Genomic DNA, 1,153,433 nt, shown 5'->3' with positions numbered 1-1,153,433 from the left:
GGGGCGGCAATTATTATAAACAAATCCCTCAAAAGTATAGAGAGGGAAAGTCCCTAAGTGTGAACACCTACTGTTTGTTTGTCTTTGTCACTTGATTTTCGATGCCTTAGCGCGGTGGCACTAATAATGCAAAGCATAATAAGTGGCCTAACTATAAACAAGGCAGCCCTCTTAGATGAATTAAATAATTAAATGGGCTAAAACAGAGCAGGCTAAGTAGGTTAAAAGTCACTAGGTGACGGGGGTACGAGTCTGCAAGCAAAAGGCTAAGCTAACTCCTGTTATCCCATTAAAACAAACTAGGATTCACTTCACCCTCCCCATTGCAGTAACAGGTATGACGAAGGTATAGGAACCCAAACGCTAAAATTGCTCTGAACTAAAAAGCTAAAAGCATAAAAAATAGCAAAAAAAACTCTTTAAAATGCATTAAAAAGGGAGTAAAAACAGTTCAGCTAAAATACATACAGAGATGTTAATGTCAACCATGACAAGCAAAGCTTGCCAAAGCAAAGTCAATTTGAATGCATAATTTTAATCAGGAAATGGCAAGCCAATTAATCAAATTATTTGCTGTAATCATGATCTCCAAGAGTGTCATCGAAGTCACCAACCAAGGACCTAAAAAATGAGTCCACATCATCTGATGTTAAATCGAGCGCTGGGCGGACAAACGGATCCACAGAGCAGAAGTGAGCAGTAGTCTCTAGTGTAAAGTCATCCGCTGCAGTGCCGTCGTCCATGGTAGACATTAGAACCTAAGGCTCATAGGTGGCCTCGCGGAGCAGCCTTAGTCTCAAGGGGCATGACCGTGTATGAACCCTCATCGGGGACATCAGCAGTTTGTGGTCCACAGGAGATGGTGGTGCAACAGCAAGACAGACCATGGGCAGGTGTTCGAAGAGGCACCACACGCAGCGGAAAACTGGTCGTACACACCAGAGAAGTGGGCGAAAAGACAACGATCAATCATGCTCCAATTCCACCAGCAAGGGTGCTTCGAAAATCTGAACCATGCATTCACGGCACAGTGGAGTTGGCGGGAGCAGCTCCATTGCTCTGCGTAGCTGGAAAGAAACAACCACTGCGAATCAGAAGAAATAGCAGCAGTAGTCCGCCAATCAAAGCCAAAATGATCAGAAAGCCACCAAACACACTAGGAAAGAGCGAATGGATGGCTGATGGGATGACTTCGAAGACAGTCTGGAAGATGGACACGAAACCAGAACCAACAGCCTTAAAGAAATGGACAATCCCAGTAGTGCTTGAAGCATTGACTATTCTGGATACCAGTTCTCCAAAGTGCTTGGGGAAGTTGATATTTAATAGGGACTGTATCTCAGCTGATGATCTCGCTATCTGGAGAGCATACATCTCTCTAGCGGATGTCAAGGCGGCCTGTTTTTGAAACAATAGCGCCTTTAGCCTGCTCAGCTTGTCATAGTTCACATTAATAGTATCTATGTGGGGCCACGTGTCAGATATTTTTATCTCTCGTGTGGGGGGCAATAAAACATGTCCGCAATACGTAACGACCTTCGAGACCGAGATTGCATAGGCAATTCCTGGTCTCATGCCGCAACAACTTTGATCGTTCAGTACCACATAACTTCCATTGGAAAGTACATGAAATACCGGTTGAATCAAACGGACAGAAGTACCCTTCAGAAAACAGGCCAAGTTCGCGACCCCCGCTTTGCAAAGCCCATGAAGGGACACCTGCTTACATATCATTGAATGACTAACAGTAGTCTCACGTTTGCTTCTGCTAAGAAAGACCTCTATTTCCCCGTTCAGACATTTATAATCAAAGGGCAACTCCCACTCTTCCTTAATAAAGCTATCTCCTAGTTGCTTGTACCTTCCTACTGCAAGATGTTTCAGGCAGCATGAGAAAAGAAAGGTCGAAATGGGTAAATTAATTATGCCATGTAAGAGCCAAATAGTTGAAGGACTCTCCGCTACCGTGAAGGGCAACTTGTCTAACTTCTCTACATGAAGCATGGTGAAACTAGCTTCCCTTTTAGCCATTGTCTGTTGTTCCACAGAAAGGTTAAAAGCAGTGAATAATTTACTCCCGTTAATGTATTTCCATGGAATGCAGCCATTTTTCAGCATCTGTAGCGTCCAACCCAGCTGCATGATGGAACGTAGCTGTGTTTGTCCATGATATAACCGGGACAAGTCTGTCTGAGTGATATCAGTAGCAGATGACACTATATTTGACAGTGAATAAATCCTGTTGAACAAAGTGTTCATGCCGTTGTCGACAACTGCTAAAGCCTTCTCTAAGTTTTCCTTATCTAAGTGCCTCAAACGTGCAGCAGCTTCTATCTGTGAAAGTTTCCAGATCTCATCATACATAGCAGATAAGAACCTTTTCGAGCACTGTTTCCCAGGACCTAGCAGAAAGTCCTGCAAGTCTACATCCTCAGAAAGAGTGTTCAGATGTTTCTTAACTGCGGCTAACGTGTTAGTCTGTACCCATTGTTGGCACAGTTTACCCACACTGTATGATGTAATCATACCTGTATGTTGACCCAATACAAAGCGAGGGTCTGGTCTGTTAATTGAAAAAAAACCTGAAGAGCTAAAAAAACACGCTTGACACTCATTAGTGTCAGTTGGGCATATTAACGACCGCCGGGACTGGAAAGTGAAGAATTATAGGTACCACCCTTAACCATTGCATCTAGTCTTTCCCTGGTGATATTAAGGAAATATTGGCAATCTTTAAATCTTGCCGGAGTGGGGATACTGGGCGTGTTCATGTCTTTAATTTTTGCTAACCCCAGACAGGATGTCTGCTGAATAGTGTCATTTAAGAAAATTATTTGCACAGGAATCAGGCATGCTCGAAATAAAGCCTCCCTACCCTGTATCTGCCAATCTTGTGTTCCCCATACACTTTTCAAATCAATAGTGCTTGTAACCTTCAACTGCGAGCCGGGAAACAAAGGGATCTGAATAGATCAGCTTTGTGTTTGTTAGCAAAATTTTCCTAATTTGTGCTGAAGGTAATTCAAAATAATACGACTGTGCATTTTTCGTGTCATGCCCAGAGAAATACGTAAATGTATCTGTATAGTGTTTTGGGCTTCCCACTAGTGGTGTTGAACAGTGTTCCCACTGTGTATGGTTTAGTACTGGCCTGTGTCTAGTGGCACGGTGTAGGTAGTAATGGCCCTAATCGTTGTAACAGAACATTTCCCCATAATTCATTGTATGTTCATATACATCATCACTTTCAAATACGGAATAGTCCTTCATTTTAGTTAGCATAGAGTCAACTGTTTGGACATCCCAGTCATCAGATACAACATCAGGTGTAATTACATCTTGATTTTGAACACGTATGGTATTTGAATAACCTCTGTAGGTCCGTATATATCAAAGGCAACATTGTCCCACACAATCCCCTCAGAAATCGGTATTGCTGTAATATTTACAAGGGCCAAGTCTCTTCGGAACTTATGCGAGGAATGATATGGAGTTAAGACTTCATCCACAAGCTCAACAGAGGTGCATTCAGGAATATAGTGACCACTTATGAGCAAAAAGAAAACAGTCACAAAACCAACCCAAAAAATAATGCTGAAAATGTCAAACAGAACCATAAATAGTTCCATGGGTAGATTAAATAATTATTTTTAAGCCATTGATACAGCTTACTTCTTGTTGAAACATTGTCAATCACAGTAGTGGATGAGTCTGAAGAAAAGTCATCAATGTCTATGAAATAGCCAGAGGCAGTCTCTGCAAAAACTGGAGCCGGTGCATTACTTGTACTTTGGTCCACTTCGCGTGGAGGCTCTTGGTGAACAGTGTCATCAGTCTGTGAAGTGTTTGCGTAAAAAACAGCCAAATCTTGGACAGGAGTTGTCATTGAAGTGGTGACTGGAACTAGCAAAAGTTCGTTTTCCGCCCTCCCCATGGTCGAACCGTCAGTTTTAGACTACCAGTGTTCTTATACATTAATGTTTAAACATCTTAAGGGACCATTGTGGAGTAATTGGCTGTAATGAAGATGGAAGGAGGAATATTTCAGTAATTCCTGATGTGACGTGAGGTGTTTTCTTGGAAGAAGATTGTGACAATGGAATTACAATTAGTAGCCCTATCGCTTTAGTCCTGATGAAGACCCTTATGTGAGCCCGGATGGAGCACGAGAACTGGATGGGTCGAAACGTCGACGATAGTGTATTGAGCCTGGATGTAGTTTTTCTTTTATTATGAATGGAGGACTTGAATGAGGATTTATCAGCTCTGATTTTATCTGAATGATTCAATGAGTAAAAAGTTGAAACAGCAGGCTCCTCTCCTGTGAATTTATGTGTTTACTGGATGGACTTCTCTGTCCTTTTCTTTCAGAATCACGTGCACTTTACTTCTGAGCACTTTCTTCTGTCCTCTGTATTTTAAGGTTGTGATAGGGGGGTTTTGTAGTTTTGTATGTCATTTAATATTTTGTATATTAATAAATGATGTGTTTTCTAGTTTGATTTTATTATGCTGCATATTTACAATAGGATATATGTTCCTGAGTGGGCATTGTAGTCTTTTGCTAATTTCTACCCAGACCCTCCTGTGTGTATAGGGTTACCCTCTGTGGTTTTGTAATATAGCCACCATACCAAAGGCATCAAGATCTGGGACATACATAGGTATCCCAAAGAGAACCTCATAAGGAGTGCGTCCTCCCAAGGACCGTCTTGGCAGATTATTCAGTACTCTCTGGACCCCGTATAGGTTATGAAGCCAACTGCGGTCTGAACCTAATACCTGAGCTGTTGAGGACTGCTTTAGATCACGGTTCCGCCTCTCCACGACCGAATGTCCCTCGGGATGGTATGGTGAGGAGTAATGGAGCTCAACACCCATCGTCCCCATGGTGTCCCTGAATACCTTAGAGGCAAATGCAGGGCCCTGGTCCGAATGGAATGCTGCAACTGCATATATACCGATAAAGATCAGCAAGTCTTTTATAACTGTTCGAGCGTCAGCCGACTGCTGCGGCCATACCCACAGGAATCTAGAACAAGAATCTACAGCGATTAGAATACATTTGCATATACCATCAGGCTGTAGTGGACTACAACGGTCCAGGTGCACACACTGTAGTGGCTTGCTGGACACTAAGAGGGATGTCTGCGGTGGGCGTTTGATATTAGAACCCTTTATCTGCTGGCAAATGTCACAGTAAAGGACATGTTTCTTTGTCCGTCTGCATAGACCAGGCCACCAGAAGCATTTCTGTAAAAGTGGTATTGTGGCCGATATACCAGCATGTGAAGAAGCGACACCCTCATGCGCTGCTTTTACTAGATCTAATCTCTGGTCTTCGTTGGGGATCACTCGATCACCAACCCCAGGAATTGTTGCGTAGGCAACATTCTGTGCACTGATATAGTAAGCATAGTTTGTAGGGTATCCCTTTGGAAGGGGCTTGCCTTCATCCGAAGCTTTCACGGCAGTCACTATTTCATTATCCAATCTCGTTTGTGAACGAGTCACTGCAGCCACAGAAGCCGTAGCTACGGCAGATTTGGCTGCTTCATCAGCCAAGGTGTTGCCAGTAACGTGTACTCCTACACGTTGATGGCCCAATGTATGTACTACATGGACACACGGTAGCTTATCCTTAAGATCAGCCACCCTCCCCCACAATGTCTTGTGTTTAATGGTGTTCCCTTTTGAATCTCTAAACCCGTTCAGCTTCCAATGATTAAGGTAATCATTGTATGACTGGACGCAGTAGTATGAGTCGCAGACTATTAAAGTCAGGCTTCCTGGCTCTGTGTGTTCTAGCGCTAGTCTAAGAGCTTTTTATTTATTTATTTGAGTTCATTCGGTCTAGAAATCTAGACCATTTGAGGTAATAATAACAATCATACATAAAAGAAAAGAGTGATAAAAACATGGTAACAATGTAAAACCAATAGTCGTCAAAACATTCTAGCAATAAGAACAACAGGACAGAGCATTTGATCAAATATATAAATACAATAAAATAGGACATAACTAGATGTAGTAAAAAAGGGGACAGAGCTAAAAATTAAGGTATAAACTTTTTGTCTGGGGGACCAGTGTGCACGGCCAGAAGACAAAAAGACAGAGATAGTCTGATTAGATTAAAAAATAAAAAATAGAATAAAAAACATTATCAGAATACCAATCAAAAAACAGCAGTAAAAGCTATATGGGAAGGCTATATAGGCTTGTGCAGTCTCAGGAAATCATGAAGAAGGCAACAACTTCCTAATGGAAATTTCCTGCTAAAAACAATACAAGAAGATAAAAAGAGCAGATTAAAATCCTTCTAAAGACTAATATAGAAATGACTCAGGAGCTTTTAGATGCAATGAATTTGCGACGGATGTACCAGGCCTCCAATAAGTATTTGGTAACTGGAATGGCTACCCTGGGAGAGAAATCATGCGTGCAGATTCTAATGGCAGTCGCTCTATCCTGAAATTACATATTTTTACAGAGGGGAATAATCCACCTCTTTCTTGGTATCTTATACAGAGGGCAGAAGAATAATACATGCTCTGATGATTCTTTACAATGTTGGCAGAAAATACACCTATCATTTGTAGCGATGTTAGATGGCCAATGGGCCGTGAACCCATTGATAGGCAATGTACCATATCTTAACTGCAGGTAAAGAGCGCGGGCATACGGAGGGATAGGGAGGTTCAGGAAATTCTCAGCCCAGGGTTCATGCTTAATTTGAAGAAAATCCATTGTTAACCTACCCGCCCCCTTTTGGTGCAAGGAATCTTCGTTAACTTTCTCCCAATATCTGCTTGTAACAAATCTCCTAGCCTTATCAGGGATTTGATCCGGGTGGTTCCAATAATGGGGAAGACCCATTTTATCCCAGGCGATTTTCATCTCTTTCAGCCAAGGGATTCTCTCCAATGCCTTGGGGGCAGCTATCAACTCTCTTATAGCCAGCCTATATGGTTCAAGTTCAGCAGATTCCCATAGACGAATCCAGTAGGAAAGGGGTCTTAAGGCCGCTATGGTTTTAATGCCATTTAAACCAAGGTCAAGCCTTAGAGGGGTCATTGGTGTACCTGTACCTAGCCTGGACACCTGCCTAAGGAAAATGTTTTCCTTGGTTTGCAGAATGTCCAGGTATTTGTTGGACCCCCACAGTTCCGCTCCATATAAGGCCGCTGCTCTAATTTGAACATTATAAATCTCCGCGAGAATGTTCAGAAGGGGGCTCGGAGCCTTTCTAGATCTAAGAGCTTTAAGTTCAGCCATTTTAGCTGTGCAGTCCCCTAGGGTCTGCATGTAGGTATTGTGAGGGTGGAAGACTCCATCTTCCATCACTCTGCTCACGGCTAGGCAAGCGGCTGAGTATTGATGTTTAGTACCTACAGCCGGTTGTGCTAAACCATCAGTGTATATGACAGTATGGTATCTGTCTAATGACAAGATATTTAGAGGAGTGGGTACTCTTGTTTGTACTGGAGAAACTCTTGTGTCTGAAGTTTTGGATCAAAAATGTAATCAACATCAGTGGCGGTCAGAGACGTTGCCCATTGTATCCACCGTGGATGTAATGCATTAGCGTTAGGAACACTTGCTTTGGTGATGGCCTCTAAGGCCGGCACCAGGATAATGACAATAATGTGTTTCCCCCTGGGCAAGTGGTCTCTCTTTTATGACAGCCATCTGAACTGCCGTCAGTATCTTTTCTGTAGGTGCAAAATGCTGTTCTGCATTAGAGTATAAATATGATGTATATGCAATGGGTACCGTGTCACCTTAGTTGAAGGTGACACAAGTAAATCCAATGGCACCAGCAATAATTCTGATGACCAAAGTTGTTTTATTGTCGTGTGTGTGCAAGTGTTTAGCTTTTAGCATGTCCTGTTGCATTTCCCTAAGGATGCGTGTGTGTTCAACTGTCCAGTGTCTGCTAGAAAAATTGGGCTGAACAAGTCATAAAGTGGCTTGATACGTTGTGCATAGTCTGGAATTTATGTTCTGCCAAAGTTAAAGAAACCCAGTAGTGATTGCATTTTCTTAAGCGTGTTAGGAGGGTGCAGTTAAGCACATTTCTCTAGAAAGTGTGGGCCAGGCTCTTCCCCTCGTTTGATAGTTCATATCCCAGGAACAGTACACTGAGAAAGGCAATCTTACTTTTCTCAAAGTTGAATTTGTTACAGAGGTCTGCAAATCCCAAAATGATCCGATCAACCCTTATAAGATGAATGTTGAGGTCATCGTCTGTGAGATATATGTCATCGATGTAGGATAACGCCTCAGAATCAATATCATGTAATATTGATGTTACACGGGCTGAAAATAGCCCGGGCTGTTTTTATAGCCTTGGGGTAAATAACAAAAGCGTTTCTGAGAGCCAAATGAGAATGCACTCAGGTCCTGACTTTCATGTGCTAAGTTCTGGCAGAAAAAAACATTAGAAATATCTAATGTTGTTTTATATTTTTTCACACTATGTTGTTTATTAGTGCAGTGCTAAGTGAGTTTTGTATTTCATATGTGCGTGTGTGACTATTTAAATGTCTATAATCAATGACTATTCTGTAGGAATGGTCTGGCTTTGCAACTGGGAATAACGGGTTATTCATTGCAGATGTACAGGACTCAATTACTCCCTGGTACTCAAGCTGGGTGAGATCTCCCTCACCGGGGCTTTTGCTTCATGTTTAACAGGATATGTGGGCTGCGGTTGGGGTGTAGACCTAACGGGCATAACATGACAAGGAGACTCCTTGTCTCAACCTACATGATTGCGGTATAATGCAGGTGCCTGAGCTAAAGCCCATTCATCAGCATAGGCTTCTTTTTCTACTTCCGGAACAAGATCAGATAAAGAAGGCAAAATAACATCTTCCCCATGCGGGAGCTTACGGATGTGTTCAGGCGGCCAGTCTCTTTCGGCCAATAGGATGTCTCTAGTAAGCTCATCCCAAAATTTCACACCAATGGTGCACTCCATGTCTCCCTCTATCTGAATTTTTAAATCATAAACCCTCTTGGGTGGGAGAAAGCGGCCGTCCGCAGTTTCAACTGCAATAAAATCGCAAGTTGCTGTCGCATCCAGATGATCTTTCAGACTCTGGCGACATATCGTGATCTCTGCTGCGCTGTCTAACAGAGTGACTGCCCACGTCTTGTTCCTCAGCAATGTTCTCAGGTGTACTGGCATTTTTAGCTGTCAGTGCTGCCACCTTTTTTAAACTGTGGCTTTTGCTGAGGAGTCTTTTCTTCTTTTTTAATTGTAGACTGTGGCGAGTCTTTCTTTTGTTTCACGTATTCAGGACATCAATCAGGACGGCCCCCTCTCTCGCTAGGTCTATCTGGTGCATCCTGAAAGGAACGAGAGGGACGTGAATCAGTATATCTGTCTGGACTTTTAATATTCTCCCTATTTCTGAGATTGTATCTCCTTTCGGAGTTCTACGGGTGTGGAGAATCAGCTCTATTATTTCTTCTATCTTTAAACTCTTTTTGTTTTTCCCAGTGCTTTTTAGAACACTCTTGTGCCTGCTTTGTACCTTCCTCAAGGGTGGTACCTTGTAACTCCAATTTCTTTGGTTTGGCTCCCAAACTATCTCACCCTATACTAGTATAGGTGTCGGAAATTATTTTTGGTAGCTGTCTGTAGTGCTACCACTTCCCCTTTAATATTACTGAGTATTACTGAGGAAACTGCGTCAAAATTCCGCTTTAATTTCATCCCCAAATCCAAGGCTGATACAGCCCGTGCTCATTCTGTATTTGTTTTAACACCTCCGGTAAATTGGCAAGTGTCGGGTACCATGTGTGGTAGTGTAAATAGCAGCGAAGACTGTACCCCATGTGGCGCAGTCATCCACCGAGGGAACCATCCCAAAGGGCAAGCAAATAGTGAGCAGTCTATGTTTTTCCTGTGGTCCAGTATGGGGAAACACAGGTTCCAGCTGATTAGTTTTCTGGGCAATTCAGAACGGTATTTTTTCTCATTCTGTGGGTACTTTACCCATAATAGTATGTATTGTTTGTGGATTAATCCCAGTAGCTAATTGGTATCCACCAGGTGCTGGCGGTGCTGGACGCACTGGTGTAGTGTTCAAAGTTCGCATTTCTAACTGAACTAGTCGTCTGTATAATGTCACTAATTCATTATATAAATCTTGCAGATCTGCTATTGGCATATTTAGAATGCCTGGGTGAGGTGTGTATGGAGCAAACATAGGCCACGTTGGTCCGTCATTACTTAAAGGACCTAGCCTCACTCTTTGTAATACATGTGGTAGGGCGCCTTCAAACCAGTTCTGATGCTCTTGGTATGTGAGCGATATTTCATTATACTGGTATGCTCGGTACCGTTGAGGTACCTTCGCAATTTCATATGTGTGGAATGTATGTGTTCTTTGGTCCACCTCAGGAAAGGAGACCCAAAAATAAAATGTTTCTGTTTGGTATGCTTCATTAGCTTCTATTATAAGAGTAACATCCCTGCCATCCTCTGTAAGGCCATGCGCTAATAAATGTTGTGTTAGTGCTTGTCTAGCGTTTTCAGGAATGTCAATGGCGTTATCCATATTTGTTTAGAAAAATGGAACACCAAATGGGGAGCAAAGTCCTTTTATGAGTTCGAGCTCGAACAACCTACAGCTTAATCAGGTGTTACCTTTTCAGCTGAGGAGGAATTTCCCAAAGACCACGGACGTCTCCGTTTGATGGTACTTAGGGTACCTGTTGTCTGTGAGACAGTGATAGTCAGGGTATCCGTAAATTAGTGCCTAAACTCCATCGTTGGTGGCACCATGTCGTAGTTTGGACTCTTGCTCTGGGCAAGACTGCTGGTTTAAGGATGACAGTACTTTGTAGGCGACTGTGCCTATCCTACAACAAGTCGCAACTGTCGTCCCAACCCTTTCCGGCTCACTAGCAGCACCTCACCAAAAACACAAATAGTAAAAGGTGATTTGTGGCAGCCTTTACGCATGGACTCGAGAATAAGACATCTCAGGGAGTGTCATGGTTAAACAGAGATTATCCCTTTCTCACAGATACATCATGTCTCAACCAAACACAGGTAATAACGAAGATGCAGTAAAGTTTCAATCGTTTTTATTTAACACAACTGCAATCTGCGATATGTTGAATGGGCTGCAATGATTAGGATAATGAACAGTGCAAGAAACAGAATTGTGAAGACAAGAGTTATCATTACAAAGACCCCCACCATCTTGCAATAGCATATAAAAGACATAAAGGGGGTCATTCTGACCCCGGCGGTCATGGACCGCCGGGGCCAGGGTTGGCGGGAGCACCGCCAACAGGCTGGCGGTGCCCCGCAGGGCATTATGACCGCGGCGGTTTTGCCGCGGTCAGATGCGGAAAACCGGCGGTCTCCTGCCGTTTTTCCGCTGCCCTTCAGAATCCTCCATGGCGGCGCAGCTCGCTGCGCCGCCATGGGGATTCTGACAGCCCATACCGCCATCCTGTTCCTGGCGGTTCTCCCGCCAGGAACAGGATGGCGGTATGGGTTGCCGTGGGGCCCCTGGGGGCCCCTGCAGTGCCCATGCCAATGGCATGGGCACTGCAGGGGCCCCCGTAAGAGGGCCCCACTTTGTATTTCAGTGTCTGCTTTGCAGACACTGAAATACGCGACGGGTGCCACTGCACCCGTCGCACCTTCCCACTCCGCCGGCTCAATTCTGAGCCGCCGTCCTCGTGGGAAGGCTCTTTTGCACTGGGCTGGCCGCCTGCCAGCCCAGTGCAAAAGCCAGAATACCCTCCGCGGTCTCACGACCGCGGAGCGGTATTTTGGAGGGGGGAACTCTGGCGGGCGGCCTCCGCCGCCCGCCAGGGTGAGAATCACCCCCAAAATGTGTAATATGTCCTAATACCCTAATATGATAGGCCTAACCTCCTACCTAAAGAAGAGCTGGGTTTGTTAAACCTAATCTGCCAATGCCATGTCCATGAGAGGAGCCCCCAACCCTTGTTACCTTGGAATGAGGTCTCTATCTCAGGCACCGCAGGGACACGAAGACTGGGTCAGTGTCAAGATGACGTGCAGCATCGATATCAGCGATGGTGGCGATGCCCCCTGGTCGGAATCCTTCTGATTATTTGTCTAAAGTGTGATGAATTTATATAGATCTACCAGGACCCCTGAAGTAGGTGTGTTCCCAAACAATAGATAACAGACATGCGTGGGGTGGCAATTATTATAAACAAATCCCTCGAAAGTATAGAGAGGGAAAGTCCCTAAGTGTGAACACCTACTGTTTGTCTTTGTCACTTGATCTTCGATCGCTTAGTGCGTGGCACTGATAATGCAAAGCATAACAAGTGGCCTAACTATAAACAAGGCAGCCATCTTAGATGAATTAAATAATTAAATGGGCTAAGACAGAGCAGGCTAAGTAGGTTAAAAGTCACTAGGTGACGGGGGCACGAGTCTGCAAGCCAAAGGCTAAGCTAACTCCTGTTACCCCATTAAAACAAACTAGGATTCACTACAGGCTCTTGTGTATCCACCTGCTGCAGACCGAAAACATGAACAACAGCCATGCTCCCCACCCTCCTCCTTGGGTAAACACTAACAAACTCAAATTGTTTCTCCCCACCCATACTAGATCCACCCCTGCCCTAAACCTACTGACTCAGGTGTGTGCTACTGGCACAATAGGAAGTGAGGGAATGCCTTGACCAGACACTTAAACTCTATTGAAGGGCAAGTCACGCCTCTGGGCCCATCTAACCGATTAGCCAGTGGACACTCCGACCCCAAACAAGGTCCCTAGTACACCTGTTCCTATAGCACTTTTCAAACACACACCCAGCCAACAACCACTCCACCCAACCACACGCGCTGCGCGCACCCAACACTCCAAAATAACAATTAGGTAAAAGGTACAAAGACAAAGAAGAAGAGCAAGACAGAAAGAAGAGAGAGAAATTAAATAAAATGAGAGAGAGAGTGAGAGAAGATCTCTGTAGCCCTTCACATTGTACCACAATGATGTCTGTCTTGCAATCTAGTTGCAAACCAACAGTTCTACATGGTTTCTGGGTTGCTTGACATTAGAAACAGTGTTACCCCCAGCCTGGGCAAAGCATCCAGCTGCAGCCACTCGGTCACCTCTTCAGCAGCTCTCAGACAGGAATTCCCAGGAGTTGCCCCCCGCCCCAACATTAGAGGCTGCAGACAAAGGGTCCATGGAGTCCCTGGCTCTACTGCCCAGACAGGTCCAGCGTTTCCTTGACAGCCTCTGAGCCACTGTCTGCAGAGGTCAACAATGTGACTGCCTCGACCAGTGCTCTTGCTTCCTCTTTCTCCAAATGTTGCCACTCCAGGTCCAGATCCAGCTGTCCTGCCTGACCTCCACTCAGGAATTTGAGCAAAAGTCCCCCCATTGTCCACCACAATGTTTTCAAATGACTCGATTTTGACAGGCACCAGCCAAACCCCCTGAGGCTCCACTAGCCCCAAGGGCCAGGATGCAGACACCTCTCCAAATATCCAGCCAGTCCCACACGTCCTCTGGTGAGACAAAGAAATGCACCCAACCCTAGTGGATGACCTTCAGTTTTTCAGGTAACAACTGTACTTCTATCCCGTGGTTCTCAGTTTCTGTTTTATTTATCTGAATGTTTCCCTCATCTGCTGCACATGTTGATTATAGTCAGGGAAAATCCGAATGTTGCAGTTTTTAAAAGAGGACTCACCTTGACAGCAGATTGTCTGCAGTATAACATTGCAGTCTCTGTAACTAAGGATTGTGACAATGTTGTTTCTTGGGTGGCTCCCCAGTGGGATGGCAATGGCACCAGGGTGCTGTGTATGTGTGTGTTCTCCACCATGAAGACCAATGAAAAGTTGGCCCCCACAAGTGTTGATTAGAGACACTGTTCGAGAAAGAGTTTTGGGGTCGTTCCTTCCGCACCCTCAGGGAAGCCCACAAACCATAAATTGCATTGTCAGGAGCGCCTTTCCACATCCTCTGCTCACATCTCGAGGCACTGCACCTGGGACATCAGAGTAGCCACCATGGATTTAAGGGCTTTAACTTCCTCCTAAGGTTTTGTGACATGTTGTTCCATCTCCAGCGACCTCTCAGCCACCTTTTGCAGGTCAACATGCAGCAAATTCACATCCATGGGAACCAAGCCATCCTCTTCAAAACTACTTTATTCAGTTACCATAACCATCAAAGCACACAATATAAAAATCCCAAAAAGACAAAATAAAACATGACAGAATCAATCATGTGTATGAGGCTGGCCTGGTTTGTAGTGGGTACCAAAGGAATTTATACCTTATACTAGGTCCAGTGAAAATGGCTGTGAAAGGGTGCATGCACCATTTCACGCAGGCTGCAATATCAATCCTGCAGAAGACTTTGCATAGGCTCCCTGTGGGTTGCAAAAGTAATGCTGCAGCCCATTGGGATCCCCTGGATCCCTAATACCCTGGGTACCTAAGTATTATATACTAGGGATCTTTAAGGGGTGAACAGTATGCCAATTTGGGATGAAATACTGGGTTACCAGTTTGTAGTGACAAACTTGAGAGGAGAGAGAGCATACGCACCAGGATTCCAGGGACACAGTCAAACACACTGACGTCAGGTAGAAATTTGGGGTATCATGCCAAAAAGAGGGTACTTTCCTACATCATGTACACGTATATACTAGCAATATTAAAAGGACATTTGGTTGTTAATACATGTTTTATCTCATAAAACTTCAAGAACAAAATAATTTTTAGATTATGGTACATAAAAATTAAGTGCAAAATCAAGCATTTATCAATTGATTGACAAATAAACTAGCATAGGAGTATCAGAGGTTCATGGATCCCTTTCAATCCAATTTAAATGAACAATACAAAGTCAAGAGTTCAGAGGGTATTATAAGTAAGTAGTGCCTAGTGTCTAAAATCTTTTAAAGCCTATTCACATCTCTAGAACATCCATATGATGCAAAGTAGATAGCAAAGAGCACAGTACAAACAATCATTTCAGATTATTCTTAAGATGTCTCTATGCAGTTGAATAGCAGAGTAGCAAAACATCCCCTGTAATTAGGCCACGAAGGGGCAGAAGGCCAAAGAGTATCAAAATAGACGGACAGCATAGCTGCAGCGGCCAAGTCACTCCCAGTGCTGTACTGCAGCAGCTACGACTTCTTTTATGAGGTTAAATCAGAAACTTTGCATGCTTAAACCAGACACCAAGCAAGAAGCAGCTAACCGCAAATCCTATTGGGCCTGAGGTGTGATTTTTCAAAATTCTCTGAGAAACTAAATAGCGAGTTGTCCCCAGATTCAAGCACACACAGTGTGACCGTTTTTCGTGGGGACCAAGCTAATCAGTACAAAAGAACAGAATATGCTCATCAGTCTTGGCTGCCATAGCACAAGCTGGACAAATGTCGGAAGTTTAATCTTTCTTCCATTTGGAGCTGAATGCATTGACTGGTAAGCTACCCAGACTTAACCGCACAAATAAGCTTTTAGCTAAGAGTGGAGTAATGGTGTCCTGAAAAACCTCAAAGTAAGAATTTGGCTTGAATTAAAGGAACTATCTGTTTAAATGTCTATGAGACCCTCTTGTAACTTCTTGGTTATAGTCAAAGACCCAGTAGGCTGATTTCAAAACAGCTGTCTCTGTCTTACGAATGTTACCAGGGTCTTCCCAGAATCTAAGTAAGCCTAGCTCCCTAAACCAGCTGAAGACAAGCTGCAGCCAAGGGACTTTTGCAGCATTACCCACTTTCATCAAGTCCCCTAGGGAATCTCTGTACACTTTTAATTCTGGCGTAACCCAAATATGGATCCTATAGATGAATATCTTCACTTACACCAGATCTGGAATTTGTTTAACATCAAAGTCATAAAAAAGCGGTACAAGGGGCGTGCTGACCAGAAACAATAAAAGTGATCTTATAAGTGTATTCTCAGCAATGGCCAGCTTCTAAGTATCATCACACCACTGTACTTCAGCACCTGAAAGGGCTCCGCCTTGAGCCTTCACATGATAAGCCTCAAGAGCAGTCGAAATTGTAGGAGTCAGTTGTCCTGTGTAACCTCAGAATGGATTTGGTTCTGTGCTCTATTATCAGGGAACTTTTATTGAATTGTATTTCGTTTTGTCTACTTTCAACTCTAAACCTCTAGTTATGCAGAATTTCACAAACTTGTCAATCAGGGTTTAGAGACCAATAGGGATCTTTGAGATAAGAATTGAATCATCTGCGAAAAGGAATATTGGGACCTTTTTGCCATTCAGAGCAGGGTAATCATTCTTGCAGGCCATAAGTTCCACCACCATGTCGTTGATGTGCAGAGTAAACAAGTTGAGGGCAAGAACACACTCCTGCCGTACTCCACGGTAAATAGGAATGAGGTTAGTCAGTTCACCCCTGCTTCCCCAGTGGACCTGTGCATAGTTTTTATCATGTAGCTTAGCCATAAGAAAAGTTTGAATGTCAGGATCCCCCATTTCAGCTAACACTCTCCAGAGATTCTCTTGCGGGTCAAGATCAAATGCTGCTCACATATCTAAAAAAGCTATATATAGGTTTTGCCTTCTGAGCAAGACGTACTTCCAGCATAAGGGTTCAAATCTGAAAATCTGATCAGACGTGCTTATTTTTGCACAATAACCTGCTTAAAGGGGGATAGAATTTGCTCACAGACAATCCAGCTTTGCACCTTATTTGGATTTGCAAAAGGTTGCCGGCATCACCATTCTTAAAAATGAGAACTATTTCCACCTGCTCCAAGTATCAGAAATTTGTCCCCTGGATACAATCGAATTTGACAAAAGTTGACATAACTGACCCATTTTTGAGGTCCAGATTTGTACAAGTCACCCGGTATTCTATCTGGTACAGGGACTTTTTTCTAACTTTAATCGGCATATAGGAGAGTAAGGGGAATATTTATACTCTGTTTGTGCCGATTTTGCATAATTTTTTTACGCAACTCTGGCGCAAAATTAACTCCATATTTATATTTTGGCGCAAGATATGTCTAGCGCCAAAATATTGGAGTTAACGTCATTTTTTCCCTGCGGAAAACTACCTTGGGTCAATGAGATGCAAGGTAGGCTTTCCTGGCAAAAAATGACTCAAAGGCCCAAGCACCTTGTTTATCCTCCTGTGCAAAAATCACACATGGGAGGAGGAGGGCCTTAAATGGCGCTAAGCCTGCATAGCGCTATTATTTAAAGCCTGGGTATGGGCAGGAGTTAGGGGACCTGTAGGCAGACCTCCATGGTCAGAGACCATGAAAATTGCCCAAAGATGCCCTACCCTGTCCCCAGGGACACCCCCACAAACCTCTACCCACACCAGGAGGTCACCTACAGATAGGTGAGTATATTTATTTTTGTCCAACGCTGCTTGGCGGCCCTGACTTGGGGCCCCCTGCACGGTGCTGGCCCCAGTTGCCATGCCCAGGGGACATTCGTCCCCTGGGCTTGGCCATTGGGGTGGTGGGCATGGCTCCTGTCTTTACTAAAGCAGGAGCCATGTCCATGGGGCTTGTGCACCAGAAAATGGTGCAACACTGCCTAGAGGCAATTTTTTACCTCTAAACAGTGTAGCGCCATAATTTGGCACACAAGCCCCGGTTCGCCCTACGCCTCCCTGGCCCTGTTAGCGTCCTTTCCAAGGACGCTAACAGGGCCTTAGCGCCATTCCATAAATATGGCGCCAGGCCGGCATCTAGGAATGGTGCAAGCAGGCGCTATACTTTTTGGCGCAAACCTGCGTTAGCGCAGGTTTGCGCAAAAAGCTATAAATATGGGCATAGGTATCTTCTAAGCTAAAAAGGGTCTCATTGGGCCTCTGGGGAACTCGTCCTAATGTATCCTCATTAGAAGCACTAAGGGGCATATTTATACTTTTTGGCGCAAAACTGTTCTAACGCAGTTTTGCATTAAAATTTTTGGCACCGGCTTGCACCTTTCTTGAGCGCCAGGTGGGCACTGTATTTATGGAATGATGTAAGCTGGTACAAAGGGTAGGCTAGCGTAAAAAATAAATCTGTTAGCCGGGTAGGGGTGGCAATATGGGAGAAGAGGGTTCTGCACCCAAAAATTACGTTAGGCAGGGTAGAGTAAAAAAATAAAGACTCTAATCAGCCTACTGTCATTTTCTGATTCAAAACCATCCATACCACATGACCTCTGTCTTAGAAAAGACAGGAGTCATGCCCACCTCCCCATTGGCCAGCATAGGGGACCTGGGTCCCCTGGGCATGGCCATTGCACCCAGTGCCATGTAGGGGGCCCATTTCAGGGCCACCAATGGCACTTAAAAAAATACTTACATGTAATTACCTACACTTACCTGGGATGGGGTCCCTCATCCTCCGCTGTCCCTCTGGTGTTAGTGGGGGGTATCCCTGGGGACTGGGGAGGGCACCTGTGGTCTTATTCCATGGTGTTCCACAATGGGAATAGGCCCCCAGGTCCCCTAATGCCTGCCCTAACCCAGACGTTAAATAATGGTGCAAAGCAAGCTTTGCATCATTATTTGACCCCTCCTCCCCCGGATAAATATGGCGCTAAGGCCATAGAGTCATTTTTTGCATGGGAATGCCTACCTTGCATCTCATTGATGCAAGCTAGGTTTCCACGTCCAAAAAATGACTTTAACTTCATAACGTTGGTGCTAGAAGGGTCTAGCGCCAAATAATAAGTATGGAGTAAGTTTTGCACCGAATTTGCGTAAATAAATGGTGAAAATTCAGCGCAAAACAAGTATAAATATGCCCCTTAATCTCTCTTTGGCAGGGTGAGTGTTAGGTGTCTTTAGGTCACATAGCAGATAGAAGTAGTCAACCTATTTCTCAGGCTGTATGTGGTGGTGATAGGTATTCACACTGTCTGTGCTCCCATGGGAGATTATGCGCCAAAATGATCTGCTATCATTTGATTTGTCTGCAACAGAACCTGCCACATCTTAACTTCCCAATCACGTTTGGCTTTAGCAAGTACAGCTTTTCACATAGACTTGGCTTTTACTATTTCAGAGCGCATACTTCCATTAACAGCCAAACTTTTTTTTTTTTTCGTTAATTTGCACTCTGGATGAAACCATTCCAGTTTGCTCACATTGGGTGTAAGATTATATATACTTTTACTGTAAAAGATACTCTGTAATTTATTAAAAAGCTGTTCGTGCAGGATTGAGCCGGTGGACCCTACCCCCGCCCCCGAGAACCTAGAGCAGTTTGCGGCTAATGTGCCACTGTAGCGCTTGACACTTGAAGTTTGAGACTCCTTAGAAGTGGAGGTTACTTGCGAGGAGTTAAAGACGATGCTGGGCCTGGTCCACGCAGGTTTAATGCCGGGACCCAATGGATTTCTGGCCGACGTTTGCCTCCTGCTCTGGTCCACTGCTGGTCCCCAATTGCTGAGCATTTTCAATAAGTATGTGGACCACAGGGAACTACCAAGGGACTTGAGAGCAGCAGAGATGGGCGTAATACCAAAGCCCAGCCTCTCATCACCAAATGTGAAGAGTACAGACCAATATCCCTTGTGTACACTGAAGTAAAGATCTGTGCTAAAATGCTAGCTAACCGGGCTGCTTGGGGGTTCTCTAATTAATTCACCGTAACAAATCTGTATTTATGCCCAATCAAGCTAACAGGCATAACATATGGAGGGTATACAATGCTTTGGAGTTGAGCAGGGAACTACCGGGCCAAAGACAGTCCTTATTGTCAACGTCCAAAAAGGATTCAACAGTTAGTTGGGACTATCATTTTGCCCTGCTTCACCGTTATGGGTTTGGCCTGTGCTTCACTAGCTATGTTCATCTGCTGTATACCAACCTAATAGAGTGGGTGCGGATCAGGGAAACTCTCCCCACCTGGTTCAACATCCGATAGGGTACTCGCCAAGGCTGTCCCCATCCTATTTGTGCTTGCCATCAAGCCATTTGTGGCCTGGGTGCTCGTGGATGCTCTATTCTGGGCATTTCAGTGATGTGTTTTTTTGGTTTTGGTTTTAGGATGAAAAAAGGACTCTATTGGGGATTCAATACTCCTTTAATTATACTGGAAGATTCAATATGCCAAAAGTTGAACCAACAGGCTGCCCTATATATTTAGATTTTACTGATTAGATGTGAAATTGATTTCTCTTTTTTCTTGAACACGAGCACTTATTCTTTTTGACACTTCTTTTTTCTGTCCTTCTTTAACAATTTGTGATATGGGTATTTGGATGTGTATATATCATTTCATTTTGTATGTAAATAAAATACGTTTTTTAAATATTATTTAATGATGCTGCATGTATATGTTATGCTAGAGTTGGTCCAAGAGTGGGCAATGTAGTCAATGGACATTTATTCCTACCCATCCCCTCTTGGGTTTGCAGGGTTACCCTCTGTGGTTTATATTATACATGGTTACTTGGGCCTTTTGAAGGGGAGTGGAAGTAAACTTTCCAGCCTTGTACAGTATCAGTGTGGAATATTGTATCCTTGCCATGTCTTAATGTCTAAGATTTACATTGCTTAATTTGTATCTCATGTGGGATAATCAAAATGATATGGAAATCAATTAAAAAAAGCTTTTAAAAAAGCCATTTGTGGGTGCCAAGGACAGACATCGTATTAACCAGTGCATCTTCATATTCAAACATAAAAAACACATTCCAGTGATAGATTTCAGAGTGCAATTTAGGATTAAACTTTGCCACAGGCCAGGAAGCTCTACTGTGAATATTAGCTAAAACGGCTCCCATGCTAAAGTGGTGATTACAGGATTATGATCACTATCAATATAGGTGGTCACTTTCATGTCAGTAAGCAGTGGCCAGAGTCTAACATCAAGAAGAACATAGTCAAAGACAACTGTATAGGTTCCCCTTTTGAATGTAAATTATCTTCTTGGATCAGAGTGAGTTTGCTCATAGCATGCCCTAAGACCCTGACCATCCGCAATAGTCGGTAATTGAAAAGCAGCAATAGAGGAATGAAACTGAAGTTTACCAGTAAGACAGGAAATGCCCATTTGTTCACCCTCCAGCTCAACTAAGTCATTGGTGTATGGCAAAGGCTGAAAGGATAAGTTTGAATTTCCTTCAACAAATATTGTTGCTTGCTGCTTGTATAAGTCATTTAGTTTATCTAGCAAAACCTGAACTAGTGCATCAATATTGACAGGAACAGAACTAACATAAATAACAAACTATACCCTAAAGGGAATTGTAACAAGACCCCCATTAGATAGGAGAGTCTATTTTCAAAAGTGTATGTGAGCAAGCAATATTATTTTTGCCAAGATTAGCAGCCCCCCAGCCACTCTTCCAAATTTCCTTGGTGGAGATGCTTCTAAGCTATATGAGACATAACCATTTATCTGCACTGCCCAATGTCTCTTGCAATAAGTTATATCTCATATTTTCCAATAGGAGAAGTCTATTCAGAGACAGTGAGTTTAGATTTAATTTCTGCCAGATTCCATGAAATCAGGGCAAGACCATCTTGCAGGGCCAGCAGTGCTTGGTAGATGGATTCTATGTTCACACAAGCCTGTGACAACATTGGAGGTAAATAGGTCTTTTGTAATTTGTTCCATGTGAGGTCCATGCCCGTTTGTACCAGCTACATTCGAGGCAGTTGCAATACATGATCCAGATTGGGTAGCCTTTGAGTTAGATTTACCTTTTCGCCTCAGTCAATCAATTGTATTTAGGGTAGAGGCAACTTCTCCCACTGCAGAGCAAGGAACATGGGTTCTTGAAGGAGGGGGATGGGCAAGCTGAAAAGGAAGAGACTCAGAGTTCTTATGTCCATTTTGTGGTGATGGCGGCGACAACTTTATTGTAATGGCTGAGCTGGAATATCCTGCAAGATGGCAGGTTCGGAGTTCTAAATTGATAAGACCTTGGACTGGTTGTTCTTTTTTTAATGACAGCAGGATATAGTCAAAGTCAGATGAGTTAGTGGTGCATCGTTCAGCATGCTCAATGTTAGATCCGATTATAGAAAGACAGTTGTGGTTTGATCTAAACCTATATATAGCCTTCTTTATCAATTAATCAGTGTCCTCAAAACCATCCACTCTCAAGTTGGGTATTGATGTTAAATACATTTGTTTCCTATAGTTATACCAAGGGAAATTAGCTGAGGCCCATTAGGGCATATAGTGACAAATGACTCTCTCACATCTGGAGTATGAAAATTGGTAGTCAGTTTGACACATGATGGGAGAGGAGAGGAAAGTCGTAGGTTAGACTGATGGTCAATAAATGTACTGATGGACAAGGAGGAACTGTGTCCTGACTCAGACTGCCACAGGGGCAGAGCACCTTCACAATTATCTTTATTCTGGGTAAGATTAGTGCCCACAGGAGCATCCGACTTCCTGGGGTACATCTTACATTCTAATGAGAAGGAAGTTGGTTGGAATTTCGCAAACCAGCATACTCCCCAGCAGTGAGGTTTGAAAAAGCGGTAGGCTCAAGTAGGTGGCCTCTGCTCCCCAGCCTGCAAGGGCAGCTATAGGAGCAAATGTTGCCTTAATTATTTTTCTCGCTTGTAGTTTGCTCTAGTAAAATGGTGACTAGGTGTCTTAGATCATCCAGATTATGGTGCAGTGAGAGGAGATCAATTGGGTCAGCAGATGCAGCAGAAACTATATGAATTAAGTCTAGAAATAGTGTTAGAAAAAGGTATGCGAAGATCTGAGGGCTGGCCTGAAGGAACGGCTGGAAATTGGCTAGAAGGCTCATTGAGAGAATTCAAATTGGAGTACGGCACACTAGGGGCAATAGTGATTTGGGGAGATAGTGGGAATCTGGTTAAGGGGAACACTGGGTCTCTAGATGAAGACTCTCCAACTACTAGTACTGTGCCATTATTTCCTGATAAAGTTTCAGACGCACTTTTTCTGAGCATTTCTGGGACGATTCTAGGATTCATTTTGCCCCTGTTGTTGATTGTTTCAGCATTGAGAATTGACTCAAAGTCCTTAAAGTGATCTATATTATCCACGGTACAGTTTTTCCGAGCAGCAGTACTAAGGCGAGTCCCACCTGCAGCAGGTTTTCTTTTTGTATAATTTTAGGCAGTTCAGATGCCTTACACTTCCCCATTATGAGACTAGGCATATACTAGCAGCAGCTTCTGGTATAATCCACAAAGACAGAGGCACAAGAACCAGCAAGGAGCCAGCAAAGGTGGAGGATATTGATACACTTACAGAGTCTACGGAACAATGTCAGCAAAGCTTCTTTGAAAGAGGGTGGGCCTGGCCTCTACTGGGCAATGACGAGTGAATAGGGGCCAAGTATTGGCCAGGTCTGTGCCCGGGCACATGCCCAGGCATGTCCCCTGCTCATCCTGTGCTGCAAGAAGCTGCAAGCACTTTCAAGCGCAGTGGAGCGTTCTTGGCCGCGTCTTGTCCCAAGTATAGCTGGGGGACTTAGTTCCACCCGAGCCAAAATGACGAACCTCACAGAGCAGTGATAGTGGGCAGGATAACTGCTGTAGGTGAAGACCCTCCCTTCACCAGGTTGCACACTCACTGGGTTCCCAGAGCGATGTCGATCCCTGAATTGTCACTATAATGAGAATGACACTGCACCGTGCTGGATCTGCCGTGTGGCGTATGTCATGGCAGGATTCCTCGGCTAAGTATGCCGGACTAGGAGGTCAGAACTAACGCTGCTAGCTGTCTATCTTGCCAGCCACGCCCCTCTATCTGGTCATCATTTAATATCATTACAATGGCATACATGTGACCCTTGAACTTCAAGCTCAGGCAGCGGGCTAAATAGACAAAATTATCACAGCTGTGTGGAGGGCAAGCAATTTTTGTGGAAGCACACAACATCTGCCCAAACTAAACATGTACTCCGGGCTCTCAACATGTGGGCGAAGCTAAAGCCGCTCTCCTGGTGATTTTAAAATAATTGTCTGTTGACAGCTGTGCTGGCAAGACAGACCATAAAAAGACACTAATAAATCAAAGACAAAATTATTTGAACTCTGCATTGATTACAGAGGTGTCACTCTGTACTTCAGGGTGGCGATATGGTGGTAGAAAGGTGGTGGGCTGTGCCTCAGGATTGGTGTACGAGAAACCTCTATTTGTTCAATGTGAAGTGTAAAATAAGTGAACAGAACTCAATACTTTTTGTATTCACTTTTAAACGATAGGCCCAATCCATTCTACAGACATTGCAAGTGTGCAAGTTACACAGATCTTCACTCAACCCTCTGAGCTACTTACCAGACTACAGATGATTAGCTTTTGGCATGGGGCATGAAAGAAGTGAAAGGGGGACCATGAGGAAAAATGCTTTTCATGTGGTGCAGTAGAAATGGTGGGTAACCATTTTTTATAACTTTATGGAGCATCCATATTAGTAATAATAGCAATAATTATTAGAACATTGGCATTTTTACCAGTCTACTGAAGACAATGAAGTGGCACAGGAAGAATAATGGCTGGCATAACCTTCTGCCCTACAATTCCCATTCTTGTCTTTCTGTTTCTTTCTATTTATTTTAGAACATGTTACCCACATTGGGTGAAAGCATTTTACCCTCAATTGGTGAATTGTTTGAATATTATTATGGTCTTTCTACTTCAGGCTATACTGTTGCTGATGGCCCTCGGTTCTTGCTGCAAGAGGGCTTTTAACAGCCAGTGTAGCCCTTAGAAGTTGGATAAAATACTATAATTTTACATCCAATGGAAATCAAAAAACATTATCCAGGAGAATTTGAGCCTTTTTGTTTGTGCCCTGCTGTCTGTTCCATCTGCTTAGAACTTCCACCAGTTTCCAACTGTTCCACCAGTTTCCCTACTTAATTTTCCACACTTAAACTTCCATCCAGGTCAGAGTCTACAAGCTCAGTCTCGACATTGTGAATTCACATGTATATTGAGAAAAGTGTATAAAGAAAGTTTTGATATTCATTACTTCTTTCTATCTGCAGTATAGCGCCACTGGGTCAAAGGTGTCAAAATTACTGGTGTGATCCTTCTGAATGTGAATGTGAATGAGACCTGGCTAGCCCCCACGTGTAATCATGTCACAGAGAAAAGTTGATTAAACATTTTAATAATTACATTTCTCTCTTGCCTCCACTAATTGGGCACATGCAGGTTGTTTGTCAAAACAGATATATGTATATATATATATATATTCGTAACCAAGTCCCGGAATGCAGGTGCTCCACACAGCGGTCCTGGATGGGTTCCGAGAGACCCTAATATAACCTTAAACACTCCTTCAAATATCAGGAGAACCAGGACACCTCCAATATGAAAATTCAATTTATTTCAGCACAAAATCCAACGCGTTTCGGCAACAGCCTTACTCATGGATACCACATAAATAAAGTGCTTCACATATATAACCCAAATTGGTCATAAAAATAAAAGACAGACAAATCCTAATACACCCACTAGAGAACACGTATTTGTGGTGGCCATCTTAAAGTGCACATTCAGTCTTAATACACTGTAATAAGTATTGAATAGTTTTTAAAATCACATCAATATCCCCCATAAGATTTTCAATATCAAAAGACTTATTCGGAATTATTTCTCATGATGTTACTCTCCAAACAATTAATAAAAAATATAATAGATGAATATTTGATACAAATTACAAATTTGTAAAATGACTCAATTGTTAAATAATTCGATTGTTAAATAATTCATTTCCTGACGTTTGAGTAAAATATCTATATATATTATCAGGTTAAAATCCAATATGTTTCATATGAATATTTCATATAAATATTTAATGCTCAAACCCATGTCTCAATTACTGCCATTGCATCTTGTACTGCCCAATTGTGGGCGTATATATTTGCAAGTAACTGCCCTGGAGGATATCATATCATTTCCGATGTTGTGCATAAATGACCTCGTTCTACTAGTGCATCATGACTTCTTAACCCAAGTGAGTGGACACACAAACTTCATTCATAATAAAGACTTAATAAAACCCAGCACCTAATTTCATATCTTAATAAACATTAAAATATCACCAACACTCCAAAATGCTATTGTAGTAAAAATCACCACATACCCCCACCATAATTAAAAATATGTCAATTACTCTAGATGGATACTCAGCTCTTCACTCGAATTCAGCCCTACAGGTTCCAGTGTCTCAAACTCAATTATATATTTAGACTCCAAAATACGTAGCATCCTTACTCTATTGCCGCCCCTTTTGTTAACCTTCACTTCATCAATGACCACAAATTTCAACAAATTCTCATTGCCAAAATGTTGCTTAAAGAGATGCCTCGCTACCGGGTAGTTTTTGTCATAGTTCTTGATAGCTCGTCTGTGTTCGAGAACTCTTTTCTTTGCACTGTGTATCGTGCTCCCCACATACAATTTGTCACATGGACATATCAGACAATAAACACAATAAGTTGTGTTGCAATTAAAGTTACCTCTAATTGTGAAACTGTCTGTCATCCCTGGAACATTTAATGTTCTGCAGTTATTGCTGGTTTTGCAAGCTTTGCATTTCATACAACAAGCAAAACCTGCCACTCTAGTATTATCCCTTCAATGTTACATCATTGCGACATAAATTGTCCTTCAAAGATCTATTTCTCCTGAAGGTTATTTGAGGATTATCACCGATCCAGTTGTTTATAATGGAGTCAGTCTGTAAAATATGCCAGCTTTTGCTGAGAATGGAACGTATTCTGTGAGACTGATTGCTGTATGTCGTAATGAATCTGATTAAGTCATTATCCTTCACCCGACTCTCATTCGTCCTATACAGAACATCATCTCTATTCAAAGACTCTACTTTCCGTCTAGCTTGGTTGATAACTTTAACCCCATAACCTCTACTTCTAAATCTTTCACACATTACTTCACATTCCTGTTGGAAATCTGCTGTCTCACTACAATTCCTCCGGGCTCTCAGCAATTCACCATATGGAATACTGCGTATCAAGGTCCCCGGGTGTGCACTATAGGCACAAAGCAAGCTGTTACCAGCTGTCACTTTCCTAAACAATTTGGTCACCAATCTGTTGTCTCTTACACAAACTTCTACATCAAGGAACTCAATGCAATTTGGATTCAAATGTTCAGTAAATCTCTAATTGTAATCATTATTGTTCAGATCTCGCACAAATTGCCTAGCTCCTTTCTCATCACCCCTCCAGATTACAAAAATGTTGTCAATAAAACGGCACCATAGGACCACATTAGCATCGAATTGAGTGATCACTTCAGACACCTGTTCCTCCCACCAGCCCATAAACAAATTAGAGTAGCTGGGGGTGAAACAGGTGCCCATAGCTGTCCCTTGCAACTGTTTGTACAGATGATCATCAAAGATAAATAGATTGTTCTTGAGACAGAACTCAATCATAGTGCATAACATTTCTGAGTGAAAAAAGAAAGACAAAGATCTCGCTCTAAGAAAATGTCTAATAGCTTTTACCCCTAAATCATGATCTATACTTGTATACAAGCTAGTCACATCTAGGGTCAATAGTAAAAAATCATCTTCCCATTGGATGTCCTCGATGATTTTTAAAAAGTGTGTAGTGTCTCTCACATAGGAGGGTATTGACTCAACAAAGGGGCGTAAAAAATAGTCGATATATTTCGATGTATTTTCCAAAAGAGAATCCATAGCCGAAACTATGGCTCTCCCCGGTGGGTTAACCATATCTTTGTGAATCTTCGGAAGGAGATATAACACTGGAATCTTTGGATGATCACACTTGACAAACAGGAACTGATCCCATTCTATCATACCCTGATCTTTCCAGTCTATAAGCATGGCATGATATTTCTCATTCATTACTTTCACATCACCCCAGCTCACTTCCTCATAACATTGGACATTACTGAGCTGTCTTACTCCCTCTGCCACATATTTAATGGTGTCCTGAATAACCACATTGCCCCCCTTGTCAGATTGTCTAATGACAATAGTGTGATCTTTTTTCAATTTTTGGAGAGCTTGCCACTGCTCACCCGATAAATTGCTGTTTTTCACATTCAATACACCATATCTCAACTTTTTCAGTTGTTTAGTCATTTCCCTTCCAAAAACATCAAGAGCATCACAATGAATGGCAGGTAGAAAGGTCGATTTCGGTTTAAACTTGCTAGGACATGTACTGTCTAAGGCGATATCTAATCCCATCAAGTTTAAAATAGGATCCTCATGAACATCCACCCCCCTCACATAAATCCATTGCTGTGTGAAGCACATCAATATCCGAAATGCATAAATTGCTCACATTATCTCTTACCACCACTTTCTCATCACTTCTAACTTTAGTGTGGTACCACTTTTTTAATTTTAATTTCCTAATGAATTTGAAGGTGTCAATCCTAGTTTGAGTGTAGCTAAAACAGCCAGTTGGGCAAAAGGATAAACCAAGAGAAAGGAGATCCTCTTCAACAGCAGACAACACTCTGCTGGAGAGATTTACAACATTCATAGTTTTTACTTGCGTGCACGAGTTACCACTCCTTGGCTTGGAGAGGGGGCGCAGGAGAAGACACAAGGCCCTTGGGAGTGGTAACTCGTGCACGCAAGTAAAAACTATGAATGTTGTAAATCTCTCCAGCAGAGTGTTGTCTGCTGTTGAAGAGGATCTCCTTTCTCTTGGTTTATCCTTTTGCCCAACTGGCTGTTTTAGCTACACTCAAACTAGGATTGACACCTTCAAATTCATTAGGAAATTAAAATTAAAAAAGTGGTACCACACTAAAGTTAGAAGTGATGAGAAAGTGGTGGTAAGAGATAATGTGAGCAATTTATGCATTTCGGATATTGATTGATGTAGACATTTTCTTAGAGCGAGATCTTTGTCTTTCTTTTTTCACTCAGAAATGTTATGCACTATGATTGAGTTCTGTCTCAAGAACAATCTATTTATCTTTGATGATCATCTGTACAAACAGTTGCAAGGAACAGCTATGGGCACCTGTTTCGCCCCCAGCTACGCTAATTTGTTTATGGGCTGGTGGGAGGAACAGGTGTCTGAAGTGATCACTCAATTCGATGCTAATGTGGTCCTATGGTGCCGTTTTATTGACGAAATTTTTGTAATCTGGAGGGGTGATGAGAAAGGAGCTAGGCAATTTGTGCGAGATCTAAACAATAATGATTACAATTTGAGATTTACTGAACATTTGAATCCAAATTGCATTGAGTTCCTTGATGTAGAAGTTTGTGTAAGAGACAACAGATTGGCGACCAAATTGTTTAGGAAAGTGACAGCTGGTAACAGCTTGCTTTGTGCCTATAGTGCACACCCGGGGACCTTGATACGCAGTATTCCATATGGTGAATTGCTGAGAGCCCGGAGGAATTGTAGTGAGACAGCAGATTTCCAACAGGAATGTGAAGTAATGTGTGAAAGATTTAGAAGTAGAGGTTATGGGGTTAAAGTTATCAACCAAGCTAGACGGAAAGTAGAGTCTTTGAATAGAGATGATGTTCTGTATAGGACGAATGAGAGTCGGGTGAAGGATAATGACTTAATCAGATTCATTACGACATACAGCAATCAGTCTCACAGAATACGTTCCATTCTCAGCAAAAACTGGCATATTTTACAGACTGACTCCATTATAAACAACTGGATCGGTGATAATCCTCAAATAACCTTCAGGAGAAATAGATCTTTGAAGGACAATTTATGTCGCAATGATGTAACATTGAAGGGATATATGGAAAATACTAGAGTGGCAGATTTTGCTTGATGTATGAAATGCAAAGCTTGCAAAACCAGCAATAACTGCAGAACATTAAGTGTTCCAGGGATGACAGACAGTTTCACAATTAGAGGTAACTTTAATTGCAACACAACTTATTGTGTTTATTGTCTGATATGTCCATGTGACAAATTGTATGTGGGGAGCACGATACACAGTGCAAAGAAAAGAGTTCTGGAACACAGACGAGCTATCAAGAACTATGACAAAAACTACCCGGTAGCGAGGCATTTCTTTAAGCAACATTTTGGCAATGAGAATTTGTTGAAATTTGTGGTCATTGATCAAGTGAAGGTTAACAAAAGGGGCGGCAATAGAGTAAGGATGCTACGTATTTTGGAGTCTAAATATATAATTGAGTTTGAGACACTGGAACCTGTAGGGCTGAATTCGAGTGAAGAGCTGAGTATCCATCTAGAGTAATTGACATATTTTTAATTATGGTGGGGGTATGTGGTGATTTTTACTATAATAGCATTTTGGAGTGTTGGTGATATTTTAATGTTTATTAAGATATGAAATTAGGTGCTGGGTTTTATTAAGTCTTTATTATGAATGAAGTTTGTGTGTCCACTCACTTGGGTTAAGAAGTCATGATGCACTAGTAGAACGAGGTCATTTATGCACAACATCGGAAATGATATGATATCCTCCAGGGCAGTTACTTGCAAATATATACGGCCACTTGGGCAGTACAAGATGCAATGGCAGTAATTGAGACATGGGTTTGAGCATTAAATATTTATATGAAATATTCGTATGAAACATATTGGATTTTAACCTGATAATATATATAGATATTTTACTCAAACGTCAGGAAATGAATTATTTAACAATCGAATTATTTAACAATTGAGTCATTTTACAAATTTGTAATTTTGTATCAAATATTCATCTATTATATTTTGTATTAATTGTTTGGAGAGTAACATCATGAGAAATAATTCCGAATAAGTCTTTTGATATTGAAAATCTTATGGGGGATATTGATGTGATTTTAAAAACTATTCAATACTTATTACAGTGTATTAAGACTGAATGTGCACTTTAAGATGGCCACCACAAATACGTGTTCTCTAGTGGGTGTATTAGGATTTGTCTGTCTTTTATTTTTATGACCAATTTGGGTTATATATGTGAAGCACTTTATTTATGTGGTATCCATGAGTAAGGCTGTTGCCGAAACGCGTTGGATTTTGTGCTGAAATAAATTGAATTTTCATATTGGAGGTGTCCTGGTTCTCCTGATATTTGAAGGAGTGTTTAAGGTTTTATATATATATATATATATATATATATACATATATATATATATATATATATATATATATATATATATTTAGACAGTTAAGAGCTAAAAGAGCTAATTCCGTAAGACAAAGCGTTTTTTGTTTTGCTAATAACTTTGGCTCCATTTGGCAAATCTTCCAGACATTTTCACAAGTAGTGTACTAGTCACTTCAGCTGCTGTGTGGAAAGGTTTGGGTTGATTCGTTAAGCGGGGGCAAGGAAAAAAGGGGAGCCCCAAAACATGTTTTCCACATGTGGTTTCCCACAGAAATTTTAGACAAGACTACAGCCCGAACCACTGGACAGAATTACACCAAATTTGGCAGAAAGCTAGCTCTTCATCCAGAAAAAAACTTTTTTATTATTTGGTGTAAATCTGTTTAGTAGTTCTCGAGTTATTAAAGGAAAAAGAAATATAGATATCTAGGGATGCAGACTCTTTGTGGATCTGGAGGACAAGCAAGCCTCTGATTGCCTGAACGCAACTTGAGAGGAAAGTTGCAGCTGCCATTTTCTTCTCTTATCAGGCTGGGGGAAGGCAGAATGACAAATCGACATAAGGGGTCAGTATACATGTATTCTGACCCCATTGGAGAAATGAAGGGGTCTCTGGGAGACCCCTCATGGTAAATAGTTGCCCAAGTATATTTTTTTTTATCATTCCACAGATCTACTGTGACCCCTCAGTGTAAAATGGTGAAGGATCCGCAGATCCAATAAACAGTGTAAAAAATACACCCACTCAGACACCCCAACCTGCTGTGCTCTGGCAAAGGCATGGCATGGCTTGGGTGCATGTGGGGGAGTTGCCCGCTACAGGCCAGGCCCTGCAGCCAATCCCCACTGCACATGGCGAAAAGCCGTGTGCAGCGGTGGTTGTATTAACGTATGGTAATTACATAGTACTTTACGTTAAAAAAAAATGCCAATTCTCTGAAAATAACAAAGATTACAGAGAAATTATAGTTAGTTGATGTTTTAGCGATAGAAAACCATAGAAATTCAGCAGTTATCGTTAGATATATATTTAGAAATTTGTTTGCAAGTAACTGCTCATGGACTTTAAATGTCAGTGAAACGGCGAGTGCCATGTTACAAGCCACTTCGAGCAAATTAACATTTGACCTCTCAGATCGCCTGCTACAGATCACCATCTTTTTTTCTGATTGTATTGACAAACTAAAGCTCACTGCTGCAGATGTCTTGTGCCTTTCACAAGACCAACCATTTGACATAGGTCCAAGGGCAAAGAAGGTAGGAGAAAAGAACAAGTGTTTCCCTTTCAACCACAGAAAGGGTTTACTTTTCGATTTTTCTGGCTATTGGGCTTCGTGGATAATCATCTGGAATTCAGTCCATATCCCCCTAAGTTTAAAAAATAGAAAATGGGGTCATAACCATCCCACATACCACACAACAAACACGTGAAGTTTTTTACAACTCCAAGAAAGAAGGTTTGAAGTGTAGACAAAGCATTTTACCTTAAGCCAAGGTCTTCTATAGAGGCAATAGTTGCGTTGCTATTCCAAGAAGATTTTTTAAAAAATGTTGGTTCTTCTCTATTGAAGCCGTTTTGATTTTGTTGACTTTCTCTTGAGCACCATTAGAAGACGTTTGTGGTGATAGTTGTCCTCAATGGACCAGCTTTAGGAACTGTTGACCTGATTTACAAAGCATTTATTTTAGTAGTTGGGTTCCTGAATTAGGTGTGTCTTATTCCTGGATATCAGGAGTAAGGCACATTCATGGAAAAAATCTTTTTTATTTACACCCACAGTGACCCATCTACTGGTGCTCCAAATTGTGTTTTTCACAGTGGGCTGGTGCCCTCACTTAGAAGATACACTATCTTAAATGACACAAGGAGGAACATGAAACATATGCTGAGTGCCTAAACATACATGGCCTGAGCATGAACCATAAGCTACACATCTGTGCCACGTTTAAGGACTGAGATGCAAAGGGGCAAATTTATACTCTGTTTGTGCCGAATTTGCGTCACAAATTTTGACACAATTCAGCACAAACCTAACACCATATTTATACAATGACGCCCGTCCCCGCGAATATCAAAATTCCTCTGTGTGCATAATTTTCTGGATGCCGGAAACCGCCTTGCGTTAATGACATGCAAAGTAGGCGTTCCCATCCAAAAAATGATTTTAAGGCCTGTGCGCCTTGTTATACTCCTGTGTCATTTTGACGCACAGTAGGGGGCGGGCCTTAAAAAATGGCACCCAGCCTAATGTGTGCCGTTTTTTAACGCCTGGGTGAGGGCAGGCGTTAAGGGACCTGTGGGCTCACTCCCATGGTCTCTGACCATGGAAGCAGTCCACAGGTGCCCTTCCCTGCCCCCAGGGACACCCCCTGCCACCCTCGCCAACCCCTGGAGGGCACCCATGGATGGGCGGACCCATCCCAGGTAAGTACAGGTAAGTTGAGGTAAGTATAATTTTTTTATTTTTTTAAAGTGGTATAGGGGGCCTAACTTGAGCCCCCCTACATGCCACTGTGCCCAATGGGAAGTCCATTGGGCAAGGGGACATGACACTTGTCTTTGCTAAGACAAGAGTCATTTCAAAGGGGGTTGTGCGTAAAAAAATGGCGCAAGTCGGGTTAGAGCCATGATTTTTTACTCTAACCTGACTTGCACCATTTTTTGACGCACAACCCCCATTTCTCCCTATGCTGGCGCTGCCTGGGTAGAGTCTTTTTATTTACTCTGACCAGCCCGCAGCGCCTGCTAACATCCATCCATAAATAAGGCACCCACCTGGTGCGTTGGAATGGCGTTATCCGGCGGTGGTTTGTGTCAAAAAGTATAATTATGGGCCAAAGTCTTTTAAGGAGTATCAAACCTATAGGAGGACCCACGAGAGTTTGACACCACTGTGTGGAATAAACAAAGATATTGGCTCATGTAAAATGTTTTCACTGTGAAAACACAATTTTGATGTTAATTTTCATATCTAGATCTGAGAGGCAGGAATCACTGATAGCTGATTTAATAATGTTTTACACTGGCTTCGTGCCATTTTTGTGATGCATAGCCAGCTCAAACTGTTGTGACGGGATTTTCTAGCCAGTGCAAACTAGGATTTGCATTGGAAGGTATACCAAAATAACACAAAGTTGTGATATGTCCTACTAATTTGCATCATGGGGGCATTCCATGGGTGTACATGGGTGTTCCCATGCAACACCCATAGGTTCTGACAAAAGTCCCTGTCTATTAACATTCGTAGACAGGGATAGGCACCGAAGCTTTAGGCCTCCAGTAGGCAGGCGTAACATGGTGAAAAAATGTTTTCATTTCTCCTTATTTTTCAAACTTTGTATCTGTGCTACATTATACAGCTCACATAGCAATTGGGAACATTATTCACAGATAGTTTTTGCAATGGAATGGTCCCCTTCCATTACCAACTCTGTGCTTCAGAGAACACACAGACCTTGCACTATACGGCAAAGATGTTTGCATTGGCAAACGGCAGCCAAAAGTGCATCAGTGCAGGGAGAGAGAAAAAACGTGCCATATTTTAGTATATTTTTTCTCTCTCCCTTTGACGCAAGGCAATGCAGCAATTTGGTTGCAGCGCTGCCTTGCATCAAACATTTGTAAATCTGAGCCAGAAACCAGACATGTTTCCCCACACACTGTTGGCCAGGCTGCATCCCCTGTGTCAGTCAGACAAGACAGTAGCATAGATGAAAAGGGCTTTTCAGTCCTGGTCTTTGTGACTGAGGTTGGCAACCAGGATGTCATTCAGTGACAACTGACAGTGTGCTCTTTTTAATTGTGGTGCGTTTGTACGGTAACAGGAGACGAGAGTGAGACATGAATGTCCATTGACAAATATTCTGATTGTAATATACTTTCAAAGTAAAGGCCTTCAATAACATTCAACCTTACTGCCTCTAGCTTAAAGTCTAAAACTAGCCTAGTCTTCAGAGTATTCCGAGGTGCTTTCGTGGTCAGATTCTAGTACCCTTTTTATTTTTGACAAATGCATATACAAATGCCAAGAGCCTTTGAAAGATAGCCCTTAAACACAAACATTCATTCAAAAGACTTGGGATCATCTTGAAGCCTGTTTAGCATATTATAATCTTTGAAACCTACCCTGATGGACAAACATGAAAGGGTCCCCTGTTATTCAGAGTAAACAGATCCTGTGGTTCTATTGATTGCTGTAGGATGCAGCCACAGACGAGATTGTATCATGAAAGAATAGCCAATGTAACCTTCATGAACTTTTGTTCCTCCTGCTATCCTTTCACTTCAGGAGCCTTTGAGTCTGCTTCGTCCTGTGTTTTGTCTCGCCACACAAGCAGGAGCAATGCTCCGGACAATTCAGATTCCTTAAGCTTAGAAGAAAGAGACAATTTATGAACCTTACTTACTTATAAAAGGATCCGAAGCTGAGGCAATCCCAGTCTGATCTTTGCTATAGTCGCCCCAACACTGTGTCAGGAAGGCTAGTGACATGGGCAGACTGCTCTAATACTCACAAAGGTGGCTCACGGAGTTAGAAGTGTTGTGGAGCCTAGAATTACTTTTTGTGTTTCTGTTCCACAGGAGGCATCAAAGCAGAAATCTATTTTAATTTAAATCCAGCACAGTGGGTTCAGATTAAAGTGCCACAAAGTTTGATTGCCGTTTGAGTTGCAATGGAAAAGGGAGGTAGTTACATATAATTACCATCTTCAACTTGCATGTGTGTATGTGTGCATGCATAAAGGAGTAGATGTGTATGTGCATATTTCCATGTGTATGTCTTTCCATATGCTACCTCTACAGAGTGTGTAACAACCGAAAAATTACACCTGCTTATTTCTGCACCTATGCCGTTTACCTTTTAATGTACATTGAATTTCAAAAGCTGTGCTATTTGCTTACATATGTTGTCACAAACCCAGACACATACCTCACCTGAATGTTTGCATATCATATCCCACGACTTTGAGTGTATGAAGGCAGTGGTGAAGTGACGTTGGTGGAAACTGAGGGGCTTATTTACAAGAATCCTGCGCCACAGGAGCGTCACTATTTTGGATGGTCCTGTGGCACAGGCCTCTCAGTCATATCTATGAGGTGGCCCAAAGCCACCCTGCATGGCTTTGCATGGCCTTATATATATGGAGTAAGGAAAGGCAGTGCAAAGCGCTGTGTTGCCTCACTCTGTGTCAAGACTTTGTTCCATAGGCATTGTGGTGGGTGTTCCCATGCAACACCCATGGATATTGACCCTGCCCCAGTTTTACAACAGCCTGCAAACCTGAAGCAGTGCCAAAACCTTACACCTCCCCAGAACAGATGTACCAAGGAAAAATGTTTTAGGTGAAGCACACAATCATTTTTCGACCTGTTGTAAATATTCTGTGGTCTTTTAACCATGCCCATCTCAAGCCCATCACTTTCATTCATTTGTGGGCTTGCCTTTCAAAAATTCCTTGATGTCATTGGTAAATGCTTTATGTTTGTCCCCCCTAGGGCTAGTTTTGTTACCACCTTGCAGACTGACCCTGTTGCATGGGTTATTGCACGATTGCCGATATACTTCAGTGTGGGGGAACTCTTTTTTTCTTTTGTCTCTCCCCTTGGTGGTCATGGCGCTGACAGCATGAACAGCGTGAATTCTGGCGGTATTGAAGCGATGGTCTCTCTGTTCACACTGTTACCTAATTAGAGTCAATTTGTTTGGCTGTCCCATTCACTCTCCATAGCTTTCGCAAAAACACTTGCAATTGACAAATGCTTGACATAAAAAACACAGAAATCCTTAAAATGACTCTCTCAACAGCGGGAGAGCCGATACTACAATATCCACTGCACTCTGGAAACTTGCCCATAATGCTTTGCAGGCCATTACTTTAAAAAAATGTTTTGCTCATTACTCAGCCTGTGGTGGTCCTAGGACAATGGAACCACCTTCAAAACATTCACCACGACGTGCTCTTACTGTATACATCATCTCTGGGTCTCCACACTAGGTTAGTGGTGACCCCAAAATAATAACTCCTCCCATCCTTCAGTGTCTTCTTAAGCACTCTCATGGTTGTAACTTGTGATTTACAATTGGGAGTAGTTTGTGTTTTAAAGGCTTTGATTGTAGTTTAATGACAGTAGGCCTGCTAGTCCTAAAAGTGTGTAAGGCACTATGGTCTCCAGGGGCTAAATATATGGTTATGGTGCTTTGCTTTCTGGCATTTGTATCTAGTGTGGTTATGCCCTCCTAGGGGCTAACTATATGGTTACATGACGTTTCTTACAAATACTTTTTTAATTGTGGTATTCTCTAAGGGCTGTTCTGAGCATTACAGTCTAATGCCAATGCTAATGTTAAAGGTTTTTATTGGCCTTAAATGATAATTGTATATGTTTTATTAATCTCTCCTTATTGCAATTATGATCATGATTGAGGCCAACTTAACATTCTTATTAAACTATGACTGTTTGAACACTATTGATATATTTGGGTGACCCTTCTAGTTTATTTCTCTCTTTACTCCTCCGTGACTGTCTTCAGTCTTTTTTTCTTTTTTTATTGTGTTAGCCAGCCAGCAACTTTGATGGTGGAGTGGTGAAAGTGGAATTCTATTGGACTTAGCATGGCATTAGTATGCTAAATGGCAACATTTTCATTTTTGGGTGCTGTTAGACTTTTCATCCTTGGTGTGGTCTCCCTTAACTTTTTGCCCCTGTTTCCCAGGTTGTTGATGTGTGCTGGACTCTGTTTTTGCTGATTCTGTTACTCTGGGTACTTTACCACTGCTAACCAGTGCTAAAGTGCAAGTGCTCCTTTCAAAATATGTATGTAATTGGCTCAACTTTGATTGGCATATTTTATTTACTAGTAAGTCTCTAGTAAAGTGCACTAGATGTGCCCACTAGATGTGCCCAGGGTCTATAAATCAAGTGCCACTAGTGGGCCTGCAGCACTGGTTGTGCCACCCACATAAGTAGCTCTGTAATCATGTCTCTGACCTGCCACTGCAGTGTCTGTGTGTGCAGTTTTAAGATGTACATTTGACTTGGCAAGTGTACCCACTTGCCAGACCTAAACCTTCCCTTTTCATACATGTAAGGCACCGCTACGGTGGGCCCTAGGTAGCCCCAAGGGAAGGGTGCAGTGTATGGTTACGGTAGGACATATAGGTGGTCACCGCCAACAGACAGGCGGAGGACAATGGTACCGCCCACAGAATTACAACCCACCAATCTGCCACCTTTTCCGGGGCGGATTCACTGCGAACAAAAACACGGCAGAAACAGGACTTTGAAGGGAAAACGCTCACCTCTACACACCCCACGAGGAACCAGGACGCCATGGAACCAGAGCTCCAGATTTTTCCAGTTTTTATCTTCCTGTTCCTCTACCAGGAGCACCAACGCCGGCGGAGAAGACCACGGTGAGTACTGCACCTACGACACAGGGGACGGGGAGGGACAAAAGAGTGACACATACACGCAACACCCCCACCCTCACCCACTACAACACACACGCTAATACATCATGACACATCACAGTTACACCCCCAAACCCCCCTGGAAGAATGCAAGGACAAAAGGAAATTAGTCGAATTATTGTGATATATTCAAAAAAATGATTCGAAAATATTTACAAATATATACATTTATACTATATACAATTAAATACACCAAGAACAGAAGTCCAAGGTATTCCACCATCATAGTCTGTGGATCACTGGGCCCAAAAGGCATGGGCGAGGCCCACACAAGATACCCGAACAAGATGGAGAGAACACTGCAGGGGCATCAGATAGAAACAAAACAGGCACCTCAGGGAGAAGGGAAGGGGGCACCTCAGCCGGTTGAGTGCACAATGCAAAATCCACGAGGGGGCCCCATGCCCACTGTTCAATCCTGGGGAGTGCAAAGCCACAGTCTCTCAAGTCTCTACAGTGGGTGGTTTGCCCACTGTTCAATCCTGGGGAGTGCAAAGCCACAGTCTCTCAAGTCTCTACAGTGGGTGGTTTGCCCACTGTTCAATCCTGGGGAGTGCAAGCCACAGTCTCTCAAGTCTCTACAGTGGGTGGTTTGCCCACTGTTCAATCCTGGGGAGTGCAAAGCCACAGTCTCTCAAGTCTCTACAGTGGGTGGTTTGCCCACTGTTCAATCCTGGGGAGTGCAAAGCCACAGTCTCTCAAGTGGATAACAGTCTCCACTGGTTCTGGAGGGGGCTTTGTGCCCAGAGTGCTTCATCCTGCTCGTGCCGGCCTCAGTAGCGTCAGAGCTTTTGGCGCTCATGGGCCTGCGGTACTTGTGGCGGCGGTGTCCTTGGCAGCGGTGCTTGTGGCGGCAGTGTCCTTGGCAGCGGTGTTTGTGGCGGCGGTGTTCTTGGCAGCGGTGCTTGTGGCGGCAGAGTCTTTGGCAGCGAGGCTTGTGGCGGCGGTGTCTTTGGTAGCAGTGCTTGTGGCAGGGGAGTCTTTGGCAGTGGTGCTTGTGGCTGGCGGTCCTGTCTGTGGCAGCTGGGCTGCTGGCGGTTGCCTCCTGGGCAGCAGTTCAGCTGCTGGCGGTCCTGTCTGGGGCAGCGAGGCTGCTGGCGGTCGCCTCCTGGGCAGCGGGGCTGCTGCTGGCGGTCCTGTCTGGGGCAGCGGGGCTGCTGGCGCTCCCCTCCTGGGCAGCGGGGCTGCTTCTGGTGGTCCTGTCTGGGGCAGCGGGCTGCTGGAGGTCATCTGGTCCTGTCTGGGGCAGAGGGGCTGCTGGCGGTCACCTCCTGGGCAGCGGGGCTGCTGCTGGCGGTCCTGTCTGGGGCAGCAGGGCTGCTGGCGGTTGCATCCTGGGCAGCGGGGCTGATGGTGGTCTTCTCCGCCATGCCAATCTTCCCAGACTTGCCGATTTTCTTGTGCCCCTTCCCCACCTTGGAAGGTGTCGCAGCTGACTCCACAATCCCAACTGTACCCCTGGGAGCGGCTTTGGTGGCTGGTGTCTTACCCCTCTCCCGCCGGGCACTGGCCAACTTTTGATGCTTGACAGGTGGGGGACTGTCCATGCTGTGGCTCCTTGCCCCCTGGCTGCCCTGCTGCGTGGTGCACTCCAGAATCCGGTGACTACTGGCACCACTGGTCCCGCCGATATTGTGGCTGAGGTGCTAGGTTGGGACCTGGAGAGTCGGGCCCTAGGAGACTGACGGGGTGGGGGAGGTGAGGGAAAGAGGTCAAGGGTGGCCAGGAAAAGTTTCTTAGGAACACTGGGATGGGTAGATGGAGGGGGTTTAGGAGTGGAGGAAGAGGTAGTGGTCGTAGGAGGTGTACGTTTGGTGACTTTGAGTGAAGGTGCATGGGCTGGAGGCTGTCGTGAGGTGGATGGCTGTTGGGTGGGTGTGTGGCTGCATTTGTGTACCTTGGGCGGTGGGCTCACAGACACACTGGGAGAGGACACAGGGGATGTGTGAATGGTAGTGGGGGTGGTGAATGCACGTGAGCGGGGTGTGGTGGTGGATGTGCTGGTGAGGGACGTAGTGGCTGAAGATGTAGTGCATGCAGGTGTGAGTGGAGACGAGACTGGGAGGGAGGAGGGAGTCGAGGAGGAGGGGGACACAGTGGAGGCAGTGGATGTTGCTATGTCTGCATGTGTCTGATGCTTGCGTGAGTGCCTGTGGGATGTGTGGTGATTATGTTTGCCTGATTTTCTTTTTTGTGGTGAGGTGTGTGCATGCTGGTCTGATGGTGTGCTTGGGATAGGCTGAGGTACAGGGGTGTGGGTCTGGGTGGAGGAAGTTTGAGGGGGGAGGCTAGAGCCAGGGACAATGGCTGCCATCAGTGCTGAGGCCAGAGTCTAAAAAGCTCGCGGAAAGGCTGCTTGACCAGAATGAATGCCCTCCAGGAATGCATTGGTTTGTTGCAACTGCCTCTCTACACCCTGGATGGCATTCAAAATGGTAGACTGGCCAACAGTGAGGGACCTGAGGAGGTCAATGGCCTCCTCACTAAGGGCAGCAGGGGTGACAGGGGCAGGGCCTGAGGTGCCTGGGGCGAAGGTGATGCCCACCCTCCTAGGTGAGCGGGCACGGGGCAAAGGCTGAGGGGCTGCTGGGAGGGCAGTGCTGGAGGGGGGGTTGGCGGCTGTACCTGTAGATGCGGGGGGTACAGATGGGCCCGCCACCACAAGGGAGCCCCCATCAGAGGAGGAGTCCGTATCGCTGGTGTCAGCTCCTGTCCCCGCCGTGGAGCTCCCCTCGCCCTCCGTCCCACTGGTGAATTCGGAGTCCGAAGTCTCGCCCTCCAGGGCCATGTGGGATGCAGCTCCCTCCTGCTTCGGTGGCACTGCTCCTCTGCCTAATGATGCTAATCCACACAAGTACAGGGAGACCACAAAAAGGGGGGGAAGACAGAAGAAAGAAATGTTGAGTGCATGCAATACTGCTACCGTTGGCGAACACGACAGACAGAGAAGCCCCCTGCACTACGCCGCGCACTTGGGGTCCACTAGTCAATCCCTGGGACATGGCTTACAAGGCTATGGCCGATTTCTGCACACATGGATGTTACAGGAGCCTGACTAGGTGTAGTTGGCACTGTACCCAGGTGGGGTGGGGTGACACAGGGTCTGCCTGAAAAAGGGGACTTCACTAGCAAACTCACCCTGGCCTAGGGGAACCCACAGCCCACCTCCCCCACCCAGACACCTACATTGTGCGCTGAATCAGCTGAATGAGAGTGTACTCACCCCTTTGTTGCTGCTGTACTGCCATCAAGCGCCCATCCAACTCCGGGTACACCACCGCCAGGATCCTGAACATCAGGGGGGTCATGGCACGACGGGCACCCCTCCCACATTGGGAGGCCATCCCCAGCTGGGCCTCCGCCGTCTTCTTGCTCCAGCGGCGAATGTCCTCCCATCTTTTCCGGCAGTGGGTGCTCCATCTGTGGTAGACCCCCACGGTCCGGATGTCCTTGGCGATGGCACACCAAATATCCTTCTTCTGGTGGGCACTGACCTACAGGAATTGTACAGGGGAAAAAGAGAAGTTATTACCAACTGCATCATCAGTCATTGGCCCGCATCCCTACCCTTGCCATGTGGCCCATGCACTCTCCGTTGTTTCATGCACGCCTCATTCTCCCCCCCCTATCTTTCATCCACCCCACTCCACACAGGCATTGCCCATAAAGCATGCTCCCAGTGTACTTACCTGCTTGTCTGGAGGACCGTAGAGTAGCGTGTACTGGGGGAGGACCCCATCCACAAGTTTCTCCAACTCCTCCGTGCTGAAGGCAGGGGCCCTTTCCCTAGACGCATGAGCCATTGTCTCTTCCAGACTGAGGTCCAGCAGCACTTGCAGTGTAGGTCCTCTCCTGTCGAAGATCAGGTATTGAGTGATTGAACAATTGAACAGATAGAAAATGGTGGTCAATTACGCGGCGGTGCGTACCGTCACCACCGGGGTACGTTGTCATTGGCTCCTGGGACCCACAGGGTCCAGTGTTAACCAATGCAGAATTGCGCCACGGTCTTCAACCGCCTACTGCGAAGGTGTATAACGCCAGCGCAGTTACCTCATATCCCATTTTCCCAATTTACAGGTCAAGCAACCGCCATTTCAGGGGCCCATATGGCTTTATTTTTTACTGCGTCACACATACCTAGGCCTTGGCTCAACACTCATACAGGCAAATTTTGGGTTATGTATAGTTTTCTGAGTAAGCTGTGTGTACGTATCTCAGAGTTGGTTGACTCTGTGCTGGCTGTTCTCCTCCATAGGCACCGTCCGCTGGGGCATGTGAGGAGATGGCGGCATCCTCCGGTGTACAGACCACTGGTGGACCTGTCGACAATGGAGGAAAGACATGTGATCATCACCTACAGGCTTGATCGTGCCACAATCCTGGAACTGTGTGCCCAGTTGGAGCCAGACCTGATGTCAGCCATCCGCCATCCCACGGGAATCCTCCCTCAAGTGCAGGTGCTGTCAGTACTCCATTTCCTTGCAAGTGGGTCATTTCAAACAACAGTGGCCATAGCATCAGGGATGTCCCAGCCTATGTTTTCCAACGTGTTGTCCAGAGTGTTGTCTGCCCTGCTGAAACACATGCGGAGCTACATCGTTTTCCCTCAGGTGGAGGATTTGCCTACAGTGAAAGGTAGCTTCTATGCCCTGGGACATGTCCCCAACATCATAGCTGCCATTGATGGGACCCATGTGGCCTTGGTCCCCCCGTAGGAGTGAACAGGTGTATAGAAACCAGAAGAGTTATCATTCGATGAATGTGCAGATGGTGTGTTTGGCAGACCAGTACATCTCCCATGTTAATGCCATGTTCCTTGGCTCAGTGAATGACGATTAGATCCTGCGGAATAGCAGCATCCCTTATGTGATGGGGCAACTCCAGAGGCACTGTGTGTGGCTATTAGGTGAGCACCTGGAACCAAATCAGTGGGAATAGTTGTCTGGGTCTGGGGATATCCCTAAGAGTTAGTGTGTGCCTAACAGTTGTCACTCGCCATTTGCAGGTGACTCTGGTTACCCCAACCTGTCAAGGCTCCTGACCCCAGTGAGGAATCCCAGGACAAGGGCAGAGGAACGCTACAATGAGGCCCGTGGGCGAACTAGGAGGATTATAGAGCGGACCTTCGGCCTCCTGAAGGCCAGGTTCCGGTGCCTCCATATGACAGGTGGTTCCCTATTCTACTCACCAAAGAAGGTGTGCCAGATCATCGTGGCCTGCTGTATGCTTCACAACTTGGCTTTGCGATGACGGGTGCCTTTTCTACAGGAGGATGGTCCAGATGGAGGTGTTGTGGCAGCTGTGGAGCCTGTGGACAGTGAAGACGAAGAAGCAGAAGAACAGGACATCGACAACAGGAACTCGGTGATCCTGCAATACTTCCATTGAGACACAGGTAAGAAGACAAACCTGCCTGCTACATGTACTTTAACACTACTACCACTCTACTGTCTGTCCTTTTCACCCAGAGTATGGTCACTGAGTTGTCACTTTCCCTTACCATTTCACAGATGTGGGTCCCACTGTGTGACATCTGCTTTGTTTCCTCATGGACTAGAGCTGTGTGACATAGGTATGTTGACATTACATTTGAAAGAGCAGTTTGTCACTGTAATGACTAATACACTAATTCGAAATCAGACAGACTCCAGATAGTTTTGTGCTTTAAGGGTGTTTATTTTAGTGCTCAATATTGGAGGGGGTTGTAAAATGGTGAGGGGTGATGGTGGAGGAATGCTCATGGCAGAGTCCAGTCTATTAGTCTCACAGGTGCATTGTCCAAAGGGGCATAGGAAGTGGAGCTGGGGCAGTTTGAGGATGGACAGAGTGACAAGGTGGGACAAAAGGATGACAATCAGGGGGGTCTAATTTCTTGGTGGGGGTCTTGGCATCGTTCTCTGTCTTTGTCCTGGATCTCAGGGACCGTTTGCGGTGTGGTTCTCCATCTGCAGGGGGTGGGGTGCTGGTGTGGTGGTCCTGTGGCGGTGCCTCCTGTCCACTAGCGCCGGCGGAGGTGGTGGGCAGTTCATCATCCAGGCTAGTGTCAGGGGCCCATTGTTGTACCACAGTGTCCCTCCTGGTGTTGAGGACTTCCTTCAGCACCCCTACAATGGTGCCCAGGGTGGAAATGATGGATTTGAGTTCCTCCCTGAACCCCAAATACTGTTCCTCCTGCAGCCGATGGGTCTCCTGAAACTTGGCCAGTACCGTTGCCATCGTATCCTGGGAATTATGATAGGCTCCCATTATGTTGAAGAGGGCCTCATGGAGAGTGGGTTCCCTGGGCCTGTCCTCCCCCTGTCGCACAGCAGCCCTCCCAGTTCCCCTGTTTCCCTGGGCCTCTGTCCCCTGAACCGTGTGCCCACTGCCACTCCCCCCAGGTCCCTGTTGTTGTTGGGGTGGTGGGTTCGCCTGGGTTCCCTGTAGTGGTGGACACACTGCTGATTGACGTGTTCCGGGGACAGAGGTACGGGCCCACTGGGTGGGTGCTGTGCTGGTGTTTCCAGAGGGGGCAAGCTCTGTGGTGGCCTGTGCCAGTGTGAGGGGAACCGGCTGTCCCGAGTTCCCAGATGGGCCGGGCTGGTCATCTAGATCCAGTTGGACAGAGCTGCTGTCATCACTGTGGGCCTCTTCTGTTGGTTGTGTGGACATGGCTGGATCCTACTGTCCGGTGACTTTGGGTAGGGGTCCTGCATGGATGTAAAAGCATGATTAATGCATCTGAGTGTGCCATGGTGTGCAATGGGTGGGTGACTGTGTACCCCAGTGCTTGTATTCCTGTGTGGGACCTTGTGTGATGATGGTTTAGGGGTGTGTATGGGTATGTGCAGTGGCCATGCTTTGGTGATGAGTGTCCATGCTTTGTTGTTGCATGCAGGGCTTGGTGTTGGGATGGGTGGTTTGTGATATTGGGACATTTGTGAGGAGTTGGAGTGATGGGGGTGAGGGTGAGGGTGGGGGTATGTGATAGCATGCAGGTAGGGTGGGGGACGTAATAGTTAAGATTTGACTTACCAGAGTCCATTCCTCTAGCTACTCCTGCGAGGCCCTCAGGATGCAGAATAGCCAAGACTTGCTCCTCCCATGTTGTTAGTTGTGGGGGAGGAGGTAGGGGTCCGCTGACAGTCCTCTGATCCGCAAGGTGGCGTCTTGAGACCACGGAACGCACCTTCCCCCGTAGGTCATTCCACCTCTTCCTGATGTCATCCCTATTTCTTGGGTGTTGTCCCACTGCGTTGACCCTGTCCGCTATTCTTCGCCATAGCTCCATCTTCCTAGCTATGGAGGTGTGCTGCACCTGTGATCCGAATAGCTGTGGCTCTACCTGGATGATTTCCTCCACCATGACCCTGAGCTCCTCCTCAGAGAACCTGGGGTGTCTTTGCCGTGCCATGGGGTGGTGTGGGTGATGTGTGGGTTGGTGTGTGTTGTGATATGTCGGGTGATATTTAGTGGTGTGTTGTGTGAGGTGCGTGGATGTTGTGTGAGTGATGGTGTTGAGTGCTTGTGGATGCTTGTTATTAGATTGTGGTGTCTGTCTCTGGCCTTCTTTCGGAATTTCTGGTAGTAGGGGTTTGTGGGTGATGTGAGTGTGTGTTTTATATTGTATTGGGTGTGTGGGAGTGGTGTGTGTATGTGTATCAGGTGTGTGTATTTGGAATTGTCCAATGTGGTAGTGTTTTGTAAATGTGTGTGTATTTTGAGCGCGGCGGTGTGTACCGCCAATGGAATACAGCGGTTGAAAGACCGCTGCGTGGATTCGTGGGTCGTGATAGTGTGGGCATATTCCTGTTGGCGTGACGGTGGAGGTTTTGTTATCGCCAGTTTCTCACTGACCTTTGGTGTGGCGGACTTGTGTGGGTGTCTAAATTTTGGCGGATTCCGAGCTGTGGGTCATAATGACTGTGGTGGAATTCCGCGGCCGCGGCGGTGTGTTGGCGGTCTTCTGCACGGCAGTAAGCGGCTTTTATCGGCAATGTTGTAATGACCTCCATAGTAATGTGTTTTATATGTCCTGACTGTGAAATATTGCTAAGTTCGTTTTTCACTGTTGTAAGGCCTGTTCCTCTCACACGTTAACATGGGGGCTACCTTTAAATATGAATAAAGTGTAGATTCCCTTTGGGAGCGGATGGACATGTGGAGTTTGGGGTCTCTGAGCTCACAATTTAAAAATACATCTTTTAGTAAAGTTGATTTTAAGATTGTGTGTTTGAAAATGCCACTTTTATAAAGTGAGCATTTTCTTGCTTAAACCATTTCTGTGACTCTGCCTGTTTGTGGATTCTCTGTCTGGGTCCGTTTGACAGTTGAGCTGGTTGCACCTCTCACTAGACAGTGACACAAAGGGAGCTGGGGTGTAGCCTGCATTTCCTGATGAGCCATCTGTGATAGGAGGAAGGGGAGGAGTGGTCACTCACACCTGAAAGGGTTGTGCCTGCCCTCATACAATGCAGTCTCCAACACCCTGGTGAGTGTCTGGGGCCTGGCCTGGGCAAGGCAGGATTTCACAATCAGGAGAGACTTTGCTTTGAAGTAGGCCTACTTCAAAGGAGAAAATGGGTATAAGAAGGGCACCCAAAACCACAGACTTTAGAACACTTCTGGAAACCAAGGGGAACCTCTGCCTCGAGAAGAGCTGAAGAGCTGAGGAAGAAGAGCTACCCTGCCTGTGACTGTGCTTTGTGGAGCTATCCTGCAGTTGCTGCTTCTGCCTGTGCTAGAGGACTAAGACTGGTCTTTGTGTTGCCTTCCTTCTTGTGAAGATCTCCAAGGGCTTGATTTAGAGCTTGCCTCCTGTTACTTGAAGTCTCAAGGACAACAAAAACTTCTCTCTGACAGCACCTGGAGTCTCTGTAAAGACTCCTACCCTGCCAAGTGGTGCCCATCCAGTTCCTGGAACCCTGAAAGGAGAAGCTGGCAGCCCAAGAGTAAGAAATCCACGCACAGAACGCTGTGCGGGGAAAATATCAATGAGACGCCATTCTGCGGCTGAAAAATCAACGCGCCGACAGATTCGTGGCTGAAAATCGACGCTCGCCTGCAACGCGACCCGAAGACCGATGCCTGGGGCTGGAGAAACTATGCACAGCATCGCTGACGGAGGCTGGGGAGATCACAACCCGTGCTGTGTGGCTTTGGGATCATTGTTCGGTTGGATTTCCGATGCAAACTGGGTGTGTAAAAACGATGCAAGGCCTGCCTGGATCCAAGAGTGCTGACCGGATCAATGCATTGCTCTCCTGCTGAGAGAAGAAACGATGCACGCGACCCAACTAAAGGAGGAACGAGGCAAAGTCTCGCTCGTGAGTGATATTGACGCATCGCAAGCCCTTTTTGACGCACACCCATCCGTAGGTTATTTTTGACGCACCCATGGTACATTTTCACGCTAACAGTGTTAGTGTGTGTTTAATATTACATGAAGACTCTTTTTGTATTTTTAGTGATAACTTGACTTGTGGATTGTGGATTTTTTTCATTTTGGTCTTGTTTTGAGTAGATAAATATTTTCTATTTTTCTAAACCAGTGTTGTGCCATTTTGTAGTGTTTCCATTAAGTTACTGTGTATGTCGGTACAAATACTTTACACCTAGCACTCTGAAGTTAAGCCTACTGCTTGTGCCAAGCTACCAAGGGGGTAAGCAGGGGTTAGCTGAGGGTGATTCTCTTTTACCCTGACTAGAGTGAGTGTCCTTTCTTGGACAGGGGGTAACCTGACTGCCAACCAAAGACCCCATTTCTAACAGCTTCACATAGGTAAATGGAAGCGCTTTAGTTATATGCAAGACCACTGAAATTATGTGGCAGGAAAAGACCAAATTATGAGGCATGGCTGACCAATTTATGTGGCAGGAAGAGTCCAGTTATGAACTTACAGCATCAATAGCTCTAACACAAGCAAATGCAAGACCTATTGCATTATAAATGCTTGTTTCCTATTTCCATGTGTGCTGCATTCTGCAGCACACATGGAACGAGGAAAACCCCTCCATGGGTTGTTTTTATGCAGGAAGGTGTCCTTCCTGCACAAAAACAATCCTGTCAACAATGCAGACACTATTACACCATGGTGGAAGAGTGCATGGGTTGGTGCTAGGCACCAAATTGTGCACCAGTGTTGGCTGTAAGGACAGAAATGCACTGTATCTCCTAGGTACAATGTATTTCTTTTCTTTCAATTTGGCATAGGGCAGCGCAACAAGAATACTTGCAGTGCTGCCCTATGCCAAAATCGTTGAAAATTAGACTGAATTATTTGGGATTGTCACTTTGCTTGAGTGATAGATTTTATTGTTCACAGAGTGATGATGTAGAAGAATAATGTCGGTGGGTTGTTGTGTGCATTCTTCTGATGTGGGCCTTGTAATTATGGCAGAAAGGGAAATGGAAAGATTGTTGAAAATGGTAAGCCTTTGCTGGGTAAATATACAGAATGTGGTTAGTACATTTATAATGACAGAGGCTTTGGCTAGAAAAAATTTAAGTCTTTTAAGTAATTTCTTTTGTAGATTAAAAAAGGGGGTCACTGTCTGCTCCCTGAGGAGTGCTTCTAAGCTCTTTCTGCCTTTATTACCATTTCTTTCAAGTCTCTGAAGTGAGTGGACAATCAAGAGGAATTACCCCATGCATCTTCTCCAAGAACACCAGGGCCCATATTTATACTGTTTGACGCAAACCAGCGCTGGCGCTGGTTTGCGTAAAAAAATGTACCTCCGGCTAATGCCATTCCAATGCGCCAGGAGGGAGCCTTATTTATGGATTGACCTTAGCCGCTGCTGCGGGCTAGTCAGAGTAAAATGGGGGTTGTGTGTCAAGTCAGGTTAGAGTCAAATAACATGGCTCTAACCGGACTTGCGCCATTTTTTGACACACAACCCCCATTGAAATGACTCCTGTCTTAGCAAAGACAGGAGTCATGCCCCCCTGCCCAAAGGCCATGCCCAGGGGACCTCTGTCCCCTGGGCATGGCCATTGGCACAGTGGCATGTAGGGGGGCCCAAGTTAGGCCCCCCCATGCCATTATTTTTTTTTTACAAAAATACTTACCTCAACTTACCTGTACTTGCCTGGGATGGGTCCCCCCGTCCATGGGTGTCCTCCAGGGGTGGGTTGGGGTGGCAGGGGGTGTCCCTAGGGGCAGGGAAGGGCACCTGTGGACTGCTTCTATGGTCAGAGACCATGGAAATGAGCCCACAGGTCCCTTAACGCCTGCCCTCACCCAGGCATTAAAAAACAGCGCACATCAGGCTGGGCAACGGTTTTTAAGGCCCGCCCCCTCCTGTGCGTCAAAATGACACAGGAGTATAAATAAGGCGCACAGGCCTTAAAGTCATTTTTTGGACAGGAACGCCTAACTTGCATGTCATTAACGCAAGGCGGTTTCCCGCATCTGGAAAATGAGGCACACAGAGGAATTTTGATGTTCACGGGGTCGGGCGTCATAGTAGAAATATGGTGTTAGGTTTGCAGTGAATTTGCGTCAACATGTTTGACGCAAATTCGGCGTGAACAGAGTATAAATATGCCCACAGCAGTCTTAGTTGAGGGAAAAGTAAGGGTGCTGGACTCAACTTGTATTTCTGAGGTGCCAGATCAGAAGAGCTGCATACTGGAAGTATGGCTGAACAGTCCCTATGTCTGCTTCTCAGGGGAGTTAGACCAGAGTATTAAATCTGACAAAAGAATCGAGTAATGAGGAGGTCAACGAATATGGGAGTTTTCTAGGGAGATACATGGATGTTTCACTGATGGTGCCACCACAGAGTGGGTGGGTGTAGTGATAACGCGTCCCAATCTAGATCATTTATTCACCCTGGGACTCGTTTTAGGCCGATGAATCTTTTGACCCTGATTGAAGTCTCCTTAAGGCGAGATAACTAGTCAACATGTCAATCAATAAATCAATAACCTCATTAATATTCACAATAGCAAATCAATCAAAGTAATCAGTAACGTCAATAAAATTGAAACACACCATGACCTTTCAGTCATGAATAACCACACAGAAATTAGTACGTTTTATGATATTTATTCCCTATTGATTACAATTCTACTAGCAAGTTTATTAGTCTCAAAACAAGAAAACACATCAACAATTTCATAATATGGCAACTCAAATAAGATTTCAGCAAAGCAAAGATCATGAACATTAGATCATAGCACGACGTCAACATAGATTAATCTTAGCAGAGAATCATTAGCGCATTATTCAACAAAGCATAGATTCAGTCATTTGTCTATTTGCGTCCGTTTAGTGAATTCCTGAACTAACCTCGAATTAGCATTGGCATGTTGGGCTTCATGCAAAACAATTTAGCAACACAAATTTATAATACATCTAAGTATGGTCTCTATCAAAAGAAGCAGCTGGTACCTAGAAAGAAAAGGCAAACAGACAATTACAATTTCATCATCATATAGTTACCCTCCGCAATGAGTCAGCATACAGAGTCAGTCTTCGTCCTCAGGACATCAGTTGATTCGCCATCAGCCAGGAAACACAGCAAAGTTCAGCAAGACAGGGCAACAAGGAATACCTCCCTCATAAGGAGGAAGAGTATAGAACGAGGCAAGAGTGAGGATGGTTTTAAGAGTCAAACAGCAAAGTCTTTAAGCCGAGTAACAGAGTGGCGGGGTAATAGCATAAGGCACGCAGTGGCTAAGGCAAAGGAATGGTGTATAATGGCTCGGAATGGCTTATAATGGCTGATTTCTCCTCGGGTCATGCGGTTATATTAAAATTGTCGCACAAGTCTCTAATTTCCGATTGGTCAATATTTGGTGCAACATTATCTCTATCCAATAGTTTATTTGTCGCCTCATTAAGATTGTCACCCCATAACAGTTCTCACGTAGTTTATTGGTTCCTTGGTTGACGCCTCCAACGGGTAGAATTTCAGGTGAGGACTAAGTGACATTTGTTACTCAAGTCAGTAGTCCCATTGTCTTTCCTAGTCTATATGACCTTGTACCTGTTGCGAATTACACTGTTGCGCTCCACAAGAATGTCTCCTTGAGCAAGTCGAGTTCTCATGAGATTTACTATGGTTGCACACACATCTCGGTTCTGCTTTCCTGCTCTTATCTCATAACCGAGCTTACAGAACTTCTCTGGAATGCACTTCTGAGTTTAAAGAAGACATTTATTTTTATTATGACTTCACCGCAAGGTTCTTGAGAGACAAAATGAGTAGACTGGAAGCACACGTTCAAAAGTAGTCGCAGCAATGAAAGCAAAATATATCAAAGTACTTCTCAGTTGTAATGTACACAGCAAATATATGTGATTATATTATAGCATAACTTCAAAGCAAAGCATAAAAGTCCAAATTCATCACCGTAGGGCCTATAGCTCAGCTTCATCTTTCTGGGGTCTGCAAGTTGATGATTCCGGTCAACTGCGAGAAAGAGATTTTCTACCCAAACGGAGACAGACAACTGACGTCTCCGTTCCTGTCTGAAGTCAAGCAGATTCAATCTACCACTGGGCAGCTAGGCCCGACTCATGCTAAGGCCTAGTGATTAATTAACAAAACCTTAACATATAACTCTTAATACTAATACAAATCATACATTAGTACATTAATATTTCATTATTAGTCAGTTTCATTAATCATCAAATACAATGGTGGCCACTTCCCATGGGCACATTTCATACACATGCGTTAACGTTTACATTTTCTATGCTATTTAACTAAGCATTATATTGCAAGCTTCTCATGTTAATTATTAAATTTTAATCACACTCCATCAATCCCTCCTCTGATGACACTTGTCATCACACAAATCCTTTCCCTTCACAACATTTCACTTTCTTAGTTCCTTCATTTCAATTTCTTCCCCCATTTTGGACTTTTCGCATTTTGCTTTGAATATTTTCTCCCTTTTCTTTTCTTCCCTCCTCATACTGCGTTTTGCCAATTTTCCTCTAATTCTTTTACTAATTTTACATGATAACCATAGACAGAATAAACAAGCTAAACAATTAATATTCCCTGTATTATTTTTGCAAATATCCCATGCCAAATATTACTAAACCAACTTCCCACGTTAGCAAGTCCCTTTCCAACCTTTTCCCAAACTCCAGGTTCTTTCAGTTCCTTCAAATCTGTACTATCTCTTGTTAAGTTGGTAAGCATACTTCTAATCGTATTACTATCATCGGGGATATTGACACAACAATGCCTCTCATTAAGCATCCTACAGACTTCGCCACTTTTCGCTAAAAGAATGTATAAAGCAAGCCTATTTTGAAGAGTCATAGCCCTCTCCGCAGCAAGTTCAGTATCTACCAGGAGTATAGCCCCTGTGAAGTTTGTCAGCATGTTATCCACAATAGTAGACAACTTTCTAATCTTTATGGAGTTTAAGATAACTCCCACTGAAGGAATTATTGCTCCAAATATATCACCCACGACAGCAGCCGCTGTCTCTCTTCTCTGTCTAGTATGATGTAACTCAGACAATTTTGGAAACTTCCTTAAGTCATCAAATTGGTGAATCTTTGGAAAAACTATTCCCAAATAACATGTCTCATACCATCCCTTTGGAAGACGGTAATAAGCATTAAGTCCACATATGTAATAGATCCCTGGGATCGCTGGATCCTGTCCAATTAACATGAACGCCCACTTACTCTGAAACAAAAACACATTTCTGCACTCACTCGTTCCCACAAATAAAGTGTCATGGTCAGATTTTGACCTATATGTACAAAGCTTTCCTACGTGTAATGGTTAGATTATTGCGATGTGCATAAGCTGTACCAAATGTCAATGTAGGCTCAAAGAAACCCCTAACTATTTTTATACTATGATCTCTAGCTACCTTACTCAAATATTCATTTATAGGTACAAAAGAAAACACTACATCTAGATTAGAATAGAAGTATTGAATATATTCTTGATCATAAAGCCTTGTTAAAAACAGACTACAACTTATCCAGTACGTTAGAGGCAAACTATGATAGGTAACCCCTTCTTGTACTGATGAAGGAATTTTCGTGCACACATAACAATTCTTCGCATCCATTGTTTCTCATACTCATTCAACAAGCGATAGAAGACATTAGTAGAGAGTTCCCCTTTTTTATTAGTTCCCTCATGTAAATATTTTGTATCCTGTTCAAATTACTCCCATGGTGTTCATGTAGCAGTCTCAGGAATTTGAAGCATTGTTAGTCTCACTCTTATCCACCAATGGCACTCCCACAATCACAGCTATGATTACTATCGCAAACACAACACCCAAAATAATACTCAACCATCTACAAATCCTACTCTCTTATTATTATGTCTAGTATTAATCATGATCTGTAAAGAATCAGAAAGCAGAACAATATAAAGGCAAACAATCAACTGAGGAAGGTCTAAAAACTCTCTATTTTTTTTTTTTTAAGCAAAGTCTTTCTTTAGCAAGTATTTACAGCGTTTCACTCACTCCCAGGATCCTTGTCAAATCAGGTTAGCAGTTTGTCAAAATCGGTTTCTCAAGTCAATTCAGGTTAACAGTGTCACATCCGGTAATTTATCAGTCTCTTTTTCTCTCAGCTTTTTAGCTTTACTTCAAATTTAGCACAATCTCTCTTTTCTGTGGTCAAAATTCAGGTGCTGTAGTATTGACCTGGAATCTCTTGATCAAAACAGAATGCCAAGAATTCTTGTTGCCACTCAGCTGATGTTGCATAAGCCCATTCAGGACCTGCATATCTTCTGTTTGCAACTCGCTTTCTTTTTAGCTTACGGTCACCCGGCAGTTCTTCTTCACTCAGATCTTCCATCCGTGTGGTATCGACCTCTTCCTCTATTGTTTCGCTGATGACTACTTTCCCTTTTTCAGTTTGCGATTCTGGCCACTTATCTCCCTTTAGCACCTTTCCGACTTTTCGTCTTTCTTGTGGCTGTTCTCCGCCCTCCTCTTGTGCTATGGTGTCTTCTCTTCATGGACCTGCAATTTGCTCAGGAGGAGTCTGCCCGCTTTGCTTCTCTCCTGACTCTTACCCTTCGCCTTCTGGGTCTGTCACGGGCTCTACTTCAAACCCGTATCCGTCTGCTTCTGGGAGAACCTCTCTTTGCGTCGGTTCCCCTGGTGCCTCAGTTGAGATAGGCTCACTGTCACCCCTCTGGGTTTCATTTACTGGTTGAGTGACCAGGCCGTCCTCAACGGGCTCTCCTTCTGTCTCAGTTCCCCTTTGATTACTCACCGCCCCTGAGACTTCCTTTTCCGTAGCTGTTATTTTCGACAACCCAAGTTCCTCATCAGTTGGGCTTGTCACCTTCTTTGTGTGACTGGCATGGTTCCAGTTTGGAATCCCCTCACATTTCACGGCAGTAGCAGCTGTCAGTATTACTTGATACGGCCTTTCCACCTTGGCTCCAAACACGACTTCCTCACGTGTTTCTTGACAACAACCCAGTCACCGGCTTTCAGATTGTGACCTGGATCAGTTATTGGTGGCAGTGTGGTGGCTTCCACCTGGTGAGAGAAAAAGCGGACCACGTCAGCCAGACCCTTGCAGTAGTCCAACACCATATCATCCGTGATATTCACAAGAGCATTTGCAGGCACTGCGGGCAATCTCATAGCTCGGCCCATGAGAATTTCATGAGGAGACAGTCCTGTTTTCTTGTTAGGTGTATTTCTCATTGACATCAGCACTAAGGGCAATGCATCAGGCCATTTCAAGTTTGTAGCTGCACACATCTTTGCCATTCTCGACTTCAAGGTACCATTCATCTGTTCCACTAGTCCTGAGGCTTCTGGGCGGTAGCTACAATGCAACTTCTGTTCAATGTTTAGTGCGGCACACAAGAGCTTAACCACCTCATTGTTGAAGTGAATTCCCCTATCTGATTCTAAAGAGATCGGAAACCCGAAACGTGGTATCAATTCCCTAAGCAGCAACTTCGCTACTGTGAGACTGTCATTCCTACGTGTAGGGTAAGCTTCAATCCAATGACTAAAGATGCACACAATCACCAACACATACCTCAGACCTCCACACACAGGCATCTCAATAAAATCCATCTGCATCCTGCTAAATGGACCTCCTGCTCTCCCAATGTGGCTCAAATTCACCACAGTCCCTCTCCCCGCATTCATCTGTTGACAGATGATACACCTGTGACAAATCACTTCTGCGGCTTGTCTGAACTTCGGATTAAACCAGTCAATATTGAACAACCTAATCATGGCATCTCTCCCAATATGTGCTCGTCCATGGTAAAACCTTGCAAACTGTGACAAAAGGCTGTTTGGCAAAACCATTTTCCCCTCATCTGAAACCCACAAGTCATCTGGTCTTTGTACACATTGCATTTTAACCCAAGCGCGTTTCTCATCTTTGCTGGCACGTCCCTGCAAAAATGTTAACTCTTCCATTGTATCAACTACCCTCAATGCATAACCTGTGCATGTCTCATTTTCAGTTTCCAGTAACAATTCCCACTGATCTTTGAACGATATACAGTTCAATGCTCAAAACCTTGCAACTTGATCTGCATATCCGTTTCCCATTGACACAAAGTCTTGTGACTCCACATGAGCATTGCATTTCACCACGGCAATTTCAAGAGGTAACTGAATTGCGTGCAACAATTCCTTAATCTTTTCACCATTTTTCACTGGAGAACCAGAAGAGGTCAGAAAAACCCTCTGGGATTATAGCTGGCCAAAATCATGGACAATTCCGAATCCGTATCTGCTGTCAGTATAGATAGTCACTTTTAGGTTCTCAGCGGCATGGCATGCCCTAGTAAGAGCAATTAATTCAGCCACTTGAGCAGAATACACTCTCTTGAGCCAAGATGCTTCCAGGATACCGGTGATTGTACACACAGAGTATCCGGCTCTTAGTACTCCCACTGAGTCTCTTAGACACGAGCCATCAACAAAGATAATGTAATAATTTTCCTCCAATTGGGTATCTTTAATATCAGGTCTTGGTTTGGTGCACAGTTTGGTTACCTCAAGACAATCATGTTCTACTTCCTCAGCATCATCAATATCTGTATTCTCATTGGGAAGCAAAGTTGCCGGGTTCAACACAGTACATCGTTTTAGTGATACATTAGGTGACCCCAATATAATCGTTTCATACTTGGTCAGGCGGGCATTTGTCATATGCTGCGTCTTGGTTCGGGTGAGTAGTATTTCAACTGAGTGTGGGACCATTACTGTTAAAGGGTGTCCCATCACTATGCCTTCACACTGAGTAAGGCTCTGACCAACTGCTGCAACTGCACGCAAACAACCCGGTAAGGCTGCTGCGACTGAGTCCAAAGTAGCTGAAAAATATATTCTACTGGGCGGTTTGTGCCTCCATGGACCTGTGTCAGGACAGACAAAGAACAAGCATCACATTCATGACAAAACAATACTAAAGGCTTTGTGTAGTCAGTCATAACTAAAGCTCAGTTCAATGAATGCCTTCATTTCTTGCTCGGACATAGTTAGGGCACCCGGGCCATCCTTAATCTCCTTGACAGTCAACCTCACCAAAGGTTCAGAGATAATCGAGAAGTTGGGAATCCACTGGCGACCGTAGCCCACCATTCCCAAGAACATCCTCACGTCTCTCTTGGATGTCGGGGGACTCATCTGTAATATGGCTGTCACTCTTTCTTTGGATATTCTCCTTGACCCCTTTTCAATCAGGTGACCTAAGTACTTCACCTCTTTCTGACAGTACTCGAGCTTCTGAAAACCCTTGAGGAATCCGACACCAACTTTAAACCTTGTCCAAGACTTTAAAACTGAAGAGAAATTGGCTGTCCTCATGAAGAGGCACCGAAAAGAACGCTTGAGACAAGTCCACAACCGTGAACCACTCTGCATCACATGGAACTTGGAACATGATCACGGCTGGATTCGGCACTATGGGGCAACATTTTACCATTATCTCATTAATTTTTCTCAGGTCTTGGACAATTCGAACTTTCCCACAAGGCTTCCTCAGTCCCATTATTGGTGAATTACATGGGCTGCTCATAACTTCTTTTAGGACCCCTTGCTTCACAAAGTCTGCAATTATCTGTGCCACGTGTATGAGGACATCTTGTGCCATGTGGTACTGCGGTACCTGGGAAAACACAGCATTTGGCTTCACCTCTGCTTTGACTGGTTGTACTCCTTTGATCAGTCCTTCCCTGTCAAGTCCCACACTTTCTTTGTCACTGTTCCCTGTAATTCTGTTGGCAAATCGGTCACTGTGAACATCGGGAAGAAGCTTATCAAAGGGTACTCCTCATCTGTGGTCTCCGTCTCTGGCTCTGAGATCTGGCCATTGTCCCCTTCATCATCACTGTTTGTCTGCACCTCAATTCTTCATTGGAACAGGTGATCGAACACCTCGTCTTTAACAGTAAGTCTCTTCCCAGTAGGGATGCTTGAATCACAGACTACAAACCTGTGCGATCCCTGAAAGGTACCAATCTCAACTTGAACCGGATCTGTAATCGGATTAGTCAAGAGCTGATTTGCTACTCCTACCACCTTTATAGTATGCCCTGAAAGTGGCAATTTCGGAACCTCTGCACTTCTCACTGTGGAGCGTGGAGCTCCTGTGTCAACCAGGAACGAAACCTTGTGACCCATCATCTTCCCTTGCACATAAGGTCCCCTCTGATCTACTTCTAGGGATGCTGCAAGCCTGCACTCCTCACTGTCTGAACAATCATCCGACCATTCATCGTTTATTCCATTCTCACCACGCAATGGGAACTGTTGTACTGTATTACTTTGACTCATTGTTTGGCCTGTGACCTGTTGAGCAAGCATCACCTGTTGCTGTCCCATCGGAGCTAAAGGCAACTCCATTTGCTGTCTAGGTACCATGGGAACCTGCTGTTGTATTTGCTGCAACTGTGCTTGCTGGACGCGTGGCATTTGCACTTGTTGCATAGGCTGGAGACCCTGCATCTGAACCATGTTATTCTGGAAGTTCGTATTTGGACCCCTCACTCTTGGACCCCTCACATTTTGAAAGGTACCGACATCATTTGCTTTGTTGAACAACACCCTCCTGCACCATCATTGGGCACTCCCGCTTCCAGTGTCCCACGCCCCCGCACGCATGGCATGGCAACATCTTTTTCATCCCCTGCACGTCATTTTGAACCACAACAGTATTCTAGTCTTGACCACGATTCACAAAACCTCCCCGACCTCTGCCTCTTGATTGCGGCTGGAACATTCCGTTCCCTTGAGGCTGTTGCTGTACCATCTGCTGTACTCCATTTCTCTGTATTCCTGCCTGAGCTGCCTTAATTTGCATCACCATCACCTTCTCTTTCAGCTTTTTCTGTTTTAACTCAATCTACAGTATTTCGCATACTGCAACACTTCATCAATCGGTTTCGCTTGCCAACAGATCAAATGATTCTTAATCATCTGGCTAATCTCTGGCCTCAATCCCTCAACGAACCTGAACACAAGATGATTCATGTCTTTCGGTTCTATGACCTCCGTGCCACTGTAATGTTTGAACGCCTTTAACAACCTCTCATAGTAAGCATGTATCGACTCTTTGCCTTCTTGTGCCGTTCGATCAATTTTCTGCCAATTAGTGACTTTCGGCGACACCTTTTGTTTTAAAAACTCAGTCACCCTATGGTAATACCGCATCACGTCAGGAGACGGTGCTCCAGTAATCTTAACCCTTGCCGGTTCCTCTGTCGGCCAAGCCACACCCCTCTTGCACTCAAGCCACAAATCAGCTGGAACTACAATCTATAACATGGTATTCAAGTGTTCCCAAAGGCACTTCGCGAGCTTCACAAACCTGTCCGTCTGATGGTACCACTCTATCGGCTTTTCCCTCAACCTCGGATAATCGTTAGTAAATGACAAAATGTCACCTCTAGACCACGGTACATGAACTAGAACCCTTCCAGCTGTCTCTCTCATTGGTAACATCTTTATTGTTCCCGTGTCTGGTGCAGCTTTTGTCTGCTGCGGTTCCAGGCAGTCACTTTTACTCTTATCTCTCTTCTTTGCCCATCTGCCTTCCCCCTTCTCTAATGCTCCCCAAACCTGGGCACTCTGTAGTATCTCTTTGAGGTGTGCCTTCAATCCAGTGGTTCTCATTTGCTCAAAGTCTTTAGGTTCGAAGACTAACCTATAACTCCTCTTCAGATACTTAGTATTGTCTAAGTCTATACCGTATTTGTCTGCTACGTTCGCTAACCTCTGGTGCACCTTACTCACTTCTTTGGTTATTTTCGAGCACAGGTACTTCAGTTCTGCCTCAGTGTATGATTCCAACCTGTTCACTCCCATAGTTCCGTCAACTAGCTCCGCTGCTTCCACACCCAACCTCACAAAATGCAGGTATTCCTCTCTTTCTGACCGCTCTGCTAGCGCAGAAGTAGTCTGCGGAGTGTTAAGTTTGTCCAACCATTCATTCAGTTGTTGCGCAGTCAAGCCCGGCAACAAGATATTTCCAGCCTGCACCATCGGTGTCTGTGACGTATTTGCACTCAATACCTGTGGTGTCAGTAGACCCAACCCTGCTTGTCTCATTGTCTCTAGAGGGACTCCAATCGGACTGAAGTCCAACAAAGATCTAGATCTTTCGACTGTCTGTTCTCCCAGTGTCAGCCCTTGGGAGCTTCCTGTGAACCATCCTCTTATTACGTCTTGAGTCATTACTCCTTGATCGCATACACTAGATTTCGCCTGCGCATATAGCGGAACTGGCGGACCAACAGTAACAAGTCTCTAATTTCCGATTGATCAATATTTGGTGCATCATTATCTCCATCCAATATTTTACTTGTCGCCTCATTAAGATTGTCACCCCATAACAGTTCTCACGTAGTTTATTGGTTCCTTGGTTGACGCCTCCAACGGGTAGAATGTCAGGTGAGGACTAAGTGACATTTGTTACTCAAGTTAGTAGTCCCATTGTCTTCCCTAGTCTAAAGGACCTTGTACCTGTTGCGAATTACACTGTTGCGCTCCACAAGAATGTCTCCTTGGGCAAGTCGAGTTCTCATGAGAAGATTTACTACGGTTACACACACATCTCTAACTTCTGGAAAAGCACAGCTTCATGTCCTGCAGCAAGTCAGCACATTGCACGTTAGAAAAACACATTTAATATGAAACCGACTCATGCTAACTAAGGCCTAGTGATTAATTAACAAAACCTTAACATATAACTCTTAATACTAATACAAATCATACATTAGTACATTAATATTTCATTATTAGTCAATTTCATTAGTCATCGAATACAATGGTGGCCACTCCCCGTGGGCACATTTCATACACATGCGTTAACGTTTACACTTTCTATGCGATTTCACAAAGCATTATATTGCAAGCTTCTCATGTTAATTATAAGATTTTAATCACACTCCATCAGTAGAATGGCGTTCTAGAATAAAAATGGAGAACCCTAGTCTCTAGTGATGTCTTTTAGTTACACTATCTACTTAATATGTAAATATGGCAGGTGTGTGCTTCAGGTGACAACACGTATAACTTTGTTTCTCTAAACATAATCGGATCTACTTGTCCAGTACAATAAGTGGTCACTACGTGTAGCCTGTGTTCTTAGGATGGTGACTTTGAGACCATGCACGCCAGGATTTGCACATTGCTCCCTAATGCATCTCTCAGCGCTCTTTGCTGCAGCTTGGTTAGCACACCATCTGTAATCAGGGTACAGATCTGTAGCATATCGCATAACCCACTCTCTCACTTGACATGATCAATGCAACCCCGATGTAAAGCACAAATGGAGGACATCTTAAGGAAGCGTGTACATAGCATCTTGTGAGTGGCAAGCTTGCCAATTTTATTTTCTAGTGCTCTGAATCAAGGGCCAGATGTATCAAAGGGTTTTTCTCATTCTGTGTCAATGGGACAATGTGTTCGTACATATGCCCCCAAGTCTCTTCTAGCTGAACATAAATATATGAGCTGAAAGTCTGATGGAGTAAATATTGACTTTAAGAAATTTTAAAGTTTTCTATTTAGGCATCTTTTTTCCTGGAGGTCACAAATCCCCTCAGCCACGTTTATCCTTGTCCAATCAAATAGTTTTCTTACCCTCTGTGGCAGAGACGTGATATGGAGTTATTTCGTTTGGACTTCTCTTCGTAGGCCGTAATTGTTGTATAAATATGACATTATTTTGTGAAGAGGTTGGGCGACAGACAATGAATGAGCCGCAAGCTGCTGCAGATTTTTAAAGTACGGAACAACCCTAAAATCTTCAGGGTAGTGTTGACTGCTGAACTGAACTGGATGAAATAATTTTCAAACGTTATCGTGTTCCAGTCTTCGATACGGCAGCTTTCCAATAACAGCATTTCTTGTCGCGCTTTGACTTTATTTCACCCCTTTAATTGAAATGCTGCAGGCAAACACAGTTATCCTTCCTTCTCATAATCAGGCAGGGACATGCTTGGAATTGAAAGCCAATTGATAAATAAAGGCGCGGAAGATAATACAGTTAATACATGACCCCAACACCAGATTTTTCTGAAAAAAAAACTTTACTTATGCTCAAAGAACGAAACATGTCCTGGCTCCCTGCGCTTCGACGTTGTGTGCCAAGCAAACGTTTTGAGGATGAATTATGCATACTGTAAGTGCTGGACTAGCTCCCATTGGAAGTGAACTGGGCCTTGTCCCGAGAAATGAGGCTATTTAGACGTATTATAAGGCGTGAACCGGAGGAGAGCGGTCCACGGCACACCCAAGGGTGCGCTGACTTCACTGATTAGGGCCGCCTGTGTGCACATGCGTCGTCTCAAGCTGTCAGCTCAACACAGCTGGACGCGCTGAGGCAAAGATGCTGAAAACTCACCAAAAGTGTGATTTTGAAACAAAGAATTCTCTGGAAATGTTCTTTTCAAATCAGAGGGCGTTTAAGGCCCCGACAGGAGGCTTTAATTCTCACGGCGTGTGCAGGTACCCTTTAGGACTAACTTCCAGGAAGGGCGTGAGGATTTTCAGCATTCCGGCAAAAATGCTATTGTATCTCCCCAGTGATCCCTGTAGACATGAACGTCCTTTAGGAGTTGCCAGGGGTCGCAACTGTGACCCCTGCCATGCCCCTTGCGACCCCTTGTGGTCCCTTTGCGACCCCTGGCCTCAGAGGTGGCATAATCAGTACCAGGGGCACAGAGGCAGCTCCTCGTTGCAGACGTTGGTGGGAGCTCCATGTTCCTTATTTTCTGTCAGTGTTTTGTTACACTAATAGTGAATAACCTAATAATCACTATTAGTGTAATAAAGAACGGAGCACTGTTTAGTTGTAATATGGGCCGCACTGGCAGTTGAGGTAAGTAAACATACTTTCAAAAGTACGGTGTGTGCGTGCTTGCGGGTGATAGTTTGTGCATCTGATAGTGCGTGTGTGTGTGAACGTGTGTGTGTGTAAGTTGTGTCTGAATAAAAGTACAGGTCAAATGGTTTAAGATGTCATTTCCCAAACCCCAAAACTTTTTCTGTTATGTAGTACCCTCGCTCTGAAGTGCCTTATGGCTGCTGTGTTACCTTGTCTTACGGAAATATCATATCCGGTAGATAGGCAGCACTGGCGTCTATATGTTTCTGCAATTAATTTACAAATCTCTCTACTGATCTTTTGAAAGTAACTGTGCCTTATTATTTTTAATTTCTGTAACACTTGGTATTATTTTTGTTTCAGTAACACTTCTCACCCACACGTACAAGGCCATACACAACGCAGGACCAGCCTACCTGAACCACTGCGTCTCCTTCCACACCCCTGCCAGATCCCTCCGCTCTGCCCAGATGGCCCAGACTACCGTCCCTCGTATCCGCAAAACCACTGCCACAGGACAATCTTTTACCTACACTGCAGCGAAGAGCTGGAACAACCTCCCCCTGCACCTCAAACAAAGCCTGTCGCTCACCATCTTCAGGAAGAACCTCAAGACGTGGCTCTTCGGATGAGGCCCCTCCCCCCAGCGCCTTGAGACCCTCACTGGTGAGTAGCCATGTTTTACAAATACTGATTGATTGATTGACTCAGTTAGGGATAGTTTTAAAACACAAATAAGAGGCACACGTTGTATACACATTCATATCTCAGAATGTACATGAGACGTCCATTGTAGTCACTATGATTATCCTTGGAAAAATAAGAAGTACACCAAACTGTGAGCCCTTAGAACAGTGTAAAATACTATAATAGACATATAACGAGGCAAAGCAGTGTCCATTTAGTTCCTCTTCGGTTTAATAATAATGTCCAATTCCAATTCAGTCCTCAAATCAGTATTGCTGAATCACAATCTTTATATCGGATGTTGTTTCATTCAAACCCCACAGCCATGTTTTACAGCTTCTAAGCTTTTCTGGCGAAAAACTGAGAAGAGAAGGGGGGATGACATGGAATACACTTAATGTTGCAAATATTTCTCCAGGTCAAATACTAACATTTCTGAAGTTTTGTTTAATGTTTTTGAGTATTAATTACCCTTCCTAACATTCTACTTCTATCGCAATGAACATCTAGTCAGTGGCAGAGTATGCACCTTAAGATAACTGTTGATTAATATGTTGTAATTTAGTAAAACAAGTGTGACCATTAAACAAAATGGACGTCTCATGTACATTCTGATATGTGAATGTGTATACAACGTGTGCATCTTATTTGTGTATATTAGTTATCTGTTTTGGCTCACCATGCAGTGGGGGATCAGGGGTGTGGTCCTCTAAGAGTGCACCGTGTGATACTTTATGCTACAACCCACAGATACCACTTAAGCCTTGAGCGCCAGTCTTTCCCTAAATCAACACCCTTTCTTATCAGGCATAGTTTTAAAACACTTACTATATTGTTCTGCAACTTCAAGTTTAAAAAAAGTTTTTATTTGAACAATGTACCATGATCTGTGTTTTGAGTATAATGCTCCGTGGCAAAACTTTCTACTATTTCATCAAGCAGAGTAGAATGGGAATTCAAAGAGTGTGATGTAATTTATGCTGCCCCTGAGAATTTGGCAAAATAGCTCATGGCAGCTGTCTGACAATATAGTCTCCCTTTATGCAGACACTTAATGGAACACAGGGTGAGCTGGAACCTCCTGAACCAATTCGGTTTACAGATCAGCTTTGGAGGTTCAGCATAGCAGATGTCCATTATGGGTTTTCAAACCCCCCAATGACATGGTGACATCCTCAGGAGCATTTGTCTTTTGGGGGGGGTAAATAGAAGTGGCTCAGCAGAACATGACGCATATCCCCAGCTCCTCTTCATGGGGCTGTCCTGTCCTCTCTTAAGCTTCTCTAGGGCTGATTAGGCAAAAAAAGTGGATCGTGCCACTCTGTAGAAATTTGTGACCAGAAAATACATAGAGGCTTTAAAATAACTGCAAACCGATACAAGCATAGTGGTATTTGGTTTAGCCAAATACCTAATAGCCCTGTGGTTAAGACACACTAAGTGCCAGATTTAAGAAAAGTGGCACTGCACCCAGTGCAATGCCACTTTTCCTGCGCCACTTAGTGCCCCCCTAATGCCACGTGTGCACCATATCCAGGATATGGTGCACCTTGGTGGTAGTTAGGGAACTAGCGTCAAAAGTTTTGATGCTAGTTCGGAGCTTTGCAGGATTAGTGTAAGAAAAATTGATTCTAATCCTGCAAAGCCCATTGAGGCCTATTGTAAACAATGGTGTGCCTCCTTCTAACACCTGCTCTGAGCAGATGTTAAAAGTGCAGAAAAAAGTTATGGAAAAAAACTCTTAGATTACTTTGCGCCATTTTTTTCATCCCCCCCTAACAGGGGAACGCCCCCTTTGCATGCATTATGCCTGGTGTAGGCATAATGTCGCGCAAGGTTTACAAAGTGGTGCAATGCATGCATTGCACCGCTTTGCGAATTTGGCACATTGATTTTGACCTTGTTGGGCCACAGTAGCGTAACAAAATGATGGTAATGTGGCGCAAGTAGACGCATAGGGCTCTTAAATCTGCCCCTAAGTGTATTCAAGGCATTTACTGCTCTGATAGCTTACCAGTGGATACTGGATTCTATTACTGTTGTAGATTGATCAATAAGATTGGTTTGATGTATGGAGGAGGAACCTTTAGAAGGCATTTTACAAATGCATCATCCACCTTAACCTGGAACTAAGTGGATTTCCATTACCAAAGTATTGCTTTTCACTGTTGAGTGGTCCATGCTTGTGAACTGTAACGCAAGTAGTCACTTAGATGTTTTTTGGTATATTAATGCATTGGTCATCTTAGAATTTCATAGTTGAATGTAAGACTACTGTAATGGCTGATAGAGTCCATTACTGTACTGCTAATTTTTCTAGGACTCCCTGGTTTTATTTCTGCTATGTTTTTGCATCTGCTCCAAGGTCCGTTTGTCTAGAATTTAAAATTGATCAGGAGTTCTTTTGCGTACTAGCTTTATTGTCTTTATTACGGCGTGTTGATATTGCATCACAACTTTTTATGCAGATTTTCATTGATGTATTAATGTATTTTAATTTATTTGAAATGTTCTATGTGTTGCCTGTGATGTACTTTTATGATCCTAGTGATCGAAATAAAGGGCCGAATTTAAGAAAAGTGACACTGCATCCAATGCAGCACCACTTTTCTTGCACCCCCTTGAGCACCCCTAACACTTCCATGTGTGCGCCGTATTTATGATGTATTAGGAACAATAGCATCAACATTTTTGATGTTATTGTGGCGCTTTGTACCAATAGAGTAAAAAATTGTCACACTAGCCGAGCAAAGTGCAAGCAGGCCCATTGATTACAATGGATGTGTCCTTTTAACGCCTGCTTTGAGCATGCATAATGTGGCGCAAAGGGTCACAAAGTGGTGCAGTGCATGCATTGCTCCACTTCGTAAATATGGCACGGGCAAAAGGTCACCTTAGCGTAAAACAATGACACTAATGAGGTGCTAAAGTGGCGCAAGGGGCTCTTAAATCTGCCTCAAAGTGTTTGATGATGATGAGTAGGCAGTAACATGTTCTCCCACAAGGCCCTCCTCCTCTTTCACATGATGAAAAGCTTTTAGAAGCTGCAAATCTGCTGCTATTATAAAGGTAATGTAACATGGCATAAATTGTCTCAGGGTTCATAAAGCAGGCAAACAGTTTAGGGTTTGAAGAAGTTTTGGGCACAGGTTAGAGTCATGACAGGAAATAAAACATGTGCTTACCAGCACCTGTAAACGTGTGTGTGTCTTTGTGGTCCTTGCGCTTTAGACTGACAGAATGCTTCTTTTGGAATCAGTTTTACTAGATATCCTGGACTGAAATCAGGAGAATTCTGCATCTGTAACATAGATTAAATGCCCCCATGTGTCCACTGGATTACTGGTTTGTAAGCCATGCTGGTCGGAGATTGAACAGTGTCAATATATCCCTCTTCAACCCTGCCCCCTCAAAGGTATTTCTGTAAGCCCAGATACTCCTGTCCTCTTCAAAGAAATGAACAAGCAGCTGTTGTCCCACCCTCTGGTGACTCTCTGGGTAACTCTGCTCTGCAGGCAAATGTCTTAATTAGTGAGAGAGAGCAGGAAGGCCCCCCGGTCAGTACTCTGGAAAGATAGCATCACTTGAAGAGGGATTAAAGAGCGAAATATAAGTTGTAACAAACAAAAGATCTATGCCTTGCTCAGTTAACTGATCCATTGGTTGAAGTGTATCAAAGCTGTCCTTTTAGTACCACAGACAGCTGAGCTACCTCTCACTTACAACAGAGAGCAGAGCTATCTTCCACTTACCACAGCTGTTACTGCTCCACTGCCGTACGTCTGGTGCAGTGCATTCCTGTCTATTTACATATCTATCAATCTGTTCTATCAGTTTTGTCTGTCTACATCAGTCCATCCCATGGATCCGTGGGACAGAAATTCTCAAAACAGAGGTTCTTAAGGACAGGAAACAAATAAAGGGAGTTTGAACAAATGCAATCCCTGAAACAATCGAATCACTTGTGACACCAAAAACCTGGAGGTATGAAGAAATGGGCAAAGGCTGGATGGGGATAGAGCACATCTCAAACAAAGTGACGCTGGGCAAGGAGATGCCTAAAACAAGAACACTGGGCAGTAGGGCAATACATTTGAGAGCATCAGAAATAGGTCAAGTAGATGGCCATGAAATTGGTGAATGCTGTGCTATACAAAACCTTTGTGAAATAGCATAATATACCTTGTCTATTTTACCAAGTTCCATGGGAATTTGGACACGGCTGTTTCAGCAAACATTAATTGGTTTCAGTTACCTAGCAGCAGGACACCCTTGTAGCATAACTCTTGTGCTTTATTAAAGGGATAACATACCTCCTGCTGTATATTATGACGATATTGCAAATCACAGAGGAGTTCCTTTACAAGGTTGGTGGAACTCCGAGGTGACTTGCAATATCTTTATCATGTACACCACTGGGTACTTTATCCCATATAATACATGGTCACACTATCTCCTTTCCCACAAACCACTTAAAACCTTGATATGTTGTTCTTTCATATGAAAGAGCAAGCATGTTTGCAAACATGAAGAATATAAATAAAACCTCTAATGCAAAACTAAGCATATCAAACGCCTATTAGATATCTGTTGCAAACATTTAAGAGGCACTTCAGTACAAGTCAGTTTCAACAAATAAAGCTGCAGTAGCTCGGAAGGTAAAGAAACATGCAGAAAGATTCTAGTTCTCTCTGCCTAAGGAGTGCAAAAATATACATATTTTCTCTGCTTGTCATTTAACGCTATTAAAATGGAGTAGAAGAAAGAAAAGCAATTTTCAGTTTTCGTTGCTTTAAACAACTGCTTCAATTATGCTTTGTTCTCTGACCTGCCTTTCACCTGTGTTGCTGGTACTCTGGCATCAGAAAGTGTGACGTTAGAACTTGACTGTAATAACTTATAATTGAATTCTCACGTCTTTTCTTTATAGTCAGTGACTGAGTGTGTCACTAGTCGCTGATAAAAATAAATAAAAATAAGAGCAATGCATTTATACAGTATTGCAGAACGCCATGTATTATAAGTATGTATCATCATCATCTCATCATCATCATGGATCCTTTTATAAAATCAGTACAGACTCAAGGGTACTCCATAATAATTCTCTTTCTCCCAGTGCCTTCTTGTATTTAGCAATGGAAGCCAGAGCCAAACACACAAGAAGAACTTCTGGTTGGGTGGAGGTGCAGTAGTTTTTTCAAACGTGTAGGGGTAATGCAGGAGATGCTTGATATGTCCTCTATGGGTAAGTTGCTTAGCAGAGGATAAACTGAGCTGATTCCTCATCAGATGGAAAAAAGAGAAAAGGTTCTGTAGTGAAATGAGAACAGCCAAAGTAGGGAGGTTGGGTCAACAGTATTGGTAGTTGCAGAAGCAGGGAGAAAAAACAGTGTCATAAAACCTTACAAGTAACCCCCATATTTATACTTTTTGACGCAAAACTGCGCAAATGCAGTTCTGCGTCAAAAAGTATAGTGCTGGCTTGCGTCATTCCAGAGCGCCAGCCGGGCACCAAATTTATGAAATCCCGCAAGCCGGCGCAAAGGGTGGGCTAGCGTCATGGAAAATGACGTTAGCTGGGTGGGCATGGCGGTATGGCGGAAGGGTGTTTTACACCAAAAAATGACGCGAGGCTGGTTAAAGGCACAAAATGCCTTTATCCCGCCTAGCGTCATTTCCTGACGCAAAACCATCCATGTCACATGACTCCTGTCTAATAAAAAACAGGAGTTATGCCAACCACCCCAATGGCCAGTACAGAGGACAAGGGTTCCCTGGGCGTGGCCATTGCACCCAGTGCCATGTAGGGGGGAGCATTCCAGGGCCCCCAATGGCACTTTAATAAACAAATTTAAGATACATCTTCTTACCCTACTTACCTGGGATGGGGTACCCCCCATCCTCTGGTGTCCCTCGGGTGTGGTTGGGGGTGTTCATGGGGTGGGCACCTGTGGGCTTTTTCCATGGTGTTTGACCATGGAAATGGGTCCACAGGTCTCCTAATGCCTGCTCTGACCCAGGCATTAAATGATGGTGTTAAGCAGGCTTAGCGGCATTATTTAGGCCCGCACCATTTTTGTACGGTAGGATAAATAAGACGCTAGGAGCTTTTAGTCATTTTTTGGATGGGAACACCTCCTTGCATCTCATTGATGTAAGGAGGTTTCACATATCCCAAAAATGACTTTAACTCCAATATTTTAATGCTAGACGGGTCCAGCATCAAAATATCAATATGAAGTTAAGTTTGCATTGAATTAGCATTAAAAAATGTACGGTAATTCAGTGCAACAAAAGTATAAATATGCCCCTAAGGGGCATATTTATACTCCGTCTGCGCAGAATGTTGACGCACATTCAGCGCAAACCTTGCCCCGTATTTAAACTTTGACACCTGAGCCCGCAGACGACAAAATTCCGCCGTGTGCGTCATTTTTTGGATGCGGCAACCCGCCTTGCGTTAATGATATGCAAGGTAGTTGTTTCCGTCCAAAAAATGACTTAAACGGCAGTGCGTCGTATTTATGCTTTCGGGCAAAAATGACGCACGCCGGGAGGCGGAGCCGGAAAATGACGCACAGCCCAATTTGCATCAAAAATTAATGCCTGGGTCAGGACAGGCATTAAATTGGGGGCAAACACACCTGTATTTAATCAGAACACACAGATGCAACAGCAGAGCAGCAAAAGGGAGACATGGAGGTGATTCTTATCCAGCGTGCACGCAGACGCAGAGCCCAGCAGCTACAACAACAGCTACCACAACACCTGCAGGGACCCCAAGAGGCAGCGCAGAAGGCAGGAGAGGATATTCCACCCCAGAACAACCCTTCATTGCCTCAGGGAACAAAACATCATCCAGAGGTACAGGTTGAACTGGCAGGCCATTCAGCAGCTGCTGCGCAACCTTGAGCCGCAGTTGGCACCCACTTTGCTGACACCCCACACCATCCCAACAGAAACCAAGCTGCTTGCCGTACTTCACATGCTGGCAAGTGGCTCTTTTCAAACAACTGGTGCCCTGGTTGCCGGAATATCACAGCCATCATTCTCTGCCTTTTTTCCCAAAGTACCGGATGCCATCATTGGACTTACACCCCGCCATATCTGCTTCCCTAACACACTGCAGAAGCAGCAGGAAACAAAACAGGGGTTTCACCTCATTAGTGGCTTCCCACACGTCCTTGGTGCAATCGACTGCACACATGTACTCCTGTTGCCACCTGCTGCAACTGAACACCTCTACCGCAACAGGAAGCACACACATTCCATCAATGTGCAGGTCATTGTCGATCACCAGGGATTGATCACCAACATCGTGGCTAAATATCTTGGGAGTGTCCATGACTCATTCATCTTCTGTCACAGCACCATCAATGAATACTTCCAGGATGGACGGTATGGCAATGGACTACTTGTTGGTAAGTACAGAAACCTACTTATATACACACTGCACAGCAACCCTCTAGGACACACAACACATTCACCACAACAGCAACATGTCGACAGGAACACACTGAGGTTGTGACACCGCTAGCCATGTTTCTTAGGTCACCATTGAACCTGTCACACATCAGAAATTACTGTACAGTCTAATGTTAAGATGTCAAAGATCACAACGTTCGGAGTGGGTTGCCTAAATGTCACCTTGCAAATTGTAAGTGTCTCAATGATGTTTACATTAATCCATTGCATAAGTCTAAAGGTATGGGATGTCCAGGGTACAGTGATATGAACGTGTTAACAACACTGTCAATCTTAACCTGAGTATGGAACTATCATCTCACCCCCAGTGAAGACACAGGGACACCTGTAACACAAGTCACAATGCTAGGGAGGGCACACTGTACTGCAAATCCCAAAACATACTGCTGACAACCGGTTAGCAGCCAAACACTCGTTCAACCAAGGAAACAACACAATGCAGATGGTACATCCTACAAGCCTAGGAAGCGACATAATAACACAAAAGAGTCACAGACAACACAAGACAACTACTGCCATGAAAGGTGATTTCAATAGGGCTAGCTACATCAACATGATCCCATTCATTTTCTCTTGCAGCTGATCAGGGGTATGGCATACAGCCATGGATAATGACACCATTTGGCAACCCGAGTACTACAGCAGAGCGTGCCTACAATGACGCACATAGGAGGACACGTACCATAGTCGAGAGGACCTTCGGCATCCTCAAATCAAGGTTCCGGTGCCTCGACATCACTGGTGGTAGCCTCCTATATTCCCCGGAGATGGTCTGTAAGATCATCCTAACATGTGCTATTCTGCACAACATTTGCATAAAAAGGAACATTCCCCTCCTGGAACCCGAGCCACACATGCCTGAAGAGGAGGAAGAGGAGTATGGTGGCTTGCAACATAAGGGGGAACTACAGAACACGGGCGCTGGTTTACGCAGGCGGCAACATATCGTGAACAATTTCTTTGAAATATAATCACCATCACCACTTTATGAACTAATTTAAATAAACACCTAAAAAAATCACCATATCATCGTTTGGATATTCATTTTTGCACACCTTCATCTCTAACTATCAGAATAAGAGTGTTGCCTCATGGAACATTGCTGATATACCGATTAGGACACTGAAAATCCCAGAGCAAATGTGATGCGTATCATACAATGGTCACATACACACACACTGTAAATTACATATATCCTGTACATTTCACCTTTAAAGGGCAATAGCAGAGGACCACTCCTATTTCACACATACATGCTGAAATCATGGTTCATCGCAACATATGGCTCACAATTAAGACACCATCACTCAATAAGGGGAAAACAAGCCTCACACATGAGGCAGTGGATGTGATTTTGCATCAGTAACAGGAATGTATGAGCAGACCCTTGACAGCAGTAAGTCCAACTGCATCCAATATTTGCAAGGACTATCTGTGACCAGAGTTCCATAGAAGCAGTACATAGACAGCACAAATGCCAAACATATGAGCAGCATTGCGCATATGACATTTCATGTACATGTCAGCCCATTTCCTAACTCCTAACACACAACCCAACGACCTGGTCACAACCCACCTGTCTAAAGAGGTCCCTGGAATAGTAAGATGTGTACCCTGATATTCCCTCCTCTACACACACAGCTTGTCAATAGCAATCCAGTGTGCTACACCCTTTCCTATGGTATACCACTGTCATAGAACATCTGACTACATGGATGCCAGGTCAATTAATACACTGGCTTCTAGTTTCCAAGCCCTGTTAGCACCTGTAGATTGCTTCCTGTGTGAAAATGTCTGTTGGCCATTAGAATGCAAATCTCACCTACAGGACTTTTGAGAAACTGATGCAGCCCACACCTGTGATCACCTCCATGCACACCACCCATTTCAACAAGCAATGCCCCTGCTGATGCCTGGAACAGCATAGGAGTTGCCATTTTGTCAAATACACCGTTAAGCATTGATACTATTGGGTTCATTTGTCACCTTCAAAAACACAGGAGATACACAGTTTGACATGTCAACTGTCTAGTTCGTCCTCCAAACAGTCTTAGTCAGACCACTGATTATATAACTTGTCAAATTGCTGGATCCTGATTCACCCTGCATCCTGTCAGCCTGACTGGCATCTGTCTGTGCGTCACCCTAAAGTATCCCTGTGGCTACATATGTACCACACTTGCGTTAGCAAACCTCTCATTCATCAGAGGGTATTTGGGCATGTGCTTCTTCAATGCATACCCAAATACATTGTATAGCATCATCTGCCTTTTAACTCTACCATATGAGTTCAATCCTCTGTGAAAACCAAAATTCATGGCCCATCCCTTGTCTGGGTCTCATTTATGCATGAATGACAAAGTGTGACAGTGTCCCAGGGCCGTATGCAGGATTTGGGTACGGGGCCTTCAGCAGAACCAGCAACCTCTGATAATGTCCATGAAAAATCCACACGTCAGGACCCTCACAGTTCACACACAGAATTACATTGCTCACAAAATTTTGATGGGCCGTGTGTGGTGAATAGCTGCAAGAATAATCAGCACAGAGGCTATGATGTTCCCAAATGCAGTGGGAATTGCAGAGGCTAAGCTGTGTACAAATGTTGTAATGACACCTGTCAGAACATGACGCCTGAGACATTATCTCACTCAGCACACCAAGGTTGCCCTGTTGACTGTCTCATTACACGTCTTTAGTGACAGGGTGGGACCGTCCCCATGTAGGTTCTTATGTCCACATCCACTTTACTCACATTGATCCACAAAGGATACTCAATAGATACAGGAATAGCTGCCACTGACTCATGATGAGTCCTGGACCTAACTGTGACAAATTACACCGCAAAAAATATACAGGCTCAACATTTGACCACACACATGAACAAGACACCTATGTGCAATTGATCACTGGAAATATGTGCACACGTGCTGCCTCGTCTGCTGGACCACCATAGCCACTTGAGAGTTGTGGCTCAGTTATATGACCTCAACTGTGGCGTAATCATACATTTGTGGTCTATCTGGGCAAACAACATGGTACCCACTTCCTCAATGCATGTGTATGACTCACTGTGGGATTCACCAACAAGTGCCTAGGAAGCTGTTACCAAAAATCTAGGACATAGGATGTTGAAAATGTGGACCATTGACATGAACAAGCGTCTGCCATCTATCTGGTGCATGCTTTGTCATATGTGGTGTCTAGGTTACCGTAAATCTTGGAAGTGCACATAAAGGATGTTGCTACATGTATGACTAACACATGTCCTCTCTCAGTTCCACAATGACTTGCATCTAAGGTTAGGACACATGGACTTTACATTCATACAAGCATATGTTCAATAATGCATCATGTGATGCACACACACACTTGGTCAACAAATACATTAGTTGCCACAGCACAAACATTGAGCCAAAGGCATTTCGGTATTGTACATATGTGCGTCACATTGCTATCCTCTCCTGATGCCAAACATGCCCAATTTGTGCAATACATATATGTAGGCCACACATATGGCCATCTAGTGCGTCAGCCAACCGTAAAAATACTGTGAAGGAAGTAGCGGGTCATGGTCCGCTGCAGTATGATGTCACACATGTGAACATACACCATCAACTCCATAGTGGGTGCCATCAGCCTATCTCTGATGTGTCCCAAATGTAACATAACATAAAAACAGAAAAAATGCCCAAAACCAGTTCATGCACTGAAATTTTGACGTTGCTAGTGTTATGCGTAATTTTTTGCACACCAATACAGAATTTGCGTAATTTGTTTTGATGCACAGGAGTGAAAATTAGGCCGCATCCAGATAATTGTACAGATTACTATTATTTGGATGCGGGCTCATTTTCACTCCTGTGCGTCGAAAATTATGACGCACAAACTGTATGCGTAAAAAAATATGACGCATAACGCGAAAAAGGGTGGACATTTTATTCACAAAGTGATGTAATAGGATATCCTGTTTACAGATCATGTACAGTAGGTGTACTTTCACTTTCACTTTGCAGTCTGTGATTCTTCTAGACTGTGTGGCTATGTTGAGAGTGATTTCTATTAATTGTGTGCTTTTGCGTCCTGTGTGCTGTCTCTATTGTCAATTTGTGAAATTAATATTGTTGGTGTTTACTGTCCTACTGTGTTTTGTGTACATTTGTCCAGTTTTCTAGTGTTTTTGTTGTTTGTGGGAGTCTGTTGTGGGTAGTGCTAGTTTGGGGATAGTTGGGCTCTTTTAGTGGTTAAGTTTACTTTTCTTCTTTTTTTGTACCCCTACTTTCACCCTTTTCCCCTTTCTATTTCTTTAACCCCTATTCCCTTTCTCATTTGTACAATGTCTGGCAGGCCACGTCTTGGCAGGATGGGTGAAGAGGAGTTGGGGGGCTTCACATGGCTTGTGTGCCATTTCTTGCCACTGATGATCGAGGCAGGGGGCAGGGTGATACAGGGGTTTCACACGGAGGCGCGCAGAATCCGGTGGGGAAAGGTGCTGCTTCACCTGCAGCGTGTGTATGCCAGCTAGAGGAGTGACCACCAGCTGAAGCACCGGTGGGCTGACCTCATCACCAGGGAGCAGGATCTATTGGACCACCTGGGGATCGTGATTGGTGGCCCTGTTGGTGAGTACTAATCATGTAAATGTGCACGATTAAATGCTCTGTAGTGACATCAGATGATTTGTACAATATCTGCCATCTAACTTGCTGACTGTGTGTAATGTTGGGGAAACATACAGGGTAATTGATGCACTATGGGAAGGATCACAATTGCTAGCTGTCAGGTAGCACGTGCTATGAAACCTTACAGGATACTTTTCCTTTAAGTAAATTGGTGCTGCCTTTGTGTCAGACAACCAAACAAAATAGGAGCCTATCATGTCTACATGGGCCACATTTGCCAGAGAAGTAAAGATGTACTAACATATTGGCTAACTTTGTTGACGCAATAGCTAGACTGACTTTAGATTCACTACATGATGCAGAAAATGAGTGCTGGCTTAACGTCAATTGATGATAGCAAAGTGGCCCAGACAAATGTCTCATGTGAGTCTGGTGAGTGTGGAAGGAAAGCGTTCACGGAAGTTCTATGAATGTTAGGGATTATTGTGGTCTTTCATCTTTTTGGATACATGTCAGATCTGTATTTGAAAACATTGTGAAAAGGTGTAAGGTGTCATAAGCTAACATCTTAGAATGGTTTTTGGAGTTAGTTGTGCCACATTCCAATTAGGGATGGCAGTCCAAAGGTATGCACATGGGTTCACATCTCTATGGTTGGTGCAAATCACCATAGCTGGCCCACATCAAATGAAGAAACTGTAACAACATGAGGGCTTACAAAAGTCCTTGTCCCTCTGTACATTGTACCTATGTGTAATAAATGTGTCATGGCCACATAGGCTGTTTGACTGGTAATGCAGTCCTCAAGTAACCAGGCTTTGGATGTCTCGCTTTGATGCACATGATGAAACAATTACACTCCATATTTTTTTCTGGTCACTAATGACGGGGCATGTCTGCCACCACATGATAGTTAGGGCCACTGCATGTGTGCAGATATGTGTGTAACTGTCACAGGAGACTCATGCTATGTACAAGTTGGCCGTGATATATCAGATGCAGTATCATCATGTCTGAATGGCTGCCATTTCCTTATTCAGCCTACACATTGTATATGTCTTTGAAATTGTTGGTCAGTGCACAGATTTTGAGCACATTTCTTCCTTCCATGCCTTACAGGTGGACTGGCACCCTACACTGTGGGAGAGGTGGCTACATTTGAGGACCCCGAACACTCCAGTAAGTGTTGATATGTCTGTTATGTGTTGTGTTTGCTGGTTAGGTGTGATGGACTCCTGTGTGTTGAACGCATAGCAAGGTGGGATGCGTTGGCCAATCATTTGTCTTGTTCCATGAGTGGGATTTCAGTTTCTCAAATGTTTTGAGTTGGCCAATGCGTATCCTATTGTATTAGCTAGGGATTGTAGGCCATTCCTGTAGGCACCACAGTGAGTACTGGGGTGAGTCATGTGGATGACACTTGTATCAACAAGAGTCGCACTGGAAGTCAGCTCAGATTTAGTAAGCCTGTCAGACCCCACATTCTCCCAGATTGGTACAGCAAATTGCTTTCCAACAAACTTCTGCTTCCCTTTTTACCAAGGTACTTATTCAACTGTAGGTAGAACTTCCTAGCAGCATGTACTTCCACATGTAGTGCTACAAGTATGTGGAACTTGAATGCAATGGCCTAGGTGTGCATGCTAATCATGATCATGTGTGTTCTTGCAACTCTGTGTCTGATGTAAGTCATGCCTTACTGGAAGTATATGTTGTGTACCAAGCTCTGCATTTCCTGACTTGTGGCGCTATGATTGGTCTAGGGTTTGCAGACTCCTAATTGTTGATAGACCTTACCTGTGGTGTGTGTAGAGCCAAACACGTGTGGAGTTTTCTATACACTCCTCGGTGTCCATGTTGTTTGGAATTCTTAGTTCTTTATCCACCCCCCCTCAAACACAGGCATGGGTTTGTGAATAGGGTACCTAGGACTGATGCTACCAGTATGTTACACATACATGTGAATAAATGACTGTTTGGTCGGAACCTAGTATACACACTCAGGTATGGCACATGGGTAATATACTGGCAAGTCCTGTTACAACTTGCAGAACATGTGGCTTTAGTTTGCATTCCGTACACTGACATTTGTAGCCCAGGTATTGGCGGAGGATATGCAGCATGATTGTTAGCTGATAACTGACAGAACTCAGATGGCAAGTCAATGCCAGTTGTTACCCATCTTGTAGGTTTTGGATGTGCTATGTGAGATGTGACCTTTGTAGGCTGGCCTGCCATGTTCTTACTCAGGGACATTCAATGATCTGTATTGTGATATGAGCTGTTACAAGTACTGTAGATGTATTGTCTGATTGACTTATTGTGCCATTTCACACAATGCAGTTCCTAATGTAGATTATTTTCATTTGTCTTCACAGCTGCAAACATGACTCCAGACCAGGTCCGTGAGTTCCAGCGGCGGGCCATGAGATACCAGCACATCCTGCTGGTAGAGTCGGGGTTCAGGAGGGTGGCCCGTTGATACCGTCATGAACGGGCCTCTGGGGCATGGAGGCCTTCCCACAGGGTGGCCCTACTTTGCCCACCACAGCCACCACCAGCACAACCACCACTTCAAGCCAGGTGGCCCCACCCACAGCTGGGACTGTTGTCCCTACATCTGCCAGACTTCCAGGCCCCAGCATTGCTACAGGTGCAGGACAGCCCACTGGCCTTGCCTCCACACACACACAGACCTCCTCCACCGGTACCCAGACTGCCCAGCTCCATCAGTTGACCCTGCAGCATTCCACAACATGGAACGGAAGATGGACGTGTGTTGCGAAAGTTAAGCCATCTGTGCCGGGATGTTCGCCACATAAACAGGCGTGTGAAGTCCATCAAGAGGACCCTCCGGAGGGCCAACCTCTAGACTTTTGGATATGGACATGATTCCTTCCCCTCCCTCCTCTTTCCTTGTTCTCATACTTAGTGGGCTTAGGGGGTCATTACAACATTGGCGGTAAAAGCCGCTTACCGCCGTGCAGAAGACCGCCAATACACCGCTGCGGAATTCCGCCACAGCTATTTTGACACACATCTCGGAATCCGCCGAAATTCAGACACCCACACAAGTCCGCCACACCAAAGGTCAGTGATAAACTGGCGAAAAAAAATCCTCCACCGTCACGCTAACAGAAACACGCCCATGCTATCACGACCCACGAATCCACGCAGCGGTCTTTCAACAGGATTTCCATTGGCGGTACACACCGCTGCGCTCAAAATACACACACATCTCCAAAACACCGCCACATTGGACAATTTAAAATACACACACCTGATACACATACAAACAACACTCCCACACACCCTACACAATATAAAACACACACCCACATCACCCACAAACCCCTACAACCAGAAATTTTGAGGAAGCCGAGAGACAGAGAGCACAGCAATTGAGAACCCCACCACACAGAGGCACACAACACCATCACCCATACAACATTCCACGCACAAAACACCACACACCACTACACATCACCACACACATCAACACATACACCACCCCACACATCACCCACACCACCCCATGTCACGCCAAAGACACCCCAGGTTTTCCGAGGAGGAGCTCAGGGTCATGGTGGAGGAAATCCTCCGGGTAGAGCCACAGCTATTTGGCTCACAGGTGCAGCACACCTCCATAGCCAGGAAGACGGAGCTATGGCGCAGAATCGTGGACAGGGTCAACGCTGTGGGACAGCATCCAAGAAATCGGGAGGACATCAGGAAGAGGTGGAACGACCTACGGGGGAAGGTGCGTTCTGTGGTCTCCAGGCACAACATCGCGGTACAGCGGACTGGCGGTGGACCCCCACCTCCTCCCACACAACTAACAACATGGGAGAAGCAAGTCTTGACCATCATGCATCCAGAGGGCCTCGGAGGAGTCGGTGGAGTAATGGACACTGGTAAGTCAAATCTTAACTATCATATCCCCCACCCTACCTGCATGCTATCACACACCCCCACCCTCACCCCCTCCCCTATCACTCCAACTCCTCACTAATGTACTAATAACACAAACCACCCATCCCAACACCAAGCCCTGCATGACACAACTAAGCATGGTCACCCCTCACTAAAGCATGCTCACTGCACATGCCCATAAAAAACCCCTAACCATCATCACACAAACCCCCACACAGGAATGCTTGCACTGGGGTACACGCACACCCACCCATTGCACACCATGACACACACACATGCAATAATCATGCTCTTATACCCCTGCAGGACCACTACGGAACGTCACCACACAGGAGGGTCCAGACATCTCCACTCCACCCACAGAAGAGGCCCACAGTGATGACAGCAGCTGTGGCCAACTGGATCCAGATGACCAGCCCGGACCATCGTGGGCCTTGGGACAGTCGGTTCCCCTTGCACAGGCACAGCCCAACACTGACCTTCCACCCTCTGGTAACACCAGCACAGCACCCACCCAGCGGGCCCATACCTCCGTACCCAGGACACGTCAATCAGCGGTGTGTCCACCACTACAGGGAACCCAGGCTAACCCACCACCCCAACAACAACAGGGACCTGGGGGCAGTGGTAGTGGGCACACGGTCCAGGGGACGGAGGCACAGGCACACAGGGGAACTGGGAGGGCTGCTGTGCGACAGGGGGCGGACAGGCCAAGGGAACCCACTCTCCACGAGGCCCTCTCCTCCATCATGGGAGCATACCACCACTCCCAGGAAACGATGGCAACAGTCCTGGCCAAGTTTCAGGAGACCCAGCGCCTGCAGGAGGAGCAGTATTTGGGGTTCAGGGAGTAGCTCAGAACCATCCGCTCCGCCCTGTGCACCATCGTAGGGGTGCTGAAGGACATACAAAAGACCATGAGGGACACCGTGGTTCTCCAAGGGGCCCCTGACACTAGCATGGACAATGAACTGCCCACCACCTCCGCCGGTGCTAGTGGACAGGACGCCCCGCCACAGGACCACCACACCAGCACCCCACCCCCTGCAGACAGAGAACCACCCCGCAAGCAGTCCCTGAGATCCAGGAACAGGACAGAGCAAGATGGCAAGACCCCGCCAGGAAATGAGACCACCCTGATTGTCCTCCTACTGTCCCACTTTGTTACCCTGTCCAGATTGGAACTGCCCCAGCTCCACTTCCTATGTCAATATGGGCAAAGCACCTGTGAGACGAATAGACTGGACTCTGCCATGGACATTCCTCCACCATCCCTCATTCCCATTTGAAAACCCCCCTCCATTTTTGAGCACTTAAATAAACACCCTTGAAGCACAAAACAATCTGGAGTCAGTCTGCGATTTGGTAAATTTGTATTATCAATGACAGTGTCAAAATGCGTTTTCAATTGTAATGCCAACATACCTATGTCACACATCACAAGTCCATGAAGGATGCAAGCAGATGACACACGTTGGTAACCACACCTGTGAAACCGTAATGGAAAGGTACAACTCAGTTACCAAATACTGCTACTAAATGACAGACAGGATAGAGGTAGAAGTGTGAAAGAGAATGTAATGGTAAAAAAAAATGTTCTCACCTGTGTGTCACTGGAAATATTGCTGTATGACTGACTCCCTGTTGTCTATGTCTTCTTCCTCAGCTTCCTCCTCATCACTTTCCACAGGCTCCACAGGCTCCACAGCTGCCACAACACCGCCATCTGGACCATCCTCCTGCAGAAAAGGCGTCGCAAAGCAAGATTGTGAAGCATCGAGCAGGCGATGATGATCTGGCACACCTTCTTTGGTGAGTAGAATAGGGAACCACCTGTCATATGGAGGCACCTGAACCTGGCCTTCAGGAGGCCGAAGGTGCGTTCGATCACCCTCCTAGTCCGCCCATGGGCCTCATTGTAGCGTTCCTCTGCCCTGGTCCTGGGATTCCTCACTGGGGTCAATAGCCATGACAGGTTGGGGTAACCAGAGTCCCCTAATAGCCACACCCGGTGCCTCTGGAGTTGACCCATCACATACGGGATACTGCTATTCCGCAGGATGTAGGCGTCATGCACATAGCCAGGGAACATAGCATTTACCTGGGAGATGTACTGGTCTGCCAAACATACCATCTGTACATTCATGGAATGATAACTCTTCCGGTTCCTGTACACCTGTTCACTCCTGTGGGGGGGGACCAGATGAGACGCACCGCCGCGGACGTGACCGCTATTTTCTATCTGTTCAATCACTCGATACCTGATCTTCGACAGGAGAGGACCTACACTGCAAGTGCTGCTGTGACCTCGGTCTGGAAGAGACAATGGCTGCTGTGTCTGGGGAAAGGGCCCCTGCCTTCACTGCTCAGGAGTTGGAGAAGCTCGTGGACGGGGTCCTCCCCCAGTACATGCTACTCTACGGTCCTCCAGACCAACAGGTAAGTACACAGGGAGCACGTTGTATGGGCTATGCCTGGGTGGAGAGGGCTGGATGTCAGTAGGAAGGGGGCAGAGTTCAGGGAACATGAAGGACTGTGAATGCATGTGCCACATGGCAAGGGTAGGGATGAGGGCCACCCACTTCGACGGTGCTGTTGTTAATGACTTCTCTTCTTCCCCTGTTCATGTCATGTAGGTCAGCGCCCACCAGAAGAAGGACATTTGGCGTGCCATCGCCAAGGACGTCCGGACCCTGGGGGTCCACCAGAGACGGGGCACCCACTGCCGGAAAAGATGGGAGGACATTCGCCGCTGGAGCAAGAAGACGGCGGAGGCTCAGCTGGGGATGGCCTCCCAACGTGGGAGGGGTGTCCGTCGAACCATGACCCCCCCTGATGTTCAGGATCCTGGCGGTGGCCTATCCGGAGTTGGATGGGCGCTTGAGGGCATCACAGCAGACACAAGGGGGTGAGTACACTCTCATTCTGCGGACTTGGCGCGCAGTGGAGGGGTCTGGGTTTCCCTAGGCCAGGGCGAGTTCCGTCGACTAGGCCCCTCCGTAATGCAGGCCATGTGGCACTCCACCCCACCTCTGTAGAGTGCCAAGTACAGGTATACATGCCCCTGTGTCATCTATGTGTGCAGATGACCACCATAGCCATGTAGGGCAGATCCCAGGAATTGCATCTGTAGAGGCCAAAAGCACGGCGTAGTGCAGGGGGCTGCTGTGTCTGTATTGTCCGCCAACGGTAGCGGTAAGCCATGCACTCAACCTGTCTTTCTTCTTTCGTCCCCCCCTTTTTGTGCTCTTCCTGTTCTTGTGTGCATCAGCATCATCAGGTGGAGGTACAGTGGCACCGGAGCACGAGGGAGCTGCAACCCACATGGCCATGGAGGGCCACACCACAGACTCTGAATACACCAGTGGGACGGAGGGCGAGGGGAGCTTCACGTCGGTCACCGGATCACAAAACAGCGACACAGACTCGTCCGCCGATGGGAGCTCCCTTGTGGTGGCGGCACCATCTGTGCCCCCCACTTCTACAGGTACAGCCGCCACCTCCCCTACCAGCACCGCCTCCCAGCAGCCCCTCAGCTTTCGCCCCGTGCCCGCTCACCCAGGAGGGTGGGCATCACCTTCGCTCCAGGCACCTCAGCCCCTGCCCCTGTCACCCCTGCTGCCCTCAGTGAGGAGGCCATTGACCTCCTCAGGTCACTCACTGTTGGGCAGTCTACCATTGTGAATGCCATCCAGGGTGTAGAAGGGGAGTTGCAACACGGTAATGCATTCCTGGAGGGCATTCATTCTGGTCAGGCTGCCCTTCATCGAACCCTGCAATCTCTGGCCTCAGCACGGATGGCAGCCATTGTCCCTGTGTCTAGCCTCCCCCCTCCAACTTCCTCCACCCAGACCCAGTCCCCTGTACACCAGCCTATCCCAAGCACACCATCAGACAAGCATGCATACACCTCAACACACAAAAGTAGCTCAGGCAAACATAAGCACCACACAACCCACAAGCACTCAAACAAGCATCACCTACATACAGACACAACAACATCCACTGCCTCCACTGTGTCCCCCTCCTCGTCGTCTCCCTCCTCCCTCCTAGTGTCGTCTACACTCTCACCTGCATGCACTACATCTACAGGCACTAGGACTCGCACCAGAACACCCAGCACTACACCCCGCTCACCTGCACTCACCACCCCCACTACCATTTACACATCCCCTGTGTCCACTCCCAGTGTGTCTGTGACGCCCCCTCCCAAAGTACACAAACGCAGGCACCCACACACCCAACATCCATCCACCTCACGACAGCCTCCAGTACCTGCACCTGCACCCAAATCACCTAAAGTTACACCTCATACAACCACCTCCTCTTCCTCCACTCCCAGACCCCCTCCAGCTACCCATCCCAGTCTTTGTCAGCAACTCTTCCTCAGCAACGTTGACCTCTTTGCCACCACCCCCACCCCTCCAATTCATAGGTCCCGTAGTAGCATCTCAGCCAAAAAATGTCCAGTACCAGTGGTAGGTGTTAAAGGTGTGTGGAGTGCACGGGCCACCAGGGCAGCCAGTGTGACACGGAGCCAAAGCACTGCCAGTCCACCCCCTGTAAAGCACCTTAAGTTGGAAAGTGGCCGACGGGACAGGGTGAAGACTCCTGGCAGTAAAACTGCTCACAAGGGTCCCAGGGGGAGTGCCGAGTCAGCTGTGACTCCTCCAAAGGTGGTGAAGGGCCAGAAGAAGTCTGCACAGTCTGGGAAGAGCAGCACGGCGGAGAAGGGCGCCATCCTCCCCGGCGGCCGGGACGCCACCACCAGCACTGTCGTCACTGGTCCAGAGACCACCGCCAGAGTCATTGCCTAGGAGGGCAGCACAATCGTCACTGGTCAGGAGACCACCGCCAGAGTCATTGCCCAGGAGGGCAGCACAATCGTCACTGGTCCGGACACCACCACCAGAGTCAGGGCCCAGGAGGGCAGCACAATCGTCACTGGTCAAGAGACCACCGCCAGAGTCGGTGCCCAGGAGGGCACCATAATCGTCACTGGTCAGGAGACCACCGCCAGAGTCATTGCTCAGGAGGGCAGCACAATCGTCACTGGTCCGGAGACCACCGCCAGAGTCAGTGCCCAGGAGGGCAGCACAATCGTCACTGGTCAGGAGACCACCGCCAGAGTCATTGCCCAGGAGGGCAGCACAATCGTCACTGGTCTGGAGACCACCGCCAGAGTCAGTGCCCAGGAGGGCAGCACAATCGTCACTGGTCAGGAGACCACCGCCAGAGTCATTGCCCAGGAGGGCAGCACTGTAGTCACAATTCCGGAGAGCACCGCCAGCGTCAGTGCCCTGGAGGGCCCCGGCAGCCACAGCCCGCTGGGCAATGAGGGACCGTCATGCCACACACCAATGTACAGGTCAGGCAGCAAAGGCAAGCACCGCTGAACAGGTCAGAGATCGCCATGGAGAAGACCACTGAACAGGGCAAAGCACCGCTGAACAGGTCAGAAACTGCAAAGTCAAGCACCGCTGAACAGGGAAAAGACCGCCATGGTGAAGACCGCTGAACAGGGCAAATCACCGCTGAACAGTGCAAAGACCGACATGGCAAAGCACTGCTGAACAGGGAAAAGACCGCCATGGTGAAGACCGCTGAACAGGGCAAAGCACCGCTGAACAGGTCAGAAACTGCAAAGTCAAGCACCCCAGAACAGGGCACAGACCGTCATGGCAATGCACCGCTGAACAGGGAAAAGACTGCCATGGTGAAGAGCGCTGAACAGGGCAAAGCACCGCTGAACAGGGCAAAGACCGACATGGCAAAGCACCGCTGGACAGGGAAAAGACCGCCAAATCAAGCATCGTTAGCCCATGTGCTGCTGGGACAGTGACAGAACAGGAACCGTCACGGGGAGCCTGATGCAGTCTGGGCACCAGTCCTCCTCCAGAACCAGTGGAAACTGTTATCCACTTGAGAGACTGTGGCTTTGCACTCCCCAGGATGGTACAGTGGGCAACCCACCCACTGTAGAGACTTGAGAGACTGTGGCTTTGCACTCTCCAGGATAAAGCAGTGGGCAACCCACCCACTGTAGAGACTTGAGAGACTGTGGCTTTGCACTCCCCAGGATGGTACAGTGGGCAACCCACCCACTGTAGAGACTTGAGAGACTGTGGCTTTGCACTCCCCAGGATAATGCAGTGGGCAACCCACCCACTGTAGAGACTTGAGAGACTGTGGCTTTGCACTCCCCAGGATAAAGCAGTGGGCAACCCACCCACTGTAGAGACTTGAGAGACTGTGGCTTTGCACTCCCCAGGATAATGCAGTGGGCAACCCACCCACTGTAGAGACTTGAGAGACTGTGGCTTTGCACTCACCAGGATACATCAATGGGCATGGAGCCCGGTTGTGGATCTGGCGTGGTGCTGTAATCCGGCTGAGGTGCCCCCCCTTCCCTTCCCCCTGAGGTGCCTGTTGTATTTCTATCTGATGCCCCTGCAGTGTTCTCTCCGTTTGTGGACAGGTATCTAGTGTGGGCCTCGTCCATGCATTTTGGGCCCAGTGGTGCACGGACATTGATATGTGCATACCTGCACTACTAATCGTAATGTATCAATTCTGGAATGTGTATATATATATGTATATATTAGCTTACTGTATTTTGATACATTACAATGTTTGAACTGATTTCCTTTTGTCTTTGCATTCTTCCGGAGGGGGGGTTGTTACTGTGCTGTTTGGACATGCATTGGTGTGTGTGTTGTAGTGGGTGAGGGTCGGGTGGGGGTGGGGGTGTTGCGTTTGTGTCCCCCTGACTTTTGCCTCCCCCCTCCCCTATGTCATGGGTGCAGTACTCACCGTTGTCTTCGGCGCCTACATAGATGGTGATCGTAGAGGAGCAGAAAGACAAGTGCAGGGAGTATTTGTAGTTCGGGCTCCATGGTGGCCTCCTTCCTCGTGGAGTGTGTTAAGGTGAGCGTTTTCCCATTGCAAAAGCTGTTTCCGCTGTTTTTTTATCCATGGTGAATCCACCCCGGAAAAGGTGGTGGATTGGCAGGTTGTGATACTGTGGGCGGTACATTGTCTTCCGCCTGTCTGTTGGCGGTGACCGCCGCGCTGCTTGTCTGTACCGCCGTGGCAGTAGCCAATGGCAGTAACGTCCCCATGGATCATACAAACCTAAATTAGAGGGTTTAGGATGACAACGTAAACATTCCCCTGAAACAAGACAAATGTTCCATTCCTGTCAAATGTTAATGCCCATAGTTGCTGCAAACATCAGCCAATGTCATCAACATTAGGAGCAACACAGCACTAAGGTCACACCCATGCTGCATATGTCAGGGTCCATCCTGTGCCTGGGTCACAATGCAACATCCCAAATGTCATACTGCTCAGACAACAGCATTGAGGGGGAGGACACATGTAACTGGTCACTGAAATACACCTGCACAGTCAGAGGAGGAAATAGGACATTGCTACGACTATCAGGGCAATCCAATGAACCACACATTCCCCTACATCAGCTATACACATTACCAATGCTGACATCCATATCGTGCCATAACAATGCTATGCACAGTATACGCTACATTTCAACTATATATAAGTGGATGTGAAAGATCAGACACTGGGACAGGTCCAGATTGTTAAGTGTGCTGCCAGTGCCATCAGCCAGTGAAATGTCTCACCATGAGAATGGAAGTAGGGGGAGGGTTGAGTAGGACAAGAAGGTGGCAAATCACTATTTGGCCAAAACCAACACCTAGCGGAGATGATGCCGACAAGTCTAATAACTTACCACAATACTTGTGACATGCAGGTGGGGCATAGTCCTAGGAGAATGCCCATCTGAAAGACTGGATCAATGAACAGGAACCAAGATCACAATGTGAAATCATCACAAGGCAGGCATGTCACATCACTAATGCCACAACAAAGACATCTTAATTGTACCCTATTTCATTGCAGAGGATGATGGATCTCCTGCGGATATGCCTGTCCAGGACTACCCTTATGACATGGATGACGAGCTGACAAACATCAGCCACCAGACCCTACAAGAGGTCCTTGGAACCCTCCAGACCCCACCTTCAGTCACAAGGAGGAGCACAGAACAAGCAGCCATCACAGAGGACCCACCCACAACCCCAATTGTCAGACCTGCCAGATCCAATACAGCTGAGAACTCAGACGACACAGGCACCAGCTTTGAGAGAACTGTCGTCGGAGTACAGCGGGAGCTGGCCAGGGAGGTGCAGGTGGGGATGCAAAATATGGCAGCCAGCCTTGAGGGGATGCGTTCGTACATGATGTCATCTGCAGATCAGGCAGCAGCCATGCAAGCGCTAACATCCATCCTGCAAGGACTATAACAAACTGTAAAGGAATTCACCACTGCAGTAAGGGAGTTGCCACAACACCTCCCACCCCAAACCTTCCACTGCATGCACGAATACAATCATGACCCCCTCAGTGACGACCTGGCTGCCTACCATCGTGATGTGGCTGTTATTCTCAAGAACCAGCAGATCCTCCTTGCAGCAGTACTGCCCTAAAACCCCCACAGGTAGCAGCTACCGGGATGTCTGAGTCCACGTCTTCAAACACTGAGGTGTGTGTTGCCCCTTCACAACCACCACCACCAAGGACAAAGGAGGCAACACACACATCAGAAGATGAAGACATGGAACAGATCACCTTCACACGTAAAAGTACCCGGAAGCACTAGTCCCTGCCACATGGCCACCTATTACCAAGGTCCTGCGCTTCGTAGCATGCCAGTCTTGCAACAACTGTACTCAAGCACTGTTCTGCAAACCACTGTCTATCTTGTCAGCCTGCCTTGTGATTGTCTCTCAATAACTCATAGGCAAATCCTGTCCCTCTGCACTGTCTGACACATCACCCCAGCATGTACAATGAATTGTCCTTTAGAACTTGTGTAGGATCACAATGGAAGATGTCACTGTAATGGACTCACATTCATGGACAATGTACATATAGCACTACAGCACTTTTCAATCAATAGCACTTACACAACCACTTTGTCTCTGTGTAATGTGACACATCAACAGTGCAGTAGACCACTGAATTTTGCCTCCTGTCAAATTACATAGCTTGTCAATACAACTGTCCTGAAATAATGTAGGCTGATAACTATGCACAGTGGCCTGGATTCTACCCATACTCTGCCCTTCCTGAGGGTAATATCCGATGAACAGAGAAACTGTACACCATAATGCTGTGTTCGACAGAATAATGCTTCCTCAAGGGATATCTAAGCCATAAAATAGTGCCTTCAAAATGTTGCCTCCATGCAAAACTAACACATATAACATTGCCCACAAATCTAAGCAAACAGTCACCAAACTGCATGAATGGAGGTGTCTGAGTTTACATCCAAATAAGTAACCATGCTGAGCAGTGTAACAAATGATCTATGTGAGTCATGAACACTATACTACAAGAGTGCTTACTACCACTCACCGTATATGGGTTTCCTTGAACATCAGACTGCAGTCAGACAAAACACAGTGTCCCCAATACTAAATCTGGAAGCACTGTATGTGACATTGAAAACAAACTTATTGAAAAAAACACGTTGGGATCCATAGTCACTGTGATTGGTGGTTGCAATGAATGGTCTAATCTTTGCAAGGTAGCTTTGTGGTAGCTGCCAATGTTACAGCTTATTTGGGATTTGTTTGTAGTATAGGACACACATTGTAATACAAAAGAAATCATGTACACTCATGCCAAGGCCCTGATCTACAAGCATGTCACACATACCTGTTTGTGCCGGTATCTGAGGGTCATTCTTCGGTACCCATACTCTACCTGAAGTATATGCTGATACCTCATTGCCCGCCTTTGGAATTCCCGGACCAGGATGGGTGTCATATTTGCAGCTGTGAAGACAAATCAAAAAAATAACATTAGGAACTGCATTGTGTGAAATGGCACAAGAAGTAAATCAGACAATACATCTACTGTACTTGTAACAGCTCAGATCATCATACAGATCATTGATTGTCCCTGAGGAAGTAAATGGCAGGCCAGCCTACAAAGGTTCTATCACACATAGCACATCCAAACCCTACAAGATGGGTAACAACTGGCATGTTTTGGCATCATAGTTCTGCCAGTTGTCAGCTAACAATCATGCAGCACATCCTCCGCCAATGCCAGGGCTACAATTGTCATTATATGGGATGGAAATCTAGGGCCACATGATCTGCAAGTTGTAAATGGACTTGCTAGTATAGTGCTCATGTCGGAAAAATGGTTGTGTATACTAGGATCAGACAAAAGATTCACTGATTTTCATGTCTATTTACCAAACTTGTATCATCAGTCCTAGGTACACTATTCACAAACCCATGCCTGTGTTTGAGGGTGGGGGGGTGGAGTAACAACTATCAATTTCAAACAACATGGACACTTTGGAAGCTCAGGAAAGCTGGACATGTGTTTGGCTCTACACACACACCACAGGTAAGGTGTATCTACAAATAGGAGACAGCAAACCCTTGACCAATCCCAGTGCCACACATGTCTGGAAATACAGACCTTTGTCCACATCATATACTTCCAGTAAGCCATGAATTACAACAAACACAGAGATGCAAGAACACCCCTGGCCATGAGTTGCATGCACACCTAGGCCATTGCACTCAAGTGCCACATACTCGTAGCACTACATGTGGAGCTACATGCTGCTAGGAAGTTCAACCTGCAGTTTAATAAGTACATTAGTGAATAGGGAAGCAGGGAGAATGTGGGTCTGGCAGGCTGACTAAATCACAGATTAGGTCCAGTTTGACTCTTGTTGATACAAGGGTTATCCACATGACCCTTCCCCATTCACACTGCGGGGCCTACTGGACTGACCTAGAATCCCTAAATAAGACAATAGGAAAAGGATTGGACAACTAAAAAATGGTGATGGAATGAAATCCGACTCATGGAATAAGACAAATGATTGGCCAGCGCATCACACCTTGCTATGTGTTCAACACACAGCAGTCCATCACACATCACCAGCAAACACAACACATAACAAACATATCAACACTTACTGGAGTTGCGGGGTCCTCGAATGTAGCCACCTCGCCCACAGTGTAGGGTGCGGGTCCACCTGTAAGGCATGGAAGGGAGAAATGTGCTCAAATTCTGTGCACTGTCCAACAATTCCAGAGACAAATACTATGTGTAAGATTACATAAGTAAGTAAAGCCACTCAGACATGATGATACTGCATCCGATATAGCACGGCTAACATGTATATACCATGGGTCTCCTGTGAATTTTACACACATATCTGCCCACATGCAGTGGCCCTAACTATCATATGGTGGGAAACATGCTCCTTCATTAGTGAGCAGACATAATAATGGAGTGTATTCGTCTCATCATGTGTATCCAAGAGAGACATCCAAAGCTACTTTCCGTGAGGACTGCATTACCAGTCAGCCAGCCATTGTGGCCATGACAAATTTACGCCACACAGGTACAATGTACAGAGGGGCAGGGACAGTTGTTAGCCCTCATTTTGTTACATTTTCTTCATTTGATGTGGCCCAGCTATGATGCGTTGCACCAACCATTGAGACATTAACCCATGTGCATACCTTTGGCCAGCCATCCCTAAATGAAAGGTGGAACAACAAACACCAAATACCAGTCTAAGATGTTAGCTGAGGGCAGCTTGAACTTTTTCCCTATGTCTCCAAATCCAGATCTGACATGTATCCGAAATGACGGAGGGCCACAATAATCCCTAAGATTTCTTGATTTCCGTAATCGCTTTCCTTACACACTCACCAGACACACGAGACATATGTGTGGCCACATTGCTATTATCAATTGACGTGAAGCCTGCACTCATTTTCAGCCTCATGTAGTGTTTCAAAAGTCAGTCTAGCTGTTGCATCAACAAATGTAGGTAATGAATTGGAAATTTCAATACCTCACAGGCAAATGTGACCTGTATCTAAACATAATTGGCTCCTGATTTGTGTTGCTGTTTGACACAAAGGCGGCATCAACTTACATTAAGCAAAAGTATTCAATAAGTTTGCAAAGTACTTGCTTCCTCACAGCTAGCAATTGTGGTCCTTAACATAGTACATAAATGACCCTGTATGTTTCCAAAGCATTCCACACACTCAACAACATTGCTGGCAGATATTGTACAAATCATCTGATGTCACTACAGAGCATTTAATCTTGCACATTTACATGATTTGTACTCACCAACAGGGCCACCAATCACAATTCCCAGGTGGTCCAGCAGATCTTGCTCCCTGGAGATGAGGTCAGCCCAGCGGTGCTTCAGCTGGTGGTCATTCCTTGGTGTTCGATATATGCGTTGCAGGTGATGCAAGACCTTGCCCCACCGGAGCCTCCGTGCCTCAGTGTGATACCCCTGTATCACCCGCCCACCTGCCTCAATCATAAGGGGGAGGAAAAGGCACACCAGCCCTATAATACCACCAAGCTCCTCCTCACCCATCTTGCCCAGACGAGGCCTACCCAACATCTGAGCAGAAAAAGGGAAATAGGGGATACAGGGGAACAAAGGAGAATAGGGGGAAAGTAGAATATGAACAACTTAAACTAAACAACTAAAACAGCCCAACTAGACCCAAACAATCACTACCCACAACAGACTACCAAAAACAACAAAGACAATATAATACAAGACAATTGTACACAATAAACACTCAGACAGGATCCAACATCAATATTTTATTCACAAAATGACAAGAAATGGACCACACAGGAGACAAAATCACAATTTAACCAGACACAACTCTCAACACAGCCACACAGTCTAGAAGAATCACAGACTGCAAAGTGCAAGTGAAAGTCATCCCACTGTACATAATCTGTAAACAGGATATCCTATTACATCACTTCCTGCCTAAAATGGCGGCCGTTTTTATCGTTATGTGTCAAAAAAAATTGGCGCATACAGTCTGGGCGTCATCTTTTTTGACGCACAGGATTAGAAATGAGCCTGCATCCATATATCTGGAAATAGTCTTACATTTAAACAATTTTCTGAGGTACAGTGTGGAAGAGTCAATGGTGTTTTCAGGGTATTATGCATCGTTTTTCAAGCATAAGCCTTATTTTTTGACGCTTGTGTGTCATTTTTTGACGCGTATGCGTCAAAATTTCAGGGTATTAACTGGGTTTGGGTAATTTTACCATTTTCATGTTATGTAACATTTGTTACACAACTGAGATAGGCTGATTGCACCCACTTTGGTCTTGACGGTGTATGGACACATGTGAGACATAATACTACTGCGGACCATGATCCGCTACTTCATTAACAGGATTTTCACTCTTAGCTGACGCACTAGATGGCCATATGTGTGGCCTACATATATGTATTGCACAATTTGGGCATGCTTGGCATCAGGAGAGCATAGCAATGTGACGCACATAAGTACAATACCTCAATGACTATGGCTCAATGTGTGTCCATTGGCTACTAATGTAGTTGTTGACCCAGTGTGTGTGCATCACAAGATGCATTATTGCAAACATGCTTCTATGAATGTGAAGTCAATGTGTCCAAACCTTAGATGAAAGTCAGTGTGGAAATGAGAGAGGAAATGTGTTAGTCATACATGTAGCAACATCTGTTGCGTGCACTTCCAATATGTTGGGTAAGGTAGACACCACAAATGACAAAGCATGCACCGGATAGATGGCAGACGCTTGTTCATGTCAATGGTCCAAAAGTTGCCCATCACATGTCCTGGAAATTTGGATACTGCTTCCTCGGCACTTGTTGGTGAACCCACCATGAGTCAGGCACATGTACAGACTAAGTGGGTACCATGTTGTGGACACGGAAAGCCAAAGGTGACCCACAAATGTAATATGACGCCACAGTTGTGGTCATATGACTGAGCCACAACTCTTCTGTGGCAGTGGTGGACCAGCAGACGAAGCAGCATGTGGCCACATATTTCCAGTGATCAATTGCACAGAGGTGTCTGGTTCATGTGTGTGGTCCAATGTTGATCCTATATATTTTTAGGGGTGTATGTTGTCACAGTTACGTTCAGTGGCGGCTATTCCTGTATCTACTGAGTATCCTTCGGAGATCAATGGAAGTGAAGCCAATGAGGACATGAGAACCTACATGGGGATGCTCCCACCCTGTCACTGCAGACGTGTTATGAGACTGTCAACAGGTCAACCTTGGTGTGCTGAGTGGGATCATATCTCAGGAGTCATGTTCCGGCAGGTGTCATTACAACATTTGTACACAGGTTGGCCTGTAAAGTTCCCACTGCATCTGGGAACATAATAGCCTCTGTGTTGATCAATCTTGCAGCTATTCAGCATGCACAGGCCATCAATATGTTGTGAGCAATCTGATTCTGCGTGTGAACTGTCAGGGTCCTAACGTGTGGAATTTTCATGCACATTATCAGAGGTTGCTGGTTCTGCTGGAGGCACCATACCCAATCCCTGCATACGGCCCTGGTACACTGTCACACTTTGTCGCTCATGCATACATGAGACCCAGACAAGGGATAGGCCATGATTTGGGTATTTGGAGACAAGATTACAATTATGGTACAATATAAAAGCAGATTATGCTATACAATGTATTTGAGTATGCATTGAGGAAGCACCTGACAAAATACCCCCGGAGGTTTGTGAGGGTTGGGAAAGCAAGTATGCTACATATGTAGCCACAAGGAACCTTTAGGGTAACACACAGACAGGTGCCAGTCAGGCTGACAGGATGCAGGGTCAATCAGGATTCAGCAATTTCACGAGGTACATACTCAGTGGTCTGACTAAGACTGGTCGGAGGAAGAACAAGACCGTTGACATGGAAGACTGTGTTTGTCCTGTGTTTTTTTTCTCTAGCAATGCATAACAGTGTAATCGACAAAATGGCAGCTTCTATGCTGTTCCAAGCATCTGCAAGGGCAGTGCATGTTCAAATGGGTGGTCTGCATGGAGGTGCTCACAGGTGTGTGCTGCATCAGTTTCTCACAAGTCCTGTAGGTGAGATTTGAGTTCAAATGGCCAACAGTTCTTTTCACAATGGAAGCAATCTACAGGTGATAACAGGGCTTAGAAACTACAAGCCAGGGCATTAATTGACCTGACGTCGATGCAGTCAGATGTACAATGACTATAGCATACCATACGAAAGGGTGAAGCACACTAGATTACTATTGTTAGTCTGTGTGTGTGTAAAGGGGGGAATATCTGGGCACACATATTACCATTCCAGGGACCTTTTAAGACAGGCGGGGTGAGACCAGGAGCATGGGTGTGTCAGGAGTTAGGACATGGGCTGACATGTACATGGAATGTCATGTGCGCAATGCTTGTCATAGGTGTGGCCCTTGTGCTGTCTATGTTCTGCTTATATGGAACTCTAGTCACAGATAGTCCTTGCAAAGATAAGTGCTGTACGACTTACTGCTGTCAAGGGTCTGGTCATACATTCCTGTTATCAATGCAATAGCACATCCACTGCCTCATGTATGAGGCATTTTTTTCCCATATTGACTGATGGTGCCTTAGTTGTGTGCCATATGCTGCGATGAACCATGTTGCCAACATGTATGTGTGAAATAGGTGTGGTTCTCTGCTATTGCCCTTCAAAGGTGAAACATACAGGATATATGTCATTTACAGTGTCTGTGTATGTGACTGTTGTATAATACGCATCAGAATTGCTTTGGAATTTTCTGTGTCCTGATCGGTATGTCAGCAATGCTCCCTGAGGCTACACTCTTATTCTGATATTTAGAGATAAAGGTGAGCAAAAATGATTATCCAGACCATGATATGGTGATTATTATCAGTGTTTATTTACATATGTTGATACAGTGGTGATGGTGAGTTGTTTCAAAAGAAATTGTTCACAATATGTTGGCACCTACGCAATCCAGCAGCTGTGTTTTGTTGTTCCCTCTCATGTTGCAGGCCAGCATCCTCCTCTTCCTCCTCCTTTTGTGGCTCTGGTTCTAATAGGGGAATGTTCGTTCGTATACAAATGTTGTGCAGGATGGCACATGTTAAAATGATCTTACAGACCATTTCTGGTGAATATAGGAGGCTGCCACCAGTGATTTCAAGGCACCTGAATCTCGACTTGAGGATGCCATAGGTCCTCTCAACAATGGCGCGTTTCCTCCTATGTGCCTCATTGTAGGCACGCTCTGCTGCAGTGCTTGGGTTGCCAAATGGTGTCATAATCCATGGCTGGATCCCATACCCCTGATCAGCTGAAAGAGAAAATGATTGGGATCATGTTGACATAGCTTGCCCCATTCATATCACCTTGCATGGCAGTAGTTGTCTTGTGTTGCCTGTGGCTCTTTTGTGTTATTGTGTTGATTCCTAGGCTTCTAGGATTCACCATCTGCATTGGGTTGTTTCCTTGGCTTAGTGTTTGCCTGCTAACCGGTTGTCAGCAGTATGTTTTGGGATTTGCAGTACAGTGTGCACTCCCTAGCATTGCGACTTGTGATACAGGTGTCCGTGTGTCTTCACTGGGGTGAGATGATAGTTCCATACACAGATTCAAATTGACAGTGGTGTTAACAGGTTAACATCTATGTACCCTGGACATCCCATACCTTTAGACATATGCAATGGATTAATTTTAACATCAGTGAGATGCTTACATTTTGCAAGGTGACAATTAGCCAAACCTCTCCATACATTGTGATCATTGACCTATAGACATTAGACTGTACACTAATTTCAGATGTGTGACACATTCACTGCAGACCTATCAAACATGGCTAGCGGTGTCACAACCTCAGTGTACCCCTGTCCACATGCTGATGTCGTGGTTTATGTGTTGTGTGTCCTACAGGGTTGCTGTGCAGTGTGTATATAAGTAGGTTTCTGTACTTACCAACAAGTAGTCCATTGCCATATCGTCCATCCTGGAAGTGTTGATTGATGATACAGTGACGGAAGATGAATGAGTCATGGACACTTCCAGGATACTTTGCCACAATATTGGTGATCAATCCTTGGTGATCCACAATGGCCTGCACATTGATGGAGTGTGTGTGCTTCCTGTTGCGGTATAGGTGTTCAGTTGCAGCAGGTGGCACAAGGCGTACATGTGTGCATTCAGTGGCACCAAGGACGTGTGGGAATCCATTAATGAGGTAAAACCCCTGTTTTGTCTCCTGCTGCTTCTGCTGTGTGTTTGGGAAGCAGATGTGGAGGGGTGTGAGTCCGATGATGGCATCCAGTACTTTGGGCAAGAAGGCGGAGAATGATGGCTGTGATATCCCAGCAACCAGGGTGCCAGTGGTTTGAAAGGAGCCACTTGCCAACATGTGTAGTACAGCTAGCAGTTTGGTTTCTGTTGGGATGGTGCGTGGTGTCAGCAAGGTGGGTGCCAACTGTGGCTCAATGTTGCGCAGCAGCTGCTGAATGGCTTGCCAGTTCAACCTGTACCTCTGGAAGATGTCATGTTCCCTGAGGCCATGAAGGGTTGTCCTGGTGCGGAATATCCTCTCCTGCCTTCTGCATTGCCTTTGGGGTCCCTGCTGGTATTGTGGTACCTGCTGTTGTCGTTGTTGTGCTCTGCGTAAGCGTGCACGCTGGATGAGAAGCACCTCCATGTCTCACTTTTGCTGCTCTGCTGTTGCTTCTGTGTGTTCTGATTAAATACAGGTGTGTTTGCCCCATTTTAATGCCTGCATTAATTTTTAACGCAAATCGGGTTATGCGTCATTTTCCGACTCCGCCTCGCGGCCGTGCGGGATTTTTGCCCGAAAGCATAAATAAAAACGCATGGGTGTTTAAGTCATTTTTGGGACGGGAACGCCTACCTTGCATATGATTAACGCAAGGCGGTTTCCCGCATCCAGAAAATGATGCACACGGTGGGATTTTGACGTCCGCGGGCTCAGGCGCAGATGTAATATAAATATGCCCCTTAGACATCCAGGCAGGAAACAACACAGAGGTTGGTTTCCATCCCCTTAACAGTTCAAATGGTGAAACCTTGGTAACGGGGTAAGGAGTGGTCTGATAAAATCACAAAACAGAACACATTGCATCCTCCACAATACATCCATTGTTCTTTACCTACTCAATGCAATGTGTCACAACCCTAGTCATCTTGTCTACAAGTCCATTTGGGGGTGATACAACAAGCTCTTCAACTGCAACCCAGAGTCAGCCAAGAAATCTTTCACATCCACCCCAACAAACTGTACACCTTTGTCTGAAATCAGATACTCTGGAAATCTTTGCTGCTACATTGTCTTGGCAAATACTAACACATCATCTTGGTTCACAACCACTCATGGAATGTCACCCACAAGCTGGAAGATGTTTCTTTGAAAAACTGATGGGGCTGACACAAGCCTGATCGGCATGTGACAATACTGAAATGTATCTATATGGGAGTTAAATGCAGCAAAATGTTGCAATGAGTCTTTTAATTCTACTTGGTGATAAGTGGCTGCCAAGCATCTCTTAGAAAAACACTCAGCACCTTCACGTCTTTCTAATAGCTCACTGATTTTTGGAAGGAGTATGAATCATCCCATGTCTTTCTGTTTAAAATGCGCAAATCCACAAATACTCTCATATCCCCATCCACTTGCGAGCTACCACCAACAAAGACAACCACATAGAGGATGTAATCTTGTCCAGGACATCTTTAAACACTTTGGGAAATTCTAATGGCAGATTGTTCTTTAACCACCAAAACCTCTATTTTCCCTCCTGGTCTCAGCACCAAACTAAATAATCCTTTTTGAAACCACCCCAGAATTTGAGGCTTTTCCTGGCCATGTAAATCTTTCCTGAATTCTATGTCCTCTAAAGTTGAGAATGTCCTTTATGTATCCTTCTAAAATTATCCTCCTGCGTTCTTATTAAACAGGGGATCTGTCTTGAGTAAAAGGTTTTCTGTCACCCCACTTTTTATAAAGGAGATTCCACATAATCATTATGATCCTTGCACATGTTTCAACTGACAAATGTAGTGTTTTCTCACCAACCCCACTGTCCACGAATGGGACAAAACATTCAAAAGGATCATTTTTTATCATCTCACCTGAAACTACCAAGACAATATCCTCAAAGTGCTAGACAAAATGCTCTAATGACAGCGCTTTGATTTCTTCAATACAAGCTACTCTAGAAGATGGATGCCAACTTTTCTAGCACAGTTTTGCAAACTGGCCTGCCTTAGAACATATTCTACATGTTACATTTCTAGTGGGACACAATCTATCACCATTTGTGTGAGGTAAGTTACAACATCTAAAACAAATGTTCTGTAATTTTAGAAGCCCTTTGTAATTTGATTTAACATCTTTCTTACCAGAACCCTTAATACTAACAGCTCCTACTACCACCTGTTGGTCATAATTTAATTCATTTAAGGAGATTTGCAACAGCTCTATGCTCATGGCAGCTTTAATAATTTCATCCAAAGAAGGATTACCCATAGTGAGTAGTTTCTGTTAAATATGTCCCTCAGGACAATGACCAATAAATTGCTCTCTAATTAATTCGTCATTAAAAGTTTTTAAATTGACATTGAGAACTGAGTCATTGTATTTCACTCACATATGTATCCACATTCTCACTTTGTGTCTGTGCCCTCTTAAACAATTTGTGACACACCACCACCAAACTAGGCTGAACGTCAAATCTTCATTCCAATTTCTTAACTATTTCTTGATACTCATCCAATTCTTCTCCATCTACCCCTTTGTAATCTGGCAAGTGTTTGGACACTTCTCTGCCTTCAAATCCAAGTGAATGTAGCAGTAAGAGTTCCTTTCTTTCTGGATGAAAATGAAATGTACCAATAGCCCCCAAATGCATTTTGAAGGCATCAAACCACTGCATTCACTGTATCTGGGGTGTTCCATGGCTTTCAGAAAATGGTGGTAGTAAATTCAACGATTGTATGTTGAGAATGAGGATACATAAAGTGACCAACCTGTGTATGAGTCTTAATAAACTATAAAAATAGTGCTTCCTTGCTGCTCACAGTGTGCACTTCTTTCAAAGTCCTATCTTTAAATTGTTTTGGTGTGCCTGTGACCACAAACACTGATGAAAGTGATGATGACACTAAAATTAAAAAATAAATTTAAGATGTATTTTGCTAAATAACAACTCCCTGTAGAGAAGGTGTGCCTGTTGCCGCAAGCACTGATGAATGTGATTTTGCTGTATAACTTTACTTTCAATAATAGAGAATGTCAGGTTGGCCCGTCTCCTAAAATGGCCACCATAGCACTAAGAGACTTGTTCTCTGAAGAAGATTAGGTCTGTTTTGCTGCATAAAATAGTATCCTGATGTGATCCCAGTCAAGGAAACTGCACCCTTGTGAATATCACGAGAAGATCAGGCTCACAGGGGTGGGCCAAACACCAATAATCACCCTTCTCGAATATGACTCCTCCTAATCTTCACGTCGAGGAGGCACAACTATGAGGGTGTGAATCACACATGTCTGGGACTATAGTAGAATAGGCTCAATGAGGGGGTGGGTCTAACACCAGCAACTACAGGAGTGTGTGCCAAGAAGGTGGTAGGGTGGCTGGATTCAAATTTTCATTTGGCTGATGAGAGCTTTTCTTCGCCTCACGAGGCATGTGAAGAAAGCACAATCAGGTGGACGCGCAGAAATCTTCAAGCAGGATATTTAATCTGCCGAACTTGAATAGATCTAACAATCACCCTAGACCAGAGGTCTCCAAACTCTTTAATGCTGGGCCACCCCAGTTGAAGAATAAAAATCATTGCCCCCCCCCTCTGAATTTTTCACAATTATTTGTTTAAGCTGATAATATTTAAATACGTCTAGACCAATTTGAACATTGCAGTTAATTACTGTTACCTTTTCAAAAATGCAAATACATGTTTCTTCTTACAATAAAGCTCTGTTATCTCTACAATGCTTATTTTTGGTCAGAGCTTGGCGCTCCCCCTGGGATCACTTGAGGTCCCACTAGGGGAGCCCGTCCCCCAGTTTGAAGACCCCTGCCCTAGACTGTCAGTGCAGCGTGATTCAAAGGCGCGGTTACTGCGGTTAACGCTGTATTTTTACTAATGAACATTCAGATATTCTGAGTGTTTGAATTTGCATAGAAAATTAGTTAACGTAGAGAAATAATGTGTGCATTTGAAATTGCGCCTACTTGAGTGGCCGACAATGTTCACGAAGTGTACTTATTAATAGCTTATTAATGTAAAATGTTGAGCTTTTGTTTGGATTAATGTAGTGGTATGTCATATTAAAGGATATATATTATGTATTTGCTTTCTTAATCGTAGGCCTTAATTGAGTGAGGTCTTGGGCCTGGTTGCATGGCCTCATGTCAAGCTGCAGTTCTTAAGCAAATTATAAAATGGCTACTTAGAGAATTAAATTGTGATTTTTCCACTGTGTTGACCAAATACGAGTAACTGAAATTCTTTCTCATGAGAACTACTTGCTAGAATATGCTGTACTAGCTAGGGATACATTGTATAACATAGTGTGTGTAAAAATGACCTTCCCAGGAGCAGACAATGGATGCACTGACTGGAGTATAAGCTGATACAATATTGATACCTAACAAGCCCAATGATGGGAACAGGAGAAAAGGAGCCAATCATCATGTGAACCGTGTACTAGTAAATTCATAGATTTAGGGTTCTATTTTCATTGGACTAAATGTAAACATACGATTCTTTGACCAATGGCAATGTGAGAAGTAGTTTTAGGAAATCTAACTTAGCCAGACTGCACCGAGAGGAGATATGCCACTATTTTCTAGACTGTTCCGAGAGGAGACTTGCTTAACTTTCCTTAACTTTGTTGTTGTTCAGAATCAACATTCTGAATGTCTATTCTTGAGATATTTCTATTCTGAACTTTAATACTGAATTCCGATGCCTTGCTGACCGAACTGATGTCCAATTGACGAAGACTGTCACAACTTGCCGAACCATACTGAGGCAAGGTATAAGACGATGTTACCGATTGTTATCTCTATTTGCTTTTGTCCCTAGGTACCAATTGCTAATTTTGATAGAGCCATAGTTAGGTGTTTTTCCAAATTTCTGTTAACTAAATTGATTTGCATGAAGTCCAAACATGCTATTCTAATCTGAAGGTTAGTTCGGATACTCACTGATGATGCTCGCTAGATGTAAATAACAGTCAATGTCTTTTCTTTGATGAATTTAAATGTAGGTCATTTAGTTTGCGCAGTTATTTTTGCTATTGATTTGTACTGTAACCTTAGAATGTGTAGTGGTCAAAACTTTGATTAAATTGCGATTCTTTCGGCGATTTGGGCAGCAAGTACTGTTTCTGTATGCTTGCCATTTGATTTTAAGACTAAGGCCCTGATTATGAACACGGCTGTCAAAACCGCTCCGCTGGCGGTTGCGGTAAAAACCGCCAACAGAGGAGCGGTCCGGACTGCCAAATAATGAACCAACTGAAACACAGGCATCCTGAAAACCACCCTCAGCTAGTACAGGAGTGCCAACAACGGCGGCAGAGGCCGCCCACAGGCCGAAGGAAAGGCCCCACCCGCCCATAATGAACCACTAGACCGCCGTCAGTTGCGGGGTGGGTACCACCACCACGCAAAGCCAATACAAGGAAACACTCACCGGAAGCACTCACAACACGCCGAAGCAGACATGGATAGAGAGCTGCAGATCATGCCAGCCCTGCTCCTTGTCATATACCTCCATGACTGAGACGACTGACGAAGAAGACAACAGTAAGTAACGCAACCTACAAGACAAGGGAGGAAAGGGTACAGTTACATACCCACCCACTCCACCCACCCTGCAACGCTCCCCCAATCCTTCACAGCAGCACAAGCCATACACCCCACAGCAAGAGGTACTTACCTGAGCAAAGGCAAATCCAACCTGACCATAGTACACATAAATGCCCCACACTCACAAACAATGAAACAAGAGACTAGGGTTCAAGAGTGTCCCGCCAAAACACAGGCCACACATAAAATGTTAATGCAGCTCACAGAGCTAACTATTCACATTACGGCCAATGGCCAGTCCATAGTGCCAGACGTTTTTGGGCTACAATGGCCCCAACCTGACTCCCAAAAGTGCTATGGTACTCCACCTTACGGGGCAACAATAGGGCATCCAGGCACCTCAGGGAACAGGGGCAGGGGGTAGTGGGGATTTGCGATGGGGGTGGGGCTTGGACTTGCGTTCGAAGGTGGAGGGGGTTTGGGTTTGGCCTTGGAAGGTGGGGGTGTGTGCTTTGACCGGGTAGAGCCAGATGGAATTGACTCTGCACGGGGCTTCTTCCTCTCTGGGGAAGGGGATTGGGAATGTGAAGTAGAAGGAGTGGAAAGGGCAAGGAAGTGCAAACATTAAGGGGCAAGACATGGTGGACCAGTGGATTGGAAGAGGTCAGCACGGGAGTGGAAAAGTTTTTGGGGAGCAATAGGGTTGGGCCTGGAGGAGGGCGTGGGAGTGGAGGCAGAGGGTGTGGAATTAAGTGGTGTATGGGAGCGTGTTCTGGGTGCAGGTGACTAGACAGTTTGCTGAGGTGTGGTGGATGTGTGATGGGTGGGTGTCTTGGTGTGTTTGTGTGTTTTTTGAGGATGGGGTGGACACAGTGGGAGAAGACAGGCTGCCAGTGTGGATGTATGCTGTGTGGGTGTCTGCAAGTCTGGTGAGTGTGCTGCATGTGTCAACTACAGGAGTTGTGGTGAGTGCAGGTGTGGTGTCTGGGGTACATGTATGGATGTCTGCTATTGTGGTGAGTGCAGGAATAGGCTTAGCAACAGTGACTGAAGGTGAAGTGCCTGCGGGGGTGAATGTAGAGGGGACAGACAGGGAAGCAGAAAAGTTGGGCACACTAGGGGAAATGGATGTTGCTGTGTGTGCATGTGTATGTTGGCTGTGTGAATGCTTGTGTGGGAGGTGTGGTGCTTGTGTTTAGAAGTGTGCTTCTTGTGTGTTGATGTGCTTGACTGCGTGTCAGATTGTGTGCTTTGGACGGGTAAAAGGAGTGGGGTGCTGGAAGGGATAGAGGAGGTTGGAGGGGGACGTAATGACCAGGGAAACTGGCTGCTGTCAAAGAGGAGACCAGAGCCTGAAAAGATCTCTGTAGGCCAGACACAGCACCGTGAATGCCATCCAGATAGGCATTGGTCTGCTGCATCTCTGATGCTAGCCCCTGGATGGCATTGACAATGATTGTCTGCCATACAGAGATGGTTCTCAGGAGGTCAATAACCTCCTCCGTGAGGGCAGCAGGGCTTACTGGGGCAGGGGAGGAGGTGTCTGGGGCAAAGGAGACACCCACCCTTCTGGGTGAGCAGGCACGAACACTCGGTGGGGAGTAAATGGGAGGGCGGTGATGGCATGGGGGTGGAGGAAGATGATACTGTAGGGTGTGCCCACTAGGGTTTGGCACCACAAGGGTGCCCCAATTGGAGGAGGTATTGGAGTCACTATCTCCAGTGGTAGTTGCCTCCCCCGTGGTACACCCCTCGCCCTCCAACCCACTGGTCCCCTTGGCGTCGGATGACTCTGCTTCCGAGGATCCATGGGCCGCTGCATCCCCACTCGCCAGTGCCTCAGCTCCCTCGCCAGATAATGCTGATGTACAACACAAGAAAACAGGGATGGGGAGACAAAACAGGAGAGACACTTGTAAATAGCTGAAAGGAGTGAACATAGTGGCCATACATACACCCATCCACTATGCCCATGGCCATGCCCCTGACTAATGACCAGAACCGTGATCTACACCCATCCCCTTAACTAAGGACCCAACGTTTAGGAGACCTGACCCAAACACACCTACACCCTACGGGGGCCATCATGTAGATGGACATTAGTCAGAGTCCCAGCAACTAAGCAGCATAAATCTTAATGCACACACAGACATCCATCAAGGATTAAGATTGTGATATGTGTACTCACCCCCTTGTGACTTCTGTGCAGCCTTTAAGCGCCCATCCAGGTCTGGGTAAGCCACCGCCAGGATGCATAGCATGAGGGGGTCAGTGCCCGACAGGCCCCCCTTCCACGTTGGGAGGACTTCCCCAGCTGGGCCTCACAGATTTTTCGCTCCCAGCGCCTCAGGTCCTCCTACCTCTTCCTACAGTGGGTGCTCTGCCGGTTGTAGCCCCCCAGGGTCCACACCTCCTTGGTGATGGCATGCCAAAGTGCCCTCTTCTGGTGGGTGCTAACCTAAAAGGGACACACAGAAATATAATACAGAGGTCAGGAAAATATGTACAGCTGGCTACACGTCCACTATGGGACAGACAGTACTAACAGACTTACAGTACATACACACGCAGCATGTCATGAACCATGGCCCATGCAGGGTCAGAGATGCACACATATGTACTTCCAACACCATACATTACACACAACCATGGCCCCCAACCCCCCGACTCATCTGTACCTCTAGCCGTCCGTAGAGCTTGGCGTACAGGGGCAGGACCCCGTCCACTAGCCTCTCCAATTCCTCCTGGGTGAAAGCCGGAGCCCTTTCCCCTGCAACACAAGCCACTTCCATGACCAGAGGCAGGACACAGCAGCACGCTCAGCGGAGTACCTGCTTGCACGAGATCAGGGAGTCAAGTGAAGTTGGGGTGACGAATTTGTGCACCGTCACCGCCAGCGGCGATCATGATACGCCAGGATTCCCCACTGGCATCGATGTTAACCAATGACTGTACGAACTGCAGTAAACACCGCCTTACACTATTACGTCAACCGCTAGCGGTATGAGGTCACTTCCACCACAACAGTTCTGGATTACAGGGGGCAGACATTTTGGCCTTAACTATGCATTAATTAAAATGATATCTACACAATGCAGGCCCTATTGTTCACCTAACACACCTATGCATGTGAACATTCACAATACCACACATGACAAACCCTGTTCTATCATTATGGTCTAGATTAAATTATGTAAAAAACATTTAGCTTTTGAGTCCCTACAATCAAGTCAGCAGTGTTCAATGAATGACAATGTGTGCCTATGTGTGTGTTGTTCCTCACACGTTTCAAATCACTCCTAGGTACTGACACTTGTGGCGATGAAGGGCCCCATCACTGTACAGACCACTTGTTGATTTGCGGACCATGGTGGAGCGTCACATCATAATCAATTACAGACTCACCCGTGCAACTATTCTCAAACTTTGTGCATTACTGGATCCTGCACTTACTCCGGCAAATCGTAATCAGAATGCCATCCCTACTGAAGTGCAGGTGCTCTCTGCACTCCAGTTCCTGGCCACGGGCTCATTTCAAGTGACACTGGGCATGGGTGCAGGATTTTCACAGCCAATGTTCAGCAGGATACTGACTAGATTTCTAAATTCATTTGTACGACACCACCAGTCCTATGTGAGGATTCCCCAAAGTACTTACCTCCCTGCCATCAAGTCTGACTTCTATGCGTTTTCAAGCATACCCCATGTGATAGGTGCCGTTGATGGCACCCACATACCTATCATACCCCCAAGAGTCAGTGAACAGGTGTACAGAAACAGAAAGAACTTTCACTCCATGAACATCCAATTGGTATGCACTGCAGACCAGTACATCTCACATGTGAATGCCATGTTCCCTGGTTCAGTCCATGATTCCTTTGTGCTGAGGAACAGTAGTGTGCCATGCAAGATGGAACAAATACAAGAGGACAGAGGGTGGATCATAGGTAGGTGTTTTTTGTCACTAATTGCCACCTAGCAGACAGACAGGCTGTCTGACTCAGAGGCTTGACAATGACTGCTCTGTTTTGCACCTTTTTCTAGGTGATTCTGGCTATCCCAACTTGTGTTGGCTCCGCACACCACTGAGGAATCCTGGGACAGATGCAGAGAGGAATTACAATGAGGCCCATGGGTGTACTAGGAGGGCGATAGAGCGCACAATAGGTCTCCTGAAGGCTAGATTTAGTTGTCTACATAGCTCTGGGGGTTCCCTGGCCTATGGGCCTGCAAAGGTGTGTAGAATAGTGGTTGCCTGCTGTATGCTGCACAACGTGGCAGTGAGAAATTCTGTCCCCCTCTTGGAGGTGGATGGTCCTGTATATCCTGACCAGCTTCCTCAGAGAGGGGACGAGAGTGATGGTGATGATGACGAAGGGGAAGATGTCAATTCCAGGACCCAACTGATACAACTCTACTTCCAGTAACTATGTGGAACTAAGGGCTGACATTGGTGTTTGTGAAACAAACTGTCAGTGTGCTTTGTCATCTAGGGGGGGGTTGAATCTACTATTTCCAACTGGGTCCAGGTCTGCATGGGATATAATACAATTTAGTGGTCCTTTTTGTTACAACATTTAGGCACAACAACATTTCAGGTGAGTGTGAACTTTCATGCTACGCATTACAAATAATGTGGTTATTAGCCAGTTGCACCCATACTTCACTTTGTCCACACATTAGGACAGGGGACAGTGTTACAGGTGTGATATGTGTTTTATTTGGGACAGGGATTGAATAGTGCAAATGACAGTGATGGCAGTTGCTCATGGGTGGTTGTCCTTAATGCCAACATGGTGGAAGCCTTGTTGTAAGTATTGATGGGTCGATCAATGCTTACATGAGTTCGTATTGATTGTTATCACTGTTTGTTGGTTGATTGTGTCAGATGGTTGGTGGGCAGATTGTTGCAGAGTCACCTCTTTGAGGGAGCCTTGTTTTTGGTGGGGGGTTCCAGTCCCATATCTTGGCCAGAGGGTCCTTTTGTGCGCCTGCTGTTGACCTAGAGGGGATGACATGGTTGTTCCTTGTGTTTCATTTGAGGGTAGTTCGTGGGATGTTGCTGTTGATGCTGTCATTGTCCGGTCTGTCTCATGTGCTGTAGTGGGGGCCTCCTGTCCTGTGTGGGTCTCAGACTGGATTTGTACAAGCTTCAGCAGTGCTCCTGCTATGCTGGCCATTGTGGCATTGTGCAGTTTCCACAGCTCCATGGCCTCTTGGTGGTGTTCCTGCTGCATCCTCTGACTCTTCTCCAGGGTGGATACTATCTGGGCCAATTTGTTATGGGTATGCTGGTAGGCCCCCAGGACCTCAGCGATCACGTCCTGGGCTGCAGCATCGATCCTCTGGCCTCCACCCTGGGCCACTGAGGCCCTCCCACTGGGCCTAGCCCCCTGTGCCTGTGTCCACTTGTACTGGTGCCATTGTCTTCCTGCCTGTTGGTAGGGGGTGACTGTGGCCTCTGTACCTGTGTTCCACCAGTCTGTGGCCTGGATACACAGGTGTGGGGACAGTTGCCCTGGGCTGATGTTCCTGCCTGGGTGGTAGGGGTGTCAGTGGTGTCCTGGGTGGGGCTGCTGGATGGTGACAGTCCAGGACTGTGTGAGGGGCCAGCCTGCTCATCAGCGTCCAGGGTTCTATCCCCAGTGTCCTGTGAGGTGCCTCTGTCTCTCTGGGGAGCACTGGCACTCCTTGTCCTGTCTGTCAGGGTGGCATGGGTGAGGGTGCCTGTTGGGGGCAATGGACATGTCTGTTACAAATGCATGATCGGATGGGGTGCACAGGGCTGGGCTGTTTTGTACAGGTGTTAACCTTTGGGGCCATGCAGGGTGCCTTTGTGAGGTTTGCACAGCATTTTGCTTTGGATGTGGAGTTGCATTGTGGGTGGTGTAGTACCATTGTGAATCCTTGCAGGGGTAGGTGGCTGTGCACAGGGGGAGGGATGTGTGCCTGTTAGTGGGTTTGTGGGCATGCAGGGTGACTGGATGTTGTCAATGTAGGCTGGGTGGGGTAATTGTCCTGGTGGGTGCATGCATTCCAGGTGTGATGGATATGGTATAATTGTAGACGACTTACCCGAGTCCATTCCTCCAGTGAGTCCAGTGAGTCCCTCGTGGTGCATGATGGGCAGTACCTTTTCCTCACAGTCAGTGTATTCGGGTGGTGGTCCTCCCCCAGTCTTCTGGACTGCAATGTGGTGCCTGGATGCCATGTCCCTGATCTTCCCCCGCAGATCATTCCATCTCTTGCAGATGTCGTCCCTGGTGCGTGGATGGTGTCCCACTGCATTGACCTTGTTGACAATGGTCTGCCATAGCTCTATCTTCCTGGCCATGAGTGTGTGCTGCACCTGAGCCCCGAATTGTTGTGGCTCCACCTTTAGGATCTCGCCCACCATGGTCCTTAGCTCCCTTTCTGTGAAGCGTGGGTGTTTGGTGAGTATGGTGAATGGTGTTGTGGGTGGAATCGCGGTGAGGGTGCTTTTCTGTGGTTCGGTGTGAGTCTTGTGTATAGTGGCGTTCGGTGTCTGCTTCTGGCGATCTCTGTCTTCGTTGGCCTACTTTCTTTGCAAAGGATTATGGGGTGTGTCTGTGAGTGTTTTATGGTGTTGTGCATGTGTGTCAGGTATGTGGGTTTCTAGCTAATCCAATGTGTGCACTTCTTGCTGTTGAGTCCACTTGCCGCCCGTGGCGGTCTGCACCGCCAATGGTCGTTCGGCTTCCACTGACCGCCAATGTGATAGATTGTGCATCATTATTTGGAGGGTGGGATGTGGGTGTGCTCGGCGGTGGCGGGGTGGGAGGTCCAGCATTTTGGTCGACCGGGTCCTGGCGGTTTCTGGTGTACTGGTGATTTATGGCAAATTTGGGATTTTAGTTCATTATATGGTGGTTTTCTTTTCATCGCCAACGGCGGTCTTCTGTTCACCGTTGCCATGGCAGTCAGCGGTGTTTACCGGCGTGTTCATAATGACCGCCTAAGTTACGCGACATTAGCATTGTTAATATAGGGAAATAAACATTCTAATTTTTTACATAAAGGTGTGGTTATTCCTGGCCGAGAGGTAATCGTGAGTGGAAATTACTGACTCCTATTGATTATTGATGTTATTTATTGTTACTGCTATGGATTTGTATTGGTACTGGGTTACATGGTGGGAACTCCTCGAAGCCCATTCAAAAGGTCCATCGGCCTACAAACGCATCCCTTTATAAATTACCCAAATAAGGTCAGATGCGCTAACACCTCCTCCAAGTCATCGCCAATTTGTGTCATATAAGGAGACTTCTTCAAGGAGGTGAGTTTATTTACAAGTTACAATCATAGAGTCACCATCAGACAGGAGACACACCTCTTCCATCAGTGCTTCATCCTAAATGCCATCTTGTAAACAGTACCCTTGGCAACAGAACCCTCCTCTCTCACCCCCCTACTAACATCAGGACATAACACATGGAAGGCTCTCAACAGGTGCAAATTCTCCACTGCCCTGGGGCCTGGGAGGCTATGAGCTGCAGCAGCAGAACGGTCCCCTTCTGTACCAAGGGCCACTGACACAACGTATCATTTTTAACTGTTTAATAATAGAGCTTCACACTTTTTTCTCAGACTTTGCAATTTCACAATCCCTTGGTTCTGTTCTGTTGCACAGTTTTCATTTAGTCTATCATATGTTGTAATAAGTTACTCACATTTTTATAGTTCTAACTACCACTGTCAAGACATTGTGGTGCATTTTCTATCTATATGACCTGTCTTGCAAATCTGGGAAGCCCTTCCAAAAATGTTCTTTGTTGTTTGATGGTATTTAGTTATGTGAGGTTCCTAGATGGATTGTAAGCTATTTAGTTTAGATGCACTTTGTATGGATGCGTGTGAGTATGCTATTCTCAATACCTCACGGTGTTACTGGATGTCTTGGGTGCCTAGTAAAATGTTAACCCAATAGTTGGTGCTCCTATGAGGTGCCAGTCTTGCTTCCCTCACTGTCAGAGCATCCGCTGACAAATGTTCCCCCAAATGGCCCACTGTGTCTCTGCCTCAATGTACTCCTGCTTCCAATTAACCATGCATTTTCCAGTCCTAGTGGCTCTCTACATAGTGAGCAATATCATGAAGTCATATCGCAATCCACACAGGTGTGTTTCTGTGTCTATTGTAGATCTTTGCCCCTGTCATATTTAGAGATCCACAGCTGTCTGGCATGGAACGAGGGCCCATATTTATACTCTGCTTGTGACGGATTTGCATCATTTTTTTTTTTATGCAAAATGGACGGAAAACAAAGTCCATATTTATACTTTGACGTTAGACCCCGCTATCGTCAAAATATTTCAGTGTTCGTCATTTTCTGGATGCGTGAAATCGCCTTGCGTTAATGACATGCAAGGTAGGCGTTCCTGTCCAAGAAATGACTTAAATACCTGTGCACCATATTTATCCAAACGGGCAAAAATAAAGAATGGCTGGGAGGCAGAGCCAGAAAATGACGTAAATCCCGATTTGCGTCAAAAATTAACACCTGGGTCAGGGCAGGCGTTAAGGGACCTGTGGGCTCTTTTCCATGGTGGGAGACCATGGAAGCAGTCTACAGGTGCCCTTCCCTGCACCCAGGGACACCCCCTGCCACCCTAGCCCACCCCTGCAGGCCACCCATGGATGGGGGGACCAATCTATGGTGAGTGGAGGTAAGTGCAGGTAAGTTTTTAAAAACAATTATTTTGAGTGGCATAGGGGGGCCTAACTTGGGCCCCCCTACATGCCACTGTGCCCAATGGCCAAGCCCAGGGGACTTGGGCAGGGGGGCATAACTCCTGTCTTTGCTAAGGCAGGAGTCATTTCCATGGGGGTTGTGCGTCAAAAAATGACGCTCGTTAGGTTAGAGTAATTTTTTTACTCTAACCTGGCTTGCACCATTCTTTGACGCACAACCCCCAGTCTTCCCTACGCCTCCGCTGCCCGGTTAGAGTCATTCATTTTGACGCTAACCAGGCCGCAGCGCTGGCTACTGTCATTCCTTAAATATGGCGCCCGGCTGGCACATTGGAATGGCGGTAGCCGGCGTTAAACTTTTTGATGCAAGGTTTGCGTCAAAAAGTATAAATATGGGCCTAGGTGCTTAAAGTGCATTCAACAGTAAGGCGGATGCACTGGAGGCACAATTGAATAAGAGTGCATGTCTAGTTATTTTACACTCTCTGCATTCCTTTCTGTTATTTTCTTGAACTAACTTAAAGAGAGAGAGCTAGTTTGAAAAAAACTAAATAGCAATGGTTACAGGGCACAGGGAGATTTCTCCCTGCACATGACAGCTATATGCTGTTTTGTTTCCCTGCCCAGGTCAGGCATTGTGAATCTGGCAGGGAATATCAAAAGTGGTGGCCCTGCCCCAAAAAGAGCGAAGCTACTGCCTTTGTGGATGATGGTTGCAGTGTCAAGGACTTCGATATGCTGAGACTCTGTTGCTTGGTTCCCCCAATTCTAAACGCGATGATTGAACTTTGACAGCAGAGATATGGTTGAGGCGTTCCAGAGGATCTAGGGACAGAAATGGGTCAGATTTAAATAAGAAATAGGCTCTGAGGGCATTTTTGATACCCTGAGGAATATCCATTATAAGCTGTATAAATCGAATTTGTTAAGACAGTGCTTAGTGAATAGAGTGAAGGTATTATACATTGATAAAAGATTATGGGTTGATCTAAAATTTAGTGGGCAATCAGACTACTGAGTTGTCGGAGGATTTTGACTTAGTCCGTTGCGCTCTAGCAACAGACCACATGCCATATTCTACCTTCCAGTGGTATTTTTGTTCCTCCCAGTGTTTATGCTAGGGAGACAGAAGCATCATTTTCTTTGGTTGGTGCACTCAGTATTCTTTGTTTTTCTCCACAACTTTCACAGAACAATGCCCCTGTTGTGAAAGGGGTTTTCTTTCTGAACATCAGGGTGATTGTTTTCCTTGTTGGGGTCAAATATGCGTTTGATGGTGTTTCAAGCAAGGTCATCAGTGGCAGTAGCCCTGACCTTGCCACGTGATCTGATGGCCCTCAGCTCAATGGTTTCCGGGCAGAGGAGTCAACTGAGACTTCACCGATCGAAACCCCTGGGCTAGGAAAGTGTGAAATAAGCAGGGGAAGAGCACTGCAAGGCTATGGCTGTGCCAGCGCTTTACCACACTCCAAATGACCGCCATGGTCTGTTGTGGAGATGCGTTTTGCTGTCTGCACAGTTTTTAGAGTCTGTTAGCACAAAAGAGTCGTTAGTGGTGTCAGTTAGTTTGCTGGAATAATGTGTGTTTCCTACCCATGTGTCAAAGCATACCCTCCGTTTTGATAGTAAAAGAGTATTCTGTCTGTCAATTACTCTTTGTTCAGATCCAGTGTGCTTCTTAGACAGCATACATTATGGAGCGAGATTCATAAACACAGAACATTTAGGGCCTCATTACGACCCTGGCGGGCGGCGGAGGCCGCCCGCCAGGATGCCGCCCTCCATAATACCGCTCCGCGGTCAGAAGACCGCGGAGGGTATTATGAGTTTCTCCCTGGGCTGGCGGGCGGTCTCCAAAAGACCGCCCGCCAGCCCAAGGAAAAACTCCCTTCCCACGAGGATGCCGGCTCGTAATCGAGCCGGCGGAGTGGGAAGGTGCGACGGGTGCTACTGCACCCGTCGCGTATTTCACTGTCTGCTACGCAGACAGTGAAATACTAGCGGGGCCCTCTTACGGGGGCCCCTGCAGTGCCCATGCCATTGGCATGGGCACTGCAGGGGCCCCCAGGGGCCCCACGACAATCCTTACCGCCATCCTGTTCCTGGCGGGCGAGCCGCCAGGAACAGGATGGCGGTAAGGATTGTCAGAATCCCCTCGGCGGCGCAGCGAGCTGCGCCGCCTTGGAGGATTCTTAGGGGCAGTGGAAAACCGGCGGGAGACCGCCGGTTTTCCCTTTCTGACCGCGGCCAAAGCGCCGCGGTCAGAATGCCCAAGGGAGCACCGCCGGCCTGTCGGCGGTGCTCCCGCCCCCGTTGGCCCTGGCGGTTCTCTACCGCCAGGGTCATAATGAGGCCCTTAGTCCGGAAAATAGGCTGATGCCAAGTACAAAGTCAAAAACGTTTTCAAAATACTGGTTTTAACCATTCATTGTTCTTGAGTCCAGTGTCAGTGGTTCAAGAACCAAAATCGTATGCCAATTCGAGAGGGTTCATGACTTCAATAGTCGGTTCACAAGCTACTGCTCTCATCACAGCGATCACAATTATTTATTCGTGAGCTACTTGACTTGGTTTGCAATCTTTTTTTAAAATGTACAGAATATATGCATACGAATTGCAAAATTCTAATAAAAGCTCAAAACCACTCAAGTTGATTATTTATAGTCATCTGCACTTTTGAGCCATACACCGTGTAGCAGTCACTCTAGAATTAAAAGACACTGTAAGAAAATGGGTTTCTGTTTGAGGGGGGTGAAACCCTGCTCAAACAGCAACTAAAATACTCATCAGGGTGAAATCATAACTAACCGCCAAGTATTTATGCAGCACTTTGGACAGTAATAAAAGGAAAATACTCCATAAAAACCATCCCACACCAAATTTGAAAACGAAAGTAGATTTTAATAAAGAAAACAAGAACAAAATGACAAAATATTCAATCAGTAGATCCGGAGATAGGCAGTTTTAAAAGATTTAAGTGAAAATAGCTCCAAAAAGTCTGAAGCACCACTCCTAGCTATCTGATCATGCGAGATCAGGGGAAATTCACACGTTCAGGCCAACCGTGATGGAGCATGGGTAAGTTCCATTGACCAGGTGAATCCCCTTGAAAAGTTACCGTCTCAGTCCAGCGCAAAGAGATCCGGTTTGCGGTGGATGGGGACATGAGGTGCACAGAAGCGTTGTGGACTGTCGTCGATGTCGTGAGTAGACCAGACCTGGTGTTGCGAGGTCAGGCATCGCTATAGAGAAGATTCTGTTGTTGTCACAAATGGTTGGGCTGGTGCTTCACAATGGCTCTCCTTGCAAGCAGACAATGCTGTAGCACGAAAGGTCGGGCTCACGGAACTTCACATTGCGGGCTGTGTGAGTGACAAGGTTTAGACACCAACCAGCCTGTTCATGGTTGCAAAGAGCCCAAAAACTTAAATTCAGCCACTCTGAAACCACACAAATTGTCCAGGACCTGAGGGGCTTCACTAGGGGATGAGGGCATTGCTCCAGTTGGATCTCGGTGTGCTGGTTGTCAAGCACTGACCTGTTCCAACCACAGAGGATATGCTGGACCTACTATCCCCCAAAGGGCAGCCCACGATCAAGGAACCCTAAACTCTTGAATCATACACTGCCCTCAAGGGGAAGGAGGGTTGATAAACTAAGGAAAGATAGACTTATGGCCCCGGTCCTGCTATGCTGCCTTATAACTTTGCTTAAGAGGTTCTGTACTTCCTGGACCTTTTGTGTTGGTGTGGATGTAGTGCACTGGAAATAACAAGAAGAATAGTATTGACCTGTTTTCATTATGCAGGGTCATTCCCAGTCTTTTTGCCTCCTGCCTCCTATTTTTTCTGACCTGTCGCTGTTGGCTCTAGGACTCTGAGCACTTTATCACAGCTGACCAGTGCTAACGTGCAGGTGCTCTCCCTTCTAAAGTTGGCATGATTGGCTTATACCTAATTGGCATATTTAATTTACCTGTAAGTCTTTTGTACAGTGGTATCTCTATACCCAGGGGTTGTAAATTAAATACTACTAGTGTGCCTTCAGCGCTGCTTGCGCCATCCACTGAAGTAGACTTTCAAACCTGTCTCAGGCCTGCTAGCGCAGGGCCTGGGTGCAAAGTTTTCTGCCACAGGAACCTGGCATCCAAATTTACTTGCCAGGCCCAGAACTCCCCTTCTACACATGTAAGTCACCCCTAAGGTATGCCCTAGCTAGCCCTATGTACAGGGTGCCATGTATGTAGAAGGCAGGACATGTGCCAGGTTGCGTGGCCTGTCCTGGTAGTGACAAACAGCCTAACTTGGTGTCTCACTGCTATGAGTGCTGCCTTCTCATAGGATTGCATTAGAAATGCCCTGCCTTATGTGTAAGGGGTATTGTCTGATTTATGAGGGGTAGCGTAGGTGTGTTTGGTATGGTTGTGATGGTGATAATAAATGCTGCTTACTGGTGTAGGTGTGTTTTTTATTACTGTTACAGAAATGCCACTTCTAGAAAGTGCGCATTTCTCTCTGCTTATGACTCTGGTGTTTTGCGGCTTGACTCCAATGCACGTCTGGGCAGAGTGACAGTAGGGGCTTTGTGCATACTTTTCAGACAGCCTGTACACAGGGAGGGTGGAGGTGTCACAGAGGTGCATCTGCATACTGAATAGTCTTCCTGGGCTGAGAAAAGGGAGAGGCGGGGCACACCTACATTTGTAAAGGCTGTGCCCTGGCCTCACACAAAAGGGTTGTGTACCCCCCACTGATGTGTGGAGCCTGTGCTGGAGGAGAGAGGGGGCACTCCCAGAACCAGTTGTAATTGGTTGGAACCTCCTCTCTCTACCATTGTAAAACACTGTAAGGACTGAATATAAGTACAGGGGAGTTTTCCCCACAATTGGGAGACTCTTGGAATCATCTGGGAACTGGACACAAAGGACTGGAGGACTCACCAGGAACCGCCGAGGACTACTGCTGCTGTGCTGACCTGTGACCTCTTTGTTCACTGTTAAGGACTTGCCACCTGCTTGCATCCTCTGGGCTGGCCTGTTGCTGGACCCCTCCCCTTGTGGGCCTTTTTCTAGAACTCTTGTCCCCCATCGGCAGGGTGCTGTGGCCCCTGACCCCTGCAACGATCTTCCGACACGAGGAGTGCTTCAACAAATAGCTGTGATTAGCACTGTGGAAAGAGCTACTGCTGTGATGTTGCTAGCACTTGAAAAGCGCTTTTCCAGATTGTGGCCCGAAATTCACCTCTGCGACCCGGGCTTAATTTAATGCCCCAACGCTTTGAAAAGCACGCTGTGGTGCCTGGAATCACCGACGCAGCCTGGGGAGGCTGTGCGACCCAAGCGTGAGTGAAGCGCGCTTCGCAGTGCCCCGGGGGCACGTAGGAAATCCTTTGGTTAAAGACCGGAGCAAGCGTGCTCCTATTGGTGCCCCTGGGGCGAGGTCCGCTCCGTAGATCACCCCCGGAGCACCAGAAGGCCCTAATTCGGGCCTGAAACCTCCCCGAAAGGCAGGAAGGAGAGGAGGAAGCCTCTCCTTAGCCTGCTGAGCCCAGGAGGGTTTTTTGTCAATCTGCGGGCGGGGTGGCAGCCTCACCGGAGGCTCGCCCGCGCCGCAGGCCCCTTGTTAGCCCCTCTTGGGCCAGTGCCAGTTCTGTGCCCCCCCCCAACTTGAAGGGGCAGTGCAGGCCCAGGGAGAGGACCCACAGAGATCACGGGCCCCAGGAGGGGCTGTTACCAATCAAAGGGGGAGCGTGACGCCCCCTCCCCTCTAATTACTTGGAGGACTTTGGCCCCCCCTCGTGAGGGCCGGTTGAGGCCCGGGGGGCCCCCAGTGATCATGGGCCCCTGGAGGTGCCTGTCAATAGCACAGAGGAGGCGCTCAGAGTAGCAGAGGCCCCCGTTTGGCACAGAGGACCAACGGGGCCCCCCACGGTTTCGTTCTCCAGGCACTGGAAGTGCCTTCATCGTCAAACCAGGTATTCTTTCCAAAGGACAATATATATATCTGCAGACTTTGTTGATGCATATATTGCCTACCTGTTTTTGATATTTTTATATATTTATGCAAATGTTCCTATTATGGGCATACCATACTAATATGTTTCTATGACATGCCATATGTTTTATAATGTTCCTACTATGGGCGTTTATGATATTCTTATGACAAGTGCTTTAGTATAATAACGTGTTTCCTGACTACTGCTTATGTTGCAGAATACTGAGAAACCTGTGTGTTATATGTGACTACTGCTAGTTTGCAGAGTAACTAATGTGTAGCGTTCTGACAACTGCTAAGGTAGCAGGATACTACTGATATGTGATGTTTGGTTTAGTAATTGCGCTGTGTACAATACAGTATATTTTCATATAACTTGGTGTTGTGTTTCCTTTGTGGTGGGGATAGTGTGTCACATGTATTGTGTGTGTTGTGAAAACGCTTTACACATTGCCTCTGGGATAGGCCTGACTGCTCGTGCCAAGCTACCAAGGGGGTGAGCAGGGGTTATCTTGGATGTGTAACTCCCTTGCCCTGACTAGAGTGGGTGGGTTCTGTCTGGCTGAGGTGCATACACTAGCCAACCAGAAACCCCATTTCTAACAAATAGTTTTCCAACAGTTCACAGCATACAAAGATTATACAGTAATTCACAATATTGTACACTTACAGGCTTAACCGCAAGTACTGCATGAGAGCAAATACAAATCAAGATGTAAGACTGGAGTTTCTGGCACTCCCAAGAAAATCTTTTTACATTCAGGCCCATATTTATACTTTTTTAGCGCCGCATTTGAGCTGCTTTTTGACGCAAAAGTGGCGCAACCTTACAAAATACAGTTGTATTTTGTAAGTTTGCGCCGCTTTTGTGTCAAAAAATGACGCAATTGCGGCGCAGAAAAAGTATAAATATGGGCCTCAGTTCTTTGTACAAGTATGTGTACATAAATAGTACACTCTAATAAGTCCTCTCTCATTCTTATTACAACTTGTCAAGAATTACTGGTGGGCTGATCTCAGTTCTGACATAATTCAAGTCTGGAGTGCCCAATCTGTAAAGGAATTTTAAAGCGCTAAAGCTATTGAAACAAAGCAGTATCTGATTTTCAGAAAGCAAGTTTTCTCAATTCAGAACTCAGTCTTATAGATAGTCTTAGGCTTAATCTAAGGATTAGTGCATAGTATCTTGTGATCAAGTACTTAGGGGCAGATTTAAGGAAAGTGGCACTGCACCCAGTGTAGTGCCACTTTCCTGCTCCCCTTAGCGCCCCCTACCGCCACCATATGTGCGCCGTATTTAAAATACGGCGCACCATGGCGCAAGGTGGGGGCAATGGTGTCATTTTTTTACGCTATTGATGTACTCTGCAGGACTAGTGCCAACATTTTGGCGCTACTCCTGCAGAGTACATAGGGGCCCATTATAAATAAATGTGTGCCCCCTTTTAATGAGTGCCAGAAAAAATGGTTCAAGGAAATCTATAAAATTTCCTTGCGCCATGTTTTTAGCCTCCCTAACGGGGGAACGTCCCGTTACATACATTATGCCTGGCACTGGCATAATGTGGTGCAAGGGTTTATAAAGTGGCACAATGCATGCATTTCGTCACTTTGTAAATATGGCGCAGGGAAAATGCCACTTTAGTGCCACCTTAGCGTAAACAAAATTACGCTATGACGGTCCTAAGGTGGTGCTAGGGGCTCTTAAATATGCCCCTTAGTCTTGTCTCACCTACTTAAAAGTGGAATTCAGAGGTAGTCTTTGTAGCTGTAGCATAGGGAGCTGAAAAGGGAAGAGGAATTGCCACACTGGAAGCAAACAGGACAGAAGCGTTGTCAGCATCATGATCACAGTAGCTGCAGGGAAGCTTGGGCTGAGGAAGACTCGAGTGTTGGAGGAATCCTATCAACTCAGGAGGTGAGTGAAGGGATGATGCTTGCTCAGGACAGGAATGAGGCCAAGCACCGACTCGAGTTTCCGGTGCAACTTAAATACTCTATGGGTGACCCCTGAAAGGCATGTGGCTCACGTAGGAGTCAGGAAGGTTCCAATGAGCCCTGGGAGAGAACATCTGTCAGCCTAATGGTTTTAACCTTTAATGCAAGCAGGTGCAATCAATTAACATTGGCAGGTGGAGTCAATAGGTCATGGCAGTTGGAACCAATAAACAGAAGCAGGTGGAATCAATTAACCTTAGCAGGTGGGGTCAATAGGTCATGGCAGTTGGAAGCAAAAAACAGAAGCATATGGAATCAATTAACATTAGCAGGTGCAGTCAATAGGTCATAACGGTTGGAACCACTAAACAGAAGCAGGTGGTATTTATCCTGGTATCGCAGGAGGCCATGAAGTCCCACAGGGGAATGCAACATGAACCCTGTCCTCCAGGCGCACTGTACAGAGGGCACATGAGGGGGCCTTGACAGTTCCCTCCCCCTGCAAGAAATGACTTGGGGGACATGGTTTGTCTGGGTGATGAGCATGGAAGGAAAAGACTAGACAAGGGGCATGAACATCCGTTCAGTTTTCTCATCAGTTTGTGGGTAATAAGCATACCAGAGTCTCTCATCACTGTCCAAGGATGTGCAAAGGCTGTGCCTAAACTGGGAAATGAATTGTGGGGCTCTGTCCGAAATGATCATGTAGGGAAGACTATGTAACCGCATGATGTGTTGGACAAATAACATGGAGAGCGTCTTGGCAGTGAGTATCTGTTTAAGGGTGATAACGTGTGTCATTTTGGAAAAGAGATCTACTACCCAAATAGTATTATGGCAATTGGAGTTGGGTAAGTCTGTCATAAAGTCCATACTAATACTGTAGTATGCCAGGGGTGTGGGGGCACAGGCAAGATTAGTAAGTGACCCAGAGGGGTAAAATGAAATGCCTTGTTTTGTGAACTTATAGGGCAGGCCAGGACATAGTCATGCACATCTTTGGACAGTGTTGGCCACCAAAACCATTGTTGACAGCTAGAGTTTTGTGAATTCAATGGTGTCTAGCTAGTGGGGTATCATGACACCAGGTTAATGCTTCATATCTCAATTCTTCTGTGGGGACATATAGGGTGGTTCCATGGCAGGGAAGATCGTTATGTGCATGATTATACTTTCTGTCCACCCACTAAGCCATGCCTTCCTGGCTTATGCTCTGTCTAACTCTGTTTAGGAATTATTCTTGTTCACAAAGTCCTACAATAAGTTCTGGGGCTATGATGTTCTGTGGTATCTGTTTCTGAGAGTCCTGACTTGCGTAACACCACCTAGATAGCATATCAGCCTTGGTCTTTTGTGTGCTTGATTGATAGGTCATAATGAAATTGTATTCACTGAAAAACAGTAACCACCTTATTTGTCTAGGGTTAATGCTTTTAATGACCTAAGGAATTGAAGATTCTTATGATCAGTGCATGTAGTAATGATGTGATGCCACTCTTGGAAGCATAATTTGATTGCCAATAATTCTAATTCGGCAACTGTATAGTTCTGCTCGAATGGCAATCATTTTTGGGAAAAAATGAAACTGGGTGCATGTGCCTAAGTTGTGATGTTGCATTGCGACAGAATGCCACCAACTGCTACCTGAGACGTGTCTGCCTCCACAAAGTAAGGCTGCTTTGGATCTGGATGTCTGAGTATCGGTGCATGATAAATCTTTCCTTAAGTAGATTGAAGGCATCATTGGCTTTCTGGGACCACACAAAGGGTATCTTATTTCTTAAAATCCTATTAACTGGACATACAATGTCAGGAAAATGGGTGATAAATTGTCTGCAAAAGTTTGAAAAACCCATGAAACTTTACACCTCCTTAACTCTGGTTGTGCTGGCCAGTCTAAATTTGTCAATACCTTCTTTCGTTCCATGGTTACCCTTTCTGGAGACAAGATATATCACAGGAATTCAACAGATTGAGTATGAAATGCATATTTTAGCAACTTAGCAAAAAGGGCATGTTCTCAGGGACTTTGTAGTACTTCCCTGACATGACCTATGTGTTGTGTCATGTTTTGTGAACAAATGACGATGTGGTCAAAGTATACAACCACGCAAATACCAGTAGATCTTGCAGAACTTCATTTATAAGGTACTGGAACACTGCAGGAGATTACACAACCCGAATGGCATGACTGTGTATTCGAGTAGTCCGGACTTGGGTCAGAAGGCTGTTTTCTACTTGTCACCTTCTTTTATGCAAATAAGATGGTATGCATTACGCAGGTCTAATTTATTGTACACAGTAGACCTCCGCACCCAGTCAAGTAAGAGTGGGATTAGAGGCAATGGATACCTATTCTTCTCATTCACTTTATTTCATGCTCCATAGTCGATGCATGTCCGCAACTTGCCATCTTTCTTTGGGAGGAAGAAGAGCGACAAAGATAGAGGGGAGGTGGAGTGAGGAATTAAACCCTAGGCTAACACCTCATCTAGGTATTTCTTTAGTTGTTTTGTGACAGGTTCAGAGAGTGCATAGACACAACTACAAGTGAGTCCTGTGCCCGGAATTAAGTCAATGCAGCAATCATATTCCCTTTGGGGAAGTAATTGGGTCGCATTTTGCTTATCAAAGATGTCTCAAAAGTCCTGGCATTCTACAGGAAGTTGCATCATAGTTTCTTGTTTTAAGGCCACATAAGTCAGAGAGAATAGAACTTCCTGTGTCTCCTTATAACAATGGGTTTGACAGTAGTGAGAACCCAGGGTGACCAGGCGGAGGGCCCAGTCATTGTTGGGATTGTCAAGTTGAAGCCAGGGGACCCCTAATATTGTGCCAAAGGTGGGTGTATCAATGAGATTAAAGGTCAAGGTCTCAGTATGCCCATTCTCCCAAAAAAGAGTCAGTGGTGCAGTTTGATCTGTGATCGTCCCAGAAAAGAGCTCGGAGCCATCCACAGCTCTAACCTGTTCAGGTCTGCTTTCCTTAACATGTGGAATATGTAAAGAACTGGCCAAGGCTAGGTCTAAGAAGATTCCAGTAGCCGCAGAGTCTAGGAGTATAGGTAAAACCTTCCACTGTTGAGACAAAAATATAAGGGTGACTAGTATTGAAAAATGTTATGGATTCTTATGTGAGGTGTTTACCAAATAAGGTGGGGTCTGTTCTATGACCGCACCTGACTGGTTGATCCCTGTGTCACCCGGGCTCCCCTGATTTCTTGGGGAGCCCGGGCAATCATGGCAATATTTGTATTCTTTCAAATTAATTTTGGTTTGACAGTACACTCTAGACCAAAGTGCCCTCCCTTACCACAATAGAAACACAAAATGAACTTTTTTTCTTTGTTTCTTCTTGTTACCGGTCAGAGGGCCACGCAAGACCCCTATCAGCGTAGGCTCTATTTTATCCTGACGCTTGGACGCTGCCTCTTTTTGCTCAGGTCTACAACTAATAATTTGGGCTCCCTCATGAGATGTTCTCCCTTTCGTTCGATTAAGCTATGATTCACCATACAACTGAGTTTAGATCAGTCTTACGGGGGATCCATTATGTGTGCCAAGGGATCTTTTAAGTCATCTCTGAGCCCTCTTAAGAAGAGGGATGTTCTCTTCTCTTCTGGCCATTGAGTTTCTGTAACCAGCCTACAAAAGGTTGTAATGTAAGTCAGGAGATCCTTGTTTCCTTGATGTAAGTTTAATAACTCATCATCACTAGCTAAACAAAGGTGTGTTACGCAAAGAAATGGCATATTATCTCTTTAAACCTTCAAAAATCATGTAACACCGGGTCATTATTTTCAGTGAGGAGATTAGCCCAATTAGCAGCTGTGCCCCTGAGATAGGATATGATAAAGGCAATTTTATTTGTGTCCGAAGGAAAGGCACTTGGTTTTAAAAGAAATGACATTTTGCACTGACTCCAGAATGCATCAAACATATTACTATCCCCAAAAAACCTTTTGTGATGGAGCCAGGGGCACTGGGACTATAGTGGTTAAAGTTACATTACCCGGATTTAGAGTCCCAGTGGGGGAGGTACACATTTAATTCCCTACATTTCTTCAACTTGAGGGTTGAAAAACGGGCAAGTATCTTTAGGAATCACTCCAGCACCAGCATCAGACAACCAGGGCGAATGGCGGGGGCAATATCGAACTAGTTCGTCTTTGAACAACAGATTTTCCTGTCACAAGGACAGAACTTCACATTGTTCTGCTTTGCTTCAGACTGAGAGGGAACAGAGCTAAAGAATGCAAGGAATGCAGCACTCTTGGGGGCATATTTATGCTCTGTTTGTGCTGGATTTGAGTCTTTTTTTTAACGCAAATCCAGCGCAAACTTAACTCCATATTTATATTTTGATGCTAGACCCGTCCAGCATCAAAATATTGGAGTTAACATAACATTTTGCCTGCGGAAAACTGCCTTGCATCAATGAGATGCAAGGTATGCATTCCCAGGCAAAAACTGACTCTAAGGCCTTTGCGCCTTATTTATCCTCCCACGCAAAAATCACGCACGGGAAGAGGAGGGCCTTAAATAATGGGGCTAAGCCTGCTTAGCGCCATTATTTAATGCCTGGGTCAGGGCAGGCATTAGGGGACCTGTGGGCCATTTTCCATGGTCAGAGGCCATGAAACAGCCCACAGGTCAGGTGCCCTTCCCTGCACTCAGGGACACCCCACCCACTCATACCCACACCTGGAGGACACCTGAAGATGGGGGGATCCATCCCAGGTAAGTCCAGGTACGTTTTTGGATTTTTTATTCCAAAGTGCCTTAGGGAGGCCTAACTTGGGCCCCCCCTACATGGCACTGTGCCCAGTGGCCATGCCCAGGGGACATAATGGGGGTTGTGTGCAAAAGAATGACGCTAGTCAGGTTAGAGTCATTTTCCTGACTCTAACCTGACTAGCGCCATTCTTTGACGCACAACCTCCTGTTTCCCCTATGCCTCCCCCACCCGGTTAACATCAATAATTTTGACGCTAACAGGGCCTTACCGCCGGTTAGCGTCATTCCTTAAATAGATGCCTGGCTGGTGTCCAGGAATGGTGCTAGCTGGCGGTACACATTTTGACGCAAACCTGCACAAACGCAGGTTTGCGTCAAAAAGTATAAATCAGGGCCTTGGTCTGAGTAATGAATTTATAAAGGCAATTCCCAGGTTTCATAGATATAAAGAGAATAAACTGAGCACTTAATGTGAATGGAGCCACACCTGCAACTCTTAAAATAATCACAGCAGTGGAATAATAATAATCAAAGAAAATTCAATACATCAACAATGAATGTAAATATATATATATTCTCAAACAAAAGTGGTCTGAAAGTTGCTGGGCGGCGCACTCCACTGCCGGTGCCCAGTGACGGAGAGGACCAGTCTCGAAAAATACAAATAACCAAAAGTATTCACTGCACTCCACGAAGTCTCAATAGTGCATATTTATTTCAAAATAACAACCACCAACGCGTTTCACCATGTTCACAAGACTCCATGGGGAGTTGAAACGCGTTGGTGGTTGTTATTTTGAAATAAATATGCTCTATTGAGACTTCGTGGAGTGCAGTGAATACTTTTGGTTATTTATATATATATATATATGCAGTGACTACGTATTTATGCATGCACACAGCAAAGCTAGATATTAAGAATTAAAAATACATGACCATGAGGCTCGAATCCAACATCATCCTTTGTCTGCCAACATCAAGACATGGAACCCATGACAGCTGAGACAGAAGAGAACAACCCCAATAGGATTACTCTGAGCAATGCATCCACCCTCAGAGATGAGTTCCTTCTATCTCAGTGTCAAGTTGTCCCACCTTATATATTTTAAACAAACTTAAGAGGAAGGTTCTAGAAACCTCCCTCCCGTCGAATAAGTTGTGAAATGCAAGCGCTGGCCGTACCAGGTCAGTGTTGAGAAAACACACCAGAGACTGGCCAGATCCCTAGGTGTAATTCCAAGACCAAGCTGTACCCTTCTCTACATTAAACATTCTTAGCCTTGTACAGTTTTATCAAGGTTTCTTCCCCCACATTATGTTCCTTTCCCTGGTGACAAAAGCGAAAACATGTTAACAAGCTGTGCATGGAAAAATACCTGCACCGCCAATGTGATGGCATTTGAAGCTAAGCTAAGCACAAAATGGAGTCAGTGGTCAAGATGGAGTCGGTGGTTAAATACAGATAGCATTACACTCCACCCTTTGACCAGTAGCTCTCATAACATACTGGCCTAAAATTAACTCTTTTTTGGTTTAAACATTGTAAATAGGTTGGGCATGCATTGTACACAGCAGCATAGCATTATTATAATACAAATCACTACGAGTAGCCCACCTAAAATATTGTTCAATTGCCCAAAATCGGGCAACAAACTTAATAACCAGCCCATCACTCTTTGTTCACATCTTGTTTTACTCCTTTTAGCAACTCATGTAAGTTGACAGTATGAGACTGAATAGATTTAGAGTGGTCTGATAGGTTAAAACAGCACAGGCATTCAGATTCTGAGCAACCATGATTGGTTAACAGTAAATAGTCAATGGCTGCCCTGTTTTGCAATGCATCTTTTCAAGTACTTTATATATCTAGCAATAGTTCCACTAAAGCGATGGAGGTACGAGATGGAGGTACGATTGATGTTCTTAACCATTAAACATGCTTACTTGTTAATAACTCAAGTATTATAAACAGCTAATCCTGGAAGTCCTACTATAGAAAGGCTTAAACTCATATATTGTGATTTAGATAATAGTTGAATTTCAGTCACAGACTTTGCCTAATTGAACTGTTTCCCTTGAATAACAAGTATGTACAGAGTAAATTGGAAACATCATGTGTTCTAATCGCATAAAGGTACATGGTCTACCAGTTATATTAGCAGGAATGTATGTAAAAGTGGTATTTCCACTAGTTTGACATGCGTGATGTGAGTAGTAGCAGTCACAGTGTGGAGACAAGACATGCTGTTGTTCATATTTTTTACTATGTTTATCACTTCTAAGGTCACACAGTGTTCATTGTTCCCACAGGATTACTTGAGGAGACCGCACTGTTGCCTTCAAGTGCATTTGAGCAAATTTTTTCCGATTTTGCGAGAATCATAAGTACAGCAGACATCACCAGTGTTAATATTGTAAGTAATCACCTGGGTAAAATTATCCAATTTTTCCTCCTTTACCTCTTGGCAAAATCTACAATATTCTTAGGGACTAAAATGGAATAACATATCACTTTCTTGAATGGCTCCATCTTTGTTGATGGCATTAAAAATGTGTAATAAAACTTTTGCAGGAGTAGGAATTGCCACCAAACAGGTGGAGATGACATCCACCGTACTTTGGATTGGGGCCATGCAAAAGTCTAACCTGTTGAGTATGACTTGTGCCAGATAAGTCCAAACATTTTCGGTCAAGTACAATAAAGGTGTTGATTGGCGTGGTCGGTCAATCATTTCGGAACTGGGGGTTTTGGTCCCTCCTGACCTCACACGCACACGCCCAAAGAGAGACCATGTAGCACAGATAGCACACAAACACCTCATAGTATGATCTGCAAAAGAGACAAGTGTGATCATTGTCACAAATAACATTTATCAACTGGTATGTATTCCCATCTCTCCTTCTCTGATTTATGATTAACAAAACATTATCATTGCCCTTTGCTAATATGTCTGATGCTTCTGGAGGATGATTTGGGGATTCTACCCACACTTTAGCACCAGGGTTTTTGTCAGTTGAGCCAAAACCTCCCTCCCCACACACTGTAAGAAGGGCTGGGGCAGTCCCTTTTTTCACTAGTCCTTCATACACTGGGATAATTACAATCTGCACAATTCTATCTACAGATTGTATTATCAAGTTAGTGGCTCCACTATTCAGGAGAATGGTTTTGATTTCTCCTTGGTAGTCTGCTTCAATCACTCCCCCCAAGCCCTGCACACCTTTGAGTACCAACCCAGATCTGGGAGCAATCAATCCAAAATGCTGTGGGGGAATCTGTATTCCAACACTTGTTTCACAGAGTGTCATGTCTCTTGGTTTCAATGTGTAGGCCTTTAAGGCATGTAGATCAAGACCTGCAGATTCTGGTGTGGCTCGGTAAGGAGCTAAGGCATGTGGTTTTTATTTCCCAATTCATGATGGTGTTAGCCGCCACATGGGGTTATATCTGTAATGCTGGGGTTAGCATTCGCATTAAGGGAGTCTCTGCATTTGTCAATGGTGTGTTATTCAAAATGTGGATGGCTTCATTTAAATGATCTCCCCAGTTTTTCAAAGTTTTCTCTGATAGTTTTCGTAGTTGGGCTTTAGCAAGCCGGTCATTCTCTCAATCAGTCCTGCAGCTTGTGGATAATATGGAATGTGATAAACCCGTTCAAGATTGTATTGTGAACAAGAATCTTGTAGCAATTTTCATTTGAAATGTAACTCGTTGTCACTCTGGACTTGGAGTGGGACTCTTTAATATAACATTCACAAGTTCAGAGACTTGATGGTGTTGTATTGGGTGGCACATTTGCAAGGGATAGCAATCAGGTAACCAGAATGAGTTTCATGTACTGTGCAAGCATATTTAAACCAGCGACTAGTCAGTAGTGGCCCAATGTAATCAATTTGCTATATCTGTCCCAGCAACTTCCTTCTCCCCATCTGACCTTTGACTGTTTGAAGGTGTTAGAAATGGGGTCATTGGTTGACTGTCAGGTTACCGCCTGTTCAAGCAAGGACCCTCACTCTAGTCAGGGTAAAAGAGAATCACCCTCAGCTAACCCCTGCTTACGCCCTTGGTAGCTTGGCAGAGCAGTAGGTTTAACTTCAGAGTGCTAGGTGTAAAGTATTTATACCAACACACACACAGTAACTTAATGAAAACACTACAAAATGACACAACACAGGTTTAGAAAAATAGAAAATATTTATCTGAACAAAACAAGACCAAAACAACAAAAATCCACAATAAACAAGCCAAGTTATCAATTAAAAAGCAAAAAGAGTATTTATGTAGTTTGAAACACAAACTAACACTGTTAGCGTGAAAATGTACCTTGGGTGCGTCAAAAATAACCCTGCACGGGCGAGTGTGCGTCAAAAAGGGCTTGCGATGCGTCAAAATCACTCACGAGCGAGACATTGCGTTGTTTCTCCTTTCATCGGTTTGGGCGCGCCGTTTCTTCTCTCTGCAGGAGAGCGATGCATCGATCCAGTCAGCACTCTCGGGTCCGGGCAGGCCTTGCATTGTTTTTACACGCCCAGCGGTGTTTGCGTCGGAAAATCCAGCTGCACGATGATCTGAAAACCACACAGCTTGGGTTGCGATCTTCCAGCCACCGTCAGCGATGCTGCACGTCGTTTCTTCAGCTCCGTGCGTCAATTCTTCAATTGCGTTTCTGGCGAGCATCGATTTTCAGCCATGGAGCCGGCGGTGCGTCGTTTCTTCAGCCGCAGATCGAAGTTGCGTAGATCTTTTCCCGCACAGCGCTCTGTGCGTGGATTTCAGGCCCAAGACACTCACCAGGGGGTTGGCGACTGCATTGTGTGAGGACAGGCACAGCCCTTTCAGGTGTAAGTGACCACTCCTCCCCTCCCTCCTAGCACAGATGGCTCATCAGGAAATGCAGACTACTCCCCAGCTCCCTTTGTGTCACTGTCTAGTGTGAGGTGCAACCAGCCCAATTGTCAAACTGACCCAGACAGGGAATCCACAAACAGGCACAGAAATGGTATAAGCAAGAAGATGCTCACTTTCTAAAAGTGGCATTTTCAAACACAAAATCTCAAAATCAACTTTACTAAAAGATGTATTTTTAAATTTTGAGCTCAGAGACCCCAAACTCCACATGTCCATCTGCTCCCAAAGGGAATCTACACTTTAATCAGATTTAAAGGTAGCCCCATGTAAACCTATGAGAGGGACAGGCCTTGCATCAGTGAAAAAAGAATTTAGTACTATTTCACTGTCAGGACATATAAAACACATTACTATATGTCCTACCTTAACCATACACTGCACCCTGCCCTTGGGGCTACCTAAGGCTTACCTTAGGGGTGTCTGACATCTAAGAAAAGGGAAGGCTTAGGCCTGGCAAGTGGGTACACTTGCCAAGTCGAATTTACAATTAAAACTATACACAAAGACACTGCAGTGGCAGGTCTGAGACATGATTACAGAGCTACGTATGTGGGAGGCACAACCAGTTCTGCAGGCCCTCTAGTAGCATTTGATTTACAGGCCCTGGCACCTCCCGTGCACTTTACTAGGGACTTACTAGTAAATCAAATATGCCAATCATGGATAAGCCAATTACATACACATTTTGTAAAGGAACACTTGCACTTTAGCACTGGTTAGCAGTAGTAAAGTGCCCAGAGTAACAAAAACAGTAAAATCAGAGTTCAGCACACATCAACAACCTGGGGAACAGAGGCAACATGTTAAGGGAGACTATGACAAGGATGAAAAGTCTAACAGGGGGACAGATCTCTGTTGTGTGTGTTGACAAATAGAACACTGCATGATCATGGCTTTTATCACATCTAAGGGAATGTGCATCCCTCTACTCTCTGCCCACTTGTAATTGACCTTCTCTCCCAGATGTCCAAATTTTTGGTTCGCCCACTTTGCCATCCCCACTATGTCAGAATCCTTTGTCGCCACTTCTGCCTCTGAGATTTTGGCTTTGTCATCTGCAAGGGTATTGAGCCATCGTTCTAGTGAATCAGTGGGACAGTGGGCATCTACATGATACACAGCAACGTTATTTTGCTCTAGCATTTCCCATATTTCTTGCCACAACTCTTTGCCCCACACCTCCTTAGAATGTATTTGGCAGTTATGTCCATGCCATGTGGGAAGCCAGGTGGCTAACCCATTGGCGGAAGACCAGGAATCAGTATAAATATGACAAGTCCCAGGCATTTCTTGTTTCAGTGTCTGATACACAGCATACAATTCTGCATATTGACTATGTTTTCCTTCTCCTGTTATATATAACAACTTCTTTATGACTGGGTTATATGGCAGTGCCTTCCAATGTCTTTTGGCCCCCTCATACTTGGCTGAACCATCGCAAAACCATACATGCTTCCTATCCTAAGGGAACAAGGATTCGAATGGCTCACCCCATCTCACTGGTGACTCTTTTATCTTTGGTACCTTCTGCGCCCTCTCATCATCCTGCACATGGGCTTGTAATACCTGTTCGTGTAGAGCTGCTGTCTCTGCTGGTCCCACTCGGGCCCTGTCCTGTATGTACCATTTCCACCTGATAATTCTGGCCTCCTGTGCATATCCTATGTGGTGAGTTTTAGGTGAACTCGTCACCCACTGCATTATTGGAATTTCAGGTCTTAAAATCATATTATGACCGAGGGGCATTTGCTCAGTATCCACTAGAGTCCCATAACAAGCAAGTAGCTCTTTCTCAAAGGGAGTATATCACTCTCCAGCATCAGGAAGCTTTTTAGTCCAGAAACCCACGGGCACCCTCATTCTTCTCTGTTTTTGCCACATGCTCCAATTTGCCTATCGCCTCTGAAGAGTTACAAGCAACTCAATGTCTCCTTCCTGTACTGGGCGTAAGTCTAAAGCCTGTTGAATTGCCTCCTTTGCCAAGTCAAACGCACACTGCTACTGTTCTCCCCATTCAAACTCATGTTTCCTCTTGTCACTTTGTACCAAGGGGGCAAAATTTGCCTCAAGGGAGCGATATGCTGTCTCCAAAAACAAAACAATCCAATGAATCGCTGAGTTTCCTGCTTATTGTGGGGAGTGACAGATTCTAAGAGCCAGATGAAGCAAAGGTTTTTACCCATTCTGTGTCTATGGGAAAAAGTGTTCGTACATATGGCCCCAAGTTCCTTTGTTTTGCCTGCGGCAGCAACCTTTCTATGTCCCTGATTCCACTGAATTCCTAGAAACTTCACATTTTGAGTGCTGTAACCGTGCGGGTGTGGATGAATCACTCTAGACCACGTGATAGTCTTGGAAGAAAGGAATTTTATTGATGATTTTGGAGGTGGTATGAAGCAGGTGAGTATACTTCAGCCATTGGTTGCTGGGTATAGGTTGGTGGGATGTTCTTGAGGTTTGATCATCACTCTTCTCTTTCTGTCTCCCTTGTTCACAGGTCGTTCCCCGGGACGCGCATGTGGAGAGAAGAGAATGAGAGCAGTAAGTGAACATGATACTAGTATCTATTTTTGTTTCCTTACGCTTTCTTTGTTGTCCCTGTCTCACTGTTCTTGCACAATTAGTCTCTCAAACTGGTTCAGGTTAGTATGTGCTTTCTTCCATCTGTTTTTTAGTGGTCTAACTCCTATCCTTTCTGTCTTCTTATTTTCTTTCAGCACTTAATCGTTCCTGTGTGCGAGTCTTGGCTGGTCTATTTAGTGGCGGTGCTCAAAGGTGCCCGGTGGTAGGTTATTTATCTCTCCCTGTTGGTCCTCTCCCTTGTCTGTGGCTGTTTCCCTTTTCTCCCCCCCTCCTTCTCCCAGTGCTCGTGTGTTTGTTTCCCGGTGTCATCCTTCCCCGTCCCCCCCTTTCTCTCACTTCGCTACTTTTCTCTCAATCACTCGTTCAGGGACGTGGTCCCATGCACCTGAATGGCCACGCTTCTCCTGAAGCGTGGCGGGATGCTGCACTCCGTCCTCCCGGTTGCCTGGAACAGGATCTCCCGTCACTCGCCTTCAGCCTTCTCCTCCGGTACTCGGACGGTACCGCTGTCTCTGGATCTCGAGGGGGCTCCGATCCTTGTTCTCCTCGTTCGTCTCTCTCTTGTTGGGTTTCTCCCCCTCCAACGGCTGGTTCACGGTTGTCTTCTGCCCTCCCGTTTTCTCCTCCCAACCTCTGAACGTTGAAAGTGCTGGCAGCGGCTCTTTTGACCTCCCAGCGTCCCGCCACTGCGGGTCGTCCCGCCAATCACGGGCAGAGAGACTATGAAGTCTCGGAGTAACAGGGGCAGCGTCAGTACAAGTGAGAGTCATGTGCGGGCGAACTGGTTCCAGCCCGTCACAAGCGGGTCCCAGTGTCTTATCTGGATTAATCATCCACCCTTTGCACTGCAAGAGTAACACAACCTGGTCCAACTTAGTCTGCACCTGTTCCGGTGTCTCTCCCTGAATCATCACATCATCAATGTAGTGAGTCAATTGCACCCCTGGAATGAAAGATACTTCATCCAGGTGTTCTACCACCAGCCGGTGACAGATGGTGGGACTATGTATATACCCTTGGGAGAGCCGTAGCATCCGGAATTGTCTGCCACCATGAGAGAAAGCAAATTGCTCCTGATTCTTAGGTGACAATGGTATAGAAAAGAAAGTATTAGCAATATCAATGGTTGCATACCAGGCCCCTTTATGTTTTTGTATTCTTTCAATCAGAGTGATGGTGTCAGAGACCGCAGCAGTCATAGGGGGTGTATATTAATTTAATTCATGGTAATCAACAGTCATTCTATAGCGCCCATCAGGTTGGCGCACAGGCCACATAGGATTATTCCATTCAGTGATGACTGGAGCCACCACAGCAGCCTCAATCAACTTCTGCATAGTCTCACTTATTTCCTCATGCTCTCCTGGGATTCGTTATTGCTTCAAACAAACCACCTTGGTTGCTTGGGGCACCTTCACTGGGGGTATCTTCAGATGACCCACCCTCATTGCTGCTACCGAAATGTATCTCTTTGATCCAAATTGATAACATCATCTTTCAAGTACAAAGTCATCTGTTTTAGAATGTCAATTCCCAGTATATATACTAGGAAGGGGCACAATTAAAACAGTGTATTCTCTTTTTGGTGTTCTTCCTATTGTCATTCGAATAGTAGTCTGCACCGCAGGGGTTTGTTTTCCACCCAGCCCTGTGATGGTGTAGTGCTGACCAGAAAACTTTTTGGGATTTCCATAAATCAAAAAGGGCCTCTGCTCTGGTGTCAAGTAATGACCGGACCCTTTGAACATTTTGTGCTTCCAGTGTATTTCTAAATCAATATGGGGTCTGTTATCTTCACAAGCCCATGCCTGTACTAGAGCTTGGCCTGTTCGCTAATCTGATTTAAACCTGTCAACTTTTGTCCAAGTCAGGTCTGGATATATGTTTTCACATCTGCAAGCAGATTCCTCTCCTTCCCTGTTCTCAGCAGTTAACCACTCACTGTTCAATTCTTCCACCTCTTTCCCTTGCAAAGAAACATTTTTCTCTCTCTCTTTTCCGTCCTCCTGCATCTGTGGCTGGCCATGATTCACTTGTTTATTATCTTGCTCGTTAACTTTCCTTCTGCCTTATTTCTGTCCAGCCCCCTCTTACAGTACATTTCCCACAAGCTTTTGGTATCTATCCCATCAATCTCCTCTTTGTTGAAACCATCTTTTCGTAATACCACAAACATGTCTATCCTAGATATTCTGTTATTATCTGTGCAATCCACACACCTCGAGGCTTTCTCAGGTTTTTTTCCAGTCTCCAAGCGATCCTAACTCGCAAACTGCCTCCATCACATCTTTCAATTCCTGCCCTGTCTGATTAATTAGGAGAGCATTACCTGCTTGTAAACTGGGGGATTAAGGCAAATAATTTTATTTTGTAATGAAATTGTCAATGGAGCATATAACAAATTGTGAGCTTCATCCAAGAGAATAGCAGTTTTCATGCTTTCTTCTTTAATTCTTTGCATAGAATCTCTCAATATGTCCCAAGGCTTATCATTTGGCAGCCAGTCTGATTCAGTATGATATTTCTGACTATTTTCCACACCAGCCAATTGCAACAAGTTAAGTCTTTCACTTTTCAACCTACCACCTCGCACTGCTGACTACGCCAATTTGTCCTGCTTTGCTTCAGACTGAGAGGGAACGGAGCATCATCACATGTGCAACTCTTAAAATAATCACAGTAGTGGAATAATAGAATGCAATACATCAACAATGTGTATATATATGTATATATATATATATATATTTATATATATATATATATATATATATATATATATATATATATATATATATATATATATATACACACATATATTTACATATCTATGTAGATAGATTTATTAAAGCAGTGACTACATATTTATGCATGAACACAGCAAAGCCAGATATTGAGAATAAAAAATGCATCACCATGGGGCTCGAATCCAACATCATCCTTTGTCTGCCAACTTCAAGCTGTGGAACCTTTAATAGCTGAGAAAGAAGAGAACAACCCCAATAGGATTACTCTAAGCAATACTTCCACCCTCAGAGATAAGTTCCTTCTCTCTCAGTGTCAAGCTTCCCCACCTTTTATACTTTAAACAAACTTAAGAGGAATGTTCTAGAAACCCCCCTCCCGTCGAGTAAGTTCTGGAATTCAAGTGCTTGCCGTACCAGGTCAGTGTTGAAAAAACACGCCAGAGACTGGCCAGATCCCAAGGTGTATTTCCAAGACCGAGCTGTACCCTTCTCTACCATAAACATTCTCAGCCTTGTACAGTTTTATCAAAGTTTCATCCCCCACATTATGTTCCCTTCCCTGGTGAGAAAAGTGAAAACACGTTAACAAGCTGTGAGTGGAAAAATACCTGTGCCACCAATGTGATGGCGTTTGAAGCTAAGCACAAAATGGAGTCAGTGGTCAAGATGGAGTTGGTGGTTAAATACAGATAGCGTTACATTCATGGCAGTTGGAACCAATAAACAAAAGCATGTGGAATCAATTTCTAGTAGCAGGTGGAGTCAGTAGATCATGGCAGTTGGAGCCCATAAACAGGTAACACATGTCTATTCTTTGCAAGTGTGTAATCTGAAAAAATAATTGAAAAACAGTACCAGAATGTTCTAATGAAGGGGTTAAATGTAGTGGGACCATGGGGCCTGAGGGGTGTTTATCCTGGTGTCACAGGAGGCCAGGAAGTGCCACAGGGGAAATACAACATAAGCCCTGTGCACCAGACCCACTGTACAGAGGGCACAAGAGGTGGTTGTGACACTGGTTTAGGTGGTAGTGAGCCTGTTATGTCCCGGTGGCTCTGAACAGGAGGCCAGCAGACTAGCCTTGGAGTCACTCTGGGAGTCTTGGGTTCAGATGCAGGTCCAAACCCAGGAAGGGGCAGGGCAGCAGGTCTGCAGCAATGCAGCAAGGCAGTAGACCAGCAGGGCAGCAGTCTGGCAGAGTGGGAGTCCTTTCAACAGCATAGCAGTCCTTCTTCATGGCAGAGTCTCCACATGTACAGAAGTGTACTGAAAAGTTGGTTTCCGAGGTCCAATATGTTTACCAGTTGCCTCCTTTGAAGTGGAGCTTCTAAATGTTATCTTTTGAAGTGTACAGGTTTCCTGCTTCCCCTGCCCTGGCTCCAGACTAACTACAGAGGGTATGAAAACCTTTGGGTGAAGGCAGGACACAGCCTATTAAAGTGTAAGTATGGCTGTGCCCAGCTCTGTTCTCCTGTCCTGCCAGTGATTGCCCATCCAGGCACACCTAAACTTTCTATTGTGTCATGCTAGCTAGGAGAAATACAAAAATCCAAACGTGCAGCTACACCCAGTCCTGTCAGCCAGAGACAGGCTGCAAGCTCCAAATGGCTAAGGCATGAAAATGCCAACTTTCTAACAGTGTCATTTTCAAAATTGTAATTTAAAACCTGACTTTACCATAGGAGAGGATTTCCAATACCATTCCAAAGACACCAAACATGAACTGCTTACTTGTTTCCATTTGGAAGTAAGAGCTTATACGAGAAGCAAGCTTTCCAGTAGTGAAAAATGAATTTAATAGTTTTTCACTACTAGGACAAGTAAAACTTCAAAATTGCATGTCCTACTTTTTAAATACATTGTACCCTGCCATGCAAGCCTTGTAAGGCCTTCTCTAGGAGTGACGTATCTGTATTATAAAGGAAGCTTTGGGCCCTGAAAAAGCCATGTTGAAATGGCAGACCTGAGACATGCTTACAGGGCTCCTTAAGTAGGTGGCACCATAAGTGCTGCAGGTCCACTAGTAGCATTTCATTTACAGGCCCTGAGTTCATGTAGTACCAGATTGCTAGGGCCTTATAAGTAAACTAAATATGCCAATCGGGGATAAGTCAATGTTATCATGGTTTAAGAAGTGAACATATGCAATTTGCAAAATGGTTATAAGCAGTTAAGTGCACAGGCCAGCGAAAACGAGATCAGCAAAAATTAAGGAGGAAAGCAAAGTCATTATTTGTGACATTTTGATGGTCTTTCATTACTTATGTGTGACAGTTGATTGAATTATGTGTGACACTTTGAAAAACCAAAGGTTACAGGGACATCATAGTTAGGTTCACATTCTACTCGCACAAAACCATAGAATGCATTGCTTTGGGTTTCTGTATAGTTTATTAATGACATGAGAGGGCTAAGAAAAACTGTCAGAATTGTGTGATAATGTGATGGCAGTGCGGGAATGCAAGAAAGACTAACCATCAGTGTTAGTCCAAACGGTGATGCATGGCACTTGGCATGGCTGGGGGGAAGACCGCTCTAAGGTTGACTAGTCTAACAAAACCTCACTTGAGGTGTGTTAGGCTGGCCTTTTGCCTTGCATGGTCCATGTTATCATTCCCCAACCCAAGTGGGGGGCAATGGCACACCCTCGGGCAATGATATTTGCTTCCAAGCACCCTAAAAATGTTTAAATACTCATGCTGTTCCTATGAAATAATAGTCCTTCTCCTGCAATTTCTGCAAAACTAATAAGAAATGTATGCACATTATTTTCCCCTACTTTGTTACTTAGGCAAAAAGGAAAAAATGGCCCGGTGAACCAACTCATGAGTAGGAACTCTCTCCTCAGCCAGTTGTTTGAAATCAGAAGTCTCTTGGGATCAGAACCCACTCCTCTCCCACCATTTGGTTTGGGAGTTGTTTAAAGTATCAACCAATACTTTCCTCTCCTTAGCTTCCTCCAGATCATGGTAGGTTTAATTACATGCTCCATGGCCTTGGCCAGTGGCTGGAAGATTACATTCATGCAAACACTCCTACTTATTTTCCTTTTTTTGTTCACATGCCTTGCCCAAGAACCAAGAATATGGCTCCTATTGTATGAGTAACCCCAAAACTGTGCCAGACAAACTATGGTGGCAGAAGAGAGACTGGGACACAGAAATGGAAAAAGGTTAGATGTGTTACCATGAGCTCACTAGGCCTGACTGGCAGCCTTAGACTTCTTACTCTAAATCACGGAACAGGAAGAACAAGATAGTCAGATGCCATTCCAAGGGCGCACAGTTTCCCGGGCATTGCTGAATTCTGTGTGTGGTATCTAGGGTTATCTGATTTAGCACTCTAGTTTTTCTTTATAACCAACACATGTCCTGTTTTGGGGTGAATGTCTTGGGGAATTCCATATGCAACTTAAAGCTTGGAGGTATTTGTAGAAAAGTGGCTATAACTTCTATCTTCACAGTAAATACTTTCAGTAACGAGGCTCAAACTAGGAAATCTTTATACCATTTCAACACTACAGGCATGAGTCACAAAGGTAAGTTACACTTTATAGTAACTTTACTACTTTCACTATTCACAAAGTCAGAGTGTAAACTTATTACAAAAGTGTAAATTGCACGTCTCCATCCCCAGAGTAATGCAATTGGCTTACTCTTTTGTGGGTGGGTGATGACCCTACCTAAACCCCTACCAGAGTCTCAATTAACCCCTCGTACTACTCCCTAATCCCATACCATTTATTTGCAAGGCTGCCCTTTTTCCCACCCATTCCCCTGTGTCCTTCCCACATTTTTCCTGGATAACCTCATGGGTGATAAGCAGCATTCTATAAATCCACCTTACATTACATTACACAATCTATACTCACATTTGCTGACACTCCGCAATCAAGCTAGAGAACTCCACACATATTAGTAAAACAAAAATACACTTTATAGTATTTTTGTAGTACATTTTATAGTGCTACAAAATGTAATGCAATTTGTGAATCAGGCCCATTATGTGCTCTGTGAGCACTGGGTGTATTAGGAGGTCGAAATCGTCTTTGCGTTCTGAATTTTGTTGGGCAGAACAAAGGTCTGTGGGAAGGAGACCTTGTTAAATGGTGTTAGAAATGGGGTCTCTGGTTGGCAGTCATTTTGTTCTCTGTCCAAGCAGGGACCCTCCCTCTAGTCAGGCTAAAGGAGAAACTCACTTGGATATCCCCTGCTCACCCCCTTGGTAGCTTGGCAAAGCAGTCAGGCCTATCCCAAAGGCAATATGCAAAGTATTTGTACCAACACACACAGTAACACAGTGAACTCACTTAAAAATGGACACCACACAGGTTAAAAAAAAATAGTAAATATTTATCTAAATAAATAAAACAAGACCAATAAGATAAAACTCTGACATACACAAGTAAAGATCTGAATTTTGCAAGATTAAACACAAAAATAGTGCCTACAAACACAAATGCTGCAAGTTGCTGTTATCACCACGTCATGACAGAGTTGTTTCCCACAATGCAACGCCACTGGCGCCGGTCACGGAGTCACACGGACCACCAGGTACAGTACCTTAGCAAAAGTGAAGCAACAAGCCATTGCACGGAGTCGGGCGTGAGGTGTCGCTGGATCCAATGCATCGCCGGTTCTGGTGCTGCAGAGCGCAGGAGCTGAGGTGTCGGTGAGAGGTGTTGGGTCCTTGCTGCGGAGCAGTGGAGGTTAAACGGCATTGTGCATGGTGTAGGTTCCTTACACCTCCGCCAGGGTTGATGTCCGGCAGAGTCAAGACGCTGTGGGACGACCTCACGGGGTCGCGATCACGCCACAGGGTCACGATCGCTGTGACAGATTTGGGTGTCACAAATGTCGGTGCAACAACACTACAATCTAACAAGTTCTTGGGACGGCAGTGGCTGTAGCGACTCTAGGCCTGCTATGGCGGTGGGGTCGTCACGCTTCAGTGAGGTCTCGGCTTTAGGTGCAGGCGGCGTTGTGGGTTTCATGCAGCGGCATACTTGCGAAGTCACACAGATCGTCTGAAGTTGTTACACAAGGAATTTCACCAGATTTCACCTTCAGGGGTCCTGGAACTGGAATGGCACCACCTGGCTGGCAAGCCAAAGTCTAAAGCAAGTGAACTCAGAGACTGGTTGGTGAAGTCTTTGCTGTCCCTGAGACTTCAAAACAGGAGGCAAGCTCAGTCCAAACCATTGGAGGCGCCTCTCAAGCAACACTATACCACAAAGTCCAGTCTTTGTCCTCTTTCAGGCAGATCAGCAACTGCAAGCCAACCCAGCAAAGCACAGTCACAGGCAAAGGGGCAGTACTCCTCTTCTTCAGCTCTTGGCAGAGGTTCCTCTTGAATCTTGAAGTAATCTAAAAGTCTTCGATCCACTACTCATACCCCTTTCTGCCTTTGAAGTTGACAAACTTCAAAGTAAAGTCTGTTGTTGACAAGATCCTGCCTTGCCCAGGCCTGGCTCCAGACTCACACCAGGGGGTTGGAGACTGCATTGTGTGTGGGCAGGCACGGCCTTTTCAGTTGTAAGTGACCACTCCCCCCTCCAACCTAGCCCAGATGGCCCTTCAGGATCCACAGGTTACTCCCCAGCACCCTTTATATCACTCTCAAGTGGAGATTCACAAAGAGCCCAACTGTCAGTCTGACCCAGCTGACAAGGAATACACAAACAGGCAGAGGCACAAAATGGCTTAAGCAAGAAAATGCCCACTTTCTAAAAGTGGCATTTTTTAAAATTGTGAGCTCAGAGACCCCAAACTCCAGAGCTCTATCTGCCCCCAAAGGGAAACTGCACTTAAAAGATATTCAAAGGCAGCCCCCATGTTAACCTGTGACAGAGTTAGGGCTTGCAATAGTGAAAAAGAAATTTGGCAGTATTTCACTGTTAGGAAATGTAAAAACACACCATTACATGTCCTACCTTTAACATACACTGCACCCTGCCCATGGGGCTACCTAGGGCCTACCTAGGGGTGCCTTACATGTATAAAAAAGGTAAGGTTTGGGCTTAGCAAGTGGGTGCACTTGCCAGGTCGAACGGCAATTTACAACTGCATACACAGACCCTGCAGTGGCAGATCTGAGCCATTCTTACAGGGAACAAGCAGTTCTGCAGGCCCACTAGTAGCATTTGATTTACAGGCCCTTGGCATCTCAAGTGTACTTTACCAGGGACTTACTAGCAAATCAAATATGCCAATCAGGGAAAAGCCAATTACATATATAATTTACACAGGGAGCACTTGCACCTTAGCAATGGTCAGCAGTGGTAAGGTTCCCAGAGCAACAAAACCAGCAAAACCAAAGTCCAGCATGCAGTCAAAACATGGGAAGCAGAGGCAAAAGAAGACAAGGGGGGACTACGCCAAGTATGCCAGGTCTACCACATGGCATAGACAAAGGCTACATACTCTATCCAGAATCTGCAAGGCATGATTGATTTCTGAGCCCATGAGGCATTGGAGACAAGAAGACAGGCCATGACCAAAGGCCATGCCATGCATCCAGAGCTTTCCGGGCATGGCTAGTGGACGTGCCCATTAATCTTTGCGTGGAAATATTGGAGTCGGATTACCAATGCACAGTGCATGGTTGAGAGCTAGGCTATATGCCCAAAGACTGGTGAGCATGCACCATTAACTCGCCCAGCATGATATGGCGTGCAGGAAATTGGGTACAGGGTACTGCCAAGTTTAGCCTTGTCCCCAGAGCTCACTGGCCATAGCCAAATGTCATGGTCAAGTGCTTAAGCTTAGAAAGTTTCAAAAGGGAATGCCTTGTGGTTAGACCATGCCCATTGGACTCTGGGGCGAGGAGAGCAGGCAACGTGTGGCCAATGGTTGTATTGCACTACCAGACCTTGTGGGCCTTTTTTTATTGTTGTGCCTTGTGAGCTTTACAGAGAGGGACATTGAGCATAGGCACTCAGGGCCATGTCTAATGGGTCGAAAGCAATGCCCCAATCAGCTCTTTGCTAGGGGGCTGGTAACAGGGCATTACTGGATTACCTGCAAAACTCTCAGAGACTGATGGCTATGACCAGTCAACTCTGAGGCAGAGGGAGCTGTGCATAGTGCAAACTTGGGGGCATATTTAATAATCTTTGAAGCAATGCACGGCAGCAAGCAAAGTTGCTGCACTGCTTTGTGTGAAACAGAGAGAGCAGAAATGTGCTATATCTACTAATATATGGCACACTTCTATTCCCTCCTTGCACTAGCACAGTTACAGCTGCCTAGTGCCAATGCAGGTACCTACGTGCTTTGCTGCAAGGGCACCTGCATTGAGTAGGATTGTTTTGTGCAAGGGTACCTTCCTACACAAAAACAATAATTAAAGGTATTTTCCTTTTTCTGTGTGTGATGGGAAATTCATCACACATAGAAAAAGGAAGGAACAAGGAGAAATAGAGATATTTCTCTTTGTTGTACTTGGGTCTGGGAAGCATGTCATTATCATTTTGGTGCCAATCCAGGTTTACTGACCTTAGTAAATATGGGATCCGTTCAAAATCCATTAGTGGATGCACGGGAACGCTCATGCTACATCCATGGAATGCCGCCCTGGTGCAAAGTAATGCAAGGCAGCGCATTTTGCTTCCTTGTGTTACTTTGGGCCTGATTTAGATATGGCGAACGTGATATTCCCTCAGCCATATTAAAATTCCGATAGGATGTAATGGGATCATAATATGGTGGACAGGATATATGTCACATTTGTGACAGAGTAAATCCATCCGCCATACTCCAAATTAGGCCCTCTGTATTTAAATGAGTTTAAACTAAAGTGTTCTAAAGCATTGTTACTGGCTGGTTCATATACAGACATTGTTTTATGTATGATAGCAACCCTCTTTAGAGAATATTTGAAGACAACCAATTAACACTGTGGACATTTATCACTTACAATGCACCTGGGTAAACCGTCCTCCAGAAGTATCACTACGGCCCTCTTTGGCCATTTCTCAAAATGATCCATTATTACAATCAAAAACCTGTGGATGCAGTCAACTTCAAAAGGATCCATAATATCTATTCCAATCCTTTCCCGTGCATTTCAGGACTTCTCATGGAACACAAAAGCTATCTGAAGGTAAATGGTGACTTATCCTAGTCTTCGCAAAACACACAGGGCCTTATTAATAAACATTTGGCATAGGGCAGTACTTCAAGCCTTTCAGCTTCGCTGCCTTATGCCAAATGGAAAGTACAGGAATGCACCACATCTATAAGAATGAAGGAATTGCAGTGAAGCGCCAGAGCAGGCAACCCTTCACCATGGTGCAAAGGTGTCTGTGTTACTGCCACCATTGGCATAAAAAACAATCACTAATCACAAGAGGCATTTTCCTCGTTCTATGTGTGCTGCGGAAAAAAGCACACATGGAAAGAGGAAAGAATTCGGAGAAATGGCAACACTTCTCCTCGTTACACCTGCTCTGGGGAGGCACGCATTTTAGGACATACCCCAGATCTACGCTATATTGTAAACCTGGGGCAGTGTCAAAAACCATGGGTGCTGAGCGGCAATACACACAGAAACACCCATGGCACACCTCCTGATGCAGTGTGAGTCATCACAGCAAATTGCGCTGCGTTGCCTTACACCATATCTACAAGACCATGTTATGCCAGGCAGGGTGGTGTTGCATAGCCTTGTAGATGTGGTTCTGCACTGTGCACCACCTGAGCATCAAAAAAAGTGACGCTCTGGTGGCGCAGGGGGCTTGTAAATACGCCCCACAATCTCTCACCTTCCTTCCAACCGTAGGGTCCGTGCCTGGCCCACACTACCATACTTTCATTCTATTTTTAGTTTTAACCGTAACCAGATGGCCTTCATGACAAATATCCATTAATTTCTGTTTGACTCTAACCTTTAGTACAATTTTACTAATCTTCATAACTTTCCCTTGTTCAACAGACAATTCCTTCAATAACTCCCAGAAAGCTCACCAATCTTTTTCTATATGCTTTTCATTTGGCCAAGCTTCCCTGATCAATTTTTCAAACTCCAGTAAAATCTTATCATCTTTGCAAGCATTCTCCCAATACTCCAGAGAAATACCTGGCATGTGCACTTCAACATTTATCACACAGTACGTGTCAACATTGTAACTGTAATTGGATCTATAGAGCTTACTATCCTTGATGAGGCATTAAAACAGTTTACAGTGAGTAACATACTACTCCCAAACCCAAGGTTAGTGGTTAATCTAGTGTGTATTTTTGGTTATTGCGATTAGTCATGTGACAGTGCATGCATTTACTCCAGTTAGTTTGTGATAGGTTAATACCAGGTAAGTGTGATCATTAGAGGGGCTATGTGGTTTCAGGAGAATACTTGCTGAGGTAGATAGGTTAGCAGAGATTCGGTAATGTAAGATTACATCAATAGGGTTTTAAAGAGGAGAAACTACGATATTTGAATTGAGGTATCAGGCAATTGCTGAATTAAATAAGGACTGAGGCAGGCAGGGATGAGACAAAGATGAGGCTATATTCAGAAACAGAAAGCATGCAGAGGATGAAAAGCAGCACGAGGTTCACACTGAAGAAAGAACGTACATCAAGGTCAATTTTTCATACAGGGTTTTAGAAGTACAGTGTGAGAAGCCTTTCTAAGGTAACAAGCAATCAATTAATGTAAGCTTTAGAAAAAAACACTGTTATATGTAGGGGCATAGTTACAAGTCCCATGCACTGCCGGTACATCACTTTTTGTGATGCACCAGTGGCACATAGTGCAGACCCATATCTACAAGACCACACAAAGCCACTTTGTGTAGTTTTTCATGGCCTTGTAGGTTTGGTGTAAGGCAATGCAGCGTAAGTCTCTTTGTTGCCTTACACTGCATCAGGGAGGTGTTCCATGGGCATTGCGGTGGGTTTTCTCACTCAACACCCTTGGAGTTTGATGCATTCCCAGATTTACAAGAATCTGTCAACCTGGGAATACCTCAAAACTTTACTCCTCCCCATAGGAGGCGCAACAAGGAGAAATATATTTGTTTGTCCTAGTTGTTACCTTTTTCAATATGTGCTGTATTATGCAGCACACATACAAAGAGTAAAATGCCTCCCAGGATTGTTTTTGTTTAGGAAGGTGCCTCTTCTTGCACAAAACAATCCTGACAGAAACGCAGACACCCTTGCACCATGGAGCAACGGTGCCTGCATTGGTGCTAGCCAGCAATTTGTGCACAGGGGGAAGACAGAAATGCACTGTATCTTGAAACTATGGTGGATTTCTGTCCTTTTAGATTGGTGTAGGGCAGTGCAACAGAAAGGCTTGCTGTACTGCCCTATTCCAAATCCTTGCAAACATTCCCCCTAGTGCTCCATATCTGGGGCAGACAGCTTACAATTTTTATTCCGAGTATACACATTATTTAAACATTAAGGCACATATTTATACTTTTTGACGCAAATCAGCGCTAGGGCAGATTTGTGTCAAAATGTTTACTGCCGGCTAACGCCATTCCAACGCGCCAGCCGGGTGCCTTATTTATGGAATGACGTTAGCCGGTGCTGCGGCCTGGTTAGCGTCAAAATAAATGACTCTAACCGGGCAGCGGAGGCGAAGGGAAGACTGGGGGTTGTGTGCCAAAGAATGGTGCAAGTCAGGTTAGAGTCAAATACATTGGCTTTTTTGATGCGCAACCACCATGGAAATGACTCCTGTCATAGCAAAGACAGGAGTCATGCCCCCCTGCCCAAAAGCCATGCCCAGGGGACTTCTGTCCCCTGGAAATGGCCGTTGGGCTCAGTGGCATGTAGGGGGGCCCAAGTTAGGCCCCCCTATGCCACTTTAAAAACAACAAAATTATACTTACCTGCACTTATCTGCAGTCACCATGGATGTGTCCCCCCATCCATGGGTGTCCTCCAGGGCTGGGCGAGGGTGGCAGGGGGTGTCCCTGGGTGCAGGCAAGGGCACCTGTGGACTGCTTCCATGGTTTCCCACCATGGAAATGAGCCCACAGGTCCCTTATTGCCTGCCCTGACCAAGGCATTAAAAAACTGTGCAAATCCGGCTGGGCGCCATGTTTTAAGACCCGCCTCCTCCTGTGCGTCATTTTGACGCCGGAGGATAAATAAGGGGCCCATGCCTTAGAGTCATTTTTTACACGGGAAAGCCTACCTTGCATGTTATTAGCGCAAGGTAGGTTTTCATGTACAAAAAATGACTCAAACTCCATAACTTTGGCGCGGGACGGGTCTAGCACCAAAGTATAAATATGGAGTTAATTTTGCACCAAATATGCGTTAAAAAAAATTCGCTAATCCAGCGCAAACAGAGTATAAATATGGGCCTAAGTGCCTTAGCCTGTTGTGTGCCAAGCTTCGGACAACTCCTTCTGTAAATAAAAGGTATTTTAACTCACTCAAAATGAGTTATTAAGCACTGCCTGAGAGTGTCTCACCAGTATGTCTTCAGATTTGTGTCCTGTTTTCTCACCTAATCCTATCCAAGTATATGTTGTTTGTGTTTGTTTATGTGGCTATTGTAGTATTTGCATTTTATTTATAAGCAAGCCTTTGGGCTCTATTTTGAATGTCTCAAGCCTGATCCTGTGCATAAGCTGGGAGTGATGTAGTTTTCCAAGACAGTTGAATTGTATCAGGATGCAGGAGGGAGGGAATCTAGACAGAGAAGTGAGGACAAAGGAGACAAGGTTCCTATAGAAATTCGATTAGGTGCTTCCTGTAGCACAGTCAATAGGGTAGTTAGTGGGGGTGATGGGGAATATGTTTTTCAGGTTGAGAAGGGTCTTTTATGTCTCTTTCCTGATCACTGTCTTTGTGGCTGTTCATAGCCAGGTGTATATCATTCACAACTCCATGTGCCTCTGTGTGGGTGCTCCAGGCTGAAGACTACCCTATTGTGAAGAGCATCACACTGTCACAACTCCATCTCATGGGTTATGTGCTGTGGGTTTTACTCATTACGCTCATGTAGCCCTCCCCCTGTGGCACCTCCCTGTCCCAAGCACTCCAAGTCATCCTTGCCTCATGGCACCTCCAGCCTCAAGCTCTCCATGATTTCCCTCCCAGGAAGCCTGACCCATCGACCCTCCTGTTCTGTTGCTACGCAAGCTTAGGCTGTTTTGCACCTGCAGATTATCACGTCTTTTTAAGATGAGTATACTTCCTCCTTGGTGACCCACTGAACTGTACTATCATGCACTCTGGTTCCATTATATTTGGTAATTGTTTCCAATTACTGTGTGCACCTGCCATCTGCAAGGCCACATATCAATTGTATGTAACATGAGATTTTCCCTAGTTTATTGGAAGTTTCCATGTTGCCATGTGGGACATGTGCCTTCTAGAACACTCTTTCCTTTCTGTATTCAAACCCCGTCTGAACCTTCATCGAGCCTTGGCCCCGTTCCAGTCCTGCACAAGCATTGTCTCTGCACTCACCTCATGAGTTGCCCAGAACTTCCAGCGCTCTAGTCTTCCAAGCCTTCCTGATGAGTCAGTGAGACTGGCTTCTACAATGCTTCCACTACCTTACTTCATGGGCTACGATTCAGCCTCATCTTGAGCTTTCTGCGCTGAGCCCCTATAGTCTTCGATTCAAGTTAAAGAACTAGACTAAGTACTTTCCCTCAGGTATGGGCACACTAATATCTAGTTTAGCATCTAATTCAAAGACTGATTTCTATGAAGGCATGAGCATGTTTTTGGACATTGAGCATTGGTTTGAGTAATATCCCTCATAAGGCCTAGTGTGATGTACTCTTGCACTGCAGTGCTCTGGACTCTTGCATTGCCTAAACTGAAAGTTTACCACTACGTTCTGGACTAGCTGCATCTAGAATTTTGGTATAATCTCCTAGAGCTTGAAGTTGTATTTGAGTTTGAGTCTGAACCTCATATGTTTTGGAGTGCTAGAAAATCTCCAGTTTATTCACAAGATGTTTTCTGCTCTTTCTCATACAATATTTATGATGATGTCTGTAAGTGTACATATAGTGTAAACAATTGATAGATCATTTGAAGTTGAGAACCCATGGGTCTTTGTCTCTTGCTGGTTTTAGTGTTCCACACCTGCATAAGGATAACGATGTCCAGGTAGTCCCGATCCTACTAGGCAGTGCACAAGACAGCAGAGCAGCCCTCTCAGTGGTGCAAGTTCATGTTTTCTTGTCCCATCCCCTTTCCCCTCTGTGAGCAGTTGATGGAACTAGACTGTTGTTACTTGTTTCATTAGCTGCCACATCTAGAATTGGGGGTCTAACATTGTCTCCGTAGTTGGAATTAGGTGAATGAGTGACATGCACTACACAAAGGCTGTTTCTATAGAACCATGTAGAGAGGTACTTGAAAAGGAAGCCACACCAAACCAGTTTCCTGCCTGCATAATTCTGAAACAAAAACACTTCCCGGACTTCAGAGGTTTGATTGAAAGCAGAGGGAGGCACATTTTTATGTGTTTCAATGATGACACCTTAGTCAATCCTGGCTTTTCAGAAAACAACATCATTCATAGGTGTACTATTCATGAGTAGTGGATTTTGACTTAGGAAATCAGCCACTCTATTGTTCACACCCGGAGTGTACTAAACATCATAAATATAATCCAGCAAACTCACAGACATTCCGGACAACCTCAGAGATGCATAATGCAAACTCTTTGCGGTAATTATCTTAGTCAAAGGTTTTTGATCAGTGCATAACTTTAAATGTGTGCCCCAAAGAAATTGCCTAAAAATGTATTCAACTTGCTCACTTGTTTCAAAGCTGCACCAATGCATTTAGCTCTTGCATAAGTAGTGACAACACTTTGCAACTTAGGATCAAACGCCTGCAATGGTGAGGATAAACAACATTTTATTACCCTCACCAGATACTTCACAATATGTCACAATCTATTTAGAAAACTTTGCTACACTCGGCAGACAACCCCTTTTTATCCAAAATGTCTAACACCTGTGCCAGGTTGGTATTATGTTCTGCTCAGTTCTATCCCTTAACCAATGTATCATCCTTAGAAAAACTTTAAGCTCCTCAATCTTTTGAACAATTCATACATTAATCGCTAAAACATACTGGCTGCAGATGCGAACCGCAAAAGCACACTAAGAAACCAATAACACCTAAATAGCTTTATAAAAATGGTTAAATGCTTGCTTTCTGAATGCGAGAGTACCTGATGGCTTGCTGCTGTAAGATCAGTTGTAATAAACCACTTAATTCCTTTCATGAGAGCTAGCATTTCATTGATTTTAGGAAATGGAAACTGATCCACAAGAATATCTTCTTGAGCTCTCTTAAAACAATGCACAATCTCAACTTCCCATTGGTTCTCCCTGCTACGACCAAACGTGAAACCCACTCTGATGATTTCACTGGCTCTATAACTGACAACAGAAATTTTTCCAATTCCCTTTAAACTTCATCTTTATTAGTCAAAGGAATAATTCTCACCTTGTGCACACATCGTACTGATTTCTGTTGTAAAAGTAACCCCCCTAACTTACCGATTTTCACAAAACAAATTGGGTTGAGATAATAACATGTCCTGCACATATTCTTCCTCAGTTTATAATATAAGACAGGTTCTAAACTGTTCGTGTCCAGCATCATAAAAAGTTCATCCAAGTCTTTTCACCCTAAAACGGAGGGCCCTGTGACTTAAATGTATAATTTGAATTTAACCTCTCTGCCTTTATACTTAAAATTACGTTTCCTCTATCTTATCATTTAAATGATCTCCCTGGAAAACCTTAAGTGAAAATGTGTAAAGGTGATAACTCTTCTCTGAGGTGTGGAATAAACACATTGTGCCAAACCTCGTATTGGCTGTTATGTTTGGTGACCCTGAATCTGCTGCGATTTTTATATCTACACCACCTATGGTCATGTCACACATAGGTTTTTCTGCACAGTCACTACATTTGCAACTTCATTATCACTAGTCAGGACACAAAAGTTGCCACTATCATCCTCAGAACAATCCAAATCAGAGGAAGATTTTCCATCTAGGATTTTCAGTGTTTTTTCTTTTCTTTAATGGCACACTTTAAAGAAATGTCCAATTACACCACATCCAGAATACTTTTGTTCATGTGCAGGGCAGTTTTTATTCATTGGTTAGCTGACTAAAATTGCTGCACCTATAGCATGCACTGTTAAATGACTTAGAATTGCTTTATTCTTTCCTACTCTGTCAGTAGTCCAAATTCTTACAGGCACAGAATTGTATGTTCTTGTTAGACTCAATTTTAGCCACTTTTTCTTGATCATCCTTTTGTTTTTTCTCAGTTAGCATGTCCTTTGCACTAGGTCGGTCGGAGTTCACGGAGTCTGACTTCGTTGAATAAAACCTCTGTGCAATTCTGTAGAGGTGGAGTTCCCTGACCCGCAGAGTCCTGAATGCGCCTGATTGCCGGGCCCAACCTTGCTTGGCTCTTTTCGCATCTGGTGCATTCAGGAGGGCTGTAGGCAGTGAAAGCTGCCATTTCAGGCCTCTTGTGCACCAGTGTGTCCTGTGTGCAGCATACATGGGGCAGGATGGTGCACAAGAGGCCTGAAATGGCAGCTTTCTTTTGCTGCCTCTGCCGTGGCCTGAATCAGGCCACGGACCTAGGCAGCGAAAGCTTCCAGGCCTGTTGTGCACAGGATTGCCCCATGTACAGTGCACACTGGACAGACCGGTGCACAAGAGGCCTGAAACAGCAGCTTACACTGCCTACGGCCCTGGCATAAATTCAGGCCAGCGCCATAGGCAGCCAAAACTGCTGTTTCAGCATTTGTTTGTGCACCAGTGTGCACAAACAATGACAAAACAAAGAAAGAGATGAGGACTTAAATGGGTCTTCCAGGGGGTCCTCCTCTCCTCATCTCGCCTCCCTCTGGCTTCTGCTCCCGTGCTCCAGTGCACACTGCAGCCAAGTTATGGGCTTCGCAGCACAAGCACAGACTGTCTGCGTTGTCACTGTGCAGCCCATGGCTGGGCTGCAGAACTCTGCTCCGCTAGAGGGGCTAGAAGAGTTTTTAACTAACTCTGCGCTCCAAGCGGAGCACAGAGTTCCAGAAATGCCATTAGCTCTGGCAGCGGAGCGGAGCTGCTCGCACACCCCTACTTTGCACACCTTCCAGTTAATTCTGCTCTTTTTACAATGTTAATAATACCCTGTAACGGGCCTCTCCTTATGTCCAAATATTGTCCTGGATACTTGAGTTAGCATCATACGTAAATATCTCCCCTCTCATGAACTTGTCATGCAAGTATCCAAACCTACAAATCAAAACCAGGTTTTTTAAGACAGCAACATATTTCTCTATGGATTCTGTTTTGTCTTGTTTCCTGTGGTAAAATGTGAACCTGTCAATAGCTACACAAACTGTTGGTGTAAAATAAGAATCCAAGTGCTCCATAGCATTTTAAAATACATCACCCTGGACTTAAAGCCTTCTATTTTTCAATGGCATTATATTTTGTTAGTCCGCCTGGAGCAAACGCAGTGAAATAAAATTATTTACCTCTTTTCTGGTGTAAGGTCATGCTCATCCAATGTAGAAATGTAGTTTAAAAAATATTCCTTTCATTCCTCACATGACATTGAGGAATCACCGGAAGTTGGCTTGAATATTTGAGGAGGAGTGAGACTGAACATTTTACTTGTGGCCATATTGGCAATTTGAACATGCCCTAGAGTTTTAATAAATAACAGAACATCTAATGAGAAACACACCTTAAATCCAATTGTGCCAGACCCCTTGTATGATTGATCAGAACCATGGTGTACCACAATGCACCTTGAATCCAAAAGTGTAGGTGTCCGTGTGTACTTGCTCACGATTGCATGATGTACCGCTCTGCTGATGCAAAGACCGCAAGTGGACTCAGAACACCATCCAAGAAACTAATCCAAAATGGCAGGAGCCACGTGACAAGGGAGTCACAATGTGGTTGCAGTGAACAGTGTAGGGTGCGCTTCTCAGTGGCGCACAATCACCCTCACAGGCAGAGCTGCAGTCATGCAGAAAAGCCAAGGTTGGCTCCTGCACATGAACAATTATGCAAAGCTGTGTCAGTTGGCACTATTTGGAAATCGTATCCACTGGTAAGTGCAAATATCCAGTAAATTTTGTTTTAGACAATTGAACTCATTTGGTTCACTTGAAAAACCTCCTAAAAATGTCTTCCGTGGGACTACTGCCCTACAATTGGCTGATTGTGGAATGTCAACTAGTAGTACGAAGTCCACCTGCACACTGTGTTCTTGTAACAGGGTAGATCCATGCCCAATTTAGATTAGCTTTACAAGCCAAATAGAGGTAAATAGTCTATTAGTAAATACCCTGGCACAATGTGATGGATATCAGGAGCCAACCGCTTCTCTCAGCTCCTGTCCCAATTGAAGCCACAATATGTAATGGCAATCCAGAAGTCACATAGGACCAATACAATCACAACACAACACATATGGCTCATCTGCACTGAACTGGATGTACATGGTATGTTCTAGCTAAAATATTACATTGTATGTTGCTCTAATCTGTGCAGGGCAGTGCACGCATTATGGTATGGTAACAGAATCCCTTCTATTTGATTACAACAAACACCAACTAATACCATTTCATATACTTTCAGTCACTTCATATGAGCAAGATCAAGTCTCTGCATGGTTTGTGACCTACAATTGTCTTGGACACCTGGGTTAGTATAAAGGTATGTTTTAGTCACCACTAGTAAGGGCAGAAACTGTCAAGATCCTGACTTGCGTGAGGCAAAGCAGCTACCTCCACAGCAAGGAGACTGGCGAGGCCATGGGGAAAGTGGTATGGTTAGTTACTGAAAAAGCACCTTGTGAAAACCAGGGAAATTTGTCAACTATTCCTATTATGAAGTGGGGCTCCTACTTTTCATATATTGCCCTTATGTCCTATGTAGAATATGCTGCAGTATAACTAGTGAGCTAAATGTTCCTATTCGAGCAAATTTCAAATGATTTAAGGGCCTCGTTACAAGTTCGGCGGTACTAAGTCTGCCATGTTGGAGGTCCAACCACAGCGGTCTTGGCGGTCCTGTCTGCTGTATTACGAGATTGCCGGGACATGGTACTTTAACTAGTGGGAAGACCTCCTGCACCGCCAGTCCAGCCGCAACCACCGTGTTGGCGGTCAGTGGAAAGGAGTCACAGTAGAGCAACACAGGCACTTTAACCGCTGATCACATTACTAATTACACTACTGCCATGCCCATCGTGGTGTGCAGACTGCCAGCTTTTAATTGGCTAAATTGAGGCAAATGGGGAGCTAGCTCCCTCATTTCCTTCTTTTTCCTACAGTTCTCTGCATGGACCTCCTTGGTACAACCCTCCTCCCCCTCATAGATGTCTCCTCACCCCCAGGGAAAATACCCAAATGCAGGTAAGTACCTGTCGCATTGTACCCACATTGACTCGACTAAGCAGACAAAGTCCAGCAATTGGACAGTACATGTACAGATGTTTTTTTCCACATGTATCCATGCACATGTGCACATTTCATACATATGCATGGACATGTGTAAAAAAAAAAAGGCATTGTATACCCTCCTGCAGTCATTACTGCCCACCATCTACAGCTAGACTCCTGTCAACATGGCTGTCCACTCGTAATTCTGCTGGTGGGAGTCAGTCTGATCAGCAGTACTACTAGGACCTCCAACATGTGGTCTCAGACTGCTGTCCACCAAACTCGTAATTAGGCCCAAAGTCTTTTATCATTTAGTGTGAAACTCAAAGCCACTCTTTTTGTGCTTTTCACGCTTACATAGGTAGTGTCATGTGACTGCCAGCAAGCGCAACTGGGTACAATAGTACAATTTGTGTAAGTGCTTAATCTCCTTTACTTACTGAGTCACTTAGACCTTGGGTGGTGACTGTTTTGCCCTATATGTTAGCCTAGGATGTGAACTAGGGTCCACTGCCAGAAGACCATCTGCTGTATTTAGAGATTTCCACCTATCATGCGTGGTCCACTGCCAGAAGGCCATCTGCTGTATTTAGAGATTTCCACCTGCTTGGTGTAGATCACTATGCCTGTAGTGGAACTGCAGGAGCTCCATTAAAGTTACTGAAGATTTGCTGAATGGGTGCTGTGTTTGGTGCGTCCACTCAGCAGTTTCTTTTTTTAAACAAACTCCCAGAGCAAGTGTTAGTTTAAGATAACAAAAATTGATGCCCCCCATAGGCAGGGCGATTTTTCCCTGCATATGGGGACGCTGTTGGTTTATCTACCTGGGACTGCCCTACCTTGCAAGGTGGTCAAGTAGGGAAAAGGAATGACGGTCACCTAAATAGGCAGCAGAAACCATCACTTTTACCTGAGAGCCCTGTGACTGATGAACTATCAGGTCATAGGTTTACTCTACCTGATCCAACAAAGGCCCAGTCGGCAAAACCCAGCACTTGATGGTAAATAGAGTGGGGAATCACAAGTATGGCACACCGATGTACACCATTGCTTCCGCTGTTCCAAACTCTAAATGGCGCTCTTAGTTAGTTAATATTCTTACTGGCAAGTGTCTATTTTTAATTCTTTTTTGTCTTTCTTTTCAGTTAATATTTTGTTATAGCTTATCATTCCATTCCTGCTTCTCTATATAGATTAGCTGTTTTTCTGAATGTGTGTGTGTTCTACAGCGCCCTAGGAGCACTTTCAGAAAGTGAAAATAAAATTCAAATGTGTCAGGTTCAATTTTCCAGTTTAGTAGCCCCTAGCTCAAACAAATATCCTAAATGAGTACTAAATTCCACACCCTTATTGCTAGCACTCACTCACCAACACACGAATACCCAGTGATACTCAGGCCTATATCTGTAGGCTTTGTGGCACAGGGCAACGCATCAAGTCAACTTGCTGCGCTACTCTGCGTGACAGAGAAAGGGCAGGAATGTGTTGTGTGTATCCACTACCATGCATTCCTGTCCTTTATCCCTGGCTGGTGCCATTTTGGATGCCTAGTTGCATGCAGCATTGTTTTTGTGCAGGAAAGGTTACTTTCCTGCACAAAAACTAACCCTTGAGGGGTTTCCTCTTTCTATGTGTACTGCAAACTGCAGCACACATAGAAAGAGGAATAAATGAGGAGAAATAAATATATTTCGACTCGTTACACCTCACCTGGGGGGAGGAGAGTGGGGAGGATTTTGACACATTCCCATATTTACCAGGATTAGTACATCTGAGAATGTGTCAAAAACCATAGGAGTTGCGTGGGAACACCCTCGCAGCGCCCATGAAATGCCTCCCTGCCGCAGAGTAAGACAATGCAGCGATTTGCGCTGCATTGCCCTACTCCATAATTTTGAAGCCATTCAAAGTCAAGCTAAGTGGCTCTCCATGGTTTCAAATATATTACTTATTGTGCGTCACGCATGTACCATGTTGCGAGGTTTCTGTATGGCGCAAATCCTCGCAATATGGTTAGCATTTTGTCCTCCACCTTTATTTATCCTCCTTCTCAGCAGTTCCTGACCAACAAGAAGAGAGTCATGTACAATTAATATTGGGCTCACACTCTGCCATCTTTCCCACAGTGTGAAACTGCAGCAGTGTAAAGGAGAGTAGAGGGAATTCTGCTTTGCATGTGATTTCCAGATTAGCTCCGCAATTACCTAATAAACCTACGCTGTTAAGGATTTATACCCATCACAGTTTAGGACTTCTCAGATGATCAAATTTGTTGATTTGGAATCTGTGGACACCCATACTCGTTAAACCTTATTCATACGTGGCTGCATGTGTACAAACTAGGGTATAGTAACATAAAAACAAAAAGGGAAATCCTTATTTGAGGGTGAACTAAGATTTACTTCCACAGGTTTCCTATTGGAAAGTATATCATATACTCCTTTTTGGTCTCTCTGAACTTTATCCTGTATTGTTCAGTGGTTAAGCCATAACCATCCCGTCGCTGCTTCCAAATGTAGGAGGCTGGACTGGCTTGTAGTGAGTACCTAGGGCTACTTGCACCTTGCACCAGGCCCAGTTATCCCTTATTAGTGTATAGGGTGTCTAGCAGCATAGGCTGATAGATAATGGTAGCTTAGCAGAGCAGCTTAGGCTGAACTAGGAGACGAGTGAAGCTCCTACAGTACCACTTAGTGTCATATGCACAATATCATAAGAAAACACAATACACAGTTATACTAAAAATAAAGGTACTTTATTTTTATGACAATATGCCAAAGTAGAGGATAGCAAATATACACAAGATATATATACACAATACCAGAAATATGCAGTATAGTCTTAGAAAACAGTGCAAACAATGTATAGTTACAATAGGATGCAATGGGGACACATAGGGATAGGGGCAGCACAAACCATATACTCCAAAAGTGGAATGCGAACCACGAATGGACCCCAAACCTATGTGACCTTGTAGAGGGTCGCTGGGACTATTAGAAAATAGTAAGGGTTAGAAAAATAGCCCACCCCAAGACCCTGAAAAGTGAGTGCAAAAGAAGTTGTGATAGGGGAATAATGCAGGAAAGACACAAACCAACAATGCAACAACAATGGATTTCCAATCTAGGGTACCTGTGGAACAAGGGGACCAAGCCCAAAAGTCACAAGCAAGTCGGAGATGGGCAGATGCCCAGGAAATGCCAGCTGCGGGTGCAAAGAAGCTTCTACTGGACAGAAGAAGCTGCGGTTTCTGCAGGAACGCAAAGGGCTAGAGACTTCCCCTTTGGAGGACGGATCCCTCTTGCCTTGTAGAGTCGTGCAGAAGTGTTTTCCCGCCAAAAGAACGCCAACAAGCCTTGCTAGCTGCAAATTGTGCGGTTAGCGTTTTTGGATGCTGCTGTAGCCCAGGAGGGACCAGGAGGTCGCAAATTAGACCAGGAGGTAGAGGAGACGTCGAGCAAGAAAAGGAGCCCTCTTAGCAGCAGGTAGCACCCGGAGAAGTGCCAGAAACAGGCACTACAAGGATGCGTGAAACGGTGCTCACCCGAAGTTACACAAAGAAGTCCCACGTCGCCGGAGACCAACTTAGAAAGTCGTCCAATGCAGGTTAGAGTGCCGTGGACCCAGGCTTGGCTGTGCACAAAGGATTTCCACCGGAAGTGCACAGGGGCCGGAGTAGCTGCAAAAGTTGCGGTTCCCAGCAATGCAGTCTAGCGAGGTGAGGCAAGGACTTACCTCCACCAAACTTGGACTGAAGAGTCACTGGACTGTGGGGGTCACTTGGACACAGTTGCTGGATTCGAGGGACCTCGCTCGTCGTGCTGAGAGGAGACCCAAGGGACCGGTAATGCAGCTTTTTGGTGCCTGCGGTTGCAGGGGGACGATTCCGTCGACCCACGGGAGATTTCTTCGGAGCTTCTAGTGCAGAGAGGAGGCAGACTACCCCCACAGCATGCACCACCAGGAAAACAGTCGAGAAGGCGGCAGGATCAGCGTTACAGAGTTGCAGTAGTCGTCTTTGCTACTATGTTGCAGTTTTGCAGGCTTCCAGCGCGGTCAGCAGTCGATTCCTTGGCAGAAGGTGAAGAGAGAGATGCAGAGGAACTCGGATGAGCTCTTGCATTCGTTATCTAAGGACTCCCAAGAGACAGAGACCCTAAATAGCCAGAAAAGAGGGTTTGGCTACCTAGGAGAGAGGCTAGGCTAGCAACACCTGAAGGAGCCTATCACAAGGAGTCTCTGACGTCACCTGGTGGCACTGGCCACTCAGAGCAGTCCAGTGTGCCAGCAGCACCTCTGTTTCCAAGATGGCAGAGGTCTGGAGCACACTGGAGGAGCTCTGGACACCTCCCAGGGAAGGTGCAGGTCAGGGGAGTGGTCACTCCCCTTTCCTTTGTCCAGTTTCGCGCCAGAGCAGGGCTAAGGGGTCCCCTGAACCGGTGTAGACTGGCTTATGCAGAATTGGGCACATCTGTGCCCAAGAAAGCATTTCCAGAGGCTGGGGGAGGCTACTCCTCCCCTGCCTTCACACCATTTTCCAAAGGGAGAGGGTGTAACACCCTCTCTCAGAGGAAGTCCTTTGTTCTGCCATCCTGGGCCAGGCCTGGCTGGACCCCAGGAGGGCAGATGCCTGTCTGAGGGGTTGGCAGCAGCAGCAGCTGCAGTGAAACCCCGGGAAAGGCAGTATGGCAGTACTAGGGTCTGTGCTACAGACCACTGGGATCATGGGATTGTGCCAACTATGCCAGGATGGTATAGAGGGGGCAATTCCATGATCATAGACATATTACATGGCCATATTCGGAGTTACCATTGTGAAGCTACATATAGGTAGTGACCTATATGTAGTGCACGCGTGTAATGGTGTCCCTGCACTCACAAAGTCCGGGGAATTGGCCCTGAACAATGTGGGGGCACCTTGGCTAGTGCCAGGGTGCCCACACACTAAGTAACTTAGCACCCAACCTTTACTAGGTAAAGGTTAGACATATAGGTGACTTATAAGTTACTTAAGTGCAGTGAAAAATGGCTGTGAAATAACGTGGACGTTATTTCACTCAGGCTGCAGTGGCAGGCCTGTGTAAGATTTGTCAGAGCTCCCTATGGGTGGCAAAAGAAATGCTGCAGCCCATAGGGATCTCCTGGAACCCCAATACCCTGTGTACCTCAGTACCATATACTAGGGAATTATAAGGGTGTTCCAGTAAGCCAATGTAAATTGGTAAAATTGGTCACTAGCCTGTCAGTGACAATTTGAAAGAAATGAGAGAGCATAACCACTGAGGTTCTGATTAGCAGAGCCTCAGTGAGACAGTTAGTCACTACACAGGTAACACATTCAGGCACACTTATGAGCACTGGGGCCCTGGCGAACAGGGTCCCAGTGACACACACAACTAAAACAACATATATACAGTGAAAAATGGGGGTAACATGCCAGGCAAGATGGTACTTTCCTACAATATGGCATTGAACTAAGCACCACCTCCACAGGTTTCCTACTGGAAAGTGTAAAACATACAGGTGCACAGGGGTCTGAGTATAGAATGCATCCGCGACTCTCTTCCGTCCCCTCCATGAGAGATTCTAGGCACATTTGTTTCTCATTCCCTGAGTCAGTGTGGAGCAGATTGAAGGACTGATCGTGTCATTTTAAGCTGAAACAGAGGAAACGCCCTTAACTCCAACGCCTTTCCTTGTCAATAGTGTCCCATCCCCTAGAGCTAAGTGTTGACACCATACGTGAATAATTAACTGTTTCTCCTTGCACCTCTACCTTATTTAAAAAATATATATCAATTCTCGATAATAGATTAACAGTATATAGAAGCCCCGGGTCTTAGGCCCATATTTATACTTATTTAGCGCCGCATTTGCGTCATTTTTTGACAAAATACAATTGTGGGCCAGATTTATACTTTCTGATACAAAACTGCACCGACGCAGGTTTGCGTCAAAAGGTTTACCGCCAGCTAATGCCATTTCTTTGCGCCGCTCGGGTGTCAAATTTATACTTTGACGCATGGTGGCGCAAACCACTGGTGTGAGTCATTTTTTTTTACTCAAACCAATGCGTCACGTCGTAAAGAAAAACGACGTTAACGTGGCGAAAATGACAGTGAGACAGTTTACGATGTTGCAAACCAAATACGTGCCGTTTTTTGATGCAATAGTGTCAAAAAGCGGCGCATACACTGCAAAATGTGCTAAGGAGAGCCAAAATGGATCCCAGATGCTTCAACAGACCCCAGGAAGATGACAACAGACCAGGAACCAGCCAGGAGGACCCACAGAAGACCCAGAACAGGGAGAAGAAGAAAAGAAAGTGTGCTTCAGTGCAGAGGAGCAGGAAATTCTGGTGAAAGAGGTGACGGAACACCAGCACCAACTTTTTGTCACCTCAAAGTTGCCAATCAGTAGGAGAGAGGTAATATGGCAACAAATTGTTGACAAGATAAACAGTGTGGCAGAAGTATGGAGAACAGTCATTGAGTGCAAGAAACGCTGGCATGACTGCAAGCGCAGGACCAAGGAAAAGATGGCCAGGAACAGGAAGGCAGCACTGCAGACTAGAGGTGGGAGTCCAGCACCGCAGGAGGCCCTGGACCACATGGAGGAGATGGTGGCAGCCATCATCCCTCAGGAGATCATCACAGGGATTCAAGGACAGGACAGCGCAGACTACCAGGAGACAACACAGATGCAGGGTAAGTCGCATGGGGAATTAAAATGCACAAATGTTAGCTGTAAGCAGGGGGGGACATACCTTTTACACAATGCATGTAAGTCATGATATTCAGGGAGTGGCATGGGTAAAGGGGCACGGCACGGGGTCATGGCCCGTTCAGAGGAAACTTGGGGCACAGTACTACACTACACCAACAACCTTTGCATGGGGGTATACTGCCATGCCAAGGATGTTGGAAAGGTAAAGCCAGTCCAGGAGGGCAGGGAACAACGTTAAACTGGCCTGCTGTCACACGTCAGCTGGTATTCTCCCTACATGAACTAGGGCTCAACATTCTCAGGGCATATCTGCAAGTAGAATTTAACACTGACAACAGTTGCCACTACCACCTCTGCTGTGTGTGAGGGTCAAGTAGCTAATGGCAGTTACATAGCCATGGATTGAACACACCCAAAATAGAGGGTTCAGGATGACAACATTATCAATCCCCTGTAATAAACAAAAATGCGCTAATCCTGTCAAATGCCCATGTCCATAGGTGCAACAAACATCAGGTATTGTATTTAACATTATGAAGTACACAGCAGTAATGTCATAACCATGCTGCACATGTCAGGGTATACCCTGTGCCTGGGTCACAATAGCTCTAATGCCACCATGAAACATCTCAAGTGTCATAGTGCAAATACTACTGCATTGAGGGGTAGGACATATGTATGTAGGAAGGCGAACACACCCGCACACTCATAAGAAGAAATGGAACACTGCTAGGACCATCAATGCAATCCAATGTAGCACACATTTCCAACATCAGCAGTACACACTACTAATGCTGACACCCGTATCGTGCTATGCCAATGCCATACATAGTATATGCTAGGTCTCAGCAACATATAGGTGGATGTGAAATATCAGAGACTGGGTCAGTTCCAGATTGTTAAGTGTGGTGCAAGTGCCATCCGAACAACCACAGCCAGTGCAAGGCCTCACCATGAGAATGGAAGTAGACGGAGGGTTGAGTAGGACAAGAAGGTGGCACTTCACAATTTGGCCAGAACCAACACCTAGAGGATGTGATGCTGACAAGTCCCCAAACTGACCACAATGCATGTGACATGCAGGTGGGTCATAGGCCATGGAAGAATGCTAATATGAAAGACAGGAGTAATGAACAGGAACCAAGATCACAATGTGCAAACAATAGGAAGGTAGGCACGTCACATTACAAATCCCACAACACAGACACACTAATTGTACCATATCTCATTGCACAGGACGATGACTCTCCTGGGAATATGCCTGTTCTGGACTTTGCTGATGACATGGATGACGAGTTGACAAACATCAGCCAGCAGACACTCCAAGATGTCCTTGGGACCCTACAGACCCCACCTTCAGTCACAAGGAGGAGCACAGATACAGCAGCCATCACAGAGGACCCACCCACCACCCCAATTGTACGCCCTGCCAGCTCCAACCCAGCTGAGGACTCTGACGACACCGGCACCGGCTTTGAGAGAACTGTAGTTGGAGTACAGCGGGAGCTGGCCAAGGAGGTGTGGGTGGGGATGGAAAATATGGCAGTCAGCCTAGAGGGGGTGCTTTCGTGCATGATGTCAACTGCAGAAGAGGCAGCAGCCATGCAAGGGCGAACAACAATCTTACAGGAACTAGAAAAAAGGTTGAAGGAAATCAGCAGAGCTGTAAGAGAGTTGACACAACACCTACAACAACAATCCTGTCAACGCATGCACGAATGCAATATTGAACCCCTCAGGGCCGACCTGGCTGCCTACCACAGTGATGTGGCTGCTATTCTTAAGAACCAGCAGCTCCTCCTTGCTGCAGTACTGCCCTTAATAGCCCCACAGTTGGCAGCTACCGGGATGTCTGACTCCACATCTTCAAACACTGAGGTGTGTGTTGCCCCTCACAACCACCACCACCAAGGGCAGAGGAGACAACACACACATCAGAAGATGAAGACGTGGAACAGATCACCTTCACCCGTAAGAGTACCCGGTAGCACAAGTCCCTGCCACATGGCCACCTATTGCCAAGGTCTTGTGCTTTGTAGCATACCAGTCTTGCAAAAACTGTACTTAGGCACTGTTCTTCAGCCCACTGTTTATCTTGTGATTGCCCTGTGATTGTCTCTCACTAACTCATTGGCAAATCCTGTCCCTCTGCACTGCCTGACACTTCACCCCAGCATGTCCAATGACGTCCTTTTGCACTTGTGTAGGATCACAATGGAAGGTGTCACACTAATGGACTCACAATCATGGACAATGTACATATAGCACTACAGCACTTTAAAATAAATAGCACTTACACAACAACTTTGTCTCTGTGTAATGTGACACATCAACCATGAGGTAGATCTGTGATGTTTAACTCAGGTCAATATAGATTGTCAATACACCTGACCTGAAAGAATGTTGGCTAATATGTATGCACAGTGGTCTGGATTTTACCATCATCTGCCCTTCCTGAGGGTTATTTCTGAGGAAAATAGAAACTATACACCATAATGCTGTGTTGGACAGAATAACGCTTCCTCAAGGGATGTCTAAGCCAAAAATTATTGGATTCTAATTTTTCTTCAAGCCAAAACTAACGTATGTGACATTTGACCCAAATTTTACCTAACACACGCCATACTGCATGAATGGATGTCTATGAGTTTACATACAAATATGTAACCGGGCTGAACATTGTAACAAATGATAAGTGTGAGTTATGTATACCATACTACATGAGAGCATACTACCACTCACCTTAGAAGGATTCGCTTGGACATCAGGCTGCAGGCAGACTTAACACAGTGTCCTCAATGCCAAATCTGGTAGCAAAGTATGTGACATTAAAAACATACATAAAAAATTAACAACACTTTGAGATCCATAGTAACCGGGGGTGGTATGTGCAATGGATGGCACAATCTTAGCAAAGTAGCTTTGGTGTAGCTGCCAATGTAACAGCTCAGTTGGGATTTGGTTGCAGCATGGGACAGAAAAGATAATACAAAAGAGACACTGTTCACTCATGCCAAGGTCCTGACCCCCAAGCATGTGACACATACTGTAAAGGGTTACTTAAATATTTATTAAACAGTAAAAACAGAAGCTAAAAGCAGGGGAAACACCTTACCTAACCTAACCTATCCTAACTGCACATTACCCACAACTGGCCCTAACTAACCTAAGCTAAACTTATTTATCACATTTAATGGAATGATCTAAACATCAACCCCAAACCACCCTTATAAGACAGGACACATTGAGGACAACATATACTAACCTAAACATACACTATCTTATACTAAACAAATATATATTTTTTGTATTTTTATTTTTATCTTTTTTTTTTAAACACCAAAACACCAACATCATCCCCCAACCACCCACCCACACATAATAAAAAACAGATATTAAAAGTATCATACCCCCCACCCACTACTACTAACTAAACTAACAACCTATACTAACCTACACTAAGCCCCCTAAACCCACTAATTAAAAGAACCAGGAAAGAGGAGAGAGGGGAGGGAATCATGGCTGAAGGTATATTGTCTACAAGTTTGCCCTTTTTTTATGGCACGCACCCTCCGATTTACTTGTGCCACCTCCTGCTGCAGCCTGGTCATTTTCCGCAACATACGTTCCAAGTTCCGTTGCATCTGTTGAAAAGCTGCTGGGTCAATGACTGCAGCAGGGGTGGTCTGGGTGCCAGTTGAGGAAGTATGTCCCCTTGTAGGGGCCATGCCTGTAGGAGGAGGTGCAGGTGGTGCTGTGACAGGTCCTGCAGCAGTGGAGGTTGATGGTCCAGCAAAGGTGCCTGATAAGGTTGGTGCCACCTGGGTGGTAGTGGTGGTGCTGGTGGTGGTGGCTGTGGTGAACACGGAAGGGCCCCTTTGGGCAAATGCCCTCCAAACTCTGGAGGCTCTTTCATGGCGATAACGCCTTGCCATGTTGCGAAACCCGAACTCCACATCCAGAGTGTGGTGGTAACGCATCGCACTGCGCTGAAACTCCTGAATCCGAATGGGATTCATAATGCCAGCTGTTAAAACAAATAGAAAACCAAACATTAGGTACTTCGTTGTGTTATATGGCTCCAAAAGTAAATCAGACAATACATCTAATGTACCAGAAAAAGGCCATATCATCATACAGATCACTGATTGTCCCTGAGGAAATACATGCCAATGCAGCCTACACATGTCCTATCAAACAGCACAGCACTACTCTAAAAGATGGGTAACAACTTGAATGACTTATGCATTATTGTTCAGCCATTTGTCATGTAAAAAAAATGCTGCAAGTCCTCCACCACTGACAGGCCAACTAATGACTATCTTCTTGATGTCAATCAAGGGCCTCACGATCTGCGAGTTGTAAATGGAATTGCCAGGATAGAATGCAGTTGCTAATCATGAGTGGGTATCCTAGGTTTGGACAAGCCACTTACAGATTTACATGTCTGTGTACTAAACTTGGATCATCAGTCCTAGGTATACTTTTCACAACCCTACGCCTGTGCCTGAGGGGGGGGGGGGCAGTCAACAAATACTTTCAAACAACAAGGACACCCAGGAAGCTTTGGACAGCTGCACATGTGTTTGGGCAGCCCACCACAGGTAAGGAGGAAGTCCAACTAGGATACAGCCAAACCTTGGACAATCCCATCCACACTTATGTTTGGAAATGCAGACAATTGTCAACATCATTTCCTATCAGTAACACATGACTTACAACAAGCAGATAGATGCAAGCACACATCTGGCCATGAGCTGCATGGACACCTAGGCCATTTTACTCAAGTGCCTCATACTCGTAGCACAACATGTGGAGCTACATGCTGCTAGGAAGTCAAACATACAGTCAAACATGTTCATTAGTGAATAGGGAAGCTGAAGTCTGTGCGTAAGACCAATTACAAACACACAGGTACAATGTACAGTGGGCCAGGGACAGTTTTTAGCCCTCAATTTGTATAATTTGCTTCATTTTATGTGCCACAGCTATGGTAAGTTGCACCAACCATAGAGATATGAACCCATGTGTATAACTTTTGGCATCCATCCCTAATTTAATTGTGGCACTACAAAGTCCAAATATCAGTCTAAGTGGTTACCTGAGGTCAGCTATAACTTGTTACGTATGTGTCAGAATCCAGTTCAGACATGTATCAGAAAAAATAGAGGGACACAATATTTCTTGAAAATATCTGGATTTAAAACATGTGTTTCCTGGTACACTCACAGGCCATGCATGAAACATATGTTAGAGCCACATTTGCATCATCTATTGATGTGAAGGCAGCAATAATTCACAGGCTCCAGTTGTGTTTTGCAAGTTAGTGTAGCTGTTGCGTCAACAAATGACGGTAATGTGAAGGAATTATTGTATATCTCACAGGCAACTGTATGTTTAACTTGCTTTCCACATGTCCAAAAACATTGCCTGCAGCATATGAACAAATCTGCTACTGTCACTACAGAGCATTTAAATGTGCACATTACTCTGAATTGTACTCACCAACAGGGCCACCAATCACAATCCCCAGGTGGTCCAGCAGGTCTTGCTCCCGGGCAACTAGGTCAGCCCAAGAGTGTTTCAGCTGGTGGTCGTTGCGCGGTGTGTTGTATATTCGCTTTAGATGATACAGGACCTTTGCCCACCGGAGCCTCCTTGCCTTTGTGTGATACCCCTGTATCACCCGCCCACCTGCTTCAATCATTAAGGGTAGGAAGTGGCACAAAAGCCAAATAAAGCCACCCAGCTCCTCCTCTCCCATCCTGCCAAGATTAGGCCTACCCAACATGCTTGCACAAAAAAAGGGAATAAAGGGGTACAGAGGAGAATGGAGGGAAAGTAGGAGAGGGAAATGCAAAAAAATTAACATAACACAGCCCAACTATCCCCAAACTAACACTACCCACAACAGACTCCCAACAGTACAAAGGCAAATATAGACACCAGAAATGACCAAAGAAACACTTACACAGGATACCACAGACACTTAGGAAACACAAAAAGACAATTTAAAGAGCACACAGGGGACAAATTCACAAAATTCACAGAGAGACAGGTCAAAACACAGCCACACAGTCAGGAAATATCACAGACTGCAAAGTGAAAGTGAAAGTACACCCACTGTACCAATTCTGTAAACAGGATATCCTATTACATCACTTCCTGCCTCAAATGCGGTGCGTTTTTAATCTTATGTGTCAAAATATTATAACGCTTACAGTCTGTGCGTCATTTGTTTTTTACGCACATGGTTAGAAATAACCCTGCATCCATATTTTGAAATATCTTTCATACTTAACCAATTTCAGGGGGTACAGTGTGGGAATTACCGCTCAGGGCCAATGGATGTTTCATGGCAATGAGCATCATTTTTCGACGCATATGCATAATTTTTTGATGCATGTGCGTCTTTTTTTACGCGTATGTGTCAAAATTTCTGTCTTTGACTGGGTTTGGGTAATTTCTCATTTGTAATAGTACATGACAGGTGAGACAATACAGAGATAGGCTGATTGCAGCAACATTGTGCATCACGGTGTATGGGCACATGTGACAGATCATACTACTGCGGACCATGATCCTCTACTTGTTGTACCGGATTTGCACTCTTCACTGACGCAATAGATGGCCAAACATGTGGAATACAATTAGGTATTAACCAGTTTGGGCATGTTTTGCGCCAAGAGAGGATAGCAAGGCTACGCAACTCAATACAGTAACTCAATGCCTATGTGTCAATGTGAGTGATTTGGCTCTTACTATTGTAGTTGTCCCACTGTGTGAACATCACAAGACGCAGTTTCGCAAATCTGCTTGTATGCATGTGGAGTCAATGTGTCCAACCATCAGATGCTATTCAGTGTGGAAATGAGAGAGGAAATGTGTTTGTCATACACGTAGCAACAAATGTTGTGTGCACTTCCTAAGTTTTTTGGAACATAAGCACCACCAAGGACAAAGCATGCACAGGATTGATAGCAGACGGTTGATCATGGCAGTGTTCCAAAACTAAGCCATCACATGTCCTGGAATGTTGGATACTACTTCCTAGGCACTTGTTTGTTTACTACTCATGAGTCAGGCATGGGATAATGCTATGTGGGTACGGTGTTTGTGACACCGAGTCCCAAATGCAATCCACAAATGTCATGTCACGCCACACTTGGAGTCATATAAATGAGCCATGTCTTTCCTGTGGAAGTGGAGGACCAGCAGACCAAGCAGCACGTGTTCACATATTTCCAGTGGTAAAATGCACAAAGGTGTCCCGTTCAAGTGTGTGGGCCAATGTTTAGCCTGTATCATTATTGGGGTACATGTTGTCAGTTACGTGCAGGTCTAGTCATGAGTCTGTGGAGCCTTTTCCTGCATCTTCAAAGTATCCTTCACAGCTGAATTGAAGGAAAGCCAATGAGGAATTGAGAATACACATGGGGATAGTCCAGCTATGGCACTGCAGACGTGTTATGAGACTGACAACAGGGCAACCTTGGTGTGCTGACATAGTTAATGGATAAGGAAATTTAAACTGGCAGGTTTCCTCACAACATTTGGACACAGGTTGGCCTCTAAAATTCCCACTGCATCCAGGGAACATCAGTGCCTCTGTGCTGATTAATCTCACAGTTATTCACCACGCAAGCCCCATCAATATGTTGGGGGCAATGTGAATCAGCATGTGGACTGTCAGGGTCCTAACATGTGTTGACATTTCATGCACATTATCTGACGTTGTTTGTTGTGCTGGAGGCACCATACTCAATCCATGCATACAGCCATGGTACACTGACACTATTTGTCACTCATGCATACATGAAACCCAGACAAGGGATGGGCCATGATTAGGCTATTTGGAGACAAGTTCCACACCATGGTACAATAAGTAAACTGATTATGCTATACAAAGTATTTGAGTATTCATTGTAGACCCACCTGACACAATACTCCAGGAGGAAAGTGAGGGCTGGGAAAGCAACTATGATACAAATGTAGCCACAGGGAACCTTTATGGTAACACAAAGACGGGAACCAGTCAGGCTAACAGGATGAAGGGTCAATCAGGATCAAAAATTTAACAAGACAAATACACAATGAGCAGACTGAGACTGTTCAAAGGTGAAACAACACTGTGAAAAATGAAAACTGTGTTTGTCTTGTGTGTTGGAACAAAACACAATAACCCAAGGCCTGTGTTACACAAGTGATTTATACGGCAATGCATAACAGTGTTATACTTAAAATGGCAGCTTCTATGTTGTTCCAGGCAGCGGCAAGGGCAGTGCGTGTTCAAATGGCTGGTCTGCATGGAGGTGCTCACAGGTGTGTGCAGCTTCAGTCTCTCACAAGTCCTGTAGGTGAGAATCAAGTTCAAAGGGCCAACAGTATCTTTCACATGGGAAGCAATGTACAGGTGATTACAGGTCCTACAGACTACAAGGCAGTGCATTATGCAACCAGAAGTCCATGCAGACAGAAGTACAATGACTATGGCATACCATACTAAAAAGGGAAGCACACTGGATTCAGAATGTGATTCTGGGTGTGTGTAGAGGAGGGATTATCTGGGTACACATATTCCCTTTCCATGGACCTCTGAAGAAGGGTTGGGTGAGACAGGGAACTTGGGCGTGGCAGGACTTAAGACCTGGGCTGCCATGTGCAGGGTATGTCTTGTGAGTAATGCTAGTCATATCTGGGGAACTTGTGCTATCCATTTGCTGCTTATATGGAATTCTTGTCACACATAGTTCTTGTAAAGATAGCTGATGTAACACTTACTAATGTCAAGGGTCTGGTCATACCTTCTTGTCACCAATGCAATAGCACATCCACTGCCTCATGTGTGAGGCATTTTTACCCTTATTGACTGATGGTGTCTTAGTTGTGTGCCATATGCTGCAATGAACTATGTTGACAACATGTATGTGTGAAATAGATGTGGTCCTCTGCTATTGCCATTCAAATGTGAAATGTACAGGATATAAGTCATTTACAGTGTGTGTGAATTTGGCTGTACATTCATGCGCATCAAATTTGATGTGGATTTTTCTGTATCCTAATCTGTAATTCTGCAATGCTCCATAAGGCTACACTCTGATTCTGATAGTTAGAGATAATGTTATGCAAAAATGATTATCCAGATCATGATATAGTGATTAGAATAGGCGTTTATTGACATATGGTAAGACAGTGGTGATGGATGAGTAGAGTTAAAAGAAATTTTGGACAATATGTTGTCTCCGACGCAATCCTGCAGCTGTGTTTGGATGGTCACCCTCATGTTGATAGTCAGCATCCTCCTCTTCCTCCTCTTCAGGCATTTATGGGTCGGGTTCATATAGGGGAATGTTCCTTCTTACACATATGTTGAGCAGGATGGCGCAGGTCAAAATTATTTTGCACACCATTTCAGGTGAGTATCGGAGGCTGCCTCTGGTGATGTCGAGGCACCTGAATCTTGACTTCAGGATGCCAAAGGTCCTCTCGACTATACTGCATGTCCTCCGATGTGCCTCATTATAGGCAGGCTCTGCTGCAGTGTTTGGATTTGCAAATGGGGTCATGATCCATTGCTGGATCCCATACCCCTGATCAGCTGAAAGAGAAAATTAGTGAGAACATGTTGATGTAGCTTGTACCATGGTTATCACCTAGCATGGCAGTTGTTCTCTTGTATTGTCTGTGACTCATCTGTGTTTGTGTTATTGTGTTGATTCCTAGTCTTCTAGGATGTACCATCAGCATTGGGTTGTTTCCTTATCTGAATGGGTGTTTGGCTGATTAACCGGATGTCAGCAGTTTTTTTGTAGAGTTGCAGTACATTGTGTACTCCCTTGCATTATGTACTGTGAAAGAGGTGTCCATGTGTCTTCACTGGGGGTGAACATGATACTTCCATACACAGAATCAACTCCACAGTGTTGATAACACAGTTGCATCTATATACCCTGGACATCCCATCCAATTTCACATATTCAGTAGAATTATTTAAACATCAGTGAGACCCTTAGATTTGGCAAGGTGACAATGTACAACACATCTCTGTACGTTGTCAGCACTGACGTGTTGACATTTGACTAGGCACACAATTCACATGTGTGACAAATTCTCTGCAGACCTATTTCTCTGCCCTTGCCAAGACTACTCAGGTTGTAACGTGTACCTATACTACTGAACATGTTCTAGTTCAGCTGGCTAACTTGGTTGTGCGGTTGTAATTTTGAGTGTCAGTAGGTCCGGATGCCTGTACATATGGAATGTGCGTTTTCAATATTGTCACATCAATATGTGTTCTTAGCACTGTCCACTTGCTTATTGGTAGTGGGCAATGTGAGAGCAGGAGTTATGTGAGATATTGGTACCGCCTCAATGATTCCAAGTCACCTTCATTGTTGTCATCATCATGCTATGTGTGTCATGGTGTTTGACCTGCAGCATAACACATTACACACCCCTTACACAGTACGTATTGGTTGGAAGGGTGTTTGATTGAGTGTTATTGATGTGTTATTGATGTGTTATTGAAAGATTAATCTTCCAAGTTGTACTGCCAGTTGAGGCCATGTCATTGTCTTTGTGTTGTTTTAAATTGTTCCCTTGTGTCTGTGGAGTGGCATCTGTTGTTATTTGGTTCTGTCATTTGTCTATAGGTGTATATCCAAATGGGTCAGGATATCACACATGCCTAGCAGTGTCACAACCTCATTCTCTTCCTGACCATGTGTCGATGTTGTGGTGTATGTGTTGTGTGTCCTATAGAGTTATTGTGCTGTGTGTGTATAAGTAGGTTTCTGTACTTACCAACAAGTAGGCCATTTCCACATCGTCCATCCTGGAAGTGTTGATTGATGGTGCAGTAACGGAAGATGAATGAATCATGTACACTCCCAGGATACTTTGCCACGATGTTGGTGATCAAACCCCAGTGATCGGCAATGGCCTGCACATTGATGGAGTGTGTGTGCTTCCTGTTGCGGTATAGGTGTTCGGTTGCAGCAGGTGGCACAATGCATACATGTGTGAAGTTAATGGCACCAAGGACGTGTGGGAAGCCGTTGATTTGGTAGAAGCCCTGTTTTGCCTCCTGCTGCTTCTGCTGTGTGTTGGGGAAGCTGATGTGGCGGGGTGTGAGGGAGATGATGGCATCCAGTACCTTAGGTAGGAAGACAGAGAATGAGGGCTGTGAGATCCCGGCAACCGGGGCAGCAGTGGTTTGAAAGGAGCTACTTGCCAACATGTGGAGTACAGCTAGCAGCTTGGTTTCTGCTGGAATGGTGTGGGGTGTCTGCAAGCTGGGTGCCAACTGTGGCTCAATGTTGCACAGCAGCTGCTGAATGGCTTGCCAGTTGAGCCTGTACCTCTGGATGATGTCTTGTTGCCGGAGTCCCAGAAGGGTTGTCCTGGTGCGGAATATCCTCTCCTGCCTTCTGTGTTGCCTTTGGGGTCCCAGCTGGTGCTGCAGAAGCTGCTGTTGTTGGTCCTGTGCTCTGCGTCTGCGTGCATGCTGGGTGAAAAGCACCTCCATGTCTTCCTTTTGCAGCTCTGCTGTTGCTTCTGTGTGTTTTCATTAAGTACTGGTGTGTTTGCCCCATTTTAACGCCTGTCCTGACCCAGGTGTTATTTTTTATGCAAATCGGGCTGTGCATCATTTTCCGCCTCCGCCTACCGACCGTGCAGGATTTTTGCTCGATTGGATAAATAAGGCACACAGGCGTTTAAGTCATTTTTTGGATGGGAACGCCTACCTTGCATGTCATTAACCCAAGGTGGTTTCCCACATCCAGAAAATGACACACATGGCGGAATTTTTGCATTCGCGGGCTCGGGCGTCAAAATTTAAATATGGTGCATGGTTTGCGCCGAATGTGCGTCAAAATTTTTTACGCACATTCGGAACAAACAGTATATAAATATGCCCCTTTAATACGGCAGTCGGATGGCCACCAACATGGTAGTCTTTTGGCGTCCGCCACTGCAGCAGTCTTCCCAGATGACCGCCAATTTTGTAATGAGGCCATTAGTGTGTCTATCCCGGCACGTGGGAGCAATAGTGGTCCCCTGTTTGTTGATGTGTCAAATGAGTGCCGCTGTGATGATAGATGCAAGATCTGTAGAAAGAACAGTTGTGTTGCCTCATTGATGGGTACACAACAGCCTCCATTATTAGGGGCTGAGGAACAAAGAGTCTGAAAATGAGAATTTGAAAAAATCACACGCAGGACTCTTAGCAGGGTAGTTTTTTTCAAATGCTGTGGCAAATATTTTCTTTTAATATATTCACTTTTGGAGCACTGACAGAGAAGTAGCATTACTAAATTTGTACCTAAGATATATTCCAAAAGCACTTCCAAATACGAAGGGCCTGAATCATAAACTGCACTTTATAGTGCATTTTGTCCATTGAGCAGGCTCCAGGCCAATCTATACCCGGGTTGCTGCATTGTTCTTGCCCTTGTCTTCTCCTTACTTTTTCGCCCACTTTTTTTAATGCTTTCTGCTTGCTTTTGCCTTATTCTCACTACTTTCTCCTCGCTTTTCCCCCCCATTTTTTGTGTGCCTTCTCCTTGCTTTTCCCTTGTCTTCACTACTTTCTCGGAGACCTGCAGGCACCTCGAAACCCTGTTGGGTGATTAGCTGCGCTCTACAAATCCAAATTAATTTGACGATTTGTAATACTCTAAAATGTACTACAAAATACAAATCACAAACTAAGAGATTTATGACTCAGCACTCCCTTTACTTATGTGAGTGGGGCTCTCCACCCCAACTGCGGAGTGTCCAGGTGGGGAGAATTCTGCACACATAAGTATAAGGAGTGTTATGTTGTAAAACTCCACATGTAGTTTGTGAATTTCAAGAAAGTAGTAAACCTATTACCAAGTATAGTAATATTCCACTGTGCACCTGCAAAAAATATTTTTTCTTTCTGTGAAGCAAATCTTTAGTGTAGTCTCTACCAGTATTTGAAAGATGTGAAAGATGCATGGTATTTGAGAACAAGCTATGACAGTAGGAGGTGCCAGTGAAAATGTAAGTAAATATGGGCCAATCGGACACATTTCCTCATGCAAGACAGCAAGTAAAACTATAACAGCAAACCCAATCCATTTGATAACGCAAGCAATGTTCTCAAAATAGCTCTAAAGTTTCTGAAATGTAGTGTAAAACAAAAAATCTAATACTATTTGAAGAAAATACCACATATGTCAAAACCAATAACTTCAACCTTACAATCACTGTTTCGTTACATGATTTCCATTGATAAATGAAAGGAAAACAAAGTAACCATGTTTAATGTAAAATATTAAAGTCCTTTGTACTTTTAAAGGTTGGTAGTGCAGATTTTAGGTCACTGAAGGAAGCGTGTACAGCAGAAATAAAGATGTATATTGCTTAAAGTACACACTTTATTTGGCTTATTCAAGACCACTATGGAGAAGATCTCCCTTTGAGAAAGTGTAGGGAAAAACATTAAAATGAATTGTAAAGTTTATTATTCTTCAAATAATAGAAATTTAGAACATGTTAACTCATTGCATTTAATGTGCATTAGAAAGCAATTAAAACATATTTATGCAATTTAAACATATTTTTAAAGAATAATTCAAAATAAAACACCCTAACCATAGTAAATTTTGTATTCAATATGTATTACATTTTGTTGAATATTATTTTTAGAATTAATATAAATTACTTTTATTTTTTTAAACAATTTTTTTAATTTTTAATTTAATTGTATTTTTAAAATAGGTATATTGCATTATACAATAATGGATTTGTCACTTAATATTTACAATATCTAAGTTTAAACAAAAAAAGTAGACATATTTTAATTTGAAGTAACTTGCAGTTCCTGTGAGTAACCGTGTGTTGTGCTTGACGTGCTCCAAGGCTGGGCTAGAGTATCTTTAAAAGTGTTTATGGCTGTATTATCTTTAGAAGTATAGTTTGTGATTAGCAGCGGTCTACTCTTTCATGGTATGGTGCTTCTTACATTCCTCCTTAAACCCTTCTTTATATTTCTCTAAACCTCTCCCATTTTGAAGTATTCACGGTTTTCCAGGACCTGCCCTTGTCCCTAACACATTTACTCCTAAACGTACGTTTGTTGAGATTTCCCCAAAGAGAAAATATTAAGGCCCATATTTATACTTTTTCAGCACTGCATTTGCGTCATTTTTGACGTAAACGTGGCACAAACTTTCAAAATACAATTGTATTTTGTAAGTTTGCCCCGCTTTTGCATCAAAAAGCGGCACAAATGCAGCACTAAAAAAGTATAAATATGGGCCTCAATGTAAAGCAGGAGCTCTCCACCTATTGCCCTAGAAACTGCACAGTTTAAGTAAATAACTAGCACCACTGTAGTACTACCTTACATATTACAAAATGAAGTTAGTAAATAGGGTCCAGTTTGTTACATTTTGTGGCATTGCCAAGAGCAGTTTTGGGCATTATTTTTTATTATATAAATTGCAACATTTTAGAAACTGGGAGGAATATGTTTTAACGTTTTGATAAACCCTGACTAGGAATGTGATGTAACGAGTTTGTATTTTGTATTTGTATTTTAGTATTTATAAAGTGCATTCCGGCCATGGCACCGAAGAGCTGAGTATGAGAAGAGTAAGTGTCAAAAGAAAAACAAAACAGAGCTGAGAGGGAAGAAGCGGCTACTGGGGAAAGAGCCAGGTTTTTACTAGCCTCCTGAAAGTCATAACGTTTTTTTCCATCCTTATAATCAGGGGGAGTGAATTCCAATACTTGGCCGCTGCTACAGTGAATGCTTTATCCCCCCATCTAGCCCTGCGAGTTCGAAGAACATGGACCAAATAGGCTCCTGTTGATCTGAGTTGCTGGCTCGGCGGATGCCAACATTGCCTTGAGGACAAATATTCAGATCCACATCCATGCACAGACTTATAAGTTAGGCATACAGTTTTAATGTAATATGCTTTGCGACCGGTAGCCAATGCAGTTGTTTCAGGCTACTGATAGCTGATGCTGAGCGGGGAAGAGCTAGTATGAAGCAGGCAGCAGTATTTTGAATCAGCTGGATCTTCCTAAGTGAGGAATTGTCAAGATTGAGCAACAAGGCATTACAGTAATCTAATCTGGAAATTACTAGTTCCAGGATGACTGTGATTCTCAGCTCCTTTAGCAAATAGGGAAAGATTTTTGTTCAGCATTTTAAAAATCCAGAAGCTAGATTTAGTAATGGAGTTCACTTGGGGCTTAAAAGAAAGACAGTTGTCAAAAATAACTCCCACGTTTCTGGTGCCGGTAATAGGGGAAGAAAGTTTGCCACACTTTGATGGCCACCAGCGTGAATTCCACAATTCCTTGCTGGAGCCGAAGAACAAAATCTCAGTTTTGTCACCATTCAGCTTTAACCAATTCAAGCCCATCCAACTGTTGACTTCCTGCATACAGCTGTGAAAATGATCTGCCACTTCCTACCAATTTTTAGGGACTGGAATGATCAATTGAGTATCATCAGCATAAGAGGTGGGCATGAAGCCAGACGAATGAATCAGTCTGGCTTGAGGAGTGACATACAGATTAAATAAGGTGGGGCTGAGTGAGGAGCCCTGTGGCACACCACATGGCAGATAATAAGCCAGTGCCCTGAAGTCTCCACAACTCACCGTAACAGGTCTTTCTCCCGAAAAGGATTCCAAGATCTTCAATGCTGTATCTCTAAGCCCTGCTTGATAGAGACGGGATGCCATGATCTGAGGTGAGATAGTATCAAAAGCAGCAGATAAATCCAATAGGACTTGTATGGCTCCTTGCCCCTAATCAACCAATCTACGAATAGTGTCTGAAGTGGTGATAAGAGCAGATTCAGTGCTATGGGCGTTCCTGAAACCATGTTGAGAGGAATCTAAGCCTCCCAAATTATGGAGAAAATTGGCTAGTTCTATATTAATATGTTTTCAAAGATCTTAGCCTGAACAGGGAGTAAAGAAATAGGCAGCAGATTTCTTAAATCGTGTGTCGCTTCTTTACAAGATGGAGGAAAAACTCCTGTGGTTATGACCTCCTGGAAAACCGGAGCAAGGGCTGTGGAAACTAGGGCAGGGACCTGTTGTAAGATATAAGAGGGGCATGGATCACTGGGGGAACCTGACTTAATTCCCAACATAATCTCTTTAATATTTTCTGTTGGTAATAGCTGAAAATTAGTTAGCAAAGGGCTATCTTTGTCCAAAATGCTATTTCAGAAATCAAGAGGACAGGATATCCCTTCAAAGTGAATAAAGCTCGATTGAATTTGTAGGACTTTATTTTCAAAGAACATCGCCACCTTCTTGAAGAATTCTTGTGAGTTCTCCAGCTTAGGGGGTGTAGGGGGAACCATCAGGGAACGTACTACTTTAAAAAGTTCTCTATGGGCATTTGATGCCTCCTTAATCTTTCGAGTAAAGTAGTCGGATTTAGCTTTAGTACTTGCGTCTTTGTAAGCCCTAAGGACAACTCTAAGCTTCTCTTTATCAACCGAATTTGGATCTAACTTCCATCTCCGTTCTTGTTAGCGATGTTTTCTTTGTAATTGCTTGAGGTCCTTAGTGAACCAGGGGTATCTGGCTTTTTTATTTTCTAAAGACTCGAGGGTCTTACGTAGCACAAGTTGATTGATTGCGATATTAATTTCATAGTTAAAACTATCCGTTGCTGACAGAGGGAGGCTTCTAGCAGCTTCCCAACCTGAGACCAGAGCTGGGCCTAGCTGTTGCTTTTTAATCCGGTTCCAGTGTCTGACTAGTTTCAAATTAGGGCTAATATGTTGAGAGGAATAGACCTTCGTGAGACTGAAAGTTAAAAGATGATGATCAGTCCAATCAAGCAGCCTATTTGTCAGCATCACCCAATCCTTGGGAGGGGCACTATCCCGTCTAAAAAATGGCCTGCTGTATGTGTAGCTGTTGTAACTTTTAATTCCCAGTCGAAATCCGCCCTAAGACTTAAAAAGTCCTTAATATGTGGGTTCTGGCTATCGTCAAAGTGAAAATTGAAATCCCCTAATATAATACATTTAGTGGACATAGTTAGAAGTTCAATTAAATTTGGCCAATGCTGCAAGAAGTTGGAGTAAGGGCCTGGAGGCTGATAGACCAAGAGTCCTTCGAATAGTACAGAATTTTCTTTGACAAATTTTAAAACTCATTCCCTCACAAATCTCTGATGTTGGATTAACAGTGTCCCACTGGACAGAGAGATAGGACTTGCAGATAATAGCTAAGCCTCCTCCCCTGCCAGTGGTTCTGTCCAATCTATAGAATGTGTATCCCGGAGGCGTAACGACTATAAAATCTGGGTTGGAATCAGCTTTTCCCCAAGTTTTGGTAATAAAAGGACAGTCTAAATTTTGATGACTAATTAAATCTTCAATTTCCATCTTATGTTTATTTAAAGAGCATGCATTAATTAAAGCGCAAATCAAAGGGTTGGTTGTTGAAGCCACTCCCTTTTTGGACCTCTTGCATCCCTCCTATGTAAAAGTGCCAGGAGCAGTAGTGTCACATTAAATCCAGGGCGACCAACTGCAGTGTTAGCAGCTCCACCCTTTCAATTTGTCTGGGGAAGTCTTGGGTATGTGCTTGCAAATCTGGACTTCCGCTATAGAGTGGAGGGTTTGAGAAGAATAAGAGGTATGAACTGGAATTGCCTGGGACGGAGCAGAATCTCTGGCCCCGGTCGGGACGTGGATGGGTGCAGACGGCGTGGCCGCATGGGGTCTAAAATAGGAGCTCCGGCTCTCCGACCCATGAGCTCAAGTTGCCGGCCACAGCTGGACTGCTGAACTGAGTTCTAGAAATAGTGAAAAGCGAAATGAAGGGGAGGGCTCTAACAGGCCTCCTCACCTTCCAAAGTTAAAACCGGCCTCTAAAGCCGAAAAGCCTGTAAATTAAAATAGCCTGTAATTTAAAAGAAAATATCCCAATCTGCCCCCAACCAAAGTTAGTTTAGAGTAAACACTTACGCTACTGATTATTATTTACCAGCAGATTTAACTCTAAAGTGTACAGCTGCTGCTTTAGTGCCATTGCAACCCTAAGTAACCAAGGCCCGATTGTTGATTAGTACACATAGGTCATCCAGAGTAGCAGGAATAGATAAGTGAAAAGGCACAAGAGGATGTTCAATTTAAATCCCAAGCCCTTCCAGGTAGTAGGGCTCCGCTAAAATGTCAGTCTAGTTCATTCCCACAAGCTTTGGCATCTTGGCTGCTGTTCTTTCATCTTTTTTATATCACAAAGGGAACAGCCGAGCTGGCCAGGCTGGCAGATAGTACACAAAGCTGTTCTGCAGAAGCAGAGCTTGCGTGGGATGCTTTAGCTCCGTTGTCATGGCATTTTGTATTATTTCCATAACAGAGAGTTCCCACGTTATCGGCATAACTAGTTCATCTCGCTTGTTCAAGAACCTTACCCAAGGCTCCTTCGGAGATATGTGAAACTATAAACAAGGCAGATCTAAATAATATAGAGAAAGAAAAAATCCAAAACTCAAACACTTGAAATGCAAAGTTGACAGACTTTAAGCTCGAATTAGATTCAGTTAAAAACCAGAGGATGAGTTGCTCTTTATTTATTGCTGAAAGGTAAATCAACGGCCAGCGTTGGGTTTCGTTTAAGGGTCTCTCGTTCAAGGCAAGAGATAGGGTTAATTTAAGGGTTAACATTAGTGTTATGGTCAGGGTTAGTCTTATGCACCGGGTTCACCACTGACTTAGGTGCGGAGTGGATGGTCGCATATTTTTCATTATGAAAGTGCAAAATGAGAAAATGTTGGACTATAGCTAAGAGGTGGATTATCCTGATTTTGCTACAACTAACCTGATTTACTAAAAGAGTAGTCTCACCTCCTGATTCACAAATTCCTGCTCTAGGGTGTATCTGAGAGAACAGACTGTTCAAAATACTGAGGACATGAACGTTTCCACGATGCCAGAGGAGGATATTAGTGCCCAGGTGCATTTTTGTTGTTTTTTTGCCTTTGACTAGATTGGAGATCAATAAATTCTGTGGTTGAGTGATTTCATAATGCGCATATCTTAACGTGAGAAATGTTGGACCTTTCTGAATCTAAGGCCCATATTTATACTTTTTGACGCAAACCAGCGCTGGCGCTGGTTTGCGTCAAAACATTTACCACCTGCAAACGCCATTCCTACGAGCCAGGCGGGTGCCTTATTTAAGGATTGACGTTAGCCGGCGCTGCGGGCTGGTCAGAGTAAAAAAAATGCCTCTAACCAGGCAGCGCCGGCGTAGGGAAAAATGGTGCAAGTCAGGTTAGAGTAAAAAATCATGGCTCTAACCGGACTTGCGCCATTTTCTGACGCACAACCCCCATTGAAATTACTCCTGTCTTAGCAAAGACAGGAGTCATGCCCCCCCTTGCCCAATGACCATGTCCAGGGGACCACTGTCCCCTGGGCATAGTCATTGGGCACAGTGGCATGTAGGGGGGCCCAAGTTAGGCCCCCATATGCCACTTTAAAAAAATAAAAAGATTATACTTACCTCAACTTACCTGTACTTACCTGGGATGGGTCCCCCCATCCATGGGTGTCCTCCAGGGGTGGGCGAGGGTGGCAGGGGGTGTCTCTGGGTGCAGGGAAGGGCACCTGTGGACTGCTTCCATGGTCAGAGATCATGGAAGTGAGCCCACAGGTCCCTTAACGTCTGCCCTCACCCAGGCATTAAAAAACGGCGCACATCAGGCTGTGTGCCATTTTTTAAGGCCTGCCCCCTCCTGTGTATCAAAATGACGTGGGAGTATAAATAAGGCGCACAGGCCTTAAAGTCATTTTTTGGATGGGAACGCCTACCTTGCATGTAATTAACACATGACGGTTTCCCGCATCCAGAAAATGACGCACACGGAGGAATTTTGACGTTCACGGAGTCGGGCGTCATTGTATAAATATGGTGTTAAGTTTGCGCCGAATTTGCGTCAAAATTTTTGACGCAAATTCGGCACAAACAGAGTATAAATATGCCCCTAAGTGCTTGCAGATATTCATATTCAGATCTCTGATTGGTCAATCATAAATCTGATCAGGCAAATGATTCCAAGCTGTTCTGATCTTTATTCCAAGTTGACTCTGAAAGATCTCATTTCCATTCTAAGATCCGCTCATGTTTACCGAAACTTCAGTCTTCAGCAATCTGTAAATCAGGCACACTCCGAATAGAACCACTATTACCCTGTCAAATCACATGAGAGCTGGGTGGGCAGTTTTACCATATTGGTCATCTCATTCTCTTTCCACTCTTTGGGTCACATGTACTATTGTACTGGTCTCAAAAAGTGGTCTCAAACTCAGCACTGATTTTTTGTGACTTACTAGGCTGGTGAGCAAAATAAGGAATCCTAAAGAGTCGTAGAATGATATGCGTAATTTGTATTCATTTGGAAAATCGCAAATTGTTAACTCACAACCACCTTAACAGGTGGGATGCCAATATGTGGCCACCATCCATTAATTTGTCATTTGCACCAGAAGAAGTCATGCAAATGTTGGTGCTTTGTTACATCCCTAATGATCTTTAGTACAAGTAGTTGCTTTCTCTTTTTAAGTTTGTCTCATGGAATACTGACAATTAATGTTTATCTTCAGGTTAATATTGAGACTGGAAAATCTGTCTAATTAAGGCTGCCACAAAAAGCATATAGTGTCAACAGACTGCATAATTCATAATTATCATCATAATAATTTGCCATTAGTCGTTGAACATTCCCTTTATCTCCTCTGGACAATAGTATGCCTTGTGATTGCATGTACCATGCATTGTACACAAATCTGGATAGCCTCCAATATTTTCCACCAGTAATTTCTCAGAGAGTTCTAATTATTGGAATGTAATTTCTGTTATTGATCACCGAGACAGGAAAAGGTGAGTTAAGTGGTAATTTCAGAATAAGAAAAGTAGTGTGGTTGGTATCTCGCCTTAATTTGAGGCACTTTGAGTTATGACCATGTCTATGGAGTAGTCTCTTCCACGCTTTCGTCTATCGTTTGTGCTGTGTAATGATTTGAAATTGCAAATAGCAGTTTTGTTGGGGTGCCCAACGTCACTTCCCAGCTTATCATTTCTTTAGTTAGACCAGACTGCTGTGGAATTCTTGTTTAGGGACCTTGTACCTCACTTCCCACAAGATTATGAAGGCAATTTAATGTGTGGCTCTCTGGGGTATCCTCGAAAGGTGCATTAGGGAATTCACTGTGACACAATTTCCACTCCAGTGCCACTTATCTCTGACATAGTACTATAATTTGTTCTGCAACATCAAATATTTTCAAACTGTTTTAATGTTATAACTGTTCCTCTCTAAAGCTCGCTTTTACATGTTGGTGTCTAGTCCACTCTGTATAAAGTGCAAATAAATGAAATATTTTTCTAGTTGCAATTTAGGGGGTGTCAGACATGTCAGTCTTAGGGTGGCTTTCTTCCCTCCTGTTTTTCTGAATTCGTGTTTTTCTACCTTAGGACTCTGCGCACTTTACCACTGCAAACCAGTGCTAATGTTCATGCCCTCATCCCCTAAAACATAGTAAAATTGGATAAAATCTGCATAGGTGTATTTAATTCACTTATATGTCCCTAGTAAAGTGGGATATCATACATCCAGGGCTGGTAAATTAAATGCCACTAGTGGGTTTGCAGCTCTCTTTGTCCCACCCACTTAAGTTGCCCCTTAATATGTCTCAGGCCTGACAATGCAGCCTCCATGCAATTTTAAACTGACAATTCCACTGGACGAAATAAACCTCTGGCCAGGATTAGTAGCCCGTAAGCTGTAAAAACCTGCCCCTGCAAAAAAAAGTACCCCCACCCCCTAAAACTCTGGGCCTTAAAAAAAAAAAAAAACTACCCAAAACCAACCTAAGCCATAAAACCTTTCCCCACACTTAAAATGAAATAACACAGCACCTCACCTGTCCTATTCCCTTAATCATTCCCCCACCCCAAAAATCTTCAGTCCCCCAAAACTTGGCCCTAGACCCCCCGCCCTGAGACCTAAATCCTTCCCCCACTCCTAAAATCTAAAGTACCCCAACCTCCCTCCACCTTCCCTGAGGCTTAAAACTTCCCCTAAAACTGCTCCTCCCCCCACCCTCCAACTCCACCCAGCCCTAAAAACTACATCAGCCTCTCCTCACTCTGACCCCAGCCCCACTTATCCAGCCACTGTGTTCCTCTCCCTGCTGTGTGCCTGAACCAAGCATATGCATGGTGCCTTAACCATGCATTTGCATGGTTCAGGCACATGCGTAGTTCAGAGCAAGCGTGGTAATGCTTGCGTGGTAATGGTCTGCATGGCTCCAGCCACGTAGTTAAGGCTGTTTCCCATGGTTTTGTGCATTTAAATTCAGAACCTAACTATAATATTTCACTAACCTTTTGTTTTTTTTAGTGAATTTCTTTGTTTTTTAAATTCTATTTCCTAACAATATTGTCCCTGTAACCTTTGTTTTTTTCATTGAATTTCTGTTTCTTTAACGTAAAGTGATATCAATTACTATATGTTAATCCAACAACTGCTGCATGAGGCCTTCAGCTATGCATGGCGGGTGTTGGCCCCAAGCCCTGTGTCTCTGGGTATGAGAATAGGTTTGAGAGGGTGTCTCTGGGTCTGAGTGGGCATGACAGTGTCTGTCTGGGTGTGAGAGTAGGTGTGAGAGGTTCTATGTGGTTATGTAAGTGGGTGTGAGAGTGTCTCTTAGAGTGTCTGAGTGTCTGTGTGGGTCTGTGAGTGGGTGTGTGAGAGTCTGAGTGGGTCTGTGGGTGGGTGTGTGAATGTCTGAGTGAGTCTGTGAGTGAGTGCATGAGTGTCTAAGTGGGTTTGTGAGTGCGTGCATGAGGGTGCGGGGACAAGCAGACAGAGTTTCTAGGTAATTTGCACTTTGAATACCTGTGGCAATCTAAAGGGAGATCTATGGACTCTGCTTTCACCAGGAGAGGACAAAAAAGAACCCACTCATCACAGACACATATCAGCAATGCATTCACTTTCATGAAGGATTTCAGATTTTAATAGGGGAGGGAGGCCACACGGCACCCCCTCCTGAGCTGATCTCAGCCCCGGGGACACCGTTCCCTGGGACCTAGCCGTGATTCAATTGGGGAAGGGGACTCTGTGGCTCCCCTCCCTGGGACGATTTGCGGTCCTGGGGCCCCATACCCAGGCCTAGCCATGTCTTCTGGGTGTCTCCCAGGGCACCCAGTCAGCACGTTGGGAGCCTGAATGCCACACAGTCCCAGCTGGCTCCACGCCTCCTGTGCAAGCCAGCCTTGCTCTCACACACAGGGAGCTGTTATACAGGCAGCTGTCTCTGTGGGAGAGCAATTTTTTCATCTGTTTTCCTGCCTGCATGCCGGCAGGCAGGTAAACAAATAAAAACTCAACTTCCAGCAAGCGAGAGCTGTTTGATGGCTTTCGCTTCCTGGTAGCAGTATTCATATTTGTTCTCACTTGGTGGGAGCTGTCAAAGTTCTTGCCAAGTCAGAGCAATAGGTATATCTCAAAGGTGGGCTCCCTGGGACATAGCAGGAGTCAGCCCTGGGTGGTAGCGGTCCCCAGGGTCATAATTGTCTCCAGGAGGGAGCCCACCTCCCTGATTTGAAACAAAGTCTTGGGGAGGTGGTGGTCCCTGGGGCTTCTTAGATACCCAGGAGGGGGTTTGCATGGTCTCCCTCCTTCTCTGAGCCCGGGCCGACAGCGGGGAGCTGGTGGTCCATTGACTGTGCAGCCCCCTCCCTGATTATAAAACAAAGCCACAGGGAGGTGGTGGTCCCCAGAGCTACTTAGAAGCCCAGGAGGGGGATCTGCGTGGCCCTCTCTCCATTATTAAAATCAATCCCCGGGAAGGTGGCGGTCTAGGGGCTCAATCGGAATTAGGAGGGGGAACTTTTGCTCCCCTCTTTTTTTCAAAATATGCCCAGCTGGGCGCTCTATTCAAAACAGCGCCAGAGCCCATGCTTGCTTTCTTTTTTTGCTGGATCTGCAGCTATTTTTGGTGAAACTTTTTTAAATGCTTTTTTTCCTGGTGGGGTAACACTGGGACCCCCAGACCAGAACTAAGGGTCATATATCCAGATAGGTGCAATAAATGGAAGCTGTTTTCAGCATACAGCAACACCTTGATCTCACTATCACCCAGACAAATGGCCTTTACCTATGATGCTTGATGAACGGCAATAGAGAGAGGTTCAAGAGCTAGTAGGAAGAGCAGCAGAAAGAGGACATCCCTGTTGAGTGCTCCGGTTTATTGTAAAGGTAAGCAACAGAAAGCCTCCATTGATTGACCACTGCGAGTGTCACAAGAAGCCTACCAATACCTATGATGTCCGCACCCAGTCACCTCTGATACAGAACCCAAAACAGATAAGGCCACTCCACCCAGTCGAAAGCCTTCTTAGCATCCAGTGAAAGTGCTGGCTTGTGTTCAATGTCATCTCTTGTGTGCAACAGTAGGTATGCCAGCATCCTGTTATGATTGCATGAACATCTACATGGGAAAAAGCCCACCTCTGATTTATAGATGATCTGCGGAATAACCTAACGCAATCAGTTCACAAGTATTTTGGCCATGATCTTCAGCTTTACATTAATCAGCAAAGTAGGACTATAGCGAGCAATTACTAAAGGTTTTTTTCCTAAGGACAATGGTGAACTTCAAGGATCCACTCACAGTTGCTTCTTGGTATACCCTATCAAAGGCAGCATCAGCAGGGGCTTACTAGCTATGTAAACTCTGCCTGGAAAACCATATTCTCCAAGGGATTTGCAAGCTGACAGAGCTGATATTGCTTCGACCACCACCTCCTTCATGAAGTCTCCCTAAGGAGACCCTTGCCCCTCATCATTGAGGGCAGGGTGACATAAATATTCAAGGAAGGCATCATTTTGGTCTGATATGGCCTGAAACATCAATGAATAAAGAGAGGATAGGAAGGAGGTAAAGCGACAAGCACTACCAAGGATCAGTATTGCACTGGAAGCCTCACTGATTACCAGAATATGTATTTGGGATACATGTTGTGGCGGCTGCGAAGCCAGCAAGTGACCGGCTTTTTCTCCATGGTCATACCTCCTCCACTGCAGCTTAACTAGTGCCTCTTCTGCTGCCACTGTGAAATTGGTATTAAGACGCAGCTTGGCCAGTTCCAATTCCCCCAATAGCACTAAAATGGGGGGTCTTTAGGTATCTATCATGGAGATCAGTAATCTGCATTTCAAAAAGATGCACCACTGACCAAGCATTGCACTTCGCAACAGCGGAGTCACACTGCATTATGTTGAACAATGACACCTTCCCAGAGGCCCACCAGGTCCTATGCAATCCCACAAATCCCCAATTCTCTGCAATATAGAAGTTGATGTGGTGTCTGTGCTATGTATTTTGTTCAAGGTGCCTGCAAGCAAATGCTCTCATGCCCCATGAAATGGGCAAGGGAGGCATCAACCATACATCTAGTACCTGGCTTCCAGTATATCAAATCCCACCATATCTGGGTGCACTTACCTCTGAAGCAGGAAACAAACAGTGCAAGACTACATCCAATGTGAGCATGAGAAAATAGCATAGTCTTTGGCCGTAGGGTGCAGCAATTGCCAAGTGTCCACAAAGGCATGGTCTTCTAAAATATCATAATTAAGGGTCTGTCCACTCTTTGGTGACCATCAAGGTAGCCAGTACAGACCAAGACAGGGTCTTGGGGTAGATTCCAGTCCCTGCCAGGATCAGAGGTGCACATCCCGTGTGTGGCAGGACTTGGGAGAGGCGAGCTAGGAAAGGTGCCTTCGTTGCGTTTGGTTACAAATAAGCGAGGTAACTCAATATTCCCACAGAACTGGGGAATCTAAACTGTAAAGCACACAATGTTCATGGAGGAATCATTTGCATACAAATATTTCAGCGATATTAAATACTATTAATGTTGTAATTAACCATAGATCAAATTCCATAAATGAATAAATCTTCAAACAGAGTGTAATTTGTTTCTGGGAAAATGAAGAACTTTCATATAGTCACTAATAACATATCCTTCAATATAGCAATGCAACAAAGAGATTTATTTGTGTTTTTATACAAATGCACTGGTGACCCCTCTAGTCCACAATTCCTTTACATTCAAAGGACAGACGCAGAACACCTGACTCTCCAATCACTAAAGGTTTGAGTCCTATATGCAGTCTTTCAAACAATCACAAGTCACTCCTAAGGGACTCCAGCAGCTCATGCGAAGAATTGCTTCATGGAGAGTTTAAGGTTGACGTTTCAGTTTTTCAAGGCTCAACCCGTCCATGAAACCATCCTCAGGATAGTGTGTCAAAGTTGATTTAATCACAATAATTGTTGCTCTACAACACAATAAATAAAAAACACTAAACAACACTAAAAGGTATCAGAATACCAAACCACACTGTGCGTGCAAGTGAATCGCCCACTTAAAAGGCACCCCCAAAAACAGCCTAAATAAACCTTGTTGGACCTGGCCCTTGTGGCAGGTTCATCCCCTGACTTATTGCCTAATTCCTCCTATTTTTTCTGAACTCTCAATATTGGCTCTAGAACTCTGAACACCTTATCACTGCTGATCAGTGCTAAAGTGCAGGTGTTCTCCCATCTAAAGTTGGTATGATTCGCTTATACCTAATTGGCATATTTAATTTACCTATAATTCCCTTGTACAGTGGTATCTCTATACCCAGGGCCTGTAAATTAAATGCTACTAGTGGGCCTGCAGCGCTGCTTGCGCCACCCACTGAAGTAGCCTTTCAAAACTGTCTCAGGCCTGCTAGCGCAGGGTATGTGTGTGCAGTTTTCTGCCACAGGGACCTGGCATTTAAATTTACTTGCCAGGCCCAGAACTCCCCTTTTACTATATGTAAGTCAGCCCTAAGGTAGACCCTAGCTAGCTCTATGGGCAGGGTGCCATGTATGTAGAAGGCAGGACATGTGCAGGGTTGCATGGCCTGTCCTGGTAGTGACAAACAGCATAACTTAGTGTCTCACTGCTATCAGTTCTCTGCCTTGTCATAGGATTGCATTAGAAATGCCCTGTTTTATGTGTAGGGGGTATTGCCTGATTCACGAGGGATAGCATAGGCATGTTTGGTATGGTTGTAATAGTGGTAAGAAATGCTGCTTACTGGTGTAGATGTGTTTGTTATTACTCTTACAGAAATGCCACTTCTAGAAAGTGAACATTTCTCTGTGCTTATGACGATGGTGTATTGCAGCTTGACTCCAATCCACATCTGGGCAAAGTGACAGTTGGGCTTTGTGCATACTTTTCAGACAGCCTGTACACAGGGAGGGTGGAGGTGTCACAGAGGTGCATCTGCATGCTGAATAGTCCTCCTGGGCTGAGAGAAGGGACAGGCGGGGCACACCTGCATTTGTAAAGGCTGTGCCCTTGCCTCACACAATAGGGTCATTTACCCCCAGCTGATGTTTGGAGCCTGTGCTAGAGGAGAGAGGGGACACTCCCAGATCCAGTTGTAACTGATTAGAACCTCCTCTCTCTCCTTCCATTGTATAACACTGTAAAAACTGAGTATAAGTACAAGAGATTTTTTCCCCACAATTTGAAGACATTTTGGAACTTACCTGGAACTGGACACATGCTGCTGGAGGGACTCACAAGGAACCGCCATGGACTGCTGCTGTTGTGCTGCCCTGGGACCTGCTGGTTACTAGTCAAGACTGCAATCTGCTTGCATCCCCCATGCGCTGGCCTGCTGGTGGGCCCTACACTCTGTGCTCCTTCTTCTTGGGCTCTTTGTCCCCCAGGGGCAGGGTGCTATGGCCCTTGACCCCTGCAACCACGTAAAGCACAAGGAATGATTCATTTTTACCTTATAGCACGTGGAAGGCGCTTCACTAAAGTTGTGCTGTGCACTGGGAGGAGTGCTCTGCTTTACATACTTTCAAGCACCTTGAGAGCGCTTTGTGTCGTGCTGGGAGGGTGCGCTTTGGGAAGCGCTTGTTCTGTAGGAGAATCATGGCAGCGACCTGGGCTGTTTTTTTGCAGAGCGCCGGACCCGCGCTGTTCCCCGTGCCCCCGGGGCACCACTGTAGGAATGAAAAGGAGCGAGTGTACTCCTACTTTGGTGCATGCCTTCAGCTGCAGCCCGGGCGGACTGCAGCATACAGATTGAAGCCGGGCGGGGGAAGGAAGCCTCATCGGAGGTTCCCTCCCGCCCCAACAAAGCCGTTCTGTGTGTTGCAGGTGGAGTGGAAGCCTCGCCGGAGGCCCTCCATGCTGCTGGTCTCATTTTGTGGCCCCTTGTGGGCTAGTGCCATTGTGTTGTGCTTCCCCCGTGTGGAAGGGCCAGTGGAGGCCCGGGGGGGGCCCTAGCAATCGTGGGCTCCAGGAGGGGCCCATTACAAACTAGAGGGGGTGCGTGACGCCCCCCTCCTCCCTAATTGTTTTTCTCAACTTTGGCCGCCTTGTGAGGTGTGATGGAGGCCCAGGGGCCCCCCAGAGATTACAGGCCCCAGGAGGGGCCCATCCTAAAACCCAGAGGGGGTGCATGCCACCACCCTCAACCCCAGAAGTCATGGGAGGCCCCCGTTTGGCGCAGAGGACCGCTGGGGGGCCATTCTGCTGGCACAGGAGGTGCCTTCATTGCAAACAGGTACTACTAAAAGACAATGGGGGTCATTCTGACCCCGGCGGGCGGCGGTTGCCGCCCGCCTGGCGGGAACCGCCATTTGGCCACACCGCGGTCAAAAGACCACTGGTGCCATTTCAACTTTCCCGCCGGCCCAGCAGGAAAGAGGCCTGCAACACTGAAGCCGGCTCCGAATGGAGCCGGCGGTGTTGCAGGCGTGCGACGGGTGCAGTTGCACCCGTTGCTCTTTTCACTGTCTGCTAGGCAGACAGTGAAAAGCATGCTGGGGCCCTGTTAGGGGGCCCCTAGACACCCGTTACCGCCAGCCTCTTCCTGGCGGTGACAACCGTCAGAAACAGGCTGGCGGTAAGGGGGTCAGAATCCAGCAGCGCCGCCATGGCGGATTCGCCCAGCCGGGGGTAAACCGGCGGGAAACCGCCGGCCCCGGTTTTCTGACCGCGGCTTTACCGCCGTGGTCAGAATGGGCAAGGAAGCACCGCCAGCCTGTTGGCCTGTGCTTCCGTCATTCGCGGCCCTGGCGGTCTTTGACCGCCAGGGTCGGAATGACCCCCAATATATTGGGCATAAGTTATTTTTAGAGACTTTATTGGTTTATATGTTGCCTACCTGTTTTATGATATTTCATATATGTATGATAATGTTCTTTGTGTGGGCATAACATGCTAATATGTTTTTCTGACTTGCCATATGTTTTATAATATTCCTAATATGGGTGTTTATGATATTTATATGACAAGTGCTTTGGTGTAGTAACGTGTTTCCTGACTACTGCTTATGTTGCAGAATACTAAGTAACCTATGTGTTATATGTGACTACTGCTAGGTTTGCAGAGTAACTAATGTGTAACGTTCTGACAACTGCTAAGGTAGCAGGATATTACTGATATGTGGTGTTTGCTCTAGTAATTGTGTTATGTACAATACAGTATATTTTCATTTAACTTGGTGTTGTGTTTCCTTTGTGGTGGGGATAGTGCATCACTTGTGTTGGGTGTGTTGTGCAAACGCTTTACGCATTGCCTCTGGGATAGACCTGACTGCTCGGGCCAAGCTTCCAAGGGGGTGAGCAGGGGTTATCTTGGACGTGTAACTCCCTTGCCATGACTAGCGTGGGTGGGTTCTGCCTGGCTTAGGTGCATACCCTAGCCAACCAGAAACCCCATTTCTAACAAACCTCAATGTAAAACATGTATTTTTCTATTTTTCACATTGTCATAAAATGCAACACTACATTTATATACATATATATTCAGATACACATATATGTGTATATATATATATATATATATATATATGTATAAACATATATATATATATATATATATATATATATATATATACATGCAAACATACATACACACATACATATGAAGGCACGATTTTGCTGCCTGGAAATATTTGGAGGAAGCACCCTCTACTCACCCAGCAAGGTATGTCAAATAATTGTTGCCTGCTGCATGGTTCACACCCTTGCCCTAGGATGTCAGATACCATTCATACCAGATGAGGGGGAGGCGGCAGAACTTGTGGGTAGAAATGCAGATTTGCCAAGTGATGATGAGCCAGAAGAAGTGGAAGCTGGAGACTCCATGGTAGACCTCATCAATCAGTACTTCAACTGACTCAAGGTATGTGATGTTTTCTTAATGGTTTTGTATCCTAGAATTGATGGCTGGTATGTCGCCTCATATTTACCATCATCCATGAGGTCATAGGTTGCTCCAATGCCAATGAATCAGTTGCGAATGCAGTTTGTAATTTGGTATTCTGTACAGAACATAGTGGTATACAGTGTCCTGAATTGTTACTGCACATGCAAAGTCACACTTGTGAAAATGACTTGTCAGAATTGATGTATGTTTACAGCTATATCCTATCCATCATCTCTGTCAGTCACGGATTTGCTAAGGTTCTGTTTTGCTCTTCATCATTGACAAGACATAGACAGTGTCAGGGGCAGGTAGGAATTGCAGGCAGACATGATAAGTGGACAAGGATGAAACCATGAGTATGTGGAGTGTAACTAATATGGACTGACTGTCAGGACTCTGGGGTGGAAGTGTGTTTTCCTGTCAAGAAGACCTTTTTGGTACTGGACGTGGTCAAATGGTGTCACCTGGTTGTCCGTATGTGTCTGGCACATGTGAAAATGTTTAACCAGAGCCTCTATCATCATGAAGGTTTCTGTTGTATGTGACCTACCTGTAACATAGCTGTCAGTGTGTTCCTACTTTGCAGACCAATATGCATCTATCTGTAGACTGACATAGGTGAGTGGCAAGCCTACAGGTACGTGATCAATGTAAGTGAAGGGTCCCTGGACTGGGGGTTATCAGTACTGAGCTCTTTCTGTATCATGAGGTATGATTATTAGGAAGCTATGGTATGGGTATGTGGTAGGGCTTTACATAGTGTTACACATGACTAATCTGTATGCCTCCTGGCTTGTAGGAAAACTGACATGTCCCTAACTTCTCTATCCTGTGGGTTAGTAGTGTATGATACCTAAGGTGACAATCATAAGTCACTAGCAGTACTATTCCATCTGCTATTTGCTGATCTAACAATAAATGTGTGGAGATGTAGAATACAGCTGTATTGGCTTCTGTCTGTGTTACAGTCCCAATGTAATAAGTCTCCTGGTGATAGAATACACGTGTGATGTCCATAACAAAGGTTGTACAATACAGAGGGACATATTGATACTATTGTTTGCATAGATGACAGTTGTACATGGTTGATGAATGACACTTACACAGGACCTGTGTTAAAGTGTTATTTACTGGGGAGGGCACAACTATGTGTGAATAGTAACCAAAAAAACACAAAGTAAACAGCGAAGGGTTCATTCATGGAATTCATCAGGGAAGCTGCTACACCATTAGGAAACACAAGCCCAGTGTTCTTCCACCATAGGAAAATGGAGTTAGATATCAGTCAACAGAGTGCATATGTGGCACACATGGGGAGCCAGTCAAGAGAGGTTCACTTCCAGGCAGTTGGTTTGATCTAGCATCCGCTTATCCTGAATGTCTGGGTGGGCGTCCATGTTTGTGGGGGGGTTCCTCTGCTGCAGAGGATGGGGTGTCTGAGGCATGTCCTTCATCTGGCAGTGCCTCCATTCCACTAGCAGCAGCAGATGTTGAAAGGTCTGAAGAGTCATTGTTAGTGGAAGAGGCCTTATGTTGTGTGCCAGACCTACACAGGGTAGTATAATGTCTTTCAGCACCCCAGCAATGTAAGCCAGGATGGCATTTTGTGCTTGCCCCAGCTACATGACTTCCTGGTCCCTCTGCAGCAGTTGATACAACAGGGCTGGGAGGGCTCTCTGTGGGCAGGGTGAGGCTGACAGTTGTTGATTAACCAGGTGTCCCTAATGGGCCAGCTATGTCCTCAGTGTCCACACATCCAGGGGTGCTGTCCTCACTGGGGCCTTTATCCAGAGGGCTAGTCACAGTCTCTGGTATGCAGAGTTGCAGTAAGTGATACAACAAGTGATGTTTCATTTAGAGTATTAGTGATGTTGTGTGAGATGTACACAGTGCCTTAACATGATCCCCATAAATGACCATGACAGCTGCAGCAAAATCTTATTTAGTACAAAATGAGACTTTGTAGTTTCAGTACCATACACCATGCTTAAATATGTTAAACTATGTTGGTAGTCATTAGACTGCATTATGATGTCTGACTATTGACTTGGGCGTTCACCTTTGTTGCCTAGTGAACTGTCTGGCATGATAAATGGCACAGAAAAACTGGCCACTGCACAATAGTGTCAGAGTAGGGACACAGTAGAGGAGTAAGCAATAGACATTGACCTCTATCTGGATGTACTGCATGTGCATCCACTTTGGCATCTGGATTTCCAGCCCAGGTGAATATATTTCAGTCTTGGGTATATTTGTTCTAAGGGCAGTTTGATGGGGTACTCAGCTGTAGTTATGTTTTGCTTATAATAATAGTGGGAGTGGTCCTTTGCATTGCTGTCATTGCCATAAACTGTTTCACAGTTGGACATTCATGATGGGTTAGATTGGTAGTTAGTTTCACATGGATGACAACTCACTTTTGGTGCACTGTTCCGGTTTCATAATGATGGGAAATTGCCTTCTGGGAGGTGTAGTGCTATCAGTTCCTAGTCTCTCTCATGCCATTCCAAAGGGCTGTGGTGCCAGATGAACTTAGATTTAGGACATTTGGACAGAGGGGTGGTTTGTTAATTGAGGTGGGGTAAGGTGGGGAGGGAGCATGCAGGACAAAACAGTTGGGTGACATGAATGTTGTAGGGACTTGCCAGACTCCACTCCCCGAGGTATTCCTGTCAGACCCCCAGGGTGCAGTATGTCCAAGACCACCTCCTCCCAAGATGTGAAAGTAGGGGAGGAGGTGGGGGCCAACTGCCTGTCTTCAGTACCGCCAGCTGGTGCCTGGATGCACCTTCCCCCGGAGCTTGTTCCAGCTCTTCCTGATGTCCTCCTTGTGCATGGATAGGTGCCTACAGCATTGATCCTGTCGACTATTCTTTGCCACAACTCCATTCCATTGTCCTGGCTATTGATGTTTGCTGGACCTGTGCTCCGAACAGGTGTGGCTCTACCCTGACAATTTCAACCACCATGACCCTCAACTCATTATCAGTGAAACATGGGTGTTTTTGTGGGCACATGGTAGTGGTGGTAAAGGCGGTGAGGTAGTGTTAAAGGAAAAAGGATGGAAAAAAAAGTGACGAGGTGTAGGTGATGTGAGTGGGTGATGGTTGTTGTGTATTGTTTGTGATTGTAAATTGTGTGTTGTGTACATTGTGTAGGTGTGGGTTGTATGCAGGGTGAAATTCGTATGGGTGTCAAAAGTATTTATCGATAAATCTGTGATAGTTGTTCCTCCTCTGTGGCTGTGAGTGGTGTTCTGTTTGCAAAGGATTGTGGATTGTTGTAGGGGTGTGTTATATATTGCCGCGTGTAGGGGTGTCGAGTGTGTGGATGTGTGTCAGCATTCAAATTATCCAATATGGTGTTGTGTTCAGTGTGATGTTAGTAGAGACCGCCACGGTTTGCACCGCCAGTGGTTTTCCGCCTTGGAAGTACCACTGTTGTGATATGTGGATCGTAATCTGATGGGAGTGTTTTGTCTTCCAGTGTCCTGGCGGTTTAAAAAAATTGGCTGTTATTTGGCGGACTTTACTGTATAACTCTTAATAAGGCGATCGGATTACTTCCAACATGGCGGTCTTTTGGCAGCCACCACTGTGGCGGTCTTCCCAAAAGACCACCAAGCTCGTAATGACCATCCTAGTTTCTATAGAAAAAGCATTTTTTTGTTTTGTTAATAACTTTAGCGCCTTTTGATAAATCTTCACAAAATTTTCCAAGAAAATACAACACTCAGTTCAGCGTCTGTCTGGAAAGTGTCCGGGTGATCCGTCAAGCGGAGGCCGAGGAAAAAGGCAGGGTCCCAAAACACTTATTCCCCCCATTCATTTTTCCATAGGGATTTTGAACAGCACTAACACTTGAACCACTGGACGGAATTACACCAAATTTGGCAGAATGGTAGCTTTTGGTCGAGAAAGCGACCTTTTTTTTTGTTAGATTTTTTTTTTTTGAGAAATTAAAGAAAATCCAAATTTCTATCTATGATGAAGGATTAGCGATCCCTCCCGATCTTGTGCTGATTTCTAATTGGCTGCCAACACTTCAACAAGGAAGTGTTGGCAGCCATGTTGAGCCCCTCTCCCCCAGGGACTGCCACCTCCCCAGGGCTATAATAGAAGAGGGAAGGGATCACCATCTCCCTGGGACTATGTTCGTTGGAAGGGGGGCCCCCCTGAAGGAACCACTGATGGCCCTGGGGACTCCACCCCCGGGACATAGCTGTTTGCTTTTGCTTGGTGGGAGTTGACAGCTCCCACCAAGCAAAAGCAAACAACGTCCAGTTTTTTAGCAAGAGAGAGCTGTGAAATAGCTCTCACTTGCTGAAAGCAGAGTTTTCATCTGTTTTCCCTGCATGCAAATATGCGTGCAGGGAAGACAGATGAAAACATTGCTCCCACAGGCAGGGAGCTGTTATTGAAAAGCGGCTGCCTGCTTGTGGGAACAATGCCGGCTCCCACAGAATGTTAGAGAGCTAGCTAGGACCGCGGGGGCCTTGAGGCTTAACGTGCGGTCCTCTCACACTCTCTCTCTCTCTCCTCCATCCCATAATGGGATGGAGGAGAGAGAGAGAGAGTGATAGTCATTGAAGTGGTCTTTTAATGCCAATTGACAAATATATTTTTCTTTTCAATTTGTCCAGAAATATTTTATTCTAAGTATATCATTCACCAAAGCCTAAAAAAATGTCTATCTTACTCCCTCTCACTCATTCTTTCTCTCTCTCAATTTCTCTTTTTCAATTTTTCGCACACTCAGATCCTTATGCACCCACTCAGACTCTCACACACCCAGTTACAGACCCACTGAAACCCTCACGCTCTCACTCACAAACTCACAGAGACTAACGCACCCACTAAGGCCCTGATACACCCACTCTGACACCCTGACATACACTGTCAGCACCACTCTCACCCACAGATAGGCCCTCTCACATCTATTCTCACACCTAGAGAGACAGGCCACAGCCAAAGGGCCATGTGCAGCATGGGGTTGGATGGTTAGGGAGGTTGGCCCCAGGGTCCAACCGTAGGCCAGGCCCTGCGGGCAACCACTGCTGTGCACGGCCAAATGCTGTGCACAGAGGTGATTGGATTAACGTAGACTAATGAGCATTTCTTTACGTTAACAAAACCATAGACATTTACTGAAAAAAACACTGGTTACAGGGACGTTATAGTTAGGAAATAGAATTAAAAAAACAACCCAGAAATTAATTCATAAAAACAAAGGTTACAGAGACGTTATAGTTGGGCTCACATTTTAAACGTACCAAACGAGAAATTAACCTGTTATAGTTAGAGCTACCTCAATTAACTATAACTCGTGCCCTAAGGTAACTATAACTAGCACCCTCACCATGCACTGCTAATTAGCCCACAAATTACGGCACTCATGACACCTTTGATAATGTAATTGATAATATCAATGTAATATGTGCAGTAAAATATTTGACAAAAAAACTGTGGGTCGTGCGCTGCACAAGGTTGGGTGGTTTTGGGGATTAGCCATAGTGAGATCTTAAGTTCTTAATCAAGCACTGTTACTGAGAAAAATAATTTCTACCAAGTCCTGTTTTCCAAGCCCAGTTCACAATTTTCATTCATCATTCTCCAGATGAAAGATCACAACCTTCCATAGTTAATTTTGCTTTATAGTCATAGGACTGCTCTCTACTTTCTGCACAACTATACAGTTCTCCACAGTGTAATGGCAGATATAATGGTAGAAAGTTTCTTAAGATCCGCAACTTGAGTACGATCAGAAAGTCCAAAACTTGATAATTTTGTATGAGATGTTAAATCCTATAGAATTGCTAAAAGTGCCTTGTAACCAGTAGATGAGTTGGTTTGCCACATATTGTTGATTGTACAAGAGCAGCCCTGCTCTTGACTGGCCATGTCTACCAGAATGGAATTGGCCTCCTTGTACGTTTTCACAGAGCAAGTTTATTACTCTTGGAGAACTTTGGGTGAAAAGGGAACTTCCATTGGTGTGTAATATTCTCTTGTCTGGAAAAATTCTGGGGCTCCTCCTGTTGCCCTTCTAGTTGTCAGGGTAGTTTCTAAAGCATCTTGGATTAGGGTTATCCTTTCTTCTTTGTGTTGGCTGTCGACCAGTTTTCTGGCTGCTGCAATGATACCCTGTCTAATCCGGTAGAAATTTACTCTTGTCAGCGCATTTGTAGTTAGTTTCTTCTTGATGTGATAGTCTGTTGATTCTGTGGCGGGAAACTTCTCTGTTCTGAGACTCCAGAAGGATGTGCTTGAAAAGGACCTGTAGATAAATTTAGCAGGCCTTGAGAAATCTAAGTGCCCACTCGCTATGGCAAGTCAGATTTTATACAGGAAACCTATTTTTAGGACAGCTCCCACCAAGCAAGGTAAGGATAAATGGGTGTACAGCCTGCTGTGATTTGTACAGCAATGCTTAGTAATAACATGTGCAAACTTAACTTATTTATGTTGCCCAAGGATGCTGCAAGAAACACCAGAAGATATGGGGTAAATGGTGGGCATACCGTGGACTGTGCACTACGACCATGGGCTTCTAAGGGGGTGGGATGCGTTAGGGGTGGGTGAGTACAAATACAACTACTGGGACCCCCTTGCACAGGGCGACACTTCGATATTGGGACCAGCTTCTTATTGGCAAGTAGGGCTATTAAAGGCTAGGACTCAGGGCGTCTCAGCAAAGGCGGAGAGGACAAGGGCAGCTGCCTGTTTGAGCCTGGTCGGGAATGGTAGGGACTAGGGCCAGAAATGCTGCCCAATTCTCAATGGACCAGGAATGGTTCCAGCCCCTTCACATCCCTCAACACGCAAACACATTTTCTACAAAGACATCCAACTCATGCATCACAAACTGACCACAGACAGATTGCATTGTCCCATCACCCAACACAATACCCTTTATACAACACATATACACATATCGCCGACAACTACAACAGTCAAACACCTGCATTCTCACAGCAAACACTACTCTGTCCACTCCCACTAACACAACCTGCCATCGCCCATACAATACAAAACTACAGTATACATTTCTCTCAGTCTCAGCCTTCCATATACACACACTCTGCTCATACTAACCAACAACACTATCCGCTGTTTGCTCCACACAGACCAACTGTCATCATAACAATGCCCAAACCCTGCCTTCAATCACACCATCTACAAACACTCTTCCCCTCTCTTCACAAATTACACACTACCATACAATCCCCACATTTCACTCCGCCACACATATTACCTCTTCCAGTCATGGCAACTAACACTAACTCCCCTGACACACATCCATCACTTCTTACATACCTCGTACATTAATCTCCAAAACACATCAACACCCCATCTGACACTCAATTTCCACCCACCAGCACTAACTCACATACAAATCCCTCACCAAAAACAACTACACTAATATCCCCTCACATTATTTCACAAAAACAATACAAACCACAAACATCAGCACATCAAAGCAACACAAACTTACATTACACTTATCGTCATACCCACTCCCACCCTCAGGACTACACAAAGAATACAAATTCCATCCTATCTCCATTCCTACTTTCGTACTCTTCACAAACACCTACCACAAGCACCCCAACCCAGCAACTTTCATTCACTCGCCTCTCCTCCATTGCACAATTTAGAGCCTTACATCATTATCCACATGCTCCTCCACCACCCCTAACCCATACTCTATCCACACTAAACAAACGCAAAAAAAAAAAAAAACATGCCACTCATAGCAACCTCGCATCCCCTTGTCTATTACATAATAAGACTACCCTACAAAAAACAGTACACTCTTCATGGCTCTCTCAGCCACCAAGTCCAACACCCACACACATGCAGACCCAACAAAATGCCTCCTTAACCTGCTGGAAGAGGAACACTATATTGAAAAGCAAGACTATTGTGAGCCTCAAACAGTTATCACAACTAGCAACACTCCTGCTTCAAGCTCACATTATACTACTTACCCTTCTCCTAAACAAAACAACACTACCACTAACACACCTTTTCTAAACTGCCAGCTCATAAATGCTCGATCACTCTCAAAAAACAAGCACCACATCTACGACCTGCTCACAGACACACAACCTGACTTACTATTCATAACTGAATCCTGGTTGGGAGATGACATGGCCCCAGTGCTGCACGAAGCCGTTCCTCCAGGCTATCAAACCATCACACAAAACCGTATAGGCAAGAGAGGAGGTGGACTAGCTATTATATTCAAACAGGCATTGAACCTCAGTAAAACAGACAACATCTCCATACAAGGTTTTGAAGCCCTCCTTACCAGATGCCACCCTATTCCAACTTCCTCCTGTAACTCTCTCCTCCTTTACAGACCTCCACCTAACAACTCCACATTCCCAGATGCTTTTCTAGACACAGTCTCAAACCTTATTACACTATACTCCAACTTATGCATTCTTGGGGATCTAAACATTTGGTTTGACAAACCCAATAAGCCCCATCCAGAAGCTATCACCACTGGCCTAGTCGCATTGAACCTACATCAGATTGTACACAATCCCAGACAGATCGCTGGACACATCCTAGATGTTATTTTTGCTAAGCCTGAACTAGTTACTATTCATAGCATAACGCCAATCACTTGGTCAGACCACCATTTGATAACTTTCTGACATACAACTCCACAAATCAACACACCCCACAACTACTTCCATGCATACTCCTATCGACCATGGAGCAAACTCAATTTGGATGACTTAGAAACACAACTAACAGCCAACACAGATCTAGATACAATGAATTCTGTGCCAAAACTTTGATTGGCTACAGGAAGCTTTTGATATCCTAATGCCAGTCAGAACAACTAAACACGACAAAAGAAAACCAACACCTTGGAGAAACACAGAATTTAAAAAGATGAAGCAACAAATCAGAAAGTTGCAGCGGACCTGGCTCAAAACAAACAACAGTCAAGACAAACTGCAGCTACACAAACTTAACAGAATATAGAAATCCTCAATCAAAAAAGCTAAAAATAAAATAAAAAAAAGGTACTACTCAGGCAGAATTCAAAATGCTCAATCTACAACCAAGGAATTTTATAAAATTCTCAATTAATTTCGAAAACCTACATGCATGGAAGGAAGTCATCCCACTACTCAAGATTTCACAAACAAATTGGCAACTCACTACACAACCAAGGCAGACACATTGGACTCTTATTTAAAACAGAAGAAAAACATCAGCACCAACCCCTTTCCTAAAGTACCCTCAAAGAATAAACCAACCCAACCTCTACAGTCCTTCAAACAAATATCCCAGGGGGAATTTATGGATTTGGTCAAAGCAAGCAGACCTTCCAGTTGCCCTTCTGACCCTTGCCCACCACAAATCTTCAAGAACATTCTTCTATCTACTTCTGCTGCCACACCTGTAAGAAGAATCATCAACAACTCTTTAACTTCAGGAACTTTTCCTGTAGTCCTGAAAAAGGCATACATATGACCGTTATTAAAGAAAACAAACCTAGACCCGCAAGACCCCAACAACTACAGACCAATCACAAATGGACCTTTCCTGGGCAAATTGATAGAAAGAGCAGCATTCGCCCAGATGTCACAATTCATTGAAGACAATTCTATACTTTCAGACTTCAAACTGGATTCCGCCCAAGAAGAAGCGCTGAATCGGCACTCATAGCAATCTGGGATGATCTTAAAAACACAGTCGACCGAAATGGAGTTGCTGCACTACTTCTCTTGGACCTCTCAGCTGCCTTTGATATGGTTGACCATGACACACTAATTCAAAGACTCCACAAAGCCGGCATACAAGGGATTGCTCTCGACTGGATTACTTCCTATCTTCAAAAAAGATCTAATATCATCCACTCGCCCCCCTTCTCGTCCGAACCCTACCTCACAAAAGCAGGGGTCCCCCAAGGATCAATCACCTCACCTTTTGCTTTTCAACATCTACATGATATCTTTACCAGAACTGATCAATGATTTCCATCTCACATGCTACAACTATGCAGATGACACACAAATACTACTTAAATTAGAATGCCCCAAAAACATTGAAAACTCACAAATCTTCAGTTGCCTCAGAGCCGTTGATCAGTGGATGACCTGGAGCCATCTCAAACTAAATACCTCCAAAACAGAAATACTCGTATGTGGTGACTGGAAAAATGATGACCCTCTGTGCGTCTGGCCTGACGATCTCGGACCACCTCCTCAATTATCCAAGGAAGTTAAAAACCTAGGAATCACCATGGATTCCAAGTTAACTATGAATGCCCAAGTGGACAAATTAGCACGAACAAGCTTCATCACCTTGAAGACTTTAGGACGCATCTTCCCCCACCTCAGATTTCCACACAAGGTGCAAGCTACTATCTCGCTTGTACTATCCAAACTGGATTATGCCAATGGCCTCTACTATGGATCATCTCTATCTATTATGAAAAAACTACAACGTATCCAGAATTCCGCAGCCAGGCTACTATTACATGTAAAGCCGCAAGCCCACATCTCATCTGCCTTGAGAGCACTACACTGGTTACCCGTTGCCAGAAGATGCACTTTCAAGCTGCTTTGTATCACCCACAAAGCTATACATGGAACAGGACCAAAATAACCAAATACATCCAACGAAGAAACCTCCGCTCAAGATTGGCACCCCGCCTTAGAACACCACTATACAAGAAAAAGACTATAGGTGGTACATCCTTCTCCGTTCAAGCAGCCAAACTATGGAATTCATTACCCCCAACTATAAGAGCCACAGATAACTTTCTTGTCTTCAGAAAACTACTCAAGAGTTGTCTCTTTCCTTCATAACAAACATATTCAAACAACTATGGACTGCATATGCCTATGTTGATAAATATTTTTTTCTGATTATGTGTATATTTCTAGTTATGTATAGTTCTTTAGAAAATATGTATCGCTACTATTTCATAACAATAAAATACACACACACTCTTTAAACCTGTTTGACTAAGTATATTTTACCCATGGTTCTAATTATGTATTGTATTTGCATATGTGTGTGTATTCATGTGTGTGTGTACGTATATATATATATATATATATATATATATATATATATATATATATATATATATATATATATATGAAAATATGTTGTTTCTGTGCTTGGCATGTTTGTGGGTCATTGCATGGCTCCTGGGTGGGTTGTTATACTAGATATCTATGAATTCCTGCTCTCATCTTATCACGCTTATCTACCCATCATCATATGTCATGTCTCTATCAAATTATCCTCCATTCTCACTCTGACTCATCCCAAATCCTTTCTACTACTTTCATCTCCTAAATAACTCTGCCTAAGCTCTTCCCTCCGCTTCCACATCTAACTCACCATACCTCACTCTACTACCGTGACCTCCCACACAACCCTACTAAATTATCCCGCATTTATCTCACCCTGCTACTATGCTCTCCCTAACCCTGCCACATACTCTTCTCTCCTCCATCCCCCCTTACTTATCCTAAGCCTTTGGGTTGAGTAAATGAAAGATATTTAACACTGCTGGACTTCTTTCCTCCTCCACCCCTCCATTACTACAGTCAGTCTAACTAACAAACTCTCATATCCGCGGCTCAAATTAACTCATAATAATACTAAAACTGTACTATTATTTCCCGATACTAATACATCACTAATTCTTGTTGGGTTCCAGAGTAGCGTGCTACTCACCGAAAAGCGCTTCGACGCCTCGTCAGGGGTAGTAAGCGCTATATAAATACGATTACAATACAATACAATACATATACACACACATAAACTAAAATAAAATCACCCACCAGTGCTTCTCAAACAACTGACAAAAGTTAAATGCCTCCAAGCATAGTGAACCAACTAATACCTAAAACCAATTCCAAAAATAAAGCAACAAAGCATACTAATACTTGCTTCAACATCAACTTCCTAGAACAGCACTGCTTAATCCTTTTCATCTAAACAAAAAACATACCAAGTCAAGAGTAAAGTTCTAATATCCGGTCTACAGTAGCAGGACTCCCACAGGACCATGTTTACCGCTAGTCAGTTACTCCAGTATAAAGAAAGGACGATGTAATCTACATGAAGACAAAATAAATGAACATCCATTAACCAGATTCCCACAAGCACACTCAACTTCAAGTCGCTAAAGAACAAATATTACTTACTTTACCACAGATACGTAAACTCTCACTGGGCTCGAATCAATCATAAATCTCAGGCACGCGAACAAACAGTCCCCTTTAACCAAACGCTTGGAGGGCATAGCCCTTTTGAAATCACATGACCTATCCACACAATATTGGGGACCATCTTGGAATAGAATATCTTTCATCAAACGGAATGTATTCCTGATCAGTCCTAGCATTCCATACAAAAAATGGGCAACAACATGGGGCATACAAACATCAAACTGAATCCAGATCTTATTAAACACAGGTATACTGTCATAACTACCATGGTGGTCAAATAGTCCCTCTTAACCCAACGCTTGGAAGGCCTTACCCCTTAAAAATCACATGACCAGTCCACAAAACTGTGACGGCCATCTTGGAACTGAGGCCCATATTTATACTCTGTTTGAGCTGGATTTGCGTAATTTTTTTTATCGCAAATTCTGAGTCCATAGGTGCCCTTCCCTGCACCCAGGGACACCCCCTGCCACCCTAGCCCACCCCTGGAAGACACCCATGGAAGGGGGAACCCATCCACTGTGAGTGCAGGTAAGTATATATTTTTTAATTTTTTTAAGTGGCATGGGGGGCCTAACTTGGGCCCCCCTACATGCCACTGTGCCTTATGACCATGCCCAGGGGACAGAAGTCTCGTGGGCATGGCCATTGGGCAGGGGGACATGACTCCTGTCTTTGCTAAGACAGGAGTCATTTCCATGGGGGATGTGCATCAAACAATGGCGCAAGTCAGGTTAGAGCCAATATTTTTTACTCTAAACTGACTTGCAGCATTCTTTGGCGCACAACCTCTAGTCTTCCCTTCGCCTCCGCTGCCCGGTTAGAGTCATTTATTTTGATGCTAACCAGGCCGCAGCACTGGCTAGTGTCATTCCGTAAATAAGGCGCCCAGCTGGCGCGTTGGAATTGCATTAGCCAGCGGTAAACTTTTTGACGCAAATCTGCCCTGGCTCTGATTTGCGTCAAAGAGTATAAATATGGGCCTGACTATCTTTCATCAGATCTAATCAGGATAGACTATCCGACAAATTTCTAATCAGTGCAAAACATCCCATACAATAAATGGCCAAAAATATGAAAAACAAATTAAGCCTGTATCAGCCAAAGGCCTCTCAAACATCAAAGTAAATGCAGATCCTATTACAAACAGCTATGCAGTCATACCTACCTCTGTGGTGAAATAGTCCAAGTCCTATTACTGAGACCTTTGTATGGGACCCCGTAAAGGATCACATACCCGGGGCACATAAATAATGGATCTCACTCAAGAAAGCAAACTACCGGTAAGTGAACTACCAGTAATTAAAGCCAGAGTCGCCACACTTAACCTATGCAACCCTCATAGCCCCACAGCCAAAAGGTATCCAACCAAGGAAGAAGAAGAATTTCAGCACATCCCTACAATTATATTCCATCAAGATACCAGTCAAACACTATAAAGTTACCAACACCTGCCATTCCATATGTTGATTTAATCCTTCCTTCACGGTATTGGCCATCCAAATCCATCTATTTTCATGCATTGTAAGCAGGCAATTGACATTATGTCTGCGCTTAGTGCATTTCACAACACAACTTCTAACATAAACCATTTCATTGCATTCAGTTCGTGAGACATTTTCAAATAGAGTTCAACAAGGAGAGTATTGTGTACTTTGCATCGAATGTGCGACTGATGTTTTGTAAAACATTTCCTTACCTCCTAGGTATTATACATGGGCATTCAATACAATACACCAAATTTTTAGAACCACAATTAGAATGGTGTTTGATAGTCCAGTTAACATCATTAATCTTAAATATTTTCACTGTTTCAGTTGTGCCACGTGCATTGCAATTACCACATGGGTAATACCCAATAACAGTTCCAAACCCCATAATTGTTGAAATGAAACTGGTTCAGGATCATTGTAGGCTCGGACCAGTCGATCTCTTAAATTCTTGCCTCTTTTAAAAGCAAATAAGGATCTGTACTGATAAATCTGACCTGTACTCAACAAGTGCCAATTTTTGAGGATAATTTGTTTGATCGTATTAGACTCTGTGCCAAAGGTTGTTACGCATGTGAGCTTAGACTGAACTTGTTTATCCTTCACCTGTAATAGGGCCTCACGGTCATAATACCATGCTCTTTTCAATGATCTTTTATCCAGTTGGTAGGGAGACCACCCTCTATTGACCAATTTACAACACAATACTTTTGCTTCATTGAAATAATCATCTTTTTTGGTACTGTTGTAATTTAGCAGTGATTAGATTAAACATTAGCAGAAGACATCTTGTATTTAGTAACTATTGTGAACATTTTGCGGAATCCATTTTGTATTCATGGCAGCCATTTTCTCTGCTACATGCTGCCATGTGCTCACCATGTGCTCTGTCCTACCTTTCTGTTAACTGCTCTTGAAATCTGCCTAGTGACAAGTTATATTTAGCATCTCTTACTTTCGCACATGCTCAGTAAGGTCTGCAGCTGTTAGTCCTTGGAAACTGTTAGCTCCTCCTACCTATCGACTGTGCATTTTCCACATGACCTTACATGTATACAAGTCTTGTATCCATAATGGTACCATCTCCTTTTAGCCCCGGTGTGGGTATAAAAGGACCATGCTCTCTCAGTTCAGTGTGCTACTTCAGACATTACCCAAGGGTGCTGTCTGAACTGTAGTACCACCTCATGAGGTTAATAAACTTTTGTCTTTTATTCCAGTTTCTGTGCCAACTCCTTCCTACATGGTCTGAGGACTTTGTGCAGAGAAAGGTGAACCCCTTGCACTAGTAGGCCTTGCTGAGGCTTACTTCAACAGTACAGTTACATCTAATAGGCAAAAACTGCCCAAATGGGAGATTATCTCTCAGATTACAAGGGTGGTCCCTAGTGTACTTGAGAAGAGTATTCCGTGAAGTTGGTTTTGTATATAAACTCACAAACAAATGATCATCTTCATGAAAGATTTTCAAGTCAAGAAAATTAATAGGACAATGATTGTATGCTATTGTAAAATGAAGATTAGTGTTCTGTACATTAAGCCACTTATAGAATTCAAAAAAATGGGTCATAGAGTCATACCATATTAATAAAATATCATCTATGTATCTTAGCCAATGTTTCATGTTTTTCAAATAAGGATTGGTTCCACTTTATATAACCTTTTCTTCAAATTCGGCTACTGACAGGTTTGCAATATCTGGGGCAAAAATAGCTCCCATAGCCACACCCTTAATCTGGCCCAAAAATTCCCCATTAAACATAAAAGTAATTATGCTCTAAGGCGATCCTGGCTCAATTTTTGATAAAGTCAGGAGGCACATTGTAGTGATATGGTCTCATATCTAATGTCGTAGCAATGACTGCTGAAGCCTTTGTTTGTCAAATGTTGTTATAAAGACTTTCATTGTCCATAGTAACCAAAACATAATTCAAAGAGTCAAGCTCCAGTCCCTCTACTTTTGTAATCACTGCCAAACTATATCGTGTATAAGATCCTGTAGATGTGGCAAATGGTTTTACTGAAAAATCCACATATTCAGCTGGAGGTTATAGAACAGATAAGTCTTCCAGGGGGCTTTTTCTCATCTTTATGAATCTTAGGGAGTGTATAAAAAGCTGGTATAGTATAATCACCACTTTTCAAATAGCCAAATTCTTTCTGACTCAACCACTGTCAATGTAACCCTGTCAAAGTCAGTGTCAATATTTATTTTTGATAGATGGAGTAGGATTCCCAGCTAATCTCTTATAATGACTAAGGTTCAGTAGTTGTCTCATTATTTCTGAATCATAACCCGTTTTATCTTGTACAATAATCCTACCCCCTTTGTCTGCTGGCTTTATTACGATATCTTTTCGGCAAGCCAACGAGTCCAAGGCAGCTTGCTGTATTTTTGAAAAATTGTATTTCACATATCAGTTTTGTTTCAAAACCTGTTCCACTTCAGCCAAAACTACATTTTCAAAGGTTATCAGTTCTTTAGGCATGAGGTTTGTTGGTGGATAAAAAGCCGAAAGACAATGCAAACCTGTAATATCTTGATGTTCATTAATCGGTGTAGATTGAAAAAAATATTTATACAATTCAATTTGTGTCGTAAAAGGATCATTCCATCTGGCGGAGCTTTCTTGGTCACAATATGGCCACGCTGTTGCGGAGCTCCGCTGGCCACCTAGCAATTTGAACACAATCCTTTGCTAACAAACGTTTTCCAAACTCAGCAAAACACAGGTGCTGCTGACGACAACACCCCAGGGATGCAGGGTTGACTCCAACCAACTTCAAATCTGTGGAACGAGACGGAGAGTGCCGTGGCCCACCTGGGTCGTGTAGAGGAGGAAGCCGGGGGCGGAGCCTGCCTGGCCTGTCTGCTGCGTGCCCTGGAGGCCTGCATCGGGCCCGGCGGCGAGGGGGCTTTGCCGCAGTGGAGCAGGGGCCCAGAGTGCTGGAGGTCGTGAGGAGAGCGCACTGGGGGCTGAGTGCAACTACACGGCGGGAGAGCCCCGGGGCAGCCTGCTGACACTGGAGTGGCCTGGCGGCGGGCAGACATTCAGGAAGGCAGCTAGTGGTTGACTTGGCCCTGGAGGAAGACAGTGGCGCGAAGCGGGCCTGGTGTGGCAGCGATGCTGGAGTGTGCCCCTGTGGGTCCATCACAACTGTCTTGCTGGTGAGACTCAGGGCTGTTGGTTTGGGAACAGGACGTGCTAACCAGGTGGCTCTGGGGTGCGCATGGCTGGGACGCGACCAGAGGCTTTGAGATTCTACTGCTTGCTGGTAAAAGCTGGCCCCCCCCGGTGCTCTGGTTGCTTGTGCTGGGCGGGTCCGGGTCTGAGAAGCGATAATGCCCTGATACTGGATGCGTGGCCCAACTGCACCCCTCAAGGATTTGGACTATATCATGAACCCGGCTGGAGGCCTGGGTTGCTCGGTTGGGGCAGTTCGATCGGAGGGACGTGGGGTGCCTAGAAGCGGAGGTGCACTTGTCCATCAAGGGGCGACATTGTTTGTGGTCAGCGATTGCTATAGTGGTGGTGACGGGGAGGGTGTCTTGCGCCCCAGCACTCTTGGATTGGTGTGTGTGACGTATGTCCTCCAGGGTGCGCAAAATGGGTAAGACAGACAAGAACCAAGCTAAGTTATAGTTAGACCACCGCAAGTGTAACAGCCCCACGGGCGACGGAATGGAGCTTGGGTCAGAAAGGGGACCTGATATGCCCTCCGGTGAGGAACAAGATCTGCGTCAAATTTTGGTGGCAATGCAGCACAGCTTAGCCCAGAATGATGGCAAAATAGACTCCCTCTCCTACCGTAGGGATAGAATGACTGAACGTTTGATTAAGCATGCGGAGCGTCTTGATCAATCGGAGAGGTGAGTGTCGGAAGTGGAGGATGGACAGACGCAGCTCGCCACAAGCCATGTTAAGCTGAACAAAGAGGTACACTATTTACGCCTGAAGGTGGATGACTTAGAGGCCAGGTCCCGGAGGAACAACCTACGTATAGTGCGAGTCGCAGAGTCTACCGCGATCAACAATATGGAGTGCTTCATAGAACGTTCACTTGTGCAGTTGCTGGGGCGCACTACCGTCTCTGATCTTTTTGTTGTGGAAAGGGCCCATTGATGCTTGGCGACCCGCCCGCTTCCGGGTGCACCTCCTCGCCCTATCATAGCGAGACTGTTAACTATAGGGATCACAATGCAGCCTACCCCCTCGCCAGGGAACTAAAAACTTTGCAGTATGAAGGTATGACAGTCTCACTGTATCCGGACTTCATGTTGCAGGTGCAAGAGGCGAGCAGACAGTTTATAGCTGGGAAGAAACAGTTGAGAGACCTGCACTTGGAATATAGAATGCTATACCCTGCTAAATTGAGAGATGAAGTGGACAAGAGCTCGCTTTTTTTTACAGATCACAAGAAACTAGATAAATTTGTAAAACGCAGGGTGGCAGGTAAAGGAGGTGGGGGTGCGGATGATACAGACCCCTAGTCAGATGGGGGTGGACTCTACGTGTAAGCACTGCTGGAGGTCTATTTAGCCCACTAGCATTGCAGAGATTTGGCGGCTCTGGTCTTCCTGGGGGCTCTGCGCTGCCACTGGGTCCCAGATTTAGTAAGTTACAGGTGAAAGCTGAAGCGTAGATTATTATATTTTATAAGACGGCTTGGAAGGAAGCAGTAGGAGATCTGTGTGGTCTTTATTGGCCGTATATGCAATGCAAGTGATTGGAATAGTTTGTTAGCAGCAATGTATACGTGGCTGGCACACAAATGGAATACGAAGTGACTGGGCAACATCCATCTCTTTGTGTATACCACTTCTAATTATTATCGAGGTAGATTAAGTTGGGAGGGGGTGGGAGGATGTTTTGAGAAGTAGTAGTGTTGAGGTATTGCCTACTGTGGGTGGAGGATGGAATTGGGGGGATGTTGTGGGTTTATTATTTGTATTGTGTTTTTTGCTTGATGCAGTGTGTTTGCAGAATCATGAACGAGGTGTGGCGGGCACGAATTGGGGGTCCTACTATGATGGATGACACATAACTACCTAAGCCCGGTGGGACATAGAGGCTCTCGTGAGATACAGCTGGTCACGTGGAATGTACAGAGTCTCAATGATGCACGGAAGGTACGCAAGACAGTAGTATACCTGCACAGACACAATGTAGATATTGCCATATTACAGGAGACACACTTGGCACCGGGCAGCCCTGTGCTCACCCCTAGGAGGTGGTAGGGCAGTTCCTGGCGGCTGGTTTCACCTCACATGGTGTACTGATATGGACCTCAAAGAGTTCTGGCATCAGCCTTAGGAGGGTGGCAGTTGACGTAGGAGGGGGATATATTGTAGCACAATGTGGAGGGAGTACTGTGCCCTTTTCACTGGTGGGCATATATGGTCCGAATTACGACGATCCCCAATTCTATTGTGACCTGGCTGGTAAGGCGAGCTCCTGGGAGGGTCTTCCACAACTCTGGTGTTGGGTCTTTAACTGCACACTGAACCCTGCACTTGACAGATCAGGAGGTGGGAACCACAGACCAGCAACCGCCACTAGAGCGGTGATGGAATTGGCTTCTGAGCTGGGGTTGGTGGACATTTGGCGAGCTAGGCACCCAGAGAGAAGTGGATATACGCATTATTCAGCTGCACAGAACTTGTACACATGCATAGGTCTGTGGCTGGTTGCCAGAAGCTTGCTGGGCAGCTTGCACCCGGAGGCTCCCTGGCCGAGGACCTATTCTGACCATTCTCCGGTCCCATTGATGATGACCTTGGATGCAGCATTTATTCCACCATTCTCGTGGAGGTTCCCCACATACACTTTGCTAGACTCTGTCTTCCGAGATCAATTGGCCACAGCGATTAATGACTTATTTCAGATCAATAAGGGTTCGGTGGTGAGTGTAGGCGTAGTATGGGAGGCATTCAAGGTCTATATCAAGGGGATTACTATAGCTAAGCTTGCTGGAGTTCTGAAAACAATTAGAGGCCGCTTTCAGCTGTTGGAGCAGGACCTGGCACAACTAGAGCAGGACCATCAGAATGCGGCAGCCAACCAAACACTAGGGCAGATACATGCTAGGTTACTGGAATTTCAGGATACGCCCTTGCGGAAGTTCAGCATTTGGGGAAATATGCTAATGGAAGAAAGTATGGGGAAGGGGAAAGACCTAGCTGAGTACTGGCTAATCTAATATGTCCCAATCGAGAGCAAAATGTGATCATAGCCATGCAGGCAGTGGATGGCAGTGAGATTAGAGACCCGGAACATATATTAGCTAGATTTCGTGAATATTATCAATCTCTGTATACCTCCAGGGTCACTCCAGATCATGAGGCGCTATTGGACTATCTCACACTCATTAATATGCCACGTTTAACAGATGAGGATAGGGACATCCTCATGTCCCCTTTGACACTGGAGGAGATGGATGGAGCATTGAGGGGAATGGCGGAGGGTAAGGCCCTGGGCCCTGATGGGCTAACTGTGCATTTTTACAAAGCTTACAAAAACCTGCTGCTACCACACTTAAAGGTTGTTTATGAGGAAATAGTGGCGGGGGGGCTTATGCCCTCATCGATGCGGGAAGCAATGCTGATTGCATTGCTTAAGCCGGGGAAGCCACCAGAGCAGTGCTCATCCTACCGCCTGCTGTCACTACTTAATGTAGATGTTAAGATCTATGCTAAAATTGTGGCGGATTGCCTGGCCAGGGTGCTACCGCGGATGATCCAGCCATAACAAGTGGGTTTCGTTCTGGGCCGCAGCCTGACTATGAATATCCGTACGCTGTTTGGTACAATGCAAAATATTAATCCAAAGTTGACAGCAGTGGCGTTTCTTTTGGACACCGAGCAGGTGTTCGATTCAGTGGAGTGGCATTTCATGAGTGCTGTCCTGCAGCAGTTTGGGGTGGGGGACATCTTTTCACGCCATGTGTCCACATTATATGGGGAGCCATCAGCAAGGCTCCACATCAATGGAGGGGTGACGGAGGCTTTTCGGATCACTAGGGGCACCAGACAGGGGTGCCCGCTTTCGCACCCCTGCTGTATGCGCTGGTGGTGGAGCCACTGGCATGCGCGCTTCGGGAGTACCATGGACACCGTGGCTTGCGCTTTCAGGATTATACCCTTGTGCTTTCGACCTACGTGGATGACACACTTTTATATGTTAAAGATCCGGAGCGCAATGTTGCCCCAATCCTCTGTGAGATTACAAGATACAGCGCGCTCTCTGGCCTTCAGAACAACTGGAGCAAATCTGTTATGTTTCCCCTGACAGCAGAGACAACACAGGTGGATGTGGGATTCCCTCTCATATGGGAAGTAGAGTCAGTAAGATATTTGGGCATCAAAATCCACACAGTCCCGAAGACAGTAGTGGTCGATAATTTTGAGGCTTCCGTTGTCCTTGGTGGGTTGCATTGCACTAGTGAAAATGGTGGTGCTTCCTCGGTTTCTATTCCTTTTCAGAACATCCCGATGTTGTTACCAAAAACCTATTTTAAGGCACTGAGGGTGTTGCTCACTAGATTGGCCTGTGCTGGTAAGCAGCCCGAGTGAGTTGGCGCACTCTGACTCTCCCGTACGAATTGGGGGTCTATGGGCTCCGGACCTGGAGTCCTATGGGGTGGCTGCGCGTGCCGCGGTGGCCCATGCCTGGTTCCATGGAGCTGGGGACACCCCATATTTAAAAATAAAGCGTGAATTGGCCTCCCTGGTCCTGCTACAGAGCAAAATATTCCATACTCCAAGCAGACGCTATGGAGAGTTTGCATCATTAAACTCAGTTGCACGAGCCTGGCACAAAATCCTGCGCAGACAGGGATTGGCCTTATTGTACTCCCAACATGTACTGTTGGAGTGGTGCGCTTGGTTCGACCTGTGGCGTGATAAAAAATTGATACAGGCCATGAACACCTTGGGTATTGGTAGTATCGGGGAACTGTTCGTGGAGTGCATCTTGAAAAAATGGGACTCGATAGAGAATGAAACAACCAGGCCTACTGCGCTGCTTCGATATCAGCACCACAGGGTACATGCTATGGCTGCACTGTTGGGTGATGATATGCGCGAACCCCCGGATGTACAGGCTCTCTCTGTGGTAGTATTGAATGACCAACCTCGGCGATTGGTCTCCCGTTTATATATACAAATACAGAAGGCACGCGCTCATGAGCTGGCAGCGGTGCGACTGGAGTAGCAAAGAGAACTAGAGGTACAGATAACAGATGATCAATGGCGCTACTGCTGCTCAGTAACACGTACGATCTCTCTGAATGGCAGACATCCCCTCATTCATATTAAATTCTTAAATAGAGTATACTACACCCCCCTTAGACTCCATAGATATGGATTACGGGCGGATGCAAGCTGTCCTAGGTGCGGTGAGGAACGGGCTGGCTTCTTGCATATGTCCTGGGCCTGCGAAGGGTTCCAGCGCTTCTGGAGAGCAGTGTTTAGTGAGCTGGGAACAATAGTCAGACAGCGACTGGACCCTGAACCAATTATAGCACTTCTGGGATGGGATAGACAGTTACCGAAGACATTCAGAAAGCTGTTGGCGATCGGGTTGCTGCTGGCCATGAGACGCATCACTATGCAATGGGACCGTGGTCCGGTACCAACAGTGGCAGACTGGCATAGAGACATGGTATACTGTAATACACAAACAGATCATTATAGTGAACTGCTCCCCTCAACAAACAGGCCTGCGAAACATTGGGATATCTATAAGCAGGATTTGATTGGCAAAGAAACGGGTGAGCCGGATGCGAGAGACCCTGTGTGATAGGAGGCTAAAGAGCTGGGAGTTGTGTTAGTGTAGCCAGGTCTCTTGAAGTCTCATGTGGGTGGAGGGCTCTGGGCCGGATCATGACGACCAGTGTCTGTGTTTCATGATTTTGTACTGTCTGTTAATATATACTGTACATGACTGTGATTGCATATCTGTAAGTGGAACCATTCAAAGCATATCTAAAAGTAAAAAAAAAAAAAAAGGATCATTCGGTCTGGTAGGAACAAAGGATAAGCCCAAACTTAAAACCTCAATTTCAGTACAACTAAGATCATGTGGTGATAAATTGAAAATGGGGACTGTATCAGAATCCTTGATAGAAAACAGAGCCTCTACCATTTCAGAATCCTTAGGAAAGACAGGAGTCATGCCCCCCTGCCCAATGGGCCTGGTCATTGGGCACAGTGCATGTAGGGGGGCCCAAGTTAGGCACCCCTATGGCACGTAAAAATAAATAAATTACTTACCTCTACTTACCTGGGATGGGTCCCCCCATCCAAGGATGTCCTCCAGGGGTGGGTGAGAGTGGCAGGGTGTGTCCCTGCGGGCACTTGTGGACTGCTTCCATGGTCAGAGACCATGGAAATGATCCCACAGGTCCCTTAACGCCTGCCCTCACCCAGGTGTTAAAAAACGGCACACATCAGGCTGTGTGCCATTTTTTAAGGCCCGCCCCCTCCTGTGCGTCAAAATGACGTGGGAGTATAAATAAGGCGCACATGCCTTTAAGTCTTTTTTTGGACAGGAACGCCTACCTTGCATGTCATTAACGCAAGGCGGTTTCACCCATCCAGAAAATGACGCATACTGCTGAATTTGCATCAAAAATGTTTACACAAATTTGGCGCAAACAGAGTATAAATATGCCCCTCAGTTTGGTAAAAAAAATCTATCCTCATTGCCCATCAGGCCTTTCGAACTTGGCAGTAGAGGTTCTGTGTTATAAGGATGGCCACGCCACATTTCTTGGAGGAGTTACAAGATAGGGACAAGTCAGCACTAGCTGAAAACTGTCTGTAACGGCTCACTACAGTACCCATCCTGTCCCATTTAAGCTTTAGGGACTCAGTTTGACACAAGTGGATTTTTTGAAGCAGAATGATATCTGCATGTTTCGTGTATAGATAATGTAATACCTTCTTTTCTTTCAATAGCGGGACAAACCATTAACATTCCACGACAATATCAACAGGGGCTTGGACAGGTGCCAGCAGAGGCTGAACACTGCATTCCCTAGAGATGGCAAATCCACATAAGCTGGGAGGATATGATGCGGGGATGGAGAGAGGGAGAGAGGTCCTATTTGCACCCCAGCAGACTAGGAGGGTATCCCAGAGTTGGCCACGTGCTCTTCATAAGTTCAGAGGACATAGTATAATCAAGTACGAACACCTCTGGTGAGAAAGAGTGAGAGGTTGAGGAGAGAATCAGAGGGGAACAGAAAAGGGAAAAAACTGAAACCAAGAGATTTTCAGTCACAAGCTAGCTCCCGTTCCACCCAGGTCCACTAACCAGTACCTCTGCCCAAGCACAAAAGGGGTGCCTAACCCCAATCACAGGGCGGGTTCTGTACTACAGTTGCTTGGAAGTTATTCATGGTATAGCCTCAGCTGTGGTCCACACTAATCAAAACGATCAGTGTATGGGGAACAGAAACAGAGCTAACGTTTACCTGTGTCTGTAAGTAAAATGAGGAGACATGTTCCTGCCACATCTCCAGCATAGATGGGCCAACAGGAACCCCGACCAGCAATCCCCTGTCGCTGAAGTCCCGCACATGAGTTTCTCTTGTTTCTGTCTCCTGACATTGTATCTGATGATGCAGGGTTGAGGGCCAATCAAGACTTGTTCCTGCCTTCATTTTTCGCAGCAAATCCCCCTCCTGCTAAAGAACTCATGATCTGATTCTCTGCACAGACCAAGCGAAGACCTTTGAGGGGTCTGATGGTGGTGAGGTGACTGCAGAGGTGCCTTCGACCTGGTAATCAATGGGAGGCTGATGCACCCTGGGTGACACATGTATCCAGGATACCATATTGGGCATCCCATTGTTGGGGCTGAGGTCTGAGAAACTTTCTTGGCTTTTTTTTTTTAAATCTCTTTATTATGTAAAATACAACAACTTGTTCCATTGACAACCGAGTCATACCTTGCAGTGAGGGAAACAAGCAAGAGAAAAGTCACTGACGGGAGGGGGAGAAATGACACATAGGTATATGTATTACAGCAATATTGATGTTTTCAGACTGCACTAAGCTCCCATCTGCCCATGGTGAGCATACTAAAATGGAATCACATGAGCATAGTGTGGGACAGGTGGACCCATATATTACCATTGTGCATGATGCACTTGCTGAATTAAATCTGTGTAGGGGGTAGTCGTAACGCAAGTTGTGTCTGCTGCCACCAGATAGTAGTTCAGTCTGTTACGGGTTGACATGAGGCACAGTATGAGTGACGGTCACCCTCATCCTAGCTAGTCTTTTACTATGGGCCTCCTCTTCAGCTCTGGGATGGAGGTAATGTCCTCCTATACTAACTCCCGGGTGCCGTGTTGTGTAAGTTCTCGGCGATTAGGGTACTGTGTTCTGATTTACTAGTCACGCATGCATTCTGTGTTTAATCGCCGAATGGACCGTGTCGCTAATACGTAAGCCCCACCCGCCTGGTGTCCTCCTTTGTGGGCTCAGAGGGGGGTATCATCTTTGGCCTCGATTGAGAATATACATTTATCCCATATTTCTACTCCTTTTATCTGTTCCCCCCTGTCTAGGAGTGAGTGTCAAAGCTGTACTTCCGCCCTTGCCCATCTAAACAAGTCACTCAGCCAACGTTGCATGTCTGGTGTGTTCGGTGCCTTCCATTGCATTGCCAAAAGACGTTTAAACAGTACAAGTGCCATGTCTATGCACCTATGTAACTGCTTTCTCTTTGCCGACCTGGTTCTAACACCCCAGTAGGCAGGACTCTGGCATAGGGAATAGTGGATATTCCACCAGCTCAGCTGTCAAGGAGGTAATAGTGTGCCAGGACCGTAGAACTGGTAGGCAGTCCCATGTCATGTGATAAAATGTAGCATCGGGCTCTCCGCACTTAGGGCATTAGTGATTATTGTGAGGGAACATACGCTGAAGTCGGAGGGGGGATAAGTAAGTTTGGTGTAAGTAGTTAAATTGAGTGTAGCAGAATCACAGATTATGCGATGCCGCTTTGATCATGCTGTGCGCCATGTTCCATGCCGTTTGCGATAATGGCATTGGGAGATCCCGGTCCTATCTAGCCCTGGCTTTAATATGAGCATCCACAGAACTCTCCAGCAGTGCACCACACAACTGGGAAATGCTACAGTGAGGTCCCACTCCCGCTAGCAATTATGTAGTAGGGGAGAAATTGTAGGCTCATTGTCCCCATTTTGCCATACCCTGCATATGAGTTGTTGTAATGCACAATAGATTATGAAACGTCCTGGCCCGACATCATGTGCAGCTGCGAGTTCAGAGTATGTCATCAATCTACCCACCTTGAAAATATCCCCTATCGTTTGTATGCCTAGTGCTGGCCATGTCTCAAGAGCATGATGTGCATTTAATTTCTGCACCCCCTGAATGCCCGACAATGGAATACTGGAAGAGTAGGGTGGGACCGAACCCCCATTCAGTACGTAACGGTGCCAGCACTTGCGAGCCGCTATCATCAGAATATTTGTGTTCCGCGGAGGACTTGTGTGGTCATGTAACCATCCCAGTACATTAGAGTGCCCCAGGTTGTCATGCACCAATGCTATCTCTATGCAAGGAAGGTTTTGTATCCAGTGTAGGGGTCATTTTAGCTGTGCTGCTGCATAATACAATTCGTAGTTCGGTGTGTTCAGTCCCCCTTGTGTGAGTGGTGTATGTGTTATGGCTAGAGCTACTCGGCGGCGGCCGCTGCCCCATACTGACTCACTCAGAAATCTCTTCAGCATTTTAAAGAAGGAACAGGGATAATTATTGGAAGTGCTGTGAAGCAGTATAGCAATCTGGGGAGTATTATCATTTTCGCAATCGCTACTCTTCCAAATGGTGATAGTGGTAATGAGTTCCAGAAAGTTAGGGAGCCCTTGATTGATCTGACCACGCATCCTAAGTTGCCTTCCCTTTAATCAGCTATATTGTGGTACATCTGAATACCAAGGTATTTGAATGTGGAGTAACACCATGGCAGTTTGGGAGTTGGGAAATCAGATTGGGAACAAACAAGATTTTGACCAATTCACCTGTAAATCAGATATGTCTCCAAAGTGCTCCAGTAGTTGTAGTAGGTCTGGAAGCGTAAATGTGCATTTATGTAGATATATTAGCGTGTCATTCGCGTAAAGGGATACTATCTGATGTCTGTCGCCTTCCGGAATACCCCACTGTTGTGCCCATAATCTGAGCTGGGCTGCTAGGGATTCTATCGCTAGTGTAAACAGCAGCGGTGATAGGGGCAATCCTTGCCTAGTTCCACGGCTGATAGTGAAGCTTTCAGAGATAACCCTGCCCGTTCTGACCCTAGCTGTGGGGTTTGAATACAAGGTATCTATCCAACCCATGAATACTGAGTCAACTCCATACTCTTCAGGGCTGCTCTTAAAAAAGGCCAACCAAGGGTATCAAAAGCCTTCTTTATATCCAAGAACACTGCAACCCTACCATGATCCAATTCCAGAGCAGCTGACATGAGCCGCAACAGGCTTCTAACGTGTAGGTAGGTGTTCCGACCGGAAATGAACCCTGATTGGTCTTCGTGGACCAAATGTGACATGAACCCGAGCAGTCGATTTGTGAGTATCTTGCCCAATATTTTACAATCTAGGTTCAACAAAGTTAAAGGCCTATATGACAGTACATCCAGGGGATCCCGGCCTGGTTTGTGCAGGACTACTATTAGTCCTTCACGCTGAGAGACTGAAAGTTGCCTCTTTATTTGTGCTTCATGAAGCATCTCTAAGTACGGTTTGAGTATCTGTGAAATGAAAGTGTTACAGTATTCCACCGGTACACCATCACCAACAGTGCCTTACTGGGGGCTAATTGTCGCAGCGCTGACTTTATTTCTTCCTCATCTATGGGCCTTTCTAGCTCCAACTGTTGTAGTGGAGAAAGCTGTGCTAGAGGGAGTGAGTAAAGAAGTCTGCTATCCTTGTGTCGCCTCATATAGTTTACTGTTGTATTGCTGAAAGGCATCATTGATGCCTGCCTGAGTATTAACTAACGTGCTGGTGTCGAGCCAAATGGCTCCAATAGGAGTGCGCGGTAGCTCACCCCAGATTAACCAGCTAGTAATCTGCTTGAGCGATCACCCTCCGAGTGTGTCCTTGCAATTTAATGTCGATAGTAAAATTTCCGCAGGCGCATGTTCACCTCATTCCCACGTGTGCATGGTTCGAGGAGGGCATCAGGATTGAGCTTGCCCTGTGCCACTGCGCATTCTACACCCCGTAGATCTGTTTCTAGTTGTATCAACTCACGCGACAACGTGCGTCGTAATCCACCCGCTGCAAATAGGCAATAGCCTCTCACCACAACTTTATGGGCATCCCATTCTATTGCATGCAATGTGGCCGTTCCCCCATTTAGGTCAAAATATTTAGAGATGTGCTCAGCCATTTCCTGGTGAAACGGAGGGTCCAACAGCATGTCAGACTGCAGCCGCCATGTGGCTATGCGAGCACGTGGTCTATCCGATTTGTTATGGAGGCTACTAAGGGACAATGGTTTGATAATGTCTTAGCCAAGTAGGATACCTCCTTGAAAGCACTAGCCAGTCCAATAGACCTGAACAGTAGGTCTATGCGAGTGTGTAAACAATGGACCGGTGAATAGAAGGAGTATTCCCTGTCTAGGGGGTGGGTAAGCCACCACACGTCACACAGTCCCATGTCGGATATCCATGTCATAAGTGCCTTAGATATTTGTCTGATAGGGGTGCCGACTAATGGTGGATGTGACCTATCCATATCAATGTCTCGTACACAGTTTAGATCACCTCCCCATATAATACTGGATGTTGGGTCCCTAAATAGCGTAGGTATTAGCGATAGGGGGAATTCACCTTGTTTCGTGTTGGGGGCGTATATCCCCGCTATGGATAGTGGTTTGCCATCCAGTGACCCTTCAAGTAAATCATATCGACCATTAGTGTCTGCCGTGTAATGCCCCACCACATATGGAACCTCTGGAGCCACCCAAACCAGCACCCCTCTGGCGTATGCTAATGTTGTATCAAATAATTGTCCTCGCCACTTGGTGTCGAGAACAGGTAGTACTGCTGGTGTGAGGTGCATTTCTTGAAATATTGCTATGTGTATCTTGTACCTTTTCAGGTAAGTGCAAATCCTGGTTCGCATAATGAGAGTAACCATCCCTCTCACATTCCAGGTTGATACATTATAAACGTCGGCGCTCATATGGTTTCGATGTTGTGGAGTAATGTATGATCGAAACTTTTCCACTCGTGTGTTCATCCCCCCTCCCTGTTGAAGTTGGATCAGTGTCAAAGAGTATGTGTTAGCATGATAACAATATACAAGGTGCCAACTTACTGGGCAACACCCAGCATGTGATGTGTAAGCACAACAGGTGCAACATACAACAATAGTGTTAACAGTGTCTCTACGGAAACCCATAGGGTGTGGAGAGGCGTAGGTGAAGAAAATAGATGTGGTGTGGGCCTACGGCCCAATTGCCTAGTTTGCTCGCCCGTTCTTTCTTATCTGCGTAGTCTTTTGTTGCGGCTGTGGTTCAGATACAGGCCCCAGAGGGATCACCAGGTGAGCCGATGTGCAATCACGAAAAGAAGGAGATTGCTTCGTCCCCTCAGATCTTCTATTGGTTACCTTGCCTTTCATGTATTGCGTCGTATGCGCAGCCATGAGTTAGTAGCCCGAGCCTTGAAGCCAGGGTGAGGCCCCCATAGCCACGCACGTTGGACAAGTTTAGAGGTCATCTGCTATGTGCGGGGTGAGTTCAGGGCCAAATGCTGATGGGGACGTGGAAGCACTTGAGTGGCCCTGCGATGAGTTAGAGTCCATGCTTTTGTCCTCGCGGAGGGAAGCATATTGGTTAGATGAGAGCTGATTGGCTTCCATCAGGGCTTGTGCTTGACTTTCGCCCGCTTGCGCCCTGGATGGGCACACTGTGATTCTGGGTTTTTTCTTGCACCGAGTTTTGGGTGTTACCCTGTCTTCTGTTTTGGTTGCATCACTTTGAGATGAAACCAGACCTTTGGCACGCAACCAAGTCCATGTGTCCTCCGGGGAAGGGAAGATGTGAGTTTTCTCTCCGTCTACCAGCAGGAGGCTTGCCGGGAACAGTAGAGAGTAGGTGATGTTACACTCCGGCAAGAGCCGTTTAACCTTCGCGAAGGGCGCTCGCTTACGTTGTACTTCCTTGGTATAGTCGGGGTATGCAGTAATGATAGTATTGTCGAACTGCCAGGGGCCCTGCAATCTGAAATTCTGAAGAATTTGGTCCTGACTGCGTAAGGTAAGGAGCCGTGCTATCAAGGGATGGGCCAGAGCCCCTAGTTGTGGCGACCTGCCCAGGACTCGGTGAGCACTTCGACCACAAAGGAAAGAGACATATTATTCGCCAGCACCGTATCCCTTAACCACTGTTCCAGGAATGCCTCAGCATTGGGCAGCTTGGCTCGCTCCGGGAACCCCCACAAAGCAAATGTTGTTTCTCCGTGATCTGCCCTCTGCGTCCTCTGCTCTGTGTTTCACTATTGATACCTTTGTTTCCAAACTCTGCAGCTGATTCTGTACTGCCTTAATTTCAGGTTGAACTGTTAGGAGTGAGGTTCCATTTGCAGATACTCCGTCTGCTAATTTACGTTGATCCACTCTCAGTAGATTCACCTCAAGTGCCACTGAGTCCATTTTACCTTATAGGGTCACTTTGATGTCCAGAACGGCTTGTAGTAATTTGGCAAATTGAGAAGAGTGGGTCCGTAATGTCTCATTCATTTGCTGAAGGGACACAGCCTGTTCACTTGCAGAATTTTTGGGGAGTAGCATCTCATCTCCAGTGGACGAAGGCAGTCGTATCTGCTTTGGTTTGACCATAATTGTGGGTGACTGTATCCCTGGTCACATGGTCGCACAAATTTTTTAAGGCTTCAATTAACTACACCCGTCCGCTACCCCCTGGTGGCGCGTATAGTTCTGTGCACAATGTAATAGTCTCAGGTGCTTGGGGATCCCACCTCCACACCCCACATGAAGCAAATGACTCACCCAGGTCGTGGCCAGAGCATTCTCCCTTGAGCCTGTTGGGGCGGCCTGTAGGAATCAACGACGCTCACTCTAAGTTAAGTATGCATGCGACACACATCCATCCTGTTTTATGTGGCCGGTCCTGCTCTGAAACCACTCACCGGCAAGAGCCTGACTCCCCGCGGGGAGAGGATCCGAGTTCCAAGATGGTCTGCACCCCATTGCTGTTCCGGTGCCAGCAGGCCATCAGTCCATGCGGTGTCTCTCGCAGGACTCTCTCTGTGTCTGCCCTGGGCCCTTCCGATGTAGCATACAGATCGTCTGACACCGGGGCAACCCGCAGTTGTGCCACGTCGTCGCCACCCCTATGCGCGCAGGCTTGTGGGGTCTCTGCCACCAGGGTCCAGGTCACCGACGCGATCCCCCTCTGTATCCTTCTCCCGAGGGCCGTGACCTCCAACTCCGGCTGACGATTCACTCCGCCAGGCCACACGGCTCTGCCCCGTCAGCTCCGGCGGCTTACAGAGCGCATCTGCATCGGCTCCCATCCAAGCCCCCCGGGGCCGTCACAAACACATTGGGAGGCACCAGGGACGTCCGGGTGGGATGTAAAGTAGGATTATTTTTGGGCCGAGAGCTGAGCTCAATATTTAGCGTCTGCTCCAGTCACCATCTTGGCCACGCCCCCAAGCTTTCTTGGCTTGGTGATAGTAGTTGAGGAACAGTCAGCAAAGAAGGAAAGGGGACATAACCCAAATATCAGTGAGTCCTTGGATTTCTGTGCCACTTGGAGGATGGCTCTGACATGCTGGTGGCATAGGGGGTAAGCAGTAATTGGCTGTGGAGACAATCAATACTGGGGGTTCTGAGCTTGATGGGCCCTTTAAAATGCCAGCGGTCTCTAGAACTGCAGATAAAGGAATTTCAGTAGTAGATCTTGCAGGAAGGAGGCCCCATCCCCATTCTCTTCCTCCTCTTGTATATTGTATATGCAAAAGTTACTGTTCCATGATCTATCCTCCAGATCAGTAATCTTGTGTCAGAAAAGTCAGTCTTTGCCCGAGTCGGGCAAAGCGTCAAAGCATAATATTCTGGCAGAGAGAAACCAGTGTCTTACCCAGTCGGCCAACGCTTCAAAGTGTCATCTTCTCTAAAAAATATAAATAATTTTTAAAAGACATTACAATAAGAATAGTGACAGTCAATTAAAAGTAAACATTAGCATCTTATAAATGAGAAAACATATATGACAATTATTTTTTAAAAGTAAAAATGATATTAGAATGAATTTTAATTAAGTATGTCAAAAATATACATATTATAGTTACCATTTAAAACCTTGAAAACAATATTTTATTTTTTTAAATGATACATTAAAAAGAATACCACTAACTTCAAATTAAAATGAGAAAACATATATCAAAAAGCTAAAAAAAATGAAAGGAATTAATTTAAAGAACAAAAATTACATTTAAATAAAAGATTCAAGTCTTTTGTCTAAGTTATATAAACAGTAGAAAAGAACAACAATCAAAAATAAACACTACTAGCAAAAGTTTTGGACACCATGTAAGCAAACATAAGGAAAGTGTTGGACTTTGGGGTGGCTATATTTACTATTCCCATTCCAACCTATGCAACAGTAGGATAAGTGATGACTTTGGAGGAGTTAGATTTGCTACTCTAACTCCAATGTAAGGAAAATCAGTGAATGTACAAAACTTTGGAAGGGTTAAGTTTAAAATTCCAACTGCAATCTAAGGACTAGTAGGGGAAGTGTGGGACTTCGAAGGGGATAGATTTATAATTCTCATTCCAATGTAAGTGACAGTATGGAAAATGTTGGTCATTGGCAGGGTTACATTTACCATTCCCACTACAGGATAAGCAAAATCAAGCAACGTGTTGGACTTTGGAGAGTTAGATTTATAATTCCTGCTACAATATACGCAACAGTTGGGAAAGTGTTGGACGTTCGTGGGGGAAGGGCGGTAGATGTAATATTCTATCTCTAATCTAAGCATCAGTATGGAAAGTGTAGGACTTCAAAGGAGTTAGACTTACTATTCTCATTAAAACATAAGGAACACTAGGGAGCAATTTTGGACTTTTTAAGTGTTACATTTAGTATTCCCACTCCAACATGAGCAAAATCAAGGAAAGTGTTAGATTTGGAAGGACTGATTTAATATTCCTACTCCATTGTAAGCATTTGTAGGGAAATGTTAAACTTTGATGGGTTTACATTTGATATTCCCACTCTAATCTAAGTGACAGTAGCAAAAGTGTTGGACTTCCCCTAGAGATTCTTTCCCTAAAACCTTAAAAAAATACACCAGCAAACAATTAGATAAATATAAATAAAATATTAATAACATTAACATAGACATGAAACAGAACAAGTAAAATGTAAATAAATTATAAATAAAAAAATAAGACATTTAAGAATTACTATGCTAATCAACAAATTAAAAATTAATTAAAATTCAACAAATAATTGCCTTGACAATAAATTAATTGAATAATTTATACAATTGTCAAGTAACAAATTGACTCAAAAAACTTATTACAAAGAAAAAACAATAATTTGATATTGTCAGTATGTTCCTACCATAAGTCCTACAAACCCAAGAAGCCACTACTAAATTAGTAATTAAAAAATAGAAAAATAAATTACACAACAGAATTCACAAAATACACTCAAATAATTGAAATGACAATTAACCAATTAACATAATTATATATTTGATTACTAATTAAATATTTAATAAACATAAATTAATTTGAAATAAACAATATTTTATTACTTACATATCTTCACACCTCATTCCCCCACAAATCTAACAATCTGCTTGTAAATTATAAATCACAAATTGAATGTGAAACCGTTTTAACTACATATTAAACTAACAAACTGTACTAAAACAATTATAACACTACTAATACATAAAATAAAATAGTAAATAATGTTTATTAAATTAATTAACAGGGATATTTAATACAACTATATTAAAGTAAACAATATTGTACACAGTAATTTTTTTTTTAAAAACATTATTGTGTAGGAAAACAATATGTGTACCTTCTATATTCTATCCCTCAGCACAATATTATTGCACCATGACATTTTCTCAACAATAGGCCCTTCCCCTCATTCATACATATCACTGCAATCTGGAGGGATATCTGTTTCTAAGTGCTCTGGAAGGACAGCAGAACAAGGTGGATCCTTTGGTGGTAGGGTGACTCTTTATAGTTTATCAGGACCAGCTTGAAGATACACCAACCTGCAGTACATCAGCAGAAGAGTCCTAGAAAACCTACAAATTACTGAGCTTTTGTATAGATATGTGGGTGTCCTGTTGGAAGTGCCAGAAAGATTCTGCTTGTCCTTACATAACCTAATATTTAGAGGGAAGAGGAAGGTGGGAATTGTTCATTCCTTAACACACCAGATAGGTATTTACTCTTCTGACTGGAAGAGGTACCAAGCACGAAAGAGAGAGAGTGAAATTTTTTTTTGCTACAGATCATGGAAAGAGGTTTGAGCTTGGATAAAACAAATTAGACCTTCTGTGTGATAGTATTGGACTCAGCTCCATGTGGAGCCAAGCCCAATGCCACCGCACCTTTTCCACTCTGCTGAATTTTGGAAACCTTGTTTCTGCCAGTCAGCCCAGCAGAAAACTTGTAATGGCGCCGGTGCGGAGACCGCTTCAGATCAGGTTCCTCACTACTGATCTGATGGTCGGGTTTTTGACCATAGTTCCGGGATCTCGCAGGACATGTAGGTTCACCGCAGGAGGCCGATCTACTTAGAAACCTGAGTGGATTTCTCAAACCTGATGATTCCCCGATGAGGCCCTACCTTTCTGAATTGGAGGGTTTCTGATTTCCCTAGTATGGGTTCTAACTACTCAAAGGATTAGGTATGTGACAAGGTCCTGACGAATCGCATAAGATCATTTATTGACAAAACAGCGAGAAACATGTTGACCTATCAGATAGAGTAACACAGGAGATCCTGTGTTTACCTTTACTATTCTCCACTGTGGGATTTAGTGATTATATATTTTTTCTTGCCACCTGGGGAGTGTAGACATTATTTTACCATATCCCCTTTTGCCGTTTTTAACCATGTCAGAGGTATTAGTACCATAATAAATAGCCTTCTTTACCTCTAGTCATTTTTAAACACCCTAATACCAATCCTCATATCACTCTTGACCGGCTGTGCATTATTTTCAAAAGATCTCCGGCAAATAGCCCCTTCGTGGGGCCCGTCAGGCATTGCAGCACCGGCCAGACGAGGAGCATAGCCCTATGATGAAGCATGTCACCGGAAGGTGAGTGAGGGCTCTTGCTTCAAATATATGAATTTTCATTTTATTCAGAACCATTATCTTGAAAGAAACCCCCTTGTATTTTGGAACTGTGTGTATACTGTATTTTTTGACGGGTTTTTGACCACCAGACTCATAATCAAGCCCTAAATGCCACAAATGCAAAAAGAACAGATGATGGACGGAATGCTGAACAACGCAGACATTCACCCCCAGTCACAAAGATCTGGTTTAATCCTTCTTTCCATCTTCCAGGGAAGACCTTGCCTGGCAGTTCGGGATGGACTGTTCCCATGGGGAACAGGGTCAAGACTGGTTTGCATATGGCTGTGTCCATACTGGAATGGCATGGCAAGCAAAAAAACTGAGGATTAAAACCAGATCTGTGACTGGGGGAGAATGTTTGATTTGCTCTTCTTTCCATTCATCATCTGTTGTGTTTGCTAAATGCCACAAAGGCAGCTGGCCATGGGCCAACACAAATGCGAGATATTAACTGTGACAATAAGACCTTAGTTTTAGGGGCCTACATTAGGCCTTGTCTTTCCATACCCTCCTCTTCTATTACCCTACCATCCGAAGCATGTCCACACGTGGCCATTTTGAACAATGTACTGCTATTGCCGCCCAAGCAAATGAACCTAATATCCAACTAAAGAACAAGGTCTGTCATTGTTTTTCCCTGCAAACAAACTTCTATATTGTGCATTACGATAACATACTTTTCATAAAGGTGGTTTGGGCTAGTCCTGTCTGAAAGACATTTTAGAGGACTTGCGTGTTAATAACCTTTTAACAGCCTCTGCTGGTTACATGTGGTATTCTTCGGAATTTTCCTACCCAATCTCAACTGAAATGTATTGGGATCCTACCACAGGATTTTGTCTATGCTGCTTGAAGTCAGCTAGGCACCTGCGGCATAATATTCAAGAATTATAGCCACCTCTTGTATTAGCAGAGCCCTTCCCTTTGCAAATGTGCTTTCAGCCTTTGTTAGATTTGAACTAAACCGATCGACATGAAAGCCAAGAAGGACAATTAAAACCAGTAATAGAAGCTGAATGGGCACTTTGTTCTTTCGCCCCATGAGCCAACCTCGTCCTTAAAGAACAAGCTAAAAGGGGTCGCCCTCAACTATGCATAAACATTATTACCTGGAAAATACCAGGTATTATTACTAAAATAAGAGACGAGGACTGGTTTATTTTTATTTGACATTCTCATGTTACAAAAGGCATGTGCTTTGAATGCCATAACTTTGGATGAGTCCTGTTATTGCGTTCCCACCTCTCTCTCCTCTTCTGATTGACCTATGGGAAGCCTGATGACATTATGCAAGGTCGCCCTGAGCATTAGGGTAATCGCAATATCATTTATTTATTTGAGGGATCCAAATATTTTGGATTATATGCTCTAGCCATTTGAATTTTTTTCTTATTACATTTTACAATGTCTGTAATCGGAAAAATGTATGCAACATAGGAACCTTGTTGTCTGCTGTTGAGGCTCCTAGGAATAGATGTAATTATGTCTCAGAATTTAAATCTATTTTAGTAGGAGATTTTAATATGAAAGCTGGTGGCAGTCCCTGACCCAATCCTAAATTAGACAATTGGACAGTTCCACACAAAAATAAATACACGAGGGGCAATGCTTTACAACGTCTTGCTAGATTGAAACCTGAGTGGCACTTGGAATTTTGGAAGAGCTTGATAAATAAATTGGGCCTTTACTGTTTGGAGCAGAGGAACTGTGTTATTATGGCAATAACTTTACCGGGAATAACCAAAACACATCCAAAAAGGGTACTACAGATATTGCAGTTAAGGACAAGGGCTTGGGGCTACGGTGGAAGAGTGTTGACATTCTAGATCATTTTGTGACCACTATTAGTAAACTTCCAGCATTATTAAATTAGTTAATTTGAGTCAAACTCTTTATTGATGAGCATGTTACCTTGGATCACTTAATCAGAAATATGCTCCTGTCTCCAGTAAAACTTGTCCATCTGAGTCTGCAGGGATGCCACCAATGCTTATGTACAGCTTTGAACAAGAACCATAGAGATAGGGAGGACATGTGTAGGTTTGTATACAAAACCATCCTACAAAATTGAAAATGAACCCCAAGGGAGGAGACTTGGAAAAACCTGGTTTTATCCTGCCATAAGAATGATGCCAAGACCTTTTGAGTAATAGTTAATAAGGAAACTCCTTATAATGCCCAGTTGCTGGGTCCTGCGGCGAATGAATTGATGGGACATTTTAGTTCAATTTACCATTTTCAGACATGAGGAAAGCAGCACCCAGGGACGATAGAGGCCCATCAGGCTTTCTTTCTTTGAAATATCGCCTTAAGACTAATTGGAAGTGCAGTTGTTAAGTTTAATTTTCTGCCAAGCCATCTGCAGACATTACGTTTAGGAACAATAACAGTTAAGTGCCATATAGAAATTGTGTTGTATACTATAGCAAATTATAGAATTATATTTTAAAGCTTATTCTTTTATTCATGAACACATGAATTTGGTGCATCAACGATGAAGATGAGTCAAATATTTCTGATCTAACATTCAAGCAGGTATTTTAGTTTAAAATATAATATTAATTATTTAGTGGTTTGTTGCACATCCCTAGATAAACAGAATTGTAGAACATTATACATAAATGCAATAGGAATTTGTATGGGAAGCATGGGAAAGAGAAAATTCTGCACAGCATTGTCATACAGTAAAAATAAGTCTTGCATACCTATGAGATCTGACTTACCTCCAAGGTTTCAAATTACACCAATCAAATTAAGGTAAGTCTTCATTGTACTTGGCCAAACAAACCTAGCCCAAAATTACATCTTGTTACAGGTGAGTAGCAACTCGGTCTTTAAAGGGTTCAGGTTGAGGCATTTTTGTTTACCCATAACCAAACAGGAACGAAATCCAGTTGGTGGTCTTTATTAAAGGATCTAGCACCCTCACTCACACATTCAATGATAGCTGGGTATTATTTGCATATCTGAGAAAAAATATTACCTGTTGCAGGAAATTTGGAGGTGCCAAGGAGAGGTTGAAAAGCAACAATGGGTGGGAGAAGCCCCATGGAACATTCCCATTGGACTACTCTAAAAGAAGAGGAGAGAGTTGTCACTCAACAAACAATGTATCCACTATAGAATGGTTCTGCTTACATAAATATCACAAAGCAGTTACAGAAATCTGAAGGTCAGTGGTGTCAAAGGTAATTGACTAATATGATAAACCAGTGCTCCGACATGGCCACCATCAATAACCATACAGCTATGGCTATGATAACCAAATTTGTTCTCAAACATAGCTGGAATCGTGTGAGGTAAGTGTCTATGAAACTATTTGATTCAGCATGTTCTTGAAGTTGTTCACCCATAACTTATTCAATATTTTGGATGGACATGAGAATGACTTGAGCTGACCAGTGGCTTTTGCACCTGTCCCACAAGAGAAGCACACATTATCACAAAGGCTAAACAACAAATAACCTTTAAAACAAAGGCTTTATAATGAAAATGCTTTTACAACAAAAGGCTTTTGGAAAAAAATGTTATGCCTTTACAATAGATGTGTTTTACAATGAAAGTCGTGGGAAATTTAAGAGGCAGCTTAAATATCCCCTTGCTCCTCCTTGCGTCACATTAGCATCATTTTTTTACGCTAATGTGGCCCAACAAGGCCAAAATCATCACGCCAAATTTACAAAGTGGTGCAATGCATGTACTGCGTGACTTTGTAACCCTTTGCGTTACATTATGGCTGCGCCAGGCATAATGCATGAAAAGAGGGCATTCCCCCCGCAAAAGAGGTTTTTTCCATGTATGAATCTCATTGTAAGAGTCCGTAAGATTTTACTGACACATAATATGGAATTGGAAATTGTTTCCAATTTGGAATTTGGAAGGGGCATGGTGTTGGTGTCCCTTCCAATTTGATGTGTTAATGGTTTGTAACCAAAATTCCAGATCCAGAGCTTTTAAAGGTTACAGACTCCAAAGATCGGGTAGTAACACATTTGTCAGAGGTAAGGGCCCCCCTTTAGATCTCTTCCCTTATGGGAGTTGTGAAAAAGGTTTGAGGGGAGTATGAAGTGGTCAAGGAAAAATGTCTTTTAAAAATAAAACTTTTTTAAAAGCAGCCTCATTTCCTTTAAGGAAATGTGATGCTTTAAAAATACTTTATTTAAAACTAATCACAAACATAGTGTTTTGCTAAGCCTTGCAAGCCAGCATCCCTGTGGCGATGGTCAATCGGACTGATTCACAATTTGTTGCCTAGCTAATGAATATTAATTAGGTAGGTCATATTGCCACTCAAATCAAATCTGAGTTTTGCAAACCAACCTAGTAATACATAGGTTGGATCGAAACATTTCATACTTGTTACAAAAATACAGGCCACAAATTCTGCCCAGTTTTTGCAACAAATCTAATAGTACATCTGGCTCATTATTTTGTTTTCACTGTTAGGAAATCATAGAGTTGGCAGCTACCTCAGATTGTGGGTAATGTAGTGATTATTATGTGGCATATAATGTGTCATAGTACAATCAGTTATGATCTTGCTGATTATGGTGTAAAGGTATTCTTTTTGTAGATGTCCACCCCTCCACAGTGCAGGCTAAGAGCGACAGGAGCATCAGGTGAGGTGAAGATATCTGGAATCTCTGTTTCTCTTTTTTATCCCATTTCCATCATTCTACTGCTTACTAGCACACAAATCCCACTTAGTGGATGCAGGAAAGTGTGGAGATTAGCATTGTTCCTCTTGGATCTAAACTACCAGGTTAGTGCAACCTTTGCACGTGGATGGACAATGATATGCAGATCCCAATTCTTCCACCTGTGGTAGAGTGGGGTTTGAATGTTGTAATATCCAATTTTGAATTTGAGAGGGAAGAGCTCCTATTTAGTGTTTCAAGAATATTTTATTCTGCTATTGCACAGGTGGCACATTTCAACTGTGGTTCACCACATCCTAGGTCCAACAGTATAACTGACAGTGCATGTCCTGGGTTTCAACCATACGCTCCACAATAGGCATGGAAAGGTTCCTTCGTTCCTGCCCTTTTTCCCTACTATAGCTGCATTAATGGAGGCATAATCGGTAGTCTCATCAGGGTTAGCAGTTTCATTGACCTGTTGGACTTCACCCCAGTGAGTCAGAGAGCAATGTAGTGGGCCCATCTTTCTGGGACTTTTCTGCGTGAGACTTTTGCAGAACCACTAAGGGGATGTTTAGATGGACTCTGGCAGCCGCAATAGCATTGGTTAGATGTTTTATTACCTCCTGGTACTTCCCATAAACACTGATCTGACAGGTGCTTCGTAGTTGTATAATCTGTGGAAAGATCTCTCTGTCCATCTGGGCTTTTATTACGTTATCTGAACTTCTTGGTTTAATTGCTGTTGTTTTTTGTCAATTTCTCAAGGAAATGCATTGTGGATACAATTTTGACAGCAAATATATATATATAAAAATGGATTACATCGGAAAGAAGCGATTGTCAGAAATCAATGTGAGGCAGACGGAAAGTAACATCGAAACACAGGGTTAAAGAGATTGCAACACACTGTATACACAAGCAGAAAAGGACGTTAAGGCAATGAAGGCACAAATCAGTATCCTTGAATGAAAAAGATGGCAAACAAGCCTATGGAGACTGGGAGGTCAGAGTAGTAGGGGGAGTTCTGAGTCAGAAGCAATTGTAAGACCAATGGGAGATTAAGAAGAGCTAGTTGGTCACTTTCAGGATAGTTTAAGAAGCAGTAGCATAAATGATAAGTAATCTTGTAACTTTATTAGTTGTAGGACTGTACATAACTGCTGCGTTTTTGACCATTGATAATTTCCCATATCTTTACTGTGTTTCATTTCCTCTTCCCCCTTAATTCTTTCCCCTAATTAATACTTTGTTTGCAATCAAAACTTTGTTACCTCTCATTATTCCTGTCTGCATCTGGTTTGGTGTTATGCATGAGTGTGACTACTGCTCCTTTCAGTTCTAGGAAAGGTTCATGGAACTCTCCGGGTCATCAGTTGCCCTGGTCACTTGAGCATCAGGTAGGCAGATATTAGGAGTCTTATGATATTAGTATTTTATGGTGGTGCTAAATTATAGCATTTTATTCTTTAAGAGTTTACATAATGTGAGGAGCCTGGACCCATTCGAGACCATGATAGAAATGACTGCTGTGTTGTGATGCCCATGTTAAGAGTTATCAATGTTTCTCTCTCTTTTTCTATCTTTCTCTCTCTCTGTTTCTCTTTCTCTCTCTCTCCAGTTCTCATTTTTTCTCTCTTTCAAACCATATTTTCCCCCCAATGCGAGAGTCAATTCAGGATGATTCAGGGCACAAGATGGGGGTATACGCGGGTGGACGATGTCCTTCCACTATTTTCACAAGGTGGACGCTGTCCACCCTGCCAAGAAGTCAGGCCCCAGTACAATAGGATGGAATTGTCCTCATATAATTTGCCAGCACTCGGGCACACTTCAACTCCAGCACGTTGTCTGTTTTGCCTACACAGCAGCAATGTGCAGGTGGCGAGGTGGCTGCTTTCATGTTTAGGATTCCAGATGGTCCCGAAACGAAGACAGAATTTAATGGACCATCAGCTGTCTCAGTATTCTGGTGGTACTGATTCAGGGAGAACTATCTTTCAGTTGGACTGGTGAATGTGAGGTTAGTTTCGATATAGGTATGCCAAGAATAAGAACATGAGAGATATCTGCTACTAAAAACCTTTTAAGGGCAGTGTGTGTGCCTAGCAATGTCACGCGCCATGATGACACTTGTATATTGCATTAGTTGGTCAGTCCCGCACTTCTATTTTTAGGACTTCTGCCCTGGAATGAATCTTCATACCGTCTTCCTTCACATAGGAGATTGATGGGTTAATGTTGAAAGTTTTTGTCACTATAATGATCATGAGTAGTGTAGACTCAGTGAAACAGGGGTAAGGCAAGCAGAGAGAACATCATTGGCCCAGTAGCTCAGTCTATTATGTCAGAGGCACACAGCTTCCTGTAAGGGAAGAAATTCATTAATACCGCAATAAGCACTTAATATATTCAAAGTAACCTAAAACCAGGTAGTCTCTTCTGCCATTAGTCCTGAGAGTGACATGGACTGGATGGAAGCTGGAGCTCTGGCTCCTGCTGTAAGGCTGCATGAAAAACTTTATTGAGGCATAGAGAAACCTAAGAGGGTGCGCAAAACAAAAAAAGGTAAATGCAACAGGAGTAATCTGCAGACCCAGATAAGTCCTTGGTAAAGTAATATATCATACAGCAATGTCTTATCCGTATCAAAAGCAAGATGTATAGAAAACTTAGGACCAGATGTAGCAAATGATTGCGAGTCGCAAACGGCTCGCAGCGCTATTTGCGACCCCGCAAAATGAAATCTGGGATGTTCAAATCCCATTTCGGTGTACCAAATAGCAATGCGACCCATTACTGACTCGCAAAAATTGCGACCTGATTTGCGACCCGCAATTAGGAAGTCGCAAATTGCGAGTTCCAAACCGTATACAAAAGCCAGTCGCAAATTGCGACCAGTCGCAAAAAGCCCATTTTGCACACCCAGATTACCACTGATTCAGAGCAGGTGGTAACCAGAACCAAAGTATAAAAGGAGACCCAGAAGGCATCTGGGCTACTCAAAATGGCTGCACTATACATGATTGCATGGAGGAGGAGAGTCCAGGCTGCCCAGCAGAGGAGAAGGAGGCAGACATGAGAGGATATATCAAACCAGGCAGACACTATTTCAACAAACTGAGGAGGAGATATATGATAAATACAGACTGAACAGCGCTGTTATCTTAGAGATAATTGAACTGCTTAAACCTCAGCTTGAATGACAGACAATGCGCGGCAGCGCCATCCCCACACATGTGCAAGTGCTATGCTCACTGCACCTCTTGGCCTCGGGTAGCTATGAGGGGGTAATTGCTGTGGCAGGTGGGGTATCCCAAAGTGCACTCTCACAATTCTTCAGATGTTTCCTAGATGCCATACTCGCACACATGTCCAGATATATATACCGTTCCAGAAATGAGGCAGAAATGAACAGCACCAAGTTGGACTTCTACAGAATTGCCAACTTTCCCCATGTAATAGGGTGTGTGGATGGAACACATATACCAATTTGCCCACCAGCAAATCTGGAATATGTGTTCCGCAATAGGAAATGTACTCACTCACTAAACATCCAGGTGGTATGTGACGCCCATAATGTCATTACTGACATCATGGCTAAATATCCAGGGAGGACACATGATGCATACATATTCAGGCACAGTGAGATACACCAACGCCTAGAACGTGGGGAGTTTGGAGAAGTATATTAGGTATTGGCGAGTAACCTCTGAAGGCTTACATACAGGTCACTGTGTAACCCTGTGATGCCCTGCTAAATTTGCCTCTTTTGTCAAACAGGTGACAGTGCATATGCCCTGAGACCATGGATACTCACCTCATACCTAACACCTGGCAATCAGAATGAGAGGCGATTCAACATTGCACATCAGTGGACCAGAACTGTAGTCGAGAGGACGTTTGGCTTGTTGAAGTCAAGATTCTGATGCCTCCACAAAAGTGGAGGAGCACTTCAGTATGCCCCAGGGACAGCATGCAAGATAGTTGCCACCTGTGCCATCCTGCACAACATTGCCACCAGACGTGGGCTATACCTCACCCCTGAAGACACAGATACGGTGGATGAGGAGCAACAGCTACCACACCGACAGCCTGGGGATAGAAGCATCGCAATGGAGGGCAGACAGAGACGGAACCACATTACAACCCACTACTTTGACAGGTACGTGGCAACTGTGACAACACTCACTAATGTAAGACAAACATATCCCAGTTGTGTAGTCAAACAAACTAACCCTTTTATTGCAGGACCATAATGTTGAAATCATTGTGAACTATGCTACAGTTTGGAAAAAAAAAGTCAAATCTGACACATTATGTCCATGTGCCTCTGTAACAGTACGTGCCAGTAGCTCACAGCCTCCTACGACTGCGGCCACCATGGCTCACTCCAGCTTGGTCCCCTGAGCCCTGCCGTGCACTGCTACTCCGCAACACACATGCATCAGTTGCAGACACACTACTCACAGTGGAGCACTCCTCACTGTCCTGCGGGGTATCCCCAATGCCCCTTGCAGCCTGTCTGGTCTCCAGCAGATCCACCACATGGCTGATGCGGCCAAGTCCACGTGCCACATCTCATGCAAAATGCCCCAGTTCCACTTGCAGGCTGACAGTGCGCCTTGACAGGCAGGTTGTGTTGTTTGCCAGGTGCCCTATGGGCGCACCAAGCCTGTCTAAACGGGCAGCAGTGTTGCGCTCCCTGTGCCGTGCCTGTGCCCTGTCAACCACCAGTTCCCTGACCAAATTGTCCATGGAGGTAGTCAGGTTACTCAAATGTGTGTTCATTGTTGTGAACTGGTTGTCCACATTTGCCAGCCCATGTGTGATAGTGGTCTGCAGTCTTGAGAGGTTACAGTTCATTAACCTCATTTGTCTATTTTGCAGGCGCTGACTCTGCAATAAGGATGCCTCAATTCCCACAAAATCTACATCTGACACATCCTCACTGCGCACAGACTGCATTGTGCGTCATCTACGCACTGCGCCTGATGATCCATGTGCTTGCTTTTCCATAGGCATTGGCCCTGGTGTTCCAATGGCTGCCTCCATACCCAGCGCAGGATCGTCCATGGTCTCCTGTGCCAATTCCACAGGTGGTGTTGTCCTGCACTCCCCTGCGGTGTCTGCGGCAGCCTCCTCCTGTGTGTCTGTGCCATGTTCCTCTCCCTACACAGTGGCACTGATGGGGGGGCCTTGTGGGAGGCCTGTCGGACATAGGGGATACACTGTCAGTTTCGCACATATGTTTGATGCCTCAAAATAAACATTTGCCTATATTTTGACTACTGTACTACATTGCCCATAATGCACTATTCTATAGGTTGCTAAACTGTGAATGGAGCTAGTCTGGAGGTGCCTGCTGATGTGTACTGGGATTGTGTGCATAGTGCATATGCGGGTGTGAATGCATATATTTTGGTACTAACTTTTTGATGTTCCTGGTGCAGAACTGTCTACGTCTCCAATGCCTAGTACAGCCTCCGGCTCCAGAGTTGTCTCCACCATGCTTTCGAGTGCTGTAGATGGCCCTCCTCCAGTGCCATGTATCTCCCTCATGCGCTCCGCCACCCTCTCCTTGCCCCTGAAGCGAAGGTCATACCACCTTTTGCCTATTTCATCCAGGGTGCGGTGGCTTACACCAATGACATTTATCTTGTTCTGGATGTCCTGCCAGATCTAATTTTTTTGGGTGTCAGGGACACTCATTGCTGCCTTGCCAAATAATTATTCATGGTGCAGGCAGCACTCCTCGGTCAGCACCTCCAACTCCTTGTCAGAAAACTTGATTTTGTGTTTTCTGCCTCCACTGGGTGTCTCCTTGTCCTGTGTAGCCATTGTTGCTGCAGCTCCTCTCACCTGGGTGTGGCGCTGCAGTTTGGGCTGGGTGGCTTCCTCCCTCCTCCCTGTTCCATGTGGTTACCTTCTGGTTCTGATGTCATCACTCAGAACCAGGAAGTGGGTATTTCCAAAGTTTAATTCCACCTGCATGCAATTTGCGACACCGGACCACACCCTTCGTGCAATTTGCGACCTCTCTTTTTTGCGAGGTCGCAAATTGCGAGGTCGCAAATTGCTAAAAGCGAGGTCGCACAATGCGGTGCGACTCCGTTGCGACTCGCTATTTGGAATAGCGTTTTTTACTGGAATATCGTTTTGCGAGTCGGAAATAGTGATTCGCATGGAGTTGCTATTTCCGACTCGCACATTTTTTCCTTCCTACATCTGGCTCGTCGGGGCATATTTATACTCCGTCTGCGCCGAAGGTGCGTCAAATATTTTGACGCACATACGGCGCAAACTTTACCCCATATTTAAACATTGACGCCCGAGCCCGCGGACGTACAAATCCCGCCGTGTGCGTCATTTTCTGGATGTGGGAAACCTCCTTGCATTAATGATATGCAAGGTAGGCGTTCCCGTCCCAAAAATTACACAAACACCAGTGCGTCGTATTTATGCTACCCCGCAAAAATCCTGCACGGCCGGGAGGCGGAGTCGGAAAATGACGCACAGCCCGATTTACGTCAAAAATTAACGCCTGCTTCAGGGCAGGTGTTAAAATGGGGCAAGCACACCTGTATTTAATCAAAACAGACAGAAGCAATAGCAGAGCAGCAAAAGGATGACATGGAGGTGCTTTTTATCCAGCGTGCACGCAGACGCAGAGCCCAGCAACAACAACAGCAGCTTCCACAACACCAGCAGGGACCCAAAAGGCAACGCAGAAGGCAGGAGAGGATATTCCGCACCAGGACAACCCTTCATGGCCTCAGGGAACATGACATCATCCAGAGGTACAGGTTGAACTGGCAAGCCATTCAGCAGCTGCTGCACAACATTGAGCCACAGTTGGCACCCAGCTTGCAGGCACCCCGCACCATCCCACCAGAAACCAAGCTGCTAGCTGTACTACACATGTTGGAAAGTGGCTCCTTTCAAACCACTGGCGCCCTGGTTGCTGGGATCTCACAGCCATCATTCTCCGCCTTCCTGCCCAAGGTACTGGATGCCATCATCAGACTCACACCCCACCACATCTGCTTCCCAAACACACAGCAGAAGCAGCAGGAGACAAAACAGGGGTTTTAACTCATTAATGGATTGCCACACGTCCTTGGTGCCATTGACTGCACACATGTACGCCTTGTGCCACCTGCTGCAACTGAACATCTATACCGCAACAGGAAGCACACACACTCCATCAATGTGCAGGCCATTGTGGATCACCAGTGATTGATCACCAACATAGTGGCAAAGTATCCTGGGAGTGTACATGATTCATTCATCTTACGTCACTGTACCATCAATCAACACTTCCAGGATGGACGATATGGAAATGGACTACTTGTTGGTAAGTACAGAAACCTACCCATATACACACTGCACAGCAACCCTCTAGGACAAACAACACATACACCACGACAGCGACATGTGAACAGGAACACACTGAGGTTGTGACACCGCTAGGCATGTTTGATAGGTCTACAGTGAACCTGTCACACATGTGAAATTAGTGTACAGTCAAATGTTAAGACGTCAATGATCACAACGTATGGAGAGGTTTGGCTAATTGTCACTTTGCAAAATATAAGCGTCTCACTGATGTTTAAATTAATACATTGCATATGTCTAAAGGTATGGGATGTCCAGGGTACATAGATGCTAACATGTTACCACCACTGTCAAATTGAATCTGTGGATGGAACTATCATCTCACCCCCAGTGAAGACACAGGAACACCTGTATCACAAGTCACAATGCTAGGGAGTACACACTGTACTGCAACTCCCAAAACATACTGCTGACAACCGGTCAGCAGGCAAACACTTGTTCGGCCAAGGAAACAACCCAATGCTGATGGTACATCCTAGAAGCCAAGGAATCAACACAATAACACCAAAGAGTCACAAGACAACTACTGCCATGTAAGGTGATATTAATGGGGCAAGCTACATCAACATGATCTCAATCATTTTCTCTTTCAGCTGATCAGGGGTATGGGATCCAGCCATGGATTATGACACCATTTGGCAACCCAAGCACTGCAGCAGAGCGTGCCTACAATGAGGCATATAGGAGGACACGCACCATAGTCGAGAGGACCTTTGACATCCTGAAGTTGAGATTCAGGTGCCTCAACATCACTGGTGGCAGCCTCCTATACTCACCATAAATGGTCTGCACAATCATTTTAACATGTGCCATCCTGCACAACATTTGTGTACAAAGGAACATTCCCCTATTAGAACCAGAGCCACAAATGCCTGAAGAGGAGGATGCTGGCCTACAACATGAGGGGGACCAACCAAACACAGCTGCTGGATTGCGTAGGCGCCAACATATTGTCAACAATTTCTTTTGAAACAACTCACCATCACCACTGTATCAACATATGTAAATAAACACCTGTAATAATCACCATATCATGGTCTGGGTAATCATTTTTGCTCACCTTTATCCCTAACTATCAGAATAAGAGTGTAGCCTCATGGAGCATTGCTGATATACCGATCAGGACACAGAAATTTCCAAAGGAGTTGTGATGCGTATAATTCAACAGTCACATTCACACACACTGTAAATGACATATATCCTGTACATTTCACCTTTGAAGGGCAATAGCAGAGGACCACACCTATTTCACACATACATGTTGGCAACATGGTTCATTGCAGCATATGGCACACAACTAGGACACCATCAGTCAATAAGGAAAAACAATGCCTCATACACGAGGCAGTGGATGTGCTATTGCATTGGTAACAGGAATGTATGACCAGACCCTTGACAGCAGTAAGTCGTACAGCACCTATCTTTGCAAGGACTATCTGTGACTAGAATTCCATATAAGCAGAACATAGAGAGCACAAGTGCCACACCTATGACAAGCATTGCGCACATGACATGTTCCTGGTCTCACCCCACCTGTCCTAAGAGGTCCCTAGAATGGTAATATGTGTACCCAGATATTCCCTCCTCTACACACACACAGACTAACAATATTAATCCAGTGTGCTTCACCCTTTAGTATGGTATGCCCTAGTCATTGTACATTTGTCTGCATGGACGTCAGGTTAAATAATGCACTGGCTTGTAGTCTCTAAGCCCTGTTATCACCTGTAGTTTGCTTCCCATGTGAAAGGTACTGTTGGCCATTTGAACTCAAATCTCACCTACAGGACTTGTGAGAAACTGATGCAGCACACACCTGTGAACAACTCCATGCAGACCAGCCATTTGAACATGCGCTGCCCTTGCAGATGCTTGGAACAGCATAGATGCTGCCATTTTGTCGATTACACTGTTAGGCATTGCTAGAAAAATAAGCTGTGTAACACAGCCCTTGGGTTTATGTGTCGCCTTCCAAAACACAGGACAAACACAGTTTTCCATGTCAACTGTGTTGTTCTTACTCCGACCAGTCTTAGTCAGACCACTGAGTATGTACCTTGTGAAATTGCTGGATCCTGATTTACCCTGCATCCTGTCAGCCTGACTGGCACCTGTCTGGTTCCTTGTGGCTACATATGTATCATACTTGCTTTCCCAACCCTCACATTCCTCCGGGGGTATTTTGTCAGGTGGTTCTTCAATGCATACTCAAATAAGTTACTTAGCATAATCTGCTTATTTATCTACCATAATTGGGAACTTGTCTCCAAATACCCAAATCATGGCCTATCCCTTGTCCTGGTCTCATGTATGCATGAGCGACAAAGTGTGACAGTGTACCATGGCTGTATGCAGGGATTGGGTATGGTGCCTCCAGCAGAACCATCAACGTCAGATAATGTGCATGAAAAGTCCACATATGTTAGGACCCTGACAGTTCACACGCTGAATCACATTGCTCAAAACATATTGATGGGATGTGCGTGGTGAATAGCTGCAATATTAATCAACACAGAGGCTATGATGTTCCCAGATGCAGTGGGAACTTTAGAGGCCAACCTGTGTACAAATGTTGTAATGACACCTGCCGGTACAAGACTCCTGAGATATGATCTCACTCAGCACACCAAGGTTGCCCTGTTGACAGTCTCATAACACGTCTGCAGTGACAGGGTGGGACCATCCCCATGTAGGTGATTATATCCTCATTGGCTTTACTTCCATTGATCTCAGAAGGATACTCAGTAGATACAGGAATAGCCGCCACTGACTCATGACTAGACCTGGACGTAACTGTGACAAAATAGACCCCTAAAAATATACAGGATCAACATTGGACCACACACATGAACAAGACACCTCTGTGCAATTGATCACTGGAAATGTGTGGCCACGTGCTGCTTGGTCTGCTGGTCCACCACTGCCACAGGAGAGTTGTGGCTCAGTCATATGACCACAACTGTGGCGTGATATTACAGTTGTGGTTCACCTTTGGCTTTCCGTGTCAATAACACGGTACCCACTTAGTCTGTACATGTGCCTGACTCATGGTAGGTTCACCAACAAGTGCCTAGGAAGCATTATCCAAATTTCCAGGACATGTGATGGACAAGTTTTGGACCATTGACATGAACAAGCGTCTGCTATCTATCCGGTGCATGCTTTGTCATTTGTGGTGTTTACGTTACCCAAAAACTAGAAAGTGCACACAGCAGATGTTGCTACATGTATGACTAACACATGTCCTCTCTCATTTCCACACTGACTTGCATCTGAGGGTTGGACACATTGACTCCACATTCATATAAGCAAATTTGCAATGATGCATCTTGTGATGCTCACACAGTGGGTCAACAACAATATTAGTAGCCAATGCACACAAATTGAGCTATAGGCATTGAGGTATTGTACTTATGTGCGTCACCTTGCTATCCTCTCCTGACGCCAAACATGCCCAGTTTGTGCAATACAGATATGTAGGCCACACGTTTGGCCATCTAGTGCGTCAGTCACGAGTGAAAATCCTGTACATGAAGTAGCGGATCATGGTCCGCAGTAGTATGATGTGTCACATGTACCCATACACCGTCACGACCAAAGTGGGTGCAATCAGCCTATCTCAGTATTGTCAAAACTGTAATATAACATTAAAATGGTAAAATGACCCAAACCCAGTTAATGCCTGAAATTTTGCCGCATACGTGTCAAAAAATGACGCTTATGGCCGAAAAACGACACGTAATGCCCTGAAATAACCATTTCCCCTGAGCTGTATCTTCCACACTGTACCTCAGAAAATTGATTACGTGTAAAACTATTTCCAAAAATATGGATGCGGGCTCAAATCTACTCCTGTGCATCGGAAAAAATGACGCGAAGACAGTATGCGTCAAAATATTTTGTGATGTAATAGGATATCCTGTTTACAGATTATGTACAGTGGGTGTACTTTCACTTTCACTTTGCAGTCTGTGATATTTCCTGACTGTGTGGCTGTGTTCAGAGTTTTGTCTGTTCAAATTGTGCTTTTGTCTCCTGTGTGGTCTTTTTATTGTCTTTTTGTGAATAAAAACTTGTTGTAGTATCCTGTCTGAGTGTTTTTTGTGCTCATTTGTGTTGTAAAGTATTGTCTTTGTTTTGTTGGGAGTCTGTTGTGGGTAGTGTTAGTTTGGGTATAGTTGGGCTGTTTTAGTTGTTTATTTGAAGTTTTTCCTGTTCTACTTTGCCCCTATTCACCTTTGTTCCCCTTTATCCCCTATTTCTCTGTTGCTGCAAAGATGTTGGGTAGGCCTCGTCTTGGCAAGATAGGAGAGGAGGAGCTGGGTGGATTTATATGGCTGGTGTGCCATTTCCTACCCCTAATGATTGAGGCAGGTGGGCGGGTTATACAGGGGTATCACACTGAGGCACGGAGGCTCAGGTGGGCAAAGGTGTTGCATCATCTGCAACGGATTTATAGGACACCAAGAAACGACCACCAGCTGGGGTGACCTTATCTCCAGGGAGCATGATCTGCTGGACCACCTGGGGATTGTGATTGGTGGCCCTGTTGGTGAGACCAAATCATGTAAATATGCACGTTTAAATGCTCTGTAGTGACATCAGCTGATTTTTACAATATCTGCTGGCAATGTTGTTGAGTGTGTGGAATGCCACTGAAACATACAGGGTCATATAGCTACTTTGTTAAGGACCACAATTGCTAGCTGTTAGGAAGCAAGAGCTCCGCAAACTTACTGAATACATTTGCATTATGTAAGTTAGTGCCGCCTTTGTGTCAAACAGCAACACAAATCAGGAGCCAATAATGTTTAGCTATAGGCCACAGTTGCCTGTGAGGTATGGACATTTCCAAACAACTACCATCATTTGTTGACGCAACAGCTAGACTGAATTTTGAAACACTAAATGAGGCTGAAAATGAGTGCGGGCTTCACGTCAATTGATGATAGCAATGTGGCCCAAACATATGTCTCATGTGTGTCTGGTGAGTGTGTAAGGAAACCGATCATGGAAATTCCAAAATTCTTAGGGATTATTGTGTCCCTCCTTCATTTCGGACACATGTCTGATCTGGATTTGAACACATAGGGAACAAGTTCTAGCTGCGCTCAGCTGACATCTTAGACTGGTATTTGGAGTTTTTTGTGCCACATTTCGATTAGGGATGGCTGGCCAAAGGTATGCACATGGGTTCATAGCTCTATGGTTGGTGCAACTAATCATAGCTGTGCCACATCAAATGAAGAAACTGTAACAACATGAGGGCTAACAACTGTCCCTGCCCCTCTGTACATTGTACCTGTGTGACATAAATTTGTCATGGTCACAATGGCTGGTTGACTGGTAATGCAGTCCTCACAGAAAGTGGCTTTGGATGTCTCTCTTGGATACACATGATGAGACAAATACACTCCATTATTATTGTCTGCTCAATAATGAAGGAGCATGTTTGTCACCACAGGATAGTTAGGACCACTGCATGTGTGCATCACTCACTGGAGACCCATGGTATGTACATGTTAGCCGTGCTATATAGGATGCAGTATCATCATGTCTGAGAGGCTTTACTTCTGATGTAATCTTACACATAGTATTTGTCTTTGGAATTGTTGTAGAGTGCACAGACATTGAGCACATTTCTCCCTTCCATGCCTTACAGGTGGACCGGCACCCTACACTGTTGGCGAGGTGGCTCTATTCGAGGACCCAGACAACTCCAGTAAGTGTTGATGTGTGTGTTATGTGTTGTGTTTGCTGGTGATGTGTGATGGACTTCTGTGTGTTGGACACATAGCAAGGTGTGATGCGCTGGCCAATCATTTGTTTTGTTCCATGAGTGGAATATCATTTTATCACCATCTTTGAGTTGGCCAATCCTTATCTATTGTCTTATTTAGGTATTCTGGGTCAGTCCTGAAGGCACTGTAATGTGAATAGGGATGAGTCATGTGGATAAAACTTGAATCAGAAAGAGTCGCACTGGACCAAATTTGTGATTTAGTCAGCCAGTCAGACCCAAATTTTCCCAGAATGGGGCTGCCAAATGCTTACCCACAGACTTCTGCTTCCCAATTCACTAATGTACTTATTAAACTGTAGGTTAAACTTCCTAGCAGCATGTAGCTCCACATGTAGTGCTCCGAGTATGTGCCACTTGAGTGCCAAGGCCTAGGTGTGCATGCCACTCATGGCCAGGGGTGTTCTTGCATCTCTGTGTTTGTTGTAAGTCATGGCTTACTGGTAGTAAATGATGTGGACAAAGGTCTGCATTTCCAAACATGAGTGACTCTGGGATTGGTCAAGGGTTTGCTGTCTCCTATTTGGAGATCCTCCTTACCTGTGGTGTGTGTGCTGAGCCAAAAACATGCCCAGCTTTCCTAAGCTTCCTGGGTGTCCTTGTTGTTAGAAATTATTAGTTGTTAGTCCACCCCCCCACCGTGAAACACAGGTATAGGTTTGTGAATAGTGTACCTAGACTGATGATACAAGTTTGGTACACAGATATGTAAATCAGTGAATCTTTTGTCTGAACCTAGTATACACACTCATGTTTCGCACATGAGTACTATACTGGCAAGTCCATTTACAACTTGCAGATCATGTGGCCCTAGATTTCCATCCCGTACAATGACATTTGTAGCCCTGGCAGGATGTTCAGCATGATTGTTGGCTGACAACTGGCAGAACATAGATGCCAAAATCATGGCTGTTGTTACCCATCTTGTAGGGTTTGGATGTGCTATGTGTGATAGGACCTTTGTAGGCTGGCTTGCCATGTACTTCCTCAGGGACAATCAATGATCTGTATGATGATATGAGCTGTTACAAGTACAATAGATGTATTGTCTGATTTTCTTCTTGTGCCATTTCACACAATGCAGTACCTAATGTTAGATTTTCTATTTGTCTTAACAGCTGCAAATATGAGACCCATCCAGGTCAGGGAGTTTCAACAGCGGGCAATGAGGTACCAACACATACTTCAAGTCGAGTCTGGGTACCGAAAAATGGCCCGCAGATATCGGCATGAACGGAGGGCATTTCCACAAGGCGGACCTTCTTTGCTCACCACAACCACCACCAGCACCACCACCACTGCCACCCAGGTGGCAGCACCAGCAGCTGGGACCGTTGCAGGAACATCCACAGCAACTGCTCCAGGCCCAAGCACAGCACCACCTGCAGGGCAACCCACAGCCATGGACACTACACGGCCCCACACTTCCTCGGCTGGCACCCAGACCACCCCAGCTGCAGCCATTGACCCTGCTGCTTTTGGACAAATGCAGCGAAAATTGGACCATGTCCTTCGGAAGATGAGTCGACTGCGGCAGGAGGTGCAACAGGTCAACCGGCAGATGCGTTCGATCAAGAGGACCCTCCAGAGGGCCAACCTGTAGATGAATAGACGGACATGATTCCCTCCCCTCCCTCCTCTTTCCTGGTTCTTATACTTTGTGGGTTTAGGGGGCTTAGTGTTAGGACAGTATAGGATGTTAGTTTAGTTAGTGTTAGTGGGTGGGGGGTCCTGAATATTTCTACTGTTTATTTTTAAGTGTGTGGGTGGGTGGGGGGCAATGTTGGGGTTCTTGTGTGTTTACAAAAAGAAAAAGAAAATTATATTTGTTTAGTATAGGATAGTATGTGTTTAGGTTAGTATCTGTTGTCCTCCATGTGTCCCGTCTCATAAGGGGGGTAAGGGGTTGATGTTTAGAACGTTTCGTTAAATGTGATAAGTAAGTTTAGCTTAGGTTAGTTAGGGACAGTTGTGGGTAATGAGTAGTTAGAGTAGATAAGGCTTTTCCCCGAGTTTTCACTTCAGTTTTTACTGTTTAATAAATATGTAGGTAACTCTTTAGAGTATGTGTGACATGCTTGTAGATCAGGGCCTTGGCATGAGTGTACAGTGTTTCTTTTGTATTACATTTTGTGTCCTATGCTGCTAACAAATCGCAACTGAGCTGTAACATTGGCTGCTACCCCAAAGCTACCTTGCAAAGATTCGGCCATTCATTGCAACCACCAATCACAGTTACTATGGATCCCAAAGTGTTTTTTTTCATAGTGTATGTTTTCAATGTCACATACAGTGCCTCCAGATTTAGGATTGGGGACACTGTGTTATGTCTGACTGCAGTCTCATGTCCAAGGAAACCCTTATAAGGTGAGTGGTAGTAAGCTCTCCTGTAGTATAGTGTACATAACTCACATAGATCATTTGTTACACTGTTCAGCATGATTACTTATTTGGATGTATACTCATACACCCCCATTCATGCAGTTTAGTGAGTGTTCGCTTATATTTGTGGGCAATGTTACATATGTTAGTTTTGAATTGAAGCAACATTTTGAAGGCACTATTTTATGGTTTAGATATCCCTTGAGGAAGCGTTGATCTGTCCAACACAGCATTATGTTGTATAGTTTCTCTTTTCCTCAGATATTACCCTCCGGAAGGGCAGAGTATGGTAGAATCCAGGCCACTGTGCATAGTTATCAGCCCACATTATTTCAGGGCAGTTGTATTGACAATATATGATATTTGACAGGAGGTAAAATTTAGTGATCTACTGCACGGTTGATGTGTCACATTACACAGAGACAAAGTGGTTGTGTAAGTGCTATTTGTTGAAAAGTGCTGTAGTGCTATATGTACATTGTCCATGATTGTGAGTCCATTATAGTGACATCTTCCATTGTGATCCTACACAAGTGCAAAAGGACATGTCATTGGACATGCTGGGGTGAAGTGTCGGACAGTGCAGAGGGACAGGACTTGCCAATGAGTTAGTGCAAGACAATCACTGGGCAAGCTGACAAGTTAGACAGTGGTTTGCAGAACAGTGCTTGAGTACAGTTGTTGCAAGACTGGCATGTTACAAAGCGCAGGACCTTGGTAATAGGTGGCCATGTGGCAGGGACTAGTGCTTCCGGGTACTTTTACGTGTGAAGGTGATCTGTTCCTGGTCTTCTCACCCACCCGCACAAAGCACTACACGACGCCGGTCCCGCCTACCTGAACAACAGACTCAACTTCTACGTCCCCTCCCGCCAACTCCGCTCTGCCAACCTCTCCCTCGCCATCGTCCCCCGAATTCAACGCAAGACCTCCGGAGGCAGATCCTTCTCCTACCTCGCCGCCAAGACCTGGAATTCTCTCCCGACTTCCCTGCGCCAGACCCAGGACCTCCTCACCTTCAGGAGACTCCTCAAGACATGGCTCTTCGACCGATAGCAGCTGCCCCCCCCCCTCAGCGCCTTGAAACCCTAACGGGTACATAGTGCGCTTTATAAGTATAATGATGATTGATTCATCTTCTGATGTGTGTGTTGCCTCCTCTGCCCTTGGTGGTGGTGGTTGTGAAGGGGCAACACACACCTCAGTGTGTGTAGATGTAGAGTCAGACATCCCGGTGTCTGCTACCTGTGGGGGTCTTAAGGGCAGTACTGCTGCAAGGAGGATCTGCTGGTTCTTAAGAATAGCATCCACATCACAATGGTAGGCAGCCAGGTTGGCCCTGAGGGGTTCAATGTTGCATTCGTGCACGCGTTGACAGGATTGCTGTTGTAGGTGTTGGATCAACTGTATTACAGCTGTGCTGATTTCCTTCAGCCTTTTTTCTACTTCCTGCAAGATAGTTGTTCGCCCTTGCATAGCTGCTGCTTTTCTTCAGTTGACATCATACACGAACGCACCCCCTCTAGGCTGGCTGCCATAGTTTGCATCCCCACCTGCACCTCCTTGGCCAGCTCCCGCCGTACTCCGACTACAGTTCTCCCAAAGCTGGTGCCAGTGTCGTCAGAGTCCTCAGCTGTATTGGAGCTGGCAGGTTGTACAATTGAGGGGGGTGGGTGGATCCTCTGCGATGGCTGCTTGTTCTGTGCTCCTCCTTGTGACTGAAGGTGGGGTCTGGAGGGTTCCAAGGACCTCTTGGAGGGTCTGGTGGCTGATGTTTCTCAGCTCGTCATCCATGTCATCAGGGTAGTCCTGGGCAGGCATATCCGCAGGAGATCCATCATCCTCTGCAATGAAATACGGTACAATTAGTGTGTCTGTGTTGTAGCATTTGTGATGTGACATGCCTGCCTTGTGATGATTTTCACATTGTGATCCACCAGGATCCATCCTGTTCATTGATCCAGTCTTTCAGATGGGCATTCTCCCAGGCCTATGCCCCACCTGCATGTCACATGTATTGTGGTCAGTTAGTGGACTTGTCAGCATCATCTCCTCTAGGTCTTGGTTTTGGCCAAATTGTGAATTGCCACCTTCTTGTCCTACTCAACCCTCTACCTACTTCCATTCTCATGGTGAGACCTTTCACTGGCTGTGGATGGTCTGATGGCACTAGCAGCACACTTAACAATCTGGACCTTCCCCAGTCTCTGATCTTTCACATCCACCTATATGTAGTTGAAATATAGCGTATACTATGCATAGCATTGTTATGGCACGACATGGATGTCAGCATTGGTAATGTGTACAGCTAATGTTGGGGAATGTGTGGTACATTGGATTGCCCTGATAGTCGTAGCAGTGTCCTATTTCCTCCTCTGACTGTGCAGGTGTATTTCAGTGACCAGTTACATGTGTCCTCCCCCTCAATGCTGTTGTCTGAGCAGTATGACATTTGGGATGTTGTATTGTGACCCAGGCACAGGATGAACCCTGACATATGCAGCATGGGTGTGACCTTAGTGCTGTGTACCTCCTAATGTTGATGACATTGGCTGATGTTTACGGCAACTATGGGCATTCACATTTGACAGGACTGGAACATTTGTCTTGTTTCAGGGGATTGTTAACGTTGTCATCCTAAATCCTCTAATTTGGGTGTGTATGATCCATGCAGCGGAGGTGGTAGTGACAACTGTTGTCAATGTTACATTCCAGTTGTCGGTATGGCTAGAGGTTTTTAATTGGGCCCTAGTTAATGTAGGGAGTATAGTGGCTGACGTGTGACGGGATGTCAGTTTGACGTTGTGCCCTTCCCTCCTGGCGTGGCTTTACCTTTGCTACATCGTTGGCATGGCAGCATACCCCCATGGAAAGGTTGTTGGTGTTGTGTAATGGTGTGCCCCAGGTTTTCTCTGAACAGGCCATGCCCCCGTGCCGTGCCCCTTTACCGATGCCACTCCATGTATATGATGACTTACATGCATTGTGTAGTTGGTACCCCCCCCGGTTGCAGTTAACATTAGTGCATTTTAATTCCCCATGCGACTTACCCTGCATGTGCATTGTCTCCTGGTAGTCTGCTCTGTCCTGTCCTTGAATCCCTGTGATGACCTCCTCAGGGATGACGGCTGCGACCATCTACTCCATGTGGTCCAGGGCCTCCTGCGGTGCTGGACTCCCACCTCCAGTCTGCAGTGCTGCCTTCCTGTTCCTGGCCATCTTTTCCTTGGTCCTGCGCTTGCAGTCATGTCAGCGTTTCTTGCACTCGATGACTGTTCTGCGCACTTCTGCCACACTGTTAATCTTGTCAACAATTTGTTGCCATATTGCCTCTCTCCTACTGATTGGCAACTTTGAGGTGACAAACAGTTGGTGCTGGTGTTCCGTCACCTCCTTAACCAGAATTTCCGGCTCCTCTGCACTCAAGCGACACTTTCTTTTATTCTTCTCTCTGTCCTGGGTCTTGTGTGGGTCCTCCTGGTTGGTTCCTGGTCTGTTGTCATCTTCCAGGGGTCTGCACAGGCATCTGGGATCCATTTTGGCTATCCTCTGCTGAAATGGCTGTGTTTGCGTGCGTTTTGACTATTGTGTCCAAAAACGCTGCATATCCGGTTTGCGGTAAATCGGCTCACAGTCATTCCCGCCGCGTTAACGTCGTTTTACTTTACAACGTGATGCTGCGGTGTGCGTCAAAGAAAATGACTCACACCTGTGGTTCGCGCCGCCGTGCGTCAAAGTATAAATTTGACGCCCGCACGGCGCACAGAAATGGCGTTAGCCGGCGGTAATATTTTTGACGCAAAACTGCATTTGCGCAGTTTTGCATGAAAAAGTATAAATATGGACCTTAATTTCTTACAATCAAAGACAATTTGGCATCAAGACATTACAAATAAGTATATTCTGCAATGTATAAACAATGTTATCAAAAAGCAGCATTGAACAAAAATCTTGATCATATATTATGCCCAAAGTGAACACATGGTGCTTGTGAAAAGACAGAAATGGTATAAAGTGAACCAGTTAGATAGATAGATAGCTAGATAGATAGATAGATAGATAGATAGATAGATAGATAGATAGATAGATAGATAGATAGATAGATAGATAGATAGATAGATAGATAGATAGATAAGTAAGCCAACCAGTTTGGGTATGATCATAGTTAAACAATTCTTGAAGATCAAAAGTGACGACGATCCACTTTCAAAGATCTTCCGTGAGGAGCACATTGTGTGCCAGCCGGTCACACAAGCCCCAGATAAATTGTATCTGTAGGGAACAATCCTCTTTTGGTCACCATGCTCGGTCCAAGATGTCAACAGAATGTAAAAAAGGTCACACAAAGGAAGGGGTCAGCAGATTAACTTGGCAGCAGTGAAGGAACCAGCCAAATATAGGAATTGACAGCTATTGACTAGAAAACATCTATAGTTTATATATTGTCAAAGGCCTGTAAAACTTGAAAGAAGGATCATCAACCTGGATGTCAATACCGGCAATCTTGGCTTGGGACATTAGCTATTAAAAAAACAGAGGTTATAAAGAGATAGTGACCATTTTGAATCAGGCAGGCAGTGACAATGATCACAATGTGTAGTCTCCACCGCTGTCCTGGTGACCATGGTTGGAATCCCCCAAAACTATCAAGTGTCAACTCCTATTGCCCTGCGGTGAATATGGCCCTAGATCTCACCTCATGGTAAAATGTGATGCCCAAATTCTACTGTGACATAGATCTCAATAATAATTACAAATATGAAACGGTCCAAGCCATCACAAAAGTCAGGGGGGATCCAGAGCTGGCTTGACACTTGTGCTATTTTCAATTAAATAAGATAACAGAATTGCAGAACAATGGAGAGACACCTAACACAGGAAATACAGGAATGATTCCTACTGCCACAGTGGCCTCCTCTAATATAAGTGTAAACATGCTAAGTAACATTAACGTACCACTATGGTTAAGGAAATGGCGCTAGTGGAAAGGTATATAGGAGATCCACATCAATTTTCCATCTTTTATGGCACAATCTTGCTTACATTTCTTAAATCATCCACAGGCTTTTCCAAATGATGCTAATAAGATAGAGGGAGATGATTTTGATTTATTAAAAATGTGTGTCTAACATTATAAACATTTTGCAAAACAGTATTTTCCTGTGCGAGACTGAAATAGACCGACTAGGCCTAAACTTCATCTTGGATTGTAACACGGCCATGATGTGCATTTTTATTTCTTCACACATACCAAAATGTGCTCTTATGAAATGTTCTTTGTTGTCATGTTGCTCTCAAAGTACTCCTGAGGAAGCCTTTTATAACATTCAAGGTTCCTCCTGCCTGTGCTACTGTAGGCCTATTCATAAATGAGACTAACATTGTTTTAAGGGTAACCAGATTTGTACTGATACATCCAATGACATTAGGTCAAAGTTGTTGCATTAATATTCAGTTAGGGGATGGAAATGGATGATTTTAGGTGATGTTGTATTAATTACATTTTGTAATCTGATTCATCAAACTGCTAAATTAATTATGATCGCCTTACACTGACAATGTGACTTTCACTGTGTGTTTTACTATGAAAAGCCCTGCGTTTAGAGGTGAGGCAGTCTGGTTTGCTTGACTCGCTGCATCTGAATGAGCCATATGCTAATTCCTATATCAGTGATTTTCAAACTTTTTAGTCACCCCTCCCCACTGGAAAAACATAATCGTGCCCCCCCTCAGAATATTACACAATTATTCTATTAAGCTGACAGTGTTTACATATGTCTAAACTTATTTAAACATTGCAATTAAGTTATGTCACCTTTTTAAAAAGGCAATATTTTTTCTGCCTACACCAAAGCACTGTAATCTGCATAATGGTTCTTTTGCCACAGCCTGGCACCCCTCTGGGATCACTTGAGGACCCCCTATCTCCCCCAGTTTGAAGACCCCTGCCCTATACTGATTTAACATGCATTTTCACTGAACTGTGCCATTTGATAACTTTCAATCAAGATAGTTTTATTCTCCTCTTGATGAAAATGAGATTGCCGAGCTCATCGGAGGAGTACCGTTGGCAGTAGGCAGGGCCAGGGGTCCAGACAATGGTCTTGGTCCTGGCACTGGGCGTGGTCCAGGCGCATATGGGTGCAGATGGGCTTGCCTTTGGCAATGCCAAAATCAGACAACGGCAGCAAGGCAGCTAAAATGGCTCAAAAAAGTCTCAACAGCAGGAGATGACAGATGCAGGAAAACAGAGGAACAGAAGAGATGTGAGGAAATGGCCGATGCAGAAAAAACAGAGAGACAGATGTCCAGAAGCAGGGGATGAGAAATGGACACAAGCATGCGGCAAGGAGGCAGAATGCAGGAATAGTCTGAAGAGAGGAGACAGAAGGCAGCTCAGGGTGGGTTAGGCCGAGGCACTGGAGGGAAGCAAAGGGCAGCAGGGGGGCTAAGAGGCTTTGAGGCAGCAGTGAGGGCTGGTGCAAAAAAAGCTCTCCACCGGAGACACCATCACTAGCATGGCTTCAATCCACTCTGGTTCCCCTGTGGACCCCTGCCCACACCACCTCTGTCCCCAATGCCTGGAAACATGCTGAAGTCAAACCCCTTCTGAAGAAGCCTTTGACGGACCCCAACGAGCTCAAGAACTATCGCCCCATCTCTTTACTCCCATTTCCACCCTAAGTCCTGGAAAAGGCCATCAACCGCCAGCTCACGGACCACCTCGAAAACAACCACATGCACTACTCTTCCCAATCCGGATTCAAACCAAACCATAGCACTGAGACCTCTCTGATAACTGCTACCGATGACATCTGATGCCTACTAGACCTTGGTGGATCAGTGGCCCTCATCATCCTCAACTTTTCTGCAGCTTTCAACACCATCTCCCACCACATCCTCATCACCAGACTACACATCATTTGTAGAGAAGGCTCTCAACTGGATCTCCTTCTTCCTCACCAGATGAACACAGAGGATCCGCCTCTCTCCCTATGTCTCCACCCCAAAGACATTATCTGTGGCATTCCCTAGGGCTCCTCCCTCAACTCCTTCTCTCATCAATACCTACATGACCCTCTTGGCCAACTTTGCATGGGCTCACTGACTCAACATCATCTGATATGCTGATGACACGCAGCTTGTTCTATTCCTCACTGATGATGTCGCCTCCACACGCTCCTACTTCCAAAATGCCATGATCAGCATCGTCACCTGGATGAAGACCAACTGCCTCAAGCTGAACTCAGACGAAATAGAAATCCTCATCTTCAGAAATAAGCCATCACCTTGGGACAACTCATCGTGGCCTCCTGCCCCCTTCAACCACGCAGCACACAACCTAAGATTAATCCTAGACATCCAACTCACCATGAAACAACAGGTTAGCGCCATCTCCTCAGCTTGTTTCCACACACTCCGCATGCTCCAAAGGATCTTCCACTAGATACCCATCATCTCCAGGAAAACAGTCCCCCAGGCCCTCATCTCAAGCCACCTAGACTACGGCAATGCACTCTACCCAGGAACCACGAAGCAAATCACCAACCACCTCCAGAGCGTCCACAACACTGCAGCAAGACTTGTCCTAAATCTCCCCCAAAGACCCAGGATCCCTCCTCACCTAAAGGCCCTCCACTGGCTCTCCATACAGCACAGATACCTCTTGAAGCTCCTCACTCACACCCTCAAGGCCCTTCACAATGCTGGACCCCTCTACCTCCACAGCAGCCTCTCCTTCCACCAACCAAACAGAGAGCTCCGTTCAGCTACCCTCGCCCTGACCCATGTCCCCGCATTGGCTGTAAACGGTGGTAGAGCCTTCTCTTACCTCACCACCAACTCTTGAAATGACCTCCGCTTTCACCAGCACACATTCTCCTTGCTGGAGGACTTCAAGAGGCAGCTCAAGACCTGGCTCTTCGACTGCTATCTTCCGCTGGCCCAGACTCACAGCACAGCCTCTGCACTTAGAGACCCTCTAAGGTGACTAGCTCGCGCTATATAAGAACCTACTGATTGATTGAACGATTGATGAAAATTAATCCTTTTAGTCAATACATTCATGCCTTCAAATAGCACAGTACTTTCTCAACAGTACACTTTGTCAGAAAGTTTTAACATTTTTTCAGACTCAAGTTATGAGGTGTCATAGGACAGTTGACAAGCATCAAAACTCTTACCTACTCAATTTTCCTGGGCCAATGCACTTCTTCAAATTGATCTTGACTAAAATGTGCAGTGATAGAGGCAAAATAAGCTATAATAGATTCAAAAAATTCCCTCAACTTCAATGGATCTCCAGAAACATGTGTGGCACTTAAGGGACTACTTGCATGTCTATTGATGAAGGTTTGCTTCAACAACAAATTCTCTAGGCCAATTTATGTAACACCTGAACTAGGTCCTGGGAAGGATTTAAAGCTTTACGAACCCTAATCAATCATTGGCATCATCATTTGTCAAGGACTTGATACTTAGAAGGTCTGTTGTGTCCCTTCTTGATTGTGGGAGGAAAAGCTAACACATTCCAGTAGCATGGTGCCATACGTCATAGAATACCATAAGTGAAGGTGTCTAGTGTCTCCTTAAAAGTGTCACAGGAAAAACAACAAATAATAAACAACTGCTTGGCAGTGGTATAGCTCTTGATTGACAGATGAAAATAACTAATGACGTGATTAGCAAGGCATCAAACTCCCCCTGACATTATGGAAGAGAATAGAGTGAGACATCATACCCAGACGTAGAATCTATTTGATGTTTCAACCAATAAAAGCAAAACTCAGGGACAAAGGTTGTACCAAAAGGGGGCAAAGAACTCAACAAAACATCAGGAAATAAATATGCTGTTGCAGGGATTTTTCAGTTACTGTCTCAGTTTACTGCTATCATGGAAAACCCCCGCTGCATACTCTCCTCAGGTTGGCATTGATGGATATTAATCAGGAGGTGTAAATCACATTAAGTTATCATAAACATTTCCAAAGAAAGTTTGGAATGAGTCAAATTCTTTTAATATTCACATATTTTTAACAGTCCATCTTCATTAATAGCATCATACAAAGTTTATCAATCTCAATTATTAGAATTTTAGTTAGATATCAATAATCAAATACGTATTTCAATAAAATCAACATAAAAATGTATTTAAGCATTTTCCCTTAAGGAAACATTCCCTATTCTATGAAAGAGAAGGGAGAAGTGTCAGAGACCGATAAAGAGTTCGGATTTTAGAGAAATCATAAAGCATAAAGCTTCAGCATCAATAGATTAGCCCAATAATGCAATAATCAATCAAAGTAGAACTTCTCATGAAGAGAGGTTCAAGAAAATCAGTAGTCTCCAGCATGTATGGGTAAACTATTTCTTCTAATTTCTCATGATATGGCTTCCCATTACTACATCCCCATGTGTGAACTTTCGTGTGTGAACTTCCATATCAAACTTTCTAAATAACAAGTCTATTCATTAGCTAACATTAGTATTTAAGAGAAGAGTAGCAAGATTTGTATAAATGAGAAGCAAACATTTTGCTCAACAACCACTCATTGTGAAAAACAAATCTTTCAAAAGGGCAAGACCAAACCTTGTGCTGATGCTACAATTATTTCAGTTTAGTTCACTGTACTATGGCAGTATCTGAATGTTTCAGGCCTAGAATGTTTAAGTATGATTGCCTACTACAATTTTGTATGTAACACAAGTTTTAACATCATTAGCTTTGCATGTTATTTTAGCATTATTTTTCAACATTTTAATATGCATTCTCAATTTCCCCCCTCTACTGGTAATCTACAATCACATATTTTTTGCAATTTAAACTCTAGTTCACTCTTATCCTCAGTTGAATCTTTTCTTCTTCCTTGCAAAGCCTCCGATCCTTTCAATCTCTCGTATTCTTTATTTTTATCTTCTCCTAATTTTAATTATTTTAGAACCTGTTTCTTTCTCTCTCTGTTGTTTTTCTTATCAAAATAACATCCACAACATTTATATAAATCAAACTTAGCTAATACGCAAAATCTAATTATTAGCACTGACACAAATATAACACTGAAAATTAAATTCCTTCTCCAGTTGTAGTAAATCAGTTGCCAATTGCAGAATCACCTTTACCTAAATTCTCTAAAGCTCTAGTAGTTTCTAATGACTCTAACTCAGATTTTAAGTCAGTAATGTTCTTTGAGAGTTCTAACATTTTCTTAGTGTCATCAAGAATGTATGAACAGCAATGCTGAGCTTTGAATATCTTGCAGACACCACATTTCTCTGTGAGCAAAATATCTAAAGCTAATCGATCTTGTAAAACCATTGAACTAATAACCACCAAATCTGTGTTAAAAACCAGTTAAGCCTCAAAGGTACTGGTTGCCAACCATCCACTACTGTTAAAGACTAATTTTCTCATCATTTAAAACAACTCTTGCTGGTGGTATGATTGCTCCCAAAATGTTTCCTACTAATTGAGTTCCATCATTTATACCACATGTACGTGTATGTGTTGGTGTAATTGTCAAAGCACATATAATATTTACACAATACATTTTAGGAAAAAACACAGCTAAATAGCAAATATCCTCCCAAACAGCAGCTAACTGAAAATAAGCATCCTGCCCAAAAATCAAACAGATTCCTGGAATGACTGCCTCTTCTCCTTGTAAAATATTTGCCATGAACCTCCCAAAATTTAAAATGTGTGTTCACAACTATTAATTACTGTGGCCCTCATTATGACATTGATGGTAAATCCTGCTTACTGCCGCAGTGATGGCCACCAACATACCATCGCGGAGGTGAACATCTTTTCGCCATATTATGACACACACTAATCTGACAGAATACTGCCAAAAAACACATATCCGCCAGACCAAAGGTTAGTGGTAAAGTGTTGGTACCAACACCCATACCGTTACGCCAAAAAAACAACACCCATCACATTATGACTCACAAATCACCACAGCAGACATTCAAAGGCGGTAAACCATTGGGGGCACACACCAGCACGGTCAGAATGGCCACCCAAATACAAAACAACACAATATTGGCCAAAACTAAAACACCTGACACTGAAACAAACACCACAAACACCCACCCACCCACAGCACTATAAAACACACACTCACATTACCCACAACTGTGGCCTTTCATTCACCTCCTTGGGCGAGGAGCCCCCTCCAGAATCAGTGATCAGGTTACCCACTTCAGCTGAGGTGCAACCCCCACCTCCATTCCCCCTGAGGTGCCTTCCCACTTCCAACATGTTGTCCCTGAACAGTGGAGTCCAGATGATGTCAGGAGTCAAGTTGGGCCTTGACTGTGCCCTGTGGCCATGTGGGCCTTTTGTACTTTGGACTGGCCATTGGCCCAATCTGGACATTGACGCCTGCATTTACATTTAATTTTACACTATGGTGGCTTTTGACAGCAAATTACAGTGTTCGTACATTCTAATTGTTGTCCTTGCATTAATTTAATGTGGGTCCTGTGACAGACGTTTTACTCTGCAGCTAGTTCTGTGTATGGTGTCTGTGCGAATGGTGTGTGTTGTGCGCGTGTGTGTCACTCTCCTTTTCCTCCCTCCCTTCCTTGTGTGCTAGGGGGCTGTACTCACCGTTGTTATCTTTGTCGGCTTTTATGATCCAGAATGACCATGGCGTGGTAGAGCATCGAGAAGATTTGGAGTTCCGGTTCCATGGAGGCTGCGGAATCCTCTGTGTCCCTGATGATGAGTCTTTCGTTTTCTTCGAAATGTTTCCGCCAGGCTTTTGATGGCGTTGGTACCACCCTGGAAATCTTGGTGGTTTGCTAAGTCATATTATGGTGGGCGGTACCTTGACTACCGCCTGGCTGTTGATGGCTACCGCTGTGGTCAGTAGTGTTTACACCCTGGGTATCGTCTGCGTAGGAGATGATGTTGAGGCTGTGGGATCTGACAATGTTGACGAGCGGAGCCATGTAGAGGTTGAAGACAGTAGGGCTGAGAGACGATCCTTGGGGAACGCCGCAGATGGTCATGGTGGCTTCAGACAGGAACGAAGGGAGGCAAACTTTCTGGGATCCGCCGGAGAGGAAGGAAGTAATCCAGTCCAGGGCCTTTTGGAGGATCCCAGTGTCGTAGAGGCGTGTGCGCAGGGTGTGGTGACAGACGGTGTTGAAGGCTGCCGAGAGATCTAGGAGGATGAGGGCAGCGGTTTTGCCTTTGTCGAGCATGGTCCTGATGTCGTCGGTTGCGGCGATGAGTGCGGTCTCAGTACTGTGGTTCCTGTGGAATCCGGATTGGGAGATGTCTAGCGCGTTGTTGTCCTCCAAGAAGCGGGTCAGTTGGCCGTTGACGATCTTCTTGATGACATTCGCAGGGAAGGGGAGGAGGGAGTTAGGAAACACATGTTTGTCTACAGTCAGATTGTTAAATGAAATGTAGCAGTAACTAAAATCAATAGTCCACTTTTAAACTTTTACACAAAGCAGCTTCTTTGGATTTTCTTTTGCAGTTAGTGCTTTTTGCTTTATTTACAGCAATCTTCATATAGTGATTCCTAACCCTACTCTGCCTTCTTCTAAATGTGTTATTCTTACTCTTCTACTGCAGCCTTGGTCTTGGGGAAATCTTAATCATGTTTATTCATTTAAACTCTCAGTTTTATTATCAGTCTTTATTTCAGCCTTTTACACTATTCACTTAATAGTATCTGTCAACGTTTTCCTTTTTCTTTCTTTCAGAAATCTATTGGTACAGCTTTTATTTTCCAATTTTGTTTTAATGTGACACAATGAAGTATTTCGCATCTCAAGTCAATCAAATCCAGCACTGATGAATTGTGTACTTGATTTGTGTAGTAGGTCCATTCAGGTACAGAATACCTTTGATAGGGTACACTAGCTCTTTTTGACCTTCTTGTTGACTGTTGATCTACTTCTGTGTCGCTTACACTGCTTGATTCTATCTCCTCTGTAATAGCTGGCACCATTTGTTCAACAGACACACTTGATCTCAATTTCTTCAGACCACAGATTTGTAGCCATTCAGCATCATGTATGAGCTTTCTTAATCTGTACTTGTCCCTTCACCTGGATCCTCTAATTATTCTGGTGATGACTTAATTGCTGTCTCTTGTTGAGATCTTGTTTCTTCTTCTTCTGGAATTTCCCCTCCACTCTATCATATTACAGAAACCTGGACTTGTGCGACAGTCTGAGATTCTTCACCCCTCTCTTCTCTTTGCAGTTGTACATTTTGTGATGGTGCTGTCACAAGTGCTCTTGGTTCCAGTTCACAGAACACTATTTCTTCATAGAGACGCCTTACTCTTTGAGTATGTGGTGCATGCACCCAATTCGATATCCCAACACATTTAACAGCAGTGTTTGTTAGGAAGATGAATGGGAAGGGGCCTATCCATCTTGGTTCTAAACAAGACTTTCACACATTTCTTTGCCAACAGCCAGTCACCAAGACTGGGTATCAGTTCTCGCAAAAGTAATTTAGCAACACTGAAAGTGTCATTTCTCTGTGTTGGGTAGGCTTCCATTGTCGAGAGAAAATGCACACTATAACCAGGACCCATTTCCACCCATTGGAAACAGACCTCTTGAAGAAGTCCTTTTACACTCTGGTGAAATTACCTCCTGATCTTCTCACGTGACTTAATGTTACTGATGTTCTTTTCCCTACATTCATCTGTTAGCATGTGACACGTTGATGGCACAATTGTTCTGCAAGCATCCTAAACCTCGTATGAAAGCCATTGTGTCTGAATAATCTCACCACTACTTCTCTTTCAAGGTGTGTCAGACCATGAAAGTGTTGTGTCAAGGGAAACAGTAAACTGTCTGACAACACTGGTCTTCAATCTGCTGAAATCCAAATGTCATCTGCATTTTACCTCATCCTCCTCTGATCCAATTCTGCAGTTCTGCTTTGGAAACCTCTTCCTGCATTTAAAAACATTGTTTTTTTAGATTCATTTGTACTTACTCTGTTAAATGTGCAGGCCACAGCCGCACAATATAACTTTTTTTAGCAAATCTGTTTTCAACTGTGACATAGTCATTCCCTTTTTGGTGAGCAGCACATTTAAAAACAACAGCAGTCTTTTTACCTGTGTGCCATTTTTGATAGGCAAGCCGGATGACTTCATGAAACCTCTCCGTGACCATAACATTCTACAGTCATGGATCACACCAAAGTTATACTGATTATCTGTAAATATAGCACTCTCAATTGTGCTGATAGGCTATAAGCTCGTATCAGGACACTCAATTCTACCACTTATGCTGAGGTAACACCTCAAATCCATGAAGCTTCCACAACTTCTTGAATTGCACAGACAACATATGCTGCTCTCAAAGTACCTTCATTGTTTCTCAGACATGAGCCATCCACAAAAATTACTTAATCAGGCTCTTCCAAAAGGTCATCTTTATGTCTGACTATGACTTGGTGCTTAAATCAGTGACATTTAGAAAATCATGTTCAACTTCATCATCAACTGCATTTCTCACAATGGCAAAATGTTTGCCGGATTTAACATGCGCCAATTCTGCAATTCAATATTTTTAGCAGCAATAAATTGTTGTTCATACTGAGTTCTTCGCATGATTGAGCAGTATTTCAATGGAGTGTCGGGCCATAGCAGTTGAAGAATATCTCATCATTATGTTCTCACATCTCTCGATACTGCCGCAAAATGATGCAACCGCGTGAAGGCAGACAGGAAATCCTTTAGTGTCAGGGTCCAGGATAATCAAAAATATGCCACAGATCTTCACGAATCTCCATGCATCTGAGTAAGCAATGAGGGAGCACAGCCCTCCCTCTCACTGCAAAACAATGTGAACACGCATTCCTAGTGCTAGGGATAGAGACTTTCTCTCAGCTCCAGGGAAGCTGTCAAGCAGTCGTTGTTCCATGGACGCAGCTCAGACACATCTTTGTGTGTCAGCCTCAGTAATGGCATGGCCACTAGGGAAAAGCTTGGCATCCACTGTCTACAGTAGTGAACCCTTCCCAGAAACATCCTGACTTCTTTCTGTGTTCTTTGTGGATTTATCTTAAGGGTAGCCTCCACTATTTCTTGTCACACCTTTCTCGTTCCCTTCTAAATGATATGTCCCAAGTATTGAACTTTTTTTACAGTATTGCAGTTTACTCTAAAACAGCTTATGTCAATTCTCAGCTAGATGATTTAACAAGGCAAGGGTACCCTGTCTGTAAGCTTCTTGTGTTTTTGATGCCACAAGCATGTTATCAACATATTGCATGAGAACTGATCTGCAAGGCATCTGTAGAGACTCAAGGTCCTTTTTCAATATCTGATTAAAGATTGTCAGACTCTCTGTATGCTCTTGTGGAACTTAGCATCACACTAAAGCTCTATTACTGAACATGAATGAGAACAAGAACTGGCAGATCCACAATAGTAAACCATTCTGCAGTGAACAGAATTTGAAAGAGTATTTTATCTGGATTCTGTACCATGGGACAACATGGAAAAACAATGTTGTTAATCTTTCAGATATCTTGCACAGTCTGACATTTACTATTTGGCTCCTGTAAGCCCATTATCAGAGAGTTAGAAGGGCTCCCAAGAATCTCTTTAAAAATCCCTTTCCTCAATATGTCTTGAATTACTGGTGTTTTTCCTACCACTGTCTCTGGGGTCAAATTATATGGTGGTGTTCTTGTATATACAGCATTAAGTTTCACTGTAATTTGGACTGTTTCTACACCTTTGATAAGTCTGATATCTTTTCCCTTAAAATCCCACTCTTCTAGGTTAACAGTCTGTTTTAAACCAGGAGGTAAATACTGCTCTCCTGTTCATTGTTGGCCATTTTAAATTCAACCTCTTCATCATGTGTTTAAAACTTGACACCATATAGTGTTCAGTAAATTGTGCAACTTTACTTGAACTTCAGGTCTCTACCTAAAACATTTACAGGACTTGAACTGAAAACATCAAATTGATAATTTTCTTCGAATCAACCTATTTTTACAGGGACCTTCTTTGAAACCGGGTTTGTTTGTTGTCTGTTTATTTATAACTCCTACAACTTGGATCTTCTTTCTTAAGAGAGGTGAGCTTGGGAATTCCGCTGTTGCATCAATGGACCTGGTAGTTCCAGTATCAGCTAGAAATGACACTTGATGGACATTAACTTTTCCTCCAACAAATGGTCCACTGTGGTCTGGCTCTAAGACTGAGCTGCGTATCAATCAATCAAAAAAATGTATAGAGCGCGCTACTCACCCGTGAGGGTCTCAAGGCGCTGGAGGAGGGGTGGGTGGAGTAGGGAGGGGGGAGTGGAGGCTGATTACTGTTCGAAAAGCCACATCTTGAGGTTTTTTCTGTAGAGCAGGAGGTTCTGAGGTTATGCAATCTTCCTGCCTCCTTCGGCATCATCATTGGAAATTGCCAGAACTAAAAGTATAACTGTCCAGCATGGGGAACTGATGAAACAGGTTCTGGTTCTGATTTTTAAATGTAGTCAAATTTGCTCTTGGTATCTGATTAATATTAAATCTAGAGGCTCCCATATTCTGTGGGTCCATCAGAGCTTGCCGGACCTGCATCATTTGACCCTGTGACTGCATTGGAACTTGCATTTGCTGAACGGGTACATTTTGCATCTGCACTTGCATTTGACCAGCTCCACTGAATGTATTTGGATTCTGCCTACACTACCTCTTCCAATGTCCAATTTTGATTCAGAATCGACAAGGGGTTGATTTCTTCAATATCGCAACATTTACACCAGAGCTTAGATCGATCGGAACACCTCTACCCTGTGAAACACCAACTCCTCCTTGAACACCTTGAACTCCAGCTTGTAAACCAACACCTTGCATTGCATTTGGGTTTCCTGCAAACAGCTGATTCTGAAAACCCTTCTGTGCCAACTTAATTTCTGCATGCATAACTTTCTCTTTAAGTCTTTTGTAACTCATCTCTTGTTCATCACTATAGTATTTTGCATATCTCAGGATCTCATCTACAGGTTTTGTCTTACTGCAAATCACACCCATGTCATATGAGCATACTATTCTCTGGTCTCAAACCAAGAACAAACTGAGACACAAAAAAACACATATGACTGTTTTTTCTAGTCCATGGTGTTATTTAAACACCTATAACAATGGCTCGTATTAGGCACGTCCCTACTCTTTTGTACCTTGTGTAGTCCGATTCATCTTCAACCAATCAATATCTTTCACTGGAACTTTGCCATTCAGGAAAATATTCATCTTGTCACACTTGGCATTACTATTGGAGACAATGCCATGCTATGCGCATCTCTCGGAGGCTCAGAATTTGGCCACCTGTTTTACACTCAGCCCACAAATCACTCTGTATCACAACATCAAAAAGGTATCCAGATCAGTCCACCGCACTTTTGAAATTTTCAGAAATCTGTCAACTTATGTATACAACTGGCTAGGTTTCTTCCTCAACTTCGGAAAGTTGTTCATAAAAGTTGCAAGATCACCTCTACTCCATTGTAAATTAACATACTGGCATCTAGGCATCTCTGCCATCCGAAATGTCAAAGCTTCTTCTTCTTCGGAGGGTCTGGTGGTGACTTACAATTTACCTCAGCTGCATCTGATTGTGTCTTTTTCCTTTAATGTTTCTTTGTCCATTTGTTCTCTAATTTCTCAAAACCACTCTGTTTACAGGAGCATCTTAGCAATTCAGTAATGTGTAATCGCAATCCTGAAAAAAGCATTATTTCTACAGAGTCATCATCTCACTATGCTTTGAAAAGTCTTTGCAATGTGACACTCTTTGAAAGATCAACCTCATAATTTCTCGCCAGTTCAGTTACTCTGTTGGGAATAACAGCTGCACACCTTGTAATTTCTTTAATTGGATAGATGAGTTCATTTTCTTGATATATGTCCAATATCTGAACATCCCCTGATTACTTCTTATAACTCAACCTTTAAATTTGAAACATTTAGTGATATCTTTCTTTCAGTTTCTGGAGTAGCAGCTCGATGTTCTGCATTTCTATTTTTATTCTCTATTATTTCTTTAAACCATGGTGTAAAAATCTCATTTTTAAATAAATTTGTCTCTCCCTTTGCTATTGGTGTTGTGAAGACAATTCTTCTCCTTTCTCTCAATTATTGAACAGTTTGCTGTGGATTCCTGGCTGCAATTGGTGATTTCTGCAATGTCTGGATGTGCTTTCACTGTGTACTGCACTCACACAGCAGACAATCACCACAGGGAAGCCTTTAAAGTAGATAATCACTAGAGGGCGCTCCCTTCCCCCCCACAAGAACATGAGAGAAACTGGGAAGTATGTTGGCTTTTGCTGCACAGCGTGCACTAGAAATGAGTTAGTAAACCAAAGGCCTTTGAGTCTCCTGAAAGAGAGCTCCCAAAGTAGTCTAATGCTACATGTGTCAAGTAGAAACAAAGAATGCGCAAAAGACTAATACCTCTTTCACAGTGGAAGCAGTATTTGACAATGTTCCTACGTTATTTTGCTTGTGCCAGCTATTATTTCATTAAAATCATTATGTCAAAAAATAAAATACGAGCAGTGGTATGAGTGCAGCAAATCCATATAATTTTTTAGCAATCCGATTGAAATGCATGTCCACCACCATAATATCCAACTGTACTTCCAATATATGTGTGTGGTCCCTAAACAAAGATGAACACACCAAAACAGCTCACAATGATTTACAACATAGGTGCTAAGAGATCCAATTAACTACAATGTAAATGTAAATGTAATTCGAGATTTATAAAGCGCGTTCCTACTCAAAGATCATCGAAGCGCTGGGAAGAAAGCACGTAGTAAAAAATAGACAGAGGATAAGAAAAATAACAGAAATAATGAAGATAGAAAGACATCCAATAGAAAAAACTGAAACAAACTGAATCAAAGGCCCTGATCTTGATGTACCAAGAAATTAACGAGGAAAGAGCCAAGTTTTCACCATTTTCCTAAATTTCATATAACCTGATTCTTGCCTAATATTCTGTGGGAGAGAGTTCCATCCTCTGGCTGCAGCTACTGTAAAAGCTTTGTCTCCCCATTTGGCTTTATGTATGCGAGGGACCTGAATCAAGTGAGCTTGGGAAGACCTCAAGCTTCTTTTAGGTACATGCAGGAGGAGTCTGGAAGTCAGGTACCGTGGTCCTATTCCATGAACTGCCTTAAAAGTAAGACAGAGCGACTTCAACTGGATACGCTGCGCCACTGGGAAACAATGTAATTTCCTGAGACTCTCTCTAACTGATATACATTGTGGGAGATTAAGAACCGCTCTGACAGCGGAATTCTGAACTAATTGGAGTCTTTTTATCAGCCCCTTATCCAGATTAAGGAACAGTGCATTACAGTAGTCCATCTTGGACATTACCAATGCCAGGATAGCAGATACTCTCCATTCATGTAACAGATAGGGGAAGATTTTTCTGAGCATTTTAATTGACCATAAACTGATGTTTACCACATGATTAAACTGTTTTTTAAAAGACAGATGTTCGTCGAACAAGATGCCTAGGTTTCTAGTAACAGTAGTGGGCACAGGGCAGTTACCACATTCAGAGGGACACCACCGTGAGTTCCATAAATTCTTTCCAGGTCCAAAACATAAAACTTCAGTTTTGGTGGCATTCATTTTTAGCCAATTGGTCTTCATCCATTTATTCACTTCCACCATACAATTACTAAACCGATATGCAACCTCCTCCCATGGCTGATTAATAGGAATAATAAGCTGGGAGTCATCAGCATAGGAAGATGGAATGAAACCAAAAGTACGAATTAGACTGGCCAAAGGCGCTACATACACATTAAACAATGTGGGGCTGAGGGAAGATCCCTGCGGAATCCCACATGGCAGAAGATAAGGTCTAGATTTGAAATCACCACAGCTAACTGTGGTCCATCTATTTGTAAGAAAAGACTTCAAAAGTTTAAGCACCTTGTCCCTCAAACCCACATGATGCAAACGGGACATTAATAGTGTGGGAGAGATAGTGTCGAAGGCAGCGGATAAATCTAAAAGAACCAAAACGGCCCCCTTGCCTTCATCAACCATCCTTCGAATAGTATCAGAGGATGAGATTAGGGCAGTTTCAGTACTATGCCCTTTTCTGAACCCGTATTGAGAGATATCAAGAGCAAGAGTTCAAAATGTTTTCTAGAATCTTTGCCAAAAACGGGAGACGTGCTATTGGCCGCAAATTACTTATGTCCTGATTATCCCCCTCTGTTTTTTTCTTGAGGGGTACTACTATAGTTTCTTTCCAGATAGATGGGTACTCCCCAGACATAGCTACCTCTTGGTAAATGGGGACCAACATCCGTGCCATTAAATCCAGAACCAAGTGAAAAATGGAAGGAGGACACGGATCCAGAGGGGAGCCCGATTTAATTTCAAGAATCTTCTTTTTAGCCAATTGGTCTTGCGCTCATGCCAATGTAAGTTGACAATTTTCAACATACCACATATCTATTTTCAGAGGTGCAGTATTATCTTGCTCAAATATTGTGTGTTTTGCCTTAGGATTCAGACTGGTGCTCTATGACTCAAACTGAAACCTTTTTTATTGCCTCTGCTGGAAACAGGTGAGTCCTACTTCAGTCTCCTGGTCAGGAGGAGCCACACATAACTGCACAGAGGATCATCTTTTGGTGAAGTGCAGGCACATACAGATAGATAGAGCTTTAACCACCAAAGAAGGAAGGTATGAAGGTCTGTTACCTCATGTAGTTATACACACAAAAGAAGGGAGAGAGGTGATATGGAAGTAGTTCTTCCTTGCCTATAGATTCAGAGCCCCTTGCTGGTTATTAAAAGTGCCCTCACCCACTGATTAGTGGCATGCTTCATCATAGGGCTGCTACAACACTCTGGTTCAGACCAACACTTCAGAGTGGAGCAAAAGTATGGATGGTGAGGGTGATTGCTCAAATTTATGAAGTGATCCTCTGTGAAGCTTCTTTAAAACTGTCTAAGCGGGTCCCCACCTACTCGTTATTATAGGCCCCCCTTGGCAGGATTAAAACACTCAAATTTAGGATATGCTTGTTGAGTTCCCTTGTCGCGTGGGCTCTCATTATCCTAAATGAGACTACTGGATTTCTAGGCAGCAGGATCGATAACGGTGTGGGGGACTGAGTCTGACCCACGTGTAAGGAACTCTGTCACCCTAAATCCGGTTGTTGCTCCGGCTAACTAGCAGTGCCTCATTTCTCCCACGGGGAAGAAATGATTGGGCAGCCGAGCGCATGACATCTTTGGAACTTCTCAGGGAAGTCGTGGTCACTCAGATCCAAACCAACTCTCTCATTCACTATATGGTCTCATATACAAATGACAAAGACAGTATAAGTTTTATATAATGTTTTAATAAAACGACTGTATTTTAGATATTAAGGCGTGAGCCGCAATAACCAGAACAATACAACATAGTAGGATTGATATAGTAACCAGGAGAGTAAAACATAGAAATAAAGCTATCATAATTCCTAACCGTTTCTACTCTCCCTCTGCTTGTTCTATTTAGAGCACAGCATGTTAAGCTTTCAGCTTGCCTTTCTGTATCACTAGGGAGACGGACACACTCATACCTGAGCAAAGGCCTGTGATCTGGTTCAGCATCTGCAACGAGGCAGTCAGCGTCTAGTTGTGGTTCCCTGGTCGGAATCTCCCTCTTGATGTATTGGGACAAGGAAGTGATTTTATAACTAACATGTCATCGTGATCACAAAATGTTCCTGCGCAGGAATGGCAAGTCTAGACTCCTACCACGTCTATCGGCAATGTACCAGACTGTATCCTTGACTAAAGCACAGAGTGAATATGTTATGAAGAACTCCAGTGCTGAAGTAGGCAAAACAGTGTGATATGAATAAAAAACAACACCGTAGAACTGGCTATTCTGTAAAATAACAGTACGAAGCCTAATAGAAAGCATTTAGAGTAAAGTGCACAGAGGCTCTAAGCTGTTAGCAAATGAATAAAATATATTTAGGGCAAAGTGCACAGAGGCCTAAGGCCTGAAGCTAATGCGCAAAATATACGTAAAACTGACCACACTACACCCTCCCCTTGTCGGTAGCAAGTGGTTCTAACAACATAAAAAAAAAAAACATGACCTAAATTTAAACCCAACATTTCGACAAGATGAGAAGACAGCAAAGTCATAAATTTAGGAAACATGTGACGAGAGAGCGAATTGCAATATAGTGTCAATTTAGTCGGGAGAGAGAGAAAAAAAAATCCAATTGTCAGACAGAAGCAATAGAACGTAGAAGCTCCTCCACTTCGAGATATGTCAATATCGGAAGATCCACGCCACAAAGTACCATGGAGCAGGTGTGTTCCAAAGCCCCAAAACCATTCAGGGCGGCACCCCGTGTAGTGCCAAGGAAAGAGACAAAACCATCTTCCTCCAGGAAGGGAATCTCATAATCCGCTTCACGAAGCAAACGCAACCGTAGTGAACAAGTCTGGGAATGAGCCCTAATCGGGAACATCAACAGATCAAGATCAACCACTGGAGAGCGCTGCAGTGAGAGACAGAAAGCCAGTGCATGTTCAAACGAGCACCAAAGGCATCGAAACACGGGTTGCACACAATCCAAAACCGGTCGGAACGACAAAGACCAGTCACACTCCAAATGAGCCAGGAGTGTTGCTCCAAAACACTGCATCATGCGTTCACGACACAGCTGCGCTGACGGGAGCAGCAATACAGGATCTCGTTGCGGCGGGACAGCCATTGCGAAAAAATAGCAACAATAGCAAAACTCCAGCCAATAAAGCCAAAGTAATTGGGAAACCCCAAAAAATGCTTCAGAAAATAGAGTGTATAGCCGAAGGTATCAAACCGAATATGGAAGAGAAGGTGTGAACGAAACCAACACCAACGGCTTTGAAAAAATGAGCAATACCAGCAGTGCTGGATGCATTAAATATACGTCCCACAAGTTCACCGAAGTGACTCGGAAAGTTAGTATTCAAAAGGGACTGTATCTCCGCCGATGACCTTGCCACTTGAAGTGCGTAGGTCTCGCTAGCAGGTGTAAGGGCCACATGCTTTTGAAACAATAAAGCTTTCAGCCGACTCAACTTGTCGAAATCAACCTTGGAAGTAGCAATATGAGGCCAGATGTCCGCTACCTCCCTAAATTCAGTAGGGGGGAACAACACATTCCCGCAGCACGTAACGGCCTTGTTGACAACGACGATGTAAACTATTCCGGCACGCATGCCACAGCAGCGTTCGCTGTTAAGAACAATGTAACTGCTGTTAGAAAGCACCTGGAAAGTGTTTTTAATCACCGGAACTCCCTTCAGATAACAAGCTAAGTTAGCAATCGAAGCATTACACGCTCCGTGCAAGGACAGCTGTTTACAAACCATGGAATGGCTAACAGAAGTTTCGCAGTCGCTACCGCTAAGAAAAACTTCCTGCAAACCATTAACACATCTGTACTGAAAAGGAAGCTCCCACACCTCGTGTATGTAACTGTCACCCAATAGTTCATATCTTCCCACCGGAATGTGCTTCAAACAAGCAGTAAATTGCAGAGTATTTTCTCGATCAATCTGTCTTAACCTGGCTGCAGCCTCCTGCTGGGAAAGTTTCCAAAACTCATTATACACTTCGTATAAGAACCTTTTTCTCCGGGGCACCTTGGGACCTGACAAGAAATCTTGTAAATCAGTACCATTAGACAGTAACTTGAGGTGTGACTTGACTGCACCCAGCGTGGAGTACTTCAACCATTGTTGACAAAGTTTCCCCACACTGTATGTAGTTATTATATCTGCATGTTCTGGTGAAATGTAACGAGGGTCTGCCCTACTAGTCCTGAACCCCCCAGAAGAGGTAACAAAACGTTGATGACACTGATTAGTGTCTACAGGCCACAATAACCACCCGCCCGGATGTAACGATGAAGCGTTAAGCGTACCATTCTGGACCCAATGCGTAAATTCACTAAAAGTAGCATTCACATAGTGCTGCCAGTTATTTAATTTAGAAGGGACAGGTATGCTAGGCAAAGTCAATTCTCTAATCGATGCCAAGCCCAAACAACTAGTCTGTTGTACTGTGTCATTGAGGAAAATCATTTGCACAGGGATAATGCATGCTCGAAATAATGTATCTGTGCCTTGCATCTGCCAATTTTTCGTACCCCAAACACTTTTCAAGTCAACAGTCTTCAACCAGTATTCATATCCTTCGACCGAAAGTTTAGATACAAACGAATTAGAATACAGTAATTTAGTATCGGTCAACAAAATCTGCTTATTAGAATACGGTGTCACTTTAAAATAGTAAGACTTAGCGCTTCGCTGATCATGCCCAGAAAAATATGCAAATTTATCATTATACGTTTTCGAACTCCCTTGTGGAGGAGTCGAGCAATGTTCCCATTGTACATAATTAAAGATGGGCTTAGGGCTACTCGCTTTGTGAATAAAGTGGTGTCCATAATAGGTGTAGCAAAACATATCACCATGATTATCTTTAAACTGGTAAGCATCTTCATCGTCATAGACAGTATAATATTGCAAATCTTTTAGCATAGCATCTACTGTCTTCACATCCCAATCATCAGAAACAATGCCTGGAATAACAATATCATTCATTGATAACTTAAGAACATACGGTATTTGAATCAATTCAGTGGGACCATATATTTCAAACATTACTTTATCCCACACAATTCCATCCGGAATTGGTATTGCAGAAATGTTCACATTGGTTAAGTCTCTTCGAACCATATGAGATGAAAAATGTGGTCTCAACACAGTCTCCACGTGCTCAATGTCTGATCGATCAGGAAGAAAATGACCATGTATTACCAGAAAAAAGGTAACCACAAATCCCAACCATAAAAAAATAGTCAGTACAGCCATAAAAAGCCACAAATAGTTCCAAGGAACAACAAAATATGTACGTTTAAGCCAACTTAGTAGCTTACGTGGACCTCGGATTGAAGACAGCGAAGACGAAGAGCTGGATACAGCTGCATCCGCGTCGTTGAAGCAGCCAGAGGCAGTTCTCGCAAAAGGTGCAACAGTGAACAAGGAAGCTGATGGAGGTTCTCTCCTAGGCACGCTATAAATCACATGTTCAGAAACATCAGTAGAACGTACAGCAACTTGAGAAAAAGAATCGATATCAATCGTTGACTGTGGAACAATCGCAAGATCATCTTCCACCCTCCCCAAGCTCGGAGAGGAAACATGGTCGGTGCTAATCACCTGCAGCGGGACTTCTTCCCCAGTAGTGAGAGGGATGCCGGAACTACTGGGTGTCCCTCTTGGTCTGCTGTGCAGAATCGGCCACATGTTGTAACTTGACATTATCAATGGAAACAAAACGATTTCCTTTGGCCCCTTGCAGCGGCGGCAAAATCACAGTTCTCGTGCCGCTCACCCCCAACACCGGGACAGGTGCTCGATAAGAAGGACCAAATTCTTTCTTTACTGCGACCTTTTCACGCACTAGATCCCCAATCCTGGGTATCCAACCAGTAGGTGTTACTGGCTCATCCTTAATTCCAGAGGAGGCAGCACTTGCAGAAGAGTTATCTTCACGGAATTGTTGTAAATCCTGCAAAACAGTGACACGATCATTTATGTCAAAGGGCGTTTCTGCCGCCTCCATACCAGGACCATCTAGATCAGGAACATACATTCGTGTTCCGAACAGGCACTCATATGAAGTACGACCCCCCAGTGACCTTCTAGGCAAGTTATTAAGTGCTCTCTGTACTCCATACAGGTGGGCTAGCCAACTACGACCCGTACCTATAACCCTGGCTGTTAAGGATTGCTTTAAATCACGATTTAAACGCTCCACGACAGAATTTCCCTCGGGATGAAATGGAGACGAGAATTGGAGTTGGACCCCCAACGAAGCCATGGTGTCCCTGAATGCCTTAGAGGCAAAAGCAGGGCCCTGGTCCGAATGAAAAGCCGCAACTGCAAATGTATCGACAAAGATACGCAAATCTTTAATAACAGTCCGAGCGTCAGCCGAGCGCTGTGGCCAGACCCACACAAATCTGGAGCACGAATCTACAGCAACCAATATGTATTTGTATGCACTATCTGGTGTCAGTGGACCACAATGGTCCAAGTACACACACTGTAATGGTCTATTTGATATCAGAAGAGGAGTCTGCTGCGGGCGTCTAGCCGACGATGCTTTAATTTGTTGACAGACGTCACAACAAAGGACATACTGCTTTGTCTCCTTATAGAGACCAGGCCACCAATAACGGGCCTGTAAAAGCGAAATCGTGGCAGCCACACCAGCATGCGCAGATGCCACCCCTTCATGCGCTGCAGAAATTAATCGAGGTCTCTCAATCATATTCGGTAACTCACGTACACCAACGCCTGGAATATTAACAACAGCATTTAGTGCACCACTCAAGCAGTAACTATATTTAGAAGGGAATCCTTTAGGAAATGGCGTGCCATCAGCCGTAGCTTTTATGGCAGCCGAAATCTCTATGTCTGGTTTTGAACTCGAACGAGTTACCGCGGCTACAGTGGCGATAGTCACTGCCGCCTTTGCAGCCTCATCAGCCAAAGTATTCCCAGCAACGTGCATTCCAACGCGCTGGTGTCCAAGTGTATGTACAACATGGACTTTAGGAAGCGTCTCTTTCAGACCCGCAACCTTACCCCACAACAATTTATGTTTAATGGTGTTGCCTTTAGAATCTCTGAACCCATTCATTTTCCAATAATGCAGATATTCATTGAAGGATTGCACACAGTAGTAGGAGTCACAGACCAGCAAGGTCAATATCGCCGGCTCTGCATGCTCCAACGCTAACAAAAGAGCTTTGAGCTCAGCCAGCTGCGCCGTGCAATCTCCCAATGTTTTAGTATAAGTATGTCGGGGGCAGAAAACTCCCCCCTCCATAGTCTCGCTCACCACCGCACAAGCAGCAGAATACTGTTGTTTAGTCCCAACCGCCGGTTGCGCAGAGCCATCGGTATACATGACCACTTCATATTGGTCAATAGGTAATGTGCCAGCAGGAACCGGGTACTCTATTTCATATTGAAGAAATTCTTGAGTCTGCAGCTTAGGGTCAAATATGTAATCCACATCAGTGGCCGTCAAAGACGTAGCCCATTGTATCCACCGCGGGTGTAAAGCTTTCGAATTAGGAACACTCGCTTTTGTAACAGCCTCCAAGGCCGGAATTGGGGAAACGACAATAATGCGTTGGCCCTGGGCTAGCGGTCTTTCTTTGATCACAGCCATCTGTACTGCAGTGAGAATTTTCTCAGTCTGTGCAAAACGTTGTTCTGCAGCAGAATACAAGTGGGACTTGTATGCTATCTGGACTGTCTCCCCTTCATTAAAGGAGACATACGTAAATCCAACAGCCCCAGGAATCACCCTGATGACCAAATGAGTTTTATTGTCCCGCGTGTGTAAATGTTTAACTGCTAAGAGATCATTCTGCAGCTCTCGTAGTATGTGTGTATGCTCAATCGTCCAAAATCTACTTGAAAAATTCGGGCGAATCAGTTCATATAAGGGTTTTATACGTGTAGCATAATCAGGAATGTAAGTTCTGCCAAAATTCAGAAACCCCAACAAAGACTGGAGCTTCCGAACCGTATTAGGAGGCTGCAGTAAAGCACATTTCTCCAAAAAATGTGGCGCCAGGCTCTTGCCCTCACTCGATAACTCATATCCCAGGAAAATAACACTGAGGAAGGCAATCTTCGATTTCTTAAAATTAAACTTATAACCAATATCAGCAAAACCCACAACAATGCGCGATACGCGACTGAGTTGTTGTAGAATCTCATCGTCCGTCAAATAAATGTCATCAACATATGATAACGCCTCAGGGTCCAACTCGTGCAGAAGTTCAGTCACACGAGCCGAGAACAGTCCTGGGCTATTCTTATACCCCTGAGGTAAACGACAAAACTTTTTCTGAGAGTCAAACGCACTGAAACCGGTATAGTCCCGACTTTCGGGTGCTATATTCTGGCAGAAAAATCCATTTGAGATATCCAAGGTTGTTTTGTATTTTTTACGCACTATATTATTCATAAGCGCAGCGCTATGTGAATTCTGTATAGCATATGTGCGTGTATGACTATTCAAATGTCTGTAATCCACCACTATCCTATAGGAATGTTCCGGTTTAGCAACCGGAAATAAGGGATTATTCATCGGCAAGACACAAGGCTCAATCACACCTTGGTACTCCAATTGTGTAAGAATTTTCCGAACCGATGCCCTTGCTTCAAATTTAATAGGATATTGGCTGAGGTTCTCCTTTAATGGGAATTACATGATAAGGTGATTGTTTATCCCACCCCACATTATTTCTATATAGGGCGGGGGCTTGTGCTAGAGCCCATGATTTACCATATGACTCCGCTAGTTCTCTCGGAACAAGTGGTGAAAAGGAAGGCGCAATAACCTCCTCCCCAACTGGACAGTTGCGAACAAAGTCAGGTGGCCAATCTTGTTCGGCCAACAGGACATCATATGATTTCACCATATGGTCCCAAAAGATGGCGTGTACAACGCGGTCAATGTCCCCTTCTAATCGTAGAGTCACAAGATATACTTGATCAGGATCAGAGACTCGCATATCCGCCGTCTCGACTTGTATGAAGTCATCAGTTGCTTTCACCTCCAGATGCTCTAGAAGACTCCGGCGAACTATTGTGACCTCTGCCGCGCTGTCTAACAGCGCTAACGCCCATGTCTTGTTCGTCAAGAGAACTCTCTTCTTGAGCGGCATGTCTAACTGAGACTGCTGCCACTTTCTTCTTTTTAAACTGCTGTTTTTGTTGCAGCGGTTTCTCTTCTTGTTTAATAGAAACCTCCGCTGAGCGTTGTGAATCCTGTCTCGGTTTCACGTACTCCGTCCTCCGCTCTGACCGCCCACCTCTCTCACTTCTTTTCTCCGAGGAGTCCTGAAAGGAACGAGATTGGCACGTATCAGTATATTGATATCTATCAGGCGTCTTCAAAGTATCCCTATTCCTGAGATTATACTTATTTTGTGGGGTCTCCGGTTGCGGAGACTGCCCACCATCTTTCTTAGGTGTTTGCTGTTTCTTATCCCAGCGCTTTTTCGCACCCTCAGGTTGCTGTTGCTTAGAATTATCCTTATTATTTTTACCCTGCAATTGTGGTTCTCTGAGATTCAAAAACAGACACAGTTCATCCCCTCTTGAGAACTCTGCTTTTATCCCTTAGACCCAGCTCACTCACCTTTTTCCAAGGAGGTGGTAAAATGGGTGTAGGTTTGGGTCCAGTATTTGACCCCCTGGAGATAAAAGTGGAAAACGTATGAATTTGGAACCAGACGTGGGAGCAAACAAGGTTTTTGCCCGCATGTTATTCACCCTTCAGCGAGGAATAACTTCTGATCACTGAATTTAGGGGAGATTCTGCCCTCCACCAACCTACCCAACGTCCCCGAACCTAAGACCGGGCCTTAAATGGACTGCTAAGATCTTATTGAGCCCATCACTAATGGTCACATGTAAAGGATCATTGCCATTTCAGTAGTTAAGGAAATCATGTCCTAAAATGTAGTACGTGCTAGTTCTTTTCTGGTCTGTGGATTAAGGCCAACTATTAAAGACGTTCTTGGTTGCAAAGAATATTTACTGTATTAGGAATCATCTAACTGTAATATAAACACTCTTTTGGATTGGAAGCATCAGAGCTGCTAATGACTATAAACACGTACCCCATGTATGAATAACAAGGCAATGTCAGTATTACAAACAAAGTTCAAAGTGAAGGCATTGTGGCGGCCAAAAGACTGTGGCTTGAAGCAGGATCGAGCTTCTTTGATAATGCTAGTGTTTACAGTGGTATATTTTCGACAAAGAATGGACAACTGAGATACGAGCTTGTTTTTGAAAAAGTGTCTAATGTCATTGCTCTTTTCCAAAACATTTTTTTAGTTCTGAGCTACAGTTGCCAAAGGCGGGGTCGTGACCCATCTGGGAAGGCTATTTCAGACTTGATAATTCTACAGCACAAATAATTCATAGGAACTGCAAGGAAAGGGGGTATTTATACAAGCTAGCCATGACAGGCGTGTATCCAGCACCCACTGACAAGGAGGTAAGCAGATAGGACAGACTTAGCAATGATGCTTGAAGCAATCAGTAAATGTCTCCTAACGGCTGCGACAAGTCAATAATATGAAACAAACTCTAGTATCATTTTCACCACCATGGCAGTGTGTACACTTAAGCCGAACTAAAGCAAACAAACATGCTGGGACTCAGTTATGCGCTGGGAGTATAACTAACTGATCAGCTAAGAAGAAAAGTGAAAAATCAAAAGACATGCTGATTGATGCAAGAAAAAGGTCCAAAGTGCAACCAAAGAAAATCACGAGCAGAATGGAGCTATACCTACTGCGGTTAAATATTATTTGTTTAAAAAACTTCACATCAAATTGTGGATTCAATACGTTGATCATTTTGAATGAATGGCCAAATGTGTTACAACATCTTGGCGGTAGGAAAGGCACATTCTCTTTGGACATACTCTACACTTTGAATGAAATATGATAAGCGGTTTTTCCTTTACGATTTTTTACAGTTTTTTCAGATGTTCTTAAATATTTTTTGGCCGAATATTGACTCGCTGATTATGCCAGAGTAATCAGCGTAATTTCAGTAAGTACTCCGGTGATGCAAAGTTACATGATTATGCCAGCCTGAGTAATTTGGGGCAAGGCGTCTATCACATGAGCACGGGCACAGTGATCTAAGAGTCAATGAGTGTCTGCTGCTAGTGATGTTCATGTCCTGTAGCATTTTTGCGGTTTTCTTAGTACAACATGCAACCTCAGGGCCATTTTGGATGCCAGGGTGCATTTTTCACTAAGAAAATAGCGCTAAATGCTGGATTATGCTTCTCACGTAATTATGCATAATTATGAGTAATTTTGTAGTAATTACACCAGACAGAATTACACCAGTTAGGCCCTATTCTTAACATATGGTTTCATTGTTGACAGTATACAAACAAGACGTTATTTTTCAACTGGACTGATTTGCAAATATATATTAGGTCCTTTGAACACTAAATTGGATTCATTTTTGTGTATATATACTTCTATAGTATTTCCAAAATGCATTACACACTTACCTCTGATGTTAATATTCACCTGCACTGAGGACTACATCACCCGTACACGTATTTCACGCTTTGCACATATATTATATAATACATGGACTGTCTGCATTTCTATTATACTGTCAAAGTATGTGTCAAAGTGTGTCCCTTTTTCAATGAATGTATAATACCCTTTGAGGAGGAATCATTTGTTACATTTTCTATTTTGTATACCCAGGTTCCACTTGTTTGAGTTTTGCCCTGTTTGTTATTACACTAATTGCATACAATATACACGCAAATTGATCTAACAAGTAGTTATGCCCATAAGAATTCAGTAAATAGGCGAGAAGGTAAAATAATAGAAGAGCTGAGATGGAGAACATCTCAGCAATTAGATTAAGTTCCTGCTGAGTTGGCAGCAGTGCTTAATGTGTAAATAAAAATGTGCCGGTGCTCCTAAACAGGCGGCTGCTGCAATGAAATGTGGGAGCACAGAGTACTTAGGCACCGTAATCCTGAAGCCATCTCGGGCCTCTTTCATCCATTTAAAGCCACTTCCTGCCCCTTCAGCTCACTCTTGCAATTTTATGCTTTCTTCTGTTGTTACGGTTTTTCGTTTTTTTCTTCCTCCGTCTTTTCATATCTGTCTTTTGCTCGCAGAAAATGCTTGCAGCAGAAAAATGAGCACCGGCCCTCAAAAATAATTGCCGTGCTCAGCACTGGAAACAACAAGCACAAATTAAGCACTGGTTGGCAGAAGGAAACAGATGTTAAAAGCAGTAATTAATATTAAAGGAATAAGAGGAGAGGTATTTGAAAAGGAGGCTGCAGGAAAATGGAAAGTAGTATGAAGAACATCAAGGTTGCTGGTGAGCAGGAATCATTTCTGTTTTAGCTCATGCTGGTGAGGTTACTAATCAGTCTAATATCTTTGGGGAGACCCTTCTAGCTTTGTTCCTGCTGCTTTCAGTGATCTTGTTCCAAACCTTTTGGAATGATCAATTTGCAGTTGGTGCTACAGCATAGGAAAGTGGCAGTTTTGTGGAACTGGAAGAGGCCTGATAGGTAACTGGGAGTTCATTGCCAAACTAGGCAGAGGACTTGGGAGTTGCATCTAGTGCTCCATGGCTAGATCGTAAAGTTGGAATATGAAGGTCAATACTAGGCCTGGACAGAGTTCGTGGAGTTCTGCTATGCGGAATGCCATGTAGTGGCAAAAAAATTGCTGTGCTAATCAGAGTCCCACAAGCAGCGGAGTTTGGGTATGTTGCGCTGTTCGTGCTAATTTTCAGCACCAGGAGTTTCTCCCACACTCTAAAATCAGCACAAACGGCATCATGCAGCACCAGAGGGCCTAATTTCTTAAAAGAAACTCTGCTCTGCATCACTTCGTGGAGTTTTTTGGAACTCCACACTCTAGGCAGAGCGCGGATAGGTCAAAACTCAGTGAACTCTGCCGGCAGAGCAGAATTCTTCATCCACCCCTAGTCAATACCTGATCAATCTTTCTCAATCAAGAGGTGGTGCAGATGCCTCTGGTTTGATCCTGCTGACATTTCTGGATACCTTATCTTGGTAGGTTTAGGAGGCAAGTAGGCATACAATATTGAATTATGAAAATTTAAGTGCTTTTGCTAAGATACAACAATATTGGGATGTTAGCAGAGGGCATGGACCAGTCTTTGATAAGGAATGCAGGTGAACGTTGTCTCATTTGAAAGTAGCATGAGGAACGATCAAGTTTGCTGGAAAGCAGGTTTAATTTCCGTTTTTGCATATGCTGGTGAGGTTACTAAGCAGTCTTATATCCTTGAGAGGACCGTTCTAGCTTTGTCCCTACTTCTTTCAGTGACGTTGTTCCAAATCTTTTGGAATTAGCAATTTGTGGATGGAGCTAGAGCACAGGAAAGTGGCAGGCTTGTGGAATTGGAAAAGGCCCGATAGGTAGTTGGGATTTATTTTCCAAACGAGGCTAAGGACTTTGCAGTTGCATCTGGTGCTCTAGGGCTAGATAGGAAAATTGGAATATGAAGGTCAATACCTGATCAATCTTTCTCAATCCAGAGATGGTGCAGATGCCTTTGGTTTGATCCTGGAGGAGTTTCTGGATAACGTAGCTTGGTAGGTTTAGGTAAGAAGGCATACAGTACAGAAGTGTGAAATTATGAGTGCTTTGGCTACAACACAGCATTTGTGGTCTGTTAGCAAAGGGCATGGGCCGGTCTTTGATATGGGATGTAGGTGAAAGTTGGCTAATTTGATAGTAGTTTGAATCTGTGCATTGACTGTGGCAATTGAGACGGCCAGTAAGTGTCAATAGGAATGTTTGCGTCATTATTTATAAATAGAATCTCAGCTTTATCACTGTTTACACTGAGCCACTGATAATCATGCAGTGATTGGTTGCCAGTGTGTTGTGTTGAAGCTCCTATTTAGGTATAATTGGAAGTGGGAGCTATCTGCATATATCTGTTAGTAAAAGTCCTTCTCATTGATAAGGTGAGCTAGGGAAGCTATGTGTAGGTTAAGGAGGTTAGTTGAGTACAAATGCTTACTTCCCTCTTGATATTTCGGTTTCAATATTTTGTGCTTGATATATCAATATCACTATATTCTGTCTTTGATAGTCCGGGGGCACGTCCTTCCAGAGAAATGGGACAAAAGGACATATGTTTTAGAGAATGGTCTGAAACGCAACTAAAAATCAGTTCCAATACTTCACAATCAGCAAAGCATCACACTCCCTATCTACGTTTGTGCCAATGGGGTATTCCTTTTTCAAGAAAAGTTTTCGATGTTGTTGGAAATTGCATTTTACAGTGAAATCCCATAAGTAAACTGTCTAAACATGTGAGGCTTCAAATAAATTAGATAATTTCATGGAGCGTATATGGCATCTTTAATCATGTTTACCTTCCATTTTCTTTCATTTTCCAATTCCACCCTTTCCAATGAGATGATTGTTTTGCATTGCAGTGTGAAGAAACCCCCCAGCCCCTTCCTTACCTGAGATCTCCATAGAATTCACCAATAGATGCCCTCTGATCGTCTATCATGGGACACCTCTGAAAACGAGTATAACCCATCAAACTAATGTAGGGGAGGAGGCTCACAAGGATACAACAAAACTAACAAAGTACTTTCGTTTTCAGGAAAGTCAAACTCAGAACACACCCACAGGAAGTGAACTCCCATTGGAGGAAAGGGGATTATAGCAAAGGTCATGAGAAGGAAGGACAGAGAGAACAAGGAAGCATGCCGTCGTCGGTTGATGGGGATAAGACTCACGGGGGCCAAGAGGCGAGGGATTACATGAAGAGGGCTCCACCGGTGGAGCCAGAAGATGGTGCTGACATCCATCGTGGGATGAAAAGAGGATGCAATCACGAGGCAGTATAAGACGCAGACCTAGATGCCGAAGAGGAGACTTGGTCAGAGGAGTGGTGAAGCCCAAGAACACCGGATAATGTGCCAATGCACACCAAAACCCAAGGAAAGGTGTGGCAACTGCGGTGAGGTGCTGGTGTGCAATATTTTTGGATTCTGCGGAAAAGAGAGAAAACAAAGAGAATATTACCATCCTGCATATGCCCATAAACTCCAAGCGAAGAATAATACCAGAATATAAGATGTGACTGGAAGACGGAAGAGCTTTGTAGATATAATTTTTCTTTTGACAATGTCTGCTGGTCATGAGTGTGTCTCCTTAATTAACACCAAGATTCACCTATGAAACAAGTCTCCTAAGCCATATGTCCTCCCCTCCCTCCAACGAGTGGCATCAGAAGTGGGATTTGAGGAATTAGAGGCTGTGGTGAATAAGATGGGGGAGGCACAGAATAAATTGGAAAAGATTATGGAGAAGTTCCTGACTGCAGCGGCCTGAAGATATAGGGGCATATTTACACTCTGTTTGCACCGAATGTGCGTCAAAAAGTTTGACGCACATTCAGTACAAACCTTGCACCATATTTATACTATGACGCCCGACCCCACGAACATCAAAATTCTTCTGTGTGCATCATTTTCTGGATGCAGGAAACTGGCTTCCATTAATGACATGCAAGGTAGGCGTTCCCATCCAAAAAATGACTTAAACACCTGTGCGCCACATTTATCCTACCGCGCAAAAATGCTGCATGGTCGGGAGGCGGAGTTGGAAAATGACGCACAGCCCGATTTGCGTTAAAAAAACGCCTGGGACAGGGCAGGCGTTAAAATGGGGCAAACACACAGAAACAACAGCAGAGCTCCAAAAGGAAGACATGGAGGTGCTATTCATCCAGCATGCATGAAGACAGAGCACAGGACCAACACCGGCAGCTTCCACCCCACCAGCAGGGACCCCAAAGGCAACGCAGAAGGCAGGAGAGGATATTCCGGACCAGGACAACCCTTCAGGGACTCAGGCAACAAGACATCATCCAGAGGTACAGACTCAAATGGCAAGCCATTCAGCAGCTTCTGCGCAACATTGAGCCACAGTTGGCACCCAGCTTGCAGAAACCTCACATCATTCCACTAGAGACCAAGCTGCTAGTTGTCCTCCACATGTTGGCAAGTGGCTTGTTTCAAACCTCTGGTGCCCTGGTTGCCGGGATCTCACAGCCCTCATTCTCTTCCTTCCTACCCAAGGTATTGGATGCCATCATCTCCCTCACACCCGCCACATCAGCTTCCCCAACACACAGCAGAAGCAGCAGGAGACCAAACAGGGCTTCTACCAAATCAACGGTTTCCCACATGTGCTTGGTGCCATTGACACGAAGCACACACACTCCATCAATGTGCAGGCCATTGTCGACCACCGGGGATTGATCACCAACATCGTGGCAAAGTATCCTGGGAGTGTACATGATTCATTCATCTTCCGCCACTGCACCATTAATCAACACTTCCAGGATGGACGATATGGCAATGGCCTACTTGTTGGTAAGTACAGAAACCTACTTATATACACACAGCACAGCAACCCTGTAGGACATACAACACATACACCACTACATTGAAATGTGGCCAGGAAGACAATGAGGTTGTGACACAGCTAGGCATGTTTGATATCCTCACCCAATTGGATACACACCTAGGGACAAATGACAGATGCAAATAACAACAGATGCCAGGCTCCAGACACAATGGACCAATTTAAAACCACACAGTGACAATGAAATGGCCTTAACTGCCAGTACAACTTAGTAGATTAATTTTACAATATCACATCAATAACACTCAATCACACACCCTTCAAAATAAGATGTACAGTGCAAGGGGTTTGCAATGTGTTTCACTGCAGGCATAAGACCATGACACACATAGCATGATGATGATGACTCAAATGAATGTGACATGGAATCATTGAGGCTGTACCAATATCTCACATCACTCCTGCTCTGACATTGCCCACAACCAATAAGCAAGTGGAATGTGCTAAGAACACATTTTGATGTGACAATATTGAAAGTGCACATTCCTACACATACGGTTTGAGACAATTACACATATACACAACAGATGTACAGGCATATGGACTTTCTGACACTCGAACCTCACAACTAAGTTAGCCAGCTGAACTGGACCAGGTTCAGTAGTGTAGGTACACGTTTGAACATGAGTCAACTCGGTAAGGGCAGATAAATGGGTCTGCAGAGAACTTGTCACACATGGGATATTTGTGCATTGTCAATTGTCAACACGTCAGTGATGCAAACTTATGGAGATGTGTTGTACAATGTCACCTAGCCAAATCAAAGGGCCTCACTGATGTTTAACAAATTCTATTGCATATGTTAAATTGGATGGGATGTCCAGGCCATATAGATGCAACCGTGTTACCACCACTGTGGGATTGATTCTGTGTATGGAAGTATCATGTCACCCCCAGCTAAGACACATGGACACCTATTTCACATGGCATAATGCATGGGAGTACACAATGTACTGCAAGTCTACAAAACTGCGGCTGACATCCGGTCAATCAGCCAAACACCAGTTCAGATAATGAAACATCCCAGTGTCGATGGTACATCCTAGAACCCTAGGATTCCACATGATAACACAAACACAGATGAGTCACTGACAACACAAGAGAACAACTGCCATACAAAGTGATAATCATGGTGCAAGCAACATCAACATTTTCTCACTGATTTTCTCTTTCAGCTGATCAGGGGTATGGATCCAGCCATGGATCATGACCCCATTTGCAAACCCAAGCACAGCATCAGAGCGTGCCTATATTGATGCACATCGCAGGACACGCACCATAGTCAAGAGAACCTTTGGCATCCTGAAGTCAAGATTCAGGTTCCTCGACATCACCTGAGGCAGCCTCCTATACTCACCTGAAATGGTCTGCAAGATCATTTTGACCTGTGCTACCCTGCACAACATATGTGTAAGGAGGAACATTCCCCTCTATGAACCAGACCCACAAATGGCTGAAGAGGAGGGAGAGGAGGATGCTGTCTATCAACATGAGAGGGACCATCCAGACACTGGAGCAGGATTGCGTCGGAGGGAACACATTGTCCAAAACATCTTTTAACTATAGTCACAATCACCACTGTCTTACCATATGTCATTAAACACCTATTCGAATCACTATATCATGGTCTGGGTAATCATTTATGCATCACATTATCCCTAAGATTCATAATCAGAGTTTAGCCTCATGGAGCATTGCAGATATACAGATTAGGATACTGAAAAATCCATATCACATTTGATGGGTATGAATGTATACCCAATTTCACACACAATGTAAATGGCATATATCCTGTCCATTTCACATTTGAAGGGCAATATCAGAGGACCACAGCTATAGCACACATACATGTTGGCAACATGGTTTATTGCAGCATATGGCACACAACTAAGACACCGTCATTCATAAGGTAATAAAATGCCTCATACATGAGGCAGTAGATGTGCTATTGCATTGGTAACAGGAATGTATGACCAGACCCTTGACAGCAGTAAGTGTGACATCAGCTATCTCTGCAAGGAATATGTGTGACAAGAAGTCCATGTAAGCTGCAAATAGAAAGCACAAGTGCCCCAGGTATGAGTAGCATTGCTCACAAGACATCCCCTGCACATGCCGTCCCTGGTCATGAGTCCTGCCACTATCATGTTTTCAGTCTCTCCCCACCCTTCTCTAGGGGGCCCTGGAAATGGACTATTTGTACCCAGATAATCCTTCATCTACACACACCCAGACTCACATTCTGACTCCAGTGTGCTTCCCTCTTTAGTATGGCATGCCATAGTCATAGTTAATCGGTCAGCATGGACTTCTGGTCAGATAATGCACTGCCCTGTAGTCTGTAGGACCTGTAATCACCTGTCCATTGCTTCCCATGTGAAAGGCACTGTTGGCCCTTTGAACTTGATTCTCACCTACAGGACTTGTGAGAGACTGAAGCTGCACACACATGTGAGCACTTCCATGCAGACCAGCCATTTGAACCTGCACTGCCCTTGCTGCTGTCTGGAACGGCATAGAAACTGCCATTATATGTAGATCCCTGTTATGCATTGCCGTATAAATCACTTATGTAACACAGGCCTGGGGTTATTGTGTAACGTTGCAGCACACAGGACAAATACAGTTTTCATTTTCCACAGTGTTGTTCCAGCTTTGACCAGTCTCAGTCTGTTCACTGTGTATTTGCCTTGTTCATGTTAGTTCCTTACAGAGCCTCCAACCTGTTAGCCTGATTGGTCCCTGTCTTTCTGTTACCATAAAGGTTCCAAACGGCTACTTTTAACTCATAGTTGCTTTCCATGCCCTCACTTTCATCCTGTGGTATTTTGTCAGGTAGGGCTACAATGAATACTCAAATACATTGTATAGCGTAATCAGTTTACTTATCGTATCGTGGGGTGGAACATGTTTTCAAATAGCCTAATCACGGCCCATCCCTTGTTTGGGTTTCATGCATGCATGAGTGACAAATAGTGGGAGTGTACCATGGCTGTATGCATGGATTGAGTATGGTGCCTCCAGCACAACAAACAAAGTTTGATAATGTGCATGAAATATCAAAACATGTTTGTACCCTGATGGTCCACACACTGATTCACATCGGCCCCAACCTATTGATGGGGTTTGCATGGTGAATAGCTGTGAGATTAATCAACACAGAGGCACCGATGTTCCCGCCTGCAGTGGGAATTTTAGAGGCCACCCTGTATACAAATGTTGTGAGGAAACCTTCCGGTTTTAAATTACTGATCCATTAACTTTGTGAGCACACCAAGGTTGCCCTGTTGTCAGTTTCATAAAACATCTGCAGTGCCGTAGCTGGACTATCCCCATGTGTACTCTCAATTCCTGGTTTTGTTCAATTCAGCTGTGAAGGATACTTTGTTAATGCAAGGAATAGCTCCACAGACTCATGACTAGACCTGCACGTAACTGTGACAACATGGACCCCAATAATAACACAGGGTACACATGGACACACACTTGAACTGGACACCTCTGTGCAATTAACCACTGGAAATATTTGAACACATGCCGATTGGTCTGCTGGTCCTCTACTGCCACAAGAGAAACATAGGTCATTTATATGACTCAAACTGTGGAGTGACATTACATTTGTGGATTGGTTTTGGGACTTGGTGTCACAAACACTGTACAGACATAGCATTTTCAAATGCCTGACTCATGGGTAGTATACAAACAAATGACCAGGAAGTGGTATCCAACATTCCAGTACATGTGATGGCTTAGTCTTGTAACATTGCCATGATCAACCGTCCTCTATCTATCCTGTGCATGGTTTGTCATGGGAGATGCTTTTGTCCCAAATTCAGGGAAGTTCACACAGCATTTATTACTACCTGTATGACAAACACATTTCCTTACTCATATCCACACTGAATAGCATCTGATGGTTATCCACATTGACAACACATGCATACAAGCACATTTATGAAAACACGTCTTGTGATGTTCACACAGTGGGACAACTAAAATTGAAATAGCCAATTCACAGACATTGACACACAGGCAATGAGTTACTGTATGAAGTTGCAGAGCCTTGCTATCCTCTATTGATGCACAACCTGTTCAAACTGGGGAATACCAATTTGTATTCCAAAAGTTTGTGTATCTATTGCGTCAGTGACGAGTACAAATCCGGTACAACAACTAGAGGACCATGGTCTGCAGTAGTGGGATCTGCCACATGTGCCCAAACACTGGAATGCCAAATGTAGATGCAAATAGCCTATCTCTGTATAGTTACAGCTGTCATGTTCTATAAAAATGTGAGAAATGACCCAAACCTAGTAAAAGACACAAATTTTGACGAATATGTGTAAAAAAAGACGTATATTCATCAAAAAACGCAGCCTATGCGTAGAAAATGACGCTCACAGCCATGCTACATCTATTGGCCCTGAGCAGTAATTCCCACGCCGTACCCCTTGAAATCGGTTACCAATGAAAAATATTTGGAAATATGGATGCGGGATAATTTCTAAGCATGTGCGTAAAAAATGAGGCACAGACTGTAAGCGTTTTAATATTTTGGCGCATCATAATAAAAACGCACCTCATTTGAGGCAGGAAGTGATGTAATAGGATATCCTGTTTACAGAATTGGTACAGTGGGTGTGCTTTCACTTTGCAGTCTGTGATTTTTCTTGACTGTTTGGCTGTGTTTGGACTTGTCTCTCTGTGAAAATTGTGAACTTGTCTCCTTTGTGCTCTTTATATTGGCTTTTGGTGTTTTGTAAGTGTCTGTGGTAATCCGTGTAATTGTAGTTTTATCATTTCTGGTGTCTAATGTTGTCTTTGTACTGTTGGGAGTCTGTTGTGGGTATTGTTAGTTTGGGGATAGTTGAGCTGTTTTAGGGTTATTTACATTTCATTTCCCTCTCCTCCTTTCCCTTCATTGTCCTCTGTACCCCTTAATTCCCTTATTATTTCAGTCATGTTGGATAGGTCACATCTGGGTAGAATGGGTGAGGAGGAGCTGTGGGGATTGATTTGGCTGGTGTGCCACTTCCTCCCATTGATGATCGAAGCAGGTGGCAGGGTGATACAGGGGTATCACACAGAGGCGAGGAGGCTCCGGTGGTCAAAGGTCCTGTACCATCTGCAACACGTCTACAACACACCGCGCAACGACCACCAACTAAAGCACCGCTGGGCTGACCTTGTTGCCAGGCAGCAAGACCTGCTGGACCACCTGGGTATTGTGATTGATGGTCCTGTTGGTGAGTACAATTCAGAGAATGTGCACATTTAAATGCTCTGTAGTGACAGTAGCAGATTTGTTGACATGCTGCAGGCAATGTATTTGGACATGCGGAATACAAGTTAAACATACAGTGGCCCTAAGTTATACAATAATTGCTACACATTACCATCATTTGTTGATGCAACAGCTGCACTAAGTTACTAAACACAACTGGAGCCGGTAAATTAGTGCTGCCTTCACATCAATAGATGATGCAAATGTGGCTCTAACATATGTTTTAGCCATGGTCTGTGAGTGTACCAGGAAAGACATGTTTTTCAACAGATAATTTCAAGAATTACTGTGTTCCCCAATTACTTCTCATACATGTCTGAACTGTATTCTGGCCCATACGTACCAAGTTCTTTCTAACCTCAGGTAATATCTTAGGCTGATAGTTTGACTCGGTTGTGCCGCAATTAAATTAGGAATGGATGCCAAAGTAATGCACACGGGTTCATATCTAAATGTTTGGTGCTACTTTCCATAGCTGTAGCATATAAAATGAAGCAAATGTTACAAACTGAAGGATAACAACTATCCATGGCCCTCTGTTCATTGTAGCTGTGTGTTTTACATTGGTCTTGGGAACAATAGCTGGAACAGAGCTAATGCATTTGCCATGTGTGTTACTCTATAGCCATGCACTTCTCATAAGTTATGGAATCATCATGGGATACCTGACGTTGGGGAATGCATGGTCACAATGTATTACGTGCATGTTGTGCAAGGGACCCCTGACCAATTACATCATACATATAAAGTTCCCTAATACTTTGCTAGTTTTGTTTGGTACACCCCTGCTGATCTAGTGCAGCATATGTTCAATAACTAACCTCCCAGTATGGAGGCTCTTTACTGACATGGGTGTATGCTAAGATCAGAAGACCAGCATTCCAGTGACTGCTGCCATTCCAAAGGTACATACAAAGTGAAACCTACCTCATCATGGTTGACACAGTGGTACATTTGCTAAACCAATTGTTAATAATATGACAGTGTCAGTTTGCTGTATACCCGCTGATCTACCAACTTGGCAAATGTAAGATGATGAATGTGGCTCACTGTGATTTCCAAAACCCATAATGGGTACACAGGGCAAGGAGTGACACATTTCAGGTGCAATGACTACACCTGTGCCCATGCAGTCTATCATGGATTACTACAATATACACTGTCAGCATATATCGCCTTGTTGTATCAAAATATTAAAACTGGTCAATCCGAGGCTTGACTCAAATTGTCACCAATTAACGCACAGGATCCCTGCCATTATGGTGTCATAGGGGGCATTATTGGCTCAGGGCACACTGTTAATTTAGCATATGTAACCTACAAACAACACAGGCCCTACGTGTAAGGGGCCATAGAAAGCATGATAAATCATTACCTTAAATCAACCCACAGGTGCATCACACAGTAAATGATTGTCCCTTGATGCACAAGCCACAATACCTGAGTGACTGGTATTGCAGTGCTCCAGGAAAGTGGCTTAGCATGTCTCTCATTACTACAGATGATGAGAGAAGTACACTCCATAAATGAGTCTGCAACCAATTGATGGAGCATGTTTGTCAGCACATGATAGTTAGGGCCACTGCATGTGTGCAGATATGTGTGTATCACTCACTGGAGTGACCAGGTCTGTACATGTTTGCAGTGGTATGCATGTTGGAGTATCATCATGCCTGAGAGGCTGGACTTTCAGATTGAATGTTACACACAGTAATTTTATTTGAAAGTGTAGTACAGTGCACAGACATTGAGCACATTACTCCCTTCCATGCTTTACAGGTGGACCTGCCCCCTACTCAATCGGAGAAGTGGCTCAATTTGCGGACCCAGACATATCCAGTAAGTGTTGATATTTCTGTTCTGTGTTGTGTTTGCAGCTGTTGTGTGATTGACTCCTGTGTGTTGGACAAATAGCAAGGTATGATGTGCGGGAAAATGATCTGATATGTTACTTGACTGGAGTTTCACTTTTTTCCATCACTCGGTTGGACAATCAGTAGCGTATAGTCATATTTTGGGATTGTAGTGCAGCCTTGTAGGCATGGCCATGTGAAGAGGGTGACATTTGTTTTTGACATTTTTATAAAGAGAAATTAGCAGAGGTTCATATTCATGATTTAGTCAGCAAGTCAGACCCTGAATCTCACAGAATAGGGATGCCAAAGTCTTACCCACAGACTTGACCCTCCCTGTTCACTAATGAACATGTTTGACTGTATGTTTGACTTCCTAGCAGCCTCTAGCTCCACATGTTGTGCTACGTGAATGTGGCATTAGAGTACAATGTCATAGGTGTGCATGCAGCTCATGGCCAGATGTGTGCTTGCATCTATCTGCTTGTTGTAAGACAGGTATTAGTGGTATTAAATGATGTTGACAATTGTCTGCATTTGCAAACATAAATGTGGATGGGTTTTCCAAGGTGTGGGTCTATCCTAGTTGGACATCCTGGTTATCTGTGGTGGACTGCCCAAACCCATGTACAGCTGTCCAAAGCTTCCTGGGTGTCCGAAGCACAGGCTTAGGGTTATGAAATGTGTACCTAGGTGTGATGATCCAAGTTTAGTACACAGACGTGTAAATCTGTAAATCACTTGTCCAAACCTAGGATACCCACTCATGATTAGCAACTGCATTCCATCCTGGCAATTCCATTTACAAATCACAGATCTTGTGGCCCTTGATTGTCATCCAGAAGATAATCATTAGTTGGCCTGTCACATGTGGATGGCTTGCAGCATTTGTTACGTGACTAATGGCTGAACAATGATGCATAGGTCATTTAAGTTTGTACACATCTTTTAGAGCATTGCTGTGCTGTTAGATAGGACATGTGTAGGCTGCGTTGGCATGTATTTCCTCAGGGAGAATCTGTGATCTGTATGTTGATTTGGCCTGTTTCAGCTACATTATATGTATTGTCTGATTCTCATCAGTAGCTATATCACACAATGAAGTACCTGGGCCCAAACCACAGGCAGCGCAAACCACAGGTGTAAGTCTTTTTTTTTTTTACGCACACCGCAGTGTCAAGTCGTAAAGTAAAACGACGTTAACACGGCGGAAATGACTGTGGGTCAATTTACGACACCGCAAACAGGATATGCGTCGTTTTTTGACGCAATAGCGTCAAAATTCCCCTCAAACACAGCCATTTCAGCAGAGGAGAGCCAAAATGGATCCCAGATGCCTGTACAGACCCCAGGAAGATGACAACAGACCAGGAACCAGCCAGGGGGACCCACACAAGACCCAGGACAGGGAGAAGAAGAAAATAAAGTGTTGCTTCAGTGCAGAGGAAATTCTGGTGAAAGAGGTGACGGAACACCAGCACCAACTGTTTGCCACCTCAAAGTTGCCAATCAGTAGGAGAGAGGCAATATGGCAACAAATTGTTGACAAGATTAACAGTGTGGCAGAAGTACGCAGAACAGTCATCGAGTGCAAGAAACGCTGGCATGACTGCAAGCGCAGGACCAAGGAAAAGATGGGCAGGAACAGGAAGGCAGCACTGCAGACTGGAGGTGGGAGTCCAGCACCGCAGGAGGCCCTGGACCAAATGGAGGAGATGGTCGCAGCCGTCATCCCTGAGGAGATCATCACAGGGATTCAAGGACAGGATAGCGCAGACTACCAGGACACATGCAGGGTAAGTCACATGGGGAATTAAAATGCGCTAATGTCAACTACAACCGGGGGGGGGGGAGGATACTGACCACAAAATGCATGGACGTCATGATATACATGGAGTGGCATGGGTAAAGAGGTATGGCATGGGGGCATGGCCTGTACAGACAGAAGCTGGGGCACACCATAACAAAACACCAACAGCAGTTCCATGGGGGTACGCTGCCATGCCAACAATGGAGCAAAGGTAAACCTACCCCAGGAGGGAAGGGCACAACTTCAAACTGACATCACACAGCAGCCACTATACCCCTTACATTAACTAGGGCCAATTAACAACCTCTAGCCATACCGCCAACTGGAATGTAACAGTGACAACAGTTGCCACTACCACCTCCGCTGTGTGTGCTGGTCAAGTAGCCAATGGCAGTAACGTCCCCATGGATCATACACACCTAAATTAGTGGGTTGAGGATGACAACTTTAACAATCCCCTGAAACAAGACAAATGTGCCAGTCCTGTCAATTGTGAATGCCCATAGTTCCCGCAAACATCAGCCAATGTCACCAACAGTAGGAGCTACACAGCACTAAGGTCACACCCATGCTGCATATGCCAGGGTCCATCCTGTGCCTGTGTCACAATGCAACATCCCAAATGTCATACTGCTCAGGCAACAGCATTGAGGGGGAGGACACATGTAACTGGTCACTGAAATACACCTGCACAGTCAGTGGAGGAAATATGACACTGCTACGACTATCAGGGCAATCCAATTTCCACACATTCCCCAACATCAGCTGTACACATTACCAATGCTAACATCCATATTGTGCCATAACAATGCAATGCATAGGATACGCTACATTTCAACTACATATAAGTGGATGTGAATATCAGAGACTGGGGCAGGTCCAGATTGTTAAGTGTGCTGCTAGTGCCATCAGAGCACCCACAGCCAGTGACAGGCCTCACCATGAGAATGGATGTAGATGGAGGGTTGAGTAGGACAAGAAGGTGGCACATCACTATTTGGCCTAAACCAACACCTAGAGGAGATGATGCTGACAAGTCCAATAACTTACCACAATACATGGGTTGTGCAGGTGGGGCATAGGCCTGGGAGAATGCCCCTCTGAAAGACTGGAGCAATGAACAGGAAACAAGATCACAATGTGAAATCATCACAAGGTAGGTATGTCACATCACCAATGCCACAACACAGATACACTAATTGTACCCTATTTCATTGCAGAGGACGATGGATCTCCTGTGGATATGCCTGTCCAGGACTACCCAGATGATATGGATGACGAGCTGACAAACATCAGCCACCAGACCCTCCAAGAAGTCCTTGTAACCCTACAGACCCCACCTTCTGTCACAAGGAGGAGCACAGAACAAGCAGCCATCGCAGAGGACCCACCCACAACCCCAATTATAAGACCTGCCAGCTCCAATACATCTGAGGACTCAGATGACACAGGCACCAGCTTTGAGAGAACTGTAGTTGGAGTACAGCGGGAGCTGGCCAAGGAGGTGGGGATGCAAACTATGACAGCCAGCCTAGAGCGGGTGCGTTTGTGCATGATGTCAACTGAAGAACAGGCAGCAGCTATGCAAGGGCGAACAACCATCTTGTAGGAAGTAGATAAAAGGCTGAAGGAAATCACCACAGCTGTAATACAGTTGACCCAACGCCTACAACAGCAATCCTGTCAACACGTGCACAAATGCAACATTGAACCCCCCAGAGCCGACCTGGCTGCCTACCATCATGATGTGGCTGTTATTCTCAAGAACCAGCAGATCCTCCTTGCAGCAGTGTTGCCCTTAAGACCTTCACAAGTAGCAGCGACCGGGATGTCTGACTCCACGTCTTCAAACACTGAGGTGTGTGTTGCCCCTTCATAACCACCACCACCAAGGACAGAGGAGGCAACACACACATCAGAAGAAGAAGACATGGAACAGATCACCTTCACACGTAAAAGTACCCGGAAGCACTTGTCCCTGCCATATGGCCACCTATTACCAAGGTCCAGCGCTTTGTAACATGCCAGTCTTGCAACAACTGTACTCAATGACTGTTCTGCCAACCACTGCATATCTTGTCAGCCTGCCCAGTACTTGTCTCTCACTTACTCATTGACAAAATCCTGTCCCTCTGCACTGTCTGACACATCACCCCAGCATGTCAAATGCATTTTCCTTTAGCACTTGTGTAGGATCACAATGGAAGATGTCACTATGATGGACTCACAATCATGGACAATGTACATATAGCACTACAGCACTTTTCCAATAAATTGCACTTCCACAACCACTTTGTCTCTGTGTAATGTGACACATCAACCGTGCAGTAGATCACTGAATTTTGCCTCCTGTCAAATTACACAGCTTGTCAATACAACTGTCCTGAAATAATGTAGTCTGCTAACTATGCACAGTGGCCTGGTTTGCACCATACTCTGCCCTTCCTGAGGGTAATATCTGATGAAAAGAGAAACCATACACCATAATGCTGTGTTGGACAGAATAATGCTTCCTCAAGGGCTATCTAAGCCATTAAATGGTGGCAGCAAAATGTTGCCACCATGCAATACTAAAACATATAACATTGCCCACAAATCTAAGCAAACAGTCAACAAACTGCATGAATGAAGGTGTCTGAGTGTACATCCAAATAAGTAATCATGCTGAACAGTGTCACAAATCATCTATGTGAGTCATGAACACCATACTACAAGAGTGCCTACTACCACTCAGCTAATAAGGGTTTCCTTGAACATCACACTGCAGTCAGACATAACACAGTGTCCCCAGTACCAAATCTGGAAGCACAGTATGTGCCATTGAAAACATACTTAATGAAAAAAACATGTTGGGATCCATAGTAACTGTGATTGGTGGTTGCAATGAATGGTCAAATCTTAGAGAGGTAGCTCTGGGGTAGCTGCCAATGTTATAGCTCAGTTGGGATTTGTTTGTAGCATAGGACACAAATGTAATACAACAGAATTCATGTACACTTATGCCAAGGCCCTGATCTACAAGCATTTCACACATACTGTAAAGGGTTCACTAGAAATTTATTATACGGTACTAACAGAAGACAAAACTCGGGGAAAAGCCTTACCTTCCCTAATGTACCCTAACTACTCATTACCCACAACTGTCCCTAACTAACCTAAGCTAAACTTAGTTATCACATGTAACGAAACGTTCTAAACATCAAACCCCCCCCCTTATGAGACGGGATACAAAGTATAAGAATAAGGGAAGAGGAGGGAGGGGAGGGAATCATGTCTATCAAAAATGTCTAGAGGTTGGCCATCCGGAGGGTCCGCTTAATGGACCGCACCCGCCGGTTGATATTGCAAACATCCTGCCGCAGGCGACTATTTTTTCTGAGGACACGGTCCATTTTGCGCTGCATGTCCACAAAAGCAGCAGGGTCAATTGTTGCAGCTGGGGTGGTCTGTGTGCCAGCTGAGGAAGTGTGGGGCCGTGTATGGTCAATGCCTGTGGGCTGCCCTGAAGGTGGTCCAGTGCTAGGGCCTAGAGCACTTCCTGATGTTGTTGCCACAACGGTCACAGCTGTTGCCACCTGGGTGGTGGTGGTGGTGGTGCTGGCTGTGGTGGGCAAAGAAGGGCCACCCTGTGGGAATGCCCTCCAGGCTCAGTTCATTCCTGTATCTGCGGGCCATCCTTCCGTACCCCGACTCTACCTGCAGTATATGCTGGTACACCATTGCCCGCCTCTGGAATTCATGCACCTGGATGGGTGTCATATTAGCAGCTGTGAAGACAAATGAAAAAATGACATTAGGAACTGCATTGTGTGAAATGGCACAAGAAGTAAATCGGACAATACATCTACCGTACTTGTAACAGCTCATGTCATCATACAGATCATTGAATGTCCCTGAGGAAGTACATGGCAGGCCAGCCTACAAAGGTCGTATCACACATAGCTCATCCAAACCCTACAAGATGGGTAACAACTGGCATGTTTTGGCATCAGAGTTCTGCCAGTTGTCAGCTAACAATCATGCAGCACATCCTCCGCCAATGCCAGGGCTACAAATGTCAGTGTGCGGGATGGAAATCTAGGGCCACATGATCTGCAAGTTGTAAATGGACTTGCTAGTATAGTACTCATGTGCTAAACCTGAGTGTGTATACTACGTTCAGACCAAAGATTCACTGATTTACATGTCTGTTTAACAAACTTGTATCATCAGTCCTAGGTACACTATTCACAAACCCATGCCTGTGTTTGAGGGTGGGGGGGTGGGGAAACAACTAACAATTTCAAACAACATGTACACCCAGGAAGCTTATGAAAGCTGGACATGTGTTTGGCTCAACACACACACCACAGGTAAGGTGTATTTACAAATAGGAGACAGCAAACCATTGACCAATCCCAGCGCCACACATGTCTGGCAATGCAGACCTTTGTCCACATCATATACTTCCAGTAAGCCATGATTTACAACTAACACAGAGATGCAAGAATACCCCTGGCCATGATTTGCATGCACACCTAGGATATTGCACTCAAGTGCCACATACTCGTAGCACTACATGTGGAGCTACATGCTGCTAGGAAGTTCAACCGACAGTTTAATCAGTACATTAGTGAATAGGGAAGCAGAAGTCTGTGGGTAAGCATTTTGCAGCCCCATTCTGGGAGAATGTGGGTTTGAGAGGCTGACTAAATCACAGATTAGGTCCAGTGCGACTCTTACTGATACAAGTGTTATCCACATGACTCATACCCATTCACATTGCGGGGCCTACAGGACTGACCTAGAATCCCTAAATAAGACAATAGGATAAGCATTGGCCAACTCTAAAGTGGTGAGAAAATGAAATCCCACTCATGGAACAAGACAAATGATGGGCCAGCGCATCATAACTTGCTATTTGTTCAACACATAGGAGTCCATCACATATCACCAGCAAACACAACACATAACAGACATATCAACATTTACTGGAGTTGTCGGGGTCCTCGAATGAAGACACCGAGCCTACAGTGTAGGGTGCGGGTCCACCTGTAAGGCATGGAAGGGAGAAATGTGCTCAAATTCTGTGCACTGGCCAACAATTCCAAAGACAAATACTATGTGTAAGATTACATAAGTAAGTAAATCCACTCAGACATGATGATACTGCATCCGATATAGCACGGCTAACTTTTAAATACCATGGGTCTCCAGTGCAATTTACACACATATCTGCACACATGCAGTGGCCCTAAGTATCATGTGGTGGCAAACATGCTCCTTCATTAGTGAGCAGACATAATAAAGGAGTGTATTCGTCTCATCATGTGTATCCAAGAGAGACATCCAAAGCCAGTTTCTTTGAGAAGTGCATTTCCATTCAAGCAGCCATTGTGGCCATGACAAATGTATGACATATAGGTACAATGGACAGAGGGGCAGGGACATTTGTAAGTCCTCATGTTGTTACAGTCTCTTCATTTGATGTGGCCCAGCTATGATGAGTTTCACCAACCATAGAGATACGAACCCATGTGCATACCTTTGGCCTGCCATCCCCAAACGAAAGGTGGAACAACAAGCACCAAATACCAGTGTAAGATTTTAGCTGAGGGCACCTTGCACTTTTTCCCTATGTCTCCAAATCCAGATCTGACATGTTTCCGAAATGATGAAGGACCACAATAATCCCTAACATTTATAGAACTTCCGTGATCGCTTTCCTTACACACTCACCAGACACACATGAGACATATGTCTGGGCCACATTGCTATCATCAATTGACGTGAAGCCAGCACTCATTTTCTTCATCATGTAGTGTTTCGAAAGTCAGTCTAGCTGTTGCGTCAACAAAGGTCGGTAATGTTTTGGAAAATCTATACCTCAATGGCAAATGTGACCTATATATACATAATTGGCTCCTGATTTGTGTTGCTGTCTGACACAAAGGCAGCACCAACTTACATTAAGCAAAAGTATTCAGTAAGTTTTCAGAGCACTTGCTTCCTGACAGCTAGCAATTGTGGCCCTTAACATAGTCCATCAATGTCCCTGTATGTTTCCAAAGCATTCCACACACTCAACAACATAGCCGGCAGATATTGTACAAATCATCAGATGTCACTACAGAGCATTTAATCGTGCACAGTTACATGATTTGTACTCACCAACAGGGCCACCAATCACAATTCCCAGGTGGTCCAGCAGATCTTGCTCCCTGGAAATGAGGTCAGCCCAGCGGTGCTTCAGCTGGTGGTCATTCCTCTGGCTCCTATATACACGTTGCAACTGATGCAGAACCTTTCCCCACCGGATTCTCCGTGCCTCGGTGTGATACCCCTGTATCACCCACCCACCTGCCTCAATCATAAGGGGGAGGAAATGGCACACCAGCCATATGAAGCCCCCAAGCTCCTCCTCACCCATCTTGCGAAGACGTTGCCTACCCAACATCTTAGCACAAAAAAAAGGGGGATAAAGAAGAGCAAAGAAGAATATGGGGAAAGTAGAATAAGAAAAAAGTTAACTAAACAACTAAAAGAGCCCAACTATCCCCAAACTATCACTACCCACAACAGACTCCCACAAACAACAAAGACAATACAATACTGGACAATAGTACACAATATACCCTCAGACAGGCTACAACAACAATATTTAATTCACAAACTAACAAGTAATGGACCACACAGGACACACAAGCACAATTTGATTAGACAAAACTCAGAACACATCCACACAGTCTAGAAGAATCACAGACTACAAAGTGAAAGTGAAAGTATACCTATTGTATATAATCCTTAAACAGGATATCCTATTACATCACTTCCTGCATAAAATGGCTGCCGTTTTCATCGTTATGCGTCAAAACAATTTGACGCATACAATATGTGTGTCATTTGTTTTGACGCACAGGAGTAAAAATGAGGCCGCACCCATATATTTGGAAATAGTCTAACACTTAACCAATTTTCAGGGCATAATGCGTTGTTTTTTGGACATAAGCGTCATTTTTTTACGCAAATGCGTCAACATTTCAGGGCATTAACTGGGTTTGGGTCATTTTGCCATTTTAATGTAATGTTACATTTGTGACACAACTGAGATAGGCTGATTGCACCCACTTTGGTGTTGACGGTGTATGGGCACATGTGAGACATCATACTACTGCGGACCATGATCCGCTACTTCCTTAACAGGATTTTCACTCTTGGCTGATGCACTAGATGGCCATATATGTGGCCTACATATATGTATTGCACAAATTGGGCATGTTTGGCATCAGGAGAGGAGAGCAAGGTGTCTCACATATGTACAATACCTCAATGCCTATGGCTCAATGTGTGTGCATTGGCTACTAATGTAGTTGTTGACCCAGTGTGTGTGCATCACAAGATGCTTTATTGAAAATATGGTTGTATGAATGTGAAGTCAATGTGTCCAAACCTTAGATGCAAGTCAGTGTAGAAATGAGAGAGGACATGTGTTAGTCATACATGTAGCAACATCTGTTGTGTGCACTTCCAAGATTTTGGATAACGTACACACCACAAATGGCAAAGCATGCACCGGATAGATGGCAGACGCTTGTTCATGTCAATGGTCCAAAAGTTGCCCATCCCATGTCCTGGAAATTTGGAAACTGCTTCCTAGGCACTTGTTGGTGAACCCACCGTGCGTCAGGAATATGTACAGACTAAGTGGGTACCATGTTTTTGGCACAGACAGCCAAAGGTGACCCACAACTGAAATATCACGCCACAGTTGTGATCATATGACTGAGCCACAACTCTCCTGTGGCAGTGGTGGACCAGCAGACGAGGCAGCACGTGGCCACATATTTCCAGTGATCAATTGCACAGAGGTGTCTGGTTTATGTGTGTGGTCCAATGTTGATCCTGTATATTTTTAGGGGTCTATGTTGTCACAGTTACGTCCAGGTCTCATCATGAGTCAGTGGCGGCTATTCCTGTATCTACTAAGTATCCTTCTGAGATCAATGGAAGTAAAGTCGATGAGGACATGAAAACCTGCATGGGGATGGTCCCACCCTGTCACTGCAGACGTGTTATGAGACTGTCAACTGGGCAACCTTGGTGTTCTGAGTGAGATCATATCTCAGGAGTCATGTTCCAACAGGTGTCATTACGACATTTGTACACAGGTTGGCCTGTAAAGTTCCCACTGCATCTCGGAACATCATAGCCTCTGTGTTGATTAATCTTGCAGCTATTCAGCATGCACAGGCCGTCAATATGTTGTGAGCAATCTGATTCAGCGTGTGAACTGTCAGGGTCCTAACGTGTGGACTTTTCATGCACATTATCAGAGGTAGCTGGTTCTGCTGGAGGCACCATACCCAATCCCTGCATACGGCCCTGGTACACTGTCACACTTTGTTGTTCATGCATACATGAGACCCAGACAAGGGAGAGGCCATGATTTTGGTATTCCAAGACAATTTTACAAATATTGTACAATTAAAAAGCAGATGATGCTACACAATGTATTTGGGTATGGATTGAGGAAGCACCTGACAAAATACCCCCTGAGGAAAGTGAGGTTTGGTAATGCAAGTGTGGTACATATGTAGCCACAAGGAACCTTTAGGGTAACGCACAGACAGGCGCCAGTCAGGCTGACAGGATGCAGGGTCAATCAGGATCCAGCAATTTCACAAGGTACATACTCAGTGGTCTGACTTACACTGGTCAGAGGAAGAACAAGACAGTTGACATGGGAAACTGTGTTTGTCCTGTGTTTTGGAAGGTGACACATAAACCCAAGGGCTGTGTTACACGACTTAATTACTAGCAATGCATAACAGTGTATTTGACAAAATGGCAACTTCTATGCTGTTCCAAGCATCTGCAGGGGCAGTGCATGTTCAAATGGGTGGTCTGCATGGAGGTGATCACAGTGTGTGCTGCATCAGTTTATCACAAGTCCTGTAGGTGAGATTCCAATTCAAATGGCCAACAGTACCTTTCACACGGGAAGCAATCTACAGTTGATAACAGGGCTTAGAAACTTCAAGCCAGTGTATTAATTGACCTGACGTCCATGCAGTCAGATGTACTATGACAATGGCATACCATAGGAAAGGGTGTAGCACACTAGATTACTATTGTTAGTCTGTGTGTGTAGAGGAGGGAATATCGGGGTACACATATTACCATTCCAGGGACCTCTTCAGACAGGTGGGTTGAGACCAGGAGCATGGGTGTGTCAGGAGTTAGGAAATGGGCTGACATGTACATGGAATGTCATGTGTGCAATGCTTGTCATAGGTGTGGCACTTGTGCTGTCTATGTTCTGCTTATATGGAACTCTAGTCACAGATAGTCCTTGCAAAGTTAGGTGCTGTTCGACTTACTGCTGTCAAGGGTCTGGTCATACATGCCTGTTACCAATGCAATAGCAAATTCACTGCCTCATGTATGAGGCATTTCTTCCCCTTATAGACTGATGGTGTCTTAGTTGTGTGCCATATGCAGCATATGAACCATGTTGCCAACATGTATGTGTGAAATAGGTGTGGTCTTCTGCTATTGCTCTTCAAAGGTGAAATGTACAGGATATATCTCATTTACAGTGTGTGTGTATGTGACTGTTGTATAATACGCATCACAATTGCTTTGGAAATTTCTGTGTCCTGATCGGTATATCAGCAATGCTCCATGAGGCTACACTGTTATTCTGATAGTTAGAGATAAAGGTGAGCAAAAATGATTACCCAGACCATGATATGGTGATTAATATCAGTGTTCATTTACACATGTTAACACAGTGGTGATGGTTAGTTGTTTTAAAATAAATTGTTCACAATATGTTGTCTCCTACGCAATCCAGCAGCTGTGTTTTGTTGTTCCCCCTCATGTTGCAGGCCAGCATCCTCCTCTTCCTCTTCTTCAGGCACTTGTGGCTCTGGTTTTAAGAGGGGAATGTTCCTTCGGATGCAAATGTTGTGCAGGATGGCACATGTTAAAATGATCTTAGAGACCATTTCTGGTGACTATAGGAGGCTGCCACCAGTAATGTTGAGGCACCTGAATCTCGACTTGAGGATGCCGAAGGTCCTCTCCACTATGGTGCTTTTCCTCCTATGTGCCTCATTGTAGGCACGCTCTGCTGCAGTGCTTGGGTTGCCAAATGGTGTCATAATCCATGGCTGGATCCCATACCCCTGATCAGCTGAAAAAGAAAATGATTGGGATCATGTTGATTTAGCTTGCCCTATTAATATCATCTTTGTTAGAAATGGGGTCTTTGGTTGACAGTCAGGTTACCCCCTGTTCAAGCAAGGACCCTCACTCTAGTCAGGGTAAAAGAGAATCACCCTCAGCTAACCCCTGCTTACCCCCTTGGTAGCTTGGCAGAGCAGTAGGCTTAACTTCAGAGCGCTAGGTGTAAAGTATTTGTACCAACACACACAGTAACTTAATGAAAACACTACAAAATGACACAAGACCGGTTCAGAAAAATAGGAAATATTTATCTAAACACAACAAGACCAAAACAACAAAAATCCGACATACACAAGTCAAGTTATGAATTTTTAGAGATTAAACTCAAAAATAGCGTTTAGAAACAAAAAAGAAATGCTTCGATGAGATGTTAACACGCCGTCGTGACAGAGTCGTTCCCAACTAGCCGACACCAGCGGCGCCGGACACGGAGTCGTGTAGACCCCCAAGTACAGTACCTTTGGTGAAGAGTGAAAACAAGCCGATCCGCGAAGTCGTGGATCGTGGCGTCTGTGCGAAACGTTGAATCTGTGTACTTCGAGCGGCGTCGGTCACGACGTGGTGCGGCGACTTCCACGGAGTCGCGGACTTCAGCGGGGCTGCTGCGGCATCGGGCCTGCGAAGAGCGTCGCGTTCCAGCGAAGGTCACGGCGGCGGGTGTATGCGGCGTTACCGTATTCAGCAGCGGCGTCGGTCCGGAGTCGTCCGAAGTCGATTTCCTTGGATTTCCACCAGATTTCCTTTCAAGGGCCCAGGGACTGGATAGGGCACCACTTGTCAGAGCAGGAGTCTCTCCAGAGACTCCAGGTCCTGGCAGAGAGAAGTCTTTGCTGTCCCTGAGACTTCAAACAACAGGAGGCAAGCTCTAACTCAAGCCCTTGGAGATTTCTTCACAAGATGGAAGGCACACAAAGTCCAGTCTTTGCCCTCTTACTCTGGCAGAAGCAGCACTGCAGGAAAGCTCCACAAAGCACAGTCACAGGCAGGGCAGCACTTCTTCCTCAACTATCAGCTCTTCTCCAGGCAGAGGTTCCTCTGGGTTCCAGAAGTGTTTCTAAAGTCTGTAGATTTGGGTGCCCTTCTTATACCCATTTTAGTATTTGAAGTCACCTTTCTTCAAAGGGGGCTCACACCTACTTGTGAAATCCTGCCTTGCCCAGGCAAGGCCTCAGACACACACCAGGGGGTTGGAGTCTGCATTGTGAGAGGCAGGCACAGTCCTTTCAGATGAGAGTGACCACTCCACCCATCCCTCCTAGCAGAGATGGCTAATCAGGAAATGCAGGTTACACCCCGGCTCCTTTTGTGTCACTGTCTGGTGTGAGGTGAAAAACAACCCAACTGTCAAACTGACCCAGACAGGGAATCCACAAACGCGGCAGAGTCACAGAATGGTTTAAGGAAGAAAATGCTCACTTTCTAAAAGTGGCATTCTCAAACGCACAATCTTAAAATCAACTTTACTAAAAGATGTATTTTTAAATTGTGAGTTCAGGGACCCCAAACTCTACATGTCCATCTACTCTCTAGGGGAATCTACACTTTAATCATATTTAAAGGTAGCCCCCATATTATCCTATGAGAAAGACAGGCCTTGCAACAGTGATAAACGAAGTTGGCAGTATTTCACTGTCAGGACATATAAACCACATTACTATATGTCCTACCTTATCCATACACTGCACCCTGCCCTTGGGGCTACCTAGCGCCTACCTTAGGGGTGCCTTACATGTAAGAAAAGGGAAGGTTTAGGCCCGGCAAGTGGGTACACTTGCCAAGTCGAATTTACAGTGTAAAAATACACACACAGACACTGCAGTGGAAGGTCTGAGACATGATTACAGGGTTACTTGTGTGGGTGGCACAATCAGTGCTGCAGGCCCACTAGTAACATTTGATTTACAGGCCCTGGGCACCTCTAGTGCACTTTACTAGGGACTTAACAGTAAAACAAATATGCCAATCATGGAGAACCAATTACGTACACATTTTAAACAGGAGCACTTGCACTTTAGCACTGGTTAGCAGCGGTAAAGTGCCCAGAGTAACAAAAACAGTAAAATCAGAGTCCAGCACACATCAACAACCTGGGGAAAAGAGGCAAAAAGTTAAGGGAGACCACGCCAAGGATGAAAAGTCTAACAGTCTTGCATGGCAATAGTTGTCTGGTGTTGTCTGTGACTCTTGTGTTGCTTTCCAGGCTTGCAGGATTTACCATCTGCAGTGGGTTGTTTCCTTGGCTGAACGAGTGTTTGCCTGCTGACCGGTTGTCAGCAGTATGTTTGGGTATTTGCAGTACAGTGTGCACTCCCTAGCATTGTGACTTGTGATACAGGTGTCCCTGTGTCTTCACTGGGGGTGAGATGATAGTTCCATACACAGATTCAAATTGACAGTGGTGGTAACACGTTAGCATCTATGTACCCTGGACATCCCATACCTTTAGACATATGCAATGGATTCATTTTAACATCAGTGAGACGCTAACATTTTGCAAGGTGACAATTAGCCAAACCTCTCCATACATTGTGCTCATTGAAGTCTTAACATTTGACTTACACTAATTTCAGATGTGTGACAGGTTCACTGCAGACCTATCAAACATGGCTAGCGATGTCACGACCTCAGTGTGTTCCTGTCCACATGTTGCTGTTGTGTGTCCTAGAGGGTTGCTGTGCAGTGTGTATGTAAGTAGGTTTTTGTACTTACCAACAAGTAGTCCATTGCCATATCGTCCATCCTCGAAGTGTTGATTGATGGTACATTGACGGAAGATGAATGAGTAATGGACACTTCCAGGATACTTTGCCACGATGTTGGTGAACAATCCTTGGTGATCCACAATGGCCTGCACATTGATGGAGTGTGTGTGCTTCCTGTTGCGGTAGAGGTGTTCAGTTGCAGTAGGTGGTACAAGGCGTACATGTGTGCAGTCGATGGCACCAAGGACGTGTGGGAATCCATTAATGAGGTAAAATCCCTGTTTTGTCTCCTGCTGCTTCTGCAGTGTGTTTGGGAAGCAGATGTGGCGGGTGTGCATCCAATGATAGCATCCAGTACTTTGGGCAAGAAGGCAGAGAATGATGGCTGTGATATTCCGGCAACCAGGGTGCCAGTGGTTTGAAAGAAGCCACTTGCCAACATGTGAAGTACAGCTAGCAGCTTGGTTTCTGTTGGGATGGTGCGGGGTATCAGCAAGGTGGGTGCCAACTGTGGCTCTATGTTGCGCAGCAGCTGCTGAATGGCCTGCCAGTTCAGCCGGTACCTCTGGATGATGTCATGTTCCCTGAGGCCAAGAAGGGTTGTTCTGGTGTGGAATATCCTCTCCTGCCTTCTGCGCTGCCTTTGGGGTCCCTGCTGGTGTTGTGGTTGCTGCTGTTGTTGTTGTTGTCCTCTGCGTCTGCGTGCACGCTGGATGAGAAGTACCTCCATGTCTCCCTTTTGCTGCTCTGCTGTTGCTTCTGTGTGTTCTGATTAAGTACAGGTGTGTTTGCCCCATTTTAACTCCTGCCCTGACGCAGGCGTTGACTTTTGACGCTAATCAGGCTGTGCGTTATTTTCGGACTCCGCCTGCCGGCCGTGCAAATTTTTTGCCCGGAAGCATAAATACGACGCATGGCTGTTTATCATTTTTTGGACGGGAACGCCTACCTTGCACATGATTAACGCACGGCGGTTTCCCACATCCAGAAAATGACGCACATGGTGAGATTTTGGCATCCGTGGGCTTGGGCGTCAAAGTTTAAATATGGGGCAAGGTTTGCGCAGAATGTGCCTCAAAATTTTTGACGCGCAGACGGAGTATAAATATTCCCCCTAATGTTTGGCTTTATCTTTTTTAACAGCAGCCAACATGGATGCCAGCCATATTTGTGAGTTTCAGTGCCAGGCGATGCATTACCACCACATTCTGGATGTGGAGTCTGGGTTCTGCCACATGGCACGGCATTATCACCATGAAAGAGCCTCAGGAGTGTGGAGGACATTTGCCCAAGGTGGCCCTTCGGTGTCCACAACAGCCGCCACCACCAGCACCACCACTACCACTCAGGTGGCACCAAGGATATCAGCCACCACTGCAGGATCATCGACTTCCACTGCTCCAGGACCACTCGGTGCAACAAATGCAAAAACAACAGATGAAGGACGGAATGCAGAGCAAATCAAACATTCACCCCCAATCACAGATCTGGGTTTAGACCCATCAGTTTTTTTGCCTGCCATGCCATTCCAGTTTGGACCCATCCATATGCAAATCAGTCTTGACCCTGTTCCCCATGGGAACAGCCCAGCCCGAACTGCCAGGACAGGTCCTTCCTGGACCAGAAACAAGCATCCTGGGACCGGTTTCAGGGTATCACCCTTCATCAGCCAGGCTAGCTTGAATCTGGTGGCATGGTATACATGACTCACACCTATCATGTGTTACATTGTACAGCCAGGTTACTTATTTGTACGTACACTCATACACATCCATTCCTGCTGTATGGTGTGTGTGGAAAGAATTGTGACAAATGTCACATACCTAAAGATTGTCTAGGTCAATAATTTGAAGGCAGTATTTTTTGGCTTAGACATCCAGTGAAGAAGACTTATTCTGTCCAACATAGCCTTTTCCTGTATGGTTTTGAGTTACCTCAGAATTAACCTTCGTGAATGGTAGATGATGGTACAATCCAGACCACAGTGCATAGTTATCAGCCCACATTCTTTCAGGGCAGTTGTATTGACATTCTATGGGCATTGACATGAGGCAAACATCACTAATCTCCCTCATAGTTGATGTGTCACATTACACAGAGACAAAGTGGTTGTTGAAGTGCTATTTATTTTAAAGTGCTGTTGTGCTATGTTTACATTGTCCATGATTTCACAGGGCATTGTGACAAGGTAAACAGTGGGCTGGAGAACAGTGGTTGAGAGCAGCTGTTGCAAGACTGGCAGGTTACAAAGCACAGGACCTTTTTTATAAGTGGCCAGGTGGCATGGACTAGTGCTACCGGGTACTCTTAAGGGTGAAGGTGATCTGTTCCACGTCTCCATCTTCTGATGTGTGTGTTGTCTCCTCTGCCCTTGGTGGTGGTGGGTGTGAAGGGGCAACACACACCTCAGTGTTTGAAGACGTGGAGTCAGACATCCTGGTAGCTGCCAACTGTGGGGCTATCAAGGGCAATACTGAAGCAAGGAGGAGCTGCTAGTTCTTAAGAATAGCAGCGGCATCACTGTGGTAGGTAGCCAGGTCGGCCCTGAAGGGGTCAATATTGCATTTGTGCACGCGTTGAAAGGTTTGTTGTTGGAGGTGTTGTGTCAACTCTCTTACAGCTGTGTTGATTTCCTTCACACTTTTTTCAAGTTCTTGCAAGATTGATGTTCACCCTTGAATGGGTGCTTCCTGTTCTGCAGTTGACATCATGCACGAATGCGCCCCTTCAAGGCTGGCTGCCATATTTTCCTTCCCCACCCGCACCTCCTTGGCCAGCTCTCACTGTACTCCAACTACAGTACTCTCAAAGCTGGTGCCGGTGTCGTCAGAGTCCTCAGCTGGGTTGGAGCTGGCAGGTCGTACAGTTGGTGTGGTGGGTGGGTCCTCTGTGATGGCTGCTGTATCTGTGCTCCTCTTTGTGACTGAAGGTGGGGTCTGGAGGGTCCCAAGGACATCTTGGAGGGTCTGCTGGCTGATGTTTGTCAGCTCGTCATCCATGTCATCAGGGAAGTCCAGGACAGGCATATCCCCAGGAGAGTCATCGTCCTCTGCAATGAGATATGGTACAATTAGTGTGTCTGTGTTGTGGGATTTGTAATGTGACGTGCCTGCCTTCCTATTTGTTGCACATTGTGATCTTGGTTCCTGTTCATTACCTGTTCATTACTCCTGGCTTTCATATTAGCATTCTTCCATGGCCTATGCCCCACCTGCATGTCACATATATTGTGGTCAGTTTGGGGACTTGTCAGCATTACATCCTCTAGGTTTTGGTTCTGGACAAATTGTGAAGTGCCACCTTCTTGTCCTACTCAACCCTCCGTCTACTTCCATTCTCATGCTGAGGCCTTGCACTGGCTGTGGTTGTTCGGATGGCACTTGCACCACACTTAACAATCTGGAACGGACCCAGTCTCTGATATTTCACATCCAGCTATATGTTGCTGAGACCTAGCATAACTATGTATAGCATTGGCATGGCACACTACATATGTCAGCATTGGTAGTGCGTAATGTTGATGGGTGGGAATGTGTGCTACATTGGATTGCACTGATGGTCCTAGCAGTGTTCCATGTTCTCTTCTGACTGTGCGGGTGTATTTCACAAGCCGGTGACATATGTCCTCCCCCTCAATGATGTTGTCTGAGCAGTATAACATTTGGGATGTTGCATGGTGTCATTGGAGCTATTGTGACCCAGGAACAGGGTGGACCCTGACATATGCAGCATGGGTTTGACATTAGTTCTGTGTATCTCATAGTGTTTATAACAATGGCTGATGTTTGTAGCAACTATGGGCATTCACATTTGACAGGATTAGCACATTTGTATTGATTTCACCGGATTGATAACATTGTCATCCTGAACCCTCTAATTTGGGTGTGTTTGATCCATGGGCACATAACTACCATTAGCTACATGACCTGCACACACCGCAGAGGTGGTAGTGGCAACTGTTGTCAATATTACATTCCACTTGCAGATATGGCCTGAGACTGTTAATTGAGTTCATGTAGGGAGAATACCAGATGTCGTGTGACAGCAGGCCAGTTTTACGTTGTACCCTACCCTCCTGGACTGGCTTTACCTTTCCAACATCCTTGGCATGGCAGCATACCCCCATACAAAGGTTGTTGGTGTAGTGTAGTACTGTTCCCCAGGTTTCCTCTGAACAGCCCATGCCCCCGTGCCGTGCCCCTTTACCCATTCCACTCCCTGAATATCATGACTTACATGCATTGTGTAGTAGGTATGTCCAAACCCCCTGCTTACAGTTAACATTTGTGCATTTTAATTCCCCATGCGCCTTATCCTGCATCTGTGTTGTATCCCGGTAGTCTGCGCTGTCCTGTCCTTGAATCCCTGTGACGATCTCCTCAGGGATGACGGCTGCCACCATCTCCTCCATGTGGTCCAGGGCCTCCTGTGGTGCTGGACTCCCACCTCCAGTCTGCAGTGCTGCCTTCCTATTCCTGACCATCTTTTCCTTTGTCCTTTGCAGCCATGCCAGCGTTTCTTGCACTCGATGACTGTTCTCCGTACTTCTGCCGCACTGTTTATCTTGTCAACAATGTGTTGCCATATTGCCTCTTTCCTACTAATTGGCAATTTAGAGGTGCCAAAAAGTTGGTGCTGGTGTTCCGTCACCTCTTTCACCAGAATTTCCTGCTCCTCTGCACTGAACCAACACTTTATTTCCTTCTTCTCCCTCTCCTGGGTCTTGTGTGGGCCTGCTAGCTGGTCCCTGGTCTGTTGTCATCTTCCTGGGGTCTGTCCAAGCATCTGGGATTCATTTTGGCTCTCCTTAGCACATTTTGCAGTGTTTGTGCCGCTTTTTGATGCTATTGCGTCAAAAAAAGGCGCGTATCCGGTTTGCAACGTCCTAAACCGGCTCACAGTCATTTTTGCCGCGTTAACGTAATTTTTCTTTATGATGTAACGCATTGGTTTGAGTAAAAAAAAAATGACTCACCTGTGGTTTGCGCCGCTGTGCATCAAAGTATCTTTGACGCCCGAGCGGTGCAAAGAAATGGCGTTAGCCGACGGTAAATATTTAGACGCGAAACTGCGTTGGTGCAGTTTTGTGTCAAAAATTATAAATATGGCCCATAGAGTCTATGCAGAAAGCAATATCGGGACAAGCAGAAAAGCTGGATAAGGTAGCTCAGTCACAAGAAACCACCATTGGGAAATCAGTGGATATTCTTAGCCAATAATGGGGGCATACTGCTTTGCCTTCTGTGGTCATACAGAAATATTCAGAAGGAGAAGACCCAGACTATTTCTTTAACAACTTTGAGAATATGGCTCAGGCAGCCGGCTGGCCAGCTAATTTATGGGGACAATATTTAGGACCGCTCTTAACTGGGGAACTACAGACAGACTATCAAGCCGCAAATCCATGAGGGACCACTCCATAAGCGGACATCAGAAAAAGCATCTTGGAAAGACTGGAAGTGGATAGTGAGACCTACCAAGTCATGCTCTGACAGATTAAAGAGGGACCACAAGAGATGCCTTGGGCCCTCTACTATTGAGTCAGAGACATGACAGATAGATGGCTCAACCTTGAAGCCACCTCAAAAAATGAAATCATGGGAAATATCTATTTAGAGCAATACCTTAATCCCTTACATCCGCCCATCGAGAGATGGGTACGGCAGCATAGCCAACTGACCCTAGACTCTGCTGTAGAAATAGCCAGTGCATATAGCAGGGCCCAGGAATCCTACAGAGGAAAAGAGGACATGGGTGGAGATAAACCACCAACAATACTAAAAACTAAAAATCTACAAACCCTAAGAAAACAGATATCATATCGTTACCACCAAGCCTTGGCCCCAAGAGCCCACAGACCAGCCCAATCTGTTTCCATTGTGGGAAAATGGGACATGTTGCCCGACTATGCCCACAGAAGGAAGAACCAATGGAGATCAGGGTGGCTAATTCTTCCTACTGCACTGGTACTGGGAATAAATCACCCTATTGCTGCCTCGTGAAGGTCAATGGTATAATTATCCCCGCTCTTTTAGAGACTGGGTGCCACCAGAGCCTTGTAAGACCCCAATATATGCCCAGTGGGGTCACTGCAACTATGGTGCAGGTGGCCATAGAGTGTGTTCATGGGGATAAGAAGAAGTAACCCCTGGCTGAAGTTGATCTCCAGAAGGGAGGTGGCCCAGTTGTTCCCCTCCATGTGGGACTAGTGCCTTGACTTCCGATATCCCTAATCCTGGGGGCTGACTACCCAGAGTTAGAGAACCTGGTCCAAGAATCCTGAAAAGACAGCACATGATGGTTGGAGCTGGGCCCTTTCGCCCATGTAGGGGAAGCGGAGTGTCCCATACCGAAAATACAAAAGCAGAAACCAACGACAGAGGGAGAAACAGATTATGTCAAAAACCTTTCCGGTCAGGAGAGAAGAGTATGTCTGGGAGTCAGATAGAAGCTTCTGGGCAGTCCAGAGGGAAGAAACCCAGTTTCAAGAGGCGTGAAAGGGGGCTAAGGGCAAGGAAGACCCCCAGACTGTAGGCCCCTACTTCTCTTGTCAACAAGGATTTTTATACAGAAAAGGTGGTAAAGATCTCCCAAGACAGTGGTTAGTTCCTACCCCTTTCAGAGAGAAAGTGCTCTGCCTGGCCCACGGCCATCTTCCAGGTGGGCAATTTGGTCCAGAAAAAAAACAAAAAATGATCTTGGAGCATTTCAACTGGCCCAGCCTCTATAGTCAGGTAAAGAAGTACTTTTAGGAGCTTCCCATTTGTAAGAAAAACAGTTTAAGAACCCCAAAGAAAGCACCCCTGAGACCCCTGCCAATCATAGAGGACTCATTTTCCAGCATAGGCATGATTATAATAGGCCCTTTACTCCCTACAAAAAGCGGGCATCAGTATGTACTAGTGGGTGTTGACTGCGCCGACAGATACCTGCTGTAAAACCCTCACGTCAGCCTACCACTACCCTCATAGCTAAGGCTATGACAAACATCTTTTCTAGAGTTGGCTTCCCTTGAGAAATTTTCACAGATCAGGGCACCCCCTTTACTTCCAAACTTATGAGACAAGTAAGTAAACAGTAAGTAAACAGTTGGGCATCAAACAGATCTGAACTACTGCTTACCATTCCCAAACAGATGACCTGGTAGAATGTTTTAATGCCGCTATCAAATCAATGTTGAAAAAACTACTAGATTTGGAAGCAAGAAAATGGGACCAAATGTTTCCCCTGGCTCTTTCACTATCAGATACAAAGAGCAAAGCAGTATGTGTTTTTCTCCTTTTGAGTTGGTCTTTGCACACAAACCCCGTTCTCTGCTAGATATGGCCCGAGAATCCTGGGAAGAATAGGAGGAGGCAAGCCATTGTTAAACTATGTTGTGGAACTGAAAATCCACCTAAGCAGGTGCAAGAAATTACCCAGGCGGAACTTGGAAAGTACACAGCAGTCCCAAAAGGCCCAGTATGACAAAAAGACGTTTGTGAGACAGTTTACTTTTGGTGACCTGGTTCTGTTAATGCTACCCTCCTCTGCAAACAAGATGTTCTGCCAGTGGCAGGGGCCTCATAAGATAGTAGAGAGAGTGACCCCAGTGACATACAGACTTGAAATAAACAAAGAAAGAAGAAACCCACATTTATAATTTTAACCTTCTAAAAAAATAGGAAAGGCCAGCCCCCGTCCTCCATAAAACCCGTAGAAGAAAATGAGCAGATATCCAACTGTATATCAGTGACCCTGGAGGAAGGCTTGAAAAAAGAACTTCTCCGCCATCTGTGTCCCTATTGCTTTCTATTTTTTACTATCCTAGGGAGGACCAATGTTATAACTCATTCAATACATACTCCTCTTGGGATGAAAGTTCGACTAAAACCCTATAGGATACTCGAAGCTAGAAGACAGGCCATTAAGAAAGACGTACGAACAATGTTGGAAATGAGGATTATTAAGCCCTCTGTGAGCGAGTGAGTGGAACTCTCCCATTGTGCTGGTCGCCAAACCAGATGGGTCCATATGCTTCTGCATCGACTTCCATGAAGTGAACAAAATCTCTAAGTATGACTCCTTACTTGAGTAGATGAAATGACTGAGAAATTAGGAAACGCTACATCTGTACCTTAGGTCTGTATATGGGGTATTGGCAGGTTCCACTAAATTCAGAGGATAAAGAAAAGAAAAAACATCTTTTGTACCTCAGAAGACCTATTCCAAATCACTATTCTGCCTTTTGGTCTCCATGGGGCACCCACCATGTTTCAGATAATGATGAATACTATTTTAGCACCCTATCAAACATTTGCAGCTGCTTATATAGACAGTATAACTATCTTCAGTCCCACTTGGGGAGACCATTTGCAACACTTGGAGAAGACCGCTACAGATTTCAGGTTCCATGGGATTGAAAGTCAATCCCAAGAAAAGTCACCTAACCACCACCAAGATGAATTATCTTCTGGTAGAGGGACTGATACGGCCCCAAGCAGAAAAAGTATTGGTGATCCAACAACTCCCATTCCCCCAAACTAAAAGAGACTTAAGAGCCTTTCTCAGACTGGTCAGATATTATAGAAAAATTTTTCCCTGTTTTCCCAGACCATCACACCTCTAACTGGCTTATTAAGAAAAGGCAGAGTAACCGAGTTAGAATAAAAAAAAACTCTCACTCCACATTGGAGGCCTTTGAGGAATTGAAAAATGCACTTATAGCTGAGCCAGTCCTCTGTAGCTTTGATTACAACAGACCATTCTTTCTACAAACAGATGCTACCAGGGTGGGTTTGGGGATTGTTCTCTCCCAAAAAGACAAAGAAGGGGCTGAGAAACCTGTCCTGTTCATAAGCTGAAAGTAGTTCCCTCAAGAACAAAAATATGCCACAACAGGAAAGGAAGCGCTAGCCAATAAGTGGGCCGTAGAGCCTCTCTGACATTATTTAGACGGGCGGGAATTCACCCTCTATACCGATCATGCACCCCTGGAATGGATGTCCCCCAACAAAAGTAACAATACTCATATTTTCCGGTGGTTCCTAGCCTTACAATCTTTTAGTCAGTATCTAGCACCAAAAGGGAAAGAGATCAGGGTAATGTTGATTTCATCTCCATTTACCTAGTCAATTTGTTTCTTCCAATGAAGAAAGTGGGGGTGAAGGTCTGTGAAGAAACCGTCTCCCTAGTCCACTCCTTACCTAAGTCATAGAAACTGCCACTAGACGCCCTCTGATCATTTGTCATGGGACACATCTGAAAAAGAGTATGACCCGTCAAACTAATGTCAGGGAGGAGACTCACAAGGATGCTTGGACTTTCGCTTTCAAATAAGTCGACCTGGAACAAACCCACAGGAAGTGAACTCCCATTGAAGGAAAGGGGATTATAGCAAAGGTCACGAGAAGGAGAGACAGAGAGAACCAGGAAGCATGCCATCGTCGATTGACAGGGAAAAGACTCATGGAGGTTAGGAGGCGAGGGACTACACGAAAAGGGCTCCACCGGTGGAGCCAGAAGATGGGGTCAACATCCATCATGGGATGAGAACGCGATCACGAGGCTGTAGAAGACACCTACCAAGATGCAGAGGAGGAGACTTGGTCGGAGGAGTGGTGAAGCCCAACAACGCCAGATACTGCACCAACGCATGCCAAAACCCAAGGAAAGTTGTGGCAACTGTGGTAAGGAGCTGGTGTGCAATATTTTGGGATTCTGTGGAAAAGGTAGAAAACAGAGAGAAAATATTACCATCCTGCACATGCCCAAAAACCCCAAGAAAAGAATAATACCAGAATATAAGATGTGACTGGAAGACCGAAGAGCTCTGTAGATATAATTTTTCTTTTGACAATTTCTGCTGTACATGAGTGTGTCTCCTTAATTAACACCAGGATTCACCTATGAAACAAGTCTCCTAAGCCATATTTCCATCCCTCCCTACGACATGCAACATTTTTACCCAAGTAGGCCTTGAAGTGCTTCCTAAGTTATTTGGTAAGCAGCTACTTTGGGCCAGATTTAACAGGATTTGACACAGTACAACATATGGTGCATTCCTGCTCTCTCTCTCTGCGCTGGTGCACTTGTGGCTGCCAAGCACCACTGCAGGCACCCTTGCACTATGGTGCAAGGGTTTCTGCACTACAAGCAGGTTTGCTTTTGTGCAGGAAGGAATACCTTCAAAAAAGGAGAAATATAGGTCCTCTTACAACCCTGGCGGTCGGTGATAAAGTGGCGGTAATATCGCCAACAGGCCGGCGGTAAATACTGCCAAATTATGACCATGGCGGAAAGAGCTCAGATAGACAGCCACTTAACTACACCGACCGCCAGGGCGGAAACAACAGGCACCATAGCGGTAGCCGCCTACAGCCAGGCAGAAATCAATGTTCCACCCACCGTATTAAGACCCTGTAATCTGCCACCTTTTCCAGGGCCGTACCAACGACATCAAAAGTGTGGTGAAAACATTGCACAGAAGGGAAACAACTCCCCTTTGGAGACACAAGGAACAACCACGCCGCCATGGAGACCGAGCTGCAGATCTTCCCAATGATCTTCTATGTCCTGCTCCACCACGAACACCAAAGACGGCGAAGACGACCACGGTGAGTACAGCCTTCTAGCACACAGGGAAGGCGGAAAGGAAAAAGAGAGTGACAAGCACATGCACAACACACACACCCCCACCCCCAACACCATACACACAATCAGATGCACAAGAAAACATTTTTACCTCGTACCCCTCAGGAATAATGCAGGGATAACACGAATAGATGAAAGTGAGTGTAATAATATAAACACATCAAAAACACATACATCAAATCTAAAATTATATGCATATGTACAAATCAAGGGGCACAGCCCAGTCCTTAACGTGCGTGGGCCACAGGGCCACATAACAAAGTCAAAGGCCCCACTTGTCTCCTGCAACAACACGGAGAGAACACTGCAGGGGCATCAGTTCGAAAATAGCCAGGCACCTCCAGGGGACAGGGAATGGGGGGGCACCTCAGCCGGCAGATGGAATAACACCACTGGTCCTGGAGGGGGCAACATGCCCATTGCTCTTTGTCCTGGGGAATGCAAGGCTACAGTCTCTCAAGTGAGTGACTTGCCCACATTCGCTGGAGGGGGCAACATGCCCTGTGCTTGGTCCTGGGGAGTGCAAGGCCACAGACTCTCATGTGGGTGACTTGCCCACATACTCTGGAGGGGGCAACATGCCCATGCTTGGTCCTGGGGAGTGCAATGCCACAGACTCTCGAGTGGGTGACATGCCCACTGGTTCTGGAGGGGGCATTGTGCCCTGTGATCTTTATCCTGGGGAGGATGGGGTGAGTGGGTGGCTTCCCCAGTGGTTCTGGAGGGGGTCTCCTGCCCTGTGATCTTCATCCTGGTGAGGATGGGGTGAGTGGGTGCCATACCCACTGGTTCTGGAGGGGGCATCATGCCCTGTGCTTCTGATCCTGGGGAATGCAAGGTCACAGTCTCTCAGCTGGGTGTCATACCCACAGGATTTGCAGGGGGCAGGCCGCACAACAGCCCATGGATGCAGGTCTAAAGAATGTCCGCTGGCGGTGACGGCTGCTCAGTGGTGGCAGTGGTGCTGCTGGTGCTGCTGGTGGTGGTTGTGGGGGGAAGCTCCAGCCCATTCCCTGCAGCCTCGGATGGCTGCCCACTGCTGGTGGTGGTGCTGCTGCTGCTGCTGGTGGTGGTTGTGGGGGGAAGCTCCAGCCCATCCCCTGCAGCCTCGGACAGCTGCACAACCATGGTTGGTGGGGGGGGCTCCAACTGAGTCCCTGCACCAGGCCCCTTCTCCTTCCTGCCTGCTGGTGCAGGACCCTTGCCCTTCATGGAAGCAGCTGGGGATGGCTCCTTGCCCTTCCTGGCAGCAGCTGGGGATGGCTCCTTGCCCTTCCTGGCAGCACTTGCGGCAGGCACCCTTTCCGTGAGGCTGCCTGGTGGCCTGCATCTGTTACCACCACAAGTTGCTGTGGACACTACTGGGCCCGTGGACTGGGTGGCTGAGGTGCTTGCCTGGGTTTTACCCACCCAGGCCAGACTTGAAGGACGGGGAGGGGAAGGGAAGAGGCAATGTTGGAGAGGTAAAACTTCTTAGGGACATTGGGGCAGGAAGAGGGAGAAGTTTTGGGAGTGGAGGAAGAGGGAGTGGTTGTGGGAAGTGTCTGCTGTGTCTGGGTGCAGATGCATGGGCTGGATGCTGTTGTGAGGTGGATGGTTGTAGGTTGTCTAAGTGCTTGCGTTTGTGTACCTTGGGAGGGGGGGCACAGACACAGTGGGCGAGGACACAGGGGATGTGTGCATGGCTGTTGGGGTGGTGTCTGCCAGTGAGGTGTGTGTTATGCTAGGTGTGGTGGTTATGGCGGTAATGGCTGAGGATGTAGTGCATCCAGGTGTGCGTGTAGATGGAACTGGGAGGGAGGTGGAGGAGGAGGAGGAGGGGGACACAGTGGAGGCAGTGGATGTTGGTATGTCTGCATGAGGATGCTGTTTGTGTGAGTGCCTGTAGGATGAAGTGTGGTGCTTGTGTTTGCCTGAACCACTCTTGTGTGTTGTCTTGTGTGCATGTCTGTCTGTCTGTGTGCTTGGGATAGGTTGGGGTTGAGGGGAGTGGGATTGGGTAGAGGAAGTTGAGGGGGGAGAGTGGAAACAGGGATAACGGCTGCCATCAGAGAGCAGGCCAGAGCCTGGATTGGTCTCTTTTGGGCCGCCAAGCCAATGTGAATGCCCTCCAGAAATGCATTGATTTGTTGCATTTGGGCTGCCAGCCCCTGGATGGCATTCACAGTGGTTGACTGCCAAACAGAGATGGATCTCAGGAGATCAATAGCCTCCTTACTCAGGGCAGCAGGGCTCACTGGGGCAGGGGCTGAGGTGCCTGGGGTGAAGGAGATGCCCACCCTCCTGGGTGAGCGGGCATGGGCATGAGCAACTCGCGAGGGGCTGTAAGGAGGGGGGTGCTGGTACAGAGGGTGGCGGCTGTACCTGTAGCTGGGTTGAGCACAGAGGTGTCTGCCACCACCAGGGAGGTATCTCTGTCCGAACTTTCCCCTTCGGTCTCTGCCGGGGTGCTCCCCTCACCCTCTGCCCCATTGGTACCCTCACCGTCGGTGGACTCTGCCTCCTGGGTCCTGTGGGATACAGCTCCCTCATGTGCCTCTACTCCTCTGCCAGATGATGCTAATGCACATAAGGACAGGGTGACAAAACAAAAAGGGGGGAAAGACACAAAGGAAACACTTGGTCAATGGCTGCACCAACACCACTGTTGGCGTACACAGCAACCTCACACACAGTGAACAGCCCTACGCAATATGCCAATGCACTACCAGAGAAATAGTTGGCGGTCAAGGCATGGGGAGGGGCACACACCGCCAAATGCAATACACCTGGGACCCACGTTTCCCTGACCAGTAGTGGATGCCTACGAACCAGGTTGCAAGATTTTCCTTTCTGAACCCTAGCCACCAGGGGACCTACGCTGCAATGTCAGGCCTGGCTTGGGGCACCCACTGACACACATCCCCCACCCGGATACCACCTACCATGCGTAAGTTATAATGATGGGCACTGTACTCACCCTCTTGTGGCTGCTGTGATGCCCTCAAGTGCCCGCCCAGCTCAGGATAGGCCACCGCCAGTATGCAGGCCATCAGAAAAGGCACACGGCGTCTCAAGTCAAGGTTATGCAACATGCAGCATGCAACAATTATCTGGTAGCCCCTCATTGAGTTGACCATGCCCGCTCACCCAGGAGGGTGGGCATCTCCTTCGACCCAGGAACCTCAGGTCCTGCCCCAGTCAGCCCTGCTGCCCTGAATAAGGAGGCTATTGAGCTCCTGAGATCCATCTCTGCAGGGAAGTCAACCATTGTGAATGCCATCCAGAGGCTGGCAGCCCAGATACAACAATCTAATGCATTCCTGGAGGGCATTCACACTGGATTGGTGGCCCAACAGAGATCGATTCACGCACTGACCTCCTCTCTGATGGCAACCATTGTCCCTGTTCCTACCGCCCCCCTCCAACTTCCACTGCCCAGTCCCATTCCCCTCAACCTCAACCCATTACAATCACACATACAGATGAGCATGCACACAAGACAACACCCAAGAGTGTCACAGGCAAACACAAGCACCAGACTTCATCCCACAGTCACTCACACAAACACCATCCAGTTGCAGACACAACAACATCCACTATTTCCACTGTCTACCCCTCCTTCTCCTCCTCCACCTCCCACCCATTTTCGTCCACACTCACCCCTGCATGCACTACATCATCATCCACTACCAGCATCACCACACGAAGCAGAACACACACCTCACTGGCAGACACCTCCACAACTGCTATGCACACGTCCCCTGTGTCCTCTCCCACTGTATCTGTGCCCCCCTAAAAAACACAAACGAAGCACTCAGACACCCAACAGCCATCCACCTCACAACAGCATACAGCCCGTGCACCTGCACCCAAAAGCAGCAGACAGATACCTCCAACGACCACTCCCTCAGCCTCCACTCCTATTCCTTCTCCCTCTTCCTGCCCCAAAGTCCCTAAAAAACTGTTCCTATCCACCTTTGACCTCTTCCCTACCCCCCAACCTGCACGTATGCCCAGGGTAGGAAGAAACCAGCCAAGTACCTCAGCCACACAGTCCATGGGCCCAGTCGTCACCACACCCACACAGTCAGAAAGACCAAGGAGCCTGCACCAGCAGACAGGAATACCAAGGACCCTGCCCCAGCAGGCAAGAAAGGAAAGGAGCCTGCCCCAGCAGGCAAGAAGGGAAAGGAGCCTGGCCCAGCAGGAAGGAAGAACAAGGGGCCTAGGCCAGGAACTGTGACGGATCCCCCACCAACAGCCATGGTTGTGCAGCTGTCCGATGTTGCAGGGGATGGGCAAGAGCCTCCCCCACCAGCAGCACCACCACTGTGCAGCTGTCTGAGGTTGCAGGGGATGGGCTGGAGCCTCCCCCCACCTGCAGCACCACCACTGAGCAGCCGTCCAAGGTTGCAGGGGATGGACAGGAGCCTCCCCCCACCAGCAGCACCACCACTGTACAGCCCTCCAAGGTTGCAGGGGATAGGCAGGAGCCTCCCCCCACAAACAGCACCACCACTGTGCAGACGTCACCGCTGGCAGACGGTATGTAATCCTGCCTCCATGGGCTGCTGTGCGGCCTGCCCCCTCCAAAACCAGTGGGCAAGACACCCACCTGAGAGGATGTGGCCTTGCACTCCCCAAGATCAAGCACAGGCAAGGTTGCCCCCTCCAGAACCAGTGGGTATGACACCCACCTGAGAGACGGCGGCCCATCACTTCCCAGGATCAAGCATAGTGCATGTTGCCCCCTCCAGAACCAGTGGGTTTGACACCCACTCAAAAGACTGTGGCCCATCACTCCCCAGGATCAAACACAGGGCAGGTTGCCCCCTCCAGAATCAGTGGGTATGACACCCACCTGAAAGACTGTGGCCCATCACTCCCCAGGATCAAGCACAGGGCAAGTTGCTCCCTCCAGAACCAGTGGGTATGATACCCACCTGAGAGACTGTGACCTTGCACTCCACAGGACCAAGCACAGGGCATGTTGCCCACTCCAGATCCAGTGGTCTTATTACATCTCCCAGCTGAGGTGCCCTCCCCCATCCTCCATCCCCCTGAGGTGCCTGCCCATTTACCAACTGATGCCCCTGAAGTGTCCTCTCCATGTTGAAACACGTGACATGTGTGGCCATGGACTTTGGCCTGTGGCCATGTGGCCTAAGCAAATTGTGGACTGGGCTGTGTCCCTTTTCCTGTACATATGTATATGTATATTATCTTGCCTAACTTATTTTTCATACTGTGTTGATCTCATTACATCCACTTTTGCAAAATCGTTTTGTCCTTGCATTATTTAGCCGAGTTAAGGGGTAAAATTGTTTTTGTAATGGAGCTGGTTGTGTGTATGGTGTGTGTGTGTGGGGTGTGTTGTGCGTGTGTGTGTGTCACTCTCTTTTTCCTCCCCCCTCCCTTGTGTGCTAGGCAGGTGTACTCACCGTCGTCGTCTTCGCCGGCATTGGTGTTCATGGTGGAGCAGAACATAGAAGATCATCGGAAAGAAATGCAGTTCAGGTTCCATGGCGGTGTGGTTCTTCTCTGTGTCTCCAATAATGAGTCCTTTCCCTTCTGAGCTCAATTTTCACCAGGCTTTTGATGTCGTTGGTACCGCCCCAAAAAAGGTGGTGGTTTCCAGGGTCTTAATATGGTGGGCCGAAGATTGACTTCCGCCCGGTTGTAGGCGGCTACCACCGTGGTGGCTGTTGTTTCCGCCCTTGGGTCGTTGTGGTACATTGGCTGTCTATCGGAGATCTTTCCGCCATGGTCATAATTCGGCAGTAGTTACTGCCGGCCTATTGGCGGTATTACCTCCACTTTATCACCGACCGCCAGGGTCGTAATGAAGGCCTATGCCTTCTCTTTTTATCACCACAGGGAAGTCTAAACTTCATTGTTGTCTGCTTCCACAATGCCAGCAAGAGAAGGAGAAAAAAACAAGAAGCTTCTATTAGGTAAGTGTTTTCTTTCCTTATTAGCTTCTGTTTGCTTCACAACTGTGTCAACAGTGCTGTTACAAATTCTATTGACTATAGTATGAGGGGGTTAATAAGTGAGTCACTCCCTTTGATTTTGTGTGTCTTTTATAGAAAAATAGTGCTCCCCAAAGATAGACACATTCCACTATGCTTTCTCCTCTAGATTATCGCCTATTAAATAGAAGTAAAGAAGGAAAGAAATTAAAACCACCAGTGGTCATCAGCAAAGCGTGTTTTAACTTTGCCCTCTGTAACTTTAGTGGTGTTGCTCCAGTCCACCCCTTTTGTCCTCCCCGCTCCTCACCAGCCTTCCAGAGTAAGTCTGAGAATGAACTGCATAAGCGGTTCCGTACCTGCGAGAGCCACGTCCCTCTGGGGACGTGGCTCTCTCTTCCTCTCTTCCCCTCCTCTGCGACTGGTTCTCGGTTCCTCACTACTCCTCCACAATCATCGATCGCCAGCTTCTCCCTCTTGTGGTTCTCCGGTCCAGACCTCTTCCATCAGTGTCTCTTTCCTTACAGATCTTCCTCCTCTCTGTCTTCCTTCTCTACATCTCTCTTCTCTCCGTCTTCCTTCTCTTCCAATCCCTTGACGCCAGGACTCCCGCTGACGTCACCGTGCTCCGTCGAGCTTCCTGAAAGTATCCTCCTGAGTCCCCCTGGGGGATTTGGGGAGTGGCTCAAGCCGAAGCGTTTTCTGTGTCCTGTCACACAGCCCTTCTATATGTATCCCCTCAATTATCTCTAATTATTTAATCTATCAAAGTCCATAAGCTCAATACAAAAAGTATGAATTTAAAATTCTTTAACATACATTGAGGCAACAACAAGTATTATTAGTGCCAATAGGTCTGCCTTATAATGGTAGTGCCTCTTCATTCACTTGTATGTTTAGACAATCGGTTAATCATCATACATACAACTTGTTACTCATCCATACACTCATGCATCCATTCATCCACTCACTTACTCATTATTGAACTCCTCAATCACCCATCCACAATAAACAACACTCAAATTCACAAAAACATAAATTAAATTAACACAAGTAGAAAAAACATTCAGGTACTTAAAAATCAAAAAATAAAATCAAACAGAGCAATGGGGCGGACGCCTTCCCTAAATATTGTCAGTTTTTTAGAATTGTTTCAATGATTGCTGCCAAGTTTAGAAGCAATGTATTGACCATCTTGGAACTGTAAAACAATGGTAGACTATGCAAAATACAATAATAAAATTTCCAATGAGCAAACATCACACTGGCAGCTATCTTGGAATGGTATTGTGCTCTGGTTCCCAACCTGTGATCTGTTGACCCCTGGGGTTCCACAAAAGCTCACAGGGGGTCCGTGACTGCTTAGAAAATGAAATAATATTAACATATTAGTAAAGCGTATATAAGGTAGCTAAGTGTACAAGTGAAAATTTTAAAATGTACTGTAAATGTCAAGGAATTTGAAATTGGAGGCTAAAAATTAAATTAGCATCCTCAGATTGATTTGTAGGAGCAATGTAGATGCATTAAACAGAAAACAGTATGGGTGATGTGTGGCATCAATTACATTCAGAAAAGCTTCAACCTGCCTATTAAAATGAAAACAAATATATTTTTTATATATATTTGTTTGCAAATTAAATAAAATGTGTTATCATTTGTGTATACCTTTGTCTGGAATGTTTGTGTATGTGAAGAAGGTGGGGTCCCAGACTTCCAGTCTTGACTCAGTTGAGGGATCCCCGGATTCCAATGATGATTCATTGGGGGTCCTCTTGTCCCAGTAATGATAAAGTGAGGTTCCACAGAAGTGAAAAGGTTGGTAACCACTGGTATTATATATAGTATACCATTGCTGTGCCAATACGAGATAGGCAATAATATACATCTAAACATGTTGACCATCTTAGAACAGTAAAAGAGTGATACACTATGGCGGGTACTATACCAAGATGGCTGTCTAATTTAAAGTAGAGAATAACAAAAGACACAGTGCAATGCAGAAACCAGTAAGACTGTGACAAAAATAAACAAAGGAAAGGAATAAAAGGTGACTTACAAAAGAAGTGAATGGGAAAAAAGGACTAGCCCATCAGTGCATTCGTTTTCAGGTGAGTGGATGAATGTGATCTGCCAAAAATGGCCAGGTGGGTCCCATGCTCACTATGCCACCAGATTCAAACTAGCCAGGCTGAAGAGGGATGATACCCCGAAACCGGTCATAGGATGCTTGTTTCTGGTTCTGGGAGGACCTGATCTGGCAGTTCGGGCTGGACTGTTCTCATGGGGAACAGGGTCAAGACTGATTTGCATATGGCTGGGTCCAAACTGGAATGGCATGGTGAGCAAAAAATCTGATGGATTAAACCCAGATATGTGACTGAGGTGAATGTTTGATTGGTTCTGCATTCCGTCCATCAACTGTTCTTTTTCCCATTGTCCTGTAAGCAGCGCTCAAGGAGACTCACCTCCAGCTCCAAAGGACTCCATTGTACACAGCTCATGGAGCTCCAACTCGCCCTGCATCCACCCGCCCTGCACCCTGCAATGATGAACCAGCTGTGTTCCATGGGACCCCGACCCCTTGCGATCTCAACACCCCAAGGGGACCCTAAGGCACCATCTTCAAATCTGCAAACCAGCTCCTTTTCCAAGTGGCCCCTCCAGGTGGCCCTGTGTCTGTGCCAAGAGACTTTCCAACGCTGCTCCTGCTGGAACCGGGAGCCGCCTGATGCTCTCCAGCTGGCACGAGGTGCCCACCGACTGCTGCGACCATCCTACAAAAGAAGAGACGGGTAACTCAAATGTACGATTTTCAATGCATTTTTAAAAGTGACTGCTGATTGATTCCATTGGTGCATAATTACACACAGAAAGACTAACTTTAACAAAACTTTGAAAACTAATTTCTCAAAAAGTACTTAACATATCTTGGTCTTGAGATACTTATTGAGTGTCTGTGGCGCATGATTGAATTTGTGAGTACAGTAAATACTTAGCATATCTCCCAGATTAGCATAACTGCTCGACCAGCAATCTTAAAAATTGGAGCATTAGGGGGTCTAATTTCTTTACCTCTGGAAACCAACATGCGGTTGCCTGGACCCCATGCATAGTGTGCCTAGTTTTGCACACTACATAGAGGGCCAGCCTCCTACATTTACGGTTGGTGAAATATTACTCAACACTTGTGAAAAGGGCCTAACATGAATTTTCTTATTGCAAATCTTCAGCAGATCAGTTAACCAACATCACAACCCTTGACTACTGTGGGTATCTGTGAGATTCCATGTAGCAAAATACCTACCTGCACCCCTTGGTGTAATAAACATCCACCCTTCAAGACATATTGGTTTTAATATACACTCTTCACAATAAATAAATTAGGCCCACTGCCTCTTTTCATAACTCTTCTTAATAAACAGATCAGACCTGGTGCCTTGGTCATTGGCTTGTAACCATACCTGAGTCAGTCCTGGTATACTGAAGATAAGGTTTCTCACAAGGCAAAAAGTGTTTAGGAGCACTTTTTTCAGTTGAAGTACACAACCTCTGTATCATCAAATGCTTTCCTCAAGAGAATCAAGTGTGAGTGGAGCAAAGCTACTCTCTCAGTTCTGCTTCTTAAAGTTTGTTTTTCCTTCTGCCAGGCCTAGAGCGCTGCACTCTCATCTGCCTCATTTGTCCACCAGTGTAGCGCTTTATGGACTATGGCTCATGGTGTTTTGGGGTTCATATCCAAATTCCGATGTTTTGTTTTCATTCTAGTGTTTTGAACTTAAAACAAATATGTGTAGAATGTTTTTCTTTAAATCAGCTTTTTAAGAATAATGCCACTGTCCCGTGAAACAACATGCAATGTGCATGAATCGTTGCCTAATGTGCACATGATCTCGTTGTGTTTAAACATTCTATTTTGAAAGCGAATACGAGACAAGTGTATTTTGCTTTGGTTCTACTGTGGGCGAAGGACAACTGTGCTTTGAAGTTTGATACGTGTTTTGCACTGAGGTGTAAACTCGGGACTGATTCGAACAGTTTACCTCCATTTCGTTTGCTAAAAGCGACACTCAGTCGCTGCGGGTGAGAGAGCACATTGGGTTGGATGCACGCCCGCTCTAAAATTTATTTGCAACCTGAAAATTACAGGTTTGAACCAAGTGATAATTTTAGAATAACAACCTTCTAAGGTTGATAAAATGTCTGCCATTGACTTGGATATAAGAAACTGCTCAGTTTGTACTGCTCGACAAGTGAATGAACGGATTTCATTTTAGTTTTAACTACAGTCTGCACTCATTCCATGTTTTCTCAGCTGCTCTTTGCTTCAGAATAGCTTACCCAGACTCTGGAGGTTGCGTTGGGGACGACCCACGCCAGCAGTACTGAGCCCAGGTCATGGTTCATTGCCAGAAGTCACATGACATGTACAACCAATAAAGCAATGGTTAATATTTAGCCTGGGCAAAACAACCCTCACTCAATCAGCCTTCTGAGGGTAAGTATGCCAAGAACATGTAGAAACACAGGCCCAGAATCCTTTTACTGAAGTGTCCCACGATATTCTCAAACGTGTGCGTGGCAGTTCAAGTCGCAGGCTACAACCATAGGGACTGCAAGTAGACACGAAAAATAAAACATTTTTTAAAAGTACTAGGGTGCCAGCCCATGACTTTAAAAACTAATCTGAAGGACAGTAGAAAACATGACCAGGCTCACATTTTTAAACGTTCCTTTGCTAATAAATAATTCCTTGTATTCAATGGAAGCCAGATCATTGCTTCCTATTTTTCATCCAGTGCAGGTCGCCCTTTCGAAAAGATAGGTATCAGTTTCCCAAACTACCTTAGTATAAAAAATACTTGACAAAATCAATAGGTCTGGCTTTTAATTTGTATACAGAGGGGTGCATGTAAAGCAATTCAGTTTAGAAGGAGGCAGCATGAATGGTATGTTGCATATTGACATTGAAACACTTGAAGTATTAGTTTGTAGAAGTAGTGAAATATATTTTCACAAACTTGCAAAACAAACTGTAGAATTAACAAACAGGAGGAGTGGCCAGCGTTTTAAACTATCTTGTGCTGAAGCAGAAATTGTACGTGTTGTACAGCGCAACGGAAGAAATACGTTTGATGGCTGGTCCTACTGGTGTTGTATGCTACTGAAGCTTGGTACACACTTTCCGCTATGCAAAACTTAAAACGACAATCACCCGGGGGAATGCAATGTGCAATGGTTATCGGGACATACATACGTGACACTCTTGTTGATGTAAAAGGTCATTTTATTAGAACAGGATTTAAAACACAACATTACTTCAAAACATTTAACTATATATCTTTTAAAGCAGACTTTAACTTTTACAACTCCCTTGCCTTCATTTTCTCCTCAAATGTCTCCCTTCAATTTTCCTGCCGTATATGCTCCCCTATTCCGCCCATGCCTTCCCTGCCTGTAGCCTACCCCTCCCCGCTCTGATGCTTCACCTCCTTGTGTTTCCCCCTGGAAGGGTGGACAAGCCCGCACCTGGCTCTCCACCCTCCCCCATCTCCTGCTACCTCTCTCAATTCACCTGTCCTAAATGACTGTTAACCCTCCCTACCTGCCCTAACTACCCTGCCTAACTAAAACCCCTCCTCCGCCTGTCTTCCTAAGCTGGGTGGGTGGGTGGTCACTTCAATTAAACAACCCTCCCTCACCTAAGTCGGCGCGAAAAAGGGCCGACCCCACCCTCCACCCCCCTTATAAACCCTGTCCTAATCCCCACCCCAACTTACCTTCTACCCAATCAGGCGCCTTGCGCGCCACTTCCCCCATCCCGAATCCACCCGCGGAGAGACTAGACTGCGTCTCTCTCTCCGCGGGTCCCTTCAGAGCAGAGGGTGGCATGGGGCGCGCCAGCGATAAGGCAGTGCAGACTTTCCCATGCCACATGGGAGGCAGCAACAGCGCATGCTTGCCCCACACACACACAGCACAGGTACCATATTAGAGTCAGAAGTACAAGTTTCCCTCAGAAACACACTTAGAGGTGTGTACTGTTGGCATCTTTGCGTGCCTTTATAGCATGTGATGGCCTGTGCGAGCACTTGAAAGATCACAGTCTTCATATATCTGCATGTTTTTATGAATGCATGTTTCTATGTATTTGAATATGGTTTTATTAGTACGTATCAAGACATGGCTGCAGAGAAGGGTTGGCATTCCATCTACATTATATCCCCCCTCCTGGCTTATCAGAGGTGAATCTGATATGTGACCGATTTTTCTCTAAAACTACAATCATAATATTTATAAAGCACGCTATGTACCCGTCAGGGTTTCGAGGCGCTAGGGGAGGGGGGGGGGTGGGTAGCTGCTATCGTTCGAAGAGCCATGTCTTGAGGAGTCTCCTGAAGGTGAGGAGGTCCTGGGTCTGGCGTAGCGAGGTCGGGAGTGAGTTCCAGGTCTTGGCGGCGAGGTAGGAGAAGGATCTGCCGCCAGAGGTCTTGCGCTGGATTCGGGGGACGATGGCGAAGGCGAGGTTGGCAGAGCGTAGTTGGTGTGAGGGAACGTAGAAGTTGAGTCTGGTGTTCAGGTAGGTGGGTCCGGTGTTGTGTAGTGCCTTGTGTGCGTGGGTGAGGAGTTTAAAGGTGATCCTCTTGTCTACGTGGAGCCAGTGGAGGTCCTTCAGGTGGTGGGAGATGTGACATCGGCGGGGTATATCGAGGATCAGGCGGGCGGATGCGTTCTGGATGCGTTGGAGTCGTTGGGTGTCTTTAGTTGGGATGCCTGTGTAGAGTGCGTTGCCGTAGTCGAGTCTGCTACTGACGAGGGCTTGGGTCACCGTCTTTCTGGTTCCTGTTGGAATCCACTTGAAGATTCTGCGGAGCATGCGGAGGGTGTTGAAGCAGGAGGAGGAGACTGCGTTGACCTGTTTGGACATGGTGAGAGGTGAGTCGAGGATGACCCCGAGGTTTCGTGCGTGGCTGGCTGGGGTGGGTGGGGGGCCCAGGGCGGTGTGCCACCAAGAGTCGTTCCAGGCCGATGGGGAGTGGCCGAGGATGAGGACTTCCGTCTTGTCAGAGTTTAGTTTCAGGGGGCTGTTGCTCATCCACTCGGCGATGGATTTCAGTCCCTCGTGGAGGTTGGCTTTGGCGGTGTGAGGATCTTTGGTCAGGGAGAGGACGAGCTGGGTGTCGTCGGCGTAGGAGAGGATGCTGAGGTTGTGCTGACGGGCCAGTTGTGCGAGGGGGGCCATGTAGACGTTGAACAGCGTTGGGCTTAGCGAGGAGCCTTGGGGGACGCCGCAGAGGAGGTTGGTGGCTTCAGAGCGGAAGGGTGAGAGTCGGACTCTCTGGGTTCTGCCGGAGAGAAAAGAGGAGATCCAGTTGAGGGCTTTGTCTTGGATACCGGCTTCGTGGAGGCGATTTAGTAGGGTGCGGTGGCAGACCGTGTCGAAGGCAGCGGAGAGGTCCAGGAGGATGAGGGCTGAAGTTTTGCCGTTGTCCATTTGTTGTCTGATGTCATCTGTGGCTGCGAGGAGTGCAGTCTCTGTGCTGTGGTTGCGTCTGAAACCGGATTGGGAAGGGTCTAGCTTAAGCACGTAGTACTTCTCCGATGTTACCTATCAGGACATAACTCCCCATGCACATGTGTAGCTAGAACAGGCTTTATGTATTTGACAACCAATTGTGTCGCTTCTGATTGGAATGTGCCCACAAACAGAAATTCTGGTGCTCCGTAGGGAATATGTTGGTATACCGTTGGTATACCCTTAGATGGGAATGTCTTCCATTGGTCTTCCTACCTTGGAATCTGAATTGGACAGTCCTTCTTGACTTAATTTTTGCACTTTGCCGGTAGCAGCATTTATTAGTTTACGTGGTGTGGTACAGTACATGTACCCAGGGGTGATGTCGTCGGACCTCCGCATGTAATTTAAGGCCAGTGACCTGGAGCAGATTCCCTCCTCCAGAGGATCCGGCGGCAGCACTATTTTGTGCCTGACTGAAAATGTTTTTAAACATTATGCCCTGGTTTTGCGCTAATAATTATGAAAATTTGAACACAAGTCCAAGGATTTTCTTTGCAAAACTTCGTGATCTGCCTGTCACTAGACTACCCTTAGCCAATCACAAACATCTTTATATTTGTGAGAATGGTATTGGTGTTGTATATTTAGGCCATGAGAGAAGCGCCACAGAGGTAATTCTCTCGAGTAAGTGCAGATTTTGACACTCTTCCCTGTACTTTTCAGATGCACCTGAAGCATTCCGGATAGGTGCATATGACAAGTCACTGCTCTTCGTGACATTTCCCTGTGCTGCCTGATTGTCAGATTGGATTGGCTGGCAGCAAACTCCCCACAGGTGCAATCTCAAAACTGGGAATCTTAACTTGAGGCTGCAGCATTCCCAGCCTTTGTCTAACTTGACCATTACTTGGAGTATAGAGATGGGGTCTTGGGCAATGTTAGAAATTGGGTTTCTAGATTGGCCTAGGTATTTACCCTGTCCAAAAAGAGACTGTAGGAGGCTGTACTGGCTTGTAGTGAGTACCAAGGGGTACTTACACCTTGCACCAGGCCCAGGTATCCCTTATTAGTGTATAGGGTGTCTAGCAGCTTAGGCTGATAGATAATGGTAGCTTAGCAGAGCAGCTTAGGCTGAACTAGGAGACGAGTGAAGCTCCTACAGTACCACTAGTGTCATATGCACAATATCATAAGAAAACACAATACACAGATATACTAAAAATAAAGGTACTTTATTTTTATGACAATATGCCAAAAGTATCTCAGTGAGTATCCTCAGTATGAGGATAGCAAATATACACAAGATATATGTACACAATACCAAAAATATGCAGTATAGCAATAGAAAACAGTGCAAACAATGTATAGTTACAATAGGATGCAATGGGGACACATAGGGATAGGGGCAACACAAACCATATGCTCCAAAAGTGGAATGCGAACCACGAATGGATCCCAAACCTATGTGACCTTGTAGAGGGTCGCTGGGACTGTAAGAAAACAGTGAGGGTTAGAGAAATAGCCCACCCCAAGACCCTGAAAAGTGAGTGCAAAGTGCACTAAAGTTCCCCAAAGAGCACAGAAGTCGTGATAGGGGAATTCTGCAGGAAAGACCAACACCAGCAATGCAACAACGATGGATTTCCAGACTAGAGTACCTGTGGAACAAAGGGACCAAGTCCAAAAGTCACAATCAAGTCAAGAGTGGGCAGATGCCCAGGAAATGCCAGCTGTGGGTGCAAAGAAGCTGCTACTAGGAAGTAGAAGCTGAGGATTCTGCAGGAACGACAAGGGCTAGAAACTTTCCCTTTGGAGGATGGATGTCCCACGTCGTGAAGAGTTGTGCAGAAGTGTTTTCCCGCCGAAAGATCGCAAACAAGCCTTGCTAGCTGCAAGCTTGCAGTTTAGGATTTTTGGATGCTGCTGTGGCCCAGGAGGGACCAGGATGTCGCAAATTGCGTGAGGGGACAGAGGGGGCGTCCAGCAAGACAAGGAGCCCTCTCAGAAGCAAGCAGCACCCAGAGAAGTGCCGGAACAGGCACTACAAAGTGGAGTGAAACAGTGCTCACCTGAAGTTGCACAAGAGAGTCCCACGCCGCCGGAGAACAACTCAGGAGGTTGTGCAATGCAGGTTAGAGTGCCGTGGACCCAGGCTTGGCTGTGCACAAAGGATTCCCTCGGAAAGTGCACAGGAGCCGGAGTAGCTGCAAAAGACGCGGTTCCCAGCAATGCAGTCTGGCGTGGGGAGGCAAGGGCTTACCTCCACCAAACTTGGACTGAAGAGTTACTGGACTGTGCGAGTCACTTGGACAGATTTGCTGGATTCAAGGGACCTCGCTCGTCATGCTGAGAGGAGACCCCAGGGGACTGGTGATGCAGTTCCTTGGTGCCTGCGGTTGCAGGGGGAAGATTCCGTCGACCCACGGGAGATTTCTTCGGAGCTTCTAGTACAGAGAGGAGGCAGACTACCCCCACAGCATGCACCACCAGGAAAACAGTTGAGAAGGCGGCAGGATCAGCGTTACAGAGTTGCAGTAGTCGTCTTCGCTACTTTGTTGCAGTTTTGCAGGCTTCCAGCGCGGTCAGCAGTCGATTCCTTGGCAGAAGGTGAAGAGAGAGATGCAGAGGAACTCTGATGAGCTCTTGCATTCGTTATCTAAGGAATTCCCCAAAGCAGAGACCCTAAATAGCCAGAAAAGGAGGTTTGGCTACCTAGAAGAGAGGATAGGCTAGCACCACCTGAAGGAGCCTATCAGAAGGAGTCTCTGACGTCACCTGCTGGCCCTGGCCACTCAGAGCAGTCCAGTGTGCCAGCAGCACCTCTGTTTCCAAGATGGCAGAGGTCTGGAGCACACTGGAGGAGCTCTGGGCACCTCCCAGGGGAGGTGCAGGTCAGGGGAGTGGTCACTCCCCTTTCCTTTGTCCAGTTTCGCGCCAGAGCAGGGCTGAGGGATCCCTGAACCGGTGTAGACTGGCTTATGCAGAAATGGGCACCATGAAAGCATTTCCAGAGGCTGGGGGAGGCTACTCCTCCCCAGCCCTGACACCTTTTTCCAAAGGGAGAGGGTGTAACACCCTCTCTCTGAAGAAGTCCTTTGTTCTGCCTTCCTGGGCCAAGCCTGGTAGTGACCTATATGTAGTGCACGAGTGTAATGGTGTCCCCGCACTCACAACGTCCAGGGAATTGGCCCTGAACAATGTGGGGGCACCTTGGCTAGTGCCAGGGTGCCCACACACTAAGTAACTTAGCACCCAACCTTTACCAGGTAAAGGTTAGACATATAGGTGACTTATAAGTTACTTAAGTGCAGTGGTAAATGGCTGTGAAATAACGTGGACGTTATTTCACTCAGGCTGCAGTGGCAGGCCTGTGTAAGAATCGTCAGAGCTCCCTATGGGTGGCAAAAAAAATGCTGCAGCCCATAGGGAGCTCCTGGAACCCCAATACCCTGGGTACCTCAGTATCATATACTAGGGAATTATAAGGGTGTTCCAGTATGCCAATGTAAATTGGTAACATTGGTCACTAGCCTGTTAGTGACAATTTGTAAAGAGAGAGCATAACCACTGAGGTTCTGGTTAGCAGAGCCTCAGTGAGACAGTTAGGCATCACACAGGGAACACATACATATAGGCCACAACCTTATGAGCACTGGGGTCCTGGCTAGCAGGGTCCCAGTGACACATAACAAACATACTGAAAACATAGGGTTTTCACTAAGAGCACTGGGCCCTGGCTAGCAGGATCTCAGTGAGACAGTGAAAACACCTGATATACACTCACAAACAGGCCAAAAGTGGGGGTAACAAGGCTAGAAAGAGGCTACATTCTCACACAACCCCTCCCCCCTCAAACGAAGGACAATAAGGCTAACCTTGGCCAGTTGAGACTTTATTGTCTAAGTGGTGATAAGTAGAGAGTAGCTCTGCAATAGACTGGTTACTCCCTTTATCATCCACTATATGGATACTTCCCTGTGGGGATGTAAACCACCCTGTTTGAAGTTGTTTAGCCAAGCAACAATGTGAAGATGTATTTTCAGAGTTTCTATCAGTAAGTTTTAGTTTAGAGCAGTGGGAATTGTCCACTGAACCTATTTGTAGTGATGAAAATGCCAGACAGGGATGCTGTCTCAGTAAAGCCATAGCTGGGCAAAAACTTTGTCCATATGGCTGGAAGAGAGAACAGTGATGCTGTTTCTCTTGATTTGGAGCAGGGCAGGGATGCTGTCTTATGAGCTCCACACTAGGGCAGGGCTGCTGTCCTAAGTGTTGTGAGGCAGTGCAGGGTTTCTGCACTAAAGTTTCTCTGGGAGGGTTGGAGGGATGCTCCATGTTAACTAAAATGGTGCTCTTTTTCTCACCAATGTTAGTTATCCCACAGAGAGGTACTTCCACCTCAGGGAGTACAGCTATGCCAGCTGATGATTCCCTTGGAACAGGTGCCACCCCAGGAGAGGTTTCTCCCACCACAGGACTGGTATCCTGAATGGCAGAGTGGTTAGGGGATACTGTGATACCCTTTTTACCTGTTGATGGAGAGGGATTCTGAGTTTTCAGGCCTTCTCTCCTTTGCTTTTTCATTTCAGTAGAAATGAGAGGGAACAATTCCTCTGGGATGCACAGCATGGCTGCATGGGCATAAAACTCTACATCAGCCAAACCTGAGGCCTCTAGGTCATTACCTAAGAGACAGTCTACAGGTAAGCTAGGTGATACCACCACCTGCTTAGGGCCAGTAACTCCACCCCAACTAAACTGAATTATATCTAAGGGAAGAAACTTAGTGGAGTTATGGACATCAATAATCTTATACTGTTGTCCAATGATGTGTTGTTCAGGAGCCACTAGGTTTTCATTCACCAAAGTGATACTGGCACCTGTGTCCCTGTAGGCCAAGGCCTCAACACCATTTATTGAAACTGTCTGGCTGTACTTATCCATTGTAAGGGGACAAGCAGCCAGTGTGGCAAGGCCAATGCCACTAGGTGTGACAGAAACTGTCTTGGGACTGACTACCCCAGTTTCTATGATGGACCCATAAGTGAACCCAACTACACCCTTTGCTTGACTGTTGCCAGCAGGCCCACCACTAGTACCACTACTGCTAGGGGCACTAGAGCTTGATGTATTAGTGGTGGTAGGCTCAGGGGGTTTACCTGGACAGGACTTATCCCCTGGCCTATGGCCTCTGTTTTTACACACAAAGCACCAAGGCTTTTTAATGTGTGCAGGTTGTGAAGAAGAGGAAGAATGTGGTTTATCCCCACCCCCTGAAGAGTGTTTAAGATTTGAAGTGGGATCTTTGGTTTTACCCTTGTCCCCATGCTTATCTTGAGATTTCTCACCATCTTTCTTCTTGCCATCTTTGTCACCCCCTGTATGAACTTTTCTGTTCACCCTTGTTCTGACCCATTAGTCTGCCTTCTTTCCCAATTCTTGGGGAGAGGTCAGATCAGAGTCCACCAGGTACTGGTGCAACAAATCAGACATACAATTATTAAGAATATGCTCTCTCAGGATTAAGTTATACAGGCTTTAATAATCAGTAACTTTACTGGCATGTAACCACCCCTCCAGGGCCTTCACTGAATGGTCCACAAAGTCTACCCAGTCTTGTGAAGACTCCTTTTTGGTTTCTCTGAACTTCATCCTGTACTATTCAGTGGTTAAGCCATAACCATCTAGGAGTGCATTCTTAAGAACTTTGAAATCATTGGCTTCACTTTCTTTCACAGTAAGGAGCCTATCCCTACCCTTTCCACTAAATGATAGCCATAGGATAGCAGCCCACTGCCTTTGAGTGACATCCTCTACAACACAGGCCCTCTCAAGTGCAGCAAACCACTTGTTAATGTCATCCCCCTCCTTATAAGGGGGAACTATCTTGTGCAGATTCCTAGAATCATGCTCTTTTGCAGGATGACTATTGGGAATACTGCTGCTGCCACCATGGGTTTCTAAACCCAATTTCTGTCTTTCTCTTTCTATTTCTAAGGACTGCCTATCTAAATCCAGCTGTTGCTTCTTGAGCTTCAGCCTGGATTGTTCCACTCTCAATCTATTGAGCTCCCTTTCTAACACTCTGTCATAAGGGTGGGTGGGTGAGGCATGTCTAGAGACAGAAGTATGCTGAGATTGAACAGAAGGAGACCTGGCCCTAATAGATGACACTCTAACATTCTGGCCTATAGAAGTAATACTTTTACTGTGATGAGAAACAACACTATTACTGTGATGTGAATTCACATCAGAACCAGCTATGCTAGGTGGCTTGCTAGGGGGCAGGCTGGAAAGCTTCCCTCCCACATCTTTTGCTAGGGGTGCCCCAGAATCAGAGTGGGAACCATCAGCTAATTTCTCACCAGAAGTGCCACCTAAGGTCTTATCTTGTTCAATGAGCATATTAACCAACAGTTGTCTTGAGGGATTCTTCCCTACCCCTAAACCTCTATCTATACAGAGACTCCTTGCTTCCTTCCAGCTAAGGTTGTCATAAGTTATGTTGGACAGATCAAGAGTTTGGCCTGTACCAGACATTTTAGACAGTGTTTAAGGGATAGAAAAAGTGAGAAAAAAGTTTTTCAGAACTTTTGGAAAGACAGAGAAAAAACTTTTTTAACTTTTTAAGAACTTTTTAGAAAGTTTAGAGGTACTTTTCAGCACTTAGAAAAGAAGTGAAAGGAGAAAAGCAAAACTTTTTGGTTAGGTGTACATACACTGAACTTGTTTTGTATATTTTTCTCTTATGAAAAGTACAATGACAAAAGTGGTAAGTAGTTGCAAAGTACTTATCCCACCGCTGCACAACCAATGTAGGAGGCTGTACTGGCTTGTAGTGAGTATCAAGGGGTACTTACACCTTGCACCAGGCCCAGGTATCCCTTATTAGTGTATAGGGTGTCTAGCAGCTTAGGCTGATAGATAATGGTAGCTTAGCAGAGCAGCTTAGGCTGAACTAGGAGACGAGTGAAGCTCCTACAGTACCACTAGTGTCATATGCACAATATCATGAGAAAACAAAATACACAGATATACTAAAAATAAAGGTACTTTATTTTTATGACAATATGCCAAAAGTATCTCAGTGAGTACCCTCAGTATGAGGATAGCAAATATACACAAGATATATGTACACAATACCAAAAATATGCAGTATAGCAATAGAAAACAGTGCAAACAATGTATAGTTACAATAGGATGCAATGGGGACACCTAGGGATAGGGGCAACACAAACCATATACTCCAAAAGTGGAATGCGAACCACAAATGGACCCCAAACCTATGTGACCTTGTAGAGGGTCGCTAGGACTGTAACAAAACAGTGAGGGTTAGAGAAATAGCCCACCCCAAGACCCTGAAAAGTGAGTGCAAAGTGCACTAAAGTTCCCCAAAGAGCACAGAAGTCGTGATAGGGGAATTCTGCAGGAAAGACCAACACCAGCAATGCAACAACGGTGGATTTCCAGACTAGAGTACCTGTGGAACAAGGGGACCAAGTCCAAAAGTCACGATCAAGTCGAGAGTGGGCAGATGCCCAGGAAATGCCAGCTGTGGGTGCAAAGAAGCTGCTACTAGGAAGTAGAAGCTGAGGATTCTGCAGGAACGACAAGGGCTAGAAACTTCTTCTTTAGAGGATAGATGTCACACGTCGTGAAGAGTCGTGCAAAAGTGTTTTCCCGCCGAAAGACCACAAACAAGCCTTGCTAGCTGCAAGCTTGCGGTTTAAGGTTTTTGGATGCTGCTGTGGCCCAGGAGGGACCAGAATGTCGCAAATTGCTTGAGAGGACAGAGGTGGCGCCCAGCAAGACAAGGAGACCTCTCAAAAGCAAGCAGCACCCAGAGAAGTGCCGGAACAGGCACTACAAAGTGGAGTGAAACGGTGCTCACCCAAAGTTGCACAAGAGAGACCCACGCCGCCGGAGGACAACTCAGGAGGTCGTGCAATGCAGGTTAGAGTGCCGTGGACCCAGGCTTGGCTGTGCACAAAGGATTTCCTCGGAAAGTGCACAGGAGCCGGAGTAGCTGCAAAAGACGCGGTTCCCAGCAATGCAGTCTGGCGTGGGGAGGCAAGGACTTACCTCCACCAAACTTGGACTGAAGAGTCACTGGACTGTGGGAGTCACTTGGACAGAGTTGCTGGATTAAAGGGACCTCGCTCGTTGTGCTGAGAGGAGACCCAGGGGACCGGTGATGCAGTTCTTTGGTGCCTGCGGCTGCAGGGGGAAGATTCCGTCGACCCACGGGATATTTCTTCGGAGCTTCTAGTGCAGAGAGGAGGCAGACTACCCCCACAGCATGCACCACCAGGAAAACAGTCGAGAAGGCGGCAGGATCAGCGTTACAGAGTTGCAGTAGTCGTCTCCGCTACTTTGTTGCAGTTTTGTAGGCTTCCAGCGCGGTCAGCAGTCGATTCCTTGGCAGAAGGTGAAGAGAGAGATGCAGAGGAACTCTGATGAGCTCTTGCATTCGTTATCTAAGGAATTCCCCAAAGCAGAGACCCTAAATAGCCAGAAAAGGCGGTTTGGCTACCTAGGAGAGAGGATAGGCTAGCAACACCTGAAGGAGCCTATCAGAAGGAGTCTCTGACGTCACCTGCTGGCCCTGGCCACTCAGAGCAGTCCAGTGTGCCAGCAGCACCTCTGTTTCCAAGATGGCAGAGGTCTGGAGCACACTGGAGGAGCTCTGGGCACCTCCCAGGGGAGGTGCAGGTCAGGTGAGTGGTCACTCCCCTTTCCTTTGTCCAGTTTCGCGCCAGAGCAGGGCTGAGGGATCCCTGAACCGGTGTAGACTGGCTTATGCAGAAATGGGCACCATCTGTGCCCATGAAAGCATTTCCAGAGGCTGGGGGAGGCTACTCCGCCCCAGCCCTGACACCTTTTTCCAAAGGGAGAGGGTGTAACACCCTCTCTCTGAGGAAGTCCTTTGTTCTGCCTTCCTGGGCCAAGCCTGGCTGGACCCCAGGAGGGCAGAAACCTGTCTGAGGGGTTGGCAGCAGCAGCAGCTGCAGTGAAACCCCTGAAAAGGCAGTTTGGCAGTACCCGGGTCTGTGCTAGAGACCCGTGGGATCATGGGATTGTGCCAACAATGCCAGGATGGCATTGAGGGGGCAATTCCATGATCATAGGCATGTTACATGGCCTTATTCGGAGTTACCATTGTGAAGCTACACATAGGTAGTGACCTATATGTAGTGCACACGTGTAATGGTGTCCCCGCACTCACAACGTCCGGGGAATTGGCCCTGAACAATGTGGGGGCACCTTGGCTAGTGCCAGGGTGCCCACACACTAAGTAACTTAGCACCCAACCTTTACCAGGTAAAGGTTAGACATATAGGTGACTCATAAGTTACTTAAGTGCAGTGTAAAATGGCTGTGAAATAACATGGACGATATTTCACTCAGGCTGCAGTGGCAGGCCTGTGTAAGAATCGTCAGAGCTCCCTATGGGTGGCAAAAGAAATGCTGCAGCCCATAGGGATCTCCTGGAACCCCAATACCCTGGGTACCTCAGTACCATATACTAGGGAATTATAAGGGTGTTCCAGTATGCCAAAGTAAATTGGTAAAATTGGTCACTAGCCTGTTAGTGACAATTTGTAAAGCGAGAGCATAACCACTGAGGTTCTGGTTAGCAGAGCCTCAGTGAGACAGTTAGGCATAACACAGGGAACACATACATATAGGCCACAACCTTATGAGCACTGGGGTCCTGGCTAGCAGGGTCCCAGTGACACATAACAAACATACTGAAAACATAGGGTTTTCACTATGAGCACTGGGCTCTGGCTAGCAGGATCTCAGTGAGACAGTGAAAACACCTGACATACACTCACAAACAGGCTAAAAGTGGGGGTAACAAGGCTAGAAAGAGGCTACTTTCTCACAGGGACCACAATCCTTGTCAAGTTAAGTATTAACACAACTTTAATAATCCTGTGCTTATCCTTTGGTAACATGACACATAGCAGGCATGCTTAACTTAGAAGGCAATCAATCAATCAATCAATCAGTGAATTCTAAAGTGCTTCTAATCACCAGTAGTGTCTCGAGGCGCTGTTTGTGGGAATGCTTCTGAATCGAAGAACCAGGTCTTGAGGTCCTTCCTGAACTGCTTCAGTGATGCGGTCTGCCTGAGCTTGAGAGGCAGTGTGTTCCATGTTCAGGCTGCAAGGTAGGAGAAGGATCTTCCTCCTTTTGTGCTTTTCTGGATCGTGGAAACAGCTGTGAGGGCGAGCTGTGAAGAACGGAGATGTCTGTTGGGTACGTAGAAGGAGAGGCAGTGGTTGAGGTATGGCGGTCCTATGTTGTGTAGTGCCTTGTAGGTGCAGATCAGGAGTTTGTATGTGATGCGCTTGTTGCCTGGGAGCCAGTGAAGGTCTCTGAGGTGGGAGGAGATGTGACTGTGTCGGGGGATGTCTAGGATGTGTCTGCCTGCTGCATTCTGGCAATGTGTAAAGTATTTGTTCAATAACTCATAGAGTAAGACAGTGAAAACTCTACAAAAGGCTCCACACAAGGTTAGAAAAATTTAGAATATTTGTCTGAGTGAAATAAGACCAATACTTAAAAAAAGCCATCCAGTGGAAGTTGACATGTGAACTTTTAAAGTTTAAATGCAAAAACTGTGCTTAAAAGTCACTAGCGGTCAAAAGGTTACTTGAGTTCACAACAGACTGGTGCAAATCTCAGATCGTGGGCAGTGAGCCTCTCAGGCAGCCAATGCCTCACTGTCAGGGAGCGATGCGCTGTTTTTTCTCCCACACTGGAGACATGTGTCACTTTTTGCAGAAAGCAGCTGCAGAACCCACTTCTGAGGCTCAGATGCCTCACCTCAAGCAAGGGTGAGACTCACAGAGAACAAAGTCCAGCAGACCCAGGAGAGTTGTGGGCAGCCTTTGATGTCCCTGAGACTGTAAGAGAATAGGGGCAAGTTAGCGAGCCCTTCGAGAGCACTCTGTTGGTAAGGCAGAATCCTTTCAGCAGGGTCAGAGAGCAACAGGCAGCAGGGCAACAAGCAGAAAAGAAGTCCTTCTTGAAAAACAGTCCAGTTGAGTCCTTTGAGAAAGCATAGTAGTTCGTCTGACAGAGGTTTAGTTCCAGGTCCAGAAGTGTCTGTTTTTAGGGAGTCAAAGACCCAGTACTTATACCAAAAAGTGCCTTTGTAATAGGGGTGACTTCAAAGAGTGGCTTTGAAGTGCACAACTTTCCTTTTAGCCCAGTCCTGTCTGGCAGGCTATTTGTGGGGGGTAATCAGTCCTTTTTGTGGAGTCAGGCCACTACACTTTGAAGTGTAAGTGTGAGCCCCTCCCATCCTCCATCAGTATGCAGATGAATGCAGATGCATTTGAGTGTCTAGTGTTTTTGGATGCCTGGTTGGGATGCACAAATGTAGCTGTCACCCAGTCCAGATGTGTATTGGAGACAGGCTGCACGGCACACAGAGCAGTAAGAACAGAGAAATGCCTACTTTCTAAAAGTGGCATTTCTAAAATAATATTGTTAAATCCGACTTTATCAGTAAAGAGGATTTATCATTACCATTCCAAAGATATGAAACATGACGTAGCTCCTCTTTTCTGATCAGGAATAGCAGCTTAAAAATATAATAAGTAATTCCAAATGCTGGCATATGCGAGGTGCAGGCCTCACAATAGTGAAAAATGACTTTGGAAAATGTTCACGACCAGGACATGTAAAACTGAAAAGTACATGTCCTCCCTTTTAAATATACTGCACCCTTCCTTGTGGGTCACACAGAGTCTACCTTAGGTGTGATTTATATCTAATAAAAGGGGAGATGAAGGCTTGGTAAGGGTTTTGAAGTGCCAATGCAAGGTGGCAGTGAAACTCTATGCACAGGCCTTGCAATGATAGACCTGAGACATGCTTACGAGGCCACCTATGTGGGTGGCACAATCAGTGCTGCAGGCTCACTAGTAGCATGTAATTTACAGGCCCTAGGCACATGTAGTGCACTTTACTACGGACTCATAAGTAAATTGAAAATGCCAATCAGATAGAAGACGATATTACTACTGTATATTTAGGGGAGAGATCACAAGCTCTTCAGCACTGGGCAGCAGTGGTAAAGTGTGCAGAGTCCTTAAAACAGGATAAAACAGATCAGAGAAGTGGAGGAAGGCAGAGGTTGGACTAAGACCACCCTAAGGCTGTCAGGTCTAACAAGAAGGTTGTACCCCTCAGGATTCATGGACCTGCCCTCAGACCTCCACAATCTAAAGAACTACAATTGCATCTGCTGGAAGAGCCATGTGACTGTCAGAAAGTCTCAGCTGGGTGGGTATTCTCAATGTGTAATGCAATGCTCTCTTTATTAGCACAATATCTATTTTAGTTTACCTCTTTCCCGACTTTTAGGAGACAGTTTCTGACTTCCCATGGCAGTGATTAAAATCTGTAACCATTTTCTTGCTTCTGAATGCATGGATTGAAATATGTAACCTTTGGTCTTGCACGTTTGCATTGATCTTTTTTATGCCTACTTTTTGTCACAAACATAAATCGTTTTTCTGATTTTCTTTTTCTGCTTCCCCAATGAATGGAAGATTAAAGCTAATTACCTATTTATAGTTGCTGCAGTCTCACCAAAGCAGGATTAATTAACATGCAACATTAGGATGCTTCATTATGAAAATACAGCACGCTTACGCTATTTCTGACTCATCCATGTTAATAAAACATACAATTATATTAATTTTAAATTCATATTATTTCTAATTATAATTATTTATCATTTTAAACTCACTCCTAGAGTGTATAATATATCCTGGTCTTGTTATGCCTTACTCCCCTAGCCTCATTCCTATCCAAAGCGTGAGTAAAGGTCTATTGCTCCCTTCCTTAGGGAGCTCAGTCTAGATAGCTCAGGTAATCCTTTGAAAACGAGAGGGGGCAAAGGTCAGGCAACAAGATGGGCAATGGCTAGAAGAAGTACTTTAACTTCTCACAAAAATCAATAAAAAAGTATATATACATTTATCTTTGTTTGCACCATGCACTTTGGCGGTTAAAATATTATAATAAAAGATTGAATAAGCAATTAACAAGTCTGTTGAGCAGTATCGGCTTGTGCTGTATTTTTCCTGATAGAGCCTGCGAGGATTGTAGGGACGGATGTGAACTCAGCCTCTTTATCTGAGGAACTGAATATATTCACCACACTCCAAAGAATCCCAAAGTTGCGTTTTTATTAGAAACAACCAGTAACCACCAACACGTTTCAGCTCCTCTCGAGTCTTGCTCACGGGATATATAAATGTATATATATATCTCAAAAAGAGTTGTCCTGAACGAAAGCGCACTCAGCACTCACAACAGGGCATTATGGAATGTAGCAAAGTCAGTAACTTACAGAGAATTCTTTGGCATTTTCATTATTTCAGCCCTTATGTTTTCAAGCATCTCTGGACACGTGTTTCTGGGTTCATGCCTTCATCATCAGAGAACAAACATTTCCTTCCTTTTTCAAAGGTCAACTGCCTGGCTACTCACCAGATTTAATTGCAGGCACCTGATATCAGTTGAATACCAGTTCTGCTCCAGTGGACCGCAAATGAGCTGCAAAGTGCATCCTGGTAAGGGTAGTCCTGTACATTTTAAAATTATATCCAAAGTGGGTTGCTGAAGCCACACAAAATAATAAAATACAGTTCATTACCCCAGTGAGCAAATTCAAAGAAAGAAAATTGTTTTTGCTGCCAGTGTTTCAACCTGCTGCTCTGAAAGTGACCATCCATACATTTTCACATGGATCTGCTCCTTTATGCAGTGGTGCCGCCTTCATGGCTGGACAGGCCATTTAACTTGTACCAAAAAGAGTTGTCTTGAATGAAAGTGCACTCACAACAGGTAATTATGGAATGTAGCAAAGTCAGCAACTTACAGAGAATTCTTTGGCATTTTCATTATTTCAGGCCTTATGTTTTCTATCATCTCTGGACACGTGTTTCTGGGTTCATCACTTCATCAGCAGGGAACAAACATGTCCTTCCTAAAGGTCAACTGTCTGGCTGCTCAGCAGATTTAATTGCAGGTCCCTGAAATCAGTTGAATACCAGTTCTGTCCAAGTGGACCTCCAGTGAGCTGCAAAGTGCATTCTGGTAAGGGTAGTCCTTCACATTTCAAATTTATATCCCAAGTGAATTTGCCCACTGGGGTAATGAACTGTGTTTTATTATTTTGTTTGGCTTCAGCAATCCACTTGGGATTTAATTTTAAAATGTGCAGGACTTTCTTCACCAGGATGCACTTTGCAGCTCACTTGAGGTTCACTGTGACAGAACTGGTATTCAACTGAATGATCAGGTACCCGCAAGTAAATCTGCTGACCAGCCAGGCAGTTGGCCTTTGAAAAAGGAAGGAAATTATTGAAATGGTTGTTCAAAAGGACTGTTTAAAATATTGAAATGCCAGTTTGAGAAAGTATTCTACTATGGAACAAAACACACGTGCAAGGCATTAACATTACGGAGCTCAGCTTCAACTTCAATTGATAAAGGCTGCTTTCACAGCCGAAACGCGTTCTGAAATGCTAAGGTTAAGGCTGATGGAGGGAATTAAAAAAACGAATATATATATGTATATATATATATATATATATATATATATATATATATTAGTTTTTTTGATAATTTGCTTTTAGAAATTTTAAATACATTTTTATATTCATTATATGACTACTACTACTAATATATATATATATATATATATATATATATATATATATATATATATATATATATATATATATATATATGCACACATAAAATTAAACATCAATAACGAACTGTATAGATCAAATTTAACCAAAATTAGTGGAACATTTGGTGTTCAGAGGGATTCAGTTTAATATTCCCACTCAGTCTAAGCAACAGTAGGGAAAGTGAAGGACTCGAGTAGGGTGAAATGTGCTATTCCTACACAAGTCTAAGCAACAGTGGGGGAAGTGATGGACTTTAGAGGGGATAGATTTACTATTCCCACTTCAGTTTAAGCAACAATAGGGGAAGTGTTGGACTTTGGAGGGATTCACTACACAGACTCCAGTGGAAGCAACAGTAGGGAAAGTTGGACTTCGGAAGAGCCTAAACAACAGTAAAGGAAGTGTTGGACTTCAAAAGGATTAGGCTTGCTGTTCCCACTTCAGTCTAAATACCAGTAGGGAAAATGTTGAAGTTCAGAGGGGTTAGATTTACTCTTCCAATTCCAGTCAAAGCAATAGCAGAGGAAAGTGTTGGACGTCAGAGGAATTACATTTACATCTCCCACTCCAATGCAGCAAAATTGAAAGTATTAAACTTTGTAAGGATTACACATACCATTCCAAATCATTTTCTTTAATAGACTACATTACAATAGCTAACAACAGTGCATTTCCATATAAAACCTGTATAAAATAGAAAGTAAAATAAACAAAACAAAAAAACACAAAATAATAAAATAAGTAAAACTAAATTCATTTCCCTCCCTTGGAAACAACAAACCCAACAATACTCGCAAATAAAATAAATAGATCAATAAATATTAAAATCAAAATATCACTTAAATAAAACAAACAGAATAATTCTTTTACAAATGTTAATATTACAACATGTAGAAATAAATGAATAAAGAAATCAAATAGAACAAATCATTTAAATAATACATACAAATAAAAATACTGTGTAGTTAATTATCAATTAAACATTCACCAAGAGTAAAAATTAATTAAAAAAAATACAATTTCAATAACCTCCCACCCTATTCCGGTAGACAGGAAGTTAGAGTCTGCTTCCAGATGCTTCTCAAGCATTGGAACCTGGGTCTACAAGTCCCTGCTGAAGATCATTTCCAGTTTGTTCTTCTAGAGAGGGGAATCAAAAGGAAGTACAGTCTGTGACAGGTAATGTCATGGGAAGTAAAGATTTGCATGAGGATCATGAGAACAGGTATGATTTTCAGGCCAGGGTGCTTTGAATGTTAATTTTTCTGCTTGCATTATGGCCTTGATGATGCTATAATTTTCAGGTGTTCCTTAAAAATCCCCTCCCTCATAACTGTCTTTTATTTATTTCTGAGGAATAGCTTTAAGGAAATGTGAAGTCATCAATGATGTGATTTAACATGTCATGAGTGATGTAAAATTTGAGACCATAAGCAGTGCTTGACAATGCCACAAGTTATAGTTAACGTAGAAACTCTGACTGGTGAGCCTCAGGATTTTTTTTTTTTAACATTAGTGGTTAACTTATTTCACCACTTAACTATAATGTCACTTTACGCTTTGTTTATTAAGTGAATATAGATATGTTTATCAAATTAGTGGTGATTTTTGGGGAAAGATGATAGATATATATTGATATGCTCAATATATATTGTTATGCTCATTCCTTTTATATATTTTTATGTTGCAGAAGGCCATGTGTGGCGTAGGGTTGACTATTTTCAGGCAAGAACCTGCAGCCAACCTCACGCCATGCACAGGGGACTGGCAGCCAGCAGGGAGCTGGCCATAGGTCATGCCCTGCAGCCAACCTTCTGTTTTGGTTGTGCATAGCAGGGGATGCTGGCTAACTGCTGGGATTAGATGCAGAGCCTGGCCACAGTCTAAGCCCTTCAGCCAAACCCCTGTCATGCACACTTGAAGGCTGTGTGCACCGGGTGTAGGCTTTATGTATGGTTATAAAATATTACTTTATGTTAAAAAACCCTAGAAATTCACTGAAAAAACTAATTTTAAAGTGACGTTATAGTTTAAACAAAATTAAATAAAATTAAACAAAGTGCAACTTGTTTTCAAAAGCTGTAAGATCATTACGTTTGCTGTTGCATTTCAATACTTTTTTGCAGAGGTATTTTTTGTCAGTTGACTTTATGAACAGCATTTACATCTGCTTTTGTGTTTAAAGTTAATGACCAGCAAGCTATGCATTCACTGTTTGTTTAAGTTTCAAAGCTCAGTTCTTCCAGCCAATCATTAACCTAAGCAAAACAATATTCTGCATAAATATGTCTTCTTTGATATCCCTATGAAAATTATCCTCTCAGAATTAGGGAGTCTGTATAAACCCTGTATCATTTTTATTTTGTTCTCTATGTCAATTAATTGTATTAGTCAAGCAAAATAATAATTACACTTGAGTACAACATTTTAGAATCACTTTTAAGTCACAATATATATAGCAAATACCATCATCAAACCTGAGTACGTTTGTGAATTTTAAGTACTTACCCCGGATAGAGTTCAGCAGTAACCTGAAACCAGGTTTACTAACATTAATACTTTTAAAATTGTCAGAGCTGTGCAAACTGAGGGCCTGATTTAGATATTGGCAAACGAGTTACTCCATCACAACACGTCTGTTTAGTCGCCAGTTTTCTGAATTAACACAACTTATATATCAAACTCGTACACATGTCTGTCCTTTCTCTCTGTTCTAATGGGTTTAGGATTGGAATATCGAGTTGTAAGTATTGTTTGGCCACAATATTGAGACATAAATACTGAGAACAAAACTATCATCAGATAAGCATATATATGGGTAAGTATAAGTGTGCTGTAGTTGAATTCCACAGCTACGCTCCTTGGTTACATATGAAATTATATTTACCAGTGGACCACGGACTATAAACTTTATAGTTATGGTGGTCCTCCCAAGGTGAGCTATAGATAATTCTACCGACTTCCTATCCTGAAAGCATTTGCCAGTAGTAGGTAGAAATCCCCACTTCACAAGTACCACATACATGACATTTTCAGACATGTAGAAGGCTATGCTAACCCTTGCTTACAAAGTAGTGCACTTGGCAAATATCACTAGACAAAATAAAAGTCTACAGCGACAAAGGAAATGTTGCAGCGAGCAGAACACAGTAGTTCTGTTGGAATGGATTTGAGTACTCGGTGGCCTATTCAGAAAGGCATTATAATGAATGTTAAGAAGTGCTCCCATAACCCGTTTTCAATATATTTTCCAATGCCTTAACTCCAAAATACATCAAATGGGAATACTCAATGAATACTCGTGTACATTTAGCATACAAAGAGAAAGAATGGCGCACTATTTGCACATCTACCAATTGGGAGGTATGTAAAAGTATATTAAAAAGTACTCCTGAAGTACTACTCCCCATGCTCATAATTGCTCTTGTGAATGGCTCCTCTGTGTTTTAGTGGAACGCAAGGTACAATGTTTTCAGAATTAGATCTCAAACTGTTTTTGTTTAATATACTTTTCCTCTTCTAAGTTCTTCAAAGGCACAGTGGTGTAAACCTTTGATGTAATCTTTCTGCGATCTAATGCAGAGTAATGAAAGACAATTAGATTCCAATTATCCAATTGGATGAACTGGTGAGCGTAAACCACTTCTGAAACCTGACGCTGCGGAAAGTAACTTTTAATCTCATATTTCACTGCAACTTTTTTTTTTATTTCAGCATTAGCTAAACTTCAAGCAGCTGTAAACGGTTGAAACAAATTCCAGGACTCTTGCATAGGAACTTGGGGCCAGATGCAGGAAGAAAGCAAATTGCGACTTGCAATTTGCGAGTCCGTGCGACTCGCAAATTGCAAGTCGCAATTTGCTATGCAGAAAGGTGTCTCAGACACCTTCTGCAACTCGCAATGGGGTCGCAAAGACCCACCTCATAAATATTTATGAGGTGGGTCGCAGTTTGCGACCCCATTGCGAGTATGGGCACTCACGGGGATGGTGGCCTGCTGGAGGCAGCAGACCACCATGTCCGTGACTGCTTTTTAATAAAGCAGTTTTTTTTTTTCTATCTGCAGCCCGTTTTCCTTAAAGGAAAACGAGCTACACTTAGAAAAAAAAACGAAACCTTTTGTTTCGGTATTTTTCAGAGCAGGCAGTGGTCCATAGGACTACCTGCTCTGAAAAATTGTTTTTGTGATCATTCACAAAGGGGAAGGGGTCCCATGGGGACCCCTTCCCGTTTGCGAATGGGTTACCATCCACTTCAAGTGGATGGTAACAGCGATTTCATTTGCGACCGCTTTCGCGGGCGCAAATGAAATTGCATAGCATTGCGAGTCGCAAATAGGAAGGGAACACCCCTTCCTATTTGCGAGTCGGAAATGCATTTTGCGAGTCGGATCCGACTCGCAAAATGCATTTCTGCATAGCAGAGAGGCTTTTGCGCCTCGCAAACGGCGTTTTTTGCCGTTTGTGAGGCACAAACCCTTTGCTACATCTGGCCCTTGGTCTCAAGTTTCAACACCTTTCTTTTTTAATTGGCGTTGGACTTCATTATCTCTTGTTTGTGCCCTCTGGTCCCAGCCCCTGTCTGGAAATCTCACTTGCTAAAGAAAATCGCACCTTTTAATCTCTGAAGGAGACCACTGTAAGGTCTGAGCATTCAAATAATTTCCCCACAAGGTGGACACAAGGTGAGAAGACTTATCTAGACTACAGAGGATTTAGTTGCTTTGACTGTTTGCTTCGGAATCGGCATGTACATATGTATATGGTATTTGATAGCTGAAACCCAGCCAAAAAGTCAGCGGAGCAAGGGTCGAAGGAAAGCATGCGGTCAACAAGTGATAAGAGAGGTAGCTGGTTATTCGATTGTCACTACATTTTGGTTAAGAATTGTTTAAAGAGATGGGTCTTTAACCCTCTCCTGTACTGGAGCAGTGTTGTAGCGGCCCTCGATACAGGGAAGCTGTCCAGATCCTGGGTACATGGTTGGAAAAGGCCTGTTGACTTGAAGGATCCTGAGACTGCGATGCCTCTATTCAGACAGCCCTCACACCTGTGTTCAGGCATCCTTGTGATCTTTAGCTTTCTAATGTCCTTAGCCTCATGTCTACCGGGTATTTACATGTGTGATCACCCTTCCCCTTGAGTCACCTCCAGTAACCCCCCTACCTGTACACCTCGTGGGATTCCTTTCCATTGTCATTTTATGTTTTTTGTTACTTTTCTGTCTGCATTAGCCCCCGCCATTCTTAAGGTTTGATCTTATAGCTTATATGTGTTTTTTTCCCACTGAATTTAGCCTCTTTCAACCATGTATTGTTAATTATATTTTCTTGCGATTTATAACTAAGGGCCTGATTACATGTTTGGCAGTCAGATGAGCCTACTGCTAAACCTCCGGAGAGGATGCCACTATATACCAGTGGGGTGCCCCCCAAATGCATTACAATGCTCTTGCTGGGATGACCTATGAGAACAGCGTATCATGCTTTACCACCGGGCTGACCTGTGGGAACAGTGCTACGATATTGATCTGGATTTCCACTAGCCTTTGCCATGGAAGGCTGGATGGAAATCTGAGTTGTAATCAGCCTGGTGGGGCTGAATTTCGCGCCACCGTGGCTGAGTACAACTCACACCACCGTCAGCCTGTCGGGAACCATGTTCCTGGTGGGGATGGCCGTTCCCTTGGCAGTCCGACACCAGGGTCATAATGTGGCAGATGAACCAACTGGCGTACTCAGACCGCTACACTTGTAATCAGGCCCAAAGTCCTCTCTGATGACCTGCTTTACAGCACACTAGCACTAGCATGTGTTGGCAGCTGTGGCAATGTGTGTGTTCTCTATTGCAAAGGAAACACATGCCAGAAGAGAAACAATTTATTTTAGAATGTATAGTATTTTCTATGTGGCACTGTTGTTTTATAACCATAGGAGTGAAAGCCGTAATTTGCACCTGCAAAGGACCTGTCTCCCTGCTCTTCTTTTCTAATGTGTTTAGAATCTGTAGTGGAAACACCCATTGTCTGCATTGGTGAGAGGGCCCATGCAGTCCTTAGCTTCTTTGATGAGTGTGGTATTTTCGATATGGGAGCTGGCTGGATGCCACCAGCCGGATTTCACATAACCCTGGATGTTTCAATGTTTTAATTTATATATTTTATATTAGTTTTATATGGTAATATCTAGCACATGAGTGAGAAGTGTCACCTTATTGTATGGGACTCTGCATTACCATTGTACCTCTTTTACTTCTGAAATGTGCCTTACTCTTTCCCACGGTGCTTGCTGTTATGGAGGTAGTGATATAGCATCCTGCCCTATGTGAGAGCGGGCAGCCTTTTCTCTCCATCACTTAAAAAGCCATGCTAAATATTATAGTGCACTCACAACGTGAAAGTCTCTGTACCCTAGGCCCCACCCCTCTAAGGAACCAAGTAAATGATCGAGGAAAAGAGAGGCAAATTCCTCGCCATGCAACACTTTTAATGCTTCAACTTTGACACCCTTTGATGATGTCACTCTATCACTGCAAGAGTGATATCAACTCTCAGCCACATCCCCATGACTCCTGCCTGTGGTGCGACTAATGGTGCCTCTCTGCTACTGGCAGGGTGCGCCTGACCAAGCTCTAAGCACTAATAGTTGGCCAGTGCCTCGACGGAGCAGTCGAAAAATACACCAATAATTCAGAAATAAATAACCTTTAAATGGAGCATTTGGCGTGACAACTGCTCATTATTTTGCTGGCAATAATTATCAATACACATTTTTCTATCTTTGATAACAGCATTTTCTCTCTCGACAATGTGTAAATGGATCTTATTGTTTGCGAGCCCTCAATGTGCCACTTAAAATATACATTTATTTCCTACATTGAGTGTCTTAGGGTTAACATTTCACCCTGGTGTCCCTTCAGAGAGCCCCTTCATGTAGAAAACCTGACTAGATGTTGAAGTCCATCGGAGTACAGCTGAAGTGACCCTTTTGCACTGCTGTTTGTATGTGAAGCAAACACAAGTTAGTCAAATAAATGTGTCATCATGTCACACTCTGTCTATTTAGTCCCAGAACCACGACAAGCAGAGAGCAGAAAGGGCCCTGGCAAAGCCTGAGACTGAGGAGGGACTGGGCATGCAGTGTGTAGCAGAGGGCCTACTTGCACTATTAGGACTCACACTGCTACGGCATCCTGAGTCATACAGGGCTCCTGAGAATACCAGAGCCTGCCAAGGTGTTAAGTCAGGTTGGGTGTATTGATTAGTTTTATGATGTTCATCTAATGTTAATGGGCTGGACTGTCGGGTCACCAGCTGTGTGAGTGATCCTACTAATCTTCTAAGATCAGTCAGACCAATGGGGGTCATGACCTGTTCAACACCCTCAAAACCTGACACTTCTGTGACTGTTGGTGAAAAACGGTTAATGGCCCACCACCTTTATGAGTGATCCCTCAGTTCCTACAGGAGGGTCACAAACACACCCATTAACAAAACTCATACCACCCTTCACTCATGCTAGTTTTCCACTTATAACTCTCCCAAGTCTTCCATGTCAGAGCACACGTCTGAAATGACGTTCCTCATGTCTTCCAAAGCCAATTGACTCATTGTGCCCAAATAGGACTCTGCTTTCTTATGGCCAGCTTTTAATAAAGACTGAGGGGCATATTTATACTCTGTCTGCGCCAAATGTGCATCAACATTTTTGACGCACATTCGGCGCAAACCGTGCAACATATTCAAATGCAAAATTCCGCTGTGTGCATCATTTTCTGGATGTAGGAAACCTTGCGTTGATGACATGCAAGGTAGGCGTTCCCTCCAAAAAATGACTTAAACACCTGCGTGCCTAATTTATCCGATCGGGCAAAAATCCCGCACGGCCGGGAGGCGGAGTCTAAAAATGACGCACAGCCCAATTTGCGTTAAAAAATAATGCCTGGGTCAGGGCAGGCGTTAAAATGGGGAAAACACACCAGTACTTAAGGAAAAAATACACAAGCAACAGCAGAGCTCCAAAAGGAAGACATGGAGGTGCTTTTCATTAAGCATGCACGCAGACGCAGAGTACAGGACCAACAACAGCAGCTTCCACAACACCAGCAGGGACCCCAAAGGCAACGCAGAAGGCAGGAGAGGATATTCCGCACCAGGACAACCCTTCTGGGACTCCGCCAACAAGACATCATCCAGAGGTACAGGCTCAACTGGCAAGCTATTCAGCAGCTACTGTGCAACATTGAGCCACAGTTGGAACCCAGCTTGCAGACACCCCGCACCATTCCACCAGAAACCAAGCTGCTAGCTGTATTCCACATGTTGGCAAGTGGCTCCTTTCAAACCACTGGTGCCCTGGTTGCCGGGATCTCACAGCCCTCATCCGCTGCCTTCCTACCTAAGGTACTGGATGCCATCATCTCCCTCACACCCCGCCACATCTACTTCCCCAACACAGCTGAAGCAGCAGGAGACAAAACAGGGATGCTACCAAATCAACGGCTTCCCACATGTCCTTGGTGCCATTGACTGCACACATGTACGCATTGTGCCACCTGCTGCACCGAACGTCTATACCGCAACAGGAAGCACACACACTCCATCAATGTGCACACCATTGTCGATCACTGGGGTTTGATCACCAACATCGTGGCAAAGTATCCTGGGAGTGTTCATGATTCATTCATCTTCCGCCACTGCACCATCAATCAAGACTTCCAGGATGGACGATATGGAAATGGCCTACTTGTTGGTAAGTACAGAAACATACTTAAAAATACACACTGCACAGCAACCCTCTAGGACACACAACACATACACCACTACATCGACACGTGGCCAGGAAGAGAATGAGGTTGTGACACTGCTAGGCTTGTTTGATATCCTGACCCATTTGGATATAAACCTATGGATAAATGACAGAACCAAATAATAACAGATGCCACTCCACAGACACAAGGGAACAATTTAACACAACACAATGACAATGACATAGCCTCAACTGGAAGTACAACTTGGAAGATTAATCTTCCAATATCACATCAATAACACTCAAACACCCTTCCAACCAATACGTACTGTGTAAGGGGTGTGTAATGTGTTTTGCTGCAGGTCAAACACCATGACACACATAGCATGATGATGACTACAATGAAGGTGACATGGAATCATTGAGGCTGTACCAATATCTCACATCACTCCTGCTCTCATATTGCCCCCTACCAATAAGCAAGTGGACTGTGCGAAGAACACATATTGATGTGACAATATTGAAAGTGCACATTCCTACACATACGGATTCGGCCATTTTCACACACACAACAGATGTACATGCATATGGACCTTCTGACACTCAAAATTACAACCTCACAACCAAGTTAGCCAGCTGAACTAGAACATGTTCAGTAGTATAGGTACACGTTACAAACTGAGTCGACTTGGCAAGGGCAGAGAAATAGGTCTGCAGAGAATTAGTCACACATGTGAAATTTGAGCCTAGTCAAATGTCAACACGTCAGTGCTGACAACCTATGGAGATGTGTTGTACATTGTCACCTTGCCAAATTTAAGGGTCTTACTGATGTTTAAATAATTCTATTGCATATGTGAATTCGGATGGGATGTCCAGGGTATGTAGATGCAACGTGTCCTCACCACTGTGGAATTGATTCTGTGTATGGAAGTATCATGTCACCCCCAGTTAAGACACATGGACATCTCTTTCACCTGACATAGTGCAAGGGAGAACACAATGTATTAAACTCTACAAAAAAACTGCTGACATCCGGTCAATCAGCCAAACACCCGTTCAGATAAGGAAACAACCCAATGCTGATGGTACATCCTCGAAACCTAGGATTCCATACAGTAACACAAACACAGATGAGTCACAGACAACACAAGAGAACAACTCCCATGCTAAGTGATAATCATGGTGCAAGCTACATCAACATGTTCTCACTCATTTTCTCTTTCAGCTGATCAGGGGTATGGGATCCAGCCATGGATCAAGACCCCATTTTCAAACCCAAGCACTGCAGCAGAGTGTGCCTATAATGAGGCACAGCGGAGGACACGCACCATAGTCGAGAGGACCTTTGGCATCCTGAAGTCAAGATTCAGGTGCCTCGACATCACTGGAGGCAGCCTCCTATACTCACCTGAAATGGTGTGCAAAATCATTTTGACCTGTGCCATCCTGCACAACTTATGTGTAAGAAGGAACATTCCCCTATATGAATCCAACCCACAAATGCCTGAAGAGTAGGAAGAGGAGGATGCTGTCCATCAACATGAGGGGGACCATCCAAACACAGCTGCAGGATTGCGTCGGAGACAACATTTTGTCCAAAATTTTTTTTAGCTCTACTCATCCATCACCACTGTCTTACCATATGTCAATAAACACCTATTCTAATCACAGTATCACGGTCTGGATAATCATTTTTGCATAACATTATCCCTAACTATCAGAATCAGAGTGTAGCCTCATGGAGCATTGCAGAAATACAGATTAGGATTCAGAAAAATCCACATCAAATTTGATGCGTATGAATGCACAGCCAAATTTGCACACACTGTAAATGACATATATCCTGTACATTTCACATTTGAAGGGCAATAGCAGAGGACCGCAGCTATTTCACACAAGCCTTAAACATGAGGCAATGGATGTGCTATTGCATTGGTGACAAGAAGGTAGGACCAGACCCTTGACATCAGTAAGTGTTAAATCAGCTACCTTTGCAAGGACTATGTGTGACAAGATTTCCATATAAGCAGCAAATAGATAGCACGAGTGCCCCAGGTATGACTAGCATTGCTCACAAGACATCCCCTGCACATGCCGGGCCCAGGTCTTAAGTCCTGCCACACCCATGTTCCCTGTCTCACCCCACCCTTCTTCAGAGGTCCCTGGAAAGGGAATATGTGTACCCAGATAATCCCTCCTCTACACACACCCAGACTCACAATCTGAATCCAGTGTGCTTCCCTCTTTAGTATGGTATGCCATAGTCATTGTAGTTCTGTCTGCATGGAATTCTGGTTGAATAATGCACTGCCTTGTATTCTGTAGGACCTGTAATCACCTGTACATTGCTTCCCATGTGAAAGATACTGTTGGATCTTTGAACCTGATTCTCACCTACAGGACTTGTGAGAGACTGAAGCTGCACACACCTGTGAGCACCTCCATGCAGACCAGCCGTTTGAACATGCACTGCCCTTGAGGCTGCCTGGAACGGCATAGGAGCTGCCATTTTATGTATAACACTGTTGTGCATTGCTGTATAAATCACTTGTGTAACACAGGCCTTGGGTTATTATGTTACGTTCCAACACACAGGCAAACACAGTTTTCATTTTCCACAGTGTTGTTCCACCTTTGACCAGTCTCAGTCTGCTCACTGTGTGTTTGCCTTGTTAATTTTTTTTGATCCTGATTGACCCTGCATCCTGTTAGCCTGACTGGTTCCTGTCTTTGCATTACCATAAAGGCTCCCTGTGGCTACATTTGTATCATAGTTGCTTTCCTCCTGGGGTATTGTGTCAGGTGAGTCTACAATGAATACCCAAATACATTGTATAGCATAATCAGTTTACTTATCGTACCATGGGGTGGAATGCACATTAAACATACAGTTGCCTGTGAGATGTACAATAATTCCTACACATTGCCGTCATTTGTTGATGCAACAGCTGCACTAACTAACAAAACACAACAGGAGCCTGTAAATTAGTGCTGCCTTCATGTCAATAAATGATGCAAATGTGGCTCTAACATATGTTTCATGCATGGTCTGTGAGTGTACCAGGAAACACATGTTTTAAATCCAGATATTTTCAAGAAATATTGTGTCCCTCAATTTTTTCGGATACATGTCTGAACTGGATTCTGACACATACGTAACAAGTTATAGCTGACCTCAGGTAACATCTTAGACTGATATTTGGACTTTGTAGTGCCACAATTAAATTAGGGATGGAAGCCAAAAGTTATGCACATGGGTTCATATCTCTATGGTTGGTGCAACTTACCATAGCTGTGGCACATAAAATGAAGCAAATGATACAAATTGAGGGCTAGCACCTGTCCTTTGACCTCTGTACATAGTACCTGTGTGGTTTAAATTGGTCTTAGTCACAATAGCTGGGTGACTGGTATTGCAGTCCTCCAGGAAAGTGGCTTTGCATGTCTCTCATGGATACACATGCTGAGAGGAATACACTCCATGAATTAGTCTGCTAACTGATGATGGAGCATGTTTGCCACCACATGATAGTTAGGGCCACTGTATGTGTGCAGATATGTGTGTATCACTCACTGGAGTCCCCAGGTCTGTACATGTTTGCAGTGGTATGTCGGATACAATATCATCATGTCTGAGAGGTTTGATTTTCTGATTTAATATTACACATAGTATTTGTATTTGGAAGTGTTGTACAGCGCACAGACATTGAGCACATTTCTCCCTTCCATGCCTTACAGGTGGACCTGCCCCCTACACTATCGGAGAGGTAGCTCGATTTGCAGATCCAGACATCTCCAGTAAGTGTTGATATTTCTGTTCTGTGTTGTGTCTGCTGCTGTTGTGTGATTGACTCCTGTGACTTGGACACATAGCAAGGTGTGATGCGATGGTCAATGATTGGATATGTTCCTTGAGTGGAGTGTCATTTTTTGCCATCCTTGAGCTGGCCAGTCATTAGCGTATAGTCATATTTTGAGATTGTAGGTCAGTCCTGTAGGCACGGCAATGTGAATAGGCATGACATTTGTGGATAAAAGTTAAATTCAGAAAATGTAGCAGAGGACCATAATTGTGATTTAGTCAGCAAGTCAGACCCTGATTCTCACAGAATAGGGATGCAGAAGTCCTACCAACAGACTTCAGCTTCCCTATTCCCTAATGAACATGTTTGACTGTATGTTTGACTTCCTAGCAGGATGTAGCTCAACAAGTTGTGCTACAAGTATGAGGCACTTGAGTACAATGGCCTAGGTGTGCATGCAGCTCATGGCCAGATGTGTGCTTGCATCTATCTGCTTGTTGTAAGTCATGTGTTACTGGTAGGAAATGATGTTGACAATTGTCTGCATTTCCAAACATAGGTGTGGATGGGATTGTCCAAGGTTTGGCTGTATCCTAGTTGGACTTCCTTCTCACCTGTGGTGGGCTGCCCAAACCCATGTACACCTGTCCAAAGCTTCCTGGGTGTCCTTGTTGTTTGAAAGTATTTGTTGTCTGCCCCCTCCCAGGCACAGGCATAGGGTTGTGAAAAGTGTAACTCGGACTGATGATCCAAGTTTAGTACACAGACATGTAAATCTGTAAGTCACTTGTCCAAACCTAGGATACCCACTCATTATTAGCAACTGCATTCTATCCTGGCAATTCCATTTACAACTCACAGATCTTGTGGCCCTTGATTGTCATCAAGAAGATAGTCATTAGTTGGCCTGTCAGTGGTGGAGGACTTGCAGCATTTTTTTTTCCCTGACAAATGGCTGAACGAAGATGCATAAGTCATTCAAGTTGTTACCCATCTTTTAGAGTATTGCTGTGCTGTTTGATAGGACATGTGTAGGCTGCATTGGCATGTACTTCCTCCGGGAAAATCAGTGATCTGTATGATGATATGGCCTGTTTCTGGTACATTAGATAAATTGTCTGATTTACTTCTGGAGCCATATCACACAATGAAGTACCAAATGTTTGGTTTTCTATTTGTTTTAACAGCTGCCAATATGAATCTCATCTAGATTCAGGAGTTTCAGCGCAGGGCGATGCGTTTACCACCACATTCTGAATGTGGAGCCGGGAGTCTGCAACATGGCAAGGCGTTATCGCCATGAAAGAGCCTCCGGAGTGTGGAGGGCATTTGCCCAAGGGGGCCCTTCTGTGTCTACCACAGCCACCACCACCAGCACCACCACTACCACCTGTGGCAACAACCTTAGCAGGCACCTTTGCAGGACCGTCAACCTCCACTGCTGCAGGACCTGTCACAGCACCACCTGCACCTCCTCCCACAGGCATGGCACCGACAAGGGGACATACTTCTTCAACTGGCACCCAGACCACCCCTGCAGCAGTCATTGACCCAGCAGCTTTTCAACAGATGCAACGGAACTTGGACCGTATGTTGCAGAAAATGACCAGGCTGCAGCAGAAGGTGGCACAAGTAAATTGGAGTGTGCATGCCATAAAAAAGACCCTCCGGAGGGCTAACTTGTAGACAATATACCCTCAGCCATGATTCCCTCCCCTCCCTCCTCTTTCCTGGTTCTTTTAATTAGTGGGTTTAGGGGGCTTAGTGTTAGGTTAGTATAGTTAGTAGTAGTGGGTGGGGGTATGATAATTTTTATATCTGTTTTATATTATGTGTGTTGTACGATGATGTTGGGGTTTAAAAAAAATATATATATAAAAATTAAAATACAAAAACATATCTATTTGTTTAGTATAAAATAGTATATGTTTAGGTTAGTATATGTTGTCCTCCATGTGTGTCCCTGGAGGGGTTGGTGTTTAGATTGTTTCGTTAAATGTGAAAAGTAAGTTTAGCTTAGGTTAGTTAGGGACAGTTGTGGGTCATGTGTAGTTAGGATAGGGTAGGTTAGGTAAGGTGTTTCCCCTGCTTTTAGCTTCTGTTTTTACTGTTTAATAAATGTTTAGGTCGCCCTTTACGGTATGTGTCACATGCTTGGGGATCAGGGCCTTGGCATGAGTGTACAGTGTCTCTTTAGTAAAAGCTTTTGTGTCCATCCTGCAACCAAATCACAACTGAGCTGTTACATTGGCAGATACACCAAAGCTACTTTGCTAAGATTCTGCCATCCATTGCACCCGGCACTCAAGGTTACTATGTATCCCAAAGTATTGTTAATTTTTGATGTATGTTTTCAAAGTCACATACTCTGCTACCATAATTGGATTTGAAGACACGATGTTAAGTCTGCCTGCAGTCAGATGTCCAGGTGAATCCTTATAGTGAGAGTAGTAGTATGCTCTCATGAAGTATGGTAGACATAACTCACACCTATCATTTATTACAATGTTCAGCCCGGTTACATATTTGTACGTAAACGCATACACATCCATTCATGCAGTATGGTGTGTGTTAGCTAAAATTTGGGGCAAATGTCACCTATGTAAGTTTTGGCTTGAAGAAAAAGTTGAAGGCAATAATTTGTGGCTTAGATATCCCTTGAGGAAGTGTTATTCTGTCCAACACAGCATTATGGTGTGCAGTTTATATTTTCCTCAGAATTAACCCTCAGGAAGGGCAGGTGATGGTACGACCCAGATCACTGTGCATAGTTATCAGCCAACATTCTTTCAGGTCAGGTGTATTGACAATCTATACTCATTGACCTGAGGTAAACATCACTGATCTCCCTCACGGTTGATGTGTCACATTAGACAGAGACAAAGTTGTTGTGTAAGTGCTATTTATTTGAAAGTGCTGTAGTGCAATATTTACATTGTCCATGATTGTGAGTCCATTAGTGTAACGCCTTCCATTGTGATCCTACACAAGTGCAAAAGGACATGTCATTGGACATGCTGGGGTGAAGTGTCAGACAGTGCAGATGGACAGGATTTGCCAATGAGTTAGTGAGAGACAATCACAGGGCAGGGTGACAAGATAAACAGTGGCCTGAAGAACAGTGCTTGAGTACAGTTGTTGCAGGACTGGCATGTTACAAAGCACAGGACCTTGGTTATAGGTGGCCATGTGGCAGGGACTGGTGCTACCGGGTGCTCTTACGGGTGAAGGTGATCTGTTCCACATCTTCATCTTCTGATGTGTGTGTTGTCTCCTCTACCCTTGGTGGTGGTGGTTGTGAAGGGGCAACACACACCTCAGTGTCTGAAGACGTGGAGTCAAACATCCCGGTAGCTGCCAACTGTGGGGCTATGAAGGGTAGTACTGCAGCAAGGAGGAGCTGCTGGTTCTTAAGTATAGCAGCCAGATCACTGTGGTAGGCAGCCAGGTCGGCCCTGAGGGGTTCAATATTACGTTCCTGCACACGTTGACAGGATTGTTGTTGTAGGTGTTGTGTCAACTCTCTTACAGCTGTGCTGATTTCCTTCAACCTTCTTTCAAGTTCCTGCAAGATTGATGTTCGCCCTTGCATAGCTGCTGCCTGTTCTGCAGTTGACATCATGCACGAACACACCCCCTCTAGGCTGGCTGCCATATTTTCCATCCCCACCGCACCTCCTTGGCCAGCTCCCGCTGTTTTCCAACTACAGTTCTCTCAAAGCTGGTGCAAGTGTCGTCAGAGTCCTCAGCTGGGTTGGAGCTGGCAGGTCGTACAATTGGGGTGGTGGGTGGGTCCTCTGTGATGGCTGCTAGTTCTGGGCTCCTCCTTTTGACTGAAGGAGGGTCTGGAGGGTCCCAAGGACATCTTGGAGGGTCTGGATCAAGGCTGTGCGCGGTCCAGGTCCCAACCGAAGGTCCGCAGCACGGATTTGCGGCTAGTTATGCGCACCACTGGTCATCCCCGCTTGGTTCCAAGAATGGCCAGCAGCATTGTTTGCCCTGTGGTAAATCTCACATAGCTGCAGGTTCAGGCCATTGGTGATCAAGATGCACTTATCAGTGCTATTCTATGAAGGGACTACATTTTCCATGTTTTAGAGGCAGCAGCCATCTTGGGGTGTGGCTGGCCTATAAAGCCCAGCCACACCCAAGCTCGTGGCTCACTATTTTGAAGACTTCGATGCAGTCAGACTTCAAGGGACCTTCCTCTGGAGAAAAGCAGAATTGCTTGAAAGGCAGCTTGGCAGAAACTTGAAGGTTCCTGTTGTTCCATTTGGAATTCAGACATGAGTAGGACGTACTCGTGGGCCGTAAGGTCATGAAGAGCCCAAGTCAGAAGGGAGTTGTTTCTTCTTAACTTCCAGCATTCCCCTATCCTAACGAGCATGGCGTTTTAGGCCAATTGAGTTTAGCGCTTCAGTGCACAGCATCATCGCGCTCAGTAAAGTGCTTTAGTTCACGGCAGCAACGCGCTCAGTAAAGCGCTTCAGTTCACGACAGCAACGCGCTCAGTAAAGCGCTTCAGTTCAAGGCAGCAAAGCGCTCAGTAGAGCGCTTCAGTTCACGGCAGCAATGCGCTCAGTAAAGTGCTTCAGTTCACGGCAGCAACGCGCTATTGATAAAGCGCTTCAGTCAAAAGGAATAAACGCGCATTAACATAGCGCTTCAGTTTCAGAGGATAAAAAGGCATTTTGGCCCCAATATTTGAAAGCACTTCAGTTCACAGAAAGTAAAGCGCCCTTGGCTCAATACTGAAAGCGCTTTTCATGTACAGGAGAACATTTATCGAAAACGGGTTTCAAAGATAAAGAAATCACAGTTTCATTGTTTTAGGATGCATGATATGTGAGATACATATTAAGGTGGTTTATATTATTTGAAAAGACCTCTTTAAGTGTTTACGAGTCTTCTAAACTGTGATCTATTGTTTTAGAGTTTTATCAATGCATAAGTGGTTCTATGATTGATATTTAAGAGAGTGTCCATGGTCTAAAACTCTGGTCTTCTTGGGACTCTGAGGTTTCAGTTCATTCTGGTGTTGTGATTTATAGAAGGGGCTATTGCCCAATCACAAAGAGTTTCAATCTGGTATTATGGAGATGCATGTACGCAAAGGCTCTAATGGTGAATTAGATTGCCATTAATGAGTATATGTATGCTTGTTCTAACCTTTTCCTTTTCAAATCTCTCTCCCAGCTGTTCCCTACCCTAATTCCCTTCCCCCGCCAGGCTTCATCATAACTCTGTGCTATTAAAGCTTTCTGAGTTGATGACGCCGGGAGGTGGGCCTTCTTGTTCAGCAGCGTGCAGAGCCCAAGGAAAATACATTGTGACAGCTTGTCATCCATGTCATCAGGGCAATCTTGGATAGGCAAATCCGCAGGTGAGCCATCGTCCTCTGCAATGAGATATGGTACAATTAGTGTGTCTGTTTTGTGGGATTTGTAATGTGACATGCCTGCCTTCCTATTAGTTTCACATTGTGATCTTGGTTCCTGTTCACTGTTCCAGTCTTTCTTTATAGCATTCTCCCAGGCCTATGCCCCACCTGCATGTCACATGTAGTGTGGGCAGTTTGGGGACTTGTCAGCATCACATCCTCTAGGTGTTGGATTCTGGCCTATTTACGAAGTTCCACCTTCTTGTCCTACTCAACCCTCCGTCTACTTCCATTCTCATGGTGAGGCCTTGCACTGGCTGTGGGTGTTCTGATGGCACTTGCACCACACTTCACAATTTGGAACTGCCCCAGTCTCTGATATTTCACATCCAGCTATATGTTGCTGAGACCCAGCATAACTATGTATAGCATTGTCATGGCACACTACATATGTTGCATTAGTAGTGTGTAATGTTGATGTTGCGGAATGTGTGCTACATTGGATTGCAATGATGGTCCTAGCAGTGTTCCATTTCCTCCTCTGACTGTGCTGGTGCATTTCTGTAGCCAGTTACATATGTCCTCCCCCTCAATGCTGTTGTCTGAGCAGTATGACAGTTGGGATGTTGCATGGTGGCATTGGAGCTATTGTGACCCTGGCCTAGGGTGGACCCTGACATATGCAGCATGGGTATGACATTGGTGCTGTGTACCTCATAATGTTTATGACAATGGCTGATGTTTGTAGCAACTATGGATAATCACATTCGACAGGATTAGCACATTTGTATTGATTTCAGGGGATTGATAACGTCATCCTGAACCCTCTAATTTGGGTGTGTTTGATCCATGGGGATGTTACTGCCATTAGCTACTTGACCTGCACGCACAGCAGTGGTGGTAGTGGCAACTGTTGTCAATGTTAAATTCCACTTGCAGATATGGCCTGAGATTGTTAATTGGGCCCTAGTTCATGTAGGGAGAATACTGGCTGACGTGTGACAGCATGCCAATTTAACGTTGTACCATACCCTCCTGGCCTGGCATTACCTTTCCAACATCCTTGGTATGGCAGCATACCCCCCACGCAAAGGTTGTTGGTGTAGTGTAGTACTGTGCCCCAGGTTTCCTCTCAACGGGCCATGCCCCGTACCATGCCCCTTTACCCATGCCACTCCCTGAATATAATGACTTCCATGCATTGTGTAGTAGGTATGTCCCCCCACCTCGGTTGCAGTTAACAATTAGGCATTTTAGTTCCCCATGCGACTTACCCTGCATCTGTGTTGTCTCGTGGCAGTCTGCCCTGTCATGTCCTTGAATCCCTATGACGATCTTCTCAGGGATGACGGCTGCCACCATCTCCTCCATGTGGTCCAGGGCCTTCTGCGGTGCTGGACTCCCACCTCCAGTCTGCAGTGCTGCCTTCCTGTTCCTGGCCATCTTTTCCTTGGTCCTGCACTTGCAGTCATGCCAGCGTTTCTTGCACTCGATGACTGTTCTCCGTACTTCTGCCACACTGTTTATCTTGTCAACAATTTGTTGCCATATTGCCTCTCTCCTACTGATTGGCAACTTTGAGGTGACAAACAGTTGGTGCTGGTGTTCCATCACCTCTTTCACCAGAATTTCCTGCTCCTCTGCACTGAAGCTACACTTTCTTTTCTTCTTCTCCCTGTCTTGGGTCTTGTGTGGGTCCTCCTGGCTGGTTCCTGGTCTGTTGTCATCTTCCTGGGGTCTGTGCAGACATCTGGGATCCATTTTGGCTCTCCTTAGCACATTTTGCTGTCTTTGCGCTGTTTTTTTACGCTGTTGCGTAAAAAAAACAGCGCGTTTCCGGTTTGCGATGTCATAAACTGGCTCACAGTAATTTTCGCTGCGTTTTTCTTTACGACGTGATGCATTGGTTTGAGTAAAAAAACAATGACTCACACCTGTGGTTTGCGCCTCCATGCGTCAAAGTATAAATTTGACCCCTGCACAGTGCAAAGAAATATGGCCCTGAGTTCAAATGGGAAGGTGCAGTGACCTTTAAATAAGGCACATGCCTTTGCAGTCCTCGCCTAGAGTAGCAATGTAGAGAACTCTAGGGCAGCTCAGATTACGGGTTTTAACTATAAACAAATTGTTCCTCTTCAGACTGATTCCTAGAGTTTCTCTCTGCCATCACGCTTTCAGCCAATCAAAACAGTCATGCTTCAGTCCGCACACATACCCACAACACATGATGATGTAGTTTGGAAACCTTGTCATTCTCAGACAGAATGCTCTGTATAATTGCTATGTCCAAGACAGAACACCTTCAGAGAAATGACCTATACCTTGCTGATCATCACCAATTTCTATGCAAATGCACCAACATCTAAATAACAGGGCTGTTTAACCTGGATGTCAAGTGACACCTTGTGATGTTTGAGCCCGTCAGCCCATGTTTTTTCAGCCAACTCAGATTTATATTCTGAGACTTGTGATTACGCTTTTTTTGTTGAATAACCATGGCCACACAAGCGTCAGCATTCTGACTCCTGATCTTCGTCTAAAGCTAGCACATGGTAGCTACAGCTGTGGGTGGAATGATATAGTGTAAGCAGCCCAGACCATGAGGCATGATGTGACCGGGATAAATAAGCATGAGTGTGCTGAAGCTGGAGGTCAGTCCCAGCACACTCGTAATTGATGTGTTTAGGGTGGCGGTTCCTGGTTGAAATTAAGTTTTTTTTTTCACCACTGCCCTTCAGGTCTCTTCACGATATTAGCAGGTTGATTTGTTCTTGCTATGGGGAACAGTAGATTCCAGAGGCAGTGGCAGCACACATGGAGAAGAGATTCCTATTGATAGCAGTTGCGTGCTGGAGTGACTAAAGGACTGGGGAGCTAGTTCAGGCTACCCCTAGCATGCTATATGGTAAAAACTTCTTGGCTGAGGTTAGGTTATTGTTAGAAATGGGGACTCTAGTTGGCAGGTAGTTTACTCCTGGTCCAAGTAGGAACCCCTACTTACCCCTCAGGGTAAGGGTGTCACAAACCTAAGATAACCCTTGCTCACCCCCTTGGTAGCTTGGCACAAGCAGTCAGCCTTCTCTCAGAGGCAATGTGTAAAGTATTTGTACACACACACACACACACACAGTGCGACAGTGAAAACACCGCAAAAGTACTCAACACCAGTTTAGAACAGTAGATAATATTTATCTGAGTAAAACAAGACCAAAACAACAAAAATCCAAGAAACACAAATGAAGTTATCACTTTTTTAAGATTTAAAAGTCTTAGGTGGTCATTCTAACCCTGGCGGTAAAAACCGCCAGGGCGAATGACCACGGGAGCACCGCCAACAGCCTGGCGGTGCCCCTTAGGGCATTCTGACCGCGGCGCTTTGGCCGCGGTCAGTGCAGGAAAACCGGCGGTCTCCCGCCGGTTTTCCGCTGCCCGTCAGAATCCTCCAAGGCGGCGCAGCATGCTGCGCCGCCTTGGGGATTCTGACACCCCCTACCGCCATCCTGTTCCTGGCAGTTCGCCCGCCAGGAACAGGATGGCGGTAGGGGGTGTCGCGGGGCCCTTGGGGGCCCCTGCAGTGCCCATGCCAATGGCATGGGCACTGCAGGGGCCCCCGTAAGAGGGCCCCGCTTGTATTTCACTGTCTGCATAGCAGACAGTGAAATACGCGACGGGTGCAGTAGCACCCGTCGCACCTTCCCACTCCGCCGGCTCGATTACGAGCCGGCTTCATGGTGGGAATGTCGTTTTCCCCTGGGCTGGCGGGCGGCCTTTCGGCGGCCGCCCGCCAGCCCAGGGGAAAACTCAAAATACCCGCCGCGGTCTTCCGACCGCGGTACGGTATTTTGGCGGCTCCCGCCGGGCGCGCGGTGACCGCGTCCGGCGGGAGTCAGAATGACCCCCTTAATCCTGAAAAATCAGTGATTGTATCCTAATAACACACGGTACCTTGGATGCGTAAAAAATAAAGATGATGCGGGACGCACAGAAGGTGATGCGTTGGAAAAGCAAGTGATGCGTCAAATATTTTCATGCTGGACAGGTGATGAACAGGTTTTTTTCCCGCCTGGCTGGCGAGGCTTGGATTCTTTCCCCTCCCGGCTGGAGATGCTTGGATTCTTTTCCCGCCACACTAGCGATGTGTCGATTCCTGGTTGCGGAGCAATGTCGATGAAAAAAAAATTATGCTCAGAGTTGATGTGTGGAAAATCCAGACGCATGGCAATGATTAATCCACGCTGAAGCAGGAGATGCGTTGATTATGCAGCCGGGAGACAGGTGCTGCATGGATTTTTCATCTGGGATGCAGGCGCTGTGTCAATTTTTCTACTGCAACGGTGCATGGATTTTCACTCAGGTTACCAGCTTTCACTTCTAAGGGCCCAGGGACTGGATTTGACACCACTTAGCAAGTCAGGACTCTCAGCAGAAGAGCCCAGGCACTGGCAGATGAAGTCTTTGATGTCCCTGAGACTACACAACAGGAGGCAAGCTCAGTACAAGCCCTTGGAGAAACTTGAAAAGTAGGATGGAGAAAGCAAAGTCCAGTCCTTTCACTCCCAGGACAGAAACAGCAAGCAGCAGGCCAGCACAGCAAAACAACAGGCAGACTGGCAGTTCCTTCTACAGAGTGCAGCTCTTCTCCCAGGCAGAATGTCCTCAGTATAGAGAAGCTCTGAAGTTGTGGGGTCATCAGTCCAATACTTATACTCAGTACTGCCCTTGAAGTAGTCAAACTTCAAAGGGAAGTCTTTGTAGTGCACAGGGGCCTGCCTCTCCCTATCCTGGCCCCAGACACACTGTAGGGGGTTGGAGACTGCTGTGTGTAAGGACAGGCACAGCCCTATTCAGGTGCAAATGTCAGCTCCTCCATCCACTCTAGCCCAGGGGGACTCATCAGGATATGCAGGACACATCTCTGCTCCCTTTGTGTGACTGTCTAGAATGAATTCACAAACAGTCCAACTATCAATCTGATCCAGATGTGTATTCCACAGCCAGGAAGGGTCACAGAATGGTTAAGCAAGAAAATGCCAACTTTCCGAAAGTAGCAATCTAAAAACCAACTTTACCAAAGGATGTATTTTTAAATTGTGAGAGACCCCAAACTCCACATCTCTATCTGCCCCCAATAGGAAACTGCACTTAAAAGACATCTCAAGGCAATCCCCATGTAATCCTTTGGGAGAGCTAGGCCTTGCAATAGTGAAAACTGAATTTAGCAGTATTTCACTATCAGGACATGTAAAACACACTAGTACATGCCCTACCTTTTAAATGCAATGCACCCTGCCCATGGGTCTGTTTTGGGCCTACCTTAGGGGTGACTTATGTGTAGTAAAAGTGAAGGTTGGGGCATGACAGAACTACACACACATACACTGCAGTAGCAGATCTGAGACATGTTTGCAGGGCTACTCATCTGGGTGGCACAATCAGTGCTGCAGGCCCACTGGTAGCATTTTATTTACAGGCCTTGGGCGCACACTATGGACTTAATAGTAAATCAAAGGTGTCAATAATGGAGAAACCAATCACCAATACAATTTAGACAGACAGCACATACACTTTATAACTAGTCAGCCGTAGGAAAGTGCCCAGGGTCCTAAAGCCAACAAAAACAGGTCAGAAAAAAAGAGTAAGAAGAAGGCAAAGAGTTAGGAGATAGCCCTGCAAAAAGGGTCATTTTCCACAGGGATGGCCGATCCATTTCAAGAAAAAGCAAATCACTCATCTTTTCTGATGATTCCTAAATGCTGTGAAGAAGGGCCTCATTACAAGTTTGGCAGTCCGTGGACCTCCATGGCAGCAGTAGCGGTATGACCACTGCTGGGTTGCCTGTTGGACCGCTGTATTACAAATCATGCATGCCTATGGAGCAAAGACTCACGCAGTTCTACTGGCACCACCAGGCAGCGAATACCACTGCAGTCATGAGGCAGGATAAACAGGCTGGCAGAGCCAGTGTTTCCACTGGACTCATTATTAGGTTTCACATCGCCAATGTGACCATGGCGGTCCAACCACCACATCTCAGCAGGTGGAAGCGGACAATACAAAGGGAGACACTCACCTACAGGCAGCCTCACACATCCTGTACTGCCCATCACACACACCCCCTGTCGCTGCTGATAATAGAAGGTGTGCAAAATCCATGTCACTGTGGACTCAAAGACCGTAAGTACGCACACACCTACCTGTGTCATTATGCTCAACAACAGATCATTGTGCCATCATCCACATGATGTGGGGGGTCAAGCATCAAGTACACGTCATTGTGTCTTGGTTCAGGATCATTCAAAAAGAAGGACATATTCACAGTCACAAAATTCCCAGTTTAGGCAGGTCACTCACTCTGCACCGCAGCACTACACAAAAACACACGTCTGCTCATCTCAGGCACAGGGACAGTGAAGTGTACACTACATTGTGTCATTCAACACCACCAACACAGCAACATCACATCTACAAATACAACTCACACACTCACATTGCATACATGCCATGGACTGCCATCACATTCAACGCACATGTGTATGAATGTGCCATGGAACACAAACACTTCTCCCATGATTCAGCACTGCTTTAGACCCACACATCACCCACAATGCAACACAATGGAAGGACAATGCGATGCACAATAGTCAGAGAGACAAATATCCCAAGCTCAATATGTAAACAATGCCTGCACAATAGGGATGGGGGCATTAGGAGCTCTCAGGAAAGGATGGTGCACTGGGACACATTTCACTTTGCACACGCTCCTAAAACAATATTTGCACACAAACTGGCACTACATGGATTTCAGGGACAAATAATACTAAAGTCAAGTGACATGCCAATCTGCAACAATGTGGAAGTGCAAGTCAACAAAGCAAATACAACCCTGACTGCATGGGACATACATCTCCCTGAAGTAGCTGCAAGGCACGCACAGCTAAATGGACACATGCACAGTCAAATGCAAACAAAGTTAGCACAATTGAACACCCTCCATGTCTGCACTAAGGAAAATCAAGCTGTCACACATTAGATGTATCTCTAATCCATATCAGGGGGACAAGTCTAACACCATACATGCTTACATTGAACAACAAAAGATGAAATACTTACCATATCAAACGGAACAAAATGCTGTGACACCACAATTGCATTTACACTCACTGTCCATACAGCCAACATCTACCTTTGTCTCGGATGACACTAGCACTATCCACAAAGTCAGATATTGCAAGCAACAGCAAATGGATCAGCAGGCAGGATGAAACACACACAACAGTGAGTAAACAACACACGTTACTCGGGAAAAACATAAAGGTAGAAAAGGAATTGCAGAACAAATGTGTACCCAACAAAACAACTGTTTGTGAATTTACAGGAAAATCCTTAGAATTAAGGCCATTGACCAGTCCATATTTATTTGTCCATGCACATCACTGTTCTCTCACTTGACTCCTTTACAGCCAGGGAACCTCCACAGGAAGGGGCAACAGTTGGGCAGACAGGCACCTCAGGAATCATCCTTGGGAAGGGATCAGATTTGTGATGGGTAGGTTTGGGTTTGGGAGAAGTAGACTGCTTCTTTGGAGGGGTGGGCTTCTTCTTGGAGGGTATGGGTACTTTCAGGGGGGGCAGGTGTGAGAACGAAGAACTTGGAGATGAAAGGGATGGGTTGGAATGTGGGTCGGGACTCTTGGGTTTGGGAACAGGGGAAAGTGCAAGCTCAAACAAAAAATCTTCTTTAGGAACACAGGGACGGTCAGCAGAAGTGGGTGGGGATTTAGAGTTTGAGGGTGTGGCTGTCTGCTGTGTCAGTGTGGATGTCTTAGATGTGTGCGTGTGTGAGGTATGCTTCTGTTTGGGTGGTGTCTGTTGCATGTGTGAGTGTGGGCATTTGTGTTTCTTGGGGACTGGGAGGTGAAGGTGCTGGGTGATGGAGTGGTGGATCTCTTTTGGGGTGGTATGTGCAGGTATGCTTGTAGTGGTGGATGTGTGTGTGTCTGTTGGGGAGGTGCCTGCAGCTATGGTGGATGTGGTAGATGTCTGTCTGTTGGGGTGGTTTCTGCAGGTATGGTGGGTGTGGAGGGTGTGTCACCGTCTGTGGGTAGGCTTGATGTGGTGTGTGGGCTGGTGGTAGTGGTGGGGGTGTCTGGGGAAGTGGTGGATGATGTTGTGTGTGGGTGTCTGTTGAGTGCTTGCATGACAGTGTGTCTTGTGGTGTTTGTGTTTATGTGTGCTGCTTTTGTGTGTTGAGGTTGGCGCATGCAGATCTGTCTGTGTGCTTGGGGTAGGGAGGGAAATAGGGGATTTGGATTGGGAAGAGGGAGGTGGAGGGGGACAGAAGGTAGGGGGTGACTGGCTGCCATCAGTGAGGAGGTCAGAGCCTGAATGGATCTCCATGGGCTGGACAATGCACTATGAATGCCTTCCAGGAATGCGTTTGTCTGCTGCAGTTGGGTGGACAACCTCTGAATGGCATTCACAATGGCAGTCTGACCCACAGAGATACGCCTCAGGGGGTAAATAGACTCCTCACTCAGGACAGCAGGGGTGAAAGGGGCTAGGAGGAGGTGCACAGCCAACTGGGTGGGGAGCAACAGGGAGGGTGGTGATAGAACTGGGGATGGCAGACAAAGATGGTACATGAGTACATTTTGATGGGTCCTCCACCTCTAGGGAGTGGCCGCTGGAGAAAGAATCCAGTGATAACAAGGATGTCAAACCATGAGGAAACAGCCGACACGTGTTTCGTCAAAAGTGACTTTTTCAAGGCTCCTAGTATATAGAAGTTTTGGATGTATTGAAAGGCTCCAATTCTCAAGGAAGTTAGAGAGTATATAAATTTAGGCATATATGATAGGAGAGTCCAAAGACCATGATAAGTCTGCACCAGGTCTGGCATCTAAGCCGTATGTGTGTGCGCCTAAATTTATATACTCTCTAACTTCCTTGAGAATTGGAGTCTTTCAATACATCCAAAACTTCTATATACTAGGAGCCTTGAAAAAGTCAATTTTGACGAAAAACGTGTCGGCTGTTTCCTCACAATCATGAGAACTGTTTTGGCTTTCAAACAACTTACCTAGTGTGTTTCTTTGGATCAGGGGACTTGTTTCCTGAGACATCACCAAGGAATAAATGGATTTCACTACAATCCTGCGATGTGCCGTGGTTTTTCTTCTTTGTATACATGGACTGTGACCTTTCTCAGGTGACAGCTTATACACCCTGTAGCTGGGTGTACAACCACTGGAGCACTCCCTTCCTCAAATCAGACTTTCTCTTCATGAACTGTGTACATTGAAAGTAGCGGAAATTTTGGAAGTGCGCACCATTTACACACAGCCACAATTGTTGATGTCACTGTTGTTTGAATAGTGGACTTATGTCGCCAGTCAGATCCAGATCTGATGCCAGCTATTAGTTATTCTACTAGCATACCACCCATTGTACAAGTTATGTCAGTATTACACTTCCTTGCCACAGGGTCCTTCCAACATACAGTGGCACTATCTGCTGGTACATCCCAACCTTTGTTCAGTCTGGTGTTGAAGGATGTCCTCTCAGCAATGTTGAAAAACCATGACAGCTATATTAGGTTTCCCCGACGTGAGGATTTAGCGAATGTGAAAGCTGTTTTTTATGGCTTGCCCGCCTCATGCATGTGGTGGGGGCCATTGATGGCTCACTTGTTAGCTTGGTACCAACGCATGCCAATAAACAAGTTTATCATAACAGAAATAACTTCCATTCCATCAATGTGCAAGTTGTCTATTTGGCCGATATCTCCATTTCACATGTCTGTGCACATTATACTGGTTCAGCTCATGATTCCTTCATAATGCAGAACAGCACCATACCCCAGCAGATGACACAACTGTACCCAGAGAGGGCCTGGCTGGGAGGTAAATCACATCTGTCTTGATTGTGTGTGTGTGTGTAATGTCAGGTGCTACAATCAGTAGGTGAGTGACTCATTGTTGCACATATGTCCCATTTCTTAACAGGAGACTCCACATATCTAAACCGTCCTTGGTTTTTGAAGCCACTGAGGAATCCAACTACACCAGGGGAAGTCCACTTGAATGAGGCCCATGGAAGAACCGGACCGGACTGGTGGGGCCCTCCTCTACTCACCCAGGAAAGTGTGTCAGATCTCTGTGGCATGCTGCATGCTCCACAACATTGCCCTGTGGAGCAATATCCCATACATCACAGAGGAGGTGGAGTCTGCAGTGCTACCAGAAAAGACTCCTGAAATGCCAAGTGAGGATGACAATGAACTGTAGTTATGAGAATGTGTGGAGGTTATTTTTTTAGAAATAGCTAGGAAGCTGATACTCTTCAGTATTCAGCCAAAGGCTGCTTGAGGAGATAGCTTTTGTCACATCCCCACCTAGATGATGTTGCTTTGTTTGTGTCTCTTTCATTGCAATGTAATTTGTTTTCCAGATACTTGCTATGTGATTTGTGTCATATGTTTTCAAACCAATGCTACTTGTTTTGTCTTTGTACAGATATCTTCACCATGACATCCTCATGTGGACATTTCAGAGTTGTGACATTGGCAGGTATTGAATGCTGTTCTGACAAACAAAGTGGTCATGGATTGCTCCAGGTAATGTAGGTCCCAGAGTTTGGGCGTATGAGACCTGTGACAAGACAGCTTGCACAGTGTTTGGGGGGAAGTTTAGAAGTGCACATTGGAGTTGTTTTGTGTGCTGTGGTAGGCTGATTGCATCATGTGTGTCATTAGGTGAGCATGAAATATGTAGTCATATATTGCAACCAAGTCATTTTACCTTCAGAATGTCTAAACACTATTTGTGTGGCTAGTATGTAGCTGTAGATGTGTAGATTGCAGGCTATAGTGCTTGTGCTACAACACTAACGTATATTTCTGTCATACCACCAGATGCGTGGGAATTGGATTATGATGGGCCGTGATCAGAGACTGTTGTACTGCCATCTGTCTATATTTTGTATTATGTGATGCTGGATTACTTTGGTGTGGTATGTGATAAGGGTAAAGCTGGTGACATCATCCACATTAATGTTTGCCTATTTTACAGGATAATATCTTACAAATCCCTTCCTTCCATGGTCTGGGAGATGTGCCTTGGAATATGTACTTCTACTAAGAATGAGTCACACATTCTTGTTTCTAAAAGTCCAGACATATAGACAGCTTATGTGCTGTACCCTGGAAACAAATGTTTGGTTTGACCAGCCACTTGAACTAATATGTTTGTGTGTAATGGTTGAGATCCTGAGCAGGACAAAGTGGGACACATTTACAAGCCCCTTGTGCCCCCTTAGCACTGCTGTAGCCTCATTTTTTTACCCTAAGGCGGCGCTAGGTGGCTTTTCTGCTGTGCCATATTTACAAAGTGTTGCAATGCTTGCATTGGGCCACTTCGCGACCCCTTGCATCACATTATGCCTGCATCAGGCATAATGTATGCAAGGGAGGTGTTCCGGCACAGGGAGACCAGAAAAATGTCACAGTGAAATTTACAGTGTGTCACTGCGCCATTTTTTCTGTCATTTATAATGCCTGCTCACAGCAGGTGTGTTAGACCTGACAGCCTTAGGGTGGTCACCCCTAATTTTTTGCCTGCCTCCCTCTACTTTTTGGAAACAGTTTTTGCTGGTTTTAGGACTCTGTGCACTTTACCAGTGCTAAAGTGCATATACTCTCTCCCTTAAAACATGGTGACATTGGTTCATACTCAATTGACTTATTTAACCTACTTGTAAGTCCCCAGTAAAGTGGACTACACGTGCCCAGAGCCTGTAGATTAAATGCTACTTGTGGGCCTGCAGCGCTGAATATGGGTGCCACCCACAGAAGTAGCCCCTTAACCATGCAGGCCTGCCATTGCAAGGCCTGTGTGTGCAGTTTCACTGCCACTTTGAATTGGTATTTAAAACTACTTGCCAAGCCTTAAACCTCCCCTTTTCTACATATAAGTTACCCCTAAGGTAGGCCCTAGATTACCCATGGGGCAGGGTGCTATATAGGTAAAATGCAGGACATGTACCTGTGTAGTTTATATGTACTGGTACTGTAAAACTCCTAAATTCGTTTTTACACTGCTGTGAGGCCTGCTCCTTTCATAGGCTAACATTAGGACTACCCTCATATACTCTTTGAATGGTAGATTCTGATCTGAAAGGAATAACAAGGCCATATTTAGTATGGCTAGAATGGTAATACAGAATCCTGATGACTGGTGAAATTGGATTTATTATTACTATTTTAGAAATGCTAATTTAGAAATTGAGCCTTTCTCTGCACTTAAATCTTTCTGTGCCTTACAACCCACGTCTGGATGTGTTAGTTGACAGCTCCCTTGTGTATTTCAGTCAGACAACCTCAGACACCTTCTGCGAGTCGCTATGGGGTCGCAAAGACCCACCTCATTAATATTAATGAGGTGGGTCGCAATTTGCGACCCCATAGCGATTCAGGGCACTCGCGGGGATGGTGGCCTGCTGGGAACAGCAGACCACCATGTCCGTGACTGCTTTTAAATAAAGCAGTTTTTTATTTTTCAAAGTGCAACCCGTTTTCCTTAAAGGAAAACGAGCTGCACTTTGAAAATTAAACCGAAACCTTTTGTTTCGGTATTTTTCAGGGCAGGTAGTGGTCCATTGGACCACTGCCTGCTCTGAAAAATTATTTTTTGTGCCAGACACAAAGGGGAAGGGGTCCCATGGGGACCCCTTCCCGTTTGCGCCTGGGTTACCATCCACTTCAAGTGGATGGTAACTGCGCTTTCATTTGCGACCGCAATCGCGGTCGCAAATGAAAATGCATACCATTGCGACTCGCAAATAGGAAGGGAACACCCCTTCCGATTTGCGACTCGGAAATGCATTTTGCGAGTCGGTTCCGACTCGCAAAATGCATTTCAACATAGCAAAGTGGCTTTAGCGACTCGCAAACGGCGATTTTCACCGTTTGCGACTCGCTAAAGCTTTGCTACATCTGGCCCTTAATCTCTGCAAAGAACTCCTTGTGCAGCGAAATTTAGACACACAGCCTGTCAGAAACAACGCACAGCCTGCATCGCAACGAGAAAATCAGCGCACGCCAAACCGGAACGACGCAGCACGGCTCCCCAAGTGGATATCAATGCAGCGCCAGCGTTGTGACCGGAACTTCAACGCACGGCCCACTGGATCGACGCATTGCTGAGTCAGAATGATGCAGCCCGACTTCCAGTGAGAAGAATCGATGCAGCGCCTGCTGTGCGACAGAAATTTCCCTGCATCGCCCACCGGATCAAAACAGCTCCTGTGACTTTGCCCTGGACACCCAGGATTTCTCTACATCGTCCCTGGGACGTCCAAATACCCCGCAGCCCGAAGAGGATCCAAGTCTGCGTACCGGAAATCGATGCAAGGCCCTGGCTGCGTGAAAAATATCGATGCATCGTCTGTGTGGGCCAGAGAAACTGACGCACACCTCCCTGTTTTCCACGTAGTTCCTCCTTTGCCATCCCTTGCGGAAAGTTTTGACGTAAATCAGGTGCTTTGTGCTTGCAAGAGACACATTGCTTTTAAGAACTTAAGACTCTTTTTTCTCATTTTCTAAAGTAATATTTCAACGGGTACTTATCAAATTTTGATTTTTTTGACAATATTTTGTCCAGCTAAATATTTTATATTTTTCTAAGCCTGTGTGGTGTATTTTTCTAGTGTTTATACTGTTATTGCATGATTTATTGCACAAATACTTAACACATTGCCTTCAGTGTTAAGCCTGACTGCTTAGTGGCAATCTACCAGAGAGTGGGCACAGGATAAATTGGATAGTGTGTGACTTACTTGACTAGAAAGAGGGTCCTTGCTTGGACAGGGGGTACCCTGACTGCCAACCAAAGACCGCATTTCTAACAAGGTGTCAAAATGATGCACCCATTATTTTCAATGGGCTTCCCTGTGCTTTGCTGCACTAGCATCAACATTTTTTAAGCTAGTGTAGCAAAGCACCACAATCGCATCCAAAATGTTGACGCAGTTATGCTAATGACTGCCATTGTGCGCCATTTTGTTAATACGGCACAACCATGGCATCATTAGGTGCAGAGGTGTGCAAAAGAAGTGGTGAATCATCTATGATCTATGATGATCGATGATGTGCTTGTAAATATGCCCCTGTGTACTTGTACCATATCCTTGATTGCAGAAGTAGCTTGTGTCTTCATCATATGGTTCACATGGTCTTACATCTCTACATACCAAAATGTCGAAATTAATCAAGCGGACAATGTGTTTGTGACGGGTGAATTTATTACAATTTTACAGCAGAAAATACATTTTGGCCAGCAAGGAACAAAAAAGTTAAGTGAAGGGGTCTGCCATGGTGAATGAAATCACTGGAGAAGATGCCACATCACTGGAGTCCAAAGTCCAGAGTATTTCTCCCATTGGAACTGGTAGGAGGCTAAGGATCAGTCAACAGAGTGAAAGTGTGGCTCACAAAGGAGGTCCTTTAGGTAGAGGTCACTTCCTGGCAGTAGTGGGTGTCTTGCCATCTTCACCTCCTGGATTCATTGTTGGACATCCCCACTTTAATGGGGATCAGCTGCTACAGAGGCGGGGTGTCTGAGGCGTGTTCTTCTGCTTTCATGTCCCTCCTTGCACAAGCAGCTTTTGTCTTCATCATATGGTTCACATGGTCTTACAGCTATACATTACAAAATGTGGAAATTAAGCAAACGGACAATGAGTTTGTGATGGGTGAATTTATTACAATGCTAAAGCAGAAAACAAATTTTGGACAGAAAGGAACAAAAAAGTAAAGTGAAGGGGTCTCCCATGGTGAATTTAATAATTGGAGTAGATGCCACACCACTGGGAGTCAAAACTCCAGAGTTGTCCTCCCAATAGAACCGGTAGGAGGCTGAGGATCAGTCAACAGAGTGAAAGTGTGGCCCACAAAGGAGGTCCTTTAGGAAGAGGTCTCTTGCTGGCAGTAGTGGGCGTCTTGCCATCTTCACCTCCTGCATTAATTGTTGGGCATATCCACTTGCATGGGGGGATCTGCTACTACAGAGACAGGGGTGCCTAGGGCAGGTTTTTTCACTGACAGGGTCTCTCTTCCAGTGGCTGGCACCAAAGCAGATGTGCCTGCTGTTGATGAGCCACAGGAAGTTGAAGATTGGCTTGAAAAGGCCTGCTCAGGTCCTTGTGAATGTCCCACAGCACCCCTGTTAGGGAGGCCATGTTGTTATTGGTGGCCCCCATCTGTTCTTTCATATTCCTAACCCTCTGTAGTTGCTTGATTTCCTGCAGTTCTGTCAAGACCTGGCCCATCACTCCTTGGGACTCCCGATAGATCCCCAAGTTGTGGCTGATGGTGTCACAGCAAAGAGCAGTCCCAGTGGTCTCAACCCGCTGGCCCATCCCTCCCACGCACCCTACCCCCACCTGCCTGTGCCTTTGCCACAAGGTGCCCTCTTCAAATGGGTCCTGGAACCTCATTGTCCAAAGTGTTGCACTGTGACTCAGGATCCAAGACTGGGGCATATGAGATGGTAGACACTGTGCTTGGTACACAGGTTGGGGGGGGGGGGGGGGTGGGTGTATGGCTGCCTATGATGTTGAGGCAACCAGGTTGGGAGGTGTTGATGTGGCCACAGTGAGACTCCCTGTTGGTGTCTGACCAGGTTGCACAGATGGGTCAGAACTGTCCTCCATGTCCATACGTCCATGAGTGTCTTCTTCATAGAGGGCTTCATCTAGGGGGTGAGGGGTAGAGGCAGTCTCTTCTGTGGCCTCTGTGTGCCCAGTGGCAGCTCGACCTGTGGATGTGAAACAAACAATGTTACTGGTTGTGCTGTGGCATCTACCTCTACCAGTTTAGTATTACAGTAAGCATAGAATTTGTACAAAGTTAAGTTGCAGTTAATCCAATTGTGGCAAGTACCCATGGTATTGGTTATATTGACTTGATTTTTGTATAGCATGCCAGGTCTTTTTGATGAAGCAACTGCTGAAATGTGCAGATCATTAGCACTTGGGAGGACGGGATGTGAATTACATCTTGCCACCAATGCAGGCAAAACAGTGACTAGGCAACATATGGATTTGACCATATGGAGGCCTAGTTGAGTGTCATGTAGGCATCCAGGACTTTGCTGGAGTCATAAGGTGCATAATGCAGTGTGAATGTGTCTGCTGTCAATACCAATCTGGCGATGCACCTTGAGGCCTTAGGATTTCTTGTTGTACACAATGGGTAAGGTGTAATTCCTATTCTCAATAGTTTCATTTTGGGTTACCAGGTCAAGAATGGTGCTAGTAGCAGACACATCTCAAAATTGGGCATGATCGTTACATGAGTAAACTTCAATTGAGAGTTCGCAGCAAGGGTCTTTGGGCAAGTGAACATTGGTCTGGTATTTGAAGTTGAATAGTGCTTCTGGGCATTGCAGTAATGTCACTTTCTATACTACACACACTTGACAACTGTTATCCTCCCACGTGAGTAAACTTCATTTTAGAGTTCATCAATAGATGGATTTGGGCAAGTGAACACTGGGCTCATGGTTGGAGTTAGAGAAATAGGGCCTATTGGGTTTTGCATTCAGGTAACTACCTCTTCTTCCCACCATTATACAAATAGTATCCTCCCAGGTGAGCAAACTTCATTTGAGATTTAACAAACATGGGTATTTGTGCAAGTGAACACTGGACTTGTGTTTGGAGTTACTGAAACAGAGCCTCCTGGCCTTAGCAGTCATGTTACTTCCTGTACTACACGCATTTTACAAATGGTATCCCCCCAGGTGAATATACTTAATTTCGGAATTGACAAACAGGGGTATATGGGCAGGTGACTACTGTAGGAGGCTGGCCCTCTACGTAGTGTGCAAACCTAGGCACGCTTTGCAGGGGGTCCAGGCAACCACACGTTGGTTTACAGAGGTAAGCACTTGACCACCTAATGCTCTAATTTTAATGGTAGATTGTTTGAGCAGTTAGGCTAATCTTGTAGAAGTGCAAAGCACTTGTTGTACTCACAGTATCAATAAATGAGACCACACACTCAAAAAAATAACTCAAGACCAATTTACAAAAATACATCAGATTAACATTTTTACTACCAAGATCATCAAAATCAGGTTAGGTACATTTTAAATTATGAATTTTTTAAGTTTTAATAAAAGCAGTCTTTCTGCGCAATCACACAACATAGAAATTAATGGAGAAAATAATTTGTAAATTCACATAAAATCAGGCAATGAGTTTACCAATGTCTTCTTTTGCATGTATGTCAAGGTCATCGGTGGGCACTATGGACCAACTTGAGAAGTTTGGGCAGCTACCGGTTTCAGTGGGAGCAGCTGCAGAAAGTCAGTGGAGCTGGTGCCAGGCCACTGCAGGGGACCACTTGGAAAAACACTGCACAGGTGGACTTCAAGGTAAGTCCGGTGGATCTCCTTGGAGTGTTGAGGTCACAATGGGTGGGGAACTTCGGTGCAGAGCACAAGGTGGCAGGGTGCACAGCAAATAGGTGAGCCCAGAGCTCTGCACAAAGGTGCCCTTGGAAGCAGGGAAGATTTTTGAGAGTCACTTGCAGGTCAGCAGGGGCAATCTGGTGGGAGGTCCAGGTGGGTCCCGAAGTCTCTTGACTGGATCTTCCTCCTGGTCCTTTTTCAGTCCAGACTGTCCTTCTGGGTGTCTGACGTGAGTGACCAGTACCTGGGGATATTGCACGGTCTGGCCCCTCGAGGGCACAGTTCCACCAAACTTGGCACACTGGCACCATTTGTCCTCACAGTCTGATGGGGGGAGTTTGGTCTGGCTGCGGCATCTGGTTCCTTGGTCAGCTGCTGATCAGTAAAGTGGCCTTCACTGGGCCTTTGGTTCCTTGTTGTTGTAGAGTGATGCCTTCACTCTAGAGGAAGATCTTTGGATGACTTCCGAAGAGTGGAGGTCCTCTGGGGGTTTGTAGAGTCTGTCCAATGTCCAAGCAAACCCTCAGCGGTGATTGTCGAGTTCTGGGTGCAGCAGGCAGAGTTTGGTGTTTTTTCTTGGTGCAGTAGGACTTCAGTTCTCAAGCCTTGGGTCTTCTTTGTTGCTGTTCTTCTTGTGACCTTGGAATCTGATTTCTTGGTCTAGATATGTCCACTAAATACTGTATTTAGTAGGTGTTTTAGGGGTTCCTGGTAGTGACCAATTGGTCATCTGCCTTAGAGTGGCTACACCCACTAAGTGACCACTTCCTGTGGGCAGAGGTTGCTTCTTACACCTGATAGGCTATTTTCCTTCCATGCAAGATGGAGGAAAATGAAATGGAGACGTCACCTCACATGCAAGACCTTAGGGCTGGTGCAAGCAGGGATGATCACTCCTCCTATCCTTTCCCGCCATTGCTCCTGCCAAAAGTGGGGCTTTGCAACATGGGTACCCATCTGCTGCTAGCAGCAGGCCTGGTGATCAAGTTTCAAGGGAGGTAAGCCCTTTGAAGCGCGCTATCAGGGTAGTGCACATTCCTGAGGGAGGGGGTGTTAGCACCTCCACCCAGGAAGGGCTTTGTTTGGAGTCCCAGAGAGCAGGATCTCTCATCCCAGAGGCTCAAAATCCTGTCTGGTGGTTGTAGGATGGTTGTAACTGGCCAGCATCCATGCCAGGTGTCTTATCCAGGTGACTGGTTGACACCTGTTCCGTATAAGTCAATAAGGACGCTCAATGAAGGACCACAAGCCAATTATAAATACAATTTAGCTTTACTAAAATTTCAGGTAAATGTAGGCATTTAGCACATTAACAATAGTGGAATAAGAATAGCAATGAAAAGCATCTATTTATATATAAGTACACTACGAAGAGCATCTATGCATATATATAAGCAAAGAGTTCATTGACAGATATAAGTTTTGATTAACTGTATACCAAATGCATCACACTACGATGTTCAGGAAGCAAAATATAAATGAGTTGAATACTTCAGATAAGCTTTGATTTACTGCACACCAAAATGCATGTTTCAGTTACTGCAGCAGGCTCACACTACGATGTTTAGAAAGCAAAATATAAACGAGCTGAATACTTCAGGTTATAAACACAGTGCAAGCATAAATAATCAATCATAATAATAGAGCAGAGAAACAAAGGCCTTTCTTCCCTGTGTGGAACTTAACTTAGTCCACGAAATGCTGGGAAGCCCTCCACCGCCTGCTTGGACCTCTCTCCCCCTCAAGCATCACGGTCAGCAAAACAGGGAGGCAGCACTGGGCCATGGCAGCTTTCACAACTCCATCTGCAAGCTGAAATAACTTGCTTAAATAACTTGAAGCTTGGATTCTATCTCTTTCTGGCATTTTCTAGCTATGTTATCAGCACTTGGCTGCTCTGCCCTTCCCCAGCCTTTGTTTTTGTTCCATCTTCTCCCGGTACTCTCATTCTCAAGGTTGAGACGGAGACTTCTACACAAACAAGCTTGAAAATAATATCATGAACTTTTCCATGTTGTTTGGGGGGTTTCAGCAGGCATCACGCTCATCTACACTGCTCAAGCTAATTAACCCTTCGTGTCACAATGTCTTCCGCACCTTTCCCTATACTGATCACCAGGGTAGTTAGCTTTTGCAGGGGGCACCACTAAGGTGACCCCTTGGTACGTTTTGTAATAAATCCAATACTGGTATCAGTTTTGGTCCATCATTCTGAGTTGTTTCAAACCAAACAACCCAGGATTCAGAGTAGCCATCATGTAGCTATGAATCTCAGACTGACCAGTGTCCAGTACATGTATGAAAATGGCTGCTCTGTTCACTTACTATTGTATGTGCCCACACATACATGGAGTGTGTAGTGGACAGGGCACATAGGCTGTGAGCCATGTCGCGTTTGCAATAGCAGTGATGGATGCTTCTGGATGCATTTCCCTTGAGGGTGGCACAATCTGTGCTGCTTCCCACAGGGGCCTACACTTACCCCATGCCCTGGGTACCAAAGTACCATTTTATAGGGACTTATAGTGGCAGCTAAAGATGTTGCCAATTGTGCCAATGAATCACATCAGTTTTAGGGAAAGAGATCTGGCCCAGGGAACCTTATTAGCAGGGGGCCTGGGCACTAACAACTTGGAGACCAGGGCAAAAAGTAGGGGACTAACCATGACAAAAGAGGCCTTTTCTCACAACCAATGGGCTAGTGTTTGGACTTACAGATACAGGGCTTGCTGGGAGTTGCAGTCAGATCACTCCCTCTACTTCCCAACACTTGACAAATAGGCCCTCATTCTGACCTTGGCGGTCGGCGGAGAGGCGGCGGTCGGACCGCGAACAGACCGGCGGTATTAAAAATGGCATTCTGACCCTGGCGGGAACCGCCAACACAGCCCGCCAACTTAACACTCCGACCGCCACAGCGGTACAAACAAACAGCGCGGCGGTTCCCGCCAACAGCCCGGCGGCAGACAAAGTACCGCCCACCCTATTACGACCCACCAATCTGCCACCTTTTCCGGGGCGGGAGCACCGCCGATAAGAACACGGCGGAAACAGACTACGAACGGGAAAACGCTCACCTCTACGCACTCCACGCGAGATTCCGGCAGTATGGAGCCAGAGTTACAGGTCATCCCCGCACTCCTATTCCTCCTCATATACCAGGAGCACGCCCGGCGGCGCGGAAGACATCGGTGAGTACTGCACCTACGACACAGGGTAGGGAAAAGATTACCGGCACACACCCACCCACCCACACCCACTACAACACACACATCAATGCATTCCCACAGATCACTGTCACAACCCACAAACCACCCCCCTCCGAAATAATGCAAAGACCAAAAGAAGAGATCATAAACGGGCAGATATATTGAAATATGTACGCCATTAATCCCAAAAAATAAATAAACTATGTACAAAATATATACAGCTACTAAATGTAGTCCAACCACTGTCCGTGGATCACAGGGGTCCTGTGCAAAGGGGCAAGGCCCAGTCCCACGACAAGAACTCTACGGAGAGAACACTGCAGGGGCATCAGAAAGAAAATAGGACAGGCACCTCAGGGGGAAGGGAAGGGGGGGCACCTCAGCCACTTGAGTACACGACGCCAGATCCACGAGGGGACTCCATGACCACTGGCCCATCCTGGGGAGAGCAAAGCCACAGTCCAAACAGTCCATACAGTGGGTGGCCTGCCCACTGGGCCATCCTGGGGAGAGCAAAGCCACAGTCCATACAGTCCATACAGTGGGTGGCCTGCCCACTGGGCCATCCTGGGGAGAGCAAAGCCACAGTCCATACAGTCCATACAGTGGGTGGCCTGCCCACTGGGCCATCCTGGGGAGAGCAAAGCCACAGTCCAAACAGTCCATACAGTGGGTGGCCTGCCCACTGGGCCATCCTGGGGAGAGCAAAGCCACAGTCCAAACAGTCCATACAGTGGGTGGCCTGCCCACTGGGCCATCCTGGGGAGAGCAAAGCCACAGTCCATACAGTCCATACAGTGGGTGGCCTGCCAACTGGGCCATCCTGGGGAGAGCAAAGCCACAGTCCATACAGTCCATACAGTGGGTGGCCTGCCCACTGGGCCATCCTGGGGAGAGCAAAGCCACAGTCCATACAGTCCATACAGTGGGTGGCCTGCCCACTGGGCCATCCTGGGGAGAGCAAAGCCACAGTCCATACAGTCCATAACAGACCCCACTGCCACTGGAGGAGGCAAGTTGGCCAGAGGACATCCTGCAGCCCTGCCCGAGATAGATCCTGCCCTGGCACGTCTGCCAAAGGGCCAGCGGTTCTTGCCCTGAAGGGCCCAGTTCAGCGGTTCTTGCCTTGAAGGGCCCAGTTCAGCGGTTCTTGCCTTGAAGGGCCCAGTTCAGCGGTTCTTGAGACGGCGGGGCCCAGTTCAGCGGTTCTTGCCCTGAAGGGCCCAGTTCTGCGGTTCTTGCCCTGAAGGGCCCAGTTCAGCGGTTCTTGAGACGGCGGGGCCCAGTTCAGCGGTTCTTGCCTTGAAGGGCCCAGTTCAGCGGTTCTTGCCTTGAAGGGCCCAGTTCAGCGGTTCTTGAGACGGCGGGGCCCAGTTCAGCGGTTCTTGCCTTGAAGGGCCCAGTTCAGCGGTTCTTGCCTTGAAGGGCCCAGTTCAGCGGTTCTTGCCTTGAAGGGCCCAGTTCAGCGGTTCTTGAGACGGCGGGGCCCAGTTCAGCGGTTCTTGCCCTGAAGGGCCCAGTTCTGCGGTTCTTGCCCTGAAGGGCCCAGTTCAGCGGTTCTTGAGACGGCGGGGCCCAGTTCAGCGGTTCTTGCCTTGAAGGGCCCAGTTCAGCGGTTCTTGCCTTGAAGGGCCCAGTTCAGCGGTTCTTGAGACGGCGGGGCCCAGTTCAGCGGTTCTTGCCTTGAAGGGCCCAGTTCAGCGGTTCTTGCCTTGAAGGGCCCAGTTCAGCGGTTCTTGAGACGGCGGGGCCCAGTTCAGCGGTTCTTGCCTTGAAGGGCCCAGTTCAGCGGTTCTTGAGACGGCGGGGCCCAGTTCAGCGGTTCTTGCCTTGAAGGGCCCAGTTCAGTGGTTCTTGCCTTGAAGGGCCCAGTTCAGCGGTTCTTGAGACGGCGGACGGTCTATGGCCAACTGCTAAATGCCTGGTGGTGCCCTCCTGGGCAGCGGGGATGGTGCTCCTTCACTGCCCACCTGGGCTGTGGGTGGTGGGGCCCTCCTGGCCAGCTGGGCTGGGTCCTCCCTGGGCAGCGGCTATGGGGCTGGTGGGCTCTCCCGGGGCAGCTGTGCCGGTTCCTCCCGGGGCAGCGGCTATGGGGGTTGTGGGCTCCTCCTGGGCAGCAGGCCTGCTGCCTGACCTCTCCAACTTGCTGCCCTTGCCCTCCTTAGTCGTCGACCTGTGGCCCTTTCCTCCCTTTGGAGCTGTGGCTGGTGACTGTCTCTGGGTGGTGTCCGGGGGGGATGTAGAAGGCGGGCTCCTGCGGCGCCCCTTCCGCCTTCTGCTCCTCTTCCCAGGGGGTGGGCTGGCTGTCCCCTTGCTGCTGGGCGAAGATCCAGACATGCGGGCTGGCGGGCTCCAATACCCCTGCACCCTTGTCAAGGGGGCTGCAGGGCTGGTGGTGGCTGAGGTGCTCTTCTTACCCCGACGAGAAGGAGGGGGGGGCTCAGGGTCAGGAAAGAAGTTAGTAGTGGCGAGGAAGAGCTTCTTGGGACAATGGAGAGTGGTAGGTACAGTGGGAATGGGAGTGGAGGGAGAGGATGTGGTTGTAGGTGAGTCACGTTTGCTGTCTTTGGGTGCAGGTGCAGGAGGGATAGGCTGTCGTGAGGTGGATGGCTGTTGGGTGGGTGGGTGGCTGCGTTTGTGTGGTGTGGAAGAGGGGGTGACAGACACAGTGGGAGAGGACACAGGGGACGTGTAAATGGCAGTGGGGGTGGTGACTGCACGTGTGCGGACTGGAGTGGAGGGTGTGCTGGTGATGGAAACACTGGCTGATGGTGAGGTGAATGGAGGTGTGAGTGTAGACGTCACAGGGAGGGAGGAGGGAGACGAGGAGGTGGGGGTCACAGAGGTGGTAGTGACTGTTGGCATGTCTGCATCGGAATGTTGCGTGTGTGAATGTCTGCGTGATCTGTGGTGCTTATGTTTGGATGAGCTTCTCTTGGGTGTTGAGGTGTGTGCAGGCTGGTCTGATGGTGTGGGTGGGACAGGCAGAGGAACAGGAGACTGGGAGGAGGGAGTTAGTAGAGGCAGGCAGGAGACAGGGACAATGGCTGCCGTCAGTGCTGAGGCCAGAGCCTGGAACGATCGCTGATGGGCAGCCTGACCCGAATGAATGCCCTCCAGGTACGCATTGCTGCGATGAACCTCCCTCTCCACCCCCTGGATGGCATTCAAAAGGGTAGTCTGCCCAACAATGAGCGTTCGGAGGAGGTCAATGACCTCCTCACTGAGGGCAGCGGGGGTAACAGGGGCAGGGCCTGAGGTGCCTGGGGCGAAGGAGATGCCCGGCTTCCTGGCAGAGCGGGCACGGGGCGAACGCGGAGGGGCTGCTGGGAGGGCGGAGATGGTGCGCTGGGTGGCGGCTGTACCTGTAATGGCGGGGGGCACGGATGGTGCCACCCCCGCAAGGGAGCCCCCTTCCGAGGACGTGTCCGTGTCGCTGCAGGCTCCAGTCGTCCCCGTCGTGGAGCTCCCCTCGCCCTCCGTCTCACTGGTCCAGTCTGACTCTGTGGCATGGCCCTCCTGGGCCATGTGAGATGCAGCTCCCTCCTGCCCCGATGCCACTTCTCCTCCGCCTGATGATGCTGATGCACACAAGCACAGAAAGACAAACAAAAAGGGGGGGGGAGAGAGAAATAAAGGGATATTGATTACATGGATCTCCGGTACAGTTAGCGGACATGACAGACACAGATGCCCCCTGCACTAAGTTGCGCACTTGGGGTCCGCTACGCATTCCGTGGAACATGCCCTACACGCCTAGAGTTGTCAACTGCACCCATGGATGACACGGCCCAGGGATGGCTGTACTGACACACTACTGAGGGTGGTGGCTGGGGACACAGGGGCTTACGGGGGTGCCCAGCCTACAGATATCGCCCTGGCCTAGGGGGACCCACAGCCCTCCTCCCCCACCCAGACACCTCCACTGCGCAACAACAGAGTAGATAATGCTTGGACTCACCCCCTTGTGTCTGCTGTGCTGCCCTCACGCGCCCATCCAAATCAGGGTAGGCCACCGCCAGGATCCGGAACATCAGGGGGCTCAGTTGACGGCAGGCACCCCGCCTACGTTGGGAGGTCATCCCCAGCAGAGACTCGGCGGTCTTCTTGGTCCCGCGGCGGATGTCCTCCCACCTCTTGCGGCAGTGGGTGCCCCGTCGATGGTGGACCCCCAGGGCCCGGACTTCCTTGGCGATGGCACGCCAAATCCCGATCTTCTCATGGGCGCGGACCTATGTGACACGTACAGGGAGGGAGAAATACCACGTTCAAGTTACTCAGCATTTTCCTTTCCAGTGGCCCAACGCCCCCCATCCCCGCCAGGCCCCCCGCCAGGCCCAACATGCCCCCCATCCCCGCCAGGCCCCCCGCCAGGCCCCCCGCCATGCCCAACATGCCCCCCATCCCCGCCAGGCCCCCCGCCATGCCCAACATGCCCCCCATCCCCGCCAGGCCCCCCGCCAGGCCCAACATGGCCCCCATCCCCGCCAGGCCCCCCGCCAGGCCCCCCGCCAGCCCCAACATGCCCCCCATCCCCGCCAGGCCCCCCGCCAGGCCCCCCGCCATGCCCAACATGCCCCCCATCCCCGCCAGGCCCCCCGCCAGGCCCAACATGGCCCCCATCCCCGCCAGGCCCCCCGCCAGGCCCCCCGCCAGCCCCAACATGCCCCCCATCCCCGCCAGGCCCCCCGCCAGGCCCCCCGCCATGCCCAACATGCCCCCCATCCCCGCCAGGCCCCCCGCCAGGCCCAAAATGCCCCCCATCCCCGCCAGGCCCCCAAGCCAGCCAGTGGCCCCAAATCCAGATAGAATTAAACTCACTTGTTGGTCTGGAGGACCGTAGAGTAGCGCATACTGGGGGAGGACCCCATCCACAAGTTTCTCCAACTCCTCTCCAGTGAAGGCAGGGGCCCTTTCCCCAGTCGCAGCAGCCATTGTCCCTTCCAGACCGAGGTCACAGCAACACTTGCAGTATAGGTCCTCTCCTGTGAAAGTTCAAGTCGCAAGTGGATAAGTAGATAGAAAATGGCGGTCACGTCCGCGGCGGTGCGTACCGCGGCGGTGCCTCCCGCCACCGCCGGCGCCCTTCGCCATTGGCTCCTGAAACCCATAGGCTTCAATGTTAACCAATGCGGCTTCGCGCCGCGGTCTTCGGCCGCCGCCCGCCGCGGTGTGCCACGCCAGCGCATTGACCTCACATCCCATTGTCACACTTCACAGGTCAGGCAGCCGCCATTTCCAGGGCCCACATGGCTCAATTTCAACTGCGTCACACAGGCCTAGGCCTTGCATAGCCACTCAGACACGCCATTCACTGCATAGAGAATCGTATACTGTGCTAGCTGTGAGTACGTACCTGTGGGTTGCCTGACTGTGTGCTCCATGTTGTCCTTCCTAGGCACCGTCCGCTGGGTTGGGCGAGGAGACGGATGAATCCTCCCGTGTACCGACCGCTGGTGGACCTGGCGACAATGGAAGAACGCCACATTATCCTGACCTACCGTCTTAACCGTGCCACTATCCATGAACTGTGTGCCCGGCTGGAGCCCGATCTGATGTCCCCCATCCGCCAACCCACAGGGATTCCCCCTCTGGTGCAGGTCATGTCAGTACTCCATTTCTTGGCAAGTGGGTCATTTCAGACAACCGTGGGAATTGCTTCTGGGATGTCTCAGCCCATGTTTTCAAAGGTGTTATCCAGAGTGTTGTCTGCCCTGATGAAATCCGTGAGGAACTACATCATTTTCCCTGAGGTGGGCGAACTGGCTACAGTGAAGGGTGATTTCTACGCCCTTGGACATATTCCCAACGTAATTGGTGCCATTGATGGCACCCATGTGGCTTTGGTTCCCCCAAGAGACAGGGAGCAGGTGTACAGGAACAGAAAAAGTTACCATTCAATGAACATCCAGGTGGTGTGTTTGGCTGACCAGTACATCTCGCATGTAAATGCCAAATTCCCAGGGTCAGTGCATGACGCCTACATCCTGAGGAATAGCAGCATCCCTTACGTGATGGAACAGCTACAGAGACACCGTGTATGGCTAGTGGGGGACTCTGGGTACCCCAACCTGTCGTGGCTACTGACCCCAGTAAGGAATCCCCGGACCAGGGCAGAGGAACGGTACAATGAGGCCCATGGGCGTACTAGGAGGGTGATCGAACGCACCTTTGGCCTCCTAAAGGCCAGGTTTCGCTGCCTGCATATGACCGGCGGATCCCTAATGTACTCACCTAAGAAGGTGTGTCACATCATCGTGGCCTGCTGCATGCTTCACAACCTGGCTTTGCGCCGCCAGGTGCCTTTCCTGCAGGAGGATGGTCGAGACGGTGGTGTTGTGGCAGCGGTGGAACCTGAGGAGAGTGACGAGGAGGAAGACGACGGGGCTGAAACAGACAACAGGGACAGAATCATTGAACAGTACTTCCAATAGGACACAGGTAACATTTCAAAGATAATTTAGTAAATGTTAACTACTCTGCAGCATCTCTGCTGCCTGTCTATTTGCCCCAGTGTATGATGACTGAGTTTTGGCTTTTCCCTCCCTATTTCAGATCTGGGGTCCCCACTACGAGTCCTGTGCTTCGTTTCCCCATGGACTACAGCTTTGTGGCAGCTGTTTGTTGACTTCACCATGTACAAGGACATATTTGCACTGTCATGTCAATTACAATATATTGAAATCACAGCCAGACTCCAGATAGTTTTGTGCAAAATAGGTGTTTATTGAAGTGCTCAAAATGGGATGGGTGGTTTCAAGTGGGTGGGGGCTATGGTGAAGGAATGTCCATGGCAGAGTCCAGAGTAACAGTCACACAGGTGCATTGTCCAGAGGCCTGTGGAGAGATGGAGCATGGGCAGTTCGAGGATGGACAGGGTGACAATGTGGGACAGTGGGATGACATCAGGTGGTATCCATTGCTGGCGGGGGTCTTGACATCCTACTCTGTCTTGCGAGATCTCAGGGCCCTCTTGCGGGGTGGTTCTTCTCCTGCAGGAGGTGGGGGTCTGGTGGGCTGCTGTTGTGCGGGGGCCTCCTGTCCACTAGCGCCGGCGGAGGTGGATGGCTGTTCTTGGTCCCGGCTAGTGGCAGGGGCCCTTGGGTGTTGTTCAGTGTCCGCCCTGCTGTTTACGAGGTCCTGCAGCAGCCCTACCATGGTAACCAGGGTGGTGTTGATGGCTCGGATGTCCTCCCTGTACCCCCGATAGTGTTCCTCCTGCAGCACCTGGATCTCCTGGAACCGGGCCAGTACCGTCGCCATCGTCTCCTGGGAGCGGTTGTATGCTCCCATGATGGTGGTGAGGACCTCGTGGAGAGTGGGTTCCCTGGGCCTCTCCTCCCCCCCCTGTCGCACAGCTGCCCGCCGAGTTGCCCTGTTTCCCTGGGCCTCTGCCCCCTGGCCGGTGTGCCCACTACCACTGCCCCCAGGTCCCTGTTGTTGTTGGGGTGGTGGGTTATCCTGGGTGCCCTGTAGTGGTAGACACACCGCAGATTGACGCGCCCTGGAGACAGAGGCATGGGCCCGCTGGGTGGGAGCTGTGCTGGTGTTCCCAGAGGGGTTAGGGTCTATAGTGGCCTGTGCCTGTGTGAGGGGAACCGACTGTCCAGAGGTCCCCGATGGTCCGGGCTGGTCATCGGTGTCCAGATCGACAGAGCTGCTGTCATCGCTGACGGCCTCTTGGGTGGGGGGTGTGGATAATTCTGGCCCCTCCGCCGCGGTGTGTTGACGGTCGGGTCCTGCAGGGGTATAGAGGTATGGTTATAGTTTCAATGTGTCGCATATGGGTGTATCTGTGGGTTCTCGTGTCCCCAAGTGCTGGCATTCGTGTGTGGGGGCTTTGGTGAGGGTGGCTTGTGGGGGGGATGTGTATATGCATTGGGCATGCTTTGGTGATGGGTGTCCATGCTTAGTGGACGCATGCAGGCCTAGGTTTTGGGATGAGTGGGTTGTGATGGTGAGACATTGGCGGGGAATAGGTGTGGTGGGGGTGGGGGTGAGGATGGTGTTGGGGGTGAGGATGGTGGTGGGGGTGAGGATGGTGGTGGGGGTGAGGGTGGGGGTGAGGATGGGGTTCGAGGATGGGGGTGAGGGTTGGGGTCTGATTTGGCATGCAGGTGGGGGGGAAGCAGTATTGAAGCTTCAACTTACCAGTATCCATTCCTCCGCCGACTCCTGCGAGGCCGTCAGGATGCAGGATGTTCAAGACTTCCTCCTCCCATGATGTGAATTGTGGGGGTTGAGGTGGGGGTCCTCCGCCAGTCTTCTGCACGGCGATGTTGTGCCTGGATACCATGGAACGCACCTTCCCCCGTAGGTCGTTCCATCGCTTCCTGATGTCTTCCCGATTTCTGGGGTGCTGTCCCACTGCGTTCACCCTGTCGACAATCCTCTGCCATAGCTCCGTCCTCCGGGCAATGCTGGTGTATTGTATCTGTGTGCCGAACAGCTGGGGCTCTACACGAACGATTTCCTCCACCATAACCCTGAGTTCTTCGTCTGTGAAGCGGGGTTGTCTTAGGGGTGCCATGGGGTGGTGTGTATGATGTGTGGCGTGGAGTATGTGTATTTAAGTGAGTTGAGTGTGGTGGTGTGTGTTGTTTTGTGTGTGGATAGTGTGTGGGTGATGGTGTTGAGTGGCTGTGGCTGTTATGTTTTGGATGCTGGTGTCTCGCTCTTGCCTTCTTTACGATTTTGTAAGCGTAGGGGTTTGTGGGTGATGTGGGTGGGTGTTTTATATTGTATTGTGTGTGTGGGAGTGGTGTGTGTATGTGTATCAGGTGTGTGGGATTCAAATCGTCCAATGTGGGTGAGTTTTGTTCGTTGGTGTGTATTCTGACCGCGCCGGTGTGTCCCGCCAATGGAATACCGCGTTTGAATGACCGCCGCGTGGATTCGTGGGTCGTAATGGGATGGGCGTATTTCTGTTGGCGTGGCGGTGGAGGTTTGGTCACCTCCACCTTTCCGCCGACCGCTGGTCTGGCGGTCTGTTGTGGCGGTCGGATTTTCGGAGGTTTGCCTTCTGCGGGTCAGAATGACCGTGGCGGGTTTCCGCGACCGCGGCGGGATTATGGAGGATTTCTGACCGGCGGTAGGCGCCTTTTACCGCCGAGGTCAGAATGACCACCATAGTGTACTCCTTGGTGAGTGAAGAGCATTGGAGAGATTACAAAAAGGTGTATTTGGGCAAGTGAACCCTGTGCTGATGTTTGGAGTTACAGACACAAGGCCTACTGGGATTTGCAGTCATGTCACTATCTCTAGTACACACACTATACAAATGATATCCTCCCAGGTGAGTACACTTCAATTGAGAGTTAACAAACAATGGTATTTGGACAAGAGAACACTGGGCTGGTGGTTGGTTTTACAGTCACAGGACCTTCCTGGCCTTAATAGTCATGCCACTACTGCTACTTCCCACATTTGACAAATGGTATCCTTCCAGCTGAGTAAACTTACATTAAGAGTTGCTGAACGGGGGTCTTTAGGCAACTGGACACTGGTCTGGTATTTGGAGTCAGAGAAACTGTGCCTCCTGTAAGTTGCAGTCAGGTTATTCCATCTACTTCACGCACTTGACCAATGTTAACCTCCCAGGTGAGCAAACTTCATTTGGGAGTTGACAAACCTTAGGCAAGATAACACTGGGCTAGTTGTTGGAGTTCGTGAAACAGTGTCTCCTGGGAGTTGAAGTCAATGTCTATACTACACATCCTATCGAAATGTTATCCCCCCAAGGTGAGTCCACCTCAATTGATCATTATGAAACAGATGTATTGGGACATGTGACCACTGTGATGGTAATTGGAGTTACTGTAACAGGGCCTCCTGTTAGTTGCAGTCAGGTCACTCTTTCTACTACACATATTCGACCAATGTTCTTCCCCCAGGTGAGCACACTTCAATTGAGAGTTCACTAACAGATGTATTGTAGCATGTGACCACCATGCTAGTGTTTGTAGTTACAGGAGTAGTGCCTCCTGAGAGTTGTAGTCATGCCAGTCCTTATACTACACACACTTGACAAATGTTATCTCCTCAGGTGTGTACCCATAAATTGTTAGATATCCAACAGGGTTATTTGGACAACTGAACACTGGTCTGGTGTTTGGAGTTTTAGAAACAGTACCTGGTCGGAGTTACAGTCACGTCAGTCCCTGCGCTACACACACTTCACAAATGTAATCTCCCCAGGAGAGTACACTTCAATTGAGAGTTGCCAAATAGAGGTCTTTGAAAAGGTGAACATTGGGCTGGTGAGTGGAGTAACAGTAAATGAGGCAAAAAGTGAGCTATGAGCATGCCTGACATAGCATTTTGGTGACAATTTTGTGTTGTGACTTACCAGACTCCACTCCCCCAGGTATTCCTGTCAAGCTCTCAGGATAGCCAAGACCATCTCCTCCCAGGGAAAGAGATGTAATGGGGCACTAAGAGGGCCACTGCTAGTCTTCGTGGCCTGCAGCTAATGACTGGAGACTAGGGAATGGACCTTGCCCCTGAGGACTTTCCACCTCTTCCTGATGTCCTCCTTTGTGCGCAGGGTGGTGCCTACAGCACTCACTCTTTCAACGATCCTGTCCCATATTTCCTTCTTCCTACTGAGAGCAGTATGATGGACTTGGTGTCCAAACAATTGTGGTTCTACTCTTGTGATTTCATCCACCATGACTCTTAATTAATCTTCCAAAAACTGGGGATTTTTGGAACGTGACATGGTGGAACAAAAACGGATGAAAGTGACTTACTAAACAGGAAAAGTGCAAAAGGGTTTGAATGAACAAAAGTGTGTGCAGTGTGTTCAATGGGATGGTGAAAAAAGGCATGCCTAGTATATGGACTCTCTGGACAAAAAAGCGTTTTGGCTTCTGTGTTTTGTGTTGAAAATGCAAAAGATTGTGGTCTGTGAAGGGGTGTGTTTTATAGTGTCCTATGCAGGTGTGTCCAGTGTGGCATGTGTTTCAGCTGTGTTGTTTTCAAATTCATCCAATGGGTAGTTGTCTATTACTTTGCTGACCGTGAACAGCTGTGGTTCAAAACGCCATGAGGGACCGCCAAATCAACTATGTGCTTGTAATAAGGTCAGTGTTTGGTTGCTGTGCTGTAGGCCCTGGAGGTTGGACCGCCTATTTACAGACTGCCACGCCGCTAGCAGTCTGCCATTTTTGGTTGGCAGTCGGCTGTCCTGCCTGTATAACTCATAATAGGGTGGACTGAAAGACCGCCAACATGGCTGTCTTTTCAGGACTGTCAACAAGGCAGTCTGACCACCACATTCATAAGGAAGCCCTAATTCTTTTAGGGGATACAGGCCCCGATTACAACTTTGGTGGTCTGACCATCGGACTGCCAATATGGTGGTCGGAAGGATGCTGCCAAGCCGACAGCCTACCGACCGCGATAATATGATGTTCCCGTGGGGCTGGCGACATAAACAGTGCAGCGGCATTGGCTTCAGCTATAAGGGAGAGCCAAGACCAATGCCAGTATGCCCCGACCAGCACAGTCAGAATGTGTACTGTTGCCATTTCAGACAGTGTGCATTCTGACTGTGGCCACTGCACTGCCCCCGACACGGGCATGGGCAGTGCAGGGGCCCCCCTGTGGCCCCTTCTCTGTCTTTCAACAGACCTTTTCATGACGGTGTCCCAGCCATGAAAAGTTCATCGGAAAGACAAGTCATGATTAGCACGGCAGTGCCAGCATTGGCACCAGAGTGATTGGCCATGGTTTTCCCTACTACCACAACTGCAGGATGTGAGAGCTTGGTGGTTGCGGCGGTCTTCTGGCTGTCCGACCGCTGTACTCATAATCAGGCCCTTAGTTTTCAGTGTGGGCTGCAGGCAAATGGGTTAGTGTTGTACTTTGTTTGAATGTTCTTCACAGGCATGTTCTCCTGACAGTAATGACGTGTATACAAATTTTTTTTTTTGGCTGTTTGTGAGAGAGGAAGTAGTTGGGACGAAAAAATAGCTTTTTTTAATTAGGATGCCCTGCAAGTGAGAACAGGCCCAAGCAAGGTAATGCACATCCTGAGCTTTCACAACTCCATCAGCGAGCTTCCAGTCCCTCACCCACATTTCAGTGCTTAAATAACTCGAAGCTTGGATTCTATCTCTTTCTGGCATTTTCTAGCTATGTTATCAGCACTTGGCTGCTCTGCCCTTCACCAGCCTTTGTTTTCATTCCATCTTCTCCCTGTACTCTCGTTCTCAAGGTTGAAACGGAGTCTTCTACACAAACAAGCTTGAAAATAATATCATGAACTTTTCCACGTTCTTCGGGGTGTTTCAGCAGGCATCATGCTCATCTACACTGCTCAAGCTAATTAACCCTTCGTGTCACAATGTCTTCCGCACCTTTCCCTATACTGATCACCAGGGTAGTTAGCTTTTGCAGGGGGCACCACTAAGGTGACCCCTTGGTACGTTTTGTAATAAATCCAATACTGGTATCAGTTTTGGTCCACCATTCTGAGTTGTTTCAAACCAAACAACCCAGGATTCAGAGTAGCCATCATGTAGCTATGAATCTCAGACTGACCAGTGTCCAGTACATGTATGAAAATGGCTGCTCTGTTCACTTACTATTGTATGTGCCCACATATACATGGAGTGTGTAGTGGACAGGGCACATAGGCTGTGAGCCATGTCGCGTTTGCAATAGCAGTGATGGATGCTTCTGGATGCATTTCCCTTGAGGGTGGCACAATCTGTGCTGCTTCCCACAGGGGCCTACACTTACCCCATGCCCTGGGTACCAAAGTACCATTTTATAGGGACTTATAGTGGCAGCTAAAGATGTTGCCAATTGTGCCAATGAATCACATCAGTTTTAGGGAAAGAGATCTGGCCCAGGGAACCTTATTAGCAGGGGGCCTGGGCACTAACAACTTGGAGACCAGGGCAAAAAGTAGGGGACTAACCATGACAAAAGAGGCCTTTTCTCACAACCAATGGGCTAGTGTTTGGACTTACAGATACAGGGCTTGCTGGGAGTTGCAGTCAGATCACTCCCTCTACTTCCCAACACTTGACAAATAGTGTACTCCTTGGTGAGTGAAGAGCATTGGAGAGATTACAAAAAGGTGTATTTGGGCAAGTGTACCCTGTGCTGATGTTTGGAGTTACAGACACAAGGCCTACTGGGATTTGCAGTCATGTCACTATCTCTAGTACACACACTATACAAATGATATCCTCCCAGGTGAGTACACTTCAATTGAGAGTTACCAAACAATGGTATTTGGACAAGAGAACACTGGGCTGGTGGTTGGTTTTACAGTCACAGGACCTTCCTGGCCTTAATAGTCATGCCACTACTGCTACTTCCCACATTTGACAAATGGTATCCTTCCAGCTGAGTAAACTTACATTAAGAGTTGCTGAACGGGGGTCTTTAGGCAACTGGACACTGGTCTGGTATTTGGAGTCAGAGAAACTGTGCCTCCTGTAAGTTGCAGTCAGGTTATTCCATCTACTTCACGCACTTGACCAATGTTAACCTCCCAGTTGAGCAAACTTCATTTGGGAGTTGACAAACCTTAGGCAAGATAACACTGGGCTAGTTGTTGGAGTTCGTGAAACAGTGTCTCCTGGGAGTTGAAGTCAATGTCTATACTACACATCCTATCGAAATGTTATCCCCCCAAGGTGAGTCCACCTCAATTGATCATTATGAAACAGATGTATTGGGACATGTGACCACTGTGATGGTAATTGGAGTTACTGTAACAGGGCCTCCTGTGAGTTGCAGTCAGGTCACTCTTTCTACTACACATATTCGACCAATGTTCTTCCCCCAGGTGAGCACACTTCAATTGAGAGTTCACTAACAGATGTATTGTAGCATGTGACCACCATGCTAGTGTTTGTAGTTACAGGAGTAGTGCCTCCTGAGAGTTGTAGTCATGCCAGTCCTTATACTACACACACTTGACAAATGTTATCTCCTCAGGTGTGTACCCATAAATTGTTAGATATCCAACAGGGTTATTTGGACAACTGAACACTGATCTGGTGTTTGGAGTTTTAGAAACAGTACCTGGTCGGAGTTACAGTCACGTCAGTCCCTGCGCTACACACACTTCACAAATGTAATCTCCCCAGGAGAGTACACTTCAATTGAGAGTTGCCAAATAGAGGTCTTTGAAAAGGTGAACATTGGGCTGGTGAGTGGAGTAACAGTAAATGAGGCAAAAAGTGAGCTATGAGCATGCCTGACATAGCATTTTGGTGACAATTTTGTGTTGTGACTTACCAGACTCCACTCCCCCAGGTATTCCTGTCAAGCTCTCAGGATAGCCAAGACCTTCTCCTCCCAGGGAAAGAGATGTAATGGGGCACTAAGAGGGCCACTGCTAGTCTTCGTGGCCTGCAGCTAATGACTGGAGACTAGGGAATGGACCTTGCCCCTGAGGACTTTCCACCTCTTCCTGATGTCCTCCTTTGTGCGCAGGGTGGTGCCTACAGCACTCACTCTTTCAACGATCCTGTCCCATATTTCCTTCTTCCTACTGAGAGCAGTATGATGGACTTGGTGTCCAAACAATTGTGGTTCTACTCTTGTGATTTCATCCACCATGACTCTTAATTAATCTTCCAAAAACTGGGGATTTTTGGAACGTGACATGGTGGAACAAAAACGGATGAAAGTGACTTACTAAACAGGAAAAGTGCAAAAGGGTTTGAATGAACAAAAGTGTGTGCAGTGTGTTCAATGGGATGGTGAAAAAAGGCATGCCTAGTATATGGACTCTCTGGACAAAAAGCGTTTTGGCTTCTGTGTTTTGTGTTGAAAATGCAAAAGATTGTGGTCTGTGAAGGGGTGTGTTTTATAGTGTCCTATGCAGGTGTGTCCAGTGTGGCATGTGTTTCAGCTGTGTTGTTTTCAAATTCATCCAATGGGTAGTTGTCTATTACTTTGCTGACCGTGAACAGCTGTGGTTCAAAACGCCATGAGGGACCGCCAAATCAACTATGTGCTTATAATAAGGTCAGTGTTTGGTTGCTGTGCTGTAGGCCCTGGAGGTTGGACCGCCTATTTACAGACTGCCACGCCGCTAGCAGTCTGCCATTTTTGGTTGGCAGTCGGCTGTCCTGCCTGTATAACTCATAATAGGGTGGACTGAAAGACCGCCAACATGGCTGTCTTTTCAGGACTGTCAACATGGCAGTCTGACCACCAAATTCATAAGGAAGCCCTAATTCTTTTAGGGGATACAGGCCCCGATTACAACTTTGGTGGTCTGACCATCGGACTGCCAATATGGTGGTCGGAAGGATGCTGCCAAGCCGACAGCCTACCGACCGCGATAATATGAAGTTCCCGTGGGGCTGGCGACATAAACAGTGCAGCGGCATTGGCTTCAGCTATAAGGGAGAGCCAAGACCAATGCCAGTATGCCCCGACCAGCACAGTCAGAATGTGTACTGTTGCCATTTCAGACAGTGTGCATTCTGACTGTGGCCACTGCACTGCCCCCGACACGGGCATGGGCAGTGCAGGGGCCCCCCTGTGGCCCCTTCTCTGTCTTTCAACAGACCTTTTCATGACGGTGTCCCAGCCATGAAAAGTTCATCGGAAAGACAAGTCATGATTAGCACGGCAGTGCCAGCATTGGCACCAGAGTGATTGGCCATGGTTTTCCCTACTACCACAACTGCAGGATGTGAGAGCTTGGTGGTTGCGGCGGTCTTCTGGCTGTCCGACCGCTGTACTCATAATCAGGCCCTTAGTTTTCAGTGTGGGCTGCAGGCAAATGGGTTAGTGTTGTACTTTGTTTGAATGTTCTTCACAGGCATGTTCTCCTGACAGTAATGACGTGTATACAAATTTTTTTTTTGGGCTGTTTGTGAGAGGAAGTAGTTGGGACGAAAAAATAGCTTTTTTTAATTAGGATGCCCTGCAAGTGAGAACAGGCCCAAGCAAGGTAATGCACATCCTGATTTTTTTTTAATGGTGCTCATTCTTTAAATATACAAGAACAGCTTTTAGTCTATTCTGCTATGGTAATAATGTTAAAGATATTTGTGCTTCCATATTTTTATGCATTATTACTAACGTGCAGAATATAGTTTTACTCCCTATTACACATGTACATATTGATATTGTGCTATTATTAACAAATTTCCTATGATATGTAGAGATGTGTCTTCCAGACCCTTGTTAATAGGCCTCAATTTAGGCCTGGCAACCATGCTTTCCAAAATGAATGTCTTCCCTCTTGCGCAGTCTGCACCACACTGTCAAGCCAAGCCACGTTTGTTTTATTTCCACTGTTTCTTGCTGTTCTTGATGAACCTCCTCAGCTTGGTCACATAACTGTAACTATTTCTATGGTCCTTTCGTTAGCTCACTCTGCTCTATCAATTCATAATTGTTTGCTGTTGTTCATGTGTCTAGTTTGTTTTACCATCTACAGATGACATTAGCACTGAGTGGGCAGAATTAAAATTCATGTAGTCGGACTGTGCTTAAGTGCCAAGGCAAAATTCCATTTAATAACTGTTTTATGATTTGCTGAGAAAGTAATATTTCTGATCATACCAGGATAATTTAGCAGTTTTAGTGATTTAATATGCAAAAATAGTGTACATAAACCTGCAATTTTAGGGATCAGCTGGAGGTTTTCTGAATTCTACTACGGATGCTGACCTTTTCTTTTTTGATTTCGCTGCCCACTCATGGCTTAGAAATTTTTTGATTTTGCACTTCTCTGTAATGATTTATTTGCTAACAGCCTTCCTGGCAATTAACCTGTACAGCATTTTTACCTTTTGCAATAAAACCCTTAAATGTATTCCACTGATATAGTATTTGATTATTGAGTGGGTCCTTTACTTCAGTGACAGTTTTCAGATAATATGATGTTTTGGGAAGGGGCTTTGCCTGAGAACACATTGCCTCATGAAACTGAGGTTTAAGACCATCTCCATTTCATCAATCAATGGGCATTCTTCTGGGGCAAAGGCCTCGTTAAGAGTTTTACCATCACCATGGTGTCCCCTCTGCTCTATTACAATGTTCTCACCAGTCAAACCAGCAGGAACATTGCAATAAAGTGTTCCTGCCAGTCAGACCAGCAGGAACAGTGCTATGAGATAGCACTCCGCTCCCTTAACGTAGTCGAGTACTATCTCACAGCACAGAGGGGGTCAACCAGCACTGGTCATGCAGCACACCCTCACTGTCAGCCATTCCATGGCGGTCACACCACCATGGAAAGGTTGTCGGTGAGGGGAGTTATAATCAGCCAAGCGGTACTGAGTTCAGAGCTTCCCTGGCTGAGTACCACTCATGCTGTTCCCGGTGGGGAAGGCGGTCCTCCGGCGGATCCGCCCACCAGGGTTGTATTTGGGCAGTCGGACCGCCTGGAGTTTGGTAATCCATCCGTCAATACATATTTGAGGTGCAAGAATTGCAAGAGAACTCCACACCCACAATAGTCAGCATTCGCACATGGGCACACATTTGTGCTTCTGTGCTCATCCGTAACATTGTCCCTCTGCTCTGTTTACAAAATAATTGTACAGCAAGTGCAAGCCTGCACATTTTTTAAAGTAGTGTTTGTTCTATGAGACAAAAGCTGGTTATTAAAGCTTTTGAAAATTTGGATCTTCCTTTCAAAAAGACACCCTCTGAGGTATTTGCGTCATCTGTACATTTAAAATCAAATCAAATCAAATATAAACTCTTCACCACATAGTATTCACCAGCAATTGTTCAGACATAGCTGCTACCACAGATTCTTCAGCTGTGGATTGCATTGATGAAACTTCATGTTCTAAAGGCATAGACCCAGTGGTCTCATTTATTCCAACACCATACCATGAGGTACTGGGTTTTTCAGAACCAGTACTGATCCGGTAACCCAGCGGTGCCAGGGTACACCCAAAGACCTCGGGTACTTTCCTGATTCAGACCACAGAAACTCAGAGTCTTCTAGGTGAAGTCAAAGATCGAATTTATTGGCTGCAGCCAAGTAACAAGCGTCCTAGAAGTACAACAGCACGGTTTGTATGTTCTCAGGAGACTGTGTTTCAATGCAAAGTCAGGTTTCCTTATATACAGTTTTTTAAGCTTCAGGCAAACATTCTTGACATTTTGGTTGGTCATTCACATGTTTTCACTAAAAAGGAAAAAACAGTGTTATGATGAACCTCATATTTCATGTCATCCAACCCATAATAAATTACCTGGCAAGGCCTATTATTTTACATCAGATAAGTGTGGACCCCCAATAAAAACGGGCACCTCTCCCTCGTAAAGTAAGAAGAAGAAAAGAGCAGGTGCAGGTGTGAGCAAGATTAGGCAGGGTGTGTGAGCGATAATAAGGGTTTTATGGCATGGTGTGCCTTGATGCTATCTGATTCGGCCACTGGGAGAGGGACTGACCAAACAGGTTTGGCCTGAGGCAATGGTTCCAGCTTGCCCAGGTCAGAGAAAAGTCAATCAAGGTGTACGTGTCCTTGGAATCAAATCTGACTGTATTATAAGCCTATGTGAGGGCAACTTTTAAAAATGGCTGCCGTGTATAAAATGGGAGCTACGAGTGCAGGACGAAAATGGTGATTTCGAGGTGAAAACGCTGCTGGAATTGAGCGAAAATGCTTATGCTAAGTGTACTAGTCATTATCGGTCTTTTGATACTAAAATCGTACTGCTGTGGCAAAGTAAATTACATGGGTCCAGAATTTTTAGAACCACAAACCCTCCTTTTGCCCTTACATAGGCAATAAACCTATTCTCATGCTAATCTGAGTCCAGGTCTATGTTTCTAAAGTCGTTGAGATGTTGCTGTAACATCATCCTAGTATTTAGCTTGTCTCTTGGTGCAGGTTTCCTTATGCATGATGTAACACAGAGGCCACATATTGCAGGACAAAGTAAGGAATACCTCTATCAGCAGTAGGTGGCATAAGATCACACACCCAACAATTAGTGATGTTCACTACTAGCTAGTGTTGATGCAGAAGCTGTACAAAAGAATTGCTTACGAATTCTGATCCTCTAACCTGCTCATGTTCAGGAAAAGGGTGAAAAGAGTGCAAAGAAACAATAGTAGGAAAAGACATAGGTTGGGAAGTGGGTGCAGAAGTCAATTGAGTAGAGAAAAACAATCCCACCCATAAATGACAACGTCATGTTTAAAAGACACTAGAAAACACGTTATTAAGAACATATAGACAACGGGAGAAAGTAGTGACCACTATTACAAATGAAATAATAATTTTTCACAACCCTAACCAAAAAGGAAATCCTAAAATTATCTAGTAACATTTTTAGGGCTCCTCTGCATTTCAGTAATTTTTGTATGTTCAGGTGGAACAGTGGTGACTCTCATCAATGCTCTAAGGTGAAAAGGGGGTACTCTTTCCACAGAAAATGGACTTTATTCTGCTTTTACTAAACAGAATAGTACTTTAAAACAATGCCAGCAAAACAATCAGTCTCCTAACACCTAGTCTATACAATCAAACGGAAACCTCTTGTGAAACCAACTATGCCCAGAGTCCGTTCAAAAAGCCTCTCTGGCAGGCTTCTATTGTCCATCAAATTTTCTTTTGTTGTTTTCTTTCGCATGGGCCTCTCAATTCAGGCCTCTTCGTGAGAAAAGTACTGCTTAGTTGGAATGCCCTCCTGGCAAACACCCACAGCTCACTCGAAAGTCTCAATGTCTTAAAGCAATGCACCAGTGTCTCTCCTCTGTGGCAGACACTACAAACAATGTGCTCTTCATTGATCAAGGGCACAAATCATCTCGTGCAGACCCAAGCACCATTAATTGGGAAATAGCTCAAACTCAGCAGCACTTTCAGACTCCAACACTCATTATTTAGTGTCAGAGGACGCTCAAGCTGCTCTTTCATGGGCACCACAATATAGTGCCTTTTTCCAAACTTGAAATCTCCGGTGCACTGCCCTTCTTCCATTGGAGCAAAGAAAAGGGTGTGTGTGGCCAAAACTCAGGCCAAGGGGCTCAAGGGATTGCACACTGTCAGAGGTTACCAGCACATGACAGGTAGAGAAATGAAACCTCAAAACAGCTCTGCCATCAACAACAGGAATCCTTCTCTTTAGCTCTTTTACACTGAAACTTTGGTTTTGTGATGTCCAACGCCGTCTGATGGAGCAAGTACGATACCATGCGCTGGCGATCGCTGTCCAGCTTTGCTACTTTCTGGGTGCTGAGACTGTAGGGCCAAGACGTCCGTCTTTCATCTGTAGCTGTCACTGATGGGAATTAGGCTTAAATCAATGTCCTGCAGGTTAATATGACTTGATACCCGCAGAATCTAGTGACGTAGGAAATGTGCCACAGTTGTTAGTTTTCTTCAATTTAGTACAAAAACAGTTCATGGTTTTTAACAAGGGGACTGCAAGCAGGTGGTCTGCAATCTTCAAAGGAGTAGCCATACACCATGGGCATAAAATACAAAGACAAAGGCAGAAGGGCAAAACAGGGTCTCTAGCATCTTTAATTGGGTTTTTTCCATTATTCTCTGCCATCTATAGCTACATGAGAATTCTATCTGAATGGATTTCCTCACATAGTGGCATTGTCTAATGGGGTAAACACATATTTCGCTCAATGATTAAGTCTAGGTGTTCCTCCTTATCTTAGAACATCTCAATAGAGAAATCACATGATACCGATTATCAGGGACATGTAGAAACCTTCCTTTAAAAACTGTGCATCAGGTGCACTATGCAATACACAGGCTAATAGTCAAATGTGCAAACAAAAAGACAAGAACTAGAGGGTCCTGACATTTGCATGATTAGGACACATCTGATCCCACCAAAAATTAAAGTAACAGGAACAGAAGGGAACCGAAAACCAAATTAAAATAGACATTGAAAATTCGTCATGTTCAAAAAGGTAAACATAAGATATCTCCTATTGAAATGGAAAACTTGTCTTACTATAATATTGAGTCAGTTAACCAGTCTATCGCTACCCTGACAGTCAGGCTGGAAAACATTGAAGCAGGTCTAAGGCAAATTCTTGAAAACCAGTCTGGTCATACCAAAGGGAATTATACATAACATGGGGGTCCCTGGTACATCACTGCAGTCTGGAAATGTGAACCTGAACAATACATCAATAATAATAAAAGGGCTGACTGGTGAAAGGAATTTGAAAAAGAGAAATGAGACTAGGACATAGCTAAAATCTCAATAACTAAGCATGATGCGACATTGGTCAGGGGAAGTAACAAAAGAAAAAATCTATAGGAAGAACAAAAAAAATTATTTGGGTGATAGTCAGGCATGTGACACAACACCAAGAGTACGGGTGATACACAAAGGCCAAAGTTACACAAATTTTAACTCTACCGTTGGCGACTACACCATATACGGTACTCCTAGCTAATGTTTCAGTTCCTTCTTCAGTAAAAAATGAAAACCTGGTTTTCTTTTAAGGAACGAAAGCCATATGCTACTTAGGAAACAGAACATCATTAACTAATGTAATATAGAAATAAGGCCACCTTGAGTCACAGATCTATAATTTCATCCTTAGGTCCAATCAAGGCTACATAAATGTAGGGCTGCCTGTTCCTTTAAGGGAAGGGGCAGTAATGTGACTAACTGCAGGTGACACACTTTGATCCTGTATATCTCTTTTTATTTTCCTTCAATACCATTATAGCCAAATTGACATGCACTGGTGAATTGTTGTCTCTTATGTTCACAGCATGAAATATCATTATCTGTGGAATTTAGTAACCAGAACAAGTTCAACCAACTGTTGCGTAGCGATGGGCATCGTCATGACCATCCCCTCACAACACAGGGGAGCTTGTAATAGTATCAAAAGCAGCAACAAACATGCAAAAAACAAATAAAAATAATAAAAACGCACAAAACGTCAAGCCATCAGATATACTTGCTGTGTATTAAGCACAAAAAGCATAGACAAAACAATAGCATGTGTGAATAAGCGGTGACACACAACACCATGTCATGTACTTTATGCACTGTAAACCTGCAGCCCAAAACCCAATATTTGGGCCTGTTTAATTTGTCAGGTTTAAAATCCTTACCCTCCTTTTGACAGTAGATCACCAGGCAATGGAAATCTGCTGTCAAATATAACTTTACTGTTTCTCTTCTAACATACAGGACCAGCAAGAACAATTCATGATAGGACCAAATACATGAAAATAAATTTCCATTACTTAACTGTTACCTTCTTGTCAGTTACTTCGCAACATCAAGCCACCTTAGTTTTACCTTTCTAAAAGTAAAAATTGTTACACTGACACTCCATATTAATTTGGCACCTACAATTTCCACTGTGAAAAATAAGTCTTAATTTGGCAAATCGTTCTCATTAAGGCATGTAGCCTTCAAAATTTTAGAAAAGGGCTGCATCTTATTTTCTGTCTAAGACTTAATGCAACACTTCGTTTTCTGTCAAATAAAAGTAACTAGCAGGCATCATTTTATTTTTTTAGAGCGGAGACACAAATGTATCAGTCCTGCAGAGCATTTAACATGATGTTGGGACTTTCGAAGAAAGCCCTTTTTTTTTATATTTTCCCTTTGGAATTAAGGGCCAGATGCAGGAAACTATTTGCGAGTCGCAAACGGCAAAAAATGCCGTTTGCGAGTCGCAAATTCCAGTTTCCAATGCAGAAATGCATATTGTGAGTCGGGACCGACTCGCAATATGCATTTCAGAATCGCAAATAGGAAGGGGTGTTCCCTTCCTATTTGCGATTCGGAGTGGTATGCAATACCATTTGCGACCGCATATGCGGTCGCAAAGGGTGTCGCAGTTACCATCCACTTCAAGTGGATGGTAACCCACTCGCAAATTGAAAGGGGTCCCCATGGGACCCCTTCCACTTTGTGAATGGACCCAAAACTATTTTTTCAGGGCAGGTAGTGGTCCAAGGGACCACTACCTGCCCTGAAAAAATACCGAAACTAAAGGTTTCGTTTTTTTTTTTAAGTGCAGCTCGTTTTCCTGTAAGGAAAACGAGCTGCACTTAAAAAAACTAAAAACTGCTTTATTTAAAAGCAGTCACGAACATGGAGGTCTGCTGACTACAGCAGGCCTCCATGTTTGCGAGTGCCTAGACTCGCTATGGGGCCGCAATTTGCGACCCACCTCATTAATATTAATGAGGTGGGTCATTGCGACCCCATAGCGACTCGCAGACGGTGTCTGAGACACCGTTCTGCATACCAATTTGCGAGTTGCAAATTGCGAGTCGCAGGGACTCGCAATTTGCAAGTCGCAAATTGGCTTTTTGCTACATCTGGCCCTAAGTTCTTTAATTGTATTGATGTTCTTCTGGAGAAACCAGAAATCCCACTTTTAGAGGCCCGTAGGGTCATTCTGCATTTCACAGAGACAAGGCCCTAATTTAAAAGGTCACAAGTGTCAACATGACAGCCTCCTCCATTGTTTATAGGAAAACTAAAGATAGCATCTCAGCAGCGTGACTTGAGCCAGCCTCTGTAGCTCTCCTAGCTTCTGCCACTCTGAATCTGTCAAAGACAGTAGGCCTTCCTGTTTTCCTTCTAACCTGCAATAATTCACTCTATTTAAAAAAATAATTTTTCCTTTTTAGGCGCTAAAAAAAATAATCTCTATTTCCAGATTATTAAACTACATTTACTGTGAATAATTCACAAACCTTAATAACACACATACCAGTTGTTAGAATAAATGCTTGTTGCAATCCCATGCAATGGTACATATTTCATCAACCTCGAATGAATGAACGTCTCAGTAGGCCCAGCTGAAGTTAGAACCTTCAACCTTGATATTAAAACAAGCCTTTGTACTGGCACATTGACTCATTGAATCATAAGAAGGCACAACCTGCAAATATATATCAAACCTAAATGTATGCATTTACTGAAGCCTGAGACACTTTAAAAAGTACTCTGAATGAAAGAAAATGCAGTTTAAACAGTGCTTTTGCCCAAAATCGACTTTGATATTTTAGGCATTAAAAAATCAATATCCTACAATTTTCTTGCATAATATGCATTACCAGAATGTCTATTACACAATCCATGAGTCAGCCATTGAAAATATTAACTTATACTTTATAGAAATGAGCTTGTTTGCTCCTGCGCCAAGGGAAAATTGCACATACAAATGTCATTTTAGCAGTGCAACATAACTTAAATTAAATTTTAATGTTAGGAGGTCATAGTATAGGTATTAAGCTTTATAAATATTAAAAAACGATTTTGAAAGGCACTTATTTTTTAAATAATTTTTCCATAATTAACAATTTTCTTTTTTTTTTTTTTTTTTTTAAAACCCAATTATTCTTTTTTTTGTGATAATTCCACATATAAAAGCAAGCTGCATCCCTTGCCTATTATTTGGGATACATTAACTCACAAGCCTAAGCGCATAAGCCTAACTTGAAATGCGTCACATTTTTGCGCCACTTTCATTTAAAAGGAAGGTTATGCAAAATTCCACCCGTGTTTAACTGGGAAAGTGCTGGCTGAATTGAACATTCCTATCAAATATACTGCAGCTGAAAAGTTTGCCTGTGAACATCTAATACAATGCATCTAAGAAAAATGCTGTAAATTTATTTATTTTTTTGCAAAAATAGATAATGTAGTTTTTTTTTTGGGGCCCTATTTATATCTATTGAATGTGTTTTCTAATTTATTAAGCATTTAACGGCAGTTTTGTATATGTACACAATTGCTCATTCTATAAATTAAAGAGCAACATATAGCTATGTTAGCACATCACATGGTTCATTTCTGGATTTTTTCTAAGTTTCTACTTAATATTAATTAACCAACATTTTACTTAACAAACTGAAAACATCAAGAACACCCACAAACACACATTGAGCTAATTTCAGATATAAACAGAAAACACTCAGGACACACAATACAGCGCGCTTTAGCCATTTTTCATAAATAGCGCCGTCACAATTTACTTACAGAACCGTTTGCAGATCCTAGTTGTAAGTCATATTTACAAGAGAAAAGAAAACTTTTCTCAATAGTGTTCCAAAAATCTGCAAAAACAGCCTCACAGACATTTATTTCCAAGAATAGCGGACCCATACTTTATTAAACGTGATGGGGCCCACTCCGTGCTTCACATATAGTTCATAGGTTGGAGTTCCAATCGGAGGAACCGAACATGAGTCCTCCAACCGGGAGTCCCTTTTACAACCAAGACAAAACAAATTTCCAAGTCTGCTAAGACCAGGCATCTTCGCTCACTAGTCTAGCTTCAAACTTCAAAGGATTATCGTTTACGATAGTCTCGTGAATACACGAGTCCTTCGGCTTTGGTACTTGCAAGTTCCAAATCAAAGTGATCCCGAAGGGATACCAAACCAAATGTCCAACTAAGGACCAAACCAAGTGTCCAACTAAGGACTGGGAGACGCTCCACTTATACTTAACTGAAAATATCGATGACGTCACCAGAAGACTCGTCTTATCGTTTCGCTCTACCAAACATCAAGGGTCCAAACCAGGGCGATAGCCAGGGCAGCAGTCCTTCGTAGCCGTCGGGAAGCGGGGAACCTCGCAGCAAAGACTTTCGGACCACGTCGACATGCCGGGGTCGATGAAGTGGCAGCCTTCCTCCAGAATTTTCACACGAAGCTCCCCACAGACCTCAGGCTTGGACCGGTACCGCTGGTATCGCCCCACGTTGGGCGCCAACTGAGGTACTGGGTTTTTCAGAAACGGTTCTGATCCGGTAACCCAGCGGTGCCAGGGTACACCCAAAGACCTCGGGTACTTTCCTGATTCAGACCACAGAAACTCAGAGTCTTCTAGGTGAAGTCAAAGATCGAATTTATTGGCTGCAGCCAAGTAACAAGCGTCCTAGAAGTACAACAGCACGGTTTGTATGTTCTCAGGAGACTGTGTTTCAATGCAAAGTCAGGTTTCCTTATATACAGTTTTTTAAGCTTCAGGCAAACATTCTTGACATTTTGGTTGGTCATTCACATGTTTTCACTACAAAGGAAAAAACTGTGTCATGATGAACCTCATATTTCATGTCATCCAACCCATAATAAATTACCTGGCAAGGCCTAGTATTTTACATCAGATAAGTGTGGACCCCCAATAAAAACGGGCACCTCCCCCTCGTAAAGTAAGAAGAAGAAAAGAGCAGGTGCATGTGTGAGCAAGATTAGGCAGGGTGTGTGAGCGATAATAAGGGTTTTATGGCATGGTGTGCCTTGATGCTATCTGATTCGGCCACTGGGAGAGGGACTGGCCAAACAGGTTTGGCCTGAGGCAATGGTTCCAGCTTGCCCAGGTCAGAGAAAAGTCAATCAAGGTGTACGTGTCCTTGGAATCAAATCTGACTGTATTATAAGCCTATGTGAGGGCAACTTTTAAAAATGGCTGCCGTGTATAAAATGGAAGCCACGAGTGCAGGACGAAAATGGTGATTTTGAGGTGAAAACGCTGCTGGAATTGAGCGAAAATGCTCATGCTTAGTGTACTAGTCATTATCGGTCTTTTGATACTAAAATCGTACTGCTGTGGCAAAGTAAATTACATGGGTCCAGAATTTTTAGAACCACAACCAGGTGCTCAACAGGTATCTTAGAATAATGCTGTGCTGCATGCAAACCTGAAAAAATCCCATGTGGTTGCACTACATCAGTGGGTTTGATTTGACTAGATGTGCTTTCAGAAACATTTGCCCTTGTGTCCCCTTAATATTAATAGTTATACCTTGGATTCTGCCGCAGTTACAGCAGCCACCTCAGGCAGAGTGAAAGGGGGCCTACTTACCTTAGTACCATTTCATTCAGTGGGGAGGTTATATGGTCATCTTTTGATTCACCCCTTTTCCAACTACTGTGGCTTGAGGGCAAACAACAAAACTTTTTGCTAATTCATTTCTATAATACAAATGTCAACCCTCTCACAAGACTGCATGGCCATTTGACCTTTATAAGCATGGGGGCACCTTCTTAGGAGAGTCTTTGCACCTGTGATCAAGGCCATTTGGAGGCCAAAACACAGCAGGAAAGGAAGTGCTGCCTGGCTGTTATTCTGAATAAATCTCTGGCATTCACCTCAGTCTGGCTTCGGCATTCTTTTCTTGTGTTTTACATTCATTATATATAAAATTAACAACTGTAACAAATAAACTGGAAAAAAATACAAAACATATCAATTTAATTACACATAAAACGTGAACAATATAAAAAATACATTTTATTAAAGATACGTTACAAACATCACTAATTAGAAAAGAAAATATAATTTAAAATACACAGTAATATAATAATAATAATATATTTCACACAATATAAACAAAACTAAACATTTCTAGAAATAATATATATAATATTCCCACTCCTTTCTGTGCAACAGAAGGGAAAGCATTGGACTTAGGAGGGGGAAATGTATTATTCCCAGTCTAGTCTTTGCAACAGTAGGAAAAGCATTGGACTCGGGAGAGATCAAATATAATATTCCAACTCCAGTCTGCGCAACAGTAGGGAAAGTGTTTGACTCAAGAGGGGTAAAATTTACTAATCCTACTCCAGTCGGTTCAACAGTATTGAAAGTGTTGGATTTAGGATGGGTAAAATATACTATTTCCGTTCCAGTCTGTGCAACAGTAGGGAACGCGTTGGTCTCAGTAGAGGTAGAATTTACTATTCCCACTCCAATCTCCAACAGAAGGGAAAATACTATACTTCAAACACATACCTTATTTTAATAAAATATTAATTTCATAAAATTATAAAACTAATAAAATAAAATTGAATATATTCATTAAAACAATGAAAGAATTAAAATAACTTTTTTTTAAATAATTATTATACGAAAACAGTTATTTAATAATTATTTCAGTAAATTTACACACTATAGTAGCACATTGAACATATACCTCAATGTAAAAATTACACAATTTAGATAATTAATTAACAAATAATTAATCATAAATAAATAAATTATAATTATCATTTAATTAACTTCCCACCTTATACCCCCACAGCCAACAACACGCACCTAAAATGTAAATTAAAATATCATAATAGTTACACAACTTACATAATTATAAAAAATGAATTAACTAATACTTTATAAATAATTAATAATGTATTATTTATTATTTAATTAGCTTGCTACACTCTACCCCTACAAACCCAACAACCTGCACCTAAAATATAACTTTAAAAAAATTATTTACACAATTTACATATGTATTACTCAAATAAATGAGTAACATTCATTATGTATATACATATATATAAATTTATTATACTTAATTAACTTCCCACCCTGTACCCCCATAAACCTCACATCCTTCCATGACACTATAAATTACTATTTTACAATTAAATTAAAAATATAAATAACTTAAAATTACAAACTATATATGGAAACATTAGCAACAATTATACAAACAATATAAAATATAAACAATTCAAATATTATTTAAACAATTAAACAAACTTAAAAAAATATATTTTTACAAACTATATACGGAAACATTAGCTACAATTATACAAACAATATAAAATATAGACAATTAAAATATTATTTAAACACTCAAAGAAACTTAAAAAAAAAAAATTATTCCCTTAAAACATCAATATTTTTGTCAATAGTCTTTTTTTTTCACGATATTTCTGTGTCCGGATAATTAAAACTTGATATTTCTGCAACTTGATATTTGTAAAACAATATTTCGTCTGAACACCCTGAGGACCTGACACATTACTCCCACTCTCCCTGTTGAAATTCACAAAATTGTTTAGTAGCAAAGTATACCATTCAGTTTCCCTCAGATATGTGCACTAATTCAATTGTTCAGAAACCAACTTTCTTTGGGAGAGGTTGTAATAGTACCATTGATTTTTTTTTAGATGATCTTTCTGATTATATTTCAGAATACATGGTGCAAGAAATCATATTTAGAGATCACAATTTTCTTTTGATTCAGTTAAGTCAGGCTCACTCTTTGGCTCCACCAACCATTCCAGTCTCTCTGGCAACTGGCAAAAAATAAAGGAATTGCAATAAAATGAGACCATGTAGACAAAATCACAATTTTAGTTAAACTTGTCTCTAATAATAATGATATAATTATGTCATGTCTGGATTGTGACGCTGAGCCCCAGTGAGTTGCTAGTGCCTATGTTTCTTTGTGTGGGGTAATTAAGGATCTCTTGTCCTCCCCGGTTGGTCCTACAAAGGAAAGAGTTGTCAGTTTGATTCTAATTGTTCACCTGCCCATCGTCAACTTATGACAGTGTTAAAATCAGTACCCAGCAATGCAGAGGTTATCTGTCATTATAGCACAGTTCATAAGAAGACTCTTGAGGAAAGGAAATATGGAGGCTGCATGGGATACTCTGTTAGAAGTCAGTACACAGAGGGACAGCACTGCAGGGCATATTTATACTCTGTTTGCGCCGAATGTGCGTCAAAAATTTTGATGCACATTCGGCGCAAACCGTGCACCATATTTAAACTTTAACGCCTGAGTCCGCGGATGTCAAAATTCCTCCGTGTGAGTAATTTTTTGGATGCAGGAAACTGCCTTGCGTTAATGACATGCAAGGTAGGCGTTCCCACCCAAAAAATGACTTTAAGGCCTGTGCGCCGTTTTTTAACGCCTGGGTCAGGGCAGGCATTAAGGGACCTGTGGGCTTACTTCCATGGTCTCTGACCATGGAAGGAGTCCAGAGGTGCCCTTCCCTGCCCCCAGGGACACCCCCTGCCACCTTCGCCCACCCCTGGAGGACACCCATGGATGGGGGACCCATCCCAGGTAAGTACAGGTAAGTTGAGGTAAGTATTTTTTTTTTTTTTAAAGTGGCTTAGGAGGGCCTAATTTGGGCCCCCCTACATGCCACGGTCCCCAATGACTATGACCAGGGGACAGAAGTCCCCTGGGCATGGCCATTGGGCAAGGGGGCATGACTCCTGTCTTTCCTAGGACAGGAGTCATTTCAATGGGGGTTGTGCGTCATAAAATGGCGCAAGTCTGGTTTGAGGCAAGATTTTTGCCTCAAACCTGACTTGCACCATTTTTTGACGCACAACCCCCATTTTCTCCTACGCCGGCGCTGCCTGGTTTGAGTCATTTTGTTTTACTCTGACCAGTCTGCAGCGCCAGCTAACGTCAATCCTTAAATAAGGCGCCCGCATGGCGTATAGGAATGGCGTTAGCCGGCTGTAAACTTTTTGACGCAAACGAGCGCCGGCGCTGGTTTGCGTCAAAAAGTATAAATATTGGCCTGAGTTTTAGCAGGTTGTGAATCTTTCTTTTTAATTATTTGTCCTTTGATCCTCTGATGCAGTGACCCCTCATTTCAAATTGGTGGAACATGTTACTGAAGTATATATATGTTTACCTTGCAACTTTGAATCAAACCTCCTGTATACCCAGCTGTTAACTTAGATTTTCAGCTCCCTGAGGTGGTGGCAGCTGTTAATAGATGTCCAACTGGCAAGGCTTCTGGATAAAATTGTCGTACCAACTGATGTATTTAATAGTAATTTATCACTAAGGGCCCCACCTCTGACTAACAGGTTCAAAAGTACTGTAATATGTGGCCCACCCAGGGCCTGGTCCCATTCAATCATTGTACATATCTTTAAGAAGGGTTATAAATGTGAACCTAGGTGTTACAGCTCCTTTTCATTCATAGATCCAACTGCAAAGATTGCAGGTAGAATTCTCTTGGATCAGCTTCAGCATGTTTTTTCTGATCTCTCAATATGTATTTTTGATAGCAATTGCCAAGCTTGGAATTCTTTACTTGGCTTTTAGGAACCTCAGTTCAGCTTATGATCTTGCCAAATGATGAAAAGTGTGGAATGTTATGAATGATTTGGTGGCAGATGAGAGCATCATGGGCTTTGTAAAATATTTTCTCTCAGATGTTACTACTAGTTATGTTATGTTATGTTATGTTATATTATGTTATGTTATGTTTAAGGAAATGCTTCTTTTTGCTTGAGTAGCCCCCAAGGTTTTGGACTAATGCTGCTGTTTTTTTTACCCTGAGATTGCACTGATACCTGCTGAAAAGGCTGCAGTGCTAGTGCTCTGACCCTTAATATATGTGTGTCTAATTGGCTCACTCACAATTGGCATAAGGTAACTTACTTATAAGTCCCTAGTGTATGACAATAGGAATACTGAATACCAGTAAGTTAAAGAGTCTCTCGTGGACTGCAGCACATATGGTCCCACCACAAGTGTGACAAAGCAAAGCAAGACTCCGAGCCTGTAAATGCTGGCTGGCTGAAAGGTTTTATAATGTCTTATTCAACCTTGCCAATGAAACTGATGCCAGTGTCTACAACCTTCTTTTTAGTATGCATGTGACCCCCAAGACAGGCCCATCGGGTCCTAAGGCAGGGTGCTATATATAAAAAAAGCTGGAAATGTGTTTTCACAGGTCTTAACAGTATAAACCCCAAATTGTTGTTTTTGTACTAGAAAGGCTGGTAGCTTCATTGACAAATATAGAGTTACATTCTAACAACTCAAGGACTACTAAAGTTGCTAGTTAAAGGTATCAAAAGAACTGTTACATTAAACCTCTTGATGGCCAAGTCAAATTTAATGTGACTTTTAAGTAAATTGCAACATTACAAAGTTGCTACACTGTTGCCCAAGTCCTCTAGTGACTGTTTATGGCTGATGGCCACAAGGCAGCCTTCTGCCCTCCTGGGGGAGTGTGAAAGACTCTCAGGAGCCAACACAAAGGGACTGCCTTTGGAAAGGTGTTATATCTTCCTGGCAGGAAGGCCAAGTGGAGTGTGAGTCCAAATGGTGAGCTTCAAAGAGGAAGCCGGCTTTGAAATGCAATTGTTGGACACACTCAAGAGGGGCTGCTCTTTTGTTCTGGTAGACAGGTTAGCATTGGGGACATAGGAGGAAACAGTTGCCAAACTAACTTTTCTGCAAGTGTGTAGCCCTTAGGTAGCCACACACTAGGGTGGGCTACCGAGCTTCACACACTGAGAAAGGGGTTCTGCCATCTTATGAATAGGCAGAATATTGCATTTTGGGACAGCTAGATGCCACACTTTACAGTGAGTTGTCATCAGGCAGGAGGGGACCTGGTAGTCCATTAGCTAGCAGTCACTGCTTGGTATTCATGTTTTGCTGCATTTTCAACTATTTCTTATTGCAGAATGCATTGTTGCATCCATTTTAGACGCGAGGGTGGATTTTGTGGTAAGAAAATACTGCTGAATGCCGTAAGTAAGTTGGGGGAAAATCTTACCCTGAGCACATTTAGCATGAGAGAATGCTATTTGTATTCTGTTGCATTTAGAGCTATTTCTTAGGGCAAAGTGCATCTTTGTATCCATTTTGGATGCTGGGGCTATTTCGTGCTAAAAAAGAGCACCACACATAGAATTACTCTTCTTGTGTATTTTTGCAAAATCTCACAGAATTCTTAGGTAATCCCATGTGATTATGCTACACAGACTACTCGAGTTCCACCCACACCTCATTAGTATCACTCCGTCTATGTCTATCACAGATCCACCATACAGCCTGGAAATAGACTGGAGACTGCTTTGACTGCAAGATAAATGTCCTGCCAAGCTTCATTAGATCTTGTGACCCACTCTCTGCTGAAGTTGGTCACCCAGTGTGGGGCAGTAGGCATTTACAAATTTTCTAAAGTTTTCCAAGTAACCGACAACCGCAATACTGTCCAATGTTTGTTTGCATTTTGACTTAAAACAGTGAACCCTTTGGTGAATTTTGTTCATTTTGGTGTCTAAAAATTCATAAAACTAAGTGCTATTTTTATTAATTGATGTCTGATTTTCTTTGTGTTGTGTTTCTCTCTTATTCAACTGTTTTGGAACTTTTAAATGTTTTGACCTTGTTCCTTAGAAAAAGCAGACTGCTCGAAGTCACAGCTAATGAGGGCTGAGCTAAAGTTTTGAAAAATGAGTTTACTGGAAACAACACAGGTTTGTTAGTTTATTACTTCGTGACTTCACACAACACTATGTAATAAACCGCTTTCTTCACATTATTGTAATCAATTTGTAGAGCACAACAAATACCCAAAAGGGTGTCCTGGTGTTATCAAGGAACAGAATCCATACATCAAAACCCGTAATCAGCAATAAAAAAGGATACCAGAAATGCTGTAGAGAAATCAAAGAACACTAATTCTTGACAACCAACATCTTGAGCGACTCTAAAACAGAGCAAAAAATGAGTTTGCTATGGGGTAACAGGAAGTTCATTCCAAAGTGTTACTGCTTTGCTTCCTGGGTGACTATGCTTGATTTTAGCTGAATCCACGATTGAGCCTTTGAAGAGCATAAGCAGCATGTTGGAATATATTGATGGAATCTTTTTGATAAGTAGGCAGGGCCAATGCCATGATGCTTTAAAAACATGACAGAGGGATTTAAATACTACGCTTTTTTCCATCAGGAGCCAGTGCAAGATTTTTAACGCATCTGACAAAGAGCAAAAACGGGGAAGGCCAAAAGACATTCTGGCAGCTGCATAATATATTCTTTGCAGTTTCCCCATTTGACCTCTATTCATCCCAAGATAGAGGGAACTTCAGAAGTCCAGGTAATAAGGGCCCGATTACAACATTAGCAGTCCTAGGACCGCCAATGCTGTGCTGGTGATCGGACCGCCGCACTCCAGGTGGTCGGAGTGCCACATTACGACCCTGGAGGTCAGACAACCAGGGGACCGCAGTGCCCACCAGGAACATGGTTCTCAATGGGCTGACGGCAGTCAGAGTCATGCTCAGCCATGGCAGCTCTGATTTCAGTGCTGCTATGCTGATCAGGAGTCCAGTTGCCTCCAGCCCTTTCATGACCCTGTCATGAAAAGGTAGGTGACAAAACAGTGCAGCAGGCCACAGGGGGGCCCCAGCACTGTCCATGCTTATTGCATGGGCAGTGCAGGCCCCCCCTGCCCAGAACCCTCGGAATGCACACTGTCTGCTTTGCTGGGATGCAGTGGCGGTTGGTGAAGTTTGAGAGTGGTGGGGCTGGGATTGGCCCTGGGTGGGGGGAGGAAGAGGTTCACATTGTGGGGGGGTGAGGAGCATGGCAATTTTTGGGATGCTAGTCACTGTTTCAGTGTTTTCAATTTGGCACCAACCCATTTTTCTAAGTACAATCCATGTTATTTCCGCATTATTGTGGGCTACTTAACACTAATCAGCGGATGGGGGCTAGTGAAGAATCAGCTTTCCTTTGCAATATTACGTGATTACTTTAGTACACCCACTACATGTTATCCTATAGAGTATTATGTGCACTACATTGGTTAGCATGGTTTTAAATCACATATATCATGTTAATTGTACTGTCTGTTTTTACACCAACACTAAGATGGTGTCTGGAGAGAATCTGTCTCCCTGGCCACACAACATGTTTGCACTAATGGATGAATCCATCACTGCCCCCTAAACATGTTAATGGGCAGTTTCAACATATACCATGTTTGGCATGTTTTTTCGGCCACAACTGTGCGCACACTTGGCACCTTGCCGTGCAGGAGTTTTAATGGGTTTGCATGCCCTTTGGGGACTTCTGGCCCAGCGTTCACTATATCTGCTCTGTGGCTGGTTCAAGGGAGAAGCCAGAAAATTGAAACACCACACACTTCGAACAAAAGCTCTTACTATATGGCACCAACCAAACAAAGCAAGTCATCACATCCCTTCCCAAAAGAGCGCTCCTGTTTTAATTGTATCCATTCCCCATTTCCTCCTTCCATTCGCCTGCTGATATCCACCATTTCATTCTGTCATTCATTCATTCTTTCATCCATCATTCAGTCTTTCACCATTCTGTCCGAACACCCATACATTTCCAGTCTATCCATTCATCTCAATATGTAGCCATCAAACCTATCCATCCATGCACCTATCATTCATCCATCCTTTCACACATCCATCTTTTCAGTCACTCACTCATTCATCCATCCACCCTTTCATCAATCCATCAACCCTACCTTTCACTCATCCATCCGTTATTTCCCTCATCCATCTATCCACCCTTTAATCCATTTATCAATCCACCTTCCCTTTCACTCATCCATCCATACTTTCACTCAGCCATCCTTTCACTCATCCATCCATCATTTTATCTCTCATAATCTTTCCATCCATCCATCCATTATCCACCTATCCATCCACTTTTCACTCACCCAACAATTCACTCTTTAATCCATCTATCTACCCTCCCTTTCACTCATCTATCCATTTTTTCACTCATCCACCCATCCACCCTTTAATCTATGCATCAACCCACTTTCACTCATCAATTCCTTCTTCTACTCATCCATCCTTTCACTCATCTGTGCATTCCTTCGTTCATCCATCTATCCACACTTTCACTCCATCCATCCATACCATCACTCAACCATCCATACCTTCTCTCATCATCCATCCACCCTTTCACTCATCCACCCATCCATATATTTATCCTTTCACCCTCTCTTTCATTCATCCATCCATTTTTTCATGTATTCATCCATCCACCATTTTATCCATCCATCCACCCATCCACCCTCTCTTTCACTCATCCATCCTTTCTTTACTCACCAATCCATTCTTTTACTCACCCATCCTACATCCATCCTTTCACTCATATACCCACCCACCCTTTTACTCACCCATCCATCCACCCTTTCATTCATACATCCATCCATCCTCCCTTTCACTCACACATCCATCCATCTGACTTTTCACTCAACCATCCATACTTTCACTCACTCAAGCATCCATAATTTCTCTCATCATCAATCCACACTTTCACTCATCCATCCTCCTACCCTTTCACCCTCTCTTTCATTCATCCATCCATCATCCATTCTTGAACTTAATCATCCATTCGCCCTTTTACCCATCCATCCATACTCTCTTTCACTCATCCATCCATTCTTTTACTCATCCATCCTACATCCATCCTTTCACTTTTACCCTCCAACTGTTTACTCACCCATCTATCCACCCTTTCACTCATACATCCATCCACCCACCCTTTCACTCACACATCCATCCATCAGCCTCCATCCATTCACTCACACATACACCCATTCACCCTTTCACATTATTTATGACCCCCAGCTGACATTTCTGTTGCCTCACCTGGTGACATGGAGGGAAGCTTCAAACCAGGCGAGTCGGGACTGACTAGTTAAAATAAACACATGCACATGCAATGTGCAACACCTTGCTCTTTGCTTCACTGTCCCCACGAGTCTGCTTGCTGGCAGTAAATCTAAGGCATACCGGAGCTCAAAAGGCATCCAGCATAAACTGCAGCGTGGGAAGCAGCACCTCGAGTCTGCGCAGTGTGTCTTCAAAAGTCCAGCTCACACACTGCGCACACTCAATTTCGTGGCTTCCTGCTTGTAGTCTCTACCCCACTCGTCACAGGGTCTGGTACCACCCCACCCTTTGACGAGTTGGAAAAGGGTGTGGTGACAATGGTCTCCTCTCACTGATTGACGTGGAGGCCGAGAGCTCGAGGGCTTGAATCTGAAACGCCCAGAGCTAACTCTACCTCCACGTCATCAGGGGGTGGAGACTGAACCTTGATGTAGTGTCTTTGACGAGTTGTGACCTCACAGGCCTCAGGGATGTGAGATTGTCAGCCCAGCAAAATTCTCTAGACTTTGTGCCTGCCCAGGAAAGCGTCACTCCACTGTCATCACTGCAAGGAGTACAGTTCGTAGTGTAGAGCAGCCTTAGAAAGATAATTTAACATGTATATACACTGTGTTCACGAATTGTTTTAAGGAAGCAGTTTCAGCTTTGCTTCCATGCATTATTTTTCACCGAGAATGTAAAGGGGGCGGAGCCCCGACGCCCTTGAAGAGAAACCGCCACTGCTGGGATGCCATAGTGCTATAGGAAGCAGAGACCAATACCATAGCACTGTTCCCGCTGGGCTGACCAGCAGATATGTTCTAATATGATGTTCCTGCCAGTCAGCCCAGTGGGAATATAGTGCTACAATGGCAGGCTCAGGCAGCCAGGTTGATGGCCGCCTCATCCCCGCAAGTTGTTTTTGGTCGGCTCGTCCGACTACCAAACTTGTAACAAACCCCTAAATATGGTCAATTGGATCACTACTCGATGCACATTCTTCGGAAGGAAAGGCAAAATTTTCTTGAGCATCTTCAGCAGAAAGTTGAGACCACATACTTGACCTGTTTATCAAAGTAATAGTATGATTCCAAATAAACCCTCAGATATTTAATTACCTTGACCGTAGTAGGATGGACAGTGGGAGGTATGGCTTAGATGATGCATAGGGGGGTACAACAGGGATGTGAGCCTTTCTTGTTCCCATTATATATAACTGGTCTTGAGAAGTACTTTTTAGATTCGGATATTGATTTCCCCCAGGTTGGGTCAAGTAAGGTACCAGCCTTACATAATGCCAACAATGTGTTGCTGACAGCCGGAACACCTACCCTTCTTTTTTAATGCGGTTAGATCTAACCATTAAACAAAGTAAAACCTACAGTATGGCCCTTCACATGCAAAAAGGAGGTTTTACACAATTAACAATTTAAGGATTGGGTCAGTTTCTTCTTTTCCTTACCTAGGGGTTTTGTTTGATGACCGTCTAAGTTGGAAATGTCTGGGAATGGTCAAAAATGCAGAATTTTGCCAGGAGTATTACATTTATTTTCCAATTTTTCGTCTAAACAGGGGGTCAAATCCCCTTAAAGAAATGGTTACTAATTATAGGTTCAAATCAGAGCTAGTTACATATGGAGCAGGCCTCTAAGAGAACTCTGACCAACATGGCATTCAGAGAAAGGATAATGCATGTCTCAGGAGGTTGTTGGCAGTTCCCCCAGTACATCCATTTATATGTCATGCTCAACTGGGTTTAAATCACATCTTGGATAATATTGAATTTTGCCCCTTGCTGCTTTGGATAGCAGTTTGGATCAAACCAGAAAGTAATTTTCATCAGTTGGTTTTAGAAGATTATTTGAAATTTGTCAAAGCAGTTTAAAATCACATGGTGTATCTAGATCAAATGTCTATGCTCTATCCTGGGATTATCTGATTTGTACAGTAACTCTTGAAGTATGATTAAATCTTTCATGGTTACTGGTAAAGCCTGCTTACTTGGAAAGTGTCACAATGGAGAGAGAGCGCTCGGAATCTCTCAAAAAGATTGCCCGGGCTTATTTTTCCATTATGACCACTCTAGTAATTCAGTCCTATTGAATCTGGGTCAGGAACTCGAAACACAAGTTTTTCCTGACAGGGTTTAGGCTTAATTCTGCACATTTTCTAGTTGTATGTCCTGTGTGAAGTTCCCAAAAGGTTATTGCATGAAACTGTTGTTGCAACTTTAGGTTACCTCAGACTATCTTGCATTTTATGTTTTTGTGATTTTTGAATTGCAATTAGAAAATGCTCTTAGAAACCCATTTTGAATTCCACCAGTACTATACAATGTAGGACAGAATTAGTATATTTGCAAATGGTTTCCTCCACATATATTCTTTGGGGTGTAGCTAACTGCATCAAGAAAGCTGTTAAGTTTAGGATTATACTGTGATAAGATTAGCGAGATGCTACCGGCCGTTTTCCAAATTTACTCTAACCTGGTGGACACTAAAGGGTCATTTGTCCTGTTGTTGTATGTATATGTTAGATATGCTTTTCTGTTTTCAATGGTGTTCATATTTTGAAATGTTTATGCTTCGATATACACTTGTTTCTAGATTTTATTATTCTTACATTATGTTCTTTTATACATTTTATTTTAAACTTTTATAATTACTGCAACCAAATAAAGTATTATGATGTTCATTCTTGCTATGATGCATGGAAACCCATTTTATTAAAGTTACCTTTTCTAACTCCCAGTGAAAAAAATATTGCACAAAACACCTATAGAATTGTACACAGAAGAAAACAACCTACATAAACATGTCTTGTAATAAAAGGTGCATTTCTTTTATTCTGCATTCCAAGTTATGTTTTGAATTCTGTCTTCCATTGAAAGGAATAATTGTTAGGCTCTAGAAGCACCTCTTTTTGAAAACATGTGTTATGTTAGTGCCTCACTAGTAGCCACTTTAAGATTCAGTGTGATAGATATATTTCTGATTTATAAATAGCTATATTTTCCTGCGCTCTGCCAAACAAGACTTTAATATTCGAGCTCCTCTTCCACAATCATTGGTGAAAGGGCACAAAATCAAGGGGCCTATTCAGTTCTCTAAATCAAGTCCTATACACATTGGGAAAGTAAAAAAAAAAAAAAAATGACTATCATTACTCCGGCCCCAAAAATATTAGGAAAAATGCATAAACTTGGTGGGTGGGGTGGTAATTTACTACTGTCAATCCATTTCCAATCCCATAAATAATGGAGGATGACTACAACAAATTTTGCTGGGGAGCATATTTTATATTCCAACTCCAGTCCCACAAACCTTGGAGAAAGTGAATAAATTCAGAGGGAAGATTTACTGTTCTAACTCCGAATTCAGAAACCTAGACGAAAGTACATATATTTAGAGTGGTGTGTGAAGTAGGTTACTTAACTGTTGTAACTCCAATCCATATCCATTAGGGAACTTGCATGCATTCAAGAGAAGGGATTTCGTTTCTTAACTATTCTAAATCCAATCTAAATCCAATTGGGTAAGTGCATAAATTCTAAGCAGACTACAAACTGTTTTTTAGGATCTTAAGTACAAGCACAGACTTCTGGATAAGGAATGTTAAAACACAAGTTAACATAAAATGTAATTACAGAAACATATTGCCTACTGCTATAAATATGTGTACCCCAAAAATTAAGATACACCAAAATAACAATCAATTTTTCCTTATTAGACCACTACAAAATGTAAACACTTAAGTGCTGCCCTAATGTGTAAGACACAAGCTAAGTGTACACAGTAGCCAAACCATTGTTTGTACTAGTACAAAGAGGTGAGGGATTGCTCGGCTCCTATTGGTATGGTTATCAGTTCACGGGCTCTTTCAGAGCAGAAAAAGAACATTAGCTACTGTCAATTACGTGATAAAGTTAATTGCGTCTCCAGGTCTACAAGGAAGGCATAGCAATTAAAACAGGGGTTATTAAGTGAAATTAATCTAACTAATTAAAGGAAGTAATATTCAAGGACAAGGAAAGAGGTTGACATGATACTGTCTGCTCATTTGTCATTTGTTTCAATGTAGTCAGGATATGCATGTCCTAAGTCATGTGAAAAAAGGAATTCTCATGAATAGATTAAATGAATTGCTGTCATGGTGCCCTCAGAGTGTGCATTCAGTATATGTGCTTCTGGGGTAAAACTAGGGTGGTCACAATCTGGTCCTTAGTATGAGTGCTATGTTCAGTCCCCCTGAGAATGGGAAATAAAGCCTGTGTAAATATTTTTGTAGAGTCACTGACTCTTTTTTATTCAAAAGGGGCATTTAGTTGAAATAATATACTTGTAAAGTCTTGTTGAATAAATGCCCTTCTAACGTGAAACGAACATCAAGGCCCAGATTTACTATTCTTTGACCGCAGACAATGTTGTACCAAAGTTGCTGTTCTGCCTTGACCCAAAGGGAGTAATAAATATGTGGAATAACTACTAAGATATGGTGTATTTTTTTTCTCCCACAGCATTTGCCCACTTTTGGAAGCCATGCACCAGCACACACACAGCCTTGCGCCAGAGTGTAAGTGTTTGTGTGCTATCTAAAACATAGATTTTGACAGGAGAGTGCCCCTTCCAGTATAAAAACTATGCTTTCAGACTTTTCCCACATTATATGTGTGCAGGTCAAAGCAGCACACATGCATAGTTGGAAAAATGAGAAGAAATGAAAACATTTCTCCTTGTTATGTCTGTCTGAAGGAGAAGTCAGATTATGGTACAAATCTGTCTATCAATGTTTGTAGATAGGAGATAGGGATTTGCATAAAAACCTATGGGTGGTTGCATGCGAATGCGAATGCGCCACCCATGGAACGCCCCCTTGTATCACTTTTGTATCACATCTTACTTGGACATTATACTCTTTTGATAATCAAATTTAGGTGCATTTTTGCACACAGTACTTAGATGATTCGCACTTGTTTCTATGGGGATCATGTTACAAGGGCTGTAGGGCCTGTAAGAGCCCGGGGCAGTTTTTGGCAGCCATATTAGTGTGCCACTGCAATAGGGAGGGGCGGACCTGCTTGTTTTGGACACACACCCCTCTTGCCTCATGTGCCGGACACCCGGATATAATCCGGTTGGGGCGCGGATGCACAACAGGCTTGCCGCTGGCGCACCAAAGGCACACCTAAGGCAAGCCCGTCTGCACCCATCAGTGCCCGACTGGGACCAGGGGCCATGGACACTGTTAGTTTTCACCTAGGTGATCGGAGTGTACACTACTCAAGGGAACAGTTTTTGAGTATAGCACCCGAGGTATATTGCATGGGTGGGAGGTGACTTCCTTACCTCCAGAGCAAGGATGGAAATGCAGAAAATGTGCATGGACTGATAATTACTCCTTGCTGGAGGGGCAATTATCCACCCCACTGGATTAATCTTCGAAAGGAGTGGCAGGAGGAAGAAGGAAGCCAATACGAGATAGTCTGAGGTGTGTGTCGATAAATGTCCAATCCTTGGTTAAACGTAGCCTGGAAATAAGGGAGATCATTTGGGAGCTGAAGCTGGATTGTCTGTTTTTGACTGAAACCTGGACCAAAGAAGACTCTGGCCCAGACATAGGGCCTCTTTACGAGTCTGACGTCACTAGACAGCCAGACTCGCAGGTGATGGTCGGTCCGCCGCCAATCTGGTGGTCGGGCTGCCAGGGAACCACCAGCTCCACCAGGATTGGAGATCCCAGTGGTCTGGAGGTGGCGATGGTCCTAATCTGCCAAGGCTGCCTTAGGGATTACGAAATGCTTCTCCACCAGCAGTTTCATGGCAGTACCACCATTCTCTGCTGGCAGAGAACGGGTGCAGGGGGCCCCAGTGGGGCACCTGCACTTGGCTTTGCAGGCAGTGAACCTTGCGAGGGTGCTGGTGCACCCTGAGCTCTACAGCATTGCCGCCAGCTCGATTAGGAGCCAGGGACAATGCTATAGGCTGTTTCCTGCTAGGCCAGCAGGAGGAAACTCAGGTTTCCACCCACTGTCCTTGCGGGAAACTCTTAATTAGGTTGGCGCGGAGATAGCCTGTATGGTGGCAACCTCCCCGTCAGAAGTTCAGCAGACGGTGTAAACGGTCCGCCAAACTCATACTCAGCCCCATAGTCTTAGCCAGGATTGGATGTGAAGGCGAGGCTTAGGGAAGGAAGGGTTAAATACAAATTAGCTATCAGGGATGTGAAAACAAGGTATTACACACAGATAATTAGGGGTCCCTAAAGAGCTGTCTATAGTAGTAAGATCCCTTACGATCTCCCAGGAGATTGAGAGCTGACAAACTTTTAGTGATAAGGTTGTGAGGTTCTTCAGAAACAAAATTCTGAAAATTCATGCCGATTTTCCCATTCTGCCCATAGAGTATGCCAAGCTAGAAGCAGTGCCAGAGGGTGCGGAGGATAGGGGGACGCTTTAGGCAAAGTTTCATCCTCTGCTTATGGAGATGATCAAGACCCTTATTACAGGAATCAGCTCAGGATCACCAGATGATCCTTGTCCACCAAAGGGTACTACACATTGTGATGGAACCCGTTGCAGACTTACTGGATATGGTGCATAGAGAGGTGCTGGAATCAGGGGTGTTTTCACCAGTATGGAAACAGACAATTGTCAAGCCCCTGAAAAAGAAACCGGGAGGGGACCCTTGTGACCTTACAAATGTACTCCATATTTCCCTCGTCCTTGCCCCAGCCAAGGTGCTAGAGAAACACATTTATCAAGAGCTTACCAGTTATATGCTTCTCCGTGGTTGCCTAGATCCCTCTCAACATGGGTTTAGGAAGACTCATAGTGTGGAATCTGCTTTGATTGCCATCACAGATATCATCTGCAGGCAGGTAGAGTGAGGGGGCGCCATTGTAGTGTTACTGGACCTATCGGCGGCCTTTGAAACTATCTCACCCCAGCTCATGGTACAACAACTCTATCAGGCAGGTGTGAGGGGATCAGCCCTGAGGATAATGCACTGTTCTTAATATAAATCAATCATCACTGAATACATTAAAGTTGATTCAGAATGCAGCTGCCCGGTTGGTACTAGGTTTGCCAAGGTATTCTTCTGTCAAAGGGGGGCTTAAGAAGCTACACTGGTTGTCTGTAAGGAAACATATCTCCTTTAAGGCATTTTGCCTTACATTCCAGTGGTTCAGGATATTTGCGAGAAGTTCTCAAGTGGTACCATCCACAACGTCCGCCAAGGTCTGCAGACCTTAGACTTGCCCTAGTGCCCCATTGTAATAAAGCTAAATGGGGAGATCGGGCCTTTTCTATGGCCGTGGTTAAACTTTGGAACACCTAGAGTAGGGCATAAAATTAGGCAAAGACATACAATGTGGATACCAGAGTTATCAGGTAAATATGAGGTAGCAAATCAAAAGAGAAATTATTTTGCGGAGACATTTTGTGAAAACAGGAGAGTAACATTTTGAAAGTGGACATGGACCAATGTCATTGTATAGTCAGCACCTAAACTTTTTGTGAATAAAGTTATGTCTTACAATTAATACATACATGTGAGAAATTGGGGGTATTTGTTGAGGGGGCTGAGTACTGACCTCAAATAATAACCACAATCCTTGTCAGGTTTAACCACAAGGCACTAAATTAACCTGAGCTTAACTTTCCTGTGGCTGTGGCACAGACCAGACAAGCTTAGTTTAGAGGCAATCCATAAAATATTTACGCAGTATTCAAACAGTAATAAAGTCAAAACACAACACAAGAACGATCCCAAACTTTTATGGGATTTTAATAAATAAAACAACTCCAAAATGAAAAAAATCCAATCAGTAGAACCGGCATTATAAACTAGAAGGCCAACTGCGATGGAGCATGGGCCAGATACACGGACCAGATTTGTCCCAGTGAAAAATTTGGGAGAAAGTTTCTAAGTCTCAGGTTTTACGTTTTGTTAGGAGTACACTGTTGAACCTGGCAGGGGTCCAGGACCTTGAAGAGAGCATGTGTTGGTCAAAACTCACTCCAAAGGAGGCTAGCAGCAGGGTCCAGTTCACTGCAAACTGGTCAACTGTGAATTCAAGGAAAAAGGCCTCTGGAAGCTTATTGTGTCCCTGTAGCTATAAACAAGAGGTCTGCCTTATGATCTTTGCAATCTGCTTGTTTGTCCTGGGTACAGGAGGGAGAGCAGGTTCAGTCTTCAGGGATCTTTCAGCTCACAGACAGCAGGCCCAGTCCTCTTTTGTTCTTAAACAGGTCCAGAAAGTGTTCTGAGGTGGGTACTGGGGATGCCACAATTATGCCCAGTAAAAGCCTGTGGGTTATAGTAACTACTGGCCATTCCCTAACCAATTAGGTAAAGGTTGCCAGGGGTTACCGTATGCACTTCCGCAGCACCTCCTGTGTGGTTTACTGCAAACAATTCCACAGTGTTCCTTTCTGCCAAAAACCAACATGGCAGAACATTTATTTTGCCGTGCAGAGCTTCTGTGCTCCCCCAGAGGTGAGGCCAGGGAAATGAGTAGCCTATCCCCTGTGGTCACTTTAAATCAGTTCCTTTCCCATTGGTCCCGGTGCCTGACTGGCTAGGAGGTAAAGGAAGTGGGCAGGCCCAGTTGTTAGCTACATTTGCCTGTGACAGAGTAGGCCCCATTTAAGTAATTAAGTTCTTAGGCACAGCCCAAAAGATCAGCCTGACAGGGAAACAGAACATCTCCCTACACCCCAGGTCTTTGTCTCAGTTCTGGGAGCAAGTTCACACCTCATCAAGGGGGTTTTTCAGCTTCTGAATGACAGTTGGAAACTCGTGCAAACAGGCTTCTAGAGGTTGTAGGCAGGTAAAAGGCATAGTTTTAAAAGTACTTGTTCTAAAATATTCATTATGCATTCAATGTTATCAATGAATTGGATTTGTAATACATATTTTAAAAAGTTACATATTTAACTCTGTAGCTGTTTCCTAAGTGGAGATAGCAATATTAAATTACATATTAAATCCCAGTGGTTTCCTATGGAACAGCTAACCCTGCTACATTAATAATTGCCTTTTGGGCCTATTTCATTATGAGGACATGTTTAATATTAAACGTTTTTGTCTACTCTTCAATACCATGCACTCTGCCTTAATGGCCTGCAAGGCCTAGTTATGGGTGGAATATTATTATTTAAAAGGAGGGTTTTGATGCTTTGTTTTTACAGGTCGAATTTGCTGCTAAAACCTGTACTACTGTGCTGCTTAGGACAGGCCTGGAGTCAAGTTTGTGCTGTCTCTGCTTTGGGTGTCATATGTACTGCAGTATACTGGTGAAATTTAACTTACAGGTCCTGGGCACATGTTAGGTACCATATACTAGGGACTTATAGATAAGTTAAATATACCAATTATGGGTATTCCAATTTAATCATGTTTAAAGGGGGAGCACAGGCAATGTACAGCTGGTAAGTGGGGTAAAGTGCACAAAGTCCTACAGAGAGTAAAACCGATCAAGGCAAAAATCTGGAACTACAACACACAAAAGACAGTTGTTTCCACTAATACATTTCTCACTTGGTAAATGCTGATAACTAGTCAAGGAAGAACATCCTCTAACCTGATGTCATAGAAAGGTTACATAAAAAATGTGTCTACATATCAACATACACTCATCATATGAAATCAAGTTATAAAAGCCAATGATGAATTTCAGAGTTTTTTAATCGATATTTTGTTGTGTCTAGCTAAATTAATGTTACATCTGTGCCAAGAACTTAGCAGACATTACACACATTCAGAAGATGGAGCTCTCCTTATGCAGTCTGGCAACATATTGCTGGCCACCGCACTCAGCATATAGTTAAACATACTCACCACCTAGACTGCACTGGCATAGCTGCATTTACGGTCCACTGACAGGGCGTTCTGCTAGGTGCATTGAATATCAGGTATGAAGCGCAATGGTAAGACTGCAGAATTCAGCACTGGGCATAAGATGCCAAACCTGAGATTATTCTTAGTGTACCAAACTGGCACTGTGAGGTTTGGAAAAGGCGTGTGGACAAGCCTATAAATTGCCCTACCCAAGAAGGTGGTCTGTCCATAAGATGCAATTTAAGTTTCCTAATCGCACATCTTTTCTGTGATATCAATTTCTTTTTGAATCTTACATGAGGAGGCTTTTCTAAGTGATGGATACATTACAATGTCTTTGTTCCCTTATTTGTCATTGCAGTCTTCACCTAGTTGCTACTGTTTCTGTCCCTAACACTTGGTGTTTAGGCTATGTTCTTTCCTCTTCGCTGATGTCAACGGATTTTGTTGCCTTGCTAATAACTTCAGCTGTACTCTTCAGCATCATTCAAGAAGATTTCCAAGAAGGTTTTATGCCCTTTGAGTTGTGACCATTTTAAGAAAACCCATCACATTTTTCACATGTACTATTCAGTGCAGGGCAGCACCATGGCTACTGGGAGGAATTACCCTTTCCTTGACCATTATAAATGAATTATCTTGTTTCCAGTCAGTTTGGACTCTGTCCAAGCAGAGACCCTCACTCTAGTCAAGGCAAAGGAAATACACACTTAAGATAACCCCTGCTCACCCCCTTGGTAGCTTGGCACAAGCAGTCAGGCTTATCTCAAAGGCAATGTGTAAAGTATGTGTCCCATTGCACACAGTAATACAGTGAAAACCCAACAAAATGGACACTACACCAGTTTAGAAAAATAGGCAATATTTATCTAAATCAAACAAGACCAAAACAACAAAAGTCCAACATACACAAGTCAAGATATGAAGTTTCAAAATAATAAGAGTCTTACTCCATAGAAAACAATGGAAACTTTGTTGTTACACAAAGTACCTGATCTGCATAAAAAATAAAGGCGCACAGGCAAGTGTGCGTCGGAAAAGTCAGTGATACGTCGATTCCTTACTCACAAGCAAGGCCATGCGTTGTTTCTTCTCCAGTTGGGTAGGCGAGATTAAGGCAAACAGGTTTTGCTCAGCAAGAAGAGGCATACAGAAGATGGTAGGGAAGGTAAGGAAAGAAAAAATGGAAAGATTAACAATATAAGAAAATGTATGAGTAACAGGTGACAACATTGAAAATGTTGGAGTGGATGTCTCCTGATGTTCAACATTCAGCTTGGCGCATAGTATTATTTACAATAGCAGAGAGATACATATGGATGTGTTTTTTTTATTGGCATTGCACAGGGTGGAGGGTGGGGACAGCTTTCCCAGATAGCAGAAGTGAATTGCTTGCTTTTCTGTTGCTGGAGGGTGGAGTTCCAGACACTGAGGTGATCAGTATGGTGAATGGCTCTGTTCATAAATTTGATGAAGACTTTGATTTGAAGCAGGTCAGCTGATCATACTACCTGAAGCACTGCCCTGTGTAGGTGGTAGAGGTGATTGCGGAATTGAAGGTTCTTTTGTGAAAGCTGAAGAGGCTCTTTAGGTGAGGCCCGGTCTTTTGTCTCCTGTAATCACACTTTCAGTTGGGCTGATGACAGGAACCCCACACCTCTTTGGGCCTCTGTTGTGAACAGGGGCATCATGAACCCCCTGCTTTATCAGCCACAGCAGAAGTGGAGTTCGTGGTGGTCCTCTTCTGTCTGCAACTCGGCAGGCAGAGGCTCATAAATATTGTGAAATGTGGGGTGACTGAGTCAGTGAGAGAAAGGATGGACAGATGAGTGAGTGAGTGAAAATGGGGATGGATGGGTCAGTGAAAGGGTTAATGAGTAGATGGTTAAACAAATGAGTGAAAGGAAGTATGTGAGGATGGATGAGTGAAAAGGAGGATGATGGATGGATGGCTGAGTGAAGCAGTGGATGGATGATGAGTGGAGTGAAAAAGTAGATGGATGGACAGATTGAAAGGGTGGATAGATAAATGAGTGAAATGATGGATGGATGAGTGAAAGGATGTATGTTGGGATGTTGTGAGCCCACAAGTTAAGCCAAAGCTGGGTTGGAGTTCCTGATGGACCTCATTTGTTTGCAGCTTGACAGGCAAGGGTGAGTGAGTGAGTGAAAAGATGAATGGATGGATGGATGAGTTAAAAGAAAGGATGTGCGAGTGAAAGGATAGGTGTTGCGATAGATGGATGAATGAGTGAAAGGATGGGTGAGAGAAAGTTAGGGTGGATAGATGAAATTATGGATGGATGGATGGTCGGGTAAAAGAATGGCTAAATGAGTGTAAGGGAGAGTGGATGAATGGATGGATGGCTGAGTGAAAGGGTGGATGGGATGAGTAAAAGGGAGAATGTACAGATGATTTCAGTGAAAGGATGGAAGAATTGAGTGAAATGGTGAAAGGGTGAGTGGATGGATGGACCGAAGTTAAGGTGTATGGATGCAAGGGTGGATGGATAAGTAAAAGAATGAGGATGAGTGTAAGGGAGAGTGGATGGGTGGATGGATAGGTAAAAGGATGGATGAGTTAGTGAAAAGATGGATGGATGGGATGAGTGAAAGGGAAAATGTATGGATGAATGCAGTGAAAGGATGGATACATGAAGTGAAAAAGTGACAGGGTGGGTGGATGGATGGATGGAGTGAAAGAGTGGATGGATGAGCAAAGGGATGGATGCCTAGTTGGATGGATGAATGAAAGAATGGATGACTGAATAGATGGATGAGTGAAAGAATGGCTGGATGAGTGAAAGGTAGGCTGAGTGGATGGATGAATGGGAGGGATGGATGAGGGCAAGAATGGATGGATGAGTGAAAGGAGGGTTCATGGATGAATCAGTGAGTGAAAGTGTGGATGCATGAGAGAATGACAGTATGGGTGACTGAAAGGGTAAATAGATGGGTGGATCAGTGGATTGATGAGTGAAAGGATGGATTGCTGAGTAAAGAGTGGATGGATGGATGAGTGAAAGGGATTATGGATGGATGGAGTGAAAGGGTGCATGGCTGGATAAATGAAAGGATGGATGGATGGTGAGTGAAAAGGTGGATGGAGAGATGGATGAGGGAATGAGTGAAAGGATAGTTTTTGGAGATAGATGTATAGGTTTGACTATGGATGGGCAGACAGACAGAATGGTGAAAGACTGAATGCTGGATGAAAAATGAATGGAGGACAGAAAGTAAAGGTGAAATGGTGATAGCAACAGGTGGATGGAATTATGATGGAAGCGACAAGAGAGCTCTTTTGGGGAGGGTCATGGTGCCTTGCTTGGTTTGCTTGGTGTCATAAGAGTTTTGGTTCTAAGTGGGCGGTATTTTTATTTTTCTGGCTACTCCCTTTCTTGTGGATGCTCCAGACTGGAGACAACCCTGCTGTGAGAGCTGTGTCTGGAAGAGCAGCCTGAAAAGGACATTTGAAAGGAGGACTATCCCATACCTGTTCCAAAGCACTTAGCATGCAAGTCAAGTATAAACTTTTTATTATCAGCCACTGAAAGTTATTCCTTGTTTTCACCTTGCTGTCCAGTTTCCAACTAGCAGGTAGCAAACAGATTTCTGCAGCATGTGCATTACCTCACTGAGGTTTACCACATGGTAAATTTAAAATGTACAAAGGCAAAAGCTTGCCATTCCGTATAGTGTAGCTGCTTTAAAGAACGCTGACACTGAGTAAGACAGAGACGGTGGCCAGGGGACTCACATAGAGTTAAAACCACCCGATAAAAATTACCAGATTAAAAGCGGACAATGTTATTTCCTCAATATATTTGTTGTTGCAAATTCACGGGCCCAGTGAGGCTTTCAATCACTTGAACAATCACTTGACAATCACTTGAGCAACTTCCATAAAAGAAGCAGTGGCAACAAAGCAGAGGCATTCTGGAACCTGGTTGTAAAAAATGCATTTGTTAATTTGGTTTGGAGTGAAAGGAGATAAGAAAAGCTCTGCAAGAAGATTAATGGGGTGAACAACAGGACATAACAAGTCAAGAAATGAAGAAAACGTGCATCTCTTTAAGTAAAAAGGTCGGATTTCCGTATTAAGGGAAAAACCTGAGAAAAATGTTTATTTTATTTGTTTAATTCGAGAAGAACCATTGCTTTCCTAGCATGTCGGATCTTCTAGGAGTTACTTTCTCAAAGTGGGCACCCCAGAAATATATTTAGATGCTGCTCAGAGGTGAGTGTATATTTTTGTTTTGAGGGCGCACCCCAAACTCCGAAGGCTTCTGGCCCTTCTGGAGATATTTAGGAAAGCACGGAGGTACGTTTGTTCTATTAGGCACTTTGAAAGCAAGGCAAGTGTAAACTTGATTCTCACTTCCAGAGAGAGCCAGGGAAAGTTCCTCAGTGACATAGATATGTGGTTAAAATTATTGAAGCCAGGACTCAGTCTTACAACTTTTGTGAGAGCAAATCCTCGTTTGGAAACTCTGATTAGAAAGGTGCTTCAGTAATTTATTTTAGCTAAGACATTGGGCCTCATTACAACTTCGGCAGTCCTTTCACGGGACCGCCGAAGCGGCTGCAGGCAAAAGAACCACCAGTAATGGAGGTCTTTTGCCCGCTATATTAGGAGTGTTCTGCTGGACCAGCGGGCGAAAACAGTGTTTTCGCCCGCTGGCCCAGGGGAACACTCACCACAACATTCACACCGGCTTGTAATTGAGTCGGTGGCAATGTTGTGGTGGGTCGGATGCAACAGCATCGGTCGGGCATTTCACTGTCAGTAAATCGGACAGTGAAATGCACAATGGGCTGTGCATGGGGGCCCCTGCACTGGCCAATGCAGATCATGGGCAGTGCAGGAGCCCCAGGGGTCCCTCAAAACCCCCAGTCCACGAGGCTTTCCATGGCGGTGTTTAACGTCATGGAAAGGCTGGCAGAGGGGAGCTCGTAATCCCCATGGCAGCGCTGCTTGTAGCGTTCCCCTGGCGGATAACAACTGCACTGGCTGCAGCCTGGAGGTGTCAGTGGTTGGACCATGGTGTCTCCGCCTTGGTCATAATGGGGCGGTCAGACTGCCCTGTCTGCGGCGGTCCGACCGCCATTGCGAGGCTTGCCGTCTTAAGACTGCCAGCCTCGTAATGAGGCCCAGTATCTTGAATTACTGCACAGAGGTTTTAGTCATTTTAGTGTAAACAATGCTAGCCTGGCTGGGAATTAAATATGCACTTTCATGGTGTGGTTCAGGCCAATTCAAAACCCGAGAAATTTTAATTCATGTACCATTCTGGGCAAGAAAAGTCTATATTCTGTTCCTCAATACAGTTTGTGTTAAATAGTGATTGGTGCCCTAACAAGAAATAATGAATTCAGTAATTTTAAGATTAAACTGAGTGATTTTCATGGCATCTATCTTAGAACATTTAAGTAGTTTCTGAGTGAGAGGAAGTTTTGATTTATCAGCTGTGTACAGTCACACTTAATCTGTCCATTTCTGATTCTGACTAGTTGTTTGTGGTTGCTGAGGTATGAAAGGAACCAGCGCATAAATCCAGGAATTTGATGCTTACCAATTGTGCCAAAGGCTGCCTGAAGGTCAAGAATTTGTATGGATGCTATTTCAGTAGTGCATCCCTGGAGAAAAAGTCTGAAAGCTTTAGTAAAGTAGACTATTATGTGGTGTGGTTGGGCACATGTTAACATCTCAGTCTCTAGCAGGTGCCGGTAGGTTTCCTTAATTAGACCATTGGCTCAGAACCGGGTAGCTGTGGCTAACTACAGTCAGGCTTGGTCAGAGCAACATGTGTAAAGTATATAGAAGTACACAAATAGTTAAGTAAGAAACACAACAATTCAAATTCAGACACCAATTTTAAAAAATAGTGTATCTTTATCTTCAAATAGACACCAAAAGGACAAAAATATACCAAGGGATATCCTAGATATAATTTCTTTTTAAATGTGAGTAAGTTATTTTTTAAATATTCAATAAATAGTACATTTACTTCTCTTAGCTTGCATACAATGGGATAGAGGCCTATTGCAGGAAGACCCACTTAGGTTTACGGTGACAGTCACCTGGCACTTCCAGCGTACACAGGGTCCTCAATGTCTTTTTCTCCTTTAACCGATACTGCCAAGAAGTGATCCTGAGGCTGGGGAAGCAGGATGTGCTGGAGGTTGAGATACTGACAACATACAAGAGATATGGTAAGTTTTCCTGGGACCACCAGCTCTGGGGTCGTCTCTGTCCTGAAGACTCAATCTTCGAAGGAAATCCATATCCAATGTTCCCAGGGGCCCATGTTCACTGAGTAGGCTCCAATGCATCTATTGGACACTAAGAACTCCTGTAATACCACATGAAGGACACAGAAGGGAAGAGACTATAGTCCATCCCATACATCAGTGCTACACTTGAGTTCTATAGGTGCACAGTATCACACAGACCAAATATGAAAACATCAAAGAATTGTTATGGATGGCAAAACAGCTACCCCCAATCAACAAAGAAAAAATAATGTTTGACCTGGGATCTTTGAGATGATCTTACCTCAGACTTTTTGCCTTTTACCTCCTTTTTTGTTGCTGTATCTTTTTGTTGCCCTTAGTACTTTGAGTACTTTACTACTGCTAACCAGTGCTAATGTGTATGTGTGTCTCCTCTAGACATGGTAACACTGGTGTATCCACAATTGACATATTTAATTTACTTGTAAGTCCCTTGTATAATGCTATACCGTATACCCAGGGCCTGTAAATTAAATGCTAGTAGTGGGTCTGCAGCACTGCTTGTGCCACCCACTTAAGTAGCCCTGTAAACATGTCTCAGGAATGCCACTTCAGAGCCTGTGTGTGCAGTTCACTGCAACTTCGACTTGGCATTTAAAATCTCTTGCCAAGCCTTAACTCCCATTTTATTACATATAAGTCATCCCAAAGTCATTTTTCATTACTGTGAGGCCTGCTTCTCTTATAGGCCAGCACAGGGAGTTCTTTAAAATGCTTTAAAGCTGTAATTACTAATCACAAAGGAGTGGTAAAATCATGTTTGATATCATTAGAGTGGTAATGATAAATCCTCTTTACTGGTAAAGTCAGATTTATTACTACTGTTTTAGATCTGCTACTTTTAGAAAGTGGGCATTTCTCTGCCCTCACTGCCCTGTGGGCCTGAAAGTCATCTCCAACACACATGTGGCCTGGGCTGGGTGACAGCTACATTTGTGCATTCCTTTCGACACCCACAACACATGATTCTCAACTGCATCTGCATTCGTCAGCATACTGATGGGTCTTGCTGGGGAAGAGGTTGGGAAGGACTCACTCTTATACTTCAAATAGATGTGGCCTGGGCCCACACAAAGAGGCTGATTGCCCCCACTGATAGTCTGTAGCCATGGCTGGGCTGAATGGGAGACTTGTGCACTTCAGAAAGGTCCTTAGAAGTAATCCCCCACATCACAGGCACTTTTGGGTATAAGTACTGGGTCTCTGATCCCCTGGAATCAGCACACTTCTGGACCTGGAAGAATCTATGCTGGAGAAAAGGCTGCAGTACTGAAGGATTGCCTCCTTGTTGTGCCTGACTGTTCTGAGGAACTGCTTCTCTTCTGGACTGAGCTGCCCTGCTGCCTGCTGACCTCTGCCCTGCTAGAAGACTGAATATCTACCACCAAATCCAGAGTGACTCCAAGGGTTTGTTGCCCTGCCATCTGTTCGTTAAGAGATCCCAGGGACCCCGTGGTGCAGAGCACTCCTGTGAAGCAAGTACTTCATTCCTAGAATTTGTTGGACCGCTTTATGCTGTTAAGGAGCGAGAATGGCATTTACTCATAACTCGGCAGCCCCCTGAAGTGGAAAAACACCTTTCCTGGTTGCTTTCCCCTGCCAGCAAGGCAAACACTACACGCCCATCCCGTAGCACCTTTCATCTGGAAGCTGCCCTCTCATCCGAGAGTCTCCTCCGTGCCACACACCAGGAGAACCACGTTCCTCGATATGGAGCCCAGAGAAGAGTAGCATGAGTGACCCACCTCCCCCTCAGCAACAATAATCATCGTAGCAGTTACAGTGGGCTCAAGGAACGTACTGCTTCCCTGAGACAGCAGCTCCTGCATCGTGTATGGCATCTCTCCCCACCACACTTTGAGATTACAATGGAACTTGAAGTAACTCACTGTTCTTCCACAACTGCCGCTCTTGTATTCTGTGCGGCATCTCTCCTCGCCGCACTTGGGTTTCATGGAGCCTCAGGATAACTTAACGCTTCCCCGCAGCCTGAGCGGCATTTCTCCCCACCGCACCGGGGGAGTTGACAAAACCACAACACCCTGCCACTCTACAGAGAAGAGCGCAGCTGGTGATATTACTGTAACTGTTACTATAACTGTTCTAACAGAAGCACATTATCCTTTCAGATTACCTGCACTGTTTTGACACATGCCTACTGGATTTTTGTTATTTCGATCTTGATCTAATCAGATAGGTAGTAACTATTTTCCTAAACCTGTGTGGAGTCTTTTTGTGGTGTTTTCATTGAGGTACTGTATTTTAAGTGTGCTGCACAAATACTTTACACATTGCCTCCTAGGTCAAGCCTGACTGCTTTGTGCCAAGCTACCAGAGGATGTGCCCAGGTTACTTTAGGGAGTGTAACTTTCTTGCCCTGACTAAGACTGTGGCCCCTACTTGGACAGGGTACAAACCTCTGCCAACTTGAGACCCAATTTCTAGCAAATATGTGAACAGCATACCTAATTTTATATAGTGTATGATAATACTCTTACTCATATCGAATGTGTGTTTCTAGGCAGACAAAGAAAGGTAACATAAAGGAAATAACAAGACTAGCTTATAAGAAAGACTAAAATGAGAACAAATCCTTGGATGCAACATATAGCAAAGATAGATGTTTGAAACCTGAACAAACCTAAGAACCCCAAATTCTGTGTCACCAGCGCATGCAGTAATGGCTGGCTGTGAAGGCATCTCCAACTAGTACCTCTATTCTTTATAACACAAATAACTTGACCCTTACCATCATTTGGTGTGCACTAGGAGAGGGCAGTCTGTATGTCTCTGTAGCTAATAGACTATATAATGAAAATAATGGTTTAAAAAATCTATGTAAGCACTTTCCATTTTCCTTACCAGAAACACGTTCAAAGGTTACTTGCTTGTTTTTAATACGGAAGAAGAAACTTATTTGCTTTGCAACTTCTTTCTCGAGCAACACCATGGGTTAGACGGAACCGGCTCAGGCCCTTTCCTTACCTCTCACCCCATTGAGACAGAATGCATCACAAGGACTATTTTCCCTGCCTTCAGCAGCTTTCACAAATAAATTTGGTATAAGTTCGTTGTCATCTCTTATCAAGACCAGGGACTTCCTCCAGGCCGATCTCCTTAATGAATACTGACAAAGCAATAGCTGGCTCAGAGGTGGGTTTCTCAGGACATTGCCTGGGAAATGTGCATAATATGAATTTTTTCGGCAAAAGGTGTCAATCTCTATATATTGATACAACTTATATGTCAAACACGAAAGCAGCACAATGGGGGTTACAATGGAGCCAGGTATGGACATTCATAGATGAACAAAAATAACTTACCTTAGCAATTCATCCTGAATAAGTCTCATAGCACATTTGCCAACATGTTTATCCTATTCCAGATACCAAATTTGGACATCCTGGAATTAGACATTAGAATCGCATATGCAAGATTAATTTTGAATGACTGGCAAATTATAGCATGTTAACCTTAAATCAATTTCACAAACTACGAATTGGGTGAATACATTAGTTAACATGGTTACTTTCCCATGGTTTTTCCGAAGAACACTTTGCTTATTGTTGCGATTTTTCCTATCCCTTTTTCAGATTCCCCAAGCCGTATTGGCTATGCAATTCTAAAATGCCAAGGAGTATAAGAAAATATCGACACCACTTTTCCAAAAGCTAGCTTTGTGTGGCCACAGGTGTATTTACATCTTAAACTCTGTGCTTATTAGGTGTTTTCTTAGACATAGTAAAACAAAACATAATTAGGTAATGCTTTATCACATTCAAGGACCCCTCTTATTCAAGCAACCCCCTAAATGGAATGCTAAGCAATCTTCATCGATATAATATACAAGAATATACCTTTATGAGGTGGTTATAATCACCATTCTTTGCTGTGATCACAACATACAATGTCATATTTGTGCAAAAAGCAGCTGTAATGAGACAGGTCTGATAAAATACACTATCCCAGGCAATGCTTTAAAGGCAAAGACAGAATTCCTCACCAGGGCATAAAACAACTAACATGTAATCAGCCTAAAGTAGCCTTCTGACCTATTACTCCTTTCAAGTGCGACCAATCCCACTTACAAACCTCTGTTGAACTAATTATCCATAGCCTCTTTCCCCCCATCTCTTAGTTCATCCTAGTTATTGTCCTATCAGAGCATCACAGCTCAGTGGTACACCCCACCACTTCCACCATGATCTGGGATGTCTGTTACGGGTTCAATTTAATCCTCTTGTATCTCCTCAAACATTCTCTGATCACAGCATACCGAAAAAGCCATTCCTTAAGGAATTTCAGGTACTCATTGACTTCAGCCCTCCTCATGACTCTTTTCATACTTTCTTTATTGTGGAACTACACCTCTCACTTTCCCAGGACAATCCCTCCAAAGTGCCCCTCTTCCCCAAACCTTAATACAATCCATCCTCTCCAAACCTTTAAAACAGCCCATCGTGCTACTCTCTGGACCCATAAATCATGTAAAAGGGTGTCCAGTATTCTAGTGACTCCTTACTTTGCTGCACCAGTAGCAGAGATCATTAGCGCCCCCCACCCATCTCAGTGCTAACCTGATCAACTCTACCCCTGTACTGTTCAACTGACTTCCCCTTCCTAAATGGATTCTTTATCATTTACTTCAGTATTTTGACCTAGTGTTATTTGTCTTAAATCATTTCACCCATATAAATTATCCACCAGTCATTAAAAGTGTTCTCCTTATGTAGCTTAGTAAGTGTGGACAGATATTCTCCCTAATGTACCGCTTTAATCCTCAGATATCATCCATACTCATTCCATGCTACTCATTCCTATTGTCTACAGAAGATTTAGGGGGTCATTCTGACCTCCGCGGGTGGCGGTAGCCGCCCGCCTGGCGGGAACCGCCAGAAGACCGTACCGCGGTCGAAAGACCGCGGCGGTCATTCTGAGTTTCCCGCTGGGCTGGCGGGCGACCGCCAGAAGGCCGCCCGCCAGCCCAGCGGGAAACCCCCTTCCATGAGGATGCCGGCTCCGAATGGAGCCGGCGGAGTGGAAGGGGTGCGACGGGTGCAGTTGCAGCCGTCGCGATTTTCAGTGTCTGCTTGGCAGACACTGAAAATCTTGGTGGGGCCCTATTAGGGGGCCCCACGACACCCGTTACCGCCAGCCAGGTTCTGGCGGTCAAAACCGCCAGAGCCAGGCTGGCGGTAAGGGGGTCGGAATCCCAGCGCCGCCATGGAGGATTCCCCAGGGCAGCGGGAAACCGGCGGGGCACCGCCGGTTTCCCGTTTCTGACCGCGACTGTACCGCCGCGGTCAGAATGCCCATGGGAGCACCGCCAGCCTGTTGGCGGTGCTCCCGCGGTCATTGGCCCTGGCGGTCCATGACCGCCAGGGTCAGAATGACCCCCTTATTTTTATCTTTAAAAAATGTTTTTATTGACATTTCATGACGATCACAATAACAAGGCAACAGCCTTCAAGGGGGAGTGGAAAATGGACTAGGGAAAGAGGGCAAATGCAAAGCACAGTAGTGAATGTTTAAAACAGCAGTGAATTCATTATAGTACATAATAAATCATGGTTTGTCCCCCACATCAGAGAGATGTCTAAGGTAAATAGGCATGGGTCTACTATCCACTCCATGGTGCAGGGCTTCAGTTGAGTGGGCAGTCAAGGGCCGGTCTGCCTGGGTCACTGCCAGCATCATTGAACAAAGTAGTGATACCTGCATTTGGCAAATCTCCCTCTGTGTCCTGTGAGGGAGGTGAGTCTTTCTGTCTTAGTTAGGCCAACAGTGGTTCCCTAATTTCCTTTCGGTGAGATCTCTGTGGCATGAGTTCCCAGTAGTTGGAACGCTGCTGCTGGCAGTAAACTGCATTCTGTAGCCAGGTCGCAGCCTTCGGTGCAAGCCGCCTGCCCCAGGGCACAGTGACCCGTCGTTCGGCTAAAAGCAAGAGATGCTTTAGTAGATTTGAGAAATTAAAGATTACAATGATCTGTGTACACTGTTATTTGAGACGTTGCCCAAAAAGGTAGTGCCTCTATTTTTTAAAAGCCACTCCAATAGCTAGGAGTTCCTTCTGAAATATTGTACAACTTATCTCCACTGGTGTTAAGTTTTTTGAATAATAGGCCACATGATGAAGACGACCATTGCGTGCATGGCGCTTTAACAAAATTGCTACAATGGAAGCAACAACAATCAGCATCAGCAAAATATGGTTGCTTTGAATCAGGATGGAACATCAGTGCCATTGTAGAGTATCTTTTAAATGTTGGAAAGGTTTTACCCACATTAATGAACCATTTGCATTGAATTATTTTCTTCAATAACTGAGTTATAGGCGTTATGATTTTGTAGAAAGAAAGGATGAATTGACCATAGAAATTGACAAATCACAGGAATCACTGACTGTCACACTCAGTTTGAAAAGCTGGCCACTCCAAGATGGTCTTGATTTTTTTTATTTCTGGAGCTCAAGTGATGATATAACAAAACCTAAAAACTCCACAGTGGTATACAGTGAAGCAAAACCTTTCTCAACCTTATAGCCAATTTTCTCTCAGTTTTTGTAAAACCAGCCAGATATGTTTATTGTGATCTTGTTCATAGTTACAGAATAATGAGGATGTTATCAATGTATACAATTACGAAATATTGATGTACTCATTAGACATTTAATCAACACAATATTGAAATGCAGCTGGTGCATTACTTATTTAATTATGCCTACTGTCCCTCCTAGGATATAGGCCATAAACCAGGACTCTCTAGCCATCTCTGTCCTGGCCCTTTCTTTCAACCTGATTCCAGGTGTTACCCATCTCTTTGCAGTCATTCTCAAGGCCTTGGCACCAGGTGTTTCTTGGCCTTCCTCTTTTCCTTTCCATTGATGGCTCCAGGTCAGGGCTTGCCTGGTGGTGTCTGATGTGGGCTTTCAGAGGATGTGACCCCCTCCAGGCCCAGCACCTTTTCAGTATTTTTTTCATGAGCAGGAAGTTGGAGAATCTACTGCCATAGGTAGTTGTTACTAATGGCATTTGGCCAGTGGATTTGGGGGATGTTCCTCAGACAGGTATTGATGAAGGTCTGGACTTTGTTGGTGGTGGTCACTGTTGTCCTCCACATTTCTGCTCCATACAGAAGGACTGATTTTACATTGGTGTTAAAAAGCCTGATGCTAGGTTTGGAGTGTTAGATCTTCTTTAGGTGAATGAAGGCAGCCATTGCTTTGCCAATTCTTGCCTTGACACTGTCCAGAAAGGTAAAGGCCTCAATCTCTTCTAGTGGATCACCTGCAAGAGTGACTGCAGTTTTGCTGGCCTTGTTAACCTTAAGGATGTTGTTTTTTCCCTTTTTGTTGTTGAGACAGGTTGTGCTGATGTCGCTGCAATATTGTTGGTCTTCTCTTGCATCTGCAAATAGGTATGGGAGAGTTGGGACAGACTTTGAGCAAAGTCCAGGTCATTAAGCTTCATCCAAGGTGTCCACTGGATCTCATTTCTTCTCCTTTCTGTGGGTGTCTTCATGATCCAGTCCAAGGTCAGCAGGAAGAGAAAAGGTGAGAACAAATAATCCTGATGGACTGGTGGACTCCGATCCGGTCCTCACATGAAAGGCTGGACAACTCCATCTTGCAGGTCATCCCCTCGTATGAGTTCCTCATGATTCTTCCACATTTATCTGGCACACCATAGTTGTGGAGGAGTTTCCAAAGGGTTTCTCTGTCCATGCAGTTGAACCCCTTCTCATAGTCAATGCAGTTGACGTAGATGGTTGAATTCTATTCCATCAACTGCTCAATGATGATGTGCAGTGTTGCAATCTGGTATGTGCAGGATCTTTGTGTAAGCCAGCTTGCTGATCTTGCAACTGAGCATCAACGTGTTCATTCATTCTGTTCAGGATGACTCTGTTTAACACTTTGCCTGGGGTTGATGAAAGAGTTATCACTCTGTAGTTTATACAGATATTCTGATAACCTTTCTTGGGCATCTTGACGAGATTCCCCTCCTTCCAGTATGATGGCACCTTTTCCTCTTCCCAGAGCCTTCCAAGCATGTGGTAGAGAATGTCGACTGATGTTTTAATGTCTGCCATTACTGCCTCTGCAGGAATGTTGTCAGGTCCGACTGTCTTATAATTTCTCAGATATATGATGGCTTGCTATATTTCTTCCTTGGATGGTCTGCTGCAGCTGGCTGTATGTCTGGTGGAGACTACAGCACAAGCGGATTCAGCAACTCTTCAAAGTGTACCACCCATCTTTGTTATTGCCCATTGTGATTGTCTTCCTAGCTTTGTCTTTAACAGGTCTTTCTGACTTGCTGTATTTGCCAGAGAGTTTCCTTGTTATTTTGTAGAATTCTTTCAAAATTTTATTGGCTTGTCACTTTCTGTGTTTCTGTGGCAACACCATTGATTAATCTTCACTTGTCTGCTCTTCAGCTTGTCTTAGCTTCCTTGGTTGTTTTGGTGTTTTTGCCTTGATCTTTCACTTGTTTCTGCGTTTGTTTGGCTGGGGTAGATTGCACCTTTCTTTTCTTTATTTGTTTGGATTTTGTGGAGCGTCTTAGTGGAGATCCATTTATTATGCATGTGTTTCTTGGGACCAGTACCACCTGGCAGGGAGAAGTCACTTTTTTTTTTATCTTCTCCCATTCACTTTCTACTGGGTTTCTGCCATCCTCTAGTTCTTGCACATCTTGAAACTTGTTACTGAGTATTCACTTTGTTTCTGTACATGTTAGGAAGGTGGTGTTCTATCGCTGGCATTGGTCTGTCAGTTCCATTCATGCTTCCTCCAGCTTTAGCTTTAGCCTGGCCATGACCAGGTGATTGTCTGATGTCTCGTCTGCTCCTCTCATCACACTCACATCCATCAGGGACCTCGGGAACTTCTGGCAATGCAGACATGGTGGATCTGATTCTCTGTTAAATGGTCTATTGATACCCAAGTTGTCATGTGTATTCTTTTGTGTGGGAATGCACTACTGTTTATCATCAGACTGTTCAGTGTACAGAGATCTGCAAGCCTTTCCCATTCTCAATCATGTTGTCAAGGCCATGGTGCCCATGGCTTCTTCATACCCAGTGTAGTTGCTTCTAATATTTGCATTGAGTTGTCCTGTCAGTAGGGTGATGTCTCTTTCAAGGTATTTCTCCAGGATGGACTGGAGTCTGTTGAAAATGTGTTCTTTTTCCTCTCCTTTGCTGTCATTTGTAGGTGCATAGCACTGAATTATAGGCATGTTGATCCTCTTTTTCTTTGTATGGAAGGTTGGTGTGATGATTCTGAGAATGTGGGTTTCCCGTCCAACAGAGCTCTGTTGGCTGCTTCTGTTACGATCAATGCTACTCCATGAGTATATGGGCCACTCTCTTCCTCATGTCCATAATACAGCAGCATTCCACCTAGAGCCAGTCTTTTCTGTCCAGACTGCGTCCATTTGGTCTTGCTGATGTCAAGCAGGGCAAGTTTGCATTTTTTGATCTCTATTGCAATTGGGCTGTTTTGCTGTCTCGTACATGGTCCTCACATTCCATGTCCTGATGGTGTCAGTACTAGTTCTAAACAGGTGCTTTGGGTTTGTGGCTTCCAGGGTTCTCTGGCTTTCCCCATAAGGCATCATAGCTCTCTGTGAAGGAGATTCCTTTCTTCCCACAGTCAGGATGTCTTTTGGTTTCTGTAGCTAGGATTGTTTTACATGCTGGGATAGCTAGCCCCACGCACAAGACTCCTCCTTTCACAGCTGAGTTTGGGACTGGCCATAGTGGAGGTAGCTGATGTGTTGCACAATCTGAATGGCATGACCTGGTATTTGAATAGCCCAAATATTGTACAGGAGACTGTCCTCCATTTGCGCCTTCATTTCTTTGAATGAGATGATATGCGCTATGCAAATAAATCTTACTGAAGATATTGACTTTTTTTGATTTGATGAAGCAGGACAGGTACTGAGGGCAATGTGTTTGATTCTTGAGGGAGATGCATGATAATCTATGTGGACATGTAGTTCAACTTATTTCTTAGACACTACGAATTAAGGGGACACTATGGAAAAATGACATGGTCTAAGAACACTTTGCCAAATATTGCTCCAAATATTTACAATGATGTTCCACTTCTTTTTCACTTTGTATATAGATTCAACTACTTGATAATGGCACCTGATTCTAAACCAGTGAAAAATCAGTGAGTGTGTAGTGCTTCCAACTTTTATTTGTATTAAATATTTGTTAATTGGCCCAGTAGCCTGAGGTCATGGTTGTAAATACTGTAGGCATTAGGGACTCAATGATATTCTTGGAAGTCATTGCGAGGACCAAACACTTCTCCAGTGCTGCTAGGTCTTCCTCAATATTTCTGCGGTAGTACCCTTCGGTATAAAAATTATCTCCAAAAATACCATACTGTAGCCTTCAGTAGCTCCTCTTATCCTACCATCCTATCATGTTACACACCAGTCTGTAGTGCTCAATATCAGTAGAGAAAACAATTGATAGAAAATATATTATCACTGCAAAATCCATTTATGAAAGAACATGTATTTATTTATATTCACATCATGTGTAAGAAAACATGTCAATAAAAAGATTTTCCCTGATTTTGAGAAGCCATGTTTACTGGTGTGGCCGTTGCATATCCAGACATGAATTACAGATGTCCTTTAGAGTCCTTGGTTACAGTTGAGATCCAGATCTGTTATCCAATCAAAGTTAAATTGAAGGACCAAAAGCTGACACGTGTTTTGTCTTAAAGTTAAAGGCTTCTTCAGGGTTGTAAAGGCACACCAAACAATACGTATATATCAAAATAAATCCCCTCACACACATGTAAATGTCTCATGCTAGTAAAAGCAGAAAAGAAGAAAAACAGAAAAACCGTGAAGAAGCACAGGATACTATTTAACAAGCCAAAAAATCAGAACAACTGTGGAGTGAATAAGAGTCACACCCAAAAGTAATAAGTGTAACTGACAAACACAGCCATGAACAAAGAAGTGTGAATAGCGGTCACAGAATACCATAAAGAAACAGACCAAAACGAACACCCTTAGAAGAGAGAAACCCTTCCCATTTGGAAAAAGAGAAACATTTTTTGGAAGTGAAATTTTGAAATACTAGCAAGTGCACCCCATAGATCAGAAGACAATCCCAAAACAACAACAAAATTCTACTGAAAACACATGTGATCCAATCGCCCGACAGTCATCAGGGATAGCACCACCTAAAGACTTCACAGTCAATAGTATCACCTACAATCGTCCTGGATGGTTTTAATCCAAAACAAGGAAATAGAAACACAACCCTCAAAATACTGTAAAATGAACCAAGCACATAAGAAAAACAATTAAAAACCCAATAAAAATATATGATGATGATACTAAGGCCTACTGAAGGACCAAAATTCAAGTCTACTCATGTGCATGCGCCAATATCATAGGACAATTTGTATATTTTGAATCCAATATCGATCAAATACAACATCAGCAGCAATAATCAAACAATATTTCCAAAGAAAAACCCTTGATAAGTGTATGAATTTCTGAAAGCACAAAAACACAAGAGAATATATATATATATATATATATATATATATATATATATATATATATATATATATATTTAAGTAATATAAAACATTTCTCTCACCAGCTTAGCAACATACGGTACGTCTTGCACTATTTCTAAAATGCCTCTGAACATTACCAGTGGGAAAGGTAATAACTATTAAAAGCTATTCGGTTACTAAGGCACAGCTCACAAAATAAGGAAACTGGCCAGGAATATTATGCAAATTGCCAGAATCAATCCGTATATCACCTACAAGGAATGAGGTTTTGTTTTTGATAATTGTATCTTCATAAAAATATATTTGATCAAACTGTGCGAATCCCCACACCATCTACCTCCCTCATTAGTGATTCCACGAACGTGAGGTTACTGGGCGTGGCTCGCAAAGTACGGAAAATGACCAAAAATGTAATGCGCATTGCTAGAAAAAGTCTGTATATTTCAACCTAAAAAAGTTGTATTGTATAAGATACGTGTATCATCATAAAATGCAGTACAGCTTGTACTGTCCCAATAATGCCTCTGAACACTGACAGTGGGAATGGTCGTATCTAGTAAAAGCTACCAGGTGACTAAGGCACAACTCACAAAATACGAAAGCTGGACAGGAATGTAATGTGCACTGCCAGAAACAATCTCTATATTTCAGACTAAAAAAGAGGCTTCATGTAAGTTACTTGTATCATCGTAAAAATGGCATTTAAACAAACCGTACGAATCCCGTCACCACCTACCTCCATCGCGAGTAATTCACAAACACGGGGGGCCATGTATTCAAGCGTAAGTGTAAAGCTTCAAACTGTGGCGGGTGCCCCATTAATATAATGAAAACATGAGACATGAACAAAAAAATCCTAAGTAAATATACGTAAAACTGGCGACATCAACAAACTTATTTTGTTGACCCTACTAATTCTAAATCAATGCCTCTCCAACTCTCAGTTCATAAACCACAAAAACAGGCTATAACATGTGCACATAGAGTATCTTACTCATTAAATGACAAGTACTTAATCACAAGTTAATATAAGATTGCAAGATCCAATACGCTGAGAAGACCCACATGAACAAAAAGACCCAACGATCCCCAAGAAGTAGAAAGAGAGACGATTGTGAAAAAAAGTAAATGAACAGAGGGAAGCCCATGAAAATTCAAAGGACACAAGCAGTTGCAATGCAATGGGTCTCGCATTTGCTTGCGTTAGAGCTATTAGCATTGTCAATTCCTAACTGGACTTTTCTTGGCACATAAAATGAAAAGTAATTCACGCGTGAAAGTTATCAGCTCCCTGCTTGAATGTATAGAAAGGATCACGGCTGGAATGAAAGGCAAACTGAAACCGGAGGAGGGGCCATCACACGCTGACAGGAGGAAGCGTGATGTAGTGTGATGGCCAACAAAAATGTTCACTTAGTGAAATCGCCTGAGAGGGAAAACAGCACACAAAGGAGGGACATTTCACAAAAGGCATCAATAAAAAAGGAAGCATTTAAGACAAGCACAACAAAGAATGAATAGCAGTAGTGGGTGTGGTTAAAAGCTCACAGAGAGATTACAACAGGCCAGAGCACTTGCATGCTCTACCCTAAAAAACATGAGTTTCCGTCTGTTCAATGAAGTAAGCAACAACTGAACATGAGTAACAAAACTCATTCTGGGAGGCCCTTCAGACCCAGTAAATGAGATTCTCAGAAATAAACAATTCATAACAACCTCACCATTGCAGCATAGATGGAAATAGTATTATGATATCTAAAGTAAAGAAGCAATCTACACAGTAATTCTACCCTTTTATTGTCAAAAGATAGAAACCCCATTGCCGCTGTCTCCTCATTACGAAAAGGAACATATTAATATATATCAACAGTGCCATGGACACATTGTTATGTTACTGATATATATCTAAACAATCTGCCCTAGATATATGATGGACAAAAAAATAATAGACACATCCGAATGCAGAAAACAAATCAATGTTCATCCAGGAAGTAGTGCAGTTCTCTATCACTATTTATACCATGTTCCACCACCCTTAGTCTGATTATCCATTTAGCCTCCTCCTTGCATAATCTTGTGATTCTATGATCACCACGATGTAAGGGTGTATCATTTCCAGCGCGTGGCATTTCATCTTGATCTCATCACCATGGGTCCTATTATAGTGTGGAGCCAGAGGATATTTGCTATCCCGATTTCGAACAGCCCCTAGATGCTCTTGTATTCTCTCTTTAAAACATCTGGCAGCGCTACCTATGTATATGCGTGAACACTGGCAGGGAATGGCATACTCTATAACTGTAACTATAACTGTGAATCACGTATTTGAAAATGTGCACTGTTATCATGCCGGAAACAAGTAATTTTGTCCACAGTGAATGGACAGATGTTACATTTACTACATTTAAAGAAAACAAGCGGTTTGGAGGGAAGCCATGTGTTAGAACTCGAGGAGGGTAGTGGAGTTAGAAAACTACGAACGAAGTAGTCACATAGATTCCTGCCCTTTCTGGATACAATACCAGGTTTATCAGAGATGATGGTTTTAATATCATTGTCGGTGGTTAAAATATGCCAATGGTTATGTAGGACATTGTAAATGTCATGAACATTCCTATTATGGGTAGTTATAAATGCTGCAGATTTTCTGTTTTGTCTACGTTTGCCCTGAGTAACAAGTAATGTAGAAATATTAACTTTACTGATGCGTTTTTAGCTCGCAAAACAAATTCAGAGCTATAGCCCGTTAGACCTGACAGCCTTAGGGTGGTCACTCCTAACTTTTTGCCTACCTCCCTCCACTTTTTGGACACTGTTTTTTGCTGGTTTTTAGACTCTGCACACTTTACCACTGCTAACCACTGCTTAAGTGCATATGCTCTCTCCCTTTAAACATGGTAACATTGGATCATACCCAATTGGACTATTTAATTTACTTATAAGTCCCTAGTAGAAGGCACTATATGTGCCCAGGGCTTGTAGATTAAATGCTACTAGTGGACCTGCAGCACTGATTCCGCCACCCACTTAAGTAGCCCCTTAACCTTGTCTCAAGCCTGCCATTGCAAGGACTGTGTATGCAGTTTCACTGCCAATTCGACTTGGCATTTAAAAGTATTTGCCAAGATTAAAACTCCCCTTTTTCTACATATAAGTCACCCCTAAGGTGTGCCCTAGGTAACCCCTGGGGCAGGGTGCTGTGTGGGTAAAAGGCAGGACATGTACCTGTGTAGTTTACATGTCCTGGTAGTGTAAAACTCCTAAATTCGTTTTTACACTACTGTGAGGTCTGCTCCCTTTATAGGCTAACATTGGGGCTGCCCGCATACATTGTTGGAGTGGTAGCTGCTGATCTGAAAGGAGTAGGAAGGTCATATTTAGTATGGCCAGAATGGTACTACAAAGTCCTGCTGACTGGTGAAGTTGGATTTAATATTACTATTTTAGAAATGCCACTTTTAGAAAATGAGCATTTCTCTGCACTTAAATCTTTCTGTGCCTTACAATCCACGTCTGGCTGGGTTTAGTTGACAGCTCCTTGTGCATTCACTCAGACATACCCCAAACACAGGATACTCAGCCTCACTTGCATACATCTGCATTTTGAATGGGTCTTCCTGGGTTGGGAGGGTGGAGGGCCTGCTCTCACACAAAGGACTGCCACACCCCCTACTGGGACCCTGGCACACAGGATTGAACTGAAAGGGGACCTGGTGCACTTCTAAGCCCCTCTTTGAAGTCTCCCCCACTTCAAAGGCACATTTGGGTATAAAAACAGGGCCTCTGCCCTACCACCCCAGACACTTCCTGGAGAAGAAACTTGTAACAAGAACCTTCATCCTGCCAAGAAGAACTGCCTGGCTGCCCAAAGGACTCACCTGACTGCTTTCTGTGAAGGACTGCTGCCTTGCTGTTGGCCTGCTGCCTTGCTGCTCCCTGGCTGTGGTGAAGAAGTGCTCTCCAAGGGCTTGGATAGAGCTTGCCTCCTGTTCCCTGAAGTCTCAGGACCAAAAAGACTTCTCTCTTGCAACTGGTCTCCTAGTGCGGCGAAAATTCGACACACAGCTTGCTAAAACTGATGCACAGCCTGTCCTGCGGTGAGAAATTCACTGCACGCCGAACCGGAACGACGCAGCTCAACTTCGCAAGGAAAAGATCAACGCGGCGCCTGCGTTGCGACCGGAACTTCGACACACAGCCCACCGGATCGACGCATAGCCGACCTGGGACGAGGACGCCTGACTTCCAAAGGGGAAATCGATGCAGCGCCTGCCATGCGGGAGAAATTTCCCCGCAACGCCCACCGGAACGACGCAGAGCTTGTCACAAGCCCAGGATTCCACGCACAGACCCCTGGATATCTGAAAACCCTGCAACCCGAAGAGGATCCACGACCGAGCGCCGGAAATCGACGCACAGCCGTTCCTGCGTGGAAACTAAACAACACATTGACCGTGTGCGGCCTGAGAAATCGACGCACACCCCTTTGTTTCCACGCTTCTCCTCCTCTGCGGCCCTTTGCGGAGATTTTTTACGCGAACCAGCTACTTTGTGCTTGAAAGAGACTTTGTTTGCTTTTAAAAGACTTAAGACACTTGATATCACTTTTCAGTGATATCTCTACATTTACTTATTGCATCTTTGATCGTTTTGACCTGCAAATATCCAGATAAATAAAATATATATTTTTCTAAACACTGTGTGGTGTATTTTTGTGGTGCTATACTGTGTTATTGTATGATTTATTGCACAAATACTTTACACATTGCCTTCTAAGTTAAGCCTGACTGCTCAGTGCCAAGCTGCCAGAGGGTGGGCACTGGATAATTTGGATTGTGTGTGACTTACCCTGACTAGAGTGAGGGTCCTTGCTTGGACAGGGGGTAACCTGACTGCCAACCAAAGACCCCATTTCTAACAGCCCCCTTTTGCGAAACCTCTTTTCTACTGCCTGGATTTCTCTATGACAACTATCATTGTCACTGCAATTATGTCAAATGCGTGCCATTTCTCCACACAGAATCGCCTGAATTTGATGTTTGGGATGTGCGCTGGTGGCGTGCACTACCGCATTGCAGATGTAGGTTTTCTATACAATTTTGAAGAGATTATGAAGTTCCCCTAATAGACTATAACATCAAGGAATTCGACAGACATTTTATTGAGATTGGAAGTAAAGTTGAGTTTGTAATCTTTATTATTTAGCTGGTTCACAAAATCTAGGAGAGAGGGTTCTACCATCCTATCATATCACCATCCCAAAAAAACTAACCTCATCATCTATAACCTTACAAAAAACCTTTAACAACTAAACCTCAACAATGCTGCCTCCAGTGATGCCTGACCATCATCTCCTGACCATTCTTCATTACCTTAGCAAAATCCTGAGGATCTGTCCCTGTCACCTGGCATATTGGGCACCATATCCTTTCCTAGTTCTACTTGCCTCATCCTAACCTGACTCAGACTAATCATCAACCTTCCACCCAATCTCCACACATTCACGAACCATAATCCTTCCCAACCTCAGTTCCGCAACTCAATGACTTCTTCCTTTGCTGTCCCATTACAAATGTCTCAAAATCGCAGCTTGTTCCTCCAGTCTGCTAATACTGTATGGTATATACATGGTCCACTCCAAACAATATTTATTTTTTATAAAACATTTAATTGAGTTTTCTAACAGACATTGCAAAAACAAGTTGCAGACGCAGAAACAAATGATGACAATAAGTTAAAAGTCGTCTGGGGAGCCAAAGCCATGTTCCCCACCTCACCCCACCTTCCTGTTCCAGAACTGGAAGGTCAATGATGTAATAGATCTTGTTTGAAAATCAGTCTATCATTATTTTACTATATTCTCTCCAATTCCCCCACAGCTTGGAGTACTTTTATTGGCACACCCTAGCCTCATAGACCTATAACTGCACATTTATACAGTGGCCAATCTCTTTCCCCAGGCCTCCAGAGGTGGGGGCTCCTCCGCCCTCCAACATTTGATGATTTTACACTTCCCCCAAACAATCTTGAGACTGTTTGTGAAAAATTTAAAGTGTTCTTGGGAATGGGTGGGAGTGAGATAAGCACAAATGATTTAAAATAGCCAGTGCTTTTGGGTGTCGTTTCCTAGTGCCTGCAAACCTCATAGTGCAAATGTTAAATCTAATATTTTGGCTGTATTGTTATCCACCAGGGCCATAAAATTCGAAGTTTCAGAAGTGGTCCTCATGAACTAAATGCAGATAAGAAGGAGTAAATCGATCCATGATGTGATTACTAGTCCAGCATTCATAATGATCTGTGTCATTTTGCATCCTCCCCATGTTCATTTTTCAGCACACCAGAGGACCTGGAGAGCGTTCAGAATGAGAAAGAAGAATAATAAACCCACATGACATTTTGATTTCTTGCAGTATTGGGATCTTTGGTCATGTATTATAGTGAACTTCAGTGTACAAAATGATTTTACGGTCACAAGGATAAAATTTGACACTTTGTGACCACAAAATGGCCTTTTTTATATGTACAAAACCCAAATTGAGATTCAAAAGTACATTTCCGAATCACAATTTGAGTTTCAGACAAAATATAGAATAAGTACTTTGAAGTGGCGTGTAAAGAGTTCCCCTCCAAATACCGATTTCTCATCATCTGTATTAATATTTTGTGACTGAAATCTGGGTGCAAAACATTCATATTTTATCACCAAATTGGGTTAATCATTCTCAAACGAGACCCCTTCTCCTTTGTCAAAATCCACAAAGACATGTTTTGGCAGGCAGTGGCCCATGCTCCTAAAAATGTTTGTAAAATGATTCATTTTCGTTTTAGGAAAATGAACTTCATAAAAAAAAGATTGCTTTATTTAAAAGCAATCACAGACATGGTGGTCTGCTGACCCCAGCAGGCCACCATGCATGTGATTCTAACTAATAGTGGGTCTCAATTGGGAACCTACCTTGTGCATAATTACTATTAATTATTACTAATACTGGTGGGCGGTGAGCTCCGCTCTGCTGGTGAAGTTAACAGAGTTTTTAGCACTTACTGGCATGCGCACTGCAGCCCAGTTTTGGGCCACACAGCACAAGTGCAGTCTGCACTTGCCCTGTTGGGCCAATAACTGGGCTGCACTTTACACTCAGCCCAAATCAAAGACAATATTTGTCCTGCGACAGGCAAAGAGACCTGCTTTGTGCTTTCTGCCGGTCCGCGGCCTGGAGCTGCTGCATGCTGCTGCTGAGGGGCTGCACCAGTGCCAGTTCCAGATCCCAGCCTCCCTTCTTTCACTGAGCAACGGGGACCCTGGACTCAGCATTCAGGTCAGAGGCTTGTTTCACTTCCTCTTCTATGTGAACACAGGTCCGGCAGTGGGCATGAACAGTATTTGCATAAGAGGGGGGTGGGTGCTTGGAAATAAAGAAACTTGTAGTCAGAGCTCCACTTGAAAAGAACCTGCCACCCCAGAGTCCCAGGGAAAGGAAGTGGTGTTATGGCTCAGGGTACGGTGCTGAGGCCAGGAGGGAGAGCTGAAGACCGGGTGTTCTTCTTTGCTTCAAACTAAGAGGGAATGAGGCTAAAGAATGCAAAGAATGCAGCACTTTTAGTCTGAGTAATGAATTTATTAAGGCACTTCCCAGGGTTCAAACATAAGTGTACAAAAATAGTAACGTGAATCTTTAACTTGAATGCAGTAACACACGTTCAGCTACTAAAATAATCACAGCAGTTGAATAATAATAATCAGAAAAATGCAATATATAGCAACAATGAATATGTATGCAATATATATATATATAAATATATATATGCAAAAAAACAAAGGAGAACTCTGGGAAGTTCCCAATTTTAGGTGGAGAGCTGCTCCAGTAAGGAGCACTCTGCAACACCAGCGACACTCTAGATTTGCTCACCTCAAATGTCTGCTTATCTAGCAAAGTCTTTAAGCATAGGATTAGCACAGTGCCATCCTCGCCGAGCTAGATATATATATATATATATATATATGATTCCAAAACAAGAAAAACCACTGCACTCCCTTTCTCCCAAAAATTAACAGTGTTTAATACACGCCAACAAACACCTACGCGTTTCAGCTCTGAAGAGTCTTGTTCACTGGTGGTGAGTCCTTCAACAAGCATTAAATACTAGTTCACAGTCAGCTCATAATGAAGCATTCTGGGACACGTAATTTGATTTAAGAAAAGTAAAAATGGAGATTCAAAAAAGGTAAAATTCAATACCACAGTGAATTATCCATATCTAGAAGGTGAAAACATGTAAAATTTCGATGGCAGAGTCTTTTGTACTATGCAATCTAATTAAACAAAAGCACAATACAATGTCGGATCAAAAGAAGGAAGGTTTGCATTATCCATCAAAACATGAATAAGCCACTTATTTGTGTTTTGTATATATCATTCACATCATCTAAGCATCCTTTTCTACAACCATAAGAGTGAAAGGTAAATTATGGCTAAGTGCCATCTTACCTTCTTAATTCCATTGATCCCATTGCCCAATTGTTAGGATTATAAGCATAAATACACTAATATAATCACCTACTAATTGTTCATGGTAGCAGACATATATTTATTATTTATGAACATGAAGTTCCTCATCAGTATTGAGTCCTTCCGGGGTCTTGGTACTTAATCTAATGATGTGCCTACTTTCCAGTCTATGCAGTAGTAGAGTCCGATCCCCACCTCGTTCCTTTAAAGGTACATGTGCCAAGCTGCAATATTGAAGGGATTGCCAATCTCCACATTGTGATACAGTTAAATGTTTGGCAACAGCATAGCTTCATCTCTATGTTCCACTGCCCGTGTATGTTCCAATATACGTTTTTTTACTGGACAGGTTGTACTTCCAATGTATTTCAGGTCACATTTGCATTCGATGACCTAGACCACATGAGTAGTACCGCATGTAATCCTCAGTTCTATAGTTATCTATTTCCCCTTGGTATTATAGACATATTTGACCTTTTTTCCAATCCTCCATGCTTTACAGTTGAGGCACTTGACAAATCCTTTATTTTGTGTCTCTAAACATGTGGCAGATTCTTTGTCCACAAAGTGACTTCTAACCAGTTTATCTTTAAGTGAGGGAGCCTTTCTATATGTAATTTGTGGTCTAGGTCCTAACATCTCTGAGATATCTCCATCAATCAACAGGATATGCCAATGTCTTTGGAAAATCTGTTTAATGTCATTGCTTTCCTCACTGTAAGTAAGTATCATCCTTACTACATCTGAGTTATCCGACGTCAATGGTGATTTATCCATCAAAATATCTGTATGTGATAAACTGTTGGCTCTGGTTGCACCCTGCTCAATAAATCTTGCTGGATATCCTTGCCTAAAGAATCTTTTTTTAACCTATTCAAACTGAAGATCTGCATCAGTTGCCAAAGAGCAATTCCTTTTGGTATGAATTAATTCACCATATGGAAATGCCTAATTAAAGCTCTAGGGTGAAAGCTTACTTTAAAGTAAGACACTATTTGTAGCTGTTGGCTTTCTATATAGTGTTTTTTCAAGTTTGTTGTTATGTACGAGCACATGAAAGGCCAAAAAGTCAATTTGTTGCTTGTTAATATTATATGTATATTTAAAACCACAATCATTCGTGTTGATCTCTTCAATATATGCCACAAACGGATCTTGTGTACCCTTCCAAATTAGGAATAAGTCGTCAATGTACCTCAACCAAATGATGATGTTGGACAGATACTCATTGTATTTTTCTTGCCAAGCCACTTCCCTCTCCCACCAGCCCATTGTCAGATTAGTGTAGCTGGGACTTATGACCATCTGTTTATATATATATATACATATATATATATATATATATATATATATATATATATATATATATATATATATATATATATATATATATATATATATATATATATATATATATATGTATATATATATATATATATGAATATATATGTATTTATATATTTATGCATGCACACAGTAAAGATAGATAATTAAGAATGAAAATGGGGATCGAATCCAACATCATCCTTCTCTTTGCCAACGTCAAGCTGTACAACCCTTGTCAGCTGAGATAGGAGAAATTCTCCCCAATGGGTTTGTTTTGAGTAATGCGTCCACCCTCAGAAATGTGTTCCTTCTGCTGCAGCACCAAGCTTCCCCACCATATGTATTTTAAACAAACATAAGAGGAAGGTTCTGGTAACTCCCCTCCCTTCGAGTAAATTGAGAAATTCAAGCGTTGGCTGTACTGGGTCAGTGTTGAAAAACACAGAAAGGATTGGCCAGACACCAGGGTGTATTTCCAAGACAGAGCAGTACCCATCTATGCTATAAACATTCTCATCCTTGTACACTGTTATCAGCATTGCATCCCCCATGTCAGGTTCCCTTTCTTGGTGAGAAAAGCGAAAACACGTTAACAAGCTGTGTGTAGAAAAATACCTGCACCACTGATATGACGGTATCTGAAGCTAAGCTAAGCTAAGCACAAAATGGAGTAAGTGGTCAAGATGGAATTGGTGGTTAAATACCGATAGCATTACACTGGGGGAGCATCAGCTGCTGAGTGGTAGTCCGACAGCCCCCGCCAGATAGAGATGTATGTGGCCTGGGAGAGTGCCTTAGAGCCCAGAGGCAACCAAGGCTAGGAACTTTGTGAAAATACCAGGCTGCTGGTGGTGAGCTGGTTTGCTGCTCCTAGTGCTGAGCCCTAAAGAAAGAGCAGTCTGAGGCTGTGTGTAAGTGCAGAGGAAGCAATGGGTGTGCTAGGCCCTCCAGAGCAAGTTTGTAAAGGAGGGCAGTGTTTGAAGGGAAGTGTGCAGGTGTGGTTGAGAGCAGCAGGTTCCAATCTGGTAGGCTGTGTCAGCACAAAAGGCCTGAAGCTGCAGCTTTCGTTGCCTATGGCATACCACCACTCTGGCGTGAATGCATCCGATCTGAGAAGCACTAAGCAGGGTCAGGACTGGTTAGTACTACTAACCAGTCCTGACCCTGCTTAGCGTTTCAAAGATTGAGTGCATTCAGGCCATGGTGGTAGGGCAGGCGGTATTCTGCCGCACATGTAACTCTGTGTAATTTCACAGAGTTTTTAGCTAACTCCACGGAATTCCGTGGACTAGAACTCTGTGAGCTCCACCTACACCTAATTAATATATAGGTTGTGTGAGAACTTGGGGTTAATGGTTGAGGGGTGTATTAGTCCTTCTCAGGCAACAGTCACAATCCTTGTCAGGGTGAAAGTATTTATGCTGCACTCAAGTAATAATAAAGAGTAAACACAACACAATGAAAAAGTCGATCATCAGTTTAGAAAAATAGACTAAATGTAATGAATAAAATGTCATCAAAACAACAAAAATCCAATCAATTAAACCAAAAATATTGAATTTCAAAGATTTAGGAGGCGATAGTGCATTGAAGCAAATATAACTAATTATGGTTATCTAGTCCTGCTGGACTGGGCCTAAGGCACAAGCTCAGGTCACTGAGGCCAGGAAAAGGACCGAATTTGGTCCAATGATATAGTACCTTGTGTCCTTGAAATCAAGGTGTAAAGTCTGCGTCGGCCTGCTTTGCGTTACATCAAGGAGCCATCAAACATGAGCTGAAATGTGTGGTCCTGTAATGTGCTGGGTTACTGCTGCCAAAGCCACTGATAAGAGTGTGTGAGGCAGGTGTCGAGGTGTGATGCGCTGCATCAGGTCATAAAGCCACTGGGGCTGTGGTGCAGAGATTTGCGTTGAAATGTGCTGCACTGGGTCAGTGCTGGTAAAGCCACTGATTGGAAGCTGTGATGCGAAGTCTGGCTTCAAGGTATAAGGTGAAACATTGGTTCTGATGAAGCCCCAGGCCTGGAACTGGTGATTCAAGGACTTGCTTTGAGATGCATCACCCTACATCATTTCTGATGAAGCTGCTTGGCTGGAACTGGCGATACATAGACTTGCATCAGGATGCATCACACTGTGCCAGTTTCAATGAAGCCACCAGTCAGGAGCCTGTTGTTTCTATGTAGTTCAGAATAGGAGGCCAGCTAACTAACCCTTGGAGACACTCTGGCAGTGCTGGGTTCAAGCAGTAAGGCAGACCACAAGCAGCTGGGCAGTCCTCAAGCAGCAAGGCAGGCATCAGGCAGCAGGGCGGTCCTCAGGCAGCTGGGCAGTCCTGCTTCTGTAGAGTTCACAGGCCCAGGAGTGTTCTGAAGAGCTGGTCTGAGGGTCCAATATTTATACGTGGTGCCAGCTTTGAAGTTGAAAAAATGTCAAGGCTTTTGTCAGGGTTGTACCTTTTCCGAGGGAGTGAAATGGGCATGGCGTAGTTCCCAGCTTCTCTGCGAAAGAAACTGACCCCTAAAAGAAGTCGCTCCTGTCCCACTTGGACGATGGACGAACCTTTATCAGGTCCAAACCAGGCTTCCACTAGGTAATGTTGGGTGTCTTTTTATAGAAACACAAGAAAACCAACTTTTAGTATTTTGGAATTTACAATTCATTTCTTTCTGTTTTATATAATCCAAGTTTGGTTACCTTATGTCCCTTACCTTATTCTTTTTGAGGGCTGGTTCCTGAGGACTGTGTATGGCTCATGTAATTTTTCTAGAAGACAAAACTCACAAGGATTTCATTCACAGGTGAAGTTGACAAACATATATAAATGCTTAATAGGTAGTACTACACCTACCTAAGTACTTAACCGTATCAGTCTAGATGAGCCACACAAGTCCTTTACAATGTAAAGGTTCAAATAATGTTTTCAGCTGTTCATCCCCCGAAATAACAATTAAATAATATGGTTTCATTCAGGCTATTAATCACTGTGCAATAAGTCAGTCAAGAATTGCATTAGACTACTACCTCAATATGAGTCTTTGTTATACCGTAGACCAGTGGTGTAGGAAAGTACCATCTTGCCTGGCATGGTACCCCCATTTTTACATGTATGTAAGTTTGTCTTTGCCTGTCTCACTAGGATCCTGCTAGCCAGAACCCCAGTGCTCATAGTTTGTGGCCTGAATGTGTGTACCTGTGTAGTGACTAACTGTGTCACTGAGGTTCTGCTACCCAGAACCTCAGTGCTTATGCTCTCTCTGCCTTTAAAATTGTCACTATAGGCTAGTGACCATTTTTACCAATTCTAATTGGCACACTGGAACACCCTTATAATCCCCTAGTATATGGTACCTAGGTACCCAGTTTATTGGGGTTCCAGGAGATCCCTATGGGCTGTAGCATTTCTTTTGCCACCTATAGGGAGCTCAGACAAATCTTACACAGGACTGCCACTGCAGCCTGAGTGAAATAACGCACACGTTATTTCCCAGCCATTTTTCACTGCACTTAAGTAACTTATAAGTCACCTCTATGTCTACCCTTTACTTTCTGAAAGTTAGGTGCAAAGTTACTAAGTGTGAGGGCACCCTTGCACTAGCAAAGGTGCCCCCACATAGTTCAGGGCCATTTCCCCAGACTTTGTGAGTGCGGAGATGACAATACACACGTGCACTACATATAGGTCAATACCTATATGAAGCTTCACAATGGTAACTCTGAATATGGCCATGTAACATGTCTAAGATCATGGAATTGTTCCCCATGCCAAATCTGGTATTGGGGTGCCAATCCCATGCATCCCAGGTGCTCCACTATGGACCCCCGGTACTGCCAAACCAGCTCTCAGGGGCTTTCTCTGCAGCTACTGCTGCTGCCACCCCACAGACAGGGTTCTGCCCTCCTGGGGTCAGTCCCAGGAAGGCAGAACAAAGAATTTCCTCTGAGAGAGGGTGTTACACCCTCTCCCTTTGGAAATAGGTGTTAAGGGCTGGGTAGGGGTAGCCTCTCCCAGCCTCTGGAAATGCTTTGAAGGGCACAGATGGTGCCCTCCTTGCATAAGCCAGTCTACACCGGTTCAGGGAACCCCCAGTCCCTGCTCTGGCGTGAAACTGGACAAAGGAAAGTGTCCATCACTACCCAGGGGTGATGCCCAGATCCCCTCCAGTGTGTCCCAGACCTCTGCCATCTTGGATCCAGAGGTGTGAGGGCACTCTGGAGGCCTCTGAGTGGCCAGTGCCAGCAGGTGATGTCAGAGACCCCTCCTGATAGGTGCTTACCAGACTAAGTGGCCAATCCTCCTCTGAGGGCTATTTAGGGTCTCTCCAATGGGCTTTTCCTCAGATAACGACTTGCAAAAATTCACCAGAGTTCCTCTGCACCTCTCTCTTCAACTTCTGCCAAGGATCGACCGCTGGCTGCTCCAGCACGCCTGCAAAACTGTAACAAATTAGCAAGAAGACTACCAGCGACATTGTAGCGCCTAATCCTGCCGGCTTTCTCAACTGTTTCCTGGTGGTGCATGCTTTGGGGGCTGCCTGCCTTCATCCTGCACTGGAAGCCACAAAGAAATCTCCTGGGGGTTGACGGAATCTTCCCCCGGCTTCAGCAGGCACCAAACTTCAGCGTCACTGGTACTCTGGGACCCCTCTCATCCTGACGAGCATGGCCCCTGGAACACAGGTGGTGGACCCAGGTGACCCAGACGGTCCAGTGGTCCAACTGTCCAAATTTGGAGGAGGTAAGTCCTTGCCTCCCCTCTCCAGACAGTAACCCTGTGCACCACGTGAACTGCAGCTGCTAGGACTTCTGTGCATCTTTCCAAGGAATCCTTCATGCACAGCAAAGCCCAGGTCCCCAGCACTCCGTCCTGCATTGCTCAACTCCCTGAGTTGACCTCCGGCTTCGTGGGACCCTCTTTTGTAGTGTTGAGACGACCGCTGTGCTCAGTCTTCTTGAACCTGTGTTCAAGGACTTCTGTGGGTGCTACCTTCTTGTGCATGGGCTCTCTACATTGCTGAGGGCCCCCTCTGTCTTCTCTCCAAAGTGGCGACATCCTGGTCCTTCCTGGGCCCGGGCAGCATCCTTTTTCTTCAACCACAAATCTTGCAGCTAGCAAGGCTTGTTTGTGGTCTTTTGCCAAAAAAAAACTCTGCATCCTCTAGCACTCCGTGGGAAATCTTCTGCATGAAGGAGAAGTTCCTAGCATCTTTCATTGTTGCATAATCTTCAGCTTCTTCCATCCGGAGGCAGCCATTTTGCACCTTCATCCTGGGTTTAGTGGGCTCCTGCCCCCCCTGGACACTTTCATAACTCTTGGACTTGGTCCCCTTCCTTTACAGGTCCTCAGGTCCAGGAATCCATCTTCAGTGCGTTGCAGTCTGTTGTGGTCTTTGCAAAATTCTCTATCATGAGTTTAGTGTGTTTCTGGGGAAATAGTAGTACTTTACTCCTATTTTCCAGGGTCTTGGGGGGTATCTTGGACACCCTTAGTGTTTTATTACACTCCCAGCGACCCGCTACACACTACACTAGCCTAGGGGTCTATTTATGGTTCGCATTCCACTTTCAGAGTATGTGGTTTGTGTTGCCCCTAGGTCTATTGCATCCTATTGTATTCTACAGTGTTTGCACTATTTTTTTAACTGTTTACTTGCCTGATTTTGGTTTGTGTGTATATTTTGTGTATTTTACTTACCTCCTAAGGGAGCATATCCTCTGAGATATTTTTGCCACATTGTCACTAAAATAAAGTACCTTTATTTTTAGTAACCCTGAGTATTGTGTTTCTTCTGATATAGTACCTATATGATATAAGTGGTATAGAAAGAGTTTTGCATGTCTCCTAGTTCAGCCTAAGCTGATCTTCTATAGCTACCTCTATCAGCCTAGAACGCTGCTAATCAACTAATAAGGGATAACTGGACCTGGCACAAGGTGTAAGTACCATCAGGTACCCACTATAAGCCAGGACAGCCTCCAAGTGGTCTCCAAACTTTTTAATGCCACACCCCCCTAGTTGAAAAGTGGAAATCATTGCCACTTAGAATCTTTCACAATTATGTTATAAGGATGGCAATGTTTAAATATGGCTAGACCTATTTAAATATTGCAGTTAAGTACTGTTACCTTTCTAAAAATGCAATAACATGCTTCTGCTTAAAACAAAGCCCCGATATCTGTATAATGCTTCCTTTGGCCAGAGCCTGGGTCCTCCCTGGTATCACTAGAGGCCCCCCGGTTGAAGACCTCTGCCGTAGACAAATGCTTCTTAAATGCAATAATAAATGTCTTGCTTTCTTTTTAGATGAAAAAATGCACAACGACATGGTTATCTTCACCAGACTTTGCCACAAAGTTCCATCAGATAAGTAATCCGCTTTGTTTATAAGAAGGTCATAAATGTTGTGAAATTGTCCTGTTGCCACTTTTATAATGTCTTTCTTTGTCTTTCCCAGGTAATCAAGGGAACTGCAGAAACCAGAAACAAGGAACTGGTATCACGACAGAGAGAAAAAACTCATCAGAAGACAGAATGCCGAACGCTCAGAGGACAAGAGGCGAGGACGCTGAGTCAAGCACAGGTGAGGGCAGGGGAAGGAAACTAACAACGAGCAGTCATCACTGTGCAGCACGTAGCCTTAAAGGGTATGCTCCCTACCTTAAAGGGGCCACTGTGCTAGGTGTGCGGTGCCTAACAGTACACCCCCCCACAACGCCACCCATTGGTTTGGATTTGTCAGGATACCGTTGATGAAAAAGGCACAGAAGACAGGGTGCACGCACATCACACACAGGTTCCCAGGTGTGCTCTTCAGGCCTGTATCCTTTCCAATTAATCAAATAATACAATCTGTGTCGTACATGCATGGAATCCAGAATTACCTTTACCTCAAATTCTGGTTCGTCATCTATCAACACCGCTGGGGTTTTGTAGGAAGTGCGGTTCCAGGGAAAACAGGTTTCAACAAGGACACACGGAAGGCAGGATGCAAACGGAACTGTGATGGTAATTCAACTTCATGGCAACATCATGAACAAGTTTGAGAATTGGATAATGTATTGTGTCTGGAATTTCTGTGGCCCCTTTAACCTGAGATGTTTTGTGGATAACCATACTTGATCTCCTACTTGATATTCAGCACTTGCTCTGGAATGTGCATCAGCGTTCAATTTATATGTCAACTTGGCATGATGCAAATTAGCATGTGCTGTTCACTGGATATTTCATATTTGATCCATATACTCCCGAACAGCTGGAACATCAGTACTTGATGTGGAAGGCATTGACAGGAAATGTGGATACAGACCATAGTTACATTTGAACGGATTTACTTTGGTAGAGCTGTGTTGTGCATTATTGTAAGCAAAGTCCACCACCCAAAGATCAGAACTCCATTCCGCAGAGTCACTCAAAACTAAGCACCTAATATATTGCTCCAGACATTGATTTACCCTTTCTGTTTGACCATCTGACTTTAGGTGATAACCGCTTGACAAATGGATTTCTAGCTGCAACACCTTGCGCAAGACCCTCCAAAACTGACCGACAAATTGAGGGCCTGATCAGACACAACAATAGAAGGCAAGCCATGTAAATGTACAATTGGCTACAAAAAGATATCTGCGAGTACTTTAGATATGGGTACATGTATCCCAAGGGTGCGGAAGAGTGAGTAAAGGATGTAACAATCCAGCAGGAGCCTGATGGAGGTTTTTATTCTGAACACAAACTGCACACATTTGTACAAACTGTTTTGTGTCTGTTACCAATGTGGGCCCCCACAAATACCATCTAACCAACTCTAAGGTCTTCCTTTCTCCTGGGTGACCTGCCATTATTTGATTATGACACCAGTACAAAGCTTGAGGCTGCAAAACTGAATGAGGAATAAATACTATGTACTATTCAGTACATAATGCAAATTATTTACTACCTTATTCTCTTATCCTTGTAGGATTTCTTGTGCCACCTGGGAAGCATCAGCCTCTACTATAAATCAGGATGATGTAGAATTGAGCCTTCATAAACATCTCTTTCAACTGCTGAAAAGCCTGTTCTGTAGCATCAGTCCAATGAAATACTACCCCTTTCTTGAGAAATTGAGTAATGGGGGAAGCCAAGGTGGGAAAAATGAAGTATACATTTCTGTAAAAAATTAGCAAATCTGAAAAATCTCTGAACCTCTTTCACCACATTTTTAGGGGATTTCCATTGCACTATAGCCTCTACCTTCCATGGGTCCATTCTAATTCCCTGTGAAGAGAGGACTTAGTTCAAAAATGTGACTTCCGTAGCATGAAACACACATTTTTCCAATTTGACAAAGAGCCTATTTGCTCGTAGTTGTTGCAATACAGCACTGACATGCTCCTCATGTTCAGTCATAGTTGAGAAATATATCAATATATCATCTAAACAGACCACCACACACATGTCAAAAAAAGTCTCCAAAACCTCCTTTATAAAAAAAACTGGAAGGCAGCAGGGGTGATGCATAACAGAAAAAGGCATGTGATGCTCATACAATCCGAAATTAGTACAAAATGCAGATTTTCCACTCATCTCCTTTCTCACTTTTACCAGATGATTAGCGCCCCTCAGGTCTAATTTAGTAAACACACAGGCATTTTTACTTGGTCTATGAGACTGGAAATTAGAAGCAAAGGATAGCATATTTTTCCTGAAGTTTCGCAACCAAGTCTATGAGATCACTATAATTCTCAGGGGGATCAACCTCTTCAGACACTAAGGCGGTGATTCTAACCGCGGCGGGCGGCGGTCGCCGCCCGCCATGCGGTAACCGCCAAATGACCGCACCGCGGTCACAAGACCGCGGCGGCCATTTTGGCTTTCCTGCTGTGCTGGCGGGCGACCGCCAAAAAGCCGCCCGCCAGCACAGCGGGAAAGACCCAGCAACGATGAAGCCGGCAGTAGCACCCGTCGCGAATTTCAGTGTCTGCTAGGCAGACACTGAAATTATTTTTGGGGCCCTCTTACGGGGGCCCCTGCAGTGCCCATGCCGTTGGCATGGGCACTGCAGGGGCCCCGCGGCACCCCCTATCGCCATCCTGTTCCTGGCGGGAGACCCGCCAGGAACAGGATGGCGGTAGGGGGTGTCAGAATCACCATGGCGGCGGAGCGCGCTCCGCCGCCATGGAGGATTCTCAAGGGCAGCGGAAAGTCGGCGGTGCACCGCCGACTTTCCGTTTCTGGCCGCGGCTGAACCACCGCGGTCAGAATGCCCAGCGGTGCACCGCCAGCCTGTTGGCGGTGCTACCGCGGTCATTCGCCCTGGCGGTTTTTACCGCCAGGGTTAGAATGACCCCCTAAGTCTTTCAACTCATCACGCAACCCTTTATAAAATAAAGAACTTTGTTTGCTCACTGACCACCCTAATTCTGCTACCAGGCAATTTAATGTAGTAATGTAGGTTGATAAACCTTTACTAACTAGTTTTAAGTTCAATAATTCTGTGTCTACTGATTGGACGAAGGTATGGCGGTCAAACAATTTCTTTATCTCAGATTTAAATACAGAATAATTATATAATTTGGGGTCATCTCTTTCTACAATGGGGATTGACCATGTACCAGATGGGACAGGATAAAGGCTACTTTGGATTGATCGTTAGGGAAACAAGCCGGTTTAGAAATAAAATGTAGCTGACACTGGTTAATGAAAGTGGCAAACTTTGAGGGTTCCCCAGAAAATTGCTTAGGAGCCAAAGGTATACCAGGTGGTGTGGCAACGTGCATTACAGGTGTACCTGCTCTATTACTGGGTCCAGCCCACCATACTGTGGAAAAACCCTTCTGCAGAGCCATGCTCATGCTATGTGCCTGAAACAGCTGCAGTACCCTGCAAAGCATCCACTCTTTGTGTTAGTGCCTACGTCTCCTTTTGTAAATTGGCAATCATATTAGCTAAATCAGTCAGTGTAACCTCTTGTTTTTCTATTTCACTCAGGTAGAAACTCAACTTAGGCTTCTCGTACTGTCAGGGTGTTACCTTTTCTGTGGAAGTGAAATGGACACAAAGTAGTTCCCAGTTTCCCCTTGAAACAACTTGACCCCTAAAAGAAGTCACATCTGTCCCACCGGAATAAAGGGACGAACCTTGATCAGGACCAGACCAGGCTTCCACTAAGTAATGTTGGTTGTCTTTTTATAGAAAGACACAAAAAAACTTTTAGTATTTTTGAATTTACATTTAATTTCTTTCAATGTGATATAATCCATGTTTGAGTACCTTATGTCCCTTATCCATTTCTTTCTATGTAATTCTTCTAGAAGAAAAAACTCACAAGGATTACATTCACAAGTAAAGTTGAAAAACATGTATAAATGCTTGACAAGTAGTATTACACCTACCTAAGTGTATAAATGTATCAATCTAGATAATCAACACATGTCTTTTACAGTGTGAAGGTTTAAATAATGTTTTCAGCTGTTCATCCCCTGAAATCACAATTATATAATATGGTTTCATTCAGGTTATTATTCACTGTGCAATACGTTAGTCAGGAACTGCATTGGACTACTGCCTCAATATGAGTCTTTGTTTTACTGTAGACGAAGGCTGCTTAAATGAAATATTAAATGTCTTGTTTTCTTTTCAGATGAAAAAGTACACAAAGAAATGGTTAACTTCACCAGACTTTGCCTCACAGTTCCATCAGTTAAGTAATCCTCTTTGCTGGATTATTCCTCTCATTTTCATCTGTGCTCTTATTTCCTTGGATCCTTTCCTAGTAGACTAAGAGTGCTAGACATGACCAAGGAGGAAGATAAGTAGCACTTAGAAAAATTTGGAAATTGGTCATTTTTCAAACTCCTAAAGACCTGCACAGACGATGAGTACCCAGAGAAAGGCACAACCTTAGTGGACAATAATTCATACCTTGTCCTACTGTGAGATTTTTGCTGCAAAGAACAATGCGGAAGCTGGACCACACAGAGAAGTTATCCGGACTCATTATGCTCCACCTGAAATTGCACTTGGGCCCCGGTTAACTGCAACTGTAAATGCTTTGCCTTTTTTGTTGCTTTTTTAATGTAATTTCAACACCTTTGAAAATTATCACATTCTCCATTAATCTGATATTGACAATTTGGAGTAATTTTTCTTATTATATTTTTGAAGTGCATATTCACAAAGGTATTTTGTCCTTGTGAATTCGCCCCAAAACCTCTAAAATGGTAATATAATCAGAAGATAATGAGAATACTCATATGCAATTAGTACACATATAAAGAACTGTCACTGCTTGCACTTTTACTTACAAGGAGTGGACGTTTCGGATCATGGTCAAAGACGTGAGTATGTTAACGAGTACTCCTGTAGTATCACTTTCATACTCATAAATCTTTTTTTGAGTCAAACCCATAATCTTTAACCAAATTAGTTTGGGAATTTTATTGGTTTCTTACTTGACTATTATGTTGGTTCTGGTTGCCTTCTAAAATTCTTTGTATGCATTTCTAATGAGGAAGCTATGACCATCTCAATGTGTCAATGCATTTTTTTCACAAAGAGCATTAGTGGAGCCACGTCATCCTCACCCTTTTCTTAATCACACATAAATATGGATTTTAGACTCCATCTTAAACAATTTTGCACATTTCTCAGACTCGCTCGTTCAGTAATTCCAGGGCTGACACCACTTGCCAGCACCTCCGGTCTGAAATGTCTGCCAGCTCCTCTGGACAAAACTAGAATCAACCATTGACAAATCGCTACAGTTAAAGTTAGTGTTTTCTCATCATGGGAGATTATTATTATTATTATATTATTAAAGAAAATCTTGAATTGCAAAGCTTACAAAACTTTGGTTTATAAAATGCATACTTGGGCATTACCTTCCATAGGAGTAACCTCGAATATGGAATAATGATAAGGTGAAAGAGCAATATACATGTGCCAATTTTCATCTCTTTATTTGTTCTCTTAAGTCGTGGGTTCAATTGATGTTTTTTTATTTATTGTCACTTTGGTTTATATTTTACAAACTAAAAAATATGCATTTCCGCCTTTTCAGTCGACCAAATTACACAACATATATTCTTCAAAAATCCCAGAGCAATTTTAAGTGTCGGCTAAATATAGCCGCCCTTATGCCTAAAGCACACTTCAAAGTTAAAGATGGAAAAAATCCCTGTAGCCACTTCTTCAACTTAAAGTAAGCAGGGGAGTTATAAGGGAATACTTGACTCAAGAGCGACAATTTAGAAAAATAGATGAAAAAAATAATAGTTTATGCAGTGTGCAAACAATATTTATCCATTTTTGTAAACTCCCAATCAAACCGTATATAAAGTCTGTATTACATAAAGTGCTGGAATGAATGTATTGCATTAAACACATCAATGACTTACAACACCTTTCCTAGATCTACGTTACTTAGAGAATGCAGAGGCTACATAACAAATTGGGTTTAGAAAAAATAAACATCCTTACTATTTTAATTTAAATTATTGTTTACTTCAATATTATTATTATTCTACACATAGCTTCCCTGTCAACACACATTTTGGGACTAATGCAATGATTGGTCTGCTTTTCTGTTTTCTACACCAAGGCCCATATTTACTAAGGGCCTGATTTAGATCTCAGCAGAGGGAATACTCTGTGCCAGTAGACTACAAACATTTGTATTTCTTAATGAGGATTTTTTTCTCATGAAAACCCTCTTCCTTATCCTCCTACCGGTTTAGGTGATTTTGGGCCAGATTTATAGTTTGGTGGAGGCGGTTACTCGGTCACAAGTGTGACTGATATCCTATCCACCGTATTACGATCCCATAGGATTCAATTGGATTGTAATATGGTGGGTGGGATATCTTTCATGTTTGTGATGGAGTATTCCCCTCTGCCAAGATCTAAATCAGGTCCTAAGTCTTTGCATCACCTTTGTATCACCCTTGTGTCTCGCAAGGTGACACAGGGCAATGCAAAGTCTTATTTGAGGCATACAAAGCCACACAAGGTTTGGTTTGCGTGGCCTTGTGTGGCTTTGTAAAGAAATGTAAAGCAATACAGTACATACCCTTGTGGTGTGTTGTGTTACATTTCTTAGTGGTCGGCGTTCCACGGCTGCAGCATGGGCATTCCTGTGGATAACTCGCAATTCCAAATTTACTAAGGTTTGTAAAGCTGGAAATCCTGGAGTGTGGTAATGAGGAGAAATATGTTTAATTCTCCTTATTACTTTCTCTTTCTATGTATAATACATTCTGCCGCATGCACAGCAAGAGTAAAATGCCTCTAAGGATTTGTAGGAATTTGGGTGATTAGGTGTGTGACCTTCACAGTAATAGGTCCACAATTCTCCCAACTGGGAACCAACCACCCCCTTGTGGTGCCTGACTCTCTCAGGGTAGCAAGGCAGAGAAGTCCAAGGTCTAGGGGAGGTGGTGTGGGCTAGTAGTCACTATTCACTGGCACACAATGATAACATGCAATGAATGATTGTTTAGTTAGTACTTTTTCTTTAGAAAAAGGAGAAGTGCATTTATTACACAGACACTACTAAATACTATGCAGTCATTTACAAATATATAAATTGGCAGATGGAAAATACCTTATATGAAATTGCATAATCACCTTTGACCCCTAAAGGGCTATACAAACGTATAGGGTATGTTTGTTGGCTTGGTCTAAGGTTCAAGATACACAAATCACATGTAAACAACATCACTTTGTGTGTAAACACAGTTAACAATAATAATAATCAGGTGTAAAAACACTTATTACTGTGATTTAAACATATAGACTGTGAGTAATAGTCAATGTCAACATTATGAAAGCAATCAAGGATTTAAAATGTGAACCAAATGGAGCATTTACATTACAGTGTTTGTGTATGTTTTTGTAAACTTCCAACTATAAAACTACAGTAATAAAAGCAGCTCCTAGAGAGCCTAATATTTCCCCTACACAGTGTGCAACCATAGGCTTGAATCCTACAGGACACTTCAAGACCTCTACCTTTCTTAAACATACTCAGGCCACGATACCAGTAACCATACAATCAGCCCCTAGAGGGCACAGCACTCCCAGGTGTAGAGCAAAAGCTTCAGCTTTGAAAGTGCTTGAAAACTTAACAAAATCCTGGAGAGGTCCTGAATTATATGACCCTGCAAACATAGGGTCAGTACTTTAGTAAAATTTATTTGGGGGGAGCTGCTACACTCCGGCAGTGCTCCAGGCCTCCCTTGTAACGTTGGTGGTGCCCCTTGCCATTTTGGGGACACCACATGCAGAAATTATATAAACAACGAAACCCCCCAGGGCATTCTGGGGTGCTCCTCTGGGAGCAGTAAATATTTGAGTAGCAGCTCTCCTTCTGCACCAAGGAGAGACACAATAGTTTTCTTTTGCATTTTTGAGGGTGGTGCTTGGTCCCACCCAAGCATCCTCAGGTGTTTCCATGGAGGGGGACACGGATCTCCTTTAGAGTGGCTGCCTGCAGCCCCCCGACACGGGCATGGGGAGTGGAGCAGGCCCACTGCTAATGGAGGGGGCACAACGGCACTCCGCCTGATATCCTCTGCCTTCAATAAGAATGGCTCAGGGAATAGGGTTCTTGGGCCAGGAGTCTGGGGACCAGCCCCACTCATGTCTCCTCCTGGCACAAATCAAATGTTGAATCCTGAGCCGAACCCCAGGCCCTGACCAACCCCAGGAGTAGGTCTTCACCACCGAACAAAAGGTCAAAGTCTGCCCAACTTTAAAATGCCATAGCATTGGCTCTGTGGGGCTGATTTTTGTGATTTTGGACTCATTCAATCCTGGTGGTGAGGTCTTGCCACCGGGGTAGTTGCAGCAGAACTCCACACCTCCAAAGTGATGTAGTCCTCAGGGAGCTGGTTCTCCTGGTCCCCTGCACCAGCATTCTTCCCGGTCTTTGGGCCCCATTACTAGTTTGGTGGTCTGACAGTAAGATTGCTGCGGTGGCGACTGCCTAAAGACTGCCATGTTGGCAGTCATACAGACCACAATATTATGAGTTACACAGCCAAGCCAGCGAAAAGACAGACAAAATTCTGAAACTGGCAGGACACTGGAGGGTGGGATAGCGGCGGTCCCACCGCCAGAACCGCCAGCCTGTCAAAAAACCTCAGATCCTACTACGACCCACAAATCATGATAGCGGTTCTTCCATGGTTGAACACCAATGGTGATGCAAACCACAGCGGTCTGCGGTCACATCAGTAATACACCACACCACACCACACTGGATAGTTTAAAACCCCACACCAGACACTCATCCACACACCTGACACACGTACACACTGCACTATAAAACACACCCCTTCAAACCCCACAATCCTTTGCAACAAGAACGCCATACACAGCGAGATGGAGGCAGCACAAAAATATTTATCAACCATTGAATAGGCACCCCTACAAACTTCACATAGTACTCATCCCACACCTACACAACACACCCAACACATAAACTAATACCCCACACATTCAACACCACCGGTCACCAACTCACATCACAGCACTCACACCTCATCACCACCAATTTACTTAATTATTCTTCCTCACCATCTCATCCAACACTACCATGTCCCCACAAAAACATCCCTGTTTCACAGATGATGAATTGAGGGACATGGTGGGTGATATCATCAGAGTAGAGCCACAATTATTTGGAGCACAAGTCCAGCAAACATCTATAGCCAGGAAAATGGAGCTGTGGCAAAGAATAGTTGACAAGGTCAATTCTGTAGGCAGCTACCCACGCAGAAGGGAGGACATCATGAAGAGGTGGGATGACCTCAGGGGGAAGGTATGTTCCATGGCCGCCAGGCATCAGCTGGCAGTCCTCAAGATTGGCAGTGGACCCTTACCTCCTCCCCCACAATTCACATCATGGGAGGAGAAGGTCTTGGACATCCTGCATCGTGAGGGCTTGACAGAAATACCTGAGGGAGTGGAGACGGGTAAGTCACAATACAGCAACTGTCACCAAACTGCAATGTCCTGCATACTCACTGATCACCTTTGGCCACCGTAACAGCCAACCCGCTTACCACTCCTGTGTCCAAATGTCCAAATACCCCTCTCTGGCATACCACATGTCAACTAAACTCACCGGGGGACACACTGTCTGTGTATGGCATGGGTAGTACAGGGCCTGCAGCATCCCCTGTACTACCATTAAGGGAACCAGAACTTTGTACTACAAGTTAAATAGCCTTGCACGTGAAACTAACAATCAAATAAACCCTCCTGTCTCCTCCACGATTGTACAGTCCATGACAATGACAGCAATGCTATGGCCATCTGCCAGTACTGCTAAGAAAACACACAGCTACTGCTGTGTTCCCTACTAAACTGGCCTTTAAATCAACATCCAAACAATGTCATTTACTCACCTAGGGGGACACCAATACAGGAAGCTGGAGCTACTTGGAGTACACCCATACAGAGGCCCAGGAATAATGGTTACACCTATACTTAGGGCCAGCTCAGTTACCATAGTACATTGTGCAGCTGTTAGTTGACTCAGTGATGCTATACACCTAACTTGGAGATCACTTTAAAATATCAAGTTGTCAATACGACAAGTTATGAGTCAATGAACAGTCATCTACTCACCAGGATACTCCTATATCCTGTAGCAAGGTGTATGCAATTGGAAATATCTGTGTCCCATATAGGCCCAACCCAGATGTGGAAGCAGGTGCCATTGTCATATCAGGGGATCAAATAAAGGCCTTGTGTGCATGTCACATAGCATGTCTTGTGGTCAACCTGTGATAACTCTTGTTTTATTACCTACAGCAACTGTGTGATCTACTTCTCCAACAGGTAATCTATCCAATGTCACAATGGAAAGGACACCCAAGACTGCCACTACTCCTCTGGATGAAGCCTTCAGTGAGGAAAACACCCTTGGATGTGTGGACATTGAGGACGAAGCTGGCCCATCTAGGACACCTAGTCAGTCATCAACTGTGAGCATCACCCTGCCTACATGGACTCCTCTCAGCCCTGCTTCTTCAACATCACAGGCAACCAATTGCTCCCAAACCTGTTTTCCAATGACAGTGTCTATCATCTTCTGCCCCCCAGTACAGGTACCTGAGTCTCCTATCATTAACCCAGATAATGATGGACCTGGCATCAGTGGGAGTGGAAAAACTGTCCCTGGGGCACAGGCACTTAGGGGTAGTGTGCATGGAGGGTTGGGGGGGCAAAGGATGGAGGCTCCTAGGGATACAACTGGCCAGGGCACCATCTCCCTAGTCCTAGGAGCTTACCAACATTCCCAAGGCATGATGGGCTAGGTACTTATCATGATGGGGAGATAATGCAGCTTCAGAGGAAAAACAAGGAAGTCATGCAGCAGTGGCCGACCCAAAATGCCCACTTGGCTTCCTTTGCAGGGGTACTGAGAGACATGAATACCACACTGAGTAGGTTTTGTACTCGCCAGCTGGTCCCTTCCACTAGCAATGGGACAACAGACCCTTCTACATCTGTTGCTGCTAGTGGAATGGAGGCCCTGCCAGGGGAAGGACATGCATCAGACACCCCCCTGCCTCTGTAGCTGAAGAACCTCCCACTCCGCAAACAAGGACGTTCCCTCAAACATCCAAGAGGAGCAGATGCCAAGACCAAAACCACTGCCAGGAAGCGAACGTCTACTGTTGGTATCCCTTGTGTGGCACAGATACACCCTATTGACATTTGTGAAACATATCTCCATTTTCCTATGTACAAGAACCCTGGACTTGTGTCTCCAAATGTTGTAGTGGCTACCCTGATGATTTCATCCACCATGACAGAATCCTTCACTGTTTCCCTTTTGTTATTTTTGATCCAATTCACTAATTTGTTTGTGCACTCTCCAATAAATATTACGGAACCACAGATGATGTGTGAGACTCATTTATCATATTTAACTGTCATCTATAACACCTCCTGCACTAAGAGGTTTATCTCAAATGTAATGCTGCTCACTTCAGTGTATCAGCATAGGTGTCATACACTACCACCCCACAGACCACTGAAGTTACGGACTTGTCAGTCTTTCGATATCCCAGTAGGCAAACACATTGCTTCAATGTAACATCAGCTAAAGCCTTATCACATACCCATACCATAGCACCCAATTGACCATACCCCATACAGAGGTCAGTACTAATGCCCCCAGTCATGGAACCTTCCACTTACTAAGGTCAGGTATCAGTAGGCATGCCACTCACCTATGTTAGTCTTCATACACATACACTGTGGCCTGCACTGAGGAAACACAGTGACAGCTACATACAAGTTACTTATTACCAATACAAACTATTCTGATGGTTGAGGGTATGGATAGCACAGGATGATGTGTGTGAGAGACAAATGAACACACACATGGCACCATTGAACAAACCTCCAATTCCAAACAGGTCCTTTGAGTGGAATAGGACAGTACCATCCCACTGTCCTGACAGCCTGGGCATGGAACTCACACACCACAAATCTCATGCCTGACAGTACCTGGTACAGTCCATGTTCACTTCACTTTTCAGTCCGCAAATTCCACATGCCTTTGATACTGTCAGATATTTCCAAAAGAGGATGAGCTTGTGAGCTAATCTGCAAATTATAAATGTCAAAAATAGGTATAGGCTGCATTGAAACTAAAACATCATACAGCCAATTTCCTCATACGATGGTGACTCAGACTGTGCATTGTGAGAAAATAAGACTATGATGTTAAAAAAACTGCACACTACTCAATGTAACATTCTGCATGCACATAAGAGTTATGTGTTTTGAAGCTATTTATGACCAGTCTGATGGTTATACTAAGACCCTTATAAAGCATACCCAACCCCACCAATACCCCACCGAGTAACTCAAATTACATAACATCACATACCTAAAGTCAGGTGAAGTACTGATTGATGAGATCTGCCCTGATGTCTCCAGCTTCATCCTCATTATTCTCATCCTCACTTGGCACATTTGCATTCTCACCCACTGAAACTTCTGGCTCCCCTTCATCTGGTATAAATCGGATTTGACGTCTCAGAGTGAGGTTGCAGAGCATGCAGCCGGCAACAATAATTTGACATACTTTGGTGGGTGAGTAGAGGAGGTCTCCACCAGACTTATTGATGCTACGGAATCTTGCCTTGAGGAGCCCAAAAGTCTGACCATGACACTCCTTGTCCTTCCATGGGCCTCATTGAAACGGACTTACCCTGGAGTGGTTGGGTACCTCACTGGTGTCAACAACCAGGGACAGTTTGGGTAACCAGAGTCCCCTGTCAAGAAGTTTAGAACAGCAAACATAAGTAACGTACATCCGCACACTTGTTAGCAGATAAAAGTTACAGACACACATGACATATGTGACTTACCAACCAGACAGATCCTCTCTGTGTATTGTCGTGTCATCATCAGTGGGATCTTGCTGTTCCGCATGATGAAGGAATCATGGACTGACCGTAGGTACCTTGCACAAACTTGTGCAATGTAGAGGTCAGCCAAACAGACCACTTGGACATTGATGGAATGGACGTTTTTCCTGTTCCTTTACACCTGTTCATTGCTTTTGGGGGAACCAAGGCTACATGGGTGCTATCTTTGGCTCTAACCACATGTGGATTGTGTCCCAAAGCATAAAAAGTAGCCTTTACATGGGCAAAATCTTCATGTTGTGGAAAGCTAATGTACCTGTCCAGGTATTTCAACAATGCAGACAGTACAGCCTTCAAGACCAGACTGAACTTACGCTGAGACATCCCTGCAGTTAGGGCCACTATATTTTGAAAGGAGCCTGTAGCCAGGAAGTGCAGCACTGACATAAATTGTACCATGGGTGGTATTCTATTAGGATTACAAATAGCAGGCATCAGATCTGGCACCAACGGACAACAGAGATCCTTGATTGTATGCCTATCCAGGCTGTAGATCTGAATAACATATCGCTCCTGCATTGTCTGCAGGTTTGCTAGTGGACGGTAAACTGGAGGTTCTTCCACTCTTCTCATGTCAGGATAACTATATGAGAGAAAACCAGAATTTATGTGTATCACTCATTCTGTACATCATAAGTATGATCATACCTGTGTCACATATTATGCTCTAAAATGCCACATGAAACTGTTGAAACATTGTACACTGAACATACCTAGCCAAATTATGGCTTATTACTGCATTCACATCCATTTCCTCTATCATACGTTAGAAATGGGAAAGCATGTCACTGACAATCTGTGTAACATCAACATTATTAACATGTAGCACATATATGGGACACATATACCATATGTCAGATTGTAATTGCTCTGCTGACTATGCTACTGCAGTTACAATTCTTAAAACACATCAATTTGACATCCTGTACATAATTCCTGCACATTGATACGTGTTTTCTCAAAGCCAGCAGTGAACCCAAGGTCGTAGATATGTTTCACAGCTCGTGACGCAACATTAAAATATTATTTTTCTTTTGTATATGAGCCTTAAACTGGCAGCTGTCTGACCCACTGTACTGGACATTAGGAAGTGACCTAAGTTTGTTGGTGGAAGTCATGACAGTAGGCGAATTCAACCGCTGTGGACATTGCCATTGGAACACATTTATGCCTTTGCCGGTCTTCGGCCAATGGAGATGCTCTTTTACGTGCCAGACGTGACCACCATCTCATACTTCATTTCTCACTTGACTCCTGACACTGCTGCCAGCAAAACCTCCGCAACCTGAGCTGCTGTGTACTGCCTCTGGGAGCAATCGTGCCATGTCCTACAGGTGATAGGGCTCCTGCCTTCTCCCCTGAGGAGCTTAAAAAGCTTGCAAAGGTGGTCCTACCCCTTTATGAACAGCTTTATAGTGCATCATGGGAACAGGTAATTGCAATGTAAGTGCAATGTTTTAAGGGTTGAGTGTTTGATGATGTCTGGGGAATGTGGTGGAAAGAACTATTGTGGTACAATGTGTGGGTAGATGGGCATCTGCATATGTGTACAAATAGATTTTGAGTCCTGCGACATAGTAGAGTGTGTGGGATATATGTACCCTGACCCAACTGCAGACCGTAATACATTATCAGTGAATGTGGTGTGAAAAATATTTGGAAAAATATACAATATTTAGAGCATGGCCTGACTGCAGATGGTCATCCCTCATTGAAGGCAGTCTGTATATGGCTAGTTTCACTAACTTATATTTTCACCCCTGCTTGTTATGGTATTGTGGATGTGGACATGACATTCTCTTCTTGTCTGCGCCATCAGAAAAAGGGGATTTGGTGTGCCATCGCCAAGAAAGTGTGGACTCTGGGAGTCCACAGTCGGTGGAGCACCCAATGTAGAAAGACATGGGAGCACCTGAGATGCTGGGCCTGGAACACTGCAGAGGCCCAGCTGGGGATATCCTCCCAACAAGAATGGGGTGCCCCTCGGACCTTGACCCCCCCTAATCGCACGCATATTGGTCAAGTTGGGGAACCATATAGTGCCTTTGGCACACAGGATTGTTTTTATTATGGACTTGCTAATAGCCTTGAGCTTTCCTATTTATTGTATGTTAAATACATATAGACACCAACAAGTTGTTGTTTTTCTGGTTACATCTTTGTCCTGTCTTTCTTTTCCTAGGTTAGAGTTATTCCTGGCTGACATTGGTTGTGTGTGAGTATTTGTGTATGTGTGGTGCTTGTGCTTCCTGTATTGTTTGGGTAGTATGTGAGGGTGTGTGCAGTGCTTTTGTCCCCCAGGGATAGGGTGTGTGTTGTGTGATGGGCATGTGCATGGTGCAGACATATTGTTGTCATGGTATTGTGTAGTGTTTGTGTTGATAAATGATTGTTGTTGTGGTGTGTGGCTTTGTGTGCTTGACTGTGTGAGTGTGTGTGTACTGTGCATGGTATGATAGGTATGATGTGCTGTGTGTGTGTGTGTGTGTGTGATGTGTGTGTCGATGGCTAAGTTGTATGATTGTGTAATTGTGTTTGTTTGTTCCCTGTTATTTGTACATTGTGTTGTATATGTGATGAGTCCTTGGCCAGTGTTGGTTATGAGTGCTTGACAATGTGTTTTTGATCGTGAGGTTGAGGTGTTGTAGTGACATGTTGATATGTTGTATGGGATTGTGCAAGACTGGGCCTATGCTGTATTGCTGTGCGTAAGTGTGTATTCTTCACATGTGGTGTGTGTGTGCTGGCTGCAGTGTGTGTGCTGTGTATGTGTGGGTGTCTTTATTGTACGTGAGTGTGCGTGTCAGCGTACTGTTACGTATGGGTGTTGCCCTTGCAGCCACCTCCCTATTGTATGTTATATAATAGTACAAAATGTCACAATATGTAACTGTAACAGGTGAGTGTGTGTACTTATGGTTGGTGTTGTCATCATTGGGGAAGATTCTGTTGTCTTTCTGTAAGCAGGAGCAGCGGGATGACATCTAGTAGTGGTTCCATGACGGCTCCGGACGTGTATGGCTTCCTGGAGGTGAGTGTCTCCTTTTATCCAGTTCATTTCTGCCTGCGTTTACGTGGTGGTCTGATGGCGCCAATGTTGGCGGTGTGCAACCTTGTAATAAGTTAAATGGAAACATGGTCACTGCCGGCCTGCTGGTGACTTTATTCATCTGTGGCGGTCTGTCTGCAATGGCGGTGCCATCAGTGTTTTGGCGGGATTCTGTATGCATCACGGCCATAGTCATAATTTGTCGATCCTTTCCGCCAGCCAGTTGACGGTCTGATCGCCACCACCAACATGACGGTTCTCATACCACCAAAGTCGTAATGAGACCCTTTATTTCTGTGTGTAGATTTCCAAGACTTTCCCCCAACTGGTCCTCAGAGGGTGTAAGGGGTCCAGCCTTATGGGCCGCTGCGGAGACCCACTTTACTGGGTTCAACTAGGCAGAGTCCTTAGTCCTTTCTGGGCATCAGAGGGTTCCTCCTTCCAGTTCTCCATGGCGGTCCCTGGGTCCAGCAGCAAAGTGCAGAGAAATCACCAGGCAGAGAAAGTCTTTTCCTTGTGCAAGCAATTTTAAAGGTGAGAGGTATCCCTGGTGGATGAGGGTTTTCTTAGGAAACACATCAGTTTGGCGAGTTAGTTTTGCATTGATCTGGGCCTGGCTCCTGTTAGGTTTATGTATATGATCTTGTGGGAGGATGAGCCTTGGTCCTTACTGTTCCTCTTTAGAAGTATAAGTAAATTCTATGCAACAGACTACTACTCCTCAGTGTTACAGGCCAAAGGTAAGGAAGGGATGGATCATTGTCCTCAGCCATGTGTCTGGTTAAATGAGTATATTGACTTCTGCCACCAGAGGCTAGTTGTCTTAAGCATATGACAGGTGCTGGTGCCTCACTATGGTCTGTAATGGGAAGATGCCCATCATACATGTAACAGAGCATACATTGTACTTTGGGTGCAGCTACAGATCAATACTTTCCCTTGGTAAGTTGGGAATTTCCATTGACATGATTTATGTGCCATCACTGCTGCCAATATTCGTTGTGCCTACATGTCAACATGTGTCCCTTTCTCTTCAGCAAAACATTTGTAAGCGAATACTTTATGCATGGTCTACCTGTCTTGATGGGATGATGTCTGTATTCCATCTGTATATGTGCATGGTAACCTGTGTGTGGAAAAAGACAGTTACAATGGGGGTATATTTCATGCTGACAGATTCCCTCATGCATCATGGCATGCCCTTTGGCATGTACAACTGAAGTAACAATGAGGGACATGACTGGTAGGCCTAGAGTTTTGAGCCACAATGTGCATTTCTATGCCATTGATGTGGCAGCATGCAGCAAAGTGCACTGCACTTGTGAAATGGGTAATGTTTGTAACCTGACTGTTGGCATGCATCATGGAGTGACTTGCAGTTATGTTGAAATCACAAGTGTCTGGGTACAAGCATTCTTCCACAGACAGACATGTGGGTCTATATGACCTTAATGGAGACAATGATGTAGCTTCCAATTGGGCAACATGCTAAGGACCTTCAACAAGTACTTGGAAATCTCTGGCCCTCTCCAACATCCAAGGGCCAAATGGTGTTGAATGATGCATTCAGAGTATGTCATTGTAATGGGTGCCAGACATTAGTGGTAATTACCTTGGGGATCTGATTCATTGTGCTATGGATTTTGTGGACATCTTGTCCTGACATATTGCACATGATGTCTACGGTGTCCATTTCCATGCCACGTGCGTGGCCTATCTGAGCAACATTAATACTACCTCCATGACTCCATTGGGACAAATATCACTTGGTGAAGTGTGCATTGTGGAGCAGCATCCAGTGTGACATGAGTATTTCTATGTCATCTTCTCCAGCCTATTGTACTTTTGTCAGCAACATGGCAGGATTTTGGAGCATCATTTCATATTGTTGGGTCATTATGTATGTGACAAATAGATGTGTGCATGACCTTGTGTGGGATCTGTAGGAATGGAGCTGGCATTGGCCTACTATTGTATGACAACAGGTAGCTGGGGTCTGCTCTATGGGGCAAAGCTTTGAGGGTGATGAGGTCACCTACAAGTTTAATGGTTACTTTGATTGCACGACTTCAGCCATGCAATTGTAGTTGTCTGAGATCATGATTTTTCTGTGGGCAACTGTTTATAGTTCACGTGGTATTCATGCATATGGCATGCCACACATGTATGGGCCACTTAGCTGGAGTTTGTTGCTGGGGCCTACTTAATATCATGGTAATGGTAATGTTTGTTAATCAGAGCTGTTGTTCAATTGTGATCATGGACATCTGATGGCCAAGGGACGTGAAGGAAACAGGGGAGAGCCTACTGGGGTTGCAACTGGCAACGGAACCTCGTGTCAAGACACAGAGGGACCCAGTAGCCAGAGGTTGAGGGGAGTGCCGCAGAGGAGAGTAGAACATCCTCTTCATCAGTGGAAACCTCCTCCAGTGGACACTCCATGTCCACAACCCCCATTCTATCATCACCCTCCCTGTTGTTCCTGACCCAGTTAGCCATTCCTACTCACCCAAAAGGGTGGGCATCTCCTTTTCTACAGGCACGTCTGACCCATCCCCTGTTACCCCTGTTACCCCTGCTGCCTCAGTGAGGTGATTTTTGACCTCCTGAAAAGTACATCTGTGGGTCAGACAGCTATTGTGAATGCCATCCAGAGATTGGAAACCCAACTCCAGTAGATTAATTAATTCCTGAAAGGCATTCATGGTGCAATGTCTGGCCTACAGATATCTTTTCAGGCTCTGGCCTCCACACTGACGGCAGCCAGTCATCCTCCATCTTCCGTCCCCCTCCACCTCCCTCTTGCCAATCCAAATTCCCCATGCCCCTACCTACCCCAAGCACACAGACTGATTCGCACACACACACCTCAACACACAAGAACAGCACACACAGACACAAGCACCACAAAACACACCAGCACCCAAGCAAACAGCTGACACCCACAGACACAACATCAGTCACCACTTCACCAGACAGTCCACCACTCCCACTGGCAAAAACACCACATCCAGCATACCCACAGGAACCACCACAACAGTCAGTGACACACCCACCACACCCAGCATGCCCACAGAGACCACCCCAACAGACACACAGACATCCATCCATACTGCAGACACCACCCAAAAAGACTCACAGTCATCCACCACATCCAGCATACCCGTAGACACCTCCCCAACTGACACACACACATCCACTATTCCAACTCCCAGCACCTCCACCTCCTGACCCCCAAGACACACAAACACTCACCCACGCAACAAACACCACCCAAACACAAGCATACCTCTCACACATACAACATCCACACCGACACAACTGACAACCACTCCCTCGACCTCCAAATCCCCATCCCTTCTGCTGACTGTCCCCATGTACCTAAGAAAGTGTTTTGTTTGATCTTGACCTTTCCTCTGTTCTCTTCACCCTGTCCCAAACCCAAGAGGCCCTGACCCACCTACCAGCCCCACCCTTCCACCTCCAAATCATCCCCTGTCACACCCAACCCCACATCAAGCACCCATACCCCTACCCAAAGAAGAAGCCCACCCCTTCAAAGAAGCAGTCTACCCCACGCAAACCCAAGCCCATCCCTCCAAAATCCGACCCATCTCCACCCCCAAAGATGATCCCTGAGGTACTTGTCTTCCCACTTGATGTCTCTTCCTGTGTAGGTTCCTTGACAGTTAGGAGTCACATGACAACACAGTGATGTGCAGGCCAATGGCCTTGGACTTTAAAAGTTTACATTTAATAAACCCAAAAAGTTGTGGTTTTTGGGTATAAATTTGTCCTGCTATTCCTTTTCTACCATTATGTTGTTCCTGAGTGACTTGTGTTGTCTGCATACATTTGTGTGCATTTCAGCCTGCTTGCTAATCCATTTGCAGGTGTTTGCAGTATCTGACTTTGTGGGCAGTGCTGGTATCCCACAAGAAAAGGGTATTTGTTGACTTTAAGGATATGTGGGTGTAAATGCAACAATGGTGTCATGGCAGAGTGTACTGTTTGGTATGGTAAGTATTTCATCTTGTGTTGTCCAATGTGAGCATGTATGGTGTTAGACTTGTCTCCCTGATATGGATTATGGATTCATCTAATGTATGGCACCTTGAGCTTTGTTTGTGCAGCCATGGAGTGTGTTCAATTGCACTACCTTTGCTTGCATTTGACTGTGCATGTGTCCATGTAGCTGTGTGAACATTGCAGCCAGTTCATATAGATGCAGTTGTATGTGCTTTGTTGACTTGCACTTCCACGTTGTGCAGGTAGACATGTCATTTGGGTCTAGTTTTGTTTGTCCCAGAGATACATGTAGGGCCAGTTCCTGTGCAAATTTTGTTTAAGGGGCATATGCAAAGTGATATGTGTCCCAGGGCACCCTCCTTCCCTAAGTGGTCCTGATTCCCCTCATCCCTATAGTGGCCTTTGGATATTTGTCTTTCTGTCTATTGTTCTTCGCACTGTCCTTCCATTGTGTTGCAATGTGGGTGATGTGCGTGTCCATTGCAGGGCTGTATATTGGGAGTGGTGTTTGTGTTCTAGGCAACATCCATATATATGTGATGAGAGCCTATGGCTAGTGAGGAATGTGAGTGTGTCAGTAGTATTTGTAAATGTGATGTGAGTGTGTTGTTGGTGTTGTGTGATACAATATTGTATACACTTCACTGTCACTGTGCCTCAGATGAGCAGACGTGTGTTTTTGTGTAGTGCTGCAGTGAAGTGTTACTGAACTGCCCAAAGGGGGAGTATTGTGACTGAGAATGTGTCCTTCTTTGTGTCTGATTCCGAGGCGGGACACAGTCACAAGTGTAAGTGGTGCCCGTAGCGTGAGCCTCACATGATGTGGCTAGCGGCACGACGATCTATTGTTCAGCTTAATGCACAGGTTGGTGTATGTGTCTACAGTTGGCGGCATGGATTTTGGCCTTCATCAATGATCATCAGCTAAGGATGTGTGTGATGGCCTCCACGGCTGCTCCGGACATGTAAGGCTGCATGGCGGTCAGTATCTCCCTTTTCAATCCCTGTTTCCACCTGCTGAGACGTGGTGGTTGGCAGTGTGCAACCTCATAATGTGTCCAATGGCAACACAGGCTCTGCCGGCTTGTTTGTGCTGCCTCATGACCGCTTCCTGTGCTGTCTGGCGGTGCTGGCGGAACCGCAGAGGTCTTTGCTCCATAGGCCCGCATGACTCTTAATACGTCGGTCCAACTGCCAATCCGACGGCGGTCTGATTGCCAATGCCACCTTGGTGGTCCACAGACTACAAAACTTGTAATGAGGACCTTAATGCCGATTGTTGGAGGTGTCTACATATACTTCCATTGAAATGGTAGTAATAACCTTGCATGGCTGTAGGGGGTAAACTTTTCAAATAGTGTGAATCGTGGCTTTTGTAATGCCTATGATTATCTCCTGGGGGTATAAGTTATTTATTTTATGTTTAATGTGGTTTAAGAAGTTTGTTGTAAGATTTATTTTGTTTTTTTAGTAGTAGGACATATATTAAAGGGATATTTGTGTTTTAATATTTACCATGTATGGTGTATATCTAAATGAATGGTTTGGGACACATTTTGAAGGTCCCATCCATCATCAGGGTTTGAAGATGGCTTAGTTTTAGTACCTTATCTGCTGTAGAAAATATTACTTCATTAGTTTAAAAGGAAGGGTACCTCATTATGTGTTATTTTTAAATGTATTTCTATATTTTTGTATCTTCTTGGGGCAGAAGAAGTATTAGTATTTTAGATGAAGCAAATAAATATTCTAAAGGGAGTTTAGGTGGTAATTGGCCTATGTTGTGTTCAGGGAGTTAAAGGAGTATATATTTTAGGTTTTTGGTTGTGGGTTCCTTGGAGCTAGTACTTGTCTCTCTCCTGCAGTACCTCCCTTATTTCTATTTCTGTAACATTTGGGGGCTGATTGTGTTCCCTTACATTAATTATGAAATCATCTTGTGTAGTGGCTCTCCCACAGCAGGCATTAGTGTATTATTTCGTACATTTCCAATTCACATTTTCCATCAATGTACTTTCCTGGTGTTAGAACTGACAGCCTTAGGTTGGTTATCCCCCTAATTTTGCCTGTCTCACTCCACTTTTCTGACACTGTTTTTGCTGGTTTTAGCACTTTGTGCTCTTTACCACTGCTAACCAGTGCGAAAGAGCATATGCTCCCTTCCTTAGTCAACATGCTTCTGGTGACAGATGAGGGTGTAGGAGATGAGACTGAACTTCTCCCCGACCTCCTCTCTCCTCAGGAAGGTGATGGGTCAGTGGAGGGTGACAATATATCTGACTCCCTGACCCTGGACCAGCGAAGGGACTGCTACCAGCTACTGAAGCAGTACTCTTTCCTGTTTTCCCTACCCCCTGAACTCATACAGTTGTGTGTTCATGGCGTTGACACGGGAGACAGTACCCCTGTAAAGAATAAAATGTACAGGTTGTCAGACAGGGTGAAGGACAGAATCAAGGATGAAGTTGCGAAGATACTGACTCTAGGGGTGATTGAGAAATTCAGCAGTCCCTGGTCCATCCCTCTGGTATTGGTACCCAAGGCTGCCACACCAGGTGCCAAGCCAGAACTTAGGTTTTGCATGGACTACTGGGGGTCTCAATTCTGTCACTGAAACTGACGCTAACCCCATCCCATCCCTCGAGCTAATAAGCTCATAGACAGGCTAGGCGCTGCCAAATTCCTCAGTACTTTTGATTTCACATCAGGGTACTGGCAGATCACCTTGACTGAGGGGGCCAAAGAGAGATCCTCTTTTTCACCTCCTAAGGGCCATTACCAGTTCTGAGTGATGCCCTTTGGTTTGAAAAATGATCCTGCTACTTTCCAGTGGTTGATTAATGGGGTCCTGGCTGGTAAGGATGCGTTCAGCGCAGCCTATCTAGACGACATTGCCATCTACAGTTCCAGCTTGGTGGAACACCTGTTCCACCTCCAAGAGGTGCTCCAGGCCCTGCAACAGGCAGGCCTGACAATCAAGGCCAGTAAGTGCCAGATTGGGCTGGGTTCTGTGGTGTACTTGGGACACCAAGTAGGTGGTGGCAAGGTGCAGCCTATCCAGGCCAAGATAGAGACAATCACGGCCTGGCAACCGCCTATAACCCAAACAGAAGTGAGTGCCTTTCTAAGCCTCACTGGATACGACCGCAGGTTTGTTGAGGGTTATGACACCATAGTGGCCCCTTAACAGAACTAACTTCCAAAAAGTACCCTAGGTTGGTGAAATGGATAGAGGTTTGTCAGCAAGCCCTCGACTCCTTAAAGGAAGGCATGTGCACAGCACCCATGCTCAGGGCCCCTGACTACTCCAAGGAGTTCATCGTGCAAACAGATGCTTCAGAGCATGGCATAGGGACGGTTCTAGTGCAGCCAAATGAGGAGGGCCTACACCAACCAGTAGCCTTTATTAGCAGAAGGCTAATACCACAGGAACAGAGGTGGAGTGCCATTGAAAGAGAAGCCTTTGCTGTGGTCTAGGCACTGAAAAAGTTGAGAACATACCTGTTTGGGACTCATTTCCGGGTTCAGGCGGACCACAGGTCCCTCAAATGGCTCATGCAGATGAGGGGTGAAAATCCTAAACTCTTGAGGTGGTCTATTTCCCACCTGCAGATGGACTTCATGGTGGAGCATCAGCCGGGGACTGACCACGCCAATGCTGATATGGTCTCGCCAGATTTTCCACCTTAGTGATGAGAGCTCCCAGGGGGTTGGTTAGCTCTCCCCACTTTCACCTGTGGGGGAAACATGTTAGACCTGACAGTATTAGGGTGGTCATCCCCCAACTGTTTGAGTGCCTCTCTCCACTTTTCTGACATTGTTTTTTTCTGGTTTTATGACTCTGCGCACTTTACCACTTCTAACCAGTGCTAAAATGCATATGCTCTCTCCCTTAAACATAGTAACATTGGTTCATAACCAATTGGCATATTTAATTTACTTATAAGGCCATAATAAAGTACACTACATGTGCCCGGAGCCTGTGAATTAAATGCTACTAGTGGGCCTGCAGCACTGATTGTGCCACACACCTAGGTAGCCCCTTAACCATGACCAAGGCCTGCCCTTGCAAGGCCTATATGTGCAGTTTCTCTGCCACTTCGCCCTGGCATTTAAAAGTACTTGCCAAGCGTTAAACTCCACTTTTTCTACATATAAGTCACCCCTAAGGTAGGCCCTAGGTAACCCATAGGGCAGGGTGCCATGTAGGTAAAAGGCAGGACATTTACAGATGTGTTTTATATGTACTGGTAGTGGAAAACTCCTACATTTGTTTTCCTCTAGTGTAAGGCCTGCTCCTTTCATAGACTAGCATTACGACTGCCCTCATAAACGTTTTGAGTGGTAGATTCTGATCAGAAAGGGGTATCCAGGTCATATTTAGTATGGCCACAATGGTAATAGAAAATCCTGCTTATTGGTGAGGATGGATTTTATATTACCATTTTAGAAATTCCACTTTTAGAAAATGAGCATTTCTCTGCACTTAAAAACATCTGTGCCTTACAGCCTGCCTCCAATCAACGTCTGGGCTGGGCTGGTTGACAGCTCCCTGTGCATTTCACTCTGACAACCACGAACACAGGACACCCAGTCACACTTGCACTCATCTGCATATTAAATGGGTCTTCCTGGGATGGAAGGGTGGAGGGCCTGACACTTACATTTCAAAGACTAGTGGGCTTCCCTCACACAGAGGACTGCTAAAACTCCTACTGGGAGCCTGGCAGACAGGGTTGCACTGAAAGGTGAACTTGTGCACTTCAAAACCATTCGATGAAGTCTCCCACCACTTCAAACGCATTTTTGATTAACATAAACAGGGTCTCTGACCCCACCAACTTAGACACTTTTGGACCTACATCTGCACCCTGTCAAGAGGAACTGCTTGGCTGCCCAAAGGACTCTTCTAGACTTCTTTGCTGAGGACTGCTGCCCTGCTGTTGGTATGCTGCCCTGCCGGCCTCTGACTGTGCTGAGAAGGACTCTGTCTTCCCCAAATGTGCTCTCCAATGGCTTGGATTGAGCTTGCCTCCTGTTTTCTGAAGTCTCAGGGCCAAAAAGACTTCATCTCTTCAGGAAACTCCTTGTGCATTGAAAATCGACGCAGCGCCTTCCGGAATCGACTCAAAGCCTGCATTGCGACTTAGAAATTGGCGCACAGCCAACTGAAACAACGCAGCCCCAACTTCCTGACCAAAAATTTGACGCAGCTCCTGCCTTGCAATGGAAAATTTGACACATCACCTACCGGATCAACGCAGCACCCGTGTCTCTTTTGAGTGCGTCATGGATTTTCCCTGCATGTGTCCCTGAGTGTCAAAAGATCCCCACATCGCAGTGAGGAACCAAGACTGCGCGCCAAAAAACAACGCAAACCCCTTGCAGCATGGAAAGAAATGACGCATCGTCTGTGCTGCATCAGAAAATCTGATGCAACATCCTATTTTACCACACATCTCCGCCTTTGTGGTCTCCGGGCGTGATATTTTTGACACATACCAGGTACTGCGTGTAACAAAGAGACAACTGCTCATTTCCAAGGATTAAGAATCTTTTAACCTTTAAAAAGTGAAATTTCAAATTTTGATTATTGGATCTTTGTCATTTTGACCTTAGTTTATTCAGATAAATATTATCTATTTTTCTAAACCTGTGTGTTGTATTTTTTTGGTGTTTTCACTGTGTTACTGTATGAATTATTGCACAAACACTTTACAGCCTGACTGCTTAGTGCCAAGCTACCAAAGGATGTGCACAGGATAATTTGGATTGTGTGTGATTTACCCTGACTAGGATCATGCTTCCTACTTGGACAAGGGTGTATACCTCTGCCAACTAGAGACCCCATTTCTAACACCTGGTTATAGGCATACCCCATGTGACTTAGTAATATGTATTCTTTATGGGATGTTCAATTTTTTTTCTCTCTGTCATTGTGTCTGAAAGTAGTGTAGTAGTGAAAATAATATAATTTTACAAGTTTATAAGTTTGCTATTTGCACATAAAATTATGCCACTACGTTTTTATTTATACTTGCATGCATGTTCTTTGTAGATGTTTCACACTGTTTCCAGCTTTACGCTTGAAGGTGCTGTAATGTGGAGTAGGTGCTTTCTTTTCTGTTACAAGAAAAAAGAGCATCTGTTTCATTTTGAATGTGTATTTGTTGGTAAAGAGATAGAAGTTGGAGAGTGCTTTTTCAAACTATTTGCTATTTTACATGTATTATTTTAATTACAAATCAGTTTTAATTTAAATGTAAGTTCTACTTACTTGACCAGGTGTAGTTGTCAATATGTATATTTCTTTTTTAAGGGCCTGGTCAATGAAGCAGGCAGAGTTTCCTCACCTTGCAGCGTTTGTCGTTTTTGAAGCTATTTAGTTGATTACATTTGTGTGCCTTTTATAATCTTGATTTAATTGTTTGCCTGATTTTATTGGTTAAGACTGTTTGCAGTTTGATTTTATTGGTTAAATTTATTTAAAGTTAGATTTTTTTCTCAGCTACGTCTTTCGTTTAGATTTTATTTATACTGTTTGAGATATATCTCACAAGAAAATCTCGGAATGCAGGGACTCTACACAGCGGTCCTGGATGGGCTCCGAGAGGCCCTAATACAGCTTCCAACACTCCTTCACGTAACAGGAGACCCAGGACACCTCCAAAGTGCAATTCAATTTATTACAGCACAAACATCCAACGCGTTTCGGCAACAGCCTTATTCATGGGTACAACATTGTTGCAGTGCTCCAAGCTAAAAACCCAGATAATAGTAAACATAAAAAACAGACAAATCTCAATTCCCCCACCAAAAAGCACATACTGTGGCGGCCATCTTAAAGTGCATCTATAAGTGAATTCCACAGTAGTTTGTACCATAATCTTTACAAATACAGCTCTAATTTTTGTTCAAATCCATCAGAATCTTAAAATTTACACGATATCACTCTCCAAAGAATAAATAGAGTAAAATCCAATTGCAAAAATACAAAACTACAAAACTGCATATAGAATAATTCATTACACTATAAAGGTATAGTAAATAAATATTATCAAAATTTAAAATTCAATATATCACTTATAAATCTTGTATATTAATACCTATGCTTGAATTACTCACATCTGGTCCCATAACACCCAAATAGATATGTACACTTGCAAAAGATTTTCTATGGAAGATCTCATATTAATATAGTGATAATCACGACCTTTCTCATATAATGGAGCTTATCAACCCAAGTGGGTAGACGTACACATTATTCTACTATGAAACCTCATAGAATCCAACACCTTTACCCTTAAATAAATAAAACAATAAGAATCAAAAAGATCACCCCTACTCAAAGTGTTCTTCTAAACGGCAGCCTCTTTTCCAAAAATATTGATTACCCTAAATGGATGCTCAGTTCCTCACTCGAGTTCAGCCCTACAGGTTCCAATGTTTCAAAGTCTATTATATATTTAGACTCTAAAATGCGTAACAACCTCTCTCTATCGCCTCCCCTTCTACTAGTCCTCACTTGGTCAATAACCACAAACTTCAGCAGATTCTCATTGCCAAAATGTTGGCTAAAAAAATGCCTAGCTACTGGGTAGTTTTTATCCTGATTCTTAATGGCTCGTCTATGCTCTAAAATTATTTTCTTAGCATTGTGTATTGTACTGCCCACGTACAACTTCTCACATGGGCATATCAAACAATACACGCAATAAGACGTGTTGCAATCGTAGTTACCTCTAATTACAAAGTTATCTAACCTTCCTGGAACACTTAATGTCCTGCGACTATTGCTGATTCTGCAGGCTTTACATTTCATACAACAGAAGAAACCTTCCATTCTCGCATTTCGCATATATCCTTTCGATGTTACCTCACTACGACACAAATTGTCCTTGAGAGATCTATTCCTTCTAAAGGTTATTTGGGGATTATCACTGATCCAGTTAACCAGAACAGGGTCAGTCTGCAAGATATGCCAGCTCTTCCTAAGTAATGAACGTATTTTGTACGACTGATTACTGTAAGTTGTAATGAATCTAATGGACTCACTCTCCTCCTCTTGCCTCTTGTTAGTTCCATACAAGACATCATCTCTATTCAACGTCACCACTTTCTGTTTGGCTTGATCGATCACTTTAGCCCCATAGCCTCTATTTCTGAATCTCTCACACATCACTTTACACTCTTGGTGAAAATCGGCTTCCTCACTACAGTTTCTCCGGGCTCTCAACAATTCTCCAAATGGAATACTCCGTATTAGGGTCCCCGGATGTGCACTGTGAGCACTTAACAGACTATTCCCGGCCGTTGCCTTCCTATACAGTTTGGACACTAATCTGCTACCCCTCACAGAAATTTCTACATCGAGGAATTCTATACACCTCGAATCCAGATGTTCAGTAAATCTTAGGTTGCAATTGTTGGTGTTCAAATCTCGCACAAATTGCATGGCTGCCTCTTCATCACCCCTCCAGATTACAAAGATATTGTCAATGAAACGACACCACAAGACCACATTGGTATCAAATTGGGTGATCTCTTCTGTCACCTGTTCCTCCCACCAGCCCATAAACAAATTTGCATAGCTGGGGGCAAAACAGGTGCCCATAGCTGTCCCTTGCAACTGCTTGTACAGATGACCATCAAAGATGAACACATTGTTCTTAAGACAAAACTCAATCATGGTGCACAGCATTTCCGAATGGAAGAAGAAGGATAATGACCTTGCTCTAAGAAAGTGTCTAATAGCTTTCACCCCCAGGCCATGATCTATGCTTGTATAAAGGCTAGTCACATCTAAGGTTAACAGTAAAAAGTCATCTTCCCATTCAATACCCTCAATGATTTTTAAAAAATGTCTGGTATCTCTAACATAGGAGGGTATTGACTCAACAAAAGGACGTAAGAAAAAATCAATATATTTCGATGTATTCTCCAAGAGCGACTCCATAGCCGAAACTATAGGCCTCCCTGGTGGATTAACTGCATCCTTGTGAATTTTGGGGAGAAGGTATAAAACTGGAATCTTCGGATGATCACACTTAAGAAACAGGAATTCATCCCATTCTAACATCCCTTGATCTCTCCAATCGATGAGCATATCAATATATTGCTCATTCATTGACTTAACATCTCCCCAACTCACTTCTTCATAGCACAGGGTATTACTTAGCTGTTTCATTCCCTCTATCACATATTTGGTGGTATCCTGAATGACTACATTGCCCCCCTTGTCGGATTGCCTGATCACAATGGTATGGTCTTCTTTCAACTTCCGAAGAGCTTGCCACTGTTCGCCTGATAAATTACTGTTCTTCACATTCATCACACCATACCTCAACTTCTTCAATTGTTTGGTCATTTCCCGCTCAAAGACCTCAAGGGCATCACAACGAATGGCAGGTAAAAAGGTAGATTTCGGTTTAAAATTACTCGGGCAGTTACTGTTTAAAGCAATACCAGTTCCCATCAAATTCAGGATAGGATCTTCATGAGCATCCACCTCCTCACATAAATCCATTGCTGTATGTAATACATCAATGTCAGAGATGCATAAATTACTCACATTTACCTCCACCCCCACTTTCTCATCCTTTTTAACCTTAGTGTGGTACCACTTTTTTAATTTCAGTTTCCTAATGAACTTAAAGGTGTCAATCCTAGTTTGAGTGTAGTTAAATCAACTCGTTGGGCAGAATGACAGGCCCAGAGATAAGAGATCCTCTTCAACAGCAGACAAAACTCTGCTGGAGAGGTTTACAATATTCATAGTTTTCACTTGCGTGCTCAGGTTACCACTCCCAGGGGTCTTGCATCGTCTCCTCCACCCCCTCTTTTTGGCCTGTCTGTTCCTCTCCCTCTTCCTCTGACTCCTCGTCCTCTGCCTCTCTGGGGGTGAGCTCCTTTGTGTTGATCCATCCTTCCCTGGTTCAACAGTCTGTTTGCAGTTTGATTTTATTGGTTAAATTTATTTAAAGTTAGATTTTTTTCTCAGCTACGTCTTTCGTTTAGATTTTATTTATACTGTTTGAGATATATATATACATATATATATATATATATATATATATGTATATATATATATATATAGTTAGGTTAGGTTATAACTAGGTTCTAATTTACATGGCATAAACCATACAAAAATAGAGATTCACCTCCTAAAGTTATTTCAAGTAACTAACACGTGTCCCCTAAGGTAACTATAACTCACGCCGTTGCAGTGCACAGTTTTCTAATCAACATTTATATTGCAAATGTTACAGTGATATTATCATTGATGTTATAGAAGATGTCATGAGTGATGTAATATCTGGGGTAATTAGCAGTGTATGGCAGCCTCCCCCTGGAGGCGCACAACCACACACCACGCATGGCCGAAGGGATTGGCCACAAGTAAATGTACAAAATGATAATGTAGTTATTTTGGTGATATCACTGTAGTCAATACAGTGCAAATCAATATTTTGATGGATTTTATGTTTATTTGAAGGTGGTGATAGTTTTGTTGACAATATTTGTATTTTCGAGTAAAAATCTATATTTTTAACAGCAATATTTGTGATCTATTTGTTTTTATTAGTTAAGAATGGGAAGCTAATATTTTTGTTAATAATATTTTTTTATAATTCTTTTGTGTGTTGCTGTTGTATGCATCGATGTTATGTCAGTGACCACTTAACAAAACACATCTTGAATAACTGGAATCCTTGAATCAAGAAACGGGTGCCCTGGCAGCTAAAAAAGCTTCATGTTCCTTCATCAGATCTGCGGTCTTCTGTTCTGTATGCCACAGCGCACATTGAATGCACATTGACACTGCGGCACCACTTATATCCAAGTGCTCTGTAGGTATTGAGCTTCACTGGCCCACAGTGAAGAGGTGCATCAGTATTGAGTCACAAGTGGCCCACTTTCTGGGACTAGCAGGCAGGACTGGAACCATTTCATAGCCCCCGACTCCTAATGCTTACTGCGTTTAGTAAATGTACAAAGTTCTGCTCAAATCGTCTGATCCACATTTACATTGGATGAACTTGACCACTTCCATGGAATTCTCCAGGGCACCGATACTTTTACGTTTATTAGGGTTTTAGAAGTACATAATATAGCACGCAATGTGCTTGGAGAACACGTTTTATGCTACATTGTGATTTTGTGTACACATTAAGAAGGTGCGTATGGCTTTTTCGAGGTATAGGTTTAACTTGGGCCTGAAAAGCCCGAAGAAGTTGGGCCATAATCATCCTTATATAAGCATCTTCAGAACCAGAGCTTAATTTATAACTAAAAATGTGCCGGTGCCCAAACCTCTCCTATGAAACTCGCGGCCCCTGCAATTAAATGTGAAAGCACTGAATATTGAGGCAGTGTAAGCATGGAGCCATCTCTGGCCTCCTTAATCCGTTTACAGCCACTCCCTGCCACATCAGCTCACTCTTGCAGCTTTCTACTTTCTCCATTTGTGACGCTTTTTCGCTTTTCTCTTCCTCCGTCTTTCCATATGTGTCTTGCTCGCAGTAAATGCTTGAGGCAGAAAAATAAGTGCGGGCCCTCACAAATAAACGCCCGTGCTCAGCACTGGTCAGAACCTGTCAAAGCATTGCTGTCTGAAGCACAAGAACTAACTCAGAGAAATGTTGAATAAGATGTATGCGCATTATACAGTGAAATTACAAAAAAGTCTGTCCTGCGCAGAGCAGCTGTGCATGAGACGTCCCCAGTTCTTTCTGGAAGGGGCTGTCAGGGGCTTCAGGAACACTGTTCTTTTTATGTTTCATAGACCCATTGCACACAAATTGCCACTATGCCCGGGTTTTGTATGGAAAAGACGTTATCTTTCCAGGAAAAAGCAGTTTTAAGAAAGGAATTAGGAAAATCTAATTGAATTTAGCTAGCACTATTTCGCAATTTCAAAACATGGTCGAGGTAGATGCCATTTCTCCATTAGAGGCGTTTCAAGATTTGTATATGCCACACTGCCAATGGTAAGATGTCGGTGCAGAAGTCCACAAGTCAACTCGTTTTAAGGAGAGAATGACAATCACAAAAAAAATCAAGAGAGATTTTTAGCTATTGGTCAAATTTGTGCCCAACTCACAACCTTCGCTGAAAACCTAAAAGCGTGAAAAAAACATTTTAATTCACACTATTTCACCTTTTTCTACCACTCTTTCTTTTAGTATGTACTTTTGCCCTATTCCTTCAGATGCTCTTTTCAATTGCCCAGCAATTTAATGACAGCGCTCTGTAAATAAAAAAAGAAAGAGAATAAAGCAATTTTCTTTCCAATTTCCATAATCTAAAAGCATTATGGGAGCATTGAACTGCATTGAGATTAACTGAAGATTCTACAAGGGTTTGCATGATCAACATAAAAATAACGTTCAGAAGTTCTAGTGAGAGAGGAATTTATGGTCCACCAACATTTAGGGGCATATTTATGTGTGTCACCTTTCTGTGCTGCGTGACAGTAAAAGGGCAGGAATACGCTGTATTTAGGTCAATATGGCACATTCCTGCCATTTCTTCTGCACTGGTACCCTTTAGGCAGCCTAGCGCCATTACAGGTACCCTTGCACCATGATGCAAGGGTGCCTCCGTTGCATGCAGGATTATTTTTGTGCAGGAAACAGCACTTTCCTGCACAAAAACAATCCCCTGAGGATTTTTCCTCTGTCTATGTCTGCTGCAAAACGAAAGAAGAAAAAGAAGGAGAAATATGAATATTTCTCCTTGATATGCCTCACATGGGGAGGTGTAGGTTTTTGGCCCATTCCCAAATCTACTACTTCTGGTAAATCTGGTAATGCATCAAAATCCATGTGTGTTGCGTGGGAACACCCACACAACACCAATAGAAACGTCTTCCTGGTCCAGAGTTATGCAACACTGTGATTTGCACTGCATTGCTTTACTCGAGATTTATGAAGCCACTCAGGGCTTCACAAGGTGGTCTTGCATGGCTTCATAAATCGCATTTTTCAGTTGTGTCACTCTCGCACCACTTTGCACGCACGGTGTCGTGAGTATAGCATTTGATTGGGCAAAATATGTGTGTTTCCAATTAAAAAGAGTACCTGTACTGTACTTTTTGCCTTGCGAGAAAGCTTATACTCAAACTACTAGAATTGTGTTGGTTATGATTGCAAGCCAATTATGAAATCTATAAGCCTGACTGATTTATTGCAAAAAAGTTACAACCAAGGCAGTCTGGTGTATTTATAGTCAATAGGCATTACTAGCCTGCAGAGAAATATTTTATTGCATGGAATCTTACAGATTACAAAAGCAGACAAGGCAAACTTTATTTGCAGCAGTGAATGATTCATGAACGAGGCAATACATGCCAAAATGCATATTGCTGGTGGCTGTCACTAAAACATTTCCACCTTGAGAAAAAAAATCTACTGAGTGTGGGCACCGCCTTCCCTGCTGTTGCTGGGATCAGGATAGCTAGTTGATTTTGTATGGTGCAAATGTGGCATGTGCTTTGCTTGCACAGACCTACTTGATGAGCATGTCTGCAGGCCACAAGTTCGCTATGGACTGATAGGGATACACATTTATACGCATAGAAGGACTTTGGGTCAGCCCTTTGGCCTCTGCATGAGGGTCATTTACACTGTGCTTTCATCCATGACAGCATACATCATGGAGCAATGAGTCAGCCCTGTTGGAACTGACCATCTTGGATGGTGCTCCCCCAGATTTGTTGCTGACTCTAACTAAACCAGTTTTTGTTGGACATAGGACTCTGCACACTTTCCCTTGCTAATCAAAGGTAAAGTCAAGTGTTTGTGCTCTCCCTTTTAAACATGGTAACATTTTCATACCACTAATCAGCACAATTATTTACTTATAGGTCCCTAGTATAGCATACTAAATGTCCCCGGGCCCCTGTAAATTTAATGCTTCAAGTGGGATGCAGCACTCATTGGGCTACCTCCTACAATAGCCCTGCCAAACATGGCTCCAGTCATCCACTTGCAGCTTCTGTGTGCTGTTGCTATTTTTATCTGACAAAATAACCTTTTCCCAGGACTAAATCTTCCTTTTTAATGCTTGTAATTCACCACAAAGGTAGGCCCTAATTTTCCACAAGTCAGGGACATCGTATTAAAAAAGTAGCACATGTTTGGTTAAAGTTTACATGTCCTAGTAGTAAAAAACCTCCAAGTTGTTACTCACTGTGACAAGGCTGTCTCTCCCATAGAAAACACTGGGATACATTATAACAATTTATAAAGCTTAATTCAGTTTGGAAGCAGCTAGAAACATGATTCATGGACTTCCCGGACTCATGTGAATAGTAATTTAAATCCCACTTAATGATGTTAGATTGTATATTACTATTTTTTAAATGGCACTTTTATAAACTTATCATTTTCCTGCCTAAGTCAAATGTGCCTTCTGCCAGTGTGACCAGACCCTTGGTGTCTCCCCTGGAGAGATATTTGTATTGCTCCCAGAGAGTGGACTGAGGTCCTTGTGTGTATGGAATCCCTCTCTTGAGCAGGACAGCCTCTGGCTGTGTACAGCCCCTGCTTGAGCTTCAAACGATGGCCTGGGGGCTGTCCTCAGACTCTTCCTGACTTCAAAGGAGTTCTGCCACTGGCAGAGGCAGCTGACATCTAGGCCAGACTTTCCTTTGTCTCTTTAGTCAGGCTGGCACCAAACCAATAGTGGTAGATAAACTGGCTATAACTGGGGAAAGGGGTGGACAAAGACTTGCCCTTCATCCACAGGCTAACATTTGGTATAAAAGTGGTTCCACAGTCCTCCTCTCAGAATAATACTGGACCTCTGTGGGTCAGAAGAAAAATACCCTGCTGTGTCAAGAACCTGAAGGAAGACAGGATCTGCTTGTGTTGAATCTAGGACCTCTGAAGTGTCTGCAAGGGTCAGTTAACTACAGGGACACAAGAAGCTTAGAGAGAGACCTCTTTCGCTGCAACTGCCCAGCTGAACAGTCCAGCTGGATGTAACCTGGACCATGCTGTTGGCCTCTGCTGCAGTGAGCCCTAAACCACAAGTGGTGCCTCTTGGGCCCTGGGCACAGGGCTGGTGTTAAGGAGTACTCCTTCTGTCCACCCTGCAAAATCTGGTACTTGGAAACTTTTTGCTAACTTTTAGCAGAGAACTGGTGAGAGCCTGAGACCTTTATGAAGCCGTTGACTTTGGATTTCCAGTCAAATTCAACTTGCTGACTTGCCCCAATGAAGGCAATCTGATTTCCAGAAAACTGTTTAAGTCCGAAGGTAAGGGGCTTCATTGAGATGCAGAGCGAGAACCTGTGTACAACAAAGCCTTCCTGGGCACAGGCGTCATACTTCGCCCTCTTGGAGCGTTCCTGCCTTTGTTGATGACCTCTTCAGATCCAGCTTGCTTCCTACCCTGCTGACGACTCATCAATGACCACTTTGTTCCATAAAAAGTCAGAAGGGAGACTTTACACCGGTCCAAGCCTGGTCTCTGTATCCGACCCGCACTCCATCCAAACTTTTGACTTTAACTCAGTCTACAGTGACCAGATAACTGTGGGTGGTGATCTGTGCTTTTTGCTCTATTTAAAAAAAAAAAATTAATTTAAATTTAAATTTCATTTAAAATTTTAAATTTCATATCTCCTGTTCTACTTATTGGATTTTTGTTATTTTTTATATCAATGTATCTACTGCAATATTCTCAATTTTTCTAAACTGGTTTAGATTTTTCTTGTATTGTGTTTTTACAATATTACTGTTTGAGTGCTGCATAAATAATTTACACATTACCTCCAAGTTAAACCTAATTGTTTTGGACCAAGCTACTGGAGGTTAAACACTGGTTTAATTAGTGACTTTAGTGGATCACCCTTTCAAGGATTGTGATAATTCTTTAGGGTGGGCTCTCACATCCTTCTACAAATAACCTAATTTATTACAATTCCACTTCTCCCACTGGCTGTCTTACCATGTGAGTGATGGTATTTTTCTGATCACATGTGCACATCTACCTGAAAAGCGCACTTCAGTGCCAAGGCTGGTGGGCAATCTTTTGGTTTCCCATTTTCTCCTTGCACAGGTCCCCTTCCATTTCTTTCCTTCTTCTCTTTTTATTTTCAATTTTTAGAGCATACAACAGCTCTTCAGACAATGATAGTTGGCTATTTGCTTGCTGCTTGTTTAATCTGCCGTGCACCACACTCCCCGTGACCACTGCTCCTAAACCAGGGGGCCATTATAAAATGGTTTTGTCTATAATGTATCATTTCTTTACCATTCCTAGATGATCCACACTTCAGTTCTAAATGTGGTGATCTTGCTTACACTTTTCAGCCATGATACACTGTGTACAGTACCATTGCAAGAGGGCCAGCGGTGCTATGTTTATTTTTTATTCTAAACATATGCTTCCTATACTTAGGAGGCAGCATTTTGTCTTTTTTCTACTCTATTTTCATGTATCTTGAAGATGTTATTGAGTTTGTGTGTGTTTTACTGTGGTTGTGTAAGTGGTTGAATGAAAGAACGAGTGAGTGCATAATGGAATAGATGGACGAATGCAAAAATGATTGATAGTGCAGACCTGTTGGCTTGGGAACTACATGTTAAAGATTAAATTGAGGCTGTGACGCTCTTTAGAGACTGCCAAATCTTTCTCCAAGCTCGTTCCCTGGAAGGACAGGGTCTATGTCTGAGTTTATCTGTCGGTGCATGTTGTTTGGTCCTCTCCATGACAGACAGGAAATATCTAACATGATAAGCCAGAGTAATGATGTTGTAACTCAGTTTTCATGGAATATTGCTTTAACTTTCAGGGTGCTGCTGAGAAGAAGCAAGCGTTCTGCAAAGGAGCAGCAATGTATCTATGAGTCATTGTTTCTTGGCAACAGTGCTCTCAACATCTGCCTCTGCCTCTTGTCTGTTGCCTAAGTGGGAAGGAAAGCTTTCAAGTCTAATCCCTGTTCTAATTGACCACTTCAGAATGACTGCAATTCATATTAAGCTCAGATGGATCTGTAATTAATAACGCGTGAGCAGAGGTGGTGCACAGGGAGTCATGAACCTACAGGCTCAAACAGTGCTCCGCGCCTGCCTCCATTCTCCACAGATGCGTCATTCAACACTGAAGCTCCCGCTACAGTCCTTACTCTCGTGCAACTCATCTTCCCACATCATCTCCATGACATCGCCATATGAGAAGCACTACGTAACGCTCCCACCACACCTGTCGGAGGGTTCTTCTATCTTCCATTCCACACACACACCGTTAGCCTCTCCCCTAATATTTATAAATCTACACGGTAACAGCGATAGAAATACTAAACAGTATAGATAATGCGACTATAATTACTACTACTACCACTAATAATAATTATTATTATACTAACGCATCCTAGACTGGTTTCCACGATTGGACAAAATACAGCAGCATAAATCTAATCTCTCTACAAATTTGCTGTAAGGTGATTGGCAGGGACTCCTGATAGATTCGTCACTGTAGTCGGAAGCAGCTGCTTCACATGTCCCCTGTCAGTCTACGTCAAAATGTCCCAGGCTCGCTGTCTGTGTGTTTCTTTAGCTCACTTTTTAATCGGTGAGCGTTCCTGTTTAAGACACACGTACAGTTTTGGGTTCAGCGCTCCTCATGTAGATTCCCTTTTCACCTTCTAACGTTTTCCCTGTTTTTAGTTCTATGAAAATGACCGCTTCCCACACTCACAACCTAGACGTCATTGTTGACATCCTCAAACGTGTAGCTGTCAATGGTGCAGCATGTGCGGTAGAACTGGGGCCCAGGAGCCTAAGGGTTTCCTGATCTCTGATACTGATACATTTTACTACCCATACAGAAGTCAGCTTGTTTATTCGCCTTGCTTTCTCGCAGGCTCATTGCACCTTTGTTATTCTTCTGTGTGCTCCTCATTTCTTTTCTGTCTCATCATATACTAGTGACTTTTAATGACCTACAAATTCCCAGAGTATCTCAGTACTGTCCCCTCACGCTAATAAGAGTCTCATACAAGCCTCTCTTCTTGAGCCAGCATTTCACCGAACTAGGGCCCATATTTATGCTTTTTGATGCAAACCAGCGCCGGCGCAGGTTTGCGTCAAAAAATGTACCGCCGGCTAACGCCATTCCTACGCGCCAGGTAGGCGCCTTATTTAAGGATTGGCGTTAGTTGGCGCTGCAGGCTGGTCAGAGTTAAACAAAAAATACTCAAACCAGGCAGTGCCGGCGTAGGGGAAAATGGGGGTTGTGCATCAAAAAATTGTGCAAGTCAGGTTTGAGTAAAAAATCATGGCTCAAACCGGACTTGCTCCATTTTTTGATGCACAACCCCCATTGAAATGACTCCTGTCTTAGCAAAGACAGGAGTCATGCCCCCTTGCCCGATGGCGATGCCCAGGGATCTTCTGTCCCCTGGGCATGGCCATTAGGCACAGTGGCATGTAGGGGGCTCAAATTAGGCCCCCCTATGCCACTTAAAAAAATTAAAAAATAATACTTACCTCAACTTACCTGTACTTACCTGGGATGGGTCCCCACATCCATGGGTGTCCTTCTGGGGTGGGCGAGGGTGACAGGGGGTGTCCCTGGGGGCAGGGAAGGGCACCTCTGGACTGCTTCCATGGTCTGAGACCATTGAAGTGAGCCCACAGGTCCCTTAACGCCTGCCCTCACTCAGGCGTTAAAAAACGGCGCACAGCAGGCTGTACACCTTTTTTTTAAGGCCCGCTCCCTCCTGTGCGTCAAAATGATGCAGGAGTATAAATAAGGCGCACAGGCCTTAAAGACATTTTTTGGACGGGAACGCCTACCTTGCATGTCATTAACGCAAGGCGGTTTCCCGCATCCAAAAAATGACGCCCGCTGAGATTTTTTGACGTCCGCGGGGTCGGGCATCATAGTTTAAATATGGGGCAAGGTTTGCACCGAATGTGCGTCAAAATTTGTGACGCACATTCGGCGCAGACAGAGTATAAATATGCCCCTAGAGTTCTTCCTCATCACATTGTCTACCGTCGCTTCCTGTTACAGTACAGCATTTCTCTAGTTAGCACCATCACCAGGGTCGGATTAGGACAGAAAATAAGCCCGGGCACCAAAGTAAAAGAGACTCTTGTTAGTTAATAAGAGAACTAAACAAGCATTGGCATAGCCAATAGGTCTTGCCTTTTTGCCCTTATAAATGTTTAGACATGCAGCATTTATCCAGAGCACAGCAGCTTCTTTTTTTAGATGTGATGATGGTGTCTCTTGCTTAATTTCTAACTTACATTGCCACTGAAAGTGCAGCTTAAGCTATAAAATATAATATTGAAGTAGAAAACACATACCTCGTAATGGATGCTGGTAAGCACAATGAAACATGAGACACGAAATATGGATAATGAATGGCTTTAGTGGGGTTACACATCCACCTAAGTAGAAAGGAAAGGCACTGATATAGAAGCCAAGTGCTGGATAATTGACACATGATACCAACTAGCCATATGTGGTTCCAGGAAACCACACACTCTGGACATCCTAGTTAGTTACAAGAGGGATGAAATGAAAATAGAACAGAAAGAGCAAGCAGCATAAGTAAGGGGAAGTAAAACGTTAGAGGGACCATAGATAGATATCAGATTGATAGGTAGATAACAGATAGATAGCTTACAGATAGATAGATTGATAGATAGATAACAGTTAGATAAACAAACAGATAGATAGATAGAGAGATAACTGATAGATGGATAGACAGATAGATGACAGATGGATAGACATAGATAGTTAACAGATAGATAACAGATAGATAGCAGACAGACAGGTAGATAGACAGATAGATAATTGATGGACAGATAACAGATGGATAACAGATCGATAAAAAGATAGAGAGATAGAGAGATAACAGATAGGCAGATGGATAGATAGATAACATAGATAAACGAGAGATAAACAGATAGATAGATAGCAGATAAACAGATAGATAGGCAGATAGATAGACAGATAGATAGTGGATTGATAGATAACAGATAGATCAACAGATAGATAACAGAAATAGATAGATAACAGATAGATAGATAGATACCAGATAGATAGATGATAGATAGATAACAGATAGACAACAGATAGATAGCTAGACAAATAGATCACAGATAGATAGATAGATAGATAAATAACAGATAGATAGATGGATAGACAGATAGACAGATAGATAGATAACGGATAGAGAACATAAACAGATATCTAGATAATAGGTAAATAGACAGATAGAAAGGTAATAGACAGGTAGATAGATACATAGATAGTAACAGTTATATAGATAGGTAGATATACAGAGCGGTAACAGATAGATAGAAAACAGATAACAGATAGACAGATCGAAAGATAAACAAATAGATAGCAGATAGATAAACAGATAGATAGATGCATAGATAAACAGATAGGTAACAGATGGGTAGATATGTAACATATATATAAATAAACAGATAACATATAGATAGATAATAGATAGATAGATAGATAGATAGATAGATAGATAGATAGATAGATAGATAGATAGATAGAGAATAGATAGATAGATAACAGATGTATAGGTAACAGACAGATATCACATAGATAGATTGATAGATAGATAACAGATAGATAAACAGATAGCTAAGCAGATAGATAACAGATAGACAGATACACAGATAGCAGATGGATAGATAACAGATAGATCGAAAGATAGATAGATAACAGATGGCTAGATAATGGATTGGTAGACATTGATAACAGATAGATAGATAGATAACAGATCGATAGAGAGATAGATAAATAACAGCTACATAGTTAGATAGATAACAGATAACAGATAGATGGATGGATAGATAGATAACATAGATAAACGAGAGATAAACAGATAGATAGATAGCATATAAACAGATAGATAGGCAGATAGATAGACAGATAGATAGTGGATTGATAGATAACAGATAGATCAACAGATAGATAACAGAAATAGATAGATAACAGATAGATAGATAGATAGATAGATAGATAGATACCAGATAGATAGATGATAGATAGATAACAGATAGACAACAGATAGATAGCTAGACAAAAAGATCACAGATAGATAGATAGATAGATAGATAGATAGATAGATAGATAGATAGATAGATAACAGATAGATAGATGGATAGATAGATAGACAGATAGATAGATAACTGATAGAGAACATAAACAGATATCTAGATAATAGGTAAATAGACAGATAGAAAGGTAATAGACAGGTAGATAGATACATAGATAGTAACAGTTATATAGATAGGTAGATAGATAGACAGAGCGGTAACAGATAGATAGAAAACAGATAACAGATAGACAGATCGATAACAGATCGAAAGATAAACAAATAGATTGCAGGTAGATAAACAGATAGACACATACATAGATAAACAGATAGGTAACAGATGGGTAGATATGTAACAGATATATAAATAAACAGATAACATATAGATAGATAATAGATAGATACATAGATAGATAGGTAGATAGGTAGATAGAGAATAGATAGATAGATAACAGATGTATAGGTAACAGACAGATATCACATAGATAGATTGATAGATAGATAACAGATAGATAAACAGATAGCTAAGCAGATAGATAACAGATAGACAGATACACAGATAGCAGATGGATAGATAACAGATAGATCGAAAGATAGATAGATAACAGATGGCTAGATAATGGATTGGTAGACATCGATAACAGATAGATAGATAGATAACAGATCGATAGAGAGATAGATAAATAACAGATAGATAGATAGATAACAGATAACAGATAGATGGATAGATAACAGATAGATAGACAGCCGATAGACAGATAGATAGATAGATAGATAGATAGATAGATAGATAGATAGATAGATAGATAGACAGATAGTATTAGAAATGGGGTCTCTGGTTGGCAGTCAGTTTGCACTCTGTCCAAACAGGGACCCTCACTATAGTCAGGGTAAGGGAGTTACACTCCTAAGACAATCCCTGCTCACCCCCTTGGTAGCCTGGCACAATCAGTCAGGCTTATCTCAAAGGCAAAGTGTAAAGTATTTGTACCAACACACACAGTAATACAGTGAAAACACTACAAAATGGACACCACACCAGCTTAGAAAAATAGGCAATATTTATCTAAATCAAACAAGACCAGAACAACAAAAATCCATCATTCACAAGTAAAGTTATGAATTTTTGAAATAATAGAATCTTACTACATAGAAAACAATGGAAATGTGGTTGTTACTCAAAGTACCTGGTTTGCGTCAAAAATAAAGCTGCACAGGCGAGAGTGCGCAGGAAAAGGCAGCAAGGCATTGATTCCTTACTAAGAAGTGAGGCCATGCGCTGTTTTTTCTATGGTCTGGTAGGCGATGTGTTGTTTTCTCTCCCGCAAGAGAGTGATGCGTCTAGTTCCAGACGGGGCACCTCTGAACTGCGCAGGTTCAAGTTGATTTTGATGTCCAGCAGTGATGCTTGTGAAATCCGTCCGCACGGTGATGGAAAACTGCACTGCGTGGGGTTTGCATCGATTTTAGCAGCTGCAAGTGGGTGTTGCATCTTTTCTCCAGCTGCGATGCAGGTGATGCGTCGATATTTCAGCCGCGATGCAGGTGGCGCATCTATTTCAGCCTTGAAGCGTATGCCCGGCCGAGGAACCTTCCAAAGTCCTCAAAACTATTATCCAAGAGGGAGAGGAGGTTGGTATAACGACCAGGCGGACTCCACTTTCTACCCCACTCGCAATAGAGGAGGCCGCCCCAGATTTCGAAGAGGACCCCGCAGGGAGCAATCCAGGAACACAGTTATTCAGGTGAGCATTATTCAATATTCTCAAGTGCGTCTTGGGGGCAGAGTGAGTTTGTTTCTGGAAAACTGGAAAAAGATTTCAGGGGACCGCTGGATTCTTCAAACAGTTTTGGGATTTCATCTGGAGTTCATCGGGACTCCGACTCAACTAACCCCTCCAATTCAAATGTCTTTTTCCCTCACAGATCAGACCTTTATAGACATAGAGGTTCAGGCTTTGTTACACAAAGGGGCAGTGAGTTTTTCGTCTCCTCATCCTTCCGGATTCCTCAGCCCCATATTTGTCGTAGACAAAAAAGGTGGGGGTCATCGTCTGGTATTGAATCTAAAGGATTTCAACTACTGGATATTATACAGACATTTCAAGATGGAAGGAATCCACATGTTACGAGATATCCTATTAGAGGGAGATTGGATGGTCCGTCTAGATTTGAAGGATGCTTATCTTTCGGTCCCCATTTACCCCCTCACAGGAGGTTCCTACAGTTCCTATGGAATGGACACTGCCTAGAATTCAATGCGCTTCCTTTTGGCCTCTCGTCAGCCCCCTGGTGTTTCACAAAACTGTTGAGACCAGCGATGGAATGGCTGAGGACCAACGGAGTCCGATTAATAATCTATCTGGACGACATCTTGTTGATGGCTCAGAACCCTCAAACACTCAGGTCTTATCTGGAATGGACCATCAGTATTCTGCAGGATCTGGGTTTCCTTATCAATGTGCAGAAGTCATTATTGGAACCAACCCAGGTGATAGAATTCCTGGGGTTCAAGATAGATTCAATCCGTTCGCAACTGATTCTCCCGTCTCAGAAAATTCGAAGTATCAAGAGAGAATTGAGATCTGCTTTATCCAATGCAATGATATCTTTGAGGACCATTGCCAGGATAGTGGGCCTTTTGGCCTCTTCGATTCAGGCAATTTTCCCAGCCCCCCTGCATTATTGGGCTTTACAGAGACTCAAGATCAGATGTTTGCAACAGGGCCTGAGTTATTCGGAGATGATTCCCCTGACCAACGAAGTAAAGTCAGAGATTCGTTGGTGGCTCCAACACATGGAAGCTTGGAACGGCAGAGCGATATTCGGTTCCCTTTCGGAAATAGTGATCGAATCCGACGCCAGCCGTTGGGGGTGGGGAGCTCGCTGCGGCTCCTTAGCAACCGGAGGTCGATGGTCGACATGGGAACAGACTCCGCATTTCAATTGTCTAGAGCTTCTAGCGGGCTCGTTTGCCATTAGGAGCCTTTCTCCTCAGAAGACGGACTGCTGCATCCTGTTGCGGATGGACAACATCTCGGCAGTGAAGTACGTCAACAAATTAGGGGGGGGGGGGCGAAATCCAGAATCCTGGCGGAGATAGCCAAGGAGTTCTGGCATTATTGTCTCAGTCATCACCTGATTGTCCTAGCAGAATATCTCCCAGGCGATCAGAACACAATAGCGGACTGGATCTCCAGGTATCTAACGGATCTCAGTGTCTGGAGACTAGATCCGGTAATTTTCCTGTTGATAATCAAGGTGTGGGGCCCATGCGAAGTGGATCTATTTGCCTCTCGGCTCAATACCCAGATTCCGAAATTCTTCAGCTGGCGCCCGGATCCTCTGGCGCTGGCGACAGATGCCTTCCTTCAGGATTGGTCAAGGTTTCAGGGATATGCATTCCCTCCATTTCTAATGATCTCCAGAGTCCTCTCTCAGATAAGACGACAGAAAGAAGAGATCATATGAGTGACTCCTTTTTGGAGAGCTCAACCTTGGTTCCCACTTGCTCTGCAGTTAGCTTGTGCTCTTCTGCTTCTCATTCCTCCACGTCCGGATCTTCTCTTGAATCCGGAGAACCATCAACATCCAATGATCATTTCAGGAAAACTAACATTGATGGCTTGGAGGGTTTCAGGGCAAGATGGAATTCCCCAGGAATTTCGCAACAGGCTGCTGATTTCATCAAGCAAGCTTGGGCGTCAGGCACTCATAAAAGATATGTCTCTGCATGGCGCAGATGGAATGGTTAATGTGATAGACGGGGTATTAATCCGGTGGAATCAGGCGTTGAAATGATAGTAAACTTTCTGGCAGAATTGGCAGGTTCAGGTTTAGCTTATAGAACCATCAATAATTTTAGATCGCCCATTTGAGCGGGTCATGTTCATATTGAGGGCAAACCTGTTGGTGAACATCCTCTTATCTGTAAGTTAATTAGAGGTATTCGCTTATCTAATCCTCCTCAAACCAGGTATTCAGTATTGTGGGATGTGAACATTATATTGAGATTTTTAGATTCCTGGCCAACCAATAGACATATATATGTCTCGTAAGCAGATTTCAGCTAAATTGACAATGTTATTATGCCTGGTTTCTTGTAAGAGAGTATCGGATGTCAAAGCCTTGGACTTGGCTGGTAGGGTTTACACTCGTGAAGGTGTTAAGTTTACAATTACCAGACGGACAAAAACAAATTGCAGGTCAGTAACATACCCAATGTTTCTGGATAATTTGAAACTCTGTGTAGTTCAATGTTTAAAGGACTATGAGGTGGTTACAGATGAGTTTAGACAAGATGCTAATGGTCAGTTGCTTATATCTTTACAAAAAGCTTTCAAACCAGTCTTGTCAGCCACATTATCTCAATGGATTAAATGGTTAATGAATGAAGCAGGGTTAGATACCAACCAATTTGGAGCCCATTCAGTTAGAGGAGCTATGACCTCCAAGACGTATGCATTAGGTTCACGTCTGGAGGACATTATGAAGGCAGCTGATCGGTCTTCTGAATCTACATTTCACAAATTGTATCATAAACCTGTGGTAGATGTTGCTTCTGTAGTTATTAGTCAGCTTTAAACAAGCACAATCAGAGCCTCCGGTCCTGGAATAGAATTAAAAAAAAATCTACCTGACGCATCAAGAATTTTTAATTCTATTAAGGACACGGAGGCAAGGATTATCCCTCCCATTAAAATAATACTATTTTGAGTAAAATGTTTTCATAATATCTTGGATATATATCAATGTTATATTTACCCACCCTGAGATATATGTATGGACTTAAAGTATTATTGATATATTAAATTACATGATAGTACCTTTGGTTATTTTATATTTCCTAGGCTCTGATCAGAAGACTACATGAAGTATTCGTGGTATTCCTTTGATGACATCGTTATTCGGAGCTGTTTCCGGTACAGTTTGAAAGACTTGGTTCTGGTTGAGCTCGGGTTGTGTTACACTTATGAGTCTGAAGAACGATGACTCTTCGACTATGTAAGAAGTTCCATTTCAGAAGTTTAAAATTGTCGGATTTGGACAAAGAAAGAGGTAGTGACATTGGGGGTCAAAGCATTTATGGACAGAGGGCACAGGAGGTGATTGGTACATGTGATAGCAAGACTGAGCATCATTGGATGTGTAGTTAATGTTAATCTGTGTTTTAATTGGCTGCTGTATTTGGGTCAGTAAAGAAGGAGATAGCATAATCCTTGCCTCCTTGTCCTTAATAGAATTGAAAATTCTTGACGTGTAAGCTAGAACGTTTTTTATTTCCAAAGAAATACAGTGGTCATTTTGACATAGTCAGAAACTATATAATATGTTGCAAAAATTATCAATTCCAGAAAAAAACATGGGCAAAGGCACATTTTTTGTATGAATGAAACCTATTTACTTCAATTGAGAAGCATGAGGAAAACAATACATTTATCAAAGGTTTGAGAATATAATTTTAATGGCACTCGGCAACGCTCACATTTTATTTTTATAAACTGCACAACATTGCCACGGAAACAATGAACATGTTTTGCCATTAATATGAGTCATTTTGTCACCTCTCCATAGGCAAGGATCTTCCTAGGAAAAACAAATTCTCTAATTTAAAAATGTTCGCTAAGAATTACAAAACTGACAGAGACAGGAATCATTGTAAACCAGTGCTTTTCATAATCATACCTAAGCAGACCCCCGGGATATTAGGTAGACAGTAAGTGTGCTCAGGGAAACAAAAGGACACCAAAACACTAAAAGATGCCAATTGTTTTAATAAGAGGATTTGGCATAACATCAAGAGCTGCCGATTTTGGAACTGGGGAACCGGGTTCGAGTCTTGGTGTTGGCTCTCCATGTACCTACAAAAATACCAAGTTGGGAGCATCTCTGTCACCATTCTAAACCTGAAAATGAGCCACACCAAACCAAACCAAAAAAATAGTTTGCCCCAAACACACACATTAAGAACAGATTAAGCATACATGTAACGGACAGAATCCATGGGAGGAAAACAAGCAACTAAGTGACCAGCAAAAAATATGCATTTACGAGAGGCAATACAAACAACCAATTAAAGGCAATGGGCAGCAATGGGTGTGCACTTAGCAAACAGAGTAGATAACAACACGTTTCGAAGAGACAGCGCATGCGCTGCTTAGATGATACCTATAAAGTGGCCCATGTTTTCAAATTGGAGCATTTTTAAACTTGTAAAGATAAGGTGTATAGGTGTTTTGCAAGTTTTGGAAGTCTACATGGAGTAGAGCCTGCTGCAAGCAAGGTTTGTTTTAACATCAAGGAAGTCAACAGTAATCCCTACCCAGCAGACCATAAAAAAGGCCCACAAATGGCCACAAAACTGGCCCACACACTACCCTGTTAGACCAGCTCATTGGGAACTGTTTGATTACCCTAAGGCCAATCTGACCCTGACCCCTACGCAATGTTTCATCCGTGGTCTCCTACTGCACTGCTCTCTGTCTCATGCTCTACTTTTCTTTAGCATGATTTGTTATCTCCACTTCACCTTCACCTTCCTGCACAAAAACAATCCCCTGAGGCATTTTCCTCTTTTCTGTGTGTTTTGCAGAATGCAGCACAACATAGCAAGAGGAAGTAACATGAAGAAATAAAGATATTTCTCCTCATTATGCCTCAGCTGGGAAGGCGTAGCATGTTGGCACATTCCCAGGCCTACCACTTCTGGTAAGTCTGGGGATGCATCAAAATCGATGGAAGTTGCATGGGAACAACCACTGAACACATCGCAGGGACAAATTAATGCAATGCAGAGCTTTGCTCTGCATTGCTTTACTCCAGACTTAAGAAGCCACTCAGGGCCACAGAAGGTGGCCTTGCATAAATTCATAAATCATATTTTGGGCTTGCGTTGCACATGCAACACTTTGTGTGGTGAAAGAGCGACACAACCCACTATAAATATGCCCCGAGTTTGTAAGAGATGAATGTTAACTACCCTTAGAAACTCTGCACATACTTTGAGATGATAAAACCCCATTGAAGTGATTGATGTGATAACTGTAACTGTGTTACTAAGGGATGGGTGAATTTTATGCTTCTCCTGCGTAATCAGGCACAGTTGGAAAACTTAGCATCCTCTAAGGCAGGTGAAGTCTCCTGACTTATAGAAGAGTTATAGTCTGCCAGTCCTGCTACAGGTTGAGCTTCCTGGCACAGGATGTTCCATGTGGAGGTCAACCAGCGCCAAGAAGTCCTAAGGTGACCATCAGTAACACCGCCTCATGCTGGCACAATGCTTCTGAAGGGAGGAGGGTGTGGCTAGCCTAGGTACCAGGGTGCTGTGGTAACATGGGACAGTGTGGGTGGCAAAAGAGGGGTTTGAGTGGGGCACATAAGGACAGTGCATCGGCATCACTCCAGACTTTGAGAAGAGTGGATATGTGGAAAGGTGATTGGGGACTGGGGTATAGTAAGCAGTGACAGGCTATACTTTGCATCATGTGGCAATTCGCTGCTAAGGTAACAGTTTCCTGCAACAGTGAAAATATACATACATTTTGCTAAATGTGAAAAAGTATGTATAAATTATTATTTTATTTTGAAATATTTTAATGTTCTTTTAATTTAAAAATAAATGGAACTTTCATTTAAAAAACTATAGACATTAATTTAAATGAACTGTATACATAACTTCTAACACGGTTTAATACATAATAAACAAATATAAACATTGTACTGTAGGTGGGACATTTTCCTAAATAACTCTTTAAATAAATAATTTTAATTTATTTGAATATATTCCATTGATGTGAATTTTCAACCAAAATTACGTTAATAGTGTTGTGCATGTTTATATTTTGTTCTACGTATACAATAAAAAAAATGATATTTAAGTTAGTATTTAGTATGTGAACCAAAAAAACAGAAGAATTGGAATTTATCAGTCACCAAAAAAGACACAAAAACTATGGGCCTGATTCACAAAGTTAAACTTAGACGTTCGGTGTAAACTCAGGCCAAACGATTATGGAAATTCACAAAGGGCATTTGCGAGTACTATCTTTAGGTCTACACTCAAGGCAGATCTAGGTTTACCTTTGTGAATAGGGCCCGTAGTCTTTAGCAGGAGCCCACTTTGACTCAGCACCTAAAAACTGTAAATCACATGAAAAACACATATATTGGACTAGCCGCAAAAAAACACCCACTAAGCAATTTTCACCGGAAAAGAGAGAAAATAAAAATTTATCTATTAGAAACAGAACTTCAACAATATATGGCATAAATGACAAATACAAAACAGGAGTTCAATGCATCTCTAAATGGTTACATATGAAATTTCACAATTGGTAAGGTATACTGGATGCTTGTATATGCAGGTCTCCTAAAAATAACCAAACACACCCAAAATGTTGAAATCAACTGAGATATGTGGACTGTGCCAATGATGAAAACTCTGAGTAAAGCTCATGCACCTTAAGATGAAATTCCAAGTGGCAAACATACTCATGTGAGAAATGAGAAGATGGTTAGACCTTCAGAAATGAAGGTTCATGAAAAATGCAAATCTTCCAAACTAGAGGGAATGGAAATGTCTACAGAAACTCAAGCCCACCCAAGACCTCATAACTAAGCTGCTGTACATCATGAAACCCACATCACCCTAGTAAAAAACTTACCACATGTAGTGTCACTTAATTTGAAGGTGCTGTGTGTACTATAATGATATACCAACAAGCAATTTATGAGTCAACGGTCACACTACTAATATCATGCTATCAAGGCCATTGATTGCGTATACCTCACCACTTCCAAGGGCCTTGGCTTTATTCTGCCAATCTGGAAGCCAGAGGTTCTTATGAACACAAAGATCCGGATACAAACACAGTACCTTTCTAGGTAAGGTGCACGCAGCCCTAACAACAGATTAACTCTACCTGTGACTTTAACCATTCACGGCTTCCACTTTTCCCCATTGGTGACATTTTAAAGTCCTGATTGATGAATCAGTACCACAGCCCAACCACTGATAAACAAAGAATGTACAAAAGGGCAGTTGCCCTCAAGAGTGATACCATCAAGCTAGCTATTAGTGTGCCCAAATGCATATGCCCATTGCTCCCAAACTATGGGAATCAAGTCCATCCACTGAAGGAAGGGAACCTGATGCAGGTGAACCCATGATTTCCATCATGGCTGTCAAAAGATATCTACCTCTCCTATATACTGAGAGACAAACCCTGAAAGTAGCAATGCCACAAATAGTTTACCACGGGGTAGTCAACCAATCACTGCCAAACCAGTGCCTGGGGACAGACACTGATCAAAAGAGGATAATTCTAGACTGGATTATCTATATTATAGATGCTTATACAGATAAATATGTTTAGGATGTTTCACTGGAGAGTAGGTACACTATGTTTTTTTTATTACTATCTTATGGATACTGTGATAGCAACTCTCCTCACAGACTTAATTAGACTCCGCAAGCACCTCAACCTGCCTACCCACCCACAATCATTGCAACATGTTTATGCATAGCAGGGAAGTCAGTGGTATTTGTGGGACATATCCACTGCTTAGACTAATAGGAACAGCCAATGCGTATATGCCTAGTGAGTGGGGTTGTGCCAGCAGCCATTGAAGCCTGCACTTTGTGTGCAGGCACATTGTTAGAAAGGCTTACTGTAAGATCCTCAATGGATGGCATGATGGCATCAACATCAGACTACCTAGTACAAGAGACTACTGTCACTAGCAAAGGAGACACCTGTACTCACCTCTACCCCCTGAGGCATGGACCCAACATACTGCTGCCACCGAGCATCATGCATTACCTTCAACAATGGCAAACCTTCACATTTCTTTGCCAAACATATAGTCAGCATTTTCCTTTTGTCACTCACAGAGGGCATACTGTCTTTCACTTCTTTGTGTTATGTGCATTTCCTTGTCTATTATCAATGAGACCTACCCATATCTGTTCTTTCCTGATGAGTTTGGTTTCTTGTAGACTTGTGTCTATGCAGTTGGACATGTTGGCAGCATGAAAAAACTCAACATCCTCTGTAGTTTGATAGCACAGTTGATCTTCGGCTGGCACCACCCACTCTCCTCCACAGGTGTGAATGGCTGCCATCACGGTCTTATTCTCATTTGTTTTCTGCTCTGCTCCATCTTCTCCTCTACAGTCAGTTGTCTCTGTGAATTGAAACTCTAAACTGTCATGAAACCATCACTTCCATTGGTTCCATTGTTAGTGTCTTCCACACTGCTCTCCTAAAACAGAAACCAATACCAGCCTGACTTTTTCATCCGCTGACTCAGTATTAGTATTCTTTATCTCCCTTGTACTCTGTGACCTTCATTCCTCCAGCCATGTCAATGTTGTGACTAGTGATAAAATAGACCCAGGCTACCAAGGTGAGCAGTAAGGACAAACTGATTTGCATGCAGATTTTCTTGTCTAGAATTGGCACAGTTGACAAATCATGAAGTGGAAAGCAGCCAGTAGCTGAGATTTATTCAAGCATTCCTTACATCAATCTTTTACGCCTGGTGCTCTAAGTGCTACTGTAATGCCTAGGTGTCACTGATGAGGCCCAGGTAAACTGACACTAACGTGGGAGTCTGGTACAGCAGCTTTGGCTGAAGTGTTTTTTAGAGGCAGAGGACCAAACCAGATTTGCATATGTCTAGTCTCTTTCCAGAGTGGCACAGTGGGTGAAAAACACGACTGGAATGTGGCCTTGAGTGATCACCAGTGGCTGAGAATAATTCACACATTTTTTCCATTACAATGTTGTTTGTTGCGGAAGATGTCCCAAGTGCAATGGGTATGCCCTGATATGGGTCCCATGCCTACTGTGCCACAGGGCTCAAGCTATATCTTGCTGATGAAGCTGAAGTAGGCAAAAATGTGCTTGAGTTCCAGTATGGCAGGCCTGTTACTTTAGCATCAAGATCACAGATTATTTGCAGAAGGCTCAACTCTGTCTAAAGTGGCACAGTGCATAAAAAATGATGGACTAGAAAGCAGCCCGAGCAAACACCAGTGGCAGACATTAATTCAAGCAATTGTCCCAACAGTGGCACACTCTTTGTGGAGCACAGTCAATGCGCCTCCTAATTGCTCCTTTGACTTTGTGTCAGGCTGGGAAGCAAAGTGTTCACTCAGTTCTACTGGGCCATGCCTACATGCAAACAAGAGAACACCCCTTTGAGATTGTGCAGGCATAATCTATGTTACAGAAATATCGTAGAAAATCGGCATACACACCCGTCACACTCCTCTACCAATTTTTGTAATACATCCCCTAGTAAATACTGCACGTGGCAGTGTTGATATGTGCCAGGATTGTAGAACCACAGCCTTAGATTAGATGTTTCATTAGTAACACAATGGTGTGTTTCATTACAGGATAATCACAATTTCTCTGGGGGTAAGAACGATTTGGGATAATTTAGGTGTCAGGTGAGTTTAAACAGCATATTATAAAAGATTTAAATTCCTGAACTGTGAAGTAGGTCCCAAGATGTATCATGAGTCAAGACTAGCTGACAGAATGGGTTATTGGTTGAAAAGTAGGCTATAAGTACAAATGTGTTCACTCCGCTGTTATATAATGTAAGAACCTCAATATGCGTGACAAACTGAGGTCCCTGTAATGAAATGTTGCCTATAAGGAAGAATGAATAAACTATGGGGGTCATTATGACACCGGCCATCGGTGTTAAAGTGGAGGTATTATCGCCAACAGGCTGGCGGTACATACCTCCACTATTATGACATTGGTGGGTTTGGCCAAAGCCAAACCGGCAACTTAACACACCGACTGCCACGGCGGTAACAACCGCTGGCCTGGAGACTACAGTATCCAGCCCGGCGGCCGCCCATGGAATTTTGACCTCGCACACCACCATGGTTTCCATGGGTTCTGTACTGCCACGGAAACCATGGCGGTAGGTACTATCAATGCCAGGGAATTTCCTCCCCCTCCCCAGAGTCCTCTCCCACCCTCCCCCTTCTGGCCCCCGACATATACACACATACACGCACACACACACCCATACACACATGCATACACACATTCACCCACGCATGCATACATTCATCCACACTTGCAGCAACACTCACAAACATACATCCAGGCACACACGCAATCACATGATACAACATGCACGTACACAAATACTCACTCATGCACACACGCATTACACATGCATGGATGCTTTCAAACACAGACACCCCCACCCCCACACATGCACACAACACCCACCACACCCTCTCTTGTCAGAGAACCCGACTTACCTGCTTGCAGAGGGTCCTCTGGCAGGAGACAGGATGCAGTGCGGCTGCCAGCAGCAGCGTCCACCAGCAAAACACTGCCAGGCCACATCATGGAACATGATACAGTAGGCGGTGTTTTGTTGGTGTGGCGCTGCTGCTGTCAGCAGCGCCACCGTACCGCCATCTGCCGCCATGACCGTAGCCGGAATTCCGCAACCCTGCTGGTGCAATTCCAGCTACGGTCATAATGCCATAGAAGGTCGGTAGCCACAGTGACGGTATCTTGGCGGCCGTCGCCGTGATGATAGGCGGCATTTGCAGCCAATCTCATAATGAGGGCATATATGTTGAAACTTTATGAAGCATTCACACAGAATCCTAGGCCCACCTTTGTCGCAATGCTAGACATTCTTTAAAATCCCAAGTAAATACCACCCTTGTCAAAATTAAGTTCTGTGAAGGATCCTTTAATTTGTGAAATTCCCTTATTCTGGAGACCTAATACTATAGAGTGGCAGTCAGATGGCTTGCAAGAACTCTCCACGTTTATTCAGTTTCATAATATGGTATTTCAAAAATGAATGTGGTTGTGTTTCATGTCCAAAAGAGATTAGAAGAGAATTTAAGGCTTGTCTCAGTGTTTACAGAGAGGTATGACTTCATGTTCTGTGCATTCTCCTTTGAGATTGTGCAGCAACACTAGCAATGAATCTTTGCAAATTGTACTATTAACAAGGACGAAGACTCGAAAATTTATTGGAATATAAGACTGCCACACTCATAATCAGGCCCTTAATCTCCCTAGATGTTTTGGTCAGCCAATGATTTTCATGTATTTTAAAATTTAGTTTTGTGCACCATATATGTTACATTGATTTAGGGATTATAATAAAGCTTTGGATCTTTATTCCGTTTGAAGTTTGAGTTAGTGTTTACATTGGTCATGGTGTCTAGAATTGTTTATTGTTTTTATGTTATTGGTTTGTGTTCAATGAATCTGATTACCACACTCCTCACTGAGTCCAAAGATACAGTTGACTTCTAATGGTAGGATAAGGTGTAGTCTCTCACCAGAGCACTTGTGGCTTCTGAACCTGAGGTGGGAAGCCCTCTGCGGGCGTTCCAGCAGTTTTGGTAGCAGAGTTATGGTTTTGCCCCACGAGGAGGAATATCAGAATTTTCCCACATTGAAAGTTGTTCTTGGTGAAGTGTAGGGGTTGATGAAATTCCAGATTTGTGTTACAACCGTGCAGTACGTCTTTTGATTAGGGTTTGCACTTGCAATGCTTTTGGCTAAATTGTGATGTATAAAGTGAGTATACTCCAAGTAAATGAAAGGGAGTTTGCATACTCCAAGTAAGAGAGTGGGGAGTTGATGTACTCCAAATGAATGTTGTGCTTTGTGCTAAAAAGTTGCCCACATGGTTTTTGTTGTTTACGGGTCCTGCGTGGCCTAAGATTCCGGAGTACCACACAAGTGTATGAAAACACTTGGTTAATTTATTGTGTGCAATGAAGTGTTGGTCGATTGGGCGCTGTCAACAATACTAGTAGATTCCACGAGTGTGTGAGTTGTTTGTTGGAATTAGGTGAATCCTGACTGCACAGGGAGAATCCGTGTCAACCGGAGCGAGATTTGTGGGTCAAGTCTTACTTGCACATGTGAAAAAGACACAGTCGGAAGTGTAGCCTTGCAGCTTTCAAAGCAATTGAGTCCTACCCGTAGTGAGCAGTAAGGTTTGGTTTTGTGCTTGCAATATTTGCATTTAGGTATATGCGTGAGAGGTGTGTGAGATGACCTGAAGTGAGTTGCAGCTGTAGAGTGAAGTGAGTGTGACATCATTTGGTCCGCGCTGGAATTGGCCAGTTAGTGAGTAAAGCTGCGCACTAATTGGTGGACAACACTGCTCTGCTGTTGGTTGAGAACAGCTTGTGAAGAGGATTGTGGGACTGAAAATTACTTCCTGGTTACATAGAATTTGTGTTCGTGAATCAAAGCTTTAAGTAGCGCGCTGAGAGGAGATGCTTTTATTCCAGCTAGAGAGAGTGAGCCTACTCCACCAGAGGGTACGCCAGCATTTGAAATATTGGAGGAAAGAGGAGTTTTAGCTTGTCTTTGGGTAAATGAGTGGTGCAAAATAATTGAGAAGGAAGGTATCTTAGATTTTCCCTGTTATGGAACTTTTAATTTAATGATATTAGATAATCTGAGCACGGGGTTGTAAGAGTCAGAGCCCCTTCCTCGACCTGCATAAGTTGCAAGGCAGAAAGAGACTCAGACGTTCGAGAGGAGAATGAGGAAAGCAGAAAAGACATTGGCAGAAGTTAGATGGTATGAGAAACAGAGAATGTGGAGAGCAGATACATTACAAGCAGTGAAGTTATTCCTGACGAAGGTGATGGAAGTGTTAGATCTAAAGTCAAAAAGAAATCTGAAGAAGATCCAGAACAGAAGTTATATGAAAACAAAAGGGTAGCAGACACCGAAAGTGATTCAGAGGATGAATTTATCACTCATCTTTTGCAGAATCGCCCTCACCGTATAATGCAGTTGAATCAGTAAATCAGAATGTAGTCCCAAGTATTGCCACAGCTCAGGTTATGCAAAGCCAGGTTCAGATAGCTACAAATGTGTCTACTGCTGCTGTAGCATAGATACCAATGGTTTATCCGAGAATTTCAATTTTTAATACAGCTCAGAATGTCACTGTTCTAGTTACCCCACAGCCAATTCAGAAAATAGGAATGACTCAATTTGAGTCAATGCCTAATGTAAATACACCTGCACAAATTGTTAAACTGAGACAGACAATGCCTATGTATTCCCCAGTAACGACACCACAGAATGTTGCCCCAAATCAGTCAAGTCAGGCTTGTGGTAAATGACTAATGGTCCCACAAAGTGAAGTGAATTTGTCAGGACCAGATGCATTGACAGTTCCTGTGACAATAGATCTAGTTGTCCCATTGTATGCCCAGGGTAATAACGAGAGTGGGCCACAGATTCCATAGCCGGTATCAGTGATGAATTCTCCTTTTGGAACTAATGCAGAAATGGAGAGACTGAGCACTAATATGCCAGCCATGGCCACTATTAATTCTTTTGGTTTTAACCAGACATGTGATAGGGTAGGTTCACTGATTGACATAACATGTCCCCCATGTTCTACAGGCTCATCTGTCCCATCGCAGGAGCAAGCTATGAGAGCATTCTGTACTTATCCACAGCCCATATCTCAAAGCAATAACATTAGTTTGCAAGGATTATCAGCACAACAATTAACTGAATGGTTAGACAGTCTAAGTGAATGGTCAGGTTTGAAAAACACACGAGATGGGAAAGAGACATTGAATATGGCTGGACTAAAATTGTAATTGAAAGAAATGATTGAGGGAACACTTGAATTCGACAGATTGGATTCTTACAATGAAAACGAGCTGTGCTTTATGTGTAAGGACGTTACTCTTCGTGCAGGACAGATTTATGAGAAATTAGCTGATTTAGCAAGAAATATGAAATTTAAATGAATAAATGCAAACAGCGAAAGAGAAGTTACAGATTAGAATTAAATTCGAGAGGCATTGCAAACATGAGATCACCTGGAATGAAAATTCATATTAAGGAATTAGTTCAGAGCATCCAAACATGGGGAGCATTAGATAAATGGGAAGGCAGATGGGTAAAAAAAGAGAACAAAAGAGAAAGCCAACTGCATCCTCTCATGATGTAGAAGAGGCTGAGGGAGCTGTAAAAATTATGCCAATGAGAGAAATTCTGGCAGGGAATTTTGTTCATGTCCCATGGAGCAGAAGTGACATACCATCATTTACTAATGACTACCCAAAGTTGAGGGAGAAGCCAGTGGAGTGGTACCAACAAAGGGAGAGGTTTGTTAGGCTTGCATAGTGTTTGCAGGAAGATTTAAACACTTTCTTTGAGATTGTGGCTCCAGCAGATTAGTGGGTAAATGTAGTGTTGATTGGCCAAAAAATGAGCATCAAGGGATGCAGTGACAGGTGCGCCGTCTTTAGAGTTGATGAAAAGGTATTATAAGGTGCTTACAAATATGAAAACTAGAGTCTCCCCCAAAGATGTTGATTGGCAAAGAATTGACAGGACAGCTCAAGAGACAAAGGAGTCTGTCCATGCTTATTATTGAGAGAGATTGTTGCAAGCATTCGAACAATACAGTGGCACAGAGATTATTGAACCCAGAGATATGATACATTTTGTGTTCAGATTTGTTCAAGGATTGAAGCCTGAACCTAGCAATATGATTCAGAATCATATGATTTTCTGTCAAGGAAAACTGATTGATGAAGTATTGCATTACGCACAATACTGTAGTGACGAAATTGAAACTCCGCTTCAAGGTATGTATAAGCTGAAAATCTATGTGGCCAGCATTCCCTTCAAGACAATCTTTATGTATGTGACATCTGACTATAAACTTTCATCACACACACACATCATACAGCAGGAATGGATGTGTATGAGTGTATGGACAAATATGTAACCTGGGAGTACATTGTAAGAAATGATAGGTGTGATTTATGTATATAATACTACATAAGAACATCACTCACCTTATCAGGGTTCACATGAATATCAGGCTGCAGGCAGACGTACCACAGTGTCCATGATTCCAATTCAGGTCTCAAACGATGACAGATTTAAAAACACATCCAAACTTCACAAACACATTGGGAACCATAGTAACCTTGAGTGATGGGTTCAATGGATGGCAGATGAATAGAGAAGTAGCTTTGGTGTAGCTGCCAATGTGACTGCACATTAGGAATTATGAATAACCACGTCAATAATGGGATTCGGATGCAGGATGGAACACAAATGCAAATACTAAATTGACACTGTTCACCCATGCCAAGGCCTTTATCCCCAAGCATATGACACATACTGTAAAGGAGTACCTAAAAATGTATTTAACAGTAATAAAGGATACTAAAACTAGGGGAAACACCTTAACTAACCTAAACTATCCTAACTACACATTACCCACAACTGGACCTAACTACCCTAAGCTAAACTTACCTATCAAAATCAACTAAACACTCTAAACATCAACCCCCCACCCCCCTTATATGACGGGACACATTTAGGACTACATATAATAACCTAAACACATACTATCTTATCCTAAACAAATATATATATGTTTTGAAATTTGTGGCATATTTTTATGAACATTTTTTTTTTTACACATAAACCCAAACATCATCCCCCGACCACTCACCTACAAAAAAACCCATGTAATAATATAACTCCCCTCCACCCCAACCCACTTATACTAACTAAACTAAAAGCCTACTCTAACCTAACACTAAGCCCCCTAAACCCACTAAAGATAAGAACCAGGAAAGAGGAGGGAGGGGAGGGAATCATGCCTGAGGGTCCAAAAGTCACATATTTTCCCTCTGCAGGATCTTCTTTATACCCTGCAGTCTCCTGCTATTGCGGGACACCTCCTGCTGCAGCCTGTCCATCCTGCGCAAAATCCGTTGCATGTCACGTCTCATAGCCTGAAATTCTGCATTGTCTATCACTACAGCTTGGGTTGTCTGTGTTGTTGGCACTGCTGGTGCCAGTGCCTTGCTTGGAGGCGGAGATGCAGGAGCTGCTGTCTGTGGGCCTGGAGCAGATGAGGTTGACGGACCTGCAACAGTGGCTGTCATCCTTTGGGCGACTGTGGTCTGAGCTGTTGTGCTGGTGGTGGTGGCTGTTGTGGGCAAGGATGATCCCCCTTGGGCAAATGCCCTCCAGACCCCAGTGGCTCTCTCATGGCGATAACATTGTGCCATATTGCGGAACCCAGACTCCACATCTAGTATGTGGCGGTAACGCATTGCCCGCCTCTGGAATTCCCTGATCTCATGGGCTTTCATGTTAGCAGCTCTAAAAATAGAGAAAGGCAAACATTAGTGACATCATTGTGTGATACATCTACAGATGATATTTTAACACTTCCTCAAAAATAGCTGAAACAGTCCAAATCACAGTACAGATCATAGAATGTCCCTGAGGAATGAAAGGGCAATGCAGCCTACACATCTACTATATAACAGCACAGCAATGCTCAGAAAGGTGTGTACCTACTTAAATGATCTGTGCATCATTGTACTGCTATTAGTCACATATCAAATGCTGCAAGTACTCCATATGTGACAGGCCAACTAATTACTATCTTCTGGATGACAATCAAGGCCCACAAGATCTGTGATTTGTAAATGGAATTGCCTGGAGGGTATGCATTTGCTAATCATGAGAGGGTATCCTAGGTTGGAATAAATGAATGTTGGAATTACATGTCTGTCTTCTACACTGGGATCCTCACACCTAGGTGCACATATTTCAGAACCCTAACCCTGTGACTCAGGGGGTGATGGACATGCAAAACATACTTTCAAACATCAAGGACAACCAGGAAGCTTTGGGCAGCTGTCCATGGGTTTAGTCAGTCCACCACAGGTAAGGAGAGCTGCCAACTAGGATTTACTCTAATACTGGATAATCACATCCACATTTATGTTCGTCATTGCGGACAATTGTCAACATCATTTGATCTCACTAATACCTTTCCAAAAACAAGAACCTAGATGCAAGCACCCATCTGGGCTTGAGCTGCATGCACACCTATGACATTCTACTCAAGTGCCACATAAACGGAGCACAACATGTGGAGCCAGATGCTGCTAGGAAGTCAAACATACAGTCCTACATGTTCATTAGTTAACAGGGATGCTCAAGTCCGTGGGTAATACTTCGGCATCACTGGTCTGTGTGAATCAGGGTATGACTTGCTGACTAAATCATGAAAATGGCCACCTCCAAATTAATAATTGGCATACATGTAGCAACAAATATCACCCTGTTCACCTGCCCACGCCTATAGCGCAGCACTAGAATCCCAAAATATGACTCTCCGCCACTGATTGTCCAACTCAAACATAGAACAAAATGTCAAACTCCAGGCAAGTCTCATATCAGATCATGTACCAGCACATCATACCTTAAAATGTGTCCAACACACAAGAGTCAATCACACAACAGCTGCAAACACAACACAGGACTAACATATCAACACTTACTGGATATGTCTGGAACGCAAATCGAGCCACTTCTCCAATTGTGTAGGGGGCTGATCCACCTGTAAAACATGGAAGGGTGAAATCTGCTGAATGTCTGCTCACTGTACAAAACTTGGAACAACACATCACTGTGTGTGACATTTGATATGATATAGCAGAACCTCTGGCATGTAGACACCCCAACAGACATACTACTAGAAACATGCATTGACCGTGTCACTCCAGTGAGGGATAGACACACATATGCACACATGTACTGGCCCTAACAATCATGTGGTGCCAAACATGATTACTCAATTTTGTGCAGAGTTATATCTAGAGGGTACTCCATTTCATCATTTGTTGTTATGAGAGACATGCAAAGCCACATTCCTGGTGCACTGCAATACCAGTCACTCAGGTAGTGTGGCTTGTGCATCAAGGGACAATGCGTTACTGTGTGATGCTCATGTGGGTTGAGTTTAGTTCTGGAATTTGTGTGCTTTCTATGGTCCATTATATGTGTGCTTGTGTTGCATGTAGGTTACATATGCCACATTGGCAGTGTACCCAGAGCCATATATGCCCAGTATCACACCATGATGGCAGGGATCCTGTGTGTTACTTGACGACAATGTTATGCTAAACATGGATTGGCCATTTTTCTAAATCAAAACAACAAAGAAATATATGCTGATAGTGTCTAATTTGATCATCCGTGACAGAATGCATGGGCACAGGTGTAGTCAATGCACCTGAAATGTGTTACTCAGGGCCCTGTGTACCTATATCAGGTATTGTAGATCACAGTTAGCCACGTTTATTATCTTACATTTGACAAGTTGGGTGATCTGTGGTTATACAACTGAACTGACACTGTCCCCTAATTGAAACATGGTTTAGCAAATGTCCTACTTCGGCAATCTTGATGACGTAGGTCTCTATTTGTATGCACCTTGGGAATGGCGGCACTCACAGGAATGCTGGCCTGCTGATCTTAGCATACACCCATGTCTGTGATAGCTGTCATACTGAGAAGTTAACAATTGTACATATGCTGTACTAGATCAGCAGGGGTGTACCAAACGTAGACTACCAAACTATTTTGGTACTTTGAATGTATGATGGAAGCAGTCAGGGGTCCCTAGCACAACATCATGCAAATAAATAATTTGTGATCATGCATTCACAAAGTTTAGGGATCCCATGATGATCCATTAACTTTAGAAAATTCTTTGGCTATAAAGTGACACAGATGGCAAATGCACCAGCTCTCTACCAGCAATTGTGCTCAAGGCAAAATAAAACACACAGGAACAATTAACTTAGGGACAGATGTTCTTTTTTTATGTGTAGCATTTGCTTCATTTGTTTACGCTACAGCTATGGAAAGGAGCACAAAATATTTAGATATTATCAAGTGTGCATTATTTTGACATACATAATTAATTTAAATGCTGCACAAACCAAGTCGAAATATCAGCCTAAGATATTACCAGAGGTTAGGAAGATCTTTGTACGTATGGCCATGAATACTGTTCAGACATGTATTCAAATAATTGGGGACTGCATTGGTTACTTGCATTAGCATGTGAAATACATCTCATTCCTGGTACACTCAAAGGCCCTGAATAATACTTTAGTTTGTGCCACATTACCATCATCTATTGACGTCAAAGCAGCACTAATTTACAAGATAAAGTTGTCTTTTGTAAGTTTGTGCAGCTTTTGCATCAACACATGATGGTAATGAGTAGAATAAATTGTATACATCCGGGCCACTGTATGTTCAACTTGCATTCCACATGTCCACAAACATTGCATGCAGCATGTCACAAAATCTGCTACTGTCACTACAGAGCATTTCACTGTACACATTAGTCTAATTTGTACTCACCAACAAGGCCACCAATCACCACACTCAGGTGGTCCAGCAGGTCTTGCTCTCTGGCCACAAGGTCACCTCAGCGATGTTTAAGTTGGTGGTCGTTGCGCTGGCTGTTAAACACTCTCTTTAGGTGGAACAGCACCTTGGACAACCTGAGCCTCCTTGCCTCGGTGTGATACCCCTGTATCACCCTGCCACCAGCCTCTAACATCAGGGGGAGGAAGTGTCACACCAGCCAAATAAAAGACCCAAGCTCCTCCTCACGCATTCTCCCCAGAAGTGGCCTTCCCAACATCTCAAAAATAATAGGGATAGGAAAGGGAAAAGAGGGAAATACAGGGAAAGGAGGTATGGAAATGAAACTTAAAGAACCCGCAAACAGCCCAACAATACCCCAACTAACAATACCCACTACACACTCCCAACAGTACAAAGACAAATTTAAGCAGAAAAAATGACAAAAACACACACTGATTTACACAGACACTTACAAAAACAACAGATGACAATGGAAATGGCACACAGGAGACAAAAGCACAATATTGACAGACACAACTCTCTACACAGCCACAAAGTCTAGAAGAATCATAGACTGCAAAGTGAAAGTGAAACTACACCCACTGTACCATTTCTGTAAACAGGATATCCTATTACCTCACTTCCTGTCTCAAATGCGGTGCGTTTTCATTATGATGTGTGGAATTTTATGACGCTTACGGGCTTTGCGTCAATATTTTTTGACGCATATGCTTACAAATTCACCTGCATTCAAGGATCAATTTTCTTTTATGGATAACTGATTTCATGGGGTGCAGTGTTGGAATTAACGCTAGGGACCAATTGAGGTATAATGGGTGTGAGCGTCATTTTTCAACGCATATGTGTCATATCTTGACGCATATGCATTTTTTTTAACACTTTTGCTGCAAAATATGTCTATAACTGTGTTTGTGCCATTTTTCGCTTTTTTAACATACATGAAGGCTATAACTATTCAAAGATAGGCTGTTAGGGCCTTCTGTGTTTGTTCTAGTGTTTGGGCACATGTGGCAGACCACACTACTGCGGACCATAATACTCATGTTGTTGGGCTGGATTAGCACTCTTAACTGACGCAACAGAACCACAAACTTTTGGAATTAAAAATGTTTTTTCCTAGTTTGAGCAGGTGTTGCATCAATAGAGGATAGCAAGGCTACGCAACTTAAACAATTTACTCATAGCCTGTGTGTTTATGTCTGTGAATTGGCTATTTCAATTGTTGTTGGGCCTCTGTGTGAACGTCATAAGACATGTTTTGCATAATGTGCTTATATGCATGTGTTGTAATTGTGGATAACCATCAGATGCCATTCATTGAGGTACATCATTCATGATATGTGTTTGTCATATCTGTTGCGTCTTATGCTGTGTGAACTTCCATGACTTTGGGTACAAAACATCTCCCATGACAAACTATACACAGGATAGATAGAGGACTGTTGATAATGGCAATGTAAAAATTGTAAGCCATCACATGTAATGGAATGTTGGATACCACTTCATGGTCACTTGTGTGTATACTACCCATGAGTCAGGCATTTGTACATGCTAGGTAGGTACAGTGTTTGTGACACACGGTCCCAATTCCAATCCAAAAAAGTTTTGGTACACCACAGTTTGAATCATGTAAATGACCTATGTATCACCTGTGGCTGTGGAAGATCAGCAGACCATTCTGCATGTGTTCAAATATTTCCAGTGGTTCATTGCACAAAGGTGTCCAGTTCAAGTGTGTGCCCATGTGTACCCTGTGTCAGTATTGGCCTCCATGTTGTCATAGTTATGTGCAGGGCTAGTCATGAGACTGTGGAGCCATTCCCTCAATTAACAGAGTATCCTTCAAAGCAGATTTGCCCTAAAACCAAAGATAAACTAGCAACACACATCGTGATAGCCCAGCTATGGCACAGCAGAACTTTTAGAAGGCTGACGACAAAGCAACCTTCGTGTGCTCAAATACGTTATGGGTCAGTAATATGAAACAAGCAGGTTTCTTCACCACATTTGTACACAGGGTGGGCTCTACAATTCCCACTGCAACAGGGAACATCAGTGCCTCTGTGCTGATTAATCTCACAGCTAGTCACCACGCAAGCCCCACCAGAAGGTGGCGGCAGAAATGAATCTGTGTCTGGACCGTCAGGGCACACACATGTTCTGTCGTTACATTCACATTAGCAACCCTTGTTTGTTGTGCTGTAGGCACCGTACTGAATCCATGCATACAACCATAGCACACTGTCACTGTTTGGCACCAATGAATAAATGCAAAACCAGACAAGGGATGGGGGCTGGAGTAGGCCATTTGAATACATGTCCCAGAACAGAATACGATAAGTAAAATGATTAAACTATACTGTACATTTGAGGATGCATTGTAGACCTACCAGACACAATACCCCAGGAGGAAACAGAGGGCATGGAAAACAACTATGAGACAAATGTAGCCACATTTAACCTCTATGGTTAATGCAAAGACTGGAACCAGTCTGGCTAACAGGATGCAGGCTCTGTCAGGAACAAAAAAGAACAAGGCAAATATACAGTGAGCAGACTCTGACTGGGATAAGCAGGAACAACACTTTGGGAACAAAAACAGTTTCTGCTGTGGTCTGCCCTGTTACACAATCCCCCAAGGGCTCTGGTACACAAGTGTTTTTTACGCTAATGCACAACAAGGAGATTTAGAAAATGGCAGTTTCTAAGAAGTTCCAGGCAGCAGCAAGGGCAGGGTAGAGTCAATTGCCTGGTCTGCATGGTAGTGCTCACAGGTGTGTGCAGCTTCAGTCTCTCACAAGTTGTGGTGTTGAGAATCAAGTTTAAAGGGCCAAGTAGACCTTTCACATGGGAAGCAATGTACAGCTGATTACAGGTCTTACCGACTACCAGGCAGTGCATTATTTGACCTGAAGTCCATGCAGACTGATGAACTATGACTATGGCATGCCATCCTGAAGTGGGAAGCACACAGGAGTCAGAATGGGAGTCTGGGTTTCTATAGCTGAGGAATTTCAGGCTACAGATAGTCCATTTAGAGGGCCCCCTAGAAAAGCGTGGGGAGAGACTTAAAACATGGCAATGGCATGACTTATTACCTGGGATGGACTGCGCAGGGCATGTTTTGTGAGCAATGCTTGTCATACTTAGGGCGCTCGTGCTATCCATTTTCAGCCTAGATGGACTTCTTGTCACACATGTTCCCTGCAAAGATAGCTGATGTCACACTTACTGCTGTCAAGGGTCTGGTCATACATTCCTGTTACCAGTGCAATAGCACATCCACTGCCTCACGTATGAGAAACTTTTTTACTTATGATTGATGGTGTCTTAGTTGTGTGTCATGTGCTGCAATGGACCATGTTGGCAACATGGATGTGTCTCATAGCTGTGGTCCTCTGATATTGCCCTTCACATGTGAAATGGGCTGGATATATGTCATTTACACCGTCTGTGATGTTGGGTGTACATTCATACCCATCTAATGTGATGTGGCTTTTTCAGTTTCCTAATCTGTATTTCTGCAATGCTCCATGAGGCTAAAGTCTGATTATTATTCCTAGGGATGATGTGATGCATAAAAATTACCCAGAGCATGATTGAGTGATGAAGGTAGGTGTTTAATGACATATGATAACAAAGTAGTGATGGTGACTATAGTTAGAAGACGTTTGTACAATGTGTTGTCTCCGACGCAATCCTGCTGCAGTGTTTGGTTGGTCCCCCTCATTTTCACGGACAGCATCCTCCTCTTCTTCCTCTTCAGGCATTTGTGGGTCTGGTTCATAGAGGAGAATGTTTCTCCTTACACAAATGTTGTGCAAGATGGCACAGGTCAAAATGATCTTGCAGACCATTTCAGGTGAATAAAGGAGGCTGCCTCCGGTGATGTCGAGACACCTGAATCTGGACTTCAGGATGCCAAATGTCCATTCCACTATGGTGCGTGTCCTCCGATGTGCTTCATTATAGACACGCTCTGGTGCTGTGCTTGGGTTGGCAAATGGGGTCATGATCCAGGGCTGGATCCCGTAACCCTGATCAGCTGAAAGAGAAAATGAGTGTAAATATTTGGAACTTGGTTGCACCTTGATTATCACTTTGCATGGCAATTGTTATCTTGTGTCGTCTGTGACTCATCTGTGTTTGTGTTATTGTGTGGGATCCTAGGCTTCTAGGATGTTCCTTCAGGATTGGGTTGTTTAATTATCAAATCTGGTGTTTGGCTGATTGACCTGATATCAGAGGTATATTTGTAAACTTGCAGTTCATTGTGTATCTCCCATGCATTATGTCATGTGAAAGAAGTGTCCATGTGCCTTCACTGGAGGTGACATGATACTTCCACACACACAATTGATTCCACTGTGGTGGTAACACGGTTGGACTATATGGCCTGAACATCCCATCCAATTCAACATATGTAATAGTGTGTGAAATACAACAGTGAGGTCCAATGATTTTGCTAGGTGACAATGTACAACACACCTCCATAAGTTGGCAGCACTGAAGTGTTCACAATTGACAATGCACAAATATCCCATGTGTGATAAGTTCTATGCAAAGCTATTTTTGTGCCCCCACTGAGTTGTCTCATGTGCAAACGTGCACCTACTGAACCTCCTCCAAGTAAGCTGGCTAACTTGGTTGTGGGGGTGAAGGTTTAAGTGTCAGAATGTCCATGTGCCTGTACATCTGTTATGTATATGGGGAACTGTCTCAATCCGTATGTGTAGCAGTGTGCAGTTTGCATTAGTGTCACATCAATATGTGTTCATGGCACAGTCCACTTCCTTATTGATAGCGGGCAATGTCACCCCAGGAGTGATGTGAGATGTTGGTACTGCCTCAATGATTTCATGTGACCTTCATGGTGTTTGACCTGCAGTGAAACACATCACACACCTCTTACACAGTATGTATTGTTTGGAAGGGTGTGTGATTGAGTGTTATTGATGTGACATTAGAAGATTCATCTTCAAAGTTGTACTGACAGTTAAGGCCATGTCATTGTTACTGTGGGGTTTTAAATTGGTCCCTTGTGGCTCTGGAGTGGCATCTGTTGTTATTTGCATCCGTCATTTGTCCATAGGTGTGTATCCCATTGGGTCAGGATATCAAAAATGACTAGCAGTGTCACAACCTCAGTGTCTTCCTGACCACGTGTCAATGTAGTGGTGCATGTGTTGTGTGTCCTACGGGATTGCTGTGCTGTGTGTATATAACTAGGTTTCTGTACTTACCAACAAGTAGGCCATTGCCATATCGTTCATCCTGGAAGTGCTGATTGATGGTGCTGTGGCGGAAGATGAATGAATCATGTACACTCCTAGGATACTTTGCCACGATGTTGGTGATCAGTCCCCGGTGATCCACAATGGCCTGCACATTGATGGAGTGTGTGTGCTTCCTGTTGCGGTACAGATGCTCGGTTGCAGCCGGCAACAATGTGCATGTGTGCAGTCAATGGCACCAAGCACGCGTGGGAAGCCATTGAATTGATAGAACCCCTGTTTGGTCTCCTGCTGCTTCTGCTGTGTGTTGGGGAAGCTGATGTGGCGGGTGTGAGGGAGATGATGGTATCCAATACCTTGGGAAGGAAGGCAGAGAATGAGGGCTGTGAGATCCCGGCAACCAGGGCACCAGTGGTTTGAAAAGAGCCACTTGCCAACATGTGGACGACAGCTAGCAGCTTGGTCTCTGGTGGAATGATGTGGGATGTCTGCAAGCTGGGTGCCAACTGTGGCTCAAAGTGGCACAGCAGCTGCTGTATGGCTTGCCAGCTTAGTCTGTACCTCTGGATGATGTCATGTTCCCTGAGGCCCTGAAGTGTTGTCCTGGTCCGGAATACCCTCTCCTGTCTTCGGCGTTGCCTTTGGGGTCCCTGTTGGTGTGGTGGATGCTGCTGCTGTTTCTCCTGTGCTCTGCGTCTTCGTGCATGCTGGATGAATAGCACCTCCATGTCTTCCTTTTGGAGCTCTAATGTTGCTTCTGTGTGTTTTCCTTCAGTACTGGTGTGTTTGCCCCATTTTAACGCCTACCCTGACCCATGCGTTAATTTTTGGCGCAGATCGGGATTAGCGTAATTTTCTGGCTCCGCCTCCCAGCCGTGCAGCATTTTCGCATGGTTGGATAAATATGGGGCACGGGTGTTTAAGATATTTTTGGGACGAGAACGCCCACCTTGCATCTCATTAACGCAAGGCGGTTTCACGCTTCCAGAAAATGACGCATACTGAGATATTTTGACGTTAGGCGGGTCTAGCGTCAAAGTATAAATATGGTGTTAGCTTTGCGCCAAATTTGCGTAAAAACAAATGATGCAAATCCGGCGCAAGCAGAGTATAAATATGCCCCTAAGGGAGAAGGTGGTGGTGGTGCAAATCACAACTCTCCAAGCAGCAGGATGCAGGGATCACAAGGAATAGTGAATGCAGGAGGTATGCAGGGAGAACAGCAGTAGGGAAATATGGTGCCTCAGTTCAGAGGTAGAGGTTGTCGAATTCGAGTATATTCAAATGTTAATGTGACTGATGTTCAAAATATGAAGAAAATGCTTCCTTGTCATGTGGGGCAATGTCAGACACTGGAAACATGAGTGTCCAAATAATAGTGTAAATAATTTGGTGCAGGGTGGTGGTGTTGTACAGATGCTTGATAACAGTCAGTTTAAAAATCAAAGAGTTCAAAGGCACCAAAGTCAAAACATGAATGTTCCTACTGGAGCAGTTCAAATGCAAGTCCCCCAGTAGGCAGTTGATTGCTTGTTAGGGAAATGAACAATTATCATCCTGATTGTGGCACATGTTCAATACAGATCGCACAGTGAAGAGCACGTGTTTTGGCAGTTACAGCTGGAGCAGGTGGAATACAATGTGCATAATCAACAAGCATTGATTATAATAAATTAGATATTTAACAAGCATTGGTTATTGCAAACTTGATATTCAAGGATGTAATGAATATACCCAAATAAGTCTGAATGTTGCAAGCAACATCATCTTACTGTAATTGAGCTCTTGGATGTGCTAGTGTACCTACGAAAGTTCTCCTCCTGAAAGGCTGACGTGCTGGACATGGTTTCATAGGATTTAACAGATTAAATTGTCGCTCCAAACAAGGGGCATGAGCAAAAGATGTGGGTTCCCACGAATGTTCTGATTGGTCCTATCCTTTCCAGTCTATCAGATACTGCAACTTACCATGGATTGGCTTTGCGTCACAAATGCAACATACCTCATATTCCTCATGCCGATTGACAATGACTGGAGGCGGTGGTGACTCGGGTCTAGTGTTAAGGTGGTAGGAGTTTAACAGAGATACATGAAATACTGGGTGTATCGTATATTCAGGAGGTAGTTACAGCTTCATCATAACTGGTCCTAAGACTTGTGCGATCTTGTATGATCTTAGATAACGTGGTTGCAGTTTTTTGGGACCTGCTAGGGTAATGTTACGAGTAGAGAGCCATACTAAATCTCCAATTTGGTACGTGGGTTCAGGACTTTTGTGTTTGTCAGCTTATAATTTCATTTGGGTCTTGTTTTTTACTTTCCATTGGATGTCCTGTAAAATATTTAATCGTTCACTGATGGAGAGGCCTGAAGGGTTTAAGTCTGGAAGGGTTACCAGGAGATTACAGGGATGGGTGCCGGTGAGAAAATAAAATGGTGAGCATCCTAACCCTGAGTGGATTGAGTTATTACATGTGAATTCTTCCAATGGTAGGGCTTGGTCCCAAGTCCCTGATAGTGAGGACAGGAGGTCCCTGAGTGTTTTTCTAATGTCTGGTTAACTTTCTCCATTCCACTTTCCATTTGATGGTGGTAAGCAGTGGATAGGGCTATTTCTATGCCAAGTGAAGAAGAAGAGGTCTTCCAGAATCTTGATGTGAATTGACTGCCACGATCAGAGATAATTTTCGTGGGCAAGCCATGGAGTTTGACTATATGGTGTAGGAACAGAGTGCTATGCTCAGCAGTGGTTGGTAATTTCTTGAGTGGCATAAAATGTGCCATTTTCGACAAGAGGTCTACCAAAACTAACACAGTAGTATGTTTGTTAGATTTTGGTAAGACTGCAATAAAGACCATGCTGACTGTGTGCCATGGTTTAGGGGTAATTGACAAGGGCTGGAGAAGACCAGCCGGAGTGAGGTGTGAGGATTTATTCCGAGCAGAGGTTGGGCATGAAATAAGACGGTCATAAACATCTTGACACATGGTTTTCAACCACATTTTTCATGAACAGTTTTCTAAAGTCTTTTTATATATCTGTCCAGCCACAGCAGAATCATGACTCCAGACTAGTACTTTGATGGTTCAATTCCTGCGCTGGAATGTACAATTTTCCTGCATGTAAGTAATAGTCCTGTTCTGATCATATTCTATGGTTTTTCTGAGCCACTGTTAATGGGGAGGTCTTGAGATGCCGTCTTGACATTATCCATGATGGTATTTATTGTGGTTAGAGCTAGCACTTTGTCTGCAGGTATTATACTGGGAGGGTTACAAGAACTAGCATCCTCTGGGTGCCCTGGACATGACAAGAGATCTGACTGACGTTGTTTGGTTCCTTGTCTGTACGTGATCATAAAATCAAAATTGCTGAAGAAGGGAAGCCAGCGCATTTGTCTAGGGGTCAAAGCCTTAATTGAACTAAAGAAATGCAAATTCTTATGGTCGGTGTAGATGGTGACAATGTGCTTTGCTCTCAACAAATGATGTCGCCACTCAGTAAATGCTGTTTTAATACCTAATAGTTCTCTTTCAGTAATGGTATAATTTTGTTAAGCTGGAAGGAGTTTTTTAGAATAAAAGGCTACAAGATGGAGATGACCTGTTTGTGGATCTTTTTGCGATAACACACCTCCCAGAGAGAATTGAGAAGCATCAGCTTCAACATAAAGGGCCAGATGTAGCAACAAAGCAAATTGCGACTTGCAATTTGTGAGTCCGTGTGACTCGCAAATTGCAAGTCGCAATTTGCTATGCAGAAAGGTGTCTCAGACACCTTCTGCAAATCGCAATGGGGTCGCAAAGACCCACCTCATTAATGTTAATGAGGTGGGTCGCAGTTTGCGACCCCATTGCGAGTATGGGCACTCACGGGGATGGTGGCCTGCTGGAGTCAGCAGACCACCATGTCCGTGACTGCTTTTTAATAAAGCAGTTTTTTTTTTCATCTGCAGCCCGTTTTCCTTAAAGGAAAACGAGCTGCATTTGGAAAAAAAACACGAAACCTTTAGTTTCGTTTTTTTTCAGGGCAGGCAGTGGTCCATTGGACCACTGCCTGCTCTAAAAAAATATTTTTTTTTCCAGTCACAAAGGGGAAGGAGTCCCATGGGGACCCCTTCCCGTTTGCGACTGGGTTACCATCCACTTCAAGTGGATGGTAACTGCGATTTCATTTGCAACCGCTTTCCCTGTCACAAATGAAATTGAATAGCATTGCGAGTCGCAAATAGGAAGGGAACACCCCTTCCTATTTGCGAGTCGGAAATGCATTTTGCGAGTCGGATCTGACTCGCAAAATGCATTTCTGCATATCAAAGAGGCTTTTGCGCCTCGCAAACGGCGTTTTTTCGCTGTTTGCGAGGCGCAAACACTTTACTACATCTGGCCCAAAATGGCTGCTCAGGATCTGAGTGGCATAGAATGGGAGCAAAGGTGAAACTTCTTTTGAGAGTTGTGAAGGCCTGTTCCGCTGCTTGAGACCAGATAAATGGTTGCCCATTCTTTAATAAGGTGGTTATGCGGACTACTATTTGTGAGAATTGTGGGATGAAGCACCTATAAAAATTAGCGGAACGAAGAATCTTTTGGAAATCCTTAACAGATGTAGGGGTTGGCCATAAAATAATATTGTTTACGTTTTTGGGATACATGGTAATGCCGTTGAGTGATAAGTGATATCCAAGGACCTATACTGAGTCAGTGTTAAAGGTAAATTTTTATAATTTGGCATACAGTTAAAGGTACAATTTTCTAATTTGGCAGACAGGGAGTGTTCATGTAGATGTTGCAGAATGGCCCTAACGTGCTGAGTGTGTTCATGCTTATTTTTAGAGAATATCAAGATGTCATCTATATACAGTAGACAACAGTGCAGACATCTAGGAACTCATGTAATACATCATTGATAAAGTACTGGAATGCAGCTGGGGCGTTGCAAAGTCCAAAGGCCATCACGGTGTCTTCGAACAAGCCAAACTTTCTCTGAAAGGTAGTCTTCCATTCATCTCCTTCCTCGACACAGATCAGGTGATATGCACCACGCAAGTCTAGCTTGATATAAATGGTGGTCCCCCGGTCTTGGTCCAACAGGACCGGTATCAGAGGCAAGGGAGTAACGATTTTTGTTGGTTGCTTTATTAACCATTCTGTAATCAATACAAGCCTGCAAATCTCCAGGTTGTTTTGCCATGAAGAAAAGAGGGAAAGACAAAATGGGAGAAGCGGAATGTCTTTTAAACCCCAAATCCAACAACTCATCCAAATACTTGGGCAGATATCAAATTCCTTAGTTCTGTTAATGCATATATTCTACTGCAAGGAAGGACTTCTCAAGGAATTAGGTCTATCTGACTATCATAAACCCTATGGGGTGGCAACTGAGTTACTTGGACTGGGTCAAAGATGTCTTGGAAATCCCAGTATTCTTCTGGTAGAATAGTGGGAGAAGGGTCATCGGTTGCAGCACAATGTAGGGGGTGTCACAGGAACTGGTGGCAACTGAGTTACTTGGACTGGGTCAAAGATGTCTTGGAAATCCCAGTATTCTTCTGGTAGAATAGTGGGAGAAGGGTCATGCAGCACAATGTAGGGGGTGTCACAGGACATTGGGCTTCTTGATAGCATGTGGCCATGCAAATAGGGGAGTCCAAGGTGACGTAGAAATCCAATCAATTTTAGGATTATGGCATTCCAGCCAGGGAATACCAAAAATAACGCCAACAGTGGGGGTATCAATTAAGTCAAAGGTTGTATCTTCTGTATGACCATTGTCACAGACTATGGTTAACGGATTAGTGCGAAGCCGAATCAGGCCAGAGGACAAGGTGGATCCAACAACTGTCCTAATTGGTTCGGGTACTGCCTTGGTAACACGCAACACTCTCAGCTTGGCCAATAGGGCCAGATCAAGGAAGTTATCCCTAGCACCTGAGTCTATGAACATTGACATACTTTGTGTATTCTCAGGGGATAGGTACACAGTTTAGGACATTAGTCAAGTATTGGGGGATCCCGTGAAGGGACACTTTTGGAGAAGCGATCTCAGTTCTCTCCTAGAGCATTAGTTTCCCTGCTGCAGTTTGGAAACACTCAAACTAGCAACAGCTTTTCTTTTTAGGTTTAACTGTGCAGTCTCATGCAAAGTGGCTGGATTTACCACAATATAGGCACAGATTGGCTTTATGGCACTGTTCCTTCCCTTCAATAGATAAAGGACCTCTAACTCCCCCAAGTTGCATGGGTTCTGGTTCCTGTGTTTTTTATTTGATTTCTTTTTTATCTGTTTTTGAAACAACTACCTTGGGGTCACTCTGAGGATGTTCAGATTTCCTTTCTCCTAACTGATGATCTAGTCTTGCTACTAAGTTAATAAATTCAGCGCAATCTTCTGGTGATTTAACAATATTGGATAAACTATCTTTTGAATTATCCTTCAGGTCTCTGTAAAAAAGTGAGGTAAATTTTTCATCAGGCCATCTAGTCTCAGTAAATAACCGGTTGAAAGTAATAATTTAAGTGAGGCGGCCCTAGGACCCTTGTTGTAAATTTAATAATTTATCACAAGACTGGATAAAAACATGTTTTGCAAACAATCGCGTCAGGGCTGCCTTAAAGACAGTAAAATTATATAGGATGGGGTCATTGTTTTCAATAAGTGGAATAGACCAGTTGGCTGCAACACCACCAAGATAGGAAACTACAAAAGCTACCTTAGCAGAATCAGATGTAAATATTTGAGGTTTACACAAAAAAATACAATTGGCAATAGCTCACAAAAGCAGAAAAGTAAGAACTATCCCCAGTACATTTTTCAGGGTTGTCCAATGGCACAGATGTCGGAGTGGTCACTGTTACATGTAGATTGTGGTCAGAGGGAGTAGCAGGAGTGGAAGGGAAGGGTTGAGTACCATATTTTGAGGGATCAATAATGGGCCTTGGACCTGAGGGATCCCTTCATTGCGTGAAGGATGTGGAATGTGTTATGGTCTCCCTAAGCTCTTGATTCTCGGTTAATAATTTCAGGACTTGTTCCTGTAAATGTTGTACTAGAACTGCCAACTGATCAGTAAATGTTAAATGATCTGAATCATTTACAGACTTGTGATCCATGATGACTTCACCCCAAGGGAACTTTAATGTTGTGGCTTGGCTTTCTGTTCTGTGTGAGCCACTCAGCTGAATTCCAGGTGCTTTGATGAGGCGTGGACGATTCCCCAAACCTGGTGAAGACTAACATGCCCGCGATGAAAAGTACATTGTCCTCTCGCAAGTACTCAAAAGGGAAGGAGATTTGTGAAGAGAAAAAGACAAAATACCATCTTGTGCTTCGTGGACTGCAGGATAGGGCTCCTGGACCCTGGACTGCATGTTGTGTTGGGCGTCAGGACTTCTGATTTCTCAAAATACTGGGTTGTTTTGTTTTTTTAGGATTCTGGGCTACAAAAGAATTACTTCACTAATACATTAAACTTGCATAAACTATTGTCCATTTCATAACATCAGTTATTGTTGACACATTGGCATTCATTTTTTATGAGGCAGAACAAGTCTCTTCCTCTTTTTACAATATTTTCAGAATGTCTGAAGAAATATCCAAACTCAAAAACAATCAACTTAACTAAAGGGCTTGTTTCTGTTCTGGCACAATCTCTTGCCAATAATAGTTCTGATAAACTTGCTCTATTTCCAATTTCCTAATTCTCAGGGGAGTGCTTGTTACTGGAAATACATCCTTCCTTAATGACTGTTTAGCTGTATCTTGGATTCCCACCCAAACATTAAATTATACTAGTTCTTATTGTCATAAATTATCTAAAAGACAGAGCTCTGTTTTGTTTCATTTAAGCAATTAATCTTTCTTTATCTTGAAATGAAGTTACTTGCTTGAACATTTCAGAAGAACTCAAACTGGGCTTTTTCACCTTTCTTATTTTCTCTCTTTTACAGGAAATATGGGATTGATAGCAGAAGATGGAGGAGGAGAGCCAGGATTCCGCAGGAAGCCGACCGGAGTGCGAGGATCACCGGAACTCGACTGGAGGCTCTCTGGAGCACGAGAAATGCTGGAACTTGACTGGACGCTGGTCGGAGAACGAAGAACACTGGAACTTGATGGGAGGCATGCTGGAGAACAAGGAACTTGACTTGTACTGGAACTCGACTGGACCTAGGCTGGAGGACAAGGAATTTGACTTGACTGGAAACAGGTGAGCAGAGCAATAGGTACAAAGCCAAGCAAGGCCTCAGACTTACAAGCATCCTTAAATAATAAAATATGCACTTGTGACTTTTGGCAGTTGATTGCTTATAAAGAAATGAGCAATTATCCTCCTGATTGTGACACATGTTCAATACAGATTACATTGTGAAGAACACATGTTTTGGCAGTTACAGTTAGAGCAGGTGGAATACAATGTGCGTAATCAACAAAGATTGGTTATAATAAATTAGTCATTTAACAAGAACTGGTTATTGCAAACTTGATATTCAAGGATGTCATGAATATACCCAAATAAGTCTTAATGTTGCAGGCAACAGCATCTTACTGTCATCAAGCTCTTGGATGTGCTAGTGCACCCACAACAGGTACTCTGAGAGCTGGTAATGCAGTTTGCACCCTCTCAGGAGTAGTTGAAGCTTCATGGCCTCAAGGAGTCGTTTCTGCCGAAGTAGCTGAAGTAGTTGCCCTTACAAGAGCATGCTGCGTATCTGAGCAGATCAAAGTGACAATATTCACTAATAGTCAATATGGATTTGGTGTTGTCCATGACTTTTGGCGGTTATGGAACCAGCAAGCTTTTATGACCTATTCAGCATCACCCATTCCAAATGCTGAGAGAATTCACAGTTTATTAAACGCTATGCAGTTACCTGAAATAATTGCGGTTGTAAAGTGTACAGCCCACCACAGATCAAATGATTATGTCTCGTTGGGCAATGCCTATGCTAACCAAATTGACAGGTAGTGTGCACTCCATTGCATCACCTTCAATGAAGAGTGGGGTGGTGAAAGTGACACCTGTGAGACAAATCAAACTCTCCTTATATCACTTGTTGATACCTGGGATGAAATTAAGAGATTGCAGTAAGAGGCAACAGAGGAAGAACACAGAGGTTGTGCTAGATCAAGTTGTGTCCAGGGAGAGGAAGATGATGTCTGAATTTCAAATGAAAGGAAAGTTGTGTTGTCAGATTGTTTGTTGTATGCCTAAATATTACCATGGTCAAGTTCATCTTGGCAGAGATGCAATAATTTGCACATTCTAACAGACCGGGTACAACCCCAGATTTAGGTTAATTGCAGAAGCGGTATGTCACAAATGTATAACATGTCAATAAATGAATGTAGGGAAACGCACAGTGGTTAATTTGAGCCACATAGGCAGATCAGGAGGTCCATTTAACTTTAAAAGAATGCAGCTTGATTTTGTTGCGATGCCTGTTTGTAATGGATTGAAGTATGTGCTGGTTATTGAGTGCGTGTTTTCCCACTGAATAGAAGCCTACCAAACACGTAGGATTGACAGACTTACTGTAGCCAAGCTGCTGCTCAGGGAACTAATACCAAGGTTTGACTTTCCGTCTTCTTTACAATCAGATTGAGAAACTATTTTTAATAATGAGATCATAAAATAGTTGTGTGCTGCAATGAAAATTGAGCAAAATGGCACTGCAAATACAGACCAGAGGCATCTGGATTGGTGGAACAAAATAATAGAACAATGAAAGCTCGATTGGCAAAGGTTTGTGCTTCTACAACATTGAAATGGCCTGATGCATTGCCACTTGTTCTAATGAGCATGCATAGCACCCCTGACAGGAAGATAGGACTGTCACCCCCTGAATATTCCTTATGAGACATGCAATGAGGTTACCAGCAATACCTGCAAATGCACTTGTGAGCATAACAGATGACTTAGTGCTGGATTAGTGCAAAGGTCTGGCTGATGTGGTTCGCTCTTTGTCTCATCAGGTTGAAGCAGAAATGGTTCAAATAGCTCAAGAACAGTGCCACTGCTTGAAGGCTAGTGAGTAAGTTGCATGTGAAGAAGACATGCCTAGAACCAAGGTGAAAAGGACCGTATCAAGTTATCTTGGTGACAACAAAAGCTGAAAAGTGTGCTGGTCTTCCGAACTGGATTCATGCAAGCCACACACTCAAAGTTCCGTGTCCTCTTGAAAACACACAATCTGATTAAGAGTGAATGCAGAAGAAGGAGGGGTTAAGATTAATCAAGCTGTGAGGACTGAACAAGTGGCTGAAACGGAACTCATGCAAGATGGTGAAAATGCAAGCATTCCAAATGCAGACAAAGATGCAGGAGAGCAAAGTCAAAGCCAACTGAATTCTGCCAACACAGCAAGTGTTGTGAATCCAATTTCACCCAAAAAGAGAACTATAAAACGAAAGCAATGGCCTGCAACCACACATGATTTGGTTGCTGCTAAACTCCCAACTATAACAGAAGCAGTTAAAGAGTCTAATCAAAGTGAAGACGAAGTTGGGGCTGTGAGGAGAACAAAAAGGAAAAGAGTGCCAAGCCGCAAATACTCTTCACCTGAATGGATATATCTTGTTACAAATGATAGGGAGAATCAGTTTATGGCCTTTAGTTTTGACCATGAGAATACAGTTAAACATTCTCAAACCTGAAATCGCATTTGAATTGAATTTTTAAATAATCTTGCCAATTTATCAACAAAGACATTATACACTGGAAGTGACGATAAGTGATCATCAGACTGTGTTCTGTGAAAAAAAGAACATTTGAACTATCTTTTAGAACTTATTTTTTAGTTGAAACTTGATGAACTTTCTTGAAGATCAAGAACTGATGTAAATAGTACAGAAATACTTTTGAAAAGCCACTTTGGATTTGATTTTTGTTCGCTTTTTGCTTTCCTTTCTTCTTTGATTCTACAGAAGTCATGAACCCAGGACAGGGTAAACAGAGTAAATGTAAATATGGGTGCATTGGTTTAGTTATATGATTGTGTGCACTTTATTGAATGCAAGAATGAGTGTTTCAATGAAAGGAGATATGCAAAACACAGTAACTCCAGTACAGGGAATAACACCATCTAAGCAGGATATGTTTTATAAGGATGAGGGACTGCTTCATTTAGATGACACTTTGTGTTCCAACGTTTATTATAGCTTGCTGTATGAGTATGTGGATACAATGAATGTGTGTGACTGTTGTGTGTGTACAGAAATTCCTTCTTCAGTGCAAGAAGGGATCACCTATCACAGCTCACCACTGACTTATGGCATTAGTTACAGCTTATTGTTAACATGTTTGTACAATCAAGAGTATATTCAAGTATTTTTATTCTAACTTTGATTTAGTTTTCTCTTTTGTTCCCATTAATCAGTATTTGAGCAGCATTACAAAGGCTAAGAACATAGATATATTAGGTGGGTTCTTTGAACCTACACTAACGTTTGTCACAGCATATGCACACCGGAATATTTTAGCATGTCTTCTCACACAGGTAGAAAAAGAGTTCATTATTCAAGTTGATGACAGAAGGAAAGCAATGAAAGAAAGGATAGATAAGGGTATATCAATTCAAAACACACCTGATGCACAAGGACGCTCAGCATTAGATTGGCAACATGTAGGGAAACTTTGTATATATAGGCTGAAATCAAAAACCGACAATAAGTTTGTAGGAATGAGTGACTGTAGAAATGTGTTTTTATTTAAGAATGTATGGGATTTTATGCTAAATGGACAAGACCCCCCTGTGCCTGGTGTATATTATATTTGCGGAAAGAATGCTCACTACAAGTTACCAAAAGGTTGGTATGGCACATGTTATTTAGGGGTTATTTTCTGAAAATATACCAAGTAGACATTGACAATCCAGTAGGGATTGAGAAACTTAAAATTAAATTTTAAAGAGGAGCGAGTAGTTCAGATATTTTTGAGCCTTTATTCCATATGTGGGTGTGATCTTGAATGACATAAAGATAAGAAAGTTATCAATGATTTCAGATAAGATGTCAACTGATTTTTCACGTAGAATGCCCCTAGTGGATACAGAAATGGCTGTGGTAAGAGCACTGGTTTTGCAGAATCGTCTTGTGTTAGACATCCTTTTAGCATAAGAATGCAGAGTCTGTCACGTTTAAAGACGCTACATTGTTGCACCTACATTCCTGACAACAAGAAAGAGATTAAGAAATACCTTTCTACTTTGGCGAGTCTGAAAAATGACTTGAATGACCTGCAAAATACAAATATTTGGGAACAATAGGAGAGGGATTCCCAAAGGTACGATCTTGGATTGGAGATCTGGGAAATGTGAGAATGATCTTGAAACCTTTATTGATTGTGACAGTGTGTATAATTTGTGCACTTAAATTTTACAAGGCTTACAGTTTCTAGAAGAGACAAAGAGTACAGAATGAACAGAGAAGGGAATAGATTGAGATGGAGAATATGATAAACAGATCTTACCAGAACATGAAGAGAATTGACAACTATCGCAGTCCTAGATCTATGCGGTATCAGACTACAAGATTTTGATTTGTCTCATTGTAAATGAGAATGTTCTTTTGTGACAGCATAAATTGCCATCAGAGAAGGGACTGATAGATATCAAATTTTACTAATACATTAGTGGCATAGAAGTTTGCATGTGGCAATTTACAAACCTTCATTTACAAGCCTAACAGAGAAATTAGTATGAAAACGTAAAATATGCAAGTTTGAATTATGATGGACAATGAGCCTCCATTCGTATTGGACATCACCTTTTAACATGAAACATGTTGTGCATACATAATTGAGTGAATAACTGACAAGAATTAATATTAAAAGCATTATTTTTAGAGAAACACTAAAAATGAAGCATATTATGAGTACTAAAGAACATGAATTAATCGTACTTATATTGAGTTAAATAGATTTTATGAACACAGGTTACATGTGTGCAGAAAAATAAATGCATGTTTAAATTGTGTTCTAATATGTCATGAATAGTGTTTGCAATTAAATAATTTGCTTTGCATATTTGATTCAAATTGTAAGGTGTGCAATAGGATTTATGTGTGTTAACTGTTTTAATGTGTATTTGGGCTTTCTTATCTAGACTAGGCCTGAAGATTAATTTTTGCAGCAGTAGTGGAAAATTATTTGTTCATTCTGTTATCTCTGACCTGAACTACTTCCTAAGTTGTTGACATATTAGTGAATGTTCTATTATATTAAAGACTAAGAGTATGGTTGGATGTTAACAAAGTAACAATGTTTGTTCTCGCTGTTGAACAAGACAGGAAGCTTTATAAATTTCATGTGAGAATTGCTCAACTCATCCTGTGTGTTGTGAGAAAGGATCCCAACAGTTGCAATCAACTAGAAAATGTAATATTTTGGCAGAACTGTATGCATTCATCAAGATGACCAGGCATGTTCTCTGAGAAAATCAGAAATAGTTGTAAACTTGAATGTGTCAGTGTCTACCACTGGATGCTGATTCTTGTGCGTAAAAGGAGTCTACCTGGAGGACCAATCGTAAATCTGTGGACATTTCTAGTTAGGGAGAGACTTTTACATTTTTTTGCTAGTGTGGTGCAGTCTGCTGCTGTCTGCAGAAGCCTGAGAGTTCTTCACATGCTGTAACAACCGGTCCCTCTCCAAGTCTTCTGCCATATTTAGCCTTTATGTTCTGAGTTTTCTTTTAGTCCTATTGTGATCCATTTTCTTATGCTGTTCAGTACTAATATTCGCAAATAATTCTGAACTGCTAACTTTTCCTATGTGCAGCACGTTTTCTGCGCTGTCCTGATGCTGCTGTCTACTGTTGTTGTGAAAGGGTGAATTCTCTGCTTGATGAAACTTTCCTGTCTGCGTGATTTCTTGTTTCCTTTTCAGGTTAGATGATTACAGTAATGTATGTTTATAGTGAGTTACCCTAGTGAGATTATTTTCCCAAATTATTTTTGTCTCTTCATTTGCCCGAATTTGTTATTCCATTCTCACACATGCAAGTCTAAATTCATGTTAGTGATAAGAAAGGTCCAGCTCTGAAAACTGATTGTTAATTTGAATTTGATGATTTACTGGTGTCACCATCATCTGCTTTGAAAACTGAAATTTCTGTGCATATTATAGTTTGGCTAATGTGCTTTATTCTTTTAAAGTGTTTAATAGTATTGATGTTTGGTAGACTGAATCTCTTTAGATGTTTTGGTCAGCCACTTATTTTCATGTATGTTTAGAATTTAGCTTTACACACCATACATGTTACATTGATTTTAGGATTGTAATAAAGCTATGAAACTTTATTCAGTTTGATGTTTAATTTAATGTTTAAATTGGTCATGGTGTCTAGAATTGTTTATGGTTTTTATGCTATTGATTTATGTTGAATGAATCTGATTACTGCACTCCTCACTGATCCCAAAGATCCAGTCAACTTCTAGTGGTGGGATAAGGTATGGTGTCTCACCAAAGTGCTTGTGGTTTCTGAACCTGAGGCGGGAAGAAGACCTCCGCGGGTACTCCAGCAAGGCACTACCCAATTTAAGACAGAGGCAGCAAGTCTTATGGTCTGATGAAATGACTACTGGTTGGACGATGATTAAGATGGGAAGCAGGCAGCCTCATTGTTACCTGGCCTACCCATCCTCACCCCACCAAACACTAGCCAATTACAGGTTTAGAATTGCTCAGTGGTGATTGCTGATCACCAAATCTCACCAAACATGAGGAGAATGAGGCTGGGATAGAGGCTTTGCTCTTTTTGATGAAGCAATTTATTGGTGTTTTCATTTAACAAACAAGACTGCTTGAAATATAATAATGTGACAGTTCTTCATAGTACATATATAACTGAAAATATTCTTACTGAACAACCTCAAGCACGACTTGCCCCAAGCAGAGGGGTCACAAATTGAGTCTAGTTTTGTGCACTGTATAGGCAATAACATCACTATCCAAGGCCCAGGGCCACTTGATGCAGGACTCCAGAATGATACCCATATACTGGCATCAATCCTTCCAAATCTTGTAATGTTTTTATGGGCACCCCCTGGCAGTGTATATGGGCTTCTCTAGACTCATACAGCAGCCAAGACCCCTCAATCATCCCTCCAATACCAGAGGTTCTATGTCCTTCTATGATTGGACAATGTCTCCCTTTGCCACCAGGAGACCCAACCACAGCAAGGCCATCTTGTATCTATTACTGTCCAACTCAATGGTAATGTGTAGTAGGGTTACTTTGGGATCCTGGGGGGAGCCTCCAACCCAGTATCCCACCCAGGAAGGAGAGCACCCCTCCTCACCCAGAAGGAAGCTATCTTTTGACAGCTCCAAATAGTGTGGATCAAGTCACCCCGTTGAAATATACAACGCAAACAGAGTGATGAACCTGCCACCCCCATTTTCCACAGTCTGACCAGTGTGAAGTAGGCACTATGCAATAATTTCAATTGTATAGATCTAAACTGTGAGGCAACCACAGCCTCTCAGGGGGAATGCAAGTGCTTCCATCCAATAATCCTCCAGTAGGGAATCCAAGTCCTTCTCCCATTCGTCCTGAAGATGGTCAAAGGAATTGGGAGTGTTGACCACCAACGTATGGTAAATCTCAAATATTTATGGTCTGACAGTTTTTACAACAGTACCTTAGCCTCAGCCAGACTGTGGGCCAGATGTATCAAGTTTCCCAATAGCGTTTACCACATTGCGTTTTTTTGCGAATCGCAATTAAGTAATCGCTATTGGACTGTGTGAAACTCCAGGAGTTTCATATAGCGATTCTCAAGGGCTCACAAATGGACCTATCTCATTATTATTCATGAGGTAGGTCGCTGTCAGAAATGGGGTCTTTGGTTGGCAGTCAGGTTACCCCTTGTCCAAGCAAGGACCCTCACTCTAATCAGGGTAAGTCACACACAATCCAAATTATCCTGTGCCCACCCTCTGGTAGCTTGGCACTGAGCAGTCAGGCTTAACTTAGAAGGCAATGTGTAAAGTATTTGTGCAATAAATCATACAATAACACAATAGAGCACCACAAAAATATACCACACAGTGTTTAGAAAAATATATAATATTGATCTGGATATTGTTCAGTCAAAACGATCAAAGATGCAATACGTAAATGTACAGATATCACTGAAAAGTGATATAAAGGGTCTTAAGTCTTTTAAAAGCAAACAAAGTTTCTTTTTAGCACAAAGTACCTGGTTCGCGTGAAAAATCTCTGCAATGGGCCGCAGAGGAGGAGAAGCGTGGAAACAAAGGGGGTGTCATCGATTTCTCAGGCTGCACACAGTGATGCGTTGTTTAGTTACCACGCAGGGATGGCTGTGCGTCGATTTCCGGCGCTCGGTCGTGGATCCTCTTCGGGTTGCGGGGTTTTCAGATGCCCCGGGGTCTGTGCGTGGAATCCTGGGCTTGTGGAGCGGAGTCACAAGCGCTGCGTCATTCCGGTGGGCGTTGCGAGGACATTTCTTCCACACAGCAGGTGCTGCGTCGATTTCCCCTCTGGAAGTCGGGCTGCGTCGTCCCAGGTCAGCTGTGCGTCGATCCTGTGGGCCGTGCGTCGAACTTCCGGTCGCAACGCATGCGCCGCATCGATCTTCTCCTTGCGAAGTCGGGCTGTGTCGTTCTGGTTTGGCGTGCAGTGAATTTCGCACCGCGGGGCAGGCTGTGCACCGTTTTTAGCAAGCTGTGTGGCCAATTTTCACCGCACAAGGAGTCCAGTTGCAAGAGAGAAGTCTTTTTGGTCCTGAAACTTCAGGGAACAGGAGGCAAGCTCTATCCAAGCCCTTGGAGAGCACGTCTTCACCACAGCCACGGAGCAGCAAGGCAGTAGGTCAACAGCAAGGCAGCAGTCTTTCACAGAAAGCAGTCAGGTGAGTCCTTTGGGCAGCTAGGCAGTTCTTCTTGGCAGGATGCAGGTTCTGGTTACAAGTTTCTTCTCCAATAAGTGTCTGAGGTGGTAGGGCAGAGGCCCTGATTTTATAACCAAATGTGCCTTTGAAGTGGGGGAGACTTCAAAGAGTTACAGTCCTTTGTGTGAGAGCAGGCCATCCACCCTCCCAGCCCAGGAAGACCCATTCAAAATGCAGATGTATGCAAGTGAGGCTGAGTGTCCTGTGGTTGGGGTGTATCTGAGTGAATGCACAAGGAGCTGTCAACTAAACCCAGCCAGACGTGGATTGTAAGGCACAGAAAGATTTAAGTGCAGAGAAATGCTCACTTTCTAAAAGTGGCATTTCTAAAATAGGAATATTAAATCTAACTTCACCAGTCAGCAGGATTTTGTATTACCATTCTGGCCATACTAAATATGGCCTTCCTACTCCTTTCAGATCAGCAGTTACCACTCAAAACAATGTATGAGGGCAGCCCCAATGTTAGCCTATGAAGGTAGCAGGCCTCACAGTAGTGTAAAAACGAATTTAGGAGTTTTACATTACCAGGACATGTAAACTACACAGGTACATGTCCTGCCTTTTACCCACACAGCACCCTGCCCTAGGGGTTACCTAGGGCACACCTTAGGGTTGACTTATATGTAGAAAAAGGGGAGTTTTAGGCTTGGCAAGTACTTTTAAAAGCCAAGTCGAATTGGCAGTGAAACTGCACACACAGGCCTTGCAATGGCAGGCCTGAGACAAGGTAAGGGGCTACTTAAGTGGGTGGCACAATCAGTGCTGCAGGCCCACTAGTAGTATTTAATCTACAAGCCCTGGGCACATATAGTGCCTTCTACTAGTGACTACTAAGTAAATTAAATAGTCCAATTGGGTATGATCCAATGTTACCATGTTTAAAGGGAGAGAGCATATGCACTTTAGCACTGGTTAGCAGTGGTAAAGTGCGCAGAGTCTAAAAACGAGCAAAAACAGTGTCCAAAAAGTGGAGGGAGGCAGGTAAAACGTTAGGGGTGACCACCCTAAGGCTGTCAGGTCTAACATTCGCAATTTGCAACCCATTACGAATGGCTACAATCACAGGTATGGTGGCCTGCTGGGCTCAACAGACCACCATGTCTGTGATTGCTTTTCAATAAAGCAATCTTTTTCATTTTAAAAGCATCCCATTTTTCTTAAAGGAAAACGGGATGCATTTAAAAAAGAAAATTGAAAAGTTTTCTTTTCATTTTTTTAGAGTAGGCAGTGGCCTTGGGACCACTGCCTGCTCTTAAAAAATGTTTTTGCATGCATTCACAAAGGGGAAGGGGTCCCTTGGGTAACAAGTTACCGAATCGCAAATTGAATTTGATACATACCAAAATGCAGTTTTTGCAATCGCAAACAGCCCTTTGGGCCGTTTGCGATCGCAAAACACTTTGACACATCTGGCCCTATATTCTGTAAGCTCCACTAGGCAGTGCTGTACGGTGTGAGTGTGTCGAGCTGCTGGTAACAAAAAAATGGCTATGGTGCAGGTTCAGATTCTTTTGAAGGTTAGTGAATGATTTAATCACTGCCTCGAACATGACATCCCTCAGCCTGAAGAAGCCATTAGTGTCCCACTGTCTAAATCCTTGTAATTTGGAGACCTGCCAGATTCAGCATCAAATCCACAGTGGAATTCCCCTTGTCAGTCACTATTTCCACATAAGGGGCTTGATTCTTTCCTCCCAAACTCGCAATACCAGCCTTGTGGCCAATGGGAGAGGGGAAAATGTGAGCCGCCATATAGTAGATGTGAGCTGTGCATCTCCTGCATCGACCATCTTTCGGAGGCAAAAGTTAGGCCTCTGAGATTGTCAAACCACCATTCATTAAATATAACCTGGTGTGATGCTTTGTAAAACATAGGAATGTCAGTGGCTGCAATAACCCTTCAAAGGTGAACTTAAAACATTTCAACAGCACAATCCTAGGAGTGTGCGATTATACAGCAAACCCCTCAAGAGTGCATTGTTTCGAGTGAAGAAGGCATGTGGATCACCGTGTGGGTAATCATGCCACTGGTAAAACAGGTGGGAGAAAGCCACCTTCTTGAAAATCGTGGAGGTACCAGGAAAGACAGGGAAACCACTGACCAGAACCTAGTATCCCTGATCAGTCTGTCCACCTGTTGCTGAATGATCTTCTCCCATATTCTGTTAACACTCTCTGTCTAATAAAGACCAAGATATTAAAATTGGGCCTTCCTCATTAAGCATCTGAAAGTTCCCAGGCCAGGTCACTGCCTGAAAGGAGTATCCGATGGGATACACTGACAACTTGGGCTTATTAATAGGAAGCCCTGAAAATTTCCCAAAAATGTTCAGGATTTGCAAGACCCAGGATCCAGATCATGTGGACTCATTCAAGAATATTAAAACATTGTGAGCATACAATGCTACCCTGTTAGTGACCCCCGTAGCCCAGTCAAAGCCCTTCACCAATGCATCAGCCCTCAACATTTCAGCCTGATGTTCAATTGCTGTGGTGAACAGTAGGGGGGGGCAGCGGGCAGATCTGCTGTATACCTCACTGTACCAGAAAGGTGTTGGAAACCATTCACCCTGGCTTCACCCAAGCAATCAAGTCTGTGTACACCAATAGTACGTAACCAATGAAATTTGGACCAATGTTATTTTTAGTTATCAGAGAGAACAAGTAATCCCAACCACAGACTTCGAAAAGATCTCCCAAAGTTACCCCTCCAGTTGTGACATAGAGATTTAAAAGAATTCTATTGGGAATGTGTGAGATTGTAATTGGCTTAAGACCTTGCTGAGTCTATTGCCAGTAAGGTTCACCTCCAGGATCTCTCTCTCCTCCACTATCCCTTCACCTGAAGAAATGTTGTTCATGAAGTCCATCAACACAGCCTTCTCGGGTTGACCAATCCCTAAATAAAATGTGGTGTGATATGTTGCAAATGTCTGTGCTATAGTGTAGTCACCCCAGACACTTTACTCCCCACCCCATCTTTTATATGGGCTATTGCGTCCCATCTGGCCATGAAAAGTGAAGAGAGGTAGAGTCTTACGGGATTTGGTGCTCCATTAAATATATCCAGCTTTCCATTACCAGTCAGCCCTTGCTTCTTTCAAATGAGTCTTGAAGGGCGGCCTGTGTGTGCAGAGACTTTAAGCACTGATGGCAATGGTGATTAAAGGTATTACCACTCTAGGTCTAGTATGTGGGCCTCAAGCTCAGCGACCTCAAATTGCCACCATCTCTGTCTACCAACTTGGCAATTGATAATGCCCCCTCCACCCACTGCCCCCATGTTGGCTTTTAATGCCCCCAAGAGGACAATTGGTGAGTCAACTGAGACCTTATGTTAGACCTGACATCCTTGGCATGGTTTTCCCTAAAAAAGTTTGCCCTTCTGTTTTTCTGAATTCATTTTTGTTTGCCTTAGGACTCTTTGCACTTTACCACTGCTAATAAGTGGTAAAGTGCTTATACTCACGCCCCTAAAACATGGTAAAATTGGCTTACACCTGATTGGCACATTTAATTTACTAGTAAAATGGGATACAATATACCCAGTAAACTAAATGCTATTAGTGGGCCTGCAGCACTTATTTTGCCACCCACTTTAAAGCACGACTCAGGCCTGCCACCATAACCATTGTGCAGAGTGTAGTTTTAAACTGCCAATTTTACTAGCCAATTCAACGTGGCAAAATAAACCCTTTTTGGTACATAAGTCACCCCTATGGTATGCCCTAAAAAGCTCACAAGCCTGGATGCCTTGTATTTAAAAAGTTGGACTTGTACTCTTGAGATTTGCATGTCCTGGTACTGAAAAACTCACAAATTCGTTTTTCAGTACTATGCAGCTTACCTCTCCCATAGGATAACTTAGGGTCATCTTATTACATTTAAAAAGTGATAAGTTTTATTCACCCTTTGTTCCCTTTTCCCATACTTTGAAAACTAGAAATATCTGTTGTGGGATAAACTAGGAACGTTTCCAGTGCTGTCAAGTCCAGTTGCAGCACACATAGAAAGAGGAAAAAATGAGGAGAAATAATGTTATTTCTCCTCGTTGTGCCTCCCTTACACCTTCCCTGGGAAGGAGGAGGCTTTTGACACAATCCCAGGTTTACAAAACCTTGTAAATCTGGGAATGTGTCAAATGCCATGGGTGTTACGTGTGAACACACACCGTAACTCCCATGGAGCACCTCCCTGTCACAGACTGAGGCAACGCAGTGACTTGTGCTGCGTTGCCTCAGTCCTTACGCAAGGTGGCTTTACATGGCCTTGTAAATATGGCCCTGCAGTGTGCGCCACCAGACGAACATTAAAAGTGACGTTTCGGCGGCGCAATGGGCCTTATAAATGTGGCCCTAAATTTGGTACCATGGTCACATATGACTGAAATTCACTTATTAAAAATGTTATACATACATTCCCTAAACTGTAGCTTTAACAAAGTATATCAGATATGCTTTTTGGGAAAACAACATAGTTAATTGAAATGGGTACATGCACTTCTGAAATACACAAACAATACATCCAAGTTATACCAACCTAAACTATTCATCCGGAGGAAAACCTTTGGGACCTCGGTTACAATGAGTTGGGGAAACTGATCCTACAGATTGTTACTGCTGCTCAGCTGCATGGCCCTTTACATTTACTACAGCTATATCTCCTTTCTGCTTTTTCTACATGTGGTCTTTTCTCGGTTGGTCTTTTTTCCAAGGTCAATAAACTGAAGTTCATATCTGTGCAATCTTTTCTTTCCCACATACTTCACCAGGTGGTGTTTGAGTGATCTCTGGACAACCATGAATAGTATGTCTAAACCCCTGTCTAGGGGGTACAAATATAGTTATGACATTTTGTCAGCTTGCACAATATTCAGATCCTACAAAAAGAAAAAAGAAAATTGATTCACATTATTTCACTGTAACCAAAGTCATTAGCACGACCTGGCCACTCAATTATGAACTTACATATCCCAGCATACAAAGCCCTGGACTGAATACAGCCTCACAGGGCAGCTAACAAGCATGATGGTCTCCTGCCTAGAATATGTACAAACAGGTTATTTATGGCCTTTCTTTGCCCAATTCAAGTTCACATAGTTAAACCTAGTAGAGGAAGGCTTTATCGGACTGCAGCTGTTTCATATTAAAATGGCCTGCCTGTTCCGGATGCATTGTCTGTGTTTCTTGGCAACATGATAAAGACTCATGCACCAAGAAACACTGTTTGCATTTTCCAAGGAGAAGCTGAAAGGAAATGTTCAATTACAGAATCTGTTCTCTTATTTTTTAAACAGAAATTAGTCTGCGTTATAAACTGAAAACTAAGGGCCTGATTTAGAGTTTGGCGAAGGGTGCTACTCATTCACAAATCTGACGGATATCCCATCTGCCTTATTACGATGCAACTATAGCCTATGGAGATTGTCATACGGCAGATGGGATATTTGTCACATTTGAGATGGAGTAGCGCATTCGCTAAAGACCAACTCAGGCCCTAAGTTTTAAAAGTGTACTGAGACATTGTGAGATTAATCATTCTTCTAGATCTGCTGTCTTTTCTGAGTTGTGATCATGAGCTCGCCGTATTTACATGGAAATCCTGATGTTAGATCAAGAGGTTTCCTATCTCCGCCTTCGAAGGCCTTAGGAAGAATCTGTGATATTCAGCATATTACTCTCCTCCGACTCCACCTGCCTCCCATTCCGAACTTGTTAGGTATGCTTTTGTTCACAGGATATCATTGGTAAGTTGCCCGCTAGGTATGCACTATTTGAACAGTTACCCAAGACGACACTGATGCAGTTGGCTACCACTTAGATACCACATTTTCCTATCCAACACCTTTGTCTGTTGAACACAAAGTAGGCCGAGCTGCCTGAGAAATTACTCACTCATTCACTCACTAACTCACTCAACCTTTACTGAATCTTTCAGACACAGCATGTTTCAGTATAGAACTAGGTCTATTGGAAAACTCATTTAAAGTGCCTATGTAGACATTGGTTCATTCTCCCATCCACTTTTATCCTAACATGACAGCTGCAGGGATGGCCTATAAAGTAGAGAAGCAAATAACCATTAACAAGTTTAACACTGACCTGAAATGAACAACTCTTTATCTATCTTCATACACTCAAATTAAAAACAAAACTACCCGCATTCAATAAAGAACTGAAAACACACCTCTTCAAACTATATTTCACAAACAAAGAACTCCTTCCAACCTCTCCTTCAATACTGCTTCACTGTTTATCATCCTGTAATTTGTTGTATTTTCCTATTCTGCATAAAGCTCTAACAGCTTTATATTAGAAGCAAATGACCTCAGACCATGCTCCCAACCTCAGCATCTTCTTGGACAGCAAGTTATCTATGCAGAAGCAGGTAAATGCAGTTTTATCCGCCTGTTCCCACACCCTTCGCATGCTCCAAAGGATTTTCAGGTGGCTACAAATGAATATCAGTAGGACCGTCACTCAGGCCGTCCTTACCAGCAGGCTAGACTACGGGAACGTTTTCTACATAGGAATCACCTCACACCTCCTGAATAGACTACAGGAAATGCAAAACTCAGCAGCAAGACTCATCCTTGACCTCCCCAGATGGACTCACATCACTTTGCACCTCAAGAAGCTACACTGGCTCCCGATCCAAAAGAGATGCCAGTTCAAGATGTTGACCCATGCACACAAAGCCCTGTGCAACGAAGGACCAGCATGCAGCAACAAATGAATGACTTCCACCAACCGACCAGACTCCTGCGATCCAGCTCCCTCTTCCTCTCAGACACCCCCTGGATCTTCGAGCCAACAGCAGAGGTTGCTCCTTTTCTCACCTCGTGTCCAAGTCCAGGTACAACCTTCCCCTGCACCTCAGGATCGCCTCATTACTCCAAGACATCAGGAAAGGACTCAAGACCTGGCAGTTCGAATGAACAGATCACTGAGTCACAACTACAACACCAGCACCTCAAGATGCTGACGGGTGATTTGCAGTGCTAAATAAATCCTGATTGATTGTGGTCATAGAACTTATAAGAGACCACCCACGTTTGAGAGTGTCTTTAGATTCACCCAGATAACCTCTACATGGCCTGGTCCAGAATGTACATATGTGGGTTTTCGAAGCCAGAATCTATGAAGGATTGTCTTTTCTTTTGGATAGCCAGCACGCTACCCCTATTCACTTTTGAATTTTCAAAAAGACACACATCTCTTGGAAAGCCCGAGTAATGACTCAAGTGAGTTTGATCTGATCTGGAGATTTGTTAAGCACACGCAGTCTTTATTAAACTCGAGTACTATTGAAACCAGAAACTGCAGAGAAACTGAGGAAACTGCCAAATGGAGGGAGACTTAAAGAGAAACAACCTAGTAAAGTTGCTGTAAATGATAAGTTTTAAAACCATTCCTAAGCTGTATCGCAATGTAGGCTTTTTTTAGGAGAAATTAGTAGCAAACTTCAGTACATGTGATATGAGCAGCTTGATAGTAAGAAAATGCCACGTTTATACGTGTTGGTTATGCAAGCAGCTTAATCTGCGTCCAGGAATCCATAGTTTGTTCTGATAGAGAATTATGGACAGAGCCAGCACTCTTAAACTGACCAGAAATGACCCCCTTCCACTCAGCAGAGGTACTAGATAGCAACAATTGGTGGGCACTTGCTTGCTCGACCAGACCCTTTACTAGTCCATTCAGCACTAATGTTTTAGAGCTCTGAAATAGATGTAAAGGTGACATAAGTGTGCTCTACAAACATCCCAAATAAATAGCGTGCTGAAAGCACCAGGGGTGCGGTTTAGTTCTGTATCAGGCATTAAAGAAGAGTTAACTTAATGAGTATGTTCACTCTTGTAACTTTCATCCTTCTGTGCAATAATAAAATAGTGAATTAAGGAAAGCATACCATATATTGAACTATATTTTTCATCATGCTAGAGCACGATGGTCAGTCCAAAAACTACTGGTAAATCGGACTCTGTGGGCCTTATTTATACTTTTTGGTGCAAAACTGCACTAACGCAGTTTTGCACCAAAAAGTTTTGCACCGGCTTTTACCATTTATTAGCACCAGCTGGGCACCATATTTATGGAATGGTGCAAGCTGGTGCAAAGCGTAGGCTAGCGTAAAAAGAAATGATGCTAGGCATGTTAGAGTCAAAATAAATGACTCTAACCAGATTAGCGTCATTTGTTTACGCTAAGGGGCATATTTATACTCTGTTTGCCCTGAATTAGCGTCATTTTTTTTAACACTAATTTTGTGAAAAAGTAACTCCATATTTATACTTTGGTGCTAGACCCGTCTAGCGCCAATTGTATGGAGTTAAAGTAATTTTTTGGAAGTGGAAACCTACCTTGCCTTAATGAGATGCAAGGTAGGCGTTCCAGTGCAAAAAATGACTCTATTAAAAAAAATAAACTGTAAAATATCACTTAGAAAGAAAGGGCTTGATTTAAGAGTCCCTAGCGCCACTTTAGCGCCACCATAGCTACATTTCTTTGATGCTAAGGTGGGGCTAAAGTGACTTTTTACATGCACCATATTTACAAAGTGATGCAATGTATGCATTACGCCACTTTGTAAACCCTGGTGCCACATTGTTCCTGCGCCAGGCATAATATATGCAAGGGGGGCATTCCCCATTAGAGGGGGTGAAAAAATGGTGCAAAGAAATCTTTAACGCCTGCTCAGAGTAGGAGTGAAAAGGGGGCATGCCATTGAATACAATGGGTCCCTATATAGTCTGCTGGAGTAGCGCCAAAATGTTGACACCACTCCTGCAGAGTGCATCAATAGTGCCAGGAATTCTGATGCTATTGCCTACTACTCGCACACATGATGGTGGTAGGGGGGGTGCTAAAGGGTGCAAGGAAACTGTAGCTTCACTGGGGCATCACCACTTTTCTTAAATCAGCCCCCAAAAGCACCAATCTGGGGCATCTGGTTGTGCCGGACTGTGACAAAGTCAAAAGTTCAGGCCGACAGTGATGCAGGGACCCCATTGTGCCCTCTGAACCAAAGTACCTTAATCCTTGTTGTGCCATGTCGAAGATGAGGGAAGCAAGGTGAATGGATGCATCGGTGTCAATCCCCGCAGCGATGGCAATGCATCTATCTTTCCTGTAGCGAACATGTGTTGAGGTTCTCCATGCTATAGCAGCGATGCATCTGGTAAAAAATGCGGGTCTGAAGGCGATGCAATAAAGTCAATCTGTGCTCTAAAGGTGAAACATCAACTCTGATGCAATGGGGCCATGTGCCGGTTCTGATCCACGCAACAGGGGCGATGTGCCAGTTCCGATCTGCGGAACAGCGGCATTGCATTGCTTCAGCTGCATCAAACACCTTAAACCCACTTCCAAAGGTCCAGGAGTGGGGTTGTACCACTTGGCAGGGCAAACTCACAGAGGGCAAAGTCCAGGTGTACATGTAGGTTGGTTGGACATCTTTTATGTTCCTGAGATTTCAATCAGTAGACAGGCAGCTGGTCCTTGGAGTCACTATTGGGTTCTTAATTGTAGAGATGTGAGTTCAGTCCTTCTCATTCCCAAGAAAGAGGGCAGAAGGTCAGCATAACTAAGAAAGAGTCCAGAGTCTAGCAGAGGGGCAGTCTTTGTAGCAGCATAGCAGCTCTTCTTCCTATCCAGAAGTGCACTGAGTTGGCAGTGTCAGAGGTCCAGTACTTATACCCAATTGTGAAGTGGGGAGACTTCAAAAAGATGCCTTTAAAGTGCACAGAGTCCCTGCTCTTTCTGCTCTGGCTCCAGACTCACTACCCGGGGTATGCCGTCCTTTGTGTGCAGACAGGACACAGCATATTAAGGTGTAAGTGTGAGGCCATGTAGAGCTCCTCCCTCCAATTCTGGCCAGAATGGCCCATCAAGTCACACCTAAGTTCCCATTGAGTGTGGCTGTCTACACAAAGCCCAGCTGTCACCCACCCCGGACATATAATTAAAGACAAGCAGTAGGCACCAAATGGCTAGGGCAAGAAAATGCCAACACTCTAGAAGTGGAATTATTGGAACTGCAATTTAAAATGCAACTTCACTATAAGTTGTGATTTTAAACTGTGATCCCAGAGACACCAAACTTGAAAAGTTTATCTCCTTCAGATTGTGCATTAACTCATAAAATGTAATAAGGTAACTCCAATGTTAACCCATGGGCCTTGCAGTAGTGAAAAATAATTTAAGAGTTTTTCACTAGCAGGACATGTAAAATTTAAACGTTTATGTCCAACTTTTTTCTTTTTTTTAAACACTGCACCCTGCCCCTCTGGCTGCCTAGGGCTAGCTTTTATGTATTAAAAAGGAAGGTCTGGGTCTGGCAAAGGGGATCTTTTGCTGGTTCGAAATGGTATTTAAACTGCACAAAGGCTCTGCAGTGGCTGGTCTGAGACATGTTTGAAGGGCTATCTAACTAGGTGATAAAATCAGTGCTGCAGACCAACTAGCAACATTTAATTTACAGGCCCAGGGTTCAGTTAGTGACTTTATTAGGGACTTATAAGTAAATTGAATATGCCAGTTGTGTAGATGCCAATGTTACCATGGTTTAGGGAAAGATCACAAGCACTTTAGCATTTAACAGTGATAAAGTGTGCAGGTTCCTTTTTCAAAAATTATTTGTATTAGTTTAAAATATTGGAACATCAGCAACTTCAGGCAGTGCATCTTTGTATCATATGTAAGGGTGCACTCACAATTGTGAATGCATATGAGAAAAGCATCACCATAGGAAGTATAACAAGAATAGAAAATACGTTTGTAATATCCACATTTATATTATAGATCAGATTATGGATATTGCCTTTGTAACAAGTTTCAAACATAACTGGTATCAACAAAAGCTGCATATCTGAGGCATGTTAACTCCCGTCTCCAAGGGTGGATGTGAAGGGGAGAGGAAGGGAAGAGAAGGAGGGGAGGGGGGTGACATGTAACTGACTTTTGAAGGCAGTCCGGCAAGGGTGTCTCCACTGGTGGCTGCCACCAATCGAAAGTGGTGTGGTCTTAGGGGAATAATAAATGCTTTAAAAAAGTACCTGTCTCTCCTGATCTCGCTGCCGGCTGCCTCCATTGCTCCTCTCTTCACAGCAGTCACTGGGGCACAGGCTCCCAACCCAGATGCTGCTCTCATGCTATACCAAGCATGAGAGCAGTGCTGGGATTAGCCTGAGCTGGCTGGTCTGACACTCGCTCCTGTACAGGGAGCCTGTTTCATTTCTCCATCTGGCCGTGTAACACAGGTGGGTTGGAGAAATGTAAGTGCGCATATCGGTTTGACTGATCTAAGTTGACCGGCCAAACTGACATACACACTTTACAGTGCACACCACTCCTCCTCCTTGCCATGGCCTGGGCCCGCCTCTCCCTAGACTCATATGGCTCAGTCTGAAATGAAAAACATAATAATAATAAAATTGTTTTATTACCATTTTATTTTTCATTTGGTGGTGCTGAGACGTGGGGTGATGCTCCTCCGCTAGTATGGAGAGCCGCCTCTGGATGTCTTCCGCACAGTGCACAGTTAGTACAGGTATGAGAACATGGTGGCATCCTACCTAATTTATGCGAGGGTGCTGGTTTTAAGCTGTGCACTTCCGAGTCAGGTGCAACATGGTGGGTGCTCAGGGTGGCCTGCCATCTGATTTGGCCTCTACCTTCTCCAAGTATGTGTGGCAGTCAGGAGGGTTAGTCAGTGCTGAGCACCTGCCCCCTCTGATATTTAATGCCTGGTATTCTGCCAGTATACCTGAACATAAGTCTGCCAACCACCACCAAATGGGGGGAGGGTGGGCTGTTTTCCAGCACATGGCAATCCTACGTTTAGCCAGTACCAACGCCAAGTCAATGAATTCATTAATAGGTTTACATGCTGCTGAACGGGAAGTGACACCCAATAAGCAGTGGAGACTATCCCTCTGGAGCGGGGAGCCCGTAGCCTCTGAAAGGAACTCTAGCACATTGTCCCAATATGTCAATAAGGGGGCATGTCCAGACACTCTGTAACAAATTAGCAAGGGAGGTATGGCAGCGAGGGCAGGAGTCAGGTACCCCTGGATCTATACATGTGAGTCTCTCTGTGCTAAGGGATTTCTGATGAAGATAATTGTATTGGATATATTTTAGTCTAGCATTTGTGGAAATAAGCTGTGTCCATTGTTTGTCTGTGATAGTGTGCGGGCGTCCTATTATTCACATAGTGAGATTACGCCCTTACCCATGTGTTAATCAAGCCTGCAGGAACAGTTAAGTCACAGGTTTGTCATGTGCTTTTCACCAGATCTTGTGCAATTGCTGTGTGAGCATGGTGTAATTAAGGAAGGAACCCAATGGTATGCCGTAGTCGTCAAACAAGTTTTCAAATGTACTAAGGATTTTGTCTGTGAAAAGATCTCTCCATGTGTTGCGGCCTGCCTCTGACTATGCGCAGTGTCTGGCCACAACCGAAAGTGGGAGCAGTCTGGGAGGGCCCATAGCGGCAGCTCCGGTACATATGGAGGGTAAGGAAGGTGTTTGGGTGTGTATGTGACCCAGCAAATTTTTTCTGTGCACATTGATATGTTCCCACCACCTTTAGGGACCTTTTTGTGTGAGCCCCATAGGCTTTGTGGGACTGAGTCCGGTGAGTAGTTACCCAGCCAGTGCCCCAGTTCGGTCTAATTCTGTCTGGCCAGTCATCTGGTAGGCTATTGCAACTGGGCTGCCGCATAATAATATTCTTAATTTAGTGGCACCTAAACCTCCTTTGTCCAGCAGAGTATATAATTTCGTAAGGGACACTGGTCTTCATATCTCTGAGAACATGAGGCACCGGAACGGGGATGGTGGAAAAAAAATATAACAAACAGGGCAGTACCAACTTCTTAGAAATAGCTATCTTGACTGTCTGTCAGAGCGGTAGAGGTGACCAAAATGGGAGGGAGGCTCTCACCCCAGACAGAGCCCTGACTACATTGCCATTCACTAGGTCTTTATCGGGAAGATAAAACGTATCCCTAGGTACTTTATGGAGGTGTAAGACCAGGGAAGAGGTGCGCGTAGCAAAGCTTGCTTTTGCTCCTCAGTCAGGGATGTTAGGGGAAATAATTGGGATTTGTCCCAATTCACCCGAAGCCCTGATACGTCTCCAAACTGTCACAAGAGCTCCAAGAGATCAGGTAATACTGTGGTGTCATCCCTGAGACACATCAAAACACCGTCCATGTAGAAGGAAATTATGTGTGCCAGCTGTGATCTGCCTGTACCCACCAGTCGGCAGCCCCCATCCAGAGCACGCATGCAAGAGGTTCCATGGCCAGTGTAAAGAGTATTGGGGATAACGGGCAGCCTTGATGAGTCCCTCGTTCAATGTTAAAGTAGCCTGATATTATTTGTCCGATTTTGACCCTGGTGGTGGGGCTATCCTTTGGAGAAATTTGTGTCTGGTCCTTAATCTTACAAGAACCTCTTTAAGGTAGCCCCACTCTAGTATGTCAAACGCCTTTTCTATGTCGAGTGATGTGACCCTGAGGTCCACCCCTGTGAGTGTGCACAGTCCATCAACATAATTAATCTACGTATGTTCAAGCACATGTTCTTGCCAGGCATGAACCTGTTCTGGTCAGGATGCACCAATTGCTGAGCTATAGGTATCAACCGGTTGGCCAACACCTTACCAAGGATTTTATCATCTGAATTTAAAGGGAAGAGAGGGTGATATGAATCCAGCTGTAGGGCAACTCTGTCTGGTTTTGGCAGGACCACCAACACCGGCTCTCGTAAAGAGGAAGAAAGAATATCCACATCATAGGCCATGTTGAAAGCTTTTAACAATCACAGAGCGAGTTGGGACTGAAAGGCAGAGTAGAACTCAATCAGCCATCAATGCATCTATCCATCCACTCTCCCTTACACTCATTCATCCATTCTTTTGCTCATCCATCCACCCTTTCATTCATCCGTCCAGCCTAAATTTCATTCATCCACACATCCTTTCTCTCATCCATCCTTTCACTTATTCATCCATCCATCTTAACATCCATCCTTTCACTCAAACATCCTTTCATCTTTTCACTCACACATCCATCCAGTCACTCATGCTCCCCCTTTGCCTGCCATGCTGCAAACAGAAGAGGCCCATCAACAACTCCACCCCTGTTTTAGCTTAACCTGCAAGCTCACAACATCCCAGCATACATTCTTTTACTCATCCATCCATCTATCCATTCGCTCATTTATCTATCCACCTTCTCACCGTGTCCAACCTTCCTTTCACTCCACCCTTCAGACATCTATCATTTCATCCAACCATCTTATCACTCATCCATCCTTACATACTTCCTTTCTCTCATTCATTTATCCATCTACCCACCACCCTTTCATTCACTCATCCATCCATCCTCTCACTCACTCACTCATCTATCCATCCTTTCACTCGCTTACCCACCCTTTCACATTATTTATGAGTCTTTGCCTGCTGAATTGCAGGCAGAATAGGCCAATCAAGAACTCCAGCTCCACTGTAGCTGATTAAGCAGGGGGGATTAATGACGCCACTGCCCACAACAGAGGCATAACAAGGTGTGAGGTTCCTGTCATCAGCCCAACTGAAAGTGTAATTACAGAAGACAAAAGAATGTGCCTCACCTAAAGGGCCTCTTCAGCTTGCACAATAGAACCTGCAATTCCACCCTCACCCCTACCACTTACCAAGAGCAGTGCTTCAGGTAGAATCATCAGCTGACCTGCTTCCTATCAAATTCTTCATTAAATTTCTAACGAGAGCCCATTCACAATGCTGATCACCTCAGTGTCTGGAACGCCACCTTCCAGCCACAGAAAAGCAAGCAATACATTTCTGCTATCTGGGGAAGCTGTCCCCAACCCCCATCTTGTGCAATGGCAATCAAAAACACATCCACAGAATTCTCTCTTTGTTTTTGTAAATAATGCAGTGCGCCAAGCTGAAGGTTGAATATCAGGAAAAATCCACTCCAACATTTTCAATGTTGTGATCTGGTACACATACATTTTCTTACATTGCTAATCTTTCCTTTTTTTCTTTTCATTCCATCCCTACCATCCTCTGTATGCCTCCTCTTGCTGAGCACAACATGTTTGCCCTCTTCTCTATTATTGTATTTCTGCAAACTGCCCACAAGTCATTTACAACAACCCCAGGGCAGGGCTGGAAGGGGAATTGCTTCCTCTTCCACTTCCACCCCTACCCCCCGACCTCCCAGAGACATCTGTTGACAACAGCAAGTGATTGCATGCTGACCTCATCAGAAGTCATGGCCCATCGTGTTGGAAGCATGCTTCCAGCGCGATGCGGAAGAGAAATGCTCAGCATTTCTCTTCCACTCGGGAGGAGGGGGCAGGTAGAGGCATGAAAGGAAAGACCTTGCCTTTCCTTTTAGGTCTCTGCAAGCATTTCTGCTGCCCGATCGCGATAATACCAACCAGTATGGGCATGGTTATGCCCCCAACCCAACTGAAGTGGGTAACAGTCTTTCAGCTCTCCCCCCACACACTAACACATCTTATTCCACGGCAAACAAGAAGACATTTGATTATTTCGGGTTTTGGTTTTACATTTGGGCCATGAGAGCTTGGCTTACTCTCAAAATCATCCCACTTGGAATGGTGAGGGCTGCACTTTTTGGACTTTGGGACACTGCCATGTAGAAAAATCCACAAGACCTAGACACATCTGAAAACTAAACATCTGGGTGAGTTCAGGGTGGTGTGCTTCACATGCACCCTGCACCATTTTCTTACCCACAATGCCTTGCAAACCTCCAACTTTTCTGGAAATCACACATTGTTTCCACATTTTTGTGATGGAACCTTCCGGAATCTGCAGGAATCCACAAAATTCCTACCACCCAGCATTGTCTCATCTATACCGATAAAAATGTTGCCGCACTTGGCAGCCTAAAATGTTTTTTTTCAAACTGCCCTTTTGGACCCGCTTTGGTTCCCCCTCAATTTCGACATGTTTTTGGCTCTTCCCGGTCACAGGCACTTGGCCCACCTACACAGGTGAGGTATCATTTTTACCGGGAGACTGAGGGGAACGTAGGGTGGTAGGAAATTTGTCCCGGTGCAGTGATCCTACACAGAAATGTGATTTCTTAGCTAAATTGAGGTTTGCTGAGGATTCTGGGTAAGAAAACTTTGGGGGATCCACGCAAGTCACACCTCCCTGGATTCCCTTAGGTGTCTAGTTTTCAGAAATGTTTGGATTTGGTAGGTTTCCCTATATAGCTGCTGAGCCAGGACCAAAAATGCAGGTCCCTCCTCCCCGCAAAAACAGGTAGTTTGGTATTTGATAATTTTGATGTGTTCACACAGTGTTTTGGGGTATTGCCTTTCGCGGGCACTAGGCCTACCCGCACAAGTGAGGTATCGTTATTATAGGGAGACTTGGGAGAATGCTGGGTGGAAGGAAATTTGTGGCTCCTCTCAGATTCCAGAACTTTCTGTCATCGAAATGTGAGGAAAAAGTGTTTTTTGGGCCAAATATTGAGTTTCTCAAAGAATTCTGAGTAACAGAACCTGGTGAGAGCCCCACAAGTAACCCTATCTTGGATTCCCCTAGGTGTCTAGTTTTTGAAAATGCCCAGGTTTGCTAGGTTTCCCCAGGTGCCGGCTGAGCTAGAGGCCAAAATCCACAGCTAGGCACTTTACAAAAAACAGGTCTCTTTTCTTTGGGAAAATGTGATGTGTCCACATTGTGTTTTGGGACAATTCCTGTCACGGGTGCTAGGCCTAAACACACAAGTGAGGTATCATTTTTATCGGGAGATTTGGGGGAAGGCTAGATGGAAGGACATTTGTGGCTCCTTTCAGATTCCAGAACTTTCTATCACCAAAATGTGAGGAAAAAGTGTTTTTTATCCAAATTTTGAGGTTTGCAAAGGATTCTGGGTGACCAAACCTGGTGAGATCCCCACAAGCAACCCCATCTGGATTCCTCTATGTGTCTAGTTTTAAAAAATGTGCAGGTTTGGTAGGTTACCCTAGGTGCCGGCTGAGCTAGAGGCCAAAATCCACAGCTAGACACTGCAAAAAACAGGTCTCTTTTCTTTGGGAAAATGTGATGTGTCCACGTTGTGTTTTGGGACCTTTCCTGTCACGGGCGCTAGGCCTACCCACACAAGTGAGGTACCATTTTTATCAGGAGATTTTGGGGAAGGCTGGATGGAAGGACATTTGTGGCTCTTTTCAGATTCCAGAACTTTCTGTCACCAAAATGTGAGGAAAAGGTGTTTTTTAGCCACATTTTGAGGTTTGCAAAGGATTCTGGGTAACAGAACCTGTTGAGAGCCCCACAAGTCACCCCATCTTTGATTCCCCTAGGTGTCTAGTTTAAAAAAATTGCACAGGTTTGGTAGGTTTCTTTAGGTGCCGGCTGAGCTAGCGGCCAAAATCTACAGCTAGGCACTTTGCAAAAAACACGTCAGATTTCAATGTAAAAATGTCAAGTGTCCATGTTGCGTTTCCTGTCGCGAGCATTAGGCCTACCCACGCAAGTGAGGTACCATTTTTATTGGGAGACTTGGGGGAACACAGAATAGCAAAACAAGTGTTATTGCCCTTTGTCTTTCTCTACATTTTGTCCTTCCAAATGTAAGACAGTGTGTAAAAAATCCATCTATTTGAGAAATGACCTGTTATTCACATGCTAGCATGGACACCCTGGAATTCAGAGATGTGCAAATAACCACTGCTTATCAACACCTCATCTTGTGCCCATTTTGGAAATACAAAGGTTTTCTTGCTACCTATTTTTCACTCTTTATATTTCAGCAAATGAATTGCTGCATACCCATATAGAATGAAAACCTATTGCAAGGTGCAGCTCATTTATTGGCTCTGGGTACCCAGGGTTCTTGATGAACCTACAAGTCCTTTATATCCCCCCAACCAAAAGGATCTACACAAATTACCCCTTGCTGAATCCAGAATTTTGTCTAGTTTTCTGAAATATTTAACTTTCTGGGATCCAGCTTTGGTTTCACACCCATTTCTGTCACTAACAGGAAGGAGGCTAAAAGCACAACAAATAGTGAAAATGTGGTATGTCATAGTAAAATGCCAAAATTGTGTTGAAAAATTGGGTTTTCTGATTCAAGTCTGTCTGTTCCTGAAAGCTGGGAAGATGGTGATTTTAGCACTGCAAACCCTTTGTTGATACTGTTTTTAGGGAAACACCACAAGCCTTCTTCTGCAGCCCTTTTTTCCCCTTTTTTTGAAAAAAAACTACATTGTTGCATTATTTTGGCTAATTTCTTGCTCTCCTTCAGGGGAACCCACAAAGTCTGGGTACCCGTAGAATCCCTGCAATGTCCGAAAAAAAGGATGCATATTTGGTGCAGGTAGTTTATGTGGACAAGAGGTTATGAGGGCCTAAGCACGAACTGCCCCAAACAGCCAAAAAAGGCTTGGCACCTGAGGGGGAAAAGGCCTGGCAGTGAAGGGGTTATCAGGAAATCTGCTTGTATCTTTACATTCATACATGAGGAACTTTGAGGAATAATTATTTTAGTAGTTGAATTCGGGGGTTGTTTCAAGAGTCTAGAGAGCACAAAAAAGCCCCTTGGAGGAAAATCCTGCTCACTTATGGAAGAAAAAGCTCAAGTGTTGTAAATTTAGAACAGGTCAAGTGGTCGAAAAAGCAGTATAACAATCTTATTAGAAATAAGAGTGAGATGTTTTATAGTAAAAAAAAATTGAATGAAATGCTGGACGTTATACAGTTGTGCACACAGAAAAAGGTCTGGGGACTGTCAAACAATGTTTTCAACACTCATCCTTTAGTGCCTTCCTATATAATAACAAAAAAGGACTGGACCCACCATGTAGAGAATTAATGGTCTTCCCTCACTAAATGTACAAGAGAATGGACATGTAGCTGATATAGATAAAACTGAATCATTCTCAGTGAATGGAATTTAAGAAATTATGGCCCTCATTACGACCCTGGCGGTTGGCGGAGAAGTGGCGGTCTTACCCCCAACACGCTGGCGGTAAAAAAATTGGAATTATGACCATGGCGGTTACCGCCATGGTCATCTGCCACTTCTCTGATCCGACCGCCAGGGCGGAGACGACCGCTGGGCTGGAGATTTGGGTCTCCAGCCCAGGGGCCGTGACAAGACCGCCGGCAGTCTCACGACCCGGGTGACCGCCATGGATTTCATGGGGTTGGGAACCGCCATGAAATCCATGGCGGTAAGCACTATCAGTGCCAAGGAATTCCTTCCCTGGCACTGATAGGGGTATCCCCCACCCCCCACCACCAACCCCGCTTCTTCCCCCCACACCCCTCACCCCCCTGCTACCCCCCAAAGGTGGCAGAACCCCCCTCCCCACCCCTACCCCCAACATCGCAACCCAGACACACACCATACACGCATGCATACACCACCAACACTCATACCCGCACACAGATCACCAAACATGCCTACAGACACACACGCTCACCCACATACAGACATACACGCACACATCCATTCAGACATACAGACAGACAGACATGCACACATTTCCAAACACAACATCCCCCCATGCATACACGCACTCACAAACCCCCTCTACATACTCACAAGCACACCTCCATTCACGCACACAACACACAACACCCCCGTACCCCCTCCCCTAACGGACGATCAACTTACCTGGTCCGTTGATTCTCCGGGAGGGGACGGGATCCATGGGGGCTGCTCCGCCGCCAGCACCCCGTCAACAGAACACCGCCACGCTGAATCACGGAACGTGATTCGGTGGGTGGTGTTCTGTTGACGGGGCGGTGGAGGTGGAGCAACCTCCACTTCCCCGCCGACCACCAGTATGGCTGCTTGCGGCTCTCCGTCCGGAAAAGGACGGAGGGCTGCCAGCAGTCAAATTAGCCGAGCGGAAAACCGCCTGCACTAGCGGTCTTCAGCACGGCGGTCCCTCGGCGGTCTTCAAAAGACCGCCGAGGTTGGAATGACCACCTATATCTGCATTTAAAATGAGTAAGCCTGCTGGCTCCAATAATATTCCAGCTATCATTATAAAAACTAAAATTGTATTCCTGTCTTTTCTTCTTCACTGGCGCACAATGGGCTCCCATGTGTCAATACAGGCACACTTGCACCATGGCATAAGGGTGTCTGCGTTGTGGAGATGAAACAGTGTGCGCCACCAGAGGATTACTAAAAGTGACATTATAGAGGCACAATGGGGCTTTCAAATATGGCCCTAAATTTGGTATCATGGTCACATATGGCTGAAATTCACTTATTAAAATTTCTAAACATACGTTCCCTAAACTGTAGCTTACCCAAACTATTTCAGATATGCTTGTTTGGAGAACAACGTGGTTAGTTGAAATAGGTGCATGCAATTCTGAAATACACAAGCAATACATCCAAGTTATACCAACCTAAACTATTGAGCCGGAGGAAAAACCCACGGCCCCCCGGTTACAATGAGTTGGGGGAAATTATCCTACAAATTGTTACTCCTGCTCAGCTACATTGTTCCTTTACATTTTCAAATACATTTACTACAGCTGTATCTCTTATCTGCTTTTTCTACATGTGACCTTTTCTTGGTTGCTCTTTTTTCCAAGGTCAATAAACTGAAGTTCATTTCTGTGCAATCTTTTCCCATCTATTTCACCTGGTGGTGTTTGAGTGATCTTTGGACAACCATGGCTAATATATCTAAACCCCTGTAAAGAGGGTTTAAATAAATGTATGGCATTTTGACAGCTTGAACATTATACAGATCCTACAAAAAGAAAAAGGTACATTGATTTACAGTATTTCACTCTTATCAAAGTCATTAGCATGACTTGGCCACTCAATTATGAACTTACATATTCCAGCATGCAAAGCCCTGGACTGAATACAGCCTCACAAGGCAGCTAGCAAGCATGATGGTCACCTTCCTAGAATATGTACAAACAGGTCATTTAGGGCCATTCTTCTTCCAATTCAAGTTCACATAGTTAAACATAGTAGAGGAAGGCTTTACGGACTGCAGCTGTTTCATATTAAAATGGCTTGCCTGTTCCGGATGCATTGTTTGTGTTTCTTGGCAACATGATAAATAGACTCATGCACCAAGAAACAATGTTTGCATCTTCAAAGGAGAAGCTGAAAAGAAATGTTCAATTACAGAATCTGTTCTCTTATTTGTAAAACAGAAATTAGACTGCATTATAAACTGAAAACTATGGGCCTGATTTAGAGTTTGGTGGAGGATGTTGCTCCGTCACAACCGTGATGGATATCCCATCAGCCATATTGCAATCCAACTATAGCCTATGGAGATTGTCATATAGTGGCCGGGATATCTGTCACGATTGGGACAGAGTAACCCATTCGCCAAATACCAACTCAGGCCCTATGTTTTTTAAAGTGTAGACGTCGTGAGATGAATAAGTCTTCAAGATCTGCTGTCTTTTTTGAGTTGTGATCTTGATCTCACCATATTTACACAAAAATCCTGATGTTACTTCAAGAACAAGAGGTCTCCTACCTCCCTCTTCAAAGGTCTTGGCAACAAGCTGTGATATTCAACATACTACTCTCCTCCGACTCGACCTGCCTCACACTCCGAGCATGTTAATTATGCTTTTGTCCATAGGATATCATTGGTAAGTTCCCCGCTAGGTATGCACTATATGAACAGTTACGGAGGCAGCTGGCTACCACTTAGATTCCATATTTTCCTATCCAACACCTTTGTCTGTTGAACACACAAGTAGACAAAGCTGCCTGAGAAATTACTCACTCACTCACTCTACCTTTCCTTAATCTTTTAGACACAGCATGTACCAGTATGGAAACAGGTCTATTGGGAAATTCATTTAAAGCCCTGTGTAGACTTTGGCTCATTCTCCTACCCACTTTTACCCTAAAATGACAGCTGCAGGGATGACCTATAAAGTAGATAACCATAAAACAGTTTAACACTGACCTGAAATGAACTCTGGGTCCCATGACTCTTTATCCATCTTCATAAGCTCAAACTAAACCCCAAACTAGTTGCATTTGATAAATAACTGAAAACACACCTCTTCAAACTATATTTCACAGATGAAGAACTCCTTTGGACCACTCCTTCAATACTGCTTCATTGTTTATCACCCCCTGATTTGTTGTATTTTACTACTTCTGCATACAGCTCTAATATTTTATATTAGAAACAAATGACACAGGCCATGCTCACAACCTCATCATCATCTTGAACTGCAAGTTATCTATTCAGAAACAGGTAAATGCAGTTTCACCCGCCTACTCCCACACCCTTCGCATGCTCCAATAGATTTTCAGGTGGCTCCCCATCCATACCAGTAGGACTATCTCTCAGGCCCTCCTCACCAGCAGGCTGGACTGCGGGAACATTCTCTACAGAGAACTCACCCCACACCTCCTGAAGAGACTACAGACATTGCAAAACTCAGCTGCAAGACTCTTCCTTGACCTCCCCAGATGGACCTACATCACTCCGCACCTCAAGAAGCTATACTGGCTCCCAATCCAAAAGAGATACCAGTTCAAGATGTTGACCCATGAAAATAAAGCCCTGCACAATGAAAGACCAGTATGCATCAACAAATGAATGGCTTCGACCAACCGACCAGACACCTGCGATCCACCTCTCTCTTCCTCTCAGACACCGTGGATCCCCGAGCCAACAGCAAAGGTTGCACCTTCTCTCACCTGGTGGCCAAAGCCTGGAACCATCTTTCCCTGCACCTTAGGACTGCCAAATCACTCCAGGACTCCAGGAAAGGATTCAAGACCTGGCTGTTCAAATAGGCATAGCACTGAGTCACAGCTAGCATCAGCAGTACCTCATGATGCTAATAGGTGATTTGCAGCGCTTTATAAATCATGATTGATTGACTGATTGATTGATGGTCATAGAACTTATACAATGAGACCACTCATGTTTGAGAGTGTCAGTGTATTCACCTAGATAACCTCTATAGAACCTGGTCCAGAATGGACATATCTGGGGTTTCAAAGCCAGAAAGTATGAAGGATTGTCTTTTCTTTTGGACAGCCAGCACGCTACCAAAATTCACTTTTCAATTTTCAAAAAGATACACATTTCTTGGAAAGCCTGAGTGATGTTTCAAGTGAGTTTGATCTAATCTGGATATTTGTGAAACACACACAAACTCAGTCTTTATTAAACTCCAGCACTAAACAAACCAGAGGATCAATGAAACTCAGGAAACTGCCAAATGGAGGGAGACTTAAAGACAAACAACCTAGGAAAGTTGCTGTATATGATAAGTCTTAAAACCATTCCTAAGCTGTTTCGCAATGTAAGATTTTTAAAGAAAGATTAGTAGTAAAACTTGAATACATGAGATCTAAGCCACATTAAAGTAACAAAATGCCAAGTTTCTAAGTGTTCGTTATGCAGGCAGTTTAATCGTTTCCAGGAATCCGTAGTTTGTTCTGATAGAGAATTATGGACAGCGCCTGCTCTCTGAAGCTGACCAGAAATGAGCCCCTTTCACTCAGCAGAGGGACTGGATAACAACAATTGGTGGGCACACACTTGCTCAGCCAGACCTGTCACCAGGCTATTGATCACAAGTGCTTTAGAGCTCTGAAATGGATGTAAATGTGACATATGTGTGCTCTACAAACAAGCAAAATAAATAAGTAATTCTCAGTAGCTTGCTGAAAGCACCAGGGGTCAGGTTTTAGTTCTGTCTCAGACATTAAAGAAGAGTTACCTTAATGACTATGTTAACTCTTGCAACTTTCGTCCTTCAGTGCAGTAACTAAATAGTGAATTAAAGAAAGAATACCATTCATTGAACTATAGTTTTCATCAAGCTAGAGCAAGATTGTCAGTCCAAAGACTGAAATGTTAAAACTACTGGTAGATCAGACTCTGTGTTTCTATCCACCAGTTATTAATTTAATAAGCAGCAATGCATTTAGTAAGAATCATGCCTACTGTTTGGGCTGCTGGAAGCATTTCACTTTGTGGTGTGTGCTGTAGTAGCCAGTATCACTATTTCTTATGCACACAAAGGCCCTGATTTATATTTTTTGGCGCAAACCTGCATTATCGCAGATTTGCATCAAAAAGTATACTGCTTGCTAGTGCCATTTCTGGATGCCAGTCGGCGTCATATTTAAGGAATGACGCTAGCCGGTGGTAAGGCCCGATTAGCGTCAAAATAAATGACGCTAACTGGGTGGGAGAGGCGTAGGGGAAACAGGCGGTTGTGCGTCAACGAATGGCGCTAGTCAGGTTAGGGTCAGAAAAATTACTCTAACCTGACTAATGTCATTTTCTTTTTGACACGCAACCCCCATGGACTTGACTCCTGTCTGAGTAAAGACAGGAGTGATGCCCCCCATCCCAATGGCCATGGCCAGGGGACTTATTTCTCCTGGGTATGGCCATTGGGCACAGTGCCATGTAGGGGGGCCCAAGTTAGCCCCCCCCCCCCCATGGCACTTTTTAAAAAAAATAAAAAAACTTACCTGGATTTACCTGGGTTGGTCCCCCAATCCTTAGGTGTCCTCCAGGTGTGGGTAGGGGTGGTTGGGGGTGTCCCTGGGTGCAGGGAAGTGCACCTGTGGGCTGTTTCCATGGTCCGACAGGTCCCCTAATGCCTGCCCTTACCCAGGCGTTAAATAATGGCACTAAGCAGGCTTAGCACCATTATTTAAGGCCCGCCTCCTCCCTTGCGTGACTTTTGTGCGGGAGGATAAATAAGGCGCAAGGGCCTTAGAGTCATTTTTTGCCCAGGAACACCTACCTTGCATCTCATTGACGCTAGGTAGTTTTCCGCAGTCAAAAAATTACGTTTACTCCAATATTTTGGTGCTAGATGGGTCTTAAGTCAAAATATAAATATGGAGTTAAGTTTGCGCCGGATTTGTGTAAAAATAAATGATGCAAATCTGGCGCAAACAGAGTATAAATATGGGCCAAAGTGTATAAGATGATTGATAAGATGTTTTCAAGAATGTGTCACCTGAATTCAACTAATCAAGCTGATACAAGTGAATGGATATTCATTTGTAAGGCATTACTACAATATCATTCATTGCTAGAATGTACTGTTTTTCTCACTTTTGGAATTCTCCTTGGCCCACTGGTGATGGGCTGAGCCTTTAAGTTGAATATGTACATGTGTCAGCCCCCAAAGTTATGCCACATATTACCATTAACAGAGTTTTAAAAAAACTCTGCAATATATTATTAGCAAGATCTTCAAAAGTCATAAAGTTTTGAAGGTGTGTACATTTTATCATGCCCTGTAACAGAACATGGACACAGTGTCCTAATATTTTTCACTACAGAGGTCACAAACTTCACACTATTGCCAAACCCATGATATGCACTGTTGGGTTACTGGTTGACTGGAGTGTGAGTCCTGCTCAAGCTGCAACCAAAATCCTAGTCAGGGTAAGTCACAAAACACTCTAAATTAACCTATGCTCACTCTCTGGTGGGTTAGCAAAGAGCAGTCAGACTTAAATTAAAAGGCAATGCGTCTATCTTTCCTTTAGCGAAGATGTGTTGATTTTATCCATGCTATAGTAGTGATGCATCTAGTCCAAACCGCAGCAGTTCTGAAGGTGATGCAATAACGTCAATCTGTGCTGTAAAGGTGATGCATCAACTCTGATCCAAGCAATGGGGCAATGGCCCAGTTCTGAGCCACACAACAGGGGCAGTGTGCCAGTTCCGATCCACAGAGCAGCGGCAATGCATTGCTTCAGCTGCAGCAAACACCTAAAACCCACTTCCAAGGGTCCAGGACTGGGGTTGCACCACTTGGCAGAGCAGACTCACAGAGGGCAGTGTCCAGTTGAAGATGTAAGTTGGTTGGAAATCTTTTATGTCCCTGCGATTTCAATCAGGAGACAGACAGCTGGCCCTTGGAATCACTCTGGGTTCTGAGTTGTAAAGGTAAAAGTTCAGCCCTTCTCATTCCCAGGAAAGAGGGCTTCAGGTCAGCACAGTTAAGAAAGAATCCAGCAGAGGGCAGTCCTTATAGTAGCTCTTCTTAAGATAAGCCTTGCAGTAGTGAAAAACAACAAAAATAGTTTTTCACTACCAGGACATGTAAACCTAAAAGTACGTGTCAAACTTTTAAAAATCACTGCACCCTGCCCTTCGGGCTGCCTAGGGCTGACGTTTATGTATTAAAAAGGAAGGTTTGGGTCTGGCAAAAGTTTTTTTTTGCTAGGTTGGCATGGCAGTTTAAACTGAACACACACAGGGGGTCATTCCGACCCTGGCGGTAAAAAACGCCAGGGCCGTGACCGACGGAAAGCACCGCCAACAGGCTGGCGGTGCTTTCCTGCCCATTCTGACCGCGGCGGTAAAGCCGCGGTCAGAAAAGGGGATTCGGCGGTTTCCCGCCGGATTACCCCTGGCTGGGCTGAATCTCCAAGCGGCTGCTTGCTTGCAGCGCCGCCATGGAGATTCTGACCCCCTTCCCGCCATCCTGTTTCTGGCGGTTTTTACCGCCAGGAACAGGATGGCGGGAACGGGTGTCGTGGGGCCCCCTAACAGGGCCCCAGCATGATTTTCACTGTCTGCTTAGCAGACAGTGAAAATCGCGACGGGTGCATTCGGAGCCGGCTCCTGTGTTGCAGGGCCTTTCCCGCTGGGCCGGCGGGCGCTCAATTGGCGGGCGCCCGCCGGCCCAGCGGGAAAGTCGAAATGGCCCCCGCGGTCTTCTGACGGGGGAAGTTTGGCGGGCGGCAACCGCCGACTGCCAAACTTGGAATGACCCCCACAGTCTTGAGTGGCTGGTCTGAGACATGTTTGAAGGGCTACTTAAATGGGTGGTACAACCAGTGCTGCAGACCCACTAATAGCATTTAATTCACATGCCTGGGTGCAGGTAGTGACTTTACTAGGGACTTATAAGTAAATTAAATATGTTACCATGTTTTAGGGAAAGATCACAAGCACTTTAGCATTGGTTTGCAGTGGTAAAGAATGCAGAATCTTTTTTTTTAATTAGTTCTATTAGTTTAAAATATTTGAACATCAGCAACTTCAGGCAGTGCATCTTTGTATCATATGTAAGGGTGCACTCACAGTTGCCAATACATAGGAGAATGAACATCACAATCTGCAGTATAGCAAGAAAAAGAAAATACATTTTCAATATCCACATTTATGTTATAGATCACATTTTGCCTATTGCCTTCGTAGCAAGTATCAAACATAACTGGTATCAACAAAAGCAACATATTGGAGGCATGTTAACTTCCAGCTCTAAGGGGGGAGGTGGAGGGAAGAGGGAGGCATCAGAAGAAGGTGAGGGGGGGTGACATATAACCAACTTTTGAGGGCAGTCCGATAAGGGTTTCTCCAGTGGTGGCTTCTGCCAATCTAGAGTGGTGGGGTGGGGGATGGACTGTTTGGGGAATAATAAATTCTTATTTTTGTAAACGTACCTGCCACTCCTGATCCCACTGCTGGACGCCTCTCTCACTCCTCTCTCCCCAGCAGTACCTGGGACACAGGCTCCCAATCCAGATGTTGCTCTTGTGCTATACCAAGCATGAGAGCAATGCTGGAATTGGCCTGAGCGGGCTGGTCTGGCACTCGCTCCTGCAAAGGGAGCCTGTGCCGTTTCTTCACCCAGCTGTGTAGCACAGCTGGGTTGGAGAAATGTCAGTGTGCATGTCGATTTGGAGCTCCTTTTCCTCTCTTCCATGGCCCGGCCCAGCCCTGCAATAGACTCACATGGCACAGTCAAACAATTATTTTATTAGCATTTTATTTTGCATTTGCTGGTGCTGAGCAGGGAGACAACGCTGCTCTATTATTATGGATGAACTGCCCCTAGGTGTCTCCTGCACAGTGCACAGTTAGTGCAGGTATGATGGACATGGTGACATCCTACCCAATTTATGTGAGGGTGCAGGTTTTAAGCCTGTACTCTTCTGAGTCGGGTGCCACATGGTGGGTGATCAGGGGGGCCTGTCATCTGATTTGACCTCTACCGTCTCCTAGTTTGTGTGGCATCCAAAAGGTTGAGTCAGTGCCGAGCACCTGCCCCCTCCGCTATTTAACACCTGTTGTTCTGCCATTATACCTGAACTTAAGTCTTCCAACCACTGCTAAATGGGGGGAGGTTGAGCTGCTTTCAAGCACATGGCAATCCTACGTTTAGCCAGTACCAATACCAAGTTAATTTATTTATTAATAGGTTTACATGCTTCTGTACAGGAAGTGACATCCAATAAGCAGTAGAGACTATTCCTTTGGAGTGGGGAGCCAATAGCCTCCAAAAGCACCTCGTCCCAATATGTCACAAAGGGGTGGAATGTTCAGACATTCTGCAAAAAATTAGCAGTTAATCTCTCTGGGGTAAGGGATGTATCATGAAGATAATTGAATTAGATCTATTTTAGTCTAGCATTTGTGGAAATAAAATTGGGGCCCTCTAGGCACTGTGTCCATTTTTTGTCTGTGAGCGTGATAGTGAGTGCGGAATCCAAATATTCACAGTCAGTGGAGTGGTGACATTGTATTAGTGCGCAGGGAGCTATAGAGATATGTGACAGCCCAACTCCTTTCCCATGTGTTAATCGTGCCTGGAGAAAGAGTCAAGTCACAGGTTTATCATGTGTTTTGCACCAGGTCATGTGCAATTGCTGTGTGAGCACAATGTAAATAAGGAAAGAATCCAGTTCTATACCGTAGTCATCAACCAAGCTTTCCAATGTGCTAAGGATTTTGTCTGTGAAGAGATCACCCCGTGTATCGTGGTCTGCCTCTGTCTACACGGCAGCATCGAGCCACATCCGAACGTGGGAGCAGTGGGACCTTCTTTTGTGAGCCCAGTAGGCTTTGTAGCACTGAGTCCGGTGTGCAGTTTCCCAGCCAGTGCCCCAGTTCGGTCTTATTCTGTCCTGCCAGACATCTGGTAGGCTATTGCAACTGGATTGCAGCATAATAATATTAATAATTTAGGGCACCTAAAACTCCTTTGTCCATTGGAGTATATAATTTCGTACGGGCCACTCGTTTTCCGTAGCTCTGAGAACAGTTTATGAGGCACCGGAATGGGGATGGCAGAAAAAAATATAACAAACAGGGCAGTACCAGCATCTTAGAAATCGCTATCTGGCCTGTCGGTGAGAGCAGCAGAGGTGACTAAAATGAGAGGAATGCTCTGATCCCAGCCAGAGCCCTGCCTACGTTGCCGTCCACCAGGTCTTTATCTGGATGATAAAACGTATCCCTAGGTACTTTATGTATGTGCAGGACCAGGGGAGAGGGGTGCGTAACAAAGCTTGCTGTTGCTCCCCGGTTAGGGATGTCAGGGGAAATAATTGAGATTTGTTCCGATTCACCGGAAGCCCTGATACATCTCCCAACTGTCCCAAGAGTTCCATACGATCAGGGAGTACTGTTGTGTTGTCCCTGAGGCATAGCAAAGCATTTTCCACATAGAAGGAAATTATGTGCCAGCTGAGATCTGATTGTATGCCCCAGTCAGCAGACCGCATCTGGAGTGTGCATGCAAGGGGTTCCATGGCCGGCGTAAAGAGTATTGGGGATAACGGGCTTCCTTGATGAGTCCCTCATTCAATGTTAAAGGAGCTCGATATTATTCGTCCAGGTTTGACTCTGGCGGTGCTATATAATGTGGCTATCCTTTGGAGAAATTTATGTCAGATTCTGAATCTCAGAAGAACCTCTTTAAGGTAGCCCCACCCCAGTGTGTCAAATGCCTTTTCTATGTTGAGCGATTCCACCCAGGGTTCTATCATAATAACTAATCTACCTATGTTCATGAACATGTTCCTGCCAGGCATGAACCTGTTCCGGTCAGGGTGTACCACTTGCTGAGCTATTGGTATCAACCGACCAACACTTTACCAAAGATATTATAATCTGAATTTATTAGGAAGAGAGGGCGATATGAACCCAGCTGCAGGCCATCTCTGTCTAGTTTTGGAAGGACTACCAACACCTCCACTCGTAAAGAGGAAGGAAGAATACCCACATCATAGGTCAAGTTGAAAACTTTTAACAATCACAGAGTGAGTTGTGACTGAAAGGCAGTGTGGAACTCAATCAGCCATCCATCTGCACCTGGGGTTTGAACCCATGCCATCTGTTTAATTGCTTCATTAATTTTGGCTTCCGATATGGGTACCTCCAGTTCAGCCAGCTAGGAGGCCTGTAACCGAGAAATAAGTATTCCATCTAAGAATGATCCGATCAGTGCTGGGTCTGCCAGCTGTGGGGAGGCAGAGAGCTTGGCATAGTAAGAAAGGAAGGTGACGTGATGGACTCTTGAGTATTTTGTAAGAGATCCATCTCATCATAAATGGCTGTTATAGGGACCTCTCTGGGAGGTTGAGTGAAGGAGCTAGGCCAATAGCCTTCCCGCTTTATTGCCTTCTAAATGTTTTCTCAAAATATATTCCTTATAATGTAGTGTGTCTAGCACCTCTAAGGTCACCTGGTGTTTGAGGCTTGATTGTGCAAGTGAAGCAGCGGCAGCAAGGGCTGTAGGAGGCAACCGCCTGTACTCTTGAATGTCAGTTTATAATTTGGTAAGTTTGTTGTGCAGCGCTACTTTGGAGCCATACACTGATTTAAGTGCATGCCCGCTGAGAAGTTTTATATGAGTCCCATTCAATGAAAGCACTTGATGCCGTATCTTCATTGCCTTCAAAATATGAGCTAATGTGATCTGAAATGGTAGCACGAAGCACTGAGGCCCTCATTATGAGTGTGGTAGTCTCAAGACCGCCACAGTCGCGATGGCGGTCGGACTACTGCAGACAGGGCCGTCTGACCGCTAGCACCGCCACGTTGCCATCTGTGGACAGCCTGGTGGTCTCGGAGTCCCCTTTCCGCCAGTGGTGGTGAGACCGCCGTGCAAAGGCTGGCGGAAAGGGGCGTTGCGGATCCCATATGGGCCCCTGCACTACCCATGCACTGCCCCATGGACAGCCCTGTTGCGCATTTCACTATCCAAATTTCGGGCAGTGAAATGTGAGACAGGTGTTGTCGCACCCAACGCACCACGTCATTGCTGTTGCCTCAATTACAAGGTGGCGTCAATGTTGTGGTGAGTTTTCCGCTGTGCAACTGGGCGGGAACACTGTTTTCGCCTGCTGGCCCAGCGGAAAACTCCTAATAGTGCGGCCAACATACCGCCAGCACTTGCAGCCGTAATGAGGGCCTGAGTCATGTAAAAGCTTCTGCAGGAAGTCACCATGTGGGAATACTGGGACAAGCACACCCCTACATCAGTTGGATTTGTAAGGGATTGTGATCGGATATGGTGCAACCCAGGTATTCAGCTCTGGAAACCTTCAATAGTGCTTCCTGAATGCAATAGAAGATTTAAATTCTTGTGTGGAGGTCGTATAGACTGGAGTGAAAGGAATATTCCCTGTCAGTGTGGTGGAAGCAGCATCATGCATCTTCTACTTTTATATTGGAGGCCCACCTGAGTAAGTGATGTGCAAGAATTATGGATTGCACTCCCGGTATCGGTGGGTAGTGCAATCCAAATTAAGGTCAGGACGCAGTTAAAATCTCTCCCCCAGTAACTAAGGGCCAAAGCATTGTGTAACAGTGCAGGTATGAGGGATCATAAAAACAAAGCCTGGTTGGCATTGGGGACAGAAAGAAAATGAAGGCTACGGGGAGCCCATCCAGTGTGCCCTCTAGGATGGCATATTGCCCTTCAGGGTCCATCTTAGTCTGAAGCACCACAAGTGCTACCCAGATAAGTGCGCCTCTGGTGCATTGGGAGTATCTGGTCCCCATCAGTGTACCTCGTCAGTGCTTCTGTATACCCTCCAAGTCTCAGGCAGTAAGGTGAATCTCCTGTAGAAACGCCATCTATATCTCATTCCTGCGCATATTGGTATAATCTATATATCGCTTAACGTAACTAGCCAGTCCCCTGACATTCCAGGTAAGGTTCAAGTATTGTGGACCAGTCTTGACACCTGGAATTGGGGATGAAAAGAGGGCAAAGGGCAGGTCTTACCAGCCTCCCCGCATCACACTCCCAATGTATAGCTATTTTAGTCATATTTTAGATACGTTATTTTAGCAATTGTGCACTTTAGCCCAGTCACATTTAATTCAGCAGCGCTTTGTTTTTTCTAGCAATAGCCACTTTTGCGGTGTTGTTTTATTTCTCTCTATCTAATTGTTCTTTCACCTAGGAAAGCAATATGTTCTCAGTAGGACATTCATTTCACGTTGTGCTTTCTTCAAGGCTACAGTCAGATAGGTTGCCGGCAATGTGGTACGCTGTGTCTCTAACATTCACAGAAACATACACACTAATATGTGGGGACCATTTCTTAGAATGTCAACTGTTTTATTATGAAAACACTCCTTAGTCCCACACATGTTAGAGGGAGATTCCAGTCAGATGACCACGACTGCATGCTGATTGCCTCATACAACTGCTTGCCTAGACTGCCGAACGCTTGACATACATGGGGACAGTGTGTTCCTAGACTACAGGCTTCCTTGCTTCTTTGCTCAGGTCTGAGCGATGATGCTTTCCCAGGGGGAAACCTGAAGGGTGGATTAGGCTTATTATGCTGTGCTCAAACATAGCGTAGGTAGGGGAACTACATAACACTCCTAGTGACAGTATGGTGGGACTGTTTTTGTGTTTCACTCTTCTTGTCACCCTCTTGCTTTATTGTGTTTTATCATCCTAGTTATTGCAATACATGCCATTTTATCTAAGATGCAGTTATTTCAATAAACCCTTATTGAACTATATTCTGCCTCTGTTGTCTTTGCCTGTGTGAGACTAATGTAACAGAGAAGGGATGAGATCCGATCAACCACAATTCCCCCGAGGAGTCTTCCTTGTCATGCTCCCGGTTGCCACAATCATCCCTGCTCTTGGGTGGAGATGAGGCACTGATAGTTAGCTGGAAAACCCGGATTAGTTTGACAGACATCATATGGTGTGGAAATGTACTTAGTACACCACAATCTATGCAACTCTGCCGCCCGAATCCAGTAGCCTCATTAGCATAATGAGAACCTACCTGACATGGCATTGCCAACGTTTGGTCAAGCACAAATTTTCAAATCCTCCCAAATATCTCTGTCTCACTAAAGGCTAAAGACACCTCAATACTATATATGCAGACGTCCGTGGTGTTGAGGATTTCATCCTCAGCTAAATAAGTAGGAATTATCTAAAGCTGTAGGTTGTTCAAGCATGAGCTTTAAAAGGGTTGATTCCCAGTTGGTGTCCTTATGTCTGAACTGTACTTAGTACCCCACAATCTATGCGACTCTGCCGCCCGAATCCAGTAGTCTTATTAGCATAATAAGAACCTACACAACACCACCTCCCTCCCCACAGTGCCCCCCACTCTACCCTGTCATATGCCTCTGTAAACGATAATAAAAAATGAACTCAGAAAGCTAAACCAAATAATAGTAATTCCCATAATTCCCAAACACCCTCTCACAGGTGTCCAGCCAGTAGCATTCTGATGCAATATGGAACAGAATTAGGTAACAGTCAATCACGGAATCACTAATGATGTGTGGGTTAGTTCCTGTGGGTGTATAACTGCACTCTTAGGGGAGGGTGCTAACAACTCTCTGCAGGCATATCAGTATCATGCCCCTCAGCCTTCCCATATATAAAGAGTACTCATGGTGGCCCAGTCTGGGGCAAGAGTGTCCTTTGATGAGGTAGGCAGTTATATTATGTCATCCGCAGTCTGGGGGACACTGTTGGGCCTCCTCCCAGCAGTGTGTCCATTAGTGCCAGGTCCAAATTTCATGGTTCTGTACTGAGCTGCTTCATCCCTGAGCCATGTGGGGAAGTGGCTTGCCCCGCATTGTTCCACGTCAGCGACTGCCTGAGCCTTTTTTCTGGCCGCCGGTTTCTTTGTTGGGCCCAGTACCCGGTTCTTGCCAACGGGCTTGTGGCAACACTGTGTCTGCCATTCAAAGGGTTGGTCCACCACCTCTCCTGTTGCGGTAGCTATTCCTTTTCATTCTCTCCATGACCATGCTTCATTGGGGGATGTGCATAGTGTTGAGGACTTTTAGTGCATTATTTGGATCGTGGTCAGAAAATGCAACATGTATTTGATGTTGTGCTCTCTTAGACACCTCTTCACAGGCAGAAAGGATGACCTGTGATGTTGCACTTCCACCATGTAGTCAAGGAAGATGTGAACTTGGGAGTTCACAAATGTCCATAGGCCTCTAGCTTTAGTGACCTGAAGAATATGGTCCCTGTCACTGTAGTTGAAAAGGCGCTCCGCTGCTGGGGTAAGGCGAGCACAGGGAAGTGGGGGCCTGCCAGGGACTCTTTGTGTGTGCTCCTCTGAAAAGAAAGTAGAGTGCTTTCCCTGCATGATAGTGGTCGCACCCCACTCCTTGAGGTAAAGTTTCATGCTGGGGCCCTCTGTGCATTTTGGAATGTCCACTATTCTCATATTATTATGCCTGGATCTGCCTTTCTGGTCTTTTGCCTGCCTTCTGAGGTAGGTTACCTCTTCCTGTAGGGCCTTAAGCCATGTGTCTGACATAGTTAGTCTGAAGGCGGCCAGAGTGGATTCCGCATACTCTACTCTTTCCTTCAGCTTTTTGTGGTCTTCGCACACGAGGCCCATGTCAGTCCTAAGAGCATCGATTTTTGGTTCCAGTGAAGTTTTAATGCATAGGACTGTGGATAGGATTTGAGAATGGGTGGCCAGTGTGATTTCAAACCCTCCTTCAGCTAGGCATGATGTTGCCCCCTCCATTCCGAACCCACAGGTAGCAGGGGCTTCCGTCACTGCTCTGTCTTGTTTCGTGCGCACCATGGTGGTAGTACATCAGTGTGCATGCATCTGTTGCAGGAGAACAGATGGTCCCCCCTCATGATGGGAGGTGGGGAATGTGTGCCAGTCTGCCCCGAGTTACAGTGGGAGTTCCTGAGATAGGAAAAGAATAAGGAGGGGGGGCTGCTGCAGTGGTCTTGCCCATAGGAGGCCCCTCTGAAGGTTCACACACCGCCCCACTTCAGCACTTGCTGGCTCTGCTGCCCTGTGGCTCTGGGTACCAGGGCAAACTTAAGCTGCTTAGCTGGGAGGGGCTGTCCTTCTGTCAATCAATCAATCAATCAGTATTTGTAAAGTGCGGCTACTCACCAGTGAGGGTCTCAAGGCGCTGGGGGCAAAACGAGGGGCCTCATCCGAAGAGCCACGTCTTGAGGTTCTTCCTGAAGATGGTGAGCGACGGGCTTTGTCTGAGGTGCAGGGGTATGTTGTTCCAGCTCTTTGCTGCAGTGTGGATGAAAGATCGTCCTCCAGTGGTGGTTTTGAGGATGCGAGGGACAGTGGCCAGGGCCATCTGGACGGAGCGTAGGGATCTGGCAGGGGTGGAAGGAGACACAGTGGTTCAGGTAGGTTGGGCCTCAATCAATCTATCATTCATAGCATTGTAAAGCGCACTACTCACCCGTGAGGGTCTCAAGGCACTGGGGGGGGTGCTGCAACTGCTCGAACAGCCATGTCTTGAGGTGTCTCCTGAAGATTAGAAGGTCCTGTGTCTGTCACAGGTGTATAGGAAGAGTGTTCATCTTCTTGGCGGCGAGGTAGGAGAACAATCTGCCACCGGGGGTCATTCTGCGGATGTGTGGAACGGTGGCGAGGGAAAGGTCAGCGGAGTGAAGCTGTCAGGTCGGGTGTAGAACTCTCTACTGTTGAGGTATTCTGGTCTGGTGCTGTGCAGTGCTTTGTGAGCATGGGTGAGAAGCTTGAACATGATTCTCTTGTTGATGGGGAGCCAGTGCAGGTCTCTCAGGTGGGCTGTGATGTGGCTGTGGTGGGGGATGTCCAGGATGAGGCGTGCAGAGACATTCTGTATGCAATGCAGTCTTTTCTGGAGCTTGGCCCTGGTTCCTGTGTAGAGGGCGTTGCCGTAGTCCAGTCTGCTGCTTACAAGGGCTTAGGTGATCGTCCTTCTGGTTCTGGTGGGGATCCATTTGTAGATCTTCTGAAGCATGCAGAGGGTGTTGAAGCAGGAGGAAGAGACGACGTTTACTTACTGGGTCATTGATAGTAATTAGTCCAGGATGAACCCCAGGTTGCGTGCATGGTCGGTGGGTGCCGGTGCGGTCCCCAGTGTGGAGCCAACTGCCTGGTACGCTGATCTCACGGCTGTTGCTGTAGCCATGATTCCCCTACAATGCACCCAGCTACCATGATTTGGGTACATGTACCTTATTCCCATGCAGTTTGCGTTCTCCGTCTCGTGGGGGGGGATCAACAGAGCCAGATGCTCATGGCTCCTGGGGAGCCTCAGGAAGTTGGATGCCCTGTGGGTTGTGCATCCGGGCAGCCCTTCTTCACTTCTAGATATGCGGTCTTGTACAGGGATTCTGCTGCTGCGTGGTGTGTAAGCCGTGGCTGAAAGTGATGTGAGCAGTTGCGGTCTCTGAAGTCCGTTCAGGGTGTGCCAAGTCTCTCCCGACACGCTGCCAGCTGCATTGTCCGTCCCACGTTATCAGCAGTGGCGGAGAACCCTTGTTTTGCCTCAGGATGGATGAATTTAGGCAGAGGGATGTGAATCTAAGATTCAAGCGACTCACTCAGCCACCATCTTGGCCATGCCCCCCAAGTGCGCAGAATCCTTAAGCCATCAAAAACAAGGTCACTAAAAACAAGAGGTTTGAGGGCAAAAAGTCAAGGGAAACCATGCCATGTGTTATATTGGAATTTTATTATGTCAAAGCTGGGATGTGGTGCTTAGCAACATTGTGCTTCCATTTCAGTAATCCCGTGTGGGAATTGGCAGAAGATGAGAGCAGACGCCTGCTAAAGATTCCTGGTCAGGAGGCAGTTTTAACAGATTCCTTGTTGGTGAAACTGAAGGAAGCTTTCCCAAAGACCAGAAATTGGAAGTGTTTAAAAACGTGTGGGAAGAGTTATCTGATGTGCATGGCATTGTGAGAAGAGGGGATAGACAGATTGTTGAAATTACTGCATGAAGGACACAGGGGGATGATAGCAATGAAAAGGAAGGTATGTGTCGATTTTTGGTGGCAAAGAATAGATATAGAGATAGAAAGTTTTGTCCGAGAATGTATTCTGTGCATGTATAGGGACAAATCCCATGTGCTACAAGAATCAACTAAATGTCTTGGAGAACTACCTAAACGTGCATGGGAAAGAATTGCCATAGACATGTGTGGGCCATTTGATTGTTTGCGTGTGAGTGAAAGATGCAGTGGTGATAATGGATTATTTTTCAAAATGGCCAGAAGTTTAGTTCACAAAAGAAGTGAAAGCAAAATATTCAGTTACTTTTTGTGAAGAGATATTTCGCAGAGAGGATTGCTCTACTGAGATATTATTGAACAATGGCCCTCCATCGACTTGACAAATTGTTCACCTGGGAACCCTGGTCAATGGTATCATTTGCAGAGATAGGTTAAGTATTAAAGAAATGGGGAATTAAACATTCCAAGATCCCAGTATATCATCCTAGGGTTAATGGTTTAATTGAAAACTTTAACTAGGTGTTTGGAGAAAGTATACATTTGGCCATGTCAAGTAATCTACGATAATGAAACCAGATCAGAGATATGTTACGGAGTTACAGAAATACACCCCACTCTGCCACTGAAAAGACATCATTTCATTTATTGAGACGAAGACTACCTTGCGCAGTAGCTGTACCTGCACGGATGGCTAGGTCTGGTCGTCAGGTTGTGGAGTATGAGAAGTTGAAATTGAAGGTAGGAAAATACCAAGCAGCATTCAAAACATTGGCACAATGAAAGAGTGAAAAGAAGCAACAAGATGTCTGAGGAAGGAATGATGGTGAGAGTGTACACAGGAAACACTGTGAGGGAGGGTGTCTCAAAGTTATCTAAACCAACAGAAGTATTAGAAGTAAAAGGGAACACGTTAAGATTGTCAGATGGAAAGTGGTGGAATATAAGTAGAATGATAATGTGTAAGGAAGTGGTGGCAAAAATGGAGGAGAATTGAGGTCTGAGATAAACAGGGTGAGTAGAATTCCTAAAGAGACAGACAAAGAATATGAAGACAAAGATGTAAAGGAAAGGATTTCTAGTTCTCATGTGAGAATGAAACCTAAGAGACTACAAGATTATATATGTACTTAATTAATACAATGTTAATGTGTAAATAGGACGTTGTAGTAATGTTAGATCCTATAAACAACAAACGTTTTAGTAAGAAAAGTGGATGCATTATGTTGCAATGTTCTTATGTCAGAGCTGGGATGTGCTTTTTAGCAATGGTGTGCTTCTACTTTTTGAATCCCATGTGTGGATTGGCAGAAGCTGAGAGTATACGGTTGCTGAGGATCCTTAGTCAGGGGTTGTTGGATTGCGCTCAATAAACCACTTTAAGAAAGCATGGAGGTAGTGTCTTTCATCCCAAAACCACGGATACCGGTTCTAACATGCACCAGCTCACTCGCCCATCTCTCATTCACTGAATCAACACCAGAAATACCCCTCCAGTCAACCAACAGGGATCAACATTGAACCTAGTGAGATAAACTACCAGCACCCAATCGTTCATATGTCTCAGGTAATGCAAGGATTGAGTTGAACAATGTCCCAGAACTGTTAATTTCTTTCTCTTTCATACATGTCCTTAGCTCAGCCGCCATACAGACAACTCAGTAATAGGACCTGTGTCCAGTGCCCTCAAAATATTGATGATAAATCTCAACCTTAAAAACCCTTCTCTCTACAGAGTAGATAGTTTCAACTAAAGATCCAACACTGGTCTCATATACTAATTGAAGGATTTAGGTGAAGATTATACTACACGTGGGCACATTCTGGAAATTAGAGGTAGGGATGAGATCTGGCTGATTTAATTTTAGCAGACTGTGATCTCCTCTACAGGAAAAAGGATGATCAATCCAGAACAGTGCCATCAATCACCATCTGCATTGACAAATTGTTCAGCTGGGAACCATGGTCAACGGTATCAAATGGAGAGATAGGTTAATGACTATTAGCACCCTCACCATAGATATGTGGAGCATCATTAATTTCAAGGAAGGCACTGTCTCAATGATGCAATGACTATCTAACTAAAATCACATAACTCAATTGAAAAGGGTCTAGGAGAGAATGTTTTCAATTATTTTCCCTTAGAATAGAAGTTTGGTGAATGGCCTGTAGGTTATAAACCCCATATGGTCTCAAATAGCTTTATTCAGTGGATGTGCTACTTGTTAAGGTTTTCAGAAAGTCATTAAGATGTATTGCACATGAAAAGCATAGACAATGCTAAGAAAGACTGGGAATACTCTGGAGATACAAACCTTAATACATTTTGCACCATGGAGGAATGTCAGTGAATGCGGAGTAATTAAATTAAGTGTGTAGCAGCATGTGTGAATAAGGTTCGATTTAGACACAGCATTACAATGTGAGGACGTTATGAGGCTGTATTAGAGTTGAATTTCTCAGTGGGGCAATGGTGAGTGAGTCTGTGTGGAAAAAGCAGAAACAATGGATTGTATTTTAAGTACGTTCCCAGGAAGGATGGAAGAAACGTTGACAACTATCTGAGGAAATTGTGAAATATGATAACATTTAATGAGTCACGCTATGTTTGCCCTAGAATTTGTTGTTTTAATACTGGGGCTAGAATTTTTACTTGATTCTAAATTAACTGTGTTGTCTTCTGTTAGACTTTAGTTTCTCCACACTATGAATTTTTCACCAGTACTCTTCTATTTTTCCAGAAAATGTTTTGCTTTTTCTTCACACTAGTAGGTATCATCGAACATGTGGTCAAATGTTCATGTTTCAGAGTTTCAAATTAGTAATATTAGCCATAGTATTACGTTTTAGCCTGCATATCTGTGGAGTGATGCCACCTCTGATGGCGGAGCAGTCCCTTCTGACACCCTTTTCCAGAGATACAGTAAGTATTTAATAACGAGATGTTTTATACAAATGCTGGCAATGTTATCCTCACTGGCCTCCCGACTAATACATTACTTCCCTTAAATCTACGTGATGCGAGTGTTGACGCTCCAATGGGCTGAGTCAATTTGTGGGAAAGGGATACTCCACCAAAACTGTTTCTATTCATAATGAATTACTTTGCAAAGACTTTTAAAGAAATTGTGCATAACCGGGCTTCTTCAGTAACCATTTTTTGATTTTTTCAAATATCAAGTTATCATCACAGAAAGCAAATGTTAGTTAGAATCAACTAATTCATAAAACGTGAAAAAATGCCAAGTGGCATCATCAAGAAATGAATTCGCCACGGCACATTTACAAATAATGAATTAATAATAATAACACCTAAATGTAAAAGGACCACACGTGCAAGAAATGAAAAATCAAGAGAAATGTTTAATGCAAAAAAGAAACAAAATGAGCAATGCCTTCCTAAAATAACAAGGATAAACTTAAATGTGCAACGCTGCAATGCAAAAATTTACACAATCTCTAAATAACGATAGTACGACTTATCTCGGAATGTCCAAGGCAAAACCCAAAACATAATGTTTGCTGATGTTTTATAAAGTTTTAAACAAAAAAGCACACAGTTTCGTGGCATGACATTTTGTAAAAAGGTGGCACTAAAACGTTAGCTGATCAGCAAGAATCAGACTATTTTCCAACACATTTAATTGCGAATGATTTTGGTTTTACAGAAACATGAGAAATGCAACTTAATACAATGGACACTTCTGCACATTCATAACGAACATGCAAAAAAGGTTTAGCACATTAACATTCAAACTGTTTCAAATATATTCTCTTGGCTATGTAAGCTAGAAAACTGATACTTTTGCACATACAGAGACAGACCATGGCAACTGTTGAACTCCGATGATTTTCTGAAAAGAAAATTTTAATAAATATTTGTGCACAATAGTTGCCTAGTGAGGTTTGGTTATGCTCACTGAACCAACTCCATATTGAGGTTATTTTTCTAATACAAAAGTCATTTTCCAGATGGGAACTAATTAACACATTAACAATACCACAAATTACATCATATTACCTACAAAACAGATCAAAAAGCCATATGTCTGTCTTTTATTGTGCTCTTTCACCCCAAAATATTGCCACTCTCACTGTTAATTTTCTTTACGCTTGTTGATCAGAATAGTTTTGTGAAAACAGCATTCAGAAGTCAGGGTTTCTACCGCTTTATGCCAAGGGTTTCACAACCATTAACAGAACTAAGGGGCATATTTACAAGAAACTGGTGCATCAGTGCTGATGTGCCAGTTTTCTTGTGTCAGCCCTGCCCCACCTAACGACACCATGGGTGTGCCGTATTTACAATACGGTGCATCATGGAGGTCGTTAGGACAATAGCGTCAGAATTTTTAACACTACTGTGGCGCTTTGCTGCACTAGCATCAAAAAATTTGACGCTAGTGCAGCAAAGTGCAAGGAGGCCCATAGGTTTCTAAGGGTGCGTCATTTTAATGCCTGCTTTGAGCAGGCATTAAAAATGACTCAAAAAATGGCACAGTGCAATCTTGCAGATTTCACTGTGCCATTTTTGCAGACCTCCTAGCAACGGAACGCACCACTTGCATACATTATGCCTGACGCAGGCAAAATGTGGCACAAGGGGGTGCAAAGTGGCGCAATGCAAGCATTGCACGACTTAATAAATACAGCGCAGCAAAAAAGCCTTCCTTACGCCACATTAGCATAAAAATAAATGATGCTCATGTGATGCAAGAAACTTGTAAATATGCCCCTAGGTGTTATAATATTTTTGTTGATCCTGACTGATCTGTGTGTCTCACTGGACAGCAGACTTAACTGCACTAATCATCATGAAGGTGGCCAACCTTCAATGTCTATTATAGATGCAAACAAGAGTCTGTATTTTGTTACCAAATATTATAGGTGTTTTAGCAATTACTACCACATAAATATCTAAGAGAAAGTCTCCCCAACTAGCCCAGAGCTGCCAAGATACACAGCGAAATCTATCTGTGAAAGAATTTAGAGGCAGATTTAAGAGCCCCTAGCACCACCTTGATTCACATTAGCGTTATTTTATTTGACATTTATGTAGCCCAACAAGGCCAAAATTGCCGCTCCAAATTAACGAAGTGGTGCAATGCTTGCATTGAGACACTTTGTAACACTTTGAACTACATTATGCCTGAGGCACACATAATGTATGCAAAGGGGTCGTTCCCCCGTTAGGGGGGGCTGAAAAATGGTGCAAAGAAATCTGTGAGATTTCTTTGCACCATTTTTTTGGGCATACTTAACGCTTGCTCAGACCAGGCATTCAGAGGAGGCTTTCATTGGTTTCAGTGGGCCTCTGAGTGCTTTGCAGGATTAGCGTCAGAATTGTTTACGATAATCTTGCAAAGCGCCGAACTAGCGTAAAAAAGTCTGATGCTAATTCCCTAACTACTGCCATAGTGCACCGTATATTAAATATGGTGCACACATGATGGTATTAAAGAGGCGCTGAGGGGCACTAGAAAAGTGGTGCTGCACTATGCGCAGTGCCACTTTTCAGAAATGTGCCCCTCGATGTCACATTTTTCCAGATTCCAAGACTGAATGAGACTTTGTCAAAATTCCTTGCACCTGACTTCCCATAAGCCACATTCAAAGAGAGCAGGCAAGTGCAGGGTACTTACTCAATTAATTAGTCTAATTTGAGCCAGAAAAAAGGATAACTGATTACCTAAGTTCCCAGTAAAGTTGAAGGGATGCTGGTCATTGCCTCCTCTTGGTCAAATTTATACTCTTAATCCTAGAGGGAAATTGGGATTCTCTATGCGTCTCATATAAAGCATTACTGGAGCATAGTGCAAATGATCAGTTTGAGATATAGATTTTTTTTTTCTGTAGCTTATAGATAAACCATATGATCAATTTAATAGCATGTCTGCATAACATGTAAATTTTCTACATATTTCCGTACTCAGGGCCTGATTCGCAAAGAGCCCTGCAGTCGTGGGGGAGTCTCCACACTCGGGTCAGAATCTCTGCAATGAGAATACTCATTGTGGAGATTCCGCACCACTGCAGGGACTCCCTCAGTACTGCAAGGTCTCCCCCATGAGTGCGAAGGACCTTTGTGAATCAGGCCATCAGTATTTCGCTTTATAATTTATTCGTGGCACTGTTTAAACGGCTCACCTGTAGGTTTTGAAGAGTGGGTATTACAAGCTCTGTTCCCCGAAAATACCCCCTTTAGGGATCCATCTGACCCATGCATCCAGAAGGGTCGTGTATCACACACCCCTGAGGCCAGGTTGGCTGAGGGGTTAAATGACGGAGCAGTGAGCAGTTCGAGCACACTGAGGGGCATATTTATACTCTGTTTGCGCCGAATGTGCATCAAAAGTTTTGATGCACATTCGGCGCACACCATGCACCATATTTATACTTTGACGCCCTAGCCCGCGAATGCTAAAATTCCACCGTGTGCGTCATTTTCTGGATGCGGGAAACCGCCTTGCGTTAATGACATTCAAGGTAGGCGTTCCCGTCCAAAAAATGACTTAAACACCCGTGCGCCATATTTATGTTATATTTATGTGCACAAATCCCGCACAGCCGGGAGGCGGAGGCGGAAATTGGTGCACAGCCCGATTTGCGTAAAAAAATAATGTCTGGGTCAGGGCAGGCATTAAAATGGGGCAAACACTCCAGTACTTATGGAAAACACACAGAAGCAACAGCAGAGCTCCAAAAAGAAGACATGGAGGTGCTATTCATCCAGCATGCGCGCCGACGCAGAGCACAGGTCCAACAACAGCAGCTTCTACAACACCAGCAGGGACCCCAAAGGCAACGCAGAAGGCAGGAGAGGATATTCCGCACCAGGACAACCCTTCTGGGACTCAGGCAACAAGACATCACCCAGAGGTACAGACTCAACTGGCAAGCCATTCAGCAGCTGCTGCGCAACATTGAGCCATAGTTGGCACCCAGCTTGCAGACATCCCACACCATTCCACCAGAAACCAAGCTGCCAGCTGGACTCCACATGTTGGCAAGTGGCTGCTTTCAAACTACTGGTTCCCTGGTTGCCGGGATCAAACAGTCCTCATTCTCTGCCTTCCTACCCAATGTATTGGATGCCATCATCTCCCTCACACCCCGTCACATCAGCTTCCCCAACACACAGCAGAAGCAGCAGGAGACCAAACAGGGCTTCCACCAAATCAACAGCTTCCCACACATGCTTGGTGCCATTGACTGCACATATGTACGCCTTGTGCCACCTGCTGCAACCGAACATCTATACTGCGACAGAAAGCACACACACACTCCATCAATGTGCAGGCCATTGTCGGTCACCAGGGATTGATCACCAACATCGGGGATTGATCACCAACATCGTTGCAAAGTATCCTGGTAGTGTACATGATTCATTCATCTTCCGCCACTGCACCATCAATCAACACTTCCAGGATGGACGATATGGAAATGGCCTACTTGTTGGTAAGTACAGACACCTACTTATCTACACACTGCACAACAACCCTCTAGGACAAACAACACATACACCACTACATTGACATGTGGTCAGGAACACACTGGGTTTGTGACCCCGCTAGGCATGTTTGATATCCTCACCCAGTGGGATACACACCTAGGGACAAATGACAGTTCCAAATAACAACAGATGCCACTCCACAGACACAAGGGAACAATTTAAAACAACACAATGACAAAGCCATGGCCTCAACTGGCAGTACAATTTGGAAGATTAATCTTTCAATATCCCATCAAGATCACACACCCTTCCAAGAAATAAGTACTGTGTAAGGGGTGTGTTATGTGTTTTGCTGCAGCTCAAACACCATGACACACAAAGCATGATGATGACTACAATGAAGGTGACATGGAATCATTGAGGCTGTACCAATATCTAACATCACTCCTGCTGTCACATTGCCCACTACCAATAAGCAAGTGAACTGTGCTAAGAACAAATATTGATGTGACAACATTGAAAAGTGCACATTCCTACACATACGGATTGAGACAATTACACATATACACAACAGATGTACAAGCATATGGACCTTCTGACACTGTAAATGACAACCTCACAACCAAGTTAGCCAGCTGAACTAGAACATGTTCAGTAGTATAGGTACACGTTTGAACCTGAGTTGACTTGGCAAGGGCAGAAAAATAGGTCTACAGATAACTTGTCACACATGAGATATTTGTGCATAGTCAATTGTCAAAATGTCAGTGCTGACAACTTATGGAGATGTGTTGTACATTGTCACCTCGCCAAATCTAAGGGCCTCACTGATGTTTAACTAATTCTATTGCATATGTTAAATTGGATGGGATGTCCAGGCCATATAGATGCAACCGTGTTACTACCACTGCGGAATTGATTCTGTGTACGGAAGAATCATGTCTCCCCCAGTTAAGCTACATGGACACCTTGACATCAGTAAGTGTTACATCAGCTATCTTTGCAAGGAGTATGTGTGAGAAGAATTCCATGTAAGCAGCAAATGGATGGCACGAGTGCCCCAAGTATGACTAGCATTGCCCACAAGACATCCCCTGCACACGCCATCCAAGGTCATAAGTTCTGTCACTGCCATGTTCCCTGTCTCACCCCACCCTTCTTCAGAGTGCCCTGGAAATTGAATAGTTATACCCAGATAATCCCTCATCTACACACACCCAGACTCACATTCTGAATCCAGTGTGCTTCCCTCTTTAGTATGGTATGCCATCATCATTGTTCTTCTTTTTGCATGGACTTCTGGTTGAATAATGCACTGCCTTGTAGTCTGTAGGACCTGTAATCACCTGTACATTACTTCCCATGTGAAAGGTACTGTTGGGCCTTTGAACTTGATTCTCACCCACAGGACTTGTGAGAGACTGAAGTTGTACACACCTGTGAGCACCTCCATGCAGACCAGCCATTTGAACATGCACTGCCCGTGCAGCTGCCTGGAACGGCATAGAAACTGCCATTATATATATATAACACTGTTATGCATTTCCGTATAAATAACTTGTGTAACACAGGCCTTGGGTCATTGTGTTATGTTCCAACACACAGGACACATACAGTTTTCATTTTCCACAGTGTTGTTCCACCTTTGACAAGTCTCAGTCTGCTCACTGCGTATTTGACTTGTTCATTTTTGTTCCTGATTGACCCTGCATCCTGTTAGCCTGACTGGTTCCTGTCTTTGCGTCACCATAAAGGTTCCCTGTGGCTACATTTGTCTTATAGTTGCTTTCCATGCCCTCACTTTCCTCCTGGGGTATTGTGTCATGTAGGTCTACAATGATTACTCAAATACATTGTATAGTGTAATCAGTTTACATATCATATCACGGGGTGGAACTTGTCTTGAAATAACCTAAGCATGGCCCATCCCTTGTCTGGGTTTCATGTATGCATGAGTGACAAATAGTGACAGTGTACCATGGCTGTATGCATGGATTGGGTATGGTGCCTCTAGCACAACAAACAACGTCAGATAATGTGCATGAAATGTCAACACGTTTGTACCCTGACAGTCCACACACTGATTCACATTGCCCCCAACATTTTGATGGGGCTTGCGTAGTGAATAGCTATGAGATTAATCAGCACAGAGGCACTGATGTTCCCGGCTGCAGTGGGAATTTTAGAGGCCACCCTGTGTACAAATGTTGTGAGGAAACCTGCTGGTTTAAAATTCCTGATCCATTTACTTTGTCAGCACACCAAGGTTTCCCTGTTGTCAGTCTCATAACACGTCTGCAGTGCAATTGCTGGACTACCCCCATGTGTGTTCTCAATTCCTCTTCGGCTTTCCTTCAAATCAGCTGTGAAGGATACTTTGCAAATGCTGGAAATGGCTCCACAGACTCATGCAACTGTGACAACATGGACCTCAATAATGACTCAGGCTACACATGGCCCCACACACTTGAACTGGACACCTTTGTGCAATTATCCACTAGAAATATGTGCACACGTGCTGCTTGGTCTGCTGGTCCTCCACTGCCACAGGAGAAACATGGCTCATTTATATGACTCAAACTGTGGCGTGACATGATATTTGTGGATTGTTTTTGGGAGCCGGTGTCACACACACCGTACCCACATAGCATATTCCTATGCCTGACTCATGGGTAGTATACAAACAAGTGCCCAGGAAGTGGTATCCAACATTCCAGGACATGTGATGGCCTAGGCTTGGAACTTTGCCATGATCAACCATCTTCTATCTATCCTGTGCATGCTTTTTCATGGGTGATGCTTATGTCCCAAAAAACTTGGGATGTTCACACAGCATTTGTTGCTACGTGTATAACAAACACATTTCCTTTCTCATTCCCACACTGAATAGCCTCTGATGGTTGGACACATTGAAAACACATGCATACAAGCAGATTAGATAAAATGTGTCTTGTGATGTTCACACAGTGGAACAACTACATTAGTAAGAGCCAATTCACACACATTGACACACAGGCATTGAGTTACTGTATTGAGTTGCGTAGCCTTGCTATCCTCTATTGAAGCAAAACATGCCCAAACTGGGTAATACCTATTTGCATTCCACATGTTTGGCCATCTATTGCATCAGTAAAGAATGCAAATCCGGTACAACAACTAGAGGATCATGGTCCGCAGTAGTATGATTTGTCACATGTGCCCAAACACCGGAATGCACAATGTAGGTGCAATCAGCCTATCTCTGTTTTGTCACACCTGTCATGTACTATTAAAAATGAGAAATGACCCAAACCCAGTCAAAGATATATATTTTGACGCACATGCATCAAAAAATGCCGCACATGAGTGGAGAAATGACGCACACTGCGATGATACATCCATTGGCACTGAGCGGTAATTCCCACACTGCACCCGATGAAATTGGTTAAGTATGAAAAATAACTGAAAATATGGATGTGGGGTAATTTCTAAGCATGTGCGTAAAAAAAATGACGCACAGACTGTAAGTGTTATAATATTTTGACGCATAAGAATAAAAATGCACCGCATTTGAGGCAGGAAGTGATGTAATAGGATATCCTGTTTACAGAATTGGTACAGTGGGTGCACTTTCACTTTCACTTTGCAGTCTGTGATATTTCCTGACTGTGTGGCTGTGTTTTGACTTGTCTCTCTGTGCATTTTGTGAATTTGTCTCCTGTGTGGTCTTTAAATTGTCTTTTGGTGTTTCCTAAGTGTCTGTGGTATTCTGTGTAAGTGTTTTATTGTCATTTCTGGTGTCTAAATTTGTATTTGTACTGTTGGGAGTCTATTGTGGGTAGTGTTAGTTTGGGGATAGTTGGGCTGTTTTAGTGTTAATTTTTTTTCATTTCCCTCTCCTACTTTCCCTTCATTCTCCTCTGTACCCCTTTATTTCATTTCTTTTTTTCAAGAATGTTGGGTAGGCCTTGTCTTGGTAGGATGGGAGAGGAGGAGCTGAGGGGATTTATTTCGCTGGTGTGCCACATCCTACCGTTAATGATTGAAGCAGGTGGCCGTGTGATACAGGGGTATCACACAGAGGCAAGGAGGTTCTGGTGGGCAAAGGTCCTGTACCATCTTCAAAGAATCTACAACACACCGCGCAATGACCACCAGCTGAAACACCGTTGGGCTGACCTGGTTGCCAGGGAGCAAGACCTGCTAGACCACCTGGGGATTGTGATTGGTGGCCCTGCTGGTGAGTACAATTCAGAGTAATGTGCATATTTAAATACTCTGTAGTGACAGTAGCAGATTTGTTCATATGCTGCAGGCAATGTTTTTGGACATGTGGAATGCAAGTTAAACATACAGTTGCCATGAGTTATACAATAATTCCTATACGTTACCATCATTTGTTGACGCAACAGCTGCACTAACTTACAAAACACAACAGGAGCCTGTAAATTAGTGCTGCCTTCACGTCAATAGATGATGCAAATGTGGCTCTAACATATGTTTTATGCATGGTCTGTGAGTGTACCAGGAAAGATATGTTTTTAATCCAGATATTTTCAAGAAATAATGTGCCCCTCAATTATTTCTAATACATATCTGAACTGGATTCTGACACATACGTAACAAGTTATAGCTGACCTCAGGTAACATCTTAGACTTATATTTGGACTTTGTTGTGCCACAATTAAATTAGGGATGGATGCCAAAAGTAATGCATATTCTCTCATTATCCTAATGAGACTACTGGATTTTGAGCGCCAAGATTGTTTGCAGTGTGGGGGACTAAGTCAGACCCACGGTAAAGGACTCTTGTCACTCTAAATCCGGGTTTTGCTCCGGCTAACTAGCAGTGCCTCATCTCTCCCAAAGGGAAGAGACATTTGGGCAGCCGAGTGCATGACATCTTAGCACTTCCCAGGGAAGTCATGGTCACTCAGGTCACAACCGGTTCTCTCATACACAGTACGGTCCCATATAGAAATGACAAAGGCAGTTTAAGTTTTAAAGATTGGTTTAATAAAACAACTGCATTTTAGATAGCAAAGCGTGAGCTGCAATAACCAGAACTACACAACACAATAGGATTGATATAGTAACGATGAGAGTGAAGCACAAGAATAAGGCTATCATAGTGCCACTAGATTATGTTCTGTCTAAGTTATACTCTGAGCACAGCATGTGAAGCGCTAAGCCTGCCCTTCAGGTTCCCCCGGGAGGACATCAACCCTCATACCTTACCAAAGGCCTATAATCTGCATCAGCATCTGCAATGGGGCAGTCAGCATCTAGTTGTAGGTTCATGGCCTGAAACTCCCTCTGACATGTACTAGAACTAGGAAGTGTTTTTATAACTAACACGCAGATGTTCTAAGAAAATGTCCCTACGTAAGGATGTGTATTTTCTACAAATACTGGAGACTAAACTTCTACCACGTTTACCGGCAATGTACCAGACTGTAGCCTTGACTGAAGCACAGGGCGATCAAGAATGCATTATTTGAGAACACAGTGCTGAACTAAGCTAAACAGTGTGATAGGAGGAAATTAAAACAAGGCCGTAAAACTGGTTATTGTAATATACCAGTGCGAGGCTGAATAAAATGTATCTAGGACAAAGTGCACAGCGGCCTAGTATGTTAAACTAACGTGCATAAAGCTATATTAAAAATGGCTACACTACACCCTCTCCTTGTCGGTAGAAAGTGGTTTAAGCCGAAGCTAAAATGCCCTAAGCTAAAATATATTTAAAACCCTATTCAATTTTAACAAGTTAAGACGACACACAAGCATACTAATTAGCAATTTTAAAATGAGCATGCAGCCAAATGCCGAATTCAAAGAAAAATGTCAATTTAGAATAGATCTAAATCAAGCATCAATCATGGAAAGCAGGAGTTTCTCCACCTCGGCAGATGACAAAACCAGTAAACCCACGCCTAAAACTACCAAGGAGCAGGTGTGTTCCAGAACCCCAGTGTCAACCAAAGCGGCATCCCGTGCAGTGCCTACGAACTAGTTAATATCAACTTCCTCCAGGGAGGGTAGCTCGTAATCAGCCTCTCTAAGCAAACGCAGCTGCAGCGCGCATGTCTGGTAATGAACCCTCATCGAGAACATCAACACTGGGGGGCGTTGCTGTGAGAGACAAACGTCCAGTGCATGTTCAAAAGAGCACCAATGGCACCGAAACACGGGCTGCACACAATCCAAATCCAGTCTGAATGACAGAGACCAGTCACACTCCAAATGTTCCAGGAGTGTTGCTCCAAACTGCTGCATCATGCATTCATGACACAGCTGCGCTGATGGGAGCGCCCACATTCGTCCTTGTTGCGGCGGGACAGCCATTGCGGAAAAATAACAGCAACAGCAAAATGCCGGCTAATAAAGCCAAAGTTATCGGAAATCCCCCAAAAATGCTTCCGAAAACTGAATGAATAGCCGAAGGTATGAAACCAAATGTGGAGGAAAAGGTGTGAACGAAACCAATACCAACAGCTTTGAAAAAATTTGCTAATCCAGCCGTGCTGGATGCATTAAATATATGTCCCACGAGTTCACCAAAGTGTCTCGGAAAGTTTGTATTTAACAGGGACTGTATTTCCGCCGATGACCTTGCCACCTGAAGTGCATAGGTTTTGCGTGCAGATGTAAGGGCCACATGCTTCTGAAACAATAAAGCCTTCAGTCTACTTAGCTTGTCAAAATTCACCTCGGAAGTAGCAATGTGAGGCCAAATATCCGCTACCTCCCTAATTTTAGTGGGGGGAAACAACACGTTCCCGCAGCAAGTAACAACCTTAGTGACCGAAACAACGTAAACTCTTCCGGCCAGCATGCCACAACAGTCTTCACTATTGAGGAGGACGTAGCTGCCGTTTGAAAGCACTTGGAACGTGCGTTTAATCAAGGGGACTGGAACTCCCTTCAGATAGCAAGCCAAGTTCGCAACCAAGGCATTACACGCCCCATGCAAGGACAGCTCCTGACAAATCATTGAATGGCTGATTGAAGTCTTGCATTCACTACCGCTAAGAAAGACCTCTTTCATGCCTTTGAGGCATTTGTACGAAAAGGGAAGCTCCCACACCTCATGGATGTAACTATCTCCCAACTTTTCATATCTGCCTACCGGAACATGTTTCAAACAAGAAGTGAATTGTAATGTAGAAATAGGCAGATTAATAACCCAGTGTATCAACCACTCTACTGAGGGAATCTCGGCCACAGTAAAAGGCAATCTTTCTAACTTTTCAATGTTGAGCATGACATAAGTCACCTCCTTCTTAGCCATTAGTTGTTGTTGCCGCGTCAAATTAAAGGAAAAAAATATTTCCCTGGCACTGATGTGCCTCCACGGAACGCGACCCGCCTTCAATGTCTGAAGCGTCCAACCCAACTGCATAATGAACCTGGTCTGACTCTGTCCATGATATAAAGAAGACATATCAGATCGTATAATGTCTATAGCAGAAGAAACAATGTTGTTAATTGTATATATCCGGTTGGACAAGGTGTGAATTCCATTATCCACAACAGCTAATGCTTTTTTCAGATTTTCCTGATCTATCTGCCTTAACCGGGCTGCAGCCTTTTGTTGGGAAAGTTTCCATATTTCATTGTATACCTCATACAAGAAACGCTTCCTACGTGGTATCTTAGGGCCTGACAAAAAATCTTGTCAGTCAGTGTTATTAGACAGGAGAGTGAGATGTGTCTTAACTGCATCTAGCAAGGATGATTTTAGCCATTGCTGGCACAATTTTCCCACACTATATGTTGTAATTTTTCAGCATGTTCTGGTGATACATAGCGAGGGTCTGACCTACTCGTTCGGAAACCCCCCGGGGAGGTGAAAAAGCATTGATGACACCCGTTGGTATCTATTGGCCACAATAACCACCCGCCTGGACGTGTCAGTGAAGTGTTAAGTGTACCATTCTGGACCCATTCATTAAGCTCACTAAAAATTGCGTTTGTGTATTTTTGCCAGTTATTAAATTTTGCAGGTTCAGGTATGCTGGGCATGTTTAATTCTCTGATTGTAGCTAAGCCTAAGCAACTGGTCTGTTGTACTGTTCCATTTAAAAAAATCATTTGAACGGGGATGAGACATGCCCTAAACAATGTTTCTCTACCCTTGGTTTGCCAATTTTTTGTTCCCCAAACATTTTTCAAATCAACATTTTTTTATCAATATTCATAACCTTCAATTGATAACCAGGAAACAAAGGAGTCCGAATATATACATTTTGTATTGGTCAACAACATTTGTTTATCCCTAGTCGGTGTTATCTTAAAATAATATGACTCAGCATTCTTTTGATGATACCCAGAAAAATACTTACATTTTTCAAAATAAGTTTTTGAACTCCCTTGCGGGGGAGTTGGGCAATGTTCCCATTGCGTATAGTCAAATATCGTTTTTGGACTGCTAGCTTTATGTATGAAGTGGTGCCCATAATAATTATAGCAAAACATGTCACCATAATTGTCTTTAAACTGGTAAACATCCTCATTTTCATAGACAGTATAATATTGCAATTCTGTCATCATTGAGTCAACTGTTTTCACATCCCAATCATCAGATACAATGCCTGGTATGACTATATCATTCATGGATAACTTTAGCACATACGGTATTTGAATTATTTCAGTGGGACCGTATATATCAAACATTACTTTATCCCACACAATCTCATCTGGAATTGGCACTGCAGAAATGTTCACAAAGGACAAGTCTCTTCGAACCTTATGTGATGAAAAATGTGGTTTCAATACCTCCTCCACCTGTTCAACCGCTGATCTCTCGGGAAGAAAATGACTATGTATTAACAGAAAAAAGGTAATGACAAACACAATCCAAAGAAAAAATGCTAGGACAGTCAATAAAAGCCACAGATCCATGGAAAAATAAAATATGTATCCTTAAGCCAATGTATCAGCTTACGTGGACCTGACAGGTCAGCAGTCGAAGAGGCAAACGAGTCCGATAGACCATCGTTGTTATCGGCAAAGTAACCAGAGGCAGTTCGTGCAAAAGGCGTTGCCGTAGTCAATGAAGGAGTTGGTGTTTCCCGTGGTGGTACATTGTAGACAGCACCATCCATCACGTTTGTAGTCATGGTGACTTGATCAAATGTTTCTAAGTTGCTCGTTGTTAGTGGAACTAATGCGAGATCTTCATCCATCCTCCCCAAGCTCGGAGATGCAACAGTGTTGGTATAGACAACTTGAAGGGGAACTTCTCCAGTAGTGAGAGGGATTCAGGAACTACTGGACGTTCCTCTTGGTCGGCTGTGTAGAATCGGCCACATGTTGTAACTTGACATTGTCAATAGAAACAAAGCGATTTTCTTTGGCACCTGGCAACGGGGGTAGAATAACAGTTCTGGTTCCGTGTATCCCCAACACAGGGACTGGTGCACGATAAGAAGGGCCAAATTATTTTTTCACTGCGACCTTTTCACGCACAAGATCCCCAACCCTGGGAATCCAGCCGGTAGGTGTTACTGGCACATCCTTAATTCCTGTGGAGGCAGCACTTTTAGAAGAGTTATCTTCACGGAACTCCTGTAATTCCTGTAAAACAGTGACACGATAATTTATGTCAAAAGGTGTTTCCGCTGCCTCCACACCAGGGCCACCAAGATCCGGAACAAACATTTGTGTTCCGAAGAGGAACTCATATGAAGTACGACCCCCCAGGGACCTTATAGGCAGGTTATTTAGTGCTCTCTGAACTCCATGCAGGTGGGTTAGCCAACTACGACCCATACCTAGCACTCTGGCTGTTAATGATTGCTTATAATCGCGGTTTAATCGCTCCACAACAGAATTTCCCTCAGGATGAAATGGAGACGAGTACTGGAGCTGGACCCCCAATGAAGCCATGGTGTCCCTGAATGCCCTTGAGGCAAAAGCAGGGCCCTGGTCCGCATGGAATGCCGCAACTGCATATGTACCGACAAAGACTCGCAAATCTTTAATAACAGTTCGAGCGTCAGCCGAGCGTTGTGGCCACACCCACACACATCTGGAGCAAGAATCAACAGTGACTAGTATATATTTGTATGCACTATCCTGTGTTAATGGACCGCAATGATCCAGGCACACACATTGCAATGGTCTATTTGAGATTAAGAGGGGCGTCTACGGCTGGCGCTTAGCTGTGGAAACTTTAATTTGTTGACAGATGTCACAACAAAGGACATACTGCTTAGTCACTTTATAGAGACCAGGCCACCAATAACGGGCCTTCAAGAGTGAAATTGTCGCAGCCACGCCAGCATGTGCAGATGCCACCCCTTCATGCGCTACTTTAATCAATTGTAGTCTTACATCTTTATTGGGGATGTCACGTACGCCTACGCCTGGAATTTTAACTTCAGCGTTCAGCATACTTCCCATCAAGTATTGATATTTATTAGGAAATACTTTAGGATAAGGCGTACCATCAACCGTAGCTTTTATGGCAGCCATAATGTCTGTATCTGGTTTGGAACTCGAACGAGTCACTGCAGCTACAGTGGCAACTGCCACTGCCGACTTAGCGGCTTCATCAGCCAAAGTGTTTCCAGCAACGTGTATTCCAACACGCTGGTGTCCAAGTGTATGCACAACATGGACTTTGGGTAGCGTCTCTTTCAGGTCTGCTACCGTCCCCCACAGTAGTCTGTGTTTTATGGTGTTGCCTTTCGAATCTCTGAACCCATTCAAGGGCCAGTAATGAAGGTATTCATTAAAAGACTGGCCGCAATAATAAAAATCACAAACAATCAGTGTGAACTGTGTCGGATCTGTATGTTCTAATGCCATTAGTAGAGCTTTTAGCTCAGCCAATTGTGTTATACAATCCCCTAAGGTCTGTGTATAGGTATGTTGGGGACAGAATTTGTCCCCCTTCATATAGCCGCTCACAACCGCACATGCAGCATAATATTGATGTTTTGTTCCAATCGCTGGTTGCGCAGAGCCATCGGTGTACATGACTACTTGATATTGATCAATAGGCAATGTATCAGCGGGAACTGGAAATTCAACTTCATATTGTAGAAATTCCTGAGTTTGCAACTTTGGGTCAAAAATGTAGTCTACATCAGTGGCTGTTCAAGGCGTAGCCTATTGTATCCATTGTGGGTGAAGTGCTTTTGCGTTCGGGACGCTAGCTTTTGTAACAGCCTCAAGGGCCAGAAAGGAGAAACTAAAATAATGCGTTTTCCTTGGGCAAGAGGTCTTTCTTTAATAACAGCCATCTCTACAGCAGTGAGAATTTACTCGGTGGGTGCAAAGTGTTGTTCAGCAGCTGAATACAAGTGTGACTTGCATGCAATCAGGACTGTCTCACCTTCATTAAATGTGACATAAGTAAACCCAATGGCGCCAGCTATCACCCTGATGACCAAATGTGTCTTATTGTCCCGTGTGTGTAAATGTTTTGCTGCTAACATATATGCCTATAACTCTCGAAGAGTATGTGTATGTTCAATTGTCCAGAATTTGCTTGAAAAATCCAGACGTATTAATTCATATAAAGGTTTTATGCGCGTAGCATAATCAGGAATGTGTGTTCTGCCAAAATGTAGAAAGCCCAACAATGATTGTAGTTTTTTAATCGTATTTGTTGGTTGCAATTGTGCACACTTTTCGAAAAATTGTGGCGCTAGGCTCTTCCCTTCATTCGACAGCTCATATCCCAGGAACAGGACGCTGAGGAAGGCAATTTTTGATTTTTTGAAGTTACATTTGTAGCCGAGGTCGGCAAACCCTACAACAATGCGGACTACCCGTCTTAAATGTTGTAGCAACTCGTCATCCATGAGATATATATCGTCCACATATGACAACGCTTCAGGGTCTATCTCGTGTAAGATAGCAGTCACACGAGCTGCAAACAGTCCTGGGCTGTTTTTATACCCTTGAGGCAAATGACATATTTTTTTCTGGGAGCCTAGTGCTCTAAAGCTTGTTAAATCTCTGCTTTCAAGTGCTATTTTCTGGCAGAAGAATCCATTCAAGATATCCAAAGTTGTTTTATATTTTTTCCGCACAATGTTGCTCATTAGTGCAGTGCTATGCACATTTTGTATGCCATATGTACGTGTATGTCCGTTTAAATGTCTGTAGTCTAAGACTATTCTATATGAATGGTCCGGTTTAGCTACAGGGAATAAGGGATTATTCATCGGCGAGACACAGGGTTCAATCACTCCCTGGTATTCTAATTGCGTAAGTATTTCTCTCACCGGTGCCCTTGCTTCATGTTTTATGGGATACTGCGGTTGTGGCTGCGGTTCAACTTTAATGGGAATGACATGGTATGGAGAATCCCTGTCCCACCCTACGTGATTTCTATATAACGCAGGTGCTTGTGCAAGAGCCCATTCTATAGAATAGGACTCAGTGAGTTCCTCTGGAACAAGGGGCGAAAAGGAAGGTTTAATAACCTCCTCCCCAGCAGGGCAGGTGCAGACAAATTCAGGCGGCCAATCTTGTTCGGCCAGCAAAATGTCATATATTTTAACTACACGATCCCAGAAGATTGCGTGTATTGTGCGTTCAATGTCTCCTTCCAATTGTAGAGTTACTCTATTCATCCTATCGGGTTCGTAGACCCGCATATCTGCTGTTCCTACTTGTATGAAGTCATCAGTTGCTTTCACCTCCAGATGCTCTAGAAGATTCCGGCGAACTATTGTGACCTCTGACGAGCTGTCTAGCAGTGCTAGAGCCCAGTAAAGAGAACCCTTTTCCTGAGTGGCATGTCTAACTGAGACTGCTGCCACTTTTTTCTTTTTAAACTGTTGTTTTTGTTGTACCGGTTTCTCTTCCTTCTTAACAGAAAACTCCAAAGAGCGTTATGATTCCTGTCTCGGTTTCACGTACTCTGTTCTCCGCTCTGATCGCCCACCTCTCTCATTTCTCTTTTCGGATGAGTCCTGAAAGGAACGAGATTGGCGTGTATCAGTATATTGATATCTATCAGGTGTTTCTATATTCTCTCTATTTCTGAGATCATACCTATTCTGTGGGGTCTCCGTGCGTGGAGATTCTCCCCTTTCTTTTTTAGGTGTTTGTTGTTTTTTCTCCCAGCGCTTCTTAGTACCCTCAGGTTGTTGTTTAGTATTGTCTTTATTAATTTTACCCTGAAATTGAGGTTTTTGTGGTCTAGCACCAAGGCTATCTCGACCGATACTGGAATATGTTTCCGCTATTATTTTAGGCAGTTCCTGCTCCTGATCTTGTTGCGGAACGTCATGAAGATGAATGCGCACTGCAAGTGCAACTGCTTCCCCTTTAAGATTACTTAGGATAATTGAAGAAACCGTGGCAAAGTTGCCCATCAGTTGCATTCCTAAATCTAAGGCCGAGGCAGCACCGTATGTGCCTTGAATTTGTTTAAGCTCTTCCAGTAGGTTAGTAGGCTAGTGTCGGTGTACCGTGTGCCGTTGTATAGAGCGCGGCAAATACCGTGCCCCATGTATTACAATGTTCAACTGTGGGAACCATCCCAAAGGGCAAGCACATAGTTAATATTCTATGTTTATCCTGAAGTCCTGTAAGGGGAAATATACCGCCTCCAGCGCATTAATTTTTTGTGCCAGCCAAAACTGAGTCTCCTCTCGTTTTGCTGGGACTTTACCCATAATAGAGTGTACAGTCGCCGGATTTATACCTGGTGTCACTGCATGTGGTTGAGCTGGAGCAGCACGCGCTGGGTTTGTATTTAGTGTCTGCATCACAAATTGAACTAATTGTCTATATATTGCTGTTAATTCAGTATATAAGCGTCGAACCTCAGCCACCGCCATGTTCGCAACCGCAGGATGAGGTGTATATGTGGCCAAAAAAGGCCAGGTATGACCTTCGTTACTTAGTGGACCTAACCTTACTGGTAATATTGTATGGGGTAGGGCGCCATGAAGCCAATTATTATGTTCATGATAAGATAGAGGTATCTCTAAGTATGCGTACGCCCTGTACTGCCCAGGCGCGTTCACAACTGTATATGTATGGAATGCATTTGTGTTCCCATCAACTGCTGGAAATGTGACCCAAGAATAGAACAGTTCTGTTCTATAAGCTGCGTGAGCGTCCACCACAAATGTGACTGGACCTCCCTGTGCTGTAGTCCATGTGCTAATGAATGTGTCGTAAGTGGTTGTCTCATATTGAGAGCTATTTGTACAGCCTGGGGATTTGCCATTATAAAAGCACTAAAGGTTCAGAGAAGGCACACCAAGACAGGGTCTTTTTTCCTTTTAAGGTTCAAGCTTGAACAACCACCCGCTGTAAAATAGGGTTACCCTTTACAGCGGTGGTGGAAATCCTCAGTACCACGGACATCTCCGTACACGGAACTGAGTGGTCATTATATTATATGAGACCGAGATATACCGGTGGAGCCGAAAATTAGAGCCTGACCAAACGTTGGCGGCGCCATGTCGCGCAGGCTCTCATTATCCTAATGAGACTACTGGATTTTGAGCGCCAAGATTGTTCGCAGTGTGGGGGACTAAGTCTGACCCACGGTGAAGGACCCTTGTCACTCTAAATCCGGGATTTGCTCCAGCTAACTAGCAGTGCCTCATCTCTCTCAAAGGGAAGAGACAATTGGGCAGCTGAGCGCATGACATCTTAGCACTTCCCAGGGAAGTCGTGGTCACTCAGGTCACAACCGGTTCTCTCATACACAGTACGGTCCCATATAGAAATGACAAAGGCAGTTTAAGTTTTAAAGATTGGTTTAATAAAACAACTGCATTTTTAGATAGCAAAGCGTGAGCTGCAATAACCAGAAGTACACAACACAATTGAAATAGTAGAGATGAGAGTGAAGCACAAGAATAAGGCTATCATAGTGGCACTAGATTATGTTCTCTCTAAGTTATATTCTGAGCACAGCATGTGAAGCTCTAAGCCTGCCCTTCAGGTTCCCCTGGGAGGACATCAACCCTCATACCTGAGCAAAGGCCTGTAATCTGCATCAGCATCTGCAACGGGGCAGTCAGCATCTAGTTGTAGGTTCCTGGCCTGAATCTCCCTCTGACGTGTACTAGAACTAGGAAGTGTTTTTATAACTAACACGCAGATGTTCTAAGAAAATGTCCCTACGTAAGGATGTGTTTTTTCTACGAATGCTGGAGACTAAACTTCTACCATGTTTACCGGCAATGTACCAGACTGTAGCCATGACTGAAGCACAGGGCGATCAAGAGTGCATTATTTGAGAACACAGTGCTGAACTAAGCTAAACAGTGTGATAGAAGGAAATTAAAACACGACCGTAAAACTGGTTATTGTAAAATAACAGTGCGAGGCTGAATAAAATGTATCTAGGGCAAAGTGCACAGCGGCCTAGTATGTTAAACTAACGTGCATGAAGCTATATTAAAAATGGCTACACTACAACAGGTTCATATAAAAAAGTTTGGTGCAACTTACCATAGCTGTGTCACATAAAATGAAGCAAATTATACTAATTGAGGGGTAACAACTATCCCTGGCCCTCTGTACATCGTACCTGTGTGTTTTATATTGGTCTTAGTCACAATAGCTGGCCCGAGCTAATGCATTTGCCATCTGTGTTAGTCTATTGCCATGTACTTCTCATAAGTTATGGGATCATCATGGGATACGTGACGTTAGGGAATAAATGATCACAATGGATTAAGTGCATGATGTCATGCAAGGGACCACTGACCAATTCCATCATACATATAAAGTTGACTAATACATAGCTAGTTAAGTTTGGCACACCCATGCTGATCAAGTGCAGCATATGTTTAAGAAATAACTTCCCAGTATGGAGGCTATCACTGACATGGGTGTATGCTAAGATCAGTAGACCAGCATTCCTGTGACTGCTCTCATTCCGAAGGTACCTACAAATTTAAAACTACATCATCATGATTGACACACTGGTACATTTGCTAAACCATGTATTAATAATATCACAGTGTCAGTTTGCTATAGATCCGCTGATCAACCAAATTGGCAAATGTAAGATGAGGAATGTGGCTCATCTGTGATTTCCGAAACCCATATTGGGTAAACAGTGCAATGAGAGACACATTTCAGGTGCAATGACTATACCTGTGCCCATGCAGTCTGTCATGGATGAACACAATTTACGCTGTCAACCTGTATCTCCTTGTTGTATCCAAATATGAAAACTGGTCAACCCATGGCTAGCCTCAAACTGTCACCAAATAATGCACAGGATCCCTGCCATTATGGTGTCATAGGGGGCATATGTGGCTCAGGGTACACTGTTAATGTAGCATATGTAACCTACACACAACACAGGCCCTACATGTAAGGGACCATAGAAAGCATGATAAATCATGCCCTTTATCCAACCCACAGGTGCGTAACACAGTAAATGATTGTCCTTTGATTCCCAAGCCACAATACCTGAGTGACTGGTATTGCAGTCCTCCAGGAAAGTGGCTTTGCATGTCTATCATGGATACACATGATGAGAGGAATACACCCCATAAATGAGTCTGCAAACAAATGATGGAGCATGTTTGCCACCACATGATAGTTAGGGCCACTGCATGTGTGCAGATATGTGTGTGTCACTCACTGGAGTGCCCGGGTCTGTACATGTTTGCAGTGGTATGTCGGATGCAGTATCATCATGCCTGAGAGGCTTGACTTTCTGATTTAATCTTACACACAGTAATTGTATTTGGAAGTGTTGGACATTGAGCACATTTCTCCCTTCAATGCTTTACAGGTGGACCTGCCCCCTACACTATCGGAAAGGTGGCTCGATTTGCGGGCCCAGACATCTCCAAAAAGTGTTGACATTTCTGTTCTGTGTTGTGTTTGCTGCTTTTGTGTGATTGACTCCTGTGTTGGACACATAGCAAGGTATGATGCGCTGGTCAATGATCAGATATGTTACTTGAGTGGAGTTTCACTTTTTTCCATCTTTGAGTTGGACAATCAGTAGCGTATAGTCATATTTTGGGATTGTAGTGCAGACCTGTAGGCATGGCCATGGGAAGAGGGTGACATTTTTTTTTGAAAGATTAATAAATAAAAATTTGCAGAGGCCCATATTCATGATTTAGTCGGCAAGTCAGACCCTGAATCTCACAGAATAGGGATGCCAAAGTCTTACCCACAGACTTGAGCCTCCCTGTTCACTAATGAACATGCTCGACTGTATGTTTGACTTCCTAGCAGCATGTAGCTCCACATGTTGTGCTACGTGTATGTGGCACTTGAGTACAATGTCAGAGGTGTGCATGCAGCTCATGGCCAGATGTGTGCTTGCATCTATCTGCTTGTTGTAAGACATGTATTAGTGGTATTAAATGATGTTGACAATTGTCTACATTTACAAACATAAATGTGGATGGGATTGTCCAAGGTTTGGGTGTATCCTAGTTGGACATCCTCCTTACCTGTGGTGGACTGCCCAACCCCATGTACAGCTGTCCACAGCTTCCTGGGTGTCCTTGATGTTTGAAAGTATTTGTTGCTTGTCCATCCCCCCTCTCAGGCACAGGCGTAAGGTTATGAACTGTGTACCTAGGACTGATGATCCAAGTTTAGTGCACAGACATGTAAATCTGTAAGTCACTTGTCCGAAACTAGGATACCCACTCATGTTGGGAAATGTGTGCTACATTGGATTGCAGTGATGGTTCTAATAGCGTTCCACTTCCTCCTCTGACTGTGCGGGTGTATTTCACGAGCCAGTTACATATGTCCTCCCCCTCAATGCTGTTGTCTGAGCAGTATGACATTTGGGATGTTGCATGGTGTCATTGGAGCTATTGTGACCCAGGCACAAGGTGGACCCTGACATATGCAGCATGGGTATGACATTAGTGCTGTGTACCTCATAATGTTTATGACAATGGCTGATGTTTGTAGCAACTATGGACAATCACATTCGACAGGATTGGAACATTTGTATTGATTTCAGGGGATTGATAACATTGTCATGCTGAACCCTCTAATTTGGGTGTGTTTGATCCATGGGGACATTACTGCCATTAGCTACTTGACCTACACACACAGCAGAGGTGGTAGTCACAACTGTTGTCAATGTTAAATTCCACTTGCAGATATGGCCTGAGACTGTTAATTGAGCCCTAGTTCATGTAGGGATAATACCAGCTGACTTGTGACAGCAGGCCAGTTTAACGTTGTACCCTACTCTCCTGACGTGGCTTTACCTTTCCAACATCCTTGGCATGGCAGCATACCCCCCATGCAAAGGTTGTTGGTGTAGTGTAGTACTGTGCCCCAGGTTTCCTCTGAACGGGCCATGCCCCCGTGCCGTGCCCCTTTACACATGCCAGTCCCTGAATATCATGACTTATATGCATTGTGTAGTAGGTATGTCCCCCCCTGCTTACAGCTAACATTTATGCATTTTAATTCCCCCATGCGACTTACCCTGCATCTGTGTTGTCTCCTAGTAGTCTGCGCTGTCCTGCCCTTGAATCCCTGTGACGATCGCCTCAGGGATGACAGTTGCCACACTCTCCTCCATGTGGTCCAGGGCCTCCTACGGGCTGGACTCCCACCTCCAGTCTGCAGTGCTGCCTTCCTGTTCCTGGACATCTTACACTTGCGCCAGCGTTTCTTGCACTCGATGACTGTTCTCCGTACTTCTGCCACACTGTTTATCTTGTCAACAATTTGTTGCCATATTGCCTCTCTCCTACTGATTGGCAACTTTGAGGTGACAAACAGTTGGTGCTGGTGTTCGTCACCTCCTTCACCAGAATTTCCTACTCCTCTGCACTGAAGCAACACTTTATTTTCTTCTCCTCCCTGTCCTGGGTCTTCTGTGGGTCCTCCTGGCTGGTTCCTGGTCTGTTGTCATCTTCCTAGGGTCTTTGCAAGCATCTGGGATCCATTTTGGCTCTCCTTAGCACATTTTTCTGTGTTTGCGCCGCTTTTTGAAACTATTGCGTCAAAAAACTGCGCGTATCCAGTTTGCGATGTCGTAAACCGGCTCACAGTCTTTTTCGCTGCGTTAACGTCGTTTTTCTTTACAACGTGATGCATTGGTTTGAGTTTAAAAAAATGACTCTCACCAGTGGTTTGCGCCGCCGTGCGTCAAAGTATAAATTTGACACCCGAGCGGTGCAAAGAAATGGCATTAGCCGGCGGTAAAGTTTTTAACGCAAAACTGCGTCGGCGCAGTTTTATGTCAAAAAGTATAAATATGGCCCTGAGTAGCCATGTCATCATTGCAGAGCTCATATTAAGGACCTAAACTGTGCCACCAAATTGGAGATATAGACGGCTCCGAGGCCCACCACGGTGCTAGTGGCTGACACGCAGACCTCTGAGGAGATTGCGTGTATCAACATAAACTTGTCACTCACCAAGCCACATACCTGTTTTGGCAACGTGTTCTTCTATTTATGACCCAGAAACAGGCCCTCGGGTAACGCAGAAGCGGAGGTGGTTTTCCACATGATCAGTGGAGAGAAGCATGAAAGATCGACAAAGGAAAATACAGCAACTGTGTGCACGGTGCCCTTAAGCCCACTACTGGTCATAGTGGGAGACCTGCGTGTGGCTGCTCAAGGCGAGTCAAGCCTCGTGCAGCCTTAAAAATAAGGGCGACCAATGCCTACCAGGCACCCCCTCAAATAAGCAGAGGAAAAAGATTTCCCAACATTTATTTGCACATTTAATGCACACTTGGACTGTTCTAGTGTAATGGCTGGAGTAAACATAGAAAGTGCAACATGTCAGGGTGGAGGTAGGAAGGGGAGAAGTTAAAGAAAAATAGACTTTCCGTGCATTAGAAAAAAGCTAATGGAAAAAAAAATCACAATCTCTTCAAATGCAAACTATTTGTAAGGCTAGAATTGGGATGACATGAAAAAGACAGCATTTATGTGAATCTAATGCACTTAAATTATGTGTTAATTACCCATGTGCATATTTGAAATGTCTGTAAATTAACCAAATAATCATTAATTATGGCCATGCATAGTCAGGAACTACACATCTTGATATTTTAGAAATGCTTTTTGCAAATTAGTGCATGAAACTATTGTGTATTATTTCAACATTAAGCTTCAGTCATCCGAATTTGTCCTCAAACTGTTTTTTATTATTTATTGTTTCTATACTATTGCTAATGACAACCAAGGCTACTTTACCTAAAAAGAACATTTTGGATTACAAAATAATAGGCTCTAGGGAGTAAACTCTTTAGTGCACGATAAGTTAGACCTACTGTTCAAATCACAGTTACAGGCATGCACAGTATATCGATGGAGTGGGTGAAAATAGAAACTGCATCCCTGTGCAGGAACTTCCTGAGACGCATGTTTGACATTTTCCTGTGTTTGTAGTCTGTGAGTTGGTGAAAGGGAAGGTTAATTTCAAAGAGAAAATAGGGGTAAAAAGTAAACTTCCACCAGGAGGAGAAATGAGGGAAAAATAAATCGGAATAAATTTGGATACCCCTTGCTAGTCAGAAAAGGATGAAATATGTTGAAGAATGTCTGAAGATGATGTAGGTAACTCTCAAGGCCTCGTGCAAGTACAATTAGGCGATCTCTCAACACATAAAAAGTAGACAGGCCCAGGTGATGGAGACCTCCCAGGCCACGTGGGCATTTGTGAATCACATTAAGTTTTTACCGTATTACATCTAATACCGTGGCCTCTCATCCAGGCGCCAACCAGTTCACATACAAATGAACCTTCCCCCTAAAGTGGTGCGCTGTGGCAGGGTGAGTAATCTTTAGTTACCACTGAGTTAGGCAGCTTTTCCTTACAAGTATACAGCTGATCAAACATGGCCATTTCTTTAATGCTAGACTTTAATTTAAATACATACTTGATACCATGTACTAGTTTGATAAAAAAGCACCATCATTTAACCACAGGAATATTGTTCACAAGCAGAACTTCAAGATAAATAATCTCAAAGGAGCTGAGCATGAACCAGCCCGGCATTTTAACACAGTTTTATCGTTTTTTGTCATGCTGATACTTTTTGATGACTGGTGTAGCCAAAGTAACTATTGCCTTGTAAATTCTAAGTTTGTATAACCTACTAAATATTATTCAAAATAAAGAAAATAAGCATGTGTAACAATATAACACTCCATCCCGGGAAAACGTGGGAACACTCCTCAACTCTTAACCTTATTGCAGAAAGACCAACCTTGAGGAAAACATACGTTTTAGAGGGTCTTCTGTTCCAACCAAATGCTCCAGCGCCCGAGAATAATCCACCAGTCACAAAAACTATTGCAGTGTGGATCACGATTACATTTTATATGGGGGAAGTGCACTGGGCAGAAGAGATGTCACGCCAGGGAGATTTTTCACCGTCTGCAGCAAGGCTCTGAAAAATGAGGTGAGTGGAAACGTACTTTACAGTTTGCAAAACACAGTTGCAGTCCAGAGTAACAGCGGTTGTAAGCAGTATTCCGTGCTGTTTGTATCATATGAGTCGAAGACAGAAGCAGACCACTATATAGTCGAAATGTTCAGAATATACGCAAATGATTGAATATGCAATCATGTTCCCCAAGCACCTTATTGAACTTTAAGGACTTCTGACTACTAAAAATTACTGAAGTATAAAGGACTGGCGATGCCTTTTGGCTAGTCAAACTTTAGCTGCCAGTGAGGGAAGATACCACGGTCCTGCACAAACAAGAACCTCAAACCATTACTCTGAGTCCTAGTGCTCCCTGTCCTAGTACTGGACACTAGAGGTGCCACTCTCCCAGGCAGACTCTTTCTCTTAACTTTCATAAAAAGAAGAAAGACACTCAACAATCTTTATACTATACACATACCATGCAACACTCAAGAACGGGAGATTTTTGAGCGTTGTGTGGCATGGGTACAGTAGAAAGACTGTTGGTGTCTTTTTTAGGTTGAGCGGAAGCTTATGACCTCTTGTATACTTTTAATTATACTTCTTCTGTAGGCTTCCAGCTATTTCATTTGTTAGTTTCAGTGTGATTTAAAAATCCTTGCTTGCTAGTGGCCAGTCATGCCTTTTTGGCCCTCCGTCTTCTGAGTGGGAGCAGGGACCAACTGTTGTATAATTACACTTTGTCCTGTTTATCTGGTCTGTAGGAGACTTTTTTTTAAACTTTCTTTCTTGCTCCTCTCCAGGGAAGCTTCCCTTTTCATTTGCAGAGCATCCTTCCTCTGAGCTCAGATGTAAACAATGCTATAAATCAGGCTTTTATCTTGGTCACATTTGGTCTTTGTGGGCTCTCTGCACCCTCTCTCAGCTGCCTGGCTCCCGCCCTTCTTTGGCTTGGATTTTCTTTACCAAGTGTGCCTGCCTGTGTGCTGAGAGCAAGGGCGGAGGATCGCTTGTAATTGGTTATATCCTAGGCACCCAGCTCTACCAGGGCTCCACAATCCATAGAAACAGTGTCCACTTCTGCTCCATACTGGGATCCCACTCGCAGCTCCATCAGTGCACCACAGTTCACACACTCCAATCCCTCAGCCGTGCAAGTGCCAGAAACATCCCCCAAACACTGCCTGCCGAGTACCTCAGTTCTTGCAGACAGTACACTGTGCTGCTCCAGTACTGGGACCACGGGCGCAGCTCCATCAGTGCACTGAGGTTCACACATTCCAAGCCCTCATCCGTGCCAGTGTCAGGAACACCACACATGCTGTCAGCCAGAGCACCTCAGTTCTCACAGTCAGTACACTCTGCTGCTCCAGTACTGGGACGTCGGGCACTGCTCCATCAGTGCACCACAATTCACACACTCCAAGACCTCAGCCGTGCCAGTGCCAGGAACCCCACACACACTGTCTGCCAGAGCCCCTCAGTTTTCATAGTCAGTACACACTGCTGCTCCAGGACTGGGACCTCGGGCGCAGCTCCATCAATATACATCAGTTCACACACTCCAAGCACCTCAGTCGTGCCCATGCCAGAATCCCACACACGTCATCTGCCAGCGCACCTTAGTTCTTACAGTCAGTACACTCTGCTGTTCCAGAAGTAGTGTTAGAAATGGGGTCTTTGGTTGGCAGTCAGGTTACCCCCTGTCCAAGCAAGGACCCCCCTGCTTACCCCCTTGGCAGCTTGGCACGAGCAGTAGGCTTAACGTCAGAGTGCTAGGTGTAAAGAATTTGTACCAACACACACAGTAACTTAATGAAAACACTACAAAATGACAGAACACAGGTTTAGAAAAATAGGAAATATTTATCTAAACACAACAAGACCAAAACGACAAAAATCCACAATACACAAGTCAAGTTATCAATTAAAAAGCAAAAAGAGTCTTTATGTAGTTTAAAACACACACTAACACTGTTAGCGTGAAAATGTACCTTCGGTACGTCAAAAATGACCCCCCACGTGCGAGTGTGCGTCAAAAAGGGCTTGCGATGCGGCGATTTCACTCACGAGCGAGACCTGTTGTCGTTTCTCCTTTCATCGGGTCGGGCGCATCGTTTCTTCTCTCCGCAGGAGAGCGATGCGTCGATCCGGTCGGCACTCTCGGGTCCGGGCAGGCCTTGAGTTGTTTTTACATGCCCAGCAGTACTTGAGTCGAAAATCCAGCCGCACGATGATCCGAAAAGCATGCAGCGGGGGTTGCGATCTCCCAGCCTCCGTCAGCAATGCTGCACTTCATTTCTCCAACTCTGTGCGTCGATTCTTCAGTCGCGTTACAGGCGAGCGTTGATTATCAGCTGCAAAGCGGGCGGCGCATTGTTTCTTCAGCCGCAGATCGCAGTTGCATCAATCTTTTCCCCGCACGGCGCTCTGTGCGTGGATTTCTTCCTCTTAGGCTGCCAGCTTCTCCTTTCAGGGTCCCAGGAACTGGATGGGCACCACAGGGCAGAGTAGGGGTCTCTCCAGAGACTCCAGGTGCTGGCAGAGAGAAGTCTTTGCTGTCCCCGAGACGACAGGGGGCAAGCTCTAAATCAAGCCCTTGGAGATCTTCACAAGATGGAAGGCACACAAAGTCCAGTCTTTGCCCTCTTACTCTGGCAGAAGCAGCAACTGCAGGATAGCTCCACAAAGCACAGTCGCAGGCAGGGCAGCTCTTCTCCAGGCAGAAGTTCGTTTTGGTTTCCACAAGTGTTCTAAAATCTGTGGTTTTGGGTGCCCTTCTTATACCCAATTTCTCCTTTGAATTAGGCCTACTTCAAAGTAAAGTCTCTTTTGAATGTGAAATCCTGCCTTGCCCATGCCAGGTCCCAGACACTCACCAGGGAGTTGGAGACTGCATTGTGTGAGGACAGGCACAGCCCTTTAAGGTGTGAGTGACCACTCCTCCCCTCCCTCCTAGCACAGATGGCTCATCAGGAAATGCAGACTACACCCCAGGTCCCTTTGTGTCACTGTCTAGAGTGAGGTGCAACCAGCCCAACTGTCAAACTGACCCAGACAGGGAATTCATAAACAGGCAGAGTCACGGAAATGGTATAAGCAAGAAAATGCTCACTTTCTAAAAGTGGCATTTTCAAACACACAATCTTAAAATCAACTTTACTAAAATATGTATTTTTAAATTGTGAGCTCAGAGACCCCAAACTCCACATGTCCATCCGCTCCCAAAGGGAATCTACACTATAATCGGATTTAAAGGTAGCTCCCAGTGAAAAACGAATTTAGCAATATTTCACTGTCAGGACATATAAAACACATTACCATATGTCCCACATTATCCATACACTGCACCCTGCCCTTGGGGCTACCTAGGGCCTACCTTAGGAGTGTCTGACATGTAAGAAAAGGGAAGGTTTAGGCATGGCAAGTGGCTACACTTGCCAAGTTGAATTTACAGTTAAAACTGCACACACAGACACTGCAATACAGGTCTGAGACATGATTACACAGCTACTTGTGTGGTTGGCACAACCAGTGCTGCAGGCTCACTAGTAGAATTTGATTTACATGCCCTGACACTCTACTAGCGACTTACTAGTAAAGCAAATATGCCAATCATGGATAAGCCAATTACATACACATTTTGTAAAGGAGCACTTGCCCTTTAACACTGGTTAGCAGTGGTAAAGTGCCCAGAGTAACAAAAACAGCAAAATCAGAGTCCAGCACATATCAACAACCTGGGGAACAAAGGCAAAAAGTTAAGGAGACCACGCCAAAGATGAAAAGTCTAACAAGTAGTAACTTGGGCGCAGCTTCACCAGTGCACCTCAGTTATACTCCGGCGAGGTCAATTCCTTTCCTATACTGGAGCCCGCTCACATACAGTTCCATTACAGCAGATCAATTCTAATATTTAGTCCCACTGTCAAGCCAATACTGAACACAGCTCAGTCAGTACACCTCAAGTCTAACATCCAACACCACTGTTGATGGGAACCACCACAGCTCCGCCAGAATCTATCAATTCTAACATTCAGTGCACATTTCTTTTCAGTACTGAGGCTCACACACATGCCCTTCAGGACTCCTTGCTTCTGCGGTTCAGAGGCAATGCCACTCCCATACCGGGGCCCCACTCGCGGCTTCACCAGGGAACCTCTAGGCTCTACGCTCGGCAAAACTGGCAAGCCAATACTAGGTTCCACTCATGTCTCCATTAACATACCTCACTTCTGATCTTGTATGCCAGTGACTTTTCCAGTACTGCAGCCCACATACAACTCTGTCAGTTCATATCAACCCTAACCTGCAGCCCCTCATTATTCGAATCCTGGAATTACACAGTGCTCTGTTTCTCATTTCTCACCCACTGCCTTTCTGTTATTCCAGCACTGGGCCGGGACACAGCTATGTCTATACCCCCAATCCTGATCTGAAGTGCCCCAATATTGCTGTATAGGGGTTCACATACAACTCTGCTAATGCACCTCCTGCTGTTCTGCAGTGTCCCCTGCTGTTCTACACTCTAACTTCTGTTTGAGGACGTGGGGGGGGGGGGCAATTAAATATATTCTTAGCTGCAATCTTTATTTGGGAGGGTCTGTTTGACCTATCTCACTCCGTTCTTTCCTTTACTCTGTTTACTCTCAATGTTTTCTTTCTCCCTCACTTTCTCTTTCCCGCTCTTAAAATCCACACGTTAACAGTTTTGCTTTTTCTTTCAAATAATTATTTCTACTCCTCTTTCTTCTTTTTTTTATTTCCCTCTTCCTCTTGCTACCTCCTCTTTCAAACTCGCAAAAACTTGGTTATTTCTTTCCTTGTTTTGTTCCTCTCTTTTTTCTTCAACAGGTGTTCTTCCTTTCATAATTTTTTTCTCTTCCCTTCATTCTTTCTTTGCCTTTTTTATTTGCTCTTTCCTTTGACTTGGTATGCATCCATAAACTTTTTTTTTATCTTTCTTCCTTCCTTTTTCTGGTGTTTTTCTTATCTGTATCTGTCAATTAACGTTTTAATTTAAATCCTTCTTTTTCCCGCCTGTATGTGAAAGCCACAAGTTACTTGTCAGACCTGAACTGTTAAAGTGGTTTTCTCATTCTGTGTCTGTGGGAAATGTGTCAGTAAATACATGCCCTGGTTCTTTCACTGCTTGTTTCTCTCACCATCTCTTTTTTCTCTAATGTGAATTTTTCTCTTTTTTTTCACACTTCTTTCAATATTTTTTCCTCTTTATCTTTAGTTTCCTAGCTTCTTTCCCTTTTTTCTTGTGTCTCACACGTTTGCTATAGTTCTTCTCTTAGTTGTGTTTTCATTTTCTCGTTCTTTCTCTCCTTTCTTTCTTTTATTTCTTTGTAACCCCTTCTCTTTCTTCCTTTTGTCTGTTGTATTCCTTTCGCTTCTATTTTTCTGCCACATCTGCTTTCCCTCCTGAGGCCTAATTATCAATGGGGCAACAGGTGCAGTTGCCCCAGGACCAGAGGCCTATGGACCTCACTCAACTCTAATTACTGCTGTATTTTTCTACCGAAATTGCAGTCAACCATTTTCCTTTCATACTGCAGGGCCCATGACACTGTTGCTATGCCACTTGTCCTCTCAATCTTTACTCCCGACTCCCTATTTACTTTCACCCTCCAATCCATCCCCAATGGTATTTTTGATATGGAGTTTTGAGCATTGCACTTTAATGCCAAAAGTTTATTTCTGGTAAAGGTTTTTATGTTAATTGTATATGTTTTAAGATAGAGGAAGAAGGTAAATAGAAGTGCTTTAGTTAAATGCTGGGCCACTTGAATTATATGGCAGGAAAAGACGAAATTATGAGGTAGGGTTGACCAATTTATGTGGCAAGAAAAGTCAAGTAATGAATTTACGATGCTAATAGTTCTAACTCAAGAAAATGTGAGACCTATTGCATTGCAAATGCTTGTTTAAGAAAGCTTAGAGGAAGTGGCTGTCTGGGAATGGGGCACCTCAAGTATTCAGGATGGGGAGCACAGACGGAGGCATAACACACGATTCTTCCTTTGAGAGTGTGACGCTCCAATTTCAAATTATTTTGAGTATCCCAGTGAGCCCCACCATCAAAGAAGTTTGTGATGAGCTAGAGATGAAACCATCAAAATGATGCCCTCTTACTGCAAAAAGCTGAAAGTTTTTCGAAGTCCTTCCCCCAAAAGTAAACCTGTGCTGGTTCTTGTGGATGTCATCTATAAGGATAAAGCAAACTGTTTTGAAAGAAAAGTCAAACTCCCCAGTACTCCAGTGGCTCTTCCTCAACATGACAGGCATTTTTCCACTGCTCTGAAGCCGGTTGATGCTAGTTTTGAAGACTAGGCTCCAGTGATTAATTTGTAAATAAAAACATGCCCAAAGCTCTCCTGTGAAACACGTGGCTATTGCAATTAAATGTGTGAGCACGGAATACGAGGCAGGGTAATCCTAAAGCCATCTCCGGCCTCTTTAATCCATTTACAGCCACTCTTTGCCCCTTCAGCTCACTCTTGCAGCTTTCTGATTTGTCCCTTTGTAACGGTTTCCCGTTTTTCTCTTCCTCTGTCTTTCCCATATGTGCCTTTGCTCGCAGTAAATACCTGATGCAAAAATAAAAAACTACCGGCCCCCCAAAATAAGTGCCATTGCACCCCACCGGGAACCATTGGCTCAAATTAAGCACTGCCATGCTCTCTCCTTGCGGCTCTATTACTTTTCCTGGCTTCCCAAGTTTACATGCAGCAGGAGCAGGGAGGCTTCAAAAGAGAGAACGAAAGAGAGGGACGGGGAGTTAGAGAGAAAGCGATCCAGAAAGGGGTGAGAAAGAGAATGGACGGATGAATGGGGAGAGGAGAGAGAGATTGGATGGATGGAAAGGGAAAGAGGGAGAAAGCTGCAGAGACCAAGGGAGCAGGGCTGGTTTGAGCAGAGTTGCCAGGGCTGCTTTAGGGCAGTATGGCATTGCCTGCTTCCACCAACTCAACGGAGACCACCACCCCCAATATTTAATCGTTAATGTCCATAACATGCTGGAAATTTTAACGAGCTTGTGGAAGGCATTTTGGTTTCTTTTTGGCCTGCGCCAAGCTGGGTAGATAAAATCAATGTGAGAAACCATAGGCCACCGCAACGGTTACTAAAGGTGAAAACACAGATGCTATCTCACCTGTATATGAGTCTGGGGAATCGAAAGACTGATGGATGGGAGATCTGCCTAATATTTCTCGGATGCCTTGTATAAACTGTTGTTGTTTTTTCACTTTCAGATCGAGTGTGAAATATGGGCCCCGCGGAGAGCTGGATGCAGTCCAGTCTTTCTGCTGGAGCTCTCGGGCCGGATGTAGACGGCCAAGGTAGGGATAGGCTGGGGTTGGGAGGGCGGCAGCGCGTCCACCCCCTCTCCTGTTTTCACCAATGGGGGGCCACAGAGGGAGACTAGTGGAGGTAGGGAACCAGAAGGGGAGGACCTGGGAAAAGGGAGGCCCCTGGGGGATGACACAGGCCCACTGGCTCAGGGCTTGGAGCAAGGTGAACCTGCTGGCATGGCAGAACAAGACATGGAGGATTTTCTGAGGCTGGGGCAGCCCTTAGATCTCACGCTGGCTGGGGCCCAAGCCAGGGAAATCCGAGTAGTTAAGAGGAGGGGGCAGGAGTGTAGCAAAGGGAGGTGGAAAAAGGTTGGTGCCAGGGTGAGGGGCCCTGGGGGGGGCTGTGCTTGATAAGGGGAGAGTAGATGCCCAAGGGGAGGGGGTGCAGTTGGAGGAGAGCAGCAGGGCGAAGGGGATGTCTGAGGCACAACACACCCTCACTACTGACTGGGCGTCAGTTGACATAGGGGCTACGATTCAAAAGCAGAGGAAATTGGTGGCGGAGACAGAACTAAGGTGGGCCAAGCTATGTAAGGAGAGGGGGGAGGTTGAGGGAAAGTTCAGGAAGGCAAAGAGGAAGTCAGTGGTGGTTAGTGGGGGCCAGGGCGAAGGACATGGGGTGGAGAAGAGTAGTTGGGTGTGGATCCCACATGAGGAGCAGGGGGTAGCGCAGGAAGCTGGTGCGGCTAGTGGTTTAGGCAGCGTGATGGCAGCACCTGGGGCACACAGCCAAGGACAGCGCGGAGAGACAATGCCAGCATCAGAGGCTTGCAGAAAGGTGGTGAAGCCAACGGGGCGCAACACGGCCTCAGGACGTTGGTTGGAAGAACAAGAGGGGTCTTCGGCAGCCTTCTCTTCATCGTGGGATCGTGGAAGTACATGCCTGGTTCACGCCAGAAGAGTTTCAGGGTGGCTGAAGAATACGAGATGGTGGATGCAGCTGGCACTTATAACAGAATGGGTGTGGATGAGGAGGAAATGCTTGATCTGGATCATGAAGAGGACATTGATGAGTGGGAAGAGGGGGAGATCCACAAAAAGGAGGTGAGCGCAGGACAAGGGAAGGGGCTGGGACACAGGAGCGGTGCAACACCCTCTTCTGCTAATGTTTTACAGCTTTCAACGTCTACCTCTCATGGGTTTGAGGTCTCTCGCAAGGATGGAGGCAGGCGCAGACCAAGGCTGGACTTCGCATCGACTGGTCGTGGGATCCAAGGTAAAGGGGAATGGTGGGCACCATCTACTGGTGTGGGCGAGGATTCGATACACTCGCAGCCTGATACTGGTGCAGCAGATGCAGGTGCTAAGGCAAAGGGGGGAGCCGAGGTGCTGTTGGCACAAAGCAACGAAGGTGAGGTACCGGCAAGCGGGGAGAAAGCTGATGAGGACAAAGGGGGCGGGGCGGGAAATAAGAAGAGGCTCCCGTACATGGGACTCGCTATGCCATTGGGGTCACATGTGGCAGACAAGGCAAGAGCGAGGATTTGGAAACATGAGTGTGTAGATGTTTTCAAACTCTTACACAGATATATTCAGGCGAAGGAAGGTTCTAAGGAGGAAGAGTGGAAGCTGGCACAGAGGCCTCGTGTTCAATCACTATGGACAATTGGACCTCTGCCTTCTTGATTTATGCTAGCATATACTGCGAGAAATATCTTGACAGGGCCATCGCCATGTTTAAGTACATTGATATTACCCGGAAAGAGCAACTACATTTTGGGGGGGTTTGCTTGGCTAAATTACGATGAGGAATTCAGAGCCAGAGTTAGCATAAACCCTGAGAAGCCCTGGGGGGATGTGGACTCAGAATTATGGATGCAATGAATGGCATCTTTGCACTCAGCGGCCTCCACACATACTTCTTCCAGTTGTATATAAGCCATTTCATCAGTGTCCCACCCAGGGAGGGGCGGGTATGCCTCAGTGGGCACAGGTATCTACCTCAGGTGCATGTTGGAACTTGAACAATAAGTTTTGCTCCAGGCACCCCTGTAAATTTAAGCACGAATGTTCAAAATGTGGGGGTAAACACCCAGTAAAGCAATGTTTTTCACTCACCAGCCCAGCTGAGCAGTGGAGATCTACCAGGGGCAGGGGGGACAAGGGGCTTCTGGGCCAAAGGGCGCCTACTCCAATTAAGTTGGAGAGGTTACTGTATTGGTTGCGCGTGTACCCGGATATGGACACAGCGCTAAAGTTGGAATGGGGTTTCAGGGACGGTTTTAGGGTAGGTTATCAGGGGCCAAGGAGTCGTAGATGGGCAGAAAACTTGCAGTCACCTAAGGCTATGCCGGAAGTGGTGGTGGCAAAACTGAACAACGAAGTGGCAGAGGGCAGGATTTTGGGCCCCTTTCATGAATGGCCCCTGGAGAACTTGATGATTTCACCGCTAGGGGTAGTACCAAAAAAGAGCAGTAGGGATTTTAGGCTGATACATCATTTGTCATGGCCTGAGGGGGCATCAGTAAATGACTTCATTGTGCCAGAAGATACAAGGGTGGCATATGCCACAGTGGATGATGCTATACGGCTCATCTTGGGGTGTGGGAAAGGTGCTGAGTTGACCAAATGTGATATCAAGGCAGCTTTTCGGCTGCTCCCCATTCACACGGATGATTCTTCTTTGCTAGGAATGCAGTTGGGAGGTGTAATATATGTGCACAGAGTTCTTCCCATGGGCTGCGCGATTTCTTGTGCATTGTTTGAGGCTTTTAGTACTTTCCTGCAGTAGGTTTTTGTTCAAGTGAGTAGACATCGGACGGTGTCACACTATTTAGATGATTTTCTATTCATAGGAACAGCGCAGTCAGACTCTTGTGGCAGGGCACTGCGGCAGTTTGAACTGTTGGCACAAGACTTTGGGGTACCGTTAGCCCCTGAAAAAACTGAAGGCCCAAGTTGTGTTTTGACTTTTTTGGGCATTGAACTGGACATGAGAGAGTTTATGGTGCACCTACCGGGCGTAAAAGTGGATGAGATTCTGTTGTTCTTGAGGGGGATCAGACTGAAGCAAAAAATTGATCTGCATATGGCTCAGCAGCTACTTGGTCTTCTGACTTTTACGTGTAGAGTAGTCCTGGGGGGAGGACTTTCTGCAGGTGCATGGGTTTGACAATGTCAGGTGCATCCCTCCCTCATCACAGGATTAGGCTGACCATAGGTCTGCGAGAAGACATTAGAGTATGGGACATGTTTTTGACACAGTTTAGTGGGGTCCCTCCTTTCCGGGAGGAAGACACTGTTTGCCAGGTGCACATTTTTGAGACGCAGCAGGTGCAGCTGGTTTTGGGCTATTTTGGGATGGTCGTTGGTGCGTGGAGACATGGCCTGAACAATGGTAGAGTGAAGGGAGGAGCATTGCCTTTTTGGAATTCTTTCCTCTGCTGGTGGCATTGTCGGTCTGGGGAGAAGAGTTAGCAAACAGGTCAGTGATGTTTCACATGGACAACTTGACGGTGGTTGAGTTGGTGAATAGACAGAGAGCTAAGGATCTTAGGGTGCTACAGTTGCTCAGGAGGTTTATGTTTCATTGCTTAACTTTAAATATAATTTTTAAAGCTGCACATATTCCTGGGGTGAACAATTCCATTGCAGATTCCCTGTCTCGTTCGCAGTGGCAGCGTTTCCGACAGTTGGCACCCGGCACGGAGAAGCTCAAGACAGCGGTCCCGGCAGACATTTGGGAGTGGGGCGCGTGATTGTCATGAGACTGGTGGAGAGGTCGCTAGCAGAATCAACCTTCAGGAGTTACCGCCTGGCATGGTTGGAATTTCAGGATTTTGAAGCCTACAGGGGGCAGTGTTGGTTACAGGAACAAAGAATGTTGGAATCTAGGGTGTTGCATTTTGTTGTTTTCTTGATTCAGAAGGATTTATCGCCAGCCACGATTGGGGGCAAGTTAGCAGGTGTTTCTTTTTACGGGAAGTTGTTTTTCGTTTGGGACCCGGCGATGAATGATATTCTGGGGAAAATGTTGAAAGGTTGGGGGAGAATCCGTACAGGGTCAGTTTTTGTTCATGAGGCCATTACATTTGAGCTACAATTGCAGATCTTTCATGTGTTATTTAAATGCCAGTGAGGTGGCCCTCTTTCGTTTATGTATGATATGGATGTTTTTTGGGGCTTTTCGTGTGTCTGAGTTGTTGGGGTGGGGAGAGCTGGGGGCTTAAAAGCCAGTGAGGTGCAGCGTCAAGGTGAGAGGCTTGGGATTTGGTTGCTGCGTTCAAAGACGGATCAGTTGGGTAAGGGCAAGTGCATATGGTTGGAGAAAGGTGGAGTGGCGGAAGCGATGGGACTCTTTTAAGCTGAGCAGGTTGAGCAGGTTGAGCCTGAGGGAATGTGTGTTTATTCATGAGAATGGCAAGAAGGTCACAGCTTTCCAGCTGTTGTCTGTTTTGAGAATGGGTTTGAGGCGCCTGGGTAGACAGGTGGGTAATTTTGGTACTCACTCTTTTAGGATCGGCGCTGTGACTGCAGCTGCCAGGTTGGGGTGGGATTGGGATAGGATGAGGCGTATTGGATGATGGTGATCAAAATGCTGTGAGCAATATGAAAGGGCTTAATGGGCTATGGGAGCAGGTACGGTCAGGTTTTGTGAGTAGGGAGCGCTTGGCAGGAGTTTGGTATCGCACACGGCAGGAGGTTGGGGGGCTTGTGATTTTCATTCTGACTCTTGTTTCTTTTTCAGGTTGCGTGAGTGGTCCAGAGAATCAGAAACCAATCATGTGGGTGGTGAGGCACTCTTTTATTCACTGGGTGGCGAAATTCGCAGAGAGGCAGGTCTATGGACGATCTTTGGGACTCCCAAGTAGCAGGCACGAGGTGCTATGGTGGGGAAAGAACGGCATGAGGTGGGGCAATTTGCTTCCTTTTATTACATCATCGATGCCGACATGGGGATGTCCGGATGTATTGGTGTCACACCTGGGAGAGAACGACCTGGTCTGTCTCTCTGGACTCACCCTACTGCAACACATGCAACGTGACTTGGTACTGGTGAAACGCAACATGCATGGGACTTGCCTGGTATGGACAGAACTGGTGCCAAGAAGGAAATGGCGTGGAACACAAAAACATGGGGCTCTTGAGGGCTTGGAGGAAGGTCAATAGGGCTATGTGGGTTTTCTGCTGGGCAAAGGATATCAAGGTTCTGACACATGAAGGGTTAAAAGAGGAGGAGCAGGTGCTTTTCCGGGATGACGGTGTGCACCTCTCGGAAATGGGGAATGCGCACTATATACTGGAGTTGTGTTTCTTGCTGACTAACCTGTGGGGAGAAAGATTTTGGCATGGTGAGACGGATGGCATGTCATGAGGTGTTGCAGTGGGCTCTCTGGTGGGGCAGCAAAACCCCAATTGGGTTTGTGCTGGGTGGCAGTAGATGGGGGAGGGTGGAGAGTCAGATGCAGGCTTGTCCACCCTTCCAGGGGGAAAATGAAGCAGGTGAAGGATGACAGACTGGGGGAGGCCCGAGTCAGGCAGGGGATACAAAGAAAAGGGGGATGTGTGGGAATGGAAGTGGAAATTGTGTGAGCGAAGGATAAGTGGTGGATTGAAGTGAGGATGTAGGTAGGGGAGTTACAAGGTTAAAGCTAAAGTTGACCTTCAAGTTATGGTTACTTTGACGTGTTATTATGATAAGCAAGCCTGTCCTAATAAATGGCCTTTTACGCTAAACAAGGGTGTCGGAATCTATGTCCCGAACTGCAATTAGATGAAAAGCTGTGACTGGATAATGTCACGCCTGCTGACATGGGTTCAGTTTGCAATGCAGAGCCCCTCATGCCCGCCCACTGTCATCACAATGTGTCCCTCCACACTGGCACGACCCAAGAATGCATTTGTGCTTCCTTTTCGAGGAAGATTGTTATCTGATCCTAGAATGAAATCATCATTCATTCCTGGATATTCGCTGTACTTTGAGAGCTGATGCGAATGGACAATCAGCTCTGACCCAGTCCAGATCTCAGAGGAAGCTAGCCCTCATTTTCTCTAAATGGTTTTCAGGTCTGCCAGGGACTGAGCTCCCACAGTGCCGCGTATCGGCACTTTGCATGTCGGTGACATTCATTTCTTTAAATCAAATATCTAGGCACCCCCCACTACCACTGGAGGGGCACCCTTAATTGCACCACATGTTGGCACCCTCCCCAATCGCAGGACCAACCGCGGTGGCGGCGGGAACAACGAAGAGGCTGCATTGGACCAGAAGCACGTCATCAGGAGACGTCGGGGGACCCACTGCAAGGCGATATAGGGGATGCAGCTCTGGCCTCACCCTCCTTGCCCCCGATCTCCGGAGGTGTCCGTCGTCGCACCTCCAGAAATGGATCCCAGAAATGGCATGGGATCAAAGGGAGCTCAACTTAAAGCACTCTGAATTCACCATGTCCCCCTATGGGTTGAAAGCTGGGCAGCCCTTTCAGTCTGCTAAAAGTTCTGGGGGAAAAAAACTTGCCTGCTGGCAATATGATAAAAAGTAATGCAGTAGGGGGCCCATCTGCAAGTATAAACACATCTGCTTATTCTGTGGGTCTCAAGGGCACCCCGAAAGCAAGTGCTTCAAGAAGCACAGAAAACCAAAGGAGTCACAGCCCCCCAAAAGCAGGCAGTAGCAAACATGCCAGCAAGCTTCCCACACCCATACGTCTCCATGTTCTGGCTCATCTTCTAGGTAGGTACAAGAATTCAAAAGTTGTCCATGTCCTATACCACGGTTTTAAACATGGATTCTGCAAAGCTTCTAGTGCCCCTCCCACCCCGGTCCCTCCTTTAAATCACCTGTCAGTCCTGCGGCAACCGAAGATAGCATATGAAAAAATCATAAAGGAGGTGCAGGCAAGGAGGTCAAAGGGCCCCTTTCCGTCTCCCCCTTATGAGGACTTGGTCTATTCACTGCGAAGTCTGGTCCCGAAGAGAGAGGCAGGTACATTTTGCCTAATCCACAATCTTTCCTTCCAAGAAGGCGCATCGGTCACTGTTCGGTACACCACTTTAAATGAGGCCCTGGGCAAATTGCAGAAGCTAGGCAGAGGGGCCTTGATGGCCATAGCCAACATCAAATCAGCTTTCAGTCTCCTGCCAGTGCATCCAGTCGACATTCGTCTGCTGGGGTTTACGTTTGAGTGGCAGTATTTCCTAGATTTTTGCATGCCCATCCATTGCATGCTCGGTTTTTAGATGTTTAGCAGGTTCCTAGAATGGGCAGTGAAGGATGTGATGGCCACAGATGGGGTAGTGCACTATCTGGATGACTTCCTGGTTATTGGTCCCTCAGGCTCCACAGACTGCGAGAAGGCCCTGCTGGGCTTCCAGCAGTTGGCCTGAGTCTTGGGGGCGATGTTAGCTGCTGACAAGATGGAGGGCCCCTCTACACAGATAACATTTCTGGGCATCAAAATTGATTCAGTGGCTGCCGTGTGCAGGCTGTCGACAGATGAGGTCATGACGTTCAAGGCATCCATTGATACTTGTCTGGTGGGCAGGAAGGTCACTTTGAGTCAGTTGCAAGTGTTGGTTGGGCAGTTGAATTTTGCATTACGGGTGATTTCTACGGGGAGGGCCTTTTTGAAGAATATCGCCAGGGCTATGGACAGCCTTCAGGTTAAGCATCAACACACCAGACTGTCCTCTGAGGTCAGGCAGGACTTGAGGACCTGGAAGGGTTTTCTGGATAACTTCAATGGCACCCTCGTATGGCAACAGCTGCCCTGAGCTGGCTCTGTTCATTGATGCAGCAGGCAGTGTGGGTTTCAGGGCAATCTGTGGCACAAGATGGTGCATCCAGCATTGGCCAAATGAATGGGTGGCCTCTGGGCTCACCCGAAACATTACCTTCTTAGAGATTTTCCCCATTATTGTAGCGCGGCAGATCTGGGGAGACACCTTGGCCAACTGCAGAATAGTATTCTAGTCAGATAGCATGTTGGCAGTCAAGGCAATAAACAACCAGAGTGTGAAGTGCCCATTTGTGTTACGCTTGCTTAAGGCCCTTATCTGCAGTTGCTTGACGCACAACGTGTTCTTCTCAGCAAAGCATGTCCCGGGGGTTGATAACGCAGTGGCTGACACCTTGTCTCGTTCCAAATTGACAGAGCTCAGAGCACTGTGGCCTCAAATGGAAAAAGACAATGTCAGTCTTCTCTCAGGGGATATAGAAGCTTGGTGCCCCTTTGCCTCGGACCTGATCGCCACCTCCTTGGCGCCTAAGACCAAACGTATGTTTGAGTCGGCATGGCAAATATACAATGCCTCCGATTCGCCTGTTGCAGTAGAGCGTTTTCTCCCCAAGGCGTCCTAAAGTTCCTGGTGAAGCAAAGAGAGGGTGGCAAGCCTCTGCACCTAGTACAGAGGCAGCTGTCGGCAATTGCCTTCTTCGTTGGGCTAAAAGGGGTGACGGACCCGACCAAAGATCCTGGGGTGAGGAGGGCTATCACGGGTTGGCAAAGTATAACCCCCTCCAAGGAATACGCCAGGAGGCTCATCGATGCAGCGAGGCTAGCGCACATTGTGGGGGTATTGTGATGGATATTCCAATCTCCCTAAGAACTTAGGGAGTGATTCTAACCTTGGCGGGCGGCTACTGCCGCCCGCCAGGCGGCCGCAATAACACGGCCCCCATTCCAACATTCCCGCTGGGCCGGCGGGCGCTATCCATGTTAGCTCCCGCCGGCCCAGCGGGATTGAGGCCGCAACACAGGAGCCGGCTCCTAATGGAGCCGGCGGTGTTGCGGCCATGCGACGGATGCAGTTGCACCCGTCGCGCTTTTCACTGTCAGTGAAAAGCAGGCCGGGGCCCTGTTAGGGGGCCCCTGCACTGCCCATGCCAGTGGCATGGGCAGTGCAGGGGCCCCCAGGGGCCCCAGGACACCCCTTACCGCCAGCCTCTTCCTGGCGGTGAAAACCACCAGAAACAGGCTGGCGGTAAGGGGGTCATAATCCCCAGGGCACCGCTGCTTGCAGCGCTGCCCTGGCGGATTATCACCACCGGGGGAAAATCGGCGGGAAACCGCCGGCCCCGGCTGTGCGACCGCGGCTTTACCGCCGCGGTCGGAATAGGGAATGAAGCACCGCCAGCCTGTTGGCGGTGCTTCCGTCATTCTTGCCCTGGCGGTCCAAGACCGCCAGGGTCAGAATGACCCCCTTAGTCTGTTCCACTTCGCCTATTTTCGAACCTTCTTTGGGGCATTCAGGGTCTCTGAGCTAGTAGTACTGTCAGAGTCACCAGATCCTCGGGGTCTGTGCACGTTCCCAACACTTCCACCACAAGACAGCTCCAATACTCTGACTAGATTTGTCACAGAGTCTAAGAGAGTCCAAGTGGGGAAAAGGGGATTAGGAAGAGAACAGCTGGGAAGGAGACCTGTAGGAAGCAAAAGGTTAAAACACACAACATCAAAATTACATCTCACGAAATCAGTACTAGGCTATGACTTTAAGCATCGTCATTCTGAAAACATGAACAACCTAAGAATAGACTGAAAATGACTAGGTTTCAAGATGTCTGAATACCTGTGAGGGAATCAAGAGAGGTTAAATGAAACTTTCAAATTCAAGTACTTTCCTTTGCATGAGAATCAGGAAACAATCTGAATAAGTTCTGAACCATCATATGAATCTTTTTTGAGAATACATATTAGGAACACACAACATTATATCTAGAACTCTGGCCTTTTTGTTCTCTCAAAATGTTGGAACATGAATTGCGCACATTGCAGATTTTCACCTAGGTAGTAAACACCATAGAAGGATTGTGCACCATGAATAACACAACGTAGATTCAAGGAATAAATCACGTGACTTGTCAACTCGAGTACTACCAAGTAAATGCCTTAGAATGGTAGCGCACAATGAATAACATGAATTAAGCACGAGGAAAGAATTGTTCGTCTTGCCGATTCGAATGCCACCATGTAACTGCCAAGGAATGGTAGCGCACAATGAATAACATGAATTAAGCACGAGGAAAGAATCGTGCGCCTTGCAGATTCGAATGCCACCATGTAACTGCCAAGGAATGGTAGCGTACAATGAATATCAAGGGTTAAATCACAAGAAAACGAATCGCGCGTCTTGCCAATTCGAAGGCCATCATGTAACTGTCAAGGAATGGTAGCGCACAATTAATATCAAGGGTTAAATCACAAGAAAACGAATCGCGCGTCTTGCCGATTCGAAGGCCACCATGTAACTGTCAAGGAATGGTAGCGCACAATGAATACCATGAATTAAACACGGAGAAAGAATTGCGCATCTTGCCGATTCTAGTAACAGCATGCAAATGCCACGAAACGTCCAAGCGCACACACACGCACAAGAGTAAATTGTTTATCATGCAAGAATTAGGCCCAAGAATTCGACCGTCCTCAATAACGGGGTCGGGGGCCCAGCCCAACCTCCGTCTTACCGACCTGATTAAGGATCACCAATGTAGAATGAAGGGCAGAGGCCTGGAAGATCAAAGTAGGCCACCGGAACAGGAGCTCAGGAAGTTGCTGCTGCTCTGCACTGGGACCTCTGAATAGTTAGCACGTGGAGCTGGGCTGGCTCCCTTATACAGAGTCTTGGCCCAGCCCACAAACCACACCCAGGCATGCTGCAGGGAAAGCTTCTAGAAGGCCCTGGAAGGGGACCACACCCTGACACAGTCTGGAAACCTGCAGCAGTACCTAGCATCTAAACAGTATTTATACACATGCTGAACATAAGTCTTTAAGATTAAACTCTGTAATGCAAAAGGTTAAACAACATCATATCATCACAATGCATAAATTATGTTAGCTTGAAACTGTTGGGTTTTTGCATTCTTGTCGCCCTTAGAGCGTGCACTGGCCTAATGTTGACAGTACTCCCCTCTCCCAGACGCGCTCTAGGATTGTTTAGGATAGGTTTGTCTGGATTAAGACGATGAAAATGCCTCACAAGTACTGGAGCATGTATATCAGATGCGGAAACCCATGAGTTACTTTCAGGGCTATAACCTTTCCATGAGATTAAGGCCCTCATTCTGACCTTGGCGGGCGGCGGAGGCCGCCCGCCAAAGTCCCGCCGTCAGGTTACCGTTCCGCGGTCGAAAGACCGCGGCGGTAATTCTGACTTTCCCGCTGGGCTGGCGGGCGGTCGCCTTCAGACCGCCCGTCAGCCCAGCGGGAAAGAGGCTTCCACGATGAAGCCGGCTCGGAATCGAGCCGGCGGAGTGGAAGCTGTGCGACGGGTGCAGTTGCACCCGTCGCGTATTTCACTGTCTGCGCAGCAGACAGTGAAATACATGTAGGGGCCCTCTTACGGGGGCCCCTGCAATGCCCATGCCAGTGGCATGGGCACTGCAGGGGCCCCCAGGGGCCCCGCGACCCCCCCTACCGCCATCCGGATCCCGGCGGTGGCGGTAGGGGGGGTCGGAATCCCCTCGGCGGCGCAGCAAGCTGCGCCGCCTTGGAGGATTCAATGGGGCGGCGGTACACTGGCGGGAGCCCGCCAGTGGTGCCGGTCCGACCGCGGCTTTACCGCCGCGGTCGGAATCCCCATTGGAGCACCGCCGGCCTGTCGGCGGTGCTCCCGCGGTCCTCCGCCCTGGCGGTCTTTGACCGCCAGGGTCAGAATGACCGCCTAAGTGCCATAGGTTACGCCCTATCAGTTTTGAATCCAACACTTTCTTGACTTCGTATTCTTCTTCTCCATGTACGAGAACTGGAGCTGGATGAGGGCGGACCTTCTGGACTGCTTTTTAAAAGAAGGAAGTATGGAATACTGGATGAATCCATAGTGATCTTGGCAATTGCAGTTTATAGGTAACAGGATTGATTTGCTGAAGGACAGTGTAAGGACCTATGATTTTGGGGTTGAACATGTGCTTCTTTTTGAAGTCTATATGTTTTGTGGAAAGCCACACTTTGTCACCTGGTTGATACTGCGGTCCCTCACAATGTTTCTTGTCATAATGCCTTTTGTATTTTTGTTTGGTCTTTTCTAAATGCTGTTGAATCAATTTCTGGGTTTGATGCAAATGTTGAATGGTTTCCGACACAGCTGGAGTAAGAGAACTTTTTTGAGGGATTGTGATAGGCAAGGTGTCAGGATGATAGCCAAACAAACCAAAAAAAGGTGTAACGCCAGTAGAGGTGTGGAAAGAGTTATTGTAGTCTAACTCGGCTAACCAGAGGATTGATGTCCACGAATGAAGTGCTTTTTCAGCGCAAGCACATAGGTATTGCTTCAAAGTCTGATTTAGTCTCTCCGTTTGACCATCTGTTTGACGATGGTGGTTAGTAGATAGTGTAGATGTCACTTGGAGTGTTTTACACCATGTCTTCCAGAAATTGGAGGCAAATTGCGACCCCCGATCGGAGAGGATCATTTTTGGCAGTCCATGATAACGAACCACTCTATTCAGTAAAAGAGTTGCCGTTCACTGGAGGTGGGCAATTTCTTACAGGCAATGAAATGTCCATATTTCGTGAGACTATCTACTACCACCAGAATTACTGAATGCTGTTGAACCACTGGCAGACCGGTAATAAAGTCTAAAGAAATGTGCTCCCACATACGACTTGGGGTTGGGAGTGGGTGTAACAACCCTTTCGGTTTTGAATGACTTGTTTTAGTGCGAGCACAGACTTTGCAGTTGTTTACCATTGTTTTTACATCTTTTGTTAGGGTAGGCCTCCAAAAATAGCGTTGGATTAATTCAAGAGTTTTAGGTGTACCTGGATGACCTGCCGTAGGTATAACATGCAACCAATGAAACACTATCTTGCGAAGTTTGGTAGTGGGCATGAACAAACGAGCGTTATGAAAAGGTAGTCCTTGCTTGATTGACCTTTTGGATCTTCTTGGGCCCATGTCTGCCATTTCTCAACACTGAAAGAATTGCGGATGTCTTCAAAGAAATCTTCAGTTTTTATGATACAGAGGACTTTGTCAGGAGCAATGATAGCTCTGGAGGTTTGAACTGCAGGCAACGTGGTAGACTCTTGGCAGGACAAGGCGTCAGCTTTGCGATTATCTTTTCCAGGCCGGAAGGTTACCACAAAATCAAATTCGGCAAAAAACAGCATCCAGTGTAATTGCCGAGGAGTCAAAAGTCTGGCGGAACTCATGAAGGGAAGATTACGATGATCAGTGTATACCATGACAGAGTATTTGGCACCCAACAAATGATGTCTCCATTCTTTAAAGGCGTCACGAATTGCCAGAAGCTCTTTTTCTGCAATGACATAGTTCTGTTCGGCTTCATTCAACTTCCGAGACATGTAAGCTACAGGATGAAGTTGACCAGTGCCCTTGTTTTGTTGCGACAAGACTGCTCCTATTGCCACATCTGAAGCATCAGCTTCCACTATGAATGGTCGATCTGCGTCAGGATGAGTCAAGACTGGGGCAGTGGAGAAAGCTTCTTTCAAAGTTGAAAAGGCTTGGTCAGCTTCTGGGGACCATACACATTTCTCCTTCTTTCTTAATAACTTAGTGATTGGAGCCACTGTCTGGGAGAAATGATTTATGAATCTCTGGTAAAAATTTGCAAACCCCAGGAAACATTGTACATCACGAACAGTTTCTGGGGTGGGCCAATCAGATACGGCCTTTACTTTCTTTTCAGCCATCACCATCCCTTGAGGGGTAAGGATAACCCCCAAAAACTCAACTGTGGTAACATGAAACTCGCACTTGGTTAGTTTGCAATATAAATGGCGCTTTTGAAGGGCTGCTAGAATTTTCTTGACATGTTGGACATGTTCATTTTCATTGTTTGAGTAGATCAAAATGTCATCGATGTAGACTATGGAAAATATGTCGAGGTACTCTCTAAGAATGTCATTCAAGAAAAATTGAAATTCTGCCGGAGCATTACACAGACCAAAAGGCATGACGGTGTATTAAAAAAGGCCATATCTTGTCTTGAATGCTGTTTTCCACTCGTCACCTTCTCTCATTCTGACCAAATGATAAGCACTTCGAAGATTAAGCTTCGTGTAGATTTTTGCTTTCTTTACTTGCTCAAGTAAGACTGGAATTAGGGGCAAAGGATATTTATTCTTGATGGTGACTTTGTTCAATCCCCTATAGTCGATACAAGTTCGAAGTTCTCCATTCGCCTTCGGAACAAAAAACAAAGGAGAAGCTGCGGGAGACTTAGAAGGGTGAATGAAACCATTCTCCAAGAATTGATCTAGGTATTTCCGTAAATGTTGATTTTCATGTTCTGACAGGGCATACACACGACAGTTGGGAAGTATCGCACCTGGGACTAGATCTATTTGACAGTCATAAGATCTATGAGGAGGTAAGTTCTCTGCTTCTTTCTCATCAAATATATCTTCGTAAGATGAATACTGTTTGGGCAACTGAACTTCTTTCTCCACGGCAGTAGCTATGTAAGTGTTGCAAACTTTTGATACTTGAACCTTTTGGAGACATTGGGGGTCATTCTGACCCTGGCGGTCATGGACCGCCAGGGCCAACGACCGGGGAAGCACCGCCAACAGGCTGGCGGTGCTTCCATGGGCATTCTGACCGCGGTGGTACAGCCGCGGTCAGAAACGGGAAACCGGCGGTGTCCCACCGGTTTCCCGCTGCCCCTGGGAATCCTCCACGGCGGCGCTGCAAGCAGCGCCGCCATGGGGATTCCGACCCCCTTCCCGCCAGCCTGGCTCTGGCGGTTTCTACTGCCAGAACCTGGCTGGCGGTAACGGGTGTCGTGGGGCCCCTGGGGGCCCCTGCAGTGCCCATGCCATTAGCACTGCATTGGGCATTGGGCACTGCAGGGGCCCCCTAACAGGGCCCCATTCAGATTTTCAGTGTCTGCGTGGCAGACACTGAAAATCGCGACGGGTGCAACTGCACCCGTCGCACACCATCCACTCTGCCGGCTCCATTCGGAGCCGGCATCCTCGTGGAAGGGGGTTTCCCGCTGGGCGGGCGGGTGGCCTTCTGGCGGTCGCCCGCCAGCCCAGCGGGAAACTCAGAATGACCGCCGCGGTCTTTCGACCGCGGTACGGTCTTCTGGCGGTTCCCGCCAGGCCGGCGGCATCCGCCGCCGGCGGGGGTCAGAATGACCCCCATTGTTCTTTACAGAGCACAGATGAGAAAACGACCTTTCGTTCTGCCCAATTAATTTCTGGATTGTGATGAGTTAACCATGGCAAGCCAAGGATAATCCCATACTGGGGAGGATGGATCACGTCAAGAATGAGTTTCTCTTTATGGTTCTTTCTTTGATTTTTAGCTTCACAAATCACTGACAAGGGGACAGTCTGAAGAGTTACCGGACCTCAAGTCAAGAGATTTCCATTGACTGCCTGGATGATTTCTGGGGTCTTCTTTTCAATACATGGGATCCCCATGCACAAACCAATTGGGCGTCAACAAAGTAGCCCCAGAATCGACTAGAGCCTTCTTGAGATAGGTCTTTTTCTTAACCTGAACTCTTATTCCCAGTTTGAGATGTCTAGATTGTGAAGGGTCCACGATGACACCCAAGAGCAACCCTTCTCTGCATCTTGGGAGCTTTCGTTTTCCGACTCGACTTGTGCATTGGTTGCAACCTTCTGAACTGGACCTCGTTTGCTCTTTGGTTTGATTGGACAATCTTTGGCAAAATGACCCTTCCGCCCACAATAGAGACATTGTCCATTCTTTCTACGTAGGTCCTTTTCATCTTTGGTCAAAGGTCTCCTGATGGTTCCAATTTCCTTCGGTTCTGACGTTCTTTCTTTCTGAGTTCTTGTTATTGTGAACACGGCAGGAATATTTTTCAGTTTTCGTTCTGTTACACGATGATCAAGCCTCAAGACAAGGTTTATTAATTATTGACAGTCTGTAGGTTGCGGGTCAATTTGCGCTAAGATATCTTTTAGCTCCTCTTTGAGTCCCTTGTAAAACAAGGCGGCTTGTTTTTCTTCAGGCCAGGATGTCTCAGCGACCAGCCGATTAAAGTTGGCTAAATATGACACTAAGGGGGTCATTCTGACCTCGGCGGTAAAAGGCGCTTACCGCCGGTCAGAAGACCGCCATAACACCGCCGCGGCCGCGGAAAGCCGCCACGGTCATTCTGACCCACAACGGCCAAACCTCCAAAAATCCGACCTCCACTGCAGGCCGCCACATCAGCGGGCAGCGATAAACTGGAGATGACCAAACCTCCACCGTCACGCCAACAGAAATACGCCCATGGCATTTCGACCCACGAATCAACGCGGCGGGCTTTCCAACGCGGTATTCCATTGGCGGTACACACCGCCGCGGTCAAAATACACACACAGCACCAAAACACAGGCACATTGGACAATTACAAATACACACACCTGATACACATACACAACCCACTCCCACACAATCAATCAACTATAAAACACACCCCCACATCACCCACAAACCCCTACGACCACAATTACTGAGAGAAGGAGAGAGAGACACAGCAGTCAATCCATAGCAATACACACTGAGGCACACTACACCATCACACACACCACATAGTAGCACAAAGGACCACACACCAACATACTCATCATCACATACACCACCCCACACCTCACCCACACCACCCCATGGCACCCCAAAGGCACCCACGCTTTTTGGACCAAGAACTCCGGGTCATGGTGGAGGAAATCCTAAGAGTGGAACTCCAGCTCTTCGGCTCACAGGTGCAGCACACCAGTATAGCTAGGAAGGCGGAGCTATGGCAGCGGATCGTGGACAGGGTCAACGCGGTGGGACAGCATCCCAGGAATAGGGAGGACATCCGCAAACGATGGAACGACCTACGGGGGAAGGTCCGATCGATGGTCTCCAGGCACAACATCGCGGTCCAGAAGACTGGCAGCGGACCCCCACCCACCCCTCCCGAATTTACATCATGGGAGCAAGAGGTCTTCAACATCCTGCATCCTCAGGGCCTCGCAGGAGTAGCCAGAGGAATGGACTCTGGTAAGTCCAATCTCAACTACTATATCCCCCCCACCCCACCAGCATGCCAACCCACACCCCCACCCTCACCCCCAACCCCCCAGCACACATCCTCCCTGACAATGTCTCACCAGCACAACCCACCCATCCCAACACCAACTCCTGCATGCCAACACAATCCATGGACACCCATCACCCAAGCATGACCACTGCACTTACCCCCCCCCCCACTAACTACCCTCACAACACCTCCCTCAAGGGAATGCCTGCACTGGGGGACGAGGGCACCCATAACACGCACGCCATTGCACACACAGAAACAATAACCAAACTCTCTTACCCCATGCAGGACCCGAACGCCAACACACCAGCCAGGAGGGTCCAGAAATGTCCATCCCACCCCCGGAACAGGCCCACAGTGAGGACAGCAGCTCTGTCGACACTGAACCTGATGACCAACCCGGACCATCGGGGACCTCTGAGCAGTCGGTTCCCCTCAGGCAGCCACAGGCCACACCAGACCCGACACCCCCTCTGCCAACACCAGCACAGCTCCCACCCAGCGGGCCCATGCCTCTGTCTCTAGGACACGTCAATCAGCGGTGTGTCTGCCACTACAGGGCACCCAGGCTAACCCAACACCCCAACAACAACAGGGACCTGGGGGCAGTGGGAGCGGGCACACCGTCCAGGAGACAGAGGCCGGGGGAAACCGGGCAGCTCGGAGGGCTGCTGTGCGACAGGGGGGGGAGGAGAGGCCCAGGGAACCCACTCTCCAAGAGGCCCTCACCACCATCATGGGGGCCTACCACCACTCCCAAGAGACGATGGCGACGGTACTGTCCAGGTTCACGGAGATCCAGGCACAGCAGGAGGAACGCTACATGGGGTTCAGGGAGGAGCTGAGAATCATCAGGACCGCAATGGGGACCATCGTCCTGGCCCTCAACAGGATAGAAGACGCCTTGCGGGACCATGTGGCACCACACAGGGCCCCTGTCACTAGCCCGGACCAGGAACAGCCTACCACCTCCGCCGGCGCTAGTGGACAGGAGGCCCCAACACCACGACCGGCCACCAGAACCCCACCTCCTGCTGAAGAACAACCAACCCGTAAGAGGAGCCTGAGATCAAAAAAAAAGACAGAGTAGGATGTCAAGACCCCCGCCAGCAGGACATACCCCCTGAACTCTTCCCACTGTCCCACATTGCCACCCTGTCCAACCATGAACTGCCTCTGCTCCATCCTTCCACAGGCAAAAGGACAATGCACCTGTGAGACTGAGAACTGGACTCTGCCATGGACATTACTCCACCCCCACCCATCACCCTTATAATCACATGTACCAATATCTAGCACTGTAAATAAATCACATATTGCACACAAATCAGTTTGGAGTCATGCTGTATTATTAGCAAATGTATTACATATTACTGTTCAATATCTGTTCTGTCAATTAGTGATGACAACATACCAATGTCAATACGCTGTAGTTCATGGGCAAACCAAGCAGAAGTCAGGCACTGAGTCATACAGCACTGAGAAGGGAAGGGAAAAACAAAAATTACCCAACTAGATCTGGTGGGAACTACAGAAAGTACAGATGCAGGAGGCTATAAGCAATTGTGAAATGGCGTGGGTGATTCTTACCTGGGTGTTACTGGAAATACTGTTGTATCACTCTGTCCCTATTGTCTGTGTCGTCCTCTGAGTCTTCCTCCTCTTCACTCTCCACAGGCTCCACGGCTTCTACAACACCACCATCTGGACCATCCTCCTGCAGGAAAGGCACCTGGCGTCGCAAAGCCAGGTTGTGAAGCATACAGCACGCCACGATGATATGGCACACCTTCTTTGGTGAGTACATTAGGGATCCACCAGTCATATGCAGGCACCTAAACCTGGCCTTCAGGAGGCCAAAGGTTTGCTCAATCACCCTCCTAGTACGCCCATGGGCCTCATTGTAGCGTTCCTCTGCCCTTGTCCGGGGATTCCTCACTGGGGTCAGTAGCCACGGCAGGTTGGGGTAACCAGAGTCACCTATTAGCCACACACGTTGTCTCTGTAGCTGCTCCATCACATAGGGGATGCTGCTATTTCGCATCACATACGCGTCATGCACTGACCCTGGGAACTTGGCATTTACATGGGAGATGTACTGGTCAGCCAAACAGACCACCTGGACATTCATCGAATGATAACTTTTTCTGTTTCGGTACACCTGCTCATCGTCTTTTGGGGGTACCAAAGCCACATGGGTCCCATCTATGGCACCAATGATGTTGGGGATATGTCCAAGGGCATAGAAATCACCCTTTACTGTAGGCAAGTCACCCTCCTCTGGGAAAATGATGTAGCTCCGCATGAGTTTCATCAGGGCAGACAACACTCTGCTCAAAATCTTAGAAAACATAGGCTGAGACATTCCAGATGACATGGCCACTGTGGTCTGGAATGACCCACTTGCCAAAAAATGGAGGACTGACAAAACCTGCACCAGAGGGGGAATCCCTGTGGGTTGGCGGATGGGGGACATCAGGGCTGGCTCCAGCTGGGCACACAGTTCATGGATAGTGGCACCGTCAAGTCTGTATCGAAGTATTATATGGCGTTCTTCCATTGTCGACAGGTCCACCAGCGGTCGGTACACGCGAGGATTCCTCCTTCTCATCGCAAGTCCCAGCGGACGGTGCCTAGGAAGGACAACATGGAGCACAGAGTCAGCCAAACCACAGGTACGTACAGACAGCTTGCACAGTTAAAGAATGGCAATGGGTTGAAAGGCGTGTATGTGTGGCAATGCAAGGCCTAGGCCTGTGTGTCGCAGTCAAAATTAAGCCATGTAGGCCCTTGAAATGGCGGCTGCCTGACCTGTGAAGTGGGACAATGGGATGTGAGGTCAATGCGCTGGCGGGGCACACCGTGGCGGTAGGCGGTCGAAGACCGCGGCGCAAAGCCGCATTGGTTAACATTGAAGCCTATGGGTTTCAGGAGCCAATGACGAAGTGCGCCGGCGGTCGCGGTACGCACCGCCGCGGTACGCACCACCGCGGGCGTGACCGCCATTTTCTATCTGCTTAATCACTCGAGACCTGATCATCCACAGGAGAGGACCTATACTGCAAGTGCTGCTGTGACCTCGGTCTGGAAGATACAATGGCTGCTGCGACTGGGGAAAGGGCCCCTGCCTTCACGTCTGAAGAGTTGGAGAAGCTCGTGGATGGGGTCCTCCCCCAGTATGCGCTACTCTACGGTCCTCCAGACCAACAAGTGAGTACACCGGGTGCACATGGAATGGGCTATGCCTGTGTGGATTGGGGTGGATGTAAGTTGGTGGGGTGGGGGGCGAATGAGGAGTGCAACGCCCGACAGATGAGAGCATGTGCCATATGGCAAAGTTGGTGTGTGGGGCCAATTACATCTAACATGCAGGTCATTGATGATTTCCTCCTTTCCACCCTGTACATGTCAAATAGGTCAGCGCCCATCAGAAGATCGAGATTTGGCGTGCCATCGCCAAGGAAGTCCGGAACTTGGGGGTCCACAACAGACGGGGGACCCACTGCCGCAAGAGGTGGGAGGACATCCGCCGCGGAACAAGGAAGACCGCAGAAACACTGCTGGGGATGGCCTCCCAACCTAGGAGGGGTGCCAGTCGCACCATGACCCCCTGATGTCCCGGATCCTGGCGGTGGCCTACCCTGAATTGGATGGGCGCTTTAAGACATCACAGCAGACACAAGGGGGTGAGTATCAGCACATTCTCCTATCTTTCTGCGCAGTGGAGGCGTATGGGTGGGGGAGGGGGGCTGTGGGTGACATTAGGCCAGGGCGCTTTCTGTAGTGTAGTCCTCTCCCTTAGGCATGGCCCTGTGCCCCCGGCCCCCACCTCGGTAGGGTGACAAGTACAGCCATTGAAGGTCCAGCATCTCCCATGTGCGCGTTTGACGTCTCTTGGCCTGTTGTCTTAGTCAGTAGTACTGAGTAGTGTACCCCGAATGCGCGGCTTAGTGCATTAGGCACCTGTGTCTGTCCTCTCCGCCAACGGTGTTGACATTGCATGCACTCAACCTGGTCTTCTTTTTTCTCCCCCCACCCTTTCTCTTCATCTTCTTGTGCATGTGTGCATTAGCATCATCAGGCGGAGGAGATTTGGCATCGGAGCACGAGGGAGCTGCAGGACACAAGGCCCCGGTGGGCCCAGGAACAGACACCGAGGGCACCAGTGATCCGGAGGGCGAGTGGAGCACCACGACGGGGACCGCTGGTGAGAGCAGCGAAAGCGACACCTCCTCGGATGGGAGCTCCCTAGGGGTGGCGGCAACATCCGTGCCCCCCGCCTCTACAGGTACAGCCGCCACCCAGCGCACCAGCCCCGCCATCCCAGCAGCCCCTCAGTCTTCGCTCCGTGCCCGTTCGCCCAGGAAGGCGCACGTCTCCTTCGCCCCAGGCACCTCAGCCCCTGCCCCTGTTGCCCCTGCTGCCCTCAGTGCGGAGCTCATTGACCTGGTAAGGACGCTCATTGTTGGGCAGACGACCCTTTTGAATGCCATCCAGGGTGTGCAAAGGGAGGTGCAACAGAGCAATGCGTACCTGGAGGGCATTCATTCGGGTCAGGCTGCCCATCAACGAGCGTTCACTGCTCTGGCCTCAGCACTGACGGCAGCCATTGTCCCTGTTTCCAGCCTCCCTCTTCTTACTGCCTCCAGCCTTTCTCTGTCTCCTGTTCCTCAGCCTATCCCATCCACACCATCAGACCAGCCTGCACACACCTCAACACCCAAGAGCAGCTCATCCAAACAAAAGCACCACAGATCCCACAAACACTCACCCAAGCAACACCCAGATGCAGACATGCCAACAGCCACTGCCACCCCTGTGTCCCCCTCCTCCTCGTCTCCCTCCTCCCTCCCTGTGACGTCTACACTCACACCTGCATGCACCCCAACATCAGCCAGTGCTTCCATCACCACCTCACCCTCCAGGACAGTCCACACTCGTGCAGTCACCACCCCCACTGCCATTTACACGTCCCCTGTGTCCTCTCCCACTGTGTCTGTCACCCCCTCTTCCAAGACACACAAACGCAGGCAGCCACCCACCCAACAGCCATCCACCTCACGACAGCCTACAGCACCAGCACCTTCACCCAATGACAGCACACCTGACTCTCCTACAACCACCTCCTCTTCCATCTCCACTTCTCCTACCCTTTACCTTGGACCTAAAAAACTTTTCATGGCTAACCTTGACCTCTTTCCCCCCGATGAGCTCCCCCATCCATCTTCAAAGAGTCCCAAGAGCACCGCAGCCACCACCAGCCCAGCTTCGGGTGTCACTGTTGTGCATGGGTACTGGAGCCCACCCTTTGCCAGCAGTGACACATCAATCAGCAGCAAGGACACGTCCAGCCCCCCCCCCCGGCAAGAGGACCCGCAAAAACAAGGGCCGCCGTGCGAGGACCGACAGGGCTGCCCCCAAGGAGCTATGTGCGGCCACTTCACCACCCACACCATCTAGGGGAGGCAAGGGCCCGAGAGCCCCATCAAAGGAGCGGAAGGGCAGCAGGAGCGCGGAGAAGGTGGACCCCACATGCCACATCCCAGCTGGGAAGGAGGACACTAAGGAGGCCAGGAGGCCGTCCCCGAAGGGTCCGGGAAACGTCACGGTCCGAGGGCGACTGAGCAGGGAGTCCAGGGCAGGTCTGGCTCCCTTGACCTGCTGGATGAGCACCGCTGAACAGGGCCCGCCGTGGAGAAGAGCACCGCTGAACAGAGCCCGCCGTGGAGAAGAGCACCGCTGAACAGGGCCCGCCGTGCAGAAGAGCACCGCTGAACAGGGCCCGCCGTGGAGAAGAGCACCGCTGAACAGGGCCCGCCGTGGAGAAGAGCACCGCTGAACAGGGCCTGCCGTGCAGAAGAGCACCGCTGAACAGGGCCCGCCGGGCAGAAGAGCACCGCTGAACAGGGCCCGCTGTGGAGAAGAGCACCGCTGAACATGGCCCGCCGTGGAGAAGAGCACCACTGAACAGGGCCCGCGGTGAAGAAGAGCACCGCTGAACAGGGCCCGCCGTGCAGAAGAGCACCGCTGAACAGGGCCCGCAGTGAAGATAGGCACCGCTCCGCTGGGCCCCGCCGTCTCAAGCACCGCTCCGCTGGGCCCTTCATCTCAAGCACCGCTCCGCTGGGCCCCGCCGTCTCAAGCACCGCTCCGCTGGGCCCTTCATCTCAAGCACCGCTCCGCTGGGCCCTTCCTGTCAAGCACCGCTCTGCTGGGCCCTTCTTCTCAAGCACCGCTCCACTGGGCCCCGCCGTCTCAAGCACCGCTCCGCTGGGCCCTTCTTCTCAAGCACCGCTCCGCTGGGCCCCGCCGTCTCAAGCACCGCTCCGCTGGGCCCCACCGTCTCAAGCACCGCTCCGCTGGGCCCTTCTTCTCAAGCACCGCTCCGCTGGGCCCCGCCGTCTCAAGCACCGCTCCGCTGGGCCCCGCCATCTCAAGCACCGCTCCGCTGGGCCCTTCATCTCAAGCACCGCTCCGCTGGGCCCCGCCGTCTCAAGCACCGCTCCGCTGGGCCCTTCATCTCAAGCACCGCTCCGATGGGCCCTTCCTGTCAAGCACCGCTCCGCTGGGCCCTTCTTCTCAAGCACCGCTCCGCTGGACCCTTCTTCTAAAGCACCGCTCCGCTGGGCCCTTCTTCTCAAGCACCGCTCCGCTGGGCCCCGCCGTCTCAAGCACCGCTCCGCTGGGCCCCGCCGTCTCAAGCACCGCTCCGCTGGGCCCTTCATCTCAAGCACCGCTCCGCTGGGCCCCGCCGTCTCAAGCACCGCTCCACTGGGCCCTTCATCTCAAGCACCGCTCCGCTGGGCCCTTCCTGTCAAGCACCGCTCCGCTGGGCCCTTCTTCTCAAGCACCGCTCCGCTGGACCCTTCTTCTAAAGCACCTCTCCGCTGGGCCCTTCTTCTCAAGCACCGCTCCGCTGGACCCTTCTTCTCAAGCACCGCTCCGCTGGGCCCTTCTTCTCAAGCACCGCTCCGCTGGACCCCGCTGTCTCTCCACCTCTCCGCTGGGCCCTTCCTGTCAAGCACCGCTCCGCTGGGCCCTTCTTCTCAAGCACCGCTCCGCTGGGCCCCGCCGTCTCAAGCACCGCTCCGCTGGGCCCCGCCGTCTCAAGCACCGCTCCGCTGGGCCCTTCATCTCAAGCACCGCTCCGCTGGGCCCCGCCGTCTCAAGCACCGCTCCGCTGGGCCCTTCATCTCAAGCACCGCTCCGCTGGGACCTTCTTCTCAAGCACCACTCCGCTGGGCCCCGCCGTCTCAAGCACCGCTCCGCTGGGCCCTTCATCTCAAGCACCGCTCCGCTGGGCCCTTCTTCTCAAGCACCGCTCCGCTGGGCACCGCCGTCTCAATCACTGTTTATGGTTCACTGTGCCCACCATGCCTCCTCCTTGACCAGTGGAGACTGTCATCCACCTGATGGACTGTGGCTTTGCACTCCCCAGGATGGTCCAGTGGGCAGCCCACCCACTGTAGAGACATTGAGAGACTGTGGCTTTGCACTCCCCAGGATGGTCCAGTGGGCAGCCCACCCACTGTAGAGACATTGAGGGACTGTGGCTTTGCACTCCCCAGGATGGTCCAGTGGGCATGGTGGCTCCTCGTGGATCTGGCGTCGTGGACTCATGTGGCTGTGGTGCCCCCCCCCTTCCCTTCCCCCTGAGGTGCCTGTAGTTTTTACATCTGATGCCCCTGCAGCATTCTCTCCAAAGGACTCAGGTCTCCTGTGTGGGCTTTGCCCTTGTTTCTCAAAACTTTGGCCCACAGACATGATGAATTCGTAGGATGTACAGAACTTGTTACTTCAGTTATACACTGATGTGTATGTCATTTGTTTTCTTGTGAATATCTTTCATGGTTGTACGATATTTTTCAGGAGCTTTTTGGTACATAAATATTTATTCCAAATTTGATTATGTCCTAGCATTTTTCTGGGGTGTTTGGGTGGTGTCACTGTGACTTGTTGCTCTGCATTGGTGTGTACATAGTTGGGGAGGTCGCATATGTGTGTGCCCGTAACCTTTCGTCCTCCCCCCTCCCGTGTGTCGTAGGTGCAGTACTCACCGTTGTCGTCTGCGCCGGACTTCGTACTCGTGGTAGATGAGAAGGTAGACGAGAGCAGGTAGGATGTTTAATTTGGGTTCCATGCTGTCCTCCTTCCTCCTGGAGTGCGTAGTGGTGAGCGTTTTCCCGTTCGTAGTCTGTTTCCGCCGTGTTTTTATCGGCGGTGCTCCCGCCCCGGAAAAGGTGGCGGATTGGTGAGTTGTGATAGTGTGGGCGGTACATTGTCTGCCGCCTGGCTGTTGGCGGTGACCGCCGCGCTGTTTGTTTGTACCGCCGTGGCGGGCGGAGTGTTAAAGTGGCTGTTTGTGTTGGCGGTTCCCGCCAGGGTCAGAATTCCATATTTTTTACCGCCAGCCTGTTGGCGGGTTGGCCGCCGCTTTAACACCGACCGCCAGGGTTAGAATCACCCCCTAAATCCTGATTATCTTGGCGTAAGTCTAATAATTCACGATCTGCTGACAGTGTTACAGTTCTACGATCAAAAACTCGCTCAAACTCACAAACAAAATTTCTCCAGTTGTACAACAGGGGTCTATCTTTACGCACAAGAGGAATAACCCAGGTAGCTGCATCTCCAGACATATGATAACAAGAAAGCTACTTTGGACTGGGCATCGGGGAAAGTGTGTGGTCTGCAGGTGAAGTATAATTCCACTTGAACCAGGAAAGATTGCTCTTCAAAGGGGTCACCTGAGAAATGTTCTGGGAGAGATAAAGGAATGGCTGAAGGAACATTGAGGGAAATGTTTGTCGGATTACCTCCAGAAGTCTGAGTACCTGGCCAAGACACACCTGTGGGACTTTGTTCCTTCTTCCCTACCTTATCCTGTAACTGACTCACTCTCTCAGCTAGGCTAGTTGCCAAATCTTTTGATGATACCACCTCTGCCTGGAGCTGGGTGATAGCCTTGACTAGCTCGTCCAGTGTGGCCATGCTGAGAACATACACAAACCAGGAGGATAATCATTTGTGGGCTCACTATTCTGTCAGAGACACCAGATCCTCAGGGTCTGTACACGTTCCCAACACTTCCACCACAAGACAGCTCCAATACTATGATTAGATTTTTCACAGAGTCTAAGAGAGTCCAAGTGGGGAAAAGGGGATTAGGAAGGGAACAGCTGGGAAGGTTGACCTTTAGGAAGCAAAAGGTTAAAACACACAACATCAAAATTACATTTCATGAAATCAGTACTAGGCTATGACTATAAGCATCGTCATTCTGAAAACATGAACAACCTAAGAATAGACTGAAAATGACTAGGCTTCAAGATGACTGAATACCTGTGAGGGAATCAAGAGAGGTTAAATGAAACTTTCAAATTCAAGTACTTTCCTTTGCATGAGAATCAGGAAACAATCTGAATAAGTTCTGAACCATCATATGAATCTTTTTTGAGAATACATATTAGGAACACAAAACATTACATCTAGAACTCTGGCTTTTTGTTCTCTCAAAATGTTGGAACATGAATTGCGCACATTGCAGATTTTCACATAGGTAATAAACCCCATAGAAGGATTGTGCACCATGAATAACACAACGTAGATTCAAGGAATAAATCATGCGACTTGTCAACTTGAGTACTACCAAGTAAATGCCTTAGAATGGTAGCGCACAATGAATAACATGAATTAAGCACAAGGAAAGAATTGCGCGTCTTGCCGATTCGAATGCCACCATGTAACTGCCAAGGAATGGTAGCGCACAATAAATAACATGAATTAAGCACGAGGAAAGAATCGCGCGTCTTGACGATTTGAATGCCACCATGTAACTGCCAAGGAATGGTAGCACACAATGAATAACATGAATTAAGCATGAGGAAAGAATCGCGCATCTTGCCGATTCGAAGGCCACATGTAACTGCCAAGGAATGGTAGCTTACAATGAATATTAAGGGTTAAATCCCAAGAAAACGAATCGCGCGTCTTGCCAATTCAAAGGCCACCATGTAACTGTTGAGGAATGGTAGCGCACAATGAATATCAAAGGTTAAATCACAAGAAAACGAATCAAGCGTCTTGCCGATTCGAAGGCCACCATGTAACTGTCAAGGAATGGTAGCATACAAGGAATATCAAGGGTTAAATCACAAGCAAATGAATTGCGTGTCTTGCCGATTCGAAGGCCACCATGTAACTGTCAAGGAATGGTAGCGTACAATGAATATCAAGGGTTAAATCACAAGAAAACGAATTGCGCGTCTTGCCTATTCGAAAGCCACCATGTAACTGTCAAGGAATGGTAGCGCACAATGAATATCATCAATTAAACACGGAGAAAGAATCGCACGTCTTGCTGATTCTAGTAACAGCATGCAAATGCCACGAAATGTCCAAGCACACATTCATGCGCTCAAGAGTAAATTGTTTATCATGCAAGAATTAGGCCCAAGAATTCGAGCGTCCTCGATAACGGGGTCGGGGGCCCAGCCCAACCTCCGTCTTACCGCCCTGATTACGGATCACCAATGTAGAATGAAGGGCAGAGGCCTGGAAGATCAAAGTAGGCCACCGGAACAGGAGCTCAGGAAGTTGCTGCTGCTCTGCACGGGGACCTCTGAATAGTGAGCACGTGGAGCTGGGCTGGCTCCTTTATATAGAGTCTTGGCCCAGCCCACAAACCACACCCAGGCATGCTGCGGGGAAAGCTTCTAGAAGGCCATGGAAGGGGACCACACCCTGACACAGTCTGGAAACCTGCAGCAGTACCTAGCATCTGAACAGTATTTATATGCATGCTGAACATAAGTCTTTAAGATTAAACTCTGCAATACAAAAGGTTAAACAACATCATATCATCACAATGCATAAATTATGTTAGCTTGAAACTGTTGGGTTTTTGCATTCTTGTCGCCCGTAGAGCGCGCACTGCCCTGATATTGACAAGCACCCTCCAAGGCTGGGCAGGGATCTGGGGTCGAGCTGGCCGACATTATCCTTATCGATAGTTGTCTTCGGTGAAGGTCCGGAGAGCTAAGATGGACCCATGGAGTAATGCCACTTGGGTGTGTCTAAGTCTGGCCCTGGGGGCGCCCTACTGTCCAGTGACTCTGGCCGGGGAGTTCCTCTAGGTGCGACCTGTGGGGAGTTGTTCCAAGTTGTTGGTACACATGGATGGGTCTCTGCTCATCCGTTTCCAGTTTACACAGGTATGTAAACGTGCCATGGCTGTTATGGGTGAGGAGGCTTCAGGGTTTAGTTCTCACTCCTTCGGCATTGGCGCAGTTCTGGGCCTATCAGGAGATACCATCAAGAGTCTTGGCAGGTGGAAATTGAAAGGCTACAAATGCTTTTTGCACTCACCCATTTGGTTCAGGCTTCTCTATGACCTAGATTTTTCCCCCTGTTCCAGTCGTGGCGCAGTACAATTCATGTGTGTTGGTGTCGACACTACTTCTTTCGAAGAGCGGCTCAATATTTCACTGACTCTGGCCTGGAGAGGGCCCAGCGGGAGGTAGGTTTCCACCATCATTGGGTGGGTATTGGAGGCCTCAAGCTAGGAGGTTTATTTCACCATCTTGCTGAGGCCTTGGACTAATGCGTGATCCCCTCCCTGACATCATCATCATCCATGCAGGGGGTAACAACATGGTGTCTCTAAGTAGACAAGGTGCTAGGGAGTCTCTCTTCTCCAACCTGTCAAGAGTGCGGAATCAGCTACCAACAACAGCCATGCTGTGGTCAGAGATTATCCCACGATTGGGGTGGTCATAAGGGGTGTCCACCGGAGCAATCAATGATTCTGTGAGGAAGTTCAATCGTTTGATAGAAAGAATCATGGCTGGTTCATTGTTGGGCATGGTGTGCAACAACTTCGTCCAGGTAGCCATTAATCTAGACAATTTTGGGGGCCATACTCTGTCTTGCCCAGTGCCATTGGGGGAGGGGGAGTTTGCATCGAAAGGCTGATGGATGGGAGATCTGCTTATTTTTTATCAGATACCTTGTACAAACTGTTGTTGTATTTTAACTTTTAGATCGAGCGTGAAAACTGAAATTAGATGAAAAGCTGTGACTGGATAATGTCACGCCTGATGACATGGGTTCAGTTTGCAATGCAAAGCCCCTCGTGCCCACCCACTGTCATCACAATGTGTCCCGGATATACACCTCCACACTGGCACGACCCAGGAATGCATTTGTGCTTTCTTTTTGAGGGACATGGTTATCTGCTCCTAGACTGAAAAGGATCCAACATTACTGAATTCGCTGCACTTTGAGGGCTCATGCGAATGGACAATCAGCTCTGAGTCAGTCCAGATCTCACAGGAAGCTGGCTCTCATTTTATCTAAAAGGTTATCAAGTTTGTCAAGTACTGAGCTCCAGCAGTGCCTCGCATCTGCACTTTGTATGCCGGTTTCTTTCATTTCTTTAACCCCTTCGCAGCCAGGCCTTTTTCCCCTTAGGTGCCAAGGCATTTTTTGGGGTAGTTCACGCTTAGGCCCTCATAATGTTTTGTCCACATAAGATACCCATTCCAAATTTGCGTCTTTTTTTCCAACATCCTAGGGATTCTAGAGGCACCCAGAGTTTGTGGGTTCCCCTGGAGGAAACCAAGAAATTAGGCAAAATACAGCTAATTTATATTTTTTTAATGAGACAAAAGTGCTGCAGAAGAAAGCATGTGTTTTCTCCCTGAAAAATGGCATCAACAAAAGGTTTGGGGTGTTAAAATCACCATCCTCCCAGCTTTCAGGATCAGGAAGACTTGAATCACAAAACCACATTTTTTAACACAAGTTTGGCATTTTACTGGGACATTCCCCATTTTTAAAATTTGTTGTTCTTTCAGCCTCCTTCCAGTTACTGACAGAAATTAGTGTGAAACCAAAGCTGGATCCTGACAGCTAAACATTTCTGTAAAGAAGACAAAATTCTGAATTCAGCAAGGGGTCCTTTGTGTAGATCCTTGAACATTTTCCTACAGAAAGTAACAGCTAAATCAGAAAACAATATTGAAATTGGGGTAAAAAAAGAGCTTTTTCTGTCCACGTTTTCTTCGATAACTTTTTCCAGCTACTGCAGATTTCTTAAAGCAATATACCATTACATCTGCTGGACTCGTCTGGTTGCGGGGATATATAGGGCTTGTAGGTTCATTAAGAACCCTAGGTACCCAGAGCCAATAAATGGGCTGCACCTTGTAATAGGTTTTCATTGTACAGCAATTCATTTGGTGAAATATAAAGAGTGAAAAATAGGTATCAAGGAAACCTTTGCAATTCCGAAATGGGCACAAGATAAGGTGTTGAGAAGCAGTGGTTATTTGCACATCTCTGAATTCCATGGTCCCCATACTAGCATGTGAATTACAGGGCATTTCTCAAATTGACTTCTTTTTCAAACACTGTCTTACATTTGGGAGGACAAAATGTAGAGAAAGACAAGGGACAATAACATTTGTTCTATTCTGTTTTCCCCCCAAGTCTCCCGATCAAAATGGGAATTCACTTGTGTGGGTAGGCCTAGTGCCACGACAGGAAACGCAACATGAACACATCACATTTTTACATTGAAAACTGACGTGTTTTTAGGAAAGTGACTAGCTGTTGATTTTGGCCTTTAGCTCAGCCAGCACCTAGAGAAACCTACCAAACCTGTAAATTTGTGAAAACTAGACACCTCAGGGAATCCAGGATGGGGTGACTTGTGGGGCTCTCACTAGGTTCTGTTACCCAGAATCCTTAGCAAACCTCAAATTTAGCTAAAAAAACACATTTTCCCCACATTTCTATGTGGGTTCACTGCTCCGGCACAAATTACCTACCACCCAACATTCCCTTCAGTCTCCCAATAAAAATGATACCTTACTTGTGTAGGTGGGCCAAGTGCCTGTGGCAGGAAAGAGCGAAAAACAGGTCGAAATTGAGGGGGAACCAAAGCCGGTCCAAAAGGGCAGTTTGAAAGAAAACGTGTTTAGGCTGATAAGTGGGGCAGAATTTTAATCGCTATAGATGTGACAGTGCTGCGTGGTAGGAATTTTGTGAATTCCTGCAGATTCCGGAAGGTTCCATCACAAAAATATGTGGATAATGTGTGATTTCAAACAAAGTTGGAGGTTTGGAGGGCATTGTGGGTAAATAAATGGTGCAGGTGCATGTGAAGCACACCATCGTGGATTCACCCAGGTGTTTAGATTTCAGATGTGTCTAGGTCTTGTAGATTTTTCTAGATGGCAGCGTCCCAAAGTCCATAAAGTGCAGCCCTCACCATTCCAAAAGGGACGATTTTGAGATTTAGCCAAGCTCTCATGGCCCAAATGTAAAACCAAAACCCAAAATAATCAAATGTCCTCTTGCTTGCTGTTGGGATTGGATCTTTTAGTGTGCTGGGGAGAGCTGAAAGACTGTTACCCCCTTCAGTTGGGGTGGGGGCATAACCATACCCATACTGGTTGGTTGCCACCATCCCACTATTTTTTTTTTAATTCCCTGGCAGCTAGTAGGCTTTCTGCCCCCCCCCCCGTAGGAGGCTGGACTGGCTTGTAGTGAGTACCAAGGGGTACTTACACCTTGCACCAGGCCCAGGTATCCCTTATTAGTGTATAGGGTGTCTAGCAGCTTAGGCTGATAGATAATGGTAGCTTAGCAGAGCAGCTTAGGCTGAACTAGGAGACGAGTGAAGCTCCTACAGTACCACTAGTGTCATATGCACAATATCATAAGAAAACACAATACACAGATATACTAAAAATAAAGGCACTTTATTTTTATGACAATATGCCAAAGTATCTCAGTGAGTACCCTCAGTATGAGGATAGCAAATATACACAAGATATATGTACACAATACCAAAAATATGCAGTATAGTAATAGAAAACAGTGCAAACAATGTATAGTTACAATAGGATGCAATGGGGACACATAGGGATAGGGGCAACACAAACCATATACTCCAAAAGTGGAATGCGAACCACGAATGGACCCCAAACCTATGTGACCTTGTAGAGGGTCGCTGGGACTGTAAGAAAACAGTGAGGGTTAGAAAAATGGCCCACCCCAAAACCCTGAAAAGTGAGTGCAAAATGCACTAAAGTTCCCCAAAGAGCACAGAAGTCGTGATAGGGGAATTCTGCAGGAAAGACCAAAACCAGCAATGCAACAACGATGGATTTCCAGACGAGGGTACCTGTGGAACAAGGGGATCAAGTCGGGAGTGGGCAGATGCCCAGGAAATGCCCGCTGTGGGTGCAAAGAAGCTGCTACTGGACAGTAGAAGCTGAGGATTCTGCAAGAACGACAAGGGCTAGAAACTTCCCCTTTAAAGGATGGATGTCCCACGCCGTGGAGAGTTGTGCAGAAGTGTTTTCCTGCAGAAAGATCGTAAACAAGCCTTGCTAGCTGCAAAGATTGTGGTTAGGGTGTTTGGGTGCTGCTGTGGCCCAAGAGGGACCAGGATGTCGCCAATTGCGTCAGGGGACAGAGGGGGCGCCCAGCAAGAAAAGGAGCCTCTCAGAAGCAGGCACTACAAAGTGGAGTGAAACGGTGCTCACCCGAAGTTGCACAAGAGAGTCCCACGCTGCCGGAGGACAACTCAGGAGGTCGTGCAATGCAGGTTAGAGTGCCGTGGACCCAGGCTTGGCTGTGCACAAAGGATTCCCTCGGAAAGTACACAGGAGCCGGAGTAGCTGCAAAACACGCAGTTCCCAGCAATGCAGTCTGGCGTGGGGAGGCAAGGACTTACCTCCACCAAACTTGGACTGAAGAGTCACTGGACTGTGGGAGTCACTTGGACAGAGTTGCTGGATTCAAGGGACCTCGCTCGTCATGCTGAGAGGAGACCCAGAGGACCGGTGATGCAGTTCTTTGGTGCCTGCGGTTGCAGGGGGACGATTCCGTCGACCCACGGGAGATTTCTTTGGAGCTTCCAGTGCAGAGAGGAGGCAGACTACCCCACAGCATGCACCACCAGGAAAACAGTCGAGAAGGCGGCAGGATCAGCGTTACAGAGTTGCAGTAGTTGTCTTCGCTACTTTGTAGCAGTGTTGCAGGCTTCCAGCGCGGTCAGCAGTCGATTCCTTGACAGAAGGTGAAGAGAGAGATGCAGAGGAACTCGGATGAGCTCTTGCATTCGTTATCTAAGGAAATCCCCAAAGCAGAGACCCTAAATAGCCAGAAAAGAGGGTTTGGCTACTTAGGAGAGAGGATAGGCTAGCAACACCTGAAGGAGCCTATCAGAAGGAGTCTCTGACGTCACCTGCTGGCCCTGGCCACTCAGAGCAGTCCAGTGTGCCAGCAGCACCTCTGTTTCCAAGATGGCAGAGCTCTGGAGCACACTGGAGGAGCTCTGGGCACCTCCCAGGGGAGGTGCAGGTCAGGGGAGTGGTCACTCCCCTTTCCTTTGTCCAGTTTTGCGCCAGAGCAGGGCTGAGGGGTCCCTGAACCGGTGTAGACTGGCTTATGCAGAAATGGGCACCATCTGTGCCCATGAAAGCATTTCCAGGGGCTGGGGGAGGCTACTCCTCCCCTGCCTTAACACCTTTTTCCAAAGGGAGAGGGTGTAACACCCTCTCTCTGAGGAAGTCCTTTGTTCTGCCTTCCTGGGCCAAGCCTGGCTGGACCCCAGGAGGGCAGAAACCTGTCTGAGGGGTTGGCAGCAGCTGCAGTGAAACCCCTGAAAAGGCAGTTTGGCAGTACCCGGGTCTGTGCTAAAGACCCGTGGGATCATGGGATTGTGCCAACAATGCCAGGATGGCATAGAGGGGGCAATTCCATGATCATAGACATGTTACATGGCCATATTCGGAGTTACCATTGTGAAGCTACACATAGGTAGTGACCTATGTGTAGTGCACGCGTGTAATGGTGTCCCCGCACTCACAAAGTCCGGGGAATTTGCCCTGAACAATGTGGGGGCACCTTGGCTAGTGCCAGGGTGCCCACACACTAAGTAACTTTGCACCTAACCTTTACCAGGTAAAGGTTAGACATATAGGTGACTTATAAGTTACTTACGTGCAGTGGTAAATGGCTGTGAAATAACGTGGACGTTATTTCACTCAGGCTGCAGTGGCAGGCCTGTGTAAGAATTGTCAGAGCTCCCTATGGGTGGCAAAAGAAATGCTGCAGCCCATCTCCTGGAACCCCAACACCCTGGGTACCTCAGTACCATATACTAGGAAATTATAAGGGTGTTCCAGTATGCCAATGTAAATTGGTGAAATTGGTCACTAGCCTGTTAGTGACAATTTGGAAAGAAATGAGAGAGCATAACCACTGAGGTTCTGGTTAGCAGAGCCTCGGTGAGACAGTTAGGCATCACACAGGGAACACATACATATAGGTCACAAACTTATAGGCACTGGGGTCCTGGCTAGCAGGGTCCCAGTGACACATAACAAACATACTGAAAACATAGGGTTTTCACTATGAGCACTGGGCCCTGGCTAGCAGGATCCCAGTGAGACAATGAAAACACCCTGACATACACTCACAAACCTGCCAAAAGTGGGGGTAACAAGGCTAGAAAGAGGCTACTTTCTCACACACCCCCAGGAGTGGATCGGGGGGATTGCCTCATCTGCCCACCGGTAGAACAACTTTGTCCCCATTGATGGCCACACCCAATCCTCCTTTCTTAAAAAAAAAAATCTTCCCTGGTGTTGTTGGGGGCAGATGGGCCTTACACAAAATAGGTGCACACCTGGCCAACAGTAATGTGCCCCCATGGGCCTACCCCCCCAAACAAAACACACACACCAATCCCTGGTGCCGGAGTGGTTTCCACCCCCCTTAGGGGAAGATGGGCCTAATAGAAACAATAGAAATAGGCCGATCTGCTCCCAAGGGAGGCAGAAATGGGCTAAAATAAATTTGTCCCCCAGGTGATCCACCCTTGCCTAAGGGGTCACTCCCCTTGCGTGAAATTGGAGTAAAAGAAATCCCTGGTGGCCAGTGGTGTTTGCCCCCCTTGGGGACCGATTGTCCTAATAAAAATAGGTCGATTTGCCCCCAAGGTGAGCAGAAATGACCTAAATTTATTTGCCCCCCAGGGGAGCAACCCTTGCCTAAGGGGTCGCTCCCCCACAGTTAAAAAGAATTTAAAAAAATAATCCCTGGTACCTAGAGGTTAGAGGAGCAGAATTAATATAGGCCGAACTGCCCCCAAGGGGGCCAGATATGGCGTAATAAAAAAATGCCCCCCCTGGTGACTGGCCCTTGCCCAAGGAGCCGCTTCCCTTATGTGTTTACTAAATGTAAACACTAATCCTTGGTGTCTAGTGGCTTTCCTGCAGCACAATGGCTATGCAATCGCGCTACAGGAATGCTCAGAGAGACATGAAAAGGAAAGGAAAAACCTTTCCTTTCCTTTTCATGCCTCCTTGACCTCCACTGCCCCTGTACCGTCTACTTGGATCACGCTGGAAGCATGGAGGTGACCTCTCCCGCGCTGACGTCATCAAACGTCATGGGGGGTTCAAGGGAGGTGGGAGGCCCACGGGGGGAACGGGCCTGGTCCAGGATGTCGCGGCTATGTCCTTGGCACCCGAGCGGTGCAGCCGATGAGGTAACCGTTACGTCTTCTGCACCCAAGGGGTTAATAGAAACCTCATTCTTATTGTGCTCTGAGGAACACCGGATTGTGAAAAGCATTGCAGGTTTAAGAAGATAGATTTATCTTGAAGAAATATTGTCATATTTAGCCATTGTGATGGAAAATACATTCATAGACAATGAATGGGCTCTTTGAAATCAAGGGTGTGCTGTGAAACATGCTGCTGACAGATTAAAATGATGGCAGGTGACTGAAATGTAGAGTTTGGCAACTCTTGGGGACAGATTTATCAATGGCTGGTGTTGTCCTTGCATCAAGCAAAACAAGATGACACATGGCCTATCGCAAGCCCTTAAGTGAGATTTGCTATGCCACTTAGAGCCACCTTGCGTGGCATAGTAAATCTGGAGTATCGCTCGCAAGGCAGCAGAAGTTACTGCCTTGTGTCACTCTGTCATGGGAAGGCCTTCCAATGTTGGAACATGGGTGTTCCCAGGCATCCACCCATTGTTTTTAGTAAATTCAGAGATTTACTAACTCTTGTAAATCTGGGAATGTCTCTAAATGCTACACTTAACCAGGGGAGGAGTAACAAGGAGAAATATGTTTATTTCTTCTTGTTTTTTTCCTATTTCTCCGTGTGCTGCATTCTGCACCACACCTAGAAAGAGGAAAAAAGCCTCAGAGGAATGTTTTTCTGCATGAGGGTGTCTCTTCCTGCATGTGTCCCTTCCTGCACAAAACAGTCCTGCCTGCAACACCATGGTGCAAGTGTGCCTGCAGTGGCGTCTGGCAGCCAGTAGTGCACTAGCCCAGTGAGAGCACGTATGAGCCATATCTAAGTAGATATGGCGCATTCCTGCCCTCTCTATTTGATGCAGTGCAGCAAATGGTCTTGCTGCGCTGGGTCAAATGTTAGAGAGTCTCCCCCAAGTGACTTAGGTTTATAAAGTATTTATGATATTTAAAGAGCACCAAAGTTGTTCTGATATTTCAGATTCTGTTCAGTGCCAATAGCCTCACCCAGTTACACCACTTCATTTACCTTATACAGCGCTGGAACTGGAACAAAGGACGTAGAATACAGCAATCTACCACAGGGACTGGCTTATTGTTAATTCATTTTTATACCTGCTTAAAGCACTAGCATAGCCTTTGCATTGTTGCAGATTAACACACATTTTAAATATGCTACCATTTCGCATTCCGAACATAATATTTTTGCTGCTTGATTGATTTTGTCACTAAACATGGATTAGACTTCAGTGGACTTCTCACAGTGTTATTTTTCTTCCATACCATGAAGGTATTTTTTGGCTGTTCACCAGAAACCATAACATGAAATGCAGCCAGCATAAGTCAGACATAGGCCCTCATTATGAACTTGGCGGCAATCAACGCCGATCTCCGTGGGGACGGTGAACAGAAGACCGCCAGTGGCGGTAGACTGCACACTGCCGAATTATGATGCCAAAAAGCGAAACCTTCAAAAATCCTGCAACCTCCACCCACCGCCAGGGTCCACAACAGCGGAAAGGCAGCACACCCCACCTCACCACCACCAAGCAGACAAAACCTCCGCCCACCAAATAATGATGCACGAATCAGCGTGGCAGATAGTGGATACCGAATGGCCATTGACGGTATGGACCGCCAGGGCCAGCAATGGGACCCACCAACAACAAATGCACACATTGGCTACCTGGAAGCCCACACACCTGGAACACATCCACAACACTATAAAACACTCACATACACACCCCACAATCCTTTGAAATGCCAATAGCACGACTGAGACTGGCAACACAACACGCATACACTGAACACAACAGAACACGTCACATACACAAATACCACCAAAACACATACAAACCCCAAACCCCAAACCCCAAACCCCTTCATCAGCCACACACACAACCACACAACAACACCCTCTCCAATACCCCCACAACACACCAACCACAACACACACCATGGCAAACAGATAGGGAGCTAAGGACCATGGTGGATGAAATACTTAAGGTCGAGCTACAACTATTCGGGGCACAGTTGCAGCAGACACCCGTGGCCAGGAAGATGGAGCTATGGCAGATGATTGTCAACAAGATCAACGCAGTGGGAAACCATCCACGCACTAGGGAGGACATCCGGAAGAGATGTAATGACCTGCGGGGGAAGGTTAGGTCAATGGCATCCAGGCACAACATTGCCATACAGAAGACTGGTGGCGGTCTCCAACCTACACCCCCCTAATACACCAACTGGGAGGAGAAGGTCCTGGCTATCCTGCACCCAGAGGGCCTCACTGGTCTCACTGGAGGACTGAACTTGGGTAAGTCAACTACAATACCTTAACAATCACCCCACCTATCATGCATGTATCACCCCACCCCTCACACTACCACTAGGACCCCATCCCCAGCATGTCCTCATCACCCACATCCAACTACCCTGCATGCTGACTATCCCCCAAACAGACATCCATCCTGCCCCCTGTGCACAGTCACCTACCCCTGCATGAAATCCTAGTGGCACTACAGCACCCACAATGCAAGTCCACTCCCAACATGAAATTCAAAGAAAGTACACGAAGGGACCTTGCATGCCACGACGGGGGAATATAAGCACAAAATAAGGCAAAGCAGTGCATCAATTGCCCAAAAAGTACCTGTCACCCACGTGTCCATTCCCCCCCCCAAGCACCACAACCCATGCCACCCGGACGGAAACACCAAGGAGTGCCAGCGCCCCACACGAAGACAGAGGCCCCACTCAGGAAAGTGCTGAGGGACATATGGAATTTGAGGAATACGGAGGCCCATCACACAGTTCTGGACTGTCACCCTCCAGCTGCCCCACCCAGGATACCACTGACACCCATACCACTCAACCACCATCATCAGTTCTGGCCAAACAACCCCACACCAGTGTCTTCCGGCCACAGATTGGCGGACCACATGTACAGAGGCCAGAGTCTCCACCCACCAACAGGCAGGATGATGAAGGGCCCAGTGCAAGTGGGACTGCAAGACCTGTGCAGGGGGCACGGGCACAGGGGGCTAGGCCCAGTGGAAGGACATCACAAGGTGATTTCTGAGGTCCTAGGAGCATACCACCATACCCAGGACAGGATGGGCCAGATCCTGGCCACCTTGGAGCAAAATCAGAGGCTGCAGGTAGCACACCACCAGGATGCCATGGAGCAATGGAATCAGCTCAATGCCACCACGGCCACCATTGCAAGGGTGCTGCAGCACCAGTACCACAGCCAGTCTGAGACCTCCACCCACCTACAAGCCCATACCATAAACCAGGACACTGTCCTGCCCTCTACATCTGCAGCAGCTACTAGACTGGTGGCACTGCCAGGGGACACACAGGAAACCAGCTCCCCTACCCCTGTAGCCAAGCTCCAGCCACGCAAACATGCCCTCAGATCCAGGAATGCCACAGAAACACCAGCCAAGACCAAGACCACCACTATGAAGTGACTGTGCCCTGAACTGACTCACGTGTGTGCCACTGTGCTCCCTTGTTGACTTGTCACTGCCATCACAACATCTACCAATGGCCACATGGAACTAAAGCCTGTGCTACCAACCCCGGAGCAGATGTACCTGCGCTTGTTCATTCACCATGTGCCCACTCCGTTTCACTGTCCCAACACTTATATATATTTTGCCACACAATAAATACATCTATGCACTTAAATCGTATGTCTATCATCATTATTAAGATTTGAGAGTGTGTATGCATTAGCCAGTACATTTCATAATCATGCCTTTATTGCAGGAAGGGATCCAATGTACTGTACTGTCTGAAGTATGTCACACTGTACATAATATTGGATTAGCTGGCACATGCCACTGCAGACATCAGTTAACAGTGTCACTGACTATAGACACCACATTACCAATTACATTAGTCAGTTCAAAATATGCAGTGAAAACATCAGCATCATTGAACAGTACCTTATAGTTACTAGAAGTATAGGAGGATCAGATGGTTCCTGGAGGTTACATCTTCCCCCTCTTCTTCCTCACCATCGCTCACATCCCTTCTCTGAGGTTGCTGGGCTGGTTGGACAGCACCCTCCTCTTCTAGAAAGGGGATAGCTTCCCTCACAGCCAAGTTGTGCAGCATACAGCAGGCCACCACAGTCTTATACACCTTGTCAGGGACATAGCACAGGGATCTTCCAGAGAGATGGAGGCAACAGAATCTAGCCTTCAGGAGACATATAGGGGGTTATTACAACTTTGGAGGAGGTGTTAATCCGTCCCAAAAGTGACGGTAAAGTGACGGATATACCACCAGCCGTATTACGAGTCCATTATATCCTATGGAACTCATAATACAGCTAGTGGTATATCCGTCACTTTACGTCACTTTTGGGACGTATTAACACCTCCTCCAAAGTTGTAATAACCCCCATAGTGAGCTCTATCACCCTTCTAGTACGTCCATGGGCCTCATCATAATTCCTCTCTGCATCTGTCCTGGGATTCCTCACAGGTGTCAGGAGCCGTTGCACATTGGGGTAGCCGTAATCACATGCAAAAGTAGGCGAAAGAGGGCTTGAACAAACTGACATCACATGCACATTGGCTGACTGTCAGCTATGTACTGATCCACTGTCATACACACTCACCTATGAACCATCCTCTGTCCCCTTGTAGTTGTTAAGTGGTACACTGCTGTTTCTCAGGACAAAGGAATCATGGACTGAGCCTGGGAACCTGGCATTGACATGTGATATGTACTGGTCAGCAGTACACACCAATTGTTTATTCATGGAGTGATAGTTCTTCTGATTCCTGTACACCTCTTCATTCACTCTTGGGGGTATGAGTGCAATATGGGTACCATCAATGACATCAATCACATGGGGGATGTTGGCAAAGGCATAAAATCCATATTTCATGGCTGGAAGTCAGCCCTTTGTGGAAACTGGACGAATGTTTGCAGGTGTTGGACAAATGCATCCAAGAATTTTGACAGGATGAGGCTGAACATTGGCTGTGAGACCCCTGCACCCATGCCCACTGTCACCTGAAATGAGCCTGTATCCAAAGAATGGAGTACAGATAGCACTTGCACAGTTGTAAGGATGGCATGCTGATTCCGATTAAACGGTTTCAGTACAGGATCCAACAACATACAGAGGTCATGGATAGTGGCTCTATTGAGTCTGTAGGAGACAATGATGTGACATTCCTGCATAGTTTCCAAATCAACCAGGGTCTGTAAACCGATGGGGCCTTCCTCGCCACATGGGTCTGTACCTATGGGGTAGGAAAAGACACATATTGAGTGTGAACATGCACATGCATCACCTGATGTAACTGTATTTCTGTGAAAAAGACATGTAGGTAATACACAAATATGCAAATTCTGAATGACACCGTCAGGCATATGTGTGCTGAGTGAAATCTGTCATAATGGCATCCCAGTAAGGACACAATTCCAAAGATAGGTGCCTGTCAGGATCCTAGACTAATGTCAGCAGGCGACTAAGGTCATGGATTTTGAGGCCCTGGATGAGACCCCTGGCCAGGTTATGGTGACGTGGTGCTCACAAAATGGCAGCCTCTTGCCAGCCAGGGATGGTGTTGTGGAAGTGACTTCATTCCCCTGGCATTAGTCGTCATGGCGGAAGGCGGTGTTCACCGCCGTGCACCCGATCATTGGTTTCCACAGATGGTAATGGGGTACCTGGGCCAATCATGCTTGCCACCAGCGGTGACGGAGCACACCGCCTCGATACCAACACCATGTTGTCAGACCCTTGACACTTGACTCCTAGTTCCCATGCAGGCTAGTACTCCACGTGTGCTGACTCTGGTCCCTGAGATGACGCAGGTCACAGAGGAACGGGCCCTGGCCTTCACCTCAGAGGAGCTGAAGAAGTTGGTGGACGGGGTCCTACCCCTGTTTGCCAAGCTGTGTGGGTGACTAGAGGAGCAGATGAGTTGCTATGTGTCCTCCTTACATGAGTGTGAATGTGGCGGATGCCTGTATGCGTTTCTTTTTGCTGTGTGACTGCTCACCTGTAGCCTGTCTAGCAGTGTATGTCTTTAAAAATGTCCATTTGTATGTCTCAATGGGCCATGTCAGGTTGAACGGGCATGGCATTTGTTTATGGGACACCAACATTGACATCTGTTTCTTTACTCTGTGTGTCCCATGCAGGTCAGCGCCCAGGGAAATGTGGCAAGCCGTCCCCAAGGAAGTGCGGACCCTGGGGGTCTACAACCGGCAGAGCACCCACTGCAGGAAGCGGTGGGAGGACCTGAGGCACTGGGCTAGGAAGACCGGAGAGGCCCAGCTGGGGAAGGCCTCCCAACGAGGGAGGGGTGCCCGTCAGACCTTGACCCCCCTAAGGCCCGCATTCTGGCGGTGGCCTATCCGGATTTAGATGGGCGCTTGAAGGCAGCACAGTAGCCACAATGGGGTGTGTAGAAACACTGTTGTGATACCACTTTGATGGATGGATGTTGGTGATATGGTATATCTGCATTCTATTGCCAGGCACATGGACTTGGGTGCTCCTGCAGTACTACCCCCTCAAAGTCCCTGGAATGGTGTGAGGACTAGCTTGGGCAGGCACCTTAGGCACATGGGGGGCCACCTTTTTGTCATCTGGTATGCTTTGTGCCCTCATGGACTTGTAAGTGCATTGGCTGGGCATGGTCTCTCAGGGGTGTACTCCACACAGTGTCTCAGGTCCGTGTTCTTTCTGTGGGTAATGTGCTCTGTTATAGGGTAATGTCACTAGTCAGGGACACAGTCATGACTAATGTTGTCGGTGCTGCGTGTAGTTGTGCGACCTGGGTAGGAGTGTGTGTGGGACGGCGATGTACATATATTCATTTTTTTTACCAAGTTGTCCCTTTTTTTGTCTCTCTACCCCTGTGCTCTTGTGTCCTTTGTGTACATCAGCATCATCTGGCGAGGGAGCAGTGGCACTGGCAAGTGGGTATGCAGCAGCCCACGGTTCCAAGGAGGCAGAGTCGAGCTATGCCAAGGGGACCAGTGGGATGGAGGGAGAGGTGAGTACCACGGGGGAGGCAACTACCACTGGAGGTAGTGACTCTGATACTTCCTCCGATGGGAAATCCCTGGTGGTGGCGGGCCCTACTAGGCACACCCATTCTATACCATCTTCCCCCACCCCATGCCATCACTGCCCTCCAAGTTGCTCCCCACCCAGGTGCCCGTGCCTGCTCACCCACAAGGGTGAGCGTCTCCTTCGCCCCAGGCACCTCATCCTCTGCCCAAGTCAGCCCTGCTGCCCTCACGGAGGAGGCAATTGACCTCCTGAGGACCATCTCTGTAGGGCAGATAACCATTGTGAATGCCATCCAGGGGCTAGCATCCCAGTTGCAGCAATGCAATGCATTCCTGGAAGGCATTCACTGTGCCATGTCTGGCCTACAGAGATCCTTTCAGGCCCTGGCCTCCTCTTTGACGGCAGCCAGTGTCCCTGGTCTTTCCGTCCCCCCTCCCACCACCACTCCCCCTTCCAACACCCTACTCCCTTCACCCATCCAAAGCTCACGTACAGACAGCCATGCACACAGATCAACACACAAGAAGCACACAGAGAAACACAAGTACCACACTTCCCACCAGAAGCATGCACACAACCCACATAGCAATGCACCCACAATAACATCCACTTCCCCCAGTGTGTCATCCTCCCCGGCCACCCTGTCTGTCACTTCACCATGCACTCCCACACTCACTGCACCCTCAGTCACTGCTGCTGCCCCCATTCATGCAGTGATCACAATTTCTGACACCCAGACATGCACCCCAGACACCACACCTGCACTCACCACAACTCCATTCACAGGCACTTGCAGCACACTCACCAGACCTGCAGACACCCAGGCCACATCCATGTACACAGGCAACCTGTCTTGTCCCACTGTGTCCACCCCCCCTTATCCCAAAACACTCAAACATTCACAGACATCTACACCACACACATCTACCACATATCAGCATACATTTCAGGCACCTGCATCCATGTCCAGCACATCTACACCTCATACAAGCACTCCCTCAACCTCCACTCCCAGACCTGGCTCAAAATCCCCTCCAACTGCCCTAAGAAGCTTTTCCTTTCCCGTATTGACCTGTTCGAACCCAGTGGCCCACCCCATCTAATCCCTAAATGATCCCATCTCCTTGCCCAGTCCACTCCTTCCACGTCCAAGTCCACCCCAGTCTGCCCTTCCCAATCCCGTGCCCCTTCCCCAGGGAGGAAGAAGCCCTGTGTTGCCCCAGGTCACTCTGCCCCCTCCTTCCAAGGGAAGGCCAAAACCCCTCCACCTCCCAAACCTAAGCTTAAGCCCCCCCCTTCCAGACGTAAGTCCCCACCTGCCACCCCCTGACTCTGTTCCCTGAGGTGCCCCATTGATGCCCCCTTCAAGTGGAGTACCTTTTGCACATGCAGGAGTCAAGTTCGGGCTATTTTGGCCCTTCAGGGTCTTTCACATGGACTGGCCAATGGACTTATTCGGACATTACTTTTCTCCAGTTAATAAATTTACAGTGCCCATTTGTGCTGTTGGCACATTACTGTGACGTTGTTTCACCGTTTCACTGGGGGGGGGGGGTGGTGTGCACATATGTGTACTTTGGTGCAGGTCTTTGTTGGCTTGTGTCTGGTAAGTACATCTTGTTATGGTATGAATGGCTTGGGATGTGGGAGGGTTTAGGAGTGTGTTGCAGGGTGGGTGGGGTGGGTGTGTAACTGTGCCCTTTCTTCCCATGTGTACTAGGCTGCGGTACTTACTGTCGTCGTCTTCATCATCGGTCATGGTCGTGGAGGTAAATGGCAAAGAGCAGCACTGGCAATATTTCCAACTCTCTCTCCATGTCTGCGTCGCCGTGTTCTGTGTACCTCCGGTGAGTGTTTTCTTTTAGATTGTTCGTTTCCACCACACTTTGCGCAGTGGTGGTTCCCGCCCCGGAACTGCTAGCGGTCTGGTAGTTCATTGTTTGGTGGCTGGGTAGGACCTTTCCGCCGGTCTGTAGGCAACCTCCTCTCTCCTCGTCTGGACTACAAAGATGGCGGTGTGTGAATGGACCGCTACTTGTTTCTCATTTGCTTCATTATTTGGCGGACCGGCCCGCCAACCTGTTGGCGGTAGTTACCACCACCGCCGGCGGGCAGTGTTTACCGCCATGTTCATAATGACCACCATAGTGAGCAGGAATAGCCTTTCTGTTTCTGACTTGCTCAATTCCATGTTGTATGTATGAACTTTAGATACGTCAAAAAACAGGCACGTAGCAGTGCACTGAGCCTGCACAGTGCTTCATGATACATATCAACTGTCAAATTAAGTCTATCACTTTGAAATCTTTTCCTAGTATGGCACAAGTATATCTATTGGTGTGGTGATAATAATTAGCATTTGTTTCACACACAATGTGCCATTCATGCAGTTGAAGATAAGCAGTGCTTGATTTGTAAATAAAAATGTGCCAGTGCCCAAAGCCATCCTCTTAAACATGAGCTGATGCATTTAAATGTGCGAGCACAGAATACTGAGCCAGTGTAATCCTGAAGCCATCTCGGGCCTCTTCAATCCATTTATAGCCACTCCCTGTCAAGTCACTGCTCGCAGGTCGCCGAAGGGGCAGGGTGCTGCGCACGTGTCCGGTGGGTAGGAGGAAGGGTAAACACACATAACATTAAAAAATATAGATCTAAAAAAAACTTCCCTCCGCTCCCGCGATGCGCCGCTCCGTTCCTCTGCTCTTCCCTCGGTCCCTCCAGGCACATGCTCCCAGTCTGCCCTGTAGCCAATCCTGAGGCTGCTCAGAGCAGCATCAGGATTGGCTGGGAGCGCCCAGCCAGGGTGCTCCCAGGCAGACTGGGAGCCTGTGCAGGCTCTCTCCAGCTCAGCAACTGGGAAGACCCTTCTGTGCATGTGTGTTTGGCCGGCCCGAGACAGCCGGCCAAACATACATGTGCAATGTAAAAAAAAAAAGGTAGGTGTCCCCTGGGGAGGCGTGATCGCGCCACACCCCAGGGGCTAATTATTTTTATTTTTTTTAATAAATAAAAGAAAAACAATGCAACAATGCCGAAACGCGTCAGGAAAGTGATCTCTGCTGCCAGTATTATTGAGAAATAAACGTGTGGCTTACATGGAATCGGGGCTCCTGCACTTTGTTTGTTTTTTGGATCAATTTCACGGGATTCTCCGTTCCCGTGTTGTGGAGCCGCCCTGCAGAGTTGGAGGCCCCCTTTAACGGACTTTGCAGTGTGGAATATATATATATATATATATATATATATATATATATATATATAGAGAGAGAGAGAGAGAGAGAGATCTATCTATAGATATATCTATGTAGATAGATATATATAGAGATATATATATATATATATATATATATATATATATATATATATATAGATCACTTTTGTCAATACATGTGTGGTTTCCCTGGGGGCTGCGATCGGCCCCCAGGAAAACCCGACCCACATATAAAAGTGATCTATATATATAACAAAACACTTTGACCACGGCGTTTTCCTTTCGGCACCTAACCGTCAACGGTGCTAATCCAGATACACGCGCCACCGCGTATTTATGTCAAACACTTTTCTCCCCTGTGCAAAGGAAATGGCAGCACTCCACGAACGTAACAAGTTCAAACACTGCCTTTCAATTAAGAATATTGCTACAACTTCTTCCTACTTCAAAACAAATGTATATACATCTCTTCACTACTATTTAACCCGTTTGGTTCCTTTGTGTCGAATGTCAATATATATTTGGATTCCAATTTTCTTAAATGTTTTTCTCTATCACCTCCCCGAATGTCTTTTTTAATTCCATCTATGACACTGTATGTTATGTCCTCTATTTTGCCTCCATGTACATCATGCACATGTCTGGCAACTGGATATGAATCGTCTTTATTCGAAATCGCCCTCAGATGTTGTAAAATCCTTTTATGTACTTGCAATTTTGTACTGCCTACATACATTTTGGGAAAGCTACACTTCAAAATGTACACTACAAAATAACTTTTACAATTATATCTCCCTTTGATCGAGTGTACAACTTTGTCTCCTTTCTTAATGTGACTAATATTTTCTCAATTTTTACAAGCTTTACATTTGAAGCATCTGAAAAAACCATCTTGTGATTTAAGCCAACGTTTGTTAGATACTGTGTGTCTCACGTCACTCTTTACCAAAATATCTTTCATTGATGTTCCTTTCCTATATGTGATTAAGGGTTTAGTCAGAACCTGCTCCCCTATTACAGAGTCACTTCTGAGCATATGCCAATGTTTTAGGAGCAGTTTTCTCAACTTTAAATGTGCTGTATTAAAAGTTGTTATGAACCTCACTGAACCTGTGGCTTTACTTGATTTTTGTCCTGTTTTCGGACCTTACTTTGTTTTTTTGGCTCCCCTGTGAGGAAAATAAAAGTGTGTCTCTTGCACGTGATTTTACTTTTGTCTTGGCTCTGTCTAATATGGTTTTGGAATATCCTCTGTTATATAGTCTGTCTATCATTTCTTCCTGTACCTCTAGAAAACTTTTTTCTGTGCTGCAAATTCTTTTGGCCCTTAGTAACTCCCCAAACGGAATGTTGTCAATTAGTGGTTGAGGATGATAACTAGTGGCATGCAAAATGCTATTACCCGCTGTTGGTTTTCTAAACAATGTGGTTTCCATTTTATTATTGACAATCATTACTTTCACATCTAGGAATTCTATCTCCTTTTGATGAACCTTCCCTGTAAATCGTAGATTGCAATCATTTACATTAATCTCTTCAATAATCTGAGTGGCACTATCTAAGTCCCCTTTCCAAATTACGAAGACATCATCCATATATCTTAACCACATCATTATGTTGTCATTCCATTTATCAAGTGGGGGATTGTTTAGTACAAATTCTTCCCACCAGCCCATGTATAGGTTGGCATAACTTGGGGCAAAGCACGTTCCCATCGCGGTACCACGTTGTTGCTCACAAATCTCATGATTAAAAAAGAACGTGTTATACTTAAGGCAACATTGTATCATTTCTACTAACATTTTGCTATGCTGATAAAATTTAATAGATCTTGCACGTAAAAAATGTTCTACAGCCTTTACCCCTAAGTCATGTGGTATGCTTGTATACAATGACGTGACATCTAACGTTAACAACAAAAAATCGTTTTCCCATGTAACATCAAAGATCTTTCTCAGAAAGTCAGTGCTGTCCTTCAGGTATGAGGCTAAGTTCATTACTAAAGGATGTAGGAAGGAATCAATATACTGGGACACAAATTTGAAAAGACTCCCTCTAATTGATACTATTGGTCTGCCAGGTGGCTTCAAAGCATCCTTATGAATCTTAGGTATCAAATAAAATACCGGGAGTTTCGGGAAATCAACCTTCAAAAATCTGTATTCTTGGTCATTAATTAATCCTCCATTTTTCCATTGTTCCAGTTTCTGGTCAAACCTTACTTTTACATCCTCAACGTACTTCATATCAATCCTTCTGTAACATGTTACATCGTTTAGCTGTTTATATGCTTCTTCCATATAATCTTTGATGGACCATATCACAATATTTCCCCCTTTATCAGAACTTCTGATTACAATTTGTGGATTATTTGATAGTTTTTTTAGGGTCTTAAGATATCCACCTCTATTTATTTTCGTCTTACTCATTGTTTGATTTCTGAGAGCTTTTAGTTCTTTAATTATAATATCTGAGAACTGATCAATCAAATCAAATCAAATTGCGGCCCCATAGCGAGTATGGGCACTCGCTAACATGGAGGCCTGCTGACGTCAGCAGACCTCCATGTTCGCGACCTGCTTTTAAATAAAGCAGTTTTTTTTTTTGAAGTGTAGCCCGTTTTCCTGACAGGAAAACGAGCTGCACTGCAAAAAAAAACGAAACCTTTTGTTTCAGTATTTTTTCAGGGCAGGGAGTGGTCCCTTGGACCACTCCCTGCCCTGAAAAAATATTTTGGGATCCAGTCACAAACTGGAAGGGGTCCCATGGGGACCCCTTCCAATTTGCGAGTGGGTTAATGGTATTGCATCCCACAGCGACTCGCAAATAGGAAGGGAACACCCCTTCCTATTTGCGAGTCGGAAATGCATATTGCGAGTCGGTAACGACTCGCAATATGCATTTCTGCATGCCAAACCCACGTTTGCGACTCGCAAACGGCGATTTTTGCCGTTTGCGACTCGCAAACGGGTTGCTACATCTGGCCCCAAGAATACAGATTTTTGAAGGTTGATTTCCCGAAACTCCTGGTATTTTATTTGATATCTAAGATTCATAAGGATGCTCTGAAGCCACCTGGCAGACCAATAGTATCAATTAGAGGGAGTCTTTTCAAATTTGTGTCCCAGTATATTGATTCCTTCCTACATCCTTTAGTAATGAACTTAGCCTCATACCTGAAGGACAGCACTGACTTTCTGAGAAAGATCTTTGATGTTACATGGGAAAACGAATTTTTGTTGTTAACGTTAGATGTCACGTCATTGTATACAAGCATACCACATGACTTAGGGGTAAAGGCTGTAGAACATTTTTTACGTGCAAGATCTATTAAATTTTATCAGCATAGCAAAATGTTAGTAGAAATTATACAATGTTGCCTTATGTATAACATGTTCTTTTTTAATCACGAGATTTTTGAGCAACAACGTGGTACCGCGATGGGAACGTGCTTTGCCCCAAGTTATGCCAACCTATACATGGGCTGGTGGGAAGAATTTGTACTAAACAATCCCCCACTTGATAAATGGAATGACAACATAATGATGTGGTTAAGATATATGGATGATGTCTTCGTAATTTGGAAAGGGGACTTAGATAGTGCCACTCAGTTTATTGAAGAGATTAATGTAAATGATTGCAATCTACGATTTACAGGGAAGGTTCATCAAAAGGAGATAGAATTCCTAGATGTGAAAGTAATGATTGTCAATAATAAAATGGAAACCACATTGTTTAGAAAACCAACAGCGGGTAATAGCATTTTGCATGCTACTAATTATCATCCTCAACCACTAATTGACAACATTCCGTTTGGGGAGTTACTAAGGGCCAAAAGAATTTGCAGCACAGAAAAAAGTTTTCTAGAGGTACAGGAAGAAATGATAGACAGACTATATAACAGAGGATATTTCAAAACCATATTAGACAGAGCCAAGACAAAAGTAAAATCACGTGCAAGAGACACACTTTTATTTTCCTCACAGGGGAGCCAAACAACCAAGGTATGTCCGAAAACAGGACAAAAATCAAGTAAAGCCACAGGTTCAGTGAGGTTCATAACAACTTTTAATACAGCACATTTAAAGTTGAGAAAACTGCTGCTAAAACATTGGCATATGCTCAGAAGTGACTCTGTAATAGGGGAGCAGGTACTGACTAAACCCTTAATCACATATAGGAAAGGAACATCAATGAAAGATATTTTGTTAAAGAGTGACGTGAGACACACAGTATCTAACAAAAGTTGGCTTAAATCACAAGATGTTTTTTTCAGATGGTTCAAATGTAAAGCTTGTAAAAATGGAGAAAATATTAGTCACATTAAGAAAGGAGACAAAGTTGTACACTCGATCAAAGGGAGATATAATTGTAAAAGTGATTTTGTAGTGTACATTTTGAAGTGTAGCTGTCCCAAAATGTATGTAGCAGTACAAAATTGCAAGTACATAAAAGGATTTTACAACATTTGAGGGCGATTTCGAATAAAGACAATTCATATCCAGTTGCCAGACATGTGCATGATGTACATGGAGGCAAAATAGAGGACATAACATACAGTGTCATAGATGGAATTAAAAAAGGCATTCAGGGAGGTGACTGAGGAAAACATTTAAGAAAATTGGAATCCAAATATATATTGACATTCGACACCAAAGAACCAAACTGGTTAAATAGTAGTGAAGAGATGTATATACATTTGTATTGAAGTAGGAAGAAGTTGTAGCAATATTCTTAATTGAAACGTACATATACATGTAACAAATATTGTCTGTTAAATGAGAATGAGCTATGGTGAAATTAGTAACTATAAGAAAACCTGTAATGATTTTTAACATTGAGAAAATGCATAGTAAAAAATTAGTTATATATGAGTCAATACATGAAGATTAATTGGATAAGTATTGTACAACTTATTGGTGTTGTTTTAGGTCTAAGATTTTGAATTACTACTAAAAAAACCTGTAATGAATTATAACATTGAGAAAATACATAGTGAAAAATAAGTTATATATGAGTTAACACATGATGACTGATTGGATAAGTATAGCACAACCTATTGGTGTCTTTTTAGGTCAAAGATCTTGAATTACTAAAAGTGAGGAGATAATGTTTACAAATAAATTTAAATTATTATGATGGGAGTTAATATTCACTGGGGTCACAAACTTGTATAGTATATGGAAGATTAATGTGTAATATAAATTGGGGTTTCTTTTGTATCACATGATAATGGAGCACATTTTGATTGGTGTATATAAAGTGAGCCAAAATGGCGATCTGCAGGTCGATGAAGGCGGCAACGCCGAAACGCGTCCCTGTAGGCGAATAAATATTGTTTGAACTCGTTACGTTCGTGGAGTGCTGCCATTTCCTTTGCACAGGGGAGAAAAGTGTTTGATATATATATATATATATATATATATATATATATATATATATATATATATATATATTTGCCACCATCTTCAAAGCAATGCACATACTTCAACTGACGCATTTCAACTGTAGCTTTTAGGCCGCAATAAAAAAGTCAAGTAAGTCTTGTGATTATGTTTCTGCTACAAAAGGATCAGACTTTTGTCTAGTGGCAGTTTTAGTGCCATAAAGAAGCACAAAAGGTTTATATGCCTACTGCAAAGAGCAAATCTGTATTTTATGTAAATAGCTGAGTACATTTGGAAAGTCAGCCATTACCTGCGCTATAATACAAATGAAATGTATGTGCAGGGTGGAGGGCGGCTATGGAGAGTTGAGGGGCACTTTTGCCGGGTGGTAATGAGGGGATCCGAGGAGGAGGGAGTGGGAGCACCAATAATGATTGTTGGACTGGGCGCAGGAGGTGCTAAAGACTGTGACGAATGGTATGTGACAAGGTGTTTTTTGAGTGTCTTAAAAGAACGCGCTGATTGAGGGAAGAAGCGCAGGTAAGGTGGCCTCTACTGTTGCACATATCTCACACACATCATCGATTTTGTGACTGTCTACATAGGCTAGTGTTTTAGAGCAACAGTTTAGCCAATAGCAGAGATGGCATCTTGATGGATGACTGCTGCCGTCACTCGGGTTCTAGAGGACAGCTCTGACATAGGATCAGAGACTGAGACATCAGATACTGAGACAGCATCTGAGGGATAGGACAATGGCGCAGACTCTGCGAGTGATTTTTCAGTCGGAGGAGTCCCATTCGATAACTCCTCTTCCAGTAAATTATGAGGGAGGTGATGAGGACAGTCCTGCTGTCCCTTCGCAAGCACAGTCTGTGCAACGGGGTAATAATGGGTTAGCCCAACCCAGAGACCAGGTGAATGCGGCGGCAAGCAGAGAGAGAGATAGTGCTCTCTTGGGAGCTCCCCAGTTTAGTTCAGCCCCAAATTCCACCACCCAAATCGTATTGTGGAGACATCAAAATTATCTATCACAAAACAAGCTGGTTTTGTAAGGCAGGCACCTGTGTTTTTGGTCCTGGGTTTGGCGGCCACATAGAGAAACATACTAAACCCAAACATTTCTGGAAACTAGACATTCGGGGGAGTCCACAGAGGTGTGACTTGTGTGGATTCCCCAAAGTTTTCTTACCCAGAATACCCTGCAAAGTTGAAATGTTGAATAAAAACTCTATTTTTCTCGCATTTCTGTCACACAAACTACAGGAATATGCTGGGATCCACAAAATTCCTACCACCCAGTGATTCCTCACCTGTCCTGATAAAAACACTACCCCACTTGAGTGCCTATACCTAGTGCCTGCATCAGGAATGGATCACCCCAGGGTCAACAGCCGCCTCATGTAATGACCAACATTAACCGTTGTGTGATCTATTCCTGTCGTGGGCACCAGGCCTACCCACACAAGTGAGATACCATTTTTATCAGGAGACTTAAGGGAACACAGAATAGCAAAACAAGTGTTATTGCCCCTTGTCTTTCTCTACTTTTTTTCCTTCTAAATGTAAGACAGTGGGTAAAATAGACATCTATTTGAGAAATGCCCTGTAATTCAAATGCTAGTAGGGCCACCCCATAATTCAGAGATGTGCAAATAACCACTGCTTCTCAACACCTTATCTTGTGCCCATTTTGGAAATACAAAGGTTTTCTTGATACCAATTTTTCACTCTTTATATTTCAGCAAATGAATTGCTGGATACCCGGTATAGAATGAAACCCCATTGCAAGGTGCACCTCATTTATTGGCTCTGGGTACCTAGGGATCTCGATGAACCTACAAGCCCTATATATCCTCCCAACCGGAAGAGTCCAGCACACGTAACGTATATTGCTTTAAAAAATCTGACATTGCAGGAAAAAGTTACAGAGTAAAACATGGAGAAAAATGGCTGTTTTTTTCAGCTCACTTTCAATATTTATTTATTTCAGCTGTTATTTTCTGTAGGTAAACCTTGTAGGATCTACACAAATGACCCCTTGCTGAATTCAGAATTTTGTCTACTTTTCAGAAATGTTTAGCTTTCCAGGATCCAGCATTGGTTTCACACCCATTCCTGTCACTAACTGGAAGGAGGCTGAAAGCACCAAAAATAGTAAAAATGGGGTATGTCCCAGTAAAATGCCAAAATTGGGTTGAAAAATGTGGTTTTCTGATTCAAGTCTGCCCGTTGCTGAAAGGTAGGAAGATGGTGATTTTAGGACCAGAAACCCTTTGTTGATGCCATTTTCAGGGGAAAAAACACAAGCCTTCTTTGCCAGCCCTTTTTCCCCATTTTTTTGAAAAAAACTAAATTTTCACTGTATTTTGGCAACTTTATTGGTCTCCTCCAGGGGAAACTACAAACTCTGGGTACCATTAAAAGCCCTAGAATGTTGGAAAAAAAGGACGCAAATTTGGCGTGGATAGCTTATGTGGACAAAAAGTTATGAAGACCTAAGCGCGAACTGCCCCAAATAGCCAAAAAAGGGCTCAGCACTGGGGGAGGAAAGGCCCAGCAGCTAAGAGGTTAAATTAGTTGCGATAGCACAACACTGAGTGGTTAGTTCAGTAGTCAGGTTGAGAAATATGCCTGTGTGAGATGACTATTCTTTGGTCGTTGAGTTAGTGTAATGGTGAAAGGAAGGAGAGAAGAGGTGGAGTATGAAAGTGGAATGAAATTGCCTCAACATTGCTATAAGCCTCTGCCCCCAAATCACACAAAATCAAGACCTAAGCATAATCTTCTGTTGATTGATGGATGCACATCTGAACATCTGATGCAACGTTCAAACTCGCCTATCAGTAAACAAGTATACAATGACCCAACAGAGAACCAAATGTTTTTTTTAGCAGCATGGGGCCAGATGTAGGTAAGTATGGTTTTGCGAGTTGCAATTTGCGAGTCATAGAGACTCGCAAATTGCAACTCGCAAAACCACATGCAGAAAGGTGTCTCAGACACCTTCTGCGAGTCGGTATGGGGTCGCAATGACCCACCTCATTAATATTAATGAGGTGGGTCGCAAATTGCGGCCCCATACCGACTATGGGCACTCGCAAACATGGAGGCCTGCTGTCGTCAGCAGACCTCCATGTTTGCGACTGCTTTTCAATAAAGCAGGTTTTTTTTTTCAAAGTGCAACCCGTTTTCCTTAAAGGAAAACGAGCTGCACTTTGAAAAATAAACCGAAACCTTTTGTTTCGGTATTTTTCAGGGCAGGTAGTGGTCCATTGGACCACTGTCTGCTCTGAAAAATTATTTTTGTGATCATTCACAAAGGGGAAGGGGTCCCATGGGGACCCCTTCCCGTTTGCGAATGAGTTACCATCCACTTCAAGTGGATGGTAACTGCGAGTTGATTTGTGACCGCTTTTGCGGTCACAAATCAACTTACATCGCGGTGCGAGTTGCAAATAGGAAGGGAACACCCCTTCCCATTTGCAAGTCGGAAACACATTTTGCGAGTCGGTTCCGACTCGCAAAATGTGTTTCTGCATCGCGCACAGGCATTAGCGCCTCGCAAACGGCGTTTTTCGCCGTTTGCGAGGCGCTAATGCCTTGCTACATCTGGCCCATGGTCCTTCTAAGCATAGTCATGCAAATTTAGAAAGCTTTTCTCTCTCAAGCTTTACATAATTCATGCAAATAATAAATCGATTATGACCCTTAGTAAAAATGATTTCTGCACATGGGTTTTCATATTAAAATTGCAACTTTTGTGTCCTTTTTTAGGTTGAGCATAGCAGCGCATAAGCACTGCTTTTTCAACGTGTTGGTATCTATGTGGGCTTTTAACGACGCCCATCACTTCCATTCATTTGCAGGCTTGGCTTTTAAAATCCTCTTAATTTCATTTGCGAAAGGCATGCCAACGTCATGCCTTTTTGGTTTTTTTCCCCTCCTCAAGCGCACTGGCCAACTACTGAAAACATACGCAGCTCCATGTTTTCAGCATGGCTTCTGGATTACTTTTTCTTTTTATCCCCTACACAGCACGATCGCGCTCAGCAGTATTGGAGCTATTTGCATGCTGACCAGTTCCAGTTTACTTCCATTGTTTATTCTTGGTTTTTGTTGTTTCTGTCACAGACAAATGTAAATGCATTTTTAAAAGCATATGATTGCTCGTGTGTATTCGGTCTTGTTTGTTGTTGTTTTTACATTGTTTATAGTTAGTGTTTGGTTTTTTTGTTCATGTCACAGTTGTTTGTTTATGTCGCAGTTGTGTGTAAATGCATTTCAAAAAAATAACTTTTTGTGTGTTTATATGGTAAAAGGAGCTGCATAGTTACAAAATAAGCAGGTAAACACACAAAAGGTTGCTTTTAAAAACACATTTACACGGAACTAGACATCAAACAAAATATAATGTTATAATGTAGCAACTGTATTAAAGCGCTATAATGTAGCAACTATTTCTTTTGTGATTGCCTTTGTACACAAAAGAAAGCTCTGCTACATTATAGTACTTTATGCACTTTTCACTTGTGCTACCACCTGGAATAAAACCACTGTTTTTATCCAACAACATAAGTTCACACCATAGATGAGTACATGTCCCAAAGACAATCTCGAAAGAAAGTGCTGCTATCTTATAGCACTTTATTACAGTTGCAAACCATAAAATTATAATATAACATATAACAACTGTAATAAAGTGCTATAATGTAGCAGCACTTTCTTTTAAGGCTACTTTGAAACGTGTACTTGTCCTTGTTTTGCACTAACATTGCTGAATATAAACACGGTTTTGTCCAGGTAGCAGTAATAAAACGCTACATGTCGCTGTGGTTTTTAAATACATTTTAAACATCACATTTTTGTGGGTTTATAAGGTAATTGGAGCTGTGTGGTGACAAAATAAGCAGATAAACACTTAAAAGGTTGCTTTTAAAAATACCTTTACGCAGAAAATGACATAAAACAACATATATAATGTTATTTTGTAGCAACCGTAATAAATCGATATAATGTAGTAGTGCTTTCTTTTGAGATTGGTTTTGTCTGCACAAGAAACTGCTGCTACATTATAGTGCTTTACGGTCTATTGGGCTGGCATTTTGTGGCAGCCTAGTTAGTTCTTCAGTTGGTGGATAATTTTGTGATAGTGGTATGGTATAACTTGTTTTAACAGCGATCTTTGAATAAATACATTTACGCAAAATAAATCTAATTAATTCAGGTCTAGTTAAAAAATCTCAGCTGTGTTGATTGATTAAATTTTATTGTAATTCAAATTATTACCATTATTTGTAGGATTTGCTTTTTTTAATCTTACTTAGTGTCCATAATATGTGACAGTAGAACTTAATTTGTAAATATTCACATGCTGGTGCCTAAAGCTTTCCTTTGCAATGTACAGCTGTTGCAGTTCAATGTGAATACTGAGGCACCATTATTCTAAAGCCATCTCTGGCATGTTAAATATATATGTAGAGCCACTTTTAACCTCCTTAGTGGAGTGCTTAATTTGTAAATAATAATGTGCCGGTGCCTAAAGCTTTCTTTTCGTTTGCCATGTGCGGCTTTTTCAGTTCAATGTGAATACTGAGGCACCAATATGCTTAAGCCATCTTGGACATTTTTAATATATGTACAGCCACTTCTAACCCCTTTAGCTCGGAGTGCTTAATTCTTAAACAGTCATGTGCCGGTGCCTAAAGCTTTTCTTTACAACATGTGGCTGTTGTAGTTCAATGTTAATACTTAAGGCACCATTATTCTAAATCCATCTTGGGTCACTTTTAGCCCCTTTAGAGCAGTGCTTAATCTGTAAATAACCATGTGCAGGTGCCTAAAGCTTTCCTTTGCAACATGCAGCTGTTGCAGCTCAATGTGAATACTGAGGCACCATTATTCTAATTCCATCTCTTGCATTTTAATTAAATATGTACTGCAACCTTTAACCTCTTTAGCGGAGTGCTTAATTTGTAAATAATCACATGCCTGTGCCTAAAGCTTTCCTTTCCTTTACAATGTGTGGCTTTTGCAGTTCAATGTGAATAGTGAGGAACCATGATTCTAAAACCATCTCGGGAATTTTTAATATATGTACAGCCACTTTTAACCCCTTTAGTTTGGAGTGCTTAATTCGTAAACAATCATGTGCCGGTGCCTAAAGCTTTCCTTTGCAACATGTGGCTGTTGCAGTTCAATGTGAATACTTAGGCACTGTGATTCTAAAGCCATCTCAGGCATTTTTCATATATGTACGACCACTTTTAACCCCTTCAAAGCAGTGCTTAATTTGTAAATGATCAAGTGGCAGTGCCTAAAGCTTTCCTTTCCAATGTGCGACTGTTGCAGTTCAATATGAAGTGAGGCACCATGACTTAAAGCCATCTCAGCCATTTTTAATATATGTTCAGCCACTTTTAACCCCTTTAGCTCATTCTTGCAGTGCTTAATGTGTAAATAATCACGTGCTGGTGGCTAAAGCTTTTCTTTGCAATGAGCGTCTGTTGCAGTTCAATGTGGATACTAAAGCACCATTATTCTAAAGCCACCTCTGGGATTTTTTATGTCTGTACAGCCACTTTTAATGCCTTTAGCTCACTCAGAGCTTAATTTGTAAATAATCATGTGCAGGTTCCTAAAGCGTCCCTTTCAAACACGCAGCTGTTGCAGTTCAATGTGAATACTGAGACACCATTATTCTAAAGCCATCTCAGGCATATTTAATATATGCACAATCACTTTTAACCCCTTTAGCTTGCAGTGCTTAATTTATAATTGCAGTATAATGCCAAAAGTTTATTTATTAAAAAGGTTTTTGTTGGGTTTATATGATAATTGTATATGTTTTATTAATCTCTCCTTATTGCAGCTATGACCATGATTCAGGCCAACTTAATATCCTTAGCACACTCTGACTGAACACTCTTGATGTGTTTTGGCGACCTTTTTAGTTTATTTCTCTTGTTACTCCTCAGTGGGTGTTTTGTGTTTTTGTGGGGGGGGGAGTTGTTTCAGCCAGCCAGCACCTCAGATGGTCGGGTGGTGAAAGTGGTATTCTATTTGAATAAGCAAGGCAGATTTAAATTAGGATGCAAAATGGCAACATTTTCATTTTTTGCTGCAGATAGAGGAAGAAGGTAAATGGAAGAGCTTTAGCTGTATGCAGGGCCACTGGAATTATGTGGCAGAAAAAGCCCAAATTATGTGGCAGGGTTAACCAATTTGTGTGGCAAGAAATGTCCAGTTATTAACTTACAACGCCAATAGCTCTAACTCAAGCAAATGCGAGACCTATTGCATTGCATATGCTTGTTAAGTTTAAGCAGGCCACCAAGTTCCATCCACTTTCAAGGTCATGAAGAAAATGTTTTAATGTTAAAGCATGAGAAAATGTCACATCTATTGTAGGTGCCATCTATCAATCTTATGGCATTATCATGAACATTGCGGTGCACTGCCGCAGAAGGGATCTGTGCATGTCTTTTCCCCATATTTTGCAGGTATATTAACTCGAAACATCTCTGAGTTAACCCCTGGGCTGCTGCCAGCAGAGCTCAGAAACTCGGGGAAATAGTTGCCTCGTTGTATCTCTGCTGTTTGCAGCACATGCACAAGCTGGGAGATTTGTTGTGTATATAAAAAAAGAAACCTGCAGATCCCTTCTGCGTCGGCGCAGCACAAAGAATGGGAAAATGACAGTCCCTGGTCATGCGTTTCACAGTGAATGTACTAAATTAGGGAGTGAGCATGATAGAGCACACACAGAAGGCAGCAGGGTTTCTTTAAATTAAGGAGCAGTAGCCCTATCATGATCTCATTCTATGCGCTGCACTTATGTGTTTACAGTCGGTGCGTTTCTTTTTCCCGTCTTCGGCGCCTACATTAAACCTAAAAATCTCATAGTTATTCCATGTGCCACAGGCGGTAGAGCTCGGAAACACAGGCAGTGCATGCCTCTTCACGCTTCCCACCTCTGCTGGCCGCAGCACTTGCACTAACTCAGAGATTGTTTGCGTTTGTGTTGCGCTGTAAATGGAAAAAGAAAAGGGCAGACGTTTCTGCATCAGCACAGCGGATGGGATCACGACTCAGTCCTTGATGAAGTATTGCTATTCTGCAGTGAAAAACTATGCATGAATGTAAGCAGGAAAAAATGGAAACTCCATAAATTTGTGATGAGCTGGGTAGGACCGGACTGCCCATAGCGGGCATCGTGCATTTCCCCGGGGCCTGGAAGGATGGGAGCCTGTTCTAGAGCAGTGGGTGCCGGTTTTCTTACTGGGGGGGGGCAGTTTTGCAGCTGTGTTGCAATATCGGCCCCCAGTAACAAAAGCAGCAGTTCTTCACTCTTGCACAGCCCCCCCGGCCCCCCATTTTCACCCGCCAGCTCACACACCCGAATCCTTCCCAGGGGGATGGTCTGACAAGGTTGCCATTGCTGCTTTGTTCCCAGCCTGGACCTGCTGCTAGGGACTTCCCTTGCTTCATAAAACTTTGCAACCCTGTACTTCTAAAGTTCTGAATGATGCGTTAATCCTCTACAGCTACGATAGTGCAAAGGTCGCTGGCTTTAGCAGGACATATTTGAACCCCTTTACCGTACGTGAACACCCTCGGCAGTGAGATGCTAACAGTTCACCTGATTTTTCCCAACCTCATTTGTATTTTTATCAAGTGTGTTCTCTGTTCTCCAGTCTCCACATGATGGTATTTCTGCACAAGAATTGAACGGAGATGTAAAAACACCCAGGACCCCGGGCCCGTGCTTTTATGCTAGGATGGAATGACACCAAATAGGCCTGAGGCCTGATGATTTTACCTTGCAAGGTCGGCTCATGTGTCCCAACAAATGATTATTTTGACATTGACATTGACAATGATTTCCTGACCACAAAGTCTAGCTATTCGTTGGTACTGAAAAGGAGTATCTTTTTCTGTGGAACAAACTCAGTAAAACCGAGACCTTTAGGGCTTAGATATTTTAAATAGTATCGTATTTTAACTTTATTCTTTTTCAGGTCGGAAAACATCGAAATAGTGACATTAGTCGAGTTGTGTGGGAGGCTAGGAGAAAGGGGAAGGTGCAGGATTTCATTACCCTGTTTAGCTTCAGTAGGGTGACCACCTGGCACTGAGGCAAATTCTGGACAGGACTGTAAAAAATTCAGGACAAAGGGTCAAAATTCAGGACAAAATTTCAGGACAAAGGGTCAAAATTCAGGACAAAAATTCAAGAACAAACGTCAGTTTTACTGACACACGCAAGAGAGGCCATGCCATGCCTGACTATGTTGTCAGTGCATTTATTTACTCTTTTTTAACATACCACTATTTATTCACTGTGGACCTTTTGTGATTGCCTCCTGGTGTGCTACATTCAGGTGTCACATTATGTCCTTGTTCAGTAGTAAATGAATGCCCTTCACGGCAAGGCCATCACCCCTACCCAAATGTACCCCTGGCAAACAGTTTGGGAAACATTAAGGTAATTAACCTTATGCTAGTTTAAACAAATTGAACAAAAACATCTGGCTTACCCCAACCGCACATGGACTTTCAACCTACTTTTTTTTTAAAGAGGCAGGGCAGGTGGTGTGGGTGACAGTCTCACACCTAATGACAGGATGTGATGTACCCATAACTTGTCTGTTGTCTCACTGCACTAGAGTGTATGTTTGGGACTCTACATTTATCTCAGAAATGGGAGCCCGGACTACCAATCAAAGATAATAAAAGAGTAGGATGAAATCGAGATCAAATGGGAGATTCACTGCAAGTAATTCAAAGGATTGTTGCTAACAACTGGATAAATAAAGAAGAGAAGAACAAGGTAGGACAATTCCTAAAATCAGACAAGATGGGTCCACCAAGACTATTTGAAGGTATTGGGTACCTGGGGAGTTGTCTGCACACAGGAGCGAAACAGAAGGGGCACTGTCAAGTGGTTGAACAATCAACACCCATCCACCTTGGCAAACTCTTCTGGTGCAATGGTTCGCTGTTAGTGCTTGTGAAGGGTGAGCAGGGGCCAGACCCCTTGCAAGGTTGTGCAAGGCAATTGCCCGCTTAGTCCATGTCTTTATATGGTTTTGAAATTGAGCAAAAGCCAAACTAGAGATCTGGGTTATCCCTAAGTGTCAAGTACACATAGAATCTTCAAAATATTTGGGATGTAAATTGCACAAACAAAATAAAAAAAATAAAAAATGTAATTAGTGTTTCTTTAACATATCGCCTTCATACACAATTAGATCTCAGATTGAACTGGGAACCAGTTACCTTTTGATACCTAGTGATTAATATCTACCATTCTTACACTGATTTCCAGGATGAAAATCTCGGCAGAGCAAACGTTCCTCCAAGCCCAGTTTGTTTTTTGGTCTTCTCTTCTGCTTTCTGTAGAGGCCATGTGGCACTAGCAAAGATGGTGTGCTACCCCAATGATAGTATTATTTTGCATACCTTCCCCTGCTCGTCCTTCATTCCTTCTTCAGACAGGCCACACATCTGATTTGGTCGCTGCGGTGCCATCGGGAGCTCTTTCCACTCTAAAGCTAACTGTGACTGCGGGTGGATTAGATCTTCTGGACTTAGAATGCTTTTATTCAGCTGCTGCAGATGTCCAATGGATGGCTCACTGGCTTTCTGCCCACCTCCCTGCATGAGATGGGGTATACCAGTAAAGACTTTTAAGGAAGGCTTAATGCACTGCTCATCGTTTCCTACTGACCATTCTATGGATCACCATCCGGGGTTATCATGCATGGCTGTCTCTTGCCTTGCCAGAACCTGTAAACTCACTGACACAAAGAAACCCTATGCTCCTGCACTACCTTTGCTAAGCCTTCCCACTCGCACAGGATGGCTGTGCTCAGAGCAACTCCATCAGTGGCATGTTGCAGGTGTCTTAAAATTGGGGACTTTGTTTCTGAACAGTGAGCTACTAAATTTCCAAACCCTTGTGGCAGACTACCATCTTCACCCCGGTCAACTCCTTACTTACAACCACCTTAAATAATCATTAAATGCCCTATTTCATGTCTGCTACCTAGCACTAACCCTACAAGAGGTGTGCCAGAAGCTCTGTACCATAGGAAATGGTGGCAAACTGATGGAATGGGTGTACAGACCTATCCTGCAACATGGAACCCACTCCAGGTCTTCTAGTCATACTACCTGGGTGATTGATGTAGCCAAACCTCTGCAAGATATGGACTAAAATACTGGACTTTCCCCACAAAGTATCCCACAGCTGTCACTTTAAGTAAATTCATAGTGCTTCCTTGTGAATGCATTCTGCCCGTTGCTTGCCATTGGCCTTGTGGTTTGTAACTCACAATTTGTTGATTTCAATTTGCTGGCTTTATTTGTTTTAGGCTATGCAGCTTGAATTCGTCCCTTCCCTTGCCAAAAACTTATTTACAGTATCCTGCCGAGTGCTCCCTTTCTGTAAACAGGCCTGTAAATCTTGTTCTTATCTTATCATATTTGCTGTGCATTCAAAGAACAAAGTCAAATGTCAGGCTCTGTCTTCGGTGGGAACTTAGTGTTTACTTTCCTTTCTCTGACTTCAAAGTGAGAGGATTTATGCGACAATCTTGCTGGATACTGGGGTTAGGAAAGAGTTTTTTCTATCACATGACAACATTTAAATAGACTTCAGAATATATCAGAATTAGAAGTACAAATCAAGCACATTTTTGTTAATTCTGAACTGTGCTGGAAACAAATACCTTTTCATTATTAAAACAAATCATTGCATTGGGTGATGCAATTTCCACACATCATCGTCTGTGCACAATATAGTTTGATTTGAAAAACTGTATATCTGTGCAAATGTAATGGTCATTTCAATCAAAAATGTGTTGTCTGTAATGGCAGTGTGTTACCACACCATGCATGCTCCACTCCACTCTGCTCTGCACCTCTGCACCCCACTCTGTATCACTCCACTTTACGCCACTCCATGCACTGCACTCTTCTCCATTCGGAACCACTCCACATTATGCCACTGCTCTCTATGCTACTTCACACTATGCCTCTCCACTCTACTCTGTACTACTCTACTCTAAGCCACTGCACTTTACGCCTCTCTACACCACTGCGCTCTGCTCGTCTGCACGCCATACCACTCCAGTCTAGGCAACACCAATCTAATCCGCACAACTCCACTCTCTGCCACTCTGCAACGCTGCACTGTACGCCACTGCACTCTAAGCTAATACACTCTATGCTAATGCACTTTACTCTGTAACACTCAACTCTATGCCCCTGCACTCTACATCAATACACTGTACATCATTCTAATCTACTCTGCACCTCTGCACTCTACACTACTTTACTCTATGCCATCACACTCTATGCCACTTTATGTAACTCCACTCTAACCTGCACTTCTCCACTCTAAGCCACCTCACTCTACTGTGAAATAATCTACTTTATGCCACTGCACTCTGTGTCACTGCACTCTATGCCACTGCACTCTACCCTGCACCTCTCCACTCTATGCAACTGCACTCTACTCTGAAACAATCTATTCTACGCCACTGTACTCTATACCACTCTGACCACTGCACTCTAGTTCAATGCACTCTACACCACTGCAAGCTGACACTCTGCAACACTGCTCTGGACGCCACTGTACTCTACACCACTCTGCTCTGTACTACTGCATTTTGCACCAATATACTCTATTCCACTGCATTCTATGCCACTCTACTCTGCCCAATGCCACTCTATGCAACTGCACTCTATACCAGTGCACTCTAAACAACAGCACTGTCCTTTACTCTGCACCACTGTACTCTATGCCACTGTTCTCTGTACCACTCTACACCACTGCACTGACACTCTACTCTGCAACTCTGCACTCTACACCACTCTACTCTATGCCACTGCACTCTAGGCACTATACTCTACTCTACACCACTCTACAATACTCCACTCTGCACCACTCTACACCACTAAACTCTATGCCACAGGAGTCTACTCTGCACTCTATGACAGTGCACCACTATGCATTACTGCACTCTCTGCTACTCTATTGTATGCCACTCTACTCCACTGCACTCTATGTAACTCTACCCCATGCCACTCTATGCCACTGCACTCTGCGCCCATGCACTCTAAACAACTGCATTGTACGCCACTGCCCTCTACTCTGTACCACTGTACTCTACGCCACTCCTCTGTGCCACTCTACTCATCGCTGCACTGACACTCTACTCTGCAGTGTTGCACTCTCCACCACCGTACTATACACCAATGAACTATGTACTACTGCATTCTATGCCACTGCACTCTGTGCCACTCTACTCTGCATCACTCCACTCTACAGCACTTTGCCCTACTCTGCACCACTCTACACTACACCACTGCACTCCCTGCAACGTGAGTCTACTCTGCAATCTATGCCACTGCACCACTCTACACTACTGTTCTCTCTGCCACTCTATTGTATGCCACTCTAGTCCACTGCACTCTATGCCACTCTACTCTGTCCCATGCCACTCCATGCTACTGCACTCTAAACCACTGCACTCTACGCTAACGCACTCTAAACAACTGCACTGTACCCCACTGCACTGTACTTTGCACCACTGGGCTCTACGCCACTGCTCCTATGTTACTCTACTCCACTCCACACCACTATGGTGGTCATTCTGACCTCGGCGGTAAAAGGCGCCTACCGCCTGTCAGAAATCCTCCATAATCCCGCCGCGGTCGCGGAAACCCGCCACGGTCATTCTGACCCGCAGCAGCCAAACCTCCGAAAATCCGACAGCCACAACAGACCGCCAGACCAGCGGTCGGCGGAAAAGTGGAGGTGACAAAACCTCCACCGTCACGCCAACAGAAATACGCCCATGCCATTACGACCCACGAATCCACGCGGCGGTCTTTCAAACGCGGTATTCCATTGGCGGGACACACCGCCGCGGTCAGAATACACACAAACGAACAAAACTCAGCCACATTGGCCGATTTGAATTCCACACACCTGATACACATACACACACCACTCCCACACACACAATACAATATAAAACACACACCCACATCACCCACAAACCCCTACGACCAAAAATTCAGAAAGAAGGCCAGAGCGAGACACCACCATCCACAAACTAGCAGCCACAGCCACTCAACACCATCACCCACACAATATCCACACACAAAACAACACACACCACCACACTCAACACACTTAACTACACATACTCCACCCCACACATCATACACACCACCCCATGGCACCCCAAAGACACCCCCGCTTCTCAGACGAAGAACTCAGGGTCATGGTGGAGGAAATCGTTCGGGTAGAGCCCCAGCTGTTCGGCACACAGATCCAATACACCAGCATTGCCCGGAGGACGGAGCTATGGCAGAGGATTGTTGACAGGGTCAACGCTGTGGGACAGCACCCCAGAAATCGGGAAGACATCAGGAAGCGATGGAACGACCTACGGGGGAAGGTGTGTTCCATGGTATCCAGGCACAACATCGCCGTGCAGAAGACTGGCGGAGGACCCCCACCTCAACCCCCACAATTTACAACATGGGAGGAGGAAGTCTTGAACATCCTGCATCCTGACGGCCTCGCAGGAGTCGGCGGAGGAATGGATACTGGTAAGTTGAAGCTTCACTACTGCTTCCCCCCCACCTGCATGCCAAATCATACCCCAACCCTCACCCCCATCCTCGAACCCCACCCTCACCCCCACCCCCATCCTCACCCCCACCCTCACCCCCACCACCATCCTCACCCCCACCACCATCCTCACCCCCACCCCCAGCACACCTATTCCCTGCCAATGTCTCACCATCACAACCCACACATCCAAAAACCTAGGCCTGCAAGCGTCCACTAAGCATGGACACCCATCACCAAAGCATGCCCAATGCATATACACATCCCCCCCACAAGCCACCCTCACCAAAGCCCCCACACACGAATGCCAGCACTTGGGGACACGGGAACCCACAGATACACCCATATGCCACACATTGAAACTATAACCATACCTCTATACCCCTGCAGGACCCGACCGTCAACACACCGCCGCGGAGGGCCCAGAATTCTCCACACCCCCCACCCAAGAGGCCGTCAGCGATGACAGCAGCTCTGTCGACCTGGACACCGATGACCAGCCCGGACCATCGGGGACCTCTGGACAGTCGGTTCCCCTCACACAGGCCCAGGCCACTACAGACCCAAACCCCTCTGGGAACACCAGCACAGCTCCCACCCAGCGGGCCCATGCCTCTGTCTCCAGGGCGCGTCAATCTGCGGTGTGTCTACCACTACAGGGCACCCAGGATAACCCACCAACCCAACAACAACAGGGACCTGGGGGCAGTGGTAGTGGGCACACCGGCCAGGGGGCAGAGGCCCAGGGAAACAGGGCAACTCGGAGGGCAGCTGTGCGACAGGGGGGGACGGGCCCAGGGAACCCACTCTCCACGAGGCCCTCACCACCATCATGGGAGCATACAACCGCTCCCAGGAGACGATGGCGACGGTACTGGCCCGGTTCCAGGAGATCCAGGTACTGCAGGAGGAACACTATCGGGGGTACAGGGAGGACATCAGAGCCCTCACCTCCACCCTGGTTACCATGGTAGGGCTGCTGCAGGACCTCATCAACACCAGGACGGACACTCAACAACACCAAAGGGCCCCTGCCACTAGCCTGGACCAAGAACAGCCAACCACCTCCGCCGGCGCTAGTGGACAGGAGGCCCCCGCACAGCAGCAGCCCACCAGACCCCCACCTCCTGCAGGAGAAGAACCACCCCGCAAGAGGGCCCTGAGATCTCGCAAGAAGACAGAGTAGGATGTCAAGACCCCCGCCAGCAAAGGATACCACCTGATGTCATCCCACTGTCCCACATTGTCACCCTGTCCATCCTTGAACTGCCCATGCTCCATCTCTCCACAGGCCTCTGGACAATGCACCTGTGTGACTGTTACTCTGGACTCTGCCATGGACATTCCTTCACCATAGCCCCCACCCACTTGAAACCACCCATCCCATTTTGAGCACTTAAATAAACACCTATTTTGCACAAAACTATCTGGAGTCTGGCTGTGATTTCAAAATATTGTAATTGACATGACAGTGCAAATATGTCCTTGTACATAGTGAAGTCAACAAACAGCTGCCACAAAGCTGTAGTCCATGGGGAAACGAAGCACAGGACTCGTAGTGGGGACCCCAGATCTGAAATAGGGAGGGAAAAGCCACAACTCAGTCATCCAACACTGGGGCAAATAGACAGGCAGCAGAGATGCAGGAGAGTAGTTCAGATTTACTAAATTATCTTTGAATTGTTACCTGTGTCCTATTGGAAGTACTGTTCAATGATTCTGTCCCTGTTGTCTGTTTCAGCCCCGTCGTCTTCCTCCTCGTCACTCTCCACAGGTTCCACCGCTGCCACAACACCACCGTCTCGACCATCCTCCTGCAGGAAAGGCACCTGGCGGCGCAAAGCCAGGTTGTGAAGCATGCAGCAGGCCACGATGATGTGACACACCTTCTTAGGTGAGTACATTAGGGATCCACCGGTCATATGCAGGCACCTAAACCTGGCCTTTAGGAGGCCAAAGGTGCGTTCGATCACCCTCCTAGTACGCCCATGGGCCTCATTGTACCGTTCCTCTGCCCTGGTCCGGGGATTCCTTACTGGGGTCAGTAGCCACGACAGGTTGGGGTACCCAGAGTCCCCCAATAGCCATACACGGTGTCTCTCTAGCTGTTCCATCACGTAAGGGATGCTGCTATTCCTCAGGATGTAGGCGTCATGCACTGACCCTGGGAATTTGGCATTTACATGCGAGATGTACTGGTCAGCCAAACACACCACCTGGATGTTCATGGAATGATAACTTTTTCTGTTCCTGTACACCTGCTCCCTGTCTCTTGGGGGAACCAAAGCCACATGGGTCCCATCAATGGCACCAATGACGTTGGGAATATGTCCAAGGGCATAGAAATCACCCTTCACTGCAGCCAATTCGCCCACCTCAGGGAAAATGATGTAGCTCCTCACGTATTTCATCAGGGCAGACAACACTCTGGATAACACCTTCGAAAACATGGGCTGAGACATCCCAGAAGCAATTCCCACTGTTGTCTGAAATGACCCACTTGCCAAGAAATGGAGTACTGACAGGACCTGCACCAGAGGGGGAATCCCTGTGGGTTGGCGGATGGGGGACATCAGGTCGGGCTCCAGCTGGGCACACAGTTCATGTATAGTGGCACGGTTAAGACGGTAGGTCAGGATAATGTGGCGTTCTTCCATTGTCGACAGGTCCACCAGCGGTCGGTACACGGGAGGATTCATCCGTCTCCTCGCCAAACCCAGCGGACGGTGCCTAGGAAGGACAACATGGAGCACACAGTCAAGCAACCCACAGGTACGTACTCACAGCTAGCACAGTAAACGATTCTCTATGCAGTGAATGGCGTGTCTGAGTGGCTATGCAAGGCCTAGGCCTGTGTGACGCAGTTGAAATTGAGCCATGTGGACCCTCGAAATGGCGGCTGCCTGACCTGTGAAGTGTGACAATGGGATGTGAGGTCAATGCGCTGGCGTGGCACACCGCGGCGGGCGGCGGGCGAAGACCGCGGCGCGAAGCCGCATTGGTTAACATTGAAGCCTATGGGTTTCAGGAGCCAATGGCGAAGGGCGCCGGCGGTGGCGGTACGCACCGCCGCGGACGTGACCGCCATTTTCTATCTACTTATCCACTTGCGACTTGAACTTTCACAGGAGAGGACCTATACTGCAAGTGTTGCTGTGACCTCGGTCTGGAAGGGACAATGGCTGCTGCGCCTGGGGAAAGGGCCCCTGCCTTCACTGGAGAGGAGTTGGAGAAACTTGTGGATGGGGTCCTCCCCCAGTATGCGCTACTCTACGGTCCTCCAGACCAACAAGTGAGTTTAATTCAATCTGGATTTAGGGCCACTGGCTGGCTTGGGGGCCTGGCGGGGGGCATGGCGGGGATGGGGGGCATGTTGGGCCTGGCGGGGGGCCTGGCGGGGATGGGGGGCATGTTGGGGCTGGCGGGGGGCCTGGCGGGGCTGGGGGGCATGTTGGGGCTGGCGGGGGGCCTGGCGGGGGGCCTGGCGGGGGGCCTGGCGGGGATGGGGGGCATGTTGGGGCTGGCGGGGGGCCTGGCGGGGGGCCTGGCGGGGATGGGGGGCATGTTGGGGCTGGCGGGGGGCCTGGCGGGGATGGGGGGCATGTTGGGGCTGGCGGGGGGCCTGGCGGGGGGCCTGACGGGGATGGGGGGCGTTGGCCCACTGGCAACGAAAATGCAGACAAACTTGAACGTGGTATTTCTCCCTCCCTGTACGTGTCACATAGGTCCGCGCCCATGAGAAGATCGGGATTTGGCGTGCCATCGCCAAGGAAGTCCGGACCCTGGGGGTCCACCATCGACGGGGCACCCACTGCCGCAAGAGGTGGGAGGACATCCGCCGCGGGACCAAGAAGACCGCTGAGTCTCTGCTGGGGATGGCCTCCCAACGTAGGCGGGGTGCCTGCCGTCAACTGACCCCCCTGATGTTCCGGATCCTGGCGGTGGCCTACCCTGATTTGGATGGGCGCGTGAGGGCAGCACAGCAGACACAAGGGGGTGAGTCCAAGCATTATCTACTCTGTTGTCGCGCAGTGGAGGTGTCTGGGTGGGGGAGGAGGGCTGTGGGTCCCCCTAGGCCAGGGCGATATCTGTAGGCTGGGCACCCCCGTAAGCCCCTGTGTCCCCAGCCAACACCCTCAGTAGTGTGTCAGTCCAGCCATCCCTGGTCCGTGTCATCCATGGGTGCAGTTGTCAACTCTAGGCGTGTAGGGCATGTTCCACGGAATGCGTAGCGGACCCCAAGTGCGCAACTTAGTGCAGGGGGCATCTGTGTCTGTCATGTCCGATAACTGTACCGGAGATCCATGTACTCAATATCCCTTTATTTCTCTCTCCCCCCCCCCTTTTTGTTTGTCTTTCTGTGCTTGTGTGCATCAGCATCATCAGGCGGAGGAGAAGTGGCATCGGGGCAGGAGGGAGCTGCATCTCACATGGCCCAGGAGGGCCATGCCACAGAGTCTGACTGGACCAGTGAGACGGAGGGCGAGGGGAGCTCCACAACGGGGACGACTGGACCCTGCAGCGACACGGACACGTCCTCGGAAGGGAGCTCCCTTGCGGGGGTGGCACCATCCGTGCCCCCGCCATTACAGGTACAGCCGCCACCCAGCGCACCATCACCGCCCTCCCAGCAGCCCCTCAGCGTTCGCCCCGTGCCCGCTCTGCCAGGAAGCCGGGCATCTCCTTCGCCCCAGGCACCTCAGGCCCTGCCCCTGTTACCCCCGCTGCCCTCAGTGAGGAGGTCATTGACCTCCTCCGAACGCTCATTGTTGGGCAGACTACCCTTTTGAATGCCATCCAGGGGGTGGAGAGGGAGGTTCATCGCAGCAATGCGTACCTGGAGGGCATTCATTCGGGTCAGGCTGCCCATCAGCGATCGTTCCAGGCTCTGGCCTCAGCACTGACGGCAGCCATTGTCCCTGTCTCCTGCCTCCCTCTACTAACTCCCTCCTCCCAGTCTCCTGTTCCTCTGCCTGTCCCACCCACACCATCAGACCAGCCTGCACACACCTCAACACCCAAGAGAAGCTCATCCAAACATAAGCACCACAGATCACGCAGACATTCACACACGCAACATTCCGATGCAGACATGCCAACAGTCACTACCACCTCTGTGACCCCCACCTCCTCGTCTCCCTCCTCCCTCCCTGTGACGTCTACACTCACACCTCCATTCACCTCACCATCAGCCAGTGTTTCCATCACCAGCACACCCTCCACTCCAGTCCGCACACGTGCAGTCACCACCCCCACTGCCATTTACACGTCCCCTGTGTCCTCTCCCACTGTGTCTGTCACCCCCTCTTCCACACCACACAAACGCAGCCACCCACCCACCCAACAGCCATCCACCTCACGACAGCCTATCCCTCCTGCACCTGCACCCAAAGACAGCAAACGTGACTCACCTACAACCACATCCTCTCCCTCCACTCCCATTCCCACTGTACCTACCACTCTCCATTGTCCCAAGAAACTCTTCCTCGCCACTGCTAACTTCTTTCCTGACCCTGAGCCCCCCCCTCCTTCTCGTCGGGGTAAGAAGAGCACCTCAGCCACCACCAGCCCTGCAGCCCCCTTGACAAGGGTGCAGGGGTATTGGAGCCCACCAGCCCGCATGTCTGGATCTTCGCCCAGCAGCAAGGGGACAGCCAGCCCACCCCCTGGGAAGAGGAGCAGAAGGCGGAAGGGGCGCCGCAGGAGCCCGGCTTCTACATCCCCCCCGGACACCACCCAGACACAGTCACCAGCCACAGCTCCAAAGGGAGGAAAGGGCCACAGACTCCCGACTAAGGAGGGCAAGGGCAGCAAGTCGGAGAGGTCAGGCTGCAGGCCTGCTGCCCAGGAGGAGCCCACCACCCCCATAGCCGCTGGCCAGGGAGGACCCAGCCCAGCTGGCCAGGAGGGCCCCACCACCCACAGCCCAGGTGGGCATTGAAGGAGCACCATCCCCGCTGCCCAGGAGGGCACCACCAGGCAATGAGCAGTTGGCCATAGACCGGCCGCCGTCTCAAGAACCGCTGAACTGGGCCCGCCATCTCCAGCACTGCTGAACTGGGCCCGCCGTCTCAAGAACCGCTGAACTGGGCCCCGCCGTCTCAAGAACCGCTGAACTGGGCCCCGCCGTCTCAAGAACCGCTGAACTGGGCCCCGCCGTCTCAAGAACCGCTGAACTGGGCCCCGCCGTCTCAAGAACCGCTGAACTGGGCCCCGCCGTCTCAAGCACCGCTGAACTGGGCCCCGCCGTCTCAAGAACCGCTGAACTGGGCCCCGCCGTCTCCAGCACCGCTCCGCTGGGGACCGCCATCTCAAGAACCGCTGAACTGGGCCCCGCCGTCTCAAGAACCGCTGAACTGGGCCCCGCCGTCTCAAGAACCGCTGAACTGGGCCCCGCCGTCTCCAGCACCGCTGAACTGGGCCCCGCCGTCTCAAGCACCGCTGAACTGGGCCCCGCCGTCTCAAGAACCGCTGAACTGGGCCCGCCGTCTCCAGCACCGCTCCGCTGGGGACCGCCGTCTCAAGAACCGCTGAACTGGGCCCCGCCGTCTCAAGAACCGCTGAACTGGGCCCGCCGTCTCAAGAACCGCTGAACTGGGCCCCGCCGTCTCAAGAACCGCTGAACTGGGCCCCGCCGTCTCAAGCACCGCTGAACTGGGCCCCGCCGTCTCAAGAACCGCTGAACTGGGCCCCGCCGTCTCCAGCACCGCTCCGCTGGGGACCGCCGTCTCAAGAACCGCTGAACTGGGCCCCGCCGTCTCAAGAACCGCTGAACTGGGCCCCGCCGTCTCAAGAACCGCTGAACTGGGCCCCGCCGTCTCCAGCACCGCTGAACTGGGCCCCGCCGTCTCAAGCACCGCTGAACTGGGCCCCGCCGTCTCAAGAACCGCTGAACTGGGCCCCGCCGTCTCCAGCACCGCTCCGCTGGGGACCGCCGTCTCAAGAACCGCTGAACTGGGCCCCGCCGTCTCAAGAACCGCTGAACTGGGCCCCGCCGTCTCAAGCACCGCTGAACTGGGCCCCGCCATCTCAAGAACCGCTGAACTGGGCCCGCCATCTCCAGCACCGCTCTGCTGGGGACCGCCGTCTCAAGAACCGCTGAACTGGGCCCGCCGTCTCAAGAACCGCTGAACTGGGCCCCGCCGTCTCAAGAACCGCTGAACTGGGCCCCGCCGTCTCAAGCACCGCTGAACTGGGCCCCGCCATCTCAAGAACCGCTGAACTGGGCCCCGCCGTCTCCAGCACCGCTCCGCTGGGGACCGCCGTCTCAAGAACCGCTGAACTGGGCCCCGCCGTCTCAAGAACCGCTGAACTGGGCCCCGCCGTCTCAAGAACCGCTGAACTGGGCCCCGCCGTCTCAAGCACCGCTCTGCTGGGGACCGCCGTCTCAAGAACCGCTGAACTGGGCCCTTCAAGGCAAGACCCGCTGAACTGGGCCCTTCAAGACAAGAACCGCTGAACTGGGCCCTTCAAGGCAAGACCCGCTGAACTGGGCCCTTCAAGGCAAGAAGCGCTGAACTGGGCCCTTCAAGGCAAGAAGCGCTGAACTGGGCCCTTCAAGGCAAGAAGCGCTGAACTGGGCCCTTCCAGGCAAGAACCGCTGGCCCTTTGGCAGACGTGGCAGGGCAAGATCTGTCTCGGGCAGGGCTGCAGGATGTCCTCTGGCCAACATGCCTCCTCCAGTGGCAGTGGAGTCTGTTATGGACTGTTTGGACTGTGGCTTTGCTCTCCCCAGGATGGCCCAGTGGGCAGGCCACCCACTGTATGGACTGTATGGACTGTGGCTTTGCTCTCCCCAGGATGGCCCAGTGGGCAGGAGACCCACTGTATGGACTGTATGGACTGTGGCTTTGCTCTCCCCAGGATGGCCCAGTGGGCAGGCCACCCACTGTATGGACTGTATGGACTGTGGCTTTGCTCTCCCCAGGATGGCCCAGTGGGCAGGCCACCCACTGTATGGACTGTATGGACTGTGGCTTTGCTCTCCCCAGGATGGGCCAGTGGTCATGGAGTCCCCTCGTGGATCTGGCGTCGTGTACTCAAGTGGCTGAGGTGCCCCCCCTTCCCTTCCCCCTGAGGTGCCTGTCCTATTTTCTTTCTGATGCCCCTGCAGTGTTCTCTCCGTGGAGTTCTTGTCGTGGGACTGGGCCTTGCCCCTTTGCACAGGACCCCTGTGGTCCACGGACAGTGGTTGGACTACATTTAGTAGCTGTATATATTTTGTACATAGTTTATTTATTTATTGGGATTACTGCTGTCCATATTTCAATATATCTGCCCGTTTATGATCTCTTCTTTTGGTCTTTGCATTATTTCGGAGGGGGGGGTTTGTGGGTTGTGACAGTGATCTGTGGGAATGCATTGATGTGTGTGTTGTAGTGGGTGTGGGTGGGTGGGTGTGTGCCGGTAATCTTTTCCCTCCCCTGTGTCGTAGGTGCAGTACTCACCGATGTCTTCCGCGCCGCCGGGCGTGCTCCTGGTACAGGAGCAGGTATAGGAGTGCGGGGATGACCTGCAACTCGGGTTCCATACTGCCGGAATCTCGCGTGGAGTGCGTAGAGGTGAGCGTTTTCCCGTTCGTAGTCTGTTTCCGCCGTGTTTTTATCGGCGGTGCTCCCGCCCCGGAAAAGGTGGCGGATTGGTGGGTCGTGGTAGGGTGGGCGGTACATTGTCTGCCGCCTGGCTGTTGGCGGGGACCGCCGCGCTGTTTGTTTGTTCCGCCGTGGCGGGCGGAGTGTTAATGCGGCGGGCTGTGTTGGCGGTTCCCGCCAGGGTCAGAATTGCATATTTTGGACCGCCGGCCTGTTGGCGGCTTGGCCGCCGCATTATCACCGACCGCCAGGGTCAGAATGAGGGCCTATGTCACTAGCTTTAAGCCATGCTGAACAGCAGCTACTCTGGTGTATAACATGGCTAATGGCTAAAACACATTAGCAAAGCCAATAACTCTTTCGTAGATGAGACCTATTGCTTTGCCAATGTTTGTTAGTACTATGAGGTACCGAAGTACCTGAAAGAACTGTAAAAAATACAATTACATCATAATAAAGGCTGCTACAAAATGCGCAAATACATTTCGGTTAAATAAAAAAAAAGTGCTTCTCAAATACAGATTTGAATAATATACAGTTCATACCTAGTGCTAAAAAAATGTATAACACTACATTAAAACCACACACTCCACAGCTCACCTTAAAACACCATTACAATACCTCTCTGAAAGAAATATCTTTGCCACCAGAAAACTTCAAGTGACTCCTTTTAGTAAAGTCCATGCAGCTTTTCAAGCCCCTTTGTATTTGCAGATTTACCAGTTGCCCACATTTGCATGTCTTTAGGGAAGGAGACCCCCTGGCAAGAAGGCCTTTTCTTATCTGTCCCCTCCCTCCCTCAGAGCACAGGAGACCCCCTGCCTTCCAGCCCAGCTGGGGAAACACCTCTGCCCGCCCTGCCTCCCTTGCCCTTTAGGTGAAAGGCTAAAATTATGGACAAATGCCGTCCGTTAAAGCTTTCATCATGGACAATGGACAGAAGGGCAAAATTACGGACAGTCCGTGAAATTTACGGACGGGTGGTCACCCTAAGCTTCACACGTGGATTCTCTGATTTGGCAGATAACTCTTCACAGAAGATTTTAACACTTCGGGCCACCCAGTGAGTCTTGTAAGCGGCAAAATCAGTGTCACAGGAGAGCAATGTTTAACTATGCTCTATGTTGTCGGCCCCTTGAAGGGACATAAATTGCAATAAAACTACTTTATATTCGCATAGTTAAATACTGATCTCTTTTGGCACTGATTTAATTGCAAACGCACTAGGTGACCACAAGTGCTACATTGTTTTATGATGATCGAGTTCTCTGCCAAACGCTATGATCAGTGGCATAACGAAACTTGAGGGGTCCTCAGAGAAAGTACATGGAGGCCCACCCTACCCAGTAAGGAGCTCTCAGGCCAGGCACAATGCCAGCCATTGCACGGTGAGTGACTGTGTTCTGCTGAGGGGGGCCTCTGGAGCTCGGGCCCCCGCACTCCATGGGGGGAAGGAGGGCTATTGTTACTCCACTGGCTATGATCCATGAAAAAACAACAGTGTTAAAAATAAAAAAAAAGAGGCGTTGTTGAGATGCAGGACATGAAGCCTAAAACTGGTCTGGAGCTGTTTGAGCTCCCTTTTAGTGGGGATTCTGGACTGGCCTGAGCACACTAAAAGCAGGGCAAAGGTTAATTTGCATAGGACCGTTTCCAATCAGAGGTGTCATAGTGGGTAAAAAACGACAGACTAGACAGCTACCCAGAGTAACTAGCTGTGCGCAAGATTAATTCAAGCAATTCACCCATCACTCTTTAATCAAAGTCTTACTGCTTGTGGTATGTCCAGATGTCGGTCCCATTATCCCTGTGCTATAGCACTAAAGCTTCTGCTTATTGAGGAGGTAAAAAAAAGGCTAAATCCAGTCTGGTGTTACTTGTGTTTGTTGCTCAAATGTGAATTTAACTTGAAAAAACAAAAGACAAGAGTCGTTTGGCAAAACAGGAACTGTTGGTGTAATTAAACACTATGGCCTGAAGAACAGTTACAGAAATGGGGTCTGAGGGTTGTCTCAAAGTGCAATCCATCTGAGCGGTGTTTTATACATTTCTCTGGACACCATAAAAACATTTCAGCATTCCTTTTTAGGTAAAGAATGTCTTGGAGTCAAAAATAAGGTCCCTGATCCACGTTTGGTGGGGACCTGGTCTGGTTGTCCATACTGGACTGTTGTTACTGAAGTAGAATCAAGGCTGATTTACATACAGCTAGTTGCCAGCTGAGGTGGCATAGTGGACAAAAACATGGACTTTATTGCACTCCATAGTAATTACTAGTAGCTGAGTTTAAATCAAGCAATTCATCCATCATTGTTTTCCTCAGCTTTCTGTTATCGTGACATTTGGGGATGAAAACCTCCTAAGAGGCTTATTATAAACCCCAAAACACTATAGGTCCTCTTATTTGAAAAGCATAACACTCATTCAATGGATGAAGTTTTAAACTTTGTCTAGGTATAATATTATGTACTGGAAGAGTAAACTTCAAGTACAAAACCTGTGCTAGATGTCATACGCACACCTTTCCACTTTGGTACAAAGGTGTGTGTGTGTGGGTCTTGGCAGCCTAATTGTGCACCAGAGCTAAGACAGTGTGGCAATGCCCTATGCGGTCCCTCCCAGCTCAATGCAACACAGCAGTGTTGGTTTCTGCACTACGTTGCACTAAAACTTAGTAAAGGTGCCCCTCAGTGTTCATACTAATCCATTTGTGAAGACTGTCAACTAATCAGAGAGTATATTAATTGGTCCAATACATTGAACACGAAACTAAATGTTTTCAAAGGCCTGTGTTGATGGACCTAATCAACCCTTTCCATGTAATTTCTGCATTTTCACCACAGTGGCAGGTCATAGGCCTTTAAGGTACAGCATATGGGGAAATAAAAGCATGCAGGAGCTGCTTTATTTAAAAATGTTATAGGCTATGAGTACAATTTGTATGATGTGTTGCGCATGGAATTTGAAAACATTGAATTAAATCTAATGAAAATCTTTAGTCCAACTGCTGAAAAAGGTGTATATCATAGGAAATCACTGATTGACTTTTGTGTGGACATGAAATCCATACTAATCCAGGTACATACATTTTCTATGACATGTGGTCCACTAACATTATGCATTTTTGTGGGACGCACCAAGCTGAAGAATCATCTTCCTTGACGGTGCCTTGATTGTGCTTTGGCTGGACAGAAGATTAATCCTAGAACCTGGTTCGACCAGCTCTTTCATGCCTTCAACCAGAACAATATGGGCCTTTTACTGGTCATTGAAGCCCTGGGTTTGCCTTCCCCTGAGACCTAGGTGGTCATTATGAACATGGCGATAAACACTGCACCGCCGGCGGTGGCGAGAACAACCGCCAACAGGCTGGCGGTCTGGACCGCCAAATAATGAAGCACATGAGAAGCAGGCAGCGGGCCATCCACCCACCGCCATTTTGGTAGTCCCACCCACAACGGGGGGAGGCCACCCTCAGCCCGGCGGAAAGGCCCTACCTGCCCATCAAATTATAAAAAAACACACCACCATCAATTCCAGGGCGGGTTCCACCGCCACGCAAACCGTGGCAGAAACGACCCATATAAAGGGAAACACTCACCAGAGGCATACAGAACACACCAACGCAGACATGGAGCGAGAGTTGGAAATAATCCCAGTGCTTCTCCTTGACATATTTCTCCAGGACAGTGACCGACGACGAAGACAACAACGGTAAGTACCGCAGCCTAGTACACATGGAAGGAAAGGGTACAGTTACACAAACCCACCCACCCCACCCACACCGCAACGCCCTCCCAACCCCTCTCACCAACCCAAGCCATACATACCATAACAAGATGTACTTACCAGACACAAGCCAACAAATATCTGCACCAATGCACACACCTGTGCTCACCACAGCCCCACAGTGAAACGCTGCACAACGGGTCAATATTGTGCCAACAGGACTGCTGGGCACTAAAATTTATTTCAACAGCATTAAAATCAAATGTACAAACAAGGCCATAGGCCAGTCCACATGTACAAGTCCCGGAAGGGAAAATATAGGCTACACTTGACTCCTACGGTGACAAAGAAAACTCCACTGAGAAGGGGCATCTATGGGGCAGCCAGGCACCTCAGAGATCAGGGGCAGGGGGCGGTGGGGGTGGTGAGTCACATTTTGAAGGGGGTGTCTTGGGCTTAGGTTTAGGAGGTGGAGATGGAGGTGAAGGTGGAGAGGGTTTGGGCTTGCCCTTGGAAGGAGGGGGAGTGGGCCTGGACTGGGGGTGGCGGAGGGACCTGGGGCAACACAGGGCTTCTTCCTCCCTGGGGAAGGGGCACGGGAATGGGAAGGGCAGACTGCTGAGGACTTTGAAGAGGAAGGAGTGGACTGGGCTAGGGCATGGTAACATTTAGGGACAAGATGGGGTGGGCCAGTGGGTTCAAACAGATCAACACAGGAGAGGAAAAGCTTCTTAGGTGCAGTTGGAGGGGATTTGGAGCCAGGTCTGGGAGTGGAGGTTGAGGGAGTGGTGGTACGAGGTGTAGGTGTGTTGGACGTGGATACAGGTGCCTGTTTAGTCTGCTTATGTATGCTGTATGTGTGTGGTGTGGATAATTGTGAGCATTCGAGTGTTTTGGGAAGGGGTGGAAACAGTGGAAGAAGACATGCTGCCAGTGTATATGGATGTTGTGTGGGTGTCTGCAAGTCTGGAGAGTGTGCTGCAAGTGTCTGTGAATGGAGTTGTGGTGAGTGCAGGTGTGGTGTCAGGGGTGCATGACTGGATGTTAGCTATTGTGGTGACTGCAAGAATGGGGGCATCAGCAGTGACTAAGGGTGCAGTGCATGTGGGTGTGCATGGTGAGGTGACAGACAGGGAGGCAGGGGAGGTTGACACAGTGGGGGTGGTGGATGTTGTGTGTGCTTTGGTATGTTGGGTGTGTGCCTGCCTGTGGTTGGAAGTGTGGTGCTTATGTTTCTCTGTGTGCTTCTAGTGTTTTGATCTGTGTGCATGGCTGTCTGTATGTGTGCTTGTGATGGGTGAAGGGAGTGGGGTGCTGGAAGGGACAGAGGTGGTGGGAGGGGGGACGGAAAGACCAGGGACACTGGCTGCCGTCAAAGAGGAGGTCAGAGACTGAAAAGATCTCTGTAGGCCAGACATGGCACTGTGAATGCCTTCCAGGTATGCATTGCATTCCTGCATCTGGGATTCTATCTTCTGGATGGCATTCACAATGGTTGTCTGCCCTACAGAGATGGTTCTCAGTAGGTCAATAGCCTCCCCGTGAGGGCAGGAGGGCTGACTGGGGCAGGGGATGAGGAGCCTGGGGTGAAGGAGATGCCTATCCTCATGGGTGAGCGGGCACGGGCAGCTCAGTGGGGAGCTACTGGGAAGGCGGTGATGGTATGGGGATGGCGGAAGATGGCAAATAATGGGTGGGCCCAGTAAGGTCTGCCACCACCAGGGAGCTGCCATCGGAGGAGGTGTCGGAGTCACTACCTCCAGTGGTAGTTGCCTCCCCTGTGGTACTCCCTTCGCCCTCCAACCGACTGGTCCCCTTGGCGTCAGTGGACTCTGCCACATGGGTCCTGTGGGCTGCAGTATCCCCACTCGCTGGTGCCTTAGCTCCCTCACCAGATGATTCTAATGTACACAGGGACACAGGAGCACGGGGGAAAAAACAAGAAAGAAGTATGTCAATTCCAGGAAATATGCACAAGTTGGGACTCAAATACTCCTACCCAGCTCATGCACTAACCCTCAGAAGACACAACAAATGTTATGAATGTACCCCTGACTGGTAGGCATGACCCCACAGTACACAACATTCCCATTCTGCTCCACTACTCTGATACACTTTTTAAAGTGAACCAATGAGAGACGATGCCAAGCCAACACATCTCCAAGTCCATGAGGCTACATTGAATACAATGGCCCAAACAGGGGACCCCTCACAGGCCTACAGACCCAGCTAAAACTACCTATGACACTATCCCACGGACGTAGAGGGGGGCGGGACTGCAGGGATAAACCTGTTTATGTGCCTGGCACTACTATGCATGCACCCCTTAGCACCTAACTACACTCATCATAGTGGCATCACAACAGTGTCAGTACTCACCCCCTTGTGGCTGCTGTGCTGCCTTCAAGCACCCATCTAAATCTGGATAGGCCACTGCCAGAATGCAGGCCTTAGGGGGTCAGGGTCTGCCGGGCACCCCTCCCTCGTTGGGAGGCCTTCCCCAGCTGGGCCTCTCCGGTCTTCCTAGCCCAGCGCCTCAGGTCCTCCCACTGCTTCCTGCAGTGGGTGCTCCACGGTTGTAGACCCCCATGGTCTGCACTTCCTTGGCGATGGCTTACCACAGTCCCCTCTTCTGATGGGCGCTGACCTGCATGGGACACACAGAGTAAAGAAACAGACGTCTGTGTGGGTGCCCCATACACAAATACCATGCCCGTTCAAACTGACATGGCCCCGGAGATATACATATGGACAGTTTTCAAGCCAAAAACTGCCAGACACACTACGGGTGAGCATTAACACAGCAAACAAAAATGCATACAGGCATCAGCCACATTCACACACATCTAAGGAGGACAAATAGCAACTCACCTGCTCCTCTGGTCGCCCATACAGCTTCGCATACAGCGGTAAGACCCCGTCTACCAGCTCCTCCAGCTCCTCTGCAGTGAAGTCTGGGGACTGTTCCCCTGTGACACGTGCCATCTCAGGGACCAGAGTCAGGACACAGCAGCTCACGCAGTGGAGTTCTTCACTTCTCGTAGTGCAGGAGTCAAGTGTCAAGGGCCTGTCAAAATGGCAGTATATACCGCGACGGTGTACACCATCACTGCCGGCGGAGATCATGATTGGCCCAGTTTTCACATTGACAACCATGCTCACCAATGATCAGGTGCACGGCGGTGAACACTGCCTACCACCATGATGAGTTACGACAGCGGAATTAAGTCACTTCCACACTACACTACCTGTATGGCAGGAGGCTGCCAATGTGCATCCACCATGCCTCCATAGCCTGACTGGGGGCCTCATCCATGGCTCCATTCCTTCTCCCCTTTGTTGAGTAATGACATGAGTACTGGTCCCCCACATGTAATCATGGTGGGAAGTGTGTCTACACTGTGATGCCATTATGACTGAGACATCTCACCACACATTAGCCTGATAGGATTACCTCCTTCTTTGTGTTTGTGTGTGGTACATTTGTGTCACATGTAAAACCTGAATTCTGTCACATTGTGATGCAAGTGTATATCCCAACTCAGTGTGTCTTCATTCTTCCCCCATAGCTACAGACCCATGCTGCGAGGGAGAGCCCCACCTGTTTACAGACCCCTGGTAGATCTGGCCACCATGGAGGAAAGTCACATCATCATAACTTAACAACTGAATCGAGCTACAATCCTTGACCTCTGTGCAGAAACGGAGCCTGTTCTGAAGCCGGATAATAGGAATCACCTTGCCATACCTACAACTGTGCAGGTACTATCTGAGCTCCATTTTTTGGCCACAGGCTCATTCGAAGTGACAGTGGGCATGGCTGCAGGGGTATCTCAGCCAATGTTCAGCCACATCCTGTCCACTTTCCTGAATGCATTCGTACAACACCTGCAAAGTTATGTCCAGTTTCCCCAAAGGGCTGATCTCACCGCCATCAAATCAGGATTCTATGCCTTTGCAAATATCTCCCATGGGATAGGTGCCATTGATGGTACCCACATTGCCCTCATACCCCCAAGAGTAAATGAACAGGTGTTTCGGAATCGTAAAAACTGTCATTCCATGAATGTCCAATTGGTGTGTACTGCTGATCAGTATATTTCACATGTCAATGCAAGGTTCCCATGATCAGTCCATGATTCATTTGTCCTGAAAAACAGCAGTGTGCCACACACGATTGGACAACTACAGGGAGATAGGGTGATTCTGCTCCAATGTGGCCAGAATCTGGCCCACCCTGTCCTGGGAATGATGGTATACTCCCAGGACCCCAGCAACGACCTCCTGGGCAGCAGTATCCCTCCTATGGCCACCACCCTGGGCCCCTGATACCCTCCCACTGGCGCTACCCCCCTGTACCTGTGTCCCCTGCACAGATCTGGCAGTCACACTTGCAGTGGGACCTTCATCATCCTGCCTGGTGGTGGGTGGAGACTCGGGCCTCTGTACATGTGGGCAGCCAGTCCGAGGCCTGGAGACACTGGTTTGGGGTCGTTTGGCCAGAGATGATGGTGGTTGCTGAGTGGTAGGGGTGTCAGTGGTGTACTGGGTGGGGCTTCTAGAAGGTGACTTTCCAGGGGTGTGGAATGGGCCAGGGTTTTCCTCTGTGTCCAGACATCCCTTTGCACTCTCCTGAGTGGGGCCTTCCTTTTCAGGTGGAGGACTTGCACTCCTTGACGTCTCCGTCCGGGTGGCATGGGTGGTGGTGCCTTTGCGTGAGAGAATATAGATGTGGGTGTCCTGCACATTCTTGTCAATTGCAGCACTGGTCAGCAGTAACTGGTGGTTGAATTCCCATGTAGTGTCATGCAGGGTCCCTTCATGTTCATTTTGATGCATTTATTGAGGGGGTGGTGGTGCACTGTGGGTGTTGTAGTGCGCCTGAAATTACATGCATGGGTTGGTGACTGTGCATAGGGGGCAGGATGATAATATGTATGGGGGATTGTGGGCATGCAGGTGACTTGGATATGGGTTTTGTGGACTGGGTAGGGGATGAAGGCATGGCGGTAGTGAGAAGGATGGGTGATACATGCATTACAGGTGTGGTGACTGTTAAGGTATTGTAGTTCACTTACCCGAGTCTAGTCCTCCAGTGAGGCCCTCCGGGTGCAGGATAGCCAGGACCTTCTCCTCCCAGTAGGTGTAATTGGGGGAGGAGGCAGGGGACCACCACCAGTCTTCTGTACGGCGATGTTGTGCCTGGATGTCATGGAATGCACCTTCCGGCGCAGGTCATTCCATCTCTTCCTGATGTCATCCCCTGTGCGTGGATGGTTTTCCACGGCATTGACCTTGTTGACTGTCCTCTGCCATAGCTCTATCTTCCTGGCCAAGGGTGTCTGCTGCACCTGTGCCCCGAATGGGTGTGGCTCGACCCTGAGTATTTCGTCCACCATGGCCCTTAGCTCCCTGTCTGTGAAGTGGGTTGATTAGGGGGTGCCCTGGTGTATGTTGTGGGTGGTGTGTTGTAGGTGTATTGGTGAGGGTGCTGTTGTGTGATTGGGTGTGTGGCTTGTGATGGTGGGTGTGCAATATATGAGTTTTGGTGATGTTTTTGTGACTTGTGTGATGATTAGTTCAGAGTATGCGTGTTGTGGTGTCAATATCTGTCATGCTATTGCAAAGGATTGTGAGGTGTGTATGTATGTGTTTAGAGTGTTGTGAATGTGTGTCAGGTGTGTGCTTTTCGAACTTGCCAATGTGTGCATTTGTTGTTAGCGGGTCCCATTGCTGGGCTTGGCGGTCCATACTGCCAATGGTCGTTCGACATTCACTGTCCGCTGAGCTGACTTGTGCATCATTGTTTGGTGGGTGGGGGATTTGTCTGCATGGCGGGGTGAGGTGTACTGCCTTTCCCCCGTCATTGGCCCTGGTGGTGGGTGGAGGTTGTAAGATTTTTGGAGGTTTGCCTTTTTGGCATCATTATATGGCGGTATGCAATTCACAGCAACTGGCGGTCTTTTGTTCACCGTCAGCACGGCAGTCGGGGGTGATTGCCACCAAGTTCATAATGAGGGCCCTAGTCTCTAGAACCTGTAAATAAACTAGGTTTGAATGCGATGGTCCCCATCCCTTTAAATTCATGAACACAACTTCAAAGTTACTGAGTCTTCAGTAGGCCAGTTGAAGGGCTTAAGGAAACCCATTACTGTTGCCTTGAAGCTCTGTGTCCAGGACAAAATAGAAATTGGGACACAATGCACTAGACCAATGGCACACTTTATGCAAAGGCTTTGCTACTTTGACTGTGCAACTGTCTACAAAACTAAGTCCAACAATATGGAAAATAACCTCTAGTGTCAGAAAAACATACACTCTGCTGAAAGAAACCTCTGCAATTGTGAGCACCTGAGTGTGCTTATTACAAAGGTAGCAAACCTCAATTTCCTGCCAACCTAATAAAAGGTAATAAAAATGTCTCATTTGCTCTACTTAACCTCTTCCTTCATCTTGCCCCTGTTTCAATGAGAGCAACCTTTGAGAGGATCAGGAACAGTGGATTCCTCACTTGAGTAATCAGTGCTTCAAGAAAGCTTCTATATACAAAAGCTAATCCTCAAGTTAAACCTCAACCAACACACTGACTGAGTTTGTCCATAAACTGGTGTGTACATTAATCCTACTCTGGCTAAAAGCGGCCATGGAAAAAGTTTAACATTTTCTGAACTCTGTTCATTCTTCCATGAGGCCTTTTATCATAAAATGGTCACTTTTTCCTTTCCATTTCTTGTTAGCCACCTCTCATTGGTGATATCTTTACAAATGTTATTGTTTTCATAGCATCCTGTATTTGATACAAAGTACCCAGGACCTTTTTCCGAATACCCTGGTATATTGTGAATACAACACTCATTACCAACACTACATGGTGCGTTTTAGACCTCATAGCCTTAGGCTGTCAGTCTCAAATGGTTTGCCTGCTTGCCTCATATTTTGCTGATTTATTTTTGTTAGACTTAGGACTCTGATCACTTTACCACATCGGACTATTGCTAAAGTGCGTGTGTTCTCTATCCTGAAGATGCTTCGATTGGTACATCTGCAATTGGCACACTTAATTTAATTATGAGTCTCTAGTAAAGTGCACAACATCTGCCCAGGGCAGGCAAATTAAGTGCTACTAGTGGGAGTGTATCACTGCTTGTCCCACCCACTCAAGTAGCCCTTAAACATGTCTCAGGGCTCCCATTGAGGAACCTGTAAGTGCAGATACACTGCAAGTCGACTTGGCATTTAAAACTTCTTGCCAAGTCTTACACTCAACTTTTATTACAAATAGTCACCCTAAGGTAGGCCCTCAGTAGCCCAGATGGTAGGGTGTTATGTAATTAAAAGGCAGCACATATACTTTTAAGTTTTACATTTTCTGGTAGTGAAAAAAACCCAATTTAATTTTTCACTATTGTGAGGCCTACCCCTCTCGTGGGTTAACATTGGGGATTTCTTATTACATTTAATAAGCTGTATTTCCTAATTAAGAAGGTAATTAGAAGGAGTAGATATGTCCTTTTTAGTATACTACTGGGCCTGTGAAGAACTCTGCCAGGAAGAAGGACTGCTGTGTTGCTACAAGGACTGCTACTCTGGACTTGGACACACGCAGGGCGTATTTGTGCTGCCTTGCTGCTGCCTGCTGCCCTGTTGATGGACCCATTCCACTTAAAATCAGAGTGACTCCAAGGGCATGTTGGCTTGCCTCCTGCTCTAAGTCTCAGGGACATCAAAGACTTCTCATCATCCTGTGACAGCACCTGGACTTTGCTTGCTGCAAGTCTTGCCCTGCCAATCCAGTCCTGGGCCCTTGGAAGTGTGTATAAAGTGCTGCAACTACCAGAACCTACGCTTTGATGCCATTGTGTGATTGGAATCGGCGCATCTCCCTCAATGCTGATGCATTGTTGCTGCAGCGAGGATTGTGGACATCGCATTGCCAACTGCGTGCCACATATGCTCTAGTTACCTGTGCATCTTTGAGTTTGGGGGGCTTGGAACCAATGCATCACCTACATCTGAAGGAGTGACAATGACGCATCGCTTCCACTGCTCCCACATATTGGGTTTAAAGTCGACGTATCCAAGAACTAAGGTACTTTTTCAGCAGCCAAGGCTGGTCCCTGTATCCAGCCCATGCTCCATTGCAGTTGGCCTGAACTTTTGGATTTACTCTGGCCTAGTGTGACTGGTTGAAGCTTTTAGGCACTACAATTTACTTTAGTCTTTATAAATTATTAGATTTTTTTCATTTTGGTCTTTTTTTGTTCATAAAAATGTAATCTATTTTTGTAAAATGATGTTGAGTCTTTTGGTGGCGTTTTCACTGTGTTACTGTTTGTAGTGTTACACAAATACTTTACGCATTGTCTCTTCAGCCTGCTCTGTGCCAAGCTAGCAGAGGGTGAGCATAGGTTAATTTAGAATGTGTTTCTGATGCACCCTGACTAGGATTGCAGTTCCTGCTTGGACAGGGTGCATACCTCCACCGATCAGAAACCCGATTTCTAACAGTGCAGTAGCTGCCACATATTTTCCATCCATTCTCAGTTCCACAGGTCCGCATGAGAAATCACATGTAATATTGGAGTTTGCACATATGAAAGCTACAAATTTTCATTCTTTGTGACAATTTTTCAACTCACTAAATTTAGCCAGGTTTTTCTTTGTACGAAGAAATGTGTCCAGGGAATCCTGGATGCACAGCTCTGACTTAGAACTCGGATCCTAATTAGACCCACTTTGGGATTTCCACGAGGCTGAATGAGAAACTTTGTGTGGACTGCACTACATTGTGTTTCTTAGTTCCTTTGCCTGGCATAAGGGCAAAACAAGCATACTGCAATAATGCTTTGTGTAGGACAAGACTAGGGTGATATAGAAACTCAGCTAAAGGTTCTAAGCTCATAGCCACTCCCTCTCTTCTTTCCTGTAAGTGCATTCCTCAAATAATTAAAATAAAAACATTTTAGCTGAATTCGTGAGATCAGTGCTCAACGAGAGGGTCTTTGACTTGTTTTCTTTTGTGGAAAAACAGCTGTGTTTTTATAAGCTACCATCCACCTAGACATCGAAAAGATAAATAGATTAAGTTGGATTTTCTTTTCAGCGGATATGGATAACGCAATTCGATTGCATGTTTTTTTTAACTTGCATTAGAGCTAAGGCATGAAGGGTGCTTTCGGTGCGGAATCTCTGCTTCAGCTGGAGAAAGTGAGGGGAATACCAGAGACACAGCAGCCAGTTAAGATATGGTGGGAAATCCTTAAATAGTGTAAAGAAATTGTTTGATGCTCATAGAACCTATTTAGATGTACAAATGTTGTATAGGCTACAGGAGAATGAGCCATGGGGATCAGCAATTCCAATGTATATCCTGTGGCTTAACACAACGATCAGAACTTCAACATAAATTCCAAATATTCCTTCCTATCTCCATGCCTGTGAAGTACATCTATCTATCTTCCTTTCTTCCTTCCTTTCTTCCTCCCTCTGCCTCCTCTCCATCCTTCCCCCTTCTCATTCAATTTTGTGTTAATTAACTAGCAATACAATATTAGAATTGTGTGTTTTAAGGCTTCTTGCAATATTTTATTCCAAGTTATGGCGTTTTAACAAAAGGTGTTGGTTTTGGATTATAAACTTAGCACTTTTCCCAATAGTAGTTGGGTTTGAGTTTGCATAGCAAACCTGACCACTCCTAAATCATACACTTTACCAAGTGGTAAGTGAGTTGGAGTTAGAAGAGCAAATCTGCTCTCCTCAAAATTAAACACGTTCTCCTATGGCATCTGGGTTGGAATTCGAATGGTAAATCTGAATGCCCACTCCTACTACCACTGGGGAAAGTGATTAATGATTTATGTGTGTGAAAAAATATTTTAAGCATCACTGATTGCTCAAAATATATAAATGTTTTTTGTGTGTAGTAGTGACTGTCTTTCTCTCTTAAGATTACTTTAATTCCTGATATGTGACGTGCTGCCTATGTGGTAATAGTGCAGCATATTAGTGTGTTGGTGTGGTCCGTGGATTGTGTATTTATGGTTGTTGGAAATTGGGTTGCTCATTAGCAGAGGTATGCGCATTGTCAAAGTAGGGACCACAATTCTAGTCATGGTAAATTATATACACATTTTAAATTAACCTGTGCTCACCCTCTGGTAGCTTGGCACAGAGCAGTCAGGCGTAACCTAAGAGAGAATGTGTAAAGTATTTGTGCAACACTTAATTACAGTAACACAGTGAAAGACACCACAAAAACACTCCACATCAGTATAGAAAAGTCTAAAAAATTTATCCGAATAAAACAAGGCCAGAATTAGAAAAATTGAATAAGTAGAAGTCAAGATATGATTTTTTAAAGATTACATGTGAAAACAGTGCTTAGAAGTTACTAGCCATCAAAAGTCTACTTGAGGTTGCAAGGGACTGGTGCAAATCCAAAGTTCAGGCTGACCACAATGGTGTGTAGGCCATCTACAGAATCTACGCAGGGTCTGCTGAAACAGTTCCTTTGATGGAGCAATGCATCGACATTGAGTGCGCGATTTTCCCGTTTGTGCAGAAATCAGCTGCGGAACCCACTTCTGAGGCCTAGGATTGGCAGGGACACCTCGGACAAAGGTAGGGCACACAGATAGCAGAGTCCAGCAGCACCAGGAAAGTTGCAGGCCGTCTTTGATGCCCGGAGACTGCAGAGAACAGGGGGCAAGCCAACAAACCCTTGGAGAGTCCTGAGTTCAAGGATGCAGAGATCAGATCAAATCCTCCTCACTCCAGGCAAAAAGCAGCAGGCCAACATAGCAAAGCAAGTAGCAAAGTGGCAGCTCTTCCTACTGCACAGCACAAAGCAAGCAGTAGGCCAACACAACAGTGCAATTGCAGAGTGACAGTCCCTTCTGGTAGCACAACAATCATCCTACCTGGCAGAATGTCCTTTGTTCCAAAAGAGTTCTGATTTAGTGTAGTTTTGGGTACAGTACCTATACCCAATGTACTTTTGAAGTGGGGAAACTTCAAAGAGGCTTTTGAAGATCACAAGGTCCATGCCCTTCCTTCTCTGGCTCCAGACACTCTACAGGGGGTTATGCAGCCCACTGTGTGGGGAGAAGCACAGCACTATTCAGGTGTAAGTGCAGCAGTGCTAAACTCCGCTCCACCATCAAGCCAGTAAATGGCCCATTAAGGCCCATTAAGTCACACCTAAGCTCCTATTGTGTGACTGTCTAGAGGGATTGCACAAAGCCCAGCTGTCACCAAACCCAGACGTGTATTCAGAGACAGGCAGAGACACAGAATGGTTAAAGTAAAAAAATGATAACTTTCTCAAAGTGGCATTTTCAGGCTTACAATTTAAAATCCAACTTCACCATAAGTTGTGATTTTACCCTTCAAGGTAACCCCAATGTTAACCTTTGGGAAAGATAGGCCTTGCAGTAGTGAAACACAAATTTAATGTTTTTTCACTAGCAGGACAAATTAAACTTAAAAGTACATGTCTTACTTTTTAAATTGTCTGCACCCTGCTCTTGGTGCTAACCAGGGCCTACCTTAGGGGTGACCTATATGTAATAAAAAAGGAAGGTTTGGGCCTGGCAAGTGGGTGCACTTGCCTAGTCAAAATGTCAGTTAAGAAATGCATACACGTACTCTGCAGTAGCAGGCCTTAGATGTGTTTGAAAGGCTACTGTAGAGGGTGGCACAATCAGTGCTGCAGGCTCACTAGTCACATTTATTTCACAGGCCCTGGGCACACACAGTGCACTTTACTAGGGACTTACAAGTAAATTAAATATGCCTATCAGTAGAAGTCAAGGTTACCATGTTTGTAGTACAGAACACCTGCACGTGGCACTGTTCAGCAATGATAAAGTGCCCAGAACAATAAAACAAAAAAAAAGGAATTCAGTAAAAAGTGTGGGGAATAGGCAAAAAGTCTGTGTCGGACCCTGCAGAAAAGACCAGGTACAACAACAGGTAAAAATTGCTAAATAAGATTTAAAAGGGCTCTTCATTAACCATGTGGTGCATTGTGGGAGGTTAGAATAGTAGTATGTTCAATGCAGAAAACAATAATTATTTTTATTGTCTCAATGTTATAGAGGATGGAGTTCTCTTTTGTGTGAGGTATTGTTAGGTGGTCGGTGTCTTTCAATATTCTTGGGGCTCTTGTGTCTTATCTTACAGTTCTTCTGGTTCTAGTACTTGTCCTTTTTACATTTGGTATTAAGGGTAGCTGTCCCATTAGTTCCTCAGGAACATATGGAATAAATTATTTTAATATTGTTCCTGTTGGTGCTTAAGAGCTAGTGCTGGGTTCTTCTAAGTCTTACATTATATTATGTATATCCTGAGATTGAATCATAACTCATCATTAGTAAAACCACTGCATATAAATGTACTTGATGTATAATTAGTGATGATTCTCTCTCCTACTTTTTCATTTTAATGATACTCTTCTTACACTCCACCCTCTGCCTTAGTGCCTCTGAGTTTACCTTACTATATCACATCTGCCTTTCTTGCTCTCTACAATATTTCAGTAAATTAACCATATACCGTCATACAAATAATACACTTTCCTCATAAGAAACCATTGTTGGAATGCTAACCTTTCTAGACTACCTATTGTAAATTAAAGGGTGCTGGTGCTCAAAGCCCTCCTCTTAAACACGTGGCTGCTGCAATTAAACGTACGAACACGGAATACTGAGGCAGCATAATCCTGATGCCATCTCGGGCCTCTTCAATCCATATAAAGACACTCCCTGCCCCTTCAGCTCACTCTAGCAGCTTTCTGCTTTCTCTCATCGTGACACTTTTTCGTTTTTCTCTTCCTCAGTCTTTCCCAAATGTGTCTTTTGCTTGTAGTAAATGCTTGAGGCAGAAGACCAAATGTCGGCCCTCAAAAATAAGTGCCGGTGCTCAGCACCGGAAACAACAAGCACAAATTAAGCACTGTATTCATTCCATTCTCATAAATCACAAATAAATTCTCCTCTTTAATCTCACACTATCTAATATCATCCACCCTATTTACTTACACATTTTTTCCACTTTCCTGACCTCATTCTGTTAACCACATCGACCTCCAATTTATTTAATCCCCCACTGGAAACTGAAGGAAGTTCTTTAAAACATTCCCTTAAAGCACAAGACCATCCCTATAACCAACACATTTACAGTAATAAATTATGATTACTGGCCGAACCACTCATTTTGGGTTACAGAGTAGCATGCTATCTGCCATAAGGTGCCCCAAAACCTTGCCTGGGTTGGTGATACATGTGATTGCAATGCATGTAAATACAACACAATCACTCCATTTCTATCATTTCCCTTTACTTTTAAAGACTGCCACTAACAACTATATCAACTATATCACCTGCTTCCAGAGCAATGCTATTCTGTGGCACTAAATCAATGGCACTGTCCTGAGGAATGATTGCATCATATTGTCACATTCCTAGGTTCTTTGGATTTGAATGGTTAATAATGACTTCACTGCTACATCATGACACTATTGGAATAATAGGAGAGTATATGCCCAGTGGCAGGGATGAGAGGTGAAATTCTCATCCTGCACCAAGGTCCTCAATCGAATAGTAATAATGTGCTGTCTTAAAAAAGTGATGTGAGAAGTAAATGTAAGTAGTATTGTTTGGAGTTTGAATTTGGATTGGATGAGTTGATAATGCATTTGAAATACACACTCTTGGCCTGATTCACATGAGTAAGTTTACAGTTTTCGGTAATTTTACTACTTTCCGTATTCACAAACTCCGAGTGTAAATGTATTAATAAAGTGAAAGTTCCGTGTATCAACCCCCAGATTAATGCAGCTGGTTTACTCTTACTCCTCCCTAATCCCATCCTCTTTAGCAGTAAGTTTACCCCTTCTTCACCCACACCCCTGTGACATTTATTACTACTACCAATATTTACATGTGCAGAGTCTCCATACATTTAAGCATAGGCAAACCTTATATTTTGTAGGACATTTTGCAGTACCACAAAATGTATTGCAAAGTGCAGTCTGAGAATCAGACCTTGAATCGTCTGCTGTACTGCTGTATTCAGGAAGTTCAACTGTGGCATTGCTGATTCAGTGCAGGACTTAATTGCATATCCTTCTGTCATTTAATCAACTTCTCTGCAATTAGTTTTTATGTATAATTTTCCCCAGTCCCATTCCTGGTGAGTCCCGCCCACCAACCATCCTAAAGACCTTTTCTTCAGGGGCCTGATTATGAGTCCAGCAGGGCAGTATCTGCAGGTGTGATATTGCTGAACCTGATCACAAGATGCCCGGTATTTCCTCACCTGGATTTCGCAGGTGCAGTTCGCCAGGTTTGATTTAACTGACCCGAGATCTGACATGTTAATGCACCTGCAGAATAGACAGGGACTCAGTGCAGACATATAGCCCAGCCCTCATCCAGTTCTCTCCTATGCCGCATAGGTGCATGCTCCCCTTTGCTAGCAGACTGGCTGCCTGTCTACAGATATCCTCCCTGCCCCCACCTCAGATACGCCCTCAGAACCCCAAATGAGCCATTTGATACTTGTCCAGTTCCCAATGTAACATACCTACATGAGCTAAGTATGCCTATATTTAAAGGTACCACCAGTATCTCACGACAGGTATCTCACAACATTTACATGTTGCTGCACTTGTCTTTTTTACCAGACCGTGGACATGGTCTACTGAGGGAGAGCACAGTAGTTAAACATGCAAAGAAGTGGGACCTCTAGCTGCAGCTTTTTTCAATGACTTCTCTATTTCAGCATAGTGGGCTTCCAGTAGCCCATACATCATATCAATGGCACCACTGTTTTCCAAGGCAGGGAAACTAGTGTCAAGTGTGGACTCTTTCTGATCTCTCGCTGGTTCCACGCCCTGACCCGGGCACAGTGCGAAGGGCGACTGATGCTGACATTACGTCATCTGACCCACCACCCTCTCACAGTGGGGTACAGTCCTGTGTGACTCACGACAACAAGGCTCTTCTTCATTTTAGTCCCGTACTTTAAAACAAAGCATAATTCCCAGCAGTTCCCATGACGATTTTGAACCAAAGCCGAAAATCTTTTTTGTTCCCATAAAGAAGCTGGGACTCCTCATTGATTAGTTTTTTTTAATGCCTTTGAATGTAAAGTGTGGCCTGTTAATAATTACTGAAATCGTGGTGGAGAAGGAGCCTGCACCAGTAACTGAATGGGGCGTATAAAATCGTGACACAAGGGAGCTTTGATAGCACTGTCGTCTGCCCGTATCCACAACAAAGTCACATCAAAGTAACATCAAGTTCTGAAAGTGCGCAGGGAATGCATAAAGGGGAGGGGAGGTTTTAATTAACCAGCCTAAGGGTACAAGTAAAATTGTGCCCTTTATTTGCTAATTCTAGTCACCTTGTGTGCGCCTTTTTGTAATATTCATTCCGTAGGTATACATTTTACGCCCATGCAGTTCCAAGAGGCGTTTCCTTTATTTCCATGGGGTCGTAGCCACATGCAAATGAGCGAATGTTAAGTTACTTACAGGTAATCTTCATTACTCCTGGTGCGGTAGTCCTCTTCCCATTCATTACACAATGGAGAGAAATCTCTCCATGACAGAAAAAGAACACGAGGAACGCTGCGTACGTACCCCGCCCCCACCGGGCAGTACATAATCATGCACTTACCCAGCATTCCTCCTAAACTACCAAGCCCCCGGCTCGAAAGCCAGCCGTCCAGGAGGGAGGGTGGGCGTAATGAATGGAACGAGGACTACCGCACCAGGAGTAATGAAGATTACCGGTAAGTAACTTAACATTACCCCCAGGTCCTACCGCCCTCGTCCACTTCATTACGTAATGGAGACTACCCAAGCCGAAAAACCGCCCTGAGAGACAGACTATCGAAGAACCACAAAGGCAAACCACAGGTACATGCCAAAAGGTGATTTAACGAAAAAACACCAAGTTAGGAGCAAACTGCCTGAAGAACCCCTAATCCAAAATTAAGGTCATCCCCCAGCACATTCTGAAGACGATAGTGGGAAACAAAAGTATTAGCAACAGCACAAGTTGCTGCCCAACAAATCTCAGAGATGGAGACCCCTTGATTTCTGCCCAAGAGGCGGCCACACCTCTGGTCGATCAACCCTGCACACCACCCGGAGGGTGGGGGCATCCCAGCTAAAGAATAGGCTAACTCAATAACCTTGTTCAGCCATCTACCGATTGAAAGAGAGGACGCCTGTTCTCCCAAATAAGAGGAGCCAAAGGAAAGAAAAAGAGAATCAGACTTACGAAAAGGGCGAGTCCTGTCAAGATAAACCAGAAGAGCCCGACGAACATCCAGCAAAGACCAATCCAGATCCCCCGCCCCGGGAGACTCTACCGGTAAGGAAGGGAGAACAATCTCCTGGGAACGATGGAATTGAGAAGCCACTTTGGGAACAAAGGTCGAATCCTGGAGGAAAACCACGCCATCCTCGGAAAAAGACAAAAAGGGTTCCAGAGCCATCAAAGCACCCAACTCCCCAATACGCCTAGCTGAGGTGATAGCAACCAAAAACACCACTTTGAAAGTTAAAAATGTAATATCAGTGGTTTCCAGAGGCTCAAAAGGGGAGGACACCAATGAGCAAAGCACAAGAGGCAAATCCCATAACGGAAAAAGAGGTTTTACCAAAGGACAGGAAATCAATCAAGAGATTTATAAAGTGTACTACTCACCCGTCAGGGTCTCAAGGCGCTGGGGGGATAGCTACTGGTCGAAGAGCCATGTCTTGAGGCATTTCCTGAATGTCAGGAGGTCCTGAGTCTGGCGTAGGTGGAGCAGTAGGGAGTTCCTGGTCTTGGCAGCGAGGTGAGAAAAGGATCTTCCTCCGGCAGTGGTGCAAGGGCAACGCTGGCGGAGCGGAGATGTTGAGCGGGAGTGTGGAGGGTTAATCTGTCATTGAGGTAAGCTGGACCTGTGTTGTGGAGGGCTTTGTGTGCGTGGGTGAGGAGCATGAAGTTGATCCTCTTCGAAACGGGTAGCCAGTGTAGGTCTTTGAGGTGGGGTGAGATGTGGTTGCGGAGTGGAACATCGAGAATGAGGCGGGCGGATGCGTTCTGGCTTCTTTGTGGCTTTGTTTGGAGTTTGGCTGTTGTTCCTGCGTACAGTGCATTACCGTAGTCCAGTCGGTTGCTGACCAGGGCGTGGGTGACAGTTTTCCTGGTTTAGACGGGGATCCACTTGAAGATCTTGAGGAGCATGCGAAGAGTGTTATAGCAGGAAGAAGAGATTGCGTTGACCTGCTGAGTGATGCTGAGAGTAGAGTCGAGGATGAATCCTAAGTTGCGTGCGTGGGTGGTGGGCGACGGTGCGGTTCCTAGGGAGGTGGGCCATCAGTAGTCATTCCATGCTGAGGGGTTGGCGCCAAAGATGAGGATCTCTGTCTTGTCTGTGTTTAACTTGAGGCAGCATGATTCCATCCAGCCGACGATGGCATGAAGTCCATTGTGGAGGTTGTTTTTTGCGGTTGTAGGGTCTTTCGTGAGGGAGAGGATCAGCTGGGTGTCGTCTGCGTAGGATACTATGTTGATGTGATGGGTTCGTGCGATGTTGGCAAGTGGGGCCATGTAAACGTTGAAAAGCGTTGGGCTGAGGGAGGATCCTTGGGGGATGCCACAGATGATCTTCGAGGCTTCAGACAGGAACGGCGGGAGGCGGATACTATGGTTTCTGCCGGTGAGGAATGATGAGATCCAGTTGAGATCCAGTCGGGAAAGGGAAAAGCCTTTCAACAGCCGAGAAACCAAATCATCCAAATCTGCTAGATTACCCCACGAAGCCCAAAAAGCTTTAATAGCAGCCCACTGAGACGTAAAGGGGCTTTTCAAATCCTTCCCACAAAAACTGAAGAACCTTAGGCAAGGAACACTCCAATGGAGATAATTCAAGAGGAGAACACCATTTCTGAAAATGACCCCAATGCCGAGCATAGGGCTTAAAAGTACAGGGCCTACGGGACTGTTGAGTGGCCACCGCTAAATGCCTAGGTATGCCCTTGTGCTGCAATCCTTGCCTTTCAACTTCCAGACTGAAAGCCGAAGCTTCCAGAGAGGAAGAGGCGGAACAGACCGTAGAGGGAAGGGTAACAGAGGAAGAAACCAAGGACCCTGAACAGCCCGCAACTGGATCACTGGAAACCAGGACCTCCGAGGCCAAAACGGAACCACCAAAATCACACACCTGTCCTCTCGTAACAGATGGGCCAGAAACCGGGGAATGAGGGAAATAGGCGGGAACGCATACAACAGCCTGTCTGGCCAAGGAACCGTCAAGGCATCCACTCCCCACACACCTGACTGTGGAATATGGGAGCAAAAAAGAGGAACCTGAGCATTGAGCTGGGAAGCAAAGAGGTCGAGGTGAGGTACACCAAACCTCTCACACACCCTGAGAAATGCATCCGTGGAAAGAGAAATGTCCTCTAAGGGGGGAAAACATCTGCTGAGAGAGTCCACCACACCGTTGTCCACCCCCCTTACATGACAGCAACCATGGATTGAAGGGAGCGTTCGCCCCAATGAAACAAACGCTGCGCCACCTGATTGAGAGACTGGGACCGAATTTCACCCTAGTTGTTGATGTAGGCTACTGTTACCATGTTGTCGGAACAAATCACCAAGTGATGACCCAGAGGAGCAGGCCGAAACCCCATAAGACAGCCATGAGTTCCCTCCAATTGGATGAACGCCTCCCCTCCAGAGGAGACCAGCGGGCCTGCAGGTATCTGTTGCCCAAGGTTGCCCTCCACCCCAAAGAGCTGGCATCCGTAGTCAACACCACAAGAGGAGAGGGAGAGGAGAGGGTTGTAACGGAACTCCTTTCTCCAGATTGGAGCCCACAGTCCACCAATCCAGATCCCGGTGAACCCTCGAGGAAGCAGGAACTTCCAGGTCATACAGTTGCACTTGAGGATCCCAGGAAAGCAGATGAATCCACAAAGGACGGAGATTAAATCGAGCCCAAGGAACAGTAAAAACTGCAGCAGCCATGAGACCCGACAACCGAAGCCACACCCGTACTTGGGCAGCCTCTCGTGACAAGAACTCCAGAGCAAGAGATTGCAAGACATGTATCCAAGGGACAGGAAGAAACACTCGGTTGGGATCTGTGTGGAAGTGAGCCCCAATAAATGTCAGATCTTGAGATGGAAAAAGTTGGCATTTAGCCCCAGTTGAGGAGAAACCCATGACTCTGTAGAGTGGAATACACCAACTGACTGTCTTGTATCAGCCAGGCAGGAGAGCGAGTGTGAATCAACCAATCGTCGAGATACGGGTACAAATGGACACCATGGAGATGCAAGGAGGCCACCAGGGGAGCCACGACCTTGGTGAACACACTGGGAGCAGACTGGAGTCCAAATGGAAGGACCGTGAACTGAAAATGACACCCCTGGAGACAGACCCAGAGATACTGTTGAGATGATGGATGAATTGGAATATGGTAGTAAGCATCCTGAAGATCCAGGGTGCAAATAAAATGACCGCAAAGGATCAACAGAATGATTCTCTGTAAAGTCTCCATCTTGAAGGGGACATGTCGGACAAACCAATTCAGAGCCTTCAAATCCAAAACCAGCCTAAAGCCCCCTGTATGTTTTGGAACCAGGAAAAGAATGCCAAAAAACCGAGACCCTGCTCTGCCTGCAGGACTGGCTCCACCGCCGTCTTCTGCAGCAATAAACAAATGCCCAGCAGAAGAGCCTCGCACCTGCTTGGGACGGAAGGCCAAGAAGTAGGACGCACCCCTGATGGAAGTGGAACAGTTAGAAACTTGATCCGATAACCATGGCGGACAATGTCCAGAACCCATAGATCCGAGGAGGTGAGATCCCATGGTGGGAGAAAATGTTGCAAACGGCTGCCAACCTCAGACTCTGCAACCGTCATATAGTCAGGAACGAGACTTAGAAGGAGGGGGGATTTGTGCTTCTTGTCCCTACCCCTACCCATAGGAAAGTAGCCTTACAACCTCACAAACTGACGCCTGGAGGGAGCCGGAACTGGAGACCTCCTACGAAACAATCGTCGATCACCCAAGGAGGACCGGAAAGAAGAAGAATGCTTCTTCTCCTTAAAGAGTTTATGCAATTTCTCCTCCAATTCAGCCCCAAACAATACATTGCCTTGGAAAGGAAGCCACAAAGCAGAGTCCCACTGCGCAGCATCTGTCTTCCAATCCCTCAGGACATGATTCTGGCGAGCAGATACACAAGTCCCTTCCGCCGGGGCTGATGCCCGCACCACATCAAAGGAAATATCTGACAGGAATTCCACCTAACGTTCAAAAAGGGACATGAGCTCAGAGCAGTCCGAGGACCCATCCAGTGCATTATTCAGGGCTTTGAGATCAGACAAGAGAGATTGAGCAACATAAGTCCCATAAATGCCAGCCCACAATGTCAGGTGTGTCCCAGCATAAGATTTCTTCAGGGACACATTCACCTTCTTGTCTACTGAATCCCTAATCACAGCATCCTCAGCCAAGGACGTACGGCCAACCAAACTGGTGACAAAAGAGTCAATAGGAACAGAGTCTGGCAACACCTGGGCCATATCCTGCAAAGGGTACAACTTGGCCATAAACCGGGGAAGAATAATTTTGTCAGGATCTTTCCACTCCCTCTTAATCACCTCCTGAATACAAGGATGAATAGGGACATCGACAGGCACAGTACTCTGAAATTGGCGCAAAAGAGAGCCAGACGAAGTCTCAGGAACATGAACCTCAGGAAAGTCCATGTTCAACTTCACATGCTTCATCAAAGGAGGCAACAACTCTTTGGAAACATATTTGCCCTTCTGTTCCTCTGAAGAAGGACCCTCTAACTCAGAACTGGAGGAGGGAGACACAGCCACCCCAAACGGAACCACCAAAGGAGGAGCCACTTGAAACTCCAACAATGTCTCTCTAATAAGTTTGCGCAGGTGGGCATCATCTCTCTTTCTGCTCCTCCGAGCATGCCCATGGGAAGAGGAGGAGGACGAGGAAGAAGAAGAAGAGGAGGAGGAAGAAACCTCCACATGCTTCCTTTTAGCTGTGTGCTTCCCCGCAACTGACCAGGAACCAGAAGGAAGGAGTGTTAAAAAAAAGAAGAATCCCCCTCCCCCAAAAAAGAGGGGGGGAAACGACATGTAGCAGAAGCCCCACCCCTAACAGAGGAAAAGGGCTCCACAAAAGATCCATAAATTCACCACAGAAAATGCCTCGTCTCAAAATCAAAGCATAACCGGTAAAGTAAAGTGAACAAAATACCTGATTTCCATCGAAATATGTGCGGCGACTTCCTCATCTCAACCGCAACGTCAACAGATGGAAGCAGGACCTGGAAGCAGAGGATGCGCTGCCTGCATACTCAGCCGCTCCAGACACAAAGAGCCGATCAAAGGACCCGCCCAGCGGCCCATCGGCAGGATAGAGGAAAAACAGAACTGCAATGAGGCCAAGCACTCTTGCAGAAACCCAGCGCCAACAAGCTTCCCCACCGCCCAGCCGGAGGAAGCAAGGACAACACACATCCTGAGGAACAGCAAAGTCTTCGTAACCATTGCCACAGACAGAAAAAAGGACAGGAGGAGTGCTGGGTAAGTACATGATCATGTACATCCCGGTGGGGGCGGGGTATGTACGCAACATTCCTCGCGTTCTTTTTCTGTCATGGAGAGATTTCTCTCTATTACGTAATGAATGGGACAAGGACGGTAGGACCTGGGGGTAATGCCTCTGTTCTTCTGCCTGTGTCATATTCAAAACAATGACGCAGGGCAGAAAGCAGGTGTCAGAAGGCACAAACATTGCGCGCATAAAGGAAGTGGAGTACAGCCATTGCTTTCATACTGCTGCTGTCTACAAAGGGATCCCTGCCCCTGCATCAAAATGAGGCCGGTTACGCCTACCATAGTAGGAGCAAGCAGTTAGAATTGATCAGTGCTTAATTTGTAAATAAAAATTTGCCGGTGCCCACAGCCCTCCTCTTAAACACGCGGCTGCTGCAATTAAATCTGCAAGCATGTTTTACTGAGGCAGTGTAATCCTGAAGCCATCTCGGGTTTCCTTAATCAAATTACAGCCACTCCCTGCCCCTTCAGCTCACTCGTGCAGCTTTCTGCTTTCTCCCATTGTGACGGTTTTTCGTTTTTCTCTTCCTTCCGTCTTTCCCATATGTGTCTTTTGCTCGAGTAAATGCTTAAGGCAGAAAAATAAGCGCCGGCCCTCAAAAATAAGTGCCGGTGCTCAGCACCGGAAATAGCAAGCACAGATTAAGCGCTGGAACTGATGCCTGCTCAGAGGAGCGTAAATATTTTTCTGTAATTGGCAACATTGTCCCAAACTGACTAGGCAGTCAGTTAAGGGTGTGTTGTGACACAACGTGAGGCATTGCAACCAATAGGCAATATAATCAATGCAAACCAATTAGGAGTGTCTTAATAAAATATTGAAAATAATAATAATAATAATAATATTAAAATAATAATACAATAAAGGACAGAACAAATAATAATGAATAAAAGAAGAAAAACATGCCTTTACATATGACAATGATAACAAATGAGACGCAATTTATGGAGATTTGCTTTTAATTTGCAGAGCATTAGGAAGCTACTGAGGCTCACAGCACCACTAGTTGATGGAACCACCAACGAAGAGGATAATTTAAAGGCAGGATGGACTGATGGGATATTCTGTCCCCTCTCGCTCAGTCTTTCACAAATGTTTTTTATGTGCTTTTCCGTCAGTATAAGGCCCTGTCAGAGGGATGCAGGAGAAAGCAAACAGGAAAAGTAGCAATACCTACAAAAGAGCTGCATAACCCCTGCTCTACTAGGCCGGCACAACAGAGCACAGACTTACGTCAAACATATTTGGGGAGGTCAACTGTCTCTCTACTCACAGTGTGCTGAATTGATCTAAAGAGTCTGAGGGACTTTAGAGGGAGGAATGTCAAACAACTCTGAGAAAGGAGGCCTAATTCAAGACTTGAGAAGAACATATACATACCCACAAGCCCTTAGATGCAAAAGGATATTTGCTATGGTACTTGAATAGGAAGTGTCTATGGTTGAATACCACCAAACTGATGATGCAGTAGAACGACACTCATGTTAAACTCACATGAAACATGGTGGGCACTCAGCCAACATTTAATGCCTTCAGAGGATCTGCTGTGGCATTGGCTCCTCTGAAGACAAAGAGATCTCAATCATTATGGTAGAGATATCTAAATTCGGTGCATGCCTGTCCATCAGGCTAGTTATTCCCTCTACTCCCTTTGCAGACAGCAGGCCATAAGCCTGGCTCTAAATTGAGCCTAAAGACTCCAAGGGGAATATGTACAAGCCCCTTGCACCCCATTAGTGTCATTTTTTATGTTAATATGGTATTAAGGAGGCATTTTTCAGCATGCCATATTTACATAGTGGTGCAGTGCAAGCATTGCGTCACTTTGTAACCCCTTGTGCCACATTATGCCTGCGCCAGACATAATGTATGTAAGGACGGCGTTCTCTCATTAGGAGGCCCAGAAAAATGACGCAGTGAAATCTGCAAGATTTCACTGCACCATTTTTTGCGTTATTTTTAAAGCCTGCCTTAGACAGGCATTTAAATTGATGCTCCCATTGTATTCAATGGGCCTTACTTGACTTTGGTGGATTAGGGCCATCATTTTTGGCAGTAATCCACCAAAGTGCCACAGCAGCATCAACATTTTTTACGTTATTAGCCTAACGTGCACCAGGGTGCACTGTGTTGTAAATACGGCGCACACATAGTGTTATTGGGGCGGGAGGGTGCAAGAAAAGTAGCACCTCATCTATGATGCACCACTTTCTTGTGAACATGCCCCTAAGAGAGTAGAGACTCAGAACTTCATAAAAAGTATATATCAATACTCCCAAAGTCTTTCAAAGATTGTTTTATATTTGAAAGTTAATAATATACCTTCTTATGTTCACCCAGTGTACACAAATATTCGTTTAACGTGATCTGGTGCATAGATTGGATTTAAGACTGTAAAACAAGTCTTTCTTACTTGCAAGCACAGAAACGTAAATATGAGTAGAGTACACGAGCTGCAGATGTACAACCGAAAATACACCTTTATTTTATTGTTTTTTAAAGAATTTTGCACTATGTTCACAAAGATTCCTAATGTAGCATGTACAGTGTGTTTGCTTCAGTATTTCAGAATTTATGCTTCAACTATTCAGCATGACAGGGATGCAGGATATTTTAACCAATTTGATGGTAAAGCATTGCCGCATTACAACTTAAACCTTATGCATTTGATTACTCCACCCTTCCTCAAGAGACCCCATTCTCTTCAAGGGATGAGCTACCCGGCTATACATGATGCCAAACTCGCGGCCTTCTCGTTGAACTCACACCCTCTTATTGTCTGACACCCCAGTCAGTAATAAATGATGTGCATTGGCCAAGCATGAAGAAGCAGAATTATTTGAGAACAAAAAAAGAGGACATGGAATAAAGGAGACACGCTGAGTATAGTGGAATGAGAACACAAATGCTGCCAGAGATGATGTAACTCTATATACAGGCCATTCACTTCCATGCAGGTGATCTACCAAACCCCATCATTGTCAGTGTTAATGGAGGAGCTCATAACTAGATATCGTAACTCACTAAAGGAGGCCTCCACCTCGATTCTTTACACACTTAAGAAGGACATCTACTTACCTTAATGGATTATTTCGGAACAAGTGTCTTAGGCTAACAGGATCTAACTATGTGTGATCTCTCAGTGTTTCTCATTCACGAGGTAACTGAGCCTCTCCAGGTCATATTTCTCCAGGATTCATGGAGCCAATCCCTCTCGAAGGTGTGCTATCTCATGCCAGTTTGATAATATGCACAGCCTGGCTGTGAGAAGCAAACTTGCACCAATTTAATATCTTTCATTTCCCCGTTTCTTCAAGTTGAAGGGCAAATACAAGAGCAATCGATCTATTGGTATTTTTATGCTAATTTTTTAATCATAATCTTCCTATGTGATTGTATCTGCAAACATGTGTCTGCACATCTAGCATCTGTAAATTGTCTCGCTGTATATTTTTGAAAGCCAGTGTCAGTTTATGAGTTCTTTTTAGAGGGACAAGGTCGATCGAAGTTACGGGGACCATGTTCTCTGAAGGCTTCCAGCACTTGCCTTTGCATTCGCCTCTTGCAGGTACCTAGGCATTCGTCTCTCTGAGATGATGATGAAAGAACCACTGGGTCACTTTAATTTTTAAACTGGTGACAATGTTCTGATATGTACAGAAATGTGTATGGGAAGCTACCGTCTACCTTTGTGTTCAGAGGGCAAATGAGGAAGAGTCAGATACCACCAGGCTGGTTGGAGTCACAGAATATATTGGATCACTGACAAAATATTGATGCATACAATATTAAAAACACAAAAATATCGGAAATTAAATATTGATAAAAATATCAAAGTCTTATACTTAACTAGTAAAAGCACAAATGTCAAGAAAACGAATGTTAAAAATATTGATTTTAACCTATGTAATAAACAAAAATATCAGAACCAAAAATATTGTTATCCTAAAAAAAATATTTGTCCAAAATAGTGATTCATGCAATATCAACTAAAAAATGACTACCAAAGTATTCAAATAATAATTAATAAATATAAAAATATAAAAAACACTTTTTACATAAACGTTATTTTAAATAAAAAATTAAATATAAATATATTGCATCAACAATACACACACACACACACACACATATATATCTATATCTATATATATATATATACATATATATATATATATATATATATATATATATATAGATACATATATATATATATATATTTGCATACATACAAATACATATATAAATACATATGTGTATTTTAGAAATGGGGTCTTTGGTTGGCAGTCAGGTTACCCCCTGTCCAAGCAAGGACCCTCACTCTAGTCAGGGTAAGTCACACACAATCCAAATTATCCTGTGCCCACCCTCTGGTAGCTTGGCACTGAGCAGTCAGGCTTAACTTAGAAGGCAATGTGTGAAGTATTTGTGCAATAAATCATGCAATAACACAATATAGCTCCACAAAAATACACCACACAGTGTTTAGAAAAATATATAATATTTATCTGGATAAATACAGGTCAAAATGGTCAAAGATGCAATAAGTAAATGTAGCGAGATCACTGAAAAGTGATATAAAGTGTCTTAAGTCTTTTAAAAGCAAACAAAGTCTCTTTCAAGCACAAAGTACCTGGTTCGTGTGAAAAATCTCAACAAAGGGCCGCAGAGGAGGAGATGCGTGAAAACAAAAGGATGTGTGTTGATTTCTCGGGCTGCACACAGCGTTGCGTCATTTAGTTTTCACGCAGGGAGAGTTGTGCGTCGATTTCTGGCGCTTGGTCGTGGATCCTCTTCTGGTTGGGGGGTTTTCAGACACCCCAGGGATGATGCATGAATTTCCAGCCCTGCTAGGACGAAGTCACAGGAGCTGCGTTGATCCGGCAGGCATTTTGTCACCCAGTCCAGGAAGACCCATTCAAAATGCAGATGTATGCAAGTGAGGCTGAGTATCCTGTGTGTGGGGTGTGTCTGAGTGAATGCACAAGGGAGCTGTCAACTAAGCACAGCCAGACATGGATTGTAAGGCACAGAAAAATGTAAGTGCAGAGAAATGGTCACTTTCTAAAAGTGGCATTTCTAAAATAGTAATATTAAATCCAACTTCACCAGTCAGCAGGATTTTGTACTACCATTCTGGCCATACTAAATATGACCTTCCTACTCCTTTCAGATCAGCCGCTACCACTCAAACAATGTAAGAGGGCAGCCCCAATGTTAGCCTATGAAGGGAGCAGGCCTCACAACAGTGTAAACACGAATTTAGGAGTTTTACACTACCAGGACATGTAAACTACATAGGTACATGTCCTGCCTTTTGCCCACACAGCACCCTGCCCTAGGGCTTATCCAGGGCACACCTTAGGGTGACTTATATGTAGAAAAAGGGGAGTTTTAGGCTTGACAAGTACTTTTAAATGCCAAGTCGAATATGCAGTGAAACTGCACACACAGGCCTTGCAATGGCAGGCCTGAGACAAGGTTAAGGGGCTTCTGAAGTGGGTGGCACAAACAGTGCTGTAGGCCCACAAGTAGCATTTAATCTTCAGGCCCTGGGCCCATATAGTGCACTCTACTAGGGACTTATAAGCAAATCAAATAATCCAATTGGGTATGATCCAATGTTACCATGTTTAAAGGGATAGAGCATATGCACTTTAGCAGGGGTTAGCAGTGGTAAAGTGTGCAGAGTCTAAAAACCAGCAAAAACTGTATCTCAAAAGTGGAGGGAGGAAGGCAAAAAGTTAGCGGTGACCACCCTAAGGCTGTCAGGTCTAACAGTATATATACTCTTACAAGACGGAGAAAAAAAAGGAAAAAAAAGAGGGGGTCAGCGGCAAAAGGATTTCTTTGAATGGAAATCCTATGGACAGGCAAGTGAAAATCTTAAAATAATCTCAATTGATTATATTTATAAGCATTCAGGAAGTTTGAATAATATAAGAGTGAAAGCAGAGTGATTTCAAATGGCAGCTATGAAAGAAAATAGAAGGATGGAAGCAGCACAAAAACTGTTTGTCGGCCTGAGTCATAAACAGTCACTGGAAAGTACTAATGGATATAAAGAGGAGCAAGCAATAAAACACTTAGACAATCTATGGAAAATCTCGAAAAAGGAACAAGCAAAATGGTGGGAAGCCATCACGCTTCAGAAATATGTTGAATATAATCGGATCCCTAGAGGGTTGAGAATTTTTACTGTACCCAATACAACAAATCCTGATCCGGAGATGATTGAGGAATGGATGACAAATAATCATAATTGTTCTTTGGGAATGTTGACAATATTGATTACGCCCGCAAAGAAGTGGAGACATTAGCGATACAGATTGATACAAATATGCAGACATTGAAAGAGACGTGTACTCCTGAAGTATTTGAGCAAGAAACATCTAGATTAAATGAACGCCTCACTAAATTGGAAGAGGAAATAATGGTTAAGAAACAACAGAAATTTCTAAGAGATGAGGCAGATTATGAACAGGGTCGGATCTTGACGTTTGGACGCAGGTTCGACCATCTAAGGGGCAGCAGTATGCTACAAGGAGTGAGACAGCAACCGAAGAGACAACAAAGTATTACTACAGGAATTGTACAGGCACCAACGGTTGGAAGTGAAATGCAAAGCAGTGAAAGTGATACAGGGGAAAGCGATGTATCAAATCAATCTGAAGTCGAATCTGTAAAATCCAACATTTTAAAGGAGTTCAACCTCATGGCACAAGGAAGATTGAATACACAGAGAGGTCGAGGTGCACAAGGGTACAGAGGTCGAGGAAGAGGAAACAAAAATCAAAGAGGTGGTACAAAACAAGGAGAGATTACGAAGTTCATGGGAATACGCACGAGAGGACAGCAAGCATCCAACCAAGGAACAAACTGACAGTTGTCAATTTATCAGATATAACTCTTACGAAAAATCAAGAAGAGGTCTTGGCACTGGGTTTGTCATTTTGTCCTACGTCGAACTTTGATTATGTTCAAAGTAGAATTGATTTATTTCAATTTATAATAAAGTTGAAACTTAGATATTGGTATGCCACCAAGTCACCCAGTGAATTGGAACGTGAGAATGGGGAACCGTCCAACTTACTTATAAGTGATTTGGAGGTCTTACAAACAATGGGAGAACTGGAGGGTGACCTGGGGTGAAGCAATGATCCTCAAAATAGTCTTTATAAGGAAGGTTTGAGATACAATTGTTAAATTTCAACCTAAATCCAAATTTGTCCACAGGTGTCACAAGGATCGATAGAATCATTTGAAAAATGTATGGTACTGGAGTTTGAGAGAATTGACAAAAAGAGAAATGTGGGTCATAGAAATCTCAGTAATGAGCAGTTAAAAGCTATTAAGGAGTTGAGTGATATGAAAGATATTGTTATTAAACAATCTGATAAAGGGGGCAACGTAGTAATCTGGCCACTAGATATGTACTTAGCGGAAGGTTTAAGACAATTGAGAAGAAGTGATCAATATGAAGTGACTACTAGACACCATTACACACAAACCTTGAATAGTTATCGAGAGAGATTGGGTGAATGGAAAGAGAAGACATTAATTACTAATGAAGAATAATATTTTTAAAAATTTGATTTTCCGAAACTACCTGTGTTGTATCTATTAACTATTAACTAAGTTACATAAGGATTCTAAAAACCCTCCAGGTAGACCAATAGTGTCCTCGAAGGGTAGTGCCCTTGAGAACACTTCCAGATATGTTGACTATTTTCTACGACCATTTGTGCAGTCGTTATCTTCATATATCAGAGATACGAGTGATTTTCTAACTAGAATTGAAGGCATAACTTGGGAAAAACAATATTTATTAGTAAGCCTGGATGTTGAAAGTCTGTATACGTCCATTCCACACAAGTTAGGAATTCAAGCCAGTCAACATTTCTTGAGAGCTAGATCACTGTCATATTTGCAGCACACAGAAATGTTACTAGATATGATGAAGGTGTGTTTGATGAATAATTTTTTCATTTTTGATAACCAGATTTATAGACAAACCCAAGGAACAGCAATGGGAACTTGTTTCGCTCCCAGTTACGCAGGTTTATCTCTGGGCTGGTGGGAGGAACAGGTAGTATATAATAGTCATCTGTTCGAGGAACATATAGTCATGTGGGTATGTTTTATTGACAACATATTTTGTATCTGGAAGGGAAGCAAAGGGCAGGCTGTGACATTTGTAGATGAGTTGAATCATAATCATTTGAATTTACGGTTTACAGCACAAATCCATGCCACCCAAATTTAATTTTTATATCTTAAGTCAGAAGTGAGAGGATCTAAGTTGATGACCTTGTTGTTTCGTAAGAAGACAGCAGGTAACAGTTTATTGCATGCAAGAAGTTGTCATCCTAAGAAGCTAATAAAAAGTATACCTTATGGAGAGTTATTAAGAGCAAGGAGAAACTGCAGTGAAAAGGAAGATTTTTTGGAGGAAATGAAGGTCATGAGGAGTAGATTTTCAGAAAGGGGCTATTCTATTAAAACTATAGAAAGTGCATGTGACAAGGTTCTGTTAACGAATCGAGAGGAAGCACTAATTCCACATACTAAGAAAGGTTTGGATTCACAACACTCAGTTACATTTATTACGGATTTCCATAATCAATCATGGGAATTAAGGAATAGTTTGAACAAATATTGGAATATATTAAGGGCAGATGAAGCAGTTAGGAAATTTGTGGATGATAAAGCTCAAATAACTTTTAGAAGAAGCCCGTCACTTAAAGATCAGCTGTGCAGAAATTTAATTAAATCTCGAAAAGATTGTCAAAGACCTATACATGGCTTCTATACTTGTGGAACTTGCAAAGCTTGCAGATTTAGCCCGAATTGTCGAGAAATAATATTAAACAAAGAAATGAAACCATTTGTAATAAGGAAACATCTAACTTGTAATACTGAATATTCAATTTATGCGTTATACTGCCCGTGTGATTTAGTTTACATAGGCAGTACAAACCATAAAGTAAAGAAAGGGATATTGGAACATTTTAGGGCGGTCAAGAATGAAGATAAACAATATCCAGTGGCCAGACATTGTGCTAGATATCATGATAAGAATACGAATTTGTTGAAATTCTGTGTTTTGGATAGTATTCCTGTGAATAGCAGAGGGGGGAATAGAGAACAAGAATTGCGCAGACTGGAATTAAAACTTATCATTAAGTACAGGACACTGCATCATAAAGGACTAAACATGGATGAAGAATTGGCAGTCCATTTAGGTTAAGAATATTGGGAAGTGATGGTAGGATTACCATAAATATACAGTTTAAGGGAAGTATATAGAGTTGTCTATGATATAGATGAGGAGAGACGAATTTCATCATATATAGAATACTAAATTTATTCAATTTCTATATTTTATTCACAGAGTGATTCGAGTTGGCAGCCCTGTATGATGGAAGCAGGAGAGCTATTATATCTCTTTTCTGTATCCCGTACTCCTTGAAGGTTACAAGGAAAAAAACACAGTCTTTGACGTATTTTAGTTGCAGTATATTTAGAATTTTACACATATATATAATTTCTGTGGAAAGTATGCGAAGGTATTTATTTACATGTTTATCTTCATGTGTATTTCCTGATTTATATTATGATTCCATTAGAGTAGATGAATAATCTCAGAATGAATCCATTGAGTAGTGAAAAACAAGTTGCAAGCACAATGTTCCAAGATGGCCGACAGATTTCGTTGAGGAGTGTATTTGGTTTGGTAATGTAGTCCTTTTACTATTGTTATGTAGGGGTTTGTTATGGAAGTAGTAGAAATAGGACTACAGTTAATAGTTATGTTTTGTTGAACTCGTGAACAAGGAGCAGGAGCTCCGAAACGTGTTGAGTTTTTTCTGCCATTATCACTAATAAATTATACACTTGCCAAACTAAAGGAGTTTCTGAACGCTGTCTACTTATCCAATATCCAGGAGGAGTAGGCGTCATGTTTTTGCTGGTTATATATATATATATATATATATATATATATTACCTGTCTGAGTGCGTTTTCGCTTCGAGGGCAAAATCTGAAAGGATATATATATATATATATACAAATATATATATATATATATATATACACACAAACACACACACACACAAACCAACTGGAAGAGCCTTGGTTACGCAATCCACTGCCAGTGGTGCTAGTGATGAGGGAGACGTCAATATAATAAAAAATGGTTCACCGCACTCCAGAAGTCCAAAATCGTTGTCTTTATTTAAACCTCAGCAACAACCAACGTGTTTCAACTCTTACGAGTCTTGTTAACGGTTCATGAGTCCTTCTACCTTTCTCATTAAATTCAGCCAATCCGTCCTTCAGACCATAAGGCATTCTGGACCCTGTGGTTCACCTAATAACAATACTTTAATCTACCACCATACAAACATAATCTGATGCTTTAGCCATATATTATGCTTTAACATATGCAGCCGGGCAATAGGAGATTAGCTCTGATCCTGATTTTGTATAGCTCCAATGTACTCAAATATTCTTTTCTTTAAGGGGCAAGTGGTACTGCCTGTATACCACAGGCCACATTCACATTCAATTAGGTAGAGAACATATTGGCTGTTGCACATGATTCTTTGTGTGATATTGATCTCTGTAGTCCCTGAATGTTTTGAGATTTTTTGCCACTTTTCATGCTTTACAATTGTTACATTCGTAGAACCCCATATTCTCTTTGACTAGCCAGCTCCGGACTGATGGTGCCGTATAATGGCTCTTAAAAATCATGTCCATCAAGGAACATGATTTTCTTTAGGTCACCGGAACTGGCTGGTCAAAGAGAATATGGGGCTCTACAAATGTAACAATTGTAAAGCATGTAAGGTGGCAAAAAACGTCAAAGCATGCAGAGACTACAGCAGTAGAGATATCAATATCACGCTTAAAATCATGCACGACAGCCAATATGTTGTCTCTTTAATTGAATGTGAATGTGTCCTGTGGTATATGTGCAGTGCCACTTGCTCCTTAAAGAAAAAAATATTCAACTATAAAAACTAGCAAACTAAATATAATACACCAAAAATAAAACCTAAATTAGCATTTACCATAGAAGGACTCAACTGATAAAAAAAAATCAAACCAAATCTAAACTGCCCCAAAAAATAAAACTATAAAGAACTGTATCCAAAAAAATCAAGCAAACATTAAAATGAACAATATAAAAGGCACAATAATCTACATAACTAAATACTTCAAAAATGACAAATGCTGCAAGACGAGGAAACTCTTCCAGATTCTCTCACCAGATCATTACAGAAGAAATATATACATCTCAACAACTACCCAACCAAGTAAATAAAATTATATTTAAATTGAAACTCAGTTGTTAATAAAATTAAAAACATAAATTAGCAAATAAATAAGAAACTTCTATTTATCACTCTCCAACTTCTATCTTTCAATGTAGATTTCCTAAATGAAAAAACTACAGGCCTGATTATGCGTTTGGTGGTTGGACCTCCAGACAAAGACTGCTGCGCAGGCGGTCTCTAGACTGCCAGTTTACAATATGTGCAGCCTGAATCGCTGACCACCAAAACAAATGACTGCCCGCCAGCTGCGCAGCAGCCTACAATCTTGGCAGTTCGCATTCAGTCACCATCAAGGGCGCGTGGAATCACAAATTCTATTACAAAAAACACAGTCAACGTGGCAGTCTCCTTGTGGCGGTCAGCTGGCGACGCTTGGCCGCTGCGGTACACATTCAGCAAAGCAACAGACAAGTACCCATTGAAAGGATAAAAACATTGGCCCAGTGGTCACACCTGCATAGCACACTATAAAACACACCCCTTCTCAGGTCATGATCCTTTGCTTCTTCACTGCAAGAAAGAGACCAGGCCCACTGATATTCACAACATTGATAGATAAGACACCCCTTTTTTCACAATCCCATTTAATCCCTTTTACGCATTTTTGTCCCCTTACTCCCTGTACCACTTTTTTTATGAAGTTAGTCTCTGTCACCCACTTTAATTGCATCCATCTCCCCATTTTTCTGAAGATGAGTTGAGAGTCAAGGTGGATGAAATCATAAGAGTAGAGCCACAATTGTTTAGAGCACAAGTCCAGCATACTCCTCTTAGTAGGAAAATGGAAATGTGGCAAAGGATAGTTGACAGAGTAATGCTGTAAGCTCCACTCTGCAAACAAAGGAGGCTTCCACACAACAACTGGAGTCCCTGAATGCAGGTGTTGGTCCTCCCACTACCCAATTACAACTCTTCTCAGGGGAGGAGAAGGTCTTGTCCATCCTGCATCCTGAGGGCTTGACCGATATAGCTATGTGAGTGGAGTCTGGTACGTTTCAACACAAAATTGTCACAAATCTTCAATGTCTGGAATGCTCACGTCTCACCTTTTGCCACTGTGTTGTTCATCTGCTTTCCCAACATGCAATACCCAGAGTTGCAGAGATGTAAGCTTGTCAATGTGCATCGTCGTACATAGCATCACATGTATCAATCCCCTATGTTGGAATGGAGTCTGTAAGTGTTTCAATATCAAAAGATCATCCCAGTACCCATGGTAGGTGTCAACATGTATATAGTTTAGTTTAGTTTTCAGAATTTGTAAAGCGCATGGCGGCCCGGAGGCATCCCAGCGCTAAAAGTAGCAAAACACAAGAAGGAGAGAGAGCCGGTATTAGTTACAGAATAAAAAGGTTTTAAGCTTTTTCCTAAAGAGGTGCTCGGAGGGTTCCAAATGGAGCTCCGTAGGAAGGGTGTTCCAAAGGTGGGAGGCTCTAGTAGAGAAGGAGTTATTACCCCAGGCTCTCTTGAAGCGAGAAACATGTGCATACCTAAGAGAAGAGGAGCGAAGGCTCCTGGAAGGGATATGCAGGAAAATATGTTTCCTCAGAGATATGGAACCTTTGTCCTGTAAGGCCCTATGAACAATGCAGAGAGATTTGAACTGGATCCTTTCTCTGACAGGAAGCCAGTGGAGAGTGGAGATAGCCAGTTTAGCGGAGGCGAATTTTGAAGAGTGGGTAAGAAGCCTGGCCGCTGCATTTTGTACTCTTTGCAGCTTCTTTAAAACATAGAGAGGGGAACTAAGGAACAGAGAGTTTCCGTAGTCCAAGCGAGAGAGAATTAGGGATTGAATGAGGATTCTTCTTGCTGTGGGAGGAAGAAGGGTAAGGATCTTTCTAAACATCCGCAAGAGGCCAAAACAGGTAGAAGAGATTTTACTGGCTTGAGAATCCATGGTAAGCCGGGGATCAAGTATCACACCTAAAGTCTTAACTTGGAGTTTAGGAGGAGGAAGAGATTTAAAGGCATCTGAAAGAGATGGAAGAGGGAGAGCGAGGGGGCCGTTACCAAGGATCATAACTTCCGATTTCCCATCGTTAAACTTGAGTTTGGACTTGGTCATCCAGTTGGCAATATCACTCATGCAGCAAGAGAAGTTAGTCACTGAAGAGTCCCCGGAACTGGAAAGAGACACCACTAGCTGGGTGTCATCTGCATAGGTCACCAGAGTCAAATTGTATGGGGCAATTACTCTGGCTAAAGGTGACAGATAGACATTAAAAAGAGTGGGGCTAAGAGATGAGCCCTGGGGAACTCCGGATGCCAGCGGTTAGAGACCGCAAAAACAAGTACGGTCCAAAACTTGAAATGATCTGTCTTTGAGGAAGGAGGAGAGCCAGGAAAGTGCAGAGCCTCCTACTCCTATATCTGATAATCTCGAACCGAGAAGATCGTGGTCAACAGTATCAAATGCTGCGCTTAAATCAAGCAGTATGATAGCTACGTGCGTACGTACGTGAGTACGTACGTGCTCGGTCTAAGAGCTGGCGGGCTGACTCAGTTACTGTAAGAAGAGCTGACTCGGTGTTGTGCAAGGTTCTAAATCCCATTTGTGTAGGATGAAGAACTTCATTGCTTTCAAGATAACAGGTGAGTTCAGTGTTGACATGTTTCTCAAGGATTTTTGAGGAAATAGGAAGAAGAGCAACAGGTCTAAAGTTTTCTAGTAAAGTAGGGTCCAGTTTGGGTTTTTTCAAAAGGGGTTTAACAATAGCGTGTTTAAATGACAGGGGAACCGATCCCAAGGAAAGTGAGTTGTTAAGAATTTTGATGAGAGGAGGGACAATAACATCTGCTACCTGCACGAGAGCAGAGGGAGGAGCGGGGTCTAAGGGAGAGCCAGATTTAATTTTAGACATAAGATTGGTGGTCATCTCCTCAGTGAGGGGAGGGAAGGAGATAAGGGACGCTCCTATAGGTAAGGAGTTTGTAGGATTATCAATGGGGGAGTGATTCATATATGGAGGAAAACCCGAGTAAATGCTGATGACTTTGTCCTGAAAAAAGGATGCCAGTCGATCACTGTAGGACACAGAGGCCTCCATCATCGGGGTAGATCTAGAAGGGGTAGTGAGATCTTTAAAGATTTGAAAGATTTCTTTCTGGGGACATAACGAGCGTTCTATTTTTTCACCATAAAAAGTGGACTGGGCCATTTTAATGTTATGGTGGTAAGTTCTAACGGATTGCTTGTATGTCTCTCTGCTGGAGGGACTGTAGCTTTTACGACACAGTCTCTCAAGTCTTTTACAGTCCTTTTTGAGTTCAAGCAGGTGGGGGGAAAACCAAGGTTTGGGTTTATTAGTTAAGAGGGATACTCTGGTTCTAATGGGTAGCACAGCATCCAGAGAGGATGAGATCCATTTATGAAAGGAGTCTGCAGTTCCTGAGGTAGAGGGGTGATAAATTAAATCAGAGGCTAGAAGAGTTTTGCGCCACTCTATATGTATACTACATATACATATGTATGAGACAACCTAACTGGAATGTGGCAACAGATATGTAAGACCTAACATTTGTCAAGTGTTGGGAAGTACAGAGAGTGACATGACTATAACTACCAGGAGGCCCTGTTTCTATACCCCAAAACAACAGGCCTTTCTGCATATGTCCAAATACACCTGTGTGCCATCTCTCAAATGATGCTGACTCACATGGGAGTGAGCAATCTACATATCATGCTCAACTCAGAGTCTTGTCTCTCTGCCTAGCTTCCTTATGTCCTGGTAACCCAAAATAAAACTATTGATGACAAGAATGACACCTTACCAAGTTTGTACATCAAGTATTCTTAAAGCATTAAGCTACTTCATCAGATTGGTAGGCTCATTTAACACATTGGCCCTCATTATGACCTTGGCAGTCAGGTGATCCCCACGCCGGCGATGGAGGTAGTACCGTCACCAGGCCGGCGGTATTGACCACCAAATAATGACCATGGCAGTGATCCATCCCATAGACAGCCAATGTACCACACAAACTATCAGTGCGGTACGAACACTGAACATGGCGGTAGCAATCTCCAGGCAGGCGGAAGACAAGGATCCACCCTCCATATTATAACATAGCATACCACCAGGATTTCCATGGCGGTACCAACGCCACCAAAAGCCTGACGGTAACACATCATATAAAAGGAGACACTCACCTCCAGGGAAACAAAGGAGTCAGCGGCCGCCATGGAACCTGAACTGCAAGTCTTCCTGATGCTGTACCACCCATGGCCGTCCTGGAGCACCAATGCCGATGAAGACAACAATGGTGAGTACAGCCGCCTAGCACACGAGGGAGGTGGGGGGGAGTGACACACATATGCACAACACACACAATAGGCACACACCACACACCCAGAACCAGCTGCAGAATAAATCAACAGAAACAGAACCCAGGAGCAAAGAAAGTCAGAACACATACCTCTGTTCCAACCACTGTAATCCAGTTGGATGTAGAGCCCAAATCCAAAAAACACAGAATTGCGTATTTACATGCAGGCCCAATGGCCAGTTCAAAGACTGTAGTGCCCACAGGGCAAAGTCCAAGCCCCAACTTGACTCCTGACAGCATCGGGACTCCTCTGTGCAGGAGCATCATGTTGGAAATAGGCAGGCACTTCAGGGGGCACGGGGTGGTGGGGCTTCTCATTGGGAGGGGGCTCCTTGGCTTCTGGTTTGGGAGGGGTCTCCTCGGCTTTTTTGTTTGGGAGGGGTCTCCTTGGCTTTTTGTTTGGGAGGGGTCTCCTTGGCTTTTGGTTTGGGAGGTGTCTCCTTGGCATTTGGTTTGGGAAGGGTCTCCTTTGTGTTGGCTTTGGGAGGTGTCTCCTTGGTTTTTGGTTTTGTTTTGGGAGGGGGTTGCACTTTAGCCTTCCATTTTGGGACTTTGGGGTGGGGGGCCAGAGTCACACTCATGTGCCCCTTAGTGGCAGCTGTCTTTGGGGATGGAACAGGGTCAGACTGGGTGCTGAAGGCACTGGGTGGAGGGATGGGACCTTTCTCTTACGGGCAGGACAGTGGGGGGAGGGGGAGGGAAGAGGTCAAGGCGGTAAAGGAAAACCTTCTTAGGGCCAATGGGGTGGGATGTGGGAGGAGGGATGAGAGTAGAGGCAAAGGGAGTGGTTGTAGGAGGGGGAGGTGTGCTGCACTTGGGTGGAGGTGCATGGACAGTGTGCGGGTTTGAGGTGGATGGCTGTTGGGGGTCTGAGTGCAAGTGTTTGTGTGTCTTTGGAGGGGGCAGATAGGGTGGAGGAGGCCAAACAGGATGTGTGCATGGATGTTGTGGTGGTGTCTGCAAGTGAGGTGGGTGTGCTGCATGAGGTGTGATGGTGGTGGAGGTGACTGCGCATGTGGTGTGTAGGGTGCATGTCTACGGGTCTGCTGTTGTGGTGACTGTGGGCAAGGCTGTGCAGGTGGCAGGTTCAGGGACTGCTGATACAGTGCATGCAGGTGTGAGTGCGGATGTCACTGTGAGGGAGGAGGAGGGGAGACAGTGGAGGCAGTGGATGATGTTGTGTGCATCTGTGTGTTGGCTGTGTGAGTGCTTGTGGGCTGAAGTGTGGTACCTGTGTTTGTCTGTGCAGTCTTGTCTGTTGTTTTGTGTGCATGCTTGTCAGAATGTGTGCGTGGGATGGGTTTGGGGTGAGGAGACTGGAACTGGAAAGTGGTAGTTGGAGGGGGGACGGAAGAAACAGGGACACTGGCTGCCATCAGGGAGGAGGCCAGAGCCTGAAACAATCTCTGTAGGGCCGGCCAAGCCACCATGAATGCCCTTCAGGAAGGCATTGCATTGCTGCATCTGGGATGCCAGCCCATGGATGGCTTTCACTATGGTTGACTGCGCTTCTGAGATGGATCTCAGGATGTCAAAAGCCTCCTAACTGAGGGCAGCAGGGCTGAGTGGGGCATGGTCTGAGGTGCCTGTGGCGAAGGAGACACCCACCCTTGTGGGTGAGTGGGCACGGGCAACTCGGTGGGGGGCTACTGGGGTGTTGGATTCTGAGGGGGGAGGCTCTGTAGTGGACTGTGTGTGGGATGGGGTAGCCGACTGACCAGTGGTCTCTGATGGCCCACGGAGCTCATCCAGATCCAGAGCTCCTGAGTTGCTTTCATCACTGGGTGCATCTTCTGGTGGGGGACTGGGTAGCCGTGGCACCTCTTTGATGCTGACATTGGCTGAGGCACCAGTGGGGATGTAAGTGTAAGCGTTATTATGCTACGTCTGTGACATATTCTGCATCACTAGCTTCCCCAATGTTATTACTGTTGCCCTGCCACCTTTGGTTGTGTATGGTGATGGACTGTGAGTTCTCCATGCTGTGCATGCATTGGAGGTGGGTGTACATGCAGGGCTGGAAGGGATGTGCATGCAGTGGGTATAGCATGCAGGGCTTGGCATTTCATTTTGGTAATTGTGGTGGTGCAGTGTGTGGGATGGAGTGGGTGATGGGTGTCAGGGTGCAGGGTTGTAGTGGCATGCAGGTATGGAGGGTGATAGGTAGTAAATGTTGACTCACCAGTGTCCAGTCCTCCGGCTATTCCAGTGAGTCTCTCAGGATGCAGGATTGCCAAGACTTGCTCCTCCTATGCTGTCAGTTGTGGGGGAGTAGGTGGGGGTCCACCACCAGTCCTCCTGATGGTGAGCTGGTGCCTTGCTGCAATGGAACGCATCTTCCCCCGTAGGTCATTCCACCTTTTCCTTATATCATCCCTTGTGCATGGATGTAGTCCCATGGTGTTCACCCTTTCCACGATCCTCCGCCATAGCTCCATCTTCCTAGCAATGGAAATCTGTTGGACCTGTGCTCCAAACAGCTGTGGTTCTACCCTGACTATTTCGTCAACCATGACCCACAACTCCTCATTGGTGAAACAGGGGTCCCTTTGTGGGGACATGGGTGTTGTGATGTGTGTGTACGCTGTGCAGAGGGTGGGGTGTGTGGTGTGTGGTGCATGTCGGATGAACAGGTAGTTGTGATATGTGTGTGCAATTATCTTTAGGATTGGCATAGCAAAGTGTATCCATCTTCTCTTGTTTGCAAAGGATTGTGAGTGTGTGTTTTATAGTGCTGTTGGTTGGTGTGTGGGGTGTGTGTATTTTTTTCAGGAGTGGGTTTTTTGTTCTGGCCAGTGTTGTCTTGTTTTGTATTTGGGTGGCCATTTCTGCCGCGGCGGTGTTCACTGCCAATGGTTTACCACCATTGAATGTCCGCTGTGGTGATTAGTGGGTCATTATTTGGAGGGCATAGTATTTGTGGCGTAACGGTATGGGTGGTAGTACCTACAGTTTATCACATTGAGTGGGTCTGGCCGATTTGTGGTTGTGGCTGTTTTCTGTCAGTTTTGTATGTATGTGTCATAATCTGGCAGACAGATGTCCGCCTCCGTGGTGGTATACTGGCAGCAGTCAGCGTGGCGGTAATCGGTTTTTACTGCCAATGTCATAATGAGGGCCATTGTCATGTCATGTACATTTCCTCATTGAATGTGCAGCTGATCAGCACATCCAATGCGCTGCTAGAGTCTCATATTGTCTGCAAGCTTCACACATGTCATGTCAACAACTCCAAATCTAAGATAACATAGCATAATCAGCAAACATACCAATCAAGATTTTTCAAGGTCTCCATGTACAGTGAAACAAAACCTTTGGATGTAGATCACCCACTTTAGCCAATAACAATATGCTCTATTTCTCAACAGGTCGGGTTGGCAAAGCAACTGGCCAGACATTGTCCATTGACCAGACTCCCAGCCCACCTCTGGAAGACGCCCCTCCTGGACATCTGGGCGTGGACAACAATTCTGTCCCATCTGGGCAGCCTGGTCAGATAGCAATAGTGAGTCTCACTGTGCCCACGACAACACCTCCCAACCTAGTTGCTTCAACTTTGCAGACAACAACTTGCCATCCAACCTGTGTACCTAGGACATCTTTTGCCCCCAAGTCCTGGATCCTTAGGGGCAAATCAACAATCCTGACACTGAGGGTTCATGACCCAGTTGGAGAGGGCACCATGTGCCAAGGGCACAGGCTCGCGGGGTTAGGGTCTGTGGGAGGGATGCTGTGGCCGGAAGAGTGAGGCCACTGGGGCCTCTCACAACCAGGATAACATCAGCCAAGTCTTGGGGGTCTATCAGGAGTCCCAAGGAGTGATGGGCTAGGTGCTGACAGAACTTCAGGAAATGAAGCAGCTGCAGAGAGACATGAACCAACATATGGAGGACCATCATTTCAACATGGCCACTCTAATAGGGGTGCTGAGGGACATCCATACAACCTGAGCAGGGCTTTTCCCACAACATCTACCCTGCCTATGGGGCAACTACATCAAGCCCAAGTACATCAGCCATAGATACAGAAAGGGAGGCCCTGCAAAAGTACCTACACCCTCAGACATTCCTGCCTCTGCAGCAGCTGAACCTCCCACCCTCACAAGTGGGGACTCCATGTAACAATCCAGGAGGTGCACATGGCAAGGCACCTACCACTGCCAGCAAGAAACCTCATCCTTAATGTCCTAATTTGTGTATCACACATTCACACTGTGGACTGATCAAAAATCCCATTCCATTTCTGATGGGAGGAGTACTCTGGCCTTTGAACTTCCAATGGTGCAGCATCTACTCCTATGATTTTAATAACCACAACTGACCCCTTCACTTTTTATTTAAGATACTTTCTCCCACAGGCTTTTTTCACCCTTAACACTGTATTAAATTCATCAGTCAAAAACTCCTTGTCTGCTGTCTTAAATTTCACATTTAGCAATGTAGATATGTACGAACATGTGAACCGTACAATGAAAAAGCAAGCTACTTGTGGAAGCAGTGATATGTTGCATGTTCACAGTGGTCAGCACATACAAGTGCTGTGTCAAAGAAAGAAAGAAGAAATTGTATTACATTGTTCAGCTTACAGGCTGTCAATATGTCTAAAACGTAGCAAATCATACATGATTGAATCATAGTGAGTACATTATCAAATTTACAGGTACAGACCTCCGGACCATGGAAGGAAGGGGTATATCAGAGATTGTCCTGTAATATAGGCATCCTTGAAATTGGTTGATGTCATCAGCTGGAACCATATCATCTAACTCACAAAAGGAATCCAACATCATATGATGCAAGACTCAGACAGATAGCAGTCAATAGTTTCTTATCACAGGGTCATTACAATACAATGCTTTTGCATCTGGTGGTATGACACAAACAAACGTCAGTGATGTGACTCAGGCACTTTGGCCTACAATGATGAAACACATCAACAGCTACAAATAGGTCATACAAAAAGAATGTTTAGCCAATGTGAAGGAAATCTAATATAAGTGTGGCTTAGGACTACATATTTTCTGACCACATGATACATCAGGGCCACCACACGACAAGGAACAAATCCATTTTGTATCTTCAACCTTCCATCCTATCACTGTTCAAGCTGTCTTTTACACCCAAAGTCTGTGACCTACATTCCAAGGAGCAATCTATGTCCACTTTGTATGTCCGAACAGCATCATATACTTGCCAATGTCACAACTCAGAAATGTTGGAATAAAGATGTCATGGTGAAGGTACCCGAACAAATGCAAAAACAAGGAGTATAGCTATGAAACCAAACATATGACACAATTCACAAAGCAAACTTCTGGAGAACGCAGTCCAGTAACAAATCTCACACAGACAAAGTAACATCTCAAAAATGTGATTGTGTCAAAAGCTTCCTCATCAGACACACTTTCCAGTATTTGCCAGAGCTTCAGCTTCCAAACTTTTCCAACAAGTATACTCCTCATATCAGAGCAGAGCACCAACACCAGCTCTTCGTCACCTCCAAATTGCCAGTCGGTAGGAGAAATGCCATATGGCAGGCAATAGTAGACAAGGTCAACAGCATGGCAGAGGTGAGGAGGACTGTCACCGATTGCAAGAAGCGCTGGCACAATTGCAAGCGCAGGACTAAGAAGGAACTGTCCAGGAACCGAAAGGCAGCACTGCAGACTGAAAGTGGAAGTTCTGCACCACAGAAGGACCTGGATGAGCTAGAGGAGATGGTTACAGTGGTCACCCTGGAGGAGCTGGTCAATGGAATCGCAGGACAGCGCAGACTACCAAGAACTACCACAAATGCAGGGTAAGTTGCGGGGGGAACATCTGGAATCTCACAAATGGCAGAAGGTGAAGGCACATAGGACACACTCAAAGCATGCTAAAGGGTTGCATTGGGACAAATAGGCCCTGAATCAAAACGCCCCATTGCCACCCAAGCTGCACTTGTACTGACGCTCTGGTTGCGCAATGCACTCCGATATATGCACAACGTGAACATAAGCCACTCACTATGGCTATACTCTACAATGTAAATATGCAGCACATTGCCTGGAAGGGACATGCAATTAGTGTAACTGTGCCACAACAGCATCCATTGCATATTGCCATGGCCCCTGATCCAACACAACTTGCACATCGGAGACTGGGACTGAAGTCAATGCCACTCCATGAGTGGTGTCAGGATGGTGTAACAGGGCAAATTGCTTCCCTTCCTCCTTGTGTCATTGCCCTTCTCATGTGTGCTGCATCCTACACATAGAAATGCCACCTTGCAAAAATAGCTTGTACATATGCAGGAAGGGACACCTCGCTGCACATAAACAATCTATTCCCTCAATGCAGGCACCCTTTCATCATGCTGCAACAATGCCTGCGTTGGTGCAGGGAGAAACAATTTGCATAGGAACAGGGGGAATTGCAGTGGTGTACTGTATTCCAGTAAACATGGCACATTCCTTTATTATTAAATTGGTGCAGCATTGTGCAGCACATATTGCTGCTGCACTGAGCTGTGCCACTCGAGCAAAAATCTGACCTAAAATGTGCAACCTGTGGAACGCAAACCACACAGGGTGAATCAATAACAATTCTCACACAACTCCATGCGCTATTTGAGAGTGGAACAAAATTCAACACATATAACACATAGGGCATGACTGTGAACATCATGTGTGCAGCTGTACCAGTAGATGCAATCTCACCATCTGACAAGATAAAGTATTCGTGTGAATGGTTGGTGTACTGCTTAATGGTACAATCAACATGCCGAAGAACTGCCACAAGTGGCATCAATGTAGCACTACCGGCACAATGTAACTAGCCCGTAATCCAACTGTATCATCATTCAAATAGTAGCCCATGTGTAACCAAGCTGCATATTCCCTTTGTGCCACATCAACAAAGTCACAAAATGCATGCCTTGATCCACATTCAACATCATTCAATCAACACATGCCTGTTGCTGATATGCTGTGTGCAAAGAAATGTTCCAAATTTGGGGGAACAGGAGGGACAATCTAACATAGAACATAGAAAAGTTAAAAAAATGAGGAGAAAAGATGGCATTTAACTTTGTTGCTCCATTCCAACGCCACCCCTGGGTGGCATTATATTTTAGCAATTATTCTGGTTTACGAAAACTCGTAAATCTGAGGCACTGTCAAAATGCAATGGGTGTTGCTGTGGCACGCCCACATCAACACCCATTGCACGCCCCTACCACGCAATGTGCTGTGTGTGAAGAGGGCCTTTTTATAAAGTGGCTTTAAACCACAAAACGTCAATAGTGCCACCTTGAAAATCCGGCACAGGGCACTGCGCTACCGGGCATCACAAAAAGATAATTAAATCCTAAATATGCCCCAAAATACCTTGCCTCATGTGTGATGCACAATGCTACACATAATAGACATCTACAACTTTGGGTCTATAACATGTCACTGAGCCTCCAGTAGCAAGTAAATTATGTGCCATGTCAACTGCCACCACAATCCAAGGCTGACATTTCACTATCTCATTGCAGAGGATGATTCTTTACCTTCTGCTGAACTGCCTGTCCTGGATTTTACAGATGAAATGGATGACCAGCTACCAACCTTCAATGAAGAGACTCTCCAGGATGTCCTAGGTTCCCTACAGACACCACCTCCAGTCGGAGGGAGAACACACAGCGTTGCGGGATCTCCACATGAACAACCCAGCTACCAACACACAGCAGCAGCCAGTTATGAGACAGCCCTGGACTCCGAGGACCCAGACATCACCTTCTAGAAGACAGTGGTAGGAGTCCAGTGGGAGCCGGCCAAGCAGGTGGGGATGGAGACCATGGCAGGCATCCTAGAGGGACTGTAGAGGTGCTTCATTCCAATTAAGGACAACTCAGCTACCATCAAAGGCACCCACTCCCCACTACGTGGACTCCAGCAGACCCTGGCCAACATAGCCGCTGTCATGAGGCACAGGCTTCAACAACTGCCCTCCCAAAGTGGCAGCAACATGATAGACAACAGGCTGGGGGCTATACAGCATACCCTGGAGTCCATACAGCAGGAAGTGGCCTCCCTGTCAGAGTCACCAGATCCTCGGGGTCTGTGCACGTTCCCAACACGTCCACCTCTGAACAGCTCCAAGACTCTGATAGATAAATCACAGAGACTGAGAGAGTTTAAGAGGGGAAGAGGGGATTAGGAAGGGAACAGCTGGGAAGGAGACCTGTAGTAAGAAAAAGGTTAGAACACTCGATATGAAAATTATATCTCCTGAAATCAATACTAGACTATGATTCTAAGCCTAGTCACTCTGAAAACATTAACGAGTTAAGTTTAAAATGACTAAGTTTCAAGATGGCCGGATACCTGTAGGGGAATCAAGATGAAATAAATGAAAACTTTCTTATTCTAGTACTTTCCTTTACACGAGAACCAGAAAAACATTCTGACTACATTTTAAACCAGTCATATAAATCCTGTTTTGAGAATGGATACTAGGACCATACAATATTGCATCTAGAAACTCTGGCCTTCTGTGTACTCTTAAAATGTTTCAACACAAATTGCGCATATTGCAGATATATATATATATATATACATATATATATATATATATATATATATATATATATATATATATATAGTAAACACCATAAAAGGATTGTGCACCATGAATAACACAATATGGATTCAGGAAACAAATCACATAACTTGTCAACTCGAATAGTACATAATAAATATCTTAGAATAGTGGCATACAATAAACAACATGAAATAAACTCGAGGAGAGAATCGTGCGTCTTGCCGATTCAAGTGTCACCATGTAAAATACCAAGAAGTGGTAGCACGCACTGAATATCAAAGTCAAATCATCATTAATCGAATCGCGTGTCTTGCTGATTCATAAAACACAATGTAAATGTCAAGAAATAACAGCTCACAATAAATAACAAGATCAAAGTACAATGATGGTAGCGCGCAATGAACAACAAAGTTAAATCCTCATGAAATGGGTTTGCGCGTCTTGTCAATTCGTAAAACATCATGTAAATGTCAAGAAATAGTAGCGCACAATGGACAACAATGTTTAAAAACCATAAAACGAATTGCGTGTCTTGCCGATTCTTAAGCCACCATGCCAATGTCAAAAAATGGTAGCACGCAATAAATAACAAAGTCAAACCTTTATGAAACAAATTGCGTGTCTTGCCTATTTGCAAACTACCATATAAATGTCAAGAAATGGTAGCGTGCAAGTAATCTGTTACTCATTTAAGAATTAAACCAAGAATATGAAAATTCTCAATAACGGTGTCGGGACAGTCCAACCACCGTCTTACCGCCTGGAACAATGATCACCAATGAAGGATGAAGGGCAGAAGACTGGAAGATCCAGATAGGCTGCCGGGACAGGAGCTCAGGAAGAAGCTGCTGCTCTGCACCGGGACCTCTGAATAGTGAGCACTGGGAGTTGGTCTGGCTCTCTTTTATAGAGTCTTGGCCCAGCCCAGAACCACGCCCAGGCATGTTGCAGGGAAAGTCTCTGGAATGCCCTGGAAAGGGGCCACACCCTAACACACTCTGAAAACCTGCAGCAATACATTGCAAAGGAACAGTATTTGTAAGCAGATTAAAAATAAGTTTTCAGGATTGAACTCTTCAATGCAAAAGGTTAAACCACAACATATCAGCACAATGCATAAATGACATTGTTTTGAGAGTGCTGGGTTTTTGCATTTTTGTCGCCAATAGAGCGCGTACTGCTCTAGTGTTGACACTCCCTCAGGGAAAACATGGCTGCCCACCAAAGTGATGTTGCTGCAGTGCTGAGGAATCAGCAGTTCCTCCTTGCTGCAGTGATGTCTTATGTGTTCCCACAAATGGCAGCTGCCAGGACCTTTGACTCCACATCTCTATCCCCTGATCTGTGTGTGGCCCCCTCAACCTCAACAATATCACCACCCATGGCACAGGAGGCCCCACACACATCAGGGGATGAAGATGTGGAAAGAACAACCTTCACAAGGAAATCTACCTGGTAGCACCAGTCTGTGCCACATGGACAGTATCTCCTTAGTTCTGTGCTTAAGATCATGCTGGTGTTGTGATAGCAGGAAATGTGCCCTCTTCTCTCAACCACTGTTGACTTGTCTGCCATGTACTGTCATTGTTTCAAATCTTACCTATTGGCAAGTTGGACACCTCCACACTAATGCACACTTCTCCTAACCATGTCTCATTATATGTCTCTCACCCCTGGACTCTAAATGTATAACAAATGGCTACGGTTCTGTCATGGGGTCTGGGAACTGGACGTTGTATAGCATTGGAAAATACACATGCTCCTCTAAATAAAGCACCTTGTTCACATGTAACATTTCTACATTTACTGTGATCCATCAACTCAGCTAAATTAATGCATTGTGTAAAGCCATGTCAATGAGTACAGTACATTATTACATGAGTGCATTACTGTCAGGCACAAAGCCACACACTGGGATCCTAACATGAAAAAGCTGAATGATGGTGTTGTTGTCTACAACCAAATTACAGAATCTTCAATACATGTATTGAACAGAAATTCTTGGAAGTTGGCATATGGCATGTATAGGTCAGAACAAAGTCAATGGTAATTTACCCAGATGGGAGCACCAGTACAACTAATATGTGTGGTACAGAAGAGGCTAATCTAATCAGTGATGGGCAGCTGTAATTGTTGCAGGATACAGTCCCAAACTTGGCTATTGTCATATGTGCCACACTTTCCAACAATGATACTGCCAGACCCCACCAAAGACAATTGACGTTCCATACTTACCTGTCCAAGATAACATATACATACACAATGTGAATGAGTGGAACAGTGGATGACAAATGTATTGACTAGTTGATAGTATTCAGCAGCCAATCTGACAGCTCCTTGGTCATAGGGAATGCACATGGTAATCCATGGAAATAAAGATAGGTAGCATACCCTAAGCCATTCCTCCTACTTGGCCAGTGCACACATGAAAACACCCTGACACTCAATCTACATAGAGAAAAATAATCTAATACAAACAGGATTTATTTAAAATTGTTCAAAATGTCATACCGAAACCTATCCTAAAAACTACCATACACAAAACTAACCTAAATTAACTTAATTTAAGTTAACTTAAGTTACACCTACACTTATCTAACATAATCTAAAGTAATCTTACACATGTAATGCCACACTCTAAACATTGTTCCCCCACTCTCCTTAAGAGACAAGATACAAGTAGGACAACATAAACGAAGGTTACACATGTACTAACGTAACCTATGTCCTAAACAAATATATATATATTTGTTTATTTTTTTATACATATACACCTCAAAATAACCCCTCACCCAACCCCTCCAAAATAACAAATGTACTAAAACCCAACCCCCAACTATACTTACTCTAACATATGCTTACCCTACACTATTTCACTAACCTAACACCACCCATCTAAAACCCAATATAAATATCTAATAACTGTAAAAGGGAGAGGGAAGGAATCTGGGAGGTTCTGGCACTGACACCACATTTTTTCAATTTCGTTTTACAGAACTTTAGTAACTTATAGATTTTGGCACTCTCCTTCTCCAAACGTTCCAATCTGGCCATCATGGCAGCCATGTCCCATCTAATTTCCAAATCAAAGTTTGATGATGTGGCTGGACGGGTGCCTGGCTTAAAACAGCTGCAGCTGATTTGGAGGGGGTCAGACACGCAGATGCCCCCTGGACCCCAGATGTTTCCCCCCAATTTGGCCTGCTTTGTTTGTGGCTGCTGCAAAGGTCCCCATGTGGGAATACATGCCATGCCCCTCTGACCTTTTCCTTCCAAAACCTCTTCTCCATCCTTTAGTACCCAGCATTCACCTCCAATATGTGCCTGTACCTGTCTGCCCGCTTGTGGAAATCATGTTGTTCGGCTGGGGTCATATTGGCAGCTGGTAAATGAGGAGAATGAAACATTAAATCCAGCATTGGATGGAGGTAGAACAGACATGCAATGAACACAGCAGCCGCAACAATGACTGACTCCAAATCTATGACTATTTCCTACCATCCATCTACAGTATCATGTTAATTATCACTGGGATAATGGCTATCCATTGTTGACCATCAGGGCCCAGAGGTGAGTGGACTACTGTGTCCTTGCTCAACGTTTGTGTGACCAAACTAATGAGGATCAAATGTCCCAACAAGTCTAGATTCCCTGTCCCATGTCAATATGTGGACCTTTGTATGCAATCCACCACTTTAACACCCCTGGTGCTACATCAAACCTTATCCAGGCATCATGGATGCAAGGTGGCGGGTCATTTAATAGGGGGGCTGGAAACTTACTACACACTATTCTAAGGTGTGGTAAAGCGTCATTTATGTGCCCTGTTTTAAGACCTGGTCTGAGCATATGTTACAAGGGGCACACCATTGCTCATGATGTGCCCACATTTACAAATAATGTAAATTTACCATATAGTTTGGGCAAAGCCTGAACAGCACATCAGAGTTGTTTACAGATTTCATAACTATTTCCCCCTACCCTGTGCCATGTTGTGTAAAATGTGTAATGCGGCATACACATGGTGGCTACATGGGTGCCCTTAGCCCTACACTAAGATTGGTACTGCACTGGGAGCTGCTACAGTATTACTATCTATTGAACAACATGTGCACATGCATGGCAGACATCACCTAAGTACCAGCTACACACTCAGCATTCACATTATATGCACATGTGATGTGTCCAACTTCACTCACAAATGTAATGATGGCTAGACTATGTTGGTAAATCTGCTGAGATCTAGCTTGCTACAATCCATAGACGTTTCCCAGGACAATCTGGAGCTGAGTTATATACCAACTGTGTACTCTGCTGCCTTTTCCACAGCACAATATAGCTCCTTGCACGACTGCAGCCTCAATTTAAATTAGTACTGAGGCACCAAGTGTCTCCTACATAAGCCCCCTAGAGACCTCTATACATTTCCTACATCTGTACCATTTTTTGGATAACTGTAAGCTACGTGTGGCACAAAGTGCTGTCAAAAGTCCTGTGACAAAGTTGTTGGCTACAGGTATGCTAATCACATAAACAGCAGCTCTGACACCTACCGTGTTTGACATCAATGTATATGTACTGCTGCTGTTGCTCCTGTGCTCTGCGTCTTCGTGCATGCTGGATGAATAGCACCTCCATGTCTTTCTTTTTGAGCTCTGATGTTGCTTGTGTGAGTTTTCCTTAAGTACTGCTGTGCTTGCCCCATTTTAACACCTGCCTTGACCCAGGCGTTAAATTTTGGAGCAAATCGAGATTTGCGTCTTTTTCCGGCGCCACATCCCAGCCGTGCTGCATTTTTGCGCGGTAGGATAATTATGGCGCACGGGTGTTTAAGTCATTTTTTAGATGGGAAAGCGTACCTTGCATCTCATTGATGCAAGGCGGTTTCACGCATCCAAAAAAGGACACACACTGGTATATTTTGATGTAAGACGGGTCTAGCGTCAAAGTATAAATGTGGTGTTAGCTTTGCGCTGAATTTGCGTCAAAATAAATGACGCTAATTCGGCACAAGGAGAGTATAAATATGGGCCTTAGTGGGGTCCATTATAAAACATGTTGAGCCAAACAGCATGCTGATTGGAACGGGGTGGGTCAGATGTGGGCTTGCTTGCTGCATGAAAACATAGATAGGAAGCCTGTATGTGCTATTAGGATGTAGGGGGTGAGGGGCCATGGCTAGGACACCACCTAAGATGGCTGCCTAGATGCAGAGCTCTGCGCTTCACCTGAACTTCAGGAGGTTTCTGCAGCATTGCTCCGTTCTGCAACATCGCTTCATTGACTGTTTATTACAGAGGAAAGTGCCTGGAGAGGATTATGATAAAATGTCAATCTTTTTAAGTTACTTGTAAGCATAAATACTACAAATCTGCTGACGGGATTATTGCGACCGCATTTTCTTTTTTTCATTGCGCGGCTTTTTCTTCTCTCAGCGCCTTGTGGAATTGTATTTTGCTCATATAAATCAGTCATTTTGATTCTCCTCCCAAATTTTTTGATGTTTCTATATTAGCAATGACATTTGAAGGTTGGTTATTTATTTGTTACATTCTTCTTAATTTAAAATTTTAATTCTTTGAAGAATCATTATTTTCTGTGAACTTCAGTCATTTTCTTTCAAAACTGAGTTTGGAGTCTTGTTGGCTTGTTTCACACACCACTTTATTCAGATTTTTCCTAAAATTTGGTATATATGGGAAAAAGAAAGAAACTTTTACAGTCTACTAAAGTTCTTTGAATATTATCTCAGATTCTGGTCAGTCTTTTATGATTCCTTTGATGAAAGCTTCAATTTCTTCTTTTGACATGGCTCAAACTAGTTCCTCTCGCCAATTACTTCTATGCTTCCATTCTTGTAGCTGCCATTATCATCCTCAGCAAATAAAAAACATAAACAGGACTCTACTTCTCCTCAGAAATCTACATCTCCTATATCTCTGGATACTGTAAAAGAGGAGATTAGAGCCTTGAGACCATTTATTGAAGAAACTAACACTTGTATTCAAAATCTTGATGATAAATGGTCCTCCATGGAATCTAGAATGGCTTTGGTTGAACAAAGTGTTAGTAACATACAAGAGTCTTCCCCTAAAATTGCAGCTTTGGAGAAGGATGTTTTAATGCTGAAAAAACAAGCAAAAGTGCTTGAAAATAGAAATATGCACAATAACCTGCATTTAAAAATGTCTTCCAGATGTCATTGAGGGTGGAGATCCAGTTTCATTCTTTACTTCTTTTCTACCAAAATTGTTGTATTTGCCTTCAACCTTAACTTAAATATTCAACGAGCCCATATATTGGGACCCGAATTGCATCATCATCTGCTCCAACAAGACCCCGTGGTGTGATTTTTTTTATTTCTGGTGTTCACAGATCATCTGCAAGTTTTAAATGCAGCCAAAACCAAAAAACAACTTATATGATCTGGTGCCAAACTGTTCTTGACACAAGATGTTTCTACAGCTACTGTTAAATGAAGAAAGGACTTCCTTGAGCTTCGTTCTGCATTTCGTTCTCTAGGATCAAGATATGGTTTATTTCATTCATGCACATCCAAAGTTTCATTCCAGAGCAGCGCATCTTCTTTTGATGATCCTACAGATCTCAGAAAATGTATCCAATCTCATTTGACGGATTCGATGGACATTGCCGGCCCTTCCTATTCAGGATGAATTAAGTGTTGTGTTCAAATGTCTTTACTTTTGTTGATTCATCATAGATTAGTAATTATTGAATGTTTATTGCTGGTTTAACCCACATCTCTTTAATCTTTTTACAGACCATCGTAATCTCTCATGTACCCGTTTCCCATTTGTTCCCATTTGGAGTTCTGGTGTGGCACATTCCTTCCCTCATTGCTGTGCTATCGACTGTGTGTTTCCATTCCCTGTTTCTTCCTTGTTCCCAATTAAGGTACGTTGATCAGTCGTCGTTTGACATGTACTATCATCTCTTATTGTATTTGATTCCTAGTCTTTTTTATCTTTCCTCTTCTTTTCTTTTTGTCATGTTTCTTCTATTTTTCTTTTTTCTTTCCATTCTTTATCTGTTTGTCCTCTTGTTTTTACTTTCAATGTTTGCATTATTGTTGATCGTGTAGTTTTATATTTATTTATTGCTGATTGCATTGAGGGTAATATCTTTGAATGTGAAAGGTTTTGTTAACCCTGTCAAAAGCCAGAAAATATTATTTCATTATGCCTCTTATAATCCAGATTTAGTATTCGTAGAGACTTAGAGACTCATTTTGCAGAAACAGAGATATTAACATTTAAACAAAATTGGGTGGGATCAGTTTTTGTTTCCCCTACCTCTACTATGAAAAATTGAGTAGTTGTTCTTTGTCATGAAAAGGTGAATTGTATTGTTGTATGTCAAGAAAATGATTCGGAAGGTAAATGTTGACTGTAAAGTTACTTATGTTCTGTTAACTGTTTTTAATGTGTAGGGTTCGAGTCAACCAGAGTTTTTATTCTGGCCTAAAATTACTAAGAAATGTCTTCAATATAAGGATGAGTTCTTTATTTTAGGTGGTTACTGTAATCAGATTATGGAACCTTTTATTGACCAAAAGTCTCAAATTCATTTTTCTCCACGTAAATCTCACAAGCAATTCCACTCTACTATCTCCCAAAATTCTCTAGTTGGTTCATGGAGATTATGTAATCCCAATGTTAAAAAATATTCTTTCTATTCCCTACCACATGGTTCACTCTCTCGTTTAGATCATATTTTTCTCAGTAAATCGTTCCCACAAACCTGTATTTCTTCCACTATTGAGCCCATTGCTAAATCTGATCATGCCCAATTGTTGTAGATCTGGACCCGGTCCTATCGCATCCCAAATCAGCTAAATGGAGATTTATTCATGCTCTTTTATTGGACCCAAATTTCTCCACCTCCTTTACCTCTTTTGTTAATGAATTCTTCCTGTTCAATACTACTTCAGATATAACCGCCCAAATGTCATGGGACACTATTAAGGCTTCAAAATAGATTTTGTTTCTAAAAAGAAGATATATTTTGCTTATCAGAAGAAACTCTTGTTATCTAAAATCAAACGTTTAGAACATAAATGTTATTCCTCCTCTTTGGACTGTTCTCTACATGAACTTGTTCAAGCAAAATTAAATTCGAACAAAAAAAAACGGATCAAGCCACCTCGATATTATTACATAGCAGTGCTCGTTACTATGGTGGCGGTAATAAATCAGGGAAACTCTTAGGCAATTATTTTATTGAATCCATTCATTCATCTGACGGAAAACATTTATTTAAAGATGGTGATATTTTAGATGAATTCACAAACTTTTACATACTCTGGATCATCCAATTCACTTTAGTCTTATCGAGACACACCTTAATACTATTACACTCCCTGTCCATAATTCATTAGATTTCAATCCTCTTCTATGTAATTTAATGATTAAAGAGCTAACCAAAGCTCTTAATACACTTAAAAAAGCAAAGTCACCAGGCCCAGATGGTTTTACAGTAGAATTTTAGTTACATTTCGTCAATATTTTACTTCCTAAACTCATGAAACTCTTTCAGTTTTTTTTTCTTACTCGCAAAGCTGGAGGTACTTTTCAAGAAGCTACTATTTGTCTGATTCATAAAGGTGGCCGGGATCCTACACGTCCCATATCCCTTGTAAATGTAGATTATAAAATCTTTGCCAAATTACTTGCTCTAAGACTCAAACTACTTTTACCCAAATTAATAGGTAAAGAGCAGTGTGCATTTTTGAAAGGTAGACTGACCTCAGATAATTTTAGACTATTTTTAATGTACTAAATAAAGCTTCTTTTCTTTCTTATCCCCTAGTAGCTATTTCCATAGATGCTGAATAAGCCTGTGATAGAGTGAGCTGGTCTTTTTTGTTCAAAGCGTTGAACTGGTATGGTTTTGGCCATAAAATTATTTCACCCATATCTCTATTGTATACAGAACCACAAGCTACTGTATTAGTTAATGGTCGATAACCCACTATTTTTCCCTGCAACGTGATGTTCGTCAAGGTTGTCCTTTATCCCCTCCTTTATTCGGTGTAGCTCTTGAACCCTTCCTTTCTCGTATTCGTAAAAATAATCTTATGTCTGGCTTTCAATATGGTGATAATCATTTAAATTATCTGCCTGTGCAGACAATATTCTTCTTTTTCTCTCCAATCCTGATACCTCAATCCCTGTTGTACTCAAAGAGATTACAGACTTTTTGTCAGTTTCTAGTTATAAAATCAATTGAGAGAAAACAGAAATTTTGTTTCTTACTAGATTTGAGATGTGATTGGACTATTCTTTTCTGGAACAAAATATGGTCTAGAATATTTAAGATTTCAAGAACAGCCTCCACAACTCAATCTATGTTTTTCTTTATCATAGATTGTATCATACACCTGCATCCTTGGCCAAATTTTGGAATACGACCAGTCCTCCTTGTTGGTTATGTGGATGCCCACATGGAGATTTACCTCATGTTCTCTTTTCATGTCCCCCTACTGCTGCTTTTTGGCAAAAAATGTGGTCCCAACTTACAACAATTTTTTACTTAAATTGTCCGATATTGGTAGTTTTTAAGGTAGCTTTTCAGATACTATCACATTTAAAACACATGTTGGCTTTAGTTTTTCACAAAGTTACAATTAATTGGAACTCTTCCTCTAACATATCCTTTACAGCTTGGTGGAATAATGTATGCCATTATCATTGATTAGATACTTCCTTTGCTTCTTCATGAAGATCCCATGTTACTAGAGATTTATATTGGTCTCCATTAACGATTTTTTTTAAATAACAATACTAAAATATGTGTTCAATCCACAAGTTCTGAAAATGTTAAACCACCGTAATTTGTAAATTTCTCTGTTCTTTTTTCAAATACATGAGTGTGTTTTTTATCTATGATAATTATGTATTACTGTATCTTTCTACCCAATGTCCAAATGTAGATTTCCATCTCTTCCCCCTTTTCTTTTTGTTTATTTCTTTTTATACTTCCTTTCTTTTCCCATTTGCATCATAAAATTGTGAACAACATTTATTTTGTATGATTGTTAACAGTTCTATATTTCTATTGCTTATATTTCTTATATTTATTAATGCTTACATCATATATATTCTACAATAAAGCTGATTAAACTTAAAAAAGAACAGAGGGAATGGCATTCTTCAAACACAATAAAACCTCAATACCCTGCTCGCCTTTTATTAATATTCACTTTATTCCCAACCCTAGGCAATTAGTACTACTGCCATGGCTTAATTTCTGCAGCATATCTCTACCCACACTGAACACAGTACAGAGAGGTGATTTGTGTAAACTCCTCTGAGTTAGTGAAATTATGGCAGCTATTAACGTAGCTGCTAAGAACAAGGCTCTGTGAACAGATGAACTGTCAACGGAATTTTATCCCGCCTATAGGCTACAATGGTGCCATGGCTATTACAATTTCAAAATGACTTTCTGAGACTACAGGGAAAGCTTCAATAGTTTGCTTAAGTCAGGGTGGGGACTTCTAGACATTTGCTCCTACAGATCCCTCTCCCTGCTCTGAGTATAAGATACTGGGAGGGATTTGACAATCATTTTGTGTCTCTGGTTTTCATTCTATACCGGGTATACGGCAATTCATTTGCTGAAATATAAAGAGTGAAAAATAGGTATCAAGAAAACCTTTGTATTTCCAAAATGGGCACAAGATAAGGTGTTGAGAAGCAGTGGTTATTTGCACATCTCTGAATTCTGGGGTGCCCCTACTGCATTTGAATTACAGGGCATTTCTCAAATAGATGTCTTTTTTACCCACTGTCTTACATTTAGAAGGAAAACATTTAGAGAAAGACAAGGGGCAATACCACTTGTTTGCTATTCTGTGTTCCCTCAAGTCTCCCGATAAAAATGGTATCTCACTTGCGTGGTTAGGCCTAATGCTCGCGACAGGAAATGCAACATGGACACATTACATTTTTACATTGAAATCTGACGTGTTTTTTGCAAAGTGCCTTGCTGTAGATTTTGGCCTCTAGCTCAGCCGGCACCTAGGGAAACCTACCAAACCTGTGCATTTTCAAAAGCTAGACACTTAGGGCAATCCAAGATGGGATGACTTGTGGGGCTCTCACTAGGTTCTGTTATCCAGAATCCTTTGTAAACCTCAAACTTTGGCTTAAAAAAAAAAATAACTTTTTCCTACCATTTCAGTGACAGAAAGTTCTGGAATCTTAGAGGAGCCACAAATTTCCTTCCACCCAGCCTTCCCCCAAGTCTCCCGATAAAAATGGTACCTCACTTGTGTGGGTAGGCCTAACGTCCGCAACAGGAAATGCCTCAAAACACAACGTGAACACATCCCATTTTCCCAAAGAAAATAGAGCTTTTTTTGCAAAGTGCCTAGCTGTGGATTTTGGCCTCTAGCTCAGCCTGCACCTAGGTAGGGAAACCTACCAAATCTGAGTATTTTTGAAAACTAGACACCTAGGGGAATCCAAGATGGGGTGAGTTGTGGGGCTCTCACCGGGTTCTGTTACCCAGAATCCTTTGCAAACCTCAAAAGTTGGCCAAAAAAAACACTTTTTCCTCTCATTTTGGTGGCAGAAAGTTTTGGAATCTGGGAGGAGCCACAAACTTCCTTCACCCAGCATTCCTTCAAATCTCCCAATAAAAATGGTACCTCATTTGTGTGGGTAGACCTAGCGCCCGTGACAGGAAATGCTCCAAAAAAACAACCTGGACACATCACATTTTCCCAAAGAGAAGGTGCAGAAATGGCCTACAAATAATATGGCCCCCTGGGCAATGGCCCTTGCCGAAGGGACAGCTCCCCTTATACATAAATATAAATAAGTAAAAAAATCCCTTGTGTCTCGTGGTTTCTGCCCCCCTTGAGGGCAGATTAGCCTAATAAAAATAGGCTGATCTGCCCCCAAGGGGTGCAGAAATGGCCTAAAAATAATTTCCCCCAGGGGAGCGACCATTGCCCAAGGGGTCACTCCCCTCCTGCAAAAAAAATTATAATAATACATAATCCTTGGTGTCTAGAGGTTTCTGCCAGATCAGCCTAACAACAATAGGCCGATCTGCCTCCAGGGGGGCAGAAAAGGTCTTAAAAATAGTTGCCCCCCTAGGGAGTGACCCTTGCCCAAGGGGCCACTCCCCTTATTGAAATATATAAATAAAACAAAATCCTTGGTGTCTAGTGGGCCTTTCTGCTGCCCGATCGCATTGTGATCGGGCAGCAGAAATGCTGAGAGAGACATGAAAGGAAAGGAAAGGTCTTTCCTTTCCTTACATGCCTCTCCCACCCCACCTCACGATCGGAAGAGAAATGGTTTTGCATGTCTCTTCCTGGATCATGCTGGAAGCATGCTTCCAGCGCGACCAGAGGTGACCTCTGATGAGGTCAGGGCACGATTTGCACGCTGACATCATCAGATGTTGCTGGGGTGGAGGGACTCGAGATGGAAGGGGAATTGATTCCCCTTCCATCCCTGCTGGGGGGGTGTGGGTGGGAGGTCTATGGTGGGAGCGATAGCGCTCCCCCTGTGGGCCCAGTGCAGGACGAACTGGTCTCGTCCTTGGCACAAGGGAACCGTGTGCAAGGACAAGACCAGCTCGTACAAGGCACCCTGGGAGTTAACACATCACAACTAACTCTCAAGGCATTGACATATCAATTGAATAAAATGGATGTCCAGATAGATCTATTGAACATAATGGCAACCTCAATATCAAGTATTGTTCAGAAACTTGCAGCTCTAAATAATCTGATTACTCGAGCACAAACCCTGGCAGCAACAGCAAATATTGAATGTGCATGCGCCCCAGTAGTGGACAAATTGAAACAAATCCCTGAAGTGTTAAGTACTATTATAGAAAATGTAAAAACGAATAATCCTGTAGTGCATGGGGAAAAAAGAGGAGGAATGGAATAAGGGCTGTAATCAGATGAGGAATATTATTAAATAAAAAGGGAAGCTAATGAAGTAACAAGAGAAGACAAAGAAGATGTTTCCAAACATCTCAATATGGGATCTAACCATAACGATATGGGAACCAGTGAGATCAATATGTGTAATGTCAAACTAGAAATTCAGGAAAAACCCAATGTACCTGAGGTGCAAGTAAAAGACAGTGCAAGAGTACGGGGAATGACAAAAAAAAGAAAAAAAATGCATAAAGCCAGAAAAAAGTAGCAACTAAGTTCAGCAAAGTCAGAACCCCTAAATGTGAGGCAAAAGATAGAACAAACTGGTGAGATGACACCGGAAAAGGTGTTACCGGAAACCAAACAAATAAAACTCTTTCCAATATTTCAAAAGCAGGAGAGGAACAATGAGGATAATACTGGAAAGACCGAAGATGTAAAATTAACTAAAGGAACACGTTTTGTAAAAACTACAATGAAGGCAGATCAGTCTCCTATCACAATGCCCCCAAGCGATGGAGATAACATAGTCTGTAAACAGAGGCCCCGGGATCAAAGACAGCAAGTCAAAGCTCCTAATAGTGTGGGAGCCACAGGAATTCTTGAATCAACTATCAACACCAGTAGATAAACAGTGAGGTGAATAACAAGAGAAGGAAATTGCAACTCCTGGATATAAATGATTATGTCTCACAGGTACAGAGTGTAATTGGAAAAGATATGATGTGCCAAGTATTGGACTATGATGACGAAGGAAATAGGAAAAAGATTAAAGGAACTGGGAGTAACGGTCAGGTGAGAAAATCAACAGAAAGGGAAGACAGAAACTTTATCACCAAAAGCCCGAATGTATCAAACAAGATAATCTTTACACCCATGTATAAGTCTAGAGGGTCACATGACATTTTGAACAGGGGTAATATAGTCAATTTATTACATGCAATCCCATCACTGTCAAAATTAACATCGAATAATATTGTTTCAATTGATTTTCTGGGTCTTACCGATGGGAGGGTGCAAGAAGCCACCATGGCTTTTTTTCAAAATAATTTACTGGCACAATCAGTAATGAGAGAAAAAGCTATCTTGGCAGCCTGCGGGATACAATTATCTTTACCCCCACAAGAAATGTATCCAGAACCGTTTGTGCTAGTAAAACCCAAAAATGTGACCCCGCAAGATGAGGGAGATCAATTATACTCAGTTCTCAGATCCGGTAGAGGAAGGATAGAAAAGCCTGAGGAGATTCATCATCCCCTATGCCCAGAGCAAAAGGAAAGGGCTATACAAGTAAATGTAGGTTGGATAACTGAGGCACTACATGGGAAATATAGGACATGACCTAATGGGTATAATGCGGCAAATAGACGGTATAACGGTATGACGTCACAAACTAAGTCGTAGAAGAAAGATTTTGCCGTGTTGCTAAAAGGAGGTCAAATAATATGCCTCCAGGAAACATGGGCGATTGAAGCTTTTGATATAGTAGAGTATGCTGGTCATTACAGACAGGCAATTAAAACAAAAAATCAGGGCCGACCAAAAGGAGGCTTAGCAGTCTTCACTGAAATAGCTCTAAAAATTGAAGCAGTCCTGGTACCCATAGAAAATAATAACATTCTGGTAATAAAACTGAATAACTTAGAAGATACAAACACTCCATTATATATAATGAATGTGTATATTCCCCCAAATGCAAAAATAAAGTGTTCAATAGTATCTGAGCTATGTGATGTGATAATGGGAGTTTCACAGGAACCAGATCTACCAGATATAATACTAATGGGGGATTTTAATATGGATTTGATGCACTGTTTTGAGGGTGAAGAACAGGTAATCCAGCAAGATTACGTATGGTCAGTCCCCCCCCCCCAAATGAACAGGGACCCCATGAGAAGAACATACATAAAAGAGAGAACTTCTTAATAAAGGACCTGGAGTCCCCAGGTATAAGAATCCTAAATGGGAGGTTTCAATCAGAAAGCTCACTGGAGTGGATTTATTACTCGGCTACGGCATGCTTCATAATAGATTACACCATGGTAAAGCTAACTCTCTTGGATAGGAAAAAATTATTTAGTATAAATAAAACATCAAGTAGCGACCACGGACAACAAAGAATCGCGCTTTCAGCACAAGAACAGTATCACCAACTGTTAACCTTGTGGTTTGGGGAAGATACTACAATAAACTATTGAAGGCTAATATGGTCTAGAAAATTGAGCACCCAAATAAAGCAGTTAACTGAAAGATTAGTAAATGAAAGTGTAGTAAGCGGATATGGTAATAATGTCGAACAGTGGGGGAACTTTCTTAATAGAATAATGGAAAAAGGAGCCGCAAAGAGGCCCCATGAGTGCCCTCGAGAAAGATTAGTGCAGGGAATCGGGGTAGAATAAAACTATCCATTTCTGCTAAGAAGCTACAGAAAAAACCTGAAAAAAATGCAAAAGAATATTTGGAAAAATCCACGAAATAGAGATCTATGTTGTACCTTCCTTAAATTAAATAAGAGCTTGCAAAGACTGGTTCTGGAAAGTTGTAAATGGAATAAACCACCCACAAAGACCAGTAGTTAATTCCAATATAGCAGAACAGACACAGGTAAAGTTTTGAAAATAATTATTTAAATCATAATCAATTGGAATGCGAGAAGAAAAACCTATAATTGAGAACATCAGAAAGGGGGGGTTAGCAACCAAATACTCTGTTATAGATAGCTTCCCAGACAATCAAATAAAGAAAATAGTATTAAGTTCCAGGAAAGATGGTGCCCCAGGACCAAATGGGCTTCTTCAAGCCTTGTACTCATCAAATATAGATCTATGGATACCAGTACTAGCTATAGTTTATAACTATGTGCTACGGCAGCAAATAGTGCCAGATTCATGGTGGGGATCTATGATAAACGCATTAAATGAGAAAGGTAACAGGGATGTGCCTGAAAACTACCAGTTGATAACGCTCCAAGATATAGAAGCAAAGTATTTTGCTTATTACTGAGTGAATTGCGTGAACGGGCAATAGATAGAAAGATTGTCCCACTACACCAAACTGGATTTACACAGGGAGTAGGAACAGAAATTTATATTTTAGCATTGTCATTGTTAATGCACACACAAATCCTTAAGAAGCTACCAATATACGTCTGTTTTGTCGAATTTAAATCAACTTTTGACTCAGTGAATAGAAATTTACTCTGGCGAAAACTTACAGCATTGGGTATTCCATCTGGTCTTCTCCAGGCTATTCAGCTCCTGCATACTGACACTTGGGTGAGGATACGGATTGGGGAAGGGTCTGTCTTGTCACAAAAAATATATACCTTTCAGGGACTAAACCAAGGCTGTGTTCTGGCACCCTATCTTATTAATTTGTTTCTAGCAGACCTCTCACAAGAACTAAAAGTAGTAAACTCACACACACCAAGACTAGGCCCGATGTCTATATTTAATCTGCCATATGCAGACAATGTTGTTCTCATAAGCCAAACACAGATCGGGCTACAAAGATTAGTGGGAAGGTTATCAGATTGCTTGAAGGAAAACTGGCTTACAGTAAATTAAAAAAAGACCAAGGTAATGGAATGTAGTCGGAGGATACATAAAAAGCATAGATGGTTCCTGAATGGAGAACAGATGAAGCTAGTCCAATCCAATTGCTATTTGGGAGTACTGTGATGAATGGGGATGCTTCATCCAACACAGGGAGGAGTTAAAAGGAAAGGTTTAACACTGCGCATAGCACTTTCAACCCTAAAAAGAACCTTGCATGGCCTTAGCTTTCCACCACTATTAAAGGTGATATCTGCCAAATTGCCACCTAGCTTAATGTATGACAGTGTTGCACTGCATGGGCGCGATGCAGTATGTCTGAATACAAGTTTAATAAGAACATATAGGCAGCTATTTGGCGTACCACCAAACGCATCACCGGCACAAATACTCTTGGAGTTCGGGTTAGTAAACCAGACAATAGCCAGAAAAGGGGTCTATACTAAAATCTGGTACAGAATAAAAACAAACAAGAGGAATGATCTGTGCCAGGTTTTGTGGCAAGATCTTCAAAGAAATAGCGGGCATCCCGCTGCGGTCTACTTGGATGTAGCAATAAAGGACTTGGGTTTGCATGAAAGTTGGGAAAGTGACCTATCAGTAGCATGTTTTAAAAGAGTAGTAAATAGTAATATGAAGAGGCTATCTTTACTGAAAGATAAAGAAATATTATCAAAAATATCACATGCATGGTGGGTATTAAATGATCATAAGCTCCTTCAATATCAGTTTTATTTTGAAGTGTGCTAGTCCCCTGTCCTAATAATTAAATTTTTGCATTTTCGATTAGGGAAGCTACCAGGTGATAACAACGATTACCCAAGAGGGAGGGTGCGCTCAAATGAGAGTTGTAGGTTATGCAAAAATGGGAAGGGGAATTTCATTCACCTTTTATGGCTGTGCCCAGCCTTAGTGCAAGAAAGAAAATGCTTGCTAAAATTGCTTTTTTAATCAACGTGGTATAAGGACATGCAGACAATCAGTAATAGCATGCCTAAAGCCAGGCGATCCAATCTTGAATTCCCGTATGGTGACATTTTTTAAGGGAGCAGAGAAGACACTTCTAGTAAATGTGTGAATAGAATCTATGCTACCGGGGGGACAATACGATATCGTGAAATGTGAACTAATCGCTGCACGCGATTCAATAAAGATTGATGTCAGGTGTAAAATCTGCCTTTTAAACTGTATTTTCTTTTTAGAGTTGTAATATTTATGCATTTTATATGGCAAAATTGTGATTTTATATTGGTAACATACGGCATATCACCCAAAAATGTTGAATATGTTAATGTTTCCAGCCACAAACTGATAAAAAACAAACATTTATTGAATACATCATTTTTATACTATTCAGCAAATGATGATACCTATATGTTATCTGGCTCAACATAGTAAACAAATGATAAAATCATTTTTAATTCAACATAAGGTCCCTACATTAATCAACATAACAGTACGCAGGATAATGAAACTCCCCCCCCCCCCAAAGAAACACTCCCTTCAGATTCAAACACCATTCACACCACTCATAAACATACTACATTCATTCTATTCCCAAAACATACTCCAATAAAACTCAACTTTTGTTGAAGATTAGGAGTGACAGACTCCTCACCCACAAACAACGTCTTCTCAGTGTGTCGAACAATTCAGATCTACATAGGGGGCTTCATTCTGCTCTCATACACCCTGGTCAAAATGGATTCATTTCGGATAGAAGGCTCTTTCATATTCTATACTAAGCTATTGGTGGTCACTTATCACCCAGGGTGGTGTCACTTGGCATTCAAAAGACTTTGCACTCTCTCATCTGGCCATATTTAGTTATATAAGTTTTGCATAAAATGGGGCTGGGGAAGGCTTCATAAAACTGTTACATTTACTACATGTTGCCCCTATTGAGTGGAATAGGCTCATTGTTTTAAACCCAGTTGTCAATTTATGGAGGAATCAGACAGGACAGTCCACTTTCCCCATTACTGTTTGCTCTGGCCATGGGACAACTGGACTGTTTGTTTCATGAGAGAGCAGATGAATGGGGCATTTGGCTGTTACACACATTGCACGTAATTTTATTTGATCCGTACGATGTTCTACTCTATCAGGCAGACACTTGCACTGTTCATAAGGGTGAAATGGAGCTTTTAGCAAGCTTCTGGGATGTATTGGGCATGTGGACTAAGTGGGTTACGACCTACCTCTTCCCGATACATGCCACAGGTACAGTCCCCCCCCCAATAGTCATGCCCCCAGCATCTACACCTAACACTTTTAAGCATCTAGATGTAAGTCTCTTTTGGTCAGATGAACAACTGAGGTAACCTGGATAGAGCAGTAAACAGCGTCCACCCCTCTATTCACTTTTGGAAGGGCCTCCAATTGTCTCCAATGGTCAGGGTGGCAATTTCGAAGATGCTAAACTTCCTGAGACTGCTCTATTATTTTTAAGTGTTACTGGTGTGTTTACAGCAATTATTTTGCAAAGACTAGAACATTTTTTTCTATGGGCAGTCAAACAGAAAAGGATTTCAGTGGCTAGATTAATATTACAGTTGTCGCGGAAGTGGTCCCCGAACTTGAGGCTTACTACTTGTCTGCTCTAGCCAATGAGATGACTTGTTAACCCAGTGGACCACAACACATTGGAGGTTGGAGCTTCTCTGGGCAAAACTGTTTTGATTGCTTTCATGACAGGGGGTAGGGGGGATTGTCTTGCCTGGTCCATGCCTCATGCACTCACAGTGGCTAGATACTGTAGCAAAGGTACACATGAGCCAATGGAGGAGCTGTTCTATGTTCCCTGAAAATTCCTCTCTGGAGTCTCACTAGGTCTAGTGCATAATTGGGAAATGTAGACTGAAAGTAGTGAAAGTTGTGAACAGAAGCTGCCATGTGATGGACCAGGGCTGTGGTGCAGGACGGTGCTTAGTGTACCTCACGAGCAGTGTCTTCAGGCCACGGTGCAGGTAGAGGCGTCGGTGTCAGCATGGAGCAGCGTTGTCGGGGATGACAAGGCTGCGGTATGAGCAAGGCGATGCAGAGTGCGGGCCCACAGGTCACAGTGTAAGCAGCAGCTCAGTAACTGCATCGGGGTCGGTGAGACCAGGGTTGCGTTGTGATGTGGGGCACAGCTACATGTGGCGTTGTCAGGTCACAGTGCAGTCAGCGGCATTGTTGACAGCATCACAGTGTTTTTTCTTCTGTTGCAACACAACACACAAAGTTCCCAGGCAGATGAAGCTAAAGACTTTGACATCACTGATACTTCCAAAAGGAGGCAAGCTCTACTCCAAGCCCTTGGAGAAACTTCACAAGCAGGATACATAGCAAAGTCAAGTCTTTGCCCTATGTAAGGCAAAAGGAGCAACCGCAGGACAACCCAGCAAAGCACTCACAGCAAAGGTGCCATACTTCTCCTCCAGCTCTTCAGAGGTTCCTCTTGATCCAGAAGTGTTCTAAAAGTCTGGGTTTTGGGGTCCACTACTTATACTCACGTCTGCCTTTGAAGTAGGCAAACTTCAAAGGAAAGTCTCTTTCCAGGATCCTCCTTTGCTCAGGCCTGGCCCCAGACACACTCCAGGGGGTCGGAGACTGCATTGTGTGAGGACAGGCACAGCCCTTTCAGTTGTGTCAGCTCCTCCCTCCCCACTCTAGCCCTGGAGACTCATCAGGATATGCAGGCCACACCCTAGCTTCCTTTGTGGCACCGTCTAGAGGGAATTCACTCTGACCCACACACACGTGGAATGCACAAGCAGGCAGAGGCACAAAATGGTTTAAGCAAGAAAATGCCCATTAAAAGTAGCATTTTCAAACAATCTAAAAATGAACGCTACCAAAAGATGTATTTTTAAATTGAGAGTTCAGAGACCACAAACTCCATATTTCTTTCTGTTCCCAATGGGAAACTGCCCTTAAAAGATATTTAAAGGCAGACCCCATGTTAACCTATGGAAGAGATAGGCCTTGCAATAGTGAAAAACAGATTTGGCAGTATTTCACTATAAGGACATGTAAAACACAACAGTGCATGTCCTACCTTTTAAATACACTGCACCCTTAGGGGTGACTTACAAATGGTAAAAGGGAAAGTTGGGGCCTGGCACGTGGGTGCACTTTACCAGGTATCTACTAGTAAATCAAATATGCCAATCATGGTTCAACCACAATCACCAATACAATTTACACAGGGAGCACGTTAGCACTGGTTAGCAGTGGTAAAGTGCTCAGAGTCAACAAACCAGCAAAACAGATCTAAAATAAATACGCGGAAGAAAGCAAAATGTCTGTGGATAATCCTGCAAAAAGGGACATTTCCAACATTTTTCAACAGACCACTAGAATGCTAGAGCTCACACTCACCTCCTTTAGACAAGTAACCCCTCCCCACTCATATCTGACAATTACCATGGGATTAAACGTCACCTCATTGTCAGTGTTGACTACTCTGTGAAGAATATTCAGGATAATCTGCTCTTAGGAAATCAGCTGATCCACCACTGTGGTCATGCTGGCTCCATCACAAGCTCTATCTTGGTCCAGTTGATGACTGGCCATTTCCTGTACTTTACCCTACTTGGAGGTAAGGCGTTCAGGGATTCAACATCCACCTACACCCACAAAGACTAAGGCAGCTTCAGTCCAACCCTTGGTTTCCCCTTGGCAAACTTCCCTCTTTCACACCTCATTCGGCCAAGTACACGTTGGACTGTTGATGGAAGGCTAATGCAAATTAGAACAATGGAACGTTGGCAGCTCCATTGAAAACAATGGAGTGCTCCGGGCTTTAATGGCTGGTAAAAGCCCGCAGCGCCAACATTCCAATGTTCTCTTTGTTCACAGCAAGAGCTGTGAACAAAGCCTCACGGAGCCCGAGGTGATATTAATCCCCTCGGGCTCCGTGAGGAATTTGTTTTATTTAATAGAACATTCTGCCCTGAGTAGCAGAATGTTCTAATATCCTTAGAACCCGCTGTAGCAGGCTCTACCGGCTATTAAAGGCCCTCTCCATTTAACGCAGGAGCGGGCGTTTAATAGCCGGTAGAGCCCGCTACGGCGGGTTCTAAGGCTATATTAGCCTCCAACATCTTCAAGCAGTATAAGAGTAACTTTCTGAAAGTTACACTCCCAATATATTTAATAAAAAATTGACTTCATCATTGGAGTCGACTTTTATTAAATATAAAAATAAGTATTTGAATTGAGTCTGTAGCTGGAATGTGTTAAAAATTATAGATTAAAGTGTGTGATTTATACTTTGTCTTTTCCTAAGTGCCATTTGCAGACTGGTCAGTGACAATATCATTTTAGACCTTGCCACTAGAGGAGCATTCCATTTCTAATGTCACTCATGTTCTACTCCTAAATAGTATGCACACTACCAAGGTCTGCTTAAGGGAGACTTATTTAATATTTAAAATCAGGGTTTTCTTCCAGTCAAAAGGTGGTTTTGACAAGTCTGTTTACCAAGGTTCAAGCTGCTGCTATCAGGATGCCATGTTTTCTCTGCTGGTGTAGTGGTTTGCACAATAGGTACTGCAGTTTGCTGGTGGCATTTAACTTTCAATGACAGGGGTGTACTTCTGCATCGTATATTATGACCTTTTAGGAAAGTTAATTGTACCAGCCATGTCTAAGCCAATGTGTCTATGTTTTAAAGAGGGACACAGACAATTTACTCTTGCTCAGTAGGGGTAAAATGCACATATTCTGAAGACAACAAACATTTGGTCCAGAAACGAGGCCTGGGAGCAGAAACCAACATAGCAACCGATAGACTAGGTATGGTTGAAAACACGTCTTTATTGGGAAAAATGTGGCAGACTGGTTAGACTGACAATCTGGCATACTGTAACAGTTAATTTTCCTCAGCATCAATCTACTTAAAGAAAGCTCAAAAGTACGTGAATATATTTCGAAATTAAAAACCTTTGTAAAGGACTGAAAACCTCCACATGTTGGGCGTGGTTGCACAATTTTTGTAATGCCGGTTTCGATCAAGATCACATTGTTGTCCCAATCAGTCGCGGCCTAAACACGAACCTTTACCTTTTGGCTGTAGTTCGTTTCTTTACTGTTAATGGCCCTGAGGAGACTCTTTATTTGAAAGATAGCATCTCTCTCAGGCCTTACGCATAGGGTGTGATTACATTTCCTGGAACGCGGCGCTTTGCCGGCCCTTTCTAGGACACCCTTAGCTTTGTTAAAGATGCCGTGAATATAATCAGATGATGCCGAATTCTTGAGCTGCGAGATCATCTGTTTAACCAAACCCTGTTAAGACCTGTATATATTAAATTCAGCTGTGTGGTGAAACAACGCATGCTCTCATAAACATCTGTAGCACGATAGTCGATAGATCCCAGAGCACAAACGTTTACGCACCAGCAAGCACAATGATACCCGTTGTAAAGAGACGGTGATATCTTAAGCGCTCTGCTTACACCTGTCTGGTGGGGTCCTCCGAACATGGCCAAATCAGTTCCAATTTCCAATTAGACAAGTGAAGGGTCAGCACAACTGACTCAAAATATTGTTTCCTGTACTGATCATGGATGGGGGGGACTTTGTGTCGTGATCACAGTTAGGGGGATCTGCAGAGCTTGAGAGGAGCAAGGATAGGTGGGACCTCTGAAAGTGACAGACCCATGAGGCACTTATGACCTAGTCGCTCATGGTAGCAGAACTTGTCACAGAAAATGCTCCAAGATTGAATCCAGACAGATTTAGCCCATCTTAGTGAAGTCTATGCTCATCAGCAGGGATAACCTTGCTCGGACCTGCCTGTCAACACTTTCAGACAGAGGAGAAGTGTCAGCTCACTGAGATAGACAAGCAGAGTCACTCACCCGGCACAGAGTGTCTGGTCCCACAACATTGTAGACCATAAACTGACAAAATGCAGGGAGGGAGAAATGCTTTCTCTGCTGCTCACGGCCAATAAACAACCGACAAGAGCTACCCTTAGCAATCACATGAAAAGGCTTCCCACAACCCCTTTCAGAGTCACCCCACTTTCACATTACCTATAGAGTACACTACCACCTCTATCTGACTGTTTGTGAGCACCTTCAAGTGGTCTAGTTCACCATAAACATAGATCATTAGAGGTCCATTAAAGGAATTAGAGCAGGCAGTGGATATCAGTTCGTTGCAACCATTAAGAAGGTGGGCAAAATATTGCTTGAAATGATAGCTGGACTGCAGGTGCATGTCCCCATCTCAAAGTAAATACATTTAGAGCATCTTACTCCTGTCCAATCAATTATGATACAATCCCATTTGAATAACTTTTAGATGTATTTTATAGGATCCATGCTGGACCTCAGGGGTCTCTCACTGTCCCGTATGATTGGACTGTCAACTACATTAATGTAGCATGCTTCACCATTGGATCCATCCCTAGCCTGGACTGTGGTTTCACTCTCAAAGAATGGACTACCAAGGGACTTTGGGAAAAGTTGTTGGCCTTAATGTCTTGAACAAAGTGCTCTCATAGCTCCACCACCTTTGCCATCACGCCTACCATGCTAGTTCACTTGAAGGCTGGATTTGCATGACGTATAATCAGCCTGTTTTGCTTCCACCACGGTTTAATTCAGAACACTCGTTCTGCAACGCATATCTAACTCAATCAGCAACTTCCTGCCATACGTTCATTTTTGTTTTTTAAATGCCATGACTGTAGCTTTCTTCTATTGGCATTTGAGTGCTGGTATACCTCTATGTAGAATGGGTCCTAAGGTAATTGCACTTTGCCCAGCATTCCCTGCTCCTGAGTAATACGTATTCAAAGCACTGATCTGACATTGCAAAGAACATTTTATTTCTAATGTTTCAATATCTAACCCATTTCATTTTTAATGTCCAAAATCACAGATTATCAAAGACTGGGATAATTTCAGCTTTCTGCACCAGCTTTGGATGAAGTCACACATGTTTCTTTCCCTATCCTTCTCAATCACTTGTTATCACACTTTCTTTGCCAACCATTTTGTCATCCCATCTACTTGACTAAAAGTCTTCTTCCTTCCAAAAACTAACATGTCCTGCCATTAAAAAAAGTATTTTGGCTCCCAGATTCCTCTCCATGATAGTATTCTGTATGGCCTGACATCGACTGTCAACAGCTCAGCATGCTCTCCTGTTACTTGACCACTTTAAGCTCTGTCTTTGACCATGTGCAGAGCTTTGCTGCCTCTTAGCTGGGTCTGCGGTATAGAAATACCATATACATACCTGGAAGAGCCCCTAATTTGGTACATCACATACATTCTCTGTGTTGGCAGAAAACATATGCACTGTCTCCCCAGTTTATGCAAACCCTCAAGTCTCTTCCTATTCCAACACTTTGGTTCAATTCTAACTACACTTTATGTCTCCTACCAAAGAACATGGCCCTGTCATGAACACTTTGACAAGTCACATTTAGGCTTCTTCTATTTTCATTATGTACCTACTTGCAGATTCTTTCAGTAGAAAGTGGCAAGTTTGGACATGCACTGAAATGTTAGTATCTTGTCTACTTCCTATCTAGGCGGACATATTTCATTGTTTTTTTGGTGTGGACAATGTTATAGCGTAATGGACGCTTATAGTATAAGTTGACATTGTTTTACTGTTTTTAGTTACAGGTAGGGACACTGAAATTATGCGATTCTGAGGTTGCATTGTTTTTTGCATAATTATGGATTTTCCACATAATCCATCATCTGCAGCAGAATCTTCAGATTTTAAGAAGAAAACTTTTGTTTCGAGCTCAAATGGATCAAAGATTGCTGAAAATGCTGTACTGCAGAAGGCACTTTGCAAAGGTTAACTGTTCACCTTTCAGTTGCATATTACTGTATTTGGGTGTTAACTTAGTGTTCATAAAGTGAAACCTTTGTCTACATAGTGTTAACGTGTAAAAATGACAAAATAATGAACTGATACTATCACAAAATTTGCTGTATTATGCAGCATAATTTGCATTTTCTTGTTGCATAATTTAATATAGCCAGTTACAAAATGTGGTACTCTCTCGCCTCATAATTCTAGGGGCCCTGGATAAAGGGGCATGTTATCTACATAAGAATCGAGATGGCACATTTATCACCATTTTGTTCAGTCTTGTTGATGCATTAGTGTCTGCAAGTATTCTATAAAACTTGTATTTATTTTTATGAATACAAAATACAATTGGCAATCGGATACTTTAAAAAAAAGCATGTATTTGACAATAAGTTGGAGGAACATCGCTCTAGTACTATCATGCCAGAGGTCATGCCAGTTTGCAACAACAACCAGCCTCAGTTTGAGAAAGCCCTGGGAGCGATACAGAGAAGTGACCTTCACTGTTGCACTACTTGTCAGTCCCAGGCAAAGCCTGTAGTAGAGAATAGATAAACAACGATTTATGGAGAGAGGTGGTAAAGGTATGCTTTGAGACCCATCTTAGGAAACTCAATTCATAGGCTTGGTATTTATTGCTTCTGTTAAAATTAACATAGTGCATAGAAGTAGATTTAGAATGTTGGAATGCTACGAACCTGCTAACCATGTTAGGAATGTTCAGACTGTTTTTACTGGCCATGTCATGGATTGCTGATTTCATTTTCTCATTCTGTGTGGCTAACATTCACATGTTATACACTAGACTTGGATTTTAGAAACAAACACAAGTATATCCTCTCTTTGTTAGTGCTATTGTGAGTGTGTGATTCATCAGCAGGAATAAGGTTTGGAGGTCCAGTGTCTCGAAACCTATCTAGTGGGACTGATCGTGACAATAAAACACTTCTTGCCCAGTATTGCTCAGTGGTGTGTGGATGGGCTGCAGTCCACTAGATTTCCATTTTCCTATACGTGCATTAGCCTAAGTCCTTGCATCAGGGGGTCAGAAATCTGACACCTGTGGCTTAGAAATCTGACACCTGTGGCTCTGGTGCGGGTTGCTCAAATCATGGCAGCCCCAAGTGCAGACATTCACTTCCTGTCATGGACATTTGGCAATAATTTACACTATACTCCAGCAAGGTGTCACACTTTATATGGAAGGAGAGAGACAGACTGAAAACAGGACACCTGCCATAGGAATATGACCATTAGCTTTGTCTTTGACCATCTGATGTTCTACACACGACCCATGGTGACTCCATCCAGACCAAACCCTTTGCAAACTCAGGAACTAAATCAGATCTTCCATGGAAAGGAGATGGCTTTACTGGTGATCACCCAGCTTGCAGTTATCTGAACCTTTCTTGCAGTCCTTAATTCTTTCAGTTCCGAAAAGATAACCAAGCAACATGAACCTAGATTATGAACTTTTGAGTCTTAGGTTAATTATGCAATACATCCTCCTTCCAGAACAAGTGAATGCACACCCCTAACACATTCAGTTTATATTGAAATATTGCTACAAACCCTGCTTTGTCTTTCATAGCATGTGTTTGTGACAAAAGGATGATTTCTGAAAACTGCAGCCAAATTACTTTTAATTGCCTCAAATCAGATGTAAACTTATACCTTCTAGTGTCGAAACACTGATACCCCATTCACCTTAAATGGCACATATTGCCCCCTAAACTCTGTCATCAATTCGAGGTCTGCCTGTCTGATTAATCCACTGAAATTAATTGGCACTCTCCTAGCATTAAGCTTAAAATGCTTTATATGACTGAATGGGACTGTGTGCTGCCTCTGAGTGCATCTATGACATGAGGCATCCGACCAAGAACCCTGACTGTAAGGCACATACAGCAACATTCAGAACAGAGAACAAGGGCCTCGGTCTTCTTCATCATTTGTAGGCATGAGAATTGTTATTAGGAAAGTGCACGAGGTGAGAGTAATGATGAAATGAAACACCAGTCATTCAATCAGTTAACATTTTTTTGCAAAACATAATTCTCTGTAAATATGTGAGGAATAAAAGACATGCTCTTCAACTATGAGCATCAATTTTGATTATAAAATAGTTGTATTTACTTTTGCTATAAAAGCACCAGTGTTGCGTTCAACACAATTGCACCAACAACACGTCATCAGAGTTCTCTGTTGAGAACTTGCAACACAAAATTAAAAATATGCAAATGTGTTTGTGTATAGAGAAATGTTTGTTTGCATCAAAAAACCACAATTAAGTCCTGCATAGCAATTGCAATGTGGTAGCTAAACTACTGTAGGACGTAGCCTTAAAGTGAATTCATCATCCCAGAGTCAGTTCCTGTGTCGAAAGGATGAGACACAAGATAATCTTGGTAAGTCCCATCGATGAGTTTAGCTGCATTGTTCTTTGCAAACCAGCAGTCCACTTGCTGTTGACCATTGAAAATCTTCCTTTGCTTCCACACGACAGGAACGATGCGATTTCGCACCTTCAGTAGGGCAGTGGAGCTTGGGGTTGCAGTCAAGTTCTGGACCCCGTTGGTGATATTCTTTTCAGCAGGATTTGAGCCAGCATTGAGAGAAACCTCTGTTACCTTAACTTCGCTGTATAGGAACTGGCCTGCATGTGAAAACATAAAAGAAGAAATATCAGATACTCTAGTAGTTGGTCAAGTCAATATCTGAGCAAATCAGAGATGGATAACTCAACAATTGCACAAACGTATTCAATCCATAAGGTTTTTTTTTACCCTACCTAAGTACAATTAATTAACTCATCATATGACTCTCTTAAGACAGATTTCTTTAGTCTACCTCAACTGTTTTATTGTTGTATTGTACACACTCTGTAATGCCAGTTTCCTAATATCTACCCCGCTGAAATACGTCTGCATCCTGTTGATTCAATGGTTCGGAAACCGCTTGCTCTTCTTATGACTTCCCTATCATCCATATCTAATTAAACAAACATCCTTGTCTGAGGAGAGGATTTCTCCTTTGTCTTTTGCGAGCATGCAAGAGGGACATGCAGGGAAATATATGGTTGGAAATTAATTTTCCTAATAACTTACATTGGGGTGGTGAACCTTTTAACCCTCTCCCACCTAGGTATTGTTGAAATATATGACGTTGCTGAAACTCCCACATCAATACCAGTTACTTCGATATAAATGCAAAGGCAAATTGCACTATTTTTTGACAACTTGACAACATTTCTCAAGTTTTTGTCTTGCATCAGAACAACCTACAACGAAGACTAATGAGTGTTGTCATGCTAGCTATGCTTAGGGTTTGCTTCCGGTTCGTGATCTTAAATTGTGTTGTATTTACTGTAATACCAACCTATAAGGAGCATCTATTCTTAGAGAAAAAACACTACCGGAGGGAGTGTGACCACATCAAAACAACATATTTTGTATTGTGAATAACTTAAGGATTCCATAGTTGGGCTTCTAACCATATTCAGTCTTACCTCTCCTAATTTAGTGACTAAGCTGCGTTTCTGAAAACAGGGATCTGCATTAAAATAACGTGTACCACAAAGGTTTGTCATCATATGCCCCGACTATGAGCGCTCCAGAATAACGCACATTATACCGCAAACACCATTGCCCTGGAATTCTGTATTTACAGTACGCGGTCCATTACTTCATTTTCAAGTAGTCTCCTGAAAAATAGGGTTTGGCATTGGGATCAGAATTTTGCCCCATGTTCAGAACCAGGGCCAATGTCTCACATAGGTAGCTTGTGATTATGACTGGGAACCTAATATCAATGTCCCTGGGTCTTCAGAGCCTTTTTTGTACTTACAAATACTGTCAATGAAGTTGATGTTTCTTGGGACTAATTTCTTGAAGCCATGAGAATTCCATAAACTGTGCTAGGCCTCCTAAATATATCGACGTTAGTATATCAAGGTATAAAAATATCAAGGATAAAATGTCGAACCCAAAATATCAAAAGTTTAGTAAGTGTATGTTTTTCATTACCTAACTCCACATATAAGTATCTTGACAATATATTAATCTTCAAGGTACCTAGGTGCGGAGTTAGGAATAGCAAATTTATACTTCCTCTATTTGCTATTACTTTTCAATATTTTGGTCTTGCTATTTTGTCCACTATATTCTTGTATCTCAATATTCTTAGCCTCGATATTTATTAGTACAATCTAAACTGTTACAGGCGTTTCCTAAGCAGTGTTTTGGAGAGAACTGTTCTGATAAAATGGATAAACATGAGCATTGTTATGCTGCTTACCTCACATGGACACATTGAGGAAGATGAGTTTGGAAAAGAGTCTAAAATACCACACTTTTATAGTGTTGATTAGTAGTTATAGTTATAATAGGCACAAAGAAGAATTTTAATATATATTATATTTTCATTATAGAGCCAGTATGGTTCCACCTCTCTTTTGTGAAGCACAGAATGTAACCATGAAACTGAACATAATGCAGTTTCTGACCTTACATATGTAAGGGATTGCCCTTACATATTTATGGACTCCCACCTTCTAGCACATGGTGTGCTGAGTCTCCCTGCTGGGCCCTGTTATCACTATCAGCTGGCAGGTTCTAGTGCAACCTTAATAGCCATGCACTGACAGAGCAGGACCGGGCAGCACACAATTGTATTCTCTTGCCTAGAGAGAACAGGCCGGAGGCCCTCCCTATCACTTCTGTGGAGCTTGGCTGGATGGTGTCCTCCCAGCCAGCTGTGGCATGCACTGGTTAGGAGGGTTGGTGCAATCAGCCTATGCCTCTGCAGACTACATATGAAGAAGGCACAGTGATAATACCTTTGTAGGCATACTCAGCTGTAGGGACTCGGGTATGATCAGACCCATCCACACCCTGCTGGGACACATAGGCCCTCAGTATGTCAATGGCGGTAATGACCACCTACCGCCACGGCGACGGCGGCAAACACCACCTGCTATAATATGACCGTAGCCGGAATTCCACCAGAAGGCTGGCGGAATTCCGGCTGCGGCCATGGTGGCAGACGACAATAAGGTGGCGCTGCTGCCAGCAGTTGCGCCATGCCAGTAGACCGACGCAGACCATATCATGACCCATGATATGGCCTGGCGGTGTTCTGCTGGTGGACGCTTCTGCTTGCAGCAGCGCCACATCCCGTCTGCAAGCAGGTAAGTCAGGTGCTGCAACAGGGGAGGGGGTGTTGTGTGTGTGTGTGGGTGTATGTTTCTGTGTGCGTGCATGCAGGTGTGTGGCGTGTGGAATGCATGTGTGCATGAATGGGTGTGGGTATATGTTGTCTTGTGTGAATGCGTGTGTGCTCGTATGTATGTCAGTGGGTGTGGATGTGTGTGTGAATGGATGTATGCATGTGTGGGTGAATGTGGGTATGAGTGTGTGTATGCATGTGTATGTTGGTGGGTAAATGTGTGTGTATGTCGTGGGGGGGTCGGGATTGGGAGGGGGAGGGTGGGGTAGGACTCTGGGGAGGAGGTGGGGGGTGGGAGAGACCCCTATCAGTGAGAGAGAAGGAATTCCCTGGCACTGATAGTGCCTCCCGCCATGGTTTTCATAGCGGTAAGGAAGCCACGAAAACCATGGTGGTAGGTGGGGTTATAATCCCGCGGGTGGGACAGTGACGGCTGCCTGGCTGGAGACTGAAGTCTCCAGCCCGGCGGCTGTTACTGCCCTGGAGGACAGAGTGGTACATTGGCGGTTTGGCTTCAGCCAAACCGCCAATGTCATATTTTGGGGAAGAGTACTGCCAGCCTGTTGGCAATACTTTTCTCCAAAATACAGCCATCCGCCAGGGTCATAATGAGGGCCATAATGTCACTCCTACAGCAACATCTCAGGTCAAGTAGGCCAATGTATGTAAGGAGAACAGAGTATTGAGGGCAGATCATATTTGATATCAGTAGGTGCCTTCTAGGTGATTTCCCAGACAAGGACATGCTGAAGAGGGTGAAACGAGCTTTGTGGCACGAGGGCGAAAGGGGACCTCCTCCACTAACTTGAGTAGGTACCTGGGCAGGCTTTCATACCCATTTAGTTACTGGCTCAAGGCATGCATGTTGCTGGTGCAGGTCTCAGATCGACCATGTTTCATAAGATGACAGATCTGAAATGGGTATGTGAAAGGACCAGTTCTAAACCTCCATTTGGTCACTGGGATAAATGGTATGGGCGACATCACATCGACATTACAAGGGGGTGTGGCATCAACTGATGAGAAGTGTTTTTCCTCCTGATGCAATTTGTATGCACACCTAACAGTCACTGTAGGGAAATCAGGGAATATATGAGCTCCCTGACAGGACTCTAATTGTTCTCTGATCGGCACTTCAGAGCAATGGACCATGCTGCTGGAATTGTACTTTTAGGCTTGGGTTTCTCTCAGGTGGCTGCCGCATTGACAGAACTGCTTCTCCACCTACGATGTGACACATGTATTTGTGCTCCCATTCAGTTGTGAGACCACTAACTAGTCTGTCACCTGATCCTGCCTGCATTTACCCAGATACACTACACTGTAAGGTTGTTCAACCATTCTCCATTTTCGTTTGATTGGGAGATCCAGTGGGTAGGAAGATACAAGGGATGAGGTTCCTTGTCAGCTAGCAGTCTTCCAAATGAGATCCAGGTACAGCTTCTGGCCCAATTCAACTGTTTTGACCAACTCAGCATATTCTTATAAAGTTGCTACTTGTATTAAAAAAAACTGTGCACCTAACGGCCATATTAAAATATTTCCTATACGTTCTGAGTGAGGTTTAAATTTCGATGAGATTGGTAATGGCAATACTTGTAGAGTGTTACCGCATGTTACTGCGTGATACCGATATTGCGGTTGCCGAATTTGCACCTGCTAGTACAGTGCAACTGGTAACCAAGGTCTGGGTGTCTGTTTTTTTCACTTGGTATTTGGATATGTTTATGCATGCTGTATTATCTCTGACTACTGATCGATGTATTATTTATCTTTCCTATTTTCTGTTTCTTTTTTTACATACCCTAATTTATCTTTTAAATTTTCATGCATTGCATGGCTGTAAATGATTCTCTGACATTGAGAAGAAGAGAGAAATATATTGGAAATCTGATGCTATGGGCCATTAAAGTGATCAGCGAGTTGTAGAATAAAACACCAGGGGAGAGCTAAAATAGTTGTTGTTTGTCACAAATCACTTATGGTGGTTTCTATATGGGGTGTTAAAGTGTCGCCCCACTGTATTTGCTGCCCCAGCCCCCATATTAAAACATTTAAACCATTACGTTAAAATTAAGTAAAAGGTTTCTTCCTGGTCCTGGCAGTGCTTTTAGTTCAGCCGAGACCCTTGAGGCGGTGTGTGCACACTGTAGGTGGATGCCTGGGCTGTCAATCATGAGTGGGTGGGGACAGTGGATAAATATTAGCAGCAGGCAGAGTAGATCAATGTGTACTTAAGTGAAGTCTTGGTGTGCATGTCGAGTTGGACAGATGTCTTTCTATGACCAACCCGACATGCGCACTTGTGGCTTCTCTTACCAGTGCAACATTAGTGAACTGGGAATGGCAGCCGCAGCCTCCCCTGGTCTACTAAGGAGCACTGGTTTAGCCTGCTCCAATCAATCCTAGTGCTGCTTCTATGCAGTTTGCTAATATAAACAGCAAGCAAGCAGCGTCTGGATTGGCTTAAGAGATGCAAAGAGCCTAGTCTAGAAGGCAGGTTGGGGGTGGGAGGTTTGGGTTTACAGAAGATCATGGCCAATCATTGAATGGCTTAATTATGAAGCCATGCCATGATTGGACATTTTCTGTCCCTTGCAACCTTGCCTTGCAGTCTCTACTGTTTCCTCGTCGTCATGCCCAGTGCACAGCGTACAAGGCGATGGAGTGGAAAAGACGAAGTTGAGGCAGCCGCCTGATAGTAATTTAAAATTGTTTCTCTCCACTCTACATCCTGCGGTCCTGATCACAAGAGACCTAAATGCATTAGTTAGAAAGTAATTTAGTTGAAGTTCATCTCATTTAGAGAATGTTACTTTTTTGTAAACTTTCTATGCACTTGAGTTACAATTACAAAGAAAACTGAATTTGTGCAGCACTGAATGATAGCTTGGTTAATGATAGTGCAGCGTGTAGTAGAAAAAATACTTCCCCTTCTTGGTGCACATAGCTACTTTCATTATGCGTTACATATCACAATGAGGTCTCTCGACTTATCACTCTCAACTGGGTAAATTAATTGCTGAATGAAATTAAAGCACCCACACCTAGAGCCTGTGGCATGACAGGAAATTCATTCTAGTATGTGGCTTTCTAAACTTACAGACATATAAATTAAATCTGGCTTCAGTCTGATTATTGATCCCTGGTTGGCGCGCCATGTGCCTCTGTGTTACTCATCACCGATGCATCAATGAGAGGCATGACTCTATAGGATCAGAGGGAGCTCTAATATAATTCAGTCTGCGAGCTCTGCTCTATTGGAGTCAATCAGAGGCCGCAACAGGTCGTAGCAAGATGTATTTTTCTAATGTATTGGATGGATCTTGATGACCAAGTTAGTGCCTTGGATTTTAACCACGGATTTTACAGGGTCGAGTTGTGGCAATGACGATGGAGGCCAGTTGTATGGTATTAAACACCTCGGGGCTAGTAATTAAAGAAAATCTAAACCTGTCATATCTCCCCTTATTAACACTTTCCTATGAATTAAGAAAGTGTGCAGACCTTGTGGAGTCGAGGAAGAAGAATGCATATTCGCAAGATGGAAAGCCATTGGGAAATCAACTTAGCGCCCCTATAGCTTTTCAGGGATCCTATGCCAATCATAGCAAGGATGAGTGCGGTCCAGTGCTGCGCTCTGCAAATGTGAGAGCAGCTGCACTGCTGGTTGTGGGTATTGATTAAAGCACCAAATAAAGCGCATCACACCATCAACAATAATAAATAAAAAAGAATGATGGCAACATCATGTAAGTACTGTGAAAGTTAACTGGATTTAATAGGTCCGTCGTACCACCTTAATTTGAAGTTGTCTAAAATTCGCTGTGCTCAGAAAACATGCATTTCATTTCCATCCTGAGATGCTGTTCAGTCGCAGAGCTGCTGAGCTGTGAAAGGCCTCTGCCCAGTGGGGGTTTCTCCTAGTCAAGGCAGGGTATATGGATGCCATGCATGGAAGTAGGGACAAGGAACTTGCAGAATCGTCTTAACTTAAACAACAAGGCAAAGCAATTTGTTTTTTGCATTGTAAAGAGCAATGCTTAATTTGTAAAACAAATGCGCCGGTGCCCAAAGCCCTCCTCTTAAACGCGTCTGGTGCAATTAAAATTCCGAACACGGAATACTGAGGCGGCGCAATCCTGAAGCCATCACGGGCCACTTCAATCCATATAAAGCCACTTTGTGATGCTTTTTCGTTTTTACCTTCCTCCGTCCTTCCCATATGTGTCTTTTGCTCGCAGCAAATGCTTGAGGCAGAAGAATAAGCCCCGGCCCCGAAAAATAAGTGCCGGTGCTCAGCACCGGAAACAACAAGCACAAATTAAGCACTGGTAAAGAGAAGTAAAGAGTGGGCCAGAGATGTCTTAGTTTCATAGGGCGGGTGGTGTGAATGATTGAATGATGATGACATATGGGCTCGGGCTGTAAACTTTGGGGGAAAAAATATCAGCTTGCCTTCCTTTAGATGCTGCTCTTGTGACCATTGTATTTAGAAGATGTCCTGCACTCCATGTAGTTAGTTTGGTGGCAGGCAAAGGTGGTTGGTAAGTGACAGTCTGCCGACAGTGTACCAACCACAACTCAACAGAAAAACACAGAAGCACAGCGCGACTGTACAGAGTGTGCACACTCTTTTGTCTTCATACAGACAGAGCAGAGTGGAAGAACAGTGAAAATGAATTTTTACACACTACACTAAGGGGGTTATTACAACTTTGGAGGAGGTGTTAATCCGTCCCAAAAGTGACGGTAAAGTGACGGATATACCACCAGCCGTATTACGAGTTCCATAGGATATAATGGACTTGTAATACGGCTGGTGGTATATCCGTCACTTTACCGTCACTTTTGGGACGGATTACCACCTCCTCCAAAGTTGTAATAACCCCCTAAGTGTTGAACATATTTAATGCAGCAAGGCATGGAACTGTTTTTAATATATTTAAATATTTCAAGAGAATTTGTTCACAAAAGCTTTAGAAACCTTTTGCCTTTCTCAGATTTTGTTTAAAATGCACCATTTGCTACTCCTTTATTCAATTTTCTTGGGTGGAGAACCATCCCAAACACCCTTTGTGTTCATCAGACCTGCTTGCTTTGCTTGTTCACTGCATAACGCTCAAACACAACTTTTATGCCCCACCATTTTCAAATGGCACCAGTTGCCCCTGCAGGTCACTATATTTTAATATTATGAGCAATATATCATAAGCAACCTAGCAAATAAAGGACTTTGTTACAACTAGCACGCAAATCCAGATTTGGACACACATTTTCATTTATGCTCAAATTAGGATCATAACTGTTGTGATTATAATAGTACACCCTGCAGTTTTTTTTTTCCGCATCTCTTTTGCAAGGTAAGACCTGGCACAAATGGTGACGATAATGCCTGACTATTCCGATTTTGCTCACCTTGTAAAGTCACAAAAACATGCTCAATTAATCTGTTATCTCCCAGTGAAATATCTGAAACTCAAAATAATGTTTAAACTGAACAGCAAATTAATACCACACCTGTGATAACATTACTTATCCAGTGCACAATTCAAACAATGGTTTGCGCGCCTGTTGATCCCTAATGTTTTTCCTGGCTCAAAATGCAGTACTATGTGACTCTTTTTTTCATGCAGGCATAGTGGACTTACCAAGAAGCCCATGGGACTTCGGAGAAAGTCCCTTGGAGTTAGAGATGTAGAATCCAAGATGGTTCTTCTGGAAAGGAGCTGGGTTTTTGTATTGGTGGACGAGTATGACAAAACTGATGGTGCCCTGGATCGTTATTGTGACATTAGAATTGGCAGATACAGACACACGCAAACCCTCACTCTCCACTGTAGCACTTTTCTGACAGGAAAGGATGAGCCTGTCTTTGCTGTCCAGGATAACCTTGGCTGGCGTAATCTCAACATAGGATCGGAATGGCTTGTTGATGATAATTGTGATGCTGCTGAAATAGGTCCGATGTTTTTTATGGCCATTTGGAGGTGCTGGGGCTCCTATTAACTTCCCATTCACAGTTACACCTAAGAATCAAAAGGTGAAAAATGTTAACAAATCGAATTAGTTAAAGGAGATGACAGTCTGGACACAATTTGACTAACTTCATCACTAACACAGGCCCTGATGTCCCTACCACTGATGATCAAGTGAGTATGCAAGAATAAATGTAAACATTTTATGTGTCAATCAAGACTGATTTTAAGCCAGATTCTCAACACTTCCAACCTTTGCATTGGGTAGAACTGAGAAATAGGTGCATTAGGTAGTTTTCCCCAAATTAACTCTATGTGGTGAAGCTGGCAAACCATAATTAAAGAATGTATCCTGCTTCTTTGGTCCACCACAATATCCTCTCCACAGAGATCCATGAGAGTCAGGTAGGTTAAGAGACGGAAAATTAAGTGTAAAAGGTTATTTTTAATCTGCAGAGGCCGAAATTTAGAGGGCAAAAGCATCTTTGTAAAGTTATTCTGGATGCTTCTCTGTGGAGATGCAAAAATCATGTAACTTGAATACCAATTCAGAGATTAGGCCAATTAGGTGGATAACCCATGGCATGATGTCCTTAGATGGATCTAAGCAAAAGATGAAAGTGATACACAGAAAGTAACCTAGAACAGATAAGTCTTTTCAGCCCTATTGTACTTTGCCCTACTGAAACGGGAAACAGAGAAGAGCTAATTGTGAGAGTCAGAGGCTTTTCAATGGTTTGACAATGGGGTCATGTCCTCAGGAAGTAAAACCATAATCTCAGATGCCTGATACCCATCACTCCTCTGTCTTCCATAAGTTGTATACATGAATAGACAGACAGCACAAAGGGACAGAAGACTAGCTGGAAAGAAATGGTTTTTGTAAGCATAATCAAAGCTTTGAGGGAGAGGTGGTAGGATGAAAGCATCGATGTGAATGAGTGGTTGCAGTGACCAATTATTGAAGAACGCTTGATCAATAAGCAAACATGACAAGGAAAAGGTAGACAAAATGAAGTACAGTTTGATTTCATCATATTGAGAATGATTGGAGAGATAAGGAGGGAATAATGTAGGATCAGACGGATGGATTGAGGATGTAAAGCAGTCAGAAGGGTGAAAAAGGAGCAAGAAAGTGTGGATTCATGAAAGAATGAGTGTATGGATGGCTGAAATAGCTCCATTGGATTGATGGGACTATTGACTAAAACATTCCCATAAATAAAAATAATTCACTTCATATTATTAAGGAATTTAAAGTGAACTCAGTTTAACAGCGATGTGCACTTTGAAGAGCAAAATGCGTATTACATTCTCCCTGTATTGATGACTTAAAAGTAACGCGTATATTTTAGTGGAAATGTATAGAGTCAGTAAGCCTCTTTTCTCTCTCAACATACGTTTGTGCTTCATGTCCTGCATCCTGCAGAATAAAAGGAGTCGAAGTCAGTATCCTGAAAGTAACAGATAACTTACCAGAGTCCCTGTAATCGGATACAAGCCTGAGAATATCTCCAGGTTCCCCATCTATGTTAAAGCACACCGCGATCTTGCTCAATGGGAAGTCAACAACAAAGTGAGGATCTCCGTCAGCTGGTAAAAAAAAAAATAGGAAGGCATTAGGACAAGAAGTGCACATGTGTCAGGGCACAATCATATTAATTTTGCAATGCCTTGAGAAGACCATGAACCTTTGGAACTCTGCAGCTACCAAAATACACAAAATACACAACTGACAAACCATCCATCATCTGCTGCTCTTTAAGAGGTCAAAACTATTTGACTTAAAAGGTTTAAAGTTGCAGAAATGACCTTGTCATCTTGTAACATCTAGTTATTTTCAACTATATCCAAAAATAAAGAGTGGAGTGCAGCATTGATAAGACAAAGTAACCTGAACATGTTTTGGACTGTCCCCATGTTGACTGCTTTTGTCCTCCTATTTGTGAAAACTTTTACAACCCCATCTCATGCAGAATTTTTTTTGGCTCACACAAACCGATTAATAACTGAAGGAGAGGAAGAGGACAGTTTCCAAATGCTGGTCTTCCTTACTTGTATTGCATTATAACATTGCCTGGTGTCTTGTGAATACATATCCTAAAAGTGCTCACTGTGTGGAAGTTATTCCACAACTGAATTATATATGTGCACCAATAGTAGTTACTCTACAATTGAATTCACATATGTATATTAACACGAAGCTATTGCAATTGAGACAAAAGTGTTCCGTTGCATTTTAACATGCTCTTTTGGCTTGGGCTAAACGAGGCCTCAGTCAGGCTTCCACTTCATAGTTATAACTTGGCTACTGTATCACGGGGTTCATTGTGTCTTTATGTTTCTCCTTTGAAACCACATGCAGCAAGATGTGCACTGTTTATTTTTATGATGTTCTATCCTCAAAGAACATGCTGGGGCAAGTCTTTTTGCTACTTTCCAAGGCTTTCCCTGTTAGGATACTTCATTTCTTTCATTCAGGATTGTTCTCTGTAGTTTGTTTTAGCACCTGGCAGTAGGTCAGAAGGGATACATCAATGTTCATGTAGTGGGTTAGTGCTAAGAGGGTAGGGATATATTAAGTTTTAAAATAGCATGATTTGTTGAAATATGATACTTTTGCACACACCATGCTGACTGCAGTTTCTATCATTTTCTATGGTAACACTTATTACAAAATACACCTTTATTTGGAGGTGAGTCACATTGTTTTCATCTCTACTTGGAATACTGCTCAATTTTGTGTAAAATTGCTGCCCATTTGGGACTTAGCCCTTTTTCTGGTTTTGTTGATTAATGCATTTGCTTCGATCAAGAAAAGCCTTTGTGGCAATTGGTTCCTTATGTCAGATTATTTATTTATGGTACTGATTGAGTCTAGTGTTGCCTTTTCTATCGCAGTTTTAATGATTATAACCTTTCATGGTTTTCCTAAATTACTGGTCTCGAACTCCCTTTTGAGTCTATCCTTTCCTATTGATAGGTATTTTAGAAATGCTGCCTGAAAGTTACCTCCAGGGACATGCTTCCTCAGAGTGCTGGAGGTGAACACTGCCCAACCCCGCAAACTAGGCACCCCCATCATACAGATTATCTAAGTGATAGCGAATCCACAACTGCTTGCATGGTATTTAACTTACACTTATTGCTGTGAAATATTTATTTTTCATAATAGGACAAAGTTGAAGTGAGTAATAGTAGTAATAATAAGTATATTAGGGCACATGTCCATAAAACATAAATAGCAGAATCGTTAAAATATTTAACAGTCACATAAACCATCATCTTTATGTAACATTATTAACACTAACTCTTGATGTTTAATAAACATTAAAATAACGTGCAATACCGACAGCAACTTCAAAAAATGCATATTGGCCAAAAATGCAGTTGCCTCAGATCTTGACCAAATCTGATATTTTAAAAGAACTTTTTTTAAGTTGTGAGTAAATAATAAAGATGATTAATAAGAACATGTCAAATAGAACGTTTCATTAAAAAAACAAAAAACATTTACACATTCCATTATTATCCCTTAGCCCTTTGTACCACTCAGATCGAAAAAAAAGAATTAGAGCCAAGTGCATTTTGGAATTTGGAAGATATGTCAGGTAGAGGAAAACCTCTACCTGAGACTCTACCTGAGCAAGAGAAAATGGAACCTATGTACTTATTGTACCAAACGTATTATGAATAGTTTTAATATCATTAACTCTTTTATTAAGTCCCCTGACTCATTTCGTTTCACTTACAAGAATCACTTTCCACCATAATTTTGAGATTTTTGATTTCTCTTCATTAGAGCACAACTTATGAAGGAAGCTTAAAAGACTCCAGCCTGCCATTATATACCAAGGAGTGAAAATAAATTCTCGCCATATACCTTGAACAATGGTACTATTACGCTAGCCCAAATTATGTTTTAACACTAATCTCTCTACAGCCTCCCAAATATTCCTTGTTTTTAACAGTAAAACCTCTGCTCCATACAATGCCAAAGGAGGGATTTTACTTGCAAAGCCTTCCATAAGAGGGGATAGAGAAAATCCCCTGTAAGTATTGTTAAATTTTAGTAAACACCCTGAGGAATATTTAAAAACCCTTGCACCGCTGGTGCAAAAATGTCTTCTGACACTCTGTCAGCGAAGAGTGCAGACTTATATCTACGAGGCCACACAAAACCACTTTGCATGGCTTTTCATGACCTCTTAGATTAGGTGTAAGTCAACGCAATGCAATTTGCTGCGCTGTCTTTCACTGTGTCAGGGGGGCATTCCATGGGTGTTGCTGTGAGTTTTCCCATGCGACACCCATGGGTTTTGATGCATTCCCAGATTTACAAGGATCTGTAAACTTGGGAATGCGTCAAAATGGTATGCCTCCCCAGAGCAGGTGAAACGAGAGAAAATATCTTTATTTCTCCTTGTTTTATCCTCTTTCTATGTGTGCTGCATTCTGAAGCACATATAGAAAGAGGAAAAAGCCTCCATGGATTGGATTGATCCTTCCTACACAAAAACTATCCTGTCAGCAAATACAGACACCCTTGCACCATGGTGCAAGGGTGCCTTCATTGGCGCTAATCACCAAATTGTGCATGGGGGCAGGCTGAAAGGACAGGAATGCACCATATCTCATAAATATGGTGCATTCCTGCCCTTTCGAATTGGCGTAGGACAGCACAGCAAAAAAGACTTGTGGTGCTGCCCTACGCCAATTCATTGTAAATATGCACCCCTGTTTGTAACAGAGCTCCTGCTCTTGTTATTCGCATGTGGTCACCCCATTTCAGGTTTTTTTAACACAACAACCCTAGGTATTTATGTGAATTGACCACCTCAATTCGCTTTTCATCCAAGAACCAATTTGTTTGATTACCTTTCTCCTAAAGATCATTATCTTTGTCTTTCCAGGGCTTATTTTTAAAACATTTTCCATACAAAAGAGTGTTAAGGTGTTAAGTTTCCACTGCAGGTCTACCACTATATAATCCCATAAAATTAAATTGTCAGCATAGAGGAGACAAAGGATATGCTGGGACCCGGCATTTGATGAAAAGGACTGGGTAGCTTTTAAAACTCCTGGCAAATCAGACTCATAAAAAATAAAAAGAGAAGGTGCTAATACACATCCTTGACGCAGGCTATTCATTATACTCATTCTACTAGCTAACCACCCTAAAGTGTTCCATTCTAACTAGGCAATGACTGTATGAAAAAATAGAAGATCGCTGGGGATATTCCAGTCAATTAGCTTCTCCCAGAGCCACCCTCTTTCTACCGTATCAAAGGCTGTGTGGAAGTCCAAATAACAACTACTCAGCCTCTCATTCACTTCTATAGATTTCTTGATAATAGCCTAAGGGCAAAGCAGTGATTGGTGGTGGAATTCCCTTCCTGAAAACCTTCCTGTTTAATCAACTGAATGTTGTTTGACAACACCCATTCTTTCACTTTAGATAGTAAGGTTGTTGGGAAAACATTTTCAGAAATATCGAGAACACTAATCAATCTGTATTTAGAGGGTAGGCTTCCATCACCTTTCTTCAATATTGCTTTGACTAAACAGCCTTTACAAGAATGAGCGAACAGACCATATTCAACAATCCAATGAAACAAATGCAAGATAAACCTGCCCACCATTCCCTGTTAATTTTGATAATAACTGCAGCAACATTGTCTGGGCCTGCAGCTCTGCTCAATTTAAAGGATAAGATTGTAGACAAAAAATGTTGTCTTCGGAGGCACTGCAGCAGAGACGGGCCTGCTGCATCGGTCACGGTCATTGCAGTCTGCGGGGACCACGGCTCCTGGTGCAGGCAGTGGTACGGAGTCAGACAGCAGTGCCGGTTCCGAAGTCGCTCAGGAGTTGATGCACTAGGTTTCTTCTAGGTTTCAGTAGAACTCACTTCCAAAAGCCCAGGGACTGAGTTTGGAACCACTTGGCAAATCAGGACTCTCAGCAGGAAAGTTCAGGTGCTGTCAGATTAAGTTTTTGGTGTCCCTGAGACTTCTAACAGCAGGCAAGCTCAGTTCAACCCCTTGGAGAACCTTTAAAAGCAGGCTGTAGAAAGCAAAGTCTGCTCCTTTCACTCCCAGGACAGAAACAGCAACGGTACAAAGCAACAGGCAGAGTGGCAGTCCCTCCCATGGCATTTAGCTCACCTTCCTGGCAGAGTTGTCCTCAGTCCAGAAGTGTTCTGAAGTTGTGGTCTCAGAGGCCCAGTACATATACTCAATTCTGCCTTTGAAGTGGGCAAATTTAAAAGGAAAGTCTTTGTAGTGCACAAGACCACGCCGTTTCTGCCCTTGTCCCAAACACACCCCAAAGGGTTGGAGACTCTTTTGTGTAAGGACAGGCACATCCCTATTCAGGTGCAAGTGTCAGCTTCTCCCACCACTCTAGCCCAGGAAGACCCTTCTGTAGATGCAGTGCACACCTCAGCTTCCTTTGTGTGACTGTCTAGAGTGCATTCACAAACAGCCCAACTGTCAACCTGACCGAGACCTGTATTTCATAGCCAGGCAGAGGCATAGAATGGTGAAGCAAGAAAATGCCCACTTTCTAAAAGTGGGATTTTCAAACTTACAATTTAAAAACCAACTTCAGCAAAATATGTATTTTTAAATTGTGAATTCAGAGACCCCAAACTCCATATCGCTATCCGCCCCCAATGGAAAGTTATGCTTGAAAGCCATTTAAAGGCAATCCCCATGTTACCCAATGGGAGAGATATGCCTTGCAATAGTGAAAGTTGAATTTAAGCAGTATTTCACTATCATGACATGTAAAGCCCAGCAGTACATATCCTACCTGTAAAATACATTGCATCCTGCCCATGGGGCTGCCTTGGGCCTACCTCAAGCGTGACTTACATATAGTAAAAGAGAAGGTTTGGGCCTGGAAAGTGGGTACACTTGCCACATCAAACTGGCAGTTCCCATCTGTCCACACATACACTGCAGTGGAGAGGTCTGAGACATGTTTACAGGGCTACTCATGTGGTTGACACAATCAGTTCTACAGGCCCACTAGTAGCATTTGATTTACAGGCCTTGGGCACACACTGTTCACTGTACTAAGGACTTACTAGTAAATCAAATATGGCAATCATAGATAAACCAATTACCAATACACTTTAGACAAGAGAGTGCTTATAATTTAGCACTGGTCAGCAGTGGTAACGTGCCCAGAGTCATAAAGCCAGCAAAAACAAAGTTCAGCACAGGATTAAAAAACAGGAGGTCAGAGGCAAAAGGTCGGGGGAAACCCTGCAGAACGGGCCATTTCCAACAATCATGATTTACATTCATTTGAATATAATCAAGTACATTTCTTACATGATTCATGCACAAGGTCATTTTATCCTCGGTCAGTTCATCACCAATATTCATACATTCAGTAACCTAGTAGGTGGCAAGATGATCAAAATTCAAAGGGTCAAGATGGGTAGTGAGCCTTCACGGAAAGTTCATAACCAAAGAAAGCACTTTCTCAGATGCTGATGTTTCCATAAAACACAAACTTGCTTCAATTGCACAATGATCACTACCTTTGGTGTCCAATACTTTAAAATCTTTCAAACAACCAAACTGCAAAAAAATACTTAATGTAGTCTATAGGACAACCATGGAGAACTGATTGAAAGGTTTGTACAGTTGGAATAACATCATGAAAGTGGCCATTTAAACAGATCTGGCCATTTTTACTAACCAATTACCCAACACCATACACTCATTTGATTCAACACCCACTCAGAAGGATGCCACAGGTACCCTATAAACGTCAAATGGATCTTGCAACAGATCATCAGAAGTCGAAGTTCCAGGAAACAATTCTGCATTAAAATCACCTGCTATAACTGAAATGGCCTTTGAATATCTATAAAAAAACATCGAGGACTACAGGATCAAAGTCATCCAGCCATTTCCCAATACATAAAAATCCCTCTTTATGGATGTGAATATTTATTAATTCAAACTTGGTTTCATTATTATTTACACCCAATTCCATTATTGTTATTTGTAGTCCGCTTGCATTCAGGAACCTTTCCACAATTTTCCTAAATATTATGGTGGATAATACAGTCAACAAACCCACTGAAAATCTTCCTCATCCATGTTTGATCCCCAGGCTAATGTTGGCGACAACGCCATTTATACTTGTGTCCTCTCGTAACCAGATTTCCTGAAGAAAAACAAGATTTACATCCTTCAATAATACATCTAGGTAACACTCTTTGTTTTTATTCTGACATACGCATAAATGTTTCAACTTACTATGTTTAGTTTACATGAGAACACAGGATTCAATTGATCAAAAACTCAGCCATCCCACTCCTCTTCATCCTGCAGACCAGTGAGAGGAGATCACCTATTACATTCTTCATATCTGGAGGTTGGCCTCTCGTTATTTGTTTTATTTGGAATAACAATCCCCAAGTTATCATTTCTCTTCGGACTGGTTCTGCACTGGTGATGCAGAGGGATAGTTGTATTTCCTGAGTCAAATGAAATATATTCTCTCTGTTTCTCAATCAGCCCCTCATGATAGACCAAGGTGTGATTTATAATGCTCTGCTTACTTTCTATATCTGGAGGGGTATTGATACTCAATCCTAATGATAAAAGTTTCTCTTTGGCACACAATGCTATACTTGCAACCAAGTGAAAGATGAAATCTACTTTTGTTAGTGCTCCACTCTCATCTCCAGTCGGAAAACGTTACCGGTCCAAATCATCAGATGAGATTTCAGCTAACATAAGAAGTTGTTTAAAAGGAGAAAATAGCTTTCATTTAATTAGGGGGCGCAATTTCTTAGACTTTTCCCTTTTTCCAAATGTAAACCACAACTCTTGTCCAGGGGACTTTCTATACAAAGGGGTATTGGTGTGAATAATTATTCACTGGTTTCCTGACACTCCTGGAACAATATTATCTGGAGTTGAGTATTACCTGGAGTTGCGGAGCACTTATTCATTGCTTCTTTTAGTTGTGACTGCTTAAGCAAATTGTCAGGACCCAAGCCTTTTCTCGCTTTTTTGGGACCTTTCAATTGATGGTTTATAAATCGTGCCTTTTTTAGGGCAAGTAAACTGCTAAACCTGTTTTTTACTGGGCCCAGCTGATCTAACAGTATTGGATGATTGAGAGCTCAGTGTTCTCGTTTCTGTTCAATTCTTTTTTGTACCTGCTCCGAAGTTTCTCTCGTAGGCTTTCGTAGCCTCTTCTTTTTGGATAATAGTTTTCTATTTCTCGTATCAACTGCTAGATTATAGTGTGAAGAGGATTTTAAGCAACCATAGCTTAAATATTTTTTCTTTTACCAACACCAGTATCAGGGAGATATACGCTATGCTAGTAGAATTAATAGGGCATGGAGAAGGACTTTGGATCCTACCACACTGATCCACAGTTTCATTACTTGGGGAGTAAGTTAAAACTGAATTTTCCTCCACCAGCCTATTTAACATTGATAAATAAGGGGGATATCCACAAGGAGCTTGCGCCACAGTTGCGCCATTTTGTTTGACGCCTCAGCTGCACATTATCTGCTCCAAGTTGCCCCACATTCACAAAACAAGGCATTGGGCCCAATGCATCAGTTTTTAATGGTCTGCGTCAAGAAATACCTGCACTGGAACTGGCTACGCCACGCAGTTTATAATGTATGCAGGGTAGGTGTTACTTTTTAAAAACTCACTTAGGGCTGACGCAGTGATATTTACAAGTTTTCCACTGTCTGATGCATCTTTGAGATGCATCACTTTTAGCCTGGAATGCGTCAGAAGCCTCTTTAACCCAGCCATAGGAAATGGCGTAGTGGCTTTTTTATAGGAATCTGACCGGCTGAATTCACTTTACACAATGGAATATATCTGTATTTTACTTCCCCTCTACTAGTAGTAGGTCTACACATGTGACACTCATGTTGTAGGACCACGTGACCAAGCTGGGACCATGACACCTATGATTTCATCATCCACTGCAGCAAATCAATGTGACATTGTGTACTTTTTGTAAGGGACAGGCCAGGATTGTCACTTCTCCAAAGTGGAAGTGGTCCCCAAGTCCAGGCCTGCGTATTGCAAAGGACAACAGGTAACTACACACATAAAGTAGGTAAAACTTCACTGCCACTTCACATTCCAACATATACTTGTATTCACTTACAGTAGACTGTCACTCACTATGTTGCACATACCCAGGTCTGCACATACACAGTAGAATATGTCCACTGTAATGTGACACATAGCCATTCTTCATATGTTACCTCTTACACCCAAGGCCAATGTAAAAAGTAAAAGGCAATTTTCCACCATTTTACAGTTTTTTCCATTGTCCTCACACATTAAGCTCCTTGTGTCAATCTATACTGACACATTGCCTCAGATTTTTGACGCATTGCCAAAGTTACCTCACATCTGACACCAACTTCAGCAATGCATCAGTTTTTGAGTGGATGCGTTGCGGCATCCTTCCCTCACATGCGTCTGAATTTCTGACGTATCCTGGGAACCTAAGCCATGGTGTGCTGTATTGTAAATGTGATACATCTATGGGATAGTATTCTGTCGGACTGAAGTGCAAGGTTTTCTGAATGCAGCGATGCGTCATTTCTTTCTAAATATGCTCGTAAGTGTTCCCCAATTTTGCAGAGATTTACTTGGGAAGACCAGTGCAATTTTGTTGAATAGTATTTACTACAACCAAGGCATCTAAGATACTCTGTAGTGTTTTTGCATTAAAAGGACAACCTCTAATAAAGATGAAGTAGGTGTAGAGTAGACATTCATCAAATGATGATATGGAGTGTGAAACAAACCCATTCTGCTCTAAATATGGTTCATGTTGGGAATGCCTAGTTTGAGAAGTAAGAGTCAGGTTTTGGGATGAATGATTACTTCTTAAATCAAGGTCATATGAATCACTATTAAACTATTAAAGACTGGCATATTTAAGCACAGGAAAGAAGATAATCTAGGGCCTTTTTCAGGAACCAAATCAGATATGGATATGGAGGAGACATCATCCGATTAATCTGAAGCTCCATTACATGGAATACGTTTATTGACTTCGTGGCCCTCTGAAAACACACCCATATCTTTCCCCTGAGATGCATTGGAAGTTGCATCACAGTGGTTAGTAATAAACATCAGAATAGAGTAAGAAGGGGAGATTTATAAGCCTCTTGTTCCTTTCTCCCACAGACAGCAATGGGCATCCCTTGTGAAATATACCATTGATTTTACCGGCTTTATTCAATCCCTTACTCTTATTGGATTTTTGCATGAGTTGTACATGTTTGTTTTCAGCATAGCATCAGAGGGGAGTAAGTAGGCTGGCTCTCTATTCAGACTTCCTTTGTAGGGTAGATTAAAATGTGTTAAATCCAAACATATATCAGTACATCAGAGACTTGCCTCCTCCCCCTGGACCCTAGACCCTAGTGATTGCCCTAGTAGTTGCTGAGCATCCACCTACAGGCAGAGAATGTTACATACAGATGTCCTCTTGCAAACCAAGTGACTATGGCATTCACTGTTAACCAAACGTCAGTGACCACAAACACGACACCACTGTAGTCGCCTTGCTGAATGCCAAACCCTCTCAGATCCCCAAATGTGTTGTGCTCAGTGGCTTCGAAAGGGCAGTAGAAGGGAAAATGCCACAAACCTAAGAGACAGCGAGTGGAAAAGAGCTGGCCCTCCGCTATGGCACCATCTCACTCCAACCATTGCTGCCACAGCCCCCACAGGGCAAAAGGAGAACTGGGGCACAGCAACCGGTTAGCCAGAAAGCTGAAAGGGCACATTAGTCCCTTTATTATTTAAATTTTCATCACTACAATGGGCCTCTGTGTTTTGATTCTATCCCTGGGCTCCTACTCTTTGAGTGCTCAGTGTTCAGTAGTCCACCCTGACCTGTGGGCAGGCAGAAGCACAGTGATGGGGAAGAAGAAGAATCCAGCAGGAACAGTGCTTACTGTTTTGGATACCTTAAGGCCAATAATGTATTTGTGTTGAACTGGCTTCCTTAACAGGCACTAATTGGGTCCTTCAGACTAAAGCCCATTCAGAGAGTAGTAAATTATAGATGATACAAAGAAAAGGCACTCTCAAATGTAAGCTGCATAAAACTGTGGTTGAGCATTAAACTGAGGTTACACTCCTCCTTTAAATGGTGACCACTACCCTGCCCTACCCTAAACCAAGACCCAGCTACAATATCCCCTCCACACAATCTACAAACAGCAAGAATATCAAAAACTATAAGCAATGGAGTAAGGGTCAGTTTGCTACACAGATTCTCAAGCACCTGAACTGGCCGCACGACTCAACATCCCTTACACCCTTCTTTGGGACTGGACACGTTTCAGGATGGGTGTCAGAGAGGCATGGTGGGCTGGTCACGGCTGGTACACAATCCGCCAGCTGCACCACTAAGAGCGAGAGGTGGATAGGGTGCTGGCACAAGCATGAACAGCCACTTCTGCAGCACCTCCATCTCTGTTAATGTCTGGGCACCATGTCAGTGACCTGATAACAATGTGGAATTAAAGATATTCACCAAAGGAGACTTTTGAAATGACTGATCCTGCAAGATGCAATCCCTCCAAACATCAAACAAATCTCTACAATGCACACTGTGTAGAAAAATGAGAGAAAGATGTATTTGTTACAGAATGTGACAGACCAATGTGATATTGATGAACTCTAGCAAATGTATTGGCCATTAATAACAAAGTTAAGCTAGCCAAGACTTGGCTATTAATGGTCACTACATTTGCTGAAATTTGTTGATAACATGTTGGTTTTTCACATATACACTGTGAAGCGATCAGGGTCCCTGACCCTTTGTGAACAAAACTAACAAACATTAAACAGTGTGCCTTGGAACAGTGGTTCCTCTGATAAAGATCCTAGAGGTTAATAAGTACAGACAGGTGACTTAATGCACTTTAGGCAATTCATTTTAATGATCATTTATTAAGGGAACCTCACATCATTTTAGTTGTATAAATGGAAAAAACTGTACATAAAATGTATATAAAGTACATGAGGGATGAGTCTGTGCCCTGGTAGAGGATCTCAGTGCTGTGAACAGAGCAGCTGCTACGGCTCCGTTCATAGCACTAAATATTCGCTGAGCAGGAGCCATGTTTAGAGAACCCACTCTGCAAACTTTTGGTAGTTTGATTTCTCTGAAGAAAAAATAAATCACCCTGATGCACAGAAAGTTTTCTTCCTGTGCATAGGAGCTACTTTGTATTGTCCTTGACCATATCCTCCATGGATTGCATGGCGGGCAAGAGCATGGGCTCCATCTTCAATAGGGCAGGAGACAATCACTTTCACTTGGGGGCACCTTCACATACGCACAGTCAAGACAAAAGTTTACACTGGCAAAGCAAGCAGGGTTTCTGCTATTGTGAACCTGATGCTTCTTTGGAATCCAAACAGAGCAAGAGAAACAAGAGTTTGGTGTGGCAGGACAACCAGCAACTTAAAGTGGTGCTCCATTCCACCAAACTCTAAATACACTCTCTTTATTGACTCTGTGCTGATCCTGGGCTAATAAAAGAAAGGTGAACAACAGGCAAGAAGCATTAAGGGTGTCACCTTCCTCTGTTGTCTGCCTTGCACAAGCACAAATCCCTCTCCTTTGCTTTTAGCCTGTGGCTCACCTTACACATTTTACAGTGCCACCTGCAGAATCTGCAGGCTCTTTGACCTCACTCCAATCCCCACCCTCCACTGCACTTTGCACACTTGTTTCCCTCCCCTGCTCACCTCCATATGATGCCCTTTGTCTTCTGTCACCCCCTCGCCTCTCTCCATGTTTCCTCTGCACTTCACCTCACACGCCCTCTGCTACTCTCTGACTCCTTTGTTACCTCTTGTCTACTGTGCCTCCTCCTCCCATGACTCATCTGGCTTTCTCACAATCCCTCAGAGACTTATACCCTCTAACCCTGCTCATGAGCCCCACCCCATTCACAGAACCACTGCCGTCCTGTGCACTGCAGAGATTTGATATTGCAATTTGTCCTCTGCAGCACCAGGCATCCCCCATTATTTAGGCACTACTGCTGGAGACTGTGAGGTTACAGGTTGTAACACAGTACAGTGTCCAGCTGTACGACTTTCACCCTGCACCTCCAAATCCAACAACATCATCTGCAACATGCCCCAAAGGATCAACCCTCAGCCCCATGCTGTTCAACACCCACATGACCCTCCTTGCGGACATCATCAGATCACATGATCTCAACATAATTTCCAATGCAGACAAGACATAACTCATCCTATCACTCATCGAAGACCCCCACCACCAGCACAAACTTTTGCGCTGCCATGACCAACATAGCCAACTGGATGAGGGACAATTGCCTTAAATTCAACTCCAATAAGACAGAAGCATTGATCTTCAGGAGAAACAAATCCATATGGAACCACTGCTGGTGGCTAGCTGAACTCGTACCCACACCAACAGACCATGCATCCAACCTCATCATCATCCTTGACAGCAAACTGACCATGAAGCAGCAGATCAATGCAATCGCCTCTTCCTGCTTTCACACCCTCTGAATTTTCTGCAGAATCTTCAGATAGATCCCAGTCAGCATCAGGAAGACTGTCACCCAGGCCCTAGTCACCAGCTGCCTCGACTATTACAATGCACTCTAGTCCGGCATCTCCACCCAACTCCTCAACAGACTTCAGACCTTACAGAACGTGGCAGCTAGACTCATCCTGGACCTTCCCAGATGGACCCACATCACCCCCACCTCAGAAATCTTCACTGGCTCCCCACCCAGAGGAGATGCCATTTCAAGATACTCAAACATGCCTACAAAATCATACATGATCAAGGACTGGCTTACATCAAACACCAACTGAACTTCCATCAACTGACCAGACACCTGCGTGCCTCCTCCACAAACCATCACACATGGCGCAGCCACTGTGGCAGCCGTTCTTTCTCCTACATTGCCACCAAGACCTGGAACCACCTGCCCCTCCACCTTTGCGGACTTCAGAAGGAATCTCAAGACCTGGCTCTTTGACGGAAACATCACACCCCTGAGCCCAGATACTCCCAGGGTGACAGTGCTGCCCCATACAAATACCGATTGATCAATTGGTTGAAAAGATACTGATGTCGAGAGGGGCCTCTGACACCAGGAGAAGGCAACAGACTGTAGGGAGACAAAAACTTTGAGATATTTTCCCTGGACAAGGGAGTTCCGAATATCGGACAAGGCCAGCTATAGAGAAGCATGGACAGGGATATAAGAAGACATTGACATTATAGGAAATGGACAATTGGACAGTAACAAGTAGACGTGGGCAGGGAGATTGAGGTAGAATAACACAGGCAATGAGACAGGGTAACATGGACACACTGGTACTGGGAGACATCAACATCAGGACAGAGAGACATATACTCTATGACAGGCAGATATGGACACTGAGTTATGGAGAAGCAGACACCAGGGCTGTGAGGGACTGGCTCACACATAGGAAGTTGAGGACTATGGGAAGCAGGGGTGGCTCCTCTGCAATGGTGGAGAAGCGACGCCCCACTGGCCAAGAGTCAGGAGATGAAAAATAAAACAATAGTTTGCTTTCTTTTTATCTTTCATCAGCTGGTTCAGGTCTCAGTGCAGGGAGGGGCGGGCTGGGCCACGGGAGGTGGGAGGGGTGAGGAGAAGAAAGTGCACCTAAGTGCGCATGTGTGTTTGGCCAGCCGTCTCAGGCCACATGCGCACTTAGGTTTCTCCAGCCCGGTTATGTTGAACAGCCGGGCTGGAGAAACTGCACAGACCCCCAGGACAGTGTCTTAGCAAGTAGCCAAGCCACTCAGACCAATCCTGGCGCAGCTTTAATGCTAGCTTTAGCATGAAAGCTGCACCAGGATTGATGGGGACCCTGTGCTGGTGTCCCAGTGAATGCTGGGACACCAACCATCAGGAGGAGAGGAGCAACACGTCAAGAGGCATCTGGAACAGTGGAAAGGGTACTTTTTTTTTTTGTTTGTTTTTGTTTCCCCAGTCCCTGTTGCCCCTGCCCTTCCTCTTGACATTTGCGGTGGCTGAAGCTGATGGGAAGACGAGATACAAATACTGAAGTAGGGAGTCACAGACAGTGGAACAGAGAAAAGCAGGGTCTTGAAAATGGAACATAGATACTGCCACTAAAACAGAAAGATACAGGCATTGGGAAATAGGGAAACAGGTGAAAAACTGGAAGAGAGAGACAAACAAAGACAAGGTAATTAGAACAGAGGACAACAGCCACTTGGACTAGGACATGGTGATACACAAATCAGGAAGACACAGATGCTATGACCAGGAGACAAAGTCACTCCAAAGGTAAGATATACGCACAGGAACAGTAGCCAGAAACAACAGGACTGTAACAGAGAGACAAAGACAATAGAACAAGGAGACATAGGCACTGGTATGAGGAGACCCCGACATGGACACTAGGGCTAGAAGATATGGACAAGAACACCAAGAAAGGAGACTGGTATAGCAAGGCTGTTACAGCCAAAGAAACACAGAAGCACAGAGAAAAAAACTTGGAGACAGACCACTCATCAAACTAACACCAAATTACAAGCTGATCGCACAGCCTGTCAGCCACACCCTTAAGGCTACAAATCAGCTTGTATCTAATCAAAGAAGACTTACTTTCAAAATTGTATAGATGATTAATCAAATTCAAACATAAAACTATGGTTCTGCAGAGCTTGCCATCCACAGGCCAATTCCCTTGTTAGAACTTTGTGACAATCTCTTGTCCTTCTTCATCAACAAATTTGACACCTCCAGGCTTATATCATCACTGCCATAATACTGGGAGGGGCAATGGCCGCCATTCTCCTTAATCCATCTGTCCTTGCGGACTCTGTGAGTTATCATAACTCTCTTTGAATTGATATTAGCAATGCTAAAAAAAAAATCCTCCATTGCTCTGCATATGGATATCTGCAATGCCATAGGCTTCACAGCCTAGTTAATTCCACCTTCCCATTGGGTCATCCCTCATGCCCTGAAGCAGACACTACTCACCGTAATCCCAAAGAGCCCCATGGGGACTCTAATAACCTTTTCAGAAACAGACCAATCTCTGGGCTTTATAATTTAGAAAAAGGAACCTGAAACTGTCACACCCACCTATTGTAAATCCACCTCATGAATGAGGTCTGTTCGAAACGTTAAGGAAGAATTAGCTAATACTTGTGACCAGGATCATCCTGAGCATTTATCATATTTGACCTCTCAACAAAATTGACCATCAGATGATATACATTGCATTGGGTTGATCATAATGAACAGTGTTTCCCCAGGGATTATTTAGTCTGTGATATAATACATTATCCAAATGGCCAAAGATATTCAACAAAATTATACCAGTGATCAATATTCTGTATTAATAACAGTTACAATTATACAAAATCAAAACAATGTAGGTGCTGTAAGTGACGGTGCAGTAAAAGTGCAAGTATGTGAGACAAACATCTATTACATTGACGATATTTCCAATATTACAAAAAGATTCCATTCATCAGACAAGAAAATTTTTTGAAACTCAACAATATAGACTTTTGGGTTTGTGCAGTCTGACACTCAATCATATGGGGAGAACCGAATAAGTCAATGTTTCGACCCCTTAAAGTAAATCAGTTGATGTCTTCATCGGGCCAGCAAAAGATGATAGCAACCTGACCAGTTTCACATGGTCTGTTCCTATTATTTTTCCACGTATCCTGGACACACATCTGATACAGACTAGGAATGAAGAATTACGGGCTCACTGAAAACATGCTGGCTCGCGATGCTAGAGTCTTGAGTTATTACCCTTGCTCCTTGGAGTACTGGGTGCCCTGTTTTTTGAGGGGTTGCTTTGTTTTGAGTAATTTCTTCCACAATACTCCCACTAAATTAAACTGAGTCAGTTCTTATCAAAAATAGCTAACATTAAATATTCCCCAGTGCTCTCCCTTGTCACCAACGTAACTTACTATCTGCATGGCCCACCTCACTGTCATCTTGGGCACATTCAAGACACTTTATACAGATTACATACTGTTTCACTTTAATTTTGACTATGAATCTGCCAACCTCAACAAACAGTCTCCCTGCTTTACACAGGTCCTCCACTGGATGCAGAATGACTATTTCTGCCTTAATTACTATAAAACTGAAATGCTGCTCTTCAGCCCTGACAATTTTGCCTACTTCTCTTTATCGTATGCTAAGTAATAAGACTCTCCTACAATCCCAATGAAAAAAGCTTGAAACTTGGACGTTCTCTTGGATACAGAGGTATAGTTTACCGAAACTATTTGCAGTCTCTATAACTACATTACATCTCCTTTATTCGGTAAAAGGTTGTTTGCTGTGGTCCACTGTTCTCAGAAAATCTTGATAATCATCGTCCTGATCTTGTTCTGCTTAGATTACTGTGACAGCAGAGCTTTCAAAATCACACAGCACACCAGATGCTTTGTTTGAAATGACAGAATCCACGTGAGTCTGGCCCTAAAATCTCTCTGTTGGCATCCTGTACAAGATAATACAAACTTCAAAATTCTCTGCCAAGTACACAAGGTGGTCCATGGTCCATCTTTGAACTACTTCACAACAGTGTATGCTCCTCACCCAAAGAAAGGAAGCCTCAGGTCCACCAACAGATGTCTTTTGTCTGTTTGACGCAGTAGACACTAGACATTTGGTGGCTGAACTCTTCATGTTCTGGGCTCTTCCTTATGGAATTTCCTACAGCTACATCTAAGGCTTCAGGATGAGTTTGATAAATTCAGAAAATCCGTGTAGACTTACATATTCTCCCTACCGTTTAGATCAGTGATACTCAAAGTACGGCCAGGGGGCCGCATGCGGCCCTTTCTGACATTTACATGCGGCTCCCAGGTCAACAGCAGCACTGTGCTGCTGTTTAATCGACTTGGCACCAGCCCTAAAAACTGGTAAATAAACGGGCAAGTACTTAATTGAAGGCTAATTGAAAAGGGAATAACTAGGGTGTCCTGCATTATTAAAGACATCATGCAGCAAAAACATAAAAGTATGAACTGTTTGAAATTCAAAAAGTGCATTTCATTGACCTGCAGAACCGTTTCACCTTAGTGCACACAATTATATCACTGCATTGTGAAGTATTTTTAGAGTGATAGTTTTCAAACATAAATTTAGAAACTTTCATCCCCCTTCCCCTCAAACCCTGACAACAACGTGAACTGTGAACTAAGAGGCAGGCCAGTTGTTATGTGAACTCTTTGGGGGAGGGGGGCTGGGTTTCTATTATACATGAACAACATATTTTATTAAATCAGACACAGGAGGTATAATGTAGCATACATCCTGAAGACATATTTTAAGGTTCTTATATGTGATGATGAAGAAAAACTAAAAAAGGGAGGTAAAGTGAAGTCAAACATTTGCCTAGGATCACACAGTTTGGTTAAGTGGAGAAGCCGGGATTTATACCCAAGTTTCTGGTTTCACATTGCGGAATTCAGACACTAGATGTATACGCTTCACTTACCCTAAAACCACTATACCACTACCCCATCCCCAGCCCTCCGACCGCCGCCCTACTGGCATCAATGAGGCCCTCGGTCACATCACAACCAAACAGAGCGGCCCCTGGGAAAATGTTTGTAAGTACCCATGGTTTAGATGCTCCTTTCCTTTCAAGTCATCCCCCTCAGTTTGTTTCTTGTAGTTTTGGCTAGTCAGACAACTAGGACTGTGCTTTTTCCACCATCGACATTCTGGGCTCTCTCTTCTGAGGCTCTGTCATATGTTGTGCCATATATGAGCAGAGCACTAAGCCCCAGCCTTTCCAGAGGAACAATATGGTTCATTGGATTGCACAATGCACTTTCTTTCGACAAGCATTTCATAATATGTATAACCACCTACAGATGGTTAGTAGTGCTTTGCAAAGCCACAACTAAATAAATAGGCACAGAGTCCGGAGGCTAAACCATTACCAGACATAGGGGGTGATTCTCACCCTGGCGGGCGGCGGAGGCCGCCTGCCAGAGTTCCCCCCTCCAAAATACGGCTCCGCGGTCGAAAGACCGCTGAGGGTATTTTGGGTTTTGCACTGGGCTGGCGGGCGACCGCCAAAAGGCCGCCCGCCAGCCCAGTGCAAAACACCCTTCCCACGAGGACGCCGGCTCAGAATTGAGCCGGCGGAGTGGGAAGGTGCGACAGGTGCAGTGGCACCCGTCGCGTATTTCAGTGTCTGCAAAGCAGACACTGAAATACAAAGTGGGGCCCTCTTACGGGGGCCCCTGCAGTGCCCATGCCATTGGCATGGGCACTGCAGGGGCCCCCAGGGGCCCCACGACACCCCATACCGCCATCCTGTTCCTGGCGGGCGAACCGCCAGGAACAGGATGGCGGTATGGGGTGTCAGAATCCTCCATGGCGGCGCAGTGAGCTGCGCCGCCGTGGAGGATTCATTTGGGCAGCGGAAAACCGGCGGGAGACCGCCGGTTTTCCGCATCTGACCGCGGCCAAACCGCCGCGGTCAGAATGCCCTGCGGGGCACCGCCAGCCTGTTGGCGGTGCTCCCGCCAACCCTGGCCCCGGCGGTCCATGACCGCCGGGGTCAGAATTACCCCCATAATGCTTTAAAAGCACAGTCAACAATAACAACATTGTACAATGAGTTTGTACATTTTGAGGTGCGTAGACATGTTTTTAAAATTCTTATACCTGTAAAAGTAACAGATTAACTAGGCATTGATCTTTAGGTGTGCGCTTCTTTAAGGTGTGCCAAGCGCTTAGTGTATTGTAGTCTATTAATTGAACAGAAGCATTACATATTGAATGACTAGACATTGTTCTAGCCTTCTCCATGTTCGTCTTTAAACCAAACGAAATAACGTTGCCTCAAATGTGTTGCAGGTGGTAGTGGGCGGGTGGGGTCTGACAGGAAAAAGATCCTTTTCATGGATAATTAGCTATTATTTGTTTTATACATTGCAGTAGGAGGAGAGACAGGCTCATACCTGATGTTTTCGAGACGATAGTTCTTTCTTTGTCTTGTTTTTTGTAGGCAGAACCTGTATGGGGGAAGAGAAGGGAAGGTTCAAAGGAATGAAATTGCATAGTCCGGAATAAGAAACAAAACTTGGTGCCTTTGGGCATATAAGAGATATTGGTAAATTAACAATACAGGGAAACATTCATATATTGAACGGGTCTCTCTTTCAGCAAAAATTACCCATTACTGCAAGAAATGCAAATCCATAATTTTGCACTATGCTTTAGAGCAAAATGAGCCCTAGTGTCAATATACGATGCAAGAGAACATTTGGCAGTAAATAAAGTGCATAAAAACAAATGCGATCAAACAACAACATCTCGTGTGTAGTTATTCGTTTCAGTGAATGGCACATTTGTGGTACATTTTTTCCGCGAACTGTGCGTAACCGTGCAAAGTGGCATAATGGAGTAATTTCCGAATTTAGGGGGTTATTCTAACTTTGGAGGAGTGTTAATCCGTCCCAAAAGTGACGGTAAAGTGACGGTAAAGTGACGGATATACCACCAGCCGTATTACGAGTTCCATAGGATATAATGGAGTCGTAATACGGCTGGTGGTAAATCCGTCACTTTTCCGTCACTTTTGGGACGGATTAACACCTCCTCCAAAGTTAGAATAACCCCCTTAGTGTAACAAGCATAACACAAAATCACACGCGAACAACATCAGTGTAATTTAAATTTCGCCCAAGCCTAATAAAAACAACTCTCTAATGAACCACTCTACACACCTTATCTGGAGCGAAGAAAATGTAAACAAAGCAACAGATGCTGTCCCATTTAACATGGGTACAAAATGTGAGGCTCAGTGAATCTATTGGGAATATAAACGCCATCAGGAAACCTGCAGCAAAAGAGGCGATAAATCCCAAATGTTTTTGCTCAGATTGTTTCTGGGAGAGATGAGCTCAGAACGAGACTACAAACTCTTACTCTACTTTCATTGAGTATGTCAATAATCACAATCCTGCCTCTGTTTGAAATACTCGGGTATGCATGTTTGTGTATCTTTTGTTGGGTCTGGGATAACTGATCCAAGGACATAAAACCCCGTGTATTCCGCCAAATCTTGGCCTATTGACCCAAGGCCTAAAAATGTCATTTAGGAATAGCTGGGGGTAGCAGTTGCCCTGCCTGGCTTGCCATTTGCTTTGGTCTAAGGTTCGTGAAAGCATCTGCAAGAAGAAATGGTAAACTTGGTATAATCTCTGTGGTTTTTACTCTTTGTGCTTTTCCTAGCCTCTCGCCAGAAAATAAGAGGCTGTTGAGGGGCTAAGGACAGGGCGATGGCCAACACTGTGATGTCATGCTGGGTCAAAGATTTATGACGTTACTTCTGCTTTCCTTGGGATTCTGGCAAACGTATTTGTAAACCAAGCTTTTGATTGCACTCTTCTATAGTGGATCCTTCAATGCGTCCAGTCCTTCGTACTATGAGGACTACTTTGCGATAAAACTAATATAGAATGCTACCGTGAGGAGTTAAAACCCTTTACATCTATATATGTTTGGTTACTAGCATTAGACTTCATAGGTCTTGGCATTATCTCTGGCTAGAATCTTGATGTCGTTTTCCTTTTTTTGTTTTTTATTCATTTCTTTATTTGTTTGCAGTTATGGTCTAACACAGTATTCCCTCTACAATCTGTGAATTCATGCCACGTTACTGCATAGCTGGCCCTCAATCACCAGCAGCCAGTTAAAACCTTCCTCTTTAGCCAGATTCTTACATGATGACATATAAACGCAGTCCTCCCAAAAGGGAAAGTACAGAGGAACAAAAGTCCTGACGGAGTCTTCACTGGTACCCTCCCCACGCTGTGCATGCTTTCCTCTGCAGTCCGGGAAACTTTCCATGGCGCTGACTCCCAGCCCTCCACCCCCAGCTGCAGCTGCCGGCAGACGCTCCCACTCACTCCTCCTCTGGATACAGTCCAATAGAGAGTTATTCTGCTGTTTACAGTGTATCTGTGTTGGAATTTTGACATCATTGCTGTGAAGTTTAGCTAGGAGAAGGGCTCACAATGATTTGCAAAAGTCTATAACAAGAAGCCATTGTTCTCCATCTCTGGTTTCCTCTCTTGGAGCAAGCGACTATCGCATTAAGTGAAGGAAAGGGGAGACTCCACCTAAGAAAGTATATACTGACCCCGACATTCAGAATCAATTCTAAAATGTAAAACTGTCTTGAAAGCACAATGGGAAAGGCCTTCCTATCTCCTGAGCAGAGAAATGTCAGGGCCTCTTGTGCTTTTGAGGTTACACGTGCAGCTAAGTAAATTATAAATAATTACGTTTGTCAAGATGCAGGTATCTTGGTAACTTCCCTGAAGATAGAAGCCATCAGGTTTGGAGGGATTTTCACAATGTTCGCCTGTTTTTTCTTTTGGGTAAAGTACTGTATTGGTTTTTAGACAACAGGAACTTGTTACAGTCATAAACCACACCAATCTTCCTAGGAGTTGAGACAAAGGTGCAAAGATGGCTGCCAAGTGGCTGTAGTCCACCCGCACTCCTTGACTGCAGTGGAAATGTTTAACCACAACTGTTAAGAACCACTAAAAAGGCTCTTTTTCATCAAGCTGTCAACATTTGAGAAAATATTTGTGAAGGTGCAAGTGTTGACCCTCCCAGTTCTTTCTAAACAACACTGACCTCAGCACAGCAATCTACTGTTTTAGCTTTTGATCCTTCATAATCACCAATGAAAATAAACCATCCTCACCTTTGTCTCTCGCATCACATATTTTAAAGTGCAGGTGTCCAACTGCCAGGTCACTGTTTTGCAGTAGATGGCGCTTTGTAATGCTAACGTTTTCTAAAACTAAAATCGTATAAGCCTTTACACCCAGAGTTCCCTAACAACTGTGGTCCCATGTGCCAGGGCTAACTATACAAACTGTAATGAGCTATGAAGCATCCACTATGTTCCAGTGCTTTGCCCTTTTCCTTCTGAAAATCAACAACAATGCTTTCTATGATGACTGCCGGTTAAAGTGCTTAAGAACTGCTCAATGGATATCCTACATACAACACCTCATTTTGAAAAAACCTGAGGATTTAAGGCCAGATTTATCATTTTTTTCATGTAAAGTGGCAAAACAACTTGCACTGTGCAGTGTGAAAGAGAGAGAGAGAGTAAGAGTGTGCCATATTTAGCAAGCAATGACATATTCCTGTTTTCTGCCTGTACTGGTGCCCAATCTGCTGCCTAATGCCAATGCAGGCACCCTTGTGCAATGGTACAAGGGTGCCTGCATTGCAGGCAGGATCGTTTTTGTGCAGAAAGGGACACCTTCCTCCTCTGAGGCATTTTTCTCTCTCTAAATGTGCTACAGAATGCAGCACACTTAGAAAGAGGAAAGAACAAGGAGGAATAAAGTCATTTCTCCTTGTTGCACCACCCAGGGGAAGGCATAGCATTTTGACACATTCCCAAGTTTACTAGTATTCGCAAATCTGGGAATGCACCAAAATCCATGGGTGGATATGTGGGAGCACCCACACTCCACTCATGGAATGCCTTACCAGGGCAGAGTAACACAAGGCAACCACTTGTGCTACCTTGCGTTATTCTAGATTTATCAAGCAAAGCAGGGCCATGCAAGGTGTACCCCACATCCTCATCCTTGATTGACTTTACCTTAAATAATTATCACATACCTGTTTTTGTCTTCTGTCCTTGCAGATCCATTAGTCTTTCTCCAATCCCTTCAGTGGAAAGACTAGCAGAGTCATTCCTAGGATTATCTGCCTGGTAATCAATGTCCTTCACCTTCAGCTGAGTGAACGGAGTCACAAAGTTAAATCTCAGTGCCAGTTTTCTAGCTTTTTCCATCAAATCTTCTTTCTCCTTAACATCATTGCTCTTCAACCAAGATGAGAGCAACTCCTTGAGGGTTAAATATCCCCATATTCTTTTCACATGCCCACTGTCTTCATTGTGACTGTCAGCATCAAGGGCATCTTTTGTCATGCCCTTCTCTGGCTGCCTAATAGGCACATCTGTTTCAAGAATGACATACTTATTGCTGTTACTGGCTGTGATTCCAACATGCAAGCTTTCTCTGGACTTGTTGACAAGTTTCCCAGCAACAACTATTTCAGATCCATTAAAATAGTTTGGAAAGAGATTCTGAGTGACATCCTCCACAGCAGCCTCAGGATACTCAATGCGGATATCTGACAACAGCGGTGTTCCAATTTCATCATAGAACCTGCAAAAAAGTGAGAATTGAAGTGTCAGATCACAGACACAGAATCTAGTCCTCCTTAGTGTGTCTCAAACCATTGTAGAAATAAAATGTACATAGAGGTCTTTCACCCTTTAATGTGTTCTAGGGTGGTTATGTAACTGCTTTATAAATTGTTTCCTTCTTGTATTAACACCATGGATCAATCTTGTGTTATTTCCATTCTTTCTTTACTGGGAGTTTCAAGGATCACTGTTCTTAGCTTTGAAATGTGCATTTCCTGTACTTTTGAAACTTTATGATCTCAAGGTTCATTGCTCTACTTTGGTGTTTCATGAGACTTTGGTCCTTGATTCCTTTTTCTAATCAACTCTCTCATAATTTGACATTTCTACTTATTTTATGTAAACCATTGTCAAGATTTCCTGTCTCTCTTTTTGTTGAGCTTGCTCCTTCAAAAACCCCATTTCACATTATCCCAGCATCATCAAAACGTGTAACCTCTATTACTCTGTTCATCAAATCCTTTTCTAAGCCTGGGTTCCTCTTTAGTCTGACCCTTCAAAATCTCACCAGCCCACTCCCTCAGACACTGAAATCCGTGTTATCCTTGTTCTATCTCTGTCTGTAATATTCATGTTTATTTTAACCTTTCAAACTTCTGTAAAGCATGTATTACATATTTTGAAAATCTTTATAATGAGCTCTATATATCATTTTCTTCCATCACACATTTAATTCAAACTTTGATTTAAGACTTTAATCCTATCTCAGATTCTATCTCAAATCAGTTATAAATTCTCTGGTTTTGCCACCTTTCCTATTCAGGATACTTATTAAAACGGAAACGTTAAAAAGATGTTTTGCCTAAATTTACAATTGTTATCCCCTTAGATGTATGCAGGTAGATAGTCCTCTACTCATTCCACTGGAATGTGCCACCCCATTGTTGAATTCTACTATTTGACATTCATTAATACCTGTCTAGTATCAAGTTGCCATTATCATAAGACAAGAACAAGTACCATTCAAACAGCTAAATAAATATGCTCAATTTTCTTCTGCAGATGAATGTTAGTTATTCTTTGTCTTGCCTCCTATTCACCTTTCTTTCACTTAAAAGCGTTTACATTGGATATCATTTTTGTACTAAATTTGTCTTCATGTTAAGTTTAATCATTTATACATGGTTTCTGCCCACTGTCTCTCTTCTCTTTTCAATTCTTATTTTCCAACTCACAGTTTTTCTAAACCTCACACAGGTATATTGCTGCCCTCATTCTTCTTCTTGTGTTGAATGTCACTTAAATCTTAACTGTTCCAATGATTGAACACTTGTGTCCCAAGAATAACACTGACTTACTTGTTGGAATTCAATACACTGTGCTAAAACACAATCTGCTGACCTTGGGTTTTTCTGACAGAGTTATTTCTCAGTCTTTTTTAATTCACATATAAAGGTTCTATCACGTCTTGATTTTATTTTTCCCTGGTTTAATAGCTGTCTTTGAGCTTGTTGAAGCTTTTTCCAATGAAAATAATTATCTGAAAAAAAATATGGCCTGATACTTAACAAAGAAGAATAGGATTTAGGACATAAAAACACTTTCTAATCTTTCCCCACAGCATGATTTCTCTGTGCAGGAGACCATTAAGAGACAACATTTCTCACTTAAACAACGTATTAACTATTTTTACACAGCTAAAGAGTCATCTTTTCCCCAACACCCTCCCTCGTTTGCTGTATAATCCGCAGATTATAACAAAAATGTGTCTATCTCGAATGCACCAAAAGTTACTAAAGACTCAGTTGTCATGTTGCGGCCCAGTTAAGGGCCCTTTGCAAAGGTTATCTGGTCACATTTCTGTTGCTTTGTACTATCTTCACATTATAAACTGGTACCAATGAGATTAAATCTATGCCCAGAAAGTCTTGATAAGTGTATAAATGAAGAAAATAAGGAAGTTATACTATCCCAAAATCTTCTGCATTACACAGCATAATTTGTCTTTTCTTGCCACATAATTTAATGAAGCCTGCCACACAGTTGTAGTGGCCTTGAATATGACTTTAGATACTGATAGAGATCTGGATTTTTCTAATAAATTAGTGATGTTGAAGTTAGCATATGGAGACTTACAAATCTTTATTTAAAAGCCTAACAGAGAAATTCTGCCCTCCATTTGTTTGGACATCGCGTTTTGCCATGGCAAGATGTTGTGCATTTATATTCTAGTGAACTACTGACATGAATTAATGTTAAAGGTATTATTTTTAGAGATACAGTAGAGCTGAAAAATATATCATGAGTATTAAATGAATATGAATTAACCATACGTATACTGAAGTAAATGGATTTTATGAATTTAGAGTTGTGCGCAGAGAAATAACTATATGTTTCAATTATTTTAGCGTAATACACTAATGATGTCTGCAAATAAAATGAATTCTGTTTGCATATGTTAATTAAATGGTATGCATTAGCAGAAGTGTTTAGCAATTAGAAACATGTATTTAGGCTTATTTATCTGGACTAGGCCTGAAGAATTATTTTTGCTGCAATAGTACAAAGTGCTAACTCATCATGTTTCCTTTGACCAGAATTATTTTCTAAGTTTGCTTATGTGTTGGAAAATGTCTTATTGTAATGCGAGATTGCAGTTGTGGTTCTGTTGTCCTTGAAATGTAACAATATTTATTCTAGCTAACGGATGCACGACAAGTATTATTAAATTCCCATGAGAATTGTGGGATCTTCCTTTGGTACATGGGATGAAGACTCCCTGTTTCAATTTTATACAAATTGTCATTTTTCAATGGAACTGTATGAATTCATCGAGATGACTTTGCACCTTCCCTGAGAAAATCCGTAATAGTTGCAAACCTGATAGGTGTCTATAATTTTCATTGGATATTGACCCATTCGCACAAGATGGGTCCACGCTGAGAACCAATAAGAATTCTATGGATATTTCTAGTTAGGGAGAGACTTATGAAACTGAGGAGTCTTCTTGCTTGAGTGTTTGAGCTGTCACCTTCTGTTTCTTTCCAAGTCTTCTACCATTTCTAGTCTTTCATGTTATGAGTTTCTCTTAAGTCCTTTATGCTCCATTTACATATGCTGTTCAATATTAATATGCCCAACAAATTCTGATCTGCTGTCCTGTCCCATGTGCAGCTCATGTTCTGCACTGTCCCTGGTGCTGCTGTCTACTGATGCTGAAAAGCTGTGAGCGCACTGGACTGATGACTCTTTCCTGTCTGCTGTCCCTTGAGGAGAGGTGTATAATCTTCAATGTGGTTCTTCTTGTTTCCTTTTCAGCTTAGATGATTACACCAGTGTATTTCTATAGTGAGTTACCCTAGTTAGATGATTTTCCAAGTTATTTTTGCCTCTTCTTTTGTTTATTTGCATGTATTAGTCTGCCCTCACGCATGCAAGTCCAAATTCGTATTAGGGATAAGGATGGCTTAGCCTGAAAACTGATTGTTACTAATTGAATTTTGATGATTTACTGATGTCACCGTCATCCGTTTTTGATGTGTATATTATAGTTCTGTTAATTTGTGTTATTCTTCTAGAGTGTTTAATCTTATTGATGCTTAGTAGGCTTCATCTCTTTAGACATTTTGGTCAACCTGTAGTTTTCATGTATGTTTATAACTTAGTTTTGTGTACCATTTACATTACATTAGCTCTGTGGCTGTAATAAAGCTTTGAAACTTAACTCAGTTTGGAGTCTTCTTTCAAATTGGTCATAGTGTTTAAATTGTCTAGATTTCTCATGCTATTGATTTGTGATAATAAATCTGATTACCCACTCTTCACTGAGTCCAAAGATCCCATTGATCTCTAGTGTAGGTGGGATGAGTTGTGGCATCTCACCAGTGCAGTTTCTAAATCTGAGTTGGGAGGAAGACACCCTCTGGGCGCTACTACAATACCAACTAAAATGATGCTGATTTTCCTGCTTGCACTTCCAAAACATAGACATCTCTCTTGTGGCCCAGTGAATGTTGTTTACTTTGAACTTTGCATCATGGCTATTAGAAGTCCAAACCATACTAATTATTGGTAATGACCCTTTCATTTCCACTGCCAGATGTTTTCAAGCTCTTTGAAGCACTCACTGTGCTGGTTCCATGGGAAGGTCATTCTAACTCTTCAGCCCAGAGACATGTATTGCATATTTTCTCAACTGTTGGGATCATCCACTCTTCCAAGTATTGAGTTAGTACATGTGTGGGTGTTTTTATTTTCAGGGTGTTATTAATAGCGCTAAACACATTACTTTGTGGCCACTGGACTGTTCTGTTTTAGACCAGCTGACTGAAGGATGGGTGTTTTCTTAATGTAAGAGGGGTAAACATGCACATGACAGGCACATGTAATGACATCAGATGGCTCCAAATTGGAGACAATGCCATCAAGGACAATAAATGCTGGAAGAAATAATATTAATGGCCACCACCGAGAGAAGAATTTTGAGTGAGATAATGTAATGAAGCTCAGTAATTGGATTTGGGTTGGTTTATTTTATTTATGAGGATATTAATATCAAATTCATTACTTGTAACAGAAAATATGTATTCTCAATACTTTTGAAAATGTAGACAATATCCAGTCTTTCGTGCGCATGCCAGGGATGCCCTCTCTCTCTCTCTAACCCACCTCCGTGCCTGTCCCCTAGAAGGTGTGAATACTCACATTTTCATCGGGAAACCCTCCTTTTTTGATGACAGTTTTAATCCCCAAAGCTTCTTTTGGTACTACTTCATGTACTGATTGTAAGGGGAAAATATTTGATACTGGGCAGATGCTTTTCAGGTAACCCGAACATTTTATTTGCTACATTTCTTGGAGGATAAAGGGAACAGTCAAATGTCATCCTCATGAAATGATAACAGTCCCAGCCTCAACCTGCAAACGGGAGAACCTTTTATAACCCGATAACCTGCAGCAAGTCAATGTAGTCCCTGCTTTGGAGAACGAAGGAGATTTGATTGGGTCTAATCAGATGTAAATACCCAGTAACAACAACGATCTTCAACTAGAAGATGGGAAAGGGTATCCATGGACTGTTAATGCTCGAGTTGTTACTTTATACCAGATAAAGGATGTACAGCAGAGACTATTTAGAAGGAAGGTGCGTCCATGGGATGAATCTGAGGCACTATAACCTTGATTTTACTGCTAATTTGGTAAAGTCACTTCTCTTGAATCTGAGATTGGATCTGAACTAGCCACTCTCTAACAGCAGGATCCAGTCACAAAGCTTTCCATTAAGCAAGGCATGAGCATCAGTCTCGTAATATTGCTAATGAAACTTAAGGCTGTCGATTAACTGAGGCAACACAAAAGAATGATGGACGGAATGCTGACAATGCAAACACTCACACCCAGTCACAGATCTGGGTTTAATCCATCGTTTTTTTGCTGCCCATGCCATTCCTGTTTGGACCCAGCCATATGCAAATCAGTCTTGACCCTGTTCCCCATGGGAACAGTCCAGCCCGAACTGCCAGGCCAGGTCTTCTCTGGACTGGAAACAAGCATCCTGGGACCGGTTTTGGGGTATCACCCCTCATCAGCCAGGCTAGCTTGAATCCAGTGGCATGGGAAGCACAGGACCCACGTCTGGGCATACCCTTTCCACTTAGGGCGACATTAGCAACACAAAAGAATGATGGACGGAGTGCTGACAATGCAAACACTCACACCCAGTCACAGATCTGGGTTTAATCCATCGTTTTTTTTGCTGCCCATGCCATTCCAGTTTGGACCCAGCCAAATGCAAATCAGTCTTGACCCTGTTCCCCATGGGAACAGTCCAGCCCGAACTGCCAGGCCATGTCTTCTCTGGACTGGAAACAAGCATCCTGGGACCGGTTTCGGGGTATCACCCCTCATCAGCCAGGCTATCTTGAATCCAGTGGCATGGGAAGCACGGGACCCACGTCTGGGCATACCCTTCCCACTTAGGGCGACATTAGCAACACAAAAGAATGATGGACGGAGTGCTGACAATGCAAACACTCACACCCAGTCACAGATCTGGGTTTAATCCATCGTTTTTTTGCTGCCCATGTCATTCCAGTTTGGACCCAGCCATATGCAAATCAGTCTTGACCCTGTTCCCCATGGGAACAGTCCAGCCCGAACTGCCAGGCCAGGTCTTCTCTGGACTGGAAACAAGCATCCTGGGACCGGTTTCGGGGTATCACCCCTCATCAGCCAGGCTAGCTTGAATCCAGTGGCATGCGAAGCACGGGACCCACGTCTGGGCATACCCTTCCCACTTAGGGCGACATTAGCAACACAAAAGAATCATGGACGGAGTGCTGACAATGCAAACACTCACACCCAGTCACAGATCTGGGTTTAATCCATCGTTTTTTGCTGCCCATGCCATTCCAGTTTGGACCCAGCCATATGCATATCAGTCTTGACCCTGTTCCCCATGGGAACAGTCCAGCCTGAACTGCCAGGCCAGGTCTTCTCTGGACTGGAAACAAGCATCCTGGGACCGGTTTCGGGGTATCACCCCTCATCAGCCAGGCTAGCTTAAATCCAGTGGCATGGGAAGCACGGGACCCACGTCTGGGCATACCCTTCCCACTTAGGGCGACATTAGCAACACAAAAGAATGATGGACGGAGTGCTGACAATGCAAACACTCACACCCAGTCACAGATCTGGGTTTAATCCATCGTTTTTTTGCTGCCCATGCCATTCCAGTTTGGACCCAGCCATATGCAAATCAGTCTTGACCCTGTTTCCCATGGGAACAGTCCAGCCCGAACTGCCAGGGCAGGTCTTCTCTTGCTAAAGTTGTTGATTAACTGAACCAGGGACATGTGTATATGTTTGCCTGGAGGGAAGCAGGCAATAGTCCCTGGGCAACTGTGCACTTCACTATTGTCTTTGATGTAAATGTTTGCATTATCACTTCTCACTGGGCACGGAGTACTAAAGGAACCTGTATATGGATTAGCACCCTATGGATGGATACAGAACACTAAAGGAGATTGTATATGGACGTATATTATACAGAAGGATACTAAACACTAAAGTACACAGTACATAGACTGGCATGCTACTGATGGGCTCTGAACACTGAATGACATCATATATAGATTAGCATGCCACCGGTCAGCACTGAACACTGAAGAACACTGTGTATGGATTATCACAATGCTGATGAGCCTTACCAAATATTGCTGAAAATTCTCACTTTCAGTTTTTTTGTGTCACTTTTAGCTTTTTTAAGTTTATTTTACCCCACAAAGTTTAGTGCAAGTAGGCTAACCCTGAGAAACCATTTGAAGCAGCTGTCAGCAGCCAGGTCTAGTGTTATGTGGCGCTATCCTGCCGGTGGAAGTTGGCTGTTGTGTGAACTCTAATCCTGACATGGAACGGAGTTCATATGTAACATTGGTGCTTCCGAGGTGTTAGGCGTTTACATGCTTTTACTTCAGACGGGGAGCATGCAGGGTCACAAACTGGCACACTACTGATGCACACTGAACACCGAACAACATCGTATGAGGATTGTCAAGTCACTGGTGGGCCCTGAACCCTGAAGAACACTGAGCATGGATAGGCAATTAGTGAGTAGCACTGAACCCAAAACATTGATGGGTGCACAGTAGTAATAGCAATGTATATAGGTGGGGATTGGATACTAAAGGAATTGAATATTGATGTGCATTATTTTCTATTTACTACTTGGCACTGTACTCTTGGTCATTCAGCTCTATTGAACAACGACTACAGGTGGGAAATAAATAATGATGGGTAAGGTAGCTGATGGGCCCTAAGTGCGCATACACAGTGAATGCAGATGGTTACTGAGCACAGCAGGGCATCAAATATGCATAGGTACTTAATATTGGTGTATACTGAAGACAGCTGTGCACAAATATTCTGCGTTCACTAATTAGTTAATGACTGATATGAATACTGATGGACTAGAAACTGCTTGGAAAAAGTTAAATTCTGCAATATATTTATTTCCAAAAATATCCTAATGTTCAAAGGTCATAAAACACGTTTGCCACTGATCCAATGGTGATGTAACGAATGCTACTGTTCATTTTGGACCTTGGTTTATTCTTCTGCATTACTCTTTAGGTTTGTACATCATAAGCCGTGCAAAACTTGCAAAAGATGCAGTCTTTATCTACACTTGTGAATCTACAAGGAGACCCGATTTCTAAGCTAGCTCACCCACTTGTCTACGTCGTGGGGTCCTGAAAAAAGTGCTTCATTTCCGTAGGACTCGTTTATATTTTCTACCAAACCTGGTCATAAATGTTTCTTTTGAGTGCTACATACAATGGGCATCTGCAAAGAGCTGCGTATGTGTGATAACAATTAAAAAGCAAGCACACTCAGCGGAGAGTGACTGCTTTGCCCCCAACATTCTGAAGTGACTATAGCATTACGGGGGCAAAGGTTAAGTGAATCGTTGTCGTATTAGCCCCCCTCTTCCGTACCAACCCTTTCAGCTGTGCTGCAGCATCTTCCTCCACCTGGATCCTCCGCATCATGCCGCAGTTTTCCAGTGACATCTTTTCGAGAAGCTTGTAGTCCACGTCGAACCCAATGCCAATGCTGAACAGACAGAACTTGTTGTGGATGGCGTTCTTTGTACTGCCCAGAATGCTGGACGTCTGTGTGACGCCAACCGTGGGCCGCCCATCCGTCAGAAAGATGATCAGTGACACACTGCGCTCGTGCCGGCCATGCTGAGTTATGTAGTCACTGAGCAACTTCGCACCCGTCTGGATTGCACCATTGATATTAGTGCCTGTGAAGAGATTAAAGGAAAACAAAAGTAGTGTTTTGATTTTTTATTGCCAAAGTAATGGAATTTAGAGTCAATTATGCATTAATCAGTCTTAAGAGGAAAGTATCAAGGAACGGGCTAGCACAGTTTAGAATTGGGCTGTCACTTTGAATAGAGCAATAGGGGCAGAAACGATTCAGTCATTGCATGCATAAAACTGAGGAAGTCATTTAGAGTTCTGTGGGGTAGAGACATCACTGTAAATCATGGGTACTCACAAACATTTTCCCAGGGGCCACAAAGTTTGGTCGGTGGTGTGACCAAGGGCCGCACTGATGCTAGCAATGTGGAGATCGAAGGGAGGAGTGAGCTCTGGATGGGGAGGTGTTGTGGCATTATGGTGGGTATAGGGGGCAGCAAAGCATATAGATCTAGTGGCTGAATCGCTCAATGTGAAACCAGAAAATGTGGCATTAATCCCAACTTCCCCACTTTACCAAATTGTGTGATCCTAGGCAATTGTTTTATTTCACGTTCCCTTCATTTTCTTCATTGTTATATGTAGGATGACTTCACAATGCATGACTTCAGTATGTGCACTGTGTGAACCCTTCTCCTGTGTTTGATTTAATAAACTATGAAGTTGTTCATGTATAATAGCAAATGAGGCCAATCAAAGAGTGCAGATAAATGACTTGCCTCTCAATTCACTATTGGCATTGTTATCAAGGTGTGGGTAACAATTAATGTTTCTGAACTTATGTTTGAAATCTATTGTTCTTGAAAAAATACTTCTCCATGCACTGATATCATCTGATGTAGTAAAATGAAATGTTCCTGCATGTAAATGAAATACACTTTTTGAATTTTTAAGAACCCATTTCATAGTTGCAGACATTTGCTGCAAGGTTTACTAAAAAAATGAAAGTGTTCCTGCAGTTAAGCGGTTCAGGACAAATTCCTTACTTCTTTATCTTCAATAGTGTTTAAATAAAGTATTGCCTGTTAAGTCCAGTAAACAGCAACCTAGTGCTACTGCTGCCCTGGGGGCCGCATGCAAAGGTCAAAAGGACGGCATGCGGCCCCCGGGCTGTACTTTGAGTATCACTGCTGTAGATCGTGATTGATCCTGCCTCCACAAACTTCCAGCTCACCCATGCAATTTAGAGATCGGTGAACCTCTGGCTTTCTGTCAGCACAGCCGCATGTTGCCCTTAACAATTTACTCATCTGCCACTGAGTGGCCTTTGCCCACCCCTATTTATGGAAGAGTGGCCATGACTGACTTCCCTGTCCCACGGCATGATGCAATGAATGGTGATCACAGAAAAGGAAATCGGCCAATGGCCCTTTCACACAGGGAGAACGCTCTCTGTACAACAGGGCCATTATTTTTGTGTTTTTCCAGCAATAATCCCCGTTTCGGAAGTCTGTTTCTGAAAAACAAAAGGTTTTGTCGAGAAGGCACAACATACATGGCACCTGCTTGGCAAAGTTTGCAGTTTCAGTATTCAGAACAACATCCAATCTCACATACATCAGAAATAATTAATAGGGCCAGGCAAAAGTCCAATAAGATAGTCAAAGAGGACTGGGTCAACCAGGAGACAGCAATAGAGGCTATGGCTGAAGGGAGTTGGTGCACCAATGATTGGTAATGGGCAGGGCTGCAGGTGTTGAGACTAAGGAACTTTCGGGCCAAAGTTACTGTAGGGAAAGGAAGACTCCAGGTAAGGATAAAGAGTCAGTCTAAGAAGATATGTCTCCAGAATACCTGAGCCTGGCAAGATCAGTTGGGTTTATCATAAGCAATGAACTCCCAATCCACCCTCCCAACACGTCCCATAAATCATACATCGTCACAAGTATACAGGTATATATTCATATCAAGCCATTGGCTGTATACATCTGTGTGGTAAACAGTGTAATAATGTTAGCTATTCCTCTAGGAACTAGTCATGATGTCAGAGTGCATTATAAATTATAACCTATACCTCATAGTATAATGTTGCTACACCATAGGGTGTTGTGGAGGCATTTCCCTCTTGACTCAAGTCAGTGCTGACACGTTATTAAGAATATGAACTAGGATAGAAAAGGATCTTTGCAAGCCAGGTTAAACCTCAACAGACTCCTGGGCAGCAAAGGCCTCGAGTAATGCATCCCATTCCATGGCGATTGGTATCTTCTGTAAGCCCCTATATTCCTCTGTGCGCAAGGCACCATTCTCCACCGATCCCCATCACATCACCTCATCACACCATTCTGGAATAAGGGATGCTGTCTGAGATTTCCAGCGTCTCCTAAGGAGACGCTTTGCAACTAGGAGTACCAGATCAACAAAGCGTGTTAAGACTTTATGACCCCTGGGCCTGGGGTATGGCCCAAGAATGCAGCGTTCTGCTCTGTGCCAATAATTAAGCTCAGAAAACTCAGATAAAGCTTCGCTGATATATGCCCAGTAAGAGGATATGGAGGGACAGGCCCATTGCATATGCAAGAGATTCGTGTCTTGATTACAATGGGGGCAGACAGAGGATGTATTTAGGATCATAGGGGGTGATTCTAACCCTGGCGGTCGGCGATAAAGCGGCGGCCAACCCGCCAACAGGCCGGCGGTCGAAAAAATGGAATTCTGACCCTGGCGGGAACCGCCAACACAACCCGCCACGTTAACACTCCGACCGCCGCGGCGGTGCAGACAAACAGCGTGGCGGTCACCGCCAACAGGCAGGCGGCAGACAATGTACCGCCCACACTATCACAACTCACCAATCCGCCACCTTTTCCGGGGCGGGAGCCCCGCCGATAAAAACACGGCGGAAACAGACTACGAACGGGAAAACGCGCACCAAAACACACTCCACGAGGAAGGAGGACAGCATGGAACCCGAATTAAACATCCTACCTGCTCTCGTCTACCTTCTCATCTACCACGAGTACGAACTCCGGCGCAGACGACAATGGTGAGTACTGCACCTACGACACACGGGAGGGGGGAGGAAGGAAGCTTACGGCACACACATATGCGACCCCCCCCAAACTATGTACACACTAATGCAGAGCAACAATGCACAGTGACACCACCCAAACCCCCCTTAAGAATGCAAAGCCAGAAATTATTTGGGACAAATTTTTTTATAAAAAATAGACTCTGATATGGAGCGATCAACTATGCAAAATATCCATAACAAAATGATACTATGTACACTGCCATGGAGAACCGAGGCAATTAGTCCTGTACATGAAAGTTAAATGGAACAGTCCGTGGGCTACAGTGTAGCGACACAAGGGAAAAGCCCACACAGGAGACCTGAGTCCTTTGGAGAGAGCACTGCAGGGGCATCTGATGAAAAAAATTACAGGCACCTCAGGGGGAAGGGAAGGGGGAGGCACCACAGCCACATGAGTCCACGAAGCCAGATCCACGAAGGGGCTACCATGCCCACTGCTTCATCCTGGGGAGTGCAAAGCCACAGTCTCTCAAGTCTCTACAGTGGGTGGGTTGCCCACTTTACCATCCTGGGGAGTGCAAAGCCACAGTCTCTCAAGTCTCTACAGTGGGTGGCTTGCCCACTTCACCATCCTGGGGAGTGCAAAGCCACAGTCCATCTGGTGGATGACAGTGTCCACTGCTCAAGGAGGAGGCATGGTGGGCACAGTGAACCATAAACAGTGCTTGAGAGGAAGGGCCCAGCGGAGCGGTGCTTGAGACGGCGGGGCCCAGCGGAGCGGTGCTTGAGACATCGGGGCCCAGCGGAGCGGTGCTTGAGACATCGGGGCCCAGCGGAGCGGTGCTTGACAGGAAGGGCCCAGCGGAGCGGTGCTTGAGACGGCGGGGCCCAGCGGAGCGGTGCTTGAGACGGCGTGGCCCAGCGGAGCGGTGCTTGACAGGAAGGGCCCAGCGGAGCGGTGCTTGAGACGGCGGGGCCCAGCGGAGCGGTGCTTGAGACGGCGGGGCCCAGCGGAGCGGTGCTTGACAGGAAGGGCCCAGCGGAGCAGTGCTTGACAGGAAGGGCCCAGCGGAGCGGTGCTTGAGACGGTGGGGCCCAGTGGAGCGGTGCTTGAGACGGTGGGGCCCAGCGGAGCGGTGCTTGACAGGAAGGGCCCAGCGGAGCGGTGCTTGAGAGGAAGGGCCCAGCGGAGCGGTGCTTGAGACGGCAGGGCCCAGCGTAGCGGTGCTTGAGACGGCGGGGCCCAGCGGAGCGGTGCTTGAGACGGCGGGGCCCAGCGGAGCGGTGCTTGAGAGGAAGGGCCCAGCGGAGCGGTGCTTGAGACGGCGGGGCCCAGCGGAGCGGTGCTCTTCTGCACGGCGGGGCCCTGTTCAGCGGTGCTCTTCTCCACGGCGAGCCCTGTTCAGCGGTGCTCTTCTCCACGGCGGGCCCTGTTCAGCGGTGCTCTTCTGCATGGCGGGCCCCTGTTCAGCGGTGCTCTTCTCCACGGCGGGGCCCTGTTCAGCGGTGCTCTTCTGCACGGCGGGCCCCTGTTCAGCGGTGCTCTTCTGCACGGCGGGGCCCTGTTCAGCGGTGCTCTTCTCCGCGACGGGCCCTGTTCAGCGGTGCCTATCTTCACGGCGGGGCCCTGTTCAGCGGTGCTCTTCTCCACGGCGGGGCCCTGTTCAGCGGTGCTCTTCTGCACGGCGGGCCCCTGTTCAGCGGTGCTCTTCTGCACGGCGGGGCCCTGTTCAGCGGTGCTCTTCTGCACGGCGGGGCCCTGTTCAGCGGTGCTCTTCTCCACGGCGGGCCCTGTTCAGCGGTGCCTATCTTCACGGCAGGGCCCTGTTCAGCAGTGCTCTTCTGCACGGCGGGGCCCTGTTCAGCAGTGCTCTTCTTCACGGCGGGCCCCTGTTCAGCGGTGCTCTTCTCCACGGCGGGCCCTGTTCAGCGGTGCTCTTCTGCACGGCGGGGCCCTGTTCAGCGGTGCCTATCTTCACGGTGGGGCCCTGTTCAGCGGTGCTCTTCTCCACGGCGGGGCCCTGTTCTGCGGTGCCTATCTTCACGGCGGGCCCTGTTCAGCGGTGCTCTTCTCCACGGCGGGCCCTGTTCAGTGGTGCACATCCAGTAGGTCAAGGGAGCCAGACCTGGCCTGGACTCCCTGCTCAGTCGCCCTCCGACCGTGATGCTTCTGGACCCTTCGGGGACGGAGTCCTGGGCCCTTTGGTGTCCTCCTTTCCAGCTGGGATGTGGCATGTGGGGCCCACCTGCTCCGCGCTCCTGCTGCCTGAGTTCTCCGCCCTGCTGCCCTTACGCTCCTTAGATGGGGCTCTCGGGCCCTTGCCTCCCCTAGATGATGTGGCTGGTGAAGTGGGCGAAGTTTGCTCCTTGGGGGCAGCCGTGTCAGTCCTCGCACGGCGGCCCTTGTGTTTCCTGGTCCTCTTGCCGGGGGGGGGCTGGATGTGTCCTTGCTGCTGATTGAGGTGTCACTGCTGGCAAAGGGTGGACTCCAGAACCCATGCACAACAGTGACACCCGAAGCTGGGCTGGTGGTGGCTGTGGTGCTCTTGGGACTCTTTGCAGATGGAGGGGGTAGGTCATCGGAGGGAAAGAGGTCAAGATTAGCCATGAAAAGTTTTTTAGGGCCAAGGTAAAGGGTAGGAGAAGTGGTGATGGGAGTGGAGGAAGAGGATGTGGTTGTAGGAGAATCAGGTGTGCTGTCATTGGGTAAAGGTGCTGGTGCTGTAGGCTGTCGTAAGGTGGATGGCTGTTGGGTGGGTGGCTGCCTGCGTTTGTGTGTCTTGGAAGAGGGGGTGACAGACACAGTGGGAGAGGACACAGGGGACGTGTAAATGGCAGTGGGGGTGGTGACTGCACACGTGCGGGCTGTACAGGAGGGTGTGGTGGTGATGGAAGCACTGGCTGATGTTGGTGTGCATGCAGGTGTGAGTGTAGATGTCACAGGGAGGGAGGAGGGAGACGAGGAGGAGGGGGACACAGGGGTGGCAGTGACTGTTGGAATGTCTGCATCTGGGTGTTGCTTGGGTGAGTGTTTGTGGGATCTGTGGTGCTTGTGTCTGGATGAGCTGCACTTGGGTGTTGAGGTGTGTGCAGGCTGGTCAGATGGTGTGGATGGGATAGGCTGAGGAACAGGAGACAGAGACAGGCTGGAGGCAGTCAGAAGAGGGAGGCTGGAAACAGGGACAATGGCTGCCGTCAGTGCTGAGGCCAGAGCAGTGAACGATCGTTGATGGGCAGCCTGACCCGAATGAATGCCCTCCAGGTAGGCATTGCTCCGATGCACCTCCCTTTCTACCCCCTGGATGGCATTCAAAAGGGTAGTCTGCCCAACAATGAGCGTCCTCACAAGGTCAATGAGCTCCGCACTGAGGGCAGCAGGGGTGACAGGGGCAGGGGCTGAGGTGCCTGGGGCGAAGGAGACACACGCCTTCCTGGGCGAGTGGGCACGGAGCGTAGGCTGAGGGGCTGCAGGGAGGGCGGGGCTGGTGCGCTGGGTGGCGGCTGTACCTGTAGAGGCGGGGGTCCCGGATGTTTCCGACACCGCTAGGGAGCACCCATCCGAGGACGTGTCTGTGTCGCTGCTCTCACCACCGGTCCCCGTTGTGGTGCTCCCCTCGCCCTCCGGATCACTGGTGCCCTCGGTGTCTGTTCCTGGGCCCACCGGGGCCTTGTGACTTGCAGCTCCCTCGCGCTCCGATGCCAAATCTCCTCCGCCTGATGATGCTAATGCACACATGCACAAGAAGATGAAGAAGAAGGGTGGGGGGAGAAAAAAGAAGACCAGGTTGAGTGCATGCAATGTCAACACCGTTGGCGGAGAGGACAGACACAGGAGCCTCATGCACTAAGCCGCGCATTCGGGGTACACTACTCAGTACTTCTGACTAAGACAACAGGTCAAGAGAGGACAAACGCGCAGATGTGTGAGGCTGGACCATCAATAGCTGTACTTGTCACCCTACAGAGGTGGGGGCCGGGAGCACAGGGCCATGCCTAAGGGAGAGGACTACACTGCAGAAAGCGCCCTGGCCTAATGTCACCCACAACCCTCCTCCCCCACCCAGACGCCTCCACTGCGCAGAAAGATAGCAGAATGTGCTGATACTCACCCCCTTGTGTCTGCTGTGATGCTCTCAAGCGCCCATCCAAATCAGGGTAGGCCACCGCCAGGATCCGGGACATCAGGGGGGTCAGGGTACGACTGGCACCCCTCCTAGGTTGGGAGGCCATCCCCAGCAGTGACTCGGCGGTCTTCCTGGTTCCGTGGCGGATGTCCTCCCACCTCTTGCGGCAGTGGGTGCCCCGTCTGACGTGGACCCCCAGGGCCCGGACTTCCTTGGCGATGGCACGCCAAATCTCGACTTTCTGATGGGCGCTGACCTATGTGACATGTACAGGGTGGGAAGGAAACATTCATCAACTTACTGCATGTTAGATGTGATTGGCCCCCCCTCCCCAACCTTGCCATATGGCACATGCTCTCATCTGTCGTGCGTTGCACTCCTCATTCGCCCCCCACCCCACCAACTTACATCCACCCCACTCCACACAGGCATCGCCCATTCCATGTGCACCCGGTGTACTTTCCTGTTGGTCTGGAGGACCGTAGAGTAACGCATACTGGGGGAGGACCCCATCCACGGTGCTTCTCCAACTCTTCAGACGTGAAGGCAGGGGCCCTTTCCCCAGTCGCAGCAGCCATTGTCACTTCCAGACCGAGGTCACAGCAGCACTTGCAGTATAGGTCCTCTCCTGTGGATGATCACGTCTCGAGTGATTAGGCAGATAGAAAATGGCGGTCACGCCCGCGGCGGTGCGTACTGCTACCGCCGGCGCACCTCGTCATTGGCTCCTGAAACCCATAGGCTTCAATGTTAACCAATGCGGCTCCATGTAGCGGTCTTCGACCGCCTACCGCCACGGTGTGCTCCGCCAGCGCATTGACCTCACATCCCATTGTCCCACTTCACAGGTCAGGCAGCCGCCATTTCAAGGGCCCACATGGCATAATTTCTACTGCGACACACAGGCCTAGGCCTTGCATTGCCACACATACACGCCTTTCAAAACATAGATAACCGTGTGCTATGCAAGCTGTGGTGAACGTACCAGTGATTGGCTTGACTCTGTGCTCCATGTCGTCATTCCTAGGCACCGTCCGCTGGGACTTGTGAGGAGAAGGATGAATCCTCGCGTGTACCGACCGCTGGTGGACCTGTCGACAATGGAAGAACGCCACATCATACTACGATACCGACTTGACCGTGCCACTATCCATGAACTGTGTGCCCAGCTGGAGCCAGCCCTGATGTCCCCCATCCGCCAACCCACAGGAATTCCCCCTCTGGTGCAGGTTCTGTCAGTCCTCCATTTTCTTGCAAGTGGCTCATTCCAGACAACAGTGGCCATGTCATCTGGAATGTCTCAGCCTATGTTTTCCAAAGTTTTGTCTAGAGTGTTGTCTGCCCTGACGAAACACATGCGGAGTTACATTATATTCCCTGAGGAGGTTGATTTGGCCACTGTGAAGGGTGATTTTTATGCCCTTGGACATATTCCCAACATCATTGGTGCCATTGATGGGACCCATGTAGCCTTAGTCCCCCCAAAAGACAATGAGCAGGTGTACAGAAACAGGAAAAGTTACCATTCTATGAACGTCCAGGTTGTCTGTTTGGCTGACCAGTACATCTCCCATGTGAATGCCATGTTCCCTGGGTCAGTGCATGACGTGTATGTGATGCGTAATAGCAGCATCCCTTATGTGATGGAACAGCTACAGAGACACCGTGTGTGGCTAATAGGTGACTCTGGTTACCCCAACCTGCCTTGGCTATTGACCCCAGTGAGGAATCCCCGGACCAGGGCTGAGGAACGGTATAATGAGGCCCATGGGCGAACTAGGAGGATCATAGAAAGGACCTTTGGGCTCCTGAAGGCCAGATTTAGGTGCCTGCATATGACAGGGGGATCCCTGATGTACTCACCAAAGAAGGTGTGCCAGATCACCGTGGCCTGCTGTATGCTTCACAATCTGGCATTGCGACGTCAGGTGCCTTTCCTGCAGGAGGATGGTCCAGATGGTGGTGTTGAAGCAGCTGTGGAGCCTGCGGAGAGTGAAGAGGAGGAAGACTCAGAGGACGACACAGACAACAGGGACAGAGTTATCCAACAGTATTTTCAGTAGCACACAGGTAAGAATCGCCCACGCCATTTTACTTTTCCTGCAAGCCTCCTGCTTCTCAACTTTGTCTATGACCCCCCCAGTTCTTTTAAACTGATGTTTGATTTTCCCTTCCCTTTTCAGTGCTGTATGACCCACTCCGTGATTACTGCTTGGTTAGCCCATGGACTAATGCTTATTGATCTCGGTATGTGTTCAGCACAAAGTTAACAGAACATAATTGATCGGTAATGTGTTATACATTTGTAAAAAATACAGCCTGACTCCTGTTTGATTTCAGTGCATTGAGTGATTTATTTTTTGTGCTAGATAATGGTACATGATATAAACACGGTGATGGGTGGGGGTGGAGTAATGGCCATGGCAGAGTCCAGTTGTCAGTCTCACAGGTGCATTGTCCATATGCCTGTGGAAGGATGGAGCAGGGGCAGTTCAAGGTTGGACAGGGTGGCAATGTGGGACAGTGGGATGACTTCAGGGGGTGTCTCATGCTGGCGGGGGTCTTGACATCCTACTCTGTCGATTTTCTTGATCTCAGGCTCCTCTTGCGGGGTGGTTGTTCTTCAGCAGGAGGTGGGGTTCTGGTGGCCTGTCGTTGTGGTGGGGCCTCCTGTCCACTAGCGCCGGCGGAGGTGGTAGGCTGTTCCTGGCTAGTGACAGGGGCCCTGTGTGGTGCCACATGGTCCCGCAACGTGTCTTCTATCCGGTTGAGGGCCTGGACTATGCTCCCCATAGCGGTAGAGATGTTGGTGAGTTGATTGGTGAACCCCATGTAGCGTTCCTCCTGCTGTGCCTGGATCTCCTGGAACCTGGCCAGTACCGTCGCCATCGTCTCTTGGGAGTGGTGGTAGGCTTCCATGATGGTGGTGAGGGCCTCTTGGAGAGTGGGTTCCCTGGGCCTCTCCTCCCCCCCCTGTCGCACAGCAGCCCTCCGAGTTGCCCTATTTCCCTGGGCCTCTGTCCCCTGGACGGTGTGCCCACTACCACTGCCCCCAGGTCCCTGTTGTTGTTGGGGTGGTGGGTTAGCCTGGGTGCCCTGTAGTGGCAGACACACCGCTGATTGACCTGTCCTAGAGACAGAGGCATGGGCCCGCTGGGTGGGAGCTGTGCTGTTGGTCCCAGAGGGGGTTGGGTCTGCTGTGGCCTGTGTGTGGGGAACCGACTGTCCAGAGGTCCCCGATGGTCCGGGCTGGTCATCAGGTTCCAGGTCGACAGAGCTGCTGTCATCACTGGGGGCCTCTTCCGGGGGGGGGGATGGACATTTCTGGACCCTCCTGGCCGGTGTGTTGGCGTTCGGGTCCTGCATGGGGTAATGGTTATTGTTTCTGTGTGTGCTATTGCGTCCCATTGATTGGTGCCCTTGTCCCCCAGTGCTGCCATTCCCTTGGGGGAGGTGTTGTGGGGGTGTTTTTGGGGGGGGGTATGTGCAGTGGTCATGCTTGGGTGATGGGTGTCCATAGTTTGTGGTGGCATGCAAGGGTTGGTGTTGGGTGGGTTGTGCTGGAGAGACATTCTCAGGGAGGATGTGTGATGGGGGGTTGGGGGTGAGGGTGGTGGTGGGGGTTAGCATGCTGGGGGGGGTGAAGTAGTTGAGATTGTACTTACCAGAGTCCATTCCTCCGTGTACTCCAGCGAGGCCATCAGGATGCAGGATGTTTAGTACCTCTTGCTCCCATGCTGTGAATTCGGGTGGAGTGGGTGGGGGTCCCCCGCCAGTCTTCTGCACTGCGATGTTGTGTCGCGAGACCATCGAGCGCACCTTTCCCCTTAAGTCGTTCCAGCGTTTGCGGATGTCGTCTCGATTTCTGGGATGCTGTCCCACCGCGTTGACCCTGTCCACGATCCGCTGCCATAGCTCCGCCTTCCTGGCTATATTGGTGTGCTGCACCTGTGAGCCGAAGAGCTGGGGTTCAACTCTTATGATTTCCTCCACCTTGACCCGGAGTTCTTGGTCCGAAAAGCGTGGGTGCCTTTGGGGTGCCATGGGGTGGTGTGGATGAGGTGTGGGGTGGTGTATATGGTGATGAGTGTGTTGGTGTGCGGTGTGTGTGATGGTGTAGTGTGCCTCTGTGTGATGTAGCTCTCTATTCTGTGATGTGTCTCTCTCTCCTTCGTCTCTGATCTTCGGTCGTAGGGGTTTGTGGGTGATGTGGGTGTGTGTTTTATAGTTGTATGGATGTGTGGGAGTGTTGTTGGTATGTGTATCAGGTGTGTGTATTTCAAATTGCACAATGTGGCAGTGTTTTGTATGTGTGTGTGTATTTTGAGCGCGGCGGTGTGTACCGCCAATGGAATACCGCGGTTGAAAGACCGCCGCGTGGATTGGTGGGTCAGAATGGCATGGGCGTGTTTGTGTTGGCGTGGCGGTGGAGGTTTGGTCATCTCCAGTTTTCCGCGGCCCGCTGATGAGGCGGCCTTCCTTGGATGTCGGGTTTTTGGCGGATTCACAGTTGGTGGTCAGAATGACCGTAGCGGTTTGCCGCGGCGGTAGTATGGCAGAGTTCTGACCAGCGGTATCGGCCTTTTACCGCCAAGGTCAGAATGACCCCCATAGTGTGAAGTTTGTGAGTGTGAGATAAGCTCGATGTAGGATAGAGAACTGTATGAATTTGAAGCTAGAATTGCATGGGATCTGCCTCAGGTATGTTAGGCCCATTCCTTGTCAAAGAGGTCTTCCTCCCACTTTGCACATAGGGGAGTTAGGGAGACTGGTCAGTGCGCAAGTAGAACCGAGATACAACCAACGGGTGAGGTGGTGGCGTCTCACATGGCCTGTATTAAATCATGTGCATTCAGTTCAAAATTGTCCAGAGCCCAATGCTGCGAAAATATCACGTTATATTAGCACAGGTTAGAAACACCGTTTGTGGTAGGCCATGTGTATGTGCAAAATGTGTGCGACATGAGAGTGCCGCTCTCAAACAATGCTCCCACTGTCATCACTCCCTCTAGTTCCCAAGAAGCAAGCCTCTTCGAGGTTAGGATGCCTGTGGGTGTAGCAAGGCCTCTTAGGGGAATATTCAGGGCATAAGGCACACAGTGGGCAGTATAACAAAGGGCCACTTTCAAGTATGCCAGAGCTGTGCATAAGAGCATAGGGCAGGGTGAAGGTAACGCTGAGCCAGGATAGAGTACATTTTTCAGTTTTCCGCTATTGAGCATGGTGACTCTGACAGATTATGTCCAGCTAACCAGTAGGATAGTCACTGCAGCTGCCCCACCAAGCAATGTGACTTAAAATCTGGAGCACTGAGCCCACCTTTATCTGGGGGCAGTTGGAACTTGGTCAAGTTAACTCTGCACCATCCATTTCCACATGTCAGTGCAGTCAGTAGTGAGTTAAGCGTTCTGTATATCTGTGCTGGCACCAGTATTGACAAATTTACAACGTGATATAATAATCGGGAAAGCATGACCATCTTCCGGCCACCGATAATGGTAACAGGATCCAGAAACAAATTTGTGATTTGAGGAGCACTATAGTTTCTGAGAGATTCCCCATCTGATAAATCTTATGCTTCACGGCCCATTTTAATGCCTTATTAACAGGAAGTACGGGATGCGAGTTGAAGGTGGGAATTGCCAAAGGGTAAGGTAGGCCTAGTATATATGTCAGCAAATGAAATGGCATATGATTTAGCATAATTGACACAGAGACCAGGAAGTTGCCAAATATGAGCAGTAATTATGAGATCTGTGACAAATCCGCACAGAGATCCTCTACATACAACACCATGTTATCAGCATATACCAAGATAGCATGTAACAAAGGGACCCTGGGGGATCTCCCAGTCTTGTGCATCTTGTTGAATCTGCTGTGCTCAGAGTTTCAGTGGCAAAACAAAAAGCAATGGGGAACTTGCACACCCCTGCCTAATGCCATGGTGCACTAGATATGGTGAGGAAATGTGTGAGCCCCCCTTAGCTCGTGCAGAGGGATTAGGTATATTGTTGTTAAACCCAGCATATATATGTAGGGAGGATACCAAAATCTGTCAAGGCAGCAAAAATGTAGTCCCAGCACAGAGGTCCAATGAAAGACAAACGGGCTATCGGGTATTGAGACAGGTAAAGAGGGGAAAGAGTCCCATAATTCTGTTGGAGTTGGCATCCGATATACTGGCAGGTGATTAACTAGACCTAGTGCATGGTTGCGGATCCCTTAAGGAGGTGGCCAAAGCAAGGGTGACCCTCTGGCCTTCCAGGGCCTGTTGTGGTGATGGAGCTGTCCCAGTTGGGAGTCTGGCACCCTGTGGCTGTTGAGCCGAAGGGACCGACGTCTCTGGGGCACCAGGATTCTGGGAGTTGGAATATTGCCGTTCCAACCAATACCAACCTGCCTCAAAGAACATGAATCATTGGTTGTGGATCACTTTAGGTTTAGCTGGAAAAAGAAGGATGTAAGTCAGTCCTCCTTGGCATAGTTGTTGTTTGAGCACCTGGTAAGATGTACACTGATGTTGGACTGTCAACCTATAGTCAGGGAATAAGGAGATTCTTACATTGTCCATTGTAATGTGTGCATTCTCTCTGGTGCAGCAGAGGATTGCATTCCGGTAGTTGAAGTTCAGTATGTGGGCCACGAGTGGGCACGAGGGTGCACGAGGAGATGGTCTGTGTGTTGGTGCACAATGGCCCTCGCAATTGTAAACAGCTTAGACAGGTCTGATGACACCACAGCGCTCCACAAGCAGTCCTCTACAAACTGTGTTGTGTTGAGACCTTCGGCTCACTCCAGCATTCCAACAATACTGACATTGTTCCGGCATGCATTCCCCTCGGCATCCTCTCTATGCTCCTGAAGTACAGCTACCTGTTTACAGAGCTGTGCAACCATATTGGTTTGTTTGGTCTGCCAGGGTAGAAGCGAGGAGAGGGCCATTTAATTGGATCAGACTCTGTCAGTTTTCTGTGGCCATCTTAACTTCTTCCTCGCCATGGAAGGACGTAGCGTTCCCCTCAGTCTCCCAAGTAAAATATTACCTATCTTGTGTGGGTCCCCAAAGCAGAGTCACCCTAAAACTGTATAAATAAAAATTGTGCTTATCAAGTTGAGGTTTGCAGAGGAGTCTGGGTAAGAAAATGTTGGGGGATCCATGCAAGCTACAGCTCCCTGAACTCCTCTGGGTGTTTAGTTTTAAAAAATGTATGGGTTTGCTGGTTTCCGTACATGACCGCTGCACCTGGGACCAAAAGGCAGGTGCCCCCCCCTGCAAAAACAGGTAGTTTTGTAATAGATCATTTTGATGTGTCCACTTTGTGTTGTGGGGCATTTCCTGTCACGGGCACTAGGCCTACCCACACAAGTGAGGTACCATTTTTATCAGGGAAGTTTGTGGCTCCCCTCAGATTCCAGAACTTTCCATCACCGAAATGTGAGGAAAAAGTGGGGTTTTTGGCCAACTTTTGAAGTTTGGAAAGGATCCTGGATAATAGAACCTGGTGAGAGCCCCACAAGTCACCCCATCTTGGATTCCCCTACTTGTCTAGTTTTAAATAATGAACAGGTTTGGTAGGTTTCCCTAGGTGCCGGCTGAGCTAGAGGCCAAAATCCACAGCTAGGCACTTTCCAAAAAACATGTAAGATTTCAATGTAAAGATGTGATATGTCACGGGCACTAGGCCTACCCACACAAGTGAGGTATGTTTTTTATCGGGAGACTTGGGGGAGCGCTGGGTGGAAGGAAATTTGTGGATCCTCTCAGAATCCTAAACCTTCCATCACCGAAATGTGAGGAAAAAGTGTTTTCTTTGACAAATTTTTAAGTTTGTAAAGGATTCTGTGTAACTGAGCCTGGTGAGAGCCCCACAAGTCACCCCGTCCTGGATTCCCCTATGTGTCTATTTTTCAAAAATGCAAAGTTTTGGTAGGTTTCCCTAGGTACCGGCTGAGCTAGAGGCCAAAATCAACAGCTAGGCACTTTTAAAAAAACAAGTCAGTTTTTGTTTGGAAAATGTGATGTGTCCACATTGTATTTTGGGGCATTTCCTGTTGCGGGGACCAGGCCTACCCACACAAGTGAGGTACCATTTGTATCAGGAGACTTAGGGGAACGCTGGGTAGAAGGACGTTTATGGCTCCCCTCAAATCCAGAACTTTCCATCACCGAAATGTGTGGAAAAAGTGTTTTTTTCTCCAAATTTTGAGGATTGCAAAGGATTCTGGGTAATAGAACCTGGTGAGAGCCCCACAAGGCACCCCATCCTGGATTCCTCTATGTGTGTAATTTAAAAAAATGCACAGGTTTGGTAGGGTTTCCCTAGGTGCTGGCTGAGCTAGAGGCCAAAGTCCACAGCAAGGCACTTTTCAAAAAACGTCAGTTTTCTTTAGGAAAATGTGATGTGTCCACGTTGTGTTTTTTGGGGCATTTCCTGTTGCGGGCACTAGGACTACCCACACAAGTGAGGTACTATTTTTATAATTTGTGAAATTTGTGGCTCCCCTCAGATTCCTGAAATTTCCATTCCCGAAATTTGCGGAAAATTTGTTTTTTTGCCAAATTTTGTGTTTTGCAAAGGATTCTGGACCTCAGAAACTGGTGAGAGCCCCACAAGTCACCCCATCATGGATTCCTCTTGGTGTCTATTTTAAAAAAATGCACAGGTTTGATATGTTTCCCTAGGTGTCGGCTGGACTAGAAGCCAAAATTTACAGCTAGGCACTTTCCCAAAAAAACACGACAGATTTCAATGTAAAAATGTGATGTGTCACGGGCACTAGGCCTACCCACACAAGTGAGGTACCATTTTAATCGGGAGACTTGGGGGAATGCTGGGTGAAAGGATATTTGTGGCTCCTCTCAGATTCCTGATATTTCCATCACTGAAACTTGAGGAAAAAGTGGTTTTTTTCCATTTTGGGGGGTTTGCAAAGGATTCTGTGTAACAGTACATGGTGAGAGCCCCACAAGTCACTCCGTCCTAGATTCCCCTGTGTTTCTATTTTTCAAAAATGCAAAGGTTTGGTAGGTTTCCCTAGGGGGCGGCTGAGCTAAAAGCCAAAATTCACAGCTAGGCTCTTTTCAGAAAACAAGTCAGTTTTCTTTGGGAAAATGTGATGTGTGCCTGTTGTGTTTTGGTGCATTTCCTGTTGCGGGCACTAGGCCTACCGACACAAGTGAGGTACCATTTTTATCAGGAGACTTGGGGAAACGCTGCATAGAAGGAAGTTTGTGGCTCCTTCAAATTCCAGAACTTTCCATCACCGAAATGTGAGGAAAAAGTGTTTTTTTGGCCAAATTTTGAGGTTTGTAAAGGATTCTGGGTAATGGAACCTGGTGAGAGCCCCACAAGTCACCCCATCATGGATTCCCCGAGGTGTCTAAATTGAAAAATGCACAGGTTTTGGTAGGTTTCCCTAGGTGCCGGCTGAGCTGGAGACCAAAATCCGGAGCTAGGCACTTTACAAAAAACTTGTCCGTTTTCTTTGGTAAAATTTGATGTGTCCACGTTGTGTTTTGTGGCATTTCCTGTCACGGGCACTAGGCCTACCCACACAAGTGAGGTACCATTTTTATTGGGAGACTTGGGGGAATGCTGGGTGGAAGGAAATGTGTAGCTCTTCTAAGATTCCTGAACTTTCTACCACCGAAATGTGAGGAAAAAGTGTGTTTTTTCCAAATTGTGAGGTTTGCACAGGATTCTGGGTAACAGAACCTGGTGAGAGCCCCACAAGTCACCCCATCCTGGATTTCCTGGGTGACTATTTTTCCAAAATGCACAAGTTTGGTAGGTTCCCCTAGGTGCCGGCTGTGACCGAGGCCAAAATCCACAGCTAGGCACTTCCCAAAAAACACGTCAGATTTCAATGTAAAAATGTAATGTGTCCATGTTGCGTTTCCTGTCCCTGGCATTAGGCCTACCCACACAAGTGAGGTACCATTTTTATCGGGAGACTTGGGGGAGCACAGAATAGAAGAACAAGTGTTATTTCCCCTTGTCTTTCACTCTACATTTTTCTTTCCAAATGTAAGGCAGTGTGTAAAAAAGACATCTGTTTGAGAAATGCACTGTAATTCACATGCTAGTATGGCGACCCCAGAATTCAAGGATGTGCAAACATCCACTGTTTCTCAACACCTTATCTTGTGCCCATTTTGGAAATACAAAGATTTTGTTGATACCTATTTTTGACTCTTTATATTTTACTAAATAAATTGCTGCATACTCGGTATACGATGAAAACCCATTGCAAGGTGCAGCTCATTTCTTGGTTCTGGGTACCTAGACTTCTTGATGAACCTACAAGCCCTATATATGTCTGAAACCAGAAGAGTCCAGCAGATGTAACGGAATATTGCTTTTAGAAATCTGATATCACAGGAAAAGGTTATAGAATAAAACATGGAGAGAAATGGCTGTTTTTTTAACCTCAATTTCAGTATTTTTTTATTTCAGCTATTACTTTCTGTAGGAAAACCTTGAAGGATCTACACAAATGAACCCTTGCTGAATTCAGACTTTTGTTTACTTTTCATAAATGTTTAGCTGTCTGGGATCCAGCACTAGTTTCATACCCATTTCTGGCACTAAGTGGAAGGAGGCTAAAAGTACACAAAATAGTAAAAACGGGGGATGTCCAGTAAAATGCCAAAATTGTGTTGAAAAATGTAGTTTTCTGATTCAAGTCTGCCTGTTCCTGGAAGCTGGGAAGATGGTTATTTTAGCACTGTAAACCATTTGTTGATACAATTTTCAGGGGGAAAAAAACACAAGCTTTGTTCTGCAGCCCTGTTTTCCCAACTTAAAAAAAAAAAAGTTTAGCTGTATTTTGGCTAATTTCTTGGTCTCCTCCAGGGGAACCCACAAACTCTGGGTATCTGTAGAATCCCTAGGATGTTGGAAAAAAAGGACACAACTTTGGTGTGGGTAGCTTATGTGGACAACAATTTATGAGGGCATAAGTGCAAACTCCCCCAAATAGCCAAAAAAAAGGCCTGGCACCTGAGGGGGAAAAGGCCTGGCAGCGAAGGGGTTGAAGGAGACTGAGGTCCTTCATTATGGCACCCTGTCTTTGTTCTATTATCACTCTGGACTCCTGCATCTCTTTTAAAAAGACATCTAATGTATCTGTGGGCGGGTCAGCCAATGTAGGGAGTATGCAGTCTTCGATAGCCAACGTGGAGGAGCACTCTGACAGGATGGATTGAAAGCGAGTAGTATCACAAAGTTCCACAATTGTAGCTCTGGTACGTCCCATAATAAGATCTGTGTAGTGTCTGTCTTTAGGAGTGAAAAGGAGCTAAGTAGGATGAAGGAACCCCCCATGCAGCACCAACTGTTACTCAACTTGGTTGATTAATGCTCTTGCAATGGGCTGCACACCAGTATTGCACCTCGGAAACAATGTCAAAGGAGGGAGGCAATCAGAACATTAGAGAATTATTGTCCTGCAAGAGAGGGGGTCGGAAGGTGCATAAGGTGCCAGTTCAGCATGTCCAGAAATCTCATGAATGAAGGGGGGGATGGGCAGTTTATAGTAATTAGTGTTTGAGACCAGTTGGAATATGGGTGGTGGGCCCTCTCTAGGGCACTAGGGGAGGAGAGCTGAACAGCCAGCTCCACCCAGCAGGAGTGGTCAGGTATCACATTTGCAGGGTGGCAGGAGAGTTTGGATGCCTCTTTGTGTAAGGGTGATGCTGACGGCATCAACGGTCCAGGGCTCCAGAGGCGCCAGTGGCTCATGCATGTCAAAAAACCACGTTCATACACCGAGTTCAGTAGTTAGTCTCCAGTTAGCCTCACTTGCATGCTCCACTCTACAGCTTTGCACAGTTGCTTGAGTCTGCAGGTTAACACCCCTGGACACAGACTAGCAGATCTCCCCTTCAGGCCTACTCATTTCCCACATGCATGTAGATCCTCATGCACTTCACCGCTGGTCCTGCCCAGGTGTATAGTGTCCTCCCTGTACAGGTCGACTGGTAAGTGTGCCCCAATGGAAGGGCAGCCCCGTGCTGCCAAACTTACTGCAGGTTCCGTTCAGGGTAACTCTTAGCATTTCCAGCAATTCGGAGATCCCATGGTCTCCATGCTGCAGCACTCCTCCACAATCTTCATAAAGGGAATGGTGTGTCAGCTAACAGCACCAATCTTGGTAGGGGGGCACAAGGGAGCAACTAACGACCAAATCTTCTCTCTGCCTGCCAACTGGCCCTTGTATGCACGGTGGTCGTCCTGGCTTCAAGATGCAGGTCCATTTCTTCACTTAGGCAGCAGGTCACAGAGCAGCAGAGCAGCACAGCACAGTAGCGGTTCTTCTTGCAGAGCAGCATAGCAGCCCTTCTGAGTCTTCCACAGGTCCAGAGCTGTACTGAAGAGTTAGGTCTGAGGGTTCAATATTTATACATGGAGCCTATTTTGAAGTAGGAGAAGGTAGTGGAGGACCAACTGCCATCTACACCTAGTTGTGTGACCCAGGATACAGGCAGCAAACACCAAATGGTTGGGTCAAGAAAATGCCATCTTTTTTAAAGTGGCATTTTCACAATTGTGATTTAAAATCACACCTTACCACAAATGAGAGCTTTGAATTATAATTCTTTAAACACCAAACTTGATATTCCAACTTGCTCCCAATTGAAAGTCCTCACCTATTAAATGTAATAGGTTAACCCATCGTTATTGGAGCTGCGTAATTTTGACTCCACCCTTGCATGTCACTAATGCACAATATATATGTGCACTTAGCACTACATACTTTGTGTGTTCTTACATTATTAATGTAAAATGTTGCACTTGAACACAGTTCTGAAGTGCATTCACTGTAGAACAAGAAATTCATATACTCTGTGTGTCTTAAACGCATTAAATTAACTGTAGTATTTAAGAATTGAAAAGATTATCCATACACTATTGAAATGTATTTACTTCAGAAACATGAAGGTTTTTTGTAAATATGTGCACTAATGTTTTCATAGTTGATTTAATAATGCAGTTCTATATACTCATTTATTTAAAGTTGCATTGCATTTACCTGAAAATTGCAACCTGAATTTAATTTGAAATTATGTACTGACAGTCTCATTAAATTGTAGTTATATATACACAAAAGATGCATATTAAATATGCACCATTGAATTAAACATTTAAACTTGACATGTCTAGGCCTGAATTTCTTTCAGCATGAAATATTGTTTTCCATTTCTGCTTGCATGCCTTTTTCTTTGCATGAGAGTTCACATGGATTGTTATCTTGAGAATAGAAGTAACACTGTATTATTGATAGAGAGCATGAGAATAGGATCTTGACAAAGAACATGTAAAACAGAGCGTTAACTGACAGTCCATATTCAGTAATGCATTAAGGAGTTGCAGGTATCCAAGGTCAACATCGTTCTTCGGACTGGCCTGGGAGAATCTGTAAATGTTGCAGCTCACAATGTGAGAATGGAAAGGCCAGTGGAACCCCTGAAGGCGTGAACAAGGGGTGTTGCTTAGAAGAATCATGTTGTATTAATTAGTGTTCTTAGAGGTTGATGAGGGTCACTCTTCGTTTGGACTTTGAGAGGTGCAGATCTCTATGCTTTACTCCTTTTCTGCCCCATTTGATGAGTGTGCTGTAGGCTAACCCTTATTTCTCTGAATCTAGAAGACTCTTGATCGAGCTTCTGACATTCAGACACCTTCCCTTCCCTTTTTGATAAATCCGTAAATCTAGATCCTAAGTTAGATGACTTTAGGCAGTACTCATTTTTAGAAGAGAGGATCGGAGACTCTTCTCTGATCACCAAATGTTACTGCTAATTTTCTGTGTTGCTGTAACTGAACTTCTGGTTTGTTCAATGCTGATTTGCCTAACCTTCTTCAGGAGGTTTGGTTATCCTTTAGTTATCTTGTATCTTTACAGCATTGTATTGAGATGATTTACATTAACCTGACTGTTAACTTGTAATAACTCCTTAACTTTATTCCTGATTTTTGCTCCTCATTGTGTAGCCAAATGAGTTGCACTGTAAATTGGAATTGTTTGACTGATACTACCTCCCTTCACCTCTTGAGTCAAGAAAGAAAAGCTCCATCAAGTAATCAATTCTAAAAGATTGGCCTAGTGCTCCATCATTATCCTACGGGAGACCTAGGCCTTGCAGTAGTAAAAAAATGAATTTAAGAGCTTTTGTCACTAACAGAACATGTAACATTTAAAAGTATATCTCCAACTTTTTAAATAGACTGTACCCTGCCCTATGGGCTGTTTAAAGTCTACCCTATGAGTGAGATATGTAAGAAAATGGAGGGCTTATGCCTGGCAAAAGGTTAATTTTGCAAGGTCAAAATGGCAGTTTAAAACTGCACCTACAGTCTGCAATGACAGGCCTGAGACATGTCCAAAAGCGTGCATAAGTGAGTGGGGCAATCAGTGCTGTAGGTCCATAGTAGCATTTAATTTACAGGTCCTGGGTATGTGTAATACAGCTCTACTGGGGACATAGAAGTAAATTAAATATACCAATTAAGTGTAAGGCAATTCTGCCATATTTAAAGGAGGGAGCACACGCAATGCAGCACTGGTTAGCCAAGGTAAAGTGCACAAAGTCCTAAGGCCAACAAAAGAAGGATAAGCAAAAATGGGGAACGAATGCAAAATGTTTGGGGGAGGAGTGCTCTAAGGCTGTCAGGTCTAACAAGAACCAGAATACTTTGCACAAAAAACACTTGAGAACTAAAAGCAGGGGGATTTTGAGTGAACAGTAGGTGAATTCTATTTCTTCCATTGCTACACGCAGTATTACAGAGTTTTGGTTTTGTTAGGGAAAATGGCAAGTAATTGTAACGTTCTTAATCAAGTGGCAATAAAGTTAAAAGTGTCATATTTTCAAATATCATGTTCTCCCTTCCATCTGAAAACCCATATTAAAGAGAAGCGTTTTCAATATACAAGACCCCTTTCTCAGAAAGCACTCACCTGAAAAATATGATCTCTAGTGAAAAAGAGTGAGGATTTGACTAATAAGAAGGTGGAAGTTGACAAGAGGAACCATTTCCCATATTAGTACTAATAAAAATGTATTTTAAATCATGGCACCCTTCATTAAGATGATGAGAATACTATGTATGGCAAAGTAGACTTCCAGTTTCAAATGGTTGCATGATGAGCAAGGGGATGCCAATATCCTATTGAAAGAATTTTTTGATTCCTTGTAGGGCCAGAGAGATTAATGAAGTGACCTATGTCAACTCAATTGAGCTGTCTTACCAGAGGTGACATCAACAGTGTGAGGCTAAACATGTGCATAGTGCTGCATGAGATTCCAGGCTATGGCTACATGCTTTCTGTTTTGCAAGGGCAGAGCAATCTTGCCATCTTCTGGCCTCTATTTCAATTATGTTAGACACAGAAAAATATGCACTACAAAGTAGCTATGCTGCTCCTTCCCACTTTGAAAAGAGGCACAACACAGTGGCCTCGGATTCCCCCCTCATGTCATTTCTCTGACCGAGGTGTCTCTCTCCCAACCGCTTACACAACCCTCAATCCATGTCTTTTTTCTTAAAAACAATTGTATTTTGTAAGTTTGCGCCAAATTTGAGTCAAAAAGCGACACAAATGTGGCACTAAAAAAGTATAAATATGGGCCTTGTGAAGCAGTCCAGGTAGGGATTCTACTATAAGCTATTTACAGCAGCAGACCAGTTTGCTACTTTCTACTACGGATAACATGTCAGTCATTTGTGCCTTTGCCCTTTTAGCGTACCATTGTCTGGCTTTCAAATAGCATTTTTATGTCTGCCCGGGGCGAAGGATTAGTTGGGTTCTCTGTCTGTCAGCAGGGTCATCCTACAAGGACACAGTAGAGTAGTAGTACCAGGTGCTGTATACACACACACACTTACCAAACCGTAATTGAGTATAAAGACTGCACTGCAGGCTCCCCACCTCCCAGGTCTCTCCCCAATATAAAGTATTTCAAGTTGTGTATTTCAGTCAAGAATGGGGACAACAACCCTTTTGTGAGCTTCATCCTTGGCATCTATACCACAACTTACCATCCGCAGACAAGGCATGTTTAATTATTCATATCAGCACTTCAGTGCACTAGAGCAAGGAAGACTACTCTTTGTTACTTACACACACATTTGGTGGGTTCCTATGAACAGATCTGCTCTATTGTTGTGTGTTTGGGTGAATGCATTATCAAATGTGTGTGTGTGTGTGTGTGTGTGAAGGGCTGACATAAAAGAGTGGTTTAATATTATTCATTTTAACGTGGGAGATGACTCTACAACCCATATTCACCTCCTTTTTTGGACCTAATGTAGGGAAACATCTAACACTAAAAACAAACGTTAGAGGTTTTCCTACCATCATTGCATTGAACCGCAACCAGGGCAGTGCATCTTATTGTGCTGCACACCACCTCCCCTCTGCATCCACGTTGCTCCACCAATCCACTCACTCACAGAAACATTCCTCCACCTGTGTCTTACTTTGCAAGAGTCAGTGGCGGTAAAGGGTGTCTTTGAATCCCTCCTATCACCTAATTGCTCATTCTGTCTTGATCGTGGCGGCAGTGAGCCCATTACAGTTGCCCATACATATACACCAATCAGATGGAAAATGATCCCCTCTTCAAGTTATCTCTATGTTTAAATAAAACCCCTGTAGTGCTGGAAGACCACAAATGGCTAATCCATACAACGAGATACGTACATGTAGCCCAACATGCATGTAGACAACTGCTATTCCAAGAATCACTCATTGAGGTTAATAGGGAAAGCCAGCAGTAGATCTTCAGTATTCAGGTTCCATTGATGATAGCCTAAAGTACTAGATGGCAATGTGTGAGCACAATATCAGGTTTTGAGGGCTACTGACTGGAAAATAAAGTCATATATAACCTGTCCTTGGAAATTAGATATTTTATGCAGTTCTGCCATGTTTCTGAGGTCCATGCATTACTTGTTGTTCCAGTAGAAGTTTTTTTCTTTAAATTCTAGAGCTTATAATTTTCTTTATTGGAGTGTAAAATCAGGACTTCAAGTACAGAATTTAAAGAAAAACATGTACTGGGGCAGCTCATCAAACATAGACCTGTAAAACGTGTCAGTTGTGACTGTGACTTCCTTTTAGGTTCAGCCCATGAGACACGACAAGAGCCTACCATAAACTTACAGTGGGCTTAAAGCCTACCCATTGCTTACCATTGATTGAACTTAGCACTTAGCACTTTCATTTGCTGGCTTCTTGACAACCTCCTTATCTCTCTCTTGTCCATGTGCTTTTCTAGTTTGTGTGCTTCCCCTCTGCCCCCAGCACTACTCTCTTGGTTTCTCGTCTTTCTGCTTAAGCACTCAGCAAGTGCATGTTTTTGTCCAGTTTTCTTCCTTTTGTGCTTTTCTCCCCCTCCTGATCTGTGTTGCTCTCTCTTATCTGTATGCTTCTCTCCCCAAAGCTGTCTCATCTGTGCTTCTCTCCCCACACTCCATGTTGCTCTCTCTTACCCATGTCTTTCTCTGGTGTTCTCACCCTCATATATTTCTCCTCCACACCCACTGTGTGTCCTTTTCTCCCCATCCCATCTGCTCTTCTGGTACTCTCCTGATGTTCTTCTAAAAAACGCACTGTCTTTTTATTTTAATTAGCACGTTCATGCCAAAAACATTTCATTTTTTATTCATTGATCCATCTTGAGTACCATCTTTGATTGGTAAATGAAAAATAAAAGCAAATGCCGCCTACATCATTCCAATGGGACACACATGCCTTCTGGAACATCTGCACATCAGTGGAATGGCATGACCCGATAATGTCTTTTTTTATTTTCATTTAGTTGACAGAACTTTGAAACAATTATTAACCCCCTTATTAACAAAGCCATGAGTGAAAAAAGTGAACCAATTGTCTAGTGTCCCCGATATGCTGGCCAATATTTTTTTTTGACTGGAACATTAAAGACCATGAATGGGATTTTTGTACAGGATCCATCTTGAACTGAGTTGTCTGAAAAGGCTCTCAAATTAAGACTTAAATTTGACTTAAATCGCACATTTCAGTCATGTCTGTGAGTCGGGATTTGAACCCAGGTTTCCTGTCCACACATAGTGTATTTAAGCAACTTACTATATTACTTTCTTTTTCTCAATCTCCTTTAGCAACAGAGGACAGTGGCTTTGTACAATTCTGTCAGATGAATAGTAAACTGTGTTAAGTAAATACAGATCATGGGTTAATTTGACAAAATATCAAAAAAGATACAAAGTGAAGGTGAGGGACTACTGGAAACCATATGCTAACATCGCTGGCTTTCCCACACTTTACAAAGCTCGTCAATGCAGACGTCAAAGAGCATTAAAAAAGCAGTGTGAAAACTTTGCTCTTGAGTGTAATTGGGACGAGGTCAGTGAGTGTGGAGGCAGAATCATAGGTATAGTCGAAAAAAAACAAGAGTTATATGACCATGTGGTTAATCTTTCACCATGAGGTAATTGCATATAACATAATTCACACCTTAAATGAAAAATAAATGAAAGTTAAACTAATCAGTCGGAAATATATTATTTTATGTTATGAAACCTCTGCTGAATAATGTGATGACTGCAGATGTATGTGTGGGCAACCAAAGGCACATGGAATTGAATTTTGTTTGGTTAGCAAGGCATAATTTCATGTATATATGTAGTGCTAAGAGCAGGGCCACTGGAATTATGCAGCAAGACAGGGCTAAATTACGCAGCAGAGTTAATGAAATTATGCAGTGGGAAAAGGCAAATTAAGTGGCATAATACATCTCGTTTTGAACCGTTTGAGCTAGAATAGTTTTCTGTTAAAATCTGCAGAAGATGGATTACATGGCAAATGTGGAAAATCTAGAATTATGTGAAAATGGCCGCTGCCACACAATCGCATAATTATGGGAGCTCTGGCTAAGAATCTTCACAGAAAGCTCTGTGAATGAGTAAGTCACTATTTTAAATTTGCATTACACACAGTATAAATTTGACTGCCATAAAATGCGGAAATAAATTTAGGTTAAAGACAAAGAAGTATAGATTTTAGTAATATGCAGATTGTGCCTAGCTGTCAATTAAAAGCACACACTTCACAGCTCAGCTTACAACACTCTAACAATACTTCTCAAAAAGAAAAAATCTTTCACTTCAGGCAGCTTAAAGTGAACTCTATCAATTAACACCTATACAGCATTCAAGCAGCCTTTATTTGTGCAGATTAACCAGTTGCACACATTTAAATATCTTCGCAGCAGCGGGAACCCTGGCAAGAAGGCTGGTTTCTAGTTCAGCTGTCTGTCCTGACCCCTCCCTCTAGATAACTGCAGGGGAGCCACTCCATTGTGCTGCTTCAGCTGAGCCATCCCAACTATTTGTCCTTGGCGCAAAGGTTAATTAGATAGACTAAAATTACAGACAAATGCCATCTGTGAAAACTTCCTTTACTGAAAACGGTCATTGAAGTAAATTCACAGACAGTCCGTGAAAATTACAGATAGGTGATCACCCTAATCACATCTGATGTGGTCACTATTACAACTCTATTAATATTAGTAGCCAGGGACGATTTTCATTAAACATAAGCAACTGTTATAGAAAATGTTGGAGACCTCTGTACAAGGATTATGCAGCATGGAGGGCTAAATTATGCAGCATTTTTATCTAATTTATGCAGCAAGACACGAATGATGCACATTTTGTTCAATCAAGGCATTTATAGAGCGCGCTACTCACCCGTGAGGGTCTCAAGGCGCTGGAGGGGGTACTGCTGCTCAAAGAGCCAAGTCTTGAGGCTCCTCCTGAAGGCGAGGTGGTCCTGGGTGGTTCTTAGGTGAACGGGGAGGGAGTTCCATGTCTTGGCTGCCAGGTAGGAGAAGGATTTACCTCCGGCGGTGGATCTGCGGATACGAGGGATGGTGGCGAGGGCGAGGCTGGCTGAGCGAAGTTGACGGGTGGGCGTGTAGAACGAGAGGCGTCTGTTGAGATATCCAGGGCCCTTTTTGTGGAGGGCTTTGTGTGCGTGGGTGAGGAGCCTGAAGGTGATCCTTTTGTTGACGGGGAGCCAGTGCAGGTGTTTCAGGTGGGTGGATATGTGGCAGTGGCACGGTATGTCGAGGATGAGGCGAGCGGAGGCGTTTTGCATGCGCTGAAGACGATTCTGTAGCTTAGCGGTGGTTCCTGCGTATAGGGTGTTTCCGTAGTCCAGGCGGCTTGTGACGAGGGTAACGGTTTTTCTAGTTTCGGCAGGGATCCAGCGGAAGATTTTCCAGAGCATGCGAAGGGTGTGGAAGCAAGAGGACGAGACAGCGTTGACTTGCTTGGTCATGGTGAGGAGGGGATCCAGGATGAATCCGAGGTTGCGTGCGTGGACTGAAGGGGTTGGTGCGGTGCCCAGGGCCGTGGGCCACCAAGAGTCGTTCCAGGCGGATGGGGAGTGTCCGAGGATGAGGACCTCCGTCTTGTCCGAGTTCAGCTTTAGGCGGCTGAGCTTCATCCATTCTGCGACGTCTTTCATTTCATTTTGCAGGTTGGCTTTGGCGATGGCTGGGTCTTTGGTGAGGGAGAGTATCAGCTGGGTGTCGTTGGCGTAGGAGATGATGTTGATGTTGTGTTTGCAAGTGATGTTGGCGAGGGGGGCTCACTTAGATATTGAAGAGGGTGGGGCTGAGCGAAGAGCCTTGAGGAACGCCGCAGATGATCTCGGTGGGTTCTGAGCGGAAGGGCGGGAGGTAGACTCTTTGGGTTCGGTCAGAGAGGAACAAGATGATCCAGTTCAGGGCCTGTCCTTGGATTCCAGTGGAGTGGAGGTGGCTTATTAGGGTGCGGTGGCACACGGTGTCGAAGGCAGCCGAGAGGTCCAGGAGGATGAGGGCGGTTGTTTCTCCGTTGTCCATCAGGGTTCTGATGTCGTCGGTGACTGCGATGAGGGCGGTTTCTGTGCTGTGGTTGGCCCGAAAGCCTGATTGGGAGGGGTCGAACAGGTTGTTCAAGGAAGGTGGTCAGTTGTTTGTTGGCGGCCTTCTCGATGACCTTGGCCGGGAAGGGGAGATGAGATATGGGGCGGAAGTTCTTCAGGTCGTTGGGGTCAGCCGTGGGTTTTTTCAGGAGAGCGTTGACTTCTGCGTGTTTCAGTTCTCGGGGAAGGTGGCCGATGCGAACGAGCTGTTGATGATGCTCTGGAGATAGGGGGCGATGATGGCGTCGGCTTTGTTGAAGATGTGGTGGGGGCACGGGTCCAAGGGGGAGCCGGAGTGGATGGTGTTCATGGTGATGCTGGTCTCTTCGGAGCTGATAGGGGTCCAGGCGTTGTGGGTAGCGGCTGGTGCGGTAGGTTCAGTGGTGGGCGGCGGTGTTTGGGCTCCGAAGCTGTTGTGTAGGTCGGTGATCTTTCGATGGAAGAAAGTGGTCAGGGAGTTGCAGAGTTCTTATGAGGGCGTGATGGTGTTGGAGTTGGCGTTGGGGTTGGAGAGCTCTTTGACGATGTTAAAGAGTTCTTTGCTGTTGTGGGTGTTGTTGTCAAGTCTCTCTTTGAAAGATGCCCTTTTGGTGGAGCGGATCAGCTGGTGGTGTTTACGGGTGGCGATCTTGAGGGCTGACATGTTTTCTGCAGTGTGTTCTTTGCGCCAGGTTTTTTCGAGGGTACGGCAGGATTTCTTGGATTCTTTGAGGGCGTCCGTGAACCACAGGGGTCTCCTGATGTTGGTCTCTCTTGGGTGGCTTCTGAGAGGGGCGAGGTTGTCGGCACTGTTGGTGATCCACTGTGTGAGGCTGAGGGCAGCGTTGTTGGCGTCGGTGGTGATGGCTGGTTGGTTATGGATTAGGGTTGAGAGTAACTGATCTGTGGAGATTTTGTTCAGGGGCTGCGGGGGATTTGTTGTGTGCGAAGGTGGAAAAATATAGTATATAGTATAAAAATACATATCAGGTTGCATATATGATCCCATATTTGCATTGTGGTGTTTGGTGACATTTACAAACCTGCCTACCTTTGGCCTCAGGATTATAATGTCACTCGAATCCCTCAATGGCAATATTGAATTATGTTAAACAGTTATCCCCTCTCTCTCTTTCTTTCTCTATCTCCGTATATATGTATGTATATGCAAATATATATATATATATATATATATATATATATATACATATATATATATATATATATAAATATAAATATATATATATAGATCTTTAAAACAAAAGAGAGTAGAGGTTATGTGCACGCTCCTGGGGAACATGATGCTCCCCAGTGGCTCTGTCACAGCGCACTGATGATTCTGCTCAAGGGGAATGTGGACTGAAGATGTTTGACTCTCAGCTGCATTGTCCAATGCACTCAGTCTTCACTGAACCCCGCTGTTAGCAAGAAAGAGACCACTTAAGGTTGTTGATTCCTTTTCTCTTCCACTGAGACCTCTACGGGTCCCTGCAACTATGCCTACACTTGAACTTAGAGCTATGGCATGTCATACACCCCAGGACTAAGGACATTTTCAAGTTCCCTTTGCTTCTTCGGTTGTAAGTCTATTGTATGGTTCGAGTCCACATTTAGGTGTTGGTTTTCTAGGTTTTTTGCAAGATCGGAGCAGCACTGAGTTTCTTGATTATTTATCAGCTTCATGGGAATCTAGGACAAACAGCAGACATAAATAACCTATGATACTGTGTAAAATCCATTAACTGGTTTGCACTTCGAATGCCAGAGTGTTGTCCCCTGCATTTCACTGCATAGATGCGTCCCCTTACACTATATTTATATATTTTCTAAGTAGTATGGTACATTTTGAGTCATATCTTGGTTCCAGAAAAAGCTCGGGCTTTCTGTTTTTCCAGTGATTTGTCTATTTCCAGCTGCCTTTCCACACATAGAAAACTACCTAGTCGTTATCAAATAATAATTCTGAATTGATATTAATTTAGTTTATTGATTGATTCATCACAGAGTTTATGATGTGCTTCGGAGCGCAGGAGGCGGCAGTGTTACTACCGTGTTTTAGTGCGTCTGAGTTCAAGCCACCCCCGCCTTATGAAGCCGTCCATGAGTGCCTGGACAGACAACAATGGAAGAGTCTGGAAGAGCCTGCGTATGAGCCTATAGGGCAATCATACGTGAAGCCCTGAGCCTTCTGTGGTACAAGAGAAAGTCCAGTAACCGCTGACTATGCAAGGGTCCCTAGGGAGGGGTAAACATAGAAATATGGTCACGGCATAAACCTGCTCTGCACCAAACATTCACTAGTTTCTGGTAAAGTTAGGGTAGCTCTTGAATGGGTCCAGTATTTCACAGATTTAAAGTTAGAGTAGGTATAGGTGCTGGAATGGGATTGGCGTAATGGTTAGTATTAGCATAAGGTTGAGAACGAGGTGATAGTGAGGTTTGAAGTTAGTATTGGGTTTTGAGTGGTCATTTTGAAGAATATGTCAAACCCTTTGTAACCTTTTAGGGGTTATCCTAGAATTACGATCTTGCAGGGTTTGTTTTTTTTTTTAGAGGAAATTATCACTGTACTCCACGCTTGCAAGTCGGAATGGGTTTTATCGCATTGGAAAACTGCACATTTTCCCCATTACAAAATGCAAATCTTGGAATCCTGTTTTTCTTTGCAAAAATTGTGCAGGGAGAAACCGGTGGGTCTGTGGCAAATGTGTGCCCCAATCGAACCCCGAATTCCTGGTTCAATATTAATGGGGATTTAGGCAGCACTTACAATAGGGTTTATTGTCTCGAAAACCTTCTGAACTTGCCAGACACTATTATGGCTGAGGCTGCACATCTCCTGTGCATGTATAACTAGACCCTCTCTCACGGAGGTATCCGAAGCAACATGTTTATGTTTTTTATTGCTTTCTTGTGAGCTACGAAGAACATGACTCGTGCTTTCACAAATATTTTTTATGATATTTAATTGTATTATTATATATATATATTTTAATGCAAACGCATTCTCACAGTACAGCTGCCTTTTCATGCGGTGCTCGTACACTGAGCGGTATGCAAGGTGCTTGCACTGCCCCGCTTGCATAAATCATCTGTAAACAGCCTTTCATTGAAGTGTGCATATGGCGTGGCTGCTTGCAGGTTGCTGCCTCTTTAAAAAGCGCTCTTATTCATGGTGATGGCTTTGCACAGTGCAGCAGCAGAGTACACTTAAATTCACTTGAACAGATTTTCCTGGGCTGTGATCATCCGAATTGTTTACAGCTAATTTATCACGCTCCAGACAAAGTTCACTGTTTACCCTTCAGAGTCCCACCTTCAGCATTACTTAAAAGGACAGGCCACCCCACTGTTCCCTGCAGCCATAAATCTGTGGGTCATGCTCAGGACAGCCCCTTGAAGCTATCCATTCAAAGTACGAATGACTTCCATGGGTGGTCCACAATGGAGTACTCCGCACACCTCTGTTTGACTTTCAAACACCGCATTTGAAGAACATTTTTGGATAAGACCTGCTTAGATAATGCTGTGGGAGCTGAGAAATCCCCATTCCCAGTGGTGAAGTAAAGCTGATCTCCAGCAGAATAGTTACCCTTGCTACATCCTTGCTTTCTGGCTACCACGAGGCGAGCCCTGGAGACAGTTTAAAGAAAGAAAATTCACAGAAAATCACAGCAGAGGCCCAGGCGCTTTTTTTATGATCTTCGCAACATGTGCTGGAATATTACAGCTGCGAAAGAGGAGTGTTTGAAATTAACTACTAAATTATGAAGAAGTTGTGGTCTCTCCTTCATTCTTTTTCCTGTAAAACCTCAGTTGCTGACACACTCCTTTGCAGTCTTTTCTTCGAGGCCCAGAAATAAAAGCATGAGATCTGAGGGGGTATCCAATTGGCCTGTTTAATTTACTTATAAGTCCCTAGTAAAGTGATACCACATGTGGCCAGGGCCTGTAAATTAAATGCTACTGGTGGGCAGCCCTGTGTGTGTCCTCATCCCTGGTGGTCTAGTGGTCATCACAAGTGGGTATTTTCTCTCTGTCACTGTTTCACTCTTGCTTTTTCTGCCTTTTCTGCCTTTTCTCACGCGTGTTTCATTTGCTTTTCCATCTCTCCTCCTTTCCTCTGCCCCCCTCCCATACCACTCTGCAGCCCTGCCCCTCTCCCCCCCATGAAGCATTTTTCCCACCCTCCCGCCTGCCAGCTGACTGCTCCCCCCACTCCACTCCCCTTCTTAATGGCAGGCGCAGCATAGCCGTGCAGCGGACCTGCTGCTGGCGCGCCAAAGTTGCCCCAAAGGCAGGCCCTTCTGCTCCCAGACCGCATCGAGCGCCAGGAACCCTGGATCTCCGTCAAACCACCCCCTGGCCTGCCTCCGTTACGACGCAGAGACCCTCCTCCATCTCAACACCGGACGTCTCAACAACTGCTGCTTCATCTCCCCCAAGGACACCCACAAACTTTTCACCTGCAGGAACTCCAACTTCAGTGCCAGCATCAACAAGCTGAAGGTACTCTCCACACACAGAGATACCAACAACCTCCACAAGCCCATCAACTGCCTGCTACTGAACATCCACGTCCTCCACAAAGACCCCACCGACCAGACATCGCCTTCCTTACCAAGACCTGGACCAACCCCACCTCGGGACCAGACATTGCCATCGCTATTCCCGACGGATACAGCATCATAAGGAGGGACCGGCGCTCCTGCCCAGGTGGAGGACTTGCCATTGTCCACAAGTCCTCACTACGTGTCAAGGCTGTCCCAGAAAAAACAATGCACCACCATGGAACACCTTCACTTCCTGGTCCACACCAACCACACCCAGGTGTACAGTCCACTCAGCCCCTGCCCAACTTCCATAGTTGGGCGGGGACTGGCGTCAGACCAGGCCCTGGAGTCAGATGACTACCTCCTCCTCGGCAACCTGAATTTCCACCTCAAGGACTGCGCTGATCCAAACACCACCGCTCTACTCAACAACCTCGCCACCCTCGACCTCAGACAGCTGGTCTCTGCACCCACACACATCTCAGGACACACAGTGGACCCCATCTTCACCTCAAGCAACTTGATCACAATGGTGACCATCTCCACCCTAGACTGGACTGACCACTGCTGCATATTCTTCACAATCACTGCACCCAGCAGCCGCACCCCCACGAACACCCACAGGAAATGGAACAAAATCACCAATGAGCAACTCACCTCATCTCTCGCAAAATCTCTCCCTCCTCCCACCGATGACACCAACACAACAGCGTGCAATCTCAACAGATGGATCACCGAATGTGCAGACACTCTAGCCCTAGGCTGACATCGGCCAAACGTGTACCTAAGAAAGCCAGCTGGTTTACCACCGAAGTCCAAGAATCAAAACATACCCACAGACATTTAGAGAAAAAATTGATTAACACTAAAACCAGCAAAGACCTCGCCTTCTTCAGAGCCACAACCGCCACCCACCGCTGAAAAATCAAGAACGCAAGGAAGGACACACTCCGGGAACGCATCAACTCCTCCACACACACAACTCTAAGGAACTCTTCTCAGTCATCAACAAGTTCACAGATCCCCCTCTAAAGCCACCAGCATCCCCCCGTCCCAGGACCTCTGCGACAAACTTGCCACCTTTTCCCGCCGCAAGATCCAGGACATCTGTGAGAGCTTCCTCCTGGAAAATCCTGGTACTGGAACCTGTGACTGAACCACCCCACCAGAACTCACCCAGGCCATCTGCAGCTGGTTCACGCTCACCACAGAGCAAACAGGCAGCATTATGACCAGCATCCACTCTGGAGCCCCCGCGGACCCCTGCCCAAATCACATATACATCAGAGCCAGCGCATCCACGCCTCTGAGCTCCAGAACACAATGAACTGCTACATCAGCACTGGCAGCTTCCACAAGGACTGGAAACACACAAAATAGTCCTCTTCTGAAGAAACCTTTGGCCTACCCATCAGAACTAAAGAATTTCCGGCCCATCATGTGCTACCCTACCCCGCCAAAGTACTGGAGAAAGCAATCAACGCACAACTACGAAATGTCATCAAGGCCAACAAATCCCTGGACAGCTCCCAGTCTGGCTTCCACAGCAACCACAGCACGGAGACAGCCCTCCTGGCAGCCACCAACGACATCCAATTACTCCTAGACCGCGGCCACACTACAGCATGCATACTTCTCGACCTCTCAGCAGCCTTCAACAAGGTCTCCCACAGTACTCTAAGCACCAGGCTCCATGGCATAGGAATCCACAGAAGAGCCCTTGAATGGATCCACTCCTTCCTCTCCGGGAGGACGCAGAGGGTCAGACTCACAGGAGTCAACTGCAGAGTCCCCCAAGGATCCACACTGAGTCCCATACTGTTCAAAGTGTACATGGCCCCTCTCACAGCCATTGCCAAAAGCCACGGTATGAACATCGTGTCATATGCCGATGACACACAACTCATCATTTCCCTCACTGAAGATCCGGACAAAGCCAAAAGGAACTTCCCCCCAGGAATGGAAGCCATCACCACATGGATGAGAGAAAGCTGCCTCAAGCTCAACTCCGACAAGACAGAGCTCATCATCTTCGGAAACGCCACCTCAGCTTGGGATGACTCCTGGTGATCTACATCCCTTAGCGCCCACCCTGCACCGACTGAGCCCACCCGCAACCTAGGCATCATCCTCGACTCCTCCCTATCCTTGACCCACCAGGTAAACTCAGTTGCCTCCCTTTGATGGTACACACTCCACAAAGTTCGGAAAATCTTCAGATGGATCCTAGCAGACTGTCGCAGGGCAGTCACTCACGCCTTAGTCACAAGCCGGCTCGACTATGGCAACGCCCTCTATGCAAGCCCCTCTACTAACAACATAAAAACACTACAACTCATCCAAAATGCCGCCGCTAGACTCATCCTGGACCTCCCACTCTGAGAACACATCTCGCAACACCTGAGGACCCTCCACTGGCTCCTGGTCGAGAAATGAATCACCTTCAAGCTACTCACCCACATGTACCATGCCATACACAACGCAGGACCAGCCTACCTGAACCACTGCATCTCCTTCCACACCCTGCCAGACCCTCCACTCTGCCTAGACGCCCCTGGCCACTATCCCCTGCATCTGCAAAACCACTGTCTGAGGACGATCCTTCACCTACACTTCAGCAAAGAGCTGGAACAACCTTCCCCTGCACCTCAGACAAAGCCCGTCGCTCACCATCTTCAGGAAGAACCTTAAGGCGTGGCTCTTTGGATGAGGCCCCTCTCGCCCAGCACCTTGAGACTCTCACAGGTAAGTAACTGCGCTATACATAAAATGATTGATTGACTGACCCACTTAAGTAGCCCTTTAAACATGTCTCAGGACTGCCATTGCAGCCTATGTCTGTAGTTTTGAAACTGCCATTACAACCTGGCAAAATAAACCTTTTGTGAGATCCAACACTTCCTTTTTAATACATATGAGTCACCCTAGAGTAGGCACAGAGCAGCCCAGAGGACAGGGTGCAGTGTATTTAAAAAGTGGGACAAGTACTTTTAAGGTTTACATATCATTGTTGTGAAAAACTCTTAAATTTCTTTTTCACTACTGTTAGAACTGCCTCTCCCATCGGATAACATTGGGGTAACATTATTATACTTAGTAAGCTGTAACTTCCAATTGGGAGCAGATAGACAGGTTGAGTTGAGTTTGGTGCCTACAGAATTCTTATTACAAGCTTTCTTCAATGGTAAAGTCAGATTTTTATTCACAATTCTGGAAATGCAGGAAGGTTGCATTTTATTGTTCTAACCATTTGGTGACTGCAGCCTAGTTCTGGGTCAATTGACTAGGTGTAGATGGCAGGTGGTCTTTGTGTATTGCTTACAGACAGTGAGACAAAGGGAATATAGATGTTGGCAGGATAGGTCACTCTGATTTATGGGGGGGAGGAGCACTTGCACACCACAGAGGCTCTACTTGAGCACTATCACATAGGATTTGACACTGGTCATTTGTGACCTCAGACAAACTGGGGCCAGGACAGGATGGAAGGGAATACCTCACACCTCAGGGGGGTGAAAACACTTAGAAGCTTCCTCTACTTCAAAGCTTACACTTTTATTACATAAAGGGCACTGGGGGTGCAACGGGTGTTTGTTCCCCCTTTGCACACCCCTGGGGCACACTGTCACAGACACCTGTGCTGCCCCTTCTGTAAAACCAATTGGCCTGGTGCGCATATAGCACCAGTCTATCATCAGAGGGCATCCCCTCATTTGCATGGGGCCATTGTCCCATGCAAATGAAGGAATCTCTTTGCCTCTGTTGCATTTTATAGATATGGCCACAAATTTAAAGAAGACATCAAGAGGCACACTGAAAGTGTGCCACAAAAAGGTGGCGCACTGTCAGTGCGCACTCTGATGCAGCCCTCTGGAGGGTGTGTGAAATGGGACCAATGGACTCCCGGACACACCCTGCAGGGCAGATGGGTTGGCACCTGCTTAGTGAAATGAAGCAGCTGCTTTAAAGCTGCTCTGTATTTCACTTGAATGGGCTACCCCCAGGACAGCACCAGATTCACAGCTGCCTTGGAAGCAACCAGTTCAAAATATTATGTTGCATTCTCCTTGTTTGCGACAGGTGCACCTTTTGGAAGGTGAGCCCGGTGCAAACAAGGAGAATGTGGCACATTATAAAATACAGACCCAGGTATAAATGTTGGACCTCACTTTGTGAGTTTGTCCCAGTTCCACGCAACCATATAACCAGTTTGTGCTTAGTGATTTCCGCTTTGTGGCAACATTTTCACTTAAATCTTTAAAATTATATTTCTCTAGTTCTACTGATTGGATTTTTGTTGTTTTAGTCTTGATTTATTTATTAAAATGTATTTTTCTAAATTGGTGTGCGATTATCCTTGTGTCATGTTTTACATTTTTTACTGTTGAAAGTGTATTAACACATTGCCTCTAAGACCTGACGCTCTGTGCCAAGCTAGTAGAGAGCTGACCACTGGGTAATGTGGGATTTGATTGTGACTTCAGTCTGACAAGGATTGAGGTTTCTGCTTGAGTAGGGTTTCATACCCCTCTCAACCGGTAACCTAATTTCTAACATGTTCCATCATAGTGGCAAAGCAATTAAAACATGAAAAGCACTTGATTTCCAGGGTCTATATAACTCCTTACTGTTAGATCTAAGGCTAGAATAAGGTATTTGCTTATTTTTATATTTAGGGTGAGACTAAAGATACATTTATAAATTAGGATTAAGCTTAAGGTTAGCAGACTTATCCTTGCATTTAGCTAATTTATTAATGTGGTATTCTCTGTAGTGATATCCTTAGAATTAGTATTCCATATAGTGGTTTCAATGCAATAGAATATCAGTGTAGCTGTACACCTGAAGTAGCACACACCAATCTGAAATTCCTACTCCTCAAAGTGGCATAAGTGCTTTTGTGGTTTTGTCAGTGATTCCCATCCAACTGGTGAATGTGTTGGCCTCTCATCTTCTGATGACTCACTTCCAAGTACCCAAAAGTGGGGCATCATCTTCAGAGTGTAAAATACGGATAGGAGCATCACTCCCATCCCACAAGAAACAGCAAGGGACTGTCAGTCAGGCGCCCACTAGCCTGGAAATTGATGACAGCAGCGTCATTTAGGGGTGACCCCCACTGACATGCTCCCTAAGTGGCCCCCCATGGATGGTTGTCTTTTATCTGTTTCTGTAATGTTTTGTTGTTTATTCTTTTTAGTGTTAGGAAATTGTTATCTACGTTCTGTGATTTCTTCATAGTCAAAGGCTGTTTGAAGGCTCTTTTGTGTGTTACTTTGAGGTTATGTGATGTAATTTCCTGTGAGCTTATCCTGGGTGAATTGGAATGTGGCATCGTTTAATTACATCAGATTTCTGAGAAATGATATACATGTAGCCTGTACATTTTGATGTAGACTAATAGGTGGTGTAATAAATTGAATAGGTAGTGGAGTACTTCAGACTTCAACGTTTTCATTTCAGTTCAAATTGCATGCACTGAATTAAAATCCACAAGGGCAGAATACACTGTGCAGGAAAACTCACACACTCAATTACTTAATAATAATTACTTTTTTGTTATACGTGCCTTTTATTAAAAATCATCTAAATGACAAGCATAACTTCAGCTTTTGGCTACAGCAGTGGTTCCCAAACTGTTGACATCTGTGGACCATCACTTTTCCATTACTGGAACCATGGCCCCCCACTGAATCATTATTGGAATCCGGGGACCCCCACTGAGTCATTACTGGAATAATAATAATAATTCTAATAAGAAGGTTGGAGCTTTTCTAAATTCAATTGAAGCCGTGCCTCATCCATACCATATTATGTGTGATGCACCTGCACTGCTCTTGAAAAAATAAATCTGAGGATCCTAATTTAATGTTCAGCCTCTAATTTCAAATTCCTTGACTTTTTGAAGTATGTTTTAACATTTCTAATTGTACGTGTAGCCACTTTATTTATATACACTTTATTAATCTGTTAATATTATTTATTTTTCTAAGCAGTCGCAGAACCATCAGGAGGCTTCACAAACCCCCAGGGGGCCCTGGAGCACAGTTTGGGAGCCAGTGGGCTAGAGAAAGGAATGCCCAGGCACTGAGGAGAGGGAGAGGACAAGTAGCTCTGGGTAATGCAGCATGGAAAAAGGATGCAGATTAGACATGTACCAGTTCCTTATGACATGGTATTAAGAGGTAGAGATTGGCAGCAGATAGAGAGATCAGATAGACTAGGTATAAACTGAGGGGAAGTCAAGGATAGTTGGAGAAATTATCAGATGTTCTTCTTGTGACAATGAGAGGTTTTTTAAAATACAGGAGCCAGCGAAGGCCCTCAGGTTATCCTTAAGGACTGCCAAGGGCCAGTTACAAACATTAACAAATGCATTGTCTTATTAAGCTCTTGTACCCATTTTTAATATTAACGAAAGGAAAGGTAATTGCATATCAGAGTGCTGATTTCAATTCAACGCACACACGCCATATCTATTTAAAAAAATCATCATTAGACCATGTTTTGCACAATTTCAAGATATCGATTTATCTTTGAGAATACAATGGTATTACCTCCATTAGGTGACAGGGTATAAATAAACTTCTTTGCATCCCTTATGTTGTTAGGAGTGACTTGCACCAGACGGTTGTGTTGCCAAATTCTAATTCGATTTGAAAATCCAATTATGTTGAAGTGATCATCAGGTCGCAAGTCTTGAAGGATTGTGAAAAGGGCATCTTTTGTCTGGAAAAATTGGCAAATGTATATGATTCAGAGTTGTTCAATGTAAATTATTCCTACTGTTACAAAATACAAATGTGGAGCACTAAACTTAAAAATTGATTGCACATGCATTATCTTAGTGATCATGGTCAGTCAGCAATACAGTCAAAAACATTTTTCACTTAGTGTTAAACTCTATTTTTTAACTTAGTGTTGATCCCTCATACGTCCTTACATCTAAATCATCTCTCCAGTGCTCTTTGCTGTCTCATCTTCAGGAGCGAAAGATTGAAATACCCCTGATTGACTGAAATGTATTGCAGAAATGGCAGCTGTTGTTTCGTTTTGGGGATAACACAGAAGGCTTGCATGTCAGTGAATAAGTGTAAGGAATCTACCCCAGATTTTCGCAGAAGTAACACAATGCAGTACAGCAAGTAAAGTTGCTGCACTGAGTTGAGTGAAAGTGATAGAGAAGAACATCACTACATATCTACTAGGATGTGGGCTGTTCTGCTCTCTAATGCTGATGCACTTTTGGCTGTCATATGCCAAAGCAGACAACTTGGTGCCATAGTACACGTCTGTCTGCATTGTGGGAAGCATAGGTTTTGTGCTGGAAGGGATCCCTTCCAATACAAAATTATGCTTTATGGAGTTTCCCCACTTGGTATGTGAGCTGTACAATACAGCACATATTCAAAGTGGGAAAAAGGTGGAGAAATAAAAACATTTCTCTATGAGGAGTTGCAGAATTTTGGCACAAATCCCTCTCTTCAATTCTTTGTAGATAGGGATTTGCATCAAAAGGCATAGGCGGTTGTATGGAAATGCCCATGCACCACCCATGGAATGTTATATTATGTTATGGGTATTTATGGAGCACATGGCTACCCGAAGGCCTCCCAGCGCTAGATGCAGACCTCTACAGATTAGTGCAAGGGTTATACTCTGAATAGTCAGGTTTTGAGTAGTCAATGAAAGGAGAGCTCGTGACTGGTCAAGCGAAGATCGAGAGGAAGGACGTTCTATAATTTGGCTCCTAGATAGGCCATAGAACTGCCAGCCCATCTGGCTCTTTTTACTATAGGAAGTCTGGCTAATGCAGCCAATGAAGGTCTAAGCTGCCTGGAAGGCATATAGAAGTAAGCCAGTGACCTTAACAGAGAAGGACCTCTGTTATGTAAAGCCCTGTGGACACAGCATAGTGCTTTGAACTTTATTCACTGTTTTATGGGGAGCCAATGAAGAGAGGAGATAGCCGCTTTGGTGGATAGGTGTCTAGGTATGTTAAAGAGAAGCCACACAGAGGAATTCTGAACCATCTGCAATCTTCTGATCACGTACTTAGGGGAACTAAAATACAGTACCATAGTCAAGGCGAGAAATAATAAGGGCCTGGACTATGAGTCTTTTGGCTGCAATTGGAAGAACTTTAAAGACTTTCCTCAGGAGTCTAAGCAGACTGAAGCAACTTGCAAAGATCTTTTTTTTTTTGTGATCCATGGTGAGCCGAGGGTCCAGCCAGACTCTTAGGCTCTTAATATTTTCTTTTGGGGAGGCAGATTCCTTAAGGAGTCTGGGATAGAAGGTTGGAGTCCTAAGCGGGGGTGGTAGCCAAATAGCATTACTTCTGTTTTGTCTTCATTTAGCCTGAGTTTGCACTTTAACATCCATCTGGTCACTGCCTGCAGACAAGGGGTAAGTGATAAGCGATCAGTGCAATGCACCCTTTCAAAAAAGTAACTCTGGGCAGCGCATTGAGCAGTTTTGTGTAACAGTGGGTTACAATCTAACTCAAGTCGCAAAATTGTGTTAGATTGTAAATCCCACCATAACACATTGTGTCAGGTTTGCGTTAAAAAAGTAACACAAACCTCGGGTTTGCTTTAAAAAAGTAACACAAACCTGTTGCAAAGTGTTTGTAAATCTGGGCCTAGAGTGACGGGTCCAGTGCTTATTGAGTAAGGAAGCAGAGACTATAGTAGTTGGGAATTAGTAACATATTATGCGAGTGTTACCAGTGTCATAACACTTACATCAAAAGAGGTTAAACAAGTTGAAGGACATGGGGTAAATTGATATGCTTATACACAGTTAATATAATAAGGACATCTATGGATATGAACAAATAGATGGAATGACAAGTAGGTTAAAAGAAGCAAGCTACCTCAATTGCGTCTGTCTTTCAAAATGAATGTATTTTAATATAGATGTGTTCATGAACAAGGCTATCATTTGCATGTCAGATCAAATTTAGCACCGATAATTCTCTGCCTTCTTTGCTTTGCTCTCATAACGGCCAGGTAATATTTCAGTTTGAATGATGTCTATGAGGAACAAGCTTCTGTGGATCCCTAGCGCAACTTCTTTGCCACGGCTGAAAATGGGGTGCAGAACCCAAATACCATAGCACATGACAGCCACATCCATTGCAAACTTTTGTTTGTAATCTAAGTTATGCTAAATTCCAAAATATTGCAACTTTGTGTGCACAATTTGTCCACTTTTCACAACTTAGTTAACCCTTGTGCAGTGCTCAATCTACCAATAATAAGCAAAGTCAGAGCCTGTGTATCAGATCTACTTTATGGTTGACCTCCACAATTTACTGTAAGCGTTTAACAATATGTAATGGTTTTAGAGACTAAATTGTATCCACCCTATCAGACACTGAACATTTGATGCCTGAAATCCTTGTACTTCCCTCACATCTCTCAAATAGCAACATGAGAGACCACCACTGTATCACAAGAGCTTACCTATCCAATATCTTCCAATCTTTACCCTGAATATGAAAGACTAAAAAACACCACAATAAATTAAAACCCAGAAAGTTACATTAGTATTTGTCCATATAATCCTTATTTGTAAAATTACCAAGACTGAGCTTTATTTCAAGGACAGGGACATTCCAGTCTGATATCACCCTCAACAAGATCTCAGAAATCTAAGGTGGCCACAGACTCAATGGTATCATTTCATGTGGCACCTTCAGGAAAATCATCATTAATACTTATAGCAGCAGAACTGTTATCATTTGAGTCAAAGATAGGTATCTGCTGACATTAAAAATGTTCACCCTAAGCCTACTGTATAAACACAAAATGCACCACTTTTGGTACTTCTGAACCCATTTTACCCTTTGCCACACCCCACTACACTCGGTAGCTTTCCTCGTACTTCACTGTAACTAATGCTCAAACTGATGTTGCACAGTTCAACAAATTCAGTAGGGCACAATCTAGACTTTTTCACATAGAAACTCGATACAGCACACTTAACTGTGCATCAACAGAATACACTTAATAAACCATATCAACCTGGCAAGCCAAACAAACTAACCACTGAAGTAAAAATGATTCTTCTCTAACTACCCCAGACAGTACACAGGTGTTTAAATCTTCCTACACTGTAGCCAAAAGCATTCAACCCACAACAAATGATTCCAATGTTCTTCTCAAAGCGTTTAACTCAATGTAGACATTTCTGCTTTGAAGTAGCTCTCACTAAACTCAGAAAGTCCAAGAGGGAGACTCGAAGCCATCAACTTGCAGGGCTGAATAGTATCAAGTTGACCTTAGAATAATAAGGGAGTAAATCTCAGTCTGAAGAAGACAAAGGCCACCATAAGAGATGCAGGAGGCTTTACCAAAGGCCATCAAAAGAGCCAAAAACAATTAGACATTATTATACCAAATAAATGTAGGAGGTACCCAACCAAACCTAAGAAATCTTTAACACATATCAAGAACTTTCTAACCCTGAAACCTTAAAAGCAATCTAAGTATATTGCAGCAGCAGCACACAAACTTTTAAGAATCTGTGATTCAACCACAAATACCCCTCATGTGTCTTGTTACCCCCAACCAGGTCCTTCACACCTGGAATCCATGTTTGTTCTGTTTAAACTCTTGGAATATATTGTGGTCCTAAACCTGGCTCTCAAAACCAAAACATCTTTGGGCTCCCTGATCCATGCTTGGCAATATGTCTCAGGGAACTCCTCCCATCTCTGGCAATCAAAAAATCGATCTGATGAATGTCAACTGTCTCCAGCCCTCTGTAATATGCCCTCATCACGTCTCTCCTAAAAAAAAGAAGTGGTCCAAAACTATCCACTACGGCTGTAATTCCAACCACTCTTCCTCAGCAGAATCATTGAAAGGGAAGGATCAAGACAAATTCAGGGGAACTTAACCACCATCTCTATTACTACAATGTGGATTGTGACTGAAAAGAGACATTGAAACTGCATTAGCCATTATGAAGGAACAGCGTCTCATCTCTCTGGGTGAGGATAAAAAGCATCCTGATTCATCTTGATCTGCCTGCGGCCTATGACACTCCTGATCACTTAACAGATCTGAAAATGTTTCAGTTTGGGGGAGGTAACTTTGGACATGCTTTACAATAGCCTCAATCCTTTCTCACAGGTGACAGTCGAAAATGACAGAACTTGTTTAACTGAATCCACCACACCCAGTAGTGTGAGGAATTTCGCAAGTGAATTCCTTCTTTTCAATATCAAAGTTTGCCCCTTAGCAGAAACCCATGAGCTGTACCACAGGCCATTCCGAACGTACGCCAAGGATATCCAAATCCACTTCTACATGGAAAATGGAGCAGACCATCTAAATCATGTCCTCCACTGGATGAAGAAGAGGTTCCTGTGCAGGAATAATACCAAGTCAGAAACCCTAGTGAATATTATAAGCCAAATAATCAGTCAATCAATCACATACACCACCTTTTTCCCTCATACAATACTTGATACACTTACCATAATTCTATAATACAGAGATGTAATGCTGTTAAAAATACCTAGCAGAGAACCAACTCATTTTTGCCAGGCTCGTAGCCCACATTAGTAAATGTCTTTATCAATGCGAGGAGAAGCCCTATAATGAAGCATATCGAAGAAGGAAGAGATTGGATTTAAGTAGTTAATAAACCATGCAACACCAAAAGTACATCCATTTACCTACATGCAGCCTTAAGAAAAAAGCCTACATAGGCCATCAAAGAGACTGGTGAAGTCTGAGGCAGGTTCTTAATACAATAGACTGGAGCCACTCAGGCAGGAAGTATGTTATTTATTTCATGTTAGACTCTTAGGTTACAGCAATTACAGATGGGTCCAGAAAGAGCTCAGTCCTTCCTCAAACTGTCCCTATCTTCTCAGTAAGACTCCACACCGCATGCCAACATTCTATTACATCATGAACTCTCAGCATTCCAAACACTCACTCTGTACTCCCAAAACAACATATATGTGGATAATTTAAACTTCCAATCTGTCTTGCTTTACTAAGCATTCAGCACACCACTAACATTGACGTAATCTGTAATTCCCAAACAACAGATGTCAGTTTACTAGCACAATATGCATTACCAATATTATGTGTATGGCACATGTCAATATACAAGAATCATCAGTTGTTTCCTAACCCTATTAACTTCAATTAGTAGTAAAGAAGGTACGTTTCTTAACAGACGCATGTAGAATAATACAAAGCCCTTGAATGCCCAAGAACTCTGCTGATTAATTAACTGAGTGTCATATTTTAACATCACAACTGAACTAATGCCAGGCAGACGGTGTTTCATCTTCCCATGATTTCAGGCTACATTATACCCCTGAATAAAACTCTCTCATTTCTGCCTCCAGTGTTCTTGGAGATAGACCCATTTCTCTTTCTAAATTAACCAGGAGGTCTAGGTTAGTGTTTTTTCAACATCTTCAGACCTGACCCAATCAAACATCAGCTTGCTACCTTCTTTCATGACATCAAATTCTACATAGCCAGTGCCTCCACTCCAACACCCAGGACTGGAATCCAAGACACTGGGGAGGCTCTCTTACGAGCAAATTTCTACTGCTATGCCCCCAAACACCACACCCTCTTCTTACAGCACTGACTCACATCAGAGAGAGAAGTTCCCATTTATCTGGTGCTGCAAATTGTCACTGGACTTCTGCCCATTGTCTTGATCATAGTGAGAACAAGTGCTGCTCTGTTTCTTCTGGTCACTTTGTGCTGGGTACCATAAAATAAGCAGATCACCTTTACCCTGTGCCTTTACCTTTAACTAGCGCTCTTAGTGACTGCACACTACCTTCCTCAAAGTCCTCAGGCCTTATGTGTCACACAGAGCACGGCCCTCTAGTGTTGCAGACAGAGCATTTGCCTCTAAATAGAACAGTGACCATCTCATAAGTGAGATATGAGTACACAACACATGATACTTGATTTCAAATATAGTGGCGTGCAACCATTGCAGCACACTAACACCAACCGGGGATACAGGACCATCTTGAGGCATGGAACAAACTGCGCTCCAGTCACCTTCATTGAGAAACCATACTGCGCACTCATTAACACTCCTTCTTATGTCACTGTTACTTCTAAATGTATACCTGCCTAAAGCTCTATGGGTCATTTTAAAGTAATGCTTTCTTTAAAGAGATGTCCTGCCCCTTCTCACTGTTTCCGCCATACTGTCTCCACAGGGCTGTCTGGTAGCATTGTTTCCATAGGACTGACCGTAGCTTGGGGCTATGCACTGGGACATATTATCTCAGTTCATAACTCCCGTCAGCTGGCTCCCTGTCCTTGCCAGACCTTGCCTACCCTCCTCCGTGGGCTACTGCTACCCATCAACTTGTGCTGACACCATTTGCCGGTGGATTTTATTGCGGACTACCCCATTCTGGGACTCCATTGTCACAGACCATGTTACTTCTCACGACGGAAATGACTCCCATTGACCCCTAGAGTCTTTCTGCTTTTTTCAGGCAGGTCCTCAACAACTCCTCATTATAATGTTGAAGTTGGAGGGCAGGGTTTCCATACAAGAATCTTGAGTCATTGAGGTGGGAAGTATGTTCTTTATTTTGTGATAAGCCCTTAGGCCACAGTAATCCCAGGTAGGTCCTGTCAGGGCTCCAGCATCCCTCCAACTACCTCTATTTCCTAACTTTCAATGCACACCACGGCCCGACATTCTAATACCTCATCATTCACTCTCAGCTTTCCAGCACCAGCTTAGACATAAAGGGGATGGGGGGGGACACAGGACATAACACAGGCCTGTACAGAGCTCGGAATAACGGATGCCTCTCCACGCGTCTGATGGTTAGGGAAGTGTTTGTTCTTTGCGTTAGTCTATTGTGAACTGTGAGCATGTTAGCCAGCAAAATCACTTTCTATGAAAAAGCACTGAACGTTATATTTGAGGGTCCAGAAGAAACGGCCACAACTTGTTGCAAAAAGAGCCATAAGTTTAAGCCTCTGCATATTTCATACAATACATTGGGATGGCAAAAACACATATTGAGAAATTAAAGTAGATCGGCTAAGTTGAACACTGAATCACTGAGCTCATTATTTCAGCTCAGATTCAGCGAATGAACCTAAGGCCTAGGTGAGTTTCAGAATATTAGGAAATTAATTTTGGAATTGTATGACTGGAGCTAATAAATAATTTTAACTAGTGATTCGCGCAAGTGGTCTGTCTATGAATGTGTTTCCCAACTAAGAGTAATGCTTATGTAGTCTTCTTTTATAGTGGGCTTGTGTACAAGTTTAATTTTGTAACAATTTTAAATCGCGGGCATTTCTTCACTCATGTTATTTGTGACATTTCTTGGCACGTGACAAGAATGGGAGGCTGGTGCCAAGCAAGGAATGGGGATTTCTATTAGTGAGAAGTGCATGCCAAAATGTGTTGAAAATTAATAAAACGCTATTTTTCTTTATTATTACAATATATTCGTTATTTTCCCTAGTTGTTTTAAACATTACATTAGTTAATTTCGAAACACGTTAGTTGTCTGCCGGGCACTCGAACTTCTGATGCCCACTGTAAGCATCTTATTTCACTATCCAGCTATGTGTTGCTACAACAGATGAGCACATCACAAAGCATGAAGTCCTCATATTGGCAAGAGAGCTGGAAAGTGCTGGTGCTTTCTGCCTCAGGGCAGATAAACGTCGGTGCTTACGTCACCATGCCTTGCCAGCTGGGCTGGCGGGGCACAGTTATGGAAAGAAAGCCCGGCATTTATGATGTTTTGATCGGAGGGTTGGAATGGGCAACAGAGGAAATTATGATTTCATATGTGGAAGAAGTATTTCAGTTGTACAGCAAGGACACTGTTCGGTTGTTGGATATTCCCTTCGTCGAGCCTAATTCACTCAGTAAGATAAAGGTTTGGGGTCACTTCGTTTTCGAAGAAATCTTGCCAGCGCTTGTCAACTGGATTTTGGAGTACTGATATAAATGTATTTGTGGGTTTGGTTCACCCACGATCTCATTACCTCAGTCCACATACATGTATAGTGTGATAAAACGAAGCATCTCCAGTTCCAGGTTACTCGGTACTACCTGACTTGATCGTTTTACCGCACCAGATACCGAATAAGCCTTCGTGATTATCTGACAATTTATCAAATTTAAATTTTAATGCTAAAATGTCTGTGGGTGGATACAATGTCCATAATACAGATGTACTTTTACTTTAGGATTTGTGCCTGCTCGTCTTCCTCATTTAAATTTTGGGTTGAAGGGAATAAGTCCACACAGTTTTCACTTCTGATAAATGCCACAAAAGTTGTATTATTTCTGCTACCAGTCCAAAAACATACATTGTTTAAAAACGTCAGTCTTCTTGAATAATAAAACTCAGAAAAGTGGCCTTTGTACCATGGACATCAAGCCACCAAAATACCAGAGGCAGCCGAAGTGCCATCACACACCATTTGATGTCAACGACATCAGAAGAAGTTATTTCTTATGACAGTTGACGCCTATTCCTAGGAAGTGTTTCCTTTAACTGATACCACAATAACTGGCATCTTTAAGGCTTAGTGTATAACCCAAAGACAAAATGAGTAATACATCACAAGGAGACGCACAAAAAAAGAAGCACAAAAAATAGTGGTCATGTCCAACTCTGTTGATCCATATGGATCATGTACTGAATATTATAATGTCATTAGCTTGAAATACTCTGTATGTGTGGTTTCTTGTAAGGCACTATCACTCAATCACAGAGGTGAAGGTTTTTGTTCAAACACATCATTTATTGTATACTCTAAGGAAACAGAGAAATAAGTTGAACATGCAAATGTTTTTTTACTATGTATTTAATTATATGATGTATTCCATATAATGTGCATTGAACTATTGAATGTAAAAATCGAAGGTAAATAATACAATGTAAAAACGAAATATTACCTGTGTCTCTTAGTACTCCTTTGCCACCTCTGATGCCAGGGCTCGCAAGGGCCATGCAAGGGGTCACAAGCAGAAAGCCAGGAGTAGCAGGTGCTACCGATGGCGACCACTTAAGGACATCCCTGCATTGTATGGATGCACTGTGCAGTGTTCAATTTTTTATACAATTCTACCTGCTCTGAAAGTTGTCTGCCTTTCCCTGTAGCCTATGTTTGGTTCTGAGCCCTCTGTCACCTTACAGGCCCTAGCTCAACAAAATCATAAAAATAATAATTTAGTACTGTGGCTAATTATCCTTAGTTGGCTACATTTTTTCTCTCCTATTGACCTCTAATTGTTTATCCTGAGCTTGAATGTTATGATCAATTCATAGTAATTAATCTTCTCTTTCTCTTGTTGGCTGATATGTCACGTGTTCATCATACTTATATTGAATTCACTACTATTACTGTAGTGTTATTGTCTCCTACTTATGGATTTATCTTGCACTTTTTGTAGCAGCATACAATGTCTAGGTCTCTTCAGAGCAGTGTGCGGGCAATATACACAGGATAATTGATAGACAGTGAGTCACAAGTGGTAAGCTCCTGCCGAATGCATGGATCGGTCATGGATCAGCATTCTTCATTCACTTCTATTTGTGTAATTGGTGTTTTTAGTGCCAACTGAATAACACTTTCTTAAGAGTTTCCTGAAATGAAATTAGATAGATTCAGACTGGAACTAAGGGCTAAGGATTTTCCAAACTCTCAGTGCCTGGAACACCAAAGATCTTCCAACATACACGAGCCTCTTGAAGGAGAGTTGTGGGCTCAGATGATATCCTTAAAGAACAATACTTAAATACCAATATACCCCAACACATGCCATTGGATTACGAGCTTATCAGTCCCTCTTGGGGGGGAGTATGGGATCTTCTATTCATCTACATTAGTTTTCCAGTGTCCGAGAATTTCAATCACTACTGTATGGGGAGCTGTCTTCATTTTATTAGTCAACTGGGATTAAATGGCCGCAAAATGATTTGCAAAAGAAACGGACTAAGTTGCCTTTGCAGCAGACCTCAAATAAAAAATACATCTTTCTGCTTTTAATACTCAGCTAGTGGATGGGAGCCTGCTTAGTAGGAGTGATTGACTAGGGTAACCCAGTTCATATTTTATCTAAGCTGCGTGAGCAGTCACACAGAATTGGAACTTATTGAGGACCTTTTGAATGCCCCAGCTCATCTTGTCTTCACAGGAAATAGATCACAATAGTGATTTTCCATTATTGTTTACAATTTACTGTTTGGGGTTCATTTTTTGTTGTATCTGCTAAAGTAGACAAACAAAGTGGGTGTTTTGAGATAAGGAATGGTGCTCACTAATATCACACCCAATTTTCATATGACATCCAAATATTCAACGATGCTCCTGGAAGGGAAGAACACCACCTCACTTCCCCAAGATTCCAAAAGGAAAAGCTTAAATAAAAATGTCCAAGGCACTCGTATACAGACCAATCCTCGCTTTTACTTCATCAAGGCAATTCTGTTGATTACAGCCTTCATGAAGTCAAAGCGAGGATTGGTCGCATGACGAAACACGTGCTGGCTGGGCTGATTTGTGATGACACTGAAGAAGAACTATGCAATAAATACAAGAAAATATGTTACTTATGAAACTATGGACATGAACTTCATTCTGTATACGAGTGCCATGGACATTTTTATTGTATCTGCTAAAGTCATTTTGAGGCAGCCTTGTAAGAGAAGGACAAGTGTGTTTACACAGTAAGCAGAGTAAAATTTCCTGCCGTCAATTCTTTGAAAGTCTAAACTTTATTATTTTCATTTTTAGGTACAACTGCCTCTTGTAAGCTGTGTCAGTGGTTAGAAGCATGAGGATGAAATATGAAGCTCCTTTGCAGAAGAGGCAGGTCCTGGATTTCTTTACAGGGGATGAGATCCAAGAAAATGAAGGTTGTCTTGGCTTAGCCTTTTTCTTTACATGTTATCGCAGGTATTTGGGAATACTAGTGCAGAAATCTCAACAAGTCATAATTTCGGTAAAGGCCAGTATGGGGAAAGGGTGATCATTAATTTAATGGTGAATTTCAAACACTTGTTTCGGGGTGGAATCTGCATTTAGAAGAGACTTGTAAAAGCATGGTTTACAGGAGAAGCATTAACCTGAGCTTTTGGGATAGTGGAATATCATAGCTCAGTCTGGTACACATGGCCATGGTTGGATTTGCAGTTGTTGCGTGTGTTGATGCTCAAGAATGACATCTCAACATGGTATAGAATGTAGACTCTGGAGTTCTGATCAGGAAGCTGATGGGAAAGGTGGGTTTGACGTAGAGTGACCAGATGTCATGAATTCGCTGGAGTAGTCATAAATCTTGAACAGCTGTCCGACCATCGCAACACTTTTCACCAGATCAAACGCATGATCGAGTTGTGAGATAGATTATCAGGTCCACTGAGCATCATAGTGATAATTTTCTTCACACCCACGTGCTGTATCCTGTCTCTCAACTCAATGGTACTCAATTTATCAACCTTGTGAGAGCGAGAGGCTGAGTGGTCCCACTAGCATTCACAGCTATGAACATGAGGTCAGACAAAAACTCCCACAGTAGATGTTTAGTCAAGTGTCATATTCTTAGAAAAAATATGTAGGTGCTTGTAGCAAATCAGATTGGATGGCTGTACTGTCTTGGCATATTTCTCAGTCAACCTGTTGCCAGATGCCATTGCCAAAATATTCAATTTTCAAATGATTGTAACTTTTTCATTTCATTTTCCTTGTGTGATTACCACAAAAGTGTCTGTAAAGTATTTTCATTTTACCGATTGGGTATCTCAATGTTAGGTTTCAATGTGAGGTTTATATCCCCCGTTAAAGGGAACTCAAGATTATCACTATTTTTTATAATTGTGGTGATATTCCCATAGTTGCTGCAAAAGTATAGTCCTACTTCTTTGCCCGTTGCCTGTCCCACTTTTAGCTTTCGAAAATAGGGTCCTTTTAATCCGTAGGCCAGATCCAAAGTAGGAGAGCCTGGGATGTAGAAGTTTATCTCTGTCTTGTCTACCCCCTTACTATGAAGGACAGTAATAATCATGTGTTACACATGCATCTGGGTGCAGGATGAGGAACTGAAAGTAGTTCTACATGTCTTTTTCGGTCGAGCGTGCAAGTGCTTTGACCTGTTGCAAGTCTTGTGGGCTTTTAACCACGCCCACCGCACGCCCATCACTTTCACTTGTTCGTGGGCTTGCCTTTAAAAAATCCTTTGCTATCATTGGTAAATGCATTACATTTGTCCCTCCTTGGAGTGATTTTATTACCGCCTTGGACACCGAGATACCAACCTGTTACATGGATAATTGCACATTTGGAGATCCGTTTGACTCTGAACTAACTTCTTTTTCCTTTTGTGTCTCTCTTTCGCACTCATGGCGGCCGTGGCACTTTGGAACAGCTCGCTTATGTCAACTGTTTTACTTTTCATTTTCAATTTATGTGACAAGAAACGTCCAGTTAGGAATTTACAACGCCAATAGCTCTAACTCGAGCAAATGCGCGACCCATTACACTGCAAATGCTTGTTTCATAATTCTGCTATATCTCTTTTTATGCTCCAGGGTTCTGCACCTCTTTTCCCCATTGCCACGAACCATAAACCTTTTCAGAATCTTTCAGAGCATGGGAACAGAGAAAGACTTCGCATCTCGAGGTGGAATACTTCAGAAGACCTTGTATGCCCCACACAGAAACGTGTTTAAATCAGCATCGCCAAGAATAACAGAGCGGAGTTAATACTACCTTAATTATACCGTTGCTTCTTCGTTTCATGTACATTAACAGTTTTTGGAGAAAATCTTACTTGGTTACAGCAAATGCATCACCAGGTCCTGGAAAAGTACTTGGAAAATGAGAACTTTCAATATATTCTGGCAGCAACTTCCTGTTCCGTTTTTAGCCTAAAGTTTTTGTTCATGTAATCAGTAAAGGAATGTAGACCACTTAAGTGCATGAATGCGGAGCGCAGGAAAAAAAGGCATGAATCAAGGTTAGCACTTCAGATAATCTAAATGTAAATCCGGAAGCTGGGCTGCTTCCCAACAAATTCCCCCACTAGATAAACGGTACTATTAAGAGTTATCCGAAGGGCATGGATACTAAAACTACAGGAAGGCACGTATTACAGTCTTTCCTTGAGGGGCAGTAAAGAAAAAAGTGCTCAATCAGTATAATAAAGTCGTATTTAACTTAAAGCAGCTAAAATGCATTAAGGGAATGATAAAAAAATAATTTCCAATTGTACCTTATATGCGTTCTTATGTGAGGCCATTTCAATGGGTCCTGAGCAACTAATAGCCACTAGGCATATCTGTGGAAGGTACTGTCAATTATTTTTGGTATTTTAGGGCTTCATGTTCTATTTGCCCAGGGCTGGATACAATAGTGCTCAGCTGTTTCCTGCACTTAGCTTGCCTGAAGTAAAGGTGATGCCTTCCTGAAGCCACATTGCTAGAACACCAGAATATTCACACATGAAGGGCCAGTGTCTGCAAGAATGGCCAAAATTCTTGAGAAAAAAGCAACAGTCATAAGCAAGCATTGGCAAAACCAATAAATTTCGCATTTGCAAGATCTATTGGCTTTGCCAAAGTGTTTTAACCAAGTTGTTCACCAGTGTGGCTACTGTTCAGTGTGTGGCTAAAAGTTAGTGTCATAGAGGAAAGTGGCATGGAGTGGAGTGAAGTGGCATAGAGTGGAGAGAAATAGAATATCATAGAATGGAGTACAGTATCATGTAGTGGTGTGGGGCAGAGTGGAGAGTCCGAGGAAAGTGTCGTAGAGTGGAATGGGCTCTCATAGAATGTCGTGGAGTGTCGTGAAGAGTTGTAGAGTGAAGGATCATAGATTGGTGGGTCATAGAGTGGAGTGTCATAAAATGGAGCGTTGTGGAGTACAGAAGATTGTCATAGAGTGGAGTAAAGTGGAAGGGGGTAGAATGGATGGGCATAGAGTGGAAGAGCGGAGGGACGAAGAGTGTTGTGGTGGAGTCAAGTGGAGTGTCATAGAGTCAAGTTGAGTGTCAATGAGTGGAGTGCCATAGAGTGTTATAGAGTGGAGTGATGTGGAGTGGTGTAGAGTGTTGTAGCTTAGAGTGGAGTAAAATGTCAGAGTGGAGTAGAGTGGGGGAGCGTAGAGTACAGTTGCCTATGGTGGAGTGGAATAGAGTGGCATAGAGTGGTGCAGAGTGGAGTAAAGTGTCATTGAGTTGAGTGGAGACGAGTGTTGTTGAGAGGAGTACAGTGGAAAGGATTGGAGTGTTATACATCGGAGTGGCGTAGAGTGGAAGTACAGTGGCCTATAGTGAAGTGGAGTTGAGTGGCACAGAGTGGCATAGAGAGTCACAGAGTGGAGTAGAGTGCCGTATAGTGGATTAGAGTGTTGTAGAGTGGAGTAGAGTGGTATGGAGTAGAGTAGAGTAGAGTAGAGTGAAGTGTTGATAGTGGAGTAAAGTGGCCTCGAGTGAAGTGGCATACATTGACATAGAGTGGCATAGACTGGAGTGGCATAGAGTTGAGTAGAGAGTCGTAGAGTGGAGCAGAGAGTAGTAGACTGGAGGAGAGTGGAGTGATAGATGGAGTGGTGTAGAGCGGGGTGGATTGGAGTAGGGTGGCATAGAGTAGAGTAGGGCAGAGTGTTGTAGAGTGGAGAAGAGTGGAATGGAGCAGAGTGTCATACAGTGGAATGGCATAGAGTGGCAGAGAGTGTTGTAGAGTGGCACAGAGTGTCAGAGTGAAGTGTCATAGAGTGGAGTGGCGCAAAGTGGAGTACATTTGCCTATAGTGAAATGACTTAAAATGGCACAGAGTGGTGCAGAAGGAAGTAGAGTGCCTTTGACTGGAGCAGAGTAGAGTGTTGGAGAGTGGAGTGGAGTAGAATGTAGTAGAGTGTCATACAGTGGAGTGGCGTAGAGTGGAAGTACAGTGGTCTGTAGTGAAGTGGCGTTGAGTAGCATAAAGTGTCACAGATTGGAGTAGAGTGCCATACAGTGGAGTGAAGTAGAGTGTTGTAGAGTGGTATGGTGTAAAGTGTAATGGACTAGAGTGGAGTGTTGTAGAGTGAAGTAAAGAAGCCTCGATTGAAGTAGCATAGAGTGGAGTAGAGAGTCATAGACTGAAGTAGAGTGGAGTGTCAGAGTGGAGTGGCATAGAGTGGAGTGTCATCATGTGTAGTGGAGTAGAGTGTAGTAGAGTGTAATGGAGTAGAATGTCATACAGTGGAGTGGTGTAGAGTGGAGTACAGTGGCTTATAGTGAAGTGGCACTGAGTGGCATAGAATGGCATAGTGTCACAGAGTGGAGTAGAGTTCCATAGAGTCTAGTGGATTAGAGTGTTGTAGAGTGGAGTAGAGTGTTATGGAGTAGAGTGTAAAGGAGTGGAGCGTCATAGAGTGGTGTAAAGTGTCCTCAAGTGAAGTGTCCTCAGGTGGCATAGAGTGGTACAGACAGGAGTGGCATAGAGTGGAGTAGAGAGACATAAATGGAGTAGAGTGGAATGCCAGGGTGGACTGGTGAAAGGAAATGCCTCCTTGGCATGGTTACCCCCTGACTTTTTGCCTTTGTTGATGCCAGTTATGATTGAAAGTGTGCTGGGACCCTGCTAACCAGGACCCAGCACCAGTGTTCTTTCCCTAAACTGTACCTTTGTTCCCACAATTTGCACAGCCCTGGCACACAGGGCCTTGTAAATGGTACCCCTGGTACCAAGGGCCCTGATGCCAGGGAAGGTCTCTAAGGGCTGCAGCATCTTATGCCACCCTGGGGACCCCTCACTCAGCACATGCACACTGCCTCACAGCTTGTGTGTGCTAGTGGGGAGAAAATGACTAAGTTGACATGACACTCCCCTCAGAGTGCCATGCCCACCTCACACTGCCTGTAACATAAGTAAGTCGCCCCTCTAGCAGGCCTTACATCCCTAAGACAGGGTGCACTATACCACAGGTGAGGGCATATGTGCATGAGCACTATGCCCCTACAGTGTCTAAGCAAAACCTTAGACATTGTAAGTGCAGGGTAGCCATAAAGAGTATATGGTCTGGGAGTTTGTCAGACACAAACTCCACAGTTCTATAATGGCTACACTGAAATCTGGGAAGTTTGATATCAAACTTCTCAGCACAATAAATGCACACTGGTGCCAGTGTGGAATTTATTGTAATATGCACCCAGAGGGTATCTTAGAGATGCCCCCTGAATACCAGTCCGACTTCTAGTGCTAGGCTGATCAGTTTCTGCCAGCCTCCCACAACCAGATGAGTTTCTAGCCACATGGGGAGAGTGCCTTTGTCACTCTGTGGCCAGGAACAAAGCCTGTAGTGGGTGGAGGTGCTTCTCACCTCCCCCTGCAGGAACTGTAACACCTGGCGGTGAGCCTCAAAGGCTCATGGCTTTTGTTACAACACCCCAGGGCATCCCAGCTAGTGGAGATGCCCACCCCTCCCGCCACTACCCCACTGTTAGAAATGGGGTCTTTGGTTGACAGTCAGGTTACCCCCTGTTCAAGCAAGGACCCTCACTCTAGTTAGGATAAAAGAGAATCACCCTCAGCTAACCCCTGCTTACCCCCTTGGTAGCTTGGCAGAGCAGTAGGCTTAACCTCAGAGTGCTGGGCGTAAAGTATTTGTACCAACACACACAGTAACTTAATGAAAACACTACAAAATGACACAACACCAGTTTAGAAAAATAGGAAATATTTATCTAGACAAAACAAGACCAAAACGACAAAAATCCAACATACACAAGTCAAGTTATGATTTTTTTAAAGGTTTAAAATAAAAAGAGTCTTTAGGTAGTTGTAACAACACACTAGCGCTGCTAGCGTGTAAATGTACCTGGTTTGCGTCAAAAATAACCCCGCACGGGCGGTGTGCGTCGAAAATAACCCTGCACGGTTATATGCGTCGAAAACAACTCGGCACGGCGATGCGCGTCGAAAAAGCCAGCCACGCGACGGTCCGAAAGTCCCGCGGCGCAGGTTGCGATCTCTCAGCCTTCGTCAGCGATGCTGCGCGTCGTTTCTCCTGCTCCGGGCGTCGATTCTCCGGTCGCGTTTCCTGCGGCGTCGTTTCTCAGCTGCGGAGCCGGCGTCGCGTCGTTTTCTCAGCCGCGATCGGATTCGCGTCGATCTTTTCTCCGCACGGCGCTCGGTGCGTGTATTTTTGTCCTTAGGCTGCCAGCCTCTCCTTTCAGGGTCCCAGGAACTGGAAGGGCACCACAGAGCAGAGTAAGGGTCTCTCCAGAGACTCCAGGTGCTGGCAGGAAGAAGTCTTTGCTATCCCTGAGACTTCAATAACAGGAGGCAAGCTCTACATCAAGCCCTTGGAGATTTCTTCTTCAAGATGGAAGGCACACAAAGTCCAGTCTTTGCCCTCTTACTCTGGCAGAAGCAGCACTGCAGGAAAGCTCCACAAAGCACAGTCACAGGCAGGGCAGCACTTGTTCCTCAGCGATCAGCTCTTCTCCAGGCAGAGGTTCCTCTTGATTCCAGAAGTGTTTCTAAAGTTTGTAAGTTTGGGTGCCCTTCTTATACCCATTTTAGTCTTTGAAGTCACCTTTCTTCAAAGGGGACTCACACCTTCTTGTGAAATCCTGCCTTGCCCAGGCAAGGCCTCAGACACACACCAGGGGGCTGGAGACAGCATTGTCAGAGGCAGGCACAGTCCTTTCAGATGAGAGTGACCACTCCACCCCTCCCTCCTAGCAGAGATGGCTAATCAGGAAATGCAGATCACACCCCAGCTCCCTTTGTGTCACTGTCTGGTGTGAGGTGAAAAACAACCCAACTGTCAAACTGACCCAGACAGGGAACCCACAAACCAGGCAGAGTCACAGAATGGTTTAAGCAAGAAAATGCTCACTTTCTAAAAGTGGCATTTCCAAACGCACAATCTTAAAATCAACTTTACTAAAAGATGTATTTTTAAATTGTGAGTTCAGGGATCCCAAACTCCACATGTCCATCTACTCTCTAGGGGAATCTACACTTTAATCATATTTAAAGGTAGCCCCCATATTATCCTATGAGAGAGAGACAGACCTAGCAACAGTGAAAACGAAATTGGCAGTATTTCACTGTCAGGACATATAAACCACATTACTATATGTCCTACCTTATCCATACACTGCACCCTGCCCTTGGGGCTACCTAGGGCCTACCTTAGGGGTGCCTTACATGTAAGAAAAGGGAAGGTTTAGGCCTGGCAAGTGGGTACACTTGCCAAGTCGAATTTACAGTGTAAGAATACACACACAGACACTGCAGTAGCAGGTCTGAGACATGATTACAGAGCTACTTATGTGGGTGGCACAACCAGTGCTGCAGGCCCACTAGTAGCATTTGATTTACAGGCCCTGGCACCTCTAGTGCACCTTACTAGGGACTTACTAGTAAATCAAATATGCCAATCATGGATAAACCACTTACATACAATTTAAACCGGAGAGCATATGCACTTTAGCACTGGTTAGCAGTGGTAAAGTGCTCAGAGTTGAAAAGCCAACAGCAACATGTCAGAAAAAAATAGGAGGCAGGAGGCAAAAAATACTGGGGATGACCCTGCATAAGCAAAAGTCCAACACGACCCCCTACCAGCCTAAAGCCAGGGGAGAACAATCAATACCTTGATGTACTTCCCTGATTGGGGCGATAGAACAGGGACCCAGGCCCACAACAGCAGGGGCATGTTCCAGTTCTACGCCTTCCTGACTCCAGTTGGATCCCTCTGTCCATACTCTCAGGGCCCATTAAGCTAACCCATGGGGAATCCTTCTCCACATCTACAGACACCATCTGTGCAACACCTAACTTTACTTTGCTCACAGATGTATTGCAATGGGCAGATAGTACCACCAGGGCCAACACAGTGGTGTTGCCCACTCCACCCCCGGGGTGTGACTCTCGTCCTCCCCCCCCCAGGGGCAACTCTGTCCACCAGGACAGCAAGCCACAGTGGCCCCAGACAACTGTCAGGGATGAGAGCCCGACCTCAGGCCTCTCTAACCACTGTGACTGTGGAGAGTGGGGGGTGGTAGCCCCAGGTGCCTGGCACCCTTTGACCACTCTCTCTTCCACCAGGTCAGGGATGACAACCTGACCCTGGTCCTCCCCTCTGGGGCTCTGTACCCTCCCTGCAGAAGCGGCACCCCCAGAGTCAAAAACTGTCAGGGTGCTTGTAGAAGCAGCCCTGCACAATTCTTCCATCAGTGCAGGGATGTTAACCTGCAACTGATCCTCCAACCTGGGGTCTGTACCTTCAGGTTGGACCAGGGCCAGGGGTGAGGCTTCCCTCCCCTGCCCTCTCTTCTGGGGTCCTGAACCACCCAACTAGGAGTGGCCCCCCCAGAAGACAACATGGTAGGGGCACTGTTAGCAGTAGCCCCTTCCTCCAGGTCAGGGGAGACACCCTTAACCTGGCCTCCCAATCCAGGGTCTGTACCCACAGACTGGATCACTGCCTGGCAACCCAGGACTTCCTGGGGGGCATACCTACCCCCTACCAGGTCAGAGTTTACCCTCTGAACCTGGTCATCCAACCTAGGGTCACCACCCTGCGGTTGAACCACTGCCTGGCACACCAGGACTTCCTTGGGAGCACACTTACCCCCCATCAGGTCAGAGTTTACCCCCTGAACCTGATTATTCAACCCAGAGTCACCACCCTGCGGTTGAACCATTGCCTGGCACACCAGGACTTCTTTGGGAGCACACTTACCCCCCATCAGGTCAGAGTTTACCCCCTGAACCTGATCATTCAACCCAGAGTCACCACCCTGCGGTTGAACCATTGCCTGGCACACCAGGACTTCCAGGGGGGCACACTTACCCCCCTCAAGGGACACACTGTCCCGAAGGGCCACACAAGAGTCTGGCTGGCGCAGGTCTCCTGACCTCTGCCCATCTGACAGAGTCTGGATTCCCCCCAGCCCAGAAATGGTCTCACCAAGGTCATTCATGGGGGGCTCTGCTCTCAGAGCTGACCCCTGACCCTCCAGGTTCTCCACTGGGGTCCGCAACCCCCTCTCAACCCTCTGTCTGGACTTCTGCACCCCCTCACTAGGAGTGGTACTGCCAGACACCAGAACTGGTGGGACGCTGGCTACAGCCGCCCCCCCAAGTTCTCCTGACACTGTGGGGTCTCCCTCAACAGATGGCCCTATGGTACAGGCTAGGCTCCCCTCCTGGTGTTCCCGCAGGGAACCCTCCAGGACCTGGGACCGGATCTCGGGCACCTTGGGCCTCAACCCATCCCCATTCCCTCTCCTCTGAGACTGGACATGGGGTCCCTCACCCATCCCACTACACTGGGACCTACCTGGGACACTACAATCCTTCCCTACCTCACCTGGTTGGGAACTACCTAGACCACTCCTCTCAGGAGCACCCCCAAATGCCTCTTCAGACTCTCTGGTACTCACCCAGAAGTCTGCCTCCATTGTAAGCTCCCTGGGGTCAGAGAACTCACACTCCACCTGGTGTTGGCATAGCTCTGGAAAATAAGGACTAGACATATGCTCTCCAGCAATTACATCACTCAGCCCCTCACATGAATTAACCAAAGTACCCTTCACCCAACCATCCAGTGACTCTGCCTTGAAAAAGCACCCCACATCACCCTCCTGAGACTGGTGAGACAGTACCTGACTGTCCCTGACACTCAACCCACACTCTTCTGGGATGTCTTCACACTCCATAACCAGGACTTCTACCTGGGGGGAACCCCTCTCCCTGTCACTCTCACCTAGAGTCAGTAGAGTGTCCCTCCCACCAGTAGGAATATGACTCCCCATGCCAGTTCCCCAATCCACCTCAGGGACCCTGTGCATCACTGGAGCTACCTCATACCCCTGAACCTCCTGGCGTGTGTTAACTCCCTCCTTCAAGTAGGGCACCACCTCTCTGGGCATGTGCACTTCTGCAGCATCACTGGATATACAATTGTTGCTGCCACCATTCCAGCTGGACTCAGCCCTCATGACTTCCAGCTCTTTCAATTTAAGCTCGTAAGCATAAATCATTTTTTTAATCTCTAAGTCCCTCCTCCTTTCTTCCAGGACTAAGGCTCTCTTCTCCTCAGCCCTCTTAAGCTCTGCATCTAGCTCTTCCAGACTCCGGATTCGAGCTAGGAGCCTATCATCTCTTTCTGTTCCCTCCTCAGGGCCACTGCCCTCCTCTTTGGAGTAGTCCTCCTCCTCAGAGTAGTTATCCTCCTCAGACTCATTTGGTGGTGTTGCCTGACAACGTTTCAATTCATCCTGAAACAGGGCTGACTCAAGATCCTCCCTTCTGGATTCCTTGTTCACAGCCAGTCCCCTTTCCATGCAGAATGCTTTAAGCTGCCACTTTTTATACATAAATAGGTGCCAGAAATTGACTTCCATTCTGCAAAGGCTTCACAACCAAAAAACAAAGTCCAAAAATATTATCAATACTTCCAGGAGGACATCAGAGAACAAAAAGCAGAATCACAAGACAAGTAGTATGTGGTCACGTAGTGGTCTGAGATCAAAACAGTAGTGTACACTTAATCACTGTATGTCAAGTACAAATACAAGTCCAATCCCGACCGCTGGTCACCAATGTTAGAAATGGGGTCTTTGTTTGACAGTCAGGTTACCCCCTGTTCAAGCAAGGACCCTCACTCTAGTTAGGATAAAAGAGAATCACCCTCAGCTAACCCCTGCTTACCCCCTTGGTAGCTTGGCAGAGCAGTAGGCTTAACCTCAGAGTGCTGGGCGTAAAGTATTTGTACCAACACACACAGTAACTTAATGAAAACACTACAAAATGACACAACACCAGTTTAGAAAAATAGGAAATATTTATCTAGACAAAACAAGACCAAAACGACAAAAATCCAACATACACAAGTCAAGTTATGATTTTTTTAAAGGTTTAAAATAAAAAGAGTCTTTAGGTAGTTGTAACAACACACTAGCGCTGCTAGCGTGTAAATGTACCTGGTTTGCGTCAAAAATAACCCCGCACGGGCGGTGTGCGTCGAAAATAACCCTGCACGGTTATATGCGTCGAAAACAACTCGGCACGGCGATGCGCGTCGAAAAAGCCAGCCACGCGACGGTCCGAAAGTCCCGCGGCGCAGGTTGCGATCTCTCAGCCTTCGTCAGCGATGCTGCGCGTCGTTTCTCCTGCTCCGGGCGTCGATTCTCCGGTCGCGTTTCCTGCGGCGTCGTTTCTCAGCTGCGGAGCCGGCGTCGCGTCGTTTTCTCAGCCGCGATCGGATTCGCGTCGATCTTTTCTCCGCACGGCGCTCGGTGCGTGTATTTTTGTCCTTAGGCTGCCAGCCTCTCCTTTCAGGGTCCCAGGAACTGGAAGGGCACCACAGAGCAGAGTAGGGGTCTCTCCAGAGACTCCAGGTGCTGGCAGGAAGAAGTCTTTGCTATCCCTGAGACTTCAATAACAGGAGGCAAGCTCTACATCAAGCCCTTGGAGATTTCTTCTTCAAGATGGAAGGCACACAAAGTCCAGTCTTTGCCCTCTTACTCTGGCAGAAGCAGCACTGCAGGAAAGCTCCACAAAGCACAGTCACAGGCAGGGCAGCACTTGTTCCTCAGCGATCAGCTCTTCTCCAGGCAGAGGTTCCTCTTGATTCCAGAAGTGTTTCTAAAGTTTGTAAGTTTGGGTGCCCTTCTTATACCCATTTTAGTCTTTGAAGTCACCTTTCTTCAAAGGGGACTCACACCTTCTTGTGAAATCCTGCCTTGCCCAGGCAAGGCCTCAGACACACACCAGGGGGCTGGAGACAGCATTGTCAGAGGCAGGCACAGTCCTTTCAGATGAGAGTGACCACTCCACCCCTCCCTCCTAGCAGAGATGGCTAATCAGGAAATGCAGATCACACCCCAGCTCCCTTTGTGTCACTGTCTGGTGTGAGGTGAAAAACAACCCAACTGTCAAACTGACCCAGACAGGGAACCCACAAACCAGGCAGAGTCACAGAATGGTTTAAGCAAGAAAATGCTCACTTTCTAAAAGTGGCATTTCCAAACGCACAATCTTAAAATCAACTTTACTAAAAGATGTATTTTTAAATTGTGAGTTCAGGGATCCCAAACTCCACATGTCCATCTACTCTCTAGGGGAATCTACACTTTAATCATATTTAAAGGTAGCCCCCATATTATCCTATGAGAGAGAGACAGACCTAGCAACAGTGAAAACGAAATTGGCAGTATTTCACTGTCAGGACATATAAACCACATTACTATATGTCCTACCTTATCCATACACTGCACCCTGCCCTTGGGGCTACCTAGGGCCTACCTTAGGGGTGCCTTACATGTAAGAAAAGGGAAGGTTTAGGCCTGGCAAGTGGGTACACTTGCCAAGTCGAATTTACAGTGTAAGAATACACACACAGACACTGCAGTAGCAGGTCTGAGACATGATTACAGAGCTACTTATGTGGGTGGCACAACCAGTGCTGCAGGCCCACTAGTAGCATTTGATTTACAGGCCCTGGCACCTCTAGTGCACCTTACTAGGGACTTACTAGTAAATCAAATATGCCAATCATGGATAAACCACTTACATACAATTTAAACCGGAGAGCATATGCACTTTAGCACTGGTTAGCAGTGGTAAAGTGCTCAGAGTTGAAAAGCCAACAGCAACATGTCAGAAAAAAATAGGAGGCAGGAGGCAAAAAATACTGGGGATGACCCTGCATAAGCAAAAGTCCAACACCCACGTTTCGCGGCAAGAGTGGAGGAGATAATGAGAAAAACAAGGAGGAGTCGCCCACCAGCCAGGACTGCCCCTAAGGAGCCCTGAGCTGAGGTGACCCCTGCCTTTAGAAATCCTCCATCTTGAGATTGGAGGATTCCCCCAATAGGATTAGGGATGTGTCCCCCTCCCCTCAGGGAGGAGGCACAAAGAGGGTGTAGCCACCCTCCAGGTAAGTAGCCATTGGCTCTTGCCCTTCTGACCTAAACACACCCCTAAATTTAGTATTTAGGGGCGACCCAGAACCCAGGAAATCAGATTCCTGCAACCTACACAAAGAAGAAGGACTTCTGACCTGAAAGCCCTGCAGAGACGACAGAGATGACAACTGACTTGGCCCCAGCCCTACCGGCCTGTTTCCAGACTCAAAGGACCTGCACAGCGACGCATCCGACAGGGACCAGTGACCTCTGAAGCCTCAGAGGACTGCCAAGAACTGAAGGACCAGGAAACTCCCAAGAACAACTGCACTGTTCACCTACAACAACATTTCTGCAACAAAGAAGCAACTTTCAAAGAACTTATTCTTCCCGCCGGAAGCGTGAAACTTCGCCCTCTGCACCCGACGCCCCCGGCTCGAGCTCCTGAGAACCAACGCGACAGAGAGGACTCACAGGCGACTGTGACCTTGTGAGTAACCTGAGATGACCCCCCCTGCACTCTCATAGCGATGCCTGCAGAGAGGATCCAGAGGCTCCCCCTGACCATGACTGCCTGGAACAAAGAACCCGATGCCTGGACCAAGCACTGCACCCGCAGCCCCCAGGATCGAAAGGAACCAAACTCCAGTGCAGGAGTCACCCTCAGGGGACCCTCTGCCTAGCCCAGTCTTTGGCTGGCCTGAGAAACCCCCTGAGCCCTGCTGCATCGCTAGAGTGACCCCCGGGTCCCTCCATTGATTTCTACAGAAAACCTGATGCCTATTAAGCCCACTGCACCCGGCCACCCCGGTGCCGTTGAGGGTGTGTTTTGTGTGCCTGTTTGTGTCCCCCCCCAGTGCTCTTCAAAACCCCTGTGGTCTGCCCTCCGAAGCCGCAGGTACTTACCTGTTGGCAGACTGGAACCCTGGCACCCCTGTTCTCCATAGGGGCCTATGTGTTTTGGGCCCTCATTTGACCTCTGCACCTGACCGGCCCTGTGTTGCTTGTGAGGTGACTTTGGGGTTGGCTTGAACCCCCAATGGTGGGCTGCCTATGCCCAGGAAACTGAACTTGTAAGTGCTTTACTTACCTCAGAAACTTAACCTTACTTACCTCCCCCAGGAACTGTTGATTTTTGCAGTGTCCACTTTTAAAATAGCTTATTGCCATTTTAACCTATAATGTGTATGTTACTGCTCTAATTCAAAGTTCCTTACTTACCTGTGTGGAGTACCTTGCATTTAATGTATTTACTTCAAATCTTGAATCCTATATTTTTGTATATAAAAACTATTGGCCTGGAGTTAAGTCTTTGAGTGTGAGTTCCTCATTTATTGCCTGTGTGTGTACAACAAATGCTTAACACTACCCTCTGATAAGCCTACTGCTCGACCACACTACCACAAAATAGAGCATTAGAATTATCTAATTTTGCCACTATCAGCCTCTAAGGGGAACCCTTGGACTCTGTGCACACTATCTCTCACTTTGAGATAGTATATGCAGAGCCAACTTCTTACAAGTGGCATAGAGTAGAGTGGGGTAGAGTAGAGCAGAGTGGAGTAGCATAGAGTGGAGTAAAGTGGCACAGAGTGAAGTAGAGTAGAGTGGAGTAGAGTAGTCTGCCATGTAATGGAGTCAAGAGTTTTAGAGTGGTGATGAGGGGCATAGAGTGAAGTTGCATAGAGTAGAGGGGAGTAGAGTATCTTAGAGTGTCATGGAGTAAAGGGTGTGGTGGCGCACTGGCATTAGAGATAACACATTTCAATTGAAGTGACCATTACATTTGCACAGACATACAGTTTTACTGATAAAACTCTACAGCACACAAACGCACACAGCACACAAACGATAATGTGTGGAAATGGCATCACCATATGTATTGATTTGTTTTGATTATAATACAATACATGTTTCTATCAGCCTTCAGAGTTAGAAAACAATTTCTTCATTGGTGATTTCCTAATTCTGAAATATTGGTGCAGTTTATTTACAAACATTTACATTGTGTTGTGTGCTGGAAAAAAATAACATTGTAAAGCATTCCTCCCGCATACCCCAGTACCGAGCATGATTGTCACATAAATCCTCTCACTTTGAAGTCAGAGAAAGAAAAGTAAACACTAAGCTCCCTCGAAGAGAGAGCACGACATTTGAGAGCTACCTTTGAATGCACAGCAAATGTGAAAAAGATAAGAGCAAAGTTTTTAGGCCTGTTTACAGAAAGCAAGCACTCATGGAAGAATAAAGTAAATGGGCTATGCTCCACAGAAAGGACAAAGACATACTGGAGAGCCTAGAACAAATAAAGACAACAAATAGAAAGCAAGACACTGGTGAGTTACTAAAACACAAGGCCAATGTTAAGCAATGGTTGGAATGCATGCCCAGGGAAGCGTTCTGAATGGCACCAATAAGTCTTTGCAGCTCCACTGTCTGGTAGGCTTCGACCAAAAAAATCTCTGGAAGGTGGGAAGTATTCACCAGGCAGGGAGTTTAGGAAGAATCATCAAAAAGAAGAGGCTACTGACCTGCTAGTACTAAACATCGCTAAATAGAGACTCAACAGAAGAGTACTTATAAGACAGGAGCAGGACATTGGAAGATCCTAAAGCAGCATCGCAAAGCAGCTTTGCCTTATACAGGAAAGCCATTAGACAGGAGGTCACAAGATGTCCTTTAACTGGGAGCTGTATAGGATTTCTACTCCACTAATTACTGATCAAAAGCAGCCTGTTATAATTGTGGATAAAATGGTGATATAGCATGTACAGCAGAGTTTTAGTTTACTGCAGATCACACCGCGTGGAGAGAACTCCCAGCAGTATAGATAGAAACCTTCATCAAATGCAAAGGTAATTACCAGGGAAACTCGGAAGTACAGAAGCCCAAACCAAACAGGGTATGCAGTCAGAGCCAGATGGCTGACTTGGAAGCAAATATCACAAAGAAGCCCAAGGAGATGGGCTTCACCTGTGGCAAGAAAACCCTTAGAAAAAAGACTTCCTTGGGTGGAACTCAATTCCTACTCCGCAGTTTACCAACCTGGATTTTCACATACATGAGGGCACACAAGTGTCCCTGTTGAAGGACTGATGGTGTCCTAGAATGTCTAGGAGGCAGATACCACGATTCTCCCAATGATTCAGTACAATTGCCACTTCCTAGTAGGGTGAGTGTGAATCTTTGAGCTCAAGGACTTGCAACGCTACATAATTGTTTTAAACAATCGGAAGCTTTGTAATGTGCATGACTTCACATAGTTTAACAAGTAGAAGCAAACCTAATCCGTCTTACATTGGTTGCCGATTTTTTGGCTTTGCCAATGCTCATTTTGTTTGTGACACACAAAATGGGACGGGTAGCAGTGTTGGCAAGCTGCTGGCCCCTTTCCTACATAAAATAAGCATTGTTCAACTGCTGAAATGTGCACAATTTTTGTACACGCTGCACCAGTAGTCTCTGCACTGCAAAGAAACTAATTAATTTGCAGATGTGCACATTGTTCAGGAGCAGAATTCCATCACCCTCAGTCAGCAAAGCCAATGACTGTTAAGGCTGACCCTATCACCAGTGCTGTATGCTGCGATGGGCAAAAGCAAAATGTGAATGGCACTATCAGCAATAGATTAAAATGGCTGGCCTGAAAGCCCCTGTAAGTATGTATAGTATACTAATTGCTAATAAAAACAAAATGTGTTAGTTAATGTCAGACCTAGAAATTGAGGGGCACTTTGCAGTATTCCAGCTGACCTAAGGGGCAATTCAGGGAGACAGGTAGATTTAACCTGCTCAGAAGCATACACCCCATCTCTTGCTCTGATGACTCCACCCCCTCCACAAAAGACCTAACAGATTCAGCTAACCTGCACCCCAGCCACGTACAACTTGTCCAGTTATACACATGCTGTGGATGTCCCCTTTCCCCACACTGTCCACATATGCAGTCCTCTCCAGCTCCTCTTGATGATTGTGGGATGATACAGCTTTCACATCCACTATTTTCTAAATCCAGCAGTTCCTGCCCAAAGACATTCAGAAATTGGTTATTGGGAGTCTGGGCTGTAGCTTTTACTATATCTTGTGTAGCCCCCGAAATGAAAAACAAATTTCAAAAGATACCTGTAGGTCAACATTTTCTGATTAAGATCAGCTGTGCAATTGTAATAAAAACTGCACATATTTCTATGGTGACATCAAATTATGAAATCCTGACAATACCACAAGGTGGGGGTTGTAGATCAGACAGTGTAGGAAATAAATGTTTCGTCACCCCAATGCCAAGGTACAGCTACTGGTCAGAAAGCTGTCTGAAATGGTCAAGGTGGGAGTGAGGATTCATTGCCTTTTCTAGAAAAAATCAGAGTTTTGTGGAGGCGGCTTTGGCTCTGACGCATTCCCATACTGCCAACCCGGGACAGACTCAGAGGAGAAGACACTTTAGACAGGGATGGGAAGGTGGGAGGGGGTCTTTGTTTTGGATTGGTTGGCCATCGAAGACAACATAGTGTCTACAAGATATTCAGTAAAGTTTAGCCAGCCCTCTCCTAATAACTGCTCAAGTAAGTGACTGAACCAGACAGGCGGACGAGGGTGGGGAGTTAGGCAGCTGCCAGTTGTGGCCTCTTTGATAAGTTATGTTTTTTTTTTTTAGGATGTACTTATTATACTCGGCATGTCCAGTCTAGCTCAGGTCCCTCTCTGGGTGCAAACTCTGCAATTCCAGCTGGGGTGGCCGCTGACTTAGTCTCAAGGCCCCTGGATGGGCACAAAGTAGTCACATAGAATATGAATGGGTTCAATGACTCAATCAAGCCGGGATGGTTCATTTATACAAAAAAGAGGCACCACTAAGCGAGGCTCCAAAAATAGGAGCAGGTGTGGTCACTCAGTAGTGTCTACATCCCCAACCCCATCTTATAGACTCATAAAGGCAGAGGTATCGCAACTGCTAACCTCCACCGCACATGGCTTCATTGTAATAGGGAGAGTTTTCAATGGTGGGATGGACCCATGATACGACACAGACTCCGCTGCATGGGCCTCCAGATCCATGTGCCTTTGGACATGGGCTGATGTGCTTGGTCTGGTAGATGTCTGGCAAGTACACCAAGGGGGGGTATGGCATCATACAAATTAGTCCCCTACCCATGGTACCTCACCCTGCTTAGACTACTTTCTGGTCCCCTCATCTGACCATGGACCCATTACACAGACATGGATCCCCCCACATGCACTCTCAGACTACGCCCCGGTGCTGGGAATGGTGGGCCAGTGGGGGACCGTGGGCTGGGGTGGCTGAATGCATGGTGGTTCCTAGATGGCAAATGCTCAGAACTGCTCCACACCATGATCTCAGATTACTTCAGACTCAATGCAGGGGCATCCTCCTCAACAACTAGACTATGGGAGGCCTTTAAAACAGTCCAGTCTTTAAAACTATCCTCAAAAGACAGTCTTTCTCGTATGTTTGTGGGATGACTAAGTGTAGGGAAACAGATTTGCTCCAAATCGAGAATGAAGTCGCACAGCTTGAATGGGTGCTTAAGGATTTTCCTGTACTGGATTTGCAGCGCAGACTTGATCAGGCCCGATTTGCTCTTAGGTAGAAGCTCAATGATATGGCCCATCTTAGTGAGCTTCAGTCCTAGGGTAGGACGTATGAGTGGAGAGACAAAGTGGGCAAATTGCTCTATTGGCTCACAGCCTGTAGCTGCCCCTGCAGCTTAGTGACTGAGCTATGAACCCAGACAGGGATGACAATCCAAGGGGCGGACCTCCTGTGTACAACGAACAGAGCTGTGCACTCGGTGGGGACCACCTCCTTTTGAACAAGACAACCCCGTCATTAGGGATCGGCCCCTGAATTACCTCTCGGTGGCTGAGAGCAGAGCTCTGGATCTCCCTGTTATGGGGGAAGAAATCCAGTTAGCAAACCCATCCATGACCTCTGGGAAGACGTGAGGCCCAAATAGGTTACCCCTTGAGTTCTATAAGAGCTACTCCTCCCTCTTAATTCCACACCTCCTGAAATTGTATGACACATTTGAGAAGAGCACCTTGCCCCGAGATCTGCCCAGGGCCACCATCACAGTACAGTACAAGCTTCAGGAGGAGTGCAACTCTTACCATTCTATATACTTCATCAAACTTGAAGTTAAAATAATGGCTAAGGTGCTGGCCACCCATCTTAGCAAGGTGGTGTGCTCTGTGGTCCACGCAGATCAGAACGGCTTTATATCCCACAAGAGCGTTAGATACTTTCTCCACATCTGTATATAGCCCTGGCTTGGGCAGACAAATTATCAGAGGAGGCCGCACTTCTCTTAGTTGACATAGCATATGCATTTGACGAAGTGCACTGTCCTTATCTGCAGGCAGTCCTCCACAAGATGAAATTTGGACCCTGTTTCAGGCAGTAGGTGTCTCTTTTATACATGGAGCTCTGAACCCAGGTCCATATGAAAAAAGTCCTGTTGCCGACCTTCCCTATAGAGAGGAGCACCCAACAGGACCTTCCACTCTCTACCTTGTTATTCACACTTGTAATGGAGCCCCTTGTGGAGCTCCTCCGGATAGACGCTCATCTCCGTGGTCTTAGCACGGACGGGGAATTCGAGGATCGGGTCTCCCTTTACACAGGTTTCATGCAGAGACTGTGAGACTCAGTCCCGCACCTCATAGAAACCTGAAGTTGTACAAGGACACATCAGGACTCAAAGTTAATTGAGGGAAATCCACTCTAGTACCAATATGAGGAGACCTGGACTGGGAGGCGATAAATCCTAGGCTGTGGGTGGCAGAGGACAGTTTCCGCTACTTGGGCATGATGGTGGCCCCAATGCAACAGAGGTATTGAGAGTAAAATATCTCTGCACTGCTGGCTAAGATACAAAGAGATGTGACGGAGTGGTCTGCACTCCCCTTATCTATGGAAGACAGGGGCACTATTCTAGATGGTGGCCCTCCCCGGTTTCCTTTATGTCTTACAACATTACCCATATCCACTCCTGCCCATCTTTTTCACAGAACTGCAGATACAGATCACTAACTTTCTTCGGGCTTGGAAAATGCACAGATTCTCCTTTGTAAAATAACAGATTACTTGGGGTGGGGAGGTATCTCACAGCTATACAAATCGCCGGTCACAAACACCCGGGCCCCCTGCCAATCTTGAGGATGAGGTGGGAGTTGGTTGTAGGGTGGAAGTGAAGATGGTGTCCAGACTATTGGTATTCTACATCTGCTTTTGTGCAATTCAAGTACTTCTACTGAATGTATTTCTCTCCCGCTCACCTGTGGCGCATGGGGATAGCCCAAGGCCCTCAGTGCCTCAGGTGTGCCATAGGCCTGGGCTCCTTCTGTCACGTGATCTGGAGTGCAGAGTGGCAAAGGCATACTAGGGAGAGGTCAATAAACGTGTTGAGAAGGTGACAGGGAGGCAATTAGTCCTTCACCTCAAGCTCAAATTGTTAGTTATTATTATGTATATATATATTTCTTTAAAAAGGGAGCTCTTGTGTTTTTTGTTGCTATATATCAGAATTTTGAGCAGCACGAAAAAACTGTGCCTCAAAACTATTGTACCCACAAAAGTGAAAACCAAAATAAAATGAAGGTAAGTATACATAGGTTAGTAAAGATTAACTATTCTTAACTTTCCATCTGCATACCTTGAATATGTATATATGTTTCGGTACAGGTATGCGGATATAGGATTGAAGCAGTTCTGGTTTGTATCCTGTCTGAATGGGAATGTTCTGCGCATGATGTTCATGAATGATCCAAGTCTTGGGTGCCTGAATAGTGGAATGCTGGAAAACAGTAGTCCAAACCACCATTTCAACTAGAATGGACTACCACAATATCCAGTTTATGGGTTGCCAGAGTAACAACTAGCCAAATTGCAGATCATTCAAATAGAGATAGTTGAGCCAACAGATTAACAGGGAAAGCCGAGCAAGAGCCTAGCCCAGGGTGCGACTGAGCTCTAAGAGCCCATGCACAAGCAAGCAAGCCCAGAAATTATTTGGCATATAAATCATACAACAAACATCATGTAAAAAATACAATAAAGTTACTATAAAATTCCAAAATGTGTCATTCTTAAACATGTTTTTATTGGGAAACCAATTGGGTTCATGGACCGTCCCTTCTCCCCTACTCCATGTAAAAGCTGCTATCTCTTGAACATAATTAGGAATACAGGATTCCTTTTCATTCCTATGACCCTCCCCACTATCATTTGTTTCCATGATTTTCTTTTCAATGTCCCAATATCTAGGCCATATATGCTTTCATCCCCTCCAGGCGACACCATCGTACTCTCCTATTTCTTGTTTTATTCAACACCTGTGATATACTCCCTCCAAACTGCAATCACGAGGCGTGAATGAATCCCCCCATTAATTTTCATTATCCCCTGGGGAATAAATACTTTACTCCACATGACTTGTGTAATTTTGTTTTGTAATTGGGCTGTCTGTTTTTAGTTTTTGGTTATAAATCTTTTTGGAAGAAACATTTGCCCCCACAATAACCCTGTAAAAATGATCTGCAAAGTTCACCCCTGGCTGCTACACATTGCTTTTTTTAACCTTCCCATGTCATAGCGCTTTTTAAAATGCTTATGGTGCTTTTTCATTTCTTTTAGCCATGTTACACAGCAGCCATGCTGCTCTACAACATGGCTAAAATACATTAGCAAAGCCAATATCTTTCACGTAGGTGAAACCTGTTGGTTTTGCCAAAGTTTATTTAACATTTCTGCCCTATCCTTCAGGTCCAGAAAACAATGTCATTGTTGAACTAAGGGGCAAGTCATTTCTCAAGTGTACACGATAATATGCGGCCTTTATTTCTTACATGGAGAATCATTTTAATCTGTTAAATCAAACACAACGTTTTCGTACAGAACACATCCTAAGCTTGCATGTTTGATCATTAAAAAAGAGGCTCATTAAAATAAAATAAAATATTTATCAAGCATCACCCAATTTTATAAAGCAGGGAAGTCGCGATTGAGCCCAGATTTTCTGCTTCTTCTTTGTACAGCTACAAGATGAGTATAGTTTTCTCCAGCCCATCTTACATTAATGGTTACTGCTTTGCTTATAATTCCTAGCTCATGAGTGTAGAGCATGAGTGGCAAACTGAAGCCACATGAAAGCTCGGCTCTCTTTGGACTCATGTGTACAAGAGGACCTTGAGCCGAGCCAGGGCCTAGCATAAGGCTCGAGCCTGGCTCGAGCTTTTATTGCCTCGCCCACCTCAACATTCAAAGTCTTGCAACTTGTGTTATGTTGTCTCCCCTCAGATGGGCACTCACTTCTCTCGCTTTGAGCGACCTTTATTAGCTCCCTGAATCCTGTTTAAAAGTGTATGCACTGTCCAGTGTGCTTTGCAACTGAGTGGCCCCTTGTGACTGCCACCAAAAATTGGCCAGTATTTTCCTATTAGGTCCCTTTGCTGCGCTGTAGCTCCGATGGCTACAGAAGGTTTAAAGAAGGTGGCTGTTCTACTCACCTGGCTTTTAGAAAAGGGCTGAAGTGTAGGCAATTCACCAAATGTTAAGTTTCCAATGATTTCCTTACATGACGCTTAGGGAGTATTAAAGTCTGAACTCGAGTATCTAGGCCCAGAACGCCTGCAAGTAACAGGGACCTTGGGAAATCTATTACCATAACAAACATATTAACAAATATATACTTACGTATAAAAAATATTTACATTTACAATATTTGGTAGTTGTTACTCTGGCTACAACAGTTTTTACCTCAATATTTCAAACTTGTTTTTCTAGTACTATAATATTTTTTACTATAATTGTAGCTTGTTTGGCTACTGTACAGATGCGAACCAAAAATCATCCCCTGATATAGAGGAATGAAAATGAGATGCCAAGTGTTTTTAAAAGGAAATTAATCAACTCAAGGCACATAATGGGTCATTTCAGAGAAGTTATACAATCATCTGCACCTACCATACACTGCATAATTAATGGATCTACTTTAATTACAGATTTTGGGACTTTTGTGATTTTTGAATTTCAATTTTTATGAATTAATATTATTTTGTGTTTCATTGATTGCTAGGGCTTGTATTGTGGTTTTGTGGTGACCAGCATCTTTTTTGATAAACCCAAATTGAAAACATGTTTTCATTAGGTCGGATTATATGATTCAGAAGCACCTCGGCTAAAGTATTTGTGTAATCAGACGTTAACAGTTTAGAATGCTCAAAGGGCCGGCTCAGGCTTTTATCATACTAAGCTAGTTAACAGTTATAACGGGAGCCATGATGCACAATATTTGCACTTGTGTCCTCCAATTTTGCACAAACATATGGACTGCCATCTAGAGCATAAAAACCTTTGCACCGACTGGTGTTAAAACAATGTTTTGACGCCAGTCGATAGGCACAAATGTTGCTCTTTCACAGGTGTTATTACAAATGTTGTTGCAAAATTATAGTACAGAAGCACAGTTTTATGTCATTTGTCCCACATTATATGCCAAGTTAAAAAAGGAGTAATTGTGGCTAGCGAGAGCTAGCCACTCAGAATAAAGTATTAATATATGGCATATTTGTTTGATGAACAGAACACACTTTGGTGCATTGGTCCCATGCATAGTCTTCTTACTTTGAATCTCTTGAACAAACCCATCTTCAAGAGTAGAAGAGGATGGCATGATGCACAGTGAGTGAGTGCCATTTGGACAAAGGTTTTGCATCTCAGAAGGATGTGCTACTCTAAACACGAGAGAAAACAAGAAATACATGGTCCATGGTGCCATATAACTCTCATGAGACTTAAAAATGGTGAAGGTCATCTTGAATGCGTAAAGTATGAATTTCAATTAGCCAACAGCATCCTTGGTAGGCAATCATGAAATATAGTTGCTGCCGCTGTACTTCTACTTTCAGAAGTTTGATAACCTTGCAATCGGCTAATCTTGGAAGTCGACGAAAGACTGATCAGGAGTTAGAAAACTATACTAGCACAACACTTGTTTTACAGGATATAGACTTTGCACTTGAACATTATTTTTGGACTCATTCATTCAACAATGCGAAATCTTACTTTGCACTTGATTGTTTTCACAAGAAGTCAACCATTATGATTACAAACTATATTGCAATCCTTTGATACTACAAGAAGAGCAATAGAAAACTCATATGACAAAGGCTGTCAAAACTGTGTTAGAGATTTATGGTAATAAGGAATTTCTTTAAGAGAACACATGGTTGTTGCTTGCTAAGATGATCTATATGATCAATCAAGCAGAGAGTAGATAGGCAACAAAGGCACCCAACTTTGTGTATCAAAATAATTTGAAATAGTATCCCATATGACATGGTGTTCTAGGAGGAATGAAGGCCACCTAAGAAACCACAAGGTTCCACAATTACAATATGCCCCCGGGCACTCACAGTTATTGCAAACAGATCAAACATCAAATCCAATATTATTGATGAATTTATATTCCAGTCTCTCTATTGAATCCATAGGTTTCTTGCAGTCGTTAAGCCCATGTTTCTTGACATCAATACAAGCCACATTTCTTGACATTCACAGAGCCAGCATGTGTTTCGTCGCTACAGCATATTTGCCTCTGACGGACACACATGTGGTGAGGATGAAGTACTCTCCTGCCGAATGTTGATTATGTACTGTTGGGACACTTTTCCACTACAATATGTGAAAAGAGAATTAATAATTTACTGATAATTAGATTAGATGCAACATAGCTACAGGAATAGCATTACCAACGATTAACACCCTGATGGAGTCAGAGCAAAATATACCATAGCGACAAAATGCATGTTGGTTGTGGTGATGTCAAGAAACGTGGCTTAACGAATGCAAGAAGTCTGTATATTCAATAAAGAGAATTGAATAAAAAGTCATAAATCATACTGGATTTGATTGTTGATCTGTTTGTAATAATTGTTGGGGCTGGGGCGCATTTTGTAAATGATCTACATGATGTTCTAGAGCAGCTCTCATGTTGCAGTTTAAGAACCAGTTATGTTGAAAGTCACCTGAATTACAGAATGTTATCACATAACTCTGAAAGTAGTTCTCTTTAGCAAACAGCACATAATAGCTCACGGTATTGTTAGCATGTTGCATATATTCTAAATAAGTTTCAGTTTCAGGCAAACATTAAGTTTAACTTATCTACAGAGAGCTGGAAATATAAAGATGTTCTAAGGTTTATGGTAGACAATATCAGATGTTGGAGTCAGTGTACAGACAGTAATAAAGTTATTCTCTTGTCTATTGATATCAACACTCCAGAAGTGCAAATCAAGCCTATCTGTGTAGCCAGACAGTGTGAGGATATCTGGTATCTTTCTTTCTCTGTCTTGTCCCATTCCCCTTTCCTCTGGTCTACTTCTAACCTACATGCTGTATTGGCAGTGAAATATTGAAGCACACACGGCTGCCTGTGGATCTGGAATGCGAAGGTGGTGCTCCTTGGCACATATTCTTGACACATATAGGCCAAACAAAATTTCAGAACAATTTGAAGATGCAAAATAGTACTCTTTGTTTTCTTCTTCGAAAGCATGGTGATATCTGGCTTCCAGTAAACTATTTTAAACGTTAGCATTTGTTCTTGACATTTTGCTTCTAATTAAGATCTCTACTTTCCATGTTTATTAATTTTCACACACACATAACCATATGTACATAGGAACCGTAAAACAATCACCTGTCCTGTGTCTGTTTTGAAAATGTTAACTACATTAAAGTGTCTTCCTCTTGTGTATGGCTACACTGTTATAGCGAACATTTCTGGGTGGGCTTTGTCTAGATGGCCGATGCTCCGCCACTGAGACTTTGAAGCATGAGTAAAACACCCTCAGCAGTCCTCCACGGTAGTCCAGACACTTCAGAGCTCAGAGCGGCTGCGCACACAACCAGTGGTATTGTGCTGGGGTCAGCCCTTCTCAACAGGGCACGCGGGATCTCGGAGATGCCAACTAATAGCTTGTTTTCCTCAAAGAGATAAGTGCGGAGTGACAAGCCCCCTCGGTGGCTTTCGGACGCCTGGCGATGCCATTAAGATTAGTGCTCAATCACGGGCGGATTTGCAGTGAATTTGCGGCTCTCACAGTAGCTCGCTTGGAGGGCGGCCTTTCTGTGGATAAGCAGCGCCCGGGACCAGTGCCAGCTATTTAGCAATGCGGAGGAATGCATCTTTGTGTGGGATACACTGGGAGCGCGAACACGATTCTTAATCTGCATATTTCGAGTCTTTGTTTGCCGATTGCCGGCATCTTTGCTACAGCCTGGCATGAAGAGGAAACAGATAGCGCGAGCACAGCCAGGGACCCCTGCCACCAGGACTCCACGTTTACACACACAGCCTTTTTACAAGCCAGCTGAATGCACTCCTACCGCCTTTCTTGATTCATAATGAAATCAAGTAACGAAATGTAGCACATTATACAAAGAAGGCTCTAGGCTGAAGGAAAAGCCTCACGCTGATACAATGCCACTTGTTTCCCTAAAACCAACTTATTTTAAAATAACTACCCCTGAGAATGAAGTACAAATACCCTTTAATCACTTGGAGTAAAGAAGACAGAAAATAAAAAAATATGGCCCAGATTTAAGAAGCACTAGTGCCACATTAGAATCATTTTTTTATGCTAATGTGGCGTTCGGCTTCAAAAATCGATGCATCATATTTACAAAGTGGCGCAATGCTTGCATTTCACCACTTTGTAACCCTTTGCGCCACATTATGCATGTGTCATCCATAACGTATGCAAAGGGGGCGTTCCCCAGTTAGGGGACCATAAAAATGGTGCAGTGGAATCTCTGCATCACTTTTTGTGGCTTGTTTTAATGCCTGCTGTAAGCAGGCATTAAAAGGGGCACACAGTTGGTTACAATGGTCCCCTATGTACTGTTCAGGATTAATGCCAACAGTAAGTCAATAGCATAAAAAATGTTGACGCTACTGCCCCCTACCCTGCACCATATTTTACATGCTCGCAATGCAAGCTGAAGGACATGTCCGTGGTGACCAAAGGGCAGAGAAGATCAAACTTAGCCCAACAATGCCAGCCCACTCTGGAGCTTTAAGTACCCACACCAAGATAGGCAACCAAAGCCCAGCAGCAGTGAAGACAACTGCAGTTCCAAAATGTTTGTTTCAAACCAATCACCATGTGGGAAGAAGAATCCAGTGCTCCAAACAGCAGAAGCCTAACGGCACACTAGCCATACCACTGCCCGGTCATATCATATGGGGATAAGAAGGCAAAGGTAACTGCAGGAGCAATGGGAACCTACCGTCTTAAAAATAATCTAAAAAAAAAACATGCTATAGCAGGCACGCAGGTGCTACAACCAGAGCTCGTCAGCTCACTGGCTCAAGGGAGCCTTTTCAAATAGGGCCAAAGTCTCTTTACAAAAATGTAAGGAGACCCTCACCTGCTAGTTTCTATCAGTGGTGTATATGATCTCCACTGATGTTGCAGATGGTTTAATATTCAGGCCTTGCCTCCAACAGAAGGAAGAGTTTCTTGGTATAGAAATTTGGTGGGATCTGCAGGGGTAAAATAAAATTGCCTATCCTGCACAAAGACAAAAAGGATAAAAAAACAGCCCAGAAATTCCCCTTATTATGTTGAGAACATATCCTAAAAGCATTCACTTATAAAAGAAAAAGCAAGGGGCACTTATAATGGGTATGATCAGCTTCTAGTTGCTGCACTGACCAGAATCACTGAGAATGGAAAACATATTCTTGCTTCTCAATCGTGGTGTGCACAGACATCACATCACCTCTAATGCACACTGAATAGAACAATGCAGCCAGAACAAGGAGGAAGCACCACCTACATTGAGCTATCCAGAATGAGTGAGCCTTTTCCCCAGACAGCAACAAATGGGAGCAGAACCCATCAACTAATGGTTTCCACCACAAGGAGTGTCAGATAGAACCAATGGGCACAAAGTTCATCCTCCAATTCATTGTAACAAAGCTCATTTGTGTAGTATACAGATGCAAAAACAAGCCCATTCCCAACATATGCCCAGCAAACAAGACAAAGGTCTGATGTTCCCTAAAAAAATATCCAGCATAGTGCCCCAAAGTACCCCCAAGCCTGGTAGGGAGGGGAAGGTAGGGAAAGAGGCCACAAATCCTAGACTTCTGTGTTGCCAACACAGGCAGGAAAAAACAGGAGGATGCTGGAAATGTTGACCTTTTTATCACAGACAATGTGGTGGGCAAAGCCTACATTCTCGGTGTTTACAAATCAGAATTTCTGTTTCATTGGTGGAGACATCTTATAAATAAGAACTGGGATGAGGAAGAGGAACATTTAGGTAGGTAATAATGAGAGTGTTCAAATCCCTGTCATCTCTCCAGGAAACACTTCCAAAAGGAGGTGTAGTGTCCGACTTACTAAAAAAAGTGTATAAATTAATTGCTACTGGGTAGCACAATGTTTTAGTTATTTAAAAGATCTTCCTTCATTGCTTCTTGCCTGACTATTCCTCAAGCTTCATTCACATTTGTTCTGGAGTGTAACTTAAGATTTTCAACCACACAGGTCACTTGAATTTGATAAAGTGACTAATACGTTAAAGAGAAGATCTTAGATCTTTGTATTTTACATGCTCATGCACTGTCTTGACTAATGTAAGGCAAAAGAGGATGGATTGACATTACAACAACCAGAGTATGAGGCATAAAGATATTGACTTTTGCCATTATCTGGTGTGCGTCAAAGATTTGTAGAAGCCTGATAACAGTGCAAATCTGAAAGAAACAAGGATGAGACACTTTCCCGACCTGAGATATTAGGGACAGATCAAAATCATCTTTAACTCCTAGGTCCAAAATTGCTTATAATTGAACTGCACAGCCCTAGGTGAAAGGAACCTTTTGATGTACCAGGGATTTGAGTTGGTTGACACAGAAAATTGTATTCAGATGTTCGAAATGTTTTCACATATCTGTCAAACAGGAAGCAAGAGCTGGTAGCGTCGTAGGATGACAAGTGGTTTTCCACTGGAATATTTCTAGTCTCCAGGAAGGAATTACAAATTCATTCCCCCCCAGAGCCCTTGAACGTTGCCACTTTTGTAGTGTTGCTGATTTGTGCCACTGAGTATATGAGGTAACCCTATTCCCAAAAGCAGCTGAAAATAGTGAGACACACATACTGAACCGCCTACAAAAAATGTTTCTCTAAGATGTCAACGGAGGACTTCACTGCTTTTCCCTTTAAAGGGGAATGTTACTGCAGTTTCCATAGCACACTTATTCTTGCTTACTTTTCTCAGCTCATGGAGTTGAGAGCTGGTATTTGGCCGCAATTACTAACCTGAATGCCAAAATAATTGATACAATTTCATGCTGAGGCAGGCTGTATTTTTTACCAGAAAGTTTAGTTCTGGTTGAACAAAACATGCTTGAGTGTTTTTATGTACACTGCAAGGCATTGTCGTCTTCTAGGTGCTCCTGCAGGTCTTTCCAAAAATGCAATTATTGACTTGTATCTGCCCTCGAAACTCTCAGAAAGAGCACAACTGTCAATATTTGGCTAATTTTGCCCTTGGATCGATCCCTGTCACAAGCTATGTTACCACATTTAATTTACTTCTAAGATGTTAAAACTGAGGATATCTTAACCAGTGTGTGTGCCCAGTGCAGATTCTGGAAATGCCAGATTTGTGCTTCATTTTCAGGATATCCACAGAAGACAGGGTACAAGGTGTATCTGCTCCAGAGAGAATACATGGGAGAGTAAGAGATAACTGAATTTTAGTAGTGCACAGCCAGAGGCCTATCTAATAATATTGTTTCGAACTAACATCAAGGCGACACTTCCCTGAAACCCATCAGTGCACATTCTGCTAGGGAGCACCTTAGGATCTTGATTGGAGTAGCAGACTTAATTTGCATAGTTAGTGGTTAGCCTGAGAATTTGGAATGGATCCAGTACTCCGGGGCCTATGTTGGCCATTTTAGTCAATAGTTAAAAAATTGAGCGTTCCTATACACTTCTGCAGGACAACTATGTTGGTCTGTTGGAACTATGCTTCGTATGGAGCAGCCCTGAAGTAACCTCTAAGGTTAGTGTCAGGTTATATCACACTTCCCTATGACTCTGAAAAGAATGAAGGAAACATTGATAAGGTTCAGCATTGGTTTTGCTGTATACCACATTGCTTTTGACTCCTGCCCTCTAGTAGTGTATTAGAGTCCGTGTAAGCAGTATTCTGTGCCCAGGGAAAGGTTACTGTGCAGATTCTTTAAATATCCTGTTTCATTTGAACGGCGATGGGTTAGAAATCTGAATTATGGAGGCTAGCCCAGAAATGAGGTTGCGTGTCCAAACCATTGCAGCTGGACCTATGAAGCCAACGCATTCACAGAGGAGGCATCAACACAGAAGCAGCTAGTTACAACACTAACAGATCAGTCCAGAAATACTTCTCTGCCCCGTAAATTATTTTGCTGAAACCTCACAGACTAATATCACAAAACTGACCACCGTCCTGCCGCTCAAAAGACAAAAAGTGATTGATTCCCTTGAGAAACTCCCACGGCGCCTGGGGCCCGGTAGGGTGTTAGTTGCAAGAAAGGAGGGGGCGGGGTACTAACAGCGTCTTTGATTCAAGGTCCATGCAAATACAGTACTCTCTCATCACCTCTAACCAAATGGATGGTCTATTCCATGTGCACGCGCTCTGTAGTTTTTATGATCGCTCGGCTGGCCTCTTAATGACAGCGCAACATACTTCATAAGCCATTTTAAAAACAGGCGCTTTTTGTCGGCAGGTCTCCCAGTGGAATGCTTCTCTCTCACGCTGCGGCTGCACCCACAGTCTGTTATTTTGTTTCATGAGTTGTTCAGAGCAGTGCTGAAAAGATCCTGTCAATCACAGGAGAGCCGCCCCTTATTACAAGTGAAACGGTGTTTCCTGCAACATCAGGTTAGCACATCAGGCCGGTGGAACTGGTGCGGCGCAAAAGGAGGAGAACTCATTCAAATGCTACGTTGACAGGACCCAGGTCAGGAAGAGGCAAAGGGCATGCCCCTGAAATAAGTTCAAGTGAGAGGTGTAATTCCTTCGAAGAAGTTCTATGTTAGAAAACTTCTCGGTCTCCAAATATGTATTTCGTTGATTTTCAAAAGAAACACATTATGGGCATTACGAACTTCAAAAAACCAATACTATCAACCCATTTGAGCATGGCGGTTTATTTTACTAACCCCTACATAAACAAGATATTTTAATGCATTTTGTGCCACCATGATCCGTTCCTAAAAGCTTTCAGTGTATGCAGATATGGAAACCGAAGAAAACCATATACATTATGCTGTTTGCCAGGATCACACAGTATGGTGTTGCGTGTAGGTAAATATTAGTACTCAGGTTAACCAATAGCTTAAAAGCTAGCCACGTGAACGTCATTTCACCAATATGGTAGGGGTAGCAGAAGTGACATCACATGCCATTTCACCTTTGCTTTCACTCACACATGTGCGCGCTTACACATACACACACATTCACACATACACTCGCTTTTCCATTAACACACTCTCACCTACAAGCACACACACAACATACATTCAAAAGCATTTTTTACTTACCTCAGCTGCCAGGGAGCACCATATTCCAGTTAATTATACACCATTCCTTATTACTCTAATAGTGAATAATAAAACATTGTTCACTATTAGTGTGACAAAAAAAATGACAGAAAACAAGGAAAGGGGAGTCTTAAACTGCCTCCACAAGGATGAGCAGCCCTTGTGTTTCTGGCACTTATTCTGTCACCTTTGAGTTCAGGGGTCGGAAAGGCAGTGCTAGGGGTCACAGGGGGCAAGCCAGGGGTCGCATATGCACCCTCTGGCGACCTCTAAATGACATCCATGGCTAGGCTACATCCCCAAACCTGTGGCAGCATAGGTGAAAACAGGTTTTAGTGGAAGGAAAATATGGAAATATTTAACATTAATAGCAGTGAGCTGCCTTCAGGGTCAGGCAGTTGAGTCTGAAGGATGCCTGACTCATGGCTATTGAGATCACTCTACAGGAAGGAATTGAAACAAAGCACAACAATATCAAAGCCTGCAAGGCGCCATCTTGTCTCCCTAGAATTCCCCCAGGCCTAATGAATATGATCAGATGGGAACTGACCCATATGGGCAGTGGGAGTGTTCTCAATGGACTACTGTTAATGAAAGACATTCCAGGCACGGACTTTGCCTAAGACTGTCCTTGCCCCACCCCTGCAGGCTTTATACCAGCCACTGCCTTGTCTGGATAAATAACACTAGGCTCATCAAGCCTGGTTATTGCTCTCCCTATTGTATCATCTCAAGACTCTACTTAATCTAAGGTGTTATGCTGTTCTCTTTTTATGCGGTCATTAAAATACAATTAAATATCCAGAAAGAGGCGTAGAGTAACACCCCCTGGCTACTCACGACAGACTATGCTGCTATAAATAGCATCCAAGAGACTTTACCTAGCCAGACGTATCCTCAACAGGACCGGCAGAAGTGCGGCAACAACAGGCGTGTCTGCCTTGCAATTTAGACATAGTTTCTTACTCTTACATCACGTTCTGTGGGCATCGACAACCTGAATAACGAGTATGAGAAATTATATTGAATACTACTTACATATAAGCCCTGAAGAAGTCTTTTGTTAAGGACGAAACGCGTTGGCTGATGTTTTTTATGTGCAAGGAAAGCAAAATAAAATGAAGATGATTATGTGAAGACATGGAATAACTGGACTTTATTGATTTACTTTAAGTAGTGTACTATCAAAATATCTATTATCTATAACTCCCTTGAGATAGCACCTTGGTGGCAGGTGCTGTGATTTGTTTACACATGGAGTCATAAACACTTGTTTCTTGTTTCTTTACCGTTCATATATTTCAGTAGGTGATAGGGGTAGGTGCATTTTCATTCTAAACCCGACGCCAATTCTATCAGTAGTGTCCTAGCCAGGGAATCCCTTAAGTAAGGCCATGTCAATGGCAAAGTCCGTACCATATAATATAGCTGTAAAAATAATACAAGATAATATAACATTAAGGCTGAGTGGTGTGTTTCATCCTGTCAACTTTCACTTGAGCCAATAACTCCGTGACTTGGAACCAACTTCCTCTTTCTGTGAGATCTGCTTCTTCATTGTCATGGTTTTAACATTCTGCTGAAAGAAAAATGCATTGTCTACTTGTTATGGGGCTTAGCCAGACTGATCAGAATTATTTTCTTTGCAGTGATTCTGTGTTAGGGTTTGTAAGTTTAAGTGGTTCATATAAAAGTGCAATGTTAAATCAATCAATCAGGTTTCTTATAGAGTACGACTAATCACCCGTACAGGTCTCATGGCGCTGGGGGGAGGAGGTGTACTGCAACTCAGCCCAGGCACTGGGTGGCTGATTCAGTTGAAGAGCCAGGTCTTGCGGTCCGTCCTGAATTGAGGCAGAGAGGGAGATTGCCTGAGATGAAGAGGAAGAGAGTTCCAGGTCTTAGTGGCAAGGTAGGAGAAGGATCTTCCTCTAGGTGAGGTCTTGTGGATCCGCAGGATGATGAATAACTAACTAATAAAGAAGACTTCACAGCTTTCGTAAATGAACATCACTGTACTCCTGAATATATGCAGAGCTGATGCTTGTAAAGCAGATACAAAAGAAGTAAGACAAAGAAAGGCAGAATGTTTGTAGCGACTTCAGCCTGTTGTGTTTTCAGGAAAATTACTTTGAGTCTCCTGAAAATATGTCAATTAAATACGGCTAATCAGACTCTTAGCAGAAATGTGGAGCTCTGCTTTTATGGATGGCCTGCCACTTGCTCTTTTTTCAGGGCGGTGCTGGACGGTGTAAACTTAAAATCTATTATAAGTATAAAAACGGTGTCTTTATTTCTCTTTTTTCTAAGCAACTTTTTTGTAAATCTTAGTGTATGTCCAGATCTTAAGGTTATTTTCTTCTTTTTGGCTATGTAGAAAATAGGTTTGCAGTAGTAAGTGTTTCCCATCGTGTGCTGGACAGTTGAGTGTGTCTGCTTCTTGCACATGACCCAGGTTCTTTTGAAACTTGAAAGATAAGAACAGCCTTTTCGTTTTGTTACAATAACTCAAAGAGAAGGGATTGTTTTGTTACAAGTATAAACATATACTACTGTAGAATCATAGAACAGAAGGACCACAGATCACAGGACAGGGCTACACAACACATTTTTAAATACTATGATATATATTTCCTGAACCCTAAGGAGGTTGGTTGTGCACACACGTTGAATTTAAATGACCTCTTAGTGGAAAAAATGATAAATGTTTTTCAGTGGCGTAAAGCAAAATGATGGGGCTTCCCTGCAGAATGTGACCCCGAGTCTCCCATATCTCACAGATACTTATTAGCGATGACCTGAATGGGGCCCCTTTGGACGCTGGGATCCCAGGGTGTGTTGGGCCCCTCTTACACCACAGGGTCTGCAGAGGGTTTGTGTAATGCCTCTAGTGCCTTTCATTCACCCAAAAGCGTAAAAGGGAAAAAAAATTGCCGTCAGCATTTGTCAAGTTGGTGACTTTTGTCAAATTGACAATTGGATGTATTGGATTTTTTGTGGATGTCTGCGTGTCTTTCCTTGCTCCTGAGGGCAAAATGTTGTGTTGAAAACTGTCGAGTACATTTTCTCAGACTTTGTGGCATGTCTACCAAGAATGCTGCTTTAGGAAAGGTGTCTATTAGATAGTGTTGATTGGTTTTATGAAGACACTTAAATTATTTACTTTTTCTTTATAAAAATAATAAATGGCTCATATTCTTTTCAGGATGTTACATCCAAATCAGATACAAACAAGTCAGGAGATATAGTTCTGCTCTTTCCACAAAAGCCGTCTCTGTGTTCTGTACTGTATTACGCGGGACTGTGTGTTCACTAATGTGATGATTCCACCTACCTGTTTCATCTTTGTCCCCACCATTGAGGCACTGGTATCAATCACAAATACAACATTCTTTGGCAGCGGCGGGAGATCCTTGGGTGCGAAGAAATGCACAAAGAATCCATTCAACACCTATTTAGGAAAGAGAACACCTCCATGAAATTCATCGTCTTAACTCATTTTATTTTATTTATGTTTCTTTTTATCAGGTTAAAAGTGTTAGTTTACACCAAAGGATTCAGCTGCCCTGGAAGATGATAAATGAAAAGGGAGTAAACAAAATTCATTTAACTTTTTAAAAAATCTTTCTCTGGTTTGACTCGGACTTTACATTCCGCAAGCACTCTGTGATGGATGAGTGTGGCATTGAGAAACTATGTGCTTGGACATGGTTAGATGTAAGCATTGCAAATGTTAAAATAAGTACACTGGAAGTTTCCTTAAAGACAAAGTGAATTGCTGTCAAGATCTTTATGGCAAAGAACCATTACAAAGATGTATTCCAGATTGTAAAGCACACATGGTTACATTTTGATCCAAGCAAAAAAAATTCTAAAGCTTTGTGGCAGGTTTATGAGGGGGGCAGGATCATAACAGACACTTGTTGTGATTAATTGTAAGCCTCTAGGCTTGTTAAAACCAAGAAAACCATGTTTGGTGTTCGTGTCTACAGAGTCAGTCGTGGCCTACCGAAGAAGTTTCACAGTGTGAGACCAACCACTCATAGAGACACCCACGCACCTCCTAGCTTGGAATCATTTCAAAGAAGGACTCTAGCTATTAGAGCAGAACCAAGACTGATTTCTTTGCAACTGATCTCTTGTTAGGGATGCATATTGGGGGAACTGGTGGACTGTAATACAGCCCGAATAATTTACCAGTGGTTGAGACCAGGGTCAAACTGGCCCATAAGGCAATCTGGCTGTGCCCGACCGGCTGATCTGACAGGTTGATGTGTGGGCTGTTTTTTGTCTCTTTGCGGGTTAGTTTTATTATATGGTGGGCCATTTTTAAGTTGTAGCCTACCAGACAGTGTGGTTGTCAGGTTTGCTAAAGAAATCTTAGGGACTTTCAGAAAGTTGACCTAGGAATGCATTCCACTTGCTGACTACCATTTTCTTTGTGGTTTATAACTCACACTTCCCCGCTTTCCATTTGCTGGCTTTATTTGCTTTAGGCTCTCCAGTTTCAGTTTGTCCCTCCCAGTGCCTAAATCACGATTTTTGTATCCTTCCATTAACTCCCTTTCTGTTAACAGGCCTTCAAATCTTGTTCTTATCTCGTCACGTCTGCTGTGCATTCGAGGACTGAGGTCAAATGCCAAATACTGTCTTCAAAGGGCACTTGATGACTTTTCTTTCATTGACCTCAAAGTGAGAGCTTTTATGTGAGAATCTTGCTGGATACATATTTAAATAAATTGTGTAAGTATTTCAGAATATATAAGAATTATGAACACACAATTGAAGAGCATTTTTGTTACTTCTGAAGTGTGCTGCAAACAAGTATGAACAAGCATGATCAAAACAAATAATTAAACTAGTTGATGCAATTTCCACACATTTTCATCTGTGCACTGTATAGTTGTATTGGTAAAACTGTATGTCTGTGCAAATGTAATGGTCATTTCAATTGACATTTTTTTTTGTCAGTAATGGCAGTGTGCTACCACACCAACTCTATGCAACTCCACTCTATTCTGCAGCACTTCACACCACGGCACTCTACCCTGCACCACTCCAATTTACACCATGCCACTGCACCACTCCTTCTCCAACTGTGGAGAAGTGTGGCTCAATGGTTAGAGCGGCAGACCCTGAAGCAGAGATCTGGCTCAAGACCAGGGTTCAAGTCCCGCTTCGGCAGGTCTTGGGCTCAATTCCCCTTGACCAGATAATTCTCGCCTCGGTGCCTAATCTAATTAATGGGTCCCACTCTGCAACTCTGGGCAATAGCTTGTTTATTCTCCACAACGGCCCCAACAGCGCTTGGATGCCTGGCTTCATCCTGGGGGTGCTCAGGAGTGGGCGCCTCACAGGGAAAAGCCAGGAGGGGTTCCATAGCGGTATGAGTACAGCGCCTTGAGACCCTAACGGGTGAGTAGTGCGCTATAAAAGTGCTAATTTACATTTACACTCTATGCCCCTGCACTCTATGCCACTTCATGCTAAGCCTCTCTACTCTAACTTGTCGCACTCGCCTCTATGCCAATGACCTCTTCACCACTGTAATCACACCACTGCACTCTATACCATTCTAGTCTACGCCACACCGATCTACTCTGCACAACTCCACTCTGCAACACTGCACTCTAAACCATTGCACTCTATGCCACGACACTCTACACCAGTGCACTTTAATCTGTAACACTCAACTCTATGCCCCTGCGCTCTATGCCAATACACTGTATGCCACCCTAATCTACTCTGCACCACTGCACTCTATGCCACTGCACTCTACACCACTTTACACCACTCTACACAACTGCACTCTACCCTGCACCACTCTACTTTATGCCACTTCCCTCTGCTCTGAAGCAATCTACTCTACACAACTGCACTCTACGTCACTGGGTCTATACCACTGCACCCTACTCTGCATTACTGTGTCTATGCCACTGCTCTCTATGCCACTCTACTCCACTCCATACCAATGCATTCTGACACTCTACTATGCAACACTGCACTCTCCGCCACTAAACTCTATGCCACTCTAATCTACACTACTCCACTCACCCCCAGTGCACTCCATGTCACTGCACTCTATGGCAATATACTCTACTCTGCACCACTCTAAACTACTATGCTCTGCACCACTTTATGCCACTGCACTCTGTGCCAATCTACTCTACTCTTCAATCTATGCCACTGCACCCTATGCCACTCAATTCTTCACTCCACACCAATGCACTCTATGCCACTCAACTTTACACTGCAGCCCTGCATTACTCAACTCTACACCACTCCACTCTACTCTGTGCCACTGCACTCAACACCACTGCACTCTACTCTGCATCACTCTACTCTGTGCCACTCCACTCTGCACCACTCCACTATACCATGCACCACTCTATTCTATGCCACTGCATTCCACAACAGAGCATTGTGACTGAATTCAATGTCATTGCACTCTACACCACTATACTCCGCAACACTCTATGACAATGCACTCTACACCAGTTCACTCTACTCTATGCCACTCCAGTGTATGCCACTCTACACAACTGCACAATGTGCCACTAAAATACACAACACTCTCTGCCACTACCCTCTACAACACTCTACTCCGCTCTTCACAATTCCACTCTACTACACTCCACACCAATCTACTCTATGCCACTAACTTTTGGCCATGCTGAACAGCAGTCACGCTGGTGAACAACATGACTAAAACACATTGACAAAGCCAATAGCTCATAAGCAAGACCTATTGGCACGACCAAGGCCTGTTTACTGCTGATGTTCTTGCTGTAACCTCAAACATTGCCAGTAATAAGCACAAAGCATGCAGTCTCCCATTCCTTGCAAAATATTTACACTGCATGTCTTTACAAGTTCAAAACGGCCATACTTTGCAAATGTGGGCCTCTTCTTTACCTCATATTCACTAATAGAGGCCTCTTTTGTTTTGGCGCGCAGACCTATTTCCTATCCCCGCCCCTGACAGACATTAATTAAAGCATTCAACCCAGCAGTTTTTTGTTTTTCTAATTGACCTGGCCCTGCAGGCGAGAACAAAGTTTTACCTGGTTTTAAGAACATGGCCAGCTTAGCAATTAGTGCTTCATGTGACTTAAAAAGGCTGTGGAGTCGCAGGCCGTCAGGCCTTACAGCGTCGCGCGGCCTGTCTATTTATTTTTCAATGACATACTTTCCGAAGCCAAACAGCATCAGCACCAAATAGATCCAACAAAAAACCTTCAGAAAAGGGGCTTTAAATCAAAGCTGTGTTCTCCACTGTAATCGAGACAGGCCTTTACTTACAAGAATTGCGTGCATGTTGGTTGGCTTGTTTTCTGGTGTGGGCAACACTGTGCTTGTTTTTTGCAAATGAGTTCACGCTGGCAGGTAGAAAGGACAGTGTTTATACAATAGCATGTGTGTGTTAACATGGAAGAAAAAAATGTAAAATATTGGAGAACAAGAATTTGAATAGGATCCTCTGAGTGTATATTGATTTTTTCCTTAAGAAACCTTTGAATTTTCTGTCGCATTGAGGTTTGTTTGTTACACAGACAACAACATAGAAATTCCAACATTGCTTGATAATTATGACACACAATGAGCCAATATTTTGATTTTATAAACATTTACAAAGGTATCATTTTTAGCACATATGTACCTGGACACTGGACTAAATTTGAACAGTAAAACAAACAAGGGACTTTCGAACAGTTAAATAAAAGTATCAGCTAAAATCAATATACAGCATTAGAAACCAAAACAAAAAATGATGCCAACAAAAACTAGCCCACAGACACAACTAGAATCAGCTGGATTCTTCTAGCTGGAGGAATTACATTTGTGAAGAGGTTTCCACAGGTCAATGTTCACTTTTCCTTTTTAGGTATTGTTTGCCTTGTTCATGGTCTCAAAAGTGGGCACGCTTTAGAAAGCAGAGCTGGCAGTGTGGCTATCAATAGTGGACTAGGTGAAATTGCACTAGGCGCACTAGTGCAGTTGTATTAGGATCTGAGGATTTTAAGGGAACACTGTACCCATACTATAGCTGTAGTTTATCATCCAATCAGTGGACAGTGGCTCATCTGTTTGGTTGTCATAACTGTGATGACTGGTACTTCCTGTTTTCAGGAGAGCAGACTGGACTCTATCCTCTAATCCCTTTAGGGTTTTCTAAGATGTGATCCCACACAGAGGGTGGCTGCTATCGAGACTATACTTATTGTAAAAGAAAAAAAACACAACAGCAAAGTGCCACTAATCTACTGCTGGTTAGCCAGCAAGGACATTCACTTACTCTCACTGACGACTTGGAAGAGGCTGCCAGCCTTTAGGTTTTGCCAATGCTTGTGTTGTTTTATCATGGTTTTTGAAAAGACAAATTATTGGAAAGCTGTCTTCCTTTTTGTCAAGGCAAAACAAAATATTTACTGAAAGGAAAATTATTTTTGGTCTCTGAAAGCAAACATTGCATTGGTAGACCTTGCCACTGAAGAGAATTGCTTTGTGTGTAGATGTGCTCCTTGTGAAAGAGCAGAACGTGTCACTCACAGGGAAGTTAACCAGTGCCTGAAGTGGGCTGACCCACTGCCCCATGCTGTATGATATAGTGACCAGGAGAAAAATGTAAATGGCCCAATAACAGAGCAATATATGAAGAGGATTGGTTTAAAGTCCCTGCATTGAGATATGTTATATATTTAAATTTAGTGAAATCGAAAGATCTTGGTTAAAGACAGACATAGAAATGGAATTGCTAGAGACTGCGTGTTGCAGTTGGTGCAGTTAATAAAAGCCCACAAAAGCTCAGTTACCAGGATAAGCAAACAATAACTGCTCTTACCTACCATGCAGGGTTTTATTCTCCTAACCTGCCTAGAGAGAATAAGTCCTACACTCATGACCCAAGAGACATGAATAGCGTAGCTGCTCCGAGGTAGTTTGTCAGAGAAGAGAAGAACAACCTCACCAAAGGTTGGAAAGAGTGACTAATATAAAGTAAATCTTTCCTAATGAGGGAGAACATGCAACCAAACCTGATGTGGTTGGTATGAGGGAAACTCCCTTTCTAGCAGTAGACAAGCACAAGTTGCCCAGACTGGGAAACAGAAAAAACTGGAGAGTCAGCCCAAACAACTAGAGCAAGTTCTCATCGACGATTTCCTCTCACAACTTTCAAACAGGTGTTTCCAAAATAAAATGCCACACATTCTTATGAACAGAACATAGTCACAGACCAACCATACAGAAGCCTGCCAAGTGCACCTTCCAATCACATCCTGACTCACTTCACATAGATTTAACAGCTATCCTGGAAGCACTGACAATCTCCCCGTCAACCCACAGCCTACACCAGTCAGACCAGTTGGCATGACCTTTCATTACATTCATTCATCTTCCCTGACATTTTACATAGGCACACAGCAGCCAACATGTGGTGCTCAAGCGCTTTATGCACAATCCCTGGATTTGCATTACAGGCGCAGAAGCAAGAGAGAGATCTTGGGGCAGGAATCAGCATGTAGGGTGTTGGTGGAGGAGGGAAAAGCAATAGGTGAGAGAGCACGCGAAGGGCATGGGGAGAAACATATGGGTGAGCAGACGATGGGAAGTCTATGTGGGTGGGGAGGAGAAGCAAAGGGTGAGAGCGCAACGTGAAATGAGTGGAGAGATACACGGACAAGAAAGGAATAGAGGAAGTACACAAGGGCGAGTGTGGCATGGAACTGGCACCAAGTACCACACGGATGACATAGATAAACACAGAGTGCAAGGAGGGAGATGCACATTAGAGAGACAGCTGGAAAAAAACATATACTCTAATGGAATGCTTAACGGAAAAGAAAAAAGTAGTGCTTGTTAGCAAACCGTGAAAGAATACAAGCCAGTCAATCAAAACTGATGGTAAAGAGACAATGTTCCATGACAGGGAGAAACACAAGACAGGTAAGGTGGGACACGAATAAGAAACAGGCAAATAAGAATGACAGGAAAGCCAACGAAAGATAAGCAATGAGAGGGCACCAAGGCCCTGAATGTTCTTGATAAGACCACAATATGTCTCGCAACAGATAGTGCATGTGCTATAGCTAAACACATACTCCCTAAATGCTCAAAACATTCATGTAGGCAGAGAAATGCACCTTCATCATTGAATGCATATGTTTTTACAACAGAATGCACTACAAAGCTGTCCCGGTCCATGCATACAAACCTTAAAATCTCCCACGCTGAGCTCTCTGTTTACGTCGTATCGAACAACAAAGTCTCCCAAAATGCCGTTTTGGGCAATCTTGGCCTGCTGCACCACGTTGGGCTTGAAGGTCACTTTGACAGAATTGTGAGTTTGCTTGATAACCGTAGAAGGAGGAGGGGAGAACTTGTCTGTGCAAAAAATAATAATAAATAACAGGTCATTGCATTACAATGTTGTTACAACTATCAGACGAGATTACTTGACAGAAACAGACACCCACAATAACTTTCACTTTAAAGTGCATTTCACAATGACCTATTAAAGCTATGTATATTTCCAATCCCATTTCCTCGTCGTGCTGTCTAGACACTACTCATGTGCGCTCTCACGCTCTGCCTCTCACTGTCTTGCATTGTATGTTTCTATCACTCTCGTTTTTCGCTCAGTTACTCTATACTCTCTTTGTCTCGCTCCATCTCCCTCTGTTTCTCTCTCTCTTTCTCGCCTGTCTCCTTTTTCGCTTCCTCTCCACCCCCTGTCACTTTCTTTACTCCTGCTTCTCTCTTTCCTAAACATTCTTTCTCTCGCGATTTCCTCTCTCTCTTTTTATCTCGAATCTATTTTTATTATCTCTTTATCGCTCACTCACTCTCTTCTTTCTCTCTCTATCCCCACGCTCTCCCCTGTCCTCCCTTTCATTCTTCCTGCTGCTTCCTCTCATTTTGTTTCCTCTCTTCTTCCATTCTCTCCCCTCTGGCTCACTCGCTCTCCTGTCTTCCTTTGTTTCTCTTTCTCTGCCTTTCTTTTTTTTCTCTCCAGCTCATCCCTCTCTCTCCCTCGACCATTTTCTCTGTCCCCCGTCTGTCTCGAGTTGATGGCTCCCAGTACGTGCATCTGATTGGCTGCTCCACTGTCCATCCGCTCATGAGCTCTCAATATCTGGGACTTGTGCATCACTTTTAACAAGCACCAGGGCCTTGGCACCACACCCAGCACAAGGCGCTCTCCAAGGACGCATCCGTGTTACATCTACTTCCCACTCACGGTGCCCGAAGGCCACGGTTTTCCAACAGAAATCAGGCGAACATCCTCACCTGCGAATATTCTTTCACTTAACAAGACCACGCTACAAAAAATATTGAGTTGAGAAAGGCTTGTGAGCCCGATCACAAAGGAAATATCCTTAGGAATAATGGTGGGAACGTGATCAAAGGCCATGGGGGGGCCCCAGAGGACTTTAAGACTGCAATCCAGCTGTTGACTGCGTGGAAGTCACTATCAGAGCTGCAAGATGATTTCTTTTTTTTATTCGTGCGAGGTTTAAATGGTTCAAGAAGTATAACTCCAGAGCGTTTGTCTTGCTCCGGTAACTCCTTGTATTCACAAATCAATGGCTGTTTTATTTGACGTTAGCTACCTATAGAATGTGTATGAACCAGGACCAATAGAATAATACGATTCCGAGGCCGTGGCGTTTTCCGCACAATCATGGATTTGACATATTGCCACATAATATACCACATAATGTGAAGATTTTAACCAAACAAATGTTTGTAACTGAAATCCAGCAAAACTTACACAAAACATTGCAACGCTGCACAGTGGAAGATCCTTCGCAAAGGCTGACTGGTCATCTTTCAGCTGTACTTTTTTCCACAGCTGGTACTAATGAAGTAAATCTTTGCCCAGACTGTTATCAAGATTAAAAATGAACGAAAAGTATTACTAAAATAAAATGTGCAGAATTATGCCACATAATTTGACTTTTCTCAGTGTATAATTCAGTAAACACTGCTGCAAAATTAGGTCCTCCCGCCTCATAATTCCAGCTTTGATATTACCTCAATTTAATAAGAGTACTTGATTGACTCTATTTTGTATTCTGCTAAGTTTTGGGATTCATTTCTATATCAATGTATGTCATAGTTACAAAATACTAAACTAAAACCGCCACAGGAAAGGCTGCTTAATGCTTCATAATATAGTCATTCCGCCAGCATAATCTGGTCCTCCATTGCAGCAATATCCAAGTGGCTCTGACTTTATGACGTTTCTGTGCTGGGTGATAAAGCTTCCTAATAGGGCATTGTAGTTTAAAATTGTCACACGTACAAAAGTCAGATGGAACTTTATTATTAACATTAGGCATTACAATAACTGTGTCAGGTTGTGGGGCGGGTGCTATTTCACACCTGGGTAGTCCTCATTTACTACATTTTTGCGCCGGAGTTCACAGAGCACACGCGACACAAAAGACAGCTGAAACGTGCTTGCCAGGTATAGTCCTGTGTTTAAAGTGCTAAATGTGTTGCCTCACGCAAACGTGAGTATCTGAGGGCCTCAGTCTGGCTGGGGATCAATTCCTTTGCCACTATGAACTCTGCAGAGGGGCCTTGTCCAGTGAGCTTCTTTTTCCTTTTGTCTCTTGCTTCGGGCTCACGGCGGCGCTTTAAATCAGCTCATTTATTTCAACTGTTTTACTTTTTTATTTTCAGTGTGGCAAGAAAAGTTCAGTTAGGAATTTACAACGCTAATAGCTCTACCTCGAGCAAACGCGAGACCCATTGCATTGCAAATGCTTGTTTACTGGTGCAGGCAGGCTCACTGCGGAAGCTACTTTGTGATGCCTGGCCATCCTGAGACTGACAGATAAGAGCGCTTTCACTTTCTAACCCTAGTTAACAACTAGAGAACTAATCAAATCGTGTGAAGTACCTGCCAGTGCACTAGGGACATCTTCCTCTTTCATTGCATACAAATCTGCAGGTTATTCGCCCTTCCCTGAACCCTTGGTGCGTACAGCAAAAATATAGGGGTGACCTCCTAAGATTTGCCCCAATCGTAAGGGCATTTCAGAGTCAGTGGCCTCCTGGGACACTGGGTAACCGTGGTACGATCCCGTCGCTGTCTCATAAAGCGTGGCTCACTCACGCCATAGGGGGTTATTACAACTTTGGAGGAGGTGTTAATCCGTCCCAAATGTGACGGATATACCACCAGACGTATTACGAGTTCCATAGGATATAATGGACTCGTAATACGGGTGGTGGTATATCCGTCACTTTACCGTCACTTTTGGGACGGATTAACACCTCCTCCAAAGTTGTAATAACCCCCATAGTCTCTTCTGCAGACCTATGCATGTATCACTGCCCCACTCACCCTGCCATCAACGGCCGCGGGCCTGGACGCCTCACTGTCTCATCTGGGACAGGCAAATTCTTCCAGAGTCCTTACGCTGGCCTTCATTCTCTTACACCCGGCTCCGCTTACACCAACCCTCTGTTTCCTGTACCTAGAGGCTGCCAGTTTTTTTAGAAAGCGCCTCTGCTTCTGCAGGTGTGTGGCCCATGTTCTGCCTCGGTGCGTGCAAGCCAGTTTTCCTTTGCACTGTAAAAGGATGTTATTTCCTTCCCAGCTGCAACCAGCTGAGTGCATTTATTATTTTTGCCAGCAACCAGTAAACAGCGTGAAGGCTGAGCCTGAGGCTTTAATGTTGCTGTGGTTACCACTGACCGGAAAAAATCGCATTCCGGCCGCTAGAGAGTGGAAGGTGGAGACCCCTGCACCTGCCGCCCACTGCCCGGACGGAGACAAGATGTTCTCTTTCGAGTTCCATTGTTTCTCAAGGCAGGATTTCCCATCGGGCTGCCAGGTAATGCAGGAAAGGGATTCACTTAGCGTGGGACAAACCCTGGGGATCTGGGGCAGGATTTATATCAGATGTAGAAAAGCATTCCCTGAGATCAGTCTGGCCATAATGTTCCCATTCTTCTCAGTTCCTCAACACAATCTCCTCACCCTCACCTCCCCCCCCCCCCCACCTCACACCGTCTCTCCCCCAGCCCCCCGCCCCTCCACACACAAACACAGAAAAAGACTCGTTTTCATCTTAGATTGGAAACCGAGAAAAATACCCTATGAACAGCCCAAATATCCTATGATCAGCCCACCATCTTGGAAACGGCTTGTCATAAGACTTCTCGTCACCCCCTATCAGAGAGTCATGTTGTTTGTTTTGTAAATGTAGAAGTGCAAAGTTTTCATGCTTCTTTCCCTGCAGGATTTCAGAGTTCACTTTACGCCTGACCTCCTGAAAACTTTCAGAACACGGGGGACCAGAAATGCGGAAGCACCAAAGTGATCTGGATGGAGTGGATGCCCTGCCATGCACTGAGCACAGCTTTCGGAAATACACCGCTTGGCAGCGCGAGCAGCGCTTCTTCTCTCTTTCAAAATGCAGACTTTGGTAAATAATCGACATTGTTATTGACACAGATGTAAGTGTGCTGTGTTCCCCGGTAATTGCTGAACCAAATTATCTCTTTTGGGAATTACCTCGAATATAAAAAAAAAACACACTTCTTAGCAAATCGCTTGTCTGAATACGTTTTGCAGGCTCTGCTACCAAAGAGTGTTAAAAGCAATACCAACCGCTGTCACCTAAACAGTAACAAGCTCTATAAAACGAGCTCCGTTTCCTTTATTTTCATTGCCGTATTGTTCAGCACTCCCCTTATTGTAAGGTGAGAATCGGTACTTTATAAAGTACCTACATAAATAAATAAAGATGGTACTAATATCTTTGTGTCAGATTGCACATTGACACTGCATCCCAGTTCAGCATTGTTACTCGGCTTCTTTTGAAACTATTCCCATCCGTGCATCCTATAGCTAATCAATACATGGTCACTACCAATGATTTTCTGCCCCCCTACCGCGCTAGGATGGCATGGCTGTACTGCTATTGTGGCCTTCTCATCCAGGCCTTCAATCCTCCTGCTATTAAGGCTTTGTTATCTTGTTGGGACGATTTTTGATGGGAGCTTTTCTACAGGTACTGTCGATCACTGCTAAAGGATGCACAGGTTCCCCCACTGCCTGTTCCAGCAATTTCATCATAGTTGATTGTCATAGCCTCTAAAATGCACTGTCATCTCTGAAGGCCTCTGACGTCACCATAGGGTGGATACCAGACTTTATAAAAATCCTATATATAAGAAAATAAAGCAGAAAATAATTCTGTTCCTTTATGTAGCCCCTCTGGCCAGACCTACCCGCGCATTTGGCTTTCTGCTGCCTCCTATGCAGATGACACTCAGCTCATTACTCCCGTTAACAAGAACTGGGAGGAGGTGGCCGATAGAGTCAATCACTGTATGAACGACATTAACAAATGGATGGGCCAGAATTGGCTCGAAATGAATGGAGATAAAACGGAAATCATATTCTTTGGCTCCAGCAGTGATCTGTGGAGCTCCCATTGGTGGCCGCAATGTTGCGGAGAACTGCCAGTCCCTACAGCATAGACCTTGGGATCATGTTCAGCAATACTTTATCGTTCAAGCTTCAGGTTAATCTGACCACTAAGGCCAGTTATTGGATTTTAAAAACCCTTAGTAAAATTTTTCCTAATCTTCACAAGGAACTTAGAATTTCGGTGTCCCTAGCCTTAGTGATTTCTAAACTAGACTACTGTGATGCGCTGATGTTGAACATCAACAAAGGTTCTCTGGACAAACTGCAATTGATTCAGAACACGGCTGCCCGCTTGGTATTGGACCTTCCTCGTTCGGGTTTGGCCAGCGGCAGCTTGAGACAGTTGCACTGGTTACCTGTTGAAAGGCGCATTACGTTTAAGGCCCTCTGCCTGGCTCATGAGGCACCTCACTCAGAGGGTTCAGAGTACCTTTGTTCCTCTATACAATGGTACATACCAGGTCGACAGCTTAGTTCATCTGGTCGCCACTTGATGTCTGTACCCTGCAGCCGCAAGGCTAAGTGGAGTGACAAAGCTTTTACAGTGGCAGTTGCCAAATGCTGGAATACTCTCCCGCTTTCTATAAGGAAGGACGATATCCTCTTGTCTTTTAGGAAGCAGTTAAAGGCTCGACTTTTTTCCCATTAACTCCTTCTGCTCTAGGGAGTTGCCTACCTCCTCGTTTATGCTTCTCTCATCCTCACTTCTTATCGCTTAGCGATACAATGCCACGGCCGGAATGTGCTGTATAAATACTAATACAATTACAATAACAAATTCCCAGAGAGAACTGTGAGCCTGCCCATTGTTGCTTTAGGCATCTAAGGCACCACCACCGATCTCCCATTACCCTACCTGGTCCACTATTGCTCACTGCTCAGAGGTACCCTTCTTGAGTAACCAGAGGATTAGAAAAGTGTTCAAATGTTTACTTTGGCCGCTCCTCTCTTTTAGGCGCAAAATACTTCATAGTAAAACACACCAGATCCATACTTGAGTTTTACACTATAAAATGTACAAACGTTTAGTTCATACATTACATCTCTAGTTCATAGGAGCTCATCTACCAGCGACAGATGCCTGTCATTTGTTAAGCGTTAGCATAGGAAGTGGCAGATCTGGAAGGATACACTTGCATTTGGCCAGTAGTTATTTCCACGGCGTTTCATTTTTTCAAACTCCCCCACGCCTCCAACACCCTGGAACTATGTCAGGATCAGGTCTCGTAATCCCCTGCATCCTTTGTTTTGCAAATGGTCCAGAGCTTTATTCATCTCCCGTAGCAATCACGATACACATGTGAAACTTGGAAGCTCCTAAAATATCTTTTAGGTCCCAAATAGTGCTATTTGCTACCAAACGATTATATGCTATAAGAGTATAGGATAACTAGGCTCAGCGAACCTTTTGTGGTCCCAAGGCGGAGTAAGAGGGCTGCAATTGGAGGAAAACATCCAATAAACTGAGCCGCGTATACTCACTTTTTAATGTAACCAGAAGAGTCACTATGCTGACTTGTCTTCTCTTGCAACATTTATCAGCTACAGCTTCTTGTGTAAAGAGTAAGCCTTTCACTCTCTCGCCTGTGTATACATATATTGCCTGCCTTGGGTACACCTAACGAGGCTACAAGGGGTCCCTACCAACTCCCCTTATTCCGCTGGAGTCTCAAGTCTCCCTGGAGGCTACCTTCTTCCCCCAACATAAGACATCAAGCAATGTGCCTCTTGTTAGTAGTCAGAGCTCGGTAGTAGTGGCAGGATGACTCGTCTACATTGTATCCAACGCCTGGCGCTTGCAGTCCTGCAGTAATAACGGCAAATCAGCAAGTAACATAACGATCAGTACCTGGCATGTCACAATGAGAGTGAAAAATCAAGCCTCCTGGGGAATAAAAATGATAACAGTGTATTCCCACATCCTCGCACAAAAGGTAAGACAAGTGAATATAAGGGTGGACGAAAACTAGGATTTATAAACAGGAGTCTGAAGAGTGAAAATGCCAATGTAGTTTATTTAGCTTTAGGGCTGGGCTACTGGTTCAGCCTGCATTGCTTAGTAAAATTTTGCCAGTTCAGATTTTTTGGCACGTCTCTGCTCTCAAGCGTTTGGTGCAACTAGAATTAACATGCATTAATTAAAAGCCAATAGCACAGACATTTTTCAAAAGAGAGTACTGACCTACCATTCATCATAAAAAACTACGTGTACAGCATGCAGAATTGTGGAATCAGGACTCTGATACAGAGATATAGATGATATTGACAAAAGATACAAATAAGCGTTGGCAAAGCTAATAGGTCACACCTATGTGAGAGCTATTGGCTTTGCCAATGTTTTTTAGTCATGTTGTAAAGCAGCGTGGCTACTGGTCAGCATGGTTAAAAGATATTTAAAAAGTGCTATAAAAGTTGCTAAAAAACCACTATGATGTAGGTAAAAAAGAGCTTACAGCACTTTTTTTAAAAATAATGTTAAGTCATGCTGCACAACCTAATACTTGAACTCATCGCTCACCCTATAACATCCACATCTGATGCCAACACCCTTCTGAACAACTACAACAATGTTTTGGAAAGCTAAGTTAAATTCCACACCCCTATTACAACACACAAGTGCAAGAAAAAGCCTTCAGCACCCTGGTACTTTAAAGATCTTGTTATAATATACAATCCATCTGCAGAAAGGAAACAAAATGGAAGAAAAAGAGAACTCCAGATGACCTCTTGATTCTGCAATCCTTCTGTGCACCATGCAGGCAGCTCATCACATCAGCAAAGTAAAGTACAATGCAAACACCATCAATGAAGTGACCAAAAGAAGCAGAATGCTGTTCAAGATAGTCAAGTACTCACAAAAAAGTTCAGTGCCAACCTCTTCTTCAGTGAATACATACAGAAGATCCAACAGCACATGAACGACATGACGCTTGCTTCATCTTTTCCACCCACCCCTTCACGTAGAATCCTGCAGTTGTCAGCCTTCAAGGCCTTCTCTTTCCAAGATCGTGCTAAGATACTTAACTCTGTGAAGGCTACTTGTTATGAAGATTATGTCTTACCATGGTCTGTCATCAAAACTCTCTCTGGGTACACCGTCTTACCCCATTTACCAATGTCAATGCCTCCCTCACTCAAGAAATCTTTCCAGAAACTCTAATGACAAGTCAGATCCTCCACTCCTAAAGAAACCTACCCTAGACCCTGATGACCTCTCCAACTACCTGCCCACCACTTACATACCATTCATCATCAAGATCATTGAAAAAGTAATCTATGTTCAACTCTAAGAGCACTTCAGTGCTAACCATTTCATGCATGACTGCCAACATGGCTACAGATCATGTTGCAGCAGGGAGACTGCCACCTTATACATTGTAGACAATGCTCTCCTGGCCACAGATCAAGACAAACTCTGCCCCCTCATATCACTGTAGCTCTCTCCTGCTTTCAACACAGTTGACCATCCCACCATCATACACACCCAGTAGTCTCGCATTAAATTCACCAGCAATGTCCTTCGTTGGATCACTTCCTACCTTTCCAATTGTTCGCATGGGCACCTCCAGGTCACAATTGATCCTTATCACCTGCAGAGTCCAGCAGGCGCAACCTTTAAATGTAGGAACTTGGTTTTCTACTCACAGAAAACAGCATCAAGATTCACAAATATGTCAATGATGCACAACTTCAAACAATAAATGCCTCAAACATTGCTCACACATCATCGAGACATGGATGTCCAGCCCCAACCTAAAGGGCAATCCAACCAAGATAGAATTTGTATTTTTTTACCAAGAACAACAAACACGATGCAGTACAAACCTGCCTCAAAGACAAGAGCCTTGACAGCTTCAATCCCCAACCTTAACAAAATTCTGAGATATTTGGATTCACCAAGACACAAACCTCATCTTCAAGGAACACATTGCCAAAAAACAGAGACGGCCTAGTACCAGGTCTCTCACCTCCATAAAAGAAAAACATTTATTCATCTAAATACTCTTGCATCTGGATGTAGTTAATGAAATATTACATGGCCTCTCAGAGTCCATATTGGCACCCCTTAGGGGCATCGTACGTGCTGCAGCATGTCTCATCCAAGGGTGGAGTATATATAATCATATCACCCCATCGTAATGAAACTTTATTGGGTCCCCTTGCCTTGTATGGCTGCACCATCTTCAAAACCAAGTGCAACATTTACAAAGTCATCATAACCAGCACCCCCACTAATGTTACACACATCTTCGCTGGTTATCAGCACAACCACAGCCAGGACACCTTCAGCCTGCTGACTAAGAAGTAATAAAAAAAGAAAAAACAGCATAGCAGGCCTTTTCCATTTATGCACCCAGCATCTGGAACAACAACCCTGTATTCATCAGGACTACCCAAATGCTGCTTCAATTTATGATAGCGTTGAAGACTCACCTTTTCAAAGAACACTACATCACAATGCATATACCATTCATAATTCAGCTTCCTTTCCTATAAATAATTGAAGTTATGCTGCCTTTTTTCTAGGTTGTGCACTACAAATAACATATACATTCATAGAAAGAAACAGTCCCTCACTTTGGATATAAGAGATAGCTCACTCCTATGTGTGCATCATAACAGCATCTGTACTCACTCAGTAAGTCAGTCACTCCTCAGGGTGCTCCACTGTAATCTTCTTTCATCTATAACCATTCCTGAATTTCAGAGGCAAAATGGGGCTTACCAGTGGATTTGCTCTTCTGTTTATTATTTTGCAGAGGGGGGACTTCCAGGTCGGTGATGCCTGTGTGCTCCTGAACATACACTTCCACCAATAACATGCCCACCAGGTTCTGGGGCCGTACGCTGATGGTGTGCTCATACTTTCCCAGTCGCCTCTGCAGTAATTCCTCATACGCCAACAGGAAGATGCCCTTCATCCGACCTGGGATGGTGGCAGTGGCTCTAAATGTCTCCATCCCGTTGTCCCTATATGAAAGATGATGTATTCCCCAGCATTAGAAATACAGCAGTCAACATTCTATCACCATTTACAAATGCATGAACTATAGCTGGAGGCAGACCAGAGTTGTATCTGGTTGTGGTTTTAACTCATTAAGTCCTCGCTCAAGAGCTTAGTACTAGAACTTAGGGACCGAAAGTAGGTGTCCAAGAAGCTCTAGAACGATGCTATGGGAAGGTGACATGAGGAGCAGGACTAGTATTAGAGTTGAAAAGAGCCTAAAGAGTGTTAAAATTGTACCTGAGGTCTCATCTTGTTTATTGTGCCCACAAACAGATGCCGAGGGCCTGAGTTATAACTCAGCAGAAGGATTACTCTTTCACAACGGTGACGAATATCCTGTCCGATGAAATCTAAATCCCATTATATCCAATGGGATTTAGATTTCAGTGCACGGGATATCAGTCACTGTTGTGACAGAGTAATCCGTCCACTGAGTTATAAACCAGGCCCTAAATCTCCAGGACAAAAAGAGACTACACACAGCCACTTCCTCCAGTTGTGTCCCATACTCCTCTTGTAAAAGCGTTTTACGTTGACCCTGATAGGCAGAATTCAGCAAAAGGAATTGAAGGATAGGGAGAAGCATGTGGAGGGAGAGTTCACTTTTAAATTTTTTCTGGCCCCACAAGAATGCAACAGCGCGCCGATGCTCACCCACGCTCATTATTCCCATTGCCGTTCTTGCTGTCTTCTGTGTCACCAGGGACCGTTGTTTTCCAGGCAACTTCACTGTAATATGTTTGCCCACCAATAATCCTGAAAGAGAAATTGTTTCAGCATTACACATCTGGAGGGAGACACTCTCTGGCAGTTGCCCAAAGAGTGAAGCCAAGCCAGGGCGAAACGTTTACAAACTCACAAGTATGGGAGCTATTTACGTCCACATCAGATTATATCAACACCTATTCCCGAAGATAATATTTCTCCATAATTTCTCTTGTTTTTGGCACTTTTCACCGGTATCAGCCTCTCTCGAAAATACAGAGCCAGCAATAAATCGGGTAAATGTTTTGGAAACATGTTTTCATCCCTCCTTGAAACCTTAACTTAGTCTGTCCTGGCCACTTGGACTGTGCTGAGTCAACATCTATTTATCGTTGGCTCTTCCTTGAGGGGATTCTGCATGAAAATGCAACATTTCTACTTCACTCGATCGCAGATCAAATTATGTGATAACAAATCTAAACGGTGTCTCCCAACATTATTTCATTTAGCTAAAATGCAAATTTGGGTTGTATACCACTATATCAAGGTCGATGTATTAGACCTACAATAATATTGTGTCCACCATATGGACCTAACCGCAACATCACAAATAAGTACATATATTCTATTCTTGAGTCAACACCTAATTGCCTATATTTATCATGCCATATAGTGGTGAAGTCAATGTAATGTATGTAATATTATTGTCATGCGATATAGTGACCCTGTAGACAATGTCTATTACCAAAGAAACAAGATTTATTTAACAGTGCCAAAGGAATAGGAAGCATATCTTCTAGCTGGTTACCGGTCACCAATGTAGTTCAGTAATCACTCTAAGAAAGATATAATTACTAGCCTTTAGACAACCAGAAATTAGAGGATGGAAATTGTTGCACTGACAGTCCTTAATCAAAATGATCTCCGATGGGTAGTATGCCATTCGATTGTCCTTCAGCCTATCCATGCTAGTCGGCCACTGCATTTTTGGATGGACCAAGACATATTTGTAAATTGTAGGTCCACTTGTGTAAATACACAAGCAAGTAAAAAAGATAGATTGTACTGATAACCAATGTAATTACAACTGGTTAATATTTCTTTAAGTATCTCCAGCCACCATTTTGTTTCCAACTCATTCACATTGACACAGGCATGGCTATCCATTGGTCCCATTCGCTGTGCCTCTGGACTCAAACTGCAGGTCAGCGGGGAGGACTAAAAAGACAATAAATTGTCAGTATTTGCTCATATTTTCATAGAGGGTATTTGGCCTGAAAGTCTGCGATTAACTCATCTTTTTTACAACTGGCCTGATAGCAGAGCCGTTTTATGCCCTTTTGTTACCTGTTTTGTGAAAAATTCCTACAGTGGGCTTTTGTTCCACACACAGAGGAAAGGTTCTCTCTCACTTTGTGCTAGTGGCTGTTTGGCGTAACATTCTGACCTCTAGGAAGTGTTTTCATTGGCGTTCAAGAGGGCCTAATTACTTAGATGTAGACTCAATCATCACACTGTCACATTCAATCCATTACTTCTTCGATGCATTCCATACAGAAAGTAATCCAGGAGGCATGGCATTAAGGTATTACATATACCATTTCTGTACACAAAACAATCACATGCATGTGTTCATGCCTGTGTTTTCATGCATTAACACATTAATGCACGACCTATTGGCATAACCAATGCTTTTAAGAAGGAGCTAATTTTGAATTGTGCATGTCATGGCTAGTCCTGTTCTCTAATGCCACAGGCAAGCGAAACAAAAATGGAATGTACTGCTACAAGAGTAATTGGCAGCGCTTACAATTCATTTAGGCATGTTGATTGCTGTTTATCTTTCACTTGTAGTGTGTCTTAGCTGCCATACAGCAATTTTGCTTGTTGCCCCAGAAAACCTACTAACCAGGTGAAAAGAGGTTTACTATAAGATGGGTAGGCTAATATTTATTGCACTCTTGGTCCAGGGGAGGCAGGCATGTTTGAGTGGCCTGTCTCCCCAATCTAGAACTGATCCAAAGATTCAACCCACCTGTTCTAGATTTATTTTTGTACTATCTCTTTAAAAGATTGATCACTGCAGGTCTAAAGCACAACAGTAAGCAAATCTTCTGCTAAAGGCTCAAGCATTATTTAAACATGAATTAGAGATTATCTGATTTGAGTATAATGAAAGGTGTTGTTGCATGCACAGGCTGACATGACTTAGGGAAAGTTGTAGTAGCAGAAACAGCTCCTCTTGAAACACCAATTCACTTCTGTGTGGTTTGCAAATTATTTTATGATCTCCGTGTGGAAGAACTTAGAGGTCAAATGTAAATACAATACATCCTCAATCTCTTTTGGACACCTTACCTTATTTTATTAGAAGTAACATAGTCTCAACTTTAGCAATCTTAGGTTCTTGAACACAGTAGTTGCACCACATCCTCTCTCGCTCTCGTTATTTCTTTTCCCTTTTTCTTTCTTCGCCCACAGATAAGGGTTTATTCTGATGGAACATGTTCTACTCCTCATATACCAGCTTGAACAAGTTGTTATTGTCTCCTAGTCTCAATGATGAAGAAGGATCTTGCCAGAACCATGTGCCTCCTTGACTGACGTGTACGATTTAGCCCTCTCCTTCCTTTTTGGCTTCACAGTTTCAAGAAACCCACTGTTGCTTCATCAGTCTGCACATAATGAGGGTTTCCAAATCTGGACCACTAGACCTTCCAGATATCATGTATTTAAAACACACTAGGCATTATACATTTTAGCGACTAAACAAACTGCATGTTAAGATGGTTCCATGAATACCCTTCTAAAAATCTTAAAAATTGTGACCGCATTTGCATTGTAAAACATTTCTTTTAGGTACTTGTGATAATGCACTGGTTTCTTCAAAGAGCAGGTGGGCACCTCAAATAGAACATTTTTATTCTGAAAATTGTAAACACAGAGACAGACCTTCCTTATGAGCTCCCCGTTAATTCAATAGGAAAATATCACCACCAACATTAACAGTTCCAAATGATATCTCATCCTGAGTAAACTGGTGGAAAAACATGCCCGTCACAAAGATATCAGGACATTTTTTGCATGTACTCCCTGATTGATTGAAGCCTGACTCACAAACTGCATTTTGTGGTACGGATTGTAGAATTACAATACCACCAAAAAATAGACTACAAAATGTAAGTGTTACCTGTACTTACGTCTGCTGAGTTCTATGCCCAGACTGTAGAGTCTCTGAAAACTTAAATATAGGTTTTAGTAGATATTGGGAGAAAGATATAGGAGAGTCGGCGGAAAAAGTGGCAGATTTCCTCCTCAATGGGATGAGATTAGAGAGGAGTAAGAGGGGTTTAAGGAGGATTGGGGAAGTATTTAGAGAAGAACATCACCCACCCACACAAGAGTAAGCCAATTGCTTTACTCTAGGCATGAATACATGTAACTTACACTTGTGTAGTACATTTGTCACTCTAAATTCTGAAAGTAGTAAAGTTATTCCAAAGTGGAAACTTACTAAAATGTGTAAGTTACTGTTGCGACCAGCTCCATGGAGTTTAACTCTTCCATTTACTGTTCTTAGCAAGTGGTTAATGTGAGCTGGGGGCCACAGCAGATTGCTATGTGGGGTTCTTGGCAAGTGGAAAGGGAGACTGGATAAGGCAGGCTAATGGTCAGCTGGAGGTAGCACTGCATGCTCCCCTGGTGCTCAGGATGGGGACTGTCCTGAGCCTTGGGTCACCGCTGTCCCTGACCCCCAGAGGCATAAAAAAGGCTCACAGTAAAAACTTACATGTTGTCTGGTATCATTGACTGGTACTAAAATGTGGAGCAAATTTACTAAAAAGTCACGCATCACGTTGCAGCAACGACAGACATGGATGGCACTGTGGCTCTCTCCACCCTACGTTGGAGTACTTTAGGCTTCCTTGAGCCATGCACACACCCTGGCACAATAGTACAAGGATAAGTCTGTGATGTGTAGTTTAGGTTTTGGACTAAAAGGGAAGACTTCCAATACAAAATAGTATGCTCAGACTTAGTTTAAATGTTTTCTAACTTTGTTTGTGTGCTAAACATTACAGCACATGTAAAGTTATAACAACTTTGAGCAAAGAAATTTTTCTCAAATGTTAATACTACCTAGAGGGAGCATGATTATTTTGGGCACTCTGCCCTGACTACCTTTTTCAGTAGATAGGGCTTTATGTCAAATAGATTGTTGGTTGCATGGAAATGCCAAGGAATCACCTATTGGACAAGGCCTTGATGCAACGTATAGCAAAGAAGCACTAATCAAACTTTGCACTGGAAAGTAAATCCCAATTTAAAACTTTGCAATGGTTTGTGTCACTTTCTGTGACAATGCACTGGTGCAAAGTCTTTGAAAAATATGGCCCTTGAAACATTTAGATTTTAGGACTGGACGAGTAAGATACCAAGCTTCTCTTTGTGCTCAGGTATAGGAATAAGTACATAGCATGTTCTCTATTCCTATAATTAAAGACATTTACCCACATGTGCAAGGGCCAACAGAGAAAGAGACGCACGCTGAACGCGATGTTATATTGGTCATAAGAGAAAGCCTACTTAAGCACAAGAGCTTGTGTAGTAAGAAGGAGATCTTTGAAGAACCCAGACCGTGGATGCATGGATTCGACTTACAGTCCTATGATGTTTCATGTTAAAACTACCTTAGCAGCACCAAATCTCATAGGTGTGATAAGAGGGGGGTGGGACATGGTTCAATAATTTACAATTTACATTTACAGAATTCAATAATTTTTTCTCTCATTCATGAAACTGTTTGAGTTCAAAGACCGTTTACATTGTAACCTAATCACTACTGGGAGCCTGATGCAGTATTTACGACATTTATATTCTTCTACATGGTACATATTATCCCCCATATTATCTCAAGTGTGTGTGTGTCTGTTGTTTCAGATGAATAGTGATGTCACTATGCAGCTGTGCCTTCAAGTAATAGTCACTTGTGGCCTGCTATCAATCGCAGGCTTGGGCTGTGACAATATAATCCTCTCCCCCTTCCTGACAGGAATTAATATTACAGTTCAGCAGTTGGATCATTCAAAACCCTTCCCATCACATATGATCATTTATGAAAGGCTGGCCACTAAGGAGAGAGGCCTTAACTCTCAGCTGGAAGTGAAAAAGGGTTCAGAGCCAAAATATGAACTATGGGATAAACATAAAACAAGTATTAAATGCATGACTTCTAAAAGGCCAAGTGTTTTGTGTGGTGCATTTAAATAGTACTGACTTTTAAGCCGATACCTCTTTGCATGCAGTGCTATATCCAGTACGCCACTAGTTAAAAAGCATAGATTGATTTAAGGAGTCACGCATGACCAGGGACCTCTTAACAGCTATGATGGCTCAGGCATCCATGCAGTGCTATTTCCAATACGCCACTAGTTAAAAAGCATAGATTGCGTTAAGGAGTCACACATGACCTGGGACCTTTTACCAGCTATGGTGGCTCAGGCTTCCATGCAGTGCTATATCCAAAACGCCACTAGTTAAAAAGCATAGATTGAGTTAAGGAGTCACGCATGACCTGGGATGTCTTACCAGCTATGGTGGCTCAGGCTTCCAAAGAACAGAACTACCAGAGGAAGACGCTGGTGAGTCATGGAGGGGCTACAGGGCAAGGTGGCACTATTGTTCTTGGATGTCCTGGTCTACATGTCACTAGACCTTAAAATTATCTTGAGTCAGGGTTTGCCCTCAAGGCTGCCATAGTCACCGTCCTAATGTCACATTTGTTACACGCACCTGACATTTATTTGCGCATAAAGTGTAGAAGTATTTCAGCCATCCACCTAAATATCATTAATTAAGAAGAAAAGTGATAATTTCCCCATCTAGAAAGATGGATCTGAATCCAAGCCAGGCAGCTCAGCCATTCCCTGGCTGCTGGCCGGCATCTGTTTCCAACGTGTGCGGTCCTATTTCTATAAACAACATGCAAATAGTGGGTGAGGCTAAGTAGGGAAGAGGTCAACGGCATCATATGGAAAATGATACTGGATGCTTTATTGTTTACATTGCCTGAGGTTTCAGTCTGGCTTGACAGTGCAGCTGTCTGCACAACCTATTATTTTCATTTCTTTAAATCATACATACAGTGCGATTTGACTTTACCTAGAGGAGTATTTCTCTCTGACCTAATGTTATTGGCTGTTTGGTGTTCTCTAGTTCCTAAGGGTGCTTCCTTTAGAATGCATGAGGGATTATCTTACATCTGAAAAGCAAAGTCAGTCATCACACTGTTTGTGGCCTTCAATTGTTTATTGCCTATATGTATTTCATGTAGAGAGCAGTCCTTTTTTGCTGTTTTTCTCAAGGATTGACAAAGCCACTCGGTCTACTTCAGTGCGCTAGACAGCAATTGTGTGTGTTGTGCTTACAAACAGAATTTGAGAATGCCTCTATTTACCGTTGGTAGCACATTAAATCCAGAACTATTGCATTTCTAATGCTTGTTGCTGTTGATTTTGGAATGCTGGTGAGCTTACAGGCTGTAATTTAGACCTTGATGGAGAGGGCATGTAACTCTGTTTTCCTCACAAATATAAAACAGACGCACAGGCAGGGTGTCTGAAATCAAATGGCAAAATTGAAACTTCCTCAGTGGTCAACGAAGTTGTGGCAATTTTGATAGGGTGGCAGTACTCACCTCAGATGAAAACATGGCTGGATAGTGATAGGGTGATATTACTCCACATGGTTTGAGCTGGTAATAGCCCAGTGTATTATCCTCACTGCCTTCAGAGAGTCCTGCTTATTTTTCACCCTGGCTCACTGTCCATTTGCCCTTGAATCTATTGGGGATACTAAGAAATTGCTGAGCCCCAGAGAAGAAGGTAAATATCATGTAAACCACACACTCTAGGAGACTTCATTAATCACTAGGATTACCTGATCAGTGTTTGCTAACATCCATTGGTCAAAGAAGAATCCCAGGCATCCCTTTGGTTGCACAAGGCACAATAACACCAGTAAACAGTCCGATATTATTATTTTTGGTGTTGTGTGTTTGTTTAAGTTAGATTCTTAATAATGCAACACATAGAAAAGGCGGGGTGAGTGGCGCTTAGTAAATCACTTGTAAGCACCCATCTGGACTTTACAGTCCATCACTCTATGACACTGCTCTGGTAGACGAAGACAGAAAGACTGGAATCAGTTCAGTTGTGGCTATCAAACAGCAAATAGCGTAAACCACAAACGCTGTTAGCAGTGGTTCAGAACATTGTATACAAACACAGTGGCGAAAAGTAGGCATGGTTATGGATAAGAAATATCATGGTAAATCGAACAAATTAAAACATAAAATGGAATACCAGCCATACCAGAATAAAGCATTTTACAGTGGAAGATGTAGATGATGCAACATTAAATTGGAGAAGGTAAACTCAGTTTTGATTTAGAAACATGTATTTTCGGATAAGAGGGATACATGCAGAGAACTGCCTCCTGGCAGAAAGGGTGGGACAATGGCAATACATTCACTAAAACACCTATGGAGCAGCGCAGAGGGGATGACATGTCTTACTGTATATGTTAGTGGTATAGACAAAGTGCAGTCTCAGCTCACTTCAAATTGCTTGTTGTCTATGTTTATTTCAGCTGGGCATTAGTTAACTATAGAATAAAATATATTTTAAAAAGTGCACAGTGAACAGAGTATGTTTAAAGAAGTGCTGAAGATGAAATCTATATTTAATACGCTCACTACCAATACATCCATTTGGAAACTAATTTTACTGACACGTGAATCAGACTGACAATCCTTAAGAAAATTAGCTCCAAGTTTAAAAAGTGAAAATGAAAGTGGCTGCGTTAAGAAATGATCAAAGGAAAAAATGGCACACATTTGTTCTAAGATGATTTCCAACTTCTAAATTCTATGTATCTCACTTGCTGCAATTAAATTGAATAGATCTTGTTGTCATCTGCAAAACAGCCTCAAGGACATGTCTTGCCGATGACTATCTAAGTGTTGGGGGAAATATGGGAAGTGCTGAACCACTAAAGAAAAGAAAAACAACTGGTACAGAAGCTTTCGCAGTCGAATTCGATTGAAACTTCGACAGAAGTATCTTCCTGCACTGAAAGCCTTTGTAATGACCTTCCATACCCTGGGAAAAGTGTAGGTACCGTTACAGAGACCATGGGTACCCCGATCCCCAACTCAGAAAATGACCCATCTTCTATGCGAATCCTATAGACTATGTTGCATTTTAGCGAGAGTATTTGATTTTCACAAAAGTCCAAAGGCGTGAAAGGTTTAGTGAGTGGTAGACTACCACACTTCATTAATATGCTCTTTTGCAAAAGTGCAAGACCATAAATACCTATGATGCTACAAGTCAAGAAGACAAAATGTGACGATTCTAACACTTGGTGCATGGTGTAACATTTATATCAGGCTCTAGTATTATGCCCTCAGTCCATGTTTTTGCCCTGCCTCGGTTGACATTCTGCACAATTCATAAAATCTAAAGCCTGGACATAGACTGGAATCTCAATACAAAAACTAAATCAGCTGTCTTTCTTAAGATTTTACCAGCACCACTAAAATAATGTTAAAAGTACATTAGGAAAACTTCCTAAACTTTAATAAAAATGGACATTATTGATACAGGATGGGCGATAAATTCCGCTCCACTGGAGTTGGCGGAATTTAGGACACTCTGTGTTTTGCTGGTAGTGCAGAGTTCCAGCCAAATTCCGCCACAGCTCCCCAACAGTAAACTGGCAGTTGCTAGCAAGAATTGGCATCCCTTAGTGCGATTTTGGGGCACTACAAGGACACACAGTGAGATCTTCCCAAAGCAGGTGGGCGCAATCATTAGTGGTGAAGAAAGCCACCACTCGAGTAGAAAATCTAAACCAACTCAAGAAGCAGGGCATGGTGCATTGTGCCATTCCGGCTGATGTTTCAGCGCGGAACGCGCTCCCGGGGCTACCAATCAGTGCAACATGCCAATTTCCACCCGTTTGTGGCACTCTGAGGATTCTCGCAGAGTTTCATGCAACTCCAGGTAATACCACAGAGTGAAACTCTGCGGGTTCCACCTACCCATACTATTGATCAAGTGTTTTGGTGCAGATTTCCCTCCACCAAAATGATGTTCTCTCTTGTCCCCAGCTTCTCTTATAATGGTCCCAATGTGTTTTCCAATCCATTTCAGGAGAAATCAACCAAATAGTGACCAGATTCTCATGAGTTTATAAAAGTTCGAAGAAAACCTTCAAAAAGACAATCAATTTTGAAATTCGGTCACTTGGTTAATTATTTTGATCTTTATATTGTTAAGATTACGCCTATGGCCGCCAGTAGAAAAACTGTTGTCCAAAGTAATCTCAGTGGCTACTTTCTGGAGAAGAGCTGCATGAGACTCTGATAAAGCATGCCATGCATTCCATGCCATACATCAACCTACCGAAAAATAATGGAAAACACTGTGTACGTTATGGTAAAGCAATGTCAGTGGTTCACCTTGGCAAAAATAAGAAAATTAAAATCAGTAGAAAGTCTGTAAAACGTAAAGTTGTCTGAAATGTGATATTTACTACACCCAGGAACTAGACATTCTAGACCTGACATTCCAGTATGGGTAACCACGTAGTGAGTTTGGAAATTTTATGACATTAAGCAAATATTAATTTAATCCAAAACACACCGTATAGCCATATTTAAAATATTAAAGTGTAGTATCTGTTGAACCATAAAAATTCTGCTTTCTTGCTTTATACCTATATGGAAGATGATTACAAACATAATTTTATGGCCATAGTAGAAGCCAAGTATTTAGAAATTGGAAGCATAATTCACATGCAGAAAAGAAAGGAAACATAGGCAGCGCTGCTGAGGGGCTCAAGGCCAGCAGGCATCACTCAAAGTACTTTTTATTAGTCTAAAAGCACTCTGCGCATCTTCTCTCTGGGTCTGTAATTCTATCTTGATTTTGTATATTTCCATTTCCAATTGCTTTGTAACCTGCAGCTTCAATTCACAATTAAGTTTCCCTTAAACCAAGGCACAATGTTTATAAGCATGCTCAATCTAGCTATTTATTCTCAAACATGAATACTGTCTAGTTACTTAGAGCATATACAACCAACTGCTGGACTATCAAGCCATGATCACCGCAAGCTATTGATGAAATATTTGTGGTTAAACCTTGGAAGAGAATGTTCACTGACATAAGCAGATTGCCTTTACAGGGTGATGTACACCTCACGGTGCATTTAATTGATTGAAATTTCCAGATGAAAAGTATGTTTTACTCGAAATTTACCAAGGGAAATGAATGTATATGAAGTAAATGGCATGGTCCCTTAGTGAATGACAAATCTGACAATCACAGGCCAAGGACAGCGTGACTAGGCGGTTTGTACAGCAGTGATACCACTCAATTTACAGAGATATTGCAGTATCAGTTACATCAATCTTAAATACTCAGGCCTCGGCAATCAATATAGTCAATAAAATAGAAACATAATAAAAATCCAATTCTGTCGAGAATATCCCCAATAAAACAAGAAATTAGAAACCTTGGCAAAATGGTCACAACGTGCCAGCATCACTGTTCAGCCATCCATTCTCACCACCTGTTTCTCCTCCCTCCTCCAGGCAGACACTCAGACGTACACACCCATGCACCCGTTCACTCACACATGCTCACTTACACACAATCATAAACACTTACACATGACTACTTTCACGAACACTAAATCACTCACTGTGGCTCACACATTCACAAAGGAATATAGAATTTTGAATCTTTCTGTACCTGTCGTGCTCTAATTTACTTACTAGGCAGTGGCGAGGATATAAGTTCCTCATCCAGAAGCTCCATAATTGTTCCCTTGTGACTTTACATTTTCCTTTAGTCCAGTCAACAGCCAGGACACACCATAAGGAGGGGCCAGAACACTCATGTCGATACTAGTTCTTTCCAGGGTTCATAAGACAGGGTGTGCCACCTGACAACTGTCTGTCCCCTGAGCCTTAAAGAGGCCTATAACCTACAAGCAGCAGTCCAAGGGCTACAGAAGACCGACCAGGGGTGCACAGGCTGTTGGCTTCCGTAGTTCGAGAACGGTGAAGACTGAAATGAATTCAGGCACAAATGGCTGCTTCACACTCTGTTCCACAGTGAGGGACCCTCGAAAGATCACTCAGCAACCCTCAGAGTGCAGTGAAAGACGTTTTCTTACCCATGTCTCTGGCGAACCTTCTGCTATTGGGCTACGAGAGAGAGAGAGAGAGAGAGAGAGAGAGAGAGAGAGAGAGAGAGAGAGAGAGAGAGAGAGAGAGAGAGAGAGAGAGAGAGAGAGAGAGAGAGAGAGAGAGAGAGAGAGAGAGAGAGAGAGAGAGAGAGAGAGAGAGAGAGACCTCAAATGCTTCTGTGGGGTGAGGGGTGAACTATACTAGATGGAAATCAGGGTTTGATCTCTGCCATAATTCTGCAGTGAAGGCTTTTCTGAGTTTGGAGGAATAGATCTGTGTTGATTGCCTTCCTCATTGAGAGCTGCTCAAGTGTTGCGGCATATTCAACTTCCGAAAGGTTCACTCTGGGCTGCAAGATATGGCGTGATATTAAGTGTCTTTCCATCAGAATAAAGAGAAAGAAGCTGCATGAGACACTGCAGGGTGTCTCGCAAGAAAGACGTGTCTGCATGGGTAGCACTGAATGCTGGTGGTAAAGCGGGTCCAAAAACCAGGTCATATCTATAATGGAACCTCTGTGAACGAGGACAGTCCGTGTACCCACAGGTTAGACTTAAAAGTCTACAACACTTTTTACGTGTGTCTTAATAATTAGAAGCTGCTAATTGACCTATTTGTTTGGAATCTTGTTTTTTATGGTCGAGCCACCACCAATACAGAAGAACATCACTGTTGGACGCTTCCACACCATTTGCTAACACCAGCATTTCAGTCCAGAGAGTACATTTTCCTGGGAAGGATCGGACCAGTGACTATGAGTTGACGAGTGCAGGGATATGATCACCCGCTTGCGGAATAAGAGCAGAAAGCAACAGTAACCTATGGCAGAAGCATTGACCTCTCTTTGTTACCCTACTGTTTGCAGCGATTGGTTATATTGTAAGTTTATTCAATAACTATGCTATAGAAGATGCTAAATGGCCATGGAAAAGACCACCACAATTGCCTCTAATACCCACAGGAGGTAATGTTCCTTATGTTTCTTTCACCTTTATGTTGTAAATAATTTTGTATTAGCTTGTGTGACAGACGACACATACAAGGACGGCGGCACTGTCTTTGTTTCCACTAAAGTTTTGTTTTTAGTTTGTTATTTGCTATGTATCACAGCTGCTAAAATATATTATTAGAGATGAGAACGGGTGACCACGGCTCACGTCTCAGGAAGGAAGGGAATTCAAGATGGAAAGCAGTCAGGAACACTTGGCATCTGATTCAAAGCTTCCAGGTAAGACTGACGCACGCCTATATAGGCGTTGCCATTTGGAGGCCGTGAAATACATTACGTCTGACGACCTCTCTTCTGGTCATTACAGGCACTTTTTCCAATCCTGGTCTCCTGTATGATAACCCAGTGCACTGTGGCTGTTGTAGTCTTGCTTTGCTTCCATTGCACAACTAAGACTGCCTGAATTCAATTATTTGTCGTGAAATGTTCAGAACTGAAGATGGTGTCCAAAATGGCCTACATTGGAAGCATCACTTAAAGGAAAGTATTTGGCCTGGCTGTTGGCTCTCAGTTGTGTGATACAGATGAGCACATTGAAATAGAATTTGATACTACAGGTTTATAAAATTATGCATGCAGCAGAACTCCTGACACCAAAATTAAAGTTGCCTCCATTAAGCCATTGAGTCAGACAGTTAATACACGACCCACATTCTGCAAACTGGGCGTGTTTCGAATGAACGCTTTTTGCTGCACACTCTAACCTGTCACCCCAGCCCTTCTGGTACTGCCAGATTGCCCTTCTGGTACTGCCAGATTGCCCTTCAGGCCAGTCCGACCTCACACCTTCGCCGCTCTAGACAACTCTTGACTGGGTACCTGTTGCATTACGTTTTAGATATCTTTACTGGGCGTCGCGGTGTCTAAGGGCGGTGCTGTGCTTCCCAAATCATCAAAGATAGGCTAGTCATTTAAGAACCCCTCAGGTCCCGACAATGACTGATGCACACCCCATAGATTCAGATGTTTTATACTGTTTCTCACTCAAATATCGGACTACACCACTCCCATCTAGAGAACCACCCTGATGTGACCAGCAGCGTTTGCTACATGTGAATCAATTGCTTATTGAAGAGCTACACAAAACAACGCTTATTTCAACAATATTGCTATTAAATGACTTTTTGGAACTCCACGGCATAGTTAGCTCTACGACTCTGAAATAATATAGATTAGCACTAATAATGCTTTTGTAAAATGCATAAACAAAATGGATAGTGCGTTTACTTTCCGAATGTTGATGCACACCGTTCAATACCGGCAATGCACACGTTCTGATCTAAGACTGACACTAACATATCTGCCAATGCTCCCGGATCTGTGTACACAAAAGTGATTATGCGCAGGTTGTTCTGCTGTATTGGTTTGTGTCAGTCCATGGACTGAGCGGACACCACAACACTGAGGCCTTCATTTTTTGTTGTTGTTTTTTTTGTTTTGTTATATTAGTTATCTATGAATTCCTGCTCTCATCTTATCACACTTATCTACTCATCACTCTTATGTCATGTCTCTATCATACTATCCTCCATTCTCACTCTGACTCATCCCAAATCTCTTCTACCACTTTCAACTCCTAAATATCTCTGCCTAAGCTCTTCCCTCCACATCTAACTCACCAAACCTCACTCTACCTCTGTGACCTCCCACACAACCCTACTAAATTCTCCTGCATTCATCTCACCCTGCTACTATGCTCTCCCTAACCCTTCCACATACTCTTCCCCCTCCACCCCCCTTTACTCATCCCAAGCCTTTGGGTTGAGTAAATGAAGGATATACTCCCAATTGACACCTCTGGATTTATTTCTTCTTCCACCCCTCCATTACTCCAGTCTAACTAACAAACTCTCATATCCGCGGCTCAAATTAACTCATAATAATACTAAAACTGTACTCATTATTTAACGATACTAATCCATCACTAATTCTTGTTGGGTTGCGGAGTAGCGTGCTACTCATCGAAAAGCGCTTCGACGCCTCGTTAGGGGTAGTAAGCGCTATATAAATACGATTACAATTACAATTAGGAGCTTGACGGGCGGGAAAGGCCGCCCACCAGACTCCCCCAGATCAGGAGACTGTCAGCGCGGTCTCCTTCCCGCCAGCCCTATTATGTGTTTGGAGGTGGTCCGACCGCGACCGTGTAAGAATCCGGCACGGAAAAGGAGAAAACTATGTGAAAGCACATTCAGGATGGTGGGTAATGCCATCATTTCAGATGCACACCATAAAGACAGAAAAGGAATATACATGCCTATTGAGGCAGACTCCTTTCCCTATTGACCATGATGTAACAAGTAAAATTGCCATCACTCACAATACTATATGCTCAATGGCTGTTAACTGTGCTCAGCAAAACTTGTATGATGCTAACATAAAGCCAATGGTGATGAGGGCTGGCAGACATGTTTTCTATTGTCTCAGCTGATACGCCACTTGATAATAGAACTGACCAGCGGCTGACAGAGCGGACTCACCTTCAGTTATCTATTAAAACTGTGCATTTTATGTATTTTGTTTGAGGAAACAATAGGCTGATAAGACAGCTAAAACTCTCTGTAGTCTAGATAAAAAATAGAGAACTTCACTTTGAAGTCTCCATAGCTAGAACTATTCACAAGAAAGAAATTGAACACACGCATGTATATCCAGTGGCAATTACATCCATAAAATATAAACAACAGAACAACATATCTCCACTCCCTCGATAAACATTAGCATTTCAACTTGGGTGTCAATTAATTTCCCTTTCAATCATTTCCTACTGCCCTGGTTGTCCATTCTTTCAAAATTCATTAACAGCAACAGGAGCTGAAAGTGGTCAGGCTCTGAGATATCACTGCGGTCAAAGAGAGTGTGATGTCACCTCCACTGTCCTTGGCATTTTAGGATTCACAATCATGCTGCAAATTCCTTTCAGACACAAAGACCTAAAACTGATGTATATTATAAATCTGTGTGTCTGGCTTAGTGGTGAAGGGGATCCTTTCTTTAATTCGTGGTATTAGAAAGGTAAATCTTGATTATTCAAATGTTAACCTCAAATAAGAATGGAATTATGCTTAGATCAAAACTTACACTTTACCCTATGTGCATGTCAGAGATGGCATCATCTTTCATCTTTGAATTTCTGATCCTTTTGAAGATCTTCATTAATCATAGAAATCAACTCAATATAAGAATCCTTCTCAATAACCTTGGACACACTTATTACCAAGTTCAATGTTGCTGCATAAGAAGAGTTTTGGATGTAGAAATAACTGACGTCCAAAGTCATTGATAAACTTGGTCATTGTATTGTGTTGGTGTGATCATGGTCGGCAGAGCTTACAATATGTTACTGTTAGAAATGGGGTCTAGTTGGCAGAGGTATACACCCTTGTCCAAGTAGGGATCACAATCCTAGTCAGGGTAAATCACACACAATCCAAATTATCATATGCCCACCCTCTGGTAGCTTGGCACTGAGCAGTCAGACTTAACTTAGAAGGCCACGTATTGAGTATTTGAGCCATAAATCATGTAATAATACAGTGAAAACACCACAAAAATACACCACACAGATTTAGAAAAATATACGATATTTATCTGATTAAATTAAGGTCAAAACGATCAAGATTTGATAAGCACAAGCTGAAATATCACTTTTCAATGATAACAAGAGTCTTAAGTCTTAAAAATCAACAATTCTGTCTTGTGGGCACAAGGAATCTGTTTTATGTCAAAATTACACGCACGAAGACCGCAGGGAAGGAGATGTGTGGAAAAAGGAAGGTGTGCGTCGGATCTCCTGATGTGGAACAGACGATGTCTGGTTTCCTCCCACACTGCAAGGGCTTTGCGTCAAGATCTAGCGCACTGTCTTGGATGCTCACTGCGAAGCGGGGCCTTTTGATGCCGAGGGACGATGCGTGGAATTCCTGGGTGTGCGGGGAAAAGTTACAGGCACTACGTAGATCCGGTGAGCGATTCGTCAGAGTTTCTGATGCACGGCAGGCGCTGCGTCGATTCTTCACTCAGAAAGCCGAGCTGCATCGGTCCGACTCAGCTGTGCGTCGATCCGGTGTGGCTGTGAGTTGAAGTTCTGGTCGCATTGCAAGCGCTGCGTGGATCTCCACTCGGGGAGCCAGGCTGCGTCGTTCCAGTTTGGTGATGCGACGATTTTCTCACCGCTAGGCAGGCTGTGTGTCATTTAGGGAAGGCTGTGCATCGATTTTTGCCGCACAAGGTGTTTCCTTGAAAGGAGGAAGTCTTTTCACCCTCCGCAAAGTCAGAGGCCAGTAAGGTAGCAGGGCAAAAGCAAGGCAGCAGTTCTTCACAGCAAAGCAGTGCAGGTGAATCCTTTGGGCAGCCAGGTATCTCCTCTTCACAGGTTGCAGGATCTGGTCCAGAAGGGTCTGTTCCAGGAAGTGTCTGATCTGGTGGGGTCAGGGACCCAGTTTATATACCTAAAAATGCCTTTGAAGTGGGGGAGACTTCAAAGAGTGGTTTAGAAGTGCACAAGGTCCCCTTTCAGTACAGGTGTGTCTGCCAGGGTTCCAGTAGGGGGTTTGGCAGTCCATTGTGTGAGTACAGGCCCTCCACCCTTCCAGCCCAGGATGATTTATTCAGTATGCAGATGTGTGCAGGTGTGACTAAGTTTCGTGTGTTTGTGGTTCTCTGGGTGAAATGCACAAGGGAGCTGGCAGCCAGCCCAACCCAGAAGTGGATTGGAGACAGGCTGTGAGCACATACGGATTTTAAGTGCAGAGAAATGCTCACTTTCTAAAAGTGGCATTTCCAAAATAGTAATATAAACTCCAACCTCACCAATAAGCAGGATTTTGTATTAACATTCTGGCCGTACTAAATATGACCTGGTTACCGCTTTCTGATCAGAATCTACCACTCAAACAGTATATGAGGGTAGCACTAATGTTATTCTATGAAAGGAGCAGGCCTCACAGTAGTGGAAAACGAACTTAGGAGTTTTCCACTACCAGGACATATAAAACACACATGTACATGTTCTGCCTTTTACCTATGTTGATGCAAATATGCTAATTAGAAATTATTAATGAATGTTTATGTGTATTGATTAATGAAATGTTCATAGAGAAATTAATGATAGAGAAAATAAAGTGCACGTTTGAAATTGTGACCACGAGGATTGGCAGCCATTTATACGAAGTTATGCTAAAATAACTAAAGATGTATGAAATATTGAAAATGTGAAAGAATAATGTAGTAATATGTCATATCAAGATGTATAACTTATGTTTTGCATTAATTTCTAGAAAGTTAACTTAGCTGTGGTTAAGGCCTTTCCAGGCCTCACACAAGGAGCTGAAATACTGATGCACTGCAGAGAAGTTGATGCATGACCTGTCCTTGAAGTCACCCTATGATAAAGTTGCTTAGCTAGAACTTTCTGCAATGTACCAACAGACAGGAGATGATGAACACAATTTGATACAATTATGTGTAGAATAGGCAAAATGTACTTTCCCCGGACTTGAATAATGGAAGCACTGACTGAAGAGGAACATGCAACATTTTCGATACCTGAAGAGCTGGATGATGAGGACATTGTATAGTGGACCAATCCGTGTGCTGTGAAAGAACTAATATTAAAATTCATAGATTTGAAAAATTAATATTATAGGTTAGAGTCATATCTGCTGACTGACTGACCATTTGGGAATTAGGGGGATGGACTGGAAGACCCTAATAAAAAGTCATGACAAGGGGCTAAAATCAGAAATGCGAGGGGAGAATTGATGACGACAGGAGACGCAGTTCACGATTCTGTCATTGGGCTCATACTCTTGAGAGCCTGATGCTTTGCTGATCTATTGATGACCAGAAGACGAACACTGACTTTGTTGCTGATCCATTCCGTGGATAGGTAGCTATGACAATGTGACTGATTAACTTGTGCCTTTTCTTCTAGATACCAACTGCGCTGTTTGATCCTTTTTCTCTTAGCTAGATGTTTTCCAAATTCACATTTTTGAAAATTGTTTTTGCATGAAGTTTCACATGCTAAATGCTAATCTGGGTTAGGTAAGGGTCCTTTGGGTGACGTTGACAGTGACAAATGATTGACGGACTGATTGCTGAACTCTACTATTAATGCTGTTATATTCATCCTTGTTGGCTTATGCTGAAGCATCCGAGCATATGTTTTCTCAGGTTCTGATTAGATTATGTTATTGGTGTTCATCAATGAACTAATTCTGAGTTGATTGAATAAAGTTTGATCTAATCTGATGACTTAGTATTGTAAATAATAGGGAAATCAAAATTGTTAAACACTTTACCGAGTTGAGGTTATTCAAGAATTGATGGTTATAGTTGTTTTCATTATGATGTTATTAATTGCTTATGCTGATTATTGATGTCATTGGTCACTATATAATTAGGATATGCCATGCGATCCAAAAGGTTCATTGGCCTATACGCGTCCCCTTGTAAGTTTACTTACTAAGGACTATGCGCGCTAGCAGTTTTTGGTAGCAGCTTGATGGTTAGTTTCCTTGGAAGACTAGTTATGTGGTGATTACGGGTTATGGTAGTAATTTAAGTTAGGATAAGTTGTTCGTATTTGATGAGGTTTGAATTATGTTTTTTCTGAAATGGCAATTGTAGCCAAGATGATGTCCCCTTAAGCCAAAAAGTGACTTTCCCAGGTCGTGGATCCCACTAGTAAGGTTGGGTATGCGTGATTTGTGATAGTGTGAAATGGTAGGTTGCACTTGCAAAGGCTTAAGCAAATCGCAGGGGAATTGTGATGTATGTGAGGTAAAGTAGGGAGTTTGCGTACTCCAGATTAGGTTAGTAGGAGTGTGTATACTCCACAGTATGAGAGTATGGAAGTCATCAAGCTTCATATATGTGTTGCGCCTTTTGCTCAAAAATTGTCCACGTGGTTGTTGGTGATGTACGGACCCTGGGTGGTCTAAGACTCCGGAGTATATAGACAACTGTAGGAGACACTTGGTTATATGTTGTAATCTGTCGATTTAATAGGTTGATCGGGCATGGTCAACAAGTCGGTGTGTGAGTTAAATGCGTAAGAGAAATTTTTTTACTGAGATTTGACGAATCCTATGTGCACCAGGACAGACCCATTGATCAGTTGAGAGTTAAATTTGTGGGTCAAATTTTACTTGCGAATGTGGGGAACTGAGAAAGAGGAATAGCTACATGAGCGAAAGGGCCATTAGTGAAAATCCTTAAGGTCTCTGAAGCGATTGTGTACCTTCCTGGAGGAAACCAGCAGGTTTGCTTTGGTTATTGTTTTTTGGCTAAGTGCTTGCAATATTTTGCATTAGTTTTGTGTGAGTTGAAGCTTAGGAGGACAAGCCGCAAGACTTTGTCAGCCGCAGCATGTGAGTGTGATGTCAGAAGTGTGCCGTGCTGGGATAGGTTGTATAGTAAGAAGAGTCGCAAGCGGATTGGCAGCCGTTCGTAAGAGGCAATTGGTTGAGTAAGCGGGAGAAAGGAATTTTGGGAGTAAAAGTCATTTTATTATTGAATCGAAATTAAAACAACAGAGAAAATGAAGTTTTCCAAAGCGTTTAGAAGTGCCATGAAGGGTGATTCTTACATTAAGGTTACAGTAGGGGAACTGACCCCACTGGAAAATTCTCCGGCATATATTGTGATGGAGGAGCGAGGTGTCGTGCCATGCCTTTGGTTAAAGCAGTGGTGCAAGATGACAGAGAAATTGGGAGCTTTAGTGTTTCCAGAGCACAGAACATTTAATTTGAGAATTTTGGATGAATTGCGAATGACATTATATGAGACAAAGCCATTACCAAGGCCAGCACAGTTTGAGGCTTTAGCGGTCTGGGAGTTGGTAGACAGACAGCAACAAGAGATGAAACTTCAGAGGAGACTAAAGAAGGTAGAAAAGTCCTTGGCAGTGGAAAGGTGGGATTGGGAACAGAAAAGGTGGAGAACAGAGACATTAAATAATTTCCTGCAATGGCAGAAGAAGAGGAGTCAGAAAAAGACGATGCTGCTAAGAGTGATAAGAGTTCAGGGACTAAGAAGAAGAAAAATACATATGTAGAAGAAGAAGATTCAGATGTTGAGGATCTTATTACACAATTGTTGAGGGATCGACCTCTGCCATATGTGACGACTGTAGAGGGTCCAAGTACTAGTTCGGCCCCAACTGCACAAGCATCGGTGGCAGTGGGACCAGAGCAGACAGATAATGGACAGGTACAAGGGGTAGTGCAATGTACTCCTATTTCAGTGACTACTTTGGTGGTCCAAGTTCAGATGCACCCACCGTTGATACAGAGAATCTATCCAGATGTACCAGTTCTTGAGACAAATATATTGTCATTCACAAATGATTACCCAAAACTGAGAGAGAAACCGGTTGAGTGGTACCGGCAGGCAAGAAGCGAAAGAATCAATACATACCTATTATGAGAGATTGCTAAAAGCATTCAAGGAGTACAGTGGCAAGCAAGCAATTGAGCCGAAAGACATGTTGCACTTTGTGTTCAGGTTCATCAAAGGGTTGAGACCAGAAATAGTGCAGAAGATCAAGAGTCATTTGATTTGTTGGCAAGCAAAGCCGATTGATGAGATGTTGCAGTATGAAAAATACTGCAGTGATGAGATTGAATTGAAGCAGAAAAAGGAGAAAGCAATGATGATGCAAATAAACGCAGCTCAAACAGGAGTGCAAGGAGCTTTGGTACAACAGATGCCGCAGCAGCAGGGAACTGTTATGTTCCAACCTCAGATGAGAGGTAGGGATCGTGGAGTCAATATGGCACGCGGTCCAAACTTGAATACTGTAGTGGTCCGGAATGACATGCGGGGGATGAAAAAGATGTTACCATGTCATCTGTGCGGAAGCATGACACACCAGAAGCGGGAGTGTCCGTTGATGGTGCAGGATGGTGTTGTTCAACAAAGTGGTGATGTCAATACATTTCAAACTGTGAAAGTCCCTAGAATGAGAGGATTCAATCCGGATGTTCAGAACCAAGTGCAGAATTTCCAACCCATGCAGCAGGTGCAAGTGCAGCGTGCACAATTGACACAGTTGCAACCAATGCAGCAGCAGGTTCCTATGGTACCTAAGCAGCAAATGCAGATACCTCAAGCCCCGATGGAAAAGCAACAGATGATGCTTACTCAACAGGTCACGGGTCAGAAACAAGACAGAAGTAATGACACAGTACACCAATTCCCATTTCACAGCGAGGATGAAATAAACAAAGAATGGAAGAGTGACAGTTCAGATGAAGGACTGTGTATGCTTGCAGCATCCTTAGAAGTAGATCAGAGAGGATAGTTTGTGAAGGGAAAGCTGATGGGTTACAAAGTCTAATTTTTAGTGGACACAGGTGCTTCACGCCCTACAGTGAGAAGTGCAGAAGTTCTGAACTTACCTCTTTCAGGCAGAACAGTTCAGGTTGTGGGAGTAGAGAACAGAGAGTTGACAAATCCAGTCACAGTTCCGGTAAAGGTTGAAATTGGTAACTTCCAGGGACTGCATAGGTTTGTAGTCTGTGACTCAAGTCCAGTATCCCTACTGGAAAGGGACTTACTGTGTAAGACCAAATGCTCTATTAGTTGTTTGAATACTAGAATAGAGGAACAAACTAATAGTGATGATGAGGAAGAACAGACATCTGAGACCATAAATAAGAATGTTAATGAGCAATATCCATTGATCGAGTTTTTACCATTGTTTACTGTGAAAGAATTGCATGCAGATCTACTGGGAACAGTACAGGAAAATGTGTGGGATGACAGGTAAAGAAGTGGGTTTGATTAAGGGAGTGGAACCGATTAAGATCACTTTGAAGCCAAACGTATTTCCGCAGCTTCCACAGTATAACATGGCACAGGACATCCTGATGAAAGTGGCGCAGATAATTGGAGATTTTCTGAAACAAGAAGTTTTGAAAGAAGTGTTGAGCAGTCCATGTAATTCACCAATAATTGGCTTGAAGAAGCTGTGTGGAAAAGTGCGCATTGTGCAGGATTTGTGAAAAGTGAATGACACGGTGGTCAAGTGTTGTCCGGTAGTGCCAAATCCAGCAGTGATACTGTTTCAGATTCCTTGCGATGCAGAATGGTTCACAGTGGTTGACTTGTCACAAGCTTTCTTTTCTGTGCCTTTTCCTGAGGATAGTCTTTTAAGTTTCACATTTCTAGACAGAATTTACAGCTGGTGTAGTCTTCCACAAGGGTATACAGAATAACCGTCTCTGATTAATCAGCTACCGTACTAATCGACTCTAGTGCAGTATGATGATTTGCTGATTGCATCCTGAACAAGGAACAAGTGTAAGTTTGACTCGATTGCCCTGTTGAATCATTTGGGAAAATTCAGCCATAAGGTGTCACCTTTGAAACTGCAGTTTGGTCAGAAATCAGTAAAATACCTGGGACACCAGATTGAGAAGGGGTCAAGGAGAATCTCCAGAGAAAGGATTACAATGATACTGCAGAGAAGCCCTCCGACTTCACAAAGAGATGTCAGAATGTTTCTGGCAATGGTAGGGTATTATCGACAGTGGATTCCAAATTTTGCTGAGATTGCCAAACCATTGCAGCAGCTGACACATAAGGAAGTTACAGACCCCATTGCATTAGATGAGGATCAGATGAAGGCGTTCACTGAGTTGAGAGAGAGTTTGTGCAGAGCTCCAGCGTTGGGAATGCCTGATTACACAAAGCCATTCACATTGTTTTGTCATGAACGTGATGCTTGTTCTTTGTCTGTTTTGACCCAGGTTCATGAATGTGCTTATCGCCCAGTAGCTTATTTTTCAGCTACCTTGGACCCCGTTGCAGCAGCTTTTCCAGGTTGTCTGCGTGCAGTTACCGCAGTTGGTCAAAGTCTTTCACAATGTGAGGGAGTAGTGGTGGGATACCCTTTGACGGTAATGGTACCACACTCTGTTGAGATTTTACTGACAAGGACGAAAACACAGTATTTGACTGGTGCAAAACTGACAAGGTATGAGACGAGCATATTAGATGCTCCCAATGTAACATTGAAAAGATGTATAGTGTTGAATCCAGCAACATTACTTCCAAGTGATATTGTTGAAATTAAAAAGTAGGAAGACATCGAGCATTATTGTCTTGAGGTAACTGAGTTGTGTACAAAACCAAGGCCTGATATCAGAGATACACGATTGGAAGAAAATGACCAAATTGTCTTTGTCGATGGCTCATGTCTCAGAGATGGTACAGGGACATTGAGAGCAGGATATGCTGTATGCATAATCATAGGTACATTAGAAGCTTCCTGGCTCCGAGGTGTATATTCCGCACAGGTGGCAGAATTGGTAGCAAAATATACTGACAGCCAAAATGGATTCAGAATTGTTCATGATTTTGGTCAATTATGGTTGCAAAGGGGTTTTCTAACCTCTACTGGTCAGTGAGAAATGGCGACAAGATAAAAGAGTTGTTGTATGCCATAGAGTTACCTGAAAAAATTGCCATGGTAAAATGCAGTGCACATCAAAAGGCACAGGATTACATCTCATTGGGAAATGGATAAGCGGATCAAGTCACATGGTTTTGTGCATTGAACTGTATATCGTTCAAGGACAAGTGGGAATTAATGCCTGAAGAAGACAGTACTTGCACAAGTTTTGCATTACGGGTGATTGATACTTTGGAAGAGTTGAAAACATTGCAGGATAATGTTGACAAAGAAGAGACACAACTCTGGGTTAAGTTAACATGTGTCCAAAGACCTGCTGAAATTTGGATCTCCGAAGAGGGTGAAATGGTCCTGCCCTATAGTTTATTGTCGCAAATGACCGTTACTACCATGGTCGGACACATATTGGAAGGGATGCCATGGTTAGATTGTTCAAGATTGACTGGTTTAACCCTAAATTCAGGCAAGCAGCAGAGGCAATATGTCATCGCTGTATAGCTTGTCAGCAACCAAATGTGGGAAAAGGGACATTGGTGAATTTGAGTCACATTGGAAGAGCAGGAGATCCATTCAGCAGAATGCAATTGGATTTCATTGAAATGGCAGAATGTGGAGGTTTGAAGTATGTGTTTGTGATTGTGTGTGTCTTTAGTCACTGGATTAAAGCAAGAAGAAATGACAGTCTCACAGTAGCAAAGCTGTTGCTTAGGGAGTCGAAACCACGTTTCGTGTTTCCAGTCTGTTTAGAATCAGATAGGAGAACTCACTTCAATAACGAGGTGAATAAACTCCTATGTGCAGCACTAAACATCGAGCAAAAGTTGCATTGTAGCTATCGCCCCGAAGCATCAGGGCTAGTGGAACAGAACTTGAAATCAAGAATTGCAAAGATGTGTGCAGCTACAAATCTGAAATGGCCAGATGCATTACCTTTGGTGTTAATGTCAATGAGAAACACAACTGACCGAAAGACAGAGTTGTCGCCCCATGAAATCCTCATGGGCAGAGCAATGAGATTACCAGCAGTGCCAGCCAATGCACTTGTCAATATTACAGATGATATGGTGTTGGACTACTGCAAGAGTCTAGCTGATGTGGTTCGCTCTTTCTCTCAGCAGGTGCAGGCCACCACCCTGCAACCAATCCACGACCCAGGTCACAATCCGAGAGCCGGAGACTGGGTCGTTGTCAAAAAACAGATTCGCAAGACCTGTTTGGAACTGTGCTGGAGGTGTCCTTACCAGGTGGCGCTAACAACTACGACAGCTGTGAAGTGTGTAGGACTCCCAAACTAGATACACGCAAGCCATAAAAAGAGACTGGTATGTCCGCCAGAGCATGAAGACTTGTTGTTGAGAGCACCAACAGCAGGAAAACAGGTCGCCGCACCTGAGACCGAAAAGGAGCCAATAGAGCCCGAAATTGAACCGGAGCTGGTGGAAGATGGGTCTATCACCCCTGTAGGAAAAGAATGTGAGGAATTACAGGAAGGTGTGCAAGAGCCTATCATAACGGATACAGCAGGAGAGCCTAGCTCAGCAGAGGTTCTCCCAGAAGCAGACAGTGCTGAAAAGCAGACAGAACAAGAGGGTGAAAGAGTTGAGACGGATCAAAGTCAAGGTGATTCGACTCCTCCTGAGTCCATTGCAGGTCCATCAAGAGAAAACACCATAGAAAAAGAGAAAGAAAAGAGTCCAATCTTGAGAAGAATATTGACAGAAGGAACAAGAAAAGGAGACAATTGACCTGAATCGCAGATTGGAAAGAAGAAGGAATTGGTCATAAATGAAACAATAGAAGAAGAAGTGGATACTACGCGAAAGGAAGAATTAAGTGTAGGAAAATTAGGTGGTGAACGAAGGTTGAAAAGAAAGAGAGTAGCAAATCAACATTACACAGGTCCTGAGTGGGCATATGCAGCTACCAACGAATGGCAACATGAGTTTATGTCTTTTTGTTTTAATAGAGAAGTCCTGAGTCAGTATTTTGATGTAACCTAAAGGTGATCGAAAAGCTGAATTGTTGAGCTGATCTGAGAAACTTAAGAAAAAGACTGTTGAAATAAAACCTAAAGAGACATTGATAACCTGATATGACAATATCGATTTTGACAAAGGAAAAGGGGTTCCTGGATGTGAAACTGAACTGTGAGAAGATAATTTTTTTTTCAATTTTTGATTTTTCGTTGTACTTCATCTAGGAGTTGCTTCTGTTTTCTGATTCTTTACAGATCATGGCTGAGCTAAATAAACAAGGGAGAAATATTAGGTGCTGTAGATACATGAGTGTTGGATTGGCGGTTATGTGTGGTATAATGTTTATAATAATGATTGTGGGAATGTTTATTCATGATATGAAAAAGGCTACTATTACTTCTGCTCCTGAAACTACTACACTAACAGTTTTAGAGATGTTTCAGTTAGATGAGAAATATTTGCATGACTATACTAATGCTCAAGGACAGCTTTCTTCCAGTGTTTTCTATAGTTTATTGAGTGAGTATGTTGAGACAATGGATGTGAGAGAGCGTAACTTATAAAATCTATATTTACGTGAAATGTTTATGAACTAATGTGTGATAATGCCGCATTGAAATTGTATTAACTTGTTTTGCTAAAACGTGCGCTTGAAATGTGACCACGGGGAGTGCCCGTCAATGTATATGAGGACTAATGAAAATGACTAATGCGTAGGAATATTTGTATTAAAAATGGTTTGCACTAATTATTAATGATTATGTTAATAAAGTTATGCTAAATAAATCTTGTAGGCCTTAAGTTAGCATGAGCCGAAGCTTAGCTGCCTGGCTCTCATATTAAATGTGTTTCTCTAAACGTGCAGTGTGCTGACTTGCAAAAGGACATGACCTCTTGTTTTCTTCAAACTAGAAGCTGAATGTAACTATAGTGGATCCGTTCTCATGAAATTCATATTGCTCGTAGAAATGTTTAACCAAAATGCAACAGTGTAGACTAATATAATGTACAAGGTTGTTTAAACCGGTGAAGACAATGGAGCTACTGACCAAAAGATGTGCAAAGAATTACAGAAGGATGAAATCATACTGGACGTGCTACCTCCGAAGACGTCAATCATATGGACCAGTAAACTGTCTGTGAACTATCGTGGGGTGACAAAGTCGATGAGCTAATTCGAAATTAATTGGGTAGAGATAGTGGGGTGCAACCCCTTAGCCAATTAGATTTTAGGGGACTGTACAACGAAAAAGGGATAAAAACCCATGACACGGGGAGCCTGAGAGAGGTGTTAGGGAATGCTATTGATTTTATCCAGAAACTCTGTCACTCTGTTTGGTGACTTATTGGTTTACTAAAACCATCCTCTTCCTTAGATTGTCCATTTACACTTTACCTCTTTATTAGGGAAGTGCCCCTTCTGCTCCAGAGCTGAGCTTTTGACTGATGGCGAATCGACTGATGTCCTGAAGATGAAGACTGAACCTGTGTGCTGACCTAAACCTTGGAGGGTAACTATGACAATGAAATTTTGATTTGTCTGTTTGCTTTTCCTTTCTAGGTACCAACTGTTTAATTTTGACAGAGACCATAGTTAGATGTTTTCCAAATTGGTGTTCTAAATTGTTTTGCATGAAGCCCAACATCCCAATGCTAATCAGTGGTTAGGACAGGTGTTCACTAAACTGACACAAATAGACAAACGACTAAATCTATGCTTTGTTGAACTGACGTGTTAATGACACTCTGCTAAAGTTGATCTATGTTCACGCTGTGTTATGTTTTGATGTTTGTGATTCTTGCCTTAATGAAATCTTATCAGAGTTGCCATATTGTGTCTATCCTAATTTGTTTCTTGGTTTTGAGATTAACACATTTGCTCTTAGAATTGTAATTGATAGGGAATAAGACTTATCAAATTTTACTAAACTGGTGTGGTTATTGATGACTGCCAGGTCATGGTGATGTCTTAAATTGATTAATGTCTTTGACTAAAGTGAAATGCATTGTCGTAATAAATATTGATGATATTATTGATGTATTGATTGACATATTGATCAGCTATCTCATCCTAAGGTGTCTCTCAACTGGGTCAAAAGATTCATTGGCCTAAAACGAGTCCTAATGTGTAATAAATTATCATAAAGGGACGCGTTAACAGATGCGAGGGATTGTCTTGTGTGTACGCAAATTCCTTCATCAGTAGAGGAAGGAGTTATGTACCATAGTCTGCCTTTAATCTATGGCATAAGCTGTAGTTTGCTACTAACAAGATTCTATAACCAAGAATACTTGCAATATTTTTACTCGAACTGTGATTTCGTGTTTTCATTTGTTCCTCTTATTAGATACCCAAGCAAGGTGGCAAAAGTGCATGATATAGTACTAGTTAGAGGATCCTTTGAACTGACACTAACTTTTGGAACAGCATACACCCACTGAAACAATTTGACATGCTTGCTTACACCTTTAGAAAAGAGCTTTATAGGGCATACTGATGACAGAAGAAAGGCACTGAAGGAGAAGTTAGAAAAAGGGTTAGAGAAAAGGACTTATAAGAATGATTATGCTTACACCGCTATTAAAGCACAAGGGAAATTAGCACTAGATGTATTACATGTAGGGAAGCTTTGTATATATAGGCCAAAGTCACGCACTGACACTTTATTTGTGGGAACGAGTGAATGTAGACATGTGTTTTTGTTTCAGAGTAAATGGGCTTTTATGCTGAATGGTCAGGACCCTGCGATTCCTGGAATCTATTATATTTGTAGACTTAATGCTTATTACCGTCTTCCTAGAGGATGGTATGGGACATGTTCTTTGGGGATAGTTTTCCCTAAAATTTATCAGATAAATGATTTAAAGAAGTTTCCGAAAGTGACCTAATTACGTCATAAGCGGCGGAGGAGGGAAACCTCTTCTGCAATTGTGGGAGATATTTTTGGTGCAGTAATTCCTTCAGTGGGAGTTATTCTAAATGCAGTCAAGATACAGAAGTTGTCTACTATTGTGGATAACATGCTGACAAATTTTACAGGGGCAATACTCCCGTTGGATACTGAATTAGCTGCGAATAGAGCTATGACGCTTCAAAATAGGCTTGCTTTAGACATACGTTTAGCAAAAGACGGCGGAGTCTGTGGGATAATTAATGCTAGGCATTGTTGTTCATTTATACCAAATATTGATAAGGAGATAAGAGACTTACTAACTAACTTAACTAATTCTAGTAAGGATTTGAAAGAATTGAAAGAACCAGGGGTTTGGGATAAGGTTGGAAAAGGATTTGCTTCTGTGGGCAACTGGCTTAATCGAATTTGGAATGGAGTATTATTAAAAATTGTACAAGGAATATTAATTGTGATTGCTTGCATATTAGGATTATGGGGTATATGTAATTTATGGCAAAAGATAAAGTTGAAGAGATCTAAAAATAATCAGAGGAGCAGAGAGCAAAATAGGGGAACAATTTATAGGGGAAATTTGAGAAGAAGGCAAAATACAGCTGAGACAGAATTATGAAATGTGGGTAAAGAAAGGTGTGATGACATATTAAGTCATCACAGGAGGGACTGTTGACGCAAATATGCTAATTAGAAATTATTAATGAATGTTTATGTGTATTGATTAATGAAAAGTACGTAGAGGAATTAATTGTAGAGAAAATAAAGTGCACGTTTGAAATTGTGACCACGGGGATTAGCAGCCATTGATACGAAGTTATGCTAAAATAACTAAAGATGTGTGATATAATGAAAATGTGAAAGGATAATGTAGTAATATGTCATATTAAGATGTATAACTTATGTTTTGCATTCATTTTTAGAAAGTTAACCTAGCTGTGATTAAGGCCTCGCCTTTCCAGGCCTCACATGAGGAGCTTAAATACTAACGCACTGCAGAGAAGTTGATGCATGACTTGTCCTTGATGTCACCCGATGATAAAGTTGCTTAACTAGAATTTTCTGCAATGTAGCGACGGACAGGAGATGATGAACACAATTTGATATAATTATGTGTAGAGTAGGCTAAATGTACTTTCCCAGAACTTGAACAATGGAAGCACTGACTGAAGAAGAACATGTAACATTTTCGATACCTGAGGAGCCGGATGATGAGGACATCGTATAGGGGACCAATCCGTGTGCTGTGAAAGGACTAATATTAAAATTCAGACATTTGAAAAATTAATAATATAGGTTAGAGTCATATCTGCTGACTGACTGACCAATTGGGAACTAGGGGGATGGACTGGAAGACCCTAATAAAAAGTAATGACAAAGGGCTAAAATCAGAATTGCGAAGGGAGAATTGATGACGTCAGGAGACGCTGTTTGAGATTCTGTCATTGGGATCATACTCTTGAGAACCTGATGCATTGCTGATCTATTGATGACCTGAAGACGAAGACTAACTTTGTTGCTGATCCATTCCGTGGATAGGTAGCTATGACAATGTGACTGATTAACTTGTGCCTTTTCTTCTAGGTACCAACAGCGCTGTTTGATCCTTTTTATCTTAGCTAGATGTTTTCCAAATTCACGTTTCCGAAATTGTTTTTGCATGAAGTCCCACATGCTAAATGCTAATCTGGGTTAGGTACGGGTCCTTTGGGTGACGTTGACAGTGACAAATGATTGATGGGCTGATTTCTGAACTATGCTATTAATGCCGTTATATTCATCCTTGTTGGCTTATGCTGAAGCATTCAAGCATATGTTTTCTCAAGTTCTGGTTAGATTATGTTATTGGTGTTCATTAATGAACCAATTCTGAGTTGATTGAATAAAGTTTTATCTAACTTGATGATTTACTATTGTAACTAATAGGGAAATCAAAATTGTTAAACGCTTTACCGAGTTGAGGTTATTCAAGAATTGATGGTTATAGTTGTTTTCATAATGATGTTATTAATTGCTTATGCTGATTATTGATGCCATTGGTCACTATATAATTAGGATATTCCATGCGATCCAAAAGGTTCATCGGCCTATACACGTCCACTTGTAAGTTTACTTACTAAGGAACAGGCGCTCTAGCACCTACATAGCACCCTGCCCTATGTGTTACCTAGGGCCTACCTTAGGGGTGACTTATATGTAGAAAAAGAGGAGTTTAAGGCTTGACAAGTACTTTTAAATGTCAAGTCAAATTGGCAGTGAAACTGCACACACAGCTCTTGCAATGGCTGGCCTGAGACATGGTTAAGGGGCTACTTATGTGGGTGGCACAATCAGTGCTGCAGGCCCACTAGTAGAATTTGATTTACAGGCACTGGGCCATGGTAGTTCTTTTTGCTAGGGACTTACAAGTAAATTAAATATGCCAATTACATATGAGCCAATGTTACCATGTTTTTAGGGAGAGAGCATATGAACTTTAGCACTGATTAGCAGTGGTAAAGTGCACAGAGTTCTAAAACCAGCACAAATAGTGTCTGAAAGGTGAAGGGAGGCAGGCAAGGATTTGGGGGATGACCACCCTAAAGTTGTCAGGTCTAACATGTGTCCCCCCCAGCTGAAAGTGGGGAGAGCTACTCAACCCCTTTGGAGCTCTCATCGCTAAGGCGGAAGTATCTGGAGAGACGATCAGCATTGGCCTGGTCAGTCCCCGGGCAATGCTTCACCATAAAGTCCATCCCCTGTAGGGAAATGGACCACTGCAAGAGTTTAGGTCTTTCACCCCTCATCTGCATGAGCCATCTGAGGAGCTGCAGTCTGTCTGAACCCAGAAGTGAGTGCCAAACAGCTATGGTCTCAGCTTCTTCAGTGCCCAGACCACGGCAAATGCTTCTCTTTCAATAGCACTCATCCTCCGTTCCTGTGGTAATAGTCTTCTGCTAATAAAGACTACTGGTTGGTCTAGGCCCTCCTCATTCAGCTGTGCCAGAACCGCCCCTATGCTATGCTCTGAAGCGTCTGTCTTCACTATGAATTATTTGAAGAAGTCAGGGGCCTTGAGCATGGGTGCTGTGCACATGGCTTCCTTCTAGGAGTCAAAGGCTTTCTGACAAGCCTCTGTCCAATTCACCAACCTAGGTTGCTTCTTGGATGTGAGTTCTGTTAAGGGGGCCACTATGTCGCCATAGCTCTTAACAAATCTGCGGTAATACCCGGTGATACCCAAGAAGGCTCTCACCTCTGTCTGGGTTCTGGGTGGTTGCCATTCTCATCTAGATAGACTGCGCAGAACACATCCTTGCCAGTTAGGGCCCCATTAACCAACCGTTGGAAGGTAGCGGGGGCATTTTTCAATCCAAAGAGTATTACTCTGAACAGGTAATGACCCTCAGTAGTAGAAAAAGCAGATCTCTCCTAAGCCCCCTCAGTCAGGGCAATCTGCCAATACCCCTATGTGATATCAAAGGTACTGAGGAACTTGGCAGTGCCTACTCTGTCTACGAGCTCATGAGCTCGGGGAATGGAGTGAGCATCTGTCTTTGTGACAGAGTTGAGACCCCAGTAGTCCACGCAGAACCTAAGCTCTGGCTTGGCACCGGGAGCGGCAGCCTTGGGAACCAACACAACTGGAAATTCTGGACTTCTAAATCACCCAAAGAGCCAGCATCTTGGCCACTTCCTCCTTGATGCTAGCCCTCACCTTGCCGGATACTATGTAAATGTTCTTTACAGGGGAAACAGTCTCTTGTATCAAAGCCGTGGACACACAAGTGTGTGAGTTCAGGGGTGACGGAGAACAGGGAAGAGAACTGTTCCAATAACTGGTAGCAGTCCCCTCTCTGATCTAGGGCCAGGAAGTCAGAGAGATTGACACCCTCCACTGTCCCATCACCTTCCTTGGCAGAGAGGAGGTCAGGGAGAGGTTCACTCTCCTCTTCCATACCCTCATCTGCCACAGAAGCATGCTGACCTCAGACCTCTCAAAATTAGGCTTCAGTCGGTTCTGATGGAGCACCCTTAGAGGGTTTCTAGGGGACTTGAGGTCCACTAGGTAAGTGGCCTTCCCTCCTTCTGCTCTTCGATCTCAAATGGGCCAGTCCAGTGGTCCTGGAGAGCTCTAGGCTCTACTGAGTCCAATACCCAAACGTTGTCTCCAGGTTGAAATTCTATTAGGGTGGCCTTCTGGTCATAGCATTGTTTCATCAGCTCTTGACTGGCCTCAAGGTTGCTCTTGGCTTTCTTTCAGAAGCATTGCATCTGGTTGCAGAGGGCCAGCATGTAACTGACCGCAACCTGGAGGGGGCTTCCTGGGAGCTTTCTCCCACCCCTCTTTCACTATGCTTAGGGGTCCCCTAACAGGGTCCCCATAGAGAAGCTCAATGGGATGAACCCCACCCCTTTCTGGGGCACCTCTCTATAAGTCTCTATAAGCAAAGAGAAGGCATGGCAAAAGGACGTCTCATTGCCTCAGGGAGGCCTGTGATCATGACTTTCAGGGTCTTGTTGAACCTTTCCACAAGACCATTGGATTGAGGATAATAAGGGGTGGTGAACCGGCAGTACACCCAACACGCATCACACATGGACTTCATGTGTGCAGACATGAAGTTTGTGCCTCTGTCAGACACAATGTCCTTTGGGATTCCCACACAGGTAAATATCCACATTAGAGCTCTGGTCACCACCGGTGCGGTCACTGTCCTCAGAGGGATTGCCTCTGGGTAGCGGGTGGCATGGTCCACCAAAACCAGGATAAACCTGTTGCCTAGTGCAGTTTTGGGGTCCAAGGGACCAATGACGTCGATGCCCACCCTTTCAAAGGGACTGCCAATAATGGGGAGTGGGACAAAGGGGGCCTTGAGCCTTTTCCCTGTCTTCCCACTAGCCTGGCAGGTTGGGCAGGAACTACAGAAACCCTTTGAGGCCACCTGCATTCAGGGTCAATAAAAGTGGGTGACAAAACCTAGGGAAGGTCTTGTCTTGTCCCAAATGTCCTGCCAGGGGGATGTCGGGAGCCAGTCCCAGTAGGAAGGCCTGGTAGCACTGAGGTACCACCAGCACGTGTGCTGCCCCAGCCTCCGGTACCTTAGGCTCACTGTAGAGGAGATAATTCTCCCAATAGGTATGGTGATCACCAGAGGCTTCAACTGCTGCTTGGGCTGCGGCCTGTTGCCTCAGACCCTCAAGAGTGGGCAATCCTTCTGCGCCTTGCAGAATTCCTCCCATGCTGGCCTACCCTCAACTTGCCAGACAGCAAGCTCAGGCAGGTTACCCAGGGCAGCAATGCCCTCCCCAGTTGCCTCAGGGGCCTCCACCTCAGGACCCCGTCAACCACCGTGGAAACTTCGGGGATCGTTTTCCCATGCCCCTCTCCTTTGCAGCTGTCTGGGCCATTGTTCCAGGCTCCAGACACCATTGACTCCCTTCCTGGGTAGCCATGACCCTTGTAGTCATGCAGACCCACTCAGGCAACCCTAATATCTCCAGGTGAGACCTGAGCTCTACTTCCTTCAAGGCAGTATGCTCAAGGTCATTGTCTAACAGACAATCTACAGGCATGGCAGGGCTCACAGCTACTTTCAGAGTACCAGAGACCCCCCCCACACTCAAAGGGAACCAAAGCTACCGGTAGGTGGCTCTCGCAATTGTCAGTGACTAAAACCTTGTGGAATGTATTGGGGATGACCTGCTCTGCTGACACCAGCTAACTCCTGACAGTAATCATACTGGCTCCTGTGTCACGCAGAGCCTCCACCCTTTGCCCATTAATGGTGACCCACTGCCTATACTTGGAAGTATTTGCAGGCATGTGGGCTTTTGGCACCATTTCCTCATCTCCCAGGGATACTAGGGTTACCTCTATCTGCTCCCCAAAACTATCTAAGACTACCTCCTCCCCGAGCACTATACTAGCCAACCCAGGTGTCTGCCCTAAAGTGGGGGGCTGTGCCCTCTTTGGATACTTGGATTCGCCCTTGGAGTGACCATACTTGGTACACGCTATGCATTGGGGTTCAAACCTCCCTTTTTTCTTGTCAAAGAACCCTGGCTTCTTCTCAGAATCAGGTTGGGACTGGTTACCACTACCTCTGTGGGAATTATTTTGGGGATTTTTCTCCCCCTCTTTCTTCTTGTGGGAACCCTGACCACCTTTGTGGGTGTCACCCCCAGATACCTTTTTGGACACTCTGGTGCTAGCCCAGAGGTCTGCCTCCTCAGCAAGCTTCCTAGGATCAGTCAGCTTACTGTCAATCAAGTAATGGTGCAACTATGCAAAGTAAACACTGGCCATATGCTCTCTCAGGATCAAATTATGCAACCCCATATAACCATTTACTTTACTGGCCCACAACCATCCATTCAGTGCCTTGCTAGAAAAATAAAAAAAAGTCTACCCAAGTTTGTGTGGAGAGTTTGGTGCTGTCCCTGAACCTCTGAAGGTACTTCTCAGGGGGTCATCCCAAACTTGGCAATTAAAATGGCTTTCATGAGCGGGTATGTGTACTGGTCCTTCTCTTCTGGTGTGAGAAGTGTGTCCCTCCAAACTGCAGGTACATGTTTCCACAAGCCCACCCCCCATTGGTCTTCAGAAACCTCATCGGCCCTTAGTGCAGATTCATAGGCAGCAAACCATTTGTCAATGTCATCTCCCACCACATAACCTGGCACCACATCTTTGGGCATACAAACATTTATGTCTCCAGCATGTCCTGTATGTGTGCTGCCACCATCACTGCTGGACTCAGACTGTACTTGAGGTCCAGCTAGTTGAGACTCAGTTGATGAGCCAGAAGTTGTTTCTTTTCTGCCAAGGTCCTCTCAGCCTTCCTCGCCTCTGCCTCTCTCTCTCTCTCTCTGCTCTCTCTTCCTCCATTTTCAATGTGGCCAATTGCATTTGGTATTCTGTCTCCTCCCTCCTTTCCTCTGCAATCAGGCCGTGGCTTGAGGCACTGCTCTGTGGTTTAGCAGGGGGCACAAATCCAGGGATGCCATCCCCCACTGCTATTGGCAAAACCTCTGGGGAGCCTTCCTATGACCCCTCCACCTCAACATCCTCTTGTGAACGACATTCTGCCCAGGCCCTCAACACCTTTTGATACTCCTCCTTCCTGGAGGCACCCCAGGTACGTACTCCCATCCCCTTGCAGAACCCTTTTAGCTGGCTGACAGTGTATGTCTCCAACTTGGCTCGGTCAAACTCTTCAGCTCCTTGAGATCCAGCCAGAGACCTGTTGTTGAGAATTCGATTAAAAATGTCAAGCAGAAAGAAATTGCAATGAAAAGAGCTAAAATCAAATTGACCTTTAACTGTGGGTAGGTAGTGTACACATAGCTATTGTATGTTACTGCACAAGCACAAGTCCTATCCTCTCCACTGATCATCAGAGTTAGAAAGGGGATCTCCAGTTGGCAGAGGTATACACCCTTATCCAAGTAGGGACCACAATCCTAGTCAGGGTAAGTCACACACAATCCAAATTATCCTGTGCCGACCCTCTCGTAGATTGGCACTGAGCAGTCAGGCTTAACTTAGAAGGCCTTGTGTAAAGTATTTGTGCAATAAATCATGCAATAACACAGCAAAAACACCACAAAAATACACCACACAGATTTAGAAAAATATAAGATATTTATCTGATTAAATTAAGGTCAAAACAATCAAGATTTGATAAGCAAAAGTTGAAATATCACTTTTGCAATGATAAGAAAATTCTTAAGTCTTTAAAAATCAACAATTGTCTCTTGTGTGCACAAAGTACCTGGTTTGCATCAAAATTACACACCCGGAGACCGCACAGGAGGAGATGTGTGGAAAAAGGAATGTGTGTTCGGATTTTCCAACGCGGCACAGACGATTTCTTACCACGCTGCAAGGGCTTTGCGTAGATTTCCAACGCGGATCCTCACTTCGAAGCTGGGTCTTTTGAAATCCTGGGCATGTGGTATTAAGTCACAGGTGCTGTGTCGATCTGGTGGGTGATGAGTCAGAGTTTCTGTTGCACATCTGGCACTGCGGCTCGGCTGTGCATAGATCTGGTATGGCTGTGCGTCAAAGTTCCAGTCGCAACACACATGCTGCATCAATCTCCACCTGGGGAGCCAAACTGCATCATTGTGGTTTGGCAATGCAGCAATTCTCTCACCGATGGGCAGCCGGTGCATCGTTTCCCGCAGGATCTGCATCAATTTTCACTGCAAAAGGAGTTTCCTAGAAGAGAGGACTTTTTTGGCCCTGAGACTTCAGGAACAGGAGGCAAGCTCAATCCAAGCCTTTGGAGAGAACTTCTCAGCAAAGTTATGAGGCCAGCAAGGCATCAGGGCAACAGCAAAGCAGTAGTCCTTCACAGTAAAGCAGTCAAGGTGAGTCCTTTGGGCATTCTGCAGCTCCTCTTGACAGGTTGCAGGATCTGGTAGTGAAGGGTCTGTTCCAGGAAGTGTCTGATTTGGTGGGGTCAGGGATCCAGTTTATATAACTAAAACGCTTTTGAAGTGGAGGAGACTTCAAAGAGTGGTTTTGAAGTGCACAAGGTTCCCTTTCAGTACAGGGCTGTCTGCCAGGGTGCCAGTAGGGGGTTTGGCAGTCCATTGTGTGAGGGCAGGCCATTGGCCTTTGAAATGTAAGTGTCAAGCCCTCCACCCTTCCAGCCCAGGAATACCCATTCAGTATGCAGATGTGTGCAGGTGTGACTGAGTATCCTGTGTTTGTGGTTGTCTGGGTGAAATGCACAAGAGAGCTGTCAACCAGCCCAACCCAGACACAGATTGGAGACAGGCTGTAAGGCACAGATGAGTTTTAAGTGCAGAGAAATGCTCACTTTCTAAAAGTGGCATTTCCAAAATAGTAATATAAAATCCAACCTCACCAATAATCAGGATTTTGTATTACCATTCTGGCCATACTAAATATGACCTGGTCACCCCTTTCTGAACAGAATCTACCTCTCAAATAGTATATGAGGGTAGCCCTAATGTTATCCTATGAAAGGAGCAGGCCTAACAGAAGTGGAAAACTAATTTAGGAGTGTTCCACTACCAGGACATATAAAACACACATGTACATGTACTGCCTTATACTTACATAGCACCCTGCCCTATGGGATTCCCTAGGGCCTACCTTAGGGGTGACTTATATGTAGGAAAAGGGGAGTTTAAGGCTTGGCAAGTACCTATAAATGCCAAGTCGAAGTGGCAGTGAAACTGCACACACAGGCCTTGCAATGGCAGGCCTGAGGCGAGGTTAAGGGGCTACTTATGTGGGTGGCACAGTCAGTGCTGCAGGCCCACTAGTAGCATTTAATTTACAGGTCCAGGGCACAGATAGTGCATTTTTATAGGGACTTACAAGTAAATTAAATATGCCAATTAGGTATGAGACAATGTTACCATGTTTTTAGGGAGAGAGTATATGCACTTTAGCACTGATTAGCAATAGTAAAGTGTGCAGAGTCCTAAAACCAGCAAAAACAGTGTCAGAAAAGTGGAGGGAGGGAGGCAGGCAAAGAGTTGGGGGATGACCACCCTAAGGCTGTCAGGTCTAACAGCAACTTAGTTGCATTTTTTTATCGAACCCGGTCTCCATTCCAGGTCCTCTGCAATTATCAGTCTGGTGTGTTTTCTACAGCTAAAATGTTGGCTAAATGTGCACCTTGTCATTTCATCCACTTGGCAAAATATTTGTTTTTTCATGAATTGACACTCAAAGATAGAGTTTGTTCTTGAAAAAAAAAGAAAAACATGGCCTTGATGTGAAGGGAGATTTCTCCCTGTGCTTGGGGGGCCACAGAATGATCTCCCTTTCTAGGCCCTAAGGCAAGGAACTCCAGGGAGAGTGGCTCCATCTTAACTAGGACGGTGTAACCATCACTAAGACCTGGTGGGTCAGTGACAGATAGACTGCCAGGTCAAGGGTTTCCACCAGCAGAACCAGTTGAGTTGCTGGCATTGATGACACTGCACTTTGCTCACCTCTAGATGACCCAGGAATTCATGAGTTTGGCTGGGTGGGATCCCCTACAATTTACACCAAGGTTTCCTTCTTCCAACCACTTACTGAGGCCCTTAGACTCCTTATACTGTCTTTGGAATATAACTGATTTGTAATTACTATTTTACATACCATAATACAAAGAGTTGTTGCATGTATGCAACAGGAGTCTAAGCTGTATATCATTGGTAAACACAGCAAATGGTTCAAATTAAGACTTTTTTCAGTGAAGGTTTGCAAAGTTCCATATTTTCATGATTAGTCTTTAAAGATTCCCAGTTTGCATGCCTTTCAGCTGTTTAAAAATGTCTTGCTCCGCCTGAAATAATATTCACAACACTGAAAGATATCAAATATGGCTGAAAAAGTTAAAAATTTCAGACAAAATGGGGAAGCTGAAATTTTGCACCTTTTCTATAAAATCGTTGAAAAAGTTGCAAGAAAAAAAACTTTGCACACCACTAATTAATACTTAATGCACAATAGGATAACTTGAGTTTCAGTGAGCTGACACATTGTTTAATTAGCCAGAGATGTGCTTGGCCGGACCACTCAAATAGATTTACTTCACAGCTTAACTAGAAAGTGTAGCCTTACATAACTAATTTAACTAATTTAAATATAGAAGAAGAAACTTTATTCGGTATGAAAAAATTCATCCATTACAGCAAAATAATCAACCAATAAATTATTAAAATACAGATAAAAACCATATGTAATAAAAACACCCATCATAAAAATTACAATAAAAAAAACAGAAAAAGAATAAGAAGAAATCACTCTAAAAATTCTACATTTTTTCGCCAGGTAGTAGCTCCCTTCAGGAATGATCCCAGGCCCTTCCATACCAATACATCAGAGGCCATTTGCAGCCACATAAAAGCAGGACGGTATTGCACAAAACCCTTGTTCCTTAAGAGCGGTAATAAAAATCGGATTCTAAATGGTGCATAAAAAACACAGAAAAGTGTAAAATGGATCAAGGTCTGATGGGACACCCCATCACAGGGGCAGGGTCTAAAACATTTTTCCCCATACTGACCTAGAGGGAAGCACAAATTACTTCTAAGGATCCCCATGCGAAATCGAGTTATGAGAGACCTTTCCCTCACATCCTTGATTTCTAAGAGATATCGCTCAGGTCCCACCCACATCTTTAGCACAATAAAATCCCTGATCGATTTTTTCCCCAGAGCCTCCCCCTCTCTCTTAGTCTCCTGGATTCTCAAAAAGTTATCCTTAGCCCATTTCTTATCATAGCTAGTCAGGTTCTCGGGATAGTCAAACAAATCAGGCCGCCCCAGGTCATGTGCCATCTTCCTTATGTGCGACAACCAGGAAATATGCTTTACATTATCGCATGCCAGACAATCCCTTAGGATATCCCTATTAAAAGTGGAATGTTCGTTGCTCCAAACCGAGATCCATAGCAGAAGGGGGGCCAGCTGGATAATGTCCTGTGCATACTCAAGCTCGAGTTCCAGGTGTAGGCAAAAACCAGGAATATTTTGTCCAACACCCAGAAGCCTTCTACAAAAACGATTTTCTTCCACCATAAGGGCACGGGGATCCCCAAACCCCCAAGGTGCCGAACCATACAGGAGGACAGGTAGGCATTTCCGCCTATAGATTTGAAGCATGGATTTGACAGGTTTACTGCCTACCCTAGCCGCAAAGTCAAAGGTTGCACCAACTGTTGCATGAAAAAGCACAATCCTTCTAGCAATACAGGGTTTCCAAGATCCTTTCTCATCAAAAATGACCACTAAATATGGGAACTCGTGGACTCTGCTAATAGCTTGATCACCCACCCTTAGCTCCCCCACCCTGCTCATAGGTTTACCGTACACCATGAAATGCGATTTCTTAAAGTTTATCTCCAGTCCCAAAGCTGACATAAAAATAGCATAAGCTCTAACTAATTCTCGGAGACCGTTCATCGTGCGGGCCATAAGGACCGCGTCATCTGCATACGTCAGCACAGGGATATCAATACCTTTCACCTTCGGGACATCCCTGCAATAATCCATCAGAAAGTTGGACAATCCATTTGTATATAGTAGGAACAAGGTAGGGGCCAACACACACCCCTGGCGCACGCCCCTTGAAAGCTTAAAGGCCTCAGAGCATTCCCCATTTGGGCCCACCCTCACATTTGCGATTATCCCTAAATGGAGATATCGGAGAAGCTCTACAATATCCGGATCCTGCCCTGACTGAATTAGCCTTTTCCATAATAAGGACCGGTTCACTTTATTGAAAGCACAGCTAAGGTCCATAAATGCAAGATAAAGGGTACCTTGCCTAGCCTGGGTGTATTTACCGATCAGCATTAGTAAATTGAGACATTGTTCTTGCGTGACGAGGCCTTCCCTGAAACCATACTGTTCCCGACCTAGGATATCATTTCCTATCATCCAGGCCTCCAAACGACCTAGGATAATTTGTCCCAGAATCTTCGCAGAGGAATCCAAGAGTGATATGGGGCGATATGACTTAGGATCATTACGATCCCCCTTTTTAAACCCTGGAACTATGCATGCCAGTCTCCAAGAGGCAGGGATACCCACAGTAACAGCTGCATTGAGGACATTTAGGAGGATGGGTGCCCACAAATGAGGGTTAGCTTTATACATGTCCATCGGGATCGAGTCCGGGCCCGGAGCTTTATTATTTGCGCTACTCTGTATTGCATCAATAACCTCCTGTAGTGAAAACCTGATTGCTAGGTTAGGAGCCGCATCATACACGCTCTCCCGAATATTTCTTAGGGGGGTACCATCAAATAGTCCACAGAAATGAGTTACCCAGGCCTCCGGGGCGATATTACAGCCAAGGCCCTCAGAGGTTTCTGTTACAAGGGAGCTTTTATTTACCACCTTCCAGAACAGGCCAGGGTCCTTCAAAGCTGTAGCACGCTCTAACTCTTCCCAAGCGTTGTCTTTATATTTTTGCTTACTATCCCTCAGGGCCCTTTTATACCTCATTCTAGCTTCTCTTACGAGAACCCAGTCTCTAGGGTGAGTCTTGGTAGCCATCTTTAAGTTTACCCTTGCATCATAGCAGGCTTTGTCGTACCAGCCACATTTACGTTTGCTGGGGTGGCTGCCAACTGGAAAGAGGCAGTCACTGACTGCTGCATTTACTACTGTTATCGCATCTATAACAGTCGTGGGATTTGGTGCTTCTGTCAGGAGTATTTCCATAAAAAGGTGCAAGTTTTCCCCCACAACCCTTTTAACTATTTTTTGAGAGTCTACTTGCTTCCACCCAAGCCTCCTACCCTGATTCCTTGTCTCCACCATTACAGGTCTACCTCGTCCCCGTAAACGCTGGACCCCAGGGAGTTTAAAGGACAGTATAAGGGGATTATGATCGCTAAAACACTAGCCTAACACTTTACCCCCAATCACCAAGCCTCTCATAGGAGGAGAGACAAAAATATAATCAATGGTGGATCCAGACCCTCTTCCCACATAGGTTGGAAGTTGATGGGTGCCTACAGCTTCAATATCATAGAAATTTAAGAGGCCCAACTTCCTGAGTTCCTTTAATAGATCTCTGCCTCTAGGGTCCTGCAGACCATGCGCTGAGTAGTCCTTGCGGTCAGGAGTAAAGGGATTAACCACAGTGCTTACCCTGCCCAATTTGGCATTAAAATCCCCTGAGATGATGGCACGAAATTCCAATCCCACCTTCTCCATTCTATATTTCATAACCTTAAGAACGGAGAATAAGGCCCCAATTTGGCACCCCACATCCCACACTGCATTATAAAAATTGACCAGTAATATAATAAAATGATTAGAGAAGAGTACCCAGACTAGCAATATACCTTGATGGTTGCAGTTTATTTGAAAGGCACCCACTATCTTTGAGAGGCGAATTAGGGTGACCAGGCCACCTTTTGAGCGACCGCCAAGAGACTGCACAGCTGGAATCGCATATCTGTCAAACCTATCCCACACAGACAGACCTTCCGACCAGGTTTCCTGAAACATGATGACATCATAATTTGCCACACACCCAACCCAAGCTTGGTCTGATAGCTTAGCATCATAGCCCGCAATGTTCCATGAGATAAGATTACACTGTGTGAGCACCTCTTCTTGTACAGCCGGCATTTCAGCGCATAGTCAATCCACCCCTTCCAGGGATAGATTGCTGTTGGTTCTTCTGCTATTTTCCTGCCGGCTTATCTGTCCCAGGGGGAGATTCCTCCCAGAGCCAAGAGACACCCCAGTACTCAGACGCATGTGTTCGTAGAAATAGCCCAAAGGGACCATACCCATTTTACTTGTTCTACACACAGGAGGGCGGAAGCTAGAAAGAAGCCTTTTAGTCAAGGCAGGATATCTGACGTTAATGATAATACAGTCATCATTTCCCACCTTATTTTTAGGACCAACCCAGCCAATTCTTCTGGCATGCAGAATATCCTTAAAGTCTTTACATGAAAAATCACAATTGTTACTCAGCCAGTGGCCAGCCTTATTTATGAGTTGGTTGGTAGACTCAGTTGTCCCAGAAACAAGAGCAGGCACATTCGTCAGGACTACGACATAGGGGGCACATGCTGGGGGGAGATCCAAGCAAGCTGAGGAGGGCCTGGCCATTGGCGGGTTCAAAACATCGATTTCAGACAGCAGTTGGCCACCCCCCTTGGGTGTCAGAGTAACCGTCTCAGGCTGCCTCGAGCAGCTAGACATATTGACGGGCCCCTCTGGCCTTACTGGAAACGGAGCAGTCTTAACACAGGCACCCTGATCCCCTGAATTTACCGGATTTACCGGTAGGTAGGGTGATTTACCCAAGAGCCCCAGAGGACCTGCAGCTACCTCTGGAAGGAACATCTCCTCCCCGGCGCAGGGATGCTTAGTTGGAGCCATACCATGTCCTCCTTGGTTACCATGCTCATAGATCAGGGATACTGTTCTTTCTATGGCTGATAGTTTTGCCACCACAGGAGCCAAAATCTCCTGTATCATTTCTCGAAATTTGGTCAATATACAAGTTACATCACACCCCAAATGCTGGCCAGGAGCAAAGTCACTGCTCGCATCCTTGGTGTGTTCCAGGAGAGGTGTTTTCGTCTTGGGCATCGTTTTTTTTAGGGCTTTCTTTTTCCTTGGAGGGGGACTACACTTTTCCATGGGGCAGGCCGGGGGAGAAGATATTAAAAGTCTTTTACTTCTTCTCGAGGGGCCAAGCCCCCCAGAGTCCACTGCTGACACCGTTCTCACAGCCTCAACAGGCTCAGCATCAGCCATACCAGTACCTTTCCCCCCCCCCCGGTATTCCACCTCCACAGCCACAACCTCACAGGAGCTTTTATCTATTGAGGTGTGGTGCCAATCCTCTAATTCCATTGATAGCCTCCTCTCAGCCAGATCAATCTCCTTTGTAACAACCCCGACTGCTCTTGCAAGAAAGGAGTCTAAAGTGGTGGTACCACAACCCTGTCTGCTACTACCTCCACCACCCCCCAGAGGATCTGATGAAGGTCCTTTTTTCCTGCCCATTTTCACAGTATACAGACAGGCAACAGGCAGGGCAGACTGATTTAGGCTAATTAGGCTTTTTATAAGACCACTAACACAGAGAGGAGGGCTTCAGGTTGCACGTCATGGGTTAAATAAGTTTAGACAGTCAATCCTTGCTGAAAGCGAAAGAGGGGTGGCCCAGCCCAGCCTCTTACGGGCGATGACGGGCGCAGGACGGGCCTGCCCTTGGCCCGGGCTTCGCCCGGGCGCCGCCTGCGCGCGTCCCGCGACGGCGGGAGCGCGATGTTCTTTTTAAAGGGCTCCTGCCCCTTAGAAACAGGTGACGCCTTCCCAAATGCGGCCAATGCGCTACCCGCGACGGCGGGAGCGCGATGTTCTTTTTAAAAGGCTCCTGCCCCTTAGAAACAGGTGACGCCTTCCCAAATGCGGCCAATGCGCTACCCGCGACGGCGGGAGCGCGATGTTCTTTTTAAAGGGCTCCTGCCCCTTAGAAACAGGTGACGCCTTCCCAAATGCGGCCAATGCGCTACTAATTTAAATATAACATAGATAATATTGCGGAATAGTGAATGTTTGTACCTGGATGGTTCCATCGTGCTAGTTAAAGCACTGATTTTAACAACTTTGTTGCTGAAATAAAAATGATCTACTAATAATAACAAAATTAATAAGGGAAGTGAATGAGTGAAAAAGTGATTTAGTGAGATAGGCAGTGAATGCAACCACTTGACATAGTAAATACCACAGAAAATACTGTTTTTCCAATCCCAGTATTTCAGGGGTCTCACCGAAACAAATTTCTCTGGATCCCAAATGAAACTGTGATCTTAGCATATAAAAAGGAGAATGGCAGTGTTTTTTTCATCTGTGCTTCTGATTTATGCTTACATGAGTGAATACTAGATACATCCCAAACATTGCTCATGCACATCTCTAAACAATTAGTCTAAACCTCGCTAGTTGCCGTGGAGGATTACATTGTTAGTATTTATCTTGTGGCAAAGCTATAAATTAACCCTACATATGTGTGAGCAAGAAGGCCTTCAAATTAGTGTCCTATCTGACAAGCATCCTTCCTAGCAATGTTCTGCTCAGCCCATCCCAAATTTAGACCTGCCATTATGCCACTTCTTCTATGATATTGCAATGGAGTATGTGGGGGCTCGTCCACTCAGAACTCCTTGTTTACAACAGCAAGTCAAAAACAATGCTTTCATTGAAGCATTAGGAAGCCTAGCAGCATCAGCTCTTTGTTACTTTTTAGCTTCCCTAGCACAGTGCTGTGCAAAGTGAACTTGAATAAGCCTTTGCAGCTGCAGCTATTACAAACATCCAGCAGAGAACTGAATGTCCCCATTTCCAGCTGAAGCAACATGAACAAAGGACGTGTGGCAAAATCACACAGACTAATAAAGCAAGACTCCTATTATTCACAAACCCTGATTTCAGGGACAGGACACGTATGCTCAGTGAGCCATACTCTCAACATTATTTGATGGGCAATTATGAGTCTATGTCAGCATGCAATAAGGACTATAATGTATTCTAACATTATCAAACATATAGAAAGTGCGCCTGCACATGTCATAACCACCTTGTGGTAGAGGCCTGCATGGTACCTGATTGGGGCATAACCCTGAAGTCAAAATTTAGACCCAAAGTAGAGACATGAAAATGTGATGTATCTGCTCATCCATGTCCGAGGAGAGTTCCATGTAATCCCCATACATGGAAAGGTCTACATTGTGCATTCTGTCCTTCGCATTCACTATTTGACATCCCTTATAACGCCTCAGTAAAAAAACATCCCTGTAACTCAATGTTACCCATCTATAAGTCTATGTATTAAGCATGTTAAAAAGATAAAATAAGTATCCTTGGTGCAAATTCCTATGCATATCTGTTTTTATTTTTTTATTTTATTGCGCTGAAGGCATACTTTTTCTATGTCTGAATTTGGTTAAATAATCTTCTCAGCAGTTTTTTCACTGCCAGCTCTAAAATAGAGGTCTTCGAAATTTCGAAAAAGGTTTGCATGCAATTCGCGATCAGAACAATAAATGTTTTTAATTGTTTAAATGAACGTGCTCAAGAATTGTGCAAAATGCACATTGGGTGAAATGACAAAATACTAACAAATCATTTGTTTTCATAGAATCAGCAATCAGCTAGTGTATCTTTGTTGTTTTCAAGGGATTGGCAAATGATAAACCGGCCTTAATTCTACCTCCTCCATGCCATGATCGCTAGCTCAACTAAATATCTCTTAGAAGAAAACACAATCTTGCCTCTCACTATTATATAGACGCATTTATCTAAAATCACATTTGAGTTGTGTTTATAACTGAGGACATTAATAAAGACGTTTTTCTACATTGATTTACAGAAACCACATATCAAAGAACTCTGCTCAGAAGTGTAAGTGGGAGAAGGAAGTCTTTGATGTCCAGTCGCTAATGCATATTTCATGAATTGGAATAGTTTGAGGTTGTCCCGGGAATAGAGTGACTTTCCCATTCAGGATTATCGTAAACCGAGATCACTGTCATGTACTGGCAATCCCATGACTTGTATGCACCAGGCAGTTATCAGGGTTTCCTGATAGGTATGTTTTTTGAGTGTGGTCTAAAGGATGGGTGGCTTCTGAGCCTGTATCCTGAAAGGACTGTGCCTGTGTTTTTATTGCCAAGGTAAAACATTACAAAAGATTCCTGGTAAATGCATGATAGTCACTGAGTTTGTAAAGCTGTTGATTTGGGAGGCTGCATTCGTACTACAGAAAGCCTTTAAAGATAACTTGCCCGATCTGGTGTCAGGGGAGTGTTCTCTGGGAAGATCTGAACTTCCTCTTACCATGGTACAATCTGGCACACTCATTTTAAAATCTTATTTGCAAAAGAGTTTAAAACATTTGTGATTGGCCCTGTCAACTGATATAATAGACCAGTTAGGCCAGTAACAAGATCGGGGGTAGGGAGTGGAGGAGGGAGCTCATCGGATTATTAGTCTGAAAGAATCATCATAGGGTAAATTGGTGATCAGTCTTCATCCATCCTCCACACTCTATATCGGTGAGAAAAGAAACCAAATCACACTTGCTTAAATCACATAATCTTATCCTAAAATCACCATTTGGTTGTTTTTACAACTAAGAAGCTCTATGAAGAAATGGGTGTACATTTACTTATCAGACAACTACATCATCATTCCATTCCTATGTTTATTTTCCATCACTCATTATCACAACTTACATGGTGAAGTTGGAGATGAAGGCTGCAGCTGGGACCAACATTTGGAACACAGCTTCCTTGGGCTCTGACGCTCTGTTCATCATCGTGCAAGAGACGGCGGTGAATGCATACCGTGAAAGAATTGTGGATTTCACCGTGAGGTCAGACACCTGTGGTTTTGTTTCCTATCAGGAAACAATAAATATTGCACGTTAGTAGACTTAAATCATGCCACCGGAGAAACATTCACAAAAAAATACAACAATGGAGATTATACTTACATCCCACTTCTAAAAATCATTTTAAGAACCAACGTGGTGTGATATTTTGTCAAAACACACCAGTACTCTAACTGCATTGTTTAAGACTCTTACATAAAGCAAGAGAGTAGGGAGAATCATTGAACTTTGAGTAGAGTAGCTGTCAAATGCAACTTTTCAGCTATTTATTGTTGACATCACTTTATCAATTAGTAGACCTACTTAGGCTTTATTGACAACCCACTGACTTCGTCTTCATCATGACCAGTTTAGTTTCTGATTTCCATTTGAAGGAATTGGCTCCACCAAGCAACCACTTCACAGCTTTATGTTGAAATCCACTGTGATGTTGTTCCATGATGCAGGAAATTCCTGTTTAAAGGTCTCACGGTGATGACACATGTGAGAAAGGTGAGGGCATCATTTGCAGTAGCTTTGTTTATTAGATGCGTTTGTATTTATTGTTTTTTTTAATAGAATTTTGAATTGTGATTCACAAATGGTACATTTGTAGATTTGTGGACCTTGTTTAAAGATCTTAGGGTTTAGGATGGAGAGTGAAGAGGGAGACAATGTAAGACCATAAAGAGATACACATTTCTGTTGATGTAGGAGAGGAAGGGTGCATATGACAGAACTATAGTATCTTATGAAGGCATTTCTCGTGTTGTGGCTTCAGTAGGGGAACCTCCCATAGTCATGAATAAAATATATAAGAAAACAGAGGCCATATTACTATTGCTATAGAGCAACTTTACATATGTTATCTATCTTGTTTCAAGATAAACAATCCCATTGGGATTGACTTTAAACGTGTGTTGTATATATTGATGACATTTTATAATGAGGGCACAAAAGGTATTATTCTTTCTTGGTGTTTGCAAGACCAGGGAAGTATAACAAATTAGCATTCACAACTCAAATGGGCAACTCCATACCTAACTCTTTATCCAAACTCTTGGCATTGACAAAGACATATTTGTGGTAGGTTTGGAAGAAAGATTTGTCTAAGTAGGTACTGTAGTGTACATGTTTCACTGACACTGCGCCCTGTCTTCTTCATGCCTGATTGAATTTTCATGAATTCAAAATGAATTATATGCATGCCTTGGCACCATCATAAGATGGCTGTCCAAAATATGCCTGCAATTACCACCATTAAGTGAGTGCCAGTATTATGCTTCGGTGGCACTTCATGTCATACATGCCCATAATGTAGCACTCATTACCATCATATTGCAGGTACCAGCTTTATATCACCCTGGAAGCTCACAATATGTGAAGAATTGCCCCCACTGTGCAGTAGATAACCCCTTTATTACAATAATTATCACCATACCGCCACAACTGTCACTGAGCCATGGATGCACCAAATATGGCAACATTTTCCACTATTATGAACGAGTGAACATTATGCTGGTGTGGGTATGATTGTACAATGGATGCCAACAACATTCAAATAATTACCACTATACTGCCATGAAGGTCATTGTGATATGGTTTGGGAAAACCTCGCTATAGATGAACAGAATATGTCAAGATTGTCCCTACTCTGTTAGGACCAAAATTATGTACTAGACAAAAATCATACTTTAGATGTTCACAATATTGCATGAATTTCAAGTATGAAGCCAAGTGAGCATTTTACCAGAGGTAGGACAATGTCCTGGCTGGCTCCTTATATGGTGTATCAAAATGAGATGTACCATGCAAAGAGTCCTACGGTTACTTTTCTAGTGGACAGGTGCTTGGTCTAGCAATCCCAAGGTGCTCTTTAGGGGAGTAGTGTGGTTGAGCAGCCTTAGGCTTATCAGAGAGGAGTGTGAGTCATCTGCAAATACACACACAGTCAATAAATGAAACACACGTCTCAAGAAGGAGATCCACACCAATTTACCAAAATAACAAGTATCTTTATACATTTATATATATTGGCACCAGAATCAATACGATCAGGTAAGTACGTTTTGCAAGAAAAATCTTTACAGTTTTGAAAAGTAGACAGTCCAATTTTTAAAAAGCTGCACTGTTATCCTATGGAGAGAAACCTGCATTCAGGTTTAGTACAGCAACTTACAGGACTAATCTCCTGGACTTAATGGTGAGTCATGGGCAAGGGTCAGGACCACACCAAAATCACACTGGGCGGCACTAGGGCAGCTGGGTCCTGTGGTTTAGTATGGGGTCAGGTGCTAAATGTTAACCAATGGGGATTGGTCTGGTTGAAAAGAGGCTGCAGGTCTAGACAGGGATTCCAGTCAGAAAGAACCAACAGGTGGGTTCAAGTCCTGAGATGCCTGGAGATGGAGGGACACTTTTGGTCCTCTTCTCCATAGGCCAGGGGCGATGGGTGTAGAGACGTCCTGAGGCATTGCGTTTTCTCCACAGGGAGAACTCACAGTAGAGGGGGCCTGCGGCAAAGGCTGCAGGCAACGTCGGTGACTACACAGTGGGCAAGTCCAAGGTGAGCTTTGTCTCTGGAAGGCTGGGTGACCACATTGGTAAAGTTGGCCTACTTCAAGTTGGGCGAGGCAGCATGGGTGCAGTGGTGTTTTCCGGTGTCAGGTTTTCTGTGGTCCAAAGTCCTCTCAGTTGTCTCGGGGTGTCTGCAAGATGTAGAGAAGCAGCTCCGCTGCTCCACAGTAGTTCCTGGGTCTTTGTTAAAGGCAGGCAGGTCTCGCATGTTTTTGAAGGCACAGCAGCTTGCAGGACAAGTCGACTTTGGTGCAAATCGGAAGGAACAGCAGACAAACTGGCAAGGCGAGTCAGGAGCTTTTTTCTTGGGCTTTGCTTTGGCAGCTCTTGGGTGTTCTTCTTCTTTATAGGTCAGCAGGAATCTGCTTTCCTGGTTGCCAGGAGCTCCCCTAAATACTGCATTTAATGGTGTTTTGGGGAGTGTAGGGTAGTAACCAGTGGGCTACTTTCCTCCAGGGTTGCTACCCCCCCTATATAACCCGTTCATGTGGGGAGTGGGTAAAACCGTGTCCCAGAGTTCCTAAATCTGCCAACACCAAGATGGCAGATTTCTAAATGTTGTGTCCACATCAGGCAGCTCACCTTATGGATGGGACTGACCTAAGAGGTGGACACACCTCCCTGAATCTTATGTTTCCCACCTGTCCAGATGCCAAATGGTCCCCTGGGGGAGGGGGAGTCGGCTTCTGTCCTTTGAGTGAAGTAAGATCGACATACCAAGTCCCCTGCCTTCGAATGCAGATTCACAGTTTATCCTGTTGGGTGGGTAATGCAAACACCTCTCCCAGAGCAGGCTTTGTGGTTGACTGCCCAAGAGTAAAGGCTCTCACCTTAGGTGGTCAGACTTGTGTCTGATGGTGGCAGGCTGACTAAACTGGTCAGTCGGCACACGGGTAGTTGGTTGGTTTTCTGGGAGCACTTTTAAGGTGCTCCCTGGGTACATGAATTAGTAAATCCATCACTGGCATCAGTGAGGGTTTATTAATATGGGATGCTTAGTACCAAACATCCCTGTTTTCAGTAAAGCCATCATGCAGCTGGGGAACCCGTACTGATCAGTGTCCAGCATATGTACTGAAAATGGCATCCCTGCTCACTTACTATGTCTATGAATTGATAAAAGGCATAGTGGGGGCATATCTACTCATGCAGGTATGTCCTCAAATGTAATTTAATGCACCCTGCCTTAGGGCTGGAAGGCCTGCTGGAGGGGTGACTTACATATATTGCCTGCAGTGTTAGTGTCCAGTGCACACAAGTGGTGTGCCATGTTGTGTTTTCACTTTTAGCTACACCAAGACAAGCAGCCTGCAATGGCAGTCTGTGTGTGCTAGGTGAAAGGTCCCTAAGGGTGGCACAATACATGCTGCAGCCCTTGGTGACCCTCTTTGGTACCCATGCCCTAATTACCATGGGTACCACTAACTAGGGACTTACAGGGGTTGTAAAGGTATTGCCTATTGGGGAACAATTTTACAGTATTAGGGAAAGAGATCTGGCACTAGGGACCAGATTAGCAGGACCCAGTGCACTTTCAGTCAAAATTGCATTGAATACCAGGCAAAAAGTAGGGGTGGGCATGTCAAAAAGGGGCACTTTCCTACACATGGATGTCAAATTGTTCTGTAAAATGCCTACCACTTTGCTAAGACCAGCAATTTAGTGGTCCGCACAAGAAGGGACATGCAGACGGCCCTGTGCTGTTAAAGAAGAGAAAAATGAAAGCATAATTGTGACTGGCAAGAGTACACAAGATGGCTTTTACCAACGCTTTCTTGTCAAGCACAACAGAAACAAATCACTGATGAAGGTGTCTCTGAAATGCAGTATTCAACATTCATACTACCCAAGAAAATTAATTTAACAGTCGGTAATGTGTTTGACAACTATTGGTCTGATTTAGAACTAGGTGAACAAGTTACTCTGTCACAACGGTGAAGGATATCCCGTGGACCGAAATCTAAATCCCATTATATTCAATGGGATTTAGATTTCGGCCCACGGGATATCCATCACCGTTGTGATAGAGTAACCCATCTGCCAAGTTCTAAATCAGGCCCTATGTCTAAGAATAAACAAAGCAAAGTGCAATGATTGAATGTATTTTTCAGACATAAAATAGCTCATCCTGCATTGCAGTGCAAGCCCTTCCCAGGAGATGGAATAATTTACCAAACATTCAACAGCATGAGATGAGGGAGGAATCCGGTGTGTGAAATTAAAGCTAATTTTATCTATATTTAAATGATTGTTAGCCTTTCAGACAATTATACTATCAAGGCAGACCTAAAGAGAAAGTTGTGCTAACATTAAAAGTGTGCTGGTCATGTCTCCAGCTTAAGGTTTAATGCCTACACGTATAAGTCATCCTTCAAATGAAAACGGTGTCTCAACATGGCATTCTTCTATTCTATCTTGCCTCAGGAAATGGTAACATTGTGTGAAAATTTAGAAGGAGCAGAACCAAGGTTCTTGTTCTTTTAAGGAGAATGCTGAACAGCGCTAAGAGTGTTTAAAATTCAAAGTTTTATAACAAAAGGTGACAGATCAAATAATAATCATCATAACTAGATTGCTGACCACACATTGTCAGTATAGTGAGAGGACAACATTGGACATAAATCATGGCATCTGCTTACTAATGTGCTATGGAATCTTAGTTCAATAAAAAATGGCATTTGTACTAGCAGAAAACTCCTTTCATCACTGCTTTATACTGTGAGATTGTGAGTTTTTGTTTAGGAACAGCATAGTGTGCTTTCCTCAGAGAAAATGTTTTAGAATTGATACTGAGGGACAAATGTAATAATGGGAAACACAAACCAGCACTGCAACCAAATTGATTCAAAGTGTGAGAGAACAACAGCACCATGGGGGTCATTCCGACTCCCGCCGACGGCGGTAACCACACGCCCGGCGGGAACCGCCGAATGACCGCACCGCGGTCAAATGACCATGGCGGCCATTCTGGCTTTCCCGCTGCGCTGGCGGGCGACCTCCAGAAGGCCGCCCGCCGGCCCAGCACACTGGGCAGACACTGGCAGACACTGAAAATCTCAATGGGGCCCTGTTAGGGGGCCCCTGCAGTGCCCATGCCGTGGCATGGGCACTGCAGGGGCCCCCAGGGGCCCCATGACACCCGTTCCCGCCAGCCTGGTTCTGGCGGTGAAAACCGCCAGAAACAGGCTGGCGGGAAGGGGGTCGGAATCCCCATGGTGGCGCTGCTTGCATGGAGGATTCTCTTGGCCAGGAGAAAACCGGCGGAAAACCGCCGGTTTCCCTTATCTGAACCGGCTTTACCGCCGCGGTCAGAATTGGCCTGGAAGCACCGCCAGCCTGTTGGCGGTGCTTCCGTGGTCGTTGGCCCTGGCGGTCAATGACCGCCAGGGTCAGAATGACCCCCCATATCTTCTAAGATATTGCTCTGTTCGGCTCCCCTGCCTTGTGCACTTTTTTAGCTGCCATGCGCCAATGCACATGACCTTGCACCACAGAGCAATGATGTGTGCCTTGTGACAAGCAAAGGTTTTGTACTGACAGGGGACCCTTACAGTACAAAAACTATGCTTTAATACTTTTCTCATACTGAATGTGTGCTGTACAGTGCAAACATCATGTAAACTAGGAAACAATGTGGAGGCTTTTAAAACTTGCTAGGCAGTCAAACTTGTCTCGAGGTGGTGTAATTTTTGTCATAAATCCCTGTCTGCAAATATTTGTAGATAGGGATTTACAATCAAAACCCCTGGGTGATTGCATAGGAATGTCCACGTGCTAGCTACAAAACAGCACAAACTAGCACTTAGCTCGACTTTATCTTACTATAGACTACTTTCTAATGCAAATCCTGGTTTGTGTTGGAAAATAAATCGCACCACAACACTTTATGCTGACTTTGCCTCACTTTTGTGCCACAAACCTGGCATAAAACGTTAGTAAATCTGGACCTAAGTATATTTGCACCTGGTCCTTGCCCCTCCTGTGTATTCCTTCAATCACTATAATTATAGAGATAGAGGCGGGAGCTAGATTGGAGTTGGCGCTGTTAGCACCAGTGGCTTAAGGAGATCAATTTGAGCACGTGTAAAAGATCACAATTTAAAGTGATATATCTGTAGCTCAGTCATGGAAAAATATATAACGGGCTCCTATGTTAGCACTAATTCCTAAAAGGTAATGTAAAGGTCGCTAGATATGATTATGATTTTGTACTATGGAACTTTAAAGTGAGAATTATAATATTTGAAAGTCTTCTGGATAAAGTCATTAATGACCAAGCGATTGTTATTTTTCTAGATCAAACAGAGGTGTGTGTTTGTATTTTTGCGTGTGTGCAAGTGTGCCTGAGCGAGAGGGATGTGTGTCTGTGTATCTGTGTGTCTGAGAAAGGGAGAGAAAGAAGGGCGATTGTGTATGTGAGCAAGAGTGTGAGCGTCCCAAAGTGTGTGTTTATGTTTGTGTATTTTCTTTAATTCACCTGGTATAAATCCTGAAAATTCAAAAGTAAGTCAATACTAAATAGAGCACAACCCGCGCTGGCAGCTGAATACAAGTAAGCTATGAGTGTTCAACGTTTCTCATTATGTACACAACACTTGTCAATGGGTAATTTGTCGGGGTAGTTAAAGTTCTTTAGAGATCTGTGCCGTGATAAAGAGTGCTGTCAAGGAGCTGGTTCCATAGATCAAATCACTCCACTGAAGCCAGGGCCGCACAAAAGAGCATCATATAGTGCACAGCAGAAGGCAGACCTGGGTGAGTGAGTTGAGCCAGGGATTATTTACCTCTGTGTGCTGTTTGAAGAAGCCATGTCATTTATGGGCAGAAGGTGGTGGGGCGTACCTTTATGGTACACACCTGGTCTGTAGGCTGTGTTTACTTAACTGCGTACAATTCTTTGAAATTGTCGGGCAGAAAGGCAGTTACAGCATTTCTCACAAACGGCCCAGACGTCTGCTACAAGTGATGTTTACCAGGAAAAAAAAAAAAAAACATTTAATTACAGAATACCTTTTTTAGCAGAATTGTGGGTGCGCCAATGAATAAATAGATAAAAAAAAAAAGAGAGGGTCTGAAACATGAGAGTAAATGTACTTAAAGCGCTAGGATAAAGCAGTGACCCATGTACATATAGTAGTCATTGCCATGCAGTGTTTTAACCACATGAGAGCAGCTAGGGAGACCTTGCACTTGCTTTCAGTTTAGGAGCAAAACTATGTGCTACACACTAAGGCCCTCATTACAACCCTGGCGGTAAATCCCGCTTTCTGCTGTGCAGAAGACCGCCAACATACCGTTGCTGCAGTGGAATTCCGCTACAGGTATTACGACCCACAGCTCTCAACCGCGGTAAACCTTTGGCGGTACACACCGCTGTGTTCAAAATACACACACACTAACAAAACACAACTGTTAGACCTGACAGCCTTAGGGTGGTCATCCCTAACTTTTTGCCTGCCTCCCTCCACTTTTTAGACACTGTTTTTGCTGGTTTTGAGACTCTGCACACTTTACCACTGCTAACCAGTGCTGAAGTGCATATGCTCTCTCCCTTTAAACATGGTAACATGTCCCTAGTAAAGTGCACTATAGGTGCCCAGGGCCTGTAGATTAAATGCTACTAGAGGGCTGCAGCACTGATTGTGCCACCCACTTAAGCAGCCCCTTAACCTTGTCTCCGGCCTGCCATTGCAAGGCCTGTGTGTGCAATTTCACTGCCAATTCGACTTGGTATTTAAAAGTACTTGCCAAGTCTAAAATTCCCCTTTTTCTACATATAAGACACCCCTGTGTAGTTTACATGTCCTGGTAGTGTAAAACTCCTAAATTCGTTTTTACACTGCTGTGAGGCCTGCTCCCTTCATAGGCTAACATTGGGGCTGCCCTCATACCGTGTTTGAGTGGAAGCTGCTGATCTGAAAGAGGTAGGAAGGTCATATTTAGTATGGCCAGAATGGTAATAGAAAATCCTGCTGACTGGTGAAGTTGGATATAATATTACTATTTTAGAAATGCCACTTTTAGAAAGTAAGCATTTCTCTGCACTTACATCTTTCTGTGCCTTACAATCCACATCTGGCTGGGTTTAGTTGACAGCTCATTGTCCATTCACTCAGACACACCCCAAACACAGGATACTCAGCCTCACTTACATACATCTGCATTTTTGAATGGATCTTCCTGGGCTGGAAGGGTGGAGGGCCTGACACTTCCATGACAATGGACAGTACCCTGCCATCACACAAAGGACTGCCACACCCCCTACTGGGACCCTGGCAGACAGGATTGAACTGAAAGGGGAACTTGTGCACTTCTGAGCCACTCTTTGTAGGCTCCTCCACTTCAAAGGCACTTTTGAGTATAAAAACATGGCCCCTGCCCTACCAAGACAGACACTCCCTGGAGAAGAAACCTGAACCAGAACCTGCATCCTGCCAAGAAGAACTGCCTGGCTGCCCAAAGGACTCACCTGACTGCTTTCTGGAAAGGACTGCTGCCTTGCTGTTGCCCTGCTGTCTTGCTGCTCTCTTGCTGTGTTACAGAAGTGCTCTCCAAGGGCTTGGATTGAGCTTAACTACTTTTCCCTGAAGTCTCAGGACCAGAAAAGATTTCATCTCTGCAAGAAATTTCTTGTGCACTGAAAAATTACGCACAGCCTGCGAAAAACGATGCACAGCCTGCACCGCGGTGAAAAATCACTGCACGCGCCGAATCTGGAACGACGCAGGAAGATCGATGCAACGCCTGCGACGCGACCGGAACTTCGACGGACGGCCCACTGGATCGACACACAGCTGACCCAGAACGAAGCAGCCCGACTTCCAGAGAGGAATCGACCCCGCGTCTGCCGTGCAGGAGAAATTTCCACACATCGCCCACTGGAATCGGCGCAGCGCTTGAGACTTCGACGCAAGCCAAAGATTTTCCACGCATCGACCCCGGGGCGTCCGAAAACCCCCCAACCCGAAGAGGATCGGAGTCCGCGTGCTGGAAATCGACGCACAGCTTCCCCGCGTGGAAAATATCGACGCAAATCGGTGTGGGAAGGGGCAAAACTGACGTACACCTACCTGTTCTCCACGCATCTCCTCCTCTGCGGCCCTTTGCGAGGATTTTTCAACGCGAACCAGGTACTTTGCCCTGCAAGAGACCCTTGTTGTTTCTAGAAGACTTTAAGACACTTTATGTTACTTTTCCAGTAATATTTCAACGTATACTCATTGCATTCTAATCGTTTTTGACCTGCAATTATTCAGGTAAAGATTCTATATTTTTACAAACACTGTGTGGTCTGTTTTTGTAGTACTATATGGTGTTATTGTATGATTTATTGCACAAATACTTTACACATTGCCTTCTAAGTTAAGCCTGACTGCTCAGTGCCAAGCTACCAGAGGGTGGGCACAGGATAATTTGGATTGTGTGTGACTTACTCTGAATAGAGTGAGGGTCCTTGCTTGGACAGAGGGTAACCTGACTGCCAACCAAAGACCCCATTTCTAACAACAACTGCATTGGACAATTCAAAATACACACACCTGATACACATACACACACCACACCCAGACAACCCAATCCAATATAAAGCACACACCCACATCACCCACAAACCCTTACAATCAAAATTATGAAAGAAAGCCAGAGAGAGAGACTACCTAACACAACACCAGCATCCACAGACACACAACACCATCACTCATACAACATCCACGTACCTCAAACAACACACAGCAACACGTCCCCTCACACATCACAACAGACACCACCTCACACATCACCCACACCACATCATGGCACCTCAAAGACACCCCAGGTTCTCTGAGGAGGAGCTCAGGGTCATGGTGGAGGAAATTGTCCGGGTAGAGCCACAGCTGTTCGGATCACAGGTGCAGCAGATATCCATTACAAGGAAGGTGGAGCTATGGCGCAAAATTGTCGACAGGGTTAATGCAGTGGGACAGCATCCAAGAACACGGGATGACATCAGGAAGTGGTGGAACGACCTACGGGGGAACGTACGTTCCGTAGTATCCAGACACCAGATTGCTGTACAGAGGACTGGCGGTGGACCCCCACCTCCTCCCCACAACTAACAACATGGAAGGAGCAGGTCTTGGCGATCATGCATCCTGAGGGCCTCGCAGGAGTAGCAGGAGGACTGGACTCTGGTAAGTCATATCTTTACTACTTTATCCCCTCCACCCCACCTGCATGCTATCACATACTCTCACCCTCACCCTCACACCCATAACCCCAACAACCCACAGTTACCCCACTAACACAACCCACACATCCCAAAACCAAGCCCTGCATGTGACAACAATGCATGGACACCCATCACCAAAGCATGTCCAGTAGAGAGACTCACTCATGCCCCAAAACCACCAATCACACAAGGGCCAAGCCAATAATGCAAGCACAGGAGTAGAGGGTAACTCACCCATTGCACAAGATGGCACACACAGATACAATAACTATGCATTTGCACCCCAACAGGACCCCTACCCAACGTCACCGGACAGGAGGTGTACGGCATATCCAGTCCCCCCCACAGAAGAGGCCCACAGCGACGACAGCAGCTCTGCACGCCTGGATCAAGATGACCAGCCCGGCCCATCAGGGAACTGGGAACAGTCGGTTCCCCTGACACAGTCCCAAACCACCACTGAACCTCCCCCCTCAGGAAACACCACCACAGCACCCACCCAGCGGGCTCATCCCTCTGTCCCCAGGACACGTCAATCAGCAGTGTGTCCACCACTACAGGGACCCCAGGCAAACCCACTAACACAGGACAATCAGGGACCTGGGTCAGTGGCAGTGGGCACACAGTTCAGGGGACAGAGGCATAGGATAACAGGGAAGCTGGGAGTACTGCTGTGTGACAGGGGAGGACAGGCCCAGGGAACCAACACTCCACGGGGCACTCTTCAACATCATGGGAGCTTACCACCATTCCCAGGAGACCATGGGCAAGGTACTGGCCAAGTTCCAGGAGATCCAGTGGCTTCAGGAGGAACACTACCTGGGGATCAGGGAGGACTTGAAGTCCATCAACACCACCCTGGTCACCATTGCAGGGGTGCTTGCAGACCTTCTCAACACCAGGAGGGACACAGTGGCACACCAACGGGCCCCTGACACTAGCCTGGACGATCGACAGCCCTCCACCTCCGCCAGCGCTAGTGGACAGGAAGCACCACCACAGGAACAACAGGCCACCAGCACCCCACCCCCTGCAGATGGAGAACCACTCCACAAACGGTCCCTGAGATCCAGGAACAAGACAGAGAACATTGCCGAGACCCCTGCCAGGAAATAAGACCCCCCTGAATGTCAACCTTCTGTCCCACTTTGACACCCTGTCCACCTTAAACTGCCATTGCTCCACTTCCTATGCCCCATTTGACAATGCACCTGTGAAACAAATAGACTGGACTCTGCCATGGACATTCCCCCACCATCACCCCAGCCCATTTTGCAACCCCCTCTACTTATTTGCACAGAAATAAACACACTTGAATCACAAAACAATCTGGAGTCAGTCTGTGCTTTCACAAATATGTAATTGCTAAATCTCTGGAATATAGCAATGTCAATGTACTTGTTCACATACCAATGTAACACAGCTGTAGGCCAGCAGTAAACATAGCAGAGGGCACAAAGTGGGACCCAGATCTGTGAAATGGAAAGCCAAAGTAACAAGTCAGGGTCCATACACTGAATGAAAATTACAAACTTATGCTAGCTCCAACAATAGTATGAGATGTGGGAATCAGTTACATCTTCTTACCTGTGTCTCACTGTAAGTATTGCATGATGATGTTGTTTCGGTTGTCGACATCTTCTTCTTCTGCCTCCTCTTCTTCACTGTCCACAGGCTCCACAGCTGCCACAGCTGCCACAAGACCACCATTTGGCCCATCCTCCTGAAGAAAAGGCATCTGGCGTCGCAAAGCCAGGTTGTGTAGCATACATCAGGCCACGATTATCTGGCACACTTTCTTCGGTGAGTAGTATAGGGAGCCACCTGTCAGATGGAGGCACCGGAATCTGGCCTTCAGGAGGCAGAAGGTGCGTTCTATAATCCTCCTAGTTTGCCCATGTGCCTCATTGTAGCGTTTCTCTGCCCTTGTCCTGGGATTCCTCACAGGAGTCAGTAGCCATGACAGGTTGGGGTAACCAGAGTCACCTGCAAATGTCGAGGGACAACTGTTAGACACACACTAACACTTAGGGACAACCCCATACCCAGACACCTATGTCAACTGCTTTTGGGACCTTGGACTCACCTATTAGCCACACACGGTGCCTCAGGAGTTGCCCCATCACATAAGGGATGCTGCTATTCCTCAAAATGTAAGCATCATGCACTGAGCCTGGAAACTTGGCATTCACATGGGAGATGTACTGGTCTGCCAAACACACCATCTGCACATTCATCGAATTGTAGCTTTTCCGGTTTCTGTACACCTGTTCATTCCTGCGGGGGGGGGGGGGGACAAATGCCACATGTGTACCATCAATGGCACCAATGATGTTGGGGATATGTCCCAGGGCATAGAAGTCACCTTTCACTGTGGGCAAATCCTCCACCTGAGAGAAAACAATGTAGCTGCGTATGTGTTTCAGCAGGGCAGATAACACTCTGGACAACACGTTAGAGAACATTGGTTGGAACATCCCTGATGTCATGGCCACTGTTGTATGAAAAGACCCACTAGCCAGGAAATCGAGTACAGGCAGAACCTGCACTAGAGGGGGGATTCCTGTGGGATGGCGGATAGCTGAAATCACCGCACCAACTGGGCACACAGTTCCAGGATTGTTGCACGATCAAGTCTGTATGTGATTATGATGTGTCTCTCTTCCATTGTCGACAGGTCCACCAGGGGTCTGTACACCGGAGGATGCCGCCATCTCATTACCTGCCCTAGCAGACGTGCCCTATGGAGGAGAACAGTGAGCAGAGGGTCATCCAGCACTGAGGTATCACAATGTGTTATTTGCTGAACAGTTGTTAATTCACAACGTGCCGGGATCTGTCTGTATTCCCGGCCTAGATGGGTGTGACGCAGTTTTTATCCATCACCATGTGGCCCCCTGAAATGGCGGCTGCCTGACCTGTAAGGTGTGACAAAGGGAAATGAGGCAACTGTGCTGGCATTGTACACGAAGACCGCGGCGCAATTCAGCATTGGTTAACATTGGGCCCTATGGGTACCAGGAGCCAATGACGATGTACGCAGGTGGTGACGGTACGCACCGCCACGGACGTGACCGCCATTTTCTATCTGTTCACTCACTTGATACCTGACCTTCAACAGGAGAGGACCTACACTGCAAGTGCTGCTGTGACCTGTGTCTGGAAGCAACGATGGCTACAGTGTCTGGGGAAAGGGCCCCTGCCTTCACTTTGGAGGAGTTGGAGAAACTAGTGGATGGGGTCCTTCCCCAGGACACGCAACTGTACGGTCCTCCAGACAAACAGGTGAGTACACTGTGAGCATGCTGCGTGAGCAATGCCTGTTTTGAGTGGTGTGGATGGAAGATACCTGGGGGGGTTCCTGAGGCCTGCATGTGAGGATGGTGAGTGTATATGTGTCAGGGCATGGGTGGGAACTGGTGGGCAATGAGTGTGACGGTCCGAACGGGTGAGTAATTTCCTTTCCTCCTGTACCTTTCCTCTAGGTCAGCGCCCACCAGAAGAAGAGTATTTGGCGTGCCATCGCCAAGGACGTCCGGACCCTGGGGGCCTACCACAGACGGAGTGCCCACTGCCATAAAAGATGCTGGAGCAAGAAGATGGCAGAGTCCCAGCTGGGGATGGCCTCCCAACGTGGAAGGGGTGCCCGTCACACCATGACCCCCCTGATGGCAGTGGCCTATCCGGAGTTGGATGGGCACTTGAGGGCATCACAGCAGCCACAAGGGGGTGAGGACACTATCATTCAGCTGACTATGCGCGCATTACAGGGTGTCTGGGTGGGGGAGGTGGGCAATGGGTTCTCCTAGGCAAGGGCGAACTTGGTAGGCAAGGTCCCTTGTTAGGCAGGCTCTATGGGACCCCAACCCCACTAGTGGTAATAGCCATCTACGCCTAGTCAGGTTCCTGTGACTTCCAGGTGTGCAGCAATTGGGCTTAGGCCTCGTACCCCATGGGCATGTGAATTTGCTAGGAACTGTTAGTGCATGGCGTAGTGCAGAGGGCTGCTCCCTGTGTGTTGTGTCCGCCAAAAGTAGTGGTGTTGCATGCACTGAACATGTTTTTCTTCTGTCTTTCCCCCCCTTTTTGTTTTGTCTCCCTGTTCTTGTGTGCAATAGCATAATCTGGCAGAAGAGCAGTGGCACCGGAGTAGGAGGGAGCTGCAATCCACTTGGCCCTGGAGGGTGAAGCAGCAGAGTCTGAAGCCACCAGTGGGACGGAGGGTGAGGGAGCTCCAGGACGGGGACAGAAGCATACACCAGTGACAGTGACTCCTCCTCTGATGGGAGCTCCCTTGCGGTGGCAGGCACCTCTGTGCACACCGCATCAACAGATACAGCTGCCACCCCCCCACCAGCACCGCCCTCCCAGCAGCCCCTCAGCGTGTGTCCCGTGCCCGCTCACCCAGGAGGGTGGGCATCTCGTTTGCCCCAGGCACCTAAGCCCCTGCCCCAGTCAGCCCTGCTGCCCTCAGTGAGGTGGCTATTGACCTCCTGAGATCCCTCATTGTTGGGCAGTCTACCATTTTGAAAGCCATCCAGGGTGTTGAGAGGCATTTGCAACAAACAAATGGAGTGCATTCACTCTGGGCAGGCGGCCCAACAGAGAGCATTTCAGGCTCTGGCCTCAGCACTGATGGCAGCCATTGTCCCTGTGTCCAGCCTCCCCCCTCCAACTTCCTCCACCCTGACCCAATCCCCTGTACCTTAGCCTATCCCAAGCACACCATCAGACCAGCATGCACACTCATCAACACACAAGAGTGGACATGGCAAACATAAGCACCACACATCCCACAAGCACTCACACAAGCACCGTACGCAAGCAGACACAGCAACATCCACTGCCTCCACTGTGTCCCCCTCCTCCATGTCCTCCTCCTCCCTCCCTGTCTCGTCTCCACTCACACCTGCATGCACTACATCCTCAGCCACTACCTCCATCACCAGCACGCCCATCACCACACACTGCTCACGTGCAATCACCACCCCCACTACCATGCACACATCCCCAGTGTCCTCTACCAGTGTGTCTGTGAGCCCTCCTCCCAAAGCACACAAACGCATGTACACACCCACCCAACAGCCATACACCTCACAACAGCCTCCGGCCCATGCACCTTCACCCAAATTCAGCAAACGTACACCTCCTGCAACCACTACCTTTTCCTCCACTCCCTAACCCCGCCACCTTCCGGTCCCAGTGTGTCTAAAAAACTTTTCCTGGCAAACTTTGACCTCTTCCCTTCACCTCCCCCCCTCGTCCTTCGCCTAGGGCCAGGCTTTCCAGGTCCCAGCCCAGCACCTCAGCCACGAAATCCCCAGGCACAGTGGTGCCAGCAACTGCTGGGTCATCGAGTGCGCCACCCATCAGGGCTGCCAGTGTGCCACGTAGCGAGGGCAAGGACATTCCGCCGCCTGCCAAGGTAAAGAAGGTGCCCACATCCCGGAGGGAGAAGACGCACCTACCAGCCACCAAGAGCTCAGCCAAAAGAAAAGGGGACAGTGGCAAGACACCTGCGGCACCATCAAAGGTGGGGAAGGGACAAAAGCAGAAGAGCAGGTCAGGACAGGGCACGGTGGCACCGACTGAGGGACTAGTGTCACCCCTTCTGTCCACTACTACACCAACCTGTATGGCAGAGAACACCGCACCCTGCCCCGCCACCAGCACCGGCACCAGCACCACCACCTTCACAGCCACCTGCACCGCCACCGGCATGTCTGCATCCTCAGCAACAGTCCCCAGCATCTTCCCCAGTGGGCAGCCGTCCGAGGCTGCAGGAGACGTCCTGCTGTGTCCCTCAACAGGTGCTGACCCATGCACCATCGCCAGCACCGCCAGCACCGCCGCCACAGACACCGCCGCAAGTACTGCCACCAGCCCCGCGGTGTGCTCAGACAGTGGCACCACCGCTGACATGGCTACCATCCCCAGTGGTCAGTCGTCCGAGGAGACTTCCTGGACCCTGCCCAGCTTCCATGAGGCATGACTTCCATCACTGTTTGCACCTGCAGGTGGAAGGCGAAGCCGCAGCTGTTTGGGGTATGCCTCTGCCTCCATGGGGTATCATGCTACCTGTTCCTAGGCAATCTTGTGGCACACACACCCAGGTGAGGGAATGGACCAGCCACACTGCATGTACATCCACTACCTCAGTCCATGGCAGGATGAAGCACTCTGGGCACCATGCCCCCTCCAGAACCAATGGAGAATCACATCCACTACCTCAGTCCTGGGCAGGATGAAGCACTCTGGGCACAAAGCCCCCTCCAGAACCAGTGGAGAATCACATCCACTACCTCAGTCATTGGCAGGATGAAGCACTCTGGGCACAAAGCCCCCTCCAGAACCAGTGGAGAATCACATCCACTACCTCAGTCCTTGGCGGGATGAAGCACTCTGGGCACCATGCCCCCTCTAGAACTAGTGGAGACTGTTATCCACTTGAGAGACTGTGGCTTTGCACTCCCCAGGATAAAGCAGTGGGCAAACCACCCACTGGAAAGACTTGAGAGACTGTGGCTTTGCACTCCCCAGGATAAAGCAGTGGGCAAACCACCCACTGGAAAGACTTGGGAGACTGTGGCTTTGCACTCCCCAGGATACAGCAATGGGCATGGAGCCACCTCGTGCACCAGTGGCGTTGTGCGTTCATCCGGCTGAGGTGCCCCCTCTTCCCTTCCACCAGAGGTGCCTGTTTCATTTCTATCTGATGCCCCTGCAGTGTTCTCTCCGTTTCGAGTCAGGTATCTTGTGTGGGCTTTGCCCATGAATTTTGGGACCACTGGTCCACGGACAATGATTGGTACACTATCCGGACTTGTGTAGTTGGTGTACATATTTGTATATACTGATTTTTTTACTTTGACTATCAGATTTTTCATGATTACAATCGTTACAATCATTTAATTTTGTCCTTGCATTAATCCAGGGTGTGGGGGGGGGGTATATATCTAATGTTGCTGCATGTATTTGTGTGTATGTTGTTGTGGGTGAGGGTGGGGGTATTGCGTGTTGCGTGTGTGTGTCACTCTCTTCCCCCCCCCTGTGTTGTAGGTGCAGTACTCACCGTGGTCATCGATGGCGTCTGTCCTGCTCCTGATAGAGCAGAAGGAAGACCAGCATGGGCAGGACCTGTAGTTCGGGCTCCATGGCGTCCTGGTTCCTCATTGGGTGTCGAGAGGTGAGTGGTTTCCCTTCTGTGTACTGTTTCCGCCGTCCTTTTGATAGCTTTGGTTCCGCACCGGAAAAGGTGGCGAATAGGCCTGTTGTTATACGGTGGGCGGTACTTTGTCCTCCGCCTGTCTGTTGGCGGTTCCCACCGCAGTGTTTGTTTGTACCGCCGTGGCGGTCGGATTGTTAAAGTGGCTGTCCATGTTGGCGGTTTCCACCATGGTTGTGATTCAAAAAAAATTCCGCCGGCCTGTTGGCGGTATTACCGCCGCTTTAACACTGACCGCCAGGGTTGTAATGAGGGCCTAAGTGCCTAATTTATACATTGGCAGTCAGGGAACTCACTAGCAACATCGATGCTGCACCCTCCCCCCAATAGTGGTCCACTCTCCCAACTTAAATACAGGTGGATCAAAGTCAATCATGATGGTGACTACACTGTCACCACTGTGGCCAAACTTCTTCGACGGAGTAAGGACCATCAGAGATTTGGCTATATGTCAGTCTGCCAAGTTATAATGGGCGGATATATAGCTATTTTTTACTGACTGTCATTGCCAGGCAAACCCTGGAGGTAAGGGAAAGAAAAAACACTAAATTCCCCCCTCGCTATGGAAGAGGACTCCCATAGGGAGGGGGGCATTTTCTTTTTTATTTTCAAAAAGAAAATCCCGGCTCAGGGTTTATTAAAAAAAAAAAACAGTTTGGTTCAAGTTCAAGTTGATTTATGTTCAGACAGGTGTCTAAAAAAACAATAATAAATACATTCCTGGACACAAGATAATACACCCCCGATCTCTCTCCACCCCCTCCATTCCAAGACCCCCCCCACTACCTTAAAAACCCTGCAATTTGAACTGCCCAACCAGAAAATCCTCCTAGAAATTCTATATAGTGCTTCCAAACCCCAATATATTGTATACAACCTTAAGCCATGTTTCATGGATGCAGTATTTTGAATTGAAACAAGCTTTTAAGAACTTTGAGAGGACACATGCAACATCCAAGAATTCCACATTTTGCAAAAGTGTAAGTGCTTCAGTCTGATGAGAGATGTTTTATTTTATAGAAAGCGGTTTTAAAAACACATGAGTCCTATGGATGTGCAGACGGTCTAATAAAGGATGAACATTAACATTTTTAACCTAAACCACATGAACAGTTGCTCTCAGCATCCAAAAGTGCATTAAACTTTTCTGGTCTTCAATATCGCACATTCAGAGCCACCCGGAATTTTAAAAGCAATAAGAGTAACTTTGCATTAGGCAAGGCAGCTATATATGGAAATACCCTTTGATTATCCCACGATTCCATCATATAACGTGCTGAGGGTTTACTATTTACGTTCCCAAGGTCGGACCTCCTTGACTCTTTTTTGTAGGCCTTTTTAAGTTCACCTTTAGAGAGGTTGAATGCCTCTGCCAATTTAACATTTTCAAATTATAAGACTGAAGCAATTTATCCTGATCTAATCCAAGCCTGTATCACCCATCTTAACTCAGTCTTCACAATTTTCTTTGCACATAACAGCAATACCTTTTGCGCCTCTGAGTTCCATAATTTGTCCCAGAACCTCAGGGTGGATTTATAGGCCAGGAAACTCCAGACCTGCAATTCCCCATCCAATCGTATCTATGCAAATTCCTCTGAATGCCTACTGAGGTCAAATCCAGAATGGCAAAGTCATCTGCATAGAGGAGGCATGAAATGTATCTGTCCCCTCAATTTCGGAGAGAAGAAATTGGTGTTAGCAAGGGTGCTAGGGAGATCGGCTAGGAAAAGAGAAAACAAAGTTTGGGCCAGGACACATCCCTGCCTCAGCCCATTACCTAAGGGGATTTTCTTCAGAACTGCCCCATTTAGGTCAAGCTCCACTTTGGCCCAAATCAATGAATGGAGTTCCTGAAATATTGCTAATAAGCAAGAGGGGATATAAAATTGCCAGAGCTTCTCTCACAGAATACTACGATCAACTAAATCAAATGCAGAGCTAAAATCTACAAAACAGTAATACAAATTCCCTATTGTTTCAATGACCTTTTTCTCGAGGGCTCACAAGCTGAAACAGTAATCGAGCATTGAATGCCCTTGCTTGAAGCCTCCCTGTTTTATGAGGACAATATCATTACCCTCATTCCAGTTTTGCACCTACATCAAAGAGGCTTTTCAAGCAGAAATTACCTGGATCGTTTGTCTCCCTTTTTTTGTCTATATGTTTAATGATAGCGTCTTTCCAGCTTGGAGGAAAAACCCTGTCTTTGTTATAGTTATAAAGGCTTTTGAGTTAAAGGACGCCCATCAAACAGGATTAGACTTTATTACAATTGCCAGTAGATTATCGGGACCAGCAACCTTTCTTAATTTTAGGGTGGATTTCATTTTTACTAAGTATTGAACTGAGAAGGTTTCCAAGGACCTCTTCCCTAGTGGGGGCCAGGTTTCTTTCATGATTACCTCTCTTTCTTTATAGATATTACTTAGGTAAGTTACCCATGTATTTTCTGGAATCATGCGCCTCACCAGGGGAGCAAACATTGTGAATTCTCTCTGGACTAGTAGTCAACATTTTTTCATGTCTTCATCCTGGAAAGTGCAAATCATTTGATCCCAATTAGACTGCTAAAAAGCCTGCTTCTTAGCCCTAATCAGCTCATCATACTCCTTTCTTATATTTTTAATGTCTTGTTTGCCAGTAATTCTACCTGAGTAGCCCTTCACCCTTACTGCTTTCCCCAACTTCTTTGTGGCTGATAGACACTCACAATCAAACCAGAGCTGCTTTCACCCTTTTTACTTTATTCACCCCATGATTACATAAACTAACTAGGGGTGTCAGGCATTTGACTGCCTCTGAGATGGTTGCAGAATACCAGGTAAGTATATTTGGGGGCAATTCCACAGGAGGCCCCATGTCTTGGGCTTCTTGGTATTGCAATAAGAGGGACATATCATTTCTTGTTGACAGGCATTTAGGGAAGGGGAATCACATGAGACGTCATTTTTAAGATCCAATGACCACCACTCCTTATTCTTTGTACCTCAAAGCTTCAGCAGGTGTTAAAAAACATGCCTGTATGAACATGTTTTCTATCAGGCATCTCTGTTTGCCACTGACATATGTTTGTGCTGCTGGAATATCCCCAGAAAACCACCCATTAATGGTATCAAAGCCTAACTCATGGAGAAATTTGCTAGATGTAAATTATGCTTGGTCTGAGTGCATTCAAGAAACCTTGCACATTGGATACCATAACTCTCAAGTATGTCACTATCACCTGCGTCCACCTGGCCAGGGTCCAGCCGATTATTTAAGAGGATCAGAGGGGCCCCCGGGAGATCTGTCCAGGTCAGCAAATCTGCCTGGAAAGCCTCCCACATTTCCTTTCGGAACTCCCATTGATTTACATAGACATTAACAACTACAAACGATTGATTAAATAGCAGTCATCATACAAGTCTAAAGGACAAGCCAAAAGCCAGTTGCTAGTTGTTGATATTACTCTTGCTCCTTTAATGCACTTTGTAGTCCCAAGGTCATCAACCCACCTTTTAAGCGCCCTGACACCTCTTTACTTCCCCTTTTTTCAAATTGCATAAACCCAATCAGGTCAGATAGACTACCTGCCAACCAGGTCTTCTGAAAGCAAAACTGCAAAAGGCAGTTACAGAAACCACCGTAATGGTGGTCATTTCTGAATGTGGTGAGTGGCATCTCTGTCAGAGTGCTGGAATAATTTACTCCATTGCCCTGGCTGAGAAACAGACCAGCTGCCAACAACTAAATTAGGCACTAGGTTATCAATGGCCTTAACCATGTCTATCTCTCCTGAGATTCCCATGTTCCAATCATAACAGAATACCAGACACTTTTATTTTTAATCTAATTTTATTTACATAGTACTTGCATATAAGCACAGTCTGAAGATTAATGAGACAAGCATCCGTGGTGAAACATAAAAAACAGAAAGACAAAGATGCACAGAATGGTAGGTCCACCATGGAAGGGAGAGCCCTAAGAACTATCAGGAGCGCCTGATGAAGCACATGGGATTCCAAGGAAGACCAAAAAGGTGCAGGAATTCATAACACATACAGTAAGAGGAGGCAGTTGCTTAGTCTAGGAGCAAGAAGGGTAAGCAAGATTAATCAGAAGGGCGCATATAGTGAAATTAAGGAAGTCCAGCATTATCTATTTCTTGGGCCAATTCATCATCCCCTTCCCATTTTCATGAAAACTTTCCTAAAACAAAATAGGGGAATTCAGACCCAGGAAAGAGTTAGGCTGAAGTTGGTGAGTGACGATAGGGTGGGGCAGGATGTCAACGCTGGGAGACAGATCCAAGAGAAGAATTTGAGATGAGTCAAGGAGAGTGACAAGAAGCACAAATATGGTTAGAGATGTCAAGAAACACAATTTCGGTTTAGTGGGTATGGTGGAATCTTGACTACACAGGTGCAGGCACAGAGAGAGTGAAGATAGACAATGAGAGAAGAAGGCTGTGGGGCGCTTTGCTCTGAAGTACGATAAAAAGAAATGTGAGAAGAGTTGTAGGATTAATGGTAGAAGACAGTAAAGGATCACATGGAGCTATTTGACCTAGGGCAAAATAACATCTTTACAAAAAAAGAGGGATTGAAGTAGTGATGAGAGACAAAAAGAATGGTGGTGATAAGAGGAAGCAGAAACACAGTGTCCCTTGAGTGGGCAGGGAGGAAGCCCGACTGATCGTTAGAGTCAAATAAAGCAGAATGTTGGAGGCCCATATTACAGTCAAGAAGTTGAGCAAGAAAATGAAAAAAGGGCCTTAGCATAGAAATTATAAGGCACTGCCAGAATAATGGCCATTGTTTGACAGCTGGCTGAATATCAGAATGCTGAGAAGAAAGAAAGAGGAAGATAGATGTGAGAGCAAGATTAAAAAGAGACGATAGAAAAGTGTGGAGTTGGCCAATCTAAAGAAGAAATACAGTCCACAATCAGAAATTCTTATTCCTGAACCTACAGCCCTCTGCAATTAGAGGTTGAAGTGGTATGAAGAAAGACCTGTGTAGATCGAAGCTGCAGATCTTCTTTGCTTAGAACCAGTCTAGAAGTTCAAAAGAGCTCTAAAAAAACACTACTTCAGTCCAACCATCATTGATTGCCCCTGTTAATGACATGGGCCGTGATACGTCTGGGAGAGATACTGAAGTGGCATGGGTGCTGCAAAATTCTAAAGACAATCTCCTAGAAATAAAAATAAACAAATACTAAATGCCATGAAAAAAAGCCATAATCAGATCTCTTGCTATTCTTCTGGCTTTAAATGGCATGCTTTGTGTTTAAGTTTTATATTTATTGAGTCTTTTTCACCGATTTTGCAAAAGTGTATTTACACAATAGCTTCTTTGGCAGCTAGCATTCTAAGTGTGAAAACCTTTGGTAGGCCTATACTGAAGGTGATAATTCAAAATAAATAAAAAGTTATTTCACTAAGTATGAAAACTTACAATTATACTTTTTAGAGCGATACAGGAAACACCGTATTCATGTCATAAATGTAATATGGGACAAGTATGACCATTTTAAGGAGATCAACCTAAAAGATGACTCACATTCATGAGGTTTTTAGTGTCTGGAATAAGAAGTGTACTCTCCTGTTCCCCTAGTCCCCATAGTATTCCAAGATATACCAAGGATCTGTCCTATGTATTTCTTCCTGTAAAGGGTACAAGTTTTGACTCAACACAATGAGACAACTTCAAGTTTGGCTACTGAAAATGGGTTGACTTTAAGGCAATTTCTCTGTCGATTCCAAGAGGGACCAGAGAGAAGAAACGCAGTCGAAATGATAGACTTCACCAGTCGGATTAGCAGCAGGGCCAAGCCCCCCTACCTTTTTTCTGACATGAAAAGTGTCTGTAAGGCTGAACTAAAGTTAGCCTGACAGACACACTTCAGGTTCAGGTCAGGCAAGTAGGAGCTTGACATGCACTAAATGGGCAGACTCCTGGCTGCCTGGGCATAACTTTGCTGTGCTGGAGAAGTCACAACCCTTTGGTGTGACCTTTTCAGTCTGGCAAAGGTGCCTCGAGCCAGCCTTCCTAATTACGAAGGGAAATGTTACTGATTGCCTCAGACCTGGCTCTTCAGTTTTAAGCCCTGAAGCGCTCAGGGCCAAGTGTCAATCAGTGACACCTCGCCACAGAGTGGGGTGGGGTCAGTAGTGTCACTGACCCCAATCCCAATCTGTAGTGAGTGAGGGAAGGCAGCAGTCCAAACCCTCCTGGGACCTCTGAGGCTTGAGACTGGTGCCTTCCCTCATTGGCTGACCTTAGTCCAACCAATGAGGACCTCCGAGGCTTCGCTGTCAGACATGCTCGTCATTGGCTTATTTTTTTGTTGTCGTTTTTTTATATTTGGTGCCTGCATGCATTTATGAATGTATGTTTATTTGTTAGTGAGTGTTGTAAATGGGTGTGTGAGTGTGTGTGGAGTGAATGGGTGTGAGCATGTGTATGTTTGCATATGTAACCTCTCCGTACCCCACCCCCCTCCCTCGTAAAGCTACCGGCTGCCACTCTGGATTAGGTATGATATCTAGGGTCAGTAGCTTTGCAACCACGTTTCATTACAGTGTGCACACATATTAATGCCATTCCAGATCCTAACCTATGCCCTATGTCCAAGAAAACCCTAGCCTAGCAGTGCACTACTAATTTGATCAATTACTTTTGAGGTGCGAAGTCATATGGTTTTGAATCCTCAATGCAGCTCTATGAAGACCTGACGGAGAGCATCATAAAGGGAAATCTCGCCATGTTTTGAGTGCAGTTTCTCTCATTTCCTTGAGAGAGACAAGAAAAATAAACAGGCTGTCTTTAGCGCAACCAGGATGTCATTTCAGAATTGCCCCTAGGGCCTCCATGCCACTGCCTATGCCTCCCAGACAGATGTACTTCTGGGGTCCACTACCTTTTTTTCAGACTTTGCCTAGAGACGGCCCGGTTGCTCTCTCCAGCTGTGAGTTTCTGTTGGAATATGACACATCCTTGCCCCAAAGAACCTCCTGAAGCCACTGAATGAGTCCCTCACATAGAAATGACAAAGAGCTAGCCTTCTTCTGTTACCAAGTTATCTGCACACCTGCACCCTCCTTGGTTTACTATAATCAGAATATAATTTTGTAGTGATCAATATTCACTGACAGTTGAAGACTTTTCAGAGAAGCTGTTAGACCTGGTCCTTTTTGCAGGGTTATCCCCAAACCTTTTGCCTCTTCCTCCTACTTTTTTCAGATCTGTTTTGTTGGCTTCAGGACTCTGGGCACTTTACCTCTGCTAACCAGTGCTAAAGAGCTAATGCTCTCTGTCTAAAATGTATTGGTGATTGGTTTATCCATGATTGGCATATTAGAATTACTAGTAAGTCCCTAGTATAGTGTAACTGTGTACCCAGGGCCTGTAAATCAAATGCTACTAGTAGGCTTGCAGCACTGATTGTGCCACCCAAATGAGTAGCCCTGTAGACAAGTTTCAGACCTGCCACTGCAGTGTCTCTGTGTCCCCTTTCGACCTAACAAGTGCATCCACTTGCCAGGCCCAAACCTCCCCTTTTACTACACATAAGTCATCCCTAAAGTATGGCCAAAGCAGCCCCATGGGCAGGGTGCAGTGTATGTAAAATGTAAGACGTGTACTGGTGCGTTTTACAAGTCCTGATGGTGAAATACTTCTAAATTTGTTTTTCACTATTGCAAGGACTATCTCTCCCATAGGGTAACATAGGGATTGCCTTGAAATTGCTCATAAATGTAATTTCACACTGGGAGCAGAAAGAGATATGGAGTCTGCGGTCTCTGAACTAACAATTTAAAAATACAACTTTTGGTGAGGTTGGGTTTTGGATTGTAGGTGTGAATATTCCACATTTAGAAAGTGGGCATTTTCTTGCTTAACCATTCTGTGCCTCTGCCTTTCTGTGGAATACACGTCTGGGTCAGGATGACAGTTAGGCTATTTGTGAATTCACTATAGACAGCCACACAAACGGAGCTGAGCGTGCCCTGCATTTTCAGATGGGTCTTCCTGAGCTAGAGTGGTGGGAGGAGGTGACACTTGCACTTGAATGGGGCTGTGCCTGTCCTCACACAAAGCAGACCGCAACCCTCTGGAGTGTCTTTTGGCCGGGGCAGTGAAAGTCAGGGTCATGCGCACTACAAAGACTTCACTTTGAAGTTTGCATACTTCAAAGACAGAAATGTGTATAAGTAATGGACCTCTGACCCCGCATATTTAGAACTCTTCTGGAATGAGAACATTCTGCCTGAAACAAGATCTAGATGCTGAAGGAGGGACGGCCACTCTGCCTGTTGCTTTCTGTGCTGACCTGCTGCTTGCTGCTTCTGGCACGGGAGTTAAAGGACTGGACTTTGCTTTCTACATCTTGCTTTCCAAGGTTCTCCAAGGGCTTCAGCTGATCTTGCCTCCTGGTAAAAAGTCTCAGGAAATCAAAGACTTCACCTGCCAGTGTCTGGGCTCTCGTGCTGAGAGTCCTGACCAAACAAGTGGTGCCAAATCAAGTTCCTGGGCCCTTGGAAGTGAGCAATGGTGCAAGCAAGAAGAAACTAAGCACATCGACTCCAGAGCGACTTCAGAACCAGCACCGTTCTCCAACTCCACACCACCTCCTGCACTGGGGCTGTGGTCCCCGCTGAATGCAATGACCGTGACCTGCAACACAGGCAAAACACCGCCATAGAGCCCTGAAGTCCCCCAGCATCTGTGGTCACCTGGTTTGACACTGTGAAGTCGATGCCTCACATCTTGACCTGCCAAATTCATCAACACTGCTGGGAAGCAAGGAACTGATGCCTCATCATCTCCCCTGCAACCGTAAGGAACCGATGTGGCACCTCCCCAGCATAGCAGTAAGGAAACGACTCCTCACCTCCCCAGTAACAGTAAGGAACCGACACCGCACAGGCGCAGTTATGTCAGACCTCCTTGACTCCGTGCAATGTCTTGGTTTCCTCATTATTTTCCAAGGCACTGTATATGGAGTCCGTGTGGCTCCATGACCAGCACGCACTACCTTGCGAGAGGCATCGGACTGTTGGAAACAACTCCGTCAAGACACTGTGATAGCCCCAGTTGGAGATATTGGGGGTCATTACGACCTTGGCAGGAAGATCGGACCGCCGGGCGGCCGCCGATGCAGCCGCACTCCCACTGCGGCCATTTGGAGATCCCCGCTGGGCCGGTGGGCGGAAACCTGGTTTCCGCCCACCAGCCTAGCGGGGATCTCGGCCGCAACACAGGCGCTGGCTCCAAATGGAGCCGGCGGTGTTGCGGCTGTGCGACGGCTGCAGTTGCAACCGTCGCGCTTTTCACTGTCTGCTATGCAGACAGTGAAAAGCTCCATGGGGCCCTGTCAGGGGCCCCTGCCCTCCCATGATGGTGGCATGGGCAGTGCAGGGGCCCCCAGGGGCCCTGCTACTCCCCTTTCCGCCAGCCTTTTCCTGGTGGTTCAAACCGCCAGGAAAAGGCTGGCGGAAAGGGGACTCGTAATCCCCTGGGCAGCGGAGGGGCAAATGTGGCGGAATACCGCCGGCCCGCAGCGCTTCCGCCACGGTCGTAATAGGCTAGGAAACACCGCCAGCCTGTTGGCGGTGCTTCCGTCATTTTAGCCCTGGCGGTCTCGTACCGTCAGGGTCAAAATGACCCACATTGTGTTTCTAAGTGCTTTATTAAGATTTAGGCCTTCATCATGAGTTTGGCGGGCGGCAGAGGCCGCCGGCTAAACTAAAACCGATGAGAGACTGCCTGTGCGGGCAAAACACTGCCGGCCTTATTTGGAGTTCAGCGCAGGGCCTGCGGGTGGAAACAGCATTTCCCCCCACCGGCCCTGCGGTGAACAGGGCCTTAACATTGCAGCCAACTCGTAATCGAACCGGCGGTAACGTGGCGGTGCCCGTTATTCGGGCAGTGGAATGCACAACAGGGCTGTGCATGGGGGATCCCTGCACTGCCCATGCCAAGTGCATGGGCAGTGCAGGGGCACCCAGGGGGCAGCAACCTAGTAGTGTGGGTGGTCCGACTGCTGTGGTCCAACCGCCAATGTGAGTTTGGCGGTCTCAAGACCGCCAGACTCATAATGAGTGCCTTAATATTTGAAAAGTAGTATATTTACTTGTTTATGTTGGATAGTTGTTGTTTTGGTCTTGCTTTACTCAGATAAATATTGTCTATTTTTCTAAACTTTTGTGGAATACTTTTGCGGTGTTTTCACTGTGTTACTGTGTGTGTATGTGCACAAATACTTTACACATTGCCTCTGTGATAAGCCTCACTGCTCATGCTAAGCTAACAAAGGGGTGAGCGGGGTTATTTTAGCTGTGTGACTCCCTTACCCTGATTAGAGTGAGGGTCCCTATTTGGACAGGGTGCAAACCACTACCAACTAGACACCACATTTCTAAAAGTAGCCAAAAGCAGATATAATTACAAATGTTTTAAAATGAAATGAATTGCATGAATAGAAAAGAGATGCATTATAATCTGTGGAGTGTATTGCAATCAAGTCAACAAAATTATATGATAAGACATGGGAATCATGCTTACAAATCTAAAACTAAAGCCTGGAAAAATCCTGAAGCAAACTATGGAAAAGTCGAATAGTCCAATGATGCAGAAAATGAGAATGAATCTGCACACTGATTTTGTAATAGAGAGTTCTACAAAGTACTACTAGAGGTTGTAATTGCAGCATAAGAAGAGAGATGCACTGGCACCCTCGAACTAACAGCCTCTTTTGTATGATTTAGAGAAGCTTTGCAAAATGTGGAATCACCCTAGTGCTCTAGTTCTAAACCAGTAGTATCATATCCAAATTTCACACCACTGTGCATGTTGGCTCCTGAACAGAGAAGTAGAAAAATGGCAAATGATGCAAGAACGATTAACCAAAAATGAAGTGTAAAACGTGATTCCCTGACCGACAACATAAAAAAGCCTGGAAGGAGCAATTTGCAAAGAGTTGTTGAAGGGTGACCACGTTTTAAAATACATTTGACACTTAAATTAACTCATGCACTCTTCACATTATCGCATAGAAAAGGATCAGACATCCTTATGGAATGCTTTGCTGATGTTCTTCTGTTACTAATGGGAGTTGGGTGAGTCAAAAAAAGTAAAGTAGTAAAAGACAATGACATCTTTTGTGTGAGTGTGTGATTAACACTGGAATAGTTTCTTGAAAAAGCAGGTCTTTATTCACATATCGTATTTAAAGAATAAAATGCTCGTCCAGAAACCATACATTTTGTGAAAGACAGCCCTTTCAAATTAGATTTATCTTGTCTCAAACTAGATATACACACCCGTCTCTGGAGAAAAGGTGCTTGTCTTGACATACGGAGATTTACCTATTAAAAAAAAGAAAACAGCATTAGTAAATAAGATTTATCAAGCAGCAGCTCTTAGGGAAAGGTCACTATTTGCACAAGTGTCTATTGAACGAGCTTGTATACAGCCATTGATAAAACACACATTGATAAAACATAGCATGGGCTCCTAGCTGAGATTTTACTGATTTTACTAATGCAGACACACAAAGGTGACTCCAATTTACCTTTGGTCCAGTGCAAATTTTTGCTGCACCTTTATCCAGAGTGATATTTAGAAAAAGAATTGGTAAATAAATATATTTTTAATCCTACACAATTTTGCAGAGTGCTATGTGATCACAAGTCAATATCAAGCACAAGAAGATCCAATTACATGTTTTTAGGTTGAACGTGCAAGCACTTTGACGTGTTGTAATCTATCTGTGGGCTTTTAACCACGCCCACTGCACGCCCATCACTATTAATTGTTCATGGTCTTGCCTTTCGAAAATCCTTTGTTATCATTGGTAAATGCTTTACTTTTGTCCCTCCTTTGGGGCAGTTTTGTTACCGCCTTGGCCATCAACCCTGTTACATGGATAATTGCACAGTTGTGGATAAGTTTGCCTGCAAGCAAACTTCTTTTTCCTTTTGTGTCTCTCCTTGGTCCTCACGCTCATGGAGGTCATGGCACTTTGAACTGGCTTGCTATGTCAACTGTTTTATTTTCCATTTTCAATTTATGTGGCAAGAAAAGTCCAGTTAGGAATTTACAACGCAAATAGCTCTAACTGGAGCAAACGCGAGACCCATTGCATTGCAAATGCTTATTTTTAATGTTACTATTTCTCATAGAAGGCTTGCCTGGCTACCTCTTAGTCTTCCTGTTAGTCCTAATGAACTTATATTGTGGCAACTCATCCTTCACAAAATACAATGTCCCAATCTAGTATAAACACAAGTAGGTTATCAATAAGATGATGCGTCAGGATGTACTCTGGTGATAAAGCAGTCCTTGTGCCGTGTTTATGTAATCTATCAGTTAAAGCAGAAAGTATCCTCTGCACTCTTGAAATAGAACATTATAAAATGAACTATTAAAGATGTTTATGAATTGACAGATTGTTTGCTCAATAGAGCCATCATAAATATTTCAAATAAATATATGCGAAAATGACTGCATTAATGTTCCCACATTGGTCAAACAGAGACGGCAAGCATTATAGAAAGATTAGGCTAATGATTAAATTGAGTGCAGCCAACAGATCCCTTTTAACCATGAACAGTTTTAGTAAAGTCAGTGAGTTGGAATTACTGTTACACTGGTCCCAGGAATTAAGACTCTCTCTATTGGCAGGTTCCCTCAGAATGTATTCAGGTGCCATTTGAAAGTTATAGCTGGTTCGCTCTGTGAAATAGACAATGTATTTTGTCATAAAACAGCCATTCATCCCTGCTTTTCTACGCAGAAGTGGAATGTTTTACACAATATCATTATTGACGCTAGTTAACATTTTCTGACTTTCCTTAAGAGTAGTAAACATAACATTACTAGAATCCTTTAACTTTGAAAAGGGAGCCTCTATCAAGACACAATTTTTACATCCTCCATTTCCTCCATCTCTACCTACACCAATACTACCAAAGCATCAACTTCACTGCTTCAAAACATGAGTATCTTGGCAAAATGTTATGCTGTGTGCAGGGGAGAATGTTTTTGTATGTCTATATTCTAAGCCTATACTCTGTCAGAGGGAACAATGTTATATGTGTACCAAAATCTTCCTACTTATGAGGAGACTTTACATCCATTGACGTCGTAAATGACTAACTCCAACAGCTTTTGTCTGTATAACATATTCTCTCTGGAAGTGCCATGTCATTTGTTTAAAAATCAACAAGTCTTATGCTGCCTGAGACCCCCGAATCTGAGAAGGGACTCACATCAAACCTGTCTGCTACCACTATTATTACTTTTATAACAATCATATTAATTTAGTAAATATCAATAGTAGATTGAACACTCTCAATGAGGGTCCCTTAAACTTGGTCGCAGTGCCCAACATAGGCATGTAGAATGATAGATGGACACACCCTCACTCTTATCACGTGTACTTAAAAATCAACGAGTTAATAAATGCTCATTAATTTTAGAATTGAAATACATGACCTCAAAGAGTGAGGGTCTTCATAAGGACACATTCATCCTAGATTCCTTAATGGGATTATTTATAAAGACTGGATTGGCCAAAAATCAAAGTAAAAGTACTCGTATTAATGGGTAAACTATCAGCTCTCGAGCTGATTGTTTACCTATTTAGCTCAAGTGAGTAAGTCAGATTTCCATTTAGTCTGCTTTTTTAGGCGAACAAAGACAACTTCTCAAGATATTTATACGAAAACCTCATAACAGACGTTTCAGCTCCTTGGCTGATGCGATAAACGGAATTCTGTTATTTTTAGGTCTTAGCTACACTGTCCTAGCTGTTGACAGGCCTACAGTTTCCAATACATGTCATATACTTAGAGAGGACTGTGGTTCAGCCCCTGGCTCATGACAGGGCAGTTCTGTTGTATCTCTTATGACTGCATTTGATTTGATAGCTTTGCTCCCTATTCTTGTACTGTCCCACCCAAGAGCATTTAAGCCTCAATGTATTCTGAGTGGATGACTTGTATAATTTCAATACTGTTTTGAAGGGACTCATTCTTTTTTTATGTATTGGTACAACAAGGGGATACACCTTTCTCCTTGTCCTCTGGATCCCATCATTTCACTTTTTTCCCCATTTTATATATCTAGCTATCTACTTGTTTGTTTATTTATCTATACCTGGCAACAGCTACAGCTGCAGAGTGCTGGTGCACCCTTTGCTTTTTAGGTTGAGCATAGTAGTGCACAAGCACTGGTTTTCTGACGTGTTGGTATGTATCTGGGCTTTTAACCACGCCCACCACATGCCCATCACTATCACTCGTTCGTGGGCTTGCCTTTTAAAAATCCTTTGTTATCATTGGTGAAGGCTTTACCTTGTCCCTCCTTGGGGCAGTTTTGTTACCGCCTTGGTCATCGACCCTGTTACATGGATAATTGCACATTGGCTGATAACTTTGACTGCGAGCGAAGTCTTTTTTTCCTTTTGTGTCTCTCCTACGCGCTCATGCTCATGGCGGCTACGGCACTTTGAATCAGCTCACTTATGTCAACTGTTTTACATTTGTTTTCAGTTTGTGTGGCATGAAAAGTCTAGATAGGAATTTACAACGCTAATAGTTCTTACTCGAGGAAATGCGAGACCCGATGCATTGCAAATGCTTGCTTAACTTTTATTTACTTTGCACATGTGTTTCTCCTCTATGATAAATAAAAATGCCCAGTGAGCATCTGACACACACGTCCGTGTGGGTAGCAAAGCATATGCTTACATTGCACACATTTGTATTGACAGCCAGCTTGAAATTAGTTTTCATTAATAAATACCATTGTAAGATGACTGACCATGTGTGCACATCCTTCATAACACATGAGTTCAAATGTGAATTGCAAAAAGCATTTGCAAAGCCAATAGCTTAGGTTTTTAGCGCTGACCTATTGGCTGTGCTAATGCCAAAGGATTTGTGGGTAAGAAAGGTAGGACGCCAGGAGTTTTGGGAGACAATGGCTGAGCTGCGTCATAATTTAAATCTGTTCTATGGTGATAGAGTATGAAAGGTGCCTAACATGTCTTCTATACACTTAGGCCCATACACCCATCAGCACAAGAATCTTATGTGGAAGGCTTCCTTGAAAAATACTATTCATGATCAGGTATCAAAATGAGGTATTTTCACCCTCATTTAAAAGTTAAAAACAGACTTGTTTTTATGAATCACACAAGCATAGGCTTGTGCTGGAGTGTCCTCGGTTGTGCACTTTTTCAGATCAAGTTAATGGGTAGAAAACAGGTGTTTTGCAGCAGTTTTCCACATCCATTTTCCTTATTCTAGTCGATGGACCACCTCTCTGTCTTAAAAAGGTTTCATTGAAATAACTACCATTTAGTAACTTCATAATAGACTAGATTGAAAATGCACCGTTAGGAGAGTTTAGAGCTTTGCACTAGTTGTAAAACAAGTGACGATACAATTTAGGGATGAATTAAGGGATGAGTACAAACTGCTCTTACTCCTGTGTTTGCATGGGCACTTGCTACCACAGCCTACCTGGCAGTAATTGCCTGTGTAAACCAGTGCGCTAGCAGCAATAAAGTACAAAATAGACACAAATGTGTTTTGTACACTTTATATACCTTTTTCCATACTCACGGGTAATAGTCACCCCATATACCTCATAGCTAGAGAAAATGGTATTCATATTACAACATTTTTACATCTGTAAATATCATGTGGGTCCTAGTAACCCACTAAATGTATGAACTATGGCCCATATTTATAAAGGTTTTGCATCAAACCTTGTGCCACATAAGAGGCACAAGGGTGACGCAGAACCCAAATGTGATTAATCAAGCTTTGCAAAGCAACCTTGTGTGGCCCTGCATGGCTTGATAAATCTTGAGTAATGCAAGGCAGCTCAAACCATTATCTTGCATTACTCTGCAGCAGGGAGACATGCCACGGAGGAAGCATGGGTGTTCCCACACATCCACCTATTCTTTCTGACACCTGCCCAGATTTACTAATACTGATTGACCTGGGAATGAGTCAGAATTCTACGTCCCACCACCAGAGGAGCAACAAGGAAAAACATCTTTATTTCTCCTCATTGTTTCCTCTTCGGTGGAAATGGCCCTTTCTACAGGGTCATCCCTAAACCTTTTGCCTTCCTCCTCCTCCTGGTTTTTGCTGGATCTTTCCTTGTTGGCTTTAGGGCTCTGTGCATTTTATCACTGCTAACCAGTGCTAACGTGCTTGTGCTCACTCTTGTAAACATGGTTTTATTTAGCATACACATGATTGGAATATTTAAGTTGCATATAAGTCCCTTGTAGAGTGGTATACCATAAACCCAGGGCCTGTAAATTCAATGCTGCCAGTGGGCCTGCAGCATTTATTGTGCCACCCACTTAAGTAGCACTTTAAAATATGTTCCAGGCTTGCCATCGCAGCCTAAAGGCAGTGTCCTACTCCCTTGTTGACTTGGCATTAAAAACCCCTCGTCAAGCCTTAACTCCCCTTGTATTACATATGTCACCCTAAGGTAGGCCCTAGGTAGGCCATATGGTACGGTGCTGTGTAATTTAAAGGTAGGACGCATACATTTTAGTTTTATATGTCCAAGTAGTGAAAAACTACCCAATCCTTTTTTCACTACTGTGAAGTCTACCTCTCCCACAGAATAACACTGGGGATTCCTTATTATATTTAATAAGTTGTAATGCCTTAACCAGAGGTGGTAGATATGTCATGTTGGGTACCTATGAACTCGGAATGATAAACCCTCTTTAATGGTAAGGTCTGATTTATCATCACAAGTTTGAAAATTTTACTTTTAAAAAGTTGGCATTTTCCTGCCCTTTGTCCTCTGTGCCTGTAACGTGCTTTAGGTCACATGACTGGGTGTAACTGACAGTTGTGACTTTGTGAATTCACTCCAGAAAGTCACACAATAGGGGGATTAGGAGAGCCTGAATGGTCTGTTAACTGACATGATGTGGAGGATGAAGCTAAGCACAGCCCCACTTGGAACTGAATAGGCTGAGCCCTGCCACCACACAACAGGCATAATGACTCTGTATTGTGGGTGCAGCCAACTAGAACCAGGGCAGGGGGGTAGGAAATTCCCGGAATTCCAGAGAACCTTTCTGGAAACTTCACCCAGCTTCTAGGAGCAGGGCACCAGGGAATAAAAATAGGGCTCTCCCACCTGCTCCTCAGTTCACTACTGGACCTGCAGAAGGACCCTCAGAAGACTGCCTGCTGCTGTGACCTGCTGTGAACTCTTCCAGACTGCTGCTGTACCTGTAACAACTGCTTTGGTGCCTGGAGCCTGCTTGATACATTCAGAGGCCAGCGCTGCTATAGAGCTTTGCAATACACATCAACACCTACACTTTGGACTTCAGAAGTGACTCCAAGGGCTAGTTTAGCTGATCTGTTCTGAACCACAGAGACATAAAAATCTCCCACTATCCTAAACATGCACCCGGACCCAGCCTGAATGAGTCTGAACCCAAGAGGTCTCCATCCACTCCCGGACCCTTGGTTGTGGTGCTAAAGGTGTCTAGGTGACCATTTTCTAAAGTTTTCAATTTTGAAACTTAAACTTTAAACATTCAGAACTCTGGTTCTACTAATTGGATTTTGCTGGTTGTGGTGTCAAATAATGTATTATAATTTTCTATATGTTTCTTAATTGGTTTGGATTTTTTATTGTGTTGTGCTTTCACTGTGGTGCTGTTTGTGTATTGCATAAATACTTAACACACACGCCTCTAATTTTAGTCTGATTGCTTTTTGTGCCAAGCTACCCAGGGTTGAGCACTATTTGGATTAGTGACTTTTCGTGGTTCACCCTGCAAGGGATTATGGCTGTCAACCAATAACCCAATTTCTCACAGGTTTTGCAAAGTGTGCTGCATTGTGCGGAAGAAGGAAAACACCTCTGAGACGGTGTCTTCATACACAAAAACAACCCTGCCTACAATGCAGGCACCCTTGCACCATGGTTTAAATGTGTCTGTTCTGGAGCTAGGCAGCAGGTTATGCACCACCACAGGCAGAAGGCACGAATGTGCGGTATAATGTTAAATGCAGCTCATTCCTGTTCTCTCCCTATCATGTAGTGCAGTGCAGCAAAGTGGCGTACTGCATTGCATGAAATATTTATAAATATGGGCCTCTATTTGGTGTTAGTTGGTCACGTAACCACCAAGATAACCCTATTCCTTTCATAAAAAAAGAGTACCCTGTTCATAGACTTATCAATACTCCTGCCCATTCCGTCTTAATTTTGCTAAAAATGTTTCTTTGGAGAAATTCTATAAATTACATATTAGAATTATGTTTTAGAGAGTTCTGGATCAACATCAAGAAATTGATGTCTACAGTAGTTTTTATTTCCAATAGCCACTAGAGTAGCTTTTCAGTGAAAAAAAAACATTTTTACCAAGATCCGTTACAATGTCTCATTTACTGGAAGGTCCTAATTTTCTCACAGACACAGCACTCACAGTCCTTTATAGTACTGCAGATAGTCCTTGCTAAGATGATGCTAGCACATGGCATTGTGAGCCCAGATAAATGTGCAAGAGATACAACATCTGTTGAGACGATGAATACACACACACACATGTTTTTGCTGAAACTCAAAGTTTTAAAGAATTATGTGAATGTGGGCACTGCAGTCATGCTTCCTTTGACATGTTTTCAGCACAGGTCTCACTGAAATATGTTTTTACTTATTTGAGAGGCTCCATATGTGTATGCATTGTACTTACATACGAAGTGACAAAAGAGAACACAAACCTCTAAAAACTTTATCAAGAACTTGATCTAAACTGAGGGGATGTAAGAGTGCTGCATAACACTAGTCAGTGCAATTAGCACAATTCAAAGTAGGCATGCTATTTATTAAGAAATGTAATTAAAAATGCTCTACGTAGACACAACACAATTCTGAGAGAGTTAAACCGGTGAGAAAGGGACACATGTCAGGAATCAGTCATGATTCTTAATGTTCGTCTCACCAAAGAGGCCAAATATAGAATGAGCCTGGAGCCTGAACTAATGCTTGCCCTCCTCACTCAGTGATATGCATTGTCACGTATATTGTACTCAATCTCATGCATTTTCTATGCACAAGTAAACACAATCCTACAAACTGGAACACTGACAGAATATCGGAAAGAAAATGTTGTGTGGACGGAAGGTCGTGTCAAAAATAGTGAGAACCAAAATATCGAGAAGGTAAGTGCAAACAGGTAAACATAGATATAGTATTCTTAAGTCCACATCTACATAGATTGATGATATATATATTGACAAGGTACATATATGTGGAGTTATATTTAGTAAAGCTTTGCTTACCTATAGAAACGTACCTTCCCCATATTTGCGCGCTTCATATTCTTGACAGAATATTTTGTCCAAAGATATCTTTGTTTCCAATAGTGTGTCTAAACACCCTGCAAATGCACTTGTTCTCTCAATATGCCCATATGATGACCATTTCCTTCTTCTATAAGTACTAACACTCGGAAGTTCCAAAACTATATACATGCATTGAGGGGCTTTAGGTCAGCCCTCTTCAGCCACTAGTCTGTTAAACAGCTATTCTCCTTTTGCTTCACCTACCACACCATGCAGAACGGAGCAAGGGATCAGTCCACTTTAGCCATTGGCTTTAATGCACTGTGCCTAACGGTATTTTTCTTCATCAAAGGTGCACATTTTAGTAAAAATCAGTGCATTTCAGTACACTTGAAGGTAGGTACGCCAATAATCTACATTGTTAATGCTTTTTGTTAACATTCCTTATCTTTTTTATGTTTTAAAGCCTTCTTCTCTGCTTACATTATGTGCATTAAAATTTGTGTCTCTGTGAATGTTACAACCACACTTGTCTGCCAGGAAATACCTGTAATATGATACTACAATTGTATGCAATGATGTTTTTCCATTTTCATTTTTCTATTGCAGGAATGAGGCCAGGAATAAGGCTGAATGCACTTTTTCTTTTTATTTGTGTGGAACGTGATTGCAATGAAACATAAACAACATGTAATCACTGCACAAGCTTGCCAAGGACCGCCTATTATCATTGTCAATGCATGTCATTTTTGCAGTTACACAATTCACATTCTGGTAACCCAATACCTCCATTACAAGTCAAAGGGGTGATTTAGATTTTGACAAAAAGGGAACTCTGTTGCAATGGTGATGGAGTTCCCTCCCCACCAAGGCTAAAGTCTGCCCCCACCCCTAGTTAAATGCAGGCATACCATAATGTAACAATGCTGGAGACTGCTCTGTCTCTACTTTGGTCACATTCTCTAACAGCTTGATGAAGTAAGGGCTGGCAGGGAATTGGCTACATGCCCACCCAACAAATTTAGATGAGTGAGCATATAGCCATTTTTCAATGCCCATCATGGCTAGGAAAACCTGACAGTCAGGGGCACTGAAAAGTGCTCAATGTCCCCGTCGCCATGGGAAGAAACTTCCATGGCGAGGGGGGACATTTTTTCATATTTTCAAACATAAAATCTCACTTTGGGATTTTCTTTTTCAAAAGAAAAGACAATTGTAACTTTGCCGGATGGCTCTGTCATTTGTGAGGAAACCATCCTGCAAAGTTACAGTGCATTGGCAGGAACTACCTTGACAACGGTTCATGCCAATGATTGATATGTCTGCCAGACTGACAAACATTTCGAAATTTGCCGGTTGGCACCTCTGCCATGGCGATGGACTAATTTACTCTGTCGTCCTTGTGCCGACACCCCAAAATGAATTCAGACCCATAGTTTTGAACACTGCAAACCATTTTTAATTGTCTTAGTCTAAATAAGAAAAAAATCATTTTTATAGGCGGATTATGTTTTGATATTCTGCACAAGCTCCCAATATAGAGCACCTTTCCCAATTAGTAATATCCCCTCTTGTATTCAAGTAAACAAAAACAACACATGCTTATGCTATGGGATGTTTTGCAATGGCGCCACAACAAATAAATTATCATCATCAATGGCAGTTTCCTCCTGTTGGTGTTTGGAATTCGACCTCTTACGTTTTTGACATACTTGTTCATGTTCATTAAAGAGAGTAGGGACTCATTTCATTGTTTTTTTTTAACATGGACCTGCTGTCAATGATGCAGCCACACTCCCCTCCTTCATCCACAGGATTGGAATTCCACAGTTCACTCCACTTGTGTGGGGCTTCTAGTATGGTACACCCAGAACAGCTTTGGGCTGGATAGACTGACCAGATCCCTAGAGAAGGGTTATGAGGAAATGGCTGAACCTTTTGGACCACTTTGTGATGTGGGTGTCTGAAGCCTTGCTTGAAGCAGGCGAGATCACAGTCCCATCCTCACCTCTCAATCCATATTTTCCCATGTTTTCATAGGTTGGGGTGCAGATAGCGAGGTATTTAACTCCACTCCAGCCTCTAACAAGTACCAAAGGAAGAAACTCCAGTTCCAACCTCCTCTGGACAAACATGTCCCACAGGAATCATCCCAAAAATCAAAGCATGCCAATCCATGAACTCTCTACTGTGCCCCTTTTCTCGACCCTCAATATCCTGACCCACCATGTGATGGTGCTCACCATCTCAATATCTCAGGAGATAGGGAGAAACAGTGAGTAGCACTCTCTGTCTCCCAAAGCATGGAGAGGGCTTGTACAACATGGATAGGGCTCCACAGGACCTGATGCACTGTCCTCCGGCTGCTGATATCGCCTGAGGGTAGAGGTCAGATGACAAGCCTGGAGGAATGCCTTGGAGCTAGAATAGGATCACCTCCTTTTCTGGGAGGTAAATAGTGGGGCGTGTAGTGTCTGATAGTTGAATGTCTGTGTATGTGAGAGCATGTGTGAGTAAATGCATGACTGAGCTTCTGAACGCACATATAATGTGCCTTCATGTTTCAAATGTTTGCCAATCTGGGTCATGAGCGGCTCTATTACTTATAGACAGTGCACTATACAGTGACAGTGTACAGTGCACTATAGACAGAGTGGCAGGGCAGCAAGGAAGTACAACATTTAATCTTAAAGCAGTAGGTATTTGTGAGAAACGGGGCTATTAGTTAAAGGGGCCGAAAGCCCCACTCAGGGAACACCTGCAATCCTTGTATGGGTGAACCACAAAACCCTCTGGCAGAAAAGCCGGCAGGCTTAACTTCGAGGCAATGTGTAAAATATTTTTGCAGCACACAAACAGTAATAAACTGAAAACACAGCACAAAACAAACACACAGATGTAGAAAAATAAAGTACAATTTGGTGAATAATTTGGGAACAAAACACAAAATAATTCAATCAGTAGAGCTATGCAATTTCAAAGATTTAGGTAAGTATTTTGCCTAAAAGCAAACGCACCGCTCATGGTTATCTGGTCACGCTAGACCTGGAGAAAGTTCAGGCCAACTGTCATGGAGTGTGTGCCAGATACAGCAATCAGGTTAGTCTCACTGAAAAAGCTGTCTTCACAAAGCCTGGTTCGACGAGTCCAGTCCAAGTTGGAGGAGGCCATGAGAAGGAGCAAGAGTATTATGGATTGTCATCTCTGTATCATGAAGAGCAGGCCTGACATTGTGAATGGTTGTCGCTGTAGCGTGAACATCCAGTCGGGTGTCATGGATGGTCATTGCTGGATAATCCTATAGGTAGTTACCGTGGGCTGTTGATTCTGTAGAGGGAAGTGCAGTTCTCGCATTGACATTTGTCGCTGGAGGTCACTGTAGCAGGAAGAGTCAGGTTTATTGGAGCTTTGCACTGGCAATTGTCGCAGGCGGTATGATTGTGATGGGAACAGGCTGGTTAGCAATCACAAAGAGCTCAAACCTCCAGTATTTCTCCCTTTTTTCTCATAGATCTACTGATGCTAGACAGCGGGTCCAGAACCTGGAGAGGCACCTCTTGGCGATCAGGAACTCACTCTAACAGAGGCCAGCAGGGCTCAGGCAGGTCAAGTTGCAGGTCCAGGTATGTCCAGTGCAGCAAGTCAGCTGAGCAGTTGTAGGGAGGCCTCTGGAGCTTGTTGTGTCCTTACAGCCCAGAACAAGAGATCAACCACCTGACCCTTGGAGTCACTGTAGCTGCCGGGATCAAGCAGCAAGGCAGGGTTCAAGCAGCAGGGTAGTCCTCTAAGGGTACAAGGCAATTTTCAAGCAGAAGGGCAGTTCTCTGAGGTTCCAGGCAGGCATCAAGCAGCAGACCAGTACTCTAAAGTACAAGGCAGTCATTCTGGGGGTCGTCTGCAGGTGCAGGAGTGAACTGAAGAGTTGATCTGAGGATCCCATCTTTATAACTGGTGTCAGTCTTTGTAGTGGGAGAGAATGATAGACTTCCTCCCACTACTAGTTTTGGACTCTCCTCCCTCCCCTGCCCAGAGTCCAAGAGGTCTCGGGTGGCAAAGGACAGGTGTCAAGTGCTGGAGACTGCCCTTTTGAAATGTAGGTGGGGCCAGAAGCAGTTCCACCGCTCCTATCCGGGCAGGATGCCATATACTGCCAACACATACCCCCCTTGTTGGAAAATGGGTTATTGGTAAGGGCAGGTAGGTACCTACACTTAGCAATAGGCCACTAACCTCCACTAAGGTCCAGTTAGGTCTCAGTAAATTAAACCCAGCTCAACCCTTGGTAGCTTGGCAACGAGCGTCAAGGCTTAACTTAGGAGACAGAGTGTAAAGCATTCAAATATCACAAATCAGTATTTAAATGAAACACAGGAAACAGTTTAAAAATCCAAAACCAATTTATCAAAATAGATTATATTTTTATCTTTAAAATGACACCAAAATGAATAAAATCGGATAAGGGGAACCAGAGATATGATTTTTTTTTTTTTTTAGCGCCTAGAAACAAAAAGCGCCAATCGGGTCATCTGGTTGCACCTCGACCAGGGCAAAGTCAAAGTTTCAGGCCGACCGCAATGGAGCCCTGCTCGGCTACAGGCCGCGGGAGGCCTCGGTTAAAATGTTACCTTCACACTTAGTCTTTTTTTCGAAGATTTTCTTCAGCGGGACGAACCTGCCAGTCCAATCCGACCTCCTGGAGCCCTTCTCTGGATACGCGATGCTGGAATCCTCGGTGGAGATTTTTACCTTTGGACTTAGTCGTTTTTTCGAGGTGAAAATCCTTCGACCGGGGTAAACCTGGATCTTGATCCGACGTCTATGGAGCCCTTCTCGGATACGATGGCTGGGAGCTCCCGGTCAACTTTTTACCTTCGGACTTAGTCTCTTTTTCGGAGATTTTTCTTTACCGGGACGAACCAGCAAACCAGGCCGGGTCGCGGTTGAGGCAAGCCAGCTAGAGTTGCCGCGGCGGGTCGGTCCCTCTATGAAGCTTTTTACCAAAATTCTCCAAACTTCTCCAAACTTCTGGGGCGTCTCCCAGATGTCTTTTTAAGGTTCTTTTGGGGTCCACAGCTCACCCCAAGGGTCTAGAAGTTCTGAAATGGTCCTTGGGGGGTGCGGACTACAACTCCCAGAATGCACCTGGCGCAAACTCCTTTTTGGCCACTGGACAGTGGTCAGCTGGTCGCTTTCTTCAGGAGTTGGTGCAGGGGACTCTGGATAGCAATTTTTCACCTGTAGCAAACAGGGAGTCCCTCCTTGAACCAGTTGAAGCCAGGCAAAGTCCTTCTTGTGGTGAAGCCCAAGTGTGCAGCTGGTGCAGTCCTTCTGAGTGCAGGTTCCAGGTGCAGGCCAGGGGTCCAGCAGGGCAGTCCTTCTTCTTCTGTTGTTCTTCCTTGTTGGATGTGGTAGGGAACTGAGGTGTGGGTGCAGGTCTGCCAGTTTTAACCTTGCTCCTGGGTGAAAAGCAGGGGGGTCCTGGTTCTCCAATCAGGTGCAGGGTCCTTCCCCCTGTGATGACCACTTCCTGGGAAGTGTGGCAAAAATCAATCCCAGGAGGCAACATTCTCTAAAAATCCATCATGGCTGAATCTGATTTTTGGAGGTTACATCTGGCTGAGCCCACCCACTGGTGTGGCTAAAAATCATAAACACACCCCTCTACTGCCCTCTCCTAATCTAATCAAGGGGGCACCTAGTTGTCTGGGGTTGCAGGATGTGGGGGTGTTGCTGGTTGCTCCAAATGTCCTTCTCTGCCTTTGAAGACCAGTTTGGCAGCCCTCCCCCTTCCTGCCTCACCATCTGCTGAGGGGAGATTCCCTCCCACAGGCACATTCCTTTGTGTGAAGCCAGGCCACTTTACACCTTATCAAGGCAGCTTGGCCAAGCTTGCTAGATGCTGGCCAATCAGAGCACAGCAGCAAAAACAATGCAGGGCTGAAATTGGCAACTTTTTCAGGTAAAGTTTAAAACTCTTTACCTGAACAAGTTATATTAAATCCCACAACTGGAAGTTGTGGGATTTATTACAACAATTACTTTGATACCAAACTCTTGGTATGCATCATTTAAGGAGACTTTAAAAATTAAAATAAAGTCTCCCATTCTAGCCTATGAAGGCCATTTACTACAATGAGGGAAAAACGAATTTGGCTGTTTTTACCTCACCAGGGCTTATAAAACAATTTTTATAAGGTCCCTGCTTATAGTTACATGGCACCCAGCCCTAGGGGCACATAGGGCACACCTTAGGGATGACGTATATGCAAAAATAAGATAGTTTAAGACTTTGGAACTACTTTTAATTCCAAAGTCGAATTTGCATATAACTTTAATTTAAAAGCAGCTAGCAAGACAGGCCTGCCTTTAAAATGACACTGGGCACCTCAGCAGTGCACCTATGGGTGCACTACCTATGCTGTGGTCCATAAACCTACATGCCCTACCATATACTAGGGACTTATAGGTAGGTTAACTTAGCCAATTTTAATTAGCCTAATTTGCATATCCATTTTACACAGAGCACAGGCCCTGGGACTGGTTAGCAGTACCCAGGGCACCATCAGAGTCAGGAAAACACCAGCAAAAAGTGGGAAATTGGGGAAAAAAGTTAGGGGGCCTCTGCAATCAGCCCTGTTTTCTCACACCCCTCCTTTGTCTTATTGTCTTACTGTGTTGACGGAATACACAAAGTCCAACTGTCACTCTAATCACAGTCATGTGACCAGGACACAGACTGCAACCACCAAATGGTTAGGACAACAAAATGGCAACTTTTTAAACGTGGCATTTTCAGAATTGTGACTTAAAATCCGACTTGACCAATTGACCAATACATAGATTTTTGCATTACAATTCAAGTGTAAACATGACATTCTTGTCTGCTCCGAGTCAAAAGTTATCACTAATTAATTGTAATTGGTTACCCAATGTTATCCTATGGGAGTGGTAGGCCTTGAAGTAGTGAAAAGTTTTCACTATGAGGACATGTAAAACTAACAAGTATATGTCCAACTTTGTAAATGCCTTGCACCATGCCCTATGAACTGTTTAGAACCTAACTTAGGTGTGACATACATATTAAAAAGGAAAGTTTAGGCCTGGCATAAGGTTTATTTTGTCAGGTCGAATTGGCAGTTTAAAACTGCACACAGGGTGCATTGGTAGGTCTGAGGCATATTAAAAGGTTACATAAGTGGGTGGAACAACAAGGGCTGCAAGCCTACTAGTAGCATTTCATTTACAGACCCTGGGTACATGTGATACCATTTTCTAGGGATCTATATGTAAGTCAAATGTACCAATCAGGTGTAGGCCAATTTTACCATGTTTTAAGGAGTGAGCACAATCACCTAAGTCCTAAAGCCAATAAAAATGTATTTCATTCTCAGAACGTGAGTAGGCAAAGAGTATGGGGGAAGACTACACCAAAGTCTGTTAGGTCCAACAGTGTTGAGTACCTGTTATTCAACTAACATTCCCATTCCATATCTACATGGAGTTTGCTAATTTAGCATTACCAAATTTGCCACCTCTTCTTACCTTATCACTAAAGCATTAGTGCATTGAGCTCATTTACCTGCCTAGTTTTTATATACAAAAGTGTGTCCCCAGAATATTGAGGTAGAATCTTGATGGTACCAAATATCATGGACACAGTACCAAAGGATAAACTATCAAAAGACAAGTAAGTATAGATTTCCTATATCTGACCGATATATATACATATATCACAGATGTGGAGTTAAAAGGAGTAAATCTATATTTCCTCTAAATGCATTTACCTTTCGATATTTTGTCACACAGTATTCAGTACAGTATTAGTGGATCCCGATATTCCTTGCCTCAATATTCTATAGTGCAATTAATAAAGGGAACATTATTGTTCACTGGCTTGGCTCCCATGTCAGTTTTGTAATTTGGTAAGGTAGTGGAGCACATGGTCAAGTTTGGTCTCAGAAAATTAATTTACTGTAAAGTTTTTTTGTTTTGTATTAGAGGTGGGCAAGCCAGAGCCGAGGCAAGCTCTAAGATCGAAAGCACGAACCATCAAAAAATTTGCCATGTAAAATGATAAATCAAACATCCTGTAAACACTTGATGAAGAATCATGCTGATAAAAAATAGTTTATTTCTTGAACACTTGTGTTTCACTTTAGTACATTAGATTGTATCACTACATTGATATTTTTGAACGACGTAAATGTTGCCACGCGTTGCCAAGTGGGGCAAGCTTTCACATACAAGAGCTATTTTGCACAGAAAATACTCCTACCACTCAGCCTGAATCCCTTTGCATTATTCCCCTATTAATAAGTGCAAAAGGGTGTGTCTGAGACGGTTTATAGTGTAAGCAATTGGGAGTATTAATTGGGTAGTTCAGAACCCATTACAAATAACAATCCTTGTCAGGGTGAACCACAAAAGTCGCTAAATAAACCTGTGTTTAACCCTCTGTGAGCTTGGAAGGAAGCAGTCCTGCTTAATTTAGAAGCAATGTGTAAAGTATTTATGCAGTACTAAAGGAGTAATAAAGTTGAAATGCAATGCAAATAAAATCCCAAAACAATTGAGAAAATACAGTAAAATATAATAAACAAATTGACATAAAAATTATAAACATCCAGTAAGAGGAACCGGAGTTATGAAGTTTAAAGTTTTAAGTAAAAATAGAGCCAAAAAGCACAAAGTGCCCAGAAGATTCAATGATCTTTATAGATAAGGATCTAGACACAATTTGATGCTGACCCTAGGTAGTACCGTTTTGATACACTAATCAGGTTTGCCTGGTCAAAGCTATTACCTTCTTGACTTTAGTCCTAATCTACAACAGGAGTACATTTCTAAAGCACCCCAGAATATCAGTGGAGGCACTTAGAGAATCACAGAGGGGCATGTAGAGACCACTGTAGACTCCAGTCCAGGTCCAGTTGCCACTTGCCAGATGGAAAGTTGCAGAAAAAGGCCTCTAGTAGCTTGTTGTGCCTGTGTAGAGTTAACGAGGTCCTAGCCCTGTATATGTTATATATAGACATCCAGCGGACTGTTAGAAATAATATCTCTAGTTGGCAGTGGTTTGAACCCTGTCCAAGTAGGGACCCTCACTCTAGTCAGGGTAAGGGAGTCACATAGCGAAGATAACCCCTGCTCACCCCCTTGGGTGCCTGGCTCAAGCACTTAGACTTACCTCAGAGCCAATGTGTAAAGTATTTGTACACACACACACCCACACACACACACAGTGAAAACACCACAAAAGTACTCAACACCAAATTAGAACATTACCCAATATTTATCTCAGTAATACAAGACCAAAATGACAAAACTCCAACATACACAAGTAAAGATACAAGTTTTCAAAGATTAAATCTTAGTAAAGCTCTTAGAAACACAATTGCTCCAACTGGGGCTCTCACGGCATCTTGATCAGTTGTTCTCAAAAGTCCGGTGCCATTTGCGTGGGAGTATGGGCTGGTCATGGAGTCGCACAGACCGTAGGGACAGTATCTTGGAAAACTATGAGGAAACAAATATGTTGCACAGAGTCAGGGAGGTGAAGTGTCACTGCAACCTGTGCAGCATCAGTTTCTTACTGCTACCAGGGAGGCGAGGCATCAGATCCTTACTTCTAGGGAGGGGAAGTGAAACATCAGTTCCTTACAGCTGGAGGGGAGGTGATGCGGTGTAAGTGGTGAAGCATCAGCTTCTAAATAACCCGGCAGGGTCGATGAATCCAGCAGATCAAGATGCTTGGCGTTGACTTTGCGGTGTCGCAATCACACTACAGGGCCACATGTGCTGTGGCATCAGTTTCTTACTGCTACAAAGGATGTGAGGCATCAGTTCCTTACTTCTAGGCACGGAAGTGAGGCGTCAGTTCCTTACTGTTGCAGGGCCCAGGAACTGGATTTGGCACCACTTGGCAACTGAGAACTCTCAGCAAGAGAGCCCAGGAGGTCTTTGATGGTCCTCAGACTTCTTAACAGGAGGGAAGCTCAGTTTAAGCCCTTGGAGAGCCTTGGAAAGCAGGATGTAGAAAGCAAAGTCCAGTCTTGTCACTCCCAGGACAGAAGCAGCAAGCCAGCACCACAGGCAACGGGCAGAGTGGCAGTCCCTCCTACAGCACCCAGCTTTTCTTCCTGGCAGAATGGCATCAGTCCAGAAGTGTTCTAACTATGTGGGTCAGAGGTCCAGTACTTCTACTCATTACTGTCTTTGAAGTAGGCAAACCTCAAACAGAAGTCTTTGTAGTGCACAAGACCCTGCCCTGACCCCAGACACACTCCAGGGGGTTGGAGACTGCTTTGTGTGAGGAGAGGCACATCCCTATTCAGGTGCAAGTGTCAGCTCCTCCTACCACTCTAGCTCCAGAAGACCCATCGGCTTGGTAAGGGGCCTTCAGGATATGCAGGGCACACCTCAGCTCCTTTTGTGTGACCTTCTAAAGTGAATGCACAAACAGCCCAACTCTTGTTCTGACCCAGACGTATTCCACAGACAGACAGAGGCACAGAATAGTTAAGCAAGAAAATGTCAATTTTCTAATAGTGGCATTTTCAAACCTACAATTCAAAAACCAGCTTGACCAAAAGATGCATTTTTAAATTGTGAGTTACAAACCCCAAACTCCATATCTCTATCTGCTCCCAATTGGAAATTACACTTAAAAGATATTTCAAGGCAATCCCCATGTTACCCTATGGGAGAGATAGGCCTTGCAATAGTGAAAAACAAATTAAGCAGTATTTCCTACCTTTTAAATACGCTGCATCCTGCCGATGGGGTTGCCTTGGGCCTACCTTAGGGGTGACTTACATTCAGTACAAATTGAAGGTTTGGGCCTAGCAAGTGGGTGCATTTGTCAGGTCGAAATGGCAATTTAAACTAGACAGACAGACACTGCAGTGGCAGGTCTGAAACATGTTTACAGGGCTACTTATGTGGGTGGCACAATCAGTGCTGCAGGCCCACTAGTAGTATTTGACTTACAGGCCCCGAGCACAAATAGTGCACTTTACTAGGGAATTACTAGTAAATCAAATAGGCCACTTATAGATAAACCAATCACCACAACAATTTAGACAGGGAGTACTTCCACTTTAGCACTGGTCATCAGTGGTAAAGTGCCCAGAGTCCTAAGTCAACAAAAACAGGTCAGACAAAATAGGAGGAAGAAGGCAAAAGGTTTAGGGATAATCCTGCATAAAGTCCAACACAGACCTATCACTGTAATCTGAAAATAAGTTCACTTTAATTAGAACTTGACTGGACAGCTCAACAAAAGAGGGAGGGGGCCTGTTAGCTGTATTTGCCTATGACAGGAGAGTCTTACTTTAAAGAAGTTAATCGCATCATAGGCACAGGCCTCAGGCATCCTGCCAAAGGATGTGAAACACCACCCTAACCACACCATTTTCCACTATCTGGGAACAGTTCACATATACCTCAGGGGAGCTATTAGTGTTTCGGTGATACTGGACACTGGCCGTTCAGGTTTAGACAGGAAAATGACAACTTTCTAAAAGTGTGATTTCCAACATAGTATATCAAAAACGACTTTACTATTAAGTAGAATTGTCAGTTAATATTAAAATGTGTCTTTGAAATATTTCTCTGGCTGCTCACAAACTGAATTTAGCCTTTATTAAATGTAATAGGGTAAGCCACTGTTAAGTCTATAGGAGACCAGCCTTGTCCCAGTGAAAAACAGTTTTAGAGATTTTTCACTGCCATGAAAGGTAAAACATTAAATACATATGACTTACTTTGTAAATGTCATTCATCCTGCCTTATTGGCTTTTAAGGCTTAACTTAGGGATAACATCTAAGTATTAAAAATTAGGATTAAGCCTTGCAAAAGGTTTACTTTGCCAGGTTGAGATGGTGGTTTTAAACTGCACACCGACTGCAGTGACAAGCCTGAGACATGTTTTACAATGCTACTTTAGTGGGCAGCACAATGAGTCATGTAGCTCACTGGTAGCATGTGATTTACAGGCTCCGGTTAACTGTGGTACCATATGCCAGACACCTATAACTAAATTAAAGGTGGCAATCATGTGTACACCAATTTTGCAATGATTGAAAGGAAGAGGACAGGCCCTTTACCACTGGTTAGCAGGAATAAAGAGCACTGATTCCTATGGCCAAAAATAAAACATGTTCAGTAACAGAAGGCACACATTTGTGGTGATGTTACAAAAAGGGCAAATTTCCAACACACAGGTTTTGGCACAAATACCCAAATTTACGAAACTGGTGTGATCTGGATTTGTTCTGAATCCTAAGGCCAGGTAACAGGAGGCAGAAGCGAGGGCTAAAATGGTATTTCAAATGATATACCTACCTACTGGTAACATGTAATTTACTTCAAGTCATACATTCTACATACCTGACCTCTGTACTGTTATGTAGGAATGTGTACATCAACGTATACCTCCAGTACAAATCCTATGCGGAACACTTTTGGCTCTGCTTTGCACAACAATGTGAGTCTTGACATCTTACAGGACAGACTGATTTAAAACAAAGGCTGCTGATTATATCAATGGCAGGAGCATCTTACTGCGTTATTCTCTGTCGATCCCACAAAGCAGCGCTGTTGTTTTTCATGCAGCACCCTTTGCACGAAGGACAGTAAAACTGGGCCATCGTTTTTAAGCATGAACGCAGTAGACACGTTTTTGTTGCTATCACTTCCTTCTACTGGCACGACTGAAGCAATACAGAAGGGGAGAGTCGGTATCTCAATGACTGCAATGAATTGATCAACAAATAAAAGGGGACTCGGGTCTTCGGTGAGACACACATGAATTGCATCTTAGGTGAGCTTTAGACACACAATAGAGAAGCAGTTGTTTAGACTGTGCAGGCACAAGTGTCATGTCTTTTAAAAATCCAATTGGAAGAGAAATGCTAGTGCCCGCGATGCTTGACTCGGCTCTTTTCTGGCTTGCCAGTTCACTTTGGACAAATGCCCAGCCAGTAAACTAGAAATGAGGTGCTTGGCTGTAGCCAAAGCTATGTGGGAAATGATGTATCATCCGTAGCCTGCACTTGGCCTTCCCACTGCATCCAATAAGCAACTCTTACCATGGAATAATACTTTCACAGTTGAACATATGCTCTGTATTTAACATAACTTAGTTTTTGTTTGAATTCAAGTGGGAGAAACTTTCGCTTGAATACCAACATTGCTGGAAAAAGTGGCAACATTGGATAAACTGCTAACCACTGTTTCTCTACTCCAAAACATGTCGGTAAGCTGTAATCTTGTAGTTTATCCATTGAGCTCTAGAACAGACATTGGTGCATCCATGTTCCACTGTGGCCCACGTTTTGCCCAGATTGCTGTATGCAGTCAGGTTCTATCGAGTGTTCTCTGTTCAATTAACGAAAGGGCACATATAAATAAACCCACCTTGTCCCGTGCACTCTCGACTGTATTAGTATTCGTTTATTTCTATGCCTGTTAAAGGCTTTTGTCCAACCACATCCATCCAGCTGTAGAAGAGCTGTGAATGGGCCAAGGCTCAGGTTTTCTGACTAAAGCATATGATATATAGTCAAGACTGTTGAGGACACCAGAATTGACCTCCCAAAATATTATGGCAAAAAAAAATATTGATTACCAGAATATAATTAAGTATATGTTGGTAAATATAAATATACTATTTATAGCCACTCATATACATACTAGATATATATATATTTTTATATATATATATATATATATATCTATATCTATATATATACATATATATAGATATAAATATAGATCTATATATATATAGAGAGAGAGAGAGAAAGAGATTTATATATCTATATATCTATAGATAGATAGATAGATAGATAGATAGATAGATAGATAGATCGATAGATAGATAGATAGATAGATAGATAGATAGATAGATAGATAGATAGATAGATAGATAGCCAAGGTACATATACTTGGAGTTAATTATAGTAAACCTACACATACCTTTATACACTAACCCTCACAGCATTCTAGTAGTTAATATTATGGCAGTGATCTTTTTTGACAGGTCGATATATAAATGTCCATAGTCTGGTAGTAAGCCATATTAAATACGGCATGACATGAGAGGTGACTTGGTCTTTGTTGGAAATACCACATGCATAATTCGTCTTGGGTTTTACAATGGAGAGCTTCTTTCACCATCGAAGTGTGTGCTGCAGACAGACAATGACGAATTAATGGAGCCGTGTAGCATGAAGCATAATGAGTGACAATTTTAAAATCTCGGGTTACCTGCCACTAACCTAAATAACTTGTGCAGGGTAGAGCACCAAAGGTTTGGGTGGCCCCAATGTTGATAGTGGGTGATGGATTCCTAAGAATAAATGTGGCCACTGGCACTTATTTTTTGTAAATGTATACATCCACCCATGCACACACACAGTGCAGCTCTGAAGCTATGAAAATCGTAATGACTTGCTTATCAGCACTAATGTTTAAAATAGGCCATGGATAATCCTTCATCCTTGTAGGATGAATTAAATAATAGAGCACTGCAGCACAAGCACCAATGCACATAGTACAGAATCACCAACCAATACATTGAGCACTCCAAGCTTCACGAAACTGGCATTGGCTGGTGTAACTGTCTGAATGGGGACAGTATTGCTTTGTTAAATATGGGAGTGTGCCTAGAATGAAGAGCCTTCTTTCTTTGTTCACTAAAAACATATTTGGACTATTTGGAGAATGAGTAACACAACGATCCATCTTATGGGGATGAGAGACAGCGCTTACCCCCCACCCCGTTTGCAGGTGATCTGGGAAGGCCTTGTCCATACATCGGTCTTTGTGCTAGTGCTGATGGCCCTGGGAAAGGTGGCCTCTCGCACACCAAAGTGGCAGCTGTCGATATCAGACTCATTCAGAGTGGAACCTCTTCCCAAACTTCACGGCAGCAGAGTGGCCTGGTGGAAGAGGTAACAGCCCCCAAGAACTCTCTTCCACGGCATCCAGCAAGCACACTAGGCCCACAGCAGGGAGGTGTGAAAGAGCTTGGCCCTTTCCCTCAAAAATGTAGTTAGGACACCAATTTGCCTGTGGTGGGGAAGCAAGAATAAGGAGTGACCACCAGAGGTGTAACGCAAAATGTTGGGGCTCCCCTTTGGAATATGATAAGGGACCCTCGAATCACAAGGATCTCACAAATATTCATAGGCTTTGTGCAAAAACGGGACCGTCCTGAAGGCTAGCCCCTTACTCGCCCTATCCCCTCCCCCCCCCACCCACACACACACAGGGGCTGCAGCGGCTTGCCTTACACCCCTAGTGATCACGTAGAAATGAAAGCTTGTGCAGGAGGAACCAGGTGGATTGTAGAAACGGAATGACCCTTGTGCACCCTAAAGTAAGAATCTATTCCCCTTCTAGCTGAGCCATATGCACTACAATCCGTCTCGCGTATCATGACCCCACCAGAGATGACACACAGTACTGTATTAGGGTGGTGGTGGTTAGCAATCAATTAGGCCATGTCTCTACTGTGGGTCTGGCACACTGTAAAACTGTTTTTGTATTTACCACACTGTGTGCAAGTCAACCCAGCTGATGAATGCATCCCATGGACTCAGTTGTCTCACGTCAGATGTATATAGCCAATCAGGATCTGCCATTTCTTGATTTTAAGTTTCTAGTATACCTGAGTGTACAATGTTCTCGTTCTGTAACGCAGAGGATAACATAGGGTTTTATAATTACTAGTATCTCGCATCTGGCAACGTTAGAACTCCGCACACCTGAACTCACACAGTTTTCATATGCCCTTGGTGCAACCTTTTCAACTATATGTGTCCCATTCAATAGCCATTATTTAAAAACCGCTATGGCACTTTCGTGCATTTGCCACGGTCTGCAGAGGGGCCAAGGCTTTCCTTCCCATGGCGGTGAACTGGTTAATTTCTCTCTCATCACCAAAGGGAGACTTTTGTTTTGTGGCAGGGAGCGAGGAAAGCAGCCCTGCTGCAGAGGACTACGTTTCACAGGGCCCTCTAGTCACCGTCTTTCACCAGTCACAACCCAACCCCTAAATCCATCTTAGTGCGATTCAATTCACAGATCATCTCTGTAAAAATACATTGCTAGTGATGAGAATAAAAGGTTTCAAGGGCAGGTGCCCAGATTTCAGAGACTCCCCTTTGGCCTCCTCTCAGGGCCTTCTAAAATATGGCTCTTTCTAATCCCTTACAACCACTGAGTTTAGTAGCACGGATAGCTGGCCAGGCTACAAATATCTGAGTAGTCTGAGATGTTAGAGTGAGTCAGGCCCAGGTGAGGTAGAGCGTCGTCTGTTGAGGGTGTGGCAGCCTTCCTTCGGCTCTGACAACAACGTTAGTATTAAAACAAAGAACTTGTCCATACAGAGGTCCAATGATGTTGTCATTTGGCATCAATTCTGTTTTTCGCCCTGCCACACCTGTGTACATTACTGAATAGCATCGCCTGCAGCTGTGGGGCATGTCCTAGCGAAAGATCATACCAAACATCCAACACAGGGGGTGCACGTTCAGATTCAAGGACTTGTCTAAGTGAAATGCGTATGTACTAAAGCATTGATAGAGCAGTCACTGCTGATAAAGACAGCCTGGTACAATCTTCTAATTAATCGTGCTAGAGAACAAAGAACCAGCTTGATGGTGACATTTAATTCTAGCTAATTGTCGTTCACCATGTTTGATGATAACGTGGTGGCTGCTTTGCTGGGCATCCTACAATACTGCTATTATTCAGGAAACCATGCTACTGGCATTGGATGGTGACTTTGGGCAGTGTGTTATTCTTGACCGGAAATTTAAAACACTCACCTCTGTTTCTCTAGAATGTTAAACCCTTGTGAATTATATTCAGTGTAAATTTCAAGTGCTTCTGAATAGAAATGTTCTCCTAATCAGAAAATGCGGTGCTTCTGATTTTTAGCTGCATCCCATAAACATTAGCAATCTCTATGAAATATGCAAAAAGTACCTCTGGCAAATCTGATCATAAAACACATCAGTAGAAGTGTGCCCTCTGCTACTTCCATATCGTATTCAATAACAAAATGTACTTTAACAACCCAATGCATGTGCTAATCGTTCCGAGACACAACCTGCAACTTTTACTGTTCCTACCACCCTAGTTTCAGATGATCCGCAGGTCTCTTGTTATTTATCTGGCACCATGACCCCTCACGGCGAGGGCAAACGCTCGTTTGGGTCATCAGACATCTTAACAGAAGTTATTGTGATAGGAGTTCTGAAGGACAGAAATCACCCCCAGGTGCCTATGATAAATAATGTATACACAACAGTACAAAATATTTTCACCAGTATAACGGGGTGTAGCAGGATTACTATGACCAAAAATATGTGCTAATTATTTTATTAACTTCAGAAAATTGATATGTAGAATATTCCGTCTAAATATTGCATTTTAAACATCACTGTACAAGAATATTGCAGCAAAAATATTGAAAACCAAAATACCAACAATGTAAGTGTAGACAGCTAAGTATAGGTCCATTGTACTTCGGATATATATATATATATATATTGATTATATATATATGTAATGTAGTGAGATGCTCTGCTAGCAGATGCATTTAAAAGCTGAATGTTACTCTTAGGTTCCACCAACAGATTAACTAACAGAAAGTGCAGTCATAACAATGCCATCACTGGTATCACCTTTGCCATAGGCTCCTATTACGAAGATTAAATCCAGACTGTACATGATCCAAAGATGGGTTGCTGAAATGCTGAATGCTTTAAAGCACTGCACATAAAATAATTTCAGAAATGTTGAAAATACAGGAGAAGCATACGAACTAAATGGCCAGTACTTTGGCACGTCCTCCTATTATATCATGAATGAAGAGATTTTCTAAAGCGTATAGATGCTCCTGTGAGTGTTGTGGTGCTAATGAATAACAGCAGGAGGAAAATTAAACCAGTGCAGATAACTAGATTTTAAGTTTTTCTTGAATAAAGACTTAGAGATCAGAGTTGACACAGAAGCTGATTCCAGGCCTTCCTGACCAGACAGACAAGAGGAGACCACCCCTTCTGACCTGCCTGATCTTAGGGACTCCAGCCAGAAATGACTGAGAGGAGATTAAAGCTCTAGCTGGAGAGTAGTGACATAGGACCTCATGATGAACATGGTGGTCCAGACCGCCATGCCGGCGGCGGTGGAAATTACTGCCACTGGCATGGCGGTCTGGACTGCCATATAAACAACAAGGGAAGACCGCCACAGGTGGCCCTCCACCACCACCAGGCTTCCGCCGACAGACAGCCTGACTATGTGGATTTCTGTTGCCGACAGGGCAGCGCTGCAAGCAGCACCACCCTCCGGATAGAGAACCCTTGTTCCTCCAGCCTTTCCCGGGCGGTTTTCCCCGCCAGGGAAAGGCTGGTGGAAGGGGTGCTCCGGGGCCCCCGTGTAGTGCCCCGTCGCGCAGGTCACTGCCCGATTTACTGGCAGTGATCTGTGCAATGGGTGCTGCTGCACCTGCCGCACATCGGCATTGACGACGGCTCCATGTGGAGACGTCGGCAATGTCCCGGCCCTGCATTCTGCTGGGCCAGCAGGCTGAAACTCTGTTTCTGCCCGCCGGCCCAGCCAAATGTCTATTATACGGCCGGTGGGGTCTCAAGGGGGCTGGCGATCTGTGAAAAGACCACCAGCATGAACACTGCAGGTTTTCCTGCCGTGTTCATAATGACCCCCATAGTCTTCTTGTCAGATACTGAGGACTGGCCGTAGAGAATGCCCAGTGAGTCATAACTAGAGATTTCCAAACATTCTCTTCCTTGCAGGTAGCCACCACAGTGAGGTCACATAAGAAGACATGAAAGTCTGACAAGCCTACGAATGGGCGGCAGCATTCTGAACAACCTGCAGTGTAGCAATTGTATAATCAGGAAGCCCCAAATATAGAACATTAGCACAGGCCACCCTAGAAGTAATAAGGGCTTGGACCACTGTCTTTCCAAACCACTTTTACATTCTGGGTAGCTCTTTCAAAGAGTCAAGGGCTAACTCAAAGAAGCTGATGTGAAGTTTAAGTCGAAGAAAGGTTCAACTGAATTTTTACTGGTACAATGCCAATGTAAATTTCAATCCAGAGTGATTACTTTATACTCAAAAACACTTTAATAATACTTCAGAATATAAAAATATGTGTAAGGTGAATGAAATATAAACAATGAAAATCAATCTAATAAAAAGTAACAAAATAACACAAATGTGGCTATAATACTAGGAAATAAAGTTACACGTAATAGATACTCTTCCCGATGGAAAACTGATCATAAGCACTAAGCTGTTAATAAAAAGCCTACACATGAGAATTCTTTAAACACCGTTTATGGATGCCTCTTTGCAAACACCAGAAGTCTTACAAACATACAAAATTCTAAAGATTAAATCTAAAGGAGGAAAGATATTCTAACACAACAGGCTCAAGTGTGTCACTGTTCACAGAAAACTGTTATGGAACCAGAAGACTATGCTTACCACATGGTTAAGGGTGGGTGTCTACCTCTCTTGACCAAATGATCTCTCTAGAACTTGGGTAGGTGGATCTGCTGTGGGGCTGTGGCTCAACAATACGGGGTGGTAGTTCTAGATGCTGATGAAAGTGTGCAGGCGGGGAAGGAATCATACTAGGTACACTCTTGTCCTCTTTAAGCTATCTCAATACAGTTAGCATGAAGGCCAGCTGAGTGTTTGACCTCTGCACTGCAAGACAGGGTCAAGGACCCCTCAAATGTTGCTTGCGAAACCTCGGCTGGCACTCATGCTACTGAAGATGGGGATGGTACATGCTCATACCACACCATATAAAGGCTGGTGTATAACAGAAAGGGATTAGGAAGGGCGGCCTACAATGATGAACTAAAATAGGAAAGAAAGAAGTGGCAAAGGGAGTTGGTGTGCTCAACTCGCCTGCTCTTGATGATGAATCATTCTAGGGAGTCTCCAGTCTCTGGAAAAGGGTTCAGATGGCTTTGTCATGCTCTTTGTTCAAGTCTTTGCATTACTTGAGCTGGGTGGTTGCTTCCAAGCAGGTAAGGTAGACAGGGAAGTCAGATTAGCTCCAGCAGGCCCTCAGGCTAAGTCCTGATCTTGAGGAAACAAGAAGCACACAGATCCACATTCAGGAGGTACTTTGGTATGGTCCACACAGTTCTGAGTTGGCTGAGTTCTTGCAAAAGCTGGGGTGTGGCTTACGTTTAAATTCACAGTATAGGGTGGTTGTGCATCAGTCCACTTATAGTCAGGGCAAGTGCACTGGCACAGTCAAAATTCCAACCAACCTCGATAAGGCAGAGTTTCCATCCTCAGGGGCTTTGGGACAGACAGGCTTTGCATTGTGTGAACTGTTGCTGAGATTGGACCGGGCAATTTAAATTAAAAATGCCTACTTAGGTTGGATCTTGTGTATTACCCCAGGCAGGAATGCAGACCAATAAAGGAAAAGTCAGGGATGGACTGCTCTTGTTATTTCTCTTTGGGCACCCACCATCTTCCATCTTGCCACACGATTTTAAATGTTAAAGATGTTTGCAATCATTAAAAATTATTCCTAATAATAAGTGCTGATGATAATGATGATGAAACAAGATTTATAAAGCACATTACTACTCCTCAGACTGTCTCGGTGCTAAGACTCACAGGTAAAGGCATTACGCTTTGAGAGAAGAACCATGTTGTCAACCTTTTATGGAAGACAGTTTCAGATTCATCTAGGCGAAGGTCAAGAGGGAGCTTGTTCCAGGCATAGGGACCCAAATATGTGAAGGAGCAACCAACCGCTCTTGAGTGGCATCTCTTTGGTACCTTAGCTAATGACCTGTTTGAGGAACGTAGTTTCTTAGCCAGGAGATAGGCCGAATTCTGGATGTGAGATAACTAGGACCAGTTTGATATAGTGCTGTAGGGATAAATACAAGAGCTTTGAACAAAATGCATTTCCTTACCGGGACCCAATGCAGGGAATAAAGATGCGGGAAAGTACTCACAGGAAGATTGAGGAGCAAACGTGCTGCTGCGTTTACAACACCTGAAGTCTGTTAATTAAGTAATCAGGAAGGCCAAGGAAAGGCATGTTTGCATACTCCACCCTGGTCAGGATGAGTGGGAAGAAATGTTTTCCTGGCTGGTAGAGAGCTATAATAAAGAAACTTTTTCAGTATATGGAGGAGACCAAAACAGGTCCCTACCATGACATTGACTTGATGCTGGAAGGGCAGGAGGTTGTCACATTTGACCCCCTAAGATCTTGACCACTTCCAATTGCGGGCCTAAAGGGGGAACACCCTCTGGCCAAAGAGTCTGCCAAGCTGAAGGTAAAGTGTGGCTGAAGAAGAGAACTTCGGCCTTATCCGTATTACACTTCAGTTGGTTGAGGCACCTCCAGCGAAAGACAGCAGCTAAATAGGGTTTAATTAAGTCGGGTGTAGTACTTTCTCGTTTATTAAAGGTGAAGGGGAGCTGTGTGTCGTCCCATTAGGAAATTATTTTAGCCCCAAAGGATTCCACTAGGTATGCCAGCGGAGTGACATTGATATTGGGGAACTCAAGATCATTATGAGCCATCTTCCTGATATTTGCAATCAATATGGTAAAACCGGAGCACATAATATTCATAAACATCAATATTGATTCTTCAATTTAAAAACAAAGGGGTCATTTTTTTAAGGACACTGGACTTACTGTTTACGGAGATGCCAGCAGTTATTGTCCCTAGGTGCAGCTACCGCACCAAAACCTACAGACTACTGGCACCAGTAAAACCCTGGAGAAAGGAGCCGATTGGAGCTAGTTTCCCCTTCACCACTTCCCAAGACTATTGGGTGGGAAGACAACTTAAGTGTGATATTATTCTTGGGGCACACAAAAGGTGTCCCTAATGGAGAACCATGCCTTAGGTTTGTGGCTCTAGCTGTACTTGGGATGAGTGTTGGGTTAAATGGTGACACAAAAGTCAAAACAAAGGAACCTCCTGGACAAACAAAGTGACAAGGATTGGATTCGCTTCACAGACGTCAAGAGACTTTAGTTCCTACAGGGTAAAGATCAGACGCATAACTATATTTTGTCGGGTCTTGGAGAAGGGATTTATGTGCTTGGGAAAATGTCTTTCATAATAAGAAAATGTGTCAGTGCACAAATTTGCGCCTTTGGACTGTCCACATTGTTTACAATCCGCACGCATAATATTAAGGTATCAGAGGAACACAAGCTTTCCCTTTAATATGCCCAGGGGCTTGGTGAGTGAGGTATAATGTACCCTGCGTAGTAATCTACATTCATTTGTGAATCAGCCTCAAAAACAGTGAAATCATGCTTAAGGTAATAATAGTATTAATTTTAGTTGTAGTCCTAGTCTCAGTAGGAGGAGTCCTTCTTGTAATGGCAGTGTAGACCGAGGAGGAACATTAGCATAGTTGTAGTAGTGAGAAAAGTGGTACTGGGGCGTGGTATTGCAAAAACAGTGTAAACAAAGTAATAAAAGTAGCAGTAGCTGCAGCAAAAAATAGTATTAGAGGCGAAACACATTTGCACGAAAATTGGTCAATTGGCTTGCTGTGGGGAACTGCGCGCGTGCTGGGTTCACATGTTGATTTAGGCTTCCATTAGTCCCCAGCAGATAAAATGAGCGCTGCTCCGGCATCAGCGCGAGACGCCGGCGTTTCTGTGCTACATGCTGTACACAATAGGCCACATCTAACGTAATGCACCAGCATCTCCGCTGCTCTCTCACTCGCACCTGCAGCGCTTAAGTTCGCTCCCAGTAGGAGATGTCACTCTTGGGCTCACTAATGGAAGCCAGGTGCTGGTCCCATAGCTGACTAGCCCTCAACCGTCATGTAAACCAGCATCTCCGGGAGCCTGTACTTCAGCGTCGGGAGAGGACCTGTCATAACATGGGAGACTGGAATGGGTGTGAGTAAAGTTATGGATGGGCCGCGGATGCCGGAGAGGGTTGTTATGACACATCAGACTGCAGAGAGCCAATGAGGGCCAAGACATAAACGGGCAGGAGAAATCAAAAATATGATATGCTATCCATCTGCTTCAAGCTTGAGAAGAACACACAAATATTTATACAAGCTACTGCGCATTGCCTGACATCCATCTGTCGCTATGGATCTCAGCATCTTTTTGTATGCTTGACAACTTAAATTCCGCATCCTGTTCGTGGCTCCCAGTAGCACAAGAATCATAAAGTAAAATTTGGAATTGAAGAAAGCCATGGCAGGCATAGTGTTTGGCACCCACATTCAATGAAAACATATACGATGAATTAAACGTGGAAGCAACTCAAACTAAATGATCTGTTGCTCATAATATCAGTAGTTGCTCATAATATATATGATGGTAAGTGGTCAACCATTAAGTTAGTCAAAGAAAAATCAAGAGAGTATATGATTTTGTTCCTAAACGAATCCTCTCCTACTTCTGCCCCCCCCCCCCCACCCGTATTCTCCTCCAGACTCAGTGCATCCCTTCGAGTAAGACCCACAGGGCGCTTTTTCTACAGTTTTTTGGCTTCGAAGGAAGCAGTGGAGATTTGCAAAAATGTCAGGTGAAAGAAGTTGCTAACTGATGCATGGGCACCGCCATGTTGGAAGGCGGGACTTCCTGTACGATATAGCCTGAGTACTGATAAGTGCATTAGCCCTCCTCACATTGCATGGGGCTGCAATCTGAGTGTGAAGGCTGCCACAAAGTAAGTCCTACTTTCCAATATAGCATACCTAGGCATAGTGAGCCACTCAGTGTATTTGTAAGGGCATGTTTCTCGCTGGAGCCCTATTTTATTTAAACAGAGTGATATTGGAGCCATATTTTTTTTTATTAGCGTAATATTGGAGTGGGAGGAGATTGGGAGACGGCTGGGTGATGAGAACATTTCTATGTTGTAGTTATATAATCTTTTGAGGTTCCTTTCTGTCAATCCTTCTAGTCTATATGACTTACTTCACAGTACGTTGATAAGGAAAACAATATATATCAAGGTAAAAATTATTCATGCCCAACTTCACTGAAAACTGTAATTGGCAGGAACACCCTCCTCTCTGAAGTATTCTCTAGTTTACACTTGGCTAGAGCTGTGCTTCTACTTAGAGGAAAACAATAATGAGCCAAAAATGCCTGTTTTCTTTTCGGACAGATTTTGCAGTGGTGCCATATCTAAGGGTGAGTGTAAGTAGCTTAATTGCGTGTAGCGTAATCACAGGGAATTACCCCAAAATTCTGCGAAATTACGCCCAATTACACAAGAATAGTAATTCTGCATTTAGTGTGATTTTCTTAGCAAAAAATGCACCCTTGCGTCCAAAATGGAAGCACGGGTGCATTTTGTGCTACGAAATTGCATTAAATGCAAAAGAAGTGAGAACACTTGTGTTTTCTAAATTTCCTTTTGTGGTGGACTCTCCCTCTCTAAATTACTCTTAATTACGCAAGTGAGCTTAAACAGTGAGTTAAAGAGTAACATAGAATTAATGAAATTACTCTTGGTTACACCAGCGTAAGGGAAATTCCACCAAAGCAGTCATATGTGCCTCAATTTTTGGTTGTACCATGTGAAATCAGTGATAATGCATATGAGGGAGTGACAGTGTGCTGGGTGTTAGTATTGTGCAGGGTTGGTTTGGCCTAGTGGGCAATCTGGCTATACCAGAAGAGCTGATCTGACAAGTCAGTATGTGGATATTTTTGCTGTTCTTGGGCCTTCTTAGGTAGAGAGCCAGCGCTCTGGCCTGTTGTAATCTATCTGTGGGCTTTTAACCACGCCCACCTCATGCCCATCACTTTCACTTGTTTATGGGCTTGCCTTTCAAAAATCCTTTGTTATCATTAGTAAATGCTTTACATTTGTCCCTCCTGGGGGCAGTTTTGTTACTGCCTTGGCCATCACCACTGTTACAAGGATAATTGCATGATTGCTGATACGTTTGACTGCAAGCAAACGTTTTTTTCCCTTTTGTGCCTCTCCTTCGCGCTCACGCTCATGGAGGCCGTGGCGCTTTGAGTCGGCTTGCTTATGTCAAATGTTTTACTTTTCATTTTCAATTTATTTGGCAAGAAAAGTCCAGTTAGGAAATTACAATGCTAATAGCTCTAAGTCGAGCAAACGCGAGACCCATTGCATTGCAAATGCTTGTTTATGGTGTGGTGGTCTGGGTTTTACTGCTGATTTCACTGATACCACTACAAACGTTGCCTCCTACAAGCACAAATGCATGTAGTCTCGCATACTTTGTACAACACTAATACAATGTGACTTTGCAAGTTCAAAACAGCCTCGATTTGCATATGTGGACCACTAATTTTGCTATTTGAGTCTCAATCTCACCCCGGTTTTGGGGGGAGCAAGGAGTCCCATCAAAGTGTGCCTTCTTGGGGAGCACACAGTGCTCAGGAGGCACAGAGGAGGTTTTTGGTGAAGCAGTGAAGAGACCTGCTTGAGGGACACATCTCCCTATCAGTAGAGTTAGCCGATGGTCTCCTTTCTATACATTTATGGGGAGTGGGGGGCTCGAACTTTAAAAAACACCCTCAACTAAACGCGAAGCCACTGGAGCTAGATCAGAAGGGTTTGTGTCAGCGCTTTAAATGGGCCGGTACTGTGAGGTACTGAGTACAAGCACTTATTTAACTTGAATGTGGAAGTACCTGTCCATCTCAGCAGGAGGCTGCACTTACACATGGACAGTACCATTAGTTCTCAGCAGCAAACAGGCACCCTGGGATAGCGAGCCCCGCCCCTCATACATTTTCACGTCAAGCGCTGGTTTGTTGGAGTAGAGTTTCTTGCCAAAGGCCAGGCTGGTGGCTGTCTGAACTCTCTGTAGACGGGTGTCCATGTCTGTTTGACTTGTGGTCGCTCTACTTGGCTATGAACTCCCTTACATCAGTGATAGCAGTTATTTTACTGCCTCTTATTGGACAGTGCTTGTGTCTTAGTAACTCAATGAAAATAAATGGTGGTCAATGCAATATGTACTGCCCCCCCCTCCTGCCCGCGCTCTCGAAAGATGAAAGCTTAAAGTAACCCCACTGGGATTGCTACTGGTAACCCACACCTTGTCCACAGATTTCTGCACCAGAAGCATTGACCTACTGGACTACGAATGTGAGTGCTTGTTACTAACAAAAACAGCCAATATCTCAAAGACAGCTAGGTCCTGCACTATTTATTTCATCGAAACCCTATTGCACTGGGAATTAGGAGCAGCGATTATACAGGAGACTTCCCTCGACTGAAGCATGTCTGCGGGTTCGCGCCTTGGTTCACTATTGGCCCAATCAGCGTTCTCGGATGGGAAATCTGCCTAGCCGGGAGCGTGCACCTTGAAGCACCTCGCCATGCTGAGCCATCCACTGAGCGCCCAGGGGAGAGTGCCAGGGGTGCGGTGAGGTCACACAGAATAGTGCTCGCCTTTCACTGCTTGCAAAGCCTGCGTGAGTAACAGCTCAGTTTATATTAAAAGTGAGTAAGACAACGAACAAGGGTGACACTCCCCCGGCTCGCGCAAGTGTTGCTGTGACGCAAAACGGAGAGACAGAAAAGAGCTCTGCAGCATGAAACACATGTGCACACTGTGTGCGACGCCCCTTCTCCTTTCCTCAGTTCTTTCAACAGGCTTTGCATTTTAAAGATTGCTTTACCTACAGCAGAACGCAACGAGATCAAGACTAGATATGCTGAATGTAAAGGGGTCAAGAGATACTTACATTATCTTGCCTCAGCATTGTCTGATCCAGGTTCTCCTGTAAGGCCTTGGGTTCCTGACCCCAAGAAAGGAGGGGGAGGTGGAGAAAAAGGCACATCAGGACGATGGCGGCCATTCCTCTCTGTCTCTATGTAATAATCTGCACGCCACAGAGTCCTCTCTCTCCTCAGGACCTCACCAGGTCAGCAAAGAAGGCCCAGTGGGAAGAGTTCTCTTCTACTGGAGAGCATGCGGGGCCAGGGTCGCCGGGGCTGAGCTCTGGGAGGGCAGGGCTTGTGTTAGACAGGAGACGAATTCTGGGAATCTGGAAGGAAAGTGTGCATCAGTCGTGGGGAGCCGATGAGACCAGTACTGGCATGTGCCTGGGAGATCAGGCCTTGTACTGGAGGGTTGATGAGTCCCTGGAAGCTGTATGGACTGTATAAGTCAATCCCTGCGGTGGAGCACCTCTGTGTAACTGGTAACAGACCGCGAAGGCGGATGAAAAGATGAAGGGGCCTTGACCTGCTGAGCGTGCACAGTTCAGGCTCGGCCCCATGCAACAGGTGGGACGACAGGCAGGTGGGGTATTTTTACTAATTAGGAGGAAGATGGGTTCCAGTTCACTATGAGTGCAAGTGAGTGTGTACAGATAGGACCCTCACTGACTCCCTTTGTTGAGATGATCACCTTCGGAGTAGTAAATCCCTCTGCTGGGGTTGCACCGTTGTGATGGACAGTTGATCTCTTCCCTGATACCAGTGTTTGGCAGATTATGTCTCATTAAAGAATTCCCCGTTCTTGGGTGGATATCAACTCATTGGCTGCAGCAGGCTTAGTTGATGAATCCTTTGTATGAAGTTACATCGCTAGGAGTTCTACAGGCACCCGTGCTCCTGTATGTGGTTTCAAAGTTGTTGTTTGTGGGCGTAGTCCTTCCCTCCAGTGAACTTGGTTGATGAACTCTTGTTCTCAGGTGTTGCAGATGAGCTGTTGTCCCGTAGAAGATTTACGGAGCTGGGACAGTTTGCCGACAGCTCGATTGATTAATCCATATGCACCGCTGAGTTCCGACCAGCAGTCTTGATAGATAAATTATATCCTGAGCTTGAGGCTTTGTGGGTGGTAGGAAAATCCTTACTATTGGTGTTAGTTGAATTCTAGTGCAGCAAATGAAGTTATGTGGAGCTAGCGCTTGGAAGTTGCAAACCTGGAAGATGAATCCTCAGTCTGCGATACCCTGGTTTATAAATAAGATGAGTGCACGCAGCAAGTTCAGCAAACCAAAATATGTTCGGAGAGATCCAAATGTGTGGGGGTCCTTCAAGTACCTTACAGGGGTAATTTAATGAGACGTTGGCTTTTTCAATGCCGCAGGTTTGAAAGATGCACCACTCTAGTGTGTTTGTCGCGTTCCCCTTTCGTCTTGATGTACAGAGCCGTGGAGCCCGCAGCAGGTTAGAGGAATGAGTCTTTTCTCTTGCGAGTCCTTGTTCTGTACGTGATGTACAGGTCTGGTGCCTGACAGAGACTCCCCCGGTGCGGCAGGTGGGTGAAAGGATATCTCGTCCTTGAGCCGGTACACTGAGCTCCCTCCTTCTGCAGGCTGGGCTCCGAGTCTGAGAAACCTGCATCCACTGCCAGGGAGCCCGGCGAGCTCCCTCCTCCCCTCCCTGCTCCGGAGAGGGCCAGCCTACGAACAAAGTTCAGCGGGTCTGAGAGGCAGCAGCAGCCTCTCTTCCACTCTCAAGGAAGCACACAATCAGCCACCCCAGCTGGGCGCTGTCTGCACAGTTGAGTCCCTGAGCTTCACAAAGGCGGCTACTCTCACCCTGCTCTCAACGCCGGCATTTAGCCCCGTTGCTAGGCGCTGCCGAGTTTTGTAGATAAAGTAACTAAGGAGCAAGGGATGAAGTGATTCGCTTGGGATCACAAGATGTGGCTGTTTGGAAACGGGGATATTTTTTAATCAAGCACATGCACGCTGGAACAGGATCCTGCTCGGATTACTTACCGGTAATATGCTTGGGTGTAAGCATGAGTTCCTCTCACTGGACGAAGGGAAATGCCACCATTACATTAGCCACTAGTGCATGCTCAATTTACACCTGATTAGCGCAAACAATTGTAACCCCTCAGCGGCTGTATCTTATGTATTGCTCATTCGGGGGGTGTCATTTTGCTAACATGGCAAAGCACTAGTTGTTCCGTTACAGTGACATATAGGAAAGGATGTATATTAGCACGTTAAGACCTCTTTCACTGCGAACATATTTGCAAAAAAAGAGTTATTTGAATCTATTCACATCACCTAGCAAGCTGCTCAATGTATTTTCTGGTGTTCAAGCTGTCAGTGGGGTCTGAGGCCTTGTAAACTGAATAATGCCTGCTTCCGCTCCTGTGAATGAGTCCATTGTCGGCGATGACGTGATGCAGAAAGGACCCAGGCAAGCGTGGAGTGGGGCGGGTCAGCCAATGGGGTGGAAAGGTGCTGATATGGCTCTACTGGCAGAACAAGTATTATGAATTCACATTGTACATTTTGTTTTAATAAGGGCCTTTGTTGTTTGCGTTGTGTGGAGGGAAGGGTGTGCGCTCCCGAATGCCCATCGCCAATAGTGTTTACCTTCGGCAAGAGAATGGTACTCCAGACTTTCTATAGTATAGGGCTGCTGCGTAGCGCCATTGAAAACACACTGCCAGGAATGCAGAACCATGGAGTCACCGGGCCAGCGCTGACAGCTCTCAGGATAACAATAGACAACGAAAGCATGCCCTCTGAGGAGTCTTTTATTACATACAATGTGCTTTGTGCACCTTTGGAGGAGACCACGCTAAAATAATTGCTCGACTGTTGAGCGCGCGCAGTTTTCTACACGCACATGCCTCTCTGTGCCTTACAACGCTTCCTCCATGGACGGACGTAGAATCTTCACAAATAAATGGTTTGTGGAAGTTTTGAAATAAACCAGTGGTTAACAAGGATTCAGCTGTGTACTGCTTTTTATAATTGATGATAACAGATATACATCCAATGTATAGTAAAGTAGAGCTTCTCTAATTGTATCTACTCTCAGGATAATAATTGCTAGGTGACTCACACAGCAATGCATTTGTCAGTGGGTATGTCAGAACTCCATTCAGAGGGCCATAGGGGACGCAAGGGCTACTGGGTTCAACCAGAGTGGGTGAGACCTCTTACTCCTCATGTCCTGGGGCCTGATTTACTATGGGTCAGGAGCAACTGGGCCAAGTTTCCCTTCTGCACTTCACTGTCAGTGGTAGCTGTGAACAAGCAGTCAAAGTCTCTGGGGGAGGTGGGGTGTGAGACGGTGGAGGGTAGATACAGGAGAGCGAACATGACTCATGATTCAAACTGCACACAGTACTATCATTAAATCAATAGCCAGTCAAATACTTACCTTTATAAGAAAAAAGTATTTTATTTCTAACTCCACACAGTCAAAGAAATAACACCATTTTAAAGCAATAACACAATCCCCTTGAGATCGGAGCTCTAGCGTTTCTTACACAAAATTCCTGTCTTATTGTCTTCTTTGTGACATAGGTTATTCCCCATTCACTGGCGGCTGCTTCCAGGGAATGCTCACTAGTAGGTCGTACTCAAGAGTTTCCCTTTCATTCTTTAGGAATTTGTCAAAAGTGTCTATGGTGCTGCAGTACAGTCAGCAATGAGCCCCCTGGGGCCCTACAAGCCCACTTCAGGTCTCACCCACTCCTGCATTATAGTAGTGTTCTTCAGTGCAGCAAGTACCGTCTCCACAGGTGCTCAAAAGTCCTGATCCCTTTTGAAGAACTCAGGCTGCTTGTTGTACATTCTGCAGCACCCAGAAGGTGCAGTATCTGTCCCTCGAGCGATGCAACCATCTTTTTCCCCAGAGATCTGAGCTACTCCTGATCCTTGAAGATGAGGTAAGTCACTCTTCCCTCAGCCGGGGGTGGGGTATTCGATTCTCCAGACCTGACCAGAGGCTAGCGAGGGTGCGACATCTAATGCAGCATCCTTTACAGTCCTCAAGGGATCAGTCAGGGACAGGTTTTGGTGTGTGGACTTGACCCACTGGTCACACAAGCAATCTTTTTTATGACAAGGACCCGAACTTCTGGAAATGTTGATACTGGCAGCCCCTTCAGGCGTACAGGGCGGCTGTAGTAAGTTCCGGCCCAGGTGCAGACTCCTCTGGTGAAATCACCCACAATACAGCAGCCCCTCCTGGCATATGGGGTTGTTAATTAAGGCAGAAACAAGTCTTAATGCTCTGGCAACAATAAATTGAATGATGGTCCTCTCTAGCATACAGGGTCACATCAACGAAGGAGTGCAGGCCTGGCAATTCCCTCATGGTGCTCACTGCACAGCTCAGGTCACAGAGGCCCTCTCCAGGCATATGGGGGTCACCGTATCACTCCTGCACATGGGCAACAATCTGATAAGTGCACAGCCATTTCTTCGCAACTCTTTCAGGAGGTCCTCTTGGTAGGCTCCCCACTCAACCTTGCTCCCTCCAATCCTCTTCCTCACATGGCACACTGGTCTTGGCAAGCAGGGAGGCGCTGGTGATCCAGGCTCCAGGGCAGGTGATCTTGGTTTTTATGGCTGATGTTTCCTCACACAGTAGGGAGACTAGCAGGCCTTTGCCCCCAGTCCTGGCACAGGCATAAGTCTTGGAGAGCTTCCCCTTCTTACACAGAACGTTTGGCTGCTTGGCAGATGACAAATTTTGAGGTCTCAATCTTACATTCTTTAGTCCATTTCCAGATACTAAAGGCCAGATTCATCAATATTTCATGCAGTACAATGGAGCTAGACAACCTACTGTGCTGCATGAGAGGGACAGGACAGGAATGCCTCATATTTAACAATATATGAGGCATTGCTGGTGTCACAATGTCCTTTCCTCAGGATCTGCATGTTGCTGAACAAAAGGCCCACCTTCCGGCGTCATCAACTCAGAAAGCTATTGTAGCACTGAGTTATGATGAAGCCAGTCAAGGGGAAGGGAATTAGGGTAGGGAACAGCAGGGAGAGAGAACTGAAAAGAAAAGGTTAGAACAAATATGCATTTACGCATTCATAGGAATATAACTCATCAATAGACTCTTGACTAAGGGGGTCATACCGACCCTGGCGGTCCATGACCGCCAGGGCCGGGGACCGCAGAAGCACCAACAGGCTGGCGGTGCTTCCAGGGCTATTCTGACCGCGGCGGTAAAGCCGCTGTCAGAAATGGGGAACCGGCGGTTTCCCGCCGGTTTTCCCCTGGCACAGGGAATCCTCCACGACGGCGCTGCTTGCAGCGCCGCCATGGGGATTCCGACCCCCTTCCCGCCACCCTGTTTCTGGCGGTTCTTACCGCCAGGAACAGGATGGCCGAAACGGGTGTCGTGGGGCCCCTGGGGGCCACTGCACTGCCCATGCCACTGGCACTGGCATGGGCAGTGCAGGGGCCCCCTCACAGGGCCACACAAAGATTTTTACTGTCTGCTTAGCAGACAGTGAAAATCGCGACGGGTGCCACTGCACCCGTTTCACCCCTGCATCTCCGCCGGCTCCATTCGGAGCCGGCTTCATTGTTGCAGGGGCTTTCCCGCTGGGCCGGCGGGCGCTCTTTTGGAGGGCGCCCTCTGGCCCTCCGGCCCAGTGGGAAAGTTGGAATGGCCGCCGCGGTCTTTTGACCGCGGGGCGGTCATTCGGCGGTGACCGCATGGCGGGCAGCGACCGCCGCCCGCCGCGGTCAGAATGACCGCCTAAATGTGTCTTCGAGATATCAGATGGAGACCCCTTTTGAAATGAGGGCAAAGCCCCTTCTTTGAATCATGGAACAAGAATAAACTACGACCTCAGAACCAAGAGATGGCAAGAGCTATGGACTATGATCATACTCCGAATATCAATCTTGTAACATCTATGCATTCATAACATAAACCTTTGATCATGACCTAGAACATCTCAAAGAATTAAATATGCTTTTCACATATTATGCTTTCCAAAAAACAATGAAAACTATGATTTGCTTATCTCTAAAAATACTTTCACATTCACAACTATAAAGGCCGAAAATGTTTTTACTCATCGAACTTGAAGCGCTTTAGTTATAATACCAGGAAGCACTTTATATTTGTCTTGCCTGAAGCGCTACGCTCGTTATGCTAAGGGGGGCGCTTTACTCATGTGGCCTGAATTACTTTGATTGTTGTGCCAAGAGCCTTTTACTCCTGTGGATTGAAGCGCTTTGATTGCCGGGCCAAGAGCGCTTTACACCTGTGGACTGAAGTGCTTGAATTGTCGTGACAAGAGCGCTTTACATCTGTGGACTGAAGCGCTTGAATTGTCGTGCCAAGAGCGCTTTACACCTGTGGACAGAAACACTTGAATTGCCGTGCCAAGAGCGCTTTACATCTGTGGACTGAAGCGTTTGAATTGCCGTGCCAAAAGCGCTTTACACCTGTGGACTGAAGTTCTTGAATTGCTGCGCCAAGAGCGCTTTACACCTGTGGACTGAAGCGCTTGAATTGTCGTGCCAAGAGTGCTTTACACCTGTGGACTGAAGCGCTTGAATTGCCGTGCCAAGAGCGCTTTACACCTGTGGACAGAAACACTTGAATTGCCGTGCCAAGAGCGCTTTACATCTGTGGATTGAAGCGCTTGAATTGTCGTGCCAAGAGTGCTTTACACCTGTGGACTGAAGCGCTTGAATTGCCGTGCCAAAAGCGCTTTACGCCTGTGGACTGAAGTGCTTGAACTGCCGTGCCAAGAGCGCTTTACACCTGTGGATTGAAGAGCTTGAATTGCCGTGCCAAGAGCGCTTTACACCTGTGGATTGAAGAGCTTGAATTGCCGTGCCAAGAGCGCTTTACACCTGTGGACTGAAGCGCTTGAATTGTCGTGCCAAGAGCGCTTTACACCTGTGGACTGAAGCACTTGAATTGCCGTGCCAAGAGCGCTTTACACCTGTGAGCTGAAGCGCTTGAATTGCCGTGCCAAGAGCGCGTTACACCTTGTCTCTGAAACGCCTTTGATCGTTGCGCCAAGGCCGCTGTACTCTGGAAACTGAAAACACTTGCTTGTTGTGCTAAGGGGCACTTTACTTCTGAAAGTAATGACTTCCTCCAAAATTGGATTCATCAAGGCCTTACCACTACGAGTATGACCTTCTCGTTTTTTAATTCACCATGGAAAGAAGGATACTTCGATTGGATGCCCCTCTGCCATGCAGGAACTCTGTTCTTCTTCAGAGAAACCCCCACGTGGTCTGACTGCATCAAAGTCTTCAAAATAGTGAGCAACGTGCTTGAGTGTAGCTGGGCTTTATAGGCCTGCCATTCCCCAAGATGGCTGCTGCCTCCAAAAACATGGGAATTGTAGTCCCTTCTTGGAATAGCACTGATAAGTGCATCTTGTCCACCAATGTCCTGAACCTGCAGCTCTATGAGCTTTGCCACAGGGCAGACGATGCTGATGGCCACCTTTGGAACAAGAGGGGATGACAAATGGTGCACATAAATCGCCGCAGAGCCTCGCAGCGGAGTTTTGGGCGGGACTTGGACTGAGCATGGCCTTATTCCTGACACCTGGTCTCTGCCTGCGCTTTCTACAACCTGTGCCTAGATTCAACATAGGCACCCTTGCATCCCTGTGCAAGGGTGTCTGTGTTGCAAGTCGGATTGTTTTTATGCAGGAAGGTAACACCTACCCAGGGGAGTGTAATGCATGCTGCGACCTGAGCTGCCTTCTGTTACTCAAGATTTACCAAGCAACGCAGGGTCATGCAAGGTGGCCTTGCGTGGCTTGGTAAATCTGACTTTAGTATTGCATTTCCCTCATGACATTATGTGTGACGGAAGGGAAATACAACACTATGATAAATCTGTCGCCAATGTGATTTAGGGTCTGAATCTTTGCGTTTTATGTTGGGGTTCTGCTTCTTTTGAAGTGTACACTTTTCTTTTTCTTCATTCCTCTTGAAAGGTTGTCTGTCACAGCAGGAAAGATTCTGAAGCTGATTGTCCCACAGCACAGGGCATAGGAGTGACCAGAGTTCACACCTGGATGTTAGCCATAGTGATATGAGCATCAAAAGGTTAATCCCAAACTCCAAACCCTACTGTTTATGATTCCTTTATCAGCCCTATCACCTTCCCGAGATGTGTGCAGGCCCCTTCCTTGTGATCTATCTCTGAATCAAAGAACAGTCTTTTGAAGTATAAAGGGTGAGCCTTTCTCCCTTCCTCCAGTATGTGCCTCACCCATCTTACAGGAATGCAGCAATACACAAATCTGTCTGGGGGTTTCCTCTACTCCAGTGGTTCCCAACCTGTGGTCTGGGACCACTGAGGTCCGCAAAGCCTCCCCAGGGGATTAGAAAATGCTTTGAAAATAAATCAAATTGCATTAACTGATTAATAAAGTGTATATACATAGAGTGACTAAATGTAGAATTGAAATTTTTTAAATGTCCTGTAAACATCAAGGAATTTGAAATTGGATGCTAAAAATTAAATTAGTATCCTCAAATTGATTTGTGGGAGCACTATAGGTGCATGAACCAGAATAGAGTATGGATGATGTGTGGCTTCAATTGACTCTAGAAGAGCTCCAAACTTCCTATTCAAATTATTTGTATTTATTTATATTTGTTAGCTAACTAAATAAAATGTGTTATCATTTGTGTATATGTTCTACAAATGCTTGTTTCTATATTTTATGTGCATTGTTTTGTGGTGTAAATTATCAACAATGTTTAGGCCGGCACTTTCCAGTAATGGCTCAGTGGAGTGTCCACAGAATCCAATAATTATTCACAAGAGGACCCTTGGTTCAAATAATGATAAAGTGGGGTTCCACAGAAGTCACAAGGTTAAGAACTACTGCTCTACTCTTCATGTTTTTACCACTCAGGCCTGGGCTTCCCAAAATGGAACTCAGGGCCCTCCATGTAAGGTACTATTGCAGGCGCACTGGCACTTAGTATGGATTTGCAGCACAAATACTCTCCAGTACTGTTACCTCTCTGCACTGTGCCACTACAAATGCTAATACATTAAGCGCACACATTCAGTCTGTGCACACTGCTCAGTACTGTATAGCCTTTATGTATAGTACCAGAGCATGCTATTTGGAAACACACACACTGCCAGTACACACTCTCACTGTATGCGAGCTGCAATCACCCTTCATGAATTTGTACTTCTGATAAGTACACGCACATCCAGAACATGCTTTTATTGCACAAGAACTGCACAGCACTACATCTCTCAAGTAATGTATTTCTCTCAGGCATACATACACTCAATACAAGCACTACCCATTCATGTAAAACATAGTGCTGCTGTAGCCTTGTAGCGTACCCTTCCCAGGCACACATACATCCAGCACAGAGTCACAACTCCTACACTATGCTGCACTCTACATATGCTTGATGTAGGCCAAGGGTGAATTAAGCACACAGCAGCAGAATTTCAAAAGGTGAGTGTGTCTGTAGATCTTATTCCAGTGACACAGTGTGTAAAAGACCTGTTCATTCCTAAAGATCCATACACAGTATGTCACCACCACCGCGCTTGTGCTGCTTAACTCCTGGTGAAGGCAGTAGCATTCCACCATTATGACGGTAGCACTTTGGACATCCAACAAGACCACAATCCATGAGATAAGCTGTAGAACCTAGCCCTTTCTTCACAGTCATCTCCAAACATTTTGCCTTCCTCCTCCCGTTTTTGCTGGTAGTTCGGTTTCGTTGGCTTTAAGACTCTGGGCACTTTGCCACTGCTAATCAGTGCTAACGTGCATGTGCTCTCTGTTTAAAATATGGTAACTTTGGCTTATTGACAATTGGCATATTTAATTGACTTATAGCTCACTGTAAAGTACACTACCCGTGCACAGGGCCTGTAAATTAAATGCTACTGGTGGGCGTGCAGCACTGATTGTGCCACCCACTTCATTAGCTCTTCAAACATGTCTCACACCTGCCATTGCAGAGCCTGTGTGTGCAGTTTTAAACTTCTAGGTCGACCTGGCACGTTAACCCTCTTGCTAATTCTAAACCTTCCTTTTTGATACATATAAGCCCCCCTAACGTAGGCCCTAGACAGCCCAAGGGCAGGGTGCAGTGTATTTAAAAAGTAGGGCATGTACTTTTAAGTTTTACATGTCCTAGTAGTGAAAAACTCTTTAATTCATTTTTGATTTGATTTTGACTTGGTATTTCTAAAGCGCGCAATTACCCAGCAAGTGTCTTGGCTCTAGCTTAATCGTGAAAATTCTGCCATTATTACCACCCTACTATGAAAAAGGAATTATTTTAAAAAGCTGATGAAAACAACCAGGATTTCAGGTGCTTCTAAGAACTGAACAAACTGGATTCCGTTTTAAAATGCAAGAGCTTTTTATTCCAAAGATGATATGTGAAAAAAACAAAACTCCTCCCACCCCAAGAAGCCTTTTCAATGCATGGGATGACCAGTAATCTGGAGGTTTAAGATCATAGCCGTCTATTTGGGGCGTACCATTTAAACCTCAGTTTCAGGTACTCTGGCCCAGAACCATGTAAGGTTTTATGAGGCAAACATAGAGCCTTAAAAGCAATTATTTTCCCTATTGATAGCAAATGGAGCTCCACCAGTGGTTTTGAAACTGATTTATACTTTGTTATTTTCATTATCAGGGGACTGGCTGCATTCTACAGCCTTTGAAGTTTGTTTATAGGTCATTGTTTAATACCTAGATAGAAAGCATTGCAGTAATCTAAACGCGATAGCACCAAGGTGATCACAAATGAATTTTGCAAGTTAAAAGGAATAAAAGGAATCACTTTCTTCAACATTCTCAACCTGAGAAAACAGGATGATATTACTTTATTAATCTGATCTTCAAAAAGCATTTCCTCATCAAAAAACACACCCAAATTCCGTTCTTTAGTTACTGGCAAAGGGAGAACACCTAAAGACTGAGGCCACGAAGCCTGGTTTCAAAATATAGTATCTTTCCCAAACAGGAGAACCTCAGTTTTCTCTGAGTTTAGCTTCAAACAATCTTTACTCATCCAACTAACAACATCATGCATCTATTAAAACTGTAAGCAACGTCCTCAATATTCCTTGTGATGGATACCATTACCTGGGTATCATTTGCGAATGCTACCATGGCAAAACCAAAGGAAAGAATTAGCCCGACTAGGGGGGCCACATATACATCATAAAGCATTGGACTTAGTGACAATCCCTGGGGAAACCTGCAAGCTAAAGAGAAAGGTTTGGAAGTAAACCCCCCAAGGGCCACAGATTGTTTTCTGTTTATTAACAATGAGGAAACGAGATCCGGAGCTATACAGATGATCACACTATTAGTCAGACATTCCAAAAGAACCTTGTGGCTTACTGTGTCGAAGGCTACAGATAGATCTAATAGGATCACTGCAGATCTTCCCCCATTGCCATGATAGTTCTAATCTCTTCAGCCACTGTTACTAAAGCCGTCTCGGTGCTGTGGGTTGACTTAAAGCCAAACTGTGCATGTAACAGTTTCCAGAAATTCAGATATCGTTGTATTAGAATGCCTCTCAAATACTTTCGCAGGATGTGGAAGCTGGGAGATAGGGCAATAGTTTTTCTCTTCATTGAAGTCCAGGCAAGGTTTTTTCACAAGTGGGAGGATTGAGGCTTTTTTCCATTCAGTATGGAAAATGCCTGCCCATAAACAAGAATTGAATACTTTAGTGAGAACCAGTGAGATCTTGTCAGGCATGTCTTTCACTACTTTCGGTGGACAGTGATCAAACAGAGATCCAGAGTTCATGTAGCCAATCAAATTAACTACTTGGTATATCAGAATTGACCTGTAGATGCCTGATAATTTTATTCCTGATCTGTATTTATTTATATGTTTTGATTAGTGTGTTTTTATTGATGTTTCTGACTTTTTTGACTAATAAACTAACATACATACATAACTTAACTACTTGGTCTGTTGTCAAGAATGGTAAACTCTGTAGCTCTACATTGTTAATATTCTGAAGAGTACCCTCCAAATTCTCAACTAAAGGAGATTCAAAAACAAAAAATTCATTGTAGACTGTCTCAACATCATTTAAAAAAAAGTCCTATAGTTTATCTCAGAAGGAATAGCAAGGGGAGGTGACTATTCAAAGAATTAAAATTAATAAGTACCTGAATGGTTCTAAAGAGTTCTTTTGAAGAATTCACAACCAAACCAATTTTGTTAGTGTAAAATTTAGATTTCTCTTCAATAGTGAGTTTCTTATATTCCCCAATTAACCTTTTTGTATTTTTCTCTTTCTATCTCACTGTATTCCTTTCTCCATACTTCTTCTTGCCTACAGTACTTCTGTTTCATTGTTCTTAACTTTGCAGAAAACCAAGGTGCAGTAGGCCTATTCCTGTGGAATTTTTGATTCTTTAATGTACTAGTGAAGAGACTGCTTGATTTATCGATTTAGAGTAACTAACTGCTGCTCCGTTTGGATCTTTAGAGGGAGGGGGTACTGTTGCCTCCACACACATTACTATGTCTATTTTATTTATTTTATTCCAGGCCCTACACTCTTTATCCATTCTTCCTATCCAGTCTATTTGATTGGAGGCCTTAAGTTCTGCGTGTAAAATTATGGCTTCATAGCCCATCCACGCAAAAGGAAATAGCTCTACCATCTTTAGATTGGAATAAATAGAAAAGACACCATCCAAGGTGTGATTGGCTATATGCGAGGAAGTCTTGATCAGCTGATACAAATTAAAACACCTCAGGTTTTGAATCAGGTTTCCTGAATCCTTGTTACTAAAATCTTCAAAAAGAAAATGAAAGTCACCTAGCACTATAAAATTTGGATATTGAATACTTGTTTCAACAAACTTACTTAATGCTTCTAAACATTTTGTATTAGGTCTGGGGGGCCTATATGCCAAAAGACCATGAAACATACTCTTGTCTCATAATTTACATTTTAAACCAAGGGCCTCACATGCCGCAATATTGGCTGGTTCAGTACTTAATTCTAACATCTTAAAGTAGACTATTGCTACTTCACCCCCTCTTTTACAACTCTGTATAATCTGTTTATGGTGTAACCCACCAGTAATGCCTCAACAAGGTCAGACGCTGAGGTTTCATCAGCCCAAGTTTCAGTCAAAAAGACCAAGTGGGGGGCATAGGAATTGAGAAACTCCATAAAATTCATATCTATATTTAATTAAAGAGAGTTAATTAAAAAGCATTTCAAGAAAGCTAACTTAAAATCACTACTTTCCTCACGTTGACTTCCCAGTCTTACTTCTAAAATTACAATGAATATGATTAAAATGCTCAGTACATTCATGACATTTATAAAATCTCAATCAGCCTGTCCACCTGCAGTATTGGCGGGCAGCAGGACTTCCCTTGAATGCTTTTGGGATGACAAACAGCCAGGGGTCCTGTCGCATGAAGCAGTCCAGGTGCCGGGGGGTGCCTGCGGTGGTGTTCCTAACAAATGATTCCGACTTTACATTGGCGACGAGCGATGTGTGGATTGACGCCTCAACATAGCACGGAGAGTCAGCGGCGTGTATAAACGGCTTTCATTAAACAAAGGGAACTTACGAACGTGGAGAAAGGTGTTCAGCGATGGCGTCTGTGGCTATTAAGTGGATTGATCGGGCAAAGTATTTGAGGAGCAGGATTGGCGGAAGAGTAATTTCTGCATGTCGGCGATTTTAGCCCATGTTTGATGAGGATTTCAAAAGGCGTTTGAGACTACACGACTCCCTGGATCGTGGCGAAGGGCGTGCGTCTCTTGGTATGAGGAGCCTTAAAGGGCCAGGTAGCCATAAAGGGGCAGTCACGAAAGACGTTTTCCTCAGAGGGAAATAAGTAAGGAATCTTTTTATTGTGGAGACGAACAAGGAGTCTTAAAGGGGCGGTACACCCAATTCAACAAGGAGCAAATAAACATTTCTGGTTCAGACAGAGTGTGCTGGTGTCATAGCAACACATTACATATTGGCGTGGCGTTGCAATGGATGAGGCTGGAGCCAATTTGTAGCTTCAGGCCTCATGCTCGGAATTTGGCTTGCTTAAAAAAAAAAAAGGAAAAAGAAGAAGTGTTGTTGGAATTTAGTGTTATTCCTGTTGTTAAACTGAGTTTTCAGAGAACCAATGGTTTCACGATCAATTTAAAATATATTGAAACTTTGAGGAATGCATGAGAGTACACGGTAACAGGAACACCTTTGCCTGTCATTTTGGGTGACTGCAGAAATCCAAGAATACACGGTGACAGGCACATCTCAACTTGGAATTTTGTTTTTCTTTTCTTTCTCTTCTTAATCAGATTAATAATTGGGTGCAAATTGAGAGAAAAATATTGTAGTTAAAGACACAGTATTGTGGATAAAGAAAATTAGCCGTAATGCAGAATGTGATTCCACCTCTATTTTTCCTAACTAGCCCCAGAGAGCCAGTTTTTCCGTGGGCTAAATGGAAAAAGATGTTTATTCATTATGCAAGGGTTTGTGGTCCAACTCTGAGTGCTGAGAGGAAGCATGTGTTATTAATGTATTGTATTGGTGGGGAAGGACAAGTAAAGTTAGAGAATTTACCAGACTTGAAAAGTGAAGAAGTGAGAAATTTAAATGAGTTTGAAATATGTGTATTGAAATTGGACAAATACTTTTTAGCAAGGGTAAGCACAATTATGTTAAGATATTATTTTGGGAAGAGAGAGCAAGGGAAAGATGAGACTGTGGAGGAGTACATAACAAGGAAGTTAGCAGCCTCATCCAAGTTTGGGACTTTGGTGGATGAAAGGATTCATGATCAATTTGTGCTGAAGTGTAGTAGTGATAAGATTAGAGAAGAGTTGTGGTTGAAGGACAAGTCACCTTTAGAGGAAGTTATCATGGTGGCGAAAAGGGTTGAACACATGTTGAAATGTGTCATGGAATTGAATGTAGTTAAGAAAACAGTGTCAGGTGAAGCTGAGAAAATTGAAGAAGTAATATGTGAGGTGAGAAGCAAGGATGTTGTGGGTGAAAAAAAAAGAAGAGTTTGCGAAATTTAAGGATGAGTGTTTTAGAGTCGGTAAGAGTGGGCATAAAGCGAATGCAAGTAGTTGCCCAGCTTTGAGTGTGAGTTGCAATGGGTGTAGGAAAAAAGGACATTTTTACAAGTGTTTTCGTAGTAGAAAGAAGAAAAATAAAAATAATAATCTGATGAGAGAAGTTAAGGAGGTTTCACAGGAAATTATTTTCCAAGTTGACGTGCGATCAGATAGGAGTGAATATCCTAGTGAAGTTATTCTCGTGGAAGGTGTCAAGCTATTGATGCATTTTGATTCATGTTCACAGCTGACCATTATTTCGAAATGGAGTTTTGGTACTATAGGTACAAAGAACAGAAAATTAAAAGAGATGGATGTGTGCCCTGGAGGATATGGTGGTCAACCTATTAAGATAGATGTCTTTGAAGGACATCTGGAGTTAAAAGGAAGGCATATTGTAGGAAAAGTTTATGTCCCAAATAAAGGTAACCATCTTCTTAGTTGGACACCTCAAAAGCTATTAGGCATTATACTTAACCCAAATGCACAACCACAGGTACAAGTTCAGGAAGTAGGTGATTATGAGTGGAAATTTGTACAAAAGTTTCCAGAGGTACTCTCAGATAGCTTGGGCTGTCTCAAGGGGTACAAGCATAAGATCAGGTTGAAGAAAGATGCAGTGCCTATAGTGGCAAAGGTGAGGAGGATTCCATTGACATTACAAGAGCCAGTGGTGGCAGAACTTGAGAGGCTAGAAAAGTCAGGTGTGAATGAAGAGGTAGAAGCTACAGAATGGCTGGCTCCCATAGTAGTTGCAAAGAAAAGTGATGGAGAGATTAGATTGTGTGTGGATCTTAGGGCCTTAAATAAGGAGATAGTGGTTGGCAAATTTCCTCTTCCGAACATAGAAGAAATAGTTTCCATGATAGCAGTAGCAAACTATTTCTCTACTCTAGATTTAGCATCTGCGTACCACGAGGTGGAGTTGGAAGAAAGTTCACAAGAACTTACTGCATTTATAACGCCTTTTGGTGTGTTTAGGTTTAAAAGAATGCCTTTTGGTTTTGTTTCAGCTGTATCAGTATTTCAGCGGGTTATGAGCAAAGTACTCAAAGACTTGAAGGGATTGAAATGCTATCAAGATGATGTATTGATTTTTTTGACACAGCAGAGGAACATTTTGATCTTGTGAATATGGTTTTAGAATGTTTAAACTGGGCAGGACTCACTCTTAAAAGAAAGAAATGTTGTTTTGGTTTGGCTGAGGTTGAATACTTGGGACATCTGGTGTTAGGTGATGGAGTAAGACCCAAACTAGACTTAGTCAGTACTATCAAGAAGTTGGTCACTCCTCAGACTTAGGAGGAGTTTAGTTTTTTTCTTGGTATGGTTGAGTATTATGGCAGGTATATAAAGAATTTGACAGAAAAATTGGTGAACATGAAAAATCTGTTAAAAAAGGGAGAGAATCCAAGTGGGACCTGCAACGTGAAGAAGAATTTCAGGGAATAAAAGAAGAGTTAGAGGGTGCACCATGTCTACAAGTATTTAAACCTGACAGGGAAACGTTTATTGTCACTGACGCAAGAGCGAAAGGTTTGGGGGCTGTGTACATGCAAGAGGATAAAGGGAAGAAAATGTTGATTGCGTGTGCATCAAAAACATTGAATGGGGCAGTGAAAAATTATTATGTAATTGTCTTTAGCTGTCTTCTGGGCTCTCAGAAAGTTTAGACATTTGATTTTGGGAACAGATTTTGTAGTATTGTCTGATCATAAACCACTAGTTGAAGTTTTTGGTAGCAAAGGTTTGAATTGCATTTTTGCCAGAATAATAAGATAGATAATTGTTCAAGTTCTAGGTTGTATATTTACCTGGTGCATTGAATGTGAGTGCAGATTGGCTTTAAAGATTAGTTGATGTAAACGATATTGGGCAAGAACGTGGTAATGAACTAGTGACAAAGAAGATGTGTGCGAGGTTAACATTAACTTGGATGAAATGACTTGTGGTGCTTTAACAGAGCAAGAGTGGAAATATGCACTGAAGGAAGATACAGAGTTGGGTAAAGTTATTGAAGCAATGGAAAATGGGAACTTCATTAATCTAGAAAAAGTTTGGAACTTGATAAAAGAAGAATTGGCTATGGATAAGTTTATGTTATTAAGAGGTACAAGGTTAAGTCCACCGTTTAATTTGAGAAAGAAAATAATAAATCAAGCTCATGATGGTCGTTTTGGGATTGTGAAAACAAAAGAAAATTTGAGCGCCAATTTTTGGTGGCCTGGCATGGATCTGGAGATTGAACGAATAGTTCGGGAGTGTGTCTAGTGTTCATGTAGTGACAAGATATTGAAAACTTGTAATGTACCCATGATTTGTAGGAAATTACTGAACAAACCTTGGGATGAAGTGGCAATTGATATTGTGGGTCCTTTGCAAAATGAATATTCTACTCCGTATCTATTTGTATTAATGGATTTGTATTCCAGATGGGTAGAGGTTAAAAATGTGAGTGATATTTCTTCTTTCAGTGTGAAACTATTTTTGGAAGACATTTTTAGGAAAGAAGGTTTTACTAAATTAATTTTATCTGATGATGGACCTCAATTTTGTTCAAAGGAGTTTGAAAGTTATCTGGAAAGTTGTGGCATTTTACACAAAAAATCTGCAGTTTGTCATCCTGAAACAAACGGTGCTATGGAGAGATTCAATAGGTATATAAAAGAGAGCATACAACTGGCTAGAGTAAATGGTATTGATTGGACAAAGAAACTTCTAAGAAGAATTCCAGCTTATCGCTTCTCTCCACATACCGCAACTGGTAAATCACCGTTTGAACTTTTCAGAAGAAGAGTGCCCAATACCAAGTTGAGTCCAGAGTGGATGGATTGGGTAAAGAATAATTTTAATTTGAATGAAACGGACTGGAGAAGAAGAGAGGAAAGCTTAATGCTCAAAAGGAAACAGGATTTTGACATGAGGAAGAGAGTTTGTAAGATGGAGATAAAAGTGGGTGATGTAGTACAAATTAGAGCTCCTGTTGGTTGTGCGGATTGGTCAAAATACACTAGACTTTGAAGATTATCAAATTATTTAGGAATGCAGTAAAAATGTCAGATGGAATGATATGGAATATGAAAAGAGTGGTTCCTGTGAAAGGGTTGTTGGGAAAAAAAAACTTGGTCTCATCAGGAGAAAGTGGAAAAATGGAGACTAAATGTAGTGATAACTGTAATGAGAGAGAAGTTATGTATGAAGAAAAGGAAAAGTAGTAGGAGTAAATTTTCTCCTGAATATTTTAAAGATCATGGCCCTCATTACAACCCTGGCGGTCAGTGAAGAAATGGTGGTACTTCGCCACTTCTCCACTCCGACCGCCAGGGTGGTAATGACCGCTGGGCTGCAGACTTCGGTCTCCAGACCAGCGGCTGTCACTACACCGCCGGCGGTATCATGACCCCGCATACTGCCATGGATTTTGTGGGGTTCTGTACCGCCACAAAATCCATGGCGGTAGGCACTATCAGTGCCAGGGAATTCCTTCCCTGGCACTGATAGGGGTTTCCCCCACCCCGAGTCCTCCCCCCACACCCCAACCCCGCTGCCACCCCCACCAAAGGTGACAGGACCCTCCTCCCTACCCCCTCAACATCGACACCCCCCACCTACATGCACACATACACTAAAAACAACACATACCCACACACATACAGACATTCCAACAGACACACACACAAACACACACGCACACATACTCACAGACATACACGCACACATTCTCACAAACAGACACGCACACATTTTCAAAACACACACACCCCCTGCATGCATCCAAGCACTCACACACACCCACTACACACGCACCCCCCATGCATGCACACAACACATAACACCCCTCCACCCCTTTCCCCTAACAGACGATCACCTTACCTGGTCCGGTGATCCTCCGGTAGGAAACGGGATCCATGGGGACTGCTCCGCTGCCAGCTCCCCATCACCAGAACACTGCCACACCGAATCATGGGAGGTGATTTGGTGGGCTGTGTTCTGATGACGTGGCGGTGAAGGTGCAGCAGCCTCCACTTCCCCGCCGACCGCCAGTATGGCTGCTGGCGGCTCTCTGTCCGAAAAAGGACAGATGGCTGACATCAGTCATAATACGCTGTGCGGAAAACCGTCTGCACTGGCGGTCTTCAGCACGGCGGTACCTCACGGTCTTGCAAAAAGACCGCCGAGGTTAAAATGAGGGCCTATGTACTGAATTGATAGACACCAAACTTAGTTATACTGTAGTAATAGCACAAAGTGGGGTCATGTTGTTCTAATGTCTAGTTATTTACATTTTAATCTGTCATTTTCTAAAATGTTATTTTTTGTTTGTTTAAATGTGGAAGTGAAATGTGTGGTGTTCCTAACAAATGATTCCAAGAACAGAATCATTCGTCATGGAAACAGAATCTGGAACACGGAGAGGGTGAATTGGGGAACGCTGAGGTGGCAGTTGAAAAACTGTAGCCGTGGCCGATGGATGAGGCGTCATATTGAATAAACCTACATGAAGAAATTATCAGTGCGCTTTCTTGCTTAATTTTCCAACTTTACACCTGCATTGAAACTAAATAGTCTCCTCCTATGAGAGATTAGAACGTCAACTTTTAAAAATGGTAGTCGCTTACTCTAACAGGCGAGTTCAAGTATGCCCAAAGTCAGAAATAAGGTGCAAGCATAATAGTTAAACATCATCTTTTAAAAAAGACTAAGCCGAATTGCCCCCCAAGTTTGTGCCAAAATAATGATGCCAGGAAACGCTGCATGGCCGCGCGTGCATTGAAACTAGTCTCCTCCTTCGTGAGACTAGAATATCAACTTTTAAAAATGGTGGTCGCTCGCCTAACAGGACAGTTCAAGTATGCCAAAAGTCAGAAATAAATTGCAACTATAATAGTTAAAAATCACCTTTTTAAAAAGACTAAGATGAATTGCTCCCCAAGCTCATGTGCAAAATAATTAAAATGTCAGGAAACGCTGCACGGTCGTGGCTGCATTAAAACTAAATAGTCTCCTCCTTCAGGAGACTAGAATGTCAAATTTTAAAAATGTTGGTCGCTCACTCTTACAGGCGAGTTCTAGTATGCCCAAAAGTCAGAAATACGGTGCAAACATAATAGTTAAAAATCACCTTTTAAAAAAGACTAAGCCGAATTGCCCACCAAGTTTGTGCCAAAATAATAGTGATGTCAGGAAACGCTCATGGCCAAGGGTGCATTGAAACTAGTCTCTTCCTTCGGGAGACTAGAATGTCAACTTTTAAAAATGGTGGTCACTCGCCTAACAGGGGAGTTCAAGTATGCCCAAAGTAAGAACTAAAGTGCAAGTATAAAAGTTAAAGATCACCTTTCTAAAAAGAATAAGAGAATTGACTAGACCGTCAACTTTTAAAATTGGTTGTCGCTCGCTTTAACAGGTGAGTAGTTTTTCACTACTGCAAAGCCTATCTCTTCCATAGGATAATAAAGGGATTGCCTTGTTACATTTTATACATTTTCTAAGTATATTTTCTTATTGGGAAGAAATGGCCCCCCCCCCCAAATTTGGTGTCTCTGGAATCACAATTCAAAATCACAACTTATAATGAAGTTGGATTTGAAATTGTAATTTTGAAAATTCCACTCTTAGAAAGTTGGCATTTTCTTACTTTAACCATCTGGTGCCTTCTGCCTGTCTCTGAATACACACATGGGTGGGCGACAGCAAGGCTGTTGTGCATTCCCTACAGACAGCCACACACAAAGAGAGCTTAGTTTTGGCTGATGGGTCATCCACAGCCTGATGGGCCATCATGGGCAGGATGGGAGGATTGAGCTGACATTTACACCTGAAATTCCTGCGTCCTGATCAAACAGAAATGGTTGCATAACCCCCTGAAGTGAGCCTGAAGCCAGGGCAGGAAGTGCAGGGATTCTGTGCACTTTAAAAGCCTCTCTTTGAAGTCTCACCCATGCCAAAGACACCACTGAGTCATAAGATCCGGACCTCGGACACCACCAATGAGGTATACTTCTGGATCTGTAGCTACTGTGCCAGGAGGAAGGACTGCTGTGCTGCTGAAGGGACTGTCACTCTGATGGACTCTCCTGATCTGCTGTGCTGAGATGCTGCCTTCCTTGGCTGGTAGAGAAAAGGACTTGACCTAAATGTCTTGAACCCAAAACCAAGGTAATTCCAAGCCACTGCTGGCTTGACTCCTGTTTCTTCTAAAGTCTCAGGCACAATATTAAACCCTAATTTGACTTCATCCTGCAACAGCACCTGGGCTTTGTCTGCTGCAGTTCTTGCCCTGCCAAGTGGTGCCAATCCAATCTAGGGTTTTGAAAGGTGGTATAAAGTGCTGCAACTGCCAGGACCTGCACATCAAAGCCATTGCACCGATTTGAAATGGTGCATCTGCATCAGCATGATGCATCAACGCTGCTGAGAGGATTGGGTGCATTGCATTGCCGACTGCATGTTGCATCAGTGCGTTTCGTAATGCATCTCAAACTCTGTGTGGCTCGGAACTGATGCATCTCCTGCATCTGCGGGATCAACAACAATGCATAGCCTCATTTGTTTCCCGCATCTTGTCCTCGACATCGACGCAGCTCTGAACTAAGGTACTGTTTTCAACCCTGTATCCAAACCGCACTCCTTTACAGTCAGCCTGACTTTTCAAATTTGACCTGGTTTAGCATTACCATATAGCCCCAGATGGCAATCTATGCTTCTTAGCACTACAACTAACTTTATTTTTAAAAACTCATATCTTGAGTTCTACTAATTGGATTTTTGTTCTTTTGATCTTGTCTTGTTCATGAAATTAAGCTCTATTATTCTAACCAGTATCTTTTTTGTGGTGTGTTTTACTGTTTGAAGTGCTGCACAAATACTTAAAACATAGCCTCTTAAGTTAAACTTGACTGCTCTGTGCCAAGCTACCTTGGGTGAACCCAGGTTAATTTAAAGGTGTGTTTATGACTTACTGTTATAAATGGGGTTTCTGGTTGGTTAGGGTAGGCACCTAAGCCAGGCAGAACCCACCATTCTAGTAAGAGCAAGGGAGTTACACACCCAAGATAACCCCTGCTTGCCCCCTTGGTAGCTTGGCATGAGCAGTCAGGCCTATCCCAGAGGCAATGTGTAAAGCTTCTGCACAACACATGTGACACAATAAATACACCACAAAGGAAACACAACAACAAGTTACATAAAAATACACTGTATTCCATAAAACATCATTAGACCAAACACGTCATGTATCAGTAATACCCTGCTACCCAAGCAGCTGTCATAGTACTTTGCAAAAGCCAGCAGAACTCAGATAAAACATAAAGGTTACTGGGATTCTGCAACACAAGCAATAGTCAGGATCTCATTATTATCACAAATGCACGTCATTGAAAACACATTATCATGAGTGCCCAGACATCCTTACGAGTGCATGCAAAGTGAAACATTCCCCACTGGCAGGTCATCATCAGCACCCGAAAGCAAATGCTCATGACAGTGAAGCAGTCCCATTAGACACTTGTCATAACCACATTATCATGAAACATTCCTTAAACGGCGAGTTATCCCTGTCCCTAGTACATATCCTGATGGGATAGGTTACCATAATAAGGCAGGAACAACACCTATCATGGCCTCAGTTCCTGAAATGCAGCAGCTGGAGGAGAGAGAGGAAAACAGGTAGAACATTGTCACGTCTTTTTAGTACTAATTGGATTGGGGACCTCTCCCGAGGGTCGCCACCCATTCTGCGATCTGCAGGCACACTGCCACCCCCTCAGGGCTAGGAGAAAAGACAGCGTGGGAGCACACGAGACGTCCACTACTGCGAGGAATCCTCCCTGGGGTCCGCTGAGTGAAGGGATCACTTAGGCAGCCGCCCGCTTACCTGCGGGTCAGCTGCTCCTTTCGGCGGCCTTCTCTCAAGCCGTGCACCTCTGTGACAATGCTTCCGTAGCCCACCAAGGCTCGGGACATGGGGTCCAGCACTCCGGTCAGCACCAGCAGGAGCATGGGTTGTTAGTGTGGCTGCCCAAGTCCACACTGGGAAGCCACACACTTCTGCAGCTTCACCTCCATCCGCTCATGCTTAGGGGGGCATTCCCAGAGCCCTCCAGGGACCCTTGGGTCGTGGCAGTGATGTCACCAAAGGCACAGCCAGCAAGTGCCCCAGGGGCATGGCACAAAGTGCGCTAGTCCGAGCCTTCACAGAAACTCCCCACGGCCTCTTTCTCTGCAGAGGCTCACACGCGGGAGCACAGGAGTGCTACTTGGTGCCCGAGGGGTAGGAAAAAAAAGCACTCCCACAGGAGCAACATTGCATGCCCTTCACGTGCTGGAGCAGCAAGGAAGTGCTTTCCACATGCTATTGAAGATAAAGCCAGGAGCTCCGTGTTAGCAGTACAGCACTCTTCACGTGCTGAAGATGCAAAGACTAAGCACTCTTCCTGTGAAAGAACTGCCGACAAGTGAAAGTAAGGGTTGAGGGGGCACACCACCCAGCTCCTGGAGACATTAATGGGGCTTAGGACTGCAGGGCCACAGCAAGCAGACCAGTGCAAGGGTCACACGCAGTGGCAGTCCCTCTCAACGACCTAGCAAGTCACAGTTCAGCATAACAACAGCAGTTCCTGGCGAGTCCCTCAAGCAGCCTCCAGTGTCCAGTTCAGTCCATTAGTGTCTAAAAATGTGGGGGAAGGCCCACTGTACTTATACTCATTTTGCACAATCTCCACAAAAGGGGGAGAATTGGTTCCAACCAGTACTGGCCAGTACTAGGAGTGTCCCCTTTCTCCTCCAGCACTGACTCCAGACATCAGTGGGGGGTAAATGAGCCTTTTGTATGAGGCCAGGGCACAGCCTTTATATATGCAGGTGTGCCCCACCTCTCCCAGCCCAGGAAGACTATTCAATATGCAGATGCACTCTTGTGACACCTGCACCCACCCTGTGTATAGGCTGTCTGAAAGGTATGCACAAAGTCCAGCTGTCACTCTGCCCCATTTGTGGATTGGAGTCAAGCTGCACAACACCAGAGTTATAAGCACAGAGAAATGCCCACTTTCTAAAAGTGGCATTTCTATAATAGTAATAAAAAAATCCACCTGCACCAGTAAGCAGCATTCCTCACTACCATTACAACCATACCAAACATGCCTACGCGACCCCCTCATAGATTAAACAATACCAGTTAGACATATGTTAGGGCATTTCCAATGCAATCCTATGAGGGAGGCAGCACTCACATTAGTGAGGAACCAAATAGGCTGTTTGTCACTACCAGGACAGGACACGACACACAACCAGGCATATGTTCTGCCTTTCACCCACACAGAACCCTTCCCATATGGCTAGCTAGAGCCCACCTTATGGGTGACCCATGTGTAGTAAAAGTGGAGTTACAGGCCTGGCAAGTAAATTTAGATACCAGGTCCCTGTGGCAGTAAACTGCTCAAGCAGGCCCTGCAATGTGAAATACATGTAGGGGCCCTCTTACGGGGGCCCCTGCAATGCCCATGCCAGTGGCATGGGCACTGCAGGGGCCCCCAGGGGCCCCGCGACCCCCCCTACCGCCATCCGGATCCCGGCGGTCCGACCGCCGGGATCTGGATGGCGGTAGGGGGGGTCGGAATCCCCGCGGCGGTGCAGCAAGCTGCGCCGCCGCGGAGGATTCAATGGGGCGGCGGTACACTGGCGGGACCCCGCCAGTGGTGCCGGTCCGACCGCGGCTTTACCGCCGCGGTCGGAATCCCCATTGGAGCACCGCCGGCCTGTCGGCGGTGCTCCCGCGGTCCTCCGCCCTGGCGGTCAAAGACCGCCAGGGTCAGAATGACCACCTAAGTTCCTTTGATGTGTGACATCTGGCTATCCCAGAGTGGCACATTTTTGCCCCTCTCAAAACAGCACGACCCATTCTCTATCATTAGGAGTTTGTTAGAACACTCTAGATGTGTGGCTATCAGAGGGCTACACGCTCATGGTAGAACTGGTTTGGGGGTACGTTTTCACTGCTTGGGCCTGTCTCCACTTTGTCTGCAGGAACAAAAGGAATCCTGCTCCACAGTGTTGAAGCTACTTCCCTCAAAAAGGTGGCTTCACCTTTGAAGCTTGCCTTTTGAGCTAACACCCTGAGTGGCCATCCTGAGGGATGAGGTGACACCTCTCTACACACCAACTGCATTTCTTCCTGTGCTGGGGAGTCATTCACATGTCTACACAGGCAGTCAGAAAGCTGCCTGTCTGCCAGGGCCTTTGTGAGGCTTCTGGGTAAGCTGGATCTTTCTAAAAATTGATTACCTTTAATAGTGATATTAAATGTGATTAAATGTGACCTGGGCATCAGATTGGGTTTATTGCCACAGTTAATTTGATACCTTATATAACCCAGTTAGGTAGTCCGATTCAGGAGTTAGCTGGGTAGGGGTGCCAACCATAAGCTTGTGTTAGCCTGTGGAGCTACTAAAATTATCCATAGCAAAACCACAATTTGGAAGTGTTGGGTTAAAACATATAAAAAATATATGTCTTGCATAACAAAATAGAGCTCCCTGCCATAGTACTCTACTGGGCTTCTTTCGGGCGACTTACATATAGTGTTAAGGGATTGGGTGGCTTTGCCATTGGTGTGAATGGCAAAGTTGAACTTGCAGTGAAAACACTGTCCTTCAAGTCCGCTAGGGGCCATTTTGTACTCTGTCACACACAGGGTGGCACAAGCAGTGCCGCAGCCCTGAGTGGATGCCTTACATGCCTTGGGTACCCTGGTACCATTTAATAGGGACCTGTAAGTAAGTCAGTCCCATAGGGTCAGAAAATTGGCACTGAAGTCTGGTTAACAGGCCTCAGTGAACTCTCAGAGTTCACAACTAGCAGCATCAGTTAAAAAATGCGGGGTGGAACATGCAAAAAGAAGCCTTTCCTTACAACATCTTTCCCAATGTATCGTAGCCAATGGGTAGCCAATCCATATGTGGCTGAATGTTAGTCTGCACGCGACTAAATGGGTCTCAAAAAGTGCGTGTAATACAAAAATACCCACTGCAAGATGGTATTTGTCAAAACAATACCTTTATTAAATTATGTACAGAAGTATGTCTGCCAATTATATCTGAAAAATTCCCCACAATTACCCAGATAAATCAGTATTGGTGCGCAATGTGCGTCCATTTGATTGGTATCGGAATTTGATTGTCCACCTTAACTTAATAATGTTACAATAACTCAAATGAGTCATTGGTGCTGTGCACAATATATCTACATTATTTAATTGCAACAATTTTTCCTGCTGCATTAACTGTACCAATTTAATGTGCATGAAACATGATTATTGTGTGTCTGACACATCATAACACAACCTTGTGGCGCTGTGGGGTGTGTTGAGTCAGGGGAGCAATCCAGCTAAGGCTAAAAGCACAATGCAGATGTTTTGTAGTTACAAGCTCACTGCTTTGTCTCTTGACTGCCGCCTGAATAAAACACTTGGGTTTACAAAGACACACTTTTCCAGGCTGAGGTAAGATGCTACATGTAAATGTCCTGATTCCCTGGCCCGATTAAAACCATACCAAATCTCTTTAAAAGAGTTGAAATAATGCTAACTTTTACTGTGTTTCGACTGATGAACTATTAAAATGTAGCTATTACATTATTGTTGGACTTTTTTGCTTATGCAGGGTCATCCCCAATCTTTTTGCCTCCTGACGACTCCTATTTTTTCTGACCTGTTGCTGTTGGCTTTTGAAGTCTGAGCACTTTACCACTGCTAACCAGTGCTAAAGTACATGTGCTCTCTGTGTAAATTGTAAGTAATTGGTTTATTCATGATTGGCATATTTGATTTACTAGTAAGTCCCTAGTAAAGTGCACTAGAGGTGCCAGGGCCTGTAAATCAAATGCTACTAGTGGGCCTGCAGCACTGGTTGTGCCACCCGCATAAGTAGCTCTGTAATCATGTCTCAGACCTGCCACTGCAGTGTCTGTGTGTGCAGTTTTAACTGTAAATTCGACTTGGCAAGTGTGCCCACTTCCCAGGCCTAAACCTTCCATTTTCTTATATGTAGGCCCTAGGTAGCCCCAAGGGCAGGGTGCAGTTTATGGTTAAGGTAGGACATATATTAATGTGCTTTATATGTCCTGACAGTGAAATATTGCTAAATTAGTTTTTCACTGTTGCAAGTCCTGTCCCTCTCTTAGGTTAACATGGGTGTTACCTTTAAATCTGATTAAAGTGTAGATTCCCTTTGGAAGCGGATGTACATGTGGAGTTTGGGGTCTCTGAGCTCACAATTTAAAAATTAATCTTTTAGTAAAGTTGATTTTAAGATTGTGCGTTTGAAAATGCCACTTTTAGAAAGTGAACATTTTCTTTCTTATACCATTTCTGTGACTCTGCCTGTTTGTGGATTCCCTGTCTGGGACAGTTTGACAGTTGGGTTGGTTGCACCTCACACTAGACAGGGACACAAAGGGAGCTGGGGTGTAGTCTGCATTTCCTGATGAGCCATCTGTGCTAGGAGGGTGGTGAGGAGTGGTCACTTACACCTGAAAGGGCTGTGTCTGTCCTCACACAATGCAGTCTCCGACCCCCTGGTGAGTGTTTGGGGCCTGGCCTGGGCAAGGCAGGATTTCACATTCAAAAGAGACTTTACTTTGAAGTAGGCCTACTTCAAAGGAGAAATTGGGCATAAGAAGGGCACCCAAAACCACAGACTTTAGATCACTTCTGAACATCAAGAGGAACCTCTGCCTGGAGAAGAGCTGAAGAGCTGAGGAGAAGTGCTGCCCTTCCTGTGACTGTGTTTTGTGGAGCTATCCTGCAGTTGCTGCTTCTGCCAGAGTAAGAGTGCAAAGACTGGACTTTGTGTGCCTTCCATCTTGTGAAGAAATCTCCAAGGGCTTGATTTAGAGCTTGCCTCCTGTTGTTTGAAGTCTCAGGGACAGCAAAGACTTCTCTCTGCCAGCACCTGGAGTCTCTGGAGAGACTCCTGCTCAGACAAGTGGTGCCATATCCAGCCCCTGGCCCCTTGAAAGGAAAGCTGGTGGAAATCCAAGGAAATCGACTTCGGACCGACGCCGCTGCTGAATCCGGTGACGCCTCCTGCAACCAACTCTGTGATCTTCACTGGAACACGAGGACCTTCGCAGGCCGACACCGCTGCAGCCCCGCTGAAGTCCGCAACTCCGTGGAAGTCACTGCACCACGTTGTGACCGACGCCGCTTCAAGTGCACGGATTCAACATTTCGCACAGATGCCACAATCCCTGACTTCGCGCATCGAATTGTTTTCACCAAAGGTACTGTACTTGGGGATCTTTGCAACTCCGTGTCCGGCACTGCTGGTGTTGGCTTGTTGGGGACGACTCCGTCACAACGCTGTGTTAGCATCTTATTGAAGCATTTTGTGTTTCTAAACGCTATTATTGAGTTTAATCTTTAAAAATTCATAACTTGACTTGTGTATGTCGGATTTTTGTCATTTTGGTCTTGTTTTCTTTAGATAAATATTTTCTATTGTTCTAAACTGGTGTTGTGTCATTTTGTAGTGTTTTCATTAAGTTACTGTGTGCGTTGGTACAAATACTTTACACCTAGCACTCTGAAGTTAAGCCTACTGCTCTGCCAAGCTACCAAGGGGGTAAGCAGGGGTTAGCTGAGGGTGATTCTCTTTTACCCTGACTAGAGTGAGGGTCCTTGCTTGAACAGGGGGAAACCTGACTGTCAACCAAAGACCCCATTTCTAACAATTATGCACAGCGCTTTGAATAGTGACAACTGGAAAAGCTTCTGTTTGTTATGTATCATTGTTTCTCAATGTGTCGATACATGTGCATCAACACTTTTTGCTCACATGAGCTCTGATTTGATTATTTTTGTACATTTAATTGTTGGCATACAATATATCAGAAATCAGAAATGTAGGAATATGGTTCTTCTCTCGTGCGATGTACCCAACAATGCCTCAAAGGCCCTGTGTGACCACTAAAGTAGACAGAAACATTGACCGCCTGGGGACCTTCTGAGACAGGGATAGGAAACAAACAGTAAGCTAAAATATGAAAAACTAAAACAAAGAAAGATAATCAGGTGCACGTGCCTGGTGGCCTGTGGAGAAAATAAACATGGATGTCGACAATCTTGTCATAGAGTACCTGAGTCTCTAAACAATAAAAGGAATGATACATTTCCACTAATTGCCTATCCAAGTACATTTGCTGACTACAGTTGCAACACCCTTCTAAATACACATGTATGCATATGTACATTCTCTCTCACTCATTACTAAGTCACTGATGTATCATAGTTTGGAAGAATAAAACCGTTTCTCCATAAAGATGGAAACACACAACTATTAATTTTCGTATCTCTTTGTTGTAGTCTCTTCCTTGGCATTGACGTCAGCGTCTCACTAGTTTTTTCAGTTCCTCAGCTAAGAAAGTGCACAACTCAACAGTCTCCTGGAATGATGACTCACTGATGTTGTTAAGTCTTGAAAATGATGCTCTTTCACAGAGAAATATTGAATTGTGTTCCTTCACACAAAATGGTTAAACAAAGAAAGTGTCATTGCTATGCAAAGAACCAATGTTTCGGCTCATCGTTCCCCACATCATCGATGTTTCTGAGCAAGTGCCCTCCACTGCAACAGTAAGACAAGTGCTGCACAACCACAGTTCGAAGGGAGCCTGTACAAACGAAGTTCATGGAGGGCCAACACAACTTCAACTAATGAAACAAGTTCTACACAAAGTTCAACTCTACCTGCACAACCAAGTTCAAGTGCCCCAACACAGATATTTGGGTGAAAGACTTCATGTAAGATTTTGAGTGTCTGGCTCGCAGAGGTTTGCACCCTGTCCAACTAGGGAGCACAATCCTAGTCAGGGTAAGTCACAGCACAACCTGAATTATCCTGTGCTCACCCTCTGGTGGCTTAGCACAGAGCCAGCAGGCTTAACTTAGAAGGCAATTTGTAAAGTGTTTGTGCAACAACTCATACAGTAACACAGTAAAAACACAACACAAAAGTTCTCCACACCAGTTTAGGACAATAGATAAAGTCCTTCCAACAGGGTCAGGGAGCAGCAGGGCAACAAGCAGGAGAGCCATCCTTCCAGAAAAGTAGCTGAGATGAGTCCTTTGGGCAGCATGGCAGCACTTATGACAGAGTCCAGTGGTAGGTCCAGAAGTGTCTGATTTTAGGGGGTCATAGATCCAGTATAAATACCCAAATGTGTCTTTGAAGTGGGGCAAACTTCAAAGAAAGTCCACTGGTTCCCTTTTGAACCCAGTCCAGGAGATCTGTAGGGAGTGATAAGTCCTTTGTGTGGGGTCAAACCACTTGCCTTTGAAGTGTGAGAGCCCCTCCACCTTTCCTGCCCAGGGAGACCCATCAGTATGCAGATTAATGCAGATACAGCTGAGTGTCCTGTGTTTATGGCTGTCTGGGTGGAATGCACAAGGGGAACTGTCAAGAGCAACACAGACCAGACGTGGTTTGTAGACAGGCTGTAAGGCACAGAGAGTAGAAAGTGTAGAGAAATGTCTACTTTCTAAAAGTGATATTTCTAAAATAGTGATGTTAAATGCAGCTTCACCAGTAAGCAGGATTTCTCACTACCATTCACACCATACCAAACATGACAATGCTGTTCCTTTCAGATCAGAAATGAACACTTAAAAGTATATAAAGACATTTCCAATGCTGGCCAATGAGAGAAGCAGGCTTTACAATAGAGAAAACGACTTTGGATGATTTTCACTACCAGGACATGTAAAACTTACAAGCACATGTCCTGCCTTTTATATACATAGCACTCTGCCCTATGAGCTACCTAGGGCCTGCCTTAGGAGTGAATTATATGTAATAAAAGGGGATGTTAAGGCTTGGATAGTAGTTTTAAATGCCAAGTCGAAGTGGCAGTGAAACTGCACACACAGGCCTTGCAATGGCAGGTCTGAGACATGGTTAAGGGGCAACTTATGTGTGTGTCACAATCAGTGCTGCAGGCCCACTAATAGCATTTAACTTACAGGTCCTGGGCGCATATAGTGCACTTAACTAGGGAGTCATGGGTAAATTAAATATGCTAATTGGATATGAGCCAATGTTACCATGTTGTAGAGAAAGAGCACATGGACTTTAGAACTGCTTAGCAGTGGTAAAGTGCCCAGAGTCCTAATGCCAACAAAAATGAGGTCAGAAAAATAGCACATCTTGATGGAGTCGTTCTCAACAGTCTGGCGCCATTCGCAAGATACAGCGGAGTCACAAAATCACATGGACCCTAGGAACAGTACCTGGGAAAATGAGGAAACAAAGACGTTGCACAGAGTCGGGGAGGTGAGGCGTCGCTGGAGCCAGTGCAGTGCCAGTTCCTTACTGCTACTAGAGAGGTGAGGAATTGGTTCCTTACTGCTAGGCAGGGTAGGTGAGGCACTGGTTCCTTACAGTTGCAGGGGAGGTGTTGCAGCGTCGGTGGTGAGGCATCGGTTCCTTACAACAAGGTGGGGTCGATGAATCCAGCAGGTCAAGACGTGAGGCATCGACTTTGCAATGTCGAGGGCACACCAAAGGGGCCACAGGTGCTATGGCGGAGTCGGAGTTAGAGTCGGGTGTTGCGGACATTGGTGACAGGCCACTCGGGACTCGCACTGTGGTGGGACTTGAGAGGCACTGCAGCAGCTTTGGGCCTGCATCATCGGTCATTCCATTCAGCAGGGACCACAGCTCCGGTGTAGGCAGAGGCACGGAGTCGAACAGCAGCACCGGTTAGGAAGTTGCCCTGGACTCAGTGTACCTGTTTCTTTTTGGTTACACCAGAACTCACTCCCAAGGGCCCAGGGACTGGATTTGGCACTACTTGGCAAGCCAGGACTCACAGAAAGAGAGCCCAGGTGCTGGTAGGTGAAGGATTTGATGTCCCTGAGGCCTCTTAAAAGGAGGCAAGCTCAGTACAAGCCCTTGGAGAAGCTTTGGAAACAGGATGTAGAAAGCAAAGTCCAATCTTTTTACTCCCAGGACAGAATCAGCAGGCCAGCACAGCAAAGTAACAGGCAGAGTGGCAGACCCTCTTACGGCATCCAGCTCTTCTACATGGCAGAATGGCCTTAGTCCAACAGAATTCTAACTTTGTGAGGTCAGGGGTCCAGTACTTATATCCATTTTTGCCTTTGAAGTAGGCAAACTTCAAAGAAAAGTCTTTGTAGTGCAAAAGACCCTGCTTTTCCTGCCCTGGCCCTGGTTGAGACTGCTTTGTGTAAGGACAGGCAAAATCCTTTTCAGGTGCAAGTATCAGCTCCTCCCACAGCTCTAGCTCAGGAAGATCCTTCAGGTCATGCAGGGCACACCTCAGCTCCCTTTGGGTGACTGTCTAGAGTGAATTCACACACAGCCCAACTGTCATCCTGGCCCAGACGTGTATTCCAAAGACAGGCAGAGGCAAAGAATGGCTAAGCAGGAAAATGCCTACTTTCTAAAGGTGGCATTACAAAACCTAAGATTAAAAAATAAACTTCACCGAAAGATGTATTTCTGAATTGTGATTTCAGAGACTCCAAACTCCAACTCTTTATCTGCTCTCAATGAGAAATTACACCTAAAAGATATTACAAGACAATCCCCTTGTTACTCTATAGGAGCGATAGTCCTTGCAATAGTGAAAATAGAATTTCATTTCAGCTTTATTTCGGCAAAACAATACCATAAAAGTATACTGACAAAATTCTTACATTTCTAAAAAGAAAACGAAAACACTTTGAGAAAGTCAATAAAATCAAACCCATCATGATGTTAATAAAAAAAAAGAAAATAAAAAAAAGGTACTTTCTGTGCCTACCATGGTGAAATGGTGAAAATAGAATTTAGAAATATTTCACTAACAGTATGTGTAAAACACATCTGTACATGTCCTACCTTTTAAATGTACTTCACCCTGCCTACCTGGGGCCTACATTAAGGGTCACATACATGTAGTAAAAGGGAAGGTTTGGGCCTGGCAAGTAGGTGCACTTGCCAGGTCAAAATGGAAACTGCACACACAGAAACTGCAGTGGCTGGTTGAAGACATGTTCACTGGGCTACTCATGGGGGTGGCACAATCAGTGCGGCAGTCCCACTAGTAACATTTGACTTACAGGCCCTGTGCACACATAGTTCACTTTACTAGGGACTTACTAGTAAATCAAATATGGCAATCATGGATAAACCAATCATCAATACAATTTAGATAGGGAGCACTTGCACTTTAGCACTGGTCAGCAGTGGGAATGTGCACAGAGTCCTAAACCCAACAAAAATTAAATGCAGCACATAGTCAAAAAAAGGAGGTCAGAGCCAAAATGTTTGGGTTTAAACCTACAAAAAGGGCTATTTTCAACACAAAATATATAATATCATCTAACTTGAGTTTAGCAACTTGTACAATCCAAAGGATGCTCCTGAGAAGTTCTTCCAGGGTTGCCGCCACTTCTTAGTGTGTCAAGCTGGAACTCATTCACTCTATCCGTGCTGCTGCTTTGTCCCAAGGTATATGAAGGCAAAGCATCAAGGTCACTGAGGGTGCGGCTCAAATAGACAGCAAAGCAAAATGGCTGCAGAGAGTTCTGAAATCCTGTGAGCCCTCTGAAGCACTCTAGCCACCATAGGACCGCCAAACGTAGTCACACTAAACTAAAAAGGCTTGTCTTTGGACCTTGACCTGTGATGTCTAGAAGGATTAGATGGCAAATAAACTGCATTACAGTGAAAGCAATTGCATCATTTGCAGTACGTAGGTAACAGGCATACTTGAATTCAAGGTGTTATGCACAGTTTATTCAGCAAACCATAAAGCCCTTATATAGGACTCCCTTGGTCTTTCGGGCAGAAAGCATAATGGCTCTACAAGGGTTTCCAGGTGTGCACCAGAGGGGGAGCAAATTAGGACCATAACAATATAACACACCTACATTTATAACAATGCTGGCACTGGTTTTTCTTCACAGATGTTGACTCAAGCTTGGACTCTTCCTGAAAGAAAACTAATTGATTTATCCTCAACAGTCTCCTCAGTCTAATTGAATTCTGCCCTTAAGTGTGCTCATCTCTCTGAGATATTCATGTCCTTGTTTCCTTGATTCATGTATACCTCCCTTAAGTGTATTAGTTTATGTCAAATTACTCTGAAAGAAGCCTTTAGTATGTATACATTAAAAACAATATTAAGTAGTAGTTCACTGTACACCCACATAGCTACCCTTACTATGGGCCTGATTTAAAATATAGTGGATGGGGTAGCTCCATCACAAATGTGACCGATAGCCCGTCTGCCGTATTATAATTTCCTTATGTCCTATGGACATCATAATACCGTGGACAGGATATCTGTCACTTTTCTGATAGAGTAAGTCATCCTCCAAACTCTAAATCAGGCCTTATGTATTTTCTACAGTTGGTGGAACAGGCTGCTTAGATACTGAACTCTTTGTAGAACATTGGTTTTGTATGGCACAAAAATTGTAGATCCAAGTGCAAAATGAAGTGAATTTATAAATGATTGTTCAAGTTTTCTTTTGACACTCTTTTGTTGGCAAAGGCTGGGTAGCTTGAGATTTAATTTTTTTAATTGAATTGTCTGAAACCCTCTGGGGTATGCCAGGGCCTGAGGGCAATGCATGTTTTTCTGTGGGGTGGGAGGGCATGCCCTCCTCCCTGAGGCGCTAGAGACGCCCCAAGGACCACAGTCCCCAGGGCTCAGTTAACAAACAAGGGAGGGGGGAACCTGTCCCCCTCCCCAAGCCTAATAATTCCTAGGGGACTCCATCCCCTGTGCAGAGTAAATAAGGGAGGGTGTGCGCACCTCCCCACCTAAGCCTAATTAGGCCCCAGGAACCCAATCCCTGGGAGAAAAAATGTAAATAAAAGGGGAGGGTTCTGTGCATCACACATCTCCGAGACTTAGAAAGGCCCCTGAACATCACTGAGCTGGTTTGCACATTACTGGGCAGTGCTGGATAGTAAAGTCCTCTGTTGACTACAGTGGGGCACTGGGCCTTACTAGAATTTACAGGGCTGAACTAGGCTCTACTGGACCATACTGGGCCTGCTACACTCTGGGCTTGGACGATATCAATCCTAGGGTGCTAGCCCCTGCTGAAGCAGGTGTCTTAACTAGAAATTATTAATGAGTGTTTATGTATTTTGACTAATTGAATTATGTAGAAAATGAATAACATAGAAAAATGGCCACCAATGTTCACCAAAAGTACTAATTAATGATTAATACTTCTGAAAATATTGAAAATGTATTAGGTTAATGTAGTAATGCGTTATATTTGGGGTTATGAAGTATGCTTTAACTTTATTAATTGTAAGCTTTAACTTAGTGAGTGTCTTGGCCTAGTTTTGCCGGACCTCATGCAGAAGCTGTATTTCTTAGCGTTTAATAAAAATGCTGACAGAATAAACTAGACTGCGAAATGTCCCTTGTCATGTTAAAAGTGCTTAACAGAAGCTTTCCTTGAGAACCAACTAACAGGAGTTGATGTTCCTAGCAGTGTGACAAATTGAGTGTAATGTGTGTGAGATGTACTTTCCCAGGATGCGAACAATGAAGACACTGACTGGACATGAAGACACAACAATATTGTTACCTGATCAGCCGGATGATGAGGACATCATAAAGTGGACCAATCAACTTTGTGAGAAGAGTGAAATATTACAATTCATAGATTTGGTATGGAAATATTATTGGGTAGTGTATAAACGTCTGATTAACTGACCAATGGGAAATTAGGGGAAAGTTTGGTTGATTTTGATAAAACAGCACAACAAAGGAGAATTTCAGATCAGATTCAGAGTGACTTTGAGAGAAGAAGAGACTTTAGAAGAGATTTGAGATTTTGTCATTGGGCTCATACTCTCTGACTGAGAGCCTGATGTTTTGCTGAGCAACTGATGACCTGAGGACGAAGACTGATTCTGTTTGCTGACCCATACCATGGATAGGTAGATATGACAATGTGACTGTTATGCATTTTATGCCTTTTCTTTCTAGGTACCAACTGCACTGTCTTGATAATTCCTTAGCTAGACGTTTTCCTAAATTTGTGTTCTAAATTGTTTTACATGAAGTCCAACATGCTGATGCTAATCTGGGTTAATTGAGGTTAGTCACATGACATCTGATGAAATACAGGGACAAATCTTTAACGAGTTATCTTGCTGAATTCTATGTATCATATATCTTTATTGCAGCTGACTCTGCTTTTGATTTGCACTGTATCTTTAGAATGCGTTGTGATTCAAGCTTTGATTAGATTGCATTTCTTTCGTCGTTTTGGACAACCAGTATTGTTCTTATATGTGTTTCATTTGATTTTGAGATTAATCTAGATGACTTTAGCATTGTTAAAATAAGGAAAATAAACTTACTAAACCTTACTAAAGGTGTGGTTATTCATTGCTGTAAGGGCATGGTGCGTGATATTTTAGTGACCCCATTGATTATTGATTTTTGACTAATGATTATTGACTATTGTCTATTAATTATTGTTTGTGTACTGGACCTATGGTAAGAACATCTTGAAAGAGTCAAAAGGCTCATCGACCTATTTGCATCCCCTTGTAAGTTTACTTATTAAGGTCTGATGCGCTAACACCCCTAAGGGCTGAAAAACAGTGCCCTGTCTTCTCACCCAGCGTGCTGAAGCCCACTCCTCCCACCACCCTCCTCCCCCTGTTTAGAATGTGCAGTACTGCCCAGCCCACATCACCAGTGCCACTATTAGTAAACATGGCTGCAGGGGAACAATGGTCTTCTGGAGGCAGTCCGGTGTTTCTGTTTTACCGTAACCTGGGTTCCTGGAACAAAACAACAGCACTGGAGGTGCCTGGAGATAGCGTTTACCGTGACTTCAGAATTGCTGTGTGCCAGGAAGGATAACTGGGAGTCACATGGACAGGGGCCCGGACAGTATCAATTGCCGCACTAAACTAAGTTGTGTAACTCGTGAATCACTGCACTAATGCTCAATCTAAATTAATGCCTACTCACTCACACAAAGCAATGTTTTAAAAAATTATTCCGCAATCCTGAGTGCAAACATTCTGCTGTAGCCAACTCTAGGCTCTGCAGGCAGCATGAATTTCTATTCTATGGTGATTGTTTTGGGCACTTTATTACTACGCTGATATCCATTATCAGTGCAATGTCGGAATTCTGCCACTTGCGGAACTCCACAGAATTGCACAGAGATTTCAGGTAACACTCAATTATTGTTTTTGGATGGGCTGTCTGTGGCAGGTGTGCATGTCCAACAGCTTCCCCCAACAAAGTTTCCAGAGAAAAAACTTTAGATTCTAAGGCACCTGGAATAAGAACCAACTTGACCCATTTTTCCCAAGATGATGTACAGGTGATCTTGTATATCTCAGAGGAAATTATAGAGGTGCCAGAACTTGCCAACCAGGAATATCTAGCCAGTGATTATTTCCTTTTCTCAAATAAGGCAGAGTCAGGACACTGTAGTTCTTTCAGGCTTGGCAAAGGTGTTCTTTTTTGCCTACTTTGTGCATGGAAAGTTTTAGGGTGAACTATCAAGTGGGGGCCGTGAAGAAGAAAGGAGGGTCCACTTAATGCAAGATCCCACATTCATTTTCCATAGACCTTTTAAAGAAGCATTGCCACAAAAACTGCTGAACGGAATTGCAACACATTTGGCAGGACCCTTGATCTTGGTCCAGGTAGCATGCTTTTTGTGATTTGAGGTAAATCTATTCAGTCGTTTTTTTTTTTAAATTAGGGATCAAAAATATTTGTATGTCTGGTTGGTTGGGTTTGAGGAACTGTCGCAAGTGTACCCTGAAACCAACTTAAAAAATAGAGAATTATGATTGGGCCAGGGGGCTTTTTTCCCTTGTGCCAGTTTGCTCTCACATGAGATACACTCCAGCGGGAGCGAGTTCTCTGATTGGCTGTTTGCAACACGAAGAATGATGTTATAGGCACCCAGTACAGGACTCGGGGACTAAGGGCCTTATGTACAAAACTTTTTGGAGTTCAGAAATTAACCAGTTTGCAGAATCTGCCCATTTGCAACACAAAAATGCATTTTGGTATGTATAAATCCCAAATTGCAATTTCGGAACACGTAACTAAATTACAATTTGGAATAGTGAATACATACCGATTTGGTATATGGATGGGGTGTTTTTAGGGCGTCCCTTCCAAATACTGAATCTGAATGGGAAGTTGTAATGTCTTGTAACCAAATTTCAGTCACAAAACATTAATATTTTACCACCTCCAAGAAGGAGGGAACCCACTCCCAAATTTAAATAATAATAATAATAGTAACAATAATAATAATAATAATAACAACAACAACAATCAATATTAATAAATATTGCATTGTGTGAATTAAATATACATTTGATTACAAATATTGGTGATTCAAGGAGAAAGATGATATATCTGCTTTATATATACTGATATGCTCACCCCTTGATAAATCCAATAGGCTAACTTTTTGTATTTTGGTGTTACAACTCTTTGGTAAAGTCAGTAAGTTTGCCTGAGTACGGCGAGGTCCTGTGAGACCACGTGCACAGTGCCCAGAAGGCTGTGAGTGGCATAGTGTTGGCTGCTCACAGGCCAGCCCCTATAGACAATCCTATACAGCGCACAGGGGATTCTCTGCCTGCAAGGGGTTGGCTGTAACTCTTGGTCTCAGGCCAGGCCGTGCAGCTAACCCTACACCATGCATGACGAAGGACGTGCACAACAAGGGCTTGGCTGCTCACAGGGGTTTGGCCGCAGGCTGTGCAGTCATAACCCCCCCCCCCTGTCAATACCAAAGACCATGCACAGTGGTAGTTGGCTTTAAGGCTCATTTCTGCTGAGGACTGGCTGCTTGTGGGGGGATGGGTACAGTGTCTGCCTGCAGGCCAGGCCCATACGGCCTTCAGGTGTTTACTTTTCATATGGTAATAAAACATCATATTAAAATACCCTAGAAATTCACTGAAAAAACAAAGGTTAAATTGATGTCTGACAAACCAATTCAGTGCTAACATAACAGTTTAGACTCAGACACTGGAATTTACCAGTTATAGTAACTGTAACTCATCTCCTAAGGTAACTATCACTTGTGCCCTCACCACACACAGCTAATTACCCACATATTACATTACACATGACATGCTCTTTAACAGTATTGATAACATCATTGCAACATTTCAAATTACATAATTGATGGCAAAACTATGCAATGTAGGGGCACAAGCTTAATGTTACCTTAGGACACAAGTTAAAGTTCGTAGAGATAGCTATAACTAGTGGATTTCAGTGGTTTTATTTTGTTTCAAATGTTACATTGTCACTTATAACTTTGCTTTTTTCAGTGAATATAAATATATATTTATTACCAAGTGGTGATTGTCACTAGGTAGTTATATTTAGAGACATGTTTTCATAAGAAATGCATTTATTTCTAATAACTTTGGCACCATCTGACAAACCTCCATGAAACATTACTTTGCTCATGGAAAGTTTTGGGGTGATCCATCAAGCTGGGGCCTAGAAAAAGGGGCATCCCAAAACAGCCCATTCATTTTCCCATAGGTACTTTAGACACACCTACAGCCTAAACCACTGAACAGATTTGCAACAAAATTTGGTAGAAAGCTAAATGTATATCCAGAAAGAGTGCTTTTTGTGTTTTGGTATAAACCTGCTCAGCAGTTTTTGGAGCAATTAATGCTCAAAATCCTTGTATATCTAGTGACGTAGATGCTCTAGACAGATCTCAAACTGAGATCTGAATGGCTGCCATCACCTCAATCAGGAAGTGATGGCAGCAATCTTAAGACTTGGGTATGCAAAAAAAACACAGGGGGCAATGTATAAATACCCTGACACCATAGTTCTGGTAGTGGGGTCCTACAGAGAGCCAGTCAGTGTCAAAAACGTTTTTTCAATTCTGCAGCAACATTTTGAAAAAAGAACAAGCACTTGTCTCTTTTCACGTCCCGGGTGGGGCAGTTCCCAGAGGGGGGTCATGAAGCCCACCTCCCTGTGCCATTTTCAGCCCTTGGGACCCATCCCCCAGGGTCCGGCTGTGTAATAACGGGGAGGGGCATGCAACTCTTCCTCCTGGGCCGATTTTGGACCAGGGGACCCCATATCCTGGGGCCATGTGGCTAACCCCCCACCACGCAGGACCGAATGTCCTGGGGAACGTGGCTTTGGCCGCATGCAGGGGGATTGGATTAATGTATGGTAATTAAATATTACTTTCCGCTAAAAAAAAAACTAGAAATTCACTGAAAAAAACAATAGTTAAAGTAACATTATAGTTATGTGAAATGTTTAAACCCGGCCTATAGTTGCCTTCGGGCATGAGTTATAGTTACTTGAGATAACTCTAACTATAACTGGTGAAGATAGGTAGATAGATAGATGAATAGATGAATTGATGAATAGATAGATAGATAGATAGATAGATAGATAGATAGATAGATAGATAGATAGATAGATAGATAGATGGATAGATAGATAGATAGATAGATAGATAGATAGATAGATAGATAGATAGATAGATAGATAGATAGATAGATAGATAGATAGATAGATAGATAACATGAGCAAAACATGAAAGACAGTTTTTGATTCAATAACTAGCACAGTATCACAGAGAGCAAAGGTGAACATGTTGCCATTACTCGTTGATTGGACTAAAAATGGTGTACCATTGGTATTCTGAGATTTCTTTATTATATAAAGAAAAGAGCCAAAGTGATATACTGAAAAATACAGATTCACACTTATTCTGTGTACTAACAGCACCTATGGGATTAGCTGCACACAATATCAAAGGAATAGCATTACATAGACCACTTATGGTACCAGTTGAATATGACAATAAACTGGAATACCAGAAGTTATCTGGTGAATATTGTCATAATGTGGCAAGCGGTTTGAAGAAAATTAAGCTTTTAATTATTGATGAGGTAAGCATGGTATCAAATCTAATGCTTGCCTTTGTTCTCCTGTGAAACAACAGATTTTAAAAACTGAATACGACAACTTGTTTGCAGGAAAGCATTTGATTGCTTTTGGATACCTTCTACAACGTACTCCTGTAAAAGGACAGCCTGTTTTTAAAACTCTTTCACATGAAGAGGCTCAAAACTCATTGGGACACATAGGCAATGTAAATATTTGGCCATATTTTCAATACAAGTAACTTGTTAAAAATATGTGTCAAGCCTCTGACAGGGAGTGTGGAAACATTCTAGAGGACATTAGAATAGGAGTTCCGACAGAGGAGGGAAAACTGATGTTGGAAAGCCGACTTATTAAGAAACTGTTTTCCTCTAAGAAGACTGCAGCAGAGCTAATGTATAACTTTGTATAAAGAGAGGAAACATATAGTTTGTTGATGCCTAAACTTCAAGAGTGTGCTGCATTTAATGAAGAATTACTAAGCCTTGAGAATGACGATATTTTGGAGATTACTGCTATTGACAAAATGGAACACCAAGGAGTAACTGTGTTGCTGGGTGAAAAAATACAAGATAAATTGAACTCTTTGGAGAAATCTGTATCCAGGACTTCTGGACTGGAGAAGTTGAATTCTTAGCTATAAAGTTTGGCAGGTTGATGGCATGAAGCAAATCGTATGAGGTGTTGTACTGTAGTGTGGTCAGTTTTACGTATATTTTGCACATTAGCTTCAGGCCTTAGGCCTCTGTGCACTTTGCCCTAAATATATTTTATTCATTTGCTAACAGCTTAGAGCCTCTGTGCACTTTGCTCTAAATGCTTTCTATTAGGCTTCGTACTGTTATTTTACAGAATAGCCAGTTCTACGGTGTTGTTTTTTATTCATATCACACTGTTTTGCCTACTTCAGCACTGGAGTTCTTCATAACATATTCACTCTGTGCTTTAGTCAAGGATACAGTCTGGTACATTGCCGATAGACGTAGTAGGAGTCTAGACTTGCCATTCCTGCGTAGGAACATTTTGTGATCACGATGACATGTTAGTTATAAAATCACTTCCTTGTCCCAATACATGCAAGAGGGAGATTCCGACCAGGGAACCACAACTAGACGCTGACTGCCTCGTTGCAGATGCTGAACCAGATCACAGGCCTTTGCTCAGGTATGAGTGTGTCCGCCTCCCTAGTGATACAGAAAGGCAAGCTGAAAGCTTAACATGCTGTGCTCTAAATAGAACAAGCAGAGGGAGAGTAGAAACGGTTAGGAATTATGATAGCTTTATTTCTATGTTTTACTCTCCTGGTTACTATATCAATCCTACTATGTTGTATTGTTCTGGTTATTGCGGCTCACGCCTTAATATCTAAAATACAGTCGTTTTATTAAAACATTATATAAAACTTATACTGTCTTTGTAATTTGTATATGAGACCATATAGTGAATGAGAGAGTTGGTTTGGATCTGAGTGACCACGACTTCCCTGAGAAGTTCCAAAGATGTCATGCGCTCGGCTGCCCAATCATTTCTTCCCCGTGGGAGAAATGAGGCACTGCTAGTTAGCCGGAGCAACAACCGGATTTAGGGTGACAGAGTTCCTTACACGTGGGTCAGACTCAGTCCCCCACACCGTTATCGATCCTGCTGCCTAGAAATCCAGTAGTCTCATTTAGGATAATGAGAGCCCACGCGACATGGCGCCGCCAACGTTTGGTCTGGCTCTAATGTTTGGGTCCGACTGACTCTCTCGGTCTCGTATATATTTTGACTCCTCGGTTCCGTATGCGGAGACGTCCGTGGGGCTGAGGGTTTCCGCCACCACAGGTTGGGTACATCCTATTACTTAGTGGTTGGTTGTTCAAGCTTGAACTTTGAAAGGAAATACCCCGATATTGGTGTGCCTTCTCTGTCCTAGAGCTATTATTGTTATACTAATGGCGAATCCAGTTGTAGTAGATATACCACTTAATATGCGATTTCCGCTCACGGGTCATCTGATAGCACATGGACTGACGGTCCAGGGGGGGTCCGGTCACTTTTGTGGTGGACGCCCATGCAGCCTATAGATCAGAACTTTTTTATTCTTGGGTCGTATTTCCAGCAGCTGATGGGGGTACAAATACTTTTCACGAATATACTGTTGCGAATGTCCCTGGACAATACAGGGCTTGTGCATACTTAGAAATACCTTTATCTTATCAAGAACACCATAATTGGCTTGATGGCGCCCTCCCACATTCAGTAACACCAGTACGGTTAGGTCCGTTGAGTAATGATGGTCCGACCTGGCCTTTATTGGCTACACATACACCATATCCTGGAGTGGCAAATGTGTCAGTGGCTGAAGTGCGTCGTTTATATGTGGAATTAACTGCAACGTACAGACGATTAGTTCAGTTTGTGATGCAGACATTAAATACTAATGCAGCGCGTGCTGCTCCAGCTCATCCACATGCGGTGGTGCCGGGAATAAATCCGGCCACTGTACACTCTGTAATGGGTAAGGTACCGGCTAAACGTGAGGAGACTCCATTTTGGCTGGCGCAAAAAATTAATACTCTGGAAGCAGTATTTCCCCATACGGGACCTCAGGATAAGCATAGAATTTTGGTGATGTGTTTGCCGTATGGGATGGTTCCTACGGTGGATCTTTGTAATACTTGGGGCACGGTGTTTGCCGCTCTCTATACTACAGCACACGGTACACCGACTTTGGCTAATTTGCCGGAGGTGCTTAAACAAATTCAGGATGAATATGGGGCTGCCCCTGCCTTGGATTTAGGCATGCAATTGATGGGTAATTTTGACGCGGTTTCTTCTATTATTTTGAGTAATCTCAAGGGGGAGGCTGTAGCACTAGCAGTGCGAATGCGTCTTCGGGACGTTCCGCAGATTAATCAGGAGCGGGAACTTCCGAGAATAATAGCTGAAACATATTCTAGTATTGGTCGTGATAGCCTAGGGGTTCGACCGCAGAAACCACAATTGCAGGGTAAAAATAATAAGGATAATTCTAAGCAACAGCAACCTGAGGGTGCGAAAAAGCGCTGGGATAAGAAACAGCAAACACCTAAGAAAGATGGTGGGCAGTCTCCGCAACCGGAGACCCCACAAAATAAGTATAATTTCAGGAATAGGGATACTTTGAAGACGCCTGATAGATATCAATATAATGATACGTGCCAATCTCGTTCCTTTCAGGACTCCTCGGAGAAAAGAAGTGAGAGAGGTGGGCGGTCAGAGCGGAGGACGGAGTACGTGAAACCGAGACAGGATTCACAACGCTCAGCGGAGGTTTCTATTAAACAGGAAGAGAAACCGCTGCAACAAAAACAGCAGTTTAAAAAGAAGAAAGTGGCAGCAGTCTCAGTTAGACATGCCGCTCAAGAAGAGAGTTCTCTTGACGAACAAGACATGGGCGTTAGCGCTGTTAGACAGCGCGGCAGAGGTCACAATAGTTCGCCGGAGTCTTCTAGAGCATCTGGAGGCGAAAGCAACTGATGACTTCATACAAGTCGAGACGGCGGATATGCGAGTCTCTGATCCTGATCAAGTATATCTTGTGACTCTACGATTAGAAGGGGACATTGACCGCGTTGTACAGGCCATCTTTTGGGACCATATGGTGAAATCATATGATGTCCTGTTGGCCGAACAAGATTGGCCACCTGACTTTGTTCGCGACTGTCCAGTTGGGGAGGAGGTTATTGCGCCTTCCTTTTCACCACTTGTTCCGAGAGAACTAGCGGAGTCATATGGTAAATCATGGGCTCTAGCACAAGCCCCCGCCCTATATAGAAATAATGTGGGGTGGGATAAACAATCACCTTATCATGTAATTCCCATTAAAGGAGAACCTCAGCCACAGCCGCAATATCCTATTAAATTTGAAGCAAGGGCATCGGTTCGGAAAATTCTTACACAATTGGAGTACCAAGGTGTGATTGAGCCTTGTGTCTCGCCGATGAATAATCCCTTATTTCCGGTTGCTAAACCGGACCATTCCTATAGGATAGTGGTGGATTACAGACATTTGAATAGTCATACACGCACATATGCTATACAGAATTCACATAGCGCTGCGCTTATGAATAATATAGTGCGTAACCAATACAAAACAACCTTGGATATCTCGAATGGATTTTTCTGCCAGAATATAGCACCCGAAAGTCGGGACTATACCGGTTTCAGTGCGTTTGGCTCTCAGAAAAAGTTTTGTCGTTTACCTCAGGGGTATAAGAATAGCCCAGGACTATTCTCGGCTCGTGTGACTGAACTTCTGCACGAGTTGGACCCTGAGGCGTTATCATATGTTGATGACATTTATTTGACGGACGATGAGATTCTACAACATCTCAGTCGCGTATCGCGCATTGTTGTGGGTTTTGCTGATATTGGTTATAAGTTTAATTTTAAGAAATCGAAGATTGCCTTCCTCAGTGTTATTTTCCTGGGATATGAGTTATCGAGTGAGGGCAAGAGCCTGGCGCCACATTTTTTGGAGAAATGTGCTTTACTGCAGCCTCCTAATACGGTTCGGAACCTCCAGTCTTTGTTGGGGTTTCTGAATTTTGGCAGAACTTACATTCCTGATTATGCTACACGTATAAAACCCTTATATGAACTGATTCGCCCGAATTTTTCAAGTAGATTTTGGACGATTGAGCATACACACATACTGCGAGAGCTGCAGAATGATCCCTTAGCAGTTAAACATTTACACACGCGGGACAATAAAACTCATTTGGTCATCAGGGTGATTCCTGGGGCTCTTGGATTTACGTATGTCACCTTTAATGAAGGGGAGACAGTCCCGATAGCATACAAGTCCCACTTGTATTCTGCTGCAGAACAACGTTTTGCACAGACTGAGAAAATTCTCACTGCAGTACAGATGGCTGTGATCAAAGAAAGACCGCTAGCCCAGGGCCAACGCATTATTGTCGTTTCCCCAATTCCAGCCTTGGAGGCTGTTACAAAAGCGAGTGCTCCTAATTCGAAAGCTTTACACCCGCGGTGGATACAATGGGCTACGTCTTTGACGGCCACTGATGTGGATTACATATTTGACCCTAAGCTGCAGACTCAAGAATTTCTTCAATATGAAATAGAGTACCCGGTTCCTGCTGGCACATTACCTATTGACCAATATGAAGTGGTCATGTATACCGATGGCTCTGCGCAACCGGCGGTTGGGACTAAACAACAGTATTCTGCTGCTTGTGCGGTGGTGAGCGGGACTATGGAGGGGGGAGTTTTCTGCCCCCGACATACTTATACTAAAACTTTGGGAGATTGCACGGCGCAGCTGGCTGAGCTCAAAGCTCTTTTGTTAGCGTTGGAGCATGCAGAGCCGGCGATATTGACCTTGCTAGTCTGTGACTCCTACTACTGTGTGCAATCCTTCAATGAATATCTGCATTATTGGAAAATGAATGGGTTCAGAGATTCTAAAGGCAACACCATTAAACATAAATTGTTGTGGGGTAAGGTTGCGGGTCTGAAAGAGACGCTTCCTAAAGTCCATGTTGTACATACACTTGGACACCAGGGCGTTGGAATACACGTTGCTGGGAATACTTTGGCTGATGAGGCTGCAAAGTCGGCAGTGGCTATCGCCACTGTAGCCGCGGTAACTCGTTCGAGTTCAAAACCAGACATAGAGATTTCGGCTGCCATAAAAGCTACGGCTGATGGCACGCCATTTCCTAAAGGATTCCCTTCTAAATATAGTTACTGCTTGAGTGGTGCACTAAATGCTGTTGTTAATATTCCAGGCGTTGGTGTACGTGAGTTACCGAATAAGATTGAGAGACCTCGATTAATTTCTGCAGCGCATGAAGGGGTGGCATCTGCGCATGCTGGTGTGGCTGCCACGATTTCGCTTTTACAGGCCCGTTATTGGTGGCCTGGTCTCTATAAGGAGACAAAGCAGTATGTCCTTTGTTGTGACGTCTGTCAACAAATTAAAGCATCGTCGGCTAGACGCTCGCAGCAGACTCCTCTTCTGATATCAAATAGACCATTACAGTGTGTGTACTTGGACCATTGTGGTCCACTGACACTAGATAGTGCATACAAATACATATTGGTTGCTGTAGATTCGTGCTCCAGATTTGTGTGGGTCTGGCCACAGCACTCGGCTGACGCTCGGACTGTTATTAAAGATTTGCGTATCTTTGTCGATACATTTGCAGTTGCGACTTTTCATTCGGACCAGGGCCCTGCTTTTGCCTCTAAGGCATTCAGGGACACTATGGCTTCGTTGGGGGTCCAACTCCAATTCTCGTCTCCATTTCATCCCGAGGGAAATTCTGTCGTGGAGCGTTTAAATCGTGATTTAAAGCAATCCTTAACAGCCAGGGTTATAGGTACGGGTCGTAGTTGGCTAGCCCACCTGTATGGAGTACAGAGAGCACTTAATAACTTGCCTAGAAGGTCACTGGGGGGTCGTACTTCATATGAGTGCCTGTTCGGAACACGAATGTATGTTCCTGATCTGGATGGTCCTGGTGTGGAGGCGGCAGATACGCCCTTTGACATAAATGATCGTGTCACTGTTTTGCAGGATTTACAACAATTCCGTGAAGATAACTCTTCTGCAAGTGCTGCCTCCTCTGGAATTAAGGATGAGCCAGTAACACCTACTGGTTGGATACCCAGGATTGGGGATCTAGTGCGTGAAAAGGTCGCAGTAAAGAAAGAATTTGGTCCTTCTTATCGAGCACCTGTCCCGGTGTTGGGGGTGAGCGGCACGAGAACTGTGATTTTGCCGCCGCTGCAAGGGGCCAAAGGAAATCGTTTTGTTTCCATTGATAATGTCAAGTTACAACATGTGGCCAATTCTGCACAGCAGACCAAGAGGGACACCCAGTAGTTCCGGCATCCCTCTCACTACTGGGGAAGAAGTCCGGCTGCAGGTGATTAGCACCGACCATGTTTCCTCTCCGAGCTTGGGGAGGGTGGAAGATGATCTTGCGATTGTTCCACAGTCGACGATTGATATCGATTCTTTTTCTCAAGTTGCTGTACGTTCTACTGATGTTTCTGAACATGTGATTTATAGCGTACCTAGGAGAGAACCTCCATCAGCTTCCTTGTTCACTGTTGCACCTTTTGCGAGAACTGCCTCTGGCTGCTTCAACGACGCGGATGCGGCTGTATCCAGCTCTTCGTCTTCGCTGTCTTCAATCCGAGGTCCACGTAAGCTACTAAGTTGGCTTAAACGTACATATTTTGTTGTTCCTTGGAACTATTTGTGGCTTTTTATGGCTGTACTGACTATTTTTTTATGGTTGGGATTTGTGGTTACCTTTTTTCTAGTAATACATGGTCATTTTCTTCCTGATCGATCGGACATTGAGCACGTGGAGACTGTGTTGAGACCACATTTTTCGTCTCATATGGTTCGAAGAGACTTATCCAATGTGAACATTTCTGCAATACCAATTCCGGATGGAATTGTGTGGGATAAAGTAATGTTTGATATATATGGTCCCACTGAATTGATTCAAATACCGTATGTTCTTAAGTTATCAATGAATGATATTGTTATTCCAGGCATTGTTTCTGATGATTGGGATGTGAAGACAGTAGATGCTATGCTAAAAGATTTGCAATATTATACTGTCTATGACGATGAAGATGCTTACCAATTTAAAGATAATCATGGTGATATGTTTTGCTACACCTATTATGGACACCACTTTATTCACAAAGCGAGTAGCCCTAAGTCCATCTTTAATTATGTACAATGGGAACATTGCTCGACTCCTCCACAAGGGAGTTCGAAAACGTATAATGATAAATTTGCATATTTTTCTGGGCATGATCAGCGAAACGCTAAGTCTTACTATTTTAAAGTGACACCGTATTCTAATAAGCAAATTTTGTTGACCGATACTAAATTACTGTATTCTAATTCGTTTGTATCTAAACTTTCGGTCGAAGGATATGAATACTGGTTGAAGACTGTTGACTTGAAAAGTGTTTGGGGTACGAAAAATTGGCAGATGCAAGGCAGAGATACATTATTTCGAGCATGCATTATCCCTGTGCAAATGATTTTCCTCAATGACACAGTACAACAGACTAGTTGTTTGGGCTTGGCGTCGATTAGAGAATTGACTTTGCCTAGAATACCTCTCCCTTCTAAATTAAATAACTGGCAGCACTATGTGAATGCTACTTTTAGTGAATTTACGCATTGGGTCCAGAATGGTACGCTTAACGCTTCATCGTTACATCCGGGCGGGTGGTTATTGTGGCCTGTAGACACTAATCAGTGTCATCAACGTTTTGTTACCTCTTCTGGGGGGTTCAGGACTAGTAGGGCAGACCCTCGTTACATTTCACCAGAACATGCAGATATAATAACTACATACAGTGTGGGGAAACTTTGTCAACAATGGTTGAAGTACTCCACGCTGGGTGCAGTTAAGTCACACCTCAAGTTACTGTCTAATGGTACTGATTTACAAGATTTCTTGTCAGGTCCCAAGGTGCCCCGGAGTAAAAGGTTCTTATACGAAGTGTATAATGAGTTTTGGAAACTTTCCCAGCAGGAGGCTGCAGCCCGGTTAAGACAGATTGATCAAGAAAATCTGCTGCAGACTTTGGGGGTCATTCTGACCCTGGCGGCCGGTGGCCGCCAGGGCCACCGACCACGGGAGCACCGCCAACAGGCTGGCGTTGCTCCCACGAGCATTCTGACCGCGGCGGTTCAGCCGCGGTCAGAAGCGGAAAGTCGGCGGTCTCCCGCCGACTTTCCGCTGCTCGGGGGAATCCTCCATGGCTGCGGAGCGCGCTCCGCAGCCATGGGGATTCTGACACCCCCTACCGCCATCCTGTTCCTGGCGGGTCTCCCGCCAGGAACAGGATGGCGGTAGGGGGTGCCGCGGGGCCCCTGGGGGCCCCTGCAGTGCCCATGCCCACGGCATGGGCACTGCAGGGGCCCCCATAAGAGGGCCCCGCAAAGTATTTCAGTGTCTGCCATGCAGACACTGAAATACGCGACGGGTGCAAACTGCACCCGTCGCACCCCTGCAACTACGCCGGCTCAATTCTGAGCCGGCGTCCTCGTTGCAGGGGCATTTCCTCTGGGCCGGCGGGCGCTCTTTTGGAGAGCGCCCGCCGGCCCAGAGGAAATGTTAGAATGGCCGCCGCGGTCTTGTGACCGCGGTGCGGTCATTTGGCGGCGGAACCTTGGCGGACGGCCTCCGCCGTCCGCCAAGGTTAAAATCAGGCCCTTTGTCTGTTGTTGATAATGGCATGCATACCCTTTCTGACCGTGTTTACACGATTGACAGCATTGTCTCTTCTGCTATTGACATTATAAAATCAGACATGTCTTCTTTATATCATGGGCAGAGTCAGACACGATCTATCATGCAGCTGGGTTGGACTCTTCAGACCTTGAAGGCGGGTCGCGTTCCATGGCAGCACATTCGTGCCAGAGAGATCTTTATCTCCTTTAATTTAACTCGTCAACAACAATTGATGGCTAAGAAGGAAGCGACGTATGTTATGTTAAATATTGAAAAGTTGGAGAAACTGCCTTTTACGGTGGCTGAGATTCCGTCAGCTGAGTGGTTGATTCATGGGGTTATTAATTTGCCTATCTCCACTCTGCAATTTACTTCTTGTTTGAAGCACATTCCGGTGGGTAGATATGAACTATTGGGTGACAGTTACATACACGAGGTGTGGGAGCTTCCTTTTCAGTACAGATGTGTTAATGGTTTGCGGGAAGTTTTTCTTAGCGGTAGCGAATGCGAAGCTTCTGTTAGCCATTCCATGGTTTGTAAACAGCTGTTCTTGCACGGAGCGTGTAATGCTTCGATTGCTAACTTAGCTTGTTATCTGAAGGGAGTTCCAGTCTCGGTAATTAAAAACACTTTCCAGGTGCTTTCTAACGGCAGTTACATTGTTCTTAACAGCGAACGCTGCTGTGGCATGCGTGCCGGAATAGTTTACGTCGTTGTCGTCAACAAGGCCGTTACGTGCTGCGGGAATGTGTTGTTTCCCCCTACTGAATTTAGGGAGGTAGCGGACATCTGGCCTCATATTGCTACTTCCAAGGTTGATTTCGACAAGTTGAGTCGGCTGAAAGCTTTATTGTTTCAAAAGCATGTGGCCCTTACATCTGCTAGCGAGACCTACGCACTTCAAGTGGCAAGGTCATCGGCGGAGATACAGTCCCTTTTGAATACTAACTTTCCGAGTCACTTCGGTGAACTTGTGGGACGTATATTTAATGCATCCAGCACTGCTGGTATTGCTCATTTTTTCAAAGCCGTTGGTGTTGGTTTCGTTCACACCTTCTCTTCCATATTCGGTTTGATACCTTCGGCTATACACTCTATTTTCGGAAGCATTTTTGGGGGTTTCCCAATTACTTTGGCTTTATTGGCTGGAGTTTTTCTATTGTTGCTATTTTTTCGCAATGGCTGCCCCGCCGCAACGAGATCCTGTATTGCTGCTCCCGTCAGCGCAGCTGTGTCGTGAACGCATGATGCAGTGTTTTGGAGCAACACTCCTGGCTCATTTGGAGTGTGACTGGTCTTTGTCGTTCCGACCGGTTTTGGATTGTGTGCAACCCGTGTTTCGATGCCTTTGGTGCTCGTTTGAACATGCACTGGCTTTCTGTCTCTCACTGTAGCGCTCTCCAGTGGTTGATCTTGATCTGTTGATGTTCCCGATTAGGGCTCATTCCCAGACTTGTGCACTGCGGTTGCGTTTGCTTCGTGAAGCGGATTATGAGATTCCCTTCCTGGAGGAAGATGGTTTTGTCTCTTTCCGTGGCACTACACGGGGTGCCGCCCTGAATGGTTTTGGGGCTTTGGAACACACCTGCTCCATGGTACTTTGTGGCGTGGATCTTCCGATATTGACATATCTCGAAGTGGAGGAGCTTCTACGTTCTATTGCTTCTGTTTGACAATTGGATTTTTTTTTCTCTCTCTCCCGACTAAATTGACACTATATTGCAATTTGCTCTATCGTCACATGTTTCCTAAATTTATGACTTTGTTGTCTTCTCATCTTGTCGAAATGTTGGGTTTAAATTTAGGTCATGTTTTTTTTTTATGTTGTTGGAACCACTTGCTACCGACAAGGGGAGGGTGTAGTGTGGTCAGTTTAACTTATATTTTGCGCATTAGCTTCAGGCCTTAGGCCTCTGTGCACTTTGCCCTAAATATATTTTATTCATTTGCTAACAGCTTAGAGCCTCTGTGCACTTTGCTCTAAATGCTTTCTATTAGGCTTCGTACTGTTATTTTACAGAATAGCCAGTTCTACGGTGTTGTTTTTTATTCATATCACACTGTTTTGCCTACTTCAGCACTGGAGTTCTTCATAACATATTCACTCTGTGCTTTAGTCAAGGATACAGTCTGGTACATTGCCGATAGACGTGGTAGGAGTCTAGACTTGCCATTCCTGCGTAGGAACATTTTGTGATCACGATGACATGTTAGTTATAAAATCACTTCCTTGTCCCAATACATGCAAGAGGGAGATTCCGACCAGGGAACCACAACTAGACGCTGACTGCCTCGTTGCAGATGCTGAACCAGATCACAGGCCTTTGCTCAGGTATGAGTGTGTCCGCCTCCCTAGTGATACAGAAAGGCAAGCTGAAAGCTTAACATGCTGTGCTCTAAATAGAACAAGCAGAGGGAGAGTAGAAACGGTTAGGAATTATGATAGCTTTATTTCTATGTTTTACTCTCCTGGTTACTATATCAATCCTACTATGTTGTATTGTTCTGGTTATTGCGGCTCACGCCTTAATATCTAAAATACAGTCGTTTTATTAAAACATTATATAAAACTTATACTGTCTTTGTCATTTGTATATGAGACCATATAGTGAATGAGAGAGTTGGTTTGGATCTGAGTGACCACGACTTCCCTGAGAAGTTCCAAAGATGTCATGCGCTCGGCTGCCCAATCATTTCTTCCCCGTGGGAGAAATGAGGCACTGCTAGTTAGCCGGAGCAACAACCGGATTTAGGGTGACAGAGTTCCTTACACGTGGGTCAGACTCAGTCCCCCACACCATTATCGATCCTGCTGCCTAGAAATCCAGTAGTCTCATTTAGGATAATGAGAGCCCACGCGACAGTACATCAGACGAAAAGAAGTTTCCAGTTTGTCTTGCATGTGCCATAACTATCCACAAGTGCCAAGGCTTAAGTATTGATGCTGCATTTATTAATATCGGAAGTACAGTTTTTAAAGAAGGAATATCATATGTAGCATTTTTACCAGTTCAAACATTATCTGGTTTGTTTCTGGTTGATTTTATTGAGTATAAGCTTAGTGAAGATGCAAATTGTGTGAAAGAGTACAACTGATTAAGAAGTAAATATGCTCCTCATTTGGGACAGTTTCCTGTTTACGAGAAATGGGTATTATGTCCTAAGTGAATATTGCCAAAATAATCCCCAAAAATTATAGAAAAGACAGAAAAGAAAGCTAACGAAGAAGGGTTGAAGAAAATAAAACTGGAAAACAATGGAGCTATTGAAGACATATTTGGACTGAGTTATACAAGGAATAATGAGTGTGAATATTGTTCTTTCTCATCTACAACTGAAATCCAATCTGAGCGATTTCTGTACTTAACTCTGCAGGATTCTAAAAGTGTGTCTCTTGATAAACTAATAAAGAAGAGTACCTAATATATGACCTGTCCAGGCTGTAAATCAAATGTATTCTCTACATTGCTTATACAGAGGAGTGGTAAATACATTATAGCAATGTTTGATGCAGAGCAGATGAAACAAAATTATAAACCAAGATTGCAAACTTTAAAGTTGGTCAGAAATCAATTTGTGGAAGAACTTACTGTACTTTGGCTATCATCTTTCAAAGAGGTCTAAATATTACATCTGGACATTATACTGGACATTTGAAGGTATAATCTGGATAGACGAAGTGCACGGACAGCAGCCTGCAATTCAAACAAAAATTGCCTTTCAAACTTCCTAATTCTTACCTACTATTCCTTCAGCCAAAGGTCTAAGCATTGTTTCTTTAAAAAAATATGAGCTGCAGTGTTCTGTGTTGATACATATACTGCTTAATACATCACTGAGTCTACCAGGGATCATGTCTTTTAGTGTGAATAAATGTAATCAAAGGGATTGCTGCAAAAAAGCAAATGGGTGATGTCTACAAGAGAGAGGAAAGTTCAACAGTGGATTATATTTGTTTGTCGTTTTGAACCAGCTATAATCCTAACCAGACTGTTTTTAACATAAGATGTTTTGGAAAATGTAGTAGGTGTGCCTTCATCAACTAATGTAAAACATGTAGTGAGTGCAATTTACAGTATCACTTACTTGTAGTGAAGTACTTTGTGGAGATATATTTTGTTTCTACAATCAAAAAGATTGTTTTTCCGCACTGTTCAATGAAGATTATACAGTACTCTGTTTATAGGTGCTAGTGGACGGAACGTGAGAACAAAAAGAGGGAAAATAAAATATTTTAGTAAAATGTGATATACACTTATAGCATAATTTATGTATACTGATTTGTTTTGCATCTCATATAAATATCCTTCTAACATATTTATATTCTTTTTTTAACAGCATTTGTCATCAAAACTTTGAAGATAACAGAGTGGCAGAAAAGTATTTGTTTCTGACATGTAGCGACCATTTTTTATTCTAAACCAGAATTAGTTATGTATAATACAGTGTCCTTCCTGGTTTTTGACCTATACAGTATCTGCCACACACACTCACTCGCTGTGTCATGTAAGTAATGTACATACATCACTTATTGATTCACTCACTTATTTACCCACTCATTCACACACATAGATACTACCACTCTGTCGTGCATACACCACCCATACAGTCATTAAGTAATCAATACATCACAGCTATACCCATTCAGTCATATACCAGTTATATAGTCACATACTCACACATAGATTCACTCATGAACCCACTTACTTAACCATACAGTAACAACTACACCCTCTCACTTACTGATAACAGTATTCTTACACCCACTCACTCACCTTAACAATCACTTAACTACCCAGTCATTCATGCCTACAAACACTGATGCATGCTATCACTCACACATCAGTCACTCATACACCTAGTCACTCACCAATACATACACTCATGCACTCACTAACTCAATTATACAGTCACTCATGCACCCATTCCCTCACTCATGCACCCACTGAGTCATTCATACACACAGTAATACTCCCACTGACACACCTATTAAGCCACATCATTCATTCACACATACAGGAATTCATGCACCCTCTCTCTCACCGATGCTCCCACTTATCTACCCAGTCACATACCTACTCAGCCACTCATACACTTAGTCACTCACACATACACACCTGATGAACCCTATCACTCATCCACACAACTACTTATGCACCCAGATACTCATCAATACAGCCACTCATGCACCCAGTCACTCAACCATACAGCCGAACATGCACCTATTAACTCACCTATACAGCCACTCATGCATCTATCAGTCATCATATAGCCACTCATATATCCATTTACTCCCCCATACAGCCACCCATACACCCAGTCGGTCACCCATAGAGTTACTAATGCACCAATTCTCTCAACCACATAGCCACTCATGCTCCCTATCAGTTATCCATACATCTACTCATGCACACGCTCACTCACCCATAGAAGCACTCATTCATCCACTGAGTTACCCATACAGTCACTCATGGATCCATTCACTAACCCACACACCAACTAATGTACCCAATCACTTACCCATAGAATCACTCATGCACTCATTCACTCACTCATACAGCTGCTCATACTCTCAGTCACTCACCTATACAGTCACTCATGCACCAACTCATTCAGCCATACAGCCAGTCATGTATCTATTTTCTCACCCATAAACCTACTTAGGCAGCAAGCTACTCGCCCATGCAGTCACTCATGCACGCACTCACTCTCCCATACAGCTACTCAGGCATCCATTCACTAACACATACAGCCACTCACATACCAACTCCCTCACCCATACAACCAATTACACACCAAGCCACTCACCCATACAGGCAGTTATGCACTCTATCATTCATCCATACAACCACCCTTGCACCCACTCACCCATACAACACTTATACCCATTCTCTCACCCATACAGCTACTCATGCATCCATTCACTCACCCATACACCTACTCAGACACCAATTCACTCACTCATACAATCATTCATGCTCCCACTCACTTACCCATACAGCCAATCATGCATCCTATCACTTACCCATACAGTCACTCATGCACCCATTCACTCACGCATACAGCCACTCATGCACCCACTCACTCACCCATACAACCAATTACACACCCAGTCATTCACCCATACAGGCAATCTTGCATCCATTCATTTACCCATAAAGTCCCTCATACACCCATTCACGAAACCATATCGACACTCAGTCACCCATTCAATCACCCATACAGACACACATGCATCCATTCATTCAGCCATCAAGCCAATTATGCACCCAATCACTCAGCCATATAGCAACCCATACATCCTATCACTTATCCATACAGGGACTCATGCATCCTGTCACTCATCTATACAGCCACTCATGCATCCAATCAGCTACCCATACAGACAGTGATGCACCCATTTACTCACCTATACAGTAACTCAGGCGCCCATTCACTCACACATAAAGGCACTCATGCACCTATCAGTCAATAGTATAACAGACATACATAAATTATATAACAGTTATTTCTTTAACCATAGTAATTGGTTCTAAAAAGAACAGTTTTTTTTCTTTTTTAAATCAGTTTTCCGGGGGTTTTCTAAGTTATTTTGAATTTTGTTTGGTGTTTTTTGGTTTCTTTACTAAACTCGAAACTACAAGCTATAAAATGAACAAACACAGCTTATTTTCAACAACAACAAAAATTAACAATGATGTGCATTTATTATCTCTACAAGTGTGGGGACTGCTTACTCTCCTAGAGCAGGCACCACATTTTGGGCAAAATGTTCCCACCTTTGCAAATTCTGGAATGATAGAAATACTAGCAGTGCTGGGTGATGTTCCTGGCTCATTTCTAGAGAATGGCATCCCTCTTGTTTCAGTATCCAGCCTATTTATTTCTGCTCTTGCCAATTGAGTAGAATGTATTGTACTTAGGGGTTTGTACATACTCAAAGTACTGCAGTTGTATTTTTTTCACTGCCTCTTGAAAGCACCTTTTGGCATATATTGTAGGTTACTTTCCAGACATTCACCTTTTTTTGCCATCTGGGATACTGAAGAACTCCCAAATGATGCTTTGTTTTTTTCTTCGTAGCCACTTTTCTTCTTCCTTTAATATGCATTTTACTGCAAATGATCAGTGAATGCATAGCAGCACCTCTAGAAAAGATCTATGCAGAAATATTAGAATCAGAAAGTTTCCCAACACTTGGAAAGAGACTGTCATTATGACCAAGGAGACTTCAAAAATCTGCATCCATTTGATCTTCTTCCAATGCTTGATAAAATATTAGAGAAGCATATAAACGAAGAACTTGCTTCCTTTCTGCTGGCTCATGACCAACTAGACATCTCCCAACATGGATTCTGCAAACAATATAGTACTGAGTCCGCACTATTGGTCACCACTGATATTATAAGAAAACTGGTTGACCAAAAAAGATGCGCCATTCTGACTCTATTAGATCTGTCATCTGCATTCGACACCATATCGCCTCAAATTCTGATCTACTGCCTCTACAAGGCAGGTCTGAGAGGCTCAGCCTTGAGCTTGTTGGAGACATTTCTCCAGGACAGAACTTTATCTGATAAGTGTTGGGATTTCTTCTCACCCCCTTACAAACTTCCTTGTGGGGTCCCTCAGGGATCATCTTTGAGTCCAACTCTTTTTAATCTTTACGTCACCCTCCTGGCCTGTTTGATTTGTTCCTTCGACTTTCAGGTGTCCTCATACACTGATGACACCCAAATCATTGTTACCTTGCAAGACAGCGTAAACATCACAGCTGGCAGATTTGAAACTTGTATGAGAGAAATCAATAAATGGATGAACCAGAATTGGTTAAAAACTAATTTAGGACAAAACAGAAGTTATGGTCTTTGGTGCGGACCCCACCATTTGGAACCTCAACTGGTGGCCCGAGACCTATGGGACCTTACCAACTCCAACAGCTGCTGTTAGGAATCTTGAAGTCATTTGTTACTCAGGACTAACCTTTGATGTTGAGGTAAATAAAGTTACAATTTATTTGGCTACTCAAACTTCTTAAGAAAATCCTTCCTTTTATCCCACATGAACTTAGAGATACGGTAGTCTTCACCCTTATTGTGTCCAGGCTGAACTATTGTATTGCCCTTTACCTGAACATCAGTCAACTTGCCCTGAATAAGCTACAACTTGTTCGAAATTTGGCAGCCAGATTAGTACTAGGCATACCCAGGTCTGCCCCCATTAAGGAGGGCCTTAGGAGTCTGCACTGGCTTCCAATTAGGAAATGCATCACCTTCAGGACACTGTGCTTGGCGCAAGAATGTCTTTGCTCGCAAGGCTCCAAATATTTATAAACAGCAATTAGCTGGCACACACCAAATCGCTCATTAAGATAATTTTCAACTCAGATTAGCGAAGATTCCTAGAACCCACAAAGTAAAATGGGGAGATAGGGTCTTCTCAACAGCAGCCGCTAAACTATGAAATTCCCTTCCAAATGGAGCAATCCCCTCTCTTCTACCATTTCGTAACCATCTTAAGACATGGCTATTTTCCCTCTAGATCTATGATTGCTTTGGCTCTATTACTCGCATAGCGCTTCAATACCTCTGGTCTGAATGCGCTCTACAAGAATCACAAATACAAATACAAGATGTTGTCCTCTTCCTCATACACATTTTCAGCAGCAGATGCCATTTTTTTCGTAAAGAAAAATCCAAAAAGACACCAGGCCAAACCCAAACTACAACTCTCCAAGTAAAAGTGTGCAGATCTGCAGTCACACCCAAAATGATGGCGAAAAGGGGTTGGACCATCCTGTATCTAAGATAGAAAGGTATTCCACCTATCAGAACCATTTTTTACTATGTCACATGGGGTCCGCGAACCCTACACAGCTCCGTGGTGCATAGGTCGCGGTTCCATAAAGTATATGAAAATGATTTTTCATATAAATAATGTTGTTGCGTATACTATTTTTTTATCACCATCGATAAACCTATTTACTTAAAATAAACATTAGGAGTGTGTGCCATGCTATTTCGATTTTATTTTACTTGCCGGAGTCGCATACTCATTGCAATGCTGGAAATACATGCTGGCAAGATACCTGGAAGCGGCACGACTCCTCAGTTTCCTCTAAAGCTATCAAAAACCTCCTATTTTTCTAGTTCCTCAATCCATTCATAAACTTGTTAGAAAACCTCTTGTCTAAAAGGAAATGTTCAAACGGTACACATATATAAAATGGTCCATTTGCAGTGCCCTTTCTACAGATTGGTGCTAGCGTTAGGGACGGACCTTTCCCTCATTTTATTTCTCCACAAAAAAAGTTTTGATACAACTGCACTCCAGAAAAAGTGTCCATACAAATTTATTCAATTTTTAGTTCATCACCTTCAACACCATCGATGCATTTTGACTCCCAAGTTTAGTTTGCTAATAACTTTGCCCCATTTGCTGAATCTTGACAAAACTTTCCCAAAAAAAGGTTCATCTACCTCATCTCCTGCATGAGTTGGGGTGGTCAGTCAAATGGAGGCTGAGAAAGCAGGGGGATCCCAGAATGTAAAATCTACCATGCATTTTCCATAGGCTTATTCTTTAGGTACGTCTATAGCAAAAACTGATGAACAGAACTACACCAAGTTCTGCAGGAAGTGATATCTTGGTCCGCAGGTTGTGCTTTTTTGTGATTTAGTGTAAATTCTTTCAATAGTTTTGGGGAAATTAATGTCAATAATTAGTGTACATTTGGAAGGTTAGGCTTGTGAGAATCCCGTGAGAGTCCGGTGGGGGGCGCAAATTCTTAAATGGAGCCCTGTGACTTCCTGAGAGGCCCCATTTTCCCATGAGCCTTCACGCTCTCATGGGAGTGAGCACACTGATTGTCTGGCTGTTGAAATACAAAAGCTATATAAGTGGGCAGAAGAAAGGCATGCTGTCCACCTAGATTTAAAGAAGAGGTATCTAAGTGATACCTACTGTGAAGAAAATAAATGTATATTGTTTTTAGCATTTTTATAATCTTGCGGGACTCTCGCAAGATCGTGAATAGTAAAAAGGGGTAGATGAGTTCTGAATACACTCAATTAGTAGGAATGCATCCTGCAGTCATTGTTTTTGAGAGGAAGTGTGTAAAAGTATTGTGATGAGTAGATGGTTAATTCTTATTTTCCCAAAAAAAGTAACGATCTCACAAGACTCTTGCTGGATTGTGAACAGTAGAAAGCAGTATGTTATCTTTGAATACCCTGTAGTTATCACACTTGCTACTGTAGGAAGCAGTATTAATGGAGATGGTGTTTGTCAGAGTATTCTATTTACGCTCATCGGCTTTGTGAGAGTTGTGAGTAGGGTATAGTCTCTTCCCACACCATAGCATACCATGCACACCAATTATCAGAGAGAGGAGTGTTAGCAAGGAGGACATTCCCTCTCCACTCACTACCACTTTTATCTGTCATCTGAGAGAGAGGTCTCAGTGGAGAGGCAAGCCTCTCTCCACATATCCTACTACTCACACCTGTCATCTGAGAGAGAGGTCAGAAAAGCGAGACCGGTCCATGCACACAAGTTACTACTCTAATGTGTCACCTGGGAAAAAGGTCTGACAGGAGAGACCAGACCATGTACACGCACAACTATCATTTGAGAGAGAGATCCGACTGGAAAGGGCAGTCCCTCTCCACTCAATACTATGCATACCTGTCATTGAGTGAGAGCTCTCAGCGGAGAGGCCAGTCTCTATTCCCACTTGTCATCTGAGACAGAGGTCTAAAAAGAAAGGCCAGTCCATACAGACACCCTACTATGCACACTGGTCATCTCAGAGAGTGGTCTGACAGGAGAGGTATTCCAGGTACACATCCTACTATGCAGAGTTGTTGTGTAAGACAGAGATATTACAGAAGAGGCGAGTGCATGTACACACCCTTTTACATATGTACACCCATCATCTGAGAGAGAGGAGTTAGTGGAGAGGCAGTCTCTCCATACACCCTACTTAAAAAAAAACATCGTATGATAGACAGGTCTGGAAGAAGAGTGCAGTCCATGTGCACAACTTAATATGCACTCCCTTTATCTGAAAAAGAGGTGTGGAAAGAGAGGGCAGTGACTGCAGACACCCTACTATGCACACCTTTTATGTAAGAGAGAGGTCTGAGGGAAGAGGCCAGTCTTTACTCACACCCTACTACGCACACCCATCATTCAAGAGAGGGGTCTCACTGAAGAGCCCAGTCCTTCCATACTCATTACTACATACATGTGTCATGTGAGACAAATGCCCTCATTACAACCCTGGAGGTCGGTGTTAAAGCAGCGGTAATACCGCCAACAGGCCGGCGGAAAAATAAATGGAATCATGACCATGGTGGAAACCGCCAACATAGACAGCCACTTTAACACTCTGACTGCCACAGCGGTAGAAACAAACACCGCGGTGGTAACCACCAACAGACAGGCGGAATACAAGGTTCCGCCCACTGTTTTACAACACGCCTATCCGCCACCTTCTCCGGGGTGGTACCAATGGCATCAAAAGCAAAACGGAAACAGTACTTGGAATGGAAACCACTCAACTTTCGACACTTTACGAGCAACCAGGATGCCATGGAGCCCGAGTTACAGGTCCTTCCGATGCTGGTCTACCTCATCTTGTATCAGGAGCAGCAAAGACGCCGGCGACGACCACAGTGAGTACTGCACCTAGCACACAGGGGAGGGGGAGGAAAAAGAGAGTGACACACACACGCAACACCCCCACCCCCACCCACAACCCCATACACACAAATACATGCAGCAATATTACATATACACCCCATCACTCCCTGGAAGAACGCAAGGACAAAATGAAATGATTGTAACAAGTGTAACAAGTGTAATCATTGAAATATCAGATAGGCCAAATTCAAATATCAGTATATACAAATATGTACACCAACTACACAAGTCTGGATATTAATGAAATCATTGTCTGTGGATCAGTGTCTCAAAATGCATGGGTGAAGCCCACACAAGATACCTGACTCAAAACAGAGAGAACACTGCAGGGGCATCAGATGGAAAATAATCAGGCACCACAGGGGGAGGGGGACACCTCAGCCGGATGAACAGACAATGCCACTGATCCACAAGGGGGCTCCATGCCCACTGATTGGTCCTGGGGAGTGCAAAGCCACAGTCTCTCAAGTCTCTCCAGTGGGTGGGTTGCCCACTGCTTTATCCTGGGAAGTGCAAAGCCGCAGTCCCTCAAGTCTCCCCAGTGGGTGGTTTGCCCACTGCTTTATCCTGGGAAGTGCAAAGCCACCGTCTCTCAAGTCTCTCCACTGGGTGGGTTGCCCACTGCTTTATCCTGGGGAGTGCAAAGCCACAGTCTCTCAAGTCTCTCCAGTGGGTGGGTTGCCCACTGCTCTATCCTGGAGAGTGCAAAGCCACAGTCTCACAAGTGGATAACAGTCTCCACTGGTTCTGGAGGGGGCTTTGTGCCCAGAGTGCTTCATCCTGCCAAGGACAGAGGTAGTGGATGTGAATCTCCACTGGCTCTGGAGGGGGCTTTGTGCCCAGAGTGCTTCATCCTGCCAAGGACTGAGGTAGTGGATGTGAATCTCCACTGGTTCTGGAGGGGGCTTTGTGCCCAGAGTGCTTCACATGCAGTGTGGCAGGTCCCATTCCCTCACCTGGGTGTGTGTGCCACGTGATTGCCTGGGAACAGGTAGCATTATACTCCATGGAGGCAGAGACACACTCCACTCTGCTGCAACTTCATCTGCCACCTGCAAGTACAAACAGTGCTGTGAGTCATGCCTCATGTACGCTGGGCAGGGTCCAGGACGTTTCCTGCAGCCTCGGACGGCTGCCACTGGGGATGATTGCCATGTCAGCTTTGGTGGCACTGTCTGAGCACGTCGCTGGGCTGGTGGCGGTGTTTGCGGCGGTGTCTGTTGCGGAGGTGCTGGCAGTGGTGCATGTGTTGAGGGACACAGCAAGACGTCTCCTGCAGCCTCGGATGGCTGCCCACTGGGGATGATGCTGGGGACTGTTGCTGAGGCAGCAGACGTGCAGGTGGCGGTGCAGGTGGCAGTGCAGATGGCGGTGCAGGTGGCAGTGTCCAGCGCCGTACAGGTTGATGTTCTGGTTGACAGAAAGGGTCCCTCAGCCGGAGCCTCCGTGCCCCGTCCTGACCTGCTCTTCGGCTTGTGTCCCTTCCCCACCTTTGATGTCGCTGCTGGTGCCTTGCCACTGTCCCCTTTTGGCTTGGAGGAGCCCTTGCTTGCTGGTAGATGCGGCTTCTCCCTCCGGCATGTGGGCACCTTCTTCCCCTTGGCAGGTGGCAGAATGGCCTGCTCCTTAGCCTCGCTAGGTGGCACAATGGCAGCCCTGATGGGTGCCGCCCACGATGTGACCGGACTTGCTGAGCCCACTGTGCTGGATGATTTGGTGGCTGAGGTGCTGGGCTGGGACCTGGACAGCCTGGCCCTAGGGGAAGGATGGGGGGGTGGAGGAAAGAGGTCAAAATTTGCGAGGAAGAATTTCTTAGACACACTGGGAGGGAAGATGGAGGGGGTTTGGGCGTGAAGGAAGAGGTAGTGGTTGTAGAAGGTGTACGTCTGCTGAATTTGGGTGAAGGTGCATGGACCGTAGGCTGTTGTGAGGTGGATGGTTGTTGGGTGGGTGTGTGCCTGCGTTTGTGTAGTTTGGGAGGAGGGCTCACAGACACACTGGGAGAGGACACAGGGGATGTGTGAATGGTAGTGGGGTGGTGATTGCCTGTGAGCAGTGTGTGGTGATGGGCGTGCTGGTGATGTAGTGGGTGAAGATGTAGTGCATGCAGGTGTGAGTGGAGACTAGACAGGGAGGGAGGACGAGGACATGGAGGAGGGGAATACAGTGGAGGCAGTGGATGTTGGTGTGTCTGCATGGGGATGGTTCTTGTGTGAGTGCCTGTGGGATGTGTGGTGCTTATGATTGCCATGTCCACTCTTGTGTGTTGATGAGTGTGCATGCTAGTCTGATGGTGTGCTTGGGATAGGCTGAAGTAGAGGGGATTGGGTCTGGGTAGAGGAAGTTGGAGGGGGGAGGCTGGACACAGGGACAATGGCTGCCATCAGTGCTGAGGCCAGAGCCTGAAATGCTCTCTGTTGGGCCGCCACGCCAGAATGAATGCCCTCCAGGTATGCATGTGTTTGCTGCAACTGCCTCTCACACCCCAACACCCTGGGTGGCATCCAAAATGGTTGATTGCTCAACAGTGAGGGATCTCAGGAGGTCAATAGCCTCCTCACTGAGGGCAGCAGGGCTGACTGGGGCAGGGGCTGAGGTGCCTGGGGTGAAATAGATGCTCACCCTCCTGGGTGAGCGGGCATGGGCAACTCGATGAGGGGCTGCTGGGAGGGCAGTGCTGTAGGGGGCGGTGGCGGCTGTGCCTGTTGATGCACTGAGCACAGAGGTGCCCGCCACTGCAAGGGAGCTCCAATCAGAGGAGGAGTCGCTGTTGCTGGTGTCTGCTCCTGTCCCCGTCGTGGAGCTCCCCTCACCCTCCGTCCCACTGGTGCCTTCAGACTCTGTTACTTCACCCTCCAGGGCCATGTGGGATGCAGCTCCCTCCTGCTCTGGTGCCACTGCTACTCTGCCAGATGATGCTAATGCACACAAGGACAGGGGTGACAAAACAAAAAGGGGGGGAAAGACAGAAGAGACACATGGTCAATGCCTGCAACACCACTACCGTTGACGGACACAACACATAGGGAGCAGCCCTATGCACTAAGCCATGCACTGACAGGGCAGGGGAAAAGCACATGCCCATAGGGGAATCTGTTGAGAACCATTTTATGCAAAGCTGGAAGCCATAGGAGCCTGACTAGGAGGAGAGGGCAAATACCACCTTAGGGGTTGGACTGGGAATGAGGCTGCAAATCAATGGATCTACCTTTGCGCGTCTGCTGTGGCCTAGGGGGACCCACAGCCCACCTCCCCCACCCAGACACCGCATCAAACACGCAGAGTCAGCTGAATGAGAGTGTACTCACCCCCTTGTGGCTGCTGTGATGCCCTCAAGCGCCCATCCAACTCCGGATATGCCACCGCCAGGATCCGGTACATCAGGGGGGTCATGGTGCGATGGGCACCCCTTCCGCGTTGGGAGGACATCCCCAGCTGGGCCTCCACTGTCTTCTTGGTCCAGCGGCGCAGGTCCTCCCACCTTTTCCGGCAGTGGGTGCTACGTCTATGGTAAACCCCCAGGGTCTGCACTTCCTTGGCGATGGCATGCCAAATCCCCTTCTTCTGGTGGGCGCTGACCTAGAGGAAAAGTGAAGTAAAAATGGATGTTAGTCCCCCGTACATTTCTTCTCACACGTTGGCCACAAACCTCCCACCCTGGCCCAGAAATACATACACACACCATCCTCACATGCTTGCCTGTCACCCACCCCTGTCTCTTCCATCCACGACACGCCATACAATCATGTGCCATCCACCATGCACACAGTTTACTCACCTGTTTGTCTGGAAGACCGTACAGTTGCGTGTACTGGGATAGGACCCCATCTACTAATCTGTCCAACTCCTCCGAAGTGAAGACAGGGGCCCTTTCCCCAGACACTATAGCCATTGTTGCTTCCAGACACAGGTCACAGCAGCACTTGCAGTGTAGGTCCTCTCCTGTTGAAGGTCAGGTATCAAGTGAGTGAACAGATAGAAAATGGTGGTCACGTCTGCGGTGGTGCGTACCGTCACTGCCGGCGTACATCGTCATTGGCTCCTGGCACCCATAAGGCTCAATGGTAACCAATGCTGAATATCGCTGCAGTCTTCGACCGCCTACCGCCAACGCCAGCGCAGTTACCTCATTTCCCCTTGTCCCACCTTACAGGTCAGGCAGCTGCCATTTCAGGGGGCCACATGGCAGGCCAACTAACTGCGTCACACCTATTTAGGCCACAAATATGGACAGACAAATGCTCATAGAGAAAATTTTACGTTTGTGCTAAACAGCCTTGTGAAAACTATGTGGTGTATTACCCTCTGCTCACCGTTCTCCTCCATAGGGCACGTCCGCTGGGGCAGATGATAAGATGACGGCATCCTCTGGTGTACAGACCCGTGGTGGACCTTTCGACAATTGAAGACAGACACATAATTATAACTTACAGACTTGATTGTGCAACAATCCAGTAACTGTGTGCCCAGTTGGAGCCAGACCTGATGTCAGCTATCCACCATCCCACAGGAATACCCGCTCTAGGGCAAGTCCTGTCAGTACTCCATTTCCTGGCCAGTGGGTCTTTTCAAACAACAGTAGCCATGGCATCAATGATGTCACAGCCAATGTTCTCTAACGTGTTGTCCAGAGTGTTATCTGCCCTGCTGAAACACATGCGCAGCTACATTGTTTTCCCTCAGGTGGAGGATCTGCCTACAGTGAAAGGTGACTTTTATGCCCTGGGACATATCCCCAACACCAGAGGTTTGTGTGGAGAGGTCAGTCTCTCCCCATACCCTACTACACACACCTGCCATGTAAGAGATAGGTCTCAGTGGAGAGGATACTCCGTCCCACGTACCACTATTTCCCTACAGTTTTGTTGGATTCCTCAAAACCATAACAAGAATAGCTCACAAGCTTCAGGGGGTGAAGCTTGCAGCATTTATGCATGCAACCTTGTGAAAGGCTCGCAAGACCTGAGGGGAAATTCCTCGACCTGCCACAAGCTTTTATGATCTTGTGAAAGTCTCAAAAGGTTGTGAGGCGGAAGTAAAAGAAAATAGGAAAAAGGCTGAACCAATAGTTACCATTCGTACTGCATGGTTGAAGAAATGCTATGATGTGAATAAAATGTTTGAAATTACTAATGATTTTTGTCCTTAATAGCTTTTAAAGATTTGAAAATTAATAGTCTTCTAATGTTGATGTTAAATGGCAGTTCATTCTTCAATAACTGTAACTGTTCTCCTGCATGTGCATGCTTCGTTAAGGGACTATAGAGAGAGGCACGAGTCATAGGTGCCTTGTGGGATTGGCCAAGGGCCTGACTGCAGGCCAGGCCCTGCAATCAAACCCACTGAATGTATCCAGCCCTACGCCATGCCCAGCCATCGGCTGAGTGTGGTATAAGGTTGGCCACAGGGCCTGGCCTGCAGTCAGGCCCTGTGGCCAAATCCCCACATGCAGCTAAACTCTGTGTAAACCCATACGTGGTTGGTGAGTGTGTCTTTGCCTGGATTCATTTTTTTCGATTGTGCTCTGGATCCATGGATCTGTCGGGGAATTACATGTGAGAGCCACGCTGAGCACTGCGGTCAATCAGCCCAAAACAAGTTAGTCAGATTTTTTTTCCCAGGGACCTCCTCCATCTGTCCTATGAGGTGAGGATACCTCTATCCTGACTAGGGGTGTGAGGAAAATTTCACTCTGCCCAGCACGTGGTTGCATTTTTTTCTGTTAGTGCAAGAGACTTGTTTTGGTGTGTACTGGCAAGCATCACAATACATTTAGACTTGCGAACATGCATGTGATTTTGCACCCACTATCACAGCTTCTGCCCACAACCGTGCCTTTTTCGTGCTGCTGGTAAGTGCGAGGACTGACTTCGCACCTTGGGCAGATTCTCTACTTGAGAAACAGCTAAATCTACTCAGATAGTCATTTTCAAGCAGATATTCTAATCCAGTGAACTGTGAAAGCTGTTTTTAAGTACGAGAAGCCTTTTCTTAAACTCTTTTTTCAACATGAAGTGCCCCAAAGAATTCAACTTCCTGTTCCTGTCCACAGTGCTTTCTCACTCTCTTTGTCTGCTGCATATACACCATTGGATTTAAGGGCTTTGCTTTTGTGATATCACTAGTAAGCTAAAAAAATATTGTATATGGGTTTTCGTTTGTTTAATAGAAGGCATGCACCAGTATTTCTTTGTACTCTTATTTGATTTTAAAATTTTATTGTGATTGTGGTGGGTGGCTTGGAGATTCAGTAGGGGTCTAGTTATTTTTTTTGCATTTCATTTTTCATCTTTTGTAAAGGAAAAATGTTGAACTGTTCAGGACATTTTCTCCATGTTTGTTACATTTGCAATATTTATTCATTTTACTATGTGTCCTAGTCTGCCATTGGGCCATCCAGCCAGTAGGCCCACTACTAGTCATGCATGCATGAAAGAGCTGTTTCTGTGGTGTATGTAGTTTTAATTAAAAAATCATTTAGGACAGGGGTGGCATTTAATTAAATTAAAACTGTGAGTTATTATTTGCGTCAACAATTTTACCGCCGGCTAACGCCATTCCTACACGCCATGCGGGTGCCTTATTTAAGGAATGACGTTAGCCGGCGCTGGGGACTGGTCAGAGTAAAAAGAAAATGACTCAAACCAGGCAGCGCCTGCGTAGGGGAAAATAGGGGTTGTGCGTCCAAAAATGGTGCAAGTCAGGTTTGAGGCAAAAATCATGCCTCAAACCGGACTTGCGCCATTTTTTGACACACAACCCTCATTGAAATGACTCCTGTCATAGCAAAGACATGAGTCATGCCCATTAGTCCAATGACCATGCCCAGGGGACTTCTGTCCCCTGGGCATGGTCATTGGGCCCCTCCTATGCCACTTTAAAAAAATGAAAAATATATACTTACCTCAACTTACCTGTACCTACCTGGGATGGGTCCCCCCATCCATGGGTGTCCTCCAGGGGTGGGCAAGGGTGGCAGGGGGTGTCCCTGGGGGCAGGGAAGGGCACCTCTGGACTCCTTCCATGGTCAGAGATCATGGAAGTGAGCCCACAGGTCCCTTAACGCCTGCCCTCACCCAGGCGTTAAAAAACGGCACACATCAGGCTGTGCACCGTTTTTTAAGGCCCGCCCCCTCCTGTGCGTCAAAATGACGCAGGAGTATAAATAAGGCGCACAGGCCTTAAAGTCATTTTTTGGGAGGGAACGCCTACCTTTCATGTCATTAATGCAAGGCAGTTTCCCGCATCCAAAAAATGATGCACACAGAGGAATTTTGACATCCGCGGGCTCAGGCGTCAAAGTTTAAATATGGTGCATGGTTTGCGCCGAATGAGCGTCAAAATTTTTGATGCACATTCGGCGCAAAAAGAGTCTAAATATGACTCTGAGGCCCTCATTCTGACCCTGGCGGTCAAAGACCGCCAGGGCGGAGGACCGCGGGAGCACCGCCGACAGGCCGGCGGTGCTCCAATGGGGATTCCGACCGCAGCGGTAAAGCCGCGGTCGGACCGGCACCACTGGCGGGCTCCCGCCAGTGTACCGCCGCCCCATTGAATCCTCCACGGCGGCGCAGCTTGCTGCACCGCCGCGGGGATTCCGACCCCCCCTACCGCCATCCAGATCCCGGCGGTCCGACCGCCGGGATCCGGATGGCGGTAGGGGGGGTCGCGGGGCCCCTGGGGGCCCCTGCAGTGCCCATGCCACTGGCATGGGCATTGCAGGGGCCCCCGTAAGAGGGCCCCTACATGTATTTCACTGTCTGCTGTGCAGACAGTGAAATACGCGACGGGTGCAACTGCACCCGTCGCACAGCTTCCACTCCGCCGGCTCGATTCCGAGCCGGCTTCATCGTGGAAGCCTCTTTCCCGCTGGGCTGGCGGGCGGTCTGAAGGCGACCGCCCGCCAGCCCAGCGGGAAAGTCAGAATTACCGCCGCGGTCTTTCGACCGCGGAACGGTAACCTGACGGCGGGACTTTGGCGGGCGGCCTCCGCCGCCCGCCAAGGTCAGAATGAGGGCCTGAATGTGTTCTTTGTTTTCCATGCCTCCTTACTTGCTGTTGTTGTTTGACCATGTGGCCAGTGGCCATTTTGTACAGCCAGTCCGTGTGCTTATGCCATAAGCTTACATGTGTTCTTTGTTCTCTATGCTTCCTTGGTTGCTGATGTTAGTTTGACCATGTGGCCAGAGGCCATTTTGTGTAACCAGCCACTGTGCTTTGTTATAGATTTGCATGTGTTCTGTTTTTTTCCATGCCTCCTTGCTCACTGGTGTTGTTTGACCACGTGGCCGGCGGCCATTTTGTGAAGCCAGTCAGGGTGACTTGCCATAGGCTCGCATGTGGTCTGTGTTCTCCATGCCTCCTTGCTTGCCATTGTTGGTTTTACAATGTGACCAAAGGCCATTTTGTGTATCCAGCCAGTGTGCTTTGTCATATGCTTGCCTGTGTTCTTTGTTCTCAATGCCTCTTGCTTGCTGCTGTTGTTTGACCATGTGGCTGGTGGACATTATGGGCCTGATTCTAACTTTGGAGGACGGTGTTAAACCGTCCCAAAAGTGGCGGATATACCACCTACCGTATTACGAGTTCCATAGGATATAATGGACTCGTAATACGGTAGGTGGTATATCCGCCACTTTTGGGACGGTTTAACACCGTCCTCCAAAGTTAGAATCAGGCCCTATGTGTAGCCAGCCAGTGTTGTTCACTTTAGCCTTGCATGTGTTCTTTGATCTCCATTCATCCTGGCTCGCTGTAGTTGAGTGACAAGGTGCCTGGTGGTCATTTTGTGGAGCCAGTCAGTTTGCTTTTGCCGTAGGCTTGCATGTGTTCTCTGTGCCTCTCTACTTGCTATTTTTGGTTGACCATGTGACCACCAGCCATTTTGTTCAGCCACCCTTTTTTCCAGTTTTCAAGGCGATTTTCCAGGGAGATTTATAGGAGAGGGCTATGGCTTTTTGTTTTTGTTCATTTTTTTACGTTTCCCTGATATCAGTTTAAATAATATGTCTGATATCGTTGTAGTCTATATTATGAATAGGATGAATAGTGCTTTATATTACATACATTTTTTTTTTGCATTTTTGACCTGCATCTCCTTGCCTCCCAATGGGTTTCTCATACTCACATAGTGCAAACATCAGCAATTAGTTTTCATTATATTTTTATTTCTTCATTTTATTTTGTTTAAATTTTTTTACTTCATTTTTTTACATATTTTAAAACTTCTTTTATATAATTTTTTGTGCCATTGTGCCTCCATCCTTCCAACTCCTGACTGGCATAGACTCACAGCCACACACAAGCATTCATTTTTTTAGGTGTTATTCCATTTCCCCATAGATTCCTGTCTGTGACAGTAGCTGCCCTGAACATATACCAGCATCATTCATTTTTAAGGATTAATCCATTTCCTTGAGGACCCCCTTCAATCAATCAATCACAGCATTTGTAAAGCGCACTACTCACCCGTGAGGGTCTCAAGGCGCTGGGGGGGATGCTGCTGCTGCTCGAACAGCCAGGTCTTGAGGTGTCTCCTGAAGGCTATCAGGTCCTGTGTCTGTTGCAGGTGGATAGGAAGAGCGTTCCATGTCTTGGCAGCGAGGTGGGAGAACAATCTGCCACCAGCAGTCATTCTGTGGATGCATGGAACGGTCTGTTGAGATATTCTGGTCCAGTGTTGTGCTTTGCTTTGTGGGTGTGGGTGAGGAGCTTGAATGTGATTCTCTTGTTGACGGGGAGCCAGTGCAGGTCTCTCAGGTGGGCTGTGATTTGACTGTGGTGGGGGATGTCCAGGATGAGGCGTGCGGATGCGTTCTGTATGTGTTGCAGTCTTTTTTCGAGCTTGGCCGGGGTTCCTGCGTAGAGGGCATTGCCGTAGTCCAGTCTGCTTCTTACGAGGGCTTGGTGACCGTCCTTCTGGTTCCGGGGGGGGATCCATTTGTAGATCTTCCGAAGCATGTGGAGGTTGTTGAAGCAGGAGGAAGAGACGGCATTGACTTACTGGGTCATTGATAGCGATGAGTCCAGGATGAACCCCAGATTGCATGCTTAGTCAGTGGGTGTCATTGCGGTTCCCAGTGTGGCAGGCCGCCAGGAGTCGTCCCAGGTGGAGGGAGTGGAGCCGAGGATGAGGACCTCAGTTCTGTCAGAGTTCAGTTTCAGGCAGCTGTTCTTCATCCATTCGGCAATGGCCTTTATTCCTTCTCAGAGGTTGGGTTTGACGGTGGTGGGGTCCTTGGTGAGGGAGAGGATCATCTGGGTGTCATCAGCGTATGAGATGATGTTGAGGTTGTGTGATCTGACAATGTTTGTGAGCGGAGCTGTGTAAATGTTAAAGAGGGTCGGGCTGAGGAACGACCCCTGGAGTACGCCACAGATGATCTTGGTGGCTTTAGAGTGGATGGAGGGAGGTGGACTCTCTGGGTTCTGCCGGTGAAGAAGGAGGTGATCCAGTCCAGGGCTCTGTTGCGGATCCTGTGTCATTGAGGCGTGTGCATAGAGTGTGGTGGCAGACGGTGTTGAATGCATCCGAGAGGTCCAGGAGGATGAGGGACACGGTTTCGCTGTTGTCAAGTAGGGTCCTGATGTCGTCAGTGGAGGAGATGAGGGTGGTTTCGGTGCTGTGGTTGCTGCGGAATCCGGATTGGGATGAGTCCAGAGTGTTGTTCTCCTGGAGGAAGCGGGTCTGTTGTTTGTTGACAATTTATTTCCATAGGCTCACACCAGCCTTAATTTTTTTAGGATTATTCTATTTTCACATGCACTTTCCTGACTGCCACGTGTGTCTCCCTACAGCAGAGTTACATCTGTATGTTGTTATCCTGCTTGGAAATGCCATTTTATGTTATGGTGGTGTGGTTAGACTTTAAAATGGGTGGATATATTGTTGTTTATTATTTAGCATAACTTAAAAAACCAGCCACACTAAATTATATTGTCATTGTCTGTATTTATTCAAATGGAAAGAATGCCACGTTTCACTAAATGTTTTTTATTTGCTTATATGCTTTTAGGTGACAAGAGAAGAGACATCACCCACAGTACTGGAGGGCCTGTACAAAGACATGTGACCCCAAAACATGTGACATTAGTCATCTAATCTCTTCTGCTTGTGCAGCTCAATGCCACTGCCAACCGACAGCTTTAAGATGGCCTCAAAAAAAGGTGCTGCCAAGAAAGTGGCCAGTGAGTAGAAGCAGCTTTCAACCGCTAGTGTGCCAACCAAAACCTTTTTCCAGAATCCTGTGCCTGCCGCACCAGCCTCTGAGGAGGAAGCTGGGAGCAGCACTCCCACATCAATGGCACCACCCCAACCTAAGTCAAGCCCATTTCTGCAAGCAAGGCAGCCACTGCAAGCATAGTGACACTGACGAGCAGTGACGTTTAATTGGATTTGTCCGTTTTGCAAAGTAGTTCCCAGTTGTTTCAGGAAACATAGCAAAGTGGACAGCAGCCGCCGATAGCAATAATAGATCTTCCTGAAGTTGGAACAGAACAGGAGGTTTAGCTTCCTGCTGAGCAAAAACCTCCTCTTTTTTTAGAATCATTGGCACCCAGATCTCCAGCAAGAAAAAGGAAGGGTATTCTACTACCTTCTCCAAGCACCACTTCTGATGATCTGGATATGGACCCGACAGAGTCTGAGACACACCAGGAGAGGCAAGGGAAATGAAAAGTTCCTAAAAGTCTTAGAATTAATCAAGAGGATGAGGAGGATGATGATGAGCCATTCATTTTTATGGAAGATGGCGCAGAGGAGACAACATTCCAACTTCTATTCAACCTGCTCCGAGTTAAGTGGCACATGTACCAGTGCCAGCTCCCATATTTGTAAGGCACCTGCTGAGACCTGTATCAACTCCAACCCCAGTAGAATTATGCACTACAGAGGGACAATCAATGACAAACCCACCTATCTCCACTTCTTCAGGCATTGGCACTGGCACACTAAGAAGGTTCTTTTCCCCAGTTTGGGATTTTTTTACAATTGGCAAGCAGGAGGATAAAATTTCAATATGCTCTATCTGCCACACGACTGTTTGTCGAGGTAAGCCTGGTTCACACTATGATACTGGAGGTCAAACAACCCATATAAAAAAGCATCACACAATCCGGTGGGAGGAGCACCTTAAACAAAATGTTGACAAAGTGCTGGTGGTGAAGGTGAGGAGAGCAGGGAGTCATCAGTGCCAATCATGGGGGGAGGTGATGAGGAATAAGAGTGTGACCTCTTTACGCAGAGCAGCTTTGTCCCCAGCAGTGCACAAGTATCACCTGCCTTAGCAACCTCAAAATGGCATAAGAGTCAGATGGAAACACCACGGCATACAATGACTATCCCAAGATGCATGTTGAGTCTACCACCTCCTACTTCTCGGAAGTCACCTGCTTCAGTGGCCTCAGAAAAGAAGAAAATCCAGTCAGCCCTACAGCTGCAACCACCCAAAGGCACGCTTGTACAATGGGAAGCTAGCTAAAATGTTAGCCCTGGTCCTCCTCCCTTTTTCTTTTGTGGAAGGATTGGTGTTTTTAGAATTTGTGGTGGCCATCTGCCTAAAATGGAAGGATCCAAGTTGGACCTATTTTGCAAGAGTTGCTGTTCGAGCACTCCATCGGGATGTGCTGCAATTGGTTCGACAAGCTTTGCAGCAAAGTGCTCTTCAGACTATCCACCTGATGACAGACATGTAGACCAGATGTCAAGCAACAGATCACATGTGCATCTCTGCATACTGGATCTCTTTTGTGGGGGGTAGACAACAGCTGTCTATATGTCTCAGCACTGAAGATACTATTAAGGGCATTCAGTGGAATGCAACAGCAGCCATGTTCACCACGGATAAATCTCATACAGATGCAAACATCTTGGAAGACTTTAACAGCAAGGTGTGTGAATGGCTGCAACCCGGAGGTCTCAGAATTGGATTTGATGCAACAGACAATAGCAGTAATATAATCAAGGTCATGGCGTCCTGTTTGTGGTGCATTGAATCAACCTGGGTGTGCCACACTTTCTAAAAAAAGAAGACATAGGCCCTCTTTACAACTTTGGCGGTAAATGCCACCTACCGCCATACTGACGGCAGCCAACATACCGTGACCCCAGCGGTATTCCGCTATGGGTATTATGACACACACCAAGAAATCCGCCACTGTAAAGAAATCCACACAAGTCTGCCACACCAAAGGTCAGTGATAAAGTGTCGATAGCAAAACCCACACCATCACGCCAACAGGAATACGCCCACAGTATCATGACCCATTGGCGGTACACACCGCTGCGCTCAAAATAAACACACACTTACAAAACTACACCACATTGGACAATTCAAAATACACAACACCTGACACACACACCACACCCACACACTCACACCACTATAAAACACACACCCACATTACCCACAACCCTTTACGACCAACAAAAATAGGACAAGCACAAAGAGACAGTCAAAGAGCACACATCCATTCAGAGGCACAGAACACCATCACTCATACACCATCCACGCACATCACATTATACATCACAACACTTACCCCACACATCACCTCACACATATCACTCACACCACATTATGGCACCTGAAAGACACCCCAGGGTTTCTGAGGAGGAGCTAAGGGTCATGGTGGAGGAAATCATTTGGGTGGAGCCACAGCTATTCGGATCACAGGTGCAGCAGACGTTCATTGCTAGGAAGATGGAGCTATGGCTGAGAATCGACAGGGTCGTTGCCGTGGGACAGCATCCAAGAACCAGGGATGACATCAGGAAGAGGTGGAACGACCTACGGCAGAAGGTGCGTTCCGTGGTCTCAAGACAGTAAAATAGCAGTACAGAGAACGGGCGGTGGACCCCCACCTCCTCCCCTACAACTAACAACGTGGGAGGAGCAAGTCTTGGCAATAATGCATCCTGAGGGCCTCTCAAGAGTAGCAGGAGGACTGGACTCTGGTAAGTCAAATTTTTACTACTTTATCATCCCCCTACCTGCATGCCATCACTAACTCCTACCCCTACCCTCACCCCCATCACTCCACCACCTCACATATACCCCACTATGACAACCCACCCATCCCAATACCAAGCACTGCATTCTACACCAATGCATGGACCCCCATCACAGACCTGCATGGACACCCATCATCACAGCATGCCAAGTAGAGAGACTCACCCACCCCACACAATCAGCAATCACACAAGGCCAAGGCGACAGGGAAAGCACAATTCTAAAAGGGAAACACGCCTGTTTCACAAGATGGCACACACAGATACAATGACAATGCATTTGCATCCCAATAGGACCCCTACCCAATGTCACCGAAGAGGAGGTGCAAGCTACATCCAGTCCCCCCTCAGAAGAGGCCCACAGTGATGACAGCAGCTCTGCACACCTGGATCATGATGACTAACCTGGCCCATCTGGGACCTCTGGACAGTCGGTTACCCTGCCACAGTCCCAAACCACCACAGAGCCTCCCCCCTCAGGAAACAACACCACAGCACCCTCGCAGCAGGCCCATGCCACTGTCCCCAGGACACAACAATCAGCAGTATGTCCACCACTACAGGGACCCCAGGCAAGCCCACCAACCCAAGACAATGAGGGACTGGGGGTCAGCGGCAGTGGGCACACGGTTCAGGGGACAGAGGCACAGGATAACAGGGAAGCTGGGAGGACTGCTGTGCGACAGGGGGAGGACAGGCCCAGAGTACTGACCCTCCACGAGGCTCTCTCCAACACCATGGGAGCATACCACCATTCCCAGGAGACCATGGGCACGGTACTGGCCAAGTTTCAGGAGACCCAGTGGCTGCAGGAGGAACACTACCTGGGGATCAGGGAGGACTTGAAGTCCATCAAAACCACCCTGGTCACCATTGCAGGGGTGCTGGCAGACCTGGCCAACACCATGAGGGACACACTGGGACACAAACGGGCCCCTGACACTAGCCTGAATGATGAGCAGCCCTCCACCTCTGCCAGTGCTAGTGGACAGGAGGCCCCGCCACAGGACCAACAGGTGACCAGCACCCTACCCCCTGCAGAAGGAGAACCAGCCCGCAAATGGTCCCTGAGATCCAGGAACAAGGCAGAGAACATTGCCAAGACCCCCGCCAGGAAATAAGACTCTCCTGATTGTCACCCTTCTGTCCCACTTTGTCACCCTGTCCACCTTAAACTGCAGTTGCTCCCCTTCCTATGCCCCCTTGGACAATGCACCTGTGAGACCAAGAGATTGAACTCTACCATGGACATTCCTCACTATCACGCCAGCCCATTGCACACACCCCTCCACTTATTAGCACAGAAATAAACACCCTTGAATCACAAATCAATCTGGAGTCAGTCTGTACTTTTACAAATGTGTAATTGCAATCTTTCAGAAATATAGCAATGTCAATGTTCATGTTACGCAGTTGTTGGGCAACAGTAAACATAGCAGAGGGCACAAAGTGGGACCCAGATCTGTGAAATGGAAAGCCAAAGTGACATGTCAGGGTCCATACACAGAGGTAAAAATGCAGAATTATGCTAGGTCCTACAATAGTATGAGATGTGGGAACCAGTTCCATCCTCTTAACTGTGTCTCACTGGAAGTACTGCATGATGATCTTGTTTCGGTTGTCTATATCTTCTTCTTCTGCCTCCTCTTCTTCACTATCCACAGGCTCCACAGCTCTCACAAGACCAGCATCAGGCCCATCCTCCTGCAGAAAAGGCACCTGGCATCGCAAAGCCAGGTTATGCAACATACAGCATGCAACGATGATCTGGCACACCTTCTTGGGTGAGTAGTATAGGGAGCCACGTCAGATGGAGGCACCGGAACCTGGCCTTCAGGAGGCCGAAGGTGCGCTCTATTATCCTCCTAGTTCACCCATGTGCCTCATTGTAGCTTCCTCTGCCCTTGTCCTGGGATTCCTCACTGGGGTCAGTAGCCATGACAGGTTGGGGTAACCAGAGTCACCTGCAAATATCGAGGGACAACTGTTAGACATCCTCCAAACATTAGGGACTCTCCCATACCCAGACACCTATTTAAACAGTTTGGGGACCTTGGACTCACCTATTAGCCACACCCGGTGCCTCTGGAGTTGGCCCATCACATAAGGGATGCTGCTATTTCTCAAAATGTAAGCATCATGCACAGAGCCAGGATACTTGCCATTCACATGGCAAATGTACTGGTCTGCCAAACACACAATCTGCACATACATAGAATGGTGGCTTTTACAGTTTCTGTACACCTATTCATTCCTGCGCGGGGGGGACACATGCCACATGTGTACCATCATTGGCACCAATGATGTTGGGGATATGTTCCAGGGCATAGAAGTCACATTTCACTGTGGGCAAATCCTCCACCTGAGGGAACATGATGTAGCTGCGCATGTGTTTCAGCAGGGCAGACAACACTCTGGACAACACGTTAGAGAACATTGACTGTGACATCCCTGAAGCAATGGCCACTGTTGTTTGAAATGACCCACTGGCCAATAAATGGAGTTCTGACAGGACCTGCACTGTGGGGGGGGGGGGTATTCCTGTGGGATGGCAGATAGCTGACATCAGGTCTGGCTCCAACTGGGCACACAGTTCCTGGATTGTGACATGATCAAATCTGTAAGTGATAATGATATGTCTGTCTTCCATTGTCAACAGGTCCATCAGGGGTCTGTACACCTGAGGATGCCGCCATCTCATCACCTGCCCCAGCGGATGTGCTCTATGGAGGAGAAGGGTAAGCAGAGGGTAATACACCACATAGGTTTCACAAGGCTGTTTAGCACAATCGTGAACTAATCTTTGTGTGCCTTTGTCTGTCCGTATTCATGGTCAAAAGTGCTGTGACACAGTTAGTTGGCCTTCCATGTGGCCACCTGAAATGGCGGCTGCCTGAACTGTAAGGAGGAACAAGGGGAAATGAGGTAACTGCACTGGCATTGTGCATCGTCGCGGTAGACGGTCGAAGACCGCTGTGCAATTCAGCATTGGTTATCATTGGGCATATGGGTTCCAGGAGCCAATGACAATGTACGCCGGCGGTGACGGTACGCACCGCCGCGGATGTGACCGCCATTTTCTATCTGTTCACTCACTTGATACCTGACCTTCAACAGGAGAGGACCTACACTGCAAGTTCTGCTGTGACCTGAGTCAGGAAGCGACAATTGCTACAGTGTCTGGGGAAAGGGCCCCTGCCTTCACTGCGGAGGAGTTGGAGAAAATGGTGGATAGGGTCCTCCCCCAGTACACGCTACTCTACAGTCCTCCGGACAAACAGGTGAGTAAACTGTGTGCATAGTGGATGGCACATGATTGTATGGAGTGTCGTGGATGGAAGAGAGGGGGGGCACAGGCCAGCATGTAAGGATGGTGAGTGTATGTTTTTATGGGCCAGGGTGGGAGGTTTGTGGCCAATGAGTGAGAAGAACTGTACGGGGGAGTAACATCCATTTTTACTTCACTATTCCACTAGGTCAGCGCCCCACCAGAAGAAGGGTATTTGGCGTGCCATCGCCAAGGAAGTGCGGACCCTGGGGGTCTACCATAGACGGAGCACCCACTGCCGGAAAAGATGGGACCTGCGCTGCTGGAGCAAGAAGATGGCAGAGGCCCAGCTGGGGATGGCTTCCCAACGTAGAAGGGGTGCCCGTCGCACCATGACCCCCCTGATGTACCGGATCCTGGCGGTGGCATATCCTGAGTTGGATGGGCGCTTGAGGGCATCACAGCAGCCACAAGGGGGTGAGTACAGTCTCATTCAGCTGACTCAGCGCGTTTGACAAAGTGTCTGGGTGGGGGCGGTGGGCTGTGGGTTCCCCTAGGCCAGGGCAGACGCGCCAAGGTACATCCATTGTTTTGCAGGCTCAGTGCCACGCCAACCCCAAAGGTGGTAGTTGCCCTCTACACCTAGTCAGGCTCCTATGGGTTCCAGCTGTGCATGAAATGGGCCTGAGCAGAGTCCCCCATGGGCATGTGCTTTTCCCCTGCACTGTTAGTGCATGCACTAGTGCATAGGTATGCTTCCTGTGTGTTGTGTCCGCCAACAGTAAGTGGTGTTGCAGGCATTGACCATGTGTTTCTTGTGTCTTTCCCCCCCTTTTTCTTTTGTCACCCTGTCCCTGTGGGCATTAGCATCATCTGCCGGAGGAGCATTCGCACCGGAGCAGGAGGGAGCTGCAACCCACATGGCCCTGGAGGGTGAATTTATGGAGTCTGAAGGCACCAGTGGGATGGAGGGCGAGGGGAGCTCCACAACGGGGACAGGAGCAGACACCAGCAACAGCGACTCCTCCTCTGATGGGAGCTCCCTTGCGGTGGCGGGCACCTCTGTGCCCACCGCAGCAACAGGTACAGCTGCCATCCCCACTACCAGCACCGCCCTCCCAGCAGCCCCTCATCGCGTTTCCTGTGCCAGCTCACTCAAGAGGGTGGGTGTCTCCTTCGCCCCAGGCACCTCAGGCCCTGCCCCAGTCAGCCCTGCTGCCCTCAGTGAGGAGGCTATTGACCTCCTGAGATCCCTCACTGTTGGGCAATCAACCATTTTGAATGCCATCCAGGGTGTCGAGAGGCATTTGCAGCAAACAAATGCATACCTGGAGGGCATTCATTCTGGCGTGGTGGCCCAACAGAGAGCATTTCAGGCTCTGGCCTCAGCACTGATGGCAGCCATTGTCCCTGTGTCCAGCCTCCCCCCTCCAATTTTGACTACCCAGACCCAATCCCCTCTACCTCAGCCTGTCCCAAGCACACCATCAGACCAGCATTCACCCAAATCAACACACAAAAGTAGCTCAGGCAAACATAAGCACCACACATCCCACAGGCACTCACACAAGCACCATACCCATGCAGACACACCAACATCCACTGCCTCCACTGTGTCCCCCTCCTCCACATCCTCCTCCTCCCTCCCAGTCTCGTCTCCACTCACACCTGCATGCGCTACATCCTCAGCCACTACCTCCATCATCAGCATGCCCATCTCCACAAACTGGTCACGTGCACTCACCACCCCCACTACCATGCACACGTCCTCTGTGTCCTCTTCCAGTGTGTCTGTGAGCCCTCCCCCCAAACTACAGAAACGCAGGCACACACCCACCCAACAGCCATCCACCTCACAACAGCCTCCGGCCCATGCACCTTCACCCAAATTCAGCAGACGTACACCTCCTACAACCACTCCCTCTTCCTCCACTCCCAAACCCCCTCCATCTTCCCGTCCCATTGTGTCTGAAAAATGTTTCCTGGCTAACATTGACCTCTTCCCTACACCCTCCCCCCGTCCTTCCCCTATGGCCAGGATGTCCAGGTCCCAGCCCAGCACCTCAGTCACCAAATCCTCCAGCACTGTGGTCTCAGCAAGTCCGGTCACATTGCGGGTGGCACCCATCAGGGATACCAGTGTGCCACCTAGCCAGGCCAAGGATCAGCCCATTCTGCCACCTGCCAAGGTGAAGAAGGTGCCCACATGCTGTATGGAGAAGCTGCACCAACCACCCAGCAAGGCCTCCTCCATGCCAAAAGGGGACAGTGCCAAGGGACCAGCAGCAACATCCAAGGTGGGGAAGGGACACAAGGCTAAAGGGAAGTCAGGACAGGGCACGGAGCCTCCAGCTGCGGGACTAGAGTCACCCCTTCTGTCAACCAGAACAGCAACCTGTACGGCGGTGGACACCGCCTCCTGCACCGCCACCTGCAACGCCACCTGCAACACCACCTGCACCACCACCTGCACATCTGCCGCCTCAGCAACAGTCCCCAGCATCATACCCAGTGGGCAGCCGTCCGAGGCTGCAGGAGACGTACAGGTGCTGACACATTCATCACCGGCAGCATCTCCCCCACAGACACTGCTGCAACCACCGCCACCAGCCCCGCAACGTGCTCAGACAGTGCCACCACAGCCAACATGGCTAACATTCCCAGTGGACAGCCGTCAGAGGCTGGAGGAAATGCCCTGGATCCTGCACAGACTACTTGAGGCACGACACCCAGCACTGTTTGTACCAGAAGGTGGCGGGCAAAGTCGCAGCAGGGTGGAGTGTGTCTCTGCCTCCATGGAGTATCATGCTACCTGTTCCCAGGCAATCCCGTGGCACACACACCCAGGTGAGGGAATGGGACCTTCCACACTGCATGTGAAGCACTCTGGGCACCAAGCCCCCTCCAGAACCATTGGAGAACAGCATCCACTCACCCTTTCCTTGGCAGGATGAAGCGCTTTGGGCACCAAGCCCCCTCCAGAACCAGTGGAGAACAGCATCCACTCACCCTTTCCTTGGCAGGATGAAGCGCTCTGGGCACCAAGCCCCCTCCAGAACCAGTGGAGAAAAGCATCCACTCACCCTTTCCTTGGAAGGATGAAGCGCTCTGGGCACCAAGCCCCCTCCAGAACCAGTGGAGAAAAGCATCCACTCATCCTTTCCTCATCAGGATGAAGCACTCTGGGCACCACGCCCCCTCCAGAACCAGTGGAGAACAGCATCCACTCACCCTTTCCTTGGCAGGATGAAGCAATATGGGCACCAAGCCCCCTCCAGAACCAGTGGAGAAAAGCATCCACTCACCCTTTCCTTGGCAGGATGAAGCACTTTGAGCACCAAGCCCCCTCCAGCACCAGTGGAGAAAAGCATTCACTCACACAGTCCTTGGCAGAATGAAGCACTCTGGGCACCAAGCCCCCTCCAGAACCACTGGAACATGTCAACAACTTGAGAGACTGTGGCTTTGCACTCCTCAGGATAAAGCAGTGGGCAACCCACCCACTGGAGAGACGTGAGAGACTGTGGCTTTGCACTCCCCAAGATAAAGCAGTGGGCAACCCACCCATTTGAGAGACTTGAGAGACCAGTGGTCCACGGACAATGATTGAGACACTATCCGGACTTGTGTAGTTGCTGTACATATTTGTATATACTGATGATTTAAAGTTATCTTGGCCTATCTGAATTTTCGATGATTACACTTGTTACAATCATTTCATTTTGTACTTGCATTCTTCCAGGGGGTGATGGGGTGTAAATGTAATGTTGCTGCATGTATTTGTGTGTATGTTGTTGTGGGTGAGGGTGGGGGTGTTGTGTGTTGCGTGTGTGTGTGTCACTCTCTCTTTCCTCCCCCCTCCCCTGTGTGCTAGGTGCAGTACTCACCGTGGTCGTCGCCGGCATCTTTGCTGCTCCTGGTACGACCAACATGGGCACGACCTGTAAATCGAGCTGCATGGCATCCTGGTTCCTCGTTGGGTGTTTAGAGGTGATTGGTTTCCGTTCCACAGACTGTTTCCGCCATGCTTTTGATGGCGTTGGTATCACCCCAGAAGAGGTGGCGGATAGGCCTGTTGTAATACAGTGGGCGGTACATTGGGGCCTGTCTGTTTGCCGTTAGCGCCGCTGTGTTTGTTTCTACCGCAGTGGCGGTCGGAGTGTTAAAGTGGCTGTCTATGTTGGCGGTTTCCGCCATGGTCGTGATTCCATTTTGTTACCGCCGACCTGTTGGCAGTATTACCGCCACTTTAACACCGACCGCCAGGGTTGTAATGAGGGCCTATATCATTCAAAATGGAGGGAAAGCAATTGTGAAAAAGTATGACCATGAATGCGAACAAATGGGGCATAGTCAAATGCCTGACACATATGATACTTTCTTTGGAGGTTTTCACAGGGAAGTCAGCAAGAAGAACAGTATTATGGGCCAAGCTCTCCCGTTGTTGCATCTGCTATAGGACCAGTTAAAAAAAGTGTATGAAAGGTTTCCACTTGCACATGTGAGCAAAAATGCAGAAGGGCATGCCTTGGTTGAGACCTTAATCCTTCACTTGGCTGTTAATACAAGGCTGCAAAAAGACATCATGTTGTCCAAAGAGGGTCCACCATGACTATGCACACTCTCTCATTTCAACTGTTTGTGCATGAGCAAGCAAAAGAAAGCCTTTGCAACAAACATACATGGTGAATAATACTAGTTTATTTGGCCCTGCAGTCTTCACAGAAGACAGTAGAGTACAAAGAATCTGGTTTCCTAGTCTTACAGTACCACAAGATATATAAAGTAGAGGAAAAACTTACTAACAAAGCAGAAGAAAACTATAGAAGAGTACAGAGAGGAGGAAGTCAGCTACAAAAATATGAAATATAGAAAAAAGGATAATGCTGGGATAAAAATAATTTAACAAACATTCGATAGAGGAGTATAAAAAAGGAGACATAAAAAACAAGGTAAAATTAAAATTGTTCTAATAGTGGGCAGAGGTAAAACTTTGGGAAATATTAATAGTAACAGGACTTATTGGGATCATCATAAACATCACCCTAAAAATAAAGAAGATATAAAAAATAGATCAGTGGTACAGTTAATCTCTCCAAAAATATTTTGACAAGAAATACAGTAACATTGTATCTATCAAGTTGACCATCCTAATCGTCTTAAGCCCTGTTCCATATATACATATGTATATATCCTCCGAATGGTGTTCAGTAGAAGGCGTCAGCTGAAATGCGTTGATCTTCCAGTTTTGTTTCGAAGCAGCACTGTACTTGCACTTAATTTGGAAGAAATTGATAAGCATTTATGGATTGGAAGATTGTTTTTTCGCGGTGGTAGCGGCGCCATTATTCTTTGGTGCAGCCGTATGATGAGTGAAATCTCATCCGTCTGGAAGATATATATATATATATATATATATATATATATATGTATGCTCTTTCTGCCAGTGCTACGCCAGAGTTGTAACCAACCCTCCCAATCTAATTTCACAAGCAACCGGCGGTCACCAGTAGGTAGTTAGAGGTAGGACGTAGATTTCATAGAAAAGGAGTTCTTTGATGTGGCTATATTTTTGGGCCCGTTTGGTGAATTTTCATGAAATTTTCCAAACAAAGGCCCTCATTATGACTTTGGCGGTAAATTCCGCTTACCGCCACACTGATGGCCACCAACTTGCCGCCACTGCTGCGGATATCCGTTCACCATATTATGACACACACACACCAATCTGACAGAATTCAGCCACACACACAAATCCGCCAGACCAAAGGTCAGTGATAAAGTGGTGGTAGCAAAACCCACACCGTTATGCCAACAGAACAACGCCCATTAAACCCACGAATCACCATGGCGGACATTCAACGGCTGTAAACCATTGGTGGTACATACCGACGTGCTCAAAATGGACACACACAAACAAAACAACACCACATTGGACAATTCAAACAACACACACCTGACACTCATACACATACCACACCAAACACACCCACACCACTATAAAACACACACCCACATTACCCACAACCCTTTACCATTTCAAACCATTGCCAGCAGAGAGACACCAAGACCACTGAGACAACTAGAGCCACACACTATTCACACGCATCCTACATTATACACCCCAACACATTACTTAACACACCCTCACCAACAAACCTCACATAACACCAATGGCACCACAAAGACACCCCTGTTTCGCAGAGGAGGAGCGAAGGGTCATGGTGGAGGAAATTAACAGGGTAGAGCCACGGTTATTTGGAGCACAGGTGCAGCAGATATCGATAGCTAGGAAGATGGAGCTATGGCGGAGAATCGTGGACAGGGTCAAAGCCGTGGGACAGCACCCAAGAACTAGGGATGACATCAGCAAGAGGTGGAATGACCTACGGGGTAAGGTACAATCCAATGCAGCAAGAAACCAGCTCACCATCCAGAGGAATGGCGGTGGACCCCCTCCTCCTCCCCCACAACTAACAGCATGAGAGAAGCAAGTCTTGGCAATCCTGCATCTTGATGGCCTGGCCGAAGTAGGAGGAGGACTGGACTCTGATAAGTCAACTCTCTACTCCTTCTACCCCCCTGCATGCCATCACATACCCCCACACTCACCCTCACTCCCATTACTCCACCACTTCCCACACACCCCACCATCACATCTCACTCATCCCAATGCCAAGCCCTGCATGCTCTACCAATGCATGGACACCACTCACAGCTCTGCATGGACACTCATCACTAAAGCATGCATACTATAGAGAACAAACCATCTCACCATACACCAAAGTACACAAGTGAAAGCTGCCAGGGCAAATCCAACTAAAGAGGGCAAGCCACGGATGATCAATATGTCAGACACAGAAACCATAACACATCCTTTTCATCCCCACAGGTACCCCAGCCAATGTCACCGGAGAGGAGGTGCCAGCACTATCCAGTCCCCCAACTGAAGAGGCCCACAGTGATGACAGCAACTCTGGTCTTCAGGATCTGGATGACTTACCTGGCCAATCAGGGATCTCTGGACAGCCGGTTACCCATGCCCAGTCACACACCACCACAGAGTCTCCCCTATCAGTAAACACCACCACAGCACTAACCCAGCGTACCCACACCTCTGTCCCCAGGACACGTCAATCAGCAGCGTGTCCACCTCTACAAGGAGCCCAGGCCACACCTCATACCCAAGACAATCAGGGATCTGGGGTCAGTGGCAGTGGGCACACAGTTCAGGAGACAGAGGCACAGGCCAACAGGGAAACTGGGAGGAGTATTGTGTGCCAGGGGGAGGAAGGGCCCAGGGAACCGACTCTCCAGGAGGCACTTGCAAAGATCCTGGGAGCTTATCAACATTCCCAGGACACAATGGGACAGATCCTGAACAATGTGCAGGAGAATAGGCTGCTGCAGGAGGGACAGTACAAGGGGATCAGGGAGGACTTGCAGGCCATCAACACCCTGATCTCCATAGCCAGGGTGCTGGCAGACATGGTCAATATTATGAGGGAGGCAGTCTCACACCAGCAGGCCCCTGCCACTAGCCAGACATCTGAAAAGCCTTCCACTTCCACTGATGCTAGTGGCCAGGAGGCACCGCCACAGGACTCACAGGCCACTAGCACCCCTCCCCCTGCAGAAGGTGAACCACCCCTCAAATGTTCCCTGCGATCCAGACAGGAGCCAGAGACCCTTGCCAATACCCCCGGCCAAGAAATTAAACTCTCCTGATTGTCACCCTTGTGTACCACTCTGTCACTCTGTCCACCTTGAACTGTCATTGTTCCCCTTCTTATGTTCCCTTGGACAATGCACCTGTGCTACAATCATAATGGAACAATACCCTGGACTTTCATCCATCATCACCCCATCCCATTTCACTTGCCCCTCCATATATTAGCACTTCAATAAACACTCTTGGAAAAAAAGAAGTTTGTAGTATGTCATGTATATCAAATATGTATTCATAGAAACAGGTACAAACATTGCAAATCAACTGTACAGAAAATGAGCATAGATTAATGACCTGTATCTGGCTAGAGTGCTCATACCAGGAGTATATGTGAGGTCACAATCCTCTGCAAAATGAATTGCCAGAGGGAACAGTAAGTGGGCATAGAAGTGGGAAATATCAGCATGCCATTGCAACACATATTCAAACAAATGTCATTGAAATGTGAAGTAAAACTGTCCTACCTGTGTGTCATCAGAAGTATTGTCTGATCACAGATGTTCACAGGGTCCACAGCTGGCACACAGACATCTCCAGCCTCCTCCTCCTGCAGGAATGGGACATGGCATCTGAGGGCCAGGTTATGCAACATGTAGCATGCTACCACTATCTGGCAGACCTTCTTTGGTGAGTAGCACAGGGATCCACCTGGTATATGGAGGCACCTGAACCTAGCCTTCAGGAGGCCAAAGGTCCTTTCGATTATCGTTCTGGTGCACCCATGTGCCTCATTATAACATTCTTCTGCCCGTGTCCTGGCATTCCTCACAGGGGTCAGCAGCCATGATAGGTTGGGGTAACCAGAGTCACCTGAAATATTGAGGGACAACATTTAGCCACACACTATCCCATATGGCCCACACCATACCCATACACCAACATATGCTGGGTGGGAACCAGGGCTCACCTTTTAGCCACACCCTGTGCCTCTGTAGTTGGGACATCACATTTGGGATGCTGCTATTCCTCAGGACAAAGGCATCATGCACTGACCCAGGATACTTAGCATTGACGTGGGAGATGTACTGGTCCTCAGAGCACACCATCTGTACATTCATAGAGTGGAAACTCTTCTGATTCCTGAACACCTGTTTATTCTGGTGAGGGGGGAACAAATGCAATATGTGTTCCATCAATAGCCCAAATTATGTTGGGGATATGTCCCATTGCATAGAACTCAGCCTTCACTGTGGCCAAATCTTCAACCTGAGGGAAAACAATGTAGCTGCACATGTGTTTAATCAGGGCAGACAACACTCTGGTCAGCACTATTGAGAACATTGTCTGTGACATTTCTGCTGCCAAGCCCACTGTCATTTGGAAAGAACCAGTTGCCAGGAAATGGGATACAGATAGCACTTGCACAAGAGGGGGGATCCCAGTGGGGTGATGGTTAGCAGATATCCGGTCAGGCTCCAATTGGGCACACAGCTCTGTGATTGGGGCCCTGTCCAGTCTATAGGTGAGGATAATGTGCCTGTCTTCCAGTGTTGCCAAGTCCACCAGGGATCTGTACACGGGGATATGTCTCCACCTCCTATTCACCCGCAGCAGTAGCAATCTAAGGGACACAAGAGTGAGGAGCCAGTCACAAACTGAACAATGGAGCTACAACAGAACTTTGCAACCTGTAAATATATAATGGGTCATTGTGATTTGTCCGGTATGTCCTAATATCTCCTGAGATGCAGCATTATTCCAGGGCCTGCCCCGCCCCCGAAATCGCATCCGCCTGTCCTGTGTGGAGGGACAGGTGGAAGTGAGGTAATTCTGCTGACGTTGTGCGCCATTGCGGGAGGTGGTCGGGAACCGCCGTGCAACTCCTCATTGGTTATAATTGGGCCCCATGGGGTACAGTGGCCAGTGGTGATCTACGCTGGCGGTGACGGTATGCACTGCCGTGGATGTGACCGCCATTTTCTATCATATTTCTCACTTGCTACCAGACCTTCCATAGGAGAGGATCTACACTGCATGTGCTGCTGTGACCTGTGTCTGGAACCTACCATGGCTCCTGTGACCGGGGAAAGGGCCCCAGCCTTCATTTCAGAGGAGTTGGAGAGACTGGTGGATGGGGTCCTACCTCAGTATGGACTGCTGTATGGGCCTCCAGACCAACAGGTGAGTACACCATGAGCACGATGCATGTGGCATGAATGCATGGAGTTGTGTGTGTGAAGGCCTCGTGTAAGGGGGGTTGGTGGATGTCCTCTGCGTGGCGTACAGGTTGTGTGCTGGGCCATGTGTGTGTAAATGGTGATAGAAACGGGTATGGTGGGCCATTTGTGTAACAGACAGGACTGTTTGTCTAAATCTATTTTCCTGTGTGTATTGCCTCTGCAGGTCAGCGCCCATCAAAAGAAGGGTATATGGCGTGCCATCAGCAAGGAGGTGCGGACCCTGGGGGTGTATGGCAGGCGTAGCACCCACTGTTGGAAATGGTGGGAGGACCTGAGACAGTGAGCACGGAAGATGGCAGAGGCCCAGCTGGGGATGGCCTAACAACGAGGAAGGGGTGCCCGTCGAATCCTGACCTCCCAGAGGGCCTGCATCCTGAGCTTGATGGGCACTTGAGGGCATCACAGCAGCCACAAGGGGGTGAGTACAGTGCCCATCATTGCAACTTACACATGATAGGGTGGTATCTGGGTGGGGGATGTGTGTCAGTTGGTGCCCCTAGGCTAGCCCTAACATTGCAGCATAGGTCCCCTGGTGGCCAGGGTTCAGAAGGGAAAATCTTGCAACTTATCTCGTAGGCATCCACTACTGGTCAGGGCTGCGTGGGTCCCAGGTGTGCTGCATTTGGCGGTGTGTGCCCCTCCCCATGCCCTGGCCACTAACTATTTTTCTGGTAGTGCAATGCATATTGTGTAGGGCTGATCCCTGTGTGTGAGGGTGCTGTGTATGCCAACGGTGGTGTTGGTGCAGCCATTGACCAAGTGTATCCATTGTTTCTTCCCCCCCATTTTTGTTTTTCTCATCCTGTCCTTATGTGCATTAGCATCATCTGAAGGATGAGCAGAGGCACCGTCGACGGAGGGAGCTGCATCCCACAGGACCTAGGAGGCAGAGTTCACCGACGGTGAGGGCACCAGTGGGAGGAGGGCGAGGGGAGCACCATGGCGGAGAATGGAGGGGTCAGTTCTGACACAGATACCTCCTCCGATGGAAGCTCCCTGGTGGTGGCGGACATTACCACCCCAGCTACAGCCACCACCTCCCGTACCAGCACCGCCCTCCCAGCAGCCCCTTATTGAGTTGCCCATGTCCACTCACCCAGGAAGGTGGGCATCGAATTCAGGTTCCCCGTACTTATAAAGCCAAATGGGGCGATAAAGCTTTCACCGTGGCTGCTGCCAAAGGTTGGAACTCGCTTCCCTTGATCATTAGGCAAGAGCCCTGCTACTTAAGATTTAGGAAATTGGTTAAAACATGGCTTTTCCCCCGATAGTATTTTTCCTGTACCTTGCTTTGTACTTTTAAATAATTTTCTTTTCTCTCTCTTATCGCCATCTGTTTCTTGGGTGGGTTCCGTCCTCTGTTCTCTCCTTCTGCATTAGCGCTTCGATGTTCTTTGTGAGTCGGAATGCGCTTTATAAATACGTCATACATACATACATACATACATACATACATACATACATCTCCTTCGCCCAGGCACCTCAGGCCCTGCCCCAGTGAGCCCTGCTGCCCTGAGTGAGGAGGCTATTGACCTCCTGAGATCCATCTCTGTAGGGCAGTCAACCATTGTGAATGCCATCCAGGGTCTGGCAGCGCAGATGCAACAATCTAATGCATTCCTGGAGGGCATTCACACTTCCTCTCTGATGGCAGCCATTGTCCCTGTTCCTACTGTCCCCCATTCAACTTCCACTGCCCAGTCCCATTCCCCTCATCCCCTACCTATCCCAAGCACAAATGCAGACGAGCATGCACACAAGACAACACCCAAGAGTGTCACAGGCAAACACAAGCACCACACTTCATCCTACAGGCACTCACACAAACACCATCCAGTTGCAGACACAACAACATCCACTATTTCCACTGTCTCCCCCTCCTCCACTTCCCACCCAGTTACGTCCTCAATCACACCTGCATGCACTACATCATTATCCACTACCAGCATCACCACACAAAGCAGAACACAAACCTCACCGGCAGACATCTCCACAACAGCCATGCACACGTCCCCTGTGTCCTCTCCCACTGTGACTGTCCCCCCCTACAATACACAAACACAAACACTCAGATGCCCAACAGCCATCCACCTCACAACAGCATACAGCCCATGCACCCGCACCCAAAAGCAGCAGACAACACCTTCATCAACCACTCCCTCATTCTCCACTCCTATTCCTTCTCCCTCTTCCCGCCCTAATGTCCCTAAAAATTTTTCCTATCCACCATTGACCTCTTCCCTACCTCTCCCCCCGTGCTGCACGTATGGCCAGGGTAGGAAGAACCCCGCCAAGCACCTCAGCGACACAGTCCACGGGCCCAGTCATCACTGCACCCACTAGTGGTGGAAAGGGATCAAGGCCACATGTCCTGAAGGTACAGGAGCCTGCACCTGCCACCATAAAGGCCAAGGAGCCTGTACGAGCAGGCAGAAAGACCAAGGAGCCTGCCCCAACAGGTAGGTACACCCGGGAGCCTGTACCAGCAGGCAGGAAGACCAAGGAGCCTGCCCCAGTGGGCAGGAAGACCAAGGAGCCTGTACCAGCAGGCAGGAACACCAAGGGGCCTGGACCAGGAACTGTGACAAGCCCACACCACCAACCATGGTTGTGCAGCCATCCGAGGTTGCAGGGGATGGGCAGGAGCCTCCCTCACCAGCAGCACCACCACTGTGCAGCCATCTGAGGTTGCAGGGGACGGGCAGGAGCCTCCCCCCCACAGCAGCACCACCACTGTGCAGCCGTCCGAGGTTGCAGGGGATGGGCAGGAGCCTCCCCCCACCAGGAGCACCACCATTGTGCAGCCATCACTGCCGGTGGACGGTATGTAATCCTGCCTCCATGGGCTGCTGTGAGGCCTTTCCCCTCCACAAACAGTGGGTTAGACACCCACCTAAGAGACTGTGGCCCATCACTCCCCAGGATCAAGCACAGGGCAGGTTGCCCCCTCCAGAACCAGTGGGTGAGACACCCACATGGGAGACTGTGACCTTGCACTCCACAGGACCAAGCACAGGTCATGTTGCTCACTCGAGAGCCAGTGGTCTTGTTACATCTCCCGGCTGAGGTGCCCCTCATCCCCCGTCCCCCTGAGGAGCCTGCCTATTTACCAACTGATGCCCCTGCAGTGTTCTCTCCGTGTTGAAGCAGTTGACATGTGTGGCCTTAGACTTTGGCCTGTGGGCATGTGGCTATGCAAATTATGGGCTGGGCTGTGTCCGTTTTTCTGTACATATGTATATATCTATTATCTTGCCTAACTTATTTGTCATGCTGTGTTGTTCTCATTACATTCACTTTTGCGAAATCATTTTGTCCTTGCATTATTCAGCCAAGTTACGGGGTAAAATTGTTTTTGTAATGCATCTGGCTGTGTGTATGACCTGTGTGTATAGGGTGTGTGTTGTGCATATGTGTGTCACTTTTGTTTTTCTCCCCCCTCCCATGCGTGCTAGGCAGCTGTACTCACCGTCGTCGTCTTTGCCGGCGAAGGTGTTAGTGGTGGAGCAGAATGTTGAATATCATCAGGAAGACATGCAGTTCAGGTTCCATGGCGGCGTGGTTCTTCCCTGTGTCTCCAATGGTGAGTCCTTTCCATTCTGAGCTCAGTTTCCGCCAGGGCTTTTGAGGTCGTTGGTACCGCCCTGGAAAATGTGGAGGTTTCCAGGGTCTTAATATGGTGGGCAGATCATTGACTTCTGCCTGGCTGTAGGTGGCTACCGCCATGATGGCTGTTGTTTCTGCCCTGGCAGTTGGTGTGCTACATTGGCTGTCTATCGGAGATCTTTCCGTCATGATCATAATTTGGCAGTAGTTACCGCCGGCCTGTTTGCGGTATTACCGCACTTTATCACCCACCGCCAGGGTCGTAATGAGGGCCAAAGTGTCTTGTTGGGTCCTGTTGTGCATGGAAAGTTTAGGGATGATCCATCAAGCGGGTACAGAGAAAACGGGGGGGACAAAAAAAGTGTATTTCCCATGTTAATTTCCATAAAGATTTTAGATGTGACTGCACCCAGAACCGATGAACAGAATTATATCAAATTTGGCAGGAAGGTAGCTCGTGGTCCAGAAAGCTCCATTTTTTATTTGGTGTAAACACTTTCAGTAGTATTTGAGATATTAAAGGAATAACAACTTTTTATATCTGAGAGGAGCCTAAGCACAGATCTCACAGTGATACATAATTGGCTGTTAGCACTTTAACCAGAAAGTGATGGCAGCCATCCTGGGGCAAATATACATGATAGCACCCCCAGTGAAATGCATTGTAGTGAATGGCGGTTTTGAGGGTTACAAAAAGGAGAACGTATAAAGATGATTGATAACAGATTTTAGTTACAGTATAAATCATTTGTTGCTAATGTGTTTTCACCTTGTGAAAACGCCTTCTGCTGGGGTTTCATGAATCATGGTTGTGAGAAAACTGTTTTCTCATGATTTTCCCATAGAGGTAATGGAAGGTGCTCCAGAACCTAAAATGAGAGCATATTATCTGTAAGTTCACACTATCTTTCTCAGAGTGTTCGAAAGAACAGCTAGAATGCTAACAGTCTTACTTATGATGAAATGGAGGCACACCTGAAACCATCTTGATTCAATTAAAGGGGTAAAACTTAAAATATTTAATCTAGAAAAGAACACAATGAAGGGGTTTATTTAGCCATAGAAATTATGGTTAGTGCTGTAGAAAGAAAAATTAGGACACATTTTATTTGAGATCTCAAATTTCCTCCTCTTTTCTTTCATAAACATTCTGATATGTAAACTGAACTATATACTTTCAACACCAGCAGCAGATTGCTACTTAACTCCTGGTGATCAGCAGTTTACTACAGTGTTCTAATAAGCAACTATAGTGCTAACATTCTGAATTCATGCCAAAAGTGTGGCACATCTGACCGCCATCTTGATGGAATCGAAGTGGAAAACTGAAAGCATTTTCTACTGAGGATACTGCAGTAAATGAGTTTATTAAGGAGCTTCATACCAAATAAGTCTCCCAAGACAGCCAACAGAGAAAAAAGAACCCAAATGTAGCACAAGTATGGCCTAAGCATAGTCCAATGACAGAAGTATGAAAGACACTTATTTTGTTTTGTTGTTTTGCAGGTTTATATAGGGCAGACTTGACCCAAAGGCATTGGAGTGCTTTCTATGAGCATCAGTTACATTAAGTAAGGGCACATTCCTTTTGGGCCTTAGGCATGGAGGAGATTTCGAGCCTAATTAAGGGTTTGGTGGTCTTGCAACCACCAACCCTGCAGTGGCGGTTGGACCGCCTCACTACTGATGGTCGGCCCGCCAGATTACAATCCTGGCAGTCGGACTGTCAAGGAACCTCCACCTTCACCGGGATTAGAGATCCTGACTGATTGGTGGTTATCGAAGGTGTTGTCAGCCACCGCATCGCTGAGTTCAGCACAGCTGCTCTGTTCACGACTTCCCTTTCTGCCAGTCGTGGACAGGGGCCTCCCTGTCCAGCACCCTCAGAATATGTACTGTCTGCTACAGCAGACAGTGTGCATTCCGAGGGTGCTGGGGACGCATTCTGTGCGATGGCATTGGCCTTGGCTCCCGGAATCCGGTGGAAACATCATAATTGGGCCGGGGGGAGACCATCAGCTCTGTGGCAGTCACCTCCCCATGGGTCTGGCAGGCTGACAGTCGGCCTGTTGAACTCGTAATCAGGCCCTAAGTGATTTGCCCAAAATCACAGAATGTCAAGCTGATGCCAAAACTCGAGCCTGGTTCCCCAGTTACAAAGTCTGCAGCTCTGGCCATAACATCACATGCTCTCCCCTATGTGCAACATATAATCAAGTGATCAACAGGAAAAAAATATCAGGCTAGCAAATAATTGAAAAGTGCTTTGTCGCTATTTGAGAACACATAAAATATGTCCTTATTTTAGTTTTTTAGCGCACTAACCATAATTTCAATAGGAATAGGACCCTCTCATTTTTTATAAATTCTAAAGGAACTGCTCTAGGTATTACAGTTTTGGTTACATCAAGGTGACGCCAGGTGTGCCACACTTTTTGTAATAAATATAGAATGTTAGCAATCTAGTTGTTCATAATAATACTGTGGGAAGGCAGATATCAGGGGCACGGACTCGGGTAATTGAGGGCAGGGAGGAGGGTGCAGAGGCAACAATCTGACCACACTGGGAAGACGGGAGGGGCAGTGGCAGCACAACGGACCATGGAGGGTGGGGGAACGAATGCAGGGACGACAAACCAACCAGACGGGACAGACAACAGAGGTTGTGGTAATATAACAGACCATTTAGGGAGGTAGGAAGAGGCAGTGGCAGTATAACCATTCATCCCAACAGACCCAATTCAAGCAGCTGACTTGCAATGTTTTTAAGGGCTTTATTTTATCAGTCTCCTGCCTAAAATATCCTCTTTTTCAATGTAAGTAAATGGGGAAAATCAATTTCCCAGGTTTTGTTTTAAGTTCAAAACTTGCCTATTATGGTACATTGGGTTACTGAGGGCAGGAGGAATGGGGTAGTGGCATGAACTTGGATAACAGAGGGCATGAGGGATGTGGTAAGCGGCACCAAAATGACTTTACAGGGCCGGCGTCAGGGGTTGCCGCAGCACAATATACCACACAAGGCAAGCAGGATGGCAGTGCAGCACAACAGACCATGGAAAGCAATAGAGGGGAGACAGGGCCATGAATATGGACAACAGAGAGCAGAGGGGAAGAGGTAAGGGCAGCAAATTGACCATACTGGACAGACAGTAGGGACAGTTGCAGCATCACGGACCAGGAAGGGCAGAAGGGAGGGGGCAGGGGCACAACAATGGACCAGACAAGGCAGGAGGGAGAGGATAGGGGCATGCACATGGAAAACAGAGGGTGGGGAGGAAGGGGGCAGGGCAGAAGCAGCAAGTTTACCATGGAGGGCGGGCAGAATGGGCCCTGGAAGTATAACACACCATGGAGGGCAAGAGTGAGACTATAAAGACATACACACAGACATCAGCGGGAAGGTGGGAGGGGATCAGGGGCAGCAAGCTGACTATACAGGAAAGTGGGAGGAGCTGTGGCAGTACAGAAGGCCAGGCATGGCAAGCTGGAGGGTTGGTTGCTACACAAAAGTCATGGTGGGCAAAAGGGAGAGGGCAGAAGCATGCATAAAGGACCATGAAGGACAGAAAGAATGGGTGGGGCTGGACACAGGCAAGAGAGGACACGACAAGGGGTTTCACAACAGACCCACTGGGCAGGCAGGTGGAGCAGTTGCAGCACAACAGAGTATGGAGGTCAGAAGGGAGTGGCAGCAAAATGGACCATGGAGGATAGGAGGGAGAGGATAGGGGCATCGACCTCAGACAGGCAGGGTGGAGGTGGCAGAGACAGGCTGCAGTGTTCTGACCATGCTAGGCAGGTGGAACTGGCAGTGGCACTTCAATAGAACACCCAGAGCAGATAGGAGGTGCAGTGGCAGGTCCATGAGCAAAAACAGGGACATCAAGCTTAATAGAGCGAGGTAGCAGCACATCTGGCCATGCAGAGCAGGAGGAAGGGAGCTGGTGCAAGGACTCAGACAATAGAAGGTAGGGAGAAGGTGGAGGAGCAGCAAGCTAATTGTTCAGAGCAGGCAGGAAGGACAGTGACAGATCAACAGCCACACATGGCCATAATGAGGGAGTGGGGGCATGGATTTAAACAATGGATGGCAAGGAGGGGGGCAGGAGCAGCAAGCTTGGGTGGGGGCAGCACAATGGCAGGCTAGGCCCTGCGTCCAACTCCCCCCTGTGCATTACGATGGGCATTTTACTTAACGTTAAAATAAAACCCTAGAAATTCACTGAAAGAAACAAAGGTTACATGGTAATTATAGTTAGGTTCAGATTTTGCACACATAAAACCATAGAAATGTATCAGTTATAGTTATAGTTAATTCTAGTGACTATATCTCGTGCCCTAAAATAACTAAAACTTGCACCCTCTCCATGCACTGCTAATTACCCCACATATTACATCACTCATAACATCTTCTATGACACCATTGATATATCACTGCAACATTTTCAATGAAATTATTGTTGAGAGAAGTGTGCATGTTGGGGTGAGAGTTATAGTTACCTTAGGGCATGAGTTATAGTAACTTTTTTAGTTACTAATTAGTTAAGGTCCGAATGCCAGTTTTACTGCAGATGCGTGCAGGAACAAAATGGTGATAGGGAATGATGAAAGATTTGTTTTCCCAGTCTAGCTCCCCGAGGTAATTTTTTCTTATGCCTACAGACAAAACTGCTGAATGGATTGGTACCTGCTTGGCATGAAAGTAGAACTTTACTTAGAAAGGAAGTCTTAATTGGTTTGCTGTGAATGCCCTTAGTATTTTTTGAATGGTAAGTATTTAAAAAAAATGATGTGTTCTTTAGAGGGTTAACACATTTGTATCTCTGTTGTTTAAAATTGTGATTAAGTGATTTCCTAATCCTGTCAATCAGATTTGAATTTTTTGGCAAATGTGATTTGCTGGAGAAGGGCTCTGTAGAAGTTTTTTTCCGTCATCTTGAAATTTGTAAATCAAATCAGATTTGTGATTTTTTTACATTGGAAAAAAATCCACAACAATAAGTGTGCACCACGAGAGATGGGGGGAACTCAGAATCATAGAAAACCCGAGTACCAGACCAGGACATTTTTCAGAAAACAGCTTACGATTTGCGAGTCAAAAAGCAATCAATTGAGCAGACATTTTAAGTATAAATTTGTCTGACATTTGGTGAAATAATTTTGCATTAGATTCGATTTTGACTTTCTAGGCAAAAAGTTTGTGAGGGGCAAAGATAGAGAGAAAAAAGACAGATGGGAGAGCTGAAGGCCGTGCCCAGCAGGGGTTGAGTGTCTGCAAAGGGATGAATAAAGGACTGGCTGCACTTAGGAATAAAGGGAATTATAAAAAGTCTCTAGAAATTCACTGAAAAAACGAAGTTGAAAACTGAGACCCTGAACTAGAACTTAGACCCATATTAATACTCTGCTTGTGCCAGATTTGCATCATTTCACTTGACGCAAATCCGGCGCAAACCTATCTCCATGTTTATACTTTGGCGCTAGACTAGTCTAGCGTCAAATTTATGGGTTAGAGTCATTTTGTTACCGTGCAATCTACCTTGCGTCAATGAGATGCAAGGCAGGCGTTCCTGGGAAAAAAATTACTCAAAAGCATTTGTGCCTTATTTATACTCCAGTGCAAAAATGACGCACGAGAGGAGGAGGGCCTTAAAAAATGCCTCAAAGCCTGTTTAGAGTCATTTTTTAACACCTGGGTCAGGACAGGTGTTAGAGGACCTGTGGGCTCATTTCCATGGTCTCTGACCATGGAAGCAGTCCACAGGTGCCGTTCCCTGTTCCCAGGGACACCCCCTACCACCCTCACCCACCCCTATAGGACACCCATGGATGGGGGGACCCATCTATGGTAAGTACAGGTAAGTAGAGGTAAGTAATTTGTTTTCTTTTTTTTAAGTCGCATGGGGGGCCTAACTTGGGACCCCCTACATGCCACTGTGCCTGATGGCAATGCCCAGGGGACAGAAGTCCCCTGGGCATGGCCATTGGGAAGGGAAGCATGGCTCTTGTCTTTGCTAAGACAGGAGTCATTTCCATGGGAGTTGTTCATCAAAAAATGACGCTAGTCAGGTTAGAGTCAATATTTTTTACTCTAACCTGACTTGCATCATTCTTTGATGCACAACCCCCAGTCTTCCCTACGCCTCTGCTGCCCGGTTAGTGTCAATTATTTTGACGCTAACCATGCCACAGCTCCGACTACAGTCATTCATTAAATATGACGCCTGGCTGGCATGTTGGAAATGGCGGTAGCAGGCATTAAACTTTTTGACGCAAACCTGCGCTAGCCCAGGTTTGCGTCAAAAAGTATAAATATGGGCCTTAGTGGTTTTTACTCTGTTCGTTTGGGGGGGTGGATGACATTACAACCCTCACCCGGACAAACAGACAGCCACCGTATTTAGTGCCAAAATAACAATAAACTACAAATAAATAAATAAAAAACAAAACTAAAGAACCTCACATTCATAATTTTTCCTTTTTTCGGTTTGATACCATCATGATTGCCCTACCTGTGACAGACAGCAAAAATAATACAACAGGTGGCCCACTCTGAATAGGGGGGGGTTGTCGAATGTTCTTTCTCCAACAGTGAACTTACACCATCAACTGTCGGAGTAAGCTTCCGAGGAAAAAACCAATTGGAGCACCATCGTCAAAAAAATGATGTTCCATCTGACTAATAATAGAGTGGGTGGACCAAGAGTTTGACAGACAAGTTATTGAGAGACGAATGGTACTTGTCCACCAAACTCCAAATTGGACCCCGAGTTCTGATTCAGCTCACACTGTAAAACAATTCAAATTCTTCAGATTTGGGCTACAACACACACAGAGAATGCCAAAACTAATGTTGGACCTCAAAACAACCATTTGTTAATGGCACAGTAAAAAAGGCAGCCTAGCACGTGTAAAGCGTGGCTTGTGCTGTGTGCCTGGTGTAACACATCTGCACTATTACTTCCCATACTCAAGGTTTTTTTTTTTTTTTAAATTGATCCCCATATTTATATGTCGTGTGATCTAAATACATTTGAAGATTTTTATAAACGTGATAATGGACGAGTTTTTAAGTTTTTTTAATAAGGAAATAAAAATGTTAATTGCCCAGTTGTTTATACAGTAGATATATTGAAAATGTACTCTCATAGGCTTGCACCTACGTTCTCAGTAAACGTTCTTGGGGTACATCTGAGAAACTTGCAACTGCAGCTTTCTGAGAGTTAATATTTACAAATGCGCAGACATATCAGGCGTTCATTTATGCAAGAATAAAGAATTAAATTTGCACTTTCAAACTTACTCGATTGGGTAAATATTCTTATATTAAATGAATCCCATCCAATACACAAAACTAATTGTAGACGTTTTCCATTTTCATAAATACTCTGGACATGTTTGTACCTTTGCCCTTAACAGGAAAAAATCTACCGGAGGTTGGAATGTGTCATGGAAAGGTCACCATCATTTCAATGCATTCCCATTCCGCTCTTCAACCCTGTTAATAGGTTTTCTTGCAGGTACAATTACACAATTCAGGTGTAATTTTGCGTGAGTAATTCCGGTTTATGAATTACAAACAGCTTTAGTCATTTGTTAGAAAAATTCCTATTATATCCAATTTGTTAATGGTAGGAATTGGGCCTGCCCATTGGTCAATGTTCAACGGCTTTCTTCTATACCTCAGTGCCCTACTCGTGATTTACTCACTATTTTTGTCTTTGTCCCAACCGGAGGAGCACTTCTGTCTCAGCACGTTTTGATTCAATGAGCTGAATCCTTCCACTCCTGACGTCAGGACCTTGCATTTGAATGGACTTTTGTCCCACTCCACTTGCTCTCTCTGGTCCCCCTTTCCCGTTGCTGCTCTGATTATTTAAAATCATATTCTCCCCAGTGCGTGGCCACCAATCTTGCAATAGTTTTTGCCACATGTAAAGGCAAAATAACAAGCACTGGCAAATCAATTGGTTGCTGCCCAGGTGGGAGCTACTGTCTTTGCCAATGCTTGTTTAATAGTGCACTGCTTGTGGCCGAGCCAGGGACACTAGTACGAAACACCCCCTTGGACAGCACATCTGTAAAGTGATGTATGACAGCAGTCTTCGGGTAATACTGTTTGTGTAAAACATATAATATATGTGCATTTAGGCAGACCCATTTCCGGCTGAGCAAGCCAATGCTTTGTGAATCCGACCCATGGACTTAATAAATACACCCTTAACTCCATTGCTCCAAAAGACATCTCCCTACTCAGGCAAAGAAATCTTGAACTCGCCCTCTATGGTAGCGCTCGATTTCAGTGATAAAATCATGTATCAGGTTCAGTTGGTAAGTTCACTGATCGGCAGCTTGCCAGTAGGTGCTGTACTTTGAAGGTATGTGGTTAAAGATGACTGTAACTCACAAGTGAATTAGACTGAAGAAGCTGATATGGGTAGAAAATTCCTGACACGGAAGTGGGTCACTGAAAAGAGAGCTCATATTGTGCTAACAGGCATTATTTACTACTGCATGAAAGCATAAAAGTAGCAGCCCTTAAAAGCATCTGATTCAACATGCCCAAATATTTGGAAACTGGCCAAAACAATAAAAGCGCACTACAAATTATTGCAGCTAGACCGATAACTTCTTAATGACCCGTTCAGTTATACTGGTCCAGTAACAGAGGCACAGTCAACTTGAATAACTTATTAACCAAGAGTTGTTGCTATTTCTTCCAAACCAAGATAGGAGTGCCAGCTTTGAAAAATAATGTGACTGGGGAAAGTTCGTGTCCCTTAAAAGCCAAGACCACCTAGGTGAATGGAAGTTAGAACATATGAGGCGGGGGGGGGGCATTGAAGAGTCTTTTTGTGTTAGCTCCTGTGTGAACAGAAATATAGGTAGGTTTTAAGAGAATGCCAGTTAGTTGGATTTGCAGTGTGAATGTAGGAGACTGACATGTCGGGCGATATAGAAAGATAGAACAGGACTTACCTCAGCTGATCTTCAATTTCAACTATAAAACTGACGAAAACCTTGGTTGAGCCAGGCAAAAACACTGGAAAAATCAATGAGCACAGATTTTGGGCTCAATTTAAAAAGTATTTAATCTCCTGGGTTCAACTTAAAAGCTTAAACTAATTTCAAAACATGAATATTAAAACCATCCCTTTGATCTAATGTCATTGGATGTGTGTTGGACCTGACATCCTTCACGTGGTGTTCCCTTCCAACCTCCTTTTTTTGCTGAGTTTGTTTTTGCTGGCTCTGGAACTCTGTACACTTTACCACTGCTATCCAGTTCTAATGTGCTTGTGCTCTCTCCTTTAAGCACGGTAATACTGGCTTACACCAAAATGGCACTTTTCATTTACTTGTAAGGCCTTAGTAAAGTGGTACTAAATGTTGCCAGGGTCTGTAAATATAATGCTACAAGTGGGCCTGCAGCGCTCAGTGTGTCATCCACTTCAGTAGCTCTTTATACATGTTTCAGGCCTGTCACTGAAGTTTTAATCTGCAATGTGTACCTTGCCAAATTAACCTTTTGCCAGGCTCAAACCTTCCTTTTTAATAAATATGTCACCCCTTGGCGAGGACCTGATTAGCCCAGAGTGATAGGTGCAATGTGTTTAAAAAGTTGCACATGTACATTTAGGGTTGACATGTCCTGGCAGTGAAAAACTCTTAAATTCGCAAGGCCTACCTCTCCCGTAGGATAACATTGGGTAACCTTATTACATTTGATAAGTGATAACTTTCAATTGGGAGCAGGTAGACAGCTAGAGCTTGGTGTCTAAAAACGTGTAATTAAAAGCCCTCTTTAATGGTAAAGTTGGATTTTTTATCGCAATTCTGACAATGCCACTTTTAGGAAGTTTACATTTTCTTGTCCCAACCATTTGATGTTTGCAAACTGATCCCTGGTCACATGACTAGCTGTAGCAGTTGGTCTTTGTGTACTGCTCCCAGAAAGTGAAACAAAATATCGGTGTTGGCAGGATGGGCTACTCAGAGTTAATGGGGGGGGGAGGCGTCACCTACCAGAATGAACATCACAAAAGTTCTGCATGAGCACTCTCACAAAGGGTTTGTCACTAGTTTTTTGTAACCCCAGACAAGCTGGGGCCAGGGGAGGGAAGCAGGAAATTCCAAGCAGCTCTGGGGGTTAGAAGCCTCTAGAAGTATCTCCTACTTCAAAGTGTGCACCAGGTATAAATATTTGACCCTTAAATACAAGTACACCTTTGGACCTGTGGAAGACTCTTCTAGGAAGAAGGACTGTCGCACCTGCTCGAGTGGTGCCCAGAAGGACTGCTGCCTGCTGTGCTGACCTGCTGTGTGCTGCCCTCTTGTCTGGGTGAGGAGGACTGGATCTGCATATCTCGAACCCAGAATCCCAAAGTGACTCCAAGGGTGAGTTGGCTGGCACTTGGAGTCTGCTATCTGTGAGTCTACCCTGCTATGTTGTGCCACCCCAGTCCTGGACAATTGAAAGTGGGCTTAAGGTGCTCCTCCAGCCTCTGTGGATCTAGTGGAACCGACACATCTCTTCTGATACATGGCTCAACCTTGATCAGAACCGACGCATTGCCACAGCTGCATGGATCTGAACCATTGCAAAGACCTGCATCATCTCTGCAGCTTCTTCGGAACCGCCATTGTGTGCATATCCTCAGTTCAGGTCCTCGCATTCCTCACTGTCAGCAGCCTCGATGATGATGCTGGTCCTCGTATTGCAGCCTTGAAGCTCTTTGGAAGCAATGCATCGCCTCGACTGGACAATGCATCCTTGATGCCGGACTTCACATCGCAAACCCTCGTCAGCAGGATCCTTAATGATGATGCTGGCCCTCAAATCTCAGCCTCACCACACCTTGGAACTGAAGCATCACTCAAGCTGCTTGATGCATCTTCAGCGCTGTTCCTCACACAGCTTTGCAATCCAGGATTTAAGTTAATTTGTTCAGCGGGTCTAACTGGGTCTCTTTAGCTGGCATGAATTCCATCGTGGTTGGCCTGAACTTGTGACTTTGTCCTGGTCCAGTGAGACCAGATGTCCACAGTTGCCAGATGCATCTTCTGTAAGGAGTGTTGCTGAAAGGCAATGCATGTTCTAGAACGGACGGGGACAAAAGCGCTATAATGGGCATGAAATGTGGACCTATCATTTTGCAGAAGGTCAGGCTAATGGAGAGTGACCTAATGTCATAGGGCAGGGCTGAACCTGCAAAGGTATGTGGACAACTGTCGCTTTTCTGTGATGTAATGTGATGGATTAGATGGAATCCCACTACTCAAAACATACTATATATTTTTTAAGATGATTTCCTGATGCAATGATAAGATTCATTCTCCAGCTCAGCATAAGTGGGAGAGGTTTGTAGTTTTGTTTTTGTTGTGTTTTTTTATGGCAGCAACTTTCAGAAAGACATTACCTACCTCCCTTCTGGCTACTTTAACACTATCACCAACCATGTACCTTCTGTGTCTACCATATGTAGACCCCCGCACCTTTAAAAAACACAGACCTCCCAGTGTGCCAGTACACAACTGAATAGTTAACAGCACTGAGACATTTGGGCAAGAGCACACATTCAACATGATATGAATTTTTAACCACTAAGCTATAACAGTCATATTTGGTTTAGCAGTCTTTCCTCAAATGAGTAGCTACCAGATTCGTTACTGACAAAGGATTTTTCCCTGCAAATGGCTACCATTAGTGGGTATGGCTTTGCGAGATGGGTTTGGATGCATTGTTGAAAATGACACTGGTACCATAACCATGCCATTTATGCCAGTTAGATCCTTGTACATAACAACACTTCACAAGACAAAAACAGAGTTTTGTAGATGTATGGTATGGGAACATTTTCAGGGCTCTCTATGTGTTCAGGATTTAGTGGGTTAAGAGTATATATACCAGTTCTTTTTATCACTGCTGGACTAAACACTGATGACCAAGTATACCACTTTTGCACTTGACTCTCAGGGTAACAAAGTCAAGCACTCCAAGTCTTACTCAGGTAGGTGAGGGGGGGTTAGAGAATCAGCACTCAATAGACATCAGGTGACAAGTAATAAATCACTGTCCCGACACTACTTTTATTTGTAGAAAAGAAAGTACTTTAAATTTACCAACCACAATAAAGATATCTGATCACTGTCCACAATTTAGATGAGGACAGTTAATCAGACACCTTTGGGAGCAGTACCCTCAGTATATTGGAACAATAATTTCTGATACAGTACGTTGACCTTTAGCCCATTGTGGGAGAAATTTATAGTGCTTGGAAGGCATAGTGCTTGGTGCCCTGGCTGCTCACAGTCACAGCTAATTTAGATATGGCCTCTTCCCAACCAGTAGAGTTGACATTTTATGTTGCGCTTCACCTGTAACCAAAGGTAGGTCATGGCAGCCTCAGCACAAGCCTGATGTAAGTGTATGAGAGGTAGCAGAGGTCTGGTAGCGATTGCAGAAATCGTGGCACTTGGGGGTCTCTCGGGTTCATCTCAAACCCTCCTTCAAAAGAAGAAGTTGCCCACCCCAGGTCACACAGCTGAGTTTCTCAGAGCACTTGGAGAGTCATATAATCTGACTACATTGACGGTTCCAGTTATCTCAGTGGTTTGTTCCTTCAAGGGATGAAGGGCCTGATTTAGATCTCTGCAGACGGGTTACTCCATCACATCGGAGACGGGTATACCTTCTACCGAAATATAAGTGCCGTTATATTCTATGGGATTGATGGAGTAACCTGTCTGCCGAGATCTAAATCGGGCCTAAGTCTTGGAGTGGAAGTCTCTTCAGAAGGAATTCTGTACCACCATCAGTCACTGGCAACAATGCCACCTTTGCAAGGACTTTGATTGCTGCCACTTGATGAAGGTTGAGTCTGTGTCAATGTGGCAGTGTCAACTTGCCTCTGCTCCTCACATGTTCTACTTTTTTGGAGTGGTGCCTTCTTTGTGCAAGGGCACCTCAAATAGCTCTCATGAGCACTGAGTCAGCTCTCTGCCTTGAAGTATGTTGAATGCAGCTTTTCTGGTAAGTTTAGTTAGACTACCTCAAGTCTGACCTGAATTTGGCAAGAGGAGTTGACAGTCAGTACCCCAAGAGGAGTTTGAAGCCAGTACCTAAAACCTGGAGCTCAAACAAATCTCCCTGTCTCCACTGGTGTGGAACCTCTTGCTTCTTGGCACACTAGTTGAAATGTTCTGCCTTGTCCTATTTTATATACCCACGCTGAATACAAACTTGGGATTTCAGCAGTTCATTGCTGTGACCAGTTCTGAGCAGTCATGCACAATTCTGAAATGTGGCCAGACTAGTCCAGATTTAGTCTCTTTGACAAGTGTGACCAGGAAGGATGTAGGAGTCTTCTCTCGGGAGCAGGCTAAAAGAAGAGTGCAAATGCAAGGATGGCAGCTCCAGTTAACTACCTATCAACTGGGGGGGGGTAATTTGGGGGTAGCCTCTCCCTAAGAACAAATAGTCAGGAGGAGTAGGTGGAGCTCTCTAGTTTCAAAGGGCCCCTGTCTCCTTTTGAAATTTCAGTAACACTTCACTGTCTGACTTCCTTAATGAAGGTCCTGGTATGTTCTGGGGAGTACCCTGCAATGTATATTTACTGTCCCTCCAAGTCTCCATCTTAGGTACCATACAGAGAATGCCTGATACAAAATGGATCCCACTGTAGCCATATGCATTCTTCATACATAAGCAACTTGCGAACATGCAACATCTACACATCTGTAGAACACACACACAACATCCATTTTTCCTATGGATGGAACACAAAAAAAGTCCCAGTAATAGGAGACTGGCAGGAACATTTTAAAAGTGGGAGAGCCCTGTAGATCTCTATTCCAAAGCAGCCACAAGACAATTAGGCCCACCCTGCAGAATCATTATTTTGCATCCTCCACTGTCAGCCAGTTATAGTCTGGGCAGATGAAAATAGCCACTGTTCTAACAATACGAAATGTGCTTGGTATGCCCTTCTGACCACAGAACTCTGCTTTGGATTTCATTTCACATCACGGAAAGGCCTAAGCACACACAAGTGAACATTGTGTGCTGAGGTGGGGGTCAAAATATTACTATTTTCTATGAAAACTTCAAGGCAGGGGTGCATGCTTACCAAAGCCATATAGGGACTGTTCTCTGTCCCAACATATGTATTCTATGTAAAAGCTCCCAACCTACATATAAGGGATTAATTCCACCAATCACTACATGATAAGTTATGTTCTACAGGATAAAGCATAAATGTTTCTCCATTATATTTACTCTATAGATAGCGTGAAGACTTTTCTTCCTAGTCAAGAACGAGACACTTTAAATCAGAACTCACGTCCAAAAAGAGCGTTAATGAATCAGATAAAAGTATAATGGATGATTCCTTGTAGTTATGAAGCTGCTGATTTTCAGCTGATCACACAACTTCTCTTCACACAAATTCAAATTAGTTATTTATAGTTTAAGACAATATTGAAAACTACATGAAAGAGCCAAAACGTGTATACATTCAATACATGCACAATTAATACATGAGTGCCAGAGAAAAATGTAAATGTTTAGTAAAAATATCGTAGTCAGAGAAATAAATATGATTGACAAAAAGCAGCTGAAATAGGTGCAAAGCTCAGAAACAGCCCAATGTGTTGCATAACACTCTTGGAGAACACAGGCTGTGTTGTTGTAAGAAACCATTGAATGCTCAAGAGTATCTTGTTGAACTTGCATTGATAGCATAATTCAATTGAAAAGCAATAGAGAAAAGGGTTTCTAGAGCTAGCCTATATATGCCAACCCCATGCCATATTTCCAGGCTTCTACATGTGATAACTTCACAGGTAAGTAACATAAATGGGAATGATTTACTCGCTCAGACGTCAGTCTTACAACTCTAGCATGGATCTTTCCCTCAAAGACCAAGATTGTGTACTCTTTCTCTGAAGGAACATGGTTTCTGGCACATCTGGCTCCTTAGATTCGAACTTGAAGAAATCCCTTATAAACCCTGTTCTCAGAAGGATTTGGCAGAACATGGAAAGGCGGGTATCACATTAGTTTGCTCCAAAGCAGGAACTTGAAAAGTACTGAGAAGTAAGATCTCCAGTCAAAGCTGTGCATGCGGCACACTTTAGCAATAACCACACTAATGATTATTGCAGCTGAACTTGCATTAGAGGGTCCTACCATCTGATAAAAGGTGGTATGCACTGCCGATGAATCCCTAACAACATTAGTTGGCTCCTTCCCCTGAACTTGCTTTAGAGGAACCGATTAATAAGAATTACAAATAAAGACCACTGGCACTGCAATGTCTCAAATGCTGAATGCAGCTGTTCCTAAATTTAGTCAGATCTCTTGAGTTTGTCACCTCTTTTTTGTAATAAATGCGTCAGCATGCAATTTTATGTACAGTTATCTCTCAAAAATATCTTATTCAATCTAGTCTACAGCATGTACCATAGGTGATTTTAGTGCTCGATCCAACATTGATAACCCTGACTGTGGATCATTGATGGGATCTTCGCTGAACCCTGAATGAACACGTATATGATTTGTCTAGTTTTCAATAACGTCAACATAGCCATGTGGTGTTAAAACAGTTTATTGTAAACACAGATCTACTTCAAAGTTGGACAAGCCAATAACATAACATGATCAATAATGTTTTGCAAAACATGTGAGTGAATCGCACATTACGTGCACCATAATCAGTTAACATCAATACAGTACCAATATTCAATCAAGAAAAGCTAGCAAAGGGAGAAAAGCAAAGGTAGGAATTAAGTTCTGGTTCAGTAATGTGTATTCTGATAAGGACTAGAGCAGTTGAGAAAGCAGTGAGTAGGAGGGACATTAAGGGGAATGAATAATAAGCTACAAGTTCTTATGGGCCACTAAATGGTGCTGGGTTAAGGGCTAGGGCCACGAAGACAACAGTAAATTGGAAAGGTAATAGGGGTGGAAACATAGCAAGTGTCAAGTCCAGAGAAAGCTGTGCTGTCATGAGGTAACAGAAGGGTCGAGGTTCATAAAACTAAAAAATTATAAGCATGATCAAGTCAAAATGCATCTGCAAGAAGGATATGTAGGACGTTTTATTATTAAAAGATATGCAGTAGTGCACAGAGTTGATGGAAGCGAATTCTAGATTCTCATCATGCTCAAAGAGAATGACAGATGCAAAGACCACTCTTTTTCGAAGGCTGGAAGCCCACAGGAGAGGGAGTCTAAACCGCATAGGTGCTGTAGCTTAACTTACCAATGTTTAATTTTTCTTTCAAATAAATGGATAGAGGTGTGTGCACTGCTTTGTGGCTGATAATAGTCTACACTCCATAGGGGCTTTTGCAACCAGGAATGTGTAGTTTTTCCGCAAAATAAAGAGGCAGTTATATCTGGACATTGTGTTGATAGTACAGGCCCATTTTAACTGTGCGTAGGCTTCGATAGGAAGACATGGAATTATTGCAGGAACAAGAGAAATGTGGTCACATTTCTTGGTTCTAGAAACAAAATCAGTAGCAGAAGGTGAAATTGTCCTAAGGGATCCTAAAGTGACTTTTACTTACCTAGTGACAAGCGAGGTACCATCTTCCAGTGGAAAGAAACCCAGAGCTTAAACTAAGGTCTTGTTCAGGAAAGTCTAGACATTAGTAGTTATTTTCTCGACTGTCCCAGGAGGTTTTGAGTCTTCACTTGATAGACAGATCGTCCCACCAATTTCTTGGCAGTGTCTTTATCTGACGGCTAAAGACTCTTCAAAAGTTGTAGAAATTGTCACTCCTTGTGGACAATATATCAGATTTGTGATTTCTAGAAGTCATTCTTCTTGCCTCTGTCTCAGGACAGTGGTCATCAAACACCAATCCGAGAAATCCTGGAATTGCCAAGGGATACCGTCAATACCATTTAACACTCTCCTTAAAGTTGTATTAGCTTATTTTAGTACTGAAAAGGACTTTGATCTTTTGTTGTCAGAACTGTAAAGAAGGAGAATGCTTACAATATTTAGCATTTTTAGTGGAGGAATGAGAAAACTGGATTTGTCCATCAACAAAGACTGTCCAAGGTCCATTTGCAGAGGCTCCTTTCTCTGGATAATGAGACTTGAGGATGAAATAGAGGATGAGTCCTCTCTAAGGTGGGACACAACGAGATATTTGGAAAATAAAAATATCTCTACCTCGACCAGTTTGCACAGAAAACTGTAAAGAGACAGAAAGAGCAATTCATATCCACCAAGTTCCTTCACTCACGCAGTTAGTACACCGAGCAACCTTTGACCCTGCTACTGCAGGCAGGTCGCTCCCCGTTCCGCCTTCCGCGCTCCATCCCGTTTTTTTACCGCTCCTTCAACCAGTTTTACCGCCGCTGCGTCCCCTGCGGCCCCTCCCCCCTCCTTCTCACTGCTCCTTCAGCCAGTTTCCCGCCGCTGCGTCCCCTGCGGCCCCTCCCCCCAGCCCTCCCATTGGACAGGCCCTCCCGCCTCCCAGCTGCCACACCCACCCTCCCCTCCTCTTATGGCAGCTGCGGCGCGGTGACAGGGAGCAACCTTTGACCCTGCTACTGCAGGCAGGTCGCTCCCTGCTCCGCCTTCCGCGCTCCATCCCTTTTTTTCACCGCTCCTTCAGCCAGTTTTCCCGCCTCTGCGGCCCCTGCGGCACCTCCCCCCTCCTTCTCACCGCTCCTTCAGCCAGTTTCCCGCTGCTGTGTCCCCTGCAGCCCCTTCCCCCTCCTTCTCACCACTCCTTCAGCCAGTTTTCTCGCCGCTGCGTCCCCTGCGGCCCCTTCCCCCTCCTTCTCACCGCTCCTTCAGCCAGTTTTCCCGCTGCCGCGTCTCCTGCAGCCCCTCCCCCAGCCCTCCCATTGGACAGGCCCTCCCGCCTCCCAGCTGCCACACCCACCCTCCCCTCCTCTTATGCCAGCCGCGGCACTGGCGTCCACGCCTGGACCGCGCCCAGTGCCACCCCCCCTGGTCTGCAAGACCCCTGCACCTCCGGACACCGCTACGCGGCTTACCAACTGAACGCCCTCAACCCCGGCCGCATCACAGCATGCTCCCAGCCCTCACCAAGGAACACCCACGGACCCTTTGCATGCCGCACCTGCAGATTCACGTGCGACAGAACAGCGAAATCAACAAAGACCGAAACTAACCACCTCCACTGCATACTCCTCAACACCTGCTCCGCACGCAAGCACGCCATCGAGCTCTGGGACCTGCTCGACTCCACCGTCTCAGACGTAGCCTTCCTTACCGAAACCTGGTGGAACAACTCCTCAGCGCCCGACATAGCAATAGCCATCCCGGACGGCTACAAGATCATCTGTAGGGACCTCAAAAACAGAATCGGAGGAGGCATAGCCATCTCCCACAAATCCTCCCTCAAGGTCGACACCCACACTGACGACTCCCTGAAGACCGCCGAACACCTACACTTCCGCATCCACACCGACCCCAACACCACTCTCAGAGGAACGCTCATCTACAGACCCCCTGGACCACGAGCACCATTCAGCGAATCCCTCGCCGACCTCACCAGCACCCACGCACTCACCTCAACGGATTACATCCTCCCCGGGGACCTAAATTTCCACCTGGAGAACAACAACAATACCAACTCCACTACCCTGATTGACAACCTCACCAACCACAGCCTCAGACAACTCGTCAACACACCAACCCACATCGCCGGCCAAACGCTTGATCCCATCTTCTCCTCAAGTGCCCACGTCACCTTCAACCATACCACCGTACTCCACTGGACCAACCACCACTGCATCCACTGCACCTACAAGAAACCTACCGAGCACCACCGCACCCAACAACCACCCCGCCGATGCTGGAGCAAAATTACGGAAGTCCAGCTTACCAACGCCCTCGCCCAGAACCCACCCCCTGAATCCATCAACCCAGACACTGCCACCAACAACTTCACCCTGTGGATCAACAGCTGCGCCAACACCCTTGCACTACTCAAAAAACCCACCGACAACCAAGCCAGAAGAAAAGCCGCCTGGTTCACCGACGAGCTCCTAAATTCCAAACGCGACTGTCGGAAGCTAAAAAAGGAATGGCTCCTCAAACGCACACCTGACAGCCTCACAGCCCACAAGGACGCCACCCGCAAGCACCACCAACTCATTAGACAAGCCAAACGATCCCACTTCCAGGACCGCCTGGACAACAACGCACACAACAGCAAAGAGCTCTTCAGCATAGTGAAAGAACTCTCCAACCCCAGCGCCAACAACAACGACATCCATCCATCCCAAGAACTCTGCAACGCACTGTCCACCTTCTTCCACCAGAAGATCACCGACATCCATGACAGCTTTGACGCCACTCCCATGCCAGACCCCACCCCCGAACACTCCACCTGGGCAAACCACTTGACCTCCTGGACCAACGTGAACGACACAGAGACACGCAAGATCATGAACTCCTTCCACTCTGGATCTGCCCTCATCACGTATACAACAAAGCCGACTCCACCATCGCCCCCCAACTACGGAAGGTCATCAACATCTCCTTCGAAACAGTGACATTCCCTGAAAAATGGAAACATGCCGAAATCCGCGCCCTCCTCAAGAAGCCCAAAGCAGACCCCAACAACCTCAAGAACTTCCAACCCATCTCCCTGCTCCCTTTCCCAGCAAAAAATCGTCAACAAACAACTAACCAGCCACCTTGAAGACAACAGCATCCTAGACCTCTCCCAGTCCGGCTTCAGACAAAACCACAGCACCGAAACCGCCCTTCTCGCCGCCACAGACGACATCAGATGCCAAATGGACAACGGCGAAACATCAGCCCTTATCCTCCTGGACCTATCTGCCGCCTTCGACACAGTCTGCCACCGCACCCTGAAATCACGCCTCCACGAAACTGGAATTCAAGATAATGCCCTCAACTGGATTGTCTCATTCCTCTCCGGCAGAACCCAGAGAGTCCGCCTCCCCCCTTCCGCTCTGAAGCCACCGACATCATCTGCGGCGTCCCCCAAAGCTTATCCCTCAGCCCGACGCTGTTCAACATCTACATGGCCCCTCTCGCTCACGTGGCCCGACAACACACCCTAACATCCTCACCTATGCCGACGACACCCAGCTCATCCTCTCACTCACCAAAGACCGCCACACCGCCAAAACCAACCTCCACGAGGGAATGAAATCCATCGCCGATTGGACGCGAAACAACCGTCTGAAACTGAACTCGGACAAGACGGAGGTCCTCATCCTCGGACCCACCCCCTCTGCCTGGGACGACTCCTGGTGGCCCACTGCACTAAGAACCCCGCCGACACCGTCCGACCACGCTCGCAACCTGTGCTTCATCCTCGACTCCTCCCTCACCTTGTCTAAACAGGTCAACGCAGTTTCCTCCTCCTGCTACAACACACTCTGCATGCTCCGCAGAATCTACAAGTGGATCCCGACACAAACAAGAAGAACAGTGACACAGGCCCTCGTCAGCAGCAGGCTGGACTACGGCAACGCACTCTATACAGGCATCCCAGCAAAAGACCTACTACGCCTCCAACGTATCCAAAACGCCTCCGCCCGGCTGATCCTCAACGTACCCTGCCACAGCCACATCTCCCACCACCTGAGAAACCTTCACTGGCTCCCAGTGGACAAAAGGATCACTTTCAAACTTCTTACCCACGCTCACAAAGCGCTCCACGACACCGGACCAGCCTACCTAAACAACAGACTCAGCTTCTACACCCCCACCCGTCAGCTCCGTTCCACTAACCTCGCCCTCGCCGTCGTCCCCCGCATCCGAAGAAAGACCTCCAGCGGCAGATCCTTCTCATACCTCGCAGCCAAAACCTGGAACACCCTCCCCACCAACCTGCGACAGACTCAAGACCTACTCACCTTCAGAAGACTCCTCAAGACCTGGCACTTCGACCAGTAACACCAGCTCTCCCCTTTCCCCTCCACCCCCCAGCGCCTTGAAACCCTCACGGGTACGTTGCGCGCTTTATAAATTCAATGATTGATTGATTGATTGACCTTGAAAAAATCTAACTTCAGCGCCACTGGCATCTATGTAAATATCACTGTCTAATAGTACCCCATGGAAACGATGACAGACAAATTGAATAAAGATTGACCCGCTGAGAATGAGAAAAGTACATAACACAGTAACCAATCATCACCTAAGCACGGCTATGTGACTCCTTAGCCATTGTGATAAAACAAAAGGTAAGGTTGCCACTATCTCCTTCTTGGAGGAGAGGTGTCTTCACACGGCCAGAAAAGTAGTTAACAATCAAAAGAATTTTGGGAAATGCTGAGGTCAGAGGGATCCTTTTAACAAAGAAAAGTACCACCACCTCCTAACTTATTGAGCACGACTATTGTGTGGCCTATTGTACTTCTAAGAAACCATTCCTATGCGCCATTCATGAGTTCCACATTTAATTCAATTATGTACCGAAATTCCCATTAATGCACATATCGTAATTTACCAGTTAGCAAACAGTGCACCCCGACAATTTACCAGAGGAAAAATGCTCAGTAAATGCTGCAAAATGCAGATTTTGTTGTGGAAAGCACTAAAAACTGTGTGTTATGTCCAATGCATAGGGCAAAACTCGGAATAGGTGAACATTGTTGCACCCGATAAAATCTGACCATCTTGGTGTCAGATTTTTTTGAGTGCAGTAGGTATTGTATCCGACTACGGAACACTCATAATCAACGCATTATTCTCCAACACCAAATGGTGATTTCCCTATATTTGTGAGTAGGGTAAGTCACCCTGAATCTCTCACACCTTTTGATCTCTTGCAAACATGGATGTGTTACCCTGAGCCGCACTCTGTACTCCAGGTGAGGAGGCACCTGAAAATGCTAGGGCAATGTATGTCAATGCCGACTGAAATTTTAGGATGAAATCAAAGGTGAAGGACAGGGAGGTGATGTTGTCTATTGGCCAGAGCTACTGTCAATGGAGTCAGCTGTACATCCGGTGGTTCTCGACAAATAAACTTCATCTGCCGATGCTTGCAAGGAAAACAAAATCCTGGCCTCGTATAATGTCATCCGGTGCTCATCTAAAGCACTTTAATACCCTTGGGCCAATTCCTCCTAATATATAAAACTAAAAAAAAGGAGGCCGGAGGCAAGGCCTTTTCGTGCGCAGATGACTAAATGTATCTTATTGACAAATCGTTGCTTTCTGACTTCTACATGATATGACAAATTTAGGCTTATCCCTAAACAGCCCATTCCCCTTCTATCTCCTTTGGGCGCTCTCCAAGTGCAAACTCTTAACACTCCCAGAAATATTTTATTGGAATGATTTGGCTGCTCAGCTCTACTTTCAAAAGTCTTCCTAACCTCCCCTCCAACACTGAGGCCCATATTTATACTTTTTAGCGCCTCATTTGCGCCGCTTTTTGACGCGAAAGCGGCGCCAATTTACAAAATACGATTACATTTTGTACGTTTGCGCTTCTTTTGCGTCAAAAAATGACGCAAATGCGGCGCTAAAAAGTATAAATATGGGCCTGAGTTTTCAAATTCCATTGCAGAATTAAGATACAGACACATTCTTCAGAATGACTCCTCTTAGAGGTTCCAGCATCAACCAGTCCATGCAGCTGAAATTAGCAAAAGTTGCACACACTCGAGGATGACCACATACTTCTGAAGGTCACAGAATTCAGAATTAAACTTCCTGCAGGATGGGCAACAAATGTAAATGCAGACTATCAAAGGGCCTACTCAGGAAGACCAAGAAGGGAGGCTGCTAAGGTAATTGTTATTTTTAATTGTTAATGTTTATTTAAACTGTATTTGACATTTGTTTAAAAAACAAAACATTGTGGGTCTGGTGGAGCGAAGCCAACAGATATTGTGTAAGTGAGTAACATTGCCAAAGTTTAGAACATCTTTGAAGTGAAAGATCACGGAGGCAACAGTCAGCACACCAGTCTTGACGAAGCTAGCACTCAGACGGTAACAAAAAAAAGGGACAAGCAGAGAAAGACACACAGTCAAAATATTTTCATAAGCACATCAAAAAAGAGTTCTCATATCCACACAGCACAATATATAGACATTGATGTGCCATTAGGACAATCCTGTTTCTAAGAGGACTAAAATATGCCCCAAACCACAGGACTATTTACACTTGCATGCATCTATAGCTGTAGACTAACTCATACAATACAATACATGAACCGGAGGTGCCACCACACACCAACAAGACACAGGTCCCTCCTAATGTAAAAGCCAGGATACAATGCCAGTGAAACTATTTTGGGAACAACAAGCAAACTGTTAATTTGTCAGTTGCGTGCTCTATTTTCAAACACTGCAGGAACTTTGAGGCTACTAGTTGCAATCCGGTTCCCTGTTGTGGTAATCTGTGGTAATGTTATAAGGCAGAAACTAGCTAAGAAAGGGTGACCATAATCCCTGATACTGAAAACTTCTGGTGTGACTCTCCCTGAGATGTTATATCAGTTCACCCACCTGACCTGATTCCCGAAGCCTGATGTCTCGTGAACATGTAAGGGACATAAGCTTGAAACAAACTTTGTTTCCCCTCTGTCAATGAGTGGCAACAGGAAAACAGACTACCTGTACCACAGCAGTACATTATCTCCTTTCCCTCCTTTCAGAGCCCTGGCCTAGGACTTAGGCAGCAAGGAAATGAGAGAATGCGGCACCGCTTGACACACACGAATATGCCTTGTGCTGTGCTTGTTTCCCCCTTTTTTTAAGTTTACTAATTTCACAGTAATGAAGAAGCAGAATAGTCTTAGTATGAATGAATGAGTCTTTATTGTATAGTTAACAAAAACCATTACAATCATTAAAATCATAGTATCACCACATAAATACATAAATATTGGAACTTCCTTAAATAAAATAACATTTAAAAGTAGACCTGAAACATAACATCCATATTCTACATGACTTGTGTCAGAGTTAGTCCACATTTCACAGTCTCTTATTTTTTCTCTCCTGATACTGCTATTATTCGGTTACTTTACTTGGTATTATTTCTTTCTCTGCCCCCTTAAAAATTTCACCATGCGGGAATTCAAGATGAAAATATGTGGTTTTAGACATGCTTTTCTTGCTTATCTACAGGTTCGTACACCACGTTGATTGACATAGTTTTTAGCAGTCATTTCCTTTCTTGCATTATGGCTGGGCACAAACATAGATGTATCAAATTCTAAGAATAGTCTAAGTAGGCAGACATTTCCTACACACCACATGGCATTCACACACTATCATTCAAGCCTCATCAATTGTTGTAATGGCCATCTTCAGTGGGATACGTGCATACAGAAGAGTGAAATTTGGAAAACCCTAAGGCTGCATTATGAATCAATTTGCAAAACGGCATGGCCAAGGAGCCAAAGATGGCGGATGCAAGGTGAGAGAGCCCTGGACCTACTCATTGCAATCTGTTTCAATCCTACTACCACGAATGCCCGCATCATCTGACTGAACGCTCCCCTGCGGCAAGTGCCTGGGTGAAGTGTTATAGGCCTGCCTGAAAGACTCGCTGATGGCAGCCAGCATTCCTTCACCACCAGCCCCGCCAGGCCTCCTGAGAAGCATTGTGCATTGCTCCCTTTGCGGGGAGGCAGAAGCATGGCTAAGGAAGCCAGCCCGAGAGGCTGCCATAAAGGCCCACAGACAGGGACTGGCCGCATCTGAGTGGTAAGAGGGGGTGGCTGACTGGAGCCATCCTGCCGCATGGGAGGAGAGGGGGCACTGGTCTTCAGCCTGCGTGGTCCTCCTACCTCGCCTGAGGGAGATGGAGGGACAGACTCATGCACTCTGGGGCTAGGGAGCCACGAGGACTTGGAACACTGATGGAGCGGCAAGCCTGGTCCCGGAAGCACTGGGTGGCTCAACAAGATGTGAGAGGAGCAGGTGCCTTCCCACCATCTGACTCCTTGCCATGGAGGAAGAGTTGGCCTGAGCTGTGTGGGCCTGTGGGGGAGGCCCCAATGCAGTCTGTGTCCTGTTGGGTTGTCCAGGAGCCACAGCCCCCACAGGCAAAGAATTGCTAGCCTGAAAACCATCTGGACTGCCGGGTGAGAAGGGGAGCCCTGTGGTGGGCTTCATGGTCCCCCAGCCCTCCTGCCCTGCCTGGACGGAGCAGACTGCCCATGTTACAGCAATAAGGCGGAGGCCTGAGAGTGGACAGGCACCCAACCCACATGGAATCCACTATTTTGTGCCTCCCTGGCCCCCCTGGGCAGCCGGTCCCACCACTTTCTACCATCTGAGAGGCTGGATTGGCAAATTCACCCACTCTCTCTGCACGCACTGTGGGGAGCTTCTAGTACGATGTTTGCACACCAGAACGCTCAAAGTTATCGACTAGCTAACCAACCCAGGGCACATTCAGTGACTGGAAAATCCCACTCTTCACCTCGACTTACCAGCTGCTACTGAGGTGGGGGCCTCAATCCGGTAGGTGAGGCCTGACCACTACCAACAAGGGGGCAGCTGCCTAGACGCACTGCACTCCGTGATGGGTTGGGCGGTCAGCCCTCGCTCCTAGCACTGGTAGGCTGGCCGTCTCCGGGCCCGCTACACTGTAACGGCCTAACCCAACATAGGCAGCTCCGCAAGGCTTATACCCAGTGACGTTGAGGCCCTCATCTACCACAACCAGGTACCGAAGGTCACTCCTTCGGGGTGTCAGACGGAGTGATACAACTCCCGGGCATCAAGGGGCCAACTCTGCTGAGTGGTACTCCAGATCCTGCGGGCCCCTTCTCATCCAACTGGCCGCACACTGAGGAGCAACATTGCGCCAAATAGCTCTGCTGGAGCTGTGCTATGGGCAAGCAGAGACCAACAATGGAGCAACAACGCCCCCTCTCGCCTGTGCCTCGCTGCACAGAGGATGCCGACTCCGGAGCAGATACTCCCGGGCCCTCCCAGGTTCTAGCCAACAAACTTGACACCATTCTGCAAGCTGTTGAATCTTCCCTTTCTTCTGTGGAGGCACCCATTGAGGAGATAAGTGTTGAGTTTGGCGTACTTTGTGACAATCAGCGCAAACTGGCTTCCCAAGTCACTGACACAGAACGCCACCTCACGGAAATGTCCCTACAACTCAGAGCCCATGAAATGAGGACTCTGAACCTCCTCAAAAGGTGCAATTCCAAGAATTTCGAGCCAAAGATGCAGAGGGGAGGGCCCGACGCAACAATATCCACATTGCAGGCCTTCCTGAATGGGAGGAAGGTACCCAGCCCATGATTTGCCTTTCTGGAGCATTGGGTGCAATCATTCACACCTGCTGGCACCCTGACCCCCCCCCATACCATGGAGAGAGCACACCAGGTACCAGCTCACCAACCCCCTCTGGGGTCACCCTCCAACCCCATTCATAGCCCAACTGCTCCACTACAAAGACAGGGATGCAATCCTTCGAGCGCCCAGACTCGCAGCACCTTTACTCTTTGAAAACAGAAGGGTGTCCATGTTCCCAGACTACATGGCCCAAACGCAAAGTGATCAGGCCTCATTCCTGGAAATAAAACTCAGACTGCATGAACTATCAGTACAATACTCCCTGCTCTTACTGGCTAAACTGAAAATCATTCACGAGAACCGGACATACTTCTTCGATGACCCCACCTCGGCATGGGACCAGGTGGAAGCACGCTTCAAAGGGACACAGAGGCCCATCTCTTCTCAGTCGCCCAAACCCTGGCCTGGATCATGTGAAGATGGGGAGGGTAGCAGCACTGGTTGCAGTCTTCGCAATATGTCAGACTTCACCCCCTTATCGCTCTAGTTTGAGTGCCTCTGGGTGCTAAAATGAAGGGCTGGGAATGATGACTTGCCACTGGAGTTCCTGGGGGCCCGTTTGTGACCCAGCAGTCAGCAGTAGACTTATGACCACTATATTATGGGTTGCCTAATCCATACCTACCTGGCTACCTGACGTGAATGGGGGTTGGTGGAGTGCCTAGGGCTTCCTCCCCTGTTTCCCCCTCTCCCCCCGAGACAGCCACAGATCCTTAATGACGCACTACCATCACCAAATGAAAATTGATGGCAGTCTCAGCCTGAGTATTCTCATCATAACTGTTCACCAGAACATCACTGCCACCTTACAAAGTGGGTGTTACTGTTTGCCAGCAGTTTGGGTGTGATGCCACCGATATCAGGCTCCAGTTACCATTATGTACCAATTGTAGTTTCTATGGCTTGAATAATGTTTCCTTTGCAGGGCCACATGTCACTCATCTCCTGCACATTACACTTGCACCGGAGATGTCTCGGAATCTTCCACCCCCCACACCCACCCTCCACATGCTTAAAAACACCCAATGCCTCAACAGCACCAAATCCACTTCTTAACACTAAATGTAAGGGGGGCTACACTCTATTGAGTGGCGCTACTCCACATACGCCTACCTTCAGCACCAAAATGCACACTTACATTTTCTACAGGAGACTCACCTCTTGGAGTAGGAGCTCCAGTGCCTCCAACACCACTGGAGGAATACTGTGATTGGCACATCTTTCTCTGCTGTCATGAGAGGGGCTCTCATCTGGCTTCGCCCGGGCACACCCTTCCATTTATACGTTACAGCCATTGACTGTGAGTGCAGATATGTCTTCGCAGAGGAGTACCTTGATGGGGAACATACATTTCTAGGTAGCATTTATGCACCCAACACAAATCAAGCTCCATTCTGGGAAAGCTTATCAGGGGTACTAGCACAAAGGGCAGGAATCCCATGGCTACTGGACAGAGACTGTAATAGTATTTTGGACACCACTTTTGACTGTTCCCACCCCCCTCTCCCTTCTGCCCCGACTCATCAATACGCTCAACAATTTTCCCCTTGGGCCGTTCGCTGGGGGCTGCAAGATGCGTGGAGGGCTCACAAACCATTCCCCCTCTATTCATACCACTCCACTCCCCATGATCTTTATGTTTGCTTGGACTGCTTTCTGTGCCACTCGGAGCTGCTCCCTCGGTTGGCAGATACTGATTACCTAAGAAGAGTCCTTTCAGATCATGCCACTCACTTTCTTGACATAAACTGCGGGGCATAAACTTGGGGGGGGGCTCTGGAGGCTACCCAAAGAACTCTTAGATGACTCAGCTTTTTCCGACTCCCACCGTACACATATCACAGGATACTTTGCGGACAACCATGAAACAGCCATGACCGGAGGTGGAATGGGTCACCTTCAAGGTGGTCATCCATGAGCTCTGCATTCAGCACATAGTAGGGGTTTGACACAAATTGGTGGGAGCTCTCAGAGCAGCTGATAAGGAGGTTACCGACTTAGACAACCAACCTCCTGGTGATGAGGCAGCCCAAAAACACTTCTTGTGCGCCAAGCGGCAACAGGCAGCCCACATGGGGCACTTCCGCTGCTACAACTTCAAGGAATATTCGTCTCAAATCCATTCACAAGGGGACAAACCAGGTCTACTGCTGTCGTGGTTGACACAGCAAGAGTGGCAAGCACCGCTGATAACAGCAATCACCTTGCCCACAGGGCAGACTTTACGCTCCCAATCCAATATCATACAAGCCTTTAATGTATATTACTCCAATCTTTATAAACAGCCATGTGCCACCGCAGCAGCAGCAATCAGGCAATTTCTCAATCCCTTAGCCTTCCCAATCATAAAAGCGACAGCACGAGGATATAGATGGCTTAATCACCATTGATGAGGTGAGGCAGGCAATACATGACCTTGCTCGAAACAAGACCCCGGGCTTGATGGGCTCCTGATCCAATATTAGAGACACTGCGCAGCAATCTTGGTCCCTCGCCTAGTGGAGGTCCATGATGAGGCACTTACCTTGGGCTCTATCCTGCCTCCTTACAAGAGTCTCTGTTAGTCTCTCTACTGAAACTGGACAGAGACTAACCTCTCCTCCTACTGCCCGGTGGCAATACTAGGGGCGGATTACAATATCCTGGTGAAAGTTCTGGCAGAACAATATACAGTATTAGGGTGCTCCCAAATATAATCCACCTTGACCAAAATGACTTTGTACCCAGCTGAAATACCTCTTATAACATCCGTTGCCTCTTCCACATGATGTATCCAGTATCCCTACAATATCCTAGAGTGGCATGCCTAATATTAGATGTCAAGAAAGCCTTTGACTCGCTTTCTTGGGAGTATCTGTTCGTGACTATACAAACAGTGGGTATGGGGCCCCGCTCCTGCCCTATAATACGCTTCTATACATGAATCTCACATGAATATCTCCTCCTGAGTGCACATTGGCTGCATCATACCCCCCCTTCCCAGTCAGTCGCTGCACGAGACATGGCTACCCCATTTCCCCCATCTTGTTTACCATAGCTATCGAACCCATGGCATACCACCTCAGGAGGAAGTGCCCTGTCTGTGAGATTCATCTGCAAGAAGACCTGCATGCTGTGTCCCTCTACATGGACAACATCCTGCTATACATCAGGGATGCAAAGATGGACACCTCCTTCCTGGCGGCCACTTCCCAGGAGTTCGAAGCAGCAGCTGGAGAAATAAAATATATATTCACACTTTGGAGCGACACCACACCACACAGTTACAATTGGTCCCACATCCTTAAACAGGCAAACTATAGCCCCCAGATACCTAGGGGTTTGTTTATACCACTTCCAAGATGATCGGTTTGAGGACAATATAAATAGAGCATACACCTCCCTTTGTACCTAAGTACAATTCTGGAAACGTCTCCCAATAGCCCTCATTGTCCAGATTGCACTATCCAAAATGGTAATCCTTCCCAGCTAGTATACTACTTTGGCAACGTCACTGTCTACCCCTACTATACTTTTTTCATGATCTTGATCACTCCACAGGGGCCTGCTCTGGAATGACGGCAGGCAACAGATTGCCCTCCACACACTCCAGCTGCCTATGGGTATGGGCGGCCTGAGAGCTCCCATCTTTGAATCCTATTATCTAGTGTTCCAGCTCCAGTGGGTGGCCCATTGGCTAGCAGGCAACAATAGCTTTCAGACCACCACAGAGGCTGGCCCCGCTCCACCCATATATACTTCAACAACTCCTCCACTCCGTATCAAATTACATCCCACATGGTCGTTGCTGGGTTGGCTGGCACCAACGTGTCTCATTCAAGCTCTCCAACTGACAAACAAATGTGACTTCTATGTCCCTTACATCCCACTGCGGGGACTCCCAGCTTGCCATGCCATATTGTTGCAGAACATTTAGTCAAATAGCAATGCCGTGGGTTTGACACAGTGGGCGAGCTACTCGAAGATGAGCAGCTCCTGACCTTCAACCAACTCCAACATGACTATGCCATCCCACACAGCCAATTCCTTATGTATGGCTGCCTACTGACCTCCATGCGCTCTCTTTGCTGACCACTCACAGCAGAACCACTCAGACACAAACGTATCCATATTTTTTACCTCACGGTACAAGGGAGGCACCTAGTCACCCGATTCTACATAGCCCTCAGAACACACATAGATGTACCTCTATCACACCTTAGTCAGAGCGGGGAGGATGACATCAGAAGACCCTTTCATGACTAGGAATGAGCTAGGGCTCTGGAATCCCCTAAAGTTGCATCCCACAACGCACGTTTTAAAAACATGCAATACATGCTTCTTCACTGGGCTTACCTGACTCCTACCCATTTCAATCAAATGTTCCCCACCCCACACCTCGCTTGCAAGAGATGTTCGAGCCTTGGGCCAGATCTTCAACACTTGTTCTGGTCCTGTCCTCTCTTTGTGCGCTTCTGGGATAAGGTCCACACAGCCCTGGGGATCTTCCAGAGATGGAAACATCACACTTAGCGGATCTATTCTATGATGGGCAACTTCTGCTCTTCCAAACCCTGGCTGAACAATATGAACTGCACAAGTCTGACCTCTTTCACTTGAGCCACGGATGAGTACTTTGCTTTAACTTGGTGGTGAAAAGCCTCATCCCCACTGTTGATTTCCACTTATCGACTGACCTTGTTGTTCAAATGGATGTGTGTAAGTGGGATCTATGTGTGAGTGTACGCGCGTTTGATACACACACAGTTGTGGTAGGGAATATCAAGGAAGCAATATGAAATGGTCACAATATCACAATATCATGACCAGACTATAGAGGGACAGAATGTCAAAGATGTAAGTGCACAGAGGAAGGTATGCATGTACTATTCTTAACTTCACATCTTCTTACCTTGAAAATGTATATCACCAAGGAGTGTTTATGTGGAGTAAGGTCTAGAAAATCTATAGAAACCTACGTTTTGATATTTTGTCCCTCAATATTCTGGTCACAGTATTGGCAACATTCAATACTGTGTCCTTGATAATGCCAACCGACACCTATACACACCACTCACCTTTGCCTTTGAACTTGAAGTACACTGTTATGCAAGCACTCTTGATGGTCAGGGTGGGCTCAAGACATTCCAAAATATTCTCAAACATCTTGTAAATCTTTTCCCACACTAATCTGCGCATCGGCCTTATATCTGGAGGAACCTGGAGGAGGTTGTGAGTAAAGTACACCATTTGTTACCATTAACTCATTGTTTATGTGGAATTGGGGAATTCCTACACAGCAAACGAGATATTTTCACAGTAAAAAGTATTTCTAAAGGCTTTAGTAGTCTGAAAACGGATTAGACCTGCGTGTCTGGACAAATATGAAAGTGCAATCCAAGACAAGCAGAGTCTCACACACTGCTGAGTAGTGTTGGTTATTAGGTGAACAATCAAGTATGCTAAATGAATGAGTAAGCAAAATATAACCTGCGCTGGTTAAACTTATTTCTAAAACGCTCTTCTTGAATAAAAACATGTGATGAGCCTTTTCACGCAGACTGGTCTCCAAATGAGTGCAATGTAATATCTTCCTCAGCCCAGGAACACATAGATGAATTATGCCACACAGGAGCATTATTCCTCAGCATGCACTAACACACTGTGCATTGCATCATGCTTTCTGGTAACCACACATGAACCCATCCTTGCACATTATGTACTTCCTGTTCAGTGTCCACCCAGAGCTACAAGGATTCTCATGCGCGTAACATCCAGACGCTACACGCAACTTAAATCTTCATCTCACTTTAGAAAATGTAAATAACATTTTAAAACTATTTTGTTTCACAATTCCTTACAATTGCAGATTATTTGAGAAACTACTACAATCCTCCTCTATAATTTTCTTTGGGGTTGTTTTGGGTTAGCCCACCTCACTTGTTGGCTCCCTTCATTTTGAGTGACTGCAAACAGCCTTTGCACTTTGTCAAAATCTGCCTAAAAATACTTCCTCACTTCTTTACATGTCTTTAGTACCTTTTCTGAATCCAACATTGCTCCCTCACACCCACCCTTGCAATGATAAGTGCCTAGTGAGGATCTTCGCTCAGCGGAATTACTTCATTCCTTAGCAAACAATAAAAAAAATTAAAAAAATACCTAATTTACAGAATATTAGTTCCAAATGAGTCAAAAAATATAGGGGAACTAAGGGAAGGATGGTAAGAGAAGTTCTTATCTAACAGGAAACAAGCATTATACCCCAATATCGAGGGATGGATTACTGTTGGTATAAATGGCTCACCTACTTGGTACAGGTGAAGATAACAGGAAAGACGCCAGCCTTTAAAGAGGAACCAACAGAAAACAGCAAACGTCTATGGACCATGCTATCCGATGGAAGAACAGGTCAAACAGGGAAAACACGGCTCTTCAGGTAAGTGGCAGCAAACTATTTGCAAACACAGATGGTCTCACGAAGACAGTCTTTATTTTCCCCACTTGGGAGCCTGGTGCATCAGTGCGATTTCTGGGGGGTGGGCCCATGTGGGGCACAAATTGGAGACTGGACCACGTCCTCCTGTGCCAGTCCGTCCCTCCTTGATTTAATTTGGAAGTTGTGGTGCCATTTATGTCAGTGTTTCAGCGCACAGTGGCTACCCTTCGTCCTATAATACAGACACAACAGACATGCATTGAGAGGGTCTGTACTGTACTACAGTGACCAGGAT

At 44.8% G+C, this 1,153,433-nt stretch overlaps 1 protein-coding gene and 2 long non-coding RNA genes across 5 annotated transcripts; 1 reads left to right on the top strand and 2 right to left on the bottom strand.

The window, feature by feature from the left end:
* Positions 1-532,744: 532,744 nt before the first annotated feature.
* Positions 532,745-717,637, bottom strand: LOC138288063 (uncharacterized). 3 transcript variants are annotated; one of them, XR_011202322.1, is made up of 4 exons: positions 717,505-717,637; positions 610,511-610,693; positions 533,571-536,137; positions 532,745-533,454 (listed from the first exon to the last, which is right to left on the bottom strand). It is a non-coding gene; the product is annotated as an uncharacterized lncRNA (long non-coding RNA). The 3 variants fall into 3 exon arrangements; XR_011202320.1 differs by having other exon boundaries at positions 532,746-533,454; positions 610,527-610,693; XR_011202321.1 differs by lacking the exon at positions 610,511-610,693 and having other exon boundaries at positions 717,505-717,633.
* A 63-nt stretch (positions 717,638-717,700) lies between these two features.
* On the top strand, positions 717,701-868,599 carry LOC138288064 (uncharacterized). The gene is made up of 4 exons (XR_011202323.1): positions 717,701-717,833; positions 748,888-749,021; positions 863,074-863,195; positions 864,867-868,599. It is a non-coding gene; the product is annotated as an uncharacterized lncRNA (long non-coding RNA).
* ITIH5 (inter-alpha-trypsin inhibitor heavy chain 5) lies at positions 764,374-1,029,368 on the bottom strand. Its single transcript, XM_069229267.1, has 14 exons — positions 1,027,570-1,029,368; positions 992,766-992,810; positions 963,310-963,473; positions 915,943-916,044; positions 915,007-915,251; positions 905,040-905,209; positions 898,161-898,277; positions 851,839-852,010; positions 812,419-812,728; positions 803,385-803,938; positions 799,685-799,738; positions 780,104-780,220; positions 778,301-778,678; positions 764,374-770,079 (listed from the first exon to the last, which is right to left on the bottom strand). Exons 1-14 carry the CDS (start codon positions 1,027,681-1,027,683, stop codon positions 769,766-769,768), a joined length of 2,856 nt encoding a protein of 951 aa, XP_069085368.1. The 5' UTR covers positions 1,027,684-1,029,368; the 3' UTR covers positions 764,374-769,765.
* Positions 1,029,369-1,153,433: the final 124,065 nt, after the last annotated feature.

Source organism: Pleurodeles waltl, chromosome 4_1, assembly GCF_031143425.1.
Source record: "Pleurodeles waltl isolate 20211129_DDA chromosome 4_1, aPleWal1.hap1.20221129, whole genome shotgun sequence".
In the NCBI taxonomy this organism is placed as follows: Eukaryota; Metazoa; Chordata; class Amphibia; order Caudata; family Salamandridae; genus Pleurodeles; species Pleurodeles waltl.
The sequence above is the reverse complement of the archived record's forward strand: the minus strand, read 5'-3'. Positions and strand labels throughout refer to the sequence as shown.

Bases quoted from the DNA above. Each gene is read 5' to 3' on its own strand.
- ITIH5 (XM_069229267.1), bottom strand. From the start codon at position 1,027,683: ATGGCCGCCATCGTCCTGATGTGCCTTTTTCTCCACCTCCCCCTCCTT. The intron at 963,474-992,765 runs GTGTGTATATCT...GTTTCCTGATAG, and splicing joins CACCTTTTCTCCAGAGACGG to GAAACAAAACCACAGGTGTC. The intron at 852,011-898,160 runs GTAGGTGGAATC...CAATTTTTCCAG, and splicing joins TGGGGACAAAGATGAAACAG to ACAAAAGATGCCCTTTTCAC.